The 1,083,785-nt window shown below is 52.9% G+C and overlaps 108 protein-coding genes, 8 long non-coding RNA genes and 4 pseudogenes across 185 annotated transcripts in view; 75 read left to right on the plus strand and 45 right to left on the minus strand.

Annotated features, from left to right (window-relative positions):
* Positions 1-396: 396 nt before the first annotated feature.
* ABTB2 (ankyrin repeat and BTB domain containing 2) lies at positions 397-112,082 on the minus strand. The gene is made up of 17 exons (XM_054634709.2): positions 110,943-112,082; positions 39,800-39,946; positions 37,019-37,229; positions 16,806-16,958; positions 14,969-15,134; positions 11,832-11,921; positions 11,291-11,392; positions 9,802-9,898; positions 9,003-9,138; positions 7,759-7,985; positions 6,895-7,073; positions 6,446-6,551; positions 6,198-6,300; positions 5,661-5,751; positions 3,970-4,038; positions 3,456-3,569; positions 397-2,185 (listed from the first exon to the last, which is right to left on the minus strand). Exons 1-17 carry the CDS (start codon positions 111,802-111,804, stop codon positions 1,988-1,990), a joined length of 3,051 nt encoding a protein of 1,016 aa, XP_054490684.1. The 5' UTR covers positions 111,805-112,082; the 3' UTR covers positions 397-1,987.
* A 17,508-nt stretch (positions 112,083-129,590) lies between these two features.
* Positions 129,591-143,321, plus strand: CAT (catalase). The gene is made up of 13 exons (XM_054634668.2): positions 129,591-129,872; positions 133,471-133,642; positions 134,517-134,627; positions 135,977-136,107; positions 136,706-136,810; positions 137,147-137,272; positions 137,683-137,874; positions 138,613-138,765; positions 138,881-139,019; positions 140,018-140,148; positions 140,458-140,565; positions 141,110-141,196; positions 141,623-143,321. The coding sequence occupies exons 1-13, from the start codon at positions 129,807-129,809 to the stop codon at positions 141,686-141,688; spliced, it is 1,587 nt and encodes a 528-aa protein (XP_054490643.1). The 5' UTR covers positions 129,591-129,806; the 3' UTR covers positions 141,689-143,321.
* A 2,394-nt stretch (positions 143,322-145,715) lies between these two features.
* Positions 145,716-155,900, minus strand: LOC129121320 (acyl-CoA (8-3)-desaturase-like). Its single transcript, XM_054634505.2, has 12 exons — positions 155,649-155,900; positions 154,080-154,190; positions 153,171-153,368; positions 152,714-152,815; positions 152,427-152,555; positions 151,471-151,531; positions 150,710-150,786; positions 150,323-150,420; positions 149,589-149,685; positions 149,242-149,321; positions 148,448-148,573; positions 145,716-148,168 (listed from the first exon to the last, which is right to left on the minus strand). Exons 1-12 carry the CDS (start codon positions 155,898-155,900, stop codon positions 148,117-148,119), a joined length of 1,383 nt encoding a protein of 460 aa, XP_054490480.2. The 3' UTR covers positions 145,716-148,116.
* Positions 155,901-166,896: 10,996 nt separating this feature from the next.
* On the minus strand, positions 166,897-191,682 carry LOC129122145 (acyl-CoA (8-3)-desaturase-like). 4 transcript variants are annotated; one of them, XM_077179627.1, is made up of 12 exons: positions 190,081-191,682; positions 183,376-183,486; positions 182,793-182,990; positions 181,711-181,812; positions 181,419-181,547; positions 180,232-180,289; positions 179,796-179,872; positions 179,252-179,349; positions 178,859-178,955; positions 178,113-178,192; positions 177,879-178,004; positions 166,897-167,069 (listed from the first exon to the last, which is right to left on the minus strand). In XM_077179627.1, exons 1-12 carry the CDS (start codon positions 190,090-190,092, stop codon positions 166,997-166,999), a joined length of 1,161 nt encoding a protein of 386 aa, XP_077035742.1. In that variant the 5' UTR covers positions 190,093-191,682; the 3' UTR covers positions 166,897-166,996. The 4 variants fall into 4 exon arrangements, with proteins under 4 accessions (XP_077035742.1, XP_054491730.2, XP_054491729.2 ...); XM_054635755.2 differs by lacking the exon at positions 190,081-191,682 and adding an exon at positions 184,175-185,970 and having other exon boundaries at positions 166,898-167,069; XM_054635754.2 differs by lacking the exons at positions 166,897-167,069; positions 190,081-191,682 and adding exons at positions 175,249-177,563; positions 186,069-186,973.
* Positions 191,683-193,819: 2,137 nt separating this feature from the next.
* On the minus strand, positions 193,820-202,973 carry LOC129122147 (acyl-CoA (8-3)-desaturase-like). Its single transcript, XM_054635759.2, has 12 exons — positions 202,684-202,973; positions 200,630-200,740; positions 200,157-200,354; positions 199,293-199,394; positions 199,033-199,161; positions 197,839-197,899; positions 197,652-197,728; positions 197,077-197,174; positions 196,674-196,770; positions 196,392-196,471; positions 195,886-196,011; positions 193,820-195,680 (listed from the first exon to the last, which is right to left on the minus strand). The coding sequence occupies exons 1-12, from the start codon at positions 202,879-202,881 to the stop codon at positions 195,629-195,631; spliced, it is 1,329 nt and encodes a 442-aa protein (XP_054491734.2). The 5' UTR covers positions 202,882-202,973; the 3' UTR covers positions 193,820-195,628.
* A 7,737-nt stretch (positions 202,974-210,710) lies between these two features.
* Positions 210,711-226,031, plus strand: LOC129122146 (acyl-CoA 6-desaturase-like). The gene is made up of 12 exons (XM_054635758.2): positions 210,711-211,177; positions 214,593-214,703; positions 215,706-215,903; positions 216,017-216,118; positions 216,616-216,741; positions 217,973-218,033; positions 218,365-218,441; positions 218,606-218,703; positions 219,270-219,366; positions 220,288-220,367; positions 221,393-221,518; positions 222,418-226,031. The coding sequence occupies exons 1-12, from the start codon at positions 210,971-210,973 to the stop codon at positions 222,467-222,469; spliced, it is 1,335 nt and encodes a 444-aa protein (XP_054491733.1). The 5' UTR covers positions 210,711-210,970; the 3' UTR covers positions 222,470-226,031.
* On the minus strand, positions 212,992-249,007 carry RAB3IL1 (RAB3A interacting protein like 1). 16 transcript variants are annotated; one of them, XM_077179621.1, is made up of 15 exons: positions 248,529-249,007; positions 242,029-242,263; positions 241,748-241,843; positions 240,265-240,342; positions 239,469-239,684; positions 238,147-238,275; positions 237,286-237,414; positions 237,084-237,196; positions 236,757-236,780; positions 235,366-235,465; positions 234,717-234,783; positions 228,795-228,955; positions 228,095-228,171; positions 227,277-227,469; positions 212,992-219,821 (listed from the first exon to the last, which is right to left on the minus strand). In XM_077179621.1, the coding sequence occupies exons 2-14, from the start codon at positions 242,200-242,202 to the stop codon at positions 227,316-227,318; spliced, it is 1,518 nt and encodes a 505-aa protein (XP_077035736.1). In that variant the 5' UTR covers positions 242,203-242,263; positions 248,529-249,007; the 3' UTR covers positions 212,992-219,821; positions 227,277-227,315. The 16 variants fall into 16 exon arrangements, 14 of the variants coding, with proteins under 14 accessions (XP_077035736.1, XP_077035726.1, XP_077035738.1 ...); XM_077179611.1 differs by lacking the exon at positions 248,529-249,007 and adding an exon at positions 245,358-246,058; XM_077179623.1 differs by lacking the exon at positions 248,529-249,007 and adding an exon at positions 244,887-245,333.
* A 2,689-nt stretch (positions 249,008-251,696) lies between these two features.
* BEST1 (bestrophin 1) lies at positions 251,697-259,707 on the plus strand. Its single transcript, XM_054635762.2, has 9 exons — positions 251,697-251,850; positions 252,013-252,107; positions 252,609-252,842; positions 253,424-253,578; positions 254,278-254,355; positions 255,750-255,902; positions 256,342-256,422; positions 257,007-257,158; positions 257,445-259,707. The coding sequence occupies exons 1-9, from the start codon at positions 251,699-251,701 to the stop codon at positions 258,622-258,624; spliced, it is 2,280 nt and encodes a 759-aa protein (XP_054491737.2). The 5' UTR covers positions 251,697-251,698; the 3' UTR covers positions 258,625-259,707.
* Positions 259,436-262,871, minus strand: FTH1 (ferritin heavy chain 1). The gene is made up of 4 exons (XM_054635761.2): positions 262,615-262,871; positions 261,102-261,248; positions 260,535-260,660; positions 259,436-259,764 (listed from the first exon to the last, which is right to left on the minus strand). Exons 1-4 carry the CDS (start codon positions 262,723-262,725, stop codon positions 259,606-259,608), a joined length of 543 nt encoding a protein of 180 aa, XP_054491736.1. The 5' UTR covers positions 262,726-262,871; the 3' UTR covers positions 259,436-259,605.
* A 7,879-nt stretch (positions 262,872-270,750) lies between these two features.
* Positions 270,751-271,639, minus strand: LOC129122087 (uncharacterized). The gene is made up of 2 exons (XR_008534500.2): positions 271,274-271,639; positions 270,751-270,871 (listed from the first exon to the last, which is right to left on the minus strand). It is a non-coding gene; the product is annotated as an uncharacterized LOC129122087 (long non-coding RNA).
* A 5,051-nt stretch (positions 271,640-276,690) lies between these two features.
* Positions 276,691-277,671, minus strand: LOC129121545 (olfactory receptor 5V1-like). Its single transcript, XM_054634851.2, has one exon. The coding sequence runs from the start codon at positions 277,669-277,671 to the stop codon at positions 276,691-276,693; it is 981 nt and encodes a 326-aa protein (XP_054490826.2).
* A 3,637-nt stretch (positions 277,672-281,308) lies between these two features.
* On the minus strand, positions 281,309-283,523 carry LOC129121455 (olfactory receptor 4D5-like). Of its 2 annotated transcripts, XM_077179387.1 has the most exons (2): positions 282,610-283,502; positions 281,309-281,351 (listed from the first exon to the last, which is right to left on the minus strand). In XM_077179387.1, exons 1-2 carry the CDS (start codon positions 283,500-283,502, stop codon positions 281,309-281,311), a joined length of 936 nt encoding a protein of 311 aa, XP_077035502.1. The 2 variants fall into 2 exon arrangements, with proteins under 2 accessions (XP_077035502.1, XP_054490716.2); XM_054634741.2 differs by lacking the exon at positions 281,309-281,351 and having other exon boundaries at positions 282,576-283,523.
* A 3,056-nt stretch (positions 283,524-286,579) lies between these two features.
* Positions 286,580-287,495, minus strand: LOC129121689 (olfactory receptor 4S2-like). The gene is given in 4 exon segments (XM_054635102.2): positions 286,580-286,840; positions 286,842-286,975; positions 286,978-287,084; positions 287,086-287,495. Coding segments are annotated over 4 exon segments (912 nt in total).
* Positions 287,496-294,094: 6,599 nt separating this feature from the next.
* Positions 294,095-295,163, plus strand: LOC129122080 (proto-oncogene Mas-like). Its single transcript, XM_054635667.2, has one exon. The coding sequence runs from the start codon at positions 294,095-294,097 to the stop codon at positions 295,049-295,051; it is 957 nt and encodes a 318-aa protein (XP_054491642.2). The 3' UTR covers positions 295,052-295,163.
* A 1,900-nt stretch (positions 295,164-297,063) lies between these two features.
* LOC129121321 (mas-related G-protein coupled receptor member H-like) lies at positions 297,064-298,053 on the minus strand. The gene has a single exon (XM_077179433.1). The coding sequence runs from the start codon at positions 298,051-298,053 to the stop codon at positions 297,064-297,066; it is 990 nt and encodes a 329-aa protein (XP_077035548.1).
* A 2,003-nt stretch (positions 298,054-300,056) lies between these two features.
* LOC129121322 (mas-related G-protein coupled receptor member H-like) lies at positions 300,057-301,152 on the plus strand. Its single transcript, XM_054634507.2, has 2 exons — positions 300,057-300,403; positions 300,443-301,152. The coding sequence occupies exons 1-2, from the start codon at positions 300,057-300,059 to the stop codon at positions 301,044-301,046; spliced, it is 951 nt and encodes a 316-aa protein (XP_054490482.2). The 3' UTR covers positions 301,047-301,152.
* A 3,396-nt stretch (positions 301,153-304,548) lies between these two features.
* LOC129121329 (proto-oncogene Mas-like) lies at positions 304,549-305,829 on the plus strand (the record flags this gene model as incomplete). The annotated part of the gene is given in 2 exon segments (XM_054634514.2): positions 304,549-305,204; positions 305,206-305,829. Coding segments are annotated over 2 exon segments (987 nt in total), but the record flags the coding sequence as incomplete, so codon positions are not given.
* Positions 305,830-309,009: 3,180 nt separating this feature from the next.
* On the plus strand, positions 309,010-316,654 carry LOC143694254 (uncharacterized; the record flags this gene model as incomplete). The annotated part of the gene is made up of 2 exons (XM_077179434.1): positions 309,010-309,117; positions 314,985-316,654. Coding segments are annotated over 2 exons (726 nt in total), but the record flags the coding sequence as incomplete, so codon positions are not given.
* On the plus strand, positions 309,367-311,412 carry LOC129122255 (mas-related G-protein coupled receptor member D-like). The gene has a single exon (XM_077179628.1). It carries the CDS (start codon positions 309,475-309,477, stop codon positions 310,408-310,410), a length of 936 nt encoding a protein of 311 aa, XP_077035743.1. The 5' UTR covers positions 309,367-309,474; the 3' UTR covers positions 310,411-311,412.
* A 1,558-nt stretch (positions 316,655-318,212) lies between the features above and the next one.
* On the minus strand, positions 318,213-319,216 carry LOC129121332 (mas-related G-protein coupled receptor member A-like; annotated as a pseudogene).
* Positions 319,217-321,681: 2,465 nt separating this feature from the next.
* LOC129121333 (uncharacterized) lies at positions 321,682-325,202 on the plus strand. Its single transcript, XM_077179632.1, has 2 exons — positions 321,682-321,783; positions 323,102-325,202. The coding sequence occupies exon 2, from the start codon at positions 323,213-323,215 to the stop codon at positions 324,131-324,133; it is 921 nt and encodes a 306-aa protein (XP_077035747.1). The 5' UTR covers positions 321,682-321,783; positions 323,102-323,212; the 3' UTR covers positions 324,134-325,202.
* A 129-nt stretch (positions 325,203-325,331) lies between these two features.
* On the plus strand, positions 325,332-332,504 carry LOC129122263 (mas-related G-protein coupled receptor member A8-like). 3 transcript variants are annotated; one of them, XM_077179630.1, is made up of 3 exons: positions 325,332-326,630; positions 330,358-330,976; positions 331,176-332,504. In XM_077179630.1, the coding sequence occupies exon 3, from the start codon at positions 331,287-331,289 to the stop codon at positions 332,208-332,210; it is 924 nt and encodes a 307-aa protein (XP_077035745.1). In that variant the 5' UTR covers positions 325,332-326,630; positions 330,358-330,976; positions 331,176-331,286; the 3' UTR covers positions 332,211-332,504. The 3 variants fall into 3 exon arrangements, with proteins under 3 accessions (XP_077035745.1, XP_077035746.1, XP_054491913.2); XM_077179631.1 differs by having other exon boundaries at positions 330,877-330,976; XM_054635938.2 differs by lacking the exons at positions 330,358-330,976; positions 331,176-332,504 and adding an exon at positions 326,858-328,518.
* Positions 332,505-335,151: 2,647 nt separating this feature from the next.
* On the plus strand, positions 335,152-339,301 carry LOC143694301 (uncharacterized). The gene is given in 3 exon segments (XM_077179629.1): positions 335,152-336,194; positions 337,223-337,543; positions 337,546-339,301. Coding segments are annotated over 2 exon segments (957 nt in total). The 5' UTR covers positions 335,152-336,194; positions 337,223-337,332; the 3' UTR covers positions 338,292-339,301.
* A 2,471-nt stretch (positions 339,302-341,772) lies between these two features.
* Positions 341,773-347,832, minus strand: LOC143694255 (mas-related G-protein coupled receptor member A-like). The gene is given in 7 exon segments (XM_077179435.1): positions 341,773-341,917; positions 343,500-343,780; positions 343,783-344,027; positions 344,030-344,299; positions 344,302-344,428; positions 345,984-346,056; positions 347,783-347,832. Coding segments are annotated over 7 exon segments (1,191 nt in total).
* Positions 346,789-348,843, plus strand: LOC129122266 (mas-related G-protein coupled receptor member D-like). The gene is made up of 2 exons (XM_077179633.1): positions 346,789-347,037; positions 347,812-348,843. The coding sequence occupies exon 2, from the start codon at positions 347,923-347,925 to the stop codon at positions 348,841-348,843; it is 921 nt and encodes a 306-aa protein (XP_077035748.1). The 5' UTR covers positions 346,789-347,037; positions 347,812-347,922.
* A 2,639-nt stretch (positions 348,844-351,482) lies between these two features.
* LOC129122181 (mas-related G-protein coupled receptor member A-like) lies at positions 351,483-371,719 on the minus strand. The gene is given in 4 exon segments (XM_054635804.2): positions 351,483-351,782; positions 351,785-352,046; positions 371,226-371,545; positions 371,605-371,719. Coding segments are annotated over 4 exon segments (948 nt in total). The 5' UTR covers positions 371,671-371,719.
* LOC143694302 (proto-oncogene Mas-like) lies at positions 354,584-363,600 on the plus strand. 2 transcript variants are annotated; one of them, XR_013182681.1, is made up of 3 exons: positions 354,767-355,050; positions 361,555-361,671; positions 362,410-363,600. XR_013182681.1 is itself a non-coding variant. In XM_077179634.1 (2 exons), the coding sequence occupies exon 2, from the start codon at positions 356,477-356,479 to the stop codon at positions 357,455-357,457; it is 981 nt and encodes a 326-aa protein (XP_077035749.1). In that variant the 5' UTR covers positions 354,584-355,050; positions 356,366-356,476; the 3' UTR covers positions 357,458-359,424. The 2 variants fall into 2 exon arrangements, 1 of the variants encoding a protein (XP_077035749.1); XM_077179634.1 differs by lacking the exons at positions 361,555-361,671; positions 362,410-363,600 and adding an exon at positions 356,366-359,424 and having other exon boundaries at positions 354,584-355,050.
* On the plus strand, positions 365,502-370,348 carry LOC129122259 (uncharacterized). Of its 2 annotated transcripts, none has more exons than XR_013182682.1 (2): positions 365,502-365,692; positions 369,657-370,348. It is a non-coding gene; the product is annotated as an uncharacterized LOC129122259 (long non-coding RNA). The 2 variants fall into 2 exon arrangements; XR_013182683.1 differs by having other exon boundaries at positions 369,685-370,348.
* Positions 366,992-369,073, plus strand: LOC129121323 (mas-related G-protein coupled receptor member D-like). The gene has a single exon (XM_077179635.1). The coding sequence runs from the start codon at positions 367,117-367,119 to the stop codon at positions 368,044-368,046; it is 930 nt and encodes a 309-aa protein (XP_077035750.1). The 5' UTR covers positions 366,992-367,116; the 3' UTR covers positions 368,047-369,073.
* Positions 371,720-374,158: 2,439 nt separating the features above from the next.
* LOC143694303 (mas-related G-protein coupled receptor member A8-like) lies at positions 374,159-376,757 on the plus strand. The gene is made up of 2 exons (XM_077179636.1): positions 374,159-374,205; positions 375,507-376,757. The coding sequence occupies exon 2, from the start codon at positions 375,618-375,620 to the stop codon at positions 376,596-376,598; it is 981 nt and encodes a 326-aa protein (XP_077035751.1). The 5' UTR covers positions 374,159-374,205; positions 375,507-375,617; the 3' UTR covers positions 376,599-376,757.
* An 854-nt stretch (positions 376,758-377,611) lies between these two features.
* LOC143694304 (uncharacterized) lies at positions 377,612-378,112 on the plus strand. Its single transcript, XR_013182684.1, has 2 exons — positions 377,612-377,663; positions 377,989-378,112. It is a non-coding gene; the product is annotated as an uncharacterized LOC143694304 (long non-coding RNA).
* A 1,073-nt stretch (positions 378,113-379,185) lies between these two features.
* LOC143694307 (uncharacterized) lies at positions 379,186-384,605 on the plus strand. Its single transcript, XR_013182685.1, has 3 exons — positions 379,186-379,908; positions 380,415-381,342; positions 384,303-384,605. It is a non-coding gene; the product is annotated as an uncharacterized LOC143694307 (long non-coding RNA).
* Positions 384,606-386,334: 1,729 nt separating this feature from the next.
* On the plus strand, positions 386,335-393,955 carry LOC143694305 (uncharacterized). The gene is given in 4 exon segments (XM_077179637.1): positions 386,335-386,407; positions 390,734-390,833; positions 391,902-392,222; positions 392,225-393,955. Coding segments are annotated over 2 exon segments (957 nt in total). The 5' UTR covers positions 386,335-386,407; positions 390,734-390,833; positions 391,902-392,011; the 3' UTR covers positions 392,971-393,955.
* LOC143694306 (mas-related G-protein coupled receptor member A8-like) lies at positions 386,401-388,430 on the plus strand. Its single transcript, XM_077179638.1, has one exon. The coding sequence runs from the start codon at positions 386,402-386,404 to the stop codon at positions 387,323-387,325; it is 924 nt and encodes a 307-aa protein (XP_077035753.1). The 5' UTR covers position 386,401; the 3' UTR covers positions 387,326-388,430.
* Positions 393,956-395,798: 1,843 nt separating the features above from the next.
* On the plus strand, positions 395,799-409,037 carry LOC143694310 (uncharacterized). The gene is made up of 2 exons (XM_077179641.1): positions 395,799-395,996; positions 406,013-409,037. Exon 2 carries the CDS (start codon positions 406,124-406,126, stop codon positions 407,039-407,041), a length of 918 nt encoding a protein of 305 aa, XP_077035756.1. The 5' UTR covers positions 395,799-395,996; positions 406,013-406,123; the 3' UTR covers positions 407,042-409,037.
* Positions 397,425-398,363, plus strand: LOC143694256 (proto-oncogene Mas-like). Its single transcript, XM_077179436.1, has one exon. The coding sequence runs from the start codon at positions 397,425-397,427 to the stop codon at positions 398,361-398,363; it is 939 nt and encodes a 312-aa protein (XP_077035551.1).
* Positions 409,038-409,666: 629 nt separating the features above from the next.
* Positions 409,667-410,671, minus strand: LOC143694226 (mas-related G-protein coupled receptor member A-like). Its single transcript, XM_077179405.1, is given in 4 exon segments — positions 409,667-409,966; positions 409,969-410,213; positions 410,216-410,485; positions 410,488-410,671. Coding segments are annotated over 4 exon segments (999 nt in total).
* A 3,541-nt stretch (positions 410,672-414,212) lies between these two features.
* LOC143694308 (mas-related G-protein coupled receptor member D-like) lies at positions 414,213-419,411 on the plus strand. The gene is given in 3 exon segments (XM_077179639.1): positions 414,213-415,560; positions 415,563-417,822; positions 418,062-419,411. Coding segments are annotated over 2 exon segments (981 nt in total). The 5' UTR covers positions 414,213-414,654; the 3' UTR covers positions 415,638-417,822; positions 418,062-419,411.
* Positions 419,412-424,487: 5,076 nt separating this feature from the next.
* LOC143694309 (mas-related G-protein coupled receptor member X1-like) lies at positions 424,488-426,330 on the plus strand. The gene has a single exon (XM_077179640.1). The coding sequence runs from the start codon at positions 424,734-424,736 to the stop codon at positions 425,655-425,657; it is 924 nt and encodes a 307-aa protein (XP_077035755.1). The 5' UTR covers positions 424,488-424,733; the 3' UTR covers positions 425,658-426,330.
* A 1,961-nt stretch (positions 426,331-428,291) lies between these two features.
* Positions 428,292-429,298, minus strand: LOC143694257 (mas-related G-protein coupled receptor member A1-like; annotated as a pseudogene).
* Positions 429,299-433,167: 3,869 nt separating this feature from the next.
* Positions 433,168-435,286, plus strand: LOC143694314 (mas-related G-protein coupled receptor member D-like). Its single transcript, XM_077179646.1, has one exon. The coding sequence runs from the start codon at positions 433,276-433,278 to the stop codon at positions 434,254-434,256; it is 981 nt and encodes a 326-aa protein (XP_077035761.1). The 5' UTR covers positions 433,168-433,275; the 3' UTR covers positions 434,257-435,286.
* A 3,394-nt stretch (positions 435,287-438,680) lies between these two features.
* On the plus strand, positions 438,681-442,188 carry LOC129122260 (mas-related G-protein coupled receptor member D-like). Its single transcript, XM_077179653.1, has 2 exons — positions 438,681-439,153; positions 440,478-442,188. The coding sequence occupies exon 2, from the start codon at positions 440,589-440,591 to the stop codon at positions 441,507-441,509; it is 921 nt and encodes a 306-aa protein (XP_077035768.1). The 5' UTR covers positions 438,681-439,153; positions 440,478-440,588; the 3' UTR covers positions 441,510-442,188.
* Positions 442,189-444,081: 1,893 nt separating this feature from the next.
* LOC129122262 (mas-related G-protein coupled receptor member A6-like) lies at positions 444,082-466,290 on the plus strand. Of its 3 annotated transcripts, XM_077179649.1 has the most exons (5): positions 444,082-444,594; positions 452,964-453,063; positions 457,021-457,170; positions 458,675-458,774; positions 465,105-466,290. In XM_077179649.1, the coding sequence occupies exon 5, from the start codon at positions 465,216-465,218 to the stop codon at positions 466,191-466,193; it is 978 nt and encodes a 325-aa protein (XP_077035764.1). In that variant the 5' UTR covers positions 444,082-444,594; positions 452,964-453,063; positions 457,021-457,170; positions 458,675-458,774; positions 465,105-465,215; the 3' UTR covers positions 466,194-466,290. The 3 variants fall into 3 exon arrangements, 2 of the variants coding, with proteins under 2 accessions (XP_077035764.1, XP_077035765.1); XM_077179650.1 differs by lacking the exons at positions 444,082-444,594; positions 452,964-453,063 and adding an exon at positions 454,413-454,493; XR_013182686.1 differs by lacking the exons at positions 457,021-457,170; positions 465,105-466,290 and having other exon boundaries at positions 444,091-444,594; positions 458,675-459,248.
* LOC143694311 (uncharacterized) lies at positions 445,765-446,944 on the plus strand. The gene has a single exon (XM_077179642.1). It carries the CDS (start codon positions 445,942-445,944, stop codon positions 446,938-446,940), a length of 999 nt encoding a protein of 332 aa, XP_077035757.1. The 5' UTR covers positions 445,765-445,941; the 3' UTR covers positions 446,941-446,944.
* On the minus strand, positions 449,499-450,502 carry LOC129121232 (mas-related G-protein coupled receptor member A-like; annotated as a pseudogene).
* On the plus strand, positions 454,488-456,982 carry LOC143694315 (mas-related G-protein coupled receptor member D-like). Its single transcript, XM_077179648.1, has 2 exons — positions 454,488-456,533; positions 456,859-456,982. The coding sequence occupies exon 1, from the start codon at positions 454,488-454,490 to the stop codon at positions 455,466-455,468; it is 981 nt and encodes a 326-aa protein (XP_077035763.1). The 3' UTR covers positions 455,469-456,533; positions 456,859-456,982.
* Positions 459,493-462,211, plus strand: LOC143694313 (mas-related G-protein coupled receptor member A1-like). The gene has a single exon (XM_077179645.1). It carries the CDS (start codon positions 460,201-460,203, stop codon positions 461,179-461,181), a length of 981 nt encoding a protein of 326 aa, XP_077035760.1. The 5' UTR covers positions 459,493-460,200; the 3' UTR covers positions 461,182-462,211.
* A 2,509-nt stretch (positions 466,291-468,799) lies between the features above and the next one.
* Positions 468,800-488,683, plus strand: LOC129122258 (mas-related G-protein coupled receptor member H-like). Its single transcript, XM_077179651.1, is given in 8 exon segments — positions 468,800-469,484; positions 475,847-475,963; positions 482,415-482,514; positions 487,069-487,168; positions 487,415-487,664; positions 487,667-488,102; positions 488,104-488,206; positions 488,209-488,683. Coding segments are annotated over 4 exon segments (939 nt in total). The 5' UTR covers positions 468,800-469,484; positions 475,847-475,963; positions 482,415-482,514; positions 487,069-487,168; positions 487,415-487,525; the 3' UTR covers positions 488,470-488,683.
* LOC143694312 (mas-related G-protein coupled receptor member A1-like) lies at positions 470,507-472,921 on the plus strand. The gene has a single exon (XM_077179643.1). The coding sequence runs from the start codon at positions 470,911-470,913 to the stop codon at positions 471,889-471,891; it is 981 nt and encodes a 326-aa protein (XP_077035758.1). The 5' UTR covers positions 470,507-470,910; the 3' UTR covers positions 471,892-472,921.
* On the plus strand, positions 475,970-478,144 carry LOC143691856 (proto-oncogene Mas-like). Its single transcript, XM_077179654.1, has one exon. It carries the CDS (start codon positions 476,051-476,053, stop codon positions 476,933-476,935), a length of 885 nt encoding a protein of 294 aa, XP_077035769.1. The 5' UTR covers positions 475,970-476,050; the 3' UTR covers positions 476,936-478,144.
* On the plus strand, positions 478,229-480,857 carry LOC129122257 (mas-related G-protein coupled receptor member D-like). Its single transcript, XM_054635921.2, has one exon. It carries the CDS (start codon positions 478,854-478,856, stop codon positions 479,832-479,834), a length of 981 nt encoding a protein of 326 aa, XP_054491896.2. The 5' UTR covers positions 478,229-478,853; the 3' UTR covers positions 479,835-480,857.
* Positions 482,521-485,505, plus strand: LOC143691849 (mas-related G-protein coupled receptor member A1-like). Its single transcript, XM_077179647.1, has one exon. The coding sequence runs from the start codon at positions 483,392-483,394 to the stop codon at positions 484,370-484,372; it is 981 nt and encodes a 326-aa protein (XP_077035762.1). The 5' UTR covers positions 482,521-483,391; the 3' UTR covers positions 484,373-485,505.
* A 444-nt stretch (positions 488,684-489,127) lies between the features above and the next one.
* On the plus strand, positions 489,128-491,197 carry LOC143691862 (proto-oncogene Mas-like). The gene is made up of 2 exons (XM_077179652.1): positions 489,128-489,830; positions 490,066-491,197. Exon 2 carries the CDS (start codon positions 490,177-490,179, stop codon positions 491,107-491,109), a length of 933 nt encoding a protein of 310 aa, XP_077035767.1. The 5' UTR covers positions 489,128-489,830; positions 490,066-490,176; the 3' UTR covers positions 491,110-491,197.
* A 1,421-nt stretch (positions 491,198-492,618) lies between these two features.
* LOC129122267 (mas-related G-protein coupled receptor member H-like) lies at positions 492,619-493,998 on the minus strand. Its single transcript, XM_054635942.2, has one exon. The coding sequence runs from the start codon at positions 493,801-493,803 to the stop codon at positions 492,886-492,888; it is 918 nt and encodes a 305-aa protein (XP_054491917.2). The 5' UTR covers positions 493,804-493,998; the 3' UTR covers positions 492,619-492,885.
* RHOD (ras homolog family member D) lies at positions 493,960-497,517 on the plus strand. The gene is made up of 5 exons (XM_054635939.2): positions 493,960-495,776; positions 496,244-496,331; positions 496,527-496,636; positions 496,724-496,858; positions 496,943-497,517. Exons 1-5 carry the CDS (start codon positions 495,648-495,650, stop codon positions 497,108-497,110), a joined length of 630 nt encoding a protein of 209 aa, XP_054491914.1. The 5' UTR covers positions 493,960-495,647; the 3' UTR covers positions 497,111-497,517.
* Positions 497,518-498,330: 813 nt separating this feature from the next.
* Positions 498,331-532,114, plus strand: KDM2A (lysine demethylase 2A). 3 transcript variants are annotated; one of them, XM_054634154.2, is made up of 22 exons: positions 498,331-498,453; positions 498,775-498,802; positions 500,034-500,138; positions 513,249-513,387; positions 513,988-514,066; positions 515,244-515,290; positions 515,407-515,585; positions 516,324-516,430; positions 516,743-516,836; positions 517,314-517,467; positions 518,161-518,276; positions 518,391-518,517; positions 519,320-519,741; positions 524,368-524,451; positions 526,058-526,324; positions 526,438-526,569; positions 526,648-526,737; positions 527,336-528,048; positions 528,995-529,158; positions 529,415-529,573; positions 529,672-529,887; positions 529,989-532,114. In XM_054634154.2, the coding sequence occupies exons 1-22, from the start codon at positions 498,434-498,436 to the stop codon at positions 530,168-530,170; spliced, it is 3,624 nt and encodes a 1,207-aa protein (XP_054490129.2). In that variant the 5' UTR covers positions 498,331-498,433; the 3' UTR covers positions 530,171-532,114. The 3 variants fall into 3 exon arrangements, with proteins under 3 accessions (XP_054490129.2, XP_077035770.1, XP_077035771.1); XM_077179655.1 differs by lacking the exon at positions 524,368-524,451; XM_077179656.1 differs by lacking the exons at positions 498,331-498,453; positions 498,775-498,802; positions 500,034-500,138; ... (8 more) ...; positions 518,391-518,517; positions 519,320-519,741 and adding an exon at positions 522,849-523,028.
* A 1,476-nt stretch (positions 532,115-533,590) lies between these two features.
* GRK2 (G protein-coupled receptor kinase 2) lies at positions 533,591-540,851 on the plus strand. 2 transcript variants are annotated; one of them, XM_054635150.2, is made up of 21 exons: positions 533,591-533,934; positions 534,808-534,884; positions 535,444-535,517; positions 535,745-535,846; positions 536,056-536,130; positions 536,589-536,650; positions 536,848-536,899; positions 537,027-537,118; positions 537,282-537,381; positions 537,461-537,539; positions 537,626-537,756; positions 538,039-538,133; positions 538,211-538,318; positions 538,403-538,469; positions 538,628-538,728; positions 538,819-538,885; positions 538,963-539,058; positions 539,134-539,296; positions 539,375-539,511; positions 539,587-539,697; positions 539,950-540,851. In XM_054635150.2, exons 1-21 carry the CDS (start codon positions 533,822-533,824, stop codon positions 540,109-540,111), a joined length of 2,064 nt encoding a protein of 687 aa, XP_054491125.1. In that variant the 5' UTR covers positions 533,591-533,821; the 3' UTR covers positions 540,112-540,851. The 2 variants fall into 2 exon arrangements, with proteins under 2 accessions (XP_054491125.1, XP_054491124.1); XM_054635149.2 differs by having other exon boundaries at positions 533,592-533,934; positions 539,584-539,697.
* Positions 540,852-541,923: 1,072 nt separating this feature from the next.
* On the plus strand, positions 541,924-547,910 carry ANKRD13D (ankyrin repeat domain 13D). 2 transcript variants are annotated; one of them, XM_077179657.1, is made up of 15 exons: positions 541,924-542,112; positions 543,008-543,143; positions 543,224-543,348; positions 543,887-543,932; positions 544,015-544,158; positions 544,611-544,800; positions 544,925-544,991; positions 545,063-545,144; positions 545,420-545,481; positions 545,573-545,688; positions 545,846-546,003; positions 546,086-546,232; positions 546,395-546,558; positions 546,636-546,715; positions 547,063-547,910. In XM_077179657.1, exons 1-15 carry the CDS (start codon positions 542,023-542,025, stop codon positions 547,301-547,303), a joined length of 1,848 nt encoding a protein of 615 aa, XP_077035772.1. In that variant the 5' UTR covers positions 541,924-542,022; the 3' UTR covers positions 547,304-547,910. The 2 variants fall into 2 exon arrangements, with proteins under 2 accessions (XP_077035772.1, XP_054490727.1); XM_054634752.2 differs by having other exon boundaries at positions 541,925-542,112; positions 545,558-545,688.
* A 714-nt stretch (positions 547,911-548,624) lies between these two features.
* SSH3 (slingshot protein phosphatase 3) lies at positions 548,625-553,806 on the plus strand. Its single transcript, XM_054634530.2, has 14 exons — positions 548,625-548,690; positions 549,654-549,691; positions 549,814-549,979; positions 550,488-550,606; positions 550,669-550,740; positions 550,830-550,895; positions 551,276-551,464; positions 551,586-551,679; positions 551,763-551,891; positions 551,969-552,015; positions 552,096-552,242; positions 552,677-552,877; positions 553,090-553,339; positions 553,418-553,806. Exons 1-14 carry the CDS (start codon positions 548,640-548,642, stop codon positions 553,610-553,612), a joined length of 1,764 nt encoding a protein of 587 aa, XP_054490505.2. The 5' UTR covers positions 548,625-548,639; the 3' UTR covers positions 553,613-553,806.
* Positions 553,807-555,095: 1,289 nt separating this feature from the next.
* POLD4 (DNA polymerase delta 4, accessory subunit) lies at positions 555,096-556,373 on the minus strand. The gene is made up of 3 exons (XM_054634630.2): positions 555,961-556,373; positions 555,770-555,881; positions 555,096-555,671 (listed from the first exon to the last, which is right to left on the minus strand). Exons 1-3 carry the CDS (start codon positions 556,199-556,201, stop codon positions 555,647-555,649), a joined length of 378 nt encoding a protein of 125 aa, XP_054490605.2. The 5' UTR covers positions 556,202-556,373; the 3' UTR covers positions 555,096-555,646.
* Positions 556,374-556,840: 467 nt separating this feature from the next.
* LOC129122206 (glycine N-acyltransferase-like protein 3) lies at positions 556,841-559,124 on the minus strand. The gene is made up of 5 exons (XM_054635841.2): positions 559,047-559,124; positions 558,559-558,666; positions 558,344-558,464; positions 557,622-557,742; positions 556,841-557,550 (listed from the first exon to the last, which is right to left on the minus strand). Exons 1-5 carry the CDS (start codon positions 559,122-559,124, stop codon positions 557,130-557,132), a joined length of 849 nt encoding a protein of 282 aa, XP_054491816.2. The 3' UTR covers positions 556,841-557,129.
* Positions 559,125-560,052: 928 nt separating this feature from the next.
* Positions 560,053-561,866, plus strand: LOC129122252 (glycine-N-acyltransferase-like protein 3). The gene is made up of 4 exons (XM_054635914.2): positions 560,053-560,159; positions 560,258-560,384; positions 560,463-560,580; positions 561,207-561,866. Exons 1-4 carry the CDS (start codon positions 560,067-560,069, stop codon positions 561,607-561,609), a joined length of 741 nt encoding a protein of 246 aa, XP_054491889.2. The 5' UTR covers positions 560,053-560,066; the 3' UTR covers positions 561,610-561,866.
* Positions 561,821-569,198, minus strand: CLCF1 (cardiotrophin like cytokine factor 1). The gene is made up of 3 exons (XM_054635801.2): positions 569,084-569,198; positions 563,839-564,005; positions 561,821-563,417 (listed from the first exon to the last, which is right to left on the minus strand). Exons 1-3 carry the CDS (start codon positions 569,109-569,111, stop codon positions 562,920-562,922), a joined length of 693 nt encoding a protein of 230 aa, XP_054491776.1. The 5' UTR covers positions 569,112-569,198; the 3' UTR covers positions 561,821-562,919.
* Positions 569,199-570,435: 1,237 nt separating this feature from the next.
* RAD9A (RAD9 checkpoint clamp component A) lies at positions 570,436-576,904 on the plus strand. Of its 2 annotated transcripts, none has more exons than XM_077179667.1 (11): positions 570,436-570,559; positions 574,784-574,854; positions 574,949-575,083; positions 575,171-575,285; positions 575,370-575,469; positions 575,586-575,695; positions 575,776-575,882; positions 575,954-576,018; positions 576,094-576,195; positions 576,274-576,490; positions 576,564-576,904. In XM_077179667.1, the coding sequence occupies exons 3-11, from the start codon at positions 575,078-575,080 to the stop codon at positions 576,660-576,662; spliced, it is 921 nt and encodes a 306-aa protein (XP_077035782.1). In that variant the 5' UTR covers positions 570,436-570,559; positions 574,784-574,854; positions 574,949-575,077; the 3' UTR covers positions 576,663-576,904. The 2 variants fall into 2 exon arrangements, with proteins under 2 accessions (XP_077035782.1, XP_054491051.2); XM_054635076.2 differs by lacking the exon at positions 570,436-570,559 and adding an exon at positions 574,506-574,707.
* On the minus strand, positions 576,722-579,482 carry PPP1CA (protein phosphatase 1 catalytic subunit alpha). The gene is made up of 7 exons (XM_054635078.2): positions 579,332-579,482; positions 578,717-578,848; positions 578,404-578,634; positions 578,077-578,181; positions 577,765-577,988; positions 577,198-577,332; positions 576,722-577,075 (listed from the first exon to the last, which is right to left on the minus strand). Exons 1-7 carry the CDS (start codon positions 579,384-579,386, stop codon positions 576,965-576,967), a joined length of 993 nt encoding a protein of 330 aa, XP_054491053.1. The 5' UTR covers positions 579,387-579,482; the 3' UTR covers positions 576,722-576,964.
* An 879-nt stretch (positions 579,483-580,361) lies between these two features.
* Positions 580,362-589,729, plus strand: CARNS1 (carnosine synthase 1). Of its 7 annotated transcripts, XM_077179662.1 has the most exons (11): positions 581,630-581,947; positions 582,441-582,584; positions 582,713-582,731; positions 583,187-583,418; positions 583,844-583,933; positions 584,161-584,648; positions 584,852-585,032; positions 585,591-585,676; positions 586,032-586,263; positions 586,339-586,610; positions 586,702-589,729. In XM_077179662.1, exons 3-11 carry the CDS (start codon positions 582,729-582,731, stop codon positions 587,926-587,928), a joined length of 2,811 nt encoding a protein of 936 aa, XP_077035777.1. In that variant the 5' UTR covers positions 581,630-581,947; positions 582,441-582,584; positions 582,713-582,728; the 3' UTR covers positions 587,929-589,729. The 7 variants fall into 7 exon arrangements, with proteins under 7 accessions (XP_077035774.1, XP_077035779.1, XP_077035777.1 ...); XM_077179659.1 differs by lacking the exons at positions 581,630-581,947; positions 582,441-582,584 and adding an exon at positions 580,362-580,957; XM_077179664.1 differs by lacking the exons at positions 581,630-581,947; positions 582,441-582,584 and adding an exon at positions 580,907-580,957 and having other exon boundaries at positions 582,713-582,765.
* On the plus strand, positions 589,710-596,224 carry RPS6KB2 (ribosomal protein S6 kinase B2). Of its 2 annotated transcripts, none has more exons than XM_077179666.1 (16): positions 589,710-589,805; positions 590,675-590,709; positions 590,814-590,934; positions 591,021-591,089; positions 591,154-591,301; positions 591,855-591,912; positions 591,996-592,096; positions 592,170-592,260; positions 592,346-592,436; positions 592,552-592,659; positions 592,749-592,811; positions 592,889-592,966; positions 593,050-593,157; positions 593,230-593,342; positions 593,674-593,838; positions 594,839-596,224. In XM_077179666.1, the coding sequence occupies exons 2-16, from the start codon at positions 590,678-590,680 to the stop codon at positions 594,870-594,872; spliced, it is 1,380 nt and encodes a 459-aa protein (XP_077035781.1). In that variant the 5' UTR covers positions 589,710-589,805; positions 590,675-590,677; the 3' UTR covers positions 594,873-596,224. The 2 variants fall into 2 exon arrangements, with proteins under 2 accessions (XP_077035781.1, XP_054490199.2); XM_054634224.2 differs by lacking the exon at positions 589,710-589,805 and adding an exon at positions 589,905-590,050.
* Positions 594,273-596,048, minus strand: PTPRCAP (protein tyrosine phosphatase receptor type C associated protein). Its single transcript, XM_054635042.2, has 2 exons — positions 595,912-596,048; positions 594,273-595,362 (listed from the first exon to the last, which is right to left on the minus strand). Exons 1-2 carry the CDS (start codon positions 595,912-595,914, stop codon positions 594,802-594,804), a joined length of 564 nt encoding a protein of 187 aa, XP_054491017.2. The 5' UTR covers positions 595,915-596,048; the 3' UTR covers positions 594,273-594,801.
* CORO1B (coronin 1B) lies at positions 596,193-600,099 on the minus strand. The gene is made up of 11 exons (XM_077179665.1): positions 599,975-600,099; positions 599,026-599,228; positions 598,824-598,946; positions 598,620-598,749; positions 598,369-598,550; positions 598,029-598,148; positions 597,850-597,954; positions 597,636-597,781; positions 597,493-597,550; positions 596,948-597,241; positions 596,193-596,772 (listed from the first exon to the last, which is right to left on the minus strand). The coding sequence occupies exons 2-11, from the start codon at positions 599,224-599,226 to the stop codon at positions 596,650-596,652; spliced, it is 1,482 nt and encodes a 493-aa protein (XP_077035780.1). The 5' UTR covers positions 599,227-599,228; positions 599,975-600,099; the 3' UTR covers positions 596,193-596,649.
* A 685-nt stretch (positions 600,100-600,784) lies between these two features.
* Positions 600,785-603,601, plus strand: LOC129121775 (calcium-binding protein 2). Its single transcript, XM_054635251.2, has 6 exons — positions 600,785-601,117; positions 602,147-602,177; positions 602,384-602,527; positions 602,606-602,715; positions 603,126-603,273; positions 603,351-603,601. Exons 1-6 carry the CDS (start codon positions 600,857-600,859, stop codon positions 603,377-603,379), a joined length of 723 nt encoding a protein of 240 aa, XP_054491226.1. The 5' UTR covers positions 600,785-600,856; the 3' UTR covers positions 603,380-603,601.
* A 704-nt stretch (positions 603,602-604,305) lies between these two features.
* On the minus strand, positions 604,306-610,627 carry OSBP (oxysterol binding protein). Of its 2 annotated transcripts, XM_077179668.1 has the most exons (14): positions 610,317-610,624; positions 608,673-608,881; positions 607,793-608,040; positions 607,522-607,720; positions 607,131-607,236; positions 606,997-607,051; positions 606,775-606,906; positions 606,453-606,698; positions 606,252-606,372; positions 606,066-606,169; positions 605,881-605,976; positions 605,617-605,798; positions 605,312-605,532; positions 604,309-605,227 (listed from the first exon to the last, which is right to left on the minus strand). In XM_077179668.1, the coding sequence occupies exons 1-14, from the start codon at positions 610,622-610,624 to the stop codon at positions 605,085-605,087; spliced, it is 2,370 nt and encodes a 789-aa protein (XP_077035783.1). In that variant the 3' UTR covers positions 604,309-605,084. The 2 variants fall into 2 exon arrangements, with proteins under 2 accessions (XP_054490588.2, XP_077035783.1); XM_054634613.2 differs by having other exon boundaries at positions 604,306-605,532; positions 610,317-610,627.
* Positions 610,628-611,021: 394 nt separating this feature from the next.
* PATL1 (PAT1 homolog 1, processing body mRNA decay factor) lies at positions 611,022-618,699 on the minus strand. 3 transcript variants are annotated; one of them, XM_054634612.2, is made up of 19 exons: positions 618,570-618,699; positions 617,992-618,103; positions 617,697-617,908; positions 617,540-617,614; positions 616,784-616,978; positions 616,594-616,695; positions 616,332-616,421; positions 615,985-616,196; positions 615,823-615,912; positions 615,516-615,699; positions 614,424-614,547; positions 614,238-614,335; positions 614,095-614,154; positions 613,835-613,983; positions 613,352-613,511; positions 613,034-613,183; positions 612,584-612,675; positions 612,292-612,441; positions 611,022-612,112 (listed from the first exon to the last, which is right to left on the minus strand). In XM_054634612.2, exons 1-19 carry the CDS (start codon positions 618,582-618,584, stop codon positions 612,091-612,093), a joined length of 2,292 nt encoding a protein of 763 aa, XP_054490587.1. In that variant the 5' UTR covers positions 618,585-618,699; the 3' UTR covers positions 611,022-612,090. The 3 variants fall into 3 exon arrangements, with proteins under 3 accessions (XP_054490587.1, XP_054490585.1, XP_077035784.1); XM_054634610.2 differs by having other exon boundaries at positions 617,540-617,617; XM_077179669.1 differs by lacking the exon at positions 611,022-612,112 and having other exon boundaries at positions 612,288-612,441; positions 617,540-617,617.
* Positions 618,700-618,970: 271 nt separating this feature from the next.
* Positions 618,971-626,155, plus strand: LOC129121704 (syntaxin-3). The gene is made up of 11 exons (XM_054635125.2): positions 618,971-619,736; positions 621,108-621,185; positions 621,265-621,364; positions 621,459-621,533; positions 621,652-621,719; positions 622,197-622,305; positions 622,487-622,560; positions 622,653-622,787; positions 623,653-623,763; positions 625,688-625,788; positions 625,969-626,155. The coding sequence occupies exons 1-10, from the start codon at positions 619,182-619,184 to the stop codon at positions 625,763-625,765; spliced, it is 1,383 nt and encodes a 460-aa protein (XP_054491100.2). The 5' UTR covers positions 618,971-619,181; the 3' UTR covers positions 625,766-625,788; positions 625,969-626,155.
* Positions 626,156-626,478: 323 nt separating this feature from the next.
* Positions 626,479-627,805, minus strand: MRPL16 (mitochondrial ribosomal protein L16). Its single transcript, XM_054634982.2, has 4 exons — positions 627,681-627,805; positions 627,357-627,422; positions 627,104-627,252; positions 626,479-627,011 (listed from the first exon to the last, which is right to left on the minus strand). The coding sequence occupies exons 1-4, from the start codon at positions 627,760-627,762 to the stop codon at positions 626,526-626,528; spliced, it is 783 nt and encodes a 260-aa protein (XP_054490957.1). The 5' UTR covers positions 627,763-627,805; the 3' UTR covers positions 626,479-626,525.
* Positions 627,806-631,354: 3,549 nt separating this feature from the next.
* LOC129122075 (membrane-spanning 4-domains subfamily A member 12-like) lies at positions 631,355-633,827 on the plus strand. The gene is made up of 7 exons (XM_054635659.2): positions 631,355-631,549; positions 631,758-631,877; positions 632,208-632,264; positions 632,377-632,508; positions 632,849-632,962; positions 633,047-633,130; positions 633,394-633,827. The coding sequence occupies exons 1-7, from the start codon at positions 631,370-631,372 to the stop codon at positions 633,412-633,414; spliced, it is 708 nt and encodes a 235-aa protein (XP_054491634.2). The 5' UTR covers positions 631,355-631,369; the 3' UTR covers positions 633,415-633,827.
* A 4,690-nt stretch (positions 633,828-638,517) lies between these two features.
* On the plus strand, positions 638,518-641,616 carry LOC129121342 (membrane-spanning 4-domains subfamily A member 4A-like). Its single transcript, XM_077179671.1, has 5 exons — positions 638,518-638,682; positions 638,882-639,001; positions 639,176-639,232; positions 639,683-639,838; positions 641,217-641,616. Exons 1-5 carry the CDS (start codon positions 638,518-638,520, stop codon positions 641,481-641,483), a joined length of 765 nt encoding a protein of 254 aa, XP_077035786.1. The 3' UTR covers positions 641,484-641,616.
* Positions 641,617-641,890: 274 nt separating this feature from the next.
* Positions 641,891-643,943, plus strand: CCDC86 (coiled-coil domain containing 86). The gene is made up of 4 exons (XM_054635151.2): positions 641,891-642,131; positions 642,459-642,588; positions 642,901-642,975; positions 643,580-643,943. The coding sequence occupies exons 1-4, from the start codon at positions 641,935-641,937 to the stop codon at positions 643,697-643,699; spliced, it is 522 nt and encodes a 173-aa protein (XP_054491126.2). The 5' UTR covers positions 641,891-641,934; the 3' UTR covers positions 643,700-643,943.
* On the plus strand, positions 643,811-644,805 carry LOC143694316 (uncharacterized; annotated as a pseudogene).
* LOC129121981 (acyl-coenzyme A amino acid N-acyltransferase 2-like) lies at positions 644,486-647,516 on the plus strand. 2 transcript variants are annotated; one of them, XM_077179670.1, is made up of 4 exons: positions 644,486-644,612; positions 645,255-645,724; positions 646,307-646,509; positions 646,810-647,516. In XM_077179670.1, the coding sequence occupies exons 2-4, from the start codon at positions 645,262-645,264 to the stop codon at positions 647,395-647,397; spliced, it is 1,254 nt and encodes a 417-aa protein (XP_077035785.1). In that variant the 5' UTR covers positions 644,486-644,612; positions 645,255-645,261; the 3' UTR covers positions 647,398-647,516. The 2 variants fall into 2 exon arrangements, with proteins under 2 accessions (XP_077035785.1, XP_054491508.1); XM_054635533.2 differs by lacking the exon at positions 644,486-644,612 and having other exon boundaries at positions 645,107-645,724.
* A 1,179-nt stretch (positions 647,517-648,695) lies between these two features.
* ZP1 (zona pellucida glycoprotein 1) lies at positions 648,696-652,800 on the plus strand. Its single transcript, XM_077179389.1, has 13 exons — positions 648,696-648,855; positions 649,047-649,168; positions 649,240-649,890; positions 650,011-650,157; positions 650,350-650,698; positions 650,797-650,940; positions 651,031-651,215; positions 651,404-651,501; positions 651,673-651,800; positions 651,870-652,059; positions 652,134-652,284; positions 652,517-652,601; positions 652,682-652,800. The coding sequence occupies exons 1-13, from the start codon at positions 648,696-648,698 to the stop codon at positions 652,798-652,800; spliced, it is 2,529 nt and encodes an 842-aa protein (XP_077035504.1).
* A 301-nt stretch (positions 652,801-653,101) lies between these two features.
* On the minus strand, positions 653,102-657,143 carry PRPF19 (pre-mRNA processing factor 19). Its single transcript, XM_054635190.2, has 16 exons — positions 657,003-657,143; positions 656,686-656,835; positions 656,366-656,442; positions 656,145-656,286; positions 655,976-656,049; positions 655,804-655,866; positions 655,677-655,718; positions 655,517-655,591; positions 655,318-655,393; positions 655,054-655,163; positions 654,760-654,915; positions 654,613-654,682; positions 654,238-654,323; positions 653,842-654,012; positions 653,641-653,746; positions 653,102-653,549 (listed from the first exon to the last, which is right to left on the minus strand). The coding sequence occupies exons 1-16, from the start codon at positions 657,019-657,021 to the stop codon at positions 653,452-653,454; spliced, it is 1,515 nt and encodes a 504-aa protein (XP_054491165.1). The 5' UTR covers positions 657,022-657,143; the 3' UTR covers positions 653,102-653,451.
* Positions 657,009-659,463, plus strand: TMEM109 (transmembrane protein 109). The gene is given in 5 exon segments (XM_054635191.2): positions 657,009-657,134; positions 657,137-657,358; positions 658,169-658,398; positions 658,490-658,592; positions 658,671-659,463. Coding segments are annotated over 5 exon segments (1,050 nt in total). The 5' UTR covers positions 657,009-657,010; the 3' UTR covers positions 659,042-659,463.
* A 549-nt stretch (positions 659,464-660,012) lies between these two features.
* Positions 660,013-666,302, plus strand: TMEM132A (transmembrane protein 132A). The gene is given in 13 exon segments (XM_054635242.2): positions 660,013-660,096; positions 660,098-660,214; positions 660,217-660,280; positions 661,143-661,351; positions 661,427-661,996; positions 662,073-662,428; positions 662,861-663,019; positions 663,095-663,287; positions 663,358-663,501; positions 663,575-663,777; positions 664,009-664,285; positions 664,484-664,675; positions 664,752-666,302. Coding segments are annotated over 13 exon segments (3,642 nt in total). The 3' UTR covers positions 665,826-666,302.
* An 821-nt stretch (positions 666,303-667,123) lies between these two features.
* Positions 667,124-671,152, plus strand: CD6 (CD6 molecule). Of its 3 annotated transcripts, XM_054635523.2 has the most exons (12): positions 667,124-667,293; positions 668,472-668,531; positions 668,621-668,929; positions 668,998-669,297; positions 669,385-669,456; positions 669,554-669,691; positions 669,789-669,911; positions 669,996-670,091; positions 670,182-670,262; positions 670,357-670,464; positions 670,711-670,866; positions 670,948-671,139. In XM_054635523.2, the coding sequence occupies exons 1-12, from the start codon at positions 667,239-667,241 to the stop codon at positions 671,043-671,045; spliced, it is 1,596 nt and encodes a 531-aa protein (XP_054491498.2). In that variant the 5' UTR covers positions 667,124-667,238; the 3' UTR covers positions 671,046-671,139. The 3 variants fall into 3 exon arrangements, with proteins under 3 accessions (XP_054491498.2, XP_077035505.1, XP_077035506.1); XM_077179390.1 differs by having other exon boundaries at positions 670,711-671,152; XM_077179391.1 differs by lacking the exon at positions 669,996-670,091 and having other exon boundaries at positions 670,711-671,152.
* A 2,397-nt stretch (positions 671,153-673,549) lies between these two features.
* On the plus strand, positions 673,550-678,288 carry CD5 (CD5 molecule). Its single transcript, XM_054635460.2, has 10 exons — positions 673,550-673,680; positions 674,218-674,256; positions 674,517-674,798; positions 674,879-674,941; positions 675,060-675,359; positions 676,481-676,768; positions 676,940-677,071; positions 677,441-677,494; positions 677,748-677,852; positions 677,931-678,288. The coding sequence occupies exons 1-10, from the start codon at positions 673,617-673,619 to the stop codon at positions 678,014-678,016; spliced, it is 1,413 nt and encodes a 470-aa protein (XP_054491435.2). The 5' UTR covers positions 673,550-673,616; the 3' UTR covers positions 678,017-678,288.
* Positions 678,289-678,620: 332 nt separating this feature from the next.
* On the minus strand, positions 678,621-682,134 carry VPS37C (VPS37C subunit of ESCRT-I). Of its 2 annotated transcripts, none has more exons than XM_054634269.2 (6): positions 682,056-682,134; positions 681,641-681,757; positions 680,947-681,048; positions 680,706-680,877; positions 680,395-680,477; positions 678,621-680,137 (listed from the first exon to the last, which is right to left on the minus strand). In XM_054634269.2, the coding sequence occupies exons 3-6, from the start codon at positions 681,037-681,039 to the stop codon at positions 679,421-679,423; spliced, it is 1,065 nt and encodes a 354-aa protein (XP_054490244.1). In that variant the 5' UTR covers positions 681,040-681,048; positions 681,641-681,757; positions 682,056-682,134; the 3' UTR covers positions 678,621-679,420. The 2 variants fall into 2 exon arrangements, with proteins under 2 accessions (XP_054490244.1, XP_054490243.1); XM_054634268.2 differs by having other exon boundaries at positions 680,947-681,051.
* An 876-nt stretch (positions 682,135-683,010) lies between these two features.
* PGA5 (pepsinogen A5) lies at positions 683,011-687,740 on the plus strand. The gene is made up of 10 exons (XM_054635256.2): positions 683,011-683,349; positions 685,521-685,742; positions 685,835-685,979; positions 686,163-686,280; positions 686,392-686,510; positions 686,593-686,792; positions 686,913-687,029; positions 687,102-687,240; positions 687,314-687,406; positions 687,494-687,740. The coding sequence occupies exons 2-10, from the start codon at positions 685,687-685,689 to the stop codon at positions 687,641-687,643; spliced, it is 1,137 nt and encodes a 378-aa protein (XP_054491231.1). The 5' UTR covers positions 683,011-683,349; positions 685,521-685,686; the 3' UTR covers positions 687,644-687,740.
* A 310-nt stretch (positions 687,741-688,050) lies between these two features.
* Positions 688,051-693,773, minus strand: VWCE (von Willebrand factor C and EGF domains). Its single transcript, XM_077179392.1, is given in 20 exon segments — positions 688,051-688,642; positions 688,747-688,837; positions 688,943-689,025; positions 689,118-689,208; positions 689,359-689,441; positions 689,510-689,606; positions 689,777-689,862; positions 690,233-690,350; positions 690,516-690,601; positions 690,710-690,797; positions 690,992-691,074; positions 691,163-691,256; positions 691,335-691,642; positions 691,742-691,870; positions 692,260-692,376; positions 692,443-692,559; positions 692,675-692,803; positions 693,069-693,720; positions 693,722-693,740; positions 693,742-693,773. Coding segments are annotated over 20 exon segments (2,952 nt in total). The 3' UTR covers positions 688,051-688,193.
* A 1,698-nt stretch (positions 693,774-695,471) lies between these two features.
* DDB1 (damage specific DNA binding protein 1) lies at positions 695,472-707,334 on the minus strand. The gene is made up of 27 exons (XM_054634774.2): positions 707,145-707,334; positions 706,352-706,500; positions 706,134-706,250; positions 705,050-705,271; positions 703,748-703,862; positions 703,552-703,649; positions 702,700-702,858; positions 702,254-702,337; positions 701,986-702,102; positions 701,555-701,657; positions 701,383-701,458; positions 701,195-701,303; positions 700,801-700,979; positions 700,557-700,720; positions 700,369-700,476; positions 699,949-700,156; positions 699,755-699,850; positions 699,487-699,598; positions 698,936-699,059; positions 698,534-698,698; positions 698,107-698,201; positions 697,813-697,983; positions 697,232-697,341; positions 696,904-697,073; positions 696,691-696,793; positions 696,345-696,468; positions 695,472-696,052 (listed from the first exon to the last, which is right to left on the minus strand). Exons 1-27 carry the CDS (start codon positions 707,203-707,205, stop codon positions 695,969-695,971), a joined length of 3,423 nt encoding a protein of 1,140 aa, XP_054490749.1. The 5' UTR covers positions 707,206-707,334; the 3' UTR covers positions 695,472-695,968.
* TKFC (triokinase and FMN cyclase) lies at positions 707,335-711,699 on the plus strand. 3 transcript variants are annotated; one of them, XM_054634521.2, is made up of 18 exons: positions 707,335-707,476; positions 708,119-708,165; positions 708,251-708,440; positions 708,515-708,625; positions 708,709-708,890; positions 708,961-709,039; positions 709,138-709,227; positions 709,340-709,374; positions 709,471-709,555; positions 709,630-709,719; positions 709,803-709,919; positions 710,090-710,209; positions 710,284-710,421; positions 710,678-710,784; positions 710,876-710,979; positions 711,059-711,092; positions 711,199-711,288; positions 711,369-711,699. In XM_054634521.2, the coding sequence occupies exons 2-18, from the start codon at positions 708,160-708,162 to the stop codon at positions 711,534-711,536; spliced, it is 1,746 nt and encodes a 581-aa protein (XP_054490496.2). In that variant the 5' UTR covers positions 707,335-707,476; positions 708,119-708,159; the 3' UTR covers positions 711,537-711,699. The 3 variants fall into 3 exon arrangements, with proteins under 3 accessions (XP_054490496.2, XP_077035787.1, XP_077035788.1); XM_077179672.1 differs by having other exon boundaries at positions 707,340-707,476; positions 708,123-708,165; XM_077179673.1 differs by having other exon boundaries at positions 707,383-707,476; positions 708,096-708,165.
* A 417-nt stretch (positions 711,700-712,116) lies between these two features.
* On the minus strand, positions 712,117-714,567 carry CYB561A3 (cytochrome b561 family member A3). Of its 2 annotated transcripts, none has more exons than XM_054634524.2 (6): positions 714,420-714,567; positions 713,381-713,586; positions 713,109-713,317; positions 712,881-713,035; positions 712,499-712,655; positions 712,117-712,386 (listed from the first exon to the last, which is right to left on the minus strand). In XM_054634524.2, the coding sequence occupies exons 1-6, from the start codon at positions 714,458-714,460 to the stop codon at positions 712,363-712,365; spliced, it is 792 nt and encodes a 263-aa protein (XP_054490499.1). In that variant the 5' UTR covers positions 714,461-714,567; the 3' UTR covers positions 712,117-712,362. The 2 variants fall into 2 exon arrangements, with proteins under 2 accessions (XP_054490499.1, XP_077035790.1); XM_077179675.1 differs by lacking the exon at positions 714,420-714,567 and adding an exon at positions 714,213-714,362.
* TMEM138 (transmembrane protein 138) lies at positions 714,506-717,779 on the plus strand. 2 transcript variants are annotated; one of them, XM_077179678.1, is made up of 6 exons: positions 714,506-714,633; positions 715,419-715,640; positions 715,723-715,894; positions 716,656-716,731; positions 716,814-716,969; positions 717,678-717,779. In XM_077179678.1, the coding sequence occupies exons 2-5, from the start codon at positions 715,513-715,515 to the stop codon at positions 716,924-716,926; spliced, it is 489 nt and encodes a 162-aa protein (XP_077035793.1). In that variant the 5' UTR covers positions 714,506-714,633; positions 715,419-715,512; the 3' UTR covers positions 716,927-716,969; positions 717,678-717,779. The 2 variants fall into 2 exon arrangements, with proteins under 2 accessions (XP_077035793.1, XP_054490501.1); XM_054634526.2 differs by lacking the exon at positions 717,678-717,779 and having other exon boundaries at positions 716,814-717,126.
* On the plus strand, positions 717,219-719,159 carry TMEM216 (transmembrane protein 216). Of its 2 annotated transcripts, none has more exons than XM_077179676.1 (5): positions 717,219-717,491; positions 717,678-717,779; positions 717,862-717,954; positions 718,165-718,411; positions 719,028-719,159. In XM_077179676.1, exons 1-5 carry the CDS (start codon positions 717,479-717,481, stop codon positions 719,110-719,112), a joined length of 540 nt encoding a protein of 179 aa, XP_077035791.1. In that variant the 5' UTR covers positions 717,219-717,478; the 3' UTR covers positions 719,113-719,159. The 2 variants fall into 2 exon arrangements, with proteins under 2 accessions (XP_077035791.1, XP_054490503.1); XM_054634528.2 differs by lacking the exon at positions 719,028-719,159 and adding an exon at positions 718,457-718,855 and having other exon boundaries at positions 717,365-717,491; positions 718,165-718,366.
* Positions 719,049-726,174, minus strand: CPSF7 (cleavage and polyadenylation specific factor 7). 2 transcript variants are annotated; one of them, XM_054634523.2, is made up of 9 exons: positions 726,041-726,174; positions 723,420-723,638; positions 722,874-722,977; positions 722,480-722,625; positions 720,844-721,249; positions 720,651-720,769; positions 720,412-720,577; positions 720,153-720,326; positions 719,049-720,020 (listed from the first exon to the last, which is right to left on the minus strand). In XM_054634523.2, exons 1-8 carry the CDS (start codon positions 726,092-726,094, stop codon positions 720,158-720,160), a joined length of 1,383 nt encoding a protein of 460 aa, XP_054490498.1. In that variant the 5' UTR covers positions 726,095-726,174; the 3' UTR covers positions 719,049-720,020; positions 720,153-720,157. The 2 variants fall into 2 exon arrangements, with proteins under 2 accessions (XP_054490498.1, XP_054490497.1); XM_054634522.2 differs by having other exon boundaries at positions 719,049-720,072; positions 726,041-726,155.
* Positions 726,175-726,790: 616 nt separating this feature from the next.
* SDHAF2 (succinate dehydrogenase complex assembly factor 2) lies at positions 726,791-728,788 on the plus strand. Its single transcript, XM_054634478.2, has 4 exons — positions 726,791-726,900; positions 727,387-727,595; positions 728,311-728,420; positions 728,501-728,788. The coding sequence occupies exons 1-4, from the start codon at positions 726,886-726,888 to the stop codon at positions 728,629-728,631; spliced, it is 465 nt and encodes a 154-aa protein (XP_054490453.2). The 5' UTR covers positions 726,791-726,885; the 3' UTR covers positions 728,632-728,788.
* Positions 728,789-728,936: 148 nt separating this feature from the next.
* On the plus strand, positions 728,937-731,038 carry LOC129121295 (uncharacterized). Of its 2 annotated transcripts, XM_054634476.2 has the most exons (7): positions 728,937-729,474; positions 729,545-729,756; positions 730,196-730,275; positions 730,352-730,402; positions 730,511-730,591; positions 730,665-730,737; positions 730,815-731,038. In XM_054634476.2, the coding sequence occupies exons 1-7, from the start codon at positions 729,188-729,190 to the stop codon at positions 730,943-730,945; spliced, it is 915 nt and encodes a 304-aa protein (XP_054490451.2). In that variant the 5' UTR covers positions 728,937-729,187; the 3' UTR covers positions 730,946-731,038. The 2 variants fall into 2 exon arrangements, with proteins under 2 accessions (XP_054490451.2, XP_054490450.2); XM_054634475.2 differs by having other exon boundaries at positions 730,511-730,737.
* Positions 731,039-731,507: 469 nt separating this feature from the next.
* Positions 731,508-733,969, plus strand: LRRC10B (leucine rich repeat containing 10B). Its single transcript, XM_054634477.2, has one exon. It carries the CDS (start codon positions 731,877-731,879, stop codon positions 732,726-732,728), a length of 852 nt encoding a protein of 283 aa, XP_054490452.2. The 5' UTR covers positions 731,508-731,876; the 3' UTR covers positions 732,729-733,969.
* A 1,415-nt stretch (positions 733,970-735,384) lies between these two features.
* SYT7 (synaptotagmin 7) lies at positions 735,385-761,752 on the minus strand. Of its 3 annotated transcripts, XM_054634534.2 has the most exons (13): positions 761,433-761,752; positions 751,079-751,182; positions 749,102-749,181; positions 747,620-747,751; positions 746,827-747,042; positions 744,215-744,586; positions 742,387-742,512; positions 739,989-740,124; positions 739,305-739,575; positions 738,791-738,960; positions 738,267-738,381; positions 737,987-738,186; positions 735,385-737,181 (listed from the first exon to the last, which is right to left on the minus strand). In XM_054634534.2, exons 1-13 carry the CDS (start codon positions 761,461-761,463, stop codon positions 737,077-737,079), a joined length of 2,058 nt encoding a protein of 685 aa, XP_054490509.1. In that variant the 5' UTR covers positions 761,464-761,752; the 3' UTR covers positions 735,385-737,076. The 3 variants fall into 3 exon arrangements, with proteins under 3 accessions (XP_054490509.1, XP_077035794.1, XP_077035795.1); XM_077179679.1 differs by lacking the exons at positions 742,387-742,512; positions 744,215-744,586 and having other exon boundaries at positions 761,433-761,751; XM_077179680.1 differs by lacking the exons at positions 742,387-742,512; positions 744,215-744,586; positions 746,827-747,042; positions 747,620-747,751 and having other exon boundaries at positions 761,433-761,749.
* A 7,596-nt stretch (positions 761,753-769,348) lies between these two features.
* Positions 769,349-783,158, plus strand: LOC143694211 (uncharacterized). Its single transcript, XR_013182564.1, has 6 exons — positions 769,349-771,382; positions 772,377-772,533; positions 777,446-778,541; positions 779,015-779,202; positions 781,724-781,983; positions 782,805-783,158. It is a non-coding gene; the product is annotated as an uncharacterized LOC143694211 (long non-coding RNA).
* A 1,244-nt stretch (positions 783,159-784,402) lies between these two features.
* On the plus strand, positions 784,403-841,089 carry DAGLA (diacylglycerol lipase alpha). 6 transcript variants are annotated; one of them, XM_077179686.1, is made up of 21 exons: positions 784,403-784,561; positions 786,951-787,040; positions 809,284-809,422; positions 810,046-810,257; positions 812,191-812,292; positions 812,742-812,880; positions 816,111-816,198; positions 819,633-819,767; positions 820,452-820,529; positions 821,320-821,444; positions 822,383-822,539; positions 822,738-822,821; positions 822,941-823,018; positions 826,855-826,935; positions 828,228-828,370; positions 829,609-829,677; positions 830,619-830,691; positions 831,445-831,641; positions 832,438-832,567; positions 832,991-833,172; positions 833,836-841,089. In XM_077179686.1, exons 3-21 carry the CDS (start codon positions 809,328-809,330, stop codon positions 834,761-834,763), a joined length of 3,096 nt encoding a protein of 1,031 aa, XP_077035801.1. In that variant the 5' UTR covers positions 784,403-784,561; positions 786,951-787,040; positions 809,284-809,327; the 3' UTR covers positions 834,764-841,089. The 6 variants fall into 6 exon arrangements, with proteins under 6 accessions (XP_077035801.1, XP_077035802.1, XP_077035803.1 ...); XM_077179687.1 differs by lacking the exon at positions 784,403-784,561 and adding an exon at positions 784,660-784,846; XM_077179688.1 differs by lacking the exon at positions 784,403-784,561 and adding an exon at positions 784,660-784,831.
* Positions 841,090-841,240: 151 nt separating this feature from the next.
* MYRF (myelin regulatory factor) lies at positions 841,241-893,999 on the plus strand. Of its 5 annotated transcripts, XM_077179684.1 has the most exons (28): positions 849,672-849,932; positions 867,348-867,435; positions 868,199-868,525; positions 871,062-871,123; positions 873,520-873,838; positions 874,195-874,367; positions 874,586-874,709; positions 879,687-879,882; positions 880,479-880,555; positions 881,024-881,134; positions 881,414-881,504; positions 882,351-882,551; positions 883,177-883,285; positions 883,705-883,814; positions 884,269-884,429; positions 884,857-884,929; positions 885,505-885,593; positions 885,925-885,993; positions 886,498-886,578; positions 887,702-887,787; positions 887,893-888,054; positions 888,743-888,848; positions 888,948-889,021; positions 889,110-889,197; positions 889,486-889,560; positions 889,683-889,785; positions 890,343-890,417; positions 890,616-893,999. In XM_077179684.1, exons 1-28 carry the CDS (start codon positions 849,887-849,889, stop codon positions 890,700-890,702), a joined length of 3,363 nt encoding a protein of 1,120 aa, XP_077035799.1. In that variant the 5' UTR covers positions 849,672-849,886; the 3' UTR covers positions 890,703-893,999. The 5 variants fall into 5 exon arrangements, with proteins under 5 accessions (XP_077035797.1, XP_077035799.1, XP_054490447.2 ...); XM_077179682.1 differs by lacking the exon at positions 849,672-849,932 and adding an exon at positions 841,241-841,776 and having other exon boundaries at positions 888,743-889,021; XM_054634472.2 differs by having other exon boundaries at positions 888,743-889,021.
* A 1,269-nt stretch (positions 894,000-895,268) lies between these two features.
* Positions 895,269-896,021, minus strand: TMEM258 (transmembrane protein 258). Its single transcript, XM_054635553.2, has 3 exons — positions 895,881-896,021; positions 895,679-895,788; positions 895,269-895,533 (listed from the first exon to the last, which is right to left on the minus strand). The coding sequence occupies exons 1-3, from the start codon at positions 896,004-896,006 to the stop codon at positions 895,407-895,409; spliced, it is 363 nt and encodes a 120-aa protein (XP_054491528.1). The 5' UTR covers positions 896,007-896,021; the 3' UTR covers positions 895,269-895,406.
* On the plus strand, positions 895,974-898,528 carry FEN1 (flap structure-specific endonuclease 1). The gene is made up of 2 exons (XM_054634953.2): positions 895,974-896,072; positions 896,653-898,528. Exon 2 carries the CDS (start codon positions 896,654-896,656, stop codon positions 897,812-897,814), a length of 1,161 nt encoding a protein of 386 aa, XP_054490928.1. The 5' UTR covers positions 895,974-896,072; position 896,653; the 3' UTR covers positions 897,815-898,528.
* A 3,561-nt stretch (positions 898,529-902,089) lies between these two features.
* LOC129121569 (cobalamin binding intrinsic factor-like) lies at positions 902,090-904,140 on the minus strand. Of its 2 annotated transcripts, none has more exons than XM_077179692.1 (8): positions 903,735-904,140; positions 903,491-903,634; positions 903,277-903,384; positions 903,025-903,191; positions 902,806-902,953; positions 902,491-902,629; positions 902,292-902,410; positions 902,090-902,208 (listed from the first exon to the last, which is right to left on the minus strand). In XM_077179692.1, the coding sequence occupies exons 1-8, from the start codon at positions 904,105-904,107 to the stop codon at positions 902,147-902,149; spliced, it is 1,260 nt and encodes a 419-aa protein (XP_077035807.1). In that variant the 5' UTR covers positions 904,108-904,140; the 3' UTR covers positions 902,090-902,146. The 2 variants fall into 2 exon arrangements, with proteins under 2 accessions (XP_077035807.1, XP_054490881.2); XM_054634906.2 differs by having other exon boundaries at positions 903,277-903,402; positions 903,735-904,138.
* Positions 904,141-905,070: 930 nt separating this feature from the next.
* Positions 905,071-907,188, minus strand: LOC129121570 (cobalamin binding intrinsic factor-like). The gene is made up of 9 exons (XM_077179693.1): positions 906,969-907,188; positions 906,707-906,889; positions 906,457-906,600; positions 906,240-906,383; positions 905,986-906,161; positions 905,662-905,899; positions 905,411-905,552; positions 905,216-905,334; positions 905,071-905,132 (listed from the first exon to the last, which is right to left on the minus strand). Exons 1-9 carry the CDS (start codon positions 907,036-907,038, stop codon positions 905,071-905,073), a joined length of 1,278 nt encoding a protein of 425 aa, XP_077035808.1. The 5' UTR covers positions 907,039-907,188.
* A 1,062-nt stretch (positions 907,189-908,250) lies between these two features.
* LOC129121571 (uncharacterized) lies at positions 908,251-911,500 on the plus strand. 2 transcript variants are annotated; one of them, XR_008534443.2, is made up of 3 exons: positions 908,251-908,402; positions 909,972-910,088; positions 910,935-911,500. It is a non-coding gene; the product is annotated as an uncharacterized LOC129121571 (long non-coding RNA). The 2 variants fall into 2 exon arrangements; XR_008534444.2 differs by having other exon boundaries at positions 910,938-911,500.
* Positions 911,501-914,490: 2,990 nt separating this feature from the next.
* On the plus strand, positions 914,491-922,256 carry LOC129121625 (uncharacterized). The gene is made up of 6 exons (XM_077179437.1): positions 914,491-914,530; positions 915,192-916,024; positions 916,140-916,271; positions 916,521-916,620; positions 920,028-920,147; positions 920,737-922,256. Exons 1-4 carry the CDS (start codon positions 914,491-914,493, stop codon positions 916,539-916,541), a joined length of 1,026 nt encoding a protein of 341 aa, XP_077035552.1. The 3' UTR covers positions 916,542-916,620; positions 920,028-920,147; positions 920,737-922,256.
* On the minus strand, positions 921,449-942,392 carry RMDN3 (regulator of microtubule dynamics 3). The gene is made up of 12 exons (XM_054634993.2): positions 942,195-942,392; positions 940,810-941,020; positions 939,600-939,746; positions 935,959-936,469; positions 935,168-935,270; positions 934,313-934,373; positions 927,559-927,634; positions 926,733-926,810; positions 925,431-925,529; positions 924,258-924,311; positions 923,221-923,301; positions 921,449-922,712 (listed from the first exon to the last, which is right to left on the minus strand). Exons 1-12 carry the CDS (start codon positions 942,337-942,339, stop codon positions 922,659-922,661), a joined length of 1,620 nt encoding a protein of 539 aa, XP_054490968.2. The 5' UTR covers positions 942,340-942,392; the 3' UTR covers positions 921,449-922,658.
* A 1,549-nt stretch (positions 942,393-943,941) lies between these two features.
* On the plus strand, positions 943,942-950,078 carry GCHFR (GTP cyclohydrolase I feedback regulator). 2 transcript variants are annotated; one of them, XM_054634997.2, is made up of 3 exons: positions 943,942-944,690; positions 945,735-945,829; positions 949,270-950,078. In XM_054634997.2, the coding sequence occupies exons 1-3, from the start codon at positions 944,655-944,657 to the stop codon at positions 949,391-949,393; spliced, it is 255 nt and encodes an 84-aa protein (XP_054490972.2). In that variant the 5' UTR covers positions 943,942-944,654; the 3' UTR covers positions 949,394-950,078. The 2 variants fall into 2 exon arrangements, with proteins under 2 accessions (XP_054490972.2, XP_077035811.1); XM_077179696.1 differs by lacking the exon at positions 943,942-944,690 and adding an exon at positions 945,168-945,627.
* Positions 950,079-950,346: 268 nt separating this feature from the next.
* Positions 950,347-964,778, minus strand: DNAJC17 (DnaJ heat shock protein family (Hsp40) member C17). Of its 2 annotated transcripts, none has more exons than XM_054634995.2 (11): positions 964,627-964,778; positions 963,081-963,150; positions 962,124-962,182; positions 961,291-961,378; positions 960,854-960,936; positions 959,859-959,955; positions 959,447-959,496; positions 958,858-958,935; positions 957,821-957,901; positions 956,827-956,955; positions 950,347-950,554 (listed from the first exon to the last, which is right to left on the minus strand). In XM_054634995.2, the coding sequence occupies exons 1-11, from the start codon at positions 964,702-964,704 to the stop codon at positions 950,429-950,431; spliced, it is 939 nt and encodes a 312-aa protein (XP_054490970.2). In that variant the 5' UTR covers positions 964,705-964,778; the 3' UTR covers positions 950,347-950,428. The 2 variants fall into 2 exon arrangements, with proteins under 2 accessions (XP_054490970.2, XP_077035810.1); XM_077179695.1 differs by lacking the exon at positions 950,347-950,554 and adding an exon at positions 954,212-954,339.
* Positions 953,143-954,379, plus strand: C6H15orf62 (chromosome 6 C15orf62 homolog). The gene has a single exon (XM_054634998.2). The coding sequence runs from the start codon at positions 953,143-953,145 to the stop codon at positions 953,656-953,658; it is 516 nt and encodes a 171-aa protein (XP_054490973.1). The 3' UTR covers positions 953,659-954,379.
* Positions 964,779-968,307: 3,529 nt separating the features above from the next.
* On the minus strand, positions 968,308-978,655 carry LOC129122237 (SITS-binding protein-like). The gene is made up of 11 exons (XM_077179395.1): positions 978,495-978,655; positions 977,214-977,714; positions 975,071-975,242; positions 974,164-974,368; positions 973,924-974,074; positions 973,654-973,833; positions 973,001-973,269; positions 972,421-972,557; positions 971,202-971,323; positions 969,975-970,154; positions 968,308-969,218 (listed from the first exon to the last, which is right to left on the minus strand). The coding sequence occupies exons 2-11, from the start codon at positions 977,670-977,672 to the stop codon at positions 969,045-969,047; spliced, it is 2,049 nt and encodes a 682-aa protein (XP_077035510.1). The 5' UTR covers positions 977,673-977,714; positions 978,495-978,655; the 3' UTR covers positions 968,308-969,044.
* A 6,275-nt stretch (positions 978,656-984,930) lies between these two features.
* On the minus strand, positions 984,931-991,542 carry LOC129122070 (ras-related and estrogen-regulated growth inhibitor-like). The gene is made up of 4 exons (XM_054635656.2): positions 991,324-991,542; positions 987,630-987,686; positions 986,886-986,959; positions 984,931-986,231 (listed from the first exon to the last, which is right to left on the minus strand). The coding sequence occupies exons 1-4, from the start codon at positions 991,418-991,420 to the stop codon at positions 985,743-985,745; spliced, it is 717 nt and encodes a 238-aa protein (XP_054491631.1). The 5' UTR covers positions 991,421-991,542; the 3' UTR covers positions 984,931-985,742.
* Positions 991,543-997,954: 6,412 nt separating this feature from the next.
* Positions 997,955-1,009,059, minus strand: MRPL21 (mitochondrial ribosomal protein L21). The gene is made up of 7 exons (XM_054635693.2): positions 1,008,927-1,009,059; positions 1,007,987-1,008,047; positions 1,006,703-1,006,788; positions 1,004,350-1,004,513; positions 1,002,695-1,002,747; positions 998,682-998,785; positions 997,955-998,196 (listed from the first exon to the last, which is right to left on the minus strand). The coding sequence occupies exons 1-7, from the start codon at positions 1,009,042-1,009,044 to the stop codon at positions 998,132-998,134; spliced, it is 651 nt and encodes a 216-aa protein (XP_054491668.2). The 5' UTR covers positions 1,009,045-1,009,059; the 3' UTR covers positions 997,955-998,131.
* Positions 1,009,009-1,033,341, plus strand: IGHMBP2 (immunoglobulin mu DNA binding protein 2). 2 transcript variants are annotated; one of them, XR_013182687.1, is made up of 16 exons: positions 1,009,009-1,009,116; positions 1,009,728-1,009,897; positions 1,010,141-1,010,333; positions 1,010,848-1,010,945; positions 1,015,305-1,015,468; positions 1,016,184-1,016,384; positions 1,018,361-1,018,508; positions 1,020,207-1,020,381; positions 1,024,983-1,025,165; positions 1,025,577-1,025,695; positions 1,026,632-1,026,726; positions 1,026,998-1,027,121; positions 1,029,040-1,029,999; positions 1,030,370-1,030,542; positions 1,032,050-1,032,966; positions 1,033,084-1,033,341. XR_013182687.1 is itself a non-coding variant. In XM_054635684.2 (15 exons), the coding sequence occupies exons 1-15, from the start codon at positions 1,009,043-1,009,045 to the stop codon at positions 1,032,245-1,032,247; spliced, it is 3,075 nt and encodes a 1,024-aa protein (XP_054491659.2). In that variant the 5' UTR covers positions 1,009,009-1,009,042; the 3' UTR covers positions 1,032,248-1,033,341. The 2 variants fall into 2 exon arrangements, 1 of the variants encoding a protein (XP_054491659.2); XM_054635684.2 differs by having other exon boundaries at positions 1,032,050-1,033,341.
* Positions 1,010,467-1,016,241, minus strand: LOC129122101 (uncharacterized). Its single transcript, XR_013182688.1, has 5 exons — positions 1,016,060-1,016,241; positions 1,015,139-1,015,211; positions 1,014,755-1,014,945; positions 1,010,771-1,010,936; positions 1,010,467-1,010,596 (listed from the first exon to the last, which is right to left on the minus strand). It is a non-coding gene; the product is annotated as an uncharacterized LOC129122101 (long non-coding RNA).
* LOC143694317 (uncharacterized) lies at positions 1,017,051-1,017,871 on the plus strand. The gene is made up of 3 exons (XR_013182689.1): positions 1,017,051-1,017,171; positions 1,017,300-1,017,314; positions 1,017,431-1,017,871. It is a non-coding gene; the product is annotated as an uncharacterized LOC143694317 (long non-coding RNA).
* Positions 1,033,342-1,034,476: 1,135 nt separating the features above from the next.
* SYT12 (synaptotagmin 12) lies at positions 1,034,477-1,043,738 on the minus strand. 3 transcript variants are annotated; one of them, XM_077179700.1, is made up of 8 exons: positions 1,043,370-1,043,738; positions 1,040,830-1,040,893; positions 1,039,360-1,039,553; positions 1,038,651-1,039,043; positions 1,036,242-1,036,457; positions 1,036,049-1,036,169; positions 1,035,747-1,035,880; positions 1,034,477-1,035,146 (listed from the first exon to the last, which is right to left on the minus strand). In XM_077179700.1, the coding sequence occupies exons 2-8, from the start codon at positions 1,040,864-1,040,866 to the stop codon at positions 1,034,973-1,034,975; spliced, it is 1,269 nt and encodes a 422-aa protein (XP_077035815.1). In that variant the 5' UTR covers positions 1,040,867-1,040,893; positions 1,043,370-1,043,738; the 3' UTR covers positions 1,034,477-1,034,972. The 3 variants fall into 3 exon arrangements, with proteins under 3 accessions (XP_077035815.1, XP_077035813.1, XP_077035814.1); XM_077179698.1 differs by lacking the exons at positions 1,040,830-1,040,893; positions 1,043,370-1,043,738 and adding an exon at positions 1,040,560-1,040,766 and having other exon boundaries at positions 1,039,360-1,039,577; XM_077179699.1 differs by lacking the exons at positions 1,040,830-1,040,893; positions 1,043,370-1,043,738 and adding an exon at positions 1,040,560-1,040,765.
* A 3,365-nt stretch (positions 1,043,739-1,047,103) lies between these two features.
* PTDSS2 (phosphatidylserine synthase 2) lies at positions 1,047,104-1,076,763 on the minus strand. Its single transcript, XM_054635692.2, has 12 exons — positions 1,076,469-1,076,763; positions 1,067,952-1,068,053; positions 1,063,243-1,063,325; positions 1,058,554-1,058,621; positions 1,056,944-1,057,078; positions 1,056,111-1,056,161; positions 1,054,541-1,054,654; positions 1,053,779-1,053,897; positions 1,052,993-1,053,107; positions 1,051,206-1,051,351; positions 1,048,175-1,048,360; positions 1,047,104-1,047,412 (listed from the first exon to the last, which is right to left on the minus strand). Exons 1-12 carry the CDS (start codon positions 1,076,651-1,076,653, stop codon positions 1,047,256-1,047,258), a joined length of 1,461 nt encoding a protein of 486 aa, XP_054491667.2. The 5' UTR covers positions 1,076,654-1,076,763; the 3' UTR covers positions 1,047,104-1,047,255.
* Positions 1,076,764-1,081,215: 4,452 nt separating this feature from the next.
* ANO9 (anoctamin 9) overlaps positions 1,081,216-1,083,785 on the plus strand; it is a 14,368-nt gene continuing 11,798 nt past the window's right edge. Inside the window, exon 1 of the mRNA XM_054634535.2 lies at positions 1,081,216-1,081,221. Coding sequence (XP_054490510.2) covers positions 1,081,216-1,081,221 — 6 coding nt within the window. The remainder of the gene's footprint in view (positions 1,081,222-1,083,785) is intronic.

Here is a 1,083,785-nt window from a genome sequence, read left to right on the forward strand (position 1 = left end):
GCACCAACCAGAGCCCTTCTGGCCTCTGGGATCTGAGGTGACATGGAAGGATCACCTGTTTATTTTTTTAATACCTCTGACCTAAGAGTTACTTTAACCCTCACTGTTTTTCCTGCTGCAGGGAAGAATGCTGGAATTAGGGGTTTCTTGGACACTACATTTGCTGCTTTCTGCTGGAAAGCAGGTAATCTTATTCCAGCTAGGGAAAAATGCAAGTTAAACTTTTTAACTTCACAAAAATGTCTGAGCCTAAGAAGGGGAAATGAATGGCTCTGTATCCCTAAAATTAGATTTATGTACACCAAAACCAATTTAAGATGCTTCAATTGCAACAGCCTTTTCCTCTTTAAATTTTTTTTCCTACTGTTAGAGGAACAGAACAAATAACAGCACCTGTGTATTTTAAAATTATGTTGTTAATAAAATCCCGGTACATTTACATAAATGACAACATTAATGTACAATTAAACAAAGCATTGTAATATTACAGCAACAAAAGAGGACCTACATATTTGTACAGATAGCTGGAGCAGCTACTTGAAAATACTTTCCAAAATAAAGCCTTCTGTGGCATTTCTCAGTGATAATTTTGACCCCCCTGTATGGCTTTCTGTAATAAATAGGGTTATTGGAGCTGGTGATGTTCAGCAGATGTGTACCTAAAGCACAAAGGGAGTGTGCCCTGACCAACCTGTCAGCTGACTAAAAATCCTTATCCATGCATGCAATTTGCCTCTGTGTAAATCCTTTAGGAACAAGGCCATGTCAGATTTTGATGGATTTGCTGGGAGATGCTGGTGGTTCCTTCTCCTTCCCTTTATCTAAACTGTGTCTGTGCTGGGCTTTGGAGCCTGGGTCCAGCTGAGCCTCCTCCTTCCACTGTGTTTAGATACAATGGGAATAAATTGTTGAATTTCTAATGAGGAATAAATAGTTCTCCACTGAAAACTTGGTTTCCTCTTGTTCACCCGTCTACAACAAATGGAAGTGTCCTGGCAAATGATTTTTGGTGGATGCTTAGCACAGCTCAGTGGGAATAGCTAGAGGTCTTTCCTCAATCCCAACCAGCTCCAGAGAGAGAGCAAACCACTGAGCTGGATGTTCTTTGGAGGCCAGGGGAGGCTTTTATTGCTTTTATTGCAACTGGGCAGTTTTTCAGCCTATTGCCAGCTCCTGCTACACCTGAGCCTTCTACAAAGTGTCTTTTGTGAGGTCAGGTCTCACAGGCAATGTTCAGAAACAAGCTTTTAAGGTGAAAAACGTGACTGACACTCACTATCAAACCTTGACAGCAAAAGGGTAGACAGTCTTTTTCTTTCTCCTCAAAACAGATCCAGATTAACAACTGGCACAGTGAAACTGTATTTCAAAACACTCAAACCCCCAACTCTCCCCTCCCCTCCCTGCCCCAGCTCAGCTTCTCATATTAGGCTTAAAGAGTGAGTAATTTCAGTGTTAGTATTAGTTTCTACTCAGCTTTGAACATAAAACCTCTCTCTCAAGGTGCAAACAGTTTTGGGGAAGTTTCTGTCGGTCTGTTGTGATGCACAGACGCTGGTACTACTGAGGGCAAGTATTTGTGTGCAGACAGATGGCTCGTGGGATGGGCTTTAGGATCAGGAAACTCCTTCTAGGCAGCCTTTTTACAGGGAAAACATCTGTGTGGATGAACCTAAGCCCATGTATTACTGCTGGGCTTAGCTCAATTGCCTCCTTCTCCACAGCCCAGCGCCGTGCTCGTGGAAAGGGCAGCGCCCATGGCTGCGGCTGGGGCTCTCCCTGCACCCCAGCTGGTGTCTGGGCCGTGGCAGCGTGGTTGGTGTGACAGTGTTGTTCCTGTGGCAGCAGCAGCAGCAGCAGCACAGAGAAGGCAGCTCCCCTCCCTGGGCACAGGGGGTGCCCGTTCAGGCTCCAGGGCACTCTCAGGAAGGTGCAGAGGGCAGCCAGCCCCAGGGCAGCGCGGTTTGCCAGCGGGACTGGGGCTGCCTCACACCCTGGAGGTGACGTACACCGAGTGCAGGCGCCCGGCCAGCGCTGCCTGCAGGTCCCTCAGAGGGTCCAGGCCCTGCACTTTGCTGTTCCTGCTGTAGATGAGCTGCTTGAACGAGTCCTGCTCCAGCAGGGAGCTCATGTGCTTGAGGAAGAAGCCCTCGCAGAAAGAGGCCAGTTCTGGTGCATTGTGAATCTGAGGAAGACAGCAGCATTATTAACCCCTTCTGTACATCACAGACCTAAATGACATCCCTGAGCCTCTCATTCCTAATGCTCTTCTCCTTTTTGTCTCTTGGAAAATTAAAAGACAGGAGTAACAGTGGAAAAGCACTGAAGGCAGGACTTTGATCATTTCTCTTGGTGCTTTTTGCAGGGGGGCATCCAGGCTTTTTTAATTCCTTCCCCTGCCGGCCTGCTGTTGGCAGAGCTGCTGGCCTGCACTCCAGCCCCTTCCCTTCCTGCAGCAGAGCAGCTGGCTGATGAGGTGGCCAAGGTACCTGTTTGGCTGAGCCACAGCACACAACAACGCTGCTGTGCTGGCAGATGGTGAGCAGGGCTCGGGGCAATCAGGACACGGGTCACAGGACGGGAGCCCCATCCCTCCAAGGAGGGGCTGAACACAGGAGAACGGGGATGCTGCACTCCTGAACCACCACGAGGTGATTTCTGCCTGGGATCTGGCTCCTTTTGCTTCAGGATCAGTAACAAGAACAATGAAACTCAAATTCAATATTAAGAAGCTCTGTGCACACACAGCCTCTTCCTGGGAATTCTGTGCAAATAATAATTTAAGGAAAAGTACATAATGGCCAGTAGGGAATGCTGTTTCCCCTTTTTACCACTGCACACTGTTAAATTTTAGGTCTGAAAGAAACCAGCCCAATGTGAGAGAAATTGAAAAGCATCAATGGGACACTACACACACGGTGGGAAAAAAATCATTAGCAGCCCTCTGTGCAGTTTTCTCCTTGTCTTTAAGGGATCTGATCCTGCAAAATTCCAGGAAGAGCAGAGCATTTCTCTGATTTATGTTATTTGCTACAGAGGTGTGTATCTGTCACACAACAGACTTTATGCTCCTTTTGGAGCTGAAAAGAATATTCTCTAGCAGCAGGGGTGCCAGGAAAGGGTTCACTCTGTAGTTGCTGTGGTGTGATCAATTGCCCCTGCTGCTCTCAGGATTTGAATCCCTCAGGATTTGCTGATGTTGCTGTATCAGCCTGTTAAGACAGCTTTCCCCTGCTCTGCAGGGATCCCCCATCCATTTCATCCATGATTGCTCCAGACAAGAAAACACACCGGGGCTGTGCAGGACTTTCCAGCCTGGAGCTGGGAATCATCTCCCTGGTGTTGTGGCTGGGAGGAGTCACCTGCAGGGAGGGTGCCCACCTGGGGTTTTTAGTTACCACCAGCAGCACACAGGCTGCTCACTGGGGTTCTCAAACCAGGCGGGTTGGACCTACCTTTGCATATTTATAGATGTTGACAGAGTTGTCCATGCTGATGGTCTGGGCACAGAGGATTTCACAGTGTCTCTGGAGGCCGTCCAGCTGGAACAGGCTGGCAGCCGACAGCAGCTACGGGGACAAGAGAGAGGCTATTTGAGATCATGAGGCTTGAAAGGCCTGGGGAAGGCAAACAGGACGGATGATTTCCTCTCTGAAGAGTCTCTGACTCGCTGTTTTAATGGCCAAGTCCTCATCAAACAGCAAAAAGGCCGCTCCATGCTGAAGTGTCAGACTGACACATTTCCCCTCTTAGCAAAAGCTCCTCCCACAAGCATATTTGCTCTCCTTTCTGTCAGCACGACACAGAAACACCAAGCAGCGATGTTTTGAAACTTTAAAGCTCATTTCCAAGCATTAAATATGCTCCTGGACTGAATGGGAGCCTGCTGTTAGCTCCTGGATTTTGCCTTTCAACTCTGTTTTATGCCCCAGCGCACTTGGCAAGACTTGGAAGAAAAAGCTCTCTCACCTCTAAGATATCAGTGGTGGGAATTTCCATGGATTCTGTCCCTCCATAGTATAAATACTGCATCAGCATCTGGAATGGGAAGAAGGCCAGGCATGAAGTTATCAGGGCAGTCACAAGGGGCTGTTGATGGCTGTGGTCCCCTTCCTGAGCAGACGGGAATCGTGTCCTGTGCCGGCTCCCACCTCCACTGGTGGCTTTTTTCTCACTCTGTAGTGTAGCAAATCTGCTACTTTCTAACAGTCCTTTTTTCTCTTGGGCCCTGAAAAGGGCCCTGCTGGGGACTTTGGGCTGAGGGTGACAGCGTGTCTCTGGGCAACACCGCCGTCCTTGTCTGGGATCCAGGCTGCCGAAGCCGGGCAGGCCGGTCACGCACCGAGTGCCAGCGGGCCCAGCGTGAGCATCCCGGGGACCTCCCAGCCACTCACCTCCCCTGCTGGGCTTCTAATCAGCTTCCAGCCCCTCTCCGGGCCTGGAGGAAAAGGCATTAATTGTCTGCAGGGAGAGCAAGAGGCAGCTCCTGCTCTTTGATCTGCATGCGCCACCCCCAGCCCAGGCAGTGTCAGGGGAGGGAATGGATCTGGTGTTGGATCACAGAAGTGTCCTGGGTGCTGTGTGGGGCTTGCAAGCTCTGCTTGCCATTCCTAACAGGGCTGGGAACTAAACAAAGCTGCCCCTTGTGAGATTGCCTTATTTGTTTAACAGAGTTGCATGCAGAGCCCTGAGCAGGACCCACATCTCTGGTGGCTCAGCATCCTCCACCCTACCTGAGCCCGCCTCTCCTTAACCCCTCTGACTGTATTTGCCATCAAATTGTCAAATACTGCACTGTTTCAATTCTTTCTGATTTGTCTCTCTCCCTCCACTGAAGCACAAGTTTATCTTTAGAAACCTTTTGATGTACAAATGCTGTTAAGGAAGCTTGTTTCAATACTCAGTTACATTTTCTTCTCTGTTGTGGCTTGAAGCTGCAAAATTTGGATGTCACCTGTCCAACACAAAACTTGTACAGCCCCTTACAAGCAGAACAAAGATGTTCTCATGGTCAACTTATTTCCCTCTAGTGAGATAACAGCACTGCTGACCAACAGACCAGGCCTGTTTGCTTATAAAAAGAGAAAAAAAAAAGCCTCAACCCTTTAGTGAAACAGCTACATGACTTATTCTGCACTTCACATCTCCCTGTTCCTCCACTAAATATGGAAATGTCATAAAAGCAAAGCAAAATTCTCAGTTCTGAGCTTTCTTAAAAGGGACACCACTGATTTCTTATAATCTGATTTGAATTAATATGAAGCCTGGCAACACACCTGCTGTAAATAAGTCACTTTTTGCTTAGCAAAGCATAAAAATGGTGGTGTAAAAAGTATGATAATGGTGTGTTAAAAGTATAGAACTACTTTTTAGTAGAAGACTAGTTTCTCCTGCTTTATGGAGGAGTCAGCTGCCTAGGAATACAATAAGACTATAGACTGGAAGAGTTTGTTTTAAGGCTGGAACTTTGGAAAAAGGGTATTTCAGAAAACTCCTTAAATTCAGATCTGCTCAAAGGTACTCCATTTCCACGTGTAATATTATCTAATTATGGTATTACTTATTATCTACTTATGATATTACTACTTGGGTTTGTCTTACCTTCCAAGTAGTTGAGAAGATGAAAAAGAATAAAGAAAGAGTTGGATTAAGTCCCATACCTTGAAAATGTTGTATTTCATATCACTGATTTCTACAGTCTTGCTGCCGTGGCCGTCGTGCTCTGTTTTATTGGTCATTAGGGTCTTGAACCTGGGAATGGTTTTAAACAGATTTAATTGAGAAGATCTGATTTAACTGTATTAGTGTGCCACACACTCATCACAAACAGCAAGGGCAAAACAAAGATCCCTCCTTGTTCTTTGCAAGCTGAAAATCAGAACATCTCCTTTAATTTAATGATGATTAGTTCAGGGATAATTTAAAACTGTAAATTGCCTGGATCTGATCTAATCCCACCTTGTGATAGGTGGAAAACCCTGTTTCCATGCCAAGAACAGAGAAACAAACTGCAAACTGCAAGTGCACCAGGCCAGTGTGAGATTCCAGGAAAGCTGGAGCAAGTGCAGCTCTCCCTGCAAACTCTGGGAGAAGGAATGGGAAGGCAGGGAATGGCTGGATATGTGCACTCCATCTACCACACATGATTTCAGGGATAATCATGGCTGGATTCATTATGTCCCTGGTTAGTGACTCACCTGTTAGATGCAGTAACCAGTAGGACTTTGTGTGCATAAAAGAGCTTTCCTTCCACTAAGAAAGTTACATCAGACATTTCTTTATTGTTCAGAAAGTGAGGATCTGTTGGGTAAAGCGACAAAAAAAAAGGTGACACTTTTTTTTAATACCGTGCATGCTTTTCAGAAAAGAAATCCAAACGAACAAATAAAAAAGCCCCAAGCCAGCAGCAATCAAAAGAAGATCACTGCTGAGATGAGCACCTTACCCAGCCGAGCTGGCAGAGTCTTCCGGATCTCGGGAATGCTGGGAATGGGGCTGCTGCCATAGCAGTGGGTGAAGATGGATGCCAGCTGCTGGTTGATGGACTCATTCTGTGAAGAGGATGGAACAGGGATCAGCAGGGGCCAAATGTGCTGTAGGGGCTCACCTGGGGCTTGCAGCAACTGCACCCTACAGGAGTTACCTCCCCACAGCTTTAAATTAAGGCAGAATTACAATATCTATGGAGTTGTGGAGGTATAAAGAGCTGCAGAGCTTCCCCCAGGTGTGAGGACTGTCTGGGGGCTGTTTATGAATTGAGATAAATGCTTCCAGGGCCATTTCCATGCCATAACTCCAAGGGACTTTGCCCAGCCATTCCCCTGTGCCTGTTGTGGCCAACAACAATGAAACCCCAGAACACTCAGCTCTGGTAGTCATAAAGCTCTGACTTACTTTGCTGGTTTTGAGGATGTCAAACATGAGCTGCAGCCCCTCAGTGACCAGCTCCTCATTGTAGTCCTCCTCTTTGATGGTGACAAACTCCCTCAGCAGGGTCTGCACCACGGAGTAGCGGGACTGGGAGAAGGTTGTCCGTAGGGACTCGATCCACACGTGGAGCTTCCAGGGCACTCCTGCAGCCACAGGAAAAAGGGACAGTGAAAAATGATTTCCTGAAGTGCCTGTGAGGAGATTATCCTGCTCCTATTACTAACACTTGGCAGCACTGAAGTAGCTCTATCTACATCCTAACAGCAGACAGATTTTTATCTTGATATTAAAGGTGACTGAACTGGGTCACTGACAGATTAAGTGACAAAGGATTGGCACCAGGATCATAAATTGGAAATTTCTGCTGATTTTTAAGGATCAGAGACTCCCTGTTTTGTTCTGAGCTTCATGGTTAGTCAGAACCACAAGACAAATTTGAACTGAAGTTGTAAGAATACATAATGCCACACAACTGTGGTGTGAGGTCTTTTCTCTCAGTTACACACGAGCTCAAAGCTTTTCTCTCTCCTACCTTGAGATCAGTTTTGTTCCTTCACCTTAAACCATTGATAAAGAGTGAATTTTAGACATAAGTATCTGACAGGAAGAAATGCCCCTTCCTTGATACATGTGAACACAGGATTCAGCCAAGTGTGAGGGACATCCCAGAGTAGCAGGAATTTGAAAAAAAACCCACTTATGAGGAGCCTTAAACACTTTTAAAATTTAGATTAAACAGGTTTGCAGATGTTGCTCTTCTAAGTGAGAGGGGCAGAAAAGGAAGGTTTTTATGCCTCATGTGCACAGTGCTGAGAAGGAAGGGCTCACCCAGGGCCCTGAGCTCCATGGTGATGTCCACGTAGCCGTGCTCGGCGCTGTAGTACATGGCCTCCTGCAGGGCCTTCATCCGCGTCTTGCACAGCCGCACCTGCCCCTCGCTGGAGCTGCCCTGGCTGGAGGTGTCACTCTCCACCCCCTCAGCCAGGATCTCCTCCAGGGACAGCACATCCCCCTTGGCCTGCTGGGGCTGGCTCAGGAGCTTGCGCAGGACATTCCTGAGCAGGGACGAGAGGTTTCGCTTACTGACAAAGGAAATTTCAACAACTCAGACAGGACTGTGGGGATTTGGGATTAGGGATCCGGCTCAGTAAACAGTAATTTCCTTCCCAAAGACAGCTGGCACTGTGGAGCAGCATGGAAACCACTTGTCCTTCCCTACCCCACATCCTAGAAACTGGTGCCCCTCAGCAAAGGCATAAACATGGCCTGCACTCCTCACATGGGGGGTTTGTTTGGAATTTCACACGGCAGTTGCAAGAAACAGACTTTCTTGTTTGTGTCTTGTTTGGGGAGTTTGCATCACGGGTGTCCCTCAGCCAGCTGGGGACAGCTGCTCCAGACATTCCCCAGCCCAGCAGGGCCACCCAGCACTCCCTGTGCTGCTGCACTGCCACCAGCCGCTGCTCCCCCTGCACCCACACCACTCCCTGGGGCTAAATCCAGCTTATTTAAGGACCCAGCTTTAGCATCACCCCATCCTATCCTATGGCAGAACAAGCCTTGGATCTCACTTATGTTTTTTCTGGGAACACAGAGGTTTCTGGAGGATCTTGCAAGTAATGTCTTATTTCTGAACAACCACCCTGAAAACAGGGTTGGAGAGCCCAGGCTGGCTGGTTTAATGATTCACCTCTTGACTGGCCACCCAAAAACCAGAGATGCAGACACCCAGGCTCTGCTGTAAGTTCTTCTTGCCACTTCAACCTGATTAGATTCCATCTCAGAACATGAACCAGGATCTCACAACCCTGATCTCATAACCTATCCTTAGGTGGGACTTGGTCTGCTGATGTGGGGCTTAAAACCAGGTCACTCTCAGTGCTGCAGAGCCAGACCAGCAAGTGTAAGGACAAGAAACAGCAAAGAAAGATCTTTGCTCTTTGTTGTCAGGAGAGTATTAACCCCACCTGCTGAACTGCACAGGCAGGGGTTTGGGTCACAAAGTCACACAGGACACACAGCAACACCTAGAGTGCAAAAAAGCCCTGTTGTGAGCAGGAGCAGAGCACTACCTGTGGCCGTGTGCTGCCGAGTGGCTGAAGCAGTTCATGTCCTCGTGGAGTGACGATGACATCCCGTTGACCTCCAGCATGCTCAGCAGTGGGTCAGCACCCCTGCTGAGCAGCAGGCTGACCAGTTCATAATTCCCTGGGGAAAAAGGACAGGAACATCAGCATGGTCCCTGTGTGGAAGCACAAAACACTGGGAGGACTGGCCACAGGCAGGACTCCCTGGCTCCATTCCCATTAGAGGGAGTAAGGAGTGGTGGCAAGACATCCAGCACTGGGTGTCTCTGGGAGAGGAAGAGGCCTTTTTTATCCTTTCCATAAAGCTTGGAACAGAGCAAGCCAGCCACTCCTCTTCATAAAAGCACAAAGATAACAGAGAAAGAAACAAAAGGAAAAAAAACTAAAACCACTTTGAGGTGAGAAGTGTTGACAAACAAGGCCAGCACAGACTCGTTCTCAGAATGCTCAGCTCCTGACAGCCCACTAGAAGAAATGCAGAATTTTTACCTGCATTTAATAAACTAATAAACCAAATTTCTTTATATAACAGTCATTTTTCCCCAGGCTGAATGGAAACTTGTTAATTTTTCACATCTGGGTGTTGCTTAGGCCCACAGACATGCCCAGACTAGACAGTTTATGTTCCTTGACAGTGCTTTGTGAAGGATTTGGTGCCATCAGCTCTGCTGTGGGGGCTCTGGGGAGGAGTCAATGAATGGGACAAGTTGGAAAACAGATACTTGGGGCCCATCAGGCTGGTGGCAGGAAGAGATGGAGAGTGCTGAGGCCACAGGGAGCTCACCTGCAGCTGAGGCCAGCTGGAGCGGGGTCTCAGCATAGTTGTCCTCCCCAGTATTCACGGCAGAGCCCTCCACGTGGGCACCAGCATCCAGGAGCAGCTGCAAGGGCACAGGAAAGACAGGGAGTTGGGAAAAGGGCAATTCAGGAGGACCAAGCAGCCAGGGCTGGGTGTCAGAAAGGAGAACCAGTGGGTTCAGAGTGAGGAGGGCCCATGTGGAGAGCACTGCCTCCTTTTTAATCTCCTTTATGGTCGTGGCTGTGCAATTGGAATCTCCAGCTCCAAAGGGCTCTGCAATCAGAGCAGGAAGTCCATCCTAGCTCCATGCTGTGCACAGGAAGCAGGGTTCCCCCAGGGAATTACCAGGCTGGTCATACCTCTGGAGCCTGTGTAGGGAGGCCAGGCAGCTGCAGGGACTGTCACACAGAACCTGCTTTCACTGAGCTGCTGTGAGGGAAAGAGCCCCCTCCCAGGTGAAGGGGAGAAGGTGCCAGGGTGATGGGCATGTTTTATGGCCAGGTGGGGCTGGCAGAAGGCTCTGGAGCACCCAGAGCAGGGCTGGCAAGGAGGATCAGCCTTGTGTGTGTGTATCCATCAGGATATTCCATGCTTCCACGATTGTGGGCACTGCAGTACACAACAGGAGCTTTGATTCACTTGGCTTCATCTCCTGGGAGAATCAAACTCATATCTCACACATAAATTAAGGCTGTCCAACCTCTGGAATACCAAAGGCTGCCTGGGCAGTTTGCCAGGTGGAATCTAATCTTTATAATTATGTATAAATGTACACAAACAAAAGATGAGTGTGTGCAGCCTCCATTTACTTACATCTTTTTTTTTTTTTTTTTTTTAAATTTTATTCCTTCCCTTTGAGCAGAAGGTAAATTAAATTCAACAGCAATTGATTGTCTGCTGTGATAGTTTTTCATTCCCCTGGAAGTCTGGGTAGCATTTCTGGGGCTCCATCCCATCCTGCTGCCCCCTGTGATAATTCCACAGAGAAAGGAGCAGGGAGGATGCCACGGGCTCAAATCCCACAACAGCTCAAGTCTTGTTCATGCCATTCTCAAGGATTATGAAGGAAGTTACAGATGATTTGCTGCCATTAGAGCAGACATCAGCACACACTGGATTTTTGCATGTAAATTTATAAACCAATTAATATCTACTGTTATAAAGCTCCTGATCAAACAGCCAACCTGCAACCACTCCACGTGAAGCACTAGTTTATTTAAAACTAAAGAAATTATTGTGCAGCATTGTTTTGGGAGCAGTGAGCTTTGGAGCAACACTGAAACCAAAGAAAGATACAGAAACATGCTGTGCTTTGTTATCAAGGCCTTGCTAGGAATTATGCCACCAATATTCATTCTCCTTGTTTTAAACAGCAGCAGGTTTTTTCACTGGTGTTTAGGAGGCTCAGGAAGGCTGGGAGCAAGGCATTTCAGTGCCCTGTGCCTGCTGGAAGGATTGCAGGCTGGAATCTTACCTGCACCACGGAGATGTGCTCGTGCAGCACGGCAAAGGTGAGCGCAGTCCAGTGCCGGCTGTCGGGATGCACCGAGGGGTATCGTGGAGAGGCACTGGGCACCTGGAGCAGGGAAGCAGCACTCATTACCCACTGCAGCCTGCCTGCCTTCCTCCCCTGCCTTCTACACAACCAGCCTCTTCCTCTGTGAGTGACTGGCCCAGGGAACGGGGACTTGGGCCACTTAGAGAACACTGTGACCACCACTCGCTCTGCCCCATCCCCTGGGACTTTTCATGGGCTCACTGGTTTTTCCCTGTGGCAGCTCCTTCCCTCGCCCTCCCCTGCCCATTAGACTTGCCAGTGCCAATCCTAACTGGAGCCACTGAGTGCTCCAAGAGGTTTGGAAGGTTTTCTCCCCCCTCCCAAATCCCTGAAGTGATGGTTTCTGGGAGAAATGCCTTGCTTGAAGCTTCCGGGACTGAAGCCTTCAGTTGCTAGGAGAGATTTCAGAACTCCTGTTAGTTTACAGCTGGATAGTTATGGGAAGAGGGTTACTCACTGGTATATCCAAATTTGCTCCAGCATCTATAAGCATTTGGACCATGGCTTCATCTCCAGCAGCACAGGCGTACATGAGGGGGGTCATACCCTTCAGAAAGGAAACAAAAAATAACAACATAAACAAAGTTATCTTTCTATCCCTACCAACAGTGACACTGTCATGGACACAGCCAGTTTGAATCTTAACCTACAGAGTCTGTGTAGGGACAGCATACATGTATTTATAAAGCATTTATGATTTCTATGCAGAGTGGGTACAACTGATATTGGAAAATGACCTGGACAAAACATCACTGGACAAGGCTGAAAGAACACAAAAAGGATCACTGAAAATTCTAGCCCTGTATTGTCCACAACCCTCCAGCTTTCCCAAGGCTGCCAACAAAAAAATCCCATTTCTTGGCTCATTTGTAGCCAAATTAACTGAAGGCAGAAAGCAACACAAAAATACAGACGATGAATTTATTTGGCAACTTCTCCCCATTGCTAAAATCCTATTTGCCTCAATATTTCAGCATTTCAATCCCATAAATCTCCCTCCTTCTACTTAACCAGCAAACCATGACGGCTCAGAGATGAATGATGAGAAAAATGAGCCTTACTTATGGAGCTCATTCCTGAAGTAGCCAAGGACAGAAAGGAAATGGCCTGGTAAAATCCATTCCTACTCACATCTCACAGCTTTCCTGCCCCCTCCTCTTAATTATTGCAGGCATTTGAATTTTTTACAGGCAGCATCTCCGCAGCTCAGTGTGCAATAACAGAGCTTCATCCTTAATGGGAGCTGCACTGTAAAATGGAACTACATCTCTCACACAGGAGCTCTGCTCTTGACTCTGCAAAGGTTTCTTTTCAAAGCAGCCACAACTCCCAGTTTCCTGCTTTGGGGCACTTCCATTGGTGAGGATATTTCTGGGTGAGATATTCTGGCTTTTGTGGGGCTTGGGAGGCTCCACACTCATTATAGACAAATAAACTGAGAATTCAAAATGCAGGTCTGCAGGCACAAACCCAAGTTAGGGCTCTAAAACTTGTATAGACTTAACACTGTCCTTTTTAATTTTTAATGTTAGTTTTGCACTTCCTGCTTGCTCCTTGCAAAGGGAAGAAGAGTTTGTTCTCCTGAACATCTCCAATCCCTTGAAACCAGAGTGCTTGGTCCCCATCAGAACTGAATACAGGGTCCTGCTCCAAACTCACATTTCTGAGGGGATGTTCTGAGTTCTTTTCCACAGATTTCCATGTACACAGATGGGCAAGTGGGTCTGAACATCCTGGACACGCTCACACCCTGGGAGTGGTCCAAATCCCAACCTGGATCTAAAACCTTTGTATTAAATTATCCCACAGCTCTGTCATACCCAAGTCAGTTTTCCCACGTTTGGGCATCTGGCTTTGTCTTACTCTTTTCCAAAAGGAGCAAAACAAGCTGGTGGCAAAGTCCAGCTTTGGTTTCCTGTTCCAGCTATGGCAGAGCTCATTCCCAGAACTGGGATTTAACTCTGCCTGGGGTGGGCAGTGCCGTGCAGGCACTTGCTTGGACACAAAGCTGAGTTGCTCCAGAGTCAAGTGGAGAATTTCCAAGCAACAATGTCTCCAGAGGGGGGCCTGTCCTGCCCTTTTTGTTGGTGCCAAAACACTCTCTGAGGGCCAAAGACGACAGAGCTGCCCCTCTCACAGCAGGGCTGGCAAGAGGAGGATCCCACCCACAGGATGAGACATCAGTGAGTGACAGCAGAAACTCCTCAGACTTCCCAAGGAGCTGCACACAGGAGTCTCTGTGCTGACAAAAGCCAGACAGCTCCCAGTTTGCTGTCTGTGTCAGAGGTAGGGGACATCCTGCAGCAAGAAGTGACAGTCCTGGCACCAGTGTCTGAGGTGTTGGGGCACAGTGGCTCACAATGCAAATCACAAAATAATCTTTGAGAGATTGAGTGGCCTCTGGGCTACAGGAACTGCAAAAGCTTATTTAAAAAAAAAATAAAGAGGAGGTGGGAAACCTTTATAATATAAATCTGCCACCTCAGTCACTTTACTGAAGTGAGTATCTATGATGAGATACCCACCCCAGTGACCACAAAGCTCCTGGTACTGGATTTGTAAATAAGGCAACTACACACCCAGATATGTCCAGGAGCAGTTTCTGCTACTTGTGTATACATTCACACTTCCCTTAAAACTGCAGGAAGGTGGGAAGTGCTATGGAAGATGTGCCAGGTTCAGAGCTGGGTCTGAAATGTTACTGCAGTAAAATGCTGGCAGTGAGAAAACCTCTCTACCTGAACATAAACCCTTCCCACCGCTCAATATCCTCTTGTTCCAGAGATGTGACAGCTCATTCTCCTCGCTGTGACAGCTGTAACGAGTGTTTATTTAGGAGAGGTGGCTTTTTCCCCCCTTTTTTTAAATTAAAAGCTAATTCCATGCATTGAATGATATCCCAGAGGACAGACTCTGCTGTTACTTGATGGGACTGACAGCATGAGCAGAAGCAGCCAGAGACTCCCAGGACTATCAAATCCCTGTGGTTCAGTGTAGCTGAGCAGGGAACAGTTAAGAATGGATAAACAGACACATCAGCACGATGGACTATGAGCAAATCTAACACTGACTGACACCAGGCCACTGGAGCGGGGTTCTCAGTGCTGTGTCTTGTATTCCAAACTGCTCTGAGCTTGAAAGCCATGAGACAAAAACACCTTTTGGTCACTCCTCACTAACCCAGCCGGGATTTGGGCTGCTGAGCCAGAGGAGAGTGTCACTGGAAAAGAAACCACTTTGCTTTGACATCCTCTCAGCACGGATCAGACTTTCCATTCACTGCCCCTGTGTTAACCTGCCTGCCATCAGTGCCTGAGACAGCCCATCCAAAGAAGAACAGACATTCCAGCTGATAAACAATCCACTCCAGGCTCTAATGGGGCGCTTTTTTTTTTGGAGGGGTGGCATGAGGGGTGGGGAAGTATTTTTCTGTGTTTTAAGGGATGCATTTTCAGTCTAAACCACAAGCCAAAATTAGAAAACCCTGGGAGAGGCAACAAACACGACCTGGTATTGATTTGCCACGTGGAAAGGAAGGAGGGAGCTGCTGATGCAGGGGGCTTTGGGGTGGTGAGGGTTTGTTCTGTGGCACACCTGATCATCCATGGTGTTCACCCCGTCGGGGCCCAGTGCATCGATGGCCTGGTTGATCAGATCCGTCCTCCCACAGTTCAGCATGCGGAAGCCCAGATCCTGCTGGAATTTCTCAGTAGCAGCTTTAGCATCCAGTCTCCTGAAGGAGCTGAAGCAGCATTCAGGTCTGTGAAAGACAAAAGAATTCCTGGATAGTGCCCACACCATTAAAAAATATATGGATCCTTAGTCTTTTCTGGGCAAAAAAATATCAAAAATTTTTTAAAGTATGAAATCAAAATCCAATTTAGGCAGGGGAACACCCTCAATGCTTTCTTTTCCAGCAACTCAACTGAAAGAAATGCTTTAACATTTCTGTGAGGATCTACTAAATCCTTATCCTTTAGATGACTATCAGGACAACTTTTATGTCATCTGGAAGGAGCCCAGGGATTACTGTAAATCCTCTGACTGTCTGCTCAGACTCTTCTGAATTCCAGACCTGGAAGTGTGTCTCCTTCACTGAAGGATCACTTCCCAACTGGAGGCTGGCACTGGGAGCTCAGCCCTTTGATGTTATTTTGGGGTGAATGCCTTCCACAGTGCCCTCCTGGTTTCCAGCACAGGCTCTTGAGCAAACTCTCAGTGAGTGAGATATAAGCCTGCCAAGTTCCTCTGATAAATGAGATGCTTTCAGCACAGCCATCCTCCTCTGGAGAGCCTGGACAGCCTGCCAGAGGAACAGGCCACTCATAACCTCACACAGAAGATTCAGGATGAATCTCTCATAAAATCCTACCATAATGTTGTTCTAACTGGTATCACAGTCTACCATGTTACCCAGAATAAGATGTAATTACTTTACATAATAGTAAGAAGAAAGACAAAAAGAAGAACTATGTAAAAAAAAAAAGTGAAATAAAATTACTCCACTTGAACTCCAGTGAACTTCAGAAAAACAAAGGTTTTTGAAGAGATGGAACTTGCCTTTGCACATTGTTCCTATCCCACAGCAAGTCAGGAATAAATAAATAAATAAATAAATAAATAAATAAATAAATAAATAAATAAGCAATTAAACAAACATACCAGTTTCAAGACCTTCTTTCCCCCTGAACATGCTGGATACAAAATGACTGCTTTAAAGGATCAAATAATGCAATCTGGAATTAAGTTTGGGTTTTTTTTGCTAGTTTAGATCTTTCATTCAAGCTATCTTATAAAGCAAAGAATAATCTTGTCATTAAGTCTGAGGCACAGAAAAACCCGGAACCCAAATACTTGCATTTCACATTCAATTTTCAGAAAGACAAAAGAATCTTTCAGCCCCAGCTGCATAGTTTGGCCAAAGTTCCTTTATCTCGGGAAGTACCAGAAGGTTAAATGCGTATCGCCTGTGCAGCACAGAGAGATCTGGCTTCTGGCAAACACAGTGGAAGCATGACCCTGAGATTAGCTCCGTGGTTAGAGCATGGTGCTAATTCTTAAGAGTTGGACTTGATGATCCTTGTGGGTCCCTTCCAGCCAGGAATATTCTGTGCCTGAGCACTGGCAGCTCCCACCTGTGTGCACCTGGGGCCGCAGCATTTCCAGCACTGGAGGGACTGATAAGACACTAAGTGAGCTGAGCTACAGCCCACAGAGGGGGCTTTATGAGTTTGTCACCTCTTCTGGAGCAGCAAGAGGTTTTGTTGTTTAATATTGTCCATTTTTGTGCTGGTGATTGGCCAGCACTGAACCCACCACACTAACTGGCGCGTTGGCCGGGAAATCTCAAAATGGCGAGCCAAAACCACTACAGGAAAGTTTTAAGAAGCTCCAAGGACCGGAGGAGCTTCCCAAAGTTCAGCCCACGTACTTGAGCTGGCGTGGCTCGCAGTCCAGCCCCGGGAGGAGCAGCCTGGCCGTCTGCCTGATGTCGTCGCTGTCCACGGTCAGGCTGCGGCGGTGCTCGGCGTAGGTGATGGCCACGCGCATCCACTCCATCAGCGGCGGCAGCAGCATGAAGGGGCTGTGAAGGGAGGGCAGAAATCCATGAGGGAACAAGGGCTGGGGCTGCAGGACACTGTGGGCTCCTGGGTGTGCAAGGGGGAGCCTGGCACGGATAAATCCCACCTGAGGAAGGAAACTGGACTGGAGGTCATGGCTGTAGGAATGAGCCGCTCAGCCTCGGCCACCTGAGCAGTTTATGTAATAGCTGTGTCTGTTATTCTAAATAATCCATAGGCACAGGATTATTTATTATTTATTATTATTTTACACTCCTCCGCTAGGAACACTACAAATATCCTTGACTGTTTGCAACTTCAAATCTTGCTAAATTCAGTCCTGCCTCCATTAATCTTTACGTTACCTCTATCCCCACGGCTTTCTGCATTATGCCTTTCTTATGCAGAGCTCAGTTATGCCCACCTGACCCTCAGTTTTACCCCCCCGAGCCTCCAGACCACAGAACTGGTGGAACAATGAGGTTTTACTCAATATGAAGGGCTACAAGGCAATAAAGGAATATAAATAAGATAATAACAGCAGCACCAGCTTGTGATTAGCCCCCTTTACTCCTGCTGTAAGAATGAACACAGCACTGAGATCATACATTAATGTATATTAACCATAATGCTCTCATACACAACACATCTCATCTACCCTCTCAATATACAGCCAGACTGATCTATTTTGCTTGATTTTTTCCCCAAGGATACCTGCCACCCCAGTGGAAGGCTTGGAACTGCCAGCTGTAATGAAAACACCTCTCCCATTCCCAGAAACGACTTCATTAACGCTGTGGAAAAAGAAGGGAAAAAAAAAGTCTGTTCCATTTAACCATTCAAAAGAAAAGAACTGAGGAGAGAAAGGATCAATTCCTTTACAACGTTCAGAGACAAAAATATATATATGAGGCAATATGAACTGATTGGGCATTAATGAAAGTAGCTGAAGCCATGAAAGGCATTTTCAAAGCTGTGCCTGTGTACATGTGTGAGGGCAGGAAGAGGGAGCTGCACCAATCCCCTTAGAAACCATTCATTCATAATGGGATTTACAAGCACAACTCCCTTTATCGCGACTTTGAACACCCTCCAGGCTGGAATAACTCCACTCTGTAAAAATGTGCTGTTCCCATTATTCCCAGTTGCAAGGTGCACCCTGAAACGCTGCCACTATCACTCTGCGAACACACCCACTATTTTTCACTCTTCTCCTCCTCTTCCTTTTCTTCTAAGTTGTGAAACAGCTTCTACAAAACCAGAGCTGTTTTAAGCACCGGATCCTGGATTGCCCAGGGCCAGGGTGTTTCTAACAGGACATTGACTTTCTCCTGTTATCAGTTTCACTTTTCTGCCAAAGAATCAGAATATCACAGTTGCTGATACTGCTACAATCACCACTTTGAAAATCACCCATCAGCTCATCCTTCCCAAGACTTTCTGAAAGGGATGGGATGAATCATTCCAGCTCATCCAATTCAGAGCTGACTGACCTCCTCAAGGGAAGAGCAGGAAGTGTCCACAGGCATTTGGGAGATGCCTTTAAGCAAATTCTCTGCTCCAGAGAATTTCAACTCTTATCCGGCCTGGAAAAGAGCCATTCACACTTTTTGAATGCAGGTACTTAAGAGAGGAGCCAAAATAATTATTTATCTTTTCTATGTACTCTGCAGAGCCTCTAGCATGGAATTCAAAGTCCACAGAGGTGATGAGGGCAGAGAGGTAGGCCAGGGAGGCTAAAAGCACCAAAACTAAGTACAGAATTAAATTATATTTAGATTGGGAATGCTCAGGAGCACTGGAAAAGATAATCTTACAAGAGATTCCATCTGCCACCTTTTGTGGTAAACAAAGATTTAGGCCATATCCCAGCTTCCCTGACACTCCCATGGTGGGAACACTGCTGGGCTGGAACCCTGATCAAACCCTGGTGACTGACTCAAGGCCCTGGGCAGCCAGAACCTGTGGTCAGCCAGCAGCAAATGCCACGGAGTCTGCACCAGAAATAACACCTATCCTGAAGGAATTTCCACTCTGCAAAAAATCCACATGTGCCAGGGTTATAAATGGCTTCCACACAAGCAGACCTTGGATGTGGAAAACTTGCTTTGGGAGGAATAGCAAGAAGAAAGATTTTTTTTTTTCCCCTTCTGTTTCTTTTTTTAATCTCAACAGATTTTTTTCCAAAGGCTTTAAAAGTGACAGCTCAGACTGCCTGGTTCTCCTTGTGTCCAAAGGGGAGCAGACATTGGAATGCAAAAAGCAGTGTCAGGAAGGATGTTCTCATCCTGCTGTCCAGATTTTCCAAACCCCACTGCTGGCATTGCTGTGCAAATTGGATAAATCATTCTTTATTATTCATTATTCTATCGAGGGTCACTATAATGGCTTCAATTTTGCTGAAAAAACTTTGTTTCTCTGCAAAATTTCTAGCTTGAGGATGGGCTTCTTACTCTTTCTCCCTGCTTTTATCCAATTATTTTCTTTCTCCCAACTTGGCCACGCTCTGGGAACAGCTTTATCTTCCTTTGCTCACTGACACTCCACCAGATAAGCAGCATTATCCCAGGATTGAAGCAGAAAGAAGAGGTGCAGTTCAGCTGAATGAAACACCAACACGTCGCACTAAGAAAATAAATGAAATTACTCATTTCCTAGAAAATAAAATGCTGTTCTCAACCCTGTGGCCCTTAACCTGGACATCCATCTGCCCCCAAGGAATCACTGATCATTTCACAGTCTGCAGCAGGGGAAGGGGGGAAACCTTAGTGGAAAATTAACTGGGAGATGCTGCAAGCTAAAGAATTAATTTCTGTCTCTGCGCTCCTGCCTGTGCCATGCTCTGCCTGGTGCCATTTTCCTCTGGTCTTCCTGACATTTAGAAGCATTTGGCAGCTCATTAAATTCCACACATGAAGTGATCCAGCCTTGGGAAGCTGTCATATTCCAGCAGCAGCTCCCTGGGGACGCAGACCCTCAGTTTTCTTAGAAGCACAATGCCACCATGGCTTCTTCCAGTTTTTTTTTGCCGTGAAGTTGTTTTGGAGTGATGCCAGTGTGAACTGGGACTGTGCACAGGATTGGGAAGTGGAATGGGAACTTCTCCTCTTCTGTGCACCTTGTGAAGGATCACACTGATGCCTGATACTGTCATGGGCTGTCAATATTCACACTCGTAAGTTCTCTGAAATTCTCTCCATCTGGAATTGGACAGCCACTCCCGAGGGGATCACCTTGGAGCTGGGTGAGAGCACTCTGAGAAAGAACAGACTTTATTATGGGCTTTCCCCCTTCCTTTGAGCTAAACCACATTGTTTTATTTAGACATAGCCGAGGAGGCCAAGCAGCATTTGGCAGAGAATTTACAGCAAGTTTTAGGATAACTTTTTCCTGGAAAAGGTACTTTCATTAGAATGGCTCTGGACATGACTGGCATGTGGAGAGCACATGCAGCAGCATCTCCAGGAGAAGCTGTGGGATCACAGACTTTCAGGGATATCCATCACAAAGAAATCTTTCCCAAAGTGGGCTCTTCGGGGGATTTATAGGAGCACTGGGATCAAGATATTTTGGCAAAGGGAAGTTAATTGTATGCAAAAAGGAGAGCACTCCAGAGGAGTTAGAAAATCACATGATCTTTCCTGTGCTTTGAGCACCTGCTAACTCAGGTGAAGACAGTGGGGTTTCCCACAAAAAAAGCCATTCTATCACATTCCTTCCCCCTGGCTGTGCCCCCAGGAGGATCCAGTGACAAGACTGCTGAAAAATCAGTCATAGAATGGTTTGGGGCGAAAAAAACTCATCTTGTTCCAACCCCCCTGCCATGGGCAGAGACACCTTCCACTAGCCCAGGCTGCTCAGAGCCCCTTCCAACCTGGAGGGAAAAAGGAGGAATAAAACATTTTCCCTGCTGCCCCACCTCTTCTCTGCCATTTTTCATTGCCTTCTGCTCTGCTACAGCAAAACAAAGCAGGAGCCAACAGTGACAGCAACAGCAAAAAAGAAAAACCTTTTTCTTCTAAACAAGGCTCTCCTTCTTCTAAAGTGGGAAAGAAAATCCTGTCCTAATGGAAGCAGGTGGGAATGGCAAAATTCACCTCCCTCCTGGCAGCCTGAGCAGGGCCTGAGCCACACAGAAACAGTCTCCATCCTGCCTGTGCCCAGGCCTTCTAAATGGTCTGAGTGAACTAAAGCACTTGGAAATCTCACAATATTTATGGTCACAGTGGGGTAGCCCATGGTAACCCCCCATATTTGACTTGCAGGGACTATACAGAGGCTCCCGTGGAGAAGAATCCCAAATCTTTAAAGATCAGTTTGCAAGGGACTAAAAAATAAAAAGGAAAGGTTTTCAGTGCAGTGAGCTAATGTTTGAATTTATTGCTGGAATCAAATTCTATGGCTCAAAGTCACTCAGATGGAAAAATCCCAAGGATGGCAACAGAGTCAAAAAGAAATTAGAGTGAAGTCTCATTGCTTGGAGAAGGGAAAAGATTCTGAGGCAAGACAGAGTATCCAAAACTCAAACCATGGCACACTGATGTGGAAAATAGTGGCATATTTACAATTTGGATTCTCAAACACTAAAAACCCTCTTCAAGCAGCAGGGAGGAAAAAAATGTATCTTAGAGTATGTAATTATATGTGAATAAAATAACAACAGAGATGTTGATTTAGAAGAAACACAAAATTGTTGCTCCAAAATACAACCAGCTTCAGACAGGAGCTATTCCTCACAGATTCAAAAGTATTTTACAAAATTTCAAGAGCTTCCCACATTTACAGGAGAAAAAAACAGGAATTACCATGCTGGGCCCTATTCAAGGATCATCTCAACATGTGCAACATCTTTCAAGGCACACAGTCCAGATCCTTACAGAAAAGGAAGAAGAAATTTAACCACATCCAACTGACCCCAAAAAGTGTTCTTCTGACTTCCCTTAAAACAATGACTGGCTCACATCTCAGAAGATAAGAGTTCTCAAATTTTAGTGGATCGTTATCAAGTTACTAAGGCCTTGGCTTGGCTATGCCATGAGTTTAGAGAGTTATCCTGCAGTCAGACACTAATGGAATGAAAGCCATCTGGTTACTATTATATTTATTGGGATCCTTTCTCCACTGAATCTGCCTTCAGAGTTTCCTCTTTATATAGAGAATATAAAATGGTACAAGAGTAGTTTAAATCTAGAACTGGCAGCTCTGATCCTTCTTCCCACAGACAGATATAAGACCTTTTCCATCCTTTGCAAACCACACTTAAAAATAAGGTGCAGCATCAGACAGGTTTTACTTCATGTTGCTACAAATCAAAGGAAAAATTAAATTTGAGTTCACTAAAAAAAATAACATGAAGTAATCATTGGGAACTCACTATGAAACTTAAAAAGAGCTCTCAAGTCTATGGTTTATTTATTGTAATCACATTTTACAAACTTTACCAACAGGGAAAAGATTTCATTTTCAGGCTGGAAACAAGCACTGGTGCTGCTCTGGAATGTGCCATGTGTCTCATTAGAAAAACATATTTGCAACATCTGCAAAGCTGAGGCAGGAGGAAGGTTTCTAGAGAGGCAGAAAATAATGAAAACCAACTTCAAATGTACACAGTTGTTGTTAAGAGGCAGATAAATATACATGATAGTTTAACCATGACAATATGGTCACAGTTATGGGGTCAAGATGTGACAGATTTCCATCTGTCCTCCCAGCCCCACACAGAGCTGTTGGAGCCCTAATGGACACGGAGGAAACGCAGAGGAAGGAAAATCACCAGTCCTGCTCCTGCTGCTGCTCCCAACTCCTCAGTGCCCTAAAGCTCTTCATTAGGTGAAAACTACAGCAAACCATTTGGGGGATGAACTATTCTTCCATGTGTCTGGACCTAATTGCAGTCCTGACCTCAGTTAACATGGAGTGAGTCCAGTGGAGGCCATGGAGATGCTCCAAGGTCTGGAACACCCCATCTCTGCAGCCAGCCTGGGAGAGCTGGCATTGCTCAGCCTGGATGAGAGAAGGCTCCAGGGAGACCTCAGGGAGCACCTGAAGGGGCTCCTGGAGACCTGGAGAGGGACTTGGGACCTGACAGGACAAGAGGGCCTGGACTGACAGGACAAGAGGGAATGGCTTTCCAGTGCCAGAGGGCAGGCACAGATGGGATATGGGGAAGGAATTCTTCCCTGTGAGGGTGGGGAGGCCCTGGAAGAGATTCCCAGAGAAGCTGTGGCTGTCCCATCCCTGGAAGTGTCAAAGGCCAGGTTGGACAGGGCTTGGAGCAACCTGGGATAGTGGGAGGTGTCCCTGCCCATGGCAGTGGGGTGGGACAAGATCACTTTTAAGGCCCCTTTTAACCCAAACCATCCCATTATCCTGATTCCATGATTATTCCAACAGGGGCTCTGGCCAGGCCATCTACATCAGATCCAAGCCTTTCCCAACTCTTACAAAAAAGTGTCTGCCCTGGTTTGCAAGCACAAAACACTTTCCAGACAAGATCCAACCAGTGCAACATGTGGAGTCCTGGTGGCCAGGACCCACACTGAGGAATCTGACCCAGGAAAACCTTGCCATGCCCAACAATTCCAGCAGCAAAGGAAAAAACTGGTACTTTTGGAGCAGGACAGGAGCACAATTTACATGCATTAAAGGAATGAGCCTGTAGCAGCACGTTAGGTGATAGTCAGAGATCAACACAGGCAGAGAGCCAGAGTGGGGTGTCTGCTATTCTTGGATCAGCCTTGATCCTGTGGGCAGAAACACCAAGCAGTAACTCCTACGGTGCATTCCAGCAGCTACACTGGCAAACTAACAAAAACAAAACAAAACCAAACCAAAAACAAAACAAAAAAATATCCCATGCTATCTGCAAGCAGATTTACCAGGGGTCAGCTGGTTCTTCACTACCCACAGCCCAGACTCCTCCTTCCCCAATTTTTTTTTTTGCCCATTACACATAATTCCCAACAGCAGGAGCAGGATTGAGACAGCAGCCCTTTTAGTTATGACTTCAATCTGATTTGCCAATGTGCATATGTTAAAAGCATATGCTGGCTCTGGAGCCAAACCCAATGTGCCAGATTCAATCACTGAACTGGTTTTCAGGGCCCACTTGTAAAATCCTGACACGGAGCGTTGCCACGCTCATGAAAACTGCCCGGAGCTCCCCAGTTAAAGCTGGGTGAGCAAAGAGCCAGGAAGAGAAATGGTTTTTTTCTGCAGTTCTGGAATACTGAGAGCTGTTCAATTAATTATAGCTGGAAAAGTTTGTTCCATTGAACAAAGACAATTCTTACCGAAGCAAAGGGGTTTTCACAATAAACAGGAAAAGCTTTCCCATTTACATCCCAGCACAAGCCAAAACCTAATTAGTGTTTCAAATAAGACATTTTAAAACACAGAATACTGGTATCTAGAGGCAAAACATTTCAAGGTTAAAAAGATGATTCTAAGATGCTTCTTTCCCTTTCTAAGGACTAAGAAAAAGTTGATGAAACTCCTGTTTTTCTATAGACTTGACTGATGTGGCACTCCTGTGCCATGTCACACTCCTGTGAGCAGGGACACTGTGTGTCATCAGTCACCCCACTGCTGATGTCAGTGCTTTCTTCATGAAAATCCAAGAAATCTTTTGCCTTTTCACTTTCCTAGAATCTGAGATGTTCCAGGAATTAATTTAGCATGAAGGCACTAAGAACACACCGACACATGCAGGTTTGCAGCTCTCTTAGGTGAAATAATGCAGTGTGTGCTCTAAAATCAGGTATCCACTCCACCCAATAATGTAATTTAAGAGTCCATTTGCTTAAATAAAGGGTATTCAAAGCCCAGGGGGTGTAGCATTTGTGAATGAATGGACAGCACTTTTCTAATAGTGCCATGTAAGACACAAAATCTGCCATTAATCAACGTTCAGAAGGAGAAGTAACATCACTGATCAAATAGATACTAGTGTGGCATTTTGGAAACATTTTAATTATTATTTTTCAGGAAGACATCACTCTGCCCTAATGGCAAACTGCTCAATGAACACATTTCACCTAAATCTTCAAGGAGCTTCTGCTCTGCTCCACAGGTCTTGTCTTAAAACACTGAAGAGTTACTGTGCAGAATGAAGAGAAAATTCCAGTGGTGAATGAATTTGTTTCTGCTTTTTACTGGAAAGCATAGAGTTCCATGTTTGCATTTTGCCTTAAAAAACTAAATAAATAGTGCCATGTAAAGTTACAGATATGAGAAATGCAAGCAACAGAAGTGTCCTGAATTTAAAGAAAACAACTGTTGCAACGAAGTCTTTCTATACCAGACAAGAAATAATCTCATTCTCCCATTTTGTGTTTAAGACTGTGAAATCTCCTAATTTCAAACTCTTTTTATGGTTCTACCTCTGGGATTTTTATGATCCTATCAATGGGCATCATCACTGAACCTAAACAGCACTGGGAATGGCAGACACAACAGCTTAACTCTGGGATTCTGGTAGGTGGACTTAATTGGCCAAGCTCAAATTCTCTCAGTTTTCAAATATCCTAAATTTAGAGCATGCATGCACTACATTTCAACATTTGGAGCTTCTCAGCAGATGCCACAAATTCCAGCTATTAAGTCTGCTTTTAGTGCCAGCAGTGCTGCTGAGCAGCCTCTTGCTTTGCCTGCTATAGTGTATGAACTTCTACTGAATCTCAAATGAGAGTAATTAAAATGATTCAAACCTCAATATATGGATGCAGGAGATCTTTCAGCAGGTCACAGCTTGGCCTAACCAAGAGCAATGCTGACAGGACACATGGAAAAAAAGCTCTTACCCTGACACTCTCTGGATGCTGTGGCCAAATACTAGCACAAACAGGAGGCCAGAGGCATAACCAATGCCCTCCTACAAAGCAACTTGTCAAGTTACCAGAGTTTTATATCTATTTCTCATGGACTGTGAACTACAGAGTTGCAGATTTTATGCCCAGATGGCAAATGCCTGAGTAAGACACCAGCAATATTTGTTTACACCCCGACACCTGCAGCATAGGGAGATGAAAAAACCCAATTGTCACTCAAGTCTCCATATCAAGTTATCAGCTACCCCCTCTCTCTCTCTAAAAAGCCACATTTAAATAGTCTCATATTAATAGATTAGATAAACATTCTATTAGGGATGAAATAATGAAGTTTTTTTATGCTCAGATAAAACCTGTTCTTGCAACAGGCCCAGCCTGGTTCATGCTGACCATGGCAGAGGGAGCAGCTCTGGGCTTCCTACAGGAACACAGAGGAATTTCAAGCTCCAGCTGCTCTCTCAGCTAATGATCAGCATAAAAAACCAATAATTTTTGTTTCTAATGCCAAATGGCAAGAGTTTTTTTTCCTTTTCAGCCCCATTAAAATGCTGCTGCCAAAAAGCAAACCTCAAACCACAGAAGCATCAATGATTGATATGATGAAAATGACAAAGCTGAACATGAGCCTATTCTGGCACCATTGCACTCAACCTGCACAATTATTCTTTTTCAGCTTGTTGAGGAAAATAACAGTATTCTAAAATTCTGCTCTACACTTGAGTACCTGTTGCTTTAATAAACTGTCCTCTCAGCATCCAATGCTCTGCATTTCAAGTACAAAGAGTAATCAATGAAATGTTTACAACACATGGGACACACCTTTCTTCCCAGGGTTTCTACCTCAAAATAACCATGAAGGAGCAAAATTATTTGAGAAACAAACTGGCTTTCATTCTATTTTCTTTGTAGCAGGTACCTCTGAGCCCTGACTGTGAATGAAGCTGTACAGAGCCCAGATTTTGTCACTATGCTGGGGCAAACTGTGCTCTCAGATAAAGCCACTTATCTTTAGGTATCTTGAGTGTCTGAGCACAGACAGTTTAGCAGCCCAAAAGTAGCCCCAAAGTGTGTTAATTAAACTATTGTAACTTCTTGTACAAGGAAGAATGGGATGCCCAGATGGAAAGTCACTTAAAGCACATATGTTTCTGTGATATTCCACTGCACCAGCTCTTCAGAGAGATCCTTCCTGAAGAATTTGGCAGCCCCAACAGGGAACTGAGCACTGGCTACCTGGCACAGTGCAGGGCTGACAGAGGGAACTCTTAATCACCCAGTCTGGCTGCTGGGAGCAGGATAATTACAAGCACATAAGTTCTGAGCAGGTTATGTTAGCCCTGTTATAATTCCATGCTAACATGCTCCTATTCCTCTCAGACCATCTTCTGGAGCTGCATCACAAACAACTCATCCTTTCCCACTGAAAATGTCCCCAGTTCTGCAGCACCTGTCCAAGAAGAGCCCCCTGTTTCTCCAGAAGGATCTTTTCCATTTCTGAACAAAGCCAAAGGGGTGAGGAATTGTTAAATGAATTCCTTCCAGCAGCAGCAGAGAGTTTTCCAGCCAGCCTAGGAATAAAACCTTCCAGCTTCTGCCTGCCTCTTCTGTTCTCTAGACATTATGGTAGACTTTCCAATCTCTGGAAGGGAGACCTGCAGGTAACAAAGTCTCCAGTGGAACTCGAGTTGCCAGTGGTTTGACTCCAGGCTGGAAAGGCCCCTTCCAGCAGCATCACCAGCAAAGCACAGCCTGGTCCCTCCTCTCTCAGCAAACATGTTAGACCAGCACCCATGGGATCAACACCAGGTGCTTCAGCCCCAGAAGAGTCTAAACCCAGGGCTGAATCAGCTCAGACATGCAGCTCATTTGAATAGGATTTGTCTTGCAGAGCAGAGGTGCTTTTTGAAACACTCACTTCAGCAGCTGCTGTAAAAAACATGTGATAAAAATGGTGCAGGGCAGCACAGGGATAGGATGGGGAAGTGCAAACTGCCTTGGAAAAAGAAAGCCAGCAGAGACTCACCAACCTCAGTTACCCCAGGGAAAGCTTAGGTCTAATGGTATAATGTCCATAAGGTCAAACAGAGAATGATAGCTGCTATTATCACAAATTACACCCAGAAATATTTATTCTGCAGCGGAGCTTGGCTCTTAGCAATGTGTTACAAAGATGTCAGGAACAATAACAGCAAAACCCCCAACAACCTGCCAGCCCTGGCTGCTGCACAGCAAAGGCTCAGGATTGTATTTATTTAGTGTGGCCTTTGTTAAAAAGCACCAGATAACTCCTTCCTCAGGAAACAGGCAAGTTCTGCAAGGGAAGGGCTGCAATTTAGTCCAATAGGAAACAATATTAACTTCAATTGGCAACAGCAATTACTGAAAAAGGAGAAACTTGTTGGCTTGTTACCATCACTGCTCTTTGCAACGTGCACAGAACTTTTCATCCCCAGAATTACTGATGTTTCATAGTATTAGTTACAAGAGCACTGTGCTGCTGTCAGGAGGCTGTCCTTAAGGAAAGACGGACACAGGAAAGACAGAAACCTGCAAGAGTCAAGCAGAGAGGTGCAGACTCTCAGTCAGTCCTCTATTATTCCCATAGGCACTATCTAAAAGGTGGGAAAAGAAGCCAGAAGACCTTGCCTCATTCCTGTGTTTCTGTAATGCTCTAACAGCTTTGTTTTAGGTCTCCCTGGATTATTTTCCTTTCACTCTTGATGCTGGTTTGCTGCTCATCACAAGGAGCAAACAACAAACAATGCACAACCCGGGCTGCCCACAGGCACTGGAGATTCCTGGGTGCACCAGCCCCAAGATTCCAGGCAGCTGAGTTGCCAGGCTCTCATCTTCTTACACCTTCTTTTTTATCTGAGCAGATGGGAACTCAAGAGCAGGAGCCAAGAGCTCAACGTGGGCATCTCTGCCTTAGTTAGAGTAATTACTGGAGCTGTAATTGCAGGGTGGTAACACACACAAACACACACACACACACACACACACACACACACACTGCCTCTTGTCTCTTCACTGCTGAACAGCACAGCCAGAGATCATCTCTCACTTCTCAACACTTTTACATCAGGGACTTTCACCAGAAGTGGCCTTGGTCAGTGACGGCCTTTGTGGGGATTTCCACCCAGCACTGGGGTAAAAACACTGGAAGAGCAGAAAATTGTGGTTTTCAAACAAAGATTGTGTAACTGACAGGACAAAGACGTCAGACACCTCCAGGCAGGTGGTGAGGATCAACCACAGCCTGCTGAAGAACCAGTTCCAGGGAACAAGGTATTGATTCCTGTTGAGTGGGAAATCACCAAGTGAAGAGATGTTAAACAGCTCTGAGGGCAAACACCAAAATTAGAACCACAGCAGCACAGGACAGCTGGGGTTGGAGGCACTTCTGGAGTACATTCAGTCCAAAGCCCTTGCTCAAAAGCAGGATCAGCTGAGCACACTGCCCAGGACCACATGAAATGGGTGATTTTTCAGGTGTCCTGTCTCATCTGTACCATGACATTTGAGACTTCTCAAAACATGAAAAACAGCAGCCAAGTCTCAAGATAGCCCAAAAACCTGACCTTTCCCCCACAGCTTCACACAAGGCCTTTATCATCAAACTTCTGTTTCACTGTACTCTCTTTTGTACCTGTAATATTTCCCCTGTCTCTCCATGCAGTCTGCTCTGTGCTGCTCCAGTTCATACACAGGGAGAGTCTTCTCCTCCCACTTTTGCAGAGAAATGAAATAATCTGTGTTTGTATCACACCCCTGCTCTGAAACAGAAAGATCAGAAGATGCAGGGGCTCCTTTGGAAGCACTACAATAACACTCCAAACTGCTCACAGCCAGCAATGTGGAAGAAAGGCTGGTCTGTCCCAGGTGTGAGATATGTAGAGGTGGAAAAAAAACCCCAAAAACTGAGCAGTGCATGTTTATACAAACAACATAAAAGAGAGGGGGGAAAGTATCTAATTGAGAGTAGAGTGCACTGCCAGCTTCAGCAGTTGCACTTGAATGGATTCGATCCTCAGGCTTTGCAATTAATTCCCTTCACCACTGCCAAGGTCATCTCTCACATTCCAGTTCTGCAATCTTTGAACTATAAAGAAATGAACAATTTTTTTAAAAGAAAAAGCTCAAAATACCTCAATAGCTTAAATATACAGCTTAAAAATACCTCAATAGGTGATGCCAGGCACAGGCAGGAATATTCCAGGAATGGAAGCATAACTGGGGTCTGTCACCTACTGACTTTAGCCAGACTTGTTTTAATTCCTTTCCATTTAATATTCCATAAACACTTCATCCTGTGTCTCTCTGCAGCCTTTCAGTTAAAATACCAGGAGCACATATGCAGGAGTCCCACTTCCTTGGGCTCTGACTCTGTCAAAATGTCATTTTTTTTTTCATTTTGATCTAGAAGTTACTGCTGAATATGTGCTGAGATGTCTCATAAACAGCAGGAAAGTGAAAGCTGCTCATCATAAATGTGCTAAAGCTACTCACTTTTTAAAAGGATAGGTGTCCTCAGATCTCAAAATTGTGCAATATATTCAATGTTTTGAACTATTTAGTGTGGACTCAGCAAACAAATGATCCAGCCTAAGGTCAGGAACAGCACTGCCACTGAACAGTTAATTTCAGTCAATAGATACATGTGGGTTGCAGCTTACTGGCCTCTGAAATAGGGTTATTCATGTCATCTCCTTGTGAATGAGCACCTCAAAATCACAATTAAGGCTGACATTAACTGGTCAAAGTCTGAAAAATGCATGGTAGCAGCCTCTCTCCCTGTGTTGGTGAAGGAAGTTGATCTTATCTGTTTATAACCTTTTTATTCCACTAATAAATCTAGCAGACTAGGCTTTCATGGATAGCAAATAGCTTTTTTTCCCTTTAAAGAGGAGGCACATTTATATGTGCCCTTTGCACAAGCAATGCCCTAATGACACAGTTCACTGTAAGGCTTCCTTCTCTTTCCCTATATTTAATCACTACATTCCTATTGAAACAGCTCTGGGGGAAAGAATAAAATCAATAGACTGTGGCATGGGGATGGGGCTGGAATGTGTGGACACATCTTTCTGTTGACTTCAGGGATACTCTGAGTGGATTTAAGTACTGTCAAATTCTGCAGGATCACAGCATTTTGCTCTCTCAAGGCAAATGACTGGATCAGGGTCTGCTTTTATTATTCCTGTCCACCTATTTTTGAGTAGTGAGGCAGCTGCAGACAGAATGGAAAGATACTCAGAGCTCTCAGACAAGAGACCCCAGAACTTGTTTTATTGCAGACCTTTTCAAAGGAACTAAGTGTATCAAGTTCTGCTCCTGATACTGCATGGAAACAATAGGGTATGGCTGTAAAATAAAAGAATTCAGACATAAATACATTAAAGTGGAATTAGGAAAGACTAGGCCACAGATAAATCTAAAAGACAGGCAATGATGTAGCTATGGCACTTAATAAAATTCCATAAACCTGCAGTTAAAAGGAGCAGAGGGGGAAAAAGCCTCATGACAGATCAGTGAGAGTCTGGAAAGATCCATCTGGAGAAGAGATTTGTCCTGAAAAGCCTCAACCAGCTCTGAAAGCAGGGATTCCTCCCAGTGATGTTGAGGATGCAGCTCAAACAAACCCAGGTCTCAGCAGCAGGCTCTGCAGGTTATTCCTGATTTTCCTTCCTTTCCTGCCAGCTGGATGCCCATGCTATGCCAAGCAAGACTTTTTGGAGACAATTCCCACTAATAACTGGGCTATTAATATTCTCTTTAATCTGAATGAGAATCTTTGCATAAATGTGATCCATGTGACCGAATCACTCCTGTCTCAAGCAATTCCAGAAGGAACATTTAGTCGTGGCAGGCATTTTTTGAACACAGGAAAAGAACCCAGTGAGCCATGAGGGAAGGAGCTGCAGGCTCTAATTACTTCTAATGAGGCACCTAGAAATCATTGAGTAAAAAGGAACTAGGTAAGATCAAAGTCATATGTTTTTAAAACATGGAATTTAGGAAATACGATGAGGAGACCTAGGATCACTAGGGATTAAAAGCCAGCCATGCCATAGGGGCTCTTTATTTGCATTGGCCCCTGCAAAATCAATCAATCAGTCAATCAATCAATCAATCAATCCATCCTGCTTGGGCAGGATTTTGACACTCTACCAGGAAGAATTAATTTAGACCCAATTCTGGTTTCTGTTCTAGCCAAAGTAAGTCTAGATCACACACATGACAAAAACTATCAAGTGTTCCAGTCAATGATGATTTAAATCAATAGTTCAGATGTTGGAAAAATAGAGTATTTAAGCAAAGAGCACTGAAAACCAGCATGAAAGGGCTGCAATCTTTGCTTTTGTAGCATTGATTCATCTTCCTTCAGAATCAGATGCAATTTTCACCGTTTCCCAATAAATAACTTTGCTGGGAATACCCCACAGAGAAATCCCAAGAAGGCAGCTCAGCTTCTTCCTCTTCTGCCCAGCTAATATGGCACAGAGGAGTCCTTTTTTTCTGCCTGATCCTCCTGAAAAATATGGTTTCCATGTTTATCCTTTGGCTTTGGATCACAAGAGGTAACAGATGTAATGGGAAGACTCCTGTTGGAAGCAGAAAACAAATCCAGGTCACTTTTGAGCCTGGTAGGCAAGAGCAGCCACTGAGCTGAAGGCAGGATGAGCAGCAGCCTTCCTGAAGGATTTTCTGTGACAAGGGAGAAACTGAGTGAGGCCAGGTTTGTTTGCAAGCAGCAAATCTGGAGCCTGCACATGGCAAACACCACAGAGCTTTCTCTTTTCTTAAGAGGTGGCCCCTGGGCTTCTTCCAGTTTTCCAGCTTAAGAGCTGTGAATTTCCTTTAAATTGACAAGCCCCAAAATTTCACTGCTGGCAGCTGACAAATCCTCCATCGGCTCTGGAATTTCCCCGGCGTTTTGCTGGATTTCCACTGACAAGCTCAAGATGGGTACAGTCTGTGGGCTTCTGCAGATGTAAATTGTTTTATACTCCCTCCCTGATGTCTGGGATAAAATAATGCACCAGCAAACTCAGACAACATGTAAAACTTGGCACTGCTGCAGCACGGACAGCTTGGAAAGGCCTGACACGGCTGGATCGACAGGCACTGATGGACAAGCCTGGAATGAGCTCCACAGTGTTCCACAGACCAACAGTACCAACAACAGACAAAAATGGAGAGGTTTTTTTTAATAGGGCAGCTGGAAGGGGAAGCAGCCCAGCTTACCCAAACCCACAGATAATCAGCTACACAAGGAAGCAGGATCCAACTTTTTTTGCCTGTTCTTAGGTATTAGATCATGCTGACTTTCCAACAATAAGTGCTGCAGGCAGATGATAACCAAAAAAGAGACAGGATGAGGACAGTCAGTGGTGTCTATTCCCAACTTTAAGGTTGGACCACTATGCTGGCCAAGTAATTAGCCCAGGGCAGAGCAGTCCATTCAGCAGTAAAATGAGCCTAAATATTGACCTGGGTTTGGGCTCTGTGGGAGCTGACAAATACTCCCCAAGATAAGCATCACTGCGAGAGCATTCCTGCCTTGACACACCATTAAAAATAAAACAAAAGCTTTATATCCCACTTGGGGAAAAGTGAAAAAGGAGAAAGGAACTTCGTTTACCTTTGAATGGCTCTTCTCAAGTCACAGTATCCCAAACAATCCCAGCAAACATGCTCAGGGACATGAGCTCACACTGCAAGAGTGCTCCCAAGCTCAGTCTGCCTGACATAAGCAATGGGAGAAATCCCAGAGCAGGAACAGAGTTGAAGAAAGCAGAAATGCCACGTGCCTGGTCCAAAACCACATAGTTTGACCCCTAACACAACACAGACTAGGATCTCAGAGAAAATAAAAGTATCTTATTGCCCAGCAGAGGCCTTTTTTGCAGCAGCAGCACAGACAGAACTCTGCTGACACGGAAAAGCTCCGAGCCTCCGGGCACTCAGGTGTATCCTCACTGAGCTAGTGCTCACCTCAGGGTCTAATTCCCTTGCCAAAATATTGCACAAGTGGCACTCTGTGTTTGCAAAACGCTTCCTCAGGTGTCCTGTTCGACCCCAAACAGCAGATGGTTTACTGTCTGTGCAGCAAACGAGGTCATTCTGGGGTTCTAAGTAGGCCATGGCTTGGCTGCACAGTGAGCAGCTGCATTCACTTTGGAAATGCTTCATGTTTTGCCTAAGATACCTGAGTGCTTTCTAATTCTGCCTCCTCTTCTCCCCTTGCTTCAACGCCTTCACCTGAAGGTGCCAGAAGCAAACATCCCCAACCCACAAACTCTGCAGAGTTTCAGCCTATTGGGTATCCCAAAGCATCCACATACTCCAGAGAGCTGTATAGGTGACTCCATCCACCACACTGCTGCAGCCCTCTCCACCTTCCTCACCTCAGGTCTTTTGCCAAGGTGTTTAGCATGGATAAAAACCCACTTGTGTGGGTTGAAACTGGCTCTCTTCACCAGGGTGCCTCAAATCTGCAAGTGTGTCTGTTTTCATACCCTCTGCAGTTTGCTGCAGGGTAAGTGCAGAAGCTCAGCCAGGCTTTTAAAAGCCCTTCACTGCACGTGACAGCCTCCATTAGGCATGGTTTCAGAACTGAATCCTAGACTTGCCTTCATGCTGCAGTGAAGATCTTCCAGATCCTACAGTGTTATGATTTTCACAGCATTCTGCATGGCAGTGTGACACACAGAAAGCCAAACTGCACAGCGGATTGTCAGGTCTGTGGATGAGCTACTGCAGCTCCTTCCACTGAATCACTATGTCTCATGGATCTTCCCCAAAACCAGGTCTTACCAAGCCTGCAGCTCTAACAGCCACCCCTCTCTGCTGAATTTCAGATCAATAGATGCACAGATTTAGGCAGGAGTGTGGGGACTGAAGCACAAGCAAAGACAGAACAGGTCAGCATTACTGTCCCTGCTCGTGACCGGGATTTTTCCAGCAGAAAGCGAGCTGGGGCTGCAGAGCACGGGCCACGTGTGTTCTGCAAAGTGTATTCCAGAAATTGAGCACACACACACACACACAAAAGAGCAGTGCCCAGTTTGCAGCTGATTTAGCACAGCTCAGGGAAGAATAAAAGAACTGGGCTGCACAGCCTTGCCAAGTCACATTAGGTGAATCAGTGCCCTCGTCTCTCACGCCACGAGTCCGGCGCCTCGCACGCAGCCTCAGCTGCCTCTCTCCTCCTCAGCCAGGAGAGAGCAAAGCACCTCCTCTGCAAAGTGCTGCCAGCAGGATTCACCCCCTGCCTCTGCTAGATATGTGCCCAGAGCTCAGGACAGAGAGACACAAACACATCCTGCAGCAAACTGAACGTAGGGTTGGATGGGCAGTATTAATTTCATTTCCAGCTTCCATAAATTTTCAAAGCCAGTCCTTTAAGTGCTCAGGTTGTTTTCCTTTTTTTTTCTTCATGTCAGTTTTTGCTCCATTTTAATATATCCTCTTTAATTTCCTTTACAGCTAAGTACTGGTCAGAAAAAATGGCAGAAATTTCCCTTACCCCAGCTGTTGTAGGATCTAGTGTGGATTTCAAAACAGAACAGAGCTGCAGCCTCCAGAAAAACGCCGGTGAACCATGTGAAGAGCATTGTTTGGGAGCAATTGGAGAGATAACTGCTCTCCTGATTTAACTCATATATTATCCCCAGCGTACAAAACAAGTAGCTACAGTAACATCATTGCACTGAGAGCACTGAAAAGAATACAAAACAGAAAGCCTAATCTACATTTCTGATATGAGCTGTTCAGCAGCCTCAGCTGTACTGTGGGAACCAGTGGCACAACTTTACACAATCTGGCCTCATGAAAACTTTTTTTTTTTGCACAGTGTGCAAAATAAACGGCCTTGCACTATGTAGGGGTAACCTAGATTAAGGTTAGTGAGCACAAAAAACTGAGCCAGCAGCAGGCTGAGGTGTGCAGCCATGCTTCTCTCTACTCCTATTTTATTCAACTTCATTCCTCCTGATTCTTCATATCTGTACATCTCTTCCTTCTCTTTGTAGAGTTCTGCTCTTTTTGAAAAGATTTCAGGGGAGGATCAAACAGAAAGGCAACCTTTTTTTACTTCTGTAATTAATTATTTGTGTGTTACTAGGATTTCATACAGATTTCAGAAGCTGGGCTGAGTACAGTAAAGCCCAAGGTGGGAAGAAGAAACCATGTTATTTACAAAACTGCAGAGATGTTCTCCTCTCCCTGCTCACCTGTCCAAGAAGCATTTTGCTTTTCTGTTTTATGAGTATGGCCTTAGCACATCAATACACTGGGAAACTTCCCAACCACAGGCTGCTTTTGGAAGGGCCAGGATAGAGCCTTCCCTCAGCCTGATGTCCAGCAGGCCAAAAAGACATCTAAAAAGCAAGCTAGAATAAATAATGGATAACCAGAAAACAGAACTTCCCATTTAAGATTTCTGAAATGAACAGAAACTTGGATGTGCACTTGGAAGTGGGGAAACAAGTCTGGAGTGGCCTGGGTGTCCCTCCAGAATGCAACTGGGGAGCAGGAGCTGCCTGACCTGTCCAGGAACTCAGCTCTGAGGGCTCCTCAGCTCTCCTGTGCCACCAGCCTGTCAGGCAGCCTGCCAAGGGGCTGGGCAGGAAGGAAACCAGGGAGGCTTCCAAGAGCAAAAACATCCCGCTGGAAAATTTCTGACTGCTCTAATAATGGCCCTACTTTGAGAGTTGGTCATGGAGCTGGCAGAAGGCAGGGAGACCCACTGCCTTCCCTGGTTAGCTCCTGGCTTCCTGCAGAAATTTCTTTCTACTCCAGACACACAGCACCAACTGAAGTAACCCTCAAGTAGGATGTTCATAAATCCCCTGTTCATAAATCCCCTGAACCCTCCCCACAGCAAACGCCGTGGCTTTTCCCCAGAACGATGACAATTGTTAATTGGCACCATTCAGGAGGTAACATTTTCTTTGGGAAGGCCTCTCCTGCTTTAGGCAACCACATGTACTTTTGGCAAGGTCTCCAGACAAGCCCTGTTGGCAGCACACTGCCTTGTGCCTCGCTCGGAAAGACCGCACGAAAAACCAGCTCACTTTCCAGCTCCCATTCCAAGGCTTCACAAACTTGGCAGGGCTGACAAGCTAATGTGGCCTGGCTGCAGGAATAACTGATGCCTCCTAGGTAGCATCCCACAAACCTGCCCTGGAAATTCAGCAGAAGGAGCCCTTTCAGCCTGCTCCGTGCCCGCTCCCAGCTCACCGACCTACCGCTCATTGCTCAGCGTCATCCTCGGAGGGTCCAGGTTGGGATTCTCCATGGACTCCATCTGGGGACAGCGTAGGAAGTAGTAGAGGGTGTGCAGGGCATCAGGGGACCAGGAGATGGGCTGCTGCTGCCGGGTTTGCCTCACAGGGCTCATGCCGGGCCGGATGGTGTTCAGGCACTGCATGTGGTGCATGGCTCGCGAGACCAAATCGCCTGCGCGCACACACAGGGAGAAAACACAAAATCATTTATTAGGCACCCACAGTGCTTTTAATCATGCTTCTTGAACAAATCAAAGCTCTCACAGCTCAGAGGAATGTTTGCTGTGTGCACAGAACCTCCTCCACGAAGGCAGAGGGTGTCCTGTCCTTCAGGCTCCCGCATTTCTTTCAAATACCAAGTTATCAGTTAGAAAACATGAAGTGCAACACCTCTCAGTTAGCACACATTCTTTACAGTGAGTTGGCTGGTTTACTGCTGGTGTTCTCCTCTTTCCACCCACAAATAGCAAAATTTTTTACCAGCCTACAAAACCTACTGATGTCTTTGTAAAATGCTCTCTGCCCAACCTGGCAGCGACAGTCTCACAAGGCAAAGTCAGTAGCACCAATACTTCACTCTCCTTTTTTTAGGAAGTTGCTCCCATTTCTTCCAACTGGGTCATGCTGTTCTACCCTCCTGTCCAGGCACTTGAGACAAATTAGTGACATTATGTTCAAAACAGAAACCCCTTCTTTGAGGGGTCTGCTGCTCCCATTCTCACCCCAGCTGCAGGTTTCTCCAGAACAGCCAGGACCTGACTCTCTTAATAAAAAGCCAATCTTTATCATGCTGGCTGTCTCAAGCTGTGCCAGAAATCTATCCTGCAGCATTATAAGAAATTCAGTCCAGGAGGTCTCTGGGCTTCTCATTCCTCTTGGTTTTTGAACTAGAGCCAACTGCCTCTGTGTTGGAGCACAGTGGACCTGAGGAGGCCTCGACTAAGGTGACCTGGATCACACAGTTGCACTCAGAATTTTAGGACTGCAGGTTTTTAAAAAGTTCCCAGAGCAACGACCCCAAAGTTGGTCTTTTTGCAATAAGCTTGCTTTAGGCACAACCCTGTTTAATCTCCTTATGTTGTGGTACATTACAAACTCCAAAAAGCTTTAAAAGCTTCATCTTTAAGTAGTGTGACTACCAAACAGTGAGCTGAATTATTACTATACTTAGCTAGGATCTGTTTTTTCCTTGGGAGAATCTCTGCTGCTTTATGCTTCACAGTCCCCTCAAACTCTCACAGGAAACATTGCTCTATTGTGTCCAAAAGTTACAATACTGGGAAAGGATGGAACCGAAATAGTCACCCCATCACAAAGCTGGCTCCTGGGAAAGCAACCTGAGTTTAGTGTTGCCACATATGCATTAGCAACACCTCCCTCTGAAATTCTTAGGAAGTTATTATTTGTTCATTTATATCTAAAAGCAATACACTAAATTTGTTAGTCAGAAGCCCTGGGGTTCTACTGTTATACAGGAGAAAGCCCCACAAAGCTACTGTACGTCTAAACATGACATTTTTAGTGGTTCAGACCAACGGGGTATTAAAAATCTCAGCTTGTAGTCTAAAGCCCTGCCACTCCTTTGTTGTACAGCACATTCAGCTTTAAGGACCCACTTCAGAATAATAAAAAAATCCTTCTAACAACTCTGCCTTTCCACTTCAGTAGCTCCAGGATCCGCACGTTTTACGAGAGCATCACGGATCCTCCAGCACTGGTGCTAACACAGAAGTCTGCACAGTTTATAGCAGAAATGCATCTGGAATTCAAATTTTCAGCTCAGAATAACGTTCCTTCTCCTTTGCACACTCACTCTATTTTTCTGGCAATGGGCAGCAACGTTTTTAAAAAAAAAAAAAAAGGCAACTGTATCAGGGGAGCCATTCACTGGATGTACTGACCAAGTTGGCCAGGCAGGGATGGGGGAAGAGGGAGAGAGGAAGCTGTATTCAATCCCAGCCCCTTGCTACAAATGTTCTCTTGTGTTCCAGGATAAATAGAGGTGTGTTGAAGGAATTTGAAAACCTCAAACTAAGGCAGGTTGCAAAATAAATGGTGAAACACACAAACTCCTTACTGGCCCTGGCATTCATTAGCATTCAGATGGTGCAGGCTAAGAAAGTGATGCCAGCAGAAACGTTGCAAGGGGGAAAGTAGACCGGGAAAACACAAATCATTTTTGTTTACTTTAAAGGGGCTTTGTGAGTACTCTAGGAATGGAACATTTCATTTGGTCAGCTTTAAAAAAAAAGGGGGGATTGAACAAGCTTTTGTTACCAGAGTGCTCTCAGATTTTCTTTTTCCTTCGCTTTTTGTTTTTTAAGTAACCAAAAACTTTTCCTTGAATATCCCAGACATGTCCACTGCAGAAACACTAACCAAGAGAACCCTCTTTGCTGTCTTTGGGAGTTTTGCTGTGCTTCACAAATGCACAGGACAGCCTCCAGAGGCATCTGGGAAAGAGCATCCAATTTCAGCTGGCAGTAACATCTCTACCAAAAAAAAAGAAGCACATCTCACACCTCTCCAGTTGAATGAGACATTAAACAGACTAATGAAACCAGCTGATTTTCATAAACAGCACCACCAGACGATTACATCTCACCCAACATTAAATGCTGCTCACGCTGCCAACAGTGGCAGTGCTCCTGCTGCCCCTCAGCAGTGGAGGAGGAGGGATGGGCTCTTGCACCCTGCTGGAAGAGCCCCACGGTGGATTAGAGGATTCCATCCCAGACTTACTCAGTTCCGAGATGCTCCCAACGCAGGTGGCCAGCAGGGACTGCTCCAGGGTCCGCAGCTCCAGCTGCGCGTAGGCGTCGGCCCGGCCGTCGCTGCACACCGAGCCATCGTGGTAGGGGCTGAAGTAGGCAGGGAGGGACAGCACACCTGGGACAGAGCACACAGCACACCTCTTACAAATCAGCCCACACTTCGCGTGGAAAAGCAAATCCCTCCAGGAGGGATACAGAACTCACACCTTTCTCCGGGAATTTTTGAACTGGTTCAAAGGAAATCAAACAGCGCTGTGAACACTGCTGGAATGGCTGAAACGGGCTCCAGGGAGTAAGGCTGGATGTTCCTACAGCCTTTAAGAGCTGGAAACAAATTGCAGTCGAGATAAAACTACATGAAAAGCTTTGGTTAAGTCTCTACTCTTGTTTATACAACAACAGGGCCGCGCACACACGGCTTGCTGCTGAACAGCTGTATGCAGATCCCCAGATAGAAAGGCCTGATCTGGAGAGATGTGGAATATAGCCTGGAGTCCACCTCATCCCTGCAACCCTGCAAACAAAACCAGGGGCTGTGCCAGCCCTTTGAACCTGCCATGCAGTTTCAGGTGCTCAGACTGTGGTTTCTGCATGTGCACGCCTCTGGATGCGCCCAGCAGTTCTGAGGCTGCCTGAATTTTCGTCTCTGTAAATGACCCCATGTGAGAGAGAGAGAGAGAGAGATTAGGAAGGTAATTACACTGCAGACACGTGTTTACCACACACATCTCCTCTCCATCAAATGCACAGGAACTGATTGCTCTGTGTGGCACAGAGAAAAGAGGGAATGTGACCTCTGGAGTGGATGTGAGGCAGGGAGCGTGACAGGAGAGTGACCTGCCCTGTCAAGGGGCACCCTGGGGTAGATCTGGTGCCACTGCATCCACAGGGCAGGTGGACTCCAAAAAGCCACCTGCAGTCACTCAGCCATTGTTCCTGTGCCCTCCCTACTGCCCCATTTTTAATTACAGATCCATCCCACAATTCCAGCAGCACCTCCTGGCCCAAATTTTCCCTGATTCCAGACAAGGGCACTCAGAGCAGCCACGACTGCCTGTGCTCTTAGCCTGCTGCATCCTGTATTTCTGCTTTTCAACTTTGATCCCCAGCAATAGAGTTCAGCTCGGACCCACGTTTCCTTCCGCCCTCACCTCCCGACCCTGGCTCAGGCTGGGATGTGGAGATCCTTTACTCCTGTGGCAGTGACCTCCTGTCACATAGGTGCTGGGTATTGTTGCCCAACAAAACCCTGCAACTCATTGTGCAAGACCTTTTGTTTCTTTGTCTTGATGTTCTCTTTTGAGATTTTATGCTGGATTGATCTCTCCTACCCTTTTCACATCCTCTTTGCATCCTGCTTTGTGGCAAAGCCAAGGGCTGTATCAAAAACTTCCTGGACATGATGAGAATAAGGGAATGATTTATCCTGTTGTGCTTCTTCACTGTACATCACTGTTGGTTAATGGAGAATGCTCTGCCAATGCCCTCTTAACCTGAATAATTAGGAAGTTGAGGCTTTAAGAGCTACCAGAAGCCATGCATGCAAACTAGGAGAGCTTTGCTTTAAATACACTATACAGAGCCTAAGCCACTTCCTTTTCCATGCCAAAGCTATGAAAGGATGTTTGAGAGACATATGGATTGAATTTATGGCAGAGGGAGAATGAAAACAGCCTGGTTTGTCAAAACTTTCAAATAGAGGCACATAATTCGACAGAGGCAAAACCAGAAACTGGCAGCTCCACTGCTGAGCCCGGCAGAGGGAAAGGAGAGGGGCACATTTTCTCTGCCAGCCCCTTTCAGTCGGTTGTGTTTTCTAACAAGGAATTAAAGATTTGCAGAACGCTTTGGCTCGCAAAAGGCAACAACATTTTCTCAGTTTTTCAGTTCACAGTTTGCCAGGTGATGCCTGGAAACAGGGAGGATTTATTTACCTTTGGAAAAATGACTCATCCAAGATAGCTATGGACAAGATTTATGCTGTCACCTGCCTTGGCACAGCTGAGGAACATCCTTCAGGCACCAGAGAGCAATAAGGAACTCACCAAGACTTTGGCCATGTGCCAAAGCCCAGTGATGCCACCCTGGGATTGGAGAGGGGGATGAATGACACACAGATTCCCAAGGCTCCCCACATCTGGCAGGTCTCCGCAGGTACAAGCAGGCCTGGGAATGAGGACACAGCTCCCAACACTGATTTTGGGACACTGGGATGCAAAAGAGAAATGTACCACACAACTATTCTACCTTGCAGCACCCTAACCCTGGGTTTCCCCTCTGATCCACTCCCAGTAACTCTGTAGAGCTGGAAAAGCATCATTGTTGCTCTTCAGATCAGAAATTCAGGCACAAGGACATCTGCAGTCAAGCTTTGCCCAGTGCTGTTTTAAGTAGGAACAGGATTTAATCTTTAATACCAATTAAAAACCCCGTTTTTTGATAACAGGCAAGTGCCTTGTGCTGATTATTTGTATCCCAAACTATGGTTCTTGCTCTCCTACTTCCCAAATCATGGAATTTTCAGCCAACAGGTGTTAAAATGGTATAAACCATGGGCAGTTTCTGTCTGGCATTCACATTCCTGCATTTTCATACTAGTGGCAACACTGGTTTTAATAATGACTAGCAAGATAAGCAAAACTGCAACTGAAATAAATCAATCCATGTCAGAACACTCTCAGTTTGATATTCACCTTTATTTCCTGACTTTCCAAACTGTGTTTTTCCCTCAAAACAATGCAGAACAATACATAATTACTGCGCAGGAATGAACCACTTGGGCAGCATGTTTAATTAAGATTTTAAGTACAGGATCCAGGCCCTGGTGGAGCTAAGGAGAGACTAAATTCAAGTGTGGCTCAGCTCAAACCTCAGGAGCAGCAAGAGCTCACAAGTCACCCCTGGAATGGCCTGATTCTCAATTAAAGCATGGCTGGCTAACAATTTTTTCCTGATCTTTCCATAGCTTTTGAAACAGCAGCTGGAAATAAAGCCATATTTATTCTGCCTCAGTTAAATATGAAACCTGTTCACAAGCACTTGCTGCCAACGCTCTTAAAAGGCAGTCACGACTGGGTGAATTCCAGTTAAGCAGTTCCTTAAACTCAAATTATTCTGCTTGCCTAAAGAGTTTGAAATTGTTGTCCGTAATCTGATGCTTTTTAATAGCAACTGAAAATGTTTCCAGTCTGAGCAAGATCCAGGGAAAAGTCTGTTCACACTCCTGGACATCTTTCTGCTTTAAGAGGTGCAGCAGCTCTGCGGAGAGCTCTGGCTGCAACGTGAGGGCTCCCCCGAGCAGGGCTGGGCAAAGCTCTTGTGTGGTTTCCAGCACGTGCTGGAACACCTCTGCTTTGGAGACAGGCTGGGAGAGTTGGGAATGTTCAACCTGGAGAGGTGAAGGGTCCAGGGAGGACCTAGGGGATGCAAGAGAGCTGGAGAGGGGTTTTGGACAAGGGCATGGAGTGACAGCATAATGGGGAATGGCTTTGAACTGAAGAAGGGTGGGTTTAGAGGGGATGTCGGGAAGGAATTTTTTACTGTAAGGGTGGGAAGGCCCTGGCACAGTTTCCCAGAGAAACTGTGGCTGCCCCATCCCTGGGAGTGTTCAAAGCCAGGTTTGACAGGATTTGGAGCAACCTGGTCTAAGGCAAGGTGTTCCTGCCCATGGCAAGGGGTTTGGAACTAAATTATGTCTAAAAGTGCCTTCTAAGCCAAACCACTGCCTGATTCTATGACTCCTCAGGCTGGGCAGTCAATCCAGTTCCTCAAGCAGGACAATTCCTGTAAGGAACCCCAGGTCCATCTCTGAATGTCCTCATAATTCAGAGGCTGGCATCAAATTCTGTTCTTTTGCTCTCAAGATACAGGCAAACGCAGACCTTTCCCTGAATTTTGCTCTGAGATTGGAATGTTTGACTTTTCAGCTACCCACGGCCCCTTCACAGCTCAAACCATTTGTACACCACGGTTGTGCTAAGGGACTTGCCATCATTTTTACCTTCTTGTAATGGTTTTCTCTGGGCTTTCTCCAGACTGGACCCTTGATGTTGGCAGACAGCTTCCTAGAGATTAACTCATCAGCCATTTGATGGCTTTCAAACACTTCTACGATGTCTAGAGGTTAAGATGGGGCCACTCACAAGTGGCAAAGGGCCAAGGAGTCTTGGCTGGAAAGCACTTGAATTCTGCTGTCTGGGATTCCTCATGGAAATTGCCCAGGGTACTGATTTCCTTATTTCAGAAATGCACTGGCTCTGCTCATGACAGATTAGGCAAAGGATCAGGAATATAATTAGGACAGGGATATACACCATAAACTACTGACATGAAAAAACTGCTTTTTTAAAAAATAAACCTAGCAAAATGCATGGGACAATACAATGTGCTATTTATACCTAAACACTTCCATAAAACAAATCAGAACAGTAGGAAAAAAAGCACCTATTTGGCCAAACCAAACAGAAAGCCCTTGGAAAATTCAAAATCATCTCTATACATTATAAATTGCTGCTAAAAGTCCCATGTGTGAAACAAGGAGTGCTGTGAGTATGCTTGAAAAATGCACTAGGAAAGCGAGCAGGAATCCCTACAGCAGCGTGCTTTTGCAATGTTTGGCTTGGGATAAATTCTGCAAGAAACATTCCAGGGGGTGGGAATGATGGCTGATCCCTGTGAAGTGAAATTCTGGAAGGCCCAAGTTTTGAAGGCGGACAGTGATGACCTCACTGTGCCGGAGTTGCCAAATCCCACCGATTCCAAGGGAGCCTGGGGAAAGCTCAGCCAAGTGCAAGTGCAGTTCCCACGTTGGAACGTGGCCATGACATCAGGATGGCTGTCACCTTGCACAAAGTCCTGCCATTCCTCATGGCCAGGAGCATTCAAGGCTCTCCTTGTTCTCCCTTCCTCGTTCTCCCACACCACACAATGCCCTGCAGTTCCCTCTTGCCAATCAGTTCCCAGTGTGGAGCACCAGCAGGAATTAATGCCAGTTCCTGGAGTTCTGTTTTCTCCTTGCTGACCTACCGCGGCTAGCAAAGCTCAACCCCTCTTTATTTTATGAAATGAGTTGGGATCATTTTGACAGAACATAAACAAATCCCTCCACAAAACAGCAACCAAAGTGTTCCTGATGGAGCTCCCTCAACATTTAAACACATCAGGCTCTATAATCAGCTGCAGCCATGTTATAGATGGTGAGAGAAGCTTGTGATCAGGGAACAATGCACCTAATTGCTCATATATAGGAAAAGAGTGTGGCTTCTGCTAGAAAGCAGGCAGGCATCTCTCCCAGTTTGTCAGCAGTAAGAAAAATCAAACACAGTTTCCTATATCTGCATCCACATTAAACAGTAATTCTGTAATTGGAAACAGGAGGAGAAGCAGAGGAGGGAGAAGCTGCAAGTGGAGGAGATTTTAAAATTTTCTGCATGTGCTACGCTGGATCTCTCCATCAAAGAGCTGATGTCCTAAGGGGACACTTCTGGACATCTCAGAGTCACACAGCCCTCAGTCTTGGTCCTACTGCTCAAATAGACAACATTCTCTCCAAATTAACAAAAAACAGTTTTCCTGGACTTCAGGAATGTTATCAGAGAATGAGTTGCCTTCATGCTCACAGTCTTCCTGTAGCTCAGTGTCTACAGGCATTGTTCAAGTAAAGTACCAAAATAACCCAGGAGAGACTTATAAAGCACTCTCAAAATTCACCACTCTTTCCTCCTGGAGTGCAGGTCACTGCAGAACTGGAAGTCTAAAAAGCAGGGAAGCCCACAGAGCATACAGCCAGGGAAGGGGCAGGAGCCTGTGGACCATCACTAAAAATGCCTCCCTAGTCCTGGGAAACTCCCTGTGCCTGTCTTCATCCCACACATTTTGCTAGGAACACGGTGGAATTGGACAAAGGTAGGAAGGATCTGTATTCCATTTGAATCCAGCTGTGATATATGGGCTTGCAAATGACTATAAAAGTAGGAGAAAGGCCTTGGTTTAATACCGAGTCAGAATTTACTGAGTCACTAATCCCACTTCCATATCCCTGTGGTCTTCTGGACAACCACTAACCTGGCCTGGCCCCAAGCACTTAATTGAACATAAGCACAAGGGAACATACCCTGGGCTTGCATTGTCATAACTGCCAAAAAACAGCACAATGACTGTCCACATTCCCATTTCTGAGATGGAGAAACGCGGGCAAAAGGAAGAGAAGCAACCGCAAAACTCCTGCACCAGAACCAGCACTTGGCAAAGCCCAAACCTCCCAGTTCAAATTCCCAGTATGAAACAGGGCAGCACAGAGCCATTGCTCCCTGTTCAAAATTCCAAGTTCAAATTCTCAGTGTGACAAACTGGGCAGCACAGAGCCATTGCTCCCTGTTCAAAATTCCCAGTTCAAATTCTCAGTGTGACAAACTGGCCAGCGCAGAGCCCTTGCTCCCACAACCCGGATGCAGAGTCTGGAAATAAATGGAATAACGATGTGGCTTTAAGTCTAGGTTTGTAGAATTATGCTTCCTGTTTTATATGTCCTAATAAAAGGCCTTTGGGGATATAATCTGTAAATATAAACTGTAAATGCTTCCTACTATTATTACTTCCTACAACTACTTCTGAAGAGGAGCATGTGTGCTCAGATGTCAACAAGTACATCCCTAAAACTCTGTTGATCCTTTTGGAATTTTGTACATGTTATTTTCCAGTCATTGGCTCTTCTATGCAGGGCCCAAGGGCAGGCAAAGACCTGCACTACACTAATATCAGTATTAAAAACACACACCGATTATCAATAAATCCATGTTTCCATGGATTCTTATTTTTAGGATCCAATACGGCACACTAAAGAGGAAATCCCATACTGGGTTAGAAATATCAATGAAAAAACAAAGTTTTATGAGGAGTGGTATAAATAGATTATGAACACTGTGAAAGAAATAGAAAACCAGAATCATGTGCCAAAAAATTACTGTGGTCCAAGAAGCTGAAGTCTTAGAATTCCCTACTTGTGTAAACCCCAACCAGTTTGAATAATCTCAGAGTCTCAGTCTGCTTATCTGGAAAATGAGGATATTGCTTCATTCCTGGTAAGGGTGGCGTGACAGCAGCAGTGTTCTTGCTTCATTTCTCATCCTCAACTTACTCCTTCATGCTGCTCAACATTTAGCAGTGTCCCCATTTCCCATATGTGTCAGTAGCACATTTTTTGCCCCTTACCAACAAGCCCTTTTTTCATTTACAAAGCCCTTTTTACCTTCAATAAGGCTCCCCAAGATGCAGTTACTTCTGAGATGAAAGTACAGATATTATGACAATATTTAATTGCACCTCAGTGGAGCTTATGACATCAGAAGAGAAGCTTTACCCAACTCTGAGAGGGTTAAGGAAAGCCCTGTAGAGATGTGAATGTGGACACAATACTGGACATTTGTTCTGACAAACAGAGCAGATGTACCATAAGAAATTATAAAGAAACAACATATATATATATATATATATATATATATATATATATATATATATATATGTGAGCTAAAAACAATAAGCTTTGTTTTTGAAACAGGGAGAGAGGTATGACAGGTAAGCAGTGGTAAGAGTCCTTTAGTGGCACTGCTGTGGGGATCAGAAGGCTTAGGAAGAAGAGGGTTTTGTCTCCATTCCCCTGGAATTCTTCAGAAGTCTCCAGTTTAGGTGCTTTTACAGTAAAACCAGCTTCATTTGGTGTAAGCAGTGGGACTGCAGCAACTGCAGGCACCAGCTCGAGCCCTCATACCCTCCACAATACCCTCTTCTAATCCATTCCTTATTGTTCACTGTCCTTCCTGTAATCTGGCCTTTGAATCATGCCCAGTTCCCCAGATGTGCTCTGAGTAAGCTCTTTGTACATCCCATAATGACCTCTCTTTACTTGCCTTCAATTCTTCTATTTATACATCCCATGATCTGTATGCTTGCCAAACAAAGAGGATAGTAAATTTATATCCTCAGCCACTCCCAGTTCCTTTTCTTAGGGAATGTCAAGACAGAGACTCTGACCAGGGAAGTACTCCAGAATAATCCAGTGCAATTCCTTCTAACGTATTCCAGAGCAATTTTTGGGAAGAAATTACCCCTGCATGACTGCTTCTTCATACAGGTGAGTCCTTGGCCTGATAAAATCTACCCTCCTTAGCCTCTCCTGGCTGTTGCAAGCCATTAAAATCAGATCTCAGAAACCATGGTCACTTAATAATAAACATCAAGACTACAATTACATCAGTTAATGACCTAAAATATCAGAGTGTCATAAGAGCTGATTACTCTCAGTTTATTTTTAAAAAGCCACGAGGAAACAGGAGCTCAGAAGTAACCAACTCACTGCTCCTAAAGGAATTTTTTAGGCAACTCAGGGCCTGTCTCCTTTAGCTGTCAGTAACAGCAGCTTAGGTTTTGTCTGGGTGAAATATGCATCTGTCACTCAATATGAAATTGAAATTTTATCTAAGAGAAACACAGTGCAGCGCCGAGCCCGTGGAGTCTGACCTCAGGAGGGCAAGGCTTGGAGGCTCCCCAGGATGAGCACATTCCCACCCTGCCTGCAGACAAAAATGATTCAGCTTTGGAGTCACCGGCCAGACAGCACAAAACCTGGGGCGGGTGCATGGTGAGCAGTTCAGGAGAAAAGAGCCAGCACCACTGTAGATTCGATACCTCCAGTTTAACCTTCAGTATTATTTCAGCACAGCAGCGTTTACGTGCATGAGTAATTCATGAATCACAAGCTTTGTCATTTTTTACCCCAGCTCTGGCCGCAGCCCATATAAGTGCAAGCTTTTGGGACAAGACAAACACGAAAAGCTTCACCATCCTGATAACAATGTTTGTGTTTGACAAGCACCATTAGGCAGGGTTTGCTCTCCAAGAGTATTTTGATAGCACTAAAGACCAGCAGCAATTCTAGCCCAGGACAGAAGCTATGCCTCTCGTAATTTTCATTTCCTCAAACAAACACTTGGAAGTATTTGGCAGTTCCCCCCTCAATACAGCTGATTAGTCTCTTACTAATGACAGTATTTTGCAACTTTCTGCTTCCTCACATCAAAGCATCCTGGAGATCTTGTCAACAATGACCAATTGTTTAGACACTCAGAAGTGAAGCTGAGGAATTCCACTTACTCACCAACTGCTCAGCTTTACCCTCAATCTGAAAGATCTGCAGTGCTCGAGCCCATTTCTCTCATCGTGTGTGGCACTCAAGGACCATCTCATACCATCCACATTCATGCCTGGCCTCCTTCCATGACGTCTTGCTCTGGTTTCAGCACCTATTTTACTCCCTGCTTCTGCATCTGAATTCCTCTTTCTTGTCCCCCATCACCTCTTCATTGTCATCACACTTGCATTCAGGCTCCAACCTTTTCAAGGCTCCACACCAGTCCCAAAGGAGAGCAGATCCAACATCTATTTTTGAAAGTGCCCTTCAGGGGTGGCAACACTGTAAGAATTTGGCAATATTTGTAAAGCTGGCAGGCAAAAGAAAAAAAAAAACAACCAAATCCAACTGTACTACAAGGCTCTGGCCTGTCTCACTATTGCACAAGTGCCAAGTGCATTTCAAAATCTAAGTCTCTTGGTTGTAGCCATTTATAGTTTGTATAAAAAGCATAACTTGTACACTTCCATTAGAGCCCTAAATATAACTGCCCTGAGCAAGTACTTGCTGCTCAAACAGGACCTCTTTGAATTTTGTTTCCAAAAGAATGTTGCTGCCACTATATTATTTACAGACATTTACATTAAGATCTGAATACTTGGTCAGGAAACCACTCTGATTAATGGATCTCCAACATTGTTTTATAACTGAAGAAAACCAGTATTTTTATTTTAAAACAGCAAATTTTTTTGCATAAGCATAAAAAGCAGCAGTTCTCAGGATGGCCACGGTTCTTCGAAGAATTTGGAAACACAACCACATGTTCTGGATTTTTAACACAGCATCTGTGTAGGGGAAAATTAGAATCCTAATCTTGTATTTTATGTTAAAAATACACTTTGATATCTCTATCACAGCCGTGCAGCAGATCCATAATGGATTCAAGCATTCAGCCCAATTGATTTTGACAGCCTGCTGCTGTCTCAGGGCTTTCCTGCACAGGACTTCCAGTTACCCCATTTCATAGCATGCAATTATTGTCCTGACACTTGGAACACTGTTATTTGTAGAGGTGAAATGAAGGAAAAAAAAAACCCAAACATTTTTCATCATTTCAGGCAAAATGATGGAAAAACAAGGAAAATTGCCTCACAGCAGAAGAAAGTGAAATGTAAATGAAAGAACTTTTTAGAGCAAGCTCCTTTAACTGACAAAAACTAAACAGCTGGAAAAAACTTCTTTATTTTAATGAACAATCACAGCGTCACCTTAGTCCATAAAACTTCTGTAGTCATTAACGTACAAAATAAAACCTCTATTTTCTATTTTGTGGGTTCTCTGTTGTTTTAAATTATGATTTTCTCTCTGAGGGCAATGTGGAGCATCTCCACTGCTGCGAGGCAGAGATGCACAGCATGGAAGGACTTGAAAAGCAAAGGTCCATCCCACACAAATAACCCCATCCCACAGAAGTAATCACTTTTTGGATCCAGCTGTTTGTCTGCAACCACTATATCCCAGCAATATTAATAGCTTTGATTATTGCCAAGGGAAAAAACGTCTTAGAAGGCTTTTTAGATTTGTCATGGAATAAAGCAAAAGGCAGAACCATGGCAGAGGCTCATTTGGGGAGGCTCAACTGTCTAAGAATGCTTTTTTTGGTTCTTTTCACCAAATTATTGAAGTGACAGCTCAAATAAGAGACTGTTCTGTTAAAAAAGGACAAGCTGGTAAAGGCTAAAACTGGGCTGCCCTGCAGCTCCACTTCTGGGTGGGAACAGACTGGAATAGGAGATAGGGAACATCACTTGGAACTGACACAGAAACTTATTTGGAGTTCAAACTGTACTTCAGAACAATCTTTTCCCCCAAAAGTAATACAATAATAATAACAGGGATGGGAAAGGAGCACACAGAAGACTCAGAGAGGCTGGAAATAGATATATGGAAGAAGGACGGTGAAAAAGTAACAGGAAAAAAACCCCAAATCCTAAACATTCCCTGATGGAAGAAATTAGTGAAAGAATGGGAAACAGTCCTATAAATAAGGCAACATTGGAAATATTTTATTTTTCCTCAAAATTCTTGAGGAACGTGTGACACTCTCTATCCTTTAACCCCCAGGATCATTTCTCTCCCTTTCCCTCATCCCATTCCTTAAGAAGTGGCACAACAAACAAAGGGTGATTGAGCAGAGCTGGACATGCCTTGGCCCTGTGCTGATGGAACTTGATACCCACTGTAGCTGTGTGGGCAAAGTCACTCAGCTTCCAATACCCCTTCCCTGGCTAATTTCAAGATCACACTAATAAGATAAAAAAATCAATGTCTCAATTTTTTAACACCCTGCTTTGAAACCTGAAGTTACTTGGGTTTGATTCGGGGTTTTTTGCTGTTTTATAGTTCTTCAGGGGAGAATAATCAGACAAACAGAAAAATGTAACAGTCTCCTCACTACCTATTTTCAAGATGATCTTCACCTTCCTGCCCTGTTCTTTCTAATAAATCACTGATTTACTGTTAGGGCCCTGCAGGCTCGACCATTGCTTCTTCATCTCAGTGGGAGCCAAATGATGATTGAGATGCCAATATATTAGGCTGGCCAGATTCAAAGCAGGGTAAGGAACAAAGCATTTGTGGAGAGTGAAGATAAATGAATATAAATCAAGTGCTAAGCCATTTTCTGTGATGGATTAGCACCTTTCTCTGACCCAATAATGTCAAGGGGTCTCCATGCTGACAGGAACTAATGTGGAAATCTGTGCTGTGCAAAGCCAGGAGGAATCCTGATCTGCAGCTGCACTGCTCCTCTGTTTGCATTTTGCTCTCACTCAGGTGTGAGCAATCCATCTCTTCCATCTCCCCTTGGGAAATGTCACCACAGTGCCCACTAAAACTATCTCTAGAGTATAAAAGGTATCTTCTATTCTGACTTTCTGCCTGTAATCCCATTCTTATCAGTAAACCAGCAGGTCATAGATGGTACCTAGGCAAGGACTGGATGGTAAAGTTTTCTCAGTATCTCACAGAATGGTCTGGGTTGGAAGGGATCATCTCAAGGAATCATCTCATTCCAACCCCCTCCTGTGATCATCTTCCACTGTCCCAGCTTGCTCCAAGCCCTGTCCAATATGACCTGCAAAAATTCCAGGGATGAAGCAGCCACAGCTTCTCTGGGAACCTGTGCCAGGGCCTCAGCACCCTCACAGGGAAGAATTTCTTCCCAATATCTCATCTAACCCTGTCTTCTGTCAGTGTGAATCCATTCCCCCCTGTCCTGTCACTTTAAGCCCTTGTCTAAAGTCTCTCTCCTTTCTTGTAGCTCCCTCCAGGTACTGGAAGCTGCAATTAGGTCACCCCAAGCCTTCTCCCTGGTATCTGGTGATGTTGCCAAAGTACAAAACTATACAAAGCCAGCAGCAAAAAACACACATTTGGATCAAATCTGGCAACTGCAATTTTGCCAAAAACAGATGTGAGGGGAAAAAACATTATTGTACACAGAGAAAACTTCAGTGGGAGTCGAGGCCAAACCTCTCAGTTCTGGCCATGTGCAGTAGCTGGAGCTGTACTGTATTATATTAAAGAGTGGTTAAAATGCACTGCATCACTGGCTGGTGGCAAAGCTGGAGGGTTTAAGAGCAGGAAACACATCCAAGCCCTGCAGCTACTGCAGCTCCCACCACGGGCATTTTCCAGATGCAAAAGTCGTGTATGACTTGTCCAAAGCAAGAAAAGAGAGAGGTTTATCCTGTGTCTGTGACGTGAGCCTGGACACTTGGCTCTGTGGAAACAAGGGTTCAGTGCCTGGGGTGCTCTCCCAGCTCACTCTGGATCTGGGTGCAGACAGCCTGGGAAGCTCAAATCCCACAGGTGAGTGGCACTCGTTTAACCTGCTGCAGACTGAGTCACCCCTCACCCTCTCTGATGAAAGACCATCGATATTATGTGCTCCAGGCTGGATTCCACCCTCGTGTCACCACATTACACTGATAAGAGGCAATATCTCAGACACCCAAGGCACTAAAAATCAGCTGAAAGTGCTCTCATTACCACCTACATTGTTTTAAATTTCCACTGAACTACATCCTAAGTGAGAGCAGCCCTGCTCCTCTTTGTCCCAAGCTTTGTGCTCCTGGCCTCTGCTTTTGCCAATATTCTCCCTCAGCAGGATCAGCTTTGGCTACATCAATTCCTTGCCTCAGTGTAAGCACTGTATAAACACACAAATGCAAGTGCAGGCATAAAAGGGCAGTGGGGAAATGTTTGGGGGCAAAAAAGGATGGGTGAGACTGCAGCACTCCCGATTTAGTTCAGCTAAAACCGGCACAAAATCACACCACCCTGCCAGTGCCACCACATCTTGTAGGAATAACAGAAACTGCTGAAATGCTGAAAAAATCATAAATTAAATAAAACTTCTTAAATTTAATCTCTTCTGCTTTCAGACAAAATAGTAAAAGACTTACTTTTAGAAGTCAATAGAAAACTTATCCACAGTTTTGGCATTCTGAAGCAAACGGAATTTGCCAAGTGCAAGAAGTTGTTTATAAGAAAAGAAACAGAGAACTGGAAGTGGTTCCAGAAAATTTATTATGACCCACCTGACTGTAGCCAAGAATATTACATCAGCCCAGATAGCCTGAGAACTGGAACAATATTGCTCTCAAATTAGCAACTTGTTGGTACCACAGGCAGGGAGAAATGGTTTTGCAGGAGGTCTGGGTTCTCTCCTCAGCTCTGATGGGCAAGGCTGCTTCTAAACTCACTCCCTGTGACCAGAAACAAAGGATTACTTCTCTTTATTCCTGAGGTTGGTTGGTTGGGGAAATGGTGTTTGTTTTTACAACATCTTAAGATTCTTAGGGCAGTGAGCATCTCTTAGTAAGGCCTCCAGAACTCTCTGTACTCCACATGAGCTTTCTTGGTTCATGCTGAAAGAGGAATGACTACAAGGTAACTCCAGCCCAAAAGCCACAGAGCCCCTGGTGCTGATGGTGAGTTAGAATTAAGTATAGTGCCAGCAATCCAGGGAATTCTGTGGTGCCACGTTCAAAAAAGGAAAGCACAGCACCAGGCAAAAAGGGCAGCTGACACTTAAGTAATTCAAAGATCATAATTAGAGAACACCTCTGCAATATTTAGACAATTTTCCTCCAAAATAAAACACAGCACTGAGTAGTTTAGACATGACAGCTCATCCAACAACTTTCTCTTCCTCTCCCACTGCAATCAAAGCCTGAGTGTTCACCACTGCAGCTGCAGGGTGATTTCTCTCATTTAGTAGCACTGATAAATTACCTATTTTATGAAAGTCTAAGAAGCCAAGACTCATAAACTCTCTGATGGAGCTGGCATGACATCATTAATTCTGAAGCAGCACTATAGATGCCTTTTATGTTGAAGCATCTAAAAGAACTTTCTTATACATTAAACAAGGTGGTTCATCAGCAGTGCTTCCTGGACAGAGCCTTTCTCTCCCTTCTCTTTCTCTCCCCTCACACTGGAGCATTCTGAGGAAAAAAGGTCTGAAATGAGGTTCTGCTTCTGAACATTTAGTTCTTACAATGGTGAATCCTCTTTAACAGCTCCAGTAATCTCCTATTAATCTCTCACCACACTCTGGGGCAAAAATATAATCATCTTTAATCTTTTGGGGCTGGGGGAAGTTCCAGGATACAACCCTGAACCAAAAGCACTTAGTGCCTGAGTTAAAGCTTTCAGTACATCATCCCAGGATGAACAGGCTCCCTCCAAGTTATCAGCACATCCTGACCCAAAACCTCCATGAATACCATGGTCAGACCCAGATGGAAAAATGCCACTCAAGCATTGACTCCGGTAAGAACCACATTGCATCCAACCACAGAGAGCTCAGTTCTTACAAGCTTGGTCACATCATCCATAAGGCTCATGTTAGGTCTAGATCATGCCATAGTTCATATTTTATGTGATTTTTTTAATCTATAAAATACATAAACCACATAAGCAAATAGCTAATGAAAAGCAGAACGCAGGAAATTTTACAGGGCAAAGAGAGGTCATCTGTTTCAAAGAGGTTATGTTGTCATTTGTGTTTCTGCTGCCAAATGTCTTCTCCACAAATAAAAGAGCATTTGTTGCATCAGGTTTCATTCCCAATTTCACTTTCTCTATTTTGTCATGAAAAAGGAAATGCACTTTAGATACATCAGCATTTCTCTCCTCCTCACCACTGAGGAGGAAAATCACGGGGGGCTGGTGGTTATTTGTTTGTTTAGGTTTTTTGTTTGTTTTTATCCACACCTGCCTGAAATCTGAGGCAGGGATTTCAAACTATCACAAAAAGCTGTGAAGGAAGCATTTGGGCCCACTACACAAACAAAGTGTTTTGTCAAAATTAGGTTTAGGAGATTTAGGCTTCACTAAAGACATCATCATCACCACTCTCGTTTCAAACATGGTTGAAAAGCTGAGGTTTGGGTCTAACTGGAGCCTTTAGGAACTATTTCCATCTCTGCATTTCTTAGGTAGGAAGGAAAAGGTCTCTGAATTTATTTTCATGTAACAGACTGAAAAAACAAACTGACAATTCCTCTTTTCTTCTGGGATGCAATGAATAGACCCATACCACTCTTTGCAGAACACTGATGTATGGATTTGAATCGCCTTGGCCCTTCCTCCTTTTAAAGCAGTTTGAAGTTTTAAACAATACCTGGTACAAAGCAAAGATCCATATCACTGTCTTTGTTTTCCAGCAGGAGAAACAGAGGCACAGCCATCAAAGCCCTTGGAAACCCAGTGCCCTGGAAGTCAGGGAAAAGGGTGGGAGAACAGAAGGGGTTATCAACAATTATTTTCCTGTTTGCACATCTTTGGTGACCACATGGCACCTGGTGCCATGTCCAGGTGAAATCCATCTCCCTCAAGCAGATTTATGAAATATGCTCCATGGAACCTGCCTGACAGCCTAAAAGTTCAAGGCATTTCCATATGGATATGGTTTATTCAGTGTCTTCAGCTGGGAGGTACAACAGAAAAATAAATCATTTCAATGCTAGCCTATGTTAGTATTGTTTTGGTTATCCTCTGGCTTGTTTTCTTTATGTGCCCTTTCTCCTGAGAGATAGTGCCAACAAGACATGCACCTCTACCTAAAAGCAATGGAAGAGTGCAGAAGGAATGGGCACATTCGCTCTGCCACTCTCCGATTTTCTCTCGTTGTTAAACAAGCACCCCTGTTTTGTTTCACTGCTCCTGTGCACCAGGCTAACGGCTTCCAAGCTTTTTCCACAACAATATCCAAAGGCCTGTTCCAGCACAGTGTTCTGGATGGTTTTTCCAGTGCACACACATATTCCCCCAGCTGACTTCTTTCATTTCCAAGTTATTGTACCATTAGAATGACAAGATGAGATTTATTGCACGGCAGACGTATCTTAAATAACCCAGAGAGGCGCTGACATTCCCAGCTCTGGATGGGGCCTGTGCAAACCCCTCTCTCCTGCTGGAAGGACAAGCTGAGATCAGATTGATGTGGAGGTTTTCAGCAGGGAATGATTAAAAATTTAAAAAAAAAGAATATCTGGGGGAGGGAAGGTATTTTGAAGAAAAACTTCTCTATTCTCAGAAGAGAAGGACAGCTATTTTTGAGGCAGCATTAAAAACCCTAAGCCTGTGCTGAAATAGAGGTTAGAGTGGGAAAAGCCTTTGGAGGCTGGAAAGGCAACAGTAGGTTTAGTACACAGCTCCTGGGACCCAGCAGCAGAAATACTGAACTTATTCCAGTCTGCCACTAAATCATGTGGCTAAGGCATTTCCCTCAGCTTTCTCATCTGTTTAACAGTCACCAACCCTGCTTCCACAGACTCTGCCTCAGAGATGCTGGAAAACGCTCTGAGATGCGAGGAAGGAAGCGGCAGGGCAAGACAAAAGCTCTCAGTCTGCACAGGGGAAAAGCTCTAAACTGAACACTAAATTCCTGATCCACTGAGAGCAAAGCTGAGCATTAGTCTGCTGCTTTATATAAAACATAATGCTGTATATATCAGCCTCAAAGCAAGGCAACTTCAGAATTCTGGGTTTCCTCCAAAGAATTCTTGGGGGGAAAAAAAAACCTCAACCAACACAGAGCAAGACAACTCTCAGTGAACAAAGCCATGACAAAGTCAGCAGCTGCTTCAAGACAAGTATTAACCTGAAAAACAGGCACTTTCTTGTCTATTACAAGGCAGGTGTTGTTGCAATTACAGATTTCTGATGTTTGCAATTAAATCCTTAATTCTCAACCAGTGCAGGGACAAGGCAGAGCTGGGGAAGAACCCAGAAGTTCTGTCCAGATCCACCAAAGGGGCTGCTGGTTGCCTCTGTGTTTGTGGCAACATCTGTGTCCTGATAAAAATACAATTTTTTTTAAACATTTCCAAAACAAATTACACAGCAAAGAAGCTGTTTTACAACAAATTATGAGATAAGGCTAAATCTCTCTCTGCTCTCTCCCCAGCCTTTAAAAGCCTGAAGGGAGATGAAAGGCAAGCCAGGGCATGCCAGTGGGAACAGGCAAATGACTTCAAGATCACCAGTGACACACACAGAAAATTCCCTTTACTGGCACTGTCTGACCAGAGAGGGGGGAAAAATCAATTAAAAACGAAGATCAATCCCTTGTGGTGAGACTAAAAGACACCCAGCTTCATCAGCCATCTTCACTTTGAGCTTCACACAAAGCTTCACTTTGTTTGAAACTTGGAGCCTTGGAGCAAGGGATGAGCACGAGGCTTGCTCTGTCACAAGGTAGAGCACAGAAGGATGTTGTTGTTGGGGAATTATATCCCCCAATTAGGACATTTTACTCCATGCCTTCTTTTTCATGCCTGTGAACTGAGGAATAACACAGGAATTTCTATTCAATATTCAGAGTTTCAATTCTTGATGGGCAAGGCTCATTTCTGCAGCGCAGCTTCTCTCTCAGTTCTGTTTCAGTTTGACACAGAGGCTGCAGAGAGGACAGTTTGCAATAATTCTGCAATGAGTAATGAACCCACAGGGCTTCCATCTGCAGCATGTGATCCATGGCACTTCCCAGAGGAGGAAAAGGCCTTTCCCTGCAGCTCAGCCTGGCTGGACTCAATCAGCAGCTACTCCCAACCCACGTGCTCCAGCATCTCCCTCTTGCATGGAACCAATCCATGCTGAAATTGCACTTATCACCCTCAGCTTTTACTCCTGACTTCAATTGTCATCTTTAAAACAAAGTTATTTCTTTCCTTGCAGTTTTCCACATTCCCTGACTGGTTCTGAGCAGCTCCAACTCCATATGACATTAATAACATTGCCCCTGTGAGGACCTGCTGCTCCATTCCCCTTGGGGCTGAACTGCAGACAAGTTTGTGACAGGCAGAGCCAAAAAAAAAAAAAAAAAGAAAAAGAAAAAAAAGAGCTTATTTCATCACATAAGAGACTGATTTTTACTTTAATTCCAGACCAATCCCTTCCAAAAATAAAAGGCAAGTAAATGGTCAGTTCAGCTTCTCTGCTGCCTTTCCCAAGGTCATGACCAAGGGCTGGCAGGCTCACAGCCAGGCTGTGAAAGGGATGAATTTCCCCTTCCTGATCTCTTAAAAAGTGTAACATCTTGGCTCACTCTCATGCCTCTTTAATCTCTTTGCTGTATTCATACATTCTCCTCACCAACTAGAATGCAATTGCTGTTCCACAGTCTTTTTTTTTCAAAAACCATTCCTTGTTCATTTTATTATTTAACATCATCTGATCCTGCACTCTGGAAGCAGAGTGCTTTTGGAGTGCCCATAAATCACATCACAAACGAGACTGAAATAACTTTATTTATTATTATTGTTCCTGTTATGTTTTACAGCCTATTATTGGAAGCAGCTTATCCTGCCACGTATAAAGTCTAGATGAATTAACAAACAAACAAAAAACCCCAAAAGCAAACAAGAGAAGACCCAGGTACCACCTGTAGCTCATACTACTGGAAGTAAGGGCTGAGGAAGTTGCAAGGAGGGAGCTCTTGCTGGAATTTCTACACTGTCACCTTCATTGGAGCATTTTCTGCTTTGTGCTGGCTAAGGAAATGCAAATCATCTTCTCCCACAGTATTTCACCAACTAAAGTGTGCAGTTCCGCATGGTTCAGAACCAATATGGCAGAAACCAGAAGTGAAAAAGGTTTTCTGGCACTCTCTCTACATCATCTGAAAAGTGAACTCTATTAAGACAGTGGTTTCCTTCCAGTTTAAGGCAACAAAAGTCAAACTGGGAGTCTACAATACCAAATTAAAGGACTAAAATAAAGTATTATGGATAACAAAGAATTGGGGGGAAAAAATCCTCACACCAAGAAAGCACTTGGTATCTTTGGCTCATTAGATCACAAACTGAAGACTCATGGAAAGGGATGGAAAAGGCTTACTCAACACTCAATTCTCTTGCAGTTTTTGTGGTTTACAAGTGACATTTCTCTGCTTCTCTGTGTTTGTGCTCAGGACAGAGCCCTGCCAACAATGAAGTGGTTTAAATGACTATGCAGAGTTTCACTGGAAACAATAAAATTCCAATGGGAATCCACACTGGGCCTCCAGAATATCTGTGCTTTAGCTCTGTCCTGGAGGCTCTTAGCAGATGCCTGGATCTGGATCCCCTCACAGGTATCCAGTGGGATACAGCACAGTATAACCAGCAATCAGCCTCAGAAGTTCCTGTCCCCTTGGGTAAGGACCACTGTCCATGTCCAAAGCATCTCCAGAAGAGCATCCAGTGCAACGCCACCCTCGGGGCCATGGCTGCACTGGAAGCTCGCCCTGATGGATCCCAGGGGGCTGACTGAAGAGAAGGAGCAGGGACACTCTGTGGTCCTTCCCCACAGGGACACACACCAGCAGCTCAGTCCCCAAGGTAAGAGCCCGTGGAAGGCAACCTTCATGTTTAGTTCCTGTGAGAAACCACCCTTCCCTGCTGCATGGGAATGACTGAGGGTAAAGCTGTTGCACTTGGAGATGAGAGCAGCCAGGCTTTAGTCACTATTGTCACATCAGCACCTGCCTGGTGGCTTTTGAAGCTGGCACTGTGTAGAGAAGGCTCAGGACGGTGCAGAACCTGCAGGAGGCTTGTATTAACAACTACATTTGGGTTAGTAGCTGAGGAAAAGCGGGAACAGCACAGGGATAGGGTGTAATTGGATCCTGGCTTGGGGAGGAAAGACAAGGCTGTGCTCTGTGTGTAAACACACATGGAGGAAAAGCAAAAGGAAAGCCAAAAAAACCTTGTCAGAGCTGACCACACTTGATTTCCACAGCTGAGGTTTCCAGCCACCGTTTTTTATTACAAAAGAAACAAAATAAATACAAGCAGAGCAGAGGATTGCTGTGAGCACGGTGGGTGTGGGAGCAGGACATGTATGACATAAGTTGGTGGCACAGCAGGGCTGTGAATCATATGGTAATCAGAGAAGTTCCTGCCCAAACAATGCACACAGTGTTGGGCTACAGGTTGTGTAGGCAGCAGCCCTGAGCTCATGGACTGAGAGCTGGAAAGGCCCCCAAAAGAGTCTGAACAGCAAAAAAAGTGAGAGAACCTGGGCTCTGGAATGGTCACACTTTATCTGTCTCCCCGAACACAAGAACCTCAAATCTACTGAGAAAACTCTGGCTCCTTCTTCACCCCACCATCCTTCTCTGTTGAAGACTTGCCTCAGAACTTTGTAATAGTGAGTTAAATAAAGATTTACTCAGATGCTTTTGAGCACCACCAAGCTGTTATGTACCACATTAAACTGCTGAACATCCTGACTACAATTACTGACCCATTAATAAAACAGTTTTCTGACTATTTTTCAGCAAGATAAAAAAGGCAGCAAGAACTCCTGAGTCAAGCAGGAGGTGCTGAGCCAACCTGGAATCTGGAAAACCAGTACTCAGGAGAAAGACAAAGGCCTGAAAGTCACCTAAAAATAACAATTCAGAGAAGAGAAATGTAGTAACACAACAAAATGCAAAGAATACGCAAGCTTACCCAGCAAATGCCAGAGCAGGAGACCAAAATAAATCACAGCTGAAGCAAATCTAGTGAAAACCACAGGCATAATAAAAACCAGACAGTAAAACACAACGGAGATGGATCGCTAGCTCCAAGTTTGCTCTGGTAATGTTTCCAGTAAGGCCCAGAAAATAAATCTCATGGTGGAAATGATAAGAACTTCTGAGTTACAGAGCCCTTCTGAGTTACAAGGCTGTACAGATGCATGAAACTGAGAAGGAAACAGTATAGTCTACAATTTCTACAAAGCTGTGTAGTTGCAGTTTCTCTGGAATAACATCTGTGTGCACTGAGGGAAGGTAGGAAGGAAATATGCTCCTTAAAAACACGCTCCACTTCTTCCAAGCAAAACCAGGTACACACTCCAGCTCTGTTAGCCCCACTAAAAGGCCAGTGTGATCACAGCCCCCTGGGGCTCCAGGTTCTCTTATTTTACATTCAACAGTCATGGGAGACCTGCAGGAAAAGGCGGGTCCAGAAGGCTACAAAAGCAAACAAATCCCAAATTATGCTCTTCACAGCAGCCCTGCCTTTTTCTAGGAGAGGTTGTGGGACAAACTGGAATTGGATCCACTGCACTGACCACACTTTGTCAGGACAAATACTGCCCTGGTTGAGGGATACTCATCTGCCAGGGCTCTCAGGGAACAGGCAGGATCAATTTCTGTTGAGAGCAGTCAATTCTGCTGAACTGAAAAACCCTAATTCCATAATTCTCTGTACATGCAGCCCTCCTCTCCTCTCCTCAGGCCATCTCCTTCCACCTTTTTTTACTTATTTCATCTCCCATGGTTGTCACAGCTGTTTAGCAGGGTTCATCTAAGACAGAAAGCTCTTTCAGACAGAAAATTCAGTGTCCTGCACTGTGAGTCTTATATATAGAAACAGTGCCCAGAGGTGAGCTTTGGATTTGGGAGAAGGCTTATGATGGGCTGGTTCTGCTTTGAGTGCATAATAGCTCATCCTATAAAGAGAATCACAGAATCATTAGGGTTGCAAAAGACCTCCAAGATCATTAAGATGAAATACCCCTGTGCCCACTGAACCATTCATGAAGCGCCACATCTACTCCTTCACATTCCTTCTCCGCTGCAACAACGGAGCACACTGGACTAGTAAACATTCTGCCTAAACTATCCCAAATGGAAGCATGGACATATTTAAGTAGCCCTATTAATTGCCAGACAGCCAATGCTGAGGAGACTCCCACGTGTGTAACAAAGGCACCAGAGATTTCCCCTTTGGATGCTGTGACGCCAGGGACTTGCACAACTTATGGCCAACAATCAGTGTGAGCAAGAGGAGCCTGAGACTCAGACACTGTTCTGGCAGATGAAAGGCTTTGCAAAAAAGCCCAGGCAAGAGCTGAGCTATGCAGGCCACGCCAGTATCTGCAGACATGGTTATTAAAGCTCCAGCAGCCTCCAGATCTCTTACCTTAAAGCAACAACACTGAGAATGTGCCAGGCAATTTGGGAATTGTCACTGGCCAGACAAAACCAGGGTGAGTTAAGGTTGAAAGTGCAACCTTTCCTCTCAACACCAGGAGAATCCCTCACCTCCCGGTTCAGCAACAGGATCCTTCATCCACTGGGCATTCAGCCAGTGCTGTGCTCCTAGGGCAGGTACTGCCAGGATAACACATCAGGCTTGCTTTTGGTGGCCTGTGTTCATTTCTGCCTCACTTACACATTGAAACTTGGGAAAACCTTGGTGAAACCAAGTGAATTTCCCAGTAAACCATCTGCTCATCCTGCAGAGACTGAGAGTCTGGGTTGGATTCGTGGGAGGAAATGGCGAGAGGCTTGCAAAGCCAGCCTTGCATAACCTCGCTGACATCAAAGGCCTGCCAGGGGTTTAAATCAGATCAAAATTTGACTGTGCAGTATTTGCACTAGAAACAATCAAAACTCAGATATCCTCAGAAGCAATTTGTGATTCGTGCTTACATTTTAACCAACAACTTTTCTCTGCAATTTCAATTTCTTTATTTTTTCTAAAGCGGAACCAATTTAAGATAAGATTATTCATATTTAGTAGATCACTTTATAGGTCTTCTAAAGCAACTGCTTAAAATGCCTGAGCCCATGCAGGGAACACCAGAATATTAAACATCTGACATGTTCAGTGAAGCATTTCTATAGAGAATTAAGAATAGATAAGAAGGGTATGAGGAAAGAGGATAAAGTGCAATCAGCAGGAGGGAGGAAAACCCAGCCTACTACTTGCTGGGTTTTTTGAGAGTCAAATAACTGGCCCGAATGAAACCACAAATACCTGTTCACTGTGTTACGTTTTGCATCCTGAATAATACATACACCTCTCCTGCACATTGAAAATAAAACTCACTGGAGCTGTCATGGTTACTGAGCAGATGGAGAGTGTCAGGATTAAGTGACATCCTTAGGTTGCACTCGGAAAACGTGCGGAGGTGTAGCTTGTGAAGGAAACACTTTTGTATTTTAGCTGCTGTCCCAATTCAAGAAGAGCACGGAGTGCATCTAGAGGATGTTTCAGCATCTGCAGAGGGAGAGAGCCAACCGAACCCAAACATCACAACAGCTCCCAACCTCTGGATTCACAGGACAGGCTGCATAAGGTACGTAGTGAAAAGAAATTCACAGCATGCGTGTGTAAAGGTAAAGACATATTACAAAATAGAAATATATGTACTTCAGTGGAGCTGAAGTGACTGATACCCACAGGATTAAAAGTATAGTTTACTTGGGGTCACTTTCTGCACTGACAGAAGTTCAAAAATGCCTTTGTTCTTAGTCAACTGGCTAAGACAAATTTATTCAGATGGAACAGATACGAACAGCAACAAGGATTAATTACAACATAATTAATTAATGGTAACGTCTGGATTAAATGATACACCAGTGGAAAGATTAAAAAAACCCCTGAAGTGTGATACAGATCCTTGGTAACCAGATCCATTATTACCATTAGCACCCAGAGGCAGCATTGCTGTTTCTCTCTCTGCCATATAAAGTTATAATCAATTATGCAGCACAGCCGTCGACACCTGAGATTCAATTCTCAATTCTGCTCTTCCAGGACAAGACTCCATGAGAGGAGAGAACTTTGGAGACACCTGATACTGCCTCAGCATCTGCTACCTTGGCACAGCGTGTGCTGGAACACAGTGATCCCCTCCTCTGACACAGCACAGACACAGGAAAAACGGAGGGACAAGGGTGCATTTAATTTTTAAAAAATGCAGCACTTCAGAGTTGATCACCTGTGTTTTATGGGTAGAACCAGAAAGGTACCAGGAGCTCAAAGACTCGTGGCAAACTCTTTGACTGTGCCCTACTTTTAGCACGAGCTTCCTTTTTGGATTGCAAAGTTCCTGGAGTTTGTCAGACCAACGTGAGCAGGCTGTGCTGCACAGCACTGACATGAGGCACTCTCTGCAGTGGGAGATGCAGCCTTCACCTCAGACAGTCTCCAAAAGGAGGAATAATAAAAGGGTTGCAAGATTAAACCAGCCCAAACTGATAATGAACTGCAGGTTTGTTTTGAACTGAGTTCACTTTTAAATGGTGTCCCCTCAACCAAGTACTCAGGGGATGGGTTTGGAATCAGGGATGGTTTGAATTGCTGCGTTCTGGATTTCATTATTCCCCTCTGGGCAAGGGGATGCATTTCAGAGCCTGAGCCTTCATTTGGAGAAATCCTGCTATAGCTGGAAAAGCAGGAATCAAACCAACCAGGATGGGATACATATTCTGAGTCAGCATTCAAATTCCTGTTCCACTGCAGCATTTACTGAGTCTGGAAAGGACAAGAGGAAATAAAAAAGAGACAAGAGGCTTTCCTTACACTGCCAGCAGCACACATCCATGTGTGTGCTACAGGAAACCGTCTTGGGCTCCACTTTTCAGAAAGTTTCCTTTCTACATGAGCAGCTCATTGTATAAAATCACAATTCTATTCCTGTTCCTGGTGTATTCTGTGCCTCACCTTCCTACCAGCTGGTGGCTGCAACTGCTGCTATCTCATCTGCTAGGGAGAGGTGAGTGTTTTGCCTTTTGACAGGAGACGTGTTGCTGCAAGTCTGATATATTTAACATTCTTTCTACCTGGTTCATTTACTAACACACAATAATTAGCTTCCAGAAACAATTGGCAGGGCTCAAAGGACTCCTCCACTGAGATTTGTAACCTGAGTTTTGAGTCTGAGCAAACACAAAGGGAAGGGAAAAAAAAGAAGAAAGGCAGAGCGTGTGTTCAAGATGAGACTTGAAGCAAAAGCCTCAGCCCAGTGCTGAACCCCAGGTGATAATAGTGAAGGAATGCACAGAAGCAGAAGGTTAAATCTGCAGCACCAGTGGACTCAAATATGATTGCAATTATGGGGAAGATGTGCTTCTACTCCTCATAGCTCTCCTTTCTCTTGGCTCACACCCAGCAGGAGTCATAGAGGCTTTATGGGCAACTCATATTTGAGACCAAAAATTAATGGAGATACTGACCACACGCATAGCATACATTAAAGTAATTTGATTTAAAGCACAACTATTAGTGCTTTTCTTTCTCCAGCTACCTGCCTAACCAAGAAACACTCAGGAGACAGCAATTAGAAAACAACTTGTTGATCCTTAAGGACTAAAAGTAAATAGAACTATGTCATATAATCATAGAATTCTAGAATAGTTTGGCTTGGAAGGAACCTTAAATATCACCATAGTTCCATCCCCTGCCCTGGGTAGAGACACCCTCCACCACACCAGGCTACTCAGAGACCAATCCAGCTTGGTCCTGAACACTTCCAGGTGTAGGGATATGAGCAATTTAAAATAGAAGGGGGGAACTATCTATTTTGGGAGGGGTGAACATAGAAAGAAGATTCTCAAGCACTGAAAGGCAGAGGTGAGAACATGAGGTGGTGAGACAACCCCCAGGTCATGATTTGTACAGTAAAAGGCCAAACTAAAACAAGAACTCAGGCTCAAAGGGATCACCACCAGGGCAGGTTCAAAGGAGAGATTTCCAAAAGTTCAGGCAAGGACAGATCCTGCTCAGGTAGAGCTGTTAGTGGAGCTTGACTTGGATGACAAAAGTTAAGATGATTCCAAGGTTCAAAGAACAGATTAAGAAGCAAGAGATCTTGGTGTTCCCCCACCTCAGACATGGTTTCATCTCCCACTCCATCACAACTTGCTGAATTGTCAAAACTCCTTCCACACAGCACCTCACACTGAAAATGGCAAATGGCCCTTGAGAAGCAAGAAATTCAGGATCTGGCTTTGTCTTTGTCTGGCACTTCATGTTTTCATTTGTGAAGTAGAGGCAATAAACATCTCTGTTACTTCAAAGCACTGCAGTGCTTTGAGCTCCTCCTCACAGAGAAAACAGTAGGTACAGTTATGATCTGCTATGTGATCATTTCAGGAACAGCACAAGCTTTGCTCTCCCAGATTTACAGCTCCTTTACAGACCATTCATTTTATTTTTTGTGTTACAACTGAAGGAGCTGCTGACTAACTTGCTGAATATAGAAATGCTACTGTACTCCTCGGAGTACTCCTTCCTGCATCACTTTCCCCACCCCCAGACATATGTTAGTAGTTAGAATCAGCTTGCTGAAGCTCCAAATTTGACAGAGGAGGGGGGAAAATGGGAATGGGATATGTCTGTTCAGAACAAAACAGGATACCTAAAAAGACTGCCCTTGTCTCTCTAGCTACACACATACATACACTTTTTCCCTCTGTATGAGATTTTTAGTTAAGGCCAAGGAACTTCTAACCAGCTGAAGCAATAAATATTTCAAATGGCCCTCACTATGTATACCTGTCCCTGAATAAAAATAATGAATGAACAGTGAAAGAACTCAGATTTTGGTAATGCACACACACTGTGCATTCATATGGATCACAAGGAGTTATCCCTTAGAATATCCCAAGCTGGAAGGGACCCACAAGGATCATCCAAGTCCAGGTCCTGGTGAAAACCTCAGCACAGTAACTATTGTAGTTTATACTGTGTCTGATTGATGCAGTGGCATCATCACTGGAAGGCTGAGCCCTGTATCTGTAGCAGAGCAGTATTTCCCAGCAGAATTTCTGAGGAATAACACACAGAAGTAGTAAATGGAAAGGGACAATGCTAGCAGTGGGTTTGCCAGTGTCCAAAGGACAACAGAAGACGTTTTCCTGCTTCTTACTTCTCTCCTGTCAGAGAGATGAAGAGGGCAGAAGGTAAGGGAGCAAGTAAAGAGCCACTGACCACCCCAAGCCAAGGCCAGGGATGTAGAGAGCTGAGGAGGCAAAGGAGAAGAAAGTGTGGCTGGTGGTGGACATGCCACCCAGGCAGAGAATTCCATCTAGGAAGAGCTCATTCCAGCTGTCATCTCTGTGCCAGAGGAAAACACCCCAGTGCCCCCAAGCCAGCCCTGTGTGTCCGTACCCATCCCCTGGGAGCCGATGGGAAGCGATGCCGCAGCGGTGCCCACGGTGAGAACCGCTCCTATCCCAGCCCTGCCCCAGCAGCAGAACCCCCAGCAGGGCTGGCACCCTGCCCACAGAGCACTTACTGAGCCAATTCAATTCGTGTTATCGTGGAGTCACAGCACAGAACCCACGGGACAGCCCAGCTGCCCCTCCTTATCGCGGCCTTTCTCCTTGGAGCAGTGTCAGTGACGGGGTGCAGGGCGGCACAGAGAGGATAAGGGAAGCTGGGACAGCCTGGATAAGTCAGGCATTCTGCTCCCACTTCCAGAATTGGGCCTGGGAATAGAATTGTCACCTTGGCTTTAATTTGCTTTCCCCCATGGGAAGCAGTGAGGCTGAGGTGAAGGGTTCAACAAACCCAAAAATACTACAGGCTTTTCAAATTTTCAATTTTCGGTTTTTAAGTAACCAGAATTACATCAGTACTCTGGAAGCTTTGTCATGGCACGTGTATTTTTATTTTGAAAGAATAGAGCAAATACATTCAGCTCCAGCTCATGAGTTCTCCCACATTTAGTGAAGTGCTTGGCAGCACTTAAAATTATAAAAATGCTGCTGTACGTGTTCCTGTCTCGGAGTTACCCAGCACAGGAACAGCAGGGAATTCTTGGAGTTTCAGCAACACTAAATCTTGCTGTTTTCATTCCACCAGGACTGCCTCCTAAAAACCCAGCCACCAACAAGTTAATGCCCCAAAACAGAAGTATCCTAAGAAAATAACCTGAAAAGGTTGAAATCCCACACCCACATCTCCCTGGATTTTAGATCCTCCATCTGAGATGCCCTGAAGCTTCATGTTGTAAATACAATGTCCAGCTAACCACAAATCATGACCACAATGTTAAGAGCTGCTCTGCCATGGCTGAGGCTTGGTCTGGCAGAAAGCTGTAGATAAGCCATGAAATGCTGACATGGGAAAGGGAATGGGACTGAAATTCCATTCCTGGACTATTACAGGTTGGGAACAAAACCCTGGAAAGGTTCATCAGCACAGGGAATGGAGCTTGGCAGATCTCATGTGCTTATCACAGATTAAAAAAAAAAGAATTGTGTTAACCCTTCAGACCTTTTCCCCCCAGAAATTTAAATGCTCCTAGTTAAACAACTCACTTTGGTATTTCCCATGCAATATGATTACAGCTTCATAGCTGTTGTTTCTCACATGTGGTTTCCAATGTGCTGTTTTGTTTACAAAGGACAATTTGATCCAGCTTTCAGATCAAACCCAGTGTGTGGCAAGTTAAAAGCCATGACTGTTTAGGTTGACTTCTTCCTTGCTCTACAGAACAGAGCTCAGGATTTGCCTGGTCTAAATAAAGTGCCCAGAATGGTCTGATTTTAGGACTGCAGCTTATTTAGCTGGCAGGAATACTGATTTTTTGCTGATACTGTTTTCTAGAAAAAGGCTCAGCTGACTGCTGAGCGCTGCAGAGATGCTCATGATAACTGTAAACAAGTTAATCACTGGGAGTGCAGTAATTGCAACAGCACAGCACTAAATATGGGTTAATATACCCTGCTAGGGCTCCAGGATAAATCTGCCTGCAAGGAACTCCAGGGCACCCCAGCTGTCCTTTCTCAAATATTCAGGTCAACTCTATGTGCTGCAGCATAGGAACACCTGGAATCTAAGTGAAACAAAAATATTTAAGAAAGGGAAAAGATGTTCAGAATTAATTGGGAAGTTAGGTGAAGTAGAAAACCTCCAGGAAAATTAGTTTTTCTCTGTAGTTTCTGAAGCTTTTAATAGCTTTTCTTATAATTACAGATCAGAAGGACCCTGGAAGCCTGGGACAGCATTTTTGGGTTTGTGAACTGTAGCCCATACATGGAGAATGAGTTAAAGAGCTGTATTCCACTCTTGGGTACTCCAGGGTAGAGAGGAATATCCAGGGCTGTGGCCCTTCAGGACTCACTTCTGAGTCAGTCTAGATCCAGATTACTCTACAGATTTTATGACAGAAAGGGAAAGCTTGCTTGTGAGCTCCTACAGCATCTCTCTGATTCGAGCTCCGGGGCATTACTGATGTATCAATTGTCTCTCTAATTACAGTAATTGGAACAGACAAAACTCACTGGGTTTCATCTTCATCTCAGCTCAGGATTTCTCTTCTATTGAGGAGACTTTTATGTTTCCAACAGTGGGGCTTTCACTGTTGGAAACATAAAAGTCTTGCTTTCCTGCAAGTCTGTTTGACAGAGCAAGACATCCACTGTCAGGAAATCCTTTGGTATTCAACTTGAAGTTCCTTTTGCATCCTCTTTCCTCTGCCAATTACCTCTCCAGAGTGCACTAAGCAAATCCTTCACCATTTACATCTTTCAAATAATATGGCATAATTAACTTCAGGGGAACAGCTTTCACCAAACTACCTGTATTTATCTCTTTTAATCTTGTGCTATTAATTTAACCCCTCCAGCCAGTCCCTGAGTTGTTTGGGTTGCTCCCCTGTGAGCTCCTGCCAATTTGTGAGCTTTTTTCTGGTGACTCAATTGCATAAAGCTCACAGCAATGTGGTAGGTGTGGTCTGTGCTGAGCCACAGGCAGAGATCTCCACGGTTAAAGTCCATTCTGAACCATGAAGGACGACAGCACATTAAAATATTTTGGAAGTGGAAGCTAATTCCCACATGTCTCTCTGAGAAGGGAAGTGTCTGGCCTGTTCTACACATTAGAAACAACAAAACATTTTACCTCTGGCCACAAAGGGAGAGTCAGTGTGAAAACACTGCCTGAAATTCAGCATTTCACCATTAGTCTTTGACTATAGGCCATTTTCATTGGTCCATAAAAGAAACTGAAGGAGCTCCAGAGAAGAAAGTTTCGGAAAGACATGAATTTAGCCCCAGTTGTCCTGTAATTCTGCTCCTGGCTCTCTGGTCATGCATTATTGTATCGGCTCTGCTGCCGAGTACCACTGTGCTTCCCAGGGCCCTGTTTTGATACTTGACTTGCCTCCCTCATTCTCATCCATCTGAAACTGGAGTCTGAACCTCCAGCCCTCTGGAGCCCGATCCCCTTCAGCTTTGAAGCCAAATGTCAAAATACTCAACATCAAAGCACAAAGCCTGAGAACGCACCACACCTCCGAAAAGCCACAAGTGCCTCTCCAAAACTACAAGTCAAAGATGTAGATTTGTGAAGAGGACTGAACATAAAGCAGTTCAGTGCAGGATCCCTCTATTTGTGGGGGAAAAGCCCTGTAACATTATGAAGTATTGGCACCATTCAACTCGTGCTTCATACGTTTCCCCAGTGCTGAGCTGTTGTTGGTCTCGACAGACTGAGCAATGCCAAGGCCTCAGGGAGCGCTGCAAGGAAACTGCTGCATGCCTGGCTGGAGAAGGAGCAGCTGTAGACTGAGACCAGAGACTACAGAGAACATGTTTCAGCTTGATTTTTGTTTTTTAAAGCCATTTCTACACCTTCTACAAGCAGCTTGTTTCCCTTGTGCTTTCACTCACGCTCTGAGAATGGCTCTTTTTTGTGCCTGGGTTTTTTTTGGGCCACGACTACTTCTGTAATCTGTCTTTTTTCCAAAAAGTTTGGCAGAACTTTCTAAAACCAGAAAAAATATCACAGATATTTGATCTGTCTCACCATGTTAGTGGCAGCTGCAGATGACTCTGGTGTAGTATACCTTTGATCTGCTAAATAGATGTGCATATCTACATGCTTGATAACTAATTTTATTCAAATCCAGTATCTGGATAACCTGAAGCAGTCCATAAGGCATGTGAGCACTTCACATCCCCTGCCTGTACAAATTTGGGAGCTCACACAAGATTTAAGGCTTCCAAAGCCAGCACTTCTCCAGTGACACTCCCTTCCAAAACTCCTTCAAGGTGGAGAGACACCAAAGCGTGGGACTCACACAGTGCTGACTTTGTTCTCTGAACAGTTTTGCAATGACTGTGGAAAAAGTCTGGACCTTCCTCCAGCACTAAGCACGGAAAACTGTAAGAAAAGAAAATAAAGGGGAGAAGGTGCTTGAGAGATCCTACAAGAAAATGTCTCCCAGAAAGGCAGACTCTCCTGATGACATAGCATTTCCAACCCAGGCAAAAACAAGACACTTGTACAGACATGTAAATTAGAACATAAGTGATAAATATTTTCAATTCTCCTTCCTCCCAGGTATTCACTAGGCCTGTACACAAACAGAGAAGAACTTTTGAGGGGAGATTTCATTTCTCCTGGAACCTAACCTTTCCCTGGGGACTCTGCTTCACAAACCCAAATACAATACCTCTATTCATTAACCTCTCTAACTTGCTTTCCTTGAGGGGTCCATTCCCTGCTCAGCCCTTTCCTCCAATTCCCCCTCCTCTTCCCTGCACTGTCATTCCATGAGCCATGTTCCTTCCATTCTGTGATCCCTGCAGCACAGATTTGATGTGCTTGGCGTAGAGAGCCAATGTCTGTTTAGATTAAAACCATGTTGTAATTTCCAGGGAAAACATACAAAGCCACGGCTGAGCGTGACGGGAGAAAGCCATTCCCAGTTTTGGAAGCTGCAGGATGTCCCTCCTGGGAGCAGCTCAGCCTCGTGTTTATTACTTTAACCAAAAAGAGGGGAAATGGCTGAGGTTTTGCTGGGCTCCACACTTAGACAGGCCAGAGCTCATACCCCCCAGCTATGCCGAGGTGAGCATTTTACACACGCTCTCATTCCTACTTAATGGCTCTTCCATCTTTTCAAATAACCCTCTCCACTCAGGCAAGCATATGATTTATGGGAGCCCAGCAAAAGGAATAGATTACAGGGCCAATGAATGAATCAAACAAACCCAAGAGGGGAGATCATATCATCAGCTGCGTGGGACTCACTTTTTGAAATGGCATTTCTACTACTTGGGTCTTTGTGCATGGTTACACTGAGGTTTCAAAGAGCCAGGATCCAGACAGACACTGAATTGTTTAAAAAAACTCCAAAACTGTGGAATTTTTCAGTGTGGATCTGCCCCCACTGACATCTTTCATCAGTGTTGTCTCCATCCAAATTAGTTGCCACGGATACAGAAACTTCTGTGACAGCCTCTACAAAACTTGGGACAGAACAACTTCGGGAGCATTTCCCTCTCAAATACACCTATGGCATCAGGCAATCCTAACAGGACACTTCCCTTGGAAAATATCCAGGGCTGTGAAGTTCTATTTGCTCAAACTTCTCCCTTTTAGTCATAATATCAGCCTGAACCTCTAAGCTGGTTTGTACCCTAAGCAGTCTGGAGAGGTTGGGATACCTGGAGACTCCAGCAAGAAGAGCAGACTTTGCCCCACATTTGCATTCCAGCAACTTTCCGTGATAAAAGCTTTGCCTCTCCACCAGCCCAAAGAAGTTCTTTCAATATCATGGCCTAATAGGTTTGTGTCTCAGCAGTAACAAAAATCTCAGCACAAGCATTTTCTCATCCTACTCTTTTATTTTCCCAGTAAACCTTTGTGGTTTTTTTCCTACAGCTTATGATCAAGCAAATCATAATTTACACACAGACAGAGCTAGTGGTTGCTTTGGATTTGCAAAATCTTATCCTGCATGTTTTGCTTTTATGTGATCAAAATCATAGGTGGACTTGATTCACGTCTAACTTTATTTAAAAATTAAAGACAGTTTTGCCAGAGAGTGGAACTGAGGGTGGTGGTTTAAATATAGTTTAATTCATTCTTATTTTTGAACACTGAATGCATATGGGAGAGAATGGAAATAAGTCTAATTCTATCAATTTACTTATTGAGCTATGCATACAACTTCAGGCCTACTATCAAATTGTTTTTATAACATGAAAAACTGGTTTGTTTTGATTGAAAGTTTCTTCAGCTTTCACATTAAATGCAGGCAAATTAAAAATTTTAATTCATATTGACATTAAAATCTTTGCCTTTTAAGTCTAAAATGTAAATGTTTTAAACTTTCCAAATTTTAATCCTACTTATTAGGCCAATGCTCTGAATTTGATGAATACCCATTTTGAGCTAAAATTAAATTGCACTTTTGGGGAATTAACTATTTGATTAATAATTCCTAGTGTTGCCTCAGTATTTATTTCTTCCCTCCTGCCAAAGGAGGGTCACCAGAGGGAATGAAGAGCTTTAGCTGAGAATTAGTTTAAGATAATTATTCTACATCTTTCAGGCTCTTTCTACATACAGGAAAACAAATATTGTGGAAACAGAAGTTGTTTTGTGTGTATAATCTGAGAATATATTTTGCAGAACGAGTGAGTGGGATATTATTTGGATAATGCCTACAGAGCTAAATTCATTAAATAGGATTTTTTATTAGTACTAAGAGAAATATTCTCTTTCAGCAATGCCTTGTGTTCATCATACCCTAAATATTTCCCAAGACTCATCTTTTCACTGCCCAAACACTGAAGTTTTTACTTTACCCAGTCTTGTGAGATTCAGCATTTTGCTATCAATCAGATTTACTGCTAGCTACCAGCACTGAGATGACAAAACCTGCTTCTATTCCTGACTAATATAATTGATTGGACCCTGCTCTGCACTTTATGCCATGTGGAAAAATAAGTGGCAAAGAGTATTTTTCCCCTTTCTTTCTCCACAAAGCCTGACATTTCATTTCATCCAAGCCTTTTATTGGTTCTCACATCTGGATTATATAAATTTAAAGCACAGTTTTCAATATCTCAGATGCTTAAGGTTACCATATTTGACAAATCCTATTCGCCAGGCTGTCAAATTAAATTAACATGGGCAATGGAGGGGGAACAAAAGAATAAAGAGGCTGAGTTTGATTCCCTTGTGTTCTCCAAGTAAGACAAAATTAACCCCTCTGAAGGGGAAGCACCAGCCCTGACAGGCAAACCTGCCAGAGTGGTAACAGGCAATGTGACAGAAATACAGGAATTTTGTTAGCTGGCATCCCAAGGATCAAGTGGCCTTTTTTGTGCCACCAACTCACGTTTTCCAGCAAACACACCAGGTAGGATCCATCTCCAATTCAGTCACAAACTCATTAGCAGGCCACGAAGACTAATTGGTCCCATATACTTTTAGCATCCCAAGGGATGCTGTTCATAGCACTCCTTTAAAGATTCTTTCTCTGCAGCTGCACACACAGAATCTTTTTTATTTTGTGCTCCAGGGTGGGTTTTGGGGGGACACCACACTTCAGCAGCCAATTCCTGTGGGGGACACTCACCAACAGCCAAGAAAAATACACACAAAGCCCAGAAAATTAGTAAGGATAGAAGGAAAAGTCAGGGCACTGCTCTGCTTAATTCCTAACAGATGCTTAAATCTGGTGTAGTGCTGCTCAGACTTCCAGGTGAGACTAACTCAGAACAGCAACCCTGCATGGGACCTTTATCTCCTTACATCCACAAGGAAAAACCTTGGATCCTAGGCTGTGTCAAGATGGCACTTGAAGGTCTCTGCAGGGGGCGAGAGGGAGAATTCTTTCCTCAGAACTACCTGTGCTCTCTGCAATTGCCTCTGCATTTCTGAGATGAACTCGGGTAGCCACACCCCAGAGCTGAAACCTGGAGGTCTCATCTTCACTCTGCTCTTCCCATTTTTGTCCCTGCTGGTTTCCTGCATCCCTCTCAGTTATGGATGGACAGACTCCACACACTCTTCTTCATTCACAGTTATTATGGCATTTCTTCCTACTATCTGCATGGAATTTTGGGGCAAACAACTGTTTAACTAATGCTTGAAGTCTATACAAAATAATTAACTTCAGTAACAACTTCCTATCTTAAATATCTTTGTGTTCACTTTACATACATTACACAGACCCCCTATTGAGCAGCCCCATTACACTGAGCAGGACTCACTTTTTAGGAAATTAAGAAAACCACATGGCTTTGTTATCATCATTCTTGCCACTGCCGTGCTGCAGGGCAATGACGATTGCTCTTTCCAGCTTCCAATTTGGAATGTGCTTTTGCTTATCTCAACTATCTGCTGACAGCAAACACCAATGTGATCATCTAAATGTACACATTGGTATATTTTTTTTTTAAACCACCACTTTATGGCAAAACCAACGAACTGACAGGCAGTAAAAAAGGAGAGAAAACATATCAGCAGTGATGCTGTTCTGAGGCACAGTAAAGCAAGACACATCTGTCATGAGATAAGGGACCACAAGTGTAAATCTTTTTTGCATGTACATATATGCAAATATATATTTGACAGTGATCGTGATGTCAGCGTGGTACCCAGGCTGTCTGGAAATCCTGAGGAGAACTGGCAGCTCTTCCCATGATCAAAACCACCTCTCAGCTGAGCTCACTTAACACTAGAGCCACTCCTTGGGGATATTTTTAGGTTTGTAATAGTGACATGAACTGATGAATCACACTTTCTGTCCTCTCAACTCATCCAGTTTCTGCTTCTACAAATTATCCCTCACACTCCCACTGCCCCCAGAGTTGTGTACTACCCCCAGTCATCTGAAACCTCCAAACCAATACTCATTAAAGCAGTTTAGACACCTATTTTCTCCCTAAGAGGATGACAAGGTTCAGACAGCACATGACTGGGGCCTGTGGTTCAAAACTGAACCAGCCATGGGTGAAATCAGAGGCACAGCCTCATCACAGGGACATGGCAGCTCCCAGAATGTTCTGTACCAAACATTTACCAAGGGCTTTTTATGGGCAAAAGGCCACACTCCAAGGAAGAGACAAAAACTAAAAGAAAGCTTTATAATCAGATTCTGAGTATTTGCAGCTGTGAGAAGGTAAAAAGAAATTGGTGAAGAAAGATGCTTGAAGGAAGGGGAATAGAACCTGATCAAGTCTTGAAAATAGAAAGAGGATTTAGGGCATGCCACTGAGGTCAGTTCAGTGGAAGAGCGCTCAGCTTGCACAAATTAAGTGTGTTTGGAGTCATATCGGGGGAATCCACTGATGAAGGCTCTCAACAGTGGAAAAGTGAGGTTGAAATGGAGGAGGAAGAGAAGCACAGCTAAGTTTGGAGGAGGAGAACCTCAGAAACACAACAGGCACGATAGAAGTGTTAGGAGTGACTCCTGTGACAAAAAGAGGCTTTTGGACGGTGTTCCCTTTGTGCTTCCTTAGATTCCAAGCTCAACTTAGCACAGGCAACCTTTTGAGGCCGAGGTATCAGATGAGATTCTCCTTTCCCAATGGGAATCTAAAGTTACAAAGTGACTTCAAAAAGAGGCAAGACCCTGCTTATGTCCTTATCAGTGGTTTCTGAAGCAGCTCCTTATCTCTGCAGGAGGGAGTGGCCCTCTGAGCTCAGCAGCCCCTGCCCTGGCTGATAGTTCAGATGCCACAGCTGAAGGACCTGGCTGTCGAGTTCTGCTCCACACCTGCCTCAGCAGCCTGCTTTGAACCTTTCCTAATCCGCTTCTGCGTCCAGGTACACTGCCCCAAACCCCACAGAGCCCCAGAGCCCGCCTGACAGAGCTGCAAGTAAAGCAGCAGGGGAGTTGTTCAGCATTTATGTCTTGGAAGGATTAATTCTATGCAAGAATCAGAGCCATGAACAGAAACCCCTCAGCTGATGGATCAGTGTCCGCGATTGTGGAGGTTGTAAAACTCCAGTGAATGAGGCAGATCACTCAGGACAGACAGAATCACAAGTTCCTCCTATGCTCTGCTAGGCTGGATAATGTTACACAAGGCTTCCTGGGAACATTAAACTCCAGTATAATGGTCTTTTATCTGCCCAGATCTGCAGTTCTTTGGGGGGGCATTACATTCACTTGGCACAGGAGAATCTCCATCTCCACTACACCCAGAGGAACATAAAATAAGAACAGTAGCACATGGCAACACTCATGCTTGGTTAGAAGATTTAAAAAATGAGATGGTTTAATGGACTATTTATTCTAGAAAAATTATTTTTTCATTAAAATCAGCTTTATCATAGATCACTCACAGAGGAATTCAAAACAATTTGAAAGAGCAAAAGCATAGAAAGCAATATGAATAATCAGCAAGGGACTGACCAACAGAAGAGAATTAGAAAGTTTTGGAACTTCAGAATGACAACATCCTCAACTGCTGGTCCTGGAAATTATTACATTTAAATTTGGGAAATGATGGGGAAAAAAACCCCACAGCATCCCAAACCAAGAGCAACCTTCACTCCTACCCCTGAGCATCAATACAGAGTAGGGCCACATGTCACCACAGCTACTCCTGCACGTTCTCTTCCACACAATTATTGGTTCTACTGTCACAGGATCAAAGGGAGAAGGCAAGATTCCTTCTTGGGTGGCTCCAATCCCAAATGCTGCACATATGGCAAAGTACAGCAAATAAAAACCTGATCCCATCACCCTCACTCTGGAATGAAAAGGGTTTTTTTCCAAGATCTGCTTTTCGTGGTTTGCTCCAGTCTGAAGTGAAAACCAGAAAAATGCACATTCTGCAGAAAAAAGAAAAAAAAATTAAACCCTATTTGATAGGGATTGAACCAGGAGGAGGAAGGTCAAAAATGCAGAGGAACAATAGAAAATATTCCAGCTTTTGAAATTATCCACATACCAGCTCTTTATCCTACAGTGCCCAGATATCATGGAAACTAAGTGCAACACTCTCAGGCATTCCCCATTTCTCCTGGACATTTATTATTTAGACATCATTTCTCTTTTATGGCTTCCCTGGAAGGTCGACAGATTTTCTCCCATCACCTCCAAGGCCCAGGTTGGTAATGAAACACCTACCCAACAAAATAATTGCTGCATTATAGGCTATAATGCTTCATTGGAATAGGGGGACATGGAATAGCTCTATCCTTCAGGAAGCAGGGCTTCCACTCACAACACGAAGAGCTTTCACATTTCTCTTTTTTTTCCTTCCTGTTCTGTAATATCATGAATTTCTAGCCAGAGGTTATGCTGAAAGAGATCAAAACAACTTTGCCACTTTCTATCCCTTTCACTGAGCAGATCTGCAAACCAAAAATTTAAAAAATCTAGTAACTCTACGGAAAAAGACACATTAAGGAAAAATAATTGTATACAATAATAGTAATTTTCTGAATGTAAAACTCAGTAAACAATAGTAGTACTGAGTACTACTCAGTATTAGTAAACAATATCTCCAACAGAGGGTCAATCAGAATTATCCATCTGAATTTCCTGCTCTCTTTCCCAGTGTCAGAGCACAGCCTCTGTTCTTGCTTCCAGTGTTGTGACACTAATTTCAATTTTCATTAAAAAGCCCGGAGTTTGGCCTTCAGATTTGCATTTGTTCCTTGTACATTAACAATGAACCATATTAACATGAAAAAGCAGCTTCAGAAAATGCACTTGTGAACCATGAGAGGCTGTTTATTATTGTTACCCCAATTCTGTACCTGAACAAAAGCAGGTAAAGCACAAGGATTTGCATCATGGCCATAAGATATTTTTGCATGCTTTATACAACACACTGGGATTGTACATTTTGCATTTCAGTGGTTGGCTCATATTTGATAGCACAATTTAGATTTTTTTAACCAATTTTTACTACAACATATGTGCTCAGGCCAGTAAAGTGAGTGCCTGGCAAAGTAAATTGTGAAGAGCTGGGAAGAGAGGATTTACTGGGAAAGTTGTTCCATGCAAACTCCTGTTTGTGGAACACCTCACCACCACAGGCACAGCTGCAGGACTGGATAGTCCTTGCAAAAAACAGGGAAATGTTTAAGAGAGACAGATGCAAGAACCAGCTACAAAGCAGAGTAACCTGATAAAGCTCTCTTTAGCAGCTACTGTAATAAAGAACCTTGATCTGCAGCACACAAAGCAAAGTGAGTTTCTGGAACAGTCCCCCTAAAAATGTGCAAACATGGGCTGAGTGTGGCTTCACTCCTCTCAATGGGAAGAGCTTCCAAGAGCAGCTGCATCAGGCTGGGTCTGCTCACAGGTCTGGGATAGATCTTACTTGGATATTGCTCTCTAAAAAACAGAAAATTAATTTATTTATTCTACTTTCCCCTGCTGAGGGGTGGGAGAGTGATACAGAGAGCTTGATAACTTCTTACTAAATGCTTTTTGTTCCCACCATAAACCTGGTCCAGAAAAACCACAATTTCCACCAATTTAGTCTGGTTCTGCAGTGCATCTCTCCCCAGGTTACCTGTAGGGACTACTTCCAGGAATGAAGGGTAACATTCTGCTTTATGAACACCTTGACTTCAAACAGAACTACTCCTGATATATATCAGAGTGAATAGAAAGGGGATCAGAGCGAGATGGGATCTTGCATACAACTTCTAAGAGAAAAGGAAGCAGTGTGTCCATTCACTCCTTCATGTAGCACCAATCAGGAAGACAAGATTAGTCCACAGGAGATGAGAGGATAAAGCATTTGTTGTCATGCTGGAAATTGCAGTTTCCTGCTGGTTAAGTGTGTCACCAGCTCAAGGGGAAGCACTCACCCAGAACTCTGACCTGGGCTGCAGCTTCCTCCTGCTCCTGACTCAAAGCAAGGTGTTTCAAGACTTGTTCCACACCCTCTGATAAGGCTGCAGGGAAGTTTCATGTTTATCTCATCCTTCTCTAGGAAATACCCATGATGTAACAGCTGCTCAGGACTGCAGGTGATGCATTGGCAAGGGGTGAGTCAGTGGTAAAAAGGACAGGATATTTGCCTGTCAAATTCCACCCATTCCAGTGTTTCCACATGCAGAGCTATCATCACACAGGGCAGCTCACATCCAACAACAAAGAAACCAGGATCTCACCTGGAGGTACCAAATGATGTCTTAAAAAAATCCAAATTATTCTGTAAACTTCAGCTAGGTGTTATCAGAATTTAATCACTGAGGTAACATCATGCCGGTGCTGTCAAAAAGTGAAATCCTACTTTCTTTTTCCCTTAAGGAGCAGATTCATTCCCTCAGCCTTGCAGAGTTTTGTGTCTCAAAAACCAATCCAATAGAAAAATTGCTTTTATAGTTTGGAAAGCAGTTTTCCATTAAGTCAGCAAACTGATCCAGCTTGCCCACAGTCAGAGCTGCCAGAGCAAACACAAACAGAGGGAGCACATGGCTGGCCCAGGGAGAACAGGATCTTGTTTCACTGGCAGCCCAAACTGGGGCTGAACTCCATGTAACACAAACCTGCACCCTGAATTGTCTCTGACTCACAGGACACGGAAGGATCTCTGGACAACTACAAAAGTTGCTGTGCATGAGGCTGATTCCTCTTCTCTTCCATATGAGAACATGGAACAGATGTTAAGGATTTTGCTGCAACAGTTTTCATATGTTAGTGGTGACAGAGGTTGGCACAAAGCTCTGGATAAACAGAGGAACAGCAGATCCAGAAAGCAATTGTGAGACTTTCCTGATGAAACCTTGTCCACATGCTATGGACTCAGGAAAAACAAGATTTACCAAACTACCAATTGTTATTATTATTATCAGGGCTATGCAAGGTCTTAGCAGTTTTCAGTGCGAAGCCAAGGCTCCAGAACAGTCAGAAGTTGCCACTCTATTGCAAATTTGGGGCTTTCTCCAATTCTCAAGCACAAGTGTTAAATGAGCAGAAAAATATTCTTTAGAAGAACAACAAAAAAGGCAAAACATACATATTCTTGTTTTTCATAGGTAAGGACAATTTAAACACTGCAGGCTAAAAACAGAAAACAACCACAACTAAACAACCAAAACCTAACCAAAAATAAGGTTTTTTTGTTTTGATCTGTATTAAAAAAAACCAAACAAACAAACAACAGGCTCCTAACTTTTAAATAGGCAGGCCAGGATTTTAGAATATTGAAGATGCCAAAAGAGCCAAGCCTTGATCCTGCAAATAATAAGAACTCTCTAGCATTCCAGGACTATCATCAATATCAAAACTATATATTATGTATTTTCTGCTGGTAGCGTCCTTCTGATTTAGTTGAAAGGCTCCAGTAATTTATATTAAGTTTCTTTTATTAGTGTTCTTGTCTTCTGTGGTTAATAGCTTGAATATTTAAAGGATGCCAATTATAAGTATTAAAACTTTTATAGCATAATCTATTCATGTCTTATTTATTATTATTATTAATTTTGGTATTTGAATCTTATGCCAGCTCTGAGGAGAAAATCTGGAATTTAGGAATTCACATTGTAATTCTACTATTTTTGCCATGCAGGTCTTTACTGCATGTCCCGGAAACTCACCTGGTCAAACAGAACCTGCCCAGCTTGAGTTAGGGGGTAGTTTAAAAATTCAGGCTGGCCTCTTCAAAACTGAGCAAAAAGGTTAAGCTGCTCAAGATGAAGTCCCCAAGCAACACCAACACCAGCACACTCTGAACCAGGGCACTTGGCAAGGGAGGAAAGAATCCCAAATGGCAGCAGATGCTTTTTGTTCAGATGTATAATTCTGCTGCAGAATATTAAAGTTCTTTTTCAAACTCGAGTTTCTAAAGATGAAAAGAACTGTTAAGATTAGAAACAACCCAGTCAATCTGACAAGAGAGTCAGATTTGGGGTCTAATTCTAGAGGACAACATCCTTTAGCACACAGGCACGTTTTACATGGGCTTTTTAAATGGCTTTCACATTTATTTTGCCTCTCCATCACTGACAACACAATACAAAACTGCCTGAACTTAAAATATGCATTTCATTTCCACTACAATGGATTTATCTTTCCAGCAGATGTTGTGTGGAATATCCAGTGATTGCAAGAGGTTTTGATCTAAAGTGATGACTAAAATGTGCACCAATAACCCCCTTTCTTCAGGGAGATTGGTTTTTTGCAAATCTAGTTCCTATAATCTGTGGGACAGCCTTAAAATCCAGGCACCAAGATGAAGTGTCCACAGCACTATATTCTAAAAAAATACTGATTAAAGAATGTTGTTTCTGATCTCTAGGCCAAGACTTCTCAGCAGATCAGGTTTCCTTATTTTGAGGAATGGCTTCTTTGGAAACCTGGAGCAATATTCCTCCCAGAATGCAGGCAGTTGTTTGAAAAGCAGAAGCTGACCTGGATTATCAGTGTCAGGGCAAGAACTTCAACTGCTTGATGTAATTTTTAGCAATCAGGCCAGGGAAAGTGCAGAGTGTTTGTGACAATAATTGCACAAGCACTCCCCTAAATTGTTGTCTCCTTGGCTTTGGAAATCTCTGCTGCAGGAGTGGAATGTTTGGAAGTATCATGGAGGTATGTGTGTAAGCAAAGCCCACAGTAATATGGTGTCCTATTAATACAGTGCCTTACATCCACTGTTCCAAGAGCTTTGGTCAATCCTGTATGCAGGACTGTTATTTCACTCTCCATGATTTTTCTTCCAAACCCTCCAACATATTTTCTTAACCAATTGATGGTTATTTCACTTCTCTAACTCTCACTCTGGTCTCTACCATGACAGTGTCCAGGAAATGCAGTTTCTGTCCTTCATATATATATATACACACACACACACAGAGATAGATATATAAAAATTAAAAACAACTTAAAGACTTGAGCAGTTTGCCTCTTCTTGCTAATTTTGAGATTTTCTGAGAGCTTTTAATTGCTTTTGCTGGCAGTGATTTGATGCTTCTATGATAACTTATCTTTGTCCAATGTTTGTTTAACAAGCCTTCTCCAACAGACTGCACATGTGAAGAAATAAATTTTTAAAAAATTGTGAAACAAATTACACTCTTGATGTGCAAGTTCAAACCTACTTAAAAAAAATCAGACTGAAATCAGCTATAAGCATAGAGAGCACAATTAAATTAACTCCCATCAAAAATTTTACATCTGGATTTCAATTAAGCTCAGAGTTAATTGTTAACTGCCTTAACTCCTGACCCATCAAAGAGTTAAAAAAATAAAAAGGAAAAAAAAAAAAGAGAGATCAGGCTTTGATGCCAGTCTGGAAGTTGCTGAGCTATTAATCAGTGGTTATCAGTTTGCCTTAGATGACTAAAACTCATTAATATAAACGAGAAGCCTGAAAGGATCACATTAGTGTGTTATCAGTTTCATCATTTACAACCCTGGAACAGCTAAAAGAGTTAAGCTATCACACACTGCACTGAAGGATAATTTGGCATCATTAATTTTGTTCTGCCATTTGCCAAACCTAATTGGGAATGATAGGGGCTTGGAAATCTGAATTCACAGCTTTCACCTACATCCCTTTATTTTTTCCCCAGAGTCCTGGCATTTAATGAATGAAAAGCACCAAAACCATTCAAAGGTTTTAATAACTCAAATTTTTGTGAATAAATTTCACATTGCCTTTGATTTCAGAGATATATCCATCATAAAAGAACAGTGCTGTGGCAATTATTTCCAAATTTGTTCATTCTTAAAGGGGCTTTTACACTTTTGGCACACAGGAATGTGATGAAATAGAAACAGTTTCTTCTTTGCTAGTTAAAAATTAAAAAAATAATTTTTGCGTATATGGCCAATAGTAAGTAAAATGCACTCTCTCCTGAGCCTCATTCCCACTGCCTTTGAATAAAAGCTCAGTATTTCAATAGTTTATGAATAAAATAATAAAAAGTAATGCATAAATGTTAAATATTACTCATCAGATACAACCTACCTGTTATTTCAGACTTGTAAACAGGTAGGTCAGGGAGAGCAATTGTTAACTAAATTGATGTGTGGAAAATGCCTGTTCCTGGTCACTATAATTCAGCTAAAGGTGTAATGAAAGCTAAAAGAAGGAAGGTGTTCCAATGGCAGAGGTGGATAAGTGTGCTGGACCAGGATTATGGTTATTGACTTCCACTCCAGATCTACGCTCAAGATAAACTGAATTAGCTCCTCTGTAGCTGCACCCCTTGGATCCGAGAGGCTCCGCTAATTTCAAGGAACCATTCCCAATGAGACAAGAACAAATCATACCTGTGCTTTCTAAAGAGATGTCATTCACTGCACAGAAGGAAAGCATTCATCTTTCACATTTTGGCACTTGCCAGATAATCCCTTTAGCCTTTGGGTTGATGCACTTTATAGAAATTCAAAATAACCATCCACCAGACTTATTTCATAGCGCAGCCTTTTATGACGCTCTTCAAAGAGCATTCTTATTCCAAAGAGATAAGGGAGTTCTTTTGTCACACTGACAGAGAGACTTTATTATCCTTTAATGGAAACTTCATCATCTGTGGCAGTTTTGAACCTTAAGGAGGTTGTGCTATTAAGACACAACAGACGTGCTACTTTTAACCATTAAAAGTTAACATTCAAGAAAAGCATTTTCCACTTCCACTTGAAATATTGTGATGCTATACAAGACATTTGCTATTTTCTTGAGTCACAAGAACACCCAAATTACAGTCCTCTTCCCAAAATTTCAGAGTTTTTTGGGTTTTTTTTTTAATAAATTGTTTTGAAAGCAACTTTTAAAGACAGGGATAAACAAGGGCTTCTCACAATTCTGTGTCCTGAAATTCCATACCATTATCTCGCTTCACAAACTGAGAAATAATCCTTTATTGGCTTGCAGAAGGTTAAGTCCATGAAAATATTTCAGAATATTTAAACTAAACCTCTTCTGGTACAACTTGAGGACCTTTCCCCTTGTCCTGTCCCTGTTCCTGGGAGCAGAGCATCTAGCAGCTTGCATCCTCCTGTTGGGGAATTGTGCAGAGCCAGAAGGTCCCCCCTGAGCCCCCTTTTCTCCAGGCTGAGCCCCCCCAGCCACTCCAGACCCTTTCCCAGCTCCATTCCCTTCTCTGGACTCACTCCAGCCCCTCAATGTCCTTCCTGAATGGAGGGGCCCAGAACTGAGCACAGTGTGATTCCTTTTACATTGGCATGGATTATTCCTCAGGTGAAGAAAGTTCCCATTTTCTCCCTTACACAGAATGCAAGATGTTAAGGAGGAACAAATTCTTTCCCAGGAATTCACCAACACTGAAGCTTTGTTAACCACAACTCCTTGGATTTACATAATCCCAGAGTCTGAAAAACGTGAAAAAGCATCCACCACCAGGGTGGTGTTTGTGAAAGCATCTCAGGGGAATAATTTTGCAACCTGCTGTCACTGTGTAAACACACAAGAGTCTTGGGGGAACCTTTTCAAAAACTTGTGGTGCATTTTCACTCTGGCCAAGTAATGCAGCTCGCACCAAAACCACCCCAAGGGGGGTTAACAAACATCCTCCATTGTCCTGTTTGATACAAACCCATGCTCAGTAAACAGCAGGTACAGGATGTTCCTTGTAGCACTAGGAACTGCACAAGTAGGAAAGAATACAACCAGTAACCTTCCCACGGTAGCAGTAAGCTCATTTTGCTTCTTTGTTTTCGAAGCGAGGACAAATTTTACGTAACAGATTCTGGAAGACTCACAAAATATTTTATTTTCATTAATACAACTGGCTGAAGGGGAGTTGTTCCCAGACCTTCAGAGCTCTTGCTGTTTGACAAGGAAAAGTTCAACTTCATCTCCCACTGAGTTCCTGGGATTCCTCTGCTCAAAACCTGCATCTTTACATGCAGCAGCTATTAGGGATGCCTTTCCAAGGATGAAAACAAACCTCACCAAACCTGCTTTGAACCCAGTCATGCCTAATAACTACACATGCACTTCAAACCACAGTGCTGCCACCAGGGGTTAATGAAGAGGCTGAGAGAGAAGTGCTAATTACCAGGGTCAGAATGGTATCCACACCCATTATTACTTTATACAGCACAGCAATTCCTTATTTCTACTACTTCCAATGCTGGACACTAACCTGGTTTCTTCAAGAATGGGAAAAAAAAAAAAAATCAATGCAAGGTGTCTAAATGCAAGGTGTCCCTGCCCATGGCAGAGGGTTAAAGATGCTCTTTAAGGCCCCTTCCAACCCAAACCATCCTCAGAATCTAGGATGATCTTTTTTGTTTCTTTTTTTCTTTCCCCCCTGCACTTGCACAGTAGATTTAACAGGATCCAGACTTCTTGGCCCACATTGCTACAACTTCCATTACTTCAAAGGGTCCAAGTCTTGCAGAAATGGAACAGGCAATATGAAATGTAGGATTAAACCCTGGCCACACCACAGAAGCAAACAGGTTTTGACATACAGAAGGCAAGTAGGGAGCATGTAAGCAGAAAAACGAATAAAAATGGGAAACTGCAAAGCAAGAATTTCCACGAGAAGCAGACTGTTTCCAACAGAGCCAAAGAAGTGGAGTAGTTTAGTACAGGCAAAGCCACTTAGATTTGAGCTAAAACTCCAATTCAATCCAGAGATTAGATTCAGAACCCAAATCTCACTACTGCATTTCTGAGGGGTGTCAGTGACTTCCTGAAGCTCCAGCAGCTCTGCCAAATACATGAGCTCAGCATGGATTCAAGTCAAGAGATGGCATTTCAAAATTGCTCACATGATGTCTCCAATTCTACTCTGATACCATAAATATAAGTCTGTTTGGAGTATAAATCCATTCTGGAACTGTACCTGATGATAAAAGATGACAGCATCTATTTTAAATGCAATTATTATTTGAAAGGTGCTCGTTAGTGCTAAATGATTCCTCTTTGATAGAGCTCAGTACCTGCAGCACAGACTGGTATTGCACTGGAATTCCACACTCCCAGGAGTGAGCAGTTCCCTAAACTGCTAATTAACGTGATAACACCAGGGCTCCTCTCAGATACACTGTAATTGAACTTAGGGTACAGAAAGAACAAGCTCTGCCATCTGTATCTGTGCAGAGGGAAGTGCTTGATTTGGACTGGGATGGGGGTTTGTTTGGGATTTGCCTCTCTTTAGCCAAAGGGAACCCTCTCACTGGGGATTGCTTGCTGAGAACTTGAACTCAGAGTGTTTGTGCTGATGGTGTGGCAGCCCCTGGTGTGCTTTGGAAGTCTGTCAAGCTTTGTTTGCAAATTTTCTACATATTTGTAAAAATCATTTGTGCCACTGTTCCCTCCCCCCCTGCCAAGCAGTTCTGAATAATTAAAGCGTTTTTACAAATTTTGTAATTAAAAGACCTCCTGGAGTTACTATAGTAACGGGGCCTTTAGAAATCAATTCAATAAAACAAAAAAATGGGGTTGATTGGTTGGCTTTGATCTTCTCTCTTTGTTCACTGGCATTAAGAATATTCTGAAATACCATATTTTTCTCCCTCTCAACTGCAGAGTTGTTATATTCCAGGATGTACAGTGTGTAAGCTTTAGTAATCATCATGAAGCCATGGCATAAATGGGGATGACTTTCTGGGTGCCCTTTTCTTTCTGGGACCAACCCTGCCAAACACAGAGCAACTCCATCTATTATTCTGTTTTAAGACAGCCTTAATCAAAGGCTTACCACTGCTTATTTTGCATTGAAATCAACACCTGGAAAAACTGTCAACCACGATACTCACTTTAGTGAATATTCCTCCAAAAATACAACCCAGTTCCAGTTACAAGAACAAAACTCAGAGCTAATGAATTTCAAAGCAGGATCTAACTGGATGGTGCAGTTAACTTGTTTTAGTGCAAGTGTTCAGTTTTACTTCCACCAGCACCTGACTCTTCAGGTTCCTGTTTCAGGAGTGTTTCCACTCTGAAAAAATCACTTTAAAGCCATGATGAGCTCTTCTTAACAGCTCTGCTCCTTCTACCGAGCCAGATCACTGCTCTTAGGGCACACATCATGCCTTTTGCACTTTTCTGTTCTTTTACTTGAATTTCTAGCCAATGAAGAAAAAAAAAAAATCACACCAGAAATTTTCCCTAGGAAAACATTCAACAGGGTGACACCAATTAAAAGACCACAACAGTCTGGATCTGGGGGCATGAGGAAGAGGATGAGATGCTATTTACCAAGTGCTCTCCTGCTGCAGCTGAACAGAGGTGCTGCTTGCTTTGGGATCCCAACCCCTCCTCAGCACAAACACAGCTCAGTGCAGCTGCACCCATGCTGGAAGGGCAGGATTTGCACTCCAGAGCCTCTCCTGGGAAAGGATGAGCTCAGTTCTCAGAGCCAAGTCTGGCCTCTGTTGCAAGCAGCCTCCTCCAACACTGTTTCAGTTTGCAGTGTTGAAAATGAAACTTTCCCCCATAAGGAACAATTAGCTTTCATTAAGATATTTCTGTTGTTTACTGGGATCTGTTTGGAAAACACTTTCACAAACATCTCATTGCCTTGCAGAAGATGAAATTACAAATCTGAATGTCAAAATCCTACCCACAGATATGGAATGCTCTGCCTTATCTCTGGTGTCACCTCTCTCCTGGGATGCTGGCATGGCCCCACTTGGTCCTCACCCATCAGTCGTGCCCAACTCCAAACCAGCACCATTCCAGGGACTCCCTGCAGTCCCGTTTTCCCAACTCTGCTGGAAACTCCCGTTTTCCTTGGAAGAACACTTGGGTGCCCAGGTAACCAGGCAGACTGGGGAGGAGGTGGAGAGATCCACACTCAAGTCCTGTCCTGCCTTGTGGTAGGTAGGAACACCAGAAGGTGTTAGACCAGCTCTGCAAGGCACATCAGGATGAATCCACCCCACAGCTTACGCAGAACCAGAGACACCAACACTTCAAAATTATTTTCCTCAGGAGGAAGAGACATTTTAGAACAAATTTAGCAACAAGGAAATTCAGCTGCACATAAATCAATAACATTTCCAGAGGTTTAACATGACTTATGTAAAAGCTGTTCTTTATGTCTAATTTAGGACTGTTGTTGCAAGCTTACTCAACCAGATAAATTTATGGTCACACACATTTATGGAACAAGCCTAAACCTCCATACAGAACTTGCTTTTACCTTAAACAACCAATTTTACTGAGTAGCTAATTTTTATTGGTCTGAAGGGCCATTGTTTAAAACAGGTTTCTTTGTAGATAAGAGATAGGAGCCCAGATGCTCATTTCAGATACATGACTGGAGCTCAGATGAACACCAGATCCATTTGGTAAAGTCAGAGCCTAATCTGAAAGCAATAAATCACAACTTTTTGTTTTATATTTAAGTTATGCTAGTGAACTTCCTCAGGCCTTTGGAATTTTCTATTTGTAATTAAAAAAAGAAATCATTCTTGGCTGATTAATGACAGAAGCTGCTTTTATCTGTGCTAAACCAGTTCTTATTTAGTGTAGCACTGAATTGAGTTGCAGTTCTAAAAGAAGTCAAAACAATGAGGGATTGATTATTTTTGGTGAAGTTTTATAAAATAAGACACTAATGAACTCTCTATACAGCTTCCATAAAGAAAAATGCAGTAGCAGATGCATCCCCCTTCACCTTCAGCATCTACCAGAGGGCTGGAAAAGAAAGAACTCCTCCTTCTGGGAATGGCCAAATGGAACCAGACTGAGATCTCACTTTCATCATGGAAAGGAGTTTTGTAACCAAATCATAGGTGATGCACTGAGAGTTGGCTCAATCCAAAGAAGGCAGTTCCCATTCTCACCTTGCTGCAGGAGCACCTCTCTCCAGCAAAATTCCCTGCGAAACCTCTAACCAGAGTAATTCCTTAAAATGAACAGTCAACACTCCACAGCCTAAGGATGGCACAACCTTTTGCTCCCTAAGTCTCAAGGAGACCACCCTCTGAAAACTTCCCAATATCCAAAGGCATTTCAGGAAGACAGCATCCCATTTCTTGTCTGGGGATAGACAGGATGCTGAAGGGGATAGAGTAGGATGCTGAAGGGGATAGAGTAGGATGCTGAAGATGCTTTGCTGTGTCGTTTCACCCCTCCACTGTCTGTGGGCTGTAAATTCATGGGGTTGCTCTGAAAGCTCCTGAATTCTGTTGCAGCCTCACAGCACGTTCAGGACACCTCTGCTTTAATTCCTGAAGAACTGGTACAAGTCCTGAACTAACAGCACTTCTGGCCATTAGGCAGCACCACAACATCAACTCAGATTCAAGGATTCTTTCCAGGTTTGCCACTTTTTGGTGTCATTTTAAACAAATCACTTCTGTATACATTTCCTATTTTCCTTTTTGTTTAAAACTTGCAATACTTTGTAGTGCTTAATAAGCACTACAAAGCTTATTTAGTACTTGCAAGACGCCAACAAGCAATACTTCATTAAAAAATCCAAGTTATTTATTATAATAGTAAGTTTTATAGGCTTCTTCATTTAAGGCTTGAGCACTTGCAGTGTTTTGTAAGCAGGGTGTGAGGTACAACCAGCACACAACTTCTTGTGTGTCATCTTCTCCACCTCTACGCTGCCTACAATGCTTGGAAATCTACACAAACACCCAGAGAACCCACACAGCTTTTCCATATTGCTGAAAGGGGAAGAGAGGCTTTCCTCATGTGCCTGGTATGCCCTAATTCTGCCCAGCTGGAGAATATTTTAAAAAAGAACCATGACAGCCTCTGACGTACCCGGCAGAGTCATCGCCAACCATTCAGAGCCATGCAAACTGAATCCAAAAATAGAAGACTGAGCTTCAGAAAGAGAAAGAGACCTTCCCATCATTTGCAACAAGGAAACTACCTTGGCTTATCAGAAAAGAGAAGTTGCTGGGCTGAGGCAGCGTTTGTCACCAGGCAGATAACGTGGAGGTTGCTGCTGGGGAGCTGCCCCAACATGTTCTGTAATGAGGCTCACAGTGTTCTGCTTTCCTACAGCATGGAAATGTTACCCAAATGTGGCTGGCTGTACACAGGGTATTCCTCAGAATATTCCATCATGATACACTGACTTTCAATCTGACAGAATGCCACAGCTGAGCTGAATGGAAATCCCCAGTTATGTGGCTACTCAGATTGTCACTGCTCTTCCTCATGGCTGTCCCAGCCTACCAGGCTGCAGAGAAAGCATCAGATGAGCAAGCAGCTCAAAGCAGTTGTGGAATTTATTGCAAACATCAGTGATTCTTACTGCAGTAAGGTCTTGCAGTTATTCTCACTGAAGGCTTGATGCTCATGGTATAAAATCACTGCTAAAGATTCCCATCGTCAACTGGTGCTGTTCCAAGTGCAACTTGTCCTCTGGAATGTTAAGCTCTAAACTTTCACACCAGGAGAAGACAAAAACTCAAAACTTGAACCAGACAAAACATCTAGAATTCAATCCCAACTTTAGGACTGACTTAAAAGGTGATCTTGGACAGTTAATTGAGTTTTCAGTGCCACATCAATATAATGGGTAGGGTGCTGTACTAACTAGCACCAATATTCAACTTAAATTAAGTCAGGCCTTGCTGAAAAAATAAAAAGGTACTCAAAATACAAGAAAAATCTATCCCACACATGTCTTTATTTTCATAAAGGGATCTGCTTTCCTTTTCCTTTTTCCCCCAAAGGGATTAGTTTTTCTTTTCCCACAGAACAACCCCAGCAGTGAAAACAGATCCCATTTTTTAAACCTTGTCATGTTTATTCACCCACAATCTTCCATCCACTGCTACATTCCCTAGAAATAACATGGACAAACCTGGAGAGGTTTGCAAATATTTCCAATATTTCAACTGCATCCAGGCCAATTAACACAAAAGCAGGAATAATATTTGATCTCTCAGGAAAGCAGGGGACACCCCTAGTCCTCCACTCACCTACATTCTCTTCACAGGATTCTACTACAGAAGTAACTACAGTGTAAATCCATTCAGTGCTGGGTTCCGTGCTGCTTGGTCATAATTCTCATTCTTGGTCATCCTTCCCCTTTTTTTTTTTTTTTTTTGTGAGGAGAATGAAGGAAGAATTCTGAGCAATTTGTTTTGCAATCTCCACCTCCTGCTTGGTTTCCAAACCACAGTATTCACACACAGCTCCTCCACAACCGTATTACTTATGTATCTCTGTCTTCTTCCCACCAGAAAATTGCCTTGGCTTTAAGTGTATGAGGGTTTTTTGTGGGCAGTAAGTCTTAAGTTTAAAGTTAAGCTGCTGTTAATAGACTTACTGGTACCAGTGAAACAGGTTTCTCACAGTGCATCACAACAAGCCTTCCTAATGAAATTTTTTTAAAGCACATTGCCAGTTTCTTGGGTTTGGTATTTATGATAAAAATGTAAAGATGAACCCCCTCAAAGTCAGAGCTAAGCTATGTACCCAAATTCATGAGCTGTTGTGATTAAGAGCAGCTGAGCAGCAAAGAAAAAAAATTACAACAGAATGAAAGAGAAAAGTGCCAAACCAGATCAAAGAAGTGAGTGAAGAAGCCTGGAAAGACCTATTTAGCTCAGAATCTGAACAGCTTTTTAGACAAATAACAAGAGATCCCACTGCCTTCAGAACACAAGAGACCTTCATCCTAACACTGCATTTCTGCTATGAGGGTATTTCACAATTATCAGTATTCCCAAGAATGGGAGCAGGGGGGTATTTGCGGCACAGGAGCTTGGGAACCAGTTGTGTGTATATCCACATCTGGGGAGCAATGCTCCTGTACAATTTGTCCCAGCTCTGACCCCAAATCTCTCCAGCTACTCACTTGTATTTGCACCTCAAATGCTTTAATATCCTGTTAATCTAGTCTCAGGTTAATTTATTCTGAGACAAAAGCTATAGAAGAGAACTTTCATTCCCCTTCTGCAATCCCAAACTCCAGTTCCACTGTCTATGGTCACGTTTTTGGGAAGGCTTTTTGATATTTGTATTTCTTGTAGAGAAGACCCCAGATACAACTGCAGTAGGGTCAGAAACATATAAGTGCATGGTGTGCTGGATAAAACTTTACAAATTCCCTCCTAATACTTGGGGAGGGAATTAACCAGCAGCAGGGCTCAGTTCTGCAATGAGCAAAGTCTAATTAATAGCTTTCAGCACAGTGCAGAGGTGGTTTCTCCAGAATCCTGGGACTGGGAGAAGCTCACTCCTGTCTGGATTTACAAGCAGAGTACCTGTACAAACCAGCAGCCCAAACATCCCACCAGCTAAATCCCAGGACAGAGATGAGGAGTTACACGGGGAGCTTGCATGGGGTTGTATTGCTTTATAAAAAGGGTTTTACTAGCACACGTTTCAGATGACTTGAGAGCTCAGTAGTGGCTTCCTGAATAATGTGGCTGGCTCAAACTCACACCAATAAAACTTTTACACTGGCCCAAACTGCCACCTAGTATTTTAACATCACACATTATGCAGGGAAGCTGTTTTAGAGAGCTTTAAATGCTCTGTACTTGCTCTACTTCCTCACGTCTCCAGCGATTCCATAGCTGCCAGGAGCAAATGGCACCCAGCTGCACAGTTAGAGGCACAAATGCAACACTTCCCAGGTCCCTCGAAGGGATCTGGTTATTAAACAAAGATGAGAAGCATTGACAGGCTCTGTCTGGTCAGGAAAAGCCCATTTCTCGCCCTGTGTTTAATATAGGTCTCGCCTGTGACAGATGCACAGCCCGAACCTGATTTCGGGGATGCTCTCCTGAATTAGCAGAGCTGCATCCATCGGGACGCAGGCAAACCTGGCTCTGAGCCACTTCCAGCTTCTGAATCCTCGTGTGTGCGAGGAATCAAAGGGCTGGTCACATCCCCCGAGTGGAATGAATTAGTTCCTGACAAAAGATAACATTTTCCTGGAGAACGCTGCTCCCTGAATGAGAAAGTGTTGAAAGGGGCTGCATTTCTGTAACGTGAGTGTGCGTTTAGGGTCCCCTCCGGATAATCCACATGTAAATGAGGCAACACTTAGTTGCAAGCATCCCTCGAAACTTAAACTGGCTGCACATTCTGAAAGTTAAGTAAAAACAGAACCACGGGAGAGAACCCCTAATTACCACATAGCGAGGGGACTGATTAAAACCATCAGGGCAGGGATCCTGTGTTTCATTAAATAAATATACCAAGTTGGGCTTTATTGTTATTTTAGCTGATGAAGGAAAAATAAAGTCTACCCTCTGCATGCATGAAATTACCTATATTCAAAGTCTCACTGGCAATAAGGGTAGTGCAGAATTTTCCCCCCCCAATGTTTGTATTTAAGTAGCCCACTACAGTTACTCAGATTAATATGAAATGTTGAAACACAGTTAACCTCAGCATTTTTAGCATCTACACAGAGCCATTTCTTTGGATTTCACATGGCAGGGTGTAACTAATAAATGCAACATTAAAATACTATTTTAATTATTTTTTCAGCTGAAAGCAGAGAGGAATTACAAAGCATTTTGGTGTAAGGGACAACACCATCACCTCACTCATTCTCTAGCACATGGGGGGCTTATTTTGCTGCTTTCTGGCTACTGCATTAAGTATTCAAAACTGATTGCCAAGAGCTTGAGCAAACAGCTTTGGTGAGGTCATTTCTGGGTAGCAATTTCACAGGGGGTTTACTTCAATTAGAGCAAGACAGACATGATTTTGTGTGCAGTTCCCTCTTGCTACTACCAAACCCAATTTAGTTCTACTGCCTCAGACAGGAGAACACCATTTTCTGGGATATACCAATATTTGCAGTCTATACCTCATTAGTCAGCATTATCTCTGCTGACATTTTTCAGAGTTTTTAATTATGCAAAAAAAAGAAGTCTCTACTCTTTTTCCATCTTCCATTCCTCTGAGGGAAGCCTGCACCCAGGAATGGCACTGCTGGCTGATGGCATCCAGCCTCTTCAAGGAAGGCTTCGGCACAAGCTCAGCTTCTCCACAGGAGAGAAAGTTCCAACTCTTATCAGTTATTACTACTAATTACTTCAAAAGCTCGAGATTTAGGAGCTTTGTTCAAGAGCTGAACAACTTAAGACAGAATAACTTGCAGCGTCACAGTCTCCATCCCCCTCTCTCCCCCAAAGTTTATAACCCTAGAAGCAAAATAAATGAAAGTTGGAAGACAAGCAATGTGGCTACACTGAAACTTGCCCAGTCGCCAGCGTTGCTATTTTAATTGAAATAGGATCCTCTTCAACTGCTTGCTTTTATATTATTGGTCTGTAATTTTTGGTGGTGACGTTATGTTTTTAAGGGTTATGTAAAACTACAACATAATCCCATACCTGTTTTCCTGGGCAAGCAGTGTTTAGAGCCACATTTTTCCAAAGAGATGTTGAATGAGCCTTTGGTTTTTTGTGAAAGCTCCACAATGCAGTGGGTAGAGAAACTAAAATATTTCTCACTTCTCCAGTTGCACAGAGTGCCTCAATTCTCCAAGTACACGGAGGCAGCATTCACGTAAGTGACTGCAAATTTAGAAAGGGCAGCCAATGGTGAAGAATTACAAAAGAGAATCTGCTGTAACCTTCTTTCCCATCTTCTAAGCTTAAAATCATCAGGCAGGTTGTGCCTTCAACTCTGGTTGGGGGGACAGGAAAGGAAAGGAGAAAGAAAACAAGCACTGAAACCTGACACCAGATCTTAGGCAGAAGCAGACTCGCAGCCAGACTTCAAACCTTTGGTTTTGAAGGTGTCTGGACACTGAAAACACTGATATTTTCACCCACTGCAATAGCTGTAACTCAGGTGAGTTTGCAAAAAAACCATAATACTCAATTGCCACACAGAAGACTTTAAGGATTTTTGTTGGTTTGATTTTGCCGGGTTTTTCAGGGAGTTTTTTGGTGGTTTGGAGATGCAGTGGCTTTTTCATTTTTGTTTCATTTCGGTTTTTTTTTAAACATCAGAAATAGTTTTGACTGTACCAACGGGTACAAAGGAACTCAAGAACCCCTGCTTGTGGCAGCAAGCATCCCAGTCATGAAATGAAGTCATTTCTCTGTGGAAACTCCAAAGGGCTCTCTGAATTTCATGCTCTGACAGAATGAAAATTCTACATTTAAAACTTCTCTTTTTCCACCTCAAAGAGCCTCAACCACATAATTCAGCAGCACTTTCCAACCTGAAAGGCGTCCTGCACTCAAGGTGAGGCAGAGATGAGAGCAAACCACCCAACACAATGTACTGATAATGGTCAGGGAACAGCAGCTGATCCTGAGGTCCAGCTTGCTCAATCCCTTCACCAGCAGCCTCAGCAGGTTTGTGGGGAACACAATTTTAGGCTCCCCACTTCAAGTGGGACATGGATAAACTGCAGAGATGGTCTCTGCCTGGAAATTGCGAGGGTACAGGAGGTGGGCTTGTAGAATCTGGCTTTGAGGACACTAAAGGCCAATTTTAAAAGCACCTACAACTATTTGAAGCATGGCTACAAAATTTATGGAGTCAAATTCTTCTTTAAAGCAGCACATGGGCACTGGCACAAATAGTGACTTAAGAGCCTCATGCTGGACATCAGGAGAAACTTCTTCACTAAAAAAGGGAGCAGGTTGCTGAGCAAGGCTGTGGGATCTACCACAGGGGTGTTTCCAAGATTTAGAGATGCAAAGCCATCACTCAGCTGATCTAGTTCTGGCAGGAGTCAAACTAGAAGTGGAAATGGACTGAGCAACCTCCAGGAGCAAATCCTAACCAGCATTTCAGTGATTCTAAGGTGCACTGCAGCTGAGATTTCCAGCTTGTGAAGTTTCATTTCTATTCCTCCTCCCACCCTTTCTCAGCTTTAATTAATCAGCTCACAATACTTTCACAATGAATCACAAATACTTGAAAAATCCCCCCAAAAACACAAATAAATCCCAAAACACATTGAACTGCTAGTCCATGCAACTTCCCTGATGCTGAATGTAACAGAGCACATATCCATGACATTATTGGGAAAAAGAGCCTATGGGATATTTCTACTTGAAACATCTCACTCCTTTATTAAATACTGCTTTTGTCTTAGCTTGTCATAAACTGAGGAAAAGAGAGGGGCAAAGGAAGCACATAATTCCCCACCAATAAAAATAAACCTGATATTCATTCAACATTTTGAGCAGACCCAAACACTTCAGCAATACTTAAAGCCTTCAACACCGCTGCCTGCACTGTCTGAATGCTGTTACCAAAGAGTGGCTGATGACTTGCATTAGGAAGCTGAGGCCAAAGAATAATGTGTCCCAAAGAAGCCAATTGGAAAAAAAAAATAATAATCAGTGAACAGCTGTGTGATTGCTGCACAACAGTTGTGGGAAAAGCAGTGCAGCAAGGTCAGGTTCTGATCCATTACATCACTGGGAATCAAGACAGGCTCTGTTGCAGAAGGAAGCCATTAAAGATGTGAAATAAGCACTAGAGATGTGAAATAAGCTCGGAGTCCAGTCCACAATCTGCAGGACGGGCAGCAGAACACACTCATTAGCATAGGCACATGAATGCCATTATTCAAACAAAATTAATACTACTCTGCTCTCAGCCCCAGCTACTCACTGTGCCAAGCCATGCGTATTTTAAGAGGAGGCACAACTCAGACCCCCAGAGATCTCATTCTGGTTCACCTCATGCTTTACTAACCCTTCTATCCAATTAAGGCTGCCAGTTTTATGAACTCCTATATATTAATGACCACACAAACCTGACTGTATCCTCCCAATAAAATAAAAATGCTGCTGGAGTACCCTCCTTAAATAAAGGCTGAATAGAAGCTTGGTCCCGTGCTTATGATCCCATCTTGGCTTGCAGGAACAGACAATTGTATTATTAGACAGTTGAAGAGCAGGTTTGACCAAATCTACTGATCCCTTCCCCAGTCTCAAAACTAATCTATGTTTTAATGGTTGATCAATTTACTCCCACTCCTCAAAAAAAACCCAACTCTGTAACAAGTTAACGTGATTATAATGTAGTAAGCTCTTCTCATACCATTAGGACTACACAGGGGATATATAAGAATGACATCCCCAAGGAACTTGGGAGTTTTAACTACAGAATAAGTCCTGCTGTAAAATAAGCACTGGGATTTTTGAGGGGAGAGGAGATGCAGAAGCTGGTTAATGCACTGAAAGACTCTTAGGAAAGTGAAGTCTTTTGTGTTAGCAAAACTGAACAAAGGGAAGAAGCCACTATCCCAGGACAAAAATTTACGCAAGAGGAAAGTTCAGAGCAGTTCTTTGTGCAGGTATTTATACAGCCACTTCCCACTCCTAAAAATGAGTAAAAGCAGAGTCAACACTTAAACAGGAATCTGTTTTGGTTTTACTCCCAATTATAACTATTTGATGCTCTTAACCTATAGATCTGAATAGACAACATATGTCTTAGGATCCCTGGCATTTCAAAATGTACAAGAGATGCAATAAGTTTTTTTAATAATAAATGAAGGTCAAGCTAAGTGATTAATGAGTTCTTTAATGTGTTATGCTGATTTTGTTCCAAAATAAGCAGCTGCTTTATATGACCTGCCTCATTTCAACAGCAAATCACAAAAAAAGTAGAAGAAATCACTCCCACACGAGTCTCCTAAAGCTCGTGCTGTTCATCACAGAACAAGCCCAGAGAATAACCTGCTGTCCCTGAACATCAGAAAAGTGTCCTCAGTTGAACTGTCCACACAACAAATACTACACATTCTTCCAGCTATTCCCTGAGCAAACTCCTCACTAACAGCTGAGAACAAAAAGCAAGGTTAGGAGAGCAGTTGATTATTAATGCAGATCCATATTCAGATCCAGAAGTCAAATTAGAATGTGTCTATCAAGCCCCAATTAAGACGAATCAAATACAACTTCTCTGTCTCTTCTAGAAATCACTCTGGGTGACAAAGTCAGCTGAAGCCAGCCCATGCAAGCTCCATGAATATTTTAAAGCAAGAAATATTGTCTCTCCCCCCCCCAACTGGCTCGAGGGACCTGACAACAAAAGATCTCGTACCTCTAAGCAAAATACAGATTTTAAATACAAGTGACAGTAGCTTCTCACCATTGTGGAGCATCAGAAAGAGCTGTAGCCCACAACAGATTGTTCCAATCAGCCTTACTCAACCACTCGAGCACTCCTTTGTTATGCACTCTCATCAGAGAAATACTTGGCAGTGTTCACATGTAAATCACCAGCAGCTTTTTGGATCACTTCTTTTAATGTAGAATCAGCTCAAACTTTTCAGAATTGGGATGTTTCCCTAGAATGCTCTTTCAGGAATACAATGCGCTGCTGAGGGCTCAGGCAGATGGCTTGGCTGAGACAGTCTGCCATTTGAACACTGTCTCCCGTCAGATTTAAATAAAATCAAAAAGGAAAAGCAGCAAATCTTTCTGACATTATATTGCACATAAAAAGGCAGCAGTTATTGGAAGATGCAGGGTCATGAAATAAACTGCCTCAGTCGCTGATCCCAGGCCCAGGGTTAAACCCTACCAAAGTTTTTAATTTCTAATGGGATTAATTGGTAGCTCCAGTCTCATTCTTGACAAATATATCATCCAGTGCATCCAGCAATATTTGGCAGTGTAGCACACAGACCTCACCTTACTCCTGGTCACAGGTCCATTCTTCCAAGCAGCTGGAGAGTCACTACATACCCAAGCCAAACTGGAAAATGCCCGGTGAACAAACCACCCTCTTATATGGCTCCCTTCAGTCCGAATTAAAAACCACACATGGGCCTTGGAGAGAAAGTTTTAAAGCAGGTTTTTACCACAAGAAGTTTGCTGAGCTCTTGTTCTGTCTGTCCAGAATGCCTCCCAAGCATGATGCTCAGTGTGGATTTGCTGGAAATTTTAGTCAAGGAGTATCTCCTTTACTAAAATTAAATTAGGAACTGCTGGAGAAATTATCCTCTCCCCCATCTGTCAAGGCAGCATAAGCTGACCAGTCCTACACTACACTTGAGACACACTAGAAGCTCTGCAGACTGTGCAGTTCATTACACACAGATTATTGTGTTTATCTCTCATAGGCAGATGATAAAACTGTTTGCTCTCCAAAGCAAATCACTCCAGTATTACCTATTTTAACCTACAGCTCAAGGAAAATGCATTAATAACTCTGACCCTGTGATCTACCCAGGGCTAGAAAGCGACCCAGCTCCACTAACCAAGCACCTTCTGCATCCCTGTCACTTGATGGGCCATACACACATAGCCTCCCATAGCAACACTGGAGTGCACAGAACCCAGGCCTTGATCCCTGAAAATAGAACTAAACCCCCAAATTGAGTCCCTGGAAAGGAGAGGCCAGGGCTCCTCTCCTGCCTCATGTGCCCCAAGCTCCATTAGATTACTCCTTTCTCCTCCACTTTCAGCCCAGCACGACCAATTAAGTGAGGGCTGAATCAGGCCCCTCGTACATCAATGGATCATTTGAAGTTCTGCACGTTACTTTACGTGGAAAAAATTCCAGCTTTTAAAAAAATGAGCGTATAAAACATACCAGGACATTTAAAGCGCACGGGCACACACAAGGCAGCTTTGCTTCTCCCTGCCTGGTGAGCAGAACAGATAGCCTGTTCTCTCAAAGTCCCTTTTAACTGCAAACCTTATACAGGCTGTGTGTATTTTGGAGCCTTTCCCATCCTACCATGATTTCCTGTCTGAGTCTGCAGCCCATGGCAACAGCAGAAAATTGGAGTGCGGGCTTTGCAGATGGTGCAAGGCCAAATGCCCCGTGCCAGCTCGGTATCTTCTGCCATAACTTAAGAATTATCTAAGTCTTGGCTGTGTGGCAAGGGTTACCTGCATGCTAATAAATTATATTCGTTTTCATTTATAAGTTGTGCTTGCCTTAGGGGAGCTCTGGCCTTCTGCAGTGAACGTGAAAAACCACAATCACACAGCCTTGCATATACATCATCACAATATAACAGGAGAATTTTGAGTATTCTGAACTGCTGTGGAGGTACAAGAAAACTCAGAGTTTAATCACTCAATTCCAGCAGGTCACAGGTCACATCAACTGTCTGAAAACAAAGCAAGACAGCCCCCTCCCCAAATTTATAAATGTGTAGCACATACATCATCCCACAAAATAACCTGTGGTGAAAGCTGCATTTCCACATGTCTGCTACAAAAACATGAGCAACAGAATTACACACACAGGGAAGAAGTGCCAGAAATGATTCCAAGGTTGCTATCCACAGAGAAGTGTTGAGCATGAATCTCCCTTGAATGGCTTTAATAGGAGACTCTGCATCTGGCATTAACCTTAGAGAATGGAGCTGGAGAATGGATACACTTTTCCAAATAATATTAACATCAACAAAATAATAAGATTAACAAGAACCTACCAGTCACCTACATTGCACTCACCAGCACAGCTACAAAACCTCAGGGCACAGATGCTTTAAATCCCCCCATCCAGGTTTTCCATGGAAGAAATGGTCACCAAAGCCAAAGCTTCTCCCACCTCAAGGTGTAAATCCCTTAAGTTTATTACAAAGCACTAAAACAAAACCACCTCAGACAAACATGTGGCCTCAATCCAAGCAATTTTGAACCCAGGCATCTGCTTCAGAAAGGATTCAGTCTTTCCTGCTAAGCAAAAACTGATCAATATCTATTAAAACAAGTGGAAATTATTCCTTAGGCTGCAGCAAGGTTTAACCTCGAGGTAAGCAGCACTTCATGCATGGACTCTGAGCTTTTTTTTCAGCAGCAGGTCATTGACAACAACTCTGAGAAATCTCCTGATCTTATTTCAGGTTTGAGCAAAACTGACATCCATTCAAGCCAAAGTTTCAACATATGCTGACAAAGCATAACAGAAATTTTCATAACACTTCCCAGGGGGGGAAGTTTTAAAAGTCTTTATATATTGACAATAGAATGAGATTGTTTATTCAAAACAACAATAAAGATTATGAATTGGTTACTACCATTATAGCTTTTCACCTTCTTCCCTCCTCTAAGTCCAACTGTCCCTACAGTGCAAATATCCACAGACACATTATAAAATTCATATAACAGCTTAAAAGTACCAGAAACCACACTAAGATAGTAATAAAACTGTATCAATGCAGCTCAGGAGACATTTTTATGATCTCTAGACTAAACAAAGTCGCCAGTGCAAGCTGAGCACAAAACAGGGTGGGGGGCTGGAATGAAGATAACATTCAACCAAAGAGCAGAAATTCAATGTGCAATTCAAGAGAACTTATATCCACCCCCTCAGAGGAAATACGTTTCATTATATGTTATCTCTCATATTACTACAACAAACACCCATCCCTAAGGTTTTGGTTAGGCCTGTGGTGTTATCTCAGGAAATTGCACAAAAACTGGGAAAAGAAATAAAAAGGAACCTCACAACCACTTGTAAGAGGAATCAAAGATAAAGATGAGTGAACTGCCTAAAAGCAGCTTGAAACCCTGGGTTTTGCTTTCACCTGATAGGAGTCAGAGCTGCCTGGAGTACTGAGTCGTCATTTAAACAAAATAAACAAGAAACTGACTTCTACAAAATTCTAGTAAAACATCAAAAACCCAAATCATCTGAAGAATAAATATGAGGCAAAACTGGCCCAATTCCCTACTTTAACGGTCTGCCAATATTCAACTCTTGTCCTTCAGCTCCAATAGTAGTGTGCTTGGTTCACAAACAATAAAATGTAAATATTAGAAGAAAATCTATTCACTGTCATCTTGGAATTAATAAGGAAAAAATCCAGAGCTATATAGGATCAAAAAATAATAGATAATTATGCCTCTGCATGCTTATCTTTTTAATGTATAAGTCCCAGCATAAACAGAGTTATATTTTTTCTTTATTCTCCAGGTCCCAGGCAACAGACTCCAGATTGGGATAGAAATTAAAATGACAGAAGTATCCAGCATGGACTGTGATGTTATAAACACTGAAGAATGGAACAAGCAGATTATGTCTTCTGTAGTGTTCCTTTCCTCTCATCCCCAAAATATCATAAACAACTTTTACTTTGATCTTGCACAGCCCCACAGCAAATTTATCAGTTGTTATAAATCTATATCCACAAACTGAAAAGCTGCTCTGAAATGTTTATTTGGTTTCAGTTCTTGGTCTCTACCCCAGGATTCTACCACAAACACTCTTCATCATCTCAAGCATTTTAATGTCACTACACAAAAACTACAGGAATTGTTCAAGTACATTTTCCCCTTTTTTTGGGGATTTTTTTTGGTTTATGTCAAGGCTTTTTAATTTTTGGACAGGGAGAGCCAAATGCAGCCTCATGACAGATTGCTCTGGCATTTTGCTCAATTCAGACTTGAAGCAGGTCAAGTACAACATGATGTGAACATCAAACAGGTTTTAAGAAAGAGATGGTCCAGGTGTAATAATTAAACAACCAGAACAAGACTGACGAGTGCTCAGGTGTACAACTGACCTCTGAGTGTCTGGGTCAAAGCCACACCAAGAGCGCCAAACCATCCCCGAGACCCAGTTTAATGATGCTCCCAGCTTGCAGCCCAGCACCTCAGGCTCTGCTGAGGGGCAATTTCAGAGAAATGCTTCACATAAAATCACAGCAAAGACCAACCCAAACCATTGCCCCACAGAAGAGCTCCTCAAACAACCAGCAACCACAGCACTAAGGAACAGGTTTTGAGCAGATGAGGAGGAGGAAGTTTACAATTCCAAGGGGTTTTCACCTGCAAGTACCACATAACAAGTAGGTTTTAGAAAACAAGGATTTTATAGCTCAGAATTCCATTTAACTTCAATCCTTAGTGTTCACTCCTGAAGAGCACATCAGCCCCTTTCCTCAGAAGTTACTTCCATGCTATTAATTCCATCCCACATGTCCCAAGCTCACAGAAGTGCAGCCACCACCCTGGCAGGCTGCAGGCAGACACCTGAATTAGGGGTTGACAAAGCCACCTCTGCCTTGCCTAGCTCACTCAGCAGGTCAGCTGCTGTATCCCAACCCTTCCCAAGGAGCAGGCTGAGCTCACAGATCCTGCCTGGCTTGTGACCCAGGGCCAAAGGCAAGTCTGGATGTGTTGGGGGTGAAAGGAACAAACCTTTCCTCTTTCTATTGTTGCTTTCTTGGGACAAGTCCTGTGATGCAAACAAGGCAACTCCACTTCAAAGGCTCTCCTCACTCATGTGGTTGAAAGGTCATCCTTCAGGTCCCTTCCAACCTGGTATTCCATAAAAATCCACAACTTGGAACCCTTAAATTGACTCATGCTCTCAACAAGGTCCACCAGTTTTTTACATATATATACATACTTGTTCTTTGTTTTTTAAATGTAGCTGCTCTTCTGTACAGAAAAGAATCAAGAGTTCTGTTGAAATACTTTGGGCCCAATTTGTAAAAGAAGAAAGCATGAAGCCACCACTGTCCTGGATGTACTGGTGCCTCAGGCTTGTTTGGATTTATTGGAATGTCATGTTAGGCACTAAGAATCAAAATACCACATAAGTCAATCCCAATAAAACAAGGGAGCACCAGAAATTCAATTGGTTTTACCCTTTTGTTCATCAGCCTGAATTCTCATAGTTCAACATGAGCAAATGGACATTTCCTCCTGCTGTCTACTGGTGGGGCAAAACTTCATCAGGGAGAGAGAGGTTCTCCTTAATGTCCAGCTTGCAAAATCCTGAGTCTCCAACAACAGGAAATGTTTATAAGTAAGGACCACATACACTGACTGTAAAGCTCAGCCCTGAGCAAATGCAAAGTGAGAGTTCAAATGTAAATGGAGAATTATTTTCATCTTGTTTCCAAACATTCAGGAGAATTAGGACAGCTGAGAGATTAACTGGGCACTGCAGAGTATCCAGTGGGGTTACTGTGTTTACAAGCCTCTGTTTCTCCTCTGTTTAATTCTGCTGGCACAACGGACAAATTGCTCAAGAAAAAGTGAAATGTAAAATGCATTATCCTTTAAGAAGGGACAACAAGCTAATTTAGTGAAGATCACAGGATTAGTACCACTTTTGGCCTTATTCCATTTTCTTGCATTGCTGTAAAATGAGTTTTTTAACAACTTACTTCTACTTCAGCACCAAGATTTTGGGTTTAAGCTCCCAAGTGCAAGCGGGCACTTTGCAGCTTCGGTTTTCTCTGCAGTTAATTAAGGGTTTGAGTCTTCACCCATCCTCCCCTGCAACTTGGAATTGTTTATTGTAAATAAATGTTTCCAGTACTTTTACTTATGTTTTCTGCAACAGAGGACTTCATCAACTGAAGCATTTCCTTTGAGTTGTTGCAGACCCATCCATTACAAAGCAAGCTGGGGAAAGGGACAGAAAAATCAAACAGATGAAGAAAGCTCTAAATGGACCATTAACTAGAGTAATTGAATCATATGATGTATATCAGCAGAGACAAATTATTACAACATGAAAACATTGCAATAACATAACTACCCAAACAAGATTTTTCAGTGTAAAAAGATGTTTCATCTTAACCCCATTAATAGAACAAAATGTATTCAAAATTCACCACTACTCTTTGTTACTACTGCAGTTAGTTTTGGAATAACTCCAAATTAGGGTGGATTAAGATGTCATAACAGCCAAAATATATATATATGATATGCATGTTCTGGATGAGTGCTGATCTCAAGGAAGAGGAGGATATCCATAATCCTATAGATCAGTTATGGAAGTTGATTGACAATCAGCAACCCTCCCTTGATCAGGTGAGTTGCGTTTCAAATCACATAAGAAATTAGACGGGGTACATGAGAAAAAAATCCCACTCTGGTGGCTCAGTTCAGCAAAATCAGCTGCAAGATTTCTACTTTAGTTCCAGTTATTCCAGGATCAGAAGACATGTACATCAAACACACTGCATTTTATTACTAATAACATGAACATTTAGAGCTCATTCTTCATTTTCTGCTGACACACGCACACAAAAAATTACATCTAACAGCACCTCAGATACTGCACACGTGTTCACTGCTAATCTTTGAGCTAAAACAGCTTTATTTTCACCTGGAAAATCAATTAATCAATGAACCAAAGACCAGAACTCTCTTGTCACTTAGGGATAAAATTCTGTCCTGACCCCAAAAATATTAGCTCTGTTCAAACTTTAGCAGTAACAAAAGATTTCAGCCTTGACAAAAGAGGTCACAGAGTTTTCTCTCCAAGAGAAACAACTCCTCTGTTTCACAGGGTTAAGTTGCCAGCAACAATGATTCTACTAAAAATCTAAACATCAGCAGCATTTGCTGGTAGTTACAGACAGAAGGATTTCAGCACTTGCTCTTTAATAATTTTACTGAAAGGACACAAATTTTATTGCCATGAGGCAATATCAGCAATGTGAAGGATTAATTTAAGACAGAATCATTACATCATTCATTTTCCTTTGCTATAACTAAAAATATATATACAGACACACGGTAAAGTGGAAAAAATAGGCAGGTCAGCCTTTCTTGCTCTGTACTTTAACATAAGATGCACAATTAAAAACACAAACATCTGCAGATATGCACCTGGTGGTTTGTTTTCTGTAGGAGAGGAGAGCATGTGTGTACAAGCATTAATATTTAGGCTTAAGGAATTTGTCCCTGTGGGTTTGTGGATAGAAATCCAAGCTCTTAGCTGTGTAGGAGCAGAAGCACACAAGGTGGGCTGGGGGTCCAGAGGTGAATGAAGCCGAAGTTGGAATAGGATCATAGCTACACCCAACATGGAAGTGTGTACATAAATTATCAAATTCCTGCCCAGGAATCCTCAAAATTGCTTCAAACTCCTGCTTCAGACAAAGTAACATGGAAGACGGAGTTACTTGATTATTTTTTCTGAAACAATTTACAAGCCACCTTGTAAATTGTACCTGCTGTAGCACCATATGAATCCTGTATTTCCCCTCAAATTCATTTATTGATTGCATTTGCAGCTCTTTTCCCCAAAATGCCCCCCCTTCCACCATGCAGTGCTTTCCTGAAGACTTGTGAAGCTGATAGCTTATTAAAATTGATGAGGCTCTTGATGAGCACACCAGTTTGTTCAGCTCAGATAACAAAAGGACATTCTGCTTATTGAAATGTCATTATTTTTTCCCCCATGCTGCATTTCAATACAGTACCATGACCATGCAGAAATAAAAAAGTTACTTCAGACCATGTGACAGGTATAAAAAGGAATTTCCATCACAGTGTAGCTTTAAAAAATCCTCTGTTAAAATCAGCTATAATTTTTAACTTGTAGTGTGAAATATAAAAGAACACAGGGTTGGTGACAGTAAATGCTAAGCCCATGTTTGATGTTTGGTAAGGTTTGTCAGTATTTAATATTAGAGAGAAGAAAATTCATGCCTTGTTTAATTCTATAGAGTCCAAACCACTCCCTCACACTGTGAGGAAAGGTTACACATTTCTCCCCTCAACCCTTCCTAAGAAAAATATCTTAAAACACAAGTAGAATTCTTTCAGACCCTATTTTTCTTCATCCTCAGGTGAGCAAACCACAAGACTCATTTGTTTATTAGTTTGTCCAGGGAGAACTTCAAGTGTTTGGGTTAAGAGGTACATGAAGAAACAGCATTATCAGGTTAAATTCCAACCCTTCCCCCTCTCCTTTTTTTTTTTTTCCTTTGGCAAAACATCTGTCAACACTTCTATCTCCAGAGCACCAGGATGTGCTGATGCATTAAACAGCACAGCAGGTGGACTGGCAGACAGAGGAGAGCCTGACCATAACCAGAGAGTTCACTACAGCCCAAGTGCTGTAATTAACAGGGCAATGATATCCAAATGTATTTGCAGTGCTGACAGCTCAGAGTCTAAAGAACCATGCACCAAACACAGGCAGATCAAGTAAAAGAATCACATTCCCAAGGTAAGTTCAGATTTCAACTTCTCTCTCCAGCATTTTCAATTAATAGACACTAATATTCCTAATTAGAGTGTCTCAAAATCCCTGTGAAACCACTGGGTGCATTTTCCACCACTACATATATAGATGTCCACATAAATAAAAATAGAAAATAAAACCTGCATGCCAATTTACACTTGCTTTACCTTTCATTAGCTACATTGTTCAGTAGCTGTTTATCTATCTTTTTTGCTGCTTTTGTTTCATTTTCTTTCCAGCACTGCATTGTTTTTGCAACGTTCCACCTGAACTCTGCCCAAGAGGACCCTTACCCTTGGGGGCATTAAGAACTCAGGGCCACAGGCTCGGGTCATTCCTCCTCCTTCCAAGGCACAGCCACCAAGTCCCAAGCACAGAGTCAGAACTCGCACCGAGGGCAGAGAACGGCTCACAGAAGCAGCAAAAAAGTTGATTAAAGAACAGCTTCACAGAAAGGGTAAATAAACAAGCAAGCCACTGATTATTATTTATTTAAAAATAATATTAAAATTCCCCCTTAAGCATTGACAGAGTTTTAAACTTTACCCTTCACACAGCAGGTGTTGATTAAAACACATTTGTTGTAATACACAACATTGCTCTTTCAGCCTCCAAAGCTTCAAGTGACTGGACTGTGGTCTTTGATGGCAGATTAGTCACTGAAGAAATACAGGTCTAAACCTCAGTATCATGAGAATTTAGGAAGATTTATGTATTTACTTACCGTTTCTTTGACTCCAAAGCAGCAGGCTGTCCTGATCTAATAATGAAAATGGTATTCAATAGATCATAATGCCAGAAATGTCCATTATGATAATCCCATGCAATCTTCTGCATAGGACAGCGCCATGGATTTCATCCAGGGATTACAATGCTTGACTGGAGCTAGAACTGAACCTCTAAGTGCTTTTTATCTCTGCCATCAAACTCAGGGCTATAAAACAAAACCCAACACACACACACATACTCCCCAAGTTTGCAATTTACCAGCGCTCCACTAAATGCTTTTACTAGGAAAGAAACAAAAGTGACAGTAAAGCAAGTTTTTCTGTTCCTTAAACAGGAATAAATCCAGTTATTTCACTGCCAGATCTACTTCAGATTTAAATTAATGTAAAAGACAAGATCATTTGAAAGCACTGTGCAGAATGATGTGAATACTACTCATTTACAATTCCTACAGGGAGAAGAATAGAGAAGTTATTTCAAGCTTTTTTGCATCCATATAAAACCATTTGTGGCCTTCCAACTGCAAGAAAAGCCATTTAGAGGATTCACTGACTTGTGTCAGGTAAAACACTAGTGACAGACTGTCACAGGAAATCACAGGATGCCTTCATGTGAGGTTTTATTCAATTTCCAGACTTAAAAAATGCATTCAATTATTGACAGGATTGATCTGAAAGGCAGGAACAACAAAAGAGGCAACAGAAGCCAATCCTTCCGTGGCCACAGACTGCTTGGCTTTCCACTGTGCAGGAGCGTTATCATAACTGACCATTTGGTGCTCTGAATATTTATAAGCATTTCCCTGCACACTCACCCTTCTTCTTCCCATTCAACACCAGCATCCATTCACTCACTGCAGTTTTTCCAGTGAAATTTCTCTTAAGAAATACATTAAAGAGAAAAAAACAACTGAGTGAGGGTCCAACTCTTCACTTTACACACAGAACCTGTGTGGCAGAGGCACCGAGCAGAGAAGAGCTGAAATTTACATTTCGGTTCGCAGAACCAAAATATTTTACTCCGGGTTCCCTAAATAAGGAACAAGGGAGGGGAAACAAGTCCTTTTCTCAGAGCTGGTGGCAAACAAACACTCCCGTGAAAAACGAAGAATGACAAGTGTTTTGGCAGACACATCCTCATACCTCTCTAACCACCCAAGCGCTTTTAGTTACAAGCGTAGATGTCTGTGTTTGACCTTGAAACTTTCAGTTATGCCTTGGAGCAGAGCCAAGAGAACATCTAAAAGGCTCTTCACATTTATTTCACAAGTGTTTAGTAATGCTGACCCAACGGGGACAACTCCCTGCAGTCACCTACTCGTGATCTGAACAACAGAATTGCCTGGGTATGGAAAAACTGCAGGAAATCAATGCACCCAGGGAGGAGAAGGTGAGTCAGCCCATCTCTGACAATTTCAAAGGGTTTTTCCCCCTCAAATCAAAACAGCTCCTTTACTTCTCTCGCTATGAGACTCCCTTCTGAAAAGCCCCTTGGTTTTATAGAGTTAAATCACAAACGTATTAAGCATGAAATACTCGACCGTAACAGAGGCCAGCAAAAGTCATGAAACCGTGGGTGGTACACAAAATACTTTTCTAAACTGGACGTTTCCTTGAATTTTCCATGGGAAAAATATGGTATTCCTCAGTGTGACTATGCAAAACAAACAGTGCAGCTCCTTAACACAACTGTCACGGCTTAAGCCTTCCAAACTGCTCCTCGCTCCCGAAAGAAGATGCCAACATTCCTCTATCTGCTTAAGCGTTCGGAAACTTTGCTTTCCAAACAAATGGCAGCGGTAAGTACCTTAAACACTGTGTTATTCTCATCACTGAGACACCGTCCTACGCTCACACACGCGCTCTTGTTTATGGCAGGAAAGGACACCACAGGTTTCTGCTGAGTTACAAGGAATTCCAAAGTATACAAGTTCAAAGTTTTTACTCATAAAGTGCATTTTACAACCGCAAAGGAAAAAAAAAATTAACGTTGTTTTCCCTCTCCAGGCTGTACGTGGTAACAGCATCTTTAAGATGAAACTACCAGATACTCACTGTAAGATAAATTTTGCTTAAAAGAGATATAGTGGTACTTTCTGGACAGCAGCTTGTAAAGCACATTTCATCTTAGGGTTAAAGAGAACATATTTACACGCCAGTTAGAGGGAAAATGCTCAAAACAGCAGCTGGTGTAGTCAGATATTTGTTAGGACAACAGGGCTTGGGTTCCCACAGCCTTTTATAACCTGGTACCTCTTAAGGACAGAGCAAGAGGATTCTTGCCTGGCAGGACCGTCATGCCTCCTTTACGCACACACAAACCACGAGCAAGATGCAATCCAGATGCAAAGAAAACCCAGAAAAACCCCAAGTCCACAGAGAGTGAGGACTTTTACAGTAAAGCTTGCTAGTATGAAGACAGCAGACCGTAAAAGCTGGATCTTACCATTAGCGTTTTTCCCACAGATGAGGTGCTCGTAAGGTTGCAACACTCCCCAAAGTTCCGCATCGTTGTTGATAACCATCTCCAGGATTTCAGCCGAGATCTCCCCTCCAGCGTCGGGGCTCTGACTCGCCAAAACCCTAGCCTTAATCTCTTCCACCAGGTTCTCCATGCAAGCGGTTAGGGAGATGGCCGCGTACTCGTGGATCCTCACCGAGATCCTCGTGTCCACCATCCACCTGAAAAACCTGCCCACCGAGAAGGTGAGGCCGCAGCGGGCGGATTTGCCTTTCCTGAGCCCATCGCCGGCGCTCATGCTGTACAGGGAGAGCGCCTTGACGGTGGCCAGCACGCAGCTCTCGGCCAGGGCCCAGCTCTGGATGAGTTTGATGGCGCTCTGCACCTCGAAGCGGGTGCACTTGGAGTGCATCACGCTGAGCCGCTGAGCCTCCCGCGACACCCGGATCAGGGCGCGCCGCAGCAGCTGCGAGAGCCGCCTGACAGCCTCCTGCGAAAAGCTCCTGCCCTGGCCCTCTCCCTTCCCTTTGCGCAGGATTCTGCCGATGTCTTCATCGGTCCAAGGGTACTCCTCGAGATCCGGCAGCTTAGGGCACTTGGAGAAGATATCTGCGACCTCGGGGTCTTCCGGCAGCACGGTGTTCACGGTGTCCCAGCTGTTATTCCTACTGTTCATGGAGCCCGAGTAGTACCACCAGTTGCCTCTGTGCTGAGAAGAGGTGAAGGCTTGCGAGTTGGACTTGGAAGAAGAGAGACTAAGGGACCTGCAGGAATCCCCTGCCCCATAACCAGAGTCCAAAGTTAAATCCTCCAGGGTCTTCAGAGTCGAGCTGTATATCCCAGCCATAGGAAAGACGGGCTAAGCCAAGCGGCACGACAAGCGCGAAAGGTGAGGCAGGGGCAGATCCCTAGCGAGCCCCGAGCGGCGCGGGAGGATTGGCAGCGCAGCGGGCAGGAGCCCTCCCCGAGGGCCCGGCTACCTCCATCCCGGCGGGAGGCTGCGCTCAGCCATGTCCCGCTCGGGCCGGGGCGGCGGAGGGCGCGGAGGCTGAGGCGGGCCGGGCCGGGACGAGCGCTCGACGGCGGCTCCGGCGCAACTTCTCCGCCGCGGCTCCGCCGCGAGCCCCGCACCGCACCATGCTAATGAGGCGCACGGCGAGCACCAATCAGCGGCGGCGGGGGTACGGCCCGGCCAATCGCACGCGAGAGGGGCGGGGCGGGAGGCGGGACGAGGGAGGGCGCGGGGAGCGGCCCGTGCAGGCCGTGCGGGGCGGCGGGCGGGGGTCGGCGCTCGGCCCGGGGATTGTTCGAGCCGTCCCGGGGCCCGGAGCCCCCCACGGGAGCCTTTGAGGCACGGCGGGTCCCCCCAAAGCGGGCTCGGGCCGGGAGCCGCCCGCGCAGCGGAGGAGCCCAGCGCGTCCCGTCCCGCTGGGGTGCGCGGGACGAGCGCGCCCCCGCGCGGCCGTGGCGGGGAGCGGCGGGCAGAGCCGCGGGTCTCGCTGTGCTTCGGGCTCGGGTCCTCAAATCCCTGGAATTTAACTTAGAAACGCGCTTTGCGCATCTTCCTACAATACGCAGACCCCAAAAGGTCCCAAACGCACTGCTATTTACGGCCCCGGTCCAGGAAAAGCGATAAAGCAAGAGTGCACGCCCTTGATAATGCTGCCACTGTGACAAAGTGCGTAAAAACCCCAAACCACAGCTCAAAGGATGACATTTTTATCTGTTCGTTCACACGGATTTTGAATTTTGCTCTCTATTTCTGCCACATACTCGCTGTTTATAGGATATATATGAAAGGGTATGAGTAGAAGCCTAAAGAGTACACACAAAACTTCTCACAAAGGACATTTTCACTTCAAAAAGTACTGTCAAGGCAGATCTTACACAGTCCTTAACTACAGATTGAAAAAAAAATCCCATCTTTTCCACAGTAATGTTCCTTACAAGATACAGCTTTCAACACCTGGATTTCCAGAGTTAAGTTCAAAATGACAAATTGTCTTTGCACCACGAGGACAAACTTTTCAGCAGGGCCTGTTGCAATAGGACAAGGGGGATGTTTTTGAACTGACAGAGGGGTCGTTCAGATGATACAGAAAAGAGATTTCCTGCTTCTAAATGACAATGCCTTACAGGACACCCCTTTATCTTTTTGTACTGCAGTATACACATTAGTTAGTGTCAATAAAAATGCATCAAAACTATTAGGCATGAATGAAATACTTGAAAAATCATCTATTTTACTAATGCACCCCTGCTCACAGGATCACACAGCTTCTGTTTAAACTAAAAGACAAAATATTTAACAAGGCATCCTAACTTCCACTAGCTGAACCCCAAAATTGATATTTTTTAAACATAAGATCATCTTTTATCTTTCTTATATTGAAGCCCAACCATAATGCAGCTCTCAGCTTTTTCATAGCTTCTCCCCATGAAATCATGAACACAAATGAAAAGTTGTCTAATAAAACCAGACCTAATTCTCTCAAAGTAATTCAAATTTATTTGGAAATCTTAACACCTCAGCACCTCATTTGTGCTCCACTGTCAGCTCAGAAATTGGTATTTTTACTGCACAACTGATGCTTTGCTCAGGTGTTATTTTACAGATCAAAGCTAACTCTGCTATTTCGGTTTATTTTTTAGGCTATATTTTTAAGAGCTGACAATACAAAACTGACAGTAAACATGGTAAATAGGTCTCTAAATGTGAGACAAGGCAGGACTGATTCAAAAAACCCAGTTTTAAGTCTCATGTGTTCAATCAATACACTTCTTCATAAAAAAATTATCATCTTTCCTCTTACATCTGCATTTATTCCCCAAACTTAGGGTGCCATGGGCTACTGCAGGCCTCTTAAATGAGACTTTTGGTGGGTGACCATGTGGTGCCTCCTCAAAACCAGGAAGTACCTTATTTTATTCCCTGTTATTTCCTCCAAGATCATGCACAGAAGACTTGTGTTTTCACAAGGATCACTGAAAGAATGGGAATGGGGCAAAAAAATGCAACAGAGTTGGCCTCTCTCACCAAAAATCCTTCATGCTTTGGTTTGTGATACCACTTTGCAAAAGCTTCCTCTGAAACTCATCCTGTTCTATCTCCTAGACTTCATTTCAATCACAAAAGCAAGGCTAAATTGACACAGAGAATTGCTACACTTGTTGGCAAGTAGGAACTTGATATTATTTAGGAAAAATGCAGCTGTGCAAGCACTCAAAACTTCTACAAACCACTTCTGTTCCCTCTCTTTATCACACTTCTCCCATGCTCCCACACAGTTTGTTATTCCTGCCATTCCATGTCATTTAACAACACCAAAAATGATCTGGTTTAACAAGCAGTGTCTGCTTTCCCCACTTCCTTCAGCCAGTGTTTTCTCATTGTAGTATTTATTTATAAAAGAAAAACCTTTGCTAGATAAATCCTTCTCTCCTCCTGCTGCAAAGGTATCACCAGCCTCTTCCACAGGGGAAAAAAGCCTTGGAACAGAAGCACCCCCAAATGTGGAAAGGATTTTCCTTACTGAAGATTTAAACCTCTAACTCCAAGATATTGAAGACATCAAGTCATACATCAAAACACCCATAAAAACAACTCAACATTCCTTGATTTATAAGGCACAATAAATACTCAGCTTTTTTTTTTTTTTTTTTTTGGCATATATTTCAAGTGGAGCCATCAGGAATCCCAAGTTATTTTCACACAATAAAAATCAACTTTCCACAGACAGATTTTCTCATAATAATTTCTCTCTAAAATTAGTATTAAAGTAGAAAGCACCAGAAGACTTCCAGGAACATAAACAAAAGATGTAACATTGAAAGTTCCATAATAAACAAAACCATGGGATTCTGGAAGCTCCATTTTCCTTCATATAAAGGGCTAAGATATGAGCTTTTCCAGCTCTGATAAACTACAGGGTTTAAAGATTTAAATTTAAAGTACACCAGAATTAATTAGAAATAAAAAGCCTTTGCATTCTCTGATACACCAAAAGCAACTGAATAAATAGGAAACCTATCTAAAAAACAAATACTTGTTTTAAGGAACTACAGCATTCAAAGCAAATATAAAATCCCCATAAACTTAATCTCTACCAAAGCCTCCAAATCAATACTTTCTAAAGTAACCAATACTGAGATTGGCCTGTTACTGATCAAGCCACAAAGTTCAGTGAATTTCTAGGAAAGAATATTCATATAAATAGTATTGAGCACCATAAACATCCCTTACCTCTAGGTCCCATGTAAGCTTATTTTACTCACTTGAAGAAAAGAAGACTCAAGAATTTCCAACAGGAAAAGAAAAAAAAATAATTAACAACAAAACTGGCCCTCAAAGAAGCTGCTTGATTGGTGCCACCAACCCCTCAGAGCAGTACTCAGAAGAGAAGAGCCCTTTCCAACCCTTATTTAAAGCACTTGTGGGAGGGAGTGTTAATGAGCCCAAAGGCTCAACAGCTGGCTGGGCTTCCGTGGATATTGCTGGAAATTTCCTTCTCAAGCTGCTGGCTCTGTTTTGAACACGTGCTAATGGCATTTTCCTTGTGCAGCTACTTCATTAAACTGCATTTTATCTGCAGGGTTCAGAACTATTGTTGTTAATAAAGAAAGATAGCTGCTGTCTGATAACTGAAAATCAGTGTGAGCCCAGACAGCAGGAAATGTGGGGGAGCAGAGATGAAGTGTGACTAGAGTAGGTGAATCACGTATCAAGTCTAAATTAAATGAAAAAAAAAAAAAAGTGTTAAGAGAATTCATTTTGCATATTTTCAAAGCACCACTGATGGAGAGAAAATGTTCATGTGGTGTGTTTTCTACCATGCAGCAAAATCCCCATCCAGCCCTCAACTTATTGTCTAACTGGAGTTGCTGGTCCAGTACTTGGAGTGACCAAATACTCCCTGCTGACTTCACCATTGCCAGGTTCTTGTATCTTCCCAGCTGGAGAGAAAATTTATTCAATGTGTAATAACTCAAAGTCTCCCCCCATTCATTTTGTGCAAAATGCCCTTTGCCAAGGTTACAATACTTGTCTTTCAGAATGTCTTGATTGGTAATTTAGGTAAATCTACTTGATAGCACTAATTAAAATTTAAAAAGAGAACATAGAATCTCATGAATGTAGAATTTTAGGAATAATACTGTCCCTTGTGTAAACTTTTCAGATGGTTAGAAGTCACTAAAATCAGTGTGTGCTGAGCAAATCTTCAGGCTATTAATAATAAATGGACATCTCACCTTCTCCCTGTCTTGGTTTTATTTGTGATTTAGCATAGCCTAAAACTACATTTTGCTATTAACAATTCCTACCAAGAGAAACACTCCTGCTTAACAAATCTTGCCTCATTTTTCCCTACTCTACTATTTAGTCTAATAAAAGACATTTCTTGTCCTTACATAACTTGCCTCGCTTGTATCCTTAGGCTGTCAATTAAAACATAATTTCTATTTAAATAAGATCAGGAACTTAAATTTACTTAGCATAAGAAATCAGCCCAGATCAGCATTACTGTTATTTATAATGACAGATAAGGCAGAGCTTCTCAAAATTAATACTGTCAAGAAAGAAGGGGTCATGTCTATCATGACTAATAGTGACTGTTAAGCAAGACCATTTAAAAAACTTTAATTGCTGAAGATTTTATATTACAGCCTGCTACTGACACACATTTTCAGGTATGAAAAGCATAAGAAGCACTGAGAATCTATTAAGAATATCTTTTCTACACTCAACAGCTGCCTTTTGTAGTAGATATGATTGGAGTGAAAGGAACTAGGAGTGTAATCTCCAGGCACAAGTATATCAGATGCCCAAAATAAACAAATAAATGGTTTTCTGCTGCTGCTGTACAGAGAGCTTCTTCAGAGATCCTTCAAAGCAAACTGGTCAGCTACCAGTCAGGTACAAACTGCTCAGCATCACCTTTCTCCTTGGGAAAGGGGTGGAACAAATAAGCTTGGAAAGCATTAAGCAAAAAGGTGATTTAGAATCACAGAGTTTGGATTGGAAAGGACCTTCCACTTCCTTCCTTCCACCCCCTGCCATGGGCAGGGACACCTCTCACTAGACCAGGTTGCTCCAAGCCCCAACCTGGCCTTTAAAGCTTTCCAGGGATGGAGATTCCACAACATGTCTGGGCAACCTGTGCCTGTGTGTCAGCACCCTCACAGGGAAGAATAACTTCCCAATACTTGAGGCTGGATGCAGTTGTCTTTCTGGATTGCAAGTGTGTGTTGCTGGGTTTCGTTGAGCTTCTCATCAACCAACACCCCCAAGTCTTTTCCAGGCTGCTCTCGATCCATTCTCCATTGATTTGGGAAGGGGAAATGATGACTGACCAATCTGTCAGCTTTCCAAGATGATATCAGTGGTATGATGGATGAGGGAAGGGCAGCTGATATTATCTTCACCACAGCAAGGCTTTTGACACTCACTCCTGCAACATCCTCATTGACAAATTGATGAATTTTTGCCTGGATAAATGGCTCCTTTCAATCTAAGTGGAAAACAACTTTGGATAAAAAGACTTGTTGGAAAACAAGTTGGATATGAACTGGGAATACATCCCTGTGGCAATGAAAGGCAGCAGCATCCCAGGAAAAACACTGCCAGCAGGTGGAGGAGGTGATCCTTCCTCTGCTCAGCACTGACGAGACTCAGATGGAGTTGGAGTCCAGCTCTGGGTTTCCCAGTACAAAAGAGATGCAGACAAACTGGAGTTAGTCCATGAAAGGGACACAAAGATGATTAAGGGAATGGAGTTTCTGTCATTTGAGAGGCTGAGAGGCTGGGAGTGTTCATTGTGGAGAAGGTGGGACATTGTCTATGAATACCCAAAGAATAAAAAAAGGAAAAAGACAGGTGGGCTCTTCTTAGTGGTGTCCAGGGAAAGAACAAGGATCAGTAGGCTCAAACTGAAATACAAAATGTTCCATTTAAACTTTAACCCCCCACCTTTTCACTGGAACAGGTGAAAAAGGTGAAAACCTGGAACAGGTTTCCCAGGGAGGTTGTGGAATAGTCAGAGATATTCAAAACCCATCAGGACACAATCCTGGACAAGCTGCTTTAGCTGACCCTGCTTTGTGATTCCAGAGGTGCCTTCCAACCACCAGAAGGATTCCATGAATTCTGCTCTTTCCACTGCAAAGTGTAGAGGAACCATTTCCAATACAACTTCCCCTTTCCAAAGTCTGTCTACATTTGGAATGATTCTCCTCACAAGCTTTCAGCACTGCTGCTGAATCCTCTGATCTTTAAGCATTCTGGTTCATTTTGTTTTTAATCTCTCTCAATTCAGCACACGTTGCATACATTAAGGCATCTTTAAATCAAACATTTTCTAAGAATGAAAGTATTACTGAAGATGCTTCCCACACTTTTAGGAAAGAGCCTCCCTCCCCAGCAGCTGTTTCACTTACAATGCATTTGTTCCATGGGGTGTTTTTTGAAAAAAAACTTTGAAGCAGGAAAAGTAAACTAATCTCAGAAACAACCAATGACATTTTACCTAATTTAAAATGTAATCCTCAACAAGCACTGAACATTTCTGTCCTGAAATTTGGAGTGTATGAAGACAAGAGCTGATATAAAAATGCTTTTTAAAGTTTTAAGTGCAACCAGACAACTAAGCAAGTCTTATGGTAGGCTTTATTTGGAAAGATTTTGGAACTACAAAAATTATGGATCTATGTTGGATTATTTTGCCCAATAAAATGATTGTGATGACAAAGGGTGGACAAAACTCTCAGAATAAGACAGATAAGACTAGAAAGCATTACATTCCTGGATAAAAACTTGGTACAGTATCAGACTGTCTGAATCACTATCAGAAATCTTATCAGTGAGGGTTCATGGGGAGAATTATATTTTACCTGGAATCAGATCAAATGAAGGGAGTAAGAGAGTATTTTCTTCATCACAACAATATTCAAGATGAAGGGTGTACTGAAACTTACTGAGGCCTCTTTGCCCACTCCTCCTCTTCTCATTTCACTCCTACTATTAATTACCATTTTACAGTGCCTGCATTTTCTTCCTAATGCAGAAATCAAACAACCAGAACATTCTGAGAGCCATCAGGCATTACCAAATAGCTGCGGACAATGATGTTGTTCTTCAGCATTTAACAACTTCTAATTTATAACATCCAGCTATAAAGTTACAGCAGGATAAACTTCCCCAGTCAGCCAGATCCTCAGCTCTGATCTAACACCAGGCCTGCCAAGTCTGTGTATGATAGCTACTGGTGTAAAATAACTCTTTCTCTTCGGAGGCACTTGAAATAATCTCAGTTATCTGGTCACGAGATCCACTGCTATATCATGTCTGTGTGGAAACCTGCTGCAGTCCTGTGTGCCAAAACACACATTTGGAAGAACTTCATGTCAAAATTGCACTTATTTACTACAGCCATTCACTGGCTGTAATATCAGCCTGTCTCATGAGGCACTTGATAGAGCCCATTACGTGTATCAATTGCAAAGGATGTGTGTCATGTTTCCTGAAGCAATGTTCATATCCTCAGCTCTCCCCTATTGGCAAGGGACACAGCATTGACAAGAACATTATCAAGACTCTATCACTGTAATTGCAAAGCCAACAGAAATAATAGCCAAAGAGAACGGAAATAATAGCCAAAGAGAAGGAATTACAGGTAAATACTGTATTTTTCATAACCCTGAACAGTCAGGAAGTTGCCAGGAAGCCAAATAAACTATTACCCTCTAAGAGTACTATGAAGTGGATGCCCCGAAATTTATCATGCCACGCTGAGATCAGTGGTTATTTACAATGGCAAACAGCACTGAAAAGAACTGAAGAGAAATTATTGAGAACACTCAAGGTCAAAACCCCGCCTGCCTTGCCTGGGATCATTCAGAACCATCGGACAACAGCTGCAGTGCTTGTTCTGGTACTGAAATACACCAAGTGTAGCACCAGCTTCCTAGCTACTCCTCCATCATCATCTACAGCGGCTGTGCCTAAATTCTGCTTCCCCCTGGTCGCGCTTAAACCTTTGTTTTCCCCAGGAATCCCGAACTCGGTAGGATCAGCAGCTTTGCCGCGACACGTAGCCCGCTGCCTCCCTCTTGAGGCCGCAGTGCCGCGTTGGAACCGCGTCAGGCTGTCCGCCTGCTCCAGGAGGAGCAGAATGCGGGATGCGGAGGGGAGCGATGGAGGCACAGCCGTGGGAGCAAGGGCTCCCTGTCGCTCCTCGTGCGCTGGGCGTGCGTGAGAGCCCTGGCGAGGCGCTGCCCACGTGGCACAGGTGATCCCGTCCCTACGGTTTGACACTGTCACAAGGTCCTTGCCTCACGGAGGGACCGGCATGTGCAGCACCTGGCACACGAGGGTGTCCAGAGGAACATCCCCAATGTGTGGTAGCAAAGCTGCCGACTTTCTAGTTTTAAAACTCGAAATAGAAATCTGCTTTCTTTCCTTATCCTTAGCCTAAAGCCTCTGGAAGGCGGAGGATCCCTTCTCTCCACTGGCAAGACAGACTCAGCACCATTGCAGAGATTTTTCCACAAAGGGAGCTGAGTGCAGTGTGGTAGTGAAACTTTGTCCCTGTTTTTTTCCACTCAACTGAGGAGCAGACCAAAAACTCTGTGAGGCTTCAGGTGCCTCACTTTGAATTGGTATATATGCTGTAAAGTTCAAACATGTTTGTGGGGGGAAAAACCCCCGACAATGAATCATTATTTCCAGCAACAAAATAATTCCTAAAAAAAAGTCAAATGTGAGAATAAGGGGGAACCCACAACAAAATATCTTTAATTGCAGAATTCTCTTTTTGCTCAGAACTTCTTACCTTTTTACTTCATGACCCCTATTCTTCTTATCTCTGATTTCTCTGGTAAACTCAAGAGTTTTTCACCCTTTCCACTAAACACCAGAAAACTTTGCCTACCTGCAAAGAAACCTAGAGTAGAATGCTATAAATGTTTCAGTTTGAGGTATATTTCATATTGTTTAAATACCTCAGAACCAATAGCACATAATTCTAATTTAGTAAATAAATGAGTGCTTGCCCAAAATTAGGCAGAGATTTTAATAGTTATATGTAAAATTTATAAGTCCTATGTGAAAAGTGTGATATAACTCACCTAGCATGACCATTATTAATATTGGCTTTTTTAAAAAGAAAAACAAGTCAGAAACCCAAGCTTTGTACCACCAGTAGGCCACTAAACCAGGAAAGTTTAAATCAGGGGAAAAATCTTTCTCAAAGAATCTGTAAAAGAGTTTCAAAGAAATCTCTTTATTCTGTATAATATTGTAACACTATTCTAGGATTCACTACTAAATTGTATTACCCTTATTAATAATTTTGGAAACCTTTTTCAGTGGGAAGATTTAAACTCAGTATGTTGAAAGCAGGAATTTGTAGCTGGACATTTATTGCCAAGGGAGTGTAGTAATTAATGGGAACTTTCTAGGTGAGTATGTTGGTCAGAAAGCCTTCCATAATGCACTGGTCACACTTTTCCAACATCTTCCTTCCCAGTTTTTACGTGAATGAACAATATTTTGCCATCTCACCCATCTTGTGAAGATGCAGAATGTGTATCCCACCATGGTTTTGCTACAGCAGAAGAGCAAGTGTAATTCCAACCTCAAAAAGTAAAATCCTGGGGAAAAAACATTAGGGAAGCAATCCCATACCAAGGTTTCAAATCTAATTGTCAGCTCAGTACAGGCACACGTTGTTAATTAGCACTGTAGCCTCAGAATCCACCTTGTCAACGTGCAGCCTGAATAAACATAACGCCATCCACCTCCTCGGATCCCTAATTCCAGTTATGACACAGGGCTGCTTGTTATCACATAACCCAGGAACATTTTTCCAACAAGGAGATGGCTGACAGGCCAATTTGTGATTGCCACTCAGGATGAAACACATGCTGGAAGCAATGGGGAGATAATGACCCTTTTTTTCCCTTTGCCTGCATCATTGGGAAGGAATTCCCGGGACACATCATCTGTGATGGAAGTGTCACAGTGCTCTGTAGTGTTCTGTGCATGGCACAGCCAGAACCGATCCCCAAAAAATATAGGAACAGTCTGGATGATTCAGTAAAAGTGGGGCTGTTCCAGGAGCCATCAGTACTTCATAAAATGGTGAGTCAGAATGTATCAGGATTTGACGAAAGGATTAAGTTAAACGAAGAATGGAGGGTGGATATTGTAGGATAAGTCATTATGGATCACAGCAAAGCTCCCTGTTCAAAAGTACCAAAATAGAGGGGGATAGACCCAGGTCTGCCACCAGTCCACAGGGGAATACTTAAAAATAATTCTCAAGTACAATGGGATAGGAAATATTGGTTGCAATCCCTACGAGTGGTGAGAAAGAAAAGGAGGAAACCATCATTGTAGAAGAAGACAGTCAAAAGCCTCAAGAATCTCAAGAAAATCAAGATATCTCAGCCTTCCCTATCTTGAAGACTATTTTCACTTTCAGGAATATGTATGGATAAAAACACCAAACAGAAGAGGGATCAGCACATTGTGAAAACAAGTAAAGAACCTCTCTACCATACTAACAGCAAAAGAAAAGGAAAAAAAAGAACCTTCTCAAATAATATGATAACCAGAGGACTACTGAAAAAGAATTGTTTTCACCCTGGGAGAATCAAAAGTAGTTAGTGATCAAAACTAGGCCAAATTTCCATGCTTAGTACGATGTAGTGCTCTTTGTTGTAGCTGTAAAAATTTATCAAATATTTTTAGACCAAAAGTATTGAAAAAAACTAAGTGAAAAATGTATATTGCTCTTAAAATTTTATAGAAGTCCACATTGCAGGTGAAGACCCAATTGTGCTGTTCAACCACTGCCTTTAATCCAAGGAAAATAGGAAATGCAACCAAAGCTGGGTGGGAATGCTGATAGGATAGATCCCTGTAGATCTGTGCAGGAGGGTTTAGTGTATTTATGAGTTTGGTGGTTTGGAAGCTATGATCTGTATTTCATTTTTATGCCCACATCAGAGGTTTCTTGGCAGTGTAAAGGGCTTGTAAACCTCTTGTAAATATCTTAGAAATGTCCAGCCAGGGTGCAGGTAGCAATTAGGAGCTGGAAAGAAACATGTCATCTAACCTGGTAGCTTAGCATCAACCTCCAGGGAAAAAAGAAACCCAAAACACACAAAGAATTTGTTACAGTTTCCAGGTCAAAATAATTATTTTAGCAACTTTTGTAAAGATGAACATTCTAGAAACACAGTTCTTCAAACACATTAAAAGCTGGCAGTCTTTAGGATGTGTAAAAATGGACTAAATATCTAAGTAAAGACACTGTAATTATGGAATTGTTATATGTATATTTTGAGCTTCCATAATTCCAACTTACCTATTTGAGGCAATGAATTTTCTGTGAACAGAAAAATGAGGTCAATTGTACAGAAGAGGACTTGGGCTTAAAGAGCAGGAAAAAATCCACCCTTTGTTTTCCATGCACCTACCTGTGCTCAAAACAGCCAGGGGCTTGTCCAGGACTAATTCAGGAGCAGGTCCCTGGCAGTTTGTAAATGTTAAACAAATCAATGGCCATCTCTGCAAACCATAATGATTTAGAACTAATTGCTTTTAGGAAATGACTGGAACAACAACTCAAATGCTGATAGCTGGGGCAAAGGGCACCAGCAAACTGCTGGCCAGATGGCAGGCACTGGGCTGGAAGAGTTATTTTATATTTATCTAATATCCCACTAACCCCAGGATGTTTTTTGCAGCCTTTCATGTTGTCAGAATGAAGATGTTTAAGCAGGTGGTTTACTTCTTGCCGCTCTTCAATCCTTAGATGTCTCCTATTATGATGGAAAACAGACTCAGAATGGCAGCTACTTCAAGTGGAAAAAAAAAAGGCTAAAATATTCACATCAAAATAAAAACTGATTTTCAAAGATACTGAAACTCCTATCGATTCCACCAATACTAATTAGTGTGCTGGTGTCCTGGGATTAATTATTCCCTGTGCTCTATTTGCTACCATCTCAAGGGACAAACCTAAATGGCTATTATTGCTCTTAAACAGGACACCTCAAGAGACAGCTACATCCATCTTCTAGAATAAAGCAGATTTTTCAAACTGCCTTTATTTCACAATTCATTAAAATCATCTTTAAAAAAAATCAGTTTTGTTTAGCATCTATTAATCAGCTAGAGACATTGAAAATTAATCAATCTAAATATATTCAAGTGTGTGTGTATTTTCAGGGCCAAAAAAAGCAAAAGAGAAAATATTTTAAACTATATTTGGATTATAAACACCTAGAAAATGCTATTTCAATGGGATCTTGCAGGCTGTCTCCACACTGGAATTTGCAGCAATTCCATGGGAAGCTGACCCAACCAGTCAGCAGAGTGGATTACTACCCATGTGGAGAGCTTGCTGATGCCCTGGCACACAAATGCCATGTGTGCCTGCCAACATGGTCACCTGGCAAGAGCCTTTGATGTCCCTCTGCTTGCAGGGTGCCCCATCTTTCCCAACTCACTGAAACAGAAAGGGATCAATCCAGCATTCCTCAGGACACCTAAACACCACTGGCTGCCTGACTCCAACCTCTCAGCTCTGCCTTGGTGAATACATCAAATCTGGAGAATTTCTACCTCCTACTGCTTTCAAAGACAGTGACATTTCCTCTCCCAGTACCTCACAAATCCACTTGTTTGCCTTTCCTTGTTCTCCAGCATACATATTTGCTGTGGTTTCCACAAATTCATCTGTTTTGTTGCCATTCCACTGGCTGCTGTGTCTGTTGTTGATGGTTTTTCTCCAAAAGCTCCCTGTGATGATATTTTATTTTCCAGTCAGCACTGTGATCCCATATTCCCAAGGAAATTCAGAAATCATCACTGTTAAGAACAAATTTTAACACTGTTTAGTACCAAAGTAACTGAAATTTGAGGTATGAGCTGTGCTGAAATACATCATCACTGGTGTTAATGAATTATATCAATTATCTCTATGTGTCAGCCTAGAGCCCTACTGATGCATTTAGCTACACACATCTCTCCAAACTTTTCAAAGGCATGTGTCTGATTTTTCCTGGCCATGAAATAATAGCCTGATTTTCCAGTCCTGCTAGGCAGACAACATTTTTAATTGCCTTTCATTTTCTGCAGCTTCAAGCTCCATTCATTTAGGATTCCCCTCTTTCTGCAGAATTGGAACACATGAAATGACACCTATAGTATCAAAATATCTCTTGGATCAAACATCTATATTTATACATGCAAACATCCAGCATGCTAATTAAGCACTTGACTAATTTAAAGAACATGTGACTAAGTCATACGGAGGGTTGACCCATTTAAAAGCTTAAGAGCTTCTGTAACAACAGAACAAAATATGGCTGTGTTTAGCTTTAAATCTTTTCTTATGCAGAATGAAGCTTTAATGGGCTAAATCAGGTTCCAAAATGGAAGTTTTATGAACTGCCACTGGGTAGATGCTTCAGACAATGCTGCTAATAACACAGAGAACAAATGGAGAAAAACATTCATGTGGGCACTCTAACTTGTAAGGAAATCAAATTCGCATTAACAAAAAGAAAAGTGTGTGTCTATGATGTGAAATCATTTTAATGGCGCAGTTTTGAGGAGTAAAAACACAGAACTGAGGTGTCCGGGATGCTAAAGATGTTTGAAAACACCACAACTGAGAAGTGCTGCATTTCTTACCCTATTTTTGTTCCTTCACTGATCTCAAGAAGTAGATTGCAGCCATCCTTGCAGCACTAAATATGAAGCACAAATTCTTCGTAACGATGATCATGAGTAGTTTATGAAAAGCAATACATTATTAGAAACAAGTAATATAAATTAAGTAAATTTTATTTTTGATAAAAAAGGACTAGGTCTGGGACCACTGGCATTTACTAACCCCATACAAACCTCAAAGGTTGAAGACAACTGCTCCAAAATCACTGAAGTCATTCTCATCTACGGAGAATGAGAGAAGCAAAGAAAAACATGTTTGAAACATGTAAATTATTAATATTCTAGCACACTTTTCTATATTTGAGGCTAATTTTTTTTCCTAGTAATTTAAATCAAGACCTTGCCCGAATAACTACAGCAGAGGAGGGTGAAAAATTACAAAACACAAAGCAAAGTTTCCTATCTTCCTTTCCCTGATTTTCTTCTAGGTGATTTTTTCACATTTTCTGTGCATCTCAGTATCTCACTCTGTCCTATGACACTCCAATGTGCTATTTCCCATGAAAGCCAGACTTCCTGCCTGCTTACTTTATTGTCCCCTCAATGATCCCTTAAAGCCCTCCTCTTCTGAAGATGTATTTCAGTGTTTTCCATGTTTTCCATTAGATCTGATGACTGAAAACACAAAATTGAACAGGCCACGCACAATGCAAGTTACCGAGTGACTAACATCATCAAAGCTGCAAAATGTGCTCAGACCTACCTTACAGATGCAGAGATCCCCAGTTTATCATTAGCCATCTCTTGTTCCATCTCTCCTGCTCACACAGACACCTCAGCACGTGTCACCCCGGGGCTGGCTGACCTTTCACAGCGTGAACTCCATGGCTGTGTAATTGCCAGCTGGAGATACAAAATTGCCCTGGGTGTGTGCTGGGGATCAGCACAGACAGAACGTTTTGTTTATTGCATTAAAACTGACAGTAATCTGTTGTTTCTATTCATAAATCTGGGTTTTTTTCTAAAATAGAATAGCAACCTACTTCTGTCTGTGGCTGCCATAGCTACCCCTCAATCCTCTGCCATGTCATTATTCTTTGTTGCTCTTTCCATGCTTTTTCTGTGCCCTGATGTTTACACCAGGCATGACAGCAGAAGGATGAGTAGAAAAAGTTTCTGAGGTACTGCAAATATGTAAATATTAGATATTGATAAAGGCCAGCTAAAATTTCAGGTCTTGGGAATAGATTCATTACATTATTTCATAACTGGTCCACATGCAGTAGCTGAATTTGTTTTGTGACTGAAAATACACTCAGTCATATCAATTATACTTTTATTATGTGAGCCTGAACCAGAGCTTTGATGTTTTTCTGACCTTATTCCTTGAGGCTCAGAGTAGAAAACATATCACCTCCAGATGCATAATTTGGATCCTCTGGAAGATACAAGTTTGAACATCTTTAGCAGAAGGGTCAATAAGCCTCCCAATCCTGTGGTAAGTGTTCTCATCAATAATCAGTTTTATTATGAAGTCAGCACACTCTCTCTCTCATGCTTCTCTTTCCTGATCTCTTATTTTAAAAGTCATCTTGTCCCCCATGCTCTGTGGTGGAGTTAAACGCTCTGGCTCCGCAGCAGAGGCACTCAGAGTGTACAGATGTTGTTGTAGGGAGCTTGGGAACATTTGCAATTCTGATTTAATCACGGAACAAGCAGGGACCAAGGCAGCCAGAGAGGGCTGCTAGATGTAGCATGAAAGCTTGGGGTGCTTGTGGAACTTATTTAGCAAAGCAAGAGGCACTATTGACCTGCTACCCAACTAATTCTGGATCCTTCCCTTGGGTGTAAATCACTGAGCTATGTGTAAACTCTATTTACAGCACAATCGTGTGTGTGACACTGACCTCGTAGTTTGTGTTTAAACTCACTTTGAATACAACAATACACGAATGCTAAGCACTCTGTGTTTTAATCTCCCCAAATCTTAATTAAGGGCAAAGTGTGGTGTGGATCATGCCTCAGAAAGTCATGTGGCAGCAGAGAACCAGTCTCCCCAGGTAAATAAAGATGATTAATTTGGAATTGTTTGAAGTTTGTTTACTTAATGCAGATATATAACAGGAGGCAAATAAAGTGCTGCAGGAAACAAATATCATCAAGATAGGAGAGGGGGGAAAAGGAAAACAATGACACCCACAGCCAGATACCTGTGGAATTCAAACCAGCAAACCAGCATTCACTGCTTTTTTTTTTTTTTTCCTGAAAAGACATTTTCTAAGACAAAATTAGAGCAAGGTGAGAGGCAAAAGTATTTGTGTCACACTGAACTTTGCCTTTGACATTTCTTATGAAATGCAGTCACTTGGTTTTAGTTAAGCTGAAGTTCAAACACTGTTTGCAATAGGTGCCACTGGTGTTGCCATCTTCTCTCTCCTGAGTTTTGGTTTGGGGTTTGCATATTTCCTTAGCTGAAATGTAATCTCTTGTTTGTTTTTTATGCAGGCATACACATGTAAATATATATATATGTATATGCACATATATCCTTTCCTCTAGCATATAATAAGAAGGGTTCATAGGAAAGGAAAGAAGTTTTTGCAAGTTACTCTTACTTTGAAACAGATTTGTGGCCAGCAAGTTTATCTAAACATGTTGGCCTGCTTAAAATTTAAAGTGTTAAACTGTAAAAGAAAAGCAAATATTGACTGTTCATGAAAATGTTCACATTTCCCCCAATTTGCTGGTTAAGCAAACTGAAATAGCAATTATTGATTTAAAAAAATTATGTGGGCAATCCTATTATTAAATCTAGGTGTGGTAGGTGTAGTCTGCTGATGGATATTTTATATAAAAATATGAGAAACATAAGCAATCTTCCTTGCCCTTCTTTATGATGTTGGTTATCATGCTGAAGCAGAAAAGATTATGAGGCTTCAAGACATGAAAAAAAGTCCCAATAAAGGTTGAAGCAGAGAAAAAAAGGAGTTTGCTGTTCTTAATTCTGCAGAAAAGGAATAGAAGTAATGATATCCCCTGTATAGTGCAAACCTGAATTTGGGAGTTTTAACTCTCTAATCCATAATAACACATGCCAGATAAAGCAACTGTCTACTTGAAATAAGTTTGACTGTTCTTTGTATCTATTAAGACAAAGAATGTAGATATAATCTTTCAGATAAGGAGTTTAAGACAGATTATTTGCATTGTTCAAAGGTTTTACCTCAGAAATAGGAAAAATTACCAGCTTTTTATCATTCTTATCATCCTTAGTAGGTGCATGGGCCCCAAGCCAGGGATATTCTGCAGTATTATCAAAACTACTTGTGTCATATTTAATCACAATTTTTAAGTACAACCACATAATCCAGAACTGGGTAGGTTTTTAAGGTTAAAAATTCCAGTCACCTAAGAAATGCTCTTTTGTTGAGTGCATATGACCAAAGTGAACCACCTCTACTCCATTTCAGGCACCAATATAAGAATAAGCCCGTATATAGTTCTACACTGATGTAATTTATATAGTTGCATATTTTATATAGTTATATACCGGTCGCTTTGATTTTGCAATTTACAAATATTTTTTTCGCTGCTAAAGCAAACCCTCCCTCAGAAATTCCCTAAGTGCAGCTTTCACGGCGGCGAACCTATAACATTTTCTATCACTGCACAACGCGTCCACCACCAGGAGTTTTAGAAATCTGCGGCATCTCAACAATGGGATTACAGCCGAAAATCCCTTTCGCAGGGATTTTGGTAAATTTCGCAGGGGTATTGTTAAATTTCCTTTCAATTTCAAAGGAACCCGACAGCGCCGCCAGCCTCTCCCTCACAGAGTGAGGAGGGGGCAGGACCGCCCCGCCCATGATTGACGTGCCTTTAGACCAATCAGACCTCGCGGTGGCGGCTGGCCGCAGTGCTATTGGCCAAGGAGGTAGCGGGGGCGGGCGCAGGCGGGAGCGGGGCTGTATTGGCAGTGCCTCCCGCTACCCGTGGCTGCTGCGGGCGGGACGCCGTTGCGGCGCAGGGTCCCCGCGGGGTGACAGCGTGACCGGGCCACGGCCTGAGTTCCCCGCTGCTGCTGCCGCCTCGCCGGGAGCGAACACAGCCCCGCCGCTCCTCTCCGCGCTGCCCTTGCTGCCTCGGGGGTCGCCGGAGACCGCAAAATGGCCGACGGGCGGGACGACGCCGCGAACCAGCTGAAGCAATGGAAGAACCAGCGGGGCTCGCAGGTACCCGCCGGGCACCGCCGCTCCCCGGTACCCCCGTGCCTCGCATCCCGCGGGAGCCGCGGCGCCGGAGGGCGCAGAGCCCAGCGGGATGCGGCGCTCCGAGCGCCCGGGCGTCCCCGGGGCGGCGGCGGAGGGGGAGGCGCCCTCGCCCCGTCCCGGCCTCGCCACCACGGCTTGGAGCTGTGCCCGGGAGCAGCGAGGCACGGAGGGATGGAGGCTGCCAGCTGGCCCCGAGCGACACGGGTGGGCAGCGCTGCCTGGCCCCGGCCGCTCCTTCCCGGCAGCGCCGGGGCTGCGCTGTGCCTCAGCCGCGGGCCAGCGGGCAGGGATGGGGGCGATGTTTTTCTGTCTTAAATCCGAAGTTTGCGTTTAAGTTTGCTGTCACGGCGGTAGAGCCCCGTGAAAATGCGACTAGGGAATAATAGAAAGGATAAAGTACGTTCAACAGTGTGTGCAGGGCCAGGAGTTGGACTCGGTGATCCTTGTGGTTCCCTTCCGGCTCAGCGTATTCTGCGTGACCAGACCGAAGGGAAATTTTAGGAAGAAATTCTTCCCTGTGGGATTGGTGAGACCCTGGCACAGGTTTCCCGAGAAACTGTGCCTGCCCCATCCCTGGAAGTGATCAAGGCCAGGTTGGACGGGGCTTGGAGCAACTTGGGATAGTGGGAGGTGTCCCTGTGTCCCTGTCCGTGGCAGAGGGTGCAGTTCAATGACCTTGAAGATCCCTTCCAACCAAACCAAACCATTCTCTGGCCCTATGAAGCGGACTGGGACAGGTGGCTGACTGAAATCATAAGGGCATGTAATCAACAGCATGCCACTCAGTCATCTGAAGATATAGAATAGACTCCAGATATCTAGGTTAAGGTGTAAATGTTGCAAGAGTTCACTTCCCTTCTTCGTCATGTCGCTGTGACAGTTTCCACGTGTCGTTTCTGACAGAAATGTGTATTTGCTACTAAATACACTTTGTGCTGGTTTTAAGTGGCAATCTTGCAAGATGCAAGTGGATGTTTCAGTTCCCATTGGAGCTGTTAAGTCGTCTTAATTTTATTTTTCCCCTTGCTTCTCAAAGGTACAGAAGTTTGCTTCTCAAACTACCTGATGACTTGTGACTCCATCATATCCTAGCATGTGTCATAGTAGTTCCTTTTTTATCCATGAGTAATTATTTTTGTAGGGATGTCGGCTTTTCTGTAGCAAAGCAGCGTTTGAAAAGAGGCCAAGGTTAATTTGGAGATTGGGAGGCAACCCAAAGCCTGTGTTGCATAAGGAGTCATGAGACTTTAAGATAGAAAGTAGGGAGGACTTATTAGAATTTTAAAGTGAGTTGTATGAGGTGCAAAGTATCAGTAATGCCTGGAAGTGTGTACTTTGATGTGTGCTGTTTGCCACAGCAGCGACTAAAATTCTCCTGGCTTTCTTTCCCTTATTTTTGTCATGGCAGGATAGTGTAATGAAATACAGATCTGAAAGTTCTTACCCATCAAGGTTTGGGCTGTGTGCAGCTCCCAACCAGATGAAAACACAGGCATCAAACAAACTCGGGTCCAAAAGTAGTGTGAGAGTTCTTCTTTAAACTGTGGTGTGGGTTTTTTTCCTCTCTGGAACTTACTTTGTGTGCCCCTCATAACGTTATCCTGAAACTAAAGTGTCTATCTCCTTTCACTAAGTAAATGAATATTCTTTACTTCTTATGTGAATACTAGAAAGTCTGCCTACGCAAAGGAGACTGTACAGCCACAGAGCTGTTAATTTTTTTACAACCTTAATATCAACAAGTTGTGGTTTTAGCAACTACTTCTGGTGGCCTTAAATATTGGCGTTATAGAATAGTCTTGTCTAATAAATATGCAGTGGAAATATACTGAGAACAATTTCTGCTCTTGCATATTTCTCATAAGAAGCTATAGATAACCTTTTGATTTAGGCAGATGTTTGTTTGTTTGACTTGAAATACAAATTTGGCTTTATTTAACTTCCCTGTAACTTTCTGACATCATGTTTATGTTTGTAACCAGTTACTTATTGTCTCTTATAATGTTTGTGCAGATTTCAGTGTAGGTGAGGGTTCCAGGCATCCCAAAGGAATTGGATTTATGCTTAAAGCTTTATACTAATGAAGGGGTGAAGGTGCAATAAAGAACGTGGATATTTTGGGAATCCAAGCCAGCTGCAGTAGCACGTGCTGCACGTTAGTAGCTACACAGTGGAAATGCACTTATCCTGTCAAATGTCTTTTATGTGGTTATTCATGGACCTGAGTGAAACAAAGGTGTCTGGAACTCCCTGTGTTCTCTGCCTCATCCAGACCTCTGGGTGTGGATGTGAATAATTGTTCTTTCCTTGTCTTTCTGGGTTGCCTTTTGTGGGGAATAAAGTCTTCTATCAGATGGGAATTTTGTCTGTTTGCAGTAATTAACCCCCTTAAAGCAGAACTTAGGGTAAGAATTGGAACTTCATGCAGTCACTGTTAGACTAATGAATGCTTTTCTCATCAAGAGTTGCTTCTTCCTTCTCTCCACCATCCCTTTTCATTTATAGAACTTTAAAAGGGGGGAGAACTCGTCAGGAAGGGCTGAGGGAGTTTGTGCTGGTGAGGTTCAGGTGTGTGGATGCTTCTGGATAGTGAGGCCATATGGAATTATGTCATTTTAGTGCAAGCTGTGATGAATTTATTGTTAGCTGAAATCTGTGATTCTGTTTGAGCTCACCCTGTTGCAAATTTTGTCTTTATTTTCTTTACTTTTTCCTTTGTCCTTATTTGTTTTTGTGTTCTTCTAAGTCCTTTACAGGGGTCCCAACAATAAATGTACTCCAGAGAAAACTGAAAACTGTGACCAACAGGTGTCTGGAGCTGATGTGCCTTTCTCGCTACATTTTCCACAACACCCAGTAAAACAGGAATATTGCCTTAGAGGAGCATATAACCCCACATGTGATGCAGATAAAGTCTTTTCCACTAGAATCTTTTTATGAGAAAGTAGGAGTGCGCTCGGTTCTAGTGCAGGTGTTTCTTGAAGCTGTAGGACATTGCCTGGCAGTAGAGCTTCTTAGGGCTTGTGTTGATCTTAGTCCTTCCATGGTGCAGGAGTCTGAAATGATGATTCCTCAGGTGTTTCTACTTCTGTTGTTTTCCATAACTCTTCCAGACCAACACTCATTAAGGAAACCCCATTTTAGTCTGGCTGTAGCTCTTTGCTTATATCTCTACCCCTGTACTGACATTACCACCTTCTTCCTCTCCTTTCTCCCTTATTTTCCAGCAGCTGCTCATGTTTTAGTTTTTTTTTTCCATCCCATATTTTTCTTGAAGCGAGATCAGTAGTCTTGAGAAGAAACATTTCTGAACTAAAAAACGTTCCTGGATTTTACATGACTTCAACTCCCCTTCTTAAATTGTCCTAAAACTTAGCTTTAGGTAATTTAGGTAAACATCTGTATGTTCTGTGACTTCCCCCAGAATCTCAAGTCATTTTGCCACTTCTTGTTGATATGTTCTGTGACATGTAATGGTTGAAAAGTCATGCACATTGTGTGGCTCAGATCCAGAGGGTTTTTAATTCTGTAGTTGAAAGTGACTTTCTCTTGCTTCCAGAAACCAGATGTCCTGACCACAGGTGCTGGGAACCCCATTGGGGATAAGCTGAATATCCTGACAGTGGGGCCACGTGGACCTCTTCTTGTCCAAGATGTTGTTTTCACTGATGAGATGGCTCACTTTGACAGAGAGAGGATTCCTGAGAGAGTTGTGCATGCAAAAGGGGCAGGTGTGTTTAAAATCACATATTTTCTCTGTGTAGAATTAAAGAGCTTTTGAGTAAATGTGTAGATTGTGGTGCATAAATTACATTGTTGTTTATGATTTAGTGTTACTAGCTATAATAAATCTGTAGAAACAACAGTGGTAAGGCCTGGTTTAAAAGAACTCAAAACTTGAAGCACTGAAAAATTGTTTACAAAAATGAGAGAAAATGTGGTTATAGCCCTTCAATTTTTACTGTATCTGTTGTAGTCTCTGCTAATTCCGTCTGTTCCTCCCCATCTCTATTCCAGTTAATGTTGTTTGCATGTTACTTAGTAGGGAATTTGGCTTTGTCTTCTAATGTATGTCTGCCAAAGCAAGCTGATAATCTAATATTTAAACTAAAAAACCTTAAACCTTTAAAAAAATATTATTGATCCTAGTAAGGTAGAATTAGTACCTTGAGTTTTGTCATGTATTGCCCTAGAAAGAGCAAATATGGGGCTGTATTTAAAATGTGACTGTACATGGGAAAAGTTCTTCTGTGGGGGTGGAAAGGATTGTGTTGCTTCACCCAGCTTACAGATGCACCATAAATTCTGCAACTCGTAGAAGGATTAAAGAAATACCTGCCTTGTTCCCAGATGAATACACAGATCTTGGCAGAAGAGCATCTTCTGTGCTGCTGCTGGGAGCTGCTAACAGTCAGTTAAGGAGGAGAGAGAGAGCAAATAGCTTGTGTTAAATCAATTTCATTTTGTGAAAGCAAAATGGAGTGTTTAGAGCATTGTTTAAACTGGTGTACTTCCCTTGGACTTTAAGTTGTATGTTAACAACAGACAAGCTGGGAGTGGGAGGAAGGTACCTAGATCTGATATTTTGAACTTGCTGTTCTTCAGGAGCCTTTGGCTATTTTGAAGTCACTCATGATATCACCCAGTACTGTAAGGCAAAAGTGTTTGAGCACATTGGGAAAAGGACTCCGCTTGCCATCCGCTTCTCCACTGTTGGTAAGGCTCTAAATTCACTTTGTGTCTTCTGCATGTGTGCCCTGAGAGCACTGTTTGCCTTGTGGGGCACTTAAGGGTGTCTGCAATGCTTGCTTCATCTTCTCTGAAATTCACTTACATGGAAGACCTTAAGCAGCTTTTGCCCCTTTCTGTCAGAGCTCTCTGGAGACACTTTTCTGTCTGAAATGTGAGAGAGAGGGCAGCCCAAGCTGGTTTTTTTCTGACAGAAAACTTGCTTTGTTTCTGGTTGGATCACAATCAACACTAATAAGTTAAATACCTATGATCTCTTATGCTGCAGGAATGTATTGGGGATGGATGATAATCTAAATAATAAACTAAATACTGGGCAAATAAAAACAATCTTCCGTAAATGAACTCTGATTTCTTAAAGATTGGAATTCACAAACTAGCAAAATCTTAAATGCTATTAGTTGAAGCTGATTGTGATCAGTAGCTTGTCTGATAGAAAAATTATAATTCATGATGTGGATGTATTTAAAAGGAAAGAAATCCTAATGAGGATTCAGTTCTGGAAGTATTGGAGAGAAAAAAGTAGTCCAGCAAGGCTCAGGGAGCTGCTGGCTTTGGCCTACTGGCTGTTTCCAGTCTTAAATCCCTTAGGATTTAGAGTGTCCTGAGTGTTGTACAGGGTAAGGACACTGTGTTGAGTTTGAAATGTGGACTGCTGCTGGAGCAGGTTGTTGCATCCTTCCCTTCCCTTTGCCTGCCCTGTTTGGACACATTCCCTCCCTGCTCTTCTGGAATACACAAGGTTTTTAATGAGAGAATGAGCGTCCTACTGATTTCATCACAATTCAGCATTAGCTGTTCTGAGCACTTCTGGATCACTTCTGCTCAGGTGTTGTGCTAAGCACTTGTGCTCTGGTCTAAATTCCCATTGAAAATCCCATCCTGGGTGAAGCAGGAGGAATTAAAAGGATTACAGCTCTTCCATAGTGTTTTATTAGGCACGCTGGTTAGATTGCTACCTTTCAGATGAGAGCTTTCCCACTGGGATTTGGTGCACGGAAACAAATGTGGGTTTAGATGATTCAGCCTTAAAATCTGATGATGTCTCTCTTAGTGATAATGCAAATTCCACTCTTAATTGGCTCAAGTGGATATACTTGTTTTTTCCTTTTTTTAACTGTGGCCTGAATGTTTGGTTGGCTTTACACTTTGAAAACTCACAGTGCCTGAAGCATTGTTGAAAATATTCCTACAGTTCCTTGGTGTAGAAAAGACTGGAACAAACCTTGCTCTTTTAGGATTTTATAGCCTATTTTCAGCTCATATTTATATGCATTTCCTATCCTAACACTTCTGTATGTTCATGTTTCTTCAAGCTGGAGAATCTGGCTCAGCTGACACAGTTCGTGACCCCCGAGGCTTTGCCATGAAGTTCTACACGGAGGATGGGAATTGGGATCTTGTGGGAAACAACACTCCCATCTTCTTTATTCGGGATGCAATGTTGGTGAGTAAGCACAAAAGGTGAGGGTACTTTGTGAGAAAGCCCAAAAGTTCATTTATATCTTGTTTTGGCTTCACTCAGAAGGAAAAAATTGGTTGTTGGTCAGATTGAACATTTTTTACTTAGAAATATGTTCTTAAACAAAAGTAAATAAAGAACTAAAGCTTGATAACTTAAGTGTTTTCATACTTTTCACTTGAACTTTTCACTTCAAAACCTTCTTGCCAATTCTTTTTATTAAATCTGGGGTTTTTGGTCTTTTGGCATTAGTTTGACAGCAGCTAGCAGAGGGGTTTTCCTTGAGTGCAGGAGTTCTGCACAGATATTTCATAGTATCTCTGTATTCATTTATGAGTCACGTAAACACAAATATACAAATCTGAGCAGCTTTATCTCTCACATTATCAACCACAAAATGAAAGCATTCTTTATCTCTGTTTATTCTAATTATGAATGTTTGACATTAATTTTACTGACTGGTCTGTGAATTCATTTGTTTGGCAGGAAGGGTATGGCAGTAGAAGATTTTTTCTTTCAATGACCTTACAGCTTTGACTTTTTTTTCCCTCTCTTGTTCCTTTTCCCCTTCTGGACAAATTAGTTTCCATCCTTCATCCATAGCCAAAAGAGGAACCCTCAGACTCATCTGAAGGATCCAGACATGGTGTGGGACTTCTGGAGTCTTCGCCCTGAGTCTTTGCATCAAGTAAGCTTCTCCCGTGACTTTATTTTATATGATTAAGATAATCATGTTATGACAGCAGGTTCTTAACTCTCTCTTTTCCATGTTTAATTTAGAAGTCTATGTAGTCTTATTTATATTTTATTTAAATAGGATTTTAAATTATTCATACTTATCTATGCTTACAGGGGAGTCAGTTTTATTTCATTAACACCTAAAGTAGAAATTCCTCAAGGAGTTCCTGACAACATTAACATAACTCCCAGTGATGCAGATTAACACAATAAACAAACAGTCTGGAGTGAAGACTTTCTCCTTGATATGCTGAGCCCATTCATAGTGTTGGATCCTTCTCTTCAGGTGTCTTTCCTGTTCAGTGACCGTGGCATTCCTGATGGCTATCGCCACATGAATGGATATGGATCACACACCTTCAAACTGGTTAATGCTGATGGAGGAGCAGTTTACTGCAAATTCCATGCCAAGGTATTGATTTTTTTTTTTTTATTTGAAACTATACATCATGCTGGATAAAAACCATAAAGATCTGTGACTTTTCGAGTTTAATTCAGGCTCAAAGGTTTGTGGAGTCCTAGTTGAGTATCAGTTTCATACCTTTAACCAGTAGGAGAGGTATCTTTCTTCTTCTATTCTTTACTAGACTGTAAGAAACTCTTATTTGGGCATCTGTCTCTTGTTAATGGAGCACTATCAGTGAACTGATTTTTATCTGGAAGGCAGCTATGGAATGTACTATAAATCTAAACTCAAGTTACTGGGAGTTAGAACTTGGACAATCTCATTCTTGCATTATAAATCTTGTTAAAATCCATTCTTGATGAATCATCTCTGTAGTACTTTCTGCGTGCTGTAACTCGTGCTTTCATTGCTTTTAGACTGACCAGGGCATCAAAAACCTTTCTGTGGAAGAAGCAGGAAGATTGGCTTCTACTGATCCTGACTATGCCATACGGGACCTTTACAATGCCATTGCCAAGGGGAACTTTCCTTCATGGTCCTTCTACATTCAGGTTATGACCTTTGAAGAAGCAGAGAAGTTCCCATTTAATCCTTTTGATGTGACGAAGGTATGTCTGATAATCCTTGGAATATTCAGTTTCAGGTAGTTTTTAAGTGTATTCTTTATTGTAGAGCCACGATGAGCCAGGAATTCTGGAGATGAAGCTGTAGTTGTGTTATATCTGATGTTACTTTTCCTCAGGGAAATATGGATAGGGCTTGATTCCAGGCCTGTAGATCCCATGGCCCTTCAGAAGTGTGATCTCAGATCAGAGTCACACCCTGAGCCTTGCTGGTCTCGTTTTGTCCCATTTCCAATAGCTGCTCCTAGGAATGCCTCATTGAAAGATAATGACATAAACTAGCATTGCATAAACTCTTTTTTACCTCTAACACCGTTCTCCCCAAGTGGCTAAAGACCTTTGAACTTAAAAAGTGCAGCTCAGATGGCAAAGAAAAGGCCAGTTAAGCCAGTTAAACATTTTGAAGGAGCTGAAAACATTTGTGCCACCAGTTCCACCCACGCCCTGCTTCCCTAGGCAGCTTTTCAAGGGCCTGCGGGTATTTTGTTCAAGTACTCAAGTACTGAGATTATACTGGGATGATGAAATAAGTTGCATTAATAATCTGTGTTAATTGCAAAAGGCTTCTTAAAATAAGACATTCCTCAATGTTTGTTAAGAGAAAAGAAACTCAGTAATGTATTTTCCTAACCTAGACTGAAATCGGGTGAATTCTGCCTGGCAATTAAGCTGCATAATACTGTAATAATGTTGATTTTACTGGATGTGTGTTGTGTCTTACAGGTTTGGCCTCATCGTGACTACCCTCTCATCCCTGTGGGAAAGCTGGTCTTGAACAGGAATCCTGTCAACTACTTTGCAGAGGTGGAACAGATGGCTTATGACCCTAGCAACATGCCTCCTGGAATTGAGCCCAGCCCTGACAAAATGCTGCAGGTAAACGGGAGGTGTGACCTGAGGAGCATTGGTTACTTTGCTGCTCATGAAAGCTTTGAGTTGACATGCCCCAGTGTTTTACAAGTGTGGTTCATGTTTGTGCTCAATATTTTAGGGGCGCCTCTTCTCGTACCCTGACACCCACAGACACCGCCTGGGCCCCAACTATCTGCAGATCCCTGTCAACTGTCCCTTCAGAGCCAGGGTGGCCAACTACCAGAGGGATGGGCCAATGACTGTTTCTGACAACCAAGGTAGCCAGCTTTCAGTATAATGATGCTTAGGCATGGGCTGCAGCATTCTCTTCAATTCACAGGGGGCTTAATATCCATGTTTATTATCTTTACATACTTGTGTAGAATGTTTGTATATCTTCTCTGTTAATCCAATAAAGGAGACTTGGGATATTTGGATACGAGATGAGGAGTTTTTTTAAAAGTATAAAAAGCAAACAAAGCTTTATAAAAAGGCCTTTAACAGGAAAGCAGTTTGTGGGAGAGTACCCACAGTTAAGTTTTAGAGACTGACTTGGCTCAGTCCACTTCACTAAACTGCTTTGCTTTCAGATTTCTGAGAGATTGTGAAAGACAAAAGTGAAAATGCCAAGAGTCGAGCTGTCACTTCCCTTCTACTGAGCAGCTTCTGTTCTGTCAGGGTTTGCCCAATAGTGGCTGTTTTCCACCTGAGAGTAAACAAGGATGTACTTAAGCTGTGGCTCATGCCAAAATATGTGTTCCTCTGGGCTATGAATTCAGACACTCGCTGAGGGAGGAGAGGGAAATATTTGAAAAACAGGAACTTGAGGACAGCTGCTCTTGTCCCAGAATAGATAATGAGTTTATTTTTATGCAGTTCTCTTAGTTCACTAGGTGTTTAAAATACACCCCCTACACAGGGAAGCATTGTAGTACTTCAGATATGTGAATGATTGTGTTTTTATGCTGCCTTAAACTTGAACAATGACTGTCTATTATAATTGAGAAATATTGTTGTGAGAGTGGCCAGGTTTTCTTATTTTTGAATCAAATCAATATTCTCTGAAGAAAGCTGTGGAAATTCTCTTTGTAGTAGGTGCTGTTAAGTACTGGCTTGAAGGTCTGGACAGAAAAATGCTGACAGCTGTTTTTAATAAAACTAATAGTAACTGAGTAATTGATTTAGATTCCTCCAAGCAAATAACATCCTCTGTCTTCTGACTTACTTGAAAGTGCTGCCATCTGATTGATTTGGTTTGGGGATTATTTTTTTCCAGGTGGTGCTCCAAATTATTATCCAAACAGCTTCACCGGTCCTGAGGATCAGCCCCAGTTCAAGGAGAGCCGCATGTTTGCTTCAGGGGACGTGCAGCGCTTCAACAGTGCCAATGAGGACAACGTGACCCAGGTGGGGCTGTGGGAAGGCTTTGTGCTGCTTGGTACACAATGAGGAGTGTGTAGGGTGTGGGTTAGTGTGAGTTCTCACAGAATCTGAGATTCAGATTTCGGGCATTGTTAGGTAGAGGCTCTGACTTGTTTTCTTGCCGTTATTGTCTGGAGAAGGAGTTGTTGGCATATTTGCCAAAGAAAAACCCTGACAGATTGGATGCCTTTTAAATGTTTTGAGTATTTTAAGTGTTGCTTGACTAGGAAGTGAAAGCTATTTTTATTCACTTTTGGGACTATCAAAATAAACCTTTATTTCCTTTATGGGCAGGTGCGAGAATTTTACCTCAAAGTGCTGAACGAGGAAGAGCGCCAGAGGCTGTGTAAGAACATTGCACATCATCTGAAGGATGCCCAGCTCTTCATTCAGAAACGAGCTGTAAGTGCCCTCTTTGGGGTTTATTCCAGGTTTTCTACCAGCCTAGTAACATTGTCATAATGGCTTCTGGAAAGGAAGATTAGGAATTCTCTGAAAAGGCTGGATTTTTTCTTACTCAGGAATTCTCATACCTAAATATTTGCCTATTTACACAATATAGCATCAATATATAACATGTTAAAGTAACTTTTTCCTGGGGGGAAGAATGGGACAGGTGTTGAACATATGTTTAGCTTGCTGTTTTAAAAATCAGATGACTGCCAGAGTAAGGTTTTGCTCTAAACAAGGAGAAGGCAATGAGGGCCGAGGAGGGATTGGATCCTTATCCTTCCCAGGGCAACTTTGTTTAAATTGGGAATGAGCTCTGTGTTGCACAATAGAAATCGTGTTTGAAGATGTTCATATCTTGTTTATAACTGATCAGAATTAAACTTCTCTTCCTTATCATACCTACTGCTTGTAGCCCAGGAAGTGTGGTAAAGAACCCTCTTGAAATGGAGGAAAAAAATTCTTATTGCCTTTTCTGCTTTGTCTTCCTGTGCAGGTGAAAAACTTCACTGATGTTCATCCTAGTTACGGAGCCTGTATCCAGGCTTTGCTGGACAAATACAATGCTGAGGGTGGGCAAAAGGTATAGTAATGATTTTTGTAGCTGCATTTTGACCTGCTGTGAGTTATTTTGGCTTCTCCTGGAAATCCAATGACATGAGAAATTAGTCTTGATCCCCATTTGAGCTAAAGGCCAGAAGTCAGTGCTTGTAGAATTGCAGAATAAGAAAACACCACTCTAATAACAATTAAATGTTGATTAACTGGTGATGTACAAAGACTTTGTTTCAGTTGAGGTTTGTAGGGTTTCTGGAAGGTAGCTGCACATGATATAAAATGTGTTCAGGTTGGTTACCCTCCCTTTGAGATAGTAAGGAAACATTGCCACAAGCCTTTCTTGGGCTCAGTGCTTGCTCCAAAGAAAACAACTCAGTTGATTCAGTTTTTTCCTGCAGTTCTTTACTTTAAATGGAACCTGCTCTGAGTTTTTCTGTTGCTTTATTTTCAGGATGTAATTAGAACATACGCACAGTCCAGAACTCGTATGTCTGTCAAGGAAAGATCCAACCTGTAAATCTGCAGAGCTGCTCTGAATTTTTCATCCTTACAGCTGTACAAGAACCTGTCCAATAATTTTAAGGAATGTAGCAGACTTGGGCCCAAGCACAGGAGTGTTTTACAGGTGTGATATAATGAGCTCTCAAGTGCTGTCTGTACTCAAAACCAGGTAACACAAGCTCCTATCCTAGTGCCTTTCAACACTAGTGCTTTACTGCTTGATAACAACTTAGGGGATTTTTAAACAACTCATGGATAAGAAATTGTCTTCATGTCTAGGAGCAAACAAATTTAATCAAAGTACTGCTTCATTATTTTTGTTGTACAACTTTCTTGGCTGAATCACACAGTAGAATTTCTGTAAGGGCACTGTGATTGCCCTCATGGAGAAACTGCTTAAAAAGTTGATGCTATTCAGTATTTCTAATAAAATAATTATTACCTGTCTGTATTTATAAATACATCTCTTGAATTTCATTTTTGGCCTTCCAGAAGTAAAATGATACCCAGTAGCTTGAGTAAAATGTTGGTATGTCTCATTCCTTATGAGAGAGACAAAGCTAATTACAGAGTTTTATCTAAATACAGTTCAGTTTTATTCCCAATATATATTTTAAGATCATCTTTGCTTACTAATGCTGTGTTGGAATATAACTGACATAAGGGAGGTAGCAAAGGATATTTTCTTATTCCATGCACTGTTCAACCAAATTGATTACACCTTATAGCACTTTCAAGGGGTAGGAGAGTAAATTGTACTTTGTAAACTGTAAGAATTTAAATAGAAAATACTAACATGCCAAATAGTAATAAATAAACCTTCTAATGCATTAATATTGAAATTCAAGCTCAAGAAATTTCAAAACCATTCCCAGTGGTTGCTGAAATTCTTGTTGTACTGCAGTAATTTGCTGTTGCTATTTCTTGATCAAGCCAGGGCTAATTTTTAGGTTGATCCTTTCATTAAGGCAGCATGTTTGTATGAATGTCAATATCTAGTAAATATGTCTAAAACCTGATTTGAGGCATGCTGTAATGTTTGTAACAGCATTTGCAGTTTAGTTCAATTGTGCAAAGAATCTTGGGACCCCAGTTATGTGATAATTATTATCCAAGCTAAATGCAAAGCATTTCAGAGCCCAGCTACTGCTCTTAACTCAGGCAGATGTAAAAAATGCAAATCATAGCAGTTTGGGGGTGATTTGTCAATAATCACTGCATTTCTGGGTCTGCCTTGAGTTGTATTTTGACTAGGATTACTTCCTGATTTAAGTGTGAATTCCTAGGAATGGTGGCAGGTAAAGAAGAGTAGATACTAAATGCTGTTCTGTTAAATTTCAGAGAATGTTACTTGCTCTGTGATTAAATTATCTACCAACCTCTTGTGAAAAATCAACTGGGGTAGAGGTGCAGTAACATAATATGAACTGATGACCTACTGTATTCTAGGATTCCATTGGCTTTTTACCTGATCAGGCATGTGGGATTATCAGGCATGATGATTGGGTGGGAATATTTTGTGCTGGAGAGAATCCTGACAAGTTTTGGAAAAGAGTAAACAAGGCCTGATCTTCTAATTTTTGTTGTGTCTGCTAAGTGATTTATATGGTTGTCTTCTTTTATTTCTGAAATAAATGGAATGAAAAATCTCTTGGCAACATGTTTTCTGTGCAAATGTCTTCAAACACTTTGTGTTAATCTAGGAAGTTCATAAATCCCTTCATCTGTTTTCCTGGAGGTGGTGCAGAAGCTGTAGGTTGGATGTATTTTCTGCAGCTACCTTTGTTTTAAAAACTCACATGTCAACTCCACAGTTGTGTTTAAATGACTTAAATGGCCTGTGTTCTATGCTAAACTGGCTGTGACAAGTGTACAGAAAACTTAGCTTTGGGAAAAGCTAAGAGAGTGGAGAGCACTAGGCAACACTGGAAGGACAATAATGTTATTTCTTAAAAAAACAAGACAATAAATCCATTTACACCTTCTTATTTTGAGACTAACGAGACTGTTGACATTACAGAACAGCAGTTTTGTTTTGGTTTTGTGTTCTGTTCAATTAAAATCAAACATTCCTTTGCCAGGTTGTTGCAATATGATTTCAGTGATCTGTAAATCAGAATTGCTCAACATTTTCTTATTCCTGTTGTGTTTTAGATGCACATCTCCAGCAGTGGATTTGAGAATGAATTTGAAACTAATGTTTGGGAAATTACAGCTTCTCCAGCAGTACCTCTTCTTTTAATAGGCCTTCATTCCTAGGTTATTTTTCCTTCCCCAATATATTGGAACTTGAATATCCAAAAACCATGAGCAGATTTCAGAATCACATTTTTTATAGTGAACTGTGCCAGGAGATGAGGAAGTTTATGGGATTGCTAAATGTTATGTGGGGAGAAAAAGGGTGAGATAGGTTTGAATCAGACTTTCCAGTGCTTCAGAGATGTTGGAAAAAACCCTGATTTCCTTTCTGTAGTGCAGCTTATTGATGGGAATTGCCTGCTAAGCAGTGTTTGGGTATCCATAATTTCAGCTTCCAGTAAACCAATCACTTTGTTTTGCCAAATATTCCATACCTGTTGCTCATCTTGCAGAAAAGGGCTGTTTGTTCTCTGTTTGTATATCTCATCCATGAATTCTTGCAGGCAGGTGAGTCACTGTTTTCTCACAAAATGTTTTATGAGGATGATGAAGCTCTGGCTCAGGATTCCAAAGGAATGTATGGGTGCCACATCCCTGGAATTGTTCAAGGCCAGGTTGGATGGGGCTCTGAGCACCCTGGGATGGTGGAAGCTGTCCCTGTTCCCTGCAGGGTTGGACTGGATGAGCCCTCTGTGACTCTCTCTACACTGTGAGTTCAGATTGCTGTGGGGCTCCAGCCCAGTGCTGCAGAAGTGAATCGATCCACTGATGGTTGTGTGTTCTTATCTCCTGCTGATAACAAATTACACAGATCTGCAGTGCATGGTAAAGCCTGACCCTTGCCCTCCCCAGGTAATACTGCAGAGCTCAGTCTGAGCTGATGTTTGGGGTCAGAGTTGTGTTGTCATGACACAGGTCGTGGCATGCAGAGGTGGACTTGAGCGTAACCGCAACTCTGACAGTGGAGATTAAAACTCAGCAGAGGCCTAAGGTCATTTTGGACAGAATTGGGAAAATAACCGAGGCTCTCTTTTGATTATTGTAAATGAATTTAAGGCAGTTTTGCCAGGTTTGTGGCATTCAGGATGATTCCAGCTGGGATGGATCAGTAAGATGAAGAGGATTCCCAAAACCAGCCCTTTGTTTGCAGAAGGTCATAAAGTGGTGCATTGCTACACATCTGGGGAAGCAAATGAAGGCTGAACAACAAGGCAGTGGTGTAAAAATAACAAGTGAAGTATTTTGATAGGTGACTGTTGATGATGATACTTTTCCAGCCTGGATTACAGAGCAGAGCCTGTGTGGTTTAATTGCCTGATGAAAGCTTGGATTTGTCACCCTGGAATTCCACCTAAAGTCAGACTTCAACCCAGAGCAGCTGGAAATCTCCTTGCACTGCAGGCCTTCAAGAGCTGGGCTGAAATTTATTCTCAGATCACAGACTGAAGCTTGATAAACTGATAGTTTTACTTTTTTAATGAAAAAACCTACTAAATATTTTTACATTCTGCTACTCAGAGCAGTTCAAATACTGTAAATCTCTAATGGACCAAGTCAGAAGGAAAACTTCCTTTCCTGTTTCATAGCATGTGATGAACCACAGAAATCCCTTATATAGATTTGCTGTGTCTGTTAATTTCAGTATTTATTCTTTGCTTGTTTCTCTCAGGTTCCCCATTTTTAAACTTTGACTAGGATTGGGAAGTTTGTTTTTTTTTTTAATTGTTTGATTGGGGTTTTTTTCCAGTGCAACAAATCCTTGCACCTGTGATTATTGATTCAGGATTGACATAGAAGTAGATACACTTTCCTACTCAAACTATTGTATAATTCTCTTTTCCACACTTGGCAACCTTTGATCTTGTGTTTACATGTCGTAAGATTTTTTGAGGAAGAACAGTGATGGCAGGTACTGGTTACAGACTCACAGTTGCAACACTCCCCAAACCGAATGAAAATACAGAATTTTTACATAATCATAGCTCCTGTGTTCTCTACAACTCTCAACTTTGTGCAGGGAAGCTGGAAATCCAGGAATGAAGAAATTTTTTTTTTTTTTTTTTTACTTATTGTGTGTGTGCAGGGTCCAAGATGCTTTAGCTACTCAGTACTTTTCGTAAGAGATTTTATTGGAAAAATACTTCCCTTTGAATTAAAACTTTCAGTATTATTTCAAGTAGGAACTGTCTTCCCTGAACCTCTGATTCCAAAATAATAGTGTAAGAAAAGAATGAAATTTTGCCCTTCAGAGTTGCAGGAATCAAGGCTATGTTTTAGAGTAATCCAGTTAATATTTTGTATTGTTTTCATCATCGTTCACATTTAAGGAAGATACTCTACTGAAGATACTCTACTGCTGCTGATTTTTTTTCACTCTGTTTTCATGTACCATAACTTTTTTACAGAAGTGGGTTCTTTTTTTTTGTTGTTGTTTTGGGGGTGGTTTTTTGTTTGTTTATGCTTTTCCGTTGGGTTATATGACTAATTTGTATGTGTTTCCTTCTTCAGGCCTCTCAGTGATACCTTATTTGTAAAATCTCATCCAGCTAGCCAATATTTTCTTGAGGGAGTGCAGGCAGCCTTTTATCTGAGACTGATGCTGCTAAGATTGCTCAAAGATAACCCAGGGAAGACTTGGCAGCTGCTCCTGTTTGCTCTGGCATTCATCCATATATTGCTTAGGCTTTATTTCATTTTTATCCACAGCCCTTCATATCAATCTTGCTCAATCCTCTTGCACACCTGTCCTCATTGGAGCACTGTTGGGTCCTCAAACAATGGAAACATTCACAGCTCTCTTTGTTAATTGCATTTTGACTTGCAGGGGTCCTGAATTAGGAGCCCAGTGATGTCAAAGGTCCGAAAATCAAATTATGACCTTCAAAATCAGGCCTTTCATCTACCCAATAAATAATTTTCAAAGACTTCTTAAGGTAATTTTAAAAGGCTTTTAAAAGTAGTGGAAATGTGTTTGTGAGTAAATTATACTGCTGTGACTCCTGCTTTATTTCTTAATTCTCCTACAGAGCTTTTGGGAGTTGCTTCTTTTACTCCCGTGGGTCAGGCATTGTACTTTGTGCTGTTAACCTTTAAACATAATTGCACTTTTTTCAAGGCAGGAAAAATGGTTTAATAGCAAATCTTTCCCTTTTTCTGGCTGACTGTGCAGGGTTAAAGGTTTTTAAGTAATCAGCCCATCATTGCACAAGTAGTACAAAATCCATTTGTTACATCATCAGAGACTTTTTTATATCTTTTTACCCCTTGAGTTTTCTATTTGTTGACCTTGAATTATTGAAAAAAAAAGTGGTAACTGCTAATATTTAAGTGAATTTTGTTGTTCCCATAGTCTCCTTTCCAAAAGCTGGTCTTTTTATTTCAGGGTCTGAGTATGTACTCATTGTGGTACTCACCTGAGACAAAAACAAGTACCTGGACCAGCCTCTTTCACTGACTCACCTTCTGCCTGGCACAGCCAAAATCTGATCTAATCTTGGTTTAGCTGCAACAGCAACTTTCAGATTTGATCAAATGTCTGTAGATGATTTATTTTACTTTTTGTTTACCTTTCTGTAGCATAATCTTAGTCCTGTAAAAGTGGGGAGTGTGTGTGGAGTGTGCACACATCTCAGCCCAACACAAAGTACGAAAAACCCCCACAAACCAAATCAATTTTGAAGAGAGCAGAGGCCTTAAGCTGGTTTTAACCCCATGTATTTCTTGGCCTTGTGACAATGAAGATGCTCTAGAGAACAGTAATGAAAACCCATTCATGCTTTTATTCACTGCATGTGCACTTCCTACAGTCTAAGTGTTGTTTGTAGTTTATCCCAATTTATTGTAGTTTGAGCACATTGCTGGAACACCATGTTAATCCAAAATCCTTTGTAGTTTCAAACTTAAGTAAGCAAATGCTGTGTCAAGCATTAAACCCTCCACATGAGGAAAACAAAAAAAACCAAAACCCATGATCAGAGGCCTCTGACATTAAGTGTGTGCAGCTCCACCAGTCCATGATCTGACTTTGAGCCCATGCCCAGGCTCAGAAATGCTCAGACTCAGCAAAGAGCTCCTCCCTCTCCTAACAAATCACCTTCTGCTTGCCCTGCCCACTCTTAACATATCTGAACCATAACCCCAGGAAAAACCAGTAGAAAAATTCAGGCAGCTTCATCTCTGCTGGAATTTTATCCCTCAGTCCTTACTCACTTTGTTCTGCCAGAGAGTCCCTTGTGGTCCCTGCCCCTCAGCTTGCTGGGAATGCAGCTGTGGCAGGCTGTGAATGGTAGCACCAAGCCTTGTCCTTTATTTGTGCAGGTAGGCATCATGCCAGAGCTCTCCTGAGGTCTTCAGGGAGCTGGGAGAGAGAGAAAGAGAGGACACATCACAGGGCTGCTCAGGAGAGTGGTGCTGGGACAAGGGGTTGAGGTTTTGTCTCTGCTTATTTCCCAGAGTCCCACAATAAGCTGAGCTGGGAGAGACCCACAAAGACTGAATCCAACTCAGCCCTGCACAGCACCATCCCCAAGAGTCACCATGTGCCCAAGGGGTAAAAGTAGAGCAAAACAACTCTTGCTCTTAGGATTCCAGTCTCTCCTGCATCCCCCTGCAGTTTTGGGGGTTTGTTTTTACTCACTGCACGATGTCTGCAAAGGCTGTGAGCAGAGGCTTGCACTGGTACTCGAGGCCATGCTTGGCACACAGGGACTTCACCAGAGGGGCCACCTTGCAATAGTTGTGCCGTGGCATTGTAGGGAAAAGGCTGTGAACAGGAGACAGGCAAGCTTCACAGGAAATCCTAGTCATTAGTGCTTCCCAGGAATCACCCAGCTCACTATGAGCAGGGTCTGCTCCCAGCTCCTCTTTCCCCCTGCTGTGCTTTTAGCACAAGGAACTCATAGAAATTTCCTGCTTTCCCCTCTGTTCTTCTCCACAGTTTGTCTCCAGATGAAATTATGTTTATGGAAGAAACTACTTTCCCCTCCATCCCTTTTTCCAGAAGTAGCTCTCTCCATATCACAGAGGAGATGAGCCCATCCTTCATCCTTGCATATCTCACCCTATAGAGTTAACAGCATAAAAAATAAGCAGATGTGGTTTTAAACTCCTATGCCAGACTAAAAACAGGTGCTTTAAGCAGGACATTTCCATTGATCCCTAAAACTTGGGATTGACTCTATTGCTGTTCTTGCAGTGGTCCTGCCCCTGTTCCATTTTCTCTTGTCATCCTGTGGATCCAGTGGAAGTTTTGAATTGCATGATTCTCTTTAAGAGTTTCAAGTTTTAAAGATAAACTCACTACTGCCCCACAACTATTTGTAGAATTCAGAGCAAAAAATAATAAGAAAGGAAAAAAATAAAAGAGAGAGGGGGAAATATTTTTAAAAAAGAGGAGGAGAAAGAAAATTCCCTCTTGGGGTGAGTACTCACTGATGCTCAATCTGGAAGTTGAGGTGTCCTGTGAACCAGTCATTGAACAGCGACTGCTCCACATTGCAGGTTGCCAGGAGCTAGAGGAGGAGAGAGGAAAGCAAAGTCAAGAGACAAGTCCAAGAGTATGTTTAAGAAGCAGAGCTCAACCTGGATTTCATTTTGGATTGCCCATGAGTGTCTCATTGCTGTACTCCTTTACCTTTTCCATGACTGAATCCATCAGCCTATTAACCTTCACCTCCCAGCCACCAACAGATTTCACCCTTAGTGCAACAGGAGACTTGCTTATGGTTAAAATTTGTACCTGTATGGCCACAATTCTTAAGAAGGCAAAAATCTTTTACCTGAGTAGACACCCAGTCCAAATTCTTGTCATAGTCGATATCCATTGGGATATGGTTCATCTGTGAGACCCAGACAAACCAGCTGCTCTCCAGCATCCTGTGCAATGAAATGAGAGAATTCAGTGCTGAGTGAGCCCATCAGCAAGGAGCCATTGAAATAATGGCAAAGCCAGACTTAAAGACGTGGCTGAACACTAGCCTTGCTAAGCCAGCACCTGGAAGGACTTCCAAACTCTGGAAATTTAATATTTCCTTATGAAACTCATGATTATTTAATGTGTTTTGTTAACACTGACTGGTGTTCAGCTTGTTTTATCTGTAGCCAAGGCCCAAACTGATTAGAATCAGTGAAATGATCCAAGGGGAGAGTGTGCTGTCCATTCAAGTCAGTGCTGCTGGATAATACCTGGGCATTTGCAAGCCCAGGCTAAGCTGTTTTGGTTAAATGTGCTCTTTAAGCAGCAGCAGACTCAACACCCAAAGCACTGAATGTTATATGAGGTAAGTATTTCTCAGTTTGGTCAGCACTCAGTGAAATCTCTTTGTTGCCACAGTTAATGGAGCAACACAAAACTTGCACTGGCAATTGAACAAAAGAATTTATGAATTAAAAAGTAGGCAAAAATGAGGTGGTAAAGGAGAATGTGGAAATATAAGCATAGAGAAAGGCAGGCAGGTACAGATGTAAAGAATGCATAGAGAAAAGGCTGAAGAACCTTCTAAAGGCACATCACCTGAATATAAAATAATATGCCAGGAGACTCTTTGTTTCTAATAAAGATCCATAAGTATAAAAGAATCTGATGTAGAAGGTCAGCATCCAGGCCAAGTCCTACCAAAGACAACAAGAAAAGTATGTCTTTATAAATTACATTTGCTTATTTATTTTTTAAGCTTCATAGTATAGGTAAAAGAGAACAATTTACTTTCGGCTTTAACAGTTTTTTTTCTGAATGGCATAATCTAGAGCAATCTAACACAAGCCTATGATGCTTTCTCACAGCTTGCTGTAAGAGGTGAATCTGAGCATTCTTGCCCAGTAAGGGGCTGGCTCCATGCTCAGAAGGAAGGCTGAAGGTCCCCATCTGACCCCTTTTGGTCACACAAGTAGCAGTACTCACCGCCCAGTACTTCTTTGTGTAGGCAATGTAGAATGTGTGGCAGTGGAAGTAGGTGGGGAACAGGAGCGGAGGAAGAGCTGGAAAGAAAAATTCATCACTGGTGACATAATGGACTGAGTGACAACATCAGCCTGGGAGGGAAGGGTCCTGAATTCCTGCTCAGCCTGGAGAACTGTCCAGGTTAGGATGCTGGTTTAGTGCCTTGAAACATTTCTAGGTCTGTCCATAATCTCAGAGTTCTTAAACACCTCAGATGTCATCTTAGGCTCTTGACTGAGGAACAGCCACAAATGATTATTTTGGGAAGTGGCTTCCACAGCCCAAAGCTTATCTGGCTCCTTATTCCTTGGTCTAAACCAGGGGAACAACAGGAATGAATATGAAATCCCTTTTCTCTCAGGGATTTGGGGTGGAAGAACTCAAACTCAGCCTTCCAAAAGGACATCTCACTTGTACTTAAAACCCCAAGAAAACAAAGCAAACCAAACAAAAAAAACCCTGAAACCCACAGACTTTGATACTACTGAAAGATGTGGTATGATATCATAACCCAGAGCCTCTGTGGAGGATGTGGGAGATCTGGGATAAGATGAGGCAGGTTTCCACCTCTTCCAAAAATCTGGTTGTTATTATTTTGGTTTTTTATTGTGTTCTTTGACTCAGGCACCTTTGTTTTTCTCAAGTTCTCCAGGTCAAAAGTAGAATCTCCAAGCCCCTTTAATATACTTCACGGGGAATTGCAGGAGGATAGAGATACTCACTGATGAAGAAGTATTTGTGTTGGTGGTTGTAGGGCATGTATTTTTTCTTTTTGATCCCAAGCTGTGGAAAAAAAAAACCAAAAAAAACCAAAAAACAAACAAACAAAACAAACAAACAAAAAAACCAGAAAAAAATAAAATTAGTGGAGACCAAGCAATTTGCACAGGTAAGTTGCTCTTTTCCATTTATTTTCCAGAGGGACTATTCTTGCACACTTCCCACAACCCTCATTCCTTGTTTCATGATTCATTTTGTGAAGAATTAGATATATCAAGCCTAAGTTATGTTAGTGGTCAGAAATACGTATTTTCTCTCATTTTCCCCCCTTATTTCTTCTCTGATTCTCTAAACTTAAATGGCAGCTCCATGATGGCATGGAGAAAAATATTTCAGTGCTGTAGCTGCTGTGATGGTGTCAAGAACTGATGGGATCTACAGCAAAAGGGGTTCAGGATTCTTAGGTTGTCACTCCTGGCAGGGTCCAAGCAGGATAAACTGGGAATATCCTACACAGTCCAACAAATTCTGCCCAACTGGAGTTCCAGGAACAGCCCTGGGTTTTTTAGTCCTGCTGTTCCTGTCACAGCAAACTCTCCTAGAGGACATGAACACATCAAAGTCACCCTCTGACTGAGCATCATACATTAATATCAAAATAATAATTCCAGGCTGACTGCAGCCATGCCTTACATTGATTGATGTTTACAGGTTATCTAATGATCATTAATTACTGAGTTGTTGTTCTAGGTCATTAGATTTCTCCAACCATGAATGTGCTGGTAGATTTTCCACCCTATATACAATGCCCTCACATCATGTCTAATTTATTTACATCAATATATCAGCTGTTCAAGTGATTCTTAAAGGGACTTAGTGTGAACTGTGGAGAAATAAACCTCATTACAGAAATTGCCATCACACCTTAGGTGTAGACTTCCCACACCCACTCACTGACCTCCACAGAGAATTTCTTCCCCAAAGTGAAGAGGAAAGGGTGCATATCAATGTCAGGGTCCTTGTGGAAGCAGTTGGGTTTGGCATGGTGCTGGGAGTGCAGGAGAGTCCACCACTTGGCAGAGGCCCCCTGTTCAAGGGAAGAACAAAGCATGAAAAGCATTTTCAGAGCCAGAATTCCCTTTACTTCCTGATCCTAATCCTTCCCCCAGTGCTGCACATGCTCCACAGAGTCTTCAGAACACATGTTTTTACAGGAAAACCCTCAGAAGTTTTCCAGGGACTCACAATCAAATGGCACATCACAAACTTGTGTAGCAAGTGGTTCCACTTGGTTTTCCTGAATACTGAGAGGTGTCCTAAATCATGCTGTAACCAGGAAGCCTGGACCTGGAGGAGGAGAAAGAAAACTTTAGGAGGGGAGAAAAAAAGGAATTGAGATGGGAATGGTGCCACACTCATCCTTTGCATTGAAATATCAAGATTTCTTTTCCAGACACTGCTCCCAAGTCACCAGCAGAAAGGGACTGTGGAATCCTGACAGTCCCAAGGCTTCCTCCAGAATATATCTTGCTGAAAGAATCCCAAACTAGGTTTAGTGTGAGAACCCCACATGCAGAATTTCCTCTTGGGATCCAGATAGTAGCTGTGTTTTTATGCCAAATGAGGACACAAAGGACAAGAAACTCCTCACACGTGTGTGTGTAGATTGATGCAAGTCCATGCTGTGGAATTCGTTGCTCACCTGGGAAATGGTCAGCAGCAGCAGGGAAAAAACAAAGGGCAGTAAGGATGTCCCAAAGCAGAAGAGGATGAGCCAGGCAGCTGCATCCAGGAGCAGGATGTGAGCCAGGAGCAGGAAGAAGAAGAGTTGGTTTGGCTCCAGGAGTCCCATTCTCTCGACTGTAGCGCGCAGTTCCCGGAAGTCTTTCACCAGCATTTCCTGGGGGAAGCATCAGGGTTACAATTCTCTGGTTTTAGAGAGCACCACTTCAGCCTCATAACCCAAAAACCACTCTAATGGGGGGGAGAATGAACAAAGGATCTGGCTAAAAGGGCAAGAGCTGGTTTAATAAACATTATCATTGCTCTGCTACAGCTTTTTGTTGAGGAGCCAGGAGCAGCCATCACAATGTCTGCATCCCAACCCCTAAAATAAATCCTCCTCGGTGCTTCTTCCATCAAATCCTTGGCAGGCAGCAGAGGGCCCAGCTGGAAGTTGTGTTTAGTGGAAACTGTACTTTGTGTGCATGAACTTCGCATGCCACCTTGTGGTAGGTCTTTGCATGGAATTGTTCCTTATATTTGTCTTCACTTTTCCCTTCCCAGGATTAACAAGGGAGAGTTAAATGCACCTACAGCTGAAGGAGAATATTTCTTCTCCAAGAGTATTCCTTTTCCTTTTGCTTAGCTCTTCCTCAAAGCAAGGGAAAGAAGAGGTGATAACTCTGCTATTTAGGTAGAATGGCTGTGATAAGAAAAATTCATCTTCAGGAATTTCATATTTACACATTGTTTTTAAGTAGTAGCCCAAAAAATGTGAGGAACCTGGTTCCCATTGTTCCAGGAGCTATGCTGATAGAGAAGAACAAGGTGTAATCTCAGAATATTTCCCTTTAGTCTCCTTTGATCTGTTTTGTAAGGACAGACTTACATTTTTAGTGGGCTCAATGCTGGGTTGGTCAGGTGCCAGCTCCCCAATCTGCAGTGGCTTCAAGTACTTGCTCACCAGCACCTTGTCAACATGGAACGCCACAAAGGCATCCTGCAAAGGCACAGCAACAAAGGAAAAGAAACCCATATTTTGGTTAATAAATAAATAAATAAATAAAGCCTTTTGAATCACTCCATTCCTGGAAGTGTCCAAGGCCAGATTGAAGCAACCTGGTCTGGTGGAAGGCATCCTTCCTTTTTTATCCTTTGTGAGAGAACACAACAACAAAAAGCAGTACCAAGAGGACTCCACAGTTTCAGTGTGCAGTGTCACCCTTTCTAAAATGTTGGCATTAATTATACTCATTTTTTAATACATCAGGTGTCTTTGCTTACTGAGTGTCTTTTGTGCTTCTCATCCTCTCCTGAGCTGCCACCTTTTGTGGGTTTCTGCTTTTGGTTAAAATCTTCCAGCTCAATTAAGATAATTTCTTGATTTTTCATAATATATATCCAAAAGACTAAGCAATGGACCTAATGCAAGATGGACAGACACGAAAGTGGCTCAGATCCTGCAGGGCTTTATGTTTTGCACATGGAACCAACTACCTACCTGCCTGGCTCAGATCCCAGAAACAAAATATCTGGTTCATCCATTGTCTGGGATTTTCCAGCATGCTAAAAGGAATCTGGCAGTAGTAACTCAAGAAATGAGTGCTGAAATTACAGAATGCAAAATTCAACTAATACACAATTTGAAATTTAAACTTGATGAACTGAAAATTATTTTAATTTCCACGAGCCTTAAATATCCCTTATATATGGAAAAAATTGCTGCAGCTCACAGCAACTACACAAGCAAGACCAGGAGATAAAAGGAATCCCAAAAACTTAAGAATCACAAAATGGTTTGGGTTGGAAGGGACTTTTAAAGCTCCTCTAGTCCAACCCCCCTGGAATGAGCAGGGACATCTTCAACTACATCAGATTGCTCCATCCAACCTGACCTTGAGTGTGTCCAGGGGTGGAGCATCTCTCGGTGACCTACGCCAGTATTTCACCACCCTCCTCAGCAAAACCTTCTTCCTTATATGCACTCTAAATCGATGCTTTTTTAGTTTAAAGCCAATCTCCTTTCCCTGGAGGTTGGTCCTGTCCCTCCAGGCCCTTGTCCAAAGTCCCTCTCTGGTTCTCTTGGAGCCCTTTAGGGACTGGAAGGGGCTCTGAGCTCTCCTTAGAGCCTTCTCTTCCCCAGGCTGAATACTTCCAGCTAGCAGAGGTGCTCCAATCCTCTGATTATCTCCATGTGCTCCTCTGCTCTGGCTCCAGCTGTTGCTCTGATTTAGCTGGAGCAACAGCTCCGATCCCGTTCCCTGGGCTGCATCTCCTCATTTGCCCTTTCCCATGGCACGGGGATGGCGAGGCTCGCACGGAGCGGTCACACTTCGTTCCCCCGGCTCTGTCCCACACCTCGATTCCCCCTGAGGTCGTTCCCAAGCCCTCTCCGCGCGGCTTTTCCCGGGCGCCCTCCTCCGGCGCACCCCGGCTCCCGCATCCCCGCTCCGCTCACCGTAGCGTCCTGCCCGGCGTGGCTGACGAGGAGCCGGGCTCCCCCCGGGTGTCTCCGGTAGAAGTGGCTGATGTCGTACACCTTCCTGCCGATCACCAGCCAGCGCTCCTGCGGCGCCGGCCCCCGCCCGTTCCGCTGCCCGATCTCCTCCCAGGTGAAGCGCCGCATCCCCGCTGCGGGAGCTCTGTCCCAGTCCCCATCCCCGTCCCCGTCCCCATCCCGCAGCTGCCCGCCGCCCCCCGGCGGTGCCATCCTCCCTCCCGCAGCTGCAGCCCCGCATCCCGCTCCGCCGCGGCATTTAAGGGCGGGAGCCGCCCCGGCGCCGCTCCCCGCCTCCTCCACCCGCTCCAGCTCCTCGGGGTGGGGTTTGCCCCCCAAAATTGCCCCTTTCCCATCCTGGTCCTGCATCCCCAGTACCAAAAGCCCCGTGGTACCCTCAGGTGGGGGGCACCTGGTTGCTTAGGGGGGTCCTCAGCAAGCTCATTCCATTCCCAGGACGGGCTCAGGGAAATCTTCCCTTAAAATACTCCTCCGATTAACCAGAAAAAATATCACTCTGTAGCTTCGTCTTTGATGTTACAATCCACAAACCCCTTGGATGAGACAAGAATTAAGCATATTCTTATGTCTTACTAAAAAAACCCAACAACCAAACCACACCAATCTCCAGAAGACTCAGTATAACAGTTAGCACCTGATGAAACTCTGTATTTCAGTCCAGTTTTCCAACACTCACAGTGAGCAGGGAGCTCCCACAGAGCCCATGGCAGGAATAATCCTCGAAGCTCTGCCCTGCATGCTTCTGTTACCTGGGATGTACCTGGGATGGCACACACATGGAATGTTGTACCAGGTTCTGATAGCATGTTGTGAAACTGCTCTTTCTTCCCCTCCCACTGCCCCTTTCACATTTGTAAAATTATTAATTAGACTTGGGGACTCCAGGAAATGAGCATTAATTGCAGAACAACACTTGGTGCCACTTTTCCGTTCCCTCTAAACAGTCACAGCATCCACATAATTTTCTCTAGTCAAAACAGACCCAATCTTGAAAATTTAAAACTGCAATTGACTGAATGATTTCTTTATCCTGTAGAAAACCACATGCTAAAACCCACAACAGCAACAACCCAGATGGAGGAGCCCACAATTAGGACAGGCTTTTCAAAGTGCATTAATTAATTTATCTGAGATATCATCTTTTGATGATTAATTAATTTGAAAATATTTCTTTACATTTATAACATTTCTCATGCATCTACTTGCCCTTTTTTTTTCAGTGCTTGTTTGCTCTTGAGTCTACTAGTGCTGATAAAGCTCACACTTGATTATGATTCTGCAGTCTAGATTTCCAAGAGAGATGTTGATGCAAAAGAAGAAATCTCATCTAGTTATCTCAATCAAACTGTTTACACAATATTTCCTGCTCTTCTTCTTTACAGGAAGGTGTGAAATTCTAAAGCTGATTTCTCAGCCCAGCTCCCAGAGACAGCCACCACAGAAGGTGCCTTAAAAGAAATTTAATAGTGGTTATCATCAACCTGTTTCTTTTCTTGTCTCCTGTCACAGCAGGCACCATTTCCTCCTGATTCCTGGCTTTGCCATCCCTTTAGGCTCACATTTGGTGCTTTTTTGCAGAATGTGTTTTTATGACATTTGAGATAAACTGCTTCAAGCACACCAGCACATACCTTCAGGAATGCAGCACAACTCCTTCCTTTTAGCTTCTCCTCTTACACTGAATACTCAATGTTGAATATTCAGCAGAAAAGGGGGAAGAATCCACTCCCTTCTTGTCCCATGTTCATACCTCCTTAGCTACTTTATGGAATTATTAAGGTGGGAAAAGACCTCCAAGATCATTGAGTCCAACCATCAAGATCATCAGCCCAAACTTTCTCTGATCCTAAAATCCTGCACGAGGCTAAGTAGGTTAATTAATAGGTTATTTAATGAGTTAATAAGACAAGCAAAATTTCCTCCCAAAAAGGTTTTTAGTGTATGGCGCACACAAAATAACCCCAAACACCACAACTTCTGTGCACAATTCCAGTACCTAAAGGAGCTCCAAGAAAGCTGGAGATAGACTTTGGACAAGGGCCTGAAGTGACAGGACAAGGGGGAATGGCTTCCCATTGACAGAGGGCAGGGTTAGATGGGCTGGATATTAGGAAGAAATTCTTCCCTGTGAGGGTGGGGAGGCCCTGGCACAGGTTGCCCAGAGAAGCTGTGGCTGCCCCTGGATCCCTGGAAGTGTTCCAGGCCAGGTTGGACAAGGCTTGAACCTGGGCATATCAGGAGACAACCACAAGCTTAGCTGGAGTTTTAGATTTTTTTAAAACTGCCCTCAAGCACCCAAAATGGTAGCGAGGTTTTAAGACCTTACATGGATTTATGTCAAGCCCTTGGATAACTGAAGCTTTCATTACCTCAGGATGAGCCAGGTAAGCTGCTGAGAGAAGGAGCTGCCTGTCACATGCAAGACACTCATGACATTATCACCGTGTCAGACACTGCTCTGATAGGAATGCTGATAACATTATAGCATACAGCAGGTCCTTCCAAGGGGGACAATCCATTTGGGAACAGACCCTTCATTAATCTGCACCACAGCCCTTACAGCACCAAGGTTCCAGCTCCTCAGTTTTCTACCCACATTAAGCAGCACTGATTGGTTTTGCAATCTGTCTTTTCACAACAAAGATGTCAACTGCTAAAAAGATAAGCATCAAATTATGACTCGATACCTATCTGATAACCATTGTTCCTTCACACATCCCACAACTTTATGCTCCTGTAATCCAGTCTTCCTTTCCTTGCACTGTACCAAAGCTGCATCATAGTTCTGTCTGGAACTGTTGTCTTAATACATATGTCACCAAGCCTGAAAAAGAAAAAAAACTGGGGCAAAGCTAAATGGACTTTTTGTACAGATTAAAATCTGATTTTTTCCAAACTGAACTGCTGCACTTCCTAAGTGATTAATATATTTGCTGACTGCCAAAGGAACTCCATTAGTGCTCTTTCTGCATGTCATGAACGTGGCAGATTCTAGAGAGAAACATTGATTAGATGAATGACACCAAAGGCATGAGGAGGTCAAGCATCTTCATAAATTAACAAGCAGGAATCTCCTCTCTCTTAGAGACATGAGAAAATAGAACAGAATGGAATACAACAGAATATTTCAGTTGAGTTGGTTGCAAGGGACTATCATTTGATCACTTAGATCATTTAGATCACTACAAATATCATGCTTGACCACTTCAAGGCTGACCAAAAGTTAAAGCCTCAACCACTGCTCAAATGCTTCTTAAATACTGCCAGGCTTGGAGCATCACCCACCTCTTGAGGAAAAAGGGAAAAAAAAATTAAAAGGAGCAGTAATTAAGTTGAGTAACTCCAAGCAAAATGTAAATAAAAGTATAAATAAATAAAATACATTATTAAATATAAATAAATAAACCACTTAGTCATAAAAATGTAATTTATAGAAGAAAGCAAATTGTATCCATAAGTTATTATTTGCAGCCTGTAACCCCTGTTCCTTCTTTTTCTTTTCTTATTCTTTCATGTGGTGCAACTCCTTAGAGAAACATTCTCTATTCATTCCTCATTATTCCTAGCAGGATCTGAGCAAGTCCTTGGAGTTTACAGCAAACTGGAAGGGACACCATGGCAGGGACTTTTGAGGGTCCTGATGTTCTGCTGCTGAGGACTGGTAGAGCTGATTATGCTGTTTTGGTGATAATTTAGCCACAAAGGGGCAGGGCAGGGCTTTCCTCCTGCGCCAACAGGAGCGAGGTGAGGCAGTTCACACAGGCAGGGTTGCAGGTTCCCTCCTGCTAGTGGGGCTTTTAGTTTGGTGTTTGTGGTGTTTCTGTTGGTTGGTTGGTTTTGGGTTTTTTGTTAGTAATGGTTTTTACATGATCAAAAGCCACAGTTAGTACAAGTGCATGTAGCCAAATAGAACCCTCCAAAAACGATGTGTTTGTCCAGACCCCTTCCTGTGCCGAGTGTTTGAGCTATCAGTGGCTCCAGGGGGCATTGCAGAGGAAACCTGCCTGCTGTGTGAACAGGTGAATGGTCTCCTTTTGCTGGTGGCCGAGCTCAGGGAGGAAGTTGAAAGACTAAGGAATATCAGGGGAAGTGAAAGGGAAATAGATCGGTGAAGTTCCACCCTTCTGTCCTTGAGGGAGGCCCACCAGGAGTCAGAGGACTCCCATGCCTTCCACTGTCAGGCAATAGAAGGACACCTGGTGGATGAAGGGGAGTGGAAATGGGTCCCTGCTTAGGGAGGTAATAATAAAAGTTCCTCCTGACCCTCCTCCCCTAGCCAGGTGCCACTTCAGAATAGGTATGAGATCCTGGATCTGGAGAGTCAGACAGATGATTTGGAAGAAAATTATCTGCCCAGTGAGCCTCCCAATTACACCTCATCTGTCAGACAGATCACTGTCTCTGGCATTAAAAAGAAAAGAAGGGTAGTCCTTGTGGGTGACCCCCTTCTGAGGGGAACAGAGGCCCCATGACCCATTGACTGGACCCACCCCACAGAGAGGACTGCTGCCTCCTGGGGCCCAGGTACGGGATATTTCCAAGAGACTGCCTGGGCTGATTCACCCCTCTGATTATTACCCACTGCTGATACTCCAGGCTGGCAGTGATGGGATTGAAAAGAGGAGCATCAGGGTAAAAGGGACTTCAGGGCACTGGGTCGAGTGGTTGATAGGGCAGGAGCACAGGTAGTGTTCAGGTAGTCCCTTTGGTGGCAGAGAAAAATGATGAAAGGAGTAGGAGAACTCACAATATCAACAAGCAGCTCAAGGGTCGGTGACATCAGCAAAATTTTGAGTTTTTTGATCATGGGGCAACTTTTATGGCGCCTGGCCTGCTGGAACCAGATGGGCTCCACCTCTCTGTTAAGGGCAGAAGGATTTTAGCTCATGAACTGGCAGAACTCATTCAGAGGGCTTTTAACTAGGTTTGAAGTGGGTAGGGGATGCAGCTGGGCTGTCTGGAAGCAGGCCCAAGGGTGGTAAGCCTGAGATAGGAGTGAAATCAGTAGGCCAGCTGAGGTGCACATATACTAATGCACACAGCATGGGTAGCAAACAAGAAGAGCTGGAGGCCATGGTGCAACAGCAGAGCTATGATGTAATTGCCATCAGGGAAACGTGGTGGGACAGCTTGCATAGCTGGAGCACTGCACTGGATGGCTACAAGCTCTTCAGGGGAGACAGGAAAGGGAGAAGAGGTGGAGGGATGGCGCTTTATACTAGGGAGGCTCTTGATGCCCCATGGTATTGAAACTAATGATGATGGAGTTGAATACCTGTGGGTAAGAATTAAGGGGAAGGCCAACAAGGCTGATATCCCTACTGGGAGTCTGTTATCGACCACCTAACCAGGAAGAAGAGGTGGGCAACTTATTCTATAAACAGCTAGAGAATATTTCAGGTTCATCAGGCCTTGTTCTTGTAGGTGACCTTAACCTACCAGATATCTGCTGGGAACTTAATACAGCAGAAAAGAGGCAGTCCAGGAAGTTCTTAGAGTGTGTGGAGGACAACTTGTTGTTGCAGCTGGTGGGTGAGCCCCCCAGGGGAGGGACTATGTTAGAACTGTTGTTTGCAAACAGAGATGTTCTGATGGGAGATGTAGTCGTTGGAGGCTGCTTGGGGCATAGTGACCATAAAATTAGAGAGTTCTCAATATTTGGTGAAATGAGGAGGATCATCAAAAAGGTTTTACATTGCACTTCTGGAGGGCGGACTTTGGTCTCTTTAGGAGACTTATTCAGAGAGTTTCTTGGGAAGCAGCCCTTAAAAACAAAGAAGTTCAGGAAAGGTGGGTGTGCTTCAAAAGAGAGATCTTGAGGGCACAGGAACAGACTGTCCCTGTGTGCCAACAGAGTCAACGAAGCAAACGTCCTGCCTGGATGGGCAAGGAGGTTTCAGAGGAGCTTAGGAACAAAACGAGGATGCATCATCTTTGGAAGGAGGCGCAGGTCTCCCAGGAAGTTTTTAAGGGGGCTGCTAGGGCATGTAGGAAAAAAATTAGGGAGGCCAAAGCTCAGTTCAAACTTAATTTGGCAACTTTTGTCAAGGATATATAAAGGTTTTCACAAATATATTAATGGAGAAAGGAGGGGTAAGATCAACCTTTGTTCTATACTGGATGTGGGAGGGAACTCGGTAACTGCAGATGAGGAGAAGGCAGAAGTGCTTAACACCTTCTTTGCCTCAGTTTTTAGTGAGAAGACCACTTGTCCTCAGGACAGCTGTCCTCCTGAGTTGGTAGATGGTGTCAGGGAGCAGAATGGTCCCCTTGTTATCCAGGAGGAGGCAGTCGGAGAGCTGCTGAACCACTTGGGTGTTCATAAATCTATGGGAACAGATGGGATCCACCCCAGGGTGATGAGGGAGCTGGCAGATGAGCTTGCGAAACTGCTCTCCATCACTTACCAGCAGCCCTGGCTCACTGGTGAGGTTCCAAATGTCTGGAAGCTGGCCAGTGTGACACCCATTCACAAAAAGGGTGGGAAGGAGGATCCTAGTAATTTATAGACCAGTCAGCCTGACCTCAGTACCTGGTAAGGTGATGGAACAATTTAAATTGAGTCATCACATAACACTTACAGGATGGCCAGTGTATCAGACACAGCCAGCACGGGTTTAGGAGGGAGAGGTCATGTTTGACCAACCTGAACTCCTTTTATGGCCAAGTCACCCGCCTGGTGGATGCAGGAAAGGCTGTGGATGTTGTGTACCTGGACTCCAGCAAGGCCTTTGACACTGTCTCCCACAGCACATTCCTGGGAAAGCTGGCAGCCTGTGGCTTGGACAGGAGCACTCTGTGCTGGGTTAGGAACTGGCTGGATGGCCGGGCCCAGAGAGCAGTGGTGAGTGGTGCTGCATCCAGCTGGGGGTCAGTCACCAGGGGTGTCCCTCTGGGCTCTGTGCTGGAGCCAGTTCTGTTTAACATCTTTACTGATGACATGGATGAGGGTATTGAGTCCTTCATTAGTAAATTTGCAGATGACACTAAGCTGGCATTGTGTGTCAATCTGTTGGAGGGTAGGAGGGCTCTGCAGACAGACCTGGAATGGTTGGATGGGTGGGCAGAGTCCAATAGGATGAAGTTTAATAAGTCCGAGTGCCAGGTCCTGCATTTTGGCATAACCTCCTGCAATGTTATAGGCTGGGGACAGTGTGGCTGGACAGTGCCCAGGTGGAAAGGGACCTGGGGTACTGGTGACAGCCAGCTGAACACGAGCCAGCAGTGTGCCCTGGTGGCTAAGAAGGCCATCCTGGCCTGTCTCAGGAATAGTGTGGCCAGCAGGAGCAGGGAGGTTGTCCTTTCCCCTGTGCTCAGCACTGGTGAGGGCACACCTCGAGTGCTGTGTCCAGCTCTGGCCCCTCAGTTTGGGAAGGACATTGAGACGCTGGAGCGTGTCCAGAGGAGGCAACGAGGCTGGAGAGGGGCTGGGAACACAAACCCTGTGAGGAACCACTGAGGGAGCTGGGGGTGCTCAGCCTGGAGAAAAGGAGACTCAGGGCTGACCTTATCACTCCCTACAGCTCCCTGAAAGGTGGCTGTGGTCAGGTGGGGTTGGTCTCTTTCTCCAAGCAGCACTGACAGAACCAGAGGACACAGTCTCAAGCTGCACCAAGGGTTGGATATTAGGAAAAAGTTTTTTATGGAAAGAGTGATAAAGTGCTGGAATGGCCTGCCCCAGGAGGTGGTGGAGGCACTGTCCCTGGATGCGTTTAAGAGAAGGCTGGATGTGGCACTTGGTGCCATGGTTCAGTTGAGGTGTCAGGACATGGGTTGGACTCGATGATCTTGAAGGTCTCTTCCAACCCAGCCATTCTGTGATCCTGTGTGATTCTGTGAACTGCACCCACAGGTCCCTTAAACTCTTGAAGAAATTCTGGAAACATGGAAGCCACCTCCTACCAACTTTCCCTCACTTTTAACCACTTATGCTCTAAGGAAAACCCTGCATTATTCCTATTTTCTTCATACCAACTGGCTTTTCCAAGCACCAGATTACCATACTTCTACCCAAAACAAATCAGAACTTTCCAGTCCCAAATTCAGGGCTGATGAGGTACTAAATATGTGGCTCTGCATGTCTGAACAAGGCAGGCAAGGGTGTCAACACAGAGACGCTTCCATGGGAACTCAAAACATATTTGAGAGTTAGTTGAGCCAAGCTATGGCACAAAAATAGGGAAAAGAAGAACCTGAACAAAAACTACAAAGAATGTGGCTGCAGAATGTTAACATGGTACAACTTCTAATGCTTTTAGTGGGATAAATGGGAAATAAGCTGAAGGAAATGCTGGGTACAGGAGTAATGGAGTTGGCACATGCTGAAGTTGCTGCATAATACAAGGGATTTTGTAATCTCTGGGTAAGTGATTTCTCTCATCAGCCTTGTTTCTCACACCTCAGACTTCACCATGACAGCAATTGCCTACAAGAGAGGCCAGAATAAAGAAGGACAGACCAGCTCCACATAAACACATAAAACCAGTTGTATGATCACTCACTCCCACAGGAGGCACTACTCTCTTGTTAGAGCAAGAAGTAATAAATAAAGGAACTGAAAGCTTTATCAGTCCACATGACTTTCCCTCATGTTATCCTGATTAATTCAGAGATCATTTGTCCTACCAGTCCTACCAACAGCAGAAAATCAGTGAAAGTATTTCACAACTGCACTATTTCAAACAGAGTATTTCAAACTTGGTCCTGAGAAATTAAAACAGTTAAGGTTAGGCTCAGTTCTATACATTATGTCCAAATCTACCAGTCCCTCTCTTCATCCCTCTTCTCCTGCAAACACAGACACTTTATTTTAGAATAAGGGTCAGAGGGAGCCAGAAATCCCTCAGAAATCCTTGGCTCTTCCAAATAATCTTATATCACAGTATTGCTAAACTGATCTTTCAATCTCCAGTGTACCTGGAGTATCCTGAGCTGATTTCCACTTCACATTGCCAATCTGTGGGGGAGAGAGGGATTAATGTTGCATAATTCCTAATTTCTTGGTCTGTATATCAGAACCATAATTACTTCCTTTCCTAATCTCCAGAGGGTGATGTCCTCATGAAGACAGTGTTTGGAAAAGGCCAAAGGAACAGCCCAGCAACTCTAAATGCTTTGGAATTATGAAGGAAAAGGAACAAAATCAATCTTAAATTATAAAGTCAAGAATTAGGAAAGGAAAGGAACAAAACCCATCCACAATTAGTTGGTATAGAAGGTGAAACATGGCTCTCACTCGTGGTGGAAAGTCAGCAGAGAGATTTCATAAGGGTGGTGATTATGTTACTGTCACACTGCTGGCAAGGATGGGGAAATGCAGAAAAAAGCTGGAACCATTTTGGTTGGAAAAGACCTTTTATGGAAAGTCATGTTCTTAAAGCAAATCTGAGAGAAACTTGTGACAGTGTCCACCATAAATGCACATTTTCTCCTGGAAAGGAAGACAGAGAGGGGCACTCCTTATGTTTGTGCCACTGCATTCCCTCCTTTACTTATAAAAGTGAGGAATTGTGCATTTCAAGAGCTGAGGAAGCACAAGGAGATGAAGAAGAGCAAGGAGCCAGCAAGGATTTGCTGCACATTACAAGCTGTGTCCACATCCTACACAGACTCACAGATCCTGTTGGTAGGAAGCTTTGTCTGTTTTAGTGTTTGGGGAAAATTCCAAACTCATTCCATCTCCTGAGTAAAGATCCACCCAGCCTTCCCACCTGAGGTGTGTCAGCAGGTACAGGCAGGCCCCATCAGCCATCAGGGTGAAAACACATTGCACAACCCTCCAAATTACCTTCCTGAGAAGCTTCTTCTGTAACATTTGGACTCAGCTGGTGTGTCTTTCACTGTACCTCCTGAGATGCACTTCCTTTGCAGTTCTTTGCACTAACAGGCTCATACTGACACATACTAAACCCAGCTGGAAATCACATTATTCTGCAAAATTTAAACACAAAAATATAAATTGCAAATAAGTAAAATATAAATTTTATATATAAAAAATTTATTTTGTAAATAAATTATAAATTTTATAATATAAATTTATATAAATTATATTTATATAAATATAAATATATGACTTTTCATTTGGAGAAGAATACTGCAAATATCACCTGAAAATGTGATTGGTCCTTTCATACTTGTTTCTTTCTCTTTTCCCCCCTTTTGTTGTTTGCAGGAAGTCTTCCAGGCCAGGCTGGAGCAATCTGTTCAAGGGGAAGGTGTTTCTGTCCATGGAATTGGATGGGCTTTAAGGTCTCTTCCAACCCAAACCATTCTGTGACTCCATGAAGAATATTATGTCCTTTAGCAGTCTCACCCCCTTTTATCAACTACATGTTTAAGGATTATGCTGTGTGGTGGCACAGGTTCAGAAAGTGCTTCATGGAACCTCTCTGTCTCCAAACAGGATGATGTGAGGACCAGAATATTTCAAATACAGTAAATTAATTTAATCACTTAGCTTTAGCTGTCTTAAAATGCATAATGTAAATGATTTATGTGTTCTTGCTCTATGATCATGTAAGGAAATGGACAGCATAAATTAGATCCAGAGATAAATATCTCTCTCCATTGACAAGAAAACCCAGGCAGCAGCTTAGACAAGATGCTTGACTCCATAAAGATGGACAAGGTGAATCTGGTTTGGGGAGTCCTTCAGTGCTATTGTTGACAAGGTTCTTTTTCTAAAAAGTCATTGCTGCAGGCAGCACAAGTTTTAGATTTAAAGACAGCTGGAGTATTTGAGTTCTAACCAGCATTTCTTTGTATTCCTTCCCTTTGTTGTGGACAGTGACCAGTTAAGCTCATCTTCTCTTTCATAAGTGAAATAATGGAGTTCTTTAAGGAACTGTGCTTTCAGAAAAAGTCTGCAGAAGCAGTTGAAATAGAAAATCAAATAATTAAAATACCCCTTTGCAGAATTACACTCTTACAATTAGCTTTTAAAACTTCCTCACCTTTCAGAAGGAGCCTAAATGATTGTCCTTTATTCTCCCCATGGGAGAGAGAACATTAAAACCCCAGTCAAGTTATTCAGCCAGTCTCAAGCAAGAACTGGTGCTTTCCACACGTAGAATTGTCTTACAAAATCCCAGACACCCACTCACTCCATGAGGACAATCTTGTCACTTTTATTGGAGGGAAACGAGGGGGAGCGGAGCTGAGGGATATAATTCATCCTGTCACTCAGGAGCCATTATCAAGATCAAAAGGGAGGAACTGTATTTTGTAGCTGGACCAGTTCCTTGCTCAACCTGTGCCCAGCACCACCTGGCTTACCTAACTGCCTTGATTCACCTGGAGTGGCTGGATCCACATTTCATCACAACCCATCCTTTCTTTTGGGGTCTTCCTCCTCCTGCATCCCTGTGAAGGGCAAGGAATGGAAAGTTAATGCCATCTAAACCACACCATCCTTGTTTGTCAAACAGAATTTATCTAAAACAACCTATAAAGTGTCTAGTTTATCTATATTTTGGCTTGCAGTTGCATTTGGAAACATAAATTTGCATAGGTGACATAGGCTCAGGACACACTAACTTCACATCTCCGGGTGCACAAGTGCAGCTCGCTCTGGAAACCACAGGGATTTAGTAACTGCAATTTCAGTGTTGTAAAATAAGGGCTACAACTCAGACAATCAAAACCTGTGCCTTTGCATATCTGTAATAACAATATCTGTTGGAAACTTCTTGCCCATCTATTAGGAACCCTAAAAATAATTATATATTCCTTTCATAGTAGTGTCCAACATATAAAAAGCAGATAATAAATTCAATCAATCAATAGAAGGGGTGTTAAGCACAGATAAGTGAGTGTTGCATTGTAGTGCCTCCTTTAGGAGGGTTTTAAATCATAAATATCTTCATATAGGGTAAATGTATCATTGCTCTTGCTCAGGGACAAAACCAGCAATTCAGTTCAAAGTTTCCTTTATTCTCCTTACCTATAATCAAAATGTCTCATTTTTCAGGCAGAACCTTTAATTATCTTCTCCAAAAAACATTTAAAGAATCTATAAGGTTAAAATTGTTAAGGAATGCACGTTAAGAAAAAGACTGATGGGTTTCAAACATTCAGTAGAACAGAAACATTCATTAAGTATAACAAATATTTAAATATTTCCTTGCACAATCCCTGCAGAGCTTACATGGGTCAGCAATGGTTTATCATTATCCTTTTCCAATGTCATCAGATAAGTTATCTCAAGAATCTAATTATTTGCTGTAGACAACCAATTGCTCAAAGTCTAAAACCCTGCCATCACTAATGATTATTAATGCTGACCAGATTATTTAATGCTCCCTTGGGTTTTTTTAGAGTATTATTTTATGCTCTTCAATCAAAACTAACCTGTATTATTGAAAGAAATATCGGTAAAAATACAATTTAACGATTCCCAGCTGTTTTTTACTTAAGCTTTTTCTGATTCTGACAATGAGTCAGTAAATAAAGAGTAAATGTACATAGAAATTATCAGAGTATGCACCATTTAAAACTACCTAAGCAAAACACAAGAGCAAAAGTTTTAGGGGGAAAAAGACATCTTTAAAATATAATGAAATGAGCCAGATAAAGCAGCTTCTGAGGGAAGCAAACTCAGAAAGTAACTGGGAAAATTATAATAATAATGGAGAATAAAATTTATCTATCTATATCTATCTATATAAAATATATTATATGGAGAATAAAAACCATGCAAAGTGTAGATTCAAGGTGAATTTTCATGTGCAGTCCTTTTCCTCTCAGTTCTACATCCTTGAACTGAGGGATTCTTACTGAGACAAGTCCATTAAGGGACTAGATGTTTATTTGGATTCATGGATTACTGTTCCATACGTTAAGTGGTTGGAATGCTTTGTTGTTCAAGTATGGGATCTTTCTTAGGTGCTCCATGAGCCACCTGGAGTGTTATCCTTGGAAGGAAATTGCATTATAAATCCTTTTGCTCCAGCCCAGCAAGATGGATATTAGTGGATATTATGCCAGTATTGCAATTGACTTCCCTTAATTGCTCCTAATCCTTGATGAGACAAACAGAGGCCTTGGGCTGTGCCTGTGGGATACTTCTCAAGTACTAATTGGATAATCTTAGCCCTGAGCAGCTAAAACCATAACCTTTGTTCATGTCCTGATTGATTACAGATTGCAAACAGGAGGCACCAAATACAGATTGCCTGAGGAGGCACCAAAGCACTCCAGGTCCTGTGCTTTGGGCATGGAACAGAAATCTTGGGATTATCCCAGGATGATGGATGGAAATACACATGGATCTGCAAATACAACTTTTACCATAATGGGATCTCCCCTGTTCTGGGACAACAATAGGGTAATTAATTAAAGGACAACAGGCTCAGTAATTAATTTGCACCTTTAGGGATTATATCAGGGACACAATGAAATTAAATTTCCTGTTGGAAGAGGCATGGCAAGGTTTTGGGAGCTGCAGAGGGAAGCAAAGGAATGAGTTTAACCATGCAAGGCTGAGTCAGGCCCAGCCACTGCTGGTCTCTCACATGGAGCAAGCAATGGAAACACCACATCCCCTTCTATTTTTTATAAGATGGATTGAAAGAAAAGGCTTTTTTGAGAGGCCATGCAGCTATTCCTGAGTTCCTTTCCTTGGGGAAGAGGTTTAGGAGGAGAAGGGAACTCAAGGACTCTGACCTGTTATCCGAACTCCGAGGCTCTCCCCCTCAGAAAACGAGGCACCAAAAACCGGGTAGCAAACACTTCCTGTGGTAAAAAATCACCTCAGAGGTGCCATTTGTCTTCTTGGACACTGGCACACCCTCACAGCATCCAAAGGTATCCCCACCAAACAGGAGCTGAGGAGCAGGCCTGCACATCACTGGGAACAGCTACGATAAACGTGAGGCCATGGGCTGAACCTCCTTGTCACGGCTGCAGGCAGACAAGGCCTCTCCTTTATGCATAAACCCTCACGATTTGGTGGTGGCAAAACAAGTGAGCCAAATTCTCACACTCCGAAATTTCCTGTGGACAATGATCCTTCTTGTTCAGGAGATGGAATGTCTTCTCTAAAATATACACGTTTGGGGGGGATGAAATTTGTGAATTTTAAGTCCTGTGTAGTCCTAGCTTCTAAATCCACCATTATTTCAAAATAACCCACCAAAAAATATTAGAGTTTTCATCTCATTTTTCCTCTCTTTCATGAGCTACTTAAAAGTTGGAATTCTTGTCTGGAGATAATTTGGGTTCTTTTACTCCCAGAGCAGAGCTTCGATTGAAAAGCTCCAGCTGCAAAGCTGCTATAAAGTGTTACAATTGCTGCATCTTTTCATTATCAAATACACCTAATGCAAATGTAACCCAGGAGAAAGATTTTTTTTTAATGTTGTCATTTGTTGTAGCGATTTGGATAACATTTCTGCATTATTCACAGCACTATATTTAAGGGGGTTTTTTGTATCGTCATTTGTTATTGTGATTTGGAGAACATTTCTGTGTTATTCACAGCACCTGTTACAGGGAGGAATTCATCCAAAGAAAAGGAAAAACTGGCCCATTTCCAGGTGCAACAGCAGGATTCTGCCACATGGGGACAAACTTGGATAATTTTTCCTCGTCCTTTCCCTGCTTTTTTTCCTTGAGAACACTTCCAGCTGATTCAATTCTCGAGGCTCTCTAACCTTCCTCTCCTTAGCTGTCCAAATATCAATCAATTAGAAATTCAGCTACCTCTCCCTCAGGAGTGAAGAAAATAACAGTGGTTTGATCCAGATCCACATTCAAGCAAACACTCTTTTGAAATCGTCTGGAAAATAAATTTTTAAGAAGTTTTTATTTGATTTCAAGTCATAAGGGGAACTGCTGACCCCAGAATTGAGGGAGTCAAATAAAATACCCCCAGTAGCTGAGGATTACACTCCAAAATGAATGATTTCACATTTTGGGTTTAGAAAATGCAAAGAATAATCCTGACATGTATTCCATGGTCAGCTGGATGCATTTACCAGCAGGGGGGAGCACACAGCTGCAGCCAATATTCAGCTTTAGTAAGCACCAGTGCACCTAGAGCAGGCAAGGTTTACTCCCAATTCCAGGTGGGAATGATGCTAAAAGTGTCAAGCAGCGACCCAGAAGCCAAGTTGAGCTTAGAGATGAGTTCTGGGCTTGCCAGGTTCCAGGTCTCCCAGTGGGAAACTTGTTAAAAGATTTTCTTTGCAGAGACAAGAGGGATTATCTTGCTGTGTACAGATTCAGACAAGAACACCAGGCACACCCTGGTTCATGCAACTGAAGAGTGACAGCAGACAATAAAACACTGCATGAAGGAGGCAGCTATGCCTCAAACTTGCTTTTAATATCTGAGGTCATATTTAAGAGCTTGTTAGTCAAGAGAGAATTCCTTTTCCAGGAATCTTCTGTTCCACAGGGATTGCAGCCCTGAAGAAGCAGCACCAAAGCAAATCATAGTCCATAGATTTTTTTTCCCAAAGCCATGTTTTCATTAAGAGAAAAATGGAAGGTTTTTATTTCCTGGGACACTGGGGAATGGCTTCAAATTGCCAGAGGATGGGTTTGGATTGGATATTAGGAAGAAATTCTTCCCTGTGAGGGCAGTGAGGCCCTGGCTACTTGAAAGGATTGAGTTGGTGCTGATCAAGGCCTGAAAGGCACCATAATACCAGGAATACAAGGATGGGGAACTGGAATCTTGTGCAGCTCCCTGGAAAAGCCAGCTGCTTGGATTTGTTGGCATGGTATCTGTTATCTTGGCACACTGACAACAAATTTGCAGGACAATAGCTGGGATCTCTCCTCCTCTGCTCTGTAAGTCACTGGGTATACTCATGGTAAGAAATACCAGCAGATTTTATTGAGCCCAGCTGCCTAAATTCACATATTACTCTGGATATTCCCCCCCCCCAATATTTATTTCAAACCAGCTTTGTGGGGGAAGAAAAAATGGCAGAATCCCAGTAGTAACAAAACTGGAGAGAGTAGCCCAGAGGTAAATCCCTTCCCAAGGTGTTATTAGGGAGAGATAGAGGTGGCAAGATAACTCACACAGGCAGTGAAACTATCCAGGGATATTCAGATTTTGGACTGGGGAGTGTAGCAAGGATGCAAATTAAGAGTTTACACTGAAAAAAAGGGGATGCTGGTTAAAGATATAACACAGGGCCTTTCATCATCAACTATTTTTAAATATAAACAGTCAAAATACTCAGGGCCATGCTGCAAGGAATTAAAAGGCTTAAAGGACAAAGAGGAGTTGAGATTTTTCATTGGAGGGGACACATTTGAGAGAGGTGCTCAAACTGTACATTACAACCCCAATAATACCTTATTTGAGTCAGGGAAAAGTTTCCTCCGTACTTTTTCTACTACATTCTTAGGCACTACTGGATTTCACCTCATTCCAGAGACCACAGAATTCAGGACTGTTGGGTGGATGGTCACATTGGCAGAGTTTTCTCTCACCTCACTGGCTGTCAGCACGTTTCACCTTCTTACTCAAGGGATTTTTTCATTTAAGAGTTAGTAGGAGCAATAAAAAGGAGAGGTGGGCTAATAAAAGAGGGTTTAAAACTACCCTGAGAGCATCTCTTTCATTCTCACACAAAGCCTGCAACTTCAATTCTAGGGTTAAAAATCTTACATCACCACCACTTATATTGAGCAAATTTTGTGTGCTGCAATATCACACTTTTAGCTCATGTCCCACAGCTGATATTTAAATAATTTTAATGAGCATTTTGCTGGGTAGTCCCTGCCTGCTTTACTTTACTGTGCACAGCTGATGGATTTCTGATTCAGCAAACTGAAGCTTCACAATGGGGTGTTGAAACACAGCACCAGAAATTCCCAGCTGGAGTTTGTGTCCCATTTCCCTGAAAAAGCCCAAGTAGAACATTCCAAAATTGTTTGGCTCCTCTCTCCCTGACATAACACACAGAATGCAGGAAATCTTAGTTTGAAATTTCATTTTGTTTTGTTTTGGTTTTTAGGGCATAGATATTTTAATATGTAATTTTTATGTGAGCTTTGGGTTTGGTGTGGAGTTTTTTATTTGATGGTTTTTTTTTTTTTGGTCATGGTGTGTGTAGATCTAACACGCACATCAACAAGAAAATAAAGACAAAAATAAAAACCACAAATCCTCTTTCAGCTTCATGAGGAGCCAAAGCCTGGTAAATCCACTGTTGCAACAGCCCAAAGGGGTTTAGGCTATTTCATCATTCCGGCGGAACAGAAGAAGGTTAAATGAATATTTGGGACCTCTGGCATGAGGATGCAATTCCAAAGGTCCTAATAAATCAGTGGAAGTGGAATGAGTAATTCCTGAGAAGAACCACCCTTTAAATCAGAGCTGCCTCTTCCCAAAGGGGGGAAGTCCCTGTGGATTCAGCCCATGTAGGATAATAAAATAAACACTAATTAATCCCTATTGAAGCTGGGTTTGTTTCTTTCTTCAGGCCTCTACTTTTGGGCACTGGGATAATGCTCTGATCTGATGTGGTCTCTCTTTTGCCCTCTCCTGCCTGTTTGTTGTGCTGGATACCCCACAGACCATGAACTGAACATGACACTGATCCAAAAGGTTGTGAAAGTGTAGAAAAGCCCACGTAAGCAAACCCCAGCCCTTCACTGACTGGGATCCAACTGGTGTGCACAGTTCTGCTCCCAAAAGTGGAATTATGAGTCAGAGTGAAAATGAAGGTCATGCAGATTGCTGTGTGCAGCAATTCTTGCAGGCAATATGGGCTTTATTTGCATAATTAGCTTGTTCTTGCTCAATAATCTCCTCACAGGACTGGATTCTGGATGTTTTTGCTGGATTTTTTCAGGTGTTATATACTATTAAAACCCCCCAAAAATAAGGGATAGTACTTTAAAAAATGCCTTTGTTTTTATTTCATGAATACATTTAAACTGAATCTCTTCTAACTCATTACAGATTGGAATAACAGCTCCAGTGGGCACCTTTGTGTCAACACATTCAATCAATAAACTGGATTAATTGGCACAAAAAGATAGCATGGTGGCTGAGCATTGGGGTTTTTTTTCAATGGAAAAAATACTCCCACAAAATCAAAATTTCAAATATAAACATATTTACCCTTCTAAGCCTAACCACCCTGCAGATAAAACACACAGATAGGGTAAATAAGACTTGAGTGGTAAATATTTGTAGGGACGGAACAGTCAGTAGGGAGAGTTCTAGACCATTTCCAGAACCTAAACCATCCCTAAAAGGTCTATTTTCACATCTGTTTTTATGTGTTTTCAGGTGTTACTTCCAAGAGAGAATATAGAGCTGTTAGGGAAAAATTATTTTTTTCAAACTAGATTGACTTTAGTGACCAGACAAATCAGTAAAGATCATTTCACTTGATTTTTCCTCATCTATCACCAAGAGGATATAAGGAAGATGCATTTATATTTTTCTAAGAAAACAGAAAAATACCCTTGGGAGGCCAAGAGCTTAAGTGTGGAACATCCTCACCATTCCCCAGTTAAGAAGACTTGAAGCAGAGTGAAAGAATTAATATTTTGATGCAAACCTGCCACAATCCATGGAGGAGTTGAGGAATTTCCTAAGGGACAAGTTGAACTGAATGGCCACAGCCTGAGGTGAAGCCTTAGGTACCACATTGCTCTTGTAAGTTTATTTACAAAGGATGCAGCATTGCTTCTCCCAGCTCCATTTTTGAGAGAAAACAGCCATAAATATCCTCTGGAAAGCACAGTCCTGACTTTAAGAGTGTGATCCAAGCATGCCCATGGGATGAGGTCCCTGAGGGGGATGGCAGCCAGGAAAACCAAGCACGCCCCACCCTCGGGTGGGAGATAAGAGGAAAATTTCTCAGACAGAGGCAGCTCTGTACTTGCAGGGGAGCACAGCTCAGCACTTTGGGCTGAGGAGTAATAGCAGAACACACCTTCTGTGGGCAGCACCTGATAAAAAGGCATTTTAGGTGGCAAGCTGGAATAGTCACCTGTTTTTTTGGAGTTCAGTGTAAATACAACCTCTGTTTCTGGCTGTCTCTTTATGGACACACAAACTGCAATTTCCTTCAAGCTAGGCTACAAGTTGCCCTCCAAACAACCATTCAAGAGTTTTTAGGCAATAAAACTGAAGGAGTTTTTTTGCAGGGGTGGCTGGTAAGAGGAATCAGTGCCTAAGTGAATAATTTTACACTCAGGAAAAGAGGTGCTGGACTGAGATGCTGCCACACAGAGCAGGAGTTGTTCTCTCCATTTTTAAATCCTCTTCATCGGATTCCACCCAAAGCATCTTATCCCATTGCATCCCTAAATCTGGGGCCTGAGGGAAGAACAAAAAGATACAAAAGAACTTTTGATCTACCTGGAAAAGGGAAACCACTTCCAGCAGCATCTCAGCACCAAACTCCAGCAGCCAGGAGGATTCTGCAAAGCATCTCCCTAATTTCCTTGTCTCTTCAAGGTACTTTAGATGGCAAATATTGTCTTTCGGGGAATATTAAAATTCTCACCTGACCCTTTGGACTTTGTAATGCATGTTAGAATTTAACCAAGGTAAACCAGCTCCACTGTGAATAACCTTTATTAAAAAGATAAAGAAATTATTATCAACACAGAGCAGCCTGTTGAGACAAATAGAGACAGAAATGTTTTCATTAAAACCAGATTTGAAAAAGAATCAATAATAATGACATTCAAATAAGCAGAATTCTAATTAAACAGTACAAATGATCAGTTTAATTTATGAGACTGACACGACAAAGAACCCTTTTGATTCAGCTTTGTATTGATTTCACAGGATCAGCACAGCTTTCAAGTCTCACTGGTAAAAAAAAGGAGGAGTTCTTAATATTTATATTACCTTCAGCAGGACAGCAATTTTAAAATGTCTTTATGTAGTACCATGAAATCCCTGCATTCATCTTAGGACATTATTATCCATTAAATAATTATATAATGTTTCTGCTTTTGCAAATAATTATGGATATCACCATAATAAGGAGCCCTGGATTTGGGAACACTTAATTGCTCTAGTTATTAGTTAGCAGGGATTTCCAAACTACATTTTAAACACTTTTTAACAATTACTTTTTTAAACAGGACCCCTTTCAAAGACATCTGTCTACCATTCTTATGATACATCCAGAACGGTGTTATTGGTACATGCACATACACATAAAAATATAAATAAAAAGAATGAGATGTTCTGGAAAAAAGACAAAGAGAAGAATAAAAACTGCAATCTCCTGCTTTGTTTGTTGGGCTTGATCTTGTTACCCAGAAGAGGGGTGTTGCTGTCTGCAAATTGCAACTCAAGTGAGCTGCTTTTAAATCTTCCACATCTTCCTCCTGTGGGTGATTTCTCCACTGAAAGTTCTGGGTGTGAAGGCAGAGGAGAGGAACCATGTGGCCTTTGCTTTTATGGGCAAATTATCTCTTTATTTGCCACTACAGGTTCTTGCCATGAAAACCTTTCTGGTTTTGGGTCGGTGAGGTGGGTTCAGTACCACATGGGTTCTGCCAGTCCCATAATGGAATATATTTGCTCTAAGTGGCATTATGAAATGTCATTGAATCATAATTGCTTTTCAAAATCAGCAAGATAAAGCAGAGCTTCTTCTAAAACAGGCTGTGACTTCAATCTAAAATTCATGACCTATTCATAATTCTCTAGTAAAACTAATTGTACTAAACCACCAAGAGGTAAACTTTTAGATAAAATGTAATATATATATATATATAAAAGCAGGAGTACCCTAAATACCCTTGAAATCTGGACCTACTCCTCAGTGCTTTGTCTTCTCAGCCTGATTCAAAGCTGGTCTGCACCAGAAATCCAATCTGACAGCACAGTCAGCACTCAGTTAGAACCCAGACCTGTATTTATGCCTACAGATACCACATGCCACGCCAGCTGTGTTCACACTGGCTACTGCAGGTGTCAGCAGCCCCCAGCTGATCTGCCTGACCCTGCAATCCAGGAACAGAACCTGTTACAACCCTTAACAGTCACAGCAAGCTGGCCAGAAGTGGTGGGGACGTGCCCCAGAGGCTACCTTGTTCTTTGTACATTTATTTGATCTGTTCAAGAAAATTAAAATTAAAAAAAATCCCTCTGGCCTAATGTTTCCTGACTTCCTGCACTTTTCCTGCATTTTTTCACTGATCCACTGAGCCAAGAACACAAAGGAGACCTTAATACTGAAAGAGACTTGTGAGAAAGATGGAGAGTTTTTATCAGGACTTGTAAGGACAACAGTTTTGAATTGACAGAGGATGGGTGTAGATTGGATATTAGGAAGAAATTCTTTATTGTGAGGCACTGGAGCAGTTTTCCCAGGGAAGCTGTGGATGTCCCATTCCTGGAACTGTTCAAGGCCAAGGACAGGGCTTGGAGCAACCTGGTCTGGTGGAAAGTGTCCCTGCCCATGGCAGAGGGTGCAGCAAGATGATCTTTAAGGTCCCTTCCAACCCAAACCATTCCAGGATTCTACGATTTGGAGAAGAATTTCCTTTCAAACCTATTCCATAAGCAAGGAGCTGGCACTTCCAATAAAGTTAAACTGGTCAAGCTGATTCAAGAGCTATTTCTCCCCAAGTTTAAAAGCCCATCTCTGAATTCAGAGATTGAGAGCAGGAAAAAACAGAGGTTCATGGTGGGGAACAAGGTAAAAATGTATCTTGAAGCCACTTTCCCATTTAATTCTTACTGAAATTAACTTTGCCCAGCTCCTGAGTTCCCATGCCTGAGGACATGCACAGGGATGTGTCCTGGCTTTTGGCAGCAGTTGTGTGGTGAAGGGATTCCCTTGGAGAGTTGCCAGTTTCTATCCATGCAGATATGCTTCCAGCCAGTGCTCCCCAGAATCCTTCAGGGAACTGCAGGAGCAGAAGGGAAAAATCACTTAGGAGGAGACAGAGTTCAAATTTGTGGAAGGCCAACTGTAGTTATAGAAATAAAAGGGAAAGAAATGGATTTTAAATTGCATGGACACCTCACAGCAAAGTCTGACTGCTGGCAATAAGCTGAAAGGATTTAAGGAAGAGAAAAGCAAGCTTTGAAGCTCTAAAACTTTAGAGAAGTCTAAATAAACTCTAGGTTTGATCTCGCCATGGACGTTGATTTGAAATGGCTGCCTGGGTGTCTCTTACCTGCCACCACAGAGCAAAATCATCTTGTTCATTGATACTTACTGCAAAATATCTACAAAGGCTGTCAGCAAAGTCTTGCTTTTGTACTCAATGCCATGCTTGTCACAGAGGCTTTTCACCAGGGGAGCCACTTTCCAGTAGTTGTGCCGAGGCATGGTGGGGAACAGGCTGCACAATGGGATGAGGGAGAGTTATTGCAAGGCTTGGCTTTCTCCCTCTTCAAAACACCCCCCTGCCCCAGATGATTCCCATTTTTTCCCCCAGGATGATACTCACTGATGCTCAATTTGGAAGTTCAGGTGCCCGGTGAACCAGTCATTGAACACAGACTGGTTCACGTTGCAGGTTGCGTGGAGCTGGGAGGGAAAAAACCCAAAACCCCCAGATGATTTAGATTTTATTTTCCTGCAAGTCCAACAATTGAACCCCCAGCAATCACTGCCCACCCTTATCTGGCATAAAAATCAAGGCAAAGTCAGGGATTACAGCCATCATTGCCCTGAGGAATTCAACACAGTCTAGACTAGCCAGGCTGAGTTTTTCATCCTTGATAAAACAGGAAACTGCTGCAAGCCCACTATGTGGGATTATACTGCTGGAGACAGGATAGATGTGAGCAAAGCTCTCTTTACATATTCTTTTTTTATCAGGCAATTTTGTCAGATTTATCTGTAGTAAACTTGCAGCCTGTAGGGTAAAAATCATGATATCCCACTTTGCTTCCCTTTACTTGGCTTAAAAAGGAAATTGGCTGTTATACCACCAGTACTTTTCTATAATAGGCAGGGGAAAAGGTTGTGAAAAATATGTTAAGGCCTTTCAGCGAAAAAACAGGATTTTTTAAATCTGGATTTCTTGTTTTCCAACTAAAATTTTAAATGTCTTGAATATAACAGAAAGGTTTATTTAATGAATGGAAGGGCAAACATCATTAACAGTAAATCTAAGAGAATAACAACGTTGTCTTTGTTCTACAATTTAGACCAGCAGACCCAGTATTCCAGAAGAAAGGAGTTTCTCACCTGAGTGGACACCCAGTCCTTGTTCTTGTCATAATCAATGTCCATTGGGATGTGGTTCATCTGGGACACCCAAATAAACCAGCTACTCTCAAGGTACCTGGGCAGATAAACCCAGAAACTCTTGTCACATCTCTAATCCCATCCAAATTTAACACTAAAACACTTGGATATGGCTCTTCTTAAGTGAAAAAGCACTTTTGGAGTTTAAGAACCACTCAAGTTTTAGATGCAGATGTTCCTGAGCAGCCACCACCCCCCCTCCCGAAGTTAAACTGTTTCTTCTGGACTATTTAATTCTGAGAAAATCATAGTTTTAGTTTCCTTTTCTTCCTTTTGAAGCTCAGTATTAATTACAAATATTAATTATGGGGCTCTGGGTGTGCTCTGAGTTACCTGGATAGCCAGTAGTATATCATGAAGGTTTTAAATCCCATTAAAGGAACATACATGAGGCAAACTCGAATGTTGAAAGTCACAACCAATATCAGGTCCTGTAAAAAAAAAACAAACAAAAAAACCCCAAACAAAACAGGATGAAAATCAGCCTTTGTTGATTAAATGCCTCCATTCCATCCTCTCCCTTTTTCTTGAACTGCAGCTTAAAAAATGTTCTGATATGCAAATTTCTGATTTATCAGGATTATGCTCCATTCTGCATGAGGTGGGTGTGTCCCTGAAATATTCCTACTTAACCATCAATAACTTCAGAAAACAGCCCTGCCATCACACTCTGAGTCTGGGAATTTCCTGGTAACTTTTATTTGTCTGCTAAAAGGCTAAAAAGCCTCTTCTAAACTATTTTCTCTTGCTGCAGCAAGCCTAGAATCAGCCTTCTCTATCCTTTTTCTCTCTTACCCCCCAACCTCCTGACCAATAGGAGGTGAAGGTGGATACACTGACATTTTTGGAGTTTTCCAGACAGGGAAGCAGTGCTTACCAACCACTTTTTCCTCTTGATTGCAAAGTAGATTGTTGACAGCTGGAAGAAGGGTATGAGGGCGAGTGGGGCCAACACTGAAGGACAGAACAGAAAAAGAGAGATATTTGTAATTTCACTGCATCATAAAAATGATTCTTCTTTCCAGTAGAAGAAAAATTGCTGTCCTTCACTCATATTAACCTCCATGCACCCACATAATCTCTTCCTCTTTTCTTCTCATCACTTCTCCATTTCTTCCTCATCCCTGTATCTGTTTGATGCACCCCCATCTACATCTCATAACCCAAACAGACACTTAAATGGTAATTCCTCCTCATGGGACCTTCTTTAACGTGAAGGAAGCTTCCTGGAGCTCTCACGTCAATGGGAATATCTTTAAAAACCCTTATTTTGTGGGAAAGGAGATGCACTCATGGTTTTAGGGGATACTCACAGACGAAATACTTGTGCTGATAATTGTAAGGCATGAACTTCTTCTTCTGCTTTCCAAGCTGAAAAATGAAAAGATATTTAAATATTCACAAAAAGCACAATTAAGTTTATTTCTTCACCTTGTAATTTTTCACCAATTGCGCAAAAAGTTTCTTAACATCACCCCAAACTTTTGTGAATATAATACTTCAAAAGACAAAATAATAAGGAGCTAAAGCAAACTACTTCCAGAGCTCCAGTTCTGCACTGGATCAACACTGGAGCAACAAATAAACTGGATAAACAAAAGCCCTGAAATCCACTTTGCCTATCCATAGTGTGCCTAACACTGATCCTGCCAAAAAGCAGGAAGACATGAGAACTGATTTTCTACATTTTCACTCCACCAAACCCACTGAAGCACAGCCAGCCTGCTCTGGATGTTCATGCTCCTATATGAGAGCTCTTTCCCAAAATCCCTGACAAAATCCAATGGTTTTCCATCAATAAGCATTTTGTATCTCCCATTGCAGGAATCTGTCTGGGACAGCAGAGCTGGAATTTTCCATTTGGCTTGGAGAGTTTCATCAGCAGGTAAAAGAGAGAGAGGCATTATTTTAAGAGGCTGGTGTATCTTGCAACGAGGCTGTTTCATCACTAAATGATGAGTAAAAGGAATTACAAGGAGAAGGCAAACGAGCCCTTGCCTATCCTGATGCTGTCAGAAACCATCATGGAAGCAGGGAGGATCTATTCATAGCTTCTCTTTTTTATGAAAGCCATAAAATTCAGGACTAGGAAACCCTTCACTGTGTTTGCGTTCGGTGCGCGGCAGCTCCGCCGGCCCTGAAGGATTTGGGTGCCCAACAGCTCTGGCAGCCAGGAGGATCCAGAGGGAACATCTGACTCACTACCACTCTCTAATGCAAGTGGCTGACTCACCCCTGGAGCTGCCTTCAAGGTGCCTGCCCTTACTTAAGCACTGATTTTAAGCCTTTGCTTCTCAGGAGTGGGTGCCTCAGCATTGCAGTAACACGAGACTCTCAGATTTTGGAAAACTTCAGGAATTATCATAAAATCCTAGAATAGTCCAGGTTGGAAGGGACCTTAAAAACCACTTTGTTTCAAGGCACAATCTGGGTTGTTATTATTCTATATTAGACCCTTATCACACTCTAGCTTTCTGTGACTAAATCTGCTTTTGCAGACCTCCAGGGAGAGGGTCTTTCCCAGGCTGAAGAGCAGAGGGTGCATGTTGAGGTCAGGGTCCTTGCGGAAGCAGTTGGGCTTGGCGTGGTGCTGGTTGTGCAGGTGGTTCCACCAGCTGGCAGGCAGCCCCTGCGTGGGGAAAAGGGCAACACCAGGGATTCAAACTGGAGAAATATCAAGGATCCCATCTCTATTTACTGCAATTCCCTCACAGGAGACCTTGCCTGGATTTAGGGACACTCCCATCCATTGCTTAGTCCCGATCAGCCCCAGAGAACATTCCCACCACTACCTTCAGCATGTTTATCACCACAATCTGCAGGAGACGATTCCACCTGGGCTTCCTGAAGACAGAGCAGTGCCCCAGATCGTGCTGGAACCAGCCCATCTGGATCTGGGAGACAAAAGGATCACTGAGGAAAGAGAACTGCTTCATTGCAATAATTTCCCTTGTGAGTCTCTGTCTTCATAGTGTGAGTTTCATCCTCCTTCTGATGTGTCAGGAGACACTCATAGGGCTGGGAACTTCTACCCAGGCCACTGTCCACTAGAGCTGCTCAATTCCAGATATTAATCAGGAATATTACAGGGAAAGCAGTGAAGCATCACTGCAATTAACTTCACTGTCACAGCATGGAATTCTGTTGCTACCATCATGAATAATTAATTTCCAAGTAACCAGCCATGGCAAGTCTGTGGCTTCACTGCACTCCATATTTCCATGGAAATACAAGACTGCTCTTTGAGGGATATCTGCCTTAGCAGATATTAGGCAATTAAAACAGATTAATTAAATAAATTAGCTCATTTGCACCTGCTCCAGGGGGACCTGAGCAAACTTAAGCATTCAGTGCTAATAAGAAAATCTCATGTTCCTTCCTCCGCCACACCCTTCAATTTCTCCCATCTAAGTGCCACAAATCCCTATTCCCTCCTTCCCTACACCCACACTGAAATGGATCCTTTACTTATACGGCTGAATTTACTAATCCAGCAGAAAACTATTCAGAGCTAGAGGGGACTCATAAAGGACAAAAAACTACCAGAGCCATCTGACAGAAGAAACAGAGAGCCAAAAGTGCAGGTGAGAATGAAATATTCCTTCTTTTTGTTGGGTAAGTGATTAAATCAGCTCATCCCATCTTGTGAAAGAGCCAGTTCCACAAGAACCCCACCATCCCGAGGGAGCAGCCTGTCAGCAAAATGAGATCTGCTGCAGGCAACAAAAATTGTGACGTAGAACGTGCTTGTCATCTTCAGCCAGATAATGGGATCTAAGGAGAGGCAATGCCTGGGATGGGAGCATTCCATTAATCCTCTCCACCTGGAGGGGCCGAGGGCGTCTGCAGCATTGAGCACCCGTCAGCAGTTTACCTGGGCAGTGGTGAAGAACACCATGCCAACCAGGAAAGGCACCAGGGATACGCCAAAGTACCAGAGCACGAGCCAGGATGCAGCATCCAGGACCAGGAGGTGAACGAAAATCAGGAAGAAGAAGAAGTAATTGGGCCTCAGAAGTCCCATCTTCTCAATGGTGCAGCGCAGCTCACGAAAATCCTCCAAGAGGGATTTCTGTGGGTAAAGTGAATGTTAATGCACTATTTACTTTGAAAATGTCACAGAGCAGAGCCAGGAACCCCAAAACAGCCACAGAAGTTGGAGATGTCTGTCAGTAGGGGCTCTGTGCCAAAACAAGCGTGAAGTCAACAGACTTTGCTTTGATTCTGAGACATCCCGTTGAGGAGAAGAGAGCAGGATTTGGAGCTCTGGAGCTCATTCCTTGCTCCCAGGGGTGGATTTAGTGATGCTGGGACAGTCATATTTCCATGCCTGCCTGTCACCACCCACAGCATCAGGCGTGCTCTCTCAGAGGCCATTCCTGCTACCTCTCCTGTTTTCCTTCTCCTTCCATGCTGAACCCCCAGCCATTCCCACCACTGGAATCTAGGGCACTCACCTTTTTATTAGACTCAAAGCTGGGTTGATCAGGTGCCAGCTCCCCAATCAGCAGAGATTTCAGGTACTTTTTCACCAGGGTCTTGTCGTTGTGGAATGCCACAAAGGCATCCTGAGGAACACAAAGGGAGGGAGTGAGAGAGGGAGCATGACCGAACACCAGAGCTGAGCCTCTCATTCCCCGAGTCTGGATTATAACACAAAATCCTGCTCCCCTTGTCCATTTTTGTCTCTCCTGTCACTGTTTCCTATTGACTGGAGCTTGGCCCAAGGAAGCTGGAGGAGTTTCAAGCACCCAGATTTCATAAAAGCCCCTGGGCGAGGCTGGTAATAAACATGAAAGGGTTTGATGAAAAACCCTTTGCAGAGGGAAACCTGTTCCTTCATCTGCTTGTTTCAGCACAGTCTGTCCCTAGAAGGCTCCAGCCAGCAGCCCTGCCCTATGGATGGGACCCAGGAGCAGGGAATGAGGTGTGTCTCTGCCATGCTTGGGATGAGGCTTTGAAATCCTGTCTGTGCAACACTAAGGCCATACAAAAATAGATGCTGCAGCCTCATATTCAGCAGCACAAACTGGGTGTCTCTTACAGTTCCCTCCTAATTTCCAGAACAGGTTGATGTTTTGGAGATGTGGGAACACTAATGACACAAAAGTGCCTGTCCAAGAACCATTTCAAAACACAGTTTCAAATAAAATATAAACAATGGAAAAAGGATGAGATTCCAGATAAATCAAAACTCTTCTTTAGCTCATGTCCACAGTAGATTTTCCAGGAGAAAGGTAAAGAGGCTGGCCATACCCTTTTTTCTTCCAGAAAGAGCAGATAGAACAAAATCCTCATTTTGAACAGTCTGGTTTTGCTAATTTTGGCTCTGAAAATCAGCAGGGATGAGCACAACCCAAATATTCTGCACAGGTCTGGTCAGGATCAAATCCCTGGAAGAGGACAGAGGACTTCCTTGGAGCCTCTTGGCTGGAGACAGTCTCTCTCTGAGTACTGTAGTCTAGAAAAAGTCAGAACAGGGTGACTTTTTGGACATTTGAGCTTTTCTACAGACACCTAGTGACCCTTTGTCACAGTGACAAATGAACAACTCTGTCCAGACCAAGAGGACTGGGGAAATCTTTCCATCATAATTTTTTGCCCCTCATCCTCCAGATCCTTATACATTTTTATATCCCTCTATCTTGCCAGGAATTCTGATTTAATCCATAAGTATCTATACTGCAGTTTGGAAACAGGAACCAGAATCCTTTCAAGCAGAAACTCCTATCCATGAGATCAGTATCACAGATTCTTATCACTGAAAGCCTTTAAGTCCTGCCTGTTTTTTCTCCTCCCTGGTCTTAGGCCCTGATTAGCATCTTACTAGCTTTAATCTTAAGTCTAGAGATTAACTTTAAGAACTATCACCTACAACACACATAACTCACAACATTCGACATCAGTTAAATGCTCTGCAATGGTCTTGGCTTGTATTTTCAAAATAACCCCCACAGAGGAAGAAAATTCTCACTATGTATAGACTATTATGATCTCTAGAGCAGTCAAGAGTTGTTGGAAAAAAAAATCCTGGATCCTGGTTTTAGGTAAAGTCCTGCACCAGTAGTTTTTTGAGACACCTTCCAGTCCTGCTTTTCTAGGTGGATTTCTTAGAATATATGGAGAAGCAGCATTTTAAAAGAAAAAGGATTATTAGGATTAGCAAGGGCAAGATAGAAAGTGTTGTTAGGATGCAAAACAAATCCACATCGAACCCACAATTTTGGCTACTTGTTGTGGTCCTGTCTTCAAAGGGATATAGAACACCTAGAGGTTTAAAAATACCTTTAAGATCAAGTAAAATCAGATTGTAATTATTGCTACAATAAAAGCAAGTAAGATCAAAGGTCATTTTTTAAATCCATTCACTGCGGTTAAAGCCCCTGGGTGTCTATAAGTACAATGATGTAAAGTGCAGGTCCTGGCAGGAGCTAGGAGGACATAGCTTGGGGACAAATCATTCCATGAATTCTGCATTCCTTGACTCCTTCTGTAAAAGTCCAGTGGCAGAAAGTGCAGGAAACAGCACCAGGATCCCAGGGATGGCCAATGCTCTGAAGGTCAGTGAACTCGGGAGAAACCAAACAAGACTCAAACCTCTCCTTTTGCTTCCTCTGAGATTACCAGGTGTTTTTCTGCCCCAGTTTCAAGCAGAGTGCATGGGATGAAATGTGAAAAGTAACTGATCTGGTCCATTTTGGGCTGGGAGTTAGAAGTGCTATCCCATTCCACACGCTGAAACATGAGGAATTAAGACAGGCTAAGCAACTTTCTTCAAGTCAGAAAGTCTTGTCGTGACAAGAATTAAATCTCCCACAAGTTTATGCCCATGTTTCCAATGCTCAGATTTCTGCCTATTCAGAAATTCAGCATCTCCTTTCAGCATAGTCTGGGAGATCTGCTTAGAATTTATTATTCCTGCCAAAAAGCACCAAATTATTTTAGATAAATCTTCTAGATCAAAGATTTTTGCAGGAATCCTTGGAAGATCTGCGTTCAAATATATTTGTAGGACTTTTCCTTATGTCTTGCAGCCCAAGGTCATCATGCTGCTTTCTCAGTCCTCTCTCTGACCAAGCACAGTGATGACCACCACCAGACAGGATTCCCCACCACGTCCTCCTTCCTCCGCTGATTTCCCAGCTCTTACCGTGGCATCCTGCCCGGCGTAGTGGCTGATAACCCGGCTGCCCCCGGGATGTCTCTTGGAAAACTGGCTGACATCATAAACCTTCCTGTCGACCACCAGCCACTGCTCCCGGCCCTGCCCGCGGCCGTTGCGGATCCTGATCTCTTCCCAAGTGAAAAGCTGTGGAAAGGCTGAAACAGGTCCTGTCCCCTTCTCGCTGGGGCCAGTCTGTGGAGCCATCCGTGCTGGGATTCTCCAGTGCCAGCTCCCTGTCCAGGCTGAGGGTGGCCCATCCTGGCCTGCCCGTTATACAGCCCCACTCCAAGCCACTCCCTGCGCTTCCAAGGGCTGGTTGGCTCTCCTCGCCCAAACACACCCATCCCAAGTTCCCTCCTCTTTCAGATGCTTGGACACGCCCGTGAGGAAAAGCCCTGCTCCTTCTTGTCCTTTCTGAGCTGCCTTTGCAAGGTCTGACTGCTCCACTGAACACAAACAGGAATAAAGACAGAAATCTGGGAAGACCACCTGTTACCTCTAAATGGCCTCATCACCACCCAAATCCTTCAGGTTGTTCTTGGTCTTTGAAATTTTCTTGACTCTGGCATGCCAAATTAATGTGCCTTTCTTAACTAAAAAATTGATTAAAATACCACCAGATCAGAGTAAAGAAAGAATGCATTAAGAAAGCATTCTTTATTGCCAGCTAATTTGGCTTCTATATTGATAAGAGTTGGTTTCGGAGTTTCCTGTATGTTCCTGAGGCCGTGCAACCACCTAATTGTTCAAGTCATTCATTCATTCATGAGTCTATAACATTAAAATATTTTGTAGTAATAGCAGTAGTAATAATAGTGATAAAAATAACAATAATAATAATAATAATAGCAATAACTGTTAACACCAACTTTGGCTAAAAATTCAGAAGCCTATGCTTAAAGGCAATGTTGACATAACTAACTTTATTTAAACACTACTCCTGCAGAAACCAAGCCTAAGCATCTCTGATATTGTGAAGGTCTGCTGTGCAATAAAGAGGTAAAGAGTTCTCAGCTGTAATAAAATGCAGTGACAAGGCACTGCCAAGTTTCCTATGAACTCACATAAATTTTGCAGAAATATTTAAGCAATTTAAATCAAACATTGCCCTACTTGAGATCTAGCAGTATCTTAATCCTGGTTGTTTTATTTTTAATCCAAAATTCCAAGCCTTGGGTGCTTTTGAGGAAGGTACAAGCAGCAGGCAGACATGGTACAGTCTGGAGTGGTACAGATGGGGTATTTCCGTCATACTCCTCTGTAATGCAATACTGAGTTAAATCCTGACTTTTCCCCCTTGCCCCAAACATTCTATTTATGTTTCTGAATTTCTTAGGCCTATAACCCCAGATGTGGCCTGCAGTGACGCCCAGTCCCTGCCTGAAGCTGGGCAGCTGCAGGTCTCAACGATCTCTCGTGACAATGAGCTTCCCAGACAACAACAAGAAAACGGCTCGTTGTGTGAGCTCCCAGTTCTGAGAAGGACTGAAAACACTCAGGTGAAGCTGCAGACTTCAGGCAGGACAGAGAGATAAAGAAAGATAAAGGCAGATAAAAAAGCCAAACTACTTTCTTGACCAAGGCACCTCAGCAGTGAGGCGTTTTCCCTGTCTCCCAAGCACAGAGTGGGCAGTTTTCTGGCTGACACAGAACTCCAAATTATGCAAGTCTAATTCTTCAAATCATGTAGCATCTTGCAAATTAATCAGTCAAGCCCCAAACTGCCATTTAAAACTGTCTGACATGTGGCAATTGGTGAACCACCCAAAGTAAAAGAGAAATGTGACTACTGCCATTCATTGGACAGTGATAAAAGAATGGGAGGAATAATTTCTATCCTGCTGTCACATTGTATTTTGTAACTCTTTATCTTGCTCTAAATAAAAGCTGAGAGTGTCCACGCTAATGATGTGCTCATGATCTATGTACATGTGCAGAGTCTTACCTAAATCAATGTTCAGTACTTGAGGTGGTGGCAATAAAATATGCAACACTTTGCGCAATTTCTTGCAGATGTGGGGTTTTGTGCACATGTGAAAATATCAAGTTACTCCATAGCTGGCTGAAAGTACAAAAAACTCTTCCCATGGCCCTATATTCAGACTTGTACATGTAGCAGCTACTTGAAAAGGAGGAGATAAAAATGTGGGGTTTGGTTTCGGTCCTCGAGGAGATGCAGGATAAAGAGCCAGGAATGTATTGGAGTGAACAAATAAGGGATGTCTCTGTTTATACCCACAGTCAGCAGCTGTGACTTTCACTGTTAACACTGTGGGTGCCAGCATGCACCAAACTGGTGGAATTAAGTTTGGGAACTCTAAGATGATTGTCCTCTGTATTTACAGTGTGTATAAATATTTATAGTCCGAATTTATTTAGCATCAGATCCCAACCAAGAGGGGCCTGTAACACCCACTGATATTCTGTTAAATTAAAATCCCTTCCCAATGTGAAAGCAGAAGCTGCCTCTGTCTATATAATCCGGGTTACCAAACTGATTCCAAAAGCTCAGACAGTGAAAGGCATGGTCCTGCTCACCCAGAACAACGATTAGGAAACCTGTTAAAGTGAATTTACACCACACTCGGTGTTCTGCAACCGCTGCCCACACACCTGCCAAAAAGCGTGTCCTACGTTCCCGGGAGCTGGTACACGTGCACGGGGCTGCTCCACAGCCCTGCTCCCATGACTCAGAGCCTCCTTGCACAGGCTCTTGACAGTTTCCCAGATTTCCAGAAGGACACTACGTGACTGCTCAGCTGGCAGTTGCTGCCTCAGCCCTTTTATTGTCTGGCACGTAAATGTTTGCAGCTTACACTTAATCCACTGGAGATAAATAAATAAATAAATAAATAAATAAATAAATAAATAAATAAGGTACTGAGATACCCCGGAACATTTGGAAGAGGTTGACAATCTTACAGGTTTTTCCAGCAAGAATTAATGATTCTTGTTTCTAAGAAAATCTTCTTTTCCAGAGAGGATCTTTAGGTTCTGAGTAATACTGTCTTACTTTTTTACAGGGTTTTCATGGAACTTTGCAATTGGGAACATCTCCCAAGTAGGGCTCCCAGGCAAAACTGGGTGCAGAATCTCTACTTTATGAAGTGTAGAGCCTCACCAGAGTTGTTAGATAGAGGATAGACAGTTTTGGGTTGAACAGGTCTCCAGAATTAGGTGTCAACAGGGGAAAAAGCTGGAAAAGTGTGACCTTGGATGAGCATCTACAAGTACACCTGCACTTCTTTCTGGAAGCAGAGCTGAGCCTCTCTGCCCTGTCCTGGCTGCTCTGGAGCCATGGAACAGCATCTTTGATCAAAGCAGAGATGATCTGAAATGTCTCTGCATCAGAAGGCAGGTAGTTTATATAACCTAATTTATATAACATAATTTATATAAAATAATACCACCTAATTTATATAACATAACTATACTTTGAAGAGTTTGTCCTCAGGGGACTCTGGAATGGAGCTCACAGGATACTTTGTGGAGGGTTCAGGAATGCTCTGCCCTACAGTGGCTCCAAGGAAATTACCTGCATCCATCCACAGTCAGCACACACATTCCTGTGCACAGAGTCTATTTTTCTTCCTGGATTTCATGGACTCTCCTTCAACACTCCCTCTTCTGAGACTATGATGTGTCTCATCCCAAACACAGCCAGGAAATAGAAACAATTAAAATTGTTTTACCTCCAGGTAAAACAAAATTATGGATTCCCCATTAAGGTTTGTTTTACAAACCTTAATGGGGAATCCATAATTCAGGAAAAGGCCGCATTCAGAAAGATTTTTGAAATCTTTCCAAGTGATAAACTTTTGCAGTTGGCAAAGTTTTGTTTTGGAAAGGAAAAAGAATCTAGTAATTTACTGCTTTTGGATAAAAACATTATAAGGCACCATGTCAGTCAGGAGGAGAAAAGGACCAGGTTTTTCCCTTTTTTAGTATATTCTGCATTGATGAAATACCACCCTGCACCTCAGATAGAGCTACTTACCAGGAATACCATGTCCCATGAAATGGAAAAAGAAACCTAAAGCAAAACCAAAGGGGTTTTTTATGGACAGAGTCAAGTTTGTAATGGACACCCTGCCTTGAGGGATTTAATTTGCTCAGATATTTAAATTTTTTATTGATTTTGTTTCATTCCTTAGTCCAGATATCAATAATAAATTAACACAGGGGTTTTTTTCTCTGTGAAAACCATCTTCACACCCTTTGCAAAAGAGGAAAAAAAACACCTGGGAAAGCCACACCTTCCCTCCCAGCTTTTGGTTGCATTTTATGAGTAAACAATAAAACCCTGAGATGCTAATTAAAATGAGGGCTAAAATTAGTCTCTGTAATTAGCCCTGTGAACCTCCTCATCTAAATCTCCCCACAGAACATTAAATTGTATTAAAACACACATTATATAATTTTTTTTGCAATTCCTATGAAATAAACCCTTTGCACCCTTCAGCTTCATGAAAGAATCAGAAGAATGAAGAATCAGAATCCCGGGGGCTCTTTTGTGGCTTTAAGATCTAAATTAAGCTGATCTAAAGTTATAAATTCTGTTAATTCTCCTCTCCCAAGTGCTCTATATTGTAACGAAGAATAAGACGTAACATGATCCAAGTCAAAATTGTTAAATGCCTGTAACAAACCCATTTTGTTTTCTCACTCTTGCATATTTGTGTTTGGTTGTTTTTTCAGACCAGGCAGCATTTTTGTTGCATTTTCTGTGCCCAGTGCAGAGCACCCAATGCTTACAAACTTCTGAATGCTCTGGCTGCCTGAAACTGGGCATCCACAGAAGAGGAACTCCACAAAAGGTGCCCATGCTCGAAAGTTTGATACTTGGTTTTTAATACTTGGTTTGTGCAACCTTAATTAGGAACAAGGTGGCCTAAGCCAGGATTAAAACACCCACAGTGGCTCCATGGCCTACACTCAGAGCACCTTTCTCTGTCTGACCTTCCTGTGGGCCTTGGGCTGCCTTCCAGGCTCTGCAATAAACATGGCACAGCCAATACTTGGCCATAATTCCTTCCCTGGCCTTCACCATCTGCCTCTGTCCTTCCTCAGCCACATATTTTGGGGTATATTCTTAGGGCAATGTAAATATTTTGCCTCAGAGATGTCCCTCATCCTTAAACTTCTACATCCTACCCTGCCCACAAGGGAACCACTCACAGTTTCCATATTTTGCTACTTCTTTTGCAAATTTAATTTTCCTTTGACACTTTAGCAATTACTAAATTGCTGAAGTTACTAGAAGTAGCAACTCCTACTTGTAGTTCCATGACCTTTTCACTGTTCTTTCTATTCCCAATCAGCCTCACAGGTTGTCCCTCATCCCTCAAAAATGCTCCCCGAGTTTGTTTCTCCCCTCTTTGCTAGGGATCTAAGCCTCATAATTTTATACTTCTTTATTTTGGCAACTTTGGAATATTTGCTGAAGACAGAAATACCTGTGGCTTTCTAGTCTGACATGTTTTTGATCTTCCTCTATGGATGAGGGGAGAAGAGGGAACAAAACAAAGAAAATGTCAAAACCTGAGCTCATTGCAGATCTCCACTCACCTTTTATTTTACTTGGGCAACACCCAGCATTTCTTACCTCATCTTGTTTCTTTTTCCTAACCAACTGGGAGACGATCCTGGAAAGGAATTCAGGCTCACTTGTTAGAACATTGGCACCCCTTCTTGCCAGAAGAAGTTATCATTCTATCTTGGTCTGCAGCTAAATGATGGGTTAGTGCTCATCTGAAAAAGTATTATGCAGGAGGTGACCTAATTAGGATAATACTGCCCACAGGCCTGCCCTGATCTCTTCCTGAGTCAAAGCAAACATTATACAAGGAATTATCACTCATAAAATTGAGTTATTCTTGAATTTTTATATTAGCCTTAGAGGACAATCTAGCACTGCTCCTGCTAATTGGACTAATTAACCTTGGTACTTAGAATTTGTACTTACACTGGAACTGGTATTGATCCACACTTCAGATCATGCTACTGAGTATTTCTTTCTTACTGACAGATTGAAGTATTCTCTGCTCTACAACTTCTCATTTTATGATCCAGTCAGTGCCTCTTCTTTTATTTGACTCAGGGAATGCCAAGTTTTATTCTCTCAAAAAAAAAAAATCACCAGACTGGCAAGAGCCTAAATGATGAGCTGCAAAAATCAAAAAGCCAGGCTGATTCTTAGGAGCAAAGCCAAGAGAGATTACTATGGATCAATCAGACCTTTGGAAATTTTGCCTAAGGGGCACCATCATAACCAGAATTTCATATAATCTGTCATGGGTGTATCATTACCAGTTGCTGTTTCAAAACTATTCTTGGTGGAAATTCCTCCCCATTTTCTGAACATTTGATACCAGTCCCTGCAGGAGACGCAAATCCCAGAGAAATCTCTTCCAGTGTAATCTTCTTCCTTTCCCACCCATGAGCAGTGTTACATTACCGCACTTGTCCTCTACACCTGACCTGCTGGAAATCTTTTTATATTCCTTGTAAAACAACCTTGGGAAGCAGCAAATCCTCTTGTTTATGAGAGACTCAGCTGTGTTCATCATCCATCCTGTGGGATCTACAATCAGCTTGATTTTCCCTACTTTTCTAAAGGTGGGGAAAACTCCATAAAGAAAACCATTCCCCTCTTCAGGAACTTGGGATAATGGATGCAAACATATCCACAAGTTGGGCAAGGACTGCAAATCCACACCATTAACAAGTCCAAATGGGTGGGTGTTGGCAAGGGGAAAACTACAGCAACTTTCAGTTGCCCCATCACCCTTAACTGTATGAACATCACCCTGACATTTGTGTAATTCCAGTTGCTCCATTGCTGAAGATGTTCCTCCCTGATTTGGAAAAAGCAATTTATTCCAGGTTGGAGCCACCTCTTTGTCCAATGATATTCCACTTAACTGGATAATCTTCAAAGCCTTATGAACCTCTGACATCTTCAGGAACAATATCCTCTTCTCCCTGCCATGAGCAGGGACACCTTCCACTATCTCAGGTTGCTCCAAGCACAGTCCAACCCAGTCTCGGACACTTCCAGGGATCCAGGGACAGCCACAACTTCCCTTGGCAACCTATGCCGGGGCCTCACCACCCTCACCGGGAAGAATTCCTTCCCACTACCCCATCTAAACTTCTTTCAGTTTGAAGCCATTCCCCCTTGTCCTGTCACTTTATGCCCTTGGCAAGTCTCTTTCATGATCTGATCCTTCCCTTCTGATCCTCTGAGATGTCCTCCTCCCCTTCTGATGTCTGACTGCCACCCTGTGGCTATTCCACAATGTTCAGGCTCCATTTTTAAGGCCAAAAGGTTTCCACTAGATGGCAAAATTGGGCTGATGTTCTTCCAAGGTCGTGTCATTCAGTGTATTTCTTGATCCTGGAAAACTCTCTAGAAAACTCTTCTCTAGCCTGGAAAACTTCCAGGAAACTCAGCACATTCATACCTGGTTATGCTGAGTCAGGTCCCCTTTCACTCTTACTCTTCAGGACTGTCAATCTGCTCATCTGTGTTATTTTTCCTGGTTATCCAGGCATTTGGTTTATTGCATGGTGAATGTTCCCTCTTTATTGTAGCAGGGAAAACAGGAGAAGCACATTCTGGAGAAAGAGGTTTATGGCAGTTCTCTCTCTGTAGCTGTGGACAGCCATTTGTTCCACCTTTTACAGAGTGAAGACTCTTGCACAGATGTATTTTACTCTGATGACAGCACAAATTGGTAAGACAAGGAATTTTATTAATAGACTTTCCTCCATCCACAGTTGTAATACAAGGGAAAGAAATGGAGCAGGAAAAAACCAAGGTAAAACAATAACTAAGGCCCACTTTCTTTATGGTCCTAATCAACAGGTATTTGATTGTATGATGTATTGTTATTATATAACAATATATTATTATATTATAACAATAACAGTATTATATATATTATATATGTATGACTGTATTATTATTCCCATTACAATTCTATCCTGTGCTTAACAACACTCTTGGCCTGAGAAGATCTATTTCTTCCATTCTGTCTACACCTCATCCTCATTTTGGATGTTGATTGGGAAAAAAATCCTCAAAATCAACCCATCCCTCCTGGATTCTAATCCACCAGTCCCTGGGGGACCTGGGTAATGGAGCATCTTCCTCAGTGATGTGGCAGGTGCTACATCCTGGCTTGGCATCTGTAACGTTGGAGCAGTAAATTAAAAGGCCCCAGAAAATGCAGTAAGACTGTCCAGTAAATCCCACAGGATTGGGGTGTGTTTGGAAGGCACATCATCCAAGAGAGGGAGACCAGCAATGTTTTGGCTGAGGTGTGCCTGTGGATATGCAGCTGAATGAAAAGTTAAACACTTTTAAACAGCAGTCTGACCCCCACCACCTTTCTAACTTCCTTAGATTTGTCTGCTGCTCAAGCAGGAATGCCTCACTCTCCATGGGCCAGGAGGCAGGAATTCTCTCCTTTTAACAAATCACCCAGAGGTCCAAAAAAGCCCAAAGCTTCAGGCACTAATCAGGAGTGATTATGATCACCCTTCACACAGAATCATTGTAGAACGGTTTGGGTTGGAAGGGACCTTAAAGCTCAGCTCATTCCACCCCTTGCCATGGTTTATTGTATTCCACTAAACCAGGCTGCTCCAAGCCTTGTCCAGCCTGGTCTGGAATGCTTTCACTTCCTCTGTCACTCCTGTAGGGATCCTGGGTATGGATGGGACAGGTTTCTCTCTCTTCTGACTCAGTAGTGGCTTCACAACACTCCAAAGTCTGGCATGAAGGAAACCCCTTGCAGATCCCCCCGGATCAGCACCAGTGGCCAAATAACCCAGAGGCTTCCAGAGATGTGGAGAGCAGCATTCCCACAGAATATGGCCCATGGAAAAACTTCCACTTTCCTGTTTCCCTATCTCAATGAGGGCTCTAACTAGATCCTATTCCTAGAGAACTGCTGCCTGCACCTCCCCACCCCACCCACATATGTACAAATTGGTCTGGGAACTCCCTATTACAAACAGGGATTTGAAAATACTGAACTTACCCCATTCCCTAGAGCTTCCGCACTTCTGTAATTCCCATATTCCTTGATTTCACACTGTCCCAACTTTCTTACCACACTCACAATGAGAGCCACCCCAAAAAAGCCTATGTTAGATAAGAAGCTTCCCTCCTATATACTCAGCAAATGAAGGATCAGCAGATGGAAAGGAATCTGTTCCCAATCCCAAAGCTGCACCCAGCTTGGTGGGACACAACCTCCTCCATCCAGCTTCTCCCAAAACTCAGCACCAGAGAAGAGGAATGAAAGAAGCACAAGAAAAAATTAGGAGCACGTATTAAAAAAAAAAAAAACCAACAAAATAAGAAAACCAACCAAAAAAAGGAAAAATCATATTAATTACATTCATCCATGGAATTAAGCAGCACCACCTCCCCAAATCTGGCTTAGCCAGCTCTCCTCAGTGCAGGATCTTCAGGGTGACCACCACAGGAGGCAGCAAGGCTGGGGAATTCCTCTGCAGGGATCCACTGCTGCTTATTTATGTAGATAAGCATCGAGCCAGAGCTCCCCTGAATCTTTCAAAGAGCTGCCAAGAGAGAAACAAGGGAATGAACCCCACATTCCAACCAGAGCCTCATGGGGAGAATTCTACAGACGAAGCAAAGGAGATCATGAAGTGATTTGGGTGAGAAGGGACCTTTAGATGCTGCCCCTTCCTGTCTGTTCCCTCCCCTTTTCACTCCACAGCACTGACAGCCCTTGCCTTGGGCACACAGCGGGTCAATACTCACTGCACGATGTCTGCAAAGGCTGTGAGCAGAGGCTTGCACTGGTACTCAATGCCATACTTGGCACACAGGGACTTCACCAGAGGGGCCACCTTCCAGTAGTTGTGCCGTGGCATTGTAGGGAAAAGGCTGTGGGAAAAGGAGGTGCTGATTCAATGGCATCCCTCACCACCACGTGGAATCCTGGCCCCGCTGCTGGGCCTAATTCTGGAAGTGCCCCCAATTCCCCTTGTGCCAAAGCCATGGGTGCTCTGCAATGTCCCTCTCGTGTCCCTTCAGTGCCTGTGCTGGGAATTCTCCCCCGTGTGCCATACAGCTTGATCTGAAGTGGTGCTGGTGCTCACTGGTGCTCCAGAAATTTTCATTTTGGAGCTCCTGTTCCACCCCCACACAAAGAGCACAAAATGGAACCCACATTATCTTTTGTTCCTGTCTCAGCTGATAGAGGGACCTCAGAGGCTTTTCAGCCCTGGTCCTTGGAACTATTCCCAACCCCTGTTTCCACTTACTGGTGCTCAATCTGGAAGTTCAGGTGGCCACTGAACCAGTCGTTGAACAAGGACTGACGAACATTGCAGGTTGCCTGGAGCTGAAAGGAAAAAAAGAAGTCCTGGTTTAAGTATTATTTTAGCAATGCCAAGTCTCAAATACAGGTTTCTCATCCCCACAGGAATTCTGGCTGGACACAACAGCTCCAGGACTTATTTCCAGCCAACATGAGGTGGCCAGGCTGAAATAGATGGATTTTACACACCCAGAACTGTCACATATCTCCATAAATAAGGTCTCACCTGGGTAGAGAACCAGTCCACATTCTTATCATAATCAATGTGCATGGGGATGTGATTCATTTGTGTGACCCAGACAAACCAGTTGCTTTCTATAAACCTGTGCAAAAACAAAAAACCATCACAAATCACACACCCATGATGTGACAAGTCAGTACAAAACACTTGTGCACACACCAGCTGGTTGCTGCCTGACAAAATAAACACCAGAAACACAAACAGATCAGACCTACACACACCTTCCAACTCCTGCAGCCTGACAAGAAACCCTGTCCCACTGAAAGGATCAGGAGAGAGAAGAACAGGGAGTGATGAGAAAAATAACCAGAGGGCTGGAGAAAAGCAGACACGAAGGAGTGATACAAACTAGGCAGAGAAAACGTTGGAGCTGTCAGTTGAATGATACCTGACTAGCAGGTGGAGCCCCAGGGTACCCTTCACACCCAGGAAGGGCAAGTAGGTGAGGTAGAATCGGATGTAGAAGGACAGCATCCAGGCCAGGTCCTGTAGTACAGGGGACAGGCAGAACTTCATTAGAAGGAAGAATTTCTGACTTCTGAATTTACCATCGCTCCCTTTAAAATCTCCCGTAACATCTTCTACTGATCAATTTTTCCTCCCCAGCTTCATCACAAAGGAACTTGACACCATTCCCTGTGCTCAGGAATTATCCTGGTTCCATGAGCCCAGCAGAGGGCCAACCAGACAGGACATGCTCTAAAGCACCACATTTTCCCCTGGATCTAAAGAGGAACCAAGCAGTGAGAAAACCAAAACCCAGAACACCAGAGAACATTTTTTGTTTCCCAGAGGATCTTTCACAAAGAAAAGCTGTGGAAGATCCCCCTTTGGCAAACACCATTCCCAAATCTATACCCACATCCTTTGCTGCAGACACATACAACTCCCAGTAAATCTGGCACTGGAATTCATCCCTAAACCCAGGAGAAGCCCCCTCTGGCCCCTGTGGAGCTGACTCACCACCCACTGCTTCCGCTGCACGGCGAAGTAGAAGATGTACCACTGGAAATAAAGTGGCACCAGCGCTGGGGGACCGACTGCAGGGACAAACAGAGCCATGAATTATCCCAGCAGGATGGGATGGAATGGGAAAACAAGGGGCAGAGTGACTGCTGGTCATGGAACTGCACAGGGGGAGGTTACTCACTGATGAAGAAGTACTTGTGCTGGTGGTTGTAAGGCATGAATTTCTTCTTTTGCACACCAAGCTGTTAAAATACACAAATTACTCAGGCCATGAAGACACCTGTGCACACACTCCTTAACTTCCAGGAGATCTTGTATCCAACCAAGCCAGCATCTACCATCCCTGGGGACCTCGGCCTGGAGGAGTTTTCACCCTGCAGAAGGGGCTGGGCAGTGCCTTGCACACACACAGCGACCTGCACAGGAAGCTCTGCCCCTACAGAGGGCAGAAGCTGCCTAAAAATGCTAAAATAAAAACCCACACAAACAGTTTGCTGACAAAGCAGAGCTTCAGAATTAAAAACATCAAGCTGTGGTACTGTTATGATACTGTTAATGAAGATGGCAGTGTGTGGAACTCCCATCTCCTTGCAAATAGTCTGGAAAACAGAGAAGTGAGCATCTAAGCATGAAACTGTGTCCACAAGAATGAGGGTGAACAGATCCCTCTGAGGCTGCTCATTTTTCAATGTTTGCTGTACATACATAACAGATCAAGCCACTGGCTTCCTTAAGGAATGCCATGATATCCCTGTACATGCTCAAATTAATTCCCAATAGCCCATCCCTTAATTTCAATACAAATCAGAGCCTTTAAAGTGACACTATGAATTTACATAGCCTTTTTTTTTAAAGGACAGCAAATGCTAAAGCCACTCATTTAACTGCAGAGCTGTACCAGAAATAGAGCTGGACTCCAGATGGGAACCACTGTGACACCCACTGCCAGGCTGAGACCACTGAAATAGCTTCTTTGATCAGGAATTGTAAAAGTTCCAGACAGCCCTGGCTTGTCATCTGCTGCTTCCCATCTGATCCCCAGATCACTACAATTAGTCACACTGATCTTGGCAAAAGAGAAAAACTTGTAGTTCTGATCTTCATAAAACTGAAATTCTCTCATCAAGGGAAATAGGAACTTGTAATTGTGACAAATATTTCATTCTTATCATCCAACACTGCAAAAATAACTTTGAGTGAAGCTTTAAGAATACAAAGGTCTCAGAATTGCTGGAATATTACTGAGGAATATTAGGGACTAGTGGAAGGCAAAGCAGCACCATATAAAATCATACTAATTAGTGTCCAAGCTCTCTGCAGCTTCCCAAATTTTGAATCCTACTGCTGTCACTTCCCAGCTTCTCTTAGGTCTCACCTCCACAGAGAGGGTTTTCCCAAGAGCAAAAAACAAGGGGTGCATGTTGACATCGGGATCCTTCCGGAAGCAGTTGGGTTTGGCGTGGTGCTGGAAGTGGAGGTGATTCCACCAGCTGGCCGGGGCTCCCTGTGGGAATGGATGAGGAGAAAGTGCCCTAAACAAGGTGGATCTTCTGCCCTCAGTTCTCTCCTTACCCTGGGATTGGCTCTGGCTGCAGAGCAGGGCTCTGGCAGCCCCTCCCCACACCCCGTGCTCACCTTGAGGTGGCCGATGACAAACTTGTGCACCCAGTGGTTCCACCTGGACTTGCTGAAGACTGACAGGTGTCCAAAATCATGCTGGAGCCAGCCAGCCTGGGCCTGGAATGAAGAATACAACAGTGCTGCTGGGGAAAAAGAACTGCCAGGAGGGTCTGTGTCTGAAAAGGGCTTTCTTCTCCCACTCCCACGCTCCTCACAGCGTATCCCTGGATAGCAAAAGCGCTTCCACTGCCAGGGCCCAATCCCAACTCTCCTTTTTCACTACACACCAGTGCACTCCAGACTCTGCCTAATGACTTTTAGTCCTGGACAGTTGTTTCCATGAGGAAGGGAAAAAAAGTCTTGGGAAAAAAACAGCCACAGAGCTGAGAACCAGCATTTATTCCCTCACAAAACTGCTCTGAAATCAGCAACAAAGTCTCCTTTAAGGAGCAGCTTGCTGCTGCCTCCTCCAAGTACTTGTAATTCCAAGGGGATCACTGGCCACGGGAGGAATAGCTGGGGCTTTGAGAGCTGCTCTGCCCTCTCCTCTAACTCCCTGCAAGTTCCCATGGGAACACAGTGGCTTGGCCCCTGCACACTGCCTCGGAGTTCTGGCACCGTGGAGCTCAGGAGCGGGGCACAGCTTTCATCGTGTGGGGAAGGCTGGAATAAGGAAAGCTTTGATGGAATATGGGGAGGAAAAAGCAAGGCAAAGCCTGCTCTGCCACAGCAGCATGTGTAGTTTTGCCTTTTGGTGGAATCCAGAGAGAAGCAGGATTTGGGGAAGTCCATCATGATATGATCTGTCCCTTGCTTACGGCAATAAGCCCCCAAGTCCCAAATTTGGCTTTTTGGGGCTTATTTTGTGTAGTTGCTCACCTGGACAGTGCCCAGAAGAACAGCAGAGAAGAGGAAAGGCACCAAGGATGCTCCAAAATACCAGATGATGAGCCAGGCTGCAACATCCAGCATCAAGATGTGGCAGAGATAGAGGATGAAAAAGGCGTGGTTGGGCTGGAGAAGCCCCATCCTCTCCACGGTGGCACGGAGCTCACGGAAATCCTCCACCAGCTTTTTCTGTGAGGAGACCCAAAAGCATCCACTGGTCAGAAAACACCTCAGGAACATCAATAGGAGCATAGTTTTCCTTCTCAGGGATGAAAAAGGGGAAAGCTGAGGGTCACCTGGAGACAAATCTTTGCTAAAACTACAAATAATGATGTGAAATGAAGCTTCAGCCAACAGTGATTCCAGGAGATCCTGTGATCTTATGTACAGGGAGTTCTGCCTGCCAGTCAGAAAAGTTAAACAGCCCAATTTCAACCCCAAAACCAAGTTTTTATGACACTCACGTTCTTGCTGGGCTCAAAGCTGGGCTGATCTGGTGCCAGTTCCCCAATCAGGAGAGGGTTCATGTACTTCCTTACCAGTGCCTTGTCAAGATGAAAAGCAATGAAAGGATCCTGAAATGCAGACAGAGGAACAGGATGAAGAAAAACCATCATTCAGGTGGCAGCAAAAGAAATCTATTCCATGATATGCTGGACCATTCAAAAGATTCCTGTTGGGGAAAGCAGTTACTTTTATTATTGAAATGAGGTGTCAATCTCCATGGCAACCAGGTGAAAAAACTCACTAGTGGCTGTTATCACTACAGATTCTGTCCCTATATTTAAATTACAAATCTTGTAGGCACACATGGCACTTTGGCATCTAATTCCTGATCTCCCATTTACCTCCTTTTTGACATTTCCCTCCTGATGCCCAAATTAGCATATTTTTACAATCTTCCTCAACCTAAGGATGTGGATTTTTTTAATTTTCTGGGACAATATTTGCTTGCTGGGCATTATTTTGTAAGATTCCTGCACCGTGCATTGTTTATCACTGTAATTACTAGGCCATCATTGTGTGCTTTTAAAATAAAATGTGCTTTTAAAAGATCTCTGGTCAGGAAAGGGGTTAAAAATCTCGCTGGTGTTGCCAGCTCTAGGTCAGCTGTAGCATCCTCCCTGCTCAGGGTCACTGAATAAAGGAGGGAAAAAGAGAGGGGAACCAGCATTTGCATTTTCTCATTAGAAAAGGAGGGAAAAATGGGGAGGAGTATGTGGGCAGAGCAGGGGAGGATGGTACCACACATTTAGACCAATCCTTTCCATGAAGGCTGTAAAACCTGGAGTGCAATCCCAGCTGGGGGTTAGGGGACGGCTGACTGCACCTTCTAGAAATCAGAACAGCGAACCAGAGGAGTTCTTCCTTTACTTCCCAGTTTTTCCTGGTTTTGTGGAGCCTTGTTCTTTTGACCCCCAGGGACAAAACCACCGGGAAATAAAACTTGGCAGGGGTTTCTGAGCGGTCAGCAGTTCAACTGCAGCCGGCAGTGGCACTGATATCATCACCATCACCTAAAGAATGCAGCTGGCTGCAATCCCACCATGCAGCCCTGCTCACTCCATGGGCTGACCCTTTCGTGATCACAGAAACTCAGAATGTTCGGGTGAGAAAGGCCCTTCAGAGCTCATCTCATTCCCCCCTGCCACGGACACCTTGCAGGTTGCTCCAAGCTCCACCCAGCCAGCCCGGAACACTTCAGGGATGGAGCTCCACCACTTGTCTGGGCAACCTGTGCCAGTGGCAGGGCTTTGAAAAAACGCACCCTGCTCTCACAAAATGTTGCAAATTCACTTGTAATTTTTGGCTCTAAATGATATTCCTACCATGGGATATTCACGTGGAGATTTCAAGTTCCAGCCTGGCTGAAACACGGTCCATCAACACCATCCTAGAGGTGGATTCCCACCCCATATCCACCCTTGGGTCCAAACGCGCGCATTTGGAGAGATTCATGGAAAAGGCACAAGCAGACAAAGGAAGAAAACACCACTGGCAAAGCCACCCTACTCCAGCAGCATTTACTCCACTCTGCAACAGCCGCTGGCACTCAGATACGAGTGATTCATTCCTTTTTCGTGACTGAAATACGACTTTCAGTGAAATTCTGCTCTAGTGCCATCTCTCGGGTTGGGGAAGTTGGAGGAGGGCGAAGGCAAACAACAACTCTGTCACCGCGTGTGCCACACGGGTGGCAGCACCCGATACTCCTCTGCGTGCAGAAATTACGGACGATATTTGGGTTGCTTTTCATTCCCGCCTGCGGTTTTTCAGTCATTCCTCCAGCAGCGCTTCCTCGTAACAACAATTCCAAACAATTCCCGGCGGAGCGTGCGCGCTGTGTGTCCCCTTGCACACCGCTCCCAGCGCACCGTGTGTGACACAGCCCAGGGTCCGTGCCTGCTCCCAGCCCCAGGGATCCTGCTCCCAGCTCCCAGCCCCCGGATCCCGCTCCGCGCTCATCCCTCCTGCAGCCCTCCCTGCCGGGCTGCCGGGGCCGCAGCCGGCCGCTCACCGTGGCGTCCTGCCCGGCGTAGTGGCTGATGACCCGGGAGCCCCCCGGGTGTCTCCGGCAGAAGTGGCTGATGTCGTACACCTTCCTGTCGATCACCAGCCAGCGCTCCTGCGGCGCCGGCCCCCGCCCGTTCCGCTGCCCGATCTCCTCCCAGGTGAAGCGCCGCATCTCCCCCCGCACGGGCTCCGAACCCTCCATGGCCGGGATCGGCTCGCCCGGGCTCGGCTCGGCTCGGCTCGGCTCGGCTCGGCCCGGCTCCGCCTCCCCGGAGCCCCCACGCCCAGCCCGGTCCCCCCCGCCCACTGGGCTGCGCCCGCCGTGCGCCCGCCCCCGGGGCCGAGAGGGGCGGCCGGGATGCTGGGGCGCTCGGGGGTGGCACACGGAGGGAAGGGAGGCCGGGCTGTCCGGGCTGGGATGGCTCCCGGAGTCACTTCGCTGAGAGCAGCGAGTCCCCCAGCACTGCCCAGCCCATCAGCCACAGAACCACGGGAGCGTTCGGGTTGGAAGGGAGCTCTGGAGATCATTCAGTTCAACCTGACCCTGCCAAGGATGGCAGGACACTGGGACAGGCTGCTCAGGGACCTCAGGAAGGATGTGGAGTCCCCCTCTCTGGAGTCTCCAAACCCACCTGGATCCTGTGCCACCTGCTCCAGAGGACCCTGCCATCCTCAATGTAAAGAAGTTCTTCCTCACGTTGAGGTGAAACTTCTGGAGTTTTTAGTTTATAGCCTTTGCCCCTCGTCCTGTTGCTGGGCACCATGGAAACACATTTCCAAATGCCACATACACACGGTTTTTAAATCCCCCCAGCCGATTCCACCACTGCCCCGACAGTCTGCTCCAGGGCTTGTCAACCCTTGACAACAATTCTCCCTCATATCCAACTTAAACCTCCCCAGCACACCTTGAGGCTGTTTCCTCCTGTCCTGTCACTTGTTACCTGGGGGAGAGACCGACCCCCACCTGTCTCCACTGCCCTTCCAGGTGATGCCTAGAGAGGCTACCTGGAACAGAGGCTAGAAGAGTTAAAGGAATAAAGTAGGTATTTATTAAAACGTCTTCAAAGGATACACCTTGGGCACAGCAAGAGCCTGGCCATGTCTCTACCCAAGATTGACCTAAGATGAAGGACTGGTCATGAGTTTTCACACTTTTATCAGTTTTGGTCCATTTACCTATTGGGGTTAATTGTCCAATTACAGCTTCAGGTTATGAAGTCCCATCCTCCTAGTTTGCTCTCCTCATTCACTGTTTACACTGGGCTGGAAGCTGCAACTGTGTCCTTGGTTCTGGGGCTGGAAAAAGATTGTTTTGTCTAACTAAACTGTGAAGACAACTTTCTAACACTTTATGTGAAGTTCAGAGTTATATACGAATGCAGAATCTGAAAAATATGAAAGCTAAAACTTAAGGCACCACAGGGAGTTTCCCTTCCTCACACGCAAGTTCCTTCTTTTGAACCACTTTTACAACCTGTTTCTCCTTATTTCTATGCTGACTGTGACATATCTTCCCTACCCTTGATTTTGCTTCCCCTTTCCAGAAGATCCTTCCCTCTCTTCCATCTGTTCTCCCTTCCAGCTGCCTCAGCCTTTCCTGTTCCTGAGGCTCCTTTTGGCTGCTCATGCCTGGATATGCAGCCAGAGGGAGGGAAGGTGTTGCCACAGGTAAATCACATCAAAACCCTGCAGATGATTCTTCAGACAGCCGAATAATGCTGGAAGAGTGAATGATGCTAAAACAGACCAATCCCTCTGTGTGGGACCTCATCCATATGAGTTACAAATTTAAATTCCTCTCCCTACACTCATTTCCCTTTCCACAGCAGCACCAGCCTTCTCCCTGAACTCTTGTTATTGATCCCAGATTTCTTTGTTTCCATTCACACCTTCCAATCTGACCTAGTTACAGCAATTCCAGTTGAAGGTAACCATAGAAACAAAGAGCCACCAGGCTGCATCACCTGATGGCTACATCACATCTTGGAATTCTGTGCCTGCAAAACACTGGATGGAATGTTTTTATTTCCATCCCTTCGGCAATTCATATTAATAAACATTAATAGATGATTAGTATCTTTTAAAATATAATTGTCCTCAGAACAGTGCAGTAATTATTTCAAATTATCTTTTTTCCCATCATCAATTGCACAACAGAATATTTATCCTAAATTTAGTTGATATTTATGATCTTTTATCATGAATACAGGCGACATGAAGAGATCAGTTTTCTTTTTCCTATATTTGTTAAAAGCAAATAAATTCCATCTTCCTACACGAGTTAAACCTTTGGATACTTGCTTTGAGGGATCTTAACAGGCAAAAAGCACCACTAAACTCCATAAAATCCATTCTTGTTCCCTTCATGTGCTTCCTATAGTTTCAGCAGCTATAAGGGCTGTTAAGTCTTATTAACACAAATTATACAACAGCATTTGGAATTTTCTTCCAAGCTCCTTCTGACATGAAATCCCTGGCTGTGATTGTTTTCCTCTCAGCAGATGATTCAAGACAAGCCATGGAAGCTCCTGGAATCACCAGCCCTAAGCAGGGAAGGTTTCTGTGTCCTGCCAGTTGTCAGCAGTGTTTGTTTGCCCTGCCCTTGCCCCACTCAGGATCTCAATGGGTGTCTCAGGGACAAGAACGGGACCTTTGTCATGAAAACTGCCAGGGAAAAACCAGCTGCTGTTATAGACTCACCAGCATCCTGCATCCAGCTGGGATTCCTGGCATCAATCCCTGCTGGAACACAATTAACCAGGTAAAATAAGTCCTTCAGTGCCCTGACTCCTTGTTTTGCTTTCACTGCTTCCACCTCTGTATCTGCTGTCACCATCATGCTGTGACCCAGCTCCCCAGACTGCCAAAACCACCACCATGAACCAAACCCATTACCATGAACCACCAAAAATCCAAGGGGAGGTGAGAGATGCTCTTTGGTTCACTCCTCTGCTCAGCCTGCAAATCTGGTGACCAGAATTTGGAGAAAATATATTAAAATTCCTTATTTCACTACCATGATTTGGCTGGAACTTGCTTTAAAATACCCAAGTGACCTGGGTGGTGAGGCATCACTAAATATTCACTAAATATTTGAGCATCTGGTGACCAAACCAGTAATCAGGGAAAGAGGGAGATGGGTTGAAAGGATTGCAGTCTCTCTTTTCTCCTTTTAGAGAAAATGAGTTACAATGATGGATAGTGAGGTCTGAAACCACAGGGGAAAAAAAATAAAAGGAAAACAACAAATGCCAAAAAACAGTTTAAAAGGGCAGAGCCTAAAAGAAGACTCAGTTCTTGGCTTTGATTCAGGCTAAGTAAAGCTGAAGATTCCAGGCACAAGGGAATTGTGGTGGCATGATTTACAAGCTTCTGTCATCAGTGCAATTAAAACAGCCACGTTGATGAAGCAAATGAAGCAGGAAACTACTAATTTAGTCATTGTGTTACTACCAGGGAAGAGCTTGACAGCTCCCTGTAACACCATTCCTACACCAGGCTTAGGATGCACTGCAAGCATCTGTGTAACACCAGCAGAAGAGGGAGAAACTGGAAATATTGTCTTTATTCTTGTTGTATTATCAGGAATGACCTGGAATACTGGAATAAGTTGGCCTAAATGAGTTAGTGGTCTATCCAGAACTCTTTGTTAGGGTTGCTAACACTTCATACCCACAATAAAGTCTTGATTTTCCATACAAACAGCATAACTTCATGGAATATTTGCTCAGTGCTCTGCTCTAATAACTCATCTGACTGATAAATGCAAAAGTGACTGTTTAGATGCAAAAAAGACTGAGATTGTGAGGAGTTTGCATCTTGGCAGGGAAATCACCCAGGAATTACTCTGTGAAAGGGAGAAGATAAAAATAAGCTTATTTTTTGTCCTTCAGAAATCATAAATTCAGATTAGCAACTGAGGGAGCGAGGTGGTGGCTGTTTAGAGTTCTACACTTTTGAAAGCAAAACCTGAGTAAGGAAAAAAAAAGGAAAGGATCTGATGATAACATGGGAATACCAGCAGGACTTTCACTAGAAACCATTACAAAGCAGCATCAGAACAGAGCACTTCTCCCCTTATTCCTGGTCTGCTGGAATTCCAGTGTCTGCTGCTGTCTGAGTGTGATTCCCTCCCCTGCTCCCCTGGCAGTTTGTGCCCTGACCCTGATAAACCCACGGGCAGCCTGAGATCCACTGCAGAATGTGGAATCCCTGCCAGCCATGGCCACACAATGGGGATTTCTGTTCCTTTGTTGGTTGTTTCCCTCTCTAAGTTCCTCAGCTCTCAGCCACTCTCCCAGGACTAGAGAAAAAGTGGAATATGTCAGAGTAAAAAATACCAAGTAAATCTTTGGTAGCAGTTTGTTTTAAATGCATGGACTGCAACAGCATTCCAACCTAATCACTGGGTTCCCATGCCTCAGGCTCCAGGCCCCCATTCCCTGCCTAGCTATTTCCCACTGTGTTTGAATTTATTATTCAATTTATTATTTATTTTTATGTTCAGAGCTCCTCAGCCTTTCCCTCTTGTGAAAGACAGAGAAAACCTGAGGTCCTTTCTCTCCTCACATGTATTTTTTTGGAAGAAAGGAAAAAGGTATCAAAAAGACTATTAAAAGTGCCAAAAAGTTTAAAGGTGCAGCTAAATCTGATTTTCACTCTGTTTCCCTCCCCAAATCCTCAGTTCCTGCACTCTTCCCCTTCAGAAAGCTGCTCTGTGTCTTTCCCTTGTTCACTGCTCTTTCCTGCTGCCTCCTTTTCCCACCATGCCAAGATGCCTTGGAGCCATCTGGCCTTACCAAGTGGTGGATCTCATACTATAAACTGGGTGAAAAGGAGGATTTTCCCTGCATCCATGAGGATTGCAGCACAGCTACAGGGCATTTCCATGTGCTGGTGCCAGTCTGCGTGCTGCTGTCAAAGTCTAGTCCTTTCTGAAAACCAAATTAAAAGAAACTTATCAGACCTTGGCAAAAAAAACCTTATCAGACCTTGCCTCCTACATAAAACTCCACAATGGGATGAGACAACAAACACAGAAAATGTTGTGGTTTTGCTACATATTTAAAGTGCTTTCCTCAGGCAAAAGGAACTTTTTTAACATTAAACCAATGCACGAGACAGTGTAAAGATACCTGAGCTACCAATTTTCCCGGCTTTTTCACCATTCCAGTCTATTCCAGTAAGAAATCCCTCACTGACTCATTAGCAGAAGAGCAGACATGCCACTTCTGCAAAAACTCTCCCACTTTTACATCCCCCCTTCCCATACTTTGCTCCCTTTCACAATCCTCACCTTTTCTGCCCACATCTCGTGACTCTTTGGTTAAACTCAGGGCTTTTATGTCCCTCACACAAGCTCTTTGTGCTGCTAAAGCTACACCGGGCAGCGACCGCAGCCTTTCACCCACTTGGCCATAGAGCAGAGCCTGTTCTCCTCTCTCTGCTGGGGCTGGTTTGAGTCCCAGGAGCCAAAGCAAACTCGGAACAAGCCCTGCCTGAAGCCTGACAGCCTGGCTGGCTGTGCTGCAGGAGGCTGAGAGCAGCAGGGATTATTTCAGAAGCATCTTTCAATGGCTTGTCATTAAGTTACAGTGCAGTTTTCCATGGGATATATCCAGGTGGGGAGTTCTGGGAGCTGATTTTGATTCCTTGTCCATCTACAGGTAAATTCCAAAATGGAACAACCTCCTTTTCAGCTTATTTCATAGAATCAACACAGAATCCAGGAATGGTTTGGGTTGGGAGGGACCTTAAAGCTCACCCCATTCCAACCCCCAGCCAAGTTGGATGGGGCTTCCACTGTCCCAGGTTGCTCCAAACCCCTCCAACATGGCCTTGGACACTTTCAGGGATAGGGCAGACACAGCTTCCCTGGGAAATCTGTGCCAGGGCCTCAGCATCCTCAAAGGGAAGGATTTCTTCCTGAGTTGTACATATGCAGGCCCATCTACAGGACTAAAATCCCCAAATTCAAAGAACTCAGCGAACTTTTCCCTCACCACAAGCAACAAGTTTCAGGTCCACCTTAATGTGGTGTCTGGCTGTAATTTAGTCTGATCCTTGTCACAGGGCTATTTTGAACCAAACTAAATAAAACTTGCATGTCTTAGGAAAACATTCCTGTCATTTCTGACTTTCCTCACCCCACACCACAGGCAAAGATTGTCTAACAGGCTGAAGCCATCCTGCAGCATTAACACCAGGCAGAAACAGAGGAAAGCTCTGGCATGCCTTGGCACAAAGCTAAAGAGGAGAGATTTGAATTGGAAGAAATCCTTCCCTGGGAGGGTGCTGAGGCCCTGGCACAGATTTCCCAGAGAAGCTGTGGCTGCCCCATCCCTGGAAATGTTCCAGGCCAGGTTGGATGGGGCTTGCAGCAACCTGGGATAGTGGAAGATTTCCCTGTCCACAGCAAGGGATTGGAACTGGATGTGCTTTAAGGTCCTTTCCCACCCAAATCCTTCTGTGATTCTATGATTAACCCTCTGGGTTCCTTCCCCTGCTTAGGCCCTTTTCTGCCTCTACAGAAAGGATTAATGATCCTCCCACTTATTCATGCAAAATAATCACAGGAAAAGATTCCTATTGCCAGGAAAGCTGGGGATCACACCTGCCTGGCCCTGGAAAGTGGCCACACGTCCTGTAAGAGGTAGGCAAAGCCTCAGGGAAAGAGGTCTGTGTTGTTTTTTTCCTTGCCACACCACATCTTGCATAACCTAACCAGGAATTGTGTACAATAGAGTGCCCCACGGCAAGGAAAAGATGGCAAAGATGCCATTATCCCACCTGTTAATAAAAGCATGGCCTGGGGCAGCAGAGCTCAACCAGCTCTGCCTGTGCCACAGCAAAGCTGTGAAATCCGGCAGCCACCAGTGGCAGCCCGGCAAAAACAGAGCAAAACAATGCAGATTTCGGGCAGAACAGCAATAGCTCCTTTCTGAGCTCAGCAGTGAATAGTGGGGTGAGAAGTCTGGGGGGGGGAAAAGGCAGAAAAAGGAGGAAAAAGCAGGAAAAAAAGTATGAAAAAGAAGGGGGAAAGGAAAAAAAGTAAAAAAAGAGTAAAAATAGTTAAAAAGGTTTTTAAAAGATTAAAAATGGTAAAAAATAGTAAAAGGAGAGGGGAAGGAGGAGAAAAGGGTGGAAAGAGGGGAAGCAGGAAGAGGGGTGAAGGGAAAAAAGAGGGAAAAGGAGTGGAAAGAGAAAAGGCAGGAAGGAGAGAAGGAGAGAAGAGGAGAAGGTAGGGAAAAGGGGGCAAGAGGGAAGAAAAGGGGAAAGAGATGACGAAAGGGAGAAAAAGGGAAGAAAGAGAAACGGGAAAAAGGGGGAAAGGTAGGAAAAGGGGGAAAGAGGAGAAGGAGGAAAAGGGGGATAAAGGGAGGAAAAAGAGGGGAAAGGAGGGAAGTGGGAAAGGTGAGGAAGGGGAGGGGGAGAAAAGGGAGGAAGGAGGAGAGGGCAGAAAAGAAAATGAAGGGGGAAAAAAAGAAAACAGGGAAAAGGAAGGGGGGAAAAAGAAGGGGAAGGGCAAGAAAAATAACGCGGGAAAAGGAAAAAAACCGGCGGGTGCAGCTCTTTACATCACGAGCCAAAAAATCTCGAGGACACGAAGCTGGGAGCGGGAGGTGGAGGAGGAGGAGGCGAGGGGCTCCCGTCCCCCGGCGGTCCCGGCCGGCAGCCGCTTCGAAAGATCGGGCCGGGCCAATGGGCGGGAGCGGGAGGGCGGCGGGACAGCCGGGATTGGCGCTGGGGCTCGGCTGATCCCGCCGGGAGAGCCCCGGCACCGGGCGGAGCGGAGCGGGGGGGATGCCAGGGAGAGGGGGGCGGCGAGCGGGCAGGGGAGGAGGAGGAGGAGGAGGAGGATGCTGAGTTTGGGGAGGGGGGCGATGCCGGGAGGGAGGAGAATGTCTGGGAGAAAGGATGATGCCGGGAGAGGGAGGGGATGCCGAGGGAGGAGAATGCCCGGGGAGGGATGCCCGAGAGGGGGGTGCGAGGGGGCGTGTGGGTGGAAGGGGCCGAGCTTCCCTCAAAACACAGGGCTATGTGCGAGGATAAAGTGCATCAGTGCGGGGACAGCCAGCCTAGGGGGCACTTCCGAGCAGGCGGAGAGAAGCGAGAAACAAAGGGAAGGGAGGACATGAGCGAAGGCGAAGGGAGGGAGCAGGGGATCAGCTGAGTTCAATCCCGCCAGGAAAGCTCTCCCCCTCCGGCACATCCCCGAGAGGCGCAGGGACGGGCTCTCCCCCCACCTCTCCCCCTCTGGTCAAGAAGACAAAGAATCGAGCGGCCCCATGGGGAAAGGGGGTGAGCAAGGGGGGGACTCGGGGGAGCCGGCGGCGCAGATCCGCTTCTACACCTGGGAGGAGATCCAGAAGCACAACCTGAGGACGGACAAGTGGCTGGTGATAGAGCGAAAGGTTTATAATGTCACCAAGTGGGCAAACAGGCACCCGGGGGGCCAGCGAGTCATCAGCCACTGCGCCGGCGAAGATGCCACGGTAAGGACCGACCCCCGCGGCTCTCCCGGCTCCAGCAGCATCCTCTGACAGCTCCTTCCCTCCCCGAGGGGAGCCAGCTCCTGCTGTCCCCTGTCCCCATCTCCCCAACACCTGCTGGACACCCGGCTCAGCCCTTTCGCTGCTCCCAGCTCGGTTCAAGTGGATGCAGATCCCCCCCGCGATGGGCTGGTAGGGATTGCTCTGCTTAAATCCTGCTGGTTTGCCTTTGTCTCCTGCTTGTGCCGTGCCTCGAGCCCTGAATTCAGGAGTAAAGTGTCCCAAATGTCCCCTTTTCCAGGGGGCAGCTTGTGACATGCAGAGTCACACAGCCAAGCACAGGGAGGGTTAAACAGAGGCCAGGCTGTGTCTCAAAGTTGCTTCTGTGAGGAGGCTTTAAAACAAGGAGCTTTTTAGCATTTTTCCCCAGGAGAAAATTCTCTGGAGAATTTGGTTACAGGTTGCTACAGAAAAGAGGGAAAAAAAAAACCAAACCACCAAACCATTTGCTGCTGCTCCAGCTGCTCCTTCGCTGGGTTCAGCCACCTCTCAGGTTTCAGTCAAAGATAAGAAACCAAACAACAACAAAAAAAACCCCCAACCTTGAAACAGGAACAAATTAGAAATAAATTGTTTGTTGTCTGGGGTTCCCCTCAAAACCACCTTCCTCAGAAGTGCATCCAGAGAGCATGTTCTCCCTTCAGGGCGTGTTAATGAAATCCAAGCAGCCTCAGAGCTCTTCCCAAAACATGCAGAGACCAAGCAGGAACAGGAACTGCTGGTCTCCCACAGCTCCTGACACCTTGGCAAGGAGGAGGCTCCATGTGCGACAAAATTTTTTGGCAGAACCTTCCCTTTCCATCAGCCCCTATTTCCCTGTGTCCAGTGGGTATTTTCCATTCTTTTCCTTGAAGCACTGAGCTGCATTTTGGCCCTTCTATCCCTTTGCAGTAAATCCTCTGAATGAATAGCTTTCTCCCTCAGAAAGATGGGCCAGGTTTTGCTTTCAACTGCTTAAACACAGAGCTGCTGAAACAGGAGGAGTTTGACTCCTATCCCCAAGAATTTAACTCCAGTATCTCCATTAGCAACCAAAAAGCATCTGTTACTGCAGAATCCTTGAAAGGGAGGCTGAAACACAGGTTGGTGGTTCCAAGATTGCTGGTTCTCCTCCCACCTCCCCAGACTACACTGCATCCCACACTCCATGAAGGCATGGCCTTAAAAATGCTCTGAAATTGTTAAATCACCACTCCGAGCACTAAACCAGGATTGGCATCAGTTTTGCAGCTTCCCTGTGGTGAACAACCATTTACAGCCAGAAAACCCTCTCTCATTCAGGGGGAGAACCCTCTGTGGGTTTAGACTGGATTTTAGGAGGAAATCCTTCCCTGTGAGGATGCTGAGGCCCTGGCACAGGTTGTCTAAAGAAGCTGTGGCTGCCCCATCCCTTCAAGTGTCCAAGGCCAAGCTGGATGGGGTTTGGAGCAACCTGGTCTATGGAAGGTGTCCTTGCCCATGGCAGGGGAGTGAAGTGGGATGATTTTTGAAGTCCCTTTCAACTCAAACCATTCCATGGGTCTCTTATTTTTTTAAACACAGCATCTGAGTCTGGGCCAACCCGTTATAGTGTCACCTCATGCACAGAACACAAAGGCAGGGACACTCTGCAGTGTCTCTGTCCCAGAAGTGTTCAGGGATGTAAAAGGAAATCCTTGTGCTGACTGCTGTAAGCACTCCCAATGCTCAAGTACAGCTCATATCTCAATTACACAAAGCTTTTTTTCTCACCAAAAGCAGCTGGAATAACTCCCATATCCCATAAAACACTTCGGTTTATTTGGTCAGTAGATCACAAAGTTGGGAGGTCAAGTGCCAATATCACACAGCATTTCCCAGGGACTCTCTTTTCCCTTAAGCTTTTTATCTCCTGCAGTACAGAACTGAGAACAATTCTAAAATTCAGGAACTCTCTTAAATTTGGGACCTATTAGTACAGGAGCTTAATCAGATAAACATAACAAAAATCCAATCCTTCCATCATTTGCAGGATCTCCAGGCAGTAAGCACCCAATCAGACCTCCAAAGACTTTTTTATTCCCAGCAGTTAAGAAGCATTAAAAAATGTTGATTCAGTATTATTTTATGTGTCACCCTCTCTCTTTCTCTTTCTTCCCCTTTTTTTTTTGTTTTCACCCAAAACTGCAGAGCCTTGCAGTAGACACAGTCTACTTCTCCCCTCATTCTGCTTTTCCTTCCTCTTTTACATCTTCTACAAATTGTTCCAGAGAGAGAAACAGGGAATCAGAGTCAACATTTCAGTGACCCATTTCTGGGTCAACTTCCCAGGTGACAAGTTTCAATTGATTTTGGAGGACTTTGGGCCTGAGGTTGTTGCCTGGCATTTTTGAACTGCAGATGGAGGGCAGCTCCCAGAAGGGTCAGCTGGACATGGGGAGCACTTTCCAGTCTGCCCTTTGTCTTTAGAGCCAGGAGGGAAATATTAGTTGGTCACTACAATTGTTAGGCAATGGGACAAAGGTGGAAAGGCTGGAGCACAGTTCCCCTCACTCCTGTTTTTAACGATTTTTTTTTTCCATACTCTCTTAGCACTTCATGGAACCAATCTTTCCTGTTCTCCCAGGTGAATTCCAAGAGCTGACTCCAGTTCTGTGCAGTGAGGAAAGGGCAAGGACAGAGTGAGGGTTTCTGATCTGGGTCAGCTTTCTGTCCCTGCTGCTGTCCTTGGGGTTAAAATTCCAGCTGTGCCATGTGAAAGGATCTGGCCAAGATCTCACTATAAGCATCAGGCACCTGTGGGATACAGGTGGACAGAAATATGTGGAAAGGGGAAGGAACAGAGAAAAAGAAGAGCCAGATAAACTTGTGAATGCCAGGATCAAAAGGACTCCACAAACAAGGCATTATTCTTCTGAAAAGTCACCAGTTTTTCCTCAGGTGTTTTACAGCTGGGATCTCCAGGCCTGGCCAAAACACCCAGGAATATCTTTTGTGTTTGCAGTCACATCCAGCTTCAGTCACCAGTCAGCCCCTCTCCTGACTTGCCTCCAGGAGCAGACTTTCCAAGGGTATTTATATCCTAGAAGGGATTTGCACAAATTCCCCTCTGCCTACCTTCTAAGGGAATTAACAGGATTTAAGTATTTAGTTGCTTAGAAAGAATTTCTCGAGGTGCCTTTCACCATATGGCTGGATGCCATCCCAGGTCTCACCATTCTCAGCACAGCAAATTAAATCAGTGGAATTAATGTCCCAAAAAGTGATCCCAGAGCTGGAAGTCACCTGGCCCCCTTTTCCACTGGTTCAACAACTGCTGGAGGTGGGTGGGAATGACACAGTGAATAGGAAGCACATCTTACTCCTGGATCCCACACAGTTCCTCCTCTTTCCACTCCAGGATGCATTCCAGGCCTTCCACATCAATCCCACCTTGGTGCAGAAGTTTCTCAAGCCGTTGCTTATTGGAGAACTCGCTCCAGGGGAGCCCAGCCAAGACCGAGACAAAAATGTGAGTATTTATTCCTCAGCTGGGGTTCAGGCTGCCTATTCCCACCATTCTTTCCCTCTTGGGATGCTCTCCAGAGAGGGAAAGGAGTTCTCAGTGACTGAACATCTCCATGTAGAGTATTTTCATCCTATCATGGATTCAAGTATGTGTGGAAAGGGGGTGACACTTTTGGCTGTACAAATATTTTCTTTCCCACAGAGCCACCAACAGCCAGTTTCTGGAAGCCCATTCCAGGCACCCAGGCTGGACTGAGCCCATCCCAAAGGGAAATGGGAACTGAGACATGTGGAATGGGAAACGTGCACCAGCCCTGGTGACTGGTGCACATTTCCCTTCTTGCTGCCCCTTTGCTGGTGGCCAAGCTCCAAAACACAAGCCCCCAGATGTCCCATTTTGGTGGCCTTGCTAAGGAGCAGCAGCCACTGCCCATCCTCAGGGCAGCTCTGTATCCCTGCTCATCCATTATTCAGGCCCAGAGCGTGGCACAACTGGCTCTGCCCAGGAAACTCAATCCTGCCCCGTTGTTTGTAGCTGGCCATGATTGTGCTATATCTGTGTCACTCACAATAGAGGGGACAATGCTGGCCCCCAGTGACCCAGGAATGCCCCTCATGGATGGCTGCACAGGAGCTGGCCTACGGATTGAATGGATGACGGGTGATAGTGGGTGCTCATTATCAGAGCTCTGGAATTAGGCACAATAGCACTGAATTCCCTCTTGCTCCAGCTTCTCCTTAGTGCTTAGGAAGCTCATTCAGACAAGAGCCATCAGGTGATGCGACACTCAACAGAGCTTGGATTACTCACTCTCCTGGCTCCAGGTCCAAAAGGTCAGGATGTGGGCTCAGACCAGCCAGGATGTTTATTCATAGGAATACAGGGCAAAAAGCTGGAATTTAGAGCCAGGGTCCTTGGCATGGAGCTCATCCTTCCTCCATCCATCCCCCAACTCAGTCAGGCTCACTCCCAAGCCTCACCCTGCTCCTGCCTGTCCTGTTACAGTCCCAGCTGGTGGAAGATTTCCGGACCCTGCGGAAGACAGCGGAGGACATGAACCTGTTCCGAGCCAGCCCCTTGTTCTTCTCCTGTTACCTGGGCCACATCATTGTCATGGAAGTTTTGGCTTGGCTCATGATTTCCTACTTTGGGACCGGCTGGATCACAACCCTCATCCTTGCCTGCATCCTTACAACTTCCCAGGTGACAAAGAGAGATCTTCCTCACACTGCCAATGTGCCCTCCATCTCCATTTCTTTCTTGTTTAGCTCTGATTCCCAATAGCTTCTTAACTATTTGATTTCTCCCTATCCCAGGCCCAGGCAGGGTGGCTGCAACATGATTTTGGACACCTCTCTGTCTTCAAGAAGTCTTCCTGGAACCACATCGTCCACAAGTTTGTCATTGGGCACCTGAAGGTAAAGGGAATTATGGAGCCAGGGAATTCTGGGAATGCATCACTTTGGCTGTGGCGGAGTAGGAAAGGGAGGCTCTCAACCTTCCCAGAGTGAGCAGAGGCACAAAAAAAGTTGGTGACACAACTTGCCCATGGGGCAGCCTGGGCTAGAGGAAGGTGTCCCTTCTCATGGCAGGGGGTTGGGACTGGATGAGCTTTAAAGTCCCTTCCAACTCAAGCCATTTCAGGATTTTCTGGGAAGACACAGTGATTTGTAACTCGCTCAGAGTGTGTTTATTCTGTGTTCTTTCAATATGGATGATCCTTAGGGATCCCTCTGCAAGCAGCAGTCTCATAGCAACCAACAACTCCACCACTCCCTGCTCACTGTTCTTTCCAAAGCAAATCCCACTTTGGCCATAATTTGACTTGCACCACTTTAGTTCCTAAAAAAGATTGGGTAACCCCACCTTGGGAGCAGCTCTCCATGGATGAAAACCCCTCATTCTCCTTGCCCAGGGTGCCTCTGCAAACTGGTGGAACCACCGCCACTTCCAGCACCACGCCAAGCCCAACATCTTCAAGAAGGACCCAGATGTGAACATGCTGCACATTTTTGTCCTGGGAGACACACAGCCCGTTGAGGTAAGGAAGAGTGGGGAAAACATGGAAAACTACTGTCCGAGAGGGCCCGGAGAGTGGTTGCGCAAATCCAGGAGTTGGCTCCCACTGTTAGACATGACTTACGCCGGCAGGACTTCCAGGAATGCTAGAAAGGAAATGCTTAATCCAGGGATTTTGTCTGGCTACGTGGTCTGACAGCAGTTTTGAGCCAACCCTTGGGCTGAGGAGCAGCATTGACTACTAATTCCCAATCCATTTCCTGTGCTGACCACAGGAGAAAGTGTCTTGGGTTACCTCGGGAAAAATAATGCAGATGGGGCTGGAGAGAAAGCAAAAAGCCACTAAAGGCCCCTTCATGCTGCTGGCTTGAAGTACCAACGTGAGGGGGGAATACAGTGTTCCTCAGTATTCCAGCAGGAGCATTTCAAATCTGACCTTCCATTTCCATAGCAAATATCTTCCAACATCAAGTGATTTTAATTTTAGTTCTATCTACCCGTCCAGAGCCAAAATATTTACTGCCTGTTTATAAAAAACTACCCAAAGCACTTAAATCATGGTGTTTTTCACAGTGGAACAAGGATTTCTAGTTTTAAAAACAAAGCCCCAAGAAAAGGGACAAGCAGCAAAGACAACACAGGGAAATACAACATTAAAAATGGTTTCTCAGTCAGATTTTGTATTATTGAGAAAGCAGACCATGGTTCTATTACTTAAAGGAAAACCTAAACATTTGTGATAACAAGGAAAAAATTGATTTCTGCCTCAAAATATCTGATATTATCAGATATTATTATATTATCAGTCTATCCCAATATTCTCACATTGGTATAAAAATCCTTTTCCAAATGATGCCAAGCACACAGCCTTGCAGAGCTCAGCCCAGAGGGAATAATGTGCCTGATTTTTTGGTTTTACAAGCCTTCCCTTCCAAAAAATCAGACATTATGCCTATCACATTCATATTAGTAAAGATGGAGGTGCTGGCAGCTCTTCTCAGAGATACAGGGATGGCAGAAGGTGAAGTGCATCAAAATTCCATCAAGTAAATAGAAACTATCTTTAAAAATTGAGCTTACACCTAACACAAAAGACAAAGTTAGGACATTTAATCACTTCGAATCTCTTCTTACCCGCTTGTGGGAATTCAGTCAAAATTCTCTGGTCAATAAATTAAGAATTATTGCAGAGAATCTGCTTTTACCTGGGAATGTCCCAATCCCAGGCTGAGCTGTCTCTTTGTGTCCTGCAGTATGGCAAGAAGAAGCTGAAGTACCTGCCTTACAACCACCAGCACGAATACTTCTTCCTCAGTGAGTATCCACCCTCCTCTCTTCCCTTTTCCTGGAATGCCACTTGTCATTTCCAGCCCTCACTGTGTGAGCAGAGCAACTCCTCAAATCCCAACTCATCCCAACCTTCCTCAGGACCCTGTGCAGGTCCCAAAATCAGCTCAGGGATATCCGAACACCTGGAACATTGCCCCGTAGAGCAAGGGAATGTAAAACAGCTGAGGCTGGGAATAACCTCCATGTGAGAGGCTCCATGGAAGAGCTGCATGTTCCCAGTTCCATGGAAGCAGTCCCTCATGTCACACACCTCCCCACCCCTCTGATGGCCAAACCATTTCCCTTTGCCTTGCAGTCTTCCCACCTCTGCTCATCCCTGTGTATTTCCAAATCCAAATCATCTCGACCATGATCAAGCGCAGGTTCTGGGCGGTGAGTGAAACATTCCCTCCATCCTTACGGGGTCTGGCTGGAAACTGGAGCAGAGAGGGAGGCCAGGGGGCAGGCAGGAATTACCCAATGTTCCAAACATCACCAGCAAGGACACATTATCCAAGGTGGGGAAAGTGATGCCTGATGTTTTCTCTGTCCCCCAGGACCTGGCCTGGGCCATCAGCTACTACCTGCGCTACTTCATCACCTACATCCCGTTCTACGGCGTCCTGGGATCCCTGTGTCTCCTCACGTTTGTCAGGTGGGGCATCCAGGGCATCCCTGCTGCTCTCCCATCCCTCCAGTGCTGTTTGAGCCTGGCCTCAGCTCTGCTGTGTCCCACTGCTTCACTTCCCTGTCAGCATCTCCAAGTTCCAGCTCCTCTGGCACTCTCCCTGCACCTTCCCCTGCCCCGTGATGGTCCTGCCAGGATTCCCCTGCCATTCCTCATTCCCTGTTCCCACACACTGCTCACCCCACTTTGGCCATGGCTGGACCCTCCCAGAGTGCCTCATCCCACCCTCTTCCCAGCAGACTGTGGAGATAATTCTGTGCACGCTCCAAGTCTGAAATCAAGCTGGAAAACTTATCACAACCAGCCCATTATTCCCAAAATACTTGAAGAAACTCAAAGTGCAAGGAAAAAAAAGTGAAATTGCAAAATTGGGTCATCTGCTTTTGCAGAAAACAAGCCTGGAACAAAGATGATTCCAGGCAATTCATTGTCAACATCCATCCAAGTCTCTGCTGCCCCCTGCAAACCCTACTTTAATTACCTGATGTCCCCATGTCTGGTAGAAATTCTTGTGATTTTTCCTGGTTTTGCAGGTTTCTGGAGAGTCACTGGTTTGTGTGGGTCACCCAGATGAATCACATTCCAATGGAAATTGATTCTGAGAAGCACAGAGACTGGCTGAGCTCCCAGGTAACTGGGAGGGGAGAAAACCACCCCTAACTCACCCCAAAATGGGATTTACTCAAAGAGTATGAGAGTTACCACCACCCCCAGTGTTACCACCACGTCTTACTTGGACTAGAGTTGTCCTGTCCATTACTTTTCCCATAAAGATGTTCTTCCCAGAGCCAGCAGTGCTGGGGAAAGACATGGAATTCCAAAGTTCTGCAATTACTTTGACAATCAAAAGGTTACCTGCTCCTATGGTGAGTGAAGCTGGATGTGACTGCAAATCCAAAAAACATTCCTGTATGTTTTGGCCAGGCCTGTAGATCCCAGCAATAAAACAGCTGAGGAAAATATGCTGACTCTTCATTTTGGAGCCCGCCTTTGTCCCTTTGCTCTGGAAGATGAGTGATTGAGTTCTCCTTTTCCTCTTCTTTAACCTAGAACCATATTCTTGATATTTTGGCAGTTCTATCTCCCTGCAAATCCAAGTAAAATGTGTGAGAGAGGAACCCTATTAAAAATTTGGTTGAATTTTAAGAATATTAAGAAAAAATATCAAATTTTATGATCACTAATGGCAAGAATACCTAAGAAATACTCTCAGAATATTACACTTAAAGCAAACTGAGTAACAATAACTACATAGGGATGGGGAAGCTTTGTGTCCACGTTCCTCCTGTTTTCCACCTTGATACTGCTGTCAACCTTCTGATCTCCAATGGGAGAGGCTGAGATTTAGGAATCTGGGCTTGGGCTGCTACATCACTTCACCACCAGTGAGAGTTTAATTACCTGAGGCCCTGAGGAAGGATTAAAACTCCCCTTGCTGCACTCGGCCATGGCAGGCTCTGCTCTCCCAGAGCTCAGGGAAGAGGAATTTCACCCTGATTTTGGGATGAGCCATCCCTAACCCTCACAGCTCTCTCTCTCTCTCCCTGGCAGATGGCAGCAACCTGCAACATTGAGCAGTCCTTTTTCAACGACTGGTTCACCGGGCACCTGAACTTCCAGATCGAGCACCAGTGAGTACAGAGCCGGGATCAGGATGGCACTGCCAGCTTGTCCCAGCCCAGGGGAGGGTATTATGGGCTGGGGAAGGATTGTATGCCCAGGAAACAGAGTCCCAGACTACACAGGCATGGAAGATGTGGCTGCTCCACCCCTGGAAGCGCTCAAGCTCAGGCTGGATGAGGCTTGGAGCAAACTGCATTAGTGGAAGGTGACCATGCCATGGCAGGGCAGAAACTGAATGAACTTAAAGATCCCATCCAGACCATTCCATGATAGTGTGCTTCTCTTACAGCCATGACATTTTTCTCTCTTGCTTCAAAGCTTTCACTCTCACAGCCTTAATTTAGGGTTTAATTAGGAGTTGTTGTTATGCACCTACCAGTTGCAAAGGCTGTGGGCTCAAATCCCAAGCATCCACCTCAGAAAACTCCCCTTCCCTAAAGCATTCCAGTGTTTTATAGAGTGTGGGACTGTGTAGGATGCTGGGTAGCAGATTCCAGAAAAAATATGGAAAACAGGGCCATATGGACAGTCTGTTGCCAATGGCAACAGCAAATGTAAAAGAAATGGCTTTTAGGGTGAGGCTGGCTGGTTTGGGAGCCAGCTTAGGAAATCTCCATGGAAGAGTATAGGGGAAGGTACCCTCAAAATCCTTCTTCACCTGTTTCCACAGGTGGAAAAGCAGGTCACTGGGAATTCAGTTCAGCAAGAAACAATTATTCCCAGAGGAATGGTTAGCCATCTCTGAGGCTGTTCCCTCACTCCCACTGCCCTCCCATTGCAGTTTCTTGCACAAACTGGCTTTCAGTGTGTCCTGAGCACGGCTTTGCTTTAAGACAGGACAGGAAAATCAGTTTTCACCACCTCCTTGAGACAGAGGAGCGTAAAGCAGAGGTGTCTCTGTGCCTCCCTTCCTTTGTGCAGTTTGAGGAGGAGGCACCAACAATGAGCCCCTGAGGATGCAGATCCTAATGCCCAGCCCTTGTCGCTTGTCTCCAGAGTTTTCTCAGCTTTGTTTTCTCTCTCTCCTCTCCAGCCTGTTTCCAACAATGCCACGGCACAATTTCTGGAAGGTGAAGCCTTTGGTGAAGTCTTTATGTGCCAAGTATGGAGTCCACTATGAGGAGAAGCCTCTCGGGAAAGCGTTCGTAGACATCGTTGGGTAAGGCCCTCCTGAGCCCACTTGCAGCTCATTTTTCCTGGGACACCTGATATTTTCTAGCACAGAGGATCCAGGACATGGCAGACCCTTCAGAAATTTGTGTTGTTGCTGTCAAAGTACCAAACACTTGACCTTTAGACAGGTACAAACCTGATTGTGGCATTTAGGGACACGGGGGCTCAGCAGTGCTGGGGTCGATCTTAGAGGGCTTTTCCATCTCTAATGATTCTGATTTTTATACCACCCTGTTCTGACAGCTGATGGCTCCTGCTTTTGGGAGTTGCCAGCAGATCTCCTGCTGCAAAGTGAGATGAATCAAAGGGAAACTGGTCAGGTTACAGCCTCTGCTGTGTCCCCTGAGAGCTCTGCCAGCAGCAACAGGCAATTCCCTACAGGGAGAGCTGGAGAGGATCTAATAGTCCCTTGTCAGCAGCCTCGGTGTTGATGCTGCTGTCTCAGTTCCTCTGAGGGGAATAATTCATGGCAGGGAACATGAGAAAGCTCTGCAGTCCAGGCACCTCCTGCACAAAGCACTCTGAGCATGGGCAGATTGAAGTGGGGTGGCCACAGTGGGCAGGAGAGCTGGTTCCAAACCTGCTTTTGTCCCCAAATCCAGTTAGGACAGGGCCACACAGCACCAAGGCACAGCGGAGTGAAGCCTGGAGGCTCCCAGGAGAACTTACAGCCCCTTCCAGTGCCTAAAAGGGCTCCAAAGGAGCTGGAGAGGGACTTTGGACATAGGTCTGGAGTGACAGGAGCAGGGGGAATGGCTTCACACTGACAGAGGGTGGGTTCTGTGAGTGTGATCCTGTGATTGATGTTAAATTCAGTAACAGCCTTCATTGCAGGAAAACCACGACAGAAGCAAGATTCCCAAACTCTTCCTTTTCTTCCCGTAGGTCCCTCAAGAAATCTGGAGATCTCTGGCTGGATGCTTATCTCCATAAGTGATCGTGAATCTTTCTGGGGAGGTGTGAGTGACCGGGAGGGATGGGGGGGACGTGGGGGGGAATTCACGCTTGTGTCTTTTACTCTCAGATCTCAGTCTAAATCCAGGGTTGGAGGGGAGTTTCCTGCCTTGCCAGCTGCTTCTGGTGCAGGCCCTGTTCAATCCAGACAGATTTAAAATGTGCTCCAGAGGGTGGAAAGCAAGGCCAGCTGTGCAAATGTTTAAAAAAGGGGCATTAATATCTGACCTTGACCTTTTTTTCACAAGATTTGTTCTCATTCTGCCTAAACCACACAAACCCTGATTCACACCTAAGAGGTTTTAAGCCTCAGTGAGTGTTTGTGATCCAAGGACACCCCAGTCAGCTCATGTCTCTTTCCCATGTTTGTGTGGAAGAGGAATCACATGCCACGGGCCTGGCAGCTGCTTCCAGCCCTGTCCAGAGCCCAGCTCCCTCCTTTTCCAGCCTCCTCCCCTTCTCTAACCGTAGCATCCCTTTAGTGCAAGCTGTGACCCTGGCCCTGCACAGCTAACCCCTAACCACAGCAGGGTTAACATAGCCGTGTTTTTAGGATCAGCCCCTCTTCTCAGGGGTCTATAGAAGATTTCTGGGTTTAAACAGCAAAACGTCTCCTTTAGGAGAGGGTCTGTTTTCTCTTTAATGAGCAGCAGGTCTGGCACAGCGAATCGTCAGTAAATCACACAAAAGACCAAAACAATCAAACAAGCAAAACGTGCTAATTGCTCCTCAGTGCTCCAGGGGAACCACAAACGGCCTTTTCACCATCCTGCCCTGCAGAAACCCAGAGTTCTGCCTGTCTGCACATGCCTGGCATGGCACCGAGCCTCCTCCTGCCTGCCCGAGGCCAGGAGCCATGGCACTGTTCACCCTTCCCTTGAAGAAAAGTTCTCCCTGCAAAAGGAGGAGCTGCTCAAATCCCAGCTGGAATCAGCCCTGCCCAGGCTGCGCAGCTGATCAGAGACCTTTGGAGAACCTCTTACAAGCTGTCTAAAACTCCATTTTCTGCCCACCACCTAATTACCAAAATTCACTAATGGCTTATCAGGCGATATGGTTGGACAGCTTCCAGGTGCTTCTGGAACAGGTGACCTGACCCCAAATAAATCCAAGGGTTCAGGTTCAGCTGCAACACAACAGAAGAGATATTTGGTTTAGGACAAAGGGCCATGGTTCCAAAAGCAGCCTCCAGCTCCAGCATCTGCCTCAGTGCTCCCTGGAAACACCAGGAGGGAGACTCTGGTTAATTTGCACGCCTCATTACTTCCCTCAGCTCTGAAACTGGATCCTCTCTGTCAAATCTTTGAATCCTAGCAGCATCCCACAGAATCAGCAAGGTGCTTCATCATGAATAGAGATGACTCTGGGACTGCGGCCAGCATTGCAAAAAAAAAAATAAATAATGTATTCCTTCCCCACCCTCTTTGGAGAATAAAATGAGATTTTATCTTTGCTTACAGTGGGGAATTCAGCATCTTGCAACTTCATCAAGCAATGTTTATGGTTTGGAAAGGGCTTGTTCTGGGGCTCTTGCTCACCCAAGTGCCACCAGGAATGTTTAGGGTGAAAAGCTACACAAGTAACATCCTTCTGGATGCTGTGATTTCCCAAGCAGGTAGTAAGGAGCTCTCCTGGAATTTGGCTAACCTCATCAGGACTGCCTTAATTTGTACATCCCTTCCTTGAATGTACCTCACTGTGCTCCAGCAAGGATGACCACGAGCACAGTGGCATCAGCAGTACAAACTTTTAAATATCCAGCTTCTTCTTCTGACAGCCCTTGGGGTTTTTTGTATTATTTCCAGAGCAAATATTTTCCTCCTTAGCCCTGCCCCTTCTTCTCTTCTCACTTTCGTCTTGGGAAGCTCTTTGGGTTGATCTTGGGGAAATAGCAGTTGTTAGGCAAATGGGCATTTCTTTCCCCAAAAAAACTTATTATTTTTTCAGGCAAAGCCTCTCTGGCTCATATAACTTTTTCTTCTCCTTCCAAAAAATCCCAGCTTTCTCTCTTGGAATTTGAGCTGTTTTCTACGTGCCTTGATTCCTTTTTGACACCCCATCCCTGCAAGTGTTACAGGCCAGGTTGGATGAGGTTTGGAGCAACCTGGTCTAGGAAAGGTGTCCATGGCAGGAGGGTGGAATTGGATGATCTTTTATTGCCCCTTCCAACCCAAACCATTCCAGGATTCTACAAGCTCTCCCCTCTTTAACTGGAGCAGGTCAAAGAGCCCTGAAAGTCTGGATCAATCTGCTTTGTTATTATTGTTCTCCAAGTAAAATGAGGTTTATCTGGAGATATTCCAGAAGTTTCAGTAAGACTGGAAATGTAGATGGATATAAACTTCCCATGAGCTTTGTCTCCAACAAGGCAGCAATGAGTGAGAAATAAGCAGGTTAAAATCTGCCATCAAAATTACTGAAACAGAGAATTTTCAGCACAGCTTTGCCCAGCTTTCTGAGGACTAACCAGTTAACTAATCAGTTTCTCTGAAAATAATGAGGTGAAATCTTGTTCACTGTCTCTCTTGATAAAGATCATTCATTTGCACTGTAATGAGACACAAACATTAAAAAAAACCCAACCCCTAAGCCAGTAAGAGGTGCTGGGAGCCTGCCAAGGTTTATTGAACCCAGCTACACACATGGCAGTGGGGAGCTGGAAACACAGAGCTGGTTTCAGGGCAGAGAACCAAACAACAGCCAGGGAAGGACTGGATTTGTTCTCTCCACTCACTGTGGGGGACTGGAGTAGGAGCTGGAGGACCAGGATGATTGAGGATGCCAGAGAAAAGCACAAACTGCAGCAAAGAGAAGCCTCTGGGTGTGTTTTGGGAAGAGAATGAGAGATGGGAGAAGTTGGGGAAGGTCAGGGGTTGGGGAGGGATGCATGAGAGTTGGAGGAAAATTACTGAGAGATGAAGGAGGAGCAATTTGGGATCACGTGTCCCATGATCTCCCAGCATGGCTGGAATCTGCCTGGAGGGCTGTGCTGGAGACACAGGGCAGGACAGGGCAGAGCTGGGGCTCAGAGGGCGGGGCAGGGACTGGTGACAGCCACAGGCACCTCGGAGTGAGCTGGATCTCACACTGAGCCTCCCCTCCCACAGCTCTGGAGCAGGGACTCACTGCCCCCAGCTCCCAGGCAGAGGCACAGGGGGAATTAGGGGACTTCCTTGGAGTTTTCCCTCCAAGCATGGATTTGAGGAGTCTAGCTCCCAGCTGCTCACTGAAATAGGGCTTGGGAGGCTTGTCAGGACCCATGTCCAGGCACCATTGTTCCCTGCTGCAGGGGCTGAGCTTTCTGGCTGGATTTGAGGTCTTCATTAGGGCAAAGACATCCTTTTCCTCAGGAGATGCTTTCCCAAGAAAGCCTTCCTAACAAAGCCCTAACATTTCCAATGTTAAAACAACAAACCCACATTCCTATAGGACAGCTCCTGGTTATTTTTAATTCTTTGAAAAAAAAATCCAGTAACTCAAAAAGAACAATTTTTTTCCTTGTGTATTCTACCACTCAATAAAATCATAACTATTTGTTGACCATACAGATGCTTTATGTGTCTTTTTTCCAGAGCCACTGGTGCTCAGGGTATTTGTTCCCTCTTGGAGTGCCTTCTGCCATACAAACCCACAAGCAGGTGGCATGGAGATGCCAACTGAGCAAGTCAGGACACTTCTAGGGTGGGAATGTCACCATCCAGGTTCTGAGATCAAAAACATATTCAAATTCAGAATTGTAAAGAGTCAGGTAGGATTTGACATAAAGGGTGATGACATAAAGGGTGATTCAAGCTCCAGTTTCAGATTTAGCCTTGTAACTGTTTTTTTTTAGCAGTTCAAAATCAGATCCCAAGCCAAGAACACTGTGGAAGCAAACTAAAAAAGGACCTGGGATCAGACTTGCTTATTATGGCTTCCCTTGGTTTTCCTGGGGATTTTTATGGAGGAGCTGTTAGCCAGCGAGTGTGGAAAGTCCTTTTTCCACTTCATGTGGTGAAATTAGTGTAACTACTTTGATACCATTGACTTTAATAGCACAGACAGATTTCTTTATTAGCCTCCACAATCCCAGGATCAATACTGCTGCTTCCCCCCATCCTGGGAACAAACACCAAAGGAAAGGAGATTTTACTGTCAAAGATTTTCCTGGCCACTCAAACTCGGCCTCCAGACTGTCTGAGGAAACAGCTGAGAATAAAATTGTTGTGGAAACTTCATAGAAGCATATTACAATTTTTAAAGTCCATTTTGTGCCCATTCATGGCTCATCCTGGGGTGTGGTGAGCGCCTTGCAGCAGCTTTTCCAACCCACAGCTCCATCCAATGCTCTGGTGGGTTTTGGATTGACATCAGCAGAGGATTTTAGGTCAAAACTGTCTTGAGGTCAGCCAAGAGGCTTTGGCAGAGCTGGTTCTGCCAGATGAACCCATTGAAACCTGTCCCATCAGGTGAAGGGGCAGACAAAGGGAACTCACAGGCTCTCCAGGGTCAGGAGACAAAGTGATGGCCAGATTATCCTTATCTGCCCCCTAAAACCAACACTGGAGCTTGCCAGAGTCCAAAGGAATTGCTCCATAGGCAAACTCATCCTGCCCAAAAGCAGGTGCCACGAGGTGTCACAGAACTCCAAGTAGAAAATGACCCCATTTTTAGGGCTTTCATTTCATCCCAGAACAAACAGGTTCCCCTAATGTAAACACAGGTGGCTCTTACACAAAAATTAACTGTTACAAATCAACAGCTTCATCCATGAGCAATATTGCTTTTTAAAAAAATCATGTTTTACTTACTCTGCAGGGGCCCAGTTCTAGAGGTTTCAGGAAACTTCTTCACAACATAATTTGTGTGGCGTCAGCATGGGGAGAAACAGCTTCATGGTGTTCAGATGTACAGTTTTTATCCCCTCCAAGCTGGCCTTGAACACTTCCTGGGATGGGGCAGCCACATTTGTGAGCTTCCTTCTTGCAACAGGTTTTTAAAACTCTGTTAAAAAACAAAAACAAAAAAAAGCAACAGCAACCTCAGCCTCTGAAAAACCCTCACTTTTTTTCAGTGTTTGTGCTGTGTTATATCATGTTATCACATATATTTTGAAAAATTAGCCCAAATTCCTCAAATATCACATAGAAACGCTTCCATACTAGGTCCTCCCTACACCATCCCTCTGTCCTAGGGTTTCTACAGAACAGGGCATTGCTGGAGCTGCTGTACAGTGAAAATTCTGTTCACATTTCCAGCCACACACTTATCTATTTGGAAACCACAATGCAAAGAGTATGAAGGGAATAATCCAGAATTCCAGAGTGAGCCAGGAGGTGAATCATTTCCCCCACAGCAGAACATAAAATATAATAAAATAAGTATAAATTAAATAAATACATAATTAAATAAAATAAAGATGTTATCTACCCTGCATAGAGGTTGGAGAGTACAATGTAAGTTTCACTGAGGTGAATGATGATGTGTTCTAAAATACCCTGTGTCAGAGCTTTTCCACCTTCGGCCAACCTCTGAGGTTTGAAGGTCAAGCCCAGGCTGCTCAGGTCAAGGGAGGCTCAGCAGAAATTCGAGAAAGGAGTGGGAAAAGGCCAAGCAGAAGGATCCTCACCTGGATGCACCACCTTCGCCTGCAGCATCCTCCTGAGCAGAGTTAGGTAACTCCCCAACTTCTTGGCCAGGTGCTGGCTGTGGGGATGACAATGAGAGGATTAATCACAGTAATTGCCTGTGATGGCACCCCTCCTCCTCAGAATGGGTGTGGCTGGTTCACTTGGCTGATTAATTTAATTGGCCTCAATTAGCCTGGCCTTCATTAAGCAGCAGTTGGTTTTTCTATAAAATATAGGAGCCATATTGTACTTTCTCTGTGTGTTTTGTTCCCTTATTGCTGATAGATGCCTAATAAAACCTAGAAGTTTGGGTTCTGAGCTGAAGATGCTGCTGCCTTCTCCACTGGGGCCAGTTCCTGGTCAAGCATCTCCAGGTAAATCACTCAGAGCTGAAATTATCTCCCTTTGCAAGTCCACAAACCTTTAGGGCATGCTCACAACCCCGAATGGAGCAAAGCAGCACAGCCTGTGCTTCACCATCACTCTGGGGAGGGGGAAATAAAGTGTGACCAGAAATCAAAGCACTGCTGCCAATGCCAATTCCAATTCCATGCCTTGCTCATTCTTGTCTCCCCATCATGCTGGAGCTCACTGAGTCTAAAACTGAACACCTGATTTGGTGAAGGTATGCGAGTGAAACGGAATCCAACAGCACTAGAGGGCAAGGAATGGTGAAGGCACAGTGTTCCAGCAGCATACCAGCACCATGACTCCTCCACATCCCTGCAGAAAATCAACAGCTCCACAGTAACAGGATGTCTGGGCTTGAATGGTGCAGCAGGAGCTTCTGGGCAAGTCAGGAGCTGGATGATCTTTAGAGATCCCTTCATGCCCAAACCATTCCCTGGGAATGACTTTGTCTGCATAAAATAAAGAATTAAATGCAAAAAGACATTGAGCCTGCTCTGCCCTGTGATGCACAAATGAATCAAACAAAACAGCAGACAGAGATTAAGAAGCAATTTCCTTTCTGCAATGTCTCTCTAAAGAGAAACGAACAGTTTTAAAGGTCTCTATTGAAATATTTACTAAATGGTTTCAGAGAAGCTCTCCTGGATGTGGTAGTGTTGGCACAGGGATGAGTCCCACATGCTGCAGTAGGAGAGAGGGTTTAACTCATTTGTGTATTTTGAATGTGTAAAGCCAGTCTTTTAAAACCAGTACAGTGAGGAGAAAGTAGCGATGCCCAAGTGCTGACAACAGAAAAATGGTTTTTTTGGGTTTTCCCAACTCAGTTGGTTCAGGCACTACTCAAACACAGTCCATGAGATCTTCTCCACATACACATCATTCCAGTGTGAAATTAATCAGATTTGGGACCCAATTTCCCTCTCCTATTAAGGACTAATGTCTGCCAGAGCTGCCAAGATTTTGGGGTGGTTGCAAAACTTCCCTTGTCTGAAAGCCATGGGACCATCAAACACTGCTCCAGCTCTCCTGAGACATTATTTATCACTGCCCTCTGTTTGATGGAAAGTTGGATTGGTGCTTCCCTCCTTCCTCCTGGTTCTTCCACATGGCTCAGGTGGCCTGGCAAAAGGGAAGGTCACCAAAGGCAAGGGACAAGTCACCTCTGTCCAGGTGCTGATACAGAAAGAGCAAAGGTGTCACTGAGCTGTGACCCACATAAGTGTCCTTTGGCATGAAGCACCTTAAATTGACTCTAAGATGATTAACAGAGCAGAATTAGCACAGTGAGCCAGGGGAATTAAGGGCAGGGAGCTGTCCTTGAGCCAATCCCAGGCTACATCTGCCAGAGGGAAGCCTGCAGCCCCAGAACCAGAGAGGAAGCAGAAACCAGAAGCATTAGCAGAGTTAAAAGCTCAGGATGTTCTGTGTGCCCACACAGATGTCCCTGGAAGCTCTGTGAGCAGCACAGGATTGAGAGCTGGGATTTCCACTGCAGAACTTCCTGGAGAACACCTCCACCCTTCAGCTTCCTTCTCCCAGCTCCCCTCTCAGTCCCAAGAGGAGCTGTTTTGGGATTTTACTCCTGCACAAATGGCTTTTCCATCACTGGAGTCACTTGTAAATAACCAGATTTGTATCAATGACTCAGCTTTTCCTGTGCAGCTATGTTTTCTCCTACAAGGGGAACCATTTCAAGATTAAGCCAAACAAAAGCTAAGGAGTGCCTCTTCTTTCCTAAACCTTCCTTGCTGTCCCTCTGCTCCATCACTTCAGCCAGTGCAATCTCATCTCCTGAGCCAGGACACCACTGGCAGCTCAGATTTATCACAGAATCCCAGAATGGTTTGGGTTGGAAGGGATCTCAAAGCCCATCTCATTCCAAACTCCTGCCATGAGCAGAGACACTGTCCCAGGCTGCTCCAAGCCTCATCCAGCCTGGCCTTGGACACTTCCAGGGATCCAGGGGCAGCCACAGCTTCTCTGGGCAACCTGTGCCAGGGCCTCCTCACCCTTGCAGAGAGAGATTTCTTTCTATATCCCATCCAAATCTACCCTCCTTCATCTTAAGGCCATTCCAAAGTAATTTTCCCTTCTTCCCCTCACATCCAGCCCACAACTAGGATGAGTCTCATTTTCTCTATGTTCCCTTCCCATCCTAATCCACTCCCAAAGGAGGTGAAACATTCTCTGGAAGTTATATAAACCAGCACAAAGTCCAGCTGCCTTCTCAGCCTGGCTAAAGTCAACTTTCCAGCTCGGCCCAGTGAGCCTTGCACAAACATGGGAATATTGACATGACAAACAGCAAATCTGACCCCTTGGCTCCCAGCACTGGTGGCACCAGAGGGATTTGCTCCTATTAGGAACAGGTTGCCTTGGCAGAGCTGGCCAGCCCCAGCCACTGGTGCCACGTGCACACTGAGAGTTGTGCCAGGACATCTGACTTTTTCCTGGCAGGGCCACACTCCTTGAATGTCCAAAACGACTGGAATTTCCCCGTGGCTGGCCCAGTGCTGCCTGTTCTGCAGGGAATCCTCTCTGCTTTGATGGATTCATCCTACAGGAAGCTCAGGAAAGCATGGAAAGTCCTGACTTTTCCGAGGCCAGCTGCTTATCCTCTCTCTTGTCTTTGATTGCACCTGGAGCAAATAATAATAAAAAAATCGAAATCCTTCATTTGTTGGTTCCTGGGAACAGGAACCATCCATCTCTGTGTGTGGGCGTGTGGGGACAGCCTGACCAGCTGCACAAAGACAGCCTGATTTACAGCCCTGAGCAAAGCTGGAGTAATTCCTCAGGCAGGGAAAGGAAACAGCCAGCAGACACAGGGAACTGCCAGGAGCAACCAAATCTCTCTGGTCTAAATCCCAGTTTCTCAAATAGTAATATCCAAATGCTTAAAAGCACCTCATTGTGCACAACACTAGCCTCCACCATCATCCAAATATCCTTTTTCTTTCCCAAACTTGAGGGAAACAGGGATGAAAACAAAATCAAGCAAGTCAAACACATCTATAAAAGCAGATTTTTGAACTCCCATCCCTTTGAAGCTCTTTATTTCAGCCCAGGACAGGCTGGCAGACCCTTTGTGGGGGCAAACAGGTGCAAGGAAGATTGCAGGAGTTACCAGAGGACCTAGAGACCCTGCTCAAACTCTGGTTTATTTATGAGGGGAAAAAGAGCAGGAAAGTTTTGGTGGAAAAGGCTGGGAATAGGGGACATGATGTCTTCTCATACCTTAGAAACTTAGGAGCTGATATTACAGGGAAGTTTCTGACAGCAATCCCTGCTGACATTACACTGAAAGACCCAGACAGAGGAAGACATTCCCAGTGTCTCATCCGATCATCCCTTACAGAAATCCAAACCCTTCCTTTCCTTTCCACTGTCCAGCTGCCCAATTCCCTGTCCCAGCAGCGCAGGGAAGCTGCAGGAATGTTTTCCTGTCGAGAGGCTGCAGGGAGGGTCAGGACGGGGTGGGACCTGGAGGTGTTCCATTCTCCCAGGGAGGGAATGAGGGAGGGAGGGCAGTCCCTGCCTGGGCTGCCTGTGCCCTCTCGTGGCTGCCTGACTGTGCTGCACAACCAGATCCTTGCATGGCTTTTTCATTGAAAATGAAATTAAATCCCTTCCTGCACACAGCTCTCCCACTGTCACCTCCCAGAGGGGATGAGATCTTCCATGTTAATGTGCAGAGCCGAGCAGGGAGAAGAGCAAAAGGTTTTGGTGAAACCAGAGCGACCCAAAACCTCTGCCTGCTGAGAAGGGGGAGACTGATCAGGAAAGAGGAAGGAAGAAGATACTCCAATTACCCAGCACCCGTACAGAGCTTCAAGCCAGCAAATTAAAGGAGACACAACCAAGCAGGAGAAGCCTCAGCTTCCCTCAGGAAGAATAGGTACCTGCTCTGATGAATAAAAGCACCCCAAACTCCATCCTATAGGATTTTCTCTTGAACCCCAAGCACCCCAACCCTCCAACTCCAACCAGGCTTGTAGAGGTTAATAGCAAATGTTTATTTTCCTTTATCAAAGAGCAGGGTGCAACCAACCTGCTGCTAACGGAGTGACTTCATTTTCCTTCACAAATTGTTCTCTGCTTTGTTTGAAATGCAAGACAACCTCAGACAAGGCATTGCTCCAGTTCCTTCTGTCTCAAAGTGCTTTTCAATGTGACACCAAGGGGGAAAAAATATCCCACAAACCAAAACATCTCCTAGCCAGAGAGATCATCTCATTCCCAGTGCTGCACTGTTTGTGCAGTGTAGCAGCTCACGGCACAGGAAGACTTGAAGAGATAGAAAGGATGGGTGAAGAGATGCAGGGAGAAATTCCAGGGGTGGAATTCACCTGAGCTGAAATCCACAGCTGGGGAAACCAAAGCTGTGTTATTTCTCTCTCCCCTGGACAAAATCCAGCAGCTCAGTGGAAGAAAATCGAGTTCCTACTGTAATGTCCTTCAGGAGAGGATGGAATTATGGAGCTGAGGATGGGCACCAGCTTGCTGAGGGTGGCAGAGGACAGGGTGACAACCTTGTCAGAAGTGGAAACCCCAGAGTGAGTGATGGCTAAGCTGATTCCAGAGTCACTGAAAAAAAGGCTAAATTAGCTACAAAATACTGTCATGGCTTTAATAAACCTGGGTCTGGGCTCAGGATGTGTCAGGCCTGTGCATTCCTACAGCTCCAGTGACATCCTTCCCTCCCAGCACATTTTGGGGCAGGCAGGAACCTCAGCCACATTCCTCATGGGCACTCAAAGAGGTCTCAGATTCCCTCACCAGGGAATGGCAGCCCAGGAAAAGTCATGATTCCCAGTGGACAGGCATCTCCAGCTCTGACGTAACACTGGAAAGGAATCTCTGGGCTTTGGGACTGCCCAGCCTGGGCATGCCCCTTCTGGAGACACAAAGAACCCAACCAGGGGCAGGGGTTCTGCCTGAAGAGTGGGAACAGGACTGCCCAAAGCTCCCCCAAGAGCAGGAACAGCTCCAAGACTTGTTTGTGGGTGAGGTTTGTGTTTAGGAGCATCATGGGGGACTTCACACCAGCGACTGTCACAGGATCCTGCATCTGCCTCTGACAACTCCAGCAGATGCCCTAGTCCAGGGGAAAAAAAAATCCTGCAGCCTGCTGGAAGTTAGGGAATCTCCCTGCTCCCTTTCTTCTGCTGGAGGCCCCAGGTGCACAGCTCCAGCCATTCCCCAGCCTGCATAACCCAGTGCCAAACATCCAGCTAAAAACAGGAACAAATCCCTCTTTGTGACTCTGCTGGCAACAAGCTTCTCTTGCAGGCTCCTTGAAAAGGAACAAGGAAGTACTTGGAAACAAACTGTTCAAGATTATTGTGCTCTGCTGGCATTTTCAGGGCTGCTGTGGTCAGCAGGACCTCAGGGACAGCACCCCCTCCATCCCAAAAAAACGAGTGGAACAGACAGCCAGCATCTGTCCTGCCAGAGGGGCTCACAAGGAAGGTCCAGAATTCCCACCCTGCACAGGCCTGGCCTCGGGTTATGCCAAAGCAGGCTGCATATAAAAACAAAGGGTTTTAAAAAATGGATATACACTGCATATAGGAGACTCCAGAGTCTATGGATGGCCATCCTGGAGCAGTCAGGGCCAGCCCAGCTCCAGGGGCAGCGTGGCAGCTGCATTCCAGTCACACTTGGAGGAGTGGGACAGCTGAAGGTGGAACTCGTGCCTCTTGCTCCTTGCTCCAGGCAGAGGGAAGGTGGGAGGGAGCAGGACAGGCACTGCACTCCAAGCCCTTCCTCCAGGAGCAGTTTCCTCCACACTCAGGGCTCTGCTCACATCTCACTGGGATAAAATCCAAGTTTGGCCAGAGACATCTCCCTGCGGAGCCGCATGACCTCCCAGTACATCAGCTCCACTGCAAAGCACAACGGGGCAGAGAAGGGGGAAAAACACCAAAAAAGTCAGTAAGGAGGGCACAGCTGCCACCAGCTCCTGCTCTGCTGTGCTCCCAGCATTCCCAGAGGGGAGGGAAGCAGGACAGGCCCATCAGGTCACCCCTTACCAGCTCCAGGAAGCTGATAAGGAAGGAAGAGATGCTCTCCTCATGCTTCTCTTTTGTAATTTATCTGCTTCTCCAAGACACCCCCAGCCAACCCCACTCCTGTCACTCCAAACAGCTCCTCCCAACTCCTCCCAGTTGCCCCCACAGAAAGCATCCCCCTGGAGCCAGCTCTTACCATCCTGCCTCACCAGGCCTTGCTGGATATAGCGGATGTAGGTGAAGAAGTTGCACACTGCTGTGATCTGGGTGACAGAGAGAAAGAGGGGGAAAAATAAAGGAACAAAGATTTGAGACATTACTTTGGTGTAAGTGATGAAAATGAGCCAAACCCGTGCACAAAAACCAACTTTTTGTGAGATCAGCTCTTCAAAAAGGCAGCTCAGGAAAGAATTAACTTCTAAAATCCTCCTCTAAACAAGAGCCCCAACAGCAACATTAACAAATGATCCACCTTCTCCCTCCCCTCCACAGAAAGGACAGTTTGTTCCCACAGCCAGGCACGGATCTGACTGGAACAGCAACAGCCTCCAAAGAGCAGAAAATCATTGTGTTTTACAAAGGGGAATTAAATAATAACAATAGAGCCAAACAATCAAAGCTCTGTACTGAATGAAATCATGGCAAGTGAACACACTGAAGGTTATCTGAAAGCAGAAGGAAGAGCTGGTTCTGCCCCCTAATCACCAAGTAGGAGCTACCTCAGCCTCAGGAATGACCTCAAATCCCACAGTTTTTCCTCAATTCCAGGGCTGACCCTCTGGAACTCGCCCACCTCAGGGCATGGAATGATGTTGGAAGGTCAAGGCACCCTAAGAGGGACTCACCCTGGCCCTGCAGGAAGGGGAAATGTAGTAGTAATTCCCAGAATCCCCCAGCATGATCCGGTGCTTGCAGGTCCTGGGGAGGCCGCTCAGAGCACATTTCCTGCAGGAAAAGGGAAAAGCACTTCAGCAATCCAGTGGCACAGCACAGATCCAGCAATTAAGCCCCCTGGAGAGATGGAAGTGAGAGATCAGAAGCCACCCCTGGGTCAGGCAGCGTGAAGAAGGAAAAAAAAATTCCTTGGCTGATATTCTTTTGCTCCTGGAAATATTCCATAAATAGCAAGTTTAGGAGACTTTAGATGAAAGCACCTTTTCCCTGACACACAGCCCCAGAGGAAACCACAGGAAATATTAAAGAAGTGAGTCTGGAGCAGAGCCTCAATGTCCCCTGGTGTCTGCACATGTCCCCCACATTCCAGGGCAGGCTCAGGTGTATCAGCTTTCCTGGTGAGATGTAAACACACTGGCTGGGCACCAAAGCTGGCCTCAAAACAGGTAAATCCAGCATTTGAGCAGGATTTGCACATACCAAGAACTGAAAACAAGCCAACCCCTCCTTGGGCAGACAGGAAAGGAGCTTGGCTTCCCAATTTTGAGATTTCAGAGGGTGAAAAGAGCCTTTTCCATACAATCACCAGCAAGGGGTACAGCATTCCTTTATTTTCTTCCCTTTTCTCCTGCTATTTGCAAGGCAGATGATTCCCATCACCACTTAAAGCAATAAAGCAGAATTTACTAGTGCACAGTTATCACCATGTTCCTCAGGGACTCAGTAGGAAGAGGAACATCACTCCAAAACTGCAAAAAATCTTCTCTGGGGGAGCCACAGGAGGTGACAGCAGAGGGGAGCAGATGTTTCAGAGAGCTCCTGAGCTCGTCCCTGGGCTTGTTTTCCACTGCTCTCAAGGCAAACATTAGCCAAGAGTGGAAGCACAGGTTCCAAGTGTTCAGATCCAAGGAGAAGTAATCATTTACCAAATATTAACACAACCTAAGGAGACTGAATTCCCAAGAGGTGCAGGATGACCAGAAGCTTTGTAAACAAGATACCTGTAAGGAGCCACATATTTGAGCATTGCAACATTCTGGAAAAAAATGACTCTTGCTTGATTGGTACTACTTAGTGTAAAACCACAGCTATCACAATCAAACAAGCCAAAATAGCCATAAAAGTCAGTGGTTTGCATCTGGGGAAAAAGGGAACAAATTCCTTTTGGGTCTTTTATTGCCAATGGGCTCCTTCCCTTCCTGCCTGGGTGGAATTTAGACAGAGTTAAAGAGTTAGGTGAGCTCAGCAAAAACCTCCAAGCTGCCACATGGTGCTGAGTTAGTGACTTGTTAATGCTCCAGAGACCTTTGATCACTGGCTGAACAATAAATATTTCACTTACGTTACAATTTGTGACCGGAAGCCACTGTGAAGACAAAAAATAAATTTAAAAAATCAAAAGGAAACTGATAAACACAGGATGGGTTGTTTGGGGAATAATTTGCAGTAAAGTGGTAGGAAACCTGCACATCCCTTCTGTCACAGAGGCACCTCAGAAGGTAAGAAAGGACTTCAATTTAATATCTGAATAAAATCCCTCCTCTTTGTTTGGAATATCACATCACTCCTGCTAGTGGGAAGTGGCGCCAAGCTGCCTGTCACACCACTCCATGACAGGGGACAAACCAGCAGCAAGGAGGGGGACAAAGCAGGGAGACACAGTCCTTACTTGGGGCCACCACACTCTTCTGCTGCCACCTTCCCCACAGGGACAGTCTGGAAAGCCACTGGCTCGATGGTGAGGGTGTTCTGCTCCACTGCCACTCGCACCAGCTCCGACAGCTGCAGCACAACAAGGGAGAGCAGGAATGAATTCCAGGAAGGTAACACTCCAGAGCTGCCAGCTATTCCTGCTTTTCTCCAGCACTCACCTCCTGCTTGGTGAAGTCCAGACAAGGTCCTACATCTTCTCGGTAAATTCTGTCCAGGAAGGAGCAGGATTTGTCCAAAGTTGGAGATTCCTTCCAGGCCTGGAACTCGGCAAATAAGATGGAGTCGACCTGCAGTGAGTGTCCAAGAGGAGCAGGAAGAGGGAGGAATACCTTGTCAGAAAGTACCTGATACTATGCAGGAAACCCATGAAACATCTGCTCTGCAGCTGGAGAGGCTCAGACATCACGGAAGTGTCTGAGGGAAGCTGCCTGGCTCCAAGGATCTCTCGTGTCCCACCCAGCAGCAGTTCTGTGCCTGAGTGACACAGCTACCCTGGGCTGTGTGTGCCAGAAGCCTGCAGGCACCTCTCTATCCCACTTTCCTCCAGGTGGCTTTTCCTCCTTCCTGTGGCTGCAGGAAAGCCACCACACAACCACCAAACAGACAAAGTGCACACTCAACCCGTGGCAGGAATGATGAGGGGCAAGAGGAGACTCTGTGGGATCTGGCATTTAAATCCCAGATGGATCACTGGGCAAAACACCAACCTGACTGACAGAGCAGCTCCTACAAGCCCAACAAAAGCTTCTGAAAGGAAAAAATAAAACGAAGCTGAGCAACACAAAGAACATGAGCGAACGCAGCTGGAAAAGTCCAGATTCCAGTACATCCCCTCTGTGCCATGGAGACTGCTCACCTGGGACCAGCAACAGCTTCAGAGCCACAAGATGGAAAAAAACCAGAGGAAAACAAAATGAAAGGGGGGAAAAAAATGGAGATTAGCATAAAAGGAAGCTGGAACTGAAAGGCTGGAAGCATGAGAGGCAGGTGGGTCCCACCCATTCCCAAAGGCTGGTTACCTGCCGTGAGGAAGAGGAGAAGGAGGAAGCATCTGCTCCCAAGGCCTGCCAGCCTGGCTCATAGGTGATGTGGATAGCCTTCCCAGGGAGGATGCAAAGGAGCAGGGAGAGGAGAGCAGGGAAACCAGACTTGGAGGGCAGAGGGAGAGACAGATAGTGAAGGAAGAGGTTTAGAGAGACAGGCAAAGAGGGAGGTAAAAAACATGAGATACAGAGAAAGGCTCAAGTCCTCCCCTGCAGGAACTGAGCATGGTCCTCAAGGCAACACAGGGCTACAAGCCACATATTTAGACTTCAGCTTGAGGTGCAGAAAGGGAACAGAAATTACCATTTTTAGACCCAATTTAAGATCTTTCCCATAGAGCACCAACTCTCTGAATGCCAGGTTCCCTTTTATCACCTCTCACACAAGAATTCCGAGGGACAAAAAACCATCCCCTCCTTGATATATAACACTGGGCACTCTGGAGGCTGAGCCCTAAGATTTGAAACCACAGGAGATCTGCACCCTGTGGAAGTGGCTTCCATGAAGAAATGACAGATCCAAATCTTTACCAAGCCTTTGTGTTCCCACAACAATTCTTCACGACACAGGCTGCAGTTCCCAAAAAATCACCAGTGAGACATTTCTGCAGCATATTTTTTTTCAGTTTTCCTGACCAAGTGCCTCCTATTTGCTTCCCAGGACAGCTGTGTCCACATCTGGCTAGCAGAACTGGCTTCTGCTCAGCAGCTCTCTGCATCCACTCACAGCACTGGCACCCCCTGGATCTGCCCCTCAGTGATCCCTCGACTGCTTCCTGTCCCGACAAAGAGGAAACCCCCACAAAAGGAAGCCCTCCAGTGCCTGCCTCAGCACAAATTTAGGGAACAGGGCACAAACAGCTGCTCAGTGAGACCACACAGCTCTGTGGGAAGCCCAAAGTTCTCAGAGCAGCAGCTCCCTGGCCAACGCAGGCAATGTCCCTGACCCACCTTTCTGCATTCCCAGCTGACAGGCTCTGGAGCTACATTCTGGCTGGCAGATGTCACCATGGCACTGCTGGTGCTCTTGTTCTACCTGTGGCCCTTCCTGAAGCCACCTTTGGATGCTCAGGATGTCCCTGACCCACCTCTCTGCACTCCCAGCTGGATGTGCCCCACCCACCTCTCTGCACTCCCCAATGGATGTCCCCCACCCACCTCTCTGCACTCCCCAATGGATGTCCCACACCCACCTCTCTGCACTCCCCAATGGATGTCCCACACCCTCCTCTCCGCACTCCCCAATGGACGTCCCACACCCACCTCTCTGCACTCCCCAATGGATGTGCCCCACCCACCTCTCTGCACTCCCGGCTGACGGGCTCTGGAGCCACGTTCTGGCTGGCAGCTGACACCATGGCACTGCTGGTGCTCTTGTTCCGCCCGTGGCCCTTCCTGAAGCCACCTTTGGAAGGGCTCTGCAGCTGAGGGTGCAGCTCCCGGTTCGGGGAGGACGGCGTGGATGTGATCACCAGCGTCTTCAGGGCTGTCACCTCTGCCTGCAGCATGTCAATCTGGGGACACAAGCAAGAGTCACCTTCAGCACCTGCTGGGCTCCAGTTTGCTGCATCCCATCAAACACTGAAACCACAGGGAAGCAGCTAAAAGCCCAGCCATAAAGCCTCTCCCCATCCTCCCAGGGCCACCATCATCCAGAATTTTAAACAGCAGCTGTTTGGGAATCTACCCCTTCTGTCCAAGGCTCTTTTCAGAACTAATCACTCCAAAGAAATTTCTCTCTCCTGAAGATGGAGCCATTTGAGCAGCCCTGTGGTGCTGCCATGTCAGGAAATTCCAACTCCCCAGGCTCCTGCTCTATCCTTCCATCTCAGAGCTGTAACAACTGAACTCATTATTTCTCTGTGGATCCATTTCCCTAGAGAGAGCTGGATCAGCAATCAGCAGGAGACTGCAATGCAAGGATGTCTGTGAGGCCTTTTCCCTCTCACTCAAGTGTCTGCCAGAAAAAGACCACAGCATCTCAGAGATGAAGCTGCACTTCACTCGGCTCAGCCAACAAACAGCCCTGTGGCGAGGTTGGGCAGAGATGCCACCACACCAACCCCAAAAATGAAGTCACAGAGAGTCACTCACCTTGCCTCGGGCTTCCCTGAGCTGTTTCTCTGCTGCAGCCTGTTTGGTGTTGGCTTCTCTCACCATCTTGTGGGCTTCCTGCACCAGAGAGAGTTTTAATCCACTTGCTGCACCCCAACTCACACAGCCAACAAGGCAGGTCCCAGGTCTGCCACATCACATGTTCCAGGCAAGGGGACAGACATCCCTGCCACATCCAGGGGGTTTGTTCCTTCAGCTGTGCAGAGCCTTCCCTCAGAATTTCCCAGAGAAGGCTCCCAGTGCCAGAGCCTGGAGTGCATCCCCTTTCCAGGAGTGTAGCTGGCTAAGTTAAGGAGTTTAGCTGGCCAAGGTCATCTCTCACTGATAGGGGCTGCTGAGAAGAATGCCAGAAGCAAGGACCTGCCTTTCCTTGCCCTTGAGAATTGCTTTGACATTAGAACTCACCTGTTTTCCACCACAGCTGTGCCTGCCCCTATTCCAACAGCTGTGACTCCAGCCTCTCCTCAGCCTGGTTCCTGCAGTCACTCCAGCCTTGCTGGGTGATCCCTGCACTGGCTCCTGACCCAGACTCTGCCTGTGGCTCTGATCCTGATCCGCACTCATTGCTCAGTCATGGTGAGGGCACTGCTCCTGCCTGCCTTGTTATTGCACTTTGCTCCTGCTCCCCTTTCAGAGTAGCTGGTCCCACTGCCCCAGGCATGGCTGTGACACAGCAGGAGCTGTGGGGGCCAAATGGTGGAAACTGGCTTAGAAGCCTCTCCCACAGGAAGAGGGGAGCAGGATGCAGCCCTGCTGGGGCCTCCCTGCAGTCTGGAAACAGCATCTGGCCAAAGCCACCAAAGGAAGGGGACAGCCCTTGCTACATGATCTCCAAGATCATCCTGTGCTCAGGCAGCCAAAATTTTGGGAGGGAGTGCTTACTTGGCTCTCACAGCCCTGCATTTCAAGGGTACTGATGGGCTCTGGTTTTCCTCATTATCCAGACAGATCCAGACATTAGAGCTGCTGGTGAATAGGATTTTGCTGGGATACAGCCTGGTAAGAACCACATTACAACAAAAAACCACCAAAACAAAACCAACAAGCCTTCTGGACACTCACTGGAGCAGAGTGGATGAGGACATCCAGCATGTTTCCACCCCCAGCAAGGGCTGGCATGAGCCAGGGAATCATCTCTATTACACAGCAGCTGCCCAGACTGCAGAGCAGGCATGGAGAGGGACAGGGAGCTGTGCTTGGCTCCAGCTCCAGGTATTTCCACATTCTGGAACCATAACTACTGTGCTCTTTATGCCACCCCCACAGCTCCTAGAAGGGGGAGGAAATCCAGGTAAAAGCTCCATCTGCAGCACTGGCCAGCTCTGCTTCTCCAAGTAGGAAAGAACAACAAGGGAGAGGAGGAAATTGAGAGAGGAGAGCTGGAAGTCCAGGGAAAGCCTGTCTTAAAGGAGCTGGATGTAAGCTTAGCTTAAGAAATGATGGGAAAGGAAGAGGGTGGTACCTCAAACAGGCTGGCTGTTAACTCCTCCAGTTCCTGCTCCAGCTGTTCCCTGACTTTTGACAATCTCTCACATTCTTTGTCCTTGAGCTTCAGCTCCTGTTGAAGAAATGGATAGGGACAGGAATGCTGATGCCCTGCCCCAGCCTGTCAATCACAGCCCTTCCTCCCCACCCCAGCACCTGATCCATGACCCAAGATTCCTGCCACCACCTCCAGGAAAGTCCCCTCAGCTCCAACCTGTGCCCCCCTCCCCAGGAGTTCCCCAAAACCCTGGAGCTCACCTTCTGTGCTTTGTGCAGCTCATCCCTCAGGAACTCCGAGCCCTTTTCCCGGATCTCCACCGAGGAGCTGCGCAGCCGGGACACGTTGAGCTGCTCCGTGGACTGGGCTTCATGCACACCTCCAGCATCCTGGCATCCACCCTCTGGCTCCTCCTTGTCCCCTTTGGATGGCATCAGGGGCTTCCAGTGTCCCACAGCAGGTGGATTTTGGCTCTCTTCCTCCAAACTGACCTGGCTGGGGGTAAAAGCACAGGGAAAATGAGCGTGGGGGTGATTCAGAGCCTTCCTCCAACACATCCAGCCCCAGGCATAGGCAGTGGGAGTGAGGCAGGGAAGGTGATGGGGAAGAATTTGGGCAGCAACAGCTGCACCTGTTCCTCTGCCCTGCAACCCTATGGAAGTGCTTTACCCTTCTGGCAGGGTGTCCTTATTAACTCAGGATAATAAGCAGGAGAACTAAGGACAGCTGCTCCAGAGATCCCATTCTCACCTGCTGTCCAAGAGAAACACCCTGCAGATAGATTTTTAGGATTCCAGGATACACCCAGCAGACCTAAGGTCAGACTTCCCTACTGATGTAGGGAAGCAAAAAAAAAAAAAAAAAAAAAAGACAAAAAAAGGCAATACAGCTTTCCCATTCTTAATATAAGGACCCAAATCCCCTCTGCTGCCAACCCAGCCTTCCTCTACCCCCCACATCTGCTTCAGAAGGAAAAGATCTATTTTTAACAAATTTTTAACCTATTTTCCCACCTATTTCCCACCAAAATCCCCCACAGAGCTGTCTACACTAGTGTATTTTCCCCAAGCTGAGTCAAAGCCCTGGTTTTTAGTTTCACTGGCCAGTAAGCAGAGACATCCTAGAAAGAAGAAAGCAGAAGAGTGACCCAGGACACTGCACCTCAGTGCTCAGCAGGGCTCTGTCAACTCCCAAATTAACACAGAGGCTGGAGAAGTTTTAGGAATGGAAAACATCATTTGAGTGCCTGCATGCAGGGCACTGCTGTCACTGTAGTGTTTGTATTTCTCCTCTTACTCACTGAACTCTCCCCATGGAATCTCCCTCCATTTGAAGGCAGGGGCAGTGTGTCCAAGCCCTCCCCACATGGAAGTTTTCTGCCCTGCCCAGACACAGACACTGCCCTGCAGATTAACCTGCTGCTGCTTATCTCGGGCTCACAAGCTCTGGCTAAGCTCTGGTGCCCTTCTCTTCGTGCACCTCCTCCCACACTCCTGGACACTGCTCCTCACCCACCACCTCCTCCTCTAGAGCAGCCATCACCTCTTTTTGCTCAGGCTCACTTTTTCCTCTTCTCTTTGCCCCATCTCTGTGCTCTCCTCTCCTGCATTCCTGCCAGGCCATGCTCTTTCCCCTTGCTCTGACTCCATACAGGCTGGGTTTATCTCCTCAGTCCCAGAGTGTTCTATCACCTTTTCCACTCTAATTTCTCCCTTTCTGTGCCCCCCAAGCTGTCCAAGACCAACAGCTGTCCACAGCCACCTTCCAAAGAGGGAACAAAGCTGCAGCTCCCAGCTAAATCAGCTCAGGTATCATAGGAAAGCATGTGGAAAAGCACACATGGAGAACTCCCTGAACACTGGGAAGAATTCATACCAGAAAGGAGCAAGGAAACCAGAGCATGGAGAATAAAAATAATAAATAAAAGAAGCAGTAAGGAAAACGGACATTTCACCAGTCTACTGATACAAACACACTTAATCTAACCCACAGGAAGGAAAAATAATGCTGTTCCTTTATGACTCTCTAATTCTCAGCTGAAAGTTGCCTCAGGAGACAGATATTTCAGCGTATTTCCACACGCTATGGAAGAAAACCGGAGGATATGAAGGAATTAAACAGTCCCACCCACACTCTGTAATGCCAAAAACACATCCTGCAAAATCATCTACGATGGAATAGCTCATTTTTTCTCCACACCATGCAAACAGAATCCCTATGGAAGCCTTGGCTATGCTGGATTCTGCTCAGTGTCCAGGTGGGGCTCTAAAATCCTATCCCAGAGACCAAAGGACCACCAGAAACACTCCCTCTCTTGCTGACTAGCAGCTGCCTTTCCAGGAAAAATGTATCATATCCTAAGTCATGCACTGACACAAGAAATGCAAACCTACACAAAAAAAAAAAAAAAAATTCCCCAACATCCCATAGCCTTCTGAAGTTGGTTTCTGTAGAAAAAGCAAAAAAATGTGCAGGATCTGCACTTTTTCCAGCGGGCCCCACATGTTTCCTGCAGCGCTGATCCAACGGGGTTGTTTCCTGTGCAAGCAGCCTCCAGCTCTCTCCAGATTAAACTCTCACCCCAGGTTTGGGAGCAAGGCCTGACTTTTCCATCCCCACTGGGATGGATGCCTGACCTGCACCACCATGGAACAGCATCAGTCCAGAGTGGCTCATCATCCCATGTGGACTCAGCATCGTCCCTCAAATGTTTGGCAGAGTATCTGGCAGTGGTCTATTCTAATTTTATGTTATTATATTATAGCAGAACACACATTGGTGTTTCTTGTCTTTGCCTCAGCAATGAAACGTCAAGTCCTGTATCTGGGGATGCTGCTGCCTCCGTATTCCATCTCCTTACTTGGCTTCCACACAACTTCTTCCCTGTGAGGGTGATGGAATGGATTTCCCAGAGAAGCCGTGGCTGCCCCATCCCGGGAAGTGTCCACGCCAGGTTGGACAAGGCTTGGGGCAATCTGGTCTAGTGGAAGGCGTCCCTGCCCGTGGCAGGAGAAGATGAACCTCAAGATCCCCTTCAACACAAACCATTCCAGGACTCTACGGAGACAGAGCCCCGGCACACGGACGCCACTCCTTCCCCGTGCAGACCCGCACCTACCCCCGCAACATCGCTGGGTCCCGCTGCTGCCGATGCTGCTCAAGGCGGAGGCGCCCCCGCCAGAGCCCCCATGGCCGGGGCAGCCGCACCGGGAGCCCGGGGGAGAAGCCGGAGCGAGAAGCGGAGACGCGCCCGGAGAAGCCGCAGCCGGAGCGGGAGCCGTGCCCGGAGGAGCCGGAGCAGGAGTCGTGCCCGAAGGGACCCGAACCGGAGCTGCCGCCGGATCCGTGCCCGGAGGAGCCGAGCCAGGAGGGATGAGAACCGGAGGCTCCGGCGGATCCGTGCCCGGAGGAGCCGGAACGGGACCGGTTCCCGGAGGCTCCGGAGCCGATCCCGAGCAGCCGCGGCCCCGCCGCCCACGTGATGCCGGCGCGGCTGCGCCCTGAGCGCCGCCGGCCCGGGGGGTCCCTGCGGGCACGGGCGGGACGGGCCGAGCTGGCAGCCGGCGGCGTTTGTCACCCATCGACTCACCGCGGGGCAGGGCGGAGGTGCAAGGAAATGTCCGACAACCGTCCCTCCGCTCCGCTCTTCGTGCCCGGCTCGGAATCGCTGCTGGCTTCCTCCGCCTCCTTCCCGACGGCGGGATGGGGAATGGGGGCTGCTGTCTGTGCTGCTCCTTCTTCCTCAAGAGGAGGATGCCTCACACTCCGCCCCTGATCCAGCGTGGGGTTCCTCCCACGGGACAAGTCCTCCTTCTCTAAGGAACTCTTCATGCACTGCCCCAGCCTGGGTCCCTTCCACAGGGTCAGGAATAGGCAGCTCCAGCGCGGGCTCCTCTCTCTCCACATGTCCTGCCAGGACCCTGCTCCCTGAGGGGCCACAGCCTCCTTCGGGCATGCCTCTGCTCCAGGGTGGGCTCCTCCATGGGCTGCAGGTGAATCTCTGCCTCCCTGTAGCCCCCCGCTACCAAAACGGTGCCACACAAAGCCAATACAAAGCCTGGGATGTAAACCTAGGAAGGTGGAAGGATGGGGGAAATCTGGCTGGGGGGAAACCGGCTGCTGGTTGTCCAGGGTTTTTATACTTCAAGGGGAGCACTGAGCACGGAACCCAACAGGCAAACCACTTCTGCTGTAACCCCTGTCCCACAGCGGATCCCATTTCCACCTGTGGATTGACAGCACTGGAATTCTGAACCAAAAACTGCTGCTGCCCTCAGAGGGCATTTCCCATCACATCCTACCTTGCCATTGCCCTGGGCTTCCCTCCAGGCAGCCATACTCCTTTGGAGCCTTCACACACAGCAACAGCTCCCTCCCTGCTCTCAGCTTGTCCATCCTCTGCCTCTGGGACAGACCCAACGCCGGAGGCAGGAGAGTCAGACATGGTGATCCTGGTGTCCACTGCAGGATTTTGCTGTGGATACTACACATGGAGCAATTCTCTGTCCCAGCATCTCTTGGGTGTCTGTGTCATCTCCAGCCCTGCCCTGCCTCATGTCCAGGATCCATGGGGACAGCACAGGCCAAGCCCACGCTCTGAAGTCTGGGAACGGAGTGTCCGGGATGTTTGTGTCTCTGGCTGCAACCTTTGCTATCTTCAGAGAACTTTTGGGAGGAGGGGAAAGATCTTCAGCTCTGCAAAGCACACCAGATGTAATTAGTCTTTGTAATTATTAACTCCCAAGGCTTGGCCAGCAGCAACAGAGGGTCCTCAGATTAGAAAGGTAGAAGTGCTTCCAGGAGCCAACAAAGGCAGGAAGGATGAGAACTGGTAGTGCTGACAGGAAGCTTTGCGAGGGATGTGCTGAATCCCAGCCACTTGAAAAAGTAACTTGTCATAAGGGGGAGAGTAGCATGTGCTCCCTTCTTCCCAGAAGAGAAGCAGGAAAGCAAAAAGCAGAAAGTGGAAATAAAAGGAAGGGAAATGACGGGGAAGGAAAGGGGAGAAGAAGAAAGCCAGACAGAGGCTGGGAAGGGAAGGAAGAACAGGCATTATCTTTGAGTTTGGAAAGCAGAATCTGACTTTGCTGACACCCCTTATCCAGCAAACTCAAACCAGATGGTATTGCCATGGAAAGGAGAACAAATGGCCTGAAACTCCAGGCTCCATCCAGCCCCTCCTGGCTGGCTCCTTGGCTGTGCCACATGTTTGCTCAGCTGGCTGCAAGGGCTGCAGCAAGGCTCCTCTGGGGTCTCTGATTTCCAGCACCAGCATGTTTGATCCTCCCTTTGGCACCTAATCCCCACCACAATTCCTAAGGCAGGAGAAGAGGGACCTCACTAAGGACCCTTCCCTCATTTTCATGCTGTATGCACTGAACTGTGCAACATCAGAGGCAAAGTGAGAGATTTGTCACCATCCAAGCCCCTAAAAGCAAAATGCAAAGGGTCAGATGGAGCTTGGCACAGGGACAGGCACCCCCAGCTCCTAGGGGAGCAAGAATTAGTGAGGAATTCTGCAGCATGAGGGGAACAAGCCTGGGGGTCCTCACAAAAGCACTGCAGGGTAACTGCATCCTCCTCAAACATTTCTGGCCAGCTCAAACCTCTGAGTAAATCCTGTCCATGAAAAACAGCAACTCCCCAGACATTTCCCAGTTGGATTTTTTTTCAAGTTACATCAGATTTCAAGGAAGAATGTAGTTTGCAGAGATACCTCTGATGCCAGCTGCCTCTGTGTCTATCCCAGCCCTGCAACTGGAGAAGGGAAAGGGATTTCACCAAGCTTTGGGACCCATTGTCCCTAAAAGCACTTACTGTTCTCTGGGAGAGAGCAAGGAGGGCACTGTGCCTTTCCCAGCCAGCTGCTGCTAACTCAGCATTGAGAGTGGCCCTTTAACATTCCCAAAGCAGCAATTCAATCTCTACATCTTTAGCAAGGAGAAAATGAGGATGATTCCAGGGCCCTGAGGCTAAGGATGGATGTCAGCACCTCTTTGCTTCCTGCTCTGCTGAGCAAGGCAGGCTTTCAGACCATTCTCCTCCTGAGGGTCTGAGGCCACAGGAGATGTGGAAAGAGATCCAAGCAGCTCTGCCACGCTGGTAGCCCCTCAGTTATTTACATTAATATTAAATTCCACACATATTTCCTACTGTCCCAAGGGCAGCTGTGGAGCACACGAGCTGCTAGCAGAGCTGTTCTCAGAGGAGGGCAGCAGAGGCCCCCAGATGCCAGCACATCCCTCCACAAGCAGCAGGACACTCAGGGGGTTATTGTTCCACATCCCCAGGAGCAGCCAAACTGCTCCCAACAGCTGCAGCAAATGTCTCACCTGAAGCATTTTGGTCTCCCTGCTGTGTGTGGGGATGAGGGTTTAGGCACTACGACCCTCAAGATCTATCTCAGCCTGCCTGTTCAGCAATTCCAGCCCTGGAAGTGGATGGACCACAATCCCTTCAGAGAGGGTCCTCCTGCTCTCATGTCCCTTCACAGAGCACTAATCCCACGTTTTAAACTATGCTCTCCCTGCCACTGGCAGCAATTCCCAGACTGCACCAGAAATCCCACATCAGGCAGATGCCAGGCAGCACCTGCTCCAGAGGAGCAGTGAAACAACCCACTCCCCTTGTCAAGGATCAGTCACAGGAAGGAGAAAACTACAGCTGGGACAAACTGATCACAACTAGTGCTGTTAAATAAGTGTCAAAGCACAGGAGAAAGTTGGTTATTACAGGAGCCTGGGTCTCCAGCTGCTCTTACCTGCAAGGATCAGAGCTGTGTTCCCTCTTCAGTGTCTCACAGCTGCCTAAACAATGGAAGACCAGTTCATTAAAAGATTTTGATTCAGAGCCTCATGGAAGGGGAATGTCCTTATGACCTGAGTAGAAGCATTGAGGAGGTGGTAGAAGGGAAGGACAGTCACAACTGGGAAGGAGCAGAAAAGGGACTAAGAACCCTGGGAAGACAGAGAGGAGGAGTTCCCTGGCTTGGTGGAAGTTTGAGGGCAAGGCAAGGACCAATGTTTCCCAGGATGTCATGCAAGGAAGCACAGTGACAGCTCTCGAGCACTGCTGGAAAAGCAAGAGCAAAAGTAAGCAAACACATGGGAAGAGTCTCAGAGAACCAGTAGCAGAGTGGAAATCCCCAGCATCCAAACCACAGCCAGAAGAGGTGGCAAACTCATCCAGGGACAGTGAGGGATGATGGGGAAACATCCTGTGAGAGCCAGGCAGAGCATGGACCAGGTGTTTCACTGACCTAGGCAAGAGAGGGCAGCCCCCAAGTCACCATGCTTTACAGCCTTGGTGGAAAATTCCAGCCCTGCATAATCTCCTGGGGTTCCTGTAAGATTGTGACATGGAGAGAGGGACCAAACAGGAAAGAATTAGAGGAAAAATGCCTCTCTTCTGGCAGCCACCATGGCTGTGCCAGGAGTTAGCAGCAGCAGAGCAGCCAGCCCTGCCTCCCCCTCCTCCGGCCGCCTCTATAAACACGCAGGGCTTACTCAGAAGATTAGGAGGGAACAGGGCAAAAGACAACAGAGTCTCTTTTGTAATGAGGAGGGATTACGGCATCAAGTGACCGGCTGCAGCTCCCAAGTGGGTCTCAGGCTCCTTAGCACACCGTGTGGGGCAGGTCCAATCCCCCTATGAGCCAAGGGGGCACGAGGATGCGGGCAGTGGCCCAGGCCACAAAGGACCCAGCGGGGACACGTGCAGGACCAAACCTCTCCAGCCTCCAGCACGGCTCAGGAGCCCATGACTGTGAGTATCCTAACAGCAGCAGGAGGATCACTCTTTCCTGCAGAGATCCATCTTCCTGCCTGTCCGTGACCTCCTCTGGCTCCATCCGTCTGCTCGTTGTCCGTCTTTGCGATACCTGCTAGGATCTGTTTGTGGTGGGTGATGCACCTGATGTCCCAGAATCTTGCTTGCTCCTACAATTGAATTCCAGGTCAGTCGACTTCCAGGTGTGTTGGTTAGTCCAGAGGGATGAGCAGGGGATGCAGGCAGCAGCTCCCTGGGTGGGCTCTTCCAGCCCATCCTGACTCCGGTGTGCCAGTGAGCCACCTCCCACCACGGACCTCAGCCACTAATGGAACGTGCCAGCTGCCCAGGGACATCCCAGGGCAGCCCAGCACAGGCTGGCAGGTGGGCAGGGAGGTGCCTTACCCGTTCAGGGCTGGAGGGAAAAGCACTGGAAAAGCCCCATAAACCACACAGGAGCAGAACAGAGTAGAGGTGGGCAACATCCATTAGTTACACGGCCAAGAGCTGGAGTTTTCCTTCTTTGGTAAAAAAGGGAATCTGAATTTGAATTACGCAACAAAGAATCTCCCTGAGTGCTTTCGAGCCCTAAAGCCCAGAGAAAAGATGCAGCTTTGTGTAAGGGGCCCCAAAAACGTAGGGGGTTTTGGGCATGCTTTTCTCTTCTGGGCAGCCTGTGGGTTCAACCTCTGGGGCAGTTAAAGCCTACTCTTCCAAGTCCTGTACCCAGAAATCCATATGGAATGGACATGAGGATTTACTGAAAGGGGCATTTGAGCAGCAGGGGACAGGGACAGCTCTGCTCCTCTATATCACCCTTAAGAGGGGACTCAGGGACCTAAGTTTTGACAGGGACACCCAAAGGAGGAGCAGCACCAAAAAGCCAAACCCAGAACAAAGATGCTGCTTGGTTGAAATAGCCAAAAATCTAGACTTTGATGGTTTTCTTCACAGCAGCAGCTCACTGGGACCTGAGTTGTCCCCACCTAAATGTAAATCTTTCACTGGGATGCTTAAATGAGAAACAAATGAGGAACGTGGGCCCAAACTTACCTGCCTGCAGCTGCTGTCCCTTGAAGTGCTTCTTCATCCCCATCATTCAGGGAAGAGCCCAAGGCCCCATAATCATTAACATTATTACCTCTGTTTAATAGCAATGCCTGGTGACACGTTAGGATTCAGAAATACCAATAGTTCACACTGGATAATTATTTCTAACCCAAGAAATCATTCACTAATCTGCCTGGCATGGATAACACTGGTGTCTTTTTGTTTGTTGGGGTGTTTTTAAAATAAATTCAGGTTTATGCAACTATGAGCCTGACTATCACTTGATTATAAAGAATTATTTATGGAAGTTACACTAGAAGTGGAATGGGGATGCTGCATGTCTAGGGAGCACTTCAGGAGCCTGAATGCCTATTTTTCAGCCACTGTGATTTATTATGCAACATATGGTTGAAGGAGAGGGGAGGTGGAGCTGCTGGAATTTGGGCCCTATGAGCCTGGCTGAACTCCATCCCACAGATCTCCAACAGGGAAGGCTGCCCTGCCTACATGACTAGGACCAGCAGAGTACAGATAGCTCTCCTTGCTAGGATGCCTTCATCTGGATCGGTCCCAATAAATTTTTTCTGGGGTTTTTCCTTTGGGTTGGGTTTTTTTTTTCCCAGCAGTATTTCAGGAAGATGTTTCCCAGCAAGTAGGTTTACAGAAAGATATTTGAAACAAAAACTATATTTAGAAAATTACTGGGCTAAGCATAAACTTCGCAGTTTGTGACCCTGAGATTAATCTTACCACAAGTGTTTTGTGGAAGGAGGTGGCACATGGGCTTTGTCCTCTTCAGTCAACCAGCCCCATTTGAATGCTGACAAAAATCAAACACTAAAAACAAAGGGATCCACCAGAAAATACATCCTTGGTCACTATAACCAGCTCAAGGACAGAGAAAAGATGGGAAACTCATCAAATGAATTGCCTGCTGGCAATTTCCTCCTGGCTTTCTGTGCTGCTGCCTACATCTTACCCAGCTTTTGATCTCAGCTCATTCTGTTTTCTCCTTCCTTTCCATCTTGCTTGGTGGGACACGTGGGATGTCCCTGTGTCTCCTCCTGCTCAAGCTCCAAGCCCTACTTGTCGTGTGCCTCCACAGGAGCTGTGATGACAGTGACCTACACCAACCGCGTGGCTGATGCCCGCCTGGGCACCTTCTCCCAGCTCCTGCTCCAATGGAAGGGCAGCATCTACAAACTGCTCTACTCCGAGTTCCTGATCTTCATCTCGCTCTACTTCACCATCAGCCTTGTCTACAGGTGAGCAACTTCACACCCACAGCCTGGCCTGGGGCAGGACATGGGATAAACACAGGATTGGGACAGGGATTCTGATGGGCAGGCACTTGCCAGACTCTGTCCACAGGAGGGAAGGGGAGGGAAGGAAGGAGAGGGAGAACTGCTTCTGTTTGTCCCTTTTAGGCTGATCCTGAGCGAGAGCCAAAGGCTGATGTTTGAGAAGCTGGCGCTGTACTGCAACAGCTACGCCGAGCTAATCCCCGTGTCCTTCGTGCTGGGTAAGGAGCTGTCTGGAATCCAGCAGGGAGGGGAATGGGACAGCATTTCTTCTCCTTGGGTTGGCAGAGCTCTGCTGGCAGAGCAGGTCCCTCCCTCCGCCTTTGCAAAACTCCTCAAGTGGGAGGAGTGCCCCATATCTGTGTGTCCCCCAGCACAGGAGGACAAGCTCCAAGTGGCACCAGATATGCCCAGGGAATCAGTGGCTGCCTCACCCCTCGAAGTTTTCAAGGCCACACTGGGTGGAGCTCTGAGCAACTTGGTCTAGTGGAAGATGTCCCTGTCCAGAGCAGAGGTTTGGAATGAGATCATCTTTAAGGTTGCTTCATAGAATCAGAACAGTTGAGGTTGGAAGGGAAATATGAAATTTAGCCTCCTTTTAGCATGGAGGACTGAATTCCCCTCCAGACATTCCTGCACCCATCTCTGTGTGAGCAGAAGAGGAGATCAGACAGTAGGAGGAAGCTCTTTTCAGATGCCTGACTCTCTTAGCTCCCCTCTAGGTTTCTATGTGGCCCTGGTGGTGTCCCGCTGGTGGGCCCAGTACGAGAGCATCCCATGGCCAGACCGGATCATGAACCTGGTGTCCTGCAACGTGGATGGGGAGGACGAGTACGGGAGGCTCCTGCGCCGCACCCTGATGCGCTACAGCAACCTGGTCAGCGTGCTGATCCTGCGCTCCGTCAGCACTGCTGTCTACAAGCGCTTCCCCAGCATGGAGCACGTCGTGAGGGCAGGTCAGCACTGCTCCTCGCTGCTCCTCCAGGGGCAGGGGGCCCTGGGAAAGCTTCTTTGGAAATGGGGTGGTGCTGATCCCTCAGGGCAGGTGGGAATTCAAGCTCCAAGTCTCCAAGCTTAACTGCAGGGCACACTGCATCTTCTTGGGAAATGCTCCTCAAGGTCAGCAGGGTTCCCAGTCTGCCCACATTGTCTGGGTTCCCTTGGCAATCCACAGAGATGTGATATTGTTGGCCTCCTAAAAAGAAAAGGCACTTCAGGGACACAAATTATCCCATTCTCAACAAGTATCTATGGACACCAGGCAGCTGCACCCTCAGCAGTGCTTTATCACCCTGATGGCTCTTACCTGATGTGCTGCAGACATCCAAAGTGAAATCCCATTATCCCACCTCCATGACTCAATGTTTTAAGAGGGAGACTTGTCCTTCTGCATGTCTCCCCAAATTCTGAGTCGTCACTCAGATTTTTAGGGAGAGCAGAGGCATCCACCTGAGATTCAGATGTTTTCATTCCAGACCAGATCAGTTCCTTCTGCCCTCTAAGTCCATCCCTCTCCCAGCTGCTCTTTCCCATCCAGGCCTCATGACACCAGAAGAGCACAAGAAGTTTGAGAGCTTGAATTCCCCCCACAACAAGTTTTGGATCCCGTGCGTGTGGTTCTCCAACCTGGCTGTGAAGGCAAGGAATGACGGGAGGATCCGGGACAGTGTGCTGCTCCAAGGCATCCTGAATGTGAGTGACAGAGGGGACAGGCAGGGCTTTGAGATCCTGGGGAACAGGAGGCACCTGTAAAACAGGTCCTTGACACATTTCAGAACAGCCAATGCAGGTTTCTGGGATCCAGATAGAAAGCCACAAGGAAGAATATATCTGGAAGTCTAGGGGAGGTCAAAAACATCCTCAACAACTGAGGTCCTGTAGAAAACATTACTATTAAAAACTCTTAGATAGTTTTGGGCAACAGGCCATACTCCACAGGCAAGACCTGGCAACAGTCCCTGCCCAGCTGCACAGAAAAAGGCTCTGGAGCAGCTCATCCTTCTTGGTATTCATGTGCAGAGAAAGTCACGTGGTTTCTGTTGCCTGGAGCAGGATTCATCTCCCCAGAGAGAGAGAAACCTCCCTCTGGGATATTCATCTATAGACAGGAGAGACAAATGGATGCTCCTGAGGGCATTCTTGGCCTCACCTGTGGACTGCTCATTTCGGGAGGAGAAACTCTGCTGTGAAGTGAGCTAGGAGGGATCTTGGGCTTAGGGGGAGACACCCAGGCAGCAGGGAATTCCTCCAAGGCTGAGACTGAGCCCCCCTTCCAGAAAAGGTATAAGCAGAAAGGAAAGGGCTGGAACAATGGAGGACAGGGGTGCTGGAGAGGCTCTGCAAGGAGTTGGGAAGTTATCCTGACATGCCATTCCCTTTTCCCTGCTGCAGGAGCTCAACACCTTGCGCAGCCAGTGTGGGAAACTCTACGGATACGACTGGATCAGCATCCCCCTGGTCTACACCCAGGTGAGAAGGGAATCCCCACAGCCATTGCTCCACCACTGCCTGTGCACATCCCCACTTACACCCAGACCTGGAATGGTTTGGGTTGGAAGGGACCATAAAGCTCATCCAGGGACACCTTCCACTACCCCAGGTTGCTCCAAGCCCAGTCCAACCTGGTCTTCCAGGGCTGGGGCAGCCACAGCTTCTCTGGAAAACCTATGCCAGGGACTCACACCTTCTTAGTAAAGAATTCCTTCCTCTTATCTAATCTAAACCTGCCCTCTATCAGTTTAAAACCATTGTTCCTTGTGCTGTCACTGTCTGCCCGTGTAAAAAGTCCCTCTCTTTCCTTTCCATAAGCTCCTTTAAGGTACTGGAAGGCCACAGCCTCCCCAAAACCTCATCTCCAGGCTAAACAGCCCCAGCTCTCTCAGCCTATCTTTGTAGAAGTGCTTCATAACTGACCCACCAAGAAAAATGCAGGTTACTCTTGAATCCCTCACCCCCACCTGCTCTCTTCCATTGGTACCTCGGCACACACCCAGCCCAGCTTCCTTTGTCTAACTCAGACACATCCACCTGTCCAGAAATAACCTCTATCCAGGGGTAACAAATCCCCACAGATCCATGGAAAACACAGGAAAAAACAGACACAATCCCTGCACCACCTTGCAGGGATCACATCCTGGGCAAGATCCCAGGAGGTTGTGCCAGGTGTGTACTCAGCTGTTTATCAGCCCAGGCAGACACTTTGGCACCACCTTGCTCCTTTGTCTCCTACAATCCAGGACAGATAACAGGGATGCCCTTCACCATGAAACAGGAGCTGTTGCTGCTGCTCTGGCAGTGCCAGAGGTTAATGGGGAACATGTAAAGTGCATTCCTGTTTTGAACCCCCTGTTTATATCAAGGGACCACGTGAGAGTCTTGCTTACTTTTAACTTGAAAAGGGGAAGTTCCCAGTCCTGTGGTGACAGGGAAAAGCACAAAGCTCAGCATTGCCTGAAATCTAGGCAGGCAAATATTAATAAAAGCTCAGCATGAGGAGAAGGAAGGAAGGAGCAAATAGCAATGCCAGGGTTCCCTTCTTGGAAGCAGCCTGCCAGCATGGACTGAGCCCTGAGACAGCTTCCAGCCCACTCAGGATGTCACGTGCTTGCTGCTGCCACTGGCCTGTGACACCTTCACAGACACCATTCCAGGGACAGCACACAGTGTAGGTAAAAGCTGCAGGGAAAAGGGAATGTCTGTAGCTTTCTGTAGGGAAATGCATCCTCCTGCAAAAAGCCTGTTGGAACTGAATCCAAGGCTTCCCAGAGGCTACAGAGCTAGGCCTTGGAGCTGTGTGGGGTGGAACTGAAGGGAGATGCTGGGAACTCACGCTGCCCTGGTGTGTCCCTTGGCGTCCTTCCCAGGTGGTGACCGTGGCTGTTTACAGCTTCTTCCTGGCCTGTCTGATTGGGAGGCAATTCCTGGATCCAGAGAAAGCATATCCTGGCCATGAGCTGGATCTCTTTGTGCCCGTCTTTACATTTTTGCAATTCTTCTTCTATGCTGGCTGGTTAAAGGTAAGGCCCAGAAACCACGGCTGGAGCTGGAATCTGACCCAGCCAAGGGTTTTTCCCAGTGTGAGCTCACCAGGAACCCTGCTGTGTTCCTTGATCCATGGGCAGTAACAGGAAGCCAAGAGGGGCTGAGGAAGTGCCAGGACTTTCTAATTTTCCAACTGTCTCACTGTGGACACCAGCTGCACTTTTCCTAGGCTTTGGTCCTTACTAGAGGAAAAAAAGGAGCTCCTAAAGTTGCAGGAGGGTTGTGTGAGCAGGGGGGAAATTATTACAAATTCTAATGTCTCCCAGCCCCTGGGGTGCTTCCACTTTTAACCCACCCCCTTTTGGGAAGAAAAACATGGCTTGGAATTCAAGGGACATCACACCTGACTTCTCCCTGCAGGGAAAGGGGCAGGGATGACAATGGTGACCTTTGCTGTGTGCTCTCCACATGCAGGTGGCTGAGCAACTCATCAACCCTTTTGGGGAAGACGATGATGACTTTGAAGCCAACTGGCTCATTGACAGGAACCTGCAGGTAAAGGGGATGAAGATTTGCAAGTTGAGCCTCACCTGAAGAGGAACACCAAGGCAGGACAGTGACCAAGTTCTCCTGCAACACCGCTGCCTCCAGCTCTCTGCCTGCAATGGGAGAGATCCTCCCAATCCACAGCAGGCAATTTGGGGCTTCTGGCATGTCTTTGTACACAGAGGCTGCCTGCAGCTTCATTCCATGCTCTGGCACATGGGATAGATGAAGGGTGCTTGTTTCAGGCCTCAGCTGCCTTTGAATGACACATCATTCCTGCCCCTCGTTTTCATACCGTGTCCATCTAAAACTGCCTCCTCTGGTTTCTGCCATGCACTAACTCCACACCTCCCACCCTTCTGTCCTAGTGAGTCTGTTGCTTTCCTGTCTCCTTCAGCACCATTTTCCTTCCAATTAATCAAATCTCAGTGTGATAAACAACCCAAATGACAGGAAACCACAGCAACCCCAGCCACTTGCCTGGTTTCCGTGCTGTACCGCTTCCTCCAGCTCTGTGTTCCTTTGTCCCTCGATAACAGGCACACAAAATGCTGCTCACTCACCCCGTGTGACATTCCTGCTGTCCCTTGCAGGTCTCCCTCATGGCAGTGGATGAGATGCACCAGGATTTACCCATTCTGGAGAAGGACCTGTACTGGAACGAGCCCGACCCCCAGCCACCCTACACCGCGGCCACTGCTGAGTACAAGCGCCCGTCCTTCCTGGGCTCCACTTTTGACATCAGGTGAGTGCAGGTACAAAGTGTCACAACACCTGGATCGGGTCTCATGTAGGACATTACACTTGAGGAGCTTTTAGGCTCATCCACAACAGCCAACATTCTCCATGGAAAAGGATAAATCTAACCTCTTTTCTTCACTCACCTGTATGATGAGCACCCATTTTGGGGGGCTAATGGCAATACAGAGAGAGGCTTGCCACTGGCAGCAGCATTCCCAGTGCTGCCAGCCTCTCCAGGAGATCCCCCCCCTCCCTCTGTGGCTCTGTAACAGTCCACTTTGCTTTCCCAGCATGCAGAAGGAAGAGATGGAGTTCCAGCCCCTGGAGCAAATTAAAGAGAACGAGGAGGCCAACCACTCCACTCCCTTGCTAGGACACCTGGGCCGCCTCCTGGGTGTCCAGTCCCCGAACTTCTCCAGGTCCTCTTCCCGGATGAACCTGCTGCGCCGGCGAGGAGATCCCGCGTCGCCCTTCTCCCACTATACCTACCAGGACATGGGGAAGGCTGGAAGCCCTTGTGGCATCAATCAGCCAAGGGGAGACTCCCAGGAGCAGTGGGACAGCGAAGAGGGAAAACTAAGGGAGTTTGATGCTTTCATGTCCACGCCCTTTTATGAGAGGCCTGGGTTCTACAGTGCTCCACAGACACCCATCAGCTCCATCCCCATGATTTTCCCTTCCCGGCGCCAAGGGCGCAAGAAGCCACCGGCGCTCTCCAGCATCGCCGCATGCTCCTCTTCCCTTCGGGATGTCATTGTCAATGCCTCCCCTTCCAGGACCAGTGATGTGGACAAGAGTCAGAGCTCCCTGGGCTCTGCTGCAAAGGAAACCTTTGTTTGGCCAACAGAGCGGAGTAAAGGCCCTGACTCTGTGGCTGTGACAATAGGAGAAGGAAAGAGCAGCTCCAGGGAAGCTGCCACCACGGGAAGTCCAGGAGCGCAGTCCACAGCATCCAACAGCCCCAAATTCCCCTTCCTGCCAGAGCCCCTCGAGCATGAGAAGCACGGCAGCTTCAAAAGCCTGAAGAGCTCCAAAGCCTCACGCCCCCCCTGGCTAAACCTGGAGAGCACAGCCTCAGCCACTCCCAATTCAGAGCATTCCAGTGCCTTTCACACCCCCAGCAACAAAACCCCCGGAGGCAGCGCCTCCCTCTGCTTCTCCTTCACTCCCGTCACCTCTCCAGTGCTGGAAAGGTCCCACAAGGGCAACCTGGGCCCTGAGGCTCGCAGCCTGAGTTTGGAAGATGCAGCCAGTGCTCCAGAGCAGCACCCAGAGGTTTCCAGGAACATGAGAGACACTGGGAATGGAAACACCAACCCCCCAGCTCCCAAAGAGCCCAGGAGAGCAGAGAGTCCATCCCCCAATGACTCTGGAATCTCCCTAGCCGAGGGTGACTACGTGGGGCTGATGGAGGTGATCCTGGAGGCCAGTGAAAGCCCAGGGGAGGAGCAGATGGACCAGTACAGCTAAAGGGGAATCCATGGATCCATGGGATACCTGCCTTATCCTGGCACTCACCCCAACAGAGGTGCTGGACATGCAGCTGGAGCTCAGCCTGGGCTGAAACCAGCACTAAGGACACGCTGCGCCTGGCCTCAGCTACAGCAGCAGGCACAACTCATGTTGCAACAAGAACAAAAGCACCAAAAAAACCCAACCTGTAGCAAAAGAACAAGACTTTGAGTGTTAAATAATGCAGGTACCAGCCAGGTGTACCCCAGAACAGGAGCACAGTTAATGTGGCTACTTTTCTCCTCACAGCAAGAATGAGAGCTCGAGTCCTTTCTCAGGCAGGACTTGCACTCCTAACAAGGTAGTCCAGGGAAAAGTAAGGGACTGAATAAAGTTCATCACTTGTGATGCAGACCCACAGTGCTTCTTCCAGTCCTGTCTGGTACTTTGTAGTATTGGGATAAGGTGAGGTAAGGGCTTGGCAGCACAGGCAGCTGCAGCATCTGCCCAGCACATTGCTTCCTTCTGAAGTTCCACATCTCCCACCAGGAATTTGACAGTGCTCAGAGAAAGCTGGATGGCAGCAGACATCACTCAGCTGACTTTTACTGCCCACTCTTAGAAAATAAAAAGCGAGGCTCAAGCCCAGGACCTTGGTTTCGTTTCCTCATTTTAGTTCTCTGCAAGGAATTTAAAGAAACCACAGAGATTTTCCTACTTCTGCCTTCAGCAGCAGCTGCAAATCCCCCATGTCACACCACAAATTTACCTCCCACTGCCTTCACTACAGCTGCCTACTCTCCCTCCAAACTAAACAGGAAAAGCCAGCTGGAACCAAGTCACTTTATTGGCTGGAGGGCAGTACATAAAACACAAACAGAACAGGGGATATTTGGTACAGAGTATGGAACTGTTTAGCTAAGTAACTGAAGCTGCATGCATGGCTGGACAGTAAGTAGGAGTCCCACTGAAACCCAGAGCATGGCTCTCGGCAAGGCTTCAGCTGTGGCACTCCCCGAGGGTGTGCTTGTCGAAGAGATACTCTGCCATGCCGTATTTGGGGGCCCCCATCTTCCGCAGGTTGGTCACGTGGTCACCCAGCTCCTTGATGGCTTTCACCTGCTCATCCAGGTAATGGGTCTCAATGAAGTCACACAACTGAAAGGGAGACCAGAGGTTTACATTCAGGCCTGAAACCCTACTGAGGCTCTCTAAGGAGAGGATGCAGAATTTTCAAGCTGAGAGGAAGCAGCCTCTAGGTTTTGTTGCAGAACAAGATGAAAGTGAGCCAGGCTTAGGTAGGCTCACTTGCTCCAGAACCCTGCAGAGCCAGGCAGCTCAGGAAGCCTCTCCTCTTCCTCATGGCAGGAAGCATTAGCCAAGCTCCTGAAGAGATCTGAGACACCCCCGCTGCACAGCAAACCCACAGCAGTGAGGATTTACTAATCCTCAGTCCCTCTAACTTAGGCAGGACACTCCCCCAGAGTGCCTGGATTCTCACACGTATTAATCTCTTCCTGCTATTAAGCAACCTCAATCCAGCCTTGCAAAAAACTTCCATCTGAGAAGAATTCCGTGTTTTCAGACATTGTTCTGAAACACCAGGGCTTTTAATATTCTAAAGCAACTCTGGAATTTTGTGGCAAGAAAACCCTCGTGACAAAAAGCCTTAAAAAGATGGAACTCAACCCCCTCAGAAATGGTCTCCATAGAGACTGTTCACAGACACTCCAGAAGGAATAAAGCAGGTCCTTGTCACTTTAAAATGCTGCTGGAAGGACAGCAATAACCCCACCAAAGGGCTCTACCCCTGGTTCACACCTTTTTCACCTTTAACAACACCAGGGACACACAGAGCTTAGCCCCAAAGCCACACAATGAACAGGCACATCCTTGGACAACCACGCTGATCCTCAGCATGTACTTACGTGGGGGTCGTTCTTCTCAGTGGCCAATTTGTGCAGCTCCAGCAGTGATTGGTTCACATTTTTCTCCAGGTGCAGGGCACACTCCATGGCAGTCAGGCCATTCTCCCAGTCATCACGGTCTGGCTTCTGAAAGGGGAAAGCACAGGACATGTTTGCTGTAAGAACCCACAGACCAGCAGGGTGGAGAGCCTTTAGGTCACTCTCTGTTTAAACCAAGTTTAGGCAAAGTCAAAAGTTTGAAGTGCACCCTCAGAACAGAACTGAGCAAACCATTCAAGTCCCACTTCTCAAAACAGTGCACAGAGCACATCTGCTCTGTGTTAAGTTTAATGACAGTGATGAACCAGTTGCCTTCTGGGTCTGCCCTCACCCCACAACGAACAACCTGGGGCTCAGCACCCTCTCCTTACACAAGAAGTACTTCTTTATTATTCAATCAGCAAATAATAATCGAATTGCTCCACATCTCAAATTCCTGTGCCTCTCCAGTGTAAGCTGCTGCTCCTTCTGGGGAGGACCCAGAGGAAAATTCAACCCCTTTGCAGTTGGGGGCAGCCCCCAGCTCACCTTGACGTCCTGCAGGAAGATGCGCCCGCCCCTCTGGTTCTGCAGCTTCATCAGCTTCTCAGCGTGCTCCCGCTCCTCGTGGGACTGATGCAGGAAGTACTTGGCAAAGTTTTTCAGGGCCACATCATCCCGGTCAAAATAGTAGGACTGAAAAATAAAGGAATTCACAGACTCTAAATCTCTGCTTCAGGATGGCTGCAGTCCAAGCCCAGGCCAGAAAGGCAGTGTGGAACAATTCTCCCCTCAGTATCATTTGATTTTTCCAGCTAGGATTAAATTTTAACCTGTACTCCTACCAAGGACACAAATAAATGGTGTTTGTGTCCTTGGCTCAGTTCCAAAAACACAAAAACAAAACAAAAAAAAAATCACAAACCCCACAGATATCTGTTCTGAGCACCATTAAACTGCAGCCTTGAAAGGTCTTTTTCACGGAGAAATCTTCCCTTTGTTTGCCTGATCTTGTTTACAATGACCACATTGCAGGTCAGGGTCATGACTTGCAACATCAGGTAAGGGTGAGCCAAGAACTTTTAGGTACTCCTGCAATAAAGCTCTCTTGCCTCACTGGGCTTTCCAGGGATTAGACTAAGAATACACTTTCTACTTTTTTTGCGGGGAAAAATGTGACATTTAAAATACAAGAGATAAATTAAACTACAATATGAGTTTAACAGCAACTAAAATACGAATTAAGCTACTTCTCTGAAAGCAAAAAAAACCAAACCTGTAACAGCAATTAGAAGCCGTGACACAGCTTGTTTATTCCTTGGTCATTACCAGGATTCAATGGAAAGTTCTGTATGAACTGCCAATTATTTACCAACCTACTACAGAACTCTCTGCTCTTACACCAGCGGCCTGGAGGTTCAAGTCAAAGCACCGGTGCTTGTGTATCACTATCACTCACCAACAGAAGCTCTAAACAGGGCTCAGAACCAAATTAACACAGAAAAAAAAAAGGCTACAAAATACATGGCACAACACGGCACAGTGTCCCTAAGAAGTCTCAATGTCCCAGCACGACCAAAGCACCAGGATTGCTGCACAGAGGTCAAGGAACAGCTATAATGGGCGCCTCAGGCCGAAGGAGAGATGGAAACACAAGGCCCGAGGAAACCATGGATTCCTCCCGATTCCTGGAGGAAAACCCGACCCTGGGAGGCGAGCACGCCTGCGGGAAGGGTGCCAGGAGCTTCCTTAAGCACCTCCCGCTACCCAGCCCGGCCCCAAGGGCAGAGGCGCTGAGCGCGGCTGATAACAGAGCCGCCAAGGGCAACGGCGGCGGGGCCGCGGAGCAGGCGAGATAAAAGCGCCTCACCTACACCCAGGGGACGGCCCAGACGGGCCCGAACGCAGCGGGGGGGAGGAGGAGGTGGGGAAAGAGGAGGAGGAGGAGCTGGCGCGCAGGCACCGCCCGGCACCCAAGAACCCCCCGCCGAGCAGAGCCCTCGTGTCGCCCCTTTATCCCTCGTAGGACCCTTCCCTCAGCCCGCCGCGCCCGCGCCCTCACCATGCTGAGGTACACGTAGGACGCGTAGAGCTCCAGGTTGATCTGGCGGTTGACGGCGGCCTCGCAGTCCTGATGGTAGTTCTGGCGCACCTGAGAGGGGGGCGCTGCCATGGCTGCTCCGGTGGGCGCTGCGGTGACTGTGTAGACGGCGGTGTAAGGGGGGTGGCGGCGGGCCCGAGCGCGGCCGGTTCCGTCCAAGCACTGTTGACGCAGGAACCCGCTTCGCTCCGCCGCCGACGCGCTGTGAGGGAAGCCCGCCCGCCGGCGCGCCTTTTATACCGCCGCGCTCCAGGCCACGCCCCCACGAAGGCGCGGGGCGTCCCGGCGCCCTTCTGCTGGCCCGGCGTGACTCAGCACCCGCCCTGGCCACGCCCACAGCGGGGCGGGGCCTGCCCCCCGCACGCCGCTGTTTCCCGCCGCGCGCGCGCCGTCCATCCCGGAATGGCCCGCGTTGGGAAACCCCCCCAAAAATCACTGGGCCCGGCCATTTCCCCTGGAGCACGCTGCCCAGCCTGCTGCCAAGCTGTGCCCCACATCCCTCCGGGCACCGGGGCTCCGCTGCTGCCCCGGGTGCTTGGTGCCAAGGCCTGAGTCCCCGCTCTGTGAGAAGAAAAAGTTCTAAAATCCAAGTTAAACCCAGAAGCTGAAGGCCAAATGTCCAAAGCTGAACCTGTTGGTAATGAGAGGAGTATTTCAGCTGCCCTTAGTGCTATCCCAGTCGCTCGATGTGTGTGCCATCATTTATTTGCAATAAATTCTTCAGTCATTCAATTAAATCGTTAATTTACAATAAGCACTGGAGTCTTTTGGTATCTGCTTTCTTAAATTTTACCCAGATTACAAGGGAGTAGAAAATGCTTAAACTGAGATGATCCCATAGCACTGAACACCCCAATCTTGGCTTTTCCCAAGCCAGCGTTCAACCCTGTTTTTTCCCAAGCTAATGTTCCTGCTGAAGTCCACCAGAAATACAATTTACTGAGTCTGTAAAACTCAGAATAAATAATTTTTTTCTCTACATACTGCGCCTTCAAACTCAGATTAAATATTTTTTCCTGTATGTAGTCAGACCATAAACTCAGATTAAATAATTGTTTTCATTTTACCAGTTCTTTCTACACATTTTTATCTGGTCTTTGACCCTTCCCGGCACTGTGAGATGTCCCACGCGTGACTGCACCAGTGCCTGTGTGTGGGTAAAGGGCAACACCAGAGCATTTTTCCAGACACTCCAAATGCCCTGGAGGGAACAGGGAGCCTCGGCCTCCCTTTGTTTCAGGGTTTTCTGCTGCTCCTGTCGGTTAACCATCACAAGTAATTAAGATCTATAAGATAGCGTGGGTCATACCTATGCTTCGGCAGGCTGCCAGGTACATTTCAAATCTCCTGTTCTCCTCCCACATAAATGCTTATGTAAAAAAAAAAAAAAAAAAAAAGAAGTAGCTGCTGGGCAGACTTTTTTTAAAATTTTTTTTTCTTTATTTCTCTGTTCACAGTGGAGTGTCTTCACAACAGGAACATCAAACAAACTCCATAATTGCAAAGTTTGTAACAGGAATATTTCCTCTGCAGCTCGGACAGTCTGTGCCACTCGTGATCTCACGTCAGTAGCATTAGGGAAGTCCCAAATTCTGCTTTCTGGAGTTGCACAACACACATTGTGTTTGATGACAGCAGATTTACATGGTCAGGAGAGGAAACATGGGGTTGCACAGCCATAGGGGTCATGTCTTGGTAACCAAGGTGAAGAATTCACCACTCTGCTCTCATACAGGATTCAGTTCAGCCATTCCCAGATCTTTCCTGTTCCAAATTACTGTTTTAATTTCGACTCTACTTCATGGCTCGGTTCAGGCCTCCTTTTATCTTGTGCTGCTCTTAGTGAAAATGCATTTATAATGAAATCCCTGAATGATTTAGGTTGGAAGGGACCTTAAACATCATCCTGTTCCACCCTGCCATGGGCAGGGACCTTCCACTGTCCCAGGTTGATCCAAGCCCTGGCCACAGCCTGGCCTTGGACATTTCCAGGGATCCAGGGGCAGCCAGAGCCTCTCTGGGAAAGCTATGCCAGGGCCTCTTCACCTTTGCAGGGAAGAATTCCCTCCTAAATGTGGAAGTCACTTGTGGAAACCCAGGGCACCAGGAATATTTCTGTGTCTGCTGTGGGGTGCCCTGACCCCCAGGGGAGCACTGACTTTGACCCTCATTCATGGAGAAAGTTTCCTAGATTTCAAGATAGACTGGAATCCACAAAAGTGTGCAATAGATTATAGAGAGCAGTGTAGGTGTATCACTTGGTGAGAAATTTAGTGTTTGGGATTTTTCATATGCTGTGGATGGAAGCAAGATGGAGGGCACAGGGTGTCGTCCTGGGTTTCTTCTTCATGCTTCTTCCTTCTTCTTCATGGATTTGTGTGGCATTTTGTAATTGGGCAGAAAAGCCCCCATTGTGGGCTCTTTGGGATCAGTTTTTGGGTTAAAGGGGAAAATAATCCAGGTGTCAGTTCTTAATTGGATAGTTTAGTCTTACAAGACCTTGTAACAAAAAAATGTTAGCCATTTTGTGCCTTCTAATGAAAAGCTGATGAACTCACAGGAATGCAACTGTTTTACTAATAAGAAATAATAAACACTTGAGTCCAAACACAAATTACTATTTCAAGTGCCTTCAATCCAGACCCAAAAAAACCTACGACTGGTACCCCCCACAGTCACTTGATGGAAAACTCAGCCTGAGTGAGGTGATGCCTTTAGCAGGCTTCTTCACCAAGAATGTCTGTAAAGTTCTTTAGAAAAAAAAATTCTTTACTACTTAGGGAGAAATTCTTCCCTTATTTTAGTACTTTTTTACCCCTCAGCATTCCCAGCTGCCCAGGGCCTGCCTCATCCTCTCAGTTTGAATTCATGTCCCTCTCAGCTGCTTTCTTGGGCTGAAGTAGAGGCATGTTCATGCTGCCCACAGGCAAAAACAATGTATTGTCTGCCTACACAAGCTTCTAATTGTTGAAGACAATCCCTGTTTTCCCTTGGATGATATCCCATCAGGAACAATGGAGCAAGCTCTCTTGTTGTTTACAGCTTAGCTACTGTACACAGGGCACAGACCCCAAAATCCACCCAGTCAGGGAGTAGTAAAGCTGGGTTTTAAGCATGCAAAAATAATCAGAACTTCTTTGGTGAGTGTCTGCACATGATACAGAAGTTATTAGGTCAGAGATCAAGATGTACCCAAAGGGAAAGTTTCCACGCCTCCTACCCCCACTTTAATATCATTTATCCTGACTCTACCCATGCCCTTCTCGTGCATGACCTTTCCAAAGGGGCAGAAAACAGGACTCCTAAACAAATACCGGACAGTATTTGCCCATAGTAAATTCTGAGACAGATTTTTGCTGATACAGTCCCTGAGCAAAGGCCTTGGCATGTGGCTTAGGCATCCAGTAACACCTTCAGGGAGAGGGCTGCCTTGGTGTGAGCAGAGAGCCAGAATGCCCAGGAATGCATAAATTTCATTTCTCACCTGTAGAAATGGTTCACCTCTAGCTTTAAAACACTTGATTTTGCCATGCTGGTTTAATGGCCAGAATAATAGCAAATCCCCGTTAAAAATCAACAACTGTTCCAATTCCAGTGAGTAAGAAAGTGCTGAATATGCCTCAAATGTAAAATAAACAAATATACAGTAACCTTTTTTTTTTTTTTAGGTCCCCCAAAGCTCAAAGTCCTGTAAATAAGAGAAATTGCATCCAGTCAAATATTTGTTATGGAGAACCTCCACTCCATCCACAAACTTCAGTGTTATTCAGCTTCCAGGCTTTATGCAAACACAAAAGCAACTAAACTTGGCTCCAAGGTTGATCATGCGTCTGGAAATTTGACACTGGTCTTAACTGTGAGTTTTGAAAGCTGTTTACTAAAAACATCTGGGCTCCACTTGCTCTGGGAGTTTAACTGAAAACTCCTTCTTGTTGCTCCTTGTGCAAAACACTCGGTGAAAACTTTTCAGTTTGTTTCTTTTAGGTGCCTGAATTTTTCCAATTGGGAAACCCGGGATTTAGGCAACAAGTTTTCACTGGGTACTCACAGCACAGAATGCAAATGGCTGGGGTACACAGAGCTGCTGGCTCAAGGGAACACTTTCCAAAGGGAGACAGACAAAGGATGTTTGAAGTTCTGCTGGGAAATTAGCTTTGGAGACCGAAAATGAAGCTGTTTTTATGCAGGAAAAAAGTCCAAACATAGAATAATCTGTAGCTTTGTACTACAAGATTTTATAGACAAGGATTATAAAACCCTCTTTAGACAGACAAACTTCTTCTAAGTTGTGACACAGGATTTTTTTTCTCTCTGGAGTATTTTTACGCACAGTCTAAACAAAATGCTGTAGGAGATTGCAATTCTCTGATTTGCCCAGAACACCCTTTCATTTATTTTTATTTCTTTTACAAGCCTTGTAAAAAATACACTTTGAACCAAGAGAGTGAGGAAGAACAATGTTAATAATACAGTAATTCTGTCAGCACAGCCAGAAGCAGGATCTGGTGAATTTACTTGGATGTCTCAGCCCTTTTTAAACTATTTCAGCCTGACTATTTAAACTTTCAGACTGACTCCACTATCTGTGACGGAAAAGCTCCATCCCGATTCCAAAGGCAGCCTGTGCCCCAGGTGCACATACAGGAGCTTTCACAACATGGATTTGCCCAGCTGCAAAAGGCACAATAAGTTTGATGTTGACATTCCACCACAGGCCACCATCCACAATATTTGCTCTACTGTCATGATCCTCCCATGGTGTCATCCACCTTTTTTCCCCCCTCTCTCAGATTTACAGTGTTAAAAACAAGGGGGTGGGGATCATTCCTGTCCCCTGTTTCTGTTGTATTGAACTTTTTCTTCAGATACTGTACAAAAACTGCAAATAGAACACCCATCCAAAGTCAACAAAAATGGGGAAATTTCTCAATACACCACAAAAATCCCCTCCTTCTGAGCATGAATTTTCCTGGAAAATGCTGGTGAGTGCTGAAGCCCTCATGGATCATCAGGCAGGTTTGCTTCTAGATAAATGGATGAAATGTTCTTTTTTTAAAAGAAGTTTTACTTGGGAATCAAAGAGACAAACAGGTTTGTCCCCCCTGAGGCCATCAGGTAATTTAGTGAGGATGCACAAAGGTGTTCCTTGGATTTAGTGCAGCACTGAGTTTGAGCAGACCCTGAATCTCTTGGAGGAGGCTGGTTTTATACTCAGCCACCCAAAAAAGGGACGAGCAGAAAATGCTTTCAAGCATGAGGAGAAGAAACAAGCTTTTACAAGGAGCTGGCAGTTAAAGGACATGCAGCAGCCTGATAAAACACCACAAAAACAAGCAGTGGCCCATGGCTGATCTCTGTTGGGCAGGATGGGTGGGGGGCACCCCCAAAACTGCTGAGCAGGTCTCTCCAGGAACTCATTTCATGGCTCATTCAGAAGAAGTGAAGGGATTCAATCCATGTAGAGGGATGTTCTCAGCAGAGGGGAGGCACAGGGAGGGTTTTCTCTGGGAAAAGCTGGTTCCTGCTGTGCTGTGCTGGGAGAGGACACTGAAAACACTCCCATGGCTCATGCAGAGGTGCAGCCACAACTCCACAGGTTCCACACCCACATCCACCTTTCCTGCTGGGTGCAGCTTCCTCCTAAGCCACATTCAGGCCCTTGGCATCAAAGTAAAAATACTGAAAAGCAGCTCAAGGGGTTCAAGTTGGGCCTAAAAAAGCTGTGCTGCTTGTGGAGCAGCGAGGCAGTGCTGAAGTGTGGAGTGCTGTCCTTCCTCAAGGTGGGGAAGAGATCCAGCAGGGCTGTCCCTGCACACTGAACAAACTGGGGGGAAAAAAGCAAGGGAATTGCACAAAGAGAGACAGAAATAAACCAGGGGAAATCATCTCTGTTGGGGTGAGAAATGGCTGTGACACTTGAAATGGGGTTGGCCTGCAGGACCATGTTGAAGCTCTCGTGCTCAGCTCAGCAGATGTTGGGCCATGCCCACAGATATCAGCGTCCCAGCAGGCCATAAAGCTGGGACAGAGAGGCCACCCACTCGGTGGGACAGGGAGATAAGGGGTCAGGACAGCCCCAGGAGGCCCTCAGCAATCCCACAGGGCTGTTTCAGACACTGCTGGGCTGGGCAGAACCCTGAACCTGGGCAGAGCACCCTGGCCCTCGTGGTCAGAGTCCTGGGAAGATGCTGCCATAAAGGCTGTGGAGGCAAAGGCCTCAGAGTCCCCTGAGCCAGAGGAATGCTCTGCCTGGCCTGAGGAATCTTCCACCCACTTGCTTGCTCAGTCATGCACGGCCACAAACCTGTCTAAATAGGCAGCGATGACCAAGACTGAAACTCAAATCAGGAACTTTCCAGTCTGACAAGTAAAAACAAACAAAAAAGATTTCCGCTCCACACGTTATTAGCACAGGCCAGGCCCTTCCTTGCCTGCTGTTTGGTGGTCTTAGCTCCTTCTAAAGGTCTCTGAGAAGGGACACAACCCACAGCAGGCTCGGAGGAAAGAAGATGAAACACTCCCTCAGCCAAAAAGGCTGCATTCCTCACACAAACACCCCCACACCCCATGTGTCTCTTTTCCCTGTCTCCAGCCACCCTGCTGACCCCTTAGAGCGTCTCTGCAGGCCCTGAACTTAGCAGAAAACAACATTTTGGACCAGTTTCTTTTGGCCACTGGATGGGTCTGAAAGCTCCAGAGTTAGAGACACATGGAAGAGCTCAGTGATTCGAGGGCAAAGGGTGATCACAGAGAATTTCCCCAAAATGCCAGGACCCTGAGGGACAGGGAGGATGTTCACTCAAACACAGAAGGAAAAGTTCTCTGACAAAGCATTTCTCCAGTCAGGAGGTGCAAGTTGAGCAATGGGCTGACACCAGCTGAAACAACAGCCTGGGAGGGAACAGAGGGATGCAAAACCACGAGGATATCTCTGAGGTCACCATGGAAAACAGTCTCTGACTAAGAAGAAGAAAAAAGCCAGAATTGCAGCATTGTTACTTCATCCAGAGAACTTTGTTCAATCAAGACCAGCAGGCTCAGCATGACCACACAAAAAAAGTTACCAGGCTTTTATTGGAATTCCTGCCTGTATCCCTGCCTCAGGCAGGTTTAAGGGGCAGTGGACTCTGCCTGGAAAAGGCAATTCCCACTTTATGCCCTGCCTGTGTTTACTCTGATCTACTCTGGAGTCACCAGGCCCTACTTGCCTCCACATAAATAGAAACATTTCAAGAGGAGCAGGGAGGTTTTCAGCCTTGGACAGGAGAAAACATCCACTTCCAGAGTTTTCTGCTGGAAACACTTTTCCTTTGAATCACCAGCCTTGCTGTGGTGAAAAATGTTGTCACCACAAAATTCCACAGATGGGAAGGGTTCAATCCCTTCTTGCTGGATTCCAGAGGCCAGGAAAGCAGCTCAATTCAGTGAAAGGAGCATTTCCTGAACTTATTTCAGGAAATATTATATATAATTATATAATATATATAATATTATATATTATTAATTAATAATGTTATTCAGTTATTTCAACCTAAACTGTCACACAGCCACTTCACAGGCCTACAGTGACAAGGACGGGAACAGAGCTGGGAATTGCAGAGAGTGGAAGGGGACTGAGAATCTGTGTTTTTACCACAATCTGTGTTTTTACCACAATCTGTGTTTTTACAGCCGCATCCAGCGTGAGAAGCACCAGTGCAGAGAGGTTGAGGAATAGGAAGAGAAAGTGACACCACCATTACTTTACATCAGCTGGAAACTCTCTCTTCTTCCAGGTCCTTCAGAAGTGTTTTTTTCCAGAAGTAATTGGGAGAAGACAGTTCTACCCCTTTCCCCATATCACCCACCACCCAAAACCAGGCAGATATCTCTGTTTCAGGCAGTTCCTGCTTTTCTGTCAGGTGGGAGGATGAGGATTGAGCAACAGCACCTCCAAAAACAACCAAACCTCAAGGGTGAGGAATTGGGAAGTGGGTGGGATCTCTTCCCAACCATCACATTACTTTTATTCATCCTCCTCCTTGGGAATGAGGTAACATTCCATTTTCAGACAAGCTTTGCCTGGTATCTACAAGAACCAAACTAAGAATGTCATGATTCATTTAAAAAGCATCTTTATTTTACCTGAAAAAAACTTGTGTTATACCATAAATCAGGAAATGAATGAAAGGTTAATCAGCTGTAATTTCAGTTCAGTTGCTCTGGGAGGGATGCTGTCCTTTAGAGAAAAGAATTTTGTTAACATTCCCATTGTGTTCCAGAACTAGGATTACAGTCAACAAACAGGGCACTGTTGGAAGCTGGTCACTGAAGAAGCTCCCAGCACCCTTCCAAGTGACACTTCCACCTCACCTGCCTGCCAGAGGCTGCCTGGGAAGGGAGGAATCGCCCTGCTGTGTCCCAGAGCTCCTCGCTCACCTGATCCGGGAGGGGAAGGGAAAGGAACGGGAGAGGAGAGGGAAGCGACCAAGAGGAATAGGGATACGAGGGAGAATCCTGGGCCCAGGGTGCCAGGAGACAGAGAGCTGGAAAAGGGGTGGACGGAGAAAGGAATCTGGAGCCATCTGCCTTTTCTGGGAAGGGAACGGGAATGGGAACGGGAAGGGAAGGATCGCAGCACCTGGCCCCGTTCCCAGCCACCAGACTCAGCACGGGGTCCCTTCAGGCAGCCCGGGCGAGGCACGGGAGCGGGGCGCAGCCGGGTTATTTCGGTTTGTCCCGTATTATCCCGGGCTACCCCGGCGGTCCCGGCCCGGCCGAGCCGCCATGTGGGGGCGCCCGCGCTGCGCTGCCCCTCCTGCCCCGCGGGCCAATCAGCGCTCTCCGTGCGCCGCTGCCCCGGGGCACGCCGGGAGTTGTAGTCCCAGCGGCGCGGCTGTGAAGCGGTGCCTACCAGCGGCTTCTCCGCGGTTCGGTGGGGCGGCTCCACCTCTGTTGTCTCCTCACGGACACTTGGGGACCTGCAGCACGGCTTCCGCCATCCCGCAGCCCTGCCGGGATGCAGCGTCGGTGTCGCGTGGGGATGACGTCAGCGGGAGGCCCGGGCGGGTGTCATGGCCGTGGGGGTGCTGCTCTCTTACAAACCCCCTCAGGCGGTGGAGTGAGGGAGGGCAGTGTCCGGGACTGTGTAAACAATAGCGCACATTGAGATAATCCCAGTGGAACTGTGCCAAACATAAAATGTTGCAACAGAAGAGTCAAATTGCATCCTAAGTTTTATAAGGAACATACCCATAATATTTGGTTCCTCTGAGGAATCACCATTTTCCAGTGTTTATAAAAGTCCTGATTATCAGAGTCACAGACCGCTTTGGGTTGGGAGGGACCTTGTGAAAAACGCCAATCACTTGTTTTTAAAAAAGTTTAATAGTAATAAAATGGTTATAAAAATAGTAATAGATTAATAAAAATTTGGACAATTGGGATTAGGACAATACGAGACAATAAAAACAAAGAGTTCCGGACAGCCCGGATACCTTTTTCTGCGCAAAATAAGCCTGAAAAAGGACACGTTAACAGAGGGTTAACCCTTAAAAGCAACAGCCTGTTGCACATTCATTCACCTCATCCATGATGCATAAATTCCTTCTAAACAAAGGATTCTGTCTGGGCAGTGTCAGCTTCTTCCTCTTAATTCTGACGGTGTCTTCAGGGCTGAACAAGGTGGGAAGAAGTTCATTTCTTCTGATAATGGAGCAATAAAGTCTCTTTCTCTGGAAGATTTAGGTGTCCTGTGGCTGCTATCTGGTACAAGTACCTCATTCCTCTCTTTAAAAAAAATATTCCACATACATAGTTTCTATTTTAACATTATGTTATAACCTCAAACTATATTTAACACACTACTTAAGAAAATCAATACAGCATAACTTTCTAACATAACACATATAATACTCATTTTAATATTTGCGAAAAGTCAATCATAAAATACACATTTTTCACAACCTTAAAAACCATCACATTCATGGGCAGAGACACTTTCCACTATCCCAGGTTGCTCCAAGCCCCATCCAGCCTGGCCTTGGACACTGCCAGGGATGAGGCAGCCACAGCTTCCCATGGAAATCCATTCCAGTGCCTCACCACCTGCACAGGGAAGAGTTTTTTCCCCAATATTCCATCTAAACCCACCTCCTGTCAGTTTGAAGCCATTCCCACTTGTCCTGCCACTCCTTGTCCAAAGTCCCTGTCCAGCTCTCTGAGCCCTTTTTGTCACTGGAAGGCTCCAAGGTCTCTCTGGAACCTTCCCTTCTTCAGGCTGGACATTCCCATAACCACCAACAAGCATTTTGTAACACAATTAAGCAGAAATAAAAATCTAATTATGCTGTGGGAGGGGAAACCAGGGCTTGTGGTCTACATGCAAAAAGAGAAAATGGAAAAATATGTGAAAGTGGTGAAATTGTCAAGAAAGCAGGATGAGAACAGACATGAAAGATGTTTGGTGACAGCAGAACATGCCAAAAAAATATGATAAAATATATAAAAAATGTATTCCTTTCTCTATAGAGGGTATGGCAGAGGTGGCAAACAAAGGAAGTATTTTCCCTGTACAAAAACTTGTAGTTTTCCAAGTTTAAAATTAAATGTCACATCTGATTCTGGGATTTCTCACAAATATTTGGTGTGTTTACTTTCTCGGGGCTGATTAATTTTGTAGTATTTAATGGAAGCAAGCCATGAGCATTGTTTTTAAATATTCAAACCCAAATATCTTTAGATTTTCCAAGCAATTCCCCTCACACTTCTTTTTTACCTGAAACTTGAATTTGAATTGGATTCAGTCTGCTAAGAAAGGAATTCTGGGTTTTATTTTAACCTTACAAGAAAAAGCACATAATTTAATCCTAACTTTGCAAAAGTTAATACACATTTCTGCTGATGCCAGGATAAATTCTAGGCAGGACAAAGAAAGAAAGCCTGGATGAGCAGTATAAATTCCAAAATTTTAAGTGGTTACCCTTGACTGAGATAACACAAAGCTGTCTAAAATGGGATTAAAAAACAACCAGATTTTTACCACCCCCAAAGGAATAAATTTCTCCCCAATATCTAATCTAATCCTTCCCTCCTTCATTTTAAGGCCATTTAAAGCCAAGTGTTTAAAGGCTGGCCACAGAGAGGACAAAGTCTCTTCACAAGAAACCTTGATTCTATGAATCCATTTTTTGTATAAGAATTAAAAAATAGGTGAAAATAGCACTGACACACCAAATGCAACTTTTTTCTGATTCCCAAAATCCTGGGAATTGTAAAGCCAGAACTGTAGCCCAACCTGAATTTCACAAGTGGGTGCTATTTTTAGAGGAGAAAAATAAATCATTCACATCCTCTTTTATGTTGCATATTTTCATATCTGGCAGCACCATACAAAAAAAAATTAGAGGGAAAAATCTGCTCTGGTTTCATTGCAAGTAATAAAATCCACACATAAATAATATAGTTGGACTTTGCTTAAGGAAAAAGAAAGGTTTGTTTCTTTTTTTCTTTTTTGTTTGTTTGTTTGGTTGTTTTTTTTGTTTGCTTTTTTGTTTTTGTTTGTTTGTTTGTTTTTCTTTTTTTGAAGGCACATCAAGAATTTCAGGAATCCTTTATGTTTAGGAATAGATAAATAAAAATGGTCTCTCACTAGTTAAGTGAGATTAGCAAATAATCGGTGAATCTGATTTTCAGTGGCAAAAGCAAAGTAAATGCACAGAGGATCACTCATATGGGAATTTCTTTGACAGAGTATTTTTCCTCGATTTACTTGGTGCTGTCTGTACTCCCACCCCCATTCCAACAGGGCAGCTCCACTTCTAGGAATGTAAGAGGATCTCTGTGCTCATGAGTCAGTCCAGGAGTATTGATTTCCAAGAGCAGCCAAAAACACACACTCAGGGAAAAGAGGAGCAGAAACTGGGTGAGTGTATTATGAATCTGCCCTGCTAAATTTTTCCATTGGTGCCAAAGACAATCACAGCTGTCTCCTTCTGGTGTCAGAGGTTACTAGGCATGAGGAAAATGAAAGAGGATGTTTTGATTTTGAGGAATATTTAGGGATTAGCACCTCGATTTGTGAAGGGGTGATACAGCTGATGATGAAGAGTGAACCTCTAATGGACACTTCCCACCAGACCAGGCTGCTCCAAGGCCCAGCCAGCCTGGCCTGGAGCACTTCCAGGCATGAGGCAGCCACAGCTCCTCTGGGGAAGAAGGAGAAAAGAAGGAACATATTCCTTGCCCAGTTACCCAAAGACCTGATGCCAGCTTTTGCTGTGAGCCTTGTTTGGTCCACTGGCAGCAAGCAGCTCCTTACAGTGGATCTTTTTGGGAACACATGGCTGGGGTGGGTGGAGAGGGAGGGAACTGTAGCAGAATTAGACTTGATAATCCAACCTTTCCACCTTCACAAGGCAGGAGAGGCATCAAAATCTCCCATGTGGACACACATTGGAAATCAGGCTCTAGTTTGGTACCTTGGAATTCAGATGCCTCTTTTAAAAGGCAGCCAGGGTTTGGAATTGCACACAGACTGATGTCCATCCTTAGGCATCTCTCCACACAGCTACAGTTAGATTCCATCACCTCTAGAAAGAGGAGCATTCTCCAATCCTGCAGGCAGCAGCCACCCAAGGCCCTTCATCTTAACAAGCCCTTTTGGGCATCCTGAAGGAGCCTTTAATGTTCTTAAAACCTTCTTAGGAAGCTCCTGGTGGACCTCCATCATCCATTCTAACAAGTCCCCAGGGACAATTTCACAGGCACAAGGAGAAATAAATTTTCCTTCTTTTTAAAGAAAATGAAAACTTCCAAAGCAGTTCAGTTTGTCCCAACTTCTCCACACCTTGGTTGGAGAATTCATGGCTTGGCCAATACCTCTCCAGTCCTCCACTTGGTTGGTGCAGAAGTTACGGCAGGAATTTGAAGGATAATAATTGATCCTTCATCATTATCCTTCACCAGCTGCACCAGCAGCTTCCTCTGGCCAACAACTTGGGGTTGGCAGAAGTCACTCAGAACCTTGTGGAAGTGCCTGGGACATCCCAAGGGGGCCATCAACAGCCTGGAACAGATTCCAGGTTCCAGGCGTTCTAGTCAGTAGTAAAGTTGTGCATAAAGACAAATCCAACTCCTGTGCCCTGGTTGTGCTACCATTCAGCCATTCCTTGTTCCAGCTCCTGGAAGAGCTGGAACAAGGATTTTTTTTTTTTCCTTCATAAATATCCAGCTCACAGTTGTAATCTCGTTCACACTGATGAATTTTCTTGCATTTCAGACACCTTAAGGCTACAATTAATACAAAGTCTCATCACAGAGTGAAAGTATTTAAAAATTCAGAGCACTTGTAGCTAAGCTAAATAAAAGAGATTTTATTAAACCTATTTCATCATAAACTTTGGGGGTCAATCAAGTGAGAATAATCTCAGCATTTTTATGGATTATTTATTACTTTGCTACAAAGAAGAGAGGTGGTGAAGAGAGGGATGAGCTGCAGGAAGCAGCATCACCTCTCTATTAGGATTTGATGCAGCAAGGAGAAAAAAATGGGAAAAAGGAAAAATCTAGTGGCAAACATGGCTTCAGAGATGGAACTCTGGCAATTCCAGCAAACAACAGACACCGAACAAGGAGAGAGAGAGAGAGAGAGAGAGAGAGAGAGAGAGGAGAGCAATTTCAGGGCTGATCCATAAAACATAATTCAATATATTTGGAGTTTAATTTTGAAAGGGGTATAGACTGCTTTCATACAGTGTATCTAAGTGTTCCTGAGTACCAATTCCCAGAATTTGTGCTCTAAAATATGCATCCAACACCTGCCTGCTCTCACCTCAGCTTCCTCAGTGCTCAACGGAGAACAGCATTCCCAGCTGGACTGTTCTCCTTCGGTGAAAATGACTTGAAGCTGTGCCGTGCAACTCTGGAAGTACACAGCTCTCCCTTCTAACTGCAGAGGGAGCCAAAAGAAAGAGTTTTCAGCCCAGAAAATGAATTTGGATTCCAGCATTTAATTTTTAGATGTCAGAGTTAGAGAGGATCAGTCACAAACTGTGGTTTCTACCCAGCTGATGGTGGAGACTGAGCAAGGTTTTCTTGTCTTGTTACGGCCCTTCTCACCTGGCTGATCACTCTTTTTAGGGCACATTTTACCTCTTTGTTCCTGAGGCTGTAGATGATGGGATTTAGGAACGGGGTGAGCATTCCATAGAGCATGGACACAACCCTATCCCAGTGTGGGGAATAGGTGGAGGAAGGGCGGACATAGGTGCAGATGGTGGTCCCATAAAAAAGGCAAACTACAGCCAGGTGAGAACCACAGGTGGAGAAAGCCTTGTGCCAGATCCCAGGGGACTTCCTGGCCAGGATTTCCTGGAGGATACAGATGTAAGAGGCCACAGTGACCACGCAGGCGCCGCTCCCCAGCACCCCGGCCACCACCAGGATCACCAGCTCCGTGCTGTGGGTGGACGAGCAGGAGAGGGCCAGCACGGGAGGAAAGTCACAGTAATATTGCTGGATTCTGTTAGGGCCACAGAAAGAGAGTGTGAAAACCAGAGAGGTGTGCAGCAGGGAGTTCAGAAGCCCAGTTGCCCAGGTGCCCAGGGCCAGCTGAGCACACAGCTTTGTGCTCACGATGCTGGGGTACCTCAGGGGGTGGCACACAGCCACGTAGCGGTCGTAGGCCATCACAGCCAGGAGGAAAATCTCTGTGCCCACCACAGCAATGAGGGAAAAGTGCTGGAACAGGCAGCCAGAGAAAGAAATCTCTTTGTGCTCCAGCAGCAAGGCCCCCAGCATCTTGGGCACGGTGATGGTGGGACATAAGAGATCCAGGAGGGATAAGTTGCCGAGGAAGAAGTACATGGGGCTGTGCAGGTGGGAGTCAGTGCTGATGGCAATGAGCAGAGTGATGTTGCCTGCCATGGTGGCCAAATAAACCAGCAGAAACAGCACAAAGAGAAGCAAACGGATTTCTGGAGCATCAGAGAGGCCCACGAAAACAAACTCGGATACTGTTGAGAGGTTGCCCCTCTGCATCTTATCTCTCATTGTGGGAACGAGCAGAGGTTTCCCTGGAATAAAGAAGGTGTAACTTAATCACAATATCATCCCCATTTTAAAGATTGTGAGGGGGGTTTTATGTGTCCATTTTGAAGTTCAAAATTGTTTCCAAGCATTGCCGCACTCAAAATCTAAATTTTACTCACATATTCCTAATGCAAAAGGCAAAATGTAGGTATTAAACTTCACAGTGATTAAAGCAAAATGTTAGTTTTTGCAAGTTGCCACCTCAGACTGAAGAGGTGGAAATTGAAGTTACCTTCCCTGTGGCATCCAGCTTGGACACAGCTCCAGGCAACGCAACAGGGCTTTCAAGGTTCTCTGAGCAAAGGGAGTGTGGTATAGATCCTAAAATTCCTTTCAATATAAAATACTTAGTATTAATAATACCACTAAAAGGATCTAGATTAGTAACAGAAGCTAAAACTTTTTAAGGGAGTAATGCTGTCAGAAAAGAAATAAATCTCTCGTACTCAACAGATAGATGCATGTTGGGGTTTTTGTTCAGCTTTTGGATGGGGCTTGGAGCAACCTGGTCTAGTGGAAGGTGTCCCTGCCCATGGCAGGGGGTTGGAATTAGCTTTAAGGAGATTTCCAACCCAAACCATTCTATGATTCTATCATAAAAGTAAGTTATAATTTGGCATCCCATTAAAGACCCCCAGTTTTCTGTAGTTTTACCCTACAGACTTCCATAATACCATTAGTACTTCTGGCATCTATCTGGACTTTCCCCCCATCCCATTTCCCCAGTTCAAAGAAGTCTAAATGTGGCATTAAAGGATCTTGCCATTTACCCCACACTGCTCCATGGAATGTAGCTCAGTATTTACAGTAAGGACTTACATACCAGCCCTACAGGGAGGGAAAGCAAAGTTCAGTCCAAATGACTCCTTTTTGGGAGACTTTGAGATTGATTCTGAGATGGTGGGAATATTGTACCACATTCCCATTTGTAAGATATGCAGACATAAATAGATTGATGAAATATTTCATCTGGCCAGGCTCCACTGGGGTCTCATATTCTCCCAGAAGCAAAGTCAGGGCTTAAACTACATAAGAAATCGTAAACTCAGCAGAAATAAAAGGGACATCACTTGTTCATGAAATGGGGAGCTCATTCAGGTGAAATAGCACAGAAACAACACAGAAATACTCACTGCTGCACAGAATTAATTACAGGTGATTTATAGTTGTCTGTAGCTCCAGGAAACAAAACAATCCTTTTTCTTCTTTCTACATGTGACATAAAAATTATTTCATTCATAAGGGAGAGATGAATCCTGACAAAGCAGCATTGGAATATTCACACAGACACCTGTCAGCACTGGCACAAGGGTTGGCTTGGCTTCAGGAGTAAGCACCTCTCGTCTTTAATGAGGTTTTATAAATATGAGGGAGCGTCTGGGGACAAGTGTGTCTGACAGTTTTTTTGGCTGTTCCCTTAATTGCATGTATGAGGGGTTTTTCAGAATATTGCCAAAAGGGGCTGGAAATCGAAGGATCCAAAATTACCAGCACTACTTTGAAGAGCTGACAAAAATTCCCCTCTGGTCCCATTAAGCATCCATGTGTGATTTATTGGAGTGCCACTCCCCATGTGATATCCAGGATTGAGAGCAGGCCTGTTCCTATTCCAGCAATACCTGACTGTAAATTCTGCACTGTTCACATGAAGGACTCTTGCTGTCAAACAATCTTCCAGCCTGTTTGCTGTGTTTGCAAACTCCTGGAACTTAAAGATTCTGCATCTTACATGGGCAAACAGTGATAAGACAAGAGGGAATGGTTTTAAACTAAAAGATGAGGGACTTAGATTGGATATTAGGAAGAAATTCTTCCCTGTGAGGGTGGTGAGGCCCTGGCACAGGCCCTGGCCCAGGGAAGCTGTGGATGCCCCTGGATCCCTGGAAGTGTCCAAGGCCAGCTTGGATGGGGCTTGGAGCAGCCTGGGATAGTGGAAGGTGTCTGTGCCCATGGCAGGGGGTGGAACAACATGAACTTTAAGGTCCGTTTCAACCCAGACCATTCCAGGACTGTATAAACTGGAATTCCCCAGGGGTCACACAGCACAGGCCTATCCTGCCATGGGAGTGCAGAGCTGTGGCTGGAATAAATCCCCATGGCCCAGCTCTTCCCCTGTGGGCTGCAGTTACTCAAGGATCATCAGGCATCACACTTCCCATGGAGTTTTGCAATAAAGGATTTCATAATAAACCCAGATGCCAGAAAGAGATACAGCAAAGAGATCCATCCCTCACCTCTCCCTTCCAAGCCAAACAATTCTGTGATTCTGTTCCCCTCATAATCTTAAATGTTTCTTTTGGGGTGAGATGCATTGGCCTCATGAATGTGCCAGTCACCCAGGCCCTCAACTCCAGATCTAAGTTGCTTATTTGCAGGGATAATCTTAGCTGGGTTATTTAGAAGTAGAAGCACAGGATAGTTTTGGAGATAAGTGTTCTGCCTCAGGGTAAATACATAAAAATTATATTGCAGTATATTTTATTATAAAAATTCATTAAAAACACCCTCGAAACAAACAACAACAAAAATATCTCTATTTGCAGAATCCAGATGTGGACTAATTGATGATATGCTGGATTAGACCCCTCTTGCCCACTGCTCCCTGCCATCCCCACTGTTACACAACCAAAGTGATTTGATTTTTGTCCATTCTGGGACTACTCAGCTTTGTCATTGTTTGAGATTTCCATCTAGGAATGCTTATGATGAGCCCAGACTGATTAGAGTCTGTTGAAAATGGTCCCTTTTCTCTGATCTCCATTTGTGTTTCAGTCTCATAGTCTTTAAATAAAATTGATTAGCCTGGGATCTCTTCAGGCTTCTTGGGATTTAACAAAAGCATTGTAGAGGTCCTGCCAGTTCTCAAAGGATTTTTTTTTTACCTTTGAGGCCATTTTTCACTGTCCTCTAGGTGAAGGCAATAAATCTGAGGATGAGCTCACAGAGCTGATAATTTCCAGGAGAGAAAGAACTCAGGATTTTAATGGTGCGCAGTGGAGCCAATTTACATACAGGGAAAAACTCAGCTGCCAAAGCTGCAACTTTGCAATTTGTCAGGCACTAACTTTTTAACATCTTCTGAGGCCTTGTTAAAGTAGTCCCAAGATGTTTCAAGGGGAGAAAAATCAATTATATTAAATTGTTTGTCTTCATAGAATAGTTTGGGTTGAAAGGGACTTTCAAGCTCATCCCATTCCTACCCCCTGCAATGAGCAGGGACATATTCCACTGGATGAGGTTGCTCCAAGCCCCTTGTATTGAAATCCCAGCTCCCAAAAATATGGAATTTTTATTTATTTTGTCAAAATTTGAGCAGTTCTTTCAAATCACTTCACTGTTGGTGACCCCAGTTTATACCTGGTGAACAAATTGACACCAGCAAAATAATTGGACCAGAGCTCCAATTTTCCTTGCATTGATTTATATATAAAATATTTATAGAAGCTTTACTGGAATGTTAAAAAAATCACAGTAATACATTTTAATTTTTCAACAGTTTTCTCTAATACTAAAAAAGAAAAGCTCCCTTCCAGCCCAAACCATTCTGTGATGATCCCGAATAGAAATTCACTATTAAAAAGAAATCTCATTTGCACAAGGATGGGAGATGTTTGGAAATCTCTTTTAACCTGGAAGATCAATGACTCACTGATGCTTCTCTTCCTACAGGTGTGGGAGTGAGGGCTAATTTAAGACAGTGAGGAGAGACAGGGAAAGTGGAAATCCTTTCATTTCCTGTGCAGCAATTTAGATTGAATATTAGGAAAAATTCCTTCATGGAAAGAGTGTTACAGCCCTGGAACAGGCTGCTCAGGGCAGTGGTAGAATGCCTAATGCTGAAGGGATTTAAAAGCTGTGTGGATGTGGCATTTGGGGACACAGGTTAGTGTGTCCTGAGTAGGCCTGCGGAATGGTTGGACTTTGTGATCTTAGAGGGCTTTGCCCACCTCAGTGATTCCATGATTTTATTTAGGTGGGATGAATCCAATCCTAAATAATTTTAACACAAAGAAATTGATGGTGTTCCTCCCATGACAACCACTAAATTTCTATCCCTGATGGACTTGGTGCTGTAACTGCTGCCCTCACAGAGGCAGTTTGGGTTAGAAGGGACCTTATAGACAATCCCATTCCACCCCCCTGCCATGGGCAGGGACACCTTCCACTATCCCTGATATCCCACATTGCTCCAAGCCCCATCCAAGCTGGCCTGGAAAACTTATAGGGAAAGGACAGCCATAGGAAACCCATGCCAGACCACCACAGGGAAGAATTTCTTCCCAATATCCCATCTAAACCCACCCTCTGCTAATGTCAAGCCATTCCCTCTTGTCCTGCCTCCATGCAGGACACTCTTTGTCTGTGGAGTCCATCTCCACTCCTCCTCCTTCCTCTATACATTGGGCTTTGTATGATTTAAATAAATCACTTCTGTGAGACAATTATGACTAAAATATTCTTATGTGTCTAACGGAAACCCTACAAGCAAAATCTGTGCCGTCTCTGTCTTCCAGTGTTGGTGGGTGAATCTGGGGACACTTAGTGCATGTGCCTCTGCCATCTGCTGTCACAGCACAGGAAGAGCATGTCAGACAGGGAGACAAGCCTCACCCTGGATTCATTCATTTATTTGAAAATTTTGATCCCACACGAGTGGAAGTGATTAGGAAGTTTGGGGTTTTCAGCATGGATTTTTAATATGAACAGTAATAGGTGCATAGAAATGTATTTGTACATAATTTGAAGTCTGTGGGCTTTATCCACTGAGTCATTATTGTGCAGGAGTAGAGCAGGAACGTGACTCCAGGTGTAACTCTGGGTGTAACTCCAGGGTTCTGCCAACCCAGCCTGGCTCAGAAGGTTCTGCAGCTCTTCCAGAGTCTCCACATGGATTCCTTCACCTCGCTGCTCCTCAGGGTGTAGATGAGGGGGTTCATCATGGGTGACAAGATGGTGTAGATGACACAGACATACTTGCTGGGGGGCAAGGTCCCAGCGGGCCGCAGGTAGGTGAAGATGCAGGGCATGAAGAACAGGGTGATGGCCATCACGTGTGAGGCACAGGTGGACAGCGCCTTCCAGTTCCCCTGGGAGACGCGGGCCCGGACCTTGGCCAGGATGAGGGCGTAGGAGGCCACCAGCACCAGGAAGCAGCCCAGGGATATGAGGCCGCTGTTGGAGGCCATGAGCCACTCGGTGAGGGCGGTGTCGGCGCAGGCCAGGCGGATGACGGGCGGCACGTCACAGAAGTAGCTGTGGATGGTGTTGGGGCCGCAGAAGGGCAGCTGGAGCATGAGCGCAGTCTGGACAATGGAGTGGATAAAGCCCCCGGCCCAGCAGGCAGCGACCAGCGCCCAGCAGGCCCTGCGGGCCATGATGGCCGTGTAGTGCAGGGGCCTGCAGATGGCCGTGTAGCGGTCGAACGCCATCACCGTCAGGAGGAACATCTCTGAGGAGCCCACAAAGTGCAGGAAAAACAGCTGGGCCATGCAGCCCTCAAAGGCAATGGCCTTGTGTCCTGAGAGCAGGGCCACCAGCACCCTGGGGGCGGTGACAGAGGTGTAGCAGGTATCAATGAAGGACAGATTGCAGAGCAGGAAGTACATGGGCGAGGAGAGCTTGGGGTCAGTCCTGACTGTCACGATGATGAGCAGGTTGCCCAGCAGGATCATGGTGTAGGCCAGGAGGAAGAATGTGAAGAAGAGGACTTGCAGTTCCCGGGTGTCGGAGAGCCCCAGGAGGATGAATTCAGTCACCCGGGAGGAGTTGTCCTGTGCCATCGCTGCAGCTCAGGCTGCCATGGCACAGGTCGGGGGGGAGCCAGGAAGGGAAGGGAATGTGCTACAGCTCCAAGGCTCATGGATGGTGGGAGCAGGATGCATTTGCTGCTGCAAAAAGCACAAGTCATGTCACAAATGACAGAAAGCACAGTTTGCACTCACCCCCTATCCTGCCCCTACTCAGGTCTCTGGACTGCCACTCCACACTGACCTCCTCCCCTGAAATCACTCTGACCACTGTTTTCCTGTATCATGGTTGGTGTGCTCCCATTTCTCTGTCAGGGAGAAATCACAGAATTATGGAATTGTTAAATTTGGAAAAGCCCCCACTGAGTCCAGTTCTCCCCCCAGCACTGCCAAGACCTCCACTAAACCATGTATCCAAGTGCTACATCCATACTGCTTTTAAATCCTTTCAGGAATCATCCTGCTCTCAGATAACAAGAGCCATGAATGCTGGAAAATTGCTGTGCTGTCCTTCTACCTGCTGGAAATTTGAAGTGACTACAAGCAAATGTTGCCATTCGCAGGCATGAGCTGTTCCATGTTCTGATCCTAATGTCACTCCTGTAAACTGAGGAAAGGGCTCTCCAGTTACCTTATTCACTCTGAAACTGGGAATACTTGCACAGAAACCAGGTCTGGAAAATTCCTCACTGGAGAAATTGGCGTTTCGAACACAGCAGAAGCTTCAAAACCCTGCATGGTTTCTCTACCTTTATATTTTTTAAAGGAATTTTTAAAGTTTTTTAGTAGACAGGTACCCCCATTGTCCTGTGGAGGTTAAAGTGGGACGAGCAGAGGAATGAACTTGTCCATTTAAAATCCCTCCAGGAAATTCCTTTGCTGCTCCATTCTGCCAAGGAGTTTATAACTCAGCAAGAAGGAGGCTACCAGGAAGAAACCAGATGTGTATGATGCTAACAGCATTGAATAAAGCTGCCTTAAAAGATCCAAAAGGCCAAATCATTAGACAGGGGACATTAACAGGACACACACATTGTCCTCTGGTATGTTGAATATCCACTGTATTTCTTCTGCTGTCTTTTTGGGACAATTTCAGTTTAAAGCCAATGCTTCCCTGAAGGAGTGACCAGTGAAATCCAAGCCAGAATATGTCCCTGACATGTGTAATAACAAGCTCTGGTTATTTAGCTGAGGAGGGTGGTAGAAATAGTACCCAGGTCCTGGCTGTGGTGTGAAACACCCCATAAATACACCTGTAGTGACACTGGGCTAGTGAACGAGAGGTTGGTGACCCTGCTTTACTGACAAACACCCACAAATCCTCCCTTACAGCATTCCCATGCAGAACACCAGGATCACTAGTGTGTGATACTCCTGAAAGTGCTCAAGACCAAGCTGGACAGGGCTTGGAGCAACCAGAGCAATCTCTCATTGCAGAGGATCAGAACAAGATGAGCTTTAAGGTGCTTTCCTGCCCAAACCATTCTGGGATTCTAAATCTACCACTGATTTTTTAATGGTTTTTTTATTCTAAGTCATAAAATAGACCTCCCAAAAGTCACTCACCAGCAATGCTGCTTTGCAAAGGCAGGATTTCAGAGGGTCCTGAGCAAAACAAAGGAACAATCCCAGAACACTTCCACAGAGCTCACTTGCTGTCGCTGCTCTGATGACCTCCCCAAACCACTTCAGGGGATTCCATCAGAACCTCTCAGCTCCATCAGAAACTCTCTGCAGGGTGCTGCTCAGAAGTTATGGAAGCAGCTCTGTATCTCTGCCAACTCTAAGCCCTGAAAAGAACAGCCCAACCTTCTGTATTTCCCATTACGCAAAAACCCAACCAAGCAAAAAACCAACCTCCAGGAGCATCTTCAAGTACAATTATTTCTGTAGCAGAAATAGTTCAAGTAAGTCACACCACAGAAGCACAAGGCTGTCAGGAGTAATGAGATCCCAGAGGCAAAGGAAGTTTTGTCAGAAAACCGCAGTGGGCTAGGAACTAAAATTGTTCTTTGGGTAGTTATTAGTGTAATCCGTGGAGATAGACATTATATAAAGATGTCTCTTACATAGGACATTTATATAAATTCATGTAAATGGATACAAATTTTTCTTTCTGTCCTAAGCCTGTTCTTCTCATCTACAAGCTTATTTCTTACTAACCTACACGTTGACAGCACAAAGCAAAAATATCACTGATGTTATCCCTTAGGCACCTGACTTACAACTTTAAAACAAGAAGTAACTCAGGAAATCATTTCAAAAAATGCACAAAGATTTGTGGTAAGCCTTCCTCTCTCAGCAGGTATTTTTTCTGACACAGTAAAGCACAGAAGCAACTTCTGAGCTCAAGTATGAAATGTTTGTAAGAATTCTTTGCAAAGTGTAGAGGAGCCTGACACTGTTTCCAATGACACCTTCCATAAGCAATGGGTGAATATTTGCTCAGCAGCCGAAAGGAGACCTCTAAAAAACCCCACTGTTGCTCAGCTCCAAAGCATTTAAAAATACATTTATTTTATTTACTGCTGTCTTGGGCAGAGATAGGTGAAGTAGATAGAATTATAGGAGAATTATGGAATTGCAGAATAGCTGTTTGGATTGGAAGGTACCTTATAGACCACTTCATTCCGACCCTCTGCCATAGGCAAGGGCACCTTTCACCTGTCCAGGTTGCTCCAGGCCCCTTCCAGCCTGACCTGGAACAGGGCAGAAAGGATTTGCTTAAGTGGGGGAGGAAGGGGAGAAGTTTCCCCTCCTGTTCCTTCATCAGCAAACCACCCTGCTAGCTCTAAATATCAGGGTTTTTTTTTGTTTGTTTCTTATGGGGTGCTCCACCTGGACAATATTTTCAGTATTTTTAACTGCACTTAATCATTGATATTTCAGCTGCTCAGGAGGCCTGTACTCATTGACAAGGAATAGGAAGGGAGTGCCAGAGTTCTCAATGTCTTTTCCATCATAAAAAGAACTTTTAGTGCCTTCCTAATTACAGCAGGAGCCAACAGGCAGCTGTTCTTTTAGAGGCCTGTTTTAGGGCATTGTCACAGAAGAAATTACAACAAAACCTGCTTGATTTTCTCTGATCCTTTGGGAACATGACCACAGCCCTACCCCTTCCCATTTCCACTTCCCACTTTCCTCCTGCACAGTTTCCTCATGGCTCCCTTCACCTTCCCATCCTGGAGGATGTAGATGAGTGGGTTGAGCATGGGTGTGATTGAGCATTTAGAATGTGGCCATGCTCCTGTCCTCAGGCCGCTGGACGGGCGGATGTAAACAAACGTGCTGGGCCCAAGGCACAGGATCACCACAGTGATGTGGGACCTGCACGTGGACAGGGCCTTGTGCCACCTCACCAGCCCTGTGCCACCTCAGGGAAGCCAGGATGCCCATGTAGGACATGACCAGGATGAGGAAGCAGCTTAGGGATATGACCCTGCTGTTGGCCACCGTGGCCGGGCCCTTGGTGCGCGTGTCGGCGTGGGCCAGGGGGAGCAGGGGTGGACATCACAAAAGTAGTGGGCAACTTTGTTGAGGCCACAGAAGGGGAGCAGGGTGGTGGGAAGGGTCTGGAGGGTGGAATGCAGGAAGCCCCCTGCCCAGGAGACCCCACCATGCCATCACACAGGCGGCGGGGTAGTGCAGGGGCCAGCAGACAGCCATGCAGCAGTTGTAGGCCATGGCTGTCAGGATGAAAACCTCTATGCAGCCAAAAAAATGAAGCCCAAAGAGCTGCCCTATGCAACCTGCAAAGGAGATGGTGTTATTTTCCACCAGGAAGCCAGAAATCATTTGGAGAGCTGTGACAGAGGAGTAACAAACATCTGCAAAGGAAAGGTGGCAGAGAAAGAAGTACATGGGGGAGTTCACGCGCCAGCTGCTTGTCACAGTGAGAACTGTGAGATTTCCTGCCACTGTGAGCGTGTAGAAAAGCAGAAACACCACAAAATACATTTTCTGCACCCCTTGGTTCTCTGAGAGGCCCAGGAAGATTAATTCCTTCATGCTGCTGGAGTTTTCCATGCCAATCTAGTGGGCAATGTGCAGTGCAGAGCCTGGAAATGTGGAAAGATAAAAACAAAATGATTCATCAGTTTTTTCATTCTTAAAAATTAATTCTTTATCAGAAGTGCAGTCTCTCTAAGAAATACATAGGATTAGAATTAAGTTTATCAAGTGCTTTTTGAATTTTTTTTGGTTTTTATTGTTCTTTCCCAAATACATATTTAATTTGCCTTGTATGAGACACAGCCATAGAATCACAGACTCCTGGAATCGTTTGGGTTGGAAGGGACCTTAGAGACCATCTCACTTCCTTGGGCAGGGATGCTATCCACTGGATCCCTTTGGGATTGGATCCATCTGATCCAGGCTCCTATTTTATGATTTTAAAATAGAGGAAGATCAGAAACTCCTGTAGAAGCAAAAAGCTGATCAAGGAAATGCTGAAATGTAGAAAAACCAAAATTGCTCTCCAACTTGAAAAAGTGAAACCTAAAGAGGAAGTTGGGAAAGTTTGTGATTTCTCCTGTGCTTGCAGTTTTACTGACAGGAGGTAAAACATGCTCAAGAAAGGGGATAAAAGGGAGATCTTACCTCTAAAATTAGCTTTTCAGTCACTGACTAGAAGTACATCATATAGTGCAATCAGTTGGAATATGAAATAAATACAGTGTGGACTGTTATAATTTTAAAAAAAGGGATAAGGAATTGCACCATCCTCTTATTGCAAGGGTTTTCCCCTAAAATCTCAGGTGGTTAATTGAAGAAGAACTCAATAACCTGATTTGGGGCTGCAAAACCAGTTCTGCACATTGTTACAGCCAAAAAGAGCCAGAGATGGTTGATGATTTCAGGGGAAATTTCTTTTTGTATTTTCACCTTTGTCAAGAGGAAGGGAAGGGGGGAAAAAGAGGAAGGGAAATCAGGAAAAGGAAAGAAAAGAGGAAAAGGGAAAAGATCCTGGAAAACTTACCTTCTCTGTGTTTGGAGATCTAATTTTTGTGTAAGAGCTGAAAGATCTTATGTCCCCAACATCTCCTTTTATGGTAGAGGCTTTAAAGAACATAGAACAGCTTCTGAAAAGCTTCCAACACTTGCTTAGGAGGTGCCTTTTTTTAATCCCACCTCATTCAATTCCTTGCTTTCCTTTACCACTAAGTGTATCCTGGCTTTTCCTGCCCATGTTAGAGTTGCTTGTAGGGAGCAGGGGCACTGAAGGGTGCACTCACAGCCCAGCAAGTAGAGAGAAAAAAACTGTTTAAGTAACTTTCCTCAAACCTCTCCAAGGAAATCTCCCTCCTCCAGGGCTTAATTCCCTGTTTACACAGACCTACTCCACCTTCTCCAAGGAAATCTCCCAGCTCAAGGGCTCTTGGGGCTGGAGGAGGGAGATGTGAATGCTCAGGCGTGGGAAGGAGAAGAAATTAATCCCGTCCTTACAGGAGAAGTTTAGATTGGATTTTAGGAAAAATTTTTTCACTCACAGAGTGGTGCAGCCCTGGCACAGTTTACCAAGAGCAGTGGTGCAGTCACCATCAGTCTGGAGGGATTAAAAACCTGTGGATGTGGCACTTGGGGACACACAATAGTGGTGGCACTGCTGGGGAATGGCTGGACTCAATGAGGGGGGGGCTTCTCCAACCTTAACAATTTCATGATTCTTGGAAATAACAGCCAATAGATTAGCTGAATATTAAATTGGGCAAGCATGTGATGTGCCTGGTCAAGTCATTCCCAGACTCTGACATTAATCCTTTGTGTGTTTCCCAAACCTTGGATCCACATCTTAGACTTTATGGCACTGTGAGTAATAATAAAATTGTGAGGATTTTTAAATCATTGTGTATCCAAAAAAAAATTCCACAAGCTTTCATTAAAAAAAAAAAAAATTTGAAAGGTTTCTCGTAGTAAGTAGAAGAAAGACAGAGGGTGGCTTGGATCACTTCTTGATGACCCTCCAGGTCTCTATTTTCCATTCAATTTCATCACTGGTAGCCCAGGGAATAAGGCCTTTTGCAAGAACTTGCAATGTTTCAGCAAAGGTCAGTGAAGTAAAGTAAAAAAAAAAAATAAAAAAAAGAAATCCTCATTTTACAAATTGGGAATCTAAGCGAGGGGAGGAAGTCAGCTCTTGTACATCTGTGGAAGTCATCTGAGGTGAGCCTTTGCCACTCCAGGCTTTCCTCTGGAAAGCAATGGATCTAGTCACCTAATCAGTAAGGGGAAATGGCTTTAAATGACAGAAGGTGGGTTAGATGGGATATTGGGAATAAATTCTTCCCTGTGAGGGTGCTGAGGCCCTGGCACAGGTTGCGCAGAGAAGCTGTGGCTGCCCCATCCCTGGCAGTGTTCCAGGACAGTGTGGAGCAGTCTGGGATAGTGGAAGGTGTCCCTGCCCATGGCTGGGGATGGAACTGGATGAGCTTTAAAGTCCCTTCCAACTCAAACCATACCAGAATTTGATAAATTTGTGTATTACTGGAACTCCAACTCATCACTGCTCTGAAGTGTACTGTGTATTTTCAGCTTGAGATTTAGGTGCATCAAGAAATAGTTTCATCCACTGCCCATCCCTCTGTTTTGCTGACATTTACTGAAATTCAGAATGGTCCAATAACAACAAATGCATTTTGAATGTCTCCCAACATGGAATGCCAGCAATCAATGCAGAGAAAATTGAAACCCTCAAACTAATGAGGAAATTAAACAGTGCTCTGGATAAAAATAGCCTTTTAATTTAGGTATCATTTTATGCCATAGCCTGAAGTCGTGGACAGGTTAATGAGGGCTGCCAGTAACCACCACAGGAAATAGGATTGGGTAAGAAAGTAAAAACTGTCTTACAATCTTTGGGAAAGGAAGAGGAAGAACAGATGACAACAGAAGCTGAAGATGTACAAATGCATTTCTGACCTGCTAAGCAAATTTGGGCTGGATCTGCCCATTCCTGTGCCCACTGACACACATGGCAGCCATTTGGGGGGCATCACACTCCTGTCCCTTTACTTCCCTGGCCCAAGGGACTAAGGGACAAAATAGTTCCCTGTAAGGATGTCAGGAAAGGAGAAAGGTGTTTTCTCTGTTTCCACACCCTTTGGATGGGGGAGGCTCATGGACATGGAGTGTGCATGGACAGGACTGGGATGTTGTGGGTGGGTGGTGGTGGGTTTTATCTGTTTAGGAGACACAAGGTGAGGAAGAACCTGAAGCTCTGTTCAGGGGGAAGTTGTGAAACTGGAAGTGAAAGGCATGGGGCTGGAGGGATTTTGTGAAATATGAGTGGCTGAGGTGTTGAAGGACTGTGCTGAAAGCCTGTGGGGTGCGAAGGTGCACTGAAAGAGCTCCTGACGCCAGAGCTCCCTGCTGAGGGCAGCACAAGCAGGGTTTGGGCGTCTGGAACTGCTGAGGTGGAAAGCTTGGGTGCAAGGTTAGATGAAGCAGTAGAGATCCCATAAGGTGCTGAACTGTGCTGGGAGAGGACCCACTGTGGTGGTGGGTATGTGACAACCGGACAGGGATAGGAGGGAATGAGAAGTGCTGAAGGAGGTTGTGAAACCTCCAGCAAAGATGTTATGGGAGAGAACTTAAAATTTCTCTACCTGAGCAGCACTAAAATCTCATCAGCAGGGGCTGTGAAACCAGAGCATCTCAGGGCCTCAAGTAGGACACAACACCAGTGCAAAGTCTGTAGACAGTTCTTGCATTCTTGCAAGAATGGCTGAAGAAGGGAGAAGTAGTAAAAAAATAATGTTTCCGTGACACTGCAAAGAGGGGAGGGGGAAGTGGCTCAAATTTGAGTGATCATACCCGTACAGGGGAGGGATTTCCCCCATGAGTGATTGGCTGCCTGGAGGGTCACGCTGAAAATACCATGGCTTTTTAAACAGTGGCTGCCCAGCCCAGCACTGCAGGATGACACAAGGACTCGAGCTGCACCCCGTGTCACACCATCCAGGGGACAACATTGCTGGGCACAGGCACTGAAATTCCCAGGAACGCAAAAAAGGTGAGAAATTCTGAGGTGGGTCTTTGGCGTTGCACTCTGATGGTTTGTGAGGCTTTGGGGAAGGGAGGAGAAACAAAAACAATGGAGGAAAAAAAGATCAAAAATTTACTTCCTTTGCTGGACAGAAATTTGCTGTAGGTCAGGAATTGATGATAATAATTTTCAATATAAGGAAAGCTTCATTCCAGAGACTCTTGTCCCTGTACAAGTGCTCTTGAACTGCTCTAAATGCACCTCTGTAATATAAAAAGTCATTACTCAGAAGCCTGGCATTACTACAGCAGAACTTTCTGTCCATTGTCTAAGACACCTTTGTGTGGTCAGGTTGTTCTGCCTCAGGAACTACAGGCAGGATTTGTAGGCAAATCACATGGAGGATGTTTAATCTCAAGGGAGAAAAAGATCACCTGGACTCAGGCTGCTGCTGTTTGAGGAGAGTTTTCACTTATTAGTTACATAAGGAAGTGGGATCACGTCTTGAATGTGTCTTGGAAACAGGAATTCAGTCTTTCCAAGGGACTATGATAAATAAATGAGAATCATGAGTGACTTTTGCAGTGTTTTTCTCCACAGTCTACAGAAGTAAGAGAAGGATTTCATCACTTCTATTACAGCAGAAGGCAAAGCTATTGATGTTTTGTCATTTACCCATTGCAGCCATTTCTGTTTCTGGCAGTGTTTATGCACATACAGCACCTTCCAGTGTCTAAAGGTGCTCCAAGACAGCAGGAGAGAGACTTTGGAGAAGGGCCTGGAGTGACAGGACAAGGAAGATGGTGGATTTGAACTAGATCTTGGGAGGAAATTCTTCTCTGTGAGGGTGGTGAGGCATAGGTTGCCCAGAGGAGCTGTGGCTGCCTTACTCCTGCAAGTGTCCAAGGCCAGGTTGGCAGGGATTTGGAGCAGCCTGGTCTGTGGAAGGTGTCCCTGGCTGTGGCAGGAGGTTGGAACAAGATGAGCTTTAAGATCCCTCCCAACCCAAACCATTCCATTATTCCATGATATGATCAATGGCACAAAGCCATTTAACATTGGGAATTATCACCTGTCATTTCTTGAATCCCCAGTGGAGAGAGATGCACTGTGGAGGCTGCAGTGGGCTGAGACAGAAACTTAGGTGACACTCAAATGTTCACAGTCTCTTTAGATCGAGTGGAAATTTGGTTGCACAGAAGCCAGGAAACCACTTAACCACCAGGCCTTCCTCTGTTCTCGCAGCAGAAAAGCTGCACAGAACTTGAGGCTGTCTCTTTCTGCAAAAACGTGATCAGTTGTGGCCACCCCTGGAGCAGGCTGTGAGGGAGGAACAGCCACAGGACTGCTCTCCACAGTGTTCATGCTCGAAGTGCTCAAGGTGCTGTAAGAGCTGAGGATGGGATCATCCAGCTCTGCAGTGCCAGAAGTTCCCTGGTTTCAATCAACCCTAAAGGAAATCAGAAAATCCTGAAATAATTTGGGCTGAAAGGGACCTTAAAGCCCATCCAGTCCCATCCCCTGCCATCAGCAGGGACACCTTCCACTAGACCAGGTTTGCTCCAAGCCCCATCCAACTTGGCCTTGAAATTCCCTGCACCACACACTTCTTTTTCCCCTGTCCATGGGGTCAGTGTGCCTGGGGTGCTGGGATGGAACAGCAGTGATTCAGTCTGTCACGTTCTGGGTGCTTTTGGAAGTCTGTCTCCATGTGTGCTGCTGCACCACAAAGAGAGAACAGAGGATTCATGCTGGCTACATGGTTCAATGATTCACATCTTCCCAGAAAACCCCATTTTTTGTTCCTATCCTCTTTTTAACTTCTCTGCCTTCCATGTCCAAATTAACAGCTGGCTGAGAGACAGCGAAAGAGCCACTGCATTTGTTCTCATCAGACCATAAAAATGTGTTAAACCCATTTTTTTCACCCCCAAGATTCTCAATCAGATCTCAGTACCACGGGGAAGAAAATAATGACTTAACTCATGGAGTGGTGTGGAAAAGTTATCAGAGCTACAGCTCCCATGTCCTGTGAGGACAAGATAATCTGTGGTTTCTTACATGTGGTTCTTGCAGTTTCTGAGGGAGAAGTTGAGGGCTCTGCCAGACCAAAATGTTTATTTGTTACTGTACAAGAGACCAAGGAGAACCACATCAAATGACACTTTATTAAAACAGAAATCATTCATCAATATAAAAAACTATCAATTGTTCTCATGGAATCACAGAATTCCAGAGTGGTTTGGGCTGGAAGGGACCTTAAAGATCATCCAGTTCCAACACCCTGCAATGGGCACGGACACTTTCCACTATCCCAGTTTGCTCCAGCCTGGCTTTGGACACGTCCAAAGATGGGGCATCCACAGTTTCTCTAGGCAACCTGTGCCAGAGCTTCACCATCCTCCCAGGGAAGAATTTATTCCCAGTATCCCATCCAAACCCACACTCTGTCAGTGTGAAGCCTTTACCCTTTGTCCTGTTACTCCAGGCTCTTGGTCCCTTCCAAATCAAATTATTTTGAGATTCCATGAAGTCAAGTTCTAGCTACAAAGCCTTGGAACAAACCAAGGAATCCCTCTAGAAAAGTCACCCCGGAGTTACCACCTCTCCCCTCTCTGCTCCCAGGTCCAAATCACCCATTATGAGACCCTCAACCACACCAATGGTCCTTCCAACCACAGCCATCCATGCTCCTGGGACCAACCAGAGCGGGGCTGTGGGACAACCCGAGCCATCCTACACTGTGCTCAAGTTCATGGAGAGCTTCTGCCTGCTGAGTGCTGCCTGTGGGATGGTGGGGAACGGCCTGGTCCTGTGGTACCTGGGCTTCCGCATCCGCAGGAACCACTTCACCGTCTACATCCTGAACCTGGCAGCCGCCGACTTTGGTTACCTGCTGTGCATCGCCGTGGAGACCGTGCAGTACCTGATGCAGTTCAACGTGGGGGTGCAGTTCGGGATCTTCCTCTTCCTGGATCTCTTCATGTACGGCACGGGCCTGTACCTGCTGACAGCCATCAGCATTGAGCGCTGCCTGTCCGTGCTGTCCCCCATCTGGTGCCGGACACACCGCCCGAAGCACCTGTCTGCCGTGGTGTCTGGCCTGCTCTGGGCCCTGTCCCTGCTCCTGAACACTCTGGGATATGTTCTGTGCACCGTTCGCCCCTCTCCCAGGGCCTGCCAGCGCCTGCTCATCGCCATCGGAGCCTTGGATTTCCTCGTCTGCGCACCGCTCATGCTGCTCTTCAGCCTCACCCTCTTCCTGCGGGTCAAGTGCAGCTCCCAGCCCTTCCAAACGGGCCGGCTCTTCACCGTCATCATGCTCACCATCCTCTTCTTCCTCATTTTCGCCGTGCCCCTCAGTGTCCTCATCCTCCTGGACTTCTTGGGCCTCAAGTTCCTCTATTCCCCAGAGATTGGCTTTGTGCTGTCCTGTGTCAACAGCACCCTCAACCCCGTCATTTACTTCCTGGTGGGAAGCTACAGGGATCAGAAATTCCGGCTCACCCTCAGGCTGGCATTCCAGAGGGCCTTCCAAGACTCAGCAGATGACAGAGACGAGCGGGAAACGCGGGACACGATAACCATGTCCTCCTAAAATCCTGCCTGGAATGTCTTGGCAGAACTGAAGAACTCTGAGGTACTGGGGAAGGATCACCTCACCTGACCCTCAGGACCCTCTTTGTAGATATTTTAGGTCATTATTTTAAGTCCCCGTTATTTTAAAACCCCCTTTGGGTCATTATTTTAAGTGCCCCATATGGCACATAAGCACATGGATCAAAGAATTTACATGACCTGTATTTAGGACACATTAAAAGTTCCTGTTTCTTTCCAGTGATTACTAAATAATATTAATTTGATAAGGCTGAAATATCTTGATGTCTGATTTCATCAAAGAAATCCTGCTCAGGATAAATCCTTGTCATTCATAAACTCATAAAGTCTGTGTTGCTTTTCACTCACATCTCTGAAAATGAGATCAGTACCAACAATTCCTCCTGCTGGAAGCACACGTAAAATTCCTGGAAGGAGAATCCATCTATCCCTCTTAACTTAGAATTCCCATCCTATGTCAGAGCACACACACAACCTTTTGTGGCTCACAGAGCCATTCTGGGCTTCCTAATGTGAGCATTTCAAGGACTGAAAAGATTCACATACACCAAGTCCATTTCTTCTCTGAACCGGGGTTGTTTCCACACCACAGAGCAGAAGAGGGCTCCAACTCCTTCCAACTTGCTTTAAAAATTTATTCACTGAGTTTCATCCACACTTGTCCTGTATTTCAAAGAAATATGTGACTGGAGATTAGTATTTTATATTATTATATTGTTGCATGTTATTTTAATTTCTTCCAGCCCTTGGCAGAGTCTCTGCATTTATCTACAGCATGCATTGGATTGTAATTTCTTCCTTTAAAAGGACACATCAGAATCCATGGCTTTTAAATCTCCTTTACCAATAGAAATCAATCAAAGGATAGTGGGAAAGATACAGGAAACAGAACAAGGTAAATAAATACCATAATTTTCAACAAATTATTCTCCAAACCAAATCCTTTGAGGGGCAAAATTGGATTATTTATGCTATCAGACTACCTAACATTTATTCTTTTAACCAAAATTATTAGAAAAAGTCAATGTGGGTAATTTGCTTTGAAAAACCTCACAAAATCATGTTCAAAATGTTATCTTTTTGATATCAATTTTTTTATCAATTTATCAATTTTTTATCAAATTTTTTTATCATTGGGACAAACAAAACATTTTTGTATTGTTAAAAAGACCAGAATTCTCTTTTTTGTTGCTTTTTTCCCCCAAAGGGATAAAAATTGTATTTAAAGTTGTTGTTGTTGTTGTTGATATCTGATTTATCAGCTGATAAAAACACACAGAATGTAAACTCAGACAAATAATTTTTTTAAATTTAAGGCACAGGAAGAACCTTCCAGTCAGTGTCTACTGGAAAAGGACAGAAAAGCCAAATTTATTTTATAACAGCTAATTCCAGATGGTTTTTGGTATAACACTGCTGTGCTTAGGTGAATAACTTTTCCTCCAATGATTCCAGAGGAAGCAGGACCAGCCCTTGTGTGACTGACCCAAATATTTATGGGGATTTAGCACACCAGGGATATCCTTCTTCATCTGTCCTGTCCAAGCAAATCCTTTGTCATTCTCAGTCTTTATTTTTCAGTTTCTCCCATGCTTTCTTATTTCTTCTGTTTCTCTCCCTTTCATTCTCTTCCTTAGTTTCCTTTTCTTCTTCGTCGTATTTTTTTCCTTTTTTTCTTTCTCTCTCCCCCTTTCTCCCTTTCCCGTTTTTCAGTCTTTCTTTTTCCTCTCCCTTTTCCCCAAATTGTAATTTTCACCCATCTCTTGCCCCCTTACACCCCAAATCTCACCAAGCCAACACCCCTTGCTCTGCCCATTTTTGCAGACTTTGCTTCATCAACAGAGTTTATTCCCTGTGGATGGGGCAGTGAGGGCAGTTCCATGGGGAATAAACCCAGCTGGGGAACTGGATGGAGCCTGGCTAGATGGCTTTGGGTTGCCCTTATCTCCATACTTCTGGCTGTCTCTGAGGTGCCACATGTGCAGAAGTGCCTCACAGAGCTGTCACCTCCACCACAGTGTCCCCAGGGCCGTGGCTCCCCTCGTCACTCCCGGCTTTCTCCTCAAACACGCTCCGCAGAGCGACTCTGACCGAGCGCTGGAAGCGGCGCCGCCGGCAGCTCCCCACCAGCACGTAAATCACAGGGTTGAGGGAGCAGTTCAGCAATGCCAGGAACAAAGAGGGGTCTTCTGGGAATAAATCACCGGAATCAGGGAGATTGAGGAAAACCTCCACGCAGAAAGGGATGCCAAAGGCAAAGAACAGCAGGACGTTGAGCAGGATGGCCACAAAGAGCTTCCCCGGCTGCCGCCTCCGGGAGCCACAGCGCAGCTTGAGGAACAGGAACAGGTTGGAAACCAACATCATGAGGGAAAAAACCACGCTAATGGCGAGGGCTACACCTGCAAGGACGGTCCCAGAGTCTTCAGCGTAGGTGGAGGCGAGGTAGAGGGAGCAAACAAAAGCCCCTGCGAGGGCCCAGAGGGCCCCGCTGACGGCGGCCGAGAGGTGCCGGGGGCGGTGGCAGCGGTACCAGATGGGGCAGAGGACGGAGACGCAGCGCTCCACGCTGAGGGCTGCCAGCAGCCCCAGGCTGCTCAGGTCAAACACGTGGCACGGGAACCCAAGGACAAACACAAAACGCTGATAGTGATGAATAAAAGGAAACAAAGATGTGCAGAAGGCTGCCAAGGACAGAAAAGCCAACAGAAGCAGGAGAAACAGGAGGAGCAGGGAGAAGTCTGCAACAGCCAGATTGAGGATGTAGACAGTGAAAGGGCTCTGCTTTGTGTGGAAGCCCAGGAACCACAAGACCACCCCATTCCCTGCCAGCCCACAGAGGGAGATCCCCAGGCACACCCCTGCAAAGGCAATCAGGCTGGAGGGAATGCTGGAGCATTCCGATCTGATGTATCCCTCCCAATCCAGAGAACCATAAATGGTGTTGTTCAGGGTGAGGTTTGTTGTGATGTTCTCCTCCATGGTGAATGATCTTGCTCCCAGCAGTTGCCTTCTCCCTTTCCCACCACCTCCTAGGGAGAGATGGGGAGCCAGAGGGAAATAAGGGATATCAGCACTCCCAGTATTTCCCAACTGTCCACACAGCCCCACGCCAGCCCCAGGAAGAACCCCCACCCCTGCAGTGCCCAGGACTGGCTCCCAGCCCTCCAGCCCTGACCCTAGACAGGAATCTCCCACCAGACCATCCCTGGACTCCTACCTCCAGTAGGAACAGCACTGACACAGCAGCACCAGGAGAAAGGATTTGGGATGGCTGCTGGAACCACTGGCTTCAGTGCTTCAGTCTCGTGCCTCGTGCCTGGGTGCAGCCCTTGGCCCAGAGATCACATCCCATGGTCAGAGCTCCCCTCACAATCTCCCCACATCAGTGACAGCTTCCCCTCACATGTCCAGGGACACAGATCTTATCAGGAGGAGGTGGCCACATCACCCCCTTCCTCTCCTCCCCCCAGTTCTTCATGAGGAGCTGCTCATCTGTTATGATCCCATTACTGCAGGCACTTAGACTTTTGAATTTTAATCATTTACTGGATCTAAAGCAATGAAAATAAAAGGACAGCACAGATAATATTATGTCCCTTCAGGTGCTGGGAATCCTGGGTCAAAACCCTCCTCTGGTGAGGACAGATCCTGTCCATGGAAGCGGTACTCCACTATGATCTGTTCAGCTATTACAGGGTTTTCTGAACCCCTCAGAAATTCCAGACTTCATTAGATGCCAACAGAGCCTCTGAGCAGCAGCCATGGGGATGAACACTGTCCTTGTGTCCATTTGCTGTGGGAAATCACCAGTGCCCAGACATGGGACTGCATGACGGCTTTGCCCACAGCCTCTAATCCCATCCTGTCTAATCCCCATCATCAGCCTCATCACCCCTGCTGGGCATGTGTCTCCTCAGAGATTAGGTTTGTGGGGTACATGGTGCTGCCAAAGCGCTCTTATCTCCAAGTGGCTCCTGCCACACAACCTCAGCCTTTCACAGCACGGGGACTGGCATTTATCTTCTGCCCCTCTTTCATGTGTTTTCCATCTCCTTTGGAGTTGTATCCTGTGCTTGTCATCTCCAGAACTGACGGATGTGTTAATGCACAAGGTCCATGTGCTCTTCAGGGGGTCCAGCCTGGAGCTTCAGGATTTGGAGCTAGAGGAAGACTTGAAACAAGGAGAGAACTTAGGCTCAGCATCCATCCATGAGAGAGAGATGGAAGAAGGTGCAACTCCTGGAAGTTTCTCCCAGAAGGAAGCTGGAAGAAGTCTTTGAGCACGAGTTACATGTCACTACAGACACTGAGCAACTTGTGCTGTGGCATGTCTGCACACCAGTGATTTCTGACTCCTGAAGGTCTCTGGCTCATCTGCCTCACTCCTCTGCCATCCTCCATTACTGGGAATGATTTATATCCCCTTCTGCATTGATGGATGGACCACCTGGCACATGCAGTGAAAGGCAGAAGCCCCTTGCATGGTGGGATGACATTGGAGGTGGCAGAGGAAGGGGGTGATGTGGCCACCTCCTCCTGATAAGATCTGTGTCCCTGGACATGTGAGGGGAAGCTGTCACTGATGTGGGGAGATTGTGAGGGGAGCTCTGACCATGGGATGTGATCTCTGGGCCAAGGGCTGCACCCAGGCACGAGGCACGAGACTGAAGCACAGCCAGTGGTTCCAGCAGCCATCCCAAATCCTTTCTCCTGGTGCTGCTGTGTCAGTGCTGTTCCTACTGGAGGTAGGAGTCCAGGGATGGTCTGGTGGGAGATTCCTGTCTAGGGTCAGGGCTGGAGGGCTGGGAGCCAGTCCTGGGCACTGCAGGGGTGGGGGTTCTTCCTGGGGCTGGCGTGGGGCTGTGTGGACAGTTGGGAAATACTGGGAGTGCTGATGTCCCTTATTTCCCTCTGGCTCCCCATCTCTCCCTAGGAGGTGGTGGGAAAGGGAGAAGGCAACTGCTGGGAGCAGGATCATTCCCATGGAGGAGAAGAGCACAACAAACCTCACCCTGAACAACACCATTTATGGTTCTCTGGATTGGGAGGAATACATCAGATCGGAATGCTCCAGCATTCCCTCCAGCCTGATTGCCTTTGCAGGGGTGTGCCTGGGGATCTCCCTCTGTGGGCTGGCAGGGAATGGGGTGGTCTTGTGGTTCCTGGGCTTCCACACAAAGCAGAGCCCTTTCACTGTCTACATCCTCAATCTGGCTGTTGCAGACTTCTCCCTGCTCCTCCTGTTTCTCCTGCTTCTGTTGGCTTTTCTGTCCTTGGCAGCCTTCTGCACATCTTTGTTTCCTTTTATTCATCACTATCAGCGTTTTGTGTTTGTCCTTGGGTTCCCGTGCCACGTGTTTGACCTGAGCAGCCTGGGGCTGCTGGCAGCCCTCAGCGTGGAGCGCTGCGTCTCCGTCCTCTGCCCCATCTGGTACCGCTGCCACCGCCCCCGGCACCTCTCGGCCGCCGTCAGCGGGGCCCTCTGGGCCCTCGCAGGGGCTTTTGTTTGCTCCCTCTACCTCGCCTCCACCTACGCTGAAGACTCTGGGACCGTCCTTGCAGGTGTAGCCCTCGCCATTAGCGTGGTTTTTTCCCTCATGATGTTGGTTTCCAACCTGTTCCTGTTCCTCAAGCTGCGCTGTGGCTCCCGGAGGCGGCAGCCGGGGAAGCTCTTTGTGGCCATCCTGCTCAACGTCCTGCTGTTCTTTGCCTTTGGCATCCCTTTCTGCGTGGAGGTTTTCCTCAATCTCCCTGATTCCGGTGATTTATTCCCAGAAGACCCCTCTTTGTTCCTGGCATTGCTGAACTGCTCCCTCAACCCTGTGATTTACGTGCTGGTGGGGAGCTGCCGGCGGCGCCGCTTCCAGCGCTCGGTCAGAGTCGCTCTGCGGAGCGTGTTTGAGGAGAAAGCCGGGAGTGACGAGGGGAGCCACGGCCCTGGGGACACTGTGGTGGAGGCGACAGCTCTGTGAGGCACTTCTGCACATGTGGCCCTGGCAGATGTGGCACCTCAGAGACAGCCAGAAGTATTGGAGCCTATGGCTCTGAGCTGAGTCCTGTTCCTGTATTCCCCATGGAATGACCCTCATTGCCTTGGCCCGAAGAAATAAACTCTGATGTACTGATCTTTTTAATTTTGTTGCTCCCCTGAAATCAGATTTGGATTTTTTCTTTTTGTCTCTTTTCAATGTGGTAACTCCTGCCCCAGATTTTATTGAATAAACAACATCAGGGATTTGCTGCAGAGTTTGTCCCTGGGAAACAGCATCTGAAACTGGCTCATTTCCTTAGTTTTTCCCATTATAAAGGCTCTGGATCATCTGTTAGGAGGGCAGGTATCTGTCCCACACCAGAGCTCTTCCAAAGGCTAGTGCCTGCAATGTCTGGAATGAGCCATCTGTTGACATTTCCAAGAACTGCTCATTCCTTCTAGGAAAAAACAGTTTGTCTTTGTGTCAGGTTCTTCTTAGCAAACCTAATCCTGAAATCTTGTCTTTGAACAGGCTCATATCACCACCTCGCATTGCACAGGTGGATTTTTCAGACTCTGCAGGACAAAACCTATGATTTCTGTTTCAAATATATTTTTCCAATATAATACCCCAATTTCAGTGGCACTGGACATTCACCACACAGTTTCTAAGAGGATTCATGCAATAATCAATTCTGTGTGTGAGCTGGAGGCCTGGCACAGAGAAGAGGGATGATCTAGGATTTCAGCAATGTCATTTCTTCTGAGAAGAGGCAAATCAATGCTGCTCTCTTGGCTTTAATCCTTAGAAGTTGCAGGTTTCATCTCAGTCATCCTCTACACTCCACTGGGAGTCTGACAGCAGCCTACAGTGAATTCCAAGGAATTCCTAGAAAGCTGAGGTGAGATGATTCCCACCCAGGCTGACATGTGCCTCAGGGATCTGGGATGCTCCTGCTGGAAATTGCTGGCCCTGGGACCAGAACTGTCACCTCTCTTCCTGCTGACACCGTGTTTGTGTCCCCAACTATGGCATCTCACATCCCCTCAGCAGCCCAATCCTTTCAAGGGCAAACAATTCATGATCCAGGAGCTGATGGGGCTCCAGGAGAGTTGGAGAGGGACTTTGGACAAGGGCATGGAGTGACAGGACAAGGGGGAATGGCTTCCCACTGACAGAATGTGGGGTCAGATTGGATGTTGGGAAGAAATCCTTCCCTGTGAGGGTGCTGAGCCCCTGGCACAGGTTGCCCAGAGGGATGGGGTCAGGTAAAAACAAACACAAGGGCTCCCATGTCTGAGCAGGAGGAGGATGAGCCCCAGTGATGGGCTGGAAAGGGGATCACAGCACCCCAAAATGTGGTTCCTGATGGCTTTCATTGCATCATCAAGGGGATTGACAGTAATTAGGGTGGGCTCTAAGTGCTACTGACCTGGCTGCAAGCAACTGACTGCTGTCCTTCCCTTGGGCTGTGTGAGCCTGCATTGCAATGACAGAAATGGGAATTCTCAACTCAGTTTGCTTTCTTGGGGCCAGGGAAGGTTTTGGCAATGATCCTGAAAATCAACCCAGAATGGGAGGTGTTTCTGAGAAGCACCCAGATGCTTGCACAGTGCTGTGAGCACTTCCAGCACTGCCAGCAGCATTCCAGCACCACCAGCCCCACCAGCAGCTCTCTGCTGCTGGAGGGACAGTGACCCCTCAGGGTAGATAAATGAGGAATGGTAGAAACCTCCTGAGAGAGGGGAAGCATTTGGAGAATGTCCCATTTGGAAAAGAGTTTCTAATCAGGAGGAAATGGGGAGCCATTCAAAGAAATCTGCATGTCGGGCTACTTCCGCTCTGACAGAAAAAAAAAGGTCAAGACAAAAAAATCACAGGAAGGGAAATTCTGACGTAGCCAAAGATTAAATTTCCGACTCTCCCACCAAGCCTTGCGAAACAACACCAAGACAGGGCACGGAGAGGAGCCAGCAGGACGGGAATGAGGAGCTCCTGGTGACCTGGGCACTTTCTCCTTCATGTCCCTGACCTGCCAGGAGCCGCTTTAGGACATGGATCCCAAAGGAGCAAGAGGTACCAGGAAGCGCCGCTGATCTGCACAGAGCCCTTTGCCTGCTGCTGCCCCCCAGGGAACAGGTCAGTGGAATGTTAGACTTCCTCCCTACCCCACCTTCCCCTCCTGCAGCAGCTGCTCTGTTCCTGCCACCCTCTCCCGCTGACCCCAGGGCCCTCCCCAGCTCCTCTCTCTCCTCCTGTGCATCCCGTCTGTGTCCTAATACTGAAGTGGGCCAGAACAAACTTTCTAACACAATGCAGAGCATGAGGAAGCAGCAATTCTTGACCTGCACAGGACACAGAGGGATCTCTCCTTGTATTTTGTGTATGGTGAGGCTTTACAACAGGGTATTAATCCATTAGAACCACATGTAGGCATTAAAAAGTTTTTTTTAATCTAATACATAAACACCATTTTCCTAGAACTCATTTCCATGCATCCACCTCCTCCTGCAAGTCCTTTTATGATCCTGGAGGTTTATTAAGCAGGTTCTCTCTGGTGGTCATATTCAATGAATGCTGCCATATTAAAGGTGCCCTTGCCTTGAATTTTTCCTCTGGCCATGCACTGTTGCCTCTTCTTCCAGAATTTACCCCAAAACCACTGCAGGCTTCCTTATCTGTTTCTGCACTGGTTCCTGTCATGTTTGTCATCCTGTGTGCCAGCCTTCACATCCTGTGAGAAACAACCGCCCACTTTTTAAATTTTGAAAGGTTCATTAAACCTTAATGAAAAAATGCAACAAAAGGACTGAATAATCAGAAGCAGGCCTGGGAGCTTCCTCATGGCTGCCTACCACGTGTCTGGCTGATCTTCAAGATGGATGCTTCACCTTTGATACCCTGGGGGTTGCATCAGCTAAACCTGGCCCCTCCCAAAGTCTGTCACTCAGCCCTTCTTTGTGTTTATTGCTGGAGCCTGCTCTCTTGCAACTTGACTCGAGGGTCAGGTGTTCTCATGCTGCACCTCTTCCCCCCAGCAACAAGCTTTTGTACACCCCTTCTTTCTACCTGTCCTAAATGACTCAGGCTCTCTGAGGAAACAGTACAGAAGGGAGAGAAGGGGAATATGGGGAGAACAGGGGACATCTAAACAACAGACTACAATAACATAATTATATATCAATCAAGCTTCTCTTAATATTCACACAGTATTCATCCCTTAACTGTGAGAGCCAATTATCTCATTATCCGTCTATAACACATCCTTTAAAATTTTGGCCACTTTGCTTTTGAAGAAATTCAGAAGAAGTGAAAATGTTTATTTTCTCTGTTATTTATCAGCCTCCTGCCAAACAGCCCAACCCTCCCACCTCCCTCTCCCACCCCACCATTTCCACCGCCCTCCTCCCCTGCACATCTCACTCCTCCCCACTGAATCCTTCCCACTGCAGGCAGCTGCTGAGGAGCTTCATGGTCCATCCCTGGATTCTCCAAGCACTGACTGCCCATCCACTCTGACCACAGCCAGGGGCCACATCCCACTGCCTGCCCAGCGTCCATCCATGGCGATGAGCATCATGTCCCCCCTGACAACTCATGCACTGATGGGCATGATCTGTGTGAGACAGATGTTACTGATGTGGCCATACACAGTGTGACCCTGCTCATCGGCCTCTGTGGGCTGGCTGGGAACGGGGCTGTCATCAGCATCCTCGGGTTCCGCATCCACAGGGACACCATGAAACCCATCACTGCCTACATCCTTGACCTGGCCATCATCAACTTCATCTTCCTCATCTTCATGGTCCTCTCCACTCTGCTCTTCCTGCTGGAGGATTTCTCCTGCTCCTCCATCATGCCCCCAGCATCCATACACTTCCTTTTCCTCCTCTTCCGGATGTTCCACAGCGTGGGGCTGTACCGGCTGACGGCCATCAGCATCGAGAGGGGCAGGTCCATGCTCTGCCCACCTGGGCTCTTCTGCCACCTTCCCCAGGACCTCTCATGGGTGGTGGTCAGCGCCGTGCTCTGGGCCCTTTCCATCACTGTCATCGCTGCCATTTCTGCGGTGAATTCCCTGTGCCAGTCACAGGAACACAAGCTCTGCCGGGGGGCTCTCATCTCCCTGTACATCCTCAACTTCCTCGTCTTTGCTCCATCCAATCCTCTTCATTCACTTCAAGGCTAGCTCCCAGCAGCAGCAATCCAAGAGCCTTGACATCATTGTCTTCCTCGCTGTGCTCCTCACTCTCCCCCTCAGTCTCTGGAATTTCCTGCAGCAGCTCGGCTACACCACTGTGTCCCCCCGGGTGGTTCTCCTGTTGGCCTGCATGCACAGCAGCATCCACCCCTTCATCTACATCTCAGTAACAAAGTGCTGGAGGAACTGCTCCATGGGGTCCCTCAGGGAGTGCCTCCAGAGGGTCTTTGAGGAGCCAGAAGGGAGCACTGTCCCCAGTAATGATGCCACCAGGGACACGGGGACCTGAGCCTCTTGAACCCTTCAAGTGCCCCCATGCAGGACCATGGGGCAGGGACTTAGGATCACCCTCCCTCCCTTATTCCTGCAGGGAAAGGGAGCAGAGGCAGTGACAGGGGCCATGTGGGAGGCATGCTCTGCACAGAGCACATTGGAGCATGGATTTGCTTCTCCCTCACAGGTCCTAGAGCACTTTACCCCCAAAAGAATCCTTCCCAACACGGCTGTCACCCAAAATTCCCCCTGGCACCTGGTTCCTGCATCCCACTGACCTCTGATACCAATAAACAGCACCGTGAACCCCAAGCTGCCTTTGCCCCCTCTGCCAGCACTTCCTGGCTTCCTCTGGCTGCTGCTGCCAGCCTGGAATGTGGCTGGAGGGAGGGAACAGAGAGGTAGTTAGCCAGGAATTCTGTGATTGTTTAGAAATTTCTGTAATGAACTATGTTTAATTAGTCAAGGCATATTTGACTGTGCATTTTAGCTGGTTTTGATTTAGATCTGTGTTGGTTGAGTGTCAGTAGAAAACTTATCAGCGCATACCCCATAGAGAACTTACTCAATAGAGGGAGAACAAAAATCAATAAAGTACTTTTAATGGTTCTCATATAACTAGAAAAAATTGGATGTCATAGAATAAGAATGATATCTTGAGAGGTTTAGGATTTCAGCGTCCTATGCATACCAAAAGACGTAATTAAAAAATTGCAAGACATAAATTGCAATGGCAATAAGAGAGCCATTTCCTAGGCTTGTACATCAAATTTGATAAAACATTGTTTACTGGAAAAAAAAAAAACCCAGGTTATCCATTTAACTAAGATTGATGGCATATTCTAGTAGTAATTAAAAGGAACAAAACAACTATACCATTATTTAAATATTGGGACCACATTTGGGAGTATCTGTAAAAAATCTTGGATTCTATAATGCATAAAAATGCCTGAAAAGTGTTGTTTCTTTGAACCTGTCTATGGCAAATATATTTCCAACATGTTCACAATTTTGACTCAAAATTGTTACTAGTCTAACACGCTTTTGCTGTCAGACTTAAAATGTCTTGGTTTCAGAGGGGACACAGCCATGGCTTGTGCTCCCTGCAGCAACCATGATCCCCAGAGCTGGGCTGGCACGGACACGATGGCCCAGGGGCTCAGCATTCCCCACCCCGAGTGCTCTGTCAGTGTCACAGCAGAGATCTCCCCAGAGATCTTTACTTTTCAGTTTTGTCAGCCAGGAGCAAAGGTGTCTCTGCCTTCAGAAATTCTTCCTCTCCACTGCCTGCAGCTGCTCCCTCAGCAGGCTCAGGTGGTGCAGCAGCAAGGAGAGGAGGAGGCCGTGCTCCTCAGCACAGCCACCCCCTTCCAGGAGCAGGGTGACACCTGTGCTTGTCACCATGGGCTCCACGGGGCATCACCCCCCTCCCTGGGGCTTCCCTGAGGTCACCAGCCCCACCACACCCACACCTTCTCTCCAGCCCCACCACACCCCACACCTTCCCACCACATCTTCCCAGCAGCTCCATCATGTCCCAGCCCTCCCACACCACCCTCCCATCCCACTCCCCATGCAGCCCACCCACCTCCCGTCCTTCCCATCCCTCCCAGCCCCGTGCCTGAGGCTTCAGTCCCTCCCCACGGGCTGCTCACCCCAGGTTGCCCTGGAAGCCTTTGGGGCCGTGTTTCTCTTGGAGATGCCCCTCCCCAGCTCCATCCCTGGTGTCCAGCCCCCCAGCCTCCTTTGGACACAAACAAGAGGCACTACAGGGATGGCTTGGAGTGCCCAGGGTGAACCTTTTGAAGGCCTTTCATCAATGCCTCCTTTTATTCTCTTCACCTGCCCTGGCCTCTGTTCTAGGGAGCCAGCCCAAGGCATCAGACACACAGGGGCTTGAGGGGCCAGGAGGGCTCTGGGTGCCACCAATCCCAAATCTCCCACTGGACAGCAGCAGAGCCCAACAGGCCACACCTGCAGCCAGGGAGTGGCCAGGGACTGGGAACCCATCGGGATGGCATGGCATGGCATGGCATGGCATGGAGAGTGGGGTGGTGATAGGCATGAGATGTGATGCCAACATCAGACAGAATAAAGTCCCTAACACCAACCCATGTTGTTACCAAGGGAAGTATTGGGCAGCAGGACACGCAGAAGGATCTCTCCTTATTTCTGTGTGTGTTGTGAGACTTTACAACAGTGTTTTTATCCTTTATAACCATAATAGACAATAAATGTTTTTCTTATCTAGTACATAAACACCATTTTCCTAGAACTCATTTCCATGCATCCACTTCCTGCTGGGCATCCTTTGATGCTCCTGGAGGATCGTTCAGAGGAGTCTTAGGTGGGTGTATTAACTGAGTGCTCTGATATTAAAGGTGACCTTGCTTTGACCTTGCTTTTCCTTTGGCCATGCACGGTTGCTTATTTTTCAGAACTTGCCCCAAAACCACTGCAGGCCTCCTAAAATTTTTCACCACTGGCTCCAGGCACATTCATCATCCTGTGTAGTCCTGCAGAGTACATTGGAGCTGGGGGGCTTTTCTCCTCCCTCCTGGACCATAGAATCCTGTGGCCAGGAGGAACAGGGACACTGCCGGGGTCCCAGGTGAAGCACGGGAGGAGTGGGATTGACAGGAGAAAAAGTCAGCCCTGGGTGGGTTCGGGGGTGTCAGAGCAGGCTGGAGGGGTCAGGAGAGGGTCAGAGGGGGCTGGAGGGGGTCTGGATGCTGGCAAAGCCAGAGGAGAGCAGAGCCTGACAGGCCACCCTCGGAGTGGGGGAGCGGCTCCATCTGGGAAACCTGTGGGATGTGATAGGATGGGGTGAGGATGGAGAGCAGGGTGGGAATGGGGTGCAGAGATTGGGATAGGATAGGATAGGATAGGATAGGATAGGATAGGATAGGATAGGATAGGATAGGATAGGATAGGATAGGATAGGATAGGGACCAGCTCAGCTCTGCTTCCTTGGGCCGTGGAGAGGCTTTGGCAATGACCCCAGAGCTCTTCCTGGAACAGGAGTTGTTTCTGAGAAACAAGCAGCTGACTCAGCAGCACTTCCAGCACTGACAGCATTCCAGTGCCACCAGCACCACCAGCATGCCTCTGCTGCTGGAGGGACAGTGACCCCTCAGGGAAGAAAAACAAGGAGTGGTAGAATCTTATCAGGAGAGGGAAGGCAGTTGGAGAAAAGGACATTCTGCAGGGAAGCAATGCTTCTCATCAGGAAGAACTGTGGAGTCATTTGGAAAATATTTCATTTGAAGCTTCTGACAAAAGCCACTTCTTCTGTAGCAAAAAAAAACCCCTTGGTAAAGAACGCTGAGGAAGTGAAATTCTGATGTAGCCAAAGCTGCAATTTCCAACTTCCCCCATGACTCCACGGAGCCCTGGGGAGCAACACCAGGGCAGAGCACAGAGAGGAGCCATCAGGACAGGAGTGAGGAGCTCCTGGTGACCTGGGCACTTTCTCCTTCATGTCCCTGACCTGCCAGGAGCCGCTTTAGGACATGGATCCTAAAGGAGCAAGAGGCACCAGGAAGCGCCGCTGATCTGCACAGAGCCCTTTGCCTGCTGCTGCCCCACAGGGAACAGGTCAGTGGAATGTTTGCCTTCCTCCCTACCCCACCTCCTCTCCTGCAGCAGCTGCTCTGTTCCTGCCACCCTCTCCCAGTGACCCCAGTGCTCTCTCCAGCTCTCTCCCTCCTCTGCCCTCTGCTTTGCTTCTGCATCCCCTGACAAACAGCCCAACCCTCCCACCTTCCTCTCACACCCCATAATTCCCACTGCCCTCCTCCCCTGCACATCTCACTCCCCCTCACCGAATCCTTCCCACTGCAGGGAGCTGCAGAGGAGCCGCATGGTCCATCCCTGGATTCTCCAAGCACTGACTGCCCATCCACTCTGACCACAGCCAGGGGCCACATCCCACTGCCTGCCCAGCGTCCATCCATGGAGGTGACCACCGTGTCCCCATCTCCTGCCTCACCCACTGAAGAAGATCATCTCTGTGAGACAGATGCCACCACCGTGGCCATACACAGTGTGACCCTGCTCATCTGCCTCTGTGGGCTGGCCGGGAATGGGGCTGTCTGCTGCTTCCTTTGCTACCCCTATTCATCCATGAAGAGCACCAACCGCTGGATCCTCGTGCTGACTCTTCTGGACTTCCTCTTCCTCCTCATTCTGTTGCCCTCCCCTCTGCTCTTCCTGGTGGAGGACGTGTCCTGCTCTATCATCCTGCCCCTGCAGTATGTATGGTTCCTCTTCCAGGTGCCACTGGTGTCATACACCTTTTGTCTGTACACACTGACATTCGTCAGCATCCTGAGGTGCAGGTCCATTCACTGCCCGCTCTGGCTCTGCTGCCACCATCCCCAGCACCTCTCATGGGTGGTGCATGCCCTGCTTGGGGCCTTCCTCATCACTCTCATCGCTATCTTTGCCACCATGATTTCTCTGTGTTTCGTCCAGCGATCTGAGCACTGGTGGGTGTCTCTCATCTCCATGCACGCCTTCAACCTTCTCCTCTGTACCCCCTTCCTGCTCATTTCCAGCACAATCCTCTTCACTCATTTCAAGCCTGGCTCCCAGAAGCCACAACCCAGGAGGCTTGACATTGTTATCTGCCTCATTGTGCTCTTCACTCTGCCCCTCAGCCTCTGGAACTTACTGGAGTACCTCGGCTACACCATTGTGCCCTCCCAGGTGGCTTTCCTGCTCACCTGCATCACCAGCAGTGGCAAACCCATCATCTACTTCTTGGTGGGGAGGTGCTGGAGGCCCTGCTCCTTGGGGTCCCTCCAGCTCTCCCTCCAGAGGGTCTTTGAGGAGCCAGAAGGAAACACTGCCCACAGCCATCATCCTGCCATGGACACAGTGCTCTGAGTCTGTTGATTCCTCCTGCTGCACTGCTGAAGGACCCTGGGACCGTGGCTGAGAGATTCCTTGAGTCTCCTGATCAATAAATACCCACAGGATCACCCTGCCTGTGCTGGTGCATCCCCAGCCCCTTTCCAGGCCGCTCTGGGCTCTGATCCATGCTTGTGAGGCCTCAGCCTGGAGGAGCAGCCCCTGGGCTCAGCTCCTGTGGTGCTGATCAGAAACACCCTCTGCTCCCAGGAGCTGCTGCTGTCCAACGACCTCCTGGGCTTTTATCAACAGCCTTGGAAATTACTGGAGTGCCCTGGATGCCACAGCATCCCTGCTCTGCCACTGTCACAGGAAGCTGCCGGCCCCAAGCGTGGCCAGGGTGAAGCATTGCTGGCAGTGACGCCCATCCCTTGGGGCCCTGGGAGCAGCGGCCCCAAAGGAGACCCTTGGAGCTCTCCCGGGCCCAGCAGCGCTGAGCAGGAGCTCCCTGGCACCGGGGCCTCTCCCAGCTGGGATCTCTCCCGTCTGCTGCCCTCGGCTGATCCCCAAACGCCCACGGCTCCTGGGCCCAGCCCCCCAGGGCTCCAGGCCCAGCCCTTGGCACAGGCAGGAGATGCAAAGGGATCCGCAGGGAGCATTTCACTGCCTGCCAGGGCAATTGCTCACAGGGACCTTGCACTGACTCTGCCTGCCTGCCTGGCTCTGTGCACACACGTCTGCATCTGCTCTGGCAAATGTGCCAGAAATGCTGCTCTCCCAGCTCTCTTAGTGCCTGAGACATCTGATTGGGGCAGGCCTGGAAGCAAGGATCAGGCATAAATAAGGTTAAATGCTTCTAAGTGATATTCCTCTGCTGAATGCCTCAGTTTAAGGTGTAACTGAAGTGCTGTTAAGTTGGAGTGCTCTAAAGCTTTTAAGCCATTTTCCTTTTAATCCTTACCCTCGCTGTCCTTTTGTCACCTGGCCTTGCACTCACACACAAACACACACACAGGGACTGCAGTTTGGTGTGCTGGTGCTTAATATTAAACCTGGTTTTTACTGATTTCCTTGCTGGTGCTTTTGTGCCTTCACAAATTCTTTCTCTGCCCTGGCTTTGGCCTCCCTCAGCAGGCTGGGATGGTGCAGCCCTAAGGGGAAGGGTGGATCCATGCTCCTCAGCACAGCCACCCCCTTCCAGGAGCAGGGTGACATCTGTGTTTGTCACCATGGGCTCCATGGGGCATCAACCCCCTCCCTGTGGCTTCTCTGAGGTCTCTGAGCTGGGGTGTTCAGCCTGGAGAAGGGAAGGCTTCAGGGAGACCTTAGAGCCCCTTCCAGGCCTAAAGAGGCTCCAAGAACTGGAGAGGCTTTGGACAAAGGCCAGAAATGACAGGACAAGGGGGAATGGCTTCCCACTGCCAGAGATCAGGGTTAGGGGCAATATTGGGAAGAAATTCCTCCCTGTGAGGGTGCAGAGGCCCTGGCACAGGTTCCCAGAGATGCTCTGGCCTCCCCATCTCTGGAGGTGTTCCAGGCCAGGCTGGATGGGGTTTGAAGCAGCCCTGTCTTGTGGAAGGTGTCCCTGCTTGCAAAGGGGTGAGATCAGGAAAAGACAACCACAAGTATTCCCAAGACTGAAGAGGAGGAGGAGGAGGAGCTCTGGTGAAGGGCTGGAAGGGACACCACAGCACCTCAACATCTGGACTCTATTGGCTTTTATTGCATCCTCAAGGCTACTGACAGTAAGAAATGTGGGCTCTGATGCTGATAACCTGCTGCAAGCCTGTCTTGGTTTGGCACGGGCCGTTCACTCGCCTTCTCCTGCTCTCAGCTGGGCAGAGGAGAGGGAAACAAAACTTATCAAAGGAATCATGAGTTGAGATGAGAACTGGGAGAAAAAACACTCTTTGCAAAAAAACGGGTCAAATTTTCTGGTATCAAGTAAATTTATTAATAACAGATTCAGAAGATGGTAATGAGAATTAAAATAAAGCTTTAAATCACCTTTTTTCCCCCCAGCCCCTCATTCTTGCCCATTGACAATGCAGGGAGACAGGGCACAGACGTCCTTCACCAGCTTTGAAGCACTGCCAATAAAACACCGTTTACCTGGAAAAAACCTGGGTTATCCATTAAACAAAGAGAGATTGCATATTCTGGGAATAATTTAAACCATCAAAACATTGATATCATTATATAATATATTGGGAGCACTTTAGGGTGTATCTATAAAAAATCTCTGATATTATAATGTATAAATATGCCTGGAAATTGTTGTTTCTTTGGACATATCTATGGCAAATATATTTCCAAGATGTTCACAATTTTGACTCAAAATTGTTATTAGGCTAACACGATTTCCTGTAAGACTTCAGTGTCTTGGTGTCTGCAGGGACACAGCCATGGCTTGTGCTGCCTGGAGCAACCATGATCCAGAGCTGAGCTGGCATGGACACGATGGCCCAGGGGCTCAGCATTCCCCACCCCGAGTGCTCTGTCAGTGTCACAGCAGAGATCTCCCCAGAGATCTTTACTTTTCAATGTTGTCAGCCAGGAGCAAAGATGTCTCTGCCTTCAGAAATTCTTCCTCTCCACTGCCTTCAGCTGCTCCCTCAGCAGGCTCAGGTGGTGCAGCAGCAAGGAGAGGAGGAGGCCGTGCTCCTCAGCACAGCCACCCCCTTCCAGGAGCAGGGTGACACCTGTGCTTGTCACCATGGGCTCCACGGGGCATCACCCCCCTCCCTGGGGCTTCCCTGAGGTCACCAGCCCCACCACACCCCACACCTTCTCTCCAGCCCCACCACACCCACACCTTCTCTCCAGCCCCACCACACCCCACACCTTCTCTCCAGCCCCACCACACCCCACACCTTCTCTCCAGCCCCACCACACCCACACCTTCTCTCCAGCCCCACCACACCCCACACCTTCCCACCACATCTTCCCAGCAGCTCCATCATGTCCCAGCCCTCCCACACCACCCTCCCATCCCACTCCCCATGCAGCCCACCCACCTCCCGTCCTTCCCATCCCTCCCAGCCCCGTGCCTGAGGCTCCAGTCCCTCCCCACGGGCTGCTCACCCCAGGCTGCCCTGGAAGCCTTTGGGGCCGTGTTTCTCTTGGAGATGCCCCTCCCCAGCTCCATCCCTGGTGTCCAGCCCCCCAGCCTCCTTTGGACACAAACAAGAGGCACTACAGGGATGGCTTGGAGTGCCCAGAGTGAACCTTTTGAAGGCCTTTCATCAATGCCTCCTTTTATTCTCTTCACCTGCTCTGGCCTCTGTTCTAGGGAGCCAGCCCAAGGCATCAGGCACACAGGGGCTGGAGGGGCCAGGAGGGCTCTGGGTGCCACCAATCCCAAATCTCCCACAGGACAGCAGCAGAGCCCAACAGGCCACACCTGCAGCCAGGGAGTGGCCAGGGACTGGGAACACATCGGGATGGCATGGCACGGCATGGCATGGCAGGGCATGGCATGCGATGGGAACCCATCGGGATGGCATGGGATGGGATGTGGAGTGATGCCAAAATTAGACAGAATAAAGTTCTGTTTGAAGAAATCCTAACATCACCTAATGTTGTTACCAAGGGAAGTATTAGGCAGCAGGAAATGCAGAAGGAGCTCTCATTATTTCTGTGAGTGTTGTGAGATTTTACAACCGTGTTTTTATTCATTATACCCATACATAGACATCAAAAAGTTTTTCTATCTAAAGAACACCTTAAACATACAGGTAAATACCATTCTTCTAGAACTAATTTCCCTTCATCCACTTCCTACTCTGAGTCCTTTGATGGCCCCGGAGGGTCATTAAGAGGAGCTTCTGGTGGTTGTATTCACTGAATGCTGTGATATTAAAGGTGACCCTGCCCTGAACTTTTCCTTTGGCCATGTGCTCTTGCTTCTTGTTACAGAACTTGCCCCAGAAATAATGCCGACCTCCTTATCTGTTTCTGCTCTGGCTCCAGGCACCTTTATCAAACAGGGTCCACGCCTTCACATATTTTTATCTATTTGCCCAGTTAGTCTTCAGGCAACGTCAGGAGAGTTGAAAATGTTTATTCTCTCTTCTTTATCAATCCCCTGCGCACCAGCACATCCTCCCTCCTCCCTCTCCCATCCCACCATACCCACTGGCCTCTTCACCTGCACATCTCACTCCTCCCCACTGAATCCTTCCCACTGCAGGCAGCTGCTGAGGAGCTGCCATAGTCCATCCCTGGATTCTCCAAGCACTGACTGCCCATCCACTCTGACCACAGCCAGGGGCCACATCCCACTGCCTGCCCAGCGTCCATCCATGGAGGTGACCACCGTGTCCCCATCTCCTGCCTCACCCACTGAAGGAGACAATGTCTGTGTTATCGATGCCAGCGATGTGGCCACACACAGTGTGACCCTGCTCATTTGCCTCTCTGGGCTGGCTGGGAACGGGGCTGTCATCGGCCTCCTCAACCTGAAAAGAGGGAACGCTGGCTTCTTTGACCTGGCTGTCATTGACTTCCTCTTCCTCCTCTTTGCAGTCCCCTCTGCCCTCCTCATCCGGATGGAGGACGTGTCCTGCTCTCCTGTCGTGCCCTTGATGTACATGAATTTTGTTTTTCAGTTGTCATTGGTCTCCTACTACTGGGTGCTGTTCAGGCTGATGAGCAGCATCCCTGTGTGGTATATGCACAACCTCTGCAAGCTCTGCTGCCACTGTGACCTTCCTCTGCGCCTGATGTGGGTGGTAGACACTATCCCATACTGGGCCATCTTGGCTCTCTTCACTCTCATTCCCACAGTGACATTCTTTTGCTCATCACAAGAGCAGGAGCACTGCAGGGCAGCTCTCATCTCCATGTACACCCTGATCCTGCTCCTCTTTGCTGCACCCGTGGTAATTTCTGGCACAATCAATTTCATTCATTCCAAGCGAGGCTCCCAGCAGCAGCAGCAGCCCAAGAGGCGCGACATCGTTATTGTCATCACTGTGCTCCTCACTCTCATCATCAGCCTCTGCAATTTCCTGCAGCAGCTCGGTTACATCGCTGTGTCCTCACAGGTTGTCTTCCTGCTCACCTGCATCCACAGCAGCATCAAACCCTTCATCTACTTCTTGGCAGGGATGGGCTGGAGGCCCTGCTCCAAAAAGTCCCTCCAGCTCTCCCTCCAGAGGGTCTTTGAGAAGGGAGAAGAAAACACTGCCCACAGCGATGATCCTGCCATGGACACAGTGCTCTGAGCCTGCTGATCCCTGACACTGCTCTGCTGAAGGACCCCAGGAGACCCCACAGAGGCTGAAAGTTTACTTTAATCTCCTGATTAATCAATATCCACGGGATCACCTTCCCTGTGGTGCTGTATTCCTGCAGGAGAAGGGAGCAGGAGCATTGCCTTGGGTGACTTTTGTGGGATGCTCTGCAGGGAGCACATTGCAGCATGGCTTTCCTCCTCCCTCCTGGATCCACATGGCTCCAAGCAGTGCAGCTGGGCTCAGTGCTGTTCCCCAGCTCCATTCCCCATGGAATCACCCTCATGGCCTTGGCCCCAGGGAATGAACTCCCTCTCCTTTGCCTCAGCAGATGAGTTCCATGGTGTTTTCAGGGAGCTCTTGCCTGCAAAGAATGGGACACCTTCATCCCTGGGGACACACCCAGCACAGGGTGGCAGTGATTTCCCAAATCCCTGCAGGGCTGGTGCCTCTGGATGGCAGGAGAGGGGTTGGGATCACAGGGAGCATCCTTCCCCTTCTGTCCAGCAGAGCCAGCCCTGCATTCCCAGCTGATGGGAAGGGACACCAGGTAGGGCTGCAGAGCTGGGGAGGGACAGCAACATTCCCTTATCCTTTCCCTGGGAATTTGTCACATTCTTCAATTCCAGAATTGAATCCTTCTGAGCAAAGTGCAGCGTTGACAGTGAACTCCACTGAACACCTGTGCCTGTATCCAGAAAGTACATGGAATATGGAAATTCCCATCAGCTGATGCTTGGACCATTTAATTGCACAGAAATTAGGGGGTTGTGCTGCTCTTCTGCAGAATGGGGCCATCCATCCTCTGGCTCCCCAGCATCAGTGTCCAGGGAAGCCCTTGAGCACCTCCATCCTGAGCCTGGCCACCCTCAGGAGGAGCTGCACAGCCACTCTGCACAGCAGCTTCAGCCACAGTCCAGCCTGCCCTGATCTTTTCATTCTGGAACCACCCCTCAATCAGATTTGGATTCATGGTTTTTGTTTCTTTCCACTGTGGTAGTTCCCACCCTCAGAATTTGTAGAATGAACAACAACCAGGCTTCCCTGCAGAGTCTGACCCTGGTGAACAGTGTCCAAAATGGCTCATTTCCTTCTTTGATCCCATTCCAAAGCCTCTGGCTGGTCTGGGAGCAGGGCAGCTACCTGTCTCATACCAGAGCCCTTCCTAAGGCACGTGCCTGCAATGGCTGGGATGATGTTGGCACTGCCAAGAGCTCCTGATTCCTCCTGGGAGAGACCTGGGCAGCAGCCACAGCTCTTGCTCAGGGGGAAGTTGTCCCTCCTTTTCCCACTGCCCTAAATCCAGGGGAAACCAACGTGCCACTGCTTCTGGAAAGGGAAGTGAGAGTGAAAACCATGTGTGGAGTCAGGCTTTGGAGACACACTTGAGGTTAAACAGCTAAGGAGCATTTATTAACAGAGTTGTTAATAATTAACAGAAGAGACTTTGATATCTAAGAGGGTTTTTCTCTCCCTGACTCCCTTTTCCTGTCCATTGGAAAGACTTTCCATGGTGGAATCTCTTGTCCAGGGAGGAACAACTCAGCCAGGGGGTTTCTCCCAAGGCAAGTGCAGAAGGACCATTATACTTCCATGTACTTTTTCTGCTTCCCAGCACCTTCCTTGTCTCCAGAGCCACCCAGGCCACTCCCTACCTGAGCTTCCTTTCAAAAGAGCAAGACTTCAAAGCAGAAGCTTTCCTGGTTGCCTCTACCCATGGAAGAAGGAGAGATGGAATGAGATGATCTCTACCGTTCCTTCCAACCTGTCCTGAGGTGACTTTATGATGCTGAATTGTGTCCCCATTCATCTGTTTAGCCCAGAAATAGGTTTTGCCCATTTCAGACTGGTTCTTGAGCAAAGAGGGGGAGAGCAGGTGCAGCAGTTTGTTTTCAGAAGCTGCGCTCACTCCTCCCCATTCCTGCTCCCAGACCGTGCTGTCTGCAGCACAGACATGCAACACACAGCTCTCCTTTGCTTTTGGTATTTTTTGAACTAGCTGAGGCTGAGAAGTTCCCTGGACTGTGGTTTTCCTTTTGCTTGGAACTGTTCAAACCTGCCCAGGACTGAAAACCCAGAAGAGCACTGGGAGCTCACACCTGTGGCCCAGCGGGGCCTGGGACGCGGCATTTTCCAGCACCAGGGGGACTGATAAGAGACTGAGTGAGCCAAACTACACTCCACAACAAGGACTTGCTGAATTTGCCACCTTTTAAGAATAGCATGGGATTTTATGGTTTAATATTCTTTTCATTTTTTATCCTTGTGAATACTTTGCTTGTTAAATAAACAATTTTTTCCACTTTTCTTTGAGGAAATCTTTGCCCGAACATGTTGGGGGGGGCTGCTTGAATTTGTTTACTAGAGGGAGCCCATTCAGAGGCTTCCTCCCAAATTTTCCCTAAAGCAGGAAACAACCCAAAGCATTCCATGAGGATTCCTCGTGTCACTCACTACCACCCCAGGCAGGAGTGCCCCTGCTGCACACAACACCAGCCTGGCAGAGCTCAAGGAGCATTTGGACAATGCTCTCAGGCACAGGCTGGGATTCTTGGGATGTCCTGTGCAGGGCCATGTGAGTCCCTTCCAACTCTGGATATTTTATGGTTCTATTTTAGGCTGAATATCTTTCATGATGATTCCACTTGATGATGACTCCACTGTGTTGTCCCTGTGCCCTGGCTCTGGCACAAAAGCCTCAAAAGCCCTCTGCAAGGCAACACTACCAGAGGAGGTGAATTCCTTTGCACAGCTCCCAGCCAGGAAGTGAATCAGAGGGAGGGCAGAGCTCTTGGCACAGGTGAGCAGGAGAGAGGTGCTGGCGGCAAAGACAGAGAAGTCAAACGCCCTCAGCAAGAGCCAGTGCCCAAAATCAGCAGTGAAGAAGGGGAAGGGCATGACAGGAGCAGCAGGAGCAGGGCACAGAGCTTCCCTGGGAGCTGTTTCCATGGGCAGCACAGGAGCCTGGCCATCAGGGCCAGAGCAGAACAGGTCAGGCTGAGCACTGAGAAGAGGCAGCTCAGGACCGAGGCCATGGGCACCAAAGAGCAGCAATGGAGGGGGGCAGTGAGCAGGAAGGAGAGCAGCCAGAGCAGGGCACACAGAGCATGGGGAAGCACTGCGAGCAGTGGCAGGGCCAGCAGGACACGCGAGGACAAACAGAGCTGTCACAGCACTGAGGGCTGTCAGACAGGAGACAGCGGCAGTGAAAGCCAAGAGGATGGGCACCTTCAGCCCAGCTGTCACACCCCACGAGCCCAGCTGCTGGCAGAAGCTCTCTGGGACAGAAAAGATCCCCAGGGGGATGATGATGGAGAGCAGGAAGGTGAAGCCAGCCATGGCCAGGCTGAGCACATAAGGGGTGATGGGGTTCCTGTGGATGCAGAAGCTGAGGAGCCAGAGCACAGCCCCATTCCCACCATTCCACACAGGCACAGCAGCAGCAGCAGCAGCAGTGGGACAGGCACTTTGCTCCACTGCCTGTGGTCACACTGGCTCCAGTTGCCGTGGCTCTCCTCACTCCAGCTCCCCTTGGATGCCTTCCCACCGGGCTGGCTCCAGCAGGCAGGGCTGGCTCCCTCCGTGCCAGGGGACAAAGTGCTCATGGTGACACCTCTGCTGCTTCTCCTGCCCTCACACAGCTGGAGGGGTGACACACAGAGACACCAGAGCAACGCTGCTGTCCCCCAAACGTGGCTTTTCCCATCTTTTCCCAGCCACAGCTTCCATGTGGAGCAGCACAGGCAGGGCTGAGGGACAGGACAGAAGGCAACTAGGATGTGGGAGCCTGGTCTGGGCTGCCTGGCACAAAAGCCAGGGAGATACCTCCTTCCTGGCTGTGGACAGGACACAGCTGGAGGAGGAAAACAAGTGGAGAAGGAAGGAATTGCCCATGGAGATATCAGAGAGCAAATGACTTTGGGATGGATCTGAGCTGGACTCTCAGGTGTCAGTTGATGTCACTGAGCTGATGGATTCCTTTATCAGGACACTCGTTTCAATATTCCCTCCCTTTTCCCACACTGTTTATAGCTTTCACTTCCCTACAGACCTCAGCTCTGCCCCCAAAATCAATCACCAGGTTCCACCCAATGAGGGGGCCCTGATTAAGGTGGAAGAGAAGCGTCTGACCTTGTTTCCTCTGGCAGCCTGCAGAACTTCCCCGCAGCGCACTGCCCTCAGCTCCCAGCCTCCAGCTGCTGTCCCTGGGCCGGGATCTGCAGGAGCTTCCCTGGAATGGTCCCTTGGGAAAGGGGAGCGCGGCCCGCGGGGTGAGCCCGAGCGGCGCCCGGCGCGGGCTCTGTCCCAGCTCCTGCCACAGCCCCTGCTCTCCGTGCTGCCTCGTGTTCCCCAGGGCTCTCACACACAGGCAGCTGCCTCAGAGCTGCCACGGCCTCAGGCCTCTGCTCCTCAGCTGCTCTTCACTCTGCCCGGGAAATGAGCAACAGCAGAGAGCCCCAGCAACCACACCTGTGCCCAAAGCGCTTTGGCTCCATCTCAGCTTCTGTTCTATTTTATAGCAACCTCAACCCCAAAATCTTGTCTTTTGAACTGCATGAACTTGTCCCCTGTCATCCCCTGACACAGATCCTTATGACCCTGCACAACAAATGTGCTGTTAAACTTCTATTTCTGTTTCAAATGTGGTTTCCCCACTTGTATACCACAATTTCAGTGGCACCGGACCTTCACCATTCAGTTTCCAAGAAGATTCATGCAATCATAAATTCTGTGTGTGAGCTGGAGCACTGGCACCCAGCAGAGGGATGATTTGGGATTTCAGCAATGGCATCTCTTCTGAGAAGAGGCAAATCCATGCTGCTCTCTTGGCTTTAATCCTTAGAAAGTTGCAGGTTTCATCTGAGTCGTCCTCTACACTCCCCTGGCAGTCAGACAGTAGCCTACAGTGAATTCCAAGGAATTCCTAGAAAGCTGAGCTGACATGATTCCCACCCAGGCTGACATGTGCCTCAGGGATCTGGGATGCTCCTCCTGGAAACTGCTGGCCCTGGGACCAGAACTGTCACCTCTCTTCCCTGCTGACACCGTGTTTGTGTCCCCAGCTATGGCATCTCACATCCCCTCACCAGCCCAATCCTTTCAAGGGTAAACACTTCATCATCCAGGAGCTGATGGGGCTCCAGGACAGTTGGAGAGGGACTTTGGACAAGGGCATGGAGTGTCAGGACAAGGGGGAATGGCTTCCCACTGATATAGGGTGGGGTCAGATTGGATGTTGGGAAGAAATCCTTCCCTGTGAGGGTGCTGAGGCCCTGGCACAGGTTGCCCAGAGGGATGGGGTCAGGTAAAAACAAACACAAGGGCTCCCATGTCTGAGGAGGAGGAGGATGAGTCCTAATGAAGGGCTGGAAAGGGGATCACAACACCCCAAAATGTGGTTCCTAAGAGCTTTTATTGCATCATCAAGGCGATTGACAGTAATCAGGGTGGGCTCTAAGTGCTGCTGACCTGGCTGCAAGCAACTGAGTGCTGTCCTTCCCTTGGGCTGTGTGAGCCTGCATTGCAATGACAGGAATGGGAATTCTCAGCTCAGTTTGCTTTCTTGGGGCCAGGGAAGGTTTTGGCAATGATCCTGAAAATCAACCCAGAATGGGAGGTGTTTCTGAGAAGCACCCAGATGCTTGCACAGTGCTGTGAGCACTTCCAGCACTGCCAGCAGCATTCCAGCACCACCAGCCCCACCAGCAGCTCTCTGCTGCTGCAGGGACAGTGACCCCTCAGGGTAGATAAATGAGGAATGGTAGAAACCTGCAGAGAGAGGGGAAGCATTTGGAGAATGTCCCATTTGGAAAAGAGTGTCTAATCAGGAGGAAAATTCATTCAAAGAAATCTGCATGTCGGGCTACTTCCGCTATGGCAGGAAAAAAAAGGTCAAGACAAAAAAACTCACAGGAAGTGAAATTCTGACGTAGCCAAAGATTAAATTTCTGACCCTCCCACCAAGCCTTGCAAAACAACACCAAGACAGGGCACAGAGAGGAGCCAGCAGGACGGGAATGGGGAGCTCCTGGTGACCTGGGCACTTTCTCCTTCATGTCCCTGACCTGCCCGGAGCCGCTTTAGGACATGGATCCCAAAGGAGCAAGAGGTACCAGGAAGCGCCGCTGATCTGCACAGAGCCCTTTGCCTGCTGCTGCCCCACAGGGAACAGGTCAGTGGAATGTTGGCCTTCCTCCCTACCCCACCTTCCTCTCCTGCAGCAGCTGCTCTGTTCCTGCCACCCTCTCCCGCTGACCCCAGGGCCCTCCCCAGCTCCTCTCTCTTCTCCTGTGCATCCCGTCTGTGTCCTAATACTGAAATGGGCCACAACAAACTTTCTAACACAATGCAGAGCATGAGGAAGCAGGAATTCTTGACCTGCACAGGACACAGAGGGATCTCTCCTTGTATTGTGTGTATGGTGAGACTTTACAACAGGGTATTGATCCATTAGAACCACATGTAGGCATTGAAAAGTTTTTCTTTTCTAATACATAAACACCATTTTCCTAGAACTCATTTCCATGCATCCACCTCCCCCTGGAAGTCCCTTTATGATCCTGGAGGTTTATTCAGAGGGGTCTCTCTGGTGGTCATATTCAATGAATGCTGCCATATTAAAGGTGCTCTTGCCTTGAACTTTTCATCTGGCCATGCACTGTTGCCTCCTGTTCCAGAATTTGCCCCAAAACCACTGCAGGCCTCCTTATCTGTTTCTGCACTGGTTCCTGCCATGTTTGTCATCCTGTGTGACAGCCCTTACATCCTGTGAGAAACAACCGCCCACTTTTTTAAATTTTAAAGGCTCATTAAACCTTAACAAAAAGTGCAACAAAAGGACTGAATAATCAGAAGCAGGCCTGGGAGCTTCCTCATGGTTGCCCACCACGTGGCTGGCTGATCTTCAAGATGGATGCTTCACCTCTGATAGCCTGGGGGTTGCATCAGCTAAACCTGGCCCCTCCCAAAGTCTGTCAGTCAGCCCTTCTTTGTGTTTATAGCTGGAGCCTGCTTTCTTGCAACTTGACTCGAGGGTCAGCTGTTCTCATGCTGCACCTCTTCCCCCCCCAGCAACAAGCTTCTGTACACCCCATCTTTCTACCTGTCCTAGATGACTCAGGCTCTCTGATGGAAAGAGTACAGAGGGGAGAGAAGGGGACTATGGGGTGAACATAGTTCTAAACTTCTAAACAACAGACTACAATAACATAATTGTATATCAATCTAGCTTCTCTTAATATTCACACGGTATTGATCCCTTAACTGTGAGCGCCAATTATCTCATTATCCATCTATAACACATCGTTCTAAATTTTGGCCACTTTACTTTTGAACAACTTCAGAAGAACTGAAATGTTTATTCTCTATGTTATTTATCAGCCTCTTTCTAACCAGACCAACTCTTCCACCTCCCTCTCCCACCCCACCATTTCCACCGCCCTCCTCCCCTGCACATCTCACCCCTCCCCACTGAATCCTTCCCACTGCAGGCAGCTGCTGAGGAGCCACATGGTCCATCCCTGGATTCTCCAAGCACTGACTGCCCATCCACTCTGACCACAGCCAGGGGCCACATCCCACTGCCTGCCCAGCGTCCATCGATGGAGGTGAGCACCGTGTCCCCATCTCCTGCCTCACCCACTGAAGGAGATCATCTCTGTGAGACAGATGCCACCACCATGGCCATACACAGTGTGACCCTGCTCATCTGCCTCTCTGGGCTGGCTGGGAATGGGGCTGCCATCGGCCTCCTCAACCTGAAAATCTGTAACTATCGCATCTTTAAGCTGGCTGTCATTGACTTCCTCTTCCTCCTCTTTGCGGTCCCCTCCGCCCTCCTCATCCTGGTGGAGGACGTGTCCTGCTCTCCTATCCTGCCCGTGCTGTACCTGAGTTTCCTCTTCCAGCTGTCAGTGGTGTCCCTGTACTGGGGGCTGTTCTGGCTAATAGCCGGCAGCAATGTGTGGTACATGGACAAGCTCTGCAAGTTCTGCTGCTGCTGGGAGCTTCCTGAGCGCCTGGTGTGGGTGGTGATCAGTGTCCAATACTGGACCGTCTTTGCTCTCTTCACTGTCATTCCCACGGTGACATTCCTGTGCCCATCACAGCGGCAGGAGCACTGCAGGGCAGCTCTCATCTCCATGAACACCATCATCCTGCTCCTCTTGGCTGCACCCATGCTCATTTCCAGCACAGTCGATTTCATTAAGGCCAAGTGGGGCTCCCAGCAGCAGCAGCCCAAGCGGCGCGACATCGTTACCTTCATCATTTTATTCTTCATGTTCCTCTTCACCATCTGGTATTTCCTGCAGCAGCTCGGTTACATGGCTGTGCCCTCCCAGGTGGTTTTCCTGCTCGCCTGCATCCACAGCAGCATCAAACCCTTCATCTACTTCTTGGTGGGGAGGTGCTGGAGGCCCTGCTCCATGGGGTCCCTCCGACTCTCCCTCCAGAGGGTGTTTGAGGAGCCAAAAGAAAAAATAGCCCACAGAAATGATCCTGCCATGTACACAGTGGTCTGAGCCTGCTGATCCCTTCCACTGCTCTGATAAAGGATCCCAGGAAAGTGGCTGAGGGGCAGTTCTTGAGCCTCTTGATTAATCGATATCCAGGGATCACCCTCCCCATGGTGCTGTATTCCTGCAGGAGAAGGGAGCACAGGCATTGCCTTGGGTGATTTTTGTGGGATGCTCTGCAGGGAGCACATTGCAGCATGGCTTTCCTCCTCCCTCCTGGATCCACATGGCTCCAAGCAGTGCAGCTGGGCTCAGTGCTGTTCCCCAGCTCTAATCCCCATGGAATCACCCTCATGGCCTTGGCCCCAGGGAATGAACTCCCTCTCCTTTGCCTCAGCAGATGAGTTCCATGGTGTTTTCAGGGAGCTCTTGCCTGCAAAGAATGGGACACCTTCATCCCTGGGGACACACCCAGCACAGGATGGCAGTGATTTCCCAAATCCCTGCAGGGCTGGTGCCTCTGGATGGCAGGAGAGGGGTTGGGATCACAGGGAGCATCCTTCCCCTTCTGTCCAGCAGAGCCAGCCCTGCATTCCCAGCTGATGGGAAGGGACACCAGGTAGGGCTGCAGAGCTGGGGAGGGACAGCAACATTCCCTTATCCTTTCCCTGGGAATTTGTCACATTCTTCAATTCCAGAATTGAATCCTTCTGAGTAAATTGCAGGGTCGATAGGGAACTCCACTGAATTCCTGTGCCTGTACCAGAAATTACATGGAATATGGAATTTCCCATCACCAGATGCTTGGACCATTTAATTGCACAGAAATTAGGGGGTTGTGCTGCTCTTCTGCAGAATGGGGCCATCCATCCTCTGGTTCCCCGGCACCAGTGCCCAGGGAAGCCCTTGAGCACCTCCAGCCTGAGCCTGGCCACCCTCAGGAGGAGCTGCACAGCCACTCTGCACAGCAGCTTCAGCCACAGTCCAGCCTGCCCTCATCTCTGTCATTCTGGAACCACCCCTCAATCAGATTTGGATTCATGGTTTTTGTTTGCCTCCATCGGGGTAATATCCAACCCAGAGTTTGTAGAATAAACAACATCCAGGCTTCCCTGCAGAGCCTGTGCCTGTTTAACAGTGTCCAAAATGGCTCATTTCCTTCTTTGATCCCATTCCAAAGCCTCTGGCTGCTCTGGGAGCAGGGCAGCTACCTGTCTCATACCAGAGCCCTTCCTAAGGCACGTGCCTGCAATGGCTGGGATGATGTTGGCACTGCCAAGAGCTCCTGATTCCTCCTGGGAGAGACCTGGGCAGCAGCCACAGCTCTTGCTCAGGGGGAAGTTGTCCCTCCTTTGCCCACTGCCTTAAATCCAGGGGAAACCAACGTGCCACTGCTTCTGGAAAGGGAAGTGAGAGTGAAAACCATGGGAAGTGAGTCAGGTTTTGAGACACACGTGAGGTTAAACACCTTAGGAACATTTATAATGCTCATAAGCATTTTTAACTCCTAAGGAGTTGTTTATAATTAAGAGAACAGAGAGACTTTGACATCTGAAAGGGTTTTTCTCTCCCTGTCTCCCGTTTTCCTGCCCAATGGAGAGTTGGAACTTTCCATGGTGCAACCTCTTATCCAGGGAATGACATTTCAGCCAAGGGGTTTCTCCCAAAGCAAATGCAGCAAGATCACGATCCTCAATGTACTTTTCCAACTTCCCAGCACCTTCCTTGTCTCCAGTGTTACCCAGGCCACTCCCCACCTGAGCTTCTCTTCAAAAGAGCAATGATTTCAAACCAAAAGTTTTCCTGGTTGTCCCTGCCCATGGCAGAAGGAGAGATGGAATGAGATGATCTCTACCGTTCCTTCCAACCCAAGAAATTCCATAAGGATTCCTCACATCTTCCAGCATCCACCCCAGGCAGGAGTTCCCCTGCTGCACACAGCACCAGCCTGACAGAGCTCAAGGAACATTTGGACAATGGTCTCAGGCACAGGCTGGGATTGTTGGGATGTCCTGTGCAGGGCCAGGAGCTGAATTGCGTGGTGCTTGTGGCTGCCTTCCAACCCTGGATATTTTATGATTCTATTTTATCATGGCTGTGACTGCTCAGGGACGAGATACGAGGAATGGTAAAAGCCTGTCAGGAGATGGAAGGCAGTCAGAATATGGAAGATTTAGCAGAGAAGGAGTATTCCTAATCAGGAAGAAATAAACCATTTGCAGAATATTTCCTCAAGGACCATTTGACAAAAAACACTTTCTCTGTTGCAAAAAAACCCAAGATAAGTGTCTTGGAGGAAGCGACATTCTGATGTAGCCCAAGATGCAATTTGTGACTGCCCTGTGACTGCAGTGAGCCTTGGGGAGCAACATGAGGGCAGGGCACAGAGAGGAGCCAGTGGGGCAGGAGTGAGGAGCTCCTGGTGAGCTGGGCACTTTCTCCTTCATGTCCCTGACCTGCCAGGAGCCGCTTTAGGACATGGATCCCAAAGGAGCAAGAGGCACCAGGAAGCGCCGCTGATCTGCACAGAGCCCTTTGCCTGCTGCTGCCCCACAGGGAACAGGTCAGTGGAATGTTTGCCTTCCTCCCTACCCCACCTTCCTCTCCTGCAGCAGCTGCTCTGTTCCTGCCACCCTCTCCCGCTGACCCCAGGGCCCTCCCCAGCTCCCCCCTCCTCTGCTCTGTGCTGGAACATCCCAACCCTCCCACCTCCCTCTCCCACCCCACCATTTCTACTGCCTTCATCCCCTGCACATCTCACTCCTCCCCACTGAATGCTTCCCACTGCAGGCAGCTGTTGAGGAGCCGCATGGTCCATCCCTGGATTCTCCAAGCACTAACTGCCCATCCACTCTGACCACAGCCAGGGGCCACATCCCACTGCCTGCCCAGCGTCCATCCATGGAGGTGACCACCGTGTCCCCATCTCCTGCCTCACCCACTGAAGGAGATGATCTCTGTGAGACAGATGCCACCAGTGTGGCCATACACAGTGTGACCCTGCTCATCTGCCTCTGTGGGCTGGCTGGGAACGGGGCTGTCATCGGCCTCCTCAGCCTGAAAAGCCGTAACTATCGCATCTTTCGCCTGGCTGTCATTGACTTCCTCTTCCTTCTCATTGCGGTCACCTCCGCCCTCCTCTTCCTGGTGGAGGACATGTCCTGTTCTCCTATGCTGCCCGAGCTGTACCTGAGTTTCCTCTTCCAGCTCTCAGTGGTGTTCCTGTACTGGGGGCTGTACCAGCTGATTACCAGCAGCAATGTGTTGTATGTGGACAAGCTCTGCAAGCTCTGCTGCCGCTGGGAGCTTCCCAAGCGCCTGATGTGGGTGGTGGGAACTGTCCAATACTGGGCCTTCTTTGCTCTCTTCACTCTCATACCCACAGTGACATTCCTGTGCCCATCACACCAGCAGGAGCACTGCAGGGCAGCTCTCATCTCCATGAACACCATCATCCTGCTTCTCTTGGCTGCACCCGTGGCCATTTCCAGCACAGTCGATTTCATTAAGGCCAAGTGGGGCTCCCAGCAGCAGCAACTCAAGAGGCGCGACATCGTTATCTTCATCATTGTGCTCTTCATTTTCCTCGTCGCCATATGGAATTTCCTGCAGCAGCTCGGTTATATTGTTGTGCCCTCCCAGGTTGTTTTCCTGCTCGCTTGCATCCACAGCATCAAACCCTTCATCTACTTCTTTGTGGGGAGGTGCAGGAGGCCCTGCTCTGTGGGGTCCCTCCGACTCTCCCTCCAGAGGGTGTTTGAGGAGCCAGAAGAAAACACTGCCCACAGCGATGATCCTGCCATGGACACGGGGGTCTGGGCTGGCTGATCCCATCCACTGCTCTGCTGAAGGATCCCAGGAAAGTGGCTGAGGGGCCGGCCTTGAGCCTCTTGATTTATCAATATCCACAGGATCACCATCCCCATGGTGCTGTATTCCTGCAGGACAAAGGAGCACGGGCTTTGCCTTGGGTGATTTTTGTGGGATGCTCTGCAGGGAGCACATTGCAGCATGGCTTTCCTCCTCCCTCCTGGATCCACATGGCTCCAAGCAGTGCAGCTGGGCTCAGTGCTGTTCCCCAGCTCTATTCCCCATGGAATCACCCTCATGGCCTCGGCCCCAGGGAATGAACTCCCTCTCCTTTGCCTCAGCAGATGAGTTCCATGGTGTTTTCAGGGAGCTCTTGCCTGCAAAGAATGGGACACCATCATCCCTGGGGACACACCCAGCACGGGGTGGCAATGATTTCCCAAATCCCTGCAGGGCTGGTGCCTCTGGATGGCAGGAGAGGGGTTGGGATCACAGGGAGCATCCTTCCCCTTCTGTCCAGCAGAGCCAGCCCTGCATTCCCAGCTGATGGGAAGGGACACCAGGTAGGGCAGCAGAGCTGGGGAGGGACAGCAACATTCCCTTATCCTTTCCCTGGGAATTTGTCACATTCTTCAATTCCAGAATTGAATCCTTCTGAATAAAGGCAGATTCCATTGAACCCTTGTGCCTCTGACCAAAAAGTGCTTTAAACATGGAAATTCCCATCAGCAGATGCTTGGGCCATTTAATTGCACAGAAATTAGGGGGTTGTGCTGCTCTTCTGCAGAATGGGGCCATCCATCCTCTGGCTCCCCAGCATCAGTGTCCAGGGAAGCCCTTGAGCACCTCCATCCTGAGCCTGGCCACCCTCAGGAGGAGCTGCACAGCCACTCTGCACAGCAGCTTCAGCCACAGTCCAGCCTGCCCTCATCTCTGTCATTCTGGAACCACCCCTCAATCACATTTGGATTCGTGGTTTTTGTTTCTTTCCACTGTGGTAGGTCCCACCCTCAGAATTTGTAGAATAAACAACATCCAGGCTTCCCTGTAGAGCCTGTGTCTGTTAAACACACAGTGTCCAAAATGGCTCATTCCCTTCTTTTATCCCATTCTAAAGCCTCTGGCTGCTCTGGGAGCAGGGCAGCTACCTGTCTCATACCAGAGCCCTTCCTAAGGCACATGCCTGCAATGGCTGGGATGATGTGGGCACTGCCAAGAGCTCCTGATTCCTCCTGGGAGAGACCTGGGCAGCAGCCACAGCTCTTGCTCAGGGGGAAGTTGTCCCTCCTTTTCCCACTGCCTTAAATCCAGGGGAAACCAACGTGCCACTGCTTCTGGAAAGGGAAGTGAGAGTGAAAACCATGTGTGGAGTCAGGCTTTGGAGACACACTTGAGGTTAAACAGCTAAGGAGAATTTATTAACTGAGTTGTTTATAATTAACAGAAGAGACTTTGATATCTAAGAGGGTTTTTCTCTCCCTGTCTCCTGTTTTCCTGCCCATTGGAAAGACTTTCCATGGTGGAATCTCTTGTCCAGGGAAGAACAACTCAGCCAGGGCATTTCTCCCAAGGCAAGTGCAGAAGGACCATTATACTTCCATGTACTTTTTCAGCTTCCCAGCAGCTTCCTTGTCCCTGTGTCACCCTGGCCACGCCCTCCCTGAGCTTCCTTTCAAAAGAGCAAAGATTTCAATGCAAGAGCTTTCCTGATGCCAGCAGCCTACAGTGAATTCCGAGATGATTCCTACCCAGGCTGACACGTGCCTCAGGGATCTGGGATGCTCCTGCTGGAAACTGCCGTCTGTGTGGTGGCCCTGGGACCAGAACTGTCACCTCTCTTCCTGCTGACACCGTGTTTGTGTCCCCAGCCATGGCATCTCACATCCCCTCACCAGCCCAATCCTTTCAAGGGCAAACACTTCATGATCCAGGAGCTGATGGGGCTCCAGGAGAGTTGGAGAGGGACTTTGGACAAGGGCATGGAGTGACAGGACAAGGGGGAATGACTTCCCACTGACAGAGGGTGGGGACAGATTGGATATTGGGAAGAAATTCTTCCCTGTGAGGGTGCTGAGGCCCTGGCATACATTGCCCAGAGTGGCTGTGCCTGTCCCTGGATCCCTGGAAGTGTCCAAGGCCAGGCTGAATGGGGTTTGGAGCAACGTGGGATAGTGGAAAATGTCCCTGCTGGCAAAGGGACAGTCAGGGATCAGACAAGCACAAAAAAAGGCCAAGTGTTCCCAGGACTGAGGAGGAGCAGGAGCAGCTCTGGTGAAGGGCTGGCAGGGGGTTCACAGCACCCTGGTCCCTGATAGCTTTCATTGCATCATCAAGGGCATTGGCAGTAATCAGGGTGGGCTCCAAATGCTGATAGCCTGGCTGCAAGCAACTGAGTGCTGTCCTTCCCTTGGGCGCTGTGAGCCTGCACTGGAATGAAAAAAATGGGAGTTCTTGCCTCATTTGTGCTTCCTTGGGCACAGGGGAGGCTTTGGCAGTGGTTCTGGAGCTCTTCCCAGAATGGGAGCAGTTTCTGACAAGCACCCAGATGCTTCACCAGCACTGCCAGCACTGCCAGCAGCATTCCAGTGCCACCAGCACCACCAGCATCCCTCTGCTGCTGGAGGGACAGTGACCCCTCAGGGAAGAGAACCACGGAATGGTAGAGAGAGAAAGAAGGCGGTTGGAGTATGGGACATTCTGCAGATAAGGAGTGTTTCTATTCAGAAGGAAATGAGGAGCCATTTGCAAAATTCTTCATGTGGACTTCTGACAAAAGCCAATTCCTTTGTGGCAAAGAAAAAAAATATTCAAGATAAATAACTGATAGGGAGTGGAGCTCTGGTATACCCAAAGGTGTAAAACAACTTCCACCTGCCCTATGACCCCACTGAGCCTGGAGGAGCAACACCAGGACAGAGCACAGAGAGGAGCCAGTGGGACAGGAGTGAGGAGCTCCTGGTGAGCTGGGCACTTTCTCCTTCATGTCCCTGACCTGCCAGGAGCCGCTTTAGGACATGGATCCCAAAGGAGCAAGAGGCACCAGGAAGCGCCGCTGATCTGCACAGAGCCCTTTGCCTGCTGCTGCCCCACAGGGAACAGGTCAGTGGAATGTTTGCCTTCCTCCCTAGCCCACCTTCCTCTCCTGCAGCAGCTGCTCTGTTCCTGCCACCCTCTCCTGCTGACCACAGGGCCCTCCCCAGCTCCCCCCTCCTCTGGCCTGAGCTTTCCTTTCACATTCCCTGCCAAACAGGCCAACCCTCCCACCTCACTCCTCCCCACTGAATCCTTCCCACTGCAGGCAGCTGCTGAGGAGCCACATGGTCCATCCCTGGATTCTCCAAGCACTGACTGCCCATCCACTCTGACCACAGCCAGGGGCCACATCCCACTGCCTGCCCAGCGTCCATCCATGGAGGTGACCACCGTGTCCCCATCTCCTGCCTCACCCACTGAAGGAGACGATCTCTGTGAGACAGATGCCACCACCGTGTCCATACACAGTGTGACCCTGCTCATCTGCCTCTGTGGGCTGGCTGGGAACGGGGCTGTGCTCTGGCTCCTTGGCTCCCGCTGTTCATCCAGGAACAGCACCATCCTTCACATCCTCGTGCTGACTCTTCTGGACTTCCTCTTCCTCCTCATTCTGTTGCCCTCCCCTCTGCTCTTCCTGCTGGGGAATGTGTCCTGCTCTATCATCCTGCCCTTGCAGTATGTGTGGTTTCTTTTTAGGGTGCCACTGGTGTCATACACCTTTTGTCTGTACACACTGACATGCATCAGCATCCTGAGGTGCAGGTCCATCCCCTGCCCGCTCTGGCTCTGCTGCCACCATCCCCAGCAGTTCTCATGGGTGGTGCTTGCCCTGCTCATCACTCTCATCACTATCTTTGCCACCATGATTTCTCTGTGTTTGGTCCAGCTATCTGAGCACTGCTGGGTGTCTCTCATCTCCGTGTACGCCTTCAACCTTCTCCTCTGTGCTCCCGTTGTGCTCATTTCCAGCATAATCTTCTTCATTAAGCTCAAGCCTGGCTCCCAGAAACCACAACCCAGGAGGCTTGACATTGTTATCTGCCTCATTGTGCTCTTCACTCTGCCCCTCAGCCTCTGGAACTTACTGCAGTACCTTGACTACATTGTTGTGCCCTCCCAGGTTGTTTTCCTGCTCGCCTGCATCCACAGCAGCATCAAACCCTTCATCTACTTCCTGCTGGGGAGGTGCTGGAGGCCCTGCTCAGTGGGGTCCCTCCGGCTCTCCCTCCAGAGGGTCTTTGAGGACACAGAAGAAAAAACAGCCCACAGCCATGATCCTGCCAAGGACACAGTGCTCTGAGCCTTTTGAATCTTCCCGCTGCACTGCTGAGGGACTCTGGGACTCTGGCTGAGGGACTCCTTAATTCACCTGATGAATAAATATCTAACATGTCACCCTCCCTCTGCTGGTGCATCACCCACCCCCTTTCCAGTGACAGGAATACAGGATTTGTCTTTACAAACAAGCTGTGGGTCTGCTGGTAGATACAAGCACTGGGAGATAAAAGAAACAATGGGAAGGATTCCACTGTTTGATGAATGGAAAAAGATATTTCCATTTTCAAATAAACTTTGGGTTTGCTGATAAATGAAATTAGACATTGAAAGATGAAAGAAACAATGGGGAAGAAAAACCTCTAAATTCTGTAAGAATTTAAAATTAAAAGGGAGGGTTGTATATTAGAAGGAAATCGACAGTATCAGGTGTAAGGGGCATTCTGTTCCTCTCAAGTACCGAAGCCAGTGGGGAAAGAGAGAAGGGAAATGTGGCCGGGAAATTAGGATAAAAAGGGAGACTGTGTCCTTCAAAATTTTGAGAGATCTCAGGGGAATGCCCCATGGCCTCTCTTTTTATTCAAATATAGTCAAAGGACTCCTGAGCCTCTTTTTGGACACAAACCTCTAATGTTTGTGGGTTAATTTTCCTAAAACCAGGCTGCACAGGGATCTCAGAAAGTCTCATTGGGCCTCAGCCTGGAGGAGCAGCCCCTGGGCTCAGCTCCTGTGTTGCTGATCAGAAACACCCTCTGCTCCCAGGAGCTGCTGCTGTCCAACGACCTCCTGGGCTTTTATCAACAGCCTTGGAAATTACTGGAGTGCCCTGGATGCCACAGCATCCCTGCTCTGCCACTGTCACAGGAAGCTGCCGGCCCCAAGCGTGGCCAGGGTGAAGCATTGCTGGCAGTGACGCCCATCCCTCAGGGCCCTGGGAGCAGCGGCCCCAAAGGAGACCCTTGGAGCTCTCCCGGGCCCAGCAGCGCTGAGCAGGAGCTCCCTGGCACCGGGGCCTCTCCCAGCTGGGATCTCTCCCGTCTGCTGCCCTCGGCTGATCCCCGAACGCCCACGGCTCCTGGGCCCAGCCCCCCAGGGCTCCAGGCCCAGCCCTTGGCACAGGCAGGAGATGCAAAGGGATCCGCAGGGAGCATTTCACTGCCTGCCAGGGCAATTGCTCACAGGGACCTTGCACTGACTCTGCCTGCCTGCCTGGCTCTGTGCACACACGTCTGCATCTGCTCTGGCAAATGTGCCAGAAATGCTGCTCTCTCAGCTCTCTTAGTGCCTGAGACACCTGACTGGGGCAGGCCTGGAAGCAAGGAACAGGCCTGAGATACCATTCCAGCTAAATGCTGTTCATGTCCTTTCTTTGCTAAATTGTGAATTTTTATGTACAAAAGCTGGAGTGGCTGTGGGAAGCAGAGACATTGCCCATGGTCCTGGGTGGAGCAGGGCAGGAGCGGGGCTGTCATAGGGGAACAGTCAGCCCTGGGCAGGGTCTGGAGGTTATCAGATGAGTCCATGAAGGGTTGGAGGATATTGGGAAGGATCTGGATCCGGCTGATCCCAAATGACCCAATTGGAGGGCAGCAGAGCCTCATGGGCAGCACTTGAAGGCTGGGAGTGGCCATGGGATGGGATGGGGTGGGATGGGATGGGATGGGATGGGATGGAATGGGATGGGATGGGATGGGATGGGATGGGATGGGATGGGATGGGATGGGATGGGATGGGATGGGATGGGATGGGATGGGGAGAGGAGAGGAGTAGAGATGGGAATTGGGAGTGACACCAAAATCAGCTGGAATAAATTTCTAACACAATGGCAAGCAGTAGGATGCAGGAATTATTGATCTGCTCAGCACACACAGAAGGATCTCTCCTTGTCCTGCTTGTAGATACAAAAAACAAAGGACTGAATAAAGCAAAATTATAGTGCTGGGAGTCTCCATACCTAGCAGCCACATGTCATCTAAAAAATGGACACCCTGCCTTTTATACCCCTAGTCTCTCTCAAAGTTTTGTCAGTCAACCCTTTCTCTGCTGTCCGTTGGTGAAGATCTTGACTGGAGGTCAGGTGTTGTTATTCCAGCCCTCCTGGTAACAAGCCAGCCCTCCCCAAATGCCCTGACTCCCAGGGCTATTGCCAGGGGGAAGGGAAAGAGGTCCATGGGAGGATGTATTACAGTAACATCACTACACATCCACAAAACTTTTCTTAACATACACAAAATATCTGTCCTTTATTGTGAGAGCCAACCATCACATTTTTCATCCTTAACATCCTCATAACCATACACATTAAAGTGTCTTTCTTATCTAATACATAAACATCACTTTCCTAGGACTCATTTCCATGCATCCACCTCCTTCTCCAACTCCTTTTCTGATCCTGGAGGATCATTCAGAGGGGTCTCTGGTGGTTGCATTCACTGAGTGCTGACATATTAAAGATGACCTTGCCTTCAACTTTTCCTTTGGCCATGCAGTGCTGCTTCTTGTTACAGAACTTGCCCCAAAACCACTGCAGGCCTCCAAATCTGTTCCTGCACTGGTTCCAGCCACGTTTATCATCCTGTGTTCTCCTGAGGAGCACATTGGAGCTGGCCTTTCCTCCTTCCTCCTGGGCCCTAGAACCCTCTGGCCAGGATGAGCAGGGACACTGCCGGGGTCCCAGGTGCAGTGGGGCAGCATCGGGGCTGTTGGGGGTGAAAAGAGGGTCCCAGGGATGGTCTGGGGTGTTGTAGGCGGTTTCAGAGGGATCAGCAGAGCATCAGAGGGGGCTGGAGGAGGTCTGGAAGCCGGCAATCCCAAATCTCCCCACCTGGGGACTACAGAGCCTGACAGGTCTTGATGGGAGTAGGGGAAGGGCTCTGTCTGGGAAAGCTGTGGGATGTGATAGGATGGGGTGAGGATGGAGAGCAGGGTGGGGATGGGGATGGGGATGGGGAGCAGGGATGAGGATGAGATAGGGACAGGGTAGGATAGGAAGCAGCTCAGCTGTGTTTCCTTGGGCCCAGGCCACGTTTTGGAAATGATCCAGGAGCTCTCTCCAGAATAGGAGTTACTTCTGAGAAGCACCCGGCTGCCTCACCAGCACTGCCGGCACTGCCAGCAGCATTCCAGTGCCACCAGCACCACCAGCATCCCTCTGCTGCTGGAGCGACAGTGACCCCTCAGGGAAGAGAAAGGAGGTGTAGTAGAAACCTGTCTGGGAATGCAGTTGAAGAATGGGACACTCTCCTGGGAAGGAGTGTTTCTATTTAGGGGGAATTGTGGAGCCATTCAGAAATGCTATAAACAGGTGCTATAGTGATTTACCCTCACAAACGTTGAGTGAATATTATATGTGTTATAATGTTCAAAGAAGCTCTGTTAAGCTTTGGAGTTTTTCTAACGTGAGTACCGTGTTCATGCTGAGAGTTGTAACGCTGATCTCTGACCATGGTGGGCAGTCGCAGCCCGGAGCGCTGCACAAGCTCCGGAAGGCGGGACGGAGGAGGAGCTGTGCTGTAAAAGCGGGATGTGTCTGAATGTGGGGGGTGGATTACCAAGGGTATATAACGCTTGTTACTGCTGTGAGCTGGTTGTGTCTGGCCGTGCCTCTGGATCTTATTTGTCCTTTTTGTAGTTTAATAAACTTTTTAAAATTTTAAGACGTGAGGTGTCATTTCTCGCAACAGAGATGAAGATCACTGAATTTGAAGGGGAAAAAAATCAAGATCAACAACCCCGGGGCTGTGGAACTCTGAGGAAGCTAAAATTGTAAAACCATTTCTGACTGTCCTCTGACTGCACTGAGCCCTGGGAAGCAACACCAGGACAGGGCACGGAGAGGAGCCAGCAGGACAGGAGTGAGGAGCTCCTGGTGACCTGGGCACTTTCTCCTTCATGTCCCTGACCTGCCAGGAGCCGCTTTAGCACATGGATCCCAAAGGAGCAAGAGGTACCAGGAAGCGCCGCTGATCTGCACAGAGCCCTTTGCCTGCTGCTGCCCCACAGGGAACAGGTCAGTGGAATGTTTGCCTTCCTCCTAAATGTTATGAATAAGAAGCTTGACTAGGCCAATATTCAAGCAGCAATCAATTTATTATTTTATATGGTAAAATATGAGCAATACAGCGCTGGGTACAATGGGGGAAGTTTTCCCTCCAACTGCACACTGTTAGTTGAGGGTTACAGGTATTTATAGGGGTACTCATCAGCTTTTTCAGCAGTTTCTATTTCCAATTTTTTACTCATCAGCAATTTTTATTTCAAATTATTACATCACATTTCTATACACTATTGTGATCTTAGTTTCTCAGGATGTATCTCAAAAGACGAATCCCATCTGGTGGAGTCCAGCTCCCCAGATGTGGGTCCACCTTTTAATTGCAGAGACTATAAATCTCATAACAGTGATGTCCAGCTTCCCTTGGTCGAAACCATAAATCCTTGAGGTGATGTACATCTTCCTTTCTCAAACTGTTTTTCTCTGCTTCAACAAGGCGTGAGATAAGCATATTTCCTTTATATATATTCCAAAGCTATAGTTTCAAGAATACAAGTAATATTCTAAAATTATACTTCAAAATGTTATTATTGCAGAGCTCTTTATGGATTAACTACAAGCAAAAAGCAACATCCTTAACGCTTTAATTCCAATGCTCCTAAATAAACCAGGGTTAATTGCAAACAAAAGATAGGTTCAAAGGCCTTTTTCCATGCTTTATTTTCCTCAGTTATTATTAGAATTCACAGCTCTCCCATTGTCGGTGTCCATACATTTCACACTCACAAATACACACGTCGCCTGTTTGTACCTGACGCGAAACACAGCTTTGTATTTCACACTACCCCACCTTCCTCTCCTGCAGCAGCTGCTCTGTTCCTGCCACTCTCTCCCGGTGACCCCAGGGCCCTGCCCAGCTCCCCCCTCCTCTGCCCTGTGCCTGAACAGCCCAACCCTCGCATCTTCCTCTCCCACCCCACCATTTCCACCGCCCTCCTCCCCTGCACATCTCACTCCTCCCCACTGAATCCTTCCCACTGCAGGAGCTGCTGAGGAGCCACATGGTCCATCCCTGGATTCTCCAAGCACTGACTGCCCATCCACTCTGACCACAGCCAGGGGCCACATCCCACTGCCTGCCCAGCGTCCATCCATGGAGGTGAGCACCGAGTCCCCATCTCCTGCCTCACCCACTGAAGGAGATCATCTGTGTGAGACAGATGTCACCACCATGGCCTTACACAGTGTGACCCTGCTCATCTGCCTCTGTGGGCTGGCTGGGAACGGGGCTGTCATCGGCCTCCTCAACCTCAAAGTCCATAACTCTGGCATCTTTAACCTGGTTGTCATGGACTTCTTCTTCCTCCTTTTGCACTCCCCTCTGCCCTCCTCTTCCTGGTGGACGACATGTTCTGCTCTCCTATTGTGCTCCTGCTGTACCTGCGTTGCCTTTTCCAGCTCTCAGTGGTCTCCTGCTACTGGGGGCTGTACCGGCTGATGCCCAGCAGCCCTGTGAACAGGCTCTGCAAGCTCTGCTGCCACCAGAAGATTCCTCTGCGCCTGTTGAGGGTGGTGGAAAGTGTCCAATACTGGGCCTTCTTTGCTCTCTTCACTCTCATTCCCACGGTGACATTCCTGTGCCCATCACACCGGCAGGAGCACTGCAGGGCAGCTCTCATCTCCATGAACACCATCCTGCTCCTCATGGCTGCACCCATGCTCATTTCCAGCACAGTCGATTTCATTAAGGCCAAGGGGGGCTCCCAGCAGCAGCAACTCAAGGGGCGCGACATCGTTACCTTCCTCATTGTGCTCTTCATGTTCCTCTTCACCATCTGGAATTTCCTGCAGCAGCTCGGTTACATGGCTGTGCACTCCCAGGTTTTTTTCCTGCTCGCCTGCATCCACAACAGCATCAAACCCTTCATCTACTTCCTTCTGGGGAGGTGCTGGAGGCCCTGCTCTTGGGGTCCCCCTGACTCTCCCTCCAGAGGGTGTTTCAGCAGCGAAAAGAAAAAACAGCCCACAGAAATGATCCTGCCATGTACACAGTGGTCTGAGCCTGCTGATCCCTTCCACTGCTCTGATGAAGGACCCCAGGAGAGTGGCTGAGGGACAGTCCTTGAGCCTCTTGATTAATCAATATCCACAGGATCACCCTCCCTGTGGTGCTGTATTCCTGCAGAACAAGGGAGCAGTGGCATTGCCTTGGGTGACTTTTGTGGGATTCTCTGCAGGGAGCACATTGCAGCATGGCTTTCCTCCTCCCTCCTGGATCCACATGGCTCCAAGCAGTGCAGCTGGGCTCAGTGCTGTTCCCCAGCTCTATTCCCCATGGAATCACCCTCATGGCCTCGGCCCCAGGGAATGAACTCCCTCTCCTTTGCCTCAGCAGATGAGTTCCATGGTGTTTTCAGGGAGCTCTTGCCTGCAGAGATTGGGACACCTTCATCCCTGGGGACACACCCAGCACAGGGTGGCAGTGATTTCCCAAATCCCTGCAGGGCTGGTGCCTCTGGATGGCAGGAGAGGGGTTGGGATCACAGGGACCATCCTTCCCCTTCTGTCCCGCAGAGACAGCCCTGCATTCCCAGCTGATGGGAAGGGACACCAGGTAGGGCTGCAGAGCTGGGGAGGGACAGCAACATTCCCTTATCCTTTCCCTGGGAATTTGTCACATTCTTGAATTCCAGAACTAAATCCTTCTGAGTAAAGTGCAGGGTCGATAGGGAACTCCACTGATCCTTTGTGCCTGTATCCAGAATGTACATGGAATATGGAAATTCCCATCAGCTGATGCTTGGGCCATTTAATTGCACAGAAATTAGGGGGTTGTGCTGCTCTTCTGCAGAATGGGGCCATCCATCCTCTGGTTCCCCAGCATCAGTGTCCAGGGAAGCCCTTGAGCACCTCCAGCCTGAGCCTGGCCACCCTCAGGAGGAGCTGCACAGCCACTCTGCACAGCAGCTTCAGCCACAGTCCAGCCTGCCCTCATCTCTGTCATTCTGGAACCACTCCTCAATCAGATTTGGATTCACGGTTTTTGTTTCTTTCCACTGTGGGAGTTCCCACCCTCCGAATTTGTTGAATAAACAATATCCGGGCTTCCCTGCAGAGTCTGACCCTGGTGAACAGTGTCCAAAATGGCTCATTTCCTTCTTTTATCCCATTCCAAAGCCTCTGGCTGCTCTGGGAGCAGGGCAGCTACCTGTCTCATACCAGAGCCCTTCCTAAGGCACGTGCCTGCAATGGCTGGGATGATGTTGGCACTGCCAAGAGCTCCTGATTCCTCCTGGGAGAGACCTGGGCAGCAGCCACAGCTCTTGCTCAGGGAGAAGTTGTCCCTCCTTTGCCCACTGCCTTAAATCCAGGGGAAACCAACGTGCCACTGCTTCTGGAAAGGGAAGTGAAAGTGAAAACCATGTGTGGAGTCAGGCTTTGGAGGCACACTTGAGGTTTAACAGCAAAGGAGCATTTATTAACAGAGTTGTTAATAATTAACAGAAGAGACTTTGATATCTAAGAGGGTTTTTCTCTCCCTGACTCCCTTCTCCTGTCCATTGGAAAGACTTTCCATGGTGGAATCTCTTGTCCATGGAAGAACGACTCAGCCAGGGCGTTTCTCCCAAGGCAAGTGCAGAAGGACCATTATACTTCCATGCACTTTTTCTGCTTCCCAGCACCTTCCTTGTCTCCAGTGTCACACAGGCCACTCCCTACCTGAGCTCCCTTTCAAAAGAGCGAGACTTTAAAGCAAAAGTTTTCCTGGTTGTCCCTGCCCATGGAAGAAGGAGAGATGGAATGAGATGATCTCTCCTGTTCCTTCCAACTTGTCCTGGGGTGACTTTATGAGCTGAATTGTGTCCCCATTCACCTGTTTAGCCCAGAAATAGGTTTTGCCCATTTCAGACTGGTTCTTGAGCAAAGAGGGGGAGAGCAGATGCAGCAGTTTCTTTTCAGAAGCTGCGCTCACTCCTCCCCATTCCTGCTCCCAGACCGTGCTGTCTGCAGCACAGACATGCAACACACAGCTCTCCTTTGCTTTTGGTATTTTTTGAACTAGCTGAGGCTGAGAAGTTCCCTGGACTGTTGCTTTCCTTTTGCTTGGAACTGTTCTGTCGTGAACAGCGGAAGAATTGCAGCACACAATATGCGTAAACAGCAAATCCCAAAGTTTATTGATAGCTCACACATGTTTATATTGGTGTTAATGAAGCTTATACATATTGCAAAAGTTGAGCTCATTATTGGTTAAAGCACACTTAGATCAACCACACCTACTTCTATGCTCTAAGGATTATTTTGTTTCTATGTTTACATTCTTATAGCTACTCTACCTAGGCTATCTTCATTTTCTGGCAAGCGATTGTCTCTCCCATCTTCCTGTTTCAGCGAAGGTCACCATGACCTTTGTCAGTGATTGGACACTGGTTGCTTAATTCCCAGCTTGTTTCCCCTATCCTTATCCAACGGTATCACATCGAAGTGGCCTTTCTCAGCTAGCCAATTATCCACAAAGCTCTCCACATTTCCCCCGTTTTTCTGTTGAACAAGCATGGTTTGATTAAATGCGGTAGCTATCATCTTTTGCACCATATTCTGTAAGCATATACAAAAACACGGCAAAATTAATACTAACAACAAAGCTAGAATAGCTACTACAATGCCAACCTTAACAATAGAGCGTAACCATGATCTTAAGCTTAAAGATTTGAGCCATTCTTTGCCCTTTTTCGATTTGCATAGGTGGAAAAAGAGTATGCACCATAATAGAAATCTCCCCTGTATAGTCAGCGTCTATTATTCTAGATAAAACAAACAATCCCATCATGGTAGCCGAGGAACGTCCTAAAAGCAAAGCTCCCATAGGTAATCCATCAATAATGAGTGGTCCCTTCACTCTAGTTGGAACCTTTTCTGGGTGGGTGGTCATCAGGGTTACTGTGGCTGCAGCTGCCAGGTCCAATCCGAGGCTCCCGGCGGTGGCGGGCTGGAGGCAGGTTGAGCTGAAGCGGTGACAGCTGCTACTTGTGTCTGGGCGCGGCGGCTGGTGGGCGCGCTGGCTCTGCCGTTTCCCGAGCAGCGTCTGCAGGCTCCGGTGTTGTGTGTTCACTGGTTACTCCAAATTGACTAACCGTGGATTGTAACTGTGATAACAATTTCCAATCCAAAGCAGTTATTGTAGCCTGAAACCCTCCCCCCCGCCAGGGGAGAATAAACCACTGGACAGGCAATTTCCATAGCAGCCGATATTGCTTCGTCATCCCCCGTGTCCATGAATTCTTTCGCTACCGCCACCCATGCCTCCCTTCGCTGCTGTGCAATGGCCCCTGCTAGGTCACTCTCTGACCCAGGGATGGGCGCATTACTAGGCAGAGGAGGTGTAGGGTTTGACACCGGGGCAGGCGGCGCGGACGGCATTGCTGGAGTACATGCCGGGGGGAAGCTGCTGCCTGAAGCAGGAGCTGATACCGGTGGAGAGCTGGTGTTTAGAGCAGGAGCTAATGTCGGCGGGGAGCCGCCGCTTAAAGTAGGTGCCGGTGCCGGCAGGGGACTGCCGTGTAAAGCAGGAACCGAAGTTGGCAAGGAAGTGCTACTTAAAGCAGGCGCCGATGCTGGCGGGGCTGTGTTGCTTAAAGCAGGCGCCGATGTCGGCGCGGCAGCGTTGCTTAAAGCAGGCGCCGGTGTCGGTGGGGAACTGCCGTTTAAAGAAGAAGGCGACGCCGGCGGCAGATTGACTGTGGACGTAACAGGGGGTAACGGGGAACAAAACCAGTCCCCATAATTCCTGTTTTTTTCATGGGCTGCACTAGCCTGCTGAGCAGCTCTTTCCTCTGCCTGATATTTCAGCAATTCATCATGCACGAATCGCCATAACTTTCCCAACTTTCTCGCTGTTTTATCATCATCTATGACTGCCTGCCACAACTTATTCCCAAATATATGCCACTCTGACAACTCATGCACTGTGTGAGGATTTCGAAAAAGTCCCTGTGCATACCCATGAGCTAACAACCCATGAAGCTCTTTCTGCAAATCTATACCCTTAACCTTACGCTTTTGTAAAAAGCCAGTAAATAAATCATATGCTGCTTGCCTTTCTTTATCCATGTTAAAGATAACAGCGCGCTTCTTGCAGCCCTTCAAGGTTTCGGCAGCACGTATCGGCCGGGGTCTCCGATGAGTTCACCCAGGGGGCGGCACTTTCCCTTTTGCAGCGGTGCTTTCGCCGTCCTCAGCTGCGGTAGGACCCGAACTCCTTACACCGATCGACTGTGGCTACCGGCGAATCACATCTCGGGATCTCCATTTGTCGTGAACGGCGGAAGAATTGCAGCACACAATATGCGTGAACAGCAAATCCCAAAGTTTATTGATAGCTCACACATGTTTATATTGGTGTTAATGAAGCTTATACATTTTGGAAAAGCTGAGGTCATTATTGGTTAAAGCACACTTAGATCAACCACACCTACTTCTATGCTCTAATGATTATTTTCTTTCTATGTTTACATTCTTATAGCTACTCTACCTAGGCTATCTTCATTTTCTGGCAAGCAATTTTCTCCCCCATCTTCCTGTTTCAGCGAAGGTCACCATGACCTTTGTCAGTGATTGGACACTGGTTCCTTAATCCCCAGCTTGTTTCCCCTATCCTTATCCAACGGTATCACATCGAAGTGGCCTTTCTCAGCTAGCCAATTATCCACAAAGCTCACCACACTGTTCAAACCTGCTCTGGACTGAAAACCCAGAAGAGCACTGGGAGCTCACACCTGTGGCCCACCGGGGCCTGGGACGTGGCATTTTCCAGCACCAGGGGGACTGATAAGAGACTGAGTGAGCCAAACTACACTCCACAACAAGTTCTTGCTGAATTTGCCACCTCTGCAGAACAGCAGGAGATTTTATTGTCTAATGTTGTTTTCATTTTTTTATGCTTGTGAATACTTTGCTTGTTAAATAAACAGTTTTTTCCACTTTTCTTTAAGGAAATCTTTTCCCAAACAAGTTGGGGGGGGGCTGCTTGAATTTGTTTACTAGAGGAAGCCTGTTCAGAGGCTTACTCCCAAATTTTCCCTAAAGCAGGACACAACCCAAAGCATTCCATGAGGATTCCTCGTGTCACTCACTACCACCCCAGGCAGGAGTGCCCCTGCTGCACACAGCACCAGCCTGGCAGAGCTCAAGGAGCATTTGGACAATGCTCTCAGGCACAGCCTGGGATTCTTGGGATGTCCTGTGCAGGGCCACGAGCTCAATTCCATCAACCTTGTAGGTCCCTTCCAACTCTGGATATTTTATGGTTCTATTTTATGCTGAGGATCTTTCATGATGATTCCACTTGATGATGACTCCACTGTGTTGTCCCTGTGCCCTGGCTCTGGCACAAAAGCCTCAAAAGCCCTCTGCAAGGCAACACTACCAGAGGAGGTGAATTCCTTTGCACAGCTCCCAGCCAGGAAGTGAATCAGAGGGAGGGCAGAGCTCTTGGCACAGGTGAGCAGGAGAGAGGTGCTGGGGCCAAAGACAGAGAAGTCAAACGCCCTCAGCAAGAGCCAGTGCCCAAAATCAGCAGTGAAGAAGGGGAAGGGCATGACAGGAGCAGCAGGAGCAGGGCACAGAGCTTCCCTGGGAGCTGTTTCCATGGGCAGCACAGGAGCCTGGCCATCAGGGCCAGAGCAGAACAGGTCAGGCTGAGCACTGAGAAGAGGCAGCTCAGCACCAAGGCCATGGGCACCAAAGAGCAGCAATGGAGGGGGGCAGTGAGCAGGAAGGAGAGCAGCCAGAGCAGGGCACACAGGAGCATGGGGAAGCACTGCGAGCAGTGGCAGGGCCAGCAGGACACGCGAGGACAAACAGAGCTGTCACAGCACTGAGGGCTGTCAGACAGGAGACAGCGGCAGTGAAAGCCAAGAGGATGGGCACCTTCAGCCCAGCTGTCACACCCCACAAGCCCAGCTGCTGGCAGAAGCTCTCTGGGACAGAAAATAGCCCCAGGGGGATGATGATGGAGAGCAGGAAGGTGAAGCCAGCCATGGCCAGGCTGAGCACATAAGGGGTGATGGGGTTCCTGTGCATGCAGAAGCTGAGGAGCCAGAGCACAGCCCCATTCCCACCATTCCACACAGGCACAGCAGCAGCAGCAGCAGTGGGACAGGCACTTTGCTCCACTGCCTGTGGTCACACTGGCTCCAGTTGCCGTGGCTCTCCTCATTCCAGCTCCCCTTGGATGCCTTCCCACCGGGCTGGCTCCAGCAGGCAGGGCTGGCTCCAGCAGGCAGGGCTGGCTCCCTCCGTGCCAGGGGACAAAGTGCTCATGGTGACATCTCTGCTGCTTCTCCTGCCCTCACACAGCTGGAGGGGTGACACACAGAGACACCAGAGCAACGCTGCTCTCCCCCAAACGTGGCTTTTCCCATCTTTTCCCAGCCACAGCTTCCATGTGCAGCAGCACAGGCAGGGCTGAGGGACAGGACAGAAGGCAAGTAGGATGTGGGAGCCTGGTCTGGCATGCCTGGCACAAAAGCCAGGCAGATACCTCCTTCCTGGCTGTGGACAGGACACAGCTGGAGGAGGAAAACAAGTGGAGAAGGAAGGAATTGCCCATGGAGATGTCACAGAGCAAATGGCTTTGGGATGGATCTGAGCTGGACTCTCAGGTGTCAGTTGATGTCACTGAGCTGATGGATTCCTTCAGCAGGACACTCGTTTCAATATTCCCTCCCTTTTCCCACACTGTTTATAGCTTTCACTTCCCTACAGACCTCAGTTCTGCCCCCAAAATCAATCACCAGGTTCCACCCAATGAGGGGGCCCTGATCAAGGTGGAAGAGAAGAGTCTGACCTTGTTTCCTCTGGCAGCCTGCAGAACTTCCCCGCAGCGCACTCCCCTCAGCTCCCAGCCTCCAGCTGCTGTCCCTGGGCCGGGATCTGCAGGAGCTTCCCTGGAATGGTCCCTTGGGAAAGGGGAGCGCGGCCCGCGGGGTGAGCCCGAGCGGCGCCCGGCGCGGGCTCTGTCCCAGCTCCTGCCACAGCCCCTGCTCTCCGTGCTGCCTCGTGTTCCCCAGGGCTCTCACACACAGGCAGCTGCCTCAGAGCTGCCACGGCCTCAGGCCTCTGCTCCTCAGCTGCTCTTCACTCTGCCCGGGAAATGAGCAACAGCAGAGAGCCCCAGCAACCACACCTGTGCCCAAAGCGCTTTGGCTCCATCTCAGCTTCTCTTCTATTTTATAGCAACCTCAACCCCAAAATCTTGTCTTCTGAACTGCATGAACTTGCCCCCTGTCATCCCCTGACATGGATCCTTATGACCCTGAACTACAAATGTGCTGTTAAACTTATATTTCTGTTTCAAATGATGTGTCCCCACTTGTATACCACAATTTAAGTGGCACCAGACCTTCACCATTCAGTTTCCAAGAAGATTCATGCAAGAATAAATTCTGTGTGTGAGCTGGAGCACTGGAACACCCCAGAGGGATGATTTGGGATTTCAGCAATGGCATCTCTTCTGAGAAGAGGCAAATCCATGCTGCTCTCTTGGCTTTAATCCTTAGAAAGTTGCAGGTTTCATCTGAGTCATCCTCTACACTCCATTGGGAGTCTGACAGCAGCCTACAGTGAACTCCAAGGAATTCCTAGAAAGCTGAGGTGAGATGATTCCCACCCAAGCTGACATGTGCCTCAGGGATCTGGGATGCTCCTCCTGGAAACTGCTGGCCCTGGGACCAGAACTGTCACCTCTCTTCCCTGCTGACACCGTGTTTGTGTCCCCAGCTATGGCATCTCACATCCCCTCACCAGCCCAATCCTTTCAAGGGCAAACACTTCATCATCCAGGTGCTGATGGGGCTCCAGGACAGTTGGAGAGGGACTTTGGACAAGGGCATGGAGTGACAGGACAAGGGGGAATGGCTTCCCACTGACAGAGGGTGGGGTCAGATTGGATGTTGGGAAGAAATCCTTCCCTGTGAGGGTGCTGAGGCCCTGGCACAGGTTGCCCAGAGGGATGGGGTCAGGCAAAAACAAATGCAAGAGCTCCCATGTCGGAGGAGGAGGAGGATGAGCCCCAACAATGAACTGGAAAGGGGATCACAACACCCCTAAACCTGGCAATTGGCAGTAATCAGGGTGGGCTCTAAGTGCTGCTGACCTGGCTGCAAGCAACTGAGTGCTGTCCCTCCCTTGGGCTCTGTGAGCCTGCATTGCAATGACAGGAATGGGAATTCTCAGCTCAGTTTGCTTTCTTGGGGCCAGGGAAGGTTTTGGCAATGATCCTGAAAATCAACCCAGAATGGGAGGTGTTTCTGAGAAGCACCCAGATGCTTGCACAGTGCTGTGAGCACTTCCAGCACTGCCAGCAGCATTCCAGCACCACCAGCCCCACCAGCAGCTCTCTGCTGCTGCAGGGACACTGACCCCTCAGGGTAGATAAATGAGGAATGGTAGAAACCTGCTGAGAGAGGGGAAGCATTTGGAGAATGTCCCATTTGGAAAAGAGTGTCTAATCAGGAGGAAATTTCATTCAAAGAAATCTGCATATCAGGCTACTTCCACTATGGCAGGAAAAAAAAGGTCAAGACAGAAAACTCACAGGAAGTGAAATTCTGACATAGCCAAAGATTAAATTTCTGACTCTCCCGCCCAGCCTTGCAAAACAACACCAAGACAGGGCACGGAGAGGAGCCAGCAGGACGGGAATGGGGAGCTCCTGGTGACCTGGGCACTTTCTCCTTCATGTCCCTGACCTGCCAGGAGCCACTTTAGGACATGGATCCCAAAGGAGCAAGAGGTACCAGGAAGCGCCGCTGATCTGCACAGAGCCCTTTGCCTGCTGCTGCCCCACAGGGAACAGGTCAGTGGAATGTTTGCCTTCCTCCCTACCCCACCTTCCTCTCCTGCAGCAGCTGCTCTGTTCCTGCCACCCTCTCCCGCTGACCCCAGGGCCCTCCCCAGCTCCTCTCTCTTCTCCTGTGCATCCCGTCTGTATCCTAATACTGAAATGGGCCAGAACAAACTTTCTAACACAGTGCAAAGCATGAGGAAGCAGGAATTCTTGACCTGCACAGGACACAGAGGGATCTCTCCTTGTATTGTGTGTATGGTGAGACTTTACAACAGGGTATTAACCCATTAGAACTACATGTACGCATTAAAAAGTTTTTCTTTTCTAATACACAAACACCATTTTCCTAGAACTCATTTCCATGCATCCATCTCCTCCTGCAAGTCCTTTCATGATCCTGGAGGTTTATTCAGAGGGGTCTCTCTGGTGGTCATATTCAATGAATGCTGCCATATTAGAGGTGCCCTTGCCTTGAACTTTGGCCATGCACTGTTGCCTCTTGTTCCTCAACTTGCCACAAAATCACTGCACACCTCCTTATCTCTTCTGCACTGGTTCCTGCCATGTTTGCCATCCTCTGTGCCAGCCTTTTCCTCTTTTTATCATTTTGGTCACTTTACTTTTGAACAACTTCAGAAAAACAAAAATGTTTATTATCTATGTTATTTATCAGCCTCCTGCCAAACAGCCCAACCCTCCCACCTCCTTCTCCCACCCCACAATTCCCACTGCCCTCCTCCCCTGCACATCTCACTCTTCCCCACTGAATCCTTCCCACTGCAGGCAGCTGCTGAGGAGCCGCATGGTCCATCCCTGGATTCTCCAAGCACTGACTGCCCATCCACTCTGACCACAGCCAGGGGCCACATCCCACTGCCTGCCCAGCGTCCATCCATGGAGGTGACCACCGTGTCCCCATCTCCTGCCTCACCCACTGAAGGAGATGATCTCTGTGAGACAGATGTCACCAGCGTGGCCATACACAGTGTGACCCTGCTCATCTGCCTCTGTGGGCTGGCTGGGAACGGGGCTGTCATCGGCCTTCTCAGCCTGAAAAGCCGTAACGCTGGCATCTTTCACCTGGCTGTCATTGACTTCCTCTTCCTCCTCTTTGCAGTCCCCTCCGCCCTCCTCATCCTGGTGGAGGACGTGTCCTGCTCTCCTATCCTGCCCATGCTGTACCTGAGTTTCCTCTTCCAGCTGTCAGAGGTGTCCCTGTACTGGGGGCTGTTCTGGGTGATAGACAGCAGCAATGTGTGGTATATGGACATGCTCTTCTGGCTCTGCTGCCGCTGGGACCTTCCCGAGCGCCTGATGTGGGTGCTGGACAGTGTCCAATACTGGGCCTTCTTTGCTCTCTTCACTGTCATTCCCACGGTGACATTCCTGTGCCCATCACACCAGCAGGAGCACTGCCGGGCAGCTCTCATCTCCATGAACACCCTCATCCTGCTCCTCTTTGTCGCACCCGTGGCCATTTCCAGCACAGTCAATTTCATTAAGGCCAAGTGGGGCTCCCAGCAGCAGCAACTCCAGAGGCGCGACATCGTTATCTTCATCATTGTGCTCTTCACTCTCCTCCTCACCCTCTGGAATTTCCTGCAGCAGCTCGGTTACATCGCTTTGCCCTCCCAGGTTGTTTTCCTGCTCACCTGCATCCACAACAGCATCAAACCCTTCATCTACTTCTTGGTGGGGAGGTGCAGGAGGCCCTGCTCCATAAAGTCCCTTGGGCTCTCCCTCCACCCGGTCTTTGAAGAGCCAGAAGAAAACACTGAGCACAGCGATGATCCTGCCAAGGACACAGTGGTCTGAGCCTGCTGATCCCTACCACTGCTCTGCTGAAGGATCCCAGGAGAGTGACAGTCCTTGAGCCTCTTGATTAATCAATATGCACGGGATCACCCTCCCTGTGGTGCTGTATTCCTGCAGGACAAAGGAGCACGGGCTTTGCCTTGGGTGATTTCTGTGGGATGCTCTGCAGGGAGCACATTGCAGCATGGCTTTCCTCCTCCCTCCTGGATCCACATGGCTCCAAGCAGTGCAGCTGGGCTCAGTGCTGTTCCCCAGCTCTATTCCCCATGGAATCACCCTCATGGCCTCGGCCCCAGGGAATGAACTCCCTCTCCTTTGCCTCAGCAGATGAGTTCCATGGTGTTTTCAGGGAGCTCTTGCTTGCAAAGAATGGGACACCTTCATCCCTGGGGACACACCCAGCACAGGGTGGCAGTGATTTCCCAAATCCCTGCAGGGCTGGTGCCTCTGGATGGCAGGAGAGGGGTTGGGATCACAGGGAGCATCCTTCCCCTTCTGTCCAGCAGAGCCAGCCCTGCATTCCCAGCTGATGGGAAGGGACACCAGGTAGGGCAGCAGAGCTGGGGAGGGACAGCAACATTCCCTTATCCTTTCCCTGGGAATTTGTCACATTCTTCAATTCCAGAATTGAATCCTTCTGAGTAAAGTGCAGGGTCGATAGGGAACTCCACTGATCCTCTGTGCCTGTATCCAGAAAGTACATGGAATATGGAAATTCCCATCGCCAGATGCTTGGGCCATGTAATTGCACAGAAATTAGGGGGTTATGCTGCTCTTCTGCAGAATGGGGCCATCCATCCTCTGGCTCCCCAGCATCAGTGTCCAGGGAAGCCCTTGAGCACCTCCAGCCTGAGCCTGGCCACCCTCAGGAGGAGCTGCACAGCCACTCTGCACAGCAGCTTCAGCCACAGTCCAGCCTGCCCTGATCTTTGTCATTCTGGAACCACCCCTCAATCACATTTGGATTCATGGTTTTTGTTTCTTTCCACTGTGGTAGTTCCCACCCTCGGAATTTGTAGAATAAACAACATCCAGGCTTCCCTGCAGTGCCTGTGGCTGTTAAACAGTGTCCAAAATGGCCCATTTCCTTCTTTTATCCCATTCCAAAGCCTCTGGCTGCTCTGGGAGCACGGCAGCCACCTGTCTCATACCAGAGCCCTTCCTAAGGCACGTGCCTGCAATGGCTGGGATGATGTTGGCACTGCCAAGAGCTCCTGATTCCTCCTGGGAGAGACCTGGGCAGCAGCCACAGCTCTTGCTCAGGGGGAAGTTGTCCCTCCTTTGCCCACTGCCTTAAATCCAGGGGAAACCAACGTGCCACTGCTTCTGGAAAGGGAAGTGAGAGTGAAAACCATGTGTGGAGTCAGGCTGTGGAGACACACTTGAGGTTAAACAGCTAAGGAGCATTTATTAACAGAGTTGTTAATAATTAACAGAACAGACTTTGATATCTAAGAGGGTTTTTCTCTCTACCTGACTCCCTTTTCCTGTCCATTGCAAAGACAAAACTTTCAATGGTGGAATCTCTTGCCCAGGGAAGAACAACTCAGCCAGGGGGTTTCTCCCAAGGCAAGTACAGAAGGACCATTATACTTCCATGTACTTTTTCTGCTTCCCAGCACCTTCCTTGTCTCCAGTGTCACCCAGGCCACTCTCTACCTGAGCTTCCTTTCAAAAGAGCAAGACTTCAAAGCAAAAGCTTTCCTGGTTGTCCTTGCCCATGGAAGAAGGAGAGATGGAATGAGATGATCTCTCCTGTTCCTTCCAACCTGTCCTGGGGTGACTTTATGATGCTGAATTGTGTCCCCATTCACCTGTTTAGCCCAGAAATAGGTTTTGCCCATTTCAGACTGGTTCTTGAGCAAAGAGGGGGAGAGCAGATGCAGCAGTTTGTTTTCAGAAGCTGCGCTCACTCCTCCCCATTCCTGCTCCCAGACCGTGCTGTCTGCAGCACAGACATGCAACACACAGCTCTCCTTTGCTTTTGGTATTTTTTGAACTAGCTGAGGCTGAGAAGTTCCCAGGACTGTGGTTTTCCTTTTGCTTGGAACTGTTCAAACCTGCTCTGGACTGAAAACCCAGAAGAGCACGGGGAGCTCACACCTGTGGCCCACCGGGGCCTGGGACGCGGCATTTTCCAGCACCAGGGGGACTGATAAGAGACTGAGTGAGCCAAACTACACTCCACAGCAAGGACTTGCTGAATTTGCCACCTCTGCAGAACAGCAAGGGATTTTATTGTCTAATATTGTTTTCATTTTTTTATGCTTGTGAATACTTTTCTTGTTAAATAAACAGGTTTTTTCCACTTTTCTCTAAGGAAATCTTTTCCCAAACAATTTGGGGGGGGGGGGGGGGGGGCTGCTTGAATTTGTTTACTAGAGGGAGCCCGTTCAGAGGCTTCCTCCCAAATTTTCCCTAAACCAGGACACAACCCAAAGCATTCCATGAGGATTCCTCGTGTCACTCACTACCACCCCAGGCAGGAGGGCCCCTGCTGCACACAGCACCAGCCTGGCAGAGCTCAAGGAGCATTTGGACAATGCTCTCAGGCACAGCCTGGGATTCTTGGGATGTCCTGTGCAGGGCCATGAGCTCAACTCCATCAACCTTGTAGGTCCCTTCCAACTCTGGATATTTTATGGTTCTATGTTATGCTGAGGATCTTTCATGATGATTCCACTTGATGATGACTCCACTGTATTGTCCCTGTGCCCTGGCTCTGGCACAAAAGCCTCAAAAGCCCTCTGCAAGGCAACACTACCAGAGGAGGTGAATTCCTTTGCACAGCTCCCAGCCAGGAAGTGAATCAGAGGGAGGGCAGAGCTCTTGGCACAGGTGAGCAGGAGAGAGGTGCTGGCGGCAAAGACAGAGAAGTCAAACGCCCTCAGCAAGAGCCAGAGCCCAAAATCAGCAGTGAAGAAGGGGAAGGGCATGACAGGAGCAGCAGGAGCAGGGCACAGAGCTTCCCTGGGAGCTGTTTCCATGGGCAGCACAGGAGCCTGGCCATCAGGGCCAGAGCAGAACAGGTCAGGCTGAGCACTGAGAAGAGGCAGCTCAGGACCGAGGCCATGGGCACCAAAGAGCAGCAATGGAGGGGGGCAGTGAGCAGGAAGGAGAGCAGCCAGAGCAGGGCACACAGGAGCATGGGGAAGCACTGCGAGCAGTGGCAGGGCCAGCAGGACACGCGAGGACAAACAGAGCTGTCACAGCACTGAGGGCTGTCAGACAGGAGACAGCGGCAGCAAAAGCCAAGAGGATGGGCACCTTCAGCCCAGCTGTCACACCCCACGAGCCCAGCTGCTGGCAGAAGCTCTCTGGGACAGAAAATAGCCCCAGGGGGATGATGATGGAGAGCAGGAAGGTGAAGCCAGCCATGGCCAGGCTGAGCACATGAGGGGTGATGATGGGGTTCCTGTGGATGCAGAAGCTGAGGAGCCAGAGCACAGCCCCATTCCCACCATTCCACACAGGCACAGCAGCAGCAGCAGCAGTGGGACAGGCACTTTGCTCCACTGCCTGTGGTCACACTGGCTCCAGTTGCCGTGGCTCTCCTCATTCTAGCTCCCCTTGGATGCCTTCCCACCGGGCTGGCTCCAGCAGGCAGGGCTGGCTCCCTCCGTGGCAGGGGACAAAGGGCTCATGGTGACACCTCTGCTGCTTCTCCTGCCCTCACACAGCTGGAGGGGTGACACACAGAGACACCAGAGCAACGCTGCTGTCCCCTAAACGTGGCTTTTCCCATCTGTTCCCAGCCACAGCTTCCATGTGCAGCAGCACAGGCAGGGCTGAGGGACAGGACAGAAGGCAAGTAGGATGTGGGAGCCTGGTCTGGCGTGCCTGGCACAAAAGCCAGGGAGATACCTCCTTCCTGGCTGTGGACAGGACACAGCTGGAGGAGGAAAACAAGTGGAGAAGGAAGGAATTGCCCATGGAGATGTCACAGAGCAAATGGCTTTGGGATGGATCTGAGCTGGACTCTCAGGTGTCAGTTGATGTCACTGAGCTGATGGATTCCTTCAGCAGGACACTTGTTTCAATATTCCCTCCCTTTCCCCACACTGTTTATAGCTTTCACTTCCCTACAGACCTCAGTTCTGCCCCCAAAATCAATCACCAGGTTCCACCCAATGAGGGGGCCCTGATTAAGGTGGAAGAGAAGAGTCTGACCTTGTTTCCTCTGGCAGCCTGCAGAACTTCCCCGCAGCGCACTGCCCTCAGCTCCCAGCCTCCAGCTGCTGTCCCTGGGCCGGGATCTGCAGGAGCTTCCCTGGAATGGTCCCTTGGGAAAGGGGAGCGCGGCCCGCGGGGTGAGCCCGAGCGGCGCCCGGCGCGGGCTCTGTCCCAGCTCCTGCCACAGCCCCTGCTCTCCGTGCTGCCTCGTGTTCCCCAGGGCTCTCACACACAGGCAGCTGCCTCAGAGCTGCCACGGCCTCAGGCCTCTGCTCCTCAGCTGCTCTTCACTCTGCCCGGGAAATGAGCAACAGCAGAGAGCCCCAGCAACCACACCTGTGCCCAAAGAGCTTTGGCTCCATCTCAGCTTCTGTTCTATTTTATAGCAACCTCAACCCCAAAATCTTGTCTTCTGAACTGCCTGAACTTGCCCCTGTCATCCCCTGACGTAGATCCTTATGACCCTGAACTACAAATGTGCTGTTAAACTTATATTTCTGTTTCAAATGTGGTTTCCCCACTTGTATACCACAATTTCAGTGGCACCAGACCTTCACCATTCAGTTTCCAAGAAGATTCATGCAAGAATAAATTCTGTGTGTGAGCTGGAGCACTGGCACACAGCAGAGGGATGATTTGGGATGTCAGCAATGGCATTTCTTCTGAGAAGAGGCAAATCCATGCTGCTCTCTTGGCTTTAATCCTTAGAAAGTTGCAGGTTTCCTTTGAGTCATCCTCTACACTCCATTGGGAGTCTGACAGCAGCCTACAGTGAACTCCAAGGAATTCCTAGAAAGCTGAGATGATTCCTACCCAGGCTGACATGTGCCTCAGGGATCTGGGATGCTCCTGCTGGAAACTGCTGGCCCTGGGACCAGAACTGTCCCCTCTCTTCCCTGCTGACACCGTGTTTGTGTCCCCAGCTATGGCATCTCACATCCCCTCACCAGCCCAGTCCTTTCAAGGGCAAACACTTCATCATCCAGGAGCTGATGGGGCTCCAGGAGAGTTGGAGAGGGACTTTGGACAAGGGCATGGAGTGTCAGGACAATGTGGAATGGCTTCCCACTGACAGAGGGTGGGGTCAGATTGGATGTTGGGAAGAAATCCTTCCCTGTGAGGGTGCTGAGGCCCTGGCACAGGTTGCCCAGAGGGTGGGGTCAGGTAAAAACAAGCGCAAGAGCTCCCATGTCGGAAGAGGAGGAGGATGAGTCCTAATGAAGGGCTGGAAAGGGGATCACAACACCCCAAAATGTGGTTCCTAAGAGCTTTCATTACATCATCAAGGGGATTGGCAGCAATCAGGGTGGGCTCTAAGTGCTGCTGACCTGGCTGCAAGCAACTGACTGCTGTCCTTCCCTTGGGCTCTGTGAGCCTGCATTGCAATGACAGAAATGGGAATTCTCAGCTCAGTTTGCTTTCTTGGGGCCAGGGAAGGTTTTGGCAATGATCCTGAAAATCAACCCAGAATGGGAGGTGTTTCTGAGAAGCAGCCAGATGCTTGCACAGTGCTGTGAGCACTTCCAGCACTGCCAGCAGCATTCCAGCACCACCAGCCCCACCAGCAGCTCTCTGCTGCTGGAGGGACACTGACCCCTCAGGTAGATAAATGAGGGATGGTAGAAACCTGCAGAGAGAGGGGAAGCATTTGGAGAATGTCCCATTTGGAAAAGACTTTCTAATCAGGAGGAAATGAGGAGCCATTCAAAGAAATCTGCATTCCGGGCAACTTCCTCTATGGCAGACAAAAAATGGTCAAGACAAAAAACTCACAGGAAGTGAAATTCTGACGTAGTCAAAGATTAAATTTCCGACTCTCCCACCAAGCCTTGCAAAACAACACCAAGACAGGGCACGGAGAGGAGCCATCAGGACAGGAATGGGGAGCTCCTGGTGACCTGGGCACTTTCTCCTTCATGTCCCTGACCTGCCAGGAGCCGCTTTAGCACATGGATCCCAAAGGAGCAAGAGGTACCAGGAAGCGCCGCTGATCTGCACAGAGCCCTTTGCCTGCTGCTGCCCCACAGGGAACAGGTCAGTGGAATGTTGGCCTTCCTCCCTACCCCACCTTCCTCTCCTGCAGCAGCTGCTCTGTTCCTGCCACCCTCTCCCGCTGACCCCAGGGCCCTCCCCAGCTCCTCTCTCTTCTCCTGTGCATCCCGTCTGTGTCCTAATACTGAAATGGGCCACAACAAAGTTTCTAACACAATGCAAAGCATGAGGAAGCAGGAATTCTTGACCTGCACAGGACACAGAGGGATCTCTCCTTGTATTGTGTGTATGGTGAGACTTTACAACAGGGTATTAATCCATTAGAACCACATGTAGGCTTTGAAAAGTTTTTATTTTCTAATACATAAACACCATTTTCCTAGAACTCATTTCCATGCATCCACCTCCTCCTGCAAGTCCTTTTATGATCCTGGAGGATTATTAAGCAGTGTCTCTCTGGTGGTCATATTCAATGAATGCTGCCATATTGAAGGTGCCCTTGCCTTGAACTTTTCCTCTGGCCATGCACTGTTGCTTCCTGTTCCAGAATTTACCCCAAAACCACTGCAGGCCTCCTTATCTCTTTCTGCACTGGTTCCTACCATGTTTGTCATCCTGTGTGCCAGCCTTCACATCCTGTGAGAAACAACCACCCACTTTTTAAAATTTTAAATGGGTAATAAACCTTAAAGAAAAAATGCAACAAAAGGACTGAATAATCAGGAGCAGGCCTGGGAGTTTCCTCGTGGCTGCCCACCTCGTGTCTGGCTGATCTTCAAGATGGATGCTTCACCTCTGATACCCTGGGGGTTGCATCAGCTAAACCTGGCCCCTCTCAAAGTCTGTCAGTCAGCCCTTCTTTGTGTTTATTGCTGGAGCCTGCTTTCTTGCAACTTGACTCGAGGGTCAGGTGTTCTCATGCTGCACCTCTTCCCCCCCCAGCAACAAGCTTCTGTACACCCCTTCTTTCTACCTGTCCTAGATGACTCAGGTTCTCTGATGGAAACAGGACAGAGGGGAGAGAAGGGGACTATGGGGAGAACAGGGAACATCAAAACAACAGACTACAATAACATAATTATATATCAATAAACCTTCTATTAATATTCACACAGTATTCATCCCTTAACTGTGAGAGCCAGTCATCTCATTATCCATCTGTAACACATCCTTTAAAATTATGGCCACTTTACTTTGGAACAACTTCAGAAGAACTGAAAATGTTTATTCTCTATGTTATTTATCAGCCTCTTTCTAACCAGACCAACCCTTCCACCTCCCTCTCCCACCCCACCATTTCCACCACCCTCCTCCCCTGCACATCTCACTCCTCCCCACTGAATCCTTCCCACTGCAGGGAGCTGCTGAGGAGCTGCATGGTCCATCCCTGGATTCTCCAAGTACTGACTGCCCATCCACTCTGACCACAGCCAGGGGCCACATCCCACTGCCTGCCCAGCGTCCATCCATGGAGGTGAGCACCGTGTCCCCTCTTTTCACCTCACCAACTGACACACCTGCTCACTGTGACATCAATGTCTCCAGCGTGGCCGTGCACTTTGTGACCCTGCTCATCGGCCTCTGTGGGCTGGCTGGGAATGGGGCTTTCCTCTGGCTCCTCCAAATTAATGCTATCACTGACTTTGTGGCATTCAACCAGGCCAGCATCGACTTCCTCTTCCTCATTTTCATGGTCCCCTCCACCCTGCTCTTTCTGCTGGAGGAGGTTTCCTGCTTTGCTATAATGCCCCCAATGTATTTAAGCTTGCTTTCCCAGCTGTCAATGTTCACCTACACTATGGGGCTGTTCCAGCTGATGTTCATCAGCATCGAGAGGTGCAGGTCCATCCTCTGCCTGTTTTTCTGTGTTGGGCAAGTTTCTGAGCACCTGTTGTGGGTGATAATGAGTGCCCTGTTCTGGGCCTTGTTCTTTGTTGTCACCGCTGTCAATCCTACAGTGACTTCCCTGTGCCAGTCACACGAGCAGGAGCAATGCCAGGTGGCCCTCACATCCATGTACACCCTCAACCTCTTCCTATTTGCTACACCCATGGTCATCTCCAGCACAATCCTCTTCATTCATGTCAAGACTGGCTCCCAGCAGCAGCAGAACAAGAGGCTCGACATTGTTGTCTTTCTCATTGCACTCTTCAGTCTGCCCCTCAGTCTCTGGTTTCTTCTGCAGCAGCTCGGTTACATGGCTGTACCCGCCCAGGTGGTTTTCCTGCTCACCTGCATCCACAGCAGCATCAAACCCTTCATCTACTTCTTGGTGGGGAGCTGGAAGAGAGATTGGTCCATGAGGAGCTGCTGGAGACACTGCTCCATGGAGAGCTGCAGGAAGCACTCCTCCATGCAGTCCCTAAGGAGGGCAATCCACAGGGTGTTTCAGGAGCCAAAACTAAATACTGCCTCTGGAAATGATCCTGTTGTGAACACGGGGGTCTGAGCCTGTTGTTTCCTTCCACTGCACTGCTCTAGGACCCCGGGACAGTGGCTGAGAGATTCCTTGAGTCTCCTGATCAATAAATACCCACAGGGTCACCCTGCCTGTGCTGGTGCATCCCCAGCCCCTTTCCAGGCCGCTCTGGGCTCTGATCCGTGCTTGTGAGGCCTCAGCCTGGAGGAGCAGCCCCTGGGCTCAGCTCCTGTGGTGCTGATCAGAAACACCCTCTGCTCCCAGGAGCTGCTGCTGTCCAACGACCTCCTGGGCTTTTATCAACAGCCTTGGAAATTACTGGAGTGCCCTGGATGCCACAGCATCCCTGCTCTGCCACTGTCACAGGAAGCTGCCGGCCCCAAGCGTGGCCAGGGTGAAGCATTGCTGGCAGTGACGCCCATCCCTTGGGGCCCTGGGAGCAGCGGCCCCAAAGGAGACCCTTGGAGCTCTCCCGGGCCCAGCAGCGCTGAGCAGGAGCTCCCTGGCACCGGGGCCTCTCCCAGCTGGGATCTCTCCCGTCTGCTGCCCTCGGCTGATCCCCGAACGCCCACGGCTCCTGGGCCCAGCCCCCCAGGGCTCCAGGCCCAGCCCTTGGCACAGGCAGGAGATGCAAAGGGATCCGCAGGGAGCATTTCACTGCCTGCCAGGGCAATTGCTCACAGGGACCTTGCACTGACTCTGCCTGCCTGCCTGGCTCTGTGCACACACGTCTGCATCTGCTCTGGCAAATGTGCCAGAAATGCTGCTCTCTCAGCTCTCTTAGGGCCTGAGACATCTGACTGGGGCAGGCCTGGAAGCAAGGATCAGGCATAAATAAGGTTAAATGCTGCTAAGTGATATTCCTCTGCTGAATGGCTCAGTTTAAGGTGTAACTGAAGTGCTGTTACGTTGGAGTGCTCTAAAGCTTTTAAGCCATTTTCCTTTTATTCCTTACCCTCACTGTCCTTTTGTCACCTGGCCTTGCACTCACACACAAACACACACACAGGGACAGCACTTTGGTGTGCTGGTGCTTAATATTAAACCTGGTTTTTACTGATTTCCTTGCTGGTGCTTTTGTGCCTTCACAAATTCTTCCTCTGCCCTGGCTTTGGCCTCCCTCAGCAGGCTGGGATGGTGCAGCCCCAAGGGGAGAAGGAGTCCATGCTCCTCAGCACAGCCACCCCCTTCCAGGAGCAGGGTGACATCTGTGTTTGTCACCATGGGCTCCATGGGACATCAACCCCCTCCCTGTGGCTTCTCTGAGGTCTCTGAGCTGGGGGTGTTCAGCCTGGAGAAGGGAAGGCTTCAGGGAGACCTTAGAGCCCCTTCCAGGCCTAAAGAGGCTCCAAGAACTGGAGAGGCTTTGGACAATGGCCGGAAATGACAGGACAAGGGGGAATGGCTTCCCACTGCCAGAGAACAGGGTTAGGGGCAATATTGGGAAGAAATTCCTCCCTGTGAGGGTGGAGAGGCCCTGGCACAGGTTCCCAGAGATGCTCTGGCCTCCCCATCTCTGGAGGTGTTCCAGGCCAGGCTGGATGGGGTTTGAAGCAGCCCTGTCTAGTTGAAGGTGTCCCTGCTTGCAAAGGGGTGAGATCAGGAAAAGACAACCACAAGTATTCCCAAGACTGAAGAGGAGGAGGAGGAGCTCTGGTGAAGGGCTGGAAGGGACACCACAGCACCCCAACATCTGGACTCTATTGGCTTTTATTGCATCCTCAAGGCTACTGGCAGTAAGAAATGTGGGCTCTGATGCTGATAACCTGCTGCAAGCCTGTCGTGGTTTGCCACTGGCCGTTCACTCGCCTTCTCCTGCTCTCAGCTGGGCAAAGGAGAGGGAAACAAAACTTATCAAAGGAATCATGAGTTGAGATGAGAACTGGGAGAAAAAACACTCTTTGCAAAAAAACGGGTCAAATTTTCTGGTATCAAGTAAATTTATTATTAACAGATTCAGAAGATGGTAATGAGAAGTAAAATAAAGCTTTAAATCACCTTTTTTCCCCCAGCCCCTCCATCTTGCCCATTGACAATGCAGGGAGACAGGGCATGGATGTCCTTCACCAGCCTTGAAGCACTGCCAATAAAACACCGTTTACCTGGAAAAAACCTGGGTTATCCATTAAACAAAGAGAGACTGCATATTCTGGGAATAATTAAAACAAACAAAACATCGATATCATTATATAATATCTTGGCAGCACTTTAGGGAGTATCTATAAAAAAATCTTGGATATTATAGTGTATAAAAATGCCTGGAAATTGTTGTTTCTTTGGACATATCTATGGCAAATAAATTTCCATTATGTTCACAATTTTGACTCAAAATTGTTATTAGGCTAACACGATTTCCTGTAAGACTTCAGTGTCATGGTGTCTGCAGGGACACAGCCATGGCTTGTGCTCCCTGGAGCAACCATGATCCAGAGCTGAGCTGGCATGGACACGATGGCCCAGGGGCTCAGCATTCCCCACCCCGAGTGCTCTGTCAGTGTCACAGCAGAGATCTCCCCAGAGATCTTTACTTTTCAATTTTGTCAGCCAGGAGCAAAGGTGTCTCTGCCTTCAGAAATTCTTCCTCTCCACTGCCTGCAGCTGCTCCCTCAGCAGGCTCAGGTGGTGCAGCAGCAAGGAGAGGAGGAGGCCGTGCTCCTCAGCACAGCCACCCCCTTCCAGGAGCAGGGTGACACCTGTGCTTGTCACCATGGGCTCCACGGGGCATCACCCCCCTCCCTGGGGCTTCCCTGAGGTCACCAGCCCCACCACACCCACACCTTCTCTCCAGCCCCACCACACCCCACACCTTCTCTCCAGCCCCACCACACCCCACACCTTCCCACCACATCTTCCCAGCAGCTCCATCATGTCCCAGCCCTCCCACACCATCCTCCCATCCCACTCCCCATGCAGCCCACCCACCTCCCGTCCTTCCCATCCCTCCCAGCCCCGTGCCTGAGGCTCCAGTCCCTCCCCACGGGCTGCTCACCCCAGGCTGCCCTGGAAGCCTTTGGGGCCGTGTTTCTCTTGGAGATGCCCCTCCCCAGCTCCATCCCTGGTGTCCAGCCCCCCAGCCTCCTTTGGACACAAACTAGAGGCACTACAGGGATGGCTTGGAGTGCCCAGGGTGAACCTTTTGAAGGCCTTTCATCAATGCCTCCTTTTATTCTCTTCACCTGCTCTGGCCTCTGTTCCAGGGAGCCAGCCCAAGGCATCAGGCACACAGGGGCTGGAGGGGCCAGGAGGGCTCTGGGTGCCACCAATCCCAAATCTCCCACTGGACAGCAGCAGAGCCCAACAGGCCACACCTGCAGCCAGGGAGTGGCCAGGGACTGGGAACCCATCGGGATGGCATGGCATGGCATGGCATGGCATGGCATGGCATGGCATGGCATGGCATGGCATGGCATGGCATGGCATGGCATGGCATGGCATGGCATGGCATGGCCTGGGGAGTGATGCCAAAATCAGATGGAATGAAGTTCTGTCTGAAGAAGTCCTAACCCCACCTTATGTTGTTACCAAGGGAAGTATTAGGCAGCAGGACATGCAGAAGGAGCTCTCATTATTTCTGTGAGTGTTGTGAGATTTTACAACCGTGTTTTTATTCATTATAACCATACATAGACATTAAAAAGTTTTTCTTTTCTAGAGAACACCTTAAACATAAAGGTAAATACCATTCTCCTAGAACTAATTTCCCTTCATCCACTTCCTACTGCGAGTCCTCTGATGGCCCTGGAGGGTCATTAAGAGGGGCTTCTGGTGGTTGTGTTCACTGAGTGCTGTGATATTAAAGGTGATCCTGCCCTGAACTTTTCCTTTGGCCATGTGCTCTTGCTTCTTGTTACAGAACTTGCCTCAGAAATAATGCCAACCTCCTTATCTGTTTCAGCTCTGGCTCCAGGCACGTCTATCACACAGGGTCCACACCTTCACATATTTTTATCTATTTGCCCAGTTAGTCTTCAGGCAACGTCAGGAGAGTTGAAAATGTTTATTCTCTCTTCTTTATCAATCCCCTGCGCACCAGCACACCCTCCCTCCTCCCTCTCCCATCCCACTATTCCCACTGGCCTCTTCAGCTTCACGTGTCACTCCTCCACACTGAATCCTTCCCACTGCAGGCAGCTGCTGAGGAGCCACATGGTCCATCCCTGGATTCTCCAAGCACTGACTGCCCATCCACTCTGACCACAGCCAGGGGCCACATCCCACTGCCTGCCCAGCGTCCATCCATGGAGGTGAGCACCGTGTTCCCACGTCCTGCCTCACCCACTGAAGGAGATCATCTCTGTGAGACAGATGTCACCAGCGTGGCCATACACAGTGTGACCCTGCTCATCTGCCTCTGTGGGCTGGCTGGGAACGGGGCTGTCATCGGCCTCCTCAACCTGAAAAGAGGGAACGCTGGCTTCTTTGACCTGGCTGTCATTGACTTCCTCTTCCTCCTCTTTGTGATCCCCTCTGCCCTCCTCATCCTGATGGAGGACGTGTCCTGCTCTCCTGTCGTGCCCTTGATGTACATGAACTTTGTTTTTCAGTTGTCATTGGTCTCCTACTATTGGGTGCTGTTCAGGCTGATGAGCAGCATCCCTGTGTGGTATATGCACAACCTCTGCAAGCTCTGCTGCCACTGTGACCTTCCTCTGCGCCTGATGTGGGTGGTGGACACTATCCCATACTGGGCCATCTTGGCTCTCTTCACTCTCATTCCCACGGTGACATTCTTTTGCCCATCACAAGAGCAGGAGCACTGCCAGGCAGCTCTCATCTCCATGTACACCATCATCCTGCTCCTCTTTGCTGCACCCGTGGTAATTTCTGGCACAATCAATTTCATTCATTCCAAGCGAGGCTCCCAGCAGCAGCAGCAGCCCAAGAGGCGCGACATCGTTATTGTCATCACTGTGCTCCTCACTCTCATCATCAGCCTCTGCAATTTCCTGCAGCAGCTCGGTTACATCGCTCTGTCCTCACAGGTTGTCTTCCTGCTCACCTGCATCCACAGCAGCATCAAACCCTTCATCTACTTCTTGGCAGGGAGGGGCTGGAGGCCCTTCTCCAAAAAGTCCCTCCAGCTCTCCCTCAAGAGGGTCTTTGAGGAGGCAGAAGAAAACACTGCCCACAACGATGATCCTGCCATGGACACAGTGCTCTGAGCCTGCTGATCCCTTCCAATGCTCTGCGGAAGGACCCCAGGAGACCCCAAGGAGGCGGAAGGTTTCCTTTAATCTCCTGATTAATCAATATCCACAGGATCCCATTTCTGCGGTGCTGTATTCCTGCAGGAGAAGGGAGCATGGGCATTGCCTTGGGTGATTTTTGTGGGATGCTCTGCAGGGAGCACATTGCAGCATGGCTTTCCTCCTCCCTCCTGGATCCACATGGCTCCAAGCAGTGCAGCTGGGCTCTGTGCTGTTCCCCAGCTCTATTCCCCATGGAATCACCCTCATGGCCTCGGCCCCAGGGAGTGAACTGCCTCTGCTTTGGCTCAGCAGATGAATTCCATGGTGTTTTCAGGGAGCTCTTACCTGCAAAGAATGGGACACCTTCATCCCTGGGGACACACCCAGCACAGGGTGGCAGTGATTTCCCAAATCCCTGCAGGGCTGGTGCCTCTGGATGGCAGGAGAGGGGTTGGGATCACAGGGAGCATCCTTCCCCTTCTGTCCCGCAGAGCCAGCCCTGCATTCCCAGCTGATGGGAAGGGACACCAGGTAGGGCTGCAGAGCTGGAGAGGGACAGCAACATTCCCTTATCCTTTCCCTGGGAATTTGTCACATTCTTCAATTCCAGAATTGAATCCTTCTGAGTAAAGTGCAGCGTCGATAGGGAACTCCACTGAACTCCTGTGCCTGTATCCAGAAAGTACATGGAATATGGAAATTCCCATCGCCAGATGCTTGGACCATATAATTGCACAGAAATTAGGGGGTTGTGCTGCTCTTCTGCAGAATGGGGCCATCCATCCTCTGGTTCCCCAGCATCAGTGTCCAGGGAAGCCCTTGAGCACCTCCATCCTGAGCCTGGCCACCCTCAGGAGGAGCTGCACAGCCACTCTGCACAGCAGCTTCAGCCACAGTCCAGCCTGTCCTGATCTTTGTCATTCTGGAACCACCCCTCAATCACATTTGGATTCATGGCTTTTGTTTCTTTCCACTGTGGTAATTCCCACCCTCCGAATTTGTTGAATAAACAACAACCACGCTTGCCTGCAGAGCCTGTGCCTGTTAAACAGTACCCAAAACGGCTCATTTCCTTCTTTTATCCCATTCCAAAGCCTCTGGCTGGTCTGGGAGCAGGGCAGCTACCTGTCTCATACCAGAGCCCTTCCTAAGGCACGTGCCTGCAATGGCTGGGATGATGTTGGCACTGCCAAGAGCTCCTGATTCCTCCTGGGAGAGACCTGGGCAGCAGCCACAGCTCTTGCTCAGGGGGAAGTTGTCCCTCCTTTGCCCACTGCCTTAAATCCAGGGGAAACCAACGTGCCACTGCTTCTGGAAAGGGAAGTGAGAGTGAAAACCATGTGTGGAGTCAGGCTTTGGAGACACACTTGAGGTTAAACAGCTAAGGAGCATGTATTAACAGAGTTGTTAATAATTAACAGAAGACACAGATTTTGATATCTGGAAGGATTTTTCTCTCCCTGACTCCTGGTTTCCTGCCCATTGGAAACCAAAAAATTTCCATGCTGGGACCTCTTGTCCAGGGAAGAACAACTCAGCCAGGGAGTTTCTCCCAAGGCAAGTGCAGAAGGACCATTCTACTTCCATGTACTTTTTCTGCTTCCCAGCACCTTCCTTGTCTCCAGTGTCACCCAGGCCACTCCCTCCCTGAGCTTCCTTTCAAAAAAGCAAAGATTTCAATGCAAGAGCTTTCCTGGTGCCAGCAGCCTACAGTGAATTCCAAGATGATTCCCACCCAGGCTGACATGTGCCTCAGGGATCTGGGATGCTCCTGCTGGAAACTGCTGGCCCTGGGACCAGAACTGTCACCTCTCTTCCTGCTGACACCGTGTTTGTGTCCCCAGCTATGCAATCTCACATCCCCTCACCAGCCCAATCCTTTCAAGGGCAAACACTTCATCATCCAGGAGCTGATGGGGCTCCAGGAGAGTTGGAGAGGGACTTTGGACAAGGGCATGGAGTGACAGGACAAGGGGGAATGACTTCCCACTGACAGAGGGTGGGGACAGATTGGATATTGGGAAGAAATCCTTCCCTGTGAAGGTGCTGAGGCCCTGGCATACATTGCCCAGAGAGGCTGTGGCTGTCCCTGGATCCCTGGAAGTGTCCAAGGCCAGGTTGGATGGGGTTTGGAGCAACGTGGGATAGTGGAAAGTGTCCCTGCTGGCAGAGGAACAGTCAGGCATCAGACAAGCACAAAAACAAGCCCAAGTGTTCCCAGGACTGAGGAGGAGCAGGAGCAGCTCTGGTGAAGGGCTGGCAGGGGGTTCACAGCACCCTGGTCCCTGATAGCTTTCATTGCATCATCAAGGGCATTGGCAGTAATCAGGGTGGGCTCCAAGTGCTGATAGCCTGGCTGCAAGCAACTGAGTGCTGTCCTTCCCTTGGGCTCTGTGAGCCTGCACTGGAATGACAGGAATGGGAACTCTTGCCTCATTTGTGCTTCCTTGGGCACAGGGGAGGCTTTGGCAGTGGTTCTGGAGCTCTTCCCAGAATGGGAGCTGTTTCTGACAAGCACCCAGATGCTTCACCAGCACTGCCAGCACTGCCAGCAGCATTCCAGTGCCACCAGCACCACCAGCATCCCTCTGCTGCTGGACAGACAATGACCCCTCAGGGAAGAGAAACACAGAATGGTAGAGAGAGAGAGAAGGAGGTTGGAGTATGGGACATTCTGCAAGGAAGGAATGTTTCTATTCAGAAGGAAATGAGGAGCCATTTGCAAAATTCTTCATGAGGACTTCTGACAAAAGCCAATTCCTTTGTGGCAAAGAAAAAAAATATTCAAGATAAAAACTTGAGAGGGAGTGGAGTTCTGACACACCCAAAGCTGTAAAACAACTTCCACCTGCCCTATGACCCCACCAAGCCTTGGGGAGCAACACAAGGACAGGGTACAAAGAGGAGCCAGTGGGGCAGGAGTGAGGAGCTCCTGGTGAGCTGGGCACTTTCTCCTTCATGTCCCTGACCTGCCAGGAGCCGCTTTAGGACATGGATCCCAAAGGAGCAAGAGGTACCAGGAAGCGCCGCTGATCTGCACAGAGCCCTTTGCCTGCTGCTGCCCCACAGGGAACAGGTCAGTGGAATGTTGGCCTTCCTCCCTACCCCACCTTCCTCTCCTGCAGCAGCTGCTCTGTTCCTGCCACCCTCTCCCGCTGACCCCAGGGCCCTCCCCAGCTCCTCTCTCTTCTCCTGTGCATCCCGTCTCTATCCTAACACTGAAATGGGCCAGAACAAACTTTCTAACACAGTGCAAAGCAGGAGGAAGCAGGAATTCTTGACCTGCACAGGACACAGGGGGATCTCTCCTTGTATTGTGTGTATGGTGAGACTTTACAACAGGGTATTAATCCATTAGAACCACATGTAGGCATTGAAAAGTTTTTCTTTTCTAATACACAAACACCATTTTCCTAGAACGCATTTCCATGCATCAACCTCCTCCTGTAAGTCCTTTTATGATCCTGGAGGTTCATTAAGCAGGGTCTCTCTGGTGGTCATATTCAATGAATGCTGCCATATTAAAGGTGCCCTTGCCTTCAACTTTTCCTCTGGCCATGCACTGTTGCTTCCTGTTCCAGAATTTACCCCAAAATCGCTGCAGGCCTCCTTATCTGTTTCTGCACTGGTTCCTGCCATGTTTGTCATCCTGTGTGCCAGCCTTCACATCCTGTGAGAAACAACCGCCCACTCTTTAAAATTATAAAGGCTCATTAAACCTTAACAAAAAAGACAACAAAAGGACTGAATAATCCGAAGCAGGCCTGGGAGCTTCCTCATGGCTGCCCACCACGTGTCTGGCTGATCTTCAAGATGGATGCTTCACCTTTGATACCCTGGGGGTTGCATCAGCTAAACCTGGCCCCTCCCAAAGTCTGTCAGTTAGCCCTTCTTTGTGTTTATTGCTGGAGCCTGCTCTCTTGCAACTTGACTCGAGGGTCAGGTGTTCTCATGCTGCACCTCTTCCCCCCCCAGCAACAAGCTTCTGTACACCCCTTCTTTCTACCTGTCCTAGATGACTCAGGCTCTCTGATGGAAACAGGACAGAGGGGAGAGAAGGGGACTATGGGGAGAACAGGGGACATCTAAACAACAGACTACAAAAACATAATTATAAATCACTCAAGCTTCTCTTAATATTCACACAGTATTCATCCCTTAACTGTAAGAGCCAATTATCTCATTACCCATCTATAACACATCCATTTAAATTTTGCCACTTTGCTTTTGAAGAAATTCAGAAGAAGTGAAAATGTTTATTTTCTCTGTTATTTATCAGCCTCCTGCTGAACAGACCAACCCTCCCTCCTCCCTCTCCCACCCCACCATTTCCACCGCCCTCCTCCCCTGCACATCTCACCCCTCCCCACTGAATCCTTCCCACTGCAGGGAGCTGCTGTGGAGCTGCATGGTCCATCCCTGGATTCTCCAAGCACTGACTGCCCATCCACTCTGACCACAGCCAGGGGCCACATCCCACTGCCTGCCCAGCGTCCATCCATGGAGGTGACCACCGTGTCCCCATCTCCTGCCTCACCCACTGAAGGAGATCATCTCTGTGAGACAGATGCCACCACCATGGCCATACACAGTGTGACCCTGCTCATCTGCCTCTGTGGGCTGGCTGGGAACGGGGCTGCCATCGGCCTCCTCAACCTGAAAAGCCGTAACTATCGCATCTTTTACCTGACTGTCATTGACTTCCTCTTCCTCCTCTTTGCGGTCCCCTCCGCCCTCGTCATCCTGGTGGAGGACGTGTCCTGCTCTCCTATCCTGCCCATGCTGTACCTGCGTTTCCTCTTCCAGCTGTCAGTGGTGTCCCTGTACTGGGGGCTGTTATGGCTGATGCACAGCAGTGATGAGTGGTATGTGTACAAGCTCTGCAAGTTCTGCTGCTGCTGGGAGCTTCCCGAGCGCCTGGTGTGGGTGGTGGACAGTGTCCAGGACTGGGCCTGCTTTGCTCTCTTCACTCTCATACCCACAGTGACATTCCTGTGCCCATCACACCAGCAGGAGCACTGCAGGGCAGCTCTCATCTCCATGAACACCCTCATCCTGCTCCTCTTTGCTGCACCCATGCTCATTTCCAGCACAGTCGATTTCATTAAGGCAAAGAGGGGCTCCCAGCAGCAGCAACTCAAGAGGCGCAACATCGTTACCTTCCTCAATGGGCTCTTCATGTTCCTCCTCACCATCTGGTATTTCCTGCAGCAGCTCGGTTATATTGTTTTGCCCTCCCAGATTTTTTTCCTGCTGGCCTGCATCCACAGCAGCATCAAACCTTTCATCTATTTCTTGGTGGGGAGGTGCAGGAGGCCCTGCTCTGTGGGGTCCCTCCGACTCTCCCTCCACAGGGTGTTTGAGGAGCCAGAAGAAAACACTGACCACAGCGATGATCCTGCCAAGGACACAGTGGTCTGGGCTGGCTGATCCCATCCACTGCTCTGCTGAAGGATCCCAGGAAAGTGGCTGAGGGGCCGGCCTTGAGCCTCTTGATTAATCAATATCCACGGGATCACCCTCCCCATGGTGCTGTATTCCTGCAGGACAAAGGAGCACGGGCTTTGCCTTGGGTGATTTTTGTGGGATGCTCTGCAGGGAGCACATTGCAGCATGGCTTTCCTCCTCCCTCCTGGATCCACATGGCTCCAAGCAGTGCAGCTGGGCTCAGTGCTGTTCCCCAGCTCTATTCCCCATGGAATCACCCTCGTGGCCTCAGCCCCAGGGAATGAACTCCCTCTCCTTTGCCTCAGCAGATGAGTTCCATGGTGTTTTCAGGGAGCTCTTGCCTGCAAAGAATGGCACACCTTCATCCCTGGGGACACACCCAGCACAGGGTGGCAGTGATTTCCCAAATCCCTGCAGGGCTGGTGCCTCTGGATGGCAGGAGAGGGGTTGGGATCACAGGGAGCATCCTTCCCCTTCTGTCCCGCAGAGCCAGCCCTGCATTCCCAGCTGATGGGAAGGGACACCAGGTAGGGCTGCAGAGCTGGGGAGGGACAGCAACATTCCCTTATCCTTTCCCTGGGAATTTGTCACATTCTTCAATTCCAGAATGGAATCCTTCTGAGTAAAGTGCAGGGTCGATAGGGAACTCCACTGAACTCCTGTGCCTGTATCCAGAAAGTACATGGAATATGGAATTTCCCATCACAAGATGCTTGGGCCATTTAATTGCACAGAAATTAGGGGGTTGTGCTGCTCTTCTGCAGAATGGGGCCATCCATCCTCTGGTTCCCCAGCATCAGTGTCCAGGGAAGCCCTTGAGCACCTCCATCCTGAGCCTGGCCACCCTCAGGAGGAGCTGCACAGCCACTCTGCACAGCAGCTTCAGCCACAGTCCAGCCTGCCCTCATCTTTGTCATTCTGGAACCACCCCTCAATCACATTTGGATTTGTGGTTTTTGTTTGCCTCCATCGGGGTAATATCCAACACAGATTTTGTTAAATAAACAACAACCAGTCTTCCCTGCAGAGCCTGTCTCTGTTTAACAGTGTCCAAAATGGCTCATTTCCTTCTTTTATCCCATTCCAAAGCCTCTGGCTGGTCTGGGAGCAGGGCAGCTACCTGTCTCATACCAGAGCCCTTCCTAAGGCACGTGCCTGCAATGGCTGGGATGATGTTGGCATTGCCAGGAGCTCCTGATTCCTCCTGGGAGAGACCTGGGCAGCAGCCACAGCTCTTGCTCAGGGGGAAGTTGTCCCTCCTTTGCCCACTGCCTTAAATCCAGGGGAAACCAACGTGCCACTGCTTCTGGAAAGGGAAGTGAGAGTGAAAACCATGTGTGGAGTCAGGCTTTGGAGACACACTTGAGGTTAAACAGCTAAGGAGCATTTATTAACAGAGTGGTTGATAATTAACAGAAGAGACTTTGATATCTAAGAGGGTTTTTCTCTCCCTGACTCCCTTTTCCTGTCCATTGCAAAGACTTTCCATGGTGGAATCTCTTGTCCTGGGAAGTACAACTCAGCCAGGGCGTTTCTCCCAAGGCAAGTGCAGAAGGACCATTATACTTCCATGTACTTTTTCTGCTTCCCAGCACCTTCCTTGTCTCCAGTGTCACCCAGGCCACTCCCTACCTGAGATTCCTTTCAGAAGAGCAAGACTTCAAAGCAAAAGCTTTCCTGGTTGTCCCTGCCCATGGAAGAAGGAGAGATGGAATGAGATGATCTCTACCGTTCCTTCCAACCTGTCCTGAGGTGACTTTATGATGCTGAATTGTGTCCCCATTCATCTGTTTAGCCCAGAAATAGGTTTTGCCCATTTCAGACTGGTTCTTGAGCAAAGAGGGGGAGAGCAGATGCAGCAGTTTGTTTTCAGAAGCTGCGCTCACTCCTCCCCATTCCTGCTCCCAGACCATGCTGTCTGCAGCACAGACATGCAACACACAGCTCTCCTTTGCTTTTGGTATTTTTTGAACTAGCTGAGGCTGAGAAGTTCCCAGGACTGTGGTTTTCCTTTTGCTTGGAACTGTTCAAACCTGCTCTGGACTGAAAACCCAGAAGAGCACGGGGAGCTCACACCTGAGGCCCACCAGGGCCTGGGACGCGGCATTTTCCAGCACCAGGGGGACTGATAAGAGACTGAGTGAGCCAAACTACACTCCACAACAAGGACTTGCTGAATTTTCCACCTCTTAAGAATAGCATGGGATTTACTGTTTAATATTATTTTCATTTTTTATGCTTGTGAATACTTTGCTTGTTAAATAAAGAAGTTTTTTCCACTTTTCTTTGAGGAAATCTTTTCCCGAATAAGTTGGGGGGGGAGGCTGCTTGAATTTGTTTACTAGAGGAAGCCCGTTCAGAGGCTTCCTCCCAAATTTTCCCTAAAGCAGGACACAACCCAAAGCATTCCATGAGGATTCCTCGTGTCACTCACTACCACCCCAGGCAGGAGGGCCCCTGCTGCACACAGCACCGGCCTGGCAGAGCTCAAGGAGCTTTTGGACAATGCTCTCAGGCACAGCCTGGGATTCTTGGGATGTCCTGTGCAGGGCCACGAGCTCAACTCCATCAACCTTGTAGGTCCCTTCCAACTCTGGATATTTTATGGTTCTATGTTATGCTGAGGATCTTTCATGATGATTCTACTTGAGGATGACTCCACTATGTTGTTCCTAGGCCCTGGCTCTGGCACAAAAGCCTCCAAAGCCCTCTGCAAGGCAACACTACCAGAGGGGGTGAATTCCTTTGCACAGCTCCCAGCCAGGAAGTGAATCAGAGGGAGGGCAGAGCTCTTGGCACAGGTGAGCAGGAGAGAGGTGCTGGTGGCAAAGACAGAGAAGTCAAACGCCCTCAGCAAGAGCCAGTGCCCAAAATCAGCAGTGAAGAAGGGGAAGGGCATGACAGGAGCAGCAGGAGCAGGGCACAGAGCTTCCCTGGGAGCTGTTTCCATGGGCAGCACAGGAGCCTGGCCATCAGGGCCAGAGCAGAACAGGCCAGGCTGAGCACTGAGAAGAGGCAGCTCAGGACCAAGGCCATGGGCACCAAAGAGCAGCAATGGAGGGGGGCAGTGAGCAGGAAGGAGAGCAGCCAGAGCAGGGCACACAGAGCATGGGGAAGCACTGCGAGCAGTGGCAGGGCCAGCAGGACACGCGAGGACAAACAGAGCTGTCACAGCACTGAGGGCTGTCAGACAGGAGACAGCGGCAGTGAAAGCCAAGAGGATGGGCACCTTCAGCCCAGCTGTCACACCCCACGAGCCCAGCTGGTGGCAGAAGCTCTCTGGGACAGAAAATAGCCCCAGGGGGATGATGATGGAGAGCAGGAAGGTGAAGCCAGCCATGGCCAGGCTGAGCACATAAGGGGTGATGGGGTTCCTGTGGATGCAGAAGCTGAGGAGCCAGAGCACAGCCCCATTCCCACCATTCCACACAGGCACAGCAGCAGCAGCAGCAGCAGTGGGACAGGCACTTTGCTCCACTACCTGTGGTCACACTGGCTCCAGTTGCCGTGGCTCTCCTCATTCCAGCTCCCCTTGGATGCCTTCCCACCGGGCTGGCTCCAGCAGGCAGGGCTGGCTCCCTCCGTGGCAGGGGACAAAGTGCTCATGGTGACACCTCTGCTGCTTCTCCTGCCCTCACACAGCTGGAGGGGTGACACACAGAGACACCAGAGCAACGCTGCTCTCCCCCAAACGTGGCTTTTCCCATCTTTTCCCAGCTAAAGCTTCCATGTGCAGCAGCACAGGCAGGGCTGAGGGACAGGACAGAAGGCAAGTAGGATGTGGGAGCCTGGTCTGGGCTGCCTGGCACAAAAGCCAGGCAGATACCTCCTTCCTGGCTGTGGACAGGACACAGCTGGAGGAGGAAAACAAGTGGAGAAGGAAGGAATTGCCCATGGAGATATCAGAGAGCAAATGGCTTTGGGATGGATCTGAGCTGGACTCTCAGGTGTCAGTTGATGTCACTGAGCTGATGGATTCCTTCAGCAGGACACTCGTTTCAATATTCCCTCCCTTTTCCCACACTGTTTATAGCTTTCACTTCCCTACAGACCTCAGTTCTGCCCCCAAAATCAATCACCAGGTTCCACCCAATGAGGGGGCCCTGATTAAGGTGGGAGAGAAGAGTCTGACCTTGTTTCCTCTGGCAGCCTGCAGAACTTCCCCGCAGCGCACTGCCCTCAGCTCCCAGCCTCCAGCTGCTGTCCCTGGGCCGGGATCTGCAGGAGCTTCCCTGGAATGGTCCCTTGGGAAAGGGGAGCGCGGCCCGCGGGGTGAGCCCGAGCGGCGCCCGGCGCGGGCTCTGTCCCAGCTCCTGCCACAGCCCCTGCTCTCCGTGCTGCCTCGTGTTCCCCAGGGCTCTCACACACAGGCAGCTGCCTCAGAGCTGCCACGGCCTCAGGCCTCTGCTCCTCAGCTGCTCTTCACTCTGCCTGGGAAATGAGCAACAGCAGAGAGCCCCAGCAACCACACCTGTGCCCAAAGCGCTTTGGCTCCATCTCAGCCTCTGTTCGATTTTATAGCAACCTCAACCCCAAAATCTTGTCTTCTGAACTGCCTGAACTTGCCCCTGTCATCGCCTGAGGTGGATCCTAAGGACCCTGCACTACAAATGTGCTGTTAAACTTTGATTACTGGTTCAAATCTAGTTTTGCCATGTGTATGCCACAATTTCAGTGGTGTTCTTCCTTCACCACACAGTTTCCAAGAAGATTCATGCAATGATAAATTCTGTGTGCGAGCTGGAGCACTGGCACACCCCAGAGCGATGATTTGGGATGTCAGCAGTGTCATTTCTTCTGAGAAGAGGCAAATCCATGCTGCTCTCTTGGCTTTAATCCTTAGAAAGTTGCAGGTTTCATCTGAGTCATCCTCTACACTCCCCTGGCAGTCAGACAGTAGCCTACAGTGAACTCCAAGGAATTCCTAGAAAGCTGAGGTGAGATGATTCCCACCCAGGCTGACATGTGCCTCAGGGATCTGGGATGCTCCTCCTGGAAACTGCTGTCCCTGGGACCAGAACTGTCACCTCTCTTCCCTGCTGACACCGTGTTTGTGTCCCCAGCTATGGCATCTCACATTCCCTCACCAGCCCAATCCTTTCAAGGGCAAACACTTCATCATCCAGGAGCTGATGGGGCTCCAGGAGAGTTGGAGAGGGACTTTGGACAAGGGCATGGAGTGACAGGACAAGGGGGAATGGCTTCCCACTGACAGAGGGTGGGGTCAGATTGGATGTTGGGAAGAAATCCTTCCCTGTGAGGGTGGTGAGGTCCTGGCAAAAGTTGCCCAGAGGGATGGGGTCAGGCAAAAACAAATGCAAGAGCTCCCATGTCGGAGGAGGAGGAGGATGAACCCCAACAATGAACTGGAAAGGGGATCACAACACCCCTAAACCTGGCAATTGGCAGTAATCAGGGTGGGCTCTAAGTGCTGCTGACCTGGCTGCAAGCAACTGAGTGCTGTCCTTCCCTTGGGCTGTGTGAGCCTGCATTGCAATGACAGGAATGGGAATTCTCAGCTCAGTTTGCTTTCTTGGGGCCAGGGAAGGTTTTGGCAATGATCCTGAAAATCAACCCAGAATGGGAGGTGTTTCTGAGAAGCACCCAGATGCTTGCACAGTGCTGTGAGCACTTCCAGCACTGCCAGCAGCATTCCAGCACCACCAGCCCCACCAGCAGCTCTCTGCTGCTGGAGGGACACTGACCCCTCAGGGTAGATAAATGAGGAATGGTAGAAAGCTGCAGAGAGAGAGGAAGCATTTGGAGAATGTCCCATTTGGAAAAGAGTTTCTAATCAGGAGAAAATTTCATTCAAAGAAATCTGCATGTCAGGCTACTTCCGCTATGGCAGGAAAAAAACCGTCAAGACAAAAAACTCACAGGAAGGGAAATTCTGACATAGTCAAAGATTAAATTTCTGACTCTCCCGCCCAGCCTTGCAAAACAACACCAAGACAGGGCACGGAGAGGAGCCAGCAGGACGGGAATGGGGAGCTCCTGGTGACCTGGGCACTTTCTCCTTCATGTCCCTGACCTGCCAGGAGCCGCTTTAGGACATGGATCCCAAAGGAGCAAGAGGTACCAGCAAGCGCCGCTGATCTGCACAGAGCCCTTTGCCTGCTGCTGCCCCACAGGGAACAGGTCAGTGGAATGTTTGCCTTCCTCCCTACCCCACCTTCCTCTCCTGCAGCAGCTGCTCTGTTCCTGCCACCCTCTCCCGGTCACCCCAGGGCCCTCCCCAGCTCCTCTCTCTTCTCCTGTGCATCCCGTCTGTGTCCTAACACTGAAATGGGCCAGAACAAACTTTCTAACACAATGCAAAGCATGAGGAAGCAGGAATTCTTGACCTGCACAGGACACAGAGGGATCTCTCCTTGTATTGTGTGTATGGTGAGGCTTTACAACAGGGTATTAATCCATTAGAACCACATGTTGGCATTAAAAAGTTTTTATTTTCTAATACACAAACACCATTTTCCTAGAACTCATTTCCATGCATCCACCTCCTCCTGCAAGATCTTTTATGATCCTGGAGGTTTATTAAGCAGTGTCTCTCTGGTGGTCATATTCAATGAATGCTGCCATATTAAAGGTGCCCTTGCCTTGAACTTTTCCTCTGGCCATGCACTGTTGCTTCCCCCAAAATCACTGCAGGCCTCCTTATCTGTTTCTGCACTGGTTCCTGCCATGTTTGTCATCCTGTGTGCCAGCCTTCACATCCTGTGAGAAACAACCGCCCACTTTTTTAAATTTTAAATGGGTAATAAACCTTAAAGAAAAAATGCAACAAAAGGACTGAATAATCAGAAGCAGGCCTGGGAGCTTCCCTCATGGCTGCCCACCATGTGTCTGGCTGATCTTCAAGATGGATCCTTCACCTCTGATACCCTGGGGGTTGCATCAGCTAAACCTGGCCCCTCCCAAAGTCTGTCACTCAGCCCTTCTTTGTGTTTATTGCTGGAGCCTGCTTTCTTGCAACTTGACTCGAGGGTCAGGTGTTCTCATGCTGCACCTCTTCCCCCCCCAGCAACAAGCTTGTGTACACCCCTTCTTTCTACCTGTCCTAGATGGCTCAGGCTCTCTGAGGGAAACAGGACAGAGGGGAGAGAAGGGGACTATGGGGTGAACAGGGGACATCTAAACAGCAGACTACAATAACATAATTATATATCAATCAAGCTTCTCTTAATAATCACACAGTATTCATCCCTTAACTGTGAGAGCCAATCATCTCATTATCCATCTATAAGACATCCTTTAAAATTTTGGCCACTTTACTTTGGAACAACTTCAGAAAAACTGAAAATGTTTATTCTCTATGTTATTTATCAGCCTCTTTCTAACCAGACCAACCCTTCCACCTCCCTCTCCCACCCCACCATTTCCACCACCCTCCTCCCCTGCACATCTCACTCCTCCCCACTCAATCCTTCCCGCTGCAGGCAGCTGCTGAGGAGCCGCATGGTCCATCCCTGGATTCTCCAAGCACTGACTGCCCATCCACCCTGACCACAGCCAGGGGCCACATCCCACTGCCTGCCCAGCGTCCATCCATGGAGGTGAGCACTGTGTCCCCTCTTTTCACCTCACCAACTGACGCACCTGCTCACTGTGAGATCAATGTCTCCAGTGTGGCCATGCACTTTGTGACCCTGCTCATCGGCCTCTGTGGGCTGGCTGGGAATGGGGCTTTCCTCCGGCTCCTGCACGGTAATCCCAACACCGACTTCGTCTTCAACCAGGCCATTACCGACTTCCTTTTCCTCATCTTCATGGTTACCTCCACCCTGTTCTTCCTTGTGGAGGAAATGTCCTGCTCTGCTATACTGCCCCTGATATATTTGAGCTTTCTTTTCTATCTGTCGCTGTTCACCTACACCATGGGGCTGTACCGGCTGATGTTCATCAGCATTCAGAGGTGCAGGTCCATCCTCTGCCTGTTTTTCTGTGGTTGCCAACTTCCTGAGCGCCTGGTGTTGATGATGATGACTATCCTGTTCTGGGTCCTCCTGTTTGTTGTGACCGCTGTCAATCCCACGGTGACTTCCCAGTGCCAGTCACTCGAGCAGAAGCAATGCCAGGTGGCCCTCACCTCCATGTACACCCTCAACCTCTTCCTCTTTGCTGCACCCATGGTCATCTCCAGCACAATCCTCTTCATTCATCTCAAGCCTGGCTCCCAGCAGCAGCAGCAACACAAGAGGCTGGACATTGTTATCGTCCTCATTGCCCTCCTCAGTCTGCCCCTGAGTCTCTGGTTTCTCCTGCAGCAGCTCGGTTACATGGCTGTACCCTCCCAGGTGGTTTTCCTGCTCACCTGCATCACCAGCAGCATCAAACCCTTCATCTACTTCTTGGTGGGGAGCTGGAAGAGAGACTGGTCCATGAGGAGCTGCTGGAGACACTGCTCCATGGAGAGCTGCAGGAAGCACTCCTCCATGCAGTCCCTAAGGAAGGCGATCAACAGGGTGTTTGAGGAGCCAAAAGAAAACACTGCCTCTGGAAATGATCCCACCATGGACACACTGCTCTGAGCCTGTTGATCCCTTCCACTTCACTGCTGAAGGACCCTGGGACAGTGGCTGAGAGATTCCTTGAGTCTCCTGATCATTAAATACCCACAGGATCACCCTCCCTGTGCTGGTGCATCCCCAGTCCCTTTCCAGGCCGCTCTGGGCTCTGATCCGTGCTTGTGAGGCCTCAGCCTGGAGTAGCAGCCCCTGGGCTCAGCTCCTGTGGTGCTGATCAGAAACACCCTCTGCTCCCAGGAGCTGCTGCTGTCCAACGGCCTCCTGGGCTTTTATCAACAGCCTTGGAAATTACTGGAGTGCCCTGGATGCCACAGCATCCCTGCTCTGCCACTGTCACAGGAAGCTGCCGGCCCCAAGCGTGGCCAGGGTGAAGCATTGCTGGCAGTGACGCCCATCCCTTGGGGCCCTGGGAGCAGCGGCCCCAAAGGAGACCCTTGGAGCTCTCCCGGGCCCAGCAGCGCTGAGCAGGAGCTCCCTGGCACCGGGGCCTCTCCCAGCTGGGATCTCTCCCGTCTGCTGCCCTCGGCTGATCCCCGAACGCCCACGGCTCCTGGGCCCAGCCCTCCAGGGCTCCAGGCCCAGCCCTTGGCACAGGCAGGAGATGCAAAGGGATCCGCAGGGAGCATTTCACTGCCTGCCAGGGCAATTGCTCACAGGGACCTTGCACTGACTCTGCCTGCCTGGCTGGCTCTGTGCACACACGTCTGCATCTGCTCTGGCAAATGTGCCAGAAATGCTGCTCTCTCAGCTCTCTTAGTACCTGAGACATCTGACTGGGGCAGGCCTGGAAGCAAGGTTAAGGCCTGAGATACCATTCCAGCTAAATGCTGTTCATGTCCTTTCTTTGCTAAATTGTTAATTTTCATGTACAAAAGCTGGAGTGGCTGGGAGAAGCAGAGACATTGCCCATGGTCCTGGGTTGAGCAGGGCAGGACCGGGGCTGTCATACGGGAAAAGGCAGCCTAGGGCTGGTCTGGAGGTTCTCAGAGGTTTCTGGAAGTGACCGGATGCTGTTGATTCCAAATGTCCCAATTTGACAGCCCAATTGGCAGCACTTCAAGGCACAAAGTAGGCATGGGATGGGATGGGATGGGATGGGACGGGACGGGACGGGACAGGACGGGATGGGACGGGATGGGATGGGATGGGGAGAAGAGTGGTGTGGAGATGAGGATTGGGAGTGATACCAAAATCAGCCGGAATAAATTTTCAAACACAATGGGAAGCTTTAGGAAGCAGGAATTCTTTACCTCCAAAGGATACACAGATGGATCTCTCCATATTTCTGTTTGGGTGAGACTTTAGGACTTTACAACAGGCAGTTTACCCATCATAATTACACAGAGTCATTAAAGTGTCCTTCTTATCTAATACATAACCATCACTTTCCTAGGACTCATTTCCATGCATCCACCTCCTTCTCCAAGTCCTCTCCTGGCCCTGGAGGTTCATTCAGAGGGGTCCCTGGTGTTCATATTCACTGAGTGCTGAGATATTAAAGGTGACCTTGCCTTCAACTTTTCCTTTGGCCATGTGCTCTTGCTTCCTGTTATAGAACTTGCCCCAAAACCACTGCAGGCCTCCAAATCTCTTTCTGCACTGCCTACAGCCACGCTTATCATCCTGTGTGATCCTGAGGAGCTCATTGGAGCTGAGCTTTCATCCTCCCTCCTGGGTCCTAGAACCCTCTGGCCAGGAGGAGCAGGTATGGAATATTAATCCCAATATTTCCGGGTGGGACGTGCCTGGGCTCGTCTGACCCTTGCTGCTGGGCCAAAGGCGGCAGCTGTGGTGTTTCACCCCAGAGATACCTTTGGCCAGCTGGGTGCTGCAGCTGGGCACTCAGAACAAATCCAGGCATAGTAGGAACTGAGTTTACCTCTGGTGGAAAAGGTTCAGGCGATGGTGAAGAGAAACAGGAGAGGATTCTGCTGTAGAGTTATAATCCAGAGTTTTATTCCAGGATGGTAGACCTCTGAATCTTGTAACAGCTCCCAACAGAATCCAGACCGCATGGTCCCGTCTCCTTTTAAGCCCAGGGACAGGGGGAGGGGAAGGGACAGGTGAGGCACCAGCCAGGTGGGAGGAGGGGAAGGCTCAAGGGATACAGACACTGGGACAGGCCAATGAGCCCGGACCTGAGGGGCATCTTTTGAACTCCTGCCAACCACACCATGACCCTGCTGGAAGGTTAACATTGATGGACAGCTCTCAGCAGGAAGGTAAAGGGGCAGGGGAAAGGAGAGGTTGGCACACCTGGGGGGTTGGGATAGGTGAAACAGGAAATGGCATCACATTGCAACAAGCAGGGACCCTGCCGCGGGTCCCAAAAGGATCAGGGCTGGATCGGGGCTCCTTGGGTGTGAAAAGGGGGCCCTGGGGATGGTCTGGGGTGTTGCAGGTGGTTTCAGAGGGGTCAGGAGAGGCTCGGAGCAGGATGGAGGGGGTCTGGATGCCGGCAATCCCAAATCTCCCCACTGGAGGAGAGCAGAGCCTGACAGGCCACGCTCAAAGTAGGGATTGGCTCTGTCTGGGAAACCTGTGGGATGTGATAGGATGGGGTGAGGATAGAGAGAGGGGTGGAGATAGGGATGGGGATGGGGATGGGGAGCAGGGATAAGGATGGGATCAGAATAGGAGGAGGAAGCAGCTCAACTGTGCTTCCTCAGGACCAGAGCATGTTTTTGCAATGATCTCAGAGCCCTTCCCGGAACTGGAGCTGTTTCTGAGAAGCACCCAGCTGCCTCACCCACATTGCCTGCACTGCCAGCATTCCAGTGCCACCAGCACCACCAGCATCCCTCTGCTGCTGGAGGGACCATATAACCTCAGGGAAGAGTAATGAGGAATGGTAGAAACCCAACTAGAGAGGGAAGGCAGTGGGAGAATGGGACACTCTGCAGGGAAGGAGTGTTTCTACTCAGGAGATAAAGAGGAACCAATCAGAAAAATCTTCATGTAGAGCTTCTGACAAAAGCCACTTCCGCTGTAGGAAAAAAAAAAAAAAAACCCCACACCAAACATAAATAACTCAGAGAAACTGAATTTCTGAAGTAGGCAAAGTTGCAATTTTCGAATACCCCTCTCCCCCCATGACTCCACTGAGCCCTGGGAAACAACATGAGGACAGAGCACAGAGAGGAGCCAGCAGGACGGGAATGAGGAGCTCCTGGTGACCTGGGCACTTTCTCCTTCATGTCCCTGACCTGCCAGGAGCCGCTTTAGCACATGGATCCCAAAGGAGCAAGAGGTACCAGGAAGCGCCGCTGATCTGCACAGAGCCCTTTGCCTGCTGCTGCCCCACAGGGAACAGGTCAGTGGAATGTTTGCCTTCCTCCCTACCCCACCTTCCTCTCCTGCAGCAGCTGCTCTGTTCCTGCCACCCTCTCCCGGTCACCCCAGGGCCCTCCCCAGCTCCTCTCTCTTCTCTTGTGCATCCCGTCTGTGTCCTAATACTGAAATGGGCCACAACAAAGTTTCTAACACAATGCAAAGCATGAGGAAGCAGGAATTCTTGACCTGCACAGGACACAGAGGGATCTCTCCTTGTATTGTGTGTATGGTGAGGCTTTACAACAGGGTATTAATCCATTAGAACCACATGTAGGCTTTGAAAAGTTTTTTCTTATCTAATACATAAACACCATTTTCCTAGAACTCATTTCCATGCATCCACCTCCTCCTGCAAGTCCTTTTATGATCCTGGAGGTTTATTAAGGACGGTCTCTCTGGTGGTCATATTCAATGAATGATGCCATATTAAAGGGGCCCTTGCCTTGAACTTTTCCTCTGGCCATGCACTGTTGCCTCTTGTTCCAGAATTTACCCCAAAACAACTGCAGGCCTCCTTATCTGTTTCTGCACTGGTTCCTGCCATGTTTGTCATCCTGTGTGCCAGCCTTTACATCCTGTGAGAAACAACCGCCCACTTTTTAAATTTCGAAATGTTCATTAAACCTTAATAAAAAATGCAACAAAAGGACTAAATAAGGGGAAGCAGGCCTGGGAGCTTCCCTCACGGCTGCCCACCATGTGTCTGGCTGATCTTCAAGATGGATGCTTCACCTTTGATACCCTGGGGATTGCATCAGCTAAACCTGGCCCCTCCCAAAGTCTGTCAGTCAGCCCTTCTTTGTGTTTATTGCTGGAGCCTGCTTTCTTGCAACTTGACTCGAGGGTCAGGTGTTCTCATGCTGCACCTCTTCCCCCCCCCAGCAACAAGCTTTTGTACACCCCTTCTTTCTACCTGTCCTAGATGACTCAGGCTCTCTGATGGAAACAGGACAGAGGGGAGAGAAGGGGACTATGGGGAGAACAGGGAACATCAAAACAACAGACTACAATAACATAATTATATATCAATAAACCTTCTATTAATATTCACACAGTATTCATCCCTTAACTGTGAGAGCCAGTCATCTCATTATCCATCTGTAACACATCCTTTAAAATTATGGCCACTTTACTTTGGAACAACTTCAGAAGAACTGAAAATGTTTATTCTCTATGTTATTTATCAGCCTCTTTCTAACCAGCCCAACCCTTCCACCTCCCTCTCCCACCCCACCATTTCCACCACCCTCCTCCCCTGCACATCTCACTCCTCCCCACTGAATCCTTCCCACTGCAGGCAGCTGCTGAGGAGCCGCATGGTCCATCCCTGGATTCTCCAAGTACTGACTGCCCATCCACTCTGACCACAGCCAGGGGCCACATCCCACTGCCTGCCCAGCGTCCATCCATGGAGGTGACCACCGTGTCCCCTCTTTTCACCTCACCAACTGACACACCTGCTCACTGTGAGATCAATGTCACCAGTGTGGCCGTGCACTTTGTGACCCTGCTCATCGGCCTCTGTGGGCTGGCTGGGAATGGGGCTTTCCTCTGGCTCCTCCAAATTAATGCCATCACTGACTTTGTGGCATTCAACCAGGCCAGCATCGACTTCCTCTTCCTCATTTTCATGGTCCCCTCCACCCTGCTCTTTCTGCTGGAGGACATTTCCTGCTTTGCTATAATGCCCCCAATGTATTTAAGCTTGCTTTCCCAGCTGTCAATGTTCACCTACACTATGGGGCTGTTCCAGCTGATGTTCATCAGCATCGAGAGGTGCAGATCCATCCTCTGCCTGTTTTTCTGTGTTGGACAAGTTTCTGAGCACCTGTTGTGGGTGATAATGAGTGCCCTGTTCTGGGCCTTGTTCTTTGTTGTCACCGCTGTCAATCCTACAGTGACTTCCCTGTGCCAGTCACACGAGCAGGAGCAATGCCAGGTGGCCCTCACATCCATGTACGCCCTCAACCTCTTCCTATTTGCTGCACCCATGGTCATCTCCAGCACAATCCTCTTTATTCATCTCAAGCCTGGCTCCCAGCAGCAGCAGAACAGGAGGCTGGACATTGTTGTCTTTCTCGTTGCACTCTTCAGTCTGCCCCTGAGTCTCTGGTTTCTTCTGCAGCAGCTCGGTTACACGGCTGTACCCTCCCAGGTGGTTTTCCTGCTCACCTGCATCCACAGCAGCATCAAACCCTTCATCTACTTCTTGGTGGGGAGCTGGAAGAGAGACTGGTCCATGAGGAGCTGCTGGAGACACTGCTCCATGGAGAGCTGCAGGAAGCACTCCTCCATGCAGTCCCTAAGGAGGGCAATCCACAGGGTGTTTGAGGAGCCAAAAGAAAACACTGCCTCTGGAAATGATCCTGTTGTGAATCCTGTTGTGTCTGAGCCTGTTGTTTCCTTCCACTGCACTGCTCTAGGACCCCGGGACAGTGGCTGAGAGATTCCTTGAGTCTCCTGATCATTAAATACCCACAGGATCACCCTGCCTGTGCTGGTGCATCCCCAGCCCCTTTCCAGGCCGCTCTGGGCTCTGATCCGTGCTTGTAAGGCCTCAGCCTGGAGGAGCAGCCCCTGGGCTCAGCTCCTGTGGTGCTGATCAGAAACACCCTCTGCTCCCGGGAGCTGCTGCTGTCCAACGGCCTCCTGGGCTTTTATCAACAGCCTTGGAAATTACTGGAGTGCCCTGGATGCCACAGCATCCCTGCTCTGCCACTGTCACAGGAAGCTGCCGGCCCCAAGCGTGGCCAGGGTGAAGCATTGCTGGCAGTGACACCCATCCCTTGGGGCCCTGGGAGCAGCGGCCCCAAAGGAGACCCTTGGAGCTCTCCCGGGCCCAGCAGCGCTGAGCAGGAGCTCCCTGGCACCGGGGCCTCTCCCAGCTGGGATCTCTCCCGTCTGCTGCCCTCGGCTGATCCCCGAACGCCCACGGCTCCTGGGCCCAGCCCCCCAGGGCTCCAGGCCCAGCCCTTGGCACAGGCAGGAGATGCAAAGGGATCCGCAGGGAGCATTTCACTGCCTGCCAGGGCAATTGCTCACAGGGACCTTGCACTGACTCTGCCTGCCTGGCTGCCTGTGTGCACACACATCTGCATCTGCTCTGGCAAATGTGCCAGAAATGCTGCTCTCCCAGCTCTCTTAGTTCCTGAGACATCTGATTGGGGCAGGCCTGGAAGCAAGGATCAGGCATAAATAAGGTTAAATGCTGCTAAGTGATGTTCCTCTGTTAAATGGCTCAGTTTAAGGTGTAACTGAAGTGCTGTTAAGTTGGAGTGCTCTAAAGCTTTTAAGCCATTTTCCTTTTATTCCTTACCCTCGCTGTCCTTTTGTCACCTGGCCTTGCACTCACACACAAACACACACACAGGGACAGCACTTTGGTGTGCTGGTGCTTAATATTAAACCTTTTTTTTACTGATTTCCTTGCTGGTGCTTTTGTGCCTTCACAAATTCTTCCTCTGCCCTGGCTTTGGCCTCCCTCAGCAGGCTGGGATGGTGCAGCCCCAAGGGGAGAAGGCGTCCATGCTCCTCAGCACAGCCACCCCCTTCCAGGAGCAGGGTGACATCTGTGTTTGTCACCATGGGCTCCATGGGACATCAACCCCCTCCCTGTGGCTTCTCTGAGGTCTCTGAGCTGGGGGTGTTCAGCCTGGAGAAGGGAAGGCTTCAGGGAGACCTTAGAGCCCCTTCCAGGCCTAAAGAGGCTCCAAGAACTGGAGAGGCTTTGGACAAAGGCCGGAAATGACAGGACAAGGGGGAATGGCTTCCCACTGCCAGAGAACAGGGTTAGGGGCAATATTGGGAAGAAATTCCTCCCTGTGAGGGTGGAGAGGCCCTGGCACAGGTTCCCAGAGATGCTCTGGCCTCCCCATCTCTGGAGGTGTTCCAGGCCAGGCTGGATGGGGTTTGAAGCAGCCCTGTCTTGTGGAAGGTGTGCCTGCTTGCAAAGGGGTGAGATCAGGAAAAGACAACCACAAGTATTCCCAAGACTGAAGAGGAGGAGGAGGAGCTCTGCTGAAGGGCTGGAAGGGACACCACAGCACCCCAACATCTGGACTCTATTGGCTTTTATTGCATCATCAAGGCTACTGACAGTAAGAAATGTGGGCTCTGATGCTGATAACCTGCTGCAAGCCTGTCGTGGTTTGGCACTGGCCGTTCACTCGCCTTCTCCTGCTCTCAGCTGGGCAGAGGAGAGGGAAACAAAACTTATCAAAGGAATCATGAGTTGAGATGAGAACTGGGAGAAAAAACACTCTTTGCAAAAAAACGGGTCAAATTTTCTGGTATCAAGTAAATTTATTAATAACAGGTTCAGAAGATGGTAATGAGAATTAAAATAAAGCTTTAAATCACCTTTTTTTCCCCCAGCCCCTCCATCTTGCCCATTGACAATGCAGGGAGACAGGGCACGGACGTCCTTCACCAGCTTTGAAGCACTGCCAATAAAACACCGTTTACCTGGAAAAAAATTGGGTTATCCATTAAACAAGGAGAGACTGCATATTCTGGGAATAATTAAAACCATCAAAACATTGATATCATTATATAATATATTGGGAGCACTTTAGGGAGTATCTATAAAAAATCTGATATTATAGTGTATAAATATGCCTGGAAATTGTTGTTTCTTTGGACATATCTATGGCAAATAAATTTCCAAGATGTTCACAATTTTGACTCAAAATTGTTATTAGGCTAACACGATTTCCTGTAAGACTTCAGTGTCTTGGTGTCTGCAGGGACACAGCCATGGCTTGTGCTGCCTGGAGCAACCATGATCCCCAGAGCTGGGCTGGCACGGACACGATGGCCCAGGGGCTCAGCATTCCCCACCCCAAGTGCTCTGTCAGTGTCACAGCAGAGATCTCCCCAGAGATCTTTACTTTTCAATGTTGTCAGCCAGGAGCAAAGGTGTCTCTGCCTTCAGAAATTCTTCCTCTCCACTGCCTTCAGCTGCTCCCTCAGCAGGCTCAGGTGGTGCAGCAGCAAGGAGAGGAGGAGGCCGTGCTCCTCAGCACAGCCACCCCCTTCCAGGAGCAGGGTGACACCTGTGCTTGTCACCATGGGCTCCACGGGGCATCACCCCCCTCCCTGGGGCTTCCCTGAGGTCACCAGCCCCACCACACCCACACCTTCTCTCCAGCCCCACCACACCCCACACCTTCTCTCCAGCCCCACCACACCCCACACCTTCCCACCACATCTTCCCACCAGCTCCATCATGTCCCAGCCCTCCCACACCACCCTCCCATCCCACTCCCCATGCAGCCCACCCCCCTCCCATCCTTCCCATCCCTCCCAGCCCCGTGCCTGAGGCTTCAGTCCCTCCCCACGGGCTGCTCACCCCAGGCTGCCCTGGAAGCCTTTGGGGCCGTGTTTCTCTTGGAGATTCCCCTCCCCAGCTCCATCCCTGGTGTCCAGCCCCCCAGCCTCCTTTGGACACAAACAACAGGCACTACAAGGATGGCTTGGAGTGCCCAGGGTGAACCTTTTGAAGGCCTTTCATCAATGCCTCCTTTTATTCTCTTCACCTGCTCTGGCCTCTGTTCTAAGGAGCCAGCCCAAGGCATCAGGCACACAGGGGCTGGAGGGGCCAGGAGGGCTCTGGGTGCCACCAATCCCAAATCTCCCACTGGACAGCAGCAGAGCCCAACAGGCCACACCTGCAGCCAGGGAGTGGCCAGGGACTGGGAACCCATCGGGATGGCAGGGCATGCGATGGCATGGATGAGGAGTGATACCAAAATCCGACCGAATAAGGTACCTAACACACACTAATGGTGTTACCAAGGGAAGTATTAGGCAGCAGGACACACAGAAGGATCTCACCTTATTTCTGTGTGTGTTGAGAGACTTTACAACAGGGTTTGTATTCATTATAACCATTCATTAAAAATTTTTCTTATGTCGTACACATACACTATTTTCCTTGAACTCATTTCCATGCATCCACTTCCTTCTGGGAGTCCTTTGATGCTCGTGGAGGTTCTCTGAGAGGGGCTTCTGGTGGTTGTGTTCACTGTGTGCTGTGATATTAAAGGTGACCCAGCCCTGAACTTTTCCTTGGGCTGTGTGCTTTTGCTTCTTATTACAGAACTTGCCCCAAAAATACTCTTTGCCTCCTTATCTCTTTCTACACTGGCTCCAGCAACGTTTATCATCCTGTGTCCACATCTTTACATGAATTCATCTCTCTGCCAAGTTACTCTTTAAGCAGCTTCAGGGGAGTTGAAAATATTTATTCTCTCTAATTTATCAATCCCCTGCACACCAGCCCAGCCCTCCCACCCCACCATTCCCACTGGCCTCTTCACCTGCACATCTCACTCCTCCCCACTGAATCCTTCCCACTGCAGGCAGCTGCTGAGGAGCCGCATGGTCCATCCCTGGATTCTCCAAGCACTGACTGCCCATCCACTCTCACCACAGCCAGGGGCCACATCCCACTGCCTGCCCAGCGTCCATCCATGGAGGTGACCACCGTGTCCCCACGTCCTGCCTCACCCACTGAAGGAGATCATCTGTGTGAGATCAATGTTACCAGGGTGGCCATACACAGTGTGGCACTACTCATCAGCCTCTGTGGGCTGGCCGGGAATGGGGCTGTCTGCCGGTTTCTTCGCTACCTCTATTCATCCGTGAACAGTACCAACGGCTGGATCCTCATGCTGAATTTTTTTGACTTCCTCCTCCTCCTCATTCTGTTCCCCTCCACTCTTCTCTTCCTGCTGGAGGATGTGTCCTGTTCTATCATCCTGCCCTTGCAGTATGTGTGGTTTCTTTTCATCCTGCCGGGCATGTCATATATCTTTTGGCTGTTCACACTGACATGCATCAGCATCCTGAGGTGCAGGTCCATCCACTGCCCGCTCTGGCTCTGCTCCCACCGTCCCCAGCACCTGACATGGGTGGTGCTTGCCGTGCTCATCACTCTCATCACTGTCTTTGCCACCATGATTTCTCTGTGTTTTTTGAAGCAATCTGAGCACTGCTTGGTGTCTCTCATCTCCGTGCACGTCTTCAACCTTCTCCTCTGTGCTCCCTTAATGCTCATTTCCAGCACAATCCTCTTCACTCATTTCAAGCCTGGCTCCCAGAAGCCACAACTCAAGAGGCTTGACATTGTTATCTGCCTCATTGTGCTCTTCACTCTGCCCCTCAGCCTCTGCCATTTCCTGAAGGATCGCGGTTACACCATTGTGCCCTCCCAGGTTGTTTTCCTGCTCGCCTGCATCCACAGCAGCATCAAACCCTTCATCTACTTCCTGCTGGGGAGCTGCTGGAGGCCCTGCTCTGTGGGGTCCCTCCGGCTCTCCCTCCAGAGGGTCTTTGAGGAGCCAGAAGGAAACACTGCCCACAGCCATGATCCTGCCATGGACACAGTGCTCTGAGTCTGTTGATTACTCCTGCTGCACTGCTGAAGGACCCTGGGACAGTGGCTGAGAGATTCCTTGAGTCTCCTGATCAATAAATAGCCACAGGATCACCCTGCCTGTGCTGGTGCATCCCCAGCCCCTTTCCAGGCCGCTCTGGGCTCTGATCCGTGCTTGTGAGGCCTCAGCCTGGAGGAGCAGCCCCTGGGCTCAGCTCCTGTGGTGCTGATCAGAAACACCCTCTGCTCCCGGGAGCTGCTGCTGTCCAACGGCCTCCTGGGCTTTTATCAACAGCCTTGGAAATTACTGGAGTGCCCTGGATGCCACAGCATCCCTGCTCTGCCACTGTCACAGGAAGCTGCCGGCCCCAAGCGTGGCCAGGGTGAAGCATTGCTGGCAGTGGCGCCCATCCCTTGGGGCCCTGGGAGCAGCGGCCCCAAAGGAGACCCTTGGAGCTCTCCCGGGCCCAGCAGCGCTGAGCAGGAGCTCCCTGGCACCGGGGCCTCTCCCAGCTGGGATCTCTCCCGTCTGCTGCCCTCGGCTGATCCCCGAACGCCCACGGCTCCTGGGCCCAGCCCCCCAGGGCTCCAGGCCCAGCCCTTGGCACAGGCAGGAGATGCAAAGGGATCCGCAGGGAGCATTTCACTGCCTGCCAGGGCAATTGCTCACAGGGACCTTGCACTGACTCTGCCTGCCTGCCTGGCTCTGTGCACACACGTCTGCATCTGCTCTGGCAAATGTGCCAGAAATGCTGCTCTCTCAGCTCTCTTAGTGCCTGAGACATCTGACTGGGGCAGGCCTGGAAGCAAGGTTAAGGCCTGAGATACCATTCCAGCTAAATGCTGTTCATGTCCTTTCTTTGAGAAACTGTGAATTTTCCTGTACAAAAGCAGAAATGGCTGGGAGAAACACAGATATTGCCCATGGTCCTGGGTGGAGCAGGGCAGGAGCGGGGCTGTCATAGGGGAACAGTCAGCCCTGGGCAGGGTCTGGAGGTTATCAGACAAGGCCATGAAGGATCGGAGGATATTGGGAAGGGTCTGGATGCTGCTGATCCCAAATGTCCCAATTGGAGGGAAGCAGAGCCCGATGGGCAGCACTTGAAGGCTGGGAGTGGCCATGGGATGGGATGGGAATGGGATGGGATGGGATGGGATGGGATGGGATGGGATGGGATGGGATGGGATGGGATGGAGAGGAGGAGAGGAGTAGAGATGGGAATTGGGAGTGACACCAAAATCAGCTGGAATAAATTTCTAACACAATGGCAAGCAGTAGGATGCAGGAATTATTGATCTGCTCAGCACACACAGAAGGATCTCTCCTTGTCCTGCTTGTGGATGATCACTTTTAAAATTTCAAGGTTTTTTAAACCTTAACAAAAGGAAAAAAAAAAAAAACAAAAAAAACCCAAAAAAACCCAAAGGACTGAATAAAGCAAAATTACAGTGCTGGGAGTCTCCATGCCTAGCAGCCACATGTCATCTAAAAAATGGACACTGCCTTTTATACCCCTAGTCTCTCTCAAAGTTTTGTCAGTCAACTCTTTCTCTGCTGTCCGTTGGTGAAGATCTTGACTGGAGGTCAGGTGTTGTTATTCCAGCCCTCCTGGTAACAAGCCAGCCCTCCCCAAATGCCCTGACTCCCAAGGCTGTTGCCAGGGGGAAGGGAAAGAGGTCTGTGGGAGGATGTATTACAGTAACATCACTACACATCCACAAAACTTTTCTTAACATACACAAAATATCTGTCCTTTATTGTGAGAGCCAACCATCACATTTTTCATCTATAACATCCTCATAACCATACAGAATCATTAAAGTGTCTTTCTTATCTAATACATAAACATCACATTCCTAGGACTCATTTCCATGCATCCACCTCCTTCTCCAACTCCTTTTCTGATCCTGGAGGATCATTCACAGGGGTCTCTGGTGGTTGCATTCACTGAGTGCTGACATATTAAAGGTGATCTTGCCTTCAACTTTTCCTTTGGCCATGCAGTGTTGCTTCTTGTTACAGAACTTGCCCCAAAACCACTGCAGGACTCCAAATCTGTTCCTGCACTGGTTCCAGCCACGCTTATCATCCTGTGTGATCCTGAGGAGATCATTGGAGCTGGGCTTTCCTCCTTCCTCCTGGGTCCTGGAACCCTGCAGCCAGGAGGAGCAGGGACACTGCCAGGATCCCAGGTGCAGTGGGGCAGCATCGGGGCTGTTGGGGGTGAAAAGGGGGTCCCAGGGATGGTCTGGGGTGTTGTAGGCGGTTTCAGACAGGTCAGCAGAGCATCAGAGGGGGCTGGAGGAGGTCTGGAAGCCGGCAATCCCAAATCTCCCCACCGGGGGACTACAGAGCCTGACAGGTCTTGATGGGAGTAGGGGAAGGGCTCTGTCTGGGAAAGCTGTGGGATGTGATAGGATGGGGTGAGGATGGAGAGCAGGGTGGGGATGGGGATGGGGATGGGGAGCAGGGATGAGGATGAGATAGGGACAGGGTAGGATAGGAGGCAGCTCAGCTGTGTTTCCTTGGGCCCAGGCCACATTTTGGAAATTATTCAGGAGCTCTCTCCAGAACAGGAGTTACTTCTGAGAAGCACCCGGCTGCCTCACCAGCACTGCCGGCACTGCCAGCAGCATTCCAGTGCCACCAGCACCACCAGCATCCCTCTGCTGCTGGAGGGACAGTGACCCCTCAGGGAAGAGAAAGGAGGTGTAGTAGAAACCTGTCTGGGAATGCAGTTGAAGAATGGGACACTCTCCTGGGAAGGAGTGTTTCTAATTAGGGGGAATTGTGGAGCCATTCAGAAATGCTATAAACAGGTGCTATAGTGATTTACCCTCACAAACGTTGAGTGAATATTATATGTGTTATAATGTTCAAAGAAGCTCTGTTAAGCTTTGGAGCTTTTCTAACGTGAGTACCGTGTTCATGTTGAGAGTTGTAATGCTGATCTCTGACCATGGTGGGCAGTCGCAGCCCGGAGCGCTGCAGAAGCTCCGGGAAGGCGGGACGGAGGAGGAGCTGTGCTGGAAAAGCGGGATGTGTCTGAATGTGGGGGGTGGATTACCAAGGGTATATAACGCTTGTTACTGCTGTGAGCTGGTTGTGTCTGGCCGTGCCTCTGGATCTTATTTGTCCTTTTTGTAGTTTAATAAACTTTTAAAAATTTTAAGACGTGAGGCGTCATTTCTCGCAACAAAGATGAAGATCACTGAATTTGAAGGGGAAAAAAAATCAAGATCAACAACCCCGGGGCTGTGGAACTCTGAGGAAGCTAAAATTGTAAAACCATTTCTGACTGTCCTCTGACTGCACTGAGCCCTGGGAAGCAACACCAGGACAGGGCACGGAGAGGAGCCAGCAGGACAGGAGTGAGGAGCTCCTGGTGACCTGGGCACTTTCTCCTTCATGTCCCTGACCTGCCAGGAGCCGCTTTAGGACATGGATCCCAAAGGAGCAAGAGGTACCAGCAAGCGCCGCTGATCTGCACAGAGCCCTTTGCCTGCTGCTGCCCCACAGGGAACAGGTCAGTGGAATGTTTGCCTTCCTCCTAAATGTTATGAATAAGAAGCTTGACTAGGCCAATATTCATGCAGAAATCAATTTATTATTTTATATGGTAAAATATGAGCAATACAGCGCTGGGTACAGTGGGGGAAGTTTTCCCTCCAACTGCACACTGTTAGTTGAGGTTAAAGGTATTTATAGGGGTACTCATCAGCTTTCTCAGCAGTTTCTATTCCAATTTTTACTCATCAGCAATTTTTATTTCAAATTATAACATCACATTTCTATACACTATTGTGATCTTAGTTTCTCAGGATGTATCTCAAAAGGAGGATCCCAGATGGTGATGGTCCAGTTTCCGAAAGAAGAAAGACGAATCCCATCTGGTGGAGTCCAGCTCCCCAGATGTGGGTCCACCTTTTAATTGCAGACACTATAAATCTCATAACAGTGATGTCCAGCTTCCCTTGGTCGAAACCATAAATCCTTGAGGTGATGTACATCTTCCTTTCTCAAACTGTTTTTCTCTGCTTCAACAAGGCGTGAGATAAGCATATATCCTTTATATATATTCCAAAGCTATAGTTTCAAGAATACAAGTAATATTCTAAAATTATACTTCAAAATGTTATTATTGCAGAGCTCTTTATGGATTAACTACAAGCAAAAAGCAACATCCTTAACGCTTTAATTCCAATGCTCCTAAATAAACCAGGGTTAATTGCAAACAAAAGATAGGTTCAAAGGCCTTTTTCCATGCTTTATTTTCCTCAGTTATTATTAGAATTCACAGCTCTCCCATTGTCGGTGTCCATACATTTCACACTCACAAATACACACGTCGCCTGTTTGTACCTGACGCGAAACACAGCTTTGTATTTCACACTACCCCACCTTCCTCTCCTGCAGCAGCTGCTCTGTTCCTGCCACCCTCTCCCGCTGACCCCAGGGCCCTCCCCAGCTCCCCCCTCCTCTGCCCTGTGCCTGAACAGCCCAAACCTCCCACCTTCCTCTCCCACCCCACCATTTCCACCACCCTCCTGCCCTGCACATCTCACTCCTCCCCACTGAATCCTTCCCACTGCAGGAGCTGCTGAGGAGCCGCATGGTCCATCCCTGGATTCTCCAAGCACTGACTGCCCATCCACTCTGACCACAGCCAGGGGCCACATCCCACTGCCTGCCCAGAGTCCATCCATGGAGGTGACCACCGTGTCCCCATCTCCTGCCTCACCCACTGAAGGAGATGATCTCTGTGAGACAGATGTCACCACCATGGCCTTACACAGTGTGACCCTGCTCATCTGCCTCTGTGGGCTGGCTGGGAACGGGGCTGTCATCGGCCTCCTCAACCTCAAAGTCCATAACTCTGGCATCTTTAACCTGGTTGTCATGGACTTCTTCTTCCTCCTTTTGCACTCCCCTCTGCCCTCCTCTTCCTGGTGGACAACATGTTCTGCTCTCCTATTGTGCCCCTGCTGTACCTGCGTTGCCTTTTCCAGCTCTCAATGGTCTCCTGCTACTGGGGGCTGTACCGGCTGATGCCCAGCAGCCCTGTGAACAGGCTCTGCAAGCTCTGCTGCCACCAGAAGATTCCTCTGCGCCTGTTGAGGGTGGTGGAAAGTGTCCAATACTGGGCCTTCTTTGCTCTCTTCACTCTCATTCCCACGGTGACATTCCTGTGCCCATCACACCGGCAGGAGCACTGCAGGGCAGCTCTCATCTCCATGAACACCATCCTGCTCCTCATGGCTGCACCCGTGCTCATTTCCAGCACAGTCGATTTCATTAAGGCCAAGTGGGGCTCCCAGCAGCAGCAACTCAAGGGGCGCGACATCGTTACCTTCCTCATTGTGCTCTTCATGTTCCTCTTCACCATCTGGAATTTCCTGCAGCAGCTCGGTTACATGGCTGTGCACTCCCAGGTTTTTTTCCTGCTCGCCTGCATCCACAGCAGCATCAAACCCTTCATCTACTTCCTTCTGGGGAGGTGCTGGAGGCCCTGCTCTTGGGGTCCCCCTGACTCTCCCTCCACAGGGTGTTTCAGCAGCGAAAAGAAAAAACAGCCCGCAGAAATGATCCTGCCATGTACACAGTGGTCTGAGCCTGCTGATCCCTTCCACTGCTCTGCTGAAGGACCCCAGGAGAGTGGCTGAGGGGCAGTCCTTGAGCCTCTTGATTAATCAATATCCACGGGGTCACCCTTCCCATGGTGCTGTATTCCTGCAGGACAAGGGAGCAGGAGCATTGCCTTGGGTGATTTTTGTGGGATGCTCTGCAGGGAGCACATTGCAGCATGGCTTTCCTCCCCCCTCCTGGATCCACATGGCTCCAAGCAGTGCAGCTAGGCTCAGTGCTGTTCCCCAGCTCTATTCCCCATGGAATCACCCTCATGGCCTCGGCCCCAGGGAATGAACTCCCTCTCCTTTGCCTCAGCAGATGAGTTCCATGGTGTTTTCAGGGAGATCCTGCCTGCAAAGAATGGGACACCTTCATCCCTGGGGACACACCCAGCACAGGGTGGCAGTGATTTCCCAAATCCCTGCAGGGCTGGTGCCTCTGGATGGCAGGAGAGGGGTTGGGATCACAGGGAGCATCCTTCCCCTTCTGTCCAGCAGAGCCAGCCCTGCATTCCCAGCTGATGGGAAGGGACACCAGGTAGGGCAGCAGAGCTGGGGAGGGACAGCAACATTCCCTTATCCTTTCCCTGGGAATTTGTCACATTTATTCATTCCAGAATTAAATCCTTCTGCACAAAGAATGCCTCCTTTGAACCCATGTGCCTCTGACCAAAAAGTGCTTTTAACATGGATATTCCATCACCAAGATGCTTGGACAATTTAATTGCACAGAAATTAGGGGGTTATGCTGCTCTTCTGCAGAATGGGGCCATCCATCCTCTGGTTCCCCTGCATCAGTGTCCAGGGAAGCCCTTGAGCACCTCCAGCCTGAGCCTGGCCACCCTCAGGAGGAGCTGCACAGCCACTCTGCACAGCAGCTTCAGCCACAGTCCAGCCTGTCCTGATCTTTGTCATTCTGGAACCACCCCTCAATCAGATTTGGATTCATGGTTTTTGTTTCTTTCCACTGTCGTAGTTCCCTCCGAATTTATTGAATAAACAACAACCAGGCATCATTGCAGCATCTGACCCTGGTGAACAATGTCAAAAATGGCTCATTTCCTTCTTTTATCCCATTCCAAAGCCTCTGGCTGCTCTGGGAGCAGGGCAGCTACCTGTCTCATACCAGAGCCCTTCCTAAGGCACGTGCCTGCAATGGCTGGGATGATGTTGGCACTGCCAAGAGCTCCTGATTCCTCCTGGGAGAGACCTGGGCAGCAGCCACAGCTCTTGCTCAGGGGGAAGTTGTCCCTCCTTTGCCCACTGCCTTAAATCCAGGGGAAACCAACGTGCCACTGCTTCTGGAAAGGGAAGTGAAAGGGAAAACCATGTGTGGAGTCAGGCTTTGGAGACACACTTGAGGTTAAACAGCTAAGGAGCATTTATTAACAGAGTTGTTAATAATTAACAGAAGAGACTTTGATATCTAAGAGGGTTTTTCCCTCCCTGACTCCTGCTATCCTGCCCATTGGAAACCCAAAACTTTCGTTGGTGGGACCTCTTGTCCAGGGAAGAACAACTCAGCCAGGGCGTTTCTCCCAAGGCAAGTGCAGGAGGATCACGATCCTTCCATGTACTTTTTCTGCTTCCCAGCACCTTCCTTGTCTCCAGTGTCACCCAGGCCACTCCCTCCCTGAGCTTCCTTTCAAAAGAGCAAAGATTTCAATGCAAGAGCTTTCCTGGTGTCAGCAGCCTACAGTGAATTCCAAGATGATTCCCACCCAGGCTGACATGTGCCTCAGGGATCTGGGATGCTCCTCCTGGAAACTGCTGGCCCTGGGACCAGAACTGTCACCTCTCTTCCTGCTGACACTGTGTTTGTGTCCCCAGCCATGGCATCTCACATCCCCTCACCAGCCCAATCCTTTCAAGGGCAAACACTTCATCATCCAGGAGCTGATGGGGCTCCAGGACAGTTGGAGAGGGACTTTGGACAAGGGCATGGAGTGACAGGACAAGGGGGAATGGCTTCCCACTGACAGAGGGTGGGGTCAGATTGGATGTTGGGAAGAAATTCTTCCCTGTGAGGGTGCTGAGGCCCTGGCATACATTGCCCAGAGTGGCTGTGGCTTTCCCTGGATCCCTGGAAGTGTCCAAGGCCAGGCTGAATGGGGTTTGGAGCAACGTGGGATAGTGGAAAATGTCCCTGCAGGCAAAGGGACAGTCAGGCATCAGACAAGCACAAAATCAAGCCCAAGTGTTCCCAGGACTGAGGAGGAGCAGGAGCAGCTCTGGTGAAGGGCTGGCAGGGGGTTCACAGCACCCTGGTCCCTGATAGCTTTCATTGCACCATCAAGGGCATTGGCAGTAATCAGGGTGGGCTCCAAGTGCTGACAGCCTGGCTGCAAGCAACTGAGTGCTGTCCTTCCCCTGGGCTCTGTGAGCCTGCACTGGAATGACAAAAATGGGAATTCTTGCGTCATTTGTGATTCCTTGGGCACAGGGGAGGTTTTGGCAATGAATCTGGAGCTCTTCCCAGAATGGGAGCAGTTTCTGACAAGCATCCAGATGCTTCACCAGCACTGCCAGCACTGCCAGCAGCATTCCAGTGCCACCAGCACCACCAGCATCCCTCTGCTGCTGGAGGGACACTGACCCCTCAGGGAAGAGAAACACAGAATGGTAGAGAGGGAGAGAAGGTGGTTGGAGAATTGGACATTCTGCAGGGAAGGAATATTTCTATTCAGAAGGAAATGAGGAGCCATTTGCAAAATTCTTCATGTGGACTTTTGACAGAAGTCACTTCCTTTGTAGCAAAGAAAAGAAATATTCAAGATAAAAACCTGAGAGGGAGTGGAGCTGTGACATAGCCAAAGCTGTAAAACAACTTCAACCTGCCCTATGACCCCACTGAGCCTTTGGGAGCAACACAAGGACAGGGCACAGAGAGGAGCCAGCAGGACAGAAGTGAGGAGCTCCTGGTGACCTGGGCACTTTCTCCTTCATGTCCCTGACCTGCCAGGAGCCGCTTTAGGACATGGATCCCAAAGGAGCAAGAGGTACCAGGAAGCGCCGCTGATCTGCACAGAGCCCTTTGCCTGCTGCTGCCCCACAGGGAACAGGTCAGTGGAATGTTTGCCTTCCTCCCTAGCCCACCTTCCTCTCCTGCAGCAGCTGCTCTGTTCCTGCCACCCTCTCCCGCTGACCCCAGGACCCTCCCCAGCTCCTCTCTCTTCTCCTGTGCATCCCGTCTGTATCCTAATACTGAAATGGGCCAGAACAAACTTTCTAACACAGTGCAAAGCATGAGGAAGCAGGAATTCTTGACCTGTAGAGGACACAGAGGGATCTCTCCTTGTATTGTGTGTATGGTCAGACTTTGCAACAGGGTATTAATCCATTAGAACCACATGTAGGCATTAAAAAGTTTTTCTTTTCTAATACATAAAACACCATTTTCCTAGAACTCATTTCCATGCATCCACCTCCTCCTGCAAGTCCTTTTATGATCCTGGAGGTTCATTAAGCAGTGTCTCTCTGGTGGTCATATTCAATGAATGCTGCCATATTAAAGGTGCCCTTGCCTTGAACTTTTCCTCTGGCCATGCACTGTTGCTTCCTGTTCAAGAATTTACCCCAAAACAACTGCAGGCCTCCTGATCTGTTTCTGCACTGGTTCCTGCCATGTTTGCCATCCTGTGTGCCAGCCTTCACATCCTGTGAGAAACAACCGCCCACTTTTTTAAATTTTGAAAGGTTCATTAAACCTTAACAAAAAATGCAACAAAAGGACTGAATAATCAGAAGCAGGCCTGGGAGCTTCCCTCACGGCTGCCCACCACATGGCTGGCTGATCTTCAAGATGGATGCTTCACCTCTGATAGCCTGGGGGTTGCATCAGCTCAACCTGGCCCCTCCCAAAGTCTGTCACTCAGCCCTTCTTTGTGTTTATTGCTGGAGCCTGCTTTCTTGCAACTTGACTCGAGGGTCAGGTGTTCTCATGCTGCACCTGTTCCCCGCCCAGCAACAAGCTTCTGTACACCCCTTCTTTCTACCTGTCCTAGATGACTCAGGCTCTCTGATGGAAACAGTACAGAGGGGAGAGAAGGGGACTATGGGGTGAACAGGGGACATCTAAACAACAGACTACAATAACATAATTATATATCAATCAAGCTTCTATTAATATTCTCACAGCATTCATCCCTTAACTGTGAGAGCCAGTCATCTCATTATCCATCTATAAGACATCCTTTAAAATTTTGGCCACTTTACTTTGGAACAACTTCAGAAGAACTGAAAATGTTTATTCTCTATGTTATTTATCAGCCTCTTTCTAACCAGACCAACCCTTCCACCTCCCTCTCCCGCCCCACCATTTCCACCGCCCTCCTCCCCTGCACATCTCACTCCTCCCCACTGAATCCTTCCCACTGCAGGCAGCTGCTGAGGAGCTGCATGGTCCATCCCTGGATTCTCCAAGCACTGACTGCCCATCCACTCTGACCACAGCCAGGGGCCACATCCCACTGCCTGCCCAGCGTCCATCCATGGAGGTGAGCACCGTGTCCCCTCTTTTCACCTCACCAACTGACACACCTGCTCCGTGTGACATCAATGTCTCCAGTGTGGCCGTGCACTTTGTGACCCTGCTCATCGGCCTCTGTGGGCTGGCTGGGAATGGGGCTTTCCTCTGGCTCCTCCAAATTAATGCCATCACTGACTTTGTGGCATTCAACCAGGCCAGCATCGACTTCCTCTTCCTCATTTTCATGGTCCCCTCCACCCTGCTCTTTCTGCTGGAAGAGGTTTCCTGCTTTACTATAATGCCCCCAATGTATTTAAGCTTGCTTTCCCAGCTGTCAATGTTCACCTACACTATGGGGCTTTTCCAGCTGATGTTCATCAGCATCGAGAGGTGCAGGTCCATCCTCTGCCTGTTTTTCTGTGTTGGACAAGTTTCTGAGCACCTGTTGTGGGTGATAATGAGTGCCCTGTTCTGGGCCTTGTTCTTTGTTGTCACTGCTGTCAATCCTACAGTGACTTCCCTGTGCCAGTCACACGAGCAGGAGCAATGCCAGGTGGCCCTCACATCCATGTACACCCTCAACCTCTTCCTATTTGCTACACCCATGGTCATCTCCAGCACAATCCTCTTCATTCATGTCAAGACTGGCTCCCAGCAGCAGCAGAACAAGAGGCTCGACATTGTTGTCTTTCTCATTGCACTCTTCAGTCTGCCCCTCAGTCTCTGGTTTCTCCTGCAGCAGCTCGGTTACATGGCTGTACCCGCCCAGGTGGTTTTCCTGCTCACCTGCATCCACAGCAGCATCAAACCCTTCATCTACTTCTTGGTGGGGAGCTGGAAGAGAGACTGGTCCATGAGGAGCTGCTGGAGACACTGCTCCATGGAGAGCTGCAGGAAGCACTCCTCCATGCAGTCCCTAAGGAGGGCAAACACCACAGGGTGTTTGAGGAGCCAAAACTAAACACTGCCTCTGGAAATGATCCTGTTGTGAACACCGGGGTCTGACCCTGTTGTTTCCTTCCACTGCACTGCTCTAGGACCCCGGGACAGTGGCTGAGAGATTCCTTGAGTCTCCTGATCATTAAATACCCACAGGATCACCCTGCCTGTGCTGGTGCATCCCCAGCCCCTTTCCAGGCCGCTCTGGGCTCTGATCCGTGCTTGTGAGGCCTTAGCCTGGAGGAGCAGCCCCTGGGCTCAGCTCCTGTGGCGCTGATCAGAAACACCCTCTGCTCCCAGGAGCTGCTGCTGTCCGGCCTCCTGGGCTTTTATCAACAGCCTTGGAAATTACTGGAGTGCCCTGGATGCCACAGCATCCCTGCTCTGCCACTGTCACAGGAAGCTGCCGGCCCCAAGCGTGGCCAGGGTGAAGCATTGCTGGCAGTGACGCCCATCCCTTGGGGCCCTGGGAGCAGCGGCCCCAAAGGAGACCCTTGGAGCTCTCCCGGGCCCAGCAGCGCTGAGCAGGAGCTCCCTGGCACCGGGGCCTCTCCCAGCTGGGATCTCTCCCGTCTGCTGCCCTCGGCTGATCCCCAAACGCCCACGGCTCCTGGGCCCAGCCCCCCAGGGCTCCAGGCCCAGCCCTTGGCACAGGCAGGAGATGCAAAGGGATCCGCAGGGAGCATTTCACTGCCTGCCAGGGCAATTGCTCACAGGGACCTTGCACTGACTCTGCCTGCCTGGCTGGCTCTGTGCACACACGTCTGCATCTGCTCTGGCAAATGTGCCAGAAATGCTGCTCTCTCAGCTCTCTTAGTGCCTGAGACATCTGATTGGGGAAGGCCTGGAAGCAAGGATCAGGCATAAATAAGGTTAAATGCTGCAAAGTGATATCCCTCTGCTGAATGGCTCAGTTTAAGGTGTAACTGAAGTGCTGTTACGTTGGAGTGCTCTAAAGCTTTTAAGCCATTTTCCTTTTATTCCTTACCCTCGCTGTCCTTTTGTCACCTGGCCTTGCACTCACACACAAACACACACACAGGGACAGCACTTTGGTGTGCTGGTGCTTAATATTAAACCTTTTTTTTACTGATTTCCTTGCTGGTGCTTTTGTGCCTTCACAAATTCTTCCTCTGCCCTGGCTTTGGCCTCCCTCAGCAGGCTGGGATGGTGCAGCCCCAAGGGGAGAAGGCGTCCATGCTCCTCAGCACAGCCACCCCCTTCCAGGAGCAGGGTGACATCTGTGTTTGTCACCATGGGCTCCATGGGACATCAACCCCCCTCCCTGTGGCTTCTCTGAGGTCTCTGAGCTGGGGGTGTTCAGCCTGGAGAAGGGAAGGCTTCAGGGAGACCTTAGAGCCCCTTCCAGGCCTAAAGAGGCTCCAAGAAATGGAGAGGCTTTGGACAATGGCCGGAAATGACAGGACAAGGGGGAATGGCTTCCCACTGCCAGAGAACAGGGTTAGGGGCAATATTGGGAAGAAATTCCTCCCTGTGAGGGTGCAGAGGCCCTGGCACAGGTTCCCAGAGATGCTCTCGCCTCCCCATCTCTGGAGGTGTTCCAGGCCAGGCTGGATGGGGTTTGAAGCAGCCCTGTCTAGTTGAAGGTGTCCCTGCTTACAAAGGGGTGAGATCAGGAAAAGACAACCACAAGTATTCCCAAGACTGAAGAGGAGGAGGAGGAGCTCTGGTGAAGGGCTGGAAGGGACACCACAGCACCCCAACATCTGGACTCTATTGGCTTTTATTGCATCATCAAGGCTACTGGCAGTAAGAAATGTGGGCTCTGATGCTGATAACCTGCTGCAAGCCTGTCGTGGTTTGGCACTGGCCATTCACTCGCCTTCTCCTGCTCTCAGCTGGGCAGAGGAGAGGGAAACAAAACTTAACAAAGGAATCATGAGTTGAGATGAGAACTGGGAGAAAAAACACTCTTTGCAAAAAAATGGGTCAAATTTTCTGGTATCAAGTAAATTTATTATTAACAGATTCAGAAGATGAGAAGTAAAATAAAGCTTTAAATCACCTTTTTTCCCCCAGCCCCTCCATCTTTCCCATTGACAATGCAGGGAGACAGGGCATGGATGTCCTTCACCAGCCTTGAAGCACTGCCAATAAAACACCGTTTACCTGGAAAAACCTGGGTTATCCATTAAACAAAGAGAGACTGCATATTCTGGGAATAATTAAAACAAACAAAACACTGATATCATTATATAATATCTTGGGAGCACTTTAGGGAGTATCTATAAAAAAATCTTGAATATTATAGTGTATAAAAATGCCTGGAAATTGTTGTTTCTTTGGACATATCTATGGCAAATAAATTTCCAAGATGTTCACAATTTTGACTCAAAATTGTTATTAGGCTAACACGATTTCCTGTAAGACTTCAGTGTCTTGGTGTCTGCAGGGACACAGCCATGGCTTGTGCTGCCTGGAGCAACCATGATCCCCAGAGCTGAGCTGGCATGGACACGATGGCCCAGGGGCTCAGCATTCCCCACCCCGAGTGCTCTGTCAGTGTCACAGCAGAGATCTCCCCAGAGATCTTTACTTTTCAATTTTGTCAGCCAGGAGCAAAGGTGTCTCTGCCTTCAGAAATTCTTCCCCTCCACTGCCTGCAGCTGCTCCCTCAGCAGGCTCAGGTGGTGCAGCAGCAAGGAGAGGAGGAGGCCGTGCTCCTCAGCACAGCCACCCCCTTCCAGGAGCAGGGTGACACCTGTGCTTGTCACCATGGGCTCCACGGGGCATCACCCCCCTCCCTGGGGCTTCCCTGAGGTCACCAGCCCCACCACACCCACACCTTCTCTCCAGCCCCACCACACCCCACACCTTCTCTCCAGCCCCACCACACCCCACACCTTCCCACCACATCTTCCCAGCAGCTCCATCATGTCCCACCCTCCCACACCACCCTCCCATCCACTCCCCATGCAGCCCACCCCCCTCCCGTCCTTCCCATCCCTCCCAGCCCCGTGCCTGAGGCTCCAGTCCCTCCCCACGGGCTGCTCACCCCAGGCTGCCCTGGAAGCCTTTGGGGCCGTGTTTCTCTTGGAGATGCCCCTCCCCAGCTCCATCCCTGGTGTCCAGCCCCCCAGCCTCCTTTGGACACAAACAAGAGGCACTACAAGGATGGCTTGGAGTGCCCAGGGTGAACCTTTTGAAGGCCTTTCATCAATGCCTCCTTTTATTCTCTTCACCTGCTCTGGCCTCTGTTCTAGGGAGCCAGCCCAAGGCATCAGGCACACAGGGGCTGGAGGGGCCAGGAGGGCTCTGGGTGCCACCAATCCCAAATCTCCCACTGGACAGCAGCAGAGCCCAACAGGTCACACCTGCAGCCAGGGAGTGGCCAGGGACTGGGAACACATCGGGATGGCAGGGCATGGCATGGCATGGCATGGCATGGCATGGCATGGCATGGCATGGCATGGCATGGCATGGCATGGCATGGCATGGCATGGCATGGCATGGCATGGCATGGGAAGAGGAGTGGAGATGGGAACTGGGAGTGATACCAAAATCAGCTGGAATAAACTTTCAAACACAACGGAGAGCTTTAGAAAAAGCAGGAATTCTTTGCCTCCAAAGGACACACAGATGGAGCTCTCCATTTTTCTGTTTGGGTTGAGACTTTACAACAGGGGTGTTATCCATCATAAGCACAGAGAGTTATTAAAGTTTGTTTCTTATCTAATACATAAACATCACTTTCCTAGGACTCATTTCCATGCATCCACCTCCTTCTCCAAGTCCTCTCCTGGCCCTGGAGGATCATTCACAGGGGTCCCTGGTGTTCATATTCACTGAGTGCTGAGATATTAAAGGTGACCTTGCCTTGAATTTTTCCTTTGGCCATGTGCTCTTGCTTCCTGTTATAGAACTTGCCCCAAAACCACTGCAGGCCTCCAAATCTCTTTCTGCACTGACTACAGCCACGCTTATCATCCTGTGTGATCCTGAGGAGCTCATTGGAGCTGGGCTTTCCTCCTTCCTCCTGGGTGCTAGAACCTTCTAGGCAGGAGGAGCAGGGACACTGCTGGGGGTCCCTGTTGGATCAGAGCAGGATCGGGGCTGTTGGGGGTGACAAGGGGGCCCCAGGGATGGTCTGGGGTGTTGCAGGTGGTTTCAGAGGGGTCAGGAGAGGCTCGGAGCGGGTTGGAGGGGGTCTGGATGCCGGCAATCCCAAATCTCCCCATTGGAGGAGAGCAGAGCCTGACAGGCCACGCTCAGAGTGGGGAACAGCTCTGTCTGGGAAACCTGTGGGATGTGATAGGATGGGGTGAGGATGGAGAGCAGGGTGGAGATAGGGATGGGGATGGGAGGAGGAATCAGCTGAGCTGTGCTTCCTTGGCCCAGAGCATGTTTTGGCTCTGAGACCTCAGAGCCCTTCCTGGAACAGGAGCTGTTTCTGAGAAGCACCCAGCTGCCTCACCCACACTGCCAGCACTGCCAGCATTCCAGTGCCACCAGCACCACCAGCACCCCTCTGCTGCTGGAGGGACCATGTAACCTCAGGGAAGAGTAATGAGGAATGGTAGAAACCGATCTACAGAGGGAAGGCAGTGGGAGAATGGGACACTCTGCAGGAGAGGAGTGTTTCTCATCAGGAGAGAAAGAGGAGCCAGTCACAAAAATCTTCATTTAGAGCTTCTGACAAAAGCCACTTCCGCTGTAGGAAAGAAAAACAACACCAAAAAACCCCCACACCCAACATAAATAACTCAGAGGAACTGAATTTCTGAAGTAGGCAAAGTTGCAATTTTCAATTCCCCCACTCCCTCCATGACTACACCAAGCCCTGGGAAACAACACGAGGGCAGAGCACAGAGAGGAGCCAGCAGGACAGGAATGGGGAGCTCCTGGTGACCTGGGCACTTTCTCCTTCATGTCCCTGACCTGCCAGGAGCCGCTTTAGCACATGGATCCCAAAGGAGCAAGAGGTACCAGCAAGCGCCGCTGATCTGCACAGAGCCTTTTGCCTGCTGCTGCCCCACAGGGAACAGGTCAGTGGAATGTTTGCCTTCCTCCCTACCCCACCTTCCTCTCCTGCAGCAGCTGCTCTGTTCCTGCCACCCTCTCCCGCTGACCCCAGGGCCCTCCCCAGCTCCTCTCTCTTCTCCTGTGCATCCCGTCTGTGTCCTAACACTGAAATGGGCCAGAACAAACTTTCTAACACAGTGCAGAGCATGAGGAAGCAGGAATTCTTGACCTGCACAGGACACAGAGGGATCTCTCCTTGTATTGTGTGTATGGTGAGACATTACAACAGGGTATTAATCCATTAGAACCACATGTGGGCATTGAAAAGTTGTTCTTATCTAATACACTGCCATGGTTTGACACTGGCACAATGCCAGTGCCCCCATGAAGATACCCTCTCCCTGGTAGCTGCTGTGAGATGTGACCAGGAATAAGCAAAGCAGGCTCCTACTTAGGGAAGAAAGAAAAGAAAACTTTATTAACTACACTACAACTACAGATAAAAAGGAACACACACACAGGGAAAATGAAAATCTTACAAATACATTTCCTCCTCCCCCCACCAAATTTCCAACACAATACATCTATTCCTCAAATCACCAACTCTTAGTCCAGAACCACCCTTCAGACAATCAATCCTCAGTTCATCAAGAGGAGAGGAGTCCTTCTTGTACCATGGGCTTCCCCTGGAAACACAGCTGAAGCCTCGTGTGTTTCCGTGTCACTTGTGGCACCGCCCGGAGTACATCTGCCATCGTGACCTCTTCCTCTCATGTCCAGTGCTCTCACCACTGAACACGGACCAGAGCTGCTTCTAGGGTTGTCTTTTTAAGGATGCTCTGTCCCGATCCAAAAAAGGCACAGTCTCTCCTTTGGGACACCTGTCCCCACAATCTCTCCTTTGGGACACCTGTCCCCCCCATATTTTTTCACCCCCCGGGGCCGAGGGGCACCAACACTGAACCCTCTTGGTTCTGAGGCATTGCCTCCCCCTAGAATGCAATCTCTGTGTCACAAGGAACATGGTTCTGTCCATGGCTGTACAAAAAGAGTCCAGCAAAAGCCACTCCATCATCTCTTCCCACTAGGATTCTTCTCTACTCTTCCACTATTTCTCACTCGCCCAGACCTCTCTCACACTTGTACATTTCCTTCTTCATCTTCCCCTCTATCTCTCTTCTAGGAGAGGTCAATGATCTGTAAAGTTCTCATTCTCTGAGAAGGGGTTAAAAGCTCCTACAAGCGGCCGGCTGAACCCCCCCTTCTTCTCCGTCCCAGCCGTGCTGCCGGCACAGGCCCATGTTTATCAAGCTTCAAGGTTACAGTCCCAGGCAGCGGCTCTCTCTCTTTCTCTCTCTCTCTCTGTGTCTCTCAGGGGGTGCTGCCCGATGGCTCCCGGTCTCTCTCTCTCTCTTCCACCCTTCCACCCCCGGGCTCAGGCCTACCTCTCTCGGCCACATGGCTTTTCCCCTCCCCCTGCCCAGCCAGCAGCTGGGCCGGGGCAGAGACCCGAACTCTTTCCCGCCGGAAACCCAAGAGGACCCTCCCAGGGGAGAGCTCTGCTTTTAACCCCGTGTTCTCAGAGGCGTGTCCATGTCCTAATGGCCAGGTTAAATGCCAATATTAAAGCCTGAATATCCATTGGCCAAAAACACAGCATCCCAAAAAACACATTTCCTGTCAAACCACCACATTCACAGACACCGTTTTCCTAGAACTCATTTCCATGCATCCACCTCTTCCTGCAAGTCCTTTTATGATCCTGGAGGATTATTAAGCACGGTCTCTCTGGTGGTCATATTCAATGAATGCTGCCATATTAAAGGTGCCCTTGCCTTGAACTTTTCCTCTGGCCATGCACTCTGGCTTCCTGTTCCAGAATTTACTCCAAAATCACTGCAGGCCTCCTTATCTGTTTCTGCACTGGTTCCTGCCATGTTTGTCATCCTTTGTGCCAACCTTCACATCCTGTGAGAAACAACCGCCCATTTTTTAAATTTTGAAAGGTTCATTAAACCTTAACAAAAAATGCAACAAAAGGACTGAATAATCAGAAGCAGGCCTGGGAGCTTCCTCATGGCTGCCCACCACGTGTCTGGCTGATCTTCAAGATGGATGCTTCACCTCTGATAGCCTGGGGGTTGCATCAGCTCAACCTGGCCCCTCCCAAAGTCTGTCACTCAGCCCTTCTTTGTGTTTATTGCTGGAGCCTGCTCTCTTGCAACTTGACTCGAGGGTCAGGTGTTCTCATGCTGCACCTCTTCCCCCCCCAGCAACAAGCTTCTGTACACCCCTTCTTTCTACCTGTCCTAGATGACTCAGGCTCTCTGATGGCAACAGGACAGAGGGGAGAGAAGGGGACTATGGGGAGAACAGGGGGCACATAAACAACAGCCGACAATAACGTAATTATATATCAATCAAGCTTCTATTAATATTCACACAGTATTCATCCCTTAACTGTGAGAGCCAATTATCGCATTATCCATCTATAACACATCGTTCTAAATTTTGGCCACTTTCCTTTTGAACAACTTCAGAAGAACTGAAACTGTTTATTCTCTGTGTTATTTATCAGCCTCCTGCCGAACAGCCCAACCCTCCCACCTCCCTCTCCCACCCCACCATTTCCACCACCCTCCTCCCCTGCACATCTCACTCCTCCCCACTGAATCCTTCCCACTGCAGGCAGCTGCTGAGGAGCCACATGGTCCATCCCTGGATTCTCCAAGCACTGACTGCCCATCCACTCTGACCACAGCCAGGGGCCACATCCCACTGCCTGCCCAGCGTCCATCCATGGAGGTGAGCACCGTGTCCCCATCTCCTGCCTCACCCCCTGAAGGAGATGATCTCTGTGAGACAGATGTCACCACCATGGCCACGCACAGTGTGACCCTGCTCATCTGCCTCTGTGGGCTGGCTGGGAATGGGGCTGTCATTGGCTTCAGCCTGATAAGCCGTAACTATCGCGTCTTTGACCTGGCTGTCATTGACTTCCTCTTCCTCCTCTTTGCGGTCCCCTCCGCCCTCCTCTTCCTGGTGGAGGAACTGTCCTGCTCTCCTATCCTGCCCGAGCTGTACCTGAGTTTCCTCTTCCAGCTGTCAGTGGTGTCCCTGTCCTGGGGGCTGTTCTGGCTGATGCGCAGCAGTGATGTGTGGTATGTGTACAAGCTCTGCAAGCTCTGCTGCTGCTGGGAGCTTCCCAAGCGCCTGATGTGGGTGGTGGGATCTGTCCAACACTGGGCCTTCTTTGTTCTCTTCACTGTCATGCCCACGGTGACATTCCTGTGCCCATCACACCAGCAGGAGCACTGCCAGGCAGCTCTCATCTCCATGTACATCATCATCCTGCTCCTCTTGGCTCCACCCGTGCTCATTTCCAGTACAGTCGATTTCATTAAGGCCAAGCGGAGCTCCCAGCAGCAGCAACTCAAGAGGCGCGACATCGTTACCTTCCTCATTGTGCTCTTCACTCTCCTTCTCAGCCTCTGGTATTTCCTGCAGCACCTCGGTTACATTGTTGTGCCCTCCCACTTTGTTTTCCTGCCCACCTGCATCCACAGCAGCATCAAACCCTTCATCTACTTCTTGCTGGGGAGGTGCTGGAGGCCCTGCTCCATGGGGTCCCTCCGACTCTCCCTCCAGAGGGTGTTTGAAGAGCCAGAAGAAAACACTGCCCAGAGAAATTATCCTGCCATGGACACGGGGGTCTGAGCCTGCTCATCCCTCCCACTGCTCTGCTGAAGGACCCCAGGAAAGTGCCTGAGGGGCAGTCCTTGAGCCTCTTGGTTAATCAATATCCAAGGATCATCCTCCCCATGGTGCTGTATTCCTGCAGGACAGGGGAGCAGGAGTAATTCCTTGGGTGATTTTGTGGGATGCTCTGCAGGGAGCACATTGCAGCATGGCTTTCCTCCTCCCTCCTGGATCCACATGGCTCCAAGCAGTGCAGCTGGTCTCAGTGCTGTTCCCCAGCTCTATTCCCCATGGAATCACCCTCATGGCCACTGCCCCAGGGAATGAACTCCCTCTCCTTTGCCTCAGCAGATGAGTTCCATGGTGTTTTCAGGGAGCTCTTACCTGCAAAGAATGGGACACCTTCATCCCTGGGGACACACCCAGCACGGGGTGGCAGTGATTTCCCAAATCCCTGAAGGGCTGGTGCCTCTGGATGGCAGGAGAGGGGTTGGGATCACAGGGAGCATCCTTCCCCTTCTGTCCAGCAGAGCCAGCCCTGCATTCCCAGCTGATGGGAAGGGACACCAGGAAGGGCTGCAGAGATGGGGAGGGACAGCAACATTCCCTTATCCTTTCCTTGGGAATTTGTCACATTCTTCAATTCCAGAACTGAATCCTTCTGAGTAAAGTACAGGGTCGATAGGGAACTCCACTGAACTCCTGTGCCTGTATCCAGAAAGTACATGGAATATGGACATTCCCATCAACAGATGCTTGGGCCATTTAATTGCACAGAAATTAGGGGGTTGTGCTGCTCTCCTGCAGAATGGGGCCATCCATCCTCTGGTTCCCCAGCATCAGTGTCCAGGGAAGCCCTTGAGCACCTCCAGCCTGAGCCTGGCCACCCTCAGGAGGAGCTGCACAGCCACTCTGCACAGCAGCTTCAGCCACAGTCCAGCCTGTCCTCATCTTTGTCATTCTGGAACCACCCCTCAATCACATTTGGATTCATGGTTTTTGTTTCTTTCCACTGTGGTAGTTCCCACCCTCGGAATTTGTAGAATAAACAAGATCCAGGCTTCCCTGCAGTGCCTGTGGCTGTTAAACAGTGTCCAAAATGGCTCATTTCCTTCTTTTATCCCATTCCAAAGCCTCTGGCTGCTCTGGGAGCAGGGCAGCTACCTGTCTCATACCAGAGCCCTTCCTAAGGCACGTGCCTGCAATGGCTGGGATGATGTTGGCACTGCCAAGAGCTCCTGATTCCTCCTGGGAGAGACCTGGGCAGCAGCCACAGCTCTTGCTCAGGGGGAAGTTGTCCCTCCTTTTCCCACTGCCTTAAATCCAGGGGAAACCAATGTGCCACTGCTTCTGGAAAGGGAAGTGAGAGTGAAAACCATGTGTGGAGTCAGGCTTTGGAGACACACTTGAGGTTAAACAGCTAAGGAGCATTTATTAACTGAGTTCTTAATAAGTAACAAAAGAGACTTTGATATCTAAGAGGGTTTTTCTCTCCCTGACTCCCTTTTCCTGTCCATTGGAAAGACTTTCCATGGTGCAACCTCTTGTCCATGGAAGAACAACTCAGCCAGGGCGTTTCTCCCAAGGCAAGTGCAGAAGGACCATTCTACTTCCATGTACTTTTTCTGCTTCCCAGCACCTTCCTTGTCTCCAGTGTCACCCAGGCCACTCCCTCCCTGAGCTTCCTTTCAAAAGAGCAAGACTTCAAAGCAAAAGCTTTCCTGGTTGTCCCTGCCCATGGAAGAAGGAGAGATGGAATGAGATGATCTCTACCGTTCCTTCCAACCTGTCCTGAGGTGACTTTATGATGCTGAATTGTGTCCCCATTCATCTGTTTAGCCCAGAAATAGGTTTTGCCCATTTCAGACTGGTTCTTGAGCAAAGAGGGGGAGAGCAGGTGCAGCAGTTTGTTTTCAGAAGCTGCGCTCACTCCTCCCCATTCCTGCTCCCAGACCGTGCTGTCTGCAGCACAGACATGCAACACACAGCTCTCCTTTGCTTTTGATAATTTTTGAACTAGCTGAGGCTGAGAAGTTCCCTGGACTGTTGCTTTCCTTTTGCTTGGAACTGTTCAAACCTGCTCTGGACTGAAAACCCAGAAGAGCACGGGGAGCTCACACCTGTGGCCCACCGGGGCCTGGGACGCGGCATTTTCCATCACCAGGGGGACTGATAAGAGACTGAGTGAGCCAAACTACACTCCACAACAAGGACTTGCTGAATTTGCCACCTCTGCAGAACAGCAAGGGATTTTATTGTCTAATATTGTTTCCATTTTTTATGCTTGTGAATACTTTGCTTGTTAAATAAACAGTTTTTTCCACTTTTCTCTAAGGAAATCTTATCCTGAATAAGTTGGGGGAGGCTGCTTGAATTTGTTTACTAGAGGAAGCCCGTTCAGAGGCTTCCTCCCAAATTTTCCCTAAAGCAGGACACAACCCAAAGCATTCCATGAGGATTCCTCGTGTCACTCACTACCACCCCTGGCAGGAGGGCCCCTGCTGCACACAGCACCGGCCTGGCAGAGCTCAAGGAGCATTTGGACAATGCTCTCAGGCACAGCCTGGGATTCTTGGGATGTCCTGTGCAGGGCCACGAGCTCAACTCCATCAACCTTGTAGGTCCCTTCCAACTCTGGATATTTTATGGTTCTATGTTATGCTGAGGATCTTTCATGATGATTCCACTTGATGATGACTCCACTGTGTTGTCCCTGTGCCCTGGCTCTGGCACAAAAGCCTCAAAAGCCCTCTGCAAGGCAACACTACCAGAGGAGGTGAATTCCTCTGCACAGCTCCCAGCCAGGAAGTGAATCAGAGGGAGGGCAGAGCTCTTGGCACAGGTGAGCAGGAGAGAGGTGCTGGCGGCAAAGACAGAGAAGTCAAACGCCCTCAGCAACAGCCAGTGCCCAAAATCAGCAGTGAAGAAGGTGAAGGGCATGACAGGAGCAGCAGGAGCAGGGCACAGAGCTTCCCTGGGAGCTGTTTCCATGGGCAGCACAGGAGCCTGGCCATCAGGGCCAGAGCAGAACAGGCCAGGCTGAGCACTGAGAAGAGGCAGCTCAGCACCAAGGCCATGGGCACCAAAGAGCAGCAATGGAGGGAGGCAGTGAGCAGGAAGGAGAGCAGCCAGAGCAGGGCACACAGGAGCATGGGGAAGCACTGCGAGCAGTGGCAGGGCCAGCAGGACACGCGAGGACAAACAGAGCTGTCACAGCACTGAGGGCTGTCAGACAGGAGACAGCGGCAGCGAAAGCCAAGAGGATGGGCACCTTCAGCCCAGCTGTCACACCCCACGAGCCCAGCTGCTGGCAGAAGCTCTCTGGGACAGAAAATAGCCCCAGGGGGATGATGATGGAGAGCAGGAAGGTGAAGCCAGCCATGGCCAGGCTGAGCACATAAGGGGTGATGGGGTTCCTGTGGATGCAGAAGTTGAGGAGCCAGAGCACAGCCCCATTCCCACCATTCCACACAGGCACAGCAGCAGCAGCAGCAGCAGTGGGACAGGCACTTTGCTCCACTGCCTGTGGTCACACTGGCTCCAGTTGCCGTGGCTCTCCTCATTCCAGCTCCCCTTGGATGCCTTCCCACCGGGCTGGCTCCAGCAGGCAGGGCTGGCTCCCTCCGTGGCAGGGGACAAAGTGCTCATGGTGACACCTCTGCTGCTTCTCCTGCCCTCACACAGCTGGAGGGGTGACACACAGAGACACCAGAGCAACGCTGCTGTCCCCCAAACGTGGCTTTTCCCATCTTTTCCCAGCCACAGCTTCCATGTGCAGCCGCACAGGCAGGGCTGAGGGACAGGACAGAAGGCAAGTAGGATGTGGCAGCCTGGTCTGGCATGCCTGGCACAAAAGCCAGGCAGATACCTCCTTCCTGGCTGTGGACAGGACACAGCTGGAGGAGGAAAACAAGTGGAGAAGGAAGGAATTGCCCATGGAGATATCACAGAGCAAATGGCTTGGGGATGGATCTGAGCTGGACTTTCAGGTGTCAGTTGATTTCACTGAGCTGATGGATTCCTTCAGCAGGACACTCGTTTCAATATTCCCTCCCTTTTCCCACACTGTTTATAGCTTTCAATTCCCTACAGACCTCAGTTCTGCCCCCAAAATCAATCACCAGGTTCCACCCAATGAGGGGGCCCTGATTAAGGTGGAAGAGAAGAGTCTGACCTTGTTTCCTCTGGCAGCCTGCAGAACTTCCCCGCAGCGCACTGCCCTCAGCTCCCAGCCTCCAGCTGCTGTCCCTGGGCCGGGATCTGCAGGAGCTTCCCTGGAATGGTCCCTTGGGAAAGGGGAGCGCGGCCCGCGGGGTGAGCCCGAGCGGCGCCCGGCGCGGGCTCTGTCCCAGCTCCTGCCACAGCCCCTGCTCTCCGTGCTGCCTCGTGTTCCCCAGGGCTCTCACACACAGGCAGCTGCCTCAGAGCTGCCACGGCCTCAGGCCTCTGCTCCTCAGCTGCTCTTCACTCTGCCCGGGAAATGAGCAACAGCAGAGAGCCCCAGCAACCACACCTGTGCCCAAAGCGCTTTGGCTCCATCTCAGCTTCTGTTCTATTTTATAGCAACCTCAACCCCAAAATCTTGTCTTCTGAACTGCCTGAACTTGCCCCCTGTCATCCCCTGACGTGGATCCTTATGACCCTGAACTACAAATGTGCTGTTAAACTTTCATTTCTGTTTCAAATGTGGTTTCCCCACTTGTATACCACAATTTAAGTGGCACCGGACCTTCACCATTCAGTTTCCAAGAAGATTCATGCAATCATAAATTCTGTGTGCGAGCTGGAGCACTGGCACACAGCAGAGGGATGATTTGGGATTTCAGCAATGTCATTTCTTCTGAGAAGAGGCAAATCCATGCTACTCTCTTGGCTTTAATCCTTAGAAAGTTGCAGGTTTCCTTTGAGTCATCCTCTACACTCCACTGGGAGTCTGACAGCAGCCTACAGTGAATTCCAAGGAATTCCTAGAAAGCTGAGGTGAGATGATTCCCACCCAGGCTGACATGTGCCTCAGGGATCTGGGATGCTCCTCCTGGAAACTGCTGGCCCTGGGACCAGAACTGTCACCTCTCTTCCCTGCTGACACCGTGTTTGTGTCCCCAGCTATGGCATCTCACATCCCCTCACCAGCCCAATCCTTTCAAGGGCAAACATTTCATCATCCAGGAGCTGATGGGGCTCCAGAAGAATTGGAGAGGGACTTTGGACAAGGGCATGGAGTGACAGGACAAGGGGGAATGGCTTCCCACTGACAGAGGGTGGGGTCAGATTGGATGTTGGGAAGAAATCCTTCCCTGTGAGGGTGATGAGGCCCTGGCACACGTTGCCCAGAGGGATGGGGTCAGGTAAAAACAAACACAGGAGCTCCAAAGTGCAAGGAGGAGGAGGATGAGTCCTAATGAAGGGCTGGAAAGGGGATCACAACACCCCAAAATGTGCTTCCTGATAGCTTTTATTGCATCATGAAGGCAATTGACAGTAATCAGGGTGGGCTCTAAGTGCTGCTGACCTGGCTGCACGCAACTGAGTGCTGTCCTTCCCTTGGGCTCTGTGAGCCTGCATTGCAATGACAGGAATGGGAATTCTCAGCTCAGTTTGCTTTCTTGGGGCCAGGGAAAGTTTTGGCAATGATCCTGAAAATCAACCCAGAATGGGAGGTGTTTCTGAGAAGCACCCAGATGCTTGCACAGTGCTGTGAGCACTTCCAGCACTGCCAGCAGCATTCCAGCACCACCAGCCCCACCAGCAGCTCTCTGCTGCTGGAGGGACACTGACCCCTCAGGGTAGATAAATGAGGAATGGTAGAAACCTGCAGAGAGAGGAGAAGCATTTGGAGAATGTCCCATTTGGAAAAGAGTTTCTAATCAGGAGGAAATGAGGAGCCATTCAAAGAAATCTGCATGTCGGGCAACTTCCTCTATGGCAGGCAAAAAATGGTCAAGACAAAAAACTCACAGGAAGGGAAATTCTGACGTAGTCAAAGATTAAATTTCTGACTCTCCCACCAAGCCTTGCAAAACAACACCAAGACAGGGCACGGAGAGGAGCCAGCAGGACGGGAATGGGGAGCTCCTGGTGACCTGGGCACTTTCTCCTTCATGTCCCTGACCTGCCAGGAGCCGCTTTAGCACATGGATCCCAAAGGAGCAAGAGGTACCAGGAAGCGCCGCTGATCTGCACAGAGCCCTTTGCCTGCTGCTGCCCCACAGGGAACAGGTCAGTGGAATGTTGGCCTTCCTCCCTACCCCACCTTCCTCTCCTGCAGCAGCTGCTCTGTTCCTGCCACCCTCTCCCGCTGACCCCAGGGCCCTCCCCAGCTCCTCTCTCTTCTCCTGTGCATCCCGTCTGTATCCTAACACTGAAATGGGCCTGAACAAACTTTCTAACACAGTGCAGAGCATGAGGAAGCAGGAATTCTTGACCTGCACAGGACACAGAGGGATCTCTCCTTGTATTGTGTGTATGGTGAGACTTTACAACAGGGTATTAATTCATTAGAACCACATGTAGGCATTAAAAAGTTTTTTTTATCTAATACACAAACACCATTTTCCTAGAACTTATTTCCATGCATCCACCTCCTCCTGCAAGTCCTTTTATGATCCTGGAGGTTCATTAAGCAGGGTCTCTCTGGTGGTCATATTCAATGAATGCTGCCATATTGAAGGTGCCCTTGCCTTGAACTTTTCCTCTGGCCATGCACTGTTGCTTCCTGTTCCAGAATTTACCCCAAAACCACTGCAGGCTTCCTTATCTGTTTCTGCACTGGTTCCTGCCATGTTTGTCATCCTGTGTGCCAACCGCACATCCCGAGAGAAACAACCGCCCACTTTTTTAAATTTTGAAAAGTTCATTAAACCTTAACAAAAATACAACAAAAGGACTGAATAATCAGAAGCAGGCCTGGGAGCTTCCCTCACGGCTGCCCACCACGTGTCTGGCTGATCTTCAAGATGGATGCTTCACCTCTGATACCCTGGGGGTTGCATCAGCTAAACCTGGCCCCTCCCAAAGTCTGTCACTCAGCCCTTCTTTGTGTTTATTGCTGGAGCCTGCTTTCTTGCAACTTGACTCGAGGGTCAGGTGTTCTCATGCTGCACCTCTTCCCCGCCCAGCAACAAGCTTTTGTACACCCCTTCTTTCTGCCTGTCCTAGATGACTCAGGCTCACTTATGGAAACAGGACAGAGGGGAGAGAAGGGGACTATGGGGAGAACAGGGAACATCTAAACAACAGACTACAATAACATAATTATATATCAATCAAGCTTCTCTTAATATTCACACAGTATTCATCCCTTAACTGTGAGAGCCAGTCATCTCATTATCCATCTATAACACATCCTTTTAAATTTTGGCCACTTTGCTTTTGAACAATTTCAGAAGAACAGAAAATGTTTATTTTCTGTGTTATTTATCAGCCTCCTGCTAACCAGCCCGACCGTTCCACCCCACCATTTCCACCACCCTCCTCCCCTGCACATCTCACTCCTCCCCACTGAATCCTTCCCACTGCAGGGAGCTGCTGAGGAGCCGCATGGTCCATCCCTGGATTCTCCAAGCACTGACTGCCCATCCACTCTGACCACAGCCAGGGGCCACATCCCACTGCCTGCCCAGCGTCCATCCATGGAGGTGAGCACCGTGTCCCCTCTTTTCACCTCACCAACTGACGCACCTGCTCACTGTGAGATCAGTGTCTCCAGCGTGGCCATACACAGTGTGACCCTGCTCATCGGCCTCTGTGGGCTGGCTGGGAATGGGGCTTTCCTCCGGCTCCTGCACATTAATCCCAACACCGACTTCGTCTTCAACCAGGCCATTACTGACTTCCTTTTCCTCATCTTCATGGTTACCTCCACCCTGTTCTTCCTTGTGGAGGAAATGTCCTGCTCTGCTATAATGCCCCTGATATATTTGAGCTTTCTTTTCTATCTGTCGCTGTTCACCTACACCATGGGGCTCTACCGGCTGATGTTCATCAGCATTCAGAGGTGCAGGTCCATCCTCTGCCTGTTTTTCTGTGGTTGCCAACTTCCTGAGCGCCTGGTGTTGATGATGATGACTATCCTGTTCTGGGTCCTCCTGTTTGTTGTGACCGCTGTCAATCCCACGGTGACTTCCCAGTGCCAGTCACTCGAGCAGAAGCAATGCCAGGTGGCCCTCACCTCCATGTACGCCCTCAACCTCTTCCTATTTGCTGCACCCATGGTCATTTCCAGCACAATCCTCTTCATTCATCTCAAGCCTGGCTCCCAGCAGCAGCAGCAACACAAGAGGCTGGACATTGTTATCGTCCTCATTGCCCTCTTCAGTCTGCCTCTCAGTCTCTGGTTTCTCCTGCAGCAGCTCGGTTACATGGCTGTACCCGCCCAGGTGTTTCTCTTCCTCACCTGCATCCACAGCAGCATCAAACCCTTCATCTACTTCTTGGTGGGGAGCTGGAAGAGAGACTGGTCCATGAGGAGCTGCTGGAGACACTGCTCCATGGAGAGCTGCAGGAAGCACTCCTCCATGCAGTCCCTAAGGAGGGCAAACACCACAGGGTGTTTGAGGAGCCAAAAGAAAACACTGCCTCTGGAAATGATCCCACCATGGACACACTGCTCTGAGCCTGTTGTTCCCTTCCACTGCACTGCTGAAGGACCCTGGGACAGTGGCTGAGAGATTCCTTGAGTCTCCTGATCAATAAATAGCCACAGGATCACCCTGCCTGGGCTGGTGCATCCCCAGCCCCTTTCCAGGCCGCTCTGGGCTCTGATCCGTGCTTGTGAGGCCTCAGCCTGGAGGAGCAGCCCCTGGGCTCAGCTCCTGTGGCGCTGATCAGAAACACCCTCTGCTCCCAGGAGCTGCTGCTGTCCAACGACCTCCTGGGCTTTTATCAACAGCCTTGGAAATTACTGGAGTGCCCTGGATGCCACAGCATCCCTGCTCTGCCACTGTCACAGGAAGCTGCCGGCCCCAAGCGTGGCCAGGGTGAAGCATTGCTGGCAGTGGCGCCCATCCCTTGGGGCCCTGGGAGCAGCGGCCCCAAAGGAGACCCTTGGAGCTCTCCCGGGCCCAGCAGCGCTGAGCAGGAGCTCCCTGGCACCGGGGCCTCTCCCAGCTGGGATCTCTCCCGTCTGCTGCCCTCGGCTGATCCCCGAACGCCCACGGCTCCTGGGCCCAGCCCTCCAGGGCTCCAGGCCCAGCCCTTGGCACAGGCAGGAGATGCAAAGGGATCCGCAGGGAGCATTTCACTGCCTGCCAGGGCAATTGCTCACAGGGACCTTGCACTGACTCTGCCTGCCTGCCTGGCTCTGTGCACACACGTCTGCATCTGCTCTGGCAAATGTGCCAGAAATGCTGCTCTCTCAGCTCTCTTAGTGCCTGAGACATCTGACTGGGGCAGGCCTGGAAGCAAGGTTAAGGCCTGAGATACCATTCCAGCTAAATCCTGTTCATGTCCTTTCTTTGCTAAATTGTGAATTTTCATGTACAAAAGCAGGAATTGCTGGGGGAAGCAGAGACATTGCCCATGGTCCTGGGTGGAGCAGGGCAGGAGCGGGGCTCTCATAAGGGGAAAGACGTACCCAGGGAGGGTGTGCAAGTTCTCAGAGGGGTCTGGAAGAGTTCAGGAAGGCTCTGGATGCCAGCAATCCCAAATCTCCCCACTCAAGGAGAGCAGGGCCTGCTGGGCTGAACTTGCAGTGGAGGAGTGGCCTCATCTCCGAAAGCTGTGGGATGTGATAGGACTAGGTGACGATGGAGATGGGATTGGGATAGGATAGGAAGCCGCTCAGCTGTGCTTCCTTTGGCCCTGAGAATGTTTTGGCAATGATGGAGCTGTTCCCAGAATGGGAGTTGTTTCTGACAAGGTGACAGATGCTTCAGCAGCACTGCCAGCAGCATTCCAGTGCCACCAGCATCACCGGCATCCCTCTGCTGCTGGAGGGACAATGACCCCTCTGCAAACAGAAACGAGGAATAGCAGAAACCTTTCAGGTGAGGGAATGCAGTTGAAGAATGGGACACTCTCCTGGGAAGGAGTGTTTCTAATTAGGGGAAAATGAGGAGACATTCACAAATGTTATAAACAGGTGCTATGGTGATTGACTCTCAGAAATGTTGAATGAACATTACGTGTGTAATAATGTTCAAAGAAGCTCTGTTACACTTTGGAGCTTTTCTAACGTGAATACTGTGCTCATGTTGAGAGTTGTAATGCTGATCTCTGACCGTGGTGGGCAGTCGAAGCCCGGAGCGCTGCACAAGCTCCGAGAAGGCGGGACGGAGGAGGAGCTGTGTTGGAAAAGCGGGATGTGTCTGAATGTGGGGGGTGGATTACCGGCGGGTGGGCTTACCAAGAGGGCGCAGAGCCTGTTTCTGTTTTGGGCAGTGTGCCTCTGGACCTTATTTTGTGCCGTGTTGTAGTTTAATAAACTTTTATAAATTTTAAGAAGTGGGGCGTAGTTTCTCATAAAAAAAGAAAAAGACCCCTTGATTTGTAGGGAAAATGAAAAAAATCAAGATCAGTAATTCAGTGGCTGTGGAACTGTGTGGAAGCCAAAGATGTAAAAGCATTCCCGACTGCCCTCTGACTGCACCGAGCCCTGGGAAACAACACGAGGACAGGGCACAGAGAGGAGCCAGTGGGGCAGGAATGAGGAGCTCCTGGTGACCTGGGCACTTTCTCCTTCATGTCCCTGACCTGCCAGGAGCCGCTTTAGGACATGGATCCCAAAGGAGCAAGAGGTGCCAGGAAGCGCCGCTGATCTGCACAGAGCCCTTTGCCTGCTGCTGCCCCACAGGGAACAGGTCAGTGGAATGTTGGCCTTCCTCCCTACCCCACCTTCCTCTCCTGCAGCAGCTGCTCTGTTCCTGCCACCCTCTCCCGCTGACCCCAGGGCCCTCCCCAGCTCCTCTCTCCCCTCCTGTGCCCTGAGCTTCCATTCTGCAACTCCTGGTGAACATCCCAACCTTTTCTAATCCACAATTTGCACTGCCCTCCTCCCCTGCACATCTCACTCCTCCCCACTGAATCCTTCCCACTGCAGGGAGCTGCTGAGGAGCCACATGGTCCATCCCTGGATTCTCCAAGCACTGACTGCCCATCCACTCTGACCACAGCCAGGGGCCACATCCCACTGCCTGTCCAGCGTCCATCCATGGAGGTGAGCACCGTGTCCCCATCTCCTGCCTCACCCACTGAAGGAGATCATCTCTGTGAGACAGATGCCACCCATGTGGCCATACACAGTGTGACCCTGCTCATCGGCCTCTGTGGGCTGGCTGGGAACGGGGCAGTTCTTTGAGTCCTCAGGTTCCACATCCACAGGGACACCATGAAACCCATCACTGCCTACATCCTTGACCTGGCCATCATCACTTTCCTCATCCTCATCTTCATGGTCCCCTCCACTCTGCTCTTCCTGCTGGAGGATTTCTCCTGCTCCTCCATCATGCCCCCAGCATCCATACGCTTCCTTTTCCTCCTCTTCCGGATGTTCCACAGCGTAGGGCTGTACCGGCTGACGGCCATCAGCATCGACAGGGGCAGGTCCATGCTCTGCCCACTTGGGCTCTTCTGCCACCTTCCCCAGAACCTCTCATGGGTGGTGGTCAGTGCCGTGCTCTGGGCCCTTTCCATCACTGTCATCACTGCCATTTCTGCGGTGAATTCCCTGTGCCAGTCACAGGAACACAAGCTCTGCCGGGGGGCTCTCATCTCCCTGTACATCCTCAACTTCCTCGTCTTTGCTCCATCCATGGTCATTCCCAGCACAATCCTCTTCATTCACTTCAAGGCTAGCTCCCAGCAGCAGCAATCCAAGAGCCTTGACATCATTGTCTTCCTCGCTGTGCTCCTCACTCTCCCCCTCAGTCTCTGGAATTTCCTGCAGCAGCTCGGCTACACCACTGTGTCCCCCCGGGTGGTTCTCCTGTTTGCCGGCATGCACAGCAGCATCCACCCCTTCATCTACATCTCAGTAACAAAGTGCTGCAGGAACTGCTCCATGGGGTCCCTCAGGGAGTGCCTCCAGAGGGTCTTTGAGGAGCCAGAAGGGAGCACTGTCCCCAGTAATGATGCCACCAGGGACACGGTGATCTAAGCCTGTTGAACCCTTCAAGTGCCCCCATGCAGGACCATGGGGCAGGGACTTAGGATCACCCTCCCACCCTTATTCCTGCAGGGAAAGGGAGCAGAGGCAGTGGCAGGGGCCATGTGGGAGGCATGCTCTGCACAGAGCACATTGGAGCATGGATTTGCTTCTCCCTCACAGGTCCTAGAGCACTTTACCCCCAAAAGAATCCTTCCCAACACGGCTGTGACCCCAAAATTCCCCCTGGCATCTGCTTCCTGCATACCACTGACCTCTGATACCAATAAACAGCACCGTGAACCCCAAGTTGCCTTTGCGCCCTCTGCCAGCACATCCTGGCTTCCTCTGGCTGCTGCTGCCAGCCTGGAATGTGGCTGGAGGAAGGGACAGAGAGGTAGTTAGCCAGGAATTCTGTGATTGTTTAGAAATTTCTGTAATGAACTATGTTTAATGAGTCAAGGCATATTTGACTGTGGATTTTAGCTGGTTTTGATTTAGATCTGTGTTGGTTGAGTGTCAGTAGAAAACTTTATCAGCGCATAACCCATAGAGAATTTACTCAATAGATGGAGAAAAAAAATCAATAAAGTACTTTTAATGGTTCTCATATAACTAGAAAAAATTGGATGTCATAGAATAAGAATGATATCTTGAGAGGTTTAGGATTTCAGAGGCCTATACATACCAAAAGACGTAATTAAAAAATTGCAAGACATAAATTGCAATGGCAATAAGGGAGCCATTTCTTAGGCTTGTACATCAAATTTAATAAAATATTTTTTACTGGAAAAAAAACCCAGGTTATCCATTTAACTAAGATTGATGGCATATTTTAATAGTATATAAAAGAAACAAAACAACTATACTATGATGTAAATATTGGGACCATATTTGGGAGTATCTGTAAAAAATCTTGGATATTATAATGCATAAAAATGCCTGAAAAGTGTTGTTTCTTTGAACCTGTCTATGGCAAATATATTTCCAATATGTTTACTATTTTGACTCAAAATTGTTACTAGTCTAACACGCTTTTGCTGTCAGACTTAAAATGTCTTGGTTTCAGAAGGGACACAGCCATGGCTTGTGCTGCCTGGAGCAACCATGATCCCCAGAGCTGGGCTGGCACGGACACGATGGCCCAGGGGCTCAGCATTCCCCACCCCGAGTGCTCTGTCAGTGTCACAGCAGAGATCTCCCCAGAGATCTTTACTTTTCAATTTTGTCAGCCAGGAGCAAAGGTGTCTCTGCCTTCAGAAATTCTTCCTCTCCACTGCCTGCAGCTGCTCCCTCAGCAGGCTCAGGTGGTGCAGCAGCAAGGAGAGGAGGAGGCCGTGCTCCTCAGCACAGCCACCCCCTTCCAGGAGCAGGGTGACACCTGTGCTTGTCACCATGGGCTCCACGGGGCATCACCCCCCTCCCTGGAGCTTCCCTGAGGTCACCAGCCCCACCACACCCACACCTTCTCTCCAGCCCCACCACACCCCACACCTTCTCTCCAGCCCCACCACACCCCACACCTTCCCACCACATCTTCCCAGCAGCTCCATCATATCCCACCCTCCCACACCACCCTCCCATCCCACTCCCCATGCAGCCCACCCACCTCCCGTCCTTCCCATCCCTCCCAGCCCCGTGCCTGAGGCTCCAGTCCCTCCCCACGGGCTGCTCACCCCAGGCTGCCCTGGAAGCCTTTGGGGCCGTGTTTCTCTTGGAGATGCCCCTCCCCAGCTCCATCCCTGGTGTCCAGCCCCCCAGCCTCCTTTGGACACAAACAAGAGGCACTACAGGGATGGCTTGGAGTGCCCAGGGTGAACCTTTTGAAGGCCTTTCATCAATGCCTCCTTTTATTCTCTTCACCTGCTCTGGCCTCTGTTCTAAGGAGCCAGCCCAAGGCATCAGGCACACAGGGGCTGGAGGGGCCAGGAGGGCTCTGGGTGCCACCAATCCCAAATCTCCCACTGGACAGCAGCAGAGCCCAACAGGCCACACCTGCAGCCAGGGAGTGGCCAGGGACTGGGAACACGTCGGCATGGCATGGCATGGGAAGAGGAGTGGAGATGGGAACTGGGTGTGATACCAAAATCAGCCAGAATAAACTTTCAAACACAATGGGAAGCTTTAGGAAGCAGGAATTCTTTGCCTCCAAAGGACACACAGGTGGATCTCTCCATATTTCTGTGAGGGCTGAGACTTTACATCACGGGTTTTATCCATCATAAGCACATCGAGTTATTAAAGTTTGTTTCTTATCTAATATATAAACATCACTTTCCTAGGACTCATTTCCATGCATCCACCTCCTTCCAGTCCTCCATCCAGTCCTCTCCTGGCCCTGGAGGTTCTTTCACAGGGGTCCCTGGTGTTCATATTCACTGAGTGCTGAGATATTAAAGGTGACCTTGCCTTCAACTTTTCCTTTGGCCATGTGCTCTTGCTTCCTGTTATAGAACTTGCCCCAAAACCACTGCAGGCCTCCAAATCTCTTTCTGCACTGCCTACAGCCACGCTTATCATCCTGTGTGATCCTGAGGAGCTCATTGGAGCTGAGCTTTCCTCCTCCCTCCTGGGTCCTAGAACCCTCTGGCCAGGAGGAGCAGGTATGGAATATTAATCCCAATATTTCCGGGTGGGACGTGCCTGGGCTCGTCTGACCCTTGCTGCTGGGCCAAAGGCGGCAGCTGTGGTGTTTCACCCCAGAGATACCTTTGGCCAGCTGGGTGCTGCAGCTGGGCACTCAGAACAAATCCAGGCATAGTAGGAACTGAGTTTACCTCTGGTGGAAAAGGTTCAGGCGACAGGGAAGACAAAGGAGAGGATTCTGCCATAGAGTTTTAATCCAGAGTTGTATTCCAGGATGACAGACCTCTGAATCTTGTAACAGCTCCCAACAGAATCCAGACCGCATGGTCCCGTCTCCTTTTAAGCCCAGGGACAGGGGGAGGGGAAGGGACAGGTGAGGCACCAGCCAGGTGGGAGGAGGGGAAGGCTCAAGGGATACAGACACTGGGACAGGCCAATGAGCCCGGACCTGAGGGGCACCTTTTGAACTCCTGCCAACCACACCACGACCCTGCTGGAAGGTTAACATTGATGGACAGCTCTCAGCAGGAGGGCAAAGGGGGAGGGGAAAGGAGAGGTTGGCACACCTGGGGGGTTGGGAAAGGTGAAACAGGAAATGGCATCACATTGCAACAAGCAGGGACACTGCCGCGTGTCCCAAAAGGATCAGGGCTGGATCGGGGCTGTTGGGGGTGAAAAGGGGGCCCTGGGGATGGTCTGGGGTGTTGCAGGTGGTTTCAGAGGGGTCAGGAGAGGCTCGGAGCAGGATGGAGGGGGTCTGGATGCCGGCAATCCCAAATCTCCCCACTGGAGGAGAGCAGAGCCTGACAGGCCACCCTCAAAGTAGGGATTGGCTCTGTCTGGGAAACCTGTGGGATGTGATAGGATGGGGTGAGAATGGAGAGCGGGATGGAGATGGAGATGGGGATGGGGAGCAGGGATGAGGATGGGATCAGGATAGGAGGAGGAAGCAGCTCAACTGTGCTTCCTCGGGACCAGAGCGTGTTTTTGCAATGATCTCAGAGCCCTACCCGGAACAGGAGCTGTTTCTGAGAAGCACCCAGCTGCCTCACCCACATTGCCTGCACTGCCAGCATTCCAGTGCCACCAGCACCACCAGAATCCCTCTGCTGCAGCACGGACCATGACACCTCAGGGAAGAGTAATGAGGAATGGTAGAAACCCATCTAGAGAGGGAAGGCAGTGGGAGAATGGGACACTCTGCAGAGAAGGAATGTTTCTCATCAGGAGAGAAAGAGGAGCCAATCGAAAATTCTTCAGTTAGAGCATCTGACAAAAGCCACTTCCGCTGTAGGAAAAAAAAACAAAAAACCCCCACACCCAACATAAATAACTCAGAGGAACTGAATTTCTGAAGTAGGCAAAGTTGAAATTTTCAATTCCCCCACTCCCCCCATGACTACACCAAGCCCTGGGAAACAACATGAGGACAGGACACAGAGAGGAGCCAGCAGGACGGGAATGGGGAGCTCCTGGTGACCTGGGCACTTTCTCCTTCATGTCCCTGACCTGCCAGGAGCCGCTTTAGGACATGGATCCCAAAGGAGCAAGAGGTACCAGGAAGCGCCGCTGATCTGCACAGAGCCCTTTGCCTGCTGCTGCCCCATAGGGAACAGGTCAGTGGAATGTTGGCCTTCCTCCCTACCCCACCTTCCTCTCCTGCAGCAGCTGCTCTGTTCCTGCCACCCTCTCCCGCTGACCCCAGGGCCCTCCCCAGCTCCTCTCTCTTCTCCTGTGCATCCCGTCTGTGTCCTAACACTGAAATGGGCCAGAACAAACTTTCTAACACAGTGCAGAGCATGAGGAAGCAGGAATTCTTGACCTGCACAAGACACAGAGGGATCTCTCCTTGTATTGTGTGTATGGTGAGACTGTACAACAGGGTATTAATCCATTAGAACCACATGTAGGCTTTGAAAAGTTTTTCTTATCTAATACATAAACACCATTTTCCTAGAACTCATTTCCATGCATCCACCTCCTCCTGCAAGTCCTTTTATGATCCTGGAGGTTCATTAAGCACGGTCTCTCTGGTGGTCATATTCAATGAATGCTGCCATATTGAAGGTGCCCTTGCCTTGAACTTTTCCTCTGGCCATGCACTCTTGCTTCCTATTCCAGAATTTACCCCAAAACAACTGCAGGCCTCCTTATCTGTTTCTGCACTGGTTCCTGCCATGTTTGTCCTGCTTTATGCCAGCCTTCACATCCTGTGAGAAACAACCGCCCACTTTTTTAAATTTTAAATGGTTAATAAACCTTAACAAAAAATGCAACAAAAGGACTGAATAAGGAGAAGCAGGCCTGGGAGCTTCCCTCATGGCTGCCCACCACGTGTCTGGCTGATCTTCAAGATGGATGCTTCACCTCTGATACCCTGGGGGTTGCATCAGCTAAACCTGGCCCCTCCCAAAGTCTGTCACTCAGCCCTTCTTTGTGTTTATTGCTGGAGCCTGCTTTCTTGCAACTTGACTCGAGGGTCAGGTGTTCTCATGCTGCACCTCTTCCCCCCCCAGCAACAAGCTTGTGTACACCCCTTCTTTCTACCTGTCCTAGATGGCTCAGGCTCTCTGAGGGAAACAGGACAGAGGGGAGAGAAGGGGACTATGGGGTGAACAGGGGACATCTAAACAACAGACTACACTAACATAATTTTATATCAATCAAGCTTCTATTAATATTCACACAGTATTGATCCCTTAACTGTGAGAGCCAATTATCGCATTATCCATCTATAACACATCGTTCTAAATTTTGGCCACTTTCCTTTTGAACAACTTCAGAAGAACTGAAAATGTTTATTCTCTATGTTATTTATCAGCCTCCTGCTGAACAGCCAAACCTTCCCACCTCCCTCTCCCACCCCACCATTTCCACTGCCCTCCTCCCCTGCACATCTCACTCCTCCCCACTGAATCCTTCCCACTGCAGGCAGCTGCTGAGGAGCCGCATGGTCCATCCCTGGATTCTCCAAGCACTGACTGCCCATCCACTCTGACCACAGCCAGGGGCCACATCCCACTGCCTGCCCAGCGTCCATCCATGGAGGTGACCACCGTGTCCCCATCTCCTGCCTCACCCACTGAAGGAGATGATCTCTGTGAGACAGATGTCACCACCATGGCCATACACAGTGTGACCCTGCTCATCGGCCTCTGTGGGCTGGCTGGGAACGGGGCTGTCATCGGCCTCCTCAACCTGAAAATCTGTAACTCTGGCATTTTTGACCTGGCTGTCAGTGACTTCCTCTTCCTCCTCTTTGCGGTCCCCTCCGCCCTCCTCTTCCTGGTGGAGGAACTGTCCTGCTCTCCTATCGTGCCCGAGCTTTACCTGAGTTTCCTCTTCCAGCTGTCAGTGGTGTCCCTGTACTGGGGGCTGTTCTGGCTGATGCGCAGCAGTGACGTGTGGTATATGGACATACTCTTCTGGCTCTGCTGCTGGTGCTGCAACCTTCCCGAGCACCTGATGTGGGTGGTGGGAACTGTCCAATACTGGGCCTTCTTTGCTCTCTTCACTGTCATGCCCACAGTGACATTCCTGTGCCCATCACACCGGCAGGAGCACTGCCAGGCAGCTCTCATCTCCATGTACATCATCATCCTGCTCCTCTTTGCTGTACCCGTGCTCATTTCCAGCACAGTTGATTTCATTAATGCCAACTGGGGCTCCCAGCAGCAGCAACTCAAGGGGCGCAACAGCGTTACCTTCCTCATTGTGCTCTTCATGTTCCTCTTCACCATCTGGTATTTCCTGCAGCAGATCACTTTAATTGTTGTGCCCTCCCATGTTGTTTTCCTGCTCAGCTGCATTCACAGCAGCATCAAACCCTTCATCTACTTCTTGCTGGGGAGGTGCTGGAGGCCCTTCTCCATAAAGTCCCTCCAGCTCTCCCTCCAGAGGGTCTTTAAAGGGCCAGAAGAAAACACTACCCGCAGAAATGATCCTGCCATGCACACAGTGGTCTGAGCCTGCTGATCCCTCCCACTGCTCTGCTGAAGGACCCCAGGAAAGTGGCTGAGGGGCAGTCCTTGAGCCTCTTGGTTAATCAATATCCACAGTATCACCCTCCCTGTGGTGCTGTATTCCTGCAGGAGAAGGGAGCAGGGGCATTGCCTTGGGTGATTTTTGTGGGATGCTCTGCAGGGAGCACATTGCAGCATGGCTTTCCTCCTCCCTCCTGGATCCACATGGCTCCAAGCAGTGCAGCTGGGCTCAGTGCTGTTCCCCAGCTCTATTCCCCATGGAATCACCCTCGTGGCCTCAGCCCCAGGGAATGAACTCCCTCTCCTTTGCCTGAGCAGATGAGTTCCATGGTGATTTCAGGGAGATCCTGCCTGCAAAGATTGGGACACCTTCATCCCTGGGGACACACCCAGCACGGGGTGGCAGTGATTTCCCAAATCCCTGCAGGGCTGGTGCCTCTGGATGGCAGGAGAGGGGTTGGGATCACAGGGAGCATCCTTCCCCTTCTGTCCAGCACAGCCAGCCCTGCATTCCCAGCTGATGGGAAGGGACACCAGGTAGGGCTGTAGAGCTGGAGAGGGACAGCAACATTCCCTTATCCTTTCCGTGGGAATTTGTCACATTCTTGAATTCCAGAACTGAATCTGTCTGAGTAAAGTGCAGCGTCGATAGGGAACTCCATTGAACTCCTGTGCCTGTATCCAGAAAGTGCATGGAATATGGAAATTCCCATCACCAGATGCTTGGACCATTTAATTGCACAGAAATTAGGGGGTTGTGCTGCTCTTCTGCAGAATGGGGCCATCCATCCTCTGGTTCCCCAGCATCAGTGTCCAGGGAAGCCCTTGAGCACCTCCAGCCTGAGCCTGGCCACCCTCAGGAGGAGCTGCACAGCCACTCTGCACAGCAGCTTCAGCCACAGTCCAGCCTGTCCTCATCTTTGTCATTCTGGAACCACCCCTCAATCACATTTGGATTCATGGTTTTTGTTTCTTTCCACTGTCGTAGTTCTTACCTTCCGAATTTGTAGACTAAACAACCAGGCTTTCCTGCAGAGCCTGTGCCCGTTTAACAGTGTCCAAAATGGCTCATTTCCTTCTTTTACCCCATTCCAAAGCCTCTGGCTGCTCTGGGAGCAGGGCAGCTACCTGTCTCATACCAGAGCCCTTCCTAAGGCACGTGCCTGCAATGGCTGGGATGATGTTGGCACTGCCAAGAGCTCCTGATTCCTCCTGGGAGAGACCTGGGCAGCAGCCACAGCTCTTGCTCAGGGAGAAGTTGTCCCTCCTTTTCCCACTGCCTTAAATCCAGGGGAAACCAACGTGCCACTGCTTCTGGAAAGGGAAGTGAGAGTGAAAACCATGTGTGGAGTCAGGCTTTGGAGGCACACTTGAGGTTTAACAGCTAAGGAGCATTTATTACCAGAGTTGTTAATAATTAACAGAAGAGACTTTGATATCTAAGAGGGTTTTTCTCTCCCTGACTCCCATTTCCTGTCCATTGCAAAGACTTTCCATGGTGGAACCTCTTGTCCAGGGAAGAACAACTCAGCCAGGGCGTTTCTCCCAAGGCAAGTGCAGAAGGACCATTCTACTTCCATGTACTTTTTCTGCTTCCCAGCACCTTCCTTGTCTCCAGTGTCACCCAGGCCACTCCCTCCCTGAGCTTCCTTTCAAAAGAGCAAGACTTCAAAGCAAAAGCTTTCCTGGTTGTCCCTGCCCATGGAAGAAGGAGAGATGGAATGAGATGATCTCTACCGTTCCTTCCAACCTGTCCTGAGGTGACTTTATGATGCTGAATTGTGTCCCCATTCATCTGTTTAGCCCAGAAATAGGTTTTGCCCATTTCAGACTGGTTCTTGAGCAAAGAGGGGGAGAGCAGATGCAGCAGTTTGTTTTCAGAAGCTGCGCTCACTCCTCCCCATTCCTGCTCCCAGACCGTGCTGTCTGCAGCACAGACATGCAACACACAGCTCTCCTTTGCTTTTGGAATTTTTTGAACTAGCTGAGGCTGAGCAGTTCCCTGGACTGTGGTTTTCCTTTTGCTTGGAACTGTTCAAACCTGCCCAGGACTGAAAACCCAGAAGAGCACTGGGAGCTCACACCTGTGGCCCACCGGGGCCTGGGACGCGGCATTTTCCATCACCAGGGGGACTGAGAAGAGACTGAGTGAGCCAAACTACACTCCACAACAAGGACTTGCTGAATTTGCCACCTCTGCAGAACAGCAAGGGATTTTATTGTCTAATATTGTTTTCAATTTTTTTTATGCTTGTGAATACTTTGCTTGTTAAATAAACAGTTTTTTTCCACTTTTCCTTAAGGAGATCTTTTCCCAAACAAGTTGGGGGGGGGGGGTGCTGCTTGAATTTGTTTACTAGAGGGAGCCCGTTCAGAGGCTTCCTCCCAAATTTTCCCTAAAGCAGGACACAACCCAAAGCATTCCATGAGGATTCCTCGTGTCACTCACTACCACCCCAGGCAGGAGGGCCCCTGCTGCACACAGCACCAGCCTGGCAGAGCTCAAGGAGCATTTGGACAATGCTCTCAGGCACAGCCTGGGATTCTTGGGATGTCCTGTGCAGGGCCACGAGCTCAACTCCATCAACCTTGTAGGTCCCTTCCAACTCTGGATATTTTATGGTTCTATGTTATGCTGAGGATCTTTCATGATGATTCCACTTGATGATGACTCCACTGTGTTGTCCCTAGGCCCTGGCTCTGGCACAAAAGCCTCAAAAGCCCTCTGGAAGGCAACACTACCAGAGGAGGTGAATTCCTTTGCACAGCTCCCAGCCAGGAAGTGAATCAGAGGGAGGGCAGAGCTCTTGGCACAGGTGAGCAGGAGAGAGGTGCTGGCGGCAAAGACAGAGAAGTCAAACGCCCTCAGCAAGAGCCAGTGCCCAAAATCAGCAGTGAAGAAGGGGAAGGGCATGACAGGAGCAGCAGGAGCAGGGCACAGAGCTTCCCTGGGAGCTGTTTCCATGGGCAGCACAGGAGCCTGGCCATCAGGGCCAGAGCAGAACAGGTCAGGCTGAGCACTGAGAAGAGGCAGCTCAGGACCGAGGCCATGGGCACCAAAGAGCAGCAATGGAGGGGGGCAGTGAGCAGGAAGGAGAGCAGCCAGAGCAGGGCACACAGAGCATGGGGAAGCACTGCGAGCAGTGGCAGGGCCAGCAGGACACGCGAGGACAAACAGAGCTGTCACAGCACTGAGGGCTGTCAGACAGGAGACAGCGGCAGCAAAAGCCAAGAGGATGGGCACCTTCAGCCCAGCTGTCACACCCCACGAGCCCAGCTGCTGGCAGAAGCTCTCTGGGACAGAAAATAGCCCCAGGGGGATGATGATGGAGAGCAGGAAGGTGAAGCCAGCCATGGCCAGGCTGAGCACATAAGGGGTGATGGGGTTCCTGTGCATGCAGAAGCTGAGGAGCCAGAGCACAGCCCCATTCCCACCATTCCACACAGGCACAGCAGCAGCAGCAGCAGCAGCAGTGGGACAGGCACTTTGCTCCACTGCCTGTGGTCACACTGGCTCCAGTTGCCGTGGCTCTCCTCACTCCAGCTCCCCTTGGATGCCTTCCCACCGGGCTGGCTCCAGCAGGCAGGGCTGGCTCCCTCCGTGGCAGGGGACAAAGTGCTCATGGTGACACCTCTGCTGCTTCTCCTGCCCTCACACAGCTGCAGGGGTGACACACAGAGACACCAGAGCAACGCTGCTGTCCCCCAAACGTGGCTTTTCCCATCTTTTCCCAGGCACACCTTCCATGTGCAGCAGCACAGGCAGGGCTGAGGGACAGGACAGAAGGCAAGTAGGATGTGGGAGCCTGGTCTGGGCTGCCTGGCACAAAAGCCAGGCAGATACCTCCTTCCTGGCTGTGGACAGGACACAGCTGGAGGAGGAAAACAAGTGGAGAAGGAAGGAATTGCCCATGGAGATATCACAGAGCAAATGGCTTTCGGATGGGTCTGACCTGGACTCTCCAGTGTCAGTTGATGTCACTGAGCTGATGGATTCCTTCAGCAGGACACTCGTTTCAATATTCCCTCCCTTTTCCCACACTCTTTATAGCTTTCACTTCCCTACAGACCTCAGTTCGGCCCCCAAAATCAATCACCAGGTTCCACCCAATGAGGGGGCCCTGATTAAGGTGGAAGAGAAGAGTCTGACCTTGTTTCCTCTGGCAGCCTGCAGAACTTCCCCGCAGCGCACTCGCCTCAGCTCCCAGCCTCCAGCTGCTGTCCCTGGGCCGGGATCTGCAGGAGCTTCCCTGGAATGGTCCCTTGGGAAAGGGGAGCGCGGCCCGCGGGGTGAGCCCGAGCGGCGCCCGGCGCGGGCTCTGTCCCAGCTCCTGCCACAGCCCCTGCTCTCCGTGCTGCCTCGTGTTCCCCAGGGCTCTCACACACAGGCAGCTGCCTCAGAGCTGCCACGGCCTCAGGCCTCTGCTCCTCAGCTGCTCTTCACTCTGCCCGGGAAATGAGCAACAGCAGAGAGCCCCAGCAACCACACCTGTGCCCAAAGCGCTTTGGCTCCATCTCAGCTTCTGTTCGATTTTATAGCAACCTCAACCCCAAAATCTTGTCTTTTGAACTGCATGAACTTGTCCCCTGTCATCCCCTGACACAGATCCTTATGACCCTGCACAACAAATGTGCTGTTAAACTTATATTTCTGTTTCAAATGTGGTTTCCCCACTTCTATACCACAATTTAAGTGGCACCGGACCTTCACCATTCAATTTCCAAGAAGATTCATGCAAGAATAAATTCTGTGTGCGAGCTGGAGCACTGGCACACAGCAGAGGGATGATTTGGGATTTCAGCAATGTCATTTCTTCTGAGAAGAGGCAAATCCATGCTGCTCTCTTGGCTTTAATCCTTAGAAAGTTGCAGGTTTCATCTGAGTCATCCTCTACACTCCCCTGGCAGTCAGACAGTAGCCTACTGTGAATTCCAAGGAATTCCTAGAAAGCTGAGGTGAGATGATTCCCACCCAGGCTGACATGTGCCTCAGGGATCTGGGATGCTCCTGCTGGAAACTGCTGGCCCTGGGACCAGAGCTGTCACCTCTCTTCCCTGCTGACACCGTGTTTGTGTCCCCAGCTACGGCATCTCACATCCCCTCACCAGCCCAATCCTTTCAAGGGCAAACACTTCATCATCCAGGAGCTGATGGGGCTCCAGGACAGTTGGAGAGGGACTTTGGGCAAGGGCATGGAGTGACAGGACAAGGGGGAATGGCTTCCCACTGACAGAATGTGGGGTCAGATTGGATGTTGGGAAGAAATCCTTCCCTGTGAGGGTGCTGAGGCCCTGGCACAGGTTGCCCAGACGGATGGGGTCAGGTAAAAACAAACACAAGGGCTCCCATGTCTGAGGAGGAGGAGGATGAGTCCTAATGAAGGGCTGGAAAGGGGATCACAACACCCCAAAATGTGGTCGCTGATAGCTTTTATTGCATCATCAAGGCGATTGACAGTAATCAGGGTGGGCTCTAAGTGCTGCTGACCTGGCTGCAAGCAACTGAGTGCTGTCCTTCCCTTGGGCTGTGTGAGCCTGCATTGCAATGACAGGAATGGGAATTCTCAGCTCAGTTTGCTTTCTTGGGGCCAGGGAACGTTTTGGCAATGATCCTGAAAATCAACCCAGAATGGGAGGTGTTTCTCAGAAGCACCCAGATGCTTGCACAGTGCTGTGAGCACTTCCAGCACTGCCAGCAGCATCCCAGCACCACCAGCCCCACCAGCAGCTCTCTGCTGCTGGAGGGACACTGACCCCTCAGGGTAGATAAATGAGGAATGGTAGAAAGCTGCAGAGAGAGGGGAAGCATTTGGAGAATGTCCCATTTGGAAAAGACTTTCCAATCAGGAGGAAATTTCATTCAAAGAAATCTGCATGTCGGGCTACTTCCGCTATGGCAGGAAAAAAAAGGTCAAGACAAAAAACTCACAGGAAGTGAAATTCTGACGTAGCCAAAGATTAAATTTCTGAGTCTCCCGCCATGCCTTGCAAAACAACACCAAGACAGGGCACGGAGAGGAGCCAGCAGGACGGGAATGGGGAGCTCCTGGTGACCTGGGCACTTTCTCCTTCATGTCCCTGACCTGCCAGGAGCCGCTTTAGGACATGGATCCCAAAGGAGCAAGAGGTACCAGGAAGCGCCGCTGATCTGCACAGAGCCCTTTGCCTGCTGCTGCCCCACAGGGAACAGGTCAGTGGAATGTTGGCCTTCCTCCCTACCCCACCTTCCTCTCCTGCAGCAGCTGCTCTGTTCCTGCCACCCTCCCCCGCTGACCCCAGGGCCCTCCCCAGCTCCTCTCTCTTCTCCTGTGCATCCCGTCTCTATCCTAACACTGAAATGGGCCAGAACAAACTTTCTAACACAATGCAAAGCATGAGGAAGCAGGAATTCTTGACCTGTACAGGACACAGAGGGATCTCTCCTTGTATTGTGTGTATGGTGAGGCTTTACAACAGGGTATTAATCCATTAGAACCACATGTTGGCATTAAAAAGTTTTTATTTTCTAATACATAAACACCATTTTCCTAGAACTCATTTCCATGCATCCACCTCCTCCTGCCAGTCCTTTTATGATCCTGGAGGTTTATTAAGCAGGGTCTCTCTGGTGGTCATATTCAATGAATGCTGCCATATTAAAGGTGCCCTTGCCTTGAACTTTTCCTCTGGCCATGCACTGTTGCTTCCCCCAAAACCACTGCAGGCCTCCTTATCTGTTTCTGCACTAGTTCCTGCCATGTTTGTCATCCTGTGTGCCAGCCTTCACATCCTGTGAGAAACAACCACCCACTTTTTTAAATTTTAAATAGTTAATAAACCTTAACAAAAAATGCAACAAAAGGACTGAATAAGGAGAAGCAGGCCTGGGAGCTTCCCTCATGGCTGCCCACCATGTGTCTGGCTGATCTTCAAGATGGATGCTTCACCTCTGATAGCCTGGGGGTTGCATCAGCTAAACCTGGCCCCTCCCAAAGTCTGTCACTCAGCCCTTCTTTGTGTTTATTGCTGGAGCCTGCTTTCTTGCAACTTGACTCGAGGGTCAGGTGTTCTCATGCTGCACCTGTTCCCCCCCCAGCAACAAGCTTTTGTACACACCTTCTTTCTACCTGTCCTAGATGACTCAGACTCTCTGAGGGAAACAGGACAGAGGGGAGAGAAGGGGACTATGGGGAGAACAGGGGACATCTAAACAACAGTCTACAATAACATAATTATATATCAATCAAGCTTGTCTTAATAATCACACAGTATTCATCCCTTAACTGTGAGAGCCAATCATCTCATTATCCATCTATAAGACATCCTTTAAAATTTTGGCCATTTTACTTTGGAACAACTTCAGAAAAACTGAAAATGTTTATTCTCTATGTTATTTATCAGCCTCTTTCTAACCAGACCAACTCTTCCACCTCCCTCTCCCACCCCACCATTTCCACCGCCCTCCTCCCCTGCACATCTCACTCCTCCCCACTGAATCCTTCCTACTGCAGGCAGCTGCTGAGGAGCCTCATGGTCCATCCCTGGATTCTCCAAGCACTGACTGCCCATCCACTCTGACCACAGCCAGGGGCCACATCCCACTGCCTGCCCAGCGTCCATCCATGGAGGTGAGCACCGTGTCCCCTCTTTTCACCTCACCAACTGACACACCTGCTCACTGTGAGATCAATGTCTCCAGCGTGGCCATGCACTTTGTGACCCTGCTCATCGGCCTCTGTGGGCTGGCTGGGAATGGGGCTTTCCTCCGGCTCCTGCACGTTAATCCCAACACCGACTTCGTCTTCAACCAGGCCATTACCGACTTCCTTTTCCTCATCTTCATGGTTACCTCAACCCTGTTCTTCCTTGTGGAGGAAATGTCTTGCTCTGCTATACTGCCCCTGATATATTTGAGCTTTCTTTTCTATCTGTCGCTGTTCACCTACACCATGGGGCTGTACCGGCTGATGTTCATCAGCATTCAGAGGTGCAGGTCCATCCTCTGCCTGTTTTTCTGTGGTTGCCAACTTCCTGAGCGCCTGGTGTTGATGATGATGACTATCCTGTTCTGGGTCCTCCTGTTTGTTGTGACCGCTGTCAATCCCACGGTGACTTCCCAGTGCCAGTCACTCGAGCAGAAGCAATGCCAGGTGGCCCTCACCTCCATGTACGCCCTCAACCTCTTCCTATTTGCTGCACCCATGGTCATCTCCAGCACAATCCTCTTCATTCATCTCAAGACTGGCTCCCAGCAGCAGCAGCAACACAAGAGGCTCGACATTGTTATCGTCCTCATTGCCCTCCTCAGTCTGCCCCTCAGTCTCTGGTTTCTTCTGCAGCAGCTCGGTTACATGGCTGTACCCTCCCAGGTGGTTTTCCTGCTCACCTGCATCACCAGCAGCATCAAACCCTTCATCTACTTCTTGGTGGGGAGCTGGAAGAGAGACTGGTCCATGAGGAGCTGCTGGAGACACTGCTCCATGGAGAGCTGCAGGAAGCACTCCTCCATGCAGTCCCTAAGGAAGGCGATCAAGAGGGTGTTTGAGGAGCCAAAAGAAAACACTGCCTCTGGAAATGATCCCACCATGGACACACTGCTCTGAGCCTGTTGATCCCTTCTACTGCACTGCTGAAGGACCCTGGGACAGTGGCTGAGAGATTCCTTGAGTCTCCTGATCAATAAATACCCACAGGGTCACCCTGCCTGTGCTGGTGCATCCCCAGCCCCTTTCCAGGCCGCTCTGGGCTCTGATCCGTGCTTGTGAGGCCTCAGCCTGGAGGAGCAGCCCCTGGGCTCAGCTCCTGTGGCGCGGATCAGAAACACCCTCTGCTCCCAGGAGCTGCTGCTGTCCAACGACCTCCTGGGCTTTTATCAACAGCCTTGGAAATTACTGGAGTGCCCTGGATGCCACAGCATCCCTGCTCTGCCACTGTCACAGGAAGCTGCCTGCCCCAAGCGTGGCCAGGGTGAAGCATTGCTGGCAGTGACGCCCATCCCTCAGGGCCCTGGGAGCAGCGGCCCCAAAGGAGACCCTTGGAGCTCTCCCGGGCCCAGCAGCGCTGAGCAGGAGCTCCCTGGCACCGGGGCCTCTCCCAGCTGGGATCTCTCCCGTCTGCTGCCCTCGGCTGATCCCCGAACGCCCACGGCTCCTGGGCCCAGCCCCCCAGGGCTCCAGGCCCAGCCCTTGGCACAGGCAGGAGATGCAAAGGGATCCGCAGGGAGCATTTCACTGCCTGCCAGGGCAATTGCTCACAGGGACCTTGCACTGACTCTGCCTGCCTGGCTGCCTGTGTGCACACACATCTGCATCTGCTCTGGCAAATGTGCCAGAAATGCTGCTCTCTCAGCTCTCTTAGTGCCTGAGACATCTGACTGGGGCAGGCCTGGAAGCAAGGATCAGGCATAAATAAGGTTAAATGCTGCTAAGTGATATTCCTCTGCTGAATGGCTCAGTTTAAGGTGTAACTGAAGTGCTGTTACATTGGAGTGCTCTAAAGCTTTTAAGCCATTTTCCTTTTATTCCTTACCCTCACTGTCCTTTTGTCACCTGGCCTTGCACTCACACACAAACACACACACAGGGACAGCACTTTGGTGTGCTGGTGCTTAATATTAAACCTGGTTTTTACTGATTTCCTTGCTGGTGCTTTTGTGCCTTCACAAATTCTTTCTCTGCCCTGGCTTTGGCCTCCCTCAGCAGGCTGGGATGGTGCAGCCCCAAGGGGAGAAGGCGTCCATGCTCCTCAACACAGCCACCCCCTTCCAGGAGCAGGGTGACATCTGTGTTTGTCACCATGGGCTCCATGGGACATCAACCCCCTCCCTGGGGCTTCTCTGAGGTCTCTGAGCTGGGGGTGTTCAGCCTGGAGAAGGGAAGGCTTCAGGGAGACCTTAGAGCCCCTTCCAGGCCTAAAGAGGCTCCAAGAAATGGAGAGGCTTTGGACAATGGCCGGAAATGACAGGACAAGGGGGAATGGCTTCCCACTGCCAGAGAACAGGGTTAGGGGCAATATTGGGAAGAAATTCCTCCCTGTGAGGGTGCAGAGGCCCTGGCACAGGTTCCCAGAGATGCTCTGGCCTCCCCATCTCTGGAGGTGTTCCAGGCCAGGCTGGATGGGGTTTGAAGCAGCCCTGTCTTGTGGAAGGTGTGCCTGCTTGCAAAGGGGTGAGATCAGGAAAAGACAACCACAAGTATTCCCAAGACTGAAGAGGAGGAGGAGGAGCTCTGGTGAAGGGCTGGAAGGGACACCACAGCACCCCAACATCTGGACTCTATTGGCTTTTATTGCATCCTCAAGGCTACTGACAGTAAGAAATGTGGGCTCTGATGCTGATAACCTGCTGCAAGCCTGTCGTGGTTTGGCACGGGCCGTTCACTCGCCTTCTCCTGCTCTCAGCTGGGCAGAGGAGAGGGAAACAAAACTTATCAAAGGAATCATGAGTTGAGATGAGAACTGGGAGAAAAAACACTCTTTGCAAAAAAACGGGTCAAATTTTCTGGTATCAAGTAAATTTATTAATAACAGATTCAGAAGATGGTAATGAGAATTAAAATAAAGCTTTAAATCACCTTTTTTCCCCCCAGCCCCTCCATCTTGCCCATTGACAATGCAGGGAGACAGGGCACGGACGTCCTTCACCAGCTTTGAAGCACTGCCAATAAAACACCGTTTACCTGGAAAAAAACTGGGTTATCCATTAAACAAAGAGAGACTGCATATTCTGGGAATAATTAAAACCATCAAAACATTGATATCATTATATAATATATTAGAAGCACTTTAGGGAGTATCTATAAAAAATCTCTGATATTATAATGTATAAATATGCCTGGAAATTGTTGTTTCTTTGGACATATCTATGGCAAATATATTTCCAAGATGGTCACAATTTTGACTCAAAATTGTTATTAGGCTAACACGATTTCCTGTAAGACTTCAGTGTCTTGGTGTCTGCAGGGACACAGCCATGGCTTGTGCTGCCTGGAGCAACCATGATCCCCAGAGCTGGGCTGGCACGGACACGATGGCCCAGGGGCTCAGCATTCCCCACCCCAAGTGCTCTGTCAGTGTCACAGCAGAGATCTCCCCAGAGATCTTTACTTTTCAATGTTGTCAGCCAGGAGCAAAGGTGTCTCTGCCTTCAGAAATTCTTCCTCTCCACTGCCTGCAGCTGCTCCCTCAGCAGGCTCAGGTGGTGCAGCAGCAAGGAGAGGAGGAGGCCGTGCTCCTCAGCACAGCCACCCCCTTCCAGGAGCAGGGTGACACCTGTGCTTGTCACCATGGGCTCCACGGGGCATCACCCCCCTCCCTGGGGCTTCCCTGAGGTCACCAGCCCCACCACACCCCACACCTTCTCTCCAGCCCCACCACACCCCACACCTTCCCACCACATCTTCCCAGCAGCTCCATCATGTCCCAGCCCTCCCACACCACCCTCCCATCCCACTCCCCATGCAGCCCACCCCCCTCCCGTGCTTCCCATCCCTCCCAGCCCCGTGCCTGAGGCTCCAGTCCCTCCCCACGGGCTGCTCACCCCAGGCTGCCCTGGAAGCCTTTGGGGCCGTGTTTCTCTTGGAGATGCCCCTCCCCAGCTCCATCCCTGGTGTCCAGCCCCCCAGCCTCCTTTGGACACAAACAAGAGGCACTACAAGGATGGCTTGGAGTGCCCAGAGTGAACCTTTTGAAGGCCTTTCATCAATGCCTCCTTTTATTCTCTTCACCTGCTCTGGCCTCTGTTCTAGGGAGCCAGCCCAAGGCATCAGACACACAGGGGCTGGAGGGGCCAGGAGGGCTCTGGGTGCCACCAATCCCAAATCTCCCACTGGACAGCAGCAGAGCCCAACAGGCCACACCTGCAGCCAGGGAGTGGCCAGGGACTGGGAACCCATCAGGATGGCAAGGCATGGCATGGCATGGCATGGCATGGCATGGCATGGCATGGCATGGCATGGCATGGCATGGCATGGCATGGCGTGGGAAGGGGAGTGGAGATGGGAACTGGGTGTGATACCAAAATCAGCCAGAATAAACTTTCAAACACAATGGGAAGCTTTAGAAAAAGCAGGAATTGTTGCCTCCAAAGGACACACAGATGGATCTCTCCATATTTCTGTGAGGGTTGAGACTTTACATCAGGGGTTTTATCCATCATAAGCACACAGAGTTATTAAAGTTTGTTTCTTATCTAATACATAACCATCACTTTCCTAGGACTCATTTCCATGCATCCACCTCCTTCTCCAAGTCCTCTCCTGGCCCTGGAGGTTCATTCAGAGGGGTCCCTGGTGTTCATATTCACTGAGTGCTGAGATATTAAAGGTGACCCTGCCTTGAACTTTTCCTTTGGCCATGTGCTCTTGCTTTCTGTTATAGAACTTGTCCCAAAACCACTGCAGGCCTCCTAATCTGTTCCTGCACTGGCTCCAGCCACGTTTATCATCCTGTGTAATCCTGAGGAGCTCATTGGAGCTGGGCTTTCTTCCTCTCTCCTGGGTCCTAGAACCCTCTGGACAGGAGGAGCAGGGACACTGATGGGGTCCCTGTTGGAGCAGAGCAGGATCGGGGCTGTTTGGGGTGAAAAGTGGGCCCTGGGGATGGTCTGGGGGGTTGTAGGTGGTTTTAGAGGGGACAGGAGAGGCTCAGAGCGGGTTGGAGGGGGCCTGGATGCCGGCAATCCCAAATCTCCCCATTGGAGGAGAGCAGAGCCTGACAGGCCACGCTCAGAGTGGGGGAATGGCTCTGTCTGGGAAAGCTGTGGGATGTGATAGGATGGGGTGAGGATGGAGAGCGGGATGGAGATAGGGATGGGGATGGGAGGAGGAAGGAGCTCAACTGTGCTTCCTTGGCCCACAGCATGTTTTGGCAATGATCTCAGAGCCCTTCCCGGAATAGGAGCTGTTTCTGAGAAGCCCCAGCTACCTCAACCACATTGCCTGCACTGCCAACATTCCAGTGCCACCAGCACCACCAGCATCCCTCTGCTGCAGCAGGGACCATGACACCTCCGGGAAGAGTAATGAGGAATGGTTGAAACCCATCTAGAGAGGGAAGGCAGTGGGAGAATGGGACACTCTGCAGGGAAGAAATGTTTCTCATCAGGAGAGAAAGAGGAGCCAGTCACAAAAATCTTCATGTAGAGCTTCCGACAAAAGCCACTTCCGCTGTAGAAAAAAAAAACAAAACAACCAAAAAACCCTCACACCCAACATAAATGACTTAGAGGAACTGAATTTCTGACATAGGCAGAGCTGCATTTTTCAATTACCCCACTCCCCCCATGACTACACCAAACCCCAGGAAACAACACAAGGACAGAGCAAAGAGAGGAGCCAGAGGGATGGGAATTGGGAGCTCCTGGTGACCTGGGCACTTTCTCCTTCATGTCCCTGACCTGCCAGGAGCCGCTTTAGGACATGGATCCCAAAGGAGCAAGAGGTACCAGGAAGCGCCGCTGATCTGCACAGAGCCCTTTGCCTGCTGCTGCCCCACAGGGAACAGGTCAGTGGAATGTTGGCCTTCCTCCCTACCCCACCTTCCTCTCCTGCAGCAGCTGCTCTGTTCCTGCCACCCTCTCCTGCTGACCCCAGGGCCCTCCCCAGCTCCTCTCTCTTCTCCTGTGCATCCCATCTGTGTCCTAACACTAAAATGGGCCAGAACAAACTTTCTAACACAATGCAAAGCATGAGGAAGCAGGAATTCTTGACCTGCACAGGACACAGAGGGATCTCTCCTTGTATTGTGTGTATGGTGAGACTTTACAACAGCGTATTAAGCCATTAGAACCAAATGTAGGTGTTAAAAAGTTGTTCTTATCTAATACATAAACACCATTTTCCTAGAACTTATTTCCATGCATCCACCTCCCCCTGCAAGTCCTTTAATGATCCTGGAGGTTTATTAAGCAGTGTCTCTCTGGTGGTCATATTCAATGAATGCTGCCATATTAAAGGTGCCCTTGCCTTGAACTTTTCCTCTGGCCATGCACTGTTGCTTCCTGTTCCAGAATTTACCCCCAAACCACTGCAGGCCTCCTTATCTGTTTCTGCACTGGTTCCTGCCATGTTTGTCATCCTGTGTGCCAGCCTTTACATCCTGTGAGAAACAACCGCCCACTTTTTAAATTTTGAAAAGTTCATTAAACCTTAATAAAAAATGCAACAAAAGGACTAAATAAGGGGAAGCAGGCCTGGGAGCTTCCCTCACGGCTGCCCACCACGTGGCTGGCTGATCTTCAAGATGCACAAGATGGATGCTTCACCTCTGATAGCCTGGGGGTTGCATCAGCTAAACCTGGCCCCTCCCAAAGTCTGTCACTCAGCCCTTCTTTGTGTTTATTGCTGGAGCCTGCTCTCTTGCAACTTGACTCGAGGGTCAGGTGTTCTCATGCTGCACCTCTTCCCCCCCCGGCAACAAGCTTCTGTACACCCCTTCTTTCTACCTGTCCTAGATGACTCAGGCTCTCTGATGGAAAGAGTACAGAGGGGAGAGAAGGGGACTATGGGGAGAACAGGGGACATCTAAACAACAGACTACAATAACATAATTATATATCAATCAAGCTTCTCTTAATATTCACACATTATTCATCCCTTAACTGTGAGAGACAGTCATCTCATTATCCATCTATAACACATCGTTCTAAATTTTGGCCACTTTACTTTTGAACAACTTCAGAAGAACTGAAACTGTTTATTCTCTATGTTATTTATCAGCCTCTTTCTAACCAGCCCAACCCTCCCACCTCCCTCTCCCACCCCACAATTCCCGCCACCCTCCTCCCCTGCACATCTCACCCCTCCCCACTGAACCCTTCCCACTGCAGGCAGCTGCTGAGGAGCCACATGGTCCATCCCTGGATTCTCCAAGCACTGACTGCCCATCCACTCTGACCACAGCCAGGGGCCACATCCCACTGCCTGCCCAGCGTCCATCCATGGAGGTGACCACCGTGTCCCCATCTCCTGCCTCACCCACTGAAGGAGATCATCTGTGTGAGAGAGATGCCACCACCATGGCCATACACAGTGTGACCCTGCTCATCTGCCTCTGTGGGCTGGCTGGGAACGGGGCTGTCATCGGCCTCCTCAGCCTGAAAAGCCGTAACTCTGACTTCTTTGACCTGGCTGTCATGGACTTCCTCTTCCTCCTCTTTGTGGTCACCTCCACCCTCCTCTTCCTGGTGGAGGACGTGTTCTGCTCTCCTATCCTGCCCGAGCTGTACCTGAGTTTCCTCTTCCAGCTGTCAGTGGTGTCCCTGTACTGGGGGCTGTTGTGGGTGATAGACAGCAGCGATGTGTGGTATATGGACATGCTCTTCTGGCTCTGCTACTGCTGGGAGCCTCCCAAGCGCCTGGTGAGGGTGGTGGACAGTGTCAAACACTGGACCGTCTTTGCTCTCTTCACTGTCATTCCCACGGTGACATTCCTGTGCCCATCACACCAGCAGGAGCACTGCAGGGCAGCTCTCATCTCCATGAACACCCTCATCCTGCTCCTCTTTGTCGCACCCGTGCTCATTTCCAGCACAGTCAATTTCATTAAGGCCAAGCGGGGATCCCAGCAGGAGCAACTCCAGAGGCGCGACATCGTTACCTTCCTCATTGTGCTCTTCACTCTCCTTCTCAGCCTCTTCAATTTCCTGCAGCAGCTCGGTTATATTGTTGTGCCCTCCCAGGTTGTCTTCCTGCTCGCCTGCATCCACAACAGCATCAAACCCTTCGTCTACTTCTTGCTGGGAAGGTGCTGGAGGCCCTGCTCCATAAAGTCCCTCCAGCTCTCCCTCCAGCTGGTGTTTGAAGAGCCAGAAGAAAACACTGCCCACAGCGATGATCCTGCCATGGACACGATGGTCTGAGTCTGCTGATCCCTTCCACTGCTCTGATGAAGGACCCCAGGAAAGTGGCTGGAGGGCTGTCCTTTAAGCTCCTGATTAATCAATATCCATGGGATCACCCTGCCTGTGTTGGTGTATTCCTGCAGGAGAAGGGAGCACGGGCTTTGCCTTGGGTGATTTTTGTGGGATGCTCTGCAGGGAGCACATTGCAGCATGGCTTTCCTCCTCCCTCCTGGATCCACATGGCTCCAAGCAGTGCAGCTGGGCTCAGTGCTGTTCCCCAGCTCTATTCCCCATGGAATCACCCTCATGGCCTTGGCCCCAGGGAATGAACTCCCTCTCCTTTGCCTCAGCAGATGACTTCCATGGTGTTTTCAGGGAGCTCTTGCCTGCAAAGATTGGGACACCTTCATCCCTGGGGACACACCCAGCACGGGGTGGCAGTGATTTCCCAAATCCCTGCAGGGCTGGTGCCTCTGGATGGCAGGAGAGGGGTTGGGATCACAGGGAGCATCCTTCCCCTTCTGTCCAGCACAGCAAGCCCTGCATTCCCAGCTGATGGGAAGGGACACCAGGTAGGGCAGCAGAGCTGGGGAGGGACAGCAACATTCCCTTATCCTTTCCGTGGGAATTTGCCACATTTATTCATTCCAAAATTAAATCCTTCTGCACAAAGAATGCCTCCTTTGAATCCTTGTGCCTCTGACCAAAAAGTGCTTTTAACATGGATATTCCATCACCAGATGCTTGGACTATTTAATTGCACAGAAATTAGGGGGTTGTGCTGCTCTTCTGCAGAATGGGGCCATCCATCCTCTGGTTCCCCAGCATCAGTGTCCAGGGAAGCCCTTGAGCACCTCCATCCTGAGCCTGGCCACCCTCAGGAGGAGCTGCACAGCCACTCTGCACAGCAGCTTCAGCCACAGTCCAGCCTGCCCTCATCTTTGTCATTCTGGAACCACCCCTCAATCAGATTTGGATTCGTGGTTTTTGTTTCTTTCCACTGTGGGAGTTCCCACCCTCCGAATTTTTTGAATAAACAATATCCGGGCTTCCCTGCAGAGTCTGACCCTGGTGAACAGTGTCCAAAATGGCTCATTTCCTTCTTTTATCCCATTCCAAAGCCTCTGGCTGCTCTGGGAGCAGGGCAGCTACCTGTCTCATACCAGAGCCCTTCCTAAGGCACGTGCCTGCAATGGCTGGGATGATGTTGGCACTGCCAAGAGCTCCTGATTCCTCCTGGGAGAGACCTGGGCAGCAGCCACAGCTCTTGCTCAGGGGGAAGTTGTCCCTCCTTTGCCCACTGCCTTAAATCCAGGGGAAACCAATGTGCCACTGCTTCTGGAAAGGGAAGTGAGAGTGAAAACCGTGTGGAGTCAGGCTTTGGAGACACGCTTGAGGTTTAACAGCTAAGGAGCATTTATTAACTGAGTTGTTAATAATTAACAGAAGAGACAGACTCTGACATCTGAGAGGGTTTTTCTCTCCCTGACTCCCTTTTCCTGTCCATTGGAAAGTAGAATCTTTCCATGGTGGAACCTCTTGTCCAGGGAAGAACAACTCAGCCAGGGCGTTTCTCCCAAGGCAAGTGCAGGAGGATCATGATCCTTCCATGTACTTTTTCTGCTTCCCAGCACCTTCCTTGTCTCCAGTGTCACCCAGGCCACTCCCTCCCTGAGCTTCCTTTCAAAACAGCGAAGATTTCAATGCAAGAGCTTTCCTGGTGCCAGCAGCCTACAGCGAATTCCAAGATGATTCCTACCCAGGCTAACATGTGCCTCAAGGATCTGGGATCCAGCTCCTGCTGGAAACTGCCGTATGTGTGGTGGCCCTGGGACCAGAACTGTCACCTCTCTTCCTGCTGACACCGTGTTTGTGTCCCCAGCTATGCAATCTCACATTCCCTCACCAGCCCAATCCTTTCAAGGGCAAACACTTCATCATCCAGGAGCTGATGGGGCTCCAGGACAGTTGGAGAGGGACTTTGGACAAGGGCATGGAGTGACAGGACAAGGGGGAATGACTTCCCACTGACAGAGGGTTTGGTCAGATTGGATGTTGGGAAGAAATTCTTCCCTGTGAGGGTGCTGAGGCCCTGGCATACATTGCCCAGAGTGGCTGTGGCTGCCCCTGGATCCCTGGAAGTGTCCAAGGCCAGGCTGGATGGGGTTTGGAGCAACGTGGGATAGTGGAAAGTGTCCCTGCTGGCAGAGGGACAGTCAGGGATCAGACAACCACAGAAACAAGCCCAAGTGTTCCCAGGACTGAGGAGGAGCAGGAGCAGCTCTGGTGAAGGGCTGGCAGGGGGTTCACAGCACCCTGGTCCCTGATAGCTTTCATTGCATCATCAAGGGCATTGGCAGTAATCAGGGTGGGCTCCAAGTGCTGACAGCCTGGCTGCAAGCAACTGAGTGCTGTCCTTCCCTTGGGCTCGGTGAGCCTGGGGGAGAATGCAAAAATGGGAATTCTTGCATCATTTGTGCTTCCTTGGGCACAGGGGAGGTTTTGGCAATGAACCTGGAGCTCTTCCCAGAATGGGAGCAGTTTCTGACAAGCACCCAGATGCTTCACAGCACTGCTGGCAGCATTCCAGTGCCACCAGCACCCCCAGCATCCCTCTGCTGCTGGACAGACAATGAACCCTCAGGGAAGAGAAACACGGAATGGTAGAGAGAGAGAGAAGGCGGTTGGAGTATGGGACATTCTGCAGGGAAGGAATCTTTCTATTCAAAAGGAAATGAGGAGCCATTTGCAAAATTCTTCATGTGGACTTTTGACAAAAGCCAATTCCTTTGTGGCAAAGAAAAAAACTATTCAAGATAAATAACTGAGAGGGAGTGGAGCTATGACATACCCAAAGCTGTAAAACAACTTCCGACTGCCCTATGACCCCACTGAGCCTGGAGGAGCAACACGAGGGCAGGGTACAGAGAGGAGCCAGCAGGACGGGAATGGGGAGCTCCTGGTGACCTGGGCACTTTCTCCTTCATGTCCCTGACCTGCCAGGAGCCGCTTTAGGACATGGATCCCAAAGGAGCAAGAGGTACCAGGAAGCGCCGCTGATCTGCACAGAGCCCTTTGCCTGCTGCTGCCCCACAGGGAACAGGTCAGTGGAATGTTGGCCTTCCTCCCTACCCCACCTTCCTCTCCTGCAGCAGCTGCTCTGTTCCTGCCACCCTCTCCCGCTGACCCCAGGGCCCTCCCCAGCTCCTCTCTCTTCTCCTGTGCATCCCGTCTGTGTCCTAATACTGAAATGGGCCAGAACAAACTTTCTAACACAATGCAAAGCATGAGGAAGCAGGAATCCATTAGAACCACATCTAGGCTTTGAAAAGTTTTTCTTATCTAATACATAAACACCATTTTCCTAGAACTCATTTCCATGCATCCACCTCCCCCTGCAAGTCCTTTCATGATCCTGGAGGTTTATTACGCAGGGGCTCTCTGGTGGTCATATTCAATGAATGCTGCCATATTAAAGGTGCCCTTGCCTTGACCTTTTCCTCTGGCCATGCACTGTTGCTTCCTGTTCCAGAATTTACCCCAAAACCACTGCAGGCCTCCTGATCTGTTTCTGCACAGGTTCCTGCCATGTTTGTCATCCTGTGTGCCAGCCTTTACATCCTGTGACAAACAACCGCCCACTTTTTAAATTTTGAAAGGTTCATTAAACCTTAACAAAAAATGCAACAAAAAGACTGAATAATCAGAAGCAGGCCTGGGAGCTTCCTCATGGCTGCCAACCACGTGTCTGGCTGATCTTCAAGATGGATGCTTCACCTTTGATACCCTGGGGGTTGCATCAGCTAAACCTGGCCCCTCCCAAAGTCTGTCACTCAGCCCTTCTTTGTGTTTATTGCTGGAGCCTGCTTTCTTGCAACTTGACTCGAGGGTCAGGTGCTCTCATGCTGCACCTCTTCCCCCCAGCAACAAGCTTTTGTACACCCCTTCTTTCTACCTGTCCTAGATGACTCAGGCTCTCTGATGGCAACAGTACAGAGGGGAGAGAAGGGGATTATGGGGTGAACAGGGAACATCTAAACAACAGACTACAATAACATAATTATATATCAATCAAGCTTCTATTAATATTCACACAGCATTCATCCCTTAACTGTGAGAGCCAGTCATCTCATTATCCATCTATAACATATCCTTTAAAATTTTTTCCACTTTACTTTGGAACAACTTCAGAAGAACTGAAAATATTTATTTTCTGTGTAATTTATCAGCCTCTTTCTAACCAGACCAAGCCTTCCACCTCCCTCTCCCCCCCCACCATTTCCACTGCCCTCCTCCCCTGCACATCTCACTCCTCCCCACTGAATCCTTCCCACTGCAGGGAGCTGCTGAGGAGCCGCATGGTCCATCCCTGGATTCTCCAAGCACTGACTGCCCATCCACTCTGACCACAGCCAGGGGCCACATCCCACTGCCTGCCCAGCGTCCATCCATGGAGGTGACCACCGTGTCCCCATCTCCTGCCTCACCCAATGAAGAAGATCATCTGTGTCAGACAGATGTCACCAGCGTGGCCATACACAGTGTGACCCTGCTCATTGGCCTCTCTGGGCTGGCTGGGAACGGAGCTGTCATCGGCCTCCTCAGCCTGAAAATCTGCAACTCCGGCATCTTTGACCTGGCTGTCATTGACTTCTTCTTCCTCCTCTTTGCGGTCCCCTCCGCCCTCCTCTTCCTGGTGGAGGACGTGTCCTGCTCTCCTATCCTGCCCGAGCTGTACCTGAGTTTCCTCTTCCAGCTGTCAGTGGTGTCCCTGTACTGGGGGCTGTTCTGGCTGATGAGCAGCCGCAATGTGTGGTATGTGTACAAACTCTGCAAGCTCTGCTTCCGCTGGGAGCTTCCTGAGCGCCTGATGTGGGTGGTGGGAACTGTCCAATACTGGGCCTTCTTTGCTCTCTTCACTGTCATTCCCACTGTGACACTCCTGTGCCCATCACACCAGCAGGAGCACTGCAGGGCAGCTCTCATCTCCATGAACACCCTCATCCTGCTCCTCTTGGCTGCACCCGTGGCCATTTCCAGCACAGTCGATTTCATTAAGGCCAAGCGGGGCTCCCAGCAGCAGCAACTCAAGAGGCGCGACATCGTTACCTTCCTCATTGTGCTCTTCATGTTCCTCCTCACCATCTGGAATTTCCTCCAGCAGCTCGGTTACATGGTTGTGTCATCCCAGGTTGTTTTCCTGCTAATCTGCATCCACAGCAGCATCAAACCCTTCATCTACTTCTTGGTGGGGAGGTGCTGGAGGCCCTTCTCCATAAAGTCCCTTGGGCTCTCCCTCCAGAGGGTCTTTGAGGAGCCAGAAGAAAACACTGCCCACAGCGATGATCCTGCCAAGGACATGGGGTCTGAGGCTGGTGATCCCTTCCACTGCTCTGATGAAGGATCCCAGGAAAGTGGCTGGTGGGCAGACCTTGAGCCTCTTGATTAATCAATATCCATGGGATCACCCTGCCTGTGTTGGTGTATTCCTGCAGGAGAAGGGAGCATGGGCTTTGCCTTGGGTGATTTTTGTGGGATGCTCTGCAGGGAGCACATTGCAGCATGGCTTTCCTCCTCCCTCCTGGATCCACGTGGCTCCAAGCAGTGCAGCTGGGCTCAGTGCTGTTCTCCAGCTCTATTCCCCATGGAATCACCCTCATGGCCTTGGCCCCAGGGAATGAACTCCCTCTCCTTTGCCTCAGCAGATGAGTTCCATGGTGTTTTCAGGGAGCTCTTGCCTGCAAAGAATGGGACACCTTCATCCCTGGGGACACACCCAGCACGGGGTGGCAGTGATTTCCCAAATCCCTGCAGGGCTGGTGCCTCTGGATGGCAGGAGAGGGGTTGGGATCACAGGGAGCATCCTTCCCCTTCTGTCCAGCACAGCAAGCCCTGCATTCCCAGCTGATGGGAAGGGACACCAGGTAGGGCAGCAGAGCTGGGGAGGGACAGCAACATTCCCTTGTCCTTTCCCTGGGAATTTGTCACATTCTTGAATTCCAGAACTGAATCTGTCTGAGTAAAGTACAGGGTCGATAGTGAACTCCATTGAACTCCTGTGCCTGTATCCAGAAAGTACATGGAATATGGAAATTCCCATCACCAGATGCTTGGACCATTTAATTGCACAGAAATTAGGGGGTTGTGCTGCTCTTCTGCAGAATGGGGCCATCCATCCTCTGGTTCCCCAGCATCAGTGTCCAGGGAAGCCCTTGAGCACCTCCAGCCTGAGCCTGGCCACCCTCAGGAGGAGCTGCACAGCCACTCTGCACAGCAGCTTCAGCCACAGTCCAGCCTGCCCTGATCTTTGTCATTCTGGAACCACCCCTCAATCACATTTGGATTCATGGTTTTTGTTTGCCTCCATCAGGGTAATATCCAACCCAGAGTTTGTTGAATAAACCACAACCAGGCTTCCCTGCAGAGCCTGTGCCTGTTAATCAGTGTCCAAAATGTCTAATTTCCTTCTTTTATCCCATTCTAAAGCCTCTGGCTGCTCTGGGAGCAGGGCAGCTACCTGTCTCATACCAGAGCCCTTCCTAAGGCACGTGCCTGCAATGGCTGGGATGATGTTGGCACTGCCAAGAGCTCCTGATTCCTCCTGGGAGAGACCTGGGCAGCAGCCACAGCTCTTGCTCAGGGGGAAGTTGTCCCTCCTTTTCCCACTGCCCTAAATCCAGGGGAAACCAACGTGCCACTGCTTCTGGAATGGGAAGGGAGAGTGAAAACCATGTGTGGAGTCAGGCTTTGGAGACACACTTGAGGTTAAACAGCTAAGGAGCATTTATTAACTGAGTTCTTAATAAGTAACAAAAGAGACTTTGATATCTAAGAGGGTTTTTCTCTCCCTGACTCCCTTTTCCTGTCCATTGGAAAGACTTTCCATGGTGGGACCTCTTGTCCAGGGAAGAACAACTCAGCCAGGGCGTTTCTCCCAAGGCAAGTGCAGAAGGACCATTATACTTCCATGTACTTTTTCTGCTTCCCAGCACCTTCCTTGTCTCCAGTGTCACCCAGGCCACTCCCTCCCTGAGCTTCCTTTCAAAAGAGCAAGACTTCAAAGCAAAAGCTTTCCTGGTTGTCCCTGCCCATGGAAGAAGGAGAGATGGAATGAGATGATCTCTACCGTTCTTCCAACGTGTCCTGGGGTGACTTTATGATGCTGAATTGTGTCCCCATTTACCTGTTTAGCCCAGAAATAGGTTTTGCCCATTTCAGACTGGTTCTTGAGCAAAGAGGGGGAGAGCAGATGCAGCAGTTTGTTTTCAGAAGCTGCGCTCACTCCTCCCCATTCCTGCTCCCAGACCGCGCTGTCTGCAGCACAGACATGCAACACACAGCTCTCCTTTGCTTTTGGTATTTTTTGAACTAGCTGAGGCTGAGAAGTTCCCTGGACTGTGGTTTTCCTTTTGCTTGGAACTGTTCAAACCTGCCCAGGACTGAAAACCCAGAAGAGCACGGGGAGCTCACACCTGTGGCCCAGCGGGGCCTGGGAGGCGGCATTTTCCAGCACCAGGGGGACTGATAAGAGACTGAGTGAGCCAAACTACACTCCACAACAAGGACTTGCTGAATTTGCCACCTCTGCAGAACACCAAGGGATTTTATTGTCTAATATTGTTTTCATTTTTTATCCTTGTGAATACTTTGCTTGTTAAATAAACAGTTTTTTCCACTTTTCTCTAAGGAAATCTTTTCCCAAACAAGTTGGGGGGGGGGGGGGGGGGGGCTGCTTGAATTTGTTTACTAGAGGAAGCCTGTTCAGGGGCCTCCTCCCAAATTTTCCCTAAACCAGGACACAACCCAAAGCATTCCATGAGGATTCCTCGTGTCACTCACTACCACCCCAGGCAGGAGTGCCCCTGCTGCACACAGCACCAGCCTGGCAGAGCTCAAGGAGCATTTGGACAATGCTCTCAGGCACAGGCTGGGATTCTTGGGATGTCCTGTGCAGGGCCACGAGCTCAACTCCATCAACCTTGTAGGTCCCTTCCAACTCTGGATATTTTATGGTTCTATTTTATGCTGAGGATCTTTCATGATGATTCCACTTGATGATGACTCCACTGTGTTGTCCCTGTGCCCTGGCTCTGGCACAAAAGCCTCAAAAGCCCTCTGCAAGGCAACACTACCAGAGGAGGTGAATTCCTTTGCACAGCTCCCAGCCAGGAAGTGAATCAGAGGGAGGGCAGAGCTCTTGGCACAGGTGAGCAGGAGAGAGGTGCTGGCGGCAAAGACAGAGAAGTCAAACGCCCTCAGCAAGAGCCAGTGCCCAAAATCAGCAGGGAAGAAGGGGAAGGGCATGACAGGAGCAGCAGGAGCAGGGCACAGAGCTTCCCTGGGAGCTGTTTCCATGGGCAGCACAGGAGCCTGGCCATCAGGGCCAGAGCAGAACAGGTCAGGCTGAGCACTGAGAAGAGGCAGCTCAGGACCAAGGCCATGGGCACCAAAGAGCAGCAATGGAGGGGGGCAGTGAGCAGGAAGGAGAGCAGCCAGAGCAGGGCACACAGAGCATGGGGAAGCACTGCGAGCAGTGGCAGGGCCAGCAGGACACGCGAGGACAAACAGAGCTGTCACAGCACTGAGGGCTGTCAGACAGGAGACAGCGGCAGTGAAAGCCAAGAGGATGGGCACCTTCAGCCCAGCTGTCACACCCCACGAGCCCAGCTGCTGGCAGAAGCTCTCTGGGACAGAAAATAGCCCCAGGGGGATGATGATGGAGAGCAGGAAGGTGAAGCCAGCCATGGCCAGGCTGAGCACATAAGGGGTGATGGGGTTCCTGTGCATGCAGAAGCTGAGGAGCCAGAGCACAGCCCCATTCCCACCATTCCACACAGCCACAGCAGCAGCAGCAGCAGCAGTGGGACAGGCACTTTGCTCCACTGCCTGTGGTCACACTGGCTCCAGTTGCCGTGGCTCTCCTCATTCCAGCTCCCCTTGGATGCCTTCCCACCGGGCTGGCTCCAGCAGGCAGGGCTGGCTCCCTCCGTGCCAGGGGACAAAGTGCTCATGGTGACACCTCTGCTGCTTCTCCTGCCCTCACACAGCTGCAGGGGTGACACACAGAGACACCAGAGCAACGCTGCTGTCCCCCAAACGTGGCTTTTCCCATCTTTTCCCAGCCACAGCTTCCATGTGCAGCAGCACAGGCAGGGCTGAGGGACAGGACAGAAGGCAAGTAGGATGTGGGAGCCTGGTCTGGGCTGCCTGGCACAAAAGCCAGGGAGATACCTCCTTCCTGGCTGTGGACAGGACACAGCTGGAGGAGGAAAACAAGTGGAGAAGGAAGGAATTGCCCATGGAGAAGTCACACAGCAAATGACTTTGGGATGGATCTGAGCTGGACTCTCCGGTGTCAGTTGATGTCACTGAGCTGATGGATTCCTTTATCAGGACACTCGTTTCAATATTCCCTCCCTTTTCCCAAACTGTTTATAGCTTTCACTTCCCTACAGACCTCAGTTCGGCCCCCAAAATCAATCACCAGGTTCCACCCAATGAGGGGGCCCTGATTAAGGTGGAAGAGAAGAGTCTGACCTTGTTTCCTCTGGCAGCCTGCAGAACTTCCCCGCAGCGCACTCGCCTCAGCTCCCAGCCTCCAGCTGCTGTCCCTGGGCCGGGATCTGCAGGAGCTTCCCTGGAATGGTCCCTTGGGAAAGGGGAGCGCGGCCCACGGGGTGAGCCCGAGCGGCGCCCGGCGCGGGCTCTGTCCCAGCTCCTGCCACAGCCCCTGCTCTCCGTGCTGCCTCGTGTTCCCCAGGGCTCTCACACACAGGCAGCTGCCTCAGAGCTGCCACGGCCTCAGGCCTCTGCTCCTCAGCTGCTCTTCACTCTGCCTGGGAAATGAGCAACAGCAGAGAGCCCCAGCAACCACACCTGTGCCCAAAGCGCTTTGGCTCCATCTCAGCTTCTGTTCTATTTTATAGCAACCTCAACCCCAAAATCTTGTCTTCTGAACTGCATGAACTTGCCCCCTGTCATCCCCTGACGTGGATCCTTGTGACCCTGAACTACAAATGTGCTGTTAAACTTATATTTCTGTTTCAAATGTGGTTTCCCCACTTCTATACCACAATTTAAGTGGCACCAGACCTTCAACATTCAGTTTCCTAGAAGATTCATGCAATCATAAATTCTGTGTGCGAGCTAGAGCACTGGCACACAGCAGAGGGATGATTTGGGATTTCAGCAATGGCATCTCTTCTGAGAAGAGGCAAATCCATGCTGCTCTCTTGGCTTTAATCCTTAGAAAGTTGCAGGTTTCATCTGAGTCACCTTCTACACTCCCCTGGCAGTCAGACAGTAGCCTACAGTGAATTCCAAGGAATTCCTAGAAAGCTGAGGTGAGATGATTCCCACCCAGGCTGACATGTGCCTCAGGGATCTGGGATGCTCCTGCTGGAAACTGCTGGCCCTGGGACCAGAACTGTCACCTCTCTTCCCTGCTGACACCGTGTTTGTGTCCCCAGCTATGGAATCTCACATCCCCTCACCAGCCCAATCCTTTCAAGGGCAAACACTTCATCATCCAGGAGCTGATGGGGCTCCAGGAGAGTTGGAGAGGGACTTTGGACATGGGCATGGAGTGACAGGACAAGGGGGAATGGCTTCCCACTGACAGAGGGTGGGGTCAGATTGGATATTGGGAAGAAATCCTTCCCTGCGAGGGTGCTGAGGCCCTGGCACAGGTTGCCCAGAGGGATGGGGTCAGGTAAAAACAAACACAAGGGCTCCAAAGTGCAAGGAGGAGGAGGATGAGTCCTAATGAAGGGCTGGAAAGGGGATCACAACACCCCAAAATGTGGTTCCTAAGAGCTTTCATTGCATCATGAAGGCAATTGGCAGTAATCAGGGTGGGCTCTAAGTGCTGCTGACCTGGCTGCAAGCAACTGAGTGCTGTCCTTGGGCTGTGTGAGCCTGCATTGCAATGACAGGAATGGGAATTCTCAGCTCAGTTTGCTTTCTTGGGGCTAGGGAAGGTTTTGGCAATGATCCTGAAAATCAACCCAGAATGGGAGGTGTTTCTGACAAGCACCCAGATGCTTGCACAGTGCTGTGAGCACTTCCAGCACTGCCAGCAGCATTCCAGCACCACCAGCCCCACCAGCAGCTCTCTGCTGCTAGAGGGACACTGACCCCTCAGGGTAGATAAATGAGGAATGGTAGAAACCTGCAGAGAGAGGGGAAGCATTTGGAGAATGTCCCATTTGGAAAAGACTTTCTAATCAGGAGGCAATTTCATTCAAAGAAATCTGCATGTCAGGCTACTTCCACTATGGCAGGAAAAAAAAGGTCAAGACAAAAAACTCACAGGAAGGGAAATTCTGACGCAGCCAAAGATTAAATTTCTGACTCTCCCGCCATGCCTTGCAAAACAACACCAAGACAGGGCACGGAGAGGAGCCAGCAGGACAGGAATGAGGAGCTCCTGGTGACCTGGGCACTTTCTCCTTCATGTCCCTGACCTGCCAGGAGCCGCTTTAGGACATGGATCCCAAAGGAGCAAGAGGTGCCAGGAAGCGCCGCTGATCTGCACAGAGCCCTTTGCCTGCTGCTGCCCCACAGGGAACAGGTCAGTGGAATGTTGGCCTTCCTCCCTACCCCACCTTCCTCTCCTGCAGCAGCTGCTCTGTTCCTGCCACCCTCTCCCGCTGACCCCAGGGCCCTCCCCAGCTCCTCTCTCTCCTCCTGTGCATCCCGTCTGTGTCCTAACACTGAAATGGGCCAGAACAAACTTTCTAACACAATGCAGAGCATGAGGAAGCAGGAATTCTTGACCTGCACAGGACACAGAGGGATCTCTCCTTGTATTGTGTGTATGGTCAGACTTTACAACAGGGTATTAATCCATTAGAACCACATGTAGGCTTTGAAAAGTTTTTCTTATCTAATACATAAACACCATTTTCCTAGAACTCATTTCCATGCATCCACCTCCTCCTGCAAGTCCTTTTATGATCCTGGAGGATTATTAAGCAGGTTCTCTCTGGTGGTCATATTCAATGAATGCTGCCATATTGAAGGTGCCCTTGCCTTGAACTTTTCCTCTGGCCATGCACTCTTGCTTCCTGTTCCAGAATTTACCCGAAAACCACTGCAGGCCTCCTTATCTGTTTCTGCACTGGTTCCTGCCATGTTTGTCATCCTGTGTGCCAGCCTTCACATCCTGTGAGAAACAACCGCCCACTTTTTTAAATTTTAAATGGTTAATAAACCTTAACAAAAAATGCAACAAAAGGACTGAATAATCAGAAGCAGGCCTGGGAGCTTCCTCACGGCTGCCCACCACGTGTCTGGCTGATCTTCAAGATGGATGCTTCATGTTTGATAGCCTGGGGGTTGCATCAACTAAACCTGGCCCCTCCCAAAATCTGTCAGTCAGCCCTTCTTTGTGTTTATTGCTGGAGCCTGGTTTCTTGCAACTTGACTCGAGGGTCAGGTGTTCTCATGCTGCACCTCTTCCCCCCCAGCAACAAGCTTTTGTACACCCCTTCTTTCTACCTGTCCTAGATGACTCAGGCTCTCTGAGGGAAACAGGACAGAGGGGAGAGAAGGGGACTATGGGGAGAACAGGGGACATCTAAACAACAGTCTACAATAACATAATTATATATCAATAAAGCTTCTCTTAATATTCACACAGTATTCATCCCTTAACTGTGAGAGACAGTCATCTCATTATCCATCTATAACACATCCTTTAAAATTTTGGCCACTTTACTTTGGAACAACTTCAGAAGAACTGAAAATGTTTATTCTCTATGTTATTTATCAGCCTCCTGCTAACCAGACCAACCCTCCCACCTCCCTCTCCCACCCCACCATTTCCACCGCCCTCCTCCCCTGCACATCTCACTCCTCCCCACTGAATCCTTCCCACTGCAGGCAGCTGCTGAGGAGCCGCATGGTCCATCCCTGGATTCTCCAAGCACTGACTGCCCATCCACTCTGACCACAGCCAGGGGCCACATCCCACTGCCTGCCCAGCGTCCATCCATGGAGGTGAGCACCGTGTCCCCTCTTTTCACCTCACCAACTGACGCACCTGCTCCGTGTGAGATCAATGTCTCCAGCGTGGCCATGCACTTTGTGACCCTGCTCATCGGCCTCTGTGGGCTGGCTGGGAATGGGGCTTTCCTCCGGCTCCTGCACGTTAATCCCAACACCGACTTCGTCTTCAACCAGGCCATTACCGACTTCCTTTTCCTCATCTTCATGGTTACCTCCACCCTGTTCTTCCTTGTGGAGGAAATGTCCTGCTCTGCTATAATGCCCCTGATATATTTGAGCTTTCTTTTCTATCTGTCGCTGTTCACCTACACCATGGGGCTCTACCGGCTGATGTTCATCAGCATTCAGAGGTGCAGGTCCATCCTCTGCCTGTTTTTCTGTGGTTGCCAACTTCCTGAGCGCCTGGTGTTGATGATGATGACTATCCTGTTCTGGGTCCTCCTGTTTGTTGTGACCGCTGTCAATCCCACAGTGACTTCCCAGTGCCAGTCACTCGAGCAGGAGCAATGCCAGGTGGCCCTCACATCCATGTACGCCCTCAACCTCTTCCTATTTGCTGCACCCATGGTCATTTCCAGCACAATCCTCTTCATTCATCTCAAGACTGGCTCCCAGCAGCAGCAGCAACACAAGAGGCTCGACATTGTTATCGTCCTCATTGCCCTCCTCAGTCTGCCCCTCAGTCTCTGGTTTCTTCTGCAGCAGCTCGGTTACATGGCTGTACCCTCCCAGGTGGTTTTCCTGCTCACCTGCATCACCAGCAGCATCAAACCCTTCATCTACTTCTTGGTGGGGAGCTGGAAGAGAGACTGGTCCATGAGGAGCTGCTGGAGACACTGCTCCATGGAGAGCTGCAGGAAGCAATCCTCCATGCAGTCCCTAAGGAAGGCGATCAAGAGGGTGTTTGAGGAGTCAAAAGAAATCACTTCCTCTGGAAATGATCCCACCATGGACACACTGCTCTGAGCCTGTTGATCCCTTCTACTGCACTGCTGAAGGACCCTGGCACAGTGGCTGAGAGATTCCTTGAGTCTCCTGATCAATAAATAGCCACAGGATCACCCTGCCTGTGCTGGTGCATCCCCAGCCCCTTTCCAGGCCGCTCTGGGCTCTGATCCGTGCTTGTGAGGCCTCAGCCTGGAGGAGCAGCCCCTGGGCTCAGCTCCTGTGGTGCTGATCAGAAACACCCTCTGCTCCCAGGAGCTGCTGCTGTCCAACGGCCTCCTGGGCTTTTATCAACAGCCTTGGAAATTACTGGAGTGCCCTGGATGCCACAGCATCCCTGCTCTGCCACTGTCACAGGAAGCTGCCGGCCCCAAGCGTGGCCAGGGTGAAGCATTGCTGGCAGTGACGCCCATCCCTTGGGGCCCTGGGAGCAGCGGCCCCAAAGGAGACCCTTGGAGCTCTCCCGGGCCCAGCAGCGCTGAGCAGGAGCTCCCTGGCACCGGGGCCTCTCCCAGCTGGGATCTCTCCCGTCTGCTGCCCTCGGCTGATCCCCGAACGCCCACGGCTCCTGGGCCCAGCCCCCCAGGGCTCCAGGCCCAGCCCTTGGCACAGGCAGGAGATGCAAAGGGATCCGCAGGGAGCATTTCACTGCCTGCCAGGGCAATTGCTCACAGGGACCTTGCACTGACTCTGCCTGCCTGCCTGGCTCTGTGCACACACGTCTGCATCTGCTCTGGCAAATGTGCCAGAAATGCTGCTCTCCCAGCTCTCTTTGTACCTGAGACATCTGACTGGGGCAGCCCTGGAAGCAAGGAACAGGCATGAGATACCATTCCAACTAAATGCTGTTCATGTCCTTTCTTTGCTAAATTGTTAATTTTCATGTACAAAAGCTGGAGTGGCTGGGAGAAGCAGAGACATTGCCCGTGGTCCTGGGTTGAGCAGGGCAGGAGCGGGGCTGTCATACGGGAAAAGGCAGCCTAGGGCTGGTCTGGAGGTTCTCAGAGGTTTCTGGAAGTGACCGGATGCTGCTGATTCCAAATGTCCCAATTTGACAGCCCAATTGGCAGCACTTCAAGGCACAAAGTAGGCATGGGATTGGATGGGATGGGATGGGATGGGATGGGATGGGATGGGATGGGATGGGATGGGATGGGATGGGATGGGGAGAAGAGTGGTGTGGAGATGAGGATTGGGCGTGATACCAAAATCAGCCGGAATAAATTTTCAAACACAATGGGAAGCTTTAGGAAGCAGGAATTCTTTACCTCCAAAGGATACACAGATGGATCTCTCCATATTTCTGTTTGGGTGAGACTTTAGGACTTTACAACAGGCAGTTTACCCATCATAATTACACAGAGTCATTAAAGTGTCCTTCGTATCTAATACATAACCATCACTTTCCTAGGACTCATTTCCATGCATCCACCTCCTTCTCCAAGTCCTCTCCTGGCCCTGGAGGTTCATTCAGAGGGGTCCCTGGTGTTCATATTCACTGAGTGCTGAGATATTAAAGGTGACCTTGCCTTCAACTTTTCCTTTGGCCATGTGCTCTTGCTTCCTGTTATAGAACTTGCCCCAAAACCACTGCAGGCCTCCAAATCTCTTTCTGCACTGCCTACAGCCACGCTTATCATCCTGTGTTCTCCTGAGGAGCTCATTGGAGCTGAGCTTTCCTCCTCCCTCCTGGGTCCTAGAACCCTCTGGCCAGGAGGAGCAGGTATGGAATATTAATCCCAATATTACCAGGTGGGACGTGCCTGGGCTCGTCTGACCCTTGCTGCTGGGCCAAAGGCGGCAGCTGTGGTGTTTCACCCCAGAGATACCTTTGGCCAGCTGGATGCTGCAGCTGGGCACTCAGAACAAATCCAGGCATAGTAGGAACTGAGTTTACCTCTGGTGGAAAAGGTTCAGGTGATGGTGAAGAGAGAAAGGAGAGGATTCTGCCGTAGAGTTTTAATCCAGAGTTTTATTCTGGATGACAGACCTCTGAATCTTGTAACAGCTCCCAACAGAATCCAGACCGCATGGTCCCGTCTCCTTTTAAGCCCAGGGACAGGGGGAGGGGAAGGGACAGGTGAGGCACCAGCCAGGTGGGAGGAGGGGAAGGCTCAAGGGATACAGACACTGGGACAGGCCAATGAGCCCAGATCTGAGGGGCACCTTTTGAACTCCTGCCAACCACACCACGACCCTGCTGGAAGGTTAACATTGATGGACAGCTCTCAGCAGGAAGGTAAAGGGGCAGGGGAAAGGAGAGGTTGGCACACCTGGGGGGTTGGGATAGGTGAAACAGGAAATGGCCTCACACTGCAACAAGCAGGGACACTGCCGCGTGTCCCAAAAGGATCAGGGCTGGATCGGGGCTCCTTGGGCGTGAAAAGGGGGCCCTGGGGATGGTCTGGGGTGTTGCAGGTGGTTTCAGAGGGGTCAGGAGAGGCTCGGAGCAGGATGGAGGGGGTCTGGATGCCGGCAATCCCAAATCTCCCCACTGGAGGAGAGCAGAGCCTGACAGGCCACGCTCAGAGTGGGGATTGGCTCTGTCTGGGAAACCTGTGGGATGTGATAGGATGGGGTGAGGATAGAGAGAGGGGTGGAGATAGGGATGGGGATGGGGATGGGGAGCAGGGATAAGGATGGGATCAGAATAGGAGGAGGAAGCAGCTCAACTGTGCTTCCTCGGGACCAGAGCGTGTTTTTGCAATGATCTCAGAGCCCTTCCCGGAACTGGAGCTGTTTCTGAGAAGCACCCAGCTGCCTCACCCACATTGCCTGCACTGCCAGCATTCCAGTGCCACCAGCACCACCAGCATCCCTCTGCTGCTGGAGGGACCATATAACCTCAGGGAAGAGTAATGAGGAATGGTAGAAACCCAACTAGAGAGGGAAGGCAGTGGGAGAATGGGACACTCTGCAGGGAAGGAGTGTTTCTACTCAGGAGATAAAGAGGAACCAATCAGAAAAATCTTCATGTAGAGCTTCCAACAAAAGCCACTTCCGCTGTAGGAAAAAAAAAACAAGCCCACACCCACCATAAATAACTCAGAAAAACTGAATTTCTGAAGTAGGCAAAGTTGCAATTTTCGAATACCCCTCTCCCCCCATGACTCCACTGAGCCCTGGGAAACAACATGAGGACAGGGCACAGAGAGGAGCCAGCAGGACGGGAATGAGGAGCTCCTGGTGACCTGGGCACTTTCTCCTTCATGTCCCTGACCTGCCAGGAGCCGCTTTAGGACATGGATCCCAAAGGAGCAAGAGGTGCCAGGAAGCGCCGCTGATCTGCACAGAGCCCTTTGCCTGCTGCTGCCCCACAGGGAACAGGTCAGTGGAATGTTGGCCTTCCTCCCTACCCCACCTTCCTCTCCTGCAGCAGCTGCTCTGTTCCTGCCACCCTCTCCCGCTGACCCCAGGGCCCTCCCCAGCTCCTCTCTCTTCTCCTGTGCATCCCGTCTGTGTCCTAACACTGAAATGGGCCAGAACAAACTTTCTAACACAATGCAAAGCATGAGGAAGCAGGAATTCTTGACCTGCACAGGACACAGAGGGATCTCTCCTTGTATTGTGTGTATGGTGAGGCTTTACAACAGGGTATTAATCCATTAGAACCACATGTAGACTTTGAAAAGTTTTTCTTATCTAATACATAAACACCATTTTCCTAGAACTCATTTCCATGCATCCACCTCCTCCTGCAAGTCCTTTTATGATCCTGGAGGTTTATTAAGGACGGTCTCTCTGGTGGTCATATTCAATGAATGCTGCCATATTGAAGGTGCCCTTGCCTTGAACTTTTCCTCTGGCCATGCACTGTTGCCACTTGTTCCAGAATTTACCCCAAAACAACTGCAGGCCTCCTTATCTGTTTCTGCACTGGTTCCTACCATGTTTGTCATCCTGTGTGCCAGCCTTTACATCCTGTGAGAAACAACCGCCCACTTTTTAAATTTCGAAATGTTCATTAAACCTTAATAAAAAATGCAACAAAAGGACTAAATAAGGGGAAGCAGGCCTGGGAGCTTCCCTCACGGCTGCCCACCACATGGCTGGCTGATCTTCAAGATGGATGCTTCACCTCTGATAGCCTGGGGGTTGCATCAGCTAAACCTGGCCCCTCCCAAAGTCTGTCACTCAGCCCTTCTTTGTGTTTATTGCTGGAGCCTGCTCTCTTGCAACTTGACTCGAGGGTCAGGTGTTCTCATGCTGCACCTGTTCCCCGCCCAGCAACAAGCTTGTGTACACCCCTTCTTTCTACCTGTCCTAGATGACTCAGGCTCTCTGATGGAAACAGGACAGAGGGGAGAGAAGGGGACTATGGGGAGAACAGGGAACATCTAAACAACAGACTACAATAACATAATTATATATCAATCAAGCTTCTCTTAATATTCACACATTATTCATCCCTTAACTGTGAGAGCCAGTCATCTCATTATCCATCTGTAACACATCCTTTAAAATTATGGCCACTTTACTTTGGAACAACTTCAGAAGAACTGAAAATGTTTATTCTCTATGTTATTTATCAGCCTCTTTCTAACCAGACCAACCCTTTCACCTCCCTCTCCCACCCCACCATTTCCACCACCCTCCTCCCCTGCACATCTCACTCCTCCCCACTGAATCCTTCCCACTGCAGGCAACTGCTGAGGAGCTGCATGGTCCATCCCTGGATTCTCCAAGCACTGACTGCCCATCCACTCTGACCACAGCCAGGGGCCACATCCCACTGCCTGCCCAGCGTCCATCCATGGAGGTGAGCACCGTGTCCCCTCTTTTCACCTCACCAACTGACACACCTGCTCCGTGTGACATCAATGTCTCCAGTGTGGCCATGCACTTTGTGACCCTGCTCATCGGCCTCTGTGGGCTGGCTGGGAATGGGGCTTTCCTCTGGCTCCTCCAAATTAATGCCATCACTGACTTTGTGGCATTCAACCAGGCCAGCATCGACTTCCTCTTCCTCATTTTCATGGTCCCCTCCACCCTGCTCTTTCTGCTGGAGGAGGTTTCCTGCTTTGCTATAATGCCCCCAATGTATTTAAGCTTGCTTTCCCAGCTGTCAATGTTCACCTACACTATGGGGCTTTTCCAGCTGATGTTCATCAGCATCGAGAGGTGCAGGTCCATCCTCTGCCAGTTTTTCTGTGTTGGACAAGTTTCTGAGCACCTGTTGTGGGTGATAATGAGTGCCCTGTTCTGGGCCTTGTTCTTTGTTGTCACCGCTGTCAATCCTACAGTGACTTCCCTGTGCCAGTCACACGAGCAGGAGCAATGCCAGCTGGCCCTCACATCCATGTACGCCCTCAACCTCTTCCTATTTGCTGCACCCATGGTCATCTCCAGCACAATCCTCTTCATTCATCTCAAGCCTGGCTCCCAGCAGCAGCAGAACAGGAGGGTCGACATTGTTGTCTTTCTCGTTGCACTCTTCAGTCTGCCCCTGAGTCTCTGGTTTCTTCTGCAGCAGCTCGGTTACATGGCTGTACCCGCCCAGGTGGTTTTCCTGCTCACCTGCATCCACAGCAGCATCAAACCCTTCATCTACTTCTTGGTGGGGAGCTGGAAGAGAGACTGGTCCATGAGGAGCTGCTGGAGACACTGCTCCATGGAGAGCTGCAGGAAGCACTCCTCCATGCAGTCCCTAAGGAAGGCGATCAAGAGGGTGTTTGAGGAGCCAAAAGAAAACACTGCCTCTGGAAATGATCCTGTTGTGAACACGGGGGTCTGAGCCTGTTGTTTCCTTCCACTGCACTGCTCTAGGACCCCGGGACAGTGGCTGAGAGATTCCTTGAGTCTCCTGATCATTAAATACCCACAGGATCACCCTGCCTGTGCTGGTGCATCCCCAGCCCCTTTCCAGGCCGCTCTGGGCTCTGATCCGTGCTTGTGAGGCCTCAGCCTGGAGGAGCAGCCCCTGGGCTCAGCTCCTGTGGTGCTGATCAGAAACACCCTCTGCTCCCAGGAGCTGCTGCTGTCCAACGACCTCCTGGGATTTTATCAACAGCCTTGGAAATTACTGGAGTGCCCTGGATGCCACAGCATCCCTGCTCTGCCACTGTCACAGGAAGCTGCCTGCCCCAAGCGTGGCCAGGGTGAAGCATTGCTGGCAGTGACGCCCATCCCTTGGGGCCCTGGGAGCAGCGGCCCCAAAGGAGACCCTTGGAGCTCTCCCGGGCCCAGCAGCGCTGAGCAGGAGCTCCCTGGCACCGGGGCCTCTCCCAGCTGGGATCTCTCCCGTCTGCTGCCCTCGGCTGATCCCCAAACGCCCACGGCTCCTGGGCCCAGCCCCCCAGGGCTCCAGGCCCAGCCCTTGGCACAGGCAGGAGATGCAAAGGGATCCGCAGGGAGCATTTCACTGCCTGCCAGGGCAATTGCTCACAGGGACCTTGCACTGACTCTGCCTGCCTGGCTGCCTGTGTGCACACACATCTGCATCTGCTCTGGCAAATGTGCCAGAAATGCTGCTCTCTCAGCTCTCTTAGTGCCTGAGACATCTGATTGGGGCAGGCCTGGAAGCAAGGATCAGGCATAAATAAGGTTAAATGCTGCTAAGTGATGTTCCTCTGTTAAATGGCTAAGTTTAAGGTGTAACTGAAGTGCTGTTACGTTGGAGTGCTCTAAACCTTTTAAGCCATTTTCCTTTTATTCCTTACCCTCGCTGTCCTTTTGTCACCTGGCCTTGCACTCACACACAAACACACACACAGGGACAGCACTTTGGTGTGCTGGTGCTTAATATTAAACCTTTTTTTTACTGATTTCCTTGCTGGTGCTTTTCTGCCTTCACAAATTCTTCCTCTGCCCTGGCTTTGGCCTCCCTCAGCAGGCTGGGATGGTGCAGCCCCAAGGGGAGAAGGCGTCCATGCTCCTCAGCACAGCCACCCCCTTCCAGGGTCAGGGTGACATCTGTGTTTGTCACCATGGGCTCCATGGGACATCAGCCCCCTCCCTGGGGCTTCTCTGAGGTCTCTGAGCTGGGGGTGTTCAGCCTGGAGAAGGGAAGGCTTCAGGGAGACGTTAGAGCCCCTTCCAGGCCTAAAGAGGCTCCAAGAAATGGAGAGGCTTTGGACAAAGGCCGGAAATGACAGGACAAGGGGGAATGGCTTCCCACTGCCAGAGAACAGGGTTAGGGGCAATATTGGGAAGAAATTCCTCCCTGTGAGGGTGCAGAGGCCCTGGCACAGGTTCCCAGAGATGCTCTGGCCTCCCCATCTCTGGAGGTGTTCCAGGCCAGGCTGGATGGGGTTTGAAGTAGCCCTGTCTTGTGGAAGGTGTGCCTGCTTGCAAAGGGGTGAGATCAGGAAAAGACAACCACAAGTATTCCCAAGACTGAAGAGGAGGAGGAGGAGCTCTGCTGAAGGGCTGGAAGGGACACCACAGCACCCCAACATCTGGACTCTATTGGCTTTTATTGCATCCTCAAGGCTACTGACAGTAAGAAATGTGGGCTCTGATGCTGATAACCTGCTACAAGCCTGTCGTGGTTTGGCACTGGCCGTTCACTCGCCTTCTCCTGCTCTCAGCTGGGCAGAGGAGAGGGAAACAAAACTTATCAAAGGAATCATGAGTTGAGATGAGAACTGGGAGAAAAAACACTCTTTGCAAAAAAACGGGTCAAATTTTCTGGTATCAAGTAAATTTATTAATAACAGATTCAGAAGATGGTAATGAGAATTAAAATAAAGCTTTAAATCACCTTTTTTTCCCCCAGCCCCTCCATCTTGCCCATTGACAATGCATGGAGACAGGGCACGGACGTCCTTCACCAGCTTTGAAGCACTGCCAATAAAACACCGTTTACCTGGAAAAATCTGGGTTATCCATTAAACAAAGAGAGACTGCATATTCTGGGAATAATTAAAACCATCAAAACATTGATATCATTATATAATATATTGGGAGCACTTTAGGGAGTATCTATAAAAAATCTCTGATATTATAATGTATAAATATGCCTGGAAATTGTTGTTTCTTTGGACATATCTATGGCAAATATATTTCCAAGATGTTCACAATTTTGACTCAAAATTGTTATTAGGCTAACACGATTTCCTGTAAGGCTTCAGTGTCTTGGTGTCTGCAGGGACACAGCCATGGCTTGTGCTGCCTGGAGCAACCATGATCCAGAGCTGGGCTGGCACGGACACGATGGCCCAGGGGCTCAGCATTCCCCACCCCAAGTGCTCTGTCAGTGTCACAGCAGAGATCTCCCCAGAGATCTTTACTTTTCAATGTTGTCAGCCAGGAGCAAAGGTGTCTCTGCCTTCAGAAATTCTTCCTCTCCACTGCCTGCAGCTGCTCCCTCAGCAGGCTCAGGTGGTGCAGCAGCAAGGAGAGGAGGAGGCCGTGCTCCTCAGCACAGCCACCCCCTTCCAGGAGCAGGGTGACACCTGTGCTTGTCACCATGGGCTCCACGGGGCATCACCCCCCTCCCTGGGGCTTCCCTGAGGTCACCAGCCCCACCACACCCCACACCTTCTCTCCAGCCCCACCACATCCCACACCTTCCCACCACATTTCCCAGCAGCTCCATCATGTCCCACCCCTCCCACACCACCCTCCCATCCCACTCCCCATGCAGCCCACCCACCTCCCGTCCTTCCCATCCCTCCCAGCCCCGTGCCTGAGGCTTCAGTCCCTCCCCACGGGCTGCTCACCCCAGGCTGCCCTGGAAGCCTTTGGGGCCGTGTTTCTCTTGGAGATGCCCCTCCCCAGCTCCATCCCTGGTGTCCAGACCCCCAGCCTCCTTTGAACACAAACAAGAGGCACTACAAGGATGGCTTGGAGTGCCCAGGGTGAACCTTTTGAAGGCCTTTCATCAATGCCTCCTTTTATTCTCTTCACCTGCTCTGGCCTCTGTTCTAGGGAGCCAGCCCAAGGCATCAGACACAAAGGGGCTGGAGGGGCCAGGAGGCCTCTGGGTGCCACCAATCCCAAATCTCCCACTGGACAGCAGCAGAGCCCAACAGGTCACACCTGCAGCCAGGGAGTGGCCAGGGACTGGGAACACATCGGGATGGCAGGGCATGCGATGGCATGGATGAGGAGTGATACCAAAATCCGACCGAATAAGGTACCTAACACACACTAATGGTGTTACCAAGGGAAGTATTAGGAAGCACGACACACAGAAGGATATCACCTTATTTCTGTGTGTGTTGAGAGACTTTACAACAGGGTTTTTATTCCTTATGACCATTCATTAAAAAGTTTTTTATGTCGTACATATACACTATTTTCCTTGAACTCATTTCCATGCATCCACTTCCTTCTGGGAGTCCTTTGATGCTCCTGAAGGTTTTCTGAGAGGGGCTTCTGGTGGTTGTGTTCACTGTGTGCTGTGATATTAAAGGTGACCCAGCCCTGAACTTTTCCTTGGGCTGTGTGCTTTTGCTTCTTATTACTGAACTTGCCCAAAAATACTCTGTGCCTCCTTATCTCTTTCTACACTAGCTCCAGGAACGTTTATCATCCTTTGTCCACATCTTTACATGAATTCATCTCTCTGCCAACTTCAGGGGAGTTGAAAATATTTATTCTCTCTAATTTATCAATCCCCTGCACACCAGCCCAACCCTCCCACCCCACCATTTCCACCGCCCTCCTCCCCTGCACATCTCACTCCTCCCCACTGAATCCTTCCCACTGCAGGCAGCTGCTGAGGAGCTGCATGGTCCATCCCTGGATTCTCCAAGCACTGACTGCCCATCCACTCTGACCACAGCCAGGGGCCACATCCCACTGCCTGCCCAGCATCCATCCATGGAGGTGAGCACCGTGTCCCCTCTTTTCACCTCACCAACTGACACGCCTGCTCACTGTGAGATCAGTGTCTCCAGTGTGGCTCTAGACTTTATGATGCTGCTCGTTGGCCTCTGTGGGCTGGCTGGAAACGGGGTTTTCCTCTGGCTCCTACACATTAATGCCATCACCGACTTCATCTTCAACCAGGCCATCACGGAGTTCCTTTTCCTCATCTTCATGGTCCCCTCCACCCTGCTGTTCATTGTGGAGGAGGTTTCCTGCTCTGCTATAATGCCCCCAATATATATGAGCTTGCTTTTCCAGCTGTCGCTGTTCACCTACAACATGGGGCTGTACCGGCTGACGTTCATCAGCATTGAGAGGTGCAGGTCCATCCTCTGCCAGTTTTTCTGTGGTTGCCAATTTCCTGAGCGCCTACTGTGGGTGGTGATGAGTATTCTGTTCTGGGCCTTCCTTTTCATTGTCATCGCTGTCAATCCCATGGTGACTTCCCTGTGCCAGTCACACGAGCAGGAGCAATGCCGGGTGGCTGTCACCTCCATGTACGCCCTCAACCTCTTCCTCTTTGCTGCACCCATGGTCATCTCCAGCACAATCCTCTTCATTCATCTCAAGCCTGGCTCCCAGCAGCAGCAGAACAGGAGGCTCGACATTGTTGTCTTTCTCGTTGCCCTCTTCAGTCTGCCCCTGAGTCTCTGGTTTCTCCTGCAGCAGCTCGGTTACACGGCTGTACCCTCCCAGGTGGTTTTCTTCCTCACCTGCATCACCAGCAGCATCAAACCCTTCATCTACTTCTTGGTGGGGAGCTGGAAGAGAGACTGGTCCATGAGGAGCTGCTGGAGACACTGCTCCATGGAGAGCTGCAGGAAGCACTCCTCCATGCAGTCCCTAAGGAAGGCGATCAAGAGGGTGTTTGAGGAGCCAAAAGAAAACACTGCCTCTGGAAATGATCCCACCATGGACACACTGCTCTGAGCCTGTTGATCCCTTCTACTGCACTGCTGAAGGACCCTGGCACAGTGGCTGAGAGATTCCTTGAGTCTCCTGATCAATAAATACCCACAGGATCACCCTGCCTGTGCTGGTGCATCCCCAGCCCCTTTCCAGGCCGCTCTGGGCTCTGATCCGTGCTTGTGAGGCCTCAGCCTGGAGGAGCAGCCCCTGGGCTCAGCTCCTGTGGTGCTGATCAGAAACACCCTCTGCTCCCAGGAGCTGCTGCTGTCCAACGACCTCCTGGGCTTTTATCAACAGCCTTGGAAATTACTGGAGTGCCCTGGATGCCACAGCATCCCTGCTCTGCCACTGTCACAGGAAGCTGCCGGCCCCAAGCGTGGCCAGGGTGAAGCATTGCTGGCAGTGACGCCCATCCCTCAGGGCCCTGGGAGCAGCGGCCCCAAAGGAGACCCTTGGAGCTCTCCCGGGCCCAGCAGCGCTGAGCAGGAGCTCCCTGGCACCGGGGCCTCTCCCAGCTGGGATCTCTCCCGTCTGCTGCCCTCGGCTGATCCCCGAACGCCCACGGCTCCTGGGCCCAGCCCCCCAGGGCTCCAGGCCCAGCCCTTGGCACAGGCAGGAGATGCAAAGGGATCCGCAGGGAGCATTTCACTGCCTGCCAGGGCAATTGCTCATAGGGACCTTGCACTGACTCTGCCTGCCTGCCTGGCTCTGTGCACACACGTCTGCATCTGCTCTGGCAAATGTGCCAGAAATGCTGCTCTCCCAGCTCTCTTTGTACCTGAGACATCTGACTGGGGCAGCCCTGGAAGCAAGGAACAGGCATGAGATACCATTCCAACTAAATGCTGTTCATGTCCTTTCTTTGCTAAATTGTTAATTTTCATGTACAAAAGCTGGAGTGGCTGGGAGAAGCAGAGACATTGCACATGGTCCTGGGTTGAGCAGGGCAGGAGCGGGGCTGTCATACGGGAAAAGGCAGCCCAGGGCTGGTCTGGAGGTTCTCAGAGGTTTCTCGAAGTGACCGGATGCTGCTGATTCCAAATGTCCCAATTTGACAGCCCAATTGGCAGCACTTCAAGGCACAAAGTAGGCATGGGATGGGATGGGATGGGATGGGATGGGATGGGATGGGATGGGATGGGATGGGATGGGGAGAAGAGTGGTGTGGAGATGAGGATTGGGAGTGATACCAAAATCAGCCGGAATAAATTTTCAAACACAATGGGAAGCTTTAGGAAGCAGGAATTCTTTACCTCCAAAGGATACACAGATGGATCTCTCCATATTTCTGTTTGGGTGAGACTTTAGGACTTTACAACAGGCAGTTTACCCATCATAATTACACAGAGTCATTAAAGTGTCCTTCTTATCTAATACATAACCATCACTTTCCTAGGACTCATTTCCATGCATCCACCTCCTTCTCCAAGTCCTCTCCTGGCCCTGGAGGTTCTTTCACAGGGGTCTCTGGTGGTTGCATTCACTGAGTGCTGACATATTAAAGGTGACCTTGCCTTGAATTTTTCCTTTGGCCATGTGCTCTTGCTTCCTGTTATAGAACTTGCTCCAAAACCACTGCAGGCCTCCAAATCTCTTTCTGCACTGGCTCCAGCCACGCTTATCATCCTGTGTGATCCTGAGGAGCTCATTGGAGCTGAGCTTTCCTCCTCCCTCCTGGGTCCTAGAACCCTCTGGCCAGGAGGAGCAGGTATGGAATATTAATCCCAATATTACCAGGTGGGACGTGCCTGGGCTCGTCTGACCCTTGCTGCTGGGCCAAAGGCGGCAGCTGTGGTGTTTCACCCCAGAGATACCTTTGGCCAGCTGGATGCTGCAGCTGGGCACTCAGAACAAATCCAGGCATAGTAGGAACTGAGTTTACCTCTGGTGGAAAAGGTTCAGGTGATGGTGAAGAGAGAAAGGAGAGGATTCTGCCGTAGAGTTTTAATCCAGAGTTTTATTCTGGATGACAGACCTCTGAATCTTGTAACAGCTCCCAACAGAATCCAGACCGCATGGTCCCGTCTCCTTTTAAGCCCAGGGACAGGGGGAGGGGAAGGGACAGGTGAGGCACCATCCAGGTGGGAGGAGGGGAAGGCTCAAGGGATACAGACACTGGGACAGGCCAATGAGCCCAGATCTGAGGAGCATCTTTTGAACTCCTGCCAACCACACCACGACCCTGCTGGAAGGTTAACATTGATGGACAGCTCTCAGCAGGAGGGCAAAGGGGCAGGGGAAAGGAGAGGTTGGCACACCTGGGGGGTTGGGAAAGGTGAAACAGGAAATGGCATCACACTGCAACAAGCAGGGACACTGCCGCGTGTCCCAAAAGGATCAGGGCTGGATCGGGGCTCCTTGGGCGTGAAAAGGGGGCCCTGGGGATGGTCTGGGGTGTTGCAGGTGGTTTCAGAGGGGTCAGGAGAGGCTCGGAGCAGGATGGAGGGGGTCTGGATGCCGGCAATCCCAAATCTCCCCACTGGAGGAGAGCAGAGCCTGACAGGCCACGCTCAGAGTGGGGATTGGCTCTGTCTGGGAAACCTGTGGGATGTGATAGGATGGGGTGAGGATAGAGAGAGGGGTGGAGATAGGGATGGGGATGGGGATGGGGAGCAGGGATAAGGATGGGATCAGAATAGGAGGAGGAAGCAGCTCAACTGTGCTTCCTCGGGACCAGAGCGTGTTTTTGCAATGATCTCAGAGCCCTTCCCGGAACTGGAGCTGTTTCTGAGAAGCACCCAGCTGCCTCACCCACATTGCCTGCACTGCCAGCATTCCAGTGCCACCAGCACCACCAGCACCCCTCTGCTGCTGTAGGGACCATGTAACCTCAGGGAAGAGTAATGAGGAATGGTAGAAACCCAACTAGAGAGGGAAGGCAGTGGGAGAATGGGACACTCTGCAGGGAAGGAGTGTTTCTACTCAGGAGATAAAGAGGAACCAATCAGAAAAATCTTCATGTAGAGCTTCCGACAAAAGCCACTTCCGCTGTAGGAAAAAAAAAACAAGCCCACACCCACCATAAATAACTCAGAAAAACTGAATTTCTGAAGTAGGCAAAGTTGCAATTTTCGAATACCCCTCTCCCCCCATGACTCCACTGAGCCCTGGGAAACAACATGAGGACAGGGCACAGAGAGGAGCCAGCAGGACGGGAATGAGGAGCTCCTGGTGACCTGGGCACTTTCTCCTTCATGTCCCTGACCTGCCAGGAGCCGCTTTAGGACATGGATCCCAAAGGAGCAAGAGGTGCCAGGAAGCGCCGCTGATCTGCACAGAGCCCTTTGCCTGCTGCTGCCCCACAGGGAACAGGTCAGTGGAATGTTTGCCTTCCTCCCTACCCCACCTTCCTCTCCTGCAGCAGCTGCTCTGTTCCTGCCACCCTCTCCCGCTGACCCCAGGACCCTCCCCAGCTCCTCTCTCTTCTCCTGTGCATCCCGTCTGTGTCCTAATACTGAAATGGGCCAGAACAAACTTTCTAACACAGTGCAAAGCATGAGGAAGCAGGAATTCTTGACCTGCACAGGACACAGAGGGATCTCTCCTTGTATTGTGTGTATGGTGAGGCTTTACAACAGGGTATTAATCCATTAGAACCACATGTAGACTTTGAAAAGTTTTTCTTATCTAATACATAAACACCATTTTCCTAGAACTCATTTCCATGCATCCACCTCCTCCTGCAAGTCCTTTTATGATCCTGGAGGTTCATTAAGCACGGTCTCTCTGGTGGTCATATTCAATGAATGCTGCCATATTGAAGGTGCCCTTGCCTTGAACTTTTCCTCTGGCCATGCACTGTTGCCTCTTGTTCCAGAATTTACCCCAAAACAACTGCAGGCCTCCTTATCTGTTTCTGCACTGGTTCCTACCATGTTTGTCATCCTGTGTGCCAGCCTTTACATCCTGTGAGAAACAACCGCCCACTTTTTAAATTTCGAAATGTTCATTAAACCTTAATAAAAAATGCAACAAAAGGACTAAATAAGGGGAAGCAGGCCTGGGAGCTTCCCTCACGGCTGCCCACCACATGGCTGGCTGATCTTCAAGATGGATGCTTCACCTCTGATACCCTGGGGGTTGCATCAGCTAAACCTGGCCCCTCCCAAAGTCTGTCACTCAGCCCTTCTTTGTGTTTATTGCTGGAGCCTGCTCTCTTGCAACTTGACTCGAGGGTCAGCTGTTCTCATGCTGCACCTGTTCCCCGCCCAGCAACAAGCTTGTGTACACCCCTTCTTTCTACCTGTCCTAGATGACTCAGGCTCTCTGAGGGAAACAGGACAGAGGGGAGAGAAGGGGACTATGGGGAGAACAGGGAACATCTAAACAACAGTCTACAATAACATAATTATATATCAATAAAGCTTCTCTTAATATTCACACATTATTCATCCCTTAACTGTGAGAGCCAGTCATCTCATTATCCATCTGTAACACATCCTTTAAAATTATGGCCACTTTACTTTGGAACAACTTCAGAAGAACTGAAAATGTTTATTCTCTATGTTATTTATCAGCCTCTTTCTAACCAGCCCAACCCTTTCACCTCCCTCTCCCACCCCACCATTTCCACCACCCTCCTCCCCTGCACATCTCACTCCTCCCCACTGAATCCTTCCCACTGCAGGGAGCTGCTGAGGAGCCGCATGGTCCATCCCTGGATTCTCCAAGCACTGACTGCCCATCCACTCTGACCACAGCCAGGGGCCACATCCCACTGCCTGCCCAGCGTCCATCCATGGAGGTGAGCACCGTGTCCCCTCTTTTCACCTCACCAACTGACACACCTGCTCCGTGTGACATCAATGTCTCCAGTGTGGCCGTGCACTTTGTGACCCTGCTCATCGGCCTCTGTGGGCTGGCTGGGAATGGGGCTTTCCTCTGGCTCCTCCAAATTAATGCCATCACTGACTTTGTGGCATTCAACCAGGCCAGCATCGACTTCCTCTTCCTCATTTTCATGGTCCCCTCCACCCTGCTCTTTCTGCTGGAGGACATTTCCTGCTTTGCTATAATGCCCCCAATGTATTTAAGCTTGCTTTCCCAGCTGTCAATGTTCACCTACACTATGGGGCTTTTCCAGTTGATGTTCATCAGCATCGAGAGGTGCAGGTCCATCCTCTGCCTGTTTTTCTGTGTTGGACAAGTTTCTGAGCACCTGTTGTGGGTGATAATGAGTGCCCTGTTCTGGGCCTTGTTCTTTGTTGTCACCGCTGTCAATCCTACAGTGACTTCCCTGTGCCAGTCACACGAGCAGGAGCAATGCCAGCTGGCCCTCACATCCATGTACGCCCTCAACCTCTTCCTATTTGCTGCACCCATGGTCATCTCCAGCACAATCCTCTTTATTCATCTCAAGCCTGGCTCCCAGCAGCAGCAGAACAGGAGGGTCGACATTGTTGTCTTTCTCGTTGCACTCTTCAGTCTGCCCCTGAGTCTCTGGTTTCTTCTGCAGCAGCTCGGTTACATGGCTGTACCCGCCCAGGTGGTTTTCCTGCTCACCTGCATCCACAGCAGCATCAAACCCTTCATCTACTTCTTGGTGGGGAGCTGGAAGAGAGACTGGTCCATGAGGAGCTGCTGGAGACACTGCTCCATGGAGAGCTGCAGGAAGCACTCCTCCATGCAGTCCCTAAGGAAGGCGATCCACAGGGTGTTTGAGGAGCCAAAAGAAAACACTGCCTCTGGAAATGATCCTGTTGTGAACACGGGGGTCTGAGCCTGTTGTTTCCTTCCACTGCACTGCTCTAGGACCCCGGGACAGTGGCTGAGAGATTCCTTGAGTCTCCTGATCATTAAATACCCACAGGATCACCCTGCCTGTGCTGGTGCATCCCCAGCCCCTTTCCAGGCCGCTCTGGGCTCTGATCCGTGCTTGTAAGGCCTCAGCCTGGAGGAGCAGCCCCTGGGCTCAGCTCCTGTGGTGCTGATCAGAAACACCCTCTGCTCCCAGGAGCTGCTGCTGTCCAACGACCTCCTGGGCTTTTATCAACAGCCTTGGAAATTACTGGAGTGCCCTGGATGCCACAGCATCCCTGCTCTGCCACTGTCACAGGAAGCTGCCGGCCCCAAGCGTGGCCAGGGTGAAGCATTGCTGGCAGTGACGCCCATCCCTTGGGGCCCTGGGAGCAGCGGCCCCAAAGGAGACCCTTGGAGCTCTCCCGGGCCCAGCAGCGCTGAGCAGGAGCTCCCTGGCACCGGGGCCTCTCCCAGCTGGGATCTCTCCCGTCTGCTGCCCTCGGCTGATCCCCGAACGCCCACGGCTCCTGGGCCCAGCCCCCCAGGGCTCCAGGCCCAGCCCTTGGCACAGGCAGGAGATGCAAAGGGATCCGCAGGGAGCATTTCACTGCCTGCCAGGGCAATTGCTCACAGGGACCTTGCACTGACTCTGCCTGCCTGGCTGCCTGTGTGCACACACATCTGCATCTGCTCTGGCAAATGTGCCAGAAATGCTGCTCTCCCAGCTCTCTTAGTGCCTGAGACATCTGATTGGGGCAGGCCTGGAAGCAAGGATCAGGCATAAATAAGGTTAAATGCTGCTAAGTGATGTTCCTCTGTTAAATGGCTCAGTTTAAGGTGTAACTGAAGTGCTGTTACGTTGGAGTGCTCTAAAGCTTTTAAGCCATTTTCCTTTTATTCCTTACCCTCGCTGTCCTTTTGTCACCTGGCCTTGCACTCACACACAAACACACACACAGGGACAGCACTTTGGTGTGCTGGTGCTTAATATTAAACCTGGTTTTTACTGATTTCCTTGCTGGTGCTTTTGTGCCTTCACAAATTCTTCCTCTGCCCTGGCTTTGGCCTCCCTCAGCAGGCTGGGATGGTGCAGCTCCAAGGGGAAGGGTGGATCCATGCTCCTCAGCACAGCCACCCCCTTCCAGGAGCAGGGTGACATCTGTGTTTGTCACCATGGGCTCCATGGGACATCAACCCCCTCCCTGGGGCTTCTCTGAGGTCTCTGAGCTGGGGGTGTTCAGCCTGGAGAAGGGAAGGCTTCAGGGAGACCTTAGAGCCCCTTCCAGGGCCTAAAGAGGCTCCAAGAAATGGAGAGGCTTTGGACAAAGGCCGGAAATGACAGGACAAGGGGGAATGGCTTCCCACTGCCAGAGAACAGGGTTAGGGGCAATATTGGGAAGAAATTCCTCCCTGTGAGGGTGCAGAGGCCCTGACACAGGTTCCCAGAGATGCTCTGGCCTCCCCATCTCTGGAGGTGTTCCAGGCCAGGCTGGATGGGGTTTGAAGCAGCCCTGTCTTGTGGAAGGTGTGCCTGCTTGCAAAGGGGTGAGATCAGGAAAAGACAACCACAAGTATTCCCAAGACTGAAGAGGAGGAGGAGGAGCTCTGCTGAAGGGCTGGAAGGGACACCACAGCACCCCAACATCTGGACTCTATTGGCTTTTATTGCATCCTCAAGGCTACTGGCAGTAAGAAATGTGGGTTCTGATGCTGATAACCTGCTGCAAGCCTGTCGTGGTTTGGCACGGGCCGTTCATTCACCTTCTCCTGCTCTCAGCTGGGCAGAGGAGAGGGAAACAAAACTTATCAAAGGAATCATGAGTTGAGATGAGAACTGGGAGAAAAAACACTCTTTGCAAAAAAACGGGTCAAATTTTCTGGTATCAAGTAAATTTATTAATAACAGATTCAGAAGATGGTAATGAGAATTAAAATAAAGCTTTAAATCACCTTTTTTTCCCCCAGCCCCTCCATCTTGCCCATTGACAATGCAGGGAGACAGGGCACGGACGTCCTTCACCAGCTTTGAAGCACTGCCAATAAAACACCGTTTACCTGGAAAAAATCTGGGTTATCCATTAAACAAAGAGAGACTGCATATTCTGGGAATAATTAAAACCATCAAAACATTGATATCATTATATAATATATTGGGAGCACTTTAGGGAGTATCTATAAAAAATCTCTGATATTATAATGTATAAATATGCCTGGAAATTGTTGTTTCTTTGGACATATCTATGGCAAATATATTTCCAAGATGTTCACAATTTTGACTCAAAATTGTTATTAGGCTAACACGATTTCCTGTAAGACTTCAGTGTCTTGGTGTCTGCAGGGACACAGCCATGGCTTGTGCTGCCTGGAGCAACCATGATCCAGAGCTGGGCTGGCACGGACACGATGGCCCAGGGGCTCAGCATTCCCCACCCCGAGTGCTCTGTCAGTGTCACAGCAGAGATCTCCCCAGAGATCTTTACTTTTCAATTTTGTCAGCCAGGAGCAAAGGTGTCTCTGCCTTCAGAAATTCTTCCTCTCCACTGCCTGCAGCTGCTCCCTCAGCAGGCTCAGGTGGTGCAGCAGCAAGGAGAGGAGGAGGCCGTGCTCCTCAGCACAGCCACCCCCTTCCAGGAGCAGGGTGACACCTGTGCTTGTCACCATGGGCTCCACGGGGCATCACCCCCCTCCCTGGGGCTTCCCTGAGGTCACCAGCCCCACCACACCCCACACCTTCTCTCCAGCCCCACCACACCCACACCTTCTCTCCAGCCCCACCACATCCCACACCTTCCCACCACATCTTCCCAGCAGCTCCATCATATCCCACCCCTCCCACACCACCCTCCCATCCCACTCCCCATGCAGCCCACCCACCTCCCGTCCTTCCCATCCCTCCCAGCCCCGTGCCTGAGGCTTCAGTCCCTCCCCACGGGCTGCTCACCCCAGGCTGCCCTGGAAGCCTTTGGGGCCGTGTTTCTCTTGGAGATGCCCCTCCCCAGCTCCATCCCTGGTGTCCAGACCCCCAGCCTCCTTTGGACACAAACAAGAGGCACTACAAGGATGGCTTGGAGTGCCCAGGGTGAACCTTTTGAAGGCCTTTCATCAATGCCTCCTTTTATTCTCTTCACCTGGTCTGGCCTCTGTTCTAGGGAGCCAGCCCAAGGCATCAGACACACAGGGGCTGGAGGGGCCAGGAGGGCTCTGGGTGCCACCAATCCCAAATCTCCCACTGGACAGCAGCAGAGCCCAACAGGTCACACCTGCAGCCAGGGAGTGGCCAGGGACTGGGAACACATCGGGATGGCATGGCATGGCCTGGCATGGATGAGGAGTGATACCAAAATCTGACCGAATAAGGTACCTAACACACACTAATGGTGTTACCAAGGGAAGTATTAGGAAGCACGACACACAGAAGGATATCACCTTATTTCTGTGTGTGTTGAGAGACTTTACAACAGGGTTTTTATTCATTATGACCATTCATTAAAAAGTTTTTTATGTCGTACATATACACTATTTTCCTTGAACTCATTTCCATGCATCCACTTCCTTCTGCGAGTCCTTTGATGCTCCTGAAGGTTTTCTGAGAGGGGCTTCTGGTGGTTGTGTTCACTGTGTGCTGTGATATTAAAGGTGACCCAGCCCTGAACTTTTCCTTGGGCTGTGTGCTTTTGCTTCTTATTACGGAACTTGCCCAAAAATACTCTGTGCCTCCTTATCTCTTTCTACACTAGCTCCAGCAACGTTTATCATCCTGTGTCCATATCTTTACATGAATTCATCTCTCTGCCAACTTCAGGGGAGTTGAAAATATTTATTCTCTCTTATTTATCAATCCCCTGCACACCAGCCCAACCCTCCAACCCCACCATTTCCACCGCCCTCCTCCCCTGCACATCTCACTCCTCCCCACTCAATTCTTCCCACTGCAGGCAGCTGCTGAGGAGCTGCATGGTCCATCCCTGGATTCTCCAAGCACTGACTGCCCATCCACTCTGACCACAGCCAGGGGCCACATCCCACTGCCTGCCCAGCATCCATCCATGGAGGTGAGCACCGTGTCCCCTCTTTTCACCTCACCAACTGACACGCCTGCTCACTGTGAGATCAGTGTCTCCAGTGTGGCTCTAGACTTTATGATGCTGCTCGTTGGCCTCTGTGGGCTGGCTGGAAACGGGGTTTTCCTCTGGCTCCTACACATTAATGCCATCACCGACTTCATCTTCAACCAGGCCATCACGGAGTTCCTTTTCCTCATCTTCATGGTCCCCTCCACCCTGCTGTTCATTGTGGAGGAGGTTTCCTGCTCTGCTATAATGCCCCCAATATATATGAGCTTGCTTTTCCAGCTGTCGCTGTTCACCTACAACATGGGGCTGTACCGGCTGACGTTCATCAGCATTGAGAGGTGCAGGTCCATCCTCTGCCAGTTTTTCTGTGGTTGCCAATTTCCTGAGCGCCTACTGTGGGTGGTGATGAGTATTCTGTTCTGGGCCTTCCTTTTCATTGTCATCGCTGTCAATCCAATGGTGACTTCCCTGTGCCAGTCACATGAGCAGGAGCAATGCCGGGTGGCTGTCACCTCCATGTACGCCCTCAACCTCTTCCTATTTGCTGCACCCATGGTCATCTCCAGCACAATCCTCTTCATTCATCTCAAGCCTGGCTCCCAGCAGCAGCAGAACAGGAGGCTCGACATTGTTGTCTTTCTCGTTGCAATCTTCAGTCTGCCCCTGAGTCTCTGGTTTCTCCTGCAGCAGCTCGGTTACACGGCTGTACCCTCCCAGGTTGTTTTCTTCCTCACCTGCATCACCAGCAGCATCAAACCCTTCATCTACTTCTTGGTGGGGAGCTGGAAGAGAGACTGGTCCATGAGGAGCTGCTGGAGACACTGCTCCATGGAGAGCTGCAGGAAGCACTCCTCCATGCTGTCCCTAAGGAAGGCGATCCACAGGGTGTTTGAGGAGCCAAAAGAAAACACTGCCTCTGGAAATGATCCTGTTGTGAACACGGGGGTCTGAGCCTGTTGTTCCCTTCCACTGCACTGCTGAAGGACCCTGGCACAGTGGCTGAGAGATTCCTTGAGTCTCCTGATCAATAAATAGCCACAGGATCACCCTGCCTGGGCTGGTGCATCCCCAGCCCCTTTCCAGGCCGCTCTGGGCTCTGATCCGTGCTTGTGAGGCCTCAGCCTGGAGGAGCAGCCCCTGGGCTCAGCTCCTGTGGCGCTGATCAGAAACACCCTCTGCTCCCAGGAGCTGCTGCTGTCCAACGGCCTCCTGGGCTTTTATCAACAGCCTTGGAAATTACTGGAGTGCCCTGGATGCCACAGCATCCCTGCTCTGCCACTGTCACAGGAAGCTGCCTGCCCCAAGCGTGGCCAGGGTGAAGCATTGCTGGCAGTGACGCCCATCCCTTGGGGCCCTGGGAGCAGCGGCCCCAAAGGAGACCCTTGGAGCTCTCCCGGGCCCAGCAGCGCTGAGCAGGAGCTCCCTGGCACCGGGGCCTCTCCCAGCTGGGATCTCTCCCGTCTGCTGCCCTCGGCTGATCCCCAAACGCCCACGGCTCCTGGGCCCAGCCCCCCAGGGCTCCAGGCCCAGCCCTTGGCACAGGCAGGAGATGCAAAGGGATCCGCAGGGAGCATTTCACTGCCTGCCAGGGCAATTGCTCACAGGGACCTTGCACTGACTCTGCCTGCCTGGCTGGCTCTGTGCACACACGTCTGCATCTGCTCTGGCAAATGTGCCAGAAATGCTGCTCTCCCAGCTCTCTTTGTACCTGAGACATCTGACTGGGGCAGCCCTGGAAGCAAGGAACAGGCATGAGATACCATTCCAGCTAAATGCTGTTAATGTCCTTTCTTTGAGAAACTGTGAATTTTCCTGTACAAAAGCAGAAATGGCTGGGAGAACAGAGACATTGCCCATGGTCCTGGGTTGAGCAGGGCAGGAGCGGGGCTGTCATACGGGAAAGGGCGGACCCAGGGAGGGTCTGGAGGTTCTCAGAGGGGTCCAGAAGGGTCAGAGGGTTCTTGAGGGGTCTGGAGGAGGTAAGGAAGGGTCTGGATGCTGCTGATCCCAAATGTCCCAATTGGAGGGCAGCAGAGCCTGATGGGCAGCGCTTCAAGCTGGGGAGCAGCCACGGATGGGATGGGATGGGATGGCATGGCATCGTGTGGCATGGATAAGGATTGATACTAAAATCAGACAGAATAAAGTTCCTAACACCAACTAATGGTGCTACCAGTGAAGTATTAGGCAGCAGGACACATAGAAGGATCTCTCCTTATTTCTGTTTGTGTTGAGAGGCTTTAAAACAGGGATTTTATCCATCATAACACACATACATATTAAAAAGGTTTTATTATCTAGTACATAAACACCATTTTCCTAGAACTCATTTCCATGCATCGACATCCTTCTGGGAGTCATTTGATGGTTTGGAGGATCATTCAGAGGGGTCTCTGGTGGTTGTATTCCCTGAGTGCTGTGGTATAAAAGATGACCTTGCCTGGAACTTTTCCTTTGGCCATGTACTCTTGCTTCTTATTACAGAACTTGCCCAAAAATACTCTGGGCCTCCTTATCTGTTTCCCCACTTGTTCCAGAAACATTTATCATCCTGTGTCCACATCTTTACACCCATCCATCTCTGTGCCCAGTTAGTCTTTAAGAAACCTAAGGGGAATAGAAAACATTTATTCTCTCTTATTTATCAATCCCCTGCACACCAGCCCAACCCTCCCACCTCCCTCTCCCACCCCACCATTTCCACCGCCCTCCTCCCCTGCATATCTCACTCCTCCCCACTGAATCCTTCCCACTGCAGGCAGCTGCTGAGGAGCCGCATGGTCCATCCCTGGATTCTCCAAGCACTGACTGCCCATCCACTCTGACCACAGCCAGGGGCCACATCCCACTGCCTGCCCAGCGTCCATCCATGGAGGTGAGCACCGTGTCCCCTCTTTTCACCTCACCAACTGACACACCTGCTCACTGTGAGATCAATGTCTCCAGCGTGGCCGTGCATTTTGTGACCCTGCTCATCGGCCTCTGTGGGCTGGCTGGGAATGGGACTGTCCCCTGGCTCCTGCACATTAATGCCACCACTTACTTTCTAGCATTCAATCAGGCCAGCATCGACTTCCTCTTCCTCATCATCATGGTCCCCTCCACCCTGCTGTTCATTGTGGAGGAGGTTTCCTGCTCTGCTATAATGCCCCCAATGTATTTCAGCTTGCTTTCCCAGCTGTCGCTGGTCGCCTACAGTATAGGGCTGTACCGGCTGATGTTCACCAGCATCGAGAGGTGCAGGTACATCCTCTGCCAGTTTTTCTGTGGTTGCCAACTTTCTGAGCGCCTGCTGTTGGTGGTGATGAAAATCCTGTTCTGGGCCTTGTTCTTTGTTGTCATCGCTGTCAATCCCACGGTGACTTCCCTGTGCCAGTCACACGAGCAGGAGCAATGCCGGGTGGCTGTCACCTCCATGTACGCCCTCAACCTCTTCCTATTTGCTGCACCCATGGTCATCTCCAGCACAATCCTCTTCATTCATCTCAAGACTGGCTCCCTACTGCAGCAACAGAGGAGGCTTGACATCGTTATCTTCCTCATTGTACTCTTCAGTCTGCCCCTGAGTCTCTGGTTTCTCCTGCAGCAGCTCGGTTACACAGCTGTGCCCTCCCAGGTGGTTTTCCTGCTCACCTGCATCACCAGCAGCATCAAACCCTTCATCTACTTCTTGGTGGGGAGCTGGAAGAGAGACTGGTCCATGAGGAGCTGCTGGAGACACTGCTCCATGAAGAGCTGCAGGAAGCACTCCTCCATGCAGTCCCTAAGGAAGGCGATCAAGAGGGTGTTTGAGGAGCCAAAAGAAAACACTGCCTCCGGAGATGATCCTGTTGTGAACACGGGGGTCTGAGCCTGTTGTTCCCATCCACTGCACTGCTGAAGGACCCTGGCACAGTGGCTGAGAGATTCCTTGAGTCTCCTGATCATTAAATACCCACAGGATCACCCTGCCTGTGCTGGTGCATCCCCAGCCCCTTTCCAGGCCGCTCTGGGCTCTGATCCATGCTTGTGAGGCCTCAGCCTGGAGGAGCAGCCCCTGGGCTCAGCTCCTGTGGCGCTGATCAGAAACACCCTCTGCTCCCAGGAGCTGCTGCTGTCCAACGACCTCCTGGGCTTTTATCAACAGCCTTGGAAATTACTGGAGTGCCCTGGATGCCACAGCATCCCTGCTCTGCCACTGTCACAGGAAGCTGCCGGCCCCAAGCGTGGCCAGGGTGAAGCTTTGCTGGCAGTGACGCCCATCCCTTGGGGCCCTGGGAGCAGCGGCCCCAAAGGAGACCCTTGGAGCTCTCCCGGGCCCAGCAGCGCTGAGCAGGAGCTCCCTGGCACCGGGGCCTCTCCCAGCTGGGATCTCTCCCGTCTGCTGCCCTCGGCTGATCCCCGAACGCCCACGGCTCCTGGGCCCAGCCCCCCAGGGCTCCAGGCCCAGCCCTTGGCACAGGCAGGAGATGCAAAGGGATCCACAGGGAGCATTTCACTGCCTGCCAGGGCAATTGCTCACAGGGACCTTGCACTGACTCTGCCTGCCTGGCTGCCTGTGTGCACACACATCTGCATCTGCTCTGGCAAATGTGCCAGAAATGCTGCTCTCTCAGCTCTCTTAGTGCCTGAGACATCTGATTGGGGAAGGCCTGGAAGCAAGGTTAAGGCATAAATAAGGTTAAATGCTGCTAAGTGATATTCCTCTGTTAAATGGCTAAGTTTAAGGTGTAACTGAAGTGCTGTTAAGTTGGAATGCTCTAAAGCTTTTAAGCCATTTTCCTTTTAATCCTTACCCTCCCCTGTCCTTTTGTAATAATCCCTTGAATACACACAAACACACAAATAGGGGTAGCACATTGTTTTGCTTAATATTAAACCTGGTTTTTACTGATTTCCTTGCTGGTGCTTTTGTGCCTTCACAAATTCTTCCTCTGCCCTGGCTTTGGCCTCCCTCAGCAGGCTGGGATGGTGCAGCTCCAAGGGGAGAAGGAGTCCATGCTCCTCAGCACAGCCACCCCCTTCCAGGGTCAGGGTGACATCTGTGTTTGTCACCATGGGCTCCATGGGGCATCAACCCTCTCCCTGTGGCTTCTCTGAGGTCTCTGAGCTGGGAGTGTTCTGGGGGTCTCTGAGCCTGGAGAAGAGAAGGCATCAGGGAGCCTTCACCTTGGTGCCGCCATGTTGTTTTCCCTCACATGTCCTCACCTCCCTCTCTTCTCTGACTAGATGAAAAACTGCTGCCATTAGGTACCATTGCCAACAACTTCTCTCAGTTCCAAGATTCTTCCAATATTCCACAGTGCTGAGAGGTTGGTCTTGTCCAGGATTCGCATTGGGAAATCGCTCGCCATGTTTTCACCACCGCCCACATCATCCCTCCAACACCATGCAGGCAGCAGCGGCCGCTGCGGGTGCTGGCTCAATTTAGCACATCTCTTTATGTGGGGTGCTGAGAAGGAGTAGCTGCCACTGCTGCCCCTGCCCTTCTGCCCACAGCACAGCTGGCTAGGGGCGGCCAGGCAGGCAAGGCTTGCCACAGGCCACACCAAAATGGCAGCGGCCACGGCAGGATGGCCCCAGCAGCGGTGCCTCGCCATCCCTGGTAAAAACCGTGTGTGTGCTGCTTTGATTTTCTTCTTGAAAATGTCATCACAGAGGCGTCACCAACCTCTCTAATTGAGCCAGCAGCATGTCCATCTTCATAGCCATCAGAAACTGCCTCTGTCAGACATGCTGGAAGCTTCCAGCAGCTTCTAACAGGAGCCCCTTTCTGTGGCTCTCCCCTGCTACCAAAAAACCAGGCTGTGCCAAATCAACACAAAGCAACTGTTTGCTGTTCTTCCCTTGGGCAGTGTGAGCCTGCACTTGAATGAAAAATGGGAATTCTTGCCTCAGCCCTGTTTCCTTGGGCCCAGGGCAGGTTTTGGCAATGATCCCAGACCTCTTACCAGCAAGAGAGTTTTTTCTGAGAAGCAGCCTGATGCTCTACCAGCATTGGCAGTGCTGGCACCATTCTGGTGCCACCAGCACCACCAGCATCCCTCTGCTGCTGGAGGGACCATGACCCCTCATGGAAGAGAAATAAGAAATAGTAGAAACCTGTCAGGAGAGGGAAGGCAGTCAGAGAATGGGACATGGTCCAGGGAAGGAGAGTTTCAAATCAGGTGGAAAAGACAACCCATTCCATTCTTCCAGTGGAGTTTTGACAAAACTCACTACCTTTATAGCAAAAAAAAAAAAAAAAACAAAAAAAAACAACCCAACCCAACCAATAGAAGTGAAACTCTAATGCTCTAATGCAGCCAAAGTTGCAATTTCTTACTCCTCCGTGACCCCACAAGTCTTTGGGATACAACTGTGAGACAGGGCACAGAAAGAGCCAGCAGGATGGGATTGGGGAGCTCCTGGAGACCTGGGCACTTTCTCCTTCATGTCCCTGACCTGCCAGGAGCCGCTTTAGGACATGGATCCCAAAGGAGCAAGAGGTACCAGGAAGCGCCGCTGATCTGCACAGAGCCCTTTGCCTGCTGCTGCCCCACAGGGAACAGGTCAGTGGAATGTTGGCCTTCCTCCCTACCCCACCTTCCTCTCCTGCAGCAGCTGCTCTGTTCCTGCCACCCTCTCCCGCTGACCCCAGGGCCCTCCACAGCTCCCCCTCTCCTGCCCTGTGCATCCCGTCTGTATCTCAGCATCAAAATTGGCTGAAATAATGGGAACAAACAATGGGAAGCATTTGGAAGCAGGAATTCTTTACCTGCACAGCACAAACAGAACAAACTCTTTGATCTTTGTGTAACGAAACTTTACAGCAGGGGTTTTATCCATTATAACCACACATAGACATTTAAAAGTCTTTGTCATCTAGTACATAAAGACCATTTTCCTAGAACTCATTTCTATGCATCCATTTCTTGCTTGGAGTCCTTTGATGCTTCTGGAGGTTCATTGAGAGGGGTCTCTGGTGGTCGTATTCACTCTGATATTAAACGTGACCTTACCTTGAACTTTTCCTTTGGCCATGTGCTCTTGCTTCTTGCAATGGAACTTGCCCCAAAAATACTTCAGGCCTCCTTATCTGTTTCTGCACTGGCTCCAGCCACATTTATCACCCTAGGTGCACATCTTTACGTCCTTTAATCTTTTTGGCCACTTAGGGGCCACTAATCTTTGAGCAACTTCAGGAGTGTTGAAAATATTTATTCTCTCTTATTTATCAATCCCCTGCACACCAGCCCAACCCTCCCACCCCACCATTCCCACTGCCCTCCTCCCCTGCACATCTCACTCCTCCCCACTGAATCCTTCCCACTGCAGGCAGCTGCTGAGCAGCCGCATGGTCCATCCCTGGATTCTCCAAGCACTGACTGCCCATCCACTCTGACCACAGCCAGGGGCCACATCCCACTGCCTGCCCAGCGTCCATCCATGGAGGTGAGCACCGTGTCCCCTCTTTTCACCTCACCAACTGACACACCTGCTCCGTGTGACATCAATGTCTCCAGTGTGGCCGTGCACTTTGTGACCCTGCTCATCGGCCTCTGTGGGCTGGCTGGGAATGCAGTTCTTCTCTGGTTCCTGCATGTTAATGCCACCACCCACTTCATCTCCAAACAGGCCATCATCGACTTCCTCTTCCTCATCTTCATGTTGCCTTCCACCCTGCTCTTCCTTGTGGAGGAAATGTCCTGCTCTGCTATAATGTCCCTGATGTATTTAAGCTTGCTCTTCCAGCTGTCACTGTTCACCTACATTATAGGGCTGTACCGGCTGATGTTCATCAGCATTCAGAGGTGCAGGTCTGTCCTCTGCCTGGTATTCTGTGGTTTCCAACTGTCTGAGCACTTGTTGTGGGTGTTGATGACTGCACTGTTCTGGGTCCTCCTCTTCATTTTCATCGCTGTCAATCCCACAGTGACTTCCCAGTGCCAGTCACACGAGCAGGAGCAATGCCAGGTGGCCCTCACCTCCATGTACGCCCTCAACCTCTTCCTATTTGCTGTGCCCATGGTCATCTCCAGCACAATCCTCTTCATTCATCTCAAGCCTGGCTCCCAGCAGCAGCAGCAACACAAGAGGCTCGACATCGTTATCTTCCTCATTGCCCTCTTCAGTCTGCCCTTCAGTCTCTGGAATTTCCTGCAGCAGCTCGGTTACACGGTTGTGTCCTCCCAGGTGGTTTTCCTACTTGCCTGCATCAATAGCAGCATCAAACCTTTCATCTGTTTCTTGGTGGGGAGCTGGAAGAGAGACTGGTCCATGAGGAGCTGCTGGAGACACTGCTCCATGGAGAGCTGCAGGAAGCACTCCTCCATGCAGTCCCTAAGGAAGGCGATCAAGAGGGTGTTTAAGGAGCCAAAAGAAAACCCTGCCTCTGGAAATGATCCTGTTGTGAACACAGGGGTCTGAGCCTGTTGATCCCTTCTACTGCACTGCTGAAGGACCCTGGGACAGTGGCTGAGAGATTCCTTGAGTCTCCTGATCATTAAATAGCCACAGGATCACCCTGCCTGTGCTGGTGCATCCCCAGCCCCTTTCCAGGCCGCTCTGGGCTCTGATCCGTGCTTGTGAGGCCTCAGCCTGGAGGAGCAGCCCCTGGGCTCAGCTCCTGTGGTGCTGATCAGAAACACCCTCTGCTCCCAGGAGCTGCTGCTGTCCAACGGCCTCCTGGGCTTTTATCAACAGCCTTGGAAATTACTGGAGTGCCCTGGATGCCACAGCATCCCTGCTCTGCCACTGTCACAGGAAGCTGCCGGCCCCAAGCGTGGCCAGGGTGAAGCATTGCTGGCAGTGACGCCCATCCCTTGGGGCCCTGGGAGCAGCGGCCCCAAAGGAGACCCTTGGAGCTCTCCCGGGCCCGGCAGCGCTGAGCAGGAGCTCCCTGGCACCGGGGCCTCTCCCAGCTGGGATCTCTCCCGTCTGCTGCCCTCGGCTGATCCCCGAACGCCCACGGCTCCTGGGCCCAGCCCCCCAGGGCTCCAGGCCCAGCCCTTGGCACAGGCAGGAGATGCAAAGGGATCCGCAGGGAGCATTTCACTGCCTGCCAGGGCAATTGCTCACAGGGACCTTGCACTGACTCTGCCTGCCTGCCTGGCTCTGTGCACACACGTCTGCATCTGCTCTGGCAAATGTGCCAGAAATGCTGCTCTCTCAGCTCTCTTAGTACCTGAGACATCTGACTGGGGCAGGCCTGGAAGCAAGGATCAGGCATGAGATACCATTCCAGCTAAATGCTGTTCATGTCCTTTCTTTGCTAAATTGTGAATTTTTATGTACAAAAGCAGAAATGGCTGGGAGAAGAAGAGACATTGCCCATGGTCCTGGGTTGAGCAGGGCAGGAGCGGGGCTGTCATACGGGAAAAGGCGGACCCAGGGAGGGTCTGGAGGTTCTCAGAGGGGTCCAGAAGGGTCAGAGGGTTCTTGAGGGGTCTGGAGGAGGTAAGGAAGGGTCTGGATGCTGCTGATCCCAAATGTCCCAATTGGAGGGCAGCAGAGCCTGATGGGCAGTGCTTCAAGCTGGGGAGCAGCCATGGATGAGATTGGGATGGGATGGGATGGGATGGGATGGGATGGGATGGGATGGGATGGGATGGGATGGGATGGGATGGGATGGGGTGGGGTGGGGTGGGGTGGGGTAGGGTGGGATGGGATGGGATGGGGTGGGCTGGGGTGGGATGGGATGGGGAGAGGTGTGAAGATCAGAATGGGAGTGATACCAAAATCAGTTGGAATAAACCTTGCAACACAATGGGAAGCATTAGAAAAAGCAGGAATTATTTACCTCTGCAGGACACACAGAAGGATCTCTCCATATTTCTGTTTGGGGTGAGACTTTACAACAGGGGTTTTATCCATCATAACCACACAGAATCATTAAAGTGTCTTTCTTATCTAATACATAAACATCACTTTCCTTGGACTCATTTCCATGCACCCACCTCCTTCTCCAAGTCCTTTTCTGATCCTGGAGGATCATTCACAGGGGTCTCTGGTGGTTGCATTCACTGAGTGCTGACATATTAAAGGTGACCTTGCCTTCAACTTTTCCTTTGGCCATGCAGTGTTGCTTCTTGTTACAGAACTTGCCCCAAAACCACTGCAGGCCTCCAAATCTGTTTCTGCACTGGCTCCAGCCACGTTTATCATCCTGTGTGATCCTGAGGAGCACATTGGAGCTGGGCTTTCCTCCTCCCTCCTGGGTCCTAGAACGCTGCGGCCAGGAGGAGCAGGGACACTGCTGGGGGTCCCTGTTGGAGCAGAGCAGGATCGGGGCTGTTGGGGGTGAAAAGGGGGCCCTGGGGACTGTCTGGGGTGTTGCAGGTGGATTCAGAGGGGTCAGGAGAGGCTCGGAGCGGGTTGGAGGGGGTCTGGATGCCGGCAATCCCAAATCTCCCCACTGGAGGAGAGCGGAGCCTGAAAGGCCACGCTCAGAATGGGGAACGGCTCTGTCTGGGAAACCTGTGGGATGTGATAGGATGGGGTGGGGATGGAGATCAGGGGTGGGGATGGGGATCAGGGGTGGGGATGAGATGGGATAGGATAGGGAGCAGCTGAGCTGTGCTTCCTTGGGACCAGAGCATGTTTTGGCAATGATTATAGAGCCCTTCCTGGAACAGGAGTTGTTTCTGAGAAGCACCCAACTGACTCATCAGACTCATCAGCACTGCTAGCACTGCCAGCATTCCTGTGCCACCAGCATCCCTCTGCTGCTGGAGGGACCATGACCCCAAAGGGAAGGGAAACAGGGAGTGGTAGAAGCCTGTCTGGAGAGGAAAGGCATTTGGAGAGTGGGACATTCTGCAGGAAAGGAATGTTTCTAATCAGCATAAAATTATGAGCCAAAGTGTTTCATTTGGAGCTTTTGACAAAGTCACTTCCTCTGTAGCAAAAAAAAAAAAAAAAAAAAAAAAAAATCCCCCCAGGATAAATATCTCTAAGGAAGTAGAGCTCTGACATAGCCAAAGTTGCAATTTCTGACTGCTCCATGACTGCACTGAGTCCTGGAGGGCAACAACAGGATTAGGCACAGACAGCAGGTGGTGGGACAGGAGTGGGGAGCTCCTGGCGACCTGGGCACTTTCTCCTTCATGTCCCTGACCTGCCAGGAGCCGCTTTAGGACATGGATCCCAAAGGAGCAAGAGGTACCAGCAAGCGCCGCTGATCTGCACAGAGCCCTTTGCCTGCTGCTGCCCCACAGGGAACAGGTCAGTGGAATGTTGGCCTTCCTCCCTACCCCACCTTCCTCTCCTGCAGCAGCTGCTCTGTTCCTGCCACCCTCTCCCGCTGACCCCAGGGCCCTCCCCAGCTCCCCCCTCCCCTGCCCTGTGCTTTGCGTCTGCATCCCCTGACAAACAGCCCAACCCTCCCACCTCCCTCTCACACCCCACAATTCCCACTGCCCTCCTCCCCTGCACATCTCACTCCTCCCCACTGAATCTTTCCCACTGCAGGCAGCTGCTGAGGAGCCACATGGTCCATCCCTGGATTCTCCAAGCACTGACTGCCCATCCACTCTGACCACAGCCAGGGGCCACATCCCACTGCCTGCCCAGCGTCCATCCATGGAGGTGACCACCGTGTCCCCATCTCCTGCCTCACCCACTGAAGGAGATAATACACGTGGGATTGATATCACTGATGTGGCCATAGGTGGCATCATGCTGCTCATTGGCCTCTGTGGGCTGGCTGGGAACGGGGCTCTCCTCTCCTCAGCTTCTGCAGGAACCCTATCACAGTCCATATCTTCCATTCGGCTGTCGCCGACTTCATCTTCCTGCTCTTTGTGGCCACCTCCCTCCTGCTCCACCTCCTGGAGGAAGTTTCCTGCTACACTCTTACACTCCGGGAGTACCTGAGGTTGTTTTTCCAGCTCTCGCTGTTCTCTTACACCACGGGGCTCTACCTGCTGACAGCCATCAGCATCGAGAGGTGCACATCCGTCCTCTGCCCACTCTGGTACCGCTGCCACCGTCCCCGGCATCTATCAAGGTTCATGACTGTCCTTCTCTGGGCCCTCCCCTTTGTTACAGTGGTTATCCTGTGCCTGTCACTGAAGCCCCAGCACTGCCAGGTGTCTCTCATCTCCATGAATGCCCTCAACCTCCTGCTCTTTGCTCCAGCCATGCTCATTTCCAGCACAATTCATTAAGGTCAAGTGTATCTCCCAGCAGCAGCAACCCAAGAGACTCAACATCTTTATCCTCCTCACTGTGCTCTTCATCCTCCCCTTCACTCTCCCACTGGAGACTCCCTCTGGACTTTACTGCATCAATTTGGCTACACCATGGTGTCACCCCAAGAGGTTTTCCTGCTTGCCTGCATCCACAGCACAATCAACCCCTTCATCTGCTTCTTGGTGGGGAGCTGCAGGAGGCCCTGCTCCATGGAGGGTTGCAGGAGGCCCTGCTCCATGGGGTCCCTAAGGAAGGCCCTCCTGAGAGTCTTTGGGAACACAGAAGAAGACACTGCCTGCAGCAATGATCCCATCATGGACATTGTGCTCTGAGCCTTTTGATTCCTGCCACTGCACTGCTGAATAACCCCACCACAGCAGCTGAGAGATTCCTTGAGTGACCTGATTCATAAATATCCACAGTATCATCCCTCCCCCTGCTGGTGCATCCTCACCCTCTTTCCAGTCCACACTGAGATCTCAGAAATGCTCCTGGCCAATGAATTCCGTTGTGCTGATGCTTAATATTAAAGCCGGTTTTTACAGAGTCCTTTGGTGGTGACTTTTTCAGCGATCTCAAACACTCGTTTGGAGCACTCTCGCGGTCTAATCCCGCAGCAGAAGGGAGCATCGGCATGTGGGAGGGATGCTCTGAGGGGAGCACACGGGAGCAGGGCTTTCCTCCTCCCTCCCAGGTCCTAGAAATCCATGACCAGGAGGGGCAGAGACACTGACGGGAGTGCCGGGTGGAGCGAGGCAGGAGCGGGGCTGTCGGTGCCCGGCGGGGGCTGGTCTGGGGTGTCCGAGGAGATGAGGAAGGGTCAGGAAGGCTCAGGAGAGGGTCGCAGGGCTCGGGGGCTGCCTGGCTGCTGGCGATCCCAAATCTGGCCACTGGAGGGCAGCAGAGCCCGACGGGCCGCGCTCGGAGCAGGGAGCGGCCGCCGGCCCGGAAAGCTGCGGGGTGGGAGAGGATGGGGAGAGGATGGGGCGGAGAGCGACATGGGGAGCAGGGGTGAGGATGGGATGGGGACAGGGCGAGGGAGCTCAGCTGAGCGTCCTTTGGCCCTCTGGGGAGGTTTTGGCAATGATCCTGGAGCTCTTCCCAGAATGCGAAATGCTTCTGACAAGCACCCAGCTGCTTCATCATCAGCACTGCCGGCACTGCCGGCATTCCAGCGCCACCAGCATCACCAGCATCCCTCTGCTCCTGGACGGAGAGTGACCCCACAGTGAAGGGAAATGAGGAATGGTAGAAGCCTGTCGGGAGAGTGGAGGCACTTGGAGAAAGGGACATTCTTCAGGGAAGGAATGTTTCTAATCAGGAGGAAATGATGAGCCAATTGCAAAATTCTGTTTGTGGAGTGTCTGGCAAAAGCCATTTCCTTACTGGACAAAAACCAAAAAAAAAAAAAGATAAATGACTCAGTAGAAGTGGAGCTCTGACGAAGCCAAAGATGCAATTTCCAACTCCCCCGTGATTCCACCAAGCCTTGGGGAGCAACACCGGGAAAAGGCACAGAGAGGAGCCAGCAGGACAGGAGTGGGGAGCTCCTGTGACCTGGGCACTTTCTCCTTCATGTCCCTGACCTGCCAGGAGCCGCTTTAGGACATGGATCCCAAAGGAGCAAGAGGTACCAGGAAGCGCCGCTGATCTGCACAGAGCCCTTTGCCTGCTGCTGCCCCACAGGGAACAGGTCAGTGGAATGTTTGCCTTCCTCCCTACCCCACCTTCCTCTCCTGCAGCAGCTGCTCTGTTCCTGCCACCCTCTCCCGCTGACCCCAGGGCCCTCCCCAGGTCCCTCCTCCTCTGCCCTGCACTTCCCTTCTGCATCTCCTGGTGAACATCCCAACCCTTTCCCAATCCACAATTTCCACCGCCCTCCTCCCCTGCACATCTCACTCCTCCCCACTGAATCCTTCCCACTGCAGGGAGCTGCTGAGGAGCCGCATGGTCCATCCCTGGATTCTCCAAGCACTGACTGCCCATCCACTCTGACCACAGCCAGGGGCCACATCCCACTGCCTGCCCAGCGTCCATCCATGGAGGTGACCACCGTGTCCCCATCACCTGCCTCACCCACTGAAGGGGACGATCTCTGTGATATTGATGTCACTCATGGGGCCATAGACAGTGTGACCCTGCTCATCTGCCTCTGTGGGCTGGCTGGGAATGGGGCTGTGCTCTGCCTCCTCCAGAGGACCCCCACCACCTGTTACATCATCAACCTGGCCTTCGCCAACTTCTCCTTCCTCCACTTCGCGGTCCCCTCCACTCTGCTCTATCTGCTGGAGGAATTGTCCTGCTCCACAGTCGTGCCCCTGGTGTTCATGAGGGCACTTTTCCCACTCCTGCTTTTCTCCTACAACCTGGGGCTGTACCTGCTGACGGCCATCAGCATTGACAGGTGCACATCTATCCTCTGTCCACTCTGGTACCGCTGCCACCGTCCCCAGCGCCTCTCATGGGTGGTGTGTGCCCTGCTCTGGGCCTTCTCCATCACTGTCATCATCACAATGACTGCCCTGTGCCTGTCACGAGAGCATGACCACTGCCAGGTGTCTCTCATCACCATGTATGCCATCAACCTCTTCGTCTTTGCCCCAGCCATGGTCATTTCCAGCATAATCCTCCTCATTAAGGTCAAGTATGGCTCCCAGCAACAGCAACCCAAGAGACTTGGCATTGTTATTTTCCTCGTTGTGCTCTTCTGCCTCCTCTTTGCTCTTCCCCTCAGCCTCTTCAATTTCCTGCAGCAGCTCGGCTACACCGTTGTGCCCTCCCAGGTGGCTTTTCTGCTCGCCTGCATCCACAGCAGCATCAACCCTTTCATCTACTTCTTGGCAGGGAGGTGCTGGAGGCCCTGCTCTGTGAGGTCCCTCCAGCTCTCCCTCCAGAGGGTCTTTGAGCAGCCAGAAGAAAACACTGCCCACAGCGATGATCCTGCCATGGACACAGCCTTTCCAACCTGTTGATCCCTTCCACTGCTCTGCTGTAGGACCTTGGCAGAGTGGCTGAGGATTTCCTTGAGTCACCTGATTAATAAATATCCATGGGATCCCCCTCCCTGTGGTGCTGTAATCCTGCAGGAGAAGGGAGCAGGGGGGCATTGCCAAGGGCCATGTGGGGGAGTGATCTGCACAGAGCACATTGGAGCATGGCTATGCTCCTCTCTCAGGGGTCCTGGAGCACTGTTCCCCAAATGGATCCTTCCCAACATGGCTGTGATCCCAAAATTCCCCCTGGCACATGGTTCCTGCATCCCACTGAAGTCTGATATCAATAAACAGCACCATGAACCCTGAGCTGCCTTTGCCCTCTCTGCCAGTGCTTCCTGGCTTCCTCTGGCTCCTGCTGCCAGCCTGGAATGTGGCTGGAGGGAGGGAACACAGCCATGGCTTGTGCTGCCTGGAGCAACCATGATCCCCAGAGCTGGGCTGGCACGGACACGATGGCCCAAGGGCTCAGCATTCCCCACCCCGAGTGCTCTGTCAGTGTCACAGCAGAGATCTCCCCAGAGATCTTTACTTTTCAATTTTGTCAGCCAGGAGCAAAGGTGTCTCTGCCTTCAGAAATTCTTCCTCTCCACTGCCTTCAGCTGCTCCCTCAGCAGGCTCAGGTGGTGCAGCAGCAAGGAGAGGAGGAGGCCGTGCTCCTCAGCACAGCCACCCCCTTCCAGGAGCAGGGTGACACCTGTGCTTGTCACCATGGGCTCCACGGGGCATCACCCCCCTCCCTGGGGCTTCCCTGAGGTCACCAGCCCCACCACACCCACACCTTCTCTCCAGCCCCACCACACCCACACCTTCCCACCACATCTTCCCAGCAGCTCCATCATGTCCCAGCCCTCCCACACCACCCTCCCATCCCACTCCCCATGCAGCCCACCCACCTCCCGTCCTTCCCATCCCTCCCAGCCCCGTGCCTGAGGCTCCAGTCCCTCCCCACGGGCTGCTCACCCCAGGCTGCCTCACACGGTTTTTAGGGACTGTTTCTGCGGGACATTCCCCTCCAGAGCTTCACCCGCCGTGTCCCGCCCCCCAGCGTCCCAGGAGAGGGACCAGAGGCGACAGCGGGATGGATCCATCAGCGTTTATTGGGGCAGAGGAGCGTGGAATGGCCAGGAGTGGACACACAGCCGGGGTTCCCGGGCGGAGCGGGGCTGTCAGGGGGAAGGCGGCCCTAGCGGGGAATATGGGATATGAGAGGGGATCGGGAAGGGTCCGGATGCCGGCAATCCCAAATAATTCCACAGGAGGGCAGCAGAGCCCGACGGATCGCGCTCGGAGCGGACGCCAGCTGGGAAACCTGCGGGATAGCACGGCACGGCACGGCCTGGCATGGCACGGCATGGCACGGCGTGGCATGGCATGGGATAGGTACAGGCAACAGGGAAGGGGAGCCGAGATGAGGATAGTTTGGGGATAGGACTGGGGTGGGAATGCAGATAGGATGGGGATGCAATGATAGGTAGGGATAGGGAGAGGGATAGGAATAGGGATAGGGATAGGGATAGGGATAGGGATAGGGATAGGGATAGGGATAGGGATAGGGATAGGGACAGGGATAGAGATAGACACAACAACACAACAACATGGATCAGTGGGATGGGAAAAGGGATGGAAAAGCTGTGAGATGCATCCTGACTCACAGCTGCAGGAAGATGACCTGCAGGCCTGCTGGGAGCGAGGGTGGGCAGCTGAGCATGAAGGCAGCGTGGGCAGCAAGGCTGGTGGGACCACAATGGCCTCTCAGCTGGACACTGTGGTGATCCCTGTCTCCTCAAAGACCCTCCGGAAGGCAACCTGGAGGGACACGACGGAGCAGTGCCTCCAGCAGCTGCCCACCAAGAAGTAGATGAAGGGGTTGATGCTGCTGTTGATGCAGGCGAGCAGGAAAACCACCTGGGAGGACACAACACTGGGGCTGAGCTGCTGCAGGAAATTGGAGAGGCTGAGGGGCACTCCAAAGATGAGGAAGAAGAGCACAGTGAGGAAGATAACGACATAGAGCCTCTTAGGCTGACGTCTCTTGGAGCCACACTGGACCTTGATGAAGAGGATCACGTTGGAGATGACCATGGGTGGAGCAAAGATGAGGAAGCTGAGGGCGTACATGGAGATGAGAGCCACCCGGCAGTGCTCGTGCTCGTGTGACAGGCACAGGAAGGTCACCACGACCATGACAGTGATGGAAAGGGCCCAGAGCAGGGCACACACCACCCATGAGAGGCGCTGGGGACGGCGGCAGCGGTACCAGAGGGGGAAGAGAATTGAGCCACACCTCTCGATGCTGATGGCCGTCAGCAGGTACAGCCCCATGTTGTAGGAGAACAGCGACAGCAGGAGAAGGGACCTCAGGTACTTCAGGGACACGACAGTGGAGCAGGACAATTCCTCCAGCAGGTAGAGCAGGGAGGAGGGGATCATGAAGAGGAGGAAGGTGAAGTCGGCGACGGCCAGGTTGAGGATGTAGACGGTGATGGGGTTCCTGCGGATGTGGAATCCCAGGAGCCAGAGCACAGCCCCGTTCCCAGCCAGCCCACAGAGGCAGATGAGCAGAGTGACACCGTTTACAGCCACATCAGTGACATTGATCCCGCAGGAATCATCTCCTTCAGTGTCCATCAGGGGAGGTGAGGCAGGTGGGGACGTCTGGTTCAGCTCCATGGTGGGAGGTGGGATGTGGTCCCCAGCTGTGGTCAGAGCAGAGGGGGGTTAGTGGGACCCCAGGGGATATGAAGGGAGGGGGATCCCAGTGAGGTGGCACAACAGGGCTGGGGACAGGGAGGCCGTGGGATGGCTGGGAATGAGGTGAGGGCAGAGGGAGGGTTGGACCAATCCAGTTATCCCGACTGAGGACAACCATGGGAGCGGTGAGAGGGGCTTTGGGGACATCCAGGGAGAAACAAGCAGTGCCCAGGGCTGGACTCTGGTCCTGATCCCCTACCTTTCCTTGGGCCCGACCTGTTGGTGTGTCCGAGCAGGGCACGCTCCCTCCCTCCGGTGCTCCTCGCCACGGTCTTCTCCAGTGAGGAAAACTGCGGTCTCCACGTCCTCAGAAGCTCCAAGCAGCCTGTTTGTCCCCAAATAAAGCTGCTTTTTGGGGCGTTTCTGCACAATCACGGGTCAGAACTGAGAGCACTGGGCAGTTGCACACAGGCTGCCTCTTCTCCCATCAAAATTCTGTTGGTCTTGCGGGAAAGGAAATGTTTTGTCCGAGCAAATACCCCAGAGGACGAACACTGCAGCAGTTGCATCTCGCTGTGAAAGAATCTTGATGCTTTTAGGATTCAACCTGATATCTCATTAGACTGGTAATTGCCACCTTCCTAATTGTTTGATAGTGCTCCAGTCTCCCCTCCCCATCCTGCCCCGATGCTGGCATCCTTCTGAGATTGTTCATTACCGCGTGCATTTGCCTCCCAGTGTGAGAATCTCTCTCCACCGACTTCATCCTGCTCCAGGCCTGGGTGAGAATTTGGAATTTGTTGTCTGAGCCATCATTCTGGATTCGCTTCAATTGGTCTGGGGGCTCCAGAGCCCTCCTGGACAGGCTGGTACTCACTGAGAGAGCCTGGAGAGACTGGTGGCAGAGATCTCCCCAGAGATGTTTAATTTTTAATTTTGATTTTGGTGGCAGATGGGGGGGGCGGCAGGGGACAGCACACACCACCCCACATCCCTCCCTGCAACCCTACACAAGAAGCACCCATTCACCTCCACCAAAATTTTGGGGTGGCAGAAGAGGGGAGGGGAGAGGCTCTTGGGCACATCCAAACAGGGGCACGGGGGACATCACTGCTGGAATTGCGTGTCCCAGAGCAAAGCGGGGTGTCACAGCCTGTCCCACCCTCGTTGGAATCACTAGGAAAAAACAGGAGCTGGGTGGCTGCCCCCTCACCCAGGCGCTGCTGACATAGAGTCCGGCAGGGCCGGGCTCAGCATGGCACAGCACGGGTGTGACAGCCGGGCTGGCGGTGGCAGCGGGGCCAGGGCAGTGAGTCACCCCCCCGTGCCTCGCTCCACCCCTGGACTTTGCCTCCCGCGGATGCTCAGGGCAATAAACCCCAGGCTCGGAGGCGGGAATGGGGCGCCGGGGAGGGCACCGGGGTCCCACCCCTGGGGGCTGCGCTGCGCAGGGGGATCTGCACGAGCGGGATCGGGATGGGGAGCGGGATCGGGAGCGGGATCAGGGGATGATGGAGTGTGCCTGAGGCGGCGGGCAGGAGTGCGAGGCAGTGTCACACAGGCAGGCAGGACACGCAGGTGGCAGTGTGACGCTTGTGCGCCGCGCGGACCTGCCGGGACAAGAAAGGTCACCTGTGCGCCAGGACACCTGTGCGTGTGTCCCGGCCACTGTCACCGCCGCGGCCACAGCCCCGGGCGGGCGGGCGGGCCCGGCGGGCGGGTGACAGCCGCACCCTGGAGCGGGCGGGCGCTTCCCGCCTCCCTGTCCCCATCCCTGTCCCCGCCGAGGCCACTCCGGCTCCGTGGCCCCAGCGGACACCCCCATGCAGCGGGAGCGAGGGGAGCAGAGCCCAGGAGCCCCTGAAACCGAGGTCAAGGCTGTCATCGTGGGGGATGGCGGCTGCGGGAAGACGTCGCTGCTGGTGGCCTTCGCCAAAGGGGACTTCCCCAAGGTACCGGGATGCCTGTCCCCTGGTGGGTGGGGGACTGTCCCCGTGCCTGCGGGAGCGGTGGCGGGCAAAGGGCGGTGGGACGGACACGGTGGCAGCAGCGGGGCCCTTTGAAGCGGGACAGGGGGACAGGGGGTGGCCTGACTGATGGGGGTCTGTGACGCCTCTGCCTTGGAGTCACGGGGGGAGGCAGGGTTTGTCCCTCAGTGAGGGCACATAAGGGACTCAGGGAGTGCAGGGAAGGGGGGCAGCCACAGAGACCCCAGAACCCCTGTCCTGGATCCCCAGGTCCCTCTAGGGCATCCATGGGGATGGGGGACAAGGGTGGTTCCTATGCCACTGCCCCAGGGAGGAAGCACCATTTCCCACTCCCTGTTTCCCTGCCTGTGCTCTGTTCTGTCCCCACTGGGGTCCCCTCTGTCGCTGCCTCCCACAGCCGCCTGTGTGACCTGTGTCCTGTCCCCTGCCAGGTCTATGTCCCCACCGTGTTCGAGAAGTACACGGCGTCCCTCCAGGTTGCCGGCAAGCCCGTGAAGATCCACCTGTGGGACACAGCAGGTGGGACAGCAGGGGACAGCCCGGGCTGTTGTGCCCCTCACTCTCCCACCCGGGCGTTTTGGGGTGTCCCACACATGTGGTCATGCTTTGGAGGGCAGTCCCCCCCATGACCATGGCAGAGGGGGGGTTGACCCACAGCCATCCCCACAGATGTCACTTTCACGGTGTGTCATGGTTTCCTTCTCCACCCGGCAGGACAGGAAGACTATGACAGGCTTCGCCCTCTGTCCTACTCAGATGCCAACGTTGTCCTCATGTGCTTTGATGTCACCGACTCCAACAGCTTTGACAACATCCTAACAAAGGTAACGCAGCCCCGGGGCTGCTGCCTGTCCCTTGTCCCCATCCCTTGGTGGCAGGTGCCCATCCCAGGGTGACGTGTCCCCTCGCAGTGGTACCCGGAGGTGAACCACTTCTGCAAGGGGGTCCCGGTGCTGCTGGTGGGCTGCAAGACGGACCTGCGGCAGGACCAGGAGGTGCTGCAGAAGCTGAAGGACGGACGGATAGAGCCCGTCTCCCGCCAGCAGGTGGGTGTCACCTCCCGGTGGCACGGCACGGCACAGAACAGCGGGGTCCTGGGGAGGTGTGACTGTGTGTGTGTGTCCCCGCAGGGAGAGGCCATGGCCCGGCAGGTCCGCGCCGTGTCCTACATGGAGTGCTCGGCCAGGTACCAGGATAACGTCGGGAACATCTTCGTGACAGCCTGCAGTGCCGCCATCAGTGCCGCCCGCCGGAGGCAGCGCAAGGCGGGACCCAGGAGGGTCTGCTCCATCCTCTGAGCCCCCCGGCTCGGCACAGCCCCCTCGGACAGCCACCGCTGTCCCCGAGCTCCGACCACATCGCGGCTGCTGCCACACCTCTGCCTCCGCCACCGGAGTGCCGCTGCTGCCACCCTCCCGGCCCGGGGCTGGCACCGCCGGTCACCACGGGGTGACAGCAGGAAAGCATTCCTGGCATGAACTGTCACGCCTGCATCCCAGAGTTCCTTTCCCGCTGGGGATGCCCGCGTCCTGTCCCTGTCCCGCCAGGAATCCATCCCAGCGTCCTGTGCCATCACCCCCTGCCAGCCAGGCTCTGGGGACACAGAACTGATTTGGGGCTGCCCTTCCCGCTGGCAGGCCAGCGCTGGAGGGTGACAGGCATGACTGCAGGGCCATCTCCTGCCATTAAAGTGACACAAAACTCATGGCGTGAACCGTCCCTGGGGCAGGAGCAGCCCCTGCATGGCCTCGGGGCCTCGGGGACTCCGGGTGGGTGTTGGGGACATGGTGTGGGTGCTGGGGACATGATGTGGGTATTGGGGACATGGGTGTGGGGGGGTGTTTGGGACATGGTGTGGATGTCAGGGACATGGTGTGGGTGTTAGGGTCCTGCCACGGGCACAGAGTGGATGAGAGACCAGTGGATGAGAGGGATGGGGTCACCGGCTGATTTTGGGTTGAGGTGCGTGTGAGCATGTGTCCAGGTGTGTCCAGGTGTGTGCTGCACATACAGATCTATAACCATATGTATAATTATATATATTTTTTTTTTATATATGTACTGCTATATAATGTATAACTAACTATATAATTAATGTATAGTCATCCATATCACTATATTTATTTTATATATCACTGCATATAGTTAGGCTATAGCTATCTGTATAACTATGTATAGTTTATAAAACACTGTTTATAGTGTATAACTAAGGAGCTGCACTAGTTGCCTAGGTGGATGCAGGTACCTGCCGGTGTCTCTGCATTCAGACCCCCATACAGGCGTGCAGAGCCGTGCGGGCGGCCGCGAAGCCCGCGGGGACAGCGAGGGACCTCACGGCGGGGCGTTTTGGGCCACGAACCCCCAAAATCCCGCCGAGGCTCCCCCTCTCCTGCCCCCCGCGCCAGGGGCGTGGCCACGCGGTGGAGGGGGCGCGGTCACACGAGGGGGCGTGGTCTGTGCGGGAGTGGGCGGGTCTGGGGCCGAGACGCGCGCGCGCGGGGCGGGGCGGGGCGGGGCCGGGCTGGGCAGTGCACGGCGCACGCGCGGGTCGCGGGGGGGGCCCGTGCGCGCGGCGCGTGCGCGTGGCGTCGGTGTGTATGTGAGGCTCTGACGGGTTCAAAATGGCGGCGGCGGCTCCTGTGTGAGGAGGGGGAACCGCGTCCCGGCCGGGGGGCGGCGGCGCCGGGGGGGCACCGCGCGGGCGGGACGGGGCGGGCGGCGCCGGCGGAGCCCCGGCACTCGGCGGCGGGAGGGGTGCGGTGGTGGTGGAGGCGGCGGCGGCGGTGGCGGCGGGGGGACGCGGGCCGCGGCGGCGGGGGGCGGCCGGCGGGGCTGTCAGCGCCCGCTGCCCGCGCCGGGAGCGGCGAGGCCGGGGGCGCGGCGGGGCCGGGGCGCGATCGCTGCTGACCGGGGGGTTCCTCCTCCTCCGTCTGTTCTGTTCCCCCCCCCGTGCCGGCGGTAGAAGAGGACAAAGGCGCAGGAGAGACCTGGTGAGCACCGCGGGGTCACCGGCGACCCCCGAGTTTGTGTGGGGCCCCGGAGCGCGGCCGGGCGGGAGCGGGCGCGGGCGGCTCTCCCCTTGCCGGGCCCCGGGAGGCCGCGTCGGGAAGTTGAGGAGGGGGCGGCGGGTGCCGGCTGACAGCTCCCCGGGGACCGTCCCTCCCTCTCTCCCTCCCGCCTCCCGTCCTGCCCCGGCGGGGGCGGGCTGGGGTGGCCCGGCGGGCCGGGGGTGGCCCCTTCCCCCGCGGCGGGGCCGGCTTGCTGAGCTCCGCTTGTCCGGTTGTTTATAAACAGAGTTCAGCAAGTGTGGGGAAACTGACTCCCTCGGCCCGGGCGGGAGTGCTGTGCCGTGGTTCCAAGGGAGGCAGGGGTGGGGAAGGTGCTGGCGGGACTGGGAGCGCTCGGCTGTCGAACCCGGGGGTCGGGGAGGAGCAGGATGGAGCGAGTTCTCCCTGCGTGGTCGTAGTGGTTCTCTAACACTGCGAGGGGGATGGCGGATCCCCTTCCTCGATGCTGTTCCCCTATTCTCCTCCCCGAAGGTCTGACTTAGGCATAGTCCTGGGGATTAAGAGTCGTGCCATACCCAGGCTTTGGTTGGTTTCTGTCCCTTTAAAAAAAAAAAAGTGTAGGTGCCATCTGACGCCCTGGGAGGTTTTCCCAGGTTGGTGTGTGGTGTCAGAAGGTGGCACATTTGGAGAGCTCAGCATTTAGGTCTCCTCCAGCCACGAGTTAGATCCCTAACTGCTCCCCTGCTTGGGTGCTGTATGTAGGAGAGATCCCATATGCCTTCCCTGCTCATGGGACATATCCTGTACCACTGTAGTTTCTCCCAGGTGCTACGGTACAGGATATCCCTGTGATTGTGGCCAGTGATTGTGTTGTTTGCAAAAGTTGGCTCTCCAGTGTTTAATTTTGGAGAAGCCAGGGTTTGACAGCACCTTCCCTGGTTTTTATCCCACTGTGGGCCAGAGGAGCTGCTGGTGGTAGTGTGGAGCCAGGGTGGGAGACCTGCAGCTCCTGTTGTGTTACAGAAGAGCTGGTCAATTTGTTTACCCTGACATTTATTCTAAGTTAAAATAGGAGCCTTAGAGGTTGTGTGGGCTCATCCACTGGGTTCTCTCAGCCCCCAGGGCGGGGTGGGGTTGGCCCCAAGAGGAGAAGGGAAGTGAGGGGTGTGGGTGTCCCTGTGCCCTTTTTCACTGTTTGTCTCTGGCTTCCAAGGAGGAAGAGGACGACGACAGCAGTCCTGGCGTGTCCTTCTCGCTCTCCTCCGAGGAGTCGGAGATGGAGCCCGAGGAAGAACGGATCCGATACAGCCAGAGACTGGTCAGTAGTGCCCTTGGGACAATCCTGTCCCAGGCTTGGTTCTTTTGCAGCTGGAGAGGGGAAAGGCTTTTCCTGGCAGCGGGGTTGAAGCACCCAAACAGGCTGGTGGTGGATGGATGCAGCCTGCACAGAGGTGTGGGCTTGGCTTTGGTGGCTTTGTGGGTCCTTTTGTGTCACCGAGTTTGTCCTATTGAAGGGAATTTGGCTGCTGAGCTCTGGAAAGGGGGGTTGGAGGCTGAAGCTGGGGAAGGAGCTTTGGGATAGGAACATGAAACTGGTGTCAGTGTAGTTTCTGTCTCAACAGGTTTTTTTCTGTGTGTTTGTGACACAGCAGAGGACCTGAAACACTGTGTGTTACCAATCTTGATTTGAGTGGCTGTGAAAGCTGAGGGAACCAGCTCCAGCTTCAAGCTCCAGTTTTCCTGTGCCTCTGTCCCTTCCCAATGTTTTCTTATGAAGGGAGCTGTTCCAGCATTCAGGTCCCAGTCAGGCCCTGTCAGGAGCTCTGGTGTTCGTGCTGGGACTGCCTGAATCCAATGATCTGGGAATTGGGCTGTAACTGGGAACAGCCTGGGAGCAACTGCTCTTAGAGTCTGAGGTGATATTCCCAGAGAGGGAGGGAAGCTGCTGTGTCTCCCACGCTGTTTTGAGGCAGTTGCAAGCCCCCAGGGAGGGCAAGTGGCAGCTCTGTGGTGGAGTCCCTCCCTGAGTCACTGCAGTACCCTCACCTTCAAGGTGCTGCCCATAAAGGTGAATCTTTATCCTTTAATTCTCTGGAATCATTTGGTGTGAGGCTGCGTGGTTCTTGGCATTAAGCTCTGTCCTCAAGATGAGCAGTTCTGGGTGCTGGGGAGTTCCCCAGTGCTTTGGGGGATGTTTTAATTTGGCATCAGTGCAGTCCCACCTCCTCCCTCATTTATTCCCACAGCTGTGCAGAATGCAGCTTAAGGTGCTGGTTTGCCTGGGGAGGGATCCAGGACTAACCCAAAACATCTGGATAAAGATGTGGCAGGTGAAGGGGGCTATCAGCCAGGAACTTGTCAGTTGAAAAATGCTTATCATCTCTCAAATGAAAATCAGGAGGAGTTGGTGTCCTGGTGCAGGTGGGCCATGCTCCAGCAGAATGTGCTAAGCTGGATAAATGCCTGCAGGCTGATGAGCTCCGTGCTTAAGGGGTTTGGGAAGGCACATGGGCAGCAGGGTGAGGCTCACCTGGACTTGTGTGGCCTCGTGTGCTGTCTGTGCTGGCCTGAGGCCCAGGGAGGAGGCATGACCCCTGTGTGGTGGGTGAGGCTTAACTCCTACCTCCTGCCATGCTTTTCCTGGAAACTTCCAGCTCATTATGTGCTCCTGCTGTGTCAGTGATGCTCTCTTGCTGAAGGACCCTTAAAAATGATTATTTTTCTTCTGGAGAGCATGATTTGACTTACTCGAATATCCCATATATGCCTTGGACTTGGGAGCTGGGTTAGTAGGCCTAAGTAGGGAAGCAGTGAGCTGGTGGTACAGTGTGTTTCTCCTGCTGTCAGCTGTGTTTCTGGTGTGTTACTGGGGCTCCATTAGCAAAAAATAAATGTATTTTAAAAAACCAATCCAGGTGTGATAGTAGTTCTACCAGCCAAACAACCTGAACCAGAACAGTTTATGGTGGTGCAGGAGCTGAATTAATTGTGTGGTTTGATGGTGCCAGCTGAGATGGCAGAGGCAGTTTGTTCTCTGGTGTGTCAGGTAATCACACTGACAGCATCTTTTTCCTGACTAGTTTCTCTTGGGACATAGAGGAAATCTTGAGTGTTCTGTGTTGTTTTATTTAGTTTGCACTAATGTTGCCTTCCCCTGATTCAGCAAAAATCTGATGTGTGTCTGTTTTGTGAATGAATTTATCAGTGTTGGTGAAAGATCTGGGTTTGGAGGAGAGTTTCACCTCTGCTTCAGGTGTGGTCACACTCCTGCAGGAATTCTCTGCTGGGTCACACATGCCTGTGTGGCACAATGACACTTTGATTGGATGGGCTGCACTGCCCTAACTGTACTTTCTTCCTAGTTCAGGCTCTGCATCCATGACTCCCAGGATGACACAGGCCTGGGTGAGGGCTCTGGACTCAGGGATATCTTGGGAGGATGTCTTGCACCCATCCAAGACCATCTGTGGGAGAAGCTGTGTCCTGGTGAGCTCTGGGAGGCTCACACAGGCAGTGGGTGATGCTGAATGTGGAGAGGACACAGAGGAGCAAGTTATGGGCTATCCATGCTCCTCACCCAGAGACTGGGAGCAGTGGAGATGGGACTTGCAGGCACTGTGGAGTAGTTTCCTGCTAATTCCATGTGAGTGTTGTTCTGCCCAGCTCCGTAACGAGGCAGTTCCTGGGGCTTGGGCTGAGGTTCCAGCATTTCAAGCTGGAGTTGTGTGTTTTGCAGGCCCTTAACTGAGGAGCTGAAATGCTCTATTGTGTCCTGAGCCTGAGTGACAGTCCAGCCCTGGCACTAACAATGCCACGGTCCCTCTCTGAGACTTGGAAGTCTTTGCTGGCTGTCACTGGGTGGTTGCACCCAGCCCATGTCACACCAGGCTGTTGGGCTCCCCACAAGGAGCCTGGACTCCTTAAAGGCTCTGGAGAAAAAGATCCAATGGCCTGCTGCTCACAGAGGCTGCCTGCCCTTCTGCAAAGCAGTCCTGCCATATTCCTGGGTGCTGGAAGTGTGAGGAAATCTCACCTTCTGCCTGCTCCAGGGCTCATTTTGGCAGGCCTGTGCTGTGAACTGAGACTAGCAAGGCCCTGTGAATTGTAAGCTGGGATTAGCACATTACCACAGTGCTGCCATGTGCTTGCAGTGACAATGTTCAGGGTGAGATATGAAGGGCAGCAACACAGGATCACTTCAGAATGACTTGGGAGCACAGCAGGGGAGTGCCATTATCCAAAGGACAAATCCTGCTCATCACAGCCTTCCCAGCAGTCTGGATCTCAGGGTGTGGTTCCCAGTTAGGATTGCTGGGGTGGCAGAGCTGGTTGAGGAGGTTTTTTCCCTCTTTCAGTGAGTGCTCCGGGGGCTGATGGCCCTGAAGTGAACATTGCCTCAGGGAATTGTGGATCATGCCCTGGATGGAAGTTGGCAGGGGGGAGGCACAGTCCCAGCTGTTGTCTGTGCTGGGGTAGTGAGCAAACCTGTGGGGCTGGAACTCTGAGATGGGGAGACAGGGTGGGGTAGGAACCTCTTAAACTGGCTCTGCTGCTGGAGAGAGCCTGAGGAGGAGCCTCGCCCTCCCTGGGGGCTCTGTGGGCTGGGCCACAGCTCCTGCTGGGGGTGTTGGGCCCGAGTGACCATGCCTGGCTGGGTGCAGTGTCACCCTTATTCTGGCTGTGGGCAGAGTTGTCACACCCATGAAGGGAAGCAGGAGACCTAAGTGCTGTGGGTGCTGGAGAGTTAGGGAGGTGAGAGGGAGCTGGGGAGTGCAGTGCTCTATCCCATGGTCTGAGGCAGTTTGTGTCCTGCCTTAGCACTGCCCTGCCCTCTGGTCAGATCCTTGTGTGAAATTTGAGAGGAGGCTCTGCCTGTCCCTACCAGCCAGAAGCAGAGGCCTCTCCTGTAAACAGCAGTTACCAAACCTGCCCTTACATGTCTGTGTCCACCCTGAGAGAGTTCAGATGGGCTTTGCAGCATGTGCAGCCATCAGCTGGGGGATGAAGCCTGGGGAGTGTGCAGGACAAGGTTTTTCTGACAGCCCTGTGTGCTGTGGAGTGATCCCAGCTCAGCCCATGCCTGAGGGATGGCACTGCTGGCTCTGACCAGTGCCCTGATTCCCAGCAGCTGGAATCTTGTGGTTTCCAACTTGTTTGTATCCTTTCTGCAGGATGGATGGGGTGATAGTTCAGGACACAAGTCCTGCAGGAAGGCCCACACATGTTGGCAGGACACTTGTAACAATTTTTCTCCCAGGATAGGAATAAATTGAGGGATAAATGGCTTCAAAGCTGAGGGAGGGAGGTTAGGGGGAGCAGGCTGTGGGCTGCCTGTGTCAGGTAAGATAGGAAAGAGGAGGATGCAGCTTCCTACCTTTCCTGTGTTGCTCCATCTTGAGTGTTTCACAGTATCCCAACAGTGGGATGCAAGGAGCAATACCATCAGGTTCAGCCCAAGTTCTGGTTTGTCCTGTAAAGCTGCTCACTGCCAGGTAATGATCCCTGCAGATTGCTGGTGTTTGTCACCCCCAGGTACTGGGAGGGGGTGACAGAGGCCAGTCCTGCTGCATGCTGGCTTTCCCGGGGCTGCTCCCACTGATCTGGGACTCACATGAGTGCACTGGGGTGACCCTGCCTGTGTTGCTCCCTGCAGACACTGAGCATGGGATGAGCCCCAGGCACTGGGTGAGAATTTGGGTGTTTTTACATCACCTGCTCCCTCTTCCCCACATTTGAAATGTGACACTAGCAATTCCTGTCAAGCCAAGCTCCTTCCTGGAGTTCCTCTGTGCCCTGTGTGAAACGCAGCCTGGCCAAATGTCCCTGGTCTGCTGGACACACCTCAACTGCCCAGTCTAGACAGGACCTGGACAAGGAGGGTAATTAATCTCTCCCACATGCCTCAAACTGGAGGCACTACAAATGAGTCATTCCAAATGACCCAGGTGTAATAAATGAGCTCTAAATAATTCAGGGGCTGTTCAGATTTGGTCTGGGCAGGGCTTTGGTGGAAGCTAGCAGCAACTGAAGGCTATTCTTGGAAAGCTTTAGAAATCCCTGTGAGCATTTAGATCCTGCCAGATGCGTGACTGTGCTGGTCCCTGGGAGAATATGTCCCTGAAACCAAGTGGATGCTGTTCCCTGTCAGCAGAGAGGGATGCAGGAGGTAAATATCTGCTGGATTCTTACTGTCCCAAGCCTGGCTGTGCCCTGAATGTGTCCTGGAAGTTGCAGTGCTGACTAAGCAAGGAACCAAACACCACAGAAGTACTTCAAGTTACCTGTGAGTTACCAAACAATCTGTGCAAGGCTTCATTTACATTCCTATAATAAGCAGGAATAAGTTTTCCCAGGGTTATCCCAGCTGGAGGTGACATTGACAAGTCAGGAGAGCAGTCCCTGTGCCCCCAGTGCCTCTTTAGTTACGTCAGGAGGCACTCAGATGTACAGGTCACAGGCTGGGTTTGGGGAAGGAAGGGCACTTGTGGGAATGTGGTGATATGCTCAGAATGTGGAGAAACAGGGTGCTGCACACATCTTGTCCTCTGAAAATGTATAAAGGAAGCAGTTCCCTTCAGGATGAGATCTCTGCTGCTGAGGGAAGAGTGTTGGTGTTTCCAGAGGAGGAAATGATGGCTGAGCCTTTAGGGGCTGTGAGGAACTTTGGTGTTGTTCCTCCCTTTGCACAGTGGCCTGCACTCCCTGTGCTGCTGATGCTCCCTGTTTACCTCTTTTCCCAGTTCTTGGCAACCAGGGGGGGAACATCCATAGCTGGCTGTGGCTGTTGCTTTCTGCCACTTGAGGTGGTTCAGGTGAACCTGGTGTCAAAGTGTATCCTGGGAATCCAGGGATATGGGTGGAGAGGAGGTGGAGCTGTTGGACAGATCTGTCCCATTCCTGTGTCCATGCTTGTGCATCTCTGTTGCTGTAGCAACAGCCCTGGGAGTAAACAGCAATGAGCTGGCTTTCCAGGGATTCTGAATCCCTCTGGAAGTTCCAGGAACTTGGACCAGAGAAGTTCTTGGGCTGAGATCTGCTCAGGGTTGCAGGGTGGTAGATTTTCAGTATTTTAGCCATTGCCCTGTACACGTAAGAGTTTTAATAAAACTGCTCCCAACACTCTTTTAGGTCAAGGAGGAGGCTCTATGAGCTTTGTTCATGCTGGTGTCCAGGGCTGGGAGCTGAGTGCACAATCCTGTTGTGCTTTAGCCAGCCCTGACAGAGTTTGGGAGAAAATACCACTTGAGAAAAGTCCTCCTTGTTCTTCCACGTACCCCTGGCTCCTGGGAGCTGTAATCTTGGGATAGAGCTGAGGCAGCTGGAAGTGGAAAGGAGAGGGCTGGCAGTGCATGCTCCTTTAAGGTCAGGCTGCCTCAGTGTCTTTAATTTGCTGTGCATAAATATTTCCATGTGTCACTGAGCCCCTTTGCCCCATTTGGAGTAAGGAAGGGACGAGTGCTGGGCTCCTTATGGAGGAGAGGGGGAGGGAGTGTGTGCAGGGATGGTGTAACAGCACAGAGTCCAGAGGAAATATCCTTCCTAGTAGCTGGATTCCCACATTGTGCATGTTCCTCCCAATGGCCCTGGGTTGTTTTCCCTCTCCCTGAGCATCCTCAGACCCATAGCCTGCAATGAAGCCAGCCTGCTGCTATTCCCTGTAAAAAACGGTGTCAGCTGAGCAGGAATTGCAGTGCAAACCTCAAAGCTTCCTGCGTTTTTGTTATTCCAGTACTCCTGTAGTCCGGCTTCTCTCAGGCTGGGTGATGGGACAGAACTGGCAACAGGTTTTGGCAGAGCTTGGGTTGGGACACTGAGAAATTTGGAGGGTGAGCACTCCCCTCAATAATAAAAAAAAAAAAGATAAAAAAGTCCAAGCTAGCCCTGTGATCTCTCAGTGTGCTGGAGACAGAGATCCCCAGCAAGAAATGGAGTCACTCAGGGCTGGCCTGCTACTGCTGCATCAGCTGCACCTCTGAGTGCATATGGCTCTGTCTGTCCCTTGTCCTGGGTCTCTGCCTCATAGTCTGTGTGGGCTCAGTGGTGGGAATATGGATTAAATGTGTATCATTTTCAAGCCAGCCTTTTTTGGAGCAGTTTGGTCTATTTTGTTCCATTTGGGGGGAATCTGTTGCCTTCCTGCACAAAGCAAAAGGAGGAGCAGAGCCAGTACTGCTCATCTACCTCACTGCATAGGGCACGTGCTGGGGACACCTGACAGGGAAAGGGCTCCACACAGGGTTTTTTCCTTGGATTTCTACTGATTGGGAAGGAGTGGGATGTAATTCAAGGGGTTTTCTCAGTCTTCTCCAGAAATGAGAGGGCTGAATGCTAAAGGATGGCTTTTAGCACTGAGGGTCAGCGTTCAGCCTTGAGATGGTGTGTGGAGGGTTTGATGGTCCTTCAAGAGCTTCTCCAGGCTTGCATGGAATCCAGGCAGGATTTCTCCTGATGCCATGGCTGGTGGTGGAAATGGGCAGTCCGGGGGTTAGCAGTGCCATCAAAGCCCTTTGGGACAGTGGCTGTGTGTGACACAGGCTGCAGGTGACTGGAGTGAGGAGCTGTCTCCTTTCCTAGGAGCAGCGCTTCCTTTTTGGGACTGCTGCCAGAGCTGCCCATCTGTGATCTGATCTAGCATGTTCCTCTGCCTCGTGGTTTTGCTGCTGTGACTGGTCAGCGTGTGGTTTGGGAGCAGCTGTGGAGCTCTGCCTGGCCCCTCCATGCTCCTTCCCCACCTGCCTTGCTCCAATTCCTCAATTATTCCTCGTGTATGTTCGATTTTGTAACCCAAAAGTGCAAACCAAAGCGTTCTCCCTGGTCATTCTGAAATGCTGCCAGACTTGCTCGTGATAGGAATCCCTCCTGGAGCTGGGAAGCCTGGAAGGGCTCCAGTTTTGTGTAGATCCTATTTGCTCCTCAGCCTGATGCTTTGAGTCTGTCTTTGTCCAAGGATGTGCCACCTGGGATCCACCCCTTCAGCACCAGGTTTTGAGAGAAATGGGAGGTGGCGAGGGGCATTAAACCTGAGTTAAGCTCAGTGGTTCCTCTTGTCCTGGGTCTCTGCAGGGGATTGTGCCTGTTCTTTAGATCCCAAGTGGTGCCTCCCATATCTGGGGGAGCAGGGAGTCCAGGGTTGAAGGTGGGAGAGGCACAGAGGGCAGGAGCCTGCTGCCGCTGTGCTGTGCTGGTGCTCCAGAGCTTAGAGCCCAGCCCAGGAGCTGAAGTGGGAGGTGCAGGCTTGGAGGGGAGAGGGATATAGAAAGGAAAAGCTCTTGTGCTTAAGATAAGCAGTGACCTGGCAGGCTGCTGATTGGGTGTCATAATCTTGGTGCCTTGGTTCTTCACACTCTATCTGGAAACACTGGCAAGGGAGGATCTTCCCTGCATAGCCCGTTCTGGCATTGGCACCTGCTGTGCCCTGGGTCTGTCTGATCACAGCCTGGCTGCTTCCCTGCCTGTCCATCCTCCTGTCAGGCTGCCTTGTGTCTTCCTGGAGAAATGGATGTTGTTCTTCCCACTTTGCCACTGCTGAAATTGCTGGGGATTCTCAGCACAAGGTCTAAGAGACAGAATTCTGGGCTTGCCTCAGGTACTCGCCGGAGATCAGAACACCCATCGAGAGATTCTAATGTTGCAGGTCTGGATTTATCTAGGCAAGAGCCACAGTTTGCTGTAAAAACATGTGAGAAGTTAAATTCCTTAACTGAGGAGAGTTGAGCTGGTTGATTTATTATCAATTTGGGTGCATTTCAGCAGAGTAAACCTGCAAAGGGATGGGGTAAGGAAGAAATGGCTCTGGTAGATCACACTGTTCTATGGATACACTGGGAGCCAGGGAGAAGTTAAAACCTGCAACAAGGGGATTTTGGGATTGGAAATGGAGGTGAAACTTTCCTGCATTCTTCATGTCAAAGGAGTAGAAGAGAGTTGTGGGAGGCTTCACACAGGCAAACTGCTCTGGAAAGACAACAAGCAGAGGGAGAGGAAAAGTGAGAGGGGTGCTCTGGTCTCCTGAGGGGGAAGGAGCTGTGGCATAGCAGGAAGAGGTTCCTGGTGACTGGGAGATGGAGCTGAGGGAGGGGATGGCAGCAGACAGGACAGGAAGTGACTGAAATACTGTGGTGTGTGTTGGTTGTTGGTTTCACTCTTTAAATACATGAGGCTCTTTCAGCAAAAGGACGGCTTGTTCTTTTTTTCAAATGTGACCTTGTACTCGTTCTTCCCTCAAAAAAACCTCACAGGAGAGGAGTTTTCTGGCTCTCTTCAGCTGACTGTCAGCTCCTTTGCTGTTAGAGGGAGCTGTGCTCCATGGAGGCAGCGCTTGCTGATGGAAAGAGGTTTCCAAGGAAGGGTTTTGGAGAGGGCTCCTGTGGAGATTCTTGAGGCGCTTTCCCTGGAATCCCTGGGTGAAGGAGAATGCAGGTGAAAGAATCAGAATAGAATGGATAGCTGTCAGCAGGATTAATATTCATGCTTCCTATTTCTTCCATTAATTGAATGGTACCCAGGAGGGTCAGAAAGAAATGGTGAAGGACAGCTATCTTAGGTGGGAATTGCTGGCTGTCTGATCTTGGAGGATGAATAAAGTGCCTTTATCTTGACCCTGCCTGACACAGAGAGAAAAGGTTTGGACCACTTGTCAGTTCTTCCTTAGTAAAACTCTCAGCAGGATGAAAAATGCCTGAATCCTAAGAGAAAGCTGGGAAAACAGAGTGATATTTAAATATTGCTGCTTAGTACTGAATGCTGAGGTTGCCCTACAGATATGTAATGTGCCTGACTCTGTGCCCTTGCTTCTCTGGAGCTGAACTTCACCCAGAACGTTCTCACAGGTGGCAGTTTTGGGGACATCTGCTGATCTCATTTTGGGAAGCTGTGTCCCTGGCTGAACTGGTTGATACTGGAAGGTCTCCCAATAGTGGAGTCACTCCCAGGAAGAAGCAGTTCTGGTCTAGGAGTCCAGGACTGTGAGTTGCTGATGTTCTCTGGGTGGGCTGTAGGAATGTGCTGGGAAGGGATACTCAGCCAAGCCCCGTCCCTAGCACAGGCTGTGGGACAAGGGTAGCCAGCTCTTCCTGGGAAGAAGTCAAACTTGGTGCTGTCAGGAGGATTGGCACAGCTCTGTGTGTGCAGTAGTGGCAAGGTACGGTTGGCATTAGCTTCTCATGACTTTGCAGGTGTCACCTGTAGCCAGTTAATGATCCAGGCAGCAATTTCCTGTGTGGCTCATCAGAAGAAAAGGGGGTTTTGGAACATCCACTGAGCACATCTGTCCTCCTACAGAGACCCAGTTTGGGGACATGGGGTCTGTGGTTTGTGTCACTGTGCTGTGAGGAAGCTGCAGACTCCAGGAGGGGAAGACTCCCGCAGATGCTGCCTCTCCCATAACACATGCCTGGAAGCACAGAAGCCCTTCCTTCCTCCTGCCTGCTCTGGGGCCCTGAAATATTGTTTTTCCCCACCCTCCCAAGACAACAATGACTTGAAAGCAGTGTGGCCCCGGCTGGGTCCGATGGGATGGGAGCTGTTTGCATTGTGCTTTTGGGTCCTCAGCCACGGCTGGGATCCTGCTCTCCTCATGCTGGGCCAATTAGGAGGCCAGACTCTTCCCTGCCCATGGGAACAGGGCAAAGCTGATCTGCCCGGGAGCTGGAGGGGGTTTGTGGCTGATGCTTTGCTGATGACAGGAGCAATAGACTTTGGAATTTGCTCGGCTGGAGGACACAATCCCCTTCCTTCTGTGTCTTGCATCCCTGTTTCCTCATTGCAAAGGGATTCAAGTTTAAGGTGTTCCTGCCTGTTTCCCGGTGTTTGCACTTCTGTGGTGTGGCTGCCTTATCGTGGAGTGGTTTGGGTTGAAGGTTCCAACCTGTTTGCTTTGGAGGCTGTGCTGTGAAGGAGATCTGGGAAAAGAGTCTGAACAGGGTCTTGATCCCACAGTGCATCTCCAGCATCCACCCATGGCACCGGTAGGATCCGAATCAGGCCCAGCCACGTGGTCACATTTCTGTTGAATGAGCTGCTCTACACAATCCAGAGCTTGGCTTGGTGCCACTTCCAGAAGGACTGACAATGCCTGGTCATCGTGTCTGTGGCTGGAGCTGCATTCCAGCCTGGATATCCCGAGATTTGTCCTCAAATGGGGCTCACCTGAGTTCCAGCCCAGTGCAGTAACCCCTGCTCCTGGTTAAGTATAGCCAAATATACTTAAGGGGAGTCAAATACAGTCTATTAAGGGACTGGTTTGGACATAGCCTCTTCTTGCCAGATTTTCCATGCCAAAACTTTTCCTCCCAAAAGGTGAGGTTTTGAATCCAGCAAAGACAAAGGAGCTGCTTTTCCCTCTAAAAGTGAGTGTCTGGAGTAAGGGAGCAGGTCAAAAAGCAGCCTGGTCCTGCAGTGAGCAGGACCCACTTGATCCCAAAGCAGCTGAGACCATGGACTGCAGAATCCTCCCCTTCATTGTGCACATCCTCTCTCTGACAGAGAGCTGCCTGCTGGGATGTGTAGTCCTAGACTTGCCTCGGATTGGGAAGAGTGAAACGTGGGTGATGCTGGAAGGTGATTCACATCCTTGCCTGGCATAGGTGTGCCTTGAATTTCACTGATGTGGTTTAGTAAGGAATAGGATGGAAGTGGGCCTTTCCCCAAAATGCTGGGGTCTTTAGGAAAAGCTGAGTTTGAGGATTGCTCATTGTCCCTGAATACTCCACAGGCCAGACCCCTTTCTGCTCCGTACCTTCATTTTAAAGCTGAGTACCACACAGGCTTCATGGATTCCATGATTTTTAAGGATAAGTGCGTTATGAGGTGGGCTAATCGTCCATTATAACACAGTCATAACACCTCTGTATCTCTAACTTCAAGTTCTGATGCATCCCCTTGGAAGGGCCAGTCTAGGTTTAAAGGCAGAGTGAACATTTGGGAGTTGCAGTTTTTGGTGTGTGCAGCCCAGCCTTAGCAATGTGAAAATCCAAGTGTTCCCAAGGAATAGGTCACTTCTGCTGGTGCCACTCCCATGTCTGTGCTTTTTAAATGCATTTTCCTGCCTTTATACAAGTATTTCTGTAAAAACCCATAAGTAAAGTGAGTTTTTGTGTTGTTAAAAACGGGGAGATCCCACTCATCTTTAGTGGATGGTTTAAGACAAAGGACAGCAGCCCTTTTCCAGATTGTTTAATCCTGGGGGCCATTGGACAGACCCCGGCTGCAGGATCCTGAAGACTCTGCCTGAAGTGCCCCATTCAGGAGCAGCCAATTGTTCGTGCCTGGCTGATGAGGTGTTTGTGTCCCAGTCACTCAGGGTTTTGGTAAGGTGGTTGGAAAGCTGAGCATCGTCAATGGGCTGTGAACAATGGCTGAGTGACTCTGTCTTGACGGCAGGGGAACTCCTTGTGCATCCATCAGCCTGCTTGAAACTGGGAGTTAAAATTAAATATTGGAGGGGGTGGGGGAAAACCTTTTTTTGTGTGTGTCCCCATGTGCTCCTGCACTGGTTCATCTAATTAATCTAAAAAAAATATTTAAAGCAGTACTTCTTTGCCGAGGGAGTTCATTCCTCTTTCTCCAGTGAGGTTATGGCAGGCTGGTTCTGGTGGCATTGCTGGGGATGTGACACTGCCCCTCCCTACTGCAGGCAGGTGCCAGCAGCTGTGTCACCTCCTGCCCCATCCCCCCTGGCTGTCTGCTGGCCCAGCAGTTGGTGTGCACGCTTGATAAAGGGAACATCCCTCATTAGGGGAAGGCAGCTTGGCTAATTCAGAGCAGGTTTGCCTTTTATCTGAGGGGATTTCGGGAGCATTCCCACGCAGGGCTCTGCTCTGTGGCCAGGTGGCCAGCAGCTGGGGACAGTAATTTCTTCCAGATCCAGCAATGCCAGAAGAGGATATCTGTCAGGAATCCCCGTACAGATGTGCTTATGAGACCCTCTAAGAAAAGTGTTCCTTCCACTCTGCTATTCTTCTCCACACAAACAAGAGAATAGACCAGCTTTCTGTGTACAGGCACAGCCAAAGATGAAAATTTCAGAGTCTTTTTTCTTTTTTATCATTGGTGTTCTGGCAGAGATTTAAACTCACAAGTGTCTTTACCGCCAGTGGACCAAAATACAGATGCACCTGTAAAAGCAGGGAACTGATTCTTTGTTCTTTGCCTCTGTTACACTAAACTCTCTGCCCTCCTCCCGTATTTCCATTTTAGAATTCATTAGCAGTGATTATCTGTCTCATACAGCCCAATTAGCACAAATCTGGATGGAGGAGGGGCAAAGCTGATGTTTCCGTGGTATGTTTTGGGTTCAGGACAGACCTGAGCTCCCCTAGAGGCCGCGGCTGAGCTGTGTTAGGTTGGAATGAGGCTCTGGTTGTTCCTCCTGCTCCATAGCTTCACTTCCTGGTCCATAACTTCTCCCTTCCCGGTGTTCTCCCCTCAGCGTGGCACGATGAGGCGGCGTTACGAGGACGACGGCATCTCCGATGATGAGATTGAGGGGAAGAGGACGTTCGACCTCGAGGAAAAGCTGTCCACCAACAAGTTCAACTCCACTTTCGTGGTCTTCATGGAAGGCAAAGGTTTGTCTTGGGGCTGTTGGTCCAGGGAGTGTGTGTGGGGAATGTTATGGAAGCTGCTCGCTCCGGAGAGCATGGAGCCAGTCTGCAGCTTGCTGGGACACGTGGCAGCCAGGAATGGGAGGGTTTGCCTGGGTCAGCACCTGTAATTGCAGCCACGTGTCTACCAGATCCTTAATTCAAGGACTGTGTGGGATGTCTCCCCTTGCTTTCAGCACGCACACGGCTCCGTGGGATGGCTTTTCATCACATAGCCCCTCATGAGGATTTACTGGGAGGGACGAGTGCCTCTGCAAGGCATCTCTTGCTTGGCTCTGAGCTTCCTAGGGAAGTGAGCACCAAAATCCAGGCTGTTCACCTGTCAGGAGCAGCCTGTTGGAGCAAACCCTCCTTAGGGGCCCTGTCTGAGGCTTGTCAGCAGCACACACCCTGCTGCCTCTCAGAACTGCTATAAAGGAGTTCCAGGATTTCTGAAGGAGTATAGAAAAGTGAGGAGCAGGGTTGGACTAGGGATCTCCAGAGAACCTTTTCAACCTGAGCATGCCTATAATACTCTGAAGGAGTTTCTCCTAAACCTTCCCTCTTCTTGTCTCCCCACACCAGACTTCACAGTTGAGTACATCCAGCGGGGTGGCCTGAGGGACCCGCTCATCTTCAGGAGCTCGGACGGCCTGGGGATAAAGTAAGTGCTGGGAGCATGGAGTGGTGGGCGACTCTGGCCCAGATCCTTCATCTCTCCACACTCTGTGGCTCTGCTAGGCTGGTTTGACTGTCATGTCCACGCTGTTATTTATGTGCAGTGGACAGAGAGAAATATCTTCCAGCTCAGTTATCCCCTTCTTCCTAGTCTGTCTGGACTGAAAATGAGAGGACTGAATTGGCTGTAGGTGATCAGAATTCCACCAAATGTCTGGAAAGTCCCACTGCTGCTCTGATGCAACATCTGGCTGGGTTTCTTTCCTAGTAACATAGGCATCTATTGCCAGAGAGTCAAACAATTTGTAGTATTTCTGGCATTTTCCAGAATTCCAACCTGATTTTCCAAACTTCTCAGCTGCTGTCTGCCTCTCTTGCTGCAGTACATCCATTGAGGTTTGCAGCTCTAAGCGTAAACTGGGTCAGTGTTTTTGGGGTTGATTAGAGGAATAAATGATCCCTCACAAACTTTCAGAGCTAGTACCAGCAGCACTGCTCCAAAGTCCCTCAGCCATGAGGTTCCATGGCTGTGAACAGATGGATGGCATCTCATCCAGTGCAGGATGTTCTTTGCTGGGGTGAATTGGGTAGGAAGTCATGCCAGTCTCAATCTAACTGCTGGGTGACTTGGGAGGGTAGAGATTTAATACTGGGTATTACAGTGTGACTGAAACTGGATTTCTCCTGAGCTTTTGGATATTTCTCTGGGTCAAGAGCTGTTCGAATGGCTGCCAGCCTGCACTGCCTGTGACAGCAGTGTTTGTACAGAGGAGGGTGCCAGTACAAACATTGGAGTGGTTCTGCTGTGTCAGTGGAATATACTGCGTGTCCTGCTCTGGCCGTGCCTTTGGATTGGGATAACTCACACAAGCAGCATTTAAAACAAGAGATGGGATTGCTTAGTTCAAGGCCTCCTGGCTCCTTTGCTAGAAGTCACTGTACAACAGCTCTGGAGATGGTACATCCTGTTCCCAAGCCTGCTTCCCAAGCCAGAAGTTTGTCCTAGTGTTTCACCCCAGTCCTGTGCCCCCAGAGATCCTCTTCCATGGCCTTCTCCAACACCACATGAGCACAGATGTACCTTCAGGGTGCCAATTCCCGGGTCACAGAGTGTGCAGCCAGAAGCACTTGATGGTCTTTTTAGCCAGATGTTTGTCCCACAGGATGCCGGATCCGGATTTCAGCGTGAACGATGTGCGGCTGTGTGTGGGTAAGTGTCCAGAGCTGCCCTGCACTCCCTTGTGTGGTTGGGGTCTTTGAGGATCTCACCCCCTGGAGTCCGTGGGGCACAGGGACAGTTCAGTGACGTGTCTGTCACTGTGGCAGGGAGCAGACGGATAGTGGATGTGATGGATGTGAACACGCAGCGGGACATCGAGATGTCCATGGCGCAGTGGGCGCGCTACTACGAAACGCCAGAGGAGGAGCGGGAGAAACTCTACAACGTCATCAGCCTGGAGTTCAGCCACACCAAACTGGAGAACCTGGTGCAGAGACCTGCTACGGTGAGTGGGGCTCTTCCTCCCCAGAGATCTGCTTTCCCTGGAAATCTGGAGGTGAGGTGGCATTGGGATGTGGTAGAAGAGGAACACGTGTGGGCCCAGCAGGGATGTCAGTCTGGAAGCTGCTGGAGCTGATCTCCTAGTCAGGCTGTGGTGTCCATGGCCAAGTCCCTGGCATGTCACTCTGTGGAGAGATAGCCTGTTTGTTGGCTGTCAGCAGTTAAAAACATGGAAGTCTGAACTCTGCACAGTGTGGCAGGGAGGGTTCTTGATGCAAAATGCTGAAATCTCTGAGGGCAGAGGAGGCCAAGATTGGAGGTGTGCTGGAAGAGGGGCAGGAAGCTGTTTTGTGCTGGGAAGATGAGTTGTGGGAGGTGGGATGGATGGGATGAACATCTTGAACTACCTCTGCAGTCAGCAGAGTGGAAGTGGCAGCTGTGTGGGGCCAGTTACTTCCCTCTGTTAACTGCAGAGGGAACCTCAACATCTCTGGCTCTCCTGAAGTTTAAGGAGTTGAATCTCACCCCAAGGAGATACTGTCTGGCATATTTTTTATGGAAGTCCAGCGGTGGTATCTGAACACCTGATCCTAATTGCTTTATGTGTGGGACTGTCCCAGTAGCACTGGGAAAGCTTCTGGGTGTGGAGAAGGACTAAAAGGGGATTTGCCAGCCTGGGGTAGCAAAAGGTTTTGCTGTGCCCCTTTTTTCCCTGCTCATGTCTCTTACCTCTCTGCTGTAGGTGGATTTGATTGACTGGGTTGATAACATGTGGCCCAGGCACCTGAAGGAAAGTCAGACAGAGTCTACCAATGCCATCCTGGAGATGCAGTATCCAAAGGTGCAGAAGTAAGTGACTTCCTGAGCTGTGGCAGGCAGCAAACAATCTCTTGCAGGAAAACTGCCCAAGGGAGCAGCAATGTGTACCAAGGGGAAGGAGGAGGATCAGCCTCCAAGCTTATTTTTGTTGGTGACATTTGTAAGGCCACTGCAGTCACCTATTGAATCCCCTTTAGCTGTATGGAAAAGGGACTGAGTGGCTTGTGACAGTGCTCTGAACCATTGGCCTGGGTTTGGGGGACCAATTCCCTTGGAATGTCATATCTGCTCCAAAGTGTGGATCACCATTCATTTTCACCTTCTCATCTTGTTTTCCACCAGATACTGTTTGATGAGTGTCAAGGGCTGCTACACAGATTTCCACGTGGACTTTGGTGGCACTTCTGTGTGGTACCACATCCACCGAGGGGGAAAGGTAGGACAGTACCTTTTGGGACAGCTATAGGTGCTTTAGGAAAGTGTCTGTTGATCTGTTTTTGTGTAAATCCTTGAGGATGCAGGTTCCAGACAGAAAATTGAAATCTTTTCCACCCTAAACTTATCTGTATTGCATGTAGCCAGACAGGTGCCAGTCCCTAGTTCAGGTGTAGCTCTAACATGGTAAATCAAACTCAGTAAATCTCCTTGTCACTCTGGTGGCTTTCCTGGGCTCTGTATCTCTTGACACTGATGTAAATCATAGCTTAAAAAGCTTCCCAAGCTCAGGCTACCTGTAACACTCTGTGTCAGGCTGGGAAAGACCTTGCTTGTCCTCTTGAGGGGGGCAGCTGTTACAGTCATTTTGCTGGGAAGTTCTCAGGGAGAGGGGCGAGGAAGAGATTCAGATGTTGGGAAGAAACCATAGCTATTCATTATGTGATGACTTACATGAATGTGTTGTCTTTATTTGCAGATCTTCTGGCTGATCCCTCCCACGCCCCAGAACCTGGAGCTCTATGAAAACTGGCTTCTCTCAGGGAAGCAGGGAGACATTTTCCTTGGGGACAGAGTGTCAGAGTGCCAGCGCATCGAGCTCAAGCAGGGCTACACATTTGTCATCCCCTCAGGTACCCTCAGGGTGGGCAGGGGCATCCTAGTCTTGGCCAGGGTTGTGGCAACACTGAAACCCCTGGGACACTGGCAGGATTTAGCTCCCTCATGAGCCACTGGGAGAGGGACATGTGATGTGGCTCTGTCCTCTTGCTTGCCACCTCCCAAAACATGCCTGTGATGGCATTGTGGATCCAGCCCAAGTGTTAGGAAAGCTGTGGCTGGCTCATATCACATTTGATTAATTATTAAAGGAAGCTTTCCCAGATCCTGTCATGTTGACACATGGAACAGTGTGGGTTCAGGAGAGGCTGGCCCAAGGCTGCTCCTCAGCTTCCTGAGTGTCTTGTGACAGACCTGTGGTGTACAGCAGGACCAGGAACAGAAAACACCAGGGATTGCACAACTTACTCATTTGAGTCCTGTTATCACAACTGACACTTCTGAACTGAGTGGCTTTGCCTTGAGGAAACCCATGCTGGAATTCCCCAAATGTTGGACTGGGCTGGATTGTTTAGCCTTGGAGATAAGGAGTGGAACTTGAGTTATTTTGAAGGTGCTTAGAGTGTTGGAACAGACTTCAGAAGGCTGTTCCCCTTGGTGCTAGGCGGCCTAACACGATTAGGAAACAATCTAGGATGACACCAGCGTGACAAACAGCTATGCAAGATGGATCAGAAGGATTCTTCCAACTCTGCTTTCTCCCCAAGGTTGGATCCATGCTGTGTACACTCCCATGGACACGCTGGTTTTTGGCGGCAACTTCTTACACAGCTTCAACATCCCTATGCAGCTCCGGATCTACAGCATCGAGGACCGCACCCGGGTAAGAACCTGTGGCAGACCCGTGCTGGACACTGGGCCGCACCTGGTGTGGCATCTGTCATCTGAGAGCAGCAGTGGGAAGGAGGCCTGACAGATCCTCTTGCTTGTTTTGCAGGTCCCAAATAAATTTCGTTATCCCTTCTATTACGAGATGTGTTGGTACGTGCTGGAGCGTTACGTGTACTGCATCACCAGCCGCTCCCACCTGACCAAGGACTTCCAGAAGGAGTCCCTCAGCATGGGTAAGTCCAGCCCTTTTTCCTTCCTTACCCCTATCCAACTGGCTTCTTACCCCCTCCTGCTGGGACACTGGCTCAGCAGTGTGCCTGGCAGGGGAGGGCTGGGTGGGGATTTTTTTTGGGCATGAAGTCACAACCAGCCAGACCTCTGCTTCCTCCTCTGGCCCTGCAGCAGCCCAGGTTCCTCACAGCTGTGAAACCAGCACACCACCAGTTCAGAGCCTTATACAGAAGAGGTGGGGGGAAATTGCAGTGGCCACCATGGTGCTGTGCGCAGGAATTCTCTCTGGCTGGCCAGGGCCTTCTGCACACAGGGTTTGAGGGGCTGACAGAGTTACTTGGAGGGCTCAGCAACCTCACGGTCATGAGTGAGTCCACATCCTCTTTATCGCATCCTGAAGGCAGCATCAAGATCCCAAGCCCTCCAAAGCAAAATGAGGTTGAATAGGGCTTTAAGCAACGTGATGTGGTGGAAGATGTCCAGGCCCATGGCACTGGGGTTGGGCTAGATGACAGTCCAAGTCCCTTCCAACCCAATTCCATGAAATTAAGTCTAGGACATGAAATTCAGTCTAGAGCAATTGCTATTTCTTCCTCTGGGACCTTTTTCCATATCTGGTGCCCTGCATTCCCACAGACAAGCCAGGAATGGGAAGGATGTTTAGCTGTTTTCAGCTTTTTCAGCTTCTCTGTTCCTTTCACCTCCTACAAATCTGTTGCTCCAGCATCCCTCATGACTGGGGGGGATCCCACTAAACACAGAACACTTCCTGTGATTGCTCTCCCTGTTTCTCCATCATGGCAGATATGGAGCTGAGCTCCTCGGACTCGGTGAACATGGAAGAGGAGGAGGAGGAGGATGATGATGAGGATGCAGCAGGGAAGGAATCCCGGCGCCCCGCGACCAGGAGGTCCATTCTCACCAGCCCCATCGCCAACGGTGCCACCGTGGACTATGACGAACTGGGCAAGAGCTGCCGGAGCAGCCTGCCAGGTCTCAAGAAGACCCCATCCATGGACTCTTCCGACTCCAGCCGGGGCTCTCAGAACGGCCAGGCCTGGGAGCCGAGTGGGGGCAGCCCCCGCAAGAGCAGGAAGGTGCACCTGACCCAGTTTGAGCTGGAGGGGCTGCGCTGCCTCGTGGACAAGCTGGAGTCGCTCCCTCTGCACAAGAAGTGCGTTCCCACCGGCATTGAGGACGAGGACGCCCTCATCGCTGACGTCAAGGTAGGGCTGAGCGAGTGCAAAGCACTTCCCACGGGGAAACTGGGCTTCACCCTCTCCCTGCCCCTGTCCTGGGGCAGGATTGGTGTCCTCCTGTTCCTCTGTGTGAGGCTGATGTTAGACCTGAGGGACAGCCCTGGGATTTGGGGTTGGGAAAACAGGAGGGTGGCTGTGCCCTGGCTGGGTGCCTTATGGCTGTCAGTGCAGGAGTGCTCATGGATGATGCAGTTCACTTCCAGTTTTGGCTGTGGACTCCGTGACAGTTGGAACTTTTTCCTTGCCCCAGGTGGATTTGGCTTTGTTCCTTTGAGTTGTTTGCCCAGGGTGTGACCTGGAGTTATGAGAGTCAGTTATTTTGGGCTGGTGAGGGTTGTTTGGATTTTATTTGCCTTCATCTGTTGAGCTGACCCAACGAGCTTTGGTGTTTTAGCTGTTTCAGCACTGAAATGGGAATGTCAGCTTCACTCTACCCCCAGAAATCTATTCTAATCCCTAAAAAGTTACCTTCTGCTCCCCTCCACGCTGTTGGTGATCTGTACAGCTGCTGGCCTGTACCAAAGCTGACATCCAGACACAGCCATGCATATGTCCCTGTTTTTGCCATTGTTTTTATTTCCAAGTGCTGTCTCCTGATGGGGTTTTTTTGTGAGATGTTCAGGTAAATCCAGAGCTCTGCTGTGTTGGAGCAGAAGGTCTGGCTCTGGGGTCTTGGCTGAAAGAGTCTAGGTGCTGTTAGGGGCTGAATTTCTGGTTTTCTGTGGCTTTTCAGGCATCCTGTGTGTGCTGTGACCTTTGAGAATGTGACATGTGTGTTTCTGAGCCCTGTATGGTGCTCTGGAGGAACCTGAGCTGGGGGCTCTGTGTTTCACCTTTGGACTGATGAAAGGAGGCTGGTGTTGGGCGTTTTAAAGGCAGAGCCTTAAAGGTTGTTGGTGTTCAGTTGGTCTCAAAGAATCTGTTCATGTTTTGGAGGTAGTAAAGGTGTGCCTGTGGTTTTGGTGTGACCAGGCCCCTGTGTCCAATTGTACCTCACAGATGAGCTGTGGGTGACAGCCCTTGTCGTCCCAAACAACTTCCCTGAGGATTTGCTCCTTAAAGCTGGCTGTCCTTGGAGGTTTGGAAGTATCCTGAGCTGCAGGACTCCGTCCCTCAGGACTGGCATCCTCAAGGCATCAAGATCCTTTAATCAGAGCCTCCAGTGGTTGGGGAAAGTGGGACAAGTTTGTCCAACCACAGCAAAGCTCTACTTTCAAAACCCATTCTCCATAGAGGTGATGGAAGTAGCCAGTAGAAGTTGGCTTGTAAAGCCTGGGAAGGGCCTAAGACATTTCTAGCCAAAACTTCTAGCAGGGGCCACCAATCTGCAGCAGGTACTTTTGCCCTTGTGTCACTAGGTAAGGGCATTGATGGAGCTGGGATCTGGCCAAGCTGGGAAAGCTGCACTTTGGTCTGTACACCCCACGGTCAGAACGTGGCGTTTTCTCATCCAGACTTGCAGGCGTGCCACCCTGATCAGCCCAACCAGTGCCACCAGGCACTCCAGGAGCAGGAAAATGCTGCCTTTCCCCACAACCTCTTGTGTGGTGATCAGGATTTCAGGGTGTCTGTGTGTTGGGTCACGTGGAAAAATATGTATCCTGTCAGGAGTTCAGCCTGGAGCGTCACTTGATGGGATGTGACACTTTGGATATGACAATGTTGTGCTTTCAGCTCTGTGGCAGGATTTGTCTGAAAATTCTGAGTGTGATGGAGGCCATCGGAAGGATCATTGACAAAGAGGGAATTTCTGAGAGGTCCTGTTGTATTTTGACTGCTTCCATCCATGATTTCTGACCTCTCTGTGGTGGTTTCCTGAACTGGTTTTGACAGGAGGATGGTCATGAGGCAGCTGACAGCAGGTCTAAAGCCAGGCCCCTGTGTCCTGGCATAAACAGGTTATATCTGTGCTGTGCATGGAGCTGTTGGAGCACCGAGGATTGTAGAAACAAGATAAGCCTCTCCCTGAAGTGCTGGTCCTGTCTCCAGGACCTCACCTCAAAACCTCTGGTGTGGCATTGGTCACTGTCTGACTGGACAATGGGCAGAGAGAGAATTTGGTGAGGAATGGGGATAGAATCCTCAGGGATGGGTGAGGAAGTTCAGGGTGGCCTGTGAGCTGTGCCAGGCAGGTCTCCCATGGTGGGATGGCAGCACTGGTCACACCTGCGGGTCGGAGAGAGCCCATGCCAAGGGCCCGAGGCTGTCACTGGTTGCACAGTTGGTGACAGTCCCGGAGCCAGGTCAGCATGTGACTGACTGGCTTCCTGGGAACACAAAGCTGGAGTTGCCTGCGGATGCTTTGGATGCATCAGAAGTGGGAGCAGCCGCTGCTCCCCTGTGCTGTTTGGCTTTATTTCTGGAGTTTCCTCCATTTTTATTGCGGTGTATATCTGGGGGGCTTCTCGGGGGGCTGGGATTGCTTGGGGACACCTTGATCGCCCGGAATGGATCTGTCCCCCTCTAGCGGTTTGGTCCCCGGTGCCTTTGGGAATGTGGCTGCTCCCAAACTTGGCTGGTGGGATGTTTGTCCCTCCAGGTCGGGAGTGTGGGGGTGCAGACCCTGGGGGGAGCTGCAAGGGGATTGACCCTTGCCTGCATTCCAAAGCCCCGCTCGCTCCAGCGGGGTCTCCCAGATCCCAAACCCGCCTCGGAACAGACAAAACAAAGGCGCCGGGGAGGCTGGGCCCGAGCGGGACGGGGTAAGGGCTCTCCGCCACGCTCTGCCCGGCGCCGAGGAGCCCGGCCCCGGCCTCTCGGATTGCGGCGGCGGAGGGAGGGAGGGATCCCGGGGAGGCCGGTGGGCAGCGCCGCCCGGACCCTGCGCCAATCCCCGCCGTCCCGGCCCCTCCCGGCGCTGCAGCAGCGCGGCTCTGCCCTCCGCTTCCTCGCTCCCTTTTTCTCTTCTGCCATCTTCCCGTTGCAAAGCATTGCTGGGAACCGCATGTGGGTGACGCAGCAGCATTGTCTCCGGCTCAGGAAGCTGCCGCCGCCGCTGCCCAAGGGCTCGGGAGGAGCACGCGGCCGCCAGTGCGGCTGCTGGGGGCGGGGAGGAGCCGGGGGCGCTCGGGGCGGGGGGCGCAGCTGCTCCCCAGCCATGTCCCCGAACACCGGGGGTCCGGCCGGGGTCTGAGCCAGCCCCGGGAGGTGTCCGGGGAGAAGGGAGGGGGCCCCAGCCCTCGCAGTGCGGGCACCGAAACAAAGAGGGCTCGGCAAACTTCACCCCAGAGTCTCGGCAGCTCCAGAGGCGCAAGGTCAGGCAGCTGGCAACGCTCGTGGCGCGGGGAGGGGACGCGGGGACGCTCCGGTCCCGGACAGGGTGGGAGGGGACCGCGGGGGGACCCCTGCTTCCCCGGAGGGGTCCCTGGCCGCTGCTTGGGCTCACCTCTGCCGTTCCCGGGGCGCTCTCGCCGGCACCGCTGCCGAGGCGCTCCGGCCGTGTGAGCGCAGGGTCCCCGCTGCCGCGTCCCGCCGGCCACAGCGCCGCGGGGCACAGGGGACCAGCGGCCTGTCGCCCACCCCGGCTCCGAGCCAGATGCAGCCGCAGGACTCGGGAGCCCCCGCGGTCCCTCGGCTCCGTGGCGGGGAGCGTGCCTGAGCCGCCCCCACCCCCGCCCCGTCCCCGGTGCCACGGGCAGGCGGACGCTGCGGTCCCGCGATGTCCGTGTGGGAGCTCCGAGCCCTGACCTTTCCCTCGGCGTGTGCTCGTGGGGAGGCGGAAGGTCTGAAGGCGGCACGCTGCGCTGCCGGGGAGCCCAGGGGAGACTGCGGCTTCCTGCCGCCCCAGAGGCGCGGAAAACCGGGCGGGGGGCACGCCGGGCACCCCCTGCCCTGGCCCTGCCTGGCAGCGGGAAGCACCGCCCGCCGGGGTGCCGGCAGGAGGCTCCTGCCTGCGTAACCATGGCAACGTCAAGTAAATAAAGCACCTTTGCAACCAGCAAATTCGGTGGGGAGTGGATGTGGGGAGGGAGCCGTGCTGGAGGGTGCTGAGAGGACCGGGGTGAGCGTGGGAGCCCCATGCACCGGGAGCGAGGGGCTGTCGTGCCGGAGGGCAGCGTGCCAGTCCATGCCAGTCCGGTCGGTGCCGAGGGATCTTTCCCTCCAAGTCAAAGCCAAATCCCGAGGCAGTGCGGGGGAGCAGCTCTCAGCTACCGGCAGTTTGTGCCAGGCCACGGAGGGGGTGCTGGGGCATCATATCCTGCTGCTGCTGCTGCACCCTCCAGGCTGCCCCGTGCCTGGGGAGCAGCTGGGGGGTAACGCTGATGAATCGTCCCCCCAGAATCCCCCCAGATTGCCGAATCTTGGCGCTCTCCACTCCTACCGCCGCCCAGCGCGGGGCCTCGGGGCTGAAATGCAGTTGATGAAAGCGCTGGTGCAGATCGACTCGACAGAGCTTGTCTGTCTCATGTGGGGAGGAGGGATGGTTGCTGGCGGGCGTGGGGAGAGGAGGGCTCCTTCCCAGCCGCTTTTGAAGCATGCTGGCCTTGGCATCTGGTCAGAACCTGCCTCGCTCGCGGGAGCCGTGTTTCCCTCTGCTCACACCTGTGCTTTTTGTCTCTCTGCTGTGTTCCCCCCCACTTGTCTCTCCATTAGCTGCTGTTGGAAGAATACGCAAACAGCGACCCCAAACTGGCACTTACAGGCGTCCCCATCGTCCAGTGGCCCAAGAGAGATAAGGTAGGAGCTGCAAGGAGGGGACCCAGATGGGTGTCACATGTTGAGTCATTTGCCAGGCCTGGGGTGTGGTGGCACCGCTTCCATACCCGCCTTGGGAGCAGTGCCAAAGTGGGATGTGGGGTGCAGCCACCTCCACAGCACTGCGGGCAAACCCAGAGATCTCCCACTGTGCCGGTTATCCCTGCTCCGCTGATGGGTGCTAACCAGATCAGCCTTGGCTGCTCCATGTTCTCCAGCCCTTTGGTTGTGCTTGGTGAACAGGGAGCCTTGTTGTGGGAGGAAGGGATGATGCTGCTCTCTGGATTGATAGGGAGAACCCTGGATGGCCTGAGGAATGTTGTGTGTCAGGGAAGGCCTCACTGTGGTAGGGGTGGGTGAGCTGTGGGGTTCATGGTCGAGAGCAGTCCAGCCCCTCACTGTGAGGTGAGCATGTCCCTTGTGTCCCTGTCCCTGTTCTAGGATTGGGTCTTACAACACCAAGCAAGGCAGCTCTCTCCCGGGAGTTTCTCCATGGGGATAGCAGCCAGCTCTTCAGCAATGGGACCTTTCCATGCATCCCTGCCCTTCCCTGTCCAGCTGTGCTCATAGCCCAGGGCCCACAGCTGAGCTGCAGCCCAGGCTGAGCTCACTGGGCAGATGGAGGCACGGAGCAGCCGGACTTCCCCTCTGCAGGCTGCCTTCCTGTGGCCTGCCAGGATGGCTCCCAGAGGTCACTTCTTCCTTCCTGCCAGGAGATGGGCTCACAGGCAGGCTATGGGAAAAGCAGGACCCCATCACCCTGGGAAGGGTGGGTAACACCCTGTTAGGGAATCTGGAGACAAGTGAGCCTCTCGGATTGCCCTTTGGAAGTGGCTCTCTCTGCTTGCCTGCCCTGCCCAGGGGATCCAGAGTGATCCTTGGTGCAACATAAGCATCTTGGGCAGCTCTTCTGGGAGAAGTGACCTGGAGATGTGTGCATGCTTTGGGTACAGCACTCAGAGGCTTGGCACATCTGCAACCCCATCCTTGGGAGCCTGCCCTTCCCCAAGCCCATCAGCTGTGCTGCACTGCCCAGCATGGCCAATCCCAGAAGGATGCTGCAGCCAGCAGATTTCCTGTCAGGGCTGATGGGATGCAGGGTGACAGCTGGAGAGCTGTGCTGTGCTACCTGCACTGTAAACAGGGAGGGTGTGGGTGTTCCCAGTGTGCCTTGAGCTTGGGAAAGAGTGACCAGAGCTGTCCCCTTGTGCAGTTGGCAGAGTGACACAGAAAGGACAGCCTGGGTGGACCTTGTCATTCCTTGCTTTGGTAGAAAAGCATGGATGCTGTGGGATGCTTTTGGGACTCAGCAGCCCTTTCCAGACCCATTTGAGCCCTAGCAGGGGGTGAGAGGAAAGGGAGCTCTGGGTGTGGGGTGGTGTGAGGGGTTAGGGAGTGTGCTCCAGGAGAAGTGGCAGGTCAGCACTGATCCAGGCACCTTTGGCTGTGGAGCGCTGAGGGAGCAGAGCCGCTCTCTGGCGCAATATCTGCAGTGGCAGCGCGGGATCCAGGGATCAGAGCCTTCCAGATCCCAGCGGAACGCAGCGCTTCCCTCTCCTCACCCAGTTCCCTCTCTCCCTGCCGCCAGCTAAAGCTCCAGGCCCGGCTGCGGGTGCGCCTGCCCACCATCCCCATCACCAAGCCGCACACCATGAAGCCAGCACCACGCCCCACTCCCGTCAGGTCCACGGTGTCTCCCATCGTGTCGGGCGCCCGGCGGAGGCGGGTGCGGTGCCGGAAATGCAAGGCCTGCATGCAGGGCGAGTGTGGCATGTGCCACTACTGCAGGGACATGAAGAAGTTTGGCGGGCCCGGCCGCATGAAGCAGTCCTGTGTCCTCCGGCAGTGCTTGGCGGTGAGTCCAAGTTGGATTCCTGGGGGATAGCTGGTTGCTTCTCCATGGTTCAGGTAGCAGGGGAGGAGGGCTGTCCCACCATGCCCTGGTGTCAGCCCTGCTTTCCTTTGTAGCCCAGGTTGCCTCACTCGGTCACGTGTGCACTTTGCGGGGAGGTGGATCAGAACGAGGACTCGCAGGACTTTGAGAAGAAGCTCATGGAGTGCTGTGTGTGCAACGAGATCGTTCACCCTGGCTGTCTGCAGGTGAGCAGGGCACGTGCTGGACAAAGGGGGGCTCTGCTGTGGGGCTGGGCTGCTGCTGACCCCCTCCTCTCATTGCAGATGGATGGGGAAGGGCTGCTCAATGATGAGCTCCCCAACTGCTGGGAGTGCCCCAAGTGCTACCAGGGTGATGATGCAGAGAAGGGCCAGGTAAGGAGCAAGGCAAGGATCTGTGTTCTCCATCCCTCCCACTGCATCCTGCCAATGATATGTTCAACCAGCATGGGCTGGGGGAGCAGTGATCAGTGAGAATGAGAATCATGGGGGTGCAGCACTTGAGGGCCTGGGCACATCCTGCTGCAATGACATCCTGAGCTATTCCACTGTAAGAAACACTGGACTGTTAGGCACAGAGTGGATGCTACCCCCAACCTCAAAGGACACCCCTTTTGAGAAGGGGTTAGGATAATGCTTGTTGCTGGTGTGGGTGGACTCTGGTCCTCCTGGTACTTAGATGAGCTGTGAGGAAAAAATTACTTACTGTGAGGGTGGTGAAACCCTGGCAGAGATTGACCAAAGAAGCTGTGGATGCCTCATCCCTGGAAGTGTTCAAGGCTAGGTTGGATTGGGCTTGGAGCAACCTGATCTAGTGGAAGGTGTCCCTACCTAACCCAAACCATTCTATGATTTCACTGGGCACTGCTGGTGCAGATTCTGCCAGCACCGTGGTGTTTCCCTGGGGAAGAAGAGAAGGAAAAGCCTTCCCCAGGCCTCATTCCCGCTAACCAGCCGCCCCCGTTCCCTGCAGAAGCGGAAGGTGGAGGAGAGCGATGACGACACGGCACAAGCCAAGGTGCTGCGGCCCCTGCGGAGCTGCGAGGAGCCCCTGACCCCCCCGCCCAACTCGCCCACCCCGATGCTGCAGCTGATCCACGACCCCGCGTCCCCCCGCGGGGTGGTGACACGCTCGTCCCCGGGCGCCGGGCCCAGCGAGCACCACAGCGCCAGCCGGGACGAGCGCTTCAAGCGCCGGCAGCTGCTGCGGCTCCAGGCCACGGAGAGAACCATGGTGCGGGAGAAGGAGAACAACCCCAGCGGCAAGAAGGAGCTGTCAGAGGTGGAGAAGGCCAAGCTGCACGGCTCCTACCTCACCGTGACACTCCAGCGCCCCACCAAAGATGTCCACGGCACTTCGATTGTCCCCAAGCTCCAAGCCATCACGGCCTCCTCGGCCAACCTGCAGCACTCTCCGCGCGTGGTCGTGCGCCACGCACCCGCCAGGATGCCCCTGCGGAGCGGGGGTGACGAGGAGGCGGCTGCTGAGGAAGAGGAGGAGGAAGAAGAGGAGGAGGACGAGAACGCGGAGGAGGGGGGGGCGGCGCGGCTGAACGGGCGTGGGGGCCGGGCGCAGGAGGGCGAGGAGAGCTGCGTGCAGCGCGAGGTGTGGATGTCCGTGTTCCGCTACCTCACCCGCAGGGAGCTCTGCGAGTGCATGCGGGTGTGCAAGACCTGGTACAAGTGGTGAGTGTGGGGACACGTCCTGGGGCTGAGGCTACATCTGTGGCGGACACCCAGAGGGAGTGGGGGAAGGATGTCACCTTTAGTGCCCTCCTGTCACTCCCAGAGCCGGGCAGTGTCATTGTAGCCAGCCCTGCTGCCTCTGCCGTGTGTGTACCCATCTCTGTTGTTCCTTTCTGCCTTCCTGCTGTCCCCTGCCATGTCCTTGTGAGGTGCCAGTGCCCTTCCCTCGCCCATCACGCTGATGGTGCTTGCCCTTCCTGGCCTCCCTTGCTGCCTCGCCTCCCAGCAGGCAGGGAAGGCAGGCTGAGGCGGGATGGCTTTGCTGGCTGGAAACGCCTCGGGGGACAGCAGGCCCAAAGAAGACAATGCTGGCACCAGGACAGCTGTGCATGGAGGGCTTGGGAACAGACGGGAATGGAAACTGGGAGGTTTCTAACAGCTGAGCAGCAGGGATTGCCTGCTTTGATCAGCAGCTGGTGGCAGTGGTGTGGTGGAGGAGTGTCCCCTCGCCTGCACCTTCAGGGACTCAGCTAAGCTGCCATCAGGTCCTGGCTCTCCACAAACTCCCATGCGAGAGGAAGAGTTTGCTCCTGGCAAAGGAGTGAGCTCTGCTGGGGCTGTGGGGTGGGACACACAGCGTTTTGCCTGCTGGGAATAAGGATCCTTAAGATCAGGAGAAACACCAGAGGGGGCAAGCAAGCCTGCAGCTGCAACTTGGAGTTTTATTTTGGGGCAGTAAAACCCTGCTGAGGCTGTGCTGGGTGGCCCAACACCTTCAGCAGCCTCCCATGTTTGGGGAAACCATGGGAACCAGGCGGAACAACCTTGTTCTGTGGCTGAGGCCACGCCAGGGCTGGGCTCCTTCTGGAAGCCAGGCAACCTGCTGGTTGTCTATTATCCCATGGGACTCTTGGGACTCAACTTTCAGCTTTGTCCTTGTCCCCAGGTGCTGTGACAAGAGATTGTGGACAAAGATAGACTTGAGCAGGTGCAAGTCCATCACCCCACAGGCGCTGAGCGGCATCATCAAAAGGCAGCCGGTCAGCCTTGACCTCAGCTGGACCAATATCTCAAAAAAACAGCTTACATGGCTCGTCAACAGGCTGCCAGGTAAGTGTGGGCCAGGGAGGGGTCCCTTCCTCTGCCACCAGCCTGCTCCAAGGCTTCTTGAGGACTGGGTCATGGGGAGAGACACCCCACAGGTCTGGGAACTCCTGGGTGCCTGGGTCCCATCACCCAGCAAGTGTCCCACCCCAGGCAGGGAGGGGACCTGCGTCCTTGTGTGCCTGGAAAAAGATGGTGTAGATCTGGGATGCCTGGGAGCCTACCAAACCTGTCTAACTCGTTACTGCCTCCCTTGTGCCAGGCCTGAAAGACCTCATCCTAGCAGGCTGTTCCTGGTCTGCGGTCTGTGCCCTCAGTACCTCCAGCTGCCCCCTTCTCAGGACCCTCGATCTTCGGTGGGCAGTAGGAATCAAGGACCCTCAGATCCGGGACTTACTCACGCCTCCAACAGACAAACCCAGTAAGCTGCTGCTGCTGCTGCCCTGGGGCTGCCTGGGCTGGGCAAGGCAAGGTCCCCAGGGCAGCCTGTCCACTCTGGTTCTCCCTCTGCCCGCGCAGGTCAGGACAATCGCAGCAAACTCCGCAACATGATCGACTTCCGGCTCGCCGGGCTGGACATCACGGATGCCACGCTGCGCCTGATCATCCGCCATATGCCCCTGCTCTCCCGCCTCGACCTCAGCCACTGCAACCACCTCACGGACCAGTCGGCCAACCTCCTCACCGCCGTGGGCTCCTCCACACGCAACTCCCTCACCGAGCTCAACATGGCAGGTGCGTGCCCTGCTCCAGGTGCCCCCTGGGTTTCCCGCTCCTCCTCATGGTGCTGTTGCTGGAGGCGCCCCCCTCACGCTCCCTGTGCTCTCTGCCCGCAGGCTGCAATAAGCTGACGGACCAGGCCTTGCTGTACCTGCGCCGCATCTCCAACGTCACCCTCATCGACCTGCGGGGTTGCAAACAGATCACCCGCAAAGCCTGTGAGCACTTCATCTCGGACCTGTCCATCAACAGCCTCTACTGCCTGTCCGATGAGAAGCTGATCCAAAAAATCAGCTAGAGACCCTCCCCGGGGCAGACTGAGGAGAAGGAAAAGAGCCCATCCCGCCCCTCTCGGAGAGCCCCTCCTCCACCTCCCCCCCTTGCCCTGCGTGTCCTGCCGCTGCCTCCCACCTGACTCGGCAGGCAGGGCCGGCGCTGGCCTCGCTCCGCTGTCCTTCCTCCTCCTCCTTCCCCGGGACTTCTGCCGAGGAAGATGTCCCGCCAGGCTGGCCAGTACCAGAGGAGGAACGGGCACATGGCAGGGAGCCTCACCCCGGAGGCTGGCCGCTCCTGAGGCGGGGGCTGTAACAGAGGCCTCTGTGCAGAGAAATGGGGCACCCTCTTCCCCCAGCTTTTCCCCTCGTCCCCGTCGTCTCCTTGCCTTGAAACACTTGTCACTTCCCCGGTAGCACAAAGCTTGAGGGTCGAGGTCTCTCCGAGCAAGTGGGAGCAGAGCCAGAGCACCCCGTCCCCCTCTGTGCCACCACCAGCTCGGCGCTTCCCTGCGCTCTTCCCCCCTTTTCCCTTTCCCTTCGCCTTCCCCTCGACTGGCTGCAGGGACTGCTATCCATGCCCCTCCTCCTCCCACACATCCGGGCGGTTCTTTGAGCACCCAGGGCAGGAGCCCCGTGGCCGGGGGTGTCCTGGGAGCAGGGGCTGGGGGATAACTCGTCTGTCCGAGGGGATGGAGCAGGGGAGAACCCACAGGTACACCAGAGCTCAGGGAGGACTCGGGAAGCATCAGCCAGGGGTGAGTGAGCGCGGGGCGGGGACAGGAGCTGCCTCCTCTTCCTGCCCAGCTCCCGGCACCACGAAGCACTCTGGGGCCGGAGGGGCGAGGGCTGCTCCGCGGCCTGGGACCGAACTGGCATCGTCCTCTCCTTCCCCCCCACCCCCTTTTCGCTGCCGATTTTCCTTTGCAATGAATGGTTGGTCCAAAGAACCTCTCTCTAGGGCAGCAGAGAGCTTTTTGCACTTTAAAAAAAAACAACAAAAAAAAAAGACAAAAAAACAAAACAACAAAAAAAAAAAAAGACAAGGAAAAAAAAAAAGAAAGGAAAAAAGGTTGTAATCTTCTTTTTCTGGGTCACTATTTTATTTCCCTCCCTGTCCTGCCTGTGCCTGGACACTCCCCCTCTCTGTCCCCCCGGTGTCAGCGCCCTGCTCTCTCCCTGGCAGCGTACCGATAGCACAATCCGGGGTGTCCCCTCCGTGCCACCACCGGTCCCCAGCCCCGCAGGGGTCCCCGGGGAGCAGCCCGCACCCCCCTGCTGCTTCAGAAGCAATAAAGGAGGAGAGGCGGCCCGCGGGGTCTGTCCCCGCAGGGGGACACCAGGGGACAATCCCGCAGTGCCTGTGACAAGGGGCAGTGCGGCCGAAGCGGAGCCGGAGGGCTCGGAGCAGGAAACCCCCCCAGGCGAGAGGAGGAGCCTTCGGCCTCGGCCGCTCTCGGCGGTGGCTCCCGGGAAAAGACATCGGAAGAATTAAAGCTTTTCGTTTTCCTTTGGATTCCTTTTGAGTTTTGCAACGCGAAAGAAAAATTTCCAGAGCTGGGGTTGAGAGGGGCGAGGTGCTCCCTCCTCCGCGGGGACAGCACCCCCTTCCCGCCGTGTCCCCGCCCTCCAGCCGCAGAGACTCCGGCGTGCGACCCTCCTCACCACCCCGGCGTGGTGCAAATCCACGAGGAAGAAAAAAAGAGAATTATATATAATAAAAATCACTTAGTGATTTAAAACCAACCCAGCCTGCTCCCTAAAGACAACTCCTGCAAGCAAAGTCACTTGTTTAAGGGTTTGGTTGTGGTTTTGTTTTGTTTCGATCCCCCCTTTCCCTCCCTTCCTCCTTCCCTCCCTTCCCCGGAGAAATATTGTAAATATCTATTTTTTTGTTGGCGATTTAGAGTCCATCTCTGATGTTTGTGCTTTAAAATTAAATGTAAGCATTAAGGGTAAAAGCAAACCAAGTCTTGCGCTCTCTCAGCTGGGGGTTCTTGGCTGGGGCAGAGGGAGGGCACCTACTTGACAAGTGGGTTTGGTTTTCTTTATTTTTCCTTTTTTTTTTGTATTTGGGAGGTTTTGCTTCCTGAGCCTTCTCCCATGCTGGATTTTTAGAGAGGCTCTTTGTTCATACCATATTAGCACCAGGCTGGGCGAGCTGTTGTGTGGAGAGGGAAAACCCCAACCTCCCACGGGAAATAATTTGTTTCTTGGGGGTGGATTTTTGGAATTAAAAAAAAAAAAAAAAAAAAGAAAGAAAGAAAAAAAAAAACAAAGTACCAACAAAAATCCCTGAGTGTGAGCTCTGCCCATTTGTCTGTGAGGGAAGTGGAGGGGACAGGCCAGGGCTGGGACCTCCTGTGTCCCTCCCCTGTCCCCAGCACTGTGGCTTTCTCAGCTGCTCGAGAAGAAACTCAGGCACCGTCGGTGGTGGCAGCTGTCCCTGTGTCCCATCACCTCCTGCCAGGGCCCCAGGTCCTCAGAGGCCTGTGGGGCTCTTGCTCTCCACATCCCTTGGGAAACCTGTCCTCACCAGGAGATTCCTGGGCCACCAGGGTGACATTTAGTGTCCCCACCCTGCAGGGATGTCACGGCCCAGGTCCCCGCGGTGGCTGGGCTGTGACATTTGCATGGGGAGGCACACGGCAGGTGACATCATCCTCCACAGGTGGCTGAGGCCACTATCACCCTCCCTGTGCCCTGGTCCCCAAGTGCCATCACGTGCCTCCCCCGGTGATGCAGCAGAGCCAAGCAAATCTCGGCGCTCTGACCCCCTGCCTGTCCCCTCCAGGTGTCCCCTCATGGCCCTGGGGACAGGGACCCTGCACACGGCGTCATACCCACTGCCATGCATAGCACATGTGGTCACACACACATGTGGTGTGGAATGACACACACGACATCACGCACACACAGAGCCACTGTCACACACACCCGTGGCATCTCTCACACAGTGTCACACACACAAGGGTGGTGTCACACCCCCAGGCTGGCACACACAGCTGGTGGCACATGGGCATCCAGTGCCACGCATCCTGTGTCACATCCCCGTGTAACACACATAGAGTGTCACACACACACATACCCAGTGCCACACACACACACTCTGTGTCACACACACACACACAGTGTCGCACATACACACAGTGTCACCCACACAACCAGTGTCACACACACACACACCCAGTGTCACACACCCCATGTCACACACACACCCACTGTCACACACACACACCCAGTGTCACACACCCCATGTCACACACACACCCAGTGTCACACACACACCCCCAGTGTCACACACCCAGTGTCACACCCAGTGTCACACACACACACACACACGCAGTGTCACACAAACGGCCAGTGCCACAGCCGATGGGTGTCACGGCCCCTCCCGGGCGGGCGTGGCAGCGCTGCTGTCCCCGCCCAGCCCCGCTGTCCCCGCCCCGCGCCCCGGTGCGGCCGCGCCCCGTTCCGCGCTCCGCTCCCGCCGCTCCGGGCGCTGCCGCCGCCCGCGTCCCGGGGCCGCCGAGCCCCTCCCGGCCGCTCCCCGCTCCTCCGCCCGGCTCCTCTCCGGCCCCGTTCCGCTTCCGGGCGCGGTTCCGCTTCCGGGGCCGGCGGGTCGGGTCGGGCCGGGGCCGGTGCGGCGCCGGCGGCGGGGCCGGCGGCGGGGCACGATGGCGGACCTGGAGGCGGTGCTGGCGGACGTGAGTTACCTGATGGCCATGGAGAAGAGCCGCGCCGCGCCCGCCGCCCGCGCCAGCAAGAGGATCGTCCTGCCCGAGCCCAGGTGAGGCCCCGCCGCTGCCCCTCCGCTTGTCCGCCCGTCCGTCTGTCCGTCTGTCCGTCTGCCACCCCCGGTCCCTCGGTCACCCCTTCCCGGTACCGCTCGCACGCGCCCGCGGGTCACGAACACCTCCCGCACACGTGTGTGCCGGTCACACCTGGCCTGACACACGGACATGGGCACACACGGATATGGACACACAGACATGGACGCACACGGACATGGACACACACGGATATGGGCACACAAGGATACGGACACACGCGGATATGGACACGGACATGGACACACAAGTGTCACGCCTGTTGCACAGACACACGGACATGGACACGCACACACGGAAATGGACACGGACATGGACACACAAGATGTCACGCCTGTTGCACAGACAGACACACGGACATGGACACATACACACACACACACTTCCTGCCTGACACAGGGACGCACAAACACAGACACACGGACACGCACACATCCTGCTGTCCCACCCAGCTGTGTGTCCCTTCTGTGGCTGCCGTGTCACACCCATGTGTACACACACACACACACTCACACACACACCTGTACCCAGGTGTGCCGAGGGTCACAGTCCGCTCTCCCCCGCGCCAGACCCCGGTGCCCTCCTGTGCCTTCACTGCCAGGCACCTGTGAGGCTTTTTTGGGGGTGACACTTGTCCCCACCCTCCTTTGGGCCCCGGTGCATGGGACACGCTGTGATCCTGGCACCCACAACGTGCCCCACTGGGGTGGGGACACACAGGATGGCAGGACATGCGTGCCACCAGGGCTTGGGGACACGGGAGGAGCAGGAGAGGAGGGTGGGGAGCAGGGGTCCATCGGGGGCACGGCTGAGCCCCTCCCGTGTGTCCCCAGCATCCGCAGCGTCATGCAGAAGTACCTGGAGGACCGGGGAGAGGTGACATTTGACAAGATCTTCACGCAGAAGATCGGTGAGCTGGGGACACGGGGGCTGTGGGGGACACGAGGGGACACCTGGGCCAGCAGCCACAAGCCCAGGGGTAAGCGTGGGTGGGCTGGGGACAGCACTGGTGGCCACCGTGACAGCAAGAGTGGCCCTGGGGATGGCAGGGGGGGTGTGGGGCCAGGCTGGGCAGGGGTGCCGGGGGGCTGCGCCACGTTCCCCACCCTGTGTCCCCTGTCCTGTCACTTCCCCCCACACCAGCACAAACCGTCCGGGGCAGGAAGCGCCTCTCACTTCCTCCTGCTGCTCCGGCGGTTTCCGGGCACGTCCGCCCTGCTCCGTGTGCCCGCCCGTGCCCCTGCCCCCACCGTGCCCCACGGCAGCCCCTCACTGCCCCGGGGTGCTGCTCCCCACGCCAGCTGGGGCCCTGTCACCCTGTCACCCTGCCACGTCCTCACCGGTCCCTGCTTGGCACTTCCCCAAGCCTGGCACTGGGGTGGCAGCAGGGCTGGGCAGGCCCGGGGGATGTCCCCATGTCCTTTGTCCTGGGGGCTGTCACCTCTCACGCTGTGGCTCTGTCCCTGCAGGCTATCTGCTTTTCCGGGATTTCGCCTTCAACCAGGCCGAGGAGGCCAAGCCCCTGATGGAATTTTACGAGGAGGTGAGACAGGGAAACCCAGGGACAGCCCCCTGTGTGCACCAGCAGTGGGGTTGGTACCTCCTTGGACACGGTGCCAAGGGCACCACCCGAGGTGATGGTGCCCAGGGAGCTGGGAGACACTGTCTGAGGGGATGGGATAACCCCTCCCATGGGACCTGGCACCCAGAGGGGCCACAATTCTCAGTGTTCCACGTGCCCCTGTGCCACTGGAGCTGTGCCCTCTCCAGATCAAGAAGTACGAGAAGCTGGACTCGGAGGAGGAGCGAGCCGCCCGCAGCCGCCACATCTTCGACCATTACATCATGAAGGAGCTGCTGGCCTGCTCCCACGTGAGTGCCCTGGGCAGCAGGGTGGGAGGGGTGTCCCCACCGTGCCCACAGTGTCCTCAGGGGCAGCCCCACACCCCCCACAGGCTCCGTCCTGGGAGCCACATCCCAGCCCTGTGGATGGGGGTTCCTCTGTGGATTCCTGCCTGGTGCAGCCCTGCCTGGCCGCTGTCCCTTCTGCCCGAGGTGACACGGTCCTGTCCCCCTCACAGCCCTTCTCCAAGAGCGCCACGGAGCACGTCCAGAGCCGCCTGAGCAAGAAGCAGGTGCCCCCAGATCTCTTCCAGGTGGGCATCACCTGGGACAGGGAAGGGGTCCTTGCCACCTGTAACACTCAGAGGGTTAATCCTTAGAGGGGGCTGGGGGTGACAGGAGTCCCTGAAAGTGGAAGGGGGGTGTCCCAGGAGGAATGGGGACGCCGAGGGATGGTGAGAAGGTCCCCAGAATGTTGGGATTGAGGGGGAATTGCTTGTAGTCCCCATGGGGTGATGGGAGACTGGGGGCTGGAGGTAGCAGGGGGCCCTCAGAGGGAGGTGACTGGGACCCTGGATGTCACCCTAGGGGTCCCCAGGGCTGTGATGTTGGGGTTCCCAGAGAGTGAGGTGGCAGAAGCATCCCCAGGGGCCTGAAAGTGGCAGTGGGGGGATGTGAAATCCCAGGGGTGGAGGAGACCCCACGTAATGATGGGATCAGGGTGACCTGGGTGGCCCTGGGGACCCAGCACTGAGCCCTGTGTCCTCCCCAGCCCTACATTGAGGAGATCTGCCAGAACCTGCGTGGGGGCATCTTCCAGAAATTCATTGAGAGGTGAGCTGGGAGGAAATTCCCATGCAGATTGGGGTGTCCCATCCCACTGTGTCGCAGCCCACACTGGGAACTCGGGGGTCTCTTCCTTTCCCAAGTGTCCTGGGGGGTGCTCCCTATCTGCAGACAAATCCAGGGAGTCTTTGAGGGCCGTGTTTCTCCGGGATCTCCACTCTTGCCCCCTCTGCTCTTCCTTGCAGTGACAAGTTCACACGGTTCTGCCAGTGGAAGAACGTGGAGCTGAACATCCATGTGAGCAGGAACCCCTGCCCCTCACCTCCCAGGGAGCAGGATGTGCTTCCAGGGAGCCTCTGTGTCCCTCACCTGGGAAAACTGGGGCAGGGCTCGGTGTCCAGGCTCACGATAGTCTCCTCCTCAGCTCACCATGAACGACTTCAGCGTTCACCGAATCATCGGCCGCGGCGGCTTCGGGGAGGTCTACGGCTGCCGGAAAGCGGACACGGGCAAAATGTAACGGGAATGCCCTGGCACCCAGGGGCCTGCCTGGGGTTTGGGGTGCTGGGGGGGCCCAGTGGCTTTGCTGTGGTGGCACATGTTGGGGGGCTGTCATGGCTGTGGGTGCTGGCCCTGCTGTGGGGACACGGTGGCTGCAGGGACTCCGTGTCCCCCCCAGGTACGCCATGAAGTGCTTGGACAAGAAACGCATCAAGATGAAGCAGGGCGAGACGCTGGCCCTCAACGAGCGCATCATGCTGTCCCTCGTCAGCACTGGGGTGAGGGGACACGGGTGCTGGGCTGGGGACAGGGTGGCAGGGGAGAGGGATGGGGAGGGTGACCCTGTGTCTCCACCAGGACTGCCCATTCATCGTGTGCATGTCCTACGCCTTCCACACACCCGACAAGCTCAGCTTCATCCTCGACCTCATGAATGGTGAGACCCCGGCCCTGAGCCACTCCCGGGGCACAGAGCCCCCTGCCACAGCTGCTCCAGGTGACAGCCAGTCCCTGTCCCCACAGGGGGGGACCTGCACTATCACCTGTCCCAGCATGGAGTCTTCTCGGAGGCGGAGATGAGGTTCTATGCGGCCGAGATCATCCTGGGCCTGGAGCACATGCACAGCCGCTTCGTGGTGTACCGTGACCTCAAGGTGACTGTCCCCACCTGCAGGACATCCCCAGGACATCCCTTTAGCACCCCCTGCACCGCCCTGTGGGCACCCACAGTGTCACAAACCCTGCCCTCAGAACAAGGTGGGAGTGCCCAGAGGGCACCCTCAGCTCTAATGGACACCCCCAACAGCAAAATCCATTGGTGCCCTGAGACTTTGGGGGCACTCCGACACCCCCAAATCCCAGAGAGCCCCCCAGTCTCACCACCCCATACCCACGGGCCACTCTGGGGCTCAGGGTGTCCCTCGGTGTCCCCGCAGCCAGCAAACATCCTCCTGGACGAGTTCGGCCACGTCCGCATCTCCGACCTGGGCCTGGCCTGCGACTTCTCCAAGAAGAAGCCCCACGCCAGCGTGTGAGTGTGCCCACACCCCTGCCCGCCCTGCCCCCACGCCCGGGGCGGCCCCTGACCCCCCTGTGCCCCCTCCCCAGGGGCACCCACGGGTACATGGCGCCGGAGGTGCTGCAGAAGGGGGTGGCCTACGACAGCAGCGCCGACTGGTTCTCGCTGGGCTGCATGCTCTTCAAGCTGCTCCGGGGGTGAGTGTGGGCTCAGCTGGGCACAGCTGGACACAGCTGGGCACAGCTGGGCACTGCTGAGCCCCCTCTCCCTCCACGCCACAGGCACAGCCCGTTCCGGCAGCACAAGACGAAGGACAAGCACGAGATTGACCGGATGACCCTCACTATGGTGGGTGGGGGCACTGAGGGGGCTGTGGGCAGGACGTGGGAGGCACACGGGGTGTCAGGGACAGCCAGTCTTTGCCTGGAGCACGTGTTTGTGCCCAGCTGTGTGTCACCGTGTGTCCCTGTCCCCGCTCAGCAGTGATCTCATGGAATCTCCCACAGGCCGTGGAGCTGCCGGACTCCTTCTCCCCGGAGCTGCGCTCCCTGCTCGAGGGGCTGCTGCAGCGGGATGTCAACCGGCGCCTGGGCTGCATGGGCCGAGGGTGAGTGTCCCCAGGCCCCCAGGGGATGGGACAAGGTGTGCTGGCATAGTCCCCCTGCGGCCACGCTCACCTGCCCTCCTCCTTCCGCAGGGCGCAGGAGGTGAAGGAAGAGCCCTTCTTCAAGGGCCTGGACTGGCAGATGGTGTTCCTGCAGAAGGTGAGGGGTGTGTGCCCATGGCTGGGGACAGGGACAAGGACACAAGCCACCCCTCTGACCCCCCCTGCTGCCCACAGTACCCACCACCTCTCGTCCCACCCCGCGGTGAGGTGAATGCAGCCGACGCCTTTGACATCGGCTCCTTTGACGAGGAGGACACCAAGGGCATCAAGGTACCGGGCCCAGGGGCTGAGCGTGAGGGTGTGGGGTGACCCACAGCCCTCACCCCAACATCCCACCCTGCCCAGCTGCTGGAGAGTGACCAGGAGCTGTACCGCAACTTCCCGCTCACCATCTCGGAGCGCTGGCAGCAGGAGGTCACCGAGACCGTCTTCGACGCTGTCAACGCCGACACCGACAAGCTGGAGGCCCGCAAGAAGGCCAAGAACAAGCAGCTGGGCCACGAGGAGGGTGAGTGGGACTGGGACCCCCGCCCTGAACCACCCCTGGCCCCATCCCAGTGCTGATCCCGCCTGCCTGTGATCCCAGAGTACGCCATGGGCAAGGACTGCATCATGCACGGCTACATGGCCAAGCTGGGCAACCCCTTCCTGACGCAGTGGCAGCGCCGCTACTTCTACCTCTTCCCCAACCGCCTGGAGTGGCGCGGGGAGGGCGAGTCACCGGTAAGGGGGGCACAGCACCGGAGGGCAGGGCTGGGGGGCGCCCGGGGGACCGGGCTGAGCCTGTTCCCCCAGCAGTCCCTGCTCACCATGGAGGAGATCGACTCGGTGGAGGAGACGCAGGTGAAGGAGCGCAAGTGCATCCTGCTCCGCATCCGTGGGGGCAAGCAGTTCGTGCTGCAGTGCGACGTGAGTGCGTCCCCCTGTCCCCCTGGCTGCTGGCCATCCCCCCTGCTGCCTGCTAGCCATCCCCCCTGCTCCTGCTAGCCATCCCCCCAGCTGGCTAATAGCCACCTCTTGCTGGCCACTTGCATGTTTAGTCCTCCCAGGGCATCAGCACTGAAAACATGGGGCAACCCCACAGCCCTGGCACCGTGGGGTGGCCCAGCCACGCTGTGCCCTGCCCTGTCCCCGCTCCTGACCCAGTTGCCTGCCCCGCAGAGCGACCCCGAGCTGGTGCAGTGGCGGAAGGAGCTGCGGGAGGCGCAGCGCCAGGCGCAGCAGCTGCTGCAGCGGGTGCCCCGCATGCAGAACAAGCCGCGCTCGCCCGTGGTGGAGCTCAGCAAAGTGCCCTTCATCCAGCGCTCCCACAACGGGCTCTGACCCCTCCCCACGCCCCCTTCCCCCGTTCCCACCCCACCTCTAATTTATTGGGTTGGGTTCCCGCGTGTCCCCCGCTCTCCGTGTGCCCGGGGGCTGCGGGGAGGGGACGCGCCCGGTGCCGGTGTCACCCAGGGGCGCGGTGACACCGCGGGCACGTGGCCTGGCACCTTCTCCCCGGCGTGCCCCCCGGCCCTGCAGGAACTCTCCGGCTCAGATGAAGGCAGCCCCCGTCCCTCCCGCCTGCTCCCCAGTGCCGTGCGTGCCAGAGGGGCCGGCGGGGTCCCCAGCCGGCATGTCCCCCCCTCCCTGCGTGGCTGTGCCCGTCCCGTGGGTGGCACCCCCTCGTGTGTGTGTGTGGCTGTGTGTGAGTGAGCGTGTGCCCAGGGGGGACCCCCTGTAAATACTGTGCCACGGGTCCCCTGAGCCCCCCGCTCTGCCACTGCCCCTCCTGCCCCGCCCCAGGGCACCCCCAGCCCCCTGCCCTCCCTCCTGAGGGGAAAGGAGCGGGTGGGACCCCCTTAAACCAGCCATGGGTGGGCACAGGGGTGCCCCCTGCCCCCCCGACCCCAGCAGCATCTGTAAATATTAGTCTCTGGTCGCTCTGCTCCCGGGGCTGGGGGGGCACTGGGCAGGGGGGGCATGGGGCAGGGCAGGGGCAATGGGTGAGTGAGGTTTTCATGAGCAGAGATGTGAGAATGCCAAAAAAAAAAGAGTTTTTATAATAAAAAGATCGAAAAATACCATCCAGCTCCAGCTCACTGTGGGAGGGAGAGATGGCTCCACGCCCGCTGAGGGTGGTCTGGAGTCCTTGTCACCTCCTGTGGTGTGGGAGATTCCTGATTGTCCCCCTGTGGACACACCAGCACTTTGGGGACATACCGGAGCATCCCCAAGCCCCACAGGATGGGGATCCCGAGCCAGCGTGGGCTGCTGGAGGTTGTGTCCCCCATTGCTGCTCTGTCCCCACGGATGATCTTGGCTGTCACTTGTCACCAGGCAGTGCAGGTGCCACCTCTCCTGCCCACACCCTGCCTGCAGGCAGTGTGTCAGGGCGCGGTGCAGCTGGGCTGGTGCTCCAGCATTCCTGGGGATGGGATGGGATGGGATGGGATGGGATGGGATGGGATGGGATGGGATGGGATGGGATGGGATGGGATGGGATGGGATGGGATGGGATGGGATGGGATGGGATGGGATGGGATGGGATGAACCCAGGGCTGGATGCACGACGGTCCTGAGCACCGGGTACCCCTCCACTGATGTTATGATGTCAAAGGGGTCAGGGAGCCCCGGGGCCCCTCAGGGTGTCCAGCAGGAGAGGCCGGGCACCGGCAGCCCCCAGTACCGGGGGTAAGCTGGGGGCCAGGGGGTCCCTGGTTTCAATCCCGATGGGAGAGTGTGAGAGGGTGCGGCCCCAGGCTGTGGCCGGTGCCGGCTCCAGTTTCATTCCCGGTGCTGCTGCACTGGCGGTGCCCACAATCGCGGTTCCCGGTGCTGGTGCTGTTCCCAGTGCCTGCTCCCATTCCCGTTTCCAGTGCCCCACTCCCGACCCCTCGTTCTCTTTCCTGGTGCCCGTTCCCGTGCCGGTGCCAATGCCATTCCCGTGCCCGGTGCCTGTTCCCCTTCCCGGAGCCCCGTTCCCGCTCCCTTTGCCGGTGCCCGTGCCCGGTGCCAATGCCCCTTCCCTTTTCCCGCTCCCTTTGTCGGTGCCCGTTCCCGGCGGCGATGCCGTCCCCGTTTCCCGCTGCCCCCCGCCGGTGCCGTTGCCTGTTCCCGGTTGCCGGTGCCCGGTGCGGCCCCGCCCCGCGCCGCCGCGCTGCGCCGCCGCCGCCCCCGCGCAGCCATTGCGGGCAGGCCCCGCGCTGCGGCCCGGTCCGTCCGCCCCGGCGGCCCCGGGGACATGGTGCCGGGATGGCCCGGCCCGCCGAGACCTTCCCGCTGCACCGGCTCGTCTGGCACAACCGGCACCAGGCGCTGGACAGCGCCCTGCGCGCGGGGACGGTGGGAACGGCGCCGGGAGCGGCACCGGGAGCGGCGCCGGGGAGCGGGCACCCCCCCACGCACCGGCACCGGGAACGGGAACGGGCGGGAGGGGATGGGAGGGAGAACGGCGGGACCCGCAGCGCGGGGCTGGGGGGACTGGGAGCGCTGGGGAAAACCGGGAATGCTTTGCGCGGGGGGGGGGGAGGGGGGATGCTGGGAGGGCTGGAAGGACTGGGAGCCCTGGGAGATACTGGGAACACTGCGGGGACGGGGACCCTTGAGGGACTGGGAGCCCTGGGAGATACTGGGATCACTGTGGGGACGGGGACCCTTGAGGGACCGGGAGCCCTGGGATATACTGGGATCACTGTGGGGATGGGGACCCTGGAGGGTCTGGGAGCCCTGGAGGGAGACTGGAAGCATTAGGGAAGGCTGGGGACACGGGGCACTGGGAGCACTGGGGAGAAGACTGGGAGCGTTGCAGAGGGACTGGAAGCACCAAGGGAGATGGGGCACATGGGATGGGAGAACTGGGAGCCCTGGGGAAACTGGAGGGAGGCTGGGAAAACTGGGAGCACGGGGAGCTGGCGGCGCTGGGTGGGGGGGACAGCACTGGGAGCATCTGGGTGAACTGAGAGTGCTGGAGCAAGACTGGGAGTGGTGTGGGGACTGGGAGTACCAGGGAGACTGGGACTCAGGGGACTGGTGGCACTGGAAGAACTGGTGGCACTGGAAGGACTGGTGACACTGGGATAGTAAGGAACTGTAGCACCAAAGGCCTGGAAGCAAATGGGAGCGCTGGGATGGGGTTGGGTGCACTGGGAGAAGGGGGGGCAGGGAGCAGCAGGCCTTGGGAGCATGGGGGACGCAGGGGTGGCACGGGGAGGGGACAGTGACCCCAGCACCCTTCCAGCACGACGTGGAGCTGACAGACCCGCGTGGCCGCACGCCCCTGGAGCTGGCCGTGTCCCTGGGCCACCTGGAGTCGGTGCGGGTGCTGCTGCGGCACAACGCCAACGTGGGCCGGGAGAACGCCAATGGATGGACGGGTACAGGGACACCTCGGGGACTTGGGGACACCATCCAGGGGGGCAGGCGGCCTCCAGCTGATGGCACCCCGTGTCCCCAGTGCTGCAGGAGGCGGTGAGCACGGGGGACCCCGAGATGGTGCAGCTGGTGCTCCAATACCGTGACTACCAGCGGGCAACGCGGCGCCTGGCCGGCATCCCCGAGCTGCTCAGCAAACTGCGGCGGGTACAGCCCCCCAGAACTGCACCCTGCAGCCCAGAGCCCCCCCAGGGACACCCACCAGCCCCATCCCTTGGCTCAAGACTCCCCACCTCTCCAGTGACTCCAGCAGAGACCTGCCAAGTCTCCCCATGCCCTCCTGTCTCCTCCATGACCCCACTCTTTCCCCAGGGACACCCTGCCTATCCAACCCCACTTCCCCACATTGTCCTGATCCCCACCCAGAACCCCAATACGGATCCCCACCCCTGCTCTCCAGACTTCCCATATCCTCAGTGGTCTGAGAAGGGACCTCAAATTCTCCCCAGAAGCCCCCATTGACTCTCTTTTTCCCTGGGGACCCCCTGCTTATCCTTTTCCTCTGGGACTTGCTGCTTATCCTTCCCTGTGGACCTGCACTAATGGCCCCAGTCTCTCTGATCCCCACCCAAGACCCCAATAGGGACCCCCATCCCTTCTCCCCAGACTCCCCCCCTCTCCAGTGACCTTATCAGGGAGTCCCCAGACCCTCCACATCCCCCACCGTTCTCCTCATCCCTTCCAGGCATCCGACTTCTACGTGGAGATGAAGTGGGAGTTCACGAGCTGGGGTGAGCGTGGCCGGGCTGGGCGGGGGAAGGGGGTCCCCAGGGGCCCCCCGGCCGCGGGGCTGACGGGTCCCTGTGCCCGCAGTGCCCCTGGTGTCCAAGGTGTGTCCCAGCGACGTGTACCGCGTGTGGAAGCGCGGCGAGAGCCTGCGGGTGGACACCACCCTGCTGGGCTTCGAGCACATGACGTGGCAGCGCGGCCGCCGTAGCTACATCTTCAAGGGAGAAGGTCAGCTCCAGCCCCCCGCAGCCCCTCTGTCACCCTGGGGAGCCCCCGGGCCCCCTGCACCCCGGTCTGGATTCCCTGGGGGCCCCCCAGTCTTTGTGGAGAGCCACAGACCCCCTGCAATATAAGTGCGCCCCTGTAAAGACCCCAGATTCCCTACAGGGACCTCCCTGGAGATCCCCCAGACCCTCTGCACTATGAATACTCCCATAAGGACCTCCCAGATCCCCTCTAGGGACCACGTGGGATTCCAGTTCCCCCCTCCCAAGGGGAACACCTCAGTTCTTTTACCAGGGGACCCCTAGTTCCCCAGATCTCCCCCAGGAAACCTTTGTTCTCCCTGAGGGAACCACCTCAGCTCCTGCATTTACAAGGGACCCCAATCCTCCCAGGCCCCCCAGTGTCCCCCAGGGCATGGGGGGCTGGGTGCTGAGCCCTGCGGTGTCCCCACGCAGACGAGGGGGCCGTGGTGATGGAGGTGGACCACGACAAGCAGGTGGTGTACACGGAGACGCTGGCGCTGGCCCTGCACGAGCCCGAGCTGCTGCTGGCGGCCATGCAGCCCAGCGAGGAGCACGTGGCCGGCCGGCTCACCTCGCCCATCGTGTCCACACACCTGGACACCCGGAACATCGCCTTCGAGAGGTGGGGAGGGGAGGGGAAGGGACGGGAGCTCTCAGCCAGCAGGGGCCGTGCGAGGGGGAAGTGCGGGCGAAGGGGAAGGAAGCGCTGGTGCAAGAGGGTGAGTGAGGCCTCTCCGCTCCCCCAGGAACAAGTCTGGGATCTGGGGCTGGCGCTCGGAGAAGATGGAGGTGGTCAGCGGCTACGAGGCCAAGGTGAGCATGGAGACAGGGGGGACGCTGAGGACAGCCTGGAGTGTGGCAGGCCTGACAGTGTCCCCACGCAGGTGTACAGTGCCAGCAACGTGGAGCTGGTCACCAAGACCAGGACGGAGCATCTCTCCGACCAGGACAAGTCACGCAGCAAAGGTGACAGCCCTGTCAGCCAATCAGGGGGCCTGTACACGGTGGGGACACGCCACCCTTCCTGGGTGGCTTGGGTGTCAGGTGTGGGACACTGTGGGTGTGACATGTCAGGTGTGGGACACTGTGGGTGTGGGGTGTGACATGTCAGGTGTGGGAAGCTGTGGGGATAATGTGACAGGCATGGGACAGTGTGCCACTCATGAGTGGTGTGACGGGTGACAGCCCTGGGAGTCCCTCCCACTGCCCAAACCTCACCCTGCACCCCCCTCTCCCCCCAGGCTCCAAGACCCCCTTCCACTCCTTCCTGGGCATTGCGCAGCAGCATGGCACCCACAACGGGGTGAGTGGCCATCCCAAGGGTCCCTGGGGACACTGGGGCTCTCCAGGGGGGCTGAGTGGTGCTACTGTCCACCCAGGCACCTGTCCTGCAGGCTGCCAGCCCCACCAACCCCACGGCCATCACCCCCGAGGAGTACTTCGACCCCCACTTTGACCTGGAGACCCGCAACATCGGGCGCCCCATCGAGATGTCCAGCAAGGTGCAGAGGTGAGGCCACCACCCCGGGGTCGGGCCATACTGGGTGGGGACAGAGTCCTCGGGGCCATGCCGCTGTCTGTACCTCGGGGGTGTGGCCAGGGTGGTGGCACGGGGGTGGTGCTGGTGGCCCCAGTGGGTCCCTGTGCTCACGGTGGTGCCTGGGCAGGTTCAAGGCGACGCTGTGGCTGTGCGAGCAGCACCCGCTGTCGCTGGCGGAGCAGGTGACGCCCATCATCGACCTCATGGCCATCTCCAACGCCCACTTCGCCAAACTGCGCGACTTCATCACCCTCAAGCTGCCCCCTGGCTTCCCCGTCAAGATTGGTGAGAGGGAAAAACTTAATTTGGGGCAGGATATACAGGGACAGGAGTTCACTGGGGCCTCAACTGGCGCCTGTACCCACAGAGATCCCCCTGTTCCACGTGCTCAACGCCCGCATCACCTTCAGCAACCTGTGCGGGTGTGACCAGCCCCTGGGCTCCGTGCGGATCTGCGCCCCCCAGGAGCCCCCCGGCGCCCACCCCCCCGGCACCCAACCCTCAGGGCCCAGAGGTGAGGTTGAGGGGCCGGGGAGGGCTGGGATTCCATGGATACAGAACGGGGTGGGCGTGGGGTGTCAGGGGATGCTGTGGGGTGCTGTGGGGCACCATGAGGTGCCGTGGGGTGCCACGGGGACAGCCGTGGGCGGTGCTGACGGCTGGCCGTGCGCGGCAGCGTGGCCGTTCCCGTGCGAGGTGGAGGCGGGCGTGTTCGAGGTGCCAGCGGGGTACACGGTGCTGGGCGCGGGGCGCAGCGAGCCCCTGCGCGACGAGGACGACGACCTGCTGCAGTTCGCCATCCAGCAGAGCCTGCTGGACGCCGGCACCGAGACCGACCAGGTGCGCCCACGCCCCCTTCCCTGGACACGCCCCACACGCACCTGGGCACGCCCCTAACACGTGGCCACACCCCACAGGTGACCATTTGGGAGGCGCTGACCAACACCCGCCCCGGCGCGGAGCCGCCGCCCTACGATGAGGACCTGCAGCTGGAAAGGTGAGGTTCCATCCGTGGGGGCGTGGCCTGGGGTGCCACACCCACCTCACCTGGGCGGGGCCGAGCTGGGAGGGGCAGGGGTTAAAGGTGTCAGGGCGTGGTCAGGGGAGGGGCTGAAAGGCTGTGCAAAGGGGGTGTGGTCATAACGGGCGTGGCTAACCGCAGGTGTGGGTGTGGCTAGCAGCCGGGTGGGGCATGTGGGGAGGGGCATGGCTCTCCAGGCCATTTATGGGCTGTGAAGGAGGTGTGGCCTCCAGGGGTGGGGCACAGGTGTGCCAGAGGGGGTGTGGCCCCCATGCCACGGCTGTGCTCCCATGCCACCACCCCCGCTGCTGTCCCCTGCGCAGGGCGCTGCAGGAGAGCATGCTGCTGCAGGCCGGGCCCAGCACTGAGCCCCCGGCCGCCGGGAGCCCCCCGGGAGCGGGCGGCGGGAGCCCCCCAGGCCCCCCCGGGTACGGCAGCTTCGCGGAGCAGCTGCGCCTGGCCATGGCGCTGTCGGAGCGGGAGCAGGAGGAGCGGGAGCGGCGGCGGCGCGAGGAGGACGAGGAGCTGCAGCGCATCCTGCGCCTCTCCCTCACCGAGAAGTAGCGCCCGGCCCCGGGCGCTCCACGCCGGCACAGGGACGTCCCACGCAGGGACCGGGGTGTCCCATGTGGGGTCAGCCCACGCACGGACGCAGATGTCCCACGTGGGGACACCCCTTGCAGGGATAGGGACACCCCGGTGCGGGCGCTGTCCCACACCAGGATGGCCCAGGGCGGGCACAGCCCTGCCTGAGGAGCAGCCGGTGCTGGGATGGCCCCCCCCCGTGATGGGGACCCCCCTGATGTGGGTACAGCCCCCCACAGGGGATTTGATCCAGGGATCCTCCTACCCCCGGGACCCCCAATCCAGGGCTCTTCTCCCGCCAGGCTCAAACCTCAGCCCAGGGACCCTCACCTGGGGACACCCCTGTGCCCAGAGCCCTCCCTAGGGAACCCCCTCCTCTTTGGTGTTGTACTGTGACCCATGGGGGGCAGGACGGACCCGGGGGTCCCCGTGGGATGCAGGTGACCCCTATTTTAAGGCACTGCAGTGTGGGGGGGGACTGCTGGGGGACCCCCAGGCCTCTTCCTTTGGGGCAGTGGGGGGCAGGGGGGCCCCGAATGTCTGTACATATACATATACATATATTATATATATATATACACACGTGTGTCCGTGCCTGGGGCGTGATGGGTGGCGTGTCCCAGGGTGGGGCCTGGGAGAAGGGATGGATCCTGCAGCTAGGGTGGGGCTCAGGTGATGGGGCTCATCCAGTGAGCGTGTGGGTGGCACTAGTGGGCTGCTCCTCCTCAGCTCCCCCCAGTCTGGCCCTGTGCCCCCATTCCTGGCCCAGGGATTGGTTTATTTTGTTTATATTACATGGGAAAAGACCCCTGCCCAAGGAGGGGGGCTTGGCTGGGGACCCATGGGGTCACAAGGGGTTCCTTGGGTGTGAGCTGCCGGGGACACTTGGGGCATTCCCACAGGCTGAAACCTGGGATGTCCCCGGTGCTGGGGTCCCTCGGGGGATCCACAGTTTCTGGGGATCTGGGGAAGGCATCACGCGTTCTGGGACACTGGGGGAGGGTCCCAAGAGCCAGGGACCCTCGGATGGTTCCCACTTTCGGAGGATCCGGGGGTGTCTCAAGTGCTGGAGTGTCAGTCCCGCCTTGTCCGCACGGATGTGGGGCCCGGGGGGGCTCCGGGGCACCGGGGAGGTGCCGCTCTGAGGGACGGTGCTCCGGGGGTCCCGGCCGCGGCGTTCCCGTGGCGGGGAGAGCCGAGCCACGCCGGGACGTGCCCGGGGCCGTGCCCGCTCCCGCTCCCGCTCCCGTTCTCGTTCCCGTCCGGGCGGGGCAGCGGCGGCGCTTCCTGGTGCGGGGGGGCGGCGCGGCGGGGCATGGCGCTGGTGACGGTGCGGCGGGCGGGGGGCTCCGCCGGGGGCTCCGCGGTGAGTGCGGCACCGGCCCGGGCCGGGACGGCGCATCCCGGCAGGGACGGGCGGGGGGTCCCGGTGCGACCCGGGAGGTGCCGGTGCGGGCTGGCACGGGGGCTCCCGGGGGAGTGCGGGCTGTCCCCGAGCCGCGGGGGCCCCGGTGCGGGGGCACGGAGCGGGCCGGGGCGTCCCGGAGCTGCTGCGGGTCCCGGTGCCCTGGGGAAACGGGCCGGTTCGGGGATCCCGGTGTCCTGGGGAAACGGGCCGGTTCGGGGATCCCGGTGCCCTGGGGAAATGGGCCGGTCCGGGGGATCCCGGTGCCTTGTCGGAGCCCCGGGGGTTCCCGGTGCTCCGGAAGGTCCCGGTGCGGAAGGCGCCGCTGTCCCGGGGGTGCCAGCGCGGGGCCGGATGGGTGAAGGTTGCTCCGGTCGTTCCCGGTGCGGGGTCATCCCAGGCGCTTCCGATGGGACTTTGCTGGGAGTTTACTGGGAGCGGAGCTGCCCCCAGCACGCGTTGGAGTTTCCTGTACTCCCGGCTGGGGTTTTCCCACAGCTAAGGGAGGAATATGGAGTGTGGATGGGGGTGTTTTGTCCCAAGCTGCTCCTACTCACTTTGCCACCTCTCCCAGTCCCGTCGCTGTCCCGGTGCCCCTAGTGCCTCCCCCAGTGACCACTGGGCCTTTCTGGGGGCTCATCCCAGGCCGTCCCTTCCAGCGCTTGCACCCAGCCAGGGATGGGGGCACAGGGACGAGACACCCCTCCTCCATCCCGAGGGGGTCCCCAGGGATCCATCTCCACAGTGGGACCCCCAAAGGGTCCCTATGCCCCCGCCGGGGCCCACACTATTTGATGGGGGCAGAGGTGGGTTTAGGGGGTCACTGGACTGTGGTGTCCCTGCTGGTGGGGGCTTGTGGGACCCCCGAGCCTGCTCCATGCCCTGGGGTCACATTTCCCCCAGGAACTGCCTCCCAATTTGCAGGAGGAAGATGCTCCCAGACGCGGCCAGCTGCAGCGACGGTGAGAGGGGGCTCCGAAACCTCGGCGTGGGGAACACTGGGGTGGGCTGGGGACACAGTTCCCCCCCCTTGGGGGAGCACTCTGGGGGTGCCCTGCGTGCTCAGGTCCCTCCTGCCCCCCAGGCAGAGCTTTGTCGTGGTCAAGGGCGCTGCACGGCTCCTGCCTGCTGAGGAGCCCCCCCCGGCCGAGCCTCCCCCGGCCGAGCCCCCCTGCCAGGCCCCGGGACAGCAGGAGCAGCACCTGCACCTCATGATGCAGCTGCTGCGCCCCCAGGACGCCATCCGGCTGGTAGGACACAGATCCACCCCTCCAGGAACACGGGGATGGCATGGGGACAGGGAAAGAGATGGATGGGGTCAGGAGTGGGGACAGGATGGGGACAGGGAAAGAGATGGATGGGGTCAGGAGCGGGGATGGGGACGGGATATGGATGGGGACATGACAGGGAGAAAAACTTGATGGGACAGGCAGGGATGGGGATGGCGATGGCGATGGGGATGGGGATGGGGATGGGGATGGGGATGGAATGAAGGTGGCGACAGGATGGGGATGGAAGCAGTAACATCGAGGAAGGGGGAATGCGATAGGGATGGGGACTGGATAGGATGGGATGGGGATAATGGGAAGCAGTAACATCGAGGAAGGGTAGGGGAATGTGATAGGGACTGGATGGGATGGGAATGGGGATGGAATGGGAAGTGATGAGGAGGGGACATGGCCCAGCGCGATGCTCCTCCCCGGTCACTGGGAGCCCTGGGAAGGGGCAGATCCCCCGGGATTCCCGCCGTTCCGGCAGGCGGTGCGGCTGGAGTCGGCGCGGCCGCGGCGGGTGCGGTACCTGCTGCTGGTGCGGCCGGAGGAGGCGGGAGCCGAGGCGGAGACGGCGCTGCTGGGAGTGGATTTCGCCCACGAGGGGTGAGCGGGGTGCGGGGGGGCCCGGGGAAGCGTCGGCACCCCCTGACCCCTGCTTGCCCCAGGGCCAGCCGCTGCACCCTGGGCATGGTGCTGCCCCTCTGGAGCGACACCCAGGTGTTCCTCGACGGCGACGGGTAAGGGCAGGATGGAATTTTGGGACAGGGAGGGGCCTAGAGGGGTCAGGGTGCCCACCCTGACCCACGTGTGTCCCCCTGATGCCCAGGGGGTTCAGTGTGACATCGGGGGGAGAGACACGCATCTTCAAGCCCATCTCTGTGCAGACCATGTGGTGAGCAAGGCCTGGGCGTGACCACGGGGGGCGTGGGGACCACCCTGGGCACAGGGGGGGTGTGGGTGGCATGGGGAGCACCAGGGGGGTGGGCACCACCTCGGGGACTGGGGACACGGGCACTGCCAGGGGCACAGGGGATCTCAGCTGCGCAACAGGCATGGGGGATGTGGCACCGCTGGGGACACGAGGAGTGCCGTCACCATCCTGGGCACAGGGGATTTGGGTATCACCACGGGCACCACCACGGGCACGGCGAAGGAGCTGGGGAGGGCTTGGGTGGCACCCACACGCCGGGGACGGCCAGCGAGGGGCACAGAGCAGCGGGGGCGGCGCCGGGGTGGCGGTGGCAGCGCAGGGTGGCAGGTGCTGTGCGGCAGGGCCGCGCTGCAGGAGCTGCACCGCGCCTGCGAGGACGCGGCCCGCGGCGGGCACATCCCCGGCGGCCCCGCGCTGGCCTGGGCCCGCGGCTACGCGGCGGCGCTGGGCTCCGAGCAGAGCTGCCTCAACGAGTGGCTGGCCATGGCCGACCTCGAGTCCGTGCGCCCCGCCTCGCCCACGCCCCTCCGGTAAGCTCCCCGCCACGGCCCCGCCACACCCCGCGGCCCGCCGGCCAATCGCTGCCGCGCCTGGCAGGGCGTGGCCGGGGTGGGGCAGGGGACAGCGGTGACACGGCGGTGCTGGTGGCAGGCCGGCCGTGCCGGAGCTGTCGGAGCAGGCCGTGCGGGCGCTGCTGCGGGAGGTGATGGCCGCCGCCGACCTGGAGAACGTCACCTCCAAGGAGGTGGGTGGCACCGGGGTGGCAGCAGGGTGTCCTGGGGACAGGGAGGGCTGGCAGGGCCATCCCTCACCCGGCGTGGCGCCCAGGTGCGGGAGGAGCTGGAGCGGCGCACGGGGCACAGCCTGGCCGAGCACAAGGACTTCATTGACAACGAGATGCTGCTGGTGCTGGCGCAGATGGATCGGCCTTCCCGCGTCTTCCCGCACCTCTTCCTGGTGGGCAGCGGGCATGGCGGGCACGGCGGGCGGGACGGGTGGCAGTGTCCCTTCCCCTCACCGCTGTCACCATGCAGGGTTCCGAGTGGAACGCAGCCAACCTGGAGGAGCTGCAGCAGAATAGGTGAGCACGGCGTGGCACCGCCATGGGGTGGCCTGGGGCCACCACGGGCCGCCCCTGGGGTGTCACTCGTGTCCCCACAGGGTCACCCACATCCTGAACGTGGCACGGGAGATTGACAACTTCTTCCCGGCGCTGTTCACGTACATGAACGTGCGGGTGTACGACGAGGAGGCGGCCGAGCTCCTGCCCCACTGGAATGACACCTTCCTCTTCCTCTCCCGCGTCCGGTCAGTGGGCACCAGGAGTGACACCATGGGGGACACCGGGGACACAGGGGCTGGAGGTGGGGCGGGGAAGAGGGGGACATGGGGAGAGGTCTTGATGACTGAGGTGCTGGGACATGGGATCCTGGGGAGCAGTGGGGTGGCTGGGGACACGGGGAGCTCTGGGGACACTGGGATGGCTGGGGACACAGAGAACTCTGGGGACACTGGGACGGCTGGAGGATGCTGGGAGCTCTGGGGACATTGGGATGGCTGGAAGATGCTGGGAGCCCTGGGGATCCTGGGATGGCTGGAGAATCCTGGGAGCTCTGTGGACACTGGGATGGCTGGGGACACTGGGAGCTCTGGGGATCCTGGACATCTCGGGGACACTGGGAGCCCTGCGGACACGGTGTCCCCGAGTGCCGGTGCCGTGGTGCCAGCAGTGGGTGCCGCAGGGCGGCGGGAGGCCGGGCGCTGGTGCACTGCCGCATGGGGCTGAGCCGCTCGGCCGCCACGGTGCTGGCCTACGCCATGAAGGAGTTCGGGTGGCCCCTGGAGCGGGCGCTGCGGCACGTCCGGCACTGCCGGCCCGGCGTCCTGCCCAACCCTGGCTTCATGCGCCAGCTCGACTTCTACCAGGGCATCCTGAGCGCCAGGTGCGTGGGGACACATGGGTGGGGACAGATGGGTGGGGCCTGTTGTGACCACACCCCTCTGTGTGGGTGGGCGGGGCTGCAGTGGCCGTGCCCTACCTGGAAAGGTGTGGGAAATTTTGTGGGGGAGGAGCCCGTGGGAGCCCCACCCTGCCGAGGGGGTGTGGCTCCCAGCAGGGGGAGTGGCCTGGTGCTGATTGACAGCTCTGTGGCAGCCGGCACAGCAGCCTGTGGGAGCCACGGGCGCACCCCGAGGAGGACACCGCGAGGGAGGACACGAGTGGCCTGTCCCCACTGTCCTCCCCACTGGCGTCCCCACAGCCCTCCGAGGAGGAGGCAGCTGGAGCCGGGCTGCTGGGGGCCTCCCGGCGCCCCCGCATCTCCCTGTGCTCTGTCATGCGGAGCATCAGCCTGCTGGAGCCCCCCGAGCCCCTCGAGCTGCTGGGGGAGCCCCTGGCCGGGGAGGTGAGCGGGGTCAGGGCGGGAGGGGGGTCCAGCTGTGGGGTGACAGCAGCATGGCATGACCCCACTGTCCCCTGTCAGGTGTTTGAGGCCACGCAGGAAGCAGAGGGTCCCTCCCCGAGGTCACGACCCTCGTCCCGCCCGCGCCGCGTGGTGCGCCAGGCCAGCATGGATGGTGACCCCGCCCCGTTTTGCGACCACACCCATAGTGATGACCACACCCAGGGCCACACCCATGCACCTGGCCATGCCCACACGGATGAACCCGCGCCTTAATTTGGGGGGCATGGGTCAGCACCTTCTCACTGCCATAGCAACAAGGGGTGGGTGTGGCCTACGTATGTGGGCGCGACCAGCGAGCCGGCACGCCCACGCCCTGCCCGCACCCAGGGGCTGGGACGTGCTTCTGCCCCAGCCCCACACAAACACCGACACTGCTCCTGCACTGGCAATAAAGTGTGGAAATGGCAGCCCCTGGTGGTTTTGTGACCCTGAGCACCTGGAGAGTGGGCTGCTGCCAGTAGGGACCGGAGTGAACGCTCTGGAGACACCGGGCGGGCACAGGGACCCAGAGGCGCCATTTTGTGCGGCACGGGGGAACTACAACTCCCGGCGGCCTTTGCGCGAGAAGCACAACTTCCGGGTTGCCATGGCAACGGCCGTGGCCTAGGCCTGGGCTGGAAGCGGGACTGGGGAACTGAGGCACACAGAGAGCCCGCAGCTCGCTGTGGCCATAGTAGAGGGGAAAGCCAGGTGCTCCCCCCGCCACCCTGTGAGATGGTGTCAGCCCCCTCCCACCATGGTGTCCCTTCATGTTGTTACCCCTGGCCCACAGGACACTTTCCACTATTCCACGTTACTTCAAGCCCCATCCAAACAGGCCTTGAACACTTCCAAGGCTGGGGCAGCCACAGCTTCTCTGGGCAATCTCTGCCATGGCATCACCACCCTCACAGGGAGGAATTTCTTCCCAAAATCCCACCTAAACCCACCCTCCCAGGGAAGGAGTTTCCTGACTGGAAACTGCCCCTGAGGCTGCTGCTGTCCATCTCCATCTCCCAGGGCTGTTCTTGCAGCTGGAGCCATCCCAGACACTTCCCCCTTTCCTGGGACACCCACCAGGTTGGGACTGACCCTCTGCCAAGGAAGGAGAGTGGGAATCTCCCTCCTTCTTCCCACCAGGAGGGCACAGCCCTGGGTTGGCTGGGTGAGAATGCTTATTTTGGGGGTCCACCTAAACACCTCCATCCTGTGCCTTCCAGAGGAATTATGTCCCCGTAGAAGATATCCAAGGGACTGCAGCTCCTACAGCAGGACCAGATCCAGCTGGAAAATGCGATCCAGAGGGTCAGGAGCTGCAGTGCGAGTGGGATGCGAGTTGTGGGTGGCCCCCCCACCCATCCCACCCCATCCCACTTTATCCCACCTTATCCCACTTAATCCCACCTTATCCCAAATTACTGCTGGTTCCAATGCTCCATTGCAGCCAAAACTCTACCTCTACACTAATTCATAATCAGTATTCTGTGAGGATAGCTAGAAAAATTTAAAAATACTAATTAGCAGCATAAAAAAATTTAGCTAAAAATTGAAAAGACATCACTACTAAGATAAAAAACTATCTATAAAAGTCCACCATGTAAACATCCATATCCCCAAAATTAAAGCTGATAAAAAGCACCAAAACAATCAACAAAAAATAAGTAAATATATTCTAGTGGGTGCAGTAGCATTTAATCAACACTAGACCCACCACAGATAGAAACAATTTATTTTATTGATGAAACAACAGAAAGAGCTGGTGAATTAAGTCATCAATAACCTGAATAATTAACAGACACATCCTGTTATTTATGATTCTGCACACACAGCAAAGCTGCTAATTAGGGCTATTAAACATATGAATCCCACAGGAACTGTCCCTCTTCCCACCCCACTGCAGGACATCCCCACCATCCACAGCCCCCTGAGCTCACTTTCACCTGATTTTATACCTCATTCTTCATTTTTTCACCCCATTCCTGGGGGAAAAAATCCCACCTCCCTTTCTCCACCCAAGAACACATTTTTCTCCCTGGGTCCCAGCTGGGTGACATTAAACTGTGAGATGGACACCCCACCTGGCTTTTTTTTTGGGGGGATGCAACTTCCTGCCCTCCCCCTGCACCCCAAGGTGCACCCCACCCCGTGGCCCCCAGACAGCACACAGCACCCCTTCCTTCGCTCACACCAGCTTTAATGCACCCGGTGTCCCTGCAATAGGGTCTGGGGGTGTCAGGAATGGTTCCCCTGCTCCCTCGGCGCGGCCGCTTACAGCTCGTACTCGTGCCACAGGCTGTGGGGACACAGCGGGGTCAGCGGGAAGGAAGGGCGGGGGAGGATGCCCTGTGCCCCCCATGCCACCCCATCCCATCCCATGCCACCCCATCCCACCTGTAGGTGACATCGGGGTTATCGCGGTGCTCCAGGAGGGCCTCACGGATGGGGCCGGGGGGGCTCAGCCCCAGCTCTTGTGCTCGCTCCCAGCGCTGCAGGCGGGTGATCCCTGCGGGATAGCGGGGGCTCAGCGGGGCCGGGGGGAGCCCAGGACCACCGGGGGAACCGGGGGAACCGGGGGTGCTCACCGCTGCACGGTCCGTACTCCCAGGAGAGGTCGAAGCGCCGCAACATCTCCATGAGCGCCGGGTCCGGGGGGGGCTGCGAGGGGGTGCGGGGGCATTCCCGCACCTTCAGCTGCGCCTTGTCCTTGTCCTTATTCTTGTCCTTCCTGTCCTTGAGCCTGCCCGGGGGCCGCCCCGGGCCCCGCCGCCGCCGCGGGAAGGAGTCGGTGATGCGCCGGGGCTGCTCCATGGCCCTGCGCGACATGGAGCTGGCAGGGCCCCGCCACTACCGGGAACCGGGCGGGACCCGCCAGTACCGGGAACCAGCGGCAGGGACCCGCCCCTGGCCACGGCCGGGCGGAAGCGGCGGGGCCGGGCTGGGGAACAGGCCATGGGCACCCTCGGCCACTGCCACCTTCGGCCACTGCCACCCTCGCGGTGGCCCCGGTCCCCCGCCCCGCTCGGCACCCCCCGGCTGTCACCAGGTGCTGTCACCTCCCCATGCTCTCCCTGTCAGCAGCCGCACTGTCACCCCCGCGGCAGTTCTGTCACCCCGAGGGCACTGTCACCTCCATCCCAGTGCTCCCTGTTCCCCTGGCAATGTCACCCGTGTCAGTGACTGTCACCCCAGGCAATGCCACCTTCCATTTGTGCCCACTACGCTCTGGCATTGTCACCCCTGTGACTGTCCCTATCACCTCAGGCACTGTCACCCCAGTGGTTTCTCCCTGTCAGCCTGGACATTGTCACTCCCATCCCAGCATTCCACCCTGGACAATGTCACCCCCCTGTCTGTCCCCATCAGCCCCCCAAACCATGACTCACGCTGTGAAACTGTCACTGTCTGCCCTGTCCCACTCTGTCCTGTGTGTCACTGTTTGTCCCCCCAGTGCCTGCCTGTCCCACCCCCAGCTGTGGTGACACTGCCCTGGTTCAGGGGGTAACACCGCAGGTGCCACCAGTGCAGATTTGCCTGTGGCTTTCAGCCCTCCCTTGGGGAACTGAGAATAACTGAGATGCGCACCCTGGAACGGGGTGACTCCCAGGGGACCCCGCTGTGTGCCTCAGCGGTGACACGTGAGCCACCAAGCTGTGTCACTGCTGTAACCGTCAGTGCTGGGGGGACACAAAGCCCACAAAACTCCACACCGCTGTTTAATTTGATGTCAGCACGAAGAGGGGACAGCGGGGCCTCAGGGCCCATCCCTGTCCAGGCCGGGATTGTGCAGGATGTAGCGGCAGACCCCGGGCAGGCGCTGGTTCCCCAGCATCTCCTGCAGCTGCTGCATGGGCCGGTTGCCCAGCGCCGTGTGCCCGAAGGTGGGGAACCCGCGGGCGTGTGCCCGCTGCGCCGCCACCGTCAGGGCCACCTGCATGTGCCCGTGCCGCCGGTGCTCAGGCAGGGTGTAGCTGTGGGTGCCCGTCCCGAAATGATCCGTCAGCACCCAGGCCAGGGGCTGCCCGCTGCCGTCCTGCAGGCACACTTGCGGGAAGCGCCCCAAGATCTCAGCCAGGAAGCGCCGGCTGCGGGCGTTGCCCCCGTAGGGCCAGGTGTCGTTGAGCAGGTCCACGTGCGAGGGGCTCAGGGAGCCCACGCGCACCCCGGGGGCTAGCCTGGGCGAGGCAGGGGTCAGTGGGGCGCTCGGGGGTGTCCCCGTGTGGGAACGAGGGTGGGGGGCTCTCACCGGGGCTCCGGCATGGTGCTGGGGTCAGGGTGCCAGTAGGAGTAGTACTCGACAATGTCCAGCTCCACACCCTTCTTCCCTGCCAGGTCCTGGGACACCGTGGCCAGCCCATCCTGCAGCCCTGGGGATCGGGGTGTCAGGGGGTCCTGTTCCCCTATACACCACCATCCCTGTCCCCAGCCCCCCTGTGACCCCAGTGTCCTCCTCAGTGTCCCCAGGGGCTACGTGCAACCCCGGTCTCTATTCCCAGCACCCAAATCCCTGCTTCCAGTGTGCCCAGTGCCCCAATCCCGCCCCCATCATCCCCAACTCCAACCCCAGTACTCCCAGTGTCCCCAAGGACCCACAAATCCAGCTGCAATGCTTCTCAGTGCCCCCAGCATGCCCAAGTCCAGCCCCAGTACTCCCCACAGAACCCTGTTTCCAGGGTACCCAGCAGAGCAATTCCCTGCTGCTGCCCAGCACCCCCAAATCCCTCCCCAGCACTTCCCACTGGTATCACCCACCAAACCCCACGCCAGCACACCAAATCAAAACCTCCAGCGCTCCCCAGCACCCAAACACCCATCCCCAGCATCCCCCAGCACCCCCAATCCCCTCCACCAGTACCTCCCAGCTCCTCCCTGCCTCCACCAGCTCTCCCCGGTGTCCCACACTCCCAGATCATGCCCAGAGCATGCCCAGCCCCTCCCCAGCACGCCCCCAGGATGTCCCCATGCCACCGATGAGGGTGAAGGCGGCGTCCCAGCGCAGGCAGCCGGGGGTCTCCAGCAGCGCCCGGTATGCTCCCAGGTCCCGGTAGAACGCCGCCTGCGTGTTCCAGTAGCCATCGTTGGCCGGCACCTGGGGGCACCCACGGCTGCTCTGAGCACGCCTGGCACGTGCCAGGGTGCCATGTCACCCCCCTCCTGCAGTGCCCCGTGTCCCCACTGGCCACCTCTCCGCTGGGCCGGGCCAGCACGGCGCCAAATTCGGGCCACTTGTCCACCAGCACCTCGAACTGGCCAGGGTTTCCCCGGTTGATGTTCAGCACTGCCCCGAAGACCTTGGAGGAAAAGGGGGTCAGCCATGAGGGACAAGGAGGGGACAGATGGGGGTCAGGGATGGGGGCTTGATATGGGGGCAGATGTGGGGTCAGAGCTGAAGGGAGGGGGGCAGGTGTGGGGAACAGGGCAGCAAAAAGGGCCCCTAATGACACTGGGGTCCCCATCACCAGCAGGGCAAAGGGCAGGGGTGGTATTGGGGTCCCCCTCACAGCAAAGGGGATATTGGGGTCCCCATCACAGCAACAGATGAGTGACACTGGTGTCCCAGTCATGGCACAGTGCATGGGTGACAGCAGGGTCCCTGTGACTGGCAGGGTGGGGGTGGCATTGGGGTCCCCATCGTGGCACAGGGCAGGGGTGACAGTGGGGTCCCCGTCACCGGCAGGGCGATGGGCAGGCTCTTCCTCAGGATCCCCTCCAGTTGCTGCAGATGGGCAGAGCACGTCAGGATCTTCATTGTCCTGCTGAGAGACCCTCAGTAACAGGGGGACCACCTGGCATGGCCCCTGTCCCCATCCCTTTCCCCACGGTCCCCATCTCCTCCAGCACTCACCCTGCAACAGTCCTGAGTCTGTGGGTTCTGGGGGGCCGTGGAGTGGGAGTCTGGAGACTGTGTGGCACTTGGTGACAATGATTACCACAGCTGTCACGGGCCAGCGAGTGCCCCCTGCCTTGGGGGGCAGCGGGCAGGGTCCATCCTGCTGAACACTGGGCACTGGGCCAGCCCTGTGGCCACCTGAGGACGGGTGCCCGGCTGGGACACTCTGGGACATTGCCCCAGTGCCACCAGCTCCCCACGGATCCTCGGTGTCCCTACACGGTCACGAAGCCATGCTGATCCTGAGGTGCCCAGCCCAGCTGCAGCTCCTGGAGGAGACCCTGCGGAAGAGCCTGCCCACCACCCTGCCGGTGACAGCCACCCCGAGGATCCCTGTCCCGTCTGCCCTGTCCTGCTGGTGACAGTGTCCCTGGGGAGCCCTCTGTCCCTCCCTCCCTCCCTCCCTCTCTGCTGGCAGTGAGGACCCTGGGGACTCCTTTGTCCCCTCACCCTTGTCCTGTCAGTGCTGCTGATTCCCGGGACACCCCTGTCCCTGTCCCTGTCGCTGTTCCTGTCCCTGTCCCTGTCCCTGTCCCTGTCGCTGTTCCTGTCCCTGTCTCCTCTCCCCTGCCTTGCCAATGATGAGGACCCTGGGACCCCTCTGCCTCCCCACTTACCCTGCTGGTGACAAGGACCCTCTGTCCCCTCTCCCATGCCCTGCTGCAGACAGAGACCCTGGGGTCTCTACCGCTCCCTCTCCCCTGCTGGTGAGGGGACCGGAGGGACTCTGGGCACCCCTCTGTCCCCTCTGCCTTCTCCTACAGGTGACAATGACCCTCTGTGCAGGTCCTGGGCACTGTGATGACAGTGGCCAGGGGGAACCCAGTCTGTCATGAGGTGCTGGTGGACTCCTGGCCCAATTTCAGCATTGTCCTGACCCGCCTGCGCCCAGAGGTGCTGCCCCGGGTGCTGCCCCTGCCCTGGCAGCAGCACCCCCACACCCCAGGGGCCTGGGAACTGGGGTGCCACCCTCAGTTCCATGTCCTTCCCAGGAGCACAGGGACCCCAGGGACCACTACACCAACCAGCTGGCCGTGTTCTACCGGGACAAGGGAGCCCTGCAGGCACTGCTGGAGGGCACTGAGGCAGTCACCGGGGAAAGAGCCTTCCAGATTCTGGGTAAGGATAGCACTGGGAGGACACAGGGCTCCTCTACCCTCCATCTGGGTCCCCTGTCTGGCTGACAGGGTGTCCCAGGGATGCAGGACGGGCTAGACCAGGCCGTGCAGGAGGTGGCCAGTGCCAGGGGGCTGAAGGTGGAGACGATCCGGTACCGGGCACTGATGAGCCCTGAGCCCCCCCAGCCCCGCAGGCAGTGAGTGAGGGGCATGGGGGGCCAGGGGACACTGGGGGGACATGGGACACTGGGGGCACATGGGCACTGAGAGATCAGTCACATCCCTGGGTGGCACATGGAGACCTGTCACGCTTCTGGGTAGCACAGGGGGGTCATAGTCACCTCCCTTGGTGGCACAGCAGTCCCCAAGCACATCCCTGACAGGCACAGGGAGACATGAGTGGGATCACTGAGAACACTCCTGGGTGGCACAGGGGTCCCCAGTCCCATTCCTAGGTAGAATGAGGGTCCCAGATTCCATCCCTGGGTGGCACAGAGGTTCCCAATCCCACTCCTGGGTGGTATAAGGGTCCCATATTCCACCCCTGGGTGGCACAGAGGTTCCCAGTCCCATCCCTAGGGGAAACAAGGCTCTCATATTCCATCCCTGGGTGGCACAGAGGTTCCCAATCCCAGTCCTGGGTAGTATAAGGGTCCCATATTACATCCCTGGGTGACACAGGGGTTCCCAATCCCACCCCTGGGTGGTATAAGGGTCCAATATTCCATCCCTGGATGGCACAGGGGTTCCCAGTCCCACCCCATCAGCCATCCCGGCTGGAGCCAGCGTTCAGCATTCCCCCCTCTGCCGTGCCCTGTTGCAGGATGCCCCCGGGCCTGCGCCTGGCGCCCGTGTCCCCATCCCACATCGCTCTGCTCAACGCCACGTGGGCGCTGGGGGGCAATGCCCGCAGCCGGGCGTTCCTGCTGGGGCTGCTGCGGGCGCTGCCCTCCGCCTGCCTGCTGGGCCCGCGGGGCCGCCCGGTGTCCTGGAGCCTGCTGGACGGGCAGGGCTGCCTGCGCCACGGCTACACGGTGCCCGCCTGGCGCGGCCGCGGCCTCACCGGGCTCCTGATGGCCGCGCTGGGCCGGGAGCTGCACGCCCGCCGCTTCCCCATCTACTGCGCCGTGCTGCCCCACAACACGGCCTCGCTGCACGCCCTGCAAGCCATCGGCTTCGTGCCGCAGCCCGGAACATTCCACATGATCCTGGGCACCCTCAAGTAGTGCCCAGGGAGGGGGTGCCATGGTGGGGGGTGTGCCTGTCCTCGGGGTGGGGTTACCTGGATCCCCACCCTCTGAGAGAGGGGACCACCTCAATCCCCACCCCGAGCTCGGCTTGGAGCCCTTCACTCTGATCCCTACTGATGGCACTGACGGGGAAGAGCCCAAATTCCACACGAAGCCGTTACCCGCGTGCGGCACGGGAGAGGCGGGGGGCTGGAGAAAGGCTTTTATTCGTTCATACAAGAATAGATCTTCTGCAATAAATACCCCAATAAATAAACATCTCCAATAAATAAACACTCATAGACGCACCGGGACAGTGGCCGCGCCCCACGGCCTCGCCCCACCGCCCATCGATGGGCAACCATGGGGAGGCGGGGCTTGGGTGAGGGGCGGGGCCTGATGCGGGGAGGAGGCGGGGCTTGCTACACAGGCGAATGGGCGGGGCTTATTGCCGTCTGGGGCGGAGCCTATTGCTCCGGGGGCGTGGCTTTCTGCTGGCTGGGGCGGGGCTTATTCCTATGCTCAGAGGGCGTTGGTCCTTTTTGGGATGGGCGGGGTTTTCACCCCCTCTGGAGATTTTAGGGATGGGGACAGGCACCCTGGGGGTTGGGGACACCATGGAGGAGCACTCGGGAGTCAGGACACCTGTCCCTTAAGACACAACATAGTAACGGAGGGGCTGCGGGGTGACTGTGGTGGCACTTTGGGGTGAGGAACTGTGCCCATTAGGCACAGCTCGGTGATGATAAGGATGTGGGGTGGCTTTGGCAGCACTCCGGGGTCAGGAGACAGTTTTGAAGGGACGCTGGTTGCGAAAAGGGGACATGGAGTGGCTTTGGTGGCACTTGGGGTCAGGAGACGCATCCCATACAGCAGAGTGTGGTGACAGAGGGGACGTGAGGTGGCTGTGGTGAGTGGCACTTGGGGTCAGGAGCCCCTCACTTAAGGCACCGTGGTGAAAGTGGGAGTGTGAGGTGGCTGTGGTGGCACTTAGGAGTCAGAAACCCTATTTCTCAAAGCACACTGGTGGAGGACAGGGAACATGGGGTGGCCATGGTGGCACTTGGGGTCAGGAGCCCTGTTCCTTAAGGCACAGTATGATGATGATGATGATGACGGAGGGGCTGCAGGGTGGCTGTGGTGACACGTGATGTCAGGAGCCCCATCTTTCAAGGCACTGCCAGGTGATGATGAGGTTGTGGGGTGCTTTGGGGGTCAGGAGCCCCATTTCTCAAGGCACACAGGTGGTGGAAGAGGGGACCTGCATGGCCGTGGTGGCGCTGTGGACTCGTGAGCCCAGCAGGTGCTCAGAACCCCCTCGCCTCCAGCCGCAGGGTGACCACAGCGGGCGGCACCTTCTTCTTGAGGCGGTTGAAGTCCTTGGCCGAGCGCCAGAGCCAGGTCTGCAGCTCCTTCAGCAGCCAGAAATCATCCATCTTCTTCAGGAAGTCATTGGGGGCGGCGGGCGCGCCGGGGGGCCCGGCGGGGGGCGCGGCGGGCCCGGCGGGCAGCGGGTACCCCAGCGAGGACATGACGCCGCCGATGCTGAGCACCAGCCCCTGCAGGCTGGCGCAGAAGTGGGCGAGGCGGTGGCGCAGCTCGGCCGTGCCCACCTGCCCGTCCAGCACCCGCAGGTAGCAGAGCAGGCGGCTGTAGGCCCGGTAGTTGGCGGCCAGGCGCGCGTTGTCCGTCAGGCCCCGCCACAGGTCCAGGTCCACGGTGGCGCTGGGCACGCGTGGCTCGGCGCGCACCAGCCGCGGCGGGTTGAAGTCGGGCTCATTGAAGGGGGGGCCCAGGTAGTTCAGCTGGAAGGGAATGGGGGTGCCAGGGGTCAGGGATACAAATCCGCCCCGTGCCCGTGCTCCATGTCCCGCTCGTCCCGCTCATCCCGGCTCTCCCTTCTCCTGCCGCATCCCCCCTCACGCCCTGCCCGAGCCGGAGGCTCCAGCACGGCCCGGGCGGTGCCACCGTCACCGCTTGGCACCGAACGTGCCGGCCCCGCCGAGGGCACGTCAGGGCAGGGACGGGGAACCTCCGGGTGAGTCGGCGACGCCGGCGGGGAGGGAGAGGCGGATGCCCGCGCCCATGACGGAATCACGGGCCGAGGGGAGGGTGCCCGGGAGCCGCCCTGCGCCCCGGGGGCGATGAGGCATTTCCGCGCCCTCCGGCGTGGGAGCAGCTGGGCACGGGGTGGATATCCCGGGGGGTGCCGGGTCGGGGACTCACGTAGGTGCCGGCGAGGGTGCGGAGCTGGTGCTCCAGGTAGCGGGTCAGGTCGTACGTCTGCTGGATGGACTGGCCGGCGCCCAGCTCCTCGGAGCAGTTCAGCGCCGGCAGCGCCGGCAGGTTGCAAAGCGCGGCGCACAGGAAGGTGAAGATCCCCCAAGAGTCACCTGTGGGGGACACACAGCACCTCAGGGAGGGTGACAGGGACACTCCGTCTCCGTGTGTGCGGCGCTGAGCCTGCAGAGTATCCCTGAGTCACCCGTCTGAGCACGGGGAAACCGAGACACGGAGGTGGGGAGGGTGGGGTCCCCCTCACCTCAGCAGCCCCCCGGAGTAGCAGGAACCCCCCACTTCAGCGCGGTGACCCCCCGGCTCCCCTCGGAGCGCTCCCGCCCGCGGCTGCACCAACAATCCTTTATATGGTCTGGAGCAGCGCGGCCGCGGCATTCCCGCCGGGACACACGCCTGGGATATATTTGGGCACCGCCAACGCCGGAGCGGCCCGGGCACCCAGCGGGGACCCCCGCCGAGGGGCCACCGGGAATACGGGGGGGAGGGCGGTGGGAAGCGGCTCCGAGGAGCGGCCGGGGCGCGGGGTGACCTTTGCGGAGGCACCGGAAAGCGCCGGCGGGGTCCCCGTCATCATCGGCCTGACGTCAGGGCGGCCCCGGAGCGCGGCCCCGCCGGCCGGCGGCTCTGCAAAGGTCACGGCCCGCGGCCAGGACGCTCCGGCCAGCTGGCACCCCCGGCTCGCCACAGCCGGCCTTCCCGGCAGCGCCGCCCGGGAAAGCCCGGCCGCTGGCACGGCTCGGCACGGCGGGGCTCCTGCTGCGGGCAGCCCCCCGCGCCCCCGCGCGTCACCGCTCCCCGTCACCGGCCGCCCGTGACGCACGGCGGCCCTCGGGGACACCCCGGCTCCGGCCACAACAGCATCACCGCCGTGGGTGTCCTGCAAGCTGCAAGGCTCGCTGTGGGGGATGCGAGTGCCCCGTGGGTGTGCAGGGCACTGTCACAGCTGGGAGGCACCCCGGAGGTGTGCAGGACACTGTCACACCTGGGAGGCACCCCATGGGTGTGCAGGACACTTGTGACACCTCTGGGACACGTCCAGGGCACACCTGGGATGCACCTTGTGTGTCTGCGTCACACAGGCGTGGGGAATGCGGCACTTTCCAGGCGTGTGACACCAAGCAGTGTGACACTGAGCACCACACGCATGAGACACCACCCAGGCGTGTCACCTCCCACAGGGGCGTGTGACACGTGTGGCACTCACGGGACATGCCAGGCGAGCGTGCAAGGTGCTGTGCACATACCCCATCGGGGGGGACACTCCGTTAGGTGCCCCCCACGTGTGACACGCCGTGCACACACCACACCTCACTGCGCAGTGACACCCCACGTGGCGCCACGTGCCCCCGTGTCCCCTGGTCATGCATCCCGGTGTGTCCCGGTGCCTCCTGGTGCCTCCCGGTGCCTCCCGGTGCACGGAGCGTGCGGCCGGCTCCCCGTGCGTGCGAGCGTGGGCCGGGGGGGGCGGCGGGGGGGCCGCGGTGACTCACAGCACACAGAACCCCCCCCCCCGGTGTTTGCTTTGGCCGGACCCTCGCCCGCCGCCGGCTCCGGTTTCCAGGCGGGATTTACACCCGCCCCGGCCTGGCCAGTGCCAAACCAAACACAGCCGGGGAGCGGGATGGGGGGGGACGGCAGGGATGGGAGGTTGGGATGGAGCCACGGTGGATCCCGGGCAGGTGGCCTGGACACGAGGATGAGGATGAGGATGATGAAGGAAGGGGATGGAGGTGGGTGTCTGAGGGATGGGAATGGTGGGATGCAGAGAATGGATGGCGCTGGGCAGCGGTGACCATGACACAGTGACGATGGTCACAGCAGTGACAGTGACTGGGGCACAGCTGAGACAGTAGCCATGACACAGCAGTGACAGTGACACTGCACAGTAATGAGGGTGACCATGACACAGCAGTGACAGTGACTGGGGCACAGCACTGACGGTGACAGTGGCACAGCAGTGACAATGGCCCAGCCACAGCGGGTGCCCCCGCTGTCCCCTGCCCACCCGTGTCCCCGCGGCTGGCGCCGGGCACCCACCGGCACAGACAGTGGAGGAGGGAGGCTCCAGCCGGCACAGCTGGATCCCGGTGACGTCGGAGAGGAAGAGCCCGAGGGTTTCAAAACCGGCCCTGGAGCGCGGCCAGGATGCTCCCAGCCCACGTAAGCAGCTCATGGCGTGCCTGCCCGGGGTCACCCGCTGGGCCCTGGGGACACCCGAGGAGCCGGGGTGATGGGGCGCCAGGGCAGCGGGCACCCCTTGCTCTGCCAGCGCACCCACCCGGACACACCGGTGCTGCCACGGGCGCCCACCGCACACGTGGCAGCGGGGACGTGGCTCGCCCCCTTTGGGGTGACACCCGGGACCCCTGGCCTGCCACCCAACCAGCAGCGCAGGCAGCAGCGCTGGCCAGACCTCCCGGCCAGCGGCCGAGGCAGGAATTCGGCCACGGAGACGGTGAGCTGTTCCCTGGGCATGCTGTGGGCAGAGCCACCGAGGGCTGAGCGACCACAGCCCGCCCAGAGCCGCTTTCCCGAAAGGCTGGTGGCGGGGGCGGCAGCCGGGAAGGGGAGACCCCCCGGCCCCGGAGCCCCCGGCAGAGGACGGGGCCGAGCCGGCCCCCGACGCCGCGGCGGGAGCTGCCCTATCTGATGGGCCGGCGTCCAGCGGCCGACAGAGCCCCGTCCCACCCCGCAGCCCCGCTCCTGGGGCCAGCACGGGAGGTCTCGCCGTGGCCAGGCATGACTGTGGCACAGAGGACAAAGCAGCCCTGTCCCCGCTACCCCAGCCACTGTCCTGGCCACCAATGGGCACCGCTTAACCCCTCACGGGGCGTTTCCCAGTCCAGTGTGGCCTCCAGCTCCGAGGGGCCTGGAGTGGGTGACACTCAAGGGCTCATGGACAGCCGCCTCTGTGTCCCCACACTGCTGGCATTTAACCCCGCTTTGTCTGGGGAGGTGACACCACAGCACAGCAGCGTCCCTGTGGAGCTGGCACGGTGGGGACACGGGGATGCTCACCTTCCACACCCATATACCACAGACACAGCATTCCCCAAGGTCCAACAGGAAGAACATGTGCGCCCTTGCTCCCCAACAGCACCCACGGCCACCACTGCAGGGTCCCCATCCCATCCATCCCATTCTACCGCACTCCATCCCATCCATCCCATCCATCCCATCCAATCCATCCCATCCCATCCATCCCATGCCGTGGCAAAGCTGCCGTGCCAGGGGTGGGTGGTGGCGCGGGGGGCTCATGGCCCCGCGTCCCCCCCGGTGCGGGCCGTGCCTGCGCTCGCTCGCGGCGCTGAGTGTTTACATCCTGTCTCCTCCGTGTGTTTATAAATGCGGCCGCGCACGGGAGACTCCAGCGAGGCCGTAATTAGCTGGGCCTGGATTTCCCATCCAGCTCCGGCTCCAGCCAGCGGCACCATGGAAACACCCCCGCCGGCGAGGGGGGCACAGGCCCCTAATCCCAACCAGACCCCGCTGCCCCACACGCACGCCCGGGAGCCTCGCGAGGCACCTCCATCCCTTCCTGCCGCTCCTGGAGCGGGTCACGGAGCCACCGAGCCCTTCCAGGAGCGTTCTGGGGGCTCACCAGCACAGAGCCAAGCTGGCCACTCTGCAGCGGGGCAGGGAACCCCCGGTGCCAGCCCTGGTGGCACCGCGGAGCCGTGGGTGACACGCCCCGGCACCTCCGGACCCGCTGGCATCGCTGGCCACGGGGACACTGCCGAGCCACGGCATGGGACCAGCAGCTCTGGTGGGCACGGCCATGCCCTGATGTCCCCACAGCACCCTGCTGAGGCCTGGGACGCCTCTGTCACCCACAGGACACGTGCCACACGCAGCCACAGCACTGCCGGGCCAGCTGCTTCCCAGATATCCCCGATATCCCAGATATCCCAGATATCCCATCCAGGAGTGCATCCCCACCAGCCTGCCGCCACGCTGGGACGGTGGTGCTGGCACGGTGGCACCGGGACCCTGGCGCTGCAGCCCCGGGGGGTGCGGGGCGATGATTTATGGAGCTCGGTGCCACTTAGCAGGGCATAAATCTCCCCCCAGCGCGGCCCTGTAAGCAGAGCCCTCCGCATTTCCCTGCGGAGCCTGCGCCTAATGCAGCCCAGATGTGCGGCCGCCACCGTGCCCTCGCACCGCCCGCTAAATAGGGACAGCGGGGATGCCGAGAGTCCCCGAGCCCTGCCGGGGACACAGCCCGGCCGGGGATGTCCCGGAGCGGGAACGGGGTCCCGGCGGCCGAGCTCCAGCGCCGCGGCTCCTCCTCGGCGTCCCCGTCCCCGCCCGTCCCCGCAGGCCTCGGCACCGGCCGTGCCACCGGTTCGGCCACGTCCGCCGGGCCCGGCGGCGGCGGGAAGGGGGAGAGGAAGGGGCGAGGGAGGGCGATGGAGCCGCCGGGGATCCCGGCCTCGCTTTTCCGGTTCCCCGGCGCTCGCCCCGCTGTGCCCGTCCTGCGTCACGGCGGCACCGCGGGAGCTGGAGCCGAACCCGGCGCCGGCCTCGTGCTGCCCCGGCCCCGGTCCCGCCGCCCGGGACCCCGGGGAGCCTGGCGGCGCCCACACTTTGACCTTTTAAGGGTGTTTTCCAGCATTTTCCGGGCGAGGAGCCCCCGGTGCCGGTGTGCCGCCAGGCCGGCCGGCCCCGCAGCAGCGCCGGGGGTGCCGGTGGCCGCTGGGGCCGAGGGAACAAAGCCGACCCCTCGCCAGCACCCCAAAACCCCGCTGCTGTGTGCCGCAGGAACGACGCCGGCTCCAGCGGCGGCGTTCCGTGTCAAGCCCCGAAATCCAGCCCCGGGCAGGAAAACTAACTCTTCCAGCCCCCCATAAATCCCACCGACTTTCCTTTTCCTCCCCTCTGTCGGTCCCGGGGTTTAATTCTCCGTGCTCAGCGGCGGTTCCCTCCCTGGTAATCACAAACATGCATGGAAAAGAGGGAACGAGAGAAAGGGGGAAAAAAAAAAACAAAAAAAAAAAACAACAACCCAACCTAGAGAGGGGAAAGTCTTAAATCAATCCCAAAGCCAGACAGACGTTTTAATCACATCAAATTAAAATCAGCAGTCGGTTTGGAAAGGGGGAGAAACTCCCGGCAGATGCAGGCAGGGGAGTTGGGGCAGCCCCCCGCCCCGCACCCAGCGCCGCGGGCTTACCTGAGAGCTCCCCGGTTACATTTAGCATAGTCGGGGTGCAGGGGGATTTTGGGGGGCTCGGCTCTTGCTCGGCTCCCCGAGCCCGCCCGCTCGCCTCAGCCCTGGCTCGCTGCTTCACTCGCGCTCAGGGTTGGGTGGTGGTTTTTTTTTGGTTTTGTTTTTTTTTTTTTTGGGTTGGTTTCTGTCTTTCTTTTTTTTTTTTTCTTTCTTTCCTTTTTTTCTTTCTTTTTTTTTTTTTTCCCTCGGTCTCTATTTGTTTTGGTTTGGGCTCGCTCGGGTGTTAGGTGGAAAAAAAAAAAAAAAACCGGGGCGGGTTGGGTGGGTTTTTGGGGTGTGGAGGGTTCGCACCGCGCTCCGGCTGCCTCGCTCGCCGCCGTTCCCCCCTTCCACCTCCCTTGATTTGCTCTTTTGATTGGGGTCCAGGAATGCAGGAATAAAAAAAAAAAAAAAGAAAAAGGAAAAAAAAAAAAAAACTGGAGCTCGCATCCACCCTCTCCAAGCTGCTGCCTCCTTCTTTCCTCTTTTTTTTTTTTTTTTCCCAATTCAAGTGTTAAGCAGAACCAGGTTGCTTTCAAGAATGTATTTGATGCAATTGTACACAAGAGCGGGCTCCATTCATTCCCTCCCTCTCCCCCCGGCCCCGGCTTTACCCCCCCTTTCCCCATCCCCATCCCCGGGGTCCCGGCACCGGGCAGAGGTGGGGAGGCTGGAGCCGAGCCCCGAGGCTGCGGAAGGCGGAGGGAAGGGAAGGGAAGGGAAGGGAAGAGGGGGGTCCCCCGGGGTGCCGCTGGCCGGGTAGGAAGGGGGGACCCCCGCTTTCTCCCTGGCTGCGCCCCCCGTGCGCTTCTGGCTCCCGCCCGGCTTTTGTTAAAGTGGCAGCGGCGGGGCCGGTGCGGGGCCGGTGCGGGGCCGGTGCCGCTCGGCGGGGGGGTCTCCTACCTGCTCTCAGCTCCATGCGGGACGGGCGCGGGGCCGGGGCGCTGCGTGCGTGCTCTGGGCTCCCCGGGCGGGCAGGCAGCGGTCCCGCACACCGGCCCGGGACTGCGGCTCCCATTTGCCGCTCCGAGCCCTCTCGCCTCTCCTCCTCCCCGCACACAGAGCCGAGAGCCCGGTCCCGGGGGGAGCACGGGGGGGACGGGACGGAGGGGGGGTCCGGGGAGGGGAGGACGGGGGGGGACGGGGCGAGGTGCGGCGGAGCGGCTCCTCTGGCGGGGCCGGGGGGGGCGTGGGGTGCCAGCCTGCCCCCCCTTCCTTCCCCCCCCGGGGCAGCGGGGAGGAGTGGCGGAGGGATGGGGCCGGCCGGTGCGGGAAGGGTGGCGGCGGCGGGGCGGGGAGGGGGGGGGGGGGTCCTCGGCTCTTCGCTGGCACGGCCAGCCCCCTCCCCTCCGGCCGAGAGAGGGGGTCCGGGGCCCGCGGACCCCCCCCGGCTCGGGGACCCGCAGCGCGGCGGGCGCTGCCCCGCCGGGACGGCGGCAGGTGAGCGGCGGAGCGGGGGGAGCGCGGCGGGGTCCCGGCGGCACAACCGGAGCCCCCCGGAGCGGCGGCGGCGGCCCAGCCCCGGGGGACCCTCCGTCCCGAGGGGGGGCTTCGCTTCTCCCGGCGCCCCCGGCCCACGCGGGGACGGGGAAGGACCCCCCCCAGCCCCTTTCCTCCGGGTGCCAGAGCCGCTTTCTTCCCGATTATCCTCCCCCGTTAGGACAATCCCCGTCCCGGCGCCCGCGGGGCCCTTGGCAATGACCGCGGCGTTCCCCGCAGCCCACCGGGGGTGAGTGGGGTGGGCTGGGGGGGGCGTGGGGAGACCCCCAGGGCCAAGCGGAGCCGCCGCCGGAGGGGAGGGGGGCAACCCGACAGCCAGAGCCCCTCGACCCTTCCCCTCGTGTCCCTCATCCATGAGTGGGTGCTGCCGCGGGGGCTCTCTCGGCGGGGAGAGGAACGTCCTGGCTCCCCCCAAAAAAAGCTTTGTTTAAAACAAAGGCGCTGGGAGCGCCGGGAAGGGCCGGGAGGTAACAGGCGGATTCGCTTCCACTCCAGACCCCGGCCCTGGCCAGGTCCGAGCCCTCCCGGCTGCCATCGCATCCTCCCGGCTTTCTGCGGGACGCGGGGTGCACAGCAGGACCCTCTTTTCCCAAACCCACCGCGACACTGGGTGCTGAAGTCATTAGCAGCAGTTTGGGGACCCCCCGTAGGGACAAACCACACACGGACGCGCTGCTGGCTGATTTATTGCTCGGGAAGTGCGGATTTGGTGTTGAATGCGTGAGGACGCGCCCAACAGACATGTCAGGGGTGACGAGGGGGGCTCTGGATCCCCTCCCCGGGGTGAATGGGGGACGTTCCGCAGCCCTGGGGATCCGGAGGGGCTGCGGAGGTGCCGGACGGAGCTGCCCAAAGGATCCGCGGCTGGAGGGAGCCCCGGCCCGGCTCCCCGGCAGCGTGTCTGGGGGGGTCCGCTCGGCGTGGGGCCGGCCCCTCGCCCCCCCAGCCGCAGGGCAGGGTATCTGGTTTCCCCCCCGAGCCAGCAGATCCCGCCAGCAGCGCTGGAGCAGTTGGGAAAAGCCGCCGGCCCGTCCCCGGGGGTCTCCAGCCGGCCGAGTCGGCGGGGCTGCCCCTCGCTGCCTTCTCCCCTCCCCAAAACCCAGCGCTGAGCTTGGGTCTGGGGGGTTTTCCGGCTGCCACGGCTCCCGCTGGGCCAGCACCTGAGACAGGAGAGGAGGAGGAGGAGGAGGGAGACGCGGCCCGGCAGACGCAGCTCCCGAGCCGCTCTCCCTGTGCCAGCCAGCGGTGCCAGGAGGGAGCCCCCGCCCCAGGACAAAGCGGGCACAGGGCACGGGCAGGTCAAGCCGCTGGGAAGCTTCATCCTCACATCCTGTTCCTCCTCCTCCTCCTCGCCCGGAGTGGGTGAGGCCGTGCCCGCCCTGCCCTCCGGCCCCGTCACCGGGCAGCTGAGCTCACCTCCAGCCCCGGCCTCCCACTGCTGCCCTTTGCGGCCGGCAGCCGGGGGAGGGAGGGAGGCAGGGAGGGAGGGACGGGGGCTGCCCGAACCCAGAAATCCCGGCTGCAGCCCCAGAGCGGCGGCTCGGCTCGGGCAGCGCCCGGCTCCTTGGGGACAGCCCTGGGGCGCAGGCAGGGGCACGGAGCAGCCATCCGGCTCGGCGTGTCCCCTCCTGCCGGGCTGGCAGCGGCAGCCCAGCTGTGGCCGTCTGTCTCGCCGAGCCGCTGCCCGGGCGAGGGCGCCGTGCCATGTGCCGGGAAGGGAGCCGGAGGAGCGGGACGGAGCTGGGACTCGGCCCCGAGCCCGCCGGGTGCGAGGGAACAGCGCTGTCACCTTCTCCACCATCCTCGGGTGAACTGCCCGGCCTCAGGGGGAGCCCTGGGCGCGGAGCCCCCCGAGGGCTGCCAGGTTCCTGCTCCCGGCCCGCATCCAGCCCGTTCCCTGGGAGAGAGAGGGGTGGCCCGGCGCTGGCCCCCGCTGAGGTGTGTGTGTCACGACCGCAGCCAGCTGCGTCCTCTCCGCAGCCCCATAAAACGCCGAGCCCCGAGGCCAGAGCCCCTCCTGGGGACGGCGGCTCCAGAGGAGCCCGGCTGCTCTGCCAGAGCTGGAACGGAGGCTCCCACACAATCCCTTCCTCCTCCTCCTCCTCCTCCTGGGAGGAAGGGGAGCAGCCAGTGCTCACCCCAGGGGTGGAGGAGCCAGATCCGGCTGGAGCCCGAGCCCAGGCCAAGGCAGGCCTGGAGTCCCTGGGGCTCCGTGCTGGCTGTCCCAGCACAGCCCCTACACGTGGCTGGGCCACGGAGCCCCAGCAGGGCCAGCAGCTCCTGTACCTGTACCTACAAATCCCGGATAAAAGGCATGGAGCACTCCAGCCAGGGAAAGGAGGAGGAGGAGAGGCTGTCACCATGCCCTGGAGGACGGCAGCCATGGGACAAGGGCTCTGCAATGCCCTTCCCGTTTCCCCTGCTCAGGTGCCAGCCCTGCTCTGCAGCAGGGCCCCTCGGCTGAGGCTCCGGGGCCACCGGGGCCGGGAGGAGGGATGAGGGGAGCGGCTGCTCCAGCGGCAGGCGGGAGCCGGCGGGGGGACCCTGCTGTGAGCACGACTCGAGTTCCTCACAGCCACATCCCCCCGCTCCCTCGAGGCCACGGCTCCAGAGCCTGCTGCTCCGGGCTGGCTGCGAGCACAGGCTGCTGCCCGGGCCAGTGTCACATCCCCGAGCCAGTGTCACATCCCCGGGCCAGTGTTACATCCCCAGGCCAGTGTCACACTGCTGGGCCAGTGTCACATCCCCGAGCCAGTGTCACATCCCCGCAAGGGCTCATGGACACACGGGAGCAACTGGGCCCGTGGGAAATGTCCCTGCCCATGGCAGGGGCGTGGGATGAGGTGGGTTTTAAGGTCCCTTCCTACCCTGACCATTCTGGGATTCTGTGGACCACCCATGGATACACCTGGCTAGCCCAGAATTTACAGTGTAGCCCCCACTGGAGAATTCTGGCACACCTCAAAAATCCATCCCTGGAAGAGTTGAATGGGGCTTGGAGCAACTTGGTCTAGTGAATGGTGTCTCTGCCCATGGCAGGGGATGGAACTGGATGAGCTTCAAAGTCCCTTCCAAGCCCAGCCATTCCATGATTACATGGGATGCCCAGCCGGCAGCACCTCCAGCATGGAGAGAGACCCTTGAGCACTAACTTACAGCATTGCTCTTCCCCTGTGGAAGTGGAGATAGGGATCCCCAAATTCCCTATCCTGGGAGACAGGGATTCCCAAAACACCGGGATCTCGGGAAGCACCGGAGCAGCTCCAGGGAGTTGCAGCCCTTCCTGGGGAGCACCGTGCCCTGGGAATGCGGGAAGCAGCAAAGGGACCGGGAGGTGCGGGCAGTGCGGTGGAAGGGCAGCTTCGCCCGGGATGCTGCCGGGAATGAAGGGAGGGTCAGGGTGCTGGGAGGCACAAGCACCGGGGAACGACCCCGGCAGAGCCCCAGGACGGGTCAGGAGGCCCCGGGAAGGACCCGGTGCGGGGCTGAGCGCCGGGAGCCGCGCTGAGGGGCGCGTCGAAGCCCCATTGGCTGAGTCGCACGTCGCTCCAACCGACGCCCAATAGCGCACTGTGGAAGGCGGAGCTTACCGGCGGGGTTTACCGGCGGGACTTACCGCCCCTCCCGCCGGTCACGTGAGGCCCTCGCGCCGTGCCGTCACGCGCCCCCTCAGCGTGGACCAATCGGCTGGCGGCGGGGGAGGGACGGAGCGGCGCCCCCGGCCAATGGGGAGGCGGCCTGGGAGGGCGGGCGCGGGAAGCCGGGAAGGCACCGGCGGGGCGCGGCGGGGAAGAGGCCGGAACTGCCGGGAAGGGACGGGGCAGGGGGGCTGGGGGGCACCGCTGCGGGGCCGCTGCGGAGAGACGGCACCGGCGGGGCGGGGACGGAACAACCAGCGCGGCGGGGGGAGCGGCCAGGCCGAGCGCAGCCCGCTGGGGGCGTGGCCTAGCCCGCACGCTCCGCGGAGGGGCGTGGTCTGCGGGCGGGGGCGGGGCCCGGGGGCGGGCGCGAAGGCCCCACGTGCCCGCCCGGTGCCGGTCCCGGTGCCGGTGCCATGAAATGTGTGATCGCCGGCGGCAACGTCAAAGGTGAGCGGGGCTGGGGGCCCGGGGAGCGCGGCGTGCCCGGGAGCCCGGCCTCACCCCCGCACCCTCTCCTTCCCAGTCCTCGGCCGGGCCGTGCACTCCCTGTCCCGCATCGGCGACGAGCTCTACCTGGAGCCCACCGAGAGTGGGGTATGCAGCACCGGGGGGCTGGCTGGGAGCTGGGGGGCAGCTGTGCCCCCCTCCCTCCGTGCGGGCAGTGCCAACACTGTGGCTGTGTCCCCAGCTGTCCCTCCGTGCTGTCAACTCCTCCCGTTCTGCCTTCGCCGCCTTCCTCTTCGCACCCCTGTTCTTCCAGCTGTACGAGCCGGGCAACGCCGGGCCCGACACCGAGCTCTTCCGATGCAAAGTCCACATGAAGGTGCAGTGCCCTGCCCGGGCCCCCCCGAGAACTCCTCGTTGTTCCGGGGTCCCAGGCAGGTGACAGTCCCCGTATCTATCCCCACAGTCCTTCCTGGGCGTCTTCCGCTCGCTGCCCTCGCTGGAGAAGTCGGTGGGGAAATGCCTCATGCTGCTCAAGCCCCGTGCCAACCGCCTGGTCCTGCAGCTCCACTGCAAGCACGGTGAGTACCGGCGGGGACAGGCACAGCGGGGACCTGCTGGCACCGCCTCCTGCCCTGCTGAGCCGCTGTCCCCTCTGCCACCAGGTGTCACCAAGACACACAACCTGGCCTTCCAGGAGTGCGAGCGGCTGCAGGCCGTGTTCGACACGCAGCGCTGTGCCAGCCGCCTCTGCGCCCCGGCACGGTGAGTGAGGGGGACACCACGGGGGTGGCACTGGGGGAATGGGCGCGGATAGAAGGGAGGGAACACGGCCGGCCCCGCAGGATTTGGGGTGCTCAGCCCCCTCCTGTGCCCCTCAGGCTGCTGGCAGAGGCCGTGGTGCACTTTCCCCCGACGCTGGCCGAGGTGACACTGGGGACTGGTACCGGTGGCAAAATCAGCCTGCGGAACTACGTGGAGGATGAGGCAGGTGAGTCCTGCAGGGTAAGGGGACCCCTCCCCACCTCGGGGTGCCCTCCAGCCCCCCACCCACCCCGTTTCCCCCTCCAGAGCCGAGCAAGACGATGGTGACGGAGCTGTGGCTGGCTGAGGATGAGTTCCAGTCAGTGGCCGTGGCCCCGGGCTCCCACATCACCTTCTGCCTCAAGGAATTCCGTGTGAGTCCCCAGCCAAGCCCCCCAGGCCTGTGTCACCCCCTGGCCCCCCTCACTCTCCCCTTTGTCCCCAGGGCCTGCTGAGCTTTGCTGAGGCCTCCAACCTGCCCCTCACCATCCATTTTGACGAGCCCGGAAGGTAGGAGCGGTCACCACATCCCCACCCTGTGCCAGCCCCGTGCCTGGCACCCCCTCAGCCCCCCTGTGTCCCCAGGCCGGTGATCTTCACCCTGGATGACACTGTCCTGGAGGTTCACCTGGTGCTGGCCACCCTCTCTGACCTAGAAAGCAGCTCCCAGTCCCCTTCGACCAACGGGTGAGTCCCAGATGATCCCTCCAGCGGCCATGGGCAGGGAGCAGAGTGCCCATTCCCAATCCTCTCTGTCCCCACCAGCGTGTCCCACCTGCCTGTCCCGTCAGACGACTTCGCTGACGACCTGGAGTCCTACATGGCTGCCATGGAAACCAGCGAGGGGTGCTCAGAGGGGCCCCCCAGCCCCACCTTCCCCCTGCGTACCCCCCAGCCAGCCAAGAGCAAACCCCAGGAGGAGGAGGAGGAGGAGGAGGAGGAGGAGGAAGGAGCTGTGCCAGGGACCCCCCCGCACAAGAAGGTGAGGGATGGGTGTGCCTGGGGGCAGGGGGTGGGCAGAGCCTCCTCCTGACCCCCCCCATTTCTCCCCACAGTTTCGCTCTCTGTTTTTTGGCTCGGTGATGACACCAGGAAGGCCTGGTCCGGCCACCACCCAGGAGGTGCTGGCGGAGGACAGCGATGGAGAAAGCTGAGCCCCCGAGTCACTGCCACCCCCAGCCTCCATCCAACCACCAGGACAGGCACCCCCCAGTGACCCATTACAAGTTTATTCCTCAAAAAATCCTCCTGCCCCCCCCTCCGCTGCCACCCCAGGGCTGGGCTCTGGGCTCCCCCCTTGCCCCAGCACTCCCTGCCCTGGGCCTGGATTTGCTTTGGTGGAGCGTGGCGGGGGGGGGGCAGGATCCTACAAATAAAAAAACGAGTCGAAAGAAAAGCGACCTGATGCTTGGGCGGGGGGCTGGGGGGCGTGGGCAGCACGGGGGCGGCTCCCAGCTCATTTCTTGGCTTTGGCAGAGTTTCGGGGAGGGGTGACGGGGCGCCCGGCGGGGTTCAGCCCGCTGAACTGCCCGTATTTGCCTTTGTTCTTGTCGGCCGGCTTCAAAATCTGCGGGTGAAGGGGGAAAGAAATCAGTGAGCTCCCGCCCTGGCTCTCCACTCCCCTGGAGGGCAGAACTCCCTGCAGCCCTCCCGGCAGGAACTGGGGGTGCTTCCCCTCCCTGGGCTCACCTGGAAAGAGCACATGAGGGTCTCATCCACGCTCATCATGGCGCCGGCGTTGTCAAACTCGCCGCAGTAGTTGGGGGCCGAGAAGAGGGTGACGAGCTGGCGCTTGGCGAAGAACTCGTAGCCGTCCTCCACCACCTGGGGGGGGCACACGGAGTTGGCAAAAATCCACCTCCCATGGCCAGTATCCACCTGCCCCGGCTAATTCCCAGTGCCCCAGGCTGAATCTCCAGCTCTCTCTACCAGGGTGAGCCACTCCCTGCCCTGCAGCGAACAGCCACCCTGGGACAAACACCCACTGCCCCAGGGCAGGTATCCATCATCCAGAGTGATTATCCAACCTCTGGGAGGAACAGCCACATCCAAGGGTGACTATTCATCCCTCCTGGGCAAATAGTTTGACATCAGAGCAAATCCCCAGATCTGAGGGCAAACACCCCCAGAATTCCACCCCACACACTCCTGGGGTACACACTGCCCTTGAAGGGGAAATACTCGGGGTAGAACCAGCTGGCACCCACTGGAGACCCAACCCCACGTGTCCCCAGTATCCGGGGGTCCCGCTGGTACCTGGTGTGCCCGGCAGATGAGGTCCAGGTCGTGCTTGTGCAGGAACTTGGCCACCACCTCGGCCCCGAAGGTGAAGGAGACCCCACGGTCGTTCTCCCCCCAGCCCTGCACGTCCTTGTCGGGGTCAGACCAGAGCAGGTCACAGAGCAGCCCCTGATCCGGGACATCCGTGGGCCGCATGATCCGCCGGATCTGCTCCATCGACTGCAGGTCTGGGGACAGCCCTGCGGGAAAGGGGCACCCCCAGAGCTCAGCAGGGAGATCCCACCCCTCCTCCAGCCTGCCCAAATCCCTGGGAAGGGCCATTCCCACCTCCGTGGCAGCAGAAGATCTTCTCATCCACGATGGCGGCAATGGGCAAACAATTGAAGCAGTCGGTGAAGGTCTTCCAGAGCTTGATGTTGTATCTTCGCTTGCCTGCGGGGGACAAAGGGGGCTTGGAGGTGACCCTGGGGACAGCCTGGGGGTGGGCAGGACATGGAAGGGCAGGAGGACACAGAGGAAGAAGGGCAGGAAGACACGGCGGGGAGGGAAGGAGCCCACAGGTGGGTCCAGTGTGGGACAACACTGGCGCAACACTGGGAAAGGGGGAGCCCAGGGATGGCAGCGGGGTTTGGGGGACACAGCCCAGACACTCACACTCGTCATAGAAGCCATAGATGCGGTTGATGCTGGCACACTCGTGGTTGCCCCGCAGCAGGAAGAAGTTCTCGGGGTACTTGATCTTGTAGGCGAGCAGCAGGCAGATGGTCTCCAGAGACTGCTTGCCCCGGTCCACGTAGTCCCCCAAAAACAGGTAATTGCTCTCAGGGGGGAAGCCCCCGTACTCAAAGAGCCTCAGGAGGTCGTAGTACTGCCCGTGGATGTCACCTGGGGGGGACACAGGCCGTGAGTGGCACCCTGCAGCCCCCCATGCCGCCCCAGTGCTGCCCACCAGCCACGCAGGCCTCACCGCAGATCTTGAGGGGTGCCTCCAGCTCCAGCAGGATGGGCTGGCTCAGGAAGATCTCCCGGGATTTGAGGCACAGCCCGCGGATCTCGTTCTCCGTCAGCTGCACGTTCTTCCCCGGCCGCGACCCTTGGACTGCTCCCAGCGCAGAGAACGGGATCAGGGATCCCCAAGAGCTCGGGGACCCCCAGAGTGCCCCAGGAACCCCTGCTCTACCCGCCCCAGCTCCCTGCCCATATCCTCCCCGCCCTCCAGGCTCAGCTCCAGCCCCCAGACCCTTGGGGACACCCCCGTCCCCTCCCGTGGGGTACACACCCTCTGGGGACCCCCATTTCCTCCAGCCCCCTCCCGCGGGGCACAGACCCATTCGGGATCCCCCCTCACATCCCCCACGCCCTCCGGACTCATCTCCAGCTCCGCAGACCCTACAGAGACCCCCCCAAAACCCTTCCCAGCCCTGACCCCCCCCTCCAAACCACCGCGGCCTAACCCGCCCCCGCCAGGCCTAGGCCGGGGACGCCCCCGCGGCGCCGGGACGCGGCCCGAGCCGGCCCCGAGAGGTTCCCCGAGCGGAGGGAGGTCGTCCCCGGTGCTCGGGGGGCGGCGGGGGCCGCTCACCCTCCAGGAGGCGGCTGATGATGGAGTCGAGGTTGAGCTTCTCGGTGTCCGCCATGGCCGCCCGCGCGCCGCCCCGCCCCGCGCGCCCGCCCAGAGCGGCCCCGGCGCGCCTGGCGCCCCCTGATGGCCCGGAGGACTCAGCGCAGCGCGGCTGCCCCGTGTCCCGTTGTCCTCGTGTCCCGTTGTCCTCCTGTCCCGCTGTCCCCGCGTCCCGCTGTCCCCTCGGCCCCGGCGTCCCAGCCCCGGAGGGGCGGGAAACGGGGACAGCATGGCGGGGGGGCGACGGCGGTGTTACGGAGGCAGGGGGACAGCCGTGGAGAAGGGACACGCTTCGCAGGGGGACATTCCGGGCAGGGGAACATCCCGGGAAAGGTGACACCCCGGGCAAAGGGACATCCCGGGCAAAGGGACATGCCTGGAAAGGGGAACGTCCCGGGAAAAGGGATACCGCGGCAACGGGATAATCCCGGGCAAGGGGACACCGCGGGCAGATAGCCTTCCCTGGAACGGAGAACGTGCCGGGCAGAGGGACTTCCCTGGAACGGAGGACTTCCCGGGAAAGAGGACATCCCGAGAAAAGGGACATCCTGGAAAAGGGGACATCTCGGGCAAGCGAACAACCCGGGCAGGCGGACACGATGGGCAAGGGGTAGAGTTCGGGCAAGGGGACACGGGGACAGGGGGATATGGACCCGTGTCCTGGGCCTGGGGACACAGGGCTAGAGAGGGAGAGGGAGGGGAACAGCCTCGGCACAGACAGCGGCTCCCGGGACTGCGAGGGGACAGGAGTGGACACGGAGGCAACCGGGGATCTGCATCCCGGTCCTGGGAGCACAGGGACAGCCTGGGGACACGGGAGGACGCGAGGGGACAGGATGCTTGGCAGAGCCCAGGGATGTCCCCACCCGGGGGCCCCCGGGACACCGTCGGGAGCAGCACCGGGCGGTTGCCGGGAGATTGTTGCCACCCTGAGGTCCCTGATCACACCCCGAAGGGCGGGCTCCCACTGGGGACACGGGGGAGGGTGCCACCGCTCGTGGAGGGTGGCAGTGGCAGGGATGGGGTCATGGCTGTCCCCTGTCCTCACTGGCTGTGCCCACGCCGTGCCACGCCATGCCATTCGCTGTGTCCCATTCCATGTCGTGCGGGGAGGTCGCGAATAGCTCCCAGGGCCTGCCCTGACATTTCTGCTCCGCGGTGTCAGTTTTACAGCCGGCCCCGGGTGACCCCGGGCTGGCCCCGTCCCCTACCCCCGTCCCCGTCCCTTGTCCCGCTCCCTACCCCAGTCCCTTGTTCCCGTCTCCCGACGGTGGCACCCCGGCCCCGCTGCCCCCTTCGCTCTGCCACCGCCTCCGGTGTCCCGGTCCCCCCGGTGCCCCCGGTCCCGCCCCGCCCCGCCCCGTCCGAGCAGGACACGGCGCCGCCGCCACCGCCGGGACCGGAGCGGGCAGAGCCGCTGCTGGAGCTGCGACAGCACCGGGACCGACACCGGGAAACCCCGCCAGAGCCCGACACCGCCGGGACCGGAGCGGGCAGAGCCACGCCAGGTGCTGCAACACCAGGAGAGACCGACACCGACAGACAGACACCGACAGACACCGACAGACACCGGCACCGGCACCGCCGGTAGGTGCTGGCGGCAGCGGGGGGTGTGGGTGGGTTTGGGGGTGCCGGTGCCGGGGGGACGGGAGCAGCGGGATGGAGGCGGGGGGTGTGCGCACACCTGTGACACGGTGCAGGTGACAGCGCAGGTGACAGGTGGGTGATGATGTTCACGACACGGTGCGGGTGACAGGGCGGTGGCACGGTGCAGGTTAGGGGGGTCTGGGTGGCAGTGCGGGTGACAGGGTGCGGGTGGCAGGGCACAGGTGACAGGTAGGTGATGTGCGTGGCAAATGCAGGTGGGTGACAGATGCAGGTGGCAGTGCAGGTGACAGGGTGCCTGTGACGGTGCGGTGTCGTGGTGTGGGTGACGATGTGAGTGACGGGTGCGGGTGACAAGACCCCGGTGATGGTGCAGGTGACGGTGACGGCGTGTGGTGGGTGACAAGGGTGCACGTGACATTCCAGGTGACAATGAGAGGGTGGCAGGGTGCGGGGGTGGCGCGGGTGACAGGGAGCGGGTGACAGCGCGTGCGGGACTCTGCGGCGCGGCAGCCGCGCTGGTGGCCCCGTGCCTGCCGGTGGCGGTGACGGTGACAGTGACAGTGACGCCGCGGGCAGCTGGAACTAAGCCGGGGGACGTGCGTGCTGGCAGCTCCGCCACGCTGGGGACAGGGGCACAGGGCGGGGGGGAGGACGAGGGGCGTGCCCGGCCAGGGGACGCGGGACAGGGGGACAGGAGAGCCCCGTCAGGCTGAGCCACCCCCCGGCTCCCGCTGAGGCAGCTCGCTTGTGACGGGGACAGGGACACGGACAGGGGTGCCAGCGCCTGGCGCGAGGTGGCAGAGGGGACAATGGGGCTCTGTGTCGCCTAATCCGGGGCACGGGGCCGGGGTTGGCACCCCGGGGTGGCGCGGGGGGGGTTTAAAGGCCAGACCGGCCGGTGTCCCCTGCGCCAGGCGTCCCCGAGCCCTCGTCCCCTGCGCGTTCTCAGGCCACGGCTCCCACCCCAAGGTACCGGGCGACACAGCTGTCCCAGCCTGGGGACAGCAGCAGCAGCAGCACCTCCCAGCTGGGGACGGGGGGGGACAGGGCGGTCCCGCGGCTGGGGCGGGCGCGGGCTTTGAGGGACCCCCGCGACTGGGTTTTGGGGGGTCCTCGTGCCACGCCACGGAGCCGTGTGTCCCCCCCTAACGCTGTCACCGGGGACCGGGCTTGGGGACACCCTGGCTGCCAGCGGGCACCGCTCAGCTCCGTGCCTCAGTTTCCCTCTGTGCCCAGCTCTGCCGGGCACCTGCTGGGAGCGGGGGCACCCGGGGGGGTGGGGACGCCCCGGTCCTTGGCTCTGCACCCCCAGGCACCTTGGCACCCCCGAGGTGCCCCCGGCTGTGCTGAGCTGGCACGGGATTACACTAAGCCGGAGGTGCCGGGGCCACCGAGGCTGGCACCGAGGGGACAACCTGAGGCCACCGTGACTGGCACCAAGGGGTCAATCTGGGGCCACCAGACCTGTCAACGAGGGGACAAGCTGGGGCCACAGGGACTGGCACCGAGGGGTCAGTCTGGGGACACTGGGACTAGCACTGAGGGGACAACGTGAAGACACCGGATCTGGCACCGACGTGTGCCCCAGGGAGCGTGCCAGGCTCTGGTGGGTGCTGCAGGACGGGTCCCCCCACGGGAGCCGGGGCTGGGGCTCCCAGCACGGCCGGGGGTGGCCGGGGAGGGGTGGCATGTCCCCGGGGAGCCGCGCTGACTCTGCCTGTCCTTCTCTTGCAGCCCCTCTGTCACCAGGATGGTGAGTGGCCCCCGGGTGGGGGGTCCGGGCGGAGGTGGGTGCCCCATCCCGGGATCCCGGCGGTGCCGGGCACTGGCGCGGGGCAGCGGGCAGCGCGGCGTGCTGTGCCCACCCGCCGCGTGACCCCGCGGGGACAAGGGGACGCTTTGTCCCGGAGCTGGCGGCCCCGGCGGCTGGCACTGCTGCCCCGCTGTCCCCGAGGCGCTGGCGCCGTGCCCGGCGCCCGCAGCCCCCCAGCACCCCCACGCCCCCACCCCACGGGTGGGCAGCGGCTCCCGCCGTGCCCCGTGCCAGCCCCCCGGTGCCTGCCCTGTGCCCACCCGGGCTCCGTCCGTGTGCCAGCTCTGCGCCGGACCCGTGACAGCCCCGTGACAGCCCCTTAACCCCACGCCAGCCCCAGAGCACCCCCTTACCCCCGTGCCAGCCCCGTGCCAGCCCTGTCCCTGCTCCCGCAGCTCTCAATGTCCCAGGCGAGCCCGGAGCGGGTGCCCAGCCCGGAGGAGCAGGAGTGGGCAGGGCCCGAGGCGCTGTGCCCGGGCTGGCTGGAGGACGAGGCCCCCGATGGCGAAGTGCCCGGGGACAGCGGGGACCCCGACGATGCCACCCAGGCCTACGAGCGGCTCCAGAGCGCCCTGTGCCAGGAGGGGCTGCCCCCCACGCTGGACTGTTCCACAGAGCCCCGCACGGGTTGGGGACACAGGGGGCACTGTGCCAGGCTGGGGACACGGGGGTGGCAGGGACAGTGATGGGGGAACGGTGCCAGGCTGGGGACACGGGGGTGGCAGGAACAGTGATGTGGGTGCAATGCCAGGCTGGGATAGGGGGTAGCAGGGACAGTGTTATGGGATTGGTGCCAGGCTGGGATAGGGGGTGGCAGGGACAGTGTTATGGGCTTGGTGCCAGGCTGGGGACACGGGGGTGTCAGGGACAGTGATGTGGGCGTGGTGCCAGGCTGGGGACACGGGGGTGGCAGGGATAAGGGTGGCAATGGGGATGCGGTGCCAGGCTAGGGACACAGGGGGTCTGGGGGCTCCCAGCCACACTGGGGTGCCACGGGCAGGGTGGCGCCAGGGTCCCCATCCCGGCGCTGTTAACCCTTCCCTTCCTGGCAGGATTTGGCCCGCTGGACATGACTGTTTGCATCCTGGGCTCACCCACCCCCTTCTTGCCCGTCCTGCTGGAGGGTGGCACCCGCTGCCCAGGTGGGTGCCATCCCCTTGTCCCCAAACCCGCCTGTGCTGCCTGACCCGCACTGTGAGGGAAACTGAGGCAGGGGAGCAGGGTGGCAGCAGCCCCCTGTGTCCCGTTAATCCCAGTACACACCAGTTCAGCAGCAAGTGCCCACCCTCCCCCCAGCACCACCCCATGGGGGGCAGTTTGGGACAGGAGGTGCGGGGTGCCCGCCGCCCACCGCTGTGCCCACCCGCAGGTGCCATGGTGCTGTGCCTGTCCCCCTCCTGGGCCAGCCGGGTGCCATCGGAGTCGTGCCCGGGCGCCTGGTCCCTGCTGCTCTCCCGGGGCGTCTCCTTCAAGGTGGGGGGGCACAGCGCCCTAGAGACCTTCGTGCCACCTCGCCGTGCCAACTACGTGACGGGCACCTTCGCGCCGGGGGACCCCGAGGGCGGCTGGGTGGGCGAGCTGGCCCGTGACCTCGACTGCCCCACGGGGGGCTCGGTGCCGCTCGCCCACCGCCTCGAGGACACGCTGGTCACCCGCTGGGTGCTGGCGGCTCGGGCCAACCTGCCCGTGCCCCCCACGCTGGCCTTCGTCCTGGGGACCAGGGGGGACCTGCCCGCCCAGCCCGCGGCCCCCGGGGTGAGGCTGGTGCGGCTGCAGGACCCCCAGGGCCAGCAGAGCCTGGTGCAGGAGGAGGTGGGCGCCTTCCTGGGGGGCACTGCCATGGAGCCCTACGGCCAGGTGGGCACGGCAGGGCGGGCGGTGCTGGTGGCGCCGGGTGGCGCTGGGGGACATCGAGAAGCACGGGCTGGGGTGGCTGTGAGGGTGGCGACCAGGTGGCACTCGGGGGGTGCAGGTGGTGGGGTGGCAAAGGTGACACGGGCGGGCCGGCTGGCTGCCGGGGTGGCAGCAGGTGGCACGGGGTGACACGGAGGTGCACGCAGGTGGTGGTGCGGCCGGCGGGGTGGCGGTGGCGGGGGACAGGCACCAGCAGCACCCACAGGAAGGAGGAGGGGGCGGCGGTGGCGCAGGCGGTGGGTGCCCGGCTCCGGGGGCTGACGGAGGAGGACAGCGTCCTGCTGGAGGCCATGGTGCCCACCGCCCGCCTGCCCGTGCCCCCCCCACGTAAGGCCCCCGCCCTCGGGCGCCCACCACCCTGGGAGGGGGGGAAGAGACCCCCGGGGTCCCACGGGTCCCTGCAGCTGTGTCGGCCACGTGTCTGTGCCCTGGGGCGGGTGGGTGGGGGCCATCGGGGTGCCCAAATTACTGGGGTCCTGGGGGAGGGCACGAGGGTCACCTTGAAGAGCCCACAGTTCCCTAGGTTAGGGTTTGGGGGACAGTTTGCCACCTTGGACCCCCACAGACCCATGGGGAGAGGTGGGGAAGGTCACCCTGGACTCCCATGGTCCCCTGTAGTGGGGGGGAAAGTCACCCTGGAGCCCCACGGTCCCCCGGGGCTGGGCAGGGTGTTGGGGTGATCCCCTCTGACTCCCGACAGTCCCGTGGGGCTGGGGATGACAGTAGCGATGCTGTACCCCTCACTCCCTGGGGCTGGGCTTGGCCGGGGCCACCGCGGTGCCGCAGGGAGTTCCAAAAGGCCCCGGAGGAGGGCGAGGGGGAGGTGGGGCAGGGCGGTCCCGTCCCCGCATGGCGGCCGTGCCTGCCCTGTCCCTTGCCCCCCAGGCAGCCCAGCCCCGCGGCTGCCCATGGCCCTGCGCATCTGCACCCTCGTCTGCAGGTCCTGGGGGGACCGGCCCCAGCTCTGCCAGGTACGGCGTGTCCCTACACCCCGGTGGCTCTGTGTGTCCCCAGCCTATGATGGCTGTCCCCACGTCCTGGTGGCCCTGTATGTCCCCAGGCTATAGTGGCAATCTTGCGCCCAGGCTGTGGTAATCTGTGTGCTATGCCCTGTGTGCCTGTCCGTGTCCCCATGCCCTGGTGGCCCTGGGTGTCCCCAGGACTGCTGGCCATCCACACTGCCTTGGGTCATTGTGTCACCCCACGTCCCTACGCCCTGGCGGCAGCCGCGTCCCCAGGCTATGGGCTGGCAGCCAATGTCCCCGTACCCCGGTGGCAGCCGGTGTCCCCACACACACGTGGGTGTCGCCGTGTCCCCACACACAGGTGGCCTGCGCCGTGGGACGCGCGGAGAGCCCGGTGCGTCACGGCGCGGCGCTGCCCCAGGGCCTGGACTCCAGCCTGCAGCAGTGGGGGGTGGCGGCCCCCAGCCAGCGACAGGCGCTGGCCACGCGGCTGCGGGAGGCCACCGAGGCCGCCGCGGCCGCCCTGATGGCCAGCGAGGCCGAGCTGAGCCCGCGGCAGCGCGGCGGCGGCCGGGCCCGCACCGACATCCTGGGTGAGCAGGGCGCGGGGGACGCCGTCGGTGCCCGCGTTCACCGCGCGGTGCTGAGCGCCGTGTCACCGTCCCCAGGCGTGGATTTCCTGCTGGCGTGCGTGGATGAGGCGCTGGAGCTGGTGGCGCTGGCCACGAACGGGCAGCGGTGCCTGGAGACGTGCGCGCTGGCCGAGGCCATGGGGCGCGGCGTGGGCGAGCCCCGCGGGGATTTGCCGCGGCTGCTGGCCGAGGCCATGCTGCACCGGGCGCAGCGCCACCTGGTCGAGGGCAAGGACATCCTGCTCATCGGGGCCGGTGGCGTCAGCAAGAGCTTCGTGTGGGAGGCGGCCCGCGACTACGGGCTGAAGGTGAGGGGCCCGGGGCGCCAGCGGGCTCGGGGCGACACAGCCGCGGGGCCGGGGCCGGCCGCCCCCCGGTGACGCCTCTCCGGGGCCGCAGATCCACCTGGTGGAGTCGGACCCGGAGCACTTCGCGGCGGGGCTGGTGCAGACCTTCCTGCCCTACGACAGCCGGGAGCACCGGCGCGACGAGGAGCACGCGGAGCGGGTGCTGGAGCTGCTGCGCTCCCGGGGGCTGCGGCCCCACGCCTGCCTCTCCTACTGGGACGACTGCGTGGTGCTGGCGGCCCTGGTGTGCCAGGGGCTGGGGCTCCGCGGCCCCGCGCCCGCCGCCGTGCGGGTGGCCAAGCAGAAGAGCCGCACGCACCGGCACCTGCAGCGCTGCCGCCGCGGCCGCCCGCCGCCCGCCGCCTTCGCCGTGCCCTGCCGCCGCCTGCGGAGCCACGGCGACGTGGAGCGGGCGGCGGGCGCCGTGCCCTTCCCCGCCGTGGCCAAGCTGGAGTTCGGCGCGGGCGGCGTGGGCGTGCGGCTGGTGGAGAACGCCGGGCAGTGCCACGCTCACGCCGCCCGCCTCTGGAGGGACCTGCGCGACGACGCCGACCACCCGGGCATCGGGCTGGGCTGGGGCAACGCCATGCTGCTCATGGAGTACGTGCCGGGCACCGAGCACGACGTGGACCTGGTGGTCTTCGAGGGGCGGCTGCTTGGCGCCTGGGTGTCGGACAACGGCCCCACGCGTGTCCCCGCCTTCCTGGAGACGGCGGCCTGCCTGCCCTCCTGCCTGCCCGCCGACCGGCAGGCGCAGCTGGTGCGGGCGGCGCTGCAATGCTGCCGGGCGTGCGGGCTGTGCGACGGCGTCTTCAACGTGGAGCTCAAGCTGGGCCCGGCGGGGCCGCGCCTGCTGGAGATCAACCCCCGCATGGGGGGCTTCTACCTGCGCGACTGGATCCGCGAGGTCTACGGCCCCGACCTGCTGCTGGCCGCCGTGCTGGTGGCGCTGGGAGTGCCGCCCGTGCTGCCCGCCCGCCCCGCGCCCCGCACGCACCTGGCCGGGGTGATGTGCCTGGCCTCGGAGCACGGCCCGAGCCTGGCGGGCGGCGGGGGCATGGAGGCTCTGCGGGAGCTGCACGGCCGCGGGCTCGTCCGCCTCAACCGGCTCTTCGAGGAGCCCGAGGGGGCCGGCGAGTACGAGGAGCCGCTGCTGAGCGTGGCGTGCGCCGGGGCCACGCTGGCCGAGGCCTGCGAGCGCCTGCTGGGGCTCTGCCAGGGGCTGGGCATCGACTCCCCGCGATATCCCGTGGAGCATTTCTTGTCCCACTTCAAATAGCGCCGGGCAGGCAGCGGGGAGAGCGGGGGAATGGGTGCCCCGGCACAGCCGGCACCAGCTCCCGCCGCCCCGCCGCCCCTCCCTGGCATCCCCCCGGCACCCCGTCCCGCTGTCCCCCCATCCCCTGGCCTGGCACACCATGTCCTGGCACCCCCGTACCGCCCTGCATCCCAGGCACCTGCCCTGCCTCCCCATTGCCTGGCATTCCCCTTCATCCTGGCACTCCATCCCCTGGCATCCCCTCGCTCCCCTGGCAGTCCATTCCCTGGCACCCTGACATCCCATCCACTGGGATCCTCCCATTAACCTGGCACTCCATCCCCTGGCATCCCCTCATTCCCCTGGCACTCCATGTCCTGGCATCCTGAAACCCTATCTCCTGGCACCCCCCACTACTCTGACACCCCAATCCCCGGCATCCCCCATGTCCTGGCACCACATTCCCTGGCATCCCTGTCCATCGTGGCACTTCATCCTCACACTGACACCCTTCATCCTAAGATTCCCCCTCTCCCAGTCCAGACACCCCATTCCCCTGCCCTAGCACCCTGTTCCCTGCTTCCCAACATCCCTCCTTGTCCCCCCTGCCCTGTCCCTACAGTCTGTACCCCCTGTCCCTGAAGCTGGGGGTCTGTCCCATGCCTGGGGACACACAGGGGCACACTGTCCCCTGCTGTCCCCGTGCCACCCCCAGGGTGGGGCAGCCAGGACCCCTGAGGCAGCCAGGCCACCCCATGAGAGCAGCAGGTGAAGTGTGAGGTGTGTTGGCACCTGCTGGCATGGGGAGACCCCACAGTAACAAACCGCTATGGGGAGGGAGACCCCAAAATGACAACGAATTATGGGGACATCCCATAATAACAAAGAAATGTGGCAAGACCCCACAATAACACACCAGCAAGGGGAGACCCCACAGTAACAGACTGAGGTGGGGAGACCCCACAATGACCCCCTGGAAGGGAAGACCCTACAATAACAAAGGGGGAGAACCCACAGTAACAAACCTGTGTTTAGGGGAGACCCTACAACAGCATACACTGAAAGGGAGACCCTACAATAACAAACTGGCTTGGGGAGACCCTGCAATGATAGACTCGCACCAGGGGACCCTACAACAACAGAGGGGCACCCAGGGATTCCCTGGAGCAGCTCAGAAAATCCTCTGGGAAGGCTTGTGTGATGTGATATAGGGCTGTCACTGGGGAGGCCCTACAGTAACACCAGTGACCCCACACTAACACCCAGCCCCTGTAATGCCCGAGATCCTACAGCAACACCAGGCACCCTACACTAACACAGAGCCCTGCAGTGCTCCTGACCCTACAATAACAGCAGTGATCCTACAATAATACCCACATCCTACAGCCCTCACGACCCTACAATAACACCAGAGATCCTACAATAACACAGAGCCCCTGTAGTGCCTGGGAGCCTGCAATAACACACAGCCACTGTAGTGCCTGAAACCCTCCAACAAACCCCAGTCCCTGCAGTGCCCCTGACCCTACAATAACACCCACGACCCTACAATAACACCAGAGACCCTACACCAACACACAGCCCCCGCAGTAGCAGCGGTGACCCCACAACCACCCCAGTGACCCCACAATAACCCCGGCGCCCCGCAGCCCCACTCGTGCCCCCCAACCCCGCGGAAACCCCGGCCGGGATCTCCACGTGAGGTCACCGCGGTGTCCCCCTCTCTTCCTGCCCCTCCTCTGACGTCACGGCGGCGCCGCTGACGTCAGCGCGGCGCAGGGGGCGTGGCGGGCCGGGGTCCCCAGTAAAGGCTGTGAGCGGCCGCGCTGTCTCTGTCCTGTTCCTGCGCCATCCCCGGCGACCCCCGTGCCCGTGTCCCCCGTGCTGGGGACACCCCGGTGACGCGCTCTGGGGCGTGGCCGTGGGTGGGGCGTGGCCGTGGGCGTGACCAGCGCGGCGGGTTCCCCGGGGTCCCGATAAGGCGGTGACACGGGGGGCGTGGCGGGGGCGTAGCCACGCTGGGGGCGTGGGCATCGGGGCGGGTCCCCGGGGGTCCCGGCGCGGCGCCGTCATGGCGGGGGTGTTCGACATCGACCTGGAGACCGAGGAGGGCAGCGACGGGGACGAGCCCGAGCTGGGCGCCGTGAGCCGGCAGCGGGGCGCGGGGGGGCACCGGGGCTGCCACCGGCACCGGGGCTGGGGCGGGGGGCGCCGCGGGGACGGGGGGCACCGGCAGCGGGACGGGCGGTGGAGGCGGCGAGCGGCACCGGGGCGCGGTGGGGACGGCGGGATCAGGGGTGTCGGGGTGGCGTGGGGTCCACTCGGTGCCGGGAACGGCGGGCAGGGGCTTGGGGGGACAGCGGCAGGGCAGTGACAGGGTTCCCGCCCGTGGCGGGACAGGGTTGCAGCCGGGCTGTCCGCGGGACGGGGCGCCGGGGCACCGGGGGCAGCCGCGGATCCCGGGCGGGCAGCGGGCGGCTCCCGCTGGGCAGGGCCCGGCCTCGGCCCCAAAACATCCGGCTGGGCCGGCTCGGCGCTGCCTCGCCCCGCGCTGCCGCGTCCTGCCCGCGTCCTGCCCGCGTCCTGCCCGTGTCCTGCTCGTGTCCTGCCCTTGCCGTAGCCGTGTCCTGCCTGCCGTGTCCCCTCCTTGCCATGTGTCCCCTCCCTGCCGTGGGTCCTCTCTGTGCTGTGTCTCCCCTCCTTGCCATATGTCCCCTCCCTGCCGTGCGTCCCCTGCCCACCTCTGACCGCGAGTTCCCTCCCGCAGGAGATGGAGCTGGAGCCCCGGGGAAACGGCCTGGAGTAAGTGGGGGACAGCCTGCGGGGGGGTGTGCAGGCAGGGGACAGGCAGGGGACAGGCAGGGGACAGGCAGGGGGCTGTCCCTGCTCAGCCCCTCTCCCGCCAGGCCGGTGGGACACTATGAAGAGATCGAGATTTCCGAGAGCAGCGTCAACAATGGCCCCGAGCACATCGGCCCGCACTGCTTCGAGCTGCTCCGCGTCCTGGGCAAGGGCGGCTACGGCAAGGTGGGGACACAGCTGGGCTGGGGACCTCTGAGGGGACTCTGGTGCTCCCCGACAGCGTCCCCAACCTTCCCTGCCCGTCCTTCCAGGTGTTCCAGGTGCGCAAAGTGCAGGGCACCAACACGGGCAAGATCTTCGCCATGAAGGTCCTGAAGAAGGTAGGGGCGCCCCGGCCCCCCCAGCCCCCCCGGGGACCCCTCCCGCTCACCGCCTCCCCCCCAGGCCAAGATCGCCTGCAACGCCAAGGACACGGCGCACACCCGGGCCGAGAGGAACATCCTGGAGGCCGTCAAGCACCCCTTCATCGTCGACCTCATCTACGCCTTCCAGACGGGCGGCAAGCTCTACCTCATCCTGGAGTGCCTCAGCGGTGCGGGCGGGCTCGGGGCAGCCGGGGGCTACTCCAGGGATGGCTGCAAATTGTCCCAGGGGGGGCTCAAGGGCTTCCAGGAATGGCTCAGGGTGTCCAGGGATGGTTAAAGCATGACCTGGCATGGCTACAGTGTCCAGGGAGGGTGTCCTGGAATGCCTCATGGTGTCCAAGGGTGGTTAAAGTGTGACCTGGGGTGGCTACAGTGTCCAGGGAGGGCTTCCAGGAATGGCTCAGGGTATCCAGGGATGGTTAAAGCATGATCTGTGGTGGCTGCAGTGTCCAGGAATGGCTCAGGGTGTCCAGGGATGGTTAAAGGGTGATCTGCGGTGGCTGCAGTGTCCAGGGGAGTGTCGAGGAGTGGCTCAGGGGGTCCAGGGATGGTTAAAGCGGGACCCGGGGTGGCTGCAGTGTCCAGGGAGGGTGTCCAAGGTTGGCTCATGGGGTTCTGGGGTGGTTTAAAGGTGTCCCAGGATGGCTCAGATGTTCCCAGGGGTGATTAAGGAGTTTCCAGGGATGGCTCAGGAGGGTCCCTCTTGGGCTCTTTACTCAGGTGGAGAGCTCTTCATGCAGCTGGAGCGGGAAGGGATCTTCCTGGAGGACACTGCCTGGTAGGGATGAGGTGGTGGTGGTGGTGGGTGTGGTTGGGATGGGCACCCTGACATGGCTCACAGCCACCCCGATCCCACTGCAGCTTCTACCTGAGCGAGATCACGCTGGCCCTGGGTCACCTGCATTCCCATGGGATCATCTACCGGGACCTTAAGCCAGAGAATATCATGCTCAATAGCCAAGGTGGGTTTGGGGGGGCAAACTGGGGAGCCTGGGGAGTTCTCTGGGGGCAGTCCTGACCCCCCATGTCCCTCAGGTCACATCAAGCTGACGGACTTCGGGCTGTGCAAGGAGTCCATCCACGACGGGGCCGTCACCCACACCTTCTGCGGCACCATCGAGTACATGTGAGGTGGATGCAGCACTGGGGGGAATTTGGGGGGGTCTGTCCTGGCCCCCCCATCCGCTCAGGGCCCCCCCTGCACCCCCCAGGGCCCCCGAGATCCTGGTGCGGAGCGGGCACAACCGGGCGGTGGACTGGTGGAGCCTGGGCGCCCTGATGTACGACATGCTCACCGGATCGGCAAGTGCCACCGCTGCTCCCTCCCTCCTCCCTGGGGACTGGGGGGGCATCCCGGGGTGACCCCAAACCTTCCTGGCCTGCCTGGCTCTTCATGGCCCCCCCATGCCCCCCACAGCCGCCGTTCACCGCCGAGAACCGCAAGAAGACCATCGACAAGATCCTCAAAGGGAAGCTGGTGCTGCCGCCCTACCTGACACCCGACGCTCGTGACCTCCTCAAGAAGGTGCTCCCCACCCCCAAAAATTCCCTCCCCCACCTTTATTCATGTAGGTTCTCCCCCCATTCCCATCTCTATCCCCGTTTCTCTTCCAGTTCCTGAAGCGGAACCCCAGCCAGAGGGTTGGGGGGGGCCCCGGTGACGCGGCCGATGTGCAGGTACAGGGGTGGGTGGGGATGGGGGGGGTGCCAGGGGACACCCCCCAAATGCTGCCTGACACCCCCAAACCCCACAGAAACAGCCTTTCTTCCGCCACATCAACTGGGAGGACCTGCTGGCGCGCAGACTGGACCCCCCCTTCAAACCCTGCCTGGTATGGGGGGCCGAGGGGGGAGGCTGGCAATGTTTTTTGGGGGGCCCCGTGGGAGCAGCTGCCGTGTTCCGTGTTCCCCGCAGCAGTCGGAGGAGGACGTGAGCCAGTTCGACACCCGCTTCACCCGCCAGACCCCTGTGGACAGCCCTGACGACGCTGCCATCAGCGAGAGCGCCAACCAGGCCTTCCTGGTAGGGGGGCACAGCCCCGGGGGGGACCCCTGGCATGCCCAGGATTCCCCCGTGACACCCCCAACCCCACAGGGCTTCACCTACGTGGCCCCCTCGGTGCTGGAGAGCATCAAGGAGGGGTTCTCCTTCCAGCCCAAGGTGCGCTCCCCCCGCCGCCTCAACAGCAGCCCCCGCACCCCTGTCAGGTATTGGGGCACAGGGGGTGCCTGGGGTGGGGGGCTTTGGGATGGAGGCGCTTTGGGATGGGGGTTTCAGGGTGGGCGACAGGGAACAGTGCTGGGGGTGCAGTGGGGGGGCTCAACCTGTCCCATCCTGGGGGTACAGAGAGGCTGTGGGGCAGTGGGGTGAGGGTTTGGGGTGCTTTGGGGTGAGGGAATCAGGGTGGGCCCCAAGGGGGTGGAGAAGGAGTAGGGGAGGTCCATGGAATATGGGGGGAGTTGGGGCCTCCAGGGGTGGGGAAGGAGCTCTGTGGGCACTGGCTGCCCCCCCACTCACCCCCTCCCGTGTCCCCCCCAGCCCTGTGAAGTTCTCCCCCTTCGAGGCGTTCAAGCCGGTGGCCCCAGGCGACCCCATGGAGCTGGGGCCCCCCCAGGCCCCCCCGCCTGAGGGCACGGCCCCCCTGCCCATCAAACCCTCGGGCGGGGCCAAGAAGCAGAAGGGGGGCCGGGGCCGGGTGCCCAGGTAGGGGTGGGGAGGGTGGGGGGTTCTGGGGGGGGCCTGGTGCTCCCCATGGGGTGGGGGAACCCCACGGTGCTGCCTGTGCTCCGGGGGGCTCGTCCCCCTCCGGCACAGCCCCCTGCCCACTGGGTTTGGGGGCACGGGGAGAACCCCCAGGGGTGTGGCCCCGTGGGCGTGGCCTTTTGGGGTGTGGCCCCTCTGGGGGCACGGCCTTTGGGGTGTGGCCCCCTGGGGCGTGGCCCTGCTGCTGGATGTGTGCCAATTAAAGGACTTGCTGAGGCTGTGGTTGTCCCTCTGCTGGGGCTGGGGGGCTGGGGGAGTTGCCCCATCAGGGGAGGGTCCAGGCTCCACCCCCTGTGTGATGCCCCGCTATGTTTTAGGCTCCTCCCACTCATCACACCCTTTTGTTGGCTCCACCCACTTCTCTGCAAACCACGCCCCTGATCTGCTCTGCCCCCAGAGCTGCTCTTTTATTGGTCAGTGCACATTCGGACAAGGCCCCTGCAGCCATTCAGGAGCCGCGGCTGGGGGCTGGCGGGGGACAGAGAGAGGGTCCCTTTGCTGGCAGGGTGGTGACACTACAGGGAGGTGACACTACAGGGCAGTGACATTACAGGCAGTGACACTACAGGGAGTTACACTACAGAGCAGTGACATTACAGGGAGGTGACATTACAAGGAGGTGCCATTACAGGGAGTGACACTACAGGGCAGTGACATTACAAGGAGGTGACACTACAGGGAGTGACACTACAGGGAGTTACACTACAGGGCAGTGACATTACAGGGAGGTGACATTACAAGGAGGTGCCATTACAGGGAGTGACACTACAGGGCAGTGACATTACAGAGAGGTGACATTACAAGGAGGTGCCATTACAGGGAGTGACACTACAGGGCAGTGACATTACAAGGAGGTGATACTACAGGGAGATGATAAAGGGTGGTGATGTCAGGACGGTGATGTCACAAGGCGGTGACATGTGGCCGCGCGTCCCCCCAGGCCGCTGTCCCCGAGAAGGCGTGCAGGTCACTGAGCAGGGCCTCGGCGCTGCCCCCCACCGCCTGCCCCTCACTCAGGGGGCTCTCCCTGCCCTCCGGCGCTGCCTCGGCCTCATCCTCTTCCTGCTCATCCTCCTCCTTCTCATCCTCCTCCTGCTCATCCTCCTCCTCCTCCTCCTGCTGCGGCCGCCGCTCCAGGCTCCATGGCATCAGCTCTTCCTCCTCGTCACGCACGGCCACCTCCCCGTGGCTGTCCCCGGGGGTCGCGGCGGGGTCCCCCGGCGAGCGCAGCCGGTGCCACTGTCCCCGCAGCAGCTGCAGCGCCCGGCGGCCCAGGGGCCGGGGGTGGTACTGGCCGGCCGAGAGGCGGCACAGGTGGTGCCAGGCCAGCGCCAGCCCCAGCGCCAGGCACAGCAGCAGCCCCAGCAGCGCGGCCACCGTCCGGTCGTTGCGGGCCACCGCGGGGTCCCCCGCTGCCACCGGCCCCGCCAGCGCCAGCAGCAGCGGGTGCCATCGCGGGGCAGCCTGCGGGGAGGGCAGTGGGGTCACACGGCGCCGGGCACGTGGCTTCCCGGAGCTGGAACGCAGGGAAGGGCCGGGGCAAGGTACAGGGCAGAGGACAAGGGCCGCGGAGGGGGAGGTGACCCTCGGGGACGGAAGCCGTGGGTGGCGGGTGCAGCAGCACCTGCAGGTGCTGGGGGAGAGGAACCGGGTCCTGCCACCCCACATGGCTGCACAGCCCCCCTAGAATCCCCCTGCCCACAGGGCTGCAGCCCCACAGCACCCCCTGCCAAAGCCCCAGGGCCCCCCAAACCCAGCGTGCACAGCCCCCAGCCCCACCCTAATACCAGACCTACCCCCAAGCCCACCAAGCTCCCCTGAAGGACCCCCCCTCCTTCCCCCCAACCCCACTGTGCTCCCCTTATCCCCCCAAACATTCCAGACTTCCCTTACCTTCCCACCTCCCCCACCCCCACTCTGGCTCCCTGATCCTGGCTCCCCCAACCTTTCCCCCATCCCCTGCGCTCCCAGCCCCTCCCAGTCTCCCACCCTGCCCGGTTTTGGGGTGCTCACCATCAGTGGGGTGCAGCCAGAGCGGGTCCCGATGCCGCGGGCGCGCTGCGAGATGGGGGAGCCCCCCCCAACTTCCTGCCCGTGCAGCGGATGTGCCGAGCGGGGGGGGCCGAGCTCTGCACCCCCTCACCCTCTCTGCTGCCCAAAATGCCGCCCCGTGCCGCCCCACTTCCTGCCGAGGCGCCGAGCTCCCACCCGTGACCGCTGCGCCTTCCTGCCTGCCCCCGCTCTGCCACCCCGCAGGTGGCCCTGCAGCTTTTCCTATAAATCACCCCCAGCACTTTTCTTATAAATCCTTTATTTGGAGTGAAAATATAGTTTTTGACCCTGCACTGGAATGGAGAGGGGGGACACGAGGAGGAGGAGGAGGGGAAGAAAAGCCCCCAAAATATAGGGGGGACGATATCTCACAGTTTAGGAAGGCAGATCATGCCCTGCCCCACAGAAAGGGGGGAGACCCCACAGGGATTGGGGGGTGCAGGGGGTAATCTTTGATCCCAGGAGCAACCCCCAGCCCAAGGAACGGGGGCAGGGGTGGAGAATGGTCCATGATTCGGGGGGGCAGCACCCAGTAAGGCAATGGGGGGAAGCGGGGAGCTGCCAGAGGGGCGGCCAGCCCCCCAATGGGAGAAGGGCCCAGAGCGGGGCAAGGGGGGGCACCCCAGGGGGGCGAGATGGTTCAGGGGGGTCCCTGGGGCGCAGGCGTGGTCCCTGGGGCGGTGGTCCCTGAGGGGGTCCCTACACGTGGCCGTTCTCCAGGCGGCTGAGCTGCTCCTCCAGGCGGGAGATGCGCTGGCCCTGCTCCGCCACCAGCGCCCGCAGCGCCGCCACCTCCTGCAGCACCTCGTCCAGGCGACCTCCCTGAGGGACAGCCCCGTCACGGGACACGCCCAACAGAGCCACACCCACTGCCACACCCACCCATGGCCCATCAGAGGAACCGCACCCACCGCACAGCCACAGCCACACCCATCACACCCCTCCGTCCCTTTCCCGCTTGTCCCCCCTGTCCCTCCCTGTCCCCCTGTCCCCTTACCGTGGCGCTGCCGGAGCCCAGCACCGGCGGGGCACTGAAGCGGGCGGACGCGGGGGCCGCGGGGGGCGTGGGAGGTGGCGTGGTGGCCCCGGTGGTGGCCCCGGTGGTGGCGCGGCTGTCGTGGAGCAGCGTCCGCCGGCTCACCTTGAGGTCCCGCTGCTTGCTGGGGACGTAGGCCTGGCGCAGGGACACCAGCACGGGCCCCGCCGTGCGCCCCGCCACCCACTCCTCCGCCTCCATGGCCGCCTCGGGGCCCGCCGTGTCCGGGTACAGGTCGTCCTGGAACAGGTCCGACTGCCCCCAACAGTGTCAGAGGGGTGGCATCCTCAGGGGAACCCCCAGAGAGACACCACGGCCTCACTGAGGACACCCCACTGCTCCCATGTCCTGCTCAGGGACCCCCCATAGGGACCCCCACCCAGACTGACTAGGAACCCCTTGCCCAGTCACCAAGTCCTGCCCACATGGCCCCATGTCCTGCCTGGTGACCCCTCTTGGTCCCCCTGAGGACTCCCACCACCCCACATTCCCCTATCCCCACCCACCTTCCTTGGCACGGTCATGATGATGGGCTCACACTTGCGCTCGTGCAGCTTGTAGAACCTGCCAGGGGAGCAGAGGGGGTCACTGAAGGTTCTGGGGGGATTCTGGGGGTCCCTCACCTCACCCCCCTTGTCCCTGTGCCCACCTGGCGATCTCGCACTTGCTGACGTCCAGCCCGCGCTTGGGCATCCAGCCCATTCCCCGCTGGGGCTCCTTGCTGGTGAAGGTGTTGAGGAAGTGGATGTAGGGCGGCTCCTCCGTGATCTCGAAGTACCGGATGCTCGAGTCCCCCTGGGGACACGCTGTTAGGGGGGACCCTGGCTCCGGGGGTGCCACCGGCAGGGCGGGGGGCTCCCTACCTTGCCACAGACGTAGACCACGTTGGTGTCGGGGTCGTAGAAGGGCAGCAGAGCCCCGTTGCTGGAGTCCAGCTCCTGCAGCCCCATGGGCTCCTCCAGGTTCTCCTGGGGTGGGATGAGGTGTCAGGCACACGGGGAACCCCAGGATGGTTCTGGGGGAGCCCCGGGGTGGCACTCACCGTGTCCCAGAGCGCCAGCTGCCGCTCGCTCATGCGGCTGAAGCCGGTGGTGAAGATCTTGCCGTCGGCCAGGAAGATGGCGCGCATGGGACGGGCCCCCTCATGCGCCCGCTCCTTCTCCTGGGGGGCACGGCTGTCACCGGCGCCTGCAGCACCCCAGGGACAGGCACCGAGGGACAGGGGACAGCGGGGAGCACCGGGGGACAAGGACACCCATGGAACGCGGTATACGACGGGGTGCACCAAGGGACAAGGGCAGGGAGCAGGGGATTCCCCCCAGGAACCAGCGCAGGGCAGTGTCCTGGTGACACAGGTCCCCTGCAGGGGTGGGGACACTCACGGCCACCACGGTGCCGCGGCGGGGGTCGATGACACGGACGCTCTTGTCCTTGCAGGCGGTGCAGAAGCGGGAGCCATCGCGGCTCCAGCTGACGCTGTAGATGAGGTCGGGGTGCAGCCCGTCCAGCCGGTACAGCTCCTCAGCCGTGCCCACGTTCCAGATCAGCACCACGTTGTCACAGCCTGGGGGACACGGCAGGGGTCACCTCGGGCACGCGGCCCCCTCCCCGTGCCCGCCGTGTCCCCCCGTACCCGCGCTGAGCAGGACGTTGCGGGCCGTGGGGTGCCAGGTGACAATGCCAACGCGCTTCGAGTGGCCCTCCAGCACCACCACCGGCTCCGTCAGCGGCTGGCTCAGCCCGTTCTCCGGGATCTGCCACACCTGAGGGGACAGAGGGGACGGTGAGCGAAGCGCAGTGACCCTGCCACCCCCCGGGATCCAGGGCCACCCCTCACCATGACGGTGCAGTCCTCGGACCCGCTGGCGATGACGTGGTCGTTGTGGGGACACCAGTCGATGTCCAGGACGGGGCCCGTGTGGCCGCACACCGTGGGGTACGACTTGTCAATGCGTCCAGTCTGGGGACAGAGTGACAGCGGGGAGGGGGTCACCCACCGGCACAAGCCGCCCTTCCCCGCGTCACCGCCCTGCTGTCACCTTGTGCAGGGGGAGGACGAGGAAGGCGCCGCCGCCGCTGGCCTCCACGATGATGGCGACGAAGGAGGGGTTGACGGCGCAGAAGGTGCTGTCCCAGGTGACGCGGGACACGCGGATGTCATCGTAGCACTGGTCCGTCTTCACCGGCTGCCCGAACACGTGCCGGAATTTGCTCTGCCGCACCACCTTCCGGAAGGACATGGCTGGGGAGCGCCCCGGCCGCGGTCAGGCGCGCTGGGATACCCCAAAAAGGCAGGCGGGGAATGGGGCGTCCCCTGAAGCGGGTTTGTCACTGTCTTCCAGCCCGGTAAAGGGTGGCTCAGCCACTCCTGGGGGACACACCCCTGTCCCTGCCAGCTCCCTGAAGGGAACTCGGGAAGCACCCCAGGAATGGGGGCTCTGAGTGAGACAGGGAGTGCCCCATTTGGCATGGGGACAGGGACAAGGGTGTCCTCCCGGAAACACGGGTGGGGATGGAAAGGAGGGCAGGGACAGCTCCAACAGATCGCGGGACAGGGGTGGCCCTGCTGGATATGGGGTCAGGGACAGGGAAAGGGATGGGACAAGGACAGAGATGGGGGACACGAATGGGGCCGGCGGTGGCCTCATTCTGTACGTGGATAGTGACGAGGACAGGGACAAGGAAAAAGGATGGGGACGGGGGCGGGGTCAGGAATGGGGCCGGTGGTGGCCGCGCTAGGTACAGCAACAGGAATGGGGACAGGGACGAGGATGGGGACATGGACGGGGAAAGGGTGGCCCGGCTAGGTATAGGGACAGGGACAGGGGGAGGGACTGGGAGAGGGACAGGGATGGGGACCGGGACAGGGGGTGGCCCCGCCGGGAACGGGGATGGGGCTGCCCCGGGAAGGCGGATGGGGGGCCCGGGGGGCCCGCGCCCGGCGGGTCGGGACGGGGCTCGGTGCCCGGTCCCGGTGCCCGCACTCACCGGCGGGTCGGTGCCCGGGGCCGGTGCCGGTCTCGGGGGCGGCAGGAGCGGCGGCGGCGGCGGGGGCGGGGCAGGAAGTGACCGGGGCCGCCCCGCGCCTGCGCGGCTCCGGGGCGGGGGCACCGGCGGGGGTGGGGACAGGGGGCACCCCATGGACGGCGACCCCGCATGGACGGGGACACCCCATGGACGGGGACAGCCGGGGTTCGGTCCCCGTGGACAGCGCCAGTGGGTGGCACAGCGGTGACAGTGGCAGGTGGCACAGGGGCAATGGCAGCGGGTGGCACAGGGATACTGTCACCCCCACCGGTGTCGCCCCTCTGTGTCACCCCGGGGTGACACGGCAGCCAGGGTCACCCCCCGGGCCGGGCTTTACCCTGCTCTCATTTTGGGGGGTCCCTCTCCTCTGAAGCCCCCTGTGACACCCTGTGCCCACGCAGTCATGTCTTGGGGACATGCCACCAGTCCCCATCCTGGAGGACAATAAATGAACCTACCTTAGAGGTGGGGGGAGGTCGGGAGAGGTGCCAGGTGAGGGGACACAGTGGTGGCCTTGCGGTGTCACCACTGGGGATGTGGCTTGGTCTGGAGACACCGTGGTGGCTTGAGGGTGTCACCTCTGGGAGCAATGCTGGGGACATTGGTGGCTGTGGGGTGTCACTTCTGCACTCGGGATGCTGTTGGGGACCTGTGCGGTGCCCGGGGGCCCGTGGCCGTGGCTGTTTCCTGCCATTAATCACCGCTAATTGGCTTTGCCCTGGCGGCGGGGGGAGCTCGGGGGGGTCACGGGGGGTGTAAGAGGATTTCCCGGCTCCTTCCTCCGGCTCGGCCATCCCGGGGTCCCGCTCCCTGCCCACCCGCTGCCCACCCGGCCCCGGCCCCATGCCACGCTCCCGCGGGGACAAGGGGACCCCCAAGGACAACAAGGACACGGAGCCCCCGCAGAAGGGAAAAGGGGGGCACGAGGAGGGGGAGAAAGCCCCCAAAGCCCCCGAGGACGTCAGTGCCCCAGCCCCCAAGAGTTCCGGCTCCGAATCCCGGCACGGCGGGCACGGGCAGAAGAGTGGGAAGAAGGGTGCCGTGGACCCCCACGCTGCTGCCATCAAGACCTACTCCCCCTTCCTCAACACCGTCTTCGGCAAGGTGGGGACACCGGGAGGGGACATGGGCATGAGGGTGGGCATGGAGAGACCCTGGAAATGGAGGGGATGTGGGGACAGGGGAGATGGGGACACGGATAGTCCAGGATCCTGTGGATGGAAGGGGGATAGAGGCATTTATGGTGATTTGGAGCATTTGAGACATGGGGACATCGGCACAGTGGGGCTGTTCCAAGTCCCTGGCTATGGAAGGGACATGGGGAAAGTGGGGATGGGGACAGGGACAGTCCAGGACCCTGCAGATGAAGAAGGCAATGAGGCAGTCAGGATGGGCCTGGGGACAGTGGGATGGGAATGTTCTGGAACCCTGGGGACGGAGGGGACATGGGGCCAGTGAAGATGTGGTTGGGACACTCCAGGACCCTGGGGATGGAAGGGATGTTGGGCACTGGGGACATGGTCAGGCCACTCTGGGTCCCTAGGAATTAAAAGGACATGGGGACAATGGGGACACAGTCCGGGACACTCTGGGACCCTAGGGATGAGGACATGGGGACAGCGAGGATGGGCTCAGAGACTGGCTGGGAACCTGGGGATGAAGGGGATATGGGGCACTGGGAACAGTCAGGGACAGCCTGGAGTTGTGGGGATAGGTGGGACATGGTGTTGGGGACACTCCAGGGCCCTGGGGACAGAGGGGGCATACTGAGGGCACATCTAGAGCAGGGGCAGCTGAGCTCTGTGGGGGTAAAAATGCTGCCCCTCCACCTCTGGAGTACAACCCCCCTCTGTGGCCACCCAGCACATCCCATCCAGAGCCTGGGAGTCCCAGGGTGGGACACCCCTGGGGTGGGTGACAGGAGGAGGAACACAGGGACCAGGACAGGGTGGGTAGGAGGTGCAGGCACAGGGCAGGGCGGGGCTTTGCCTCCAATCCCACTAATCCTCCGCTGGAGTTAATTTTGGCCCATGCTTAACAAAGGTGACACCGAGGTTTGTGGGGGCAAGGAGGGGGGATGGACACGGAGCGGGGTGTCATTCTGCTGTCACCCCTTCTGTGTGTCCCATGCAGGAGCGGGAGCTGTCACCGGAGGAGCTGGATGGTGAGCAAGGGGGATGGGGTGGGGACACGGGCCTAGGGGAATTGGTGGGGAGGGATGGATCTGTCCTCATGGAGGGATCTGCCGTGGGGACACGGCCATGGAGGGGTCTCCCACATCCAAGAAGGGACCTGCCCCGGGGTGACATGGTGTCTGTGTGACCCTCCACTCCTGATGATGTCCCTGTCCCCACCCATGGCCGTGCCCAGAGCTGCTGGACGCCTTCAAGGAGTTTGACACGGACCAGGATGGCTACATCAGCTACAAGGACCTGGGCGCCTGCATGCGCACGCTGGGCTACATGCCCACCGAGATGGAGCTCATTGAGATCTCCCAGCACATCAAGATGAGGAGTGAGTGGGCTCGGGGGGACGGGGAGGGGACCTGGGGTCGCTGGGGTGCTGAGGGTGTCTGTCCCCTTCCTGCCACAGTGGGCGGCCGCGTGGACTTTGAGGACTTTGTGCAGATGATGGGCCCGAAGCTGCGGGAGGAGACGGCGCACATGGTGGGCGTGAGGGAGCTCAAGATCGCCTTCCGCGAGGTATGGCCACCGCCACGGGGACAGCGGGCACGGCGTCCCCTCTTCAGGGACACCACAGCCATGAGGGGACAGGGACCCTGGAGACACCCTGGTGGGGACAGTGATGACGGGGCGTGGATGGGGTGGTGATCACAGGAAGACCATGGTGAGATAGGGGGGACCATGGGATGACCAAAGACATGGAGGGGACACTGACCATGGGAAGACCACGCTAGTGACCACAGGCAGGAGAGGACAGTGACAGTGGGGAAGCAATGACCATGGGGTGACCACAGGCATGGAGGGGACAGTGACCAGGGGGGAACGATGACCATGGTGGTGACCACAAGCGCAGAGACAGTGACCACAGGGAGCTGAGGGGTGCCAGTGGCCATGGTTGGAGGGTGACCCCCAGCCCGCGGGTGCTGCAGTTCGACATGAATGGGGACGGGGAGATCAGCACGGCCGAGATGCGGGAGGCCATTGCAGCGCTGCTCGGGGAGCAGCTGAAGGCGCAGGAGGTGGACGAGATCCTGCAGGACGTGGATCTCAACGGGGACGGTCACGTGGACTTCGATGGTGAGGGCACCCCCTTCCCCTTGGGGCCGCGGCGGGGCTGAGCCCCGGGTCCCTGATGTCCCCTCCTCGCCCCGCAGAGTTCGTGATGATGCTGTCATCCCGGTAACGGAGACACCGGGCAGGAGGGGACCCCCGGATGATGCCCCCAGCCCCTCCTCAGCCCCTCCCTGCCCAGCCGACCGACCCGAGAGCTCTGCCAGCATCGGGGTTCACAGGGAACAGCTGGAGCGGAGCATGTGGCAATGGGGCAGAGGCGACACCCCCGACCCCAAGAGCCACCGGCGGTGGCGGCAGAGCCAGCGGAGGCCGGGCCCCAATAAACCCCTGTGACCGGAGCTGGAGGAATGTCTGCTGGTTGTGGGGTGGGACGTGGGGCCACTGCCCACCCCGGGGGTGGGGACAGCGGGGTCCCACGGAGGACAAGGGGTGGGCGCTGCCGGGGGGCGTGGCTGCAGGGCCACACCGCGCCCTCCCACTGGCTGGATCTGACCCGCTGCGATCGATCAGCCAATCAGCACACTCCGATTCAAGGTGGGCGGGGAAACGCGGCCCTCTCGGAACTGTCACTCAAATCAACTGGCCAATCAGAGGCCCCGTACCATGGGGACGGGAAGGGCATGGGGGCACCTGTGTCACTCGCAGGGAGTCCCCAGGATCCCTGGGGACATCCCCGCACATGGAAGTGCCGCCAGGGGGTCCCAAGACCACTCAGGACCTCCCTTCCTTGGATGCCACCCCCCAGATCAGGCGACCCCCGGGGTCAAAATCCCCCAAAGTCCCCCCAAAGTCACGCAGGGTATCCCCAGCACTCCAAATCCAGTGGGGAACACAGGGGGACACCCCTCAATTTCCCCCACCAGGGCAGCAGAACCTGGGGAGTGGACAGGGTTCACTCTGAACCATGAATGGGGTTCAAGTCCCTGTTTGAGTGCTGCCACTCAGGTCCCTACAGGACTAGGGGACCCCAAAATCAGTTGCAGGGAGGGGCTGGACCCTCCCTCTACCCCACAGAGCAGGCAGAGGGCTGGGGCATTCACAGATTTTAATTTAGTTCTTTTCTGGAGACAAAAAAAAAAAAAAAAAACAACCCAAAAAAAGAAAAAAAATAAAATAAAAAGGCATCAAAAGCCCCCATTTTCAGATTCGGGGGTGCAGAGACTCCCCCCACGGCGCATCTCCCCACCCCTGTAGTGTCTGGGGGTGCAGGGGTCCCACTGCACCCTGGAGAGACCCCCCCAAAACCCAGGCCCTCCCCCTGCCCTAAACCTACAGGGAAGGCACCTCATGGGGGGTCCCCAAACGTGGGGGCCACCCCGGGGACGGCGGGGACCCCCCAAACTGGAGGCTGTGGGGGAGAAGGGGACCCCGATTGCTCTCTACATATATATAATATACACCTATAGAACAGGCTGGGGGGGAGTCTGGCCCCCCCGGACCCCAAAAGCACCCGAACTCCTGGGGGCGAAGGGGAACGGGAATAAAAGGGGAGGGGGGGAGACCAAGGCCAGCCTTGGGCTCGCCCCGCTGTGCCTTCCCCGGGGCCCCCCACCCCAGGGGCGGCCGTGCCCCCCACCCCAGGGTGCTGAGGAGGTGGGTGGGACGAATGGACCCCCCTGCTCCAGCTCGGATTTGAGGGGGGCTGTGTTGGCTCCTGCTCCCCAAGGTCAGTTTGGGTGGGCTAAGGCAAAGCCCGGCCGGCGCTCACGGCGAGGCACAGGGACACACGGTTAAGACAGACGGATGGACAGGGGGGGTCCTGGCCTTCATCCCTCCCCCCTCGCCGCTCCTCCTCCTCCTCCTCCTCTCCGGGCTCAGAAAATATCCGGGCACAAGCTCCAGTCCTGCTTCTCCTTGCTCTCCCAGTAGCCCCCCTTGTAGACGTGTGCCAGCTCCTGCGTCACTGGGTCCTTCTTCCGCTCGAACCACAGTGGTTTGTAGGGATCGTAGGGTGTCCCTGGGGAAGGGGGGGGACACAGTGGGGTGAGGGCCTGGGGGGGACACCCAGGGGGGACACCCCTGTCTGACAGCCATGCCTTACCGTCCTCGGTGGCGCGGGCGGCCTCGGCCTCGCGGCGCTTGCGGGAGAGCCGCTGCTTCTCCTCCAGCCGCTGCTTCTCGGCGTTGGCCTCGTCCCACCTCCCGTTCTCCATGAGGCGCTGGTCCGGGCGCCACCGGCTGTCCGTGGGGGCCGTCCCGCCTTCCGGCGCGTTCAGGGTCAGCGCCAGCTCCGAGAAGTAGTACATGTTCTCTGCGTACTTCCTACGGCACGGCAAGGAACGGGGCTCAGCGCCAGCCCCGCAGCCCTGCTCCCGAGGATGCCTCATTCCCGTTTTCCCCACTCACGGCAGCGGGTTCCGCTTCCACAGCAGCACCCGGCTGTCCTCAGCCTCATGGGCTCGTGGCCGCGCCTCGGCTCCGTTTTCTCCTGTTCCCAGCTGGACCTTGTAGCAATCCATCTTCTCGTCCCATGTGCCCAGCAGGGCAAAATGCACCTTTCCCGAGGGGTCCATCACCTCCCCGGTCACCTGGTGGGAGAGGGGACAGCCTGGATCAGGACACACTGGAGTCATGAGCAGCCCGGTGTGTCCCACGGCTCCGTGTCCCTACCTTCCTCGCCACATCCCGGGAGAAGTAGCTGTAAGGGACAAACTTGAGGATGCACTTGTCCCCTGTCTTGTGGTTGACGATCTCGATCTCACCTGACTGTGGAGGGGAGAGGACAGTCAGACCCACCCATGCCCCATTCCCCAGGGATCCACACTTCCCTACACCTCCCATCCACAACTTCCCACCTGGTCTATCCAGAGCTTCCCCACGATGATGTTGTGCACGGTGGTTGTCACCTTTTTCCACGTGTAGTGGTTGCCGGAGGAGTGGAAGACGCAGTGGATGGTACCTGAGGGAGGGAGATCGTGCTGGGAACCACACCTGGAGCCTCGGGTGGTCCCGAAAATCCCACATACTCCTGGGGTGCTCACCCAGAGGCATGATGGAGAGGTATTTCCCTCGGAATTTGCTGGTGATTTTGATTTCCTGGCGCAGCGTCCAGCCGTTCTTGGAGTCGGCGTGGTGGGCAGCAGCTGGTGGGTGGTGGCTCACCTGGACACGGGATTGGGGACAGCTCAGTGCCAGCCATCCCAACAGCCCGGGAAAGGCTGGCAGAGTGGAGCTGGCCACACCTGCTCGCAGAGGGAGCGGTATCCGTTCTCCTCCAGGCGATCCAGCTCAAAGGTCTCCCCCAGGAGCGGGTTGAAGGGTTTGCTGGTGCGGAAGACGGTGGTGGAGTAGGAGGACACGGTGAAAGCAGCCACGTAGCACAGCTGCTCCAGGGAACTCTCGCACCGCGCCGCCCGATCCAGCAGCTCGTGGTATTCCAGGTCCTCCGTCAGCCGCTGCAGCATGGACAGCGGCTCGTTGAAATTCACCTGGAAGAGGGAAAGGGTCAGAAAAAAGGGGTTCTGAGGTGCCCCGTGCCCACCCACCGGCTGCATCTGTGCTCACTGGCATGGGAATCTTGGACAGCTCCTTCCCAATGCAGTTCTTCATGATGCTCCAGAGGTTGAGGCTGTAGTTGGGTTTGTAGGGAATGCGGGTTCTCTTTTCCTTCTTGGTGTCCTCAACCTGGTGCTTGTACTAGGGAGAGGGGAGGCAAAGGCTGCTATATCCCTACAAAACCCTTCCATGGGAATTTGGGCACCCCAAAGCCATAAAACCCCATCCCACCTGCTCGTCCAGGCTGATGTCACTGCTGGTGCCGCTGATGTTGCTCCCAGTTCTCCTGGGAAGGGGGGAAAGGGGGTGAACATTCCCGAGCAGGGCAGAGCAGTGAGGGGACTCCCCTCTCCCCCAAAACTCACTTGTGGCCCATGACGTCGGGCATGGGGAAGATCTCCGGGGCGTCAAAGAACTCGTTGTTGTCATCGTCCTCGTCACTCAGGTCGCCTTTGGCAGGGCAGCACAGATCTGGGAAAGGGGACACGGCTGGTGAGGAAGGAACATCATTCCCAGTTTCCTGCTGAAGGCTCCCCCATCACCATCATCCCTACCCCAGCCCTGAGGGGTGTCGGATAAGGCTCAGAGGAGCCAGTTTGGACCCTGTTGGGGATGCCAGAATCACTTGGCTACACAGATGAGCTGGGACAGACACATCCTTTGGGATCAGCACAGCGAGAGAAGCTCAGCCTGGCTTGGAAAATCCCAGGAAGCATCTGGGGGACACTTGGGCACAGCGCTTGTCCCCCTCCCCACCTTTGCCAGAGCCTGCAGTGCCGGGCGTGCTGGCGGGGAGCACCGTGGCCCCCCGGAAAGCCCTTTCCAGGTGGTTGTGCTGCTTGGCCAGCTGCTCCAGCGTCTCCTCCAGCCGGATCCGCTGATCCCGCTCCTGCTGCAGTGACTTCTGCCACTTCTTCCCGTGAGTTTGTGCCAGGAGCATGAAATCCCGGCAGGCCTGTGGGGAAACGGCGCTCAGCATGGAAGTGGGGGCTTTTCCCACTGTCGGATCCTCAGGATGGGGACTCACATTGATCATGGCGTTGGAGGTGATGCGGAAGAGCGTGGCCCGCTCGTTGACCTGCTTGATCTTGTCCGTGCTCTCTGGGGGGAGCCGCAGGGCCTCGAGCTCGCTGAGGGAGCGCTGCAGGGCCGTGCCGTGCTTGGCAATCAGGTCGTTGCAGGTGCTCAGGTCCTCCACCTTGCTGGATAAAATCCGCAGGGTGTTCTGCAGCTCCGTCTTGTCCGTCTGCGACACCGACTCGTCGCCGGAGTCGTCTGCAGGCGGGAAGGGATGTGGGATTGTCATTTCACACCAGGAGCTGGTGGTGGGGCTGCCAGGAAGGGCACAGGGGGATCCCCAACCCCCTGAGGGCTGATGGTCCACCTCTCTGCATGCCAGGCTGTTTGGGTCACATATGCATGGAAACGGCCATCCCCTTCCAAATCGTCTTGCTGGAGATGCTGGGATGCTGCCCAGGGCACTGGGATCCTGCCCTAGGTCCTGTGGGGCACTGGGATCCTGCCCTAGGGGCACTGGGTTTGTGAGGAACTCAAAGGCTGCCCTAAGGACATTGATGCTGCCCTGTGATCTTGCCCTGGGGTCACTGGGATCCTGTGCCCTGTGGGACCCAGATTCTCCTCTCTGGGCATTGGGATCCTGCCCCCGGTCCTGTGAGGCACTGGGATTCTGCCCTGGGGACGCTGGGATCCTGTGGAACACTAATATCCTGTCCCAAGTCCTCCAAGCACTGGGATCCTGCCCTGGGATTCTTGCCACCTGTGAGGCTCTGGGAACCTGGCACTGGGATACCACTCTGAGGACACTGATCCTGCCCTGGGCACTGTCAGGCACTGGGATTTCACCCTGAGTGCACCATGACCCCGCCATGGATCCAGGAATTCCGTACCTGACTCCTCCAGCATCTTGACAGCCTTGGCCTTGGCGAGCTCGAGGGCGGTGACCCAGCGCTGCCGCTCCACCTCGGAGCTGGCCTTGAGGTGGTAGGTCTGGGCTCCGCCGTTGGAGATGATGAAATTGCAGGAATCCTCCACGCTGATGTTGGCCGTGGCCAAGTTGATGGTGCCACGGCACGTGTGGCCCATCTCCGCCTTGGATCTGCACAGGAAGGACACAGTCAGAGAAGGACAGGGTCGGGATCCCCGGGATGAGGCCATGGTGAGGGAAGGACAGGGCCGAGATCCCTGGGATGAGGCCGCAGTGAGGGAAGGACAGGGATGGGATCCCCGGGATGAGGCTGTGCTGAGGGAAGTACAGGGCTGGGATCCCCGGGACGAGGCTGCATGAGGGAAGGACAGGGCCAGGATGCCCGGGATAAGGCTGTGCTGAGGGAAGGACAGGGCTGGGATCCCCGGGATGAGGCTGCATGAGGGAAGGACAGGGCCGGGATCCCTGGGATAAGGCTGCAGGAGGGAAGGACAGGGCTGGGATCCCTGGGATAAGGCTGCAGGAGGGAAGGACAGGGCTGGGATCCCCGGAATGAGGCTGTGCTGAGGGAAGGACAGGGCTGGGATCCCCAGGATGAGGCTGTGCTGAGGGAAGGACAGGGCTGGGATCCCCGGGACGAGGCTGCATTGAGGGAAGGACAGGGCTGGGATCCCTGGGATGGGGCTGTATTGAGGGAAGGACAGGGCCGGGATCCCCGGGATGAGCCCGCGGGGGGCTGTGCAGGGGGCTCGGCATTCCCAGCCCGGCAGCCAGGGCTATTAATAGGGAGGGTTTGCTGGCGCCGGAGTGGGGCCAAGCCTGGGGATGGCGCTTTGGGGGGACAAATCCACAGCTCCCAGGAGTGGCCTCGGGGATCCTGGAGCCTCAGGGATCCGGTGCTTCCTGGATCCTGGCACGGGCTGGGACGAGGGTGAAGTCCCAGCGAGGCCGCGCCAGGCTGGCACTCCCCTTCCACGTCACCGGGTGACAGAGGTGACATCCAGCCGGGACACCCCCGGCCCGGCGCCCCCCCGTTGGTGGCGGTGTAACCGGAGCCGGCAGCTGCCCGAGGCTCCGGTTCCCCATCAATAATGGAGCGACAAGGCCCCCCCGGCCAGGCTCAGGTGTCCCCGCGGGTGACAACACACGAGGCCACCGGGAAGAGCCGCTGGGAGGGACAACGGGATCCGGGAGCTGCGGAAGGCTAAGGGGCTGCAGACCCCCGCCCCCAACCCCTCAAATACCCACGGGGACAGGGATGTGACAATCCCGGGGACAGACAGGTGACAACCACGGGGACCGGGATGTGACAACCGCCCCCCTTTCCTGGTGGCACAGTGGGGCGGCGGGGAGAGGGCTAACAACCCCCTGCTCCGGCAAGAGCAGCCCCGGTGACCGGGAGGTGACATCCCCCGTGACACGGAGGTGACAGCCGCGGGGACAGGGAGGTGACAGCCGCCCTCCTTCCCAGCTGGCAGCGGGGCACCGAGCGCTGCCCCGCTCGGTGCGGGAGGCCCCCACCCGCTTCCCTCCCGCCGCGGGGGCTCAGCCCGGTGCCAAGGTCACGGGGGGCCCGGGGGGCGGCGGGGCGGCTCCCGGTGCGTACCGGTAGTAGCTGAGCAGCCCATTGCTGAGCACGAACCAGCGGCGCTGGTATCCCTTGATGTAGTTGGTCCATTTGAAGAGCCAACCCTCACGGGCCGAGCCGGGACCGGCCCCGCCGCCGCCCGCGCCGGCTCCGCCGCCCGCCGACGTTGTCGGTGCCGCCGGCGCCGCCGTCGGTGCGGGCGCCGCCCCGACGTTCGCCGCCGGTGAGGGCAGGGCCGGGGGCGCGCCGGGGGCCGTGGGCAGCGCCGCGGGCCCGGGGGGCGCGGCCGGGCCGGGCCCCGCGCCCGCCGCACGCAGCTCCGCCATCGCCGCCGCCGCCGCCACCGCCCCGCCGCGTTGCCGTCACTCGCCCCGCCCACGTCCGCCCCCCATTGGCGGCCCGAGCGCCGGCGGGGCGGTTCACGCGTTGCGATTGCTCGAGAGCGGACTCCTCGGCTATCAATCAAGAAGGAAGCCAATGGACGGTGAGAGCTGCGCGCCGCGCGTGCTGACGCCTAGCGGTGAGTCACCCGCCAGTGATTGGCGGAGGGGCGGGGCTTCGCACCAGGCACGCTGCCATTGGCTGAGGTGTAACCACGCCCCTGCCCGCTGCCCACGGAGGAACTCCCGGGGATCGAGGGTTCGAGACCCCCCCAGAGGACAGAGCGGGGACACGGCCGGGTCGCGCAGGGAGTGGCACGGGCCAGAGAAGGAGAGGCCAGGCTGGCAGCCGTATACAATTCATCTTTATTTACAATACCCTATAAAAATGTAAATTTAGAAACTTTATTCTCATTAACCAGAACCAAAAACTGGGAGGGACGGGGAAGGGAAAAAAACCAAACAAAAAAAATTACTGCAAGCAAATGAAATTAAGAAAGAAAGCAAAAAAGAGGGGAAAAAAGCAAAAAAAAAAAAAAAAAACCAGAAAAAAAAAAAGCAGGAAAAAAAGCAATAAAATAAAATAAAAATAATAAATGAACTCTCCACTTGTTCTGTCAGAGAAAAAGGACAGGGAAAGGGCTGGGAGCAGAAGAAGGGGCTGGTTAATGCCAGGAAGAATTCCGGGGTGTAAAATCCCTAGATGTGCAAATCTCTTGGTTTTTTTTTTTTTCTTTTTAAAAGCAAAAAAAAAAAAAAAAAAAAAAAAAAAAAAAAAAAAAAAAAAAAAAAAAAAAGTAAATTTATCCCCCAACCACCACCACCACCTTCCCGAGGAGCAGCACAGCTGAAGCCACCCGGATCTGATCCGGAGGGGACAGAGACCCGGCTGTGCCCCTCGCCCCGGAGCTGCTGGGCTGATCCCGGGGAGAGGGAAGGAGCCGAATTTTGGGAAGACGAGGCAAGTGTGCGAAACAAGTGTGTGAAGTGTGGGGAAGGGCAGGAAGCAGAGCTCAGTGCTTGTGGAAAGGGCTGGAGAAGGAGCAGGGAACGAGCAGAGAACCCCTGGCCATGGATGTGGAGCGAGGGGCTCCCTGCTCCCCGGGATCCTCAGTAGTGTGTGTGTGTGTGTGTGTGTGTTTGGGGGGGAAGCAGCAGATTCTGGGGTGCAGAGGGAGTCGTGGGGAAATTGGGAGCAGCAGGGAAAGGCAGCACTTTGTGGGAAAGGGGGGAGCAGCCAAACATCCCCCTCTTCCTGCTGATCCAGGGATTGGGGGGGCAGATGCGCCCCATGTGCCAGGCCGGGCGTCGGGGGAGGTGTGGGGTGAACCGTGTGCCCTCCATCCATCCATTCTTCCTTCCTTCCTTCCTTCCTCTGGAACATTCCAGTGGTGGCGAGGAGCCACGGAGATCTACCGGATCCCCTGCACTAAGCTGGAACCAGGGAACATCAGTGCTGAGATCAGAGGGAGGCAGCAATTCCCCTCTCCCCAAGCTGCTTTTCCCCACTCCAAACCTTCTCCAGCTGCACCCCCACCTCTGGTTTCCCCTTTCTCCCAGTCCCCTGGTGGCACAGGGCCACATTGCCATGGGAAAAGAGGGCTGGCACTCACTGCAATTTCGTCTCCAGCAGGTTCAGCTTCTGCTGGTCAACGTAGCGGGAGAAGAGGGAGATCAGGTTGGAGGGGATGGACACGGGCTTTGCCAAGGCTCCCTGAGGGATCCGCAGCAGCTCCCGGGTCGCCATCAGCATCAGCTCCGTCCTGCCGGAAAAACGGGAGGGAGGAGGGAGCACTGAGAGCTGTGGGGGTTCCAGGAGCATGGAGGCTGCCTTTTCCACCCCAAAGGGCTGGGAATGTGGTGACAGTCCAGGCAGGAACATCCCAGCCCAGGACAGGGAGTTACCATTGGTTGTCCTGCATCAGCTCTGTGTTCGTGTCCGAGCTCTGCAATTCCTCCCCTCGGCTCAGGACCAGGTACAGCAGGGACAGACCAAACTGTGGGGACAGGGAGGGGATCAGTCACCTCCAAGCATTCATTGAGAGAGCTGGAGAATCCCCAACACTTCCCAACCCTCCTGGAATGCTGGCATGAGCAGGAAGATCCCTGGCTGCCTTTGCAGGAGGAGGAAGAAAAGGCCACAGACCACTCCCAGCCCAGGAGGGATTTACTGGAGCAAATTCCTAAATTCCAGGACTGGAGCATGGAGCACAGTGGGACAGACCCAGAAGCTGCTGCCAGGCTGAAGACTGTTAATTAATGTGCCAGACACCCTTGTTAATTAGCGAGGGGAACAGTGCTGAGAGGCTGCTGGAGCAATTCCCAAGGCTGGGAAGGGGTGGGAATGAGGAGCACCTTGTTTTGGAGCACAGCAGTGAGGTGCAGGTTGGTGGGAGCGGCGGCGCTCTGAGGTAGGTTCGTGAGCTGCTGCACAAGGCTGGTGACTGTTCCCAAGGGAAGGTGGTAGAGGACATGGGAAAAGGGCCTCAAGAGGCAGGGAAGCACCTGTGGAGAAAGGAACACAGTTGGGAGCTCCTCACCTTTCCCTGTGCCTGGTTGGAATTGCAAACAGCTTCTCCCACACAGCCCCTCCAAACCTCTGGCACCTTTCCTGCCTCCCAGCAAAGGCAGGAACTGCCACCCTGAAGACCCTCCCAGCCTCTGGAAGCTCACCTCATCCTGAGCATCCTTCTTGATGAGGAAGGGCAGGTTCCTGGCCGTGGCCATGAGCACATCGGCCGCTTGCTCTGGAGCCAGGAAGGGCAGGATCCGGGCCACCAGGCGCTTTCCTTTCCGGATGCACATGATCTGCATGAAGTGGTCATCACTCGGCCTGAGTAGGGAGGGAGGAAGGTGTCAACCCTCACCTGGGAGCATCCCAGGGTTATCCCATGGCTGGATCTGCCCCAGCACCAGGTGGAAAACACACATGGTGTGCCTGAAAAAACATCCCTGAGGTGGGAAAAACTACATGGGAAAGACATCCCTAATCCTCAACTCTGCCAGAGGGAGAGGATGGAAGTCGTAACTTTGTAACCACAGTGAAGGTAAAATGGCTAAAAAAAGGTTACTTCAGCCCCCTGCAAGAGCCAAACAGATCCATGGAAAACTGGTTTCAGTGGTCCCAGAGTGTTGGAGCTCCCAAATCCCGCTCACCTGTCCTGCCCAGGTGCCTTCCCCCTCAGATTGTCATACATGTCACATATCTTCTGCTTCCTCTCTCCCATCAGGGCTGGCCGCTCCCCTTCCAGGCTCAGGAGGTAGCGGCGCTCGTAGTCCTCCACGTCCAGGAGGAGGCTGTACGTCTGCAGGAAGCATGGATCACTCAGAGAACCATGGAATGGAATGGTGGGGCTGGCACACTTTTTATCCCACCATGGACCTCTGAGGGTCGGGATGATCCCCCTTAAACTCACCTTCTCAATGGTGACGAGAGTCTGTCGCCTCTTATCCCGAACCTGCTTCTCCTTCGTCTCCTGCCGGGGAGGGAAGAGGGAATCAGGGCTGTGGGAAGCAGCCACAGGGCTGTTGGAAGGGAGGAAGGCCAGGAGGAACTCACATCATCCTCGCTGCGGGACGTCACCACGGCGTCAATCATCTTCCGGGGGTTGTTGACACTGGAGACGGTGAGCTTTCCCAGCGAGCCCTCAAACTGCACTGCAGGAAGGAGGGAGCAGGGAAGCCGAGGGATGAGTCCCCTCAATTCCTGGATAAAAGGAGCCCTGGGGCAGCTGGAGGGCTTTACCTGGCTTGTAGGTGTGCTCCAGCTTGGCCACCTGAGGGGTGATGAGTTTAGTGCGCTCCTTCTTGGGACCGTCACCGTGCACTTCCTCGGCTGCTGCCAACTTCTCCAGCTTCTGGAAGTAATTCTGAGGCAGGGAGAGGAAATGTTGAGTGCCTTCTCCCAAAAAGCCATTGGAAATCTTCCTGTCCTTAGCTCCATCATCTTCTCAACATCATCATTTAAGCCACAGCTGAGACCATCCTCCTCTCCCATCCCTCAGGATGACAGAGGTTGAGGCTCCTCCTCGGCCCTCTCTCAGGACAATGACAAATCCATTCTCCGTGTGCGGTTCCCAGTCCTTCCCAGCACATCCCAGTTAGCCTGCCTTGATCCATTGGCACCATGCCGGGACCTCCCCACCCCATCCACCCCATTTTGTAACGGCAGAGCTTTGCTGACTCACATCCTGCACCAGTTCCTCTTCTCTACTGGGACCAGCTCACCCATAGATCCCAAAAAAAACTCTGCCAGCTCAGGAGAGGAGCCATAGCTCTCCCACCCCATTCAGTCTCCCAATGTCCATCCCAGACATTTCCCTCTCTCCCTGGGGATCCTCAAACAGTCCACCTTGCTCCATCTGCTCCAAGTCTGGCCTTTCCCAGCACTGTCTGACATTCCTTATTCCCAAACTGGAAAAAAGCAGGAGCAATCCTTCCCTATCCACCTTCTCCACTACATTGCTTGGATTCCCACAGGGCTCATCACCACCATTCCCAGTCAGACCAAAGTCAGCCTTTCCCTGACAAGGATCTCTCTTGAGTTTAGCATCTCCCTTGTCTCATTCCAGGGGTTTTATCCTGGCTCTGTCACACTTCTGATGTAGAGGAGCTGCTCTTCTGTTATCCCAGACCTATGAAACCAGTGTACCCCAACATCTCACTCCTGGAAATCTCACCCAAAAAGGAGTCAGCTGTTCCCAGGGACGCTGATCCCACCCTGTCCCTTTGCCTTCCTCTTCCAGGGAGGAAGACAACCCACTACCCTTCTCCCTGGATTGACATCCCCTTCCCACCCAATATCCAATGGCCAGGGGGAAGATGCTGCTCCGAGTACCTGATAATAATAATCATCCAGGTAGGGGTCAGTGCTCTGCAGCTGCATCATCTGGATCTTGGACACCCAGTCCTTTTCCCGCTGCAGCATGAGGTTGGCGTAGGGATCCTTACGGATCTGCTCCTGATGGCTGCTCCGGTGGCCCCCTCGGTCCCCCCCAGAGCCGTTGAGGCTCCGGTGCTGGCTGGCAGGAGAAGAAGGGCACCCGTGAGCACACCGGAGCTACAGGAAGGGACAGAGAGGGGGGACAGGTGACCCCGGAAGCAGGACACGTCCCCGTGCCGCGCGGCCCCGGCCCCGCACTCACTTGCGGTTCTGCTGCTGCCGCTGGTGCAGGAGCCGGCGGTGCTGCGGGTGCAGGTGGGTCGTGTCTGGCCGGAACATCTGGGGCTGCGGCCTGGGGAGGGCGGGAACGGTCAGGGAGGGAGGCAGGGAGCGGCTGGGACGCTGGGACAGGGATAGCACCGACCTCAGGTTCTGCAGGTGGGATCCGGGGCCCGGAGGGTGCGGCAGCTGCGAGGGGGGCGGGGCCGGGGGAGCCCCGAAAAAGGCACGGAACCCTCCGGCCGGGGACATCATCTGCCCAACTCTGCCCTGGAGCAGCTTGGGGTTCACCGAGGGCAGCGGGCTCCCCACCAGCCCCGACACACGGGCAAACTGGCTGGGGGACATTCGGCCGGCCTGCGGGGGCAGAGAGGACACCTGGAGTCAGCCAGGCGGGAAAAGGATCTGGGATGGCCAGTAAGAGCCATGGAGTGCCAGGTCCTGGAGCCACACAGAGAGAAAGGTGGGATAAAGCACAGGAAGGAGCTTTACCTGGGCTCCTCCGAGCAGCTGGGCTCTCTGCAGGTGTGTGAGGACGGGAGAGACGCTGTGGGGGAACGGGTGGCCCAGGAGGGAGGAATTCTGGGGAAAGAGTTGGGAAAAGGGACCCCAGTCACAGACCATGATTGGCAGATGGGACAAACCCCAGGATGGCCAAGCTCCATGGGGTGGGGACCAGCCACAGGACTACAGGGAGGTTTTGGGAGGACTGGTCATCAATCCCCAAAAAGATGGAGGAGGGAAAGCTGGATACCGGAACATTGCAGAGCTGGTTGGGGGACATCCTCTCTCCATAGGGAGCGGGATAACGCTGCTGCATGGTAGCTCGGATGTGGACAGGTTTGGGACACAGGATCTGGGGGGAGACAAGTGGCACAGTCACTCCCCTTGGGAAGCAGCTTGCACCCTTAGGAGCAGTGGAAAGCTGGGAAGCGAGGAGATACCTGCTGGTTGAAGTTTGGGATGGCAGCCTGTTTGGGGGGGGTGCCAATGGGAATGGCCCGGACTGGGGGGCTCCCGATGATGGGGGAGGAGGAGCGCCGGGGCAGCGCCCGCTCCGAGGGATCCCGCTCCTCATCCCGAGCCTGCGGAGGCCTCTGGGGCAGGGCATAATCCAGCACGGACACCGACGGCATCTCCTGCAGGAGAACGGGAGGGACACCCCCCTGGAGCCACAGGCTGGGACACGGACAAGGGTCAGTGTCCCCCCTTCCTCCTGCCAGCTCTCCACCTCCCACTGAGCTTCCCTGGGATCTCCACGTGAGGCTGGGCATTCCCAGAGCACCCAGACTGCTGAGAGCGTCCCGTTTGGGATAACAGGGCGTGGGGCGGGAATTCTGGGTCACCTCCCAGCCCGGCAGAGCCAGCAGAGGGTTGGACACGCAGCACTTCAAAGCCTGACTCTTAATAAAACCACAACAACACAAAAATCCTCTGCCTCCAGGCATCAACATTCCCAAATCCGGCTAGGAGCCCTGAAATCCCTCAGACATCACCAGACATCCCAGAACAGCAGAACTCCATCATCCCACCCCTCCAGGGTCTGAGCGGTGACAGCTATGAGGGTCCCCCACAAGTCACAGACACACAGGAGGGAAGCAGGACACTCCACTATCCCAGGACCAGTCTATCCCACCCAGCAGGCTCCCACAGGCATTTGGGATCAGCAGGGAAGAGACCCCTGCCCCCCAGCACCCTACCTGAGCGAGGAGCGGCCCCCGGATGCGCCGCAGCATGGCTGAGCTGTCCCAGATGCTGGAATTCAGCCCTCCAGGCTGCTGCAGAGCACAGGGAGAGTCAGGACAGTGCCATGGGATCCATCCCCACATCCCCGTGGATCCCCCAGCCTGCTCCCACCTGCGGGGGATCCCTGGTGTGCACAGCCTGCATGATGGCCGGGTCCTCCAGCTCGCTGTCAATGACGAGGCGCGTCAGCCGCTCGGCCAGCGCGTCCTCGGGATCGCCCAGGACGTCCCCGTCATTCCCAACGGGACCATCCGGCTCCCGGCTCGAGCTGGCCTTGTCCTCCAGCTCCGCCAGCCGCTCGTGGGCCTCCTGCCAGTCATCATCTGCGAGGGGGCACAGGGTGAGTGGCGTGGGCCGGGGGCACCTGTGGGTCAGGAAGCTCTGGGGGTGACACGCAGGGTCTCACCGACGGCACCGGCCCCGAAGGTGTCATCGTTGAACTGGTCGATGTCTTCATCCTCCTCCCCCAGGGCCTGGAAGGCATCTTCATCCTCGTCCAGCGGGCAGTCCTCCAGGGACTGGGACAGCCAGGAACAGGGTCAGCCCCACTGGACCTCCCTGACGCTCTCCCAGCCCATTATACCTATACAATACAACCCCCCACCAGCGATATCCCCCCCAGCTCCATTATCCACCCCTGGGAATCCCCCCAACCCATTATTCCTATGCAGTGACTCCCCCAAGCCATTACATCTCCCCAATGACCCTCCACACCTAGAGAGTGACCCCTCCCGTTATAGGCTCCCCCAGTCCGTTCCAGGTCCCCAGTGTCCCCCAGACTCCTTCTGCCACCCTGGAGCCCCCTCCCAGCCCCTCAGACCCCCTCTGCAGCCGCCCTCCCCAACTCATTTTACTTCCCCCGCCCCAGCCCGTTATACCCCCCCCACCCCGTTACACCGCCCCGGTGCCGTCCCAGCAGGGTTCTACCGCAGGCCCCGCGGGGCCCCGCCCGCCCCGGCCCCCCCCCAGCCCCTCCCCGCTCACCGGGTACCGGAACATGGCGGCGCCGGCGCCCCCCGCCCGCAGGCTCCGCGCCGCCCGACCAGGCCCCGGGCCCCGCCGCGCATGCGCCGCCGCGGGCGCAGCCGCATGACGTTATCGCCGCCACCGCCCCGCGTCCCACCCGCCCGGTGCGCGTGGGGCGGGGCCAAGTCGGACCACGCTCACTATAGACCACGCCCCCTTCTCCTGTGTGTTTTAAAGGGGCAGTGTCCCTTTTTCTCCCGTGCACAGCGGTGACACCCGTATGACCCCGCCCGCAGCCGTGACCCCCAGTGTCACCCCCAGAGCCAGTGTCACCCCATTCACAGCCGCAGCAGTGCCCGCCCAGCCCTGTCCTCAGCCGTGTCCCATCCACAGCCATGTCCCCCACCCGTGTCCCCTGTCCCCAGCCGTGCCTCCCCAGGCTGGGACCCCTTTCCCCAGTCACGACGCTCAGTTGTGTCCCCTAACTGAAGCCGTGTCCTCAAGCTGTCCCCCGTGCCTGCTCATGCCCAGCCGTGTCCCCCAGCCGCGTCCCGAATCCACAGCTGTGTCCCCAGATGTGACTCCTATCCACAGCCTCGTTCCCCCGAGCCGTGTTCCCCGAACCCAGCCATGTCCCCAGCTGTGACCCACACCCACTGCCGTGTCTCCAGCTGTGACCCACACCCACAGCCGTGTCCCCAGCCGTGTCCCCAGCCGTGCTCCCTGTCCCCAGCCGTGCTCCCGCTGCAGCCACACGTGGCAGGGGGTGACACGTCCTCACCGTGTGACCCCCGAGGGGGACTAGCTTCCTCATGGCCTCCAAACCCACACCCTAGCCCACCTCTGTCACCTCCCGGGGGGCCCGGGGGCCACCCCCAGCCGCCGCCTGCGGCGGGTCCGGTGTCCCCGCGTGTCCCAGGTGAAGGGGCGGCTCCAGCTCGTCCCTCCCCTCGGCGCCTTCCCTGTGCCCGTCACTGGGGATTAGCGCAGGGACAGCCCCGGGCTTGGCGACAGGCACAGGGGACAGGGCCACCCGCCACCTCGCCTGGATGTAGGAGGCCTGGCCGAGCGGCGAGGACCGAGGGTGACATCGCCCATCCCTGCGCTGGGCGAGGACGGGGAACCCCCCGCGCCCCCCCAGCCTCCGGGGGCACCATGAAGGACCGGCTGGAGCAGCTCAAGGCGGTGAGGGACCCCCGGCGTGGGCAGGGGACAGGGGACACCCCCAGGGGAACCCCTCAGGAAAAGGGTGACACTGGGATGGGGGTCCCCGAGACCCCACCCCATGGTGGGCAGAGGCATCACGGGGAGAGGGGACCCCAAAGTCTGTGTGGATGGGGACGTCACGGGGTGGATGTCACCGAAACGCCACCCCACGGTGCTGGGGGTGTCACGGGGATGGGGGGAGCTCAGGCCCTATCCCATGGTGGGCTCGGGTCTCAGGGACACCCCAATCCATGGTGGGTGGGGACACCACGGGGGGGATGGCACCGAGACCCCACCCTGCTGTGCATGGGGTGTCATGAGGGTGACCCCACGGCAGGTGGGGCACCCTGAGTCTGCCTCCAACCGGGGGATCAACTGGGAGGGCCTGGGGGGTCATCCCTGTGAGGTTTGGGGGCGCGGTGGGTGTTTTGGGGTGACGTGACCCCCCCAGCCGAGTCCTGTCTCCCCACACCATGGGGTGCACCCCCTGGCCTGTGTGGGGTGTCCATCCCGCAGGGATGGCGGTGGATTTGGGGTGCCCACACCCCACTCTGCACCCCACACTTCCCCACTCTGCACCCCACATGTTCCCGTGTTCCTGCCACCAGCGCCGCTTCCTTCTCCCTTTTCCGCTCTGCCTGGGGCCCCACTTCCCCCCAGGCACTCCTGGGGGGCTCCCCCTGCTCCCCTCGGTCCGTGGGGGTCCCAGCAGGCCCCCAGCTCCCGGCCGGGCCCCTAGGCATGGCAGGGAGGCTTGGCAGGGATTTAGCGGGATTATGGAGCCATCAGATAAAGCCCTCGGGGGGGAGCGAAGGGATTAATTTTATTTTTACTCCAGCAGCAGGAGGAGGGGGGTGGGGGGTCCCAGCCTGGGGTCTGTCCCCATCTCCAGGACACCCCAACAGCACCCCTGGGGTACTGGTGGAGCTGAGGGGGTGAAGGGAGGCAGAAGGGCTGAGGTTGAGATTTGGGAAGGGCTGGATTTGGGAGCACATGGAGGGGGGACTGGGCATGACACCAGGGTGAGGGGCAGCAGCCACCTTCGTGCCCCCCAGGGCTGCCCCAGACCTGCCGTGGGGCCACGGTTTGGGACATAAACCCTGTCCTGTCCCCATCCCATGGCTGTCCCCGTTCCCTCCCTCTGGCCGAGCCCAGCAATCCCTTAATTCCCAGCCACGTGTGGCCAGATGTGAGCTGGGCTTGGCCCCCCCTGCTCTCCCCCGCTGCAGATGTCCCCCCTGTGCCACCACATCCCCATGGCTGCTCCCCCTGTGCCCCTGTGACCCCCGGGGGGGGGTCTGGGGGTGCTGGCAGGGCACAGGGTCCCCCCTGAGCACTGTATCCCAACAGAAGCAGGATGCAGACGATGAGGAGGAGCTGGAGATCGCCGTGGACAACACGGCCTTCATGGATGAGTTCTTCTCGGAGGTGAGGGAGGGCTGGGAGTGGGGCTGGGGGGTGTAGGGCTGCCTCCTAACCCCCCCAAAATCCTCCCGGGCCTGCCCAGATTGAGGAGACCCGGCAGAACATCGACAAGATCTCAGAGAACGTGGAGGAAGCCAAGAAGCTCTACAGCATCATCCTCTCAGCCCCCATCCCAGAGCAGAGTGAGTGCTGTCACAGTGTCCCCACAGCCTCCCCTGGTCACAGGGACCCTCCCTGGGGACATTCCCACGGTGGCTCACACCTGTGATCCCGCAGAGACCAAAGATGACCTGGAGCAGCTGACAACAGATATCAAGAAAATGGCCAACAGTGTCCGTAACAAGCTGAAGAGTGAGTGGCCCTGTCCCCACCGCCGTGTCATGGGTGTCCCTGTCCCCCTGGCACTCTGGGACCATGGGGGCTGGCAGTGGGAAAGGTTCCTGGCAGGTTGAGGTCTGTCTCTCTCTAGGCATGGAGAGGAACATCGAGCAGGACGAGGCACGATCCTCCGCCGACCTCCGGATACGCAAGTCCCAGGTGAGCTCAGGCCAGTGTCCCCAGGTCCCACCCTGCCCCCCACGAGCTGGGGATGTGGCATATCCAGGGGTCCCCAACAGCACTCTGTGATCCCAGGATTAGTGTCCCTCTGCCCTGTCCCCAACCCTCTGTCCTGTTGCCCTGTGCTGGGACATGCCACATCCCAGGTCCCCTGGGTCTCATGCCACTGTCCCCACTCCCATCATGTTGTCCTGTCCATCCTGGGACCAGGAACACGCCATGCCCAGAGTGTCACTGATGTGATTTCCCATCCCTACCCCCAGCCCCTCATCTTGTCCCCTGGGCAGTGTCACATCTCTGTCGTCACTCCTGTCCCCTGTGAGAGTGGCCCATGGGGATATGCCATGCCTGGGATGTTCCATGTCCCTGTCCCCAGGACCAGGTCCAGTCCCCCAGGGTCCCACCATGCCCTGGATGTCCCTGTCCCCATCCTCACACCCCTGTCCCTGTCCCCAGCATTCGGTCCTGTCCCGCAAGTTCGTGGATGTCATGACCAAGTACAACGAGGCGCAGGTGGATTTCCGGGAGCGGAGCAAGGGCCGGATCCAGCGCCAGCTGGAAATCAGTGCGTGACCCAGAGCCCCGGCATCAAACCCCACCTCCTCCATGAAGTGGGAGGAGCCAACTCTCACAGGCCTCTCCCATTTGACCAAGTTTAGTCAAGTGGGAGGAGCCAGACCATACAGACCCCGCCCCTTATCCCGACTGGGCGGGGCTTGTTCCCACCTCTCCCCACGTGCCCACAGCCGGCAAGAACACGACGGATGAGGAGCTGGAGGAGATGCTGGAGAGTGGCAACCCCTCCATCTTCACCTCGGGGGTGAGCCCTGACGTGGGGGACACGGGGGAACACGGGGGTGTGTCCCAGGGCCAGGCCTCCCTGCTGACGTGTCCCTGTCCCTGTCCCCATAGATCATGGACTCGCAGATCTCGAAGCAGGCGCTGAGCGAGATCGAGGGGCGGCACAAGGACATCGTGCGCCTGGAGAGCAGCATCAAGGAGCTCCACGACATGTTCGTGGACATTGCCATGCTGGTGGAGAACCAGGTATGGGGACATGCAGGATCCTGGCCATGGGGACACAGGGACACGCAGGGACCCGGCTGTGGGGACATGGGGACAAGCGGAGACCTGGGCATGGGGTCACAGGGACAGGCAGGGACCTAGCCATGGGGATACGGGGACACGCAGGGACCTGGCCGTGGGGTCACAGGGACAGGCAGGGACCTGGCCATGGGGTCATAGGGATGAGCAGGGGCCTGTGGGCAGTGTGAACAGGGACCTGAGCATAGGGACAAGGAGGAACCTGGGTATGGGGTCACAGGGATGACCCCATTGTGTATGGGGACATGGATGTGAGCCATGAGGGATTTGGGCACAAGGTCACAGGGACGAGCAGGGACCTGTGCACAGGGTAACCAGGGACAAGCAGGGACCTGAGTGTGGGGTCACAGGGACCTGCATGGGACCATGGAGTGGCCCAGGGACCTGCACAGGGGGGTCCAGGCATGGAGCAATATGGGCTGGGGTGTGACCACTGCACGTGTTCCCATGGAGCCACCCACCACCCCGTGGTGGCCTGGAGGGGACACAGGCGTGTCCCCCACTCTGTGGTGGCGCTGTCCCCTCTCTCAGCCCCTCTCTGTCCCCCATGCCATGCGAGGAGCCGCTGTGTGCCCCAGGGATGGGTGAGTACCTGTGTGTGTGGGCCTGCCACGTGCTGTGGGGCTGTGTCACCGTGTCTTCACTGTGTCACCTGTCCCTTCTCCCCCAGGGTGGGCTGCTGGATAATGCAGAGCCAAACACTTGGAGCAGAGCACAGAGACGATCCGGTGCCAGGTGGGTGGGTGCCAGCACCCCGGGGTGCTCTCAGTGTCCCCCCCTCTCTCTGTGTCCCCCGGGTGCTCCGTAGGGAGCCATGATCGACCGCATAGAGAACAACATGGACCAGTCCGTGGGATTCGTGGAACGGGCCGTGGCTGACACCAAAAAGGCTGTGAAGTACCAAAGTGAGGCCAGGAGGGTGAGACAGACCGACAGCCCCTTGTCCCCTGCATAGCCCCCAATGTCCCCACTGCACCCCCCAGCATTCCAGAGGTACTCCCAGTGATGTCCCCTCTGACCCTCATTGTGCCTTCACATCCCAGTGTTCCCAGCACCTCCCCATATCCTCCAGCAGCCCTGAGATCCCTTTATTTCCCTCAGTCACCTCCTGTCCCCCTCAGCAACCCCTCCTATCCTCCAGCTGACCCCAACAACTCCCACCTGCCCCCAGTGACTCCATGGGAGGTTGGCAGCTCTGTCCCTCTCTGTCCCACTGCCCCCCCCCAGCCCCCTCCCACCCTCAGGTGTGATGAACTGGTGAGGACTCAGCCCCTCCTGCCCCATCTCCAGGGCTCTGCAGCACCTCGGAGCCCCCGTATCCCCCCACACGGGACAGGTGTCACCACCCCCAACTCGCCCCTGTTCCCCCAGAAGCTGCTGACTTTGGTGGCAGTGGCCGTGCTCTTGCTGGGGACAGTTGCCCTCATCATTGGACTCTCGGTGGGGCTGAACACGAAATAGCCCCTGGGGCGGGGGTCTGTAAGTGTTGGGGGGCAGGGGACCCCCACTGCAGGGACACAGAGCCCTGGGGGATCCCAGTGCCATCTCCTGCTTTGGGGGCTCCAGTGCTTTGGGATTTGGGGCTGGGGGTGCTGCCTTCTGGCTTTGGTGATCTCGGGTCTGCGGTGCTGGGGGTGTTCTGTGAGGGTCTGCAGTGTCTGGGGTCTCTGGTGCTCTGGGCTCTGTGCTGTTTGGGATCTGCATTTTTGGGGGTCTGCAGTGCTTGAGGGTCTGTGTTCTTTGGGGGTCCGTGTTACTCCAGGCTCTGGATTTTGTCTCTTCCCTGCATCCATCTCTGCCATCCCCGCTCCCCCCTTCCTGCTGCAGTCCCCGTCCCCTTTCCTCCAGCTCCCCTTTCCCTCCTCCAGACGCTCCCGAACATCCCAGCGATGTCACCTCCCGGCGGGATCCTCCCCGGCTCTGATCCTGGACCCCTCCTCTCCCTGCTCCTCCCGGACCTGCTGCTCCCAGCCCTCCATGTCCCGGTTCCTGCCGCCGGCTCCAACACCGCCGCCTTTCCCGCCCGTCCTGCCAATCCCTGGGATCTGCCCCTCATGTCCCCACGGAAGGGGACAGGATTCCGTCCGTGGGGACGCTGCGAGGGGTGACAAGGACACAAATCCAAGGGCCGGACGCTCACCCGCGCGGGCATCCCGGTGGAACGAGGGCGGGAATAGGGACAGGACACGGGGTTTGGTGGCACAAGCGTGCTTGTTGTCCCCGCGCTGTGACAGACGGAGCTGTCCCCGCCCCCTCTTGGCTTTGATGCCCGGGCGGGAGGATGTGTTGATCATGGATATTTAACTCCCGCTGTAATAAAATCCCGCCGATCCCGCCCTGCGCCTCCTCTCCGTTCTGGCTCCGGGAGCGCCCAAAGCCGCCGGCACAGCTCCGGCTCGGCTCCCGGTGCCCGGGGATCTGGGGGCTGCACCGGCCCCGTTTCCCGGTGCTGTAGGACACGAGGAGGAAGCGCGGGGCTGGGGACACCCCCAGCTCCCGGGCCCTGTCCACACTGTCCCCCCCCACCAAGTTTTTGGGTAAGTCACGGTGTTTGGTCACCCGCCCCAGGGCACGCTGGCACTGTCACCTCCCTGTGCCACACAGAACCAGCTCACACCTGCCCTGCCACCTTCCCTGCACCCTCCCCAGCCCCTGTCCTTGTCCCTTGCCCTATCTCTATCCTTTCTCCCCACTGCCCAGCCCATATCCTTGTTGTCCCCCTCCCCATTCCTTGCTCCCCTCCCCAGCTCCATCCTTATACCGTCCTCCTGCCCAGCCCATTCCCTGTCCCTGTCCCCTCCCCAGCCGTGTCCCTGCCTCACATTCCCTGTCTCCCCGAGCAGAAGAAGATCATGATCATGTTGTGCTGCATCATCCTTGCCATCATCCTGGCATCCAGCATTGGGAGCATCTTCGCCTGAGCCCCCCACCCGCTGCCCTCCAGGTGACAGGGACAGGGCTGGGGGTGGCACAGGGGGTCCCTGGCGCCCCCCAGTCCCAGGGAATGGGTTCAGGCCTCGCCAGGGTTGGAGTCACCCTGAGTGCCACGCTGGGGAGGGATGGGGATGGCACTGGGAGTCATGTCCCCTTCCTGAGTGTCACCTCACCCTCCTCCCTGTCACAGGTGGCCTTTCCCCCTCCTGCCCCCCTGCCCGGATGATCCACGGGAGAGACCCTGGCCCAGCCCCGATCCCTGAGGACATCCCACGTGTCCCTGGAGGAGTGGAGCCCACCCACTGCGCTCCCTGCTGCCCTCCCAGCACCCTCCTCCTCCTCCTCCTCTCGGGTGACAGTCGGTGGCCGCTGTGACAAGCAGCCCCTCCTCGGTGGCACAGAGTGGCCAGAGGGGCCGTGTCCCTCCCGGGGGGGGATACAGGGCTCTGCCTTGCCGGGGCGGCCGGAGGAGCCTCTCCCTGTGCTTGGAGCTCCTTGGATGTGCAGCCACCCATGCTGGAGCCTTCCTCCTCAATAAAGAGCTCACCCACACTCTGCCTCCTGGCTCTGACCTGATCCATGGATCCCTCGGGATGCTCCCAGCCCTAAAATCCACTTCAGGATAAAGAGCCTTGTGCTTCAAACCCTGACCCATTTATCCCCCAGCCCTGCATTCCCAGTTCCAAAACCCACTCCAGGCTCTTGTGGAAAAGTTTAATCCCAAAAGGAATCCCATCCAGCCGCTCCTCACACCCTGTGCTTCAGGAAAAACTTGCCCCAGTAGCGTCCCTTGAGCTGCAGGTCGTAGGGGCTCAGGTACTTCCTCATCCCCAACATATTGGAGGTCACCACACGCTCAAAAGTCCAGGGGTTTTGGTTGTCCAGCCTCCTCTGCTCCTCCTCCCGACGCATCTCCTGGAGGCTCTCCCGGCTGACGGCCACCGCCGGGAAGGGCAATTTCTGGGCCACGCGGTCGAGGAAGGGCCGCACCTCCCCGAACTCGCAGCGCCCGCCCACCTCCACCACCAGCCTGCCGCTCTTCACCGCCGTCACGTAGCGGTCGATAGGGCCCTTCCCGCCGCCCATCCGGTGCCCCAGGCTTTTCCTCGTCACCGACTTGTAGGGGGCGGGCACTCGCCACACGGCGAACATGGATTTGGGATCGATGCTGCGCCCGATGGTTAGGCGGATCATCTCGAAGTGGCCCCAGTGCAGGTACCCCCCGCCCAAAGCCTGTGGGGGCAGACGGTGGGACAGCTCAGGGACACGCAATCCCGGCCTCTGGAACACTCCCCCCGATCCGTTCCGAGCCTGTTCCCGCTCACCAGGATCCCGTACTGCCCCTGCGTGAAGTCGGTGGCCACCTGGGACGGGCCACGGATGTCACGGAGCCGCCGCGGCTCCCGCCGGACCTTGGGCACCGCCGGCACTTTATCCATGAACTTCAGCTTCGGCTTCTCGGGGATGGTGATCCCTGCCGGGGAACACCAGGATCAGCATCCCCAGGATCTCCAGGAACACACCGGGAAGTGCCCCCGCCTCCCCTTGCGGGGATCTCCCGCCGTCCGTCCCCCTCACCACTGTAATCCGGGGGCAGCGTCCACTTCTTCAGCCCTGCCCGGGGAACCGCGACGCCGCCGGGACCTGCGGGACAGAGCGGGGGGTCTCGGGCAGGGCCAGGAGGGGAGGAGGGACCCCGCGGGGCCTCCCCTTCCCGCTCTCAAGCCACCACAGCCCAGCCAGGAGTCCCACCAAGCCCTCGGTACCTCCCCGGTGTCAGCCCTTCCACGGCCCACCCGAGCCCTCCCAGCCAGCCTCAGGCGCCCGGGAAGGTCCCCCCGGCCGTCTGAACGCCCTAGAAGGCACGGACGGCCCCTCGGAGCGCGGCCAAGCCCCCCTGACCTCCCCCGGCCCGCAGCAGCCCCGGGAGCCGCCATCGCCACATCGCCGGGACACGCCGGAAGTGCTGCAAGGGCGCCGCCATTGGTCCGTTCTCAAACACGCCCCGCCCGCGGTCCGGCCGGGAAACGCGGTGGGGACATTAGTTCCGCATGGAAACACGGCGCATCCCGTTCCCAGCCCCGTACCGGGCGGGGGTCGCCGGCGGGGGACACCCCCGAGGGTCCCGAGGGAGGTGCTGGAAGTGGCCTGGATGTGCTCCTAGCCTTTGTGCTGGGCTGGTGTGCTGGTTTATAGGGATAGGTTTCATATTCTTCCCAGCAGCTGGCACAGCGCTGGGTTTGGATTCGGGATGGGCAATCTGCGGCCGTGACGTCACAAAAGAGGTGAGCGCCGGGGCGATGCGGGGCTGTGATGTCACACAGGTGTCCCACCCGCAGCACTGTGACATCAGCACGCTGTCTCTACAGGACACGTGCCACCACCCCTGGTTCCCAGTGCGGCCACGATGGGACACGGATGAAGCCATGAGTTTCCTGCTCCCCTCGCTCGTCCTGCTGGTGGCCAGTACGGCCATCCTGCTGGCCACCCGCATTTGGAAGGCGCGGAAGCGCCTCGGGATCCGGGCCCCTCCCCAGGGCCTGGCTGCCCCGGAGAGCCCCCTGTACATCCCCTGCGGCTGCGGCCCCTGCTGCACCCCCTGTGTGACAGCGGCGCGGGAGCTGCAGGACCTGGTGACGCCGCTGTGGCCCGAGGTGTCCTTCCCGCGGGACTCGGAGATGTGGCAGCTGTCGTGGGAGGATCTGGAGCATCTGCTGGAGCAAGGCCACCTGCCCTGCTGCTCCTCCAGGAGCCTCCATCCTTCCCGGAGCCTCGGCGAGAGCTGCCGGAACCCGGCTGGAGAAGGCGCCATGGACAGATCTCACTGCTCCCTCACAGTCGCGGGCATGAGGAAAAGCCGCTCGTCCCTGAGGATGCACGTGGCCAGGAAGAGCCTGGAAGTGAAGCTGAGAGCCCAGCCCCTGGCAGTGCGGCGATCCCAGGAGCGGCTGGGGCAGGGGGAAGCGTCATCCCCTTCCTCCGAGAGCCTGCCCGGCTCCGAGAGCCCCGGCGGGAGCTGCCAGAGCCCGGACGCGGAGGAGGCCTCGGACAGGTCCTGCAGCTCCGCCGGCTCCGCGGATATCAGCGGGGCCCGCTCGGCCCTGAGGATGCACGTGGCCAAGAAGAGCCTGGAAGTGAAGCTGGGAGCGCGGCCTGCTCCCGTGAGGAACTCCCAGCGGCGGGCGGCACAGCAGGAAGCGTCCCGGAGGCCCTGGAGCCCGACCCACAGCTCCCACAGCGCTGCAGGGCAGCCAAGCCGCTCCGAGTCGAAGATCCTCCAGAAGCAACGGGAGCTGGAGTTCCCCCACCTCCGGGGGGCTCCTACAAGCAGGATGAGGCCCCTGCTGGCAGCTCAGATGCTTCTGAGGATGCTGTGTTTTAAATAAATCGGCATTTCCCCACAGCACCGAGTTTGGGCTGGGATGGGGTGTAGGCACACAGTTTGTGGTAACTGGGAGTGGGGCTGGCCCAGCCTCATCCCCCATAGGCTCAGCTGTGAGCAGCACTGACAGCAATGAGCCAGGGAGTGCCCAGGGGCACTGAGCAACCCCCAAAGGGAGCAGAGGGCACACAGGTGCAGGGCATCAACAGGAGGGGATAAAAGGCTGGGCTAACAAACAGGGAGGGGCAGATGCTTGCAGCCTTCTGAGGTGGTGAGGTGTTGCTCTGTGTGGGTTGAAGCTTTCTGAAATCGTGTGGTGATACTCTGTGGGGCCATCTCACTGTGACAAGAGGGTTCCTTCCTTCCCAATAGTTGGCTTTAGATTCAGGATAGGAATCCTGTGGATCACACATGGGTGCTTTGGTTGCTGCTGAGCAGGGCTTGCTTTCCTCACAGAGTTTCCTGCTGGGCAAGGTGGGAAGAGTGTCCAGGATCAAATCCCTGGGAGACTCTGGAAACAAGCCCCAGGTAGGTGCAAGGGACAGGCCTGCCCCACCCAGCTTCCCCTGTGGCCAGCACTCTCCTCCCACCTGTTAAAGCCATTGCTTGGGCTGGTTCTCTCTGGTTTTCCATCCCTATCCCCAAGGAGGCTCCCAGGGGAGTGTGCTTTGTGCTGTTCCTGGCAGCCCCAGCCCTGCACGGGATGCTCTGGGTGAGGGGGTGTTTGGGGCACCTGGCTGCCCTCCCTGGGGAGAAGGACCATGGGGCTCCCCAAATCCCTGTCACAGCCCTGTGTGTGCTCACCATGCCAGTCTCTGTCACCAGTGGCCACATGTGGCTCTCAGTGCTGGCTGCTGTCCTGGGGTGTGGCTGTGGGGTGACCCGTGCTGGCAGGGATGGGACAGGCATGGTGACACCACCCAGAGGTGACAGAGATGGGGACCACCCTGCAGGTGAAGAATGGGGACACCGTGTGACCCTGATGGGTGTAGGGTGGCAGTGAGGGTACCCTGTCAGCCCCATGGGTTTTCTGTCACCTGCTCTGAGCTGGGTGACACCCCCCAGTCCCAATTCTGCTTCTTCCCACAGCATCCAGCACGGGAACGTCCTGCACTTGGCCAGAGGGCTCCTGGCTGTGGCAGCAGGCCCTTCTCCCTCCCTGTGGAATGTTCCTGCTCCAGGGAAATGGGGATCCCTCCCAGAGCCCCGGATTCCTCTCGGGATCTGCAGCTCTGATCCTCCCTGTGACCCCCATGATGGGATCTCTCCATGAGGGATTCCTGGCAGGGGGGTGTGGTGTTGTCGGGATCAGGATGGGATACCGGGGTGTCCTCCATGAATTTTGGGGTACAGGGTGGTATCGTGTGTCCCTCTCATTCCCGGGGTGTTCATTATTCCCTGATTTCAGGTTTAATCCTCTGCCTGGAGCTCTTGGCTCCTTCTCCTTGGGGCTGGATGCCCTAAAAATGGGGAATGAAGACAGTTTGGGAGGAAAGTGTGGGGGACCCCCTCTACTCCTCCCCTCCTGCAGCAGGGGTCCGGGATATTCAGGTCCACCCCTTCCTGGGGAAGGAGATGCAGGGGAAATCACGCCTGGGCAGTGCCCAGCTCCGTCCTGGTGCCGCCCCTGCCCCCGCCTGTGCCCCCGCTCTGCGGGGAGGAGCCGCAGGAGCCTAATGGCCCTTGATGGATTTTTCTTCCAGGAATTCGCTGCGGGGTGGTTTTGATTTTTTTTCTTTTCTTTTCTTTTCTTTTTTTTTTTTTTTTTTTCCTTTCTCTCTTTTTAATTTTTTTCTTCCATTTCTAGGCTCCTGTAAACCCGGCGTGGAGCTGGAAGGAGCGGGAATGAGGGGGGCACACGCAGCTTGGGGAGCGGGGACTTTCACGGCAGGGCTGGCACCCCGATTTCCTTGACTCCCTTGAGTAGTGAGGGTTTGGGATGAGCAGCTCTTCCCGGCGGGGGGAACACGGTGTCCTGGAGCCCTGCCCGGAACGGGGGGGCAACACTGGGAATTGCCCACGGAGCCAGGGGACCCCACGGAGCATCTTCCCACCCCACGGAGCATCTTCCCACCCCACGCAGCCCCACTTCCCGCCCCTCCCCGGGTTTTGGGGGGCTGTCCCCTCCGTCCCCCCGTGTCCCCCGTGGGCTGGGCGGTGCCCCGGGGGGGATGAAAGCCGCAGCCGCTGACGTCACGGTGCTCAGCCAATGGGCGCGGGCTGTGGCGGGGTGGGGCGGGGGCGGCCCCGGTGGGGACCGGGGCTGCTCCGGGGGGTCCCGGTGCCCCCCGCTCTCCTCATGCAGGGCATGGGGAGCCTCCGGCTGGGCAGCCGCGCCGTCATGTACACGGCGGAGACCCTGCCCAAGGGCAAGAACCGCGTTATGGGGGTGAGTCTGGGGGGTCGGAGGGAGTTCATGGGGAGAAACGCTTGGAAAATGCCCCCTCAGCCCCTTCCCGGGGGATTCCTGCAGTTCCCTCGGGGGGTGCTGTGTCTCTGGAGAGGCGCTGGGATTAAGGCATCCCCCATCCCCAGGGTGGCTCTGTGGGCGGGGGGGGCTTGAGTTGACCCCATTCCAACCCATCCCTCTCTTCCAGACCATCCAGATTATGACGGGATTCCTGCACATCGGCTTTGGGATCGTCCTGACCACGCTCACCAATGTCTATACCTCTGTCTTCGTCATCGGAGAGATCCCTTTCCTGGGCGGCGTGTCGGTGTGTGCCAGGGGGCTGGGAAGGGATTCCCACCGGGAAAAGAATGCCTGGGGGGGGGGGGTGGGATGCCCACCGGGAAGGGGGTCTTGCCAGGGAACAATGCCTACAGGGAAGGAAATCCTGCTGGGGGGGATGCCAGCAGGTGGGATGCCCACTGGAAGGGATGCCCACCGGGAATGATGCACCTGTGGCTCCTGAGGCCTCGGCAGCTTGAGAACAAGGGCAGGGGTGTCACTGTGTCCCCTGCGCCCCGTTAGTGCCACCTCTGGGCACGTTTGGGGTGCCTGGGGTGCCCTCAGTGCCAGCTGAGCCCCGTCTCTCCTGCTGCAGTTCATCATCTCCGGGTGCCTCTCCATCGGCGCCGAGAAGAGCCCCACGGAATGCGCGGTGAGTTTTCCCGGGAGCACACCGGGAATGATCCCGTGGGGTGGGTGGGGTGTCCCTCTGGGGTTTTAGGGGGGGTCTGCCACCCCCCTCAAAACCCCCTGGGTGCCCACAGGTGAAGGGCAGCCAGACCATGAACGTCATCAGTGCCATCTTTGCCCTCCTGGGAATCGTGGCCTTCATTGTGGACCTCAACCTCAACGGGCTCTACCGCTCCAGCTTCAACTACTACAGCTATCTCGTCCTGGTAAAATCCCACTTGCCGGAATTCCTGCCCCTGGGAATTCCCCTGGGGCCTTTTCTCCGGCCCTCCAGGGGTGTGGTGTCCTTTCCCAAATCCCTGTTGGGATGGCGGTTTCTCCTCTGCCGGCGCGACCTATTTTCAGTTGGTACCTCGGGAGATGAGTCACCCCCTGGAAGCATCCATGAGCCGTGAAAACGGCAGCATGGAGGGCTTGGAGCGAGACCTTTGAGCTGGGAATGCGGAGGGAGGGGAAGGGGGAGCCACAGAATGCTGCCCTGTGTGGGATTCATCCTCCTGGGTGCTGCTGGGGTGGGGGACTGATGGGGTTTTCCCCATCCTGGAGCTCGCAGGGAATGGGATTTCCATCGTGCTGCTCATCTTCACCATCCTGGAATTCTGCATCGCCGTGGCCACCGCCAACTTCTGGTGCCGGGCCACTCGCCTCAGCTCCAACGAGGTAAGATGAGGGGGTGCCAGGGATGGGTCCCAAAAGCTGCATCCCGTGATCCCAAGCGTCTCCCATAATCCTGGTGTTTCCCAGGCCATGCTGATCGTCCCCAGTGCCACCCGTGTGGATCTGGCCGTGCCACCGGCGGAGCTGCCTCAGCCTCCCAGCTACAGCGAGGTGATCCAGGGAATAGCCTGGATAAGGGGTGGAATCAGCATTGGGATGGCTCCTGGGATGATAGTCCCCATCCTGCTGCCATCACCGTCCCCTCCCTGGGAAAACATCCCACCCCAATCCCCAGGGAACATCCTGGAGCATCCATCCCTCTGCTCTGGGAATGGGGAGGAGATCCCAAACCCCCATGGGTGGTGGGTGCTGGGGAGGGGAGGGTCCCCCCAAATCCTGTCCCCTTCCCAAAACACCTGCTGGTCTCTTTGCAGCTGGCTGCTCCTGAAGTCTGACACGGAGGATGTTGGAATGGGATCCTGCCTCCATCGCTCCTAAATCCCAGGGCTACAGCATCCTCCTCCCACTGTGCTGCTGGCTGGGAAGTGCTGGTCCCCCCCAAAAGCCAGGGACACCCCCAAATTCCCTGCCCCTCTGCCCCTGGGCCTGGCCTGAGGGGCTCCACTTGCTGGCTGCTGTGGGAAGGGGCTTCTCCAGGGGGGAAATCTTGGGCAATTCCTGCCTGTAAATCCCTGGTGGGATGCTGGGGTTCACTCGTGTGGGGGTTCAGGAATTCCTGGTGGTTTGGAGTGACCCTGATGTGTGCCGGGAGCCAGGCGGGTCACCGGAGCATCTACCTCGGCTCGTCCCCTGTTGGCTTCGTCTTCTCTTGGGAATAAATGCTCTCTCCGGGCTTGTGTCTCCTGAATTTGGGAATTTTCAGCGTGGAAGCTACCCTTCCCCCTCACAGAGCTGCTGCCCCTCAGGAAAGAGGCTCACCCTGCCTGATCTAGGGATACTTGCTCTGTCCTGAGGGAATTCTGCCCCCTCCTGAACTCCTGGTACCTGCTTGCTTTCCTTGAGGGGAATTCTGCTCCCCTAAACCCCTGGCATCTGCTCCCAAGGGAGTTTTGCTCCTCTGAACTCCTGGTACCTGCTCTCCAGAGGGAATTCTGCCCCTCAAAACCCCTCTCCTGGGTTAATTCCACCCTCCTATATCCCGGTACCTGATTCTGAGGGAATTCTGTCCACATAAACCCCTCAGTACCTGCTCTCCGGGGGGAATTCTGCCCCTCAAGACCCCTCTCCAGAGGGAATTCCATCCTTCTAAACCTGGTACCTGATTCTGAAGGAATTCTGTCCCCATACATCCCTCAATTCCTGCTCACCTGAGGGGAATTCTGCCCCTCTAATCCCCTCTCCTGCTGGAATTCCACCCTCCAAACCAGGGTACCTTGTCTCCCGGGGGGAATTCTGCTCCCCAACCCCCCTCACCCCCCCATTCCAGCACGGTCCCGCTATATTTAGCGTGGCTGGAGCAGCCGGCGGCGGCGCCGGTGACTCCAGCACAGCGCATCCCGGTCCTGCCGCCGCCACCCGGGAAGCTGCCCCAGGGCTGGAGCTGCTCCGGGAGGTGACACGGGGACACGGGTGTCATGTGCTCCCTGTTCCCACCATCCTGGGAGGCGGGAATGGGGCTGAGGGGCGCTCCCGAACCTTATCTGTGCGGCAGTTCCTAAAAAATTCTTTATTTTCAGGGAAGGAAAAGGGTTCTGGGATCATTTTGAATAGGAGCAGGTTTGTCAGCTCCTGACAAGCTCATTTATGGCTCCATCCTTGATTGTCCTGCATTTGTAGGAATGCTGGTGGGTTTAATGAGGTGGGGATGAGCATCCAGCAGCATCGAGGTATTTAAGGAGCATCCCAAGTCCATGGAAAGGAAAGGTGGGATGGAGGTGAGGAAAGAGACCCCAGTGCTGATTTTCCAAGGGATGAGAACATCCTGGTGAGTTCCCAGTGCTCTGGGGGAGTATCCTCTTAATTTCTGGGCACAGGATCCATCCCAAATTTCCCCTCCAGTGCCAGAGTGGGATCAGTGACCTCCTCCTCGAATATTCCCTTAGGTTTTGGGGTGACTTCAGTGTTTTCTTTCTCCTTTCCACGCTCCCTGACAATGCTCCGGCTGCTCAGCCAAAGCCTCATGGATTATTCACTCCCTGTCAGTTATTTCTGTTCCCGGCTCTGAAAAAATAATGAGCCTGATCAGTAGGAAAAGCCCCAGGGATTTGGGGAGCAGGATGAACAGGCTGCCTCTGCTCAGCCCATGGCCACAGCCCATTACAGCCCCGGCTCCTCACCTGCGGCTCCGGAGCATCCCGACCTCTCCTGGCTCCATGGGGACCAGCACGGAGCCATTCCACCCCCCATCCGAGCTCTGTGGTGCTTTCCTGGGAAGGAGGCTTCCTCCTCTTCCACTGGCAGCAGGGTCTGTTTTCCTGGAGTATCCCAGTGTTTAGATGTGGCTTTCCCTGAAAATGCTGGAATAAGTGTTTAAGGCTGTGTGGGAATGTGGGGGTTTTAAATATATTTTTATTTGTAGGTGGAAATTTGCAGATCCAGGGGGAGTGGAGACTTCCAGGGGCTGGGAATCGAAGGTGACAGGGACCACAGAGTTTTGTGTCCCTGCTGGTGGTGATACCTAAGGAAAATCAAAACCCTTGGAGGAGCTGGAAAGGGGGAACTGTGAGATGCACTGAGATGTCCCAAAGGCTCTTCCCCTTGGGAAGAGAGGGATCCAGGGAGACCTTGGCAAATCTTCCAGCACTTAAAGGTGCCCCAAGAGAGCTGGAGAGGTACTTTAGAAGAGCCTGGAGTGCCAGGACAAGGGGGAATGGCTTCCCACTGCCAGGGGGTGGGTTTAGATGAGATATTGGGAAGAAATTCCTCCCTGTGAGGTGTGAAGGTGGTGGGAATGTATTTCCCAGGGAAGCTGTGGCTGCCCCTTCCCTGGAAGTATTTAAGGTCCCATTCCAGGACTGCCAGTGGAAAGTGGATGCTGGTGAAGCCTTGGAGAAGTTTTCTGGAACTTTTCTGCAGCCTCAGGAGTTTTCCTGGGAATGAGTGGATCAAAGGCTGGAACGTCACGTGTGGGGGTTGATGGACACATCTGGGACAGGGTTTGGGAGCGATGTCACCGTGTCCCAAATGTCAGGTATGGATCACTCCAGCAGGCAGCAATGCCCCCCAACCTCCTGCCTGCTCCCTGTTCCAGATTCCCTTATCCAGGATGGACAGGGGGATGTTTAAAGCCAAAAACCCTGAAACCTTTCCCAGAAAACATGACTTTCCTTCTGGAATCAGTATGGAAAGAGCCCTGTGGGAAGCAGAAACACCTGGAAGCAAAGCAAAATGTTGACTTTTGGTATTTTTATGGGGATATAAAGTTAGTCCCAGGAAGCAGCAAGTTTCTTTGGAGAGCTTTTCTCCATCGTAATCTATTTTCTTTGGAAAAAAACTCAGGGATTTTGGGGTTGGAAAAAGAATTTTGGTTCCACCAGGCTCATAAATTTTGTCCTGTGCTGGTGGGAGGGAATTTGGGAGGGTCTCGTTGATCCCCCCTGAGCATCCAGTCAGGCTTCCCCCATCCAAAACTTGTCCTAGAAAATAGGAAAATGAACATTAAAATCCAAGGAATGTGTTTTATATGTCTACAAAGCCAAAAATTCCTATAAAGAAAAGGTTGGAAAGCTCCACCACCCGGCCCTGCTGCTTCCCTGCATCTGCTTCAAAGCTTCACCTCCTCTGGAATCCGCTTCCAAAACAAATCCTGACATCCTACCTTGGGCTCCTGCCATCCCCAGCTGGCCCTGGGCTTATTTAGGAAGGGGAAAGCGCTTTTTCCATGGATCACCCGCTTGGAAAGTGGGGTTTGGGGGGCTGAGGGCGGTCATGGCTGTTACTGGCTGCAAGGCTGGAACTTGAGGAATGCTGTAGGAATCTGGAAAGGCGGATTTGGGAGGAAATCCACCGTGTAGGGTGGTTTTGGCTGGGAATGTGAGCCGTGGATAATGGTGGAGGATACCCTGGCTGCCTAAAGGCTAAAGAGGGGATCCCAGAATTTCCACGGGGGCTCAAGTGTTCCTTCCTGCGGCTGGAACGAGATCCCTGGGATTGTTAGGATTGGAGTGTTGAGAGGGATGAGGCACCAGCAGGAATTAAAGGCTCTGAGGCATCAGGAATGTGATGAAGAGGCTGAATCTCATCCACGTCCATGTTTTTCCTGGAAAGCCGTGCTGCCAGATGCAGCCCTTTACAAGGCCAAGTGCACGCTTCCATCAGGGATGCAGGATGGAGGAAGGTCATGGGTGGGATGGAGGAATGCCATTGGAACTGGGATGGAGGCGTGAGCTGCTGCCCTTTGCTCTCCAGGTCTGTTCTTCCAGCTCTTTTTTGGGATGTGATTTGGGCCAGTTTGGAGGGGGTGTCCCGTTCCCTGGTGTGTGGGAATATGGGGAGGGCGCGGAATCCTGGAATGGTTTGGGATGGACGGAACCTTAAGGCTCATCCAGTTCCACCCCCCTGCCATGGGCAGGGACACCTCCCACTAGCCCAGGTTGTTCCAAGCCGGCCCAAGGGCTGGAAGCCGCTCCTGGGCTTTGGAAACACAGTGCTTCCAAACGCGGCCTCTCAGCTCCCTCTAGAGCCAGAGAGAAGGAAAAAACTTCCAGAAGTTGCTCCACCTGCTCCTGAAATCGTCAGCTGGAGGGTCCTATCCTTTCCCAGGCAGAGAGTGAGGTGATGGGGTGGTGCCAGAATCCTGGACCTAAAAATTCCTGCTCCACCAAGAAATCCCTACCCTGCACACATCGGACATCCGGGGGGGGGTCCTCCAGGTCGGCATGGGGTACTCAATGCTCCTGGAGAAAAGGACATGGCTGTTTTCTGGGAGGAGGGAGGGATGGAGGCAGGAAGGGGCCTCTGAATCCCTCGGGATCCCCTCGCCGTGTGTGATGGCTCCGTTCCCAGCCTGAGCTCCCATTTCCCATCATAAATAACAGCATCTCCTTTCCCTCTGACTCCCAGTGGAGATGGCCAGAGATCCCTGAATCCCTCCTGCGTGTCCTCACTGGAGACAAACCCACAGGGATGGAGGAGGGAGAATCCCCAAAAATGGCAATAAAGGAACTTCCTTTATAACAGGATTTATAAAGTTCCCTGTCTCAATGCGAGTTTTCCTGGGAAGTGGGCAGGTTAGGTTATGAACACCGCGTTAGGTACCAAGCTAATTGCAGGAGCGATTCCCAAGCAAAGCATCCACAATTTGGGGTGGAAAGGGGGTCTTGGAGCATCCCGAGGGAAAAGCATCCAACCCTTCCCTGTCCCTCCCTCCCTCTTTCCGTGCAGGATTTTGGGAGCCTCCGCTGGCAAAGCCGCCTCGTTGAGCAAGAGGGCCCTGACGAGAATTCCATGAGCGAGCTTCCTGCAGGGAGCAAAGGGCAGCGGGAGCGTGTGGCTGCCTGGCCAGCACCTCCTGGGGATTTTGGGCTGCAAAGGGATCACAGTGAGGAGGAGGAAGGCACCTGGGAATTTCTTCAGCCCCCTGGGCTGGTTCCCGGGCCATGGCAGCCACCACGGTGACGGACGCGGGCAGCGTGAGGATCATCACGGAGGTGATCCCGGCCACGGATCCCCGGGCGGCCCAGCTGGCCTCAGGCTCCCCGGCACCTGCCAGGACCTCGTTCCAAACACAAGGCTTCCGCAGGGCTCATCCCAAGGTGTTGGGGGTGAGACACGGCCTTCCAGGGGCCCAGCAGGATTGGGGATCCCTGAGGATCGTCCTGCTGGATGTTCTCCCTGGCTGGATGGAGGGGATGTTGGGACAGGTGCCTCTCCCAGTCCCTTCCCAGCACTGTGATGTGGGATTGGGCTGGGATGTGCCTCACAGTAACGGGATCGGGAACCCTCTCCCTCATCCTTCCCCAGACCATCCACATCTTCACTGGAATTGTCCACATCTGCTTCGGGATCATCCTGACACTGTCGGAGCACAGGAACCCTTCCCTCCCTGTGGCCAGCGGGATCCTCTTCTGGCTGGGGATCCTGGTAAGTTGGGACGAGGACATGGGAATCTCAGGAAATCCTGGTGACAATATCCAATAACCATTTCCCCCCACATTCGGGGGTGTTTGTGCATCCCTGAACCCCAGTTCCCACCAGGAAGGGTGCCAGGGAAGGGTGCCTTGCTGCTGACACCAATTCCCACTGTTTTCCAAGTAGCTCCTGGTCTCGGGCTCGTTGTTGGTGGAAAGTGAAAGGAGAGACAGCCCTGTGCTGGTAAGATCCAGGCTGGCAGGGACAAGGTGTCCCCCCATTCCTTATGTCCCTTCCAGCAGCTGCCAGGATCCCTCCACAGCCTGGATTCATCCCACGGGATCCACAGGCCAGTCTCCCCCTTGGGAAGTGCCCAGCTCTCCCACACGGAGCACAGGATGGGGATTTGGGTCACTGTGGGATGAGGGGGATGAAAGGTCCGAGGAGACCCTCATGGCTTTGGAATCACTGTGGGAATCCAGGGATAAAAGGTCCAAGGAGACCCTCATGGCTTTGGAATCACTGTGGGATGAGGGGGATGAAAAGTCCAGGAAGCCCTCATGGCTTTGGAATCACTGTGGGATGAGTGGGACAGAACTGGGTGGCATCTCCAGGAGATCTCTGATCCCAGTTGGATAATCCCAGTGGGAAGGAGCCCTTCCCAGGGTCTGTGTCACCGGGTGCTTCCCGCAGGTCAAGGCCTGCTGTGTGCTCAGCGTGGGCGTTGTCCTGGGCACGCTGGTGGCCACCGGGATCCACGGCACGGCCATCACCCAGATCACACCCGGCTGCGGGAAACCCGAGCCCTACCAGGCCCGCCCGGAATGGTGCTTCCACATGGAGAGCAAGGTAGGACAGCTGGGATTGTGGGGGAATCCCAGTCTGGGTGGGGTGCTCAAGGGTCCCGGTCCTGTTCACGGTGGTGGATCCTGGGATATTCCCGTGAAAAACGTCAGTCGCTTGTTTTTTGAATTTTAAAGGTTTAATAGTAATAAAATGGTTATAAAAATAGTAATATAATTAGAGTAATAATAATTTGGGCAATTAGGATTAGGACAGTATGAGACAATAAAAACAAAGAGTTCTGGACAGCCCGGGTACCTTTTTCTGGGCAAAATAAGCCCGAAAAAGAACACACGTTAACAGAGGATTAACCCTTAAAAGCAACAGCCTGTTGCACATTCATACATCTCATACATGATGCATAAATTCCATTCAAACACAGGATTCTGTCTGGTCAGTGTCAACTTCTTCCTCTTAATCCTAATGGCATCTTCAGAGCTGAGAGAGGCAGGAAGAAGTTTGTTTCTTCTGATAAGGGAACAATAAATTCTCTTTCTCTGAAAGATTTAGGTGTCCTGTGGCTGCTATCTCAGTGCGAGTACCTCATTCCTCTCTTTTAAAAAAAGTATCTTACATAGCATAGTTTCTATTTTAACATTATGTTGTAACCTAAAACGATATGTGAAAAATGCATATTTTATGATTGGCTTTTCGCAAATATTAAAATTAATGTTATAAGTGCTGTGTTGGAAAGTAAGGCTGTATTAATTCTCTTAAGTAGTGTGGTAAATATAGTTTTAAGTTGTAACAAAATGTTGAAATAGAAACTATGTAGGTGGGATATTTTTTTTTTTCTAAAGAAAGGACTCGCAGTGAGATAGCAGTCACAGGACACCTAAATATTTCAGAGAAAGAGAATTTATTGCTCTGTTATCAGGAAAAACAAACTTCTTCCTTCCTCACTCGGGCAGGATGATGCTGTCAGGATTATGAGCAAGAAGTTGACGATGACCAGACAGAATCCTGTATTTGAGTGGAATTTATGCATCATGTATGAGATGTATGAATATGCAACAGGTTATTGTTTTTAAAGGTTAATCCTCTGTTAACGGGTGTCCTTTTTCGGGCTCGTGCTGCCCAGAAAAAGGTACGCAGGCGTCTGTAACTCTTTGTTTTTATTGTCTTATATTGTCCTAATTCAAATTGTCCAAATTATTATTACTCTAATTGTATTACTATTTTTATAACTATTTTATTACTATTAAACTTTTAAAATTCTAAAAACAAGCGATTGGCGTTTTTCACGTACATTTAACACACTACTTAAAAGAATTAATACAGCATAACTTTCTAACACAACACATGTAACATTCATTTTAATATTTGCCAAAAGCCAATCACAAAACAGGCATTTTTCACACTCCCGTCCTCCTCCTCCTGGCAGATGCTGAGCAACGGCCTGGATTCCATCCTGGTGCTGCTCGCCCTCCTGGAATTCTGCGTGGCCGTGGCGGTTCTGGCGTTTGGATACGACACAGTCCGGCAGCACACATACACCCAGCTGGTGAGGGAGGCGGGAATCCTGCAAATCCCGGGAATGCTGATCCACCCCTCTTCCTCCCTCCCAAGGACCGCCCCAGTGCGGGAATTCCCGTGTCCTTCCCGGAGATTTCCATGGATTTCTCTGTGTTTGCTTCCCCAGGCGCTGTAGCCACGGCACAGCCCGCACGTGGAGCCCCCTGGGATGCCCTCAGCGTGTTCGGTCCCCAATAAAGGCCTCTCCCCCAGCCCGGCCCGCCCGTGTCTCCGGGGGTTACTTGGGGTGCGGGGGGGACTCGCCCCGGGTGTGTTTGTGGGAGTTTGGAGGGTCCCGGCACCGGCGGCCACGGTGGTGGGCGGTGCTGCCCGGCACAAAGATGGCGGCCCAGTACAAAGATGGCGGTACCCAGTACAAAGATGGCGGCCACCGCAGTGTGCGCGGAGGGTGCTGCCCGGCACAAAGATGGCGACCAGGCCCGACACAGACATGGCGGGCGCCGCCGTGCGCGGAGGGTGTTGCCCAATACAAAAATGGCGGCCGGGGAGGTGCTCTGGCTTCGCGTTCCTACGGCGATCGCCTCTCTGACGTCATCTCTGCGCGACGCCGCGGGGCCGCGTGGATCATGGAGGGGGAGAACGGGGGTACCCCGGGACCGGCACCAGGAGCGACCCCCGAGGGCCCCAGTGGGGCCCCCTCGGCTCCGGCCGCGGCTCGGCGGCGCCGGCGGAAAAGTGGCAAGAAGCGGCAGGAGGCGGTGGTAGCCATCCCGCGGGGCAAGCCCAAGTCGGGACGCGTGTGGAAGGATCCCGGGAAGAAGAGGTGGGAAGGGAGGCAGGGAATGGCAGGGAATAGGGGCAGTTATTGGGGGGCTCTGGGCTCCAGAAGGACTCTTTGGGGGATCATGAGGGCTGGGGGAGTTTTGAGGGGGACAGGTTTGTTTGGGAGGCTTGTGAGCGGGTTCCGGAGGTATCCATGTGTTTTAGGATGGATCCAGAGGTGACAGGGATGACTTGGAGGGGATGCTGAGGATGCCGTGGGATGCTCCGCGCTTGGCGGAGTTTCATGGAACTCTGGAGAGGAGCTGGAGTGGCCCCGGCTGCATCCCGGGGTGTTTGGGGATCCAACACCTCCCGTGTGCCCGCGCAGGTTCTCCCACATGATCCAGGACAAGGCGCTCCGCAGCTCCTGGGCACGGAAAATGAAGGAGAGGCAGGAGAGGAAGCTGGTCCGGGATCTGGCACGGCAGCTGGAGGAAGCCAAGCAGAGGGAGAAAGAGGTAACAGGGCTTAGGAGCTGGAGAATTCCCGTCTTTCCCAAGTACAGTCCCACGTCTCTGCCCTCTTCCCGGGCCTCAGAGCTGGGGCAGAGCCCAGGAAAAGGGATGGAGAATTCCCTGTCCTGGTGCCAAATCCAGTCACTGACGGTCACATGCCGCAAGTCACTGACTCGGAATAAACTCCCTGGGTCAATTCCAGCCTCATCCGGGGTGGAAAAGCTGCTGGAATGACAGATTTCACACTTGGCTGGGCTTTGGGTTTAATCCCAGGGGAAGGGATGCTCAGGGAATGCTGTGGTGCTCCTCCCACAGGAAAAGAAGCGGCGGCGGGAGGAGAACCTGAAGCGGCGCCTGGAAAACGAGCGGAAAGCCGAAATTGTCCAAGTGGTGAGTCCCCTGTGCCAGCTGGGAACAGCCCTGGAGCACCCCACAATCGCCAGCCCCCTGTGGATCAGCCTCCAGTTTGCTCCAGTTCCTCTCCCTGCCTCTGTCTTTGGAGGAGCCTGGGAGGACTGGGAGATTCCCAGCAAAGCTGGGCATGCTGGAAGTGTGTCCCCTGTGTTCTCCCAAGCTGGGGAACACCAGAATTCAGGGATAATGGGGTGGTGGAGTGAGGAAAATGCTGCGCTGGTGGGGATCCATGTGGGGAAATTGTGGCTTTTCCATTGGGAAGAGACCTGGGAGCCCAGGGTGGGTGTCGCAAAGACTTCACCTGTGGGTGAGGATGGGGTTAGTTTTGGGATAAATCCCTTCCTAGATCCTGAAGGTGCTGGGAGGCTGGGAGCCCTCCATGTCCATCCTGCCTCATTCCCACACTCTGCTCCATTCCTGGAAGTGCTCCTGGACAGGGCTTGGAGCAACCTGCACCACTGGGAAGCGTCCCTGCCCATGGCCAGGCGGGGAACTGGATCATCCCTAAGGTCCCTTCCAACCCAAACCATTCCAGCATCCTGTGATTCCATGGAATCTCCTCTCTTTTCCCGTTTCCCAGATCCGGAACCCCCTGAAGCTGAAGAGGGCCAGGAAGAAGCAGCTGAGGCGGGTGGAGAAGCGGGACACGCTGGCCCTGCTCCAGAAGACGCCCGTGAGGCGCAGCACGGCCACGGAATGAGGCAGGATTTGGGATCCTGCTCCTCCCCGGGGGCTTCTCCTCAGCTCACCAGGCAGGAATCGCTGCCAGGACCCTCAGTGTTGGACAAACAACGGGACAGAGCTGGGGGGGATGCGTTCCACAAGCACCTGCTGTGGGATCCCCACAGTCCCTGTGGAATCAGGAAGTGGCCAGTGCTGGAGGCTGGAACAGAACTTTGCTTTCCCAAATTTGCCTTGTTCTTATAAAAATGAACTGAGACAGATTTGCCTCCAGTGGCTCTGGGGACTGAGGGCTCCAGGTGGGGCATTCCCTAAGGCATTCCTAGGATTGGAGCGTGCTGTGGCCTCATTCTTTGCAGTTCCCCTTTCTCCAAAGGCAGAATTCCCATTGGGAATGAGCCCTGGAACCTGTCAGCAGGGGAGGGGGTACGGTGTCACACACCCTCCTGTTGGGGGCAATGCTGGGAATTCGGTGGGGGTTGGAAGCTGGAAATCCACATGGATTTCTTAACATTCCTGGTTTTTCTTGGTCCATGGACATCCCTTTCTGCATTCCTGGGGAGGGATGTGGCTCTGAACTGGGATGGAGGGGATGGGGGGACAAAGGGGTGCACTGGGAGGAAAATGGGACTGCAGGAATCAGCATGAAGCCCTGGGATGAGAATATGGGGCCCTGGAGCTTCATCCTGGGGTGGCAATTTTGGGGGGGGGGCCCGAATTGGAATGGGATGTCTCCCACCCATGACCAGGATGGGGGGAGTGCCACAGGGAATGTGGGGACTGACAGGAATTTTGGGGTGTGGCTGGTGCCAGGCAGGCACGGGGTCATGGGGCAGGAGGTCTCTGCCCTCACCATTCCCGGGTTAATGATTTCCAAGGAATCCTCGAGCTTCTCCCTCTGCAGAGCCCACGGCCCAGCTGTGCCCAGCAGGGTAAGAGAAGGGGAAGCTCGGGCCCTCGGGGGCTGATTTCCTGCTGGGATGGGTGTGGGAGAACCACCAGAACCACGAGTCTCCTCCCAGGGCTGGACTGGGGCCAACATCCCAGTTCCCAGCCTGCCCTGCTGCAGGGAGCGGGAGCGGGGTGCACGCAGGACCAGGGGGCTCGGAGCCCCTGAATCCCCACCCTGCTCCAGCTCCAGGGTGGGGAGGAGGAGGAGAATAAGGAGGGGGGGACAGTGGGTGCTGGGAATGGCGGGGCTGGGAGACGCATGGAAAAGGGGTGTCCCGGCTGCCGGGTGAGTTTTGGAGCAGGGGTGTGGGTTCAGAGGGTGGGAGGAGGTGAGGAAGGGAGGGGATGGGGACAGGGAAGCAGAGGATGGGGATCATGGAAGGAGGGGACCAGAGAAGGAGGGGACAAGGACCAGGAAAGAAGGGACAGGGACCATGAGGGGATGGGGGACATGGGAAAGAGGGATAGGGATATGGGAAGGAGGGATGCCAGCAGAACTATCTGGACCACAAACCCCATCCTGGGGGTCTCCCATGAGGATCCTTGGGGACAGGCCACTGCCAGCATCCCCCTCCTGGGCGTGGCAATCCCTGTGGGACACTCAGGGTGATTCCCATTCCCAGCTGCACCATGGTGGAGGTGACGGTGACGCCGCAGTCCTCGCTGGCCGACCGGCCGGTGCAGATCCGTGTGCAGGGACTGTCCCCATCCCAACTTGTCACGCTCCGGGCATGGCTGAAGGACGAGCAGGGCGAGTGCTTCCAATCCCGTGCCTTCTTCCGCGCTGATGAAGCGGGAGAGGTGGATCCCGGGCTCCATGCCGCGCTGGGGGGCAGCTACTCCGGGGTCTGGCCCATGGGGCTGCTGTGGTTCCTGCAGCCTGACACGCTGTTCCGGCGGCTGGTGAAGCGGGATGTGGCTGGCAGCCCCTTCCGCGTGCGGCTGGAAGTGTTGGACGGGCTCAGCCTGGGCACGGATCCACGGGAGCAGCCATTGGCATCCTGCGAGGCCGAGCGCTGGTATGTGGGCCCCGGAGTGCAGCGGGTGCCCATCCGTGAGGGAAGGGTCCGTGGCGCCCTGTTCCTGCCTCCTGGTGAGCACTGGGCAGGGGGGAATCCTGGGATATCGAACCAGGGAGCAGGGAATTCCGGGATATCAAACCCAGGGAGCAGGGAATTCCGAGATATCAAACCCAGGGAGCGGGGAATTCCGGGATATCAAACCTAGGGACTGGCAGGGTGTGGCAGGGTGTTTGTTCTTGGGAGCCCTTCAGTGCCCAGCCTTGGGACCCCTGGGATAGCCAGCCAGTATTCCCTTGGGATACTGGACCTTGGGAGCCCTGGATACTGATACTGAGCCTTGGGATCCTGGGGATGTTAAACATGGGGACCCCTGGGAAACAGCACTGGGACTCCTGGGATGCTAAACCATAAGATGCCTGGGTTGTCCAGCCCTGGAAGCCCTGGGTTAGCAAACCTTGGGACCCCTGGGATGCCCAAAGTTGGGATTCCTGGGTTGTCCAGCCTTGGGATCCTTGAGATATCAAACCTTAGGATCTTGGGACCCCCAGGATACTGGACCTTGTGCCCCCTGGGATGCCCAGCCATGGAACCTCCGGGATGCAGGACAGCAGGGGTGGCTCCCCATCCCTGACATTCTCCCTGTCTTCCCACAGGTCCGGGCCCCTTCCCTGGAGTCATCGACCTGTTTGGGGGCGCAGGGGGGCTGATTGAGTTCCGGGCAGGGCTCTTGGCCAGCCGGGGCTTTGCCGTGCTGGCCCTCGCCTTCTTTGCCTACGACGACCTGCCCCGAGTCCTGGCCCAGCTGGACCTGGAATATTTTGAGGAAGCGGCAGAGCTGCTGCTCCGGCATCCCAAGGTGAGTCCGGGAGTGTGGAGAAAGCCACCTGTCAGCCAGGATGTGCTTGGGGACAACTGGACATCCAGGTGGCCAGGGATTGTCCTGGGGACCAGGAATGTCCTGGGGACATCCTCATCCTGGTGAGCAAGATGTCCAGGTGGCCAGGGGTAGTGTCCCAGGGTTGTCCTGAGCACCAGGAATGTCCCAGGGACTGGGGGATATCCCATGAGGACACCCTTGTCCTGGCACCCAGGGATGTCCCAGTAAATGTATTATCCCTGATATTATCCCAGCTGGCTCCATTTCCTCTTCCTTCAGGTCCGAGGCCCCGGCCTGGGCGTGGTGGGCGTCTCCAAAGGCGCAGAGGTGGCCTTGGCCATGGCCACCTTCCTGCCACAGGTGGTGGCCACGGTGTGGATCAACGGCACGAGCTTCCTGTATGGAAACCCTCTGCTCTACAAGGATCTGCGCATCCCTGCCATCCCCTACCACACCGAGCGCGTCCTGTTCACCGAGGTGGGAGCCATGGACAACTCGGCCATCTTTGACGACCCCCGGGACGCCGCCCACCGTGCCTCGGCCATCCCGGTGGAGAGGATCCGGGGAAAGGTGCTGTTTGTGGTGGGAGAGGCCGACCGCAGCTTCAACAGCAAGCTCTTTGCTGAGCTGGCCCTGGCGCGGATGCCGCCGGAGAGCGGCCGGGTCCTGTCCTACCCCGGCGCCGGGCACCTGATCGAGCCCCCCGGATCCCCCCTGTGCGGCAACTCCGCCATCCGCGGCACTCCCAAGCCGGTGGCGTGGGGAGGAGAGCTCCAGGCCCACGCCCGGGCACAGGAACATTCCTGGCAGGAGATCCTGCAGTTCTTGGAGCTCCATCTGGGGTCGGTTGCTGCCATGAAGCTGTGAGGGGTAGGGAGAAGGGGTGGTGGTCACCGGGATTGTCACTCTGGGGAATAAAGTGTCACCACTGGTGGCTGCTGCCTGTGCTCCTGGGGGATGATGTGTGGGACAAAGGTTGGACACAGATTTAGGAGATTTGTTGGAGATATTTGGGAGATGCATCAGATATATGTTGGATACATGTGGGATATACATCAGATATATGTAGGATGTATATTGGACATGTGGGATAGATATATTGGATATATACTAGCTATATATTGGACATATATATAGGATATATATTGGATACATATGGAACATATAGAACAGACAGCCCAGACATATATTGGACATATATAGCACATATCTAAAATAGATATTAGACCTATATATATATATATATATCTTGTATATATGTATGCATATATATATATATGTATATATGTGTGTGTATATATATACACGTATATACATATACACACACACACACACACATATATATAGGACATATATGGGGCACATATAGAACATATATTGGCCATATATCAGCCCAGCTGTGGCTCTGGGGTCACACTGCTCTCTCAGCAGCTGCCCTCACTTCCAGAGGAGGTTTGAGGGAATCACATCCAGGCCCTGGCTCCTCTGGCTGGGATCCCTGTGCTCCTGGGACCTGGCGTGACCCTATTCCCACACCCAGGGCATGGGACAGGGAGTGGCTGTGACTGTCACTCTGGGAAGGGTGGGGAGGGGTGCTGCGGTGTAATCCGCAGTAAAGATAAATCCCAGAAGGGAAACTTGGGGAAAGGTAGGTACAGGGAACACACATGGAGGACTTTGGATTCCCTGTGGCACTGCCAGCAGGGCACAGCAGGGATCTGGGGTAACTTTCTGATTCCCTGTCCCTCAGGTGTCACTGTGACCATGCCACTGTGTCCCCTGGTCCCATGGCTATTCCAGGAGTGGCATGTCCAGATGTCACTGCTGTCCCCGCTAGCTCTGTGCAGGTGGGCACACACCAGCCTCCTCCTTTCCCCCTGGATAACTTGATCCAGCCGGGCATCCCACCTGGCACCAGTTCCATTCCCTGGTCACTGGGACAGCCTCCAAGTGTGGGATAAGCTCAGTTTGTCCCTGGTCACTGTGACATAGCCACAGGAGCTGAGCACAGGGCTGGGGCACTGAGGTCACCAGTGGCAGGGGAGCGAGGAGCCCTGGGCAGAGCTCATCCCACGGGATCAGCTGATCCTGATCCTCCCCCGCATCCCAGCCATCCGGATATAAATCCACACCACAGAGCCCCGTGCTCCGTCCGTGTAACCGCCATGGGACGGAGCTGCTCCTTCCTCCTGCTCCTCTTCCTCCTGTCCCCATGGCCCAGAGTCACGGTGGCACTCCTGCAGTACCGCCACGACTGCGGAGAGTTGGGAATGCAGCTCCTGGTCTTCCCGCCTCATGGCCGCACCGTCCGCTTCAAGGTTCTGGGTGAGTGGGGGACTCCCTGGATCCCCTTGGGGTGCTGCATTTCTCTGGGATTCCCCTCAGTCCCAGCGTGTTCTGTGGTGATGGTGTCCCAGTGGGATGAGCCCCATGGCTTGGATGAGCTGTTGCTGCTGCCTGGGGGGTTTCCATGCACACGGATGTGTCACATCCCCGTGTCCATGGTGTCCCTCCAGACGAGTTTGGCTCCCGCTTTGACGTGGCCAACTGCTCCATCTGCCTCCACTGGCTGAATTCCAGGGAGGATGGCTCTGTCATCTTCTCCTCTGGCTACAAGGGCTGCCACGTCCTGTTCAAGGTGACGCTCCCGTCCCCTCCATGGCCCCCTCCAGCAGGATGGGGGTGACTGTCCCTCGTGTCCCCCCTCAGGAGAACCGCTACGTCCTGCGGGTGCAGCTGGAGGAGCTGCTGTCCAGCGGGATCCCCGTCACCTCCTACGAGGTCAACATGACCTGCCCCAAGCCAGGTGGCTCTGAGATGCTCCCAGATGGAACCCAGAAGACCCGGGACAGCGGAATGGTGTTCTCCCACACCGGCCTGCACCAGGTCTCGGAATCCTCCCTCACCCTCACGGGATCCCACTTCTCATCCCAAGATCATGTGGAGCAGGTTCACACCGTGGGACAGTACCAGCCCAGCTCAGTGCTTCCCGGGATCCCGCACCATTCCAGTCCAGCCCACTCGGGGCTTCTGTCCCAGCCTGGTGGGGTTCATCCTGTCAACCAAATCCAGGGAAGCTTCTTCCACCCAGCAGTGCAGCCCCCCCAGCCTGGGGGGCAGAGCCAGCCAGGGTTCCTTCGCCCAGTGCTCGTATCCCAAAACCATCCCAGTTTGGGGCATCACGGGGGGCAGACACAGCCGGGGCACCTGCGTCCAGGGTCTGTATCCCAAAATCAGCCTGGGATGATGCATTCCGTGGGTCAAAACCAACCAGGGATTCGCCCAGGGTCTGTATCCCAAAATCAGCCTGGGATGATGCATTCCGTGGGTCAAAACCAACCAGGGATTCGCCCAGGGTCTGTATCCCAAAATCAGCCTGGGATGATGCATTCCGTGGGTCAAAACCAACCAGAGATTCGTCCAGGGTCTGCATCCCACAACCAACCAGGGATTCGTCCAGGGTCTGCATCCCACAACCAGCCTGGGATGATGCATGCTGGGGGTCAAAACCAACCAGGGATTCGCCCAGGGTCTGTATCCCAAAATCAGCCTGGGATGATGCATTCCGTGGGTCAAAACCAACCAGGGATTCGCCCAGGGTCTGTATCCCAAAATCAGCCTGGGATGATGCATTCCGTGGGTCAAAACCAACCAGGGATTCGCCCAGGGTCTGTATACCAAAACCAACCAGGGATTCGTCCAGGGTCTGCATCCCACAACCAACCCGGGATTCGTCCAGGGTCTTCATCCCACAACCAGCCTGGGATGATGCATTCCGTGGGTCAAAACCAACCAGGGATTCGCCCAGGGTCTGTATACCAAAACCAACCAGGGATTCGCCCAGGGTTTGTATCCCCCAACCAGCCTGGCTTGACCTCCACTGGTGCCCAGACTCCAGCAGGATTCCTGCACTCGGGAGCTCAGCTCTTAAACCAGCCAGGAATATCTCATCCCGGTCAACCCTCCAACTCCCAAACCGGGCTCCCAGGCCACACTGGGCTGCTCCATCCCAGCCCGGCTTTGGTGCAGCCAGGACTCTCATCCTGGCCAGGTTTCATTAGCCCTGGACTCCAGGCTGAGCCCCAGCCTGGATTGCTGCATCCTGGGATTCACACCCAGCCCAGCCTGCTGCAGCCCACAGCGCTCTTCTACCCCTCGCCAGGGGCAGGTAAGGCAGGAAGATGGGATGATGGGACAAAGGGAAACGGCCTCGAGGTGCTTTTTCAACCCACATTCCTGCTGTGTCCCCTCTCTGCTTCCCTCCAGGAACGCAGCTGACCCGGGAGCAGTGCCAGGTGCCGGTGGGCCGGATGCCGTGCGTGGCTCCACAGGGACGGGATGCATGCCTGCAGGCGGGATGCTGCTACGACGATATGGACCGAACCACGCCCTGCTATTACGGGAATACCGGTAGGACAGCCGGCTGGCACGTCCCAAAAATCCCTCCCCAGCGCCGGGAGAGGGTGCTCAGAGTGATGGAGCCTCTCCGTGGTGTCGCAGCCACCGTGCAGTGCCTGCTGGAAGGACACTTTGTCCTGGTGGTGCCGCGGGGAATGGTGGCCCTGCCGTACAACCTGGACAGCGTGCGGCTGGCCAGCGGCCAGGCGGGATGCGAGCCCCGCCACGTGTCCGAGGCCTTCGTCATGTTCCGCTTCCCGGTCACCCACTGCGGCACCACCGTCCAGGTAGGGCAGGAAAACCCCGGAGAACCCCCAGGTGGGCATGGTGGGGTCACTCCAGGATAGAAGTGCCCCCAGGATGCCCCCAGTGCCTCCAGAACTTCAATGAAATCTCGTCCACATGTTGCGTCCTGCCTCGAATCCTGATCCGTGCATCCCCCGGGATGTTTCCCATTCCGGTGTTCCCTGCACAGGTGATCGAGGACATGCTGATCTATGAGAACCAGCTGATCTCCACCATTGATGTCCAGGGATCCCCCCGTGGCTCTGTCACTCGGGACAGTGTCTACATGTAAGGGAAGAGGGTGGAAAAATCAAGGCAGAGAGCTTGGATTCCCCCTTGGATCAAACCAACCCTCACTCCTTCCATATCCCCGGTGGTGTCCCCACAACTTGGGTTGTTGAAGGAGGGGCTGATGGAGGATTTGGGAGTCTCCCACCTTTCTCTCCCTCTTTTCCCCAGTCTCCGAGCTCGGTGCATCTACAACTCCAGCGACCTCCTTCCCTTGGGAGTGGAGGTGGCCGTGCCCCCCACAGCCACCCCCCTGGCCATGCCGGGCCCGCTGGGGCTCCAGCTGCGGATTGCCACCGGTGAGTGCTCCCTATCCCTCTCCCCATCCCGCTCCCCATCCCACTCAACCCGTCCCAACATTCCCACAGACGAATCCTACAGCTCCTACCATGCTGTGGGTGACTTCCCCCTGGTGAGGGTGCTCCGGGACCCCATTTACGTGGAAGTCCGGCTGCTCCAGAAGACAGATCCCAATTTGGTGCTGGTGCTGCACCACTGCTGGGCCTCCCCTGGCTCCCACGCCACATCCCAGCCCCAGTGGCCCATCCTGGTGGAAGGGTAAGTGGAAAAGGACGGGAAGATGGAAGTGAGGGGGTCACTGTGCTGACACAGTGTCCTTGTTTCCCGCCCAGGTGTCCCTTCCAAGGGGACAACTACAGGACACGGCTGATTCCGATGGGTCCGGCCTCTCCGGAGCTGCCCTTCCCAAGCCACTACCAGCGCTTTGTCATCTCCACCTTTGCCTTTGTGGAGCCCCCCAGAATGGCTGTGCTGGAGGGGGAGGTGAGTGGGATGCCCCTGAATCCATGTGTTGGGAATCTCTCATCCCAACACCCCCAAACCCACCCCAGCACTGAGCTCATTTTCAGCTGCCCACAATCCTTTCCTGTTGGGAAGCTCACGCTACTTTTGGGAGGTTCCTCAAGGCTTGGGGATGCTTTCCTGGGAATCTCTTCAGGCTCGGGGACCCTTTTTGGGGATCCCCAGGTGAGGCTGGCATTCCTGTGGCTCCCAGGTGTACATCTCCTGCAGCGCCTCTGTGTGCCACCTGGCCCAGCCGGAGCCCTGCCGGCCCTCCTGCCAGCTGGGAGTGCCCTCACGTGAGTCTGGGAGCCTCCAGGGATTTGGGAAGACCTCTACATGTCCCATTCTTCCCAAGCCAACCTGCTGCTTCCCACAGGAGCACGGAGGTCTCCGGGGAACAGGAGCACAGGTGACAGCACAGGGACAGTCACATCCCAGGGATGCCTTGTCTTTCCTGAGGTTCCCAAGAGAGGGGGAACTCAGCAGAGAGGCTGAGGAGTAAGTGCCTTCTGCTCCCTAAAAACCCCTTCCTCCCAAACACCCCTTCATCCCTCTAAATTATCTCTTCCCTCTCTTCCTCCTTCCAGCTCCAGCCTCTACCTGGGTGCTGTTGGATGTCTCTGGGAAAGCTGGAAAAATAAAACTAGTTCAAAACACGTTTCTAAGGGTGGTTTGTCCTTTGGAGGGGAGGAAAGAGGGTCCCTCATCCCCATTCCCAAGCTGGCAGCAGCCACAGATCCCCCAAATCCCACCCTGCTACACCCCAGCCCTTGACAGGAGCCTTTTCCAGCTGAGATGACAGGGAATAATTCTTTATTTCCATACTGAAACTAAGTAGCTGCTTACAAAACTGCACAGTACTCCCTCCCCTCCCTCCCTCCTTCCACACATCCCGGCCTCTAACTTCCACCAGCACCGGGATTGGGGCTTTTTGTCAAATCAGTTACAAGCACAAAACAATCTAAAGGCGGAAAACACACAGAATTGGGGAAAAAAACTAAACAATAAATCCATGGAGCACGGGGAAGGCAATGTCTGACTTCCCTTACACCAACAGCTACAACAGGGGAGCTTGATAATCCCACCTGGATATTCCCACCCACCTCCCACCCCGAATCCCAAAAAATCCCAGCCCCACTTCCAGGGCTACAGGCTGTAGAACTTGAGGCTCCGATCCATGCCTGTGGAAGCGATGAACTTGGCATGGTGGCCAAAGGCCACTCCTGTGGTCAGACCACTGTGCTCTGGGGACAGAAAACAATCCACGGTCACAATTGCGAGTGGATTTGTCCCATTCCCGCCCCAGCCACTTCCATGATTCCCAGAACCCCTCACCTGTGAAGTGGAGGATCTCTGTCCACTGCTTGCAGATGTAGATCTGGACATCAGTCCCGCCCAGTGCCAGGTAGGTCCCGCTCTGGTCGAAAATCAGGGATTTCACCTGCAGAGAAGAATCACAACAAGGCATTGAAAAAGCTCCCAAAAAGGCTTTTTTGGGATGCCACAACCCCTGGAGCTGACAGGGATATCACACACCTCGAAGTTGTTATCCAGCTGCAACGTCTTGAAGTTCTTGAGCTTCCTCAAATCCCAGAGCTTGACGGAGGAGTCATCGGCTGCCGTGGCCAGGTAGTATCCGTTCTCGGAGAAGGCGATGCTGGTGATGGGGCCCGAATGTCCCGGGAAGTTGGCCACGTTGGTGCGTTCCTGGGGACAAGGTGGGCACAGGGAATCACAGAGCTGGGATGTGGCATCGTTCCCAACCGGCCTGCGCGGTAACAGTGTCACCAGTGGCTGCTCTGCAGCTGGAACCTTGGGACTTTGGGAGAAACCTCCAAAAACATTCCTCAAAGTCCTGCTCCTTGGATTGATCCCCCAACCAAGCTCGGACACCCCAAACCCTTGTTCCCACACATTCCCATCAGCCCTCACCTTCAGATCCCAGATCTTGATTTGGGAATCCATCGTTCCCGTCCCAAAAATGAGCCCGTCCGGGTGGAACTGGGCACAGGTGAGAGCTGTGGAGACAGTAGGGAATCAGACACTTGGGAAGACTCCCAAGAGGGTTAGGAAGAGTTGGAAGGTTGGGAAGGCTCAAGAGGGTTGGAGAGACTCACGGGGTTGGGAAGATAGAGGGAGTTGGGAATATTTTGAGAGTTGGGAACACCCAAGAAGGTTGATGAGATTGGAAGGGTTGGGAAGACTCAGGAAGGTTGGGAAGGCTACCAAGAGCCCTCCAAAGGAGCTCCCATGAACTCCAAGAGCCAAGGGATGCCCAGAATGGGGATAATCGACTCCAAGGCTTACCACATCCAGAGCTCTCATCCGTCACCTTGGTGAGGACGCGTCCGGTCTGGATATCCGAGAAAGCCCAGTACTGGGAGAGAGAAAGAGCGTTGGATAGGGGAAGGGTGGGAAGCAAAGGTGGGAGCTGCGGGATGGGGAGGGATTCACCTGATCATCCGAGGAGCTGAGCAGGTAATCACCCGTGGCGTGGAGGCTGAGCCCGGTCACGGAGCCCTCGTGGGCACGGACCACCTGGACACAGGAGGCATTGGGAACGGACCAGATCCGGATCGTGGCGTCGGGAGAAGCCGAGAACACCAAGTCCTGCACAAGGACAACACCAGAAGGTTCACGCGGGAAGAATTCACCTCTCTGAGAACTCCCAGCAGGAGATTCCAGCAGAGAAGGGTGCTGATATCCAGACTTGAGGCATCCTGGAAGTGAGGAAAGAGCCGGACGCACCTGGGATGGGTGGAAGACGACGCTGGTGACTTTCTTGGTGTGGCCCTTGAGCGTGGCCAGGATCTGCTCCGAGCTCTTGTCGAACACAATGACGTTTTTGTCGGCTCCACCTGGAAAACCGAGCGGGAAGCGCTGGAATGGGAGTGTGGGGCCAACCAAACCCAAATCCACCTGCTTTCTGTCCCTTGTCCTCCTTCAAATTCCCAAAAACACAGAGCAAGAGATCTATTCCCAGTTGGGAAACCCCCAGGAAAGCTCCCTTACCAGTGAGGATCTTGTTGGTGTCGGAAGGACACAGATCTAAGGCAAGAATTCCTGGGATGCTGGCACTGTGCAGACCCTGTGTGAGGGAGGAGAACCCCAAATTACTGCCACAAGCAGCAAAACCCTCCCAAAAGCAATCAAGAAGCAATTCCCAGCTCCATGTGGGAGTTTCCCAGTCTTTTCCCCTGCCAGCACTCACCACGTGCGAGGCCACCTGCCGGTACTTGCTGAGCTCCTCTGGCTTCACCAGCTCCTCTGGGACTGTCTTGCCCCTCTGGAAAAATCAGGGATAAACATCAGCCTTGGCTGGAGCACGGCACATCCCAGCTCCCTCTAAATCCTTGGATAAGGCCACTCACCTTCTTACGCTCCGTGGTCAGCACCGTGGCCTTGTCTTGGAGCTAGAAAACAAGAGGAGCGTGGGCACAGAGCAGGAATTCTGCGATAGAGAGACGGAGAGGGGAACACATGGAACGCTGCCCCTACCTTCTGGATGATCTCTGGGGTCATTCCTGCCAGCTCTCCCAGATCCATGGCCTCGCCAGCGCCCTGTGTGGCACAGAGAGAAGGGACATGTAGAGAAGGAATTCAGGAGCAATAAGTGGGAAAAGGGTTGGGAATGAGCGGGAAAAGGGCCGGGATGGGGAGCAGGACTCACGGCCACGTTGGGCTGCGCTGACGGCACCGCCTGGGGCACGATGAGCCCGGCCTGAGGCTTCAGCGTGGCCAGAGCTGCAAAAACACAACAGGTTTAAAGGAACACCGGGATAAAGCACTTCCCAGCACCCCTTCCCAGGAATGCCAGATGTGCCCCGTGTGCATGTCACCTTCTCTGGCGGCAGTGACCTCCTTGGTGAGGCGGGCGATGACCCTGCAGGCGGCGTCGTGCTGGTACAGGGCGTGGGACAGCTCCTGGCGCGTGGTCTGCAGCTGCTGCCGCAGAGTGAAGCTGTGCAGCATCACGGCATCCTGCCGGGAAGCGCCACCGTCAGCTGGGGAACAGCACCGGGATCCCGGCCCCCCGGCGGCCCCCCCGGCACTCACTCACCCACTCGTCCTGCAGGGCTTTCAGGATGGCCGGGATGCTGGTGGCCGAGGGGGGCTTGGGCCGGATCGGGTGGGCGACTGGAAGAAAGATGGACGCATCATCCGTGTCCCTGATATCCCTATGGATATGGCACTCCCATCCCTTGTCTTTGCCATTTCACCATCTCTCCTTTGCCCCTCTCCTTCCCGGCCTCCACAGCTGAGTTTGGCACCTCAAACCCCAGAACACCTCGGGCACTGCCATTCCCGCCCCCGAGAGAGCCACATTTCCCGGAGAGGCGCTTTTCCCGGGAGAGCCTTTCCCACGCCCGTTCCCGGCACCTTTGATGTCGATGAGCTGCTCCTCGGACAGCGGCTGGTTGTTGACAGGGTCGGTGCCGTTCTCCGCGATGTATTTCTCGATCAGCCGCCGCTCGTACACGTGGTTGGACACCGGCGACACACACGGGTGCTCCGGGACCTCGTTGGAAACTGCGGGGGAAAGGGAAGGATGGGACGGGACGGGAACAGGCTTTGGGAACTCCCTGCCCGGTGATCCCCCGGTGAGACCCCGGCTGTCCCCGCCCCGCAGCCCGGGATGCCCCGTTCGGTAGCGCTCCCCCCGCGCACTCCCGCGGCCGCTCTCTCTCCGCACTCACTGGAGCAGATGAGCGCCATGGCGGAGGCCGGGGGGTCGCGGCGCTCCGGTTACGGCCCCGCTGCCCTTCCGAAGCTGTTTCCGGTTCTCCTTTCCGGTCCGGGGTCCCGGTTCCGGTTCCGGTTGGCGCGCGCGGCCCCCGCGCCGCTCCCGAGCGCTCACGCGTGCGCCGCCGCCGCCGGAACCGGAAACGCTCCCGGCATCCCCCGCGCTCCCCCCGCCGGCGGGAACGGCGCTTCCCGGCGTGCACCGCGCACCGCCTCCCGCCTCCTGCTGTTGCCATGGGGACCGCGCTCCCGGCGTGCCCCGCGGCCGTGCCGGGGACTACAGCTCCCGGCGTGCCCCGCGGCGGAGCCGAGGGAAGCCCCGGTGAGGGGGGGTCGGGGGGGACCCCGGGGTGGGGGGTGGAATTCGGGGAAAATTGGGGCAAATTCGGGGAAAGCCGGGGGGGGAATGGAGGGAAAGTGGGTGGGGAGCGCTCCAGGGGGGGATAGGCGGGATGAGGGAGCCGCGGGGGAGGGTCCTGGGGGGGATCCCGGGGGAACCCGGGGGATCCTGCGGGGAGGGGGGGGGACAGAGGGAGGTGGGTACAGAGGGGCCTGGGGGGGATCCTGGGAGGATCCGAGGGATCCCGGACACCCCGGAGATGTGGGTGGGGTGCGCACAGAGGGATTTGGGGATCCAGTGGGCATTGGGGAGATCCAGGGAAGTCTGGGGGGATTTTGGGGATCGTGGAGGGTGGAGGGCCCTGAGCGGAGGGGCGGGCACAGGGGCGATCGGGGGTTCCAGGGGAATAGGGGGAACTGGGCGGGGCTGGGCACAGTGGGACTGGGGAGATCCTGGGGGGATTGGGGAGAAATGGGGAGCAGGGGGGGTCTCGGGGGTGGCAGTGGTGGCAGTGTCCCGTCCCGGAGCACCCCGCTCCCTCCTTTGGGAAGGGGTGCCCCCCCTTCCCAGCCAGGCCCGGTGCCCTTGGCTGTGTCCCGCTGACTCTGGTCGATCCCAAAAATAGCTAGGACACCCAGGCCTGTCCTGAGGGGGGGCATGGAACTGGGCTGTGGGGCCTCCAGCCTCCCCTCCTGTTTGGGGCACCCCAAAACCAGCAGATGGACCCCAAAACCAGCAGGGTTTCCTTCTCCCAGCACCCCCACATGTCTCTTTGCCCACAGATCCCGGGTTCCAGGATGGGGAGTACCGTGGGGCACCGGGCCCTGCTGGCCCTGCTGCTGTGGATCCCATTCCTCATGGGATCGGCGGGGGACGGAGCCAAGGATGGCCAGGAGGGCTTCCGGGGACACGCCACCACCTCCGATGACCTGCTGCTCCGGCTGGGAAGATCCACTTGGGACACCCTGGAAAACTGGGTGGGACACCAGCCCCTGCGGATGGTGGCGGAGGTGGGATGCCCATTCCCAAACTTTCCCTGGAGTTCCTTGTGCAGGGGCACGGGACATTTTCCCACTCCCTTTTCCCCATCTTTCCCCACAGAGCCTCTCCACCACCCTCTGGATTGTTTCCTCTGGGATCTCAGCAGCCCTGACCACGCTCTGTGGGATCCTGGGGGATCTCCTGGCCGCCTCCAGCATCAACGGTGAGTGGGGCTCATCCCGTGGGACGGCTCCTGCCTCCATTCCTGGTGCCACTGCTGACTCCCAGATCCCATTCCCAGGCCACCGGCTGGTCCGAGCAGCAGCGCTGGCTCCCGGGGAAGTGCAGAGGGTGCTCCTGTGGGCAGTGGCCGCCCTGGTGGGATCTTGGGTGCTAGCCCGGCTCCGAAGGCTGCTGCTCCCACTGTTCCGTGGTGTGAAGCTTTTCTTCTTCCTGGGAGCCTTCCTGCACGTGGCGGCTTCCCAGGAGAGCCCCACGGTGCAGGCGGGAATGCTGCTGGGCCTGTGGCTGCTCTACACCTTCCTGGGCAGCCTGGTGGCGTCCCCGGATCCCAGCGCCCGGCTGGATGCGGCCGTGAAGAGCCTGGAGTGGAAGGTGGAGGAGCTGCGGCGGCGCCAGAAGTTTGGGGGGCCCCGGAACCGGGAGGATTGAGCCCCCCTGAAGCTTCCCCAGAGCTTGGCTCCACCATCCCAAGCATCCCAAGCATGTGTCCCTGCGCTCTGCTGAGCCCCCTGCACCCCCAGCTCTGCTTCCCGGTTCTCCCAGGGGTCCTGGGGGCCCCCCATCCCTCTGGGAGCACCCCAAAATTGGGGGCTGTGCCTTGCCACACGTGCCACAAGTGCCTTCACCCCAAAAGCCCCCACATGCCCCAAGAGTGGGAGAAGAGCTCCCACATTCCCTGCTCACCAGGGATGCTGGCCCAGCCCAGCCAGCTTGGGGTGCAGAGGGGATCCCATTCCCCGTGCCGGGGGCTCTGCTTGTTTTGGGGTCCCCTCACTGTCAGGTTTTGGGTTTTAAGCTGCTTTTTAAACGGTTTTGATAATGTGGTTTGGAATAAAGATGGATTTATCCGGCCTGGCCCTGCTGCTTTCCCAGGGGATGGTGGTCAGGCTCAAGCCAACCCCCAAGTCCATTCAGGGTGGGAAGGGACGAGGAGGAAGAGGAGGAGGAGGAAGGTGGTTTATCCATGCCAGGACCCCACTGCCCTCCAGCTGTTCCTGCTGTGCTTCCCGCTCGCTCCGTGCCCCTAACCATGGATGTCCTTGTCCTTCCCATGTCCCCAGTATCCATGGTGGAACAGGGAAAGATGGATGGCAGCTGGGGGAAGAATTCCCACCCTCCTGCTCTGCTCCGGGGTGGCCTGGGGTGTCCGGTGCTGGGTGGGGCTGGGAATGAGATGAAGAGCAAGGATTGGGATGGGGATGAGGAAGAGGATGAAGAGTAGAGACGGGGATGGGGAACGGGATGAGGGTCGGAATGGGGAGCAGGGATGGTAATGGGGAATGGGGTGAGGATGAGAATGGGGAGCAGGGCTGGGAATGGGGAGCAGGAGGGGGAGCAGGGCTGGGAATGGGGAGTGGGATGGGAATGGGGAGTGGGATGGGAATGGGGAGTGGGATGGGATGTGGCTCGGGCTGTGGAGCAGGACCCGGAGCACCGGGCACGGCCGGGCTTTAGGACCCGGCGGGACGAGGCGGCGCCGGTGCCCGATCCCGCCCCGGCCCCATTGTCTCGGCGCGGGGGCGGAGGGACGGGAGGCACCGGCGGAGCGACAGGAGGCACCGGCGGCACCGGCACCGGCGGCACCGGCGCACGGACCGAGCCCCCCGCCGGCCATGGCCTCGGCGCCCCGGCTGGCGCTGCTGGCCGCCGCCCTGCTCTGCGCCCCGGGTAAGTGGGAACGGCAACGGGAAAGGCATCGGGAACGGCAGCTGGCACCGGGAACGGCACCGGGCACCGATTCCGACCCCGCTCCGCACCCCTCCCGCCGTCCTGCCGGGATCCGCTCCCGCGTGGACCCGCAACCCGGGTCGATTCTCCCCTTTCCCCACGTTCGGGTCCCTCCGTTCCGCCGGGATCCAGGGAGCCGGGGCGACCTCACCCCCTCCTCCTTCTTCCCCGCGTTCCCCGGGATCCGCGTCCCCCATTCCGCGGGGATCCGTGCCCCCTCCACCGCCTGGGATCCCGAGGTGGTCACCCGGGGAACGTGGGATCCGCGGGGATCTCGAGGGGGGGAATCACCTCCCAATCCCCACGGGAACCCGCCGCCCGAGGGACTCCCCTTCCCCCCGGATCCCGGGATCTGCCTGGCCTCTCTCCCCGCACGCCTGATCCCCTAGGTGGGATCAATCCCCGGCCGCGAGGAAGCCCAGCCCGGGCATCCAGGTGGGATCTGCTCCCTGTGATGAGGGATCCCTTTGATCAGGGCACCATGAGCCTGGATCCCACCCTGCAGGACACGGTTCCAACCCTCTCCCCAGTGGGGAATGCATTCCCACGGGGAACAGCCAGGACTGGGGGAACCGAGTGGCCCCCCAGTCCTGATGCAGGGATGGGATAACCCCGGGATGGGATAACCCCGGGATGGGATAACCCCGGGATGGGGCAGCCATGGCAGGGTGACCTCAGAATGTGGTGGCCCAGGCAAGGGGTCACCCCGTGTGCTGCCACAAAGGTGGGCACAAAGACCCCCAGCTGCACACCCCATTCCCGCTGTGTCCCTGCGGGATGTGACACATCCTTGTCCCTGCAGTGAGGGGTGACGGGGAGCCCCCGGATCCCGTGTTCCTGCCAGCAGAGCTGGAGGTCCTTGGGGTGCCTGAGTCCTACCGTCTGCAGAGGGTGGATCAGGACGTGGCCCCCAACTCTTCCCTGCACACCCGCTCCGAGACATTCCTGCTGCTCCGTGCTGGATCCCAGCCCCTGTTCCAGGCCACCTACCCCCCGTTCAGCATCCGCCAGGTAACCGAGGGTCCTGTGTCCCCTGGGCCACCCCAGGGTGTCCCAGCCCCCACCACCATCCTGGTGTCCTTACAGGAGGTGTCCATGGAGAGCTCCCCCAGCTCAGCAGCTTGGGCCATCCGTGCTGTGTCCCTGGAGAGCTCTGTGTCTCCTGCTGAGCCCGTGGCCCGTGTCCTCTTCCATCTGCATGGGCCTGACTGGATGCCTGGGAAGCAGGACCATGCCGGGGCCCGGAATCATCCCAAGGACTGGGACCATCCTGGGCTCTGGGATCACCTTGAAGTCCGGGACCACCCTGGGGGTCAGGGTCATCCCAGGGACTGGGATCATCCCAGGGAGCAGGACCACCCTGTGGTCCGGGATCACCCCAGGAACTGGGATCACCCTGGGGATCGTGACCACCCCAGGGACCAGGACCACCCTGAGCAGCAGGACCACCATGGAGTCCGGGATCACCCCAAAGACCGGCACCACCCTGGGGTCCATGATCACCCCAAGTACTGGGACCACCTCAAGGACCAGGACCACCCTGGGAACTGGGATTCTTCAAGGGATTGGGATCACTCCAGAGCTCGGGATCTCCCCTGTGTCACCCTCCACGCTCACCACCGTGGCCGGATGGCCCGGGGGACATGTCGCCTGCAGGTCAGTGCCACCCTGGGGACCCTGGGGACCCACAGCTCCCCCCCAGCCTAATCCAAGGACCCCCTCTCCCCTGCAGGCCCCACTGGGCGTGTGTGTGGTGGAGCTGGAGATCCCTCCACGCTGGTTCTCCCTGGGATCCCTCCATTCCCACCGGAGCCGCCGGCGAGATTCCGACCCCGTGGAGCCTCCGGAGCGCCCAGAGCCGGCTGAGCTGCACTACAGCGTGGGGGAGTGCGGGGGTCGGGAGCGGGAGGCTCCCAGATTCCTGGCAATGCTGGAGCTGCGGGCAGGAGAGCCGGAGCGGCGGCAGGAGGCGCGGCTGGACGAGAAGGTGCTGCTGCGTGTCCCCAATGTCCCCCTGCGGCCTGGGCAGCGCTTCACAGCCACCATCGCCCTGCGCCACAACTTCACCGCCGACAGCCTGACGCTGAGGTGAGAGCAGGGACTATGGGGACACTATGGGACACTGCGTGACACTATGTGAAAGTGTGTGACAGCGTGTGGCTGTGAGTGACACACTGTGACAGGGGGCGACACTGTGTGACAGTCTGTGACATTGTGTGGCAATGTGTGGCAGTATGTGAACATCTGATACCATGTGCACTGGGTGACATTGTGTGACAGTGTGACTGTGACACTGTGTGACACCATTGAATACTGTGTGACATTGTGTGACAGCGAGCGACACTGTGTGACACTGTGTGACAGTGAGCGACACTGTGTGACAGCGAGTGACACCGAGTGATTGTGGGTGACTCTGTGGGACACCGTCTGACACTGTGTGACACTGTTTAACACTGTGTGACATTTTGGGGCTTTGTGTGACACCAGCTGACACTGTGTGACACCATGTGCCCCACACAGGATCAAGGCCAAGAAGGGCCTGCAGGTGGTCTCCGCCCGTCCCACAGTTCCCAGCACCTGGAGTGTGCACCTGGAGCGTTCCCGTGGTCCCAAGCATTCCACAGCCGTGGTGACGTGCCGGCGGCTTGGGGACATCCCTGCCATCCCTGACAGCTCCAGGTAGGGAATATCAGAATCCCCCATCCCAGTGGGAATTGTGGGTTGTTCCACCCTGATCCTGGTGCGGTGCCACAGGGTGTCGGAGCCGGCCGAGTTCCTGCACCTGGATGTGGCTGTGGAAAACGGGACAGGGGGGCTGGCGCCGGCGCGGCCCCTCACGTGGCAGGTGGAGTATCCCGGCCAGGATCCTGAGGCGCAGAAGGACAAACTGGTCTGGGAAATCCAGGTGTCGGAGCGGGATGTCCGTGCCCTCGTCCCGCTGGTGCAGGTGGGTGTCCCCATCCCATTCCAGCCCTCCATCCCGTGGGAAGCGCCCCCTCATCCCGCTGTGCTTCCAGGAGCTGGAGATCCTGAACACAGCACCACTGACCGGGGTCCCCCGCGTTATCCCGGTCAAACTGGTGGCTGTGGAAGCAGGGGGTGGAGTGTCCGAGCTCACGGATCCTGTCGGATGCGAATCCGCTGACAAGCAGGTGCTGCAGGTGAGTGCTGCTATCCCCTCGTTATCCCGCCTCACCCTGGGACATTCCCATGGAATTCCACGTGCCCTTGCAGGTGTCGGATTCCTGCGACCTGGTGTTCGTGGGGGGCAAGGAGAGCCGAGGGGCGCGGGGGGCCCGCGTGGATTTCTGGGTGCGCCGGCTGCGAGCGGAGCTGAGCTTCTCCGTCTGGGCTCCACTGCTTCCACTCCGTGTCCAGCTGGGAGATCCCATCCTGGAGCAGCTCCGGGGCTGGAAACTGCCCGGGGGGCCTGACAGGTGAGGCCTACAGAATGGGATGGTGGGAAAAGGGGGAGATGGGAATGGGGCTGGGACTTGATGTGTGGGGGTGCATCAGTGAGCCCCCAACACGCTCCTCTGGGATTCTTGTCACTCTCTTGTGGAATCCCAGTCTCCCTGTCTTGCAATCCTTGTTCCCCTGTCCTTGGGGAATGCCTTGTCACCCCATCCTGGGACTCTCATCACCCTGTCCTTGTCCCTTGTCCACAGTGCCGTGGTGGAGTCCGAGGACCTCGCAGAGGAGCCGGAGCGGCGGGCGCGGGGCTGCCGGCCCCAGTTCCAGCGCACGGGGCTCCGTGTCCTGGCACACTTTGTGGCCCACCCCCTGGATGGTGGCCGTCACCTGTCCTACCTGCCCGGCCCCGAGTGGCTCCTGGATGTCACCCATCTGGTGGCTGCCCGGACCCGTGTCCAGGACCCCCGCGTGGCCTCGCTGGAAGCAGGGGCTGTGGTGGTGGGCCGGGAGCCTGGAGTCACCTCCGTGGAGGTAAACAGGCGCTGTTTGTGGGATCCTGGGAAGATCTGGGGTGTGGGAAGATTGCAGGGATGGAGCTGGGGGGCTGGAAATGATCCCAGTGGGAGCTGGGCAGGATACAGGGAGGGAGGGAACGGAGGGGCTGGCACAGGATAGGAAGAGGAAGCAGGGGGTGTGAGGAATGTTGGGGGACTCACAAGGTGCTTCCAGGTGCGCTCCCCGCTCTCCGACTCCATCCTGGGGGAGCAGACGCTGGTGGTTTCTGAGGAGAAGGTGGCGGTGACAGAGCTCCGTGCCCAGGTGGTGGCTGGGCTCTCCTTGTCCCTGCGGACACAGCCGGATCATCCTGGTGTGGTCACCGCCACCGTCCTGGGAACACCCACGCTACGGGCCCTCAAGCAGGTGAGATGGGTGGGGGGTGACCCCAGCCTCCCAGGTGTCCCCCAAACCTCTGCCATCCCGCTTGTCATCCCGCCAGGAAGCGACCCTGTCCATCTGGCTGTCCTTCTCCGACCACACGCTGGCCCCACTGGAGCTCTACGGGTGGCGCGACGTGGCCTTGACCGTGACGTCCCTCGACCGCGCCGTCGCCACTGTCAGGGGCTCCCCTGGGGTCCCCGCTGCCCACCCGTGGGTGGTGGCTGAGGGGCCGGGCCGGGGGGCCCTGCTCCAGCTCAGCCTGCACCCCCCGGATCCGTGCCGGCGTGGCCGGCACCGCGCGGCTGCCCTGGCCACCGGCACGGCCTGGCTTGAGGTGGGGGTCCCCTCTCCCGGGAGCCCCCGGCCCTTCCCGCGGGCCGAGGGCGCCATGTCCGGGGAAGCGGTGACCGTGGGACAGAGGGACCCCGCAGGCGTGGGGCCAGCAGCCACCAAGCTCCAGGGGTCTTCCTCGGAGGAGAACGAGGAGGAAGGCTACGGACGCAACCGTGCCAGCAATGAAGAGGAGGAGGAGGAGGAGGAGGAGGAGATGGTGAAGGCTCCGGAGCGGGTGACTGACCTGGAAATCGGGATGTACGTGCTCCTGGGAGTCTTCTGCCTCGCCATCTTCATCTTCCTCGTCAACTGCATCTTCTTCGTGCTCCGCTACCAGCAGAAGGAGCTGCCCGAGCCGGGCGGGGCCCCCTCGGCCCCACAGCCCCACAACTGGGTCTGGCTGGGCACCGACCAGGAGGAGCTGAGCCGGCAGCTGGATCGGCAGCAGCTGGATCGGCCGCAGCCGGATCGCCGGCAGCCGGAACCCCCGGCATCCCCGGGCCCGCCCTGCGGCTGCGGGGGCCCCCCGGGCTCCGGCGAGGACGGGGCTCCCCCCGGCTCCCCAGCCCCGCCGCCCCGCAAGGAGGGGTCGGCTCCAGGGGGCGGCCGCAGGAAGCGGGTGGAGTTTGTCACCTTTGGGCCCCCCCGTGTCCCCGAGGAGCCTCCCCCGGCCGCCCCCCAGGTCCAGTCTATCCTGGTGGCCAGTGAGGACGACATCCGCTGGGTGTGCGAGGACATGGGGCTGCGGGATCCCGAGGAGCTCCGGAGCTACATGGAGAGGATCCGCGGCAGCTCCTGACCCCGAGGGGGCGACTCCCGGACCCCCCAATTCCCGGGCAAACCAGTAAGGGCCCGACCTCCTCCCTGTGCCGTGCTGGGGGGACACCGACCCCCCTTCCCAGTGGGATGGGCCGGGGACCACTGGTGGCCTCCTGGGACCACCCCGAGGTGCCCACAGAGGGTGAGGGGGGGTCTCCCAGCCCTATCCATATGGGGGCTGGGTCCCGGCGGCAGCGGGGAGGAATTTGGGATGCTCTTACTGCTTTGGGTCTCATTGCGACATGGTGTTCATAGTGGTGATGATGATGGTGGTGATGATTCCTGTGGTCTGATCCCGGGGAGGATCCTGTATCCCCCCCACCTTCACCCCGGCCACGCATCCGTTTTGTACACATTTTTTATCGGGAACGCCCGGGAAGGGGCTGCCAGGGGCTGGTATTTATGGAAAATTTTTAATTCTGACGTTGTTACAAAAATAAAGTATTTAAAAAAACAATTGGGATTCTCCTTCGTGCTGTCTCCTGTGATCCTGACACCGGGTCCCACCCTGCCCCCATGGCAGTGCCAGGCTCCTGGGAATGGGCACATGCCCTTGACCTTGGCTCCACGTGGGAGCTGGTCACGGGACTGGATCCAGGGCTGGGCCTGGCTCTGGCCCAGCTGGGGTCACCTTGGGATAAGGGATCTCCTTCCTCCCTCTCCTGCCATCTTCCTCCTCCACCTTTCCAACCCCAACACCAGCCGGGTACTGCATGTCCCTGACATTCCCAAGTGTCCCCTCAGCCCCTCCCTATATTAGTGGCCACAGGGATTCTCACTCTTCCAGCTTCCCAGTAAGTCCCAGCAATTCCAAGACACCCTTGATAACAGCAGGAGATCCCCCACCCTGTCACCCTGCTCCTAGCTTCCCCAAACTTCCCAAAACCATTGATCCCACAGTGGAGATCAATGTCTCCTGGGATGCCCCACCTCCCATCCGTGGAAATTCCAGCCTTACCCCTCACCTAATATTCCTGAAGGGTTCTGGGGTGATCCTACATGTGCTGGAAGATGCTCAGGATGTGGAGCTGCAGGTAACATTGACTCCAAAAAACAGGGAGAAGAGGGGAATTCCTGGCTGGAATTCCAGCCATCTGGTGGATGGCTCCACCAGATCTGTGTCCCCCGGGCTGGGAGCACCAGACCCATGAGGCTCCCGTGCCCTGGAGGGTCTCTGGGGTCCCCAAAACTCTGTTTCCTCCCTGCCAGGGCAGGATGGAGCCACCCCATCACCTCCTCCACCCCAGAGCACTGAGTCGGCTTCCTGCCCACCGCCACAGTCCCGGAGGTGCCGGAGCGTGGGGGCACGGCCAAGCCACGTCCCCAGGCTGCTGAGAGAGGGACCCCCCGAATCCCAGAGCCCTGAATTCCATGGGGCTGCCCCGCTGATGGCATGGGGGGGCTCTGCCTGCTCTTGGTGGCTCTTTCTGCCGCGGCACCTGCACAAGGTACGTCACTGTCCCCATCCTGGCCCTTGCTGTCGCTCTCTTTGCACCTTGGGGTGGTGGAGCCACAGATTTGGGGGTGGGGGACCTGCCACCCCCTTGGGATGGGGAGCACTGGGGGTCCTGGGGGCTCCCCAGCAGGGGTATCAGTGGTGGAGGATGCTGCCCCTCAACACGCTCGGAGGGAAAGGGATCCCCTGAAAGGATGTCCTAAGGCTTGGGGATTCTCCTAAGGGTTAAGGTCCCCTTGGATCCCCCCAAAAGCACCCTGGGAACCCCTAGAAGAGGACCCTAAGCCCCTAAAGGTGCTCTCGGAGCCACCCCACCTACAATCCCTTTGGGAACAGGGTGACACTCAGGGCCTGAAGCCCATCCTGTCTCTCATGTACCCCCTGGATGGTTTGGGGATGTGATGCCACCTGTCCTCCCCACCCTGGCAGGATTTGGGATTGTTTGGCTGCCAAAATGTCTGCCAGGAGCTGCTTCGAGGCCTCCAATTGATGAGGAAACGGCCCCATCACCCCATCACCCCATTTCCGCCCTTGTCACGCCTCCATCCCCACCTGGAGCAGCTCATTCCCACCTTCTCCCCTCATCCCAGGCCTTTTCCTTGAACATTTTAACTCAAATCCACACTGCACCAGTTCTGGTGGCTCTTCCCAGGATTCCCACCCACAGCAGCCCCTTGGATGCTTCACTTCTGGGGCTGAATCCTTCCCCCTGGAGGAGCCAAATGGGGCATTTTTAGGGATAACTGGATTATCCACTCACCTGTGGCTCTGGAATGGGTGTAGGCAGGTGGGTACGGACAGGTCCAGCCCCTCTGTGTCTGCAAGGATGAACCGGAAGGCGGGAACAACACGGATGCAGGATGACATCCCAAATTTCAGCTCTTCCACCACTGAGTCATGTCCCAGTATTCCCATATTTAAGGCCAAGTTCTCCCAGCAGATCCCACACCAGGATTTAGCCTTGAGAAACATCCTGGGGCACACAGGGATTGATTTTTGGGATGCAGCAGCTCCGTGACCACTTTGCCAGAGCCCGGGGGGATTCCCACTGTGCCACTCACAGCTGGGAGAATCCTCTTGCCCACATTTTGGCGGCTTTGGGATGCACCCCACCGAACTGGGAATGCTGGGGGGCTCAGCTCCTCACCCCTCTGTCCTTTCTCCCCACAGTCCCCACAGAAACGACAGAATCGCCCAACACTCCGGCAGGGAACACCTCGGTGACTCCAGGTGAGTGTGGGAGGGTGAGGGACATCCCTACACCCACTTTTCGGGATTCTGGGACAACGCCAGCTCACCCTTCCCGGTGCATCTCCCAGGTCCCAGAGCGCTGCGGCTGGTGGGCGGCCGGAGCCGCTGCGAGGGCCGTGTGGAGCTGGAGCAGGAGGGGACATGGGGGACGGTGTGTGATGACGGCTGGGACATTTCTGACGCCGATGTCGTGTGCCGCCAGCTGCGGTGCGGCCGCGCCGTGAGAGCCCCCGGCAACGCCGCCTTCGGCCGCGGGCGCGGCCCCATCCTCCGGGATGAGGTGCAATGCCAGGGACACGAGCGGGACCTCTGGGAATGCCCGGCCATGCTGGAGCACGACTGCAGCCACAAGGAGGACGCCGGTGTGGTTTGCTCAGGTGAGTTTGGAACATTCCAGAGCTGGGGATGCGGATGGCGCATCCTCACCTCTGCGCTCTTCCCGCAGAGCACCAGGAGTGGCGGCTCTCCGGAGGCCGGGATGGGTGTGCCGGCAGGGTGGAGGTGTTTTTCCGAGGCACTTGGAGCACGGTGTGTTACAGCACCTGGTACGACACGGAGGCCACGGTGCTGTGCCGGACGCTGGGATGCGGGGATGTGCTCCAGCGGCCGGCCTTCACACACACGCTCCCCGGGAAGATGACGTACATGTGCGGGAGCCTGCAGCCCTCGCTGGCACAGTGCCACTGGACCTTCAACAAATCCGCTCCCTGTTACCAATCCGGGGCTGCTGGGGTCATTTGCAACGGTACCGCATCCTTCCTGATGGGATTTGAGGCACGGCCTGGGTCCGGCTCTCTCCCAAGCATCCCATTTCTGTTCCCGTCCTTCCCAGGCTCCCAGGGTTTGGAGACGCCAACGCCCACAGTGGCTGAGGTGACGCCCAGGAATGTCAGTGTCCTGCAGGGTGAGTGTCGGAGCCCTCGGCCATTCCCTGGGATCAGGGTAAAATTCCCAGGAGGTAAGAGTCACATGGGATGAGCTGTGTCTGTTCTCTGTCCCAGCTGAGGAGGGGACCCCGACCTTGGGGACACCACCAGTGGACAGTCCCCTCTTTGTCCTGTGCCTGGTGCTGGCCGCGCTGCTCCTGCTCTCCGTGCTGGCCTTTTCCGCTGCCCTGCTGAGGCTGAGGAAGAGGAGTGGTAAGGAATTCTGGATCCGGACATGGAATTGGGACACAATCCCCACTTTCTGGGCTCAGCTCAGCCACGGAGTGGGTGCATCTCCTTGTCCCCACAGCCATGTCCTCCTTGGGAATACCCATGCCAGTCCTGGTGACCCACAGCTCCCAGAGCCCCAACGCACCCTCCAGGATCCCCAACGACTACAGGGAGACTCCCACCAGCCTTCCCAAAGGATCAGGTGGGTCTGGCAGGTCCCCCCAGGGGCTGTGGGGCCAGAGGTGCCAGCTGGTGACAGATGCCACATCCCCTTGTCACCCCCCAGACGGTCTGGTCAAAGCCATTTCCAAGGATTCTGATTCTGACTCGGAATATTATGAGTTCAGCAGCAAGCCTCCCATCGCCCTGTCCACCTTCTACAGTGAGCATCCCACTTCCTCTGGGATCCCTGATGCCCTGTCCCGGGATCCCTGTCACCCAGGATGTTCCCACCCCTCTGCCCTTCCCACAGACTCCCTGCGCCGGCATCCCAGGGAGGAACTTCTCCCTCCGAGACCCAGCCAGGACAGGATGGAGCCATTCCCTGAGGATGGTATGACACAAGGGGGTCTATCCCATGGATGGAAGGGTGGCCATGCCCTTTTCCAATATCTTTGTTCCCACATTTTATGCCCTTGTTCCCACAGAGCCGGCCAGGCCGGGCCCCCCACTCCGCAGCTCCTCCAGCTCATCCTCATCCATGGAGCCCTATTGGAATGGCAGCATTCCCCCCCCTGCCAATGGCTATGGCACAGGTGGGAAGTGTGGGAGCAGGGATGGGAGCAGGGATGGGGAGACCCCAAGGATGGGAAAAAGGGATGCAGAGACCACAGGGATGGGGAAGGAATGGGGGTTCAGGGACCCCAGGCAGAGGAGCAGGGATGGGAGAGAGGGACCCCAAGGATGGGAAGATGGATGGGTTCAGCCTCAGTGAGGGAATGGGACCCCATGGAGTGGGAGCAGGGCTGGACAGTGCCAGTCAGTGACTCTGCTCCTCCCAGCTCCCCCGGCAGCGCCCACCCCAGCGCCCTCCCAGCCCTGGGCACCTGCAGCTCCGGCAGATCCCGATCCCGACGGCAGCTCCAGCACCTCCTCGGGCGAGTGGTACGAGAACGTGCAGGAGAGGGAGCCCCCTGGAGATCCCTCCTCACATCCAGGTGAGGATCCTGTGCTGGAGGTGGGGCACACACAGAGTTCCAGGCATTCCCAAATCCTCCTGATGGGCTCTGTCTCTGCAGCCTGGTCAGATCCATCCTATCCTTCGGGGGAACACGGGGAGGATCCCGACTTTTCCGAGGGCAGCGACTACGACGACATCCAGGACTCTGCCTACTGAGCCTGTCCCACCACTCCAGAGGCCAAATCTCCTGGAATCCTCTGGCTTTCTCCTCCAGAATTCTCCAGCCATTTCCTCTGTGCTGCCATTAAAAGCTTTTCTCACCATGTCCCTTGTCCATAGGGGTGTCACCAGCCCCACAGCGAGGCTGGGCCACCAAGTGCTCCCACTTGTCCCACTGGCACAAAGATGGCCAAATATCCCACTCCCAGCCCACAGGAGCAGGGAAGGGGGCTGCAGGGCCCTGACCCAGCTCCATAGCACCAGGGGTGGAAATTAAACTGCAGGAAGGGCAGACATGGAAGTCCCATGTGTCCCCCCAGAGCTTGCCTACACCCTTCTGGGACAGTCCCCATCCCGGGAACACACTGTCCATAAATCCTGTCCAGGAAGGCTCCAGGGATGCTGGAAGGGAAGCCACTGAGGTGCCACCCCAAACCCACTGGATGGTGCCCTATGAGGGTGGGATACAGCCCCCAAATCCTTCAGCACCTCCCAGTCCATCTATATCCCAGCAGGAAGCTGGAGCCAAGCAGCTTCCTGGAGCCAAGCACCATCCCAGCTTTGGCATTTGGGGTGCTCCCAGCTGGGAGGGGGCACAGCACCCACCCATCACCCCGGGACTGGGACCCCTCTGCCCCTTCCCTGCTGTCCATCCCATCCCAAGCCGGCTGCTCCCACCCCGGGCCCTGTCATCGGATTTCTGCCTCCCCGGGGAGGAGGTCGGGGTTCAGCTGCACCCCAAGTGGAAAATGTGGCCCCCCCCCACATCCTCCAGCTGGTTGCTGAGCGAGAGGCCCCGCACAAAGGAGCCGCAACAACGGAGGAAATCCCAAAATAGCAGCAAAACCCCGACAAAGGGCACGGGCGAGGCGCGGGCTGCGAGCGGAGCGGGCACGGGGCGGGCACGGGGGGTGCCCCAGCCCTGCTCCTGCTCCGGGTGCCAGGGGGGCTGGGAGGGAGGTGATGATGCTGGGATCGCTGGGACTGTGGCATGGACAAGCCTGGAGGGATCCATAAATTGCGGGGCGTCCTGATGCCCTGGAGGGGTCCCAAAATTCAGGGGTGTGGATGTGCTGGGTGGGATCCCGCTGTGCAGAGGGGTAGCAGCATCCTGAGGGTGCTGAGTCCTGGTACGGCACCAATTCCCTGGGGATACCAACATCCTGAGGGCACCAGTTCCCTGGGGATACCAGTGCCCTTGGAGCGTGACAGCCCAGCCAAGGTGTCACCTCCATCCCCACACCGCCACATCACTGCCAACCGTTCCTCCGAGCTGCTCCCGCCCAGAAAATCCCCCTTTTTCTCATCATTATGATCCCAGCAGCGTGCCGACAGCCGACAAGCCCCTTCCCGCTCGCTCCAAAGGCAGCTCCTGCTTTTTGAAAGGCTCCTCACGGCTGGCAGCGTTGTCAGCACTTCCCAGCGCCCCCCAGACTCCCCCCGGGAAGGGATTCCAATCATCCCGAGCTGCCGCGGCACGCTCAGGATGCTGAGCTGACTCGCAGCGCCCGAGGCAAGGCAGATGCTCGATCAGAAGCCAAATCCTACCTCTGGGATCTCATGGCCTCCAGAGGCTGCCACGGCTCTGAGGGAAGGGCTGGGCCCCAAGCACCCCATATCCATGGGGGTCACACACCTCTGGATAGCACAGAATCCTGGGATGTTTGAGGTGAATCCCAAATTTCAGGCTGCTTTTGAGGGATTGCAGCTTGCAGACTCTCCACTGAATCGTGAGAGCAGGCCTGGGAATTGCACCCCTTTTCCAGGGAATTTTCAAAGCCAAAGTGGGTGGTGGGCAGCCCCGGGACCCCCATGTGGGATATTCCAACAGGGCCTGCTCCCACCAGGATCAGCAGAACCACTGGGATAAGTGGGATGGGAATGAGTGCTGGCTACAGGGAGCATCCAGATGCTGAGATCCTACTCCAGGGCTGGGGACTGGAGCATCCACAAATGCTGGAGCAGGATGGGATGGGAAGTTCCATCCATCTCTCCTTCCAGCAGGAATACCATGGAGTCAATGGAAAACAGCTGCCTCATTAGCATGCCTGACCTGGATTCAGAGCATTTAATTAGGGCACAATCAATTAACGCCTCTGTCCTGGCCGGGTCCAGCACCACTGGTGCCCCACGTGCCCTTGCAGGGGTGTAGGGTGTCCCTGGAATGCCAGAACCTGGAATGTGCCTGGATAAAACCTTCCCCCATCCCATTCCTGGGGGTAATCACAGGGTTTTAGGGGATGCCAAGGGCATCAACTCTTTTGTAACCGTGGGGGGCTCGGGGACCCCCAAATCTCCCTTGGCACTGGATATATTCACTACCTCCCTTTCCCAGAGCTGCAGAGACCCGGGGATTTGGTGGGGGCTGAACCCCACACGCTTCTCACCCCTTTCCTCTCGTGCTTGGCGGGACCCAGGGAGGCAACAGAGTCTTCAAACGGGCCCAGAGGTGACGTCAAAAAACCACAGAGGGAGGAAAAACAGCCGGTTCCTGTCCGGGCCCCCTCCCTCGCCTGCTCCGGGCCGGGCAGCGGAGGCGGCGGAGCCCCCGGAGCCTCCCGTGCCCCCATGGCACCAGCAGAGCCCATGGCAACCCGGCTGCCCATCCTGTGCCTCCTGCTGGGAATGTGGGGTGAGTATCAGGCACCCTGACCTCGGTGCACCGCTCAGATCTCGTGGCAGAGCCCCCCCGGTTTTCCCGCTCCGGGCGGGATCGGCACCTTGAGCGAGCCACAGTTTGGAGCTTGGGGTGAGAAGCGCCCTGGTGACCCCCAAAACCCCCACCCTGCTCACCCTGGGGGTCCCCAGGATCCCAAGATTGAGCCAATGGTGCTGAGGGCAGCCAGGTATCCCCGCATCTTCATTCCCTGACAGCACCCGCCCTTCCCTCTGTCTTCATGGCACCATTCCCGAACATTCCACCCAGGAGCAAGGCTAATTAGCGGTAATTTGCAGGGCCCTCGTCTTTTCTCAGCCCTAAAAACCCCGCAGCAGACAGATGGGGAGGCAGCAAATCGCCTTTCTCCCCCTAAAATCCCAGTTTTCCCACAAAATCCCCCTTTTCCTCAAAATAACCATGAATGGGGTGAGCAGCAGAGGCACTGTCCCAAACTCGGGGTCCGCAGGGTGGGATGCAGGATTGACACCCCATTTCCGCTCTTTCTCGCAGCCATCCCGGACCATGGAGGAGCCACCCAGATCCGTGGAGGTGAGAATTTGGGAGCAGCCCTTTGGGAATGCCTCCACAGCTCCGTGAGCATGGCGGGTGCTGGAGTTGCATCATCCGGAAGCTGCATCGCGGGGTCCCAGCTCAGGCCCCCACATTCCCTCGACCCCTCCATGCTCCCATTCCTTGTGCTGCTTCCCAAGGCCCCCACCAGGGGCTTTTCCATCATTCCCAGGCTGAAAACCCTCTGGGAAGGGAAGGAAAGCCCCTAATGATGGCATTTTCCCGGTGTTTTCCCACAGAATCCATCCTGAGACTCACCAGAGGCGGCTGCCGCTGCACTGGGATACTGGAGGTGAAGAGGGAAAACCAATGGAGACCGATTTGCAGGGAGAGTGTGAGCATGGAAGACCTGGGTTGGATCTGCCAGTGGCTGGAGTGCGGCCCCCCGACCTCTGAGCCCTTGGAGCTCATCATTCCCAGTGGGAAAGGGCCACAGAGTCAGCCCAGGAGGTGCATTTCCCCACCTGAATGCCAATGGGAGCTGGAAAACTGCACGGAGCACGTCATTGTTGCCTGTGGAGGTGAGCCTGGACCCCCAGCCCAGCCACCTCAATCCCTAGGGATCATCCATGCCCACGTGGCCCCTCTCTTCTCATTCCAGAGCCAGTGAAAACCACTCCCAAGCCCCCACCAGCACCCCCAACCACCACCCCGGAGCCCACGGGTAAGCACCTCATCCCAAGGAATCCATAGCCTCAAATTTGGGAACTTCCCGCTAAATAATGGGAAAATTGCCATCCCAATCCATAACACTTCCTCTTCCACCCCCAATCCCTCTCCAGGACCCCCAAGGCTGCGGCTGGTGGACGGGAATTTCAGCTGCTCCGGCTTCCTGGAGCTGCACAAGCAGGGGCTGTGGGGGGCCGTGGCGAGCATCCCGCACTCCTGGACACATCTGGTCACCCTGATCTGCCAGGAATTGCGCTGTGGCACTGCTGGGAGCAGCCACGGCGAGCCGGACCCAGGGATCCACCTGCCGGTGCGGTGGGAGGCGGTGGATTCCTGCGGGAGCCGTTCCCTGCTGGACTGCTTCAACAGGAGCAGCGCCCGGGGGAAAACGCCCGCCTTCATCACCTGCTCAGGTGAGAACGGTCCTGGAGCACCCGTCATTTCCTGCTCCTCCGGTGGGATACCCCGGGGGGATTTTGGGGCCCGGAACAGAGAACCAGCCCCATCCCAGCCTGCCCCATGGGCCCCATCCACCCACTCCTGCTCTTCCTCTCCGGGGTGCGAAGGCAAAACAGGAAATCTCAGTTCCCGGCATTGCCGAGCACGGCAGTTCCGAGGAGGATGAGCCCTGGAGGGAGGGCAGCCATGGCAGCATCCCAAATTCCAGCTGGGGGTGGGGAACACGGGCAGGCACCAGGCTGTAGGCAGCTCCCGGAGGAACTTGCATGCCTCGGGCATTTCCCTGAGCACCTTCCAGCCTTGGGCATCTCCATGCTCCCATCATCTCCCTGCCTCGGGCAATGCCCTGGATATCTTCCCTGCCACAGGCATATCCCTTCTTTTCCATGAGCCTCTTCCCTACTACAGGCATGTCCCTGCCAGAGCATCTTTCCCTTGCCAGGAGCATCTCCCAGCCACAGGCCTCTCCCTGACATTTTCCATGAGTGTTTCCCTGGAAATAAGCTCGGTGCCAGCTCCATGGCACAGAGAGCCAAACCATGAAGCTCGGAGCAGGCTCCTTGTGGGTCCTGCCATCTGCCCCAGCCTGGAATCCCGTGGGATTTGGGGGCTTAATGGGCTGTGACAGCTGGCAGAGCCGGCTGCCATGCTGCATTTCCCATGAGAAGAGTTCAAAGCCCTTCCATGCCTGGCTCTGGTTTGGTCCAGTCCCTGTGGCATGAGGGGAGATGCTGGGATCATCCTTGTGCCAGGAGCTGGTGCTGGGAGGAGGAGGAGCATGTGCCAGCAGCATCCCTGTCGATATCATCCCTGTCTGCCTGTGGGTCCAACTCCTCTCTCCCTGTGGTTCTGGCTCTTCTTCCCACAGGTCTGACCCATCTCCATGGATCTGACTCCCTTCTCCTTGTGGCTCTGACCCCACTCCCTGGATCTGACCCCTGTCTTCCCATGGGTCTGATCCCCCTGTATCCATGTATCTGCTCCCTCTCCTCATGGATTTCACCCCTCCCCACGGGTCTGATCCCTCCCTGTGGATCCAACCCCTCTCCCTGTGGATGTGCTCTCTCTCCCACAGAATCCCAGCCGCGGGCCCTGCGGAGGCTGGCAGCCGGCCCCACTCCGTGCGAAGGGGACATCCAGGTGTTCCATGCGGGACAGTGGTGGGATCTGTGTGAATCCAGAGCAGCACAGCGAGACAGGCGGGGTCAGCAGATCTGCCAGGAGCTGGGCTGCGGGAATCTCACCTCCAGCATGGAAATCCGGGAGCCTCCCTCGACAGGAGTCACCTGTGGGCTTGAACCCCTGCACCTCTGCCAGCCCAAACCTGGGAATATCCGGAGCTGCTCCCGGACCAGAGTTGTGTGTAAGCCACGTGATCCGGGCTGGGAGCTGGAATTCCCACTCCTATGGAATGGGCAGGGATGGGGGGGACCAAATCCACGTGAGATTTGGGCTCCTGGCAGGGTAATGGATATTCACATCTCAGTACCAACCTCCAGCTGGACACATCCAGTGACATCCGTGCTCTTTCCAGGCCAGGACTCAAAGCCGCTTCCCACTGGAACATCTGCTGGAACCGTCGTGAGCATCTGCCTGGCCCTGCTGCTTTTCCTCATCCTTTTCCTGATCTGTGGCCCTCCTGCCTATCGGAAGCTGATGAAGAGAAGTAGGGAACAACCTTGGGATCCTCATCCTTCTTTTCTTCCTTCTCCCGCTCCACCATCCCCACGTGCCAGCCCAGGGCTGGCAGCTCCATGGATGCTTCCCTAAACTCCTTGGGGGGGGGGATTTGGCTGCTCAGCCTGACAGATCCCCCTGTCCCATTATCCCCAGACCTGCCCCATTGTCCCCAAGCCTGTTCCACATGGAGTGTGGGAGTGGGAAGAGGGATTAAGCTCCAAGCGGGCACAAAAGAGCAGGTGGAGGATCCTGGGGGGGGGGATTATTGGGGATGACATATGGGGCTGGCGGGGGGGAAGCAGCTGGAGGAAGGATCGGGAAGATCCTTGGAGACACAATTCCCCCTCTCTCTCAGTTTCCAAGAAGAAGCAGCGCCAGTGGATCGGCCCCACGGGACTCAACCAGACGGGTGAGGGGCAGCTCGCTGGGGAGCTGGGAATGGGGTTTGGAGCTCCTGGGGATGGATCTGGGGTCTGAGTGGGCTGTTTCCCCCTGGATCCTGGCACAAGGGCCCTGGATCTCGCTTTCTTTTGGAATATAACTCACCCAGGAGATGTGGGCCTGGAGCAGGGACCTGTTTTACTCAGCCCCTTCCCGGGTGGGTTTGCTCCCTCCAAGCTGCAGTTCCAACCCCAAAATCCCAATCCTGCTGTCTTCTCCAGTGTCTTTCCACCGCTCCAGCACCACTCCGAGGCCTCGGGGACAGGGAGGGGACAATGACTATGCTCAGCCTCCCAAAAAGAGCTCCCAGCTCTCCGCTTACCCAGGTAAGTGCTGGAAGTGGCTCCTTCCCGTTCCTTTCCCATGGATGTGCATCCAGTGAGGTGTATCCATGCTCTCCACAGCTCTGGAAGCAGCATGCCGGCGTTCCAACCTTCCGGATAACTCCTCAGACAGTGACTATGACCTGCACTCCGCCCGCAGGGTGTGATTCCCTGCTTCCCAAAGAAGCTAATCCCACCTCCCACCTCACCTTTGGGGGCATCCCAGCCATCCAGCACCCTTCCAGAAGCACTTCCCAGCCTCCTCATGGGAGAAAAGGAGGGTTTTGGGTTTTTTGTAAGCTATTTATAGGAATTTAAGAGGTAGGGGGTGCAAGGAGCCCTTTGGAATAGTGGGATCACCAGCTTCTCCAAACCAGGATAAAGAGCTGGGATGATGGATAAAGGATAGGGATGCAAGGGTGGGAATACTGAGAATGAGACTGAGATATTTAATAACAAATACTTGTAATAAAATTGGGGTTTTGTACTAATTACACCTTGTCCTCTTCCTTCCACTATCCCAGTGTGACTCCGAACCCTCAGTAGGAGGGAAAAGTGGGACAGGGAAACTCCTTTTTCCCTGGTTTTTATCCCAGGGATAAATGCAAGAAAAGCAGGAATTGCAGCAGGCTTGAAGATGGTTCTGGGAGGGCGTGAAAGATTTTAGCGATGGGATCCAAAGGAAGTTGGATGCCAGGAAGGGATAAAGGGATCAATTCTTATCCGGATGTTCCGCCGTTTCCCAAAGTAACCAGGGCCACGACTCCAGAGTGCAATTAATTCATCCACTTTTATTACTCTAATTAATCCCAGGGATGGAATTGCTTCCACCAATCCCTCATCCTAGTCCATTAGTAACCATTCCTTATAAATAACTTAAAGGGATACAGGCAGGATTTGAAGGATAAAGTGCTGAGCAAAGCAAATCCCGTTTCCATCGTTTGTCATTCCCTCCATTTCCAAGTGTTTCCTGAGAAGGGAGATGTGAGGAGCCCGAAAAACCACACAGGAGGTCGGGAATACTGGAGGCTGCCCAGGCCCAGGTGGGAATCACCAACTCCCACTGACAGCCCTGGAATGGTTTGGGTGAAAAGGGATCTTAGGGATCAGCCACTTCCAATCCCTTTCCACTTGCTCCAAGCCCTGTCCAATCCGGCCTCAGATATTTCCAGGGATGGAGCTGCCATGACTTCCCTAGGAAATCTATTCCAGGGTCTCATCACCACCACAGGGAAGAATTTCTTCCCAAAATCCCACCTAAACCCACCCTTTGACAGGGTGAAACCATTCCCCGTTATCCCATCACTCCAAGTCTTTGTCCAAGTCCTTGTCCAGTTCTTTTGGAGCCCCTCTAGGCACTGGAAGGTGCTCCAAGGTTTCCCTGGAGGTTTCTCCTCTTCGGATTTCTGCTGGTCTGGCTCTGCCTCTCGCTCCGACCTCCAGAGCCGTTACTTATCCCATGTAATTCCTTTGCACCGACGGATCCAGGAGCAACACTCTGGAATCCCTCCTCTTCCTCAGTCCCAAAAAAAAGGAGGAATCAGCACAGGATGCTCCTCAGAAGTCCTGGATTAGTATCCAGGCCAGGTAGGACGCTGAGGGTTTGGAGGTGGGGGGTATCCAAAGGGTGGGGGAGGCCCGGGATAGGGAGCCTGTGTTGGGATCGGGAAATTCGGGAGAGGGGGCTGAGTGGGGTATGGACACTGCGGTCTCCCTGGTCCAGGTGGGATGTAGGGAGAGTATCCTGGTCTGGCAGGGGGAGGAGAGGGTTGGGGAGCAGGATAGGGCAAGGGCTGTGGTGGGCCCCGGGATGGAGACCAGGAAAAGCCTCCGGAGGTGGATTTGGGATACCCTGGTGCAGAGTCAGCAGTGGAAGCTGCTGGATATCCGGGAGCTGGAGCAAGAGGGTAGGGAAAGGAGGTCTGGGAGCTGGGCTGGGAGGAAGCCGCGTGTCCCACGGCGACTGGGGATCCTGGGAAAGGGGCAGGAGGAAGCGCTCCATGGGCAGTGGGGCCAGGAGGGAGGGTCGGAGCCGGGCTGTAGGGTAGAGGGAAGGCCGGAGATCCTGATGGGAAGGGTTTTGGTGGATCTGTGGGAATGTGAGGAGGAGGAGGAAGAGGAGGCTGAGAGTCCCTGGTGCGCTCCTGGGATCCCTCTGACTTCCTCACGATCTCCTGCAGCTTTTCCACTCGGACCCGGCGCAGGTGGGACAACTTCCTCATCCCTGAAAACTGCTCCAGGAATGTCTCCAGGGGCACTTCCCCCTCCAGGAATTTCTCAGCCATTTTCTGCAAGAGAGGAACAGCCTCGGGCTCATTCCTGCATCCCTCCACTCCAGCCATGCATCCCTCTGCTCCTCTTCCCTAAAATCCTGATTTAGGTCTCTCCCAGCCACATCCCACACACAAACAAGGATGGATCCAGTTCTTTGGAGAAAACCCAGCAGACTCCAAAGATAATCCATTACTTTAGGGACTGGGTTTAATTGCAAGTCTTCTGAGGATGAATCACTGGAATTTCCAATGGATTTAAGGCCTAAACTCACCTCAGACTCCTCTTCAATCTTCTGGCTTTCCACCTGGAGGAGATCCAGCAACGTCTGAGGCTGCAGCGCTGCCGAGAATTTCTCTGTGAGAAACAAGGGGGGAAAGAAAAACCAAGGAAAAATCACTATCACAAAACAGAAACCAGGGAAAAACCAGCAAAGAACCCACAGGAAAGGGCTTGGGAACTGCTGATGGAAGGAGGGAAACTCGAGAGGAATAACATCCTCGATCTCTCCAGCTGCTGGAAAAAAGAGGGATATCAGTTTTCCAGGAAGCAGAATCCTTCCTGGGCAAAGATGCCAGTGCTCACCCAGCTTTTCCTTCTGCTCCCTGCACCTCCCAGCCAGCTCCTGAAGCTCCTGGTATTTCTTGGAGAGGTCACTGCGCCCCATCTCCAGTGGCGCCTGGAATTTCAGGTTCTGCTCGGCCAAGCTCCGGTTGGCAGCCAGGGCCATCTCCCTTTCCAGCTGGAGCTCCTGGACCTATGGAATTTGGATTGGTGAGCACAGGAGGGGGACAAAGACACCCCAGGGCCACCTCCTGGCACAAACCTCCTGGGATTCCAAAGCCAAGCGCTCGATCTCCTGGGAATCCTCCTGCAGCTCCCGCAGCTCCTCCACTGTCCGGTTCCTCAGCGTATCCATCCTCCCAGACTGCTGGAACATGGAAAAAGAGGCAAATCAATTCCCAAATTCAACTGGGAATAGGTTTCCAGCTGAAATCCAGGGTGGTTAAAGCCCCTGGAGCAGCTGCACTGGGTTCTGTTAACTGAGAGGGAGAAACAACATTCCCACGAACTCCTGCTTGGGAAAAGACTTTTCCCCCTTTCCTGAGCTTATCTGGAGGGAATTTTGCATGTCCCAGGATGTTTTGTCAAGGAAAAATCCACCCACAGCCCCAACTTGCAAATTCCAGCTGGATGTCTCCATCCCACTCCAGAATCCACCTCATTTCAGTCTCCATCCCATCTCACCAAGGAAATTGAGATCTGACCATATCCCACCATGCCCACAGGGCTGGAAAGGACCTCAGGGACCATCTCATTCCACCTTCCTGCCATAGAATTCAGTGAAATTAACAAAAAGATCAGGGAAATTATGGACGTCCTGCGCCATATCCATGATTTACCCCAAGCATTCCCAGCTGTCTGATATGTTTAACTAAGTATCCCGTGTGTGGTGTAAATTCAAGAGGTGGGATGGAATAATGTGGGAATGTCCTAAAAACCAACGAAACACAACACACCTGCGCTGTCCTATTCACTCCAAGTTCTTCTATCTCTCATCCCAAGGATATTACACCGGAAATGCCGCAAGAGCCACGCTGAGGCTCTGGGTTGCCAAACCCACGATCCAGACGAACCTATCCGAGGGAAAAACTGGGAATTAAATCCCGCGCTGCAGGTGTAAGGCAGAAATCACCTGATTTCGGTTTTTTAGGGGCGTTTTAGCGAACTTTCATGGAGTTTAGGAAGGAGAAGAGGGAACGGAGGGAGTGGGAAAGCTTGGGGTGGGGTCTGGGAAGCATCCACAGGCGCTCAGGAAACTGGACGCAAAGGGCTGCCCACTTGCGGGGCTGCAGCGAACTCCGTGGCGGGAGCAGCGCCATTATCCCCGTTATCCCGCCGTTATTTCCATTCCCGGCCCTCTCCCGGACTCACCAAAGCCCCACCGCGACCCTCCGGCCGCCGCCGCTTCCGGCTTCCGGAGCAAACCGGAAGTGGGCGGAGCCACGCGGAGGGGCGGGAGGTGTACCCCCCCCCCGGGCGTGAGGGGGGTGGTTCCGCCCAGCGCCGCCATGTTGGGGGGGGCAGGAGCACGGATCAATTTAATGGCATTTTTTAATCAATAATCGCTCTTTGGCTACCCGCGGGGCTCTCCCCGAGCTGTAGCTGCTCTAGGAATTATATCCTTCGTGTTTCCGGGGTGTAAGGGGTTCAGGGAGAGCTGGAGAGAGGTTTTAGAGAAGGGCGTGGAGCGATAGGGAAAGGGGAAAGGCTTCGCATGGCCACAGGGCGGGTTTAAATTGGTGATCGGGAATATTTCCTTCCCTGTGAGGGTTGCAAAGCGAGATGCCCAGAGAAGCTGCAGTTGCTTCATACCTGGAAGTGTCCGAGGCCGGGTTGGAAGTGGTTTGAGAAGCACATACAGACCTCGGCAATATCCCAAAAATTCATAAAATTTCAGGTTCTTCCAGCTGGATCAAAGCAAATTCCTCTGGAATACCTGGTTAGCTCCTCCTCGCATGACACAGGAATATTCCTGAGAAAGCTCCAGTCCCATCATCCTCTCCACAAACCCAAATTTTCCAAAATATGCTTGGAAAATGCTCCACTTTTCCACCTGTAACTCCACATTCCCAAAACCCAAGCAAGGATGAGGCAGGGGAAGAGCTCCATGATTTCTGCTTCTTCGGGAGACTTTGGAAGTCTGGGCAAGGTCACCCAGCTGTTCCAGAAGTGCTGGGATCTGGGAAAGGCACCTCTGACCCCATCACCTGAGAGTTGTTGTGGAACAAATGGAGTCATATGATCCCAAATAATTCTGGGTAAATCAAGGACAATTTGTTCCCAGTGTGGCTGATAACTGGGTCAAACCCCCAGTGCCATGGGAAAGAAAAGGGCCTTGACTTGCCAAAGGGAAAAAAACATTTTCCAGGCTTCTTTTGGAACAGCTTCCACAGACCTGGAAAAGCTGGAAAATGCTTAATTAACATTTTATATTAAAACATAAGGTTTGAGGAGAGGGGAAAATTGTGTTTGGATTTGCACAGAAGAAATGGAAAAATACCCATTTGAAAGTGTTATCCAGAAATAAATCTGGGATAAACAGGTGGGTTTGGAAGGATATTTCCAGTAGCTACTTATTAATATCCTTAATTTCCACAAAAGATGGTTCCACATGTTTTTTTCCCTTGGATGATATCTTAATCCCAGCCAAAATCACCCACAGCAGGTAGGAAAAGGTGACCTGAAGTCAGAAAATAACCCTGAGGCCCTGAGGTCCTGTTCTGCCAAATTCCATTCCCACAAGGATCAGCCAACATCCCTGGGCTTCCTTGATAAGTTAATCAAATATTTTTAATCCAATCCTGGAAATTTGACACCTCAGGAGCGTCAGATTTCCCTCCTTTCATCTGACAGCTCCGATAAAGCACCCGTGTGATAAAAGCCTTGAGGGAAGGGACAAGAAAAACTGGGAACAGGGCCTGGAAAAGTTGACTTCATGAATCCATTTCCAAGAAAAGCTCTGTCTCCATAAGGGGAATTTTTTGGGAGGCTGCAGAGATAAAATTAAGGAAGTTTTGTCAGAACGAGTTTTGATGTCCCAAAAGCCTGAAAATCCCCGTTTGTTCCAGAGGGTGATTCCCATGAACATTAAATTCATCCCAAGGGGTGTTTCCACATAAAAAATTACATTAAAAATCTGAATTGTCCGGGTAAAAGCCTAAATTCTGGGAGGGTTTTATTGCCCGGGAATCCTCACCCAGCCCCGGCTGCATCAACCGGGAGGGAAAGCTTCCAGATCCATCTTTCCAGCTGGGGGTTTTTAGGATCTCGGCATGCTGTGGTGCCCTCTGGTGCCAAGGAAAGCTGTGGCAGGGAGGCCACCTGCTCCCATCCACAGAGCTCCCAAGCACCGCGATGGATTATTCCAGGATCCAGCATCTCATGCCCTCCATTTCCCCACCAAGGTTGGGAAAATCCAGGATTTCTCTTGCAGGAAGCCATTTCATGCCCTAAAGGGGTTATTTTTCCATCCTCCCAGATTTTAGTCTGGATTTAATTAGTGCTAAATAGCAATTCCCATTTTTTTCTCCAGTCCTGAGTTCCACAGCTTCTTCCTTCTGTGGATATCATCCATCCAAAAATCCATCCCTGTTGGATCCATTGTTCTGCTTGGGTGGGATTTACCAGCAGCACAATAAGCTTGTCCTAGAACTTCCCATAATTGGGCAAATGTGGGGTTTTTTTCCCATTGAGAAAACAGGAATCCTGATCCCTAAGGATGTCCATTCTGGGAATTCAATGGATAAATAGCTCTGGGAAAGGTTGATATTTTTGTTTTCTCTACTATTCTGGCCAAAAAAGTAGGAAAACTTGGTAACTCCAAAATCTACAGGGACACATTCCAGGTTGGTTTCTCCAACCTGGATTTGGACACTTCCAGGGATGGGGCAGCCACAGTTTCTCTGGGAAATCCATTCCAGGGCCTCACCAGCCTCACAGGTAAGAGGTTCTTCCCAATATCCTGTTTTCCAGTTTGGGGCCATTCCCCTTCTCCTGTCACTCCATTCCCACATCCAAAGTCCCTGAACTGGGGGAAAACTGGGACGAGCTGGGGGAAAGCCAAGCTCTGGATGAAGGTCACAGGAGTGGGATTGGGCAACTTGGCTTCGGTCACGTCACCACGTGCTGGATCCATGGCTCCTGAACGGTCACCTTGTCCTGGAGGAGATCAAAGGCTCCCCAGGCTGGAGCTGGCATTCCTCCCTTGGAATCAGCCCCATCCCAGCTCAGAATGATAGAAGAATCTGAGGGCATGATGCTAGGTTGCACTGGGGGAGTGAAATGAAGAAGAACCTGGATGGGGAATGTTGGGAGAAAAGGGATGGAGCACTAGGTTATCACTGAGGGAAAAAAAAGGAGGATGGGATGTGTTGTAGGGGGCTGGCAATGAGAAAACCTTGGCTGATTCCCAGAATGGAAAATCTGGACCTGGCAGCCTGAAAATCCTTCATGGAGCCTTGGCAAGGGGAGAAGGACCTGGAGAGACCTTGGACCCTCTTCCAGTACTTTAAGGAGTTCCAGGAGAGCTGGAGAGGGACTTTGTAAAAGGACCTGGAGTGACAGGACAAGGGGGAATGGCTTCCTAGTAGCAGAGGACAGGTTTAGATGGGATATTGGGAAGAAATTCTTCCTTGAGAGGGTGGTGAGTCATTCCTGGGAATGGAATTCCCACGGAAGCTATGCCTGTCCCATTCCTGGAAGCGTCTGGCTCAAACCCTCCAGCAAGGAATTAGAGGGTTCAGGGTACAAACAATCCTGCATTCCCACCAGCTCCCACAGAATAACCGGGAGTGCTTCCTGCCCATCCCAACATACTTGTGGCTTGAATCCCCCCAGGAATACGGGGATCCCCTGGCTTGACATTCCCACCCCCCTTAAGGACATTTTGATAACCATCCCAGGAGCAGTTTGCCTTTCTTATCGGGGCCTCCGGCCAAACACCGGAGCCAGGATATAAGGAGCGGGGCCGGGATCGGAGGCACATTTTCCGTGAGCTCCCACCATGAAGCTGCTCCTGCTCCTTGCCCTGGTGGGCCTGGCCCAGGGCCTCGAGACCAGGTGAGCCCCAGGCGGTCCCCAAAAGAGGGATGTGGGATGCGGGGTGATCCCAATGGCACATCCCAGTGATGCATCCCGGTCCCTGTCCACAGGGTGCCCCTGAGGAAGATGAAGTCGCTGCGGCAGAGGCTGCGGGAGCAGGGATTGCTGGAGAGTTACCTGGAGCAGCATCCCTACAACCTGGCTGCCAAGTATTTCCCGGGCATCGCTGTGGAGCCCCTGGAGAACTACATGGATGTGAGAGGCTGGGATTGGGAACTAGGATCAGGGAGCACAGGGGGACACTGGCTCCTTCCCCATCCCATTGGCCTGTTATCCATTCCACTAGCCCCTTCCCCATCCCTGTAACTTATTCCATTAGCCCCTTATCCGTTCTCCTTTCCCCATCCCCTTAACCCCTTCCCAATCCCATTCCAACAGGATGAGTACTTTGGCACCATCTCCATTGGGACCCCACCTCAGGAATTCACCGTGGTCTTCGACACCGGCTCCTCCAACCTCTGGGTTCCCTCAGTCTTCTGCTCCAGCCCAGCCTGCAGTAGGTGTCTGGAATGAGTCTGGAACGTGTCCTTTGGGAGTCCTGCATGGCTCTGCCCATCTTTCCCAAGGGACAAATCCCAGGCAATCCCCATCCTTCCCACCCCCACAGGGAACCACAACCGCTTCAATCCCGCGGAATCCTCCACGTTCCTCAGCACCAATGACACCCTGTTCATTGCCTACGGCACGGGAAGCATGACCGGAGTCCTGGGATACGACACCGTCGACGTACGGCCAGGAGCTCCAGCCCCCTCATCCCATGGGATCCCACGGGATCCTGCCCAATCCACACCTGTCTCCTTTCTCCCAGGTTGCCGGCATCAATGTCCGCAACCAGATTTTTGGGTTGGCTGAGACAGAGCCAGGGGATTTCTTCTACTACACTCCCTTTGATGGCATCCTGGGATTGGCATTCCCAAGCATTGCCTCCTCTGGAGCCACCCCTGTCTTCGACAACATGATGATGGAAAACCTTGTGGATAGGAATCTTTTCTCTGTCTACCTGAGCAGGTAAATCCCAGCCAAAGCTGCTGAGGATTTCTCCCTTTTCTCTCACACTGGCCAAATTTCCCAATGGGAATGGAGGTGTTGGGGGGCTGAGAACCAGCCCAGATGGATCCCCCTTTCCAGGGACGACGAAGGTGGGAGCTTTGTCCTCTTTGGTGCCATCGATCCCTACTACACCACCAGAGGCATCTCCTGGATCCCTCTCTCTGCTGAAACCTACTGGCAGATCTCCATGGAGAGGTATTCCCAGTATTCCTTGCCCTCCGGCTGGTGTTTTGGGGAGTCCAGGCTCACTCTGCATCCCTCTTCCAGTGTCTCCATCAGCGGGACTCCGGTGGCCTGTTCCTCGGGATGCCAGGCCATCGTGGATACAGGAACCACTCTGTTGGCCATTCCTATCCGTGCCCTCCGGACCCTCATGATGCGCCTTGGTGCCAGCTCCAGTGGTGAGGTGAGGCTCAGGATGCTCCTTAGGGCATTTGATCCCAGCTGGAATGGCCACTAACCTGCCATGTCCTCCCCAGATCAGCTGTGAGTCCATCAGAAACCTTCCCAGCCTCATCTTCCATATCAATGGCAAAGAATTCCCAGTGCCACCCAGAGCCTACGTGTTAAGGGTGAGCATCCCACTGGGAATGGGTTTGTGGGGATAGAGGGAGGGATCCAACAGCTGGTGACCACTCCCTTCCATGTCCTTGGAGCAGAGTAACGGGTACTGCAGCCTGGGATTGCAAGGCATGGATGTGCCCACGGAGGAGGGCGAGCTCTGGATCCTGGGGGATGTCTTTATCCGGGAGTATTACGTCATCTTCGACAGGGCTAACAACAAGGTGGGGCTGTCCCGGCTGCCCTGAGCTGGGACGGGAATCCCAGGTGTCCCCAACTCGGTGGCTGGCAGAGCTGGTCCCTTTCCCGGCCCTCCTGCCGCTGCCGAGGACAATAAAGGTGTGGAGAAGCGCCCCTGTGCCGTGTCTCTCTGAGGAAGGCCAACACATCCCTGGGAATGTGGCGTGTCCCTGGTGCCACTCAGCTGCACCCACCAAGGATGTCCCTGTGCCCCAAGGATGGGAGCCTGGATGTGGCTCTGCTGATCCCTGAGGAGCTCCCAGCCTGGGGAACCTGGGGCAGGACATGTCCCTCCTGTCCCCAAACCCTACTCAGGGTAAACACCTGATAAACACCTCCAGCACTGCCCTCATCGTCCTGGAAAGCCACTCATCCCAAAATTCCCAGAGGACAAGCCCCAGGGCTCCCTGTGCTGGTGGGTGCAGGGATGAGGGGACAGGGAATAAATACCAGAGTGACTTTATTGGTGGCAGGGGGACAGCTGCTCCCTCCCCAGGGCCAGGCCTGCTGGTCCTGCACACCCCCTTTTCCTCCTTTCCTTCATCCTCCTTCTCCTCCTCACGGCGTTCCAGGCACACCTGGCACCCGGAACCTGGGGCTGTCCGATGGCACCGCAGAGGGATCCTTGTTCCTGGGGGATCCCTGAACCTCAGGGCTGCCCATGGGATTGGGGGGGGCTGTGGCCTCACAGAGGGGGTCGGGGGGCACAGTGGGTGCCAAGGGGTATCCAGAGGGACTTGGAGTGGTCAGAGGGGGCATCCCAGCACCCCAAATCCCTGGAGAGGGGCCGAGGGGGGGTGTGGTGGGAAGCAGGAGCTGGGCCAGGCGGTAGCGGCGGTGTTGAGGGGTGCCAGGGGGTGAATCTTCAGGGACTGGGGACTGGGATGAGGATGGGGGTGAGGATGGGGACTGGGATGAGAATGGGGGTGAGGACGAGGACTGGGGTGCAGATGGGGATGAGGATGTGGACAGATCACTGCCCTGCAGCAGGAGCCGGATGTCTGTGGCTGATGGAGGGAGGATTATGGTCAGCACCCACCTCTTTCCCAGGACCTCCAGTCTGGAGGGGGCACATCCAAGTGCCTGGGGTTGGATCCAGGGATCCCATTACCTGGGCAGGATGGGCAGCAGCCCACGGGCAGTGTGTGGGGCTCAGAGCAAGAGCGGGGGCATGGCCTCTCCTCACAGCTCACCTCTCCAAGCTGGAAAAACAGGGATCAGCCAGCCCAGCCCTTGCTGGGATCCAATGACACTGGCACAGGCACCATGGACACAAGCATCCCATGGGAATGGGTGGGAGGTCTAACCTGGCAGGTGCAGCGGGTACAGGGCTGTCCCTCAGGAATGAAGCTCTGGCCGTTCTCCACCTTCCTGCCCTGGTAGTTGCAGTCTGCAGGGACCAAGGTCCAGAGGGGGTTTGGGGGGGCTCGGGGAGATTTTGGGGGGTTCAGTGGGATTTTGAGGACCCGCCCAAGCTCGTACCCTCACAGACGGGGCAGCACCGACCCTCGGGGTGGAAGGGGTAGGAGCACACGATGGCACATTCCAGAGGCGAGCAGGCCACCGAGCCCAGCTGCGAGAGACGGGAGAGACCCCCGAGGGCCGGGCGTTAGGAACCCCGGAGCGCCCCCGGAGCTTTTCCCTGCAACGGAGCCAAAAACCGGGCTTCAGCCCACGGGGCGGGAGCCGCAAATCCTCTGGGAATGCCCGGCCCAGCCCTCACCAGGCAGATGCAGCTCAGGCAGGGATCCAGCGCCGACGGGAAGGTCTCATTGTTGGAAAAGATCCTCCCCATGTAGGTGCAGCCTGCGGGGAGAGGGGCTCAGGCGGTCCCCGGGCGGCTCAGAATCCCGGAATTCCGGGCGCGCCCTCACCTGCGGAGCAGTCGGGGCAGCACTGGCCGGGAATGCGGATGGGATAAGGACACGTCTCCACACAGTCCGTGCGCTGGCAGCTCACGGAGCCGTCTGCCTGCAGGCGGGAACACCCTGACAGACACCTCGGGATTCCCAAACCCGCCGGATTTGGGGGATTTGGGGCCTGACAGGCCACGGGCATCCTGAGGGCGGGAATGGAGCAGGAGCCGTGCGCTGGGACAGGGATAGGGAAGAGGGAATGAAGCAGAGCAGGTTCTCATTCACCTGGCAGATGCATAACTCACAGGGATCGCCCGGAGACCAGATCTGTCCAACGGGAAACTCCACGCCATTGTCATCCAGGAAGCAACCTGGGTAGGATCCCTGTTCCCAGCTGTCCTGTAAAACCTACCCTTCCTGTCCCCAGGGGTTCCCTATATTCCACCCTTCCTGTTCCTAGATTTTCCCCATCTCACACCCTTCCTGAGTATCCCCACATCCCACCTGTGTCCCCCACATCCCACCCTCTCTGTCTCCAGCTGTCCCCCCCTCATCCCACCCTGCCCTTCCCCACATCCCATCCCCAAATGTCCCAACATCTCACTCTCCCCATCCCCAAGTGTCCCCCACATCCTCTATCCCAGCTGTTTTTCCCGTGCCATGCCACTCCCGTTTCCCCCTCATTCCTCTCTCCCTGTCCCTCCCTGTCCATTCCCAGCTGTGTCACTCATCCCGACTCACCGGCAGGGGCTGGAGGGTCCCGGCAGGTGGAGCAGCACTGCCCGGGACCCAGCTGTCGCTGGTGCTGGGGACAATCCAGCACGGGGCAGGGAGTGAAGGAACATTCCACCTCTCCTCCCTGGGGACACGGGAATGGGTCACCTGCTGTCCCTACCATCAGCCCCCAGTGAAGCTGGGATGCCCCCAGCCAGTGCTGGGAAGCACTGGAGTATCCCCGGGATCCTCATCCCTGGGGACCTCCCAGCTTTGGGGATCCTCATGCCTGGGGACATCCAGGACCCACCTGGCAGACACAGGTGGTGCAGTCATCCCCATCCAGGCTGAACCGGGCTCCGTGCGCGTATGTGCGTCCCCGGAAATTGCACTTTTCTGGGAAAAGGGGAAGGAGTGGCGCTGGAGAGCCAAGCATGGCTCTTCCCTCGCCCCCAGCTCAGCCCGGGGGTACTCACACCCCCAGACTAGGGGTTCTGGGATCACCTGGATTGCAGGAGCAGCAGTCAGCTGGAGAGGGGCTGGGGCAGGATCCTGGGGGACATTCCGGGGACAGGCAGGAGACATTCCCGGCCTGTGGAGGGGAACATGGGGCTGGGAAAGAGGACCCTGATTCCCCATGGAGGGATGAGTGAAGGGTGTCATCAGCTCCAGAGCATCCCAATCCATGGTTGAGCCAGGATGCAGGATGAGGGTCCTGATAAGGGTCTCCAGAGGTGGGAGGTTCCCAGGGATGGGGGGAGATTCTCCCATCCCAATCCAGCTCACCAAGCAGACGCAGATGGTGCAATTCCCATTGGATGGGGAGAAGACATCGCCCTCGGCCCTGGCCACCCCCTCGTGCAGGCACCCTGCAAGCCATGGGGGTCAGGGGCATCCCCCTGGGAATTCAAGGGGGGCCATCCTGGGAATTGGGGGGATCAGGGGGTCGGGACTCACCCGTGCAGGTGGGGCAGCAACCCCCAGCTGGAGCGGGAAGTGGGTGGGAGCAGGGAACGGAGCAGCTCACGGTGTCACAGAGGACTTGTCCCCCCTGCCAGGACATGTGGTGGCTCATCCCAGGTCGGGATGGTGCCATGGGAAGGATGGGATGGCAGGATGGGATGCTCACCTGGCAGGTGCAGCTCCGGCAGCCTGGCTCTGTCCAGCGACTGCCGGGCTCCCGAGAGATTCCCCGGTGCCAACAGTGATGGGATGGTGGGATGGAGGTGCCGGGGGCTCCCATGGCACGTGGGGATGGCTCAGGGGACAGGGATGGGGAAGAGGGAGGGAATTGGGTACCAGGAGCTGCCACAGGGAGGTGGGGAGAGGGGGAGCCCCTCGGGAGCAGGTGGGAGCCAGGAGGGAGCAGGACAAGAGTGGGTGGATGCTGCAGGGATTGCAGGATGGGCGATGGGGCCAGGATAGATTTGGGGTACCCTAGAAAGGAAATCAGGAAGGCAGAGACATCACTTGGGGCTGGCAGGGAGATGGGAGCATCCCACTCTGCTCCTCCAGCCAGGAGAAGGACACGGATACCTTCGCAGGACACCCTGTCCGCGCTGAGCCGGTATCCAGGGCGGCAGGAGCAGCGGAAGCTGCCGGGAATGTTGTGGCAGCTGTGCTGGCAGGAGCGGCGCATGCCAGGCCGCCGGCACTCGTCCACATCTGTGGGATAAGGGAATGTGGCAGGAGGCACTGCACCCAGGGATGTGGCCCAGGAAAGAGCCAGAAGCACCAGGATGGCCCATGCAGGGATGAGGATGAGGTGGCAGCACCATGGTTATGGACTGATGGACACCTCCATCCCTTGGGATTTGTGGCATGATGAGGAAAGGGGGTCTGGCACAGTGCCCACAGGCTCATGGCCACCTGCATCCCTTGGGATTCATGGCATGGAGAGGGATAAGGGTTAAGCATACATGCAGGGGCTCAGTGACCACCTCCACGCTTGAGATTCATGGCATGGAGAGGGAAGGGGGTGTGGCAGTGTTCAGGATCTCAGGGCCACCTCCATCCCCTGGGAGTGATGGGAAGAGCCCCATCCCAGTGCTCACCCACGCAGGAATGCCGATTCCCGTGGAGGTGGTATCCGGGCCGGCAGGAGCAGCGGTAGCTGCCCACGCTGTTCTCGCAGCGGTGCTGGCACGGCGTGGCCTGGCATTCATCCATGTCTGGGGGTTGGGATGAGGGTCAGGATCCCTCGGGAGCCCCAGCCGCCCCCCTGGGACCCCACGCACCCCGGCAGCTGCGGCGGTCAGCAGAGAGCTCTCGGCCAGCTCCGCACTCGCAGGCGAAGCCGCCCTCCGTGTTCACACACGTCCCCTCGCAGGCCGCGCTCTGGCACTCATCGATGTCTAGGGGACACGGGGAACGGTCAGATTTGGGGCGTGGGCACCACGGGGATGCCCACTCCCATCAGGATGCACCTCCCACTCCCCACAGCCATCAGGATACACCACTCCCACTCACCGGTGCAGCGGACACCGTTGGCCGTCTCGGCCATGGAGAAGCCAACGGGACACACGCGGGCGACCTCCTGGCAGCCGCCGTGGTTACAGGACAGGTCACAGCCGTACTCTCCGCAAGTCCCCGGTGGCTCTGGAACATGGACATGGCGTCCACAGGGTACCCATGCCACCCCAGGACAACCCGCTTCCCATCCCACTCCATGGATCCCCCAGGGATGGGGACAGTGCCAGGGAGAGGTGACAAGGAGCCACGGTCACCTCCATCTACTGGGATTTGTGGCATGGAGAGGGAAGAGGGTTGGGCACGGTGCCCATGGGATTGTGGCCATCTCTATCCCTTGGGATTCATGGTGTGGACAGGGAAGGGCATCCAGCATAGCCACTTCTGTCAGTACCTGGGCAGGTGATTCCCTGCTCTCCATCTGGGCACATGCAAAGGTTGGGAGCGATGCAGGAACCACCACCGCAGCCGAAGGAGCAGAGCGCTGTGGGAATGGGAACAGGAGCTCTGGGAATGGGAACAGGACTCCCACGAGCCCCCCAGACCCCCATACTCACGCAGGGTGCACTTCCCGCTGCCCGGAGACAGCATCCAGCCAGGACAACATCCGCTGCCGGAGCCTGGGAAGCAGACGTGGGGCCCCACGCGGCGCCTGTGGGACACCAGAGCCTGAGGCCACCCTGTCCTGAGCCCCCTGCACAGAGCAAAGGTCCCAGGAATGGGAGGACAGGAGGACAACCGGAGCGGTCAGGATGTGCCCATGTACCGGGAAGCAGAGCATGGCACGGATCAGAGAGAGGTAGGATAAGGTGGGACAGAGAGGGGACAACCACTTCCCAGCCATCCTGAACATCCCAGCACGTGGTGACGGGAGAAGCGCCCCCCGGCTGGACAGGGATACGGGGAGCAAGACAGGGATGTGGGGAGAAGGACAGGGATGAGGGGAGCAGCACAGGGATGCGGGGAGCAGTGTCATGCTCCCCTGGACCCGGGAAGAGGGAGGGAATTGTGGGGTGCCAGCCCCTCCGGCCGGGACCCCTCCGGCCAAGCCCTCCTGCAGCGGGAGGCAGGGATAGACCGAGCCCGGCAGGCTGCCCATCCCAGGTGTAGCTGGAAGAGGGAGAAGGAAAAGGGGGGAATCCAGCTACCTCTCCACGGCAAAGCTGGCCGGCTTCTTCCTCGCGGGATACACCCTGCCCTGGCCGCTGGAGAGGAACAGGGACACACAGGCAGCCTGGAAGAGCAGCTCCACCAACATGACAGGCGGCTCCAGCACGTCCCGGCGCCCGCCTTCCCGCCTGCCTTCCCGCTGGCCCTTGGCCCTGCTCCTCCTCCTCCCGCCGAGCCGGGAACAATGCGGGATTGGAGGGGGGCGAGAGCGGGGGGGGTCGTCAGCGGCACCCACCCACCCCCCCCAAACCCACACGGGGCCCTGGGGTCACCCCAGGGTTGTCCCGTTCAACTGGGGCGAGTGGGACCCATCCCGGCCATTCCTGCCCTGGCTGCGCGCCGGGGAACGGGGTCCCCCCCAGGTTTGGGAAGCAGCGGGAAAGGCGTCCCCCCTTCTCTCCTTTCCCACATCTGGCAAAGATCCGGCATGGCCTCTCCCCACCCCTCCTCCTCCTGCTCCTTCTCCTGGAGGCGCTGGGCCGCCTTCCCAGCCCTGCACGGGGACCCACGCGGCGGAGAAAGGGGCCAAGTGGAGCCGGGATGGTTGGATGCATCCAGTAGGGAGAGGGATGCTGTGAGACACCCCACTCTGGTGACCCCCAGATTCCCCCCGGCCCCATGCCCCCATCCCAGGGCAGAGAATGAAGCAAAGGTTGGAGGCAGGTAAATGATTGATCCCATGGAGCAAAAGGTGCTGCTGCCTCCAAAATTCCCAATCCAGCATGGATTTCTCCCCACAAAATCCTGCCCAAGGGTTGAGATCACCCAGGCAAGACACAGCCCCCTTCCAACTAAAAACCACGGTGGGGGGGTCATGCTGTTTTTTTAGGAACCCAATGCAGCCATGAGAAGCTCCTGTCCTAAGGGAATGTGATCCCAGATCCCTGGGAGGCACCTCCAGTGGCAGTGGATAAATGATCCAGGCCTAGCCAGCAGCGCTTTTATCCCCAAAAAAGCAGGGTGCCAACATTGCATTGGCACCACCACCCCCAGTTTTGGTGGGAAAAAAAGAGCACTGCCAGGTCCTGGGCTGTGGCGCTCCCTGGGCCTCCCAAAATTTGGGAACAGGCTGCTCCAGGCAGGTAAACAGAGCCCGAGGTAACAAAAGCAGCAGCAGCAGCACAGAGTCCAAGGTCACTCCCTGCTCCCCCAGCTCTCGGAAGAGATGTCCAAATATAGCCTTGTCCCTGCGGTCTCCTCTGGAAACACGGGATGGAAGCGGGAGCCAGGGATGATTCCAGCACGAGGTGTCTCTGGGAGGGAAGGATTTGGGGAAAACCCGCAGGGAATGGGACTTGGGGGGCACTTAATCAGGGGCTACAGGGGAGATCTAGGCAGGGGAGAGCATGGTAAGATCCAGGATAAGCCCCAAATTCCATGAGACATGTGAAGGAGGTGGGAGACCACAAGAACTATTAATGACTAGCCAGAGGCTGGAAAATCCAGCTTTCCCAAAAAATTCCATTACAATCTGCCTCTCAAGGCACTCACAGTGCTACTGGCAACCAGACAAGGAACTAAAATTTCCTACAAATCCAAGAAAAGCCAGAAAAATACACCTGGAAAACAGGTGTTCCCAAGATCCCAGAGCCGAGGACACGGATACCATCATTCCTCAGGACAGATCTTTCCTCTTGGACTACTTTATTTGGTAAAACTCCGAAATCAGCAACAGCTTAAACTTCCCAGAACTTCCCTCCCTGAGCAAGGCATGGATCCTATGGAGAGTTATCCTGCTCGGCTCCAGCCTCGGTTGCTCCTCCAGCTTTGATTCCTCTTCCAAAACACCACAAGGAATCCAAAAAAAAAACAGGATCAAAAGCGAAACCAAAAGCCAAAAAAAGTAATAAAATATCTAAGGACATCAGGGAAAAGGGAATCGAGGCGAGGGCATCAGATCCCAGTGGATCACCCAAGGAAAGGGACAGTTCTGGGTCCAGCCAATTCTGCAGAATCCATAAATCCCAGCAGGAGATGACTGACACCTCCCCAAATTCCTAACAAGCTGCGTCCCCTGCGAGATTCCGTCCCCCTCTGGCCGCTGCTGCCAGTGTTGGGCACAGCTGGGGAAGGATTCCCTTGCTCCATGTGGAGGGCAGGGGTAGGGAACAATCTCGAGTCCTGCTAATGGATCCGGGTCAGCTCCTCTACGATCTTGATCAGGTCATCCACGGTGGCTTCCCTCTTCATCCCGCTTCCATCATCAATCTGCACAGGGAGGAAAAGGCATTGGAGACATTGGCAGGTGCCAAAAAACATTCCCAGATCATTCAGGAAGGTGTGGATTTAGCACTTCCCAGAGAGACTGTGGCTTCCAGGGCTTCCCCTGGAAGTGTCCCAGGCCAGGTTGGACAAGGCTTGGAGCAACATGGTCCAGTGGAGGTGTCTTTAAGTTCCTTCCAACCCAAACCATTCCATAACTCTACAATTCCATGACTTACTGAGCCTCGATTCCTGAGCAAGATCCTTGAAGGATCCAAGGCCACATTCCTAAGCTCACCTGCAGGTTTGCCACCACTTCCTGCATCTTGGGCCTGCTGATGTCCAGGAAACTCTCAATCAAGTCTCCATCGATGAATCCTGTGGCTGGCTCCGTCTTCCGTTCAGTGTGGAACGATCTCCAGGTGCCACTGTCAAGGAGCCAAATCCACAGGGAATAACACCAGCCCTGGACATGGTTAATGGTGGGATGGCAGTGCTGGGTTAATGGCTGGACTCTGTGGTCTCACAGAGATTTCCCATCTTTAATTCCATGATTGCTCAGGGCAATGGCAAACCCACTCCCACCCTCTCCAGCTGGTAAACTCCACCCAGCACAAGCTCCTGGCTGGAATGCTAAAGGATATAAGGAATGCTCAATCTTCCCCACGCTCTTGATGACTTTGTTGAGCCTGTTCTGCATGTCCAGGAGCAGGTTGTACCAGCTTTCCGACAGGGATGTCACCAGGCCTGCACGGGAATAATGGTCATGGCAATGTGGCAGGGGGTGGAGCTGGATGAGCTTCCCAACCCAAACCATTCCAGGACTCTGCAGGGAATCCTCAGCCCTTGCTCCTTACCGATCATTCCATTGACAGTGCCAAAGAGCACGGATCCCTGGGTGGGTGTGGAAGTCTCTCCCAAGTTCTGCATGACCAGGGATCCGTGGCAGAAGACATTGACGAACTCTCCCAGGTGGGATAATCCCACTTCCTGCAGGTGCTGCCGCTCCTCGTCCGTCGTGGCCGCGCTGGAATCCCAAACACTGCTCAGTCCCGGATGGGGGCACTCTAAAACTTTCCCTTGCTCCCAAAAGCTGGGAATACTCCTCCAGTTTTCCTGAAGATCCCATAATCCATCCCTCCCAGCATGTGCTGTCACATCACATCCCCATCCCATCCAGTTTACCTGTCCTTCTGGCACACGAACAGATTGAAAGCATTCTCCGCTCCCAAGAAATTATCATCATCCAGGATCTCCACGGCACTCATCCAGTTTGGATTGAAATCCCGGGCAATCTGGAAGGGGCCAAGAAGGGACACACTGTGTCCAGGTGGCCTGGCCTGGGATCCTGCATCCTCATCCTACCCAACACCAATATTCAGGAGCAAGGCAGGATCCAGCATGTCCCTCTCTGCTCCAGGAAGCAGCAGAGCAGGAAAGGCACTCCTGGAGATGGTCCTAGTCCAAGTGGCACTTGGATAACATCCTGAGAAAGCGTGGAGCAGCCTATGCCAAAGCCACTCCAGCAATTTAAACCCCCATTCCAAGTGGACACCAGGCATCCCAGATGGCACCTCCCACCCACCAGGCACCAGCTGCTCTTCCCACAGCCAGTTCCCTGGAAACTGAGGGATCCATCCCTCCAGGAACCACAGGGATCCATGTCAAACCTTATCCAGTCAAGCCAAACTCCTCCTTTTATCCCCTCCAACACCATTCCCTGTGCCCAGAGCTGTCAGAATTGATTCCTGGCACCGCTTCCTTACCTCCTCGAAATTCCCTTCCATGGGTTTGTAGGCCAGGAGCAGCACGGAGCGCATGAGGTCTCCCACCAGGATGAAATCCCCCTTGGTTTTCAGGTACAGGGCCATGATGTTGTTGTAGTGGTTGCACTCCGTGCGCAATTCCTTCTCTGCTGTCCACTCGTACAGGCGGACCTGTGGGATGGGACACGGATAGGGATTCTCCAAATGGGAGCTGGGATATGCTCCTCAACAGACACCTGGCTGACATCCAGATTCACAAGCATGCTCCCAAAAAGAAGTCAGGGCCTTGCCTACCGTGCTGTTGATGCTGGCTAACAGCTTCCCGTTGAATTCCACCATGGAATACACAGCTCCCTTGACCTCCTTCTCAGCCAGGCTCTGCAGCTTCCCTGGAATAAAGCCAGGCATTACTTGGGTTGTTTATCCAAAGAGTGGGAAGTCAAGGGGGTTCAGCCCAGCTGGCCTGAATTTTGTTTCCTAAAAAAACTGTCTCTGAGGGGGACAAGTGACATGGAAAGCAAATCCCAGAATCCAGGGCTGGTGAGGGATTCTCAGGCATCTCTCGGAGACAGGGGGAAAGGGAACACAGCACCTCAACAACAGATTCCTTGGAAAAAACTGCCTGCTGCTGTGACACAAGCTCTTGGGGGCTTGAGGAGCTCATCCCTGATCTCCCACCAAAAAAGCTGGATTTTTCCAGGTGAGAACACCTTGATCTTACCATCAGAGTAGTGGAAGACAACAATCCGGCCCTGCTTGGGCTCCGCTTCCTCGGGATACACCATGGCAGTGCCCACAATGAAGTAGGTGTTGGGATCCTTTCCCAGCTTGCAGGAGACCAGGCTGAGGGCATACTCATTTTGCAGGAATTGGTGAGCATGGAGCACTGGGGGAAAATAAAAAGCAGGATAGGTAGGAACAACTGGGATCCCAAAGTCCTTAAACTGAAAGCTTAAGACATATCCGAGAGATTCCCTGCCCTATTCCCCACCACTTTGTGCCCATCAAAAATTGCTCTTCCTTAAATCTTATGGCTGATGCTCCTCCAGGAAAATGCTTTGGCTGAAGCTCCCCATGGCTTCGCCAGGATGGGAAAAGCTGGATTTTGGAATGGGACAGGTACCTTCAAAGGTGTGCTGGTCTATGATGAGCAGGTTGTGCACTTCCACCTCCTCTCCGAAGGATGTCTCGTGCGGAGCTGTGCTGCTGGAAAACAGCTTACTGGTGCTTACACTGCTGGACAAGGCCTGGGAAACAGGAAAATCCATCACATCCTGGTGCTACTTGGGATGTCCACACAGCCTCAGGTAGCCAGTGAGTGGGCAAAGGAATAGGAGAACAGGTGGAGCAGGGAATGAGTAAAGGGACACACTCCCTGCTCCTGGCAGGGCTGATGGTGTTAATCTGAGTTTACAAAGAGCTGGTTTCCAGAGCTGGATCCTTGGGAAAAGGAAAACTGGAGACCACACAGAAGCCTGTATGGGATGTGGAAGGAGCAGCACCCAAAAAAGGGGATCAGGTGGAACAGTGGTTGTGTCACCCCCTCAGAGAGATCCCACCATCCCATGGGAATGGGACCGGACTCATGGCTTTGGAAAGGAGGACCGTCAAGGAAAACCTGGATCAGAAATTCTGATCCCCACAGCATAGGGATGACCCAGTCTGGGATCTCACCTGGGTGCTGGCACTGGGTCTGAGCGCTGTGGTGCCCCCACTGGCATCCTGCACCTCAATCCGGCTGGAGAGCACCCCAAAGCACTGGGATACCTCCTGGTAGCAGATTTTCCTGTGGGACAAACAGAGCCATGTGGGTGGGAGAGCCAGGAAAGGCCATTGCAAGAGCTCTGGAAGCAACAAGAGCTGTCTGTTTGCTCCTGGGATGGCAACATTGCCCCAACTCTTGTCCTGTGCAGCAGAGCACCCTGATCCCAGGAATCCTCACCTGGGCGACTCATAGAGGGGAACAGTGCGGATGTGCAGCTTCTGGATCTCATCGATGGTGCCAATGGTCAGGGTGCTGTTGTTGGCCAAGGCCAAACTTGTGGGAAAAAAAAAAATCATGGAAAACTGGGTGAAACAGCAAGAACCTCCCTCTCCTCCATATCCCTTAGGATCAGGAACTCGTGGCAGGCTCACCTGTCGGGATATCCGTCGGAATTGAGGGGGCACATGTAGTTGACCTCCTTGAGGTTGACGTTGGAGAAGACCAGCTTGTGGTTGCTGCTGTAGATGACGGTGGGGCGGTCGGAGCAGGCGAACACGTTGGTGGTGGACAAGGAGCGGAATGTCCTCAGCACCGTGGGCTGCGTGCCCAGGGTCACCTTCTTCCTGTCACTCAGCAAGCCTGGATTCAAAGGGAAAAGGGACTGGGATATGCCACAACACCTCAGGGAAAAAAGGATTGAGGCTAAGCACACCCCAGATTTAAGAATCCATCTCCTTCCTTCCTTCAGTGTGCTGGAGAAATCCCCCAGCCCGCAGCCAGGCCCTGAGCATGAGGCTGAGAAAGCAAGGAGGATCTTTCCCAAAAAACTGGAAAGGAAGGGAAAAGGTCACCTGTCTCAAGGCTGAGGCCGAAGTAGAAGAGAGCTCCGTCCCCCAGGGCACACAGGAGGTAGTGGCTGCTCTCGAAGGTCGTCATCAGGATGGAGCGAGGGATAATCTCTGTGGGAAGCAGGCAAAGGGATGGATGAGGTCATTCAGGACATGGACAGTGACCACTGCCACCCTTGGGAGGCTCCTACCTCCTCCCAGCATCTCCTTGTGCAGCAGCTCGAAGGACGGGAGCTTCAGGATGCGGGCAGAGATGTCGGTCCAGAGCCCGATGGCACAGAGCGGGGACATCCCGTTGGAGTCTCCCAGGGGGGTGATGTCCAGGCAGGCCACCTCGTGCTCCATCTCTGTGCAGCTGGGAGGAAGAAGAGAGGACAGGTGTCTGCCTGGATCCCAAATCCCAGCATCCCCAGAGCCCTCAGGATGTGGGCTCACCTGATCTGCCGCAGCTCCTGGGGCCGGATTTCCAGGTAGTACAAGGCTCTTCCCACGGCCACCACCACCTGGTTGCTGTTGCAGGAAGCGACGCTGATGTTCTTCCCATTGGGCTCTTTCCACTCACTCACCAGGGATTTGGGCTCCTGGCTGACCAGTCGCACCGAGGCAGACGTGATCTGGGGAGACAGGAAAAATAATGGAAAACAGTGTTTCCAAGGTGGGTGGCACAGCAAGAACCTCCCTCTTTCCATATCCCTTAGAAACATGAGCCCAGGATCCTGTTTGCTGGTCCCATCAGCTCAGGGAAGCACTCCAACCTCTGTCTTGGATATGTCACAATCCACATGGCACCAGGAGAGCCATATCCATGTTTTCCTCATGCTGGATTTACCTGGATCAGCTGCTGATGTGCCACGTTGCCACAGAAGAAGGTCTGCTGGTCATCCACAAATCCTGTGAGCTCTGTCTCTTCCACTTCCTCTCCGTTCAACATCAGAACCCTGAGCAGGGAAGGGAATTCCCATTAATTCCTGCTCCAACATGGGGCTGAGAGCCTGGATCAGCTCACCTCACCTTTACCTGGTCTGGCCAACAAATGACAGCACCAAGGTGTTGTCCGTCTCCCGGTGTGGATCCGACCTCAGTGGCCACAATCCTGCAACAAGGAGGCCATAGTTCCTCACAATTCCACATCTCAACCTCATCTGTGCCCTCCATGTCCCCCCCTCAGGCTGTGGAACACCTCCCACACCTTTAATTCCCGGCAGGTCGATGCTGGCATGCTCATGGATCCCGATGCCGTTCCGGATGATCCGCAGCGATCCCTCTTTGAAGGCCCCGGAGCAGGTGACCAGCTGGAGGAAAAGCAGATGGACTTTACCAGCTGTGGCTGGGAAGCTTTCTCACTCTTCTCTGCGAGGTCCCACTTCTCATGGAAATGGGGAAGCCATTCTCGAATCATGGAATTCTGGAATGCTTTTGGTTGGAAGGACTGAAAGATCCACCAAGGCCAGGCTGGACAGGGCTTAAGAGTAACCTGGTCTACTGGAAGGTGTCCCTGCCCATGGAATGAGAAGATCCTTAAGGTCCCCTCCAACCCAGACCATTCTGGGATCCTATGATTTTATGGACACACTCAGGCAAAAATTCCCAGCAGTGAGGAGGGAAAAGCAGGAATGTTACCTGGCCTTGGCCTTGCCTCTCCAGGTCCACCACGCACATGTCCACGATGGGCCCGAGGTTGGTGAAGGTCTCCATGGCCACCACGTAGGATCCCTGCTCGTTGCTGTCCACATTGAGCTGGGAATAAATACTGGAATCAATTTCCGTCTTTCAAGAAGCAGGAGAGGGAAAGGGTGGGCAAGGAGAAGACAGGAAAATGCATCCACATCTCCAGGTTTTGATGGAAATCCAGTCCTGGGGGAACACACAGCCAGGAGCTGCCACGCACCTTCACGAGCTGGGAATCTCCAAGCCTGGAGCCAACAAACACCACTCCGTTATCCAGGTAGGTCAGGCATTCAGCAATGGATGTCTGGGAAATGGGAAGAGGCAGGTGACCCTCCAGTGGCATGGAAAGGTCCTGGCACACACACACACACCTTCCACCACTAAGCTGTTATCCAACAGAAACACCCTGGGCAAGGTAAGGGGATTTAATCCCTTCATAAATCCCACAGAGTCCAAGCTCCTCCCAGTACAGGTACCAGGAAAAAAAATGGGAAGGAGGTATAAGTTTTAGTGCCCAGAGGGAATTTTCCCAACAGTTCAGGGCTGTGTCAAATGTGAAGTATCAACACCTCCAGCTCCCAGAATTCCCACTAATTCCTGAACAGCGCCTTTCCAGACTTGGGAGAATCCCAGGCAAGTGCCAGGGATGGCCCAGGTGATTCCTACCTCTCCCAGCAGCTCCACACGCAGATCCTTCAAGGTGACAGTGCCGTCCATCTGCTCCTCCTTCTCCAGGAGCAGCATGAAGAGCCTCCCTTCCATGTCTCCCAGCAAATACCGCGATCCGTTGGGATCCACGCGGTTGTGACACACAATGGTGCTTTGCTGCAGGGAAAGAAGGGAATTTCAGGATTCCACTGGAACAGCCCCAAACTGGTCCCCAAAAGTTCTGTGCAGGTGACATGCTCCCAGCTCCAGTATCCCACCCCTTCCAGAGCTCCAGGAGCAGACTGAGACCTTCAGGCACCAATATTCCTGTTTCTTCCCCCAAGATATTTAGCTTGTGCTTATTTCCATCTTAAAAGGACTTTTGGATGGCAATTCCAGCCCTCTTTCAGCTTGGAACAGCACCTCAGCCTTGGCATTGGTGCTTCCTCCTGCTATTAAATGTGGGTAGTGGCCTGTTATTCCCACAAAACCCACAAGTCCAATTGCTGTCCTGAAATCTTTAAGCCTTTTCTCCTCTGAACAAGTCTCCAAGGGGCTCATCCATGTTTTCCACTGCCTGAAATGAAACCAGGCTCTGCCCTGGAACTGTGCCCAGACCATGCACTAATTCCTAATTAATCCCATTCCCTGGGGCCCAAACAAAATTCCAAGAGCTCTACAGAAAGAGGAGGCACACAGGGATCACGGATGTCCCTCAGCGCCCAAAAACAGTGACCAGGAAGCCAAACCTCTGGAAGTCCAAGTAAGTGGCACTGTTAGACCACAGCTGGGACAACAGGGGTTTGAATTCCTGTCTGGAAGGCCTGGGAAAGGAGGGATTTTTTGGGATGCAGTCCTGGATCCCCTCACCTTGATGATGGGAGGAGCAATAGCCAGATATTTATCCCCATTGTGGTAGGTGATGGATTCCTGCCCAATGATAATGGCACCTCCGAAGGGCTCCGGCACTGCGGAACACAAAACAAACATGAGACAACCTGCCTGGAAAAAAGGAGCCATCCAGCCTGGAAAAACATGGGAAGATCTTTTACAAACAAGGCCCAACCTGCAATGACCATGGAGGCTTCGGCCTCCACGTTTTCCTGCTTCCAAGGGCCTTTGTTGAATTCCTTCTCCCGCAGGGACACCTCATATGTCTTCACGTGGCGGCCCTGAGGGTCCTGGGAGAAAAGCAAAAGTGGATGAGATTCCAGAAGTCGGGAGATTCCATCTCACCTCCTGCAAAAACACCCATTCCAGGGAGCTTCTGAGGCTTCTCACCTCCTCATCCTCCTCCACATCCACACGCCACCATTCTCCCGAATTTTTCCATATATAATTACCCCCTGAGGAAATCCCTGAGCTGGAAAAGACTGGGAAGTATTTTTCCATTGTTTTACAATGATATGGGAACTGATATTCTGGAATTTGTGTTCCTCTGACAACCTGGGAAGAAGTGGCATAATAGAGTATCACCCCCTCCTCCAGCTCTTGCAAACGTTCAGGAATTCAGGGGGTTTTATCATATTTCCCTGTAGTTCCCAAAAATTATCCCAGCTGCTGCTGTCCTATTCAGACCAAGCCCTGGAATAATGGGTAATAAATGGAGAAAGAATCAAGGAAACAGCTTGGAAACATTCTCCTCTCCATAGGCAGGGATTGAAACAATCCAGGGGTTTATGAGTCAGAGCTGACATCCTGCTCCTGCTCCAAGGGTTCAAGTTGTTTTGACATGGATTGTGGAATCCTTGAAGTTGGAAAAGCACTTTTCCAACTGTTCCCCCAAACCCCAGGTATGTGGTGACAATGTGGTTTCCTCCCTTCAGGAAGTTTGGGGGCGGATCCAGCAGTGCCCAAACAAGGAATAATGGACACAGTGCTGGCCTGGAATTTAACACAGGAAAGCTAATCCCTTGCTCATTTAGAACAGCAATGGCTCCTAGGATCAAAAAGGCATCCAGAGAAGACCAGGAATGCTCCTCCCATGAGGAGCCAGGTGATGTGAGAGGTTATGAATCCTTTTTACACACCTGGAATCACCTCCCAAGAATAGCAAGCAGGCCACTGCCTTGTTTTTTAAGGAAAGGCTCAAGTCTTGCTCTGGGAAACAACTGGTTGTGGATCTTGCTGGAAAGATCCCTAAACTCCTCCTGGGGGTATAACAAGGAAAATTCCCACCCAAGGCAGAGATGCCCAGGAATCCTGTGGGAAAGCTCTGCTTCCTCCCTCCCAGAGCTGGAAAAAGGCAGTATGGAGGAACATGGACCTGGAGGGGCTGGAATCATCCCTCATTCTGCCTTCCAAAAAGCCTTTGGAAAACCTTGGGAGCCCTTGGCTCCACCTGGGTTATCCGTGGATAAGCAGGCACCTGGTAGACGAAGCAGATGGTGGGAGCTTGGCAGCCGTAAAGGAATTTCACATCGATGACCTGGAGCTCTTCCAGGCGGATGTTGAAGGCCTTTAACTCCTTGTTGTCCCGATCCAGAGGGATGACCTTGAAGAGGCCGTCGTAGAGGCGCAGCCCGATCATCCGGCACTCGGGATCGATGATCCCGATGATCCCGGTCTCCGAGGGCCGCCCGATACGATCCTGAGGGAGAATTCCAGAGAGAGGGGAAAGGGAAAGGGGATTAGTGCCAGGATAATATCCCTGAAAACATGGACAGGGGTTAGCTGCCAGCCCTTAGGTGAGGAATGGCTCCTTGCACACTTCCCAACAGGCTTGAGAATTCCAGCTGGGAAGCCACCAAGCCTAAGGAGGAGATGCCTTTCCAACTGCCTCACCCAGCAGAGCTCCCACACCGTACAGCTTCATCCCAAATTCCCACAAGACTCATTTCCCAGGGAAAATTTGGCCTCATAAGGAGTTTAGGCTTTCATTTTCCTTAAATTTAACTTGTTATTCCACATGGTCTCCCAGGAATATAGTTGAATTCATAGGGAAAGGACTTGGAGCATCCTGGTCTAGTGGAAGATATCCATGGCAAGGGGTGGAATGAGATGATCTCTAAGTCCTGTCCATCCCACACCATTCCAGGATTCCATGTGCCAGTCTAGATGAGATATTGGGAAGAAATCCTTCTCTGTGAGGGTAAGGAGGGCCTGGGATGGATTTCCCAGAGAAATCGTGGCTGTTCCATCCCTGTGGAAGTGTTCCAGGCCAGGCTGGATCGGGCTTGGAGCAACCAGGGATAGCACAAGGTGTCCTTGCCCACAGAAGAGAACTGGATGAGCTTTAAGATCTCTTTTCCAACCCAAACCATCCCAGAATTCCACGAATCCTTCCAGAGACCAAGACTAACTCTGGAAACATCCTGCGACCCATCCCAGATCCAGCAGCTGGCAAGGAACCACCAACAGAGCAGCAGAAATCCAACACCCTGCTGCACCAGGAGGGCAAAACCATTCCTAGGGAAGGGCATTCCCATGCCAGGTGCTGCATCGCCCCTCACCTGCACGTTTCCATGGGCACGGGTGATGATATCAATGCTATCCCCGTTCTGCTTGTATTCCAGGATGCAGGCATTGTACTTGGCCGTCAGGATGAACAGCAAATCCTTGCTCTCCCCCTGCCCAGAAAAACCCACAGTCAGTGCAAATTCCAGGGGTGGAATTCCCATCCCAGCCCGCCCAGGCGGGCACAGCTCCCTCCCTGCTCTGCCACAGCCACCTTGGGGCGGAAGAGCTCCATGACGGCGGTTTTCCCGTACATCCCCACTTCCTTGACGGGCCGGAGCCCCTCGGCCGTCACAACGTAAATCTCCAGCCGGGTGTTTTTGGCAATCAGCAGGTTCAGGTCCTCCGCAGAGGTGAAGTGTCCTGGGAAAAGAGGGAAGGAATCCCAGAGGAGGGATGAGCTGCAGCTCGGGGAGCCAGGCTGCACTTCCACAGCGCCTCCCTGGAGCATCCCAAAATCCCAGCAGCTTCCTTCCACAGTGCTAAATGCTCTCAGCAACTGCTTTCTCTCAGCCTGCACTCCTTGTTTTTCTGCAGAAATGCTCTTCCCACTGTCTTTCCTCAGGAATCCTCATTCCTGGGGTGTCTTCCCACCATGCCCAGCACTCCCAGGACTTTTGGAGCTCCTGTAGCTTCCCCAAATCCCACTCTCTCTCACTCCTATTATGGGTTTCAGGAACGCTTTGATCTTTCCTCTACCCCAAAATTCCCCAGTATCCCCAGACCCTCCGATACCCCAAAACCCTCCTGTAAACTAAAATCCCTGGTACTCCCAAACGCCCCCGTACTCCAAAACCCATCCGTGAACACCAAAACCCTCCCGGTACTCCCAATCCCTTCCCAGTGCCCCAAAACCCCCCCGGAACCCCCAGCGCCCCCCGGCACCTTTATCCCCCCGGCACCTTTATCCCCCCGTGTCCCCCGTACCCCCAGCCCCCGGTACCCCATAACCGCCCTCCCACGCCGCCCCAAACAGGGTGCTCCCGTCACCCCCCTCCCCGCCGTACCGGTGACGCAGCCATTGACGGCCGTCGGCTTCTGCGCCGTCACCACGTAGTTGTAGGACATGTTGGGGGAACCGGGAGGTCCCGGCGGGGCGCGGGGGAAACCGGGGGGAACGGAGAGCGCGGCCTCTCCACCGCCTTCGCCGCCACTTCCGGGAAGTAGGCGCACTGGGCCGCTCTAGCCCGCTGGGAGGACTGGGGAGGAGCAGACGAGAAGAGCCGCTCTAGCCCGCTGGGAGGACCGCGAGGAGCAGTCGAGAGGAGCCGCTCTAGCCCTCTGGGAGGACCACGAGGAGAAGCCGATAAGGGCGGTTGAAGGGCCCCGCAGAGCGCAGGTGTGGAGGGGGATGCGCGGGGGGTCTCCTCCTAAACCCACTGGACCCGCGCTGATCCCACCCTGATCCCACGCCGTATCCCGAAGGGAGGGCCCCGCATGGGAGGGTGCAGCCCCCTCCCTGTAGCTCTGTGCCCCCCGAAACCTGGGGTAGGGGTCCCCGCTGTGAGGGGGGAGCGTGGATCCGTTAAGGGCCTACACTGAGAGGAGATCCCTGAAGGTGGGAGTCCCTCATCACAAAAAAAAGGGGTCGCTGTTTGGGTGGGTGGGGGGGGGGTCCCGGGGTCCCATCCTGATTTCCCGCCTCAAAAGGGCTTCCCTCATTGAGGGGGGAGCCGTCACTGTCCTCTCTCACCCCAAAAAGGCGGCCTGTTTAGAGGCTATCCCGTCCTGGCGCCACATTCCAAAAGGGCGGCCTGGCTGGGTGCCGGGGGAGTGGCCCCGTTCTGGCGCCTCATTCCAAAAGGAGCTCCCTGCCTGGGGAGGTGTCCCTGTTTGGGGACTCCAATGCCAATCCCATTCCCACCAGACACTCCCCATTGTATCACCATCATCACCCCAGACACCATCCCATCCCGCCCCCTTCCCAGCCCCCCCCTCCGGACCGCTGTCCATTTCAGACTGGACCTTGCCCTCTTTGCAGACAGATTCCATCTTTGGCTCCGAGGGGTGCGCTCAGCTTCCATGGAGGTGAGCCCAGAGCAGGGGTGTTGGCATTCCTGTGGGGTTGGCATTCCTCCTTTTCCCATCCCACCGCTCCCCATTTTCCCCACAGATCCCCAAAAAACTGGTGACGACGGTGTCCGGCTGTGCCGATGACGCACTGGCTGGAGTGGTGGCCTGCAATCCCGGGCTCCGGCTGCTCCAGGGACACCGGGTGGTCCTTCGGGATGACCTGCAGTCCATCCGTGGCCGTGTGGCCCTGCTGTCCGGGGGGGGCTCCGGCCACGAGCCCGCCCACGCAGGTGGGACCCCCCCCCCGTCCCACCCGTACCCCCCACCCACAGACACAGTGCCGAGCCCTCTTCCCTCTCCACAGGCTACGTGGGGAAGGGAATGCTGACCGGAGTGGTGGCCGGAACCATGTTCGCATCCCCGTCCGTGGGCAGTGTCCTGGCGGCCATCCGGGCCGTGGCACAGGCTGGAGCAGGTTGGGAACACACCGGGGTGGAACTGTGGGGTTCCTCTCCCAGGTGCTGCATCATTCCCGTTGTCTCCACATCCATCCTGCAGCCGGGATCCTTCTGATTGTGAAGAACTACACCGGGGACCGGCTGAATTTCGGGATGGCCCTGGAGCGGGCGCGGGCCGAGGGGACCGACGTGCGGATGGTGGTGGTGGGCGACGACTGCGCCTTCACCAAGCCAGGGAAAGCCGGGCGCCGCGGGATCTGTGGCACCATCCTCATCCACAAGGTTCTGCTGGGACCCTTCGTGGGGATTTGGGGAATTCTGGGGCGTCACTCACTCGCTCTGCCCGGGACAGGTGGCGGGAGCTCTGGCCGAGGCGGGAGCGAGCTTGGATGAGATCGAGAAGAAGGCGATGGCGGCTGCCAAAGTCATGGGTGCGTTGTGTTGTCCCATGGGAATGCTGTCCTGTGTCCCCCAGCCCCTGAACCCCAAAAATCCCCCCAGTTTTAACAGAGCATTCCCACCTGCACAGGTACCCTGGGGCTCAGCCTGTCTCCCTGCAGCATCCCAGGATCCAAGCCCTCCTTCCATCTGGCTGAGGACGAGATGGAGCTGGGGCTGGGTGAGGAGGGGCCCCTTGGTGTCCCTCTTGGGTCCCTGGAGGGTCCGAGTGTCCCTGCCCCTCCGGGGAGGCGTCACCAGGGCTGGGATGTGACACGGCCCCATCTCCGCAGGGATCCACGGCGAGGCTGGAGTGCGCAGGATGAAGGTGAGGAGGAAATCCTGCTGCTTCCTCCCCATTCCCAGATCCTCCTATTCCCAGACCTTCCCACTCTGCTCTTCCCCTCCTTTGTGGCCCCTCCAGATGCTGCCGGCAGATAAGGCTGTGGAGACGATGCTGAAGCACATGACAGATCCATCCAGTGCTTCCCACCTGTCCCTGACCCCTGGTGAGCTCCCCAGGACCCTCTGTGCTCCTCCAAATCCCCTGGATCCCAGTCTCACCCTGCCCCCCATCCTGCAGGATCCTCTGTGGTGCTCGTGGTGAACAACCTGGGTGGATTGTCCTGCCTGGAGCTGGGAATTGTGGCCGGAGCTGCTGTGCGCTGCCTGGGTGAGTGCAGAAGGGTGCTTGGGATCCCATTCCCTGGCTCTGGCTGCTCTGGAATGACCCTGTCTTGATCCTGGATCCCGCAGAGAACCAAGGGATCCGCATCGCCCGGGCCTTGGTGGGATCCTTCATGACGGCGATGGAAATGGCTGGAGTCTCCCTCACCCTCATGCTGGTGGATGAGGAGCTGCTCAGGTTGATCGGTGAGTTCCCAGTGGGAATGTGGCCTGGGACTGGGGCACGGGGGTTTCCACATGCTGGGTGATGGGACACAAGGTCGGTGGGATGTCTGGGGGTGGAATTCCTGGCTGTTGGATATGCCAGTGAGGATCCAATGGGATCCTGAGCCACCACATGCCTCTGGCTTTTCCAGATGCCAAGACCACGGCCATGGCGTGGCCCAACATTCTTGCGGGACCAGCGACCACCCGGAGGGAGGAGGTGCCAGCACCGACTGAGCCACCCAAGAAGCCAGAGGATGAGACTGGAACTGGTACAGGGCTCCCATCCCTTGTCACATGCATCAGTTTCCCTCGGGAATGTGCAGGATGCATCTCCTCTCCGCAGGGCTCAGCACGGCGCGGGTGCAGCGTGTCCTGCAGCGGGTGTGCAGCACCTTGCTGGATATGAAGGAGAAGCTCAACGAGCTGGATCGGGGAGCAGGTGACGGGGACTGCGGCCACACCCACGCCCAGGCGGCCCAAGGTGGGTGTGGGGAACATTATCCAGGGAACTGTGGGGAGTGCTGCCCCAATGGCACCTCCCAGGAGCGAGGAGTTCCCCGGGACATCCCTTCTTGGGACTGAGGAAACCTGGGTGTCCCCTCCTGTAATTGTATCCTGGAATGTCTCTGCATCCAGGCAGCTTCCCTATGGAACTGAGGGCTGTCCCTGCTTGTCCCCACAAGGCACAGGGGACTGCAGGGTCACCCCCCATCCCGTTATCCCTTCTATTCCCACAGCCATCCAGGATTGGATGCGGTCCCGGCCGCCTCCGGCTGCCCCAGCCCAGCTGTTCTCCGCCCTGGCTGATGTGGTGCTGGCGCAGATGGGAGGCTCCTCCGGAGTGGTGAGTGGGAATGGGAATGGAAATGGGAATGGGGGAACACGCCTGGGAATGGGGCCGTGTTTCCAGGCTGAGATTGATGGTATTCCCAAAGCTCTACGGGCTCTTCCTGACGGCGGCTGGCCAGAGCCTGCGTGGCCGCAGCGATTCCGCAGCGTGGGCTGATGCCATGGACGCCGGGATTGAGGCCATGCAGAGGTCAGTGCCAGGGGCTGTGGAACCCCAGTGCCCCCTGGGAATTCCCAATCCCCCCTGAATTTCCTTGCATCCCACACAGGTATGGAGGAGCTGCACCAGGAGACCGGACAATGGTGAGTGCTGGGAGAGCCCAGGAGCCAGGAAGGCTTCCAGGAAGATGCCAGGGAGTTCCCACCTGGCCTCAGCCCTGGCTTCCAGACTAATTCCCACTCTTTTCAGCTGGATTCGCTGTTTGCAGCTGGACAGACTCTGCATTCCCTGCGCAGTCCCGGTGCTGACCCGCTCCAAGTGCTGGCGGCAGCTGTCCAGGTATGGAGAGCTGGGATAGTGGGACAATTGGATGGGGATCCCTGCCATTGTCCTGGAGAACACCCTGTTTTCCCCGGCAGAGCGCGGAGGCGGCGGCGGAGGCCACCAGGCACATGGAGGCTGGGGCGGGCAGAGCCAGCTACGTGCACTCATCCCGGCTGGAGCAGCCTGATGCTGGGGCTGTGGCTGTGGCAGCAGTGCTGGGAGCGGTGCTGGAGGGGATGCGGGACCCCCTGGGCACTCAGTAATTACAGGGATGTGTATCCCTAAAAATCTGTGTCCCCTTGTGGTGATCAAAACGGTTATCCCAATAAACCCTTGTCCCCTGCCATGTGACAGGGAGGTGTATCCCAACAACCCCCTGTGTTCTTTCAAGGGTGTTTCTCAATAAACCTAAGGACGTGGCCCCCAGTAACCCTCTGTGTCCCCCATGCGAGCCTGGAGGGGTGGGATGGTGGAATTTGGGGGTGTGGGGGTGCCCCCCGTTGCTCCAGGCTCAGAAGGGAGATGGGAACAGGGATCCTGTGACTGGGGGAGGAAGGAAACCCAGGGTGTGGAGGGGAAGCCACAGAGCTCACATGGCTCTGGGCACGGGGTCTGGGGGCAAGTCTGAGAAAGAGGCAGAGGAGAAGTGGGGACAGGGCAGAGCATGATCCTAAATCCCGTGGGGTGACCATGGGGAGCTGTCCCATGTCTCCAGGGAGGCAGGGAGGACAAGCCCTTGGAAGGGACAGCTTGGCTTGGCCAAAACCTACTCCCAAGCTCCCACCTCTCCCACCCCAGCTCCCAGGCCCTCCCTTGTCCCCAGGGATTTGAGTGCCAGAGCCCTGCAGAAGCCAATGTTTTATTCCACGTCCATGAGGTCCCTGAGTGGCTCCACCCTGAGCTGGATCCTCTGGAGTGGCAGTGATAAGGATGCTCCTCCTTGTCCCAGCGAGGCTCTGGCAGCTCCAGCTGCGGCGTTGAGGGATGGCACCGGCAAGCACTGGGGTTGGGCATGGCCTGGGATCCAGGCAGGAGCTGCCACATGGAGGCACAAGGATGCAGCTTGGCAGTGCTGGGAGATCCCCAGGATCAGCGCTCAGCAGAGAGCAGGGGCTGTGGGAGACAGGGATGAGCCAGGATCCCTCAATCCTTCCCCACCCTCAGGACTGTGCTGCAGGGCAGCTTCCCAGTTCAGCTTCCCAAACCCACTCAGCGCATCCTGTACCTGGCGGGAGTCCGGGGAGTCGGAATCCGGACGCTTCCAGCTGGGCCTGGCCAGGGCAGCCACCACCAGCACTCCAAAAATGAGGATGAGGAGCCCCAAGGTGTTGGCAAACACGGCCTCAGCCGGCAGGAGCTTGTACGCCATGGTCCCGTTCTTCCTGGAGTGGGGAAGAGAGGCTGGGAATGTTCTGGATATTCCCAAACTCCTCTCCCCAGACCTTGCAGGGAAGTGTGCGGAGAGCCACACACCTGAGGAAGTGCTCAGTTCCCTTTGCTCTGCGCCGATCCCTCCCAGAGCCAGCCCAAATCCACATCCTGAGCCCCCCCCCATTATCCCTGTGAGGGATCTTCCCAAGCCCACCCCACCCCTGCCCCTGACTCACAGGCTGAAGAAAAGCTTCTCGTTGATTCCTGACACGCAGGAAGCCACGGACAACATGAGGATGGTGGAGCCAAAGAAAACATGGATGGGCTTGTAGAGTGCCCGGAGCCAGGTGGGAGCCCAGGGAAGCAGGAACGCTCCAAAACCCGCTGCCCACTGTGGGAAGAGAACGTGAGGGTGGAAAACTCGGGATGTCAGAGGGTTTAGGGGATGCAGGAGGGATTCCCACCTGGCAGGAGAAGAGCAGGACAGTTCCCAGACCCATCCAGCTGTGCAGTGAGTACATGTTGGGCGTCCCTTGGGAATTATGGAAGCAGAACACAGCCGCCAGCCCCAGCACGGTCAGGACGAATGCTCCCAAAGCCAAGCTGCCATGCAGCACCTTCCAGGGAAGCTTGGGGCCGCTCCACGTGTGGGGAATGCGGTAAACCAGGGCGGCTGTGAGAAGGAAAACATGTCAGGAAGGAGCCATGGCGGGATCCCCGCGCTCCCTCTGCTCACCTGCGCCGTAGAGCACCACCAAGCCCGTCACCATCAGCACCGGGTGCCAGTTGAACGTCCGGGAGCTGCCGTCCAGGGAAAAGCCCCCGCGCCAGTGCTGGCACCAGGTGCCCACCATGGCCACGCAGAGCAATCCCAGCGCTCCCAGGAAGGCACAGAAGGGCAGGAAGGGAACGTCCAGCATAGCCGGGGAGCGGTGGTGGCACCTGTGGGTGAGCAAGGAGCCGGCTCAGTCTCCGGATGCGGTCCCAGGGAGGAGCCACGGAAAGGGGAACTGGGAACCCCAAAAGGGTGTGGGTGGGCCAGCTGTTTCCCAGCCTGGGGAAGGTGACAGGGATGGAGCTGCTTCCCAGCCACGGATGGTGGCCCAGCTGCTTCCCAGTCTGGGAATGGTGGCAGGGATGGATCCAGGATGGTGGCACCTGGGGATGATCAGGGTGCCTTTTGGGGCTTTCCGACGTTGCCAGGAGGAAATACAGAAAGGGGAACTGGGAACGCTGAGGGGGTGACCAGAGTCCAGCTGTGCCCTGGACTGGGAAGGAGGCCAGCGATGGAACAGGATGTGCAGAGCAGAATTCCTGGGAACAGCACCCCAGGGAATGGCAGCGAGGGGCTCTCGGTGTCAGCTGTCATGGTCCCCCTGGCAGGAACGCGACCGCTCTCATTTGCATGTGATTTGCATGTGCCCCCAGAAATGGGTATTTCTGTCCCCTCTGGGGACGGGGGATGTCCCGACACCCTCAAATCAGCTGCCTCACGGGACATAGCAACAGGAAAGGGGTGGAGACACGCGGCCCTATGGTTCCCCAAAATGTGGGACACAGAGACTCACGGATCTCCCAAGTCTGGGGTACTCGGTGCCATGGCTCCCCGGAATCTGGGAACACGTGGCTCCACAGCCCCCCCCCAAACCTGAGGCTCCCCTGGACCTGGAACAAAACGCCCAGCCCTGACACCACCCAAACCCCAGAGCACGGGCTCCCTCGGCCCCTCCCAACCCCGGAGCCGCCCACCGCCTCTCCCAATCCCGGGGCTGTACCTGGGCCCCACCGCCCCCTCCTCGTCACTGGGCGCCGCCATCTTGGCGAGCGCCGCTCTGCCTGCTCATCTCTATGGTTTTCCCGCGCACCCCAATGTGCTGCCACAGAGGGGAGCGGCGGCCAGAGCGGCCCCACGGGTCCTCCAGCCTCCACTTCCGCCTTCGCTTCCGGCTCTGGCGGCCGTTTCCATGGGGACCAAGATGGCGGCGGCGGGTGAGCGCCCGGGGCGGGGGTATGGCGGGGACCCAGCGGCACCCCCGGGACCGGGACCTCCGGCACCCAGCGGGGTTTGGGCGTATCGGGGGAGGCGGCCCCGGGAGCGGGAAGGGGGGCAGGGACGGAAGGAGAGGCGGGCGAGAGGGGGCCCGGGGGCTCCGCAGTGGTGGCTGTGGGAAGGGGCGGAGTGACGCGGGATCTGGAGGGGCAGAGAGTGATCTCTTCATCCCCATATCCAGCTCTTTACCTCCTCATGCCCATCAGTTTCTCGCTCCCATGACCAGCCTTTCTTCCCCCGCATTTCCAGCCACTTTCCGTCCTTGTCCGGCCCCTTTACCCCTGTCTGTCACCATGTCTGCCCCTCAGGGAATTCAGCCCCAAGCACAGCCCTTTTCCTGCCGGAACACGGGGGATCCCTGTCCCCTCCGGCCCTCTCCAGCCAGGATGATCCCTGAGGGGGCTATTCCCGTGGGATATGTGTCCCACGAGGGCTGTACCTGCTCCGGTGTCCCGTCTGTCTCTCCTGACTCCTCTCTCCCTGTGCCCAGAGTGGGACATGCCTAAACCTGCTCAGAACTGCCCATGGAGCTGGGAACAGCCAGGAATAACCTGCTTGGACACTGCTTCTTGGGACTGCACGTCTCACTCATCCCTGGATTTCCTCACATGGGGATTGGGGTGCATTTCAGGGGCAAGGAGGACACTGGAGGAGAGAGAGGACACAGCTCATTGGGTTTTCCTGGTTTCTGGGATCCATCCCAATTCCTGTGTTCCCCCTCCAGGTTTGGGATGTCGGGAGAGGCCCTGCTGAGCCCCCCCAGCGCCATGATCCGTTGGGAATGCTGGGGCTGAGGGCTCCAAGCCCCAGGAAGGAGGATGCTCCAGCCCAGCAACTACAGCCTGGTGCTGTTCCTGCAGTTCCTGCTGCTTTCCTACGACCTCTTTGTGAATTCTTTCTCGGAGCTGCTGCGCACAGCTCCGGCCGTGCAGCTCGTCCTCTTCATGTGAGTACAGGGAATGTGGGGAAAGTCCTGGAAGCAGATCCAGGAGACCCAGGACCCCACAATCCCTCTGTTCTCCCGGCAGCATCCAGGACATCGCCATCGTCTTCAACGTCATCATCGTCTTCCTCATGTTCTTCAACACCTATGTGTTCCAGGCGGGATTGGTCAACCTCCTGTTCCATAAATTCAAGGGAACCATCCTGCTCTCCGCAGCCTACCTGGCACTCAGCATCTCCTTCCACGTCTGGATTATGGTAGGATGGCATGGGCACAGCTGCTGGATTCTCCCAAAGGGTTTTTCCATGACCCCTAGCTTGCCACAGTCCTTTCTCATGGTCTTCCCCTGGAAGGTGTCCCATGGAAGATGTCCCATTCCATGACCCTGTGGTTGGCATCAGCCTGGAAGTGTTCTGCCCAATGCCAGCCTCATCCCAGCTCATTCCCTAAGGGCTGTGACCCATCAGAAAATCCTCTTTCCCCAGGGAAAGCCTGTGCTAGCAGCTCCTGTTTTTTCTGGGATTAATCCCTATACCTGGGGGCAGCCCCCTCCCTTCCCACAGCTCCAAGGGCTGTGCAGGCTCCTGGATCTGTCCTGGCAGCACCTTCCCCTTTTCTTTCCTGAATAAACTCCTTCCTAGCTCCTTCCCAATGGAGCAGTTCCCATCCCCTGGACACCTCCTGGAGTTCCCTCCATCCTGCTGCCCCGGAGCACAGGGAATGTTTGGGGGGTCAGGAGCCACAGCAGCTGCTCTGGTGCTGCCCACGCCGTCCAGGAAGGGGATTTGCAGGGATTTGCAGGGATCTGCAGTCTGAAGCCGGAATAGGTCCGGGCTCAATGCCTAAATCCCCTGAGCTGCTTAACCTTTGGGGTAGGGAGCTTCCCAAACTTCTCCAGGTGTAACTCCTGCCTTGATGTCCCTTAATCCTGCTCAGAACCTTTGGAATGGGGTGAGGGGTCTGGGAGGGCTCAACAAAACTGCTCCGGGGGTTACTCCCAGTTTTCCAACCCCCTCAGAACCTGCGCTGGCGTGACTCCAGCCGCTTCATCTGGACTGAAGGCCTTCAGACCCTGTTCGTTTTCCAGAGGCTGGGTAAGGACTCCAAGGATCAGGGTGGGATCCCACATCCTTTGGGGGTGCTGGGGGCCCTCTCTCATCCCGAAATTCCCTGCAGCGGCCGTGCTTTACTGCTACTTCTACAAGAGGACAGCTGTGCACCTGGGAGACCCCCTCTTCTACCAGGATTCACTCTGGCTCCGCAAGGAATTTGCCCACTTCCGTGGCTGATGGATCCCCTGGAGTCTCCTCGCACTCCACTGGCTCTGTCGGGGTCGGTTCTGGCTCATCCTTTCTCTGGGGTCCAGCCCTTGGGATTTTGGGAGTCAGCGGGAGGCTTGTGGGGCGTCCCTGCGTTTCAGGGCCACAGCCTTGGTTGGGACTGGAATATTTTTGGAAACTCTGAAGGAATAAATTGGATGTGTTTTCCAGAGGCTGCCGGGTGTTTGTGCCCACCCGGTGTGACTGCTGCACTCCTTACATTGTACCCCAGCTCGGCGCTGCGCCTGCAGCCGCCAAACGGGGACATTCCCGTGCTCCGGTGTGGGATTCCTGTCCCGATGGATACAGGGGGTGGGGTTAGGAGGGAGGGGGACTCGAACCCGCGCAGCAGCGCTCGGTCCTCCAACCATAGAGAGGTGCGGGTAGAGCGGCAGCGCGCGCTCCGCCAAACCACCGAGAGGGGCGTGCCATAGAGCGGCTCCGCCCTCACGCTCCGCGCCCTCGCCCTTGGCGCCCCCGTGCGGGCGAGCGCGGCGGCGGCGGTTCCCATGGAGATGGAAGATGGCGCCCAGGGGTAGGAGCAGGACCGGGGGGGGAAGCGGGGGATCCCGGAGGGTTACGGGGGGTACCGGGAGGAACCCGGGCTGGGAGCGGCGCTGGGAACGAGGCAGGGGGGCGGCCGAGGCGCTGCAGGGCTCCGGGGCCGCGCTGCCATGCCGGCCCCGTGCCCCCCCCTCATGGCCGCCCCGTGTCCCCTCAGACCGCCATCGCTCCTCGGCTCCGCTGCAGGTCCTGCTCTTCCTCAACGGCTGGTACTGCGCCACATATTTTCTCCTGGAAGCGTTCGTGTTCGTGTACAAAGGTGAGTCCTTCGCTCCAGAGCTCCTCTCGATCCCGCCGGGACGGGCGGGAATGTGGTGCTGAGGGCAGTGCTTTTCCTGCAGTGCTGCTCCTGCCCTATCCCGTCTCCAACTTGGTGTTGGACGTGGTGCTGCTCCTCCTCTACCTCGGCATTGAGGCCACACGCATCTTCTTCGGTGAGTGCCCCTGAATGCCAGAGGCTCCACACAGAGCGCAGAGTCCTGGGACACCCCCGAAGAACATCCCTGGATGTTCAGGTTGGACGGGGCAGGCAGCAACGTGGGCTAGAGGAGGGTGTCCCTGCCCACGGGAACGGGACATTTAATTTCCCCATCCCAAACCCTCCCATGATTTCCATGGTCTGATCCCAACTCTGTGTTCCACAGGCTCCAAGGGGAACCTGTGCCAGCGGAAGGTGCCGCTGTCCCTCAGCCTGGCACTTACAGTGCCGGCAGCTGTGCTGGCTGTGTACTACCTGCTGCTCCAGACATATTCCCTGCGCCTGGAAGCGTTCCTGAGCGCCATCCTGCTCCTCTTCTACGGCCTGGAGCTGCTCCTGGGCGTCCTGGCGCTCCTCTCCTTCTCCAGGTGCCGCATCCCAGGAACTGGGGGAGTCGGCGCGGGAGCTGCCAGGTTGGTTTGGCACCCACACATCCCTGTCTCTGTCCTTTTCCACAGCACGGATCCCTACTGAGGACACGGCCCAGGGACACAGGGGAGCACCACCCGTGCCAGCTCCATTTCCCAGCCCCGGGAAGGGGGAGGATCCCTCCTTTCCCACTGCCCATTTCACCTGGTGCCACCTGGACATATCCCTCCTACATTTGTCACTTCTACGTGGACACATCCCTCCCATTTTTCCTTCTTCCCACTTCACCAGGGACCTGCTGCCACATATTCATCCCTCCCTTTTCCCACTTCACTCACTGCCCCCTGGACATATCCCTCCCACCTTTCCCACTCTCCAATCCTCTTGGACTCCTCAGAGCTTGAGCCAGCTCAAGGTATGAAGAATCCTTTTTTTTTTCTACGACCTTCCACAATAATTCACTATTTTCCAATAAATATTTATTTTTACTTGGTGCCCAGGAATGTGGGTCCCCCTGGGAATGCTGAGGTGCTTCCAGCACCTCAGAGCCAGTTTGGGAAGCACAGGAACCCATTGGAGGAGGAAGAGGGTGAGGGACAATGGGTGCACAGACCTCTCCAAATCCCTCCCATTCCCTCATTATCCCAAATCCCGCCGTAGGAAGGCAACAGGAGCACTGTGTAAAAGACTGACAACGTCATCTGAGTTTATTACACAATTCCAACCTATCCAAAGACAAATCTAATCACTGCGAGCAGGAGGGGCGGCGCCTCGCCGGGGCTTCCAGGGATTTGCTCTGCAATTTGAGGGGAATCTTTTCCCCCTTCCACTATTTGGAAAGAAACTAAAAATCTGTGGCGGTAAGTAAAAAAAAAACCCGGAGCTCTCCTGCCGAGTGCTCCCACCTCGTGGGGCTTGGGAAAATCAGGGTGGTTTTTCCTGAATTTGGGTTATTTCAACTTAAAAAGACTTCCAGGGCCTGGGTTTTCCCAACTGAGTGTGATTCCAGCCTGGAAGTCACCCAGTGTGTCCCGGCTCATCCTGACCCTCCTGGGCTCTCCCTCCCTCTCCTTCTTGGGATTCTGAGGGGACACAAGGGGGTCACAGCCTGCCCTGCCTCTTCCGCTTCCTCTAAAACAAGGAAGGCTCTGCGGGAGAGGCCGGAGCTGCCGTTGGGGTGGGAATGCTGCTGTGGGGAATGTTGGGATAGAGAGGATGACCCCCAACCCAGCTCCAGCCCCTTTTTCCCAGCTCCTGGAGGGTGAAGGGGCAAAGGAGGAGCGTGGCACAGTGTCCCACCAGGGCGATGGGGACGCGAGTGTCCCCAGGCAATCCAGAGGATGGCACGTGGCTCCTGATCCCAGGATCGGGAGCTGTGCATCTCCAAGCCCCCAAGCTGCACAGGGAGGGCTCCGTCTCCTCCATTCCCCCCCGGACTGGGAAGGGCTCACAAACCTCCCTCCATGGAATAAAAGCACCATTTCTCTTTGGGTCCGAGTATCCACGGAGCGGAGCCGGATGGCCCCAGGAAGCAGCAGCAGTGGTGGGGGGGATTCCCAAGGCCACGAGGTGCGGGCGGGGATCCCGCCCGGAGGGGGCTGCGGTGGCGAGGAAGGGACCGGGATGGGGCGGAGCAGCCTCGGGCACGGCATCCTGGTCGAGGTGAGGAGATAGAGTCCATTAAAAACCACTTCCTGCCAAATTCCTGTCGGGAGAGAGGAGAGGAATGGTGGGAGCGCCCTTCCCTCATCCCTCATGCTTCCAGGGGATTCCCCAGCCTCCCACCTGTCTCAGTGGTGCCGGTCCCTGTCTCTGTCCCTGTCCCGATGCCGCTCGTGCTCCCGGCTCCGCTCCGGGAAATAATCCTCGTGCCGATCGTCGCTGTGGAGCAGATCCCGGTGCCGCCGGCTGCTCTCGCGGGACCGGCTGGGAGAGCGCTCCCGGGATCGGTGCCTTTTCCTTTGGGAGGAGACAAAACCCAAAGAGTGATTTTTTAGTCGCTCACCTGCAGGGAGGATCCCCTTCTCTGGATCCAGGGGAATACCTGGAGCTGCTGCTGGAGCTGCTGCTGTAGGATTTGGCCTCAATTCCATGCAGGCAATCCTTGAGGGAAGAGAGGAGGACGCGGCACCGCTCATCGCTGGCCACGCGCGACTGCTTGATGACAGCGATGGCTGTGAGCAGCGTCTCGATGGCGTTGCTGTAATCCCCTGAGGAGCGGAGCAGGGGGTCAGGAGCGGGAATCCATCCCGGGAAGGGGGACATGAGGGACACGGGAAGTACCTGCGCTGGCGCCGGACACCGCCTTGGAAATGGCGCTGCTGGAGATGGCGCGGTTGCGGTTCATGATCTCCTCAAACTCGCCTTCGCTCAAGGCCGGGATCGGCGGGCCCAGCTCCCGGCTGTCGGCAAAGTGGGAACGGGGGTTCAGCGGGATCCTCCCCGAGCATCCCAACCCCACTCCTGCCCAGCTCACCTGCTGTGGTTGTAGGGAGCCATGGCCTTGCCGTAGGTATCCGGAGGGGGTCCCAGGGCAGCGGTGGGCGGCGGGAAGAAGGCGGGATTGAGGTGCAGGGCAGGGGGCACAGCCCCCGGCGGGGGCACGGCCAGGGGCGGGGGCAGCCGGGGCGGCGGCGGCAGCAGGTGCTGGTAGGGAATTCCAGGAGGAGGCGGAGGGACTCCGAAAGCGGAGGAGAGGGGAGGCGGGGGGGGCATGGGAGGGGGGGGTAGCCCCATGAGGGGCAGCGCGGGGGGGCGGCTGAAGAAGGGCAGGACTGAGGGGGGCTTCTCCATGCGGGCGGGGGGCAGCGCATTCTCCGTCGGCGTCGCCCGGCCGTCCACCGCATCCACGGAATCCCGGGAGTGGGCCCGCGGCGGCACACCTGGAAGTGGCACGGGGGAAGAGCTGTGAGGTGCAGCTGGAGGGTGTTCTGGTCTCCGAGATCTCCTGCTCCTCCTCTTCCTCCCACCCCTGGAGGGCTGGAGGTGCCCAGAGAGAGATCCAGCCGGCCACACATAGCCTCCACTTCCATGTGTTTTTCCAAGATGGGCCCAGCTTTCCAGCAAGACCCCATACAGTGCCCTGGGGACAGGCAGGTCATAGGGACAGGAGCCAAAAGCCACAAGGAATGGTGAGAGATCCCCAAAGACATCCAAAGACCCGGAGAGCCTGAGATCCACACATGGATTTGGAGAGACCCAAGAGTGGAAGAACATGAGGGGAGAGAACTCAAGTGCTGACAGCAACGGAGCTGCTGCGCTGCTGCTAGAGGAAGGAAAACTCAGCATTCCGAGAGGGTCAAGGAGCCTTGCTCTATCCAAAGAGGCACTGAGGATGAGACAGAAGGGGTGTGACAGGAGCCACGGCTCCCAGCTGTGCCAAAAGGCTGCATGGGAGCTCCACTGTGCCCTGGGGGCAGCCGGAACTCTGCCCAGGGAACACTCCCTGCTCCACCAAAACTGCAGGGCAAGTTGGGACACAGCCTAAGCACCAAGCAGCCGATCCCCTCGAGCACCTGAGCCAAAGGAAGGGAGCGAAGCAACTCTGCTGGGAAGGGGGAGTTTTCCTTGCACAAAACATGCCAAGGGATCTACAACGACCAGAGCTGGCCAAGACCTCCTCGAACATGCTCCTGCCAGGACAATCCCTGCGGATCCCATCGCATCGCTGCGGAGTGAGGCCAGGACCACCTATTGCCATTGAGGGACGCCCACGGCCAGGCCCCAGCTGGAATATTCCTCCAGTGTTGGGCACCTTACCTCCGCAGGGATGGAAAAATTCTGGAGCAGATCCAGAGAGGAGCTACTAATAGATATGGAGGGTCTTAGCTATGCTGAGAGCCTGAAGAGCTTAAGCCCATTCAGTTTGGAGAGGAGGAGGAGGAGGCTACGAGGGATCTTTGCAGTGTGGGAGCACCTAAAAGGGGATCATAAAGACTCGGGTCAGGAGCTAATCCGGCTCAGGAATGGGAAAAACAACCCCCAGACGCTCCTGGCAAGGTTTCCCCCCATCCCGAGGGCTCGCTGGGCTGGACCTGGCAGCTGATCTGGGGGGATTTGGGATGTGTGTGAGATGGAACCCCCCGCCCGCCTCACACCGGCGCCGCACTCACGTTTGCGAGCCTGAGCCTCGAACTGCGACAGGTTCTGCCGGGTCGCCAGCCTCACCTCCACCTTGTCTCCATTCAGGATCTTTCCAGGAAGCAGCTCCAGGAGTTTATGGACTGAGTTCTCGGAGGCCACCACCACCTCCGCGTACCTGCGCGGGAGAGAGGGAGGTTGAGCCCTGAACCCGCGGCAGAGACCTCCCCCAGACCCTCCTCCTGATCCCATCCCACTGTTCCATGCCCCCTCCTCACTTTTCCATGCTCTTTGGGATGCTCCATGGATTCCCTACCCCAGGCAGGAAAAGCGCTGGCTTCTCCCTCACCCTCCACCAAACAATGCATGTGTGGCCATGAGGGCCTGGCTCCCATCATTCCCACCCAAAATTCCATTGGCTCTCACCCCTTGGATTGGCCATTGGCTCGGTTCTCCGCGAATTTCAGCTCCACCACGTCGTAGACTCCAATGGAGCGGATGGTCTGGATCAGCTGCTGGTCAGTCGTCCACTGAGGGCATAGGGAACAGGCTATGGCATCCATGTCTGTCCCCAGTGTCCCCTCACCCACCTGAGGAATGTCACCCCCAGACTTCCTTAGGGAACTTAAAATCATCCAGAACAAGCCTTGGGAATGGATAACAGCGACAAGTTCTCCTGACAAGACAGAGCTTCCCAAAACTGTTCCTGCATCCCTGAGCAGGATAAGGCAACTCAGGAGCAGCTCCCAAAGTCACAGCTTCCAGGGGACATCAACAGATACCCCAGCCCAGCAGCTCCTCAGGGATACAAATCCCTTTTCCCTGAGGATCACAAAGCCAAGCCCAACTCACAGTCCAGCTCAGGATTGAGGGGGAGCAGGCCCCTCAAAATCCCTGCCACTCCCCTAGAGAGCCCAGGAGCCCCTCAGAGGTTCCCCAGGAATCCTGAATTTCCCAGGAAGATGAGCTCACCCAGGAGAAGCTCCCGACGTAGACGGCGGCCCTCTTGTTCCGGAGGCCGCTGTAGGTGTACAGGATGGCCGGGGGTTTGCTGTTGGGCTTGGGAGATGGCTCCTGACGGATCTCCGGAGGCGCTTCCGAGCTGCTGGAACGCTTTTCCTGGGGCTGGGAGCTGGCTGCTAACACGTCGTCGTAGAGATCCATCTGGTCAGCATTACTGAACTCCGGGTCCTGCTGGGAAAACGTCATGAGATCCTGCCTTGGGAAGGGCTTGGGAAGCCTTCTTTGCTCTTTCCAAACCTGCTGTCCCGATTCCCAAGCAGAATTTCCAAGCCGAGTTCAAAGGTTTAAGGCCCAAATCACTTGGTTTGGGTCTATGCACAGTTGGGAATTACAGCCACCCCTTGCCTGGGCAATCCCAAAAAACAGGATGATGGTCTCTGATTTCATGGAGTAATGAAATGGTTGGGGTTGGAATAAGGACCTTAAGGATCATCCCATCCCACCCTCTGCCATGGGACACCTTCCACTATCCCAGGTTGCTCCAAGCCCTGTCCAACCTGGCCTGGAACACTTCCAGGGACGAAGCAGCCACAGTTTCCCTGGAAATCCATTCCAGGGCCTCACCATCCTCACAGGGAAGAAATTCTTCTCAATATCTCATCTAAACCCCCACTGAGCTCCAGCACATTCCAAGGACCAGCCTACTTGGATCCCACACAACAGGACAAGACCCTGTTGCTACCACCAGGAAGAAATTCCCAATTTGGAGGGCAAGAATTCAGTGGTGGAAACCATATGGTAGTCAAAACCAAATCCCAAACAGGGATGAGCCTGTCACTCCTTGGCAACACATGCATCCCAAAAATCTAACCTGGGAATTCCACACTGCCCTCAAACCATGCCAAGCACCCCAAACTTGCTCATTTTTGGGAAAAAAGCCCTTTTTAGGGTATGAGTTCCCACACATTAGATCTGTCCCTTTGGCAGAGGAAGCTCAGGAAGCTCCAGAGCTGGGAATTCCAGCGTGTCCTAGATCTGCCTCCCAATTCCCACTCTGTCCCAGGCTATATTTAATTTGGAATGTCCAGCAAGTGCTGTGTTAACTATGGATACCAGTTCCTCATTCAGATTGTGCCAAGTGTTTCATCCCACAAAATCACTCTATGAGGATCCGTCCCACAGGAGCTGGTGTGCCACAAAAACCAGAGGTTCTGCTCCCAAATTTTCAATTCCAGGCAGTCTGGACAATGTTTTCTGCTGGAGACAGTCTGAGGGTCAGGGCATTGCAAACATCCTCTTGGGAGCTGGACAGAGAAGGACACTCACACACAGCTTTCCAAGGATTGTGGAAACCCAGGAATCCAAAAATCCAACCATTTTCCCTCTCCCTGAACTTTTGCATCCAGCTCTTTCCCTGGAGCTGATAAAAGAATGATTTGAAAAGGGAGCTGTAGTTTTGTGTTCATTTCCCAAAAAAGCTCAAGTGTTTGGTTAATCCAACTCCCACGCTCCCACCTCCACCAGGAGCCTTTGGACACAGCCCAAGGCTGGAAGATTCCCGCCTGGAAGTTTCAGAAAGTCAAGACCAAAAATAGGAAGGAGGGGCTAGAGGAGGAATCCCTTGGAATCCCTGAGTTCTGCTACTTAGGGGATTCAGCTTGGGAGATTTTAGGGATTCTCCTACTCCCCATCCATGCACACTGAGTTGAGGTGCACAGGGATGAAGCTGGGCACTGTTAGAGGGAATCACCACGTGGGAATGTGGGATTTGGAATTACACTGGCATCCCTGGAGTGCCACAGGGACACCACAGCACCTCCCCACTGCTTTGATCCTGGCATGGATTAATTCAAGGTGCTCTCCTGCCACACATCCCAAAGGGAGGAACATGCCAGAGTCATTGGCCTGGATCATCATTCCAGCTTTGAGAATCCTCCATCCACTTGGTCCTCCCAGGAGATTCCATGGGATATTCTCACCCAGTAACCAGAATAAGCTTCTCTTGATCACTCCAGGAGTTCACAGGAATTCCTTTCTCCATGGTGATTCCTTCCTCCGGGTGCTTTGCTTCCAGTTTCCATGACTTTTCCTCTTGCCAACTTCTCTCCACAAGCTTTCTATGGCAGTTTCAAATTTTCCAACATCTGCCTTCGCACTTGCTTTCCCATATCCATGAACTCCCTAAAATCTGCTTCTCCAACACCCCCTTCCTTCATCATTTCCTCCTGTGAATCCCAGATATTCCTGGGATGGGACAAGCAGCACAGGAACAGCAAGCTCCTGCACAGATTCCCAGCCTGGGTGATCCCACGGATTTGGCTCCTGGTATCCCCTCACTGTGTAATTCCCTGGAAATGCCTCTTCCAGTTGGGATTTCTCATTCTTCCAACCAGGACACAGCTAAGCTCCTAAATCCCAAACATTCCGTGACCAGTCACGTGTCACAACCCACAGGGAAACCCTTTAATCACAGCTGGAGGTGGCAGCCACCAAGATTTGGGAACGATTGGAAATGATCCTTCCCTTTTCCCAGCCACACCAGTTGCATCTTCCACCGGGATGAGCTGCAGGACACTGGGATCTCTTCCCAAAAGAAAGGGGGGGATCTGCACCCCCATACCAGCCCTCACCTGGGTGAACTCCTCGTCGGCGTAGATGTCAATCAGATCCACTCCCTCGGACATATTTCCAGAGGCGGGAAGAGCGGGAGCCCGGGCTGGGACCGGGCGGAGCCAGGACACGGAAGGTGCTCTGGGAATGGGGGCAGGGGGTCACTGAGGCCCTGCGGACCCGCCGGGGGCGTCCCCCCAAATCCCTGTGTGCCCCAAATCCCATCTCCTCACCCCAGGCACTGTGTGCCCCTAAATCCCCTCTTCCCTCCAAATACCTGTGCCCCCCCCCCCCCCGCTAAATCCCTTCTACCCCCTAAATCCCCTCTGCCTCTCAAACCCCCTCGTCCCCCTAAATCCCCGTGTCCCCCCAAATCCCATGTTCCCCCTAAATCCCTGTGTCCCCCTGAATATCCTCTGCTCCCCAAATCCCTGTGCCCCCCCAAATCCCATTTCCCTCCAAATCCCGTGTCGCCCCAGATCCTTCTCTCCCTCCATATCCTGTCTCCCCCCCAAATCCCTATTTCCCCCCAAATTCCCTGTGCCCCCCACGATCCCCCACTGCCCCCCCCCTTTTCCGCGCCGCCCCGTCCCCGCCATATGCGGCCCTGCGGAGCGGCGGGGTCCGGGCTGGGGGGTTTGTGGGCAGGGGGAATGTGAGGAGAGGGGGCGGCGGGTCCCGATATGTCGCGATAGGTCGCGCCCCCCACCCCGGGGCCCCCCTCCCCCGATCCCAGCCCCGCGCGCGCCGCCCGCGCTCACCGCCAGCGCCGCCGCGCCCACTTCCGGGCGTGGCCACGCCCACTTCCGGCACGCCCCGCCCCATCGAGCCGGGAGGGGGCGTGACCAGAGCGGCGCCCGGCAAGATGGCGGCGGCCAGGGTGGGGGGGGGAAGGGGGGAAAACTGGGAGGGCAAAGGGAAGGAAAAGGGGGAAAAGGGGAGAGAGAGGAGGGAGAGCGGGAAAAACAGGGTAAAATGGGAGGAAAAGGGTTAAAAGGGGGTAAAAGGGGAAGGAGGGGGAAAAACATTGGGGAAAGGGGGGAAAAAACGGGGGAAAAGGGAGGGAAAGAGGGAAAAACGGGGAGAGAGGGGGAAGGAAAAGGAAGGGAAAGGGGTGAGTTTGGGGGAGAAGCAGGATGTGAGGAAAATTAGCATATTGAGGGGAAAAGAGGAGAAAAAAAGGAGAGTCTAAGCAGGGAAAAGGGGATTTTTGGGGTAACAGGGAGGTCTGGTGGATTGATGGGGTCTGGGCAGCGGGGTTTGAGGGAGGGTGGGATTGGGAATCGTGTCCAGTAGGATTTGGAGGGGCCCCTGTGTGCACGCACTCCCAGGCCTGATATCCCTGTGCTTTCCCTGTTCCCTCCAGCTCTGCTCCCTGCGCCGGCAGCTCCTGTGGCCGCTGATCCCACAGCGCGGCTACCGGGGGGATTCCCCCACGGATTCCGGGAAGGACGTGCTGGAGATCCCGCTGCCCCCCTGGCAGGAGCGTCCGGATGAGCCCCTGGACACCAAGAGAGCCCGGCTGCTGTACGAGAGCAGGAAAAGGGGAATGCTCGAAAACTGCATCCTGCTCAGGTGCGCTTGCCTCTGAGCATTCCAGGTCATTACCAGGGAAGAGTTCAATGAGGTAGTGGAAAAATCCTTGGGATAAGTTGCTCCAAGATCTTGCTGGTCCAGGATCCAATGATGGAGTAGAGCTGGGAGAGCTCAGTGAGCCAAAATCCTTTGGGAAGGATGTATGTAAATCCTGTGACATGTAAATGCAAGGCCAGTTGGGTTTTGGGATTGAAGGAGAGATTAGAGACATAGAATTGTGAAATTCTGAAATGGTTTGGTTGGGAAAGGACCTTAGGGAGACCTTTCACTATCCCAGGTTGCTCCAAGCCCTATCCAGCCTGGCTTGAACACATTCAGGCATGGGGCAGCCACAGCTTCCTGGGAAGTCCATAGAAGGGCCTCACCGCCCTCTCAGGAAAGAATCCCTTTCCAGTATCTCATGTGAATGAGCACATGGAATCCTGGAATGGTTTGGGATGGAAGGGTCTAAAGGGTCATCCAGTTTCACCCCCTGCCGTGGGTGGGGATGCCTTCCACCAGACCAGGCTGGGTAAGGGCATTCCAGGGATGGAGATACCACAGCTTCTCTGGGAATGCTGTACAGGTGTTTTCCCACCCACTGAGGTGAGGGAGGGCAGGCTGGGGGTCAGTGTTTTCCAGGATCACACTAAGCTGGTCCCTATATCCCAGCTCTTGCTTCATCTCCCACTCATCCCGATCCATCCCTCTCCAGCCTCTTTGCCAAGGAGAACCTGGCGCGCATGAGCGAGGAGCAGCTGAACCGCTACGACCGCCTCATCAACGAGCCCAGCAACGACTGGGACATTTATTACTGGGCCACTGGTACGTGCGGCCATGCCCTGGGACACTGGGGTGGCACCTGGGCACAGCACAGAGCTGACTTTTCCCTCTTTTCCCCTCAGAAGCGAAGCCCACGCCGGCGGAATTCGACACTGATGTGATGGCCATGCTGAGGGAATTTGCTAAAAACAGGAACAGGGAGCAGAGGCTCCGGCAGCCGGACCTGGAATATCTGTTTGAGCCACCACGCTGAGGGAAGGGACGCCTCTGTCCCCGTTCCCTGGACTAGCGCAGGGACGTGGGGCTCTGGACTGGCATTTCCACCTTCCCTATGGTTTTCCTCCTCTCCCAGCAGCCTTTGGACATTCATGGAATGCTGAATAAAGCCCTGACTACCGGCCTTGCCTGGATGCTCGCCTTGCCCCTCTCCTGCTTTGTGACATCGGGGTCGGGCCCTCAGTGACATTCCCACTCGATCTGGCACATGCCACCTCACTGATATTCCCAATTCCCACCTGCCCCTTTTCCCAGGACCCCCAGGAGGTGACCCCACCCCGGGGCGGGGGCTGTCGTGGAGCTGGAGCGGAACATTCCCCGTGGTGCCCTCCAGCGACAACCAGGGAGGTTGTCCGACCTCCCGCCCTCCGGTGAGGTCCCCGTTGTCGCGGTTACCAGGAGATAGAGTCGCGTTCCACGGGCACATTCCACAGCTTCCGGGAAGGCCCCGCACCTCCAGTGCAGCTCCAGCCATGGCGTAGGGCCGTGCCTCGGGCCATTCCCGGCGCCAGGGGCCCATTCCCAGAGCCAGGATGCCATCCCAGCCGCAGGACTCGCCCGCCGCGGGATTGGGGACGGGCTTCCCCATGGTGAGAGGCCCCCCCTCCGAGCTCACGGGCTTCTACGTCACCACCTACGAGGCGGCCTTTGGGAAGAGGCCCAGGGGGTCACCCCCAAAGGTGAAGGAGGGGCGCGTTTTGGGGATTGAGCCCCCCAGTGACAGGAGCATCCACCCCCTCCTCGGCGTCCACACCGGCTCGGGATACGTCGTCAACAACTACTCAGAGCTCAGATCCCTGATCTGCCCTCATGTGGAGCGGTAGGTCCCTGCTCCAGGAGTTTGGGGGGCACCTTTTGGGATCACTCCGTCACAGCCATTCCCACCACAGCCAGGACACCGACATTTCCACCACCGCTGAAGACTTCAAGGTCTTCGGGCGCCCGGAGTACCGAAGGATCTTGCCCGAGCATGTGGATGATCCGCAGTGTCAGTATCCCACTGGCTTCTCCTTTTCCAACCTCCGTTTCGGGGAGGTGAGAGCCCCAAATACATCTGGGGAATATGGCATCCAGAAGTACTGCGCCACTCCTGCCAAGCCAGGTATGATTTTGGGGTCTTGGGAATCCCAGGGAGAGCTCCAGCCTTAGTGGGAGGGTTTTGGGGTGTTGAGATCCCAGGGAAAGCTCTGTTCCCAGGAGATTCTGGGGTCTTGGTGATCCCAGGGAAAGCTCTGTCCTTAGGAGAATTTTAGGGTGGTAGGATTCCTAGGAAACCTCCAACCGCAGGAGGGTTTGAGGCCCTGGGGGTTCCAGGTCCAGCTCCAACATCAGGAAGGTTTTGGGATTATTGATGGTCCCAGAGCCACATCCAACTCTAGGGATTTTGGGATGTCAGTGTTCCTGGAGCCAGGTCAGACCTCAGGAGGTTTTGGGAGCGTTGGAGACCCCCTGTCCCTCTCAGACACAGTGGGACAGGTGTATCCAGGTAATGCCAGGCCTGGGGACACAGGGGACATTCCTGCTCCATCTCCTTCCCACAGATGTCCCACCGAGGGCGACGGAGCTGTCGGGCTGCACCGGGACCGCCCCGAGGAGTGACCTCACCGTGCCAGAGCAGCCTGTGAGCCCTGTCCCCACCGTGTCCCTTGTCCCCCCCACCCCTCAGCATCCCAGGGGACACTTTTCCTATCCCACAGCTTGATGTCGGTGATGGTCGGATGGATTCCTTTTCTGCCACATGCAGCACTGTAAGCAAAGGGACGGGGTGGCAAGGGGAGGGGACATCCTGTCCCAGTGCTCCCAGTGGGCTCTGAGCATGGGGATGGGCAGGATCTCATCCCTGTGTCCCCACACAGTACCAGCCTGCCATGGGCTACCCAGCCCCCTTCGCCCCCCCGGAGCTCCAGGTGGGACCCAAGGGAGTCACAGCCGTGAAGGTGGGTGCAGCCATGTCCCCTGTCCCATCCCTTTTCCCAAGGAACCACACTCCCAACTCACTGCATCCCTCAGAAGCCGCTGGGGTATGGCACTATCCAGAATCAGTACCTGATCAAGCATTCACAGATGGCCCCCATAGCACCAGGTGAGTTTGGAGGGAGGGGATCGCAGCCCCCAGGAGGAGTGGACACCCCCCTCACTAATCCCTCCTGGATTTTCCAGGCTGGTGGGCAGAGACTCCAATCACCTGGGCCCCGAGATCTGTGGAGGGCATCCAGATTCCAAGTCCCAGTGGCTTCAGCACCAACAACCGCCCCACCAACCTGTGGCGCATTGATGACCCCCTGACGTGACTCCCCGCCAAAAAGTGCTGCTGCATCCTGGGAATCCCACCCTCGGCCTTTCCCAAATCCCCCTAGGAGGAATAAAGACCCTGCGCAATGCCATTGGATTGCTCCCTCATTTTGGGGGTTTCCTGCATCCCAAAAAGCTGGCAAGAGGGGTTTGGGTGGTCGGGCGGTGTCACCTGGCCAGCTGCCGCTGGAGGGCTGTACAAGCCCGGCTTTCCAGCTTTCTGAGCCGCCTTTGGGATGACACAGCTGATTTGCGGCAGGAAAATGCGGGCAGGGCTGTGGTGGGAAGCAGGAGGATGAGGAGGAGGAAGGACCCTGCAGGGTGGGCAGCCATGGCAGGGCGGGGAGCACTTGGAGAGGCTTCATCCGTATCTTCCCTGGCCATGGGGAACAGGATCTGTGCCACAGGGAGTGGGTCCCGGCAGGGTCCCAGGGGATGTGAGGAATCACAAAGGGACTCCCCACCAGTTTAAGGACCCCTACCCCGTCAAGGCATCCACACACAACACAGGGAGCTCCTCCTGCCAGTTTAGGAATTCCCACCCAGCCCAGGGACCCCACACTCAGTTTAGGGCCTCACGCCGAATTCAGGGTGTGGACGCTGATGCCAGGCTGCTGGAAAAGGGGCTGGGACTGCTGGGGTGCGAGGGACTCCTGCCTGGTTTGGGGACAGAGCCGGGACAAGTAGGACGGGAATGGGGCCGTGGGAATGGCGGGGCGGGGCATGAATGGGGCTCGGTGGGCGTGGGAACGGCGGGGCGGGGCGTGAATGAAATTGGTAGGCGTGGCCTAAATGGGCGCGAACGGCGGGGCGGGGCCTCTTCCCGGTGGCGCGGACTCCCATTGGCCGCGGCGCGTTGCCATGGCCACGGCGTCGCCCTCCCCCCTCACTCCACCGCCCCGCCGGGTCCGGTGCAGGTCCCGGTGAGCGATGGGCAGCGGCGGCTCCTCGGGGCGCGGGGCTCGGCTGGCGGCCGCCGAGGGCCCCGACGGCGTCGAGCAGCGGCTGGAGGTGCGGGGCCGGCAGGTCCCGGCCGAGCTGTGGGCTCAGCAGGGGCTGCGGAAGCTCTACCTGAGCGACGCGGGGCTGCGGGAGGTCCCGGACGAGCTGGCGGAGCTGCAGCACCTACGGACCCTCGCCCTGGACGGCAACGAGCTGATGGAGGTGCCCGAGGCCGTGTGCGACCTGCCCCACCTGGCGCACCTGTACCTGGGCCGCAACGGGCTGCAGGGGCTGCCGCCCGCCTTCGCCCAGCTCCAGAGCCTGCGCTGCCTCTGGATCGAGGGGAACTTCTTGGCGCACTTCCCCCGCGCCCTCCTGCAGCTGCCGGAGCTGCGCAGCCTCCAGCTGGGGGACAACCGGCTGTGCCGGCTGCCCGCGGCGCTGCCCCGCATGGCCGGCCTGCGGGGGCTCTGGCTCTACGGGAACCGCTTCCAGGAGTTCCCGCCCGTGCTGCTGCGCATGGATCACATCCGCGTCCTCGACCTGGATCGCAACCGCATCGCCAGCTTCCCGGACCTCAGCGGCCTCGCCTCCCTGCGCCTCCTGTCCTACGACCACAATCCCGTCCGGCAGCCGCCCTGCGTCGGGGATGAAGTGCAGCTGGTGGGGGACGGGGCGCAGGAGTACATGGAAGAGCGGCAGGAACGGCTGCAGAGCCTGCAGCAACAGGAGGAGGAGGAGGAGGAGGGCACCGAGGCGGCCCCGGTACCCCAGGAGGATGGGCCTGAGGATGGGGAGGGGGAATTTGCGGCCCTGACGGGATCTCCTGAGGAAACGTGAGCCGCTGTCCCCCTGAAGGGGTGCAGAGCCTCCCCCTGCCTCCCAGGGAATTCTCATCTACGGCTGGGAAAGGAGGAAGTTCACAGCCTCCACAAAGAAAAACCTACAGTCTGGGACAGCAGCGTTGTGTCCTGGATTGGCAGGGCTCATGGATCCCAAAGGTTATCCCACCTGAGAGCATCCCACCTGCTCCAGGGTGCCTTGGATTGGGATACAGCCCTCTTCCCTGAGGGGTGATCCCACACTGCCACCCCATGAGAACGGGGACATTTCCACTCCTCCACCTCTGAAAATCCTTTGCTCCTGTTCCAATGGGCAGCATAGGAAAAAGCAATGCTGGTTGCATCCATTCTGTGAATCCCATCATCCTGGAGAGCTCTGAGGTTTGGGAACAAAGGCACAGACCCTGAGAACTCCATCCTGCTGCTGGAATTGGGCTGGGGGAGAGAATTTTCCACCAGGCTCCTCTTGACCGTCAGGTTTGGGAAGGAGCCGATGGAAATTCCTCCTGGGTCAAAGCACTGCCTGTCTCCAACCTGGACAGGGTTTTGCCTCTGTGGGAAGAGGAGGCTCATCCCTGGCACTGTCTGTCCCAAAACAGGCACCAGATCCAGGGTTGACACCTTATCCTTCCTCTTCCTCTATCCAAGTGCCTCTTGGACCAAATGCAGGCAATAAAAAGCACAAATCCAAGGAATTTGTTGTGAGAGAAAAGTGGTGGGGACCAGCCTCAGGGAAGGGTTTATTTGGGATCCCCTAAAACCAAGTGACTTATCCTGGTGTGCAACCACCAGCTCTTCTTTTGGACATCCAAGGAATCCTGATTCCCTCCATCCATCTCCGAGCTGAGCTGGTGTGGTGGAAAGCTTGGGGATCCGAGGTCTGCAGCTCGCTGGAGGTTTCAAACCACACATCCTCTTTTAATGGCCATGGATTTGGGGTTGGGGCTGGGAGGCAGCCAGAGCTCCTGCCACATCCGCTCCGGCACTGGCAGGGCGGATGCTGCCGGCTTTTCCCTCCACTTCCTATCCCGCAGCAGGAACCGCGGCTATTTTGGACACGTGGAACTTCCTCAGCTGTGGGATCTGCAGGAGCTGTCAGTGTCAGATCCTCCAGGGTAATTTCAGGGATTTGGGGCTTAGCAGGAGCTTTGAATGAGATTTTCTCAATAGGTACAGACAGTCAATCCCTTTTCCCACCCAGGTACCCATCACTGTAGGGCAGAACATCCCAGGATCCCACAACATCCCAGGAACACACTCCCAGAATTCTGGGTGTCTCCCAGCCCTTCATGCCATCGATCCAGGGTGATGCTGCTTTATCTGGGAAGACATTGCTGTTAATAACCTAGGAATTATCCATGATCCCGAGGGTGCTGACCCTGGCAGAGACCCTCAGCATTCCAAGCCCCTGCTGTAGGCAAGATCTGATGCCAGCAACTCCATGCAGATCCCTGCCAGCCCACCCATTCGGCAGGAATTGGGATGCAGGTGGCTCTGCATGCCACCAGCCTGTCCCCATGGCTGGGATCAGATCCAGGAGCTCTGACACCTGGGGTAGAGGGGGTCCTCCCTCTCTGCAGCCTTTTCTCACCACCCAGCTTTTCCCAAGGAGCCGGGTCGGGATCCAGGCACCGGTGACGATGGTGGTGACACCAGGGCCAGGAGCCGCCGCAGTCGGTGGGAATCTGACAGATTCCGGCTCTGCTCGAGTATTTTGGGGCCGCTGGCACCGGCGAGTCCCCGCTGCCGGCAGTGCATCATCCATACGTCTGTCCCTATATATATCCCTGCCTCCTCTCCCGGCCCCGCGTGCGACGGTTTGTGGCCTCTCCGCAGCTGGGATCACGCTGCTATTTCCATCTGCTCCCGCTGCCTGCCAGCACAAGGCATCGGGATCGGGAATCGCTGCGGATCCGTGCAACAGGAGCGCCCGGATCGCTGCACTTCCAAAGATTTGGGAGGATAAAAGGAGCCCGGCGTTGGTGGCAGAGCCAGGATCGGTGGCACCAATGCCATTGGCAGCTTGGGAATGCCAAAATTCCCAGGTTTGGCTCAGCTGGAGGTGGAGCGGGGATAGGCAGCAGTCACCTCCCCTCCACGGGGGTGCAGGTGGCAAGGGGACAGTGTTGTCCCCTGCTGTCACGTCCAACACTGCGTCCTGGGGCCTGAAGGGTGGATCCAGAGGGATCTTATCCTGTGCAGGGAGGACATGGATGGCCCTCCTGCCATCCCTGCGTTTGGAGTTTCATTTATTTATTTAAGACCAGCATTCTGTGAATTATTTAACAGCCACCAGTGCCTTTTCCATGGCACCAGGACACATGATATGGTTCCCTGCCTCTTCCTTCCCTTTGAAGCCACATTCCAGTCCCTATCCCATGCCAAGGAGCTCAGCCCAGACCTGAATGGGATGGGAACTCACTTGGCTCCGAGGGTCAGTGTTGTTTCTGAAGCCCCCATGGGGATCCTAATGCTAGCAGGATCCCAGAGTTTTGGGGAAATACTCAGTGATGGGTGGGATAATACTGTGGGGATGCTCAGTGCTGGGGGGATGCCCCCCGAACTGAACTGTGGTGCTCACTCACGTGTGGTGCCCCCGCTCCCACCCCAGGATCCACCCCCTGCATTCCTCCCATCCCACAGATGACTCACGCTGGCAGTTACTGACTGTCCTTTATTACTGAGAGCAGGGGCTGCCTCCAGAAAACGAGGGACCCCACTCCCCAAAAATAGGATTCTTCAAAGGAGACGCCCTGACCCGTGCGCCCCATCCTTGGCATCGCCAGCCGGGCACCCCCCGCTCCAGCCGCTCCTCAGCCAGGCCGGGCCGGGCTCTTTATTGGATTTTTATCTCTTTTTTCTTTTTTTTTTTGTTTTTTTTTTAATCTTTTTTTTTTTTTGTCCTGTTTTTCTTTATTTTACACACCAGTTGGATGTTACCGTCACATGAAGAAGAGAGAACCTGAACAAGATCACGGCTACGAGCTCTAGAGTTAAAAATGAACACACAAACCCCCGGGGAGCCCGACCGCAGACGAGGAATCCAGCCTGGAAAAGCGGGGTGCCCGAGGGGCCGTGGGGGGCACCCGGCTTGGCACAGCCCTGGCCCTGCCACCTCTTCCCCAGGCATGTAAGTCTCTTCTTTTATGTTAAAAAAAGAGAGAATATGACAAAAATACAAATGTCCCTAAAAGCGTTGTTATTACTGTAATAGCAGTATTATGACTTCTCTCCAGATTGTCCAAAATCGTCTAAATTGGGGCTGTGGGAGCTGCTGGGAGCCAAGGTTGCCACGGGGGGAGCAGGAAGACTGAGGATGATCTGGTGTCTGCCATGGAGAGCCACCACCGACCCCCTTGTCACCCCTGTGGGGCTCCCAGGTGGGTCTGTCCCTGTTTTTGGGGGTCCCAGGGAGTGGAGTGGGAAGGGGTCTGGCGTGTGCATCCCAGGGCTCCGTGGGGATGCTGCTGCTGGCACTGATCCTGCCAGGCTGGCTGTCCCAAGGAATGCCACCAGCCCAGGGAATGTCACCTGCCCTCGATGGGGACAACAGCGCTCGCTCCACCCTTTATCCCCAGGGGTGGGCACGGAGCTCCCGGGGCAGCCCCGGCGCCCGGATCAGCCCGGCTGGAAGGGGACCCTGTGGAGCTCTGCATTCCCCCGAGGGGCCCCTTCCAGCCCGGGCTGGGCGGGAGGGCAGGACCGGGGTCCCCAGGGCGGCGTAGGGACCCCCCCGCTCCCGCCGAAACCCAAGATGGAGGTAAAGCATCGAACCCGGCTGAAGGCAGTGCACGAAGGAGCCCGCTTTGGATAAGGAACTGTGTCATGGCTTCCGATCCCAGGAAAAGGGGCTGTCCCCTGCCCTCGGTGTCCCCCGCCCGCCCCGGGAGACTCGAGGGGGGCGCGGGGGGAGGAGGTGGGGCAGGGGGGCTCCATGGCTCCGCTGGCGGCTCCGAGAGGTTTTATGGAGCTGAAAGGGGAGGGAGGAGGGTCCCTCTTGCACCCGCAGCCTGACCCCCTGAAATAGCGGGGGGGGGCGAGGCCGGGGAGGGGCCGAGGGGCTCCAGGAGCGGGGCTGGAAGCACTCGCAGGAGTCCTGCCCGGTGGTGGGAATAGGGATGGGGGGGACATCGCTTCTGGCACCTCCTCGGCCGGGGTTGGGGGCGGCTCCGCACCCCCCGCACCCCAGGGAGAGGCGAACCCAGGGGCTCGGGGGGGCTCCGTCCCCGTCCTCCCGCAGGGTTCCCGCGAGCCAGGCCGCTGTCCCGCCGGTCCCTGGCCGGGAGCGCCGCGGGAAGGGGCTGGGAGCTGGGAAGGGGCACCCCGAGCCCGCGGTGCGGGGGCGCTCAGGCCTTCAGCTGGTGCCACTGTGCCACCGCCTGCCGCGGGCGGGCGATCATGTCCTTCCAGTGCTTCACCTCGCCGGGACCGCTCTTCCAGGACAGGTAAATCTGCGGGAAACGCATCCCTGGAGCCACCGCGGCCTCTCCATCCCCACCCATCCCGCTGCCCGGCGCTGACGCCTTCACCCCCAAACTGCTCCAGCCCCGCTTTTCCGGGCTCGGCACGGGGCCGGGCTATTTTTATCCCTCAGTTTTCCATATGGCACCGCGGGAAAACGCGTGTGCCAGCTCTCACTGCTGCTGCTGCTGCCACCTCGGGGAGCCAGAGCCACCGCTCCGCGGATCATCGCGGAGAGCCGGGATGGAGCCGAGCTCGCTACTAATTGTGCGATCGAAAGTGATTAGCGAGCCTCAGGCCACGGCGGGGTTTTAACGGAGAGTGGGATATCGTGGCCACTGCCTGTCCATCCCTGGAATCAGGCTTTTGGATGTGCCCACACTGGGGACGTCGCCACCGCCGCCCCTGCCCGGCAGCCCGCAGCACTGATCCAGGGATTTATTTAATGGATTTATCCCAACTGCTGAGTTGTCTCGACCCCAGCACAGCGTTTGGGGATCACGGATGGGGATTATGGCGCTCGTTTGTCATCGTTGTGCTAATGATGAGCTGGGTGATTTCATGGATAATTCCACTGCTCCCGTCCCCGGGAGTAATCCCAGGGGGTGGGATCCATCCCCGTGTTCCATCCCTCCATCCCTGCCTTTCCGGGAGCGCTCCGGCCCTCTGTGGCCATGACACCCAGCATGAGGGGTTCACACAGCACTCCACACTGGAGATGGCACCAGGTGCCGGCAGCCCCGGGCCTGCCTGTCCCCAATTCCCACCTGGGTGTCCCTCAGGCGTGTCACCCACCTTGCCAATGACGTCATTGCGGCTCAGCCTGTCCTTGTCCATGACGGTGATGACGATGGTGGTCTCGCGCAGCCGCTCCGTGGGGATGTCGAAGGCGAAGGACTCGTTGAAGACAGGGTTCAGGCACCTCTTCATCACCACCGTCTTCTTCTTCTCCACCCGCTTGTCCTTGTACATCAGCCACACCTTCACGTAGGGATCTGGCGGGAGAGGAGCCGCTCTCAGCCCCGGATGGGAGCCAGGGAATGCTGCCCGGGATCGGGGCCAGCCAGTGCCGTACCTGAGGTGCCCCCGATGTCCATGGCTTTGAGGTTCCTTGCCTTGATGATGTTCACCACGATGGAATTGGCTGAGGGATTGTAGCACAGCGACAGCAGCAGCTCCCCACGGCTTCCCTGCAGGACACACATGTTCCCTGAGGACACCCACGCCCCCCAGAGCTCCTCTGTGGGAGTTGGGTGCTGGCACGGGACCCCCACCAGAGCAGCCCAAGGGTGGGGCTTGGGAAGGCACGGAAAATCAGGGCAGGAGGAAATGGGGTCATCCCCAGTGGGACATTTTCTGGTCTTGCTGGAGGCAGGAGAAGGAAAAAACTTTCATTTTAGGTCTACCTGAAACAGTTTGATTTGACCCATAATGAGACTTTGGGCTACTTAATATAACATTTGGGAAGAGAAAAATCTCTGTCAGATGTTGAAGGAGAAAATGTCCCTGTTGGGATGGAGGGTGGTCCTGTTGGGACACTGCAGGGACAGGGAGTCACCTCCCCTCCCCAGGGGGATTGAGGGGAGTCCAGGGCCTTACACTGCCATCACTGCAGGGCTTCAGGTCCTTCCAGAAGGTCTGCATCTGGGTCAGGTCCACCTTGTTGAGCGGGATGGACACCTCTCCAATGGGATCATTGCGGCTGAAGCGGTCGTAGTCCAGGACCTGGAGGTACAGCACCCGCTGCACCACCTTCTCGTAGGGGAACCCTGTGGCACAGAAGGAAAAGCCAAAGGAGATGAGGAGCAGTTCCAGCGCTGCTCCACCCCATGCTGGTGGCAAGACCCTGGCACCAGGCAGAGGATGGGGAGGAGCCCACCACACAAGGAGCTGCTGCCACATTAATTCCCACATCTGCACCCACTCATGGGAGCACGGAACCTTCCAAACCTTCCCCTACATCCCCTTTATGGGATGCACATCCAGCCTGGCCTCAGTGGCTTGGCCAACCCATCGCATCACTACCAGCCCCCACTCCGGTGACTCGAGCTGAGCTGAACCCCACGAGGCTCCACTCCCACCCTGATGCCCTCCAGCCCATCCCAATCCATACCTTCAAAGAGGAAGGTCTCGTTCCAGTGCGGGTTGAGGTTCTTCCTCTTGACCTTGGTCTCCAGCTTGTGCTTCTTGTCGGGGAGCAGGTAGATCTTGACGAAGGGGTCGCTGGTGCCGCTGAAGTCCTTGGCCGGCAGCTCCTGCGCCTTCATGATCTTCACGGTCAGGGTGGACTCCTGGAAGTTGTAGCCGACGCTGAACTGGATGCGGCCCAGGTTCTCCCGGCTGACGCCCTCGTGGCCCTCGTCATCCTCGGAGCCTGGGGAGAGCTGCGGGAGGGGGGCAGAGGAGGGGGGTGAGCGCAGTGCCGGGGACTGGCAGGGACCCGACCCCCGTCCCCCAGACCCCAGCCCCGCCAGCTGTCAGGGGACATCAGCCTCTGCCCGGCTTCCCGCTGCCCCCACCGCTTCCGACGGCTCCTGGCTCGGCGCCACTCGTCCCGCGGAACGGGAGCTCCAATTATCCAAATTCCTCCTGACAGCGCATCCCTCACGTGTCCAGCACCGCTCGCTCCCTCGTGCCAGCCTGGGGGACACGTCCGCGGCGCGTCGGCTCGGCCGACGGGGACTTGGCACAGCGGGCAGGGACGTGCCGGAGCGCTTGCGGATGGCGCGGGGAAGAGCTGGGAGGGTTGGATACCGAGCGTGGAGACCCCCAAACCCAGCGCACCCCACCCACCCACCATGAGCATCTCGCTGGTCAGGGAGTTGACCAGGTCGGAGACGGAGGAGTGCGGCTCCGTCTTGCGGTCGGACTCATCGTGCGGCGGCTGCCCCGGTGCCGGTGCCGCATTCCCAGCCTTCCCACCGGCCGGCAACCTGCGGGAAGAGAGGCCTTGGAGGAGAGGGGCCGGGAGCCGAGGGCGAGACAGCGAGGGGCTTCCCGGGCGCCCTCTGCCAGCGGACACCGAGCCTGCGCTGCGCCAGCGCCCGATGGACGCTGCCGGGACACGCGGTGGCTGCAGCCCGCCAGCGTCCCGGCCTTGTCCCAGAGCCAGCCGGTGGCCCGACACCTTTGGGGCACGGCAGCAGCTCCCCCTGGCCACGTCCCACGGCGATGGCAGGGACAGCGCGGTCCCCACAGCACCCACGGCTCTGGCTGCTCCTCACACACCAACACCCTCTTATCCCGGTGGGTGCCAGGCACCCACGGGTGCTCCACGTGGGCTCGCTGCCCCCTGCCCCGCTTCCCTGCGGCTGAGACACCCCTGGGATCACTGTCCTGGCTGTCCCCACGCTCGGTGGCTCCCGGGCACAGTGCCGGGCAGGGCGGGCAGCCGGGAGCGGTGGGAGGCAGACGGACAGAGCAGCGATGGTGGAGACAGGCGGGAATGCGCCGAGGCCACGCTGCCACGAGGCACGGGGACAACGGGACACAGGCGCGTGGCGGAGGGGACGGGCGGCCCGGGATGCTCCCCCCCGCCACGGCTCCTGTCCGAGCTGGGACACGGTGACAAACCACCAGACGGACCGAGAGGCGCAGGGACACACGGGAAGCCACAACATGCCACGGACACGCGCCACCACGCCAAGCACACGCAGACACACGGGGAGGGGACACGGGGGAGGGCGATGGGGACACCCACACGCACACACGGGATGGCACCCAGGAAGGACCGGAGAGGCCGAGGCAGCTGGGGAGGCAAAATTAGGTTAAAACCAGGGAAAATGAAGGTGGAGGAGCCGGCGGCGCGGCCGCTGAGCGAGGAGGCGCCGGTGGAGCCGGGAATGCCGGCGGAGGTCACGGATAGCGGGAGAGAGAGCGGGAGAGAGCAAAAGAAAGGAGGAGCAGCGTCGTCCAGCGCCGGCCTGCCGGGAGGGACTGGGAGAGAGGAACGGGGCGGGTGGACGGACAGACGGAGTCGCCGGGACAGGAGACACGCCGAGGCGCCGGGCTGGAGCCGCCGGGGACAGGCTGGAAGGAAGAAGCTGCGAAACAGGGATGGAGGAGATGTTTTGAGGAAGAAGAGCGGGTGGTCGGCAGCGTCGGGGGGCGGGAGAGAGCCGAGGCTGCCGGAGCGCGTCCCCTCCGCCGGCTGATCCCGCCGCGTCCTGCGGAGTCCAGGGAACGAGGAGCGGGAGGGATGGAGGTGGGGAATGCCATGCATGTGCTGGGATGGGGCTTCGGAGCAGGGAGCTGCGGCAAGCGGGGAGCAGGGAGCGGGGTCTTGCGGCACAGCCACCCACCCGCCGTGTCCCACGTCCCCGTCCCCTCGGCACGGGGCAGCCGGCGGCCGGCACGGGCTGCCGGTGCTCCCGGCGGGGACCGGCTGCGCAGCGCGACGCCGGGGAGGGAAGTGCTAAAAGATGGAGCGAAACCAAGCGGAGCGGGGTAAAAATAGCCGGCGGGCGAGAACGGTGCCAGTTCATCCGCACGCCGAGCACACGGGGAGGCAGCGCCCGCCGGCTTCACACCTCCTCCCCGCTCCGGAGGGGATGAACACCCGCTCCCGGCGGCGCACGGACCCTCTGCCTCTGCCAGCCAGCGCCGTGGCCGCGGCCGGGCGCCGGTGCCCGGGCTGGATGCGCTGCCGAGCCTGAGGCACGCCGGGAATGCGGGAGCAGCCGGAGGCGAGGGGCTGTGCCGTGCCGGAGGAGAACCGGGGGTGCGGCATCCTCCGGCCTGTGGCGCTCGCTCTGCCCCCCTGCCATCGCAGCGGCATCCCCGGATCCCCGGGAGAGCCGCCCATCCCGCCGGGATGGAGGTGGCAGCAGCGTGTCGGGATGGAACGCGGCTCAGCCCATGCGGCATCGCTTGGGGGGTACCCCCCGTGCCCCCCTGTCCCTGAGCGTGTCCCCCCGCCCCCCCTCCCCGCATGCAGCCAGGGCCGGAAAGGGCAGGAGGGGCAGGGAGGAGGGAGGAGGAAGGGATGGGGGTCCTCTCGGTGCCGCTGCTCCAGAGGCAGAACCGCGGGTGCCGGTGCCGGGGAGAGCTCAGACGTCCCGGGGCCCGCTGGGCCACCCTGTGCCGCTCCAACCTTCGCGCTCCACGAGGCCAGCCTCCTCCTCCTCCTCCTCCTCCACCCTGGGTGAGGCCCTCGTCTCCTCCTCCTGCGGGACTGGCCTCGTCCTCGCTCATACCTCTTGTCCCCCTGAGCGTTCGCCTGGTTCGGCTGCGTCCCAGCGGGTTGCAGGTCGGGAATATTGGCAAAGTCATCTTGCTCTGAGAGTCCCAGAACCAGGGATAGCACCACCATCCGGCCTTCCCTGCCCGGGCGGCCCCGCCGGCAGCGGGAGAAAGAGAGAAAGAGAGAGGAGAACACAGCGTCAGGCAGGGAACCGGCAGGAGCCGGCGGCGTCCCGCGGAGCCCCGGCGGCGAGGGGACCCCCGGCTCTCCCCGCCGGCCCCTGCGAGGTGACGGTGGCCGGGATGGGCGCACAGGGCTGTGGGGAGAAAGGCGCCGGCTCCAGGGAGCCCGGCAGGCGTGGATACCCGCGCCGTCCCTCTCCTCCACCGGTCCGGGAAAGGAGGATGCCAAAATCCTGATGAAAAGGGGGAAAAGATGCCTGGAGGGGCTGGGAATGAGGGAGAGCGTGACAGGAGTGAGGTGCCAGCAGCATTCCATGGAGGAAGGGATTGGCGGTGCCATGGCCGGGCTCTTTGACCTCTCCGGGTCTGTAACTGCATTTACGCCGCGGCGCCGGGGAGGGTGAACGGGGTGAAAGAGCGGAAGAAAAATCGATGGATGGGGAAAGAGGCGGTGGGGAATGACAGCGGCTCCTCCGCTGGGAAGCAGCGCTGACTCGGCACGTCTGGGCTCTGCGGCTGCTGCTCCCTCTCCGCCAAGTCAGGCTGGAACCAGCACGGGCGCTGGGTAAACAGGGAGAACGTGACCCTCGGGATGGCTGGTGAGCCGCGGCTCCACATCGGGAAGCCGGGAAATGGAGCTGGGAGGAACCCGGGAGAGCGGAGAGGGGATGGTGGGCAGTGCACCCGAGGGTGCCTGGAGGAAGGTTCAACCCTCTCACCAGAGCGGGAAGGGGTGGGATGGGCACCCAAATCTGTGTCTCTCATCTAATCCTGATGCAGGGTCAGTCCTGCATCCCCCTCCAAGTGCCACCAGCCTGCGGAAAGCAAAGCTGGGACCTCAGCATTCCTTTTTCCAGGATGCCAGGGGGCAAACAGCGGCCGGGGAGGAGCTGCAGAGTCCAAGGGAAGATGGAGCCGGGGGGCCCAGCTCTGCAGAGGGGGGACAATGTCATGTGCCGAGACAGGGTGACAACACGGGACTCGGATTAGTCCCCGGGGTTTGATGCTGGAAATCCAGCGCCGATGGAGGAGATGGGGTTAAGGCGGATTAGAGATCCCACGGCTCCTCTGGCTGGGAATGACATCGGGGCCCAACTCACGGTCACCCGGCACAGGAGACTCTGCCACCCGCACTGTGACAACTCGGGACAACATCACTCCCTGGGGGCCTCGCTGGTGGCCATCCCTGGGGATGGAAGGGGATGGCCAGGGACGTGGCAAAGCTCATTGGGGAAGGGCATGAGCTCTTCCCTGAGCCCCCCGTGAGCCGGGGGGGGGCATGGACCTTCCCAAAGGCCATGGGCAGCGTGTCCCCAAGGGGGTGACAGATGAGCAGCCGCGCCGGGGCAAGTAAAGGAGCAGAGGAGAGAGGGATGGGCAGAAGGAAGGAGTAGAGGAGAAAGGGATGGAGAGAGGGCTCTAGAGAGGGATGAGCGGAGGGATAGAGCAGAGCAGAGAGGGATGGAGAGGAAATGGAGAGAGCAAAGGAGCGGAGGAAAGCGATGGAGAGAGGGGTGGAGAGAGCAAAAGAGCAGAAGGACAGAGCGGTGATGGAGAGTGATGGAGCAGAGAGAGCAAAGGAGGGGAAAGGATGGAGAGAGGAATGGACGGGGGTGGAGAGGAGAACGCAGAGGGCAGTGATGGCGAACGCACACTTACAGGAAGGACTTCATGTCCAAGCCGCGGTTGCGGATTTGCCCCACCACGTGGTCCCAGCTGCCGGGGTTGGAGCGGCTCCTGCCCCCGGCCATGCGTTGCTTGGAGCCGGCGGCGGTGCCCTGGCGCGCCGGGCCGCCGCCGCGGGAGCCCCGGGAGTTGGCGGCGGCGGCGGAGGAGCCGCTGTGGGCCTGGAGGTGGCCCAGGCTCTGGCTGGTGGTGGGCTGGCTGTGGTTGGCGCGCTGGTGCTGGCTCAGGGGCTGCTGCAGACTTTGCTGGCGCACGAGCGTGCGGGGCCTCTGGAATTTGGGATCGCCTGCTGAGGTGGGGATATACTCAAGGGTAGTGGCTGTGGACAGGGTGGAGTCCTCGAAACTTAGGGAGAGGAAGGGTAGAGGAGAGGAGAGAAAGGAGAAGAAGGTGAAGGGGCAAAATTGGAGGAAGGAAAAGAAGAGAGTTAGAGAGAAGATGCCCCAGCGCAGGGAGCGCTCCGGCGGGAGCCAGCGGGGGCAGCGCCCGGATCCTCCGCCTCTCGCCCGCGGCTCGGCCCTGCCGGCGGCACGGGGGGCCCGGGCCGCCACCATCCTGCCTCCCGGGGGGCTCGCCAGGGCCGGATGCCCACCCGCTCCCGCGGCCGCCGCTCCGCCAGCGCCTTCCCAGCACGCCGGCCGACCTGCTCTGCGGGATAATTAGGCTGCTGCGGGGAGGCAAATCCCGTGGCGCCCGCTCACGTGCTGCCAGCCAGCCCATCCCAGCGTCCCAGTCCCTCCCAGCCCAGCCCAGCACCCAGCAGCGGCGCCGCGGGGGCTCGGCGTCCCTTCCCCTCCGTGCTGGGCGCTGCGGGCAGGGGGCAATCCCGCAGCGCCGCGGCGGGGGCCGAACCCCCGGGGTGGGGACATTCCAGCGAGGCGTCCCCAGGGCCAAGCCAGGCTCCAACCGGGGCTGGAGATCGTGGGGTTGGGGGATACGGACGCAGCTCTGGTGGGACACAGAGCCCGGGGCAGACGGGCTTCATGTGGGCGGCGGAGCGGAGGGAGCAGCGGGATGCCCCGAGGAAGCGGCGCTGGCCATGCAGCACATGCGTGGCGCGGCCCATGCAGCCGCGCCGGATTGCCCACGGCAGCCTGGGAAGCTCGTGGCCGCGAGATCAGGGGAGGAAAATCCTCCCGGGACCACCGCCTGGCACGGAGGGGTGGCCTCGAGCAGCAGCCCCCGACCCTGTCCCCGTCCCGAAGCTGTGCCATCGTGCAGTGCCAGCAGCGGGGACAGAGGAGGAGCGGGGAGGGATAGACAGCTCCAAAAAAACCAAACAAACAAAAAAAAAGGAGGTGAAGAAAGAGCGAAAGGTGGGAGAAAGAGAGAGAGAAGAGGGAAGGGAGTGGAGAGGAGCGGAGAGCTGGGACGGACGGAGCCCCACGGCCGGGGCCAAAGGCACTGCCCGGACGCTGCCGCGCCCCCCCCCCTCCGCGCTGCCGCCGACCTCCTTTCGTTTTCCTATCGAATCCTAAATTAGTTCAATTTACAACCTCTCAGTCACAGGAAACTAAATCTGGCTCCTGTCGGCCCCGCGCCAGCTGGAGCCGCGAGCTCCTCCAGCGCCGTGCCAGGCGGCGCCGCGCCCTGCCCGTGCCCGTGCCCGTGCCCGCATGGATCCCCTGGCACCGGCACTGCCAGACCCTCGGCACGGACCCCCGGACACCCCAACCCCGGCGGCGCTGCGCCAAGGGGATGCCGGAAAACGAAGAGTTCCGCCACGTCCCCTTAACCCTGCCCTTGCCGCCTTGCTCCATCCCATCCGTCTGTCCGCGCTCCCAGCGCGGGGACGGCTGGAGGCTGCTCCGCTCCCGCTTTTCCTCGCCTTTCCTTCCCTCCTGCTTCCCAGCGCCCGACTGGAGCGCAGCAGCCTCACGCCGAGCGGGCGGTGTCACCGAGCTGTCCCGGAGTGCCCGGGACCCCCCGGCTGCCGCATCCCAGCGCGGAGAACCGGAGCAGAGACCGGGAACGCCGGACAGAGGCCACAGCCGGTACCCCTCGCCAGAAGCACGGCGCTGCCAGCAGTGAAGGGTCTCGCCGAGACCCCCACCCCGGCCTGGAGCCCCGCAGACCCTGGCAGAGCTCGGATTTTCCCTAAACCTGATCGTTTCCCCAACTTTTCTCGGCATCAGGTGGTGGTGCCGGCGCCGGGTCCGGTGGCTGTGCCGGGGGCCAAGGGAGCGCACGGGAAAGGGGAGGGAAGATGCCACACACTGTCCCTGATTGTCCCTGAGAGATGGGAGCGTGGGACAGCACCTCCTGCCTTTGGGACACCACCGAGGTGGCGCTGCCTGCCCTGAGAAGCCCATCTGGGAATGCTGAGCCGCTTCCCATCGGGATTGTGCAGGGCCACCCTCAGCGCTGGGGACAGCGCCCAAAGGTGCTGCTCCTGCCCGGCCGCCTCCTCTGCTGCCCCTGAGCCCAAACACCGCTGGGAGAACGGGAAACGCCTCCTCTCCCTCGGCACGGTGGTCCCCGGGGACCTGTCGGTGTCCCCCATCCAAGCGCATCCGCAGCGGGGAGCGGGCCCCGGGCCCGCCGGCCGTGGCCGTGCCGTGCCGGACCGTGCCGTGCTCACTCACTTGGACAGGCTGAGCTTCCCTGCGGCCAAGTGGCTCTGCACCGTGTGCCAGCGGCCCCGTGCCGCCTTTCCAGCTCCGGGCTCGCTGTGGGCGGACACGCTGCTCCTCATTCCATCCTCGCCGAGCCGCTGCTTGTCCCCGGGCCGGCCGTCGCGGTCCCCGGACAGCCCGGCGGCGGCCGACGCCGTCAGTTTGGCCCCTGATAACAGAGAGCCACTGGGCCGGGCCGGCGGCCGGACCCCCCCAGACAGACACGGAAGGAGCCGGACGGACACACGGATGGACGTGGAAAACGTGGGGAGCCGTCGGGGAATGAGGGGAGGGCGACAGAGCCGGAGGGGGCAGACGGACAAGAGACGGACAGACAGACAGAGAGAGAAAGAGAGACATCAGCACTGCAAAAAAAAAAAAGGGGGGGGGGGGTCCTGGCCGCGGGGTGCGCGGGGGCCTCGGCAAAACATCCAAGAGAAAGGGCGGAGGAGGGAGAGGGCTCGGGAAGGAGGGTCCCGCTCGCCGGCAGCCCAGCCCCGGGGGGGACCCGTCCCCGCGCCGAGGGGGTGCCCCCAACGCGCAACCCCGTCCTGGAGGGAGATCCCGGCCGGCCCCGGGAACGCGGGAAGGAGGGGTTGCTCGTCTCCATGGGACGGCCCATGGGGTGGCGTGCGGGGAGCCCGGGAGCAAGAGGAGGAGGAGAAGGAGGAGGGAAAGGGGGAGGAAGAGGAGGAGGAGGAAGGCGAGTGGGTGCTGCCCATATACTCACTACACGGAGCAAACTCGGTAAGGAGAGACTCACTTGAGGGAAAGGCGCGGATCACCGTACGGAGCGTAAGGAGAAATGTTTAGGATAAACTCCTTGGGAGGGTAGGAGCTCCATTTCTGCTGCACTGTGTTGTCATTGTTATTCCAAAAGTCTCTGTCTAGATCGCTACAGCGGCCGGATTCCGGGGGAGAAAGAAAAGGGAAATACAAGAGAGAGAAGCTGAATTCCTGCGAGAGAGAAGGAAAATCAGCCCTCCGCCCCCGGAGCGCCAGGATCCTGCGGAGAGAGACAGGGAGCCCACCCCTCGGACACCAACACACACACACACACACACGGGCACGGACAGAAGGATGGATGGAAGGATGGAAGGATGGGAAGAGCTGCGGAGAGACAGGAGCGGGCGGCTCCACCGGCTGGGAAGGAGAGAAGGATGTGGGGGGTGACGGAGGCGTCGGCGCGTGCGGTGCTGCCTGCCCGGCATTCCCAGATGTGTGTCCGTGCGCCCTCGGGCACGCGTGTCCGTGTGTCCTCGCCTGCTCAGCAGCCGGCTCCTGGAAGCGCTTGGTTAACCCTGACAGTGATGCCTGCACTGGGGACCCTTCTGGATCCCTTCCCTTGGGGATCCCTTCTCTTCTGGATCCCTTCTCTTCCAGATCCTTCCGGATCCCTTCCCTTGTGGATCCCTCTCCTTGTGGATCCCTTCCCTTGCGGATCCCTTCCCATGGAACCAGCCTGCTGCCAGCACAGAACCTGGACCTCCTGGCTCTGGGAAGCCACTGGAGCTGCGTGCCAGGGGCTGGGGGGCCCAGCAGCTCCCTGCTGGTGCTGGGAGACTGGAAAAGTCTCCAGGGCCCACCTGCAACTCCGGGTTGATCCCGGCTGTATGGAATGTGCTGGAGTTTGGGAAAGCTGCCCATGCCATGGCATGGGGTGGGATGCGCCTTCCCCTCCGTTCCCAGCTCATCCTGGTTGGCTGGGAGCAGCCATCCAGGTGTCCCTGCACACCGATAACACCCAGGCCAGCCATAGGAGGAAGTTTTCCATAGGCTTATTCCAGGCAGGAGCTTTTTCCCTCCTGGTGGTCCAGCTCCCCCCTCCCTGGAGGCCTGTGGAGATTGTGGAGAGGCAGTGCTGGATCTGGGATGCCCAGGAGAACACCCTCAGCTTCCAGCCTCCACTTCACTCCCTACCCAGCGCCGTGGGATGCCCCAGCTTGGCTCTCCTTTCTCCATGGAATGCCCCAGCTCGGCTCTCCTTTCTCCATGGAATGCCCAGGGAATGCAGAGCTGCTCCAGCCCTGCTGGGCAGAGCTCAGAATCCACACCCAGGCCCGGAGCATCCCTGGGGACACCCACGCCGACGTTCCCGTGACTCCGTCATGCCCATGGCTCAGTGGGATACACGGGGATGCTGGAGACACCCACCAGCTCTCCCAGTCTCCTGGAGCCCCTCTCCCACTGGGAGAAGGGATGGCCACCTCTGTCCTTCCTCTCCCCCCCCATTCCTGGCACCTACTTGATGGTTTTCTTTTCGCTGCGGCCTCGGCTGGAATCCGGAGTTCCCACAGTCTCCAGGGAAGTCTTGTAACGTTTTCCCTGTGGAAAAGACAGGAGAGGGGGTCAGGGGGTCACAGAGGACCCCTGGACTATCCCAGTGGAAGATGGGAGCTGCCACAACCTGGAGATCTGGATTTTACCCTCTCCCTTATGGTCTCCAGGCTCCATCCCACCCATCCAGGCAGCAAAATTCCCAAAGGCTCCATCCCTTGGTCCCTGGGTGCTCGTACCCTGCCTCACCCCAAGGACAGCATGGCCACAGCCACCAGCATCCCATTCCATGGCCTCACTGGGAAGGAGTGGATAATTTTAGGCCTAATTGGGCCTGAATTAATTGAGTTCACGTTTCCCAGCGCCAGGGAAGTGCTGCCATAGGATAATGAAGCTGGAGCTGGCTCCAAACTGGGGCTGGTAATCAGGGCATTCCGGCAGGTTCCGAGCGCTGCTCTGAGCCAGGGTGGGCAGGAGCCAATTAATGCCAATTATCCAACAATTGGGAGCGAGGATGCTCCATGCAGTGCCAGGTGGATGAGGTGGGACGGGAACAGCTGCTGGAGCAGGATGGGGTGGAGAACCAGCCCTTCCATCCCACTGTCCTGGATCTCAGGAGGCAGGCCTGACCCTGCCTGCCCATGGAATGGGAATGTTTTTCCTTTCTCCTTCTTCCCAGCCTCTTCATATCCACATGGAACCATCTCCTTGGCTTGCTGGGACACCTGGACCCTCAGCACGGTGTCCTTGGGCAGCCAAGGGCTAATCCTGCCGGGAGCTGCTGGGGAACACCTGGACCTCCTTGGATTCCCAAGGACTAATCCTGCCAGAAGCTGCAGGGAAACACACCTGGACCTCCTTGGATTCACATTGGCTAATCCTGCCAGGAACTGTTGGATCTCCTTGGATGCCCAAGGGCAGATGCTGCCCGGAGCTGTAGGGGAGCACCTGGACCTCCTTGGATGCCCCTGGGCTAATCCCACCGGGAGGCCCGCGGCTGCCTGACCTCGCTGGATGCTCACAGGCCATCCCAGAGGGAATCATCCGTGTCCCCAGCTGCGGCGCCTCGGGGCTCCTGGGGACACGGCAGCGGTGGCCGCGTGGGCGGGCCCGGAGCCGGCCGGGCTTGGCCGTCATTCCCACACAGCCGCTCCAGCTCCGGGCGCTCTCGAGGGCCGGTCGGGATGCGCCTTCCCGGCCAATTCACGCTCCTTTGTTCCTGTGCCAGCTCCAGCCTCCTCCTTTCCAGGGCTTTTTCCTCCCTCTCCCCATCCCCTGCGTGGCACCTGGAAGGGCCCTTCCCACCCACCGCCCTCCCGCTGCCTCACCGCCCTGCGGACCCCCTCTCCCATTCCCAAGGGAATGCTGCCTTCCCACGGCTGGGGGTGGGCATCTCCCCGGCGGGAAGCGCCGCTGCCATCGCAGCACTTGACCCAGATTCGATTCCGATGGCGAAGGAAACGTGGCCGAGCACGTCCTGCTCCCGGGAGAGGAGCCGGAGCAGGAGGAGGAGGAGGAGGAAGGATGAGGGCGGGGGGGAGCGCTGTCCCGAGCCCCCGGTGGCAGTCGGGGAGGGAAGGAGGGATGCACAGCGGGTGGCAGGGATGGCTCACGGCGCCCGGCGCTGCCAGGCAAGGGCTGGCCGCCTTCCCACGGGGCTTTTCCAGGCAGGAGCGTGCCCAGCAGGACAGGGGCCAGCTCGTTCCGGCTCGTCACCAATATATATCCATATATTTGGAAACTTCCCTTTGTGCCACACAAACAGTTTCGCCCAAACATTTCATTAGCACATCCGGAAAAGCCCAAATAAAAGCTGCAGCCGGCAGCTCCGGGGAGCTGCCTCCGCTTGGCTGCTGCTGCCCTGCAAGAGGGAATCGCCCCCTGGCCGGCGGCACGGGGGGCGCGCCGGGATGCCGGGAAGGCGGGAGGGAAGGCGGACACTCACCATTTTCCGCTGGCACCACTGGCAGATCCCGCAGAGGACGATGGTGACGCTAAGGCTGACGGTGATGATGGCTGAGACCAGGAGGACGTCGCGGGAGGGGGTCCCTGGGGGGAGCAGAGCACAAAGCGGGGGTCAGAGCTGAATCCTGGGGTGTCCCTGGCGTGCGCCGGGGCACAGGGAGGGAAAGCACAGGGAATGTGGTCCAACAGGCTCCAAACTCCGCTCTGCTGTGTCCCGTCACGGTGGCCACCCCCTTGGCTTCTGGGCTCCCGGCGAGGGTGTCCTGGGGGGAATCCGGCCTGAGCGCTTCCCGGCAGCTCAGCTTGGAGCTTTAATTCCCGCTGGCACCCTGGGAGCGCCGGCAAAGGCCGCGGCCGCTGCTTCGTGGGCCGATCCCACACGGATTCATCCCAAATGGCAGTGCAGACCCATTCCTCCCCAGCCTGGCCTTGGGGGCAACCTTGGGGACCTCAAAAACGTGGGAAGGGCCCGTCAACCTCATCCAGCACTTCTGCTCACGCTCCCAGCATGCGGAATGACCACTGCGGGATATGGAGAATATGGACCCAAGGCGGCTCGGAGGGGTCCGGCGGGACCCCGGACCGGCTCAGCTTTGTCTCCAGGCAGGACCCCCAGCCCAGCATCCCTGTGGATGCTCCGCCTCCCGCCGTGCCCGCTGGGATGGGATTGTCCGTGGCGGGAGCCCCAGCTGGCGGCGGGAGGCGGCGAGGCCGGAGCAGCGCCGGGAGCAGCGGTGCTGCAGTATAAATATTAAACAATAAATGTTAATAATTAATTCGCCCGCAGACCTTGTTATTGTAACGAAAATTCCCGGCGGCTCCGAGGCCGGGGTGAGTCAGAGTGGACCGGGAGGGGGGATCAGGGCTCTGGAATCGCTCCCGGCACGTGCCGAGGCAGCCACGGCTCCCACATCCCCGCTGGAATCCCACGAGGAAAGGGGGTGGTGGCCGTGAAAGGGGAGATTTGTGACAATTCCTTGAGCAGGAGATGAGGGTGGCATGAGGTGGGGGTGGCTCTGGGGACAGGTCCCCCCTGCAGCACCCGCGCTCTCTCCATCCAAAGGCAGCTCCTCCATCGCTCCCGGATCACGAGGAGCCTGTGTATAAAACTCACATAGCAACTGTTGCCTAGGAGGGAATTTGGGACCAGCCCTTAATTTCCAACATTTATAAACCCCGGCTGGATAAGCTGCCGGGGGAATGGGGAGCAGCACGGCCGGAGAGCTCCGGGCGCCTCCCCTCGGCTGCGACCCCGGCCAGTTCAAGCGGCCCCGGGCCTTACTGGGCGGGCTGGGAATTGGGGTGAGAGCTCTCCTTGCCCCGCCGCTTGGTGCTCCCTGCTCCAGCCTGGGAACACCGTGACCCCTCTGGCTCAGCCCGGAGCTCCCGCAGATCCTTCGGTCCTCGCGGGGTCAAGTTCACCCTCACATTAATCCGGAGAGAGGGAATCGAAGGAGAAGGAGAGGGAAGGGGTGGGCGCTGCGGAGGCCACCAGGGCCGTGGCGGTGTCTGGAGAGGGACATCAGCGAGCGCCGGTTCCCGGGGCCGAATTCCCCGTGCCAAGGCGCCACCACACCCCCAGCCTGGCGTCACCCCGTGATCCTGATGGATTCACCGGCGGGATCCTGCCTGGGGGGCTCCAGGGGGTGTCCCTGTGCACGGGGTGGGTCCCGCCCTTCCCGGTGGGATCACGCCGTGTCCCCAGGGCGGGGGGAGCGACTCCGGCCCCCAGGCTGCGCCGCCCTCAGCATGACTTAAATGACTCGTTTTCCAGGCAATTAGCGTTCGATTAATTAAAGACTCGGAGCCGCTCGGAGTTCCTGGCGCGTCCCCAGCCCTGGGGCGCGGTGCGGGGGTCCCTGTGCCGGGCGGGATGCGCGGCTCGGGATGCCCTGGGGCGGGTGGATCCAGGGGGGACGCGGGGAGCCGCGTGGCTCCGGGACACAGCCCCGGGAGCGGGGGACAAGGTGAAAACGCGACGCTTGTTTACGCCGCCGCTGGCCCTCCTTCCCTGCCGCTCTCCATAAATCTCCGCGGCTGCCAGCGCGGATCCAGGCGGGAGCACGGAGACGGCTGGGAGGGACTTGGGGGTCCACGGCCATGGGCTCCCTGCGGCCCTGTCCCAAATCCCGGCGGCCCTTCGCTGGTCCTGCCTCATGCCGAGGGCGCAGTGAGGGGGGGCAGGAGGCGGAGACCACACGTCGCTCCTCGCAGGGATCGAGGTCCCAATCCCGTCCCACGTGCTGGCAGAGCAGGGGATGCTGCGGAGGCTGGGATGGAAGGGGGTGGAACATCCCTGCGGCTCTTTCATCGGGATTCAATGCCACTTGACGGGATATAATTCCACTTTTCCAGGCCGGTATTGATGAGGGGATTACCTGCCTCCTTAGTGCTGCAGCTCTCCAGCGTGGGATTTGTGCTGCGTGAGCCAGGGAAGAGGGTCCCTGTTCCAGGGGGAGAGGGCTCTGGATGCAGGCAGAGGGTCCTCATCTCAGGGGAGAGGGTCCCTCTGCCAGGGGAGAGAGTTCTGGATTCGGGGGAAGGGTCCCCATGGCAGATCTAGGACAAGCAGGGAGCCCCCTGCACCCTTCACAGTGCCCACTTCGGAGTGGGAGGTGGGGAATGTTTGGGAGACAGGGATACGGTCACATGCCTATCCTCCTTTATCCGCCGCTCCTGCCGCCTCTGGATTAGCTGCCTCCGGAGCAGGAGCGAGCTCTGGCCTTTATGGATGTGAGGAAACACTTCAAACCCGACCCCGACACAAGGAGAGGTGCGGAGATCCAAGAGGGATTAGCCCTCTCCAGCGGCGTGTGAGCCGAGATCCGGCAAGGTGCACCCGGGGCTGGGAAGAGCTGCCAGCGCCAATGGATCCCACACACGGCTCTGCTCCAGCGTGTGCAGGAATGGTGGATGTGGGAGCCATGGCACAGCCCATTCCAGGGGTGCCCAGAAGTGTCCCTGAGCATCCTGGTGTCCCTGTGCATCCTGGTAACCCTGTGCATCCTGGTGATCCTGTGCATCCCAGTGTCCCTGTGCATCCTGGTAGTCCTGGGCATCCCGGTGATCCTGTGGATCTTGGTAGACTTGAGCATCCCAGTGAGCCTGCACATCCCAGTGTCCCTGTGCATCCCAGTGTCCCTGTGCATCCTGATCCTGTGCATCTTGGTGGCCTTGGGCGTCCCAGTGACTCCACACATCCCAGCATCACTGTGCATCCTGGTGAACCTGGGTATCCCAGTGATCCTGTGCATCTTGTTGGCCTTGGGCATCCCAGTGATCCCACACATCCCAGCATCCCTGTGCATCCTGATGTCCTTGTGCATCTTGGTGTCCCTGAGCATCCTGGTGGCTCTGGCATCCTGGTGATCCTGTGCATCCTGGTGGCCCTGGCATCCTGGTGGCCCTGGCATCCTGGTGTCCCTGTGCATCCCAGTGTCCCTGTGCATCCTGGTGGCTCTGGCATCCTGGTGTCCCTGTGCATCCCAGTGTCCCTGTGCAGCCCAGCAGCCTTGGACACCTTGGTGGCTTTGTGGTGCTGATGGCCCTGTGCACGCTCAGCTCCAGGACAGGCATTGCTTGGGCCCATCATGGGCAGCTCCACCCATTTCCCCAAAATTTCCTGTTTCCCTGTGCCTATGCCAGGATTCAGACCCATCCCCTCCAGCCAAAGCCCACGGCCCTGGAGCAAGGCTGGGAAGGCAGAGCCCCTGCCAGGGCCCTCCAGGGATAGTTCAAGCTCTCCCAAACAATAGCTCCTGCACAGGATGGAGAGGCTGGAATCCCCACGGAGTACCAGAGGCTTTGGATGAGCAAAGGCTTTGGAACAAGCCTCACACCTGAGGCACCACGGCTGGAACCGACCTCTCTGCAGGTGTCCCAGAGAGGATGGCCCTGTCCAAAATCTCAGGGCCATATTTTTGGATCCAGACCCCCAAATTCACAGCTTTTGTGGACACTCCCTGGCTGCTGCTCAGTATTGCAGCCCCATCTCCTGGAGCATCCTCCCACTCACCCCGTTCCAGCGGCGAGATCCATGGATGCCAAGCACCCTGGGGGGGAAAATCAAAGCTGTGGTGAGCCCCCCCGGGCCAGGCTCCCGCTGAGCTCCCTGGAAGTGGTGATCAAAGCCGACATCCACAGCTCCACACGGAGAAACGGCTCCATGTGCCAAGCCGCCAAACCGGCAGCGGAAACGCGTGCATTCCCGGGAAAAGGGCAGCGGGAGAAGGTGCCAAGCGAGCAGCGCGTCCCCCCAGCCCCCTCCCCAGCATTCCACCGGGCGGCGGCGTGGTTGTGGTGGTGGTGGTGAGCTGCGGAGCCGGAGCGGGATGCGACGCCGAGCCTGGATGGGAATGGTGGTGCCGGGGAGGAGCTCCGGGATGGGAAGGGACAGGGCAGGAATGCGGCGTCGGAGCAGCCCCTCGTGCTGCCGGCCTGCAGGGCCACACGGCACCGAGCGAGGTGGCCGCGTTGTCACGCCGGGGCTCCCCAGATGCTGCCTGCCTGGCGCCAGGCCATTAATTCCTCCTCTTCTCATCCTCCCACTCATTTGCTTGATATTTCCCAAACCTCTTATTTTTAGGATGCAGCTGAAAAGCTGTGAATTTGCAGCTTTCGCTCCTGTGCAGGATCCCGGGCGCGGGGCGGGGGGGAGCCGGCCCGGACCCCGGCGGGCACAGCAGGAACGTGGAATCCAAGCCCTTGGCACAGGGACAGGGAGAAGGGATAGGCACGGAGGGGGACGAGGCTTTGCTGCCATCCCTGGAAACAACCCAGTGGGCATTTTGGGAATGCTGCGAGCCAGGCTTGGCGCGTCACGTGGAAGAGCTGGAGGGCTGGGCCAGCTGGGCCCGGCGGTGCCACCTGCCCACGTGCTCCCGGGGGCTCTGGAGATGTGAGGGATCGTTGGAAGCCCCACGGCCATCCCGCTGCCCGGCAGGATCCTGGGATGAGCCTCGGGGGACAGGAGCGGTGCCACAGCTCAGCGCCCCAGGCGTGCTCTGGGCGGGAGCGGGCGTCTGCTCCCCATCTGTCTGTCTATCCGTGCGTCCCCCTCTCCAACACATCCATCAATCCATCCATCCATCCATCCATCCATCCATCCATCCATCCATCCATCCATCCATCCCTCCATCCCTCGTACACATCTGCCTCTCCATCCAGCCATCTGTCCATCCCCCGGAGCTGTCAATCCGGCCGGCTCTGCCTCCCCCACGCCGAGCTGCCACTCCTGGGGGGCTTCGGGTGGCAGAACCCCCCAACACCGGCCCCACCACGGGGGCTGGGGCAGGTGAACGCCGTCCCAAAACACTGCACAGCTCTGGCCAGATGCTCCCAGGCATCCCCTGTCCCCCCCAGCTGCCGTGCATGGATGAGCCCCTCCTGTGTCTCCTCCAGACCTGATGCCGCCTGTCCCTGCTCCGCGACCACGGCAAGCAGGAGCTGGGCATGGAGGGAGAATTTGGCAAGGGAAGGCGCTCCTTCCCTGGTGCTGGGCTATTTTTGGCCGAGGATTTCCGGAGAGCCGTGTGGTTTCTCTGCCTCGTGGTCCCCACTGTGCCTCTCTTCCTGAGGAGCACCCAGAACCCTGGAGCCCCCTCTGCTCCCACGGTTTGCATCCATCCCCATCCCCATCCCCATCCCCATCCCCATCCCCATCCCCATCCCCATCCCCATCCCCATCCCCATCTCCATCTTCATCCCCATCTCCATCTCCATCCCCATTCCCATTCCCATTCCCATCCCAGCCCCTGCTCCCGAGAGGACGCTGCTCATCCCCCGGCCAGGCTGGTGCTCCGCATCATCCCTGCTCCCAAATGAGCCCTTGGGCATCGCTCCCCACCCTGGAGTCACCCCAGCCCCCCTTCCCTTGGCGCAGGATCCTCTCCTGGCGCTGGAGGAGCGGGCTGGGCTCTCATCCCGAGTGGCACTGCCAGCTCTCGCGCCGTCGCCACTTAGCCTCTCGCCCCGGGGCTCTCCATCATTCCCGAGCCCTTCGGGTGACAGCAGGAGAGAGGGAAGGCAGAGAGCCAGCGGCTCCCAGGGAACAAGGGCGGGCAGGCTCCTCGCAGCCCATCCCGGCTCCACGGGGCCCCCGCTGGCTTCTCCAGCTCCCTGGTTCCCCCCGGGCAGTGCCCCCCGGTCACGTCACCCGGGACCCACGCGCTGTGACAGCAAGGCCACCGTGGGGACAGGATTCCCGCAGGGAGTTCAAGGATGGGGGATGCTCAGGGTCGGCCACAGCCCTCAGACCCGGGGGCTGTCGGTGATGGGAGAGGAAGAGGAGGCTTGGAGGGGAACACATGGAAAGATGGAGAAACGCAGCTCGGAGGGAGGAGGCAGAGGAGGGGAATGAAGGGCCGAGGAAGGCCCCAGAGGGAGGACTGGGGACTCAGATATGGGATGGTGCCCGGGGTAGGTGGAGGTGGTGGAAATCCTCCAGGAGAGCCTGATCCCGGTGCTGCATCCTCCAGGGACACCCAGGCGGGGTCATCCATGGGGCAGCAGGGATGGTCATCCATGGTGGAGCAGGGACAGGAGCCATCGCCCCCCCGCAGCCGCCAGTGTCCCACAGCCCCATCCGCAGGGGGAGAGCCGCTCACGCCGCCTTCCCTGGACACCCGGAACGCCCTGGGGTGCATCCCGCGGGCTGTGCCCCCCTCGGAGGGCCGGGAGCGGGGCTGCTCTGCTGCGCTGTCCCTCCGCCGCCGCGCCGGCTCCGTCCCCGCCGGCGCGACCGCTTCCCTTCAAACCTCATTAACTCCCCCCAAGGTGACCCTGTCCCTCCTGCAGCCAGGCCCGGGGACGCCAGGAGGGGACGGGGCGCTGGGGGGGCACCCGGGGCTGCCAGGCGGGCGCGGAGCCTCCCGTGCCACAGCCACAGCGCTGGCACCCACAGGGATGGGGGATGCTCCGCTTGGCGCACCCCAGCCCGCCGCCCCCCACGCCCAGCCCGGCCCCACACACGCCCCCCAGGCCCCCCGGCAGTCACAGCCAGGGGGGTCCGTCCCCCTGCTCCACGCTGGGGCTCTGCCCATCGTCCCCGCGCTCCGGCGGCTCTCCGGGAGCCGTTCCCTCCCCGGATCCATCCATAATGGATATTGTAGCCGAGCCCCCGGGGGCCGGGGGGTGGCAGCGATATTATCTGCATCTGTCTTCATTCCCCGCTCCCCCCCTCCTTCCTCGGCAGGCGGAAAAGCCGCGAGATCAGGCGCTGGAAAAGCCGCCTCCAGCTCCTCTCCTGCTCCTCGGAGTCAGGGGGGATCAGCGAGACCTCCCTGCCAGACCCCCCGCCCGGCGGGGAGCCCCCCAATCCTTGTCCTTGCTGTGCCCCAGCCGTGCTCAGGGGGGTCCCGGGACACGCCAGGGCGGGCGTGGGGAGGCTGGAAGGGTTGGAATTGTTGGCGGCTGCTGGGAGCAAGGAACGCCCACCGTGGGGGGCTCGGCATCCGCGTGGAGCCCCCACCGCCAGGGAAAACGGGATGGAGCCGCCGTGGGGGACAAAGGGCCGGGGTGAGGCCGCGGGGGATGCTCCGAGCCGCCGGCGGGAGCATCCCTCGGGCTGGAGCGGGGGGGCTGGCTGGGAGGGGGACCCCAGAGCGGCGCAGGACGGGGCTCCCGGGTGGGCCGGGGGCTCCCGCTCCGTGCGGGCACCGTGCGGGACGCGGGGCTGCAGCAGGTGCCCGGCGAGGCCCGTGCGCTGCCATCCCTGAGCTCTTTGTCTGCCTTCCCGCCCGTCACGCTCCCTGATGCCGCTCGCAGCCCCTCCGCCGGCCCCCGCCTCGCTGCTCGCCGTGTGCCGGCCCCTCTGGAAGCGCGGCTCTGCTCCCGAGCCCCGGGGAGCTGCTCCCACGGCCGCGCCAGCACCAGGGGCTCCATCGCCCGCTCCGAGGCGGTGCGGGGGGAAAACAGGCAGCTGCTGCCTGGTTATTGATTCACCACCTCCAGCCGCCGCGCGGCTCGGCTCGGAACGCTTCCAGCCGGGAAAGATGGGGACGTGGGGAGCAGGGCCCCCGGCACCCGCTCGCTGCTGCGCCGAGATGGAGCTCTGGGGGTGCGAATGTCGCCCCAGAGGGGACAGCTGGTGCCAGCAGCGGGGACAGGGATGGGGTGGGGGGAGTCTGGCAGGGCCAAGGGAGCTGTCCGGGGTTCCCAAAGCAAGGGGGACGCTGTCCCTGTGGCACAGAGGGCACCTTTGCGGGCAGCCCCAAGCTCTGCCTCGCGTTTGGACGCGGCTCTCCCGACACATGGTTCGGTGGTCCCCCAGCAGCACAGCCCCCTGCAGCTCCCCAAAAATGCCTCCAGCTGGCGGGAGCCGCTTTGGGAAGCGCCTCAGCTTGATCCCAATTCCCAACACCCCTCGCCAGCCAAGACCAGACTCCCTCGGGCGTCTCCAACCCCAGATCCAGAGCGCCCCAGCAGCACCTCCGAGCTCCAGTTACCCCCCAGGTGCCTCTTTCCCCGGGCAGCAAAGTTTCCCGAATTTCCCGGCATCTTCTCCCCCCATGACACGCAGCCAGCGCTGGGGGCCGCAGCCACTGTCCCCGCACGGTGACACGGAGCAGGGGACAAGGAGGACGAGGCTGGTGCCACCTCGGGCAGCGCTTTGGGGGGGACAACAGGCACTGCTTCACCCCGGGATGTGGCTTGGCTGGCTCTTCCCAAATCCTGCGGGGGTGTGAGATGACAGCACCCCCCCTCAGCTTCCATCAGGGTGGGGGACAGACCCGGCACCCCCACAGCAGCAGCGCGTCTGGAAAATCCGGGAAAGGTGGGAACACGCAGGGAAGCAGGCAGTGGCAGGGTGCCTGCACAGGTGTGTGCGCACCCCCAGCACCCCAGGGCGCCACGGCACAGCCGCCGCCGGTGACGTGGGAAAACTCCCACGTGACGGGAGCCCCAGCAGCCGGGGAGCACGGGCTTTGGGAATTGGGGAGAGGGGGTCTGCCCCCCCAAATCCGGCAGCTCGAGCTCTGCCCTGGGAGCCTCCAGCCTGCCGAGCAGAGCTGGCCATGGCACAAGCAGCCGCCAGTGGCCCACCGGCCGCAGACGGGGACATGTGGCAGGGACAAGGGGGACAGACTGGGGGCAGGTGCAAAGTTTGGAGGGGGAACAAGGCAGGAGCAAGTCTCGGGCACCGGGAGGCAAGGGCAGCCCTGCCGCGCTGCTGCCGGCGGGGACAGGCTGGCGTCCCCCCTGTGCCACCCACCCCCCCGGGTGACCTTGGGCCAAGCCGTGCCGTGCCGCGCTCCGGGCATCCCTGCGGGGTCGCGGTGGCCCGGGATGGAGCCGCTGCCGGTGGGAGCGCTCAGCCCGCGGGCAGGCGCAAAGTTCCCCTCGAAGGCAGCTCGGCCGGGGCCGCCAACTGCCGGGCAGCGGTGTCGCCGTCACCTGCCGTGGGTGACAGCGCGTGGCCGTGCCCCAGCCCGCCGGATCCCGCAGGCCTGGCACCTGCAGCTCTCCCCGGCGGCGCCCGCTGTCCCCGCGTCCCCGCCGGCACGTCCCCACGCCACCGCAGGACACGCCGTCCTTCTGCCCGCTCCCCGGGCCCCGGGACACGGCCGGGGACGGCCGCCAGGCCCCGCTGATCCGCATCGCTCCGGCAGCATCGCTGTGTCTCCGCACCGGGCTCGGGCACCCCCAAAACGTCCCCGCCAGCGTCCCAGATTCCCCGGTGCGGGGCCGACTGCTGCCTTCCCAGCATGAGCTCAGCAAATCCGCGGCGGAGAGAGCCCCTTCCCCAGCCGCCCACCCCCGCGTGTCCCGGTGTCATTCCGGAGGTGCAGCAGGACGGGGCAGGGGGACCCCCAGAAGGACGGAGGGGGCGGCAGGTGAGGAGCAGGGACGTGTTGACCGCTGGATTTGGGGCGCGATTTGGGGCTCGCCCCGGGGGTCCGGGGGTTTGCTGGGGGTCTGGGGAGCGGGATGCTGCCCCCGGGGCTTGGGGGTGTCCCGGGGGGGATCCGGGGCTCCAGCAGCTCCGCAGGCTGAGGAGAGGGGGGCTGTGCGGGGTGTTTGTCTGGGCGCCGGCGCCCAGCGGGATCTGGGGCTCGCCCCGCGTTTTTTGGGGGGCTGGGGAGCAGGATGCTGCCCGCGGGGGCTGGGGTGTCGCCGGGCGGGGGGTGTCGGTGGCTCCGGCAGCTCCGCAGCGCGGTGACAGCGGCGGCGGTGACTTTCTCCCCAAACTACCGTAACTCCCGGGGAGGCGAGGGGGGACGCGGGCAGCGGCCACGGCGGATCCCCGGGGGGGCGGCGAGCGGTCGGCCACCCCCGGTGCGTGTCCCCGCGTCCTGCGTGTGTCCGTCCCCCCTCCCCGGCGGCCCGGGGCTCACCTGCGCTGGCAGCCTCCGGGTGCAGGTACATGGTGGCGGGCGGCGGCGGGGCGCGGCGGGGCGGCGGGGCGGCGGCTGCCCGGTGCAGCGGGGCCGCGGCTCATCAGACGGCGGCGGAGGCGGCGGCGGGAGGGGGCGGCGGGGCGGGGGGCGGCGGCGGGGCGGCGGGGGCCCGCATGCGGCGGCGGGGGGCCGGGAGCCCCGCGGAGCCCGTGCTGGCCGCCCGCTGCTGCGGGGTGCGCGCGTGTGCGGGTGCGTGTGCGGGTGCGTGTGCGGGTGTGTGCGGGTGCGTGTGCGGCGCGATCCTGCATCCACTTGCTGCTCGCTGCTGGCGGGATTGGAAACTGCAGCCGCCGGGAAGGGAGGAGGGAGCGGAGCGGCGGGGGGGGCGGGGGGTTCGGGATGCGCACGGAGAGAGGGGGACACGCGTGGGGTGGTGACACCGCCCGCGGTGACGCCCCCGCGGGCCCGCACTGACGGCGCCGGTAACGCGGCCGCGGGGCTGCGAACCTCCCGGATCCACGCGTCGCACCCGCGTGGGGAGGGGGACACGCGTGGCAGGGGCAGGGACAGGCGGGCCGGCGCAGGGGTGGCACACAGGGCCGCGCACCCGTGTCCTCACGGTGGCGTGCGCTGGGAAGGCCGAGCCCGCCCCGGGTCCCCCCGCACACGCGTGGGGCCGCGCTCGGGACCCCTCCGGGCCCCCGCAGGCTCCGTGTGCCGCGCTCCGGCGGATCCAGGCCGGGTTTTGTCGGGGCCGGGGCGCGGCGGGCGCTGCCGGGGCACTGCGGGCGCGGCGGGCGCTGCGGGCGCCGAAAAACACGGAGTGGATTCACGGAGCTCGCTCCCGCTATCCCCCCACACCGCCGCGCAAAGGCAATTCCCGGCCAATTCCTGCCCCTCCAACCGCGTTCCAGGGGTGCTGGCCTGAAGGCACCCGGGGTGCAAGGGGGCGCGGCCGGGGAGGAGACCCTGCTGATGCAGGATGTGCCCATGGATGGAAGAGGCAGCAGGGGGAAAGATGATGGAGACCGGGGGTTTTCTCCTGGAATTGGGGAACCATGCTGGCTCCCGCTTTCTGCTGGGGTGAGGGGATCAGAGATCCATCCCAGGATGGGGTGATGGGGTCAGGGACTCATCCCAGGATGGGGCAATGCGGCTGGGACACTCCTGGCTGGTCCAGGACTAGTGGGAGCCTCCAGAGGCAGAGCCCAACCTGTCCTTGTGGAATGGAACTTGGACCAGATGACCTTTAAAGGTCCCTTCCAACCCAAACTGCTGGGAATCAGCTGGAATCTCTCTGGAGTCGTACTGGACCAGGAAAAAGCAGGAAACCACCGCAGCCATGGTTTGGAAGCTCTTTGGGAGACTAAAACGGGACTTTCCTTGCTCCTAGGCTGGGTTTGGAGCGGGGAATGAAGCAGGAAATATCTCCTTATAAAAACCCCGAAGTTTCAGGCACTGGATTGAGGGATGGGGCTGAACTGGAGGCAGTGGTGACTCCCCAGTGCCACGGAATTCCCTGGCAGGGGAACAAGGGGTGAGGGACGAGGGATCTGGTCTTGTGCTCCTGACTCACACCAGGGGCTCCATCCCGGCGGCCCTGCCCGGGGGCTGGGGGCCTCTCCCATCACCTCAGCGCTGGGCCAGCCGCATCCCACTTTGGAAAGCCGGCTGGGAGCCGCGTGCCAGGCAAACCCCGGCACGTGCACGCTGGCAGAGCTCTTCCAGTGAGGGGGAGTGGTGCCAGCCTGCTGCCAGCCTTCCTGGCACTCCCCATGGGCTGGGAAAAGGGCGCCTCTCTGCCCCTCCGTGCTCCAGGGCTGGCAGAGCATCTTCCCGCGGCTACGGAGCTTTGTTTTGATTTCGCAACGATTTCTGCCCCTGTCGTGGGAATCTTCTCATGGAGCCCTTGGCAGCGGCCCTGGCTTTCACTCCGCTCCTCTCCGCTCGCTTCCCACACACTCCGGCGAGCTCTGAAATCCCCATCCCCGCAGGCACAGACAGCCCGGCAGCTCCGTAACCTCCCGCTCCCACTCAGCCGCTCCCGCCGTCACTTCCAGCGGGGCCGGTGGGCGGGGAGCGCTGCTGAGTCACGGGCCCGGCGCTCGCCCAGGGCCACGCGTGAGCCTCCGACGCCCGCCGCGCCCCGGCTCCCGCCCCGGAGGCTTCTCCTTCCTCCCAGGCCAGCGTGGAAGGAGGAAGTTGGCCCAAAATGGGGCCCTGTGAGTCCCCGGTGCCCCAAACCCTTGGGTAACCTGAGTCGCTGCCATTCCGGATTCCTGGGTGCCCCAATCCCCTGGGTGCCCAAACTGCTGCCATTCCCAACTCTAGGTGCCCCTAGAGACACTTGCATTCCCAGATCCTTGGATATCTGAGTCCCTACCATCCTAAAGCCCTGGATGCCTGAAGCCCCTGCCTTTCTAAATCCCTGGGCACACCAAATCCCAAACCATCATGGCCCTGCTGGGCAGGAAGATACTTCGGTGTGTCTCCAGGATGTCTCCCAAGTGCCCGCCCAGGACTCCCTGGAAAAGGCACATTCTGCTGCTTGGCTGCTCCAGAAGGAGTCATTCCACTCCTTTCTCCTCATTTCCCCTCTTTTTGGGGGGAGAGAATGGATATTTCCTCTTCTCCCTCCCCACCCAACGGAGAGAACCTTTCCCTTTGTATTTATTACCCCTCGCTGGAGCTGTTTATCCAAATTAATCTCCGGGCCGAGGCCAAGCCCGGGGTAATTCCATGGAAAACGAGGAAATTTTCGGAGCCTAACAGGAGCAATTACAGGGGGTTAGGAAGCGAACTGTCCCTCAAGTCGGACATGAGCGGGCGGTGACCCGGCGCTTGTCACAGCTAATAAAGATGTTAATGAGCCGGCAGCGGCACCCGGCTGCTGCTCCCATTGTTCCCATCGCTCCGTATTCCCGCTCCGCCGCTCCCGGCGCTGCGGAAGCAGGGCCGTGTTTGCCTTCTCTGTGCAAACACAGCGCGGGGCAGAACCGGTCCGGCGGCCCGGCGGGACCCGCCGAGCTGCCCCGGGCGCCTCCCGGCGCGCATCCCGGGAGAGGCCCCCAGGGGGCACGGGAAGGCGAGCGGCGGGGATTGGCTCCGGGGGGATGCTCATCCTCCCGTGCGTTATTCCATGAGTGAGTGGATGAATGATGGACAAGCTCGCTGGCCCGTGGATGAGCAGCGCAGCGGCTCCGCGGGCTGTGGATCCGCGGGCAAGGCTGGAAGCCCACCCGTGGGGGCAGTGGGGAGCGGGGAATGCAGCAGAACCCCAGCCAGGCCTCCCTCGCTGAATGGGAATAATTATCCCGGTGACGACTGAGTGTCCTCTGGATATTTTAATTACGGAGGGAGCATCCGTCGTGTGGCAGAGCCGGTCGGCGCCACATTTGCCAGCGGCTCCAAGGGACACTCCCGGCGCTGTTTGCCCTGGGCACATCCTCCCTGTTTGCTCTGCGTGCCTCCAGCCCTTTGGAGCTGCTGGAGTTTTCCATGCCTGTGGCACGCCAGCGTGTCCCTGGGCGGGGCCAAGGTGTGGTGGCTCCCAAAAAAGGCACGCTGGGAATTTTAGGGTCTTCCAGTTTGAGCCTAAAGCCACCAGGAATCTGGGTGGAGATCTTGGGATGCTCCAGCACAGAGCTGGGAGATCACCCATCCAGCCCTGGAGCTGCACTCTCCATCCAATGAATTTATTCCTGCTCTTCTACCCAGGCAGAAAAGTATTAAAAGAACAAAAGAATTGGAACCAGGAACATGGATTATAATTCACATGGAATGCTGGGGATGGAGAGATACAAGCCAGGGTGGATGACCATGGGAGATGTCACGTATTCCCTGTCCTCCTGCCACCTCATCCATGTTGTCACATGGTCCGGTTTGAGGTGTAGATAAACCTCAGCTTCCCAATGTTCTTTGTCTTTTGGGGATAATTTTGGCTGAGCTCTCTGCCATCCTGGAGGCCGCTGCCTTCCCAGTGTTCGTCACCCCTGGCTCCACGGGGATGACCTGGCTGCTGGAACAGGGAGGGAAGCTCTGGGCCCTCTGGCATCACCAGGGTGCCCAGAAAGCCCCGAGGAAAGGCGGGAAAGGCGGGAAAGGCGGCAGGTGGAGGCTGAAGGTCGCGCTGTGGACTTTGCCCCTGGGAGCAGCTGCTCGGCAGGTGAGACGGGATCCGAGGCTGCGCCACAGGATCCTTCCTGCTGGCTCCGAGCCCGCGGCAGCCACGGGATGCAGGAGAACCCCGTGCGGAACCAGGAGACTCTGCAGAGAGCTTGGGCTAGGGATGCGTGGATCCTGCCTCCCAAAATCCTGCGGAGACGGGAGGGTTTGTCCTTCCTGCAGCTCACAGCCAGGTCGTGCCGGGGTCCTTCTGCGCAGCCAATTTGGGATCAGGTTTCGATCGATGGAGTCGCTCCAGCCCCGCTGCCCTGACTCAGCAGGGCCCGACTCCCAGAGTCCCCGCTGTGCCTTTGGATCCTGACTGGGAAGGCTGGAACCAGCCGGGAAGGGGTTTGGGAGTGATTGGTGCTCCCAGCACACGGAATGCTGTCCCAGGGGAAGCTGGGAATGGTGACATAGGATGTCTGGATGATCCCGCTCTGCATTCCAGGTGCTGCCAGGGGAAGAGCCATGCTGGGACACAGCCCGGGAGTGGTTCTTCCCCCCTTTGAAATCCTGTTGAACCCCATCCTCCCACCCGCTGCTTTCCCAGCCCTTCAGCGCCAGCCTTGGATCATCTTTTTTTCATGAGCGCCGGCGGTCGATGCCTGGGAAAGGCAGAGCTGGAAGAAGCTGCCCTTGGACACTCTGGCCAGGGGAGGAACAGCGCAGGCACTGCCCTTTCCCTGCCCATTCCAAAGTGCTCTGGTGCTGCCAACATGGAGCCAGGAGCTCTCAGAGCATCCGAAACCACCGCTCTCTGCATCCTGATGTTGGATAATTTGTGGAGCACGGCTCCGTAATGAGTGGTGACCTCTATTAGCCGAGCTCTCCGGCTCCTCAGGAGCTCCCAAAGTGCCTCTCCGGGGTTTTTTTAGGAGGATGGAAAGGTCGAGTCACTGTACAATTAGGGATAAATCATTCCTGCATCAGATGGATGGATGGATGGATGGATGGATGGATGACGAGCAGTTTTGATTCTTATGGCTGTGAGGGCAGGGATGAGGTCAGTGGGATCAGGAAAAATCAGATAGAGATAGAAAATGAAGGATCTGCCTGAATATCAGATAGGAAAGGGCTGGAGAGAGACATTCCTGTTGCACCCATTGCCCTGACCAGCAGCTCCATGGATTTCTCCCACACCTGGGAATCTTTGTACAGCCACCTCAGACTTGTTGCCTCCCCAGACATATTTTGGGGTGAACCCTCCTTCCAAAGCCTTGGGAGAAGCCTGGATTTTCCCTCTGAAGGCAGCAGCAGGGGGGGCAGAAATAGCCTGGAGGAAAAAAAGCTCCAGAAAAGATTCCATCTGGAAACGGGATCCCACAGTCCCAGGGTGATGCCAAGATACAGCCATACCCAATCCTCATCCAGTGGGCACCAAAACCTGGCACATGGGAGAAAATTCCACAGAGCCCCATCAGCCTGGTCTGGGCAGGGAAACGGGGTGAGCGCTGCTTGAATAAACCAAAAAACTCTGGCTGCACCAAGGACTCTGGGAAAACCAGGAATGCTGGGAATTCATGGCAAGCCAGGGGTGGAGGAGCGCAGGAAGGCGATGGCACAGGGGTGATGATCCATGGCCAGCACTGCCACATCCGCTTGTTATCCAAACATCTCCGTCCTGCCGCAGGCGCCGGAGCAAAGTCCAGCCCCACGAGTGCTGCAGCAAATCCAGCTGGAAAAGCCTCCAGCACCTGCCTCTGATGGATGCAGAAAGGCAGGATCAGGGGGTGGGAGAAGCAGGGAGGAGGGAGGCTGATCCCATGCCAGCTACAGGAAGAGCCAAGGTGGGAACCCACCTGACATCCCGGCCTGGAGATAAACAGCTGCTCGTGGAGGCACTTAATGGCTGGGAGAAGGGATTTAATGGCCGAGGATTGTTGGGAACAGCTTGTGCCAAAGCCCTCTAACAGCTCCCATGTAATCAGGGACAGAGATGAGTCTTAAGGTCGCTTCCAACCCCAACCATTCCGGGATTCCGGGATCTCTGGCTGCTTGGGAAGGGGCCAGTTTCTCAGCGTGAGCAGCACAGCTGAAGACCATGGAATTCTGGAATGGTTGGGGTGGAGAGGGTCTTAAGCCTCATCTCATTCCAGCCCCCTGCCACAGGCAGGGACGCCTTCCACTTGCTCCAAGCCCAATCCAAGCTGTCCTGGAACACTTCCAGGCATGGAGCTGCCACAGCTTCTCTGGGCAGCCTGTGCCAGGGCTTCCCACAACCTCACAGGGCAACAGAAACTTCATCCCATCCTCTCCTCCAAAAAGATGTTACACAGCAATCCCAATCCCATCTGATCCCTCCTCAACACCATCACCAGAGCCTCTAGCACCCGATTTAGTGGGATGGGAGGATTCGTGTCCTGCAGTGGGAAAGGGCACACTGGAAAAGGCTCCTCGGAAAAGGACCTGCTCCATCCTGAGTCGCCAGTGCTCAGCCCTGATGCAAGCACAGCAGCCATCCCAGGAATGCTGTGTTGGATGGGGAGAGCTGCGGCTCCGTGCCAGCTGCTGGCAGATGTTGGGACTGTCAGCTCCCTGCACGCTTCCAGCAGCCCGCGGCTCCGGAGTCACGCACCGCTGCCGCTCCCCTCCCGCTCCCGCGCTCCCTGAGGCCGGGAGCAGATGTCCGGCACCGGCCACCTCCGGCACGCTCCACAAATTCCCAGCTCCTGGCACGGGCAGCGCCAGATGGGCTTCCCGATGCTCCAGCGCAGTGCGGGAAAGCAATTCCTGCCGCGGCAGGGAGCACCGGGACGATGAACCCGCTCTCCTGCCCCTACCCGCTATTCCCACATGGATATGGAGACATTCCATGGCACAGCAGGCTGTCTGAATTCCCAAAAAGGATTTGGAAGGCAGCAGGATCCTGCTAGTGCTGTCGAGCACCTGCTGCCTTCCCTGGATGTGTGATCCTGGTGGGTATTTTGGGAACGGGCCATTTCATTGCCTGGGTGAGCATTTGCAGCGCTCCGGCAGCGCCTGTCGCTCTTCCTGATTCCTTTCCAAGGAAGGAGAGGGAGGTCTTGGTGTTCCAGAGGCTCCAGAGCTATCCCTGTGGCTGGGGTGTGTCTGTGATGTTCAACAGGGGCTTTATTGGGAAGTGGAGACAAGAGCCGGAGGAGGACATTGGGAGGGATTAGACCAGTGGGAGAATTTGCTCCTCCTGCTTTCCTGCAGGGAATTCTCTGGGCATGGAGGCACTCCAGGCTCGGATGGGAGGAGTTGGGACAGTGCCAGCACTTAATTGGGGTCTGCTGGGTCTTGCCCTCATTTGTGGCCTCTGCCCACACTTGGAGGGAATCCTTCCCAGGGGAGTGGGAGAGGGATGGGATGGGATGGGATGGGATGGGATGGGATGGGATGGGATAAGGGGCAGGAATAGGGTGGGATAGGTTAGGAACAGATGGAAGTGGATGACATGGGATGGGGAGGGATGGGAGTGTAGGAGATGGAGTGGGGAGGAATGGGAATGAATGGGAAGGAATGCAATTGAAAGGAATGGCATGTGAAAGAACAGGAACAGATGAGAAGTAATGGGAAAGAATGGGATGGAATAGGATGAGAAAAGAATGGGATGGGATGGGATGGGATGGGATGGGATGGGATGGGATGGGATGGGATGGGATGGGATATGATGGCTGTGCCCATCTGAGGAGCCCCAAACACCGAGGGTCTCCCATCCACTGCTGGTGTTTTGGGGTTCCAAATGTGGATGAGCTCCCACTCCCTCATGTCCAGCAGGAACACACCCAGGGCAGGTTATTCCAATTGGGAAGTGCAGAGGGAAGCACTGATGCTGGCTCAGCCCTGCTGGGCTCCAGGGAGTCTCCCCATCCCAGGGGGCTGCGGGAAGGAGGCAGGAGGATGCCATATCCCACAATCCCAGCCTGACTTTCCTCCAGGAACAGGAAAGGCTCCTCTTCCCCTTCCTTCCAAGCTCATCCTGAGTGTCTCACCCCTTGTGGGCCCCATCCTGCTCCGGGGAACTCCTCCCTGTGTGACTCATCCTGCCGGGATCCCCCTCCTCAGCCGAGTGTCACCGGCTGACGCAAATCCTCCCACCCCAATCCCAGGTGCCGGATTTAGAACGGCTCCACCGGCGCTGCCAGGGAGGATCCCACAGCCCGGCTGCCAGCAGGAATGGGATGGGCATCCATCCTGGAGGAGCTGGAAGTGCAAATCCCAGGGAGAGATGGGATGGTTGGAGCTGGACAGGAGCAGGAATGCTGGCGCCCATCTTGGAGACGCTCCCATCACTTCCCGCATGCCAACACTCTCACCAGGGATGAGATGGGATATGGGGTGGGATGGGAAGGGGAAGGATGGGAAAGAATAAGATGGGATGAGAAGGAGTGGGAAAGAACGGGATGGGTCACTATCCCAGCACACAGGAGATATCCATGTGGAAACCCCAGGGCAGCAGCACGAGGCAGAAGGAGCTGGAAAAGCTTCTGGAGAACTGTGGTAAAATCCCATTCTGAATCCAGCTCTTCCTGAGTGCCTTTCCACAGGAATGAGATGTGGGTCCCGAGGTGGGAGAATGGAGCTGGGGAATGGAATCCCTGGAATGCAGCCCTGGGAGTGGCCGTGGAGGGCCAAGGGGAACCAGTGGAACCAGGAGCACTGGGACTGCTGGGATGGGAGCATGAGGAACTCCGGGTGCACTGGGAGGGACAGGACTATTGGGATGCACTGGAAACATCAGGATCCCTGGGAAGAGCACCAGGATGCACTGGGAGCACTGGGAATGGTGGGAGCACTGGAACGCACCAGGAACATTGGGATGCACCAGGAGCACGGAGAACCCTGGGAACAGAGGGGTTTACTGGGAGCACTGGGAGCATGAGGATCCATGAGAGGGATGCTCCAAGAGCACTGGGAGCTCTGGGAACAGAGGGAACACTGGAATGCACTGCAAGCATTGGGATGCATTGGAACTGGGTCTCTTTGGAGCACAGGGATGCTCCAGGAACACCGGGAACGCTGAGAACAGATGGGATGACCGGGAGGTCTGGAAGCATCAGGATCCCTTGGGGTCCAGGGGTGCTCCAGGAGCACTGGGATGTCTGGGAAGAGGGAGCACTGGGATGCAGCGGGATGCGCCGGGAGCCCCGGGATGCGGCGGTGCGGTCTGAAAGCTCCTCCTCGTGGCTCCCGGGGAGAACTACCGGGAGAGGCCCGGGATGCGCGGGAGAGCCCCGGGGCACGGCCCGGGCACGGAGCGCCCCAGCATCCCGGGAAACACGGGGCGACGGGAATTCCGGGGTGGAACGGATCTCCCCGTTCCTGCAACCACCCGGGATGGGACGGGGCCGCAATCCCGGCCCCCCTGGCACGGGAACACCGCCAGCGGGGCCCGCTGTCCGCACAGAGCCACCCAACATCCCGGAAAATCCCGGAGCGCCGCCGGCATGGGGGGGTTCTGGGAAGGATTGATGTTAATGCATGGAATGTGATTTCAGGCCACGGTCCTGGCTGATCCGAGTGTGGGAGAGAGGCGGGAGTGGAAAATCACTTCTGCTGCGAGCAGCAATTCCTTTATTTTTCCTTTTGCTGGCAAAGGTATTGAAAATGAGAGGGAGAGAGGAGGAATGGGAACATCCAGGACCCTCAGGGCAGCTGCAGCTGCGCTTCCAGACAGCTTTCCATGGATGGCACCGTGTCCCCAGCCCAGCAGCTTGCTGCTCCTCCATGGGAGATGTCCCTAAAGTGGTGGGAACATCCAGGAATCCCTCTTGGGCCTGGCAGTATCACAGGGATGTCTGGAAAGGAGGGAGCAGGTGCGGGATTGGGGTCGTTTTTGGTAACCAGTGGTGGGGTTGTGCTTTGCTCATCACCTCTGGCACCTGATCCAAGTGGGATGTGCCACCATTGGGATCACTCCCAGCTCTGTTATTCGGGAAAGGGTCCCACCCCCATTCCATGCTGTGCCCTCCAGTCAGAGCTCCACAAGGAAAAATCAATACCTGACTTCCAAAAAAAGCAGCTGCTGGTGGCTTTTTATAGCAACCTGTCCCATTTGCATCCTCCCTCAGCCCAGGCCCAGGGAGCCCGACCTCTGGCTAAATTAGCTGTGAATTCCCAAGGGAAACAGCCTTGGAAAAGCAGGAAGAGAGCTTGGTTGTGCTGGAATATTCTACCGCAGTCACCCCATCCATTGTTCCTTGCTGGCCGTGGTTTCCACAGGGAGGAAGCTCCCTGATGGGATTGTCCCACTCCTGGAGCACTGCTGGGCATGGGATGGGGTGGCTGCCAGCAGTGCCAGCCCTTCCTTCCCTTGGGATTGCTTCCCAGAGGGAAAAAGGGGTGTGGAAAGGAGGAGAATCTGGGGCTGCCCCAAACAGGGAGCTCGTGCAGGGAGCAGAGAGAGGGATGGCTGGAAAAACCCTGGGATGGGGAGATGCTGACCCTCTTCCCCTGCAGAAATCCCACTCCTGTTCCATGGGTGAGGGAGGTGCCGAGGCAGGCAGGCAGAGCACAGGGAATATTTAGGTCACAGTAAATGAGCTCCCTCATTAGAGCCTCTGGAGCTGCACCCACGCGGGGCTGGGGCCTGGAGATCGGGAAGGGGATTTGGACACCCCTGAGTGGGAGGGGAGGATGGATGGGCCCATTATCGCCAGGAAACTGAGGAGGTGGAAAGCATGGCATTGTCAGGTTTGGATGGACAGGCCAGAAACAGTGGGAGGCTCCCAAAACACTTTTAATTCCTGAGATGCTGGGGTTCTGCCCTTGGTAAAAGCTTTTCCTGTTTTCCCTCCCTGCTCATCCCAGGTGCTGCCCATCAGCCTCACAGCTGGAGCAGAGGTGGGATAAAAGGGGAATTAAGGGAGGCTGCCAGGCCTTTGGAAGTCCCGGTGAGCTCCTTGCTGTGCTGCTGGGATGGATGCAGGCTGGGGCTCTGGAGCTGCTGGAAGTGCTTTGGGAGAAGGTGAGTTACTTCCCAGATTGTGTCTGCAGCACGGGGGGGCCTTGGGCAATGGACCAGGATTTTTCCTCCATTTTCTTCCCACATAAATTTTTCCCTGGCATGGCCAGCAGGTTCAGGGAGGGGATTTTCCCCCTCTCTCCTGCTCTGGTGAGATCCCACCTGGAATGCTGTGTCCAGCTCTGGGTGCCTTCACTATAAGGAGGATGTGGAGCTGCTGGAGAGAGGACAGAGGAGGCCATGGAGATGCCAGATGGATGGACACAGGCTGGGAGAGCTGGGGGTGTCCAGCCTGGAGAAGGGAAGGCACAAGGGAGGCCATAGAACCCCCTCCAGTGCCTAAAGTGTCTCCAAGAGCTGGGGAGGGACTTTGGAGTGACAGGACAAGGGGGAATGTGTTCCACAGCCTGAGCACCTGTATAGATTGGAGATTGGGAAGGAATTTTTCTCTGTGGGGGCGGTGAGACCCTGGAATGGATTTCCCAGAGAAGCTCTGGCTGCCCCTGGATCCCTGGAAGTGTCCAAGGCCAGGCTGGACAAGACTTGGAGCAACCTGGGATAGTGGAAAGTGTCCCTGCCCATGGCAGGGGTGGCACTGGATGAGCCTTAAGGTCCCTTCCAACCCAAACCACTCCATGGCTCCCTGACTCTGGGTATCCCAGCTGGCCCCTGTCACGGAGAAGAATCCAGCTGGCAGATTCAGGGATGCTCCCCCCATAGCTGGGAGGTGTGTCAGGAATTGCTGCCTGATCCGGAGCGCAACCAGCAGCAAGAGCACTCCTGAGGATGAGTCAGTGTCCCTGAAAGCCGGGCTGGTGATCCAGCAAAAAACATTTCAAGGAGAGGCTCCTGTAAAGCTCCGCTCTGCGTTGGTGACGCGATTCCCTGGAGCTGCTGCTCCAGCCCAGCCTCCCCCTGATCCATGGCTGCTCCAGGGGGCTCCCAGCTGTGTCCTCACCGTGTCCAGCAGTGGAAAGAGCTGGAGCTCTCCCAGCTTCTCCTGTCACCTTGTGCCTATTCCACGTCCCAGGCTGGTGGCACTTCTGCTGGAAGAATTCTGGAATGGTTTGGGTGGGAAGGGACTTTAAAGATCATCTCCTTCCACTATCCCAGGCTGCTCCAAGCCCCATCCAAGCTGGCCTTGGACACTTCCAGGGATCCAGGAACAGCCACAACTTCTCTGGACACCCTGTGCCAGAGCCTTCCCACCCTCACAAGGATGGATTTCTCCTCAATATCCCCTCTAAATCCATCTTTTTTTGGTTTAAAATAATTCCTTCTTGACTTTCCACTGCTGCATGCCTTGGGAATGCCTGTAGTAGGGATGCGCTGGGATGAGTGGGAAGCAGCACCGGGCAGTGGCTGCGCGTAATTAGTGTCACGGCGAGCAGCTGATGCTGCTGATTTTGGGATGAGTAATTCCAGCAGCTTAATTTGGGAAATCAAGCTCTTTGTGTCTTGCCGGGCTCATTTGCAGGACAGCCCTGGCGCAGCCGGAGTCACTGTGCCGGCAGCCGGACATCTGGAATGCCGGCGTGTCCCTGGCTCCGTGCCTGCCAGGGGTGGCCACGGCGCACATCCTTGGCCCTCTGCCCCCAGAAACAGGGATTTGCTGCCTGAGGGGAAGGGAAACCCTCATTAGCACCTGGCAGGAGGGACAGAGGGCATGGAATTCCTTGTGGATGCAGAGGAAAGCCAAGTTTGGGAGAGCATCCTTGGGTTTTTTAGGGTCTGTGTTTAGTGTTGGCCATGTGTGCGGGACCAGGCTCTCCTGGAATACTTCCCTTGAATTTTAAGGCAGTTTTGTTCCTGGGAGACGTTCAGTGTCAGTGTCTTGGGATGAGGGACTTCAGCTTTGTGCCCTCCTTGGAAGTGGCCTGGGTGACACAAATCCATCTGACCTTGCTCCCACAGATTCCACCAGTCAGGAATGGGGATGGGACAAGGATGTGTCCATGGCACACATCCTTGACCTTCTTCCCCCAGAAAGGGGGATTTGCTGTTTGAGGGGAAGGGAAACCCTCATTAGCACCTGGCAGGAGGGACAGAGGGCATGGAATTCCTTGTGGATGCAGAGGAAAGCAAAGGGTTTAAAAAGTTTGGGAGAGCATCCTTGGGTATTTTAGGGTCTGTGTTTAGTGTTGGCCATGTGTGTGGGATCAGGATCTCCTGGAATACTTAGTTTGAGTGTTAAGGCAGTTTTGTTCCTGGGAGTTGTTCAGTGTCAGTGTCTTGGGATGAGGGACTTCAGCTTTGTGCCCTACTTGGAAGTGGCCTGGGTGACACAAATCCATCTGGCCTTGCTCCCACAGATTCCACCAGTCAGGAATGGGGATGGGACAAGGATATGGTGTCCATGGGGTTTGTTCCCTTGGCTCCAGGAGAGCCAGAATCCTCCTTACACAGAGATGGATGCTCCCTACAACCCCTACCACCCAATCCCTGGGCATTCCCACTGCGTGGGAATTTAACTGGAGCTGCTGGCAAAGAGGAGGGGGTGTGACCCCCTGGAAAACTCCCTGGTGCTCTGAGGGACTGGGCCAATCTGTGCTCGGTGACAGCTCTGAATACCGGGATCACCGGGAGGGACAAGCTGGAGAGCGGCCAGCCTTGGGACAGCCCATCCATGCTGCTGTATTCCAAATCTTCCTGGCTCCTCCAGGCATCTGTTTGTTTGTGTGGGTTTATCTCAACAGCAGCCAGTGGCAGCTTGGCACGGAATCCAGGAGCTGCTGCTCCCAGCAGCTCCTTGGAATGTGGCTCCAAGATGGAGCTGCCCACACAGCCAGAGGAATGGGCTGGAAGAGCAAATCCCAGCTGGCACTGGCACTTCTCCTCATCTTCTTCCCTTCCTGGGAATCTCTGGTGGCCCAAAGGAAGTCCAGAGGGTGATGGTGGCATGTCCGGTGTCCTTCCATCCTTCTGTGGAGCATCAGCTGCCCAGAGATTGTATTTTTTCCCAGAGAAGCTGTGGGTGCTCCATCCCTGGAAGTGCTCTAGGCCAGGTTGAAGAGGGCTTGGAGCAAACTAGGATAGTGGAAGGTGTCCCTGCCCATGGCAGGGAGCTGGAATTCAGTCATCTTTAAGGCCCCTTCCAATACTAACTCTTTTGTGATCCTTGGATTCTGTAGCATCCAGGGATTTCCATGTTTTCCATGGCACTGGCTGCTCCTGGCAGGGCTGTGGAGGTGCTGTGTGGCTGGAGCTGTGCAGTGCCGAGGTGGCTGGAGCAAATCCCTCCTCCTCCTCTTGGCAGCAGGAGCAGAGCAATCCTGGGGAGTGGATGATCCTGTCCTTGCTGCTCAGGACTTCCCCCAGGTTGTGTAGGATGTGGGATTGCTGGGAATGAGTGCCCAGTGAAGGTTCACTATGGGCTCTTGGTCACTGAATTTTGGGATCTGCAGTGGACTTTTTGGGGTCCTTTTTGGACTGCACTGGACTATTTTGGGGTGATTTCATTCCAAGAGATGCCTGTGAACAGGTGGGATGGGGGAGACATAATTGTTGCTTCCAGAGCTTTCCCTTCAGAGAGTCCCATAATAGTTTGGGTTGGAAGGGCAGGGACATTTTCCATTATCCCAGGCTGCTCCAAACCCCAGCCAGCCTGGCCTTGGACACTTCCAGGAATGGGGCACCCACAGCCCCTTGGGTAAATCCCTTCCAGGGCCTCACTCCCCTTACAGGGAAGTTTTTCCCAATATCCCATCTAACCTGGCCCTCTGGCAGCGGGGAGCCATTCCCGTTGTCCTGTCACTCCAGTTTGTCCAGAGTTCCTCTCCAGCTCTCTGGGAGACCTTTCAGGTGCTTCCTCCCCAAGTCCCTCTGTTTTATGCCCAGTGCTTGGGAACAGCCTGAGGTGGGCAGAAGTTCCCCAAACCCCCCTGATCTTCCCGTTGGATCCCTGAAATCCCAGCCTGGAGCTGCACGGTGCTGTGTGCCTCAGCTTTGGAGCTCCACCACCTTTGCTGCCAAGGGATTCTTTCCCCCCTTTTCTTCCAGCTCCTGCTTTCAGAGCCTTGTTTGTGGCCGTCAGGACCTGACAGACTCCTGGCACGTCTCCCGCCCCCGTGGCAGCAGCGATTCCCGCCCTCTCCCCCTTTCCCCTTGCCCTTCCACCGTGCCTGGAGACCTGTTGGGAGGGCTGCGTTTGCTGGGAAATCAACTCCCAGCCTTTTTTTAGAGCCAGAAAGGCCCTGGCACAGAGATGACAGCAGCAGAAGCCAAAAGGCTCAGATGGTTTTAAATGTCAGGGAGAGGTGTAAACGGATCTGGGAGACAGCATGTCCAGGAGCCATGAGATTTCACAGACAGCAGCTCCAGAGCCAGCATCCTGCGGTTTTCCCTCTCTGGGAGCCCGGTCACTGTCCTGGAGCCTGCTGGGATTTGCCTGTGGGATGGTGCTGGTGACCCCTGGAGAAGGGGAGGGATGGAGGGCAGGCGGGGGGAGCGCTGGTGATGAGCAGAAGCACAAATGAGCCTTGGCTCCCGCTGCCTCCGTGACCTTTTCCGCTCCGGCGTGATCCGTCCTGACACTCGGGGTGGGGGGAAGGGGAAGTGGTCATCGGGGCTTGGCCGCTGTGTGCTTGCCTGCCCGGCCTTGCCATTTCCCAAAAAGAGAGTTTGGAGTCTCCGAGAGTCAGCAAGTTCCCGGTGCCAGCCATCTGTCCCATTTCCCTTAGCAACCATCCGTCCTTTTCTCCTTCATTAAGTGTCTGAGGCGGATCCTGCCTGGCACACCCTCTCCCGCTTCCCTTTTCGCCTCTCTGGATCGTGCCCATCTCCTGTCACTGTGGCACAGAGTCCTGACATCAGAGCACGCTCTTCTCCCAGGGATTCTTGGACAAAGCTTGGACAGGGGATGTTTGCTCACATTCCTGCCTGCTGCACTTTTTTTTTTTTTTTTTTTTTTTCCCAGACTGATCTTTTCCAGTTCCTCTCCTTCAGGAGTTGTTCAGGCTGGAAAAGACCTCCAAGAATGAGTTCAGCCACCCACCTCTGCCATGGCCACCATTAATCCATGTCCCCAAATGCCCCATCCACTCAGCTTTTAAATCCCACCAGGAATGGGGACTCCACCACTGCCCTGGACAGCCTGATTCAACCCTTCCATGAAGGAATTTTCCCTAAAATCCAAAGAGAAATTCCCCTGAGGCAACTTGAGTCTTGTCCTTGCTCCCTGGGAGCAGAGCCTGACCCCCATCAGGGAATCATGGAGAGGGAGAAGGACCCCCCTGAGCCTCCTCCTCTCTGGATTAAGATACAATTCCCTGCTGTATTTCATGGACTTGTACAGAAGGGAGCTGGGAACTTCTCCTTAGGATAATTATTCCCAGTTATTGGTCTCCAGCCTCTGCTTTGCTCTGAGGTCCCTCTCCCGTCTGCCTGCTGGGCTGTGATTCCAAGGTCTCTGCCAGGCCTTTGTGGAAGAGCTGTGCTGCAATTGAGGATTTGGGATCTCCACGGGCAGCCGTGTCTCCCGGTGAGAGCTGAGCTTCCCCCTCCGGCAGTTGGGAGCTGGGATGAAGCCAAGTGGGTTAGACAAGGCTTTGAGGTCCGGGAGAAGTGGGGAATGGCTCTGCAGCCTGGTGTGAGGAGCGGGAAAGGAGCCAGCAGCAGAGCCAGGAAAGAATCCTTAATGGGAAACCTCTTGGTTCAGTCCACCTGCCTCCAGAAGCGAGAGCAGGATCCTGAGGAAGCAGAGGAGGGAGGGGTTTGACCTAATGAAATTATCCAAGTGCCTTGGCTCCAGCTGCTGCTCTCCAGTCGCATCCCACTGATGTCCAGAGACGTGGCCTGCGGGGAGGGATCGAATCCTCCACGGAGCGTCCGCGTCCTCCGTGCTGTGCCCACATCTGACAGCAGCATTCCAGGCTTCCAGAGAGCCTGGGAGGCTGCAGGTGCTGCCTGGTGAGGGAGAGCTCGCCGACACTGCTTCCCTGGAGCACTGACAGGAACAACACAGCTGATCCGTACATTTCCCTGTCCTGCCGCAGCCGTTCCCATCCCAGGAGGTGAGCGGGCTCCTGGAAATCGGGAAGCAGCTCATCCTCGGGGTAAATTCCTGGGCTTTGGAGTCTCAGCCAGGGAAGTTGTGTTCATGCCACAGAGCCCTGGGAAAAGGCCAGCGCTCCTGCTTGTGGGGGTGAAGGCATCCCACATCCCTAAAGCTCCTGCTAAAATCCTGATTCATTCCTGGGCTGGAGCTCTCCTCCCGAAGGAGGATGGAGCCAAGGGCATTTGAAAGGTGGGCGGGGAGGAGGAATAACATGAAGGAATTTTGGCGGGGGTGAAGCAGATGAGGGAAATGACACGTTGTTATTGCACCTGGATTAGCCAGGGCCGGGATGGAGCCGGGAATTCCAGCGGCTGCCAGGGCTGCAAGCACATCCCTGTGACTCAGGGGAGCTCGGGGGATTGCATTTTCCTCCCCTCAAAGCCTTTAGGGTTCATTTCCACAATTCTTTTTGTTTTTAATTCCCTGCAGAACAACGAGGCTTTCACAACCTGAGGCGAAAAAGCTTTGGAAAGATGGGTTTGTCCAAGGGGGAGCATGGAGGATGCTGGCAAATATCCCGACAGCCTGGAGCACTGCTTTATCCTCTCATTTTTCCCAAAGGAAAAGCCACCTGGAGCTGCCAGGCAGGAAGATGCCCTGAGCTTTGCTGAGCAGTGGTGAGAAACCCCAGTGAACTGTTATTTAATGGTCCTTTTCCATGGCAATGGCTCCTTCCCAGGGAGAAATTTCTGGGCTGAGGAGTCACAGCTTGGATAATGCTGGATAATGTCCTTGGGAGGGGGAAGTGCTGGCGGGATTGATAGCAAGTCTCCGAGGCTTGGCTTCCAGAGTTAGCTCTGGCACCAATTTAGCAAAGCAGCTGGAAAGAGGAGTTTGTGCTTAGAATCGTGAGCAGCGAGGGCTGTGCCGAATTCCAGGATGCAACCTGTGGGAGAAATCCTTTCCAGGCTTTTTCTGTGGAGCCAAAGCCAGCCATGTGTGCACGGGTGTGTTTACTATGTGCCAAGAGTGAGCCCACGGCGTGGGAACCTCTGGGAAAAGGGAGGGATCCCGCTAGGAAAGCGCCTTTGAGGCTGGAAAGGGGGTTCCTAAGGAGGGGACAGGTCACCAGCCTGTGCAGGTGGGAATGGGAAGAGCTGTGCCCAAGGGAAGGAGCTGGGAATGTGCCAGCCTTGCTCTGACCTTTTTCCCAGCAGTGGGACCTGGTGCTGCCCACACCTCGGGAATTTGTGGAAGAAATTTTTCCCTGGGGAGGGGAAATCCGTGGATTCCACCGGAACCCATTCTGGTGGTGAGTCACCTGAATGGATTTCCCAGACAAGCTATGGCTGCCCCATCCCTGGAAGTGTTCATTACTAGGTTGGAGGAGCCTTGGAGCAACCTGGGATAGTGGGAAGTGTCCCTGCCCACAGCAGGGGGTGGAATGGGATAATCTTTAGGGCCCTTTTCAACCCAAACCATTCCAGAATTCCATGTCTGATCCCTTCAGGTGCCTGACAGAGGTTTCCCAATTTGTGCCCTATCTTTGGCTGGTATTACAGCCTCCAGTGTGCCAGCCTGAGCCTGAATTTGGGCTTCCAGCTTATCCCTGGACCAGCTCTCCCTAGGTTTGGCTCTGACTGGGATGTCTCCCCTCTGAATTAAGTGCTTTTAGGGATTCAGGCTCAGGGGGGGCACAGCAGCCTGGGGCCCCCAGATTGCTTCCCGGTGCTGGAGGAGCCATGGAAAGCTGAGGCAGCTGGAGGGGGAGATTTTTCCAAACATCCAGAGTGCAGGAGAAGCCTCTCCATTAGGGAATGATTTTCAGTGAAGGTTTGAGTGATGCTGTTTCTCTGCAGAGCTGCAGCAGCTGCTCCTGCTGGGGGAACACTGCCAGCTGCTCATCCCTGCTTTGGGAGCTTCCCAGGGGCTGGGAATTGCATGGAGGGTTGAGCCAGGAGGTGCTGGCTTGGGGGGCATCGGGGAAGAGCAGGTTTCTGGGGAGATCTGCTGGGATAATGAAGGATTTGAGGAGCAGGAACAGTCTGGAGGCACTGGATTAGCAGCGCTTTGGTAGGAGGTGATGGAGGCTGATGCCTCCAGAGAGTCGCGGGCGGGAATCACGCTGGGAAGGGAGGGAGGGAGGGCTGGGAAGGCACAGCCACCATGGGGATGGAAGCAAACACAGGCACTTCCTGCTTGGTGACATGGGAATGGGGGACAGGGATGCCTGCTGGTGTGGTTTTTTAAAGCGCTTCCCAAATCTTGGCAGGCAACTGTGTGGTTTGGTGGGAATTTGGTGTGGAATTACGGTCGGCTGCACAGAGGGAGCAGCCTTGGCTTGTGCCAGGGGAGGTTTAGATTGGGTATGGAGGAAAACTCCTTCATGGAAAGGGTTGTCAGGCATTGGAACAGGCTCCAGGGGTGGAGTCCCCATCCCAGGAGGGATTTAAAACCTGTGTGGATGTGGCACTTGGGGACATAGGTTAGTGGTTGCCTTGGAACAGTTGGACTGAGTGATCTTGGAGGGTTTTTCCAACCTCAATTCTTCAGTAACTGATATTCCCTAGAGACACAGTGAGTGAGGTGCTGGAATTTCTTCCTCTGGAGGAAATGTCAGGATAACGCTGTTGTCCACCTTTCCCTGGTGGCCTGTCCCCTTTGAGAAGGACAAAAGCACCTTCCCACGACACTTGCTGCTGTCACTCCCTGGAATTCAGCCAGCTGGAACAGCCTGTGCCGGTGATGGAGCCCAGGCTGGTGTTTGCAGGGGTTGGGGAGCGAGGAGGGGGTTTGGATAACCTGGATGCTGGAATGCCTGCTCCAGGCAGACTGTTGCACTCCCAGCCCTGTTCAGGCTATTTCCCTGTGATTTATTGTAATCCTAATGGAGCAGCTGAGGGAAATTGGCAGGGTTGGGATGGAGGAGGAGAGGGGCTCGTTACCCTGGGAGTAACGGAGCGTCTGACTCCGACTGGGAGCCCAACAGGAGCAGGATTCCGGAGCAGCAGCGGGATTGGATGTGCTGCGCCTGGGGGCGGTGGCAATGACAACAAACTGAATAATAATATAAAGCTTCCCATGTTCCCAGCTATTCCTGGAGCCTTGTTCCTTGTCCAAATTCCCTGGGGGAGGGGTTGGTTTGCTTTTAGGTTTAGGAGAATCCTTAACCCTGGAATCTGTTGGCTTTTTTTTCAGGACACCCAGCTGGATGGGCTCTTTGTTGATTGAATCCTTCCTGGCACATTCCAGGGATCTCCAGAGCTCCAAGGCTGCCTGCAGTGGTCCAGCCTTTTCCTGGGAGCTGATATGGAGAATTCCAAGGCTGTGGTGTGGAAAAATTCCGAGCCATGTCCATGTGTGGAGGAATGATGCTCCAGCTGGAAGAACACCACAGAATTCCCTCTCCCTCATATTCCCTGGTCGTTCCAGCACAAAGAACACAGATCCATCCAGAGGTGAGTAAGGACTAGGAATTCCTTAAGCCAGTGGGGCCTTTGGAGGTTTCCTTGTGAAATGGCTGGTGATGCCCTGATGGAGACACTGCACCTGGGTTATCCAGAGGGATAACCCAGCTGATGGATGTCTGGGATGCTCTAACTCTCCCTTACATCCCTCTGAAGGTGTAGGATTCCCAGGAATGTGTGTACATCACCACACCATTGCCCCAGGCATTTAAACCCAGACTCAACCATTTCCCACAGGTTGGGAAGCTCTGAAATGAATGGATTTGCTCCAGAGGCTGGAGGTGGGGACAGATCCATGTGAAAATCAGGGAAAATCACGTCTTTTGTGACAGGCTCAAATTAATTCCTTAATTCCCTTAAATGCTTCGCCACCCGCCCTCCGTGTCATGACAGCGGGGGAAAAAATGGGATTTCTGAGGGCATTAATCCTTCCCTTAATGCTTTAAAAGGCATCCAGTTTATCCAAAACATTCAGAAATTGCCTGTAAATGGTGCCACTGCCATACAGGAGTCAGGGAACGGAGCCCTGGAGGTCACTGGGATGAATCCTGACCCTGGAGCTGGGCTATAAATGTGGTCTGGCCCTTGCAGTTCAGTGGAGCCAGGCTGGAAACGGGCAGCTGGAGCTGCTGGAAGGCAGAAATCCTGAGCTATATCGGATTAATTGCCTTGTGTCCCTTAATTGGCAGGATCTGGGCTGGGATGTGCTCTATCCCACCCCTTGGAAAGCCTCGGATGGCTTCTGGTTCTATTTCCCTGAATAAAATCATAATTTCCAGTCTTCCTGAGCTTCTTCCCTCTGTCTGCTCCAGGTTTTGGGGCTTCCAGGGGTGCCTGCCCAGCCGGGAGCGGATCTTGCCGAAGGGAGACCTTGGAAGTGCCACAGGCTGGATGGAACGATTTGTTGGAATGCTAAATTTGGCAGCAGCTTTTCATCCAAAGCGGAGCCACTTTGCACCTGTCTGGGAAGATAAAGGGACTGGGAATGAGCGTGAGGGGGATTTTTCTGCCGGAACGGGATACAAAGGCCTCGGCACAAATGAATTCCGGAGCTTCAAAGCCTTTCCTGAATGTTTTTCCGCCCCTGTCAGGCTGTTTTATTTCCCAGGTATGGTGATATCACCCAGCAGACCATTTGAAGGCTGCTCCACTTGCTTTAAGGAGGAATGGGCAGGCGAGGATGTGCTGCTATTCCCTGCTGGATCAGCTTTTCTGGGACGGAGATTTTTTTTTTTCAATTTTTTTTTTTTTTTTTTTGCTATTTTTCAATGCCTTTTTTTGCAATAGGAGCATCTAAGTTGTGTCCTTGGATGATGGCAGCTGCCGTGTTCAAAGGGAATCGCTGTCCTTCCTCCCAAAGGGGATGGTTGTTGTGGTGTGTCCATCCTCACAAGGGTTTTTTGGGAAGAGGGGGTTGGTTGGAAGGGACCTTACAGCTCACCCAGTTCCAGCCCCCCTGCCACAGGCAGGGACACCTTCCACTGTCCCAGGTTACTCCGAGGCTGGTCCAGCCTGGTCTGGGACTCTTCCAGGGATGGGGCAGCCACAGCTTCCTGGTGAAATCCATTCCAGGGTCTAACAATTTCTTCCCAATATCCCATCTAACCCTGCTCTCTGTCAGTGGGAAGCCATTCTTTCTTTTCCTGTCACTCCATACCCTTGTGAATAGGCTCTCTCCATCTTTATTAGGAACATATTTTCCTGATAGGAAAGCCCTGCTTTTCCATGCTGGGCATGGAAAGCAGAGTGCTCTCCATGAGGGAGACCACAGTGCTGTGCTGGGTAGTTTTCCAGAGGGGAAGGGATGTTGGGAGAGCCCCAGGTGTGGCTGAGGGGAGTTTTTTATTGCTCCCTGAATTCCCTGATTGAGGGGGAGGAAGGTTGGAACCGGGCTGTGCTCCCAGGGAACAAGGCAGAGGACAAGAGGAAATGGCTCGAACTTGTGCCACGGGAAGTTCAGATCGGACACCAGAAGGAATTTCTTCATGGAAAGGGTGATGATACACTAGAAGGGGCTGCCCAGGGAAGTAGTGGAGTCTCCATCCCCGGAGGTGTTTAACGAATGACTGGATGTGGCACTCAGCGCTCCGGGCTGGGTGACAAGGCAGGGATTGTCGCAGGTTGGACTCAGTGGTCCTGGAGGTCTTTTCCAAGGGAATTGGTTCCTGTGGGAACCTTCCGTGATTCCAGTGGTATCTTTCCGTGTTAATACGGGTAGGGCAGGTGAGGATCGGCCCAGGAGCGGCCTCTGCCCGCAGCAGGCGGGGTTCCCTGGATCGCCCCGAGAATTCCCCGCTGGAATCGCGGCCGGCCCGGCACTGCCCCGCCCCGTGGCGCTACCGCCGGGCGCCACCAGGCGGCGCCGCCGCGCCCCGCACCCCTGGTTGCCGTGGCGACCGCAGGTTGCGTAGCGGCCCTTACGCAGTTGGCGCAGTGGGCGGCCCCGGCGAGGCGGGGGCGGCCCCGGCAGGGCGGAGGCGGCGTTGGAGAATCGGGGGCCGCAGGGCCCCCGGCATGGAGGAGGCGGCGGCGGCCGCGGCGCTTCCGAGGCGGCGGCAGCGGGAGCGAGGTGAGGGACGGCGTTGGGAATGGCGCGGCAGCGGGGGCCGGCGCTGCGGCAGGTGCGGGGGAGCCGGGAGGGCGCTGGCAGGGCCGGGGGAGCGCCCGCCGCCGCCCCCCGCCCCGCTGGGCTGCAGGCCCGTGCTGCCCGAGGGGTCTGGATCCCGCAGGAAGGGCAGCATTCCCGGCGGGAGGGCCCCGCTCCGTGTGGCCTGCGCCCCGTGGGGAGCGGTGGGATTCCACCTGCGCCTCTGGAAAGCCGCCATCCTGGCCCGGGCAGGTGCGAGGCGTGAAGGTGATGCCGCCGTTCGGGAGTCGGGATGCTGCGGTGGGAGGCGGGAGCGGTGCTGCGAGATGTCCAGGGAGGAGAAGCTGCGGTGTGGGTGTGACACAGGGATTCTTGCTCCCAGCTTTTATTACTTCCCGCAGGGAACGGTACCTGACTTGAGCAACGCGGGCGGATGCTGAGCCGTGGCCGTAAAATTCCCAAATTTAGGATCGCAGGCAGCTGCAGAAGTGAGATGTCCTTATGAAAGTAAGGGAAATGTCGCTCCGAGATCTCGGAGCTGGGATGCTGCCAGGCTGCTCGGCCAGAATTCCCGCTGTGCCCAATTCTGGGAATTAGTACCTGCTGGTGCATTTGGGACAGGCTTCAGTTGGCACTGGGAATATGGGAATGGGGATTGCCGAGCCTGGTGCATGCCATGGTCCTTAGAGCCTGCTCCAGGTGGGAAATCACGGAATAATTCACCAAGGTGGGATATAGAACCCTGGGAAATGAAAGCATCAAAACTCTGGGGAATGGTTTTAAAGGAAAGGACTATTTCAAGGTGGGAATATTCATCTCCCCCCTGGATGAAACTTAGTGGGGACGAGTTGCTGCATCCTCCTGGCTGGACAGGGAGAAGCATCCGAGTTTTTGTGGTCAGGCTGAGTATTCTTAAATGGGAGATAATGAAATTGTGGGAAGTGGCTCTTGGAAAGCTTCGGACTCTCCGTGATTCTGGCATTGGCTTGGCTGAAATGTGTATCCTGTGGACACTGCTGGAAGAAGCTTTCCAAGTTGGAAACCTGAGCTGGGGGAAGGTGTTTGTTGTACCAGGTGTTGGTTTTCAGGGTCATGAAAGTTGCACGGGGGTCTTAAAGCTGCTGGGGAAATTCCAGCAGTGCCAGCTTGGACTGGGAATGGCTGAGGGGGTCGGGAATGCCCAACAGGGACAAGAGATGTGGAAAAGCATCTGTTACGTGGTAGATGATACAAATAACCTGGAATTTCTGCAGCCAAAACCCTTCAGCAAGGAGCAGGATAAAATTCCCCCTTTGAGTAGGAATTTAAATTGGAAATTTGGGAGTTGGCAGCTCTGCTGTCCAAAATTTTACTCAGAAGGGTCAAAACCGGGGATTTAAGGATATGAACTATGTACTGCAGGTACTGACTTTGACAGTGCTGACCTAAAAAAAATCCTGATTTGACCCGAATTCCCATTTAAATTAAGACACTGGGCACTTTTTGCCTGCTACCTGCACAGCCAGATCTGAATCCTGGAGAGAGGGAATGCTGTAAATCCCTCTGTGGTTGCTGGGAAAAGGGTGCTGAGAAAGGGAAGCTTCTCTGGGCTGTGTCCACCCGTTCCCTTTTCGGAGGGCTGGGGAGGGGCAGTTGTGCAATGATGGGATTTAGGGGAAGTGCTGTGCCAGGAGGGAAAGTGAGAAGGGTGGAAATGCTCCTCCCAATGACCAAAAATGTGAGGAGTAAAAAAATTCCTACGTTTTGGAAACTTTGTTAAAATTCTCTGGACAAACAATTAGAGCAACCGAAAAAAACCCTTCTGCTTGAGGGGTTTTTTTTGGACTTTGTGTGGGAATCTCAGTCCTGCTCCTTCTGCTCTCCCTCCCCTTGGAAGTTAATTAATTGAGAGCTGGCTGCTCCAAACGAGGTCACTTGGATTTCAGAGCTGCCCTATCATTGTATGGATTTGCAAAATCAGGATTTACGGCTTGTGTGCCTTAGAAATTTTTCCTTAAAGTGGCATAATCCTGGTTTTTGGGGGTCTTTTCCAGGCAGCTGGAAGGATGTAGGGAGGAGAAGTGTTCGAATTGGAGGGTGTAAAGCTTGGGAAGCTGCTCAGCTTTGGATGGAGAAGAGTTTGGAGAAGCTTCCAGTCATTCCCAGGCCTGGCTGTCATTTATGAAACTTCCTTGACCTAAGGCAGCAGGAATTCTCTTCTGTCCCAAACATCCTTGTCCTGTCTGAAGACTTTTTTGGGGGAGAATTAAACCTTTTTACTTCCCCTAGACCACACAGCTTTATTCTAGGGACCCTACACCCTGCTTTTCCTCCCCTCTCATTCCATCTTTCCCAAATAAATGACCCTTGGTTCCACCTCTGCTCCCAACAGTGATCCAGCTGATGAATAAGAACATCCTGAGCTGGATTGAGCCCTGGAGTTTGAGGAATTTCCAGTTAAAGACGCAGCAGTTGAGATGGGGTGAGTGAAACCATTTTAATCTGCTCCTGGAGCTGCAGGGCTGGAGTTTTTTGGGCATTGGGAGCAGATGAAAGTGGCCTTTGTGCCATGGGGAGTGTGACAAATGGACTTTTGTGGGATCTGCAGAGAGTGCTGGGATGTTTATTCCTGCTGGGATAGATGGGAGTCAATCAGGCTCTTCATTCCAGGCCAGTTTGGAGCTGATACTTTTGTTATTTCATACATGACATTGTTAATTTAGGTGTGTTTCTATACCTTATTGTGTGGATTTTTAGGGAGAAATCAGAGAAAAAATCCTTGGAAAATTTGCCAGGTGCAGCACCCACCCAGCTTGGAACTTTGAAAATGGAAGAAATTAGAAGGGTCTTCCAGGTTTTGGTAAAAAATGGGAAGGTTTGCCCTGCTGAGGAATATCTTGCCCTGAAATATGGACAAAAATGCTGCTGGACCCTAGCAGGGATTTTGGATACAGGAAGTAATTCCCACAGAGTTTCAGGAAAAATGAGCCCTGTACCTTCAGGCATTCCTTCTTCCTCCTTTTCTTTCTGTTCTCCCCTCTTTCCAGTGGAAGGCACACGGATTCCTTACCTCTGGATCTCTTTGGAAAGATGAAATAAAAAAAGCTTTTGATTATTTTCCTCTTCCTTGCAGCAGGAGCTGGAAATCTGCATGGCAGGCAGAGACTGTCAGGAATTCTGTCCTGGGCTCTTAATCCAGGAGTTTCTTCTTCAACTCAAATCCTTGCTTCACTGCCCTTGTGCTCCAGCAGATCCCTGAAAATCCTCATCCTGCCCCATCCATTGGCATTTATCCCTCTCTTTGAGGAGCCTTCTGAGCTCCTCTTTGAAGATCTGTGGAATTGCCTGAAAATTCCTGGCTTTTTGTTCCCTTCCAGCTGAGATTTTGGTTCCTACGTGTTCCCTTGGTGTAGAATTAAAACAAGTGGGTTCTTCAGGGCTGGCTTTGAGCTCAATAGGAATTTTTCCCTGAAAACAGGATACAAGATGTAATTTAGAGCCTTCAAGTTTTCCTGTTGTTTTTCATTTGCCATTTCATCAGAAGTCAGTGGCAAATATCCCAGTACAGCTCGCTCATAGCCATTAGTAAATATGGGAATGTCACCTTAAATGAGCATTTTCCACTACTTTTTTCCTCTGGAACCTGTTTCCTTGGGATTTCTTGGCCTGAAGGTTTTATTATCCCCACAGATCTGAGTGATCCTGATGTTACATCCAGGCAGGCTGCAGGACAGAATCCTTATCCTTGTTCTTTTGGAATAAAATGCTGAATCCCTCAGGCCACCTTAAAACATTTGAACTGGATAATGAGAAGAAACAGGAAAATTCAGGACATTCCTATTATAGTTCAGTGCAGCAAATAGAAAATGGGGAGGTTGGGATGGAATTCAGCCCTTTCTTCCCTGAAAGGTGCTTTTCTTCCCTGGAAGGTTCCCATTTGGATGTGTCCTGCTGCTCCATGTCTGCTGGAAGTTGGAATTTCCACAGCTTTGCATCCTTTGGGATGAAATTTATTATTTTGTCATGGCTTGTCTTTGCAGCCCAGAAACCATGGTGTTGACACAGCCTGGATGTATTTTTGGAATATGGATTTCAGCTCCAAACTGGGAGCCTCTGGAGGCTTGGCTTTTCCCATTGGGTCTGATAAATGATCCTGCAAATTGGTGCTGTTTTCTCCCGTGGGAAATGAACTGTTTCACCTCCCAGAAAATCAGAGCAAGGCAGGTGCTGCTTAGGAGCTTCCAGCATCTCAGCCAGCCGGGGATTGTCCTGAAAAACTTTATCCTGCTCTGCTTGGATGCCATGATTAGAATGCTGGAATGATTTGGGTTGGAAGGGGCCTTAAAACTCACCCACTATCCCAGGTAACTCCAAGCACCATCCAACCTGGCCTTGGACACTTCCATGGATCCACAACTTCCCTGGGCACCCTATTTCTTGGTGATATCCAGATCCTATAAATGTTCTTCATGTACCTCTGGGCCACGTTTAACCTTTGGAAGCACATTCCCCTTTTTGTGACTCCGGGTTTTTTCCGGCTGATTCAGTTGTTTGTCACCATCTCCATGGCACCAGAGCATCCGCTAATGACAACCAGCATTTCCCTAAATGAGAGCATTCAGGGATGAACTGGATTTTTCCTTGGAGAGGGGAAAACATATGCCCTGTCAGAGGAAGGAGAAAAACTTCCCATAAAAGCAGGAATTGGTGATTTGTGCTGCTCATTTTCTTCCCTGGATAGAGTAGGGAATAAGGGAAAATTTCGTGGAGAGATTTTGTGCTCTGTGGGATTGCTCTTCCCTCTACCTTTGTCAGTTCTCCCTTATTTTCTAGTGGAAAAAGAGACATCCATGTTCCAAAACTGGAAAGATTAGAGCTTTCCTCAAAATTCACTGACAAATCCAGGGGCAAAATTCCCTTCCCCTTTGTGGAATTGTGGTGTTAAAACTTCTGTGGGAAGCCACAGGTTGCTTTGTCCGGAAAACCTTCTTCCCTCTAAATTTTGTGGCTATTCCTGGATCAATGTGTTGCTTTTGGAAAAGAGTCTTTTGGCCTTTAAAAAAAAGAAGGGATCATATTTTCTCCCTGAGCTCGTTTGAACACCTCCAGTGCCATAATCAAATTTAACTCAGTAGGAAACGGGCACATCCCCAAATCCAGTGTTATCCATGGTTATTCCAAGGCCTGATAGAGCCTGAGATAAAGGGATTTGTTGCATGGAACCCTTTGCCTTATGGAATCCCAGCTGGCAAGGAGAATTTCGGGACTCTCTGGGGCCTTGCTCTGACTTTGTGTTCCCCTTGGATGAGGGCGGAGGAATGAGGAGAGGCGAGCTGGGAGGTGGGAAGCACGTGGGAAGCTGCAGAAAATGCTCGGGAATGGGCGGCTGAGTAAGTGCGGAGCCTCCTGGGAATACTGGCAGAGTTGGTGAAATTCCCTTGTGAGGTGGGGAGCAGGAATTTGGGGAGGGAAATCGGGAACATGCCAGTGTTGGAAGTTTCTCTGTTATCTAATGTGTGAGTTTGCAGGATGTGTTTTATTCTGGAGAAAAGAAGGGTTGGGGGGGAACTTCTCATTCCCTACAACTCCGTGGCTGGATGTGGGAGCCAGGTGGGATTGGGCTCTTCTCCCAGGGAACAAATGACAGGACAGGAGGAAGCGGTGTCGAGCTGCATCAGTGGAGGTTTAGGTCGGATATTGGGAATATTTCTTCATGGAAGAGGTTGTAAAGCACTGGAAGATGCTGCCCAGGGCAGCAGGGACTGGTGGAGTCCCCTTTCCTGGAGGGATTTAAAATCCATGTGGATGTGACACTTTGGGACATGGGTAAGTGGGTTGACTGTTGGATTTGATGATCCTAAAAGTCTTTTCCAACCTTAACAATTCCATGATTCTCTATGTGCAGGCCAGGCACTCCTGAGGGGTTTGATGTTCCCAACTTTTCCCATGTCCTTCATACCATAACCCATGTTTTGTGTCCATGGATTTGTTGGCTCCTTGCATGTTTGTTCCCTGGAATGGCTTGAACCCTGTTTTCCAGCCATTTCTGGGTAGGAACTCCAAGGATTCTCACATTTTGCCTCGATGTCCTGGGACACACAAGGTTTAGTTTGGTCCTCAGGGGAATGATCCTGCCAGATTTTCCTTCTCTTGGTGGGTGAAAAGACAGGGAAGTGAACTTTTGGAATTGCGACATCCGCAAGCCCGGTAAGGACTTGCGGTTCCGGGTTTTTGGGATACGCTGAGGGGATTCAGGCAGCAGAACTGATCCGAGGTGGCTTTTAACGACTCCGGGCTCACCCAGATCCTTCTGGCTCAGGAGAGCGGAAGGGAATGCGCTGTGTTTGTTCACTGGATGCTCATCCCAAGGCTCGGATTAGTTCAGCGTTCCGTGGCAGCTCCAACCGGGTGGACGAGGTGCTCGGGAGGTGTCACCTGGGCAGGCTGAGGAAGAGGCGGAGTCGCCCCAGGGAATGTGGGAATCTCTCCAACACGGGGGATCCTGGACTGTCCTCAGCCAATTATCCTCTTAAAACCTTGGGGTGTTGTGCAATGGACGAGTCAATCAGAGGATATCCCAAGTTGGATGGAGCCCACAGGGATATTGGAATCCTGTTGTCCTTGGTGTTCCCAGCTGCCCTTGTATTTATCCTGTCATTTTCCAGAGACTCTCCTCATTTTCCTTTCCATGTTAACTCTTAATTGAACAACACTTGGAAGCAGGATGTGGATTGAGGAGAGTGAGAGGCACTTCCCACTGCTAAGAAATGAGGCTTCTCATTCCAGAAAAGCCTAGATAGAGGGGGTTTGGAAAACCAGGTGGAATGGGAAGAACTCATCCTGGTTCCTGTTCCTGTAGCAGCAGGATTTTGCCTTTTGTGTGCCGGAGCTGGGAAATGCTGCCCTTTGGAGTGCAAAAAGCGTGGAAGGGTGTGGTCCGAACAATCCGGAACCTTTTCACCTGAAAGCACCTGATTTATGACACCAAAATCCCAATGTTAATGTGGATTTGTTTGGTGAACTGCTCAGCTCCGAGTTCCCTGGGGCTGGGCCAAAACACTCCCTCCTGCCTGGCATGGAAAACACAGCCCTGGAGCCTCTGCTCTGGAGCACGAGGGCTCAGCATTCCCAATAAACAGTGAGTTGGCCTTTCTCTTCTTCCAGCAGGTGCTGTTTGGCTCAACCTTAATATTTAGGGAAGGATTTGGGTGGAGAGTGGGAGCAAATCCACTTTTCCTTCTGGAATGCTTTCACCATTCCAGTGTGTCAGGGCCTGGAAGTTTTACATGGATAGGAGGAAAGCGGATGGATCTTCTGCCTCAGTGTCCAGAGGTAAAAGGTTTTGTGCCAGAGGGTGTGATACTGGAATTCCTGGTTGTCCAGGCCTGGAGAAGCAGGAGATCCTGTTCCCAGACAACGTGACCTTTTGTTGCTCTGTACTTGAGATAGCTATCCTGGTGTTTGCTCAGCTCCTTACACCTGACTGCAAGGGTTTTCCAAGGAATTTGCATTTCAAATTGGAGTTTTTGTTGAAACTCTGGCTTTTTTGGGGGAGAAAAAGTGACAAATCCCATTAGGAGAGAGGAAAAGGGAGGAATTTAGGACTTGGTGGCCCCTGGGGCTGTGGCTGCTGCTCCCTTTTTGGAGGAGAAATGAGAGAATTATTCTTTTACCTTTCCCAGTGTTTATAGTATTCCAGCTGCTGAGGCTCCATTAGACATTGCTGCTCTTGGAAAAGGAGATGAGGTTGGAAGTTCTCATGTTCCTATGGGAACAGGGAGTTGCAAGGCTTGGAGTTCTCATTTATAAGATTTGTCAGGAAAGGTAGGAAAGGGATTTAATTTCTGACTTAAGTGGGAAACCAAGATTCCTTCTCTCTCAGTTGGCTCCTGACTCTGAGTTTTCCCATTCCAGGCTGCTCCGTGGCCTCGGAGTTAATTACAAGTTGGATAAGGAGATGCCCAAATCCGCCCTGCTGGGTTTTTTTGCTGACTCAGCAGCTCACAGCTCCTTTTTTTAGGGAGGGGGGCAGCCAAAAGACCATCTTAGATTCCAGATGCTTGTGGAGCAGGGTTAGAAACCCCCTTGGGATGGCTTTTCCAGGTTAAGCTGTTCCTGAATCTGCTTTTCCCACCTCCTTGGAAGTAGATAAGATATTCAGGACAGAGAAATCTGGTTTCTGTGCAGCTGTTGTTTAAATAGCTCCCAAGGAATATGGGACTTTGCCCAGTCCTGTCTGCATGCCTCTTCCTGGGAATATTGCCCCATGTGTGCTCAGAAAGGCTGGAGGGGGTGGGAATTCAGGAAAACGGCTGCGTTGTGTGAGGGAAGAGGAATTGCAGCCCCAAAGTTCACTTAGAAAATGGAAATGGGAACAAGATGAGAGGTCAGTTAAGGAAGAACTCTGGTTTTTAAACGTTTCCAGCCAAATCCAATTGGAAAACAGGCACGTGCCATGGGATGGGGCCTGGGTTTCAGTGTGCTGGGATCCTGACTGAGGCAGCTGTGCAGTTTTTCCCTGTGGGAGCTTCCCTAGGGTTCTTCTGCCACTGCACCATGGCTGGGTTGTGGTCAGCGCATCTGGGACTCTTGCCTGAGGGATCCAATCCCTTAATTTGTCATAAATCTGGGATTTGGGACTTCTGCCTGAAGGTTGTCATCCCTTATTTTGTAATAATGGGGTTGTCTTTTTTTTCCCTCTAAATTTGGATTTTTGATTAATTAGTGGCTGTTATTAATTATGACTTGGTACTTTAATACTTCAATTTTCCATGTTTCCAATGCTGCAGAATGGAATTTGAATTCATCTGTCCCTTTGGAGGGCAGGGAAGTTTCAGCTCTCCGGTTAAAGGGGAGCTCTGCCTTCCTTGGAGCCTTTTTCCTTGGAACTATTTTGGGAACATGACTTCATCTTCCTCCTGGAGCGGGGGAAAAGCCCACCCCAGAAACGTGGGGGATTCAGAGCTTCTGTTCTTCCCTGCAGAAAATCACGGAATTGTGCCTCAGATTTCCCTGAAATGGGGGTGTTGGATCGTTGTAGGAGGGAAAAGGGGTGAGTTGTGCTGCTGGTGGATGGATCTGTGTTCTCCAGAGGTCACTCCTTGCTGGCAGCCCAGAGCAGGAATGGGATTCCTGGGTGCTGGCAGCTGAGGGAGGGGTGTTAAAGAGGCAGCTCCTGCTGGCTTTTCCAGTGATTCCAACCCCTTCCCTCCTTGTTTTCTCTTGGATGTTTACCTCTGGATTCTTTGGCTCCCATCCTGGTAATGCTAAACCCTGTGGTGGACTTGGGAAGAGCTGGATGAGGGTGGAGGTGAGATTTGATCCCAACACATTTCAGAGCCTGGATTGTCCCTTCCTATCCCCCTGCTGCTTTCCTGGTGGAAACACAGAATTTTCCCATTTTGCTGTGTTGTCTCCTTCCTGGCTTATTAGGGAGAGAGGGAAGAAGGGGATGTGTGAGCTGCTGGTGCTGGAATTTAAAACTTCCTCATGGAAAGGAGAGGGATCATTCCAGTGTCCTTTTTCCCTTTTCCAGCTTCAGTCTGGCAGCTGGAACACCTTGAAAATTCCAGCCAGGAAATCATGTAACTGAGGGGGGAATTATTCCTAGTGTCATTCCATAACCTGATTCCCTTACTCCAGAGGGATCATTTGATCTTTTGGTGGACATTGATCCCAGCTGGGAGCAATGAATATGGTGGAGGGAGGAAGAAACCTGTTGACATGGAGTTTTTCCAGCTTAAGGGATGCTTGGGTTCATCCTGTGCTGGACAATTCCAGGATGAATGCTGGAGCTGGATATTCCCTGGGTCTGTGTGCTCTGCTGTTTCCCTCTTTGCAGTAAAAATAAAATCATTCAATATCCATGGGATCTTTATAAATCCTTAAATATCCATGGGAAGTTACAAAAACGGGAATGTCAGCAGTTGGAGACATTGATTGATTTCTTTTTTCCCCACTGGAGAAGGTGTGTTGTCTGTGGAATGTGGGAAAGACTGTCAGGAACCTGGCTGGGAAGGTGTGTGAGAAGCTCCTGGAATTCTGGGAGCTGTTAGGAGCGCTCAAGAGATCCCTTCTCCAAGAGACCTTTGGAATTCTCTTGGTGTTTTGAAAAAAAAATCAAAGCCATCTGACAAGCCAGGTGACAAGTGACACTGGAGTTGTGCCAAGGGAAGTTTTAGGTTGGATACTAGGGAAAATTCCTTCATGGAAGGGGTTGAAAAGCATCGGAACAGGCTGCAGTGGTGGAATCCCCATTCCTGGAAGGATTTAAAATCTGCATGGATGTGGCACTTGGGATAGTTGTGGTGGCCTTGGCAGTGCTGGGGAATGTTAGACTGGATGATCTTGGAGGGCTTTTCCAACCTGAACAATTCCATGATCCGTTTGTCCGTGCTGTTGGACACACTGAAGTCTCAGCCTGTCATTTGAGGACAATTTGCCTCTCCCCTGGGCTGTGGGATCCCAAAACATCTCCACAAGGATGCAGGCAAAATTCTTGTTATTCCTTATCAAAAAGACTGGGAATATTTTCCCTTGCTGCCCAGAAGAGAACTGTAGGAGATCTCAGTTTGTGCCTGTGCTCAGAATTTAAGGCTGAGGGAAGGAACTGAGGCAAAAAGAGGCACAGGACTGGGATGGAGAAGAGTCGGACTTGGGCAGGGATAATTCCTGATCCTTCAGAGCTTGATTATTATTCTTTAATCAACTGTGTTAATTACAATATCATCTTGCTCCCAGGCCTCTGAGCTCTGCTCAGGGGTGAGGATGTGAACTGAAAAAGGTGGAATAAAGGAATTTTTTCAAGCTTTGGAAGTTCACTTGTCCTGGCAATAACGGAATGAGTCACCAAACCCCAACCCGGGTGCCTGTGATCTCTTCCCAGCTGATTAGAGCATTCCCACCAAGAGCTCTTCCAGGCATTTCCTTTTGAAGCTTAATTGAAAAAGCTCTGGATGATTGGATACTTCATGGTTAATTATAAGATAATTAAAGGAAAGCAGGGAAAATCCACACCTGGACCAATCCTGCCGAAGGAATCTCTGCAAAGGCACTCCATTTAATTACCAGGATGACCACGCGTTGCCTCGGGAATGAGAGGAAAAAAGGAATTTCTAAAGGAATTTTTTTTTCAGCAGCTTCAAACTGGTTGGGCTGGGAGCCAGGGGCTTGTCCTGAAGTAGATCCCAATGAACAGATTTTTTCCTTATAATCCTGTTAGGATTATAAATTGAAGTGTGAAATTTGTTTGGAATTCGTGTCTGCTGGAGGAGGGGAAATCAATTGCAAAATGCATCCCTGTGCTGTTGGAGCAGGGATCCTTCCTGTTTTCTGAGGATTGCCAACTTTCCTGGACAAGATTTGAGCCCATTTTGTCTTTGGAAAAATGGATTTGCTTTCCAAAAGCTGTGGGGGTGTTGAATTTGGTAGAGAAGGACTGGGATCACCTGGCCATGATCCAGGATGTCCAGCAGCCAGGTGGGAAATCCAGGTACAGCCCTGAGGATGATCCTGCTGGAAAGGGGATGTTTTTCCTGTTCAATTCGGACATGGATTGAGGATAGGCTGGAATTGCTGGAAATGTGCAGCCTGGACAAAAGAAAGCTCCAGGGAGACCTTAGAGCTTCTTCCAGAGCCTAAAGGGGTTCCAGGAGAGCTGGAGAGGGACTTGGGACAAGGGCCTGGAGGGACAGAACAATAGGAATGGCTTCCCACTGCCAGAGGGCAGGGATAGATGGGATATTGGGAAGAGATGCTTCCCAGTGAGGATGGCAGGGCCCTGGAATGGATTTCCCAGAGAAGCTGTGGCTGCCCCATCCCTGGAAGTGTCCAAGACCAGCTTGGACAGGGTTTGGAGCAACCTGGGATAGTGCAAGGTGTCTTTGCAGGGACTGGCTGGAATGGGATGAGCTTAAGGTCCCTTCCTACCCAAGCCATCTGGAATTAGGGATAGTTTTAGGAGGAGCACATTCATCTCAGTTTTGGGATCCTCCTATCTATATTTTAGGAATCACATGGCTGATTTAGTTTCTGGATCATCTCCTGCTTCTTCTAGTAACCTCCTGTCATAGCCTGGCATTCCCCAACTCCAGAGCTGGTGCATTCCCACATGTGGCCAGTTGATTTTTCCTGCTCCCTGTTTGCTTGGGAAGGATTGTTCCTGGTTTTCTGTGGTATAACCAATTGTTAGGAACATTCAGTTCCAATCTGTGCCATTCAGTTTGTGCCTGCACAGCTGCTGGGAGCCAAGGAATGCTTTTCCAGGGATTTCTTCGGCTGCAGCTCTGCTCTTATCACGTGGGCTCTCTGCTTCTGCCTCACCTCCTTTCACCTCCCTCTTGTCCAGCTTTTCCAAATGAATTCTGGCTCTGGAGCTGGTGGCTGAGAGGGCAGGGACAGTGTCCCTGGAGTGACAACTTTCCAAGCTCCTTGCAAGCCCTGCCGAAGGACTCCCCCATAACAAGGGAAAGCGAGGAGGGTATGGAAACATGGAAAGTGGTGGTATCAGGGAGAAAAATCCCAGGATAGTTTGGGTTGGAAGGGATCTGGAATGTGATCCAGGTCGATCCCCCAGCCAGGGGCAGGGACACCTTCCACTAGCCCAGGTTGCTCCAAGCCCCAGCCAGGCTGGCCTTGGACACTTCCAGGGATGGGGCAGCCACAGCTTCTCTGAGAAATTCAGGGTCTCATCGCCCTCACAGGGAAGAATTTCTTGCCAATATCCCATCTAACCTGGCCCTCCGGCAGTGGGAAGCCATTCCCATTGTCCTGTCACTTCATGCCTTTATCCAAAGTCCCTCTCCAGCCATCTTGGAATGTCTTCAGGCACTGGAAAAGCTCCATGGTCTCGCTGGAGCCTTCCCTTCTCCAGGCTGAGCAAGGTCAGTGTATCAAGGAGTCACCAGGAGTGTCCATTAGGGAATAAGCATGGAAGCAGGAGGAGATTCCTGGTGCCATGGCTGCAGCCAGGAATGTGTAGCCGTGCTTCCTGTGGCACCAAGTTTGCTGGATATCAGAGTGTAGATACAGGAATCAGCAGTTCCAACTCCAGGATCTGTAGTGATGAATCCACAGGGAGAAACAGGCACAAGGAATCTGTGTCAGCAGGAAAAAGTTGGAGTAAATATGTGTGAGTAATTCCAGGAGTCAGAGCTGGAAAACCTGTGGAAATTGAGGAGATGTAAAGCTGCCTTATGGAATTAAATAATTCCTGAGCTTGAAACTGAATCCCTATCTCCTGGCTGTCCCTGGGGAGCAGTGGGCAGGGCTGGATCCCTGCTGGGGAGTGATAGGTGTTGTGGCTGCCAGGAGAGCACAGATCCCGAGGGCCTGGAGAAATTGTGGATCAGCTCCACGTGCAGGCTGTGGGTGGTGAGGAGGAGGAGGCATGTGTGTGCTGGGATTCAGAAATGCAGCTCCTGGAGTGTCCAAGGAGAAGGGAATGTGGAAAAATAAATATATTTAAGGCTTAAATATGACACAGGATCAGGGAAGCCTGGGTTTGATTCATCCTTGCTTACATAAGCAAAAGGAAAAGAGGATTCCTGCTTTTCATCACAAATCTGGGATTCAGGAAGAGTCTGGAGAGTTCAGCTTGGCAGGATTCAGCCCAGGATTGCAGTTCTAGGTTGCTTGGTTGTCATTAGGGAGGCGCTGGATGGGTAGGAATTCCTAGGAAAAGGAGAAGGAAGCATTTGGTCTGTTGGTCCTGGTGGTTTGGAGAGGTGTGGGACCAGTGCTATTTGTTCCCTGTGGTGATTCCAACATCTTTATCTCAAGCACCAGATGGAGGAAAAGCAGGCTGGTAAGTCCCAGGATTTGATTACCATGGGGTGGGAATTTGGGACTTAATTCCATAAACTTGGGAGAGAGTTGGAGCTGCATGTGCTGGACTGTTGGTGGTTTTCCGTGTGCTCTTCCTCAGTGAGCTCCGTGTTCCTAATGGACAATGGGCCTCTCTGGAATAGGATGAGAGAGGAGCTGTTGGGGTGTGGAAGGAGGGAGCTGCTCCCAAGGGTCTCCATGGGGGCTGGAATTTTGGGGTCCTGCAGCACTGGAATAGGTGATTTATTCTTAGGAGCAAGCACTGAGGCAGGAAAGGTTTTCCCAAGCTGTCATTTGGATGAGCTGGAGACTCGGAATCTGCCTCTCCTTTCCTCATTCCCTCCTTCCTTCCCTGCTCCTGCTTTCTTTGGATTTGCACTGTAATTAGCAGTTTTATGGGAGCTGGGGCAGAGCTGGCAGCTTCCTTTAGAAAACTGTTCTCCAGGTGGGAATAAAGCAGGATTCTCCTGCTGGGAATGCTCAGCCTGATGCTTTCTTTTACTACCAGGGCTATTCCCATGCGTTGAAGTGGAAGCCTTGGGATGGGAGGGGCAGAAGCACATCAAGCACATTTCTTGGGAAGTTGCAGCTGGAAATCCAGAGTTAGGCTTGAAATGTTCCCATTGAGCTTAGAGAAAAAGGGGAAGAGGATGTTGTCCATGTGCATATCCCAGCCATGAACATTTCTGGGCTGAAATTCCCACTTCTCTACTGTTGGGCATTTAAAATTCCCACCTGTACAGGTGTTCCTGTCCTGGCCCTTCCCCAGACGGGACTTTGGTGTTTGATCCTTGCTTCCATGGTAAACATGGAAGTGAAAGTGGATACATTCAGTGTGGAAAGAAGCCCTTGGATAGCAGCAATCCTTTGGATGGTGGTGATTAGTTCACAGGATCTTGCTGGAAAAACATGAATTCAGGGTTTGTTTTTTAATCCATAAATATTCCTGTAGGTTCTGGTTTATCAAATGAGCTTACAGAAATAACTGATTCCAGGATATCATGATGTTGGTTTGATTTTCACTGGAGGCTGGGAAAAATCTGGAATTAGGGCCAAGAAGCAGATTCTGCTTAATCAAGTGTAAGATTGATGCTTCCCAAGATATTGGAAAGTGGGAATCTGGGAGGGTTTGGGGAGTTACAGGAACAGGCAAAGCACAGAAATGGCATTTTCAGGGAATTCATAGCATTCAGGAATGTTCCCTCTTGGACGTACTCCCACAGGATGAAGGCCTCAAATAGGCTGTTGGTGGCTTCCACTGGAAGTTTCACTTGGACTTTGGGAAGTATGACCTCCATGACCTCTTTCCAGGCTGATTTCTAGGAATGTGGGATACAGGCGTGTTCTCAGCTAAGGAAACAAGCAGGGACACGATGAGGGAAATAAGCAGGCAGCATCAGGAAAATGGGAATAAGTCATGTCCACGTCAGGTTTAGGCTGTTTGAAGCCATTCCCAAGGTTTTTGAGACTGGAAGTGTCACAGACCCAGGATCCCTGTTTAATGAGGAAAAATTGTGTTGAGAAAATAGGCATTTGGCTTTAGATTCCCAAAAAACCTTTCCAGATAGCCCTGATTCCCAGCATTTTTGACTTGCAGCTGGGCATGTACCTGCCCAACCACTTAGTCATGGAATCTGAGAAGAGGAAAACTCCTGAGATAAGTTGTGGGATGTGATGCAGAAAAAAGGCCAAATTGGGAATGCTGGTGAGCAGGGAGTAGAATAAGAAGCTGGAGGCCCTGGAATTCCACGTGTCCCTCTTTCCCCCTCAGTTCCAGGAGGGAGGGAAATAATCCCTAGTTTAAATTTCCTTAGGATCATTCCTGGGAGATGTGCAGAGCCAGCATTGCCTCCTATGCCGGCAGATGCACGTGGAGGGAACCTCTCCCTGACGATTCCCATGGCTCCAGAGCCTGGAGCCGCCTCTCCGGATGCGCTTCTCCTCTCCAGCACATTTGTGGGGAGGGGGGAGCAGGGAAGGAGTGCCAAGGAATGGTGTTGACCACACAGTTTTCCCGAGTTTGGCAGGGATTTTGTGTTCTCCCACTTCTTTCGCTCTCCTCGTGTTGGCAGCGGTGGTCCCGGCGCCGCTCCCGGTGGCTTTCCCTGCATGTGACTCATCCCCAGGGAATTCCTGAAGCAATGAGTCAAGTTATTGGGAAAACTGTTTGCCCACTAGTGTAAATTAGGGAGCCAAGAAGCTGCTTGCAGGAGGGGAGAGATGCAGTTCCTTTTGGAAATGCCTGGGCTTCTCCTCCCTCTTCCTGAAGAAGGCACTTCCAGATGCGCCAGAACAGGGATGCGCCTCTGAATTCAATATCTCACCTGGATATTTGCTCCTTCTGCTTTTTTTCTGTCTTTTTTGAAAAGGAGGCTGAGCTGATAAGCATTCCAGGGTGGAGTAAAACTGTCAGGAATTTGCGAGGATTGTAGTGGAAAATAGCTTTCCCTAAAGAAATGAGGCTCCATCCAAAATTCTCCTTGTGTAATTACTGGTCACCTCTTGGATTTGCCCTGGCTGGCTTAATCCAGCCCTTGGAGTTTTGGCTATAAATAACTCAGAGGCTGTGTGCTTTCCAACCAGGAATTACCAAGTTCTGTGTGTAGCTGTGGGATATTCCAACAAAACCAAGGATCAGTGATTCCCAGTAAATATATCCAGGGAGCTGTTGTTCCACACCTGGGAGAGCAGATTTGGGATGCTGGGAGCATTTATTGCTGTATCCATCACCTCATCCGGGTATTCCTTTTGTGTTCCCTACCCCATTCAAACCAAGCTTTACTTGTTGTAGGGGATTTTATTCCCCTGTAGAACACGGAGTTCTGTTTGAAATCCCAAATTAATTGGAATTTATTACATTTTCCCCCGTGGCAACTTGGCCGTTATTTTTGCCCGAGCTCGGAGTGGTCGGGAAGCTGCCCGTGGGCTCTGCAGGCACAAACTGTGGGTGGAATTGCGGAGCTGCCGGCATCGAGACAACGATTGGGGGTTGTTTTTAACTCCATTCCTGGCAGCACATTGGGACTGTGTGTGACAGTTCCTTCTCCACTCCCAATTCCTGAAAAAGTGGTGGCTTCCCTTGTTTCTCAGCCAGGTGTTTGTGCAGGCTTTGGATTTTCCATAGGCTGAGGAGTTTGGAGCTCTGGAGTTAAGGTGTGCTCTTGTCGAGGTCAAGGAGAAAAGTCCTGGGAGTCTTGGAGGTGTGAGTGAGGCTTTCCCATCCCTTTCCAAGCATTATTCTCCCTTTCATTTGGGCAGCTGGAGTATTTCACAGTGATCCCTGTCTTTATAAACTTATCCCTACAAACCTCTTCCTTTATGCCCAGGGATGGTTGCTGAGGTCTGGAATTAATAAAGCCCTGTGGATCCTTCACCAAGGGGGACATGGATGTGCTGGACCGTGTCCAGGGAAGGGTTTGGAGCACAAGGAGCAGCTGGGGGAGTCAGCCTGCAAGAAATGAGGGTCAGGAGGGATCTTCTCACTCTTCACAAATCCCTGACAGGAGGGGGGAGCCGAGTGGGATCAGGCTCTGCTCTCAGGGAATAAGTGGCAGGATGAGAAGAAATTGCCTCAAATTGCACCAGGGGAGGTTTAGGTTGGATATTAGAGAAAATTCCTCAATGGAAAAGGTCTTAAAGCATTGGAGCAGGCTCCAGTGGTAGAATCCCCATCCCCAGAGGGATTTAAAAGCCATGTGGATGTGGCATTTGGGGATATAGGATAGAGGTGGCCTTGGAAGTGCTGGAGGAATGGTTGGACCCGATCTTGGGTGGCTTTTCCAGTCCTAATGGTGATGCTGTGGACAAATCCTGGCCCATGGGGTGGTGCAGGGATATCCAGTGGAGAGAAGCGTTGGTATGTGCAGTGTCACTGGTTTCTAGGACTGGGATCCCTGGGAACAGTCTCAGAACTGGTCCCAGTTGTTAGGAGGAGGTTCATTCCAAAGTGGAGAATTTCCTTGTTTCTTTTAGATTCAGTGAATCCCTTATCCTGCTTTTAACTGGGAACAATGGCTGGGAGTGGCACCTTTGGGATTTGTCCATCCTCTTGCACTAAATCCATTAGGGTTTGCAAGATAGTCCCATTTTTCCTGAAAACTCCACTGCTGCGGTCAAGTCCATGCCAAGGAGATGCAGACTGGAGTCTCCTTATTAAAAATTAATCATTCCCAATGTAACAGAAAGGAGATGTCGTGCATGTTTGAGGGAAATGTGGGATTCATGAGGCCTGTTTCTACCCAAGGCAGGAGAGTTTGGAGTTACAGAAAAAGGGGATGAATTTAACCGAGGAGAACACGCACCTTGTTGTGTTTATGGCAAAGGGGCTTTGGGAAGGAATCTGAGGGAGGAGTGAGGTGGGATGGAGATGGAGATGGATCACTGCTGGGCCATCTGGGAAGTGGCTACACTGATCCTGTATCCCTCACCATTGCAGCTACAAGGAATTTATTCCAGGATTTCGGGGTTAAACTAGTGGGCCAAACAGGTAAGTTCTTGTTCCCTGTGTTTTGAAGGTCAGTTGGTACTCCGAGATTATTTTGGGAATTTGTGTCAGTGGGCAGTGCTGGAGTTCCAGATCCAAGCTGATCCCATTAGTTCTGTCCCGATGACATTGTGGAGGTGATTGTGGTGCCATGGCCTTATCCTGAGGGAGACACATCCAAAGTGTGCCAAGCCACAGGAGGCTCTTTGAACCTTTCCTGTCTCCAAGCTTCATTCCCTGGCTCTGCTGCTGACTCTTTTTATTCCATTCTCCTTGGAAAATGGGAGATTATCAAGGAGAATCTTCAAAGTAGCCATGAAGATATCCCAAAATTCTAATCCCCGTTGATTTTTGCCAGTGATCTCTGCCTGGGATTTGCTTATAAATATGGTTCTTAAATGTTCCATGAATCCATGGAATATTCCTTAAAGTAGAGGTCTGTTCCCTTAATCACCTCCGGTGAGGGCAGAGCTCTCCTCACAAGCTTCCGGCAGCTGCTGTGCCTTCTTCCCCCTGGGAAGAGCTTTCCCTGCAATTCCTGTAGGCACTGCTTGCAGCAGATACTTCCTGCCCCTTGGAAATGGCAGAAAGGACTTGCCTTCCTTTGGTGCCATGGAATTTTTCCCCTCTTGGTATTCAATCCTGGAATGGTTTGGTTTAGAAAGGACATCGAATGCTCATCCCATTCTACCCCCTGCTGTGGACAAGGACACTTCCCACTATCCCAGGTTGCTCCAAACTTTGTCTAGTCTGGACTTGTCATTCTAGGCTTGAGGCAGCCACAGCTTCTCTGGAAAATCCATTCCAGGGCCTCACCACTCTCACAGGGAAGGATTTCTTCCCAATATCTAATCCAAACCCACGCCATGTAAGTGGGAAGCCATTTCCCCTTGTCTTGTCCCTCCATGCCCTATTCCAAAGGCTCTTTCCAGCTCTCTTGGAGCCCCCTTAGGCACTGGAAGAGGCTCTAAGGCTCCCTGGAGCCTTCTCCTCTCTGGGCTGAGCCATCCCAGCTCTCCCAGCCTGGCTTGAGAGCAGAGCTGCACCATGCAAATTCCTCTGGCCAGCTTCAGGACATTCTGTATGGATATCACCCATCCCCCTTCTCCCTGGAAGGCGAGAACAATTCCCAGATTGTGAGAAACCAACTCAGAAACAGAAAGAGCCTCATTAAAAACCCTTCAGAACAGCTGGATGGGGCCTGATGGGGTTGGATCCAAGCTGGAATTGATGATTTCCGTCAACTCCAGTAAGTGCTTGATGGGAACGAGAAGGTTCTGAGAGCTGCAAGGGAATGATCCAGCCTGAAATGGGAAGCCCATATTCCATGTGGGACATGTTGGTGAGGGAAGGAAGTATTTGGGGTGACTTGATGGGACCACAATTCTGTTGGTTAGGGAAGTGAACTGTTTGTTATCCTGCAGAATGAAAAAGCAGCATGCAGCATCCATGCTGTGCCCTCAGGACAGGTGTCTCCAGCACCTGGGCAAGGTGACCTGGATGTGCTCTCAGGGAGAAGGGAAGCACCTCTGCTCTGGAACAGAAAATCACTCCTGAGGAAAAGCTGCTATGGGAGCTGGCAGGACACAAAGCTCCTTTGGTTTTGGTTTTCCAGCTCCATTTCCTCAGAAGTTGAGCTGGGAGCTGGCAGGCCTGGACTTGAACTTCCCAGCAGGGGACAGCAGGTTGGGACTGGGACATTCCTGGGGAACATAGTGACATTTCAGCCAGAGAAAGAGATCGTGGGAGGGGCAGCATTCTGGGACATGGTGCTGGATTTCTGTGGAACAGCATAGGGCTCTGTCCTTTAGCAACACCTGCAGCCATCCACTGAGACCTACAAATCCAATCTTTTTGGTGAATTCTGTAGCCCTGAGCAGTGAAGGCAAACATCTGGCTTGTTTAGAGGGAATTTCCTTGGGTGAGTCACCCTGGAGAACTCTGGAATTTGCAGAGGCCAGCTGGAAGAGGGTGCTGGCAGAGATGAGATGGGATTGCTTTGTCATACCTGGGTCTTGTGAAAGTGCCATCAGGTGCCTGAGGGAAAAGGTAGGGAAGGAATATTGGGATAGTAGGGCTTCCTCCATGCAGACATCCCCAGGGATCTGGCAGAGGGAGAAAAAACTCCCAGCAGGTCTGATTTCAGCCTGGGTTTGTCCTCCCATGTTTTGCTCTGAACAGCAGGAGGTCGGGAACAAGGAGAGGTTTTGGGCAGATGGAAGTGGGAATCCTGAGTTAGCCTGTGGATGCAGGGATGGGGAATTGTAGGGGGTTGTGAACTTGTGGATGCAGGAATGGGGAATTGCAAAGGGTTGTGGACCTGTGGATGTAGGGATATAGGGAATTGCAGGGATGGGGATTTGCAGGGGGTTATGAACCTGTGGATGCAGGGATGGAGAATTGCAGGGAGTTGAAAGTATGTGGATGCAGGACTGGGAATTTGCAGGGGGTTGTGAGCCTGTGGATGCAGGGATAGGGAATTTCAGGGAAGGGGATTTGCAGGAGGTTATGAGCCTGTGGATGCAGGGATGGAGAATTGCAGGGAGTTGTGAACCTGTGGGTGCAGGGATGAGCAATTGCAGGGATGGGGATTTGCAGGGGGTTATGAGCCTGTGGATGCAGGAATGGGGATTTGCAGGGATGGGGAATTACAGAGGTTTTTGAACCTTTGGATATAGGAGTGAGGAATTGCAGGGGGTTGTGAGCCTGTGGATGCAGGGATGAGGATTGCAGGGGGTTGGAGCATTGGGCTGTGTGGGTGCCTCGGGAATCTGCGATTCTGGGAGCTTGGAGCAAATCCTGCCTGGATTTGGGTGGAGGGAGTGGGTGACTCTGGGGGTGTTGCTGTGGTGTGGGTGGGCTCCTGGCATGCAGGATCCAGGCACAGCCTTTTTCCTTCAGCTTTATTTCCTGGTGTACTTTTCCCTAAGGAGGCTCATGTCAGATGGGATGGGCTGTTGGATTAGCCTAAGTCTCCGAGGTTTAGCTGGAATGTTTTCTCACTGTAGCGTTTTTCTCCCTTGCTCTTTTCCCTAAGCCTTTCCCTACAGACAGCTAATTCTCCCCTTCCCCCACATCCTGTCATAGCCCAGAGCATGTCACAAGGAATTAACGGCTGGAAAGGCCGGGAGAGGCTCCTCTGGAACAGTCTCTCCTTTCTGTGCCCGGGGTGGCCCCCTCTGTGTGTCCCTTTTGTGTCCCATCCAAGTCCCCTCCCCCTGGCCATTCACTGGGAGAGTCGGTGGCCAGGAGCCTTTCCCAGCCCGATGCCATGGCTGTGTCCGAGGGCTCCCGGCAGCGCTCCCGCTTTCTCGGTGGGAAGAGGGAGGAGGTTTGTGTCGCTCCAGGGTTTTCCTCCTCTCCCGGCTCCGCATCTCTGACAGCATCGCCCGCTCTCGCTCCCAGTCCTCCTTCCCACAATCCACGTACAATCTCCTCAGAATAGGGATGATGTCACTTCCTTCCAGAGGGTGCTGGGGGGTGTGGAAGGGGGGAGTCACGACCTCTGGCTCTCGGCATTCCCGGTGGATAAATGAGGTGCAGGGAAGGGAGTTGCTCTGAGGATGATGCCCGGCTCTGTCGGCAGGCAGATCCCAGTTCCCACGCCGTGCTTCCCTTTGCCGAGTGGGATTTTCAATGGCTGCAGGAAGAGTTTGCTCTTCCCTCCTGAGCTTGTGATGCCTGTCTCCCTGGATATGCACTTTTCCTGAAATACCCTTCTGGGAGAGAAGGATGCGCAGCGGCTGGACCACATGCCATGTAAGGTTCCTGCTTCCCTAGGTCTTGCCCGGCTCTGAGGGGGCTCCTTGTGCATGTACTTCCCTTATTTCAGTGTTGGGAGCTTGGGGCTGCTGGTGCTGGGATTCAGCTTTCAAGATCCTGGGAATGTTTGGCTCTTTCCAGCAGTTTTAGGGACAGTGTGAGGGTTCTTGCTGTCACAGAGCTGGGGTCAGTGGTCTCAGGGCTCTTTGCACTCCAGCCTTCCGGTCCTCCCAGTTCCTCTGCTGGATTATATCTTCAGCATCTTAAAGCAGTTCCTGGGATATGCTGTGCTGGCATGAAGCTGAAGAGTCCTCACAGTGAGAGCTTTTTTTGGTGGGTTTTCCAGTCTCAGGCCTTCCGTCATCTCCCTCCTTTCCAAAGCAGGGCAAAGCCCCAAACCTCCTGGTTTAAATTCAGGAATCTTTGGGAATAAATTGGGAATGTTCCTGCCCTGGGAGCCTGGTAAGTGGAGTGACAGTTCCACAGTGAGTATTCCCGTATGTGACAGTGAGTGACAGGCTTCTCCGCTCTGTCCCCATCTGTTGCCGTGGATAAGGAATCCACATTGGATATTTGTTGCTGTCATTGATACCCTGCTTCTCAAACTGGGAGAGGGTGCTGGGAACTGGGAGAGCCCAACTGGAGGGGTGGAAGAGTTCCGGAAAGCGCGTTGGTGGGATGCAGCCGAGGGATGACGGGAACGGAGCTGGGCTGGGAAGTGCAGGAGGTGTATCCAGGGTTTGTGATATCCCAGCTATCCTGGGTGGTGAATGACAGGCACGATGGGGATGGGAGGGAGTCTCCAGATGGCCAGAGAAGTGAAGGTAGAGCTGCAATGTACCCAGTGCTCTGATTATTCTGTGCTGAGGAAGTGGGAATCCAAATGGTGTTGGAATTTTGCATTTGCTTTGTTTGTGGAATGGAGCATTTCCTTCAACTGAGTGACAGGCTGGAAGCGGCCTGTTAACTATGGAATCTCCTGGAATTTGAGGGGATTGTGTAGGTTTTCAGTAATGGGTGCTCGAAATGGGTTGGAAGATCCATCCCAGTGGCTGTGGGTGTCGGCACATGAGAGGAGACTCTGGATTTGGGATATTCTGGGGAGTGGTGAGGTAACCACACCTGACTGCTGGGTTGGATTTAGTGGGACAGAGCAGGAATTGGTGCCATGGGCTGTCTCAAACCCAACATTTGTGTTATCTGGAAGGTTCAACTTAGTTTAAATCATGGGCAACCTGGACTGGTGGGAGCTGTCCCATGACAAGGAGATGGAACTGGATCGTCTTCAAGCTCCCTTCCTATCCAAGCTATGCTGGAATTCTATGGATGTCCTCCCCTTTCTAATTTGTTTTACCCACAGCACTAAATTAGGGGCATCATATCCAAGTGTGGGGTTTTTTTTCCTGGTACAGGAAGCATTGCAGGTGATATTCTCTTGGGAATGCTCTTGGAAATCCTGTTGTAAGTAATGGATGAGGTCACTTGGTTGTTTGCTGTTGGGTTCCCGGAGGCAAAAATCCAAGAGCACTTAGGGATTTGCAAGTGAAGCTTTGGAACAGCATGGCCACCGCAGGGCATGGCTGGAACACTCCAGCAGCAGTGCATGCATGTGGGAATTGGGAGGTTGGTGGAGTTGGGAACTGAGATGGACCAACTGGGAGAGCTTGGAGCAGAGAGGCACAGGTGAGGTGGAGCATTCCCTGCTAGCACAGGTAAGAAGTGGGACAGGGATTAGGGCATGGAAAGAGGGACGGGACTAATCCTCCAATCCAGAAATCCCTGGTGTCTGTGGAAAGAGTGCAAAGACACCATCCTGGATTTGACAAAACCAAGGAAAATTCCTGGTAGTGGGTCATGTGTTGAGCCAGGAAGGCAGGAGTGGGATAAGGTGTGCTGCCAGAGTCCCTCTGGAGCAGTTTGGAGTACGGCCAGCTGGGATGGAGTGGGATGGCTGTGTTGGAGGAGGCTGGAGCGCCCTGTGCAGTCTCGTGACTTTGCACCACTCCTGTTTCTATTTTCCAAAGGGTTTGGGAAGCCCTAAAAATAGGAGCACAAACAAAACCCAGGGAGGAACAGCAGCTCCTCAGTCTTCCACCTTGGAATTGGTCGTGCCTGTCAGGGCCGGTGCGGATGCGACGGAGATGTGGAGCTGGCAAGATGTTCCTGCTGGTCCAGGGGGAGATCTCCTAGGAGCCAATATTCTCACTGAAAGTGCTGTTGGGAGCCAGTCTATAGTTCCCCAGATGCTGTCACTGGCTGTTAATGGATGTTTTGGCTTCCTGAGCCAAGTGTGGGGGGGAGAATTGTTGGACAACAACAGCCTGGCAGCAGGTTTGTGCATGGAAAAACACAGTAACAGGGTTTTCCAGAGATTTGAGGCCAGGATGACCTGTCCCAAATCCCACAGTGGCTGCTCACCATCACAGCCTAACAGGATTCCAGGTAATCCCATGAAGTGGATCTGGATGAGTTACACACCGGCTTCACCTAATACTTCCCACTCCTTCAAATCCCAGCCCTCCTTCCCGAGCATGCCATGCCCCCTGGTGCTGGAAGGAAGCAGCTCAGGGATAAACCAGGATGGCTCCCAGGTTGTGGGGCTCTCCAGAGGGGGCTGGAGAGGCTCAGCAGCAGCTTTGCTTCCATTCTTTTCCAGGAGGTGAGTGCTGTGCCTGCTGAACTTCCCAGGACCCGCCAGCCATGCCAGGGATTGTCGTGTTCCGCCGGCGCTGGTCTGTGGGCAGCGATGACCTGGTTCTGCCAGCCGTCTTCCTCTTCCTCCTTCACACCACCTGGTAAGTGAGAAGGGCACAAGGATACTTGGAATTCACCCAGGAATTCTTCTGGCTATTTCTGGCATGGCTGGAAATTCTCCCTGCGCTTCTACATGGGGCCAGAAAGTTTGGTTGGGGCATTCCTGATGAACACCATTTTTCCAACTTCTATTTTTGTAGCTTAGCTCTGTTCCAAGTTCTAGCCTAGTTCCAAAGAGCCTGACCAGAGCTTCTTGTTATCCTCCTGTGCCGCCTAAGATTCTCCTCTGGAATTTAGGACCGTGTTTCTGTACAGAAGCTCAGGAAAAACAGGCATGGAATTCTGGAATGGTTTGGGTTGGAAGAGGCCTTAAAGACCATCCAATTCCAACCCCCTGCCATGGGCAGGGACGGCTCCCATTAGGTTGCTCCAAACCCTGTCTAACTTGGTCTTGAACACTTCCAAGGGATGTGGCAGCCACGGAGTGGCAAATCCCACGGGATAATGTGGCATGGATGAAATGGTTCTGCTGGGGGTAACAGGGCCTCTGGATGGCTTGGGGGATTTGGGGCCCAAATGAAGAATAATGTAAGGGGCTGTGGGACACTGAGGAGGGAAGAGCTGTGGGATATTCCATGGTTTCCTTGGCTTTCCTGCCCGGCAGGTTTGTGATTCTCTCGGTGGTGCTCTTCGGGCTGGTGTACAATCCCAATGAGACGTGCTCCCTGAACCTGGTGGACCACGGCCGGGGTTACCTGGGAATCCTGCTGAGCTGCATGATCGCCGAGCTGGCCATCATCTGGCTCAGCATGCGCGGGAGCATCCTGTACACGGAGCCGCGGGATTCCATGCAGTACGTCCTCTATGTGCGACTGGGTAAGCGGCCGGAGCCTCCACGCTTCCCTGTGCTCTGCCCTGGAGCCTCCTCTCCCTGCCTAGTGGGGCTCCTCTGGCACGGCCAGATGGCTGCCAAGATGTGCCGTGCATCCCGATGAATCCATAGGCTGCGCCTTGTCACGGCTGTCAGACTGGCAGGCGATGTCCCAAATAGCCTCCTTTCCCTCTCGTGGAATCTGCTCCCCTTCTGTCTCTCTTTCCCCCCACTACGTTTTCCAAGGATAGAGGCATAAATCCCAAAGGTTCTGACCCCCAGGTGTTGCCTCTTGACTCACCTGATCCATCCCTCCAGGCACTGGGAGGAAAAGAGGTTTTCCACCTGCTCACTCCCTTTTTCTTCCTATAAACAATTCCTGTCTTGCTCCCTCTCCAAAAACTAGAGCAGGGAAGAGAATTATTCCTTGATCCCTCATTCCCTTTTAGCTTGTTTTCCCTGGATTCTGTTGCCTTCCAGGTACAGAAATTTAATCAGATTTTTCTGTGCCAAATGAAAGGTTTTAAGAGAAAAAGCTTTGGGGATGCAGAGCCAAATCCATTCCAAACAAATCATCCATTTGCATCCCTGCTTTTTGCCGGGTTGTTTTCCTGCAGAATCCACTAAAATAAGGATAACCTTGCTTGAAAGCTCAGTCTGGAAGACTTGGAATGCTCAGTGCAAGTCATTAATGCAAACAGCAAACAAATCTCCCTCTCCAGCTTCCCAGCCAGTCTCCCTGGGGAAGCAGTTTGTTAAAACCGGACTAAGTGGGGCAGAGGAGGTAGGGAGAATCAAAAGAAAGGTTTTTCTGCCCCCCAAAACATCCCTTCTTCTTCCTTAAACTCTCTGTGTGCTCAGGACTGGGATTTCCTCTGGATTTTGGGTCTTGTATTCCCTTTTTCCTGGGTATTTTGCTCCTGGTGGTTGATCAGTTGTGCTGATGGAAGTGGGAGCGTGACCAGTGTGTGGGCAAGGTCCATGTGACTATCCCAATTTAAGCATGTGCTGTTTAATGCAGAGGAATTTAGGGAATTAACTCTAATGTGAACCTGGGAATGTCTCATCCCTGCTCCTGCTGCTCCTGTCCTGCAGCAGGCAAAGGGGAGAGGAGCCAAGGGAAGCAAAACCTAACTCAGGCATAAATTGGGTTCATCAGGAACCAGTCCCAGCCCTGATTCCTTGCCCAGGAAAGCTCTGTCTCCTGGAACTGGTCTTTCCAGGTCTGTAGCAATGCCACTTATGGAAAGATTCCATGCCAGCAGGAGATAAGGAGGGTGAGTGGGATAAGCCAGGCTGGATTTAGTCTCAGCTCCACCAAAACTTAGGCAATCCCAAGCAAGGTATTCACCTTCTCCACACCTGATTGCCCACATGTTCTTTGGAATTCTGGGGAGAAGGTGGGAGGATGGGCACTTCAGAGCAGGTTCCCAGCTTTCTTGTTCCAGGGAAGCACTGTTAATCCCCAGTTTCTAGTTTGCTGTCAGTCAGATGCAAAACTGAGGAGCTCCTTAGGCGCTGTCTCCTTGGAACTGTTATGGGAAGGGCTGCAAAGGTGCTGAGAATGTTTGCTAAGCATAGTGAGCAGGATTAATCCTGGATCCACACACTCACATATTTTGGATCCGTGAGTCAGGCCAGCTGTCTGAGGTAGTTAAGGTTTGGGTCCTGTCATTCCTGCTGCCTCAGGGAGTCTTTCCAGCAGCGTGGGAGGAAGGTCTGGATCTCTGATTCATACCTGTGACACAACCAAGGGCGCTGACCCCTCCACAATCCCATTTTTTCGGAGTTGTTTGGAACATGTCACACTTTAGGCTCATCTCCTTACACATGCCCTTCCAAAGCATTTTTATACCTATTCCTTGTGAGAAAATGGGGAGAGGAGCTCATCCTTAGGGAAAAGGCTGCTGTCATCCACGCCGTTCCCGTTTTTTCCAGCGATCCTGGTGATTGAGTTCGTGTACGCCATCGTGGGCATCGTGTGGCTGACACAGTACTACACCTCCTGCAACGACATCACAGCCAAGAGTGTCACCCTGGGTACGGAGCGGGAATGTGGCCTGGGAGCATTCCGAAGGATTGGCGGGCATTCTTCATTCCCCTGTGCCGATTGACTCTGGGAAGTGGCTGGGAGCTGTCAATGTGGGGCTTGTTTTCCTGTTTATTGCTCGGAACAGTTGTTCCATTCATCCGCCTGTGCTGCCGGCGCTCAGGCAGGGATCTGTGTTCCCAGGGAAGGGCAGTCTGTAAATTCCGCTTTTGCCCTTCAGAATGGCTTTACTGTTTTCCTGGAAGCCTTTCCCAGTCTCCTGGTGGGGATGATGTTAATGGTGCAGTCCCGGATACTCAGGGAGCATTTAATGGCCCCACAAAACAGCCGGAAGACTCATCCAGCTGTGGCTTAAAAGCCTTTCCAGAGGATTTCCTTTTGGGGTGGGAAGTAAGGGCTGGAGAGCACGTGACTCCTGGTTTGGTTTTTTTTTTTTCAGGAATGGTGGTGTGCAACTGGGTGGTGATCCTGAGTGTGTGCATCACTGTGCTGTGTGTCTTCGATCCCACGGGACGCACCTTCGTCAAGCTCCGCGCCACCAAGCGCCGGCAGCGCAACCTAAGGACCTACAACCTCAGGTGGGGCAGCATTCCGTGGGATCCCAGAATTCCAGGGTGCCTTGGGTGCAAGGGACCTTAAAGATCATTGAATTCCAACCCCCTGTCATGTGCAGGGATGCTTTCCACTAGAAAAGGTAGCTCCAGCCCGGCCTTGGGTGCTTCCAAGGATGGGGCATCCACAGCTTCTCTGGGAAATCCATTCCAGGGACTCACCACCCTTACAGGGAAGCATCACTTCCCAATATCCCATCTGTCCCTGCCCTCTCTCTGTCAGTGGGAAGCCATTTCCCGTTGTCCTGTCCCTCCAGCCCCTTGTCCAAAGTCCCTCTCCAGCTCTCTTGGATCTTTAAGATCTCTCCGGAGCCCTCTTTTGTCCAGGCTGAACATTCCCAGCTCTCCCAGCCTGTCTTCAAACAGACTGAATTTCCTTTCTATCCAAGAACACAAAGATTTAAGGAAAGAACCAATGAAGGGTGTCAGCATTACCAGTGCTGTGTTCTTACGGCTACAGGCACCCAAAATCCTCCTCAAGCCAGGGAATTCCAGGATGGTTTGGGCTGGAAGGGATCTTAAAGCCCTTTAAGCCATGGGCAGGGACACCTTCCATTCACCAGGTTGTTCCAAGCTCTGTCCAAGCTGTCCTGGAGCACTTCCAGGGATGGGGCAACTACAGCTTCCCAGGGCAAGGTTTCTGGAAGGGTGTCCTGCTTTTTTGGGATCTTGCCCTTCTCCTTGCCTTGCTGCAGGGACCATTCTGCTCCACTGAAGGGGATTTTGGGAGGATGCAGCTCCCTGTCAGGTGCTGTGTGTGAGCACCTGTATCCAAAGGAGGCAAAGCCATGCAGAATCCAGCTGGATTCTGCCTTAATTACTGGATTTGTGGATCCTCATGGACCCTGCTGACCACAACAACCTGTTTGTCTGTATCCCATAGCAGCGTTTTCCGTGGAAACAGTGAGCATGTGCTTAAATTTTCCTTACTTCGAGGCAGCATCTCCTTCCAAATCCCCTTTCTTCCTTTTTTTTCCTCTCCAAAATCCAACCTTTTGCCCTGAGGTTTCTCCTATTTAGTCTTGGCCAAGGAACAATTCCATTTGTGTTGGCAGTTGAATCTTTTAATTAAGAGTTGATTCCATCTTGGAGCTCCCCAGATGGGGAGAGAAAAAGCTTTTTTTTTCACCAAGCAAAGCTTTTTCTGAAGGATTTTTTCCAGTAGGGGACAACACAAACAGGCTTTGTTTCCTTTGATTTGTGACTGTCCTTGAGGAATGTGGCTTTGGCGGGCATCGGGATCCAAGGGATAAAAAATGAGGCTTTCAAAAACCACTCCATAAATATCCCATTTTTCATTGGGTTTGTGTATTTTTCTGTATTCCAATGACTTGGAATGATGTTCCTTTAGAGGGGAAACTGGGCTTTTCTAAGGATAGTGCATCAGGTTCTGTGAGAAGGAGCCTGGGTTTTTTTGTGGAATGCCAGATATTCCTCTTGACCTTTCCAGTGTGTTACAGTGGCCTGAAATATTTGGAATTAGTGCCTAGCATGGTGATTGCTGCTTGGAATCAGGACATTCCCAGGAAGATATGAAGGATGATACTGTGGATGTAGTACTGCATCCAAGGAAACAATTCTTTCCTGTGAGAGTGGTGAGGCACTGGAATGGTTTTCCCAGAGCAGTTGTGGCTCCTCCATCCCTGGAAATGTCCAAGGCTGGATGGGGCTTGGAGCAATCTAGGGCAGTGGGAGCTGTCCCTGCCCATGGCAGGGGCTGAAACTGGATGAGCTTTGTGGTCCTTTCCATCCCAAACCATTCCAGAATTCTGTGATGATTTTTCCAAAGCAAATCCAAACTCCACAGCTTGCACAAGTAAATTCAAACCAACCCCAAAATTCTCTCCTCTGTGGGGAATTTTGAGATCCCAGAAAGCTGAGTGAAGGCCTTTCTCCCTTGGCTGGGTTTTTCCCTCCAGGCCTGCAGTATTTATGGACAGCTTGTTCCTGCTCTTCATGGATTTTCCCTCTGGAAAGGGAATGTTAACAGCTGTTAACAAGCAAACGCTGTGGGCTATGATGTGAAAAACAAACATCAAATGTGACTGTTCACTGCTCAAACAATTGTTTCCAAAGGATACATTCCCAACTTCTCCCTCTTGCTGAAAGAAATCCTTTCCAAGGAATAGATGAGGAAGTTCTCTGCCTGGCTGGATTGTGTCCCACGGTGGTTTTCCTTTCCCAGTGGCATCGTGGTGTGTGTGGGCTGGGAAAAAGAAACAACCCAATAAAAGGCTTAGCTTGCTGTGCCAAGGCTTTTCCATGGAGCTTTGGAGCTCCTACTGAACGTTTGGAAGTTAGGAAGAAAGAATTTGGGAAAAGATGGAGGGAAAACAGCTCAGAGTACACTTGGTTGTTGAACACAACCAGGGAAATTCTGGAGTTCTTTGGAATCTGGGGGAGCAAAGCCCTGCTGCCACTCATATTCCCATTCCTCTTCTGAAAGGTTATGGAGAGCTGTTTTCAGATACTCAGGCAGGAGCTGATGGATCCCTGTGGGGATCTGCTCCTTCCATTTCAAGCAAATATTCCTTTGCCAGCATCTTTTTCTTCCAGGTGCAAACCACTTTCTGGGCTTGGGCTTATCCTGATGGGATACCTTGCCAGAAAATGGAGTGATGTTTTATTTTGGATTGCTCTGACCTGGAAGAGGAGCTGTGGACTTCAGGGAGCTTGGCACTCTGGCACGGAGTCAGTCCCTATTTCTATGGCAGGGGGTGGAACACAGTGATCCTAAAAATCCCTTCCAACCCACAGCATTCCTTGATTTTGTGATTGGGAAAAATTGCATGTCTGAAATGCTCAGGGTCTCTTGTGCCATTCCCACTCCCTCACCCTGAGTTAACTTTTTCCTCCTGAGTGGTTGCACATCCTGGCACATGGAGCAGCTGCCAAATTGCAATGGGAACTTCATTCCATGCATCCCAATCAGGCAGGATACCAGGTATCCAAACACAGTGCTTGATCCTGTGGGTTCACACTTCTCTGGAGCATATCCAGGGAAGGGAACGGAGCTGGGGCAGGAGCTGGAGCACCAGGGATGGCTGAGGGAGCTCGGGGGCTCAACCTGGGGAAAAGGAGGACTGGGGGAACCTTACCCCATTTTTCCAGGGACAGCACAGGCTGTGCCACTCCATGTTGGATCCTACACCATGTTCTGCCTCTCCTCACATTCCTGCTCTCCCCTTTATTCCCAGACACCGCCTGGAAGAGGGACAAGCCAGCAGCTGGACACGAAGGCTCAAGGTGTTCCTTTGCTGCACACGGACAAAGGACTCCCAGTCGGTGGGTACCAAAACTCTCCTGTTGGGAATCAAAATATCAATGGGAGGAATCCCTGTTTTCCCTCAGGTTAGGGTCACATTTGGCAGCACTTCCTGGGCAGCTCCTGTTTCCCTTTATCAGCCCCTTCGTGAGCACTTTCTCCTGTTGTTTACATCAGTCTCACACCCTTAAGGAGGAGGATTTGGAAATGGGAAAACAAAAACCTGGAAGAATCACCAAAATCCTTCTGGATCTCCTGACAGTCAAAAACTGTCCAATCCATAGATCCACGTGAAGGTCACTGGGAATTTTTGTGTGCTGCCATTGGGATTTTCCCTTGCTGTTCTCTGGCAGGGAAGGGTAAAGGCTTTGAAACTCCTTCCCCCAAAGTTATTCCATTCTCCTTAGAATCACTAGGAGCAGGTTTGTGCCTGAGGGTGGAATTCACCAGCATTCCTGAGGATCTGCTGGAGAGGCAAGTCAAACTTTGGTGCTGAAAAATTGCTTTTGATTTAACTAAGTTAGTTAAAATTTCTGAGGATTTGAGGACTCCTGAAGGAGCCAGCAGAACCAGGGAATTGTTCCCAAAGGGAGGAGAAAGTCATAAAAATCAGGAGATTTGTGTACTTGCAGACACTGAGCTCTGAATTAGTTACAACCTCTCAGGGAAAAAGCTGGGATTTATCAAGGACATTCCAACAAAACCAGCAGTGGCCAAAAAATCCGCCCAGACGTTTAACTCCAGTTAGAAGGGCATGGAAAATGACAGGGAAAACACCAAGGGACCGACCACAGCCGCCGTGTCCTCACTAAATATAGCCCAGAGTTCATGCTCCAAAAGGATGCAGCAGGAAAAGGAGCACATTGGAAGGGATGTGAACGTGGAGAGGAAGAGAAATGAGACTGGGATTGAAAGCTCCAAAGGGAAAGTGGAAAAATAAAGGAGAGTCAGGTGAACGTTTGTTCTTCCCAGGTGATGGATTGGATTAGCAGCTTCTCTTAGGGAGTGCTGTGGAATTGTCCACAGGTGCAGCTTCCAGAGTATGGAAGGCTTCAGGAATTGTCACAGCCCTTGTGCAGAAGTCCAGCACTGTGTCTCAGAATGCTGCCCCTCCCAGGATTCCTTTCCCTGGCTGAAATGCCACCATGTTCCTTGGGAATGTCCTTCTGGGAAGTTCAAGCTCAGGCCTGCCAGCTCCCAGCTTATCTGCTTGGGAAATCCATCTGGAAATCCATCTGGAAAACTGAGACCAAGGGAGCTTTGTGCTCTGGCAGCTCCCACAGCAGCTTTTCCTTGGTGCTCCAGAGCAGAGGCTCTTCCCTTCTCCCTGAGAGCACATCCAGGTCACCTTGCCAGAGTGCTGGAGACTCCTGTCCTGAGGCACAGCATGGATGCTGCATCCTGGGAGAGGGAGCCCTGACAGGCACCTGAATGCCCTGAACAACTCCCATTTTATTCAGGATTGCAGAGTATTCCAAATATTTCGAGTTCTTTTTAACAAACTTTCCATTTTGCAGTGACTGTTTCTCTTTTTTGTTAAGCTTGGAATAAAAGTGGATTCCAAATGCCTCACATTCCTCGTGCTGTTGAATTTCCACTTTACATCCAGCTTTTGAGCAATTTCCAGCCTCTTTTCTCTGCAGGAACAAGCCCTGACGTTGTGTCCTGGCATGGCAGCGTGTGGAATGAATGAGCACGTAATGGATCAGAAATGAATCCATTGCTGCCCATCCCAGACCCCATGGAAAAAAAAAAAAATGTATCAGCAGAAGATTATTGTCCTCTGGGCTAGAAAAGTGTTTTATGGGATGGACATGGCTTTGGGGAAAGGATCTGGGGTGAAGTCTGAAGCCTCAAAGCCTTCAGGGTTTGTAGCAGAGCACTCCAGGTGGACAAACAGGAATAATGTCAGGTGTTCCCACAGAAAGCTGTTCCTTTGGAGCGGAAAATATGCACTGAACTTCCATCAGGGCCTTTTTTGTCACAGCATCCAGGGCTGTAGCTGCCACTTTGGATTGATGGGTGTTTGTCCTATTTCCTTTGGAGGCTCTTGGCATTTCTTGTGAGCTCACAGGAGCCATGCTAGGATTGATGAGGTCAGGATTTCAAGGATACTGCGGTTGGAATGCCGTTGGCTTTCCAAAGGCACTGCTGGCACAGAGAGTTGGCACCTGGAGCCCCAGTTCTTAATGGGGATTTAACTGGCTTTTGTGGGGAAGTGAAAAATGACAGAAAGTCATCCCACATGCCAGGAGTTTGGCAGGGATAAAAGGATGTAGGTCATTCCTGCAGGGAAGAGAAGGGATTTACTGTCTTGATGGTCAAAGAACGGAGAGGAGAAATCCCGTCCTGGAGTGCTCAGGGTTTCCACAACACTCCGGTCTTGTGGGTTTTGATGCTGGATGAAGGATACTATGAAAACACAGGGTAAAGGTTCAGGTAAGGCTGTGATCATCCTTGTAGGAAAAGTTTTGGATGGCAGGAGTCAAATATGGATCATTGGTGGGTACAGCTCCACGTTTTGTTGCTCCAGCCTCTGGATCATCCTTGTCTTTAGGCTGGAGTAATGACAGGTCAGCACTGGCCCACATTCCAGCCCCTCTCCAGCTTCCCAAAATATTCTCCTGTAAGGTCTTGGGTTTTTTTTTTCCCTGTAGCACAGAGCAAAAAGTGGAAAAAGGACATTTCTCTTCAAAATGCCTTTGTCCCTCTGCTTCAGGACTTTGCTTGACCCTGTCAGGTCACTTCCATTTCTCTCCCTCCTTTTTTGGGTTTGGTCACCTTCATTCCTGGGAATTCTGCATTCAGTGTCTCAGATTTTACTTTTCATGCCTTTTTGCTTGGGTGTCATCCAAAATAAACCTGGAAAAGCCTGGCAATATGGGCAAAAGGATCTCAGGTCTGGGATAAATTTGGGGAAAGGTTCCCAGGTTTGGGTTAAGTTTGGACAACAGGATCTCAGGTCTGGGATAAATATGGGAAAAAGGATCCCAGGGCAAAGTTTGAGTTGAAGAGACTCTTAAATAGGACAAAATTAGTGTTTTTTCCTCATGGAATGCCTTTATTCTGCTTTAGAGGAGAAAAGATGACTTTGAGGTAGCACTGGATTGGGATTTGCTTGGTTTTCATTCCATTTTCTCTATTTGGTTGAATAGAGAGAGCCAAAACCATTCCCTTTCTCTCCCTGTGTCCTCTGTGAGCTGTTTGGATGTTGAGGTGCCCACACACGGCACAAATCCAGCCCCTGAGTGGGACTGTGGAAAACAAACAAGACACAATAATCATGTGATTAGTCCAGATCTGGCATTCCCTGCAGGAATCTTGTGCCTGTTTTGGAGGCTGAGCTCCAGAAACGAGTCCAGTTCTCACTTTGTGTCCTGTTTTGAGGCTTCCCACACCCAAACTCCTCATCCTCCTCCTCCTTCTCCAAGCCCTCTCTCCCTGGCTTTTGCAGGATGCCTACTCGGAGATCGCCTACCTTTTTGCGGAATTTTTCCGGGACCTGGACATCGTGCCCTCCGACATCATCGCGGGGCTGGTTCTGCTGCGGCAGCGGCAGCGCGCCAAGCGCAACGCCGTGCTGGACGAGGTGGGCAAACCTGGCAATGCCTCCAGTCCCAGCTGCTCTGGGATTCCCTGGGAAACAGCTGCAGGGCTCTGCCCACCTCATCTCCGGGCTGTTCTCGCTCGCTGAGGTGGGAAAGAAAAATCATGGCAACTTCAGCAGCTTTCCATGAGTTTTTTCCCTGTCAAAGGGTTCAGCTGGTGCTGAGGGAAGTCTGGAATCTGGATTGATCCTCTCCAGGCAGGTGACACAGGAGGTCGTCTTGATGCCAAAACACCTCCAAGGGGGTTGTAGGTACTTGGAAGTGAATGGGAAGATTACTCCCACTGTACAAAGATATGGAGAAGACTCCAGCGATCTGCAGGGGGAAAATTAATAAAATTTCCAAAATTCCTGAATTTCCAAGCCGCTATTGAGGTTTGCAGGTTGTCAAGACAGTAGGAAATGGATTTATTTTATTGGAGTTTTTCCCTTGATTTGGGAGTCAGGAAAAATTCCCAGTTTTCTGAGCTGCTGATGAGGTTTGTGCATTGTCAGCCCAGTAGGAAATTGATTTATTTTAATGTTTTTCCCGCCTTGAGTTGGGATTCAAATCAGGCAGGAGTAAAACTATTGGAAGTATTTGAGGGGCCTGGTTGGGATATTTGAGAGTGGATTTTTGTCTTGCTGTCACACAGAGGAATTTTTCTGTGTATTTGTGGCTTCCAGGCAAACAATGACATTTTAGCTTTCCTGTCTGGAATGCCAGTGACCAGGAACACCAAATACCTGGATCTGAAGAATGCGGTAAGTCCCTGGGATGTGGAATCCTCCAAACCCACCTGTGATCCTTGTTTTCTTTTCCTCACTGGCTTCTCTTATGCCTTTCTGCCCCTCTTTGAAATAATCCAAGAAATTCCATGAGAATGGAATAAGACTTGGAGGCTTGATGAGGTGATATTGCTGCAAGAGAGTCAGCATTGTTACCCCTGATTTAGTCCAGATTTTGATTCATCCCTGATTTTGGTTTATCCCTAATTTATCTCTGATTTAGAGTTGTCTGATTTATCCCTGATTTTGATTTATCCCTGATTTTGATTTTCCTGCCAAATTTCCACCCCCTTATTATCCCCCTGCCATTTCCCCCTTCAGCTCTTCCTCCTTCTGATTTCTCTCTGATGTTTCTCTGATTTTCCCCTCTGATTATCCTGCTGTGTTTAACTCCAACCCCCGATCCAGCTCATTGGAATAACTGAGCTTTTATAGGATGCAACTGCTTCACATTGGCTTTGTGGCCCTCTCCAGGCATCCTTTGGCCTGCTGGAGAGGGGATATTTAGGGAGCTCATTTCCAAATCTGCAGGAAGCAGCTTCCTTGGCAGCGTGGTGGGATACCCCAGAGAATTCCTCAGGAAATCAGGCAGAGGAATCTTTGGGAGGGGGTGGCTCTTGCCTGGCATCCCCACCTCGCTCTCCTCAGTCACCACAGCGCAGCCGGGAGAGGGGGCTGGCACTCAGCACGTGCCTAACTGTGGAAAAAGGGAATGGAGGGGGAAATTCCAAGAGATGGCAGGCTCAGGGAGTACCGTGTCTTCCAGCAAGAGATGCAGCGGTACCGGGAGGTGTGTTACTACATGCTCTTCGCCTTGGCTGCCTATGGATGGCCCATTTACCTCATGAGGAAGCCCACATGTGGACTCTGCCGCCTGGCCAGATCCTGCTCGTGAGTGCCCACCCTCATTCCTTTTTTCCTGCCTGGTTTTCCCATGTTTAGAAATACCCTTTGTTTTTCCCCACGTTTATTTCATCCCCTTGGTGCTTCCTCCCTGCTCAATTTCTTTTCTGCCTTTTTTTCCCCGTGTTTTTTCTTTCCATCTCTCTGGGCTTCATATTCCAAAGGCTTTCTGAATCCCTTCCAGTTCCTAGTACGTAAACCAGCCTGTCCTCTGCTCCATTCTCTCTGGAGCACGGAACAGCCAGCAGAGACAACTCACCTGGCACAACACCAAGTCCAAAAAGAGCTTCTTGGAGCTCAAAAATCAGGGAGTTCACATTTGGGTCCTGATTAAAAGACCTCCAAGATTTGCCTGGCTTGGGCTGTGCTCCCTCAGATTAATTGGATTTTTCCAGCTCAGAATTTTTGCCCCGGTGCAAGGGTTTGTTTCCAGCTGCCAGAATTCTGTCACTGGATTCAATTTGGGGACGAGCTTTTGGCACTTCCTGGGAGGAATGTGATTACTTGGGAATACTTTTATTTGTGAGAGAGAAAGAAGGAAAATCAACCTGTGCTTCTCTTTTTATTTTGGGATGATTCTAAACCCGTTTTTTCCCTAAAAATAAACCTGGAGCTCGGTTAGTGTTGGCTTTTCCATGTTGAGGCACTGGAAAACTGTGCTTCCAAGGATAGTATCCTTTGAGGAGCCATCCCATCCCATAATCCTTGGATTCCTTGGGGACTGGCTGCATTGTAGCTCTCTCTGGTGCTCAAAAGGAAAACTGCACCTGATCCCAGATTTTGAGGCTGTTTCATGGTTTTATCCTTCACTTGGCACTCGCTGCCGCCATTGGGATGAGGTTTGGAGGGCCCGCCTTTCCCTTTCCTCTAGGAATGCCACTCCAAATCCAGCCTTTTCCCCTCAAAGCCGCGCTGCTTCCCCGCAGGTGTTGCTGCCTGTGCCCGTCGCGGCCGCGCTATGCTCCCGGTGTCACCATCGAGGAGGACAATTGCTGTGGCTGCAACGCCATCGCCATCCGCCGCCACTTCCTGGACGAGAACATGACCTCCGTGGACATCGTCTACACTTCCTGCCACGACGCCGTAAGGACAACCCCAGACCCCCTTCCCAACGGGATTTACCCTCTTCTGGCTCTACTGGGACAAAGAAGGGAAATGAAGCCTTTTTCTCTTCTATTTCCATCAAAAAATTCTGTTATTTGGACACAAATCCTGCCATATGCTCTGTCTCCTTTTCCCCAAGGATACTCCAACAGGAATGTGTCTCCTGATCTCTTGCAGGTTTACGAAACCCCTTTCTACGTGGCTGTGGACCATGACAAGAAGAAGGTGGTCATCAGCATCCGGGGAACTCTGTCCCCAAAAGTAAGTGGGATATGCAGTGGCCTCATTGGTGGGTATTCCAGAGAGTTGCAGCCCTTCCCAGTTTGGAATCCTGATTTGGATTTGACTCACCTGAAGCAAGGTGACTGCTTTTCTTCCAGGATGCCCTGACGGATCTGACGGGGGACGCGGAGCGCCTGCCAGTTGAGGGGCACCATGGAACGTGGCTGGGACACAAGGTGGGGAAAACAAAGGGAAAACAATTCCAAACCAAACCAAACCCCATGGATTTTTAAAATTATTTCACTTTTTAATTATAAACCCCCAAATGGTCTTAATTACTTGAAAAAGAAGTTACAGAAAGGGCTTTGAGGTGTTAAATAATTAGTGGGAACAGTTAAAATCACTGGGCGTGTAATTAAAAACTCCGTGCATTTAGAGAATTCCAAATTCGGAAAGGCATCGTGGAGACCCACAATGAAATTCCTGGAGCCACTCAAACGACTTTTTCTTCCAACGACCTTTAAGGAATTTTTCAGTCAAAAGCCTGAGAATGTGCTTAAAATTCTGCTGTGATGGGAATGTCCTCAAAGGATACTGGCAGGACTCAGATCCATGAAATTAGACGGGTGCTCTGTGTCTGTGAGCAGCTCTGGGCTGGCTAAATCCATTTATTCCAGAGCTGACCTTTGCCCCTGTCTGGCAAAGGAACGACGTGCTGAGTTTTTAAGATGATCAGGAATTTGGCAGCTTCCAAAGCTGCAGTGCCAAGCTGGGCAAGGAAAATCCAGAGTGGAGGTTGGAAGGAACAGAGCAGCTGCTGGAAGTGCTGCTGGGGGGAAGGAGGTGTTGCTCAAGGTGGGATGTGGAGCTTGGAAGTCCTTGGAAGCCATGAGTTGGGAACTCCAGCTTGCCTCATGGTGTCCTGCTGGAATACCAAACCTCTTCTCTCTGCTTTAGGAAATAGAGTCATGGAATCCTGGGATAGTTTGGGTTGGAAGGGATTTTACAAATCCTGTTCTAACCCCTGCCACAGGCTGGGACACCTTGGAGGATCCTGGATTAATGAAAGGTGTCCCTGCTCATGGGACTGGGATGGGCTTTTAGGTCCCTTCCAATCCAAACCACTCCAGAATTCCATGATTCAATGAAAATCCAGGAATAATAGATCCTTGCAGAAATTGGCTTTGCTTTTGATCTTTATATGAAAATATTCCTCCACTGGCGACTTCCATGAAACATTATCAGTTTATTCCCTTTGTTCCAGACAGAGCTTTTATTTGTCCTTTGTGTTATTTCTTTTTTGGGATTGATGCCAGGAGAGAAATATTCACTTTCTCTGGCATTATTATCAATATTAATCTGCAGACAATAATGTGCTGTTGATTCCCAAGGGAAAACTAAGGGAGATAATGGAATTTTAAATGCATTTTTAATGTCCAGGAGTCAAGTTTAATATCCAAACAAATCCAATGTCTCACTTACACATTTAATTTGGAAACAAGGACTTGGCTACGTGGGAGCTTTCCCAGGATTTGTTTCATTTGGGGTGTTTTCCTGCTAATTCTGTCCCACCCATCCCCGGGGGTGTCTGTCAGCCATCCTAAAATTCCAAGTCTTGATGTTTACATGAAATTTTTTATCACTCCACAGCTCCAATGTCGCAATTAAAAAAAATATTTATCAGGCCTCTGAGCTATTCTGGATCAAAAAAATAGAGCTGAAACTAAAGTTTAGGGATTAGAATGCAAAAAAAAAAAAGGGATTATAACTCAAAGAAGAATCCAACTTCACTATTTTTACAATAAACTCCACTGATTTTATAACAAAGTTAATTTAAAAAATAATCCTCAGCCAAAGGGGTGAATCCAGATTTAATTGTTGAACTCCCAGGACAAAGTTAGTGAAAATAGGATGTTACAGAGCTTTGTTTCCTGGTGTTGAGCCAACCAGGAGGACAAGGAGCTGCTGGAAAGTCCTGGAAGCTCAGCCATGATCCCAGTAATGAGAATTTTCAACATTTTTCTCTCATAAATAGACCCTTCTGGGGGTTTTCCCCCAAAATCTCAAATATCATGAGATATTGTGCCAGTTTTGTGCCTTTGGGATGCAAAACAATGCGAAATATTTCTATTCCCTTTCCCTAAATCCTTGATCCATTTGGTTATTTACATGTGAACTTGCAAAATTAAGCCCAAATAGTTTTATTAACTTGAAATTAGATTTGTTTCCCAGAGAATTTATGGATGCTACATCTCTGGAAGTGTCCAAGACCAGGTTAGGGCTTGGAGCAACCTGGGCTAATGGAACATGTCCCTGTCCATGGAATGGGATGATCCTTAAGGTCCCTTTCAACCCAAACCAGGATTCCAGGAATTTTAGGGAATTTTTCCAATGGTGAATCTAAATGGAAGTTTACAGTCTCATTCCATAATAATTAAAATCCCTGTCTCCATTAGGATATAATTACCAAAACCACGTCCCAAAGGCTGACTAACATCCCAGCAGTGACATCACCATGGATTTGGGTCACGCTCCCTAAAAATAGAATCCCAAATTCGCGGTGGGAATTTAGATCAGTGGCCTGCTGCTCACTTCTCATTAGGATTGGGAGTGGAGACTCTTCTGGAAGCTGGGGAGGAGCTGGGACAAGGCACAACCACTGTGGTGCTTTTTAGTGGTGGCAGCATGCCGTTCATCTCATTTCCTTGGAGTGGGGTCTCCTCTGTCCTGCTTCCCCTCTTCAGTATCCACATTGGGATCAAAGACATCTCAGATACTGAGGACCTGGAAAAATCCATGTTTCTTTGCTTTTTTTCCTCACTGGCTTCTCTTATGCCTTTCTGCCCCTCTTTGAAACAACCCAAGAAATTCCATAAGGATGGAATAAAACTTGATCTCTGGAGGCTTGATGAGGTGATATTGCTGCAAGAGAGTCAGCACTGTTATCCCTGATTTAGATTTATCCCTGACTTATTTATCCCTGGTTTCGTTTTCTCACCCAATTTTCCCACCAAATTTCCGCCCCCTCATTTTCCCCCCTCAGCTCTTCCTCTGATTTACCTCTGATTTCTCCCTGATGTTTCTCTGATTTTTCCCTTTCATTATCCTGCCGTGTTTAACTCCAACCCCTGATCCAGCTCTCTGGAATAACTGAGGTTTTATATATTATTATTTACATATATTTTTCTTTGCTTTTGGAGCCAGGAATCCTTGCCTATCTCTGAGATGAAGAGTGAGCCCTCTGTAACATTCCCATTCTACTCACACCATTTTAAGATGGGGATTTAAAGGAAAACAGCCAAGGAGATGATTTTCCCCATGTCTCCCCATTTTTTGGAGTTCAGGTTCACTTTCCACTGAGTTAAACTGTAGCATTATCAGGAATTTATGCCATAAACCAAATTCCAGTTGCTTGTTTATAACTGCACTTGGAATTGCATCAATTACATTTGGAATCTGAGAAACAGCAGAGACAAGGAATGTTTAGATCCAGATAGGATCTTTCCCAACTTCCAGCACTCCTTGACTTCTAGGGAATAAAAACTTGTAATAATTTGGGATGAATGTCCTCTGACAGCCATATCCCCTTAATATTGATGGCTGGAGAAGGCAGGAACTAATTCCTTGTGCTGCCACTTTTCCCTTTGGTGTTTGAGTCATTATCTCTATTAGAATGATTCACACTTTTATTTCCAGATTTAAATTGAAAACTCCATCCCAGATTTACCTGGAATAGGATAATTTGGCTTTAAAACAACCAATATTTAGAATATCCAAGTCTATTTCTCTGTTCTGCCCCAGGTCCCTTGGCCTGAAGTATCAAATCCACAATCCTATGTTTAAGTTAATTGGATTTGGGGTAGTTTTCCCCCTAAAAGCCCAGGAATAGGCCCTTGGAGTGTTCCTTAATTAAGAACTGCCTTTACTCCTTAAGCACCAAAACTTTGGAAATGCAGAGGGGAATCAGTTCTCCCTCCATCCTGGTCCATGCTGAGGGACATTCCAGAGCTTCCTCACCTTCTGGATGTTGAGATCCCATTTACATCCTGCTGTGTGTTCCTGCTTCCCACAGGGAATGGTGCTGTCTGCTGAGTACATCAAGAAGAAGCTGGAGCAGGAGATGGTGCTGTCCCAAGCTTTTGGGCGGGATTTGGTGAGTACAAGTTGTCTCCGGACAGAGGATGGGATTTCCATAAAAAACTGGGTTTTAAGGGAATCTCCATGTCCCTGAGTCTGTTGTATTCATTTCTCAGCTCTTCCTTTAATTCCAGGATTTCCAGCTAGTTACTCATTTCATGGAATGGTTTGGGTTGGAAGGGACCTTAAAGCTCATCCCATTGCACCCCCTGCCATGGGCAGAGAACATTCCACAAGATCAGGTTGCTCCAAGCCCCATCCAGACTTTCTGCAAGGCTTTTTTATTTTGGAAGCACCAATAGTGCAGAGCTCCTGATTATTTTCCTTTTCCTGAGGCAGGAAGTCCCACATGGTGGCAATGAAGGACAGGGAGCATTAAAACCAAATCAGCAGGAACTAAAATCCCATTTTTATGGAGATTTTCTTTGGAATGCGGTGGTGACTGTCCCTGTGGGCACATTTCTGGTGGCAGGGAGATGTCACAGGACTCAAGGGAGATGTTGGGAAGCAGCTTACCTTGGTTTATATGTTGGAAATAGTTGCTGAAGTGCTGCCTTGGGATATTTGGTGGATGGGAGGGAGAGAGAAACCAGCATCCAGCTTTTGGGGATGGAGTTTCATTCCTCTCTGCCTAGAAAAGGAAAATGGGAGTTGTTTTGTTACTCAGGAGGAATATTTCCTGGCTTTAGGTCCATAAGTGCCATCCCAGGTCCCACCAGCCCAGGACCTTGTTTCTGACAGTTGCCAAGGACAGATATTCCAGAGAAAAGTGTCCGGTGAGGTTTAGAGACACTTTCTGTGTGGGCTTGGATGCTATCAGGAGGGACAAAAAGCTCCCATCAAATCCTAAATAATTGAGGTGACTGGTGTGCCTTCCTTTTTTCTTCCCACCTTCTTTCTTCCAGGAAAGTCCCAGTAGGCCAAATGTAGAATTCAAGAAGTGAATCAATTCCAGCCTCCAGTGAGGCCCTGGCACAGGTTTCCCAGAAGAGCTGTGTCTGCCCCATCCCTGGGAGTGTTCCAGCATGGGTTGGATGGGGCTTGGAGCAGCCTGGGCTGGTGGAAGGTGTCCCTGCCCATGGCAGGGTGTGGAATGGAATGATCTCTCCCTTCCTTTCCAAGCTAAACCATTCCAGGATTCTGTGATGATTCCATGATTCAGAACAAGCAAGGAGCCATTCAGCTGGAATCTGGAGTGCTCATGTATAGAAACAGACTCCAAAACTGGGGAAAGGGAGAGATTTGGGGGATAAATTCAATTTCATTTCCCATCTGACCTCAATTCCTTGTTGTTTCCATGTTTTTTAGGGAAGAGGAACAAAACACTATGGCCTGATTGTGGTTGGGCATTCCCTTGGAGCTGGCACAGCTGCCATCCTGTCCTTCCTGCTGCGTCCCCAGTATCCATCCCTGAAGTGCTTTGCTTATTCCCCCCCAGGTGGGCTGCTCAGGTAGGTGTTGGGATACACTGGATCCTGCTTGTGAGGCTCTAGGGAGCAGTGAAATGGACAAGGCAGCCTGGAGAAGCTGAATGTTTCCTCTGGGATATAGTTTGGTATTCAAGTTAGGATGGCAAATGAATCCCAAATATTCTGGTTTATAACTGAATTATCCATGTGTCTAAATTTAATAGGAAATGGGTGCAATTTCCTTACCCTCTACCCCCTCCCACTGAATAGATGGAAATAAAGGAGATATTTGACCAAATGCAGGCGTCTGCAGCAGCTGATCCAGTTGTTTAGACTCTTTTTCCAAAAAAATTGGAATTTGGATGTGATTTCTGCCATTCTGCAGCCAGAAGTTGCTCATAAGGATTGTTCTGGTTTCCCTCCCTTGGCTGTGGGGCAAAACCAGGAAGAGATTAATTGTGAATCCCTCCCATTATAAATGGGAACAGACCTTCTGGTTATATCATTCCCACAAAACATCCCATTGGATTGCTGGGAAGTGAGGGAAGGTCTTCCTGGTCCTGACAGACACCATGGGGATCCTTGAAATCAGTTATGGATCATGAGAAGCTTCTCCTGGTAGTTCCTGCATCATATTCTGGGAGCAGCCAAGGGTTTTAAACCATCCTGCTGCTGAATCTGGATGCTGGCATTCCTTGTTGTAGTATTCCCAGGTCTTCTGCAGCCACAGAGCAGGATATTTCAGGAGAGTTGTACAACCTTCTGCTCCAGACTTCCACTCCTGGATCCCTTGGTAGCTCCTGACTTGTGTCATGCCCATGATCATCCCTAGGTCAGTGAGGCAGCCTCTTCCCATGGTGACTGGTTGGGAATTTCTCCAGGAAACTCAGAGTGGGAATCTTGATTTCTTTCTTCTTGTCTTGGAAGTCAGGTTGCTGCAGAAATTTGCCATTTGAATTCTCCCAAATATTGGGGTATTTCATCCTACCTTGTAGCCTCAGGAGCAGGAAATATCTTCTTCCTTGGCTGTCCCACCATTCCCAAACTATGGGAAAATTACTATGAGGCATTCAGTTCAAGCATTTCCTTTCCCAGCTATATCCAGAGTCTTGTGCAGGTGAATGATTGGGCCATAGGATGTGGAGATCAGACTTTTCTTCCACAAGGCACAAATCCCCAAAGCCTGGAGCTTGGATTGGGGTCTGTGCCCCTGGTTTCCCTGCCAGGGAAATTGGGAATGAAACACTGTTTGCTTCTTCTTGCTCCTGTTTCTCTTCTAGTGAGGATGCCATGGAGTATTCCAAGGAGTTTGTGACTGCAGTGGTGCTTGGCAAAGATCTGGTGCCCAGGCAAGTGGAGGATTGTCTGAATTCCTTGATGAATCTCTGCTGTTTTGTCCTGAATAATCTGTTTTCTGTCTGAAACACTTGGATCATCTCTGTCGTCAGCTTCCTCATTTACCTGTCCTTTTATTGTTCCCTGTGTCACTGTGTTTTTCCTGGACACCTTTGTTGGGGTTTTATGGGCAAATCCCTCCTGTGTGAAAGAAAAGGGGGAATGTCCTACCTCTGGAATCCTCCCTTATGGTACCTGGAATACCAGATGTGCCACTTTCCTGGTTTCCTGCGTTATCTTGGCCCTGTCCTGGATAGGCTGCCATCTCATTTGGACCAGTTTGTCCCAAAATCCCTGTTCCATGTCACCTCATCTCCAAACCAGCTCATTCCTTGTGCCTTGGCATTCCTCACCTTCCTTATCTCCTGGGATAAGTTCTGCTGAGCAGGGATTTGGAACAGAAGCCAGGCAACTTGGAAATTACCTGGATGCCATGATCCTGTCCATCCTGTCATCTGCTCAGTGGTGTCATTCAGCTCCAGGACACTTTTCCAACTCACCTGTTCTGTCCCATCTTTGTCGTCACCTCCCTCATTCCCTGATCCTATCCTTGTTATTGTCCTTGTAATTCTCTGGGCCTCACACTCCTGGCTCTTGCTCCTGGTTGATGCCACAGCCCACTTCTGAATCCATCTGCTCCATGTTGTATCTTTTTAATGTCCTTTTAAACACAATGCCTTGCTTAGTGTGCTCCATATCCTTCCTGTCCTGTTCCCTGCCCAGGTGTTTTCTTCCATATCCATAATTTTCTTCTTTTTCAGACTCACTTCTTCTTTTCCAGAATCACATCTTAATCCCTTCCAGAATCACATCTTCCTCTTTTCCATAACCACACCTGTTTTTGTCCAGAGTCACATCTTCCTCTTTTCCATGGCCACATCTTCCTCTCTTCCAGGATCGGGCTCTCTCAGCTGGAGGGATTTCGCCGGCAGCTTCTGGATGTTCTCCAAAGGAGCACCAAACCAAAGGTAAGAGGGAAGAACCAACACCTGGAGATGTCTCTGAGCAGGGGGGAATTTTAGTGGCAAGAAGGGTGGGTTTCCTCCAGGCCTCCTCAGGATCATTATTTAGGGAACCAGAGGAATGATGGAAAGAGCTGGAGAGCTCAGTGGGATCATTCTGGCTCACTTGCTGAAACTTCACCATCACACATCCCAAATAACTCAGCAGGGAATTTTCTGTTTGAGCCTCTTTTAAAGTCTGTATTCCAAGTGTGGATTTTCCTGACCACTTAAAACTGGGAACAGACTGGAAGTCCAACACCTGTGCTTGTCAGAACATTGGGGTGATGCTGTTCCAGGATAAATGGTCTGCTCATGTCTTGGAGATAGGAAATGTGGGAAGTTGTCCCTCCCCAGTCTTTACCATTGCACCAAGATGGAAAAAAACCCATTAAATACAAAGATTTTTAGGGATAATACATGATGGAGAGGATATATAATTGGGAAAGGAAAATCAACTTTCAGAAACATTTGGATCATCTCTGTATCCAGCTTCCCTGTTTTCCTGTCCTTGTATCATTCCTTATTTATTCCCAGTGTCACTGTGTTTTTCCTGGACACCTTTGGTGGCGTTTCACACACCTTCCTTAGGCAAATCCCTCCTGTGTGAAAGATAACTGGTTTTTTGCTTTTCTCTCCTCAAATCCTCCCTCCTCTCTCTCTCTCTCTCTCTCTCTCTCTCTCTCTCTCTCTCTCTCTCTCTCTCTCTTGTGGGAACAGTGGCGGATCATTGTGGGGGCTACCAAGTGCATTCCCAAATCCGAGCTTCCTGAGGAGCCAGAGGAGAACTCGGTGACGAGCAACCGGCTCTGGACACATCCCAGTGACCTGACCATCGCCCTGAGTGCCAGCACCCCCCTGTACCCCCCCGGCCGCATCATCCACGTGGTGCACAACCACCCTGCCGAGCAGTGCTGGTGAGTCCTGCAGTTCCTGCTGGAATCCTCGATGCAAAACTCCCCCTGACACAAGGAGAAGGGGGTTTTCTTCCCCGCTGTCTCACGGGGCCAGCGGTTCTGGCTGCGCTGGCAGAGTTATGGAACGGTTTGGGTTGGAAGGGACTGTGGAGATCACGGGGAGGGATGCCTTCCACCAGACCAGGTTGTTCCAAGACAAGTCCAGCCTGGATTTGAACACTTCCAGGGATGGGGCAGCCACAACTTCCCTTGGAAATCCAACCCAATTTTCCAGTCTCACCACGCTCACAGGGAAGAGTTTCTTCAATATCTAATCTAAACCAGCACATGGAATGCTGTAATGGTTTGGGTTGGAAGGGACTTAAGGATCATCCAGTTCCAGCCCCTGCCATGGGCAGGGATGCCTTCCACCATTCCAGGTTACTTCAAGCCCATCCAACCTGGCCTGGAACACTTCCAGGGATAGGGCAGCAACCTGTGCCAGGGCCTCTGCACCCTCACAGGGAAGAATTTTTTCCCAGTATCCCATCTAAACCCACTTTCTTTCTGCTTAAGGCTACTCCCCCTTTTCCCATTATTCCAGGCCCTTGTCCAAAGTCCTTTTCCTCTTTGGATGATGATTAGTCCATACATAATCATGTCCCCATAAAGCAGGATTTTGGAGCAATATGTATTTTAACAGCTCCTCCCTCTATTTTTCCTCTTTTTCTCCCTCTGCATCCTGCTGTTTTCACATGCCAAAACGCTGCCCTGCTCTTCCATCCCATTTTCCCTGTTGTCTGGACCCCTTTTCCAGCTGCTGTGAGCAGGAGGATCCCACCTACTTTGCCATCTGGGGGGACAACAAGGCCTTCAACGAGGTGATCATCTCCCCGGCCATGCTGCATGAACACCTCCCCTACGTGGTCATGGAAGGGCTCAACAAGGTAAGGCAGGGAATTGTCACCCCAAAAACCACTGGGACAGGCAGGCTTAGCCTGGGAATGCTGCTGGTTAAATACACCAGGCTGTTTATTTTAAAGAAGAGGAGGAAAGGGGATGCTCCTGGTCAGTCTTGCACAGGGTATTGGGAGTGGAGGGTGACAGGGTCTGGGAATGGAATTCCCACAATCCCAGAAGCTCCTGTTTCCAAATTTAACATCAGAATAACATGAGGTTGGGTGGTGATGGTTCATTCCAGGAGCTCCTATTAAATTGGAGCCCAGGTGACATCCAGGGATGTGGCAGGATTTATCCATCTAATCCTTTATCTCCCTGTGCTTCCAGAAGGCTCTGGGAAGAAAGAGGCCTATCCAGCTGTTTGAAAGCCTCCAGTCAATCCCTGCTGTCCCTCTGCTTTCTTTGAACAGGTCTTGGAGAACTACAACAAGGGGAAAACAGCTCTGCTTTCTGCAGCCAAAGTGATGGTGAGTCCTACAGAAGTGGATCTCACCCCGGAGCTGATATTCCAGAGCCAGCCCTTGCCCAGCTGCCCCACGGTGCAGATCGGAACTGGGGCCATCCCAGTGGACAGAAGGAACAGCAGTACCAAGTAAGGAGAGATTTTATATGGAATATTAAAAATATTTATAAATACCCACAGGTGTGGGTCCTCTTCTTCTTGGAGCATTGTGTGATCCATGTTTGTGGGAAAGACAGATCCATGGGCCTTTGTGGGAATTAAAGCTTCAGGATGTCTTGAGGAATGTCAGGAAAAATCTAGGGGAAAAATCCCTTGTGTTGCTTAGGAATTTGACTGCAGCAAGGTCAGAAACAGATATGAGAGAGACTTTCTTTTTTTTTTCCTTATCCAGACAGGTGAGGTTTTCCTAAGGTAAAACTTGGAGGCAAGTTTGGTTTGGTTTGGAAGGGATTTAAGGATCATCCAGTTCCAGCCCCTGACATGGGTAGGGACACCTTCTACCAGCCCAGGTTGCTCCAAGCTCCGTCCAACCTGGAACACCATTAGGGATAGTCCACAGCCTCTCTGGACAAGAGAGAAGGATTTAGTGAGCCAGGGAAAAAAGGGAGAAGGGCAAGAACTGGAGTTTGCAGAGGGAGAATCCATTTGTGGTATTTCCAGCTGGGAGGATGGAGCGAGAAGAGATCCCTGGAGTTGTGGATGCCTCTGGTTGGAGGAACTGTGTGAGGAACCCTCAGATCCTCTAGCTGTTCTGGAATTCTGCAGCCTCGTGTTCTCTGTTTCCCGTTGCAGGAGCAAATCCCATTCGGAAATCAGCCTGGAGGGATTCTATGAGACGAAGCCGCTTTCTCCCGTGCAGAAGGACCCCGTGGAGCTGCTTCTCCTGGACACCAAGGAACGTCTCTCCGTGGAACTCCAGGACCGCCGTGCCCCTCTGGCCACCATGGAGAGCCTCTCGGACAACGAATCCATCTACAGCTTCGATTCCCGGCGCTCCTCTGGCTTCCGGAGCATCCGGGGCTCCCCCAGCCTCCATGCGGTCATGGAGAAGGACGAGACGCACTGCTTTTATATAGACCCCGTTATCCCTGAAGAAAACCCTTCCCTCAGCTCCCGGACAGAGCTGCTGGCTGCTGACAGCCTCTCCAAGCATTCCCAGGAGACGCAGCCCCCGGAAAACGTCCTCAACAGCGGCGGCACCACCCCCCAGCGCCGCTGCAGCGCCGAGGGCACCGGGAGCGACGGGGAGCGCATGTCCTCGTCCCCTCGGGAAGAGCCCCCGCTCCACAACGGCCGCCTGGCCGACGTTCCCAGTCCCCAGGTGCTGGAATTCGCTGAGTTCATCGACAGCCTCTTCAACCTGGACAGCAAAAGCAGCTCCTTCCAGGACATTTACTGCATGATGGTGTCGGACAGCTCCAGCGACTTTGCGGAGATTCCCAAATCCGTCAGCGACCAGGAGATCCTGCTGAGGGCACAGTACGAGCCCAACTTAGTCCCAAAGCCCCCGAGGTTGTTTGCGGGCTCGACGGATCCCTCGTCGGGAATCTCCGTGTCACCCTCCTTCCCCCTTAGCTCATCCGGAGAACTCATGGATATCACTCCCACGGGTGTGAGCAGCCAGGAATGCCTGGCCACGGACAAAATCCGGACTTCCACCCCTTCCGGACACGTAACCAGCCCTGCCAAGCAGGACGACCTCATGATTTCAGCCCTTTAGTGCAGGGGAAAGGGGTGGAATGATCCCAGTGGGATAATCCATGGAGGAGGCTGTCATCGGGCAGTTGGGATCAGAGGAGACAGCTGGAAAAATCCTTTCTGGGGTGACCCAGTGGTGGTGTCTGGAGGATGGATTGTGCTGGAATCCTGTGCTTGGAGCTGGGAGAAGCTTTGCCCCACGGGGCCTGAGAGGGTCTGAGGCACTAAAGTTCCCTACCTCAGCCTGTCTCATTCCAGAGGCAGATTCCTTGCCCTGGGGCATCTGCTGAGTTTGGGAGTGAGATACCTGGATAGATGGAAGCAGGAGGGAGCCGGGGCAGATCCCTCTCCTCGGGACCGAGCCGGTGGTTTTGGGAAATGAGCGGATTGAGACTTTGGGCCCTGTTGCACTACCACGGATCCGGCCCAAGATCCAATTCGGCACACTTCCATGGGGATTGCTTTTGTAGGACACTCCTGTTTTAAAGCCATTGGGGCTGTATTCCCCCCAAATCCAGTCTCCCCTTCCCAGCCAGGCACAGCAGGAATGGGGCTGGCACCGTGGTTTCTCTCTCCCGAGCACTCCTGAGAGAGGGAAGGACGCTGTTCCCAAGAGCCCAATCCCTCTGCCTTTAGCAGAAAGTTCTCCTGGATATCACCCCCATCACTCCTTGGTTCCCTGGACCCCTCTAAGCTGGCGACATTCCCGTGGGACTGCCAGGATTCTCATCTCAGAGCTGCATGGATGTGGATGGATCAACTGCAAGATGCATCTGGCATTATTTTCCAGGCCCCTGTGGAGTCTGGGAGTCTCTCCTGGATCCCTGGGATCCTCACACCACCCATATGCAGCATCCGTGGATCAGTGCCAGCCTCTGTCATTGGGAATTCAGGGAAAAGATGGACTTTTCCCCAGTGTTGCAATCTCTTGTATGTTTACAGAGCTGCTGAGCTGGTTGGAAAGTATTTATTAAGGAAATAGGGATGCTTTCCCAAAGGAATATCCATGGTCATCCTCTCCTTCCCATGCTGTTCCCTCTGGGGACTGAGGGAAGAGAGGATGGCAGGTAGAATTCCAAGCCCCCTGCTTCCCAAGTGGCTTGGATTCGGGGGTAACTGCCTGCCCCCTCTCCCCACCTGCACAATTCCATATAGGAAAGCTTGAGCAAGTTAGGAAAACTACCTGAGCCTCCGGGCCCAGAGGAGCCTGCTCCGCCTCTCCAGGCAGGTTTTCCAGTGATGGGAGCAGGAGGATAACTACCTATTGTAGGAAATGAAACATTCTTGGGACCTGGAAAAGGCCTTGAATCGCCACAACTCCCCCCTCAAAGCTCAGCAGTTACTGATGGCTCTCCCTGGAGTTCCCTGGAAAAGAAATTCCTGTTTTAACTTCCTTAGAATCCTGTGGTTGCTCCCTTTTCCCCTCCTTAGCAGTGCTATTTCCATTGTAGGAGGATGCTGTGCTTTCCAGGAGCTCAGTTCCTGGCAAATCCCAGGCTTCCTGTTCTCCCTGTGGGCTGTGGAAACACGGGGATGGGTCAGGGCTGTGCTTCCTGGGAGCCAGTGGGATCCAATGCCATTGAGGAGCACTTTATAACCACTGTGCATTGATGTAAATAATCCTGGGTGCACGGAATTCCACTGGATTCTGGGTCCAAGTGCTGGTATCCCACTCCATCCAGTGTGGGATGCTCCAGCCCCTGCTCCTTTCCCATTTCAGAGCCTTCAGAAGTGCTTGAAGCGGCCAGGAAAACATTATCCCTGTGGTTTAAGGTTCCAAAGGTGACCTTTCCCTGAGTGGAATCAGAGGGAGGAAGCCCCTCTGGATCCAGAGGGATTTGGAGAAGGAAAAATCCTTTTATTCTGAGCAACCAGAAGTTCTTTTTGTTTTTGTAGGTCCTTAAAAAATGAGCAGGGAGCAGGTGGTTCGGGAGCACAGCACAGGGTAAGGAGGAATTCCTGCACTCAGGAAACACTACCGAGGTGATTTTTTTGGGAATATGCACAAAAATCTGGGAAGGTTTGAGGGGAAAAGGGGAGCTGAGGGGCAGGGAGGCCGGGGCTAGCGGGCTAGCTCCCCTTCTGGCCCAGGAGTTGGGATAAGGAGCTCATTCCTGCCCTTATTCCCAGCAGGAATTAACCCTTAGCACTAAGGCAGAGCTTGGGATCTGCAAAGCACTTTAAAACACTAAGCAAAAGGATCATCTCTGTCCCTGGGAGCAACATGGATACCTGGGATTAGATGGAACTACTGGTGGGAGGTGCCTCCAGGCGAGGAAAAGTGGGATATCTCCCTCCTAAAACGATTCCAGTGGGAACCTGCTGATGTTCCATGGCTCAAATGTTGCACTAGAAAGTCCCTTCCCTGGCGTTCCTCTGCTGTGTCCTGAAAGACTCAGTCCTTGGGTGACTGTTTCCTTCTTTGTGCCATTGGAACTGTATCCCATAGGAATGGCCTTCCCTTGCCCTGACAGGAAGCAGTCTGGAATGCTGCAGGTTTTTGCTCTGTGATTACTGGACTTTGGAAAACCTGGAAATACGTAATTCCCGGGAGCTGGGCTTGCCACAGGTCAAGGAGTAAAGGCACAAAAGAGCCCCTCAAAGGTTCTCATTGTATCCTGTCATAGATAATTCCTGGTTTTTGTTGACAAACAGATCTGATCCTAGTCCTCCCGAATGAAATCCACGTTCTTGGAATTATTTCTGCTTTAAATGCCTCCATGTCTTGATCCCCATTACTGTGTCTTGATCCCCACCATTCCGTGTCTCCATTCCCATCACTCCTTTGCTATCTGGGCATTTGGAAAGGCTGATCTCCCATATCCTCCTGGAAAAGCACACCTGGAATGCTGAAATAAATGTTAAAGCTGCAGCTACCTCCTTCATCTGTACTGTACACACTTCCTGCTTTCTCTTCCCGCTGTCTTTGGGAATACGAAGCATCTCCAGTTTTCCAAATCTTTTGGCTTCTGCTTCTTCCTCTTCAGCTTTGTGCCTTCTGATCTTCGGATATTCCCATGATACTCCAACAGGATGTTCCACCCTCTGCAGAGGCAGTGCTGGAAGTGCCTGACACCCCAGACCAACCAACAGGTCACCCATTCCATGCTTCATCCTTAAGATCCATTCTGATCCTTCTTCCTTGGACTGAGTGACCTTTAAAGGTCCTTTCCAACACTGCTGAATGTTGGTATTCCAAGAGTTCCTTGGCAGAGGAACGGAGCTGAGGCTCTTCTGCACCAGTAAATTGATTTTATTGTTGTTTTCATCGAGCAGTGCCAAAAAATTTGGGAAGGATCCTGCAGTGCTGAGGATATACCAGCTCTTTTCCAATATTTATCATTGCTTCTTCTCCATCGGGGCTGCCTTCTCCATCTGGAATATTCATTTCCCCCTAAAGCTTCCCTCTTTTCTTTGCTCCCTGTGCTTCTCACCTATTTCAGGAGCCATCTCATCCCTCCCTTCTCTCAGGGTGCTGATGGCTCATTCCACATCCTTGATAGCACATGGGAAACATGGGAAAACTATCCCAAAGCAGTTAAATGAGATTCTTGGAACTTTTTAGGAACTTTTTTCCAAAGCAAACAGGATTTGTGGGAGGTATTTTGGTCTCTGCAGAGGGCTGGGATGGCAGTGGATGGGGAGTGTGGTTGTAGAATTCCAGTGATTCCCAGTTCTATTCTTTTAGGATGCTAGATTCCAGGAGCAGTTGATAGTCCCATGCAGGATTAAAGTGGGAAATCTGTTTCCAAGGGCACGTAAGAAGGAGGAAAAGCTCCAAGCGTGGGGATGCAGGCTGAATATCTAACACATTCTCCATGCACTTTGATGTTTTCTCAGCTTCTGCTGCTCTTTTCCTGCAGGCAGATAATATTATTTCCATGGCCTCGCCCACACAGCTTTCATTTACAAATTGGGACATAGGAATAATCAGGATTACTCCTAGCAATGGGAATTAGGTAGGATTAATTATTGCTGGAATGGGTGTGTTTGGATTTGTGTTTTGAGGCTGTATCCAAGGGCCTCCATTGGGCAGCAGAGCCCTTCTGTGTTTGCCTTGGGAATTGCTGGGCTGGAGCTCCCCTCCGTGCTGGGTTTATCCTTATCCATTCTGGGATATTCTTCCCTTGGCAGTAGGACATTCTGGCTTTGCAGGATGGGAGGAGGAATATTTAATTCCAGTGGGTTTAGGAATAGTGGTTGTAACTGCAGCTTTTGAGTAACATTGCCAAGGGGGGTGTGGATTCCTCATTTCTGGAAATATTCCAGGCCAGGTTGGATAAGGCTTGGAACAACCTGGGCTAGGGAAAGATGTCCCTGCCCACGGCAGTGGGTGGGAGCTTCCAAATGATTCTGGAATTCTGTGATTCCCTGCTTGCAGTGTTACAGTGCTGCAGGAAATGGAAGGTTGGAATTCCAGCAGCACCTCTGCATGGATTGCTCTGCTGAGAAATCCCTCTGAAGGAAGCAGTTGGAAAGCATTGCCTGGAACTGGGCTCGTTGCTTTGTTCCCAGAGCCTGTGCAGTGCTGATTTTTGGGAAGAGCTGCTGGATTTCAGGAAGAGCCTCATTTCTTGTGCCAAAGCTCCCTCTCATGGCTCCTGTGTGGAGGAAGCAATGCTGCATGGATCCTGCTGGAGGCAAACACGGCCCATCCTTGGCAGCTGTGGGAAGAAGGAGAGGAGGGAATATTGCAGCTGGAAGCTGGCATGCAGTCTGGGAGCCCTCTGCTCTCCAGTCAGACCCACAGGGGAGTTGTGGATGGAGAGAGGGTGGGAAGGGGGCTGGATCAGCAGTCACTGATGTCCTTCCCCTTCTTCCAGCTCCAAGGAGCTGCTTAAGGGCTGGAAATTCCAAATAGCCAAGGATTAGGGCAACTCCTTGCTTTGTTATAGGGAATCATTGTCAGCCTCCAAGTGCTTTGCTGTCTCCATTCCCATTGTTTTTTCCATGTTTTTTTTAGTTCATACCTCTTGTGCCTTTGTTCTCCCTGGCTTCAGGTCCCAGTTTCTGGGATCAGACATCTCCCACCTTACTTTCCCACTTCTCTGGGAATATAGAAGTCTGACCAAGGCCTGGCAGGAGCTGCCCTTGCTTCCAAGCTCTCCCATTCTGCCTCAGCCAGGACTTCCCACACCTTCCCACTTTTCCCTGCTGCCTGAGGTTGTATCCAAGTGCCAAAAGCAAATCTTGACCTGAGGCAGGCGATTTCCTCCAACCCACACCAAGTTTCTCCCTGGTTCTGGAGCAGCTCCCTGGGAATTTTTCCTGCTTCCCTTGGTTGTGTCCAGTCCCTCTGATGTCAGTGTGTCACACCATGCTGCATGTCCGGACTTTCCCACCTTCCCAACACAACTGTGGGCTGAGGGATGACTCCCTGTATTCACCTCTTGATTCCTGAAAATCCTTGCAGCACAGGAGCAAGCCTTGACACTGGTTTTTCTTTGGATTCCACTTCCCTGCTTCCCATCCTGGGCTTTGTGCAGTTCCAATGGCTCAGAGTCAGAAGTCCCAGCTGGGGTGGCACGGGCCTGTCCTGCTGGGATATCCACTTTTGGGAAGTTTTGTGTGCAAAGGGATCCTGGCAGGGGTTTTTCCTAGGACACTGCCACACCCTTTGGGTCCTCACTCCTTTCCTGGGATGTCCCCAGTGCTCGGTGGTGGCAAAGTGGCCTCACCTGCAGCTCCAGCTTCCCACCTTTCCCTCCACAAGTCCAGGGAATACACTCGAGCTCCTGTCCTGGCACTATGTGGAATTCCTGTTGGCACAGGGATATTTGGGGATGGGCTGTGCCTCCCTGTCTGGAATGTTGAGCCCTGTGAGCCCCTTTCCTTTGGCTCTGCCTCTCTGGAAAAGCCCTTCCTGCCTGTCACCTGTGTCCCATCTCGTGCTGGGGCAGCTCAGAGCAGGATACCTCTGGATTCATTTCCTGCTGGATCCTCATTGCCTCCTTGGAGCTGAAGCCTTTGGCGTTTTTGGGAGAAGCAGCCCTTCCAGGGAGCTCTGAGGCACTCCCACTGCTTCTGGCAGGGCTTGGAGCACTTGGATATGCAACTGGGGGGGAAAAAACAGCCCAGCACCCTGCGTCCCCATGCTCATCCTGGGAATGCTGCCCTCTGAATCCCTGCTCCGAGCTGCCCCAGCATGAAGATTCCAAGGAAACTCAAGCACTCCTCATGTGCCCTTCACTCTCCACGTGACTTTTTTTGTACCTCTGTACGAAAGATCTGAACTAATCCCGCTGTAAAGAAAGATCGGATGAATTATAACCTAATTCCAGAAACATGGATGTATATAAATTTTCTGTATATTCTATGGCACTCTGTATAAAATGGATGTTGGAAGCATGGCTGGAGTATGTGACTGTTCCCAAGGATGTCCTGGACACGGATGGTTGGGAATTGCCTGAGGTTTCTGCCTTAAAGGGTGGTGAGTGAGTTGGGGGAGGTGGGAAGGACACCAGGAATTGGGTATGTGGCTTTTGGGAAGGATCCACGAAATCACTGGGGGTTGGTTGTTTCTTCCCCAGCTCTCTCTGCTCTGGATCTCAGCCTTTGGAGTGGGAAAACACTTGGGGGAACATCCAGAGCTTGTGGATTTGCCATCCCATGGCCAGGTTGGAGCAGGCTGGAAGTTGTCCTGGAAGTAGTGGAAGGTGTCCCTGCCCATGGCAGGGATGGAACTGGATCTTTAAGGTCCCTTCCCACCCAAACCATTCCAGGATTCCATGATCCCTGTCCCTCAAGATCAGTTCTAGGAATCTGTCCTTCAGTGGAGAAGGAAACTAAGGAAGGAACTGGATGCTTTGAGTTATTCCAAGTTAAATTCAACCTGTCCTATAAAAAGAAGGATATTAGTGCAAACAGGGAATTTTTTGGGAGTGGATGAGAATGACAGGGATAGAAGAGGAGCATGTGTGCTCTCAGTCAAGGATATATCCCAAATATTCGATCTATTGGATTTTCCAGCCTGAGCAGTGTGGAGATCTCCCCTTTGGATGAACATGGAGGTGCTGGGATCCTTCTGTGAGCCGGGTGAGTCCAAACTGGGATTTTCCCAGTGTCCCACAGGACACGGCTCAGGAGTTGTAAGGCAGGATCTCACTGCCTGAGAGCTGTTCCCAGCTGAACAATTGCACATAATTCATATTCTGGAAAAGGGAAAAGCTGCATTTGTGGCTTACAGCATTGAGGAATAAGGGCAGGAGAAGTCCTGGAGCTCACTGACCAGCCAGGAGAAATCCAGGGAGAAAAGGAATGCCTGGAAGTGTGTAATCCTATTAATGGCTGCATGGAATTGTTTTTTATGGCTGCTCCTGAAGGGACTATCAGGGAATTAAGAGCTCAAAGGTGGCTGAACTACTGAGTTCCTATAAAAATGCCTATAAAAAGTGCTGGAATGTTAAAGTGCCTGATGTTTTGGGATGGTTTAGTAGGATTTTTTTTCCCTACCCAGAGCTATATCAGCCTCATAAAAGGATATTGGCTCTTCTGGAAACCCTTCCTCTCCTGGGGAAGGAAAACATCCAACTCTGGCTGCTATCCTTGGATAAACACGGAATAATCCATGTTTAGGAGAGGCTGCTTTAATTCAGTTTTTAAGGATGAAAATATATGGATGTGGACACAGCAGGAGTGGGGGATGCTGCTATAAAACCTATTAAAAGCCTTCCTTAGGGATGTAGTCGTGTTTTCCAGTGAGATTCTCTGGCTGCTGGGTGTGTTGGTGGCCTTAGGAAAAAATCCCAGTTTATTGAGAAAAGTTGTTTCCAAGCCATTGAGAAAATATCCAGAACTACAGAAAAACCCCTAAATTTCCAACAGTTTTTGAAGTGTTCCCCAGCAAGCAAAGAAGATGGGGGGAAATAATGGGAATATTTAATTAACTAAAGCTGGGATCTAATTGGTAATTAATGCAATGGAAACCAGCATGGCACAAATAGTTCCTCAGGGTTTTTCCAAGGATTCCAGGTTGTATTTCTATTGGAAAAGAGGGAAAGGAAACAGTGATCTGAGGGTGGTGGTCCAGCTGTAATTCCTGGCCTGTTCCAGCAGCATTTGTGTTTTCCTGCCTCCTCAGTGATGTCTCCTTGAATTTTCCATCAATCTGTACTCATCCTTCCCACCACAGAACTTCCTTGGAAAGCACATCCAGCCCTTGTGGCCTTGTTTGTCCTGGTAGAGCGGACAGGGGTTTTCCATAGAGCCTGGATGTCCTTCTTGGGAGTGGGTGGGTGACACTGCCCTGCTCCAGGCCTGGGTTGAGTCCTTGCACTTCCAGCTCCAGAGGTCTCCCAGGACATGTGTGTTCCTTCCTGAGGATGGTCCTTTATTCCTGGATGAATCAATGGAGGTGTTCTCTCTGTCTCGGGAACAAACCCTTTGGAGTTAATGGGTAACCAGGCAGGGATTGATCCGCACAGGTCTCCTGCCAGGAGGAGATAACCAAGGGAGCTCTGCTTCTGCCTCCAGCGGGGCGAGAGCTTCCCTGGGGCTTGGAAAGGATTTCCCAGAGAAGCTGTGGCTGCTTCATCCCTGGAAGTGTCAAGCCCAGGCTGGACAAAGCTTGAAGCAACCTGGGATAGTGGAAAGTGTCCCTGCCCGTGGCAGGGGATGGAATGGGATGAGCTTTGAGGTCCCTTCCCACTAAACCATCTGGGATTTGGGGAATTTGTGCCTGGATTTAGGGTGGTTTGTGAGTAGGAGATTCCAAGTATTCCAGCATCTCCAACAGTGACACAACAGCTTCTTTGGGACTTGGTCCCACCAGGAGAAATCGATCTTATATCCATTGGATATCCCTGGATCCATGATCCTGGCTCAGCTGAGCCTCATGTGAGCCAGATCAATGATTCCGGTGCCCTTCCAGAGACTGAGGTATCCGTGCTCAGAGCTGGTGGAAAAACTTTAAAAACGGACTCCAAATCCTTCCAGTCATGCCTGGCAGTCTCAGCTGAAGGTTGGGCTGTGGGGAGGGATGGGGTAAGGGAGGGGGAAATTCCTGAATTATTGTTTTGTTGGAAACTGGACTTTGAAATTCGGCGCCGGAGGGAGCCCTGGCCGCACCTTCCATGAGTAATATCCCGAGTAACATCTCTCCACCCATTCCTGGCTCGTGCTGCCTGCGAGCCACGTGGGACAGGGAGAGCAGGGTTTGCAGGGAGCATGACCCAGAGGGGACTGGGGAGGGGGAGAAATGTGGGAAATGTGGAGGGCAGGAGAAAGGAAAACCAGTGAGGGACTGTGTTTGGACCCACTGGAGCTGCTTCCCTATGGATAAAAGCAATACCTTGGATTTTTTGGGATTCAGAGCTCTCTAGGATCCTTTGGGGATCACACGAGTCCATCCCTGAAGTGCTGCAATCCCAGCTCCCTGCAGGAAGGGAGCTGGACCATCCCATATGGATGAGGTTGGCTCCCTCCCTTGGTGTGTTTCTCCAATGGGTCTTTTCCCTTTAATCAGGTCTGGGAAGGGAAAGAGCAGCATTCCTTGGGAGGGGGAGCTGAGCAGGACTGGGAGGCAGGAGGAAAACTCAGGTGAGAAGGATGTGGATCATCCACACCTCGATTTAGGCACCAGGGGAGGAGGAAAGATGGGAAGGAGCAAAAATTCCTCAGGGCTATGTCCAGAGGAGGGCATTCTGGAAATGTCAGCCACTTTGTGAGGGAAGAACCCTCAAATCTGAGGATTTGAATCCTTAATGTGCCGTTCCCAAAGGGATTTTCCTTTCTGTTAAGGGGTGTGTAGCACTCTGGAGCTGTCTCACGAGAGGTTGGGATGTGGAAATGTTGACATTATCCCTAAGGAAAGGAGGGGAGTGTCCTCTTTGTATTGAAAATTAGTTGTTCCACAGGATTTTACACTTTAGGATGGGGAATCCCAGGCCAAGCCCAAAATGGTCAATCCAGAGGGATGCAAATCTGGGCTCAGGATCCTTTCCCAAATCTTTTGATCATCCTTGGACCTGGCTATATGATCCAACACCATCACAAGGCAGGACCATGTTCCTGGTGGAACTGGATGGGCTTTAAGGTCACTTCCCACCCAAACCATTCCAGGATTCCATGATCCCTGTCCCTCAAGATCCATTCTAGGAATCTGTCCTTCAGTGGAAAAGGAAATTAAAGAAGGAATTTGATGCTTCGAGTTATCCCCAGTTAAAGTCATCCTGCCACATAAAAAGAAGGATTTTAGTGCAAATAAAGTTGAGTACAAGGGAATTTTTGGGATTGGATGGGAATGACAGGGATAGAAGAGGAAGATGAATGCACTCAGTCAAGAATATATCCCAAATATTCAATTATGTTGGATATGTCAATCAGAATGATGTGGAAATCTGCCCTTTGGATGCTGGGATCTTTCTGCAAGGAAGGTGAGTCCCAACTGGGGTTTTCCCAGTGTCCTACAGGGTGAGGGACACAGGGACATGGCTCTGGAATGGTAAGGCAGGTTCTCATGGCCTGGGGCTATTCCCAGCTGAAGAATTCCATGTATCAGCTTTAAGTTCACTCCCAAGGCAAGCCATTCCAGGATTCTGGGATTCTAAATCACAGAGTGATGGAATGTGATTCTACAAATCAAATGATGATTTTATGAATCCATAAGAGTATGGGAAATGATTCCATGGATTCCAGGATCCTAAATGACAGAATCATGCATTCTAGGATTCAATATCCTGAGCTGAAAAAGGCCCCCAAGGATCATCCAATCCAATTTTGACTTTAGTGCTGGGTTTAGTCTTTATTTAAGTAAAATATTACAGACCAATATCTAACAGGGTTTAGGCTGGGCTGGCGCTCGGCTTCCCGGGAAAAATCCATTTTCCCTTAATTTCCTTTCCTTCCCACGCAGCTTGTGCCCGAAACGGGGGGCTGAGAGCAGGAACAAGGGGAGCAGGGAATAACAATTGTCTTAATGTGGAGAGAGAGGAGAAAAAAGGGCTCGTTCTCTCCATCCCGAAATAATAGACCCATTACTGTCCCCAATCCTCAATCCCCCTCCTCTCCCGGGAGAAGAATTGGTCACTGCACAGCTGTGGGAGCGGGATAAATATATTTATATATCCCGGAGAATCTGCCCTTCTCAATTGGGATGTGGGGCTGGACAATCCCTCATTGTGCCCTGGCTGGCCTGCAGCAGAAAGGCCCCACAGTTTGGGGCTGGCAGGGCCCCGGCGCTCCGAGAACTCGGAACTTCATGGACATTATTCCCAGCGGGCCCTTATTTATTTGATTGGAGTCATTATGGGGTGGGAGGGGTGAGTGTGTGTGTGTGGGGGGGGGTTATTGGGGATTGTGGGAACATCTGGGGGAACAAACCACAGCTGGGCCTTCCCCTGAGGGGGCAGGGGTTGGGGTCTGGGGTGGGATTTGGGGCTGGGTTTGGGGGATTTCCGGCTGGGTTTGGGTGGTTTGGGGCTGGATTTGGGTGATTTGGGGCTGGGTTTGGGTGATTTGGGGCTGGATTTGATGCTTGGGGCTGGTTTAGGGAGATCTGGGGCTGGATTTGCTGGTTGGGGCTGATTTAGGGTGATTAGAGGATGGATTTTGGTGGTGTGCAGCTGGGTTTTGATGCTGCAGGGCTGAATTTGGTGTTTGGTGCTGGTTTAGGGTGAATTGGGGCTGAATTTGGATGATTTGGGGCTGGATTCAGATGATTTATGATTTATTCCTGGTTGGGGCTGATTTAGGCTGATTTGAGGTTGGATTTTGGTGGCGTGCAGCTCGATTTTGATGCTGCAGGGCTGAATTTGGTGCTTGGTGCTTTTTTATGGTGATTTGCAGCTGGATTTGGTGTTTGGGGCTGATTTAGGGTGACGTGGGGCTGGATTTGGGTGAATTGCAGCTGAATTTGGTGTTTAGGGCTGGTTTGATGGTGTTAGGGTGATTTGGGGCTGGTTTAGTTTGATTTGGAACTGGATTTGGGTGATTTGAAGGCTAATTTTTGGTGGATTTAAGGCTGTATTCTAGTGATTTGGGGCTGGATTTGTGACTGGGTTTTGATGACTTAGGGCTGGATTTGGTGTGTGGGGTGATTTGGGGCTGGATTTTGGTGATTTGAGGTTGGATTTTGATAATTTGGGGCTGTTTTAGGGTGATCTGCAGCTGGATTTTGATGATTTGCAGTTGGTTTTGTGGCCTGTGGCTGGAACGTGAGGCTGGATTTTGGAGATTTCCTGGTTTTGTAATTTGTGCCTGGATTTCAGTGATTTGTGTCTTTTTTAAAAACAAGATTCCGGTGATTTGTGGCTGGTTTTGGAATTTCTAGGAGGATTTTGGTGGTTTGTGGTTGGATTTTGTGCGTCAGGGCTGGTTTTATGAACAGGTTTGCTGGTTTGTGGCTGCATTTTTGTAATTTGTGGCAGGTTCAGTGTTTTGTGGCTGGGTTTTCGTAGTTTCTGGATAGATTTTGGCCATTTGTGGCTGGATTTTTGATGGTTTGTGGCTCTTTTTTGGCATCTTATGACTCTGGGGACAGATTTGGGTGCTTTGGGGAGAGATTTTGATGCTTTGAGGGTGTTTTTCAGTGATTTCTGGCCAGATTTTGGCTTGTGGCTCTTTTTTTTTTTTTTTTTTTGGTGCCTTGTGACTTTGTGAGAGATTTTGGTGCTTTGTGCACACATTTTGGTGCTTTGTGAGTGTTTTTTGTGCTCTGTGAACAGATTTTGGTACATCGTGGCTGGATTTCTTGATGGTTTTGTGGTTTATGGACAGATTTTGGTAGCTTGTGGCTGCATTTTCGGTGGCTTGGAGCTCTTTTTTTTCTTAGTGCTTTGTGGCTGGATTTTGGTGCTGTGTCAATGCTTTTTTCCAGTGGGTTGTGGGTGGATTTTGGCAGCTTTTGACTGATTTTTTGGTGCCTTGTGGCTTTGTTTTGTGGCAGATTTTGGTGTTTTGAGAGGGATTTTGGTGCTTTGTGCACAAATTTTGGTGCTTTGTGAGGGAGGATTGGTGCTTTGTGAGGGATTTTGGCACTTAGTGCACAAATTTTACTGTTTTGTGAGGGGTTTTGGTGCCTTGTGGGCAAATTTTAGTTCTTTGTGGCTGTTTTTGCAGTTTGGTGGACAAATTCTGGAAGCTTGTGCCTGCTTTTTTGTTTTGTTTTCTGGTGATTTTTCTCCTTTTTTGGGGGGCTTTCTGTACAGAGTTTTGATGCTTTAGTAGCCAGTTTTTGGGGGCTTTAGTGGCTGGGTTTTGGGGGGCTTTAGTGACTGGTTTTGGGGGCTCTAGGGGCTGAGTTTTACAGCTTTAGTGGCTGGTATTTGGGGGACTTTAGTAGCTGGTTTTGGGGGGCTTTAGTGGCTGGTTTTTGGGGCTTTTGTGGCCAGTTTTGGGGGGCTTTACTGGCTGTGTTTTGGGGCTTTAGTGGCCGGTTTTGGGGGGCTTTGGGGGCTGGTTTTGGGGGCACTAGTAGCCCGTTTTTGGGGCTTTAGTGGCTGGGTTTGGGGGGCTGTAGTGACTGGGTTTTGGGGGCTTTAGTGGCTGGTTTTTAGGGGCTTATTGGCTGGTTTTTGAGGGCTTTAGTGGCTGTTTTTTGGGGCTTTAGTAGCTGGGTTTGGGGAGCTTTAGTGGCTGGGTTTTGGGAGCTGTAGTGGCTGGGATTTGGGGGGCCTTAGTGGCTGGTTTTTGGGGCTTTAGTGGCTGGGTTTTGGGGCTTTAGTGGCTGGGGTTTTGGGGGCTTTAGTGGCTGGATTTTGAGAGGCTTTAGTGACTTGTGACTTGGGGGTTTAGTGGCCGGTTTTTGGGGCTTTCGTGGCCAGTTTTGGGGGGCTTTAGTGGCTGGTTTTTGGGGGCTTTAGTGGCTGGGTTTGGGGGGCTTTAGTGACTGGGTTTTTGGGGGCTTTAGTGGATGGTTTTTGGGGGTGTAGTGGCCGATTTTCGGGGCTTTGGGGGCTGGGATTTGGGGTGCTTTAGTGGCCGGTTTTTGGGGGCCTTTAGTGGCTGGGTTTTGGGGGCCTTTAGTGGCTGGGTTTTGGGGGGCTTTAGTGGCTGGGTTTTGGGGGGCTTTAGGGGCTGGGATTTGGGGGGCCTTAATGGCTGGGTTTTGGGGCTTTAGTGGCTGGGGTTTTGGGGGCTTTAGTGGCTGGATTTTGAGAGGCTTTAGTGACTTGTGACTTGGGGGTTTAGTGGCCGGTTTTTGGGGCTTTCGTGGCCAGTTTTGGGGGGCTTTAGTGGCTGGGTTTTTGGGGCTTTAGTGGCTGGGTTTTGGGGGCTTTAGTGGCTGGATTTTGAGAGGCTTTAGTGGCTGGGTTTTTGGGGGCTTTAGTGGCTGGGTTTTGGGGGGCCTTAGTGGCTGGTTTTTGGGGCTTTAGTGGCTGGGTTTTGGGGCTTTAGTGGCTGGGGTTTTGGGGGCTTTAGTGGCTGGATTTTGAGAGGCTTTAGTGACTTGTGACTTGGGGGTTTAGTGGCCGGTTTTTGGGGCTTTCGTGGCCAGTTTTGGGGGGCTTTAGTGACTGGTTTTTGGGGGCTTTAGTGGATGGTTTTTGGGGCTGTAGTGGCCGATTTTGGGGGCTTTAGGGGCTGCATTTTGGGGGGCTTTAGTGGCTGGGTTTTGGGGGCCTTTAGTGGCTGGGTTTTGGGGGCCTTTAGTGGCTGGGTTTTGGGGGGCTTTCGTGGCTGGGTTTGGGGGGCTTTAGTGGCTCGGTTTTGATGGCTGCTTTTGGGACTTCAGTGGCTTGTGACTTGGGGCTGTTTTTTGGCAGCTTGTGGCCGCTTTTTAGCGCTTCCTGATCGGATTTTTCAGTTCGCAGGTTCCTCCCGGTGCCTGGCGAGTGTTTTTAGGTGACTTTCGGCAACCTCGCGACTCGGCGGCGTCGCCGAAGCCTCCCGGCGGGGGTGCCCCGATCGCGGTGCGGGGCGGAGGAGGAGCGGCGGGCGGGGAAGGGCAGGCACAGGGGGAAAGAGGGAGGGAAGCGGGGAAGGAGGGAGGAGCGGCCGCAGCAGCCCCAGGAGTCCGGGGCAGCGCTCGGCGGACGCCGATGGGCATCGGGCGGCCGCGCTGGGCAGCGGGAGCCCGGCGCTGAGAGCGGCGCTCGCACGGAGCTCGGACGGGGCTCGGGGGTCGCGGCGGGGCCGCCCGGGCCGGGGCGATGCCCCCCTGCAGCCGCACGGAGTGAGCCGGGGCCGGCCCGTGCATGGCCCAGCCATGGAGGTGGTGGACGAGACGGAGGCTCTGCAGCGCTTCTTTGAAGGTAACGGGGGCAGCGCCGGCCCGCTCCGGGATCAGCCTTGGGATGGGCTGGGAGGGAAGGGAGCTTCAGGCTCATCCAGTGCCACCCCCTGCCATGGGCACGGACACCTCCCGCTAGCCCGGGTCGCTCCCAGCCCCGGCCAGCCTGGCCTTGGACGCTGCCAGGGATGGGGCAGCCACAGCTTCCCTGGGAAACCCGTCCCGGGGCCTCAGCACCCTCACAGGGAGGAATTCCTTCCCAACATCCCGTCTGACCCTGTTCTCTGGCGGTGGGAAGCCATTCCCCCTTGTCCTGTCACTCCAGGCCCTCTGTCAAAGTCCCTCTCCAGCTCTCCCGGAGTCGCTTTAGGCGCTGGAAGGGGCTCCAAAGGTCTCCCTGGAGGTTTCCCATCTCCAGCCTAAATAATCCCAGCTCTCCCAGCCTGGCTCCCTACCATCCTAGCCAGCTCTGGAATGGCACAGATCCCTGTCCTGGGGCAGTTGTGCATCCTCCAGTGCACACTGTGGGTGCCAAGCTGGATAGCCTGGGAATTGTGTTGTGCCATGCCTTAGATTCCCACTGCCACCCCAGCAAGGACCTTGGAATGTCCCTCACCATCCTTGGAGCAGGCTCATGGCAGTGGCTCTGGCCTATGGATCCCAGACCTTTTCCGGATCCTTGTGGATGCCGCATGGCTGTGGATCACTCTCCTTCCCACCAGGGTGGAAAAGTGGTTGGGAAGAGAACTTGGCCTCTGTTGGATGAAATGTGGTTGCTCATGGCTGAACTGGGATGTGCTGGGAGCCTGATCCCATTGTTGTTCCTGCCTCGGCTCCATGTTCCCTTCCCTGCTCTGGCCTTCTTGGCACGCTCCGCTCTTCCTTGTGGAGTGGCTGGTTCCTTCTCTTTCCCCCTCGTTGCTTTGTTTCCCTCCCTTGTTTTCCAGTGGGTCGCTTGCCAGGCCCACGTTCAGTTGCCACGGGCTGTGTCCTTTGGGATGAGCCCCTGGCACATGGAGGGAATAATGTGCCCATCCTGGCGAGGCTCCATTGCCCCAACAGGTCCTGGGGTGGATCCCGATCCATGGGTCAGCTCTGGAGCTGGGATCCCCTTTGGAGCAGTGGGACTGTGCAGTGAGCCCCCAGAGGCAGCTGGGGCAGGACAGTGGTGTCCCTGTGGATTCTTTGGTTGGTAGAAAGATTTATCCTGGAAAGTGGGAACAGAAGATGCTCTTGGGAGCGAGTGGAAGCTCAAGCTGCTTCCTCCTTGCTTCCCCCTCTCCTGGCATCCGTGTGTCCTCTCAGCAAGGCATCTCTTCTTCAGAGGAAGAAGCACCCCCTGTTAGTTCCAGCCATGATCCCAGATTCCCAGGAGCCCCAGGATTAGCAAGGATGGGAAGCCTCACCACGAGGGTTCTTATCGGCCGCTCCCAGACCATGTTCCCTGCAGCCTTCTGGGGTTTCCTTTGGTTTTAGGATTTCACTTGGGCCAAACTCCTAAATCCTCCTCTCCCACTTCCCATCCTGGGGGTGCTGAGCACCTCCCAGGAGTCCTGCAGAGCTCTGGCTCAGCATCCCAATGTTATTTATGGACCAGATCTCTGTCTCTTCAGCTGGAGACATGGAATTTCTCCCTCTCCCCAGAGCATCTTTATTATAACGTAGAGATTTCTTTCTTTTACTGTTTTCCTGTTCTTTCTGGGTGCTGGGGGTGATCCTGCTTGAGCAAGATGACTCCAAGAGATCCCTGACAACCTCAGCCATCCTGGGATTTTTCTTCTCTATTTTCCTCCTTTCATTTTTCTTCCTTTTCTCCCTGTTTTTCCTCCTCCTTTCTCCCTTTTTCCTTTTCCTTTTTCCCTTTTTTAATCTCCTTCTCCTTCTTTCTTTTTCTCTTGAATCAAAACCATCCTGTCCCTGTAAAAATCCAGGATCAAGGAAACTGTGCCTGAAGGATATTTCTTACCCTCAGCTATAAAATCCTTCTTAAAACCTCTCTGAGCCAAATATTCCATGGAGCACGACTTTGTTTGGGCAGCTCGATCCCTTTCCTGCTGTTATTCCAGAGCATCTGTTCCGACACGGAGCTGGAGGGGGAAAAGGGAAGAGAAGAAAGTTTTGCCACCAGGAATTGCTGCTCAGTTTTTCCTTCTTGTGCCAGGTTTAATTGTTGTGCTCTGAGGAATCCTGAGGCCAAAGTGATCCTCTGGTTTTTTGGGAGTGAAGGTCAGGGCCTTAAATCATGGCATGGAGTTGGATTTACTCTGGAATCTGGCCCTCCCGAGGAATGAATGGTTTTTGGATGTGGTAAACAATAGATCTGTTAGAATTTAATAATTTACAGGACTAAATTAATTATCCCATCATTCCTTTAAAATTTATCACTGAATTCCCATCATCAGGAAATCATTTTCCAACCTGTTTTTCTCTTGGAGTGAAATATTTTCTTCTTCTTATGGATTATCCCACCCCTGAGGAGGTTTCTTCCTGCAGGCTGAGAAGCCTGGAATAACTTGGGAATTCTCATTCCTTTGCTTGACTCTGATTTTCCCGGGATCTGAGCCTGCTGTAAGCAATCATAGAAAATTTAGGCAGAATCCCTGAGCCCTTGGTATGTCCCAGTGTCAGACAAGGATTAACCGGGCTCCTCATGGAGACCTTTGGGAGTGGGGGCTGTGCTGGTGGAGCTGGGGAAGAACTGGTGCCTGTGGTCATTCCAAATCCTGGAATTTGGCTGGTCGCATCTGCAGAGCCAGGCTTGTTTTGGGAAGCAAATGCTCCCAAAATCTCAAGTTGGGTGCCCTCGGTTTTCTCAGCTGTGAGAGATGGACCTGGATTTTCCTAAGTTTTCCTTGATGTTTGCTTGGGCAGGATTTCCTTATTTCCTTGGCTATTCTTGTTTTCCTGGGTATCCTTTGTTTTCCTGGGTATCCTTTGTTTTCCTAGATATCCTTTGTTTTCCTGGATGTCCTTGTTTTCCTGGATATCCTTATTTCCTTGTGTATTTTTGTTTCCTAGGCATCCTTGTTTTCCTGGATATATTTATTTCCATGGATGTCTTTGTTTTCCTGGGTACCCTTTGTTTTCCTGGGTATCCTTGTGTCCCTAGATATCCTTGTTTTCCTGGATATGTTTACTTCCATGGATATCCATGTTTCCCTGGATATCCTTGTTTTCCCAGATATCCTTATTTCCCTGGAATGTGGCTGTCTGCTCTTTGAGGGTGAGATCTGAGGTGTGTGAGGATGGAGAAGCAGAAAAGTGATGGGAAGGATCCCAGGCTTTGCTCTGGTATTTGGGATGGGCTAGGGAAAAGTCTCTGAGGGAAAAGATGTATTGGGAATTACTTCAGGCTTTCCTGGGATGAAGGTGCTGGGAATGCAGTCCTGCCTTTCCATATTGAGTGTCCTCAAGCTGGGTTTCTCCTGTGTTGGGAAGATTGTTGTCCTCAGGCACATGGTGGAATTTTTGAGGTTGTCCTATGCAGGGCCAGGAGTTGGACTTGGATGATCCTCATGGATCATCCCTTCCCACTCAGGAATCTTCCCAAACTCCATGGTTTGTGTTAGCACAGCTGATCCATGTGTTTGGAGGTGCCCAGGACCATCCTGCTGAGGAGAGCTGAGGCAAAAATCCTGGAGCAGCGAGCATTGGATGCTGGGGGGTTCTGGCAGGGGAGGGGAAGGAGATTTCCATGGGTTTGGGAGTGTTCCTGGAGCGTTTGTGTTTGGATTCAAAGGAGAAGGAGGGAGTTGACAGCGTCTGACCCTTGGCTGGCATCCTGCTCCCAACCTTTCCCTTGCTCCCGCCCGCCCCTGCCTCAGGGAAACGCTTACGCCACGGCTCAGCTATTTGGGATCCCTCTCCAGGCTAATTTATGAGATAAGGGCTCAGGGAAGAATGTACAGCGGGAAGGATGTTCGGAGCGGGGCCGGCGGGGGCTGGGAAGCGGGAATTCGGGAAAGGAGCAGAGAAAGGAGAGTGAGCTGAGCGGCTTTGGGGTCAAGGTGGAGCTGGGAAAGACAAGAGTTGGTTCAGCAGAAGGGAAAGGTTTCCATGAAGGTTATCCAGCAGCTCCACAGGTACTCATGGAGCACAAGTGGCTGGAACACTGGGAATATTGTCTGTGGAGCAGCCGTGTGTCCGTGCAGGGGTTGCTGGGTTGTGTGTGCACTCTGAGCTCAGAGTGACCAGGAGTGGATGGTTTTGCCTATGGGAATGTTTGGATATATGTGATCATGGAATCCTGGAATGGTTTGGGTGGGAAGGGACCTTAAGGATCATCCAGTTGCACATGGGCAGGGACACCTTCCACTATCCCAGGTTGCTCCAAGTCCCAGCCAACCTGGTCTTGGACATTCCAGAGATGGGGCAGCTACAGCTTCTCTGGGAAATCCAATCCTCGCCACCTTCCCAGGGAAGAATTTCTTCCCAATATCCCATCTAAACCCTCCCTCTGTCATCCACAACTTCTCTGGACAACCTGTTCCCATGTTCCTGGTGTTGGTGACACTCCTGGTGATTTTGATTATGGAGCACTTGGTGCCTGTGAGGAGGAAGTGTCGCCCTGCAGAAAGAGGTCTGGAACATTTCCCTGTTTTCCTTGGATGAAGGAATATAGAACACTGGAGGTGAGGCAGTGAGGTGACCCCAGGACAGCTGGGATTGCCCCTCGTCCCCCATGCTGGGCCATAAGGGGGATTTGGTGGTGGTGGTGGGAATGAGTGGAGACGGAATTCGATGATCGGACTCCTGCTAGTGCACATCCATGAGAATCCAGAGACTGCTTCCAAGTCTTCCTGTTTCTTTGAGGAAAACTGGGAGCAGAAAGGGCAAGAGGCCAGTGGAGCCTGGGGGGTCTGTCCTGGTGTCCCGTGTTTTAGTTTCCTGGGCTTGACATAGAAATGCAATTACACGGATCAGAACATCACTTTTCATGGAATGCCTTAAGAGAACGGCTCTTCTGGGGCTTCCTGCTCACTCATCACCCTCTGCCTGCCCTCAAATCCATTCCCAAGGCTTGATGCTGGAGAGAGCTTTTCCCACACGGAGCTGCTGTGTCAGGGGCAGAACACCTTGGAAAAGCCCAGCGTGATCCCAGCCTGGGGGGGCTCCTGGCTGCGGGAGGAGCAGCCGGGGGATGAGGTGGCGGCACAGGTGACAGTCACTGCGGGGCCTGGCTGGCGCTGTGGAAGGTAAGAGGCTTTGCCCGGAGTTCTTTGGAAGCCGGGAGCCAGCCCGTGCCGGAATGGGCGCGGGGCAGCTGGTACAGCACTAACACATGACCGTCCCTGCGGGTAATCCCCTCGCCGTCCCAAATCCCAGCGCGGAGCAGCGGCCGCCCGGCTGCCTCCCCGGCCCTCCCACTCTTCCCGGAGGGAATAGAAAAACCAGCAGGCAGCAGCAGCCCTGGGAGCTGGAGGAGCTGAGCTCAGGGAATAATGACACAGGGAGAGAGCAGGGATACGGCGGGAGCTTGACATCGGCTCTCACCATGCTCAGGATGCGCTGGATCCGAGCAGGTAATGGCACTGACCCCCTGGGCCTTCCGTGGCTTGCCTTGCTTTCCCCTCTGCCTCTCCATCTCTCTTCCCAATGGGATTGTTCCCTGGTTCTCCTCTCTCTCCCCTCTGTGTGAAGCTTCCCTGCCTGCCCTGCTTGGTCAGCCCTCAACAGGGGCAGGTGACATGAGGATGCTGCTGAGTCCAGCTCAATCCCAGGGCCTGAGCAGAGCAGGGAAGAGACAAAAGCATTCCCTTGAGCTCATCACCACACCCAGATGGCATTCCTGGACACTGGGGGAAAGCTGCCATGTCCATCCCAATAGGAGATTCCTGGGGTCTCTTCAGCCAAAGGACTCATCCTCGTCCACTCCTCAGGGAAGGCTGGTGCCAAACGCCGCCACTGCTGGCATGGTCTTGTGATGGTTTTGCTGGTGTTTCTCCCTCCCATTTCCCCAAAACTCCTTTATCCTGGACCCTAAAACTCCTTAATCCTGGGAAAAGGGCAAGAGACGTCCAGGTGGAGTAAGGCCAGAGAGCTGTTCATGAGAGGGTGGATCCATAAAGCCTGATAAAGGGCAGGCTGGGATTTGAAAGGTGTTGTCAGCACGAGGCTCCATGAGGAGGAACTTTGCCCGCGTCCTGGGTAATGCCCCTTCCATAGGCTGGTGCCCTGGGAGCAATGCCCGGGCACAGACAGGGAGAAACTTCAGGAAGAGGTGGCAGTTGGGCCAGGTTGGAAGGAGTCATACTGGAGGTGTGACCAGCATGGAAACGGTGACACAGGGATCTGGCTGAGCCCGTGCGTGGGATGGGGTGTGGAAGGGCTGCTGCTTGTAGGGAGATGGGAAAGGAATCCTGGTCAAGTGATGCCAGATGGACAAGTTTCCCTCTGCTTCCTCATGCTTATCAGGGAGAACCCTTCCAGGACAGAGTCAGGAGTCATCCCAGAGTCAGAGTCATCCCAGCTGCCAGAAAAAGGGGATTACATGACTCCTGGGCATGGTTATTTCAAGGAAGAGAGGTGGGATCCTGCTCTGCTTTCCTTCTTCTGGATAGGGGCCTTAGGGATTCCTCCTGGTGGGAATGGCTGGAGTGATATGGTGGTGAGGGTGGTGGAACAGGTTGTCCAGGGAAACTCTGGCTGCCCCATCTCTAGAAGTGTCCTAGGTCAGCTTGGCTGGGGGTTGGAGCAGCCTGAGGTAGTGCAAGGTGTCCCTGCCCATGGCAGAGAGTGGATGATCCCTATAGTTGCTTCCAACTCAAGCCATTCCAGGACGCCATGATCTGGAGCTGGGAGCTGAGCTGGGAAGGTGCAGGTGAACCCATGGGCACTTCCCAGCCGATGCCTTGGATCCCTCTCGTGTATCCCAGCCTGAGGATGGCGTTGCTCTGGCACAGCTTTGCCGCCCTTGCCGGGGAACCCTCCTGCCTCTTCCCAGTGGTGTTGCTGATTGGACTTTGCACTCTCCGATAAGAATCCCGGGACACTGAATGTGCCTGAGGAATGATTAACCAGCGTGTGCCGTGCCAGAGGACAAGGGAGCAGCTGTGGCTGGAGACACAAACAGGAACAGTCTCGTGGCTTTTGGGGCCGAGCCGGTGCGTTCTGGGTGCCCATCCCATGCTCCAGCGTCGTTCTGGAGGGACAACCGTCAACACAGGGCATTTCAGAGGGATACCAGGACTAGGGATGGACAGACAGTGGCAGAGAGCCAGGGAGGTGTCCTGCTGCTGTGGAGGGTAAATGGGAACTCTGAGGAGTGGAGGGTGGATTGATCCCTGGAAGTGTCCAAGGTGAGGTTGGACAGGGCTTGGAGCAGCCTGGGCTAGTGCAAGGTGTCCCTGCCCATGGCAGGGAATGGAACTTGGATGAGCTTTAAGGTCCCATCCAACCCAAACTACTGCAGGATTCTATGATTGGATACCACACTTGGCTATCCAGCGGCTCTCACTTTTATTTTCATGGATATATCCTTTTATTCCGACTGACTGGCACGCTTGGCATGCCCTTGCTTATCCAACAGACCTTCCTTCTCCCCGTTCTTCCTGCACAGCAGGGCATGTAATCATGGAATGCTTTGGGTTGGAAGGGACATTAAAGATCATCCAGTTCCATCCCCATCCATGGCATTTTCTCCCTGATTTGGTGGTGGTGGATGATGCGGCCAGCCCAGGATCCCACACTCCAGGCTGGCTTCCAATGGCACCTGGGGTGTGTTTAAGGCACGTTTGAAGGAAAGGCCTCCTTCCCGAGGGAAAATGTAATGTGACACTCAGGGTCCACCACTTATCTCACTGAACTTTGGCTGCTTGGGGGCAGTTACTCCAAACAGGGAGAGGGAAAGGTGGGAAGAATGGCCAGGCCTGGCTGCAAATGGAGTGGACAGAATTCTTGGGGAATTCCCTGTCCACAAATGTTCCCAAGTGCAAACACTTGTGTGTTTCCCTGGGTTTTGTGGTGGTGGGGAGGAGAACTGGTTGGAAAAGCCAAGGCTAGAGTTTTAAACAGACTCAGAGTGCTTGGATTCAGCCTGGGTGTAAAAGCCAGGCATTACAAGGATTTTTGCTGTGGTTGATTTGATTTGATTTTCCCTGGGTTTTTTTCCCATGGAGTCTTTGGTATCACCCCAACTTTGCTATGGAGTGGCAAATTGTTCTGGTTTTCCTACCCAAGTAGTTTGGTGGGGAGGAGACAGTGCAGAGGTTGTGGGGTGGGCATGGAACAGGATTTTTGGAAGACTCAGGTGTGATATCCAATGAACTGGGTTGATTTACAGAATCCTGGAATGGCTTTAGGTTGGAAGGGACCTTAAATCCCATCTTGTTTCATGGGCAGGGACACCTTCCACTATCCCAGGTTGCTCCAAGCCCCATCTAACCTGGCCTTGAACACTTCCAGAGGTTGGGGCATCCACATAATTTATGACTTTTAATCCTGAATGCTGATTGCTCAAAATCCACATAAACAGGAAAGCAAACATCTTATCAGCCTGCTGGATCTTGGCTTATCTCCTGTGTTATGACTAGCCAGGGTTTATGGACATTGATTCGTGGAAGCATTAAAATGGATGCTTTGACTTTATTGGGAATGAAACACCTGCTTAAGTAAAGGAAAACTTGGAAATCTGAGTTTTATAAGGGCCATCAAACCTTTTTACAGTTGGCTGCTTGCTGATAATGCGGTCAGTGCTCCTCTCCTGAACAGACATGGGGTTTTCCCAGATGAGATCCCATCTATCCCAAAATCCCAGGAGTTCTGGGCAGGGGGAAATCCTACCCCTGTCCATGTCCCCTCTGTTCTGTCTTGTTTTAATTCAGGTTTTGGGGAGGGGTATTGGAATGGAGAGGTTGATCTGTAGGGAAGGCCAAGCCTGGATTGGACAGGGCTTGGAGTAACCTGGACTTGTGGGAGGTGTCCCTGTCCATGGAAAAGGTGGCGCTGGATGATACCTCCCAACTCAACACATGCTGGGTGATAAATGATATTCCAAAACTGACCTCACGGTGTTGAGGAGCCAGAGGGATGCAGGGAACAGCCCTGTGAGGACCTGCAGGCTGGGAGCAGCTTTCACAGCCCGGGATGGAGTTTGGATGCTGGAAGTTGTGTTGGTGTTCTCGGAAAGAAGAACTGGACAAAATCAACCCAGTCCAACAGGATATGGGCTGTGGAATGTCAAGGTAGGGACCTTTCCTACTTCCTGGTTTTTAAGCACATGTAGTGTGGCTCTGGACATCCAGTGGGCAGCTGTGGATGCAACAGGTCAGGAATGATCACTGAGAGGGATTTTTACAGGATTTCCAATCCATAAAAAGTCAGGTTTAAGTAGGAAAACCCTGGAGGATCATGGAGTCGAACCATTCCCCATTCTCGTGTTGTGAAGGTGTTTTTCCCTCATTGCCAGTTGTGTTGCAGCCTGGATTAGCTCTGGAGGTTTTTCCCCACTGCCACAGAGAGTTTATCCATGAGATTGAGGTCATCATCCCCGTTTTGCCAGGAGAAAAGGGCTTTGCCACCTCTTCCTTTCTTGTATCCGTATAATCCCTTGCAGAGGCGATTGAACAGAAGCAAGAGGCCTGGAATCCTGGGAGTTTCTTTCACCCCGTGTGAGCAGAGATCATGGAATCGTGGAGTCATTTAGGTGGGAAAAGCCTCCTGGGATCATCCAGTCCAACCATTCCCCTGGTGCTGCACTACCAAGGCCACCACTATCCCACATCCACAAGATCTTAAATCCCTCCAGGGATGGGAACTCCACCACTGGAGCCTGTTCCAGTGCTTTACAACCCTTTCCACGAAGGAATTTTCCCTAACATCCAACCTAAACCTCCCCTGGTGCAATTGGAGGCCATTTCCTTTTGTCCTGTCCCACGTTCCTTGGGAGCAGAGCCTGACCCCCACCTGGCTCCTGTCAGGGAGTTGTGCAGACCAAGAAGGTCCCCTTGGAATGTTTTGACCCTGGTCCCTTCCTGGGGGTCTCTGCCTGGAAAATCTTTGTGCCTGGTATTTAATTTGGGCACGACTCATTCCCACCCATTCCCAAGCAACCTCCTGGTCCTCTCCTCCCCATGGCACATCCTCAGGTGTCGTGCCAGGAGCCTTCCCTCTGGATCTGGGGCTCTCCAGCCAGACCAGTGCTTTGAAGTGATCCCGGGAACACCCAGGGAGCGCGCGGGGTGGACGGGATCCAAGCAGCACGTTTGGTATCTCGGCTGTATTGTCTGGGAAGTGTTTGCTAAATCCCTGGAGCAGGAAATATGTTCCAGGATGGCTCAGAGTTGGTCAGAAAAGGCAAACAAGGGTTGGTTTTTTTTTCTTAAAAAAAAGAAACCTCAGTTCCCTGTGAAAAGTGGATGTGGGAATAGCCAGCATGGCAGTAGTCCTTAGGGAATTTTGGGGTTTCAATAGTGAACTCACTTACGTGGAATCCTGGAATAGTTTGGTTTGGAAGGGACCTTAAAGACCATCCAATTCCACCCCCTGCCATGGGATCGTGGAGACAGAAATTACAGCCCTGGACCTGTCCCACTTCTATTGGTCATGTTTGATCCTGGGAAAAGTGGGATCCTCCTTGAGAGCTTTGTGCCATGTGGCTGGGGAAGTTTTTGACACCCCTTGTGATGATTTTCTTGGGAGACAACTCCGGAGCAAACGTCCCAGCTGTGTGAGCAGCAGAAAAAACGTGGTGACCCAATGCTCCTCCTTGTGAAAGATCTGTGGTGGTTGCACAAAACTTGGGGTGGCCCTTCCCAAGCCCTGGAAAAAGTCCCATCTAGATAAATGGGTCTGCTTTTTCCTCCCAGTCTCCTCTGGAGATTGTCCAGCCTGGACAGACCTTGGTGCCTCCCAGTTGGAAGGGAGGGAATGATGTGTTCGATCTGGACACGGTGTTCCCAGCGATGCTTGGCTGCCTCTGCTCCTGTATCCTGGTGCTGTTCTATTCTTAATCTCCCTCCCTAAGGATTGTTTTGTGCTGCTGGAGGGGTTTCCAGGAGAGGCAGCAACTCTCAAAATCCTAAGTTATCCCGAGTTCCCTCTGTGTGTAGTGTGAATGTCTTAGAGTTGGGCTGATCGTGGCTCATCCTGGCTCTCCAGATTCCCTGAGAGCCTTTCCAGAGCCATAGTGTTGCCCTGCAGCCAGGTCAGTGTCCAGGGACTGCATCCCTGGGTTCTTTGCTTGGAACTAGGAGAGCAGCAGGATCGCAGCTCAGGATCTGCCATCAACTTTGTCAACTCCTTGTGGTTCCCTGAGCGTTCCCTCTCCTGGTCATTGCCAACATGGGAAAGCTCTGGGCAGCTGGATCAAGTCTCTTCTTGGTACTGGTCTGTAGCTGCTAATTATATTATTAATTTTTTATCCATTCTGGCAATAATTCTCTCTGAGAGAATGGTGTGGGATATGGATATGGACCTTCACCACCACAGCAGTGTCTAGGAGCTCATCCACATCCTGTTATCCTATGGAAAACATCCCTCCTGTCCCCCCAAAGCTGCAGTCTGGATAAAACAAGGTCAGGTGAGGCACCTCAGCAGCAGGGATCCTCAGGAGCTTTTCCCCATCCCTGTTGTCCCTAGGGATGAGGCCCCAGCCTCGTACAGCCAGATGAAGTGGCCTCCTGCGGTCCTGTTGTCCCTGCTCCAACACCCTCATCCCGGGAAGGGAGATAAAGGCGTTGTCTCCAAACAAACAGGGCAATGTGCCCCCCTGGGCAGGCACCTTGGAGCCTCCCAAATGGAGCCGCTGTTCCTGCCCTCGGAGAGCATGAATGGACAAGCGCGGCATTGACGGCCGCGGGGACAGGGACAAACGCGCCTCTGTGTCCCTCCTCACACCTTCCCCTCCTCCTCCTCGGCCCCCGTTCTCCCAGGACAATGGCTCCATCCATGCCAAGGTTCACAGCTGGCAAGGGCGGGGGAAAGGCCAGGACAAGGGTGGGGAGCTGCCAGGAGAAAGGGATGCAGGAGGGAGGACAGCTTTGGTGAGGGGAGATGAGGGGAAATTCCAGGAGGGTTGGAGGAGAGAAGGTGCTCAGAGGGAGGGCTCAGGGAAGTTTGGGAGCGAGGATCATCCTTTCTGCCTCCTCTTCCTGCAGTTTCCCGAGGAACATGCCCATGGCCTGCCATGGCACAGCAGGATCATTTCCTCTGGCTCCTCACACTTCCTGTGCCTTGGGATGTCTCCCACCAACACTTGGTCCTCTTGGGAATGGGGAATGGAGGGTATTATCTCCTTATCCCTTAGTTTGCGGTGCTTCCCAGGGCCTTGTCCACCTCTACCAAAGGTGCTTTTGCAAAGTATAATTATCTGTGGATGTTAGCTAAGGAGTTGTGGGATTATGTAGCAGCAGAGAGAGCTTTCCAGGGAACAGGGAGATGCTGTTGCCTCTGGACACTGGGTATTTAGGGAATCCTGGAGCGGTTTGGGTGGGAAAGCACCTTAAAGATCATCCAGTTCCAGCCCCCTGCCATGGGTTTGGTTGTACTTCCCACCAGGCCAGTTCATTATTCCAAGTGTTTTGCCTCTGGAGCTGGCTCACTGTTACCCAGGTTGTTGCTCCTGAGTCTCCCATGTAAATCTCTTTTGTCCCTCAGTCTGAGGCTTTGGCTAAATCCCACTGTCCTGTATCCCTATCCCCGATCACTGCTTTCCCTGCACCCTGCCCTGTCTGGCATGGGATAGTTTCTCTAGGAATACAGAGGGGTTGAATTTGGGATATTGGCTGGGAGCTCACCAAGAACTCCCACGAAGGAGGGGTACTGGGAACAATCCTGGCCCCTCCATGTAGAAGGTTTGGTGGGATGTGTCTGTTCCAAGCCTGTATCCATTGCTCTCTTGATTAATTCATTTTAATTCCATGACAACCAAATTCACACAAACCCCCAAATCCTTACCTGTCAGTTTGGTGTTCTCCTTGGGATCTTATCCCATAGATCCCCAGAGCTCATCCTTGGCTGTGGAATTAGTTGGAAACTGGACCTTGTGTTTTTTTGATCCGGTATGAACTGGGGATGCAGGAGCTGCCCCTTTGCTTTGGAAGGACAGGGCTGTCCTTGGGGATGGGCTGGTTTCCTGGGAATGTCCCTAGTATGGGACAGGGTGGGGTGGATGATCCTCAGCATTGCCTGGGACAGTCCCACCTTCTGTGATAGGAAGGGACATGGGCTGGGTTGGGATGTGTAGGGATACATCCCAAAGGTGTCCTAATCCAAAGGAAACTGCTCAAGGGTGATATTCCTGGGGGGAGCAAAGGATGACAGTAATGGGACGAGGAGGGGCTGTGGGTCAGAGATAAGGTGTGGGATCCCCTGGAAATGCCTTGGACAGCCAGGACTTTGCTCTGGGGTGGTCTTTGGGGAGCTGTGGGAGCACTGGCTCCGTGTCCTGCTCCGGTTACAGGAGCCCCGTTTGGGGGCTGGTTATCATCCCAGTCAGGTAATAAAGAGCATTAATTAAGCAGGAATGCTGGGCTGGGATCCTGGGGGAGCCAGGGGCTCCTCCAGGGTCACCAGAAGGGATAGAAGCAGCCCAGGGTTGGGCACATGTGGCAGTAGAGACGTCATCCTGCTGTTCCTTATGGAAGCAGCTTTGTCCAGGTGTGCATCCCAAGTCTCTGGGTTTGCTGAGGTGGCAAGCACGGGAGGGATGCTATTCCCAGCTGGAGCAGCTCCTCCCTGTGTGGCAGAGCCGTCCAGGATGGGAAGAAGCTCCGAAGCCAAGCGCTGGCCCCGTGGCTGCCCGGGCTTAGGCGGTGTTTGGTTTGTTTGCCACGGCCCGGATTCCTGGTGCTCGCGGCCAGGCCGGCAGCCAATCCTCCCGGGCCGAAGGATAAACACGGCAGGAGGGAGAAGGGGGTGAGGAGCGGCGCGGGGCCCCGGGAATGTGCCGATGCTGCAGCCTGGCCCCGGGATTGCACAACCCAGCCCTGGTGCACGGACACAGGCGCGATGGGCCCAGCGAGTGCCAGGGCTCTCTGCCTCGCCAAGCGCCGGCACTGCTGTGGCATCCCAGCTCATTCCTGGTGGAGCTTCGTGCTCTGTGTCCTGCTCATCCATGCATCCCACTGATGCTCCAGCACGTGCTGGAGGACCATTAGGAGAGGGACCACATGGAACCAGAAGCTCCTGGCGTTTCCTGATCCTATTCCACCGTGCACCATTTTGAGTATTTTATCACCTCCCAGGCTGTTCCACACCTCAGTTTCCCCTGAAAATTCTCTGGTACATGCCTCCAATGGCGCTGGGAAGCTCTGGGCTTGGCACAGCCTCTTCTCCTGCTCTTTCTCCTCCTCCTCCCCAGTGTCCCCCCACCTCTGGCTGATGTTCCCCAGCCCCTGCAGAGTGCTGACCTCGTCGTCATCTCCAGCTTCCCACATCTGGTTCGTGTTAGCGCATCCCAGGATGAAGTTCTCCAGCTCTCTCCCTTCCTCCCACCCCCAGGTGACCCAGGCAGGATTAGGGGTGATTTGAAGACAGGCAACAGAGTAGGAATTGAAGAGGGAGGGGGGACTGTTATAAATAGAAATTCCATAAACTTCTCAGCCTATCACTCCAGGAAAATTCCGGGTTAAATCCCTCAGACCTGTAAATATGACAGTTCACAGAGGCCAAGCTCTGTTAACTCTTTCCAAGCCTCCTGTGCCCATCTCTGGGAGCACCCAAAACTGGGACAAGGAGCTGGGAAGGTGCCACCAGGAGGGACGAGCTGGTTGGAGCAGGGGCAGGGAGGGGGCAGCAGGGTGGGAAGCACCTCCGTTGGGATGTGGAGCGTGTTTGAAGGTTTGGGGAAGGCAGAGAAAACCAGTCCAAACATTGGGATTCCTGACATTCTCACACGTCCGGGGGCCTCAGCCCGCCCGGCTCCACTCACGAGGAGGGTGCTGAGGGTTTTAACTTCTTGTTCTTCAGGCAGAGCTTGGGGTTTTTGGAATTGCCATGGCTCTTTTCCCAGAGAAGTGTTGGAAAGTGGAGCAGTGACATGGTGGGAGAGCAGGGTGGCAATGCCAGGGACAGGAGGAGGACGGGACGTAGGCAGGTTTGGGAGGGATGAGCTCAGTGCTTTCCTGGGCTCCTCCATCTTTCTTTGCTGGGATGAGATGTGGGAGCCTGTCCCATGCAGAGCCATGTGGGTGTTGAGCTTCCCTCCTCGGTGGCTTCCCACTAATCCCCAATTGGGAGGGGGAGGGAATGCCGGTCCCCTCGGGATCTCGTGACTATGGAGCAGTATTAGCTTTTAATTAATCACCTAAGCTGGCTTTGGTCAGAGCCCGGCTGCATGGAATCTCCGGGCGGTGGGACATTCCTTGTCCCTGCCCTGATATCCCTGGATTTGTGCAAATCCCACTGTCCTGGAGCAGAGGAAGGTCCTTGATTTCTGGTGGGCAGCCACATCTGCCCCCGAGCCCTGGCGCACCTCTCGCGTCACTGGGCTTATCTCGCCCTCCCCAAGGTGACTTCAAGGAAGCAAAAAAGGAATCCTGGAATGGTTTGAGTTGGAAGGACTGTGAAGCTCATCCAGTACTCTCTTGCCATGGGCAGGGACACCTTCCAGTGTGTTGGTCCAAGTCCCATCCAACCCGGCCTGGAACACTTCTAGGGATGGGGCAGCCGCAGCCTCTCTGGTCACCCTGCGCCAGGGCGTCAGCATCTTCAGAAAATTGGGAAGCACAGCATCCTGCTGTCTATAGAGGGCTTCTCATCCTTCACATCCTGGAGGGTTCCTGGGCTCCTCTTCCACCACGGAGGAGCTCCTGGAGTTTGGAGGTGTGAGGGAAGCCTGCTGGGATTGGACTTTTCTTGGACAGGCTGAGTCACAAAAATTGGCCAAGTGCTCTTTCTGCTGCTTTGATCGTGGATCCCAGTGCCGAAACTTGGGATGAAGACAAGTTTCCTGATGGCCTTTGGGGTGGGTGTTTGCCACAGGCATGCTGTGATTTATAGTCCAGGGCTTTTTTTGCTAAGAGGGAGGCAACGGAGCACAGGGAAGATTCCCACCCTCCTGGAGTGCTCATCCCTGGCAGGAGGGTTTGGGGATGTTACGGGATGACTGTGAGGGCTTGAAGAGGTGCCTTGGGAGATGTGTTTGTGGTGAAGTGTTGGGAGTGGGCTATGGCAGAGATCCTTAGGCACGAGCAAGGGACACGGATGGCCATCAGTGAGCTCCCATGGCTCCGAGGACAAGAGGGTGGAGCTACCACATCCCAGGAACTTCAGGGCAGGATGTGGCTGCCTCAGTGGAGGGACAGAAGCAAACCCTGTGCTCCCTTGGGAATCTGCAACTCTGTATGGGATGTGCTGGCACACTGGAGACCCCAGAGGCTGTGCCTGCTCCATCCTCTCCTCACCTCAGTGCTCACCTGGAAGCAGCATCGTGTGTCCCTGCTCCAGATGTTCACATCCTGCTCCTGTGTTCACATGCAACACCCTCACCCTGTCCCCAGGTCCCTGGGCTCTGCCACGGAGATGTCCCAAAAATGAACGGTTCCCTGGGATTTTCCCCCGCTCCAGCCAAGGTTTCTAAGGCAGAGCTCCCTGTATCCACGCACACCCTGTCCGCTTGGCAGAATTCCTAGCTGGATTTATTTCTGCCGATTTGCCTGTCTTGGTATGAAAGGGATTTGCAGAGGGAGAGCTGCAATTGGCCGGGGTGGGCTGGAGCCCCCCGGGCCGGCCTTTGCGGATCAGCAAGTGACCTTTCCCGGGAACCTGGGGGATCCAGGAGGGCAGGGGCTTCTCCTGGGCTTTCACGTGGGGTCTTTCAGGATGGTCTTTCACTGACTTCCTTATCGGAGCAGGGGGAGTTGGATCTTCTCTTCCACTTTCTTGGCAGTGCCTTTGGCACCGCGGGCTGGCTCCGGCCCCGGCGGCCTCCGGACTCCCACTTGGGAGAGACAGATAAAGGAAGGATTTTCTGTCAACAAAACCCTGCCCAGCTTCCCTGGAACAGGGCAGGGAGGAGAGGAGGAGCCCTCTGGAGAAAGGACAGGGAAATCCACCGCCTGCCCGTGGAGCAGAGGAGAGGGAGGAAGGTTGGGAGTTGATCCAGGTTGTGGTGGAGAATTCCAGTGTTCTGCAAAGGGTCCAAAGGGAATCATAGAATGTCTTGAGTTGGAAGGCATCCCAAATGATCTGGTTCCTACCGTGTGTCTGTGTCCCCGCCCTGGCTTGTCCCACGTGCCCCATCTCCTGGGATGAGGCTTTACACTGGGATGCAGTGGGTATGGACAGCTGGCAATCCCCGGGGATCTGCTGATCTAGTGAGTCATCCCTGCCCATGGCAGGGCGTTGGAATGAGATGATCTTTAAGGGCCCTTCCAAGCCATTCCATTTTTCCATGATTCTCAGATCAGTTCCTTGACTGTATAAGGGTCTGGTGGTGTTTCCAAGGCCCTTTCCTGTCCTTCTCCTGGCTCATGCTTCCACCTCCTCTCCCCTCCAGGCCACGACATTAATGGAGCTCTGGAACCATCCAACATCGACACCAGCATCCTGGAAGAGTACATCAGCAAGGAAGACTCTCCAGAGATGTAAGTGCTTCCCTTGCTCTGCAGTAGGAATGGTGGGTGTTCCTCGTGATTTTCCATGGAGAGATCACAGAATCCTGGAATGGTTTGGGTGGGAAGGAACCTTTGGGTCAGAAGGGATGAGCCCATCTGGTTCCACCCCTGCCATGGGCAGGACACCTTCCACTATTCCAGGTTACTCAAAGCTTTGCCCAGCCTGTCCTGGAACACTTTCAGGGATGGGACAGCCACAGCTTCTCTGAAAACCTGAGCAGTTTCCAGCCCTAAAATTTGAGGAATCATTTAGGAATCACCTCTGCCCTTCCAGAATCTTCCTGGATTGATCTTTGCTCCTTTATCATTCCCAGCTCTTTTTCCTGTCTCTTCCTGGCTTCTTACCACCAAGTTTTCCCAGTCATTTTTTCCTCCCCTCTCTTTATCCACCCCCCAGGGCACCTTAAACACTTTTCCTTAATCAGAGCACTGGGAGCTCAGATTAAATCCCCAGGACTACAGGAGTTTGCAGAAAGGAAGGATCTCCCTGTGTACCCCAGCTTTGGGAAGGAGGATGGAGTAGACCTGGAGAGCACCAAGGGAATCTGGGAGCAGGGTGGGGATCTTTGGCATAGCTGGTCTGTAAAGCTGGAGCACAGTGAGCACATCCTGCTGGCCACACATTCCTTGAGCTTGCTCTCCTGGGCACTTCAGAACTTCCTGGGTGGATTTTGGACTCTTCCATCAGTCTCACTGTCTCGTTGCCTTGATGTTGTCCCGTTTTCTCCCTCAGCTGCTTCCCTGAGATCCCTGCTCCCGCCAGCTACACCCACCCCCAGCCCTCCAGCTCCGCCGGCATCCCCGCTCCTCCCGGCGGCTCCGTCGGCAGCGTGAGCAATCCCTCTCCCAGCCCTGCCCTCCACCTCCCTGCGGCCGGCAGCCAGCTCCCCATCCGCCATGGTCCCCTCCTGGCCACTCCCTGCGGAGCCGCCTACGGAGCCCACCTCAACTGCAACAACAACAACGGCATGGTGGTGCCCAAGGGCTTCCTGGCGGGGCACTGCCTGAGCAACGTGGTGCCTCCAATCAAATCAGAGCCCAAGGCCTCCTACGCACCGGGGTGAGTGGGAATGGGATGGCGGGATAAGGGTGGGTGCTGGGATGGAGGCTTCTCCAGGCTGGTGGCACCTGGAGGGTCCCACGGAGCTGTGGCAGCATGGCTCTGTGTGGTAAGTCCTTGGTTTTGGGCGAGTGGAGATCCTGAAGCTTCCCAAAAAGGTTTTTTTGGGATCATCCCCCACGCTGTTGTAGAGTATTGGATACCTCTGCTGGACTGTCTGCAGGTGGGAGAACATTGGAGCAGTTTTTAAGGAGGAAGAGACACAGAAGAAACTGGAACAAGACAAAATTCAGTCTCTGGGATGGAACTCAGTCTCTGGGATGTTGCCGTGACTGTTCCAGAGGATAATTCACTACACGGAGCAGGGAGGTGTTCTTCTCATGGCCTGATGTTGCAGATGCTCCGCTCCAGAGAAGGAGAAGATGGATCTGAGCTGGATGTGTCCTGTTCAGCAAGCTCTGGGGAAGAGGAAGGGCAGGTTTTGAGATTGCTGATGGACCCAGCTGGAGAGTTATTCCCAAGAAGAGAAAGGATGTGGTTCCCGCTCTCCAGGATGGAAGGAAGGGATCAGTAACATCCCACGGTGCTGTGCTCCAGCCTGGATCTTCAGGTGGTGGTAGCTCTGGACAGCCTTCTCCCATGGGATGGATTATGGATGTAAGGACAGTGAGGCCAGGATGGTTCTTCTCCCTCTGCCTTGTGCCCTCTAGTGTTGCCAGCAAGCACAACGTGGGGATTCCCAAATTTGGGAGCACTCAAGTCAACAGCTTTCACTCTTTGGATGAACTTGGAAAAACATCCCAGAAAGCTAAAAGAAAAAAATCTGCCTTTCTTTTATTCCCAGACCAGGGGGTTTTCCCTTGCGGTGATTCCAGAAGGATACCTGGAGCTTAGGGGTAATGAAAAGCATGAAGTGATGCCTTGTTATGTCCTTTTCTTCTGGATGCATCTGGAATTCTGCAGGATGTCATGAGTAAGGATCACACCTTGCTGTTGGAGGTGGAGACCTTGTTTGGATGTAGCTGAACTGGATCAGCTTTGATGGCAGCATTCCCTCAGCATCCCAGAATTACTCTCCCCCTTGTGCCAGGCTTTTTCCAGTGGAGAATCATGGAATATCCTGGAAGGGACACATAAGGATAATGGAGTCCACTTCCTGGCCCAAGCCTCCCATCATGTGCTCAGGGAAAATGTGGTGGAAAACAACAAACCCTTCCCTTGGACTGGGCACAGCCACACTACCTCCCAGTGGGAATTCTGCAGTGTCCACCTTTTCCAGCCTCCTGGATTCCTTGAATTGTGCTGTTCCCTTTGGTTATTGGCTTGCTGGTGCATAAATCCTGATAAATCCATAGGAAATACAGTATGAACTCAGACCCCACATGGCAAGGAGCCTGGAAATAAGGTTGGGAATAGATGCTCCAGCCAGGCATGGGAAGGGAATGATGGAAAGGTGCTCCAAGGGAAGGTGGAGGATGAGGGAAATATGGCAAGGGCTTTTTTGGGATCAGCCTACCTCAGCCCTCTTCAGCCCCTGCTGTGTGAAACTTCCCGTGAAGAATCCAATAAATGGGCCTTGGGCTTCTCTGGTCCAGGAAGGTCCTGTATCCTGGTTCCCAGCTGGAATTGTGGGTGCTGTCAGGACCAGAGTTGGAGCAGTGTGTCCTGTGCTTTTCCTCCCTTTCCCAAAATTCATTTGCTTTCTTACTGGCTTTCATCCAAGGAACACTGGGATTTGTCTTGGATTACTTCACATCCATAAAGCTGATGGGGTAGAATGGGTGAATGGAAAAGAATTCCCATGGAAAACGGGAATGTGCCATGGTCTCCCTGCCTGTCCCTGCTGTGCCACCATACATGACCTGGTCCTGCCATCCCTAGCCATGGATGTGCTGGAAAAGGCAGCTGGGAGCTCCCACTTTTTTTTGGATTGTGTTTCACAGTCAGGGCCGAATCCTGCTCCTGGGGATGTTGGAATATATCCAGGGGGATACAGCAGGAGCTGTGTTGGTGCTCAGGTTTGTACAGGCAAAATCTGTTCCATGGGCTTCCCAGATTCCCGAGAGCCTCTTATTTCACAGAATCGTGGAATTGTTTGGATGTGAAGGGACCATAAAGCCCATCCAGTCCCAGCACTTGCCATGGGCAGGGACATCTTCCACTATCCCAGGCTCGTCCAAGCCTTTTCCAACCTGGCCTGGAACAGCTTCCCAGGATGGGGAGAGACCTCAGTGCATTCCACTTGATCACTGACTTTTCCATGGGAAGCACACCTTTCCCTGGGAAGCAGATAAATTTGTTTGGCTTCTTTTCCCTGGAATTCTCACTGTCAGCTCAACAAAATGTCCCTGTTCCCAAGCTCCAGTGGAACCCATGACAGTGATGGACACACTCAGGGTGTCTGGGATCTGCTGGAGGTGCACCTGAGATTCCCCTGCCAGATCCTGGAAGGGTGCTTGAATCCACCTGGACCTCTTGGTTGCTCAGGAAGCTGGATTAAAATGACTTTCCCTTCTCTTTTCCCATTGCTCCACAGCACTTTGCCAGACTCTCCCCCGGATTCCGGATCGGAAGCCTACTCCCCTCAGCAGGTGAATGGTAAGTGCTTCAAAAAGGGAGAACGGGGCGGGGGGGGGAAAAAAATCCTAATCCAAACCCCAAATCCAGCATCCACCCCCTTTTTATTCCGTGAAAGTGGTTGGCTCTGCAGTCTTTATCAGCCGGGAGAAAACAGGCGGCTGCACTACGTGGGGAGATTATCAGTTAGTAAATATCCCTCAGCTTTCGCCCATTGTTCCGCTCCCGGCTGTGGAAAGGGGGAGAGGGACCGGCACAGAAGGAGAGCTGGGAGTCCACGGACACAGAATCCGTGGTGGGAATCCAGAATCCACGGACACTGAATCCGTGGTGGGAATCCGTGGGCGCGGGGACAGCGTGGCAGGGTGGGATGTGGAGCCCGCCATCCCCCTTGTCCTGCCCTCTGCCTCGGGAACACGGAGCGGGAGCGCGTCCCTGACATGGAACCTGGCTCTGGGAAGCAGCCATGAACCCGCCATTCTCCAGTAAGTTCCTTCCCAGCCTTTCCCTCCCCTCCAGCTGATCCCGAGGATCTCCCGCTCCCACTGAAATGGCCCAGGGAGCTGGGACCCCCTCCAGGGTCTCTGCAGGGTACTCCTGGCTTCCCCCAGAAAAGCCACCGAGGGTTGTTTGGTCCCTCTGGTGACCTTCACTGTTCTACCATGGAAAAACTCCTTGGGAAGGAAGGAGGGAAGGTTGTCCTGGTCTCCCTTCCCCCTCGGCAGGAGCACCCTCTTCCCCAGGCTCCAGCCCAGTCCCCACCGGGAACAGTGCCTGCTCCTCTTTTTTTTTTTTTTTTTTGATGGAAGAGGTCAAGAGTTCTGTTTATCTTACTAAAAAAAATCCCTGGAATTCCTCCTGGCCCTTCCTTAAATATAACAAAGAGGCCGGGCTGCTCACCATGGGGAGAGCAGCTTTGGAGTGCTCGGAGCTCAGTTGGGAAGGAGAGGAGGCTGCGGAGGGCACCCGCAAAGCTGGGATCACATTCCTGGAGATGATTTTCCCTGGGTTTGGGAGTGCCTTGGGCAAGCACATCATTTGCCTATCCTTGGCTGGGCTGTCCCTGAGGCAGTTCCCAAAGGAAGGCTGACCCAGGATTGAGCCTGGAAGGAGGAATCTGGTTCCATGTGTGTGGAAAAGGCACTGAGAGGTCCCAGTGGGAAGCAGAACACCTTAGAGGGACAGGATGGGTGAGAGCAGCCCTACCCTGGCAGCCTTCAGCAGGAGGACCCAGTGCAAACACATTCCAATTTTCCAAACCTTCTGACGGGAGGAGTTTTCCCATTCCTGGTCAAGCGCTTTGGCCTCATTACTCAACCCCTGCCTGGGTGTTCTGAGGCCAAAGTCCATCCAGCTCAGCCTGGAAAGATCCAACAGATCCTTTCCTGCCGTCCCTCTTGGTGTTCCCAGAGACTGTGCCTGGCTTGGCCAGTCCCTGGATGTGTTTTCCAGCCAGTTTTCCACATTGGAGCATGAAGAAGCTTTGTCTTGCATTTAAAACAAAGTCACTGTTTCTTCCTACCCCACGGTTTCCTCACATCCCAGGAGTCAGTCCCCCATTCCTGCTGGGATTGTGGTGTTCTGTGGGAACACCTGAAGGTACAGGATTATGCAAATATCAGGGAAAGGCTGGAAAAACAGATGGGCTTTGTCCTGGTGAAGAAAAAGGAGGCTGGAGAGGAACTTTGGACAAGGGCATGGAATGTGAGGGCATGGCGGAATGGCTTCCCACTACCAGAGGGACATTGGGAAGGAATTCTTCCCTGTGAGGGCAGTGAGGCACTGGAATGGATTTCCCAGGGAGGCTGTGGCTGCCTCATGCCTGGAAGTGTTCCAGGCCAGGTTGAACATGGCTTGGAGCAACCTGGGATAGTGGAAGGTGTCCCTGCCCATGGAGGAGAGTGGATCTGGAATGTTGAGGTGTTGAGGAGCAGGGCAGGAAGGGACATGGATTTGCATGTCCCTCCACACCCAAAACATTTCTGTTGGTGCTGGTGTAGTCAAATCCACCCTAATTATAGAATAGCTGTAGTATCCCATTCCAAATGGAGGAGGAGAAAGGTGGAATCGCATTTGAATGTCCCTTTTTATCTATTTAAATTCTGGGATCAAAGTTTCCTCTTGGTTTCAGTTAAAATGTTTAAAGTGCCCCCTCAGAAATCCTCCCTGGAAGTGCTGGGGGTGTTCAGGCAATTCCATTGACTCTTCTCCCTCACTGTCACATGGAATGATAGAATCTTGGAATGGTTTGGGTGGAAAAGGACCTTAAGGCTCATCCCATTCCAACCCCCTGCCATGGGGCAGGGACACTTTCCCTAGCCCAGGTTGTTCCAAGCCTCGTCCAGCCTGAGAATCCAAGATAACTGGGTCAGTGGGATCAGGACACTCCTGACTTTGGCTCTTTTCTCCCTTTCCAGATCCTCACCTCCTCCGGACCATGACTCCCGAAAATATGTGTCACATGACTCCCCCTTCCCGCCTGGAGCACCCTCCTCCTCCGCCACCTCCTCCTCCACCCCCTCACCTCCAGGGTCCCCCTCCGCCGCCCCCACCGCCCCCTCACCCCCTGCAGCCACAGCACAATTCCCACTTTCCTGGCCTGCAGCGGGATATGTTCCTGAAGGCCGAGCCCCTGATGCCTCCGTACAGCGTTGGGCCAGGAATGGCGCCCGCCGAGCTCCACCATGCCCAGCAATCCCAGATGCTGCACCAGCTCCTGCAGCAGCACGGAGCAGAGTAAGGCCTGGGAATGGCAGGGGTGAGGGAGTGGGATCTGGAGGGCTGTGGATTGCCTGAAGTGTGTGGTTGGGTGGGAACAAACACGGGAAATCTGCGGAAGGCTCCCTGCCTATGGAGAGGGGTTGGAACCAGATGAGCTTTAAGGTCTTGTCCAACCCAAACCATTCTGGGATTCTGTGGAATTAAAGATGTGGCTCAGCAGAAGCAGTGACCCAGACTCGGCAGTGTGGGGTGAGGTGGGACAGCGCTGTGGGAATGTTGTGTTTTCCACGTGAGATCCCGCTTGTCCTGGCTGTGGGGTTGTCACCTCCCGACTCTCCGTTCCCCGCTGAGCGTTCCCGCGGTATCCGCAGCCTCCCGGTGCATCCCGCCAAGAAGCGGAAACACTCCGAGTCCCCCCCCAACACTCTCAATGCCCAGATGCTCAACGGGCTGATCAAGCAGGAGCCGGGAATGGGATCGGTGCCGCTCAACCCCGACCGCGTCCAGACGCCGCCCTGGCACCAGCCAGGAGCGCTCTCTCCAGGTACCCCCGTTATCCCCTGAATTCCAGCCCTGCGCCAGGGCCCTGGGAGGAGGGAGGATGGCTGCCAGAGGTTGCCAGCCTCTGGGATTCACCCTGGATTTGGTGCTGCCCCAGCAGAAGGAGGGAAGCTTCAGGCAGTGCTCATCGCTTCCTTGGGCTCCCACCCCTCTGGATACTCAGTAAAATTGGGATTTAATCCATTTAACTGTTCCCCACAGGCCTGATTCAGGATAATGACAGCCTGAATGGCTCCTACCTGGATCCCAACTTCCAGTCCATCAAGTGGCAGCCACACCAGCAGAACAAGTGGGCAACTCTGTACGATGCCAACTACAAGGAGCTGTGAGTAATTCCCTCGCCACTGGGGAAAGTGGGATTCACATTCCTTGTGCAAGTGGCAAGCCACTGGGGTTGGGAGCATCCCACTCGAAATACGGGATAAGGATCTGCCTGGCCTGGGCTTTGTGGTGGAGGTAATGCTCCCCATTGCCCCTTCCCTACTGGGAATGTTGCTCCTCCACACCTTTTATGGATAATTAAGGAATAGCAGAAGGCATTTCAGCAGCTTTGGTAACAATTCCAGAGCCACTCAGACCTTGCTCACCATGGAGGGCTTAATTGGCAAATCCGGCCTTGTCCTGAGGAAAGTTGGGATGAGCAGCACCTTTTCCCCCTCCCTAGGTTTACCAGGGTCCTGGATTTTAAATTTAAGATTGAGAGTTCCTAATGTGGGAGGCTGGAGGTCATCCAGAGCCACTTCAGGGCAGCTTGAGCAGTGTGGAAAAGACCTGGAGGAGGAGGAGTGGTTGGGGGGCAGAGGAGGGAGGAAAAAGAGGGAAGGGGTTTAGGAAATCTAGGAAGTGGCAGACAGGCCAGAGAGGAAGGCTGGGATGATCAAGACATGGAAGAGAGAAGTGGGAAGGTGGGCTGGGAATTGAGGCAGCAGAGGGTGGAGACAGCACATCGGGAAGGAGGAGTGCTCAGGAGGAAACCACTCTGGATCCTCCCTGCATTCCTGGGAGGTGACAAAGAGCTGGCAAGCAGTGGGATGGCTTCCAGGAACCTCTCAGGGACCCTCTGTTCCCTCCCAGTTCCCTCCCTCCTCTTTCCACACAGCCAGCTGGGGTCCTGTGGGGGACATGGAGCAGGGAATGCTCTGGTGCCTGTGGATATCCCTGGACTATGATCAGATCACACTTTGCCTGGGAATGGGAGCCAGGGATTCCAAGGGTGGGGGCAGAGTCCCAGCTTTCCCACACAAATCTGCTCATCCAGTCTTCATCCCATCTTTCATGGTGGTGCCAGGGCAGGGAATCCTCTGTTGGAGCTGGTTGCCTCTTTTGGACTCTGTGGCTGTTTTCCCACCCCACAGCTGGAGAGGGAGAATTTGGGAAGACAATTCCTTCTGGTTTACCAAGCCATTCCCATAAAAGAATATCAGCAGCTCCAAAGCCATCCTGCACCTTTCCCTGCTCTCCAGCACCAGTTTGCTCCCTCTGGATGGTGGGATGGGGAAAGCTGAGCATCTTGCATGGATCCTGTCCCCAAATCCCTCTTCCATGTGCAGGAATTCCATTGCCACCTCCTCTGACCTCTGTCTGGACATGTCACGTCTCATCCTTTGGTGTTCCAACCTCCCTTTTCCTTCTTGCTGCTTCCTGCTCTGGGAAAATGTTTTTTCATCCCAAACACATCACAGCACATCCCGTGCCATTTCCAGGCATTTCTATCCCAGTTCCAGAGATTTTCCATGCACCCTGCTGTCCCCAGGTGGATTGGCAGAGACAAACTCTATTATATTTTCTGCTGGACACAAAGGAGTTGCTGGAGAGCATCTACAAAAACAGCTCTGCCCTCTGGATCTTGGGATCACTTCCCTAATGCCTGCTTTCAGGATTTAGGGTAAAAGCCAGAGCAAACCCACTCCTGGGGCTTTGAGGTCGTCATCCTGTTGTGTAAGGAATAAATTCCATTGAGGTGACTCCATGGGGATTTGAGGAAGCCACGTGGGCTTTGTTGTGGTGCTGGATTTGAGCAGAATTAAGGGTTAAAGGTTGATTGATTAATTTTTAGCTCCATGTTACCTCAGGGGACTCTTCCTGCTCCTGTCCAAGCTGGACCTGCATCTCTTTTTAAATGGAACATCCCTTCATTCTCCTGGTTCAGCACTTTCCTGGGATAATCTATGAGAAACACACAAAAAAAAGTCCATCATTCCTTGCTCCTATATTGGCATTTTTTAGGTTGGTTCATTCAAATTTGACAGGTGGGAATTATCTCCTTTTTTTCTGCTTTTGGGTGTCCTCAGCAAACGAGCAGCATCCACATCAGGATCCATAATTATTCCCCCAATTTAGCTTCCAAGGAGCAGCCATTCCCAGTCTGGTTTCTGCTGGAAGCTGTCCCCAGTCTCGATGTTTGAGTTCCCTCTGATCCAGGTGCCCAAAACCTTTTCACAGCCTCAGGAATGTGAATCATCTGAATTATCTGATTTTTCCTACTCTTGATCCTAAGAAAAGAGTCCAGAGAGGAGGTGAAGGAGGGAGAGCATGGGAAGCTGTCCAGGTTCTTACCAGATTTTTGGGAGCGATTACAGGGCAAAAAGTACAATTAATGCTATTCCACGTTTTCCTCCCTTTGCACACAAAAAATTAGGTTCCATAAGGGGATGGGGTAGGGATTAGGTTCCATTCCAGGCCCGTGTCTCAGGTTTTGCCAAGGAATCTGTGTTGTTGAAGGAGACAGAAATCCCTGGATTAATTTTATGGATAGCATACAATGTTTTTGGCCTTTTGCTCTGATGTTGTGGTTTTAGGCTCAGTGAACATTTCCAGGGATGAGCTGGTTTCCAGCAGCAGAGCCAAAGAGGCCTGGAACCGGGCAATTCCCTAATTTACTCCTGGGAGAAGGAGCCATTCATCTCCCTGACAGCAGGCTCTGATAAATTCCAGCTCCCTCCTCCCTCTCCCAGTTTGAGGGAAGGCAGCTGGGAATAGTGCAGCCCTTCATGGAAACGGCTCCATGCTGAGGCCAGAGCCTTGGAACTGGGAAAATGGGAAGGTGCTGTTCTTTTCCCATCCAGCAAACTGTTGCTCTCCTGGGACCAATCCTGGGGTTTTGGGGTTGCACCCCTTGGCTGGTAGAAGTGTGTGGATGAACAACTGCAAACTTGGCTGTGCTGCAGATCCTGGATCTCAGCAAGGGAATGGAGATCAGTCATGGTCCAGACCTGCTGGATGTGTTTTGGGATATGTGATGTGGGGTGCTGGTGATGGATCATGGAAGTGTCCTGGGAAGCTGAAGGGAATACATAGTATGGACACACAGGTGGGATTGTGTGGGAGAGATGACAGTGTCCTGCTGCTCAGCTGGAGTTTGTAACCTGGAAGCAGAAGACATCAGGGAATGCATGGAATTAGGGAATGTCTTTGGATTAGGGGTCTCCCAATATTATGTTTTAGGAGCAGTTTAGATGGGGAAACCTGGATGGACAGAAGGAAGGAAGGAATGGGGGAACACAAGCATCCCTCTGCCATCCTGCACTTGGCCAAATCCCAACACAATTCCCTCTGGGGAGTTTGTAACCCCTTACCCTCACTGGGATTGGGAAAAACCTGCTCTGATCCTGCCCTTCTGTCCTGCCTTAATCCGCCCCTGTCAGTGGGGATGTTCGGGATCAAATAATCCATTTGACCCCAGACCTTTTATTCCTGACACTTTGCCCTTTGGCCCCTGCCCTGTCCCTGGAAAAGCCAGCATGGAAAGCAGCTTCTTCCCTCTGATCAATCCCAGTGCAGGGATCCCAATTTGGGGGATGTGCCAGCCACAGCCATTGGGAAAATGGGAAAATCTGAAAGGAAAGTGAAAAGGAACCTCTGAAAGGGGATTGTGGAAGACCTGGAATTTCCAGAAGGCCGAGGGGGCGGGGGGCTGCCTGTCTCCCCTCTGTCAGCACACATTTAGCAGCTGTCAGTTTTCCAATTTGGGAAGCATCCATGGTTTGGAAGTTCAGACAGACCCTTCCTCTCCTTGGCTTTGCCAGTTAAAAAACAGTGGGAAGAGTGGTGAACACTCAGGAACCCTAAAAACAGCTGGGAATGGCTTTGCTTGAGTCCCCTTGGGAAGAGGGTGCTTGGGTCAGCTTCAGCTGTGTGTCCCAGTCAGGAATATCCAGATGGAGAATCCAGGGCTGAGACTGGGAGGAGGTTGGGGAATTCCTCTCGTGCCTCTGGGCTAAGGTAGTGCTCTGCTCCCACCGCCTGGTTTGTGTCTGGAGCAGGGCACAGCATTCCTGACTCCCTGGGGCATAAGGAGTGAGTAGTTCCTCGTGGCTATCCCAGAATTACTCATGGCAACCTGGAATCAGCTCTCATCCACATTAACTCCCCAGGTGATTGCAGGGGGAGAATGGTTTTATTCCAGAAAAAAAGGAAGGATAGCAGTGGAGAATCCCTATCTCCCTCTTCCCAGAGTCTCCTGAGTTCTGCCACATTTCTTACTGTCAGTCTGTCCACCTCCCCTCCCGTTGCTCCAGTCCTTCTGGAGGTGGAAGTCAGAAGTGGTTTGGTTTTGGGGGAAAAGTACTCCATAATTTTTAAGCCTGAGATCCAAGGCTGGGCTGACCTCCCCCTTTATCTCACACCCTGTTCCTTAATTTAAAACAATGGGATTTGGGTGTTCTGCAGGATGAGAGGCAGCTCCTTCCCCCCCTTCCGAGGGCCCACCAGCCCTGGACTGGGCTTTACGGATGGTGAGGAAAACGGACTCACTGCAAAGGCCACATATTTCCCTGATTCCCATGGAAACCAGCCCATTAAGGAGATGTAGATTAAACCTTTCCAGCTGGTGTGTGTTCATGGAGCAGCCAGGACCCCTCCTCCTCCCTCCCTCTCCCCCTCCTCCTCCTCCAGACCTGTCCCCTGGGAGAGCTGGATGCTTTTCCACAGCAGCCGTGGCAGGTGGTTGTGATTTCAGCTGGAATTTGGGAGGGTACAGCTGGTAGAAGGTAACATTGGGAATGCCACAAGGTGTAGGTCAGTCTGAGCTGCTACTCCCATGTTAAAGGGATGCTCCAGGCTTTGGGAAGATTTTGGAACTTGGGATCTCCATATTCATTCCCAGTTGAATGGAAAGAGCTGTGGAATGATGTGGGTTGGGAGGGACCTTATGGATCATCCAGTGATGATCCATGGGCAGGGACACCTTCCACTAACCCAGGTTGCTCCCAGCCCCGTCCAGCCTGGCACGGAACCCTTCCAGGGCTGGGATATCCACAGTTTCTGTGGGAAATTGCTGTTCTCAGCTGCTCCCTCTCCCCAGCCCGATGCTCACGTACCGCGTGGATGCTGACAAGGGCTTCAACTTCTCCGTGGGAGACGACGCCTTCGTGTGCCAGAAGAAGAACCACTTCCAGGTCACCGTGTACATCGGAATGCTCGGCGATCCCAAGTACGTGAAGACCCCCGAGGGCCTGAAACCCTTGGAGTGCTTCTACCTGAAGCTGCACGGGGTGAAGGTAAGCGGGAGCTGAGGGACCATGGTGAATCCAGCAGGGAACAGAGGGGTTGGGAGGTGGCTGGGGACAGGTAACAGCACCTCTTCGTGCAGTAGAGGAATGTGTGGAATTACACAATCATGGAATGGGATAGGTTGGAAAAGCCCTCTAGGATCATGGAGTCCAGCCCTTCCCCCAGCACTGCCAAGGCCACCACTAATCCATGTCCCCAAGTGCCGCATCCACAGGGTTTTTAAATCCCTCTAGGAATGGTGACTCTACCACTGCCCTAGGCAGCTTGTTCCAATGTCTGACCACTCTTTCCATGAAAGAGTTTTCCCTGATATCCAATCTAAACATCCCCTGAAGGCATTGAAATACAAGTCCTAAGATGGTCTCAGTCTGGCTATCTTCAGGATTGCTTCCCACTCACCTTTGACTCCAGTGGGCACTTTGGGAGGATCCTTTCACCCTCAACTTTTTTGACACTCGGACAATGCCCACACTCAGGCTGGGTATTCAGAGTCAGATGTACCCTGTCATGGAAGGGTGGGCAGAGAGCTGGGAAGGGGAAGGTGCCTGTGCTCTGTGCCACATTCCCAAATCCTTCTGTCCAGCTCGAGGCCTTGAACCAGTCCATCAACATCGAGCAGTCGCAGTCGGACCGCAGCAAACGGCCCTTCAACCCCGTCACGTGAGTATGGCCTTGTGGGAATGAGCATCCTCTGCTTCCAGGGAATAAGCAACACCAGGAGAAGGTGGGGAAATGGTGGAGTTGGAGGTCTCCCACCCCAATGTGTGAGTGCCACACTCTCCAGTTTTCTCCTGTTTTCCTCTCTTTGCATTCCCAACCCTGCTCTGTGCCCAGGTCATGGACTGGTGGAGCAGGCCAGGGGATGGCCATTCCCCAAAAAAGCTCTCCTCTCCAGGTTGTGGCTCCAGCCTCTCCATACCTGGTTCCTCAGGGCATGAAGTATGTGTGGCAGGTCCCAAGATAGGACCAGTGTGCAATTGGGAATGAGGGAAGAGTGTTGTTGGGTTCAGGGCCTCCACGTGCAGGAAAACTGTGTACTCCCCACCTAAGGAAGGAAGTGGGAAAAGATATTCCCATTCCCAGATAGCCACCATCCTCACTCATTGCTTTGTTTTCCTTTCCTTCCAGGGTGAACCTCCCCCCAGAGCAGGTCACCAAGGTCACTGTGGGGCGGCTGCACTTCAGCGAGACCACGGCCAACAACATGAGGAAAAAAGGCAAACCCAACCCGGACCAGAGGTGAGGGAGAACACAGGGTCTCCTTCAGAACATCCTGAGAATCCTGTGGATCTGCCTGTCCCTGGGCTGGGCAGAGTGGCTGGAGTGTGATGTGGGAATAGGGCTTGGATTGTGGACGCCAGAAGGGTGTCCCTGGTTTGGGAGGGGTTGGGGACACTCAGCACAAGGAGAAGGGGGTGCTGCAAGGCCTCCATGGTGCTCCATGCTCCAGAAGGGACGGAGATCCGGCTCTTCCCAGCACAGGATGTGTCCCTGTCCCTAAGCTGTGACCCTCTGCAGGTACTTCATGCTGGTGGTGGCCCTGCAGGCACACGCCCAGAACCAGAACTACACGCTGGCAGCCCACATCTCCGAGCGGATCATCGTCCGGGTAAATCCCTGTCTCCTCCCACACTCCTTTGCTGCACCATCCTGGGCTGTTTGTTGTGGACATTCCACGTCCACAAAATGTGTGGGTGTGGGTCTTGGTTTAGTGGTGAATGTGATGGAGGTGCTGGATTGGCTTTGATGTTCTTAAAGGTCTTTTCCAAACTTGATTTCTCACCTTTCCCATCTCCTCCAAACTCTCCCTGCCTTGCTTGTGGCTTTCCCCGTCCACAGTTGGATTCTGGCTTCAGACTTTCCATACCTAGTTGAAGAACCTGTTACAGGATAAGGAAGGAATCCCATTCTCCAAATGGGATCAGTGTCCAATAGAATTGTTGGGAATGAGGAAAGAGTGTTGTTGGAACTCTGCAGCAGGAACAAGAAGATGCAGGAAAATTGGGCACTCTCCCAGAACATCACCTTTTCATGTCCTAAGGCAGGGGAGCAGGAAAAGAAAAAAAGGCACCATTCCCAGCCTCTCCCAGGGTTTTGCTGGAGCACTCAGCTCCAAAACATGAAAGCAGGTAGTAAAACCCAAACAGGGACCTCAGACAAGAAGTCCACGATGATGGATTAGGCAGCTTCCAGAATGTCCAGCACAGAATTTCAGGGAATTGCAAGCAGCCTGGAATGCTCTGAACTTGGGACCCAGGAGTATCATCCGTGTCACTTGGTTTCCTGCTGTTCTGAGTGGCTGGAACACTGATAGCTGGGATAACAGCTGAAGGAAGCAAGGATATCCCTTTAGCAAGAGGAGAAGGAGAAGGAAAGGCCAACCTTCCCCGTCTCTGCTTCCCAGTGTTCCCCTCCCTGCTTTTCAGTCAGTCCCTGTTGTCCCATTTCTCCACAGGCTTCCAACCCGGGGCAGTTTGAGAGTGACAGTGACGTGCTGTGGCAGCGGGCGCAGCTCCCGGACACCGTGTTCCACCACGGCCGGGTGGGAATCAACACGGACCGCCCGGATGAGGCCCTGGTGGTGCACGGCAACGTGAAGGTCATGGGGTCCCTGATGCACCCTTCGGATGTCCGAGTGAAAGAGGACATCCAGGAGGTGGGAACCACTGGGAATCAGGGGGGGCTTGGGGTCACCAGGAGGCTGAAGAGCTCCCGTGATTCTTGTGGGTCCCTTCCACCTCGGGATATTCCATGATCCTATGACTGCAGAGCAGATGGGAAGTACGTTTGGATTCTTTCTGTCCCAAGCACAGCCAGTTCACCGTGTCTTAGGGAATACTGACTCTTCAGTGTTAACCAGAAGTAGCAAACAGTGGGAAAAAGGTGGAAAATGAGTGGAAAAAAGGTCAGTGTGGCAGGTACCACACTGGGCCTTGCCAGAGCCTGGGTGAGAGGCTTGGCTCTGCTCTGAATTCCTCTCTGCTGGATTTGCCTGTCCAGAAAAGCTGGATATAACCCTGTCAGCTGTTTTTGGGAACTGTCTCTTCCCTGTGTCTGGTTCTGCAAGGAGACTCAGTCTCCTGATTTCCCTATCCCTATCTTGTCCCCACCTGGATATTAACCCCCAATGTTTGTCCTTACAGCTGCTCAGAGCAGGGTTCAGGGCTATCTCCCAAAGGAATTCCCATGGGCCATAGTGGGTTGTCCTGCTTGGATGCAGAGTGATGGGGATTTGAGAAGCAATGTCCCATTGGGAATTCCATGTGCCTGTTTTGTCCCAGGTGGACACCACGGAGCAGCTGAAGCGGATCTCCAGGATGAGGCTGGTGCACTACAACTACAAACCTGAGTTTGCAGCCACGGTGGGCATTGACAGCACCTCTGAGACAGGTACATCCCCTGGGAATACACCTGTGAGACGGGAATGTCCCATGGGAATACGCCTCTGACACAGGAATGTCCCACAGGAATTCACTGCCTTTCCCAGGGGCTGGACCCAGCTCTGTGCCAGGGCATCCCCCAGGTGTGGGGTGGGCAAGAGGGGCCTTCTAACCTCCCAAATTAAGGAATCTAATGAAATGCCCTCTTTGGTGAGTGGGAGAGAAAGTGGCACTTCCCACAGGGAGAAGGTTTCTCCAAGTATGTTATGGTGGGGTGATGATCCCTATCCATAGAATTTGGGGAGCAGCCTTGTCTGACCATCCTCTGCCCTTGAGGGTCTCCAAGGAGCCGTGCACAGCTTGGAATGAGTATCCAGGGGGTGCAGGGTGATCCCATCCCACCCCACTGTTCCATCTCCACATCTCCAGGTGTCATTGCTCAGGAAGTGAAGGAGATTCTGCCGGAAGCTGTGAAGGACACTGGGGACCTGGTCTTTTCCAATGGGAAAACTCTGGAGAACTTCCTGGTGGTGAACAAGGTTGGTGGCAGCCAGGAGGCTGGGGAGGCTGCCTCGAGGGAATTGTGGAGCTGGATATGGGAGAGGGAAGGTGGGATGCCTGGGAAATGCTCCCAGATGAGTTTCAGACCTGGCTGGTCTTCCAGAAGTCGGGAGCAGCCCTGGGTGGATATCAGACACCAGCAGGGAGGAACCAGCCTGATGCTGGTGAAGTTTGGCAGCATCTCCCTCGGGAAGGGCTCCTTGTTGGCAGCTTCCTGCTGGGAGGCTCCCAGTCCTAATCTCCCCTTTCTAGATAAGATAAGGTGCTTATGTCAGGATAACCTGGAGCACCTGGTTTCCTGACCTTTCCCAACCTGTGGCTGCCTGGTTGTTGCTCTGGGAATCAAGGGGACAGTCTCCCATGGCACACATGGAGGGCATGGATCATCCAGGTCCAGGTGTGCCTCAGCCTGCTGGCCTGATTCCCTGGCAGGAGCGGATCTTCATGGAGAACGTGGGAGCCGTGAAGGAGCTGTGCAAGCTCACGGATAACCTGGAGACACGGATCGATGAGCTGGAAAGGTGGAGCCACAAGCTGGCCAAGCTCAAGAGGCTGGACAGCATGAAGTCAACTGTGAGCTCTGGAGCCTTCAGGTACCCATGGAGCCACAGGGAATGTCCCCTTTCATCCCAGGAAGTTCCAAGGGGAGGCTCAGATTGGGAACAGGGAGATGAGGAAGGACTGGGATGTTGGCTGGTGTTGCTTGGCCTGGAGTGGATTAAAGAGCTGAGCTTGAGGAGGTTTGGAATTCCCACAGGACCAACCCAGCAACACCCAGGATGAAATAGTCTCCATGTTTCCCTAAAGTCAGTGGCTTTGTCATGGCAAAGAGTTTCCCATGCTTCCAAAATCTCCTTCCTGACTCTGCTTATGCCAGTTTTGGGGCAAAGCACCAAAAGGGTTTGTGACTGTCACACCACAAAAACGTCTTTTCCCTCCCAGAAGTTCCCATTTTTGCCTTGGAATGGCTTGGAAAGCTATCCCTGCCCAGCTCAGCTCCATTCCTCCTTTTCCTTGCAGCCAAACTGGGAGCCAGTTCAGCCGGGCAGGAAGCGTGCCGCACAAAAAGAGACCCCACAAAGTCACCAGCAAGGTAAGGGATGGATCCCAAAGGAGCAGTGCCAGGAGCAGAGAAGGCTCAGGCTGGAGAAAAGGAGGATCAGGGGGAACCTCAGTGTCCACAAACTCCTGGAAGGAGGTTGGAGCCAGGAGGGTTCTGCTCCCTGCTTTATCCAAGAGGAAATGGCCCCAGGTTGTGCCAGGGGAGGGCTAGGCTGGATATTAGGGAAAATTTCTTCATGGGAAGGGCTGTGAGGCACTGGAGCGGGCTCCAGTGGTGGAGTCCCCATTGCTGGTGGGATTTAAAAACCCTGTGGATGTGGCACTTAGGAACATGGATTATTGGTGGCCTTGGCAGTGCTGGGGTTGGGGTTGGTCTCCATGATCCTAGGGGGCTTTTCCAAACACAGTTTTCCCATGATCTTCCTTTCTATCTCTTAATGAAGACATTAAATGACTTCTAAACTTGGGGAGTTGAGGATTTTCAGGGAGGCAGGAAGAGACCTCAGGATGGGCTGGGGGAGATCCGTGCAAGGACCAGAGCAGTGAGGGAGCTCTGCTGATCCAGGGGGTCCTGAATGAGCTGATCCAGGATTTTTTCCACCGCAGTCTCCGTCGGTTGTCCCGGAGCAGGCCTGCATCAGCCAGCGCTTCCTTCAGGGCACCATCATTGCCCTGGTCATCATCATGGCATTCAGGTGAGATCCCACTCCTGGCCTTCTGCATCCAGCTCATCCACTGGGACTGTGCCATCCATGGGGTGTGCAGAGAGGGGCTGTGGGTCTATGGCTTCTTCCAGAGAATCCTGGAATGCTTCAGGTTGGAAGAGACCTTAAAGTTTATCTGGTTCCAACCCCCTGCCATCAGCTGGGAACTTCCACTATCCCAGTTTGCTCCAGCCTGGCCTTGAACACTTCCAGGGATGGGGCATCCATCTCTCCTGGGCTGGAATCCCGTGGAAGGTGGATCGATCCCATGCCCTATCCTTGCTCCCCGCTCCTCCTCAGCCTGTCCTTCTCTCTTTTCCAGCGTGGTGTCCATGTCCACGCTCTACGTGCTGAGCCTGCGCAGCGAGGAGGATCTCGTGGACATCGATGGGTGGGTATTTCGGGAACCACTGGGAGGGATGAGGACACCTGGGAGCACAGAAACTGGGATTGCTGAGCACAGTTCCAGAGCTGCACACCCTGCCACGCACAGCCACGCGCCCCAGTCTGATGGTGGTTGAATTATCTGGTGCAAGAAGTGAGGAATGGAGAAGGAAAAGGGAATCTCTTTTTAGGATGTGCTGAATGTTCCTTGGATGCCTCCAGCTGAACTAAAACAGCCTCATCCGACTGGTGCAGCAGGGCTGGATCAGCTTTGGGAGCTTGCGTAACCTGATAATGAGTCTCTTTTTCTCCCTCTCTTTTCCCTCTCCCATTTTTCTCCCTCCTCTCCTCCTTACATTTCTCATCCAACCCTTTTTCCTTACACTTTGTCTTTGATTTCCCCATTTTTGTCTTTTCCTTCCCATTATCTTCCATACCCTCTGTGATTCCCTGTCCTCCTGGTCATCTTCCCACTTTCCTGCTCTCCTTGTCTCCCTGCACTGTCCTGTAGCTCCTTTGCTGTACCCACTGCCTGTCTCCTGGCCCTCTTTCGGCACGGGGGTCCCGGAATTCCGGTTGCTCTGTGTCCACGGTATGTGACTGTTTCATTATTTCATTATTTAATTCCTTCGTCCCTTCTTTTAATTCCTCTTTTTTTCCTGCACCACGAAAGGCCAAGAAACTGGAAACAGAGAAAGGGATGTGAGACTTCCAGTGGGATTGCAGGAGGAAGGGTTATGGGTCTTGTCAGGGAAGGGCAATTAGGAATAGGAGATGGAAAAATCAGTTAGTTGAAGGTTAAATAAAGAAATTGCATCCTGCAGGGAGAGCAGGAGCAAGATAAAACTGTAAGAAGGGATGAGGCAGTGGAGGAACTTCAGGGATAAGGGTTAGATTTAGACTGGGATGAAGGTAAAGCTCCAGAGGCTTGTGCCCATGTTCTCATTGAAGACTGGCATTGAGTCTCCTTTCACCTGGAAAAAAAAATCCCTCTATTTAGACAAATCTTGGAGATGACAAAGTGTTTTTTAAATTCCTCTAAATGAGTGAAGCTCTGTTAATCCCACAGAAACCTGGAGCGATGCTCAGGGACAGGTAAGACATGGACACAGGTGTCCAGAAGTGCTCCTTCTCCCAGGTCTGCAGAATGATTCCCTCCTTTTCCCGTCTCCCTAACCCTCACGAGATGCCTGTGGTGTCCTCAGCTCAGGTCTTGGATAGGTGCAGTGAAACACCTGGAATTCCATGGGATGAATTTGGGGGTGGGGGGATTGTGTGTGTTTCTGAGAAACAAGGTGAGGAACAGTCTGTCTTCAAGGAATAAGGGGCACATTCCTTAGGGAGTGGTGAGAGCTTGAAGCCTGTTGATTCCCAAGCACCTAAATCCACCCAGGAGACTCCTGATGGGAGTCAAATCCACCATGTACACCATGTTCTAGGGGGGTTGCTGGTGTCCTCTGAATCAGCTGGGACTTCTGCCTGCCAGACATGGAACAGCCACACCATTCCCTGTGGAATTTCTGAGCTCTCCGTGCTGTTTTCATGGCTCGTGTGCCTTTCTCCTGCCTTTCCCAGATCACTCTCTCCTCCTCCACATCTCCACTTACTCCATGTCCCCCTTCCCATCCTCCAGCTGCAGCCACTGTTCTCCCCACCTACAAGTGACCCCATTATCCACACCCGGTAGGTTTCCAGCATCTTTTCCTGCATTCCAGGTCAAGCCAGAACATTGACAAGACGCAGATCGTGCGATCCACGGCCACATCCAGCGGGGCCAGCAGCAGGACCCCCCCAGACCATGGTGGGTGATGGATTGGGATGGCTCTGGTGTCATGGAAGGGCTGCAGGACACCAGGTGCTGCTCCTGTTCCATCCTTTGACTTATTTATTCCCTGTGTCCCTGCAGTCCCAGATGAGACACATGGAGTGGCCCTTGGCGTTCCTGGTCGCGGTGTGCTGGCCTGTTTCAGCCCTCCCTGTTTTTCCACATGCTGCTCCATTGCTCCCACTGCCATCTCCTCCACTGTCCCCTCGGAGACCAGCCCTGCCCATGCCACCAACCGGACAGGTGAGGGCCAGCCCAGATTCCCAGAAATGCTGGGACATCTCCAAGGTTTGTGTCATGTCGTGTCCTCCTTGTGTTCCTTGTGAGAAGATCTCCTCAGTCTCCTCCAGGATGAACAATTCCAGCTCCTTCTCTCCTCCAGATCCTCTTTCCACTCCTTTGGAAGCTCTCTAATGGCCATACCCTTTCTATCCTTATCCTTGGATGTATCCTTTATGTCCTTCTGTGCCCATGTGATGCAGTTTGGATCCTGTTGCCAGGGGTGTGTGGGAGCTAAAAAGGATTTGGAGCTTCCCATGTTGCCAGCAAAAAGTCATGGGAAGCTACACCAGGCAGAGCTCATCTGAGCAGCCCTGCCTTGAGGTCTGACCTCGTTCCCTCCTCATTCCATCATCAGCTCCATCAGGCACAGAGGGAATGGAAGCACAGACTCCTGGAATGCTTTGGGTCAGAAGGGACCTTAAATCCCATCTGGTTCCACCCCTGCCATGGACAGGGAACCTTCCACTATTCCCAGGTAGCTCCAAGTCCTGTCCAGCCTGGCCTGGAACACTTCCAGGGATCCAGGGGCAGCCACAGCTTCTCTGGGCAACCTGGGGAGCATCAGGAGGTGACACGGGGACGGGAAGATCCCAGTGCTCCCAGCCTTTCTCTGCCTCTCAGCACAACCTTCTCTCCCATTTTTCCGCAGACCAAAGCCAGCCCTCCCTCCTGCCAGTGACAAATATCAAAGCCAAATCCAGGGGCATCACCGGGAAATCCGCCTCCTACACCAAGTGGCCAAAGACTCCTGACAGGTCTCAGAGCTTCGGCAGCCCCAATGCCAGCCCCTCCTCCCCCTTCTCCCACATCCAGGGCAAATCCAAGTACATCTCCAACCTCTCGCTCTCCCGCAGCAACTCCCGGCAGCAGCGCAGCCTCCGGCAGCCGGTGAGCGAGCGGCCCCGCACGGAGCAGCCCGGCACGGATGGTACGTGGATCCCAGCTTCTTTCTCTTCCAGCCTCGGGATTTTCCACCCTTTGCTGTTCCTAAACAGCGCCTGTTCTCTCCCTGCTAGGGCTGAGCCCGGTGCTGCAATCCATCCGGATCCTGGAGATCAACCTGGCCATCCATTCCCAGTACTGCGCCGCTGCTGACGCCTGCAGGTGAGCCAGAAGGGCTGGCTGGTGGCACTTTAGTGGGAGCAGCAAATAGGAAAATCTGGGAGTTTTTCCAAGATTTTCTTGGATGCTTCCTGCCATCACCTCTTGCTGCTCGATGGGAAGAGGAGCTGGTGCTCCCAGCTTTCCCTCAGGGGTTGTGTTTGGTGGTGGGCTCATCCTTGGGACATTGGGAAGTTTTTCCCTCTGAGCTCTCGGCCTGCCAGGGATTTTGAGTCCTGTCCTGACCTTCCCACAGCCTGGTGACATCTGATGTTCTTTCTGTGTTCCCAGGGCTGGGAATTTCAGCTACCGCATCCCTGTGAGCCAGCAGACAGCCGTGAACACCAACCTGACCCTGGAGATGAAGTGAGTGCCCATGGATCATGTCCTTTGGGAGCCCCTGGAGTGGCTGATGTGGCCATGGCGTCTCCATGGGAAAGGGACACTTGTTTTCCCTTCCACACCCTCATGGTGTCCTCTCTTCCCAGCTCCTCCTCCACTGTGTCCATCTCCCTTTGTGACCTTGTCTCCAGTGATCCCTGCCAGGACGCTGTGAGCAGGAACAGCTCCACTAACTCCACAGATGCACAGGTAGGGAAGGGAGAAGGGGACAGCTCACAAATTATACGTGGAATCACTGAGGTTGGAAAAGTCCAGCCATTCCCCCAGCACTGCCAAGGCCACCGTGTCCCCAGGTGCCACATCCACACAACTTTTAAATCCCTTCAGGAGTGAGGACTCCTCTGCTGTCCTGGGTAGCCCTTCCCATGAAGGAATTTTCCCTAATACCCAACTTAAACCTCCCCTGGCACAGCTTGAGGCCATTTCCTCTCATCCTGTCCTTTGTTCCCTGGGAGCAGAGCCTGATCCCACCTGGCTGCCCTCTCGGGTCAGGGAGTTATGCAGAACTTCCAGTAGGTCCATCTGGACCATCTCTACTTCCAGTAGAGCCAGAAGGTCCACCTGGAGTCTCCTTTCCTCCCGGCTGAGCCCCTCCAGCTCCCAGAGCCCTTCTTCATCCCACTTGTGCTCCAGGAGACATCCATGGGGTCACTTGACAGCACGAGGCTGTGGATTTCCTCACAGATCCAGCCTGGAGGCCACCCCCCAAGCTGATCCCTGACCAGCTGTTCCCCTTCCCTCCCCAGGACACCTCGCACCGCTGGCCCCTGGTGATGCTGTCCTTCCGGGAGTTTTCCTACCACTTCCGAGTGGCGCAGCCGGTGAGTACCCGCAGCTTGTCCAGGGCCACGTGGAAGGAGAGAAATGGGGGATTTATGAAATGTGGGGAATGCAGGAGCTTCCCACAGTCCTGTGGGTGGTAGGAGGATGATCTGTCCCTGCCCCAGCCCATAATCCAGGCAGAATTCCGCCCTTGGAGTAGCACCCCTCTCTCTCTAAGCTGCTTTTCCCGTTCCTAGGGCCGAGCTGACTGCAGCACTTCCCTGGAGCAGCTGGGACACCTCTTCACTGACTATTACTTCCAGTTCTACTGGCTCTGTGAGTGAGTCCCGGCAGCACCAGTGCCCTCTGCTCGGAGACAGGAGGGGAACTGGTGCCACTGGGAGCCTCCCGAATTCCCTGCTCCGCTGGCCCCCAGCCCCGCCTCATCCCCATGTCCTGCGGCAGCTCCGGAGCTGGAATGGTGATGGCTGGAGACACTGAAGCTCAGGACAGACAGGACCTAAAAGCCACCACCAGCCCTGTGGTGGCTCCCGGGGGGACCTCGCACCTATTCCCAGCATCCCACACCCCTCTCCTTCCCTTAGGGGGATGTTTGTGTCCTCCATCACTTCCCCCTCCCCTTCCAACACTGGATTTGGAAGCATCACACCGGACTGAGCGTGGACAGCTCTGCCACATCTCAGAGGGGTGCTCCTTCCATGGACAGGAGCCCCACCCGGTGCTCCCAGATGTCCCACATCAGTTCTTCACAACACTGGAATTGCTTCAACACTGGAGCCCTTTCCAAGAGCCAAACGCTGGAGTTTGGCCTGGAAAGGACGGCTGTGCCTGGACCTACTGGAAGTTCTACACTGGAGTTGCTGTTCCTTCTGCTTGGCCCAGGGCCACTTCCCACAGACTTCCCAGAGACTCCCAGACCTGCCAATGGACACGTTCCTCTAGGAACAACCGGAGAAGGAGCAGCTTCGACGTCATCCCCCCTCTTCTTTGTGCTCTTAAATCCCATATCCATGTGGGATATCCAGGTCTGGATGGATAAAACCCCCACTCAAGCTGCTGCTGAGGCCATGCCACACCTGGGGACACTTGTCCCCAAGCCAGGGGTGACAAATGACCAGCACTTACCCACATTCAGTGTGGTAGGATCCGTTTTTGTCCGCTCGGAAGCGGCGTGTGCGGAGCTGCCTGGTCAGCTCTGGAGCCAGTGCCAACCTCTGCCCAGATGTGCAGCACTGGCAAAGCCTGGAGTGCCCTGCAGAGCAAGGCCAAGTCCCTGGGAGCACCAGGATCTGTGTCCAGGCAGGATCTCGGTCTCAGGAGAGAGGTGGTGTTCTCCCAAAAGTTGGGATGGCAGCAGCTGCAGCCTGTCCCTGCCCTCACAGATCTATGCTGGGGGCATTTGGGATATTTTACTGTTACAAGTCCTTAAATTGCTAAACTACTGAATTCTTGTGGGGTTTAAGCCGTAAAAAAAAAAGAAACCAGGAATTTCCTTCTGGCCCCATTGAGCCATGTGTGTCCTGTGGGAAAGCCAAGTGGCTCCCTGTGCTTCCTCCTCCCCGTCCTGCTCCTTGTGCTACAGAGGAGTTGTCTGCATTCCTGGAGGCTCAGCCACCTCCAGGGTATTCCAAGATGGATTTCCCTGAGGAAACAAGTGAGGGGGGAATGCCACGTGCTGATCCTAAGGACATTCTAAAGCTGCTCTGGAAAAACAAAGATGGGTTTTATCCAGGTAAAGTGATGGTTCCTGGGCACATCTGGTTTTATCTCCCATCATCCCCCTCCTGAGCTTATCCCAACGAAGCAGCCCTGAAATTCCTGGTGATGTCACTTGGATTTGGCATCTGCCCCCAAGAACTGTTTGTAGGGAGGTTTCAAGGCCTGAATTATAGTTACTAAAATCCACTGAGTCCTGGGAAGCAGGGAATAGTGGGTGAGCCGGGCATTGCGAGCAGCCAAGCAGTTGGAAAACCCAGTTTTGGGAAGCTCAGTGGGACAACAGGACACCCCAAGGCCTGGGAATACCTATGCACAAGCAGGGGGGCTCCATGCTCAGCAGGATTCTCTGTTTTTCCCTAAAATTGGGAAGGAAACACCTGGATGTAGCTGAGTGCTTTTCCCTCCACCTGCCCTGAGTGGTTTTTCCTCGTTTTAAACTGGGAAGTGACTTCCTTGGCAGGTTTGTTGTTCCCTTGGCAATCAGTGGCCCAGGGTGGCACATCCTTCCTCAGGTGAGTGATGCTGAGCTGGGATAAAAGCTCCTGGAAGAGGAAACAGGGAATGTTGGGGGGGCCAGAGCCTGCAATCACCACCCCCCTCAGCCAAGACATTCCAGTACATTCCACCCCACTCCTGAGGGAAGGAATCAATCAGTGGTGGCCCAGGAGGAGTTGGGATCTCTCAGGTGTCCCCAGGATGCTCAGCCATGGGATTTAGGGAGATTCCCAACAAACCAAGTGCCTGGAAACATCTCTAGTGCCTTTTTCCTTACGGAACAGCCCCAAGGAACAGTGTTTTCCCCCATATATTCCCAAGTGCTGCCTCAGACATGGTGCCCAGGTGGTTTAACTGGGATGTGGCAATTCCTGGAGTGCCACAGCCAGCCCTACCCACATGGAGCTGGCAGCAATCCCTGGGATCAGGAGAGGACAGGGATTCAGGATGAAGTTTTTAGTGTCAATAGTACCTTATGTCTTAAAGTGGCACAGGTTGCCCAGAGAAGTTTTGGATGTTCCATCCCTGGAAGTGTTCCAGGACAGGTTGGATGGGTTTGGAGCTGCCTGGACTAGTGGAAGGTGTCCCTGCCCATGGCAGGGAGTGGGACTGAAAGGGCTTTAAGGTCCCTTCCCACCCAGACCATTCCAGGATTCCATTATAAAAATCATCCATCGGCTGCTGCCCAGCGAGGCAGCAACGAGCTCCAAAGGGGCTCAGAATTATAAAATGAAGGAGTCGTGGAATTGCTTCCAGGCCCGTGGAAACAGCTGTCTGCATGGATTTCCCCCCCAAAATGCATCTCTGCCCCTTCCCTGTCCCCAATCAGTACCAAGAGAGTTCACAATCAGGCCTTTCCCTGCGTGGGACGGAGGGAATTCTGAGCCCACCTCTCCAGCTTGGGGAAATCCCTCCCCATCCAGCGGCAAAGAGACATTCCTGGCTGGAAGGAAGACAAAAGGGTGGAGAACGAGGCTGTTTGGGAGTTGTTTCAAAAGCAAATTCCCAACTCTTCTGTCCTACTGTTGGAGCTTAAAGCCTGTAAATAGAGACTATGGCATCACTGGAAGAATTAAGGAAAAAAACACCACGTAAAGCACTAATTTTGTTGGTTTAAATGTTGCTGCCACAGCTTTAATCACTGTATTTTGCCAGCCAGTTCGTAGAGTTGCATTTGTAGCAGGTTATTATTGATTCCTGGTTTTTATTTGTGGGGAACAAGCGTGGTTTCCCTCTTTTCTTCCTGATTTATATTTATATTTTGCTGAATTTGAGGGCTGAGTTTCCGGATTCCCCGGATTTTTTTTTTTGTTTGTTTGTTTTGTTTTGCTTATTTAGACTTTGTTTTATGCTGGAGGTAAATGTGCCCATATGAATAAAATATATAAATACTGCTTTGTATCCAAGGATGGCTCCTGGTGCTTTCCTCCCTCCTTTCTGATGGAATAACTCAGGTGAATGGCTGTAAAGCTGACCACGGGATAGAGGAAATTCCAAGTCTTTAATCAGTGGAAGTTTCTGGATATGCCCAGTCAAGGTTCTTTGGAATGGGGATAAAAAGGAAAAAGGAAGGAGGAAAAAGAAAGGAAGAAGGGGAAAGAAATTAGGAAGGGAAAATGAGGGAAGCAGGAGAAAATGAAGAAAATAAGGAGGGAAAAGAAAGGTTAAATGGACAAAGGGAAAAGGAAAAAGAAAGCAGAAGGACAAAGAAAGGAGGAAGAGGAAAAAAGGAGGGGAAAATGAAGAAAGGAAGGAAAAAGAAAGGAAAAGGAAAACCTGCCTCTGATATCACATTGCTCACTTCAGAGGGCAGACTCAGGTCCAGAAGGATCCAAAAGTCCACGTAAGGAAATCTTCCTTCCCAAATAGGAAATCGGGGCTTGGATTTGTGATTTTGAAGTGGAATGGTTTGAAATCCGGTCTAAAATTCCAATCTGCCTCTTGCAGACATATAAATCAATTCCTTGTTTCTAGGCCAGGCAGTTAATTCAGGAATTAATGAAGGGCACATCCAGCACCACAAAACTCCTGGTTAGGGATGAGAACAGGCACAGCATTCCCAAAAGAAGGGTGAGGGGATGTGATGGCAAAGAGGGCTGAGGGATTAAAAGCAGATTTAGGATTCATTCTGCACAGCCTGGCTGCACCAGGACACAAGGTGGCACTGGAACACCTGTGACCACACACAGCACAGAAATCTGGGATAAAACACTGGCCACGTCCCAAAGTACCCAAGATCCCAAAGATCTTGTGCCAATATGGAGAAAGGGAGGCTCAGGAGGGACCTTTCCACTCTGCTCAACTCCATGACAGGAGTGTGCAGCCAGCTCCTTCTCCCAGGGAAAGTGACAGGACAAGAGGAAACAGCCTCAAGCTGCACCGGGGGAGGTTTAGGTTGGGCATTAGGAAAAATTCCTTCATGGAAAGGGTTTTAGAGCACTGGAACAGGCTCCAGAGGTGGAGTCCCCATCCCTGGAGGGATTCAAAAGCTGTGTGGCTGTGGCACTTGGGGACACGGGTTAGTGGTGGCCTTGGCAGTGCTGGAGGAGTGGTTGGACTGGGTGATCCTAGAGGGCTTTTCCAGCCTTAGACTTCCCATAATTCTACCCAAGCCCTTTGGAAAAGCCAGGTTAAAAAAAAAAAAAAAGGACAAACCAGCAGTCCCCAGGCAGGTGTGTCACAGAGCCACCTTTATTCACCTGTGGGTCACTGCCTGTCACAGACCACACCTGCTACAGGCGTTTTCTCGTTGAAATACAAAAGAAATATAAAAAGAGCTTTCCCGAATCCCCCATCCAGGCCCCCCTGGGGGTTCAGACGTAGATCCCGACCCAGAGCAGCAGGAACAGGACGCCGAAGCCCATGAACAGCGAGGCCACCAGCGAGATCAGCAGCTCCTTGTAGATGTCCCGGGTGTACTTGGTGGATGTCACCTCGTAGCTGCCAGGCCGGGGGTTAAGGTGATAAAACAGAGGCACAGCAAGGCGAGGGGACCCCCACCCGCTCCCCTGCCCCCGGGAATCAGGGCGATAATCCGGGACTGGAAGGCACCGCAAGGGGACCTTGCGCTCAGCCGCGGGGATACACGAAGAACCAGGCGGTGAAGAACATGCCGATGGCCAGCAGCACCACGGTGAGGTGCGGGAACACGGCCGGGTTCACCGGGCTCGTATATCTGCTCATCGCCTCCAGCTCCTGCGGGGACACGGCAGTGTTCAGCGGGGCCGGGCAGCCACCGGGCCGAGCCCCCTGTAGCAATCCCCGGTTCCCCCCATCCCCGCCCTCACCATGTCGCCGGTCCCTGCTGCGACACGTCGGCTCCGCTCCCGCCGCCGCACGTCCGCCCCCCTCTGCCGCCGGAAGTGGAAGTGAGGGCGGGAACGAGGCGCGGCGAGCGCGAGCCGCTTCCCCATTGGCCGGCGGCGGCTCCCGGCGGGCTCGGCGGCGGAGCGCGGGAGAGGCGGCGCGCGAGCGGCCGGGTAATGGCTGAGGGATAACGGGGGGATCTGAGGGGAAACGGGGGCTCTGAGGGGGAATGGCTGAGGGATAACGGGGATCTGAGGGGAAACGGGGGCTCTGAGGGGTAATGGCGTCTGAGGGGGAACGGCGATCTGATGGGAATCGGGAGCTCTGAGGCGGTAATGGCCACTGAGGGAGAACGGGGGCCCTGAAGGGGTAATGGCTGAGGGAAACGGAGGGTCTGAGACAGGCGGAAGAGGGGTTGATAGCAGGCCTGGGGAGTTTGGAAATAAGGAGATAAGACTGGGGAGCTTATGGGGTCTAGATGGTTGTAATGGTGGAGATAATCGAATTTTGGGGAGGGGGATTGGGATGGGAGGGGCAGAGGTTGGAAGGGGAGTAATGATGGGCCGAGAGGGAGTGTTGAGGGATAAGGGTGGCCTGAGGCAGGATTCGGGATGAGGGCTGCCAGTAGAGGCCGCAGCCCTTGGAGTGATGGTTTGCAGGGGAAGCACTGCCCTCTTTGCTTCCCCCTCCTTGGGTGGCCTAGCATTCCTCATGCAGAGCCCGCTCTCAACATCCCCCTTTTCCCTTCCCCAGGATGGGAATCCATGGCTTGGCCAAGCTTATTGCCGACGTGGCTCCTGGGGCCATCCGGGAGAACGACATCAAGTCCTACTTCGGCCGGAAAGTGGCCATCGACGCCTCCATGAGCATCTACCAGTTCCTGATCGCCGTGCGGCAGGGAGCTGACGTGCTCCAGAACGAGGACGGGGAGACCACCAGCCACCTGATGGGAATGTTCTACCGCACCATCCGCATGGTGGAGAACGGCATCAAGCCGGTGTACGTGTTCGACGGGAAGCCCCCACAGCTGAAATCCGGGGAGCTGGCCAAGCGCACGGAGCGCCGGGCCGAGGCGGAGAAGCACCTGCAGGAAGCGCAGGAGGCCGGGGAGGAGGAGAACATTGAGAAGTACAGCAAGAGGCTGGTCAAGGTGACCCCGCAGCACACGCAGGAGTGCAAGAAGCTGCTGACCCTGATGGGAATTCCCTACGTGGAGGCACCCGGCGAGGCCGAGGCCAGCTGTGCCGCCCTGGTGAAGGCTGGGAAGGTGTATGCCGCCGCCACGGAGGACATGGATTGCCTCACCTTCGGCAGCCCCGTGCTGATGCGGCACCTCACGGCCAGCGAGACCAAGAAGCTGCCCATCCAGGAGTTCCACCTGAACCGGATCCTGCAGGATTTGCAGCTGACCTGGGAGCAGTTTGTGGACCTGTGCATCCTGCTGGGCTGCGACTACTGCGGCAGCATCCGCGGCATCGGGCCGAAGCGCGCCGTGGAGCTCATCCGGGAGCACAAATCCATCGAGAGGATCGTGCAGCAGCTCGACACCAAGAAGTACCCCCTGCCTGAGAACTGGCTGCACAAGGAGGCCCAGAAGCTCTTCCTGGAGCCCGACGTGATCGATCCCGAGGCCGTGGAGCTGAAGTGGGGCGAGCCGGACGAGGAGCAGCTGGTGCAGTTCATGTGCGGGGAGAAGCAGTTCAACGAGGAGCGCATCCGCAACGGCGTCAAGAGGCTGAGCAAGAGCCGCCAGGGGAGCACCCAGGGCCGGCTTGACGACTTCTTCAAGGTCACCGGCTCCATCACCTCGGCCAAGCGCAAGGAGCCGGAGCCCAAGGGAGGGGCCAAGAAGAAAGCCAAGACCAACTCCAAGCCCAACGGCACCCCGGCCACAAAGAGTAAAAAGGCAAAGTAACCGCATCGGGCACCCACAGACCTCTGGGATTGGGTTTTTGGGGGGCTTAATGAGGAATTTTAGACTAATGACAGTTGTGTGTCAGTGCTGCGTGTTAGCAATGGGAAGGAATGGATGAGGCCAGCAGAATGGAGCAGTTTCTGGGCACAAACATGCCCAGATTTCAGAATTCCAAAGCTGAACAGCTCCAGAGCAGACTCAGGACAAGTTAGATTTCAGCCTGATCCCACCCACCCCAGAAAAGGTAGATGCAAGCAGAAACTGGAAAGATAGGAGCGGAAGGCAAGCTGGAATTGGGAAGGAGACTTCAAGTAATGAGGTAAAATTCTCCCTTTAAAGAGAGTTCGTTAAGGTTTTTCCTTCCCTTTTTGTGGTCACTCTCCTTATTCAAAACCCAGTTGTGATCCCAATTCCAGCAATGTCCTGGCCCTCTTTTAGTGTGTAATCCAGGGAAAGCTAAGCCCAGACTGCAGCTCTCCCAGCCTGAAATTTGCTTAGAAATGCTTAAAAATAAAAATATCCATAAGCCTAGAACTGCAGCCTCTTAGTCCCTGAATTCCAGAGGCATTTTTCCGTGTTGTACACACTTACAGGTCCCAGGATGGGAATTAAAACCTTTTATTTCTTATTTTATTCTGTATTTTCTATAGTGTTTTGCTTGTCAGAGCCATGGGATGGGTTTTGTTTTCAGAATAAAATTTGAACACAAAGACACTGTTTCTCTTTCTCCAGAGAAGTGGCTTAAACCGTGGTTATAAATGAAAATCCCAGTTTTAGAGGGAATTCTGTAACAGCCGAAAAACCATTCAGAGTCTGGAACACAAAGAATTCCAGTTTTGAGGTCTCTGGATGCTTCATAGACATCAAAATCCGTGAGTCTGCTCTTTGCCAGTTTGGACAATAAGAAACTGGCTTGTTTTGTGGGGAAATGAATCTTTAATATTTATTATGCATTAATCTTGCTAAAATTGGGGTTTATATTTCCTTGCTGTGGATTCTCTTGCATGTTTCAATCTATAATTGTTTTTTCCCCAGAAGTTTTTAAATTATTTCTCTTTTATCTTCAGATATCTTCATAGGTACGGGAATGGTTTTGTGGTGGAGGGATAAAAAATTATTTAAAAATAATAATATCTGAAAATAAGTCTGGGAAATTTACCAATTCTAAAAGCTGCTTTTCCACCACCCTCTCTCTACCTGGCGCTTCGTGGTATTTCACTCCATTTTTCCTCCATTTCTTATCCCAAGCAAAGATTCCCACTGCTTCTGACACTGACATTATTATTGATGAATTCCAGCTCCACTCTTTATCCTTGGAGCAAGTGCTGTGGGAAGCTAGGGATGCAGCAGAGCCAGTCGGAGAGGGCACGGGGGATCTGAGGCTCTCAGGTGTGGGCAGTCTCCCTGTGGGAAGACTGGAATACTTTTCCACCTTTCCCCCTTTCCCACCTCTTAGTTCTAATTAAATGAATTTTCAGCTTCTTCATCCCAGTTTTCCAGCTGGCTGGACCATGTCCCATGTGTTACCCACAGCATTCCCGCCCTGAATCCAAGCCCAATATGTGCCAGCTCCTGGGAAGAAAGGAACCCTGTCCCAGTGGAAAGCAGAACAGTGGGAACTCCCAGACAGCTTTTGGGGAAACCCTGAATTTATCCAGCAGGAAGAACGCTACGGAGTGTGCCAGCTGCTGCCACGAGCTGCATCCTGGATCCGTGACAGCCATCTCCTGAGAGCTCCCTTGCGTTCCCATTCCCGCTGGAGCCTCTTGTCCAGCGCTGCCCGGAGGGTTTTCTCCTGTGGCACTGCTGCAGCCTGGGAGCCGTGCATCGGGCACCGGCGGCTCAGGGACACTGGCTGCTGGGAATGCTTTGCTGGAATGGCTTGGCCTCCCAGTTGTATTTCCAGGCTTTTCATGGCTGTGGGTACCTGGTGAGTTCTGTGGATAGCCACGGCTCCGAGGCAGCAGGGAGACCTGTCCATGTGGGCTCCTCCATCTGGAGTCCAGCAGATCTCATGGAGGCTCTGGCAGGGATGGAGACCTTTGCTATAAATATCCCAGGTGGGGGGATCTTCCTTAGCCTCATCCTCCACAGCCAACTCCAGGGACCATTCCTGACACGGGGACACCTGCCTTTGCTGCCGGAGCCTCTTGTCCAGCAGCGTGCGGAGAGTCTGCCCAGACGGCTCCACTGCAGGATCCTGGGAGCCATGGATTGGGCACCGGCGGCTCCAGGACACTTCCACTTGCTTCTTGGCAGGAACAGGCCAGGTTCCAGTTGGAGCACAACACAGGTCACAGAGGGTCTGGATGGGATTGGAGGAGCCTTTCCGAGGGATCGACATCCTTGGAAGAGGGGAGGATCTCAACCAGCGTCGGGTTTTGTGGAGGACTGAGCCTTTCCCAGCGGCAGATGTTTTCCGACAGATCAGGGATCTTGTTGGGCTCCCGGAGGGCTGGGGGCTCTCAGAGGAGCTGGAGGAGCTGGAGGAGGAGCAGCAGGGCAGGTGGCCTTGCTCCAGCAGCTGCTCCAGATCCTCCCACGACAGCTGCCACATCTCCGAGTCCCGCGGGAAGGACACCTCGGGCCACAGCGGCGTCACCAGGTCCTGCAGCTCCCGCGCCGCTGTCACACAGGGGGTGCAGCAGGGGCCGCAGCCGCAGGGGATGTACAGGGGGCTCTCGGGGACAGCCGGGCCCTGGGGAGGGGCCTCCTCAGCCCGGGGGGCACCGGGAGCCCCCGGGGCCGCTCGGCAGCACCGTGACACCCTGGCCCGGCTCCCGAGGCGCTTCCGCACCTTCCAAATGCGGGTGGCCAGCAGGATGGCCGTACTGGCCACCAGCAGGACGAGCGAGGGGAGCAGGAAACTCATGGCTTCATCCGTGTCCCATCGTGGCCGCACTGGGAGCCAGGGGTGATGGCACGTGTCCTGTAGAGACAGCGTGCTGATGTCACAGTGCTGCGGGTGGGACACCTGTGTGACATCACAGCCCCGCATCGCCCCAGCGCTCACGGCCCCAGGGCACCCCAGCGCTTCCAGGGGTGAGAGGCTCCATGTGGGCACTGGTGGCCCTCTGGAGCAGAACAGATGGAAAGATTCTCAGGCAAGTCGGACACAGTGACGAGGAGGATGATGGTCTCACCTCCTGGCTGACAGAGCTGGGGACATGGATTGTCCCATGGGACACTGCAAGGTGCTGCAGGAGGAAAAGCTTTTCTCAGTAACCACCAACCCATGTCTGTGTTATCCACAGCATTCCCATCTTTCCAAGCCCAGGGCTGTGCCACACACTGTGAAGAAAATGAACCCTGTGAATCCTACTAAAAGCAAACAACCAAAGCACTGAGCAGCATAAGTGTTTTCTGTGGAGCGTGTTGGTGATGGAGAACTGCATCAAGATGGGATTTATCAGGGGGGAGAGGGGCAGACTGGGTACCCAGGACATCCCGTGTGGCACAGGGCAGGAATGTCATCTCCAGTGGAACACGTGATATCCTACACCAGCTGTGGCACTTCCACATGGTACCAGCATATCTGTGTGGTCACAGAAGGACATGGAGGGTGGCACGATCACCATGGGTTGAGTCTGACTGGTTTGATGTCTGGGATAAATCCACGTGTACTGGAGATGATGGAAGGTGGTAGATGCTGGTTCTTAGGCTGTTGGGAAGAGTTTGGATCCCATCCCTCCCAGCTCCTGGAGACAGTGTCTGTGGAACCACGGAATGGTTTGGGTGGGAAGGGTCCAGCTGGGAGCAGGTCCAGGCTGAAGGTCTGGCTGGACAAGGCCCAGTGGGAGTAGGGAATGGGGCTGGCTGGAGAGCAGTTGGGACCCAACTGGGAGGTGCTGGTGACTCCTGGCCAGAGATGGAGTCACAGAATTGAGATTAGGATCAGCTGCAACCCCAGGCCACCACCTGCGGATATCCGGGGGGGAAATTCAACTGTTGGCCTGAGGCTGGTGCTAACTGGGGTTGTAATAATCAAATGGAGATAATTGCATCTGGTTCATGCCATGAGAGCTTGTGTGGGCATCAGAATAGGTTGAACTGAAGCACAGCAATGTGCCTGGAGCAACAAGCCCGTGGCTGCTGGGGAAAGGCTCTGTGGATGTCCAAGAGGGAATTGACTCCATGGAGTTTGGGTGAGGCTGTGCTTGTTCATGGTGCTGGGGAAGAGAAGGAGCGGAGCTGAGCTCGTGGAATTAAGCCGGAAGGAAGACAGAAGGGATGTGAGCTATGTTATCTCCCAGAGACACACACACACACAGAGGAACATGCTGGAATGTCACTTTATTGTTCCATGGAGGGGGCCAGGGTGTCTTGGTGGCATCAGTAGGTGCTGAAGATGGCCTGGATGTGCTCCCAGTTTTTTGGTTTGTAGGTGCCAACCCCTGCAGCAGAGGGATGTGTGAGGCTGGGACATGGAGGTCCCCAAGCACAGCCCCTTGTGCCCCACACTCCCCTGGGTGCTCACCTTCCTGGAGGGGACTCCAGCAGCTGAAGAACTGCCAGTAGGTCCTTTCGGTTTCATTGCCAGCCAGCCCGTGGATGGAGGTCACAAAGGGACCCCAGGATGTCTTCTTTGTCTTGAACCTGCCAGCAAAGGGAGTGAGCTCAGAGCTGGGTGTGGGGATGCAAACACTTCCCCTTCTCTCCCAGCCTCTGGCTCTCACCAAAAGTTGTCAGGTTTCTCATTCCTTGCCACCTTCATCACCTGGAGCAGCTTGGAGTTATCTGGGACACACACCGAGGTGGAGTAGTGGAAGTAATTCTTCAGCGTGTTGGTGATGGAGAACTGCACCGTGATGGAAGCTGCGGGTGGGGAGAAGGGCAGGGTGGGCACCTGGCACAGCCCGCCTGGCATAGGGCAGGAGTGTCACCCCCACGGGGTCAGCTCCAGGTTGGAATTGCAGTTGTCCCCAGCACTGGAGACAGGGGCAGCTGTTGGCGTGGGGACATTCCGGTGGTGGCAGCACAGCCCCACCCACCTGCGTTCAGGTATGACTTGCCCACCAGGGGAGGCAGCACCTGGGCTATGGCCATGGGCTGTTGGTAGTCGTGGTTGTAGACCACGCTGAAGGCCTGGGCACGGTCCCACTTCCGAGGCGCGTAAAACTCACTCGAGGTCTCCAGAGCCTGTGGAAGAGGTGGAATGTGGCACAAGCAGCCTGGGAGCGGAACTGTGACCCCAGAGCCCCTGTCCATACCTGCAGGGCCAGGCCCATGCTGTAGATATTCCCAATCATGCCCTTGTGCCTTTCTTGCTCATCCAGAAAATCGTTGGTCACCGCCTTTAGTGCATCATGGATCAGATGCGGCTTGTCCGTGTGGTTGTAGGCGCACACCAGCGCCAGCACCGCCATGACCCGTGTGTCTGTGGGACCCCAGTGTCACTGTCAGCGCCCCGGAGACACCTCTGGGAGTGGAGGGGGCACAGCAGGGCTGGAGGATTCCCTTACCCACATCGGGGGAGCTCTTATGTTTCAGCAACTCCTCGGCCACAGCCTTGACTGCATCTTGGTAGTCATATTCCTTCACCAGGCACAGGGCCAGGATGTCCAGGCTCTCTGTGTACCAGGTGATCACTGCAAGGCAAAGAGGGGGGAGCTGATGGGGTGCAGTGAGGGTGACACCCCCCAGTCCCCCCAGTCCTTCCCTCACATCCCTGTGTACCGTTTTTGCTTATCTCCTCATTCATTTTCTGCTTCAGGATGGGGATCAGGTTGATAGTCTTCCCCCTGGCATGGACACATCGGGGGTCCTGGCAGGAGGAGAGGAGGGCGAGGACGTACAGAGCCACTTGTCCCGAGGTCAGGTCTGTGGGGACAAGAGGACAGAGTGGTGGGATGGGATGTGGGGTCTGCTGGGATCAGGTACACCCCCTCCCCTGCTCTGGGTTCTCCTCTCCCTTCCCCACCTGTCTGGGCTCTCTCCACTGCATCCTTCTTGATCTCCTGGAGCAGCCAGTTGTGGACATGGCCGTGGGTGGCTCCAGCCAAGTTCATGGCCAGCAGGATGCTGGGATTCGGTGGCTCGTCAAACTTGACGGATTTCTCCATGCGCTGCAGCAGCTTCTGGACCAGGCGGTCATGGGTGACTGTAGCCTGGCACCCCTCTGCCACTGAGGGCAGGTCACCAGGAGCCCTGTGCATCATCCACTCGTCCCTGTGCAGTGTCACCGGTCTGTCCGCGGTGCCACTGCAGGAGGAGTGACACTCGCTGCAGCCCTGCGTGACCGTGGCACTTGCCAGGGCCAGCAGGACTGCCATGCTGTAAGCCATACTGGGCATCCTCTGGCCTCAGAAGAGCTGATCCACTCAGGGCAGCAGAGGCCGGCAGGCACTCATCTCTCCAGCTGTGCCCTCTGCTTTTATCTGCTCCTGGTGCCATCCTGTGCTCACTGCCCACCCTCACTTCCTGTGGCACTTCCGCATGATGCCAGCCTATCTGTGTGGTCACGGAAGGACCTGGAGGGTGGCACAATCACCATGGGTTGAGTCAGACAGGATGCTCCTGTGTGACTGGTTTGATATCTGGGATAAATCCACATGTACTGGAGATTGTGAAAGGTGGTGGTTGCTGATTTTTGCTGTTGGGAGGAGTTTGGATCCCATCCCTCCCAGCTCCTTCTGGAGACAGTGTCTGGAACCACGGAATGGTTTGGGTGGGAAGGGTCCAGCTGGGAGCAGGTCCAGGCTGAAGGTCTGGCTGGACAAGGCCCAGTGGGAGTAGGGAATCGGGCTGGCTGGAGAGCAGCTGGTACCCAACTGGGAGGTGCTGGTGACTCCTGGCCAGAGATGGAGTCACAGAATCGAGATTAGGATCAGCTGCAACCCCAGGCCACCACCTGCGGATATCCGGGGGGGAAATGCAACTGCTGGCCTGAGGCTGGTGCTAACTGGGGTTGTAATAATCAAATGGAGATAATTGCATCTGGTTCATGCCATGAGAGCTTGTGTGGGCATCAGAATAGGTTGAACTGAAGCACAGCAATGTGCCTGGAGCAACAAGCCCGTGGCTGCTGGGGAAAGGCTTTGTGGATGTCCAAGAGGGAATTGACTCCATGGAGTTTGGGTGAGGCTGTGCTTGTGCGTGGTGCTGGGGAAGAGAAGGAGTGGAGCTGGAATTAAGCCGGAAGGAAGACAGAAGGGATGTGAGCTGTGTTATCTCCCAGAGACACACACACACACAGAGGAACATGCTGGAATGTCACTTTATTGTTCCATGGAGGGGGCCAGGGTGTCTTGGTGGCATCAGTAGGTGCTGAAGATGGCCTCGATGTGCTCCCCATCTTGTGGTTTGTAGGTGCCAACCCCTGCAGCAGAGAGATGTGTGAGGTTGGGACATGGAGATCCCAACCTCAGGCTCCCCTGCACCATCCCTGGCCCCCTCCCCCACCTTCTTCGAGGGCATTCCCAGCACTGAGGAACTGCCAGAAGGTCCTGTCCTCCGTGCTGCCAGCCAGCCCGTGGATGGAGGTCACATAGGGACCCCAGGACGTCTGCTCCGTCTGGAAGCTGTGGGAGAATGAGGAGGCTCAGGCCTGGGTGGGGAAATGGCAAATCCCACCTCCAAAGCCACCCTGGCTCTCACCAAAAGGTTTGGGGGTCCTCCTTTGCTGCCTCCTCCATCACCCGGAGCAGAGTGGAGCCACTTGGGACTTCCACTAAGGTGCAGTTGTCGAAGTGTTTTCCCTGGAGCGTGTTGGTGATGCAGTAATGCACCTGGATGGGGGCTGTGCAGGGAGAGAGCAGCAGGGTGGGCACCTGGCACACCCTCAGTGGGCACAGGGTGGGAACATCATCCCTGCGGGGTCTGGGCGACTCCAGGTGGGATCAGCGTACCTCTGGGAATGCCGTGTGTCCCCTGCACTGGGGGCAGGGGCAGCTGTCGGCCTGGGGACATACTCTTGGTGGCAGCACAGTCCAGGCCAGCCGCATCCAGGTAGGACCTGCCCACGAGGGCTGGCAGCACCTGGGCGATGGCCATGGGCTGCTGGTAGTCGTGGGCATACACCCTGGAGAAGGCCTGGGCACAGTCCCACTGCCGTGGGGCATAAAACTTCCTTGTGGCCTCCAGTGCCTGTGGAGCGGGTGGGATGTGGAATGACACATCTGGAAATGGGACCAGGTGGCCGCGATTCCACACTCCCCTGGCACCTCCCCTACCTGCAGGGCCAGCCCCATGCTGTAGATATTCCCGATCATGCCATTCCTCTCCTCCTGCTCATCCAGGAAGCTGTTGCTCACTGTCCAAAGTGCCTCCTGGAGCAGATCCTGCACGTCTTTGAGCTCCACTTGGTCATAGACGCAGGCCAGCGCTAGTGCCACCATGGCCTGGGTGTCTGTGGGGTCCTGGAGTCACTGCCAAGGCTCGGGATAGCCCGCAGGAGTGGGAATGTGGGAGCAGAGGAGTTCCTTACCCACGGAGATGGGTCTCTGGGGGTTCAGCACCTGCTTGGCCAGGGCCACTGATGGCCCTTGAGCACCGCCCACCTCAGCCAGGCACAGGGCCAGGGTGTCCAGGCCCATGCTGTACAGGGTGGTTTTGGGAATCCCCTTGGCCTCTGAAAGCAAAGAGTGGCAAGATGACAGGGTGTGGGGACAGTGACAGCCCCAGGCCCCCAAGCCCCAACAAACCCAGTTTGGCCATCTCCTCATCGGTTTTCTGCTGCAGGACACGGATCAGGTCGAGGGTCTGCTCCAGGGCATGGACACGCTGGGGATCCTGGCAGGAGGAGAGGAGGGCAAGGACGTGCAGAGCCACCTGTCCCGAGGTCATGCCTGTGGGGACAAGGGGGCAGCCAGGCTGTGCTGAGCTGGGCACCCCAAGAACTGGCGGAAACCTGGTCCCCTGGGAGCTGGTGCCTTCCCTCCTTTCCCTCCCTACCTTTCTGGGCTCTCCTCACTGCTTCCTCCTTGATCTCCTCGAGCAGCCACTTGTGGATGGGACCGTCCCTGTCCCCCCCAGCCAGGTTCATGGCCAGCAGGACACTGGGATTTGCCGGCTCCGTGAAATTTACAGATTCCTCCATGCGCTGGAGCAGCTGGGAGACCTTATCCTGCGGGGCCACTGGAAAGAGGGGAGGTCAGTGGGATCCTGTGTCCCATCCGTGGTCTCTCCTGGTTCTCCGTGGGTGGCTGACACTCACCACAGTCCTCGGTGGCTGTGCAGCCCAGCAGGGCCAGCAGGACCCCGATGCCCAAAGCCACACCAAGCATCCTTCTGGAGCCAGCTGGCCCACTCAGGGTGGAAGAGTCCTGTGGGAATTCGGCTCTCTGGGCGTCCTCTCTGCTTTTAGCTGTTCCCAGTGTCCTTGTCCCGTCACCTGCCCTCCCCCAGCTGCCCTGGCTCTGCCAAGCACTGCTGGCTTATCTGTGTGTCCAGCGGGGGAGGAAGGGCAGTGATTTTCCATTTGGGTTCACTGGGGACCACTTGGACCACGTCAGTATCCATGAGGCTGTGATGTTGTATGGGATTCATCCCAGTATGTCCCAGAAGGAACCACCTCAATCTTCCACCCAAGGTCCTGGAAGCCTGAGGAGCTCCATTGCTGGCTGGACATTCTCCAACTGCTCGGACTTTTCCAGGAAACTCCAGCCTTGATAATGTAACTTCAGTACCAGGAAAACTGGTGGAGAAGGTCATACTGGGCCCTGCTGGGAAAGCAATTCAAGGACAGTGCCTGCGTCAGACACAGGCAGCTCAGGAGAACGGAGAGAAATTCCCGTCTAACTGGTTTCTTATCCTGCTGCCATAACATCTCCTGGCTCAGAGGTGATGGGAAGGCAGAGCCTGTTCATTTTTGGGATTGTAGTAGGAATTTTGGCCCTGTCCCTCACAGAATCCTTCTGGAGGTGTCCAGCTCTGAGACGAGCAGGGACAGGGTGTGCTGGCTGCTGTGCTGGATGTAACTGGGATAGGGAACATTTTGTTTACTGGACTTGGATTCAGAATGGTAATGGTGCAGATAACCCGCGGGAGGTTTGGTGGTTGCTGAGCGGGACTTGCTGTCCTCAGGCACTTTGCAGTGTCCCCTGGGACAATCCAGGACGAGGCACCATCCTCAGGGACATTCCCTGTGCCTTCTATGGGCGGGGAGGAAAAAGGGGTGGGGGAGTCTGGAGTGTGATGGTGTCACTTGGCACAGCCCATTGTGGTGGAGCACCCGGTGAGTGAGGGATGAGGGGGCCCGAGTGAGATCCCTCCAGAAAAGGGAGGTTACAGCCCCAAAAGGCCTGAAAATTCATGGAGGGTTTGTGTGAAAAATACTGAAAACTGCAAATATTCCCATTTTTGTATATTCTGAGAAATCTTAATGCATTTAAAAACTGATTCCGAAATAAAAGCCTGTGTCTGCTGTGTTATAGACAGGATATAGACTGTAAGGAATTCTGGTTACGGAGCTAGAGGCTTTGAAAAATACAAACATATTTCTCTATCCGGGGCCAAGGCCGGGGCTGCTCCCGGAAGGAAACGCCGCGGCCCCGGGAGCGCAGGCGCGGAGCCGGGAGCGGCAATGGCGGAGCCCGGGGAGCGGCGCGGCCGGACCGGGGCACCGGGGGCGGCGGCGCCGGGCTCGGAGGTGAGCGGGGAACGGGGACAGCCCCGAGCGGGGAACGGGGACAGCCCCGAGCGGGGAACGGGGGATCGCTGTCCCGGCACAGGGATTGCTGTCCCGGCACGGGGATCGCTGTCCCGTCCCGGGACCCGGAGCGGGAAGGCGGCAGCAGCGGGAGCTGCGGGCAGGGGACACCGGAGCTGCCTCGGCCGAACGGGGCCCGCGGCATCGCTGCGGGGCGGATTCTGTAGGGGCCAAAATGAACATTTTGGGGTAGAATCTGAGTTAATGTGCAGGGGACAGAACGCACAGTTTGGGGTAAGGAAGAGGTGGTCGGTGCTCTGCGGAGGGACCAGCTCGGGCTGGCTCTGTGCTGCTCTGAATAATTTGCTTTATGGAACGAGACAGCCGAGACTGCCGCGGGAATCCAGGACTGGAGCCGGGGAGGAAACCTGGTCTGAGCGCGGGAAGGGGAGCGGGGGTCAGGCGGGGCTTCCGTCGGTCACTGGAGCCGCTGCCGTGAAAGCGACGTGTAAGGATGTATAGCGAGATACAAGGGACATAGTGATTGTAGGGTTACCGATAACGATACGTAACGGAGCTACAGAACGATCGTATAGCGAGATATAAACAAAACTCCCCCACCGTCATCCTTCTCCCAGCCCCGCTGTGTTCTCAGGATCTTGGGGGAGGAGCCGGGCTCTGGACAAGGCTCCCGGGCACAGCGGGGAATTCTTGGGGTCCTGTGCGGGCCAGGATTTGGACTCGATGCTCCCCGGGGGCCCTTTTGGCTCAGGAGATGCTGCGATCCTGTGCCTTGGAGGGTGGATTCAAGGGGATCGGGGGGTTTTGCCCGCGGTGTTCGCGGCCCCGCCGGGTCAGGGCGGGCCAGAGGCGCGGCGGCCCCGGGACAGCGGCACCGGCCGGGCTGGGAGCGCCCGGTGCTGCCGCCCCGTGGCGAGCGCCCGGCACTGCAGCCCGGGACGGCGCGGGAGCGGCTGGAGCGGCACCCCCGGGAATGCTGGGGCACCCCGGGAATGCTGGGGCATCCGTGGGAATGCTGGGGCACCCCCGGAATGGTGGGGCATCCTGGGAATGCTGGGGCACCCCCGGAATGCTGGGGCATCCTGGGAATGCTGGGGCATCCGTGGGAATGCTGGGGCACCCCCGGAATGCTGGGGCATCCTGGGAATGCTGGGGCACCCCGGGAGTGCTGGGGCATCCTTGGGAATGGTGGGGCACCCCCGGGAATGCTGGGCATCCCCGGGAATGCTGGGCATCCCTGGGAATGCTGGGAGTGCTGAGGTGTCCCAGGGAATGTTGAGGCACCACAGGGAATGCTGAGGTGTCCCAGGGAATTTTGAGGCACCACAGGGAATGCTGAGGTGTCCCAGGAAACGCTGAGGCATCCCATGCCCGGGGCACTCGGCAGCACATCCCTGATGTGGTGCAAAAAAAGGAAAGCCCTGGGTTAGTGGGAGGATGTTTCTGGAATGGAAGTGGGAGAGGTGCTGATCATGCCATGGAATCAGGGGCTGCTTTGGCTTGGAAGGGAGCGCGAGATCATTGACACTCTCTTGTCTGATTGCACAGCCAAGAACATCCCAAAGTGCCTCCTCACCCTCATGGACAGCAGGAACGTCTTCCATGGCTCCTGTTTAGGAATGGCAGTGGCCGTTGGGAGCTCTGGCAGGAGCACCTGGAGACCAGGTAAGAGCAGCAATGGGATCATTCCAGCTGCTGCTGAGGCAGTTTTCTCTATTTATGATAGAGAAATATATATTTACGATAATTAGATAATATATGATATATTATATATTGTATATTATATATTTTATATATAGAGAGAGAATTATATATTTACGGTAGAGAATCTATATTATGATTTTCCTCTGATTGACCCTTTCACAGGAATTTTCCTGGGCATATTTGAGAGTAATTCCAATAATTTTGAAATAGTTGAAAAACAGAGGGGGAAAACTGTGAAGCTGATCCATTTCTAGTAATTCCAAACATCTCCCATAACACCATTCTGGGGGAAACCTGATTAGGGGACAAAGATGGAGAGGAACAAATGCTGTAAATTCCCCTTGGCTCTCCAGCAGAGCAAACCTTCCAGTAATCCCAGCTGATGTCTCTGAGAAACTGTGGGACCATAAGGATTTGCAGGAAAGCTAAACAAGGACAGAGATGAGGGAATAAGCTTCCAATTTAATAATGATTTGATGGATGAAAGAATGATTATTGTGTGTTGGATGCTCCCTCTTATATATCTGAGTAATTTTGAAATGGTTCATTTAATAAATCACCTAAATTTGGGAATTTAAATTTGAGAGGAAACAACACAAAATTAATGCAGGGAGAGATGGTGGAATCATCCTGGAATGGTTTGGGCTGGAAGCCTCATCTCTGAGCCTGTCCTGGGCTGGCTCCTGTCCTTCAGCCACTCCCTACAGGTGGACGTGGAAGTGATGGAGATGTGCAGGGAATGCTCCTTGGTTTTCCCAACTGCCTTTGGCAATCTGGCCATTCAAAAGACTAATTGACCTCTTCCAGCAGGAAAACATTTAAACAAGAGGTGCCAAAGAGAATTGGAGCTTCTGCACAATGAAATCTGCAAGAATCCAACTTCAAATCCCCCTGGATTGTCACCGGTCCCACTTCCATGGACTGGTCACCGTGGCCAGGAGTGCCCAATCCTGCTGGAAATGCACTGGACCAGGATGTCATTTTCACTTGATGCTGGTAAAGACCCTCTGGGTGACCCCCAGTCACTGGAAGGACCAGACTGGGCTCCCAGGGCACCAATTCCAGGGGTTCTGTTTTTGGGAATAGCACAGGAGCCTTTCCCTTGCCCAGAGGAGCAGCAAGTGCCTCAAATCCCCAGGATGGACACAGAGAAAATAACAGGAATATGGAAATCCCCCACACTGGGAGTTTGTGGTGCTCTGGATTACATTTTGGATTTAAAATGTTAAAGGAGGGTGTGGAGGGGCTTTTCTCTCTCTCCTGTTCATTATTGTTCTCACTGCTCTTGTTGCTCTCACTGTTATTGTGTGTTGTCATTAATATTAAATTATTGTATTTGACTGGTTTCCATTATTAAACTGTTCTGAGCTGGATTTTTGTCTCTGGTCTCTTCCCCATCCCACTGGGGGTCAGGGAGCTGCTCCTGGGGCCCAGCTGGGTCCGCCCATGGCCCGGGGCGTTTCTGGGGGCTCCGAATGCTGCGGACTGGAGCAGTTTTGGGGCTCACAGAGAGACACCCAGCACTGCGATTTGGGGGCTCAAAACTGGGCTCATTTGGCCAAGTACAGAAAGAGACACTAAGGACTGGTTTGGGGGGCTTGAAACCAAGGTGCCTCAGACAGCATTTGGGATCTCAGAGAGACCAAGTTCTGCATTTTAGAGGCGTGAAGCAGAGACCATGACCTGTGTTTGCGAGGTCTTGAAACCGGGGTAGGTCAGCGTTTGGGCTTCACCAAGAGCGATTTAAGTGCTGCATTTTCGGGGGCTTGAGTGAAAGGCCAAACGCCGCATTTTGGTGCTCCAGGCGGCTCTTTCGGCCAGGGCCAGTCCGTGTCTCTGGGCTCCGAGCCGTGCCTCGGGCACGGCCCAAAGCCGGGCTCCCCCGGCCGCGGCAGAGCTCCGGAGCAGCGGCCGAGCGCCGCGGGCGGGGCTGGCGGCGGAGCCCCGGGGCCGCGTTCGGGGCTCAGCGCGGAGCCCGGCCCGGCGCGTCGGGCTGAGCGCGGCATCCCGGGGGCTGCCCGGGCCCGGCCCCAGCGCCCGTCCCGGAGCGGCTCCTGCCGGAGCCGGAGCCGGCCCCAAGCCCCCTCAGTGCTGCGGGGCCGCGACCCGCAGCGCGCCCGGCGGCGGAGAGGCGGCACCGCCCGGACCCCCAGAGACACCGGCGGGACCCGGAGCCGCGGCCCCGGTCCCGGTGCGCTCGCAGCCCCGGCCCGGCCCAGGTGAGAGGGGCGGGTCCGGCAGCGACGGTGCCGCCGCCATCCCGGGCAGGGCGGGGCCCCGGGGCTCAGGGGCGGTGCCGGGGCTCAGGGGCGGTGCCGGGCTCAGGGGCGGTGCCGGGGCGCCGGGGCGGGGCCGGGGCGGGGCCGGGGCTCAGGGGCGGTCCCGGGGCTCAGGGGCGGTCCCAGGCTGAGGGGCGGGGCCGGGCGGGGCCGGGCCCGGCTCAGGTGCGCAGGGCGGGTCCGGCTCAGGTGTGCGAGGCCCCAGCGCGGCTGCGCGGGGCGGGGCCGAGGTGATTTAATGCCCGGAAATCTCTGCCGGCGCCATTTGCTCATCCGGAGCACGGTGAGGGTGCTGCCGCGCTGGGCTCTCCCGGCGGCGATTTCCCTTTTTCTTTCCCCTCTTTCTTCTGCCCTTATCCTCCTCCTTCTTCCCCCCCTTCTCTCCTCTTTTCTATCCCTCCAGCTTTTTTCTCCCTCCCCCCCATCCCTTCACTCCCTTCCAGCCTCCCCTGCCCTCTCTCGCTGTTCTCCTGCACATCCCCGACCCCCCGTTCCTTTCACCCCTCTCCCCAGCCCGACCCCCCTCTCTTCCCCCTGTACCCCTCCTCTGTCCATCATCTCTCCCCCCACCCGGCCTTTCCCTTCCCCCCCCCTTCTCCCCAACCCCTCTCCGTTCCCCACCTCATCCCTCCCTATTCCCCTGCTCTGTCTCCCTATTCCCCTCCTCTGTCCCACTACTCCCGTCCTCTGTCCCCCTCCTCTGTCCCCCTATTCCCCTCCTCTGTCCCCCTGTTCCCAGCCTCTGTCCCCCTGTTCCCCTCCTCTGTCCCCCTGTGCCCATCCTCTGTCCCCCCCGCCTCTTTCCCCCGCAGCCGCGGGTCCCGGGGCGCCGCAGAATAAAGCCCAGAGGGCCGGAGCGGCGCCCCCGCTGTCCCTGGAGCCCCCACACGGGGCCGGAGCCGCTGGGCGGGTCCCCCCATTGCAGTGCAAAGCACGGCCCGACACCGCCGGGGTTCCGGCTGTCCCTACATCACACTGGGGGTCCCCGGGGGTTGGGGGGGTGGGTCAGGGAGGGCCCCCTCCTCAGGAGGGGGTCCGAGGGGGGAGGGGGGATGGGGGGGGGGGATGGGGAGGGGGGGGTAGGGCCCCCTCCGGAGGAGGGGGTCCCTGGGAGGGGGGCGGGGCGGGTCCCCTCCGGAGGAGGGGGTCCGGGGGAGGGGGCGGGGCCTGGAGGGGGGAATTCCCCCTCCGGCCCCGCCCCCTCCTCCGGGCCGTCTCCTCCGGACGGGGCTCGGCCCGGCCCCCTCCCCGGGACCCCCTCCTCCGGACCGGGGCCCCGGGGGGAGGGAGGGGGCGGGTGGGGTGGGGGGAAGCAGAGGGGGTCACGTCACTCTGCAGTGTGAACACACAAAGACATCACCGGACAGACACACGGCCCCTCCCCTTCTGCCCACCCCGCCCGCCCCCCTCCCTCCCCCCGGGGCCCCTGTCCGGAGGAGGGGGTCCCTGGGAGGGGGCCGGGCCGAGCCCCGTCCGGAGGAGACGGCCCGGAGGAGGGGGCGGGGCCGGAGGGGGAATTCCCCCCTCCAGGCCCCGCCCCCTCCCCCGGACCCCCTCCTCCGGAGGGGACCCGCCCCGCCCCCCTCCCAGGGACCCCCTCCTCCGGAGGGGGCCCTACCCCCCCCCCTCCCCATCCCCCCCCCCCCCCATCCCCCCTCCCCCCTCGGACCCCCTCCTGAGGAGGGGGCCCTCCCTGACCCACCGCCCCCCCAACCCCCCCCCCCCGGGGACCCCCAGTGTGATGTAGGGACAGCCGGAACCCCGGCGGTGTCGGGCCGTGCTTTGCACTGCAATGGGGGGACCCGCCCAGCGGCTCCGGCCCCGTGTGGGGGCTCCAGGGACAGCGGGGGCGCCGCTCCGGCCCTCTGGGCTTTATTCTGCGGCGCCCCGAGCCCCGCGGCTGCGGGGGAAAGAGGGAGGGGGGACAGAGGACGGGAACAGGGGGACAGAGGATGGGAACAGGGGGACAGAGGGGGTGGTCGGGGTGGGTCAAGGATGGAGGGCAGGTGGGGGGGTCGGGATGTGCAGGGGAGCAGGGAGGGGGGCAGGGGCAGGTGGGGTGGCGGGGGTAGAGCGGGTGGAGGATGGAGGACGAGAATGGAGCACAGGTGGGGAGGGGTCAAGGTGAAGAAGGAAAACAGGGGGAGATGGAGGAGGAGGAAGGGTGAAGGAAGGAGAGGGAGGTGGAATTGGGGGGAAGGAGGATGAGGGGGCAGGTGGGAGCTGGGCTGGGAAGGGAAGGAAGCGTGGAGGAAGTAAAGGTAGGGTAGGGCTGGGGTGTGTGGGGGCATAGGAAGGGTAGGGGGGACCGGCCCGGGAGGGAGCGGTTTGGGGGGGAGGGAGGGGAGGGCTAGGGGGGAGAGGGAGGGGGGGGGTAGGGGGGGGGAGGGTGTAGGGGGTGGGGGAGGGGAGGAAGGGAGGGAGAGAGGGAAGGTATTGAGAAAAAGAGGTTAAAAAAAGCGTAAAAGAAAAGAAACAAATAAAAAGATATGGAGCCCGCGGGGACGCAACCTTCCCCTCCGAGCGCCGAGGGGGCAAATGGCGCCAGCGGCGATTCCCGGGGGTTAAATCCTCTCGGCCCCGCCCCGCGCAGCCGCGCTGGGGCCCCGCGCACCTGAGCCGGCCCCGCCCCTCACACCTGAGCCGGCCCCGCCCCTCACACCTGAGCCGGCCCCGCCCCTCACACCTGAGCCGGCTCCGCCCCGCCCCGCCCGCGCCCGTAAATCCCGGCGGATCCGCACCCGCTCCGCTTTGTGTGATGGATGCTCATCCCGGGATGCGGCAGGGCCGTCGCTGGAGCGCTGTGCGGAGCCCCGGACCGGGGGCTGCTCCTGTTGCTGCGCGGGGCTCGAGGCGCTGAGGTGGGGCCGGGAACAGGACCCGGGCCTGGGGATTCGGGTCCGGGTCCTGCCGGTGTCTGCTGGGGGTCCCGGGCTGAGCCGCTTCTCCCTCGCGGGGCCGCAGAACCGAAGCGGGATTGGGGCTGGGATCGGGATCGCCGCGGGCAGAAAGAGCCGCTCCGGGATGGGCACGGACCGAGCCCGGCGCTGCCGCTCCCGCTTGGACCAGGGCTGCTCCCGCTACGGCTCCGGGCAAGTCCCGCTGCTGCCGTGGGGAGCCGGGGCTGTGCCGGTGCCGGGCCCGGCAGGAGAGCGGCGCATTCCCGGAGCAGGCGCTGGATCGCGGCTGGAAGCGGCCGGGGCGCGGGGACCGCCCGTGCCGGCCCCGGGAGCCCTCAGGCCCCGCCGCTGCCTCAGCGCCGCCGCCCCGCGGGGCGCCCCCTGGCGGACACGGAGCGGAGCTGCGAGCGCGGCGGCCCCCGGGGCGCGCTCCCGGCCCGGCCCCCGCGGGGATGCGGAGCCCCCTCAGCCCCGGTACCCCCAAGGCCACCGCGCGCAGAGCGGGACCCGCACCCCGCGCCCGCACCCCCGGGGCTCTCGCCCGCCGCGTCCCCGCGGAACGAGCGGGGCTGCATCGCCGCGGGGCGGAGGAGCCGCTCCGGGCCGGGCACTGGGGCCGAGCCCGGCGCTGCTGCTCCTGCTCCGACTGTGCCGAGTGCGGGCACGGGGCCCTGCCCGGGCTCGGTTCTGCTCGGGCCGCTCACCTGACACCTGCCAGGTGAGACTTGATGCTCTCCCTCCTTTCCCCCGCTTTCCCTATGGGTTGTACTCTCTAATGCAAAAAACCTCTGGGTTCAAAAAGCCAGTGAAAATTGTTTATTCTTTATTTCCAGGTCATCAGATATCCTGAGTGGGAAGGGACACACCAGGAGCACCAGGCTGAACCCTTATGTGAAGGGCTCAGCTGGGGATTGAACCCACAACCTGGGCATTTTCAGCACCCTGCTCCAACCAAGCCATCTCAGGTAATGGCAATGCCCTGCCTGCGACAGGAATGCCAAATGCCAGCAGAGCAATTCCTTTGCTAATGCTGCTTTACACACCAGCCCCTGGAACGTCTGTAGGGCAGAGCTCCATAGGCAGCACCTGACCATGGAACAACACAGGTGAACGGTTGTGTGACAGCACAAAACTCTTCCCGTAATCCTGATTTCCTGCCTTTTCCAGCATTTCCTAAATAGCTGTAAAGGTGCTGATGCCGTGTCCCTTTCCAGGGAGAAACGAGCAAGTCCTGAGGGTTCCCTTGCTCCAAGGCCGAAGCTCTTCTGGAGAGTGTCAGGGCCGGTCCCGCCTGCAGAGGGGCCTTTCCTGCAGGTGAGTGCTCACAGCCCAAACTCACGGCGGGGGCTGAGCCCGGCGCTGCTTCTCCGGCCCGGAGCTGCACGGAGCCCTCGGGGACTCCTGCTCCCTGCCAGGAATGTTCCTCGCTGCTCCCTCCGTGTGTCCCGGCTGGCCGGGAACGCGGGGCGGGAGGAGGCCGAGCCCAGGGGGAACCAGCCCCTCCTGCCCTCGGTGCCTGCAGGGCAGGAGCTGTGCCTCAGTGTCCTGCCCGTGCAGGCGGCGTGCCAGGCACACCCGGGGCGGGCGCTGGGATGCCCGGGCAGCGCTGGGATGGGCACGGATCAAGGGCTGCCCACAGCTCCTGGGCCAGGGGCTGCTCTGAACGGGCCCCCGGAGAGGCTGCAGCCCGGACAGAGCCCCCTGACATCCCAAAACCAGCCCAAGGAACAGCTGCCATTGCCTGGGAGTGCTGCACGCTGGCTTTGCAGAGGAGCTCAGACAGCGATTCCCGGTGCCACCTCCTGGAGCTCCCACACAGCCACCGGGTGTGTCCCGGCCACTCCAGTGCCTTCCCTTCCAGCCTGGGGACATCCTCCAGCAGCAGCAGCCTTAAAGCCAAGGGAATTCCCCTCGCAGAAATTCAATCCCAAGCAAGGACCTCCGAGATGCCTTAAAACAAAAGGGTAGAGTTAGATGAAGTTTTGTTTGGATGAAGTTTGGAGTTTTTCGGGAGCCAGCTGGAACTGCAGAAGTGCTGGGAAGCTGGCACAGGTGGGTCACAGTGCAGGTGCCCTGCAGGCAGGGATGTGCATCCCTTTCCTCAGGGAAAAGAGTTCCCGGAGGCCGCTGCCGAGGCTCTGGAATGAGCTCAGCTCCTGCAGGGAGAGATGCCCTCCCCTGGGCACAGGGGCTGCCCCAGCAGGGCCGGGAGCGCGTCCGGCCCCGCCCTCGCTGCTGAGAGCATCAGCTGGAGCCGAGCCCAGGGGTGGAGCCCACGGAATTCCAGGGAACTCTGCAAGTGCCCCCGGGAACACGGGTGGGGCTGGGGGATGAATAAATAGCAAAGGGTTAAAGATAGCAAATGCTATGGAATATCAGCCTGTCCTTGTCCTGATCCCACTGAGCTTCCTCGGAGCCTCTGCTGGTTCCTGGCACAGCAGGTGTCAGATAGGCAGCTCTGTGTGGGAATATCCCTGCTGCATGAGGATACCCATGGATATCCATGCTGCATGAGGCACTGGGAGGTTATTCCAGCAGAGAATTCAGGGCTATAGCTCTAATTCATCTAAACAGCAAAGATGAACCCCAAATCTGGGCACCCCACAGGGAACAATCTTTGTGCTGCCCTGCCAGCCAAAGCCCCTGAGCTGGGAAACTTCAGCAGCCAAATGGATGGAATAATCTAAATGCCAGCATCCCCCCAAGGGACAATCCAATCGCCTCCATGTGCTCCCAGAGTGTCCATTCTGTTCCCCATGGGTGCCCTGGTGACACCAGGGGCTTCCTCTGCCCACAGGGCCTTTCTCCTGCCCCTCTCCAGCCTGAGGCCTCTTCTCCCTTCCCTACCAGCTGCTGCCAGGCAAGGAGGACACAGAGAGTCCAGAGGTTCCCTCAAAACAGTCCTTCCCTCACCTTGAGATTACCTGAGATTTCTCCCCCAAGTTTTCTCTGTCTATCCCCTTCCGATTTCCTCACTTTTTACAAGAAAACATTCTTTCTCTAATTTGGGGATTACCACAAGCTTTATTCCCATTATTTTCCCTACCTGTCCACTCCCTATTTCCTCATTTCCACCTCAATATTTTCATTCTTTACCCTACAGATGCTTTCAGTTTTCCCTCCCAATAATTTCCCTACCTGTCCATAACCACTTACCTCAGTTTACCCCATCAAGTGCATCCTCTCTGCTACAGATCACCTCAGATTTTACCCCAAAACTTTCCCTACCTCTCCACCACTGAGTACCTCATTTTTACCTTAAAATATTAATTTTCTACCATGGAGATTCCCTCAAGTTTTATCCCCAGATTTACCCACCTGTCCACAGCAATTCCCTCAGTTTACCTCAGGATGTTCCTGCTCTCTCCTAGAGATAATCTCACATTTTAGCCCTCAATTTTCCCTACCTGCCCAGTACTGATTACCTCCTTTTCACCTCAAAATATCCATTGTTTCCTCTACAGATTAACTCAGATTTTATTACAAAATGTCCACTTTGTCCCCTATTTACCAACTAGATTTTAAAACCAAAACCACACAGGTTATGTCTCTTATCCCCAAAATGTTCATTCTGTGCCCTGCAAATTATGTCAGATTTTTTCCCAAAACCACTTACTGTTCCTACATAATTACCTCAGGGTTTGCCCCCCAAATTCTACCTAATGTTGACTTCTGATCATTTCTGCCTCAAGATGTTCATTCTCTGCCCTACAGATCTTCCCAAGTTTTACCCCCAAAATTTCCTTGCCTACCCCCCATGACTGCCTCAGTTTCTGTCAGTGTTCACTCTCTCCCTTGAGATTTACTCAGGTTTTACTCCCAAATTTTTCCTTACCTGTCCATAACTTATTACCTCATTTTTGCCTGAAAAGATTAATTTTCAACCTTTAGATAATTTCAAGTTTTTCCCCCCAAAATTCCCGTACCTGTCCACTACTGATTCCCTCATTTTTCCTTCAACATTATTTACTACTTCCTATCATGTAGCTTTTGTCAAGATTTACCCCCAAAATTTTCCATGTGTACCTAGTTTTTACTTCAAAATGTTCACTTTACAGATTATTCCATATAATTTTTACCCAGAAATTTCCCCATCTGCCCACAACCGATTCCCTCACGTTACCTCAGTATGTTCATGCACTCCCCTAGAAATTATCTCAGATTTAGCCCCGAGTTTTCCCAACTGTATGCTCAGTACTCATCACCTCATTTTTCCCTCAATATGTTCATTCCCTACTCCTGAGATTTTGTCAAGCTCTGCCTCCAAAATTTTCCTTGTCTGCTACTGAGTACCTCATTTTTACTCCAATATCTTCACTCTGTCCCCTACAGATTACATCAAGGTTTACCCCCCAAATTTTCCTTCCTGTACAATATTGATTAGCTCTTTTCTACTCTGAAATTTGCATTCTCTCCCCTGAACATCACCTCAGCTTTTCCCTCAAAATGCCACCTGGCTCCCCTTGACATCCCCTCACATTTTCCTACACAAACAGTTCTTGTGTCCCCTCTCAACTGCCCCAGGTTTTCAGCTAAAAATGTCACCTCTGTCCCCTCTGAGTTATCCCAGGTTTTCCCTGTTAGGAGCTGCAAGGAATTCAGGCAGGGCAAAGGACAGCAGGGAATTCTGTAAATTCAAAGCCACAAAGAGAAGATCTACCAGCAAAGGGGAAAGGTTTCAGAAAACATTTCTGCAATTGCTAATTAATAATTATTTCCAGTTCCCCAGTGAGAAGAACATGAGCTCACCACCATTAAGGCCTGGCAGTTCCCTGCAGCGAGAGCTCAGTGCACATCCACAGAGGCAATTCCAGCATCTGAAAGGAAGGAAGAAGAAAAAGGTCATTTCTTCTCTTTCCAAGTTATTTCAAGTTCTCAGACCCAAACCAAGCTTTGCCCTTGATTTTGGCTGGGTGACTCCTGAGCAGTGGGCACAGGTCCTGTCACTGATGCTGATGGGAGTGATGCTTTCTGGGGAAATCAGCTGATTTCCAAAGTTCACTGCCTGCCCCGTGCCTGATCTGCACAGGAGAAAACCTCTTGCATGAAGGGATTTTGCTCCATCTAATCCCATCTGCCCAGGCTGTTCCATGGGGATGTTGCCAGGCTGGGGCAGCACAGGCAGACACAGCTCTCAGCTCTCTCTGCTCCAAACACAGCTCTGGGCTCTTTGCAAACTCCTCTGCTGTGAGGTTTTCTCCAGGAGAACTCAAGGAATGGCTCATGGCAGGTGGAGATTAAGCTATCACACAGGGAAGTGAAGGATAAATATTCCTGTAAGAGCCTTTGGGATCTGCTGGGCTGAACTGGGAAGGGGACATTCATTCCCTGCAGTGCCAATGCACAACAGCCTCCAGCACAAAGCACAGACTGTCAGGTGGGCTCTGAAAGCACCACCTGGACAAAGCTCATGGTTATTCTTCTTTGCAGGGACTTCTGCAATCCAGCCCTGCAGCTGAGAAGCCCAAAAGCTCTGGAGTCTGCCTGCTCTGGAACAAAAGGATCCTGCCAGGGGTGAGGCACATTGCCAGCAAACACTGCCCACAGGCACAGAGGCAGCACTGGAGCTCCTGTTGGGGCTGGGAAGGGCTGCCAGGAGGACACAGCCCCCAGGGGGTGGCAGTGGCAGCAGCAAATTGCCACGGTCTGATGGCACAGCAGAGAGACAAAGGCCAGCAATGGCCACGGGAGCTGCAGGTTCAATTCTGCTCCTGCGCTGCCCCATCCCGGCAGGAAATCCCCAGGGGGGACAGAAACTCTCAGGGGCACCAAATGCAGCATCTGTGACCCTGATCCTGCCTGAGCTCAGCGTGGGGGGCCAACCCCCCCAAGGGAAGCACTGCCCTGCCCTGGATCAGTGCCAGGCCCTGCCCCAGCTCCCAGCAGCTGCTCCCGGGGCTGCCACCACATTCCCCACAAGGTGACAAAGGCCACAACTGCACTGGCACGAGCACAGGCTCATCCCTCCATCCAGGTCCTCCCAAAGCTCCCCATCTGTGCTTTGGCCAGTGCCTGCCCCCCAGCCCTGCAGCATCCAGACCTGCAATCCAGGAAGTTTGAATGCTGGAGATCTGCTGCACTTCTCCCCTTCAGTGTTATTTTCAGGAAGTAACAAACCCACCACAGTGCAAGGGAAAAAAAGGTGATTTAAGGAATGTTTTACTCACACGCTCCTCACTTTACCCCTCACAACCACCCCAGCATGAAACAGACATTCAGGAATTAGTGTTCAGTAGCTGCCATTGGAGTTTTAAGGGATACCAACAAAGCCTTGATACATATGTGGGGAATTCCACAACAGGTTTTCCTTCCCCATCCGTGTCAGCATCCAGCACAATTCCCTGTTGCTGTTTGGTCCCCAGGAGCTGCAGGAGGAATGTCAGTCTCGGCTTCACCTCCTCGGCGTCGCCTCGTTAGTCCAGGAGATAATTAATTCAAAGAGAATTCATCTGGTCAGTGGCAGAAGATCATCACAGCGAAACATCATCCTTGCCACAGGGATATTCCCACCCCTGTGGGCAGTTCACTGATCAAGAACTACTTCCCAAACTCAGTCATTCCATTTAAACCACAGCAGCACAGTTTGGAGGGACAGAAGTTTTCAGCCTTGTGTGAACGAAGTGAAGACAGAAACATCACTGGGAGAAAATCCTGAAGTTTAAAATCCTTTTCCTCACTTCTTTGACTAATGAATCTCTTAAAATCCAGTCTGGATTGTGCAGAAAAGTTTCTTGGTCCCACTTGGAAATTGATCTCCCCAAAACCAATTAAACAGTTATTACAACTGATTCCATTAATTAGTATGGAAAACACAATACAAATAAACTGGAAAAAAAATTGGCTCAAGTTTTCCTCAGGAATGAATTGGGAGCTCATCAGCAAGGATTTCTGACAGGTAGAGAGTGTGATATAAAACATATATGTGCGTACATATATATAATATATATATATAAATAAATATATATATATTTATACACACACATATAAAAATATATAATACATATTTATATCACAAACTATCTCACGTATATCTGCCATATATATATATATACACACACATATAAATAACCACAAATGTTTTTATATCACAAACTCTACCTATAAACGTTCCCCCCTTTTTTTCAGGAATGTAACATTTTTAGGGATCCTAAAATCAAACACATGCAGTTCTCTGCAAAGGAAAATAAATCACTATTTTATCCCATTAATGCCAAGATGTTTTCCTGGATGTGCTGCTGGGTATTTTCCTGTAAGCTCTTGTTGCTTATCCATGAAGTGTACTTGAAATTGTCAGGATGATGAAATCCATTTGGAATTTTACTGTCTCTGCAGTGGGATGAGTTTTTCCAAAATTATTCCTTACAGACTGAGCGCATCTCCTCAAGTTCCTTCTCGCTTTCTGCATCCTGGAAATGGCAAGAGGGAAATTCATAAATGTACAGCTTGATTAAAACAAATACAAAACACCATTTCCCTTCTTTTCCTCCAAACCAGCTTTTAAGCATATTGTGGAGTCCTGGAATAGCTTGGGTTGAAAAGGACCTTAAAGCCCATCCAGTTCCTGGGCAGGGACACCTTCCAGGGATGGGGAAGCCACAGCTTCTCTGGGCAACCTGTGCCAGGGCCTCAGCACCCTCACAGGGAAGGATTTCCTCCTAATACCTGATCCAAGCGTAATTGCTTTCAGTTTGAGGCCATTCCCCCTTTTCCTGTCATTCCAGACCCTTGTAAATTGTCTCTCCCTCTTTCCTGTCACTGGAAGGCCACAATTAGGGCACCACAAACTTCTCAGCCCAATCCTCTCATGGCAAAGGTGCTCCATCCCTCCCAACCAACTTGTTGTCCCTCCCTGTGGCTGCAGTGACCCAGCTGGGCTGTCCCAGGGTGGAGCAGAGGTGCAGAATCCATTTTTACCTCTTTGGTGTACCCTGGCAGCTCCGCAGCGAGGTCCATCCACAGCACCGCCGCCGAGGCGTTCCCGAGGTCCCTGTAGCACTGGGAAGGGAAATGGCCACGGGAGAGGGGTTAAATGGGAGAAAACAGACAGCAAATGGAACTGGGCAACTGCTACAAAGAGCTGTTTCTGCCTCTTCACCCTTTGCACTGGCATCTCCTGCAGTATCCCTCAGCCACCACGCCTCAGAAGTACCACCAGATCTTGGAATACTAAATATATTTGACTCTCCTTCTTTTTGGGGAAGGAGATTGGGTTTTGTTTGGCCATTTTAAGGTGCCCCTGTGGTTTTCACTCTTTTCAAACTCTACTTTGATTTTCAGTTGCTTTTCCCCCTCTTCCTCACACCATTTTCTCCACAAAAACCTCTCTCCTGGGAGCACATCGTTCCCCAGCCTGTTGAAAATGTAATAAATATTATCTACAGGAGTCTCGGGTCCCAAAATAGGCATGAACTATTCTCCATGTGACCAGCAGCCGAGGCACAGTGATCCCTCTGGGAACAGGAAGATTTTGGGTGCCCAGAGAGTCTTGGGGGTGTTTGGAGACCATGAAATTTATCCAGGAAAAGGAAGTGGGTGCTAAAAACCCCTCAGCAAGAGGGCTCAAGACTCCTATGCTGGACAGGGAGAAATCCTTTATCCTTTACTTCTCCCCATGATTCTCTGGCTTTATCACCACAGAAGTCATGGTGGGGAAGGATTAAACCTCCAGCCCACAGCTGCCAAGTCACCATTCCTGCTTTATAAAGAATTTCATCTGTTAAAAACCAGGGATGCTCCACTGGCTGACTCAAAGGCAAACCCCCTGAATTTTAAAGCCTCTGTACAAGGTGATTTGGCCTAAAAAGATTTAAAAGATAAAAGGAAATATTATCATCCTATAAAATTCTTCTCCTGCTTGGAGTATTTTCTACCTGGTCAGCACTTTACAGCCAAAGGTGATTTTTAATACAAGTATTTCTTACCCTCTGAACAAAAAAGAAGTGAGTGGTTACCTTGGCAATGTAAACTCTTCCTGCTTTGGAAAACCCTGGGCTCAGCTCCTCGACCTACAGGAACAGAGTCAGGGTGTGACAGGGAAGAGCAGACATTAGGATATGCAAGGACACAGTTAATTCTTACATCAGGCTCCCTGCAGCTTTTAAAGGAAAAAAAAATAGATGGCAGGAAGGAGAATCCTAATAAATACATAAAGCATTATGCCCCTGAAACCTTCAAGCAGTTGTCTGGAAAAGTCTGAAATGCAAAAGTCAGCCAGGCTTTAAGTAAAATATTCTGAGGGAGGAGCTGCCAGCTCCCAGATCCTGGAAGCACAGCCCAGATGTATCCAGTACTGAGCAAGGAATCGCTGTGCAGCCTTAGAAAGGAAAACCAACCCCCTAAAGCAATTCTCAGCACTTTGGGCTGCAATTCTGACACCTTCAACAACCCATTCTTCTGTGGCTATGCTGGAATGGACACTTCTCATCAGCTTTCCTTCCACCCAGGTCCCAGGCCATGGGGAAGGACCAGGAAGGATCCAAGCAGCCCAGTGCCATCCCTGTGAGCTGTGCAGGGCAGTGATGCTGTGAGCTGTGAGCTGTGCAGGGCAGTGATGCTGTGAGCTGTGCAGGTCAGTGATGCTGTGAGCTGTGCAGGACAGTGATGCTGTGAGCTGTGCAGGACAGTGATGCTGTGAGCTGTGAGCTGTGCAGGACAGTGATGCTGTGAGCTGTGCAGGGCAGTGATGCTGTGAGCTGTGCAGGACAGTGATGCTGTGAGCTGTGCAGGACAGTGATGCTGTGAGCTGTGAGCTGTGCAGGGCAGTGATGCTGTGAGCTGTGCAGGGCAGTGATGCTGTGAGCTGTGCAGGACAGTGATGCTGTGAGCTGTGCAGGACAGTGATGCTGTGAGCTGTGAGCTGTGCAGGGCAGTGATGCTGTGAGCTGTGCAGGGCAGTGATGCTGTGAGCTGTGAGCTGTGCAGGGCAGTGATGCTGTGAGCTGTGCAGGGCAGTGATGCTGTGAGCTGTGCAGGGCAGTGATGCTGTGAGCTGTGCAGGGCAGTGATGCTGTTCCTGTGAGCTGTGCAGGGCAGTGATGCTGTGAGCTGTGCAGGTCAGTGATGCTGTTCCTGTGAGCTGTGCAGGCAGTGCTGCCCCTCCCTGGCCCATTCCCACCTTTCCTTACCCTCAGGAAGTTCTGCAGTGCGTCCTGCACCGTGGCTGTCAGGGGAGCCTCGAACAGCGCCGACACCGTCCTCTTCTCCAGCCAGCCCAGGTGGGCAACCTGCACAGGCAAAAGGACAACCTGGCCCATCCATCCAACATCAGCACAGGAACAAGGGCCTGCCCAGTCCCTGGGAGCCGCTCCTGCAGCAGGGAGGAAGCCAACCCCCTTGGCAGTTTGGGAATATTCCCATGGAGTATCCAAGTCTGGCCACAGAATTTAACCCAATTTGCTTTCCCTCGTCCCAGGTCAGTTTTTGCAGTTCCACACATCTGGGACATGGATGGCCCCAAATCCCAACCTGCCACACTGCAGCCACACCAGTCCCCACCTGTGCTCTCCCTTCTCCCAGCCTAAACCTTCCACAGGAACCTGCTCCCCTCCACCCTGTGATTCCTTGGGAGAGGCAGGCTGAAGCCTTCCCACCAGATAATCATGGGATCATTTAGGTTGGAAAAACCAGCCCATGGAGGCCAATTTGTGACAATCCCCATCTTGTCACCGAGCCCAGAGCACTGAATGCCACCTCCAGGCATTCCCTGAACACCTCCAGGATGGGGAATCCACCAGCTCCCTCTGACAATACCCTGTTTAATCCGTATAATTCCAACAATGCAGACTAGATGAAGCACTACCACACTTCTCCACCCATGGTTTTATTCCACAGCTTCAGCAGCTCCAAGCTGAGCATGAAGGAAAGATCTTTTTCCAGGAAAAGAGCCAGGAGCTCCCAGCAGTTCAGCTCAGGGCTGCTCTGTAATTCCCACTGTCAATTATCCCAGCTACAAACCCTGCACTGTGGCTCCATTCCCAACAAAGTGCTTTCCAATGGCACAAATGGAACAGCAACAGTCACTGCAGACTTTTATTCCCTTTTTTAGGCTCTAAATCTGATTGAGAGCTTGGCATTTGCCTCCAAGCTTTTCCCTGTCAGGAAGCAAAGTAGCTGGCACATGCTGCCAGTGCCTCCAATTCTGTGTGTGGCAGGGGCAGGGGGACCCATGCAACACATCACACACCAACCCACTGTGAGCAGAAGCTCCTCAGATGGCCTTGACCACATCCCTGTGTGCTCAGAGGATGGAAGGAAGGTTGTTTTTATCAAGCAAAGCACTGGGAACAGGAAAGGAGTTTGCAGCTCAAGCTTTTCCTAACCCACCCTTTGCCATTTCCCCTCCCATGCCACCAGCAGTGACTAAAAACCCAAGGTGGAGCTCTGAACCCTTCAGAGGCTGCCCAGGGGGTGAGAATAAACTCTCTTACCTGGTAACACCACCTTCCCAGCAGATAGTAGAGCTGTGGGTCCTGTGGCTTCAGGGCAATGGCTTTATCAATGTGTTCCTGTGGGAAAGCAGCACCAGCACGTCACATCTTTGTCAAAAGCAAGTAAAATACCCACCAGAGCAGGTGGAGAAAGAGGAAAGGAAGGAATCCACAATTTAAGTGCCACAAACAGTAAAATTAGACTAGATTCAGTGATCAAGGAAAAGCAGCATTTCTCCAGCCTCAGGGACAGGAATTTTTGCACACACACACAAAGAAGCTGCCCTGCATTTTATTCCTGCTCCAGAGCTCTGCCATAACCTCACTGATCATGCCAAAGGCCGATGGGGAAACAATAACCTGTGGCCTGTTCCATGTCCTTTTCCCCTGGAACATCCACAAGGCATCATAGATCATTCCTAGTAATAATACTAGGAATAAAAAACAGGGAATCTGAAGCAAATGAAAGAAATCCTTTTTGAGCAGTAACTGCTCCCTGGGAGGGTGCAGGTTGCTCACAGGCATATACTGCAGACAAGCTGGTGCTGTGTGTTGTCACCACATAATAATTCCATATTTTAAGCTCTAAGTCTCATCCTTTACCTAAATTCATTTACAAGATGTCTTTTTTTTTCTGGTAATTATAGTGTCTAAAACTGCAGAGTCACTCCCAAAAGGCATGGCTGGAATCAGCCTCCTCATCCCTGGCACCTCTGAAATCTACTGCTTCCCTCAGAAGAACTGGAGCCAACGTTCCCAATTTCCAACTGCAGAAATGAGTGTTGTTTGATACTCACACCAAGCCCAGCACCTCCTGGCCACTCACCTTGAAGACATATCCAGCCTGGATGCGCTTGGAAATGCTCTCCTGCTCCGACACCTGCCCACAAAGGATGGCAAACCTGCATGGGGAGACACCTGCATGAACAAGCTGGGACAGAATCCACACTGAATCCACATTTCCCTGCTGTCCATGGCTGCAGAAGGGAGATCTACAAGTGCTCAAAGCCAGGCTGGACAGAGCTTGGAGCAGCCTTTGATAATGGAAGGTGTCCCTGCCCATGGTAGGGGTGGAATGGGAAGAGCTTTAAGGTTCCTTTCAACCCAAACCATCCCAGGATTCTGTGAAGTGCATTAAAGCTTCACACCTTAGTGGGGAAAACAAGGAATCCAGCACATCCCTGACAGGGAAGAGACATAAGCAGCAAAAATGTAGCACTAAGAAGGAAGGAGCTGGAAGGATGAGGCAGCCAGAGGGGCTGGGTGTGACACAAACTCACTGCTCTGACAGCTAAAAACCAGGAGCAGCACACTTCCACACCTGGAATTGCTTCTCTGAGCAGGGAAAGCTGTGCCAGGACCCAGAGCAGGGCAGAGTGAAGTTACTGCAGCAAGAGGCAGACTAAGAGCAGCTCCAATGAATGAACTACAGGGCACAGCAACCTCCTTACACATAGCCCAGCTGCAGCACACAGGGCTCTGCTTCCAGAGAAACACTTGGAAAACCTACCAACATCCTGCAGCTGGGAAACAGAATGACACATGCTCAGTGTTGGGAGTGCAAAGCCAGTGAGAGACCTTGAGTTGTGAGCCTGAGAAGCAAGGCCCCAGCAAAAGCAGTTGTTGCACGAGCTGTGAAATTCAAAATTAATTCCCTGTGGATTTGCACCCTCCCACCTCACCTCCCTGCATCACAGTGGTTCAAAACCTCCCTCCCTGCATCACTTCCCAAGAAACAACAGCAGCTCAGAGAGCTCTCAAGTGGGACAGAACTTGCAGATGGAAGTTTGGCCTCTCCTATCCTGCTGGGCTCTGGGAGTGGAGGACATTTCCATCCCTTCTTTGAGTTTGGTTCAAAAAATATCAAGTGGAACAGAGAGACAAATCAATAACATGGCTCATTCTTGCAAAAAATAAAGCTGAAAAGCAGAAAGATGCAAATAAAAATCCCCCTTCCTACACCCACACCCCAGTGCTGCCACAGATAGCGATATCCCAAAGGATCCTTTGGGATGATTAACCACAGCAGATGTGCAGGAATCTGTCAGGAGACCTTTAAATCTCCAATTACACTTTCCTCAGAGTCACAAAATCCCACAAATCCCCTCACACCTCACTGCTCCATCTCCGGTGTGTAACTTACAGCACAAAGTCACGATTCCTGAACAATTTAACATTTTGCCTTAAATCTCTTCCCTTAATTTGTTAACCTTCTTGTGGAAAAGCTCTAGATCAGCTCTAAAATTCTTATTTTTCATGATAATGGAAAGGATTACCAGGATCAGTGGGTTATGGGACAAAAATCTTTTCCTGCTGCTGGGGCTCCACAGCTCCACTCTGTTGTGTGCAGATGATGGAGTAAGTGTTTCTAGGATCTTCTCCAATTTGTTTCCCAGCCTGGACTACACATCCCTAACCACAACATGACAGGGGTTGAGAAATACAAGCCAATAAAAAGCTTATTTTCTAAGATCATGAGATAAAATATTCCTAGACAATAAATCACACAGTTATCTCATGACAAATAAAAATTCCAGGGTTTTTTTAACAGCCTGGTGAAATGTTGATGAAGAAGCCATAAAAGCAGCAGTAAATTAAATTTCAGTCCTATTTTGATGCCATGAAATAAACTAAAAAAATATATATGTGAAGAGACACCTGATCTGATTTTCACTGTATTCCCAGGAAAGATGACTGTTCCCAACCCAGCTTTGCTGATCCCAGGTTCAGGGCCACTGGACTGTGGGGGATTTTCACACCCACAACTCTGCACTTCTGGGATTTTAGGCTGTGCTTTCTGCTGTTCTCTCCCCTGCTTGCTCAGCTTGGCAGGATGGAGTCATTGATTCCAGCTCATTCCATGGGATGCCTCGGGCTGAGCATCACCAGAGCACTGTGGAGGTGCAGGGGGGCTGAGCAGCAGCACCAGGAAAGAATAAAAATAAAAATAATGATGATGGGGATTTTCATCCCCTATAACCACTGGGTGCCCTATGCATTACTGCTCAGATCTATCCAGAGCTTTTCCTCAGGATATCCCTTGATTAATAAGTAGCCAGACTCCTCACTAAGCTGCTGACACACCAGGAATCTCAGCTCAGGATTTCCCCATTTGTTACAAAATAAACTCTGTGCAAGCAGGAACCCCCAGCTGAGAGAGCCTGATCTTCCAGCTTAAATCCCCAGGATTTAAGGACTTTTTGGGTTCTGCACTCTGACTTCCCTGGAAGCAGCACTCTGCCATGGAATACAGAGCCTCCAGCACCTCCCCTCCACAGTCAGGGGGCTCTGCTAGCCCAAACACACCTCTTAGCTCTTTTAACCACCTCCAAGACAGTTTTCCCAATATTTTGTGAGCATTCCCAGTTTTTTACCTTCCTGTGCACTGGGTAGATATATGTGAGTCCCTGCACTTGAGTAAGGGGACAGGGAATTGGCAGGCGGGTATTTGGACTGCAGCAACCAAAAACTGAAATAAGAATTTATGTGGGAATTAGTGCTCTGGGAGAGACAGCAGAATTCCCAGTGACTCCACCTGAAATTAATGACCAGCTGATCCTGAAGAGTTGGGGAAAAAAGCTTTGGTTCTTCCAAGGGGAGAAAAGATGGAAGGAAAAAGTGAGGGAGGCTCATGTTCCCCCTCCTTACAGCCCACAAACATCCATATGGGAGAGCTCCTGGATTCTGAATGTTCACATTTCTGAATTCACCTTCCAGGTCAGACAAGTCAGGGGGCTGCATTCAGACAGCTCTAATTCCATGTTATTTTCCCTCCACTACATTCTGAACTATCTCCTAACACCTATTCCTACAGTTGCTCCTGCTCCGTATCACACTAACAGCAAATTCCCTGTTTAATCTGCCTGCAGAACAGAAAATGTTCAGCCCATAAACCCAGAATCTGGCTCAGAACTGGCCAGATCTGGGCAGTGATGCAGCAGGAGTGAAATCCTGAAGCAGTGCCAGGTGTTAAATGAAAGCCATCCCCCAGGCATATCCGGAATGCTGTGACTTTTCAAAAATCCAGGATCTGCCCACGGACAGCCAGATGTACCCACAGAACTGAAAAGGGCTGGTGATCAGGATGTTCCACCACACTGCCAGACTCTCCAGAAGAAAGGGCACATTCTGGAGACTCATCCAAGCCAATCCCACTTCTCCATAACACACAGGATAACCCCAAGGGGCCTGGAGCTTATGATTCCTCCCACAGCGAGGGCTTTCAGCAGGCAGTGCTTCATTTCCAGGGCAAGATGTCCAACCCAAACTGCAGCTCCTGACACAGCACCTGCACCATTTTCCTCAGGTTTCTCTAAAATCCCTCTGGTTGCACTTCCAGTATTACTTTAAGCAAGAGGAATGGAAGCCAAGGCAAATCCACAGCTCGCTCTCCTTTCCTGATCCCTAAAGCTGCTGCCCCGTGCTTACAGTTGTGCTGCAAACACCCACAGGGAATGGGCTGGGAATTCTAAAAGGCCACAGTTGTTTCTCAATTCATTTCTGAAAGGTCTGTGCAACCACTGATGCTCCGTCCATCCATCCATCCATCCATCCATCCATCCATCCATCCATCCATCCATCCATCCATCCATCCATCCATCCATCCATCCCTAAAAGCAAGAACAGACTTGGGAACTTGCTCTGTCCCACTCAAGAGCTGAAATCACTTTAAATGGACAAAAGCTCCACCTGCTCAGGGATCTTTGACAGTCAAAGCAGAGAAGGGCTCTGGTGTCCAAATCCAAGGTAAGAACCAGGTCATTGTAAGTCAGGAGCAGAGAGGCTCTGAGATCATTCCCTGTGAATCCCTCACTTCCCACACACAGATCCACTCTTAAGGCACTAAATGCATTTAATGCCCAACACATTTCCCAAGGGAACATCCCAAGGGCAGCATGGGCTGGATCAGCCCCTCTGCACAGGGCTGGCTTGTCTGTGCAGCCCTGACCAAATTCCTGCTCCATTGTGCCCGGAGATGGCTCCCTTGGCACCGGCCAGCTTCCAACAGCACCAGCCACAAGCAGAGCTTTGTCCCACACTCCATGGCCAGAGCAGAGCCATGAAAGCCTCTCCTTTGTGCTTGGGCAGGTCCCAAAGCCAGGCCAGACATAGCCCCACACACTTACTGCTCTCCCTGGCACTCCTGAGAAACCACTTTTCCTCCTGCTGTCAAATCCTTCCAAGCCCAAAAGGAGCTGTAGCCAGCAGTACAGCTTCCCAGCAGAAATCCTTCCCTTCCCCAGTTATTTTCTTTCTTTGTTTCTTTAAAATGTCAGTGATGACTGAACAACAACGAGGCACTGAGGGGAGAAATCTTTCCTTGCAATGGTAATTGTAGGCAAAGTACTTCTTGTCTTCCTCAGCGCCTCATAAAACTGGGAGTGATGTGGGCAGCAGGAGGAAATAACAAGCACAAAACACAATGAATCAGCACCAAAAGCCAGCACAATTTCATCTGAAGGAATCCACAAACTTTCAAGAGGCAACTGATAAAACAGAAAATCAACATGAAATGATAAACACAGAGAAAAAACTCAGCCCAGGAATTCCTGCACCATCAGGCTTCACACACAGCCTGTGTGGGGAGGCAGCAAAATAACTGGGAATATTTCCATTAAAGTGGCCATTTGGGATGCAGTGGGAAAGAGAAAGCGGTGGTGTGTGTAGAAGAAAGAATGCAAAGGACCATGACACCAGCACAAAGCCATGCCACTCTCCCAGCTTGTGCCCTGCACTGAATCCCTCCACTTTTGTCTGAAAAACTACAAGGAAGAGAGAGAAGAATACTGGAAAGACAAGATGGGTGGTGAGAGATAATAAATTATTCCCCTGTGACAGAAGATAATAAAGGATTCTTCAGCAAGGAAATTAGTCACTAGAGAGAAATATGACAGAACAAAACTGTAATTTAAATAAATGTGAACAATGTTCTCTGATCGCTTCCCCCAAGAGCTGGGGCATCAAATCCAACCCAAAAAAAAGCTTTTAAAACCTCTGCTGCTTTTTCTCCCCAGGGTAAATTCAATTAGCATAAAGAAAGACTGCAATTAAGCCAGCTTGTGACCACTTCAGAGCTGGGAAGGGAATAATTTCCTGTTCTACTCGTGGCAGAAAATAGTAATTTGTGTGCTGATAAAGGGAGTTAGATATTCACTCCCAAGAAATCCCACACCTCCCACATGCTGCTCTGCTGCTTCCTTCCTCCAGCTGCCCTGGAGAATTAGAAGCAAGATGTAGCTGTGCAGAAAGGAGCCTTATCCCTGTTTGGGAAAGGGGTCTGAGGGACCAAGAATTGTCCCAGACTTGGAATTCCAAGGCAAAACTGTCAATATTTGGACACTGGAGTAGAACTTGGCTTTGTAAAATACAAATGTTAAGATTCACCCTGGCAACTAAACCCCATTCATTTAAAGATGTTAAGCCAGCAGACAAGAGCCCAGCACCATGATTTGCTGGAGATTTTCCTGCTCCCAAACTCCTCCTTCCAATCAAAGCTTTAATTGAGAGCAGTAATTCATTACCAAAAGATGAAATACAGTTTAAGATGATAAAGGCACTTATTCAGATGCCAGTGGTTCAAAACAATCCTTCAAGCAAATTTACTCATTGCAAGAGCACAGATCTTGTTTGGCAAAGACTCAGCAACCTCTTTTCCCAATAATTTTCATTAAAGAAGAAAAAAAAATCCGTTTTATTCTAATTAAAGTGCTGTCAATCCTTCGGTGCAACTGCTGACAAACACCATTCACAGAGGAATTCACCAGAGTAACAGAAAAGAAACAGAAACAGTTCCCTTATCTCCAAATCCCTGTGCCATTCCTCAAGCTCTCTTTTGGAGTAATTTTTATAAAGGAGATGTAAAAATGCCCCACACGAGCTGGAAGCACAGCAGCCAGGCTGCTGAAGGGTAGCAAGGTCCTTCCCCCTCTCCTGTGCAGAAATATTGGTCACAACTGCCTGGCTGAACTGCAGATCATCTCTTCTTTTAGCATGGAACAAATACATAAAATACCTCTGTTTAAATAAAAAAGAGCCACATGCTGCTGTGTCCCTTCATGTCCAAACCAAGGGCCCTGCAGGGGGATCAGAGCAGAGCCAGCAGTGCCAGAAAACACTTCCAGGAGACTCTAAAAGCCTGTCTGCTGAGAGTGATGGATCTCCTTCCTCCAGAATTAAGTGGAAAATAGGGAATTTGGCAGAGCACCAAGCCCACCCTCCCAGGCCTGGCTGATGGAGTCAAACACATTCCCTCTTGCCTCAAAAGCACCTCCACTTGGGAGCTTCTCCTCCAGAACTCTTCAGAGAGAAATTCATAATTAAGTTGCTGTAAGATACCCCAAATTTATTCCTACCATCACAACCAAACCTACTGTCTGTCAAGTCATTCCTTACACCAAGTAAGCAAAGCTGTTAAAAATGGCTTTTTATGGAAAAACACCACCAGTGTGGCACAGTGCAAGTAACAGCAAAGTTTGTGGGGGGGTTTGTATTTTATTTTTTTTTAACTACAGCTCAACTCACAAAAACCTCCAGGTCCTTTTCCTATGCTTCTTAAAAGCAAGAAGTGAAAAGTCACTTACCACTGGTGGCACTCAGCACTTTGATCCCAATTCTGCAAGGCAAGTTCCAGCTCTTCCTTCCCTGGAACAAAAAAAAAGGAGTCAGAGGTAAGAAATTCAGTTGCTTTCTCTCCCAGTTTCTTTCTCTGAGGCTGTCAGAGTAACAGAACAGTATAAAAGTCATATATTTGTCAATTTGATAATGTATTTGGCTTGGAAACATCCTATACATCATTTTATCCTCTGGCAGGTTCAAAAAGCTGACAACTAAGCACCTATTGATGGCTAAAAGGGCAATATAAAACTTTGAATTCCATGTTTAAATGGTTCCACTGATTCCCAAAAAAAAAGTAATTATATTAGCTACAGTATTAAGTAACTCTATTTAGTTATTTGCGTATTAAACAAGACAGAAATTATTTAAATTTGTATCTTTTATTGCACATCTTAACTGTAATAAAGATGATTTTTTCTCTGTTCTGACTCACCTAAAATCTTGCAGACACCTTTGAGGTGGTAAAGAACAAAGAGGGAATGAAGTAAAAGAGAATTTAAAAATAGGTATTGTTTTTATATCTGTCAACAGAGAAAATCCAGTATGCTACAGCAAAGCTTGTTTATTTTACATTTATGATTTATTTTAGTATCACAGAGAAATGGATGACAGGTTTGAGAAACAACTTTCCCAGCTCCAAGCAGGTCTCAGCCTATTTAGACTCTTTCACAAAGCTCCGTTTTTAAACACAAAAAATTCCTTTAAAGCACTGCTTCCCACCAGATTCTAGGGAAACCCAATAAAAGCACGGCCCTGCTGGGAGGTGGAGGGGCTGTGCAGCTGAGTGCCAGCCCTCCCTTGGGGCAGCAGGAACTCCTTACCCCCTGTGGCATAGGACCTCCTCTCGTCCTTGTCCTCTGTCAGCTCCCACATGTCGCAGTGCGCCCGCGCCAGGCGCCACAGGAACTCCCGCTGCCCCGCGTACTGCAGGGAACACAAACACCCCAGGCCAGGTCAGCACCGAGCCCGAGCAGGGCACTCACAGCTCAGCTCATGCAGGGATCTTTCTAAGCCTTGGAATGCCCCAATTCCAAAGGAAGCAAAGTGGAACCACAGCGAGGGCGAGTTTAGAACTCGGTGCTGCAGAAGAGTTCCCTGTGCTGGGAATTGCAGGGGCACCTCCAGTACTGTGCCCAGCTCTGGGCTTCTCAAGTCAGAAAGGCAGTGAGGGAGGGGATGGAGCATGTCCAGGGAAGGGAATGGAGCTGGGGATACTCAGCCTGGAGAAAAGGAGGCTCAGGAAGGACCTTTTCCCTCTCCACAACTCCCTGACAGGAGGGGGCGGTCAGGGGGAACTGGGCTCTGCTCCCAGGGAACAAGGGGTAGGACAAGAGGAAATGGCCTCAAGTTGTGCCAGGACAGGTTTAGGTTGGACACCAGGAGGAATTTCTTCCTGGAAAGGGTGGTCAGGCAATGGAAGGGGCTGCCCAGGGACACGGTAGAGTTCCCATCTCTGGAGGTGTCCAAGGAATGACTGGACATGGCACTCAGTGCTCTGGGCTGGGTGACAAGGTGGGGATCATTTCCAGGTTGCACTCTGAGTGACGAAACCCCTCCTGACATGCAAGCTGACCCTCCCCCGGTGCTGGAAAATACAACAAGGCACCTATACCGCCAGCTTGTTGTTGAGGAGCAGCTGGAAGCCCTCTCTCTTGTCCTGCTCATCCCCGCTGTGCAGGCGGTCAGCCTGCTCCAGGAGCTGCCCCAGCCCCTCCTCCAGCGAGATCTCTGCAGACAGAGGGCTCTGATCCTCGAGGGGCAGCTCCACCAAGTCCCCGATGGTGTCACAGCTCTCATCCTCGGGGGGCAGCTCCAGCGAGTCCCTGTGCAGGCTCCTCACGGTGTCACAGCTGTCACCCTCGGGGGGCAGCTCCAGTGAGTCCCTGTGCAGGCTCCTGATGGTGTCACAGCTCTCACGCTCAGGGGGCAGCTCCAGTGAGTCCCTGTGCAGGCTCCTGACGGTGTCACAGCTGTCATCCTCAGGTGGCAGCTCCAGGGAGTCCCTGCGCATGGTCCTGACGGTGTCACAGCTCACCTCGTCCTCGCTCTCCCGCTCCGACTCTCGCTCCGACTCCCGCTCCGACTCCCGGTCGTAGTCAGACTCGGCGTTGGCCGTGGTGTAACTTTGGGGGAAGAAAACATCACCAAAGTGGTTTGAGAAAAGGAGAGGAAGAGTATCTCGGCTTATCCCAGAGAAAACTGCACAACCCAAGTGTCCCACACAACCTCATCTCTCGTATCACCCCCAGAAAGCTGAAGGATGTCCCAAGTCAGCTCTGAGCAACCTGGTCTATGGAAGGTGTTCCTGCCCAGGGCAGGGGTGGCACTGGATGAGCTTTAAGGTCCCTTCCCACCCAAACCATTCCAGGATCTGTCCCCACCTCCCCTGCACACCCTGTCAGCTCCTCCTAACCTCAGTGATCCTGTAAAGCTCAGATCAGAGCTGCTGAAAGTGGAGAAAATTAAGGTCCCCCAGTATTAAAGCTGGGAATTTCAAATTTGAAATTTAAACCAGGGTTACACAGTGGTAGCACAGCAGGAGGGAGTCAACTTACAGAGCTGATTCCTTTTCAAACAAGAATATCTGTCTTGTTTGAAAGGAATCCAATCCTCACTTTCACCTGCAAGCTCTTAACTACAGAACAGGCACGAATCAGCCAGTCATTTCAAAATGTGCACTTGAACACAGGGCCTTTCTTGATTTAAGTCAGTAACTGTCCAAGAGAACTTGAGCAGTTCTGCTGGATCTGAGTTCCCTGCACTCTGGGGGCACTGGGTACCTCCAGCTGTGCTTCCCTCTGTCCCGGCTGATTGCTCCTCCCAGGGACCGCCCTGTGGCCCTGCCTTTGTCTGGGGACACAGATACGTGACCACAGCCCCTATCTGAAGGAGGCAGTGACAGGGCTTTGCCCACACACAGATAACAAGGCGTGTTTGGCTATCAAAGTTTCCTGAGAACCATCCCTAATTCTCAGGAATTCCCCTCTCTGCTCCCTCAAACCCTCATCCAGACTTTCAAAACCCCACCATGTTGTCCTGAAACACAGGCAAGAAATAAAGCATCAGCCTCACACTGCAAAGGCAGGAAAGCAAGAATGCCATGCTGGAGATGACACTGAATTAATGGATAACCAACACAAGGGTAGGTGACTCTGGCACGGCTCTGCCTCAGATTAAAACCTTCATTTATTTACATTTCTTAATGTTAATGACATTATTAGTTCTCTAGACTATTTCATTTCCAGTAATTAAACATAAACTCCTCAAATTCCCTGATTTCCCCATCCTAACCCCCAACATTTTACTGACAGCTGCCAAGATTTCAGGCCTTCAACTCAAAAACCAACTGTGCTTTCTGCCAGACAGCCCCTACCAGGTTCTGCCAGTTCAAAAAGACAAGGAAACCCAAAGTTTTCAGGGAGATTAAGGGATTTAGGTGTTATCAGCCTGTTTTTCTGAGTTTACAATGATGGAAAGCTCTGGAATGCTTTAATGTGGCAATCCTGAAGGAAAACAGCCCATGGGAAGAGGAGGTGAAGAAGCCCAAAACCCAAAGCCACACAGGGAAATTAAGCAGCACAACCTCCCTGAAAACTCCTGGAAGATTTTTGGGAATTGTGCCTGAAATTGGAGAAGCTGCCTATGTGGTTCACAAAATAAGGCTGAAATTGGGGGTTCTCTGTTCTGAATTCCACTGAAAGAATTCAGCAAGGAAGACCCAGCTGAAATCCACCTGTTTGCAACCGGCTCATTCCTCCTCCCAGTGCCTGCTCCAAAGCTTCAATAGGTTTTTTCCAAAATTTACATTTCCTACCCTGAAAATGCTACTTTTCAAGCACATTCACATCCCTAGCAGACAGCACTACAGGCAGCTGGTCCTGGCCTGACTGATATTTTTACACCTCTCTATGTAGGACCAAAGTGAAGCATTACCTAAGATTCCAGTTTTAAATCAGGTGAGAGCTGCTAATCCACAAATCCCCACACTGGTCATTACAGCTAATTACTGATGTTAATTAAAAGGTAAGGACTCCACCAACCACCACTGGATTCCCAATAAATGAATGAGGTTTTGCTGTGAAATACACCCTTGTCCCCTCAGGAGGTGCCTTTTCTGTAACTGAATTTTTGGCCTCTGTCAGAACTCACAATTTTCTATGATCTGAGGACAGCCAGGGCTGGGATGTGTGGCCAAAACCCCCTTTTCCAGCAGGTTTACACAAACCATTGTCCCCCTGATGACTCAGTGCATCTGCTGTTACACAAACACCCAAGCCCTGCCTTCAGAACCAACTCTACAGTTCTAAAATGTGCTCTTCAGCCTCGTTACCTATTACACCACCATGAATCACTCCCTCCCTAATTTCCCTCCCACCCCAACACCACTTGAGCTGAATGAAGCTCTGTAACCACAACGATATCACCCTCACCAGCTCCAGTTATTAGAGACAAACATGAGTTTAGGGCAGTCCCAAATCCCTGTTCCTTGTCCTGGCAAGAAAAATCCCTGCTGAAATGCCAGCTGGCACCAGCCCCCAGATCATTTGGCTGCCCAAATCTCCCCAATGCTCTAAAAATGAAATGCTCCCACTATTCTAAAATCCCTCTTTAAATGACATTTTATCCCAACTACTCTGGGAAAATGCATATAGCAGCACCACCTGTTTTTGGACACACTTCCATACCCCAAAAGCTACAGAAGTGGTCAGATTCAGGCACAAAGGAGCAGCATTTCCTCAGAAATTCAGCAGTCACAGGTGCAGAAGAACTTGTTACCTGTCTAACTATATAACATGCAGCTATACTGGCATTTTTAATGATGTTCTTACACGACACAGAATTTTATGTCACATGCAGGGCCAGGAGTTGGACTGGGATGATGCTCCTGGGTCCCTTCCACCTCAGGATATTCACTGATAGGATAATTTGATCATTTTAATATAATATAATATAAATTGTCTGGAAATTTGATTTCCAAACTCTCTCACTCCATTGCCAGGCTGGACTCGTACCTCCCTTCCTTCTGCAAGGTTTCTTAATCAAATTGTTTCTTTAAAACCCCTCAATTTTTTTTTCCTTTCTCTTAAAGGATCATTTCAGATTTCTCAGTCTGGCCTTGGCAGTAACACAAGTACTGTAACAAAAGCAAATTAAGACAGGCTGTAGGGGAAGAAAATTCCCTTCTTTGTGGTTCTAAACTGCCCAGATGTGGCACCAAATCCCCTAAAACATCTGTCCCAGTGCTCTCCTTACCCTCCTTCACTCTCTCCATCATCTGTGTTGGGATTCCTTGAGCTGGTGGTGAAATAAATGGAGCTGGAGCCTGTGGAGTCACTTCTCTCCCTGGAGAAGGGGAACTTCCTCCGGCGAGCCACACGCTGGGTTTCTTCCAAGTGGGTCCTGGAGGGAAAGAAAAAGGAAGATAAATAAATATTTGGTAGTGAAATATCTGCCATTCCCCTTCTCCTCTCCAGCAGACTCCACCCAATTCCCTTTCTAGGCAAAGAATTCATGAGGTGATTCACTCCTGTTTATACAAACTCAAATGGAGCTGATAGTGTATTCTGTATAATATACATAATATCCATTAATATATTATATATATAGTATATATTATACTACATTAAAACATATAGAACTATATATTATATATTATATTAAATATAGTATATATTATGCAATAAATTCTATCTAATATAATGCATTCTATAATATATATAATATACAATTATACAATATATAATGTATGATATAAAATTAAAATTATATATATCATATAATATAATGTATTAAGGCATTATTATATAATAATATATATACATAATATATTATTTATATAATATATTATTTATATTATATGCAATGCATAGATTATATATTTTCTATATTATAACATATAGTATCTACATAAAATATGTGATGTATATTACATATATATTATATACACTATATAGTATGGTGTTACATATATATACAATACAATATATAGTTATATAATATACAATATATATACAATTATACAATATATATATAGTATATATATATACACAATATATATATTATATAACTATACCATATATAATTATATAATATATATTATACATATAATGTATAATTGTATAACATACACTATATAACATAATGTATCCTATATAATATATCTGCAGATAAACAAATCCTCCTCCACGGACAACCCATGGACAACCCTTACAGAATCCATAGATGGGATGTTCATCCAGCCCCTACAACAAGAACTGGAGTGACAGAACAGGTTCAGACTGGAAGAGGGGGAAATTTGGGTTGCATTTAGGGACTGGATCTTTCCCTGTGAAGGTGGTGCAGCACTGGAATGGATTTCCCAGGAAAGCTGTGGCTGTTCCTCCATGCTCTGAGGTCCCAGGCATTCCCAGCATTCCCAGCTCCAGGCATGCTGTGGCTGTTTCCCAGCAGAGAGGGGCAGTACCTGACTTCATCCACGATCTCCACCGCCAGGTCCTGCAGGCTGTTCCGCAGCTCCTCCACCTCCTTCCTCAGCTCGGCCACGTTCCTCACCACGAAGTCCAGGCGCTCCAGCAGCTCCAGCTGCTCGTCCTGCCTCAGCAGCAGGGGGCTGGGCACGGCTCCATCGGCTCCATCTCCCCCCACTGGGAGCAGCGCCCCGGGCACGGCCTCGCCTGCAGCACAGCACAACGAGGGTCAGATGCCAGGGGAAAGCATTCCAGGGGAGGGAAATGTGGCCACGGCTCTGCTGGCAGGGGATAGGAGGCTTGGTGTTGACAGGGACACCAAGGGGATCAGCAGTTCTGCTGCAGGGAAAGGCTGGGAGAGCTGGGACTGCTCAGCCTGGAAAAGTGAAGGCTCTGCACTGACCCAACTGCCCCTTGAAGGAGTCTGAAGGAAAAATGGAGAAGAGACTCTTTGCAAGGGCCTGGAGTGAAAGGACAAAGGGGAATAACTCCAAACTAGAAAAGAGGAGATTTAGATGGGATATTGGAAGGAATCTTTCCCTGTGAGGGTGCTGAGGCCCTGGCACAGCTTGCCCAGAGCAGCTGTGGCTGCCCCATCCCTGGCAGTGTCCAAGGCCAGGCTGGATGGGGCTTGGAGCAGCCAGAGATAGTGGAAGGTGTCCCTGCCCAAGACCAGGGATAGGACTGGATGAGCCCTTCCCACCCACACCATTCCAGGATCCCATTATTCTATGATCACTGTAAAAACACGGTTTCATTTTCTGTTCCCAAAGTTTTGCACAGACATGGACGAAAACCAGCAAGTTCAGGGCTCCAAACCAGCACTTGTAAAAGCCCAACACCCCAAAGCTCACTTCCCCCTATCCCGGCCCCACGCCCCCCTATTCCAGCCCAGCTCCCCCATTCCATCCCATCCCATTCCCCGCATTCAATCCCTATTCTCCCCTACTCCAACCTCATTCTTCCAACCCCATTTCCTGCAGTCAACCCCACGCCACCCGTTTCAACCCCATTCTTCCAACTCTAATTGCGTTTTCCACTCTTCCTATTCCAACCTCATTCCATTTCCTCCATTCCAGCTCCGTGCCTCCCTATCCCATGTGCCCCATTCCAGCCCCATTTCTCTATTCCAACCCCATTGCATTTCCTCCATTCCAGCTCCGTGCCTCCCTATCCCATGTGCCCCATTCCAGCCCCATTCCCACCCCAGCTCTAGCCCCATTCCTTTCTATTCCAACCCCATTGCATTTCCTCCATTCCAGCTCCGTGCCTCCCTATCCCATGTGCCCCATTCCAGCCCCATTCCCACCCCACCTCTAGCCCCATTCCTCCCTATTCCAACCCCATTTCCCCATCCCGACCCGCTCCATCCCGCTCGTACCGAGGCGCGGCTGCCCCGCCGCCTCCTTGGAGCGGCGGCGCATGACCCAGAGCACGCCGAGGCAGAAGCCGGCGCCCGCCGCCAGCCCCAGCGCCATCCCCAGCCGGGGCCCGGCCCGGGCCGGCTCCGCCACCGGCACCGCCATGGCCGCTCCGGCCGCGCGGCACCGCCCGCGGCGCGCCGCGATGGCGTCACTGAGACGCGACGGCAGGGGAGGGAAGGGGCGGTGTATGTGCGCGTGACGTCATCGACGTGGCCACGCCCAGAGCGGCGCGCGCGTGCGGCGACAGCCGGACATGGCGGGGACACGGACCCGGTCGCGGAGCCGGGCCGCCCTCCGCGGGGGTCACCGCCCGCCCACAGGGCCCCAGTCCGCGGAATGTCCCGGGAAAAACCCCCCAAGGCCGCCGGCTGTCACCTGCTGCCAGCGCGGCAGCTGTCCCGCCGTGGTGACAGCACCTCGGCCTGGGGGTGCAGGGGACAGGGCGGGTGTCCCCGCACAGCCCCACGCTCTGTGGGTGCTCCCAGAAGTGGTAGGAAACCCCGCTGGGTTTGGGGTTCAGCTTGCAGCAGTGAGGGACGAAAATTGGAAATTCGGGGTGCCCAAATCTGGGGAGCTGAGCGGGACAGGGTTATTGTAGGGAGGGAGCTGGGCACGGGACTGGCTGTGGGATTGTGGGCACAGAGCCAGCAGTTTTTGGGATGAGATAATGGATTTTAGGTGGAATAGGCCAAGGAGATGGGAATGGCCAAACAATCATCCCAAGCATTTGGGGTTGGAATTCTCCCTTTTACAGGAAATGTGGTGGGATCCCCCAGGAAGAACTTCTTAACCCCAGAACCACTGAAATTAGAAATACCTTTTTCTGGAAGAGCCAAAGGATTCCTTAGGGAAAGGTGCCAGCCAGGAGAGGGAAAACCCTCCATGTGTGCTCCCCACTCCTGGGGGTTTGGGTGACAGCAGGATTTGGGCAGAGCCAAAGAACCTTCTGCTTCCCTTTGAATTATTGGGAGCAATTCTGAGCCAGTGCAAGGAGAGCTGGGAGCAGCCAGCTGGGAGCCAGAGGGTGATAAGGTGCTTTGGGATGATGGATGAGATCTGGCTGCCTACCAGATTTCAGTATCTCCTCAATAAATTCAATATTAAAGTGTTATGTATAGCTCTGCTCTCATTTCCTCTTTTTTCCTTCCTATCTTTTTCCCTCAGGAAAGAGCCACATAAGAGTCAGACCCAGAGCCGGACAGGCTGCCGGAGCCCTGGCTAGTTTTCCTTTAATTTCTGGAAAGGTCTGGATTTTATATCCATATCATTCCCTGCATATCCACAAAGCACATGTGCCCAGCAGAGGTTCAGAGAGGTCATGGATTACGGGAATTCTGTCAAAATCCAACCCAGCTGGGTGAAATGTGCCCTTGGTTCATTGGGCAACAGGTTTGCACTGGGGCAGGAGAGCAATGAGCAAACATTCCAGCTGTTCCAGGACTTGGGGAAGAGGCTGTGCTGAGGATGGGAATGATGAAAACAAGCTGATGTTTAACCCATAGGGGGGAGGTATCCCACAGGGAACTCCTGATGGACATACTGGGATTTGTGGGATGTGCTTTAGGAACAGGAGACCAAGAGCCTCTGGAGTTTCTTGTATGTCACCACACCCAACCAACATGTCACTGACAATGTCAATAATAACAATTAACAACAACAATTAATAATGAATAACACAGCAATAGTAACGGATATGCAGCACCTCTGCCTGTCCTGATCTCAGGAAATGGAACTTCTCCAATTCTGAAGGAATTTAAATTCCCTGTGTTCTCAGATAATAACAGTAGAAAGAGAGATTTTTCCCAAAAAATGTTGGAGATGCTGAACATTCTCCTTCAGGGGAATGTTTGGTCAGACTGTGGGGTGGGAGTGGGAATGCTCTACAGGGCCCACCTGCCTGGCTCCTGTTCCACCATCTCCCAGTCCTCACCTCCCTGCTGTTGTTTCCTGGTCCTTTATCTCCCTGCTATTAATTTCCGTTTTCTTCGTCTCCCTTATCCGTCATCTCCTAGTTCATTGCCTCCCTCCTCATCATCTCCTGTCCTACATCTCCCTGTCCTCCACGTCCCTGCGTCTCATCTCCTGCTCCGTCCTCTCCCTGCTCATCATCTCCTGTCCTTTGTCTCCCAGTCCATCATCTCCTGCTCCATTCTCTCCCTGCTCATCATCTGCTGCTCCTCACCTTCTGTCCCCTCCTGCTCCATCCCCTTCCAGCCCTTCACCTCCTGCCCGTCCCTTGTTGGGAAGGCAGCGCCGAGATCCCGAGGGATCCCTCGGAGCCCCCCAGGTGCCCCCCAGATCCCTCCGGACCGTGAGCCTTTTCCCCCCCGCCGCCCGGGGGCGGTGGTGGCGGGGCGGGACCGGGGGCGGCCCCGGGCAGGTCCCCCTGGAGCGGCGGCGGGAGCGGCGGAGCGGAGATGCCGTACCTGCTCATTAGCACCCAAATCCGCCTGGTGAGTCCCAGCGGGACCCCCGGGGGTGGGGGATACCGGGGGGCGGGCAGGGAACCGACCGGGGCGAGCGGTGAGACCCGCTCAGCCCGCGGTGCCACCGGTGCGATCCCGGCATGGGCTGGCCCTGCTGCTGCTGCTGGGGGGGTCGGGGGTGATGCAGGGTTGGGGGACCTGTGAGAGCTCCCCGTGAGAGCCCCCGGTGCCCCACCCCAAACCCTCCTGTCCCAAAGAGCGACTCACTTGGGAAACTTGCGGCAGGATCCCAGGAATGCCAAAGGGACGGCGCCCCTCTTGTCCTCGCAGTTGGTTTTCCCTCGTCCCCAAAGAGCCATTCCAGGGTGGAAAACGCGGCCATGGGAGTGGGCATGGCTGGGGCAGTGGCTGGGATCTCTGGCTGGGATCAGTGTCCAGGGGCACTGGTGGGATCGCTGCTGTCCCTGCCAAATAAAGCCACAAAGCAAACGTTACTTCCCGGCACTGGCAGCACCCACATCCTGCAGGACTCTGTAGGAGCCCACAGCTCTGTGGTTATCTGGGGTTTCCCTTTTCCCGACATCCAGAAGCCTGGATCTGCTGGTGTGGTTTGGGGCAGGAAGCAGGGAGACAGTGAGACCAGTGGGACAGTGAAAACAGCAAATGAGCAAAGGGGGGGAGTTGTGATGGACACAGCAGTGGATCGGGAATGGGGACGTGTGGGGATGCTGCAGCACCAAAGCATCTGCTGGCAGTGGCATTTGGGATTGAACAAGTTGACTGAGTGATTATGGATGAGGTACAGGAAGGGATACATGGATTATTGGCACTGGAGGGAACAGCCTGGAGCAGCAGGGCTCAGTCTGCCCTCAGAGACTTTGGAAGCTCTGCTCTTTACCAAAGGGGCAAAGCAAACATTTCCAGTGTGAAACCTGGCATTGAGCTGAGGCTGGAACCTTCCCGGGTGAGCAGCTGCACCTTCCTGGCAGTGGCCCGGACTGAGGGCCCTGCTGGGAACAGGGGGTGGCAGTGTCACCACGTGTCACTCACCGCTCTGTGCCTGTCCCACAGGAGGCTGGGCCCACCATGGTGGGCGATGAGCACTCGGATCCCCACCTGATGAGCATCCTGGGGGCCACAAAGAGGAGCACACTGGGGAACAACTTGTAAGTCCTTTTCTCCTTACTTTCCCAAGAAATGCAGAACATTTTCACTCCTGGAATCCCCCACAGCACCTTCCAGCTGTACAGTTAATCCCAAGACTCCCATGTGTCCTATTAATGAGGAAATGCTGCCTGCTATTTCACTTGGTTTTTTACTTTCCTTTGCTCTGACCCTGTTTTAGCACCTGACCCCCCTTTCCCTCTCTTGGTGCCATCCCTGCCTGGCTCTGACTGTGCCTTTCTTGGTGCTGAGACACCAGAATGCTCACCCAGTTCTGTCCATCCATCCCTCCCAGCTGCAGTCTGTCTGTCTATCCCACTCCACTCTCCAGTGCAGCTCAAGGCTTCACCTGAGCCAGCCCTTCCCAACAGCTCCCAAATCTTTTCCATGGGCAGCTGAGCCCTGGGGTTGGAGCTGTTTCCCATTGTGTCACCCTGACTCCCAGCCCCTCCACAGGCATGTTCCCAAGCTGTGGATATTTGACACTTCTCCATGTCCCCACCTCTGACCACGCTGAGTTTGACCCCAGCCTTTGGCCAAGTGCCACTCAGAGATGACAAGTGCCACTCAGCATCTTCCTCATGGTTTGGCTCACTTTTTTTTCTTTTTTTTTCCTCACTTGATAGCTCACTTCCTGGTTTTCCCTGGGGTGAGAAAAAAAACCAAAACAAACCAACGAAACCACAATGGCAAAGCAAAACAAACCCCCAAATGCAAAAGAATTTGACAGAGAGGAGCAGCTCAATTCCTGCTGTGTCCCATGTGCTGTGGTGTGGAGTAGGAGAAGGAGGAAAAGGAGGAGTAGGAGAAGGAGGAGGCATTAAAACAGAAGGTGCAACTCATCCCAAAAGTTGCCCAGCTTCTGTCCATGGAGCTGGGAAAACCCTCCTACGCAGCACCAACACCAAGGGCTGGATCCTTGGCTGCTGCAGCGTTAAAAATCTGAGTGGGGTGGGAAAAGTTGATAATAAGGAGATAAAATATAACTATTGAGGGCCCCCCCCATCCCAGCTGCATTCCTGGGGGGGTTTCCGGGCTGATCCCTCTCCGTGCTGCTATTCCCAAGCCCGTGGGTGGGGCAGAGATTGGCAGCAGCGCCAGAGTCGTGCTGCCACCCGCCGTGCAGAGCCCGGAGTTACGCAACGGGATGGGAGACAGTGAAACACAACAGGCTCCAAAAAGGAACTGGATCCTGAGAGATTTGGACAAGGATCCCTGGGATTCAGGTGGAAAAGGAAGGCAAAGATAAATAAAAGCCTCTGTCGTGCCTGCCCCAGCAGCTGGGGGAGCTGGAGCACTGTAAGGAACAGAAGCACCACATTCTGCCTGTACTGGGGAAGGGATGTGAGCTTCCTATGGGATCTCCCTGCTGGATTCACCACCTTTCTCTCCTCCCCATGGCCCGGAGCGTTTTGAGCTCCTCTTGTCCCACCTGCTCCTTGGCATGGCCTGTGTCACAGCTGGGAACTCCGCTGTGTCCCTGCGGCACATCCCTGCGGCACAGCACGTCCCTCCTCCCCACTGCTCAGCACACAGGGGAAGTCCCCTGGCTGGAATGTGGCTGCTGGCACCCCCGGGAGCACAGCCACGTGCCAGCCCAGCCGCCTCCTCCCGGTCCCAACCACAGCTGGGAGCTCCAGGATCTGCACTGTGGACGAGCAGGATTTTCCATCCCCAATTCCTTCATGAGCAGAACCTGACTATGGATGCTGCAAACTCCCCTCCTGCAGCACCTTGGGCCCCACAATTTAGCCATGACCTTGTAGGGGGCCTGAGGGAAAACCTCAAGCAGCACAGAGCTGCTGGGAAACTGGGATGTACAGGTGAAGCTGAGATCCCTGTAATGAGGGAGCACACGGATCCTGTTCCACAGCTCTGCACAGACACACGGCCCCTCATTAAGTCCCACAAGGTGTGGGGAGCAGGGATGTGGTCCCTGCCCTCTCTCTTGGGGTCAGAGCCCTTGGGGCAGCCAGGTGGGGCAAGGGGTGGGGTGGGATTTACCTGGAAGAAAAGGCTTTGCAGGTATCCCAGCCCCTCCATCCCGACTGGATGCACGTGGAGACAGCAGCAGATCTGATACCCACAGTGTGCAATCTTCATTTCCCTCAACACACAGCTGGGATAAAGCCCTGGGAACTCTTACCCCCTGCTTTTAGCTCAGATACTCAGTTTCTTAGCTTTCTACAAATCTCTGCCTCTGCTACTTCCTCTGAATAGTGGGAATAATATTTACTAGCTCCCACTGTGAATCTGAAGGGTATGTGGCAACCCTTCTGGAGAAAGAGCAGACTTCAAAGACACTTATAATAATGCACATTATCTTTACACCACATCTATAATTACAGCCAAGTACAGTCTGTCTTGAGAAACTGGAAAATCTCTCACATCTCAGGTTATTTCATGCTTTAAAGCACTCCCAGCTCCAGCACGGTCTGAAATCCAAGCAGGAGAAGCTTTGGAAAGGCTTTTGGATCTTTTTTTATCATTATTAGTAGGAAAAGCAGGAGAAGCTTTGTTCAGGTGCCCAAACAGGATCCCCAGTGATCCTGCAGCCCATCATTATCTGCTTATCCGGCACTGTGAGTCAGCTACAGCTGAGCTGCTCTGGGCCTTATCCCAAAAGTCATGTCAGAGGAGAGGCTGGCACATCCAGTGCCAAAGGTCCCACTGGCCCAGCTCAGCTCAGCTCAGCTGTCCCCAGCCAATTCAGCCCAGTCTGTGCCTGGTCCCTTCACTGGGGAGCAGTGTCACAGCCCTGGAGCTTCTGGGATCAAGGGGTAGGAACGTGGGAATGTGCTCCAGGCACACAGCCAGCAAAAACCAAGGGGGAATCAGAACTGGACAAGGATCCCAGTGTCAGCTCCCAGGCACTGCTGGAACAGAGGAGCCTGGGCTCCACCTTGCCTGGCACATCCATGCAGGATGGATGACTACCAGCTTTCCAAATGTTTCCCACCTGCCTGAAAGCATCACTTTGTTCCAGTCCCCAAATTCTAACAGTCTCTCAAACCCACCCATCTCACAGACATACTCTGACATGGGTAGAACATTGGGATTTCATTCCTTAGAAACACCTGAATCATTCCTCCTCTCCTCCTCCATGAATTCCCAGGTATGCTAAAAACGTGCTCACTGTGTTTACCTGTGAACCCTCTGCTGCAGTGTCAGCCCAGTTACTGAGCAGCATGTGGCTCTGGACACCAGCCCTTGAGCCACACTCCCATTCAACCTGATCCTTCCCTCCTGGACAGGATTCCTGTGGTTTGGCACCTCGGGCTGTGCCTTCCCCCGGGGTTAACCAAGGCCCTGTGTCACACACGCCTGTGCCAGGTGTGGCTGCTGGTCTTAGAGGGATCAGGAGCGAGGCAGGCTCACTTCCAGCAGGAAATTCCCATCTCTCCCTCCCCAGCTCACCTTATTCCCATCTCTCCTGGTGCAGCTGTGAGTACTACGTGAACGACGCTCCGCGCGTGGTCCTGGACAAGCTGGAGAGCCTCGGCTACCGCGTGGTCAGCATGACTGGCGTGGGCCAGACCCTGGTCTGGTGCCTCCACAGGGAATAGCCAGGGAGAATCCTGCCTTGCACCTGGACCACATCCTGCTGGACATCCTCTTATAGGACTGGCAGCAAACTTTCCCCCCTTAATTCCTTCCTGTCCCAGACTCCAGGCGCTCAGGCAGGGGGAGGAACGGCACAGAGGCAGAGCTGGACCCAGTGGAATTTTGCCATCCCTGTTCTGTTTCCCAAGAGCAGGGGGAGGAAGGTATGCCCAGAATCTGGCAGAGGGAACAGATGGCTCCAGCTCTGCCTTCAGTGGGATGGCAGTCTGGCAAATTCCAGCTTTTTACATTTTAATCATGTATTCAGCATGCCCTGGAGGAAGCTCAGTAACAGCCCTGTTTGCCTCCCTTCTCCTGGGCAGGGGGTTAGGGAAGGACAGCAAGCATGGACACCATCCCATCTCATCTCACCTCTGAAATCCAAGAGGCAACCACTAAACCTACTCCCAGTGCTCTGAGAATCCCTTCCCTTGGCAGCAAGGCCTGTTTCCATCTCAGCAGCACCACTGAAATTCCAGATCCCAGACTGCCATCCAAGCCTAACATGGGATTCCCAAAATAACACAGAAAGTGGTGTTGTGTGACTATTCCAGGTGCAGGCTCTAATCCCAACACTGCTGGAATGTTTGGGACTGTGAACAGATCCTGCTATGGGGGTAACACCAATAAAACATTGCTCCAAAGAGACCAATGTCCTTCTGTGGGTTGTTTAAAGCTGTTGCCAAATCCCTCTGGATGAAGCTCCTGAATGAGCTTTCAGGAATTAAAAGCCCCAAGGTTTGGTGATCTGATGGCACCTCTCACACCTTGTCCCATGGGATGGGGCAGCTGCTCTGGGCACATACACTGACAGGGTAACACCTGCACTCTGTGAACCTCAGCCAGCCATTCCTTCCCCAGACCTGGAATGGGATAAGGGCTGCAGTCCCTGGAAGTTTCTATTCCCACAATACACTTAGAAAAAAGGAGGTTTATTGACTTAAATAAAGAAACAGCTCTGAGGGGACGGAGGGGTGGGAAGAATCCATACTCTCATGCTAAGTGTGGGACTTTTCCTCCTCGTCTTCCCGCTGGAGCTGCTGGATGAGCTGCTGCCTCTCGGCCGCCTGGCGCATCCTCATCATCACCAGGCTCTCGTAGTCCCGCTCCGACACCACCGACGCCTGGGAAGGAGCAGGAAACACACACAGCCCATCAGGGGCAGCACAGGCTCCCAGACTTCCCCAAATCCCCCTCACAACACCAGCGTTCCAGGCAGAATTTCTGTGGGTTTGATCCCACAGAAATTGGGTGAGGTGGGTGAAAGCTGCCTGGCTATAGGAAATAACCAGGAATTGTTATTAAAATGATTATTAAAAACAACCAGCAATGAGTGTGGTTGGTGAGGAAAGCAGGACAGACACGGAGCCAGCATTCCATGAGGCTGAATGGGGAATTATTTTGGATGACAAGATCACTCTGCACCTACAACATTGGTGCCCGAAGTCCAGCATACACTTCACCTGTTACAAAGGCTAATGCCATAAAAAATGAAACCTTTGTGTATGAGTCATGGAAGTGACTAACTTCCAACTGTCTGACAGCACTGAGGCCTTGGCAAAGGTTGCCCAGAAAAGCCATGCTGCCCCTGGATCCCTGGAAGTGTTCCAGGCCAGGTTGGACAGGACTTGGAACAACCTGGGATAGTGGAAGGTGTCCCTGCCCTGGGATGGACTTTAAGGTCCCTTCCCACCCAAACCATTCCATGATTCTAACAGCTGCAATCAATGACCTTGGAGGTCTTTTCCACCACAAACAATTCCCCGATTCTAAGCAGAAGCAGAAAGAAAACCACCAGGGATGTTCCCAAACCTGACACAGGAATGGAACAGTTTCCCAAAGCTCCCAGAGCCTCCCTGCTGCGTGTGGCAGCAACTGTCACGTCAAGGCAGTTGATTGCAGACTCTGCCTAATGAACGTGGGCAGCAGATGACAGCTGCTCCAGTGCTTTGGCGCTGCTTCCAAAGCCATTCCACACTAGTAGGTGGCCGTGCTATTTTGGATATATGAAAGCACTGCAAGGCTTGGAAACATCCAGCTCATTCCTTGACAGTTCAGGTGGAAATAAGAGTTTCTTGACAGAAGGTGAATGGGAAAAAACCCCTTCATATTCCTTTTTCTAGGAAGTGGGTTAAGTAGTGATCAGAGAGAATCACGGCATCCCAGAATGGTTTGGGAGGGAAGGGATTCCAAACATCATTTGGTTCATACCTTGTGCCATGGGCAGGGACATTTTCCACTAGCCCAGGCTGCTCCAGCCTGGTTTTGGACACTTTGAGGTGTGGGGCAGCCACAGCTTCTCCAGATGTTGAATGATTTCTTAGGAAGCAGAAGGGATACACAAAGGCAATAGAGTGCCTAAATAAGTCTCTGCATGGAAACATGGGAGAGTACAATTCCTTATCCTGTGCCAACAAAGTGGTTCCTCCAGGCTGCGAGGACACAATGAAAGCCCACAACAGATAAGGAACATCAAGAGGGAAATTAAGAGTCTAATTGGTGTCTTAGGAGCCACATGAGCAAAATGACCTTTGGGTACTGGCAGCAGCAGTGTCTGAGAAAGCACTGATGGTATCAGCCCTCAGCCAGGATCCTTCCAAGTCCCATCCACCAACCCCAGGAATTTGCTGGGCTGGATGGAAGAGGCTGCCTGAGACTTATGCAGATGAATCACCCACACAAACCTGAAGCCCCACCTCACACTGGGATTATAATTTAAAACAGCCAGGAAATTATTTGCAGCCTGGCTTGGGAGCTCTGCTGACACAAGGAGCCCTCGGAGTGGCGGGAGGAAGAACAGCCTGATCCCAGGCAGGTGGGCTCCCAGCACGTGCTCCCAGGTGCCTGAGCGTGGGCTGAGGCTCCACCACTCCACACACCTACTTCCTGCAATCCTGGCAATTACCAATGGAGTGAAACCCAGTTTCTGACGTGGCTGACTCAGCAAGGGCTTGGCTCAAAACAAACACATCCACGCAGGGAGCCGCAGCCCGGGAAGCAGTGACGGGTGGCACATGAAGGGACGGCGGCAGCAGCGCTGGGGAGTTTTGGCATTCTGGGTCCAACCTGGCTGAATTCCTGGACTCCTGGCTGAGCTCTCCCTGGACTTGATTCTTCATCCTGGTCTCCGAGTGCTCCAGCAGCTTCTCCTCTCCACTCCAGGACTCCGGGCTGCTCCAACAGGGTGTAAGTCTCTCCTGCGCTCCGTTCTCCCAACGTTGTCTCCTGCACTGTCGCTTTCTGCATCCCCCTTCTCCCGTATTCCCTGGGTTCCTTCGGTGGGACTGAGTCACCGTCTCGTTCCCAGCCACCCACGGCGCTTTTCCGGCGGTGCCCCTCCGCAGAAGGTGCCTGGTTACCATGGCACCCGAGTGCCCTTCTGTTCTAGATGCCAGATTAGATCTGTTCTCATGGTGACTGTGCCTCTGCTGTTCCCCACCAGCCCGGAGCCGCAGCACACGTTTAACGAGCTCGCTCACACGCCGCCGCTCCTCTCCACTCCAGGGGGAGACTCCTTCAGATCCGAGACAAGCCAAGTGCTCCTTGCCACAGCGTGGAGTTTGCATTTCCTGCACTACCAGCCTCTCTGTGCTCCTTGCAGCTCCAGGAACGGGGCAGGAAGAGGTTGATCCTGTTGTGTGGCTCTCTGCTGATCCCTGGGCTTCTGCCTGCAAGGAGCCAGCATTCCTGCTCCTCGCTGCCTTTCCTCACCATGGATACTTGGCGCAGGGGGTCCCTCAAGTCCACCACCTTCTTCCGACGCTTCTCCCTCAGGAGGCACAAAAAGCTGGGCAACCAAGTCATCATCCTGAACCAGAACAGCCACACTCTGGACACGGACGGCCAGAAGAGGGAATGCTTGAGGGATCTGAAGGACAAGTCTGAGTACCTGTCCTGTCAGAGCGAGCAGAACCTGGCCAAGGCACAAGCCCCTCCCAAGCCTCCCCGGCTGTACCTGGACAGTTCCAGCTGTCCCAACATCATCGACCACACAGATTCCCACTCCGACCTCTCCTTTTCCGAGACTGCTCCGTACCACAAAGGCACTCCCACGCACAAGGACCAGGCTACGGACCACGGCACCTCAGAGGCAGGTCTCCCAAACAGCACTACTCTTCCTGAGCTGGCTGACCCCTTCCTGTCCTTCAAAGTGGATTTGGGGCTATCTCTCCTCGAGGATGTGCTGCAGACCCTCAGGAAACAGAACCCGAGGGATTACGCCATTTGAAGGTATTCACTGTCCATCACATCCCAGTTACTCACTGCTGCTGCCAGTTCCTCCCGTTCCAGCAGGAGGAAGGATACTGGAGCATGCCTGTCGTGTGTGGCCTGTTTTGTTGTCCTCGCCTCACCCACCACAGAGCATCCCTGTCCTTGCCAAGGAATCCTCTGGAGCAGAGCTCACGGGCTCTGTGCTCAGGTGAGAGCACCGTCTGCTGTCTCATGGCCAACTTTCCGCTCTCCACCCTGGGAATTTCCCACTCCGGACTGCGCATCCCATCCTCAGGGAAGACTGGCATTTTTTGGGAAAGACTTATTTTGGGGATGTGACACTGTGGGGCAGGGACACACAGGGATTTGGCATGGATCACTTGTGGAACAGCAGGCAGCCTGCAAGGAGGCAGCAGCACTGCGCCCCGAAGCCAAAGCTTTGAGGGCTGAGAGACAGGAACTGGGGCTTCTCCTCCCACCATGTTTGGATGTGAAAGCTCAAAGCTGTTCCTCCGTTTTTTCTCTTCCTCTTTGTGGGTTTCTTTTCCCTTAACTCCAGTGCAGGTGGCACTCCCAGCCTGGAAACAGGTAAGCATCCAAGTAGGCTCCTGATACAGCACCAGCAGTGGATTTATCCTCCTGGCAGGAGAAGAGATGTCTCTGACACTGCTGCCTCACGCATGCACTGAGCTCCCAGCTGTACAGACATAGAAGAATAAATGTATCTGTGACTGGAAGTGTCTGGTTGCCTCATTTCATTGGGAACAAGCCACAGAAATCCCAGGCACCAGGAGCACAGGGTATCTGGAGTGGCCCAGGTCCATTCTCCCTGGCACTCCCAGGTCCATTATGATGGGGGGAGGGACACCTGTGTGGCTCTGAGGGAAGGACAAAGCAGCTGGGACTTGATTTTCTACTGAGGAGAGTTCACACAGCTCGGGGCAAGACAGGAACAGCTGCCCACCCCGAGCTGGACAGTGGGAAAGGCTCTGCCAGGCTGAGAACATTTTGGGCAGCACCAGAACAAACTGCTAAAAGAAACTACCAGTTCTTACCTTTTTGACTATTAGAGCTCTTTTAAAAAACAACAATAATAAAACCTCCATGCCCCCAGCTCACCAGAAGCTTTGGAAGTGGCCACAGCAAAGTGCAGAGACACTCCAGGGAAGGCACAGCTGCCTCTTACCCTGTGAGATTCACCTCCCAAAGTCAGATAATAGGAAATAAACCCTCTGAAACCTCTGAGGGAGCTTAGAACAGGTACAAGAACACCAGGCAGGAGGCTTTTCTCAGGGCTGAATGGCTAAGGAGCCCTGGCAGGGAGATTCCACTGCAGGAGCAGGGAAAATCTTCCCTAAACTGAGCATTGCATGCTGTTGGAATGGCAAAACAAGCTCTCTGCAGCCACTGTGTGCTTTGAACCATCACACAGCCACTGCTCTCAATAGCCTGGAGTAATACTGTCCAAGCCACAGCTTTTGAATTCCAAGGGGAACTGGAGCCTGCTTGGCTGCAGCAGCTCTCCAGGAACTGCTGCACAACGTGCACCTGTTGCTGTAGGAGACAACAAGGCTGTGGAAGATGAGCAGCTTCCACCTGGGAACTGCTCCCAAACCCCCTGGCTGGGGTCTGGCTGTCCTTTACCCGTGGATTTTGGCTCTCAGGTCCTGGCTGGCTCTCCCAGGCAGGGAGTACTGGCTGCCTGTCCCAGACAGGGAGCAGAGGATGAGTAGTGAGGGTGTTGCCATGAGAACACTGCAGGCTTGGGCTTTTTCCTGAAGCAGAGCAGCAGAGGAGCTGCTTTTGCACAGAGCAGGAACAAAACGGGGGTGGATTCAGACAAAAACAGAGGGGGGAAGCGAATAGGAAGCAAGGGCAGGTTAAATCAGAATGAGGTAAGTGCAGCCTGGAAGCAAGAACGTGGAGCCTGGTGGCTGGGAAGCCAGGCTGGGTGTGAAGGGAAGAGGCAGAGGGAACAGGGATCTGGGAGTTCACTCAGCACACTCTTGAACTGCAGAGCACAAGCTAAGTCAGCTGGAAGCAGATCAGCCAAGAGGAGCTGTAAACACATTGCAGGTTTTAGAAGCGTCCCAGTGGATGCAGCAGGAGGATTTGGGGAGGGTCTGGAGTGGGAACAAGGGAAAACAGGAAAGGGAGCAGCTTGGAGATGGAAGGCTGCAGTGCAATCCCAGAAAGTGCAGCTTCTTACAGCTAAAAGCGGCAGAGAGCACAGCAAAGCACCAGCTGTGCAACTCCTGGGCAGGATGCAGGGCCCTTAGCACTCCCAGAGCCAGGTGGGATTGAGGAGCTGTGCTGGGCAGAGGTGAGTCACCAGCACTGTGTGCTGCTTTCCTGCTCTCCCTGCTGCCCCACCACACTAATCCTGCACCGCAGGCAGACGCTGCACTTCCACACTAACAAGCTCTGGGCATGGAACCAGGCCAAGACAAACTCAGGGATCTGAGCCCACAGAGACTGGAATCCACTACTGAAGCTCCAACTGCACCAGCAACCCCTCTGGTAGGAATGAGCCAGTTCTCACTCTCTGCTAGTGAGAAATTCTCAAATAACATGCTTTGGATTCTGCTTTTTGTGTTCTTCCCTAACATTCTGGTGACTCTCCTGTGGCTGCAGGACTCTCCCTGGTCCTACATGGACAGGATAACAATCAGGTGTTTTGATGCATAATTACAAATAATATAAATAAAATACTTAATGAAACATCAAGAGAGTGAATGCACTGAACAATCTCACAAGCTTAAAATATTTAGGGAGTGAAAACACAAAAGGGTATTTAGTTTGATATTGCTCCTGCAGTCCCTAAGAATAGAGGTTTGCTTCCAGCACTGAAACTTCCTCCTCCTGGGAATGCAGTGAGCAACCAAGGCTCTCTAAAGGAACCTTTCAGCAGCTCTCATTCAGAGGATTCCAAAAATCCCATCAGAATGGCACTGGAGGCTTTGGGCTGAGCAAGGAACATCCTTGCTCTTCACTTGGGAGAAAGGGAATGTGTGAAGATCCAAACAGCTCCCAGTGTGCTGCGGCCCAGGCAGGAGGTCCTTTAGAAAGCCACTGATCCAGCACAGAAAGGGCTGCTGGGAAAGCCAGGCCTGGCCCCAAGAGTTTCTATCTGACAGCACTCTGAGATTTAGGCTGTTCCAGCACAAGATTTCCATCTCCTTACCTGTGAGCTCCTGGGCTGGCTGGTGCTGTCAGGGAGGACGGTGCTGGGGCGGCTCTGGGGCTGGCCCTCCAGCCAGGAAATCTTCAGGGGGTTATTTAGCAGACCAACTTCATTCTTCACAGCCATCTCCTGGCAGGGAAACACCCTTCCATCACCACCTGAATTTCAGATCCCACTCTCTTCCCTCACAAGTCCCTAAGAATCCCGGAATGGCCTCAAGGCCAAGTAGGGCACAAACAAGATCGATCTCTGGAAGTGCCCAAGGCCAGGCTGGAAGGGGCTTGGAGGAACCTGGGATTGTGGATGGTGTCCCTGCCCACGGCTGGGGGCTTGAAATGGATGGTCTTTTAAGGTCCCTTCAAATGCAAACCATTCTATGGTTCCACTCTGTAAGATTTTAAGGATCTTTCCAACCCAAACTATTCCATAACTTTCAGCTTTCACAGCTGCCCCACATGAGAAGCACCTCTATGGTCCATGCCCCTGCCAGCACTTTTGATATACAGGTTACACACAGTTTTGGGGGGTTTTATCATTTGGATACGAGTGAAAGAAAAGCTAACAAGGAAACTCTCATACAGCCCAAGCTCATGGAACTACTACAATTTAGGGTAACTGATGACTTCTGCTCCCACAGCCACATGAATTATTATAACTCACAGTGAGTCAAGATATTTTGGGTTGTTTTTCACTGCAAATGCCTGATATCACCTCCAAAACACATAAGCCCAACTCCAAGGCATTTCACCTTCAGAGAGAGCTGAGTAAGTGCTCAGTGACTGATTTTTAAGGCAGTGCCTCTTCCCTCAGCCTGTTCCATGCACAACCTGTTTATGCACCTGATCTCTGGGTTTGTGCCTCCAGCTGTGCCACTCCCTCCGTGCCTTTTGACTCTCATTACCCTTCTCCACTGCCTTAATGACAGGGCAGTGTCCTGGCTGTCACCTGTCCTGTGCCACCCCCAGCACAGCCAGCAGGGCCTCTGCACACTCACAGCTGCCTTCACCGTGGCAAATTCCACCACTGCGCTCCCAGTCTTCCTGCTGGAGATCAACAAATTGAGCACATCACCGTACTGTGGGAAGAAAGAAAGGAAGGGAAGTTAATTACAGAGCCAGGAGAGATGTCAAGTTCAGTTATCAAATGAACACAAAGAGAAAACCTGTGTTTTCACAACCATGAGGCTTGAGCTGTCACCATTTCTGTCCTGCTTCCACTGATCCCACTATTTCTGTCCCTCCAGGAAATAATCTGGGAAGGCATGGAGCTACACACTTGGCTCTCCAATGCAAGAGGGCTGCTGAGCTCAGAGGGAAAAGATGCCAGGGTGGGATTGATCAGATCAAAGGCTTGTCTGTGCCTGTCTCTGCACTTGCCACAGCAGGGATGTGGAGTGCTTCAAGTGAAGGACGAGTGCACCACAACCACACAGCCAGACTAAGTGGGCAGGCAGCATCCAGTGCGAAGAGTCTGCAGTTGTTCTGCTGGGAAACAGCTCCCAGCTCAGGGATCAAAGGATCCAACATGGTTCAAAGGTTGGATTTCATGATTTAAGATATATTTTCCAACCTTAATGACTCCATGATCATGCTGATGAGCTTTGAAAACTGCATAAGAAAGCTGAACAGGGAAGGAAATGAGCCACTCCAGCTTACAAGGGCATGGAGTGACAGGACACAGGGAATAGCTTCAAACCAGCTGTTTACACTAGATTACCTGTTTAGATTAGATAATTAGGATAAAATCCTTCCCTGTGAGGGTGCTGAGGCCCTGGCACAGGTTGCCCAGAGGAGCTGTGGTTCCATCCCTGGAAGTGTCCAAGGCCAGGTTGGACAGGGCTTGGAGCAACCTGGGATAGTGGAAGGTGTCCCTGCCTGTGGCAAGGGGTGGAACTGAATCATTTTTAAGGTCCCTTCACACCCAAACCATTCCATGATTCTGTGATATGCAGCTTCCCCGAATTCACTGTCCTTACAGCACTGAGATCAGGGGAAGACCCAGTAATACACAGGGAAGAGTGTCAGACAGGACCTTTTGCAGGATCTGCAGCAGCACATCTTTGGAGTATCCCCCTCCAGTCTCATCTTCCTTCCTGCATTTCCACCTGAGCTGGGGAACAAACGGTAGGAGTTAATTTTTTCCCGTTTGGATGTGCTGCCTGCTCAAGCAGCTCCCACCCCCCTGCACATTCACCACGTCTGCTATTTCCAGCCACACTCCCAGGCCTGCCAAGACGGTGATCTCAGCATGGGAGTGAGCACAGGGAACAAACTGTTTGGGGAACAGGGAGAAACGCTGCTCACTGGAATAAAAAAAGATCGCACTTGAAAGGATGCTAATGGCTCTGCCAGGGTAATTAGCAGATGTTTCCCTGTGCTTAAAGCACAGACAACTCAATCCCAGGCTCAGAAATCTGGAGCAGACAAAGAAAAGGTAAGTGAGGAAGGAATTCTAACAGCAAGGACAGGAGCTGTTCACCTGATGATGCACATTCCATGGAGGAATTTCATCTCCAGTATAAAAAAGGATGCGCCAGCTCAGCGGGGTTGAAATGTCCTTTTTGTTTTCCACCATGTTCTATCAGTTTTCACCAAAACACAGCTTTTTAAGGATGTCTTACCTTAAGCTTAGGAGTTATTTTGCCTTCTGCTCCATTTCTTTCCTGCTTGCCTAAAGAAAGAAAAAATTAAAAAAAAAAATGAAAGGACATAGGTGAAAATTCCTCAGCATTTTGCACATTTTTTTTCCCTGAGAACACACATATGATGAAACACTTTGGGATTTCCACTGGACCATTCCAGTCCCAAAAATCTCGTGCAACAGGAACTGCAGCACAGACTGAATACTCCATGGGAGCATTTTTCCCTTTTAGGAAGCACAGACTTGCCAGGATCAAGGCTACAAACAGGTTAGCAAAAACACAAGCAGCAGACATGTTCTGAGGCATTTTTCCCTGCAAGAAGGTGGGAAAAATTCAGGGTGGAGAGCTGCCAAAGAGCCCAAGGCCACCTGCAGGTGCTCCCCGTGCTCACCTCGGCTGTGCCGCTCCCTTTCCAGGCGGATCTGCTCCCTGACCAGTCTCTGCTGCTCCTCCAGCTGCCGGGAGCCCTCCTCCCGCAGGCGGATTATCTGCGGCACAGGGAACACAGCACGGGCACCTGAGGCACAGAGCCAGGGCTGCAATGTCACCTGGACACTTCCAAGGACAGCCTGGGCCTCACACACATCTCCTGGGACACCCCTCCTGCCAGATCCCCTGGGACAGCTCCAAAGGGAGCAGCCTGGTCTGGTGGAAGGGGTCCCTGAGCATGGCAGGGGCTGGAACTGGATTGGCTGTAAGGTCCCTTCCCACTCAAACCATTCCAGGATTCTCTGATTGACAGAGCCTTTTAATCCCAAAAGTTAAAGGACTGCTCTCCAGAGATTTTTTTTGCACCTTGAGAGGAATAGCAGATTTGTCTTTACAAACAAGCTGTGGTTCTGTTGGTAGATACAACTAGCACTGGGAGATAAAAGAAACAATGGGAAGGATTCCACTGATTGATGAATGGAAAAAGATATTTGCTTCTACAAATAAACTTTAGGTTTGCTGAGAAATGAAATTAGACATTGAAAGATCAAAGAAACAATGGGGAAGAAAAACCCCTAAATTGTGTAAGATTTAAAAATTAAAAGGGAGGGTTATACATTAGAGGGACATCTTCAGTATCAGGTGTATTGGGAAGTCTGTACCTCTCAAGTACCTCAGCCAATGGGGAAAGAGAGAAGGGAAGTGGGGCCAGGAAATTAGGATAAAAAGGAGGCTGTGTCCTCCAAAATTTTGAGAGATCCCAGGGCAATGCCCCATGGCCTCTCCCTTTATTCCAATAAAGTCAAAGGACTCCTCTGTCTCCTTTTTGGACATAAACCTCTGATGTTTGTGGATTAATTTTCCTGACAACCTCATCCCATGGACTTCATCATGAATGGAAATACTTCCAGCAATTCTTCTCAAAAATAGCAGAGAGAACTAAGAATTTATCCTTACTTCTTCTTCTAATGATCTGGTTATCCTGATCTCCTCCTCTTCGTTCTCCTGGGACTGGGCTTCCCGTTCCCTGGCTTCAAGATCTGCAGAGAAAGAAACAAAATTAAAACAATCCAAAGAGAACTTGAATCTTCCCTGCTGACCAGAGGAAGATGGATAGATCACAAACTTGGCTGCAGCTACACCAATATCCTGACAGCTCTGCTGCCTCTCCTCTGGCCCCACACACCAAAGGAGCCTTGACAGTCCTCAAGCCCCTAATTCCCAGAGCAGGACCACCCCAGCTATGGCTGTGGGAGGAGATTCCAGGTCTACTGGACTATACTAGGGATGAAGGAACCAGAGTCATCCTCCATGGATTGAACCCTGTGGAAGGAGAAATGCAAGCAGCCAGCTAGGGGAGACCTCAGGAGAATGTGAGAGTTTGATTTTCTTACCAAGCTTTACTTTCTTCCTCTTCTCATCGAGTTTCTGTGTCCTTGCTGCAGCCTCCTTCTTCGCCTTCCTCACCCTGTCATAGGCTGCCTGCCAAGGAACCAGCACAACAGTGGGAAACTACAGAAACCAGGAGAGAAACTGGAAAACAGGGAATACAATGACATCAGGGACTGAAACCCCTGTCAGCAGGGCTGAAGCATCTGCTGCTTCTTGGATTACAAGCTTTGCCAGTACCCGAAAAGAGGAGCTCATGTTTTTAGCTTCTATCACCTGGAATCAACACTTTTCCCTCTCCTGAGCTAATCTGGAGAGAGTTCCTTGCTCATTTTTTTGGTTTTATTCTTTCCAGGAACATTTCCAGGTTCTTTTATGCCTTGGGCAGTGGGTTCTCAGCCACCTGCTCACAGCCCCAGAAGGATCCAAGCTCTCCCGTGTCCCTCAGACAGCAAAGCTTGGAGCCTCAGGAATTGCATCCAGGTATTACTCATTTGTCAGCCCCTGACTCAACAAGAATGGCAGATGTTGCCATGGGAATTTGGTGTTCCTCAATCAGGGATGGTGTTATTAAATAGGATATGCCCCAGTCCAGCACATTATTAAAGGCAGAATCTCAGGGCAGAGCTGGTCCCAGCAGCAAATCCCAAACACCACATTTCTCCAAGCTTTTACCTGGCACCTGAAATTTGATCTCATGGAGAAGCAGGGGGAATAACAGAATAATAGCTGAGATTTGTATTCAATGAGCCCCTGTCAGAGCAGAAAGCAGGACAGGCAGGATTACAGTTCCCAGCACCACCCCAAAATCCCACCCTTGCCCAGGGAGCTTCCTTACCCTGGCTGCTGCATCTGTGAGCACGGCCAAGGCCTGGGACAGCTGGTGGAAAATTTCCGCTGGGAATGAGAAGAAATAAGGGCAAGATGAGGGAAACCAGGTGAGGGGCCTGGGGAAGAACCAGGAAAGACAATTCCTGCAGGAAGGTCTCTCCAAGGAACAAAAATCACCTCTGCAAGTGATTTGTAAGCCAACCTCCAGCCTCAACTCAAAGGTATTACACGAACTTAAGAGTAAATAAAGAAGCACAAAAATGGGATTGTTTAAATTTAAGAGAAATCTTGGAACACACAAACTTAATTTTTCTTACTGATTCTTTTCATTTTGGGTTGCAATATCTCCTTCATGCCACATTTAGCTGGAGCTCACAATTTCCTTCTCCCTCTCAGTCCTTTTCCTTCAACAAGAAGTCCTGCTTATGTTGTACTGGAAGTTGTTGCATTACAGCCATCTATCCTTTAAAAGTCTTTCCTCTTGTCCCATTACAAGCATTGGCAAATTGTATTTATTTTTTATAAAGATGCATTATCAGTCTTGACACACAAAATACAAAGTAACTGCTAATTCTACAACCTCCATTCACAGCAATCCCTCGCTGCAGGCAGCTGGAACTCCTCCTTGCCCTGCCCACAGATAAAAGGATTTATGGAGTGCTGGTGAAGTTTGGACTGTGAGAGATACAGATCAAAGCAGTGTCCAAACAGGCAAAGGTTGGGAAGCTTTGGAGGGCTGCAGCTGTAATTCCAGCACTGACTTACTGCTGGTGTTTCTAAACCCAGCAGGGATCGTTCAGCCTCAAAAAGCAAAGTTAACACCAACAGGAGCAACTCCCAGCCCTGTGTGTATCCCCAGGGACACCCACCCAGCCATCCCCTCAGCACTTAGGGAAGCAGGGGCACTTCCAGGAGCCTGAAGAAGGGAAAACTGCAGCAGGAAGAGCTGCCCCATCTCTCTCACCTGCCCGGGGGTTGTCGGGGTTCTTGTCCGGGTGGCAGGTGAGGGCTTTCTGCCGGAACGCTGTCTTCACCTGCAGGGGCCACACTGGGGGTCACTGGGGGGAAACTGCTTGGGTTCTGCCAAAAAAAGCAGCTTGGAAACCCAAAATAATCCCTGTGTTCAAGGGAAACCTGCTGGGACATGGATGTGTCTGGAAGGAGCTGGAGCTTTTAAAAGCTGTTTTGGCTTCCAGGTGTCTTGTGTTGCAGCAGGTAAAACTCAGGTTAAAAAAAAAAAAATGGGAGAGGGGGGAAAAAAGGGGGAGAGGGAAAATAAAAAGGGGAGAAGAAAAAAGAAAGGAGGAGAGAGGGGGAAAAGTGGGAGAGGAAAAAAATATGGAGGAAGGAAACTGAAGAGGGGAAGAGGAAGGGAAGGGGAAAGGAAAGGGGAAAGGAAAGGGGAAAGGAAAGGAAGGAAAAAGAAAAGGGGGGGCAGGAAGGGAAGAGATGATAAAAAAATGGAGGACGGGAAAAAACCCAGAAAGAGAACCAAAAAGGGGGAAAGAGAACCAAAAAGGGGAAAGGAAAAAAAAGAGGGAAAGGAAAATAAACGGGGAAACGAAGAGAAGTGGAAAAGTAAAATAATTTTAAAAAGAGGTAAAGAGAATGAAAAATGGGGAAATGGAGGGGAAAAAAGTGGAAAGGGAAAAAAAAAAAAAGGGGGCGGAAGGGGGAGAAGGAAAAAAGGAAGCCACTCTTTCCCACTCCCAACCAATTCCCTGCTATTACAAGTGGGAAAAGTTGTGTCCCGGCCCCACCTGGTGGACAAAGCTCCCGGGATTGGGAATGTGCAGGAAAAGCCCTGCAGATGAGCCCACCTCCTGCACAAGAGTCCGGCTGAAGGAGAGGCGTCTCCTTGCCAGGCTCCAACCTCCAACTTCCCATTTCAGCCAAGAATTCCCCCGCCGTGTCCCACCCAACCCTGCTCTCTGGCAGTGGGCAGCCATTCCCTTTTTATCCTGGTATTCCCGGCCCTTGGCCCGAGCCCCTCTGCAGCTCTCTCGGAGCTTCCTTCCCGTGTTTAGCACTGACTAACAACTAAACTCAATTAAAAACCACAAACGTGTAATTGCAACCCCACGAAATTAACTACGTGACTTTTGGGCGCTCGGACAAACGTCTGACAACAGGATTTTTGGATCAACACGGGAATTTCCCTTCTGGAAGCACATAAACAAAGCGAGAACAACATGTCCCAGACCAACCCACATGTCCCAGACAACCCCGCAGTTCTCTCCTCCTCCAAAGGCGGGTTCCGTCCCGCAGGATTGAGGAGTGAACTGGGGGAACGAGGTCAATTCAAATAAAAGCGGGATATGACAACGCCAATATCAGCAAAACCGGGATTTTCCCTTTTGCCAGCCCCGGTCCCGCAGCAGCGCTTGGAGCAGCCCCTCAGCCCAGCGCTGGAGAGCAGCGCCGCGCCGGGAACCCGCCGCTCCCGAGGACACCGGGAAAGGGATGGAAGAGGGAGAAGGAGCCCATCCCGAGCCGTCCGCGCCCCTCACCTCCTTCTCGGACGCCTTCTCGCCGATCCCCAGCAGCCCATAGAGATCCCGCTCCAGCAGCTCCTTATCCACCGCCATCTTCGCGCTTCCCGGTTCCGCTCCTGGCGCCACGGTCGCTGGGAAATGTAGTCCCCGTGCGCCACCGTGCCACGGGCTGCCTGGGAAGATTGGACTACAAGCACCGTGATGCACCCGCTGCCCCCGAGGACGGGAACCGTCAGCGTGCGCAGCGCCCTGCTGGGCGTGCTGGGTGTTGTAGTTCTTTGGCGGGGGCTGAGAGCGGGGATAAACTAGAGGAAAACTACAAGTCCCGTGGGGCCGTGCGTGGGATTGAGTCATTAGGGGGAACCGCACGTGGGTCCCGCTGTCCCCCAAGGTCGCCACTGACCGTGTCCCCAAGTGCCGCAGACGGATGCACACCCATATGCCAAATCCCTCCAGGAATGGCACTCCACCACCTCCCGGGGAAGCCTTTGGCAGTAGGGGGTGGTGCGAGCCCAGCTACAGCCTGTTCCCAAAAACATACTTGTTTTTGTTGTCACCGAAAAACATCCATCTCAGCTCCTTGGGAAATTCTTGTCTTCTTATTGTTCTAAAATACCTCCCTTTCCCCCCACTGCTCTAAGAAGGAAGCACTGTAGAAGAAAGCCGATCCAATTATTCCCATACACAGGAGACAGAGTTTTTCAGCCCTTACTCCTTTATTCTTGTAGGATTTGTGTCCTCATGGCTGAAGGTTACTTAACTTACTTTATCAACAATAGCACCAAACCTGAGATCAACCTGAGATCATGAAGAAAACTGGACAGCCATGACTGGAGCAAAATGAATTGTTTCAGAGAGCTGTTCTTAGCCAGTAGTGCAATAAACTGGAAGGTTCCTGCTGTGTCTCCATGGGTCCTCACCCAAGCAGAGCCTCAGCTCTCAGGGTGCAGACCCAAGTCATTGTCAGTGTTGTTCCAAGCCCTGCTCCATTGCCACCTCCTTCTTCTTGATGAGAATGCTAGAGTGGTTTGTGCTCAAAGGGACCTTAAAGATCATCCAGTGCCACCCCGTGCCATGGGCAGGGACAGCTTCCACTAGCCCAGGTTGCTCCAAACCCTGTCCAGCCTGACCTGGAATGCTTCCAGGGATGGGACAGCCACAGCTGCTCTGGGGAGCATGTGCCAGGGCCTCACCCCTGAACAGGGAAGGATTTCTTCCCAGTATTCCACCTAAATCTCCCCTATTCCATTTTGGAGCCATTCCCCTTGTCCTAACCCTGCAGTTCTTGATGAGTTGTAGCCCTGGCCATGCTGAGGCTACCTGTGGCCATCGTGGTGCCACTTTGGGCACCTCCTGTGGCCTCCCCCTGAGGATCCCACTCCTGTGACACCTTCTTGCCCTACGAGGCACCAAATTTACCCCCCAACACCTGTCCCTAGACCCAAGCACAGCACCTCAGCCCTTCGGGGCTGTCCCAGCCTCAACAGTGGCCCTTTGTGACAGCGCCATCAGTGACGTCACAGCAGCCACGGGACACGGGCCATGTCACAGAAGCAGCAGAGGGGGCCTAGAGCCACAATCCCATGATGAGAGCCGTGGGATGCAAACACCGCTATTCCAGCCCCACCACGGCCCCGCTGTTGAGGTGTGGGACAGCCCCAGAGGGCCGAGGGGCCGCGGGGTTTCAGGGAAAGCTACCTGCAAACAGACTTTGTGCCTCTTGCAGGGCGAGATGTCATCGAGGGAGGACACTCCGGAGCCCAGCACCAGCCAGGCTGCCAGCACCAGCCAGGCCGCCGGGGCCACGCCGCCGGACGACAACCGGGAGGAGGAGGAGGCCGCGTGCCCGGAGTGCCAGCACATCGACACCACCTGCTCCAGCTCCTGCCGGCACTGCTTCTGCCAGCTGTGCTTGTGGGACTGGAGCCTGGGCGAGGCCACGTGCCCACGGTGCCAGCGGCCCACGCGCCACCCCTACCCCCAGCACGTGGCCCTGTACCACGAGGTGCAGGACCGCGTGTACGACAGGAAGCGGAGACGGCGCGGCCAGTCCGCCCGGAGCTACTCCTTCGGGCCCTCGGAGAGGAGGCCCAGGAGATCCATGAGGTGGCCCCGCGATGGCCGCCGGCAGTCCCGGCGCCGCCGAGGCAGCGACTCCCCGAGGAGGAGGTGGTGGCAGCAGCAGAGGAGGGCTTGGGAGGACACACCTGAAGAGGGACAAACTCCGAGGTTGGAGTGGGCCATCCCGGTCTCCTCGCAGGGACGGCGATTCCGGCGTGTGTCCCGCAGGTCATGGAGCCAGCAGGAGCGGTCCTGGGGCCGCCGCAGGTGGAGCAGGGGCAGGGAGCGTTCCCATGGCTGGGACAGGTCCTCCAGGAGAGAGCAGGACACCCAGACAGGCTCCCCTGAGCACTCCGTGAGGCACAGGCGCTGGAGGAGCTGGGATGGTGATGACAGACACCCCCCAGGGCCCCATCACGATGTCCCCTCAGACAGGAGCATGACACGCCAGTCGGAAGACTCTGATTCCTCCGAACAACAGCACACAAGAGGGAGGCAAAGCCGGGGCAGATCCCACAGGAGAGGCCAGAACTCGCAGGCAGGCTCCCAGAGAACAGTGCCCCACGAGCGCTTCAGAATCCAGAGGCGCTGGAGGAGCTGGGATGCTGATGGCAGATACAGTCCAAGGCCCCACCATGACACCCCCTTGAGGAGGAGTGACAGACACCAGTGGGAAGACTGGGGTTCCTCCAGACAACAGCACGCGACAAGGAGCAGAACCCGGGGAAGATCCTACAGGAGAAGCCAGAACTCCCGGAGAGCCTCCCAGGGAAGGGTGCCCCGCAACCACTCCACAGGTCAGAGGCAGTGGAGGAGCTGGAATGATTACCAGGGACAAGCTCCAAGGTCCCAGTGGGACAACCCAGGCTCCTCAGGGAGGAGCTGGCGCCATGCCGGGCGCAGGGCCACATAGCCCACCCTCCCAAAAATGGGAATTCCCACACTCAGGCTCAGCCCAGGGTGTCCAGGCAGGCTTTGGTGACCTCCCAGGATGGAGCCACCAGATCCCCATCCTGGACATCCAGGGCTTGACTTGCTGCAAATAAACAAATGCCACTTGAGCCAGCACTCCCTTTCTTCTTTTTGTGTTTTTGCCACCTCAGATATATATCCACAGATATTTTGGAGCATCCCACGCCCTTGGGTTGCCCTCATGAGTTTCATCCTTTCCCTCTGTGAGCTCTCCCAGCATCATTAAGTGCCTCTGTGGATCAAGGAAGGAGCTGAGGGGCTCTTCCCCTCTCCATGCCCTCACAGCTTTTCCGTGGTTGAACCTGACTTGGATTTTGCCTTTGCTTTCCCTTCAGTTTTATCCAGGGAAGCTTTGCTGGGAGAAGTTTGGTCCCCCTTAGCACTTTTTCAGCAGAGCCACAGCTCCATACAGGAATATTTTCCCCAAAAACCCACGGTGTGGCTGATACAAATGAGTGCTGGAGGTGCCCAAGCCCAGCTCCAGGACCAAAACTCGCCCTAAACTTCCCTCCTAGCTGTCATCCAGCCCCTGTCCCCAAATGCCAGCCTTTGGAATCACCCCACTAACCTGCAATGTCCCACTGATCTCCAATCTGGGTTGTCAGCATAGCTGATCATCCCCCTAGATGCATATTCAGCAATGTGGATTTTGCCTATGGATACATTCTCTGCTGGATGGAAGGAGCCTGGTCACACTGGATCCCTCTTGCACTGCAAGAAATAATTGGAAAAAAGCCATAAAATTCAACAAATGGTGAAAAGCAGGAGCCTGGGCACACAGGAGGTGGGCAAGGACCCTTGATATCCACATCATGCTCTGGTAGAGCCACTCCTCTGCTTGATCAAGTTTATTTTTCTTCCACAGAAACCTGCTTCAAGTACACCTGGAATTCACTCATTTTCCCAAATATACTCAGAAAATGGGCTTTTACTACCTGGAAACCACACACAGCCTCAGGTGGAGAAGCACTGCTCAGCACAGGAGGTGGCCACACACAGCACCAAAACCACCCTGGTAGTTTTCCCCTAGATTTAATTTTTTTCATTAAATACAAAACTTTTCCTCAGGTATAAGCTGCTGGTTGTTTGTCTCCTGGAAAATCCTCTCCCTGCCTCTCTGAGCATGGTGCCAGGGACCTGGAAATGCTGGACATTCCCACCTGAACATACACACACAAATATTTCACCAGGAAAACCCTGGAAAAAATGCAGCATTCAGTGTGGATGGATGTTGGTGGCAGAGCCACTACTTTAGGGTAACAACAAGTTAGAAAATTCAGACAAGTTCTGCTCAAGTAAAAAACAAAACAAAACCAAAAAAAGGATCTGGGAAAAGTGCAAAGAGGCTGGAGGTCTGAGGGGAGTGCTGCCCCTGGAGGTCTCTGTCCCAGAGCCTGGATTCAGGAGGTCTTTACAAACACTGGCACCTCGGCCAGGCTGGCAGAGTAATTCCTGAGCGTGGTGCCACCATCAAACACTCGGGCAGTGTTGGTGTCCAGCCACAGGTGCCCCTCTCCTGGCAGGTAGATGTCCCTCCACGTTTGTCCCTTTTCTGTTATTGGAGCCACCAGGACCTGCAGAGAGAAGGAAAAGAAAGAAAAAAGAACTTCAGCAGAGGGAGGATCAGCCAGGATGCGTGTGTTGGGATGAGATGGTCATCAGGGAATCCTGGAATGGTTTGGGTGGGAGGAGACCTTAAAAAACATCCAGTCCCACCCCCTGCCATGGGCAGGGACACCTTCCCCTAGCCCAGGTTGCTCCAAGCCCTGTCCAGCCTGACCTTGGACACTTCCAGGGATGGGGCAGCCACAGCTTCTGTGGACATCCTGTGCCAGGGCCTCAGCACCATCACTGGGAATTTCTTCCCAATCCCATCTATCCCTGCCTTCTGTCAGTTTAGAAGCATTAATGCAGTGCAGTGGCATTCCTTTGGCTGGGTCTGGGATCATCCCTGCCTGCAGCTGCCCCAAGATTCCGTCCAGTTTATATTTTTGAAAACCAGAACAAAAAATCCCCAGTGATAGAGCCAATGCAATCCCACCTTCAGGGAGCAATTTTCCCCCTTGTTTCATGGGAAAAGCAGTTCCCAAAAGCATTTCTTAACATTCTGAGACTCTATTCCTGCTAAATCATTTCACTTCCAAAGCTGAAAGAAGGTTTTGGGACCCTAAATAAGAGTTTCATGAGGAAAGCCAAGCTTTTCCAAAGAGCAAAAACCCCAAAATCCACAAAACTCAGCTGCTTTGGCTTGGATTTAAATCTGCTCAAATCCAAGTCCTGATTTGTACTTGGGCAGAGCTGAATTTACAGGAATAATGCAGAATTCCCACCTCATCTCCAATAAGGAACTCATCCTCTATGGTGAATGCAACGGGATCTGTGGGGCTGAGCCACCAGGCAGGACGGAAGATGGGGTATCCCAAACTCTGCCACTCCTCACTGTATTTTAGGAGCAGGGGCACGACAAAGTCCCGGTGCCTCTGGATGCACTGGCGGGTCAGATTCAGGACCTGCAGGTGGGGGACAAATCCATGAGGAGCCCAATGTTCAGGAAACAGCAAAGCAGGGAAAGCAGGGAAAACTCCCAAAAATAAATAATTGAAAATTTAATTTAATAATTAAAAAGTAAAACGTGTGTTCCCTTGGGAAGAGAAATTACTGAATTGGAATGTCCTGATCAAGTTATGGTGCAAATGGGGTTGATATTGGATATTAATTGGATTAATTGGATATATTAGATATATTTGGATATTAATTGATTTGCATATAAATCAATTGGTAATACATTTAAATCCATTGATAATGGACTTAAAACAATTGGACTTACATGTATTTAAATCCATTGGTAATTGTTATAAGTCGGCTGGACTTAAATCTATTGATAGCAGATATGAACACATTGGATTTGAATAAATTTAAATCTGTTGTTAATGAATTGAAATCCATTTGATTTAAATTTATTTAAATGCATTGAAAATAGTTATGGATCCACTGGTTTTCAGTGGATTTAAATACATTGATAATAGATATGAATCTATTAGATTTAAATTGATTTCAGTTGATTTATGTTGAACATGAATCAATTTGATATAAATGGATTGAAGTCTATTGATAATGAATATAAACCCATTGGATTTAAATAGATTGAAACCAATTGATAATAAATTTCAGTCCATTGGATTTAAGCAAATTTAAATCCATTGACAGTGCATATAAACCCATGATTGAAATGCATGTATATCTCTTGATAATGGATAGTAATTAATTGTATTTAAATAGATTTACATCCAATAATAAAGGATCTTAATGAATTTGATTTAAATTCCACTGATAATGCATATGAATCTATTTAATTGAAATATAATTAAATCCATTGGTAACGGACACAAATCCATTGGATTTAAACCCATTGGTGCTTGAATCTAAACCCACTGATAACGGATTTATTCCCACTTCAGTGGGAGACTGGGGACAGCAGCTGGCAGGAGATCCCTGCCAGGCCTTCCATGGCTTTTGGGGGCATTGGCCATGTCAGAATCCCGGAGTGGGACACGTACCCAGGTGTCACAGCAGAGCCAGGGCGGGGTCCCAAAGGCCATCACGGGCAGGAATGTCACAACCTGCAGCCACCTCACAAACAGCTCCTGGTCCCCTGGCGTGGCTCCAGCCTCGCTCCCTCCTGCAGGAACATGGGGCTGGAGTGAGGGCCTCCCATGGCATGGAAAGGTTCTGGGGAAACCTCAGAGCTCCTCCCAGTGCCTACAGCGTCACCATCGCTCTGAAAACCTGGCACAGCTTCCCTGGAAATGGCACAAATCCCCCAGCACAGAGGGCTCACCCAGCCATCCACAAATTCCTGTTTCCTCCAGAGGCTTTTCCCAGCTCTTGCAGCCCCCAGGCTGTTGGGACACAACCTCCTGCCCAGCTCTCTCCGCGCAGGAGGATCTGTGCTCCCATCCACGCAAGCCAAGAGCTCCAGCACCTCTTTGGGAAGCAAACTCCCATGCTGGGATTGCTTGAGCCTCATTTTCTAAGGAAAACAAGCTAAAAATAGAGGCCAAATTGAAATATTGCTCTCAACTCCTGTTTCAGGGCTGTTGTTTAGCTCAGCTCTCCATGTTTGACACTTATGCACAGCCCCTGCACACTCAGGGCATGTTTTAACCACAACTAACTCCATCGGCTCCAAGAAAAAGGGAAATGGATCCACTTGTCCCTAATTAAAGGTTGTTTCTTGCCATTTTATAATGCTTTTGTTTCAGGATTTCTGCAGCCATTTTGCTTTGGAGCAGAAATACAGACTTGGAGCCGAGCTGCCTGGGTATCTATTATCAATGTATTTAAATCCATTGAAATCCAATGGATCCATAACTATTTTCAATGCATTTAAATAAATTTAAATCAAATGGATTTAATCCATTCCCCAGCCAGGAGCCTGGGGATGCAGATCCTGCCTGTGCCAGGTGGGATTTAGCCCAAGCCAAGCCCCACAGGGGTGGGCTGTGGTGGAACTCTGGGAAGGGCATCCCCAGAGACCCAGCTGCTGCTGGAGCTGCCTGGCAATATTTACAGCATATTCTTTTGTTCCTCACTTTTTTCCCCTGGTAACATTCATCCCAATCAAGCCAGCACAACAGAAAATGGGGGAGAAAAATGCTCCAAGCCTTCCCATAGCACACCTAAGGTGCTAATGTACCTCCTGTGCCTGGAAAAAGGCTGCAAAATTCACTGCAGAGAAGCCAGAAATTGGAAAAAAAATGGAAAATCAATCCTTACCTACTGCATCAGGGATGAAGAAGTTGTAGCCCAGCAGGCTGTAGTGCAGCACAGAGGGGATGAGCCCCTTCAGCCCAGCGTGGCTCCAGTCAGAGCGCAGGGGGCTCATCTGGACAAACAGCGGGAGGTGACTGGATCTGGAGAAACAGCACAAACCTTTCAAGGTGAAATTCCACAATGCCCAGCTGGCTTAGGAGTCACTGGAGCCAGATTATAGTCCCAGAATGGTTTGGGTGGGTAGAGACATTAAAGCCATCCATTCCCATCCCTGCTATGGGCAGGGACACCTTCCATTATCCCAGGTTGCTCCAAGCCCCATCCAAGCTGGCCTTGGACACTTCCAGGGATGGGGCAGACACAGCTTCTCTGGGCACCTTGTGCCAGGGCTGTACCATCCTCACATCCCACAAGGATTGTTGACTCCAACATGCTGCCCTAGCCCACTTCCTCACCCCTTCACTTCCCTGGGTGCCAAGAAACATGTGGGAATACCAAGAACGAATTCCAAGCACCAGTTCCACCATCCCCCAGCAAGCTCTTGTGCCCATCAGCTCCAGCGAGGCCTCTCCCTGGTTCCCACCTGCTCCCGGCGCTGATGACGGTGCCATTGCCCAGCGTCACCAGCGCCGCCGCCAGCGCCTCAGTGTATCCATCACCCTCCAGCTCAGCAGGAGCAGGGACATCCTGCTCCAGGAAGGAATTGCCCTCCACTCCTTCGAAGGCCACGTAGGTGGCCCCCAGTGCCTGCCGCAGGCGCCGGGCACGAGCCAGGTACCAGCCCAGCGCTGCCTCACTGGTGACGTTCAGGCGGGCGCAGAGCTGCCCCTTCCAGGTGGTCAGCAGCGGGATCTGTGGAGAGGGAGGAAGGAAATCCCTGTCAGATCCATAGAATGTCCCACTGATTCCTTGGGGGATGCCGTGCTGCTCCCATCCCATGCTGCACTGTCATGGTGCAGTGCATCAAGGTGAAACTCTCCCTCAACCCCCTTGAAAATCCCTGAGCTGGTAGCAAAGGGATCGTTAAAATGACCACAAAAATTGGAGCTGGGGAATCTTCTCAACACTAGAAGTGGAAATTTTAAAGCTGCTTCTGTAGGAAGAGGAGGGACGCTGCTTCCCCCAGCACTGCTGTCCCAGCACAGTGGGATCGGGCTGTGACCCTTGATAAAATAATAAACCTGAGGGGGTTTATTCAGCGTTAATTTTGTTTTGGGGGCTGAGGGGGTCCCATACCGAGCTGGCCCCAGGTCGGGGCTGGCGGCTGAGCCAATATCCCGCGGCCTCGCCGCCGCGCAGGGAGCGCAGGAAGAGCGGGGAGGTGACGCCAGCGTACGGGGACAGCGTGATGGAGAGCTCCAGAGGTTCCACCAGCGCCGGGGCCTGCCTCTTCCTGCGCCCCGAGGGCACCAGGTCCTGCGGGTGGGAAGGGCGGCAATAAGGGCTTTGTGGGAGAGGAGCACCACGCTCCCCACGTGCCCTCAGAGGGTGGCAGGGTGGCTGTACCGCGGCGGCAAGGACGGCGGTGCCGCGCTCCCCCAGGGCCACGACGCCCTCCTGAAGGCGATGCCGCTTCAGCCTCCTCACCAGCGACCTCAGGCCTCGCTTGATTTTGGCGGCAGAACCCTCTGGGCCGTGGTAGCGCCAGATTGGAGACCTGCAGGGTGGGAAATCCCTCATGAGGTGCTTGGGAGAGCGAGCAGGACACTTGGAAGGGTTCCCACGGTGTGGAGAAGGAGTGCTCACCCCAGGAGCGCAGTGTCCGGCGGTGTCCGAGCCGCTCCCGCCGGAGCGCTGGCCGTGTGCCGGCGGGCGGCCGCCACGTCGGCGCTGACACAGAGCTGGTAGTGCAGGGGCTCCGCTCGCCCCGCCGGCGTCTCCAGGCAGAACTGCCGGTGGCTCTCCAGAGACAGGAGCAGGGACACATCAGGAGCCACTGTCACCGTCACTCCTTTGGGGGGAAAGTGGGAAAACGGTGTCTCGGCAAGCGCACGGCTGCTCCCGGTCCTAGGAGCCACAGGGATGAGCAGAGCCTGACTGCTGCCAAGGCCTCCTGGGCTGATGCCACCACAGATCCCACCATGCCAACCATCCCCACCCTGCTCCCGCTATTCCCTTGTAGAGTCCAAAATGCCTTTCAAGGGCTGGATTTCTCCCTTTCCCGGCCATTTTGCTCGGCATTCAGCAGTGCAAGGCAGCTGCAGGTCAATTGGATTAATTTGGGATAATACCTGAATTTTGGTGTTCTGCAGAATATAATCCAAATATACCCCAAAAAATGACACCAGCAGCTGAACTCCTGCCTGAATCCAGCATCCCACAGCGACCTCAGGGAGCCACGAAGCCGCTCGAGTGGAGCTGGGGATGCAGCAATGGGCACAGATCTGGGCTTAAAAAGAAACCAGGCGCACCGAGAGCACGGAATGTCCCAGGAGTGACTTGGGCCACCCCATCCTCAGGCACCCAGCTTTCCCAAGGGGATGAGGCAGTGTGGGATCCATCCCACATGACCTGTTGCTGCTACATTTGCAGGATATTTTATCCCTGGAGACATCTGCACTACTCTTAAACCAGCTGCTTTAGAGGTGAGGAGAGGGGCAGAGAAGCACAGGGATGAAGCTGTGGGGCCCTGGCCAGGGAAGGAGGTGGTTACCTGTGGATCCCAGGAAGTACCTCTCCAGGAGGGGCCCGAAGCCGTCGGGATTTGTGCTGAGGTCGCTGCTCACCAAGGGCTGCGCGGGGCTCTCGGCTCCGTTGAGGGGCCAGCGCTGGGCACGGATGCTTGGCCCTCCATACCAGGAGACGTTGGCCATGGAAAAACAGTCCTGCAGCCAGGAAAGCATCATCAAAGAGTGAGGAATACTCAGGGGGAGCAGGAAAGGCAGACTTGGAGCAAACTGTGCTAGTGGCAGGTGTCCCTTTTACAGCATAAAATTATGGTTTCATTTAAAAAACAAAGGAAAAGCAAGACGTGCTTCCCGAAGCCTGCCAGTTTTTGCTGGAGGAGCACAAATAAAACCAAACTGCCACGACAATCACACTTCTGCACTCCACCACAGTTATCAAACACCTCTGAGTCGCAGGTGAAAAGATGCTGCAAAGGTGTGAGTAAAGAGACTCTGCAGGGGTGAGTGCCTGTGGAGGAGGGGGAAATTCAAGGAAACAGCTTTAAAATGCACTGAGGGCACTTTCAGAATCCCAGTTGGAAAATCTATGTATTTTGGTTTGTTGGTTTGTTTGGGGTTTTTCTGGTTTGGTTGGGTTTTTTGGTTTGGTCAGGTTTTTTTGGTTTGGTCAGGTTTTTTATTTGTTTGGTATTTTTCGTTCAGTGGTTTTTTTCTCTGTTTTTCTCTTTTTTTTTTCCTCTGCTTTACTTAAAAACCACATTAAGCTCTCCAGCTGCCTTCTCAGAGTTTCTGGAGTGAATCAGCAAGTGCAGCTGTCCCCAGCTGAGCTCTCACAGAAAGCTTTTAGCCCCATCTTGAGCCCTCACCTTGATGGCACCAGTGCCCTGAAGGTGACACATCCTCCCTCCCAAGGCACAGCTTCCCTCTTTCTGAAGGGCTGATGACAAGAATTTCCCTCAAGAGACTCAGTTTGGAGATTTGGGCACTTCTCATGGGCCTGACAGGGCCCTGGGATGGGGGACATCCCCATCCTTGACCCGCCTCCTGCCAGAAATCATCAGTTTTCACTTCAAAGCCCCTCAAACTTTCCCCTTTCTGCCAAATCGAGGGATCAGCAGGACTTAGCGTCCTCGTGACTTCCCAGGCAGGATGGGCTTCCCCGAAAGCCCAGAGATCTGGGGCCATGAAGGGGGCCTGGGGTGGCAGAGGGGACCCAGAGACCCCCCCACTCAACTCACCCCACCTTTATTCCCAACCCCAGGGCTTCGGAGCCTCCTGGAGTCCTGAGCTCGGGGGCGCAGAGAGGTTAAGTCTCTCCAAGGGGTGGGGAGAGGAGACGTAAATTATTAAAGTGGAAACCCTGGAGGCTCGGAATAGCTGTACCAGGTGTCAGCTGAACTCGTTACACCAGCTGGGAAAGAGGGAAAACAGTCTGTTCTGAACTCAGATTTCGCTGGATCATATTTTCCAATGGTTTGGGTTTTTTTTTTAACAAGTGGGGGGAAGCCTGTTCTGTCTCACTCATCTTCTCAAATGCCTCACACGAATGACAGTGAAGGAGACCGAGGGTTTGTGCTCAGGCAACACCTTCCACCCACCCAGAATGCCAACAGGTGATTTATAGCTAAAGGGGAATAATCCTCCATCCCAGAGAATCCCATCCCGCTTCCCTCCCTGTTCTGAGGGCTCCCCACAACTGGACACCCTGCTCTGACAGCGTGTCTCCTTCCCCTCCTAAGGCTCCTTCCCAGAGTCTGCTTTTATTTAACTGAGGGAGAAAGCAGGGAATGGTACCAAAAATGTTTGCAGCAGCGGACACGGATTATTCCCATCCCGCGGGAGCTGCCCATTGTGTCTGTGCTGGAAGAGACCTTCCCGAGGCTCTCGCCAGCATTGTCATCTCCACTGGGTATTTACTCTGTCTCCATATAAACACAGCTCTCCCACCCGGGGTCACCAGTATGGCACCGCCACAGGATTTTGGGGCTCAGCTTCAGAGCACGATGCATCCTAAAGGTTTTCCCCACCCGGCACCTTCCGGATGTGGAAGACAGGGAACCACAGCCACGCTGCAACCCCACAACTGAGCTGAGGGATGATGGGATGAAGCCAGAGCCGCCCTTGTTGGATCCCAAAGGGCTCGGAGCCGGCCGGAGAGGTCCCCGTTACCTTCAGGGTCACGTCGGGGCGCAGCGGGGTCCAGCGGACACTGTAGCACTCGGTTCCGGGGGCTGCCGGCGGCTCCAGGGACAGCCGGAGCTCGGCGTCCTCCTCCCAGGAGTAGCAGAACTGGCGGCCGTCGTGCCAGCAGCGGTCGCGGGGCGGCGGGGGCTCGGTGGCGGGCACGCTGCCCACGGCGATGGCCAGCACGGGCCGCCCGGCCGGCAGCGCCCGCAGCAGCAGCGCCCCGCGGCCGCGCTCCCACAGCATCCCCGCGTCCCGGCCCCGCAGCACCCACTCCTCCGGCGGCTGCTCCAGCGCCTGCCAGGAGATGATGCCGATGGTCATGGCGAAGAAGACGGCCACGCCGAGGCAGCCCACGGCGCCTTTCCACGGCTCCGTCATCTCCCTGAAGCCCAGCGTCCAGGTGGACTCCGGGATTTGGCCGGTGTGGCGGGAGAGGGGCATGGTGAGATCGCAGGGATGCGGCGGCTCCGCTGCTGTCCCCTCCTGCAGCGGCACAGGAAAGAAAACCCTCTGGGACAGCTCCAAAAGATCCTCTGGGATAGCTCCAAAAGCATGCACAAAAAACTAATTAATATAATGTATAAATAATGAATTTTTAAAAATAGTTTAAAAGAGGGAAAGCTGCCACTCTGTTTTCTCTGCACTGATCCCGAGGTAAGGGGAGTCCCTTCCACAGCCTCCCCCACAGCAAATCCCACTGCTGGGCTCGGTGACGGTGGCTCAGCCCCCAAAGCCAGGGGCTCAGCCCCTTGGCACAGCCAGCAGCACCCAGTGACATCGAGGAGGAGGAGGAGGAGGTGTCACACGTGGCCCAGAGCCCGGGAGGAGATGGGGCCATGGACAATGGGAATCGGGGCCGTGCTCCAGCCTCCGCTGCTCCATGGGGTTTGGCATCGCTTCCCTGCTCGGTTTGGAAGCAGCAGCAAACAGCCAGGGGTGCAGGAAAACATCCCAGGGTGGGTCGAGAAAGGAGGGGATGCAACACCCTCCTTCCATCTCCTCTCTCTCTTCCCTGGAAAAGCGTTTGGATGATGTACAGAGCAAAACCCACCCGTGGGCAGGGTCGGGGTGCTGGCTGAGCCCAAGGGAATATGGGCACTGCTGTTCCTCCAGGTGAGGGGTCACTGTGGGGACAGCTTCATGGCGTGGCACTGGCTTGTCCCTGCATCCCAGGCCCCATCCCACTGCCCAATGGCAGGCTGGGAATGGTGCCACCTCCCCTGGCACAGCACAGCCACCCCTACACCCCCATCACCCCCTCACCTAAAGGCAGGTTCAGAGATGCTGTCACAGCCCCCGAAGTGTCCTCGATGTTTTTCCCAGCGGTTTTCCCACCATAGGCAGGTTTTCCTCCTCTTTCCCAGAGCAGTTTTCCCTCCTGGCCGCGTCTCAGACCCGTGGAGCCGAAGGAACTTGATCCAGACTAACCCGGGAGCGTTACTTAAGCCAAGCTCCCTCCCTCCCTCCCTCTGTCCCTCCCGCCCGCTCCCCTGCAGCCCGCACGTAGCCACAGGTGGCTGCATCCCCAGCAGGGGCAGGACACTAAAATGTTCCCTTTTCAAGACTTTTATCTATAGGGGAATAATTTTAAAGGGGGGTTTTTTTTGTTTGTTTTTTGTTGTTGTTTTTTTTTTTTTTTGCCAGCTTGCTAAAGTGGCTCTGGTTGAGTCTTTACTCCACACCTGTGAATCCACACGTGAAGTCCTGGGAGTGCTGAGCCTCCTTGTTCTCCTGCTTTGGCTTTTGTTGTTTTTACTACCCAATTTTGGGGGATTCTGTGCCTGTTCCTACTTCACATGAGCCACTGGACCCTCCCTTAGATTAACTCCAGGGCTGCAGCTGAGGGTGGTACCTGCCCCCAGAACCCCAGGGAAGCCACTTCCCAGGACACTTGAAATCCCCACTGGTGCAAAAACTCTGGAAATCTGAGATTTCCATTGACTTTTCCATGCTCCAGTCCCCATTCACAGTCATCTCACCATATCTACAGGTGATCAGGGAATACCTGGATTTTCCAAGTGATATTACAACCTGTTGGCTGCCAAGACATAAAAAACTTGGGATTTAAAAGTGTTACCTCATCCTGCATCCAGGCAAAACCCCAGCAATCCCAAGGCCAAAGTTCTGCTCACCTCAGACTTCAGGAGAGTCCCAGGACAGCCAAATCCACCAGGAAAATTATCATCTGTGGCCCAAATAAGCCCATGGATGGGGTCTTTCCTCTCCAGGATTAATTTTTCATTGCAGGTGGGGCAATATCCAGTGTTGGATGGAGGGGAAAATGGTGGATTGCATCAGGACAAGAAGGAGCTCCAGAGCAGGTGAGGAGGTGGATCCAGGATAAGGAGAAAGGATGAAAAAAGCTCAGATAAGAGCCAGGAGACCATGAGGTTCATCTCAAATGGGCTGGGCATCCCCTGGGAATGGAGTCAGGAGAGGTTATGGCAAAGCTGTAGGTGATGGACTCATGGGACCCCAGAGCTACATAAAATAAAGGGAAAAATTGAAACAGAAATAAGGAATGAAGAGTGTTCCTTCCACCAGGGGTGTTAGAGGCACTTGAGGGGCTCAACACTCCCCATGACCCGGAAAGGGTGAACGAGGAGAAGTGAATAAACCCTGTTTTCGCTCAGAGCTGCTCACCCACAGCATCACCGGAGCCGATGGAATTACTTGTGAGGCTTTATAGATCCATCCATGTGCCTCAGAGAGAGCTCAGTTTGGCTGCAAAACCTGCAGAAACAGGGCAGAGGAGGGGAAAAAAGGGATCTTTGGGATGGTCTGGGATCCTGGTACACCGGGAAGGTTCAATGCTCTGCCCAAGAGAGAGAAAGGGACGTGGCAGGAGCACCCAAAAGCTGCCCAAGGATTGGCAATTCCCTCTTTCCCACCATGAAATGGGCTGGGAGGGGGGCAGCTGATGAGGTTGTTTGGCTGCAGCAGCTGAAGGCAAAGCTCTGTCACATGGCACAAGATTAAATCACATCCATGGAATGGCAGAGGGGCCCCCAAGGTGGGATTAGGGAAACCCGGAATGGCATGGGTGCAGTGGGATAAGCAGGGACAGGGGGCCATGCCCAGGAGGGACAGCAGGAAATGAGGGTGGTTTGTAAAACCTTTTCTTAAAAAGCAGCTCAAATCCCAGAGAAAAATCCTGCTGGAGCTTGCAACAACTCAGTATTTGGCCAAATCTGGGGCCCCCCCACTCTGCATGTGGCCTGGGGGTTTGGGCCGAGCCTGCTCCCACCCTCTCAGAACTCCTGGGTTTTGGGAGGAGGAATGGATCTCTGAGTTTTCCTGCCCATCACAAATCTCAGCATGAACTGGCTCCCACGAGCAGAGTGAAACCTCCCTTCATCTTCCTCCCACAGCCAACAAAAACCACTTAGCCTTGACTGGCCACAGGGAAAAAAAAATATTTCGGGGTGGCTCCCTGGATTCCACAAGGGTGTCCTGCCCCTCTGCTTCCAGAGGGGTTTTTTAAAAACATTTTAAAATCTCCTCCTATGTAGAATGGAGCATCTTTTCCCTCTTCATGATTTTTCAGGGTTGAAAAGACCTTGAGGTCACTTTTTTCTATCCAATGGGGCTTTCCAGGCTCCGGGGTTGCTGAGGGACCTTGATGTGGTGGCAGGTGTCCCTTCCCATGGCAGGGAGTTGGAACTGGATGGGCTTTAAGCCCCTTCCAACCCAAACCATTCCAGAATTGAGGGGTTTGCCAAAGGCTCCAGGTTTGCTGGGCTGTGTGGGATGTGGACAATGGGTGGACAATTCCCAGGGAGGGATGGAGTGGAAGGCTGGGAACACATTTAACTCACCAGCATCCATAACCAGAGTTTGAGAACCTGAGCTGTTTGGTGAAGCACCCAGAAAACAGGGGCTAAGGGTTATTCCCACTGGGATTTAGGATCACTGTCCCCTAAGAGAGGCTTCCATCACTGCATACCCTGTGGATCACACTCCTTTCCAGAGTTCTGTCATCACCTTTTGGGCTGGCTGGAAAAAGGGAGAGCACAGAGAGCCACAGGGATTTTCCCCTTTTCTGGGGTTACACTTGGGAAGGCACAGCCCTTTCCATCAATATTTTCCTACAGCCTTTAAGCACCAGCAATTACAGCCACAGCTTCCCAGCCAGACCCTCCTGAGTTTTCTGGTTTGGGATTTCTTAAATATTATTATTTAAAAAAATACAGGAAAAGTGTGTGGGTTGGCCAAGAGGAAATGAAAACTGGTGGGAGCAGCAAAGTGCCTCCTCCATTCTGGCATTTCTTCTCCATTTCTCCCAGTGGGGAGCAGCCTCACCCCAAAACTCTCCCTGTGGGGTGGATCCCACAATCCCTCAAAAGTCTGCACCAAACTGTCATTTTTATCAATTTATCCATGATATCTCTAAGCTGAGAGAAAAAAGTGATGAAGCAGAGTGGATTCCCTGAAGCTGGCAGCATGGATGGACATGGATTTCCCACCTTCCTGCCCTCCCAGAGTTTATCCAAAGGGAAAAGATAGCCTCAGAATCCATCCTGGGAATAAACCAGCTGATGTGCCATGGTGGGTGTTCTCCTGGGCTTTTCCTTCCCCTTGCAGTTCCCAGCCTTGCCTTTCAGGGCCAGCAAAAGCCTTTGGCTGTGCTGGAATACTCTGTGCCTTAGAGAGCTTTGGGCTCCTTATTGGAGCTGAGCTCACTTTAAAAGGAAAAAAAAAAAAAAAAAAGTAAAAGGAGTGATTTGGTTCCTAAATTCCCAAAATCTCAGCCCAGATTTCCTCCTGGAAAGCAATCCCAGATTTCCATGAACTCCACAGCTGTTTATAAAGGAAAAAAGGAGCAGCAGGACTTGCACTGACAACGTGGCCTTATAAACAGCATCAGCCCTTGGAACCATTGTCCCTTCCCATCCCAACTGTGTGCCCTGAACCAGCAATGCCTGGATTTGGGAGCTCCTTGAGTCCATCCACAGCCCATTTGGGTTTTCAGGAGGGTTTCATGTGAAGCAGCAGATTTTGGGCTGAGGAACAGCCTAGAGCACCTGAGATAATCCATGGATGGATAATTTTGCAGCTGGAAAGTCACCAGCTCCAGCTGCCAGTTTTGGGATGGAAACAGCCCTTGTGCGCCCTTTGCCCTCCTTGTCCCTTCAGGCAAAGCCTGATATTTTGGGGACACCAAACCCAAGTTCCTAATGCACAATATTCTGTAAAATTTTTAATCTGGGCAGAGAGGAGCTCCCTGTGCTGAGGAAAGCCCCCTTCATGGGGCACTCACCCCCCTGCACCTCCAAACCCAGCGCAGGTACCTTAAATCCAGGGAATTAAAGCACCCAGACAGCCTCAGTGTTCCTGCTCCAAGCTCAAATCCCTCAGAGGAGGGTGAGGCTGCTGGTTTGGGATCTCTGAAGGCAGCACCTGCTTGGAAAGGGCTGTTGGCAATTCCACTGCCCCCACCACTCCCAGGAGCAGGGCTGCGGTGAGGCCAGACCCGTGCGCTGCTCCTCCGAGAGAAGCCTTCAAAAAGCCCCAAACCTCTATTTTTTAAATTAAAACAAGGCATAACTGATGATAAAAGCTGAGGCTGTGAAGAGAGAGCAGCTGCACCCCACAACCTCAGCCCAGGATTTTGGTTTTCCAGGAAACCCCTTGGCAGGAGGGACAAAGGGGGGGCTTGGCGTGCCAGGGAGCTGCTGGGGGCAAGCACAGCGAGGGAGCTCTTGGAAAGGACCTTTCTGCTTCATCTGCCTCTCCCAAGCTTCCCAGAAATCTGGTGAGCAGATTTGCAGCCTGCCTGCTGCCAAATTCAATCCCGGCCCTGGAGATGCTGTTTGGATAATGATGAGACCAAAATTCTTCAGCTTCTCTCAGTGGAGCTGAGCCACCACAGGCTGGAAAGGTGCAGGACAGCCCTCAGGACACTCACCTGTCCCCAGAGAGGTGGCACTGCCAGCCACACACAGGAACATCCAGCCAGGGGATCAGCACGGGATAGCCCGGATCCATCCATCCCTGTTCCCTGGGGGAGCTCTCAGCAGCAGCCCCCAGGCCTGGTGCTCCCCAAGGACAGTTGTGGTTTTTTGGGAGGGCTCCAAGGCAAACCAAAGCCCAGTCCTCATTCCCAGCTTCCATTCCCAAACCCCCCTGAAGTGTTGTTTTAGGGGCACTGCCCTGCTGGGCAGGAAGGAGGCTACAGGTCCCACATCCCCATGGAAGCACAGGTGCCTCCAAGGGGCTCCAAGGAGGCTCTGGGCACCTCCTTTCCAGGGATCTGGCTTGGACTCACCTGCCCAGGGCTCTGAAACTCCAGGCTCTGCTCCAAGTAAGGCTTAGACCTTCCTCTTCTTCCTCATCTTCTTCCTCTTCTTTTTCTTCTTGTTTTTGTTCTTCCACCTCCTCCTTCTCCCCTGCCCAGCCCCTGCAGACCTCTCAGCACAGGAATTTAGGATTTATGCCCCTCAGAATCCCCCCCACAAAAACCTCTCCCCACCCCAATGAATGCTGCATCCTCAAGACCTTCCTTTATAAGGGAGGGAAAACTGCCCCTGGAGAGCCATTAGAGGCTTCCAGTAATTAGCAATTACCAGTCCTGAAGAGCTGCCCCTGCCTCTCCTAATGAGGTTTGGTGCTAATTATAGCAGGCAGAGCCAGGAGCCCTGGTGAGGGGCCGTGGCAGCGACCACACGGAGCCTTCTGGATTCCTTGGGATGTAAAAAAGGGCCGGGGTTACTCCAGGACAGCGATCCCCTCCACTGCCAGGAGCTCTGGGGATGCTGTTCCAGGGCTGGCCTGGCTTCCTGCTCATCAGCTGCTCCTGTCTCATCCATCACTTGCAATAATTCCTGCTGAATATTGCGGGATTCCGCCGTGCCCGGCTGCAGCCAGCAGCTAAATCCATCCCCCTTGGACCAGCCTTGGGGATATTTGGGAACTGAGCAACGTGGAATGAGAGCACCCAAACCCTTCATTTGTCAGGCTCAAGTGTGTGTTCAGTGTCCCAGTGGGATTTAATCCCTCCTGAGCTCTTCTCTGCCCATCCCAGCACTTCCCAAAGTGGCTCTTCTCCAGCCAGGGCAGCAACACCCACCCCAGCTGCTGGAAAACAAACTCCCAACCCAGCTCCCAGTGTTCAACTCCCTTGGGAATGCCATAAACCCCCTAAAAATAAACAAACAACACCTCCCCCCCGACCTTGTCCAGCCCCCTGAGGCATTTTAGCCCCATTTGGTCTCTGCCCATACAGAGAGCCCTGAGCGAATTTTAATTCACTAAATTCAATTTAATTCAATAAAATTGGGATTTTAATCAAGGTGCTGAGAAGGAGCAGCCCCAAATTGCTTTCCCAGCCCAGCTCTTTGATGGGGCTCATTTTCCCCCCAACAGGAGAATGTGGGTGTATGAAGAGAAATGGAATAGAATGAATCCTTGAAACCCCTTGGATAGACACAAGCAGCACCAGGAAACACCTCTGGGAGCTGTAGGAGGGCAAAGGGTGCCTGGCTGGGTTCTGGAGCAGCCTGGGGAGGTGGGATAAGTGGCTTCCCAGGCTGTGATCCTCCAGGGAATCCTTTTAGGGGTGGAGGGAGCCAGGAGGGCACATGGTGCCAGGGCTCAGGGGAAGGACCAGAGGGATGCCCAGCCCTAATTTAAGGGTGATCCCACACCATGCACTCCTTTCCTTAAGCTCCCTGAAATAACCTATCCTGGGAGTGCCACAGGCGGTTGGGAACTCGGCTTTTATTGTCACAGGACACGGCAGCAGACAATGGGGTCGGTCACAACAGAGGGGACAGGGGAGTGACACCACAGGGTCCCAGCACAGCCACCCCGAGCAGCCACACAGCCCCAACACCCAGAGGGAGGGAAGGAACACGAGCCACGAGCCTGGCTCCTTCCCACACCTTTCCTGCCCTATCCCTGTGCAAAACAATTCCTCAGGCCACAGTGGTTTTCCCTCTGGAAACAGGGCAGCTGATGAGCAGACAGAGGGGGACCTGCAAGCAGTTTCTGGAATCAGCTCCATGCTGATGGATGGATGGATCAGCACAGCCTGGATGGGCTGGAAGGGTTGGAGGAGCCAGGGGTTTCACTCAGCAGCCAGGCTGGGGAAGCAGGCTCCATCCCCAGGGAATGGCTGCTGCCAGCCCGGGAGCCAGCACAGCCCTCGGGGTCACCCAGCATGGTGGGTGCTGGATTTGGGTGGGTGCAGATACACCCAGCCAGCTCAGGGTGGGGGGAAAGCCCCTCCAGACGTGCCTGTGCTGGGTCTGAGCCCCACCAAAACACGGCTGAGCCTCCCTCCAAGGGCTGTCCCAACACCACTGAGTCACCTCAGTTATGCCAGAGGGGGAGGAGGGAACAAAGGGATCAGATGGATGAGGAAAACCTTCCCTGCTGGCACAAAGCCCCCTGTAAGAAGAACCCAGAGGCTTTTGTAGCCCGGTGCCACCCTCTGCACTCCTGCCCTTCCCCTCCAGAGAGCCGGCACAGCCCCAGCAGCCGCCCCCATCCCGGGCGTGAGCCGGGCGCTCACTCAGGAATGTAGTCCCTGAAGGAGTTAAAGCTGAGGCTCCTGCCCGCGGAGTTCAGGCTGGAGCTGGCCTGCATTTTGGGAATCTTCTCCATGAGCTTGGACACTGTCCTCCTCTTGAAGGAGCCCGGGGAGAAGTGGCCTTGCCTGAGCAGCTCCTGGTAGAGGCTGCTGAACACCGCCACCGGCTCCTCGTAGCTGTCCCGCGTGGAGATCTCGTAGAAGGGAATCTTGAGGGCTTTGGAGAGGTTCTCCCCGTCCTCGGTGGACACCATCCTGTCGAACTGCAGGTCCTTCTTGTTGCCCACGATGACCACGGGGGGCTGCTCGGCGCTGCCGCCGCTGCGCTTGGGGCTGGCGTGCAGGTGGTTGATGAGGAAGCAGAGCCGCATCACCTCGTCGAAGCTGCAGCGGTCGGTCACCGAGTACACCACGGCAAAGCCATCGCCCCACTTGATCTTCTCCTCGATCTGCAGGGAGTCCTCCTCCTGCCGGGGCACACACAGGCTCCCGTCAGCACCGCTGGAATGCTGGCGCTGCTGGATGCAACCCCGGCGAACACCCCCAGGGCGCCGTCCCCATGGAGGCTGAGAAAGGAGCAGCCCCAAATTGCTTTCCCGGCCCAGATCTCTGATGGGGCTCCTTCCCCCTCACCACAGGAGAATGTGGGTGTATGAAGAGAAATGGAATAAAATTCCCTCGAAGGGAAACCCCTTGAATAGACAAAAGCAGCACCAGGAAACACCTCTGGAGCTGTAGGAGGGGAAAGGGACAGCAGCACCGGCAGCCCAGGGCAGAGATGGGGTGGCTTAGGCAGTGTGGCAGGTGGGGACAGCCATCAGCCCTGTCCTGACATGGATATTGGGAGAATCAGTGCTCCCTTGAGCTGCCAGGATGCTCCACTGGCACAGGAAGCACAGCTATGCCCCGCATGGAAATGGGGGAATATTTACCTGAAGGGAATGGGAATGGAGGAATATATTACACTGTAACTGAGGTAAGACATAAATTCACCAAAACACCCTTTTCCTGAGGTGACCACCACGATGTTCCTGACATCAGGAATTAGCCCAGTGGAAGAGGAGGGGCTGCCTTCCCTGGCAGGCTGCTCTGCTCCGTGTTGTTTTCCCGGCTGAGCTCACCTGTCCGGCTGTGTCGAGGATCTCGAAGTGCACCATCTCCCCATCGATGACAGCCACGTGCCTGTAGATCATTTCTGGGCAGGACACACAGGGAAGGTGTGTGAGAGAGCCCCCAGGGAGCAGCCACAGCCCAGGTGGCTTCGGTCACCTGGGTGGGTGGCCGAGAGGGCAGCAGTGACCGAAGTGGGGGAGCAACAAGGGAGGGAGAGGGGCTCCACAGGAGATAGGGAGGAGGGGATATTTCTGGGACATTCCAGCAGAGACATGGCTTCAGTGTTCAAAAAACAACCCAAATGCAAGAAAAAAAAAAAAACAACAACAAAATCCTAGAATTCAGGAGAGCACAGGCTCCAGGAGCTTAGATGCCTCCTGTCCCTTAAAAGCCACCTTCCAGCAGATTGGGAAGGAAGGAATTCAAGGAGCTGAGGAGGAACTGCTGGTTTGATGGTTGGAGTCCCAGAGGTCTTTGCCAATCTAAATGATTCTGTGATCCTATGATGCTACATGATTCCACAACCCCATGGCTGAGCCTGCAGCACTTCTCTGTGCAATCTGAAGGCTTGTCCAAATAGATTTTGCCTAAATCAGACCAGAAAGGGGAAAAGGCATGCAGGACCCAGGGAGGTATCAGGATGTCCATGAGCTGCCTGTCTAGTTGAGGAGGAAGAAGAGGGAATATGGTGAATTTGGGGGCAGAGTTGGCTCTGCCATGGTGACAGCCCCAAGGAAAAGGAGTTTTCCTACCTAGGGTTGGGTCATAGTCTCCAATGAATCTCCTGGTGATGAATCGTACGGTCAGCGCTGGAAAAAAAACACAACGAACCCTGCTGGAGTTGTCAGTCCTCTGGACTCATCTTCCCTCCTTGCAAGGGCAAAGGAGCAGTAGGAGCAGCCACAGCTCAAGCAATTAAACCCCCTCATCTGATTACACATCTCCCTGCACCAGAGCCCAGCAAGGCCAAGCCCAAATTGCTGGCAAAATCCTCCCTGGTGCCTTTGGCCCTAACATTTTTTCCTTTCCAAGGAAGCTGCTTTGGAAATGCAGTGTTGATGCCTGGAGAGGGAATTTCTGGACAAAGCCATGGTTGGGAGGGTGAAGAAAGTGCAGGATTGGAGAGAGAAGTGGTGCTTGAGCCCTTTGAGGTGTTAATGATGATAATGGAGATGGGAGTGAAAGGTGGTGGAGAGGCTGAGAGCTGGCTTGGAAAGGCAACAGAAGTGGAAAGTGAAATTAGTGGAACAGGGGAAAAAAACAGGGCGGGGGAAAACCCCGAAAGAGCTAGGCAGGAGCACAGAGCCAGGAGGCAGAGGAGGAAGGGAAAACAGACCAGGACTGTGACAGAAGGATAAACCTCACCAGAACCAGGATGTGGTGAAAACCCCTCCAGAAACAAAAGGGGGAATGAAAAGCCAACACCAAGCTGGAGCAACACTCGGAGCTCCCTTTCCTCTGCAACCCAGGGTCAGTTTGCCTCACCTGCCCACCAGCAGATGTTGCTGGTGTCCTGCCTGCCCTCACAGACCCACATCAAGCCCACCAGGATCTGTGTGTTTATCCCAAGAATGTGGCACCCCACATGGGCCAGACTTAAATAACCACAGAAAGGGGAAGGGATGCAGGAACTTCTCCTGCCTCTCACACCTGCTTGCCTCCTCTTCGGGGACATCACCATCCTCTCACCCCCCCTGTCTGTCTCTGGGTTTGAAACCTGCACAGCAGGGAAGGAATATGAAGAAAAAAGCAGGTAATTTAGCCAAACTGCTCTGAGGAGATAACCAGGCATCCTGCAGGAGGCACCTACAGGCACCTTCAAAGAGGACAGGGAGCTATCGTGGGGAGCGGGACGAGGCAGGCTCGGTCTCTAGAAAGCACCTGATTGTGTGTCATATGTCAGGCAGCCACCCAAAGCTGGAGCACATGGTGTGGGAAGAGGAGCCAATTAGATTGATTAAAAATTGGCTGGAGCGCAGGAACACGAGGGGAGCTGCCAGTGGGGGAAGCGGCCGCAGGCGGAGCAGCCGTGGCCACCCAGCCTTATAAGGAGCTTTTTCTCCCCATCCTGAACATCAGTCACCTCGGGAAGGGCTTTCCTTGGAGCTGAAAGGGTTAATTGTGCTCTAAATGTGGGGTGGGGGCTCAAGGGGTGATTCACCTGCCACAGAGTCAGGCTGGCACCTCGGGATAGCACCAGGCACGTGCCCACGTGCTGCCCTGTTTGTGCCGCTGCGGAACGGCCCCAGCACCGATCCATCTTCACTCCACGTGCTGCAGGCAGAGCTCTGCTCTGGATTATGGCAGAGTTTACGCTGGGCAGCAGCAGCAGAGGAGAGCACAAGCCCCAGCTGGCCTGGATTTCCAGCCCCCACTGCTGATTCACACAGCCCTGGTCCTTAAACCACACGGCTGCACCCAAACCCACCCCTGCTCGGAGGGTCTGGGACCTCGGCTCACCAGATCCTGAAGGTTTCCAAACTGCTCCAAAAAAGCCCAAACTCTTGCTGAGAATCAAGGGTTATCTTTCCCTTTTGCAGCTGCCCACATGGGATTTGCCCTTTGCTTGTTCCCACCCCTCAACTCTCCCAACCTGGCTCTGTATCCCATGGTTGTAGCAGCTCATCCTGGGAATGCTCCGGAGTGGGGCTCTGCCAGGATGGGAGCTTGACAGCTCGGGGATGAAATCCACCTTCAGCCTTCCCTGCTTCACACCCTGGCCAGGAGAGATGTCACCAGCACCTTGGGGACACAGCTGCTTCCCCTGTCCTCCCCACAGGAGCTGAAGCAATGATGCTGTTGCTCTTGGCTCCTTCCTCACCTCTCCCACACTTGATCCATCACCTCAGATGTCACCTGCCAGCTGGGCAGGGACAGCAGGACAGGTGTTGTCCCTAGCACAGGGGCTGGCAGGCAGCAGGACCCAGCAGCAGGGCTACAGCCCCCGGGGAAGGTGACATGGTGTCCCCTGGCAGGGGAGGACATGTGGAACAGTGCCCAGGAGACACAGATGGGAAGGCACACACTCAGGGGGTTGCGTGCCTGCTGTTCCCGGGGGCTGCTCCCTGTTCCTGGCACGCTCCAGCTCTCCTCTGCACGAGCCACGGATGGATTACCCCCCCTGTGGCCTGACTGCATGGCCCGTGTCACTGTCCCACTGTCACAGAGCCCGCTGCTGCAAGGCACACGCGCTGACAGCCAACCCTACCTGGAGGAACTTTTAAAGACCCTCAGCACGATCCCACCCTAAGGAGGAGGCACAAAACCCCCACACCTGCCCACAGGAGGGGCCCAAAGCTGCCAGGAAGCTGCTGTGTGCTGGGTGGGATGGCCAGCAGCAGGGAGACACACGTGTTTGGGGTGGGGGTCAGCCAAGGGCTTTGTACATCCCATAAAACCATCTGCTCCATTGGGGCCAAACACCTCCAGGGACCCCCCCAGGGCTCTGGGTACCCAGGAGCTGAGCCCCATCCCGTGCTCCAGCCTTGCTCAGGGAGAGCTGGGAGCTGCTGCCTTCAGTTTAATCAGGGAATGAGGATTTTTCGTTAATGCCGGTTGCTGTCCATGGAAACACAATTCCTGCAGCTCCAACAGCCCGGCACAGGTGCCACAGCTGCAGTGCCTTCCCTTTTCCAGAGGAGCAGGACATTCCCTGTCCCCAAGGGCACGGCAGCATAGCTGTGTCCTACCAGGCTTTGCATGGATCATGGATCACTGCAATGTAGATCACTGCAATCACTGCAATCCACATCTTTCCCTGCCTGTGATCCCAGTCCTGGCACTCCAAGTGCTGCCGGGGACACCTATGCTCCCTTTGAGTGCTCACAGCTCGGGATGGAGGAGTGGGAAGCAGGGAAGGAGATGGTCCCCAGGAAGGAAGGGGGTGAAGAAGGGAGCTCCCAGTACAATATCCCAAAGCCCCACCTCAGCAGGCACAGACGGAGGGCGCTGAACGAGGCACAGGGAAAGGGAGTTTTCCCGAGGGAAAACAGCCCGGTACTGCGGAGGAGGCTCCGCACAGCTGCTGTGGGCGCTGGGAACGAGCAGCAAGCTCCTCACACCCGGGAAAACCCAATCCCGGCTTTTAGGAAAGTTCTCCTGGTCAGTGAATGTCCACCCACCCCGGGTCCCCACGCAGACCGGGGACCCCTCGGGCAAGGGAAACGAGTCCCGGTGCAAAGTGTCCATGTGGGAAACTCGAGGGGAAGGAAACTCAGTGCCCTTAAACCCCACGGGCTGGGGGGGGCACCGGGAGAATGTCCCTCGTCCCGGCTTCCAAAGGGACATGGGAAGGTTGGTCCCTCTGGCCGGGAGGGACAATACCGGGGGGATGCCAGAGGGGTGCCAGGACATAGCAGAGGGATGCAGGAAGATGCCACAGAGGTGCTGGGGGATGCCAGGGGGATGCGGAGGACACCGGGGGGATTCCGGGGAGCCCCGTCCTACCTGTCTTGCCCACGGCGCTCTGTCCCAGCACGACGAGGCGCAGGGTGCGGGCCGGGCTGAGGCTCACGGAGCGGCGCAGGGGCCGCGGGAAGCTCATCCCGGAGCCGGGCCGGGGCTGCCCCGGGATCCGCCGCTCCCCGCTCCGCCGGGCGCTGCTCCGGCAGCTCCGCCCCGGGGGCCGGGCTGGGCTCAGCCCCGGGCGGGCCCGGCTGATGCCCTCCTCCTCCTCCTCCTCCTCCTCCTCCTCCCTGGCCAGCAGAGACGATCGTCATCCCGTCCCGGAGGCGGTTCGGGAGCTGTGCCTCAGTTTCCCCGCAGGCAGCAGCGCCGGACAGCGCTTCCCGGACAGGGAAAGGTGCTCCCCGCCAAAGGGGCAAAGGCACGGTTGGACGGGGCTCGGAGCCACCTGCGCTGTGGAAGGTGTCCCTGTGCTTGGCAGGGGGTGGCACTGGATGGGCTGTGAGGTCCCTTCCATCCCAAACCTTCCTGGCTTTCCCTGGGTCTATAAGAGGGAAGGGGTGCAACACCTCCCCAGCCAGAGCAACACAGCCAGAGTGCTGTCTGCCCCAAATCACTGCCTGAAATCATAATTGTCCCCATGTTTGTGCACCAGACAAGATAGTAAAGACAAGAGGAGCTGACCTAGCCCCGGCCTTCCCCCCTGTCCCACAAGCAGGGTGAGGAATGAATCCTGGCTCAGCACAAACCAGCCACTAAATCCACATGGATATCCAAGAGCAAGGACTCCACACCAGGCCTGGAACCAAACTTTGTGTGTTCGGGGCAGCAGCACCACCAGGCTGTTAAGCAGCAGCGTGAGGGGGTACCCAGGTGTGCAGGGAACGTGTAACAGCTCAGAGCAGTACCTGGAGCTGGCATGGACGTGCCTTGGGCATTCTGGGAAGAAGGAACAAGCTTGGCAACACCTGGAGCAGCATCTTGACTCTTTCCATCAGACCCCAGAACGCTTCTGACCCGTGGGACGCAGATCCCAGGTGACACCAGTGCTGCAAAAAACGAAGCTGGGAGAAGGGACCTGGCCAAGGGTGTGGAGCCTTCAAGCACCCACATCAGGGACTCAGCCCCTTCTCCAAAGGCTGCAGCCATTTCTCTGGCACAGGGATGTCTCAGCCTGACCATCTGGGTGACTTGGCACAGCCCACTCGGTGCTTGAGGGAACATGAACCCACCTGGTATTTATAGCCCCTATCAGGTGTCCAAAGGGAACGTCCTGGTGCCTACAGGGACATCAGCACTCAACCAGCCACAGGGTTATTGGGATCACAGCTGCTGCCAGCGGGATCAGGGCTGGAGGGAGGCCCCTGGATAGCACAGAGACTGTCATGGAGAGCCCAGAGAGCCAGCAGACCTCTCCCAGAAAGCCATCTTGCCATCACGTGTGTCTTCCTTGTGCATCAGCCCCTGGAAACAGCCCTGCTCCGGATTCTCCAAAGGCAAAAATCAGGCTCAAGGCTACATCTGGGCCCCAGAAAACAACAGCAAGGCAATAAACAGATTTTGGGACAAAAGCTGATTCCCAGCTGGGGAATGGGGGGGGGGGGGGGGGGGGCATCAAGAAAAAGAAATCTCCTTTACATTCCTTCCCTATTTTTAGCCCCATTTCCTACGGAAATGAGATGTCTGCAATCAAGTCCTCTTCTTGCCTGATCTTCTTTAAGACCAGTTTTAATGCATTGCCTGATTCCAGGCAAACGGGGGAGAAGTCAGAGAGAAAACCCCCTTTCCTGTGAGTCGTGTGACAACAAATGGGTAAATTTCATGGAAAATCGACCCTTGCACTTTGGAAGACAGGAGCTGGCTGGGAGAATGCAGAGTAACAATTCCTGCTGCTCCAGGTTGCTGGTGTGCTCGCCTCAGGTGCAGCACCTTGGCAGCACAGCCCTGGCAGCTGGGCAGTCACACTTACCTTCATTCCAAGGGTGTTAACAGCACATGGACTCTCGGGGATGAGGGAACAAAGGGTGGAGTTAAAATGGGAGCACAGCTGCACTCATGCCACAGACTTCCAATGTCACCTTGGGAAAATCAGCTCCCTTCCCACCACCTCCATGACCACTATGACCTTCCAATCCAAGACCAGATAATCCAGAAAAATCTATCCCTGGATTCTTTAGGAAAAGGGTCAGTGAGAGTCCCAGGGCTGGGGAATTTGTGTCCCTGACAGCACAGCTGGGAGAAACTTCTGCACCTCAGGCAGAGCGTGGTGGAAACCATGCGTGTTCCCACAGGAGCACTCAGCACCACGTCCCACGTTTGCCAGGGAATATTTGGCAGTGGGAACAGGATTTTATCACCGGTGATCGCTGCATGATCCACCTCCAGCACTCCGCAGCTCAGCAGGGTGGGAAAGGTGCAGGAGATATTGAGTCCTGGTGAAATATTTGTGGTCAGGCTCCTCCATACTTGCCGGTCCTTCAAGACACAAGGAGTCTGCTCTGGGAACCAAGCCAGAGGCTCCCATGAATCACAGCCCTGCAAACAGAAAATCAGCTGAAGTGAAAAGCTGGCCTAGAGCAAAGAGCCAAATCCCCTCAGGCCGTAGGGTCGGGCTGGGGGGATCCCGCTCCATGGTCCAAACCACTTCCCTACTGGATCATCAGCTGTTTTGAGAGCTGCCCAGAAACTGAGCTCTGAGGCTTTTGAAACTGGGCAATGGTGTCTTCTTACTTAGGAAAGGAAGATAAAGTAACACCAGTCCCATTTCTCTCCATGAGATGATCCAAAGGCATGGAATGCCAACAGATCCATGCAGGAGCCAACTCCAGTTCAAAAATGACTGAGGTATTGCAAACTTTGGTTCCCCAAGGCTTAGCTCCTCTCCCAAGCCTCCATTTGAAGGGCTCAAACCCTTTTCTAGCTCACCCACCACATTGACACTTGTTAATTACTGCACAGAAATTCCCGTGTGCAGCTCCATCAGGGAATGCCCTCCGAGGATATAACCAAAGTCACACTGCCCTGCCCATAAACATATTTTGGGTTGCTGCAGCAAACCCAGCACACCCAAGAGTCCTCCCAGCCTTCAGCCCCTCACCTTCCTTGATTCACTCTGTTCCTTCTGACCCCAATCCTGCTGTGAAACCTGTGCATTCACATCCAAGGCACAAGGACACAGATCCCAGCTGCTTCTCCATTTGCTATAAATAGGGAGAGGGAAATCAGATGGAAGGCCCCATATCCAGGCATGCCGGCCACTACTGGACTCCTCCGTGTGGGATTTGCATCAACACAGACCCACTGGGAACACATTCCCTTTCTTTTTTTAACAAAAGGCTGGGTTTTAGGTCACAGGAGATAATAAAACCTCTCTCGTGCAAGCAGGACACCAAGAGAGTGTCCTGATGTCCCGTTCCTGTCTGCCACTGGAGCGGATTCCGACACACGGCTGGATCATGCTGAGAAAACAAATCTGGCTCCACGTCAGAGCTCAAGGACTCCTTCCCAAAGCTGTGAGGGATAAAAAACACAAGGAAGGGGCAAATTAACAGCACCTCCCTCCTGCCCCAGGGCCTGAACAACATGTCCCCAGAGCTTTGCCACTGGATAAACACCGGCAGCCCGTGGCTGGCAGAGCGTGCGATCCAAATGTCCTGACGGAGCTGCTAAATCCCTGTGCTGCCCCGTGGCTTCCAAAGAGAGTGTCCTGCACTTTGTTTTCCCGCAGGAGCCGGCTGTTGGGAAGGAGGACACAGCCACAGACCCCTTCTGTCAGGCTCCATCACACTCCACAAGCAGCTCCCCACGGCGGGAAGCTTCCCGCTGCGGGAATGGCTTTGCTGGGGAAGCTGATTTTAGAACACAGCACACTGTGCTGAGGGAAGGAAGACAAATCCTATCGTGGAAGTAACTTAAACCTCCAGAAACGCTGCAAAAAGTGATCCTGTAGGATGGCCAGGATGGGGCTGTCTTACCTTCAACCACAAGAAGGATTTTATGTGAAGCACAAGTCCGAGCCCCTCGAAGCTGCAACGTCCAGAGCACTGGAGGGGTTTGGAACAGCACCAGCCTTTGAAATGATGGGAACCTCGCTCCAAAGAGCTCCTAAAAGCAGCTAGAGCTAAGGGGGAGGGAAAAACCTGGAGCCACAAAGGAATGCCGGTGCCATAGGCAACTCTTGAAAGGGCAGAGGAGGAGGGCTGGGCTCAGTGCATGGCACACAGAAATCAGGGATTCAGCCTCTCCAGGGGAGGGGAGGGCAAGGAGGGGTCTCGGGGGACACACACCTGAGATCCAGGGAGGAGCAGGGCCAGGGATGCACTTGGCATTCCTCCCCCAAACAAGGGACGCCGTGGGGAGCAGCAAGAGCACCTCCCGACTCCTTCCCGCCAGCCATTCCCGAGCAAACCTCGCAGCTGGCGAAAAAACAAGGCTTCCTTATGATGGGAAATGTCAGGGCTGCGGAGCCGGCTGTCCTGCTGCCGCCGAGCCCTGCCGGCATTCTTGGAAAGCACAGCGGGAGCAGCACAGGCAGCGGCTTTGTGGCCAGCGGGCAGGGATCAGCGCTGGAATTCACTCCCAGTTCCCAGCACATGCCCTCTGCTCGGCTCTCCTGCCTCCCTCCCTGCCTCCCGGGGGGGACAGACGCCACAGGGGTGGCCGGAGCCCGGGCCTGCTTCTTGTCTGACCCACGTGGATCTTCGGCTCTGGGCAAAGCATCTCAAATTCCACCCGGATCTGTTTGGTCCTGGCAGAGAAATTTCCACCGTGAATCAGTGCTTAAGGAAAAAATTAAAAAATCCTTGAGTTTTCTCAACTTATTTTGTTGAGAAGTTCCTGCTTTTAAACTATTTCAGTGCTATTTAGCACCAGGAAGGGTGACAAGGATCACCCCCCCTGACACATGAAGCCCCTGTGACTTCATCCCTGAGAGCTGGGCATTCCTGCTTCCACTTGGAATGACAAAAAGCTTTTGATTGAAATTCTCCTGAAGAAAGCATTAAAATAATCCCTTTTTACCTCAGTCTGAATAAATAATTCCAACAAAACCTGCCTACTTTGCATTATAAACTTTTTTTAAACCAAAAACTTCCTGATACTGGTTGGATTTTCCCTTCCTGATTTTTTGTCCCCCCAAAATGCTGTGAAACCACCCTAATTTTGTGTAGTATCTCACTTGGATCAGAACTACATTCCCAAGGGCTTTTTGGGGGATCAGACTCGCAGAACTTAAGCCCTTTGCTTTTCCTTTGACTCCACAGCAGCCTCTGCCCTCCGTATTGTTGAGCCCAGAATCCCGTGTTATTTCCAAGCGTTTCTTCCTATTTGGGAAGGACAGAACATTCCTGCTACATCCCCTGAAAGCCAAGACATGCTGTTTCTTAGCCCCAGCACTCAAACACAGAGGGACTGAGGGTTTCCAGTCCAATTCCCTGGGCTGGCAACGCTGCTTCCGCTGTGGACCGGGAACAGCCTGCATCCGGAGGCTGCGGTCCCTGTGCCAGCCCATGGCACACTCTGCCTGCTGCTGGGATCTGCTGGTCCCAGCATGGAACTGCAATCACCTGTGGGAGAAGGGGAAAAGGTGGGAGATGGTTTTTGGAGGGGCCTCCCCACCCTTTCAGTTTGGAAAAGTTGGGGAATGAGGATGCGACAATCCAGGCTGTTTCTGCCTCCACGTCCCATCAGCTGCTAAAAACTGTGTGTGTTTAACTGAGCAGCAGGGAAAGAGCAGCATTCCCAAGGGCTGTTTGTGCCAGAGGATCTGGAATGGGGAGGGCTGAGGCCACCCCTGCAGATCCAGCTGTCTCCAGTGGCTGAAGAACCAGCTCAGCCCTCGCACACCTGGATCCTTTTCCAGCAGCCACCACAGCCTGAAGTGATCTCCCAAAGGAATTGTGAGACTGGACAGCCAGACCAGCACCAGATGGAACAAAACTCCCATTTCCCTCAGCACAGGGCTCTGGCAACCTTTGGAGCCATGGTGGGAGTGCAAAGGACACCCAAATGTGGTTTTATTCCCCATGTGAAGCAAGGTACTCCCTAGGGAAGTGACAGGGTGAGCAGGGCCCATTGTCCCTTCCCATGGCGGCCATTAGGAACCCCACAGTACAAGAAGCTCCAGGAAACTTCAGGAAACTCTCCTCTTGGTGGATATCCTGCCCAGAAACACCAGCAGACCTCAGCTGGATCCACCTGGCCTTGTATGTGCTGCTCAGGAAAGGACAGTGCTCAATGTGCAGCCACAGAAGAGGGAAAAGACCAGGATCTAGACATGGAATACACTCAACAGGTCAAAACTCAGCTCTGAAACAGGCACAAAATCCCTCCTGAGCCACCAGTGTCTCATTTTGATGGTGTTACACACTCACACACACAATTTATTGCTGCTCACCTTCAAGAGGGGAATTTTTCAGCTCCACTTCCCAGTGCTAATGGTTAAGAAGGATTTGCACCCCTTGGCACGATCTGGGAGTAGATTTGAGACCCTGCAGTCACCTGGTTTCACTGCCCTCTTCAGTCCCATGGGCTGTGCCCCAGGATATTCCCTGGAGACACACAATGCCAGCAATTACATGACCAGGATTCCTAAAATTCAGGAGGTGTGGACAGCCAGCAATGGATCCTGGGTAGTTTAAAACTCCTGGCAAATAAACACCAGCAAGGCTGAAGCAACAGCTTAAAAAACATTTCATTATTTTAAAAAGAAAGCACATAGAGATTTCCATTTCCCACCACGTAGAGATTTCCATTTCCCACCACAACAAGAAGTCCAGAACTTCCCAGTGCTGAGGCAGTTTTATTTCCACAATTGCCTGGAGCAGCAGTGATTCCCAGAACACCTCCCCAGTCAGGACAAGCAGGGGTAGATCTCAATGGTGTTGATCCTGAGGACAGTCTGGGGGTTTGAAATGACTGAAAAAGAAGGAAAAGGGGGGAAAAAGGATCAGGTAACAGCATAAACCTGGTGCCTACCTTGTGCCAGGGCTCCTGCTGGCAGACAGCAGCATTCCATGGGGATGCCAAGCAGGTCCCAGAGGGCAGCCTGGCCAGGGCTTTACCATCCATCCCATATAAAAATAGCCATAATTCCTCCCTCTCTCAGAGAAGGAAGAGACATTTGGTGACCAAAACCTGGGCAGGACCCTGTTTGGGCTTGCTGGGAGCTGTGACGACACATACACTGTGCAAGGCTTTGGGGAGAGACTGGGATTGCTCTCCTGCCCAGGAAGTTCAGGGAACACTGCGGGAATATTAAATCCTCTGTGGGTGCACCTGGGAGAGGGGCTGGCCCCGAGGGGCTCTGGGGACAGAGAACGAGCCCCTTCCTCAGGTCCTGGTGCTGGGATTCCTCCCCTCCCACATCCAGCAGGGAAGGAGAGGTGTCCCTTCCCCCTTACTTTTCTTCCTCTGGAAGTTGTGTCTCCTCCAGAAGCGCATGTTGACCTTGGGCCACGACTCCGTCTTCTCAATCACCGTGGCCTCCACACGGACCAGGTCCTTCCTTAAAAAGGAGTGGTAGAAGCACCAGGTTTTAGTTATTTACATCCTATCATTGTCACTGCTAGAAAGGAAGGGACTCTTTTCAGGCTAGCAATGATTTATTGCTCAGATCAACGCCAATCTCAGAGGCTGTGACATTCTGGAGATATATTCAGCCACAGCTCAAGAGCAGTCACAAATTTCATTGCTACAAGGTAATATATTAACTTCCTAACTCAACAGACAGTTGCCACAGGGTTTATTTTACTTTTCTAACTTATCACCTTTATTTACTTCTGCTGCACTGCAGATACTTTTATCCAATGGGTTTCTAACTCACAGGCACACATGGGTTTTTTTGTTAGGGGAAAACCATGAGTTTTTATTTTAACTTTTTACAACTACACCCTTATATTACAAACTCTTCACTATCTTATCAGTACAGTTTCTCACTTAAGGTATATTCTCACCTACAACCATAGAAATACAAGTTTTTTCACATCAATCTAAGATTCCTTTAAGGCTGTAGATCAAATTTTTTAGTGTCTGTGGAAGTTTCTGCTTTCCTGATTCTCACAACGTCCTACTCTTGGGCAGCAGGTTTCTGGGAGAAGAGACAAAGGGATAACAATCCTGGGAATTCCAGATCCTCCCTCGTAGGAGGGCCACCTGCCCAGGCACAGCCAAAAGCCTCCAGGTGCTGTACCTGGCCCAGGTGTGACAGGTCACAACTTTCCTGTCATGTGAGGGATGAGCTCTTCCATCAGAGCAGGCAGCAGACACAGGGACCTGCAGGAACTTGTAAGATTGAGGCAAGATAAATTCCCCTGGCACCTCCAGGTGATCTCATGTGCCCTGCTTTGGTTTTGGCACAGGATGAGCCCATCCCTGCTCCTGGTCAACAAGAAATCCTTCCTCCCCCTCTAAAAGCATCACAGACAGCTGGAAGAAAATCTCACCTTGTTGGAAATGCTATAACTTTCCCAGTAATTTTTAAATTAATTGTTTTAATGAACCATAAGCAATTTTCCACTGTAGCCAGCGTTTAGCAAGGCTTGCCATAAAGCTGCTGCTGCTGCTGGAACACAGTTTTGGGGAAAATTACATTAAATTACTAAAGTTTTGTTAAAACAACTGTAATCAACCTTGATATGCTTCAAGGGTCTCATAAGGTGAGAACCCCCAGGCAGGATCCAGACAGGAGCTTTGCAAAGGGGGTTTTTAGTCAGCAGCCACAGGGAAGGAGGAGGAGCTGCTCTTCCATGCACAGCACTCCAGAATTCCATTAAAAGCTCGTTAAGTTTGCCACAGGAAGACATTTAAAGACCATTTTGCTGACAAACGGCTCCGTCTGCACTTGAGGGGGGCAGAGGGGGAAACCCATCCAGCTGAAATTGTTCCAGCAAGGTCACTGGGAGGCCAAAGGCTTCAGACAGCCACCACCTCTTAAAATTCACCCTGGGGGTGTGATTAAATCAGAGATTGGATCCCGGAGGAAACTGATTTATCTGCAGTTAGTGACCAGCCCAGGAGAAAAGAGATATAAAATAATACAGATTTTAAGAAACCACTGTGTGACCCCAACATCCCAGCTCCAGGATATGCTCCAGATCCAGCACCACTGAATCACACACAAACCCTGCAACCCTGAGGGAGGAGAAACCAGAAAGCAAACTGCACTCCAGCCCTGGTTTACCACTAATCTGGGACTAAACTTCCTGGATTCAAGGCCCTGAAGGGCTCTCTGTGGGACTCAGCTCTAGGAACTGCTGGCAGGAGGCTGAAGCACAACAGAAACCAACTTTGCTGGAGAAGAGCTCGTGGGCAGGACAAGTTCTCAGCAAAACAGAGCCCAAGGAAAAAAAAATAAAAATCTCTATCAAACGTTTTAGGTATGACTGGAATGTCCATAAAAATAAGAAGGGGGTCACACATTTCCCAGAGCCTGACACAGCTGGGCCTGCTGCCTTCAGCAGCAAAATGTTCCACGGATTGGATTTTTGCAGGAGGTGAGAAAAACTCAGGCTGGAACCTCATCAGCTGGGCTGAAGGGTGCTGTCAAGAGGCAGAAAAAAAAAAGGATCCAGGCAAGTTCCAAGCCCAGAGGATGCTAACTCTTGGGTCACAGCTGCAGCTGCCAGGCTCGCTCCCTGCAGGGCTGAATCCCAGCCCAGCTGGCTGGGACAAACACAGCTCCAAAGCCTTTGGCACTTCCACTGCACAAAGGGGGAGGTAGCAGGAGAAACAGCGAGCTTTCCTAGAGGGAAAGTTCTCATCAGCTCTGTTTTGTCTAGAAATAAGCCAAACTTTCCCTGCACTCGTGCCTAGCACAGGCTCCAGCCCTTGTGCCAGCCAGGGCTGGCAGCGACTTGGACAAACACGGAGCCCAAGAGATTCCAGAGCAGGAGCCAGCCAGAAGCTCCCAGAATAGCCTCCAGCATGCAGATGGGGTGTGCTAGGATTTAAACAAGTGTCATGCTGTGGGGTATCAGAGGAACAAAGCCTGTACAGCTGTCCCAAACAGGACACTTTGGGAGCCCACAGGAAGCGGCTCCGGTGAAGTCTCAGGCTGTGAGCGCTTACTGGGTGTTTATTTATACAACAACAGAACACAGAACTGCCTCTCTTCTCATCCAGCCTCTCCTCTCCTCCCCAGAATGTCTGTGGGATAGGGGATTGTATGATAGAACTGCAGTGTACATTGCTGGTGACACCCTTTTCCCTTCCCCCTTCTCCTTTTCCTCATCCCGTATGGGAGAGCTGGGATTTGGGTGGTTCCCTCAGCTCAGAGGGTGATGGCATCTCCCCCTCAGCCTTCACTCTTCCTGGCCAGCCTCCTCCTCCTCCCACTGACTCCCTTCAGCGACAGGCCCTGGAGGCCAGGCCAGATGTGCCAGGCCAGATGTGCAGCCTGGTCTGCCTCAAGCAGCTGCCAACACTTCCCACACCCTCACAGCACCTGCAGGAGCCAACAGCTGGTTTTCTTCCTGTCCTGGACCTCCTGGCTATGCCCTGCCAAATGCAGCACAAAGAGCTGCCAACAACCAGCCCAGGGCCCCTGGATCAGCTGGAGAAGGAAGCTGCTCCTCACCCGCCTGACAGGGCACATCCCAAAACTAAAAGCCCCTTTCTAATCCTAAAAATGAGATTCTCCTTCCTAAAGCCTTCCCCACACAGTATCTGGCAGTAACTCAGAGAATCCTGATGATCTGCTATTCCAGATCCACTTCCAGTGCTGCCACAAGGACTGGCAGCTCCCAAAATCCTGTCCAACACAGGGGCCTGAGGCAGGTGCCACCAGTGCCACTTGAGCCACGTTATCACTGCACAAATAACTCCTAAATACCACCAGCAGTAACACCTGGCCCACAGCCCCCTTTCTTTTGGGAAGGAAAAGTCCTGTACAGCAAGTCCTACAGCAGTGAGATGGAGGCAGTGCCAAGGGATCGACTTCTCCCAAGTTCTGTGACTGCTGGATAATGTGATTAATAGGAAGGGAAAAATTAGGAACACTGAAATTAGGGTTAGGGCTTGCTGGAGTAAGTCAGTGCCAAAGGGAAAAGGGTTAAAAACCCAACTCAAGGGATTAAGGGAAAGGATTTCTGGCTTATTTCAAGATGACCACCACCAAAATCAGGGTAGAGATGCTGAAGAGCAACATGTCCTGCTAGTTTGTGCAAGGAGGAAAAGATCCCACTTTTCCTGGTGAATACCCAGGAGCTACCTCAGAACTGAGACCTGCTGCCCTCCCAGCACTGGGGTGGGGGACACTCACCAGAGGCTGATGAGCTGTTTTACTGGTGATCCTTTCAAAAGCCACGAGGCTGGGATCAAAGTTAGTGCTGATAAATCCCAGTTTCAGGGACTGCAGAGCCTTGAAGGCACAATTAAGTACAAAAATGTCATATAATTCCTTTATGAAGCATCTTACCCCAGCAGCGGCCTTCCAATGAGCGTGAAGTCATCAGCACCAACCAGCAAAACCTGGGGGAAATAAATCAGGCACAAATCACTGCTCATTGTCCTGGCAGAAATGCAAACAAGACCTTTCAAATTCTACAGCCATAAAGGAGTCAAAGTGCTTCAAACCAGGCCTTCCCACATTTCAAACCTGACACTAACTGGAGGGGTAGTGAGGAAAGCTGCTAACAGGCTGCAGACAGAGCCATTACTCTTCCAGAGAGCTCATCCCACTCAAACAGGCTGCACAAGTATCTTTCTCCATGATCAGAACACACTGAACCTCTCTGTCCTGGCTTACCATCAGCCATAAAAAATTATGAAAAGCAATCAGGGAAGAAGAATAACCTGCCTCATGTGGGATCTGGACAAATGGCAGCTCCCAAACCGTTGCATTTTTACAGCAATTGCTACAAATCCCAGTGGAGAAACAATTCCCTCATTCTCCTCTGTAAGGCCTGCAGATGGGGAATAAATAAATGAACATCTGGGGGTTCATTTCAGCCACATCTGAAGGAACAGGCAGGATAAGAGAGGATGCAGTAGGAAGAGGCTGCATTCCACTGAAATCATCGAGTTTGGAAGGAACCTTCAAGGTCATGGAGTCCAACCATCAAACCCAGCACTACCCCAATCTTCCCTAAGCCATGTCCCCCAAGTGCCACATCCAGAGCCACTTCTCCCAGGGCTGCCTCACAAATCCTCTGGCAGCACTTAAAAACCACACAGAAATGGTCATGAGAAGTCCTGGCTTTTGTTTTAGACAGAAAAAAACCCCCAACAAATTAAAGGGCTCTGGTGTTCAGGCAAATTTTCTCCTTCACTCCCACCTAGATCTTTGCATTCTGTGCTGGCTACAGCACAGAAATCCCTCCTCTCTGCTGCACACAGGGATGTGGGACACAGCTGAGGACATCCCTAAAAAGCTGCTTCAAAACTGGGCTTCAAAGCAATGGACAAGCACAAAAACTCCACAGCTCTCCTTAATTATTACTTGCTTAGCTCTAACAAACAACAGGAAGGTGAAGCCAACAGAATCCCACTCCATAATATTTCCCTTCAGCCTGGATTAATGAGCCTCTGCAAGTCCCTGCTGGCTGTCCAAGGCTGAGGATAAAGATATTAATTGGATCTTGGCAATTCTCCCCTCTGTGCCCCATCCCTCTGCCTCCACCCGGCCCAGCACGATAAGGATCTTGCAGAGCCCTGAGGAGTTTACAATCCCTCTGGGAGACCTGCAAGGATTTAAGAGGTTGGACTCGATGATCTTAGAGGTCTTTTCCAGCCTAAATGACTCTGTGATCCAGGGTGCTGGACTCTCAAGGCAAACACAGGCTTTTGCTGCCGGCTCTGGAAACAACAACTGTCATTTTCTTTTTTTGGAAGGAGTTAGGACAACAAAAATCTGTCTCCCCACAGAGTCTGGCAAGACTCACTCCAGCCCTGTTGAACAGAAATCACAATAATATCTGAAACTGGAATGAAACCAAGGGAATTGGAACAAAACAAAGGGCTGGAACGAAGGTGGGAGACCCCCAGGAGCACTTTGGGACGTGGCGTTAAAACCAGCACTGGGTTTTGCCTCCAGGAACGTTCGCAGAGAACCTGCTCTGGCTTTTTTTTCACCTTTTCCATGCGGATCCGGTCTCCACACTCGGCCTCCAGGACGTTGTCCATCATGATGAGGTCCTCACTGGTGATTTTCCACTGCTTGCTGGCGAAGTGCACGACGGCGAAGAGGCGCCCGTAGTGCCCCGCCGCGATCAGCCCGTTCACCTTCTGCACCACCTCTGCTGGCAAACAGGGCCAGGATCAGGGCAGCACACCCAGGGAGCTGGGAAGGGCTGGGAAAACTCACCCAGCCACCCTGCTCTCCCCCCCAGCACTCTTATCTTCTGGGAATCTTTAGGCAAGGATCAACAGCAGCGCTGCTTCCCAGATGTGTGAGCCTCCCTTTCTTAAAATTAATGATTTATTTGTATTTTAGGTGCTGGCAAAGCCACACATAAGTAAACATCTTGTATACACTGTGCAGCTTCTCTACACTGCTGACTCTCAGCCCATTCCTCAGGCATCCCAAAATACACTGTAGTTGGATATAAAGCATTCCAGAAAAGAGCTCTTGTCCATGCACCCTGTGTTTGGAGGAAATTCCCTCCATTTCCAAGTCATATGCAGACAGCCCAGGGCTTTGAGCAGTGCCTAAGGCACAGAGGAACATTGGGAAGAGCTTGGCAGAGTACCAGGGAAAGCCTGGCCCCAAAAGTTGTACCTGCAGCAAGGACAAGAGACCAGTCCCTTGCTCTTTCCCAGAAAAACGTCTTCCCACATGCCTGTAGAGTGGTGCTAGGAGCAGGACAGAGCCCAGAGACCAGCTCCTGCACGTGGACAAACTCCATTCCCTGTGATCAGCTTCCTGGGCAGTGAATCCAACCCCAGTTTTTATGGGAACACCAAAAGGTGTTGCTGCCTGACACCATCCCACTGCCAAACAGCAGCTTCCCACCCTCCTCAGCCGCGCAGAAAAACACATTAAAAAGTGGCTGAATCATTTTTGGGTTTTTTTCCTTGGAATGCAAATAGAACATCCCTTTGGGACAGACAGGAATCCAGCAGCCAGGCAAACCCAACCCAATCCTTAAAGGAATGCTCAGAAAAGGTCCAAGCTTCAAGCCCTAGGATTCAAAGTTAAAGGTACAGGCAGGAACACAAATTATTTGCAGGGCAGGAGCTGCTGCAATTCCCACCAGGATAAAGAGTTGTTGATAACTCTCCCAACACCTCCAGTGCCAGGAAACATCAAGTGATTGCTGGCTTGGATCTCAGCACCATGTGGAGAGACCCATCCTAAAATATCCTGGGCTGTTTCCATGGGCAGCAGGAGGCAGAACTGGAAAGCTCCTGCTGCTGTTCCCTTTGGATGAGCACAGCCAGGAGATAAGGATGCAATGCTCAGCAGCAGCAGGAGGCAATGGCACGGGAGCAGGATGGCAGCAATCCCTGAAGATGGGACCCTGCTCCCCACAGGGCTGGCAGGGAGCAGTTTGTGGTTCACTGCTGGGTTATTTCTCACACAGGGACAGGCACCCATCTGTCACCTGAGTGATTATTGACACTTGGCTTCTCACCACAGAGCAGAGAAAAAGCAGGATCAGAACAGGCCAGCAGGAGATGTGGAGCAGGAGGCTCTCTGCAAAGCACACCCCTCAGTCAGGGACACACTCCAGCCAGCGATGGGGGACATCTGCAGGAAGGTGGGCTCAGCTCTTGTCAACCTTGTCACCCAGCTCAGAGCCTGAGTGCCACATCCAGTCATTCCCTGGACAGCCCCAGGGGTGGGGACTCCAAACCTCCCTGGGCAGCCCCTCCCAGTGCCTGACACCCCTTTCCAGGAAGAAATTCCTCCTGATGTCCAACTTGCCTCTTCCCTGGCACAGCTTGAGGCTGTTTCCTCTCACCCAGCAATCCTGACAAGCTGAGGGGACAGGGACACGACCCCAGTGTTCTGTCACGCTGTGTCCCACCTCTGCAGGTCTGTCCCTGTGCCCACCATCCAACTGCTCCTGCTGGCTGGATGTTCTGTTTCATGCACCAAAACACACCAGCTCTCCGTGTGCCCACCATCCAACTGCTCCTGCTGGCTTTGATTTAGCCAGTGAATGGAAAACAACTCGTTTCTCCTGCCCAAAATGCTTCTCTCAAGCTTTAATTTTTTTTTTAATATAGTGTTCCATGCCACACATCACATCAGGTAAGGTTCCTCTGGGAAAAGCTGCCCTAAACTAAGGAGAGATCACATTGTACCCAAATCTCCCAAACCTGGAGAGCAGCTGGAGCACAATTCCAGTGACACTAAAACACGTGAGAAATGAAATTAAAAAAAAAAAAAAGAAGTGAAGAACTCAAACTTCCAAATGAAGACATTTATGCTCAATCAGGCCTCGAGGCAGTGCTGGAAGACCAGATTTGAGACTTTTACCTGCATGATACTTGGCTTCTTCCACTGGATCTGGAAGTTTCACTTCAGGCCATGGGGGCGAAGTCAGGGAAGTTTTGGCAACAAGTCTGTGAAGAACAAGGCAAAATTCACTGCAGCAAGCAGAAACTGCCAAGAGATGGAAAACAGGGAGAGGAAAGAAGGAAAAAGGAGATGGAGTAGAACTGCATATTACTCACAAACACCACAACTCACAAGGCGTCAGATTACAGATTACAGTTAACTATTAGGCAAGAATCTACAATAGCACAAAAGCAATCTTGGATATAAAGAGGAGGGAGCTTTGCCTCAGAAAACTCCATGAGATGAACATGAATGGTCGTGGTTTCTGAAATCTGAAAATTTAGCAGATTTTGTAAACACCATCCCAAAACAAAAAGCAAATACCATCCCCCTCAGCAGTGGGCAGTTCAGGTTTTCCTGCATGCAGAAATCCACACTTGGCCTAAACAACACAGGATGCACCAAATGCATAAAATATTCGGGAATAAACATGAGACGTAGTGAAAAAAAAGCAAAATGGACTCAAAATCCTTTGCAATGATTGGTTTACTCTGTAACCCTGAGCCAAACATCCCAAAGGGCTTTAATCCAACAGGAACTGAAAGCACCTGTGAGTACACAACTACAGGCACCAAGGCCTCACAGGGTTTAGTGAGAGTTTGGGTGCTGCATCACCCAGGCAGGGATCCAAGATCTCTGATCCTAGAGGATGAGCAGGAAGAGGGAACAGTACATCCTGCCATCCTCCCTGGCAGGAACTCTCTGCTCCTGCAGTGTCCCCTCCTGGTCACAGCCAGCAGCAGCTCCTCAGTCCCACAGGAGATCCCAGCACAGGGAAAGGAATAAAGGCACAACAAAAGGTCCCAAAGGGCTGGAAAAAGCAAAGCCTGAAGGTGTCATTGGAAGAGGTGTCACAGGATTCCTGAATGGTTTGCCTTGGAAGGGATGTTAAAGCTCATCCAGTCACAACCCAAGGCAGGGACAATTTCCACCAGACCAGGTTTCTCCAAGCCCTGTTCAACCAGGCCTTGAATATTTCCAGGGATGGGACAAAAAAAAACCACAAACAAACAAACAAACCAAAAAATGAAAGGAAGCATCCTTCTGGGAAAGGTGACTGAAGGTAGGCAGAGCCCAAAACACTAGGGAGTGATCAAGGGGCAGCCAAGTCTCCTTCCCAGAGGAAAGCCAGCTGCCCTCCCAGCCTGGAAGCAGGGCAGCATTCCAGGAGGAAGAGGCAGAGTGATGGATGTGTGACATTACCCTGCCTGTGGGGATGAGCTCTGGGAACTCCGGTGCCGGACCGCAGCCAAAAGCAGCGAGGCTGAAAGGGAGGAAAAGAAAATTAAACACAGGCAGCAGCTGCTGGGCTTTTGCAAAATTCCAGAATCATTCTGGCTGGAAAAGTCCTCCCAGACCACTGAGTCCAACCTGTGACTGGCCAACCACATTGTCACCCAGCCCAGAGCACGGAGTGCCACGTCCAGGCATTCCTGGGACACCTCCAGGGATGGGAACTCCAGTACCTCCCCAGCCTGGGAAGGAGATTGATAAAGTCCTTACTCCCTCCCATCCATTGGATCTTGCTGAAGGGTTTATGCCAAGGTGCAAAGAACTGTGTAAAGCTGATTCTCCTTTTTGTTAACACTCCCTGACTTTTGGACTCCGAGCTGATGCTGGGAAAGACCCGGATCCCTTCCACCTCTGGGAAGAGCTCCAGGGCTCATCCTGCAGGTGCAGGGCAGGAACACAGAGGGGCCAGGAGGCAGCAGTGGGGACCCTGACTACTGCCAGCCTCCTTCCATCCCAGCAGCAGGCAGAGCACACCCTCCCATCCTTCCTTTCCTCCCACCGCCTGGAAGAGCATCTTCCTCCATTCCTTCTTCCCTTCCTTCCTTCCTTCCTTTCCAGCAGCAGCAGGCAGAGCTCCTTCCTCTCCTTCCTTGCCTCCATCCCAGCAGCAGAAAGAGCATTTTCCTTTCCTTCCTCCCTTCCTTTCCCCCCAGCCGCAGCAATAGCCCAGTCCGTCCGTCCATCCATTCCTCCTTTCCAGCAGCAATCAGAGCACCTTCCTTTTCCTTCTCCCCCCCTTCCCAGCAGCAGGCAGGCAGAACTCCTTCCTTCCTCCTTGCCCTCCCTCCCAGCGGCAGGGGCAGAGATTGTCCCTCCCTGTCCCTGTCCCCCGTTCCCGCTCCCCGCTCACCTCCCGCCCGCCGCGCTCGCGCCGCCGCCATCGCGGTGACCTCGCGCCGGACGCGGAACCGCGGGGGCGGGGCCTGGCGCGCGCAGGGGGCGGGGCCTGCGCGGGCCGAGGGGGCCATGGCGGCGGAGGCGGCGGAGCGGCACCTGGGGCTGCTGCGGGACGAGCGGGAGGCAGAGCTGGCCCAGAGCAGGTGCGGCACACACGGCACCGGCACCGGCCGCCGGGGACACGGCACAGACCGCCGAGGGATTACGGGGCGGCCACAGCAGGGGACACGTGCGGCTGCGGGGGCACGAGAGCGCTGTCACCCCTGGGGAACACTGAGGGACCTTCAGCTGGGACCCGCTATCACCCCTGGGGAACACTGAGGGACCCCTTGTTACCCCTGGGGAACACTGAGGGACCCTCAGATGGAACCCACTATCACCCCTGGGGAACACGGAGGGATCCTCAGATGGGACCTGCCTGTCACCTATGGAAACCCCGAGAGATCCTCCCCTGGGACCCCCTGTCACCTCTAGAAAACCCTCCTGTCACCGGTGGGAATGCTGCTGGAGTCCCACCGCTCTAACCAGCCCAGCTCTATAGGAACGTCAGCCCACAGGGCTGTGATCCATGGGGAATCCTGCTGGGCTCGCCCCCACAGGACCAAGTCACCCTCTTAGATGGCCTTGCTGGGGGTACAGACGCTTACCCAGCCAGGAGGATGGAGGTGCCAGGCTAAGATCATTCCGCTCTGTCCCCTGGAGCTGTGACCCTCATCCTCACCCCGTGCTGTTCCCACCTGTGTGTGGTTCCCAGGGCATGGCAGGAGAGCGTCTCCCTGAAGGAATTGCAGCGGAGAGGTGTCTGCTTGCTCAAGCTCCAGGTCAGCAGCCAGAGAACCGGCCTCTACGGGCGTCTCCTGGTGACATTCCAGCCCAGGAAGCGGGACTCGGACACCGAGCTGCCCTCCAACAGCTTTGGGCCTGGTCAGTGACACTCCTGTCTTTCCAAAGAAAGAGATCATACAGCCTAGAAGGGTTTGGGTTGGAAAGGACCTTAAACCCCTTCCAGTCCCACCCTCTGCCATGGGCAGGGACGCCTTTCCCCTAGCCCAGGCTGCTCCAAGCCCCATTCAGCCTGGCCTTGGACACTTCCAGGGATGGGGCAGCTGCAGCTTCCCGGACAGTGACACATTTGCCCCACCTCACTCTCCCTTCCAACCTCTGCAGGGGACATCGTGGGGCTCTATGAGTCAGCTGGGCAGGGGGACCCGCTGTGCACGGGCGTGCTGACACGTGTCACCCCCAAGGCAGTGACAGTGGCCCTGGAGGAGGCCCGGGATGGGGAGCTGGCCCTGGACCACGAGCACTCCTTCCGCCTGCTCAAGCTGGCCAACGATGTCACCTACAACAGGCTCAAAAGGTGAGGGCTCACCCCGGCTCACTCTGCCCAGCGGGATGGGGGAGTGCCAAGTTCAGTTTGGAAAAGCCTTCCCAGTCCCTTCCCAGCTTGGATTTGTCATTCTAGAGCCTCACAACAGCCTCAGTTTACCCACCTGCTGGCTGGTCCTGCTCTTCCCTTTCCCTCTCCAGGGTGTGTTTTGGTCCTATTGCATCACCTCTGGAACGCTCTGGGTTCTGTGTAGGGCCTTTTCCATCCTGGCAGAAGGAGTGAACAGCTCCTTGCTGGATAAACATCCCAAAAAAGCACATTTGGCTGTACCAAACAGGGACAATGGGAAGTGGAAGCCTGACCAGCAAAGGGATGTGTGTGCAAGGGTTGAGAGATGCAGGAATTGTGTGGGATTAGTCTTGTGGGGTAGCATTGTTCAGCTGTGGAATAGCGTGGTCCTTACTCACAGCTTGTCTCTGGGCACTTGGGAGTCTCCAAAGAATTCCTGCTGTGTCTGTAACCTGGATTTCCCCTTCTTTGGCAGAGCTCTAACTGCACTCAAGCAGTACCGTGGTGGCCCAGCCTCTGACCTGATCGACGTCCTCTTCTTTGCCTCTGCTCCCAGGGCGTTCCCTGAAACAAGTAAGGATCCTTTTTTTATCAGGCTTGGTGGGCATCCTTGGGAATTGCCCACGAGAGCACAAATAGCTCTGATCCCTGTTTTTATCCACACATGCTCCAGAAAAGACCCCAGTGTTCAATGTGAGTCATCAGTGGGGCTGCCACTGGTAGCACTGTGTTCATACTGGTCTGTACTGGGCACACTTTCCTCATGGAAAGGACCTTGATAAAAACTTGGATATAAGTAGTATCCACTCTGTTGTGCTTCTTAGGAAGAAACAAAGATTAAATTACACAGCTCCACCTTTTGGGGAGAGCAAAGCCTCTGATCAGCAGCTGAGTCAGATATCACCACCTGCTAATGGATATTATCCCTTGGCAGAAGGGAAGGGTGCAAAAATCAGGGACTGAGGGCTGAGGGTGGGCTGTGTCTATGCCATGTACAGAGCTCAGGGCTGCTCTCCCCCGTCATGCCATCCATCCCTGCCAGGGTTCTGCCCCTTTTCCTCCCCTCCACAGCTCCCTGCACTGTTTGTCTTCCTTGGAGTCCTGGATTTGGCTGCCCACTATGGTTTGCCTCTCTCCCATCTCCTCCAGCCAGGTTTGACTTCTGATAGGATGTGCCAGGGACAAAAAATGGGTGCTAATGAGTCCTATCCCCATTTCTCTAAGCATTGATCCCAGTCTGAGTCAAACCTTTTAGCCCTTTGGCTGCCCGGGGACCTTGGTGCACTCAAAGTTTTAATATTAAATAAAAGAATTAAATTTTTATCAATCAACTTTCCTCAATAGTGCTTTTACCCCTGAGGGAGCAGAAGTGCCTCTAATGAAGGAAAGCTCCTTTTCACCACATCACTCAGCTGTGCCAGGCTGGGCAGAGATGAATTTTCCATCTGCTCAGCGCTGGGAATATTGATGGGTAGATGGAGGCACGTTAGACAGACAGAGGAGGTGCAATATGAACTCCCAAGGCCTTGCAGTTACTTCCTCCCTTCAGAGCTGCTTTCTCCCCACCTGGAGAGATGTTGTACCAGCCAGGAATTAAGGGATAATAACTTGGAATAAGCCTGCCCTGAGCTGAAGGGCTCTGCCAGGCAAACTTCACAGCACTCAGGCAGCTTTTCCATGTCACAGCCTCTCCTTCCATGACCAAGCACCAATTAGCCTGGTTTCTTTGGGGATGTGTCTCATCCCATCCATTACCTGGTTTCAAACAAGCCCATCAGCAGCAGGCTGAGTCAATAAGCCCTGGACAGCTCCTGAAATTGGCTGTCTAGACACACATCTGTGTCAACACTGCTCAGGGATGCCAGATGAGCTCACTTCCCTCAGAAACCAGGGAGCCACAGCTGGGAGACAGGGCAAAACCCACTCCAGCAGGTGCAATGTGCAGCAGCAGAAGCCCAAATCTGATTTTTTTTTTTTGTACGGGACAAGATAAGAATCCTAATTTTTCAATCAGGAAATCTCGTAGGTGGGTTCTGACACCGCTGTGCATTTCAGTAATTAATTATCAGCAGCAGCCTAACACAGCACATCAAAGCCCAAGGCCTTTCAAAACACTTAAATATGCAACAATAAATGCTGCTGGCATGAGACAAAAACATGGGACAGGCTGTGGGAAGAAAAACCTAAGGAATAGCCAAAAGGAAAGGAAGGGATTTCCAGTGGGTAGCTGGGACCTGCAGCAAAGATTGGGACTGGCACAAAGCACTTCCATACCTCACCTTGCTGCCTCCAGGAAGGCTCCAAGGGGGAGAACCATTTTTCCAGAAAGGGCAGACTCTGAACTGAGCAGGAATTTTGCCCTTACCAGACTCCCTGGGAAGCAGAATCCAGGTGCTCACCCATCAAAAATGGCCTCCTTGTCTCCCTTCCACTTTGATCTGCACCCGTGGCCCTGCTGGAGCTTCCACACCTGAAATCACCTCCAAACAATCCTCCCCTGCTCCCAGCTTCCATGTGGGATCCCTGCAGCCCTACATTTAGGGAATGGGGGGGAGTGGAGAGGCTTTTCTTGCCAGCAGAGGCCAGCATTGCTCTGCTTGCTGTGCTCCTCCTGGCCATCCAAGAGGGACATGTCCCTTTTCCCTTTGGAAAGCAGGTTCTGCTGTACCTGTGCAGGTTGGTGATAGCTGCCAGCTCTCTCCTGTGCTGGAGAAAGGAATGCTCATTTTTGTTCCTGACTCCAGAAGGCCTGGCTTGTGTCCACCTCTGTCCATGGCTGTCAAAACATTTGTAAAGGGAAAGAAGCAATCCTGGTGAAAAGGCAGGAATGTCCCCAGAAAAAGCCAACCTGGCAGCAGAACACTGGGGAAGCACCAGGGATTTCCAGCAAGAATTTCATGGCTTTTTGACACAAGTCACTTGCAAAAAAGAACCTGAAATGCTCCTTATCCCTCTGCCCTGTGACACCTCTTGTCATCACAGGGGCCATGGAGAGGCCTCTGAGATTTTTGGGGAAGACAAACAGTCCAGACAACTCAGCTGCCAGATATTTCCCCTGGAGAACAGGGGAAGTTCTGATCCAGGCTGAAGTACCCAGCTGGATTTTGTCCAGCAGTGTTGGCTGCAGTGAGGAGGGGCTGCTGGGGATGGGGGTCTGAATTGCTCTTGGTCAGAAATATACCCTGGAAAGGGTTTCCAGCTCTGGAAAACCTGGGCTCTTCCTCCCAGGAAGGGCTGTTTCTATCCATTTTTGGTGCAAAGACCCCATTCCTGAGCCTGGATATCACCCCCCAACCCACTGCCTCAGCAGAGCTGCTGGAACTGTGCAGAAAAGCATCTCAGTCCCTGGGAATGTTGGGGCGCCAACATGGCACCTGCATGGCCAAGGAAATTTGGTTTTCAGCACTAATAAATGAAGTTGTGCATCAGGGCACAATTACCTGGCCGCCAGCAAGACACATCCCAGGGATTTCTTCAGGTGAGGATACCTGGAGCCCAGCTGCTGCAGGGAGAAGAGTTTGGAGGAGCCACAGCATCCCCTAAGAGGCTCTTCCCTCCTGCCCACCAATGTGGCCAGCCCAGGAGAGGCACCCTGCCAGCCTTCCCACACAGCAGCTCCTGGCAGCCCGTGGATGGGAGGGATGAGGGTGGGCACAGGCCTGGAGAAGCTCCTTGGCTCATCCTTGAGAAAGGAAGCATCAATGACTCCCACATCCCAGCTGTTCCTCACTGTGGGAAAAGCCTCTCAGGTTTGAAGCTATTCCTGCTTTTCCCCCAGCCCATGGGATGCTTCCTGGTCCTGTCTTAGTCATTAACACACTCACCCAAAATTTACGTATTAACCAAGAGGCAGGGTGACAGCAAAAAGCACCTTCAGCCCCATTTCTCTCCTCATCATCACCTTCTCAATGAGTATCTTTTGTTTTACCTCATTTGGTAGTGCTGCTTGAAGAGCCACAGGTTCACCTGCCTAAAACCAGAAGAAACTGCCATGTTTTTAATCCAGCCCTTAATGCAAAGGGAGGGATGAAGCACATGATGCCCAGCAGGGAAGGATGCCCAGAGATGTGTCTTATATAAGCTTTTGTGGGAACGTTATTTTCGGGAAACCTTGGTGTAATGAGTCATCATCCCTGCTGTAATTAACTCCCATAATGAACAGGGAGATTAGCATTAGGATTTGGGGGGGGGGGGGGGGGATGAGAATAAATTTGGGCTTAAATGAGATCAATCTGGGAGGTTAAAAAGCAGCTTTTGAGAATTCAGTCTCTGCAGTGAAACCAATTCTCTTCTAATGCGATTTGCATATTCTTTTCTCTTTTTTCCTCCCTTATTAAAGCAGAAATGAGTTTTAATTTTATCATTTAAATTGCTCTTTGTACCTTTTCCTGCCTTCATTCCCAGTCTTGGCTGGCCACCACAGGGCTGCTCTGTTCTGCTCACAGACTCTGTAGGTTTTTCTGCTTTTTCACTGGTGCTGCATTAGGTTTGTTCACTGGCAGGGATTTGTTTGCCAAATCTGCTACTTCCTCCCCAATTTTCATTGAAGATTTCACTAAAGGTGTTGGTTCTCCTGCAAAACAAACCGAGAGCTCCCTCCAGAGCCAGGAAAACCTACCTGTTTGATGCTGGAGCAGCTTAATGCCTCTTAAATTCTGGGAATTCCAGCACTGACTGGCTGAAGGCCAAGTGTCAGAGCTGGGGAGGGGATGGGGAAGCATGGGTGCAGGATGGGGAGGGAGCCTGTTTAAAAAGCTTATTTTTACCTTCTGGGGTCTTCCAGCCTCCTCAGTGCTTTCCTCCCAAGGTTCTCCTCATTACCAAGTGGATTTGGGCCCGCTGCAGAGAATACCATGTATTTCTAGATTTGTGCTTCTCAGCCTCTTCCCAGCTGGGGCTGAGGTCCCAGTGACTCTCCTGCTGTCTCCCCAGAGCCTCTGGAGTTCTTCAATGGCTCCCTGGATGAGTCTCAGAGGGAAGCTGTGTCCTTCTCCCTGGCTCAGAGGGAGCTGGCCATCATCCACGGGCCTCCAGGCACAGGGAAAACCACGACCCTGGTGGAGATCATCCTGCAGGCTGTGCAGCAGGGCCTGAAGGTGAGGCTCACTGCCAGGGCTCTGCTGACAGGGACCGCCTCAGGTGGCCACCAGTGACCATCTCTGGTTGTGTGAAGGCCTCAGAGCAGCCTTCTTGTCAAGGGAAGATTTATAGGGATTCTTCATCAGGAGCTGGGGTGGTACCACAAGGGGAAATGGCTTCAAATGGGAAGAGGGGAAATTTAGGTTGGATATTGGGAAGAAATCCTTCCCTGTGAGGGTGGTGGGGCCCTGGCACAGGTTGCCCAGAGAAGCTGTGGATGCCCCTGGATTCCTGGCAGTGTCCAAGGCCAGGTTGATGGGGCTTGGAGCAACTGGGATAGTGGAAGGTGTCCCTGCCCATGGCCAGGGGGCTACTTGATGGGCTTTAAGGTCCCACCCAAACCATTCCAGGTTTCTGTGATTATTTTGCACACTCCTGGGCTTTGTGGCAGCTGGAGCAGCTCCTGTTGGATCTGTGCTAATCCAGAGCCTGGCTTGGCTTGCAGGGACCAGGGACTTCCCCAACAGCTCCAAGGAGGTGCTGATGAGCTCAGGTTTGGGGTTCGCTGGGGCCCCTACAGAAGTGCTGCAAAGCAAGGAGGGAGTTACCTGTGGTGATGCCAGTGCTGTGTTCCCAACAGAAGCTCGCTGGTCTCCCTCTCTCTGCTCGGCCACCCCCTGCTCCAGCCCGTGGGTGCCCTCAGAGGTGCCAGGGCCGTGCTTGTCCCCGCAGGTGCTGTGCTGTGCCCCGTCCAACGTGGCCGTGGATAACCTGGTGGAGCGGCTGGCGGGCTGCAGGGCGCGGCTGCTGCGGCTGGGCCACCCCGCCCGCCTGCTCCAGCCCATCCAGCAGCACTCCCTGGACGCCGTGCTGGCCCGAGGGGACAACGCCCACATCGTGGCTGACATCAGGAGGGACATCGACCACGCCTGGGTGCGTGCCCCTGCGGGGGGAGTGTGTGTGCAGCCCGGAGTGATCCCGTGAGAAGGGCAGATACCAGGGGGACGTTCTTCCCTGCGAGGCTGGGGGGGCTCTGCAGTGGATGGTTCAGAGAAGCTGTGGCTGCCCCTGGATCCCTGGAAGTGTCCAAGGCTTGGAGCAGCCTGGGCTAGTGGAAGGTGTTCCTGCCCTTATGAGATGATCCATAAGGTCTCTTCTAACCCATTTTGGGATATTTTTTGGGGGTACTTTTCTAAACCATTTTGGGATTCTCTGATCTTCATGTGCTGGAGGACAGAACTCCTCCTGCCTGAATCCCTCATGGAAGTGGGAAAATTCCAGTCCCTGCTGCTGCCCCTCACATCACCCGACTGCCCTGATCCATGCCCTCTTCTTTACCAGGGAAACATTCCCATCATTAATTCACTTCCTAACAAGCTGTCTGCCTGTCCTGATACTCTCTCCCACTCTCAGCCAACTCAAGTTGGAAGCAGAGCACATTTTAAAATGCATCCTTAATTTCTTCTTTCTCACCCTAATTTTCCTAACATTCCCTTACAACATAGCTCTGGTACTTGGGGTGAGGATTTGATGCTAACTAGGTTATTTTCCTTCCCTTTTCTAGTGGCGGCACTGTCCAAAAGCTTTTTTTTTTTTTTTTTTTTTTTTGCTTCCTAATTTATTTTCCATCTTTCTGACTGGTGATTAATTTTCACTTTCATCTCCTTGGGAGGAGTATGTCACAGAAGCTGCCCTTGGCTGCAGAGAGCTCATCTCCAAGGTCCTGACCCATCTTTTCTTCCTCCTGCCTCTGTTTCTCCACTGCCACATTCCCTACTTTTCCCTGGAACAATTTCTCCCTTTGCAGCTCCATGTTTTGACTCTTCTCTCTCCTTCCCTTCTCCCCAGCCCACAGAAGCAGCAGTAAGAGAAATAAAAACCTGTGCCCTCTTGAGGCATTTCCTACGCCTCTGTGCTTCCTTCCCTCACCTGGCTTTGAGATTCCCAGGACCTCAGCTTCTGGATACTCCTTACTCCAGCAGGGTTTCAGCCCCACAGTACCTGAGAATGAAATGCAGCACAGATCCAGGGCCAGTCCAGCTCCAGGGATGCTGAGCAGGATCAGGGAGCAGTCCAGGAGGATGAGGCAGGGAACCCAGGGAAGAAAGCAGGCTCACTCCATGAGCTGGCCTTACATAGACTCCCAGACCAATGAGGACATGAGAGAACTCACATGAGGCAGGTGGGATGATTAGAGCTGATATTCCTAATCCCTAACTAGGAATGGCTCCAGACTGACCTCATCCTCAGGGCCCTGTGATCCCACACCTGGAATTCCTAAGCCCATTTTGATGACACATGTCAGATACATGGAGGTTTCACAGTTTTAAATACCCATGGATTCAGCCAAAGCAGGGGGCTGAGGTGATCCATGTTAGACCCTAGAAAATCCATCCATCCATCCATCCATCCATCCATCCATCCATGGCATGACTATAGGAACCAGCCTGTCTTACTCTTTTTGCTACCTATAAGAGCTTCTGCCTGCAGCCTTTGCATCCTTTCCAGCCTTACTTCCAGGGAAATGATCCCAGTTTCCATCTGGGATTGTTCAGTGAGCCATAGCTGAGCTGTGCTCCCATGGCTGCTGCTCTGGCAGTGCTGGTGTCCAGTGCTGGTGGGTTGGGGTGGTAGATACATTTAATACCTGCTAAAAAAAGCCCTGGGCCTGTCTGGATTTTTTCCAGCAGCTCAGAGAGGCCAGTTTGAGGTGGCAGAGCTGCTGCTGGGGCTTGGGGAGCCCTCCTGCTTCCAGAAGGGCTCTGCTTCCTCAGAATAAGCCAGGAAATCCCAGTCCCCAAGACGCCTCTTCCTAAACATTCCTCCCTCCCAGATGCTTTGGCAGATCAGAGACACGGCCAGAACTGAGTGGCAGCAGTTGGCTCTATCCAAATTTTTCTGTTTTCTAGGCAAAAACCAAAAAGGCCCAAGACAAAGGAGAGCGAAGCCATTTCCTGGGTGAGATCAAGAACCTGAGGAAGGAGCTGAAGGAGAGAGAAGAGGCTGCCATGACTGCAGCCCTCAGCCAGGCCAGCATTGTCCTTGCCACCAACACAGGTGTGACATCCTCCTGCTGGTGTTTTCCCTCCCTTTGCCAGCTAAACCAGGTGCTCTGCAAGGCAGCTGTCCTGGGATGGCTGGCACACTTGCTCCCAGCTCCTGTGAGCTCAGCAAAGCCCCCCAATCCCAGTGGGATTCTCCCAGCTCCCACTGTGGCACGGGATGTTGTTGAGCACAGAAGATGGATCTGGAAGGGCCCCTGTTAGCTCTGAGTAGGAGCAGGGAGTGCAGTGAGTAAACAAGTGCTGCTGTAGGTGTGCAATCTGCTCCCCATGGCATAAATCACATGGGATTGCTTCCCTGCTTGGACCCTTGCCAGGGCTGATGAAACCCAACACGTGTTTCCAGAGCCTGCTCCCAGGCTGCCTGTGGCTGCTTCTGCACTCACCCAAATGCTGTCACACAGGATTTTAGGGAGCAGGTCCAGGTGTCCATCAGGCAGCTGCAGCTGGGAAGGTTTGGCACGTGTGGAAGAGCTTTACTGGCTCAGGTTTTTCATACTCACTTAAAATCTTCAGATCTGGTTGCTCAAGGGTCATTTGTTGAAAGGAAACATCAATAGTTTTAGGTCATAAAACAGCAAGTTACTGGAGTGAAGGTTAGTGGACAGATAAATCTTTCCACGTCTTAGTCCCTGGGAGTTGGCCTCTCATTTCTTTATACTTGCCTGAAAGAGAGGGGGAGATTTCCTTCTCCCAGTAAAACTGGTGGTTTTGTTGATCAGCTGTGATTCTCCCTGGAACTGGAGCTTCCCAGCCAGCTGGAGAAGTGGCAAGAATCGAGTTATGACTGTACAACTCACCAGAGCAGATTCATACAGGCTGGAAACCGGTTTTGGAAGGAGAACAGTGTCTGTGGTGGCAAACTGGAATGCCTGAAGTGATGCAGAGCTGCAGAAGCAGCAGGATTTACAGTGGCAAAGCCAAATCCCCACTCTCAGAGCTGCAATAGCACAGGAGCTTTGGAAAAAACATTTCTGTAAATAAAAATCTGGGAGACTGGCTTCCTCACCCTGCCCTCCTCCTTTTGCATCCTTCTTCTTTGTGAACCGCAGGCAGATTTGGATGCTCCTGGAATTCAGATTTCTGATCAATGTATGGATCAGTATCAGTGGGTCATGGTTAGAGCAGGATGTCTGTAAGGAGACAAATGTTACAAATGGACTTCTGATGTTAAAAATTAGCCCTTGATGTGCTGTGTGGTTCCAGTCTCCTTTCCCTCTTCCCAGTGCCACGAGGAGGAGCAGAGTCAGCCCATCTCCTCCTCTCAGGGTGTCCCTCAGTTACCAGACAGGTGAACCCCCAGTTCCTCACCCCCTGAGTGCTGGGCATGAGGAGTTTTGTTGGCACTGGGGGGCAGCAGGAAGGTGGGTGTTCCTTGCTCTGCTCCAGATGAAGCACTGGAGCATATTGTTGTCTTTGGCATCTGGGCTTCACTGATGTTCCCAAAGATACTTGGAAGCTTCTGGGCCCAGATGCCAGGGGAAAAAAGGACAAAGAGGAGCTGGCAAAAACAATCCTGACTTACACATATCAGTGGATACGTGTTTGGCAGGGCTGAATTCCTACATCTCTGCAAAGAAACATTATTTCACTTGCCTCAGTCACTATTACAGCTTGTGAGGTTTGTTTCCAGAGCAGGTTCCTCACTCTTCCTTGCTCCCCTGCTCACTTGGGAACCTTCTCCTTCCACCAGGTGCTTCCTCAGACGGCCCCCTGAAGCTGCTGCCTGAAACCCACTTTGACCTGGTGGTGATTGATGAATGTGCCCAGGCTCTGGAAGCCAGCTGCTGGATCCCTCTGCTGAAGGCTCCCAAGTGCATCCTGGCTGGGGATCACAAGCAGCTGCCCCCCACCATCATCTCCCACAGGTAAAAATCCTGGATCCTCCCGTTCTTTGTGCAGCCTCTGAATCCTGGTGATTGGAGACATTTCACAGTGGAGAGCTGTGCTGCCTGCAGGCTCTGTGGAATGCATTTGGGCTCATCCTCAGGCTAATCCTAGTACTTCCTTTAATTCTGCTTCTGTGGTTTCCACATTTATTTATTTAATGTATTAATATGTGAATTGGCCCAGTGAGATGCTGCATTATCACACACCTCAGGGATTATAAAACCTCCCAGTCCCTACAACGTGGATAATAAGAGCAGTTAGTTTGTGGAAAAGATCTGTGGATAGTGCAAATTGCCTGTGCTTCCAGGGGGATGCTGCAAAGAGTACTGAGGAATCTTTGAGTTATTTAAAACATAAATGTGCTCATGTTTATCTGGTTTAGGCAGCTCCAGATCTGGAATTACTGAACCACTGAAGCAGAGAAATAGGCCTGACTTCATAAACAGCCTGTCCTACTTGCAGAAAGTAATGAACAAGACACATATCTGCCACCTCACTTGGATTTTGAACACAGGAAATGAAAAATCCAAGGCAGGCAGCAGCTCCCAGCACATGGCCAAGAGATAGTGAGACCAACATTCAGGGGCTGCAGCATCCTCTCCTTTTACCTCTCTCAGATACCTGAATGCTTGCTGTTCTGCAGATCTTGGCAGGTGATAAACACATGCTCAACTGCCCGGAAGTGTCCAGGCTGGTGAGCTCCAAAAGCCTCTCCAGAGCCCTCCACTCTTGTGTCCTGCTGTTTATTCCCTGGGAATTTGCAGGCTGGCTCTCCATGCCTGGATTTTCCAAGCAAGGCACTTTTTGGAGTAGTGTCTTGTTGGCAGCAAGAAGAAATTGGCCATTTGGTCCTTCTAATTTCAGAGTTGTTATTATTTTCTGTGAGTGGTGCATAAAGTTCCTCCTTTCCCCCAGAAAAACTTCATGATAGCTCCATAATGCTCCATAGTGCCCACCCAGCTGGATCCACCTCAGCAGCCTCAGCCTGGCTTCTCCCCAGACTGTCAGATTAAGGGCAAAACACAGTAAAAATCCCAGCTCTGTTATCTGGAACAGGGCTGACACTCAGCTGGTGTCACTTTTGGCTCCCTCTTTTGAGACAAAAGCAGTTTTTCTTCACTCCAGAAACATTGTAGCAGCTGCTTTGTTTCTGCTCTGTCACGGTGGCTGCTGCCAGGAGCCTTGGCTGGAGCTGGAGGCTAAAAGCTCCTCCTGGATCTCCTCCTGCTCCTGCTTGAGCAGTTGTGCTTTTCTCTCCATCAGCTTTGACTTGGTGGCCTTGGCAGGGCAGGGGGAACACCAGACTCCATGATCTTAAAGACCTTTTCCAGCCTGAACAACTGTGATGGAAATAAACGGGATGCTGGAGAGCCCCGTTCTGGGCTTTCCACGTTCCCTGCAGGCCCAGGAAGCATCACAGAGGCAGATCCCTTCCACCTCCTTCCGTGGGTATTTCCAGAGCTCCCACAAAGGCCCCAAATCACCTGCCAGCTCCTCTGTGGTTCAGGGGAAGCAAGGAGCTATTTCCAGGGATGATTCATGCAGAGGACTCCAACCCTTCCGCCTACCTTCCCCTTCTCCATTGATGACAGTGGGCCTGGAGTGGGTGGGCTCCTATTTTTGGGGCCACAGGGAAGGGTCTGAAGTTATCTGGGATGAATCCAGGCTGGCAGGAGGCTCAGCTGTTACTACAGCAGGGGAAGCCAGCCCTGCTCAGGCAGGAAGCCTCTGTCCAGCAGGAATGCTGTGGGACTCTCTCCACCTTCCTGTTACCTGCTTTTTCTTCCATGGAATCAGCATTTACGTGTTCCTACCAGCAGTGACCCCCTGAGGCCTGGGGAATGTTTGATAGAGGGTCTGAAGGCTCCTCTTCCCTGCTTTCTGACACACCTGGAGGTGTCCCAGGATCCAGAGGCCATCCCCACACACACCTTCCAGTCCATGCTGGCAAATTCCAGCCCCCTCCAATTCCCTCTCGGCAGCTCCAACCCAGGCTCATAGGCAGCAGCTTCCATCTTGGAGATCCTCCTCCTGCAATTTGTCCTTGTCCCTGTGGGCATCTCCATGCCAGGGCACTCCCTGCAGTCAGTCAGGAACATTTGTTTGCCTTGTTGGAGCCCTCATTCCATCCTTTTCCCGATGAATTTGTCTCCACATCAGGGCTCTGATGTATTAATTTGGTTTTACCCCCCTCAGATACTGGCAGGTGCTTATCAAACCTCTTGTTCTCTACAAACACAGGGATATTTTGCCATCTTGTTTGTCCATGGTCAGTCTGGATGTCTGCACCATCCCAAATCCATGTGCTGATTCCCATGGCAGGTCTGAATGGGCTTCCTTTCACTTTGTCACTGAAGTGCCAGGCCTTGGGTTTCTCTGGTAGCTTCCACAGCTGGATTGTCCTGGGACACATACATGAATTTTTACTTGCCTGAAAGAAAGGGGGAGATTTCCTTCTCCCAGTAAAACTGGTGTATAACTTCTCTCTGGAGTTCCTGAGGTGGGAAAACACAGTGACCTCCTTCTCCAGACTTTTCCAGCCAAATCCAATGCAGGGATCAGTCACACCAGCATCTCCTGTCTCAGGGATGAATAAGAAAAAATAAGCCATGGCTGAAGACACAGCTCCAGCCTTCCACGGGAAACAATTCCTGGTTTTCTCCTAGTACTGATCATTCTGGACACGTACAGAGCAGGCTGGCCAAGCACAGCATTTCCTGCAGGCAAAACAAGGTGAAACCATGTTAGCAACAAATCCTGCTTGCTGTGGGCTGGGTTTGGGAATTCTGCCTTTCCCAGCTGTACTTTAGGTACTTTAAAGTAGATATTCCCAAGCATCCCATGCATGGTTCTGTCTGTCCAACTTATCCCAATTTTATTTCTCTAAAGCAATCAATAGGCAAAAAACATCTGCTCAGGGCACTCAGGATTTCCTTGGCAGAGAAATCAACCACCATAGGAATTAATTGAGTGGTGAAATAACAGAAAATTATTAACAGGTGAAACATTCCTGAGCAGATTAATTCCTCATTATTAATTCAGCATATAACCTCCTGTGGATCCCTGTGGTGGGAATGCTGCTGGAAGGGTAGGGAACAGCATTGTTCCTGAGGTTTGCTCTGAGGTTTAGTGGCTGTTTCAGGCATGTGTTTGCACCTGAGTGCCAACAGCTCTCCCTGCTTAATTTCCTTCCTGTCCAGGAGGATCCAGGCTCCATGGGCAGAACAGAGTGGGGAGAATCAAGTTAATTCCTGATGTCTGGAATGCATCCCCCAACCCCACATCTTGCTGTGTCCCCTCATCCCACCTACCCCATCCCCTCCTCTGGCAAACTGCTGCCTCCCACCTCCTGCTGCCCTGTCCATCCAGAGGTTATTCCCCTTTTTTTGCCTGCGTGCTGCATCCTCTGATTCAGCGAGGAGGAGAGCTAATGAGGCCCAGCTTCTTGGAAAGATTTGTCCTTAATTGTCCCTTCTGCAGGTTTAATGGCTTGGCAGTCTCCTGTCACGTTTCCCAAGCGCCTGTGGTGAGCGTGGCAGGGCTGGCTGGTGCCACAGCAGCGCGCTCGCTGTGGGGCCGTGTAGCGCTGGGATTCCCCCGGCAGGGATTGGATGCGTGCTGTGCCCCAGAGCCTGATGGAAAGCGTTTTCCTGAGCTGTTCCCTGCTGTCATTCCATCATCTTCATGCTGCTTCCTTGTGTCTGGCAGCCACCAGCACGCTCAGTGTCAGCCTTGGTATGAAAAATCTCTGTACGCTCACAGAATCCAAGGGCAACGACTTCCATCCTTCTTCCTCAGATGGTGCCTCCCAACAAACCCTCTGTGAGGCCAGGAGGAAGCAAACAGGCTCCTGAAAGGCTGAATTCTGTAGGAATTTGATTCATTTGTGCTACATATATGAGCAAGGGGCGCTGCTGGATGTGATGGGGATTTAGTGAGTGAAGAAGCAAGGAGTGCAGTGCATCTGTGCCTTAGTCCAGGGTGAGTGGCCAGGGAAGGATGCAAATGCTGGAGCAGCAGGGATCTTGGTGAAAGCAGCAGGGGTTGGCTGTGTGAGCACCAGGCATTCCAAAATTTGGGGTGGAGCTCTGATCCTATTGCAGTGGGTGATGCTGATGCTTTGGCTGAGCTTGCAGTAACACCAGTGTAGCCTTACACGGATGACACTGATGGATCATGGAATCACTGAGGTTGAGAATGACCTCCAGGACCACCAAGCCCACCCTGTGATCAATCCTCACCTTGTCAACCAGACCAGAGCACTGAATTCCACATCCACTTGTTCCTTGAACACCTCCCGGGGTGGTGGTGGTGACTCCAGAGGCCAGGGGCAGGATCCGTGTCCAAGCTTCTCTGGTCTCTGAGTCTGTCCCTGAGGGTCTGACAGACCTGGTGGAACAGGGGTGACAGTGCCACCCCAGGGGAGCCACACGACGGTGCTGAGCAGGGCTGGAGCGCGGCTGCTCCCACAGCATTCCCACTGACACCCTCTGCACCGTGTGTGTCGGGAGCGGCTGGCTGAGCCCCATCCCGTCCCTGCGGGATGGACACTCCCACTCCGAGGTGCTTCTCCGTGCAGGGCCGCGGCCGAGGGGCTGTCCCTGAGCCTGATGGAGCGGCTGGCGGGGCACTACGGGGAGCGGGCGGTGCGGATGCTGACGGTGCAGTACCGCATGCACCGGCTCATCATGGAATGGGCGTCCTCGGAGCTCTACGGCGGCCGGCTCAGCGCACACCCCTCCGTGGCACAGCACCTGCTCAGGTGGGTTCCTGTTCTCCGCTGCTGCAGGAGCTGAAATGTCCTTTTTGTTCCTTCCCTGCGGAGTTTTCTGCTCCTCCTGAGTTTGGGGCAGTGTTTTTGTTTCAGACATTGTTTCATCAAGGAGACACTACCGGGGGGGTTTGCCCTTTCTGCTCTGTAACCAGAAGTGATGCAGACTTGTCTTCTGTGTCCTCCTTTGCTATGATAATCCTGGAATCCCAGAATGGTTTGGGTTGGAAGGTTGGAAGCCCACTCAGTCCCATGCCACAGGCAGGGACGCCTTCCACTAGACCAGACTGCTCCATGTCCCATCCAGCCTGGCTCCTCCAGGGATGGGGCAGCCACAGCTTGGGTGGATATTGCTGTAAGAGCAGCATTGGTAACTGGCCCTTTCACACATACCTCGTGCAGGGACCTGCCAGGTGTCTGTGACACAGAAGAGACCAGCATTCCCCTGTTGCTCATAGACACCGCTGGCTGTGGCCTGTTTGAGCTGGAAGTGGAGGATGAACAGTCCAAGGGGAATCCAGGTACCAGAATGGATGGACTGAGGTGCTCAGCCCACCACAGGCTTGGCCACGTCCCAGAGATGTCTCCATGGGGTCCCAGAGAGCCTTGCTTAGCTGAGAGATCTTCCCTCCATAAATCCTCAACCTCCAGGGACTCTGAGCTGTGTTGGAGCTCTAGGGACAGTGTCCAGCTTGTGGGTGGCCTCTCTGGCTGCCATGTCCCCTTGCAAGGACATTTCTCTGTGCTGAGGGCTGGGACAGGGTGGAGAATCCCTGTGGAGGTGCTTTACACCAAGGAAGGGCAAATAGCAGCAGGCAGAGCACAGACCTGTTTTGGGAAGGCCATGGATAAAGCTCAGAATTACCTCCCAGTCTTCTGCTCATTCCATGAAATCCTGTCTGGTTCTTCTGCATGGATTTTCCTAGGACACCCGAGTTCTGTTGCTTTTCAGCTGAAAAAGTGGGTTTCATTACAGAGCTTGAGTGCAAAGTCAGGCTGGAAAACACAAGGGCAGTTTTTACCAGTTTAAATATCTTTTACCTTCTCTTTGACCCCCACCATCATTTGAGTGCCTCATTTTTCCATGCACCATTCCTAGAGCCCTGCTGAACACAACAGGCTCTTGTTCCCTCATGGAGAGCCAAAAAGCCTGGTCTGAGAGAACTCAGGGATTTGGAGCAGAGGATTAGAAGCACATCTCCCCAAATTTGGGAGGCAGCCTTTTGGCACAGCTCACTGCAGAGTCTTGATGTTTATTGCTGTGTTTTGCTGCAAAGCAGAAGCCCAGCCAATGAACCATGAAATAATTCATACAGGATTTAATTTTTCCCCTTAGATCCCTCTGAACCAGGCACCATTTTGGATAACCATTTCATGGCAGCCTTTCCTGCTATTTTGGGGGAGGTGGGCACATTGCTCTGGCCTCTGTCCCCTGTCACACTCTGTCCCTGTCCCAGGGGAGGTCCAGCTGGTGGGGATGCACGTCCAGGCCTTGGTGGACGCTGGTGTGAAGGCCAAGGACATCGCTGTGGTGGCCCCCTACAACCTCCAGGTGAGCTGTCCCTGTCCTGGCATCCCCCCTGTCTCTGCACACAGAGCACCACAAGACCCCAGAGAGCTGCAGAGCCAAATGTAACCAGCATTTGGGACCAGCTCCTGCACCTTTGAGCAGCTTGGGGCCATGGAGGGAAGAGCTGTTAGTGAGGTGTTCCACTCCCAGCCCTCAGGAGGTTTGGGAGGGAGGGATTCCCCCAAAACCCTGCCACTTGAATCCTTTTCACCCATGTATTTCCTTTAAAAGCTGCCCTTGGCCTGTTTCTCAGGTGGATATGCTCAGACAGCACCTTTGCCACAGCCACCCCGAGCTGGAAATTAAATCAGTGGATGGTTTCCAGGGCAGGGAGAAGGAGGCAGTGATCCTGTCCTTTGTCAGATCCAACAAGAAAGGTAAGACTAAGACCTGCCTGCTGGAGCATTGCTCCCCTGGGAATGGGAAGGAAGTCATGTAGCCAGGTGCTGTGGTTTAATTGTAGTGCTCTAACACTTGGCTCTGGATGGATTTACTGGCAAACCCTCCCTTTTCAGGCTTTTTTGTTTAATTAATGAATATATGTGCTGTCAGGGCTGCAGAGGAGGCTCCTGTGCTACAGCAGGCCCAGGACTGCTCAGTTTGAAGGTTCCCTGACCCCCTGAGGCCTCAGAAATGATGTAAACCAGGGCCCTAAGAATGTCACATCCCATTAGCCCTACATTTAGGGGAGCTGGGGGGGAATTGAGTTTTGAATTGCATTGTGGGTGAGTTCCCTGCAGAAAGTGAGCAGGAGCTGGCATCCCAAGCTGTGCATGGAAAATGCTGCTTTTGGGAGCAAAATCTAGAGCAGAAAATCAAGTTCTCTGCTATCAGCAGCTGCAGTGGAAGTTAATAGCTGGAAAAAAGCTGCTGCCCTGGGGGCACAAGGCTCCCTGTTCAGGGAGCTGAAAGGTTTGATGGAGCTCAGTAGGATTGTTCTGTGATCACCTCTGTTCCATGCTGGGATCAATTCCCTTTCCAAACCCACAGTCCTGTGCTGCTGGAGGTCAAATGCTGAGGGCTGGAAGGGGAAAAAAAGGGGGGAAATATGCATGGAAGGAGGAGGTGCCTCTTTTTCCAAGCCTAGAGGAGGAAAAGCAGCCTTGTGGGGAGAATGGAGGTGGGGACAGCACTAAGAATAGTCCTGATCCAGGAGTGACTCACCCCTGTGCCGGTGGGAGCTGGTGGCCCTGGGAGGGTGAGTGTCCCACAGCCCCTTCTCCTGCACAGGGAGAGGCCAAAGCTCAGGTGTGGGGCAGGAATTGCTTTCCTGGGGGCACAGGGAGGCTTCTTCTTGACCTGTCCCTCTGCAGCCATTCCTGATCCAGCAGGAAACCTTCAGTTAAGAGGAAACTTTTCCCTGTGAGGGAGCTGAGGCCCTGGCACAAGTTGCCCTGAGAAGCTGTGGCTGCCCCATCCCTGGAAATGTCCAAGGCCAGGTTGGACAGGGCTTGGAATTCTGGGATAATGGAAGGTATCCCTGGCAGGGGGTGGAGTCTCCCTGGATGGGCCTTAAGGTCCTTCCCAACCCAAACCATTCCAGGATTGAAAGGAGTTGGATTTCCCCCTGCAGCTGGGTTAAACCTCATCAGAGAAACTGGGAATTGTTCCCCGAGCTGCATAGCAGGCAGAGGGGCTCCCCCTCAGCCTGTCCCTGAAAGGCAGCACAGAAGAGGCTGCTGAGGCAGAGCCAGGCTGGGCACTGCTCTGGCAGAGGCATTAATCTCTTCCTGCCTGGCCTGCTCGCTGTTCCCTGGAGCTGGGAGCTCGCAGCCACCCACGCTCCGCTCTCGCTGCCTGATCCTGCCTGAGTCATCCCGGCACCGCCGGCTCTCGTGCTGTCTGTGAGCAGAGCAAAACCTCCCAAGTGGCTGTTCCTACAGACCCCAGGGAATTTGGGAGCAGGGGGGAGCTCTGTAGGACAGGGGGGAGCTCTTTACCTGCAGTCTCTCCTCTGTCGCAAGGTGAGCCTTTTCCACGCTGCTCCATCTTCTGTTTGCTCCCAGCTCCGAGCTGAGCTTGTGTCATGGGCCAGGCAGGGAGATGTTCCCCCTTTCCATGTGCCTTCCATCCTCTTCCCTGCCCCAGGAAGCAGGGAACCTGCAGGGAGCCTGTGCAACACAGGTAGCAAGAGGAACAGCTGTGAGCAGAGCTCCATAAATGCCAAATCTCACCCTCCAGCCAATAAATCCTTGGATCCCTTGGACCAAACCCCTGCTTGGAGGGCATAGGTCCCCCTCTACCTGTCCCCCCCTACCTGTCCCCTCTGGCATCCCTTCCCTCCTGTTTTCCCAGGTGAGGTGGGCTTCCTGGCCGAGGAGCGGCGGATCAACGTGGCGGTGACGCGGGCGCGGCGCCAGGTGGCCGTGGTGTGTGACAGCCACACCGTGGGCAGCCGCCCCTTCCTGCGGCGCCTGCTGGACCACCTGGCCCAGCACGGCCTCGTGCGCTCCGCCTTCGAGTACCTGGATGACCTCGTGCCCCAAAACTACCCCGGGGAGGGCCAGGCCCAGCGCCAGCAGGGCCCCAAAGCACCGGGCCCCAAAGCGCGGCCGGCTCCGGCTGGGAAGATCAAGGCAGCAGCAGGTGGAACAGGGAGCCAGAAACAGGGAGCACAGAGCTCCCCAAGCACTGCCACAGCTGGAAGGGACAGCTCAGGGTCAAAGGAGGGTGGGGACAGGTTCAGGGCCATGCTGGTGGCCTTCCTGGCGAGCAGCGAGGCACAGCTGGATTTCCCAACATCCCTGAATTCCCACGAGCGTATGCTGGTCCATGTGCTGGCAGAGGAGTACGGGCTGCAGCACCTGAGCTCCGGGGAGGGCCGGGACAGGTACATCAGTGTCCGCAAGAGACTCCTCAAGCAGCCCCCGCTGCCCTCTGAGCCCCTTCCCGAGCCACCACTGCCCTCTGAGCCCCTTCCCGAGCCCCCGCTGCCCTCCAAGCCCCTTCCTGAGCCCCCGCTGCCCTCTGAGCCCCTTCCCGAGCCACCACTGCCCTCTGAGTCCCCATTGCCCTCCAAGCCCCTTCCTGAGCCCCCGCTGCCCCCCGAGCCCCTTCCTGAGCCCCAGCATCCCCACGGGAACACCCCTGACCCTGCAGAGCCAGGGGAAAGCAGCAAGAGCTCAGGGAAAGTGGATCTGAAATCCCTGCACCTGGAGAGAGTCCAGAGGGAGAAAGCCAGGCGGGAGGAGGCAGCCAGGAAAGTGCAGGAGCCCAGGAGTGGCAGAAGGAAAAAGGACAAGAGTGAAGCCAAAGGTGGGTGAAGCTTTTTGTAACCAGCACAATTAATGCTCTTTGAATGGATCTTAATCCCGGTGGGTTTGCTCCAGAGTCTGAGATTTGGGCATGGAGCATGTGGCTCTTGGAATGCTGCAGGGAGGTGGGAGCTGACTGCAGCCTCCAGGTTTGGATACCTGGAAACACATTCTGTAAGTGAGAGGAAAAACACTGGAGACCCTTTCCCAGGAGAGTCTCAGGAATCACAGGCTCCCAAGAGTGGGGAGAGGAGCTGAGTGTGGGAGTACCTGCCCCCACTGAAGGATGTAAAGGCAGAGGCTGCCCTGTGGCTGCAGGAGGGTGGGTTTGTTCCCAGGCCCCAATGCAGGTGTGTGCTCACCTTTCCCAGGAAAGCCGGCGATCGGGAGCGCGGCCGGGGAGGATTTCGACGCTCTGATCTCCGCTGCCATGGAAGCTGACAGGACCTGTGGCTTCCCCCGCTGCAAGGCCTCTGTCACCACCCTGGGCCAGCTCTGCCACCACTGCCAGCGGCTCTTCTGCCTCAGCCACCACATCCCTGAGGTAAGGAGGGGGCAGGACGGGCTCAGCCTGGGAATTTTCCCTGTGGAGCTCCCTGGGCAGGAAGGGTTTCCTTGCAGGGAGTTTGAGCAGAGCCCTCCCTGTGAGAGCCTGGGCTGAGCTCAGGTACACAGGGCTGGCAGGTGCTGACACCTGGGCTCTGCTCACCTCTTCCTGAGGGATTTTCTGTTTTCCTCTCATTTTGTGCCCTTCTTTACCATTTTCTGGCACTTCTACTCTGTGTGGATAAAGTGAGGCAGAGAGCAGAAATGGAGAAGCACAAATTTCAGGCTGAAATGAGCCTGGACTCAATTCCCAGGTCCTTGCACATTCCCTCTGCATTCTGAGGGTGATCCCAGCCCTTTGCAGATTGTCTCTGCATCCTGGGGACAGGACAGGCACGGTCCAGTGCTGCCTGGCCAGCAATTCAGAATTCTCTGTGTCCTTGTTCCTTACCCTGTGGAGCCCCCAGGAGCTCAGCAGCCCTATAAATCCTTGGCAAGCTTTTCCTTCTGTCAAGAGCTATCTGTTTCCATGGCAAGGAATAGTTGTATTTATGGTCACTCACATCCAGGGGGATTGAGATTTATTCCCTGCAGAATGGCCTCTCCCTGCTGAATTGTGACAAGGCTCCAACAATTGTAGGGATTCAAATCCATGTCAGCCCTGGGAAGGGCTGTCAGAGCTCTGAGGGAACAGGCTGGGACCTCACTCCATGGAAACATAAATGACTTTGGGATGGGCCAAATAAAGGGATCAGAATTTAGGATCTCACCTGCAAGAGATAATTCCAGTGTTGGACTTGGCTCATTTAAGCAGCAGATTCATGGCTAAAAAAGGTCTCCCATTCCCCAAAAGTCCTTTCCCAGTTCACTGGAAAGGAGATGGAAGGAGCCACTTGAACCATCCCAAAGGATGATTTACCTGCTGTTCAGAGCCCAGGGCCTGGATCTTTATATTTCATTCTGTGTGAGAGGAGCTATAAAAGATGATTTTATAAAACACAGAATAATAAACATTAATTATTAATTATAAACAATAAGTATAAGAATAAATCTATAAAATAAATCTATAAAATAAAGAATAAATCTATAAAAATATAGACTCTAAATATAAAATGAAACCAAGTAAAATTAAAATACATAGAAATAAAATAAATAGTAAACAATTATAATAAATAGTAAGCTATGATAATAATAAACAATAGTAGTACAATGATAATTAAAGAAAAATTATGTAAAACAATATAAGTAAATATATAAATAAAATAAAAACAATAGTAAACAATGATAATAAAATAATGAACTGAAATTATAAAAATATGTAAGCATACAAAGCAATATAACAGCACAATAATATAATAATATATAACGTAATGATAATAATGGCTGCAAATGGTGGGAGATGATTTCAGGGGGATGCAAAGCAGGCCCACAGGGAATTCCAGGCTGGAGGAGGAGTGGCAGCCCCTGGCTCCCAGGTGGGTGATCCGTGCCCGTTGTCTCCGCAGGTGCACGGCTGTGGGGACAAGGCCAAGGCGCAGGCCCGGCAGCGGATCAGCCGGGAGGGGATCCTGTACCCCGGCAGCGGCTCCAAGGACAAATCCCTGGATCCCGCCAGGCGAGCCCACCTCCAGCGCCGCCTGGACCAGAAGCTCAGTGAGCTGACGAGCCAGAGGAAGGGCAAAAAGAAAGACAAGGAGAAATGAGGGACTGAATCCTGCTTTTTTAACCTCAAAGCCACAGCTCGGCCCCCCCAGGGCAAAGCTGCTGTGCTGGGCCTGGGTGGAATAGGGGGCTCCATTCTGGGGGAAAACCTGGAGCTGGGAGCCCTCTCAAGGTGCAGGGCTGAGGCAGGGGAGGGAGAGCTGCTGCATTGTCCTGGTTATGGACACGGTGATGGATGCACTCAGGGGCCAGAGCACGCTGGTAAAACGGGCATTAAACACCCAAAGCTGTCACTGTCACATCGGTCCCTGCGGCAGCACATGATGGATGCCTGGGAACAGGAACGTGGGAGGCATGGAAAACCCTGGGTAACCCTGTGCTCCAGGGAGGATGGCTGAGGAAATGGATGTGTCCCAGCCCAGCAATCCTCTGGCTCTGCTCAGAGCTGGAGGGAGCCAGCCTGTCCACACTGCAGCCATTCCCTCCCCACCTGGGCCAGGGGCTCAGGAGGGAGCTCAGCCCTGCTCCAGGGATGGGAATAGGGATGGGTTTGGGCCTCGAACCCAAACCATGCTGGCACCACGAGGAGCTGCTCCAGCACATGCAAGCATTTCCCTGGAAGAGCCTTCCTGTGCCACTGGGAGGTCTCTCCCTCCTCACTGCTGCCTGTCCCTTCCCAGACCTGTCCTGCCCTTCCCACAGTGCTCCTTGGAGGCTGATTCCCACTGGGAAAGCCCATAGTGACAGCATAGTACAGCAGGTGAGCCTTGCAAATGGGAGGGAGACTTGTGTCCATCCTGGACCTTTTCCTAATCCTTCACACAGGGTCCATCCATCCCACCCCCAAAATAGCTCCAGCAGCAGTTTTTGTCCCCAGGGTGAAGGAGAAAGTGCAGAGCTGCCTCCATATAGGAGTATCTGGAGAGGAGCACTATAAAAATGCCTAAACCCACACATTCCCCATCCTTTTGGGGCTAAACATCACAGATTCCAGCACCTGTGGAAGTCACTTACCTCATCCCAAGTAAAGCTCAGCAGTTGGTAAGAGCTGCCAGACAGCCAAGGGTTTCTGTGTCCATCTCTTCCCAAATACTTGGCTGGGATAGCTAATAAGTAAAATTTCCCCCAAACCTCGTGGGCTGTGAGTACTGGCTGTGAACATCTTCCCACAAAAACTTCCTTCAGAAAACTGTATCCTTCAAACCCCTGCACCCTTGGCTCGTGCCTCGGTGCTGTGCATCACCCGTGGAGGGGGTGGCACTGGCTCCCCTGGCAGCGGGTGGGACAGGGAGAGGTGGGGAGGAGGAAGTGTGGGAGAAGGGAATCTGGACACCAGTGAGTGGAGATGGGCAGGAGGAGGAGCCAGAGCAGAGGGGGATGGTGCAACAGGGACATCACAGCCATGTCCCAAAGGGAAGGTCAGGCAGCACAGATGGGAAGGGAAAAGTGCCACCAGCTCAGGGGATAATTCACCTTGGAGTTACTTTTTAATCAGGGAAAAACAGATAAATGGCTCATTCACAGCTTTTTCCCTGCTGAAATCATCCAAGCAGCCACATCCCAGTCCCTGCTCATCCAGTGGTGCAAATTCCATGCCACAGGGTCCCAGACACCCCCAGATTTCCCAGCCTGGCTTCCCACCAGCATCCTGCAGGCAGGGAAAAGCCAAGGCTCCAGGCAAGGAGGGATGTGGCCCCAGCGCATCCTCTGCTCTCCAGCCTGTGCCAGGAGGGGCCCCATCACCCTCCACAAACCAGAGTGGGAATTAGCTCCCCAAAAATCCCAAACCTGGCTCGGGCCAGAGCCCACCAGCAGACATGATCCACATAGGCTTCCTTCTGAAACAGGAGTTGGGCTTAAAAATTATAAAATTAGGGACCTTTCCCACCTGCCTTGGATCACAAGGCAAAGATGTTCCTCTCTCTGCCCAAATCTTGGATAAAATGAATTATCGGTTAAGTCACAGCCCAAGTCCAGGATTAGAGGCTGGAAAAAACAATCCCCAGTTGTGAGAGTTGTGTTAAGGAGCAGGAATTTGGAGTGCTGTCCTGAGCACTCTGAGGGCGAGTTTGGGTTGGAAAAGTGGCTGGGGTGAGAAAAGCTGCCCCTGATCCTACTGGACCTTTAGGGGATGATTCCCAGTGTGGATCTGACCTCAAACCCAAGAGGCTGGAAACCAAGTGGTTGGAAACCAATCCCTGCCTGTGCAGCCAGTGGAGATGGGCAGGGATTTACTGTGTGGGGGAACAGATGGGAGGAGAAGCCGTATGTAACAATGGATTTTCTGCTGTTATTGCTCCCTTTTTCCATTCTTACCGGAAACATTCCAACCCTGGCACAGCGCACCAAAGTCACTACAAAAGATCCCCTCAGGATCACCACCCACGCCAGGCTGGCTTTTGTCACCCCCCCTCACGATTCCCACCCGAGAACCACTGTCCAAAAGAATCCTGCCCAAGAGCCACCTTCCAAAGGAATCCCCCCCTCTCCCTCGCTCAGAGTCCCCATTTGAGGATTCCGCGGATTTCGAGGCCGTTGGGAGCACACAGAACGCTCGGGAGCCGCGGTTTGGGGAGGTTCCTGCTGGTTTTGGTCCATTTGGCTCCTGCCTGGCAGCCCTGGCCCGGCGCATGCGGGGGTGACCCGGAATGTGCCCACGGAGCCGCTCTCTCCGTGCTCCAGCTGTTTGGGGCCCCTCAGCAGCTCGGCCTTGCAGGCGCCACCAAGTCCCTGCTCCGGGCCCGCTGTCCCCAGGATTTGGGGATTCTAATTCCTGCGGAGCGGGTGCCACATGGAGACGGGCTTGCGGAGCGTGGCCAGCATCTGGTTCCAGTGCGTGGTGCCCATGCCGCTGGCCGCCGGCCCAATCAGCACGTGGCCCGTGTTGTCACCGCGCCCGTCCTCGCCGCTCTCGGCCACCGTCACGCGCAGGGACAGCTCCTGGCGGGCACGGGGCTGTCACCACACACACACACACACACACGGCCAGACGCGTGTCCCTGTGCCCTCGGCACGGGGACACGCACCCACCAGACCAGCACATCCGTGTGCCACCCCCCAGCCTGCCACAGCCCATGTACACACGGCCCTCTGTGCCCACACCCTGTTCAAGCCCCCCCTGTCCTTGAAGGCCCCCCAAATCCCTAAATACCCACCCTCATATCCCCCCCACATTTACACATCCCCTCTTTTTACCCTACATCCCCTAAACCCATCTTTGCCCCTGTCCACATAGCAAACAGGGTGCACCCTGCTATATCCAAACCTACACATCTGTATCCTCCCCAAGAGTTCCCCACACTCATCCCCCCTCCAGCAGCCATTTCCACACATCCACACCTCTCCAAGCAGCCCCCACACATCCGTATCCCCACAACAGCTCCCACACATCCACCCCAAACCAGACCCACACACACCCACAATGCCCAAAATCACACCCCAGAACCCCACATCCCCAGGAGCTCCCAAGGGGTGGGTTTGGGGAGCCTGCGGAGCACTGGGATGTGCCCCCCTCCCCAGCTCCCTCATGCTGGGCCAGACCTGGAGCACGATGGCGGGCACGGAGAAGATCATGGCCTCGTTGAACACGGGGTTGGTGTCTCCCCTCTTCACTGCTGTCTTCTTCTTGCTGATCTTCCTCCCGTCCTGCAGCAGGTACACCTTGACGAAGGGATCTGCTCGGATGGCAGGAGAGGGATCAGTCCCACGTGTCCCCAGCCACGTGGGGAAAGCAGGGGGACCTTTCTGGTGGCCCTTCCCAGCGGGTCTGTCCTCACAGGGAGCCCCTCCCGTGCAGCAAATGGGATAAATCAGGACAAACCCCACCTTGGAGCCCCCCTCACCTGCGGTCACCTTCCCATTGCTCCACACCAGGTTCTTGGCTTTGACCACCACCACCGTGAGCCGCTCGGCCGTGGGCAGGTAGCTCAGGGAGAGCAGGATCTCCCCCACCGTGTCCACCGCCTGAGGGACACCACAGTCAGGACACAACCACGTCCCAAACCCCAGCTGGGGCACGGGACACTGCTGCCTCACCTTGTTGGTGTCCTGCAGGTAGAGCCAGGCGTTGAAGGGGCGCGTGGCCAGCTCCAGGTCGGAGAGCTTGAGCTCGGCCACGCCAGTGCTGACGCTGCGCTCGTCCTCGTCCACGCCGAAGACGGAGAAGCGCAGGCTGTTCTCCTCCAGCGCCGCCGGGTCCAGCGGCACCGAGAAGCGCTCGTCAAAGGCCACCGAGTAGGAGCTCCTCTGGATCTGCCGTGGGAAGCGGGGGTAGCCCTGGCACGCCTGGGGCTGGGGGCTGCAGCCCTGCTCTGCCCCAGCTCGTGGGGATTGCAGGGAGGGCGTCCCCAGGGCACGCCCCATCCACTCGGGAGGATTTATTCCCGACTGTACTGCAGCAACTGCTCGGCCACTGGGGTGAAAACAGGGCTGTGACCTGCCCTAGTGACTGTTAATTATTTTAATTAGAGAATCAGCGTTGGCCCAGTGCTCTGATAGATACCAACCCCTTGGGAGTGCGGATGCACATCCAGCTTGGCCATATCAGGTGACAGGATTTATAGCTACAAGGTGTAACCCCCAGCCCTTCTCCAAGCAGAACCAACTCCTGAATGTGCCCAGTGGGAATGGAGCTGTGTCCCTGTGTCAGGTCATTCCCTGGGAGCAGAGGCAGCAGCAGCTCCCATGGCTCATCCTGCTGAGGGGAAATGCTCTGAAGTCATGGATTTAGGAATTTTTTTTCCCCTACTCCAGCCCTGTTTCAGCACCCAAGATGTCACAGGCAAACCAGGGGCTTGTCCCATGGGATGGAAAGCTGCAGCCTTGGATAGCATGGAGCAAAGTGGAACCACCAGCTCCTCAAAGCCACCCAAATCTGGTTGAAGTAGGGACCTCTCTGTGCGGCTGTGTGACCCCAAAAACCCTGCAGCAGAGGGCTCATCTCCTCCAAGGACTCTCTCCTGTCTCAGTCTGCTCCTAACCCTGCTCCATCCCTGGCATAAAGGACACAAAGGCAGCACCTGCCATCCCTGCCTTCTTGGTCCATGCTCTCCCACTGGATACCACCAACCTCCAGAGCTCCTGGGGAATGAAGTTCCTCTGTGTGAAGAGCAGATTTTAAAGCCCTACAGATTTTACAGACTGTCTGTCTGCAGCCCACGCTGTATTTTGGGAGCTCTGGATCAAGTACAACAAAACAGGAGCTGCTATTTAAAAACCCTCCAGAAGCACTGGGAAAAAAAAGCGGCTGGGCCTTTATCCATGGCCTTGGGGCAGCTGAGGAGGTAAATTGTGCTGGTGAATTATAAATAATGACACTAAATAATAAATATCTCCAGAGCATAAATAAAGAGCCAGAGACTTGGATGGTAAAATGGTCTAAAAGAGCACTGTGGAAATATTTTGGAGGCAGCAGATGGATTATGGGGATGGACCGGCACCTCCACCCCAGTGGAGAGGTGCCTTAATGGGGAACAAATGCCCACTTTTTGCTGGAATATCCTGATTAAATCAAACTGACTCTGCAATAGAGGAGCTGCAAGAAGAAAACTGAGGCTCCTGCTTTCCTGCTTTTGAGGCACTTAAAAAGGGACGTTTTCCACTAGAGGCAACCCTGGTTGTGGCTGTCAGTGCTGCCACACGGATTTTCTACTGCCACGTCCTTTGTGGGGAGGGAAAAGCACTGGGGCTGCCCTGGGAAGGAGAGGGACTGTGGGGACTCAGGGGACTGTGGGGCCATGGCAAGACACCGGCAGCACCTGCCCAAACTGCCACTGCCCCCCACATCCCACCCCAGGCCCCTTCCTCCATGTGCCACAGCGTCCTTTCCCCAGCAGGGACAGCCAAGCAGGAAAACCTGCCACCAGCCACACCTGGAGATGACAAAGTCAGCCCAAATCCCAGCCAAGAGGGGAGACAATCCTGCCTCTGCAAACCCACCTGGGACATCCCTCAAAATCCTGTGCCAATCCAGAGCTCTCTGCTCCCAAATCCCATCAGTGCTGTGGGGAGCTGAGACCCACCCCAAAATCCCATGTCAACCACATCCAGCCTGGAATTCCATGCTCCCAAACCCCACTACTGCCCTGGGGTGCTGATATCCCCCAAATCCTGTGCCAAACCATTCCTGATCCTGGCGTGCCTACAGCTCCCTGCTCCCAAACCCCACCATTTCCTTGGGGAGCTGATATTCCCTAAATCCTGTGCCAAACCATTCCTGATCCTGGCGTGCCTACAGCTCCCTGCTCCCAAACCCCACCATTTCCTTGGGGAGCTGATATCCCCCAAATCCTGTGCCAAACCATTCCTGATCCTGGTGTGCCTGACGCTCCCTGCTCCCAAACCCCACCATTTCCTTGGGGAATGGGGCCCGGGGACGCTGCCACCCAAAGCCCCGGGGTGACCCAGGTGTGCCCAGAGGGCTCTGGCGGGGAAGGAGGGGCTCACCCGGGAGATGCCGACGATCTGCTCGGCCGGCAGGAGGCTGATCCGCATGAAGCACGACTCGAAGCGCGCGTCCTCCTTCTCCAGCAGGTCCTTGCCCTGCAGCAGCGTGACGTGCAGGGCGGCCGCCCTCGCGTCGTACTCCATGCACACCTCCACCTGCCCCACGGTGAAATCCTGCCCGAAGTTGTTCCCGATGGACGAGATGGAGTTGAGGGAGTCGGCCGAGATGGATTTCCGCAGGGGGCCGTAGTGGGCCAGGCCCAGGTCTCTGCCCATCAGCTCCAGGCTGCCCAGCTCCTGGATGCTCTCCAAGGTGTCCTCTGCCCTCAGGCTGCTCTTGCGGGATGAAGAGCTCCGGCCCGGAGCCCGCTGCGAACCCGGGGCCAGCCCTCGCTGCCAGGGAAAGGAGAGCAAGCGCTGCCATCCATCCCCATCCATCCCATCCCAATCCCATCCCTCCGTGCCGAGCCGGACAGCTGGGCTTCTCCGGCGCCTCCTTGGACGCATCCCGGCCCCTGCCTGGCCTCAAGCTGCCGCGGCAGCGAGCCCGGAGCTTCCCGCAGCTCCCGGCTCCAGCCATCCCCCCAAAAGCTCCAGCAGCACCAGGTTGCTGCCTGTGGCCGTTCCACCCCGCGAGGGGATCCAGGAGATGTTCCCACCCCTCCAGCATCCCGCAAAGGGAAGGAGACAGAGGCAGCTTCCCCCTTACCTTGTTCCTGATGTCCGGGCACGCCGCTCCGTACTTCTGCTCCAGGTACCGGTAGTCATAGTTGGGGAACGGGGAAGGGGCCGGGTAGCTCCCGGAGCGCCACAGTTTCCACAGGTTGATGGCCGCGATTCCCAGCAGCGCCAAGGCGCCGGCGGCGTAGAGCCCGATCTCCCAGCGCGGCGGGCTGGAGGCCACTGCGGGGGACAGGGGGACAGGGGCTGGTCACAGCCCCGCAAGGAGCTTCAGCCTCGGCTGCTCCCGCGCCGGCATCTCGGCTCCGAGCTCCGGGCCCAGGAGCGGATACACCGCAGCTCCCACCCGGGTGGCTGCAGACGGGTCGGGCAGAGGCTCTGCCAGCCAGAAATGCCAGCCCTGGCTCGGCTTTCCCGGGAGATGAAGTTCTCCTGTGTCCCCGCTTCCCAGCGAGTGGCCGTGTCACTCCCCAGGAGCCGGGGGTCCCTTTGCTCTGTCCCACCGGCAGATGTGCCCAGCGCACATCTGCATCGCCCTCGGCCCAGGAAAAGCCGGGAGAAGGGAAAAGCCAAAGGGAAAAGCTGCTGGAAACAGGCAGAGCCCCGCGGGGAGGGAGCGGCAGGCTGGGCTGCGAGCGGTTCCTGCTGCATTGCACCAGCCTCCATCGCCGCCGCCGCGCCGAACCGGCACCGAGCGCCCCGTGCGACACGGGAGAGACAGGCGGCAACGGGAGAGAGACGGGGAAACGGGAGGGAGACGGGGAAACGGGAGGGAGACGGGGAAACGGGAGGAGGATTCCTCATCCCGGAGCGCTGCCGCGGAGCCCTCCGGCAGCACCGCGCCGCAGCGCTCCCTCCTTCGGAGCCGGAAAAAGCCCGAAGCCAGGCTGAGCTCCCACATCGCATCCGAGCGCAGGGACAACCTGCTGCTCCCCCCAGCCCTCCTCCAGCAGGAACAGCAGAAGGAGCTGAGCATTCCCAGCCAAAGCGAATTGGATCCCGGGAGAAGCCCACAGGGAGCTCCGAGGTTAAACATTGGGATGGGACCCGGCTCCTGCTTCATCCAAAGCCCTAAAGGGCTCTGCTCTACCCCTGCATCCCGGCCAAGGATGCTGTGGGAAGCAGTCGGAGGTTTCCCGTGCCAGAGCTCCCAGGCTCCTGCTATGGTGGCAGGGCAAAATTGGGAACGAAAATAAAAATAGCAGAATAATCTCGTGCTGGCTCCTACCTCTGAGGAACTCCGTGTGCAAATCCCAGCTGAACTGACTGGAACCTGCTTCCCCCTCATCCCTGCCCATTTCTGAGGGCTGAGCGCTCAGGTTGGAAAACTTGGAGATTTTTAAGGGTTTTACTCTGCCTTAGGAAACAAAACCCAGCGGGCACGTGGAGCAGAGGGTTCTCCCCATGGAAAGCAGTGAGGACCAGCCCCAAAACAACCTCGGTGTGAGTGCCAGCAGCTCTGCCCCAAACCCTTCCCGGCTCCCTGGGGAGGACTCACCACTGAAGCGGGATCTGCTCACGTGCCCGGTGTCCATGGCAAACGCTCCCTGCGAGGGGACAGCCTGGAATGCGCGAGACACAGCACACAGCGTTAGGGCGAAGGGGGAGAACTCAAAAACCCGAATGCCTTGTGGTTTTCCAGCAGGGACGCTCCATCACTTCTCCCCCTCCATCGCTCCCGGCCCTGGAGCCTCTCAGGCAGCGGCAGGAGCTGCAGGAGGGACGGGAACCCTCGGGAAGGGGCAGAGCCGCTGGATTTACCACGGGAGCCTTTAAACAAGCAACATTCCCAAGCTCTCTGTGCGCGGCATCCCCCCTCCAGGAGCCCTCAAAGTCCTTTGCTGCTTTTCCAGCTGAAACCTTCCTCTGCCTCCTGCAGTTTCCCAGCCTCTCCCAAGGCTTTGCCCTGGGCCCAGCTGAGGAGGGCAGCCCCATTCCCCCATTCTGGGGTCACTGCAGGGCCTAGGGGATGTTGTTCCCCAGGAACCAGCTCCTGCAATGGGAAAGCTCTGTCACCTTCCCCCCCAGAAAGGGTTTTTCCCAGTCAGGTCAAGAGGAAGCTGCTCTCTCAGGCAGATCCCAGCACAGGCACCAGGGATGCTGAGGGGGATTCACCCGAGCCAGCTGCTCCTGCTATGAAAAGGGGGCTTTGGGATCCCTGTTCCCTGTTATGTGTGCCAGGGAATCACAGACCATGGAGAGCTGGTGGGATCCCCCAGGACCCCATGGGGACACAACCTCAGCACTGCACCTAAACCCCCCCACACCTCCCTCAGAGCCCCCCAGCCCTTCTCCAGAATTCCCAAAGCCCACTCAGGGAGCTGGCCTGGCCTCAGATTCTGCAATATTTGGGCCCCACCTTCCACCCCTTGGGTGCTCTCAGGCACCGGGTGGGGGGTGATCAACTCCCCCCAAAACCATCCAGGCTTGGATTTTAACAGGCAAAAGTGGGAATTTCACAGCATGGATATCAGCTGTGCTGGCCTGGCCCCCTCTGCAGGGCACAGGACCCATCCCTGGGATAGCAGGAGGAAGGGGAGCCCTGACTGTGACCTGAAGTGACAGCAATGCTGGGATGGGGCTGGGAGGTGCTGAGATCCTGCCCACCTCTTCCCTCTGGCACAAACCTCCCTGTGCAATGGACAAACCAGTCCTGCCCTGGCTGGGAACATGCTGAGCTCATGTCATGGGCTGAGCTCAGCTCAAGGCCCACTTTGCTGTTTAGAGCTGAAAATTGACATTTTAACAAAGCAATGTGATGGAGATTTACCCTAAACTGCCTCTTTTTATGCCCTGAAAAGCTCCTGTGCCCAAGCAAGGTGCTCTGATCCTCTCCCTGCTTCCCAATTATTTTTAATATGAGAACAGCAAAGTTTTCAGGACTGACTTTCCCTGCAGGAGGACAAACATCCCCTTTAAACCCCCTCCATCTCTTCCCAATCTCCTCTGGAAATTAGAAGGAATTTGTAATTTTTCTTTCCTTTCAGAGCTTCTCTCCCCAAAACCTCCCTCTCTAATGAGCTCTAAGCAGCAAGTTAAGCAGATTTCCAAGGCATCACCTGGAAAGAGACTGCAGTGCTCAGCACTGGGATGAAACCCAGAGGTATTTTCCTATTAGGAAAACAGCATCAATCTCTCCTGAGCGAGGAAACGGGGGTGGAGGTGCTCAGGGAAGGATTTATGGCTTTTTTTTGTTAACTGAGCTCTTCCCTGGAGCGTTGCACCGAGCTGCTCTGACACCCTCCTGACCTGCTGCTCAAATCCCTGGGAAATCAAGCCAGAGGCATTGGGAAGGGAAGAGGCACTGCTCTCCTGCTGCTGGCAGCACAGGGATTGATGGGTTTTTCACCCCCAGACCTGAAGATCAAGCTGCAAAGCCCCAGTTTGGGGTGCAGGGCCCCGGTTTGGGGTGCAGAGCCCCAGCTTTGGGGTGCAGAGCCCTCTCCATCCATCCCAACACCCCAATGCCAGGGCAGTTTCATTTTCCTTGGGAGCTGCTGCAGAGCTCAGGTCCCTTTTCCTGCTCAGAGGGACAATAAAACAGCTCCACGAGGGAGAGAAAAACAGCACCAAAGCCACCTGTCCCCCCAGAAAAGGGGGTCCTCCAGCCTTCACGGGGTTGTCACCTCGCTGCTGCCAAGGCCACAGGTACAGAAATCCCAACTGCTGTTCCCAAAGCACCTGGACCAGCCTGGCTACGGCCCCCCGAGCACGCTGCAGTCCCCAGACATCCCAGGCCGGGTTCCAGCGATGTCCCTGCCCATCCTGGCTGCCTGTCCTGCCCCAGGCAGCCGAGGCCGGTGCGCTGAGCCCGGGCTGAGCCCAGCTCCGCGGTGCTGCCGGTCCCGCAGCGCTGCTCTGCCAGCCCTGCCCGGCCTCCAGCCGCAGGGCACACAAGCGGCACGGATGGAGTTTGCTCCTGGCACCAATGAAGACGCATCCCAAACTTGCCAAAACAGAAGGATTTGGGCTCTGCTCTCACCCATCGCCCCCCCCCAGGGGTCGCATCCCACCCCAACCGGGGCCCCCGCGCTTTACCTGGACAGGTACAAATCCTCAGGGATCTGCGGGGCGGCCCCGGCATCCGCCGAGCGGTGTCCGCTCCCTCGGGCCGGGGGGGACCCTGCGACCCCCGGGGCCCGCCCGGCCGCCGCTGGGCACCGGGCAGAGCCCCCCGCACCGCCCGGGGGTCCCCAGCTCAGCCCCGGGATCCACGGGTCTCCCCAAGCCCGGGATGCTCCCCGGTCCCCCGTGGGTCCAGAGGCCAGCCCCGCGATCCGGGGTGGATCGGGATGGATCCGGGGTGGATCGGGATGGATCCGGGATGCTCCCGGCGGTGCGGGACCGGGAGCGGCTCCGCTCCCTCGCCCAGCCCAGCCCGGGGCGGAGCCGCCGCTCATCCGTGCCATGAGCTGGGCGGTCTCTGCGCTCCCAGACCCTCCCCGGGGCTTGGCTCAGCCCAGCCCGAACCCCCCGGCAGAGCATGGGGACCCCCGGGGGGCTCTCACTCTGGTTTGCTTGCCAGGCTCCCAGCTTTCCTGAGGAAGTTGCCATAAAACAAACAAACAAACAAACAAAACTAAAAAATTCACCCCAAACCCCTGCAAATGCACCCTAAATCCCAGCCAGGAGTGAGGAGGGACAATGCCAGATTCCTCATCCCACACCAGAGACCCTCTGCTGTGTGCTTGGCCATACCAGGCTTCCCTAAATCCCCAAATCCCCCTTCCCAGGGACTCCCTGGTCCATCCCACTGCCTCTCTGCATCTCCAGCTGCTCCTCCCTATGGACCCTGATGAGTTTTTCTCTCCATGGGGTCCCATGTCCCCTCTCCATGTGTTTCAAGGGCTGCAGAGCCCCTTGGGGTCTCTGGATCTCCACCCCAAAGCCGAATCCTTGGGGTCTCCCTCATCCCAAGCAGCTCTAGCTGTGTGTCCCTCCTGCCATGGGGACACCTGGGGCTGTCCAGCAAGGACTTGGCTTTGGATCTTCCTAAGAAAAACCATCAGATCCCTCTCCCTCTGCAGCAGAAAGTGGAACTTTCTGGGATCTGGTCCCAAAAGCCCCTCAGTGTGCCCACCACACCACCACCATTGGAAAGACTGTGCCTTCACACCCTCCTGTGGGATCTTCCCTTTCCCTCATATCCATGGCTTCAGCCACCTCACCTTAATGCCAGGCGACTTCCAGGGCACCAAGGAGCAATTTCAGACAGCAGGAGAAATCCTTTCATTGGAGAAAATTGAATAGCAGCGATTTTGTGGGGAAAAAACACCCACACGACCTGAGAAAAGGTGGGGTCAGAGGCTGTGGAGCAGCGTGACATTCCAGAGGCCCTGTAATTCCCAGGAACACCCATATCCAGCCATGGGGCCAGCTCAGTGCTGGCTGCAGGCTCCCTGATCTGGAAAGATCCAGGGAGGGCAGCACTGGGAGATGCTCCCGTGATTTCCTGGTAGAAGTTCATGTCCAGGGAGAAAACGCAGCAAGTTTTGACTGTACCAAAAACACTGCCTGGGTGGGAGAGCAGCCAAGGCTCCTTTCCATCAGGCTTCCTGGCTCTTCCTCTGGGCACAGCTGGAAAAGAGCAGGCCATGGTCCTTCCCCACTTCCCAAAGCTCCTCTGCATCCCCAGGGATGTGGCAGGATGTCCCTCTACAGGACAGCTCCGGTCCAGCACCCTCCTGCACGGCACCTCAGGGCTCACCACTCCAGACTCTGGGCAAAAGTGACCCCTAGAACTGTTCCAGATGGGGTTGGGTTCCAAACCACAGGCTGAGGTTTGGAAATTTCCAAGCGGGGCACCTGGATTCACCCAGCCTCACACAGACACCAACTTGCCTATTAAAACCCCTCCTTTTTAAAGCCAACACTTACCTTTGGCCAAGCTCTCCATGAAATCAGTGTGACCACAGGTGGGAGATGCACTCCAGGTGAGCAGGACACTCCCGAGTGTGGAAGCAGGAGCTGGCACCTCTGCCCTCCCACAGGGAGGGTCCCTTTTTAGGCCACACCAAATGTAATTCCCATGAGGAATCTTGGCTTCCTTCCACCTCTTCCCTATGAGGCTGCTTTGAGCACTGCTCCCAGACACTCAACAAAAGGATTGCTAAATCCAGGCAAGCTTGCAATGAGCAGAGCTCACCTTTTTCCCTGAAAACCTGGACACATTCCTTACCTGAAGGCCCAGCATCCATCCACCCATCCTGTGTGCTGGAGGGGACACAGCCCAAACCCTCCCTCAGCCCCCTGGCTCTGTGTGTGAGGTGACAAGAGAGGACACACAAAACACACTGTCCCAAAGGACAAAGTAGCACTCAGAACTGCATGGACAGGATCCAGACTGTCCCTGGGATCCCCTGGATGCAGACAGATGAGTCAGTGGATCGTGTATGAGGTCAAAGCTCCCGGACCTCTCTGGACATCAGGTGTTGTCAGTGCAGGTAAGTGGCCCTTTGGTGGAGGGGGGTGCAGTGACAAGTCCCCCTGTGTCACCTGGCCACCTCCCCAGCTGCGGATTCCCAACTTCCCACTTTTTATAGGTGGAAAGCATTTGAGACACTAAAGCTGAGAGAAATGCAGATGTTGGCTGTCATTCCCGTACAAGACAAAACCAGATTAAAAACCCAGATGTGTGCTGGGCAGCAGCTCTGCAAGAAGTTTGGGGTTGCACTCTTGGAATTGCACCGTGGTGTTTGTGTCATTTTCTTCTGGATAAACACTTCCCTGAAAAGCAGCCAGATTGGATTAAGCAGTGTCAGGGTGACGTCAATGCCCGGGACAGCGACGCGAGGGCTCGGAGCAGAGGGGACAGAATCCGTGTGGATCAGTGGAGCTCTCACATTTTGGAATAATGACCCGGGGAAACAAAGCAGCCCAGGCTTCCAATTCCCCTCCCGGGATGCTGAGTCACCAGCAGAAACCCTGCCTGGCTCAGGATGCTCCCTGGCTGTGCTGTGCCAGGGACGTGCTTGGCCTAGGCCTGCTGGTGGCAGGGGGACAGGGATGGGGGTGTGACACTGCAGGGATCAGCTTTCCCAGAAACCCCTCGCTCTGGAGCTGTCCTGGAAGGAACAGGGCAGTGACAAAGGGTGGCAGAGCCTGATGTGCTCCTGTCAGACCCCAGAGCAAACCCCCTGCAGCAAGGACACAAACCCAGCTGAGGATAAAGCAAAGAACTCCAGACTGATGGGACACTCCCGGTTTCTGCTTGTGACACATTTTACTCCGCAGAGCAAAGGCAGGTGGACCTTTCTCACTTCACCTTCCCTTACATTTAAGAGATGACCGAGACTAAAAGAGAAATTAAAAATAAGAGCTAAGGAGAAGTTGTCAGTCTCCCCAGAGCTGGGACACACCACCCACGTGCTGCAGGCCGCTGGAAGTCAGAGGGATGCCCCGTGGAGGGGCTGGAACAGCAGTGCAGTGTGGTACATCCTGTGCAAGGAACGCAGCTTGGCCACACGTCCCCGTGTACCCGCGGTCACCCAATCCTCCTCTGCAGCTCCAGGGAGTTCCAGCAGGAAGAACAGAATTCATTTCCTGTGCCTGGTCTCTGTACACTCCAAAACAAGTGTTCCTAATGCCCAAAGGCCCCATGGAGCTCTGGGTTCCCTGGGAATGGAGCAGCAGATCCCTGTGTGCCGTGCTCTGAGCCCCATGTCCACGCCTGGATCCGAGGCAGGCACACAGCAGCGGGTGAAGGCCCTGCCCCGTGTGCAGGGTCAGCACTGACCTCCCCCACACACACCTCCTCTGGCCCTGCCCTGGTGACACAGGAGAGAGGGGGGCTGTGCCAGTGCCATCCTCCCCGTGAGGATTCCCACACGCTGGAACGCTAACAAGGACAATGAGGAGTTAGGTAGGATAAGGTTGGGACTGTGCACCAGGGCACCACGAGTTCCTGTCAGCCCTGTGTCCGTGCTCAGAGCTTCCTCTCCCGCAGCTTGCCCCCATTGGGATCCTCCAGCAGGGCTGAGTGTCCATCCCCGTTGCTCAGGCATTTGTCCTTCTCGGGCCTGTGCTCCTGCCTGTGCTCCTGCTTCTGCCGCCGGATCTCCTTGTACCGCAGGGTGATGTCCCTGCAACACACACAGCACACAGCTCCAGCCTGCAGGAGCACACCAAGGGAGCCTCTCTGCACCGAGCTGCTGGGGGTAACAACTCACTGGAGCCTCTGGCTGGGCATTTCTACCATTGCTGGTGGCACTGATTCACTGGCACTTTGTGTTTCTGGCTGGTGTCCTGGCTCTTCCCACCTCTTCCAGAGCACAACAGCCAATCCTGCAGGAGCAGCCACTGCTGCCCCCTCCACACAGCATTGCACTTCAAACAACTGTGGAATGATTTGGGTTGAAAGGGATCCTAAAGCCCATCCCATTCCACCCCGTGCCATGGGCAACCTTCCACTATCCCAGGCTGCTCCATCCAACCCGGCCTTGGACACTTCCAGGGATCCAGGGGCAGCCACAGCCTCTCTGGGCAGCCTGTGCCAGGGCCTCACCACCCTCATTTTTCCCCACACCACACCTAACCCTGCTCTCTGTCAGTGCAGAGCCATTCCCCCTTGTCCTGTCCCTCCAGCCCCTGATATGGACAGCTCCTCTCCAACTTCCAACACTGGAAGGCTGCTAATTCCTTAGGCCCTGTGCAGCTCCTTTCCATGATCCAGACAGGAAGCTGCCAGGATCAGGCCCAGGGAGCTCCCTGTTTATTTCAGAACCCGCACCCACCCAGGAGAGCTCTGCTCTCTCCCCAGGCAGTCCCAGGGGGGCACATTTGAGGACGGGGGTTGAACAAATCCTCCCAAACCCCTGGCCAGCCCCAAATGCAGCCCCGCTCACCGGATGAAGAAGCGCCAGGCTGTCCAGGTGAGCACCAGGATAATCCCCAGGATCCAGCACTGGGTGATGTAGAAGGGCAGGGAGAGGGTGAGCGTGTAGGGGTCGTACTTGACCACGATCAGGAACTCCGTGGCAGTAATAGCAGCAACCAGCCAGGCCTGCTGGCCCAGCTTCTTGTGGAACTTCCTGCAGGAAAAACACAGACAAGAACATCTCATTGCTATACAACTGGGGATGTGGAGAAATCTGCACAGAAAGACAGCTGGGGCAGTGATTTCATTCAGCTTGGCACAGTCCTACAAGTCTAGTTCAGATCACACATGCACTAAGGCTCTGCAGGATGACACCTTCATGTTGGTGTTACTTCAGTTTCCTCTCAGAGGCTCTAAAAGCGAGAAAAGTTAAACTTCATCACCAAACAATGCAGGGAAGTGTCCCCATTCCCAGGTAAATCCACATGAAACGATTCTCTGACCAGCCTGAGACCAGCTGATGTTCAGGGTATGGTTCCAAACAGGAGCTTCTCACACCAGGAGGCCCAGAGCCATATTTGACACCAAAGTGTAGTTCAAGCTACACCAAACTATCCAAATACACTGGGAAAAAGTACAGAATAAATCAAATGTAGGTGAGTGCTGATGCAGAGGGGATGAGTGCGTTCCTTCTTAAAAGGTATCCTGCCTGGATCAGCTCAGATGAAAGGGCTGCAGAAACTGCTCCAGGTGGTGACAGGTTAAATGGGCAGAGACCAGCCCTAACCCACAGGCAGAGAGATGAAAAGAGAAGCAGCAGATCTCTCAAAGGGAACTCCAGTTGCTGGGATGATGAGGGCAGCTTTCTGCTCTGCTGGGCTGCTTCCTCCTGTGGCATCCTTTCCCTGACAACAGAATCAAAGATAATCCCAACACAAGAGCTGGGCAGCCCCTAAGGCTGCCGAGGAAGAGAGTTGGTTTCCTGCCCTAACATTCAGGAAAGATGTGAAAGATTTTTCTTGTGATGAAGGAGATAAAAACTCATGGCCTTGATGCAGACTCCTTGGAGGTGAGAGGAAGACTCCATCAGGAATGTGTGACTAGGTCAAATGCTACAAATGCATCAAGACAGTCCTGGTCAGGAACATTTCACACATCCAGTCCTCAGGAACTCGGAGGCAGCAAGTGGTGTGTGAGGGCTGGAGAAAGCTTCACCCCTCTTCTGGGACTATCACAATTCCAGGCACTACATTGTCACCATGCTCAGCCCAAGGTCCTGCAAGCAAAGCCCCACAGCTGCCCGCAGATACTCAGAATGCTGAATGGGAAAAAGAATTCTTCACATTGGAATTTCAGTGCTTTCTAAACCCAGCATTGCAGGGCTGGCTGAAGAGACCTCCTCAGGTCATCCCAGACAATCCCAGCAGCACCAGACAAGGCAGTGAGCCACGTTTTTGTCAAGGAAGGGCAATGGAATATTCCAGTCTTTGAGCATTAAGAGTTTCCAAAAGGAAAAGGTCAGCAAGGTTTCCCATGTGATGTAAGCCAGGAGCCTCTGGTACAGCCTGCTCTTCCCAGAAGGAATAATGCACTGATTTTTGTAAATACAACCATGGAACAAATCATTCTTCCCCTGCTCTTCCCCTACAACACCATGGGAAGAATCCTGAAGGATCCTTGGCTTGAAATGATGTGCAAGCAAAGCTGGCAAATGGGGGCAGATCCTCTCTGCCTGGATGGCCTGGAATGCAGGAAGGGATTACAAAACCCTCCGCAGAGAAGGTGCCAGGTAAGAGCTCAGCTCAGCTCTGCCCTTCTGCAGGAGCAGCCTAATGTCAGCTCTGGGGGGCATCAAGCAGAGCCAGGAAGCCCAGGATGTGGGGGCAGTCACCTCCCCCAGCAGGAGGTGGTGGCAGTGACAGGGATGCACAGCCTGGGATGAGCTGCTCTGGCTCGTGGAAAGAACAACAATCAGAGCCAGGGATAAGGCACTGGCCAGGGATGGCTCTCCCAAATTCCAGTGTTATGCCATGTGGCTGGACAGAGGGCAAAGGAGCTTTTCCAACCCCAACACAAGAAGATGAATGGTGCTAAGGAGAGGAGCTCAGCAGCGAGGCAGAGACTCTTCTTACCTGTGAGTTGGAGGCACGTCCCAAACCAGTAGGTCCAACACCAAGGGCAGGGCATCCTGCCCCTGCGGAATGTCCTGAATTCCGACTAAGCAATGTGGGCTGGCCCTTCTTCCCAGTTCTAGGAGTCAAAGCCTTGCAAGGGAAACTGATCTTCAGACCATGTTGGAACCCTAAATTCTGAACACAGACACTTTGTTGTGTTGGTCAGCGACAGACAATGAACACCCCTGGAAGCCAGGCGGTGCCTTAGGCTGAGGATGTGGGCTCAGGCAGGTTGTGACATTAAAAGAAAAGGTGATTTTGAGAACAAAGCTTTCTCAGCTCTCACATGGTCTGCAGAAACAAAAGCAGCGAGGACAAATATGATGCTGAGGTGGGAACAGTCTCGAGTACATGCACTGCTGTGTGTGGTGCCTCACCTGCAGCACATCCTGCTACCCAGGGCCTCTGACCTGCAAGAGGATGCCAGGAGAGCTCCAGAGGGCCAGGGGGAAGAAAGCTCAAGGAAAGAAGTGCCTTTAAGAACCACATTTTTTTAGTCTAGGCCCTGATGTCCCCAGAGGGCACATCCAAGGACTGCAGTTCCTGGCTCTCGGTCTGGAATCGGAGCGCAGCGCTCTGCCCACGAGCCAGGGGCACTCCAGCTCATTTCCACATTCCCTTCTCCACAGAGAGATCATGTACCAGACACTGAGGTTAACACAGTGCACACACAATGCCCGTAACAACAGCTGCTCTCTGACCAGGGGGAGTGAGAGTGGTACCTCCGAAACAAAGGAACACGAAGCGGATGCTTTGGGATTAGGCCTTTTTGTCCCTGACAAGCTGAACTGAACTGGTGCCCGAGATGGATGCCAGCAAGCTGGAGCAAGTTCAAAACAAAGCACGTGGAGCTCGACATGGGAAGTACAGAGAGGTGGGGCTTACGGGTCGTCCATGAAGTCGTAGATCTCCCTCATGGCCACTCCTCCCACGTTGACAAAAAACACCAGGCGAAGCAGCACCAGGTAGTGTTCAGGGGGCATCCACAGCACAAACTTCAGGTAAAACGTGTTCAGCTCTGCCAATAAAAACTGGGAGGGGGGGAACACTAGAATTACATTTGGAAAATACCACGGGATGGAGCCTGGAATGCCCCTCTCTCCCTCAATGGCTCCCCCTGTGCATTTCTCAGCATCTCTGAGTGAACCATCAGCACCAACCCAAAACTGACTGAGCTTTTAAACATTTCCTCTACTTTGGAAGAGGAACTAAAAATCGCAACAAAGAGCTGGACAAACAGTACCCTCAAATTTCAAGCAAGGTTTAGAACTTCAAACAAAGAGGCCAAAGTACCTGCACAAACACTGAGGGTAAATCCCACAAGCACAGCTTTTCCCTTCCCTGTCCTTCAAAATCCAGCTGAGGGAGCCCCACCATAACAAGACACACGAGCTGCACATCCTGGGGGGGCTGGGCTGGGTTGTTTTTTCTCAGTTATATAAACTCACCCTCAAAGCCAACTTGGGAAAGTTGATTATAAATTAAGAGCAAAATGTTCTCTCCAGCAGCTGCCCTGGCAATGTGCTTAAGGGAGCAGTGAGACACCAGATTGTCACTTCAAAAGAAGTGATAACAAAGGGCATTAAGCCTTGCTGAAACCCAAGGAGTGAGCCAGAACATGAAGCTGCTTAGAACCTGTCAGCTGAACCTGGGATGTGCTAAAAGAAACATAATCCCACAGTTCAGTATAAATTCACTGGGATTTCTGTTGCAGCAGCACCTAAACCCCCATTTCTTCAAGGTGCAACCAGCAACCTTTTTGGGGAAACATCTATGTTATTTATATTATACTCTTTTAGTCCTCCCACAGAGCAGGCCTGGTGTGCCACGTGAGCTTGGCCAATGTGCCCTGCAGCAGGAATCAGGTGCTGGGAGTTTGTTCTGGCAAAAACACAGAGTTCTGTCCTGTGCCACTGAACCTGGTTCATGCCCAGTGCCCCGGGATCACCACCAGTGTCACAGGGATGGAGTTAGTTAAATTTCACAGCTGCTGGGCTGAGAAAAGTTTGAGTTGCCCAGAGCAGAGCCAACTGACATCCCATGGATGGCACAAAGGCCAAAGTCCCCTGGCTGGCAAAGGGGCAGAAATGGGAAAAAGGAAGGATAAACTGGGCAGTTCAAATGCCTATCAGTCATGTGGGTGACAAGTTCAGCTTCACAGGCACTGGTATGAATTTCAGATGCTGCATTCCCAGCATAAAACAATTCCACCCACTCAGGTGCTGTGTGTGCAGTGAAATGTAAAAAAAAAATAAATAAAATTCTAGGAGAATTGAATGATTTAGGCAGATCTGTGCTTCAGGAGTGAGCTCAGAGGAGCCAGAGGCCTTGGATACAGCCCCTTCCAGCTGTAATGTGACCTGTAGCTGCATAAAACTGAGGGATGTGAGCTACTTTCACCCACAGCCATTGCTTTGGGGAACAGCAACTTGCTGAGAACCCAAAGGCCCCAGTTCATATTGCTCCCACTGCCAGAACAGTGGGCAGCAAGCAAGGACAACCCTTTCTGCAGTGAATCCGTCACCTGTCCCAGAGACACAGACACAGCCCCCTGTTCTGTGGGACTGGGAAGGGATCCCTGCTGGCCTCAGCTTCAGGAACATCCCCAGAGCTGCAGCCTGAGTGGCAGAACCTGGAAGCAGGGGACAGGAGGGCCAGAGAGGTGTCCTCACCACGAAGATGATGCCACAGACGGCAAGCCACCTGCGCAGGCTGGAGGCCGGCTTCCACTCGAACTTCACCCAGCTGTAGGGGGTGAACTGGAACACAATCCTCTTCATCTTGCCTCTGGAAAAAAGCAAAATAACCACTGCAGCCTGAAGGGAAAGCAGGCAAAAGGCATCTGCCAGAGTTTCCATTTGAGACACCAGTTCAGATATGCAAAATGCCTCCGTTTACTCCATTAAAATCACAACTTAATGAGACTAGCTCTGAGCTTGTTGTTTTAATTATCAATTTAAGCTTTAATATACTACACCCACTGCTGTGAGCAGTTCTGCTCTGCTCAGCAAAGACACTACAGAGCACGATGGGTCATTACTGGTACACAACTACAAGGGATTTATTAAATTTTAATTCCCAGTGTCCCAGTTCCTGTGAAGTTCTGGCTACTAGGGAATGCAAAAAGACCAAACAGATCCTTGCTGTGAATGGGAGTATGATGCCAACTTGGATTCCTGCTCTTCTTTAAACCATTTCATCAAATAAGCTCATTCCCACAGGATGCCCTCGTTCCCAGCCATCAGGCAATGTTTGGGACACACAGGTGGATTTCCAACAATGCCAATCACAAGGTGAATAAAACTCTCCACCAAACCTCCCTGCAGCAATAAGTCACTGGATTCTGGAGCCACCTGGGAATTCTTTAATCCATATTAACCCAAACAGAACAACCAAGCTCATGAACAGGGGCCCAGCCTTTGTGCTGTGCCTGTGGAGTTCCCTCCTCCCCAACTTACTTGTAGGTTGGAATGTTCCAGAGCCCTTGCCACTTGTAGGTTTTCAAGGAAAGCCAGGACAGGGTCTTCATCCCACAGTAAATTCCTAACCCGTTACATAAGATCACATCCATTATCCACTGGAAGGAGAAACACAGGAATGATGCTGGGGAAGGAACACTAGAGCTTGGCAAAGGGAATCACTACAGGCACAGCCCTGCATTCCAAGGAGTGGGACGGTGTTAATTCCACAGGTTTCCTGAAGGTTAAATAGCCTGGCTTAATGTTTCTAATAATGCACTGACTTTTGAAAATACAGCCATGGAGCAAATGACTCCAAGCTTGGGTCTTTCCCAAAATCCATCCAAACCCAGACCCAGAGCTGTGTGCCCTGACTGTAGGGAATTCTGGTCACTCTGGCACCAACTTAGACCTCACAGGAAAATGAAACATAACTTTAAAAGGGTGTCCCTTTATGCTCACACCAAGTTTTGCCTTTCTCTGAATTTCAGACTTCATTGCTGTACTATTTGCTTTATCAGCAAATATTTGAAAATGTTCAGGTACAGCTTTAGATGCTCTCTGTGGTGTCAAACAAACCCAAACAAATATTTAACCATGTCCAAGTGTTTGTAAGACACAAAATGACAGAAACAGTGACAAGCACGAGACAAACTCAACAGGGAGCAGTCTCACACGGGACACAACCCAGCTCTCCTCACTTCCTAGCCCTGTAGGAAAAATCTGTATTCCCAAACAAACCCTGATCCGTGCAGTACGTACGTGATCCCACCAGCATTCACTGAAGTTTGGGAGCTGGTGCTCCAGGCTGTACTCCAGGAACTCAAACATGACACTGATGATCATGCACATCCACCAGTCCCGAATCATCAGAGTCTGAAGGGAGAAAAAAGCCTTTTAAACAGCTGCTAAAAAACATCTACAGTTGTAGATCTTGTCTCCAGTATCCAGAAAAGAATCAGGAAACTCAGGACAATGTTATTTTTGTGATATGATGGTCCAAATGCTCACAGGCCTCTCAACTTATCACCATTACCTGCACAAGAGACAGGAATGACACTGAAGAAAATCACCTCCACCCCAGCCAAAACCAGCACAGGAATACAGATTATGATAAATTCTGGTAAAATGGGATTCAGCAGGAGGGAAATGAGTTAAATGCATGGAATTACTGGGTGCTCAAGCACCACAGGCAGCATCGTTCTTACAGTGCTCAGAAAAGGTTTTTCAGAGCCTTTTATGGGCTCTAAGCGACTCCAAAGCCACAATAATTTCTGATGAATGAGGCCCATTCATTCTCAATATTGCCACCCTGGTGCTTTGAGATTTGGGGGAAAAAATCCAAACACAAGCCCATCTCTGTTTATTGAACAACACACTCAACCTCCAGCTTTTAATAGAGAAATAGGTTAATATTTAACATATTTAAGAGAAAAATATGCTATGGCCCTGAAGAAATCCAGCAGCCAGTCTCCTTCCAGCTGGGCAGCCCAGCTTCTAATGCAATTCTCTTGGAAAACAAAGGATCCAAGTTTTCCAAATTGAGAATCCAGTTCATTAACAGAACAAGCTGAAGTCCAGATCTCCCCATGCCCAGCAAATTCACCTCAGGTTTTGAGGTGAACCACTCACAGAACACATCTGCACTGCTAAATGAAAACACAAACCAACAGTTCCAGCTTGCTTTAGAACAGCCAAGCTCTGTCAGCTTGTTATTTGAACAGCAAACCCAAACAAGGTCTGCAGGGGGCAAAACCTCCTGAGTCAGTCAGCCTGCTTGGGTTAAAAAAGGTAATATTTAGACCAAAGTAATCAGCAAAACATTGTTGAATGTTCTGCCAGAGACAGGCACAGCTGGAATTCCTTCTGCAGTTGCTTGATACCAACTAAAAAGTAACAAGAATTAAACCAGTGCCCATTTAATGGTTTAAAATCCTGATCTGATGCCACTGGGGAAAGCAGCAGCAACAACATCTGCCTTTGGGAATATCACTGTCACTGCCAGCCCCACACTCCACTCCCAAAGGTCATTCCAGCATTTCTGTGGCTACAGGAATTAAGTTTTTTATTGATCTGACCCCAGGATGAATCCCTGTGGAGAAGGAAGGAGCCTGTTGATGAAACAAGGCTCTGGAAAGAAATGAGGTGGCCTAACATGGGCAGAAAACAGGAAAAAAAAGGGGAAAAAAGGCTTTTGACATATTGATATGTATTTTCATCTATTACAAACAGCCTGGTTTAAGTGACCAAGGCCTGGCACTACAAAAGCAGCAGCAGTAAGGCTTTGGGAACAGAGGAGCAGAGTTCCTAAGTTGAAATGAGTCATTCTTACCTTCAGGTACCACCCAAAAAAGTGAGCAGGAACAAATCCATCCAGCTTGTCCTGAAAACCGAAAAGAGAGTGAAGGTCACAGCCTTTTTATTTATTTTTTTCTTCCAAGAGAAATGCAGCAATAAATGTCTGGTTTTCCCACACATGAAAACTTGCACTCCTTCATCAGGAAGGAATTTAGCAGAGCTTCTTAAATCTTACCAGCCCTGCCAGGCCCTGGACACAGTGCCTTTCCCTCTACTTTTATCAGATCCCAGTTACTCCAGTTTTTGATGCACTGAAGATTTACAGGGTAGACCCAAAGGATTTGGGTGCTCCTCACTCCATGCAATCAGGGAGCTGTAAATCACCATCATTCCTTTGCCCTGGAATTTCTGCCAGTGAGAAACCTGATGGCTTTTAGGACTCAGAAAAGTCCTGCACTAGTGGAAGGTGTCCTTGCCCATGGCAAGGGAGGGGGTTACATCATCTTTCCAACCCAAACCATTCTGGGGTTCTGTGGTGCAGCTTTAGGGCTTTGTGCCCCAGGGTGACTGAGGAGAAGACTCCTCAAGCACACCAAGAAATCCAAACTCTGAGGGGAAAATCTGACACCAAGGAGCTGAGGAAGAAGAGCTGTTGAACCCTGGGCAATCAGGTAATTGGGATCCAGAGAGACACACGCCCATGTGATGGACAGGAAAGGTCCAGAGAAGAGAAATGAAGAGGCTGGAGAGGCACTCACAGGCTGCGCTCTGATTCAGCACTCAGCCAGACCCACGACTGCACTCTGAAGGGTTCAGTTAAGCAGCTTTTTACCCAAAACCAGCCCTCTGAGTGAGTTTGCTCCTTACCCAGATGTTGTGGAAGGGATCAGTTCCATTGCCAGGGTCATAAATGAGGCAGTTGCCCCCGTAGTCTCTCTCAGGCAGAGGAACCCCCAAGTGGGGGTCGATGTACTTCATGAACTGCCTCCCGTCCTGCACCGTCTGCAGGGGAACACAAACCAGGACCCCTGAAGGACTCACACACAAGTAAGAATTAAGAATTAACCCTTTTTCAAATTCCTGGAGGAACAATTGTTGAATTAAAGTCAGGCACATACTTGACTTGGAGCCCTTTAATCCTAAATATTAAGGGAATAAAAGGCTACAGAATGACCTTAAAGATGAAAAAATCAGTGATCTTTAATGCTTTAGCCCAAGCCATTCCTCTGTGCTCCCCATCTCTCCCAGAAGCTTCACACAGCTTTTGACAGAGAAATTGTCAAAATGACCAAAATGTGAACTCATCTGTCACTAAATCAGCCCCACATTTGCTGAGCATTTATTTCCCAATGGAATCACTTAGCGTTGTGGTCAAGGCTCAACCCTGCAACATCTGTGACAGGCAGCAAAGCTGGACAAAGCCAAAATTTATTAATTGAGTAATAATAAAATTACAGAATAAACTGCTGAACTCTGGGACAAGTTTCAGCCATGAGCAAGCTTGGATTTTCTGTCAGGAAGTTCAGCCACCTGCAGACTCAGCAGAATTTAACCTTATTTAAACCTGGGCAAGGCAATGATGTATTTTTAGTAGAGAGCTGAGCAACAGCAGGGAGTTCCTTAACCACTAAATCTCTGCTGACACCACACGCTGCCACAGGGAAGAAAAGCCATTCCAGGCTTTTCTGTTGGAATTCAGAACTACACCAATAAAATTCACTCAATCTGACTGCAGCTCCTCAGAAATACCATGCTCAAGGATGGCTGGAAAAAACCAGGGTGACCAGTCCCATTTTCTTAAGCTCACATGGCCTCTAAAAGCAAAACTTCAAAAAAAAAAAAAGCATTCCCCACCCTTCTTTCACACAAAATGATTTTTAGAGCTGCCTGATGAGTATATTGTCTCAAAATATTTAATTTTAACTGCTCAGAATTGTACAAGTCAGGGGGAAGGTCTCAGTTTACTAAAGGACAAGATATGGTAAAATGTTTAATTTGGAAACACCAAGGGCACATCTTTCTATGAAAAGCCTCCTCCTCAGCTCCTGCCACCACACAAAGCTGGGTGTGAAGTTTTGGTTTATTGCAAAACCCCCACACCTACAAAGAACCTGTCACTCCAGGTAAAAGATATTTCCAAAGGTGAAACCAGGTGAATTCCCCCTGAGTCACACATGGCCCAGCAGGGCAGAGACTGGACTGTGAAACACCAGCTGCTGAACATGAACTCCCTCACCAGCTCATCTAAAACCACTTCAACACGGTGTCTACCCCAGGCTGAGGGTGACTGGAGGTCAGAGCAGGTGAAATATTTTTATATTATCATCTCTCTCAGCCTCACAGTCTCATTAAACAGCCTAAAGATTCCATCTCACAAAACCAAGCACCTCCTGTAGTCAGCAGGAAAAAAAACACTACAAAGGAGTTGATCCCCACATGGAAGTGGCATTTAGGAGCTGGAGGTGTCAGCCACTTACCTGGAAGAGGATGAAGATGAGGAAGAGCTCATAGACCACGCTGACACACAGCCAAAACCTCCAGTAAGCTGCAGAGAGAGACAGGGGATGTCAGCAGCAGCTCTGGAGCAAGCCATCAGGTAATTATTATTCATTTATTTCAATGTCACAGAATCCTGGAGTGCTTTGTGCTGGGAGGGACTGAAAGCCCATCTCATTCCACCCCTGCCATGGGCAGGGACACCTTCCACTGGCCCAGGCTGCTCCACACCCAACCTGGCCTGGAACACTTCCAGGGATGGGGCAGCCACAGCTTCTCAGGAAACCAATTCCATTTCAAGAGAGGCTCCCGCCATGGAATTGCAATTCCCAGCTGCCAAGCACAGTGCTCCCCACCCTCCCTCAGGGATACAACCAGAAAGGATCTCCAGCTCCCACACAGGCTGCTGTGAAGGTTTGCTGGAACTGCTCAGGCACTGACCTGGATGTGGGAGAAGGGATCCAGGTCCAGAACACTCCAACCCAACAAGTTCAGCAGTTAGGAAGGGGAAGGAAAGGAATGTGCCACCTGCAGTGCTTTCCAGCAGTCCCTAGAGGAGAACCTGATCCTTCCTGAGCTTTCTCCCTGGTCTCAGGGGTGACCTGGGCTGCACCAGACACACCCAGGGCAGGCTGGAGTCGTGTTCAGCAGCCCAGCTTTGGCCTGGGGACAAGGTCGTGTCGCCAGGGGCAGAAAGCATTTCAAAACCCCAAAGATAACTCCACTTTTACTTGCAATGACATTAAAAACAAGCAGACCAAAGGTTCAGCAAGGCCTGTCCATAAGAAATGCCATGCAAAGCTCATGTGCTGCTGGGAGCCCTCCCCAGATGTGTGATTACAGATGTGCACACACCCAGCGACACCTGGAGCCAAAGGGTGCCCAAATTCCAGTGTCTGCACACTCCCAGCTCCCCTGCCAGGCTCAGCCCTGGGGTCACAGCCCATCCTGGATGGGGGCTTGTGCCCCACAGGCTCATCCATGCTCCTGATCCATCCAGACACCTCTGGGCTCTGAACTCCCTCAGTATTTCTGACTCCTGCCCTGAGAGGCTGATGCAGAGCCAGGGTGGGTGCACACACAGCTCCAGCAGTTCTCCCTACCCAGATCCAAAAATTCCACAGAAGGGAATTCAGGAAAACTCACAACATTCTAGGTGGACACTGAAATTCCAGAAACATCACACAGCACTCTCAGGATGAGAAGACCTGCCTTCATGTGTTTCCTGGAATGGAGCTCTCCTTCCTCAGGTCCATGGGGGAGATGCCTAGGAATCCCAACAGGGTTTGCCAGGAAACCAAGACCCTCAGGCCTGCCTTGGGAATTTCTCTCTGTTAATTCCAAGGCAATGTAGGCACTTTGATGTTCAAAGCAGGGCCAGGCATAAATTACACAAGAATGAAACAAACAGAGGCTTACAAACAGAGTTATCAGCTCAGAACCCCAAATCAACTCCCCATGGAGCTCCTCAGGAGATGTTTTCTCCTAAAACATGTCTTTATCCAGCTCAGCCTCAAGTAGGAAATAAATTATTAAAAAAAAAAAACAACCTAAAACCCCAAAACAACAAAGAAACAAAAAAAAAAAAAACCCAAAATCAAAAATACCAACAAACTCCACACATTTTTAAAAGCAGCCTCTGACACCATCATTAAAAGAGATCACAATGTGGAAGGTGAAACCTTTTTGCACTAATCCTGCTAAATTAATTTCATCAGAATCACCTATTTTACACTACTGGGAAAAAAAAAGGAAAAAATGAAAATAAAAAAGGCAGGTGTGGCCTTGCAGAACAGCAGTTCAGAGCTTTGTGACAGCTTTCACACACTTGTCTTTCCAAAATGCATCTTAGGAAAAACCCAACAGCAAAACAAAAATATCCTCCATTGTCACAGGATTATTTGGAAGAGAGGGGCCTTTTCCCAAACTGTCACAACATTCAAGCCAGCAGGGAAAATTAACTTTTCACCACCACACTTCTCCCACCTTTAAATGTCACTGCCAGATAGGAAAAAAATGCCTTTTTTTCTAACCCATAAACCTTGCACCAGAGATTTTACACTGCTCACAGTCAGCAAAGTGACAGATTGGTCCTGCAAGTGATGTAGACACAGAAAGCAGAGAAATCTAAATCCTTGTCTGAGCTTTCATTCCCCTCTGTACACAGAGCTGTGGCAGCTGCTGAGCAGGCTCAGCAAAAAAAGAAAATTAAAAATGGAGATCTGGTTCTGATTTAGGGCTGTGGTTTCTCCCCAGCTCACAGAGGTTCCCCCAGAGGTTCTGAACACACCCAGTACCTGCACCCCAAATGTTTTCAAGGCTGTACAAACACTGTTCTCACTCCTGCTGGGTCAGGCTCAGCTTTAGCTGTAAGGTTACTTATGGCATGTCTCCAATGCTTGCTTTCCTTTAATTCACTTCCCATTTTGCCTCCCTCCAATCAAGGCTTCCCTCCTGAGTGAGGAGGTCCCCACTAATCATTGACACACCTGATAACCCAGTGATTTCTGGGATCAAACATTAAACTGCTGCCGTGCAGGGATCCCAGCAAGCTGAATCCAACCAGCTTTTCCCTGCTTCTGCTCAGAGCCTGGCCCACTCTGCCTGAGGGGCTAAATGAGTAAAAAATACAAAAATCTGGGTTGTTTGCCCAAGGAAAACACTTGCCCTGGAGCTGCTCCTTCCAGTGTCACCAGTGCTGCCCTTGCCTGGCCCATGCCTCCATATTCCCACTGTCCCAGTCCTCAATCCCACAGGTTACTCCAGACCCTCACTATTTACTCCCTGACCAGCTCAACCTGTCACACAGCCTCTATTAAGTCAAAATAACTCCTGGCAGAGGCTGGGAATATGAAAAGCTGCTTCTCAGGGCATTAATAACTGTCATGGAAAATTTCTTTGGAATGACAGCATGGATGTGTTATCTTGACAGGCAATAAAGCATCCCTGGGCTCCTACAGCAGCAGCTCCAGAAGAGGAGCTGGCAGGGAGAAGGAAGAAAATCTCTTATCCGCAAATCCTAAGGAGACAGGCTACTGATGCTGGCTCTATCCAGGATTGGTTCTACCAGGAAATGCTCCCCAAATTTGGCTGTTCACCCACCAATGAATAAATGGATCCTCAAGCTGAGTTTAAGATCTGTCCCTTGTGCTGTTCCCTAGGGCTAAAGCAGTGAAGGTTTGGATAGAACCACAGCCAGTGGAAAATGGGATAAAAGCAGGGCAAGTTGGTAAAATCTTGTCTGAACAATCATATCTACTTATTTCCATGACAATCCTACATTTCTGAATTACAGGGAGGCAACTGGTGTCTGTCCATGCAGCAAATTATTGAACTGCAGAAACTGATTCCTGTGTGGAATCAGTAGGGAAATGGCAAAGCTGGATGAGCCCCTGGCTAAAGCTGGGAATGCTGAGAAGGCAACCAAAAAAAGAAATAAAGCTACCAGTCTGGACAGGTGCCACTAAGGTAGTGGCTGGCATCAGTTTCCTTAATGGCCTTAATGAAAAGTAGGTTAATGACACACAGCAGGAGCAGCAGGGAAGGCAGGGACAGCAGAGAAGATGATCCCAAGGGACTGGAGTGACAGAAGAGCTCCTAACACAGCTCCACGCTCTGGAATCAGGAATTTGGAAGCATCACATTATCACAAAAATCCCCAAAATAACCCTGCAGCTCTGGAGAGGACATTTGAAAGCAGAAAGCTCAAAACAAAGCCAGAATGTTATGGGGAAATGTTACACTGGGGGCAAGACTAAAAGCCAAACTTCCCTGCTTTGTTCTAGGGAATAAAACCAGCCCAGACAAACCCTCAAAACCTGGGTGCACCCAAGTGTCACTGGGGTCCTCAAAAGGAGCACTGATTTTACAGAAGGAATCACAATTAACCGGAACAGAAGGAAAGACTAAAACCTGCTATTTAATAAGAAAGGCAAATTACATAAAGCCCCAGGTCTGCAGAGGTGTGCAGAGGGTACTGCTCTGGAACCACACCTGCTTTGGCTGAGGGCTGTGGGGTGGCTGCTGGGTTAAATTTCTGGCATAAACCCCAGCTTTGTTTGGCTGCAGGAGAGCCCAGTGCTTTCAGAAATATTATTTAAGCCTATATGAATTCCCTTCATTCTTCCTCTTTCAATGATTCACATCTAAAAACAGGCAAGAGATCAAAGCCATTTAAATATTTTCATGTTTCACCAGCTATTCCATTACCTGGAAGAGGTTTGTGTTGTGCTTTCAAGACTTCCAGTCTTACAAGAAACCTTTAAAATCATAATCAAGGGCCTCTGATCTCCCATGGAAAATGGACATGGAGCTCAGGAAGTGCTCCTGCACCAGATAAAAGGTCACAAGTGCAGTCCCAGCACAGAGAGGAGAAAAAAAAATGAGGATAAACAGGGGAAGTTCAGGCTTAAGAACCTGGCAGTTCTCACAGAGCTTTTTAGCTACAACAGGAAGCCAAAGCAGGGAGATCCACACAGATCTGCAGGCTCCATGGAAGGCCAGCAGGGTGGTTATGGAGGAGCCTCCATGATCAGTGTGCAGTGCTGAGGAACCTGTGATTACTGAAATTACAACTTACCTGCTCTCCAGGCAACACAAACATTTACCCCTCCCTCCCAGAGCAGGCAGCTGCTCAGGAGGATTTGAGTGAGCCCAGCAAGGTGAATTACCTGGGTGAGGTCTTGAGAATGGTCCATCTTTAGCTTGTGTCACCCCAAAGCACAAGAAAACCAAAATACTGGCGACGATTCCTCTGCAAGGAAAAGCAGAACACTCTGGGTTATTGCCTCATCCTCCTCCTGAGACTGCAAATTATGTTCTCTGATGAAAGAAATGTCTGGCCCTTGTTCTTTAACTGCTGAATGTGTCCCTCTTAAATGGAACCAGGCACCATCCAGAAAAAAGCAGCCAAAAAAAGGCTGAGGATCACAGCAAGTCAAACAATTCCCTGTGTCTGGGAGCAGCTTTTATTCCCACTGGCTCACAAAGACACACAGGATTTAGCAGTGAGACAGCTCTCACTGCTCCACCACATTTCCATGGAATTTAAAAAGGAGCTGTCAGACTTGTCACCACTCCAAAACAGCTTCTTAACCAATTAAAGACAAGCAGGAGCTTTCCAGACCACACCAGCACTGCTGCTATTTCAAGAGCTGGAACCATAACACAGAGCCTAAGGAACATAACAGAGATTTTAAATAAAAATAAATTATCAGACCAGAAGCCCAAAGACCTACAACCCTGGGCATGTTCCTTTAGTTTTAATGGATTAAATGGCAGAAAGCAATCCAAAAGTGCTCTTTTTGCTGCACTTCAACTCCCACTGGATCCTGCTTGCTGTCTCATTTCACCTGCTTAAGAGCCGGCTGAAAGGATGGACAACTGGGAAAGAGCTCATTCCATGCTTGCAGAAAATGATGCAACCCCTGACTGCAAATAAAATGGCTCAGTCTGCAGGAATCACACAAAATACCCAGTAATTTTGCTGCCAGAGAGAAATTGTCACAAACCAGAAGCAACAGGAGACTGTTCGTGCTTTAAACACGTCAAAAAACCTTTCAAAATAGAAGACTAAAGGATTTACAGAAACTATTTTCTAGCATTCACCTCTGAGTATAAATGTTTGTGCTTCCTAAAAATAAAAATGGGGTTTAGTTAACAGATGTAACTCAGTAATTTTGCTTGCTTTAAACACTGGGAAGCACACCAGAATTAGGTGACTGAATGAATCTGTGAATTGACAGTTCCATGGGGATTTCCAAAGATCTGGAGGGCAAAAACCCTTTCAGCTGACCTCCAATAATGAGAATATTCTGCATTTTGAGGCCCTGGCTGCATCTGGAAGCTCCAGTCCTCTGTGGTGTGACAAGCTCAGCCATGAACTGAGGGGTCCAGACCACTGCTCTGGCCTTGGGAGGGTTCCAATTCCAAAGCTGGAATTCCAATTTTCAATTCCAAAGCTGGAATTCAAATCCTGGATCCAAATCACCACAGGAGCTCAGCTGTCCTCCTTCCTCTAAACCCCACTCTTGGCCCAAGAGCTGCTGTGCTGAAATAGGCTGGGGATCCAGATACATTCACTTCAAGTTCACCACAGGAAGTTTGGAAGCAAATCACAAATTTGCATAAATAACCACACCAGCTCATTTTTTATTTTTTTTTTCTCAGTGGTAACAAAACTTTCCCTCTTATCCTCATTAATTTACCTTCCAATGCCTCAGCAGCAGCCTGGCCTGAGGCAGGAATGCTCCAGCATCTGAGAGGGGCTCTCCTCTCCTCACCTGGCTGGACACAGCCAATGGATTCTCCTGAGCAGCAAATCAGGAAGGCACAAAATAGCAAAGTGTGCCCACAAAAATAATTTTAGCACTTAACCAAATAAAAAAAATAAAATTTAAAAAAAAAAAAGGAGAGGCTGGCAGCAGCTCCATCAGCACAAACAAACTCTTGTTTGTGCTGAGAGTCAATTCAGACACACAGGACAATGAGGAGCTGTGTATGGCCCTTTGTCCTGGGATTCAAGGAGGCAGCTCCCACTCCCTGTCCCATCCCGGACTGGATCCATGCTGGCACAGCTGGTACAACCCCCTTGGGGCACCACAAGCCCTGGAACAGAGCTCTGGCCTCCTGTTGCCTCCATTTCCCTGTGGGTGCTCAGCCACAGCAGCAGGAGATCAGCATGCAAACCCACACATCCCTGGATCTGTCCCCATGGAAAGCAGGGATTGCCAAGAGCTGTGTAAAAAATCATCTCAGGAGAGACATTTCCCAGCTGGAAATTCAATGTACAGCCCTGAAGCACACCGTGGTTTTAAACCTGAATGTGTTTTTATGGAAAAAAAAAAGAATTTTTTTTTTTCCCCCCAAGACACCCTGCTCAGCATTTCAAATATTTGGGAGCTGTGGATTTCTTCCATGGTATGCAGAGGGGGCTCAGGGTTTATCTGGCTACACTCAGAGCTGGAGCTGAGTCCAGGCTGAACAGAGGAGAATGTCACAGCTGTCAGTCAGGATGAGCTATCCCATGGCAGGAAGAACAGTGGGAATAAAGCTCTCAAGGACCAGACGGGTTCACAGCACAACCTCTCCTTGCCTAACAAAGGAAATGTTCCACAGTTCTTACACCGGGGGCAGTCTGACCACCTGTGTGATCCCAATGAACTCTTACTACACTTACATATAGATATACATATACTGCAACCTTACTTAAAAACAAAAAAAAAAAAGCAACCCAAACAATCCTCCTTTAATTGTTTCAGGACAGAAGAAATCCTGTGACAGATGCAAACACCAACATCAGCCACGGACACCACACCCCATGAGCTCAGAGGTTCCTGCTCTCACTCGGGTCTTGTCCATCACTTCTCCTGTGAGTGATTTCACAAATCCACCTCTCACCCTGCTCCTGCCAGTGACTGCATGGAGCATTTTATAGGGTGACAAAATCCTGATTTTATAGGGGAGAAGGTGGGACCAAACCCTAACCCTAACCCATCCCACGACTCCAGTCTGGGAAACACAGAGCCAGCAAATTTGGGAGGTTCACCCCACTTTACTGCTCTGAGCACCTCACAGCAGCTCACAAGGACACCTCAGGCAGGGCATGGAAACAAAGGAGGCTGGAGCCTTTGGAAGCGTGTATTTCAGACACTGCTGCACTGTCAGTGTGCAGGAGGTGGAAATAAAAGCCCGTGACAGCTCCAGACTCTGCTCCCCGGTGACAAACCCCCCCTGGTCATTAGGCACCAAGTGTTCCCGAGGAACACCGGCACACAGGGACAGCCTCGTGCTGGGTGGGGCTTGGAACTGCAGCACAACACGGCTCCACACCAGGACTGACAAAGCTCTCAGGGCAGGCTGAGGGATTTTTAATTATGGATGCAAATATAAAAAATCTGTGATGATTTGGGCTATGGATACACCGATGCACACTGTGCCCATCTCACTCTGCTCTGAAATACCCGCATTTGTCCAGAGAGACGTGAAACATGGAATATTTGGAAGTTCATGTCCAAGCCTCAGGATGCTCCTTTTCAAGGATTTTTGTGCCAAGACCTTGTAGAGCTGCAGCAGTGAGCAAAGCCCACTGGCTGCCCCTTTCTTGGCACGTTGCTGTAAATTGATTTTAACAACTGGGCACTGGATAAGCACACAACAACTTGTGTTTCCTGAGAGAAAGATCCACCTGCTGACTAATCTTCCCTGGGTTGGTTTTGATTAAGGCAGCCGAGGCTCTAAGCTCAATAATAAGATATTCCACTGAGTCACCTTAGCTCTGTCTTACTCCCTAAGGATGCATCATCACTTCTCTTTCAGCTCTTCCCCTTCCCAATTCTGAGTGGCCAATCCAGGCCACACCACCCCTCCAGCCTGGCCTCCCTCATTATGCCTGGGAACAAAATGGCATTTGTTCACACAGCAACCTTCCAGAACCTTTCCCAGCTCCAGACACCTTCCAGCTTGTCCCATGTCACCCCCACGTGTGAAATCCCAGCTCTCAGTGGGGCACAGTGGGAGTTCCATTACCCCCAGGCATTGTGTAACAATGCCAGAACAACAGCCAAGATTATCTCAGGAAATACCACAATTCCTGCATCTCCAGGACAATGGATGCTGTATCCTGAGTCACTTCAGAAATGTAAAAAAAGAGGGGAAAAAACCCTTCAACAGCAAGGGGAAAAATTTCATTATATTTAAGAAACCAGACTGGTAGAAAACAATTATTTTCTTGCTTCTAGCAATGATGCTTTGCAGCATATCTTTAAAACATATTTAGCTTTTTAAAACACCACTTTCCTACCTCCTTTTTCTTCCCTGTTGTATTTTAAAAGGGGAGAAATTCAACCACATTGAATCAGTTTAAATTACAGTAGGAATTGACCACACATGTAAGATTCATTCTTATTTCCCCAGAGCTTCCCTCTGGGCTGCACATTCCCACAGCAATTTTCAACAACAAACAAAGATCTGTATTGAAATCTTGAACAGAATTTTACAAAAAGCATTTGAGCCAGAAAAATTTAGCCACAGCTCCCAGCATTTTGAAATGATGGTTATTTTAAGGAAAGGTTATTTTTAAGAAAAGGCTATTTTAAGAAACAGCAACAGAACCCTTGCCAAAGAAACCCAGCCAGGAGGCTTTAGCAAGCTTTTTGTATTTTGCTTTAAATCACACCACAGAGCAGCCACAGGCCTGACAGTGACACTAAACTGATTAGAAATTGAATTCAATGATCAGCATCAGAGAAGCTTACAGACTTATGACTGGTTTTGTAACTTCCTGAGGGAACAGGCATTTCCACAGGGGAGCACAGGGGTCACTGGAGGTCCCTTTTCCAGAACACACCTGGAAATACTCAGATATTCCTGAGATATTCACCTCTTTGTGTTGTAGGCTGTGTCCTGGGGAGTCTCTTCCAGCAGGGTAACGTAGCCCAGTGCACACGTGAGGATGAACAGGACTGTCAGGGTATGAGCTCTCCTGAAATTCAGAACAGAGAAAAATGACATTAAACAGCAGGAAAACTCACATCTCACCCTGCCAGTGCAGCATCAGGAGGTCAAAACCACGGCCAGCAGTCAGGAATATTGAGGTTTTCTGTATTGCAGAGCACAGAGAGCAGAACTTACAGCAGCACTGCATGTGATCAGCAGCAGCTTGGAAAAAACCAGCACCCACTGCAAACACCCAAATTTAAACAGCTCCAGGTGTCTCCCCAGGTTTGGCAGGTCCACACCTGACAGTGCTGCTCTATTTCACAGCCTACTAATCAAAATTGCAGCTGAGGGAACAGGCCCTTGAGAGCAACCAAAGGGAATTCACTCCAGACATGGGAATTACTCAAGAAAAACTAGTCATTAAAAATTAAAAAAAAAAAAGAAAAATCTCTAAAGGAGAACAGTTGCTGTTGATGCCACCTCAAGATGTCAGATTTCCAGGGATATTGCTACAGTTTCAGTGCCCTTAGCACAAGAGGTTTCTGTGGGAACAGCCATGACAGCAAAGCTGGGTGGCTGTTCCACAGCAGTAAAACGCCCTCATCCATGGGAGCCCAGAGGTTTATATGGATTTTGGTGAAGCACTCAGGGAGAAATTCTTCTGGCACAGGTTTCCCAGAGAAGCTGTGGCTGTCCTATCCCTGGAAGTGCCCAAGGCCAGGTTGGACTGGGCTTGGAGCAACCTGGGATAGCAGAAGGTGTCCCTGCCCTTGGGACTGGATGAGCTTTAAGGTCCCTTCCAGCCCAAACCATTCCAGGATTCTGTGATTCTATGGAAGGAGAGCGAGCAGAGCACACCCAGCCAGGTGACACCCACACCCTGCACCCCCTGATCACCACACAGGGAATATTCTTACAATGTCTGCATCTTTTCTTACTTCAAGTTGAAAATTCCCTTCCTAATGAGAAGCCACTTACTGTTTCCATTGGAAAACTCCTCTGGCCCCAGCTGGGAAGCATGGGAACTCTGTCCAAGTAAGGCCAAAGGACATGCCACGAGTTTTGGTTTAGAGGATAAACATCCCTTAACACAAACTAATAAAAAACCCCACCTATAAAGAGGAAGCTGAAAGGAGGAGAAAACTTGTAAAAGAAAGTGTCTGTAGGTGACATATTTGGCTCTATTTCCATTTTCTTTTTACATCCTTTTGTAACAGCAGCTCACATCCCATCTCCAAGTCATTCCAAGGTTTGTACATTCAGGTTGCATGGTGTACAATAAACCTTGGAATTTCCAAACCACCCACTGACTTCCCTTGAAACAATCCCACAGTAACCCCCCCTAAAACTGCTCTGAAAGTCCAAGAAAGGCTGCCAGTGAACCAAAATTCCATCCTACTGCAAACCCCACGTTCTCCACAGCATCCCTGCAATCCCACACAGGCAATACCTCATAAGCAGACACAATCCTCTTCTGTCCCTCCCAGAACAGAGTTTGGCGTTGAAGGCTCTCCTTCCTCGTGGTCCTGAGGACACAGACCACCACCTCCAGCAGAAAACCACCAGGATCCACGAGTACTTCCAGGATTAGCAAGGAATCAGGGTGCCAAAACCCAGGGAAAAGCTTGGGAGCTGCAAGCTCCTGCTCGGCAGCTGCATCGTCCCAGGTGCCAGGACAGGTGATTCAGCCATCAGAGCTCACGTGGGGCCTGCCCTGGATCCTGCAGGAGCTGGAGCACTAAACCCAGCCTCTCCCAGGACTGCTCTCCAATCACACCCTGCTCCTGCACACCCATTGCCTGTGGATGGAATGAATGGATTCTGCAGCCAACACCACACAGGTTACAGGAACTCCGGGCTATTTTGGTATCTCAGGCCTTGTTTTGCTGTCTGGTTTTGAAACTTATCATTGTGTGTTGTTGTATTGTTACACAGTTATACTTATTGTTGCAGGGTTATAGACATTATGTATTATATATAATAGTTACATTGTGGTTTATTTTTTAAGAGGCTATGAAAACAAATCTGGAATCCCACCTTGCTGTTTCGGCACCTGAGCACCCACACCAAGTCAGCTGCTTTTTCAATGCATTCAGATCCCATAAATTGCCAAAAAAATCAGTTATTACAGCTCCTCCCTTGGACAAACACCTTGAGAAAATTGAGAATTACACCTTGGACAAACCCCTCTCCCAGCACAAGGGTGACTCAGTTGTGTTCCTCCCTGGGAGGATCTTGTGGGACAGTGAAGGGTCGGTGCTGGGGAGCCCCTATACATCCTATTTCCCATTTATTTTTGGTGCCACAGCCACCAGCCTGAAGCCCAACCAGCTGCCCTGTTTCAGGAGAAACAAGAGGCTGTTCTCTTATCAGTTCCCTTGTAGCTCAGCATTCATCTCCAGATGCTGCCAGATTCCCTCCCAGCAGGTTTCCAAGGCAAAGGTGCTCCCAGCACAGCGTGAATTCCAGGAGCTGGGATGAAAGACTCTGGAGATGGGCTTGACTTCTGGGAAGAGCAAGCTGTCAGCCCTGGCAGAGAGCTGAGAGCAGTGACACAGCAATGAGAGGGAGCATAGCATCACACAAACCCACTTCAGAGAGGAAAACGAGCCAGGAAACATGGATGTACACCATGTCTGCTCAGAGCTTGGGAGTTTAAAAACAAAATAAAATTCCAGAAAAAGGAGCAGCTCTCCTGAAGGAAGGGCTTGTCTGAGAGATCAGGATGAATTTAACATCACCAGGGGATTCTTTTCATCTCCACACACACTTTAAAATAACACACCAGGGGAAGGCGAGCTAAGAACAACCCAGCAAGGTAAGCAAGGCAGGAATTACATGGAAAGGCTTATGTTCTCCTGGCCTGGAGCCTGGGAGGCTGAAAAGAGCTAAGCTGGGAATCTTCCCCTTAGAATTACACACAGGAGCTTGGGCAACACGCCCGAAGCAAAGGGGGTACAAGCTGCAGCCAGATCTGGGAGGTTTCACATCAAAAACTGCAAAGCAGGGCCTGATGTACCTGAGAACAAAAATCTAAGGCCAGGGAGAAAACTCACAACAAATCCCAAACTGTTAAAAAGGTGGAATATTAAGTGGCTTATTTTTCTGCCTTTCTGCACCACACATTTGGCTCTTTCCCCACTCAAGCCCTGGGAGATTGAGATGAAATAAATCGTGTTTGTTTTCACACAAGCCCTTGCCCTGCTAATTCAAACACCAAGTGAGAGCAAGTGAAGCTCTCCCGCACTGCAGATCACAAAAAAGTGGGTTTTTTCCTAGTTAATAGGATTAAGTTTGATCCCAACTTCTCTTTTTCATGCTAGGTCATTCTCCTGTCACACTGAGATGCTGCAGGTCTGTCAAGAAAATGACTACAAGCTCTTTTATTTTCCAGCTGAAGTCTATGACAGAAATGATGTAAGGGAATTGTTTAAACGTCATTTTTGGGAGATTCTGGCAGATCCTTGGGTGAAAAGGAGAGAGTACCACCCAGGAGCAGGCGGCCCATGGCCTCATTCAATCTCCCACAAATTAAAATCAGCTTAAGCAGGGACCACACCCTTGTTATCCACGGCTTGTTTGTCACCAGTGATGCAACAACTCCATTAAACACAATAACAATCACTGGAACACAATGCAAAGAATTTATTTATTAATATTTTGGTCAGTCCTCTTAAGTGGAACAAAATTCCAAAGGAGAGCCAGTCCAGTTTGCCCCTTGGGTTAAAAAAGTTGCATTAATTGCAGCTGCTGGTGAAAGGGTCTGTCAGCAGACCCAAAAATCTGTCAGTGACTTTTTCATTACTTAATTCTTTATTCCAAATAATGGCAAATTCATTAAACCATTCTTGGAAGAGATTTTTAAATGGATGTCAAAGCTCTGTACTCTCCATAAACCAACAATTCACCTGGAATTTCTAAGAAAATATGGCAAACAGTACAAAAAACCCTTTCCTCCAAAAGCAGCAGAGGGTTGTGTCAAGAAGAAGACACAAGAAAACACAACAAAAATTAATACTAATTTAAAACTAATTTAATTTTTATTTGAAACAAAAATTGTAACTAACAGGCAAACTGTTGGGGATAGACAGACAGTTTGGACAACTTCAAGTCAAACCCAACCATACAAATATCCTTGCTGGTTTTACACTCTGTGTTATGTTTTAAAATCAGTTTAAGCCCTCAAGAGTCCATAAAACAGTCCCTATTCTTAGAGCAGTCGCAGATCTTCGGCACATCCCTGAAGTCACCCGAGGCCGATTAAATTTCCGTACAGACTTGTGACACTCCAAAATAGCAACCTGCCTTTTCCTTGCCATCTCCACAAAGAAGCCCAGGAGCACAGACCTCCAGAGACCCAGAACCACAGGTCAACAGCAAAGCTTCAGCAAATCTGGGGTTTTCCTTCCACTGAGGAAGGAAGACCAAGTTCCCAGAGTTCCCAAAGTTTCCATCAGTTCTACAGAGCTTGCAAGTTCCACAGATGCACTATTTTGATTATTAAACTTTTTTTTTACTTAAACCTATGGAAATGTGCATCTTGAAGATCGTTTAGGGCAGTTCTACTGAGACAAGTGACAGGAAATTACAGGGAACATTCTTGGAGCACATTTTTCCCTGCTCTCCTTAAAACTTTGGGAATGTGTTTATTAAAAAAACAAAAGGAACACAGAGACCTGATATCTAGATGGGACACTGAACTCTGACAGGCCCTCTCCACAAAGATATTCCTTCTGCATTTCCAGCTTACTTGGCAGAACTATGCAGCCCTTCCTTTGAGGAAAGGGCAATGCCATTCCCATAGCACAATTCCCAAGGCACAGGCCCTCTCATCCATGACCAGCTGGCAAATGTGGCTTAGTGGGATTGCACAAGCCTGGATGTCCCTGCTCCCTGCCCAGGGCATTCCCACAGGCTGGAAGAGCATGGCAGGGTGACCCAGGGCTCTGGAGCAATGCTGCTTTTCTCCAGTGCAGTGAATCCTGAGCGGGCAGCGTGGCTCAGAGTGGCGTCATCAAAGCAGGGAAAAATCCCAAGTTCAGCTCCCAGCAAACTCCAGGAATGCTGCCTTGGAAGTGCCACAGCCACCCCTCAGGAGAGGGCACATAGAGCAGCTCCTGCCAACCTGTGGATATTCCATTTCCCTAATCTCTCTCCTGGATAAATTCCCACCTTTTCCTGCAGACTGCCCTTAGCAAATCCCGGGTATTTCAGAGATAAGAGCCATCTCCACAAGGAATGGGTAAGGAATGTTTTGGGTTGAGTAGCAATCCCTTCTTTCCAACACCAGCTGGTTTGCCCACACATATCCTCACTTCCCAGGCCATCTGGGAAGAGTCACAACACGGAGCACACCGAGAGGAACATGCCAGCAGGGACTGCCTCTTCCTTAGCTGCAAATTCCACGCTTTTTGCACAAGAAGGTGGAAATAATTCCTACAAACACTAGGCCATTAGCCTATAGAGTCACTGCCATTCCCTCTTTTTTAGTTCTTTTCTTATTAATTTCAACATCCTGAGCTCCACAGATCTCTGCTGCCACACCATGACCTCGGGAATTAATATCACATCCACGTGCTGGCAACGTGAGATTATTAGTGTGAGAGATAAAACACGTTAATAATCAAAAGGTGACATTAAAGCTAATGAAATCCAAATTAAAGTTAAGGCTTTGAAAAAGCAATTAACCCACTGAGCCACAATGTGGTGGCAAAAGTGCATCTGGCACCTCCCAACACCCTCAAATCAAGACTGAATGGACATTTTCCTGGAAAACCTTCTTGGGCTAAAGACAAGCTATGAAATACCTGCAGAAATTTTAGGAGAACACCACACACAATATCCAACTAAATGACCCCAGAACAAGCAGGGCTTTGTGTGAAAGCAGCTGCTGAAGGCACACAAACAAGAACAATCCAAGGTGCTGGAAACAACAGGGAACATGTTCCAATGGCTTGCCAGGAAAGCTTGGCATTCCCAACTCCCCGCTAGGAAATCAGTTCAGGGATAAATGATACAGAAACCAGGGATCTGCCTCAGAAAGCTTCCTCCTGTTCCCTTCCCTTGGCATTTCCTAATGGCAAAGGGAGCTGCCAGGTTAGGCTGACTGAGCAGGTTCCCAAAGGACGTATTTTCCAGTTCCAAGTCATTTATATGGAATAAGACCAGAGATATCAGCACACAAGTGGTTTCCCAAAGTTCCAAACAGATTTTAAAGAGCAGGAAGCCAGCTAGGAAGCTCCACCTTTCCCAAGGACCACATTTACAGCAGGAAAATCACCTCCGGAAATTAAACTACTCCTGGAACGATTTCTGTGTCCACAGATCCCAAATCCTCTCATTTTCCCAAAAGGAGCGAGCCACGAGAGTAACCTTATCCCTAATTGCTGAACTCCAAAGAAAAAGTGCATTCCATGTTTTCCCAAAGTCAGAGGGCAGCCACTCTTAAATCTCCCTTTCCTGTGGCCACCTCCACAGCATGACAGGAGTCCCAAGGGTCGCAGGAAGAAAATCATTCCCCTGGATCATCTTTATTCTTGGACACAGTAGGAACTGAGTCATTGCCAAAGGATACTCTAACACATACAGGGCAAAAGTAACACAAGGAAAAACCTTGGGACTTTTCCAGATGGTTAAACTCCGTGTTGCCAGCACAAGCTACTAGGGAAAAGAAAACTGGATAAATAAGGAAGTTGAGAAACACACTTGTCCATGCTGCCCTCCTGGAAGGGACCACCTGACACACACAGGGAAGCTCCGGAGAGAACAAGGCACGCATGCAGATTTCCAAAGGAGCAATCCACACGGCCACACTAACTGCACTACAGCGTTTATCCTGGGGCGACAGCCCTGTCACCACCACTCAAAGCTGCAACGAGGCGAGATTCTACAGCAAAACCAGGTATTTTAAGGCTTCACAAAACAGCTGGCAGGAGCCACCTGAAGGAGGGAGTAAGGAAAGGACGGCTTTACCCATTTTCCATTTAAAGGTCGGCACCGGGATCCCGCGATTTGCTCAGCCTACACGTGGTGTGCCCACCGGGAAAGGCTCTTTTGTCCCCGAGGCCACAGTGTCCCCGCAGGGATCCAGCAGCATCCCAGTGTTCCTCCGCAGCTTGCACTGGCAGGAATGTCACCTCCTTCATCGGGATCAACACCCTCGGCTCCGCTGCTGCCCAGATTGGCAGGGTGAGAGCCAAGTGCCCTCCCCTCCCACTCCTCCATGCCAGGCTCCAGCCAAATCCCATCGCCCTCGGCTCGGATTCCAAACCTTCAGTGCCGGCTGGGCTTTCTCCATGGAAAGGGACGCGTGTTTAACACACAGAAAAACACCTCTGCCTACACACACACAGCGTGCTGCTGAGGGGATTTATGGAACAACTCCAGCAAGGCTGGGATTTAGGAGCACTTTTCCAGGTACGAACACACCTCTTCCTGCAAGAACTGAATTTAACAAAAAGCTGATTTTCTTCGCTGGCCCGAAACCAGCAGCCGTGGGTTTCTGCACCCGTTTCATGGACTGAGACACACAAAAATGCACAACGCCTGCCCAGTAGGAGTGGGGCAGGACGACTTCAGCTTTCTACCAGGATCACTGGGAGGAAAAGAGGAAAAAAGCCTCTTCCAAGATTAAGGGAGAGGAGAGAAGGAGGTGGAGTCCATATAAACCATGCTGATAACTGGAATCAGGCAGGAACGCTTGCCCGAACGCAGAGGGCTCTCAAGGTACTGGAAAACACCTCCAAAGCTCCCACCAGGCAGAACAAGCCGTCAGGCTCAGCCCTAAAGGTCCTGCTCCTGGAAAAGTGAGGACCGGGACAGGGAAAAGAGGTGCCACTGCCAAAAGCCAGCCCTGAATTCCCGTTAAATTGCCAGGAAACAATTAGCGGTAGGGCCACACCAGGGAAACACTCGCGGCCGATTGCAGCACCGGTATCGGCGACAGAAGAGGCACGTAAACAGCAGATAACGGGGAGCAGATAACTCGAGTATCCCATTCCTTGGGGCCCCCTCCTTATCCCACTCCTTAGGGACTCCCATATCCCATTCCCCAGTTCCTCCATATCCCACTCCTTAGGGACCCCCACATCCCATTCCCCAGCCCCTCCATATCCCATTCCTTAGGGACTCCCATATCCCACTCCCCAGCCCCTCCACATCCCATTCCTTAGGGATTCCCATATCCCATTCCCCAGCCCCTCCATATCCCATTCCTCAGGGACCCCCACATCCCATTCCCCAGCCCCTCCATCTCCCATTCCTTAGGGACTCCCATATCCCATTCCACAGCCCCTCCATCTCCCATTCCTTAAGGAGTCCCATATCCCATTCCCCAGCCCCTCCATATCCCATTCCTAAGAGACCCTCACATCCCATTCCCAGCCCCGCCATATCCCATTCCTTAGGGCCCCCCCCCGGCCCACGCGGAGCCCCTCGGGCCATGCCCGGCTCATCTCACCAGAAGAACGTGTTGGTGCCGTCGTCGTACACCTCGGACTCGGTGCTGCGGCGGAGTCCGGCGCCGTCCCGCTCGGCCCCGGGGGTGCCGCCGTTGGGCTGCGCGGGGGGCGGCGGCGGCGGCTGCTCCTCCAGCGCGGCCTTGCCCACGTTCCCGCCGTGCGCCCGCCGCTCGCCGCGCCTCATGGCGGCGGGGGGCACGGGCACGGGGCACCGGCGGTGGCGGGGGGACGCCCCGGGGGACGCGGGCCGGGGCCGGGGCCGGGGCCGCGGCGGGAGGGGCGGGGCGGGCGGGGCCGCGCGGCGGGAGGCGTGACGCGGCGTGCGCGCGACCCCGCGCCGGCGCGTGCGCGGGGCCCAGGGAGGGCGGGGCCGGGCCGGGCCGGGCGTCGTTCCCCCCCCCGCCGTTACCGTGGCAACCGCGCGACCTCCCGACCCCCCCGCGCGACCGCCAGGAGGCGCCCTCAGGCGGAGCCACCGCCCCTCAGGGCGGGAGCCCGGGCCCCTCAGGGAGCCGGAGAGCGGTAATTAAACAAAATGCTTAAACAAAATGTCTGCGTTCCGCGCAGAACCCTCAACAGAATCCCGGAATAAAAGTGTCCTTTGCCAGGCTGCCCTGCGGCCCTCGAGTACCCCACGTTGGGTACCCCATGCCTTATGTTGTGGTTGTCCCGATTCCAGCGTCTTTGTGCGATGAAATGTTAAATACCTGTCAAATATGTGCGTTTTGCTGGCGAAATAAAATGTGTTTTGCTTGGCGAAAGTTTTGTTCCCACCCAGAGGGGTCTGTCCAGAGCTGGGGTGCTTGCAGGGTGCCGCTGTGCCCTTGGATCTGAAGAATTCTAAAATCCCTCAGCCCTTCCCAAATTACCTTGGTCAGGCTCCTCATCTGGAATGGGCCACGCTGATCCCGGACGGCAGGCACGGAGCTCCGGCTTTCTGGAAAGATCTTGGCATGGCAGCAAGCTCCAGGAATACTGTGTGGAGGGAAGACAGAGTCCTGTGGGAGCAGAGAAATCAAACAGGGAAGGAGATTAGAGGAAACATTCACAGGATGGCAAATAATCAAGACAAGCTTTAAAGGTCCCTCCCCACCCAAAGCTATTCCATGGTTCTGTGAATTACATATGTTAAGAAAATTAATCCACAAACACGAGAGGTTTATGTCCAAAAAGAAGACAGAGGAGTCCTTTCTGGCTTTATTCAAATAAAGGAAGAGGCCATGGGGCATTCCCCTGGGATCTCTCAAATTTTTGGAGGATGCTGCCTCCCTTTTTATCCCAATTTCCCTTCTCTCTTTCCCAATTGGCTGAGGTACTTGAGAGGTACAGATTCCCCAATACACCTGATACCAAAGATTTCCCTCTAATGTATAACCCACCCTTTCAATTTTTAATTCTTATGGAATTTAGGGGTTTTTCTTCCCTGTTGTTTCATCTCTCAATGTCTAATTTCGTTTATCAGCACACCTAGAGTTTATTTGTAAAAGCAAGTATCTTTTTCCATTCATCAATCAGTGGAATCCTTCTCATGGTTTCTTTTATCTCCCAGTGCTAGTTGTATCTACCAACAGACCCACAGCTTGTTTGTAAAGACAAATCCGCCATTCCTCTCACATAGAACAGGGAGCAGGGTTAGACGGGACATTGGGAAGAATTCCTTCCCTGTGCAGGGCTGAGGCCCTGGCACAGGTTCCCCAGGAAAGCTGTGGCTGCCCCATCCCTGGAAGCGTCCAAGGCCAGGCTGGAAAAGGCTTGGAGCAGCCTGGGATAGCGAAGGTGTCAGGGCAGGGGATGGCACTGGACAGGCTTGGATGTGCCTTCCAGTCCCAAGCACTCCAGGATCCTGGGATTCTGTGGAATTACGGAGTGGCCACTGGAGGGCAGGAGCGGCCTGGGCGAGAAGCGGGCAAACGCCAGCTGAACACAGTGCTGGGACAGATAAAGGACATCTCTGTCTGCAGCACAATCCCCCCTCCAGCCTAAAACACATCCCGCACACCCCACGATGCCTTACGAGAGCTGGAGGCACTCACCTCGTTCCAAGAGACCGCAGAATATCCCGACTTGGAAGGGATCCATAAGGATCAGCCAGCCCAGCTCCTGCCTGCCCTGCCTGGACACCACAACAATCCCATTGTGTGCCTGAGAGCATTGCCAAACTCTCCTGGAGCTCTGGCAGCCGTGACTATTCCCTTGGAAGCCTGCTCAGTGCCTGACCACCCTCTGGGGGAAGAATCTTCTCCTAATATCCAGTCAAAGCCTTCCCTGCTTGGAATGAGCACCCAGTACTGTAATTACAAGCAGGGTTTCACCCCAGACCACATCCTCTGCTCTAACATTGACTGTAGCTCCAAGGATACCCATGGATCCAAACAGACCAGGATTTGGGTGACCAGCTTTATGAGAGAACACAGACATCTGCTGCCCTTTTAGCACCATCCTCAATCAGTGCCTCCCTGTCCAAAAGCATTGCTGCCAGGCAGGGGATGGACAGGCAGCCTCTCTCCAGCCACAGTGGTTTCACACACAAAAGCCTTCAGCAGTCTCCTCAGGTGGGAATTACCATCTCCACATCCAGCCAGGACTAACAGCTCAGGGAGTGCTCCTGGAGCTTCCCTGCCAGTGCTCAGCGCAGGTCAAGGCCCTGCCCAAAGCAGCTGGAGTCCAGTGGGTTCAGGTGTGTGACCAACCCAGCAGCCACAGAGCTGATCACATCCTAAATAATTTCCTCTGCTCCCACAGGGTGCGTGTGGCTCCATCCCCACTTTCAGCCTTTCCTGCTGCTGTACTCAGCCCCAGTCACCCGCGAGCAGCAAATGCAGGAGGGGAGGGAAGCACTGGAAGAGGGACAGCATCAGCTTGCTCACCTGCCTTGCTGCAAATGCAGCCAAATCCTGCCCAGGCAAAACCAAATTCCTCCTAAACAGGAGCAGCAGCAGCATGGTCTCCTCTGAGCGCCATGAAAGATCCTGCAGGGGCTGGATACACCTCAGCCAGAGCCAACCTGCAGGCACAGACTCACCTTCCCCACTGGCTGTGACATCCATGGGCTTTGGGAACTGCTGCTGGGTGCATGACCTCCTGGGCTGTCCAGAGAGCTGAGCCCTACTCAGGAAGGAGGAGCAGGAGCATGGGAGGAGTGCCACAGCTGTTCCTCCCACAGATAACCCCATTTCCCTGGAGCACGGCAGCGCTCCCATTGCAAAGGCCTTTGCCCTGCTGGAAAGCACCACCTGACAGGGCTTCACTCTCTCTGGGTAAACACACACATTCTCCCAGAGACACAGCCTGTTCTCCACTCCCAGCTCATGGATAACCCCTGGGAGGCTAAAGGTCTGCCCACGCCTTGGTTTCACACAGAGCAGGATATTGGGAAGATAACTTATCCCCCCCAATAATCCCCAGGTCTGCTTTGACACCTGTTCAAGGCACTTGGCAAAGCCACAGGGTGATGGTGGCTTAACTGGGAGCGCCACTCTGGAAATGCTGGCTGTCTTTCCTAGCAGAACACTGCTGGATCACCACCCACAGGACTTGGTTTATTTTATAGCAGCCCACAGGGATGCTGTTGGAGGGCACAAGGGAATCCAGAGCAGTTACTGACCCTCCTGTTATTCCCAGGAAATGTTCTTCTTATTTGTAAATGAAAGCAACAAACCCCCCCTCCCCAAGAAAACAGGTGTAAAGCAAGATCTGGCTTACATGTAACATTTTCACTCACTTTTTATAATAAGAGTTATTCCCTGTTCCAAGCCATAGGTCCAGATGGGCGTTGATTCTTTCCCCCGCTCTGCTCAGATAAGACCCTACCTGAATTCCTGCATCCAGCTCCAGGATCCCCAGAACAGGAAGGACATCAACCTGTTGGGGAGAGTCCAGGGGAGGGACACCTAGTTGATCAGAGGGATGGAGCAGCTCTGCCTTGAGGAAAGGCTGAGAGGATTGGGATTGCTCAGCCTGGAGAAGAGAAGGCTTTGGGGTAACCTGATTGCCCCTTCCAGTACCTGAAGGGAGCCTGCAAGGGAGCTGGAGAGGGGCTTTGGACAAGGGCTTGGAGTGACAGGATAAGGGGAATGGCTTCCCACTGCCAGAGGGCAGGGTTAGATGGGACATTGGGAAGGAAATCCTTCCCAGTGAGGGTGCTGCGGCCCTGGCACAGGCGGCCCAGAGAAGCCGTGGAAGTGTTCAAGGTCAGGCTGACAGCACCATTACACATGGGAAGAAAACAGCACCCGACTCCCACAGCTGTTTTACCAACCAGCGAGGCGTCAAGAGGAGATTTCTAGAGCTTTCCAGAGCTTCTGTTAATATCTCCTTTTGGCCAGTTTATGGCACCTCCTGGGCATGTCACAGGGTGCCACACACAGCGCTGGCACCACGAGGGGCAGAGGGGAAAGCAGCAGCGCCCTGGAGCTGGCAGGAGGAGCTCGGCACTGTTACCTGTGCGGGGCGGTTCTGGGCTTGCCACTCCTCTGGGCGAGGGTGAAGGGCAGCTCCCTCACCTCCTCCCGATATCTGCCCACTGCTAGGCACAGGCAGCTCCCTCCCAAGGCAGGCACGAGTGCCACACGGAAGTCACAGCACCACTCGGTTCACATGAGACCTCTGAGACCTCGGGGCAAGGAGCTGGGGAAGGAAACCACAGCCTGAGAGAGCCCAGGAGCCTCCAGCCCATCCTGCACGCCAGCCCTCTCCTTAGGGATCTGCCCCGAGGGGACAGAGGGGCACCGAGGAAGGCTCTCCACCATGCAGGTAGGAACAGAAACTGCCCCAAGATTCCCAGGATGCTGCTTTTCAGCACCTCTGAGCACCTGTGGCTTGGAAACACAGGATACAGTAACCTCCAATCTCTACCACTCACCTGCTTTCAGCCTTTAAGGTACAAAATTCCTACCACAGGTGTGTGACAGGGAAAGCAGGGTGTGCTGCCGGTCCCATGCACCATCCCAAGGTGCAGTGGGATCACACTGGCCCCACATGTTGGTCCCAGAGCACAGATCAGGGGAGGATGGTATGGATGGAGCTTATGTAAACCTAGGAATGAGCATTGCAGAGGTGACAGCCCTGGGGGTTCCAGCAGCACCTGGAATACAGCAAGGGCAGAGGGGAAGCTGTGATCTTTTTCTTCTCTAATTTGGAAGAAAAGATGTGGGGTTTTTTCCCTGGGGAAAGCCAAGCAAACTCTCCAAACTCAGTAGTAAAGGTACAGCTCTGTCTGTGCAAGCAAAGGCTGTCCCACTTCTCAGCAAGCCATGGGCTAAGGTGGAAGTGCTCCAAGGGAAGCTGAGTAAGAAACATCCTGGAGATAAAACCAATTTGATCATCTCAGTGTGGGTGAGGGAACCACCCAACCCCACACCAATTCATGACTGGAAAGGAAAACAAGGATGCCAGATCCTATCCAGGTCCTTGTCCTGAGTTACTCACACACTGGTGACTGTGGACACAGCCCAAGGGTGCTTGTGGCCATTCCCAGAAGGAACTCTCAGGGCAGTGGGTTACCTGGCCAGGGACAAGGACCAGTGGTACACCTTGGAGGCACAGAAACCCTTTTCAAGATGGAAATTCCTGCTTCCCATTGTGCCAGTCACTTTTACACCTTTGCACAGCGGCATGTCCACATCCTGTTCCACAGGGCAGGAAGGAGTGAAACTGAAACTGTCCTTCCTGAGAGAAAGGAATAGATCCCAGGTGGCCTTACCTGCACCTGATCCCACCACCCTGTGAGGCCAGAGGACAGCAGCCACTGTCAGACAGCATCCCTAATTCCCAGGAAAAAACAATTACTTGTGAGAGTAGCAGTGATCCAAAGTCCCTGCCCTCCCTGCCTTCTCATCAGGAACTGCAGCAGCAGGACAAGGGGGCTTCAGACTGCCAGAGGGCAGGATTAGATGGGATATTGGGAATAAATTCTTCCCTAGGAGGGTGGTGGGGCCCTGGAATGGATTTTCCAGAGATGCTGTGGCTGTCCCATCCCCAGAAGTGTCCAAGGCCAGGCTGGAAAGGCTTGGAGCAACCTGGGCCAGTGGAAGGTATCCATGCTCATGGCAGAAGGTGAAACTGGACAGGCTTTAAGGTCCCTTCCACCCAAGCCACTCTGGAATTCTGGGATTCTATACACACCCCACATGGCCCCAAAAGCAAGCTGGGCACCTGCATGGCAGCCTGAACCCCAGCAGCCACTGGGATGAATCCAACATCCCATTTATGAGCCCACCTTGGTAACCTCCCAGCTTCTTCCCAAGGAAGTGGATGTGCTGGCTGGGATGCTCAGATGCCCAAGCAGGACTGTGCCTACAGGTATTGGAGTTGGGAGCCACCTGGGAACAGAAGGTGTGATGCCAGCAGGTCCCTTCACTTCATCTTAAGCTTTACTGGGGACAGCAGCAGCAGAAGTGTGCCAAGGTGGCAGTAGGAACACCCCAAAACATTCCTATACCCAAAGGATGGCTTCCCCTCCACATCCATCCCACTGGCAGGGAATTGCTGCAGGATGAGGCTGGTGCACATGGGGGCTGAGAGAAACCAGCCAGGCAGGAATGAGCCAACACAACAGTGGAGAGTGTGCCAGGCCAGATCCATGCCAGCACCAGAGCACTGGCAGTGGGCAGATCCCTGAGAGGCTCCCACCCCCTCACTTCCCTGTGCCCAGAGAGGGGCTCAGACTGGGATACAAGGAACTGCTGCACCCAATCCTGACCCCCACACCTGGCTAGAGCAGATGACAGCACCAGAACCCTCCCCCTGCCTCTTGCTACAAACTGGGGTACCTTTTATCTAAGAGAAGTTCTGGCTCTGGTTACAACAGCACCTCTGGGGGAGAGCACCCCTCTCCTCAAGCCTTCCCACTTGTCATTCTTGTCAGTCAGTCTCCTCATGGCTCCTGTGCTCTGGCTGATCCATGTGAGCGAGCATCTGGCAGAATATCTCAGCCCTTTCCTTATCCCGGCCTCTCTGCTCCCATGGCCTCATTCTCCAGTGAAAGCTCAGGATGCAGATCTTACATCAGGGCACAGTTGCACCACCAGGGCTCTGCTGCCAAGATTACAGCTGGAGGAACTCGTCTGGCTGGCTGCTCTTTTAGGTCACAGTGTCTCTGGTGACACCAAGTGACAGTATCCCCATCCTTGGAATTCCCATTCTCCTTCCCGCCGCGGTGCCGTGTCACCTTCCCTTGGGAATAGCAGCATAACTGTGGGGACACACCACAAATCACACCAAAGGGTGGAAAAAACCCCCACAGGGGCAGCTGGTGGCTTCAGCTGAAGGAGAGCAGGGTTAGCCGGGATACTGGGAAGGAATTCATCCCTGTGGGG

This window comes from Agelaius phoeniceus, chromosome 6 (assembly GCF_051311805.1).
Source record: "Agelaius phoeniceus isolate bAgePho1 chromosome 6, bAgePho1.hap1, whole genome shotgun sequence".
NCBI classification, from domain to species: domain Eukaryota; kingdom Metazoa; phylum Chordata; class Aves; order Passeriformes; family Icteridae; genus Agelaius; species Agelaius phoeniceus.

What these genes read in the sequence shown, in the direction of transcription:
- ABTB2 (XM_054634709.2), bottom strand. Translation starts at nt 111,804, where the DNA reads ATGGCTGGGATATACAGCTCGACTCTGAAGACCCTGGAGGATTTAACT. An exon ending in CCAGCTGGCCTCAGCTGCAG is followed by an intron (nt 9,139 to 9,801) that starts GTGAGCTCCCTG and finishes CTTTTTCCCCAG; the next exon opens with GGAATTATGAACTGGTCAGC. An exon ending in CCACCACTGATATCTTAGAG is followed by an intron (nt 3,570 to 3,969) that starts GTGAGAGAGCTT and finishes TTGTCCCCGTAG; the next exon opens with CTGCTGTCGGCTGCCAGCCT.
- CAT (XM_054634668.2), top strand. Translation starts at nt 129,807, where the DNA reads ATGGCCGACGGGCGGGACGACGCCGCGAACCAGCTGAAGCAATGGAAG. An exon ending in TGTGCATGCAAAAGGGGCAG is followed by an intron (nt 133,643 to 134,516) that starts GTGTGTTTAAAA and finishes GCTGTTCTTCAG; the next exon opens with GAGCCTTTGGCTATTTTGAA. An exon ending in ATCCTTTTGATGTGACGAAG is followed by an intron (nt 137,875 to 138,612) that starts GTATGTCTGATA and finishes TGTGTCTTACAG; the next exon opens with GTTTGGCCTCATCGTGACTA.
- LOC129121320 (XM_054634505.2), bottom strand. Translation starts at nt 155,900, where the DNA reads ATGGCACCGCCGGGGGGCGGCGGGCAGCTGCGGGATGGGGACGGGGAC. An exon ending in ACGCCGGGCAGGACGCTACG is followed by an intron (nt 154,191 to 155,648) that starts GTGAGCGGAGCG and finishes GTGCCTTTGCAG; the next exon opens with GATGCCTTTGTGGCGTTCCA. An exon ending in TGCTGCTGACCATTTCCCAG is followed by an intron (nt 152,816 to 153,170) that starts GTGAGCAACGAA and finishes CTCCTCCTCCAG; the next exon opens with GTCCAGGCTTCCTGGTTACA.
- LOC129122145 (XM_054635754.2), bottom strand. Translation starts at nt 186,287, where the DNA reads ATGGCTCCACAGACTGGCCCCAGCGAGAAGGGGACAGGACCTGTTTCA. An exon ending in TCAAGAGGAAAAAGTGGTTG is followed by an intron (nt 179,350 to 179,795) that starts GTAAGCACTGCT and finishes TTTTTTTTACAG; the next exon opens with GACCTGATATTGGTTGTGAC. An exon ending in ATATACTACTGGCTATCCAG is followed by an intron (nt 178,956 to 179,251) that starts GTAACTCAGAGC and finishes TTATCTGCCCAG; the next exon opens with GTACCTTGAGAGTAGCTGGT.
- LOC129122147 (XM_054635759.2), bottom strand. Translation starts at nt 202,881, where the DNA reads ATGGAGGGTTCGGAGCCCGTGCGGGGGGAGATGCGGCGCTTCACCTGG. An exon ending in GCTTTGAGCCCAGCAAGAAC is followed by an intron (nt 200,355 to 200,629) that starts GTGAGTGTCATA and finishes GTCTCCTCACAG; the next exon opens with AAAAAGCTGGTGGAGGATTT. An exon ending in GCCTTTGCAGACATCGTGCA is followed by an intron (nt 195,681 to 195,885) that starts GTGAGTATTGAC and finishes CTCTCTTGGCAG; the next exon opens with CTCTTTGAAAGATTCAGGGG.
- LOC129122146 (XM_054635758.2), top strand. Translation starts at nt 210,971, where the DNA reads ATGGGGAAAGGGGGTGAGCAAGGGGGGGACTCGGGGGAGCCGGCGGCG. An exon ending in GCATCCTTACAACTTCCCAG is followed by an intron (nt 215,904 to 216,016) that starts GTGACAAAGAGA and finishes TCCCTATCCCAG; the next exon opens with GCCCAGGCAGGGTGGCTGCA. An exon ending in AACTTCCAGATCGAGCACCA is followed by an intron (nt 220,368 to 221,392) that starts GTGAGTACAGAG and finishes TCTCCTCTCCAG; the next exon opens with CCTGTTTCCAACAATGCCAC.
- RAB3IL1 (XM_077179611.1), bottom strand. Translation starts at nt 245,674, where the DNA reads ATGTGGAGAGAGAGGAGCCCGCGCTGGAGCTGCCTATTCCTGACCCTG. An exon ending in TAACAGCCAGCCTGTTTGAG is followed by an intron (nt 240,343 to 241,747) that starts GTACCACCCTCT and finishes TCTCTGGTGCAG; the next exon opens with GAAGCCCACAAGATGGTGAG. An exon ending in GAAGAGTGTGGTGGCCCCAA is followed by an intron (nt 236,781 to 237,083) that starts GTAAGGACTGTG and finishes TTGTCTTCACAG; the next exon opens with TGGCTTCCGGTCACAAATTG.
- BEST1 (XM_054635762.2), top strand. Translation starts at nt 251,699, where the DNA reads ATGACAGTGACCTACACCAACCGCGTGGCTGATGCCCGCCTGGGCACC. An exon ending in ACCATCAGCCTTGTCTACAG is followed by an intron (nt 251,851 to 252,012) that starts GTGAGCAACTTC and finishes TGTCCCTTTTAG; the next exon opens with GCTGATCCTGAGCGAGAGCC. An exon ending in TCTATGCTGGCTGGTTAAAG is followed by an intron (nt 255,903 to 256,341) that starts GTAAGGCCCAGA and finishes CTCCACATGCAG; the next exon opens with GTGGCTGAGCAACTCATCAA.
- FTH1 (XM_054635761.2), bottom strand. Translation starts at nt 262,725, where the DNA reads ATGGCAGCGCCCCCCTCTCAGGTGCGCCAGAACTACCATCAGGACTGC. An exon ending in CCTACGTGTACCTCAGCATG is followed by an intron (nt 261,249 to 262,614) that starts GTGAGGGCGCGG and finishes TTTATTTTTCAG; the next exon opens with TCCTACTATTTTGACCGGGA. An exon ending in TCTTCCTGCAGGACGTCAAG is followed by an intron (nt 260,661 to 261,101) that starts GTGAGCTGGGGG and finishes TTCCCCTTTCAG; the next exon opens with AAGCCAGACCGTGATGACTG.
- LOC129121545 (XM_054634851.2), bottom strand. Translation starts at nt 277,671, where the DNA reads ATGCAGAGGGGCAACCTCTCAACAGTATCCGAGTTTGTTTTCGTGGGC.
- LOC129121455 (XM_077179387.1), bottom strand. Translation starts at nt 283,502, where the DNA reads ATGGCACAGGACAACTCCTCCCGGGTGACTGAATTCATCCTCCTGGGG. An exon ending in AGCGAGGTGAAGGAATCCAT is followed by an intron (nt 281,352 to 282,609) that starts GTGGAGACTCTG and finishes TTGATCTTCCAG; the next exon opens with GTTAAAAGAGATTTCCAAAC.
- LOC129122080 (XM_054635667.2), top strand. Translation starts at nt 294,095, where the DNA reads ATGAGACCCTCAACCACACCAATGGTCCTTCCAACCACAGCCATCCAT.
- LOC129121321 (XM_077179433.1), bottom strand. Translation starts at nt 298,053, where the DNA reads ATGGAGGAGAACATCACAACAAACCTCACCCTGAACAACACCATTTAT.
- LOC129121322 (XM_054634507.2), top strand. Translation starts at nt 300,057, where the DNA reads ATGGAGGAGAAGAGCACAACAAACCTCACCCTGAACAACACCATTTAT. An exon ending in CATCACTATCAGCGTTTTGT is followed by an intron (nt 300,404 to 300,442) that starts GTTTGTCCTTGG and finishes GTTTGACCTGAG; the next exon opens with CAGCCTGGGGCTGCTGGCAG.
- LOC129122255 (XM_077179628.1), top strand. Translation starts at nt 309,475, where the DNA reads ATGGAGGTGACCACCGTGTCCCCATCTCCTGCCTCACCCACTGAAGAA.
- LOC129121333 (XM_077179632.1), top strand. Translation starts at nt 323,213, where the DNA reads ATGGAGGTGAGCACCGTGTCCCCATCTCCTGCCTCACCCACTGAAGGA.
- LOC129122263 (XM_054635938.2), top strand. Translation starts at nt 326,969, where the DNA reads ATGGAGGTGACCACCGTGTCCCCATCTCCTGCCTCACCCACTGAAGGA.
- LOC129122266 (XM_077179633.1), top strand. Translation starts at nt 347,923, where the DNA reads ATGGAGGTGACCACCGTGTCCCCATCTCCTGCCTCACCCACTGAAGGA.
- LOC143694302 (XM_077179634.1), top strand. Translation starts at nt 356,477, where the DNA reads ATGGAGGTGAGCACCGTGTCCCCTCTTTTCACCTCACCAACTGACACA.
- LOC129121323 (XM_077179635.1), top strand. Translation starts at nt 367,117, where the DNA reads ATGGAGGTGACCACCGTGTCCCCATCTCCTGCCTCACCCACTGAAGGA.
- LOC143694303 (XM_077179636.1), top strand. Translation starts at nt 375,618, where the DNA reads ATGGAGGTGAGCACTGTGTCCCCTCTTTTCACCTCACCAACTGACGCA.
- LOC143694306 (XM_077179638.1), top strand. Translation starts at nt 386,402, where the DNA reads ATGGAGGTGACCACCGTGTCCCCACGTCCTGCCTCACCCACTGAAGGA.
- LOC143694256 (XM_077179436.1), top strand. Translation starts at nt 397,425, where the DNA reads ATGGAGGTGAGCACCGTGTCCCCTCTTTTCACCTCACCAACTGACACA.
- LOC143694310 (XM_077179641.1), top strand. Translation starts at nt 406,124, where the DNA reads ATGGAGGTGAGCACCGTGTCCCCATCTCCTGCCTCACCCCCTGAAGGA.
- LOC143694309 (XM_077179640.1), top strand. Translation starts at nt 424,734, where the DNA reads ATGGAGGTGACCACCGTGTCCCCATCTCCTGCCTCACCCACTGAAGGA.
- LOC143694314 (XM_077179646.1), top strand. Translation starts at nt 433,276, where the DNA reads ATGGAGGTGAGCACCGTGTCCCCTCTTTTCACCTCACCAACTGACACA.
- LOC129122260 (XM_077179653.1), top strand. Translation starts at nt 440,589, where the DNA reads ATGGAGGTGACCACCGTGTCCCCATCTCCTGCCTCACCCACTGAAGGA.
- LOC143694311 (XM_077179642.1), top strand. Translation starts at nt 445,942, where the DNA reads ATGGAGGTGACCACCGTGTCCCCATCTCCTGCCTCACCCAATGAAGAA.
- LOC143694315 (XM_077179648.1), top strand. Translation starts at nt 454,488, where the DNA reads ATGGAGGTGAGCACCGTGTCCCCTCTTTTCACCTCACCAACTGACGCA.
- LOC143694313 (XM_077179645.1), top strand. Translation starts at nt 460,201, where the DNA reads ATGGAGGTGAGCACCGTGTCCCCTCTTTTCACCTCACCAACTGACACA.
- LOC129122262 (XM_077179649.1), top strand. Translation starts at nt 465,216, where the DNA reads ATGGAGGTGAGCACCGTGTCCCCTCTTTTCACCTCACCAACTGACACG.
- LOC143694312 (XM_077179643.1), top strand. Translation starts at nt 470,911, where the DNA reads ATGGAGGTGAGCACCGTGTCCCCTCTTTTCACCTCACCAACTGACACA.
- LOC143691856 (XM_077179654.1), top strand. Translation starts at nt 476,051, where the DNA reads ATGATGCTGCTCGTTGGCCTCTGTGGGCTGGCTGGAAACGGGGTTTTC.
- LOC129122257 (XM_054635921.2), top strand. Translation starts at nt 478,854, where the DNA reads ATGGAGGTGAGCACCGTGTCCCCTCTTTTCACCTCACCAACTGACACA.
- LOC143691849 (XM_077179647.1), top strand. Translation starts at nt 483,392, where the DNA reads ATGGAGGTGAGCACCGTGTCCCCTCTTTTCACCTCACCAACTGACACA.
- LOC143691862 (XM_077179652.1), top strand. Translation starts at nt 490,177, where the DNA reads ATGGAGGTGACCACCGTGTCCCCATCACCTGCCTCACCCACTGAAGGG.
- LOC129122267 (XM_054635942.2), bottom strand. Translation starts at nt 493,803, where the DNA reads ATGGAGCTGAACCAGACGTCCCCACCTGCCTCACCTCCCCTGATGGAC.
- RHOD (XM_054635939.2), top strand. Translation starts at nt 495,648, where the DNA reads ATGCAGCGGGAGCGAGGGGAGCAGAGCCCAGGAGCCCCTGAAACCGAG. An exon ending in CCACCTGTGGGACACAGCAG is followed by an intron (nt 496,332 to 496,526) that starts GTGGGACAGCAG and finishes TCCACCCGGCAG; the next exon opens with GACAGGAAGACTATGACAGG. An exon ending in TTGACAACATCCTAACAAAG is followed by an intron (nt 496,637 to 496,723) that starts GTAACGCAGCCC and finishes GTCCCCTCGCAG; the next exon opens with TGGTACCCGGAGGTGAACCA.
- KDM2A (XM_054634154.2), top strand. Translation starts at nt 498,434, where the DNA reads ATGGCGGCGGCGGCTCCTGT. An exon ending in GGTCTTCATGGAAGGCAAAG is followed by an intron (nt 513,388 to 513,987) that starts GTTTGTCTTGGG and finishes TCCCCACACCAG; the next exon opens with ACTTCACAGTTGAGTACATC. An exon ending in ATGATGCAGAGAAGGGCCAG is followed by an intron (nt 526,738 to 527,335) that starts GTAAGGAGCAAG and finishes CGTTCCCTGCAG; the next exon opens with AAGCGGAAGGTGGAGGAGAG.
- GRK2 (XM_054635149.2), top strand. Translation starts at nt 533,822, where the DNA reads ATGGCGGACCTGGAGGCGGTGCTGGCGGACGTGAGTTACCTGATGGCC. An exon ending in GATCTTCACGCAGAAGATCG is followed by an intron (nt 534,885 to 535,443) that starts GTGAGCTGGGGA and finishes CTGTCCCTGCAG; the next exon opens with GCTATCTGCTTTTCCGGGAT. An exon ending in ACCGGATGACCCTCACTATG is followed by an intron (nt 538,470 to 538,627) that starts GTGGGTGGGGGC and finishes AATCTCCCACAG; the next exon opens with GCCGTGGAGCTGCCGGACTC.
- ANKRD13D (XM_054634752.2), top strand. Translation starts at nt 542,023, where the DNA reads ATGGCCCGGCCCGCCGAGACCTTCCCGCTGCACCGGCTCGTCTGGCAC. An exon ending in CTACATCTTCAAGGGAGAAG is followed by an intron (nt 544,159 to 544,610) that starts GTCAGCTCCAGC and finishes GTCCCCACGCAG; the next exon opens with ACGAGGGGGCCGTGGTGATG. An exon ending in CCGGCACCGAGACCGACCAG is followed by an intron (nt 546,559 to 546,635) that starts GTGCGCCCACGC and finishes CACACCCCACAG; the next exon opens with GTGACCATTTGGGAGGCGCT.
- SSH3 (XM_054634530.2), top strand. Translation starts at nt 548,640, where the DNA reads ATGGCGCTGGTGACGGTGCGGCGGGCGGGGGGCTCCGCCGGGGGCTCC. An exon ending in GTGGATTTCGCCCACGAGGG is followed by an intron (nt 550,607 to 550,668) that starts GTGAGCGGGGTG and finishes TGCTTGCCCCAG; the next exon opens with GGCCAGCCGCTGCACCCTGG. An exon ending in CTCTTCCTCTCCCGCGTCCG is followed by an intron (nt 552,243 to 552,676) that starts GTCAGTGGGCAC and finishes TGGGTGCCGCAG; the next exon opens with GGCGGCGGGAGGCCGGGCGC.
- POLD4 (XM_054634630.2), bottom strand. Translation starts at nt 556,201, where the DNA reads ATGTCGCGCAGGGCCATGGAGCAGCCCCGGCGCATCACCGACTCCTTC. An exon ending in GGAGTACGGACCGTGCAGCG is followed by an intron (nt 555,882 to 555,960) that starts GTGAGCACCCCC and finishes GCTATCCCGCAG; the next exon opens with GGATCACCCGCCTGCAGCGC. An exon ending in AACCCCGATGTCACCTACAG is followed by an intron (nt 555,672 to 555,769) that starts GTGGGATGGGGT and finishes GTGTCCCCACAG; the next exon opens with CCTGTGGCACGAGTACGAGC.
- LOC129122206 (XM_054635841.2), bottom strand. Translation starts at nt 559,124, where the DNA reads ATGAAGATCCTGACGTGCTCTGCCCATCTGCAGCAACTGGAGGGGATC. An exon ending in CGCCGCCTTCACCCTCATCG is followed by an intron (nt 557,743 to 558,343) that starts GTGGCATGGGGA and finishes CCCGATCCCCAG; the next exon opens with GGCTGCAGGATGGGCTGGCC. An exon ending in AGCACCATGCCGGAGCCCCG is followed by an intron (nt 557,551 to 557,621) that starts GTGAGAGCCCCC and finishes TGCCTCGCCCAG; the next exon opens with GCTAGCCCCCGGGGTGCGCG.
- LOC129122252 (XM_054635914.2), top strand. Translation starts at nt 560,067, where the DNA reads ATGACAGTGGCCAGGGGGAACCCAGTCTGTCATGAGGTGCTGGTGGAC. An exon ending in TGACCCGCCTGCGCCCAGAG is followed by an intron (nt 560,160 to 560,257) that starts GTGCTGCCCCGG and finishes TGTCCTTCCCAG; the next exon opens with GAGCACAGGGACCCCAGGGA. An exon ending in AAGAGCCTTCCAGATTCTGG is followed by an intron (nt 560,385 to 560,462) that starts GTAAGGATAGCA and finishes AGGGTGTCCCAG; the next exon opens with GGATGCAGGACGGGCTAGAC.
- CLCF1 (XM_054635801.2), bottom strand. Translation starts at nt 569,111, where the DNA reads ATGCTAAATGTAACCGGGGAGCTCTCAG. An exon ending in TGTAACCGGGGAGCTCTCAG is followed by an intron (nt 564,006 to 569,083) that starts GTAAGCCCGCGG and finishes TGTCCCCCACAG; the next exon opens with GTGACTCTTGGGGGATCTTC. An exon ending in GCACCCTCGCCGGCACCTAC is followed by an intron (nt 563,418 to 563,838) that starts GTGAGTCCCCGA and finishes ATTCCCTTCCAG; the next exon opens with CTGAACTACCTGGGCCCCCC.
- RAD9A (XM_054635076.2), top strand. Translation starts at nt 574,674, where the DNA reads ATGAAATGTGTGATCGCCGGCGGCAACGTCAAAG. An exon ending in GCAGCTCCACTGCAAGCACG is followed by an intron (nt 575,286 to 575,369) that starts GTGAGTACCGGC and finishes CTCTGCCACCAG; the next exon opens with GTGTCACCAAGACACACAAC. An exon ending in CTACGTGGAGGATGAGGCAG is followed by an intron (nt 575,696 to 575,775) that starts GTGAGTCCTGCA and finishes TTCCCCCTCCAG; the next exon opens with AGCCGAGCAAGACGATGGTG.
- PPP1CA (XM_054635078.2), bottom strand. Translation starts at nt 579,386, where the DNA reads ATGGCGGACACCGAGAAGCTCAACCTCGACTCCATCATCAGCCGCCTC. An exon ending in CATCAGCCGCCTCCTGGAGG is followed by an intron (nt 578,849 to 579,331) that starts GTGAGCGGCCCC and finishes CGCTGGGAGCAG; the next exon opens with TCCAAGGGTCGCGGCCGGGG. An exon ending in CTATGGCTTCTATGACGAGT is followed by an intron (nt 578,182 to 578,403) that starts GTGAGTGTCTGG and finishes TGTCCCCCGCAG; the next exon opens with GCAAGCGAAGATACAACATC.
- CARNS1 (XM_077179659.1), top strand. Translation starts at nt 580,398, where the DNA reads ATGGCTGTCCCCTGTCCTCACTGGCTGTGCCCACGCCGTGCCACGCCA. An exon ending in GGGTGGCACCCGCTGCCCAG is followed by an intron (nt 583,934 to 584,160) that starts GTGGGTGCCATC and finishes GCCCACCCGCAG; the next exon opens with GTGCCATGGTGCTGTGCCTG. An exon ending in ACCGGCCCCAGCTCTGCCAG is followed by an intron (nt 585,677 to 586,031) that starts GTACGGCGTGTC and finishes CCCCACACACAG; the next exon opens with GTGGCCTGCGCCGTGGGACG.
- RPS6KB2 (XM_054634224.2), top strand. Translation starts at nt 589,979, where the DNA reads ATGGCGGGGGTGTTCGACATCGACCTGGAGACCGAGGAGGGCAGCGAC. An exon ending in GCAAGGGCGGCTACGGCAAG is followed by an intron (nt 590,935 to 591,020) that starts GTGGGGACACAG and finishes CCGTCCTTCCAG; the next exon opens with GTGTTCCAGGTGCGCAAAGT. An exon ending in GCGCCAACCAGGCCTTCCTG is followed by an intron (nt 593,158 to 593,229) that starts GTAGGGGGGCAC and finishes CCAACCCCACAG; the next exon opens with GGCTTCACCTACGTGGCCCC.
- CORO1B (XM_077179665.1), bottom strand. Translation starts at nt 599,226, where the DNA reads ATGTCCTTCCGGAAGGTGGTGCGGCAGAGCAAATTCCGGCACGTGTTC. An exon ending in TCGTCCTCCCCCTGCACAAG is followed by an intron (nt 598,947 to 599,025) that starts GTGACAGCAGGG and finishes CTCTGTCCCCAG; the next exon opens with ACTGGACGCATTGACAAGTC. An exon ending in CCGAGGACTGCACCGTCATG is followed by an intron (nt 598,750 to 598,823) that starts GTGAGGGGTGGC and finishes CTGTCCCCTCAG; the next exon opens with GTGTGGCAGATCCCGGAGAA.
- LOC129121775 (XM_054635251.2), top strand. Translation starts at nt 600,857, where the DNA reads ATGCCACGCTCCCGCGGGGACAAGGGGACCCCCAAGGACAACAAGGAC. An exon ending in TCAACACCGTCTTCGGCAAG is followed by an intron (nt 601,118 to 602,146) that starts GTGGGGACACCG and finishes TGTCCCATGCAG; the next exon opens with GAGCGGGAGCTGTCACCGGA. An exon ending in TCAAGATCGCCTTCCGCGAG is followed by an intron (nt 602,716 to 603,125) that starts GTATGGCCACCG and finishes CGGGTGCTGCAG; the next exon opens with TTCGACATGAATGGGGACGG.
- OSBP (XM_054634613.2), bottom strand. Translation starts at nt 610,624, where the DNA reads ATGGCGGAGCTGCGTGCGGCGGGCGCGGGGCCCGGCCCGGCCGCGCCC. An exon ending in TGTCCAAGATTCCCATGCCA is followed by an intron (nt 606,699 to 606,774) that starts GTGAGCACAGAT and finishes TCCCTCTTCCAG; the next exon opens with GTGAATTTCAACGAGCCGCT. An exon ending in ACCGCTCCCTCTGCGAGCAG is followed by an intron (nt 606,373 to 606,452) that starts GTGTGGCCAGCT and finishes TCCCGTGTCCAG; the next exon opens with GTGAGCCACCACCCACCAGC.
- PATL1 (XM_054634610.2), bottom strand. An exon ending in TCCCAAACTTCAACCAGCAG is followed by an intron (nt 616,696 to 616,783) that starts GTATCTCCTCGC and finishes GTCTCCCCCCAG; the next exon opens with ATCCTGTGTCCCAAACCTGT. An exon ending in CTCTCGTCACCATTGAGAAG is followed by an intron (nt 613,984 to 614,094) that starts GTGAGTTTAAGG and finishes TGCTTCCTGCAG; the next exon opens with ACGTACAGCCTCCTCCTGGA.
- LOC129121704 (XM_054635125.2), top strand. Translation starts at nt 619,182, where the DNA reads ATGTCCCCAGCTGTGACCCACACCCACTGCCGTGTCTCCAGCTGTGAC. An exon ending in CCAGCGCCAGCTGGAAATCA is followed by an intron (nt 622,306 to 622,486) that starts GTGCGTGACCCA and finishes ACGTGCCCACAG; the next exon opens with CCGGCAAGAACACGACGGAT. An exon ending in CCTCCATCTTCACCTCGGGG is followed by an intron (nt 622,561 to 622,652) that starts GTGAGCCCTGAC and finishes CTGTCCCCATAG; the next exon opens with ATCATGGACTCGCAGATCTC.
- MRPL16 (XM_054634982.2), bottom strand. Translation starts at nt 627,762, where the DNA reads ATGGCGGCGCCCTTGCAGCACTTCCGGCGTGTCCCGGCGATGTGGCGA. An exon ending in GCTGCTGCGGGCCGGGGGAG is followed by an intron (nt 627,423 to 627,680) that starts GTCAGGGGGGCT and finishes TCTGTCCCGCAG; the next exon opens with GTCCCGGCGGCGTCGCGGTT. An exon ending in AGGGGCAGTACGGGATCCTG is followed by an intron (nt 627,012 to 627,103) that starts GTGAGCGGGAAC and finishes CTGCCCCCACAG; the next exon opens with GCTTTGGGCGGGGGGTACCT.
- LOC129122075 (XM_054635659.2), top strand. Translation starts at nt 631,370, where the DNA reads ATGGGCGCGGGCTGTGGCGGGGTGGGGCGGGGGCGGCCCCGGTGGGGA. An exon ending in GCAAGAACCGCGTTATGGGG is followed by an intron (nt 631,550 to 631,757) that starts GTGAGTCTGGGG and finishes CCTCTCTTCCAG; the next exon opens with ACCATCCAGATTATGACGGG. An exon ending in ACTACAGCTATCTCGTCCTG is followed by an intron (nt 632,509 to 632,848) that starts GTAAAATCCCAC and finishes CCCATCCTGGAG; the next exon opens with CTCGCAGGGAATGGGATTTC.
- LOC129121342 (XM_077179671.1), top strand. Translation starts at nt 638,518, where the DNA reads ATGGCAGCCACCACGGTGACGGACGCGGGCAGCGTGAGGATCATCACG. An exon ending in CTCATCCCAAGGTGTTGGGG is followed by an intron (nt 638,683 to 638,881) that starts GTGAGACACGGC and finishes ATCCTTCCCCAG; the next exon opens with ACCATCCACATCTTCACTGG. An exon ending in TCTTCTGGCTGGGGATCCTG is followed by an intron (nt 639,002 to 639,175) that starts GTAAGTTGGGAC and finishes TTTTCCAAGTAG; the next exon opens with CTCCTGGTCTCGGGCTCGTT.
- CCDC86 (XM_054635151.2), top strand. Translation starts at nt 641,935, where the DNA reads ATGGAGGGGGAGAACGGGGGTACCCCGGGACCGGCACCAGGAGCGACC. An exon ending in CCAAGCAGAGGGAGAAAGAG is followed by an intron (nt 642,589 to 642,900) that starts GTAACAGGGCTT and finishes CTCCTCCCACAG; the next exon opens with GAAAAGAAGCGGCGGCGGGA. An exon ending in AAGCCGAAATTGTCCAAGTG is followed by an intron (nt 642,976 to 643,579) that starts GTGAGTCCCCTG and finishes CCCGTTTCCCAG; the next exon opens with ATCCGGAACCCCCTGAAGCT.
- LOC129121981 (XM_077179670.1), top strand. Translation starts at nt 645,262, where the DNA reads ATGGTGGAGGTGACGGTGACGCCGCAGTCCTCGCTGGCCGACCGGCCG. An exon ending in CGCCCTGTTCCTGCCTCCTG is followed by an intron (nt 645,725 to 646,306) that starts GTGAGCACTGGG and finishes GTCTTCCCACAG; the next exon opens with GTCCGGGCCCCTTCCCTGGA. An exon ending in TGCTGCTCCGGCATCCCAAG is followed by an intron (nt 646,510 to 646,809) that starts GTGAGTCCGGGA and finishes CTCTTCCTTCAG; the next exon opens with GTCCGAGGCCCCGGCCTGGG.
- ZP1 (XM_077179389.1), top strand. Translation starts at nt 648,696, where the DNA reads ATGGGACGGAGCTGCTCCTTCCTCCTGCTCCTCTTCCTCCTGTCCCCA. An exon ending in CAGGGATTCGCCCAGGGTCT is followed by an intron (nt 649,891 to 650,010) that starts GTATCCCAAAAT and finishes TCCCACAACCAG; the next exon opens with CCTGGGATGATGCATGCTGG. An exon ending in CTACCCCTCGCCAGGGGCAG is followed by an intron (nt 650,699 to 650,796) that starts GTAAGGCAGGAA and finishes GCTTCCCTCCAG; the next exon opens with GAACGCAGCTGACCCGGGAG.
- PRPF19 (XM_054635190.2), bottom strand. An exon ending in TCAGCTCCTCGGATGATCAG is followed by an intron (nt 654,683 to 654,759) that starts GTGAATCCCTCC and finishes TCTCTCTCCCAG; the next exon opens with TACTGGGCTTTCTCGGATAT. An exon ending in AGAGATCCTCCACTTCACAG is followed by an intron (nt 653,550 to 653,640) that starts GTGAGGGGTTCT and finishes TTCTGTCCCCAG; the next exon opens with AGCACAGTGGTCTGACCACA.
- CD6 (XM_077179390.1), top strand. Translation starts at nt 667,239, where the DNA reads ATGGGGGGGCTCTGCCTGCTCTTGGTGGCTCTTTCTGCCGCGGCACCT. An exon ending in TGCCGCGGCACCTGCACAAG is followed by an intron (nt 667,294 to 668,471) that starts GTACGTCACTGT and finishes TTCTCCCCACAG; the next exon opens with TCCCCACAGAAACGACAGAA. An exon ending in TGCCAATGGCTATGGCACAG is followed by an intron (nt 670,465 to 670,710) that starts GTGGGAAGTGTG and finishes TGCTCCTCCCAG; the next exon opens with CTCCCCCGGCAGCGCCCACC.
- CD5 (XM_054635460.2), top strand. Translation starts at nt 673,617, where the DNA reads ATGGCACCAGCAGAGCCCATGGCAACCCGGCTGCCCATCCTGTGCCTC. An exon ending in AGCCACCCAGATCCGTGGAG is followed by an intron (nt 674,257 to 674,516) that starts GTGAGAATTTGG and finishes GTTTTCCCACAG; the next exon opens with AATCCATCCTGAGACTCACC. An exon ending in CCAGCTCTCCGCTTACCCAG is followed by an intron (nt 677,853 to 677,930) that starts GTAAGTGCTGGA and finishes TGCTCTCCACAG; the next exon opens with CTCTGGAAGCAGCATGCCGG.
- VPS37C (XM_054634269.2), bottom strand. Translation starts at nt 681,039, where the DNA reads ATGGATACGCTGAGGAACCGGACAGTGGAGGAGCTGCGGGAGCTGCAG. An exon ending in TGGCTTTGGAATCCCAGGAG is followed by an intron (nt 680,878 to 680,946) that starts GTTTGTGCCAGG and finishes CAAATTCCATAG; the next exon opens with GTCCAGGAGCTCCAGCTGGA. An exon ending in AGATTGAAGAGGAGTCTGAG is followed by an intron (nt 680,138 to 680,394) that starts GTGAGTTTAGGC and finishes CCTCTCTTGCAG; the next exon opens with AAAATGGCTGAGAAATTCCT.
- PGA5 (XM_054635256.2), top strand. Translation starts at nt 685,687, where the DNA reads ATGAAGCTGCTCCTGCTCCTTGCCCTGGTGGGCCTGGCCCAGGGCCTC. An exon ending in TGGGATACGACACCGTCGAC is followed by an intron (nt 686,511 to 686,592) that starts GTACGGCCAGGA and finishes CCTTTCTCCCAG; the next exon opens with GTTGCCGGCATCAATGTCCG. An exon ending in GTGCCAGCTCCAGTGGTGAG is followed by an intron (nt 687,241 to 687,313) that starts GTGAGGCTCAGG and finishes TGTCCTCCCCAG; the next exon opens with ATCAGCTGTGAGTCCATCAG.
- DDB1 (XM_054634774.2), bottom strand. Translation starts at nt 707,205, where the DNA reads ATGTCCTACAACTACGTGGTGACGGCGCAGAAGCCGACGGCCGTCAAT. An exon ending in TGGAAGGGAATTTCGAGGAG is followed by an intron (nt 697,342 to 697,812) that starts GTAAGGAAGCGG and finishes GGCCCCTTCCAG; the next exon opens with ATTGCCCGGGATTTCAATCC. An exon ending in TTCGTGTGCCAGAAGGACAG is followed by an intron (nt 697,074 to 697,231) that starts GTAAACTGGATG and finishes TTGGGATTCCAG; the next exon opens with CGCGGCCACGACGGACGAGG.
- TKFC (XM_054634521.2), top strand. An exon ending in CCACCTGTCCCTGACCCCTG is followed by an intron (nt 709,556 to 709,629) that starts GTGAGCTCCCCA and finishes CCCATCCTGCAG; the next exon opens with GATCCTCTGTGGTGCTCGTG. An exon ending in CACCAGGAGACCGGACAATG is followed by an intron (nt 711,093 to 711,198) that starts GTGAGTGCTGGG and finishes CACTCTTTTCAG; the next exon opens with CTGGATTCGCTGTTTGCAGC.
- CYB561A3 (XM_054634524.2), bottom strand. Translation starts at nt 714,460, where the DNA reads ATGGCGGCGCCCAGTGACGAGGAGGGGGCGGTGGGGCCCAG. An exon ending in GGTGGTGCTCTACGGCGCAG is followed by an intron (nt 713,318 to 713,380) that starts GTGAGCAGAGGG and finishes TCCTTCTCACAG; the next exon opens with CCGCCCTGGTTTACCGCATT. An exon ending in GAGAAGCTTTTCTTCAGCCT is followed by an intron (nt 712,656 to 712,880) that starts GTGAGTCAGGGG and finishes TCCCCACTCCAG; the next exon opens with GAAGAACGGGACCATGGCGT.
- TMEM138 (XM_077179678.1), top strand. Translation starts at nt 715,513, where the DNA reads ATGCTCCAGCCCAGCAACTACAGCCTGGTGCTGTTCCTGCAGTTCCTG. An exon ending in GTGCAGCTCGTCCTCTTCAT is followed by an intron (nt 715,641 to 715,722) that starts GTGAGTACAGGG and finishes TTCTCCCGGCAG; the next exon opens with CATCCAGGACATCGCCATCG. An exon ending in GTTCGTTTTCCAGAGGCTGG is followed by an intron (nt 716,732 to 716,813) that starts GTAAGGACTCCA and finishes AATTCCCTGCAG; the next exon opens with CGGCCGTGCTTTACTGCTAC.
- TMEM216 (XM_077179676.1), top strand. An exon ending in GGCCACACGCATCTTCTTCG is followed by an intron (nt 717,955 to 718,164) that starts GTGAGTGCCCCT and finishes TGTGTTCCACAG; the next exon opens with GCTCCAAGGGGAACCTGTGC. An exon ending in GTCGGCGCGGGAGCTGCCAG is followed by an intron (nt 718,412 to 719,027) that starts GTTGGTTTGGCA and finishes ATCCCGCCGTAG; the next exon opens with GAAGGCAACAGGAGCACTGT.
- CPSF7 (XM_054634523.2), bottom strand. Translation starts at nt 726,094, where the DNA reads ATGTCCGAGGGAGTGGATCTGATTGACATCTACGCCGACGAGGAGTTC. An exon ending in ACGTCGGGAGCTTCTCCTGG is followed by an intron (nt 722,978 to 723,419) that starts GTGAGCTCATCT and finishes CTATGCCCTCAG; the next exon opens with TGGACGACTGACCAGCAGCT. An exon ending in GGTGTCCGGCGCCAGCGCAG is followed by an intron (nt 720,578 to 720,650) that starts GTACTTCCCGTG and finishes TCCGCTCCTCAG; the next exon opens with GGGATTACAGCAACGCCATC.
- SDHAF2 (XM_054634478.2), top strand. An exon ending in GAAAACTGCATCCTGCTCAG is followed by an intron (nt 727,596 to 728,310) that starts GTGCGCTTGCCT and finishes ATCCCTCTCCAG; the next exon opens with CCTCTTTGCCAAGGAGAACC. An exon ending in CATTTATTACTGGGCCACTG is followed by an intron (nt 728,421 to 728,500) that starts GTACGTGCGGCC and finishes TTTTCCCCTCAG; the next exon opens with AAGCGAAGCCCACGCCGGCG.
- LOC129121295 (XM_054634475.2), top strand. Translation starts at nt 729,188, where the DNA reads ATGCCATCCCAGCCGCAGGACTCGCCCGCCGCGGGATTGGGGACGGGC. An exon ending in CGCCACTCCTGCCAAGCCAG is followed by an intron (nt 729,757 to 730,195) that starts GTATGATTTTGG and finishes TCCTTCCCACAG; the next exon opens with ATGTCCCACCGAGGGCGACG. An exon ending in TTTCTGCCACATGCAGCACT is followed by an intron (nt 730,403 to 730,510) that starts GTAAGCAAAGGG and finishes GTCCCCACACAG; the next exon opens with TACCAGCCTGCCATGGGCTA.
- LRRC10B (XM_054634477.2), top strand. Translation starts at nt 731,877, where the DNA reads ATGGGCAGCGGCGGCTCCTCGGGGCGCGGGGCTCGGCTGGCGGCCGCC.
- SYT7 (XM_054634534.2), bottom strand. Translation starts at nt 761,463, where the DNA reads ATGTACCTGCACCCGGAGGCTGCCAGCGCAG. An exon ending in GATCCGCGCCTTTCCCTCAA is followed by an intron (nt 747,043 to 747,619) that starts GTGAGTCTCTCC and finishes GGCCCGGCCCAG; the next exon opens with TGGCTCTCTGTTATCAGGGG. An exon ending in GGGAAGCTCAGCCTGTCCAA is followed by an intron (nt 744,587 to 746,826) that starts GTGAGTGAGCAC and finishes CCTCTCCCTAAG; the next exon opens with TTTCGAGGACTCCACCCTGT.
- DAGLA (XM_077179686.1), top strand. Translation starts at nt 809,328, where the DNA reads ATGCCAGGGATTGTCGTGTTCCGCCGGCGCTGGTCTGTGGGCAGCGAT. An exon ending in CTAAGGACCTACAACCTCAG is followed by an intron (nt 812,881 to 816,110) that starts GTGGGGCAGCAT and finishes CTTTATTCCCAG; the next exon opens with ACACCGCCTGGAAGAGGGAC. An exon ending in CGCCTGGCCAGATCCTGCTC is followed by an intron (nt 821,445 to 822,382) that starts GTGAGTGCCCAC and finishes GCTTCCCCGCAG; the next exon opens with GTGTTGCTGCCTGTGCCCGT.
- MYRF (XM_054634472.2), top strand. Translation starts at nt 849,887, where the DNA reads ATGGAGGTGGTGGACGAGACGGAGGCTCTGCAGCGCTTCTTTGAAG. An exon ending in CGGCCCTTCAACCCCGTCAC is followed by an intron (nt 880,556 to 881,023) that starts GTGAGTATGGCC and finishes CTTTCCTTCCAG; the next exon opens with GGTGAACCTCCCCCCAGAGC. An exon ending in GGAGCAGCCCGGCACGGATG is followed by an intron (nt 889,022 to 889,109) that starts GTACGTGGATCC and finishes TCTCCCTGCTAG; the next exon opens with GGCTGAGCCCGGTGCTGCAA.
- TMEM258 (XM_054635553.2), bottom strand. Translation starts at nt 896,006, where the DNA reads ATGGGGAAGCGGCTCGCGCTCGCCGCGCCTCGTTCCCGCCCTCACTTC. An exon ending in CAGCAGGGACCGGCGACATG is followed by an intron (nt 895,789 to 895,880) that starts GTGAGGGCGGGG and finishes GTGTCCCCGCAG; the next exon opens with GAGCTGGAGGCGATGAGCAG. An exon ending in TTCACCGCCTGGTTCTTCGT is followed by an intron (nt 895,534 to 895,678) that starts GTATCCCCGCGG and finishes CCGGCCTGGCAG; the next exon opens with CTACGAGGTGACATCCACCA.
- FEN1 (XM_054634953.2), top strand. Translation starts at nt 896,654, where the DNA reads ATGGGAATCCATGGCTTGGCCAAGCTTATTGCCGACGTGGCTCCTGGG.
- LOC129121569 (XM_054634906.2), bottom strand. Translation starts at nt 904,107, where the DNA reads ATGCCCAGTATGGCTTACAGCATGGCAGTCCTGCTGGCCCTGGCAAGT. An exon ending in AGTGGAGAGAGCCCAGACAG is followed by an intron (nt 903,635 to 903,734) that starts GTGGGGAAGGGA and finishes TTGTCCCCACAG; the next exon opens with ACCTGACCTCGGGACAAGTG. An exon ending in TGAGGAGATAAGCAAAAACG is followed by an intron (nt 903,403 to 903,490) that starts GTACACAGGGAT and finishes TTTGCCTTGCAG; the next exon opens with TGATCACCTGGTACACAGAG.
- LOC129121570 (XM_077179693.1), bottom strand. Translation starts at nt 907,038, where the DNA reads ATGCTTGGTGTGGCTTTGGGCATCGGGGTCCTGCTGGCCCTGCTGGGC. An exon ending in CCAGAGACCCATCTCCGTGG is followed by an intron (nt 906,162 to 906,239) that starts GTAAGGAACTCC and finishes AGGACCCCACAG; the next exon opens with ACACCCAGGCCATGGTGGCA. An exon ending in GAGGACCCCCAAACCTTTTG is followed by an intron (nt 905,335 to 905,410) that starts GTGAGAGCCAGG and finishes ATTCTCCCACAG; the next exon opens with CTTCCAGACGGAGCAGACGT.
- LOC129121625 (XM_077179437.1), top strand. Translation starts at nt 914,491, where the DNA reads ATGGAGGACGAGAATGGAGCACAGGTGGGGAGGGGTCAAG. An exon ending in GCTCACCTGACACCTGCCAG is followed by an intron (nt 916,025 to 916,139) that starts GTGAGACTTGAT and finishes CTTTATTTCCAG; the next exon opens with GTCATCAGATATCCTGAGTG. An exon ending in CTCCAACCAAGCCATCTCAG is followed by an intron (nt 916,272 to 916,520) that starts GTAATGGCAATG and finishes GTCCCTTTCCAG; the next exon opens with GGAGAAACGAGCAAGTCCTG.
- RMDN3 (XM_054634993.2), bottom strand. Translation starts at nt 942,339, where the DNA reads ATGGCGGTGCCGGTGGCGGAGCCGGCCCGGGCCGGGCCCCGGCTGGGG. An exon ending in AGGCTGGATATGTCTTCAAG is followed by an intron (nt 926,811 to 927,558) that starts GTGAGTGGCCAG and finishes GCTTTCCCACAG; the next exon opens with GAACACATTGATAAAGCCAT. An exon ending in CACTGCAGAACTTCCTGAGG is followed by an intron (nt 924,312 to 925,430) that starts GTAAGGAAAGGT and finishes CTGTTCCTGTAG; the next exon opens with GTCGAGGAGCTGAGCCCAGG.
- GCHFR (XM_077179696.1), top strand. Translation starts at nt 945,454, where the DNA reads ATGGATGAGGTACAGGAAGGGATACATGGATTATTGGCACTGGAGGGA. An exon ending in TGAGGCTGGAACCTTCCCGG is followed by an intron (nt 945,628 to 945,734) that starts GTGAGCAGCTGC and finishes CCTGTCCCACAG; the next exon opens with GAGGCTGGGCCCACCATGGT. An exon ending in AGCACACTGGGGAACAACTT is followed by an intron (nt 945,830 to 949,269) that starts GTAAGTCCTTTT and finishes CTCCTGGTGCAG; the next exon opens with CTGTGAGTACTACGTGAACG.
- C6H15orf62 (XM_054634998.2), top strand. Translation starts at nt 953,143, where the DNA reads ATGGATACTTGGCGCAGGGGGTCCCTCAAGTCCACCACCTTCTTCCGA.
- DNAJC17 (XM_054634995.2), bottom strand. Translation starts at nt 964,704, where the DNA reads ATGGCGGTGGATAAGGAGCTGCTGGAGCGGGATCTCTATGGGCTGCTG. An exon ending in CCCCGACAACCCCCGGGCAG is followed by an intron (nt 962,183 to 963,080) that starts GTGAGAGAGATG and finishes TCTCATTCCCAG; the next exon opens with CGGAAATTTTCCACCAGCTG. An exon ending in GAGGAAGAAAGTAAAGCTTG is followed by an intron (nt 960,937 to 961,290) that starts GTAAGAAAATCA and finishes CTTTCTCTGCAG; the next exon opens with ATCTTGAAGCCAGGGAACGG.
- LOC129122237 (XM_077179395.1), bottom strand. Translation starts at nt 977,672, where the DNA reads ATGCCCCTCTCCCGCCACACCGGCCAAATCCCGGAGTCCACCTGGACG. An exon ending in CCGCCGTCCTTGCCGCCGCG is followed by an intron (nt 973,834 to 973,923) that starts GTACAGCCACCC and finishes TCCCACCCGCAG; the next exon opens with GACCTGGTGCCCTCGGGGCG. An exon ending in AGTTCCTTATTGGAGATGAG is followed by an intron (nt 969,219 to 969,974) that starts GTGGGAATTCTG and finishes TTCTCTCTGCAG; the next exon opens with GTCCTGGTGGCTCCAATAAC.
- LOC129122070 (XM_054635656.2), bottom strand. Translation starts at nt 991,420, where the DNA reads ATGAGCTTCCCGCGGCCCCTGCGCCGCTCCGTGAGCCTCAGCCCGGCC. An exon ending in AGACTATGACCCAACCCTAG is followed by an intron (nt 986,960 to 987,629) that starts GTAGGAAAACTC and finishes TGTCCTGCCCAG; the next exon opens with AAATGATCTACAGGCACGTG. An exon ending in TCCTCGACACAGCCGGACAG is followed by an intron (nt 986,232 to 986,885) that starts GTGAGCTCAGCC and finishes GTGCCCCGGCAG; the next exon opens with GAGGAGGACTCCCTGCAGAT.
- IGHMBP2 (XM_054635684.2), top strand. Translation starts at nt 1,009,043, where the DNA reads ATGGCGGCGGAGGCGGCGGAGCGGCACCTGGGGCTGCTGCGGGACGAG. An exon ending in ACCTACAACAGGCTCAAAAG is followed by an intron (nt 1,010,334 to 1,010,847) that starts GTGAGGGCTCAC and finishes CTTCTTTGGCAG; the next exon opens with AGCTCTAACTGCACTCAAGC. An exon ending in GGGACATCGACCACGCCTGG is followed by an intron (nt 1,016,385 to 1,018,360) that starts GTGCGTGCCCCT and finishes TCTGTTTTCTAG; the next exon opens with GCAAAAACCAAAAAGGCCCA.
- MRPL21 (XM_054635693.2), bottom strand. Translation starts at nt 1,009,044, where the DNA reads ATGGCCCCCTCGGCCCGCGCAGGCCCCGCCCCCTGCGCGCGCCAGGCC. An exon ending in AGAAGCCAAGTATCATGCAG is followed by an intron (nt 1,004,514 to 1,006,702) that starts GTAAAAGTCTCA and finishes GTTTGCCAGCAG; the next exon opens with AGGTGGTGCAGAAGGTGAAC. An exon ending in CAACTTCCAGAGGAAGAAAA is followed by an intron (nt 998,197 to 998,681) that starts GTAAGGGGGAAG and finishes CTTCTTTTTCAG; the next exon opens with TCATTTCAAACCCCCAGACT.
- SYT12 (XM_077179698.1), bottom strand. Translation starts at nt 1,040,629, where the DNA reads ATGGGCAGGGATGAGGGGGAAGCAGGTTCCAGTCAGTTCAGCTGGGAT. An exon ending in GCACACGGAGTTCCTCAGAG is followed by an intron (nt 1,039,578 to 1,040,559) that starts GTAGGAGCCAGC and finishes GGCTGTGACCAG; the next exon opens with CCCCTGTCCCCCTGTCCCCC. An exon ending in AGATCGTCGGCATCTCCCGG is followed by an intron (nt 1,036,458 to 1,038,650) that starts GTGAGCCCCTCC and finishes TTCCCACGGCAG; the next exon opens with ATCCAGAGGAGCTCCTACTC.
- PTDSS2 (XM_054635692.2), bottom strand. Translation starts at nt 1,076,653, where the DNA reads ATGAGGCGCGGCGAGCGGCGGGCGCACGGCGGGAACGTGGGCAAGGCC. An exon ending in ATCCCTTCCACAACATCTGG is followed by an intron (nt 1,056,162 to 1,056,943) that starts GTAAGGAGCAAA and finishes TTCGGTTTTCAG; the next exon opens with GACAAGCTGGATGGATTTGT. An exon ending in TTTTTGGGTGGTACCTGAAG is followed by an intron (nt 1,054,655 to 1,056,110) that starts GTAAGAATGACT and finishes TTCTCCCTTCAG; the next exon opens with ACTCTGATGATTCGGGACTG.